General features: G+C 39.2%; 14 protein-coding genes, 1 long non-coding RNA gene, 1 other non-coding gene and 1 pseudogene across 45 annotated transcripts; 7 read left to right on the top strand and 10 right to left on the bottom strand.

Moving 5' to 3' along the window:
• Positions 1-30,351: 30,351 nt before the first annotated feature.
• On the bottom strand, positions 30,352-210,801 carry LOC111185582 (uncharacterized). Of its 3 annotated transcripts, none has more exons than XM_089899072.1 (5): positions 210,422-210,801; positions 151,242-151,281; positions 142,041-142,089; positions 120,687-120,821; positions 30,352-33,045 (listed from the first exon to the last, which is right to left on the bottom strand). In XM_089899072.1, the coding sequence occupies exons 2-5, from the start codon at positions 151,269-151,271 to the stop codon at positions 32,933-32,935; spliced, it is 327 nt and encodes a 108-aa protein (XP_089755198.1). In that variant the 5' UTR covers positions 151,272-151,281; positions 210,422-210,801; the 3' UTR covers positions 30,352-32,932. The 3 variants fall into 3 exon arrangements, 1 of the variants encoding a protein (XP_089755198.1); XR_016388550.1 differs by lacking the exon at positions 151,242-151,281 and adding an exon at positions 189,335-189,469 and having other exon boundaries at positions 30,355-33,045; positions 119,256-120,821; XR_016388549.1 differs by lacking the exon at positions 151,242-151,281 and having other exon boundaries at positions 30,356-33,045; positions 119,256-120,821.
• Positions 116,247-118,008, top strand: RRS1 (regulator of ribosome synthesis 1). The gene has a single exon (XM_022595273.3). It carries the CDS (start codon positions 116,348-116,350, stop codon positions 117,476-117,478), a length of 1,131 nt encoding a protein of 376 aa, XP_022450981.1. The 5' UTR covers positions 116,247-116,347; the 3' UTR covers positions 117,479-118,008.
• ADHFE1 (alcohol dehydrogenase iron containing 1) lies at positions 119,415-153,177 on the top strand. Of its 2 annotated transcripts, XR_002647592.3 has the most exons (15): positions 119,415-119,511; positions 126,151-126,188; positions 127,998-128,044; positions 129,367-129,420; positions 129,808-129,962; positions 130,109-130,305; positions 132,039-132,116; positions 133,697-133,802; positions 137,092-137,244; positions 139,056-139,154; positions 141,765-141,843; positions 142,015-142,111; positions 142,735-142,808; positions 145,087-145,244; positions 152,605-153,177. XR_002647592.3 is itself a non-coding variant. In XM_022595268.3 (14 exons), exons 1-14 carry the CDS (start codon positions 119,456-119,458, stop codon positions 152,686-152,688), a joined length of 1,401 nt encoding a protein of 466 aa, XP_022450976.2. In that variant the 5' UTR covers positions 119,417-119,455; the 3' UTR covers positions 152,689-153,173. The 2 variants fall into 2 exon arrangements, 1 of the variants encoding a protein (XP_022450976.2); XM_022595268.3 differs by lacking the exon at positions 142,735-142,808 and having other exon boundaries at positions 119,417-119,511; positions 152,605-153,173.
• On the top strand, positions 178,613-201,766 carry VXN (vexin). Its single transcript, XM_022595276.3, has 6 exons — positions 178,613-179,180; positions 184,646-184,701; positions 192,946-193,096; positions 196,988-197,049; positions 199,597-199,688; positions 201,583-201,766. The coding sequence occupies exons 1-6, from the start codon at positions 179,114-179,116 to the stop codon at positions 201,764-201,766; spliced, it is 612 nt and encodes a 203-aa protein (XP_022450984.1). The 5' UTR covers positions 178,613-179,113.
• Positions 210,802-254,293: 43,492 nt separating the features above from the next.
• On the bottom strand, positions 254,294-291,322 carry MYBL1 (MYB proto-oncogene like 1). Of its 3 annotated transcripts, XM_089899056.1 has the most exons (17): positions 290,670-291,322; positions 281,885-281,990; positions 281,496-281,567; positions 279,960-280,052; positions 278,349-278,569; positions 276,153-276,324; positions 273,663-273,737; positions 272,950-273,054; positions 269,565-269,795; positions 267,820-268,188; positions 265,487-265,629; positions 264,946-265,060; positions 261,622-261,738; positions 261,430-261,534; positions 260,809-260,988; positions 259,397-259,518; positions 254,294-258,172 (listed from the first exon to the last, which is right to left on the bottom strand). In XM_089899056.1, exons 1-17 carry the CDS (start codon positions 290,687-290,689, stop codon positions 258,112-258,114), a joined length of 2,307 nt encoding a protein of 768 aa, XP_089755182.1. In that variant the 5' UTR covers positions 290,690-291,322; the 3' UTR covers positions 254,294-258,111. The 3 variants fall into 3 exon arrangements, with proteins under 3 accessions (XP_089755182.1, XP_022451091.1, XP_022451093.1); XM_022595383.3 differs by lacking the exon at positions 254,294-258,172 and having other exon boundaries at positions 258,208-259,518; XM_022595385.3 differs by lacking the exons at positions 254,294-258,172; positions 260,809-260,988 and having other exon boundaries at positions 258,208-259,518.
• A 10,967-nt stretch (positions 291,323-302,289) lies between these two features.
• On the bottom strand, positions 302,290-328,762 carry VCPIP1 (valosin containing protein interacting protein 1). Of its 2 annotated transcripts, XM_089899052.1 has the most exons (4): positions 325,779-328,761; positions 315,662-315,748; positions 307,399-307,547; positions 302,290-305,690 (listed from the first exon to the last, which is right to left on the bottom strand). In XM_089899052.1, the coding sequence occupies exons 1-4, from the start codon at positions 328,489-328,491 to the stop codon at positions 305,682-305,684; spliced, it is 2,958 nt and encodes a 985-aa protein (XP_089755178.1). In that variant the 5' UTR covers positions 328,492-328,761; the 3' UTR covers positions 302,290-305,681. The 2 variants fall into 2 exon arrangements, with proteins under 2 accessions (XP_089755178.1, XP_022451000.1); XM_022595292.3 differs by having other exon boundaries at positions 302,290-307,547; positions 325,779-328,762.
• Positions 328,763-368,722: 39,960 nt separating this feature from the next.
• SGK3 (serum/glucocorticoid regulated kinase family member 3) lies at positions 368,723-480,056 on the top strand. Of its 13 annotated transcripts, none has more exons than XM_022595266.3 (18): positions 368,723-368,965; positions 428,402-428,456; positions 429,792-430,008; positions 435,060-435,143; positions 438,327-438,399; positions 443,368-443,443; positions 450,347-450,434; positions 455,446-455,495; positions 457,788-457,845; positions 461,783-461,866; positions 461,976-462,107; positions 465,875-465,987; positions 466,081-466,117; positions 466,822-466,908; positions 468,794-468,889; positions 470,801-470,956; positions 474,371-474,460; positions 478,182-480,056. In XM_022595266.3, exons 3-18 carry the CDS (start codon positions 429,931-429,933, stop codon positions 478,350-478,352), a joined length of 1,473 nt encoding a protein of 490 aa, XP_022450974.1. In that variant the 5' UTR covers positions 368,723-368,965; positions 428,402-428,456; positions 429,792-429,930; the 3' UTR covers positions 478,353-480,056. The 13 variants fall into 13 exon arrangements, with proteins under 13 accessions (XP_022450974.1, XP_089755191.1, XP_089755194.1 ...); XM_089899061.1 differs by lacking the exon at positions 368,723-368,965 and adding an exon at positions 369,035-369,831; XM_022595265.3 differs by lacking the exon at positions 368,723-368,965 and adding an exon at positions 415,444-415,556.
• A 126-nt stretch (positions 480,057-480,182) lies between these two features.
• Positions 480,183-531,763, top strand: MCMDC2 (minichromosome maintenance domain containing 2). Of its 2 annotated transcripts, XM_089899058.1 has the most exons (16): positions 480,183-487,022; positions 488,095-488,245; positions 491,525-491,717; positions 491,803-491,933; positions 492,011-492,070; positions 493,908-494,103; positions 494,708-494,830; positions 494,951-495,055; positions 499,324-499,449; positions 501,422-501,659; positions 508,060-508,265; positions 514,390-514,556; positions 515,071-515,250; positions 518,087-518,229; positions 521,858-521,967; positions 527,700-531,763. In XM_089899058.1, the coding sequence occupies exons 3-16, from the start codon at positions 491,624-491,626 to the stop codon at positions 527,864-527,866; spliced, it is 2,046 nt and encodes a 681-aa protein (XP_089755184.1). In that variant the 5' UTR covers positions 480,183-487,022; positions 488,095-488,245; positions 491,525-491,623; the 3' UTR covers positions 527,867-531,763. The 2 variants fall into 2 exon arrangements, with proteins under 2 accessions (XP_089755184.1, XP_022451069.1); XM_022595361.2 differs by lacking the exons at positions 480,183-487,022; positions 518,087-518,229; positions 527,700-531,763 and having other exon boundaries at positions 487,613-488,245; positions 521,858-521,962.
• On the bottom strand, positions 530,836-533,842 carry LOC111185645 (uncharacterized). 2 transcript variants are annotated; one of them, XR_002647637.3, is made up of 5 exons: positions 533,728-533,842; positions 533,144-533,373; positions 531,500-531,620; positions 531,194-531,262; positions 530,836-531,017 (listed from the first exon to the last, which is right to left on the bottom strand). It is a non-coding gene; the product is annotated as an uncharacterized LOC111185645 (long non-coding RNA). The 2 variants fall into 2 exon arrangements; XR_002647638.2 differs by having other exon boundaries at positions 533,144-533,411; positions 533,728-533,840.
• Positions 531,333-531,415, bottom strand: LOC115803738 (small nucleolar RNA SNORD87). The gene has a single exon (XR_004024515.1). It is a non-coding gene; the product is annotated as a small nucleolar RNA SNORD87 (small nucleolar RNA).
• Positions 533,405-554,346, top strand: LOC149747054 (uncharacterized). The gene is made up of 2 exons (XM_089899070.1): positions 533,405-534,321; positions 545,664-554,346. Exon 1 carries the CDS (start codon positions 533,731-533,733, stop codon positions 534,259-534,261), a length of 531 nt encoding a protein of 176 aa, XP_089755196.1. The 5' UTR covers positions 533,405-533,730; the 3' UTR covers positions 534,262-534,321; positions 545,664-554,346.
• On the bottom strand, positions 548,931-556,733 carry TCF24 (transcription factor 24). The gene is made up of 3 exons (XM_022595264.3): positions 556,337-556,733; positions 555,326-555,738; positions 548,931-549,488 (listed from the first exon to the last, which is right to left on the bottom strand). The coding sequence occupies exons 2-3, from the start codon at positions 555,713-555,715 to the stop codon at positions 549,375-549,377; spliced, it is 504 nt and encodes a 167-aa protein (XP_022450972.1). The 5' UTR covers positions 555,716-555,738; positions 556,337-556,733; the 3' UTR covers positions 548,931-549,374.
• CSPP1 (centrosome and spindle pole associated protein 1) lies at positions 556,726-756,099 on the top strand. Of its 7 annotated transcripts, none has more exons than XM_022595255.3 (30): positions 556,726-557,001; positions 649,030-649,138; positions 650,586-650,685; positions 659,705-659,808; positions 664,865-664,945; positions 666,222-666,302; positions 667,303-667,745; positions 674,060-674,158; positions 675,293-675,363; positions 681,289-681,382; positions 682,418-682,475; positions 684,408-684,616; positions 686,740-686,861; positions 687,220-687,298; positions 702,070-702,199; positions 704,769-704,916; positions 715,897-716,049; positions 719,279-719,391; positions 722,958-723,107; positions 723,470-723,616; positions 726,438-726,542; positions 728,301-728,367; positions 728,955-729,072; positions 733,819-733,958; positions 737,456-737,596; positions 739,712-739,758; positions 742,917-742,980; positions 749,753-749,862; positions 751,669-751,807; positions 753,663-756,099. In XM_022595255.3, the coding sequence occupies exons 2-30, from the start codon at positions 649,040-649,042 to the stop codon at positions 753,872-753,874; spliced, it is 3,624 nt and encodes a 1,207-aa protein (XP_022450963.2). In that variant the 5' UTR covers positions 556,726-557,001; positions 649,030-649,039; the 3' UTR covers positions 753,875-756,099. The 7 variants fall into 7 exon arrangements, with proteins under 7 accessions (XP_022450963.2, XP_089755181.1, XP_089755180.1 ...); XM_089899054.1 differs by lacking the exon at positions 556,726-557,001 and adding an exon at positions 635,391-636,056; XM_022595256.3 differs by lacking the exon at positions 556,726-557,001 and adding an exon at positions 639,491-639,663.
• On the bottom strand, positions 563,940-595,842 carry PPP1R42 (protein phosphatase 1 regulatory subunit 42). The gene is made up of 7 exons (XM_089899071.1): positions 595,524-595,842; positions 593,424-593,590; positions 591,811-592,027; positions 589,697-589,813; positions 573,519-573,636; positions 571,506-571,641; positions 563,940-564,830 (listed from the first exon to the last, which is right to left on the bottom strand). The coding sequence occupies exons 1-7, from the start codon at positions 595,650-595,652 to the stop codon at positions 564,671-564,673; spliced, it is 1,044 nt and encodes a 347-aa protein (XP_089755197.1). The 5' UTR covers positions 595,653-595,842; the 3' UTR covers positions 563,940-564,670.
• Positions 619,963-636,013, bottom strand: COPS5 (COP9 signalosome subunit 5). Of its 2 annotated transcripts, none has more exons than XM_022595262.2 (8): positions 635,758-636,013; positions 633,264-633,498; positions 632,157-632,285; positions 631,424-631,489; positions 630,807-630,892; positions 625,556-625,667; positions 621,882-622,030; positions 619,963-620,202 (listed from the first exon to the last, which is right to left on the bottom strand). In XM_022595262.2, the coding sequence occupies exons 1-8, from the start codon at positions 635,898-635,900 to the stop codon at positions 620,118-620,120; spliced, it is 1,005 nt and encodes a 334-aa protein (XP_022450970.1). In that variant the 5' UTR covers positions 635,901-636,013; the 3' UTR covers positions 619,963-620,117. The 2 variants fall into 2 exon arrangements, with proteins under 2 accessions (XP_022450970.1, XP_022450971.1); XM_022595263.3 differs by having other exon boundaries at positions 635,750-635,852.
• ARFGEF1 (ARF guanine nucleotide exchange factor 1) lies at positions 749,752-894,613 on the bottom strand. Of its 3 annotated transcripts, XM_022595253.3 has the most exons (39): positions 894,401-894,613; positions 841,592-841,622; positions 840,913-841,069; positions 839,766-839,912; positions 838,150-838,329; positions 831,870-832,146; positions 828,838-828,948; positions 816,438-816,613; positions 815,423-815,556; positions 811,970-812,204; positions 808,256-808,355; positions 808,003-808,142; positions 807,785-807,893; positions 806,935-807,136; positions 802,688-802,799; positions 802,138-802,343; positions 801,779-801,863; positions 798,730-798,901; positions 796,624-796,775; positions 792,719-792,847; positions 791,668-791,826; positions 791,268-791,418; positions 784,816-784,906; positions 779,895-779,935; positions 779,630-779,799; positions 779,114-779,265; positions 778,817-778,989; positions 777,680-777,840; positions 776,713-776,843; positions 773,792-773,921; positions 772,121-772,256; positions 771,900-772,038; positions 771,222-771,294; positions 766,935-767,067; positions 762,939-763,078; positions 761,324-761,492; positions 760,150-760,288; positions 758,738-758,855; positions 749,752-757,083 (listed from the first exon to the last, which is right to left on the bottom strand). In XM_022595253.3, the coding sequence occupies exons 1-39, from the start codon at positions 894,522-894,524 to the stop codon at positions 756,919-756,921; spliced, it is 5,550 nt and encodes a 1,849-aa protein (XP_022450961.1). In that variant the 5' UTR covers positions 894,525-894,613; the 3' UTR covers positions 749,752-756,918. The 3 variants fall into 3 exon arrangements, 2 of the variants coding, with proteins under 2 accessions (XP_022450961.1, XP_022450962.1); XM_022595254.3 differs by lacking the exons at positions 749,752-757,083; positions 758,738-758,855; positions 760,150-760,288 and having other exon boundaries at positions 761,379-761,492; positions 762,939-763,025; XR_016388548.1 differs by lacking the exons at positions 749,752-757,083; positions 758,738-758,855; positions 760,150-760,288; positions 761,324-761,492; positions 762,939-763,078 and adding an exon at positions 767,229-769,430 and having other exon boundaries at positions 766,980-767,067.
• Positions 894,614-937,875: 43,262 nt separating this feature from the next.
• Positions 937,876-939,152, bottom strand: LOC111185628 (macrophage immunometabolism regulator-like; annotated as a pseudogene).
• Positions 939,153-1,153,433: the final 214,281 nt, after the last annotated feature.

Here is a 1,153,433-nt window from a genome sequence, read left to right as displayed (position 1 = left end):
AGCCTTTTCCTTTAACCTTCCGATCATCTTCAAACGAGGAATCCAGCTCTGCCCTCTCGCGAGTGGTTGGCTTACAGGGCTTGAGCCGAGTATGATGTAATTTACCTCGTTATGAGATGGGAAGATGAGTGCTTCCTTCCTGAGTGTAGCAGAAGCTATTGGGAGAGAGGCCAGGCCTCAGCTCAGGCGGGAGGAAGTGCGTGTAGTCTTCGGGGGAAGCATATCAAGTGCTACAAGGGTCCTTGAAAAGAAGGTGACAGAAGACCACCAATGGAAAACTGGCCTAAAGCAATCTGGGTCTGAAAGTGAGACTTAAAGGAGAACCAATCTGGGAAAAGGTGAGGTTTGAATGGAGAGAAATCAAATACTGAGCATGACTTCCCAGCAGAGAGTCAAAAAATGTGGCCTTTCCAGCAGGGAAGGTCTTATTAATAATGCTGATAATATAATAAAATGTACAGTTGCGACGTATTTTCCTTCCAAGAGGTCAAAGCATTTTCCCGTATTGTCTCACTTGAACCCTCCACAATCTGATTTGATGGTGACTGTGGCTGGGACTGAGGTGGGGAAACTGAGGCAGGGAGGGGGGTACTAAACAAAATGAAGCCAACAGCATGATCCGTCTGGGGCAAAGGCAGACCCCACGTGAGGGCTCCAGACCTGAAACCCAGGGTTCCTTTTCACTGACATCTCATAATTACAGTGATGAAGTACAGATAAAGCAATAAGATCAGGAAAAAAATGGGCATTCAGATTTGGGAGTTTTTAGGCCCAGACGGGCAAACTAGCTCAGATCTCTAAGATGGGTCCCCAAATGCCACCCCCCAACCTAACACAGGGCAGCCCTCTCCCCTCTGAACTCCCACCACAGCCCTGCCCTGCCTGTTCTTGTGCCCTGATTGTACCAACAAACATCGCACTGTGTCCCTACCTACTCTCCTGTGCTGGGGGCTCCCTTCCCCTCTTTCTCCACCTGTATAACCCCTGAGTCCTTGTATTAGTTTCCTAGTTCCTGTAGTAACAGAATGGAAGTTTACGGTCTCACAGTTGTGGAGCCCGGAAGTCCAAAATCAAGGTGTCTGAAGGGCCATGTTCCCTCTGGAGGTGCTGGGGAGGATCCGCTCCAGGCCTGTCTCTGGGCTTTTGGTAGTTCCTTGGCTTGTGGCAGCATAATTCCAATCTTCTCATGGCATTACCCTGTGTGGGTGTCTGCCTTTGTGTCTAAATCTTCCCCCCACTTTTTTTTTTTTTTTTTTTTTTTGCGGTACACGGGCCTCTCACTGTCGCGGCCTCTCCCGTTGCGGAGCACAGGCTCCGGACGCGCAGGCTCAGCGGCCATGGCTCACGGGCCCAGCCGCTCCGCGGCAATGTGGGATCTTCCCGGACCGGGGCACAAACCTGTGTCCCCTGCATCGGCAGGCGGACTCTCAACCACTGCACCACCAGGGAAGCCCTAAATCTTCCCCTTTTAATAAGGACACTTTTGGGTTAGGCCCACTCCACTCTGATAACCCTCATTTTAAACTTATGTCTGTAAAGACTCTAAATCCAAATAAGCCCACATTCTGAGGTAGTGGAGGTTAAGACTCCCATATATCTTTTGGGGGGGGGGGCGGGACACGATTCATCTCCTTAAAGCCACACATTGATTGTCGCCTCCTGGCTGAGCTGGGCTGGGTGCCCTTCCTCTGTGCTTCTCTGGTGTCCTGCGTGGTGCTCGTCACGCCACATTATCAAGTCCACTCATCTGTGTCCCCCACCTGACCATGACTCTGAGAGGAGGAATCCAGAGTTTCATCTCCATAGCCCCAGAGCCTTCTCAGCCCAGTGCTGGGAACATCGTGGGCATCAGACGTTTGCTGATGAATGAACGCAGATGGTCATGGATTTTGCAAGCTGTGCTGCTGGCCCCGTTACCTGCCTTCACTGCGGGATTGCAAGGGAACACATGGTCAGCAGGCTTGAGTGACCTCTGTCCAGACTCTCGCATCAAGGACAACTAGGTGAGCTGGCAGATTTAGTCCATTTGTCTCACACCAGCCTGGTCCCAACAGCTGGAAACTTCAGCAAAGACAGGGACCCACGGGGTGAAATTTCAGGGCCCCAAACCTTCACCCTGAATGTCATCTTTCAAGCTCTGCGCGTGAATGGTTGCCAAAATGCAGAAGGATTTTTTTCTGGTTGTTTTCCTAACTGGCCTTTCTCTGAGCCCTGTGAACCTCTTCTTCTAGATGAAGATCCTTGAGGTGGAAGAGCAGCAGCAGCCTCACTTCTCTTCCAGTGGGTGGGAAGTCGCAAGGCTGGCGCTGTCACCGCTTCTTCGCGCTCGCGCTTCCTGCGTGTCAAAGGCCACTTGGAGCTGCCCCCCTCCACCCCCCTGTTGCGACTGGAGCAGCCAGGAGCACTGCTTGGTGCCAGGCCCTTTGCTACTGCCTGTAGCCCCTGGCCTTCTCAAACCAAGTTTTAAAATAAAACCACTAACTTCTACCTCAGCAATGGTAATAATGCTGAAGATCCATTAGGAAGTAAGGCCACAACTATCCTTCAGTAACTGGCACACCTGTGTTGACCTTTTCATCCCCAACTTAAAGAACTGTGAAACAGGGCTGTCGTCTCTGTGCAGCTGCTCACCCAAGGGAGCCCAGTCAATGAACGTTGCGGTGGATTCACTCTTTTGTTCCCAGTGTGTTCTGGTGCGTTTTTGGCAGGATAATACCAATTTGCCTTACACACTTCCTTCCAATGTGCTAAGATCCTTCATGATGAAAGCAAAGTACACAATCAGGTTGAGAGGAACAACACAGCACAGGTGGAAAGGTGCCCATTGAGGAAGAATCCCACCACTTCCATTCGGCAGAGATTCTTTAACGTTCTTGAGGGTATGATTTCCCCATCCTTATAGCCTTTGCTTTCTACCACTGGTCATTTTGATAATAATGGCTAGCTTTTTATTATGTATCATTTCATTGATAATAACTGTGATCATTTATTGAGCACCTGCTAAATACCATGAAGCCTTCAGAGTAGTCCTAGCTGGAGCACTTAGGCAAGAAAAAAAGAAAGAAAAGGCATTTACTTAGGAAGAGAACTAAAATTGTCTCTGTTTGAAGATGATATAATTTTATATATAGGAAACACAAAGATTCCACCAAAAATCTCTTAGAACTAATAAGCAAATTCAGTAACACTCCAGGATATAATATTAACACACAAAAATCAGTGGCATGTCTATATATTAACACTGAAATATTTAAAAGAGAAATAAACAATAGCATCAAAAACAACAAAATACGTAGGAATAAATGTAACCTGGAGAATTAGAAATCTGTTCACTGAAAGCTATGACACTGATGAAAGAAACTGAAGAAGACACAAATAAATGGAAAGCTATCCCATGTTAGTGGGTCAGAAGAATATTGTTAAAATGTCTACTACCCAAAGCCATCTAGAGATGCAATGCAATCCCTATGATAATCCCAATGGCATCTTTCACAGAAATAGAAAAAATAATCCTAAAATTCATATGGATACACAAAAGACCCAGAATAGCCAAAGCAATCTTGAGAAAGAATAACAAAGCTGGAGGCATTACACTTCCTGATTTCAAGCTATATTACAAAGCTATAGTAATCAAAACAGTACATGACTGGCATTAAAAACATGTATGTAGACCAATGGAACAGAATTAAGAGCCCAGAAATAAACCCATGCATATACTGTCAACTGATATTTGAAATGGGAACCAAGAATACTCACTGGGGAGAAGACAGTCTTTTCAATGAACAGTGCTGGGAAAACTGGACATTTGCAAAAGAATGAAACTAGACCTCTATCTTACATCACTCACAAAAATTCACTTGAAATGGATTAAAGATTTAAATAAAAGACCTGAAACTATAAAACTCCTAGAAGAAAATACAGGGGAAAAGTTCCTTTACATCGGCAGTGGCAATAATATTTTGGATATGATACCAAAAGCACAAGCAACAAAAGCAAAAATAAACAAGTGGGACTACATGAAACTAAAAAGCTTCTGCACAGCAAAAGAAACAATCAACAAAATGAAGACACAACCTACAGAATGGGAGAAAATATCTGAAAACCATATATGATATAGGAGTTAATATTCAAAATACATAAGGAACTCACACAACCCAATAGCAAAAAAACCCCAAATAATCTGATTAAGAAATGGGCAAAGAACCTGAATAGACATTTTTCCAAAGAAGACATACAAATGGCCAACAGGTACTTGAAAAGATGCTCAACATCACTAATCATCAGGGAAGTAAAAATCAAAACCTCAATGAGATATCAACTCACATGTATTAGAATAGTTTTTAGCAAAAAGACAAGTGATAACAAGTGTTGGTGAGGATGTGGAAGAAAGGGAACCCTTGTGCACTGTTGGTGGGAACATAAATTGGTGCAGCCACTATAGAAAATAATATGGAGGTTCCTCAAAAAATTAAAAACAGAGCCACCATATTACTCAGCAATCCCACTTCTGGGTATATATCCCAAGGAAATAAAATCATTATCTCTAAGGGATATCTGCTCCCCCCTTCCCATGTTCACTACAGCATTATTCAAAATAGCCAAGACATGGAAACAACCTAAGTGTCCACCAACAGATGAATGGATAAAGAAGATATATATATATATATACACATCTACGCACATACACACATACATACACAATGGAATATTATTCAGCCATGAAAAAGAAGGAATTCCTGCCATTTGTGACAAAATGGATGGGATGCCTCCCTTCAATGCCTCCCATTGAAGGCATTATGCTAAATGAAATAAGTCAGACAGAGAAAGACAAATACTGTACAATATCACTTATATGTGGGATCTAAAAAAAAGCCAAACTCATAGAAACAGAGATTAGAATGGGCATTGCCAGGGGCTAGGGTGTGGGGGAATTGAGGAGATGTTGATCCAAGGGTATAAACTTCCAGTTATAAGATGAATAAGCTCTAGGTATCTAATATATAGTATGGTGACTATAGTTAATAACACTATTACATACTTGAAAGTTGCTAAGAGAAGATCTTAAGTGTTCTCACCTCACATAAGCATACTGTAATTATGTGAGGCGATGGATATATTAATCAATCTCATTGCGGTAATCATCAAATAATCACATTGTATATCTTTTTAAAAAATTACTTATTTTTGGCTGCATTGTGTCTTTGTTGAGGCACATGGGCTTTCTCTAGTTGCTGCGAGCAGGGGCTACTGTTCACTGTGGTGTGTGGGCTTCTCATTGCAGTGGCTTCTCTTGTTGTGGAGCACGGGCTCTAGATGCGCAGGCTTCAGTAGGTGTGGTACGCAGCCTCAGTAGTTGCGGCACATGGGCCCTAGAGCTCAGGCTCAGTAGTTGTGGTGCACGGGCTTAGTTGCTCCGCAGCCTGTGGGATCTTCCCAGACAAGGGATCAACCTCATGTCCCCTGCATTGGCAGGCGGATTCTTAACCACTGTGCCACCAGGGAAATCCAGAAATAAAACTTTGACTTGAATGGAACTTAACTTTGTCCTCTTGCACTTCCAGCATAGAGCACATACACTTATGTCATATCTTACTGACATAACTGGAATCTTCCTCAATTGTCTCCCCCGCCCCCTGCTGCCCCTCAGTTGACACAAACGGTGGGACGAGGCAAGAAGGCAACCTGAGTGGAAGCACAGAATGAAGCAGCACCAAAGAGATGAAAATAACCTCCCTGAACCCCAGTAAAGCTCCAGCAGACTAGGTCCCATGGGCATCCTCGTGCAGCCTCACTGTAACAGCTGTGCCTTGGATTCCTGTCCCCACACTTTCTACAGACTGTGCAGAAATGATACAGGTTCCTACACGCCTCACAGGGCAAGTAACTCAGCTTCCGTCAGGCTAACAGAGACAAAAACGAGTCATGGGCTCCTACAGCGGCCATTCACTGTGCCAAGGCCAGAGGCCCTGCTGGACAGGAGTCCAGGGCTTGAGTCACAAGCGTTTGCAGGAACTGAGTAAACAAAGAGAGGAAGCTGAGAAAGGACTTTGGCTGACCCTGGAGACAGGACCAAACACGTGAATTTTCTTCCTTTTAATTCACTTCTAACTCCTCCACATGGATAAAATGAGTATTCTTCTGGGAACGTTTACAAAGGTGGACTTGTGATATTTAACAAGGGGCTTGAGTCGCAAGGGTTTGCAGGAACTGAGTAAAGGAAGAGAGGAAGCTGAGAAAGGACCTTGGATGACCCTGGAGACAGGACCAAACATGTGAATTTTCTTCATTTTAATTCACTTCTAATTGAGTATCTTTAAAATGAGTGTTGTTCTGGGAATATTTACAAAGGTGGACTTGTGATATTTAACTAAAGCATTGTTGACCCTGCAGGAGGAGCTGGAGGTGCTAAGGCAGGAGAAGAGCCTTCATACCCCTCCACTGCTTAAAGCCTTCCAGTAGCTCCCATTCCCTCTGGGAGCAAGTCCAGGCATCTTGGCCAGCACAGCATGGCTCGTGCTCCAGCCCCAGGCCACCTGCACTCCTGTGCTCCTGGCTTCCAGAGATCCTCTTAGACACCCTGCTCTCCTGTCCCCAAAGAAGCTGTGCCCTGTGCCTAGAACAATACCCCGACACCTGCTCATCTTCACATCACTGCTTACTCACCACCTCCTCCTGGAGACGTCTCACCTCCCCAGAGGTGCAGGTCAGTACGTTTCCTAAATTCTCTCCTAATGCCTCTACTCCCCATCAAAGCACTTGTGCCAATGGAAACTGCTCGTTACTCGATGGAAAGCTCCCTGAGGGTAGGGTTCAATGGATCATTACTGTGCATCGAGAGGATGATATCATGTTGAAAACCTGAACTTATAAATGAATGAGTAAATAAATACAGGATATTAAGCTTGATTTATTCCCTCTGCCCCTGGGAGCCCTCTTCCATCTTCTCTAAAAATAGACCCCTCTTGTTGACAAGGTCTGTCCAAGCAGGGAGTGTCAAGCCAAGGACCCAAGGGTTCTTTGAGTTTTGACTGTATCCCATTAAAAATATAATCCATAAACCTCGGCCCAGGCTCCATTCATCAGACACCAAAGGCCACACCTGCCATCATCAATAACAGGGCTGATCTCGCTGTCAGCACCAGGAAATGAGGAGAGTGATGCAGGCCCAGTAACTCAGGGACACCAGCATCTGCACTAGCTCTGATGTTGCCTTTGGAGGACCAAAGAGCGTGTCTAAAGGCAAGGGGGACTCCTTTGCTGCAAGAAGAGAACTGTGCAGCTATGAAGCTTAGCTGCTGGAGGGAAATTAATAAAATGTTCCTTTGTCATTTTAGGTGCAAATTTATTTTTCCTCTGGATCAAAGATATACTGCATTTTCCTTATGAATACAAACATGCTGCCAGTTAGTGCCGACCTGCTCAGGAGAAGGAAAACCAACGTAGATTCCTTTCAGTGCTAGAGCAGGGGTGTAAGGCTGTTTATTACTAAGGGTAACCCACTTAGGCCGAGGATATTCTGGCACTTCTCTGTCTTTGGAGGTGTCTGAAGGAGACTTCAGGGAACAGCAGCAACGTACCGGGGAGACCAACGGCAGCATTTGCCCCCATACAAACTCCAGACAGAAGGACTCACGCTCAACATCCTCCCCAACCCTGAGACCCCTGAAAAGTGCCCTGGGGAAGACACCCTGGAGGCTGTTCACCCAGTTCTCAACAAGCCCCCTTGCCAAGCTAGGCATGCCAGGCGTATCTGTACTCTGTGACCCACCCTCCCAGCTACGGGTGGCCTAAGTTGGGCCAGAGTTGGAACTTTGGAGTCAGGGCTAAAAGTATCCAGTTTCAGTCTGGGCTGGCCCCTGAAACAGAGGAGATATAAAGACCCAGGGGCTTTGAATACAGCCATTTTCTGCCAAAGTGGACCAAGCAGTAGAGAAAGCCAGTGTAGAGAAAAGGAGCAGGAAGCAGCTGCAGAAGAAACAGAGACAAGAGAGGGGCTTCCTGGGTCTCTCACTTAGATCCTCTCTGCTCCCTCCCTCCAACACTCTCCCCTCCAACCCTGGACCCCTGTCCATTGTAAGTGGATGACTGGACAGCCTCAAACCCCACAGAGCTCTGACTTTACCTGACTGACCCTCCTTGACTTGGTTGAAAGCTGGATCAGAAGGGAGCTGATCCCGCCTGGAGGGGTGGGATAGGGAGGGTGGGAGGGAGGGAGGGAGATGCAAGAGGGAAGAGATATGGGAACATATGTATATGTATAACTGATTCACTTTGTTATAAAGCAGAAACTAACACACCACTGTAAAGCAATTATACTCCAATAAAGATGTAAAAAAAAAAAAAAAAAAGAAGGGAGCTGATCTCAGTACAGCATCATGCCTCTCTCCCCAGATCATGATGGCACTGTATGTGCACAACACATATGCACTGAGTAAGCTGATATCACCTTCCGCTAAGGCCTTTCAGAGGAGGTTGCTCATTCACTAGCTTCCCACACACCATGAAGACACATGGGTATTCTTCCTGCTCCCTATTGCTGCTTCTAGACATCACTCCTCCTCCCTTATAAACCCAAAAAGCACAAGTAAAAAACCAACAACTACTCCTCTGTGAGATTTGTGACATCACAGTCATCACCCATTTTCACTCCATTCCTCAAGGCAAGTTCTCCCATCCTAACATGGGCCCTCATCAGCCCACAGTCTGACTCCATCCATCAATAATTTCTCCTCGAGACAGAGGACCTGTATGCAGAATTCTATAAGACACTGATGAAAAAAATCAAAGATGATACAAACAGATGGAGAGATATACCATGTTCTTGGACACGAAGAATCAACATTGTGAAAATGACTATACTACCAAAAGCAATCTACAGGTTCAATGCAATCCCTATCAAACTACCAAGTGCATTTTTCACAGAACTAGAACAAAAAATTTCACAATTTGTATGGAAACACAAAAGACCCTGAATAGCCAAAGCAATCTTGAGAAAGAAAAATGGAGATGGAGGAATCAGGCTCCCTGACTTCAGACTATACTACAAAGCTACAGTAATCAAGACAGTATGCTACTGGCACAAAAACAGAAATATAGATCAATGGAACAGGATAGAAAGCCCAGAGATAACCCCACACACATATGGTCACCTTATCTTTGAAAAAGGAGGCAAGAATATACAGTGGAGAAAAGACAGCCTCTTCAATAAGTGGTGCTGGGAAAACTGGACAGCTACGTGTAAAAGATGAAAATAGAACACTTCCTAACACCATACACAAAAATAAATTCAAAATGGATTAAAGACCTAAATATAAGGCCAGACACTATAAAACTCTTCGAGGAAAACATAGGCAGAACACTCTATGGCATAAATCACAGCAAGATCCTTTTTGACCCACCTCCTAGAGAAATGGAAATAAAAACAAAAATAAACAAATGGGACCTAATGAAACTTAAAAGCTTTTGCACAGCAAAGGAAACTACAAACAAGACAAAAAGACAACCCTCAGAATGGGAGAAAATATTTGCAAATGAAGCAACTGACAAAGGATTAATCTCCATACTATACAAGCAGCTCATGCAGTTCAATACCAAAAATAAACAAACAACCCAATCCAAAAATGGGCAGAAGACTTAAACAGATATTTCTCCAAAGAAGATATACAGATTGCCAACAAACCCATGAAAGAATGCTCAACATCATTAATCATTAGAGAAATGCAAATCAAAACTACAATGAGATATCATCTCACACCAGTCAGAATGGCCATCATCAAAAAACCGAGAAACAATAAATGCTGGAGAGGGTGTGGAGAAAAGGGAACACTCTTGCACTGTTGGTGGGAATGTAAACTGACACAGCCACTATGGAGAACAGTATGGAGGTACCTTAAAAAACTACAAATAGAACTACCATACGACCCAGCAATCCCATTACTGGGCATATACCCTGAGAAAACCATAATTCAGAAAGAGACATGTACCACAATGTTCATTGCAGCTCTATTTACAATAGCCAGGACATGGAAGCAACCTAAGTATCCATCAACAGATGAATGGATAAAGAAGATGTGGCACACATATACAATGGAATATTACTCAGCCATAAAAAGAAACGAAATTGAGTTATTTGTAGCGAGGTTGGTGGACCTAGAGTCTGTCATACAGAGTGAAGTAAGTCAGAAAGAGAAAAACAAATACCGTATGCTAACACATATATATGGAATCTAAAAAAAAAATGATTCTGATGAACCTAAGGGCAGGACAGGAATAAAGACGCAGATGTAGAGAATGGACTTGAGGACATGGGGAGGGGGGAGGGGAAGCTGGGACGAGGTGAGAGAGTGGCATGGACATATACACACTACCAAATGTAAAATAGATAGCTAGTGGGAAGCAGCCGCATAGCACAGGGAGATCAGCTAGGTGCTTTGTGACCACCTAGAGGGGTGGGATAGGGAGGGTGGGAGGGAGACACAAGAGGGAGGGGATATGGGGATATATGTACATGTATAGCCTATTCACTTTGTTATACAGCAGTAACACAACATTGTAAAGCAATTATACTCCAATAAAGATGTAAAAAAACAAAGAAACAAACAAAAAATTTCTCCTCAGGGTTTCACAGAATGCATTTCAGGGTAAATTTGGGAATGGTCTGGTGAGAACTAAAATGTCAGGTCCAGCGTAACTATATGGTTTAGATATGCTAAATAAAGAGGGGAGTTGAGTCAATCCTGGTGCGTTTGGCTCATGTAAGCAGCTAAACTAGAAAAGTCAGCTTGGAGAAAAGGCTCTTCTCCCTTTGACCTGGTAGAGTGCCTCAGCTCCCCACTAAAATTGAACTGAGTGGACCTTACAGCTTTGGGCACTTCTCTAAGATAAGAACTTACTTTGCACCGTGAATAATACCCCAGATTCTTTATATTCCTTCAGCACCAGGACAGAACAGCATCATCCATTTATCCCACTGTACAGAGCCAGGATGGGAAGATACCTCAGGAATGACAGTGGGTGTGTTGCTGGGGATTATCTAGTCTCCTCTTGTAAGGCTCTCAAGACCTCTATATGGTTTAATTATCTGTGAGCAATTAAACCCTTATGGGGAGAAGTACTGCAAAGAAAATTTCAATTATACACACGTGTAGCTGCCTGCACCTCTCTTCAAACCCCTTCTATTTCTTGGTCCCTCTGAGGCACGACAGCTGTGCATGTGGAAAACGATTAGGACTGGAGAGCTTCTTCCCACAGGATCAGAGAGCAGGTGAGTGGTGTGACGCCCCTGCCTGCAGCAGAGGCTGCCAGGGGCAGCCCAGCCTGGCTGGCACGGTGTCATTCCACATCCCTTCCCAGGGCCCTAGCACCATCCCCGAAAAATCAGAGAGTTGAAATGGGTTGGCATTTGAGAATCAGCTACTCTGGTGCCCAACTGCTGCCCACTGCTTCCTGGGTGAGAGGAATCATGCAAATGGCAAGAGAAGACATTTCCTCCTAGGAGGCCTTGACTGGTAATATTATGGTTTACATAGGGCCAAGCAATACTCCCTCACCCTTGACCAAATCCAGATACCTCCAGGGCAGCTCCAGTGACAGGTGTGCACAGGTCTGCAGAGTCACACCCATCGGCACGTTGGGCCCACAGAGCAGTAGCAATGGCTCGTTCTAGGAATCTGTCAGGAGGGCCTGCTGCTGGGTGTTCATCCCAGAGTAGCACACGCCACCACACACACACACACACACACACACACACACACACACACACACACACACACACACACACACACACACACACACACACACACGTGATGTTTCATCAACATTGATGTTTCAATGGTCTTGGGTGTTGCCTAAACTCTCAAGCTCAAAACTTACAAAATCGTAATCAAATGGCAAAATTATCTAAAGCAATCACGTATATCTTACTTTCCATGTCATATATCATATGAATTATGTGGAATTATATAGCTCAAAAGCATGTAATTGGCCCACAAAATCCTTAATGTTCCAACTGTCCATCTTAGGAAATACCAACCAAGATAGAAATAATATGCTGCATGAGACTCCCTTTCCAATTCACATGCTCACCCAGACATTTGACCAAGCACACGAGCGCGTCTAAATCCATCACTGGTGGCCACGCCGCGAGCTGACTTCTCATGAGCCATTACTGGCCAGCCCTCACCAATCTTGTCCTGGACTCTGTGACCCCACTTCCAGGCCACATCTCTGGAGCTTCCACACCCACTGTCCTGCCAGTTGGCCCACTCCACTCCTCCATACGTCTGCTAAGGAGAGGGCCTGGCCCCTTCTCCTGAAAAACACACCCAGTTATCGGCAAGTTACAGCATCCCTGACTCCAACCAAACGACATCACTCAGACCTAAATTGTTTCTAGAAAGCTCGAGGCAAATTTATCAGACAGTTGCCAAAGTCTGTGCTTTACTTAGAAGCAGCAACGCAAGGGCTGATTGAACCATTTCCAGAAAGACGCTCTACTCATTCGTAAACCTGACTGATGGAGGCTCCATTCAAGCAAGGCTGGATGGGGAAAAGGACATGGTTCTCTTCCCAGGAGAAAGGAGAAAGCAACAGGAACAGCAAGACTCCCCTCCTCACACAGGAGAGCGGGGACCAGAGAGGGGCTCACAGTGGGTGTTTGGAAAGTTTAGAGTTCTGTTTTAAAACCCAATGTCTTACTCAAGAGATTTTGATGAGTTATTTTGATATAAACTGATACCTTCCCAGTTTTAGATGAAAATAATCTGCACAGCAATTCATCTTAGCATTGTTTATAACTTTGAAAAACTAGAAGTCTATGTAGGAGACAACACAGTTAAAATAAGATGACTCCACTCAATGGAATATTAGGACATAATTAAACAAGGATTCTGAAGCAATGTTATACTATGGAAAATGCTTAGGATATAATGCTCAGTCAAAAGTCTAAGGGAACAAAGTGTGCATATGTTATGATTTCACATTTTAAAATAACAGTTATACAAAGAAAAAACATAGCCTGGGAGACAGTTCACCAAAATATAAATGGTGAATATGTTTAGGTGGTGGGATTATAGACTTTTTCTTTCTACATACCTATGTTTTCCCAATTTAATGAACATGTACAATTTTTAATGAACCAATTTGATTATAAATACTTATTTGAAAATATAAGTAAACTGTCTCGGACGCCGCACTATAAAATCACAGACATAGGTGATTCTGATAAAAATCAGAAGATGTAGGTAAGAGAATTAATATATGAAACTAACCTGTGCATCTGAAGGAAGATGAGGGGAAACTGAAGCAGGTTAGAAGCTGTTCATCTGATGGAAGATGACAGACAGCTGAAGTGACTGAGAAGCTCCTGGAATCCCTCTGGGAAAAAAATCATGGGACTTATGCTGTGGACATGACCCCACATTTCTCCTTTCTCCCTTCTGCTTTACCACAGGGAAACAAAGGATCAAACGACACTTTTCTTCTGAGAACTAGAAACAGTACGTTGAAAGCCTGCCTTCACCTGGTGCATTTTTAATTTTGACATTTCCTGCTCTGAAACTCCCAGGAACTAGAGCCAGACACCAGGCACCTTATATATCCTGAAAGAACTGCAATTCCAGGAGAGGTTTTTAATCCATGAGAAGATTGTATTCCGGCAGACTATCATCAACTTTGTCTTATTTATTATTGCAAATCCGATGCCTAGCACAGTACTTGGTATTAAAGGGTGTCTCAAAGCGTATTTGTTGAATGAATGCTTTTAAAATATTTTCTTAGAATCAGGGTTAGCCTAAGAAGAAATTGAAGTGAGTTCAAGGTTACTGAAAATTATATTTTATCACATTGTGGTATTTGGCTTTTAATTTGCTATGACTCTATGTTATTTAGACAAATAACTTTACTATTTTAATTAGTTTAAGAATTGGCCAAGAGCTTCCCTGGTGGCGCAGTGGTTGAGAGTCCGCCTGCCGATGCCCCGGTCTGGGAAGATCCCACATACCGCGGAGCGGCTGGGCCCGTGAGCCATGGCCGCTGAGCCTGCGCGTCCGGAGCCTGTGCTCCGCAACAGGAGAGGCCGCGACAGTGAGAGGCCCGCTTACCGCAAAAAAAAAAAAAAAAAAGAATTGGCCAAATTCACATGTGGTGTTACCTTTAACACAGTGCTTCACACACATAAGAGAAAGAAGCTGAAGCCAAACAGCACCGTCCACCTAGTGCAACTTACGTGGATCACAGACAGGCTGCAAAGGAGGAAATGGCCTCTGGAACACCACCCTTGTAAACCCAAATCAGTGGAATGAAGGCACTGGACCCTAACCACTCCCAGGAAGCGTACCTGTAGGTCCGCCACTTGGTACCAGGACTGCAAGGAAAACAGGAGCAGCGCCTTGAAACCTCCCAGCCGACGAGTAGACAATCACGGCGCCCACGAGTCTCCCGTCATGCCTCGCTCTGAGGTCCTTCTGCCAGGCCCCACCTGGAAGCTCAATTCAATCAAAGTTACTTTACAACATCATTGGCTTCCATCGTTAGTTTACAACGTGTCACCGGTTCGTGGGCTATACAGACAGTTCAAAGATTTCAGTGGTTCTCTCCTTTCCTGTCAGCTCGTCAGCTCTCTGCCATCTCCTCAGTGAAGGGCTCTGTAGATTCTTCCGAATGAATATAAAATAATAATAGTTAAAATGCTTTAAATAAGTGAAGTTCTGGCAGGTTTCGAGGGCTCTCCCATTTAGTATCAGACCCTCTAACCGTCAGAGAATCAGAATTGGGAAATAAAACTTAGAAAAACTTTTAAGGAAATAGGATTATTGAGTTTAGCAAAAAGAGCTGTGTAACACTGTCTTTGAAGTGTGGGAATGGCTTTCACACAGTGAAGAGCTACTTTTCATTTCCTCTAACGGAGGAAAAAGAAGAGCCCACTTTTAGGTGAAACTTGAGGTTTCTAACTTAGATATGTTACCTTTGGTTCTCTGATATTCCTTCCCCGGAATATTTTTTTAAAGTAGGGTAGCTTCTCAACTTTCTGAGATGCTTTTTAAACAATTCAACCTGAATGCAGAAAATGGAGCAGGTGGTCTCTCAATCACCCTCCCTCTTCAAGATGTTGGACACTCAAGAGTTTCAGGAGGAAATTGTACCTTGTCATTTGATGGCCAGTTCAATTCTAACAACATTTCTAAAACACCAGACACGTATTTTCATACAGATGATGACCTGATAGCTTTCTCATCCACTTAAACCTACTGGTTGATTTGATCTCCTAGTTACTGGGTACTGTCCACCCTTCCTCCAGCTGTTCTGACCTGTTTCCTCTGACCCTTTCATCCTATCCAAGTCCCTGTGAGCTCACACTGTGTCTTCTGCAATGAAGAGGGTTCTTTTCCCCTTAAGTCATATAGTCCTTTAAAAAAGAAGGATTATTAACCACTATGTTTTGGTCAGATTCCAACATGGGAAATTACATTTTGCCTCCCTACAATTTCCCCTGTCATTTTAATTAGAAGTACTATTTAATATCCCACTCAAAATAAAACCTGTTGCAGAGAGGGCTGCCTCCAAGGGAACTGCCTTTTCTAGCACAGAGGAGATGTTTCAGAGATGTGTGACTAATACTCCTGGGGCAGGAGCTGAGTACATTGGGATCCTTTGGGAGTAGAGGTACCTCCAAAGGATCAAATTGATTTTTATTTTATGCCTGCGGCAGACAATCCCATAAGACAGGTTTTTCCCTCCAGCATTTCACAGTATCTTCTGAGATTCAGAATCAAGGTAAGAGCTGCTTGGTGATCTTGTGTGGATGACGCATTACATGGAGCTGACTATGACATCATGTCATCTTGTTCTCAGTCAGAGCAACCCGATGTGCCCGCCCTGCACACCCCAGCTCTGTGAGTCACTGTGTGATAGATTGTCCAGGAAATGCAAAATGACGCTCTTCTGAAAACTCACCATTGAAAAATTGAGGCTTCCGGCCAGGGAAGGTAGAGAGAAAAAAAGTAAGCTCTCGGGAGGGGCAAGTTCTCATTCCTGTTTTTCTTTTCATTACTGTTCAAGTATAAAATCCTACAAGGGATTGTGGCATTGCTAGTGCTTTTGTCATTGATGTTTTATTGCCTCAAAAATGAAGTTTATTTTCCACCAATTGAAACTTTCTGTTATGAACAGCTATGCCACTCCACATCCTAAGGAGCTTTTATCATCAAAAATGATGGACTGTCTATGTGTGCATTGTGAACGCTGAATACAATTGGCTACATAAGCTCCACTTGTGCCTGAAGAATCCTGTAATACAAAACAATCTTGATACACACAAACTTAGAGCGGATTTGAATAATGATAAAATAAAATATCAAGGATAATCTACTAAAGAAAAAATTAAAATTTAGTCTTATCCAAATACTTCCAATCTGAAGGGGGAAGAAAATCATGTGCTAGACCCCAAACAGTGGGAATTCAACGTTTAAAATTTTTTCTTCTGTTTCTACCTTCCAAATGTCAGTAAACAAAAGAATTACTGAACCAAAGATCCAGTGAACAAAAATTGCAGAGAAAGAGAAACAGCAGAGATTAAGGAAACCAAGATGTTAACAAGGATAGAAGCTCTTTCTGGCAAGGCTGACCTTTCCAACCCAGCACATGGTACTTCTCACTCCTTTAGCTTAAGACATGAGGACAGTCAGACAAATTAGCAAGAGCCCAGACCGCCACGGCTGAAAAGCAGTCAGGCAGCAAGCACATAGTAAATACCTTCCCTTGCCTCCAAACCACTATCCTCCTGCTAGAAATGCACTGTTAATGGGCAGGGCAGCCTCATTTTGGGCTTTGGATGCTATAGGCTTGGTTTTGATCAACATCTGGTTAAATTCCAAGGAAGGTTGCCTCATGAAGGTGACACTGTGGGTTCCATGAGGAAGTCACTCCGTAGGCACTTCAATGGACAAAGAAACCCCTGGAACCACTACTGGATTTGGAGTCTGCCGACCAGGCAAAACCTGAAGGACCCTCTGGACCCAGACACTCTAATACACCACAGAGGAACTGTAGTTCTCTGTGCCACACTCCACTTGTCTAATCACATGGAGCAAGTTCTCTTCACTCGGTGTGAGGCTGAGAACACAGTGGGGTGTCCAGAAATACTTCACGTTACAGGTGCATTCTTGCCCAACAATGCATTCCCTTTGGCTTCACAGCTGGAGCACAGGATGCAGAGGTGAGAAACTGAGAATCAACTTTGGCTTTTTCCCAATATTACTCAGGGAAAGTCATGGGAAACCTCAACAGGAGTCCTAAATGGGTTCAAAGTCAATGTCCTGGAGAAAAACAGTGACAGCTATTTTTTAAAGTTGTCAAAATTTCAAAGTTGTAATGATGTTCATCCAAGAACTTAGAAATAATGGGCAATAGCATGGCTTAAAATCAACGCACAAGAGTAAAAGATACCCAAATGCGTCAGAGACAAGATGGCTCCCAGGCTTGTGGATTTGACCATAGCTTCATTGAAAGTCACTGCTTTTTTTTTTTTTTTTGCGGTACGCGGGCCTCTCACTGTTGTGTGCCGTTGTGGAGCACGGGCTCCGGACGCGCAGGCTCAGCGGCCATGGCTCACGGGCCCAGCCGCTCTGCGGCATGTGGGATCTTCCCGGACCGGGGCACGAACCCGTGTCCCCTGCAGCGGCAGGTGGACTCTCAACCACTGCGCCAGCAGGGAAGCCCAACTGCTATTTTTAAAAAGAACAAGTCAATCAAAAGAAGGATGAGTCAGCTGTGGAAGCTCTTATAGGCACTAGCTATTGATGTTATAAAAACGTAACAATAATTGCATAGACAGAAATGGCCAAACTGTTTTCCAGAGAGGCTGTGCCATTTTACATTCTTATCAGCAATGTATCAGTGATCCAGTTTCTTTGCATCCTCATCAGCATTTGGTATTATCATATGTATTTTTTCAGCCATTCTTAAAGGTGTGTTATATCTCATTCTACTTTTAATTTGCATTTCCCTAATGGGTAATGATGTTGAACATCTTTTCATGTGTTCATTTGCATACGTACATCCTCTTTGGTTTTAAAATGTCTCCTTATGTCTTTTGACTAAATAATTGGATTATTTGTTCTTTTACTGTTGAGTTTTGAGAGTCTTAATATATTCTAGGTACTAGTTCTTTGTCAGATCTGTGCTTTGCAAGTATGTTCTCCTAATCTGTAGCTTTTCTTTTATCCTCTTAACAAGGTCTTCCACAAAGCAAAAGTTTAAAATTTTTATCCAGTCTGATTTATCAAGTTTCCTTTTATGAATTGTGCCTTTGGTGTCCCCCTTAAGAACTCTTTGCCTAGCCCTAGATCCCAAATTGAGTTTTCTCCTATGTTTTTCCTAAGAGGTTTATAATTTTGCATTTTACATTTAAGTCCATGATCAATTTTGAGTTAAATTTTGTATAAGTTATGAGGTTTAGGCAAGATTTATTTTGTTGTTTCTGGATGTCCAATTGCTCCAGGACCATTTTTTATAAAGCCTATCCTTCCTGTATTGAATTGCTTTTGTACTTGGGTCAAAATCAGTTGCAAGTATTTGTATAGGTCTCTTATTGAGTTCTCTATTCTATTCCATTGATCTATGTGTCTAACTCTCCATGAATACCAAACAATCTTGATTACTATTGTTTTATAATTAGTCTTAATACTGGGTAATGATTCCTCCCACTTTATTCCTCTCTTTCAAAATAGTTCCCTTGCCTTTCCATATAAATTTTAGGATAATCGTATCTATATCTATAAAAATTTTACTAGAATTTTAATAGGAATGGCATTAAACATTTCATTCAGAGAGAACTGACATCTTTACTATGCTGAGTCTTCCAAACCATGAACATGATATGTATCTTTATTTAGATCTCTGACTTTTTTATTCAGTATTTTGTAGTCTGTGGAATACAAGTCTTATATATGTTTTGTTAGATTTCTACCTATTTTTTATTTAAGCAATTGTAAATGGTATTGTACTTTTAATTTCAGTGTCCACATGTTCATTACTCATATACAGAAAAATAATTCAATTTTATGCTGGATTCACTTAATTGTTCTAGGAATTGAGATTTGTTCATTTGTTTTGGGGAGGGATTCCTTTTTGTTGATTCCTTGGGATTTTCTACAGAGACAATTATGTCATCTGCATATAAGGACAGATAAATTTCTTCATTTCCAATCTGGATGCCTTTTATTTCCTTTTCTTGCTTTGTTACACTGACTAGAATTTACAAAACTATACTAAATAAGAGTGGTGAGAGCTGACATACTTGCCTTGTTCCCAGCTTTAGGGGGAAAGCGTACAGTCTTTCACCATTAAGTTTGATGTTAGGTTTAGGATTTTTATAGATTCACTTTATCAAGTTGAGGAAATTCCCCACTAGTCCTGTTTTTCTGAGAGGTTTTTTTTTAATCAAAAATGTTAAAATTTTCAAAAAATTTTTGCATCTATTGATATGTGATTGCATCTAAGATCATATGATTTTTCTTCTTTAGCCTGTTAATACGGTGAATTACATTATATGATTTTCAAGTGTTGAACCAGTCTTGCATCCCTGGAGAAAACCCCATTTGGTCGTGGTGTATAATTCTTTTTATAGAATGCCAAATTCTATTTGCCAATATTTTGCAAAAACTTTTGTGTCTATATTCATGTGGCTATTGGTCTATAGTTTTCTTTTTCTTTTTTGTACTGTCTTTATCTGGTTTTTAGTATCAAGAAATACTGGTTTCATAAAATGAATTGGAAATGCTTCCTTTTCTTCTATTTTGAAGAGATTGTGTAGAATCGGCGTTAGTTCTTCTTTAAACATTTGCTAGTATTCTCCAGTGAAAACTTCTGAGCCTGGAGATTTATTTTGGGAGGGTTTAAATTATTTTTATTTTATTACTTATTTATTATTTATTTTAATTTTTTTGGCTATATCGGGTCTTAGTGGCGGCACAAGGGATCTTCACTGAGGCGTGCGGTCTTTTCAAAGAATCAATATTCTTTAATAACCTAAATGGGAAGAATTTGAAAAAGAACAGATACTTGTATATGTATAACTGAATCGCTTTGCTGTACACCTGAAACTAACACAACATTGTAATCGATGATACTCCAATATAAAATAAAAATTTTTAAACATTTAAAAATTTTAGAAAAAACCAACTTTTTGTTCCACTGATTTCCTCTACTTTTGTTTTTAATTTCATTGATCTCTGTTCTCTTATTATTTCCTTCCCTATGCTTGCTTTTCACTTATTTTGCTCTTCTTTTTCTAGATTCTTGAAGTAAGAACTTAGATTACTTTTCCTCTTTTCTAATGAAAGTATTTTAATGCTATAAGTTTTCTTTTCAGTAGTGCTTTAGCTGAGTCCCACACATTTTGATATGCTGTATATTCATTTTCATTCAGTTCAATTTCTTTTTACTTCAATATAATCAAAACCATGGATTACCTAGAAATGTATGTTTAGTTTCCAGGTACATGGAGATTTTGCTGTGATCCTTCTGTTAGTGATTTCTAGATTAATTCCACTGTGGCCAGAAAGTACATACCATACGACTTCTATTCTCTTAAAGTTTTATGGCCCAAGATATGTCCTGTTTTGGTATATGTTCCATGGGCACTTGAAAAGAATATGTACTCTGCTGTGGTTGGGTGAATCTTTCTATAAATGTCAATTAAAGTTTGTTGGCTGATAATGTTGTTGTGTTCTTCTATATCCTTGCTGATTGTTTAGTTGTTCTATCAGTGTTATTAGAGGGGTATGGAAATCTCCAACTATAATGAGGAATTTGTCCATTTCTACTTTCAGTTCTATCAGTTTTTGCTTCACATATTTTGCAGCTCTACTGTTTGATGCATGCACATTTAGGATTACTATCTCTTCTTGGTATACTGACCTTTTGCCATTAAATAATGTCCCTTTCTGACTAATTTTCTTTGCTGTAAAGTTTACTTTATATGATATTAATATAGCCACTTCTGATTTATTTTGATTAATGGTTGCATAATATATCTTTTTCATCTTTTTACTTTCAACCTTTCTACATTGTTATATTTGAAGTGAGTTCCTTATAGATCGCATACAGTTGAGTTGTGTTTTTTAAATAAACTCTGCAGTGACAGTCTTATAGTTGATATATGTAAAACGTTCACATTTAATGCAATTATTCATATGTTGAGAATTGAGCCTGCCATTTTATATTTTGTTTTCTGTTTGTTCTCTCTGTTTTTCATTTGCTTCCTTTTTCCTATCTTCCTACGGGTTATGATAAATCTATGTTATTTTTGAATGTATCTCTTTGTACAGTATTTTTAGTGATTTCTCTGGGTATTGCATTATATATAGATAACTTGTACTTCTACTGACACCATGGGGACCAGGGAGGTGGTCTCACCACCACTGGACAGTGGTGAAAATCTTTACACTCCATGCGGTCTCCTCTGACACCAGTCCAGGTGAGGGTTTTCCTTGTTCCAGTGTAGAGAGGGTAGGCGTCTTTCCTGGTGTTGGTGGAGGTGGGCCTTGGCTCTTCTGTGGTGTCTGGCTGGAGTGGAGCGGTTATTGTCTAAACATTTTCTGTCTTCCTAAGCTGCCCCTTTCCTGGTCCTTTGGCTAGAGAGAGAGCAGGCTTGTGTTGGGGCTCTTTCTGTCTGCACTTGGTGTTTCCAGGTTACAGGTTTATTAAGCTCCAAGTCTGGGATTTATGAGACAAAAAGAAAAGCCAGGAAATTTACCATCATGTTGTTCCTTGTGTCTTGAGGTTCCTAGCTGGTCTTCTTTCTTCTTTTCGTCTTTCAGAATCTTCTTATGTTTGTTTTATATATATTGTCCAGGGTTTGGGGCTGTACTTAGCACATGAAATGTGGAAAAGTACGTCTACTCCATCTTCCCAGAAGTGAAAGTGCTTCTTCCATAGCTATTTAATGAAGAATATTTAAAACAATAGAAAGAAAAAAAACAAACAAACAATAGAAAGACTACCAGCACAGATGTTTTGAGAAGACAAATCGTCAACTAGCCATTATATTGTCAGATAAATATATTTATGATCAGATAAATATATTTATTGTCAGATAAATACATAGTAGTTATCATAAAATTTAAATTGAACCTGTATTTACTCTGATTCCTTTCATCACAAAATTGGGTTTCAATTTAAGGCAAAGAAGAGTTTTTTTGTAATGTGGAATGGTTCCTTTTAATAATTCAAAAGATTTTCAGTTGTAATCTTGATATTATAAATGTTCTTATATGAAAGTGAATTTGTATCAGATTATTAATAAATGCTTGAATTTTGTGGCAGGTTATAGATAAAGCAGTTCTCAGATTAAATTCTGCCAGTAATACAAGCACTTATTGGCAGATAGCACAAAGGCAACCTGTTTTCTTAGCTAGATGAAGTCCCAGGCTCTGTCTTTTTTTTTGGCCAGACCACGGGGCATGCAGGATCTTAGTTCCCTGGGCAGGGATTGAACCTTTGCCCCCTGCAGTGGAACCACAGATTCTTAACCACTGGACTGCCAGTCCCTTTTTTCTTCTTCCTTCTTTTCCCCCCAGGCTCATCTTCTTAAATGCTCTAACCACACCTTGCATTAAAAAAATATTCAAGAAAATCATGAATTCTAGAGGCAAATTCAGTTAACCTCTCAGTCAACCTCAAATGACCAGAATCTTCTAAATTGTGGGAACACAAGAACATATTGTATTCAAGTCTCAGGCACCAACCCCACATGTGAGGGAGGCAGGCTTCCTAGCTTCTTATACCCTTTCATGCAAAATGGGAGAGTTTCTCTAAAATATTTTGATCAATCCATATATATTAAAGACCAATAATTTCAGCAAAAAAATTCTAAAAGCCATTGTACAAAATAGCAAACTATTAATTTCACCAAGGAGAACCCATTAGTAACGTTTAACAAATGTCTAGTCCTATTTTAATCCAAGATAAAGATGGCTGGAAGGGTTGAGGGGCTGTTTGCAAAGTATGTCGTTTGGTTAAATAGCAACAAACTATTCCTAGAAACATGCATGCAGCCTAGGTTAACTGACTGCCCAAATGTGAATGAATTCCAAACAATTCATACACATACACTTACATGTCTATACTGAATTATTTAAAACATAAAGTTGTTGACCACATAATGCACACACCGTTTTAAATAACTTAGCCTCCTATTCTCAACAACCCACTTAGAAGAAACAGCATATTCATATGTCAGTGTAGGATGAGCCCTCCACACCAAAAATTGTGCAGCACATTACTTTTATATTTTTATGCTCTTGTAAAAGCTAAGTAACTATTTATGCCCCATTTCTCATTTTTCCTGAAAACACCCACCAGCATCACGCTGTAGATCACAGAGAATGCCGATTTAATCGCTGAGAAGTCAGGGCAGGAGGAAGGACAGAAGGAAGGCAGAAGTAGTGGACAGAGCATCTTACAGTTTTCCCAGAAGTGAAGCAGCTGGTAACCACCCTGTGTTGCAGAGTCACCTCTTGTAAGCTTCTGAAAGTCATTGCTTTTCTGATGCTCATACTAGGGTGGAGTAAGCACAGCATTCTTTAGAAAAGCTGTTTTCAGACTTTTTAAAAAAACTTCTATTGTAGTAGAACAGAGGGAAGGGTTGATAAAGCTACCGCTATCCAGCCCCCTCCCAGGAGGGTGGTTCTCAAAATGTGGACCCCATCCCAGACTTGCTGAGTCAGAATCTCCAGAATTAATCCAGAATTAATGTCCAGAACCAGCATATTTAACAACCTCCCAGGTAACTTGGGAGATCTCTGCCTTCCTGCCTTGTGGAACACAGTTTGAAAATCACTCACTGCTACAATTAGTTTAATAGTCAACATAACACAGAGAGGAAATTAGATCTCTATGGGCAACACTGTGTGGAAACAGAATGACCAAAAGCTGCAGTCACAGTGAACAATTAAAGGGCAGCCACCACAGGTGGTCCTGGGGTCCAGAGCAGGAGTGTCCCTGCCCAACCGAGACCAAACCCAGGCCAGACTGACCTCTGGTCGCTTTTGCTTTGTTGAGCTATGAGGTGAATAGTCATATAGGAAAAAACAGGGGCTTTTTACTTCCAAATTCCTTTCTTTAAGAAATAAACTTTTTTAAAAATTGTAACTTATTGAAACACTTTAGTTCTTACTGAAACCTCTTACCATGGAAGCGTGACATTTAAAGAGAAATATATTAGTCAAAGAATGTAATTAATAAAAGGCGTTCTTTCTGAAGTTGACACCAGTGATTTCATTGATCAGCACCATAAGCTAACATCAATCACCAAAGGGACATGGGTAGCATTCCAATCAGAGGACAGAAAGGAGGAGTTTGGAGGAAGTGTGTGGTATAAAATCAAATATATGTAGAATAAACTAATACCTATGCTCTCAAAAAACAAAACAAAACAAAATTAGCCCTCATAAGCCAAACCACTGCAAGAAGGCAATATTGTTGTTAAAATTGCTTTTACATGAACCGTTTATGTTTTCAATGTTTTCTGACTTCTTGTATTGCTTTTCCTGTATGTAGGGATTTCACAATTTTGGATATAAAAACAAAGCAATGTTTGACTATACTTTTAACACCCTAAAAAACCCCAGAATGTCCAAGAAAGGAATAAATAGATTTAAAAATATGTATTTCCAAAGAATATATAGTGGCATATGGGAAAGTTCTATATTAATTTAATTTTTTTAAAGAAAAGCAGAGATGAAACTATGTTTCAGTATAATGAGCTTGATCCCAATTTTGTAAACACATGAACATCTGTGTTTATTTGAGATGTATTAAAAAAAAAAACTGGAGTGAAATATACCTAAAATTTTAACAGTTAACTTTACTCTGGGTATTAAGAGTATATTATTTTCTACTTTATACATTTTTGTTTCAAAATTGTCTACAATAAATGTGTATTCATTTTATAATTAATATATTTTTAAGTGACCAAGTTTCCATTCTCTCAAAATAATTCTAGGATCTTTTTCTATTTATTCATGCATGATTCATGTCCCTTTTAGCACTACCACCCCCAACCCATTTGAAAATATCCTTCAAGCACAAAGACATTGACCGCAAACTTCAACAAAGATCACTGAAGCTTTAAAATTCTATTCTAGACATCTCTGGGTGCCATATATTGGCGCATTTATTTCATATATAAACAAGTTATAGGGTAATAAGAAATTTTATTATTTTTATCATATCAGGCAGAACCTGATGTGTCTGCCATTTTGCAATTCACATTCTGTTGTACCAATTTTAGGCTTTATAGAGGATATTTCAAATACTAACAACTGAGACTTCACCTGTTGGAGAGTTATAGCTTGAGGATATAAATCATGCATACATCCTGTTCCTAATTAAGGAGGAAGATTGTCATATGTCATTGGAGACAACATAACAGACAGCTGCTTCTACCACGCCAGCCCTTGCATCTGTCAAAATATTGCTTAGAAATACTTGTGAGGATAAGACAAGGATAAATATACTCATGAGGCTGAGGATAATCACCAAACACACATGTACAAGACAAAAAAATTTGCTACATAAGATCTTTATTCTCAAGTTATTCTAGTAGCATATATAGCAAAGAGAGGGTTTGGGATTCACAAGGGAAAATGGAAAGGGATTCAAGCTCCAGAGTTGTTATATATAGGAGAGAGCTGGGGGCAGTAATCTCACTGATACAGAAGAAAGGTACCTGGTCCTGAAGCTGCAGTCAAACAGTCTTTGGTTCAAGTGCCAATTATCCCACTTATTACCTTTGTGACCACCGATGAATCACACAACTTCTTTGATCTCATTTGCTTCGTTTGTGAAAGGAGAATGAAAATATCAAATGGATAGGATGACTATGAGAATTACATGAAGAAATATATGCAAATTATTTAGGTCATAATACGTCTTTGGGTTCCCCAGTAAATGCCCATTCATTTCTGGTCCATCTCTGTGGAAGAAATAAAAGCATTTGGTTGTTGTCCGGAATGGGGTTCCATTGGCTCAGGTAGGGCAGGGTTGCTCCCAAGGTAGCACAAGGCCCTGACAGCAAAAGAGCAAAAGTCACACCTCAACCCTCTAACACTATGTTTTCCAACTATGGGTCATGATACATTAGTGGGATATATAACAACTTAATGTGTTGTGACTAACATTTTTTAAGTGAAATGGAATGGACCGCATTAGAGCTCCTCAAATGTGGTAAGGGTAAATTTCATGGAACTCTTATTTTGGTTTCATATATGTGTGCATGTTCACGTATACATACTTCATTTTTATGTGAAAGTATTTCTTACTGTGGATCAAGGTCAAAAATTTTTGAAAACTACTTCTTTAGAGAAAGCCGGGTTCCAAAGTCCCAGCTCAAAGGCTCATGCCACACTGATTCAGAGTTTGAAAGAAGCGAGATAGGAACTAATTAGGAAGAGTGTGAGGGCAGGATTGCTGGAACAAGCCTGTAGTATCCACAATTCCTATACTTATCAATGGTTATGTAGTGAGCCAGGCTTAACATGGGCATAGCAGATCCTAGATACTAGACGGATTTGGTTCCCAGGATGCTGGGGGTTAGCAGCTTCCTTCACATTCCCCAGGAAAACCACTGATCCCCTCTACTGGGGCACCTGGGTTTTGTTTACCTCCTGCTCTGTGGTACACCTCACCTAGGACCAGTTTTCTTACTTCCCTCCTTCCACGCACAACTCTTGGGGCTGAGCTCTGTTCTCATCCTTCCCCATGTCACCTCACTCGGTGCTCTGTGGACTCAAGGGCCCCTCGTTACATTCTACGGCCAGTCCCCACACTCTCCCTCCCCCTCACATCCCAGCATCTGGCCCCAAGTGGAACTGATGGCCCACAGCTCAACTCAGAAAATCAGAACAGATGAAACCCTTCTCCAACATGAAGACCTTCAAATATTTGTCACCTCTTTAAATTTGATTAAATTAACTTGTATGTCTTCACCTAATCACCAGAACAGACCAGAGAGATGCAGCATCACCAGGAACCTCTTCCTAGGGCCCTGGTGCCAGAATGTTGCCACCACCAGCAGGCAGGAGTCCTTCTGTTTGTCGTACCTCCCAGCTTATATTTGCCCACAAGGATCTCACGTACCATCATCAGGGGTCTTGCTGAGGTCCCAACAGCCTAGGTGTACCACTGTCCTGTGGGGCATTATCTTGATGCCATTGCAGGCTACCAGAATGCCGAAAATACTACCAGGAGGTCATGGGATGGTTTGTTAAAAATCCATTTGTAACACATAGTGAGAAAGAAGGGAAAAGAGACCAGGATGAGTTAACACACTTAAGATAGGGTGCAGCCAGGGTAGAAGGACCTCACTGCTTGAATCCTGGGTTAGCAGTGTTCATTTGTCTTCTCTCTCTCTCTCTCTCTCTCTCTCTCACACACAAACACACACACACACACACACGCACACGTCTTTCCTACTGATGCCATAGTTACAAAGATCAAAATTGAGATTTGAGCAAGGGGGCCCAAGGATGGAAGTTGCCCTGGGCCCATCACACATTGGCTCCATTGGAGAAACAAAGGGACAAGTACCTCTGGCCACAGCTATAGCTCACCAGTTAGCTGATGACCAGCCCTGGGTTTATGTGTGTTTCTTGGGCAGAGGATACATGGGGCTAGAATGGCTACGTGAATTAGGACCTCATTAATATTATGTGCTCATTTAGTAACCTGAATACTTTATGCCTTTTTTTATATTTAGTATCTCATGTATCCCATATACATTTATATGACTGAATATTTAATACCCAGGACCTCATGAATATCAGATATCTTTTGCCTTCCCATCTATGTTTAACACATATGTCCTACTTACTAACTGCTTGCCTATATCTAACACACCTTAAAATGTTTCACCTATATTTTACAAGTTTCTTCTTCTTCTATAATAGAATTGACTTATTTCAAAAGCAAGCGCACATCGCACCACTTTGCTCTGATTGCCAGTTTTGTAGGCAATTCCTTTAAGGAAAGTTAAATTTCCTTCCATTTAGAAGGAAATTCATTTAAGCCAACCTAATTGACCTATATTGACATGGGGACTCAGCCTGGCCTCCAGAGCAGGCTGGCTGGGTTTAAACCACTACGAGCCACGTGAGTTTAGTCAAGTCACTTCTCTCCCTGTTTTTCAGTTTCCTCAGATGTAAAACAGGGATGATAAAAGTATCTACTGCACACAGCTATTGTGAAGATTAAATGAAACCATCTAAGCAAAGTATTTAGAGCAGTGCCTGGCACATAATAAATGTGATGTAAGTGATACTGTTATAATTTTCCATAGACTCCTCAGGCAGGTGCCTGGGAACATCTCTTTTTCATCTAAGCCATCATCTAGACTGAATGCCATCTCTAGGTCTGGAATCTACTTCCATCCCCTTTGGGAAGGTTAGGATGGTGCTTATCTTATTCCAGATTATGTTGACAAGGCAAAGCAAATGTAAACGTGACATGATCGCAACACAACGAGGTCAGCCCAATGCCTAGAGTACTACAATCTCCAGTTCACTTCCCCAACTGTCTCAAAATCACAATTTCCCACTTTTAACTCACAATTCCTATTCTCTGTAGAACCAATTTCAGCGATTTATCTGGCTACGGTTTTCTCTCTTCTCTGGCCCCGCTCAGTGTAAAGCTCTACATCTGTTAGCTACCCTCTGAACAAATGCAATCTGCCCCTCCGTCCATTCTTCACACTTAGCCAGGAATGCATCATCCTGGTGTCTTAAACCACAGCTCGCACATCCAAATTCCATTTGTCAATACCATCTGCATAGCCAGCCACCTCCCTCCAAGACCTTCCCCTATTGTGCAAAGGCAGAAATGATGAATAATGATCATAGCGACCATTTGCCAAATACCTGCTATGTGCCAGGGAGTGTGTTTAGGGCTTTCCACTGATCTCTAATCCTGGTACCATAGGCACTATTGTTAGCACCCACCGGCTTTCGTGTGAAGTGCCTCACAGAAACCCAGAGACAGGAGAAACCAATACATAATAGATCAGAAATATGCTGTCACCTTAAATAACCAGAAAGTGAAGAATCTTGCATTAATTGATCAAAACCAGATGGAATGTGTCAAATTATCTAAAGAAAGACTGTGTCAAAAAAACTCTAGAAAGAAGTCAGTCATTAGTTGGTGGACCTAAGAATCATTCTCAACTCCTGCTCCCTTATCACTTTCCACTATACAGGATGGAAAAGCCAAATACTTGCCTTCCCAGCCTGCTTTGCAACTGGAGGGGTGGGGTCATATAACACAATTCTGGCCAGTAAGAAATAAGTGGGAGTCTTCTGGGGATGACACAGCAGTTTTTGCTTTCATAATAAAAGGGACAGGTAAGGATGACACCACCCCTGCCTTCACCTCTTACTGCCTTGAATGAGAGATGTAATGCTTGCAGCCGGAAAAGACATGACATTTAGATCCAGACAGATCTGTACTCAAATCTGTTTCCTCACTTACTGGAGGTGTGGCATTGGGTACATTCCTTAACATGCCTCATCTGTAAAATGGGTTTAATAATACCTGTAGATGTTCCAGTGATAAGGGAATGATGCACCACAATGGTCAGATGTTCAGTCCTCAGCTGGTACATATAGTTTCCAAGTGGCAGCTCCGTGGGATTGCCAATTATCATCAGAAGGCACTCTCCACTGTTGCTGCTCTCTGGGTGCTTCATCCTTTGCTGATTCCCTTGGCCCCGTCCATGTCTCTGAAAAAATCCATTCATTAAACTTTCTCCAGGGGCTTCCCTGGTGGCGCAGTGGTTGAGAGTCCGCCTGCCGATGCAGGGAGCGCGGGTTCGTGCCCCGGTCCGGGAAGATCCCACATGCCAGGGAGCGGCTGGGCCCGTGAGCCATGGCCGCTGAGCCTGCGCGTCTGGAGCCTGTGCTCCTCAACGGGAGAGGCCACAGCAGTGAGAGGCCCACGTACCGCAAAAAAAAAACCAAACCAAAACAACAACAACAAAAACTCTCTCCAAGTGACCATTTCAGTGTACCATCTATTTCCTGCTACAGTCCCAACTGACGCAATCACTGATGGAGTATGCTTGTTGTGGAGACTTCACTCCAACAAAGAGGAGCCAGCGCAACCAAGTCTCAGAGGCCCCTTTGATCTAAAGGCCCCCGAGCCAAGCCTTCCTTCCCTTCATGCCTGCTGTTGACTCCTAAGTTACCAAGAAAGGATCCTGGCCCTGGCCTCCCTGCTGGAACATCAGTACCTGCCTCAGGGACACACACACACACACACACACACACACACACACACACACACAGCCATCCCACCCCAACCAAAGAAGAAGAAATAGCATCCAGGCAGGGTCAATAGCTGGATTAAATTTTCAGAGGAATAAAGAAAAATCAGGAAGGACTAAAACACTTTAAACTCCATCTAGTTTCATGCTATATCCCTAAAGCCTACTACAACACAGTGAGTGAGCTCAAGAAATGAATGTGCCTCTTTCCACATCCCCACCCCAGGCCTGGGAGAAGGAAAAGCAGGGGTGACAGGGCAAAGCCTCCCTTATAACTCTGCTGGAGAGAGAAGAAGGCCAGCAATGATTAGGTAATCTCAGTAGTCCGGAACCACTTTCCTGTTACATATCATGCACACACCCTCCACTAATTTTGATCACGTTATCAAAATCTTCAGTTCCCTTGTTTCCATTTGGCATTACGTCTCTTATTTTATCCTGGATTCCTTCAAGGATCCTGACACACTGAGGTGTTGAGAAGCAACTTTCCTCAAGCTTGGTGGCCAACTTCCATTCATCATTCAATATAAACATTAACACAGCAGAGTCCCAGCTCCTGCTGAATCATGGCCTCTGTCTCCACACTTTTGGTAGCCCTGGGCTCCCAAGAGAGCTTTTGCTCCTGGCTCCCCTTGCTAAGTGGCTTGTTGGGCTGCCTGGGCATTCTGGGCTTCTGGGTGTAGGCAGCTCAGCACCACCTACACCATTCTATCCCTACTCCTGTTATCCTGGGACAAGCCTCTGCTGCTGCCAGGACAGCCGCTTGCTATTGCCAGCAATTCATCCGCAATCAGCAGCAGTTAGCAGCAGCCTGAGTTAACACACATTAGAAACCACTCGGCAAACTCAGAAAGAAAACCTCTGAGGATTTTAGAGAACGGCTGACCTCTTCCCATCCTCCAGCTGCAGTGAGAAGCCTTACACCCATCTCTCCAGAACTCTAAAGAGGCTGCCGATGTACACTAGATCTTGTAAACCCAGGAGAGGCTATACCTTCTTTGGGGTCTGCAACATCTCTTTCCAGAGCTCCCACCTTGAAATAGGGTTTGGCTAGATGGCAAGCAACTAGCTTCATGCTGTCCTGTGATGAAGGCTCAGAAGTCATCCACCTTGAGCTCCTTCCATCAGCAAAGTGGCACCAAGGGATGAATCTTAACACCTTCATTATTCCATCTAAGCCACCAGTTGGCGGTGCACACCAGCCAATGCCCAGATGTCAAAGTCTTAAAAGACAAGACACAGCCATCAGTATGGAACTGCTGGTCATCTCTTGGAGAAAACCACTCAGCATTAAACAAACATTTACTGAGCCTCTCCTATGTTCCAGGCACAGTGCAGGCACTGGTATTCAGAGCTGAGGAGTTCACAGCCTGGAAAGATAGAGTGAGATCTAGGTAGATAGTTACCATACAGTGTGATAAACCATGGTAGCAAGAGGCATCGGGTGCTGGGGAAGCCTATAAGAGGACACAAGAAAGCCTTCCTGAGAAGTTGATGCTCGAACAGAGCCTTAAAGAACAAATAGGACTTAGCAGGGCAAAGATGGCAGAGGGCACATCACGCACAGATGCTCTGATCCTGGGGCATTTGGGGAGCTGCACTGGTAGGTCAGGGGACGGGATGGGCACAATGCGGCAAGAGATGAGACTGAAGGAGGAGGGTCAGTGGAGGCAAAACTTAAGAGTTTCTTGATGAATTCCAAGGCTCTTTCAACCACTATCTCTATTTTCTAAAAATAGAGCCATGAAGGAATGGAATTTTAGAAACAGAAGAGAACTTGGACATCCACTAATGTCACCAAGTAAGCTAAGGCCCAGGAAGGTCAAAGTAGGATTGGAGGCAGCACGTGGAGATGATGGGATGCCAGTAGATCACATAAGACTTTACAGTCCACCAAGCTCTTTCCTCATCACATATCAAGAACAGAGGGAAACGCAAACAAGTCAAAAGACCTAATCTATAAGCATGCCTCAACCACTGCCTGGCCTTGGGTCTTCAGTAAATCCTTTTATGGCTCTGGATCTGACTTTCACATCTACAGAAGGAAGAGGCGGGATCACTAGTGCTCTTTCCGGTTCTGACATTCCTTGTTTCTAGAATCTGATACTATAGAGCCTTGACTGTCAAGTTGGAAAAAGGTAGCTTCTCCTATGAAGACCTACAGTTGTAATTTTCTGAAGGTTTTCGGGGTGGCTCTAACTCATATTTCTAATCATAATCCATTTCCCATTTAAATCAACTGGTCATGCTTAATCTAGCATCACCCTTATTGAAACTGTCTGCAATTAAACCTCCAAACGAGGTACCTCTGTAATCTCTAGAAAGCCCTCTGATCCCAAAGAAGTCATTGTCTCACTCCAAACTGACACTCTTTCATGATATGCAACCAAAGGCCCCAAAGGATAGCTTGCTTTCTTTTCTCGTTTAAATTTGGGCACTGAAAATCTACAGGGACATTTCATAATAAAGAAGTGAATGTATCACACCTTCTGCCTTCCTTGTCATTTATTATTACAGACATTTGCAGGACAGCAGGCTCACATTACTTTGGATCCATCCAGGCCTGCTGGTAATTCTCATTATAAGGCGAGGAGCACAGCCCGAGAGGCCCTTCGTTTATCACGAGTGGAACAACGTGGATGTCACCGCAAGGACTGAAGACACAGGAGGGACCGACTCAGCCCAAGCCAAAGGATACCTCAGCAGCAGTGACCATGCTTCATGCAACCAACCTGAGAAACAGAGAAAAGAAAAAACAGAAAATGTGAACTTGCTAACTTTTCAACAGTGGAGTTTTTTGTTTTTTAAATCAGGGTTATGTGCTTCTAGGCACTGTGCTCTAGTGTAGAATCTGAACATGAAAAAACTCAGCCCTGCCCTCAAGGAGCTTACAATCAAACAGGGGAGATGGAAGAGTGAAAATAGAAGTTGCAAGAGATAGGTACCACAAAACCAGAAGTTGAGTTCAGAGAGGAGAGAAATCCCAGCACCCTGGGTGGGCAGTGACACCTGCAACAAACAGGGCAGGGGCAGGACTTAGGCAGGAAGTGGGTGTGCAGCATCCGCTTCCCAGGTCGCAGGGGGCCACCTCCCTCTCACCCTGCACTCTCCTTCACTTAATTATTTCCCTCACAGTTCTCATACCCCCTGAATTTCCTTCCTTCCTTCTTCCCTTCATTCTCTTGTTAACAGTGTGTCTCCCCCACTAGAAGGCAAGCATCACGAGAGCAGGACTTCGCTTTGTTCTCTTCAGCGCCTGGCATGGAACCGGTGCTCAGTCAATGAGTGAAGGCAGGAAGGCAAGGCAGGCAGGCAGGACATGAGGGAAGAAGGGAGGGAGAGAGGGGGACAGGGAGGGCAGATACCATCCACAGAAATGGATTCATGTCCCTACCCATCTCTGCCTTGCATCCTACTGAGATTTTAAAGACTGCTGTGGATTACTTCCACCGAGAGATCTGCCGTGATGCCCTCAGCTCACCTAATTCTTAACCTGGCCCTAAATTCTTTCACAGTCTGGCTTACTCCCCGCCACGCATCCCACAAAACTGCATGATCACTTGCACATGCTGTTCCCTGTGCCAGGAATATCATCCCTTTGTTACACCTTTACGTGCCAGATAAACGCCCGCTCATTCTTCACAAGTAAAGGTGGCAATTTAGTGATATCTAACAAAATGTTAAATACACACCCCTTCTGACCCATCAGTCCACTTTTGTAAATGGACCCTTGGGTTTTCTCACACAGGGCAAATGTCACCTCTTCTGCGAAGTTCCCTCTGGACTCTGAAGCCGGCCCCTGGCTCCCCTGTGACCCAGTAGCACACAGAGCATCCCTTTCATATATCATGTATCCTGCAGTGTATCATTTACAAGTTGTTCTCCTGATACTGAACCTGAGCTCTTCACGAAACTTAACATTCTTGTGAGGAGACAGACAAACATGTAAGTAAGAGAGCAAATAAATGCATAAACACATACTTTCAGATAAGGTCTGAAAATAAACAGGATAATGCAATCTCCAAGCAAGAATGAGAATCTCTCTTTGCTAACTTATTGTGCACTTCCTGTGTGTGTATTATGACTGTCATGTTTTAAAATGTAAATTCTCCTCTAAGGGTCTGTACTGTGTGTGCATTTTGATATTCTACGGGATGTTGCAGGCATCTGGGTCCTGTCTGCCCAAGTGTGCTGTAAGATTGTAACAGCAGAAACCATATCCTGTACATCTTTCGCCTGCCCCATGTCACCTAACACAGCAGGATTTCAGTTACCCCCTAGTTGATTAGTCATAAAAGGAACCTAAAGCACAGGTGCTACTGATGAGTCTGAAGCATCATCTTTGAATTAAATGTTCAAACACATGGAGACGGATGAACCCCAAAATGGAATGTTCACTATCAACCTAACAGAGATCTGTGCCTGGCCCCTGACCAGTTCAGATTAAAAAAAGCAAAAACAAAACAACCCTCTAAGGCTATAGATCAGTATAATTCTAACAGGTAACCTGAATGTATTGTCTTTAAAGTGAATTTGTGACTTATGAGAATCTTTATTTTGAAGGAGTATAGAAACTTATAGGAAGTGACTCATGCACAGCCCCTAATTTCTATACCCTCTATTTTCTGTTTTATAGCAGCCTCATAAGAGAATAATTGCTATCATTAGACGTATGTTTGTAAAAGATAACAATAATGCTTATTCAGAAATTCCTTCAGAATGCCAGGGAATGTTGCAGGAGATTGATATTACTGAATGAGTAAGATTTGGGATATCTTTTGCAGTAACAAATCTAAAATACCTATTTAAGAGAAGAATTACTTTCTCAGTCTTAACCTATAATATTCATACAAAAACATGCAGTAATTGTTCTTTTAATTATTTTCCTGTTTGGCTTTTTCTCTTTTGGTTTTCTAATGGGCAAACAATGTAGTCAGTGAAGAAAAAGGAAATTCTTTTCAGAACAAATAGGAGGGTAAAGAGAGGCTCTATATTGTTTGTACATTTAAGATGGGAACATTTCCTACACGAGGAAGAGAGTAGATGTGAGCTAGTTTTCAATGGAAAAACATCACAGTGACTGAAATGTTTACTTTTTATTGTTGTTATGCACACCAAACTCCACAGGGCTCTTTTGTTGTTTAAAAATGAGGTATCAAAATTGTTACGATGATAATTTTCTCTACATTGAACTATAGATTCAACACAATGACAATTATGATCCCATAAGAATTTTTAGTGAAAATTGACAAGCTTATTCTAAAACATATATGAAAATGCGAAAGACTTAGGAGATCCTAGACCTTCTTGAAGAAAAAGCAGAAGAAGAAGAAGGAGGAAGAATGGGAGGAGAAGGAGGGGGAGGGGGAGGAGGAAGAGAATCACACATGTAGTTAATAAAAGTAAATAGGCAGGGCTTCCCTGGTGGCGCAGTGGTTGAGAGTCCCCCTGCCGATGCAGGGGACACGGGTTCGTGCCCCGGTCCGGGAAGATCCCACATGCCAGGGAGCGGCTGGGCCCGTGAGCCATGGCCGCTGAGCCTGCGCGTCCAGAGCCTGTGCTCCGCAACGGGAAAGGCCGCAGCAATGAGAGGCCCGCGTACCGTAAATAAATAAAAATTTTTTTAATGACTAGGCATTAGGAGTTTGGGATTAATATACACACACTACTGTATAGCTCAGGGAACTATACTCAATATTTTGTAACAACCTCTAAGGGAAAATAATCTGAAAAAGATATCTCTGAATCACTTTGCTGTACACCTGAAACTAACACAACATTGTAAATCAACCATACTTCAATTTAGAAAAAATGAATAGGCAAGTCACAGATTGGGAAAAATCATCACCATATATATTATCATATCACTATATATATATTATTACTACCAGATGGGCAAAAATGTTTAATCTGTTTAAAAAACATTTAAAAATTAATAAATATTTTCAAGAATGTGGCTCATTGGAAACTCTTATACATTGCTAACGGAAGTATAAATTTCCAACGACAATTGATTCTCATCTGTTGCAGTAGTTATATTGAATTAGCAAATATTGAACCATTGCTCCTAGGAAAACTAAAGGGTTAGTTCCCTGCTAGTCTCTAGTCACAATATTTTTGTCAACCAATCAACACATAACCTGGTTTTATTTGTACTTCTATTCAAAGACACCTTATTTAACATATACTGTTGATTCATTAATATTGAACTCATAGCCAACAGTACAAAACTCATACCTAAAGGAAATATCTAACATACATCTCTGTAAGGCACATCCTGCAGACAGTTCCTACTATGTGACTCTGCCCTTTTGGTCATAGCTGATTGGATCATTTGTGGACACCTGACTGAAGCTGGGCCAATCAGAATCTACCCCTCAAGAATTTAAACTGAGAGCCATAGTGCAGAAGCATTGGCAGCTGTAATATTAATGGCCAATTCTCAAGTGAAGGTTGAGCTGTAGAGGTTCCCAGAACTGCCCTGCTTAGCACCCCCTTCCTGAATACTAGTTTTTCAGGTTTTCCTAGAATTCCGTGAGGTTTCTTCTCACGAATCTATGTTCCACAAGTTGTAACTAAGACACAGTCATTTATTCATTCAACAAAATTTTCAAGCATCTACTAGGCACCAGGCACATAGCTGGAAACTTAGAGTGTGGACCCAGATGTCAAAACAACTACACAAATAAGTATATAGTTACTGGCTGTGAAAAGTGCCACAGCAGAAAAGCATGGGTGCTCTTAGGGAATTACTTTTGTCACAAATGAGACAACATATGTAAAGCACTTAGCACAAGGCTTGGCTCCTAATAGGCTCTCGGTGTACTATATTCTTTGGCCAAATTCTCTCTAAATAATTGTCCTGGCACAATGTTTTCCTGGGTGAGACCGGCCCATATCCTGCCAAACCGTTCTAATTGGCTGCTAGTTTACTCCTTGCCTTTACTTTCTGATGCCAACGTATTAGTCCCAAAACACCACTTTGATTATACTGCCTGGTTGTATCCCATGCCAAAGAGTTTGGACTCTTTCCTGTAAGCCAGCTGTGAGGTCTCAGATGGGAGAAATGTAGGTAAGCAGGATTCTTGGTCACCTGTCTCCGTACTCCAAAGGAAAATAAAAATGCTGCTACTACAGAGGGAAAAAAGGAAGGACTGGGTGTCAAGCAGGCCACTGCTGCGCTCGTTATTTCTACTGAGTTAATTAAGTTGTCCAGTTGTCCAAATAAGTTTTGACCAAGAGGGAGGTGAGGAGGGAAGGAGACAGCAGCTCTGAGGTAGGCCCTTCATCCTTCGGCACTGGAGAGAGGGCTTTGATTGCTCAGAACAGACTGCTACGGGGATGGTCAGTTCAATAAAAAACGTTCAGCCACCTGCTCCGCCTTCCGCCCCAGAGCCCCAGTGGATATCTGGGTGCCAGAGACATTCTCTTTGAGGGGTCCCACCAGGTACTACTCTGCCAACTCTTCTCTCCTCCTCCTTCTCTTTCTTTGCTTTATTCTCCCATTCTAAAGCATTTTGTGGCATTTAATATGGCTACACAAGATAACAGTCAAATGTAGGAGGACCTAGCTTGTTTACAATAGGACTTACAGCTTCAGGAAATAGGGTTTATTCCTGGAAAGGATAATTAAGGCATAAGAGCTTTATTTTATGAATCATACCATCCTGTGTGGAAGCAAAGTGTACCTTATGAAAAAATCATTACTGTTCATAAAACCAAATCCAAATCTGCTCCTGAAGGAGTAGTGAGTTTGATGGAACACACTCCTCTCTCCAGGGAGATGCTATGATACCCATTAAATGGCAACTTTGAAATGACCTAAGGCTTAGAAAAATTGCTTATAAACTAGCACTTAAATGTAAACTCCTTGACTGTCAGCTTTTCTTCTCCCCTCAATTCTTAAATATAAGTTAAAAGAGATCCTTAGAGAAAGTTCAGCAGATAGGGCAGAATGAAAGCAACATTTTCTACCTCCATAGTGGCTTCTGTCAACCCAATCACTTCAATAGGAGTTGAGCTCCTCTCACCCCGAGTCCAGGAATTTCTGCTTTCCTCCTTACCACAAAGTGGAATTTTGGCAGGGACAGAGGCCACCTGTCCATGGCATTAGTGGCTTTGGATCCCAGCTACCTGGTCTGCCTCCCTCCCATCACTGACCCTTAAATTCTAGCATCACTTTCTCAGGAGGACAAATGGAAAGGAGCTAATTTAGAGTTTCTCAAAGATGTTTTCTGGGGATGATAGTTTCAAAAGCCATTGTGCAAAAGCTCTGGGGGCCTGAGAGAATAAAGTAGAAGCACTTTAGAAAGGATGAATGCTATTCAGAACAGACTTTAGAATGAACCCATATCTTTAAAACTGACGGCAAGAACCACTCACTTAACAAACACTTACTGAGCCAGGAACTTCACCTGGAGCTAAGTATTCAAAGATTAATATCAGGTAGTATTTGCCCTTACAGAACTCAGAGTCTAATAGAAAGACAGCCACTTTAAATACTTTCAGGAACAATACAAGTTTATGCAATATTGAAAAGTATATTTGCTGTTTTGATGCCCAGCATCCACTCCCCCTTCTGATATCAACACCCAATTTTGCCTCCCCCATTGGATACAATCTGGGTGGAATAACTCAGTCATCGTATTCTGCCCAAGACCCAAACTAAGTCAACTGGACACCAATCACTGAGAATTATATAAAGGTGCTATGGAAATACAGGGAAGGATTCATAACTCTGCCAGGAAAGATCAGGGAGGACCTCTTGAAGTAAGTGATGGCAGGTTTGAGTCATGATAGCCGATTAAGAGTTAGAGGAACAGGGTCAAAAATAAAGACTTTTTAGGAGCATTATACGTAAAAGAAAAGAGACATAGCAAACAAAAAACACACAAAAAAGAACAGCACATTTGGGGACCAGACAGGAGCCAGGTATGACTGGAGTAGAGGTTGAACAGGCATGTAAATTTTATTCCGATAAAAAGTTTGAAAACAATATTGGTGTTCAGGCCTCACCCCACACCTACTGAGTCAGAATCTTTGGGACTGGGACCAGGCATTCGCCTTATATAAAAGTTCCCCAGATAATTCTCATTGTAGTTGGAAAACCAGCACTCCAGGAAATAGAAGGCAAACACCTTACCTGCATAGCAAACCCTTCACGGTCAGGTCCCAGACTTCACTTTCTCTTTATTTTTCCACCTCTTGTCCCTCTGACTTTTTTGTGCCGAAAATACTAAACTTCTTGCAGATCTTCAAACATACCGTGCCTCCTTGACCATTTTACATGGGCTCATCCTTCCAGCAGGGTTACCTTCTTCCTGGCTGGACATCTGAAAAGTTGTCATTCTTCATGGCCCAGCTCGAGGTCTAGCTTCCCCAGAGAGCATCCTCTGACTCCACAGCAGGTAGAGGACTTTCTTGCCCCACATTCCCCAGCATCTTCTCCCTCTGGTCCAGTGGAGTGACCATCTTACTGTTTTACAACAGTTTCCTTTTTTTTTCCTAACATCTTTATTGGAGTATAATTGCTTTCCAATGGTGTGTTAGTTTCCGCTTTATAACAAAATGAATCAGCTATACATGTACATATACCCCCCTATCTCCTCCCTCTTGCATCTCCCTCCCACCCTCGCTATCGCACCCCTCTAGGTGGACACAAAGCACTGAGCTGATCTCCCTGTGCTATGCGGCTGCTTCCCACTAGCTATCTATTTTACATTAGGTAGTATACATAAGTCCATGCCACCCTCTCACTTCGTCCCAGCTTACCCTTCCCCTGCCCCATAACCTCAAGTCCATTCTCTACATGTGCGTCTTTATTCCTGTCCTGCCCCTAGGTTCTTCAGAACCATTTTTTTTTGGTTTTTTTAATATTCCATGTATATGTGATAGCATATGGTATTTGTTTTTCCCACTCTGACTTACTTCACCCTGTATGACACACTCTAGGTCCATCCACCTCACTACAAATAACTCAATTTCGTTTCTTCTTATGGTTAAGTATTATTCCATTGTATATATATGGCACATCTTCCTTATCCATTCATCTGTCAGTGGACACTTAGGTTGCTTCCATGTCCAGGCTATTGTAAATAGAGCTGCAATGAACATTGTGGTACGTGACTCTTTTTGAATTATGGTTTTCTCAGGGTATATGCCCAGTAGTGGGATTGCTAGGTCGTATGGTAGTTCTATTTTTAGTTTTTTAAGGAACCTCCACACTGTTCTCCATAGTGGCTGTATCAATTTACATTGCCACCAACAGTGCAAGAGGGTTCCCTATTATCCACACCCTCTCCAGCATTTATTGTTTCTAGATTTTTTGATGATGGCCATTCTGACAGGTGTGAGGTGATACCTCATTGTAGTTTTGATTTGGATTTCTCTAATGATTACTGACATTGAGCATACTTTCATGAGATTGTTGGCAATCTGTATATCTTCTTTGGAGAAATGTCTATTTAGGTCCTCTGCCCATTTTTGGATTGGGCTGGTTGATTTTTTTTTTTTTTTTTTTCAGTACGCGGGCCTCTCACTGCCGTGGCCTCTCCCATTGCGGAGCAACAGGCTCTGGACACGCAGGCCCAGCTGCTCCGCGGCACGTGGGATCCTCCCGGACCGGGGCACGAACCCGCGTCCCCTGCATCGGCAGGGGGACCCCCCAACCACTGCGCCACCAGGGAAGCCCGGGTTGGTTGATTTTTGATATTGAGCTGCACGAGCTGCCTGCATATTATGGAGATTAATCCTTTGTCAATTGCTTCATTAGCAAATATTTTCTCCCATTCTGAGGGTTGGCTTTTTGTCTTGTTTATGGTTTCCTTTGCTGTGCAAAAGCTTTTCAGTTTCATTAGGTCCCATTTGTTTATTTTTGTTTTTATTTCCATTTCTCTAGGGGTTGGGTCAAAAACGATCTTGCTGTGATTTATGTCAGAGAGTGTTCTGCCTATGTTTTCCTCTAAGAGTTTGATAGTGTCTGGCCTTACATTTATGTCTTTAATCCATTTTAAGTTTATTTTTGTGTATGGTGTTAGGGAGTGTTCTAATTTCACCTTTTACATGTAGCTGTCCAGTTTTCCAAGCACCACTTATTGAAAAGGCTGTCTTTTCTCCATTGTATATTCTTGTCTCCTTTATCAAAGATAAGGTGACCATATGTGTGTGGGGTTATCTCTGGGCTTTCCATCCTGTTCCATTGATCTATATTTCTGTTTTTGTGCCAGTACCATACTGTCTTGATTACTGTAGCTTTGTAGTATAGTCTGAAGTCAGGGAGCCTGATTCCTCCTGCTCCATTTTTCTTTCTCAAGATTGCTTTGGCTATTCTGGGTCTTTTGTGTTTCCATACAAATTAGGAAATTTTTTGTCCTAGTTTTGTGAAAAAATGCCATTGGTAGTTTGATAGGGATTGCATTGAATCTGTAGATTGCTTTGGGTAGTACAGTCATTTTCACAATGTTGATTCTTCCAATTCAAGAACATGGTACATCTCTCCATCTGTTTGTATCATCTTTAATGTCTTTCATCAGTGTCTTACAGTTTTCTGCATACAGGTCTTTTGTCTCCTTAGGTAGGTTTATTCCTAGGTATTTTATTCTTTTTGTTGCAGTGGTAAATGGGAGTGTTTCCTTAATTTCTCTTTCAGATTTTTCATCATTAGTGTATAGGAATGCAAGAGATTTCTGTGCATTAATTTTGTATCCTGCTACTTTACCAGATTCACTGATTAGCTCTAGTAGTTTTCTGGTAGCATCTTTGGGATTCTCTATGTATAGTATCATATCATCTGCAAACAGTGACAGCTTTACTTCTTCTTTTCCAATTTGGATTGCTTTTATTTCTTTTTCTTCTCTGATTGCTGTGGCTAAAACTTCCAAAACTATGTTGGATAATAGTAGTGAGAGTGGGCAACCTTGTCTTGTTCCTGATCTTAGTGGAAATTATTTCAGTTTTTCACCATTGAGAACAGTGTTGGCTGTGGGCCTGTCATATATGACCTTTATTATGTTGAGGTAAGTTCCCTCTATGCCTACTTTCTGGAAAGTTTTTTTATCATAAATGGGTGTTGAATTTTGTCAAAAGCTTTTTATGCATCTATTGAGATGATCATATGGTTTTTATCCTTCAACTTATTAATATGGTCTATCACTTTGATTAATTTGTGTATATTGAAGAATCCTTGCATTCCTGGGAAACCTCACTTGATCATGGTGTATGATCCTTCTAATGTGCTGTTGGATTCTGTTTGCTAGTATTTTGTTGAGGATTTTTGCATCTATGTTCATCAGTGATACTGGTCTGTAGTTTTCTTTTTTTGTAACATCTTTGTCTGATTTTGGTATCAGGTTGATGGTGGCCTTGTAGAATGAGTTTAGGAGTGTTCCTCCCTCTGCTATATTTTGGAAGAGTTGAGAAGGATAGGTGTTAGCTCTTCTCTAAATGTTTGATAGAATTCGCCTGTGAAGCCATCTGGTCCTGGGCTTTTGTTTGTTGGAGGATTTTTAATCACAGTCTCAATTTCAGTGCTTGTGATTCATCTGTTTATATTTTCTCTTTCTTCCTGGTTCAGTTTCGGGGGGGGTGTGCTTTTCTAACAATTTGTCCGTTTCTTCCAGGTTGTCCATTTTATTGCCATATAGTTGCTTGTAGTAATCTCTCATGATCCTTTGTACTTCTGCAGTGTCAGTTGTTACCTCTCCTTTTTCATTTCTAATTCTGTTGATTTGAGTCTTCTCCCTCTTTTTCTTGATGAGTCTGGCTAATGGTTTATCAATTTTGTTTACCTTTTCAAAGAAGCAGCTTTTAGTTTTATTGATCTTAGCTATTGTTTCCTTCATTTCTTTTTCATTTATTTCTGATCGGATCTTTATGATTTCTTTCCTCTGCTCACTTTGGGGGTTTTCTGTTCTTCTTTCTCTAATTGCTTTACGTGTAAGGTTAGGTTGTTTATTTGAGATGTTTCTTGTTTCTTGAGGTAGGATTGTATTGCTATAAACTTCCCTCTTAGAACTGCTTTTGCTACATCCCATAGGTTTTGGGTCATCGTGTTTTCATTGTCATTTGTTTCTAGGTATTTTTTGATTTCCTCTTTGATTTCTTCAGGGATCTCTTGGTTATTAAGTAGTGTATTGTTTAGCCTCCATGTGTTTGTATTTTTTACAGATTTTTTCCTGTAATTGACATCTAGTCTCATAGCGTTGTGGTTGGAAAAGATACCTGATACAATTTCAATTTTCTTAAATTTACCAAGGCTTGATTTGTGACCCAAGATATGATCTATCCTGGAGAATATTCCACGAGCACTTGAGAAGAAAGTGTATTCTGTTGTTTTTGGATGGAATGTCCTATAAATATCAATTAAGTCCATCTTGTTTAATGTATCATTTATAGCTTGTGTTTCCTTATTTATTTTCATTTTGGATGATCTGTCCATTGGTGAAAGTGTGGTGTTAAAGTCCCCTACTGAGTGTGTTACTGTCAATTTCCCCTTTTATGCCTGTTAGCACTTGCCTTATGTGTTGAGGGGCTCCTATGTTGGGTGCATATTTACAATTGTTATAGCTTCTTCTTGGATTGATCCCTTGATCATTATGTAGTGACCTTCTTTGTCTCTTGTAATACTCTTTATTTTAAAGTTTATTTTGTCTGATATGATACTTGCTACTCCAGGTTTCTTCTGATTTGCATTTGCATGGAATATCTTTTTCCATCCCCTCACTTTCAGTCTGTATGTGTCCCTAGGTCTGAAGTGGGTCTCTTGTAGACAGCATATATACAGGTCTTGTTTTTGTATCAATTCAGCCAGTCTATGTATTTTGGTTGGAGCATTTAAACCATTTACATTTAAGGTAATTATCAATATGCATGTTCCTATTACCATTTTCGTAATTGTTTTGGGTTTGTTATTGTAGATCTTTTCCTTCTCTTGTATTTCCTGCCTAGAGACGTTCCTGTAGCATTTCTTGTAAAGTTGGTTTCATGGTGCTGAATTCTCTTAACTTTTGCTTGTCTGTAAAGGCTTTAGTTTCTCTGTCAAATCTGAATGAGATCCTTGCTGGGTAGAGTAATCTTGGTTGTAGGTTTTTCCCTTTCATCACTTTAAATATGTCCTGCCACTCCCTTCTGGCTTGCAGAGTTTCTGCTGAAAGATCAGCTGTTAACCTTATGGGGATTCCCTTGTATGTTATTTGTTGCTTTTCCCTTGCTGCTTTTAATATGTTTTCTTTGTATTTAATTTTTGATAGTTTGATTAATATGTGTCTTGGCATGTTTCTCCTTGGATTTTCCTGTATGGGACTCTCTGTGCTTCCTGGACTTGATTGACTATTTCCTTTCCCATATTAGGGAAGTTTTCAACTATAATCTCTTCAAATATTTTCTAAGTCCCTTTCTTTTTCTCTTCTTCTTCTGGAACCCCTATAATTCGAATGTTGGTGCATGTAATGTTTTCCCAGAAGTCTCTGAGACTGTCCTCAATTCTTTTCATTCTTTTTTCTTTATTCTGCTCTGTGGTAGTTATTTCTACTCTTTTATCTTCCAGGTCACTTATCCATTCTTCTGCCTCAGTTATTCTGCTATTGATTCCTTCTTGAGAATTTTTAATTTCATTTATTGTGTTGTTCATCATTGTTTGTTTGCTCTTTTGTTCTTCTAGGTCCTTGTTAAACGTTTCTTGTATTTTCTCCATTCTGTTTCCAAGATTTTGGATCATCTTTACTATAATTACTCTGAATTCTTTTTCAGGTAGACTGCCTATTTCCTCTTCATTTGTTTGGTCTGGTGGGTTTTTACCTTGCTCCTTCATCTGTTGTGTGTTTCTCTGTCTTCTCATTTTGCTTAACTTACTGTGCTTGGGGTCTCCTTTTCTCAGGCTGCAGGTTCATAGTTCCCATTGTTTTTGGTGTCTGCCCCCACTGGCTAAGGTTGGTTCAGTGGGTTGTGTAGGCTTCCTGGTGGAGGGGACTGGTGCCTGTGTTCTGGTGGATGAGGCTGGATCTTGTCTTTCTGGTGGGCAGAGCTGTGTCCGGTGGTGTGTTTTGGGGTGTCTGTGACCTTATTATGATTTTAGGCAGCCTCTCTGCTAATGGGTTGGGTTGTGTTCCTGTCTTTCTAGTTGTTTGGCATGGGGTGTCCAGCACTGGAAGTTGCTGGTCGTTGAGTGGAGCTGGGTCTTCGCATTGAGACAGAGATCTCTGGGAGAGCTCTCGCCAATTGATATTATGTGGGGCCAGGAGGTCTCTGATGGTCTATTGTTCTGAACTCAGCTCTCCCACCTCAGAGGCTCAGGCCTGACACCCAGCCAAGCACCAAGACCCTGTCAGCCACACGGCTCAGATGGAAAGGGAGAAAAGAAAGAAATAAATAAAATAAAGCAAAATAAAATAAAATAAAATAAAGTTATTAAAGTAAAAAAATTTTTAATATTATTAAAATTAAAAAATACAAAAAGTAATTAAAAAAAAAGAGCAACCAAACCAATAAACAAATGCACCAAATGATAACAAGCGCTAAAAACTAAACTAAGATAAACATATAAATCAGAAACTAGTCAGTCGCATACAGCAAACCCCAAGTCTACAGTTGCTCCCAAAGTCCACCTCCTCAATTTTGAGATGATTTGTTGTCTATTCATGTATTCCACAGATGCAGGCTACATCAAGTTGATTGTGGGGATTTAATCTGCTGCTCCTGAGGCTGCTGGGAGAGATTTCCCTTTATCTTCTTTGTTCACACAGCTCCTGGGGTTCAGCTTTGGATTTGGCCCCGCCTCTGCATGTCAGTTGCCCTCTGGCATCTGTTCTTCTCCCAGACAGGAAGGGGTTAAAGGAGTGGCTGATTAGGGGTCTCTGGCTCACTCAGGCCTGTGGGAGGGAGGGTACAGAATGCGGGGTGAGCCTGCGGTGGCAGAGGCCAGCGTGATGTTGCAACAGCCTGAGGCACGCCGTGTGTTCTCCCAGGGAAGTTGTCCCTGGATCACGGGACCCTGGCAGTGGCGGGCTGCACAGGCTCCTGTGAGGGGAGCTGTGGAGAGTGACCTATGCTTGCACACAGGATTCTTAGTGGCTGCAGAAGCCGCATTAGCGTTTCATACCCGTCTCTGGTGCCCACGCTGATAGCCGCAGCTCGCGCCTGTCTCTGAAGCTCATTTAGGCTCTTGCCTCTCCTCGAGGGTGCCTCTCCTCGCACACCCCAAAACAGTGGTCTCTTGCCTCTTAGGCAGGTCCAGACTTTTTCCCGGATTCCCTCCAGGTTAGCTGTGGCTCACTAGCCCCCTTTAGGCTGTGTTCATGCAGCCAACCCCAGTCCTCTCCCTGGGGTCTGACCTCCAATAACCAAGCCTCAGCTCCCAGCCCCCACCCGCCCCAGTGGGTGAGCAGACAAGCCTCTCGGACTGGTGAGTGCCGGTCGGCACCGATCCTCTGTGCGGGAATCTCTCCGCTTTGCCCTCTGCACCCCTGTTGCTGCGTTCTCCTCTGTGGCTCCGAAGCTTTCCCCGCACCTACCCCACCCCATCCCCCATCTCCACCAGTGAAGGGGCTTCCTAGTGTGTGGAAAGTTTTCCTCCTTCACAGCTCCCTCCCAGAGGTGCAGGTCCCATCCCTATTCTTTTGTCTCTGTTTTTTCTTTTATCTTTTGCCCTACTCAGGTACGTGGGGAGTTTCTTGCCTTTTGGGAAGTCTGAGGTCTTCTGCCAGTGTTCAGTAGGTCTTCTGTAGGAGTTGCTCCACATGTAGATGTATTTTTGATGTGTTTGTGGGGAGGAAGGTGATCTCCACGTCTTTCTCCTCCGCCAACTTGAAGGTCCTCTAGACAATATATTTTAAGAATTCAGCCTGCTCTCATCTCCTCCTTATAGCTGTCATTATCTTTTCTATCCCTGGAGATTTCTTCTTTCCTTCAACAAATATTTATTAAGAACCTACTTTGTCTAGGTGCTGGGATACAGCAGTAAATTTTAAAACAAAAACAAAAAACCCCAATAATCTCTGCCCTCACAAAGTTATATTCAGTGTGAGAGACAGGTAACAGAAAAACAAAACAATAAATAAATATAATTCTAGACAACAAGTGCTATGAAGGAAATAATCAGGGTGTTAGGTTATAGAACTTTTCAATTTAGCAAGCTCAGTAGAACCAGAAAGAAGAATCTATCTGGAGCCCTGCTGACTTTAAGTGGCCAGGAGAAGGGCTTTCCTTCCCTCCCCTGGGGCTGACAACCCTCTCTAAAAGATACCAAACTGTTAGGAAGCAAGGGATTCTGATAGAAGTGCTCAATCCAGGAAGTACTTTTGTACCCAGCAGACCTCTACACAGGCCTAGGGAAACTCCTTCTACTCTCTCAGACAGCACTGGCAGGATTCTGTGACAGCTACAGGCACCAGATAAACCAAGCAGATCAAAATAGTACCACAGGGCTTCCCTGGTGGCGCAGTGGTTGAGAATCTGCCTGCCAATGCAGGGGACACGGGTTTGAGCCCTGGTCCGGGAAGATCCCACATGCTGTGGAGCAACTGGGCCGGTGAGCCACAACTACTGAGCCTGCGCGTCTAGAGCCTATGCTCCACAACAAGAGAGGCTGCGATAGTGAGAGGCCCATGCACCGTGATGAAGAGTGGCCCCAACTTGCCACAACTAGAGAAAGCCCTCGCACAGAAATGAAGACCCAACACAGCCAAAAATAAATATACATAAATAAATTTAAAAAAAATAGTACCACAAAGGCTCTGAAATTAAAATGACATTGAAACCACAGTTTCCAAAGTAGGCCAGGACTTACATACTAAACCTAAACAGGGTGACTGTCTTTTAAAATTAAATATTAAATAAGATCCAGAGTCTTCTGACATTCATGATATTCAGGATACAATGAAAATCACCTATCATATTAAGAAATAAGAAAAACAAAATTTGAATGAGAAAGACAACAGATACCAACACCTAGATGAATGAGATGTTGGAATTATCTGGCAAGGACTTTGAAGCAGCCATCATAAGAATGCTTCAACAAGCAATTAAAAATGCTCTTGAAATAAATAAAAAATATAAAATCTCAGCAAAGAATCTCAGCAAAGAAACAGAAGGTTATAAGAAAGAATCAAATGTCAATTATAGATCTGACAAATACAATAGCCAAAATGAAAAAAACTCACTGGATGGATTCAACAGTAGAGTGGAGATTTCAGGATAGAATCAGTTTGCATAGAATTAACTCAGTATGAACAACAGAGAGAAAATAGGCTGAAAAAAAAATGAAGAGACTCAGGGACTCATGGGGTAGCAACAAAAGATCCAACATTAGTATCACTGGAGTCCTATAAGAGAAGAAATAGAGTGGCTAAAAGAGTATTCCAAGAAATAATGGCTAAAACCTTCCCAAATTTGGTAAAAAGTAAACATAAAAAATAAACCCACAGATACAAGAAACTGAGTGAATTTTAAATAGGCTAAACCAAAGAAACCTATACCAAACACGTCATAATTAAACTTCTGAAAACTGAAAACAAAGAAAAAATCTTGAAAGCAGCCAGAGAGAAATGACATTACCTATAGTATGAACGCAAATTTGAATGATAGCAAATTTCTCAGATTTCTCACCTGAAACTATGGTGGCAAGAAGCAAGTAGAACATTTTTCAAGAGCTGGGGGGGAAAAAACACTGTCAACCATGAAATTATATCTGGCAAAACTACCCTTCAGGAATGAGGGGGAAATAAACACATTCCCAGATGAAAGAAAACTAAAATGATTTGTTGCTGGCAGACCTACCCTTAAAGAACAGCTAAAGAAAATTTTTCAAAAAGAAAGAAAATGGTAAAAAGAAGGAAACTTGTAGCCTCAGGAAGGAAGAACGAACAACAGAAAGAGTAGAAATAATGAGCAAATACAATAGGCCACCCGTCTCCCTGTGAGTTTTCTGAATTATATCTGATGTTTGAAACAAAAATGATAACACTACCTGATACTCAAGACATTGATATTTAAAACTTGAAAAAGGGATCTAAATGAAAGTAAGTTTTTTCCTCACTTCACTCAAAGTAGTAAAATGCTGATACCATTAGACTGTGATAAGTCACATGGGTATACTGAAATACCCATAGCAACTACTGTGAAAATGATATAAAATGATACGCACAAAAACACTATTAGCTGACAAGTTCATCATTTGTACAAATTCACTGAGCCTGGTTCTAAAAAACACAATGTTTTATGTTTAATACTTGACAATTTAAGAAAAATGGGTGTTTGACTCAACCAGAAATTGTTATTATAGCCTATCAACAATATATAAATTACTAGATGGCCTGCTTGATATTTTTCTCCTGAGATGTGTTTAACAGGATTTTCTTTATCTCATACTGAACTTTACGATACTCACTTTCTTGGTAACATAGATTAAATTACCATATATTCAACAGACAAGATAAGATTAGCAGGAAAGTATATTTTTTAAAATCCCCCCAAAAAGGTTGGTCCCTTTATTAGGACAAAATTAACCATTGAGGTTAAAAAAATAAATTTCTAGCTCAGAGAGGGCTACTTTAGAGAGAGAAGTCAGGAAAGGTCTCTCCTTAAAGACAATGCTTGAGAAGATCCTAGGATAATGAATTCCAGGTAGAATGAGTACCTTCCTTACGCAAAGATTCTCAAGCAGAAAAGAGCTTGGGTTTGTTCAAGTATTCTACTAAGTCCAGCTCATTCATGTGTGCACCTTCTCTTATAGTTTTTATTCCCTATAACACATGGGTTGTTTTTTCCATAAAAGTTTTATTAACACTTGTTAGATGGAGAAATAACCAAGCAATAACAAAATCAGCAAAAATGGGGAAGTTACTAAGGTCCCAGTAAAGTCAGAGTAAATGAGGCCTGAAGTTGTCTTGTACCCATCCTCTGCATCTCTTTGCAAGTGACTCCACGGAGGCATCTATCTTTCTACCTTACCCCTACCTAAGACACACACACACACACACACACACACATGCACACGCACACACACACACACACAATTTAATCTTCTGGATCACTTCTCTAGCTTGGTACTTTTAATATGGAAAATGAGTGTCAACTTGTGAACAATTTAAAGTGACCTTAGATTACTGGTTCTCAACCAGGAGCAATTTTGCTCCCCAAGAAACATTTGGCAGTGCCTGGACACATTTACACATTTAGATTATCACGAGTGGTAGTTATGTGCTACTTAAGTGGGTAGAGGTCAGGGATGCTGCCCAATAGCCTACAATGCACAGGACAGCCCCAGATAGAATTATCTGGTCTAAAATGTTACCTGACTTAGATTATAATTTCCATCCCAAGGGAGTTTCAAGACCTCTGTCTCCCAATCCAGTGTCTAATCTGGACTTCTCCTTGAAAAGTTACCTTACTCATTTCCAGAAGATCAAAACACTGTGGGCAGTAATTCCCAAAGGATGTTCCATGTTCCAACAATTATATGACAAATTGTTCTATGGTTAAATAAATTTTATAAATGTTTGGTCATTATAGGTTCCTTTTGTATAGGACTTCTTTGCCCCAGCTAGGTCAATAGCATGGCTAAGGCCACAGGTCAGAATGGAAATGAACACCAAGCATTATAGCAAGAGCTCTTTAATGACTACCAAAAAGGTAGACAAAGAGACTCGAGTCGGGGCTTCCCTGGTGGCACAGTGGTTGAGAGTCCACCTGCCGATGCAGGGGACACAGGTTCGTGCCCCGGTCCGGAAAGATCCCACATGCCGCGGAGCGGCTAGGCCAGTGAGCCATGGCCACTGAGCCTGCGTGTCCAGAGCCTGTGCTCTGCGACGGGAGAGGCCACAACAGTGAGATGCCCGCGTACCACAAAAAAAAAAGAGACTCGAGTCTAGCAATTCTGCTGATGGAGACTAGAACCAAATAGCACTGCTGTTATGCACACCCATTGATTATCTTCACCCAGACACCCAGCTGGGGAAAGCTAGGGAGATACATGTAACACCAGGAACAATAAATATCTAGGTAGGAATTTAGATCCAGTATTAGTTTCCTAGGGTTGTCATAACGAAGTACCACAAATTGGGTAACTTGCACAACAGAAATACATTGTCTCAGAGATCTGGAAGCTAAAAGTTCAAGATCAAGGTTTTTTCAGGGTTGGTTCCTTCCGAGGACTGTGAGGAAGGAGCTGATCCAGGCCTCTCTACCTGACTTATGCACAGTCTCCTTACATGGTATTCCCTCTACATATGTCTATCTCTGTGTCCAAATTTCCCTTTTATAAGGACTTCAGTCATTCTGGATGAGAGCCTACTCTAATAACCTCATTTTAATTTGATTACCTCTATAAAGATCCTATCTCCAAATAAAATCACATTCTGAAGTACTGAGGGTTAGGACTCCAAAACATCTTTTTGGGGGAAACACAATTCAATCCATAACACAAGCTAGTCCAATCTCTTTGTTTGGGCCAATGGTTGTAGTCAAAAGCCAGAGTAGGGAGGAGAACAGAAGAGAAGCCACGTGTTGAATAATCAGGACTAATTATGGACATTTGTGCTTTCCAAGGTAAATAAACTGAGCTATCATAAATGCATCAGCATTTACTTTCAGACTTATTGTGACAAGAGTTTAGGCAAAGGGCAGTTGTTCTTCTCACTGTCAGAAGCAATCCCGAAGTCTGTCAGACACTGGACACAAAGCTCACATCTGCAGAGGGTCCCCCTGTGGTAGCCCCTTCAAACCTATCCTGTCTTCTGCACCTGCTGCCATTTATTCATGTTCAATGGCATTGCAAATTGCAGCAATTACGTGGATGCTGACCCAAAAGTCACCAGTGCTCATGGACCCCTTCCCAGACATTGTCCCCCCCAGAGCACATGCTGCTTTCCGTTAGGAAGTCTGGGTCTCTTGGAAACTAGTCTGTGGCTAGTGTGGACAGCAATAAGTGAACCGCTGAAGCTGGTGTGCTTTGAAGTTTGACTGGGAGCCATAACCCAGGGAGATGTCCTTCCATATCAACTGTCACTGGTAATCACATGGCACCAAATGTCTGCACACTCTCACCCCTCCTCTGTACGTTTTTAATTTTATTTAAAATATCATTTACAGTGTCCTCACTGTGTGGCAAGGTCACAACAACCCTGTGAGGTAGATACAACTTCTATTCCCATTTTCTATAGAGATGGGTAAACCAGAAGGCATTCAACAGTTAAATAACCGGCCCGAGGCACACAGCCAGTGAGTGGAAGAATTCACATTTGAATCAGGCAACCTGGCTCCAGAATCCAGCTTTTAATCACTGGGCTCTGACGTTCTATTGGCTTTGAGGGCCAAGGTGGGAGGTTTCCAAAGTGACATGACAGTATTTGCTTAGACATGATTACTGAGGCAACCTCTGAATGTTCCACTGTAAGTTCTAAATATATAGACACTGCTCAGAGTAACCCCATGAGATAGGTACTATTTCAACTCCCATTTTACGGTCTGGTAAACAGAAAGACACAAGGAGGTTAAACAACTTGCCCAAGGTCACTTAGAATGTATCTCCAAAATAGTGCCAGATGCTGGAGATAGATCCGCGAACGAGGTAACCACGGTTTCTGTCCTAACTGAGCTTGCACCACACACAGAGGCTCAGACAAGTAAATAGGTAATTGGAACACTGTGGTAAGCGCCAAGGTGAAGTTCCACGTGCTATCGGAGCACATGGAAGCAGTATTTAGCCCTCCCTGGTGGTGTTAAAAAGACTTCTTGAGGACTGATACTTTGGCTTAAACCTCACAATTGAGTTAGACAGGCACAGAGGTAGATAAAAGGAGGAAATTGTTTCAAGAGAGGAAACTGTACTTGTAAAATCAGGAAGCAAGACAAAGAGCATGGTTCGTTCTAGGAGACAAAAGAAATGCAGTATGGCTTAGGGTGTAGAATGCAAGCAAAGGGGGTGACAAGAGGTGAAATGGGAAAATAACACTATGCTCGAAGAGCAATGAGGACTGGCTGAGTTTTAGGAGGTAAAGTAGCATGATCAGGTCTACATTTCAGAAAGACAAGGATGGGTTGGTGGGGGGAGACTAGAGGCAGAGTGACACATGTCTCCATCCTGGGAGTCACTGCAATAAGCCCAGCTTAATACTATAGTGGCCAGACCTAAACTTGGTGATTGATTGTCTATGAGGGGTGTGTGGTATAAAGATATATGTTTCGTCTTGCCCCCAGTTCCTGGCACAGAGCTCCTAAAACCCTTGGAATTTCCTGAGTAATAGGATTGTCTTTTGTTATTCATAGGGAGCCCTTTTAGAGCACACCTGACTTATGTGACTTAGAGTCACAGAAAAACCAAGAGATTAGAGGGTTGGAACTTTCAGCCCCACCCACTGACCTCTGGGAAGGGGGAGGGAGTTGCTGGAGATCAAGTTCTATAAAATCTCTCAAACATAATTTGATGAGCTTCTGGGAGAGAAAACATGGAGATGCTGGGAGGGTGGCATAGCCAGAGAGAGCATGGAACCTACATGTTGCCTCCCCCATACCTGCCCATGCATCTCTTCCAGTTGCCTGTTCCTGAGTTGTATCCTTTTATAAATAAACCAATAGATCAAGTAAGCAAATTTTTTTCTCATTTCTGTGAGCCATTCTAGCAAATTATCAGACCTGAAAAGGGGCTCATGGAAGTCCCGATTTACAGGTCAGAAGTACTGTGAGAATCTGGACTTGAGACTGGGGTCTAAAGTGCGGGCAGTCTTGTGGGACTGAGCTCTTACCCTGTGGGATCTGACTCTATCTCCAAATCGCGTCAGAACTGAGTTAAATGTGTGGGACACCCAGTCATTACCCACTGAGAGTTGGAGAATTGCTTGGTAACTGAGAGTTGGAGAATTGCTTGGTATGGGAAAAACCCCACATATCTAGGATCAGAAGTACTGAGAGCAGAGGAGAAAAACAGAGTTTTCCTTCGCAGGGTGAAAGAGAGAGATGTCCAGTGTAACTCCTAAGTCTCTGATTTACACAATTAGATAAGCAGTGTTGCCATTTGCTGGGTGGAGAACACAGAGGAAAAATAAGTTGGAGCACAGCCGTAAAAATGCGTTCCATTTTGGACATTTTGAATGAGTTCCATTTCGAAACCAAATGGTTTCAAAAGCTGTAGGACTTCCAAAAGCAAATGGATAGATGGATCCAAAGCTAGAGAGAAATCTGGACCTGAGACAGAGCTTTCAGAATCATCAGCAAATAGGTGGATACAGAAGCCAAGAGAGTGGGTGCATTGACTCAGGAGAGTGAAAAAAGAGAAGAGGGTCTCATGTGACATCATCATTTAAGGGTCAGCCCAGAAGAGGAGCCTACAGAACAGACTGAGAAGGATCCTTCAGAGAGGTAGGAAGGAGTTCAAGCAAGTGGGTATCATGGAGCCCACAGGAAGCTAAAGGAAGACTTTGCACACAATTTCGCGCTCTAGACAGGTCACTTAGGACAGTGACTGGGGTGTGTCCATCTGATTATGCCATATTAGAAAAGCAAAATGCTTGTTTCTGAAGGTTGTTTAGGAAGACAACAGCGAGCCCTATGAAAAGAGATGAAAAACTAACAAGCAGTCATTTCTTATCCTTTACCATTCTGGGCTTGTCTGGTAATTAGATGGATAAATCACTCATGATCTTTGGGTGTCACCTGCAGCAAAAGGATAGCATCTTCAACTCTGTTTAAGAGGCAGTCACATAATAGTATCTAATGTTGAACTAATTTTCTATCTTTGGGTTCTTTTTCCGTCAGAGATTTCTGAAGAAATCCCATTATAGTCAGAGATGGAGTTGGATAAAATTGTGAAGGAGAGAAAATTTGACTTAACGATCCTTAACTTCTACCCCCTGCCAATGATCTACTGTCCCACATTTTCCCATTCCATCTCCCCAGACACTATGATCCCTCAAGGCAATACTTCCTACAGCTGTGTGGGCCGCAGACATGGTTTAAACTTTTCCCTATATTCTTTCCACTTTCCATCCCCAAATCAGAAACATCTTTCCTACTTCCCTCTTCTTTACAGCCCCGTGGGCATGAGATAAACCACCCAGAGACATTGCAATGTAAGGAAAAAACCTATTGAATGTAGAATCAGAAAACCTGGTCTGGATTCCCAGTTTTACCTCTTATCAGAAACTGTGTGACATTTGGTAAGCCATTTTTCCCATTAATCTCTCTCAGCCTCAGAATTCCTACCTCTCAAAAGTATACAGGTTAGATTTAAACAAATGTATGTAAAAACACTTTTTTAATGTAGTATAGAGTCATACACAGTTTTCCCAACTATATCTTATAGAATTCTTAAAACCACAATTTTTCTGGCATGGAGTGAGATTTCTTTGGTATCTGGTGAAATAATAGACTTTTTTCATGTAAGTTTCTGGGAGACTGTTATTTCTGAAACTCTGTATGAAGGAACAAACACCTCATTTCTGGGTGGGCTGAGTTCTGGTGTGTTTAAGTCAAAGAGGTGTGATGCACCTCAGAGGAGGAATTTCCTGTTACTTCCTGTTATAGCATGTCTGTATAGAAACAGCAAACTCCTAGCATTTTTATGGTGCTTTGTCATTTCTAAAGCATTATTGCACATATGATTTGAAATTACCCCAGGGTAGCCATTCCAAAGTGTGATATCACAACAGATTGAAGGCAGAAGCAGATAGGAAATACTCAACTGTCTTCTATTAAGCCAAACATAAAAGCAATCAGCAAAAATGTAAAACAAGGTAACTTATCACAAATATTTTTTTGATTTGGAAAGTATACTAGGTTTTCATAAAAATGTGTTACTTATATTAAAATGTAATGAGTTTTTAAAAATGAATTAATGCATAATTGTTTTAATTTCTAATATGGAAAATATCAATAGATACAACCCATGTCAACCAAGCTGGGAGACTTAATAATTTTTAAGAGTTTAACAGGGTCCCAAGACAAAAAGAGCTTGAAGATTGTTGCCCTAGTGTGATGCCCAGCAAAATGGAACTTTATTTTTTTTAAAAGAACTGCCATTTGGAAATTGCTAATTGTTGTTTGGTTTCTGATGGTAGCAACATGCAACTGCCTTATTAAAGTCTTCGCTTTTCTCAGACAAGTCACCCAATTGCCCTTGAATCACTCGACAGTCATTGTGCAGGCATCAGGACCCAACTCCCTCACCCCGACCCATACCCCACTGACACAAGCTTAAAGATGGGCCAACAGGGTTGGTGCATTTGCTTAAGAGGCCCAGGGGCTTCTGGTGGGGACCAAGAGGAAGGAACTGAGAACCGCACCTCCTTTTCTGCCTGCTTCAAAGTTACCTTAACTGTCACCTGACCTGTGTTGAGGGGCAGGTAAACTCAACGGTACTCCTCAGGGTCACCCTGAGGTCAGGGGTCAGGCAGTCAAAAGGGATCTCACCAGGCCATGGAGGCAGTTAAGCCCAGAGAAGTGCCTGCTGTTCCAAGAACAGACTGGAAAGCCCATTTCAGTAAAGAAAGTTATCACTGAGAACCTGGGGCTCTCGTGCATGGGGCACCCCCAGGTGAGAGAAGCATTCCCCCTCCCCATCCAGCCCCAAGTCAGTTGCGCCAGAGCAGCAGTGGCAGCGGCAGCGAGCTTTGTATTTATCAATCTTTGTACCACCGCACTTTCTGCAGCACAGCCCTTGAGTGGGCCTAAAGGATGCCCGGGTTGGGGCAGGGCGACAGCAGCGGGTGGAAGCAGCAACAACATCGGGCTGGAACCGTGCTTACAGCCCTGACCACTTTCCTCCCTGAAAGGCAATACTGACCAAGGCTGACCCCCTGGATTAAGTCCCTGGGGCTCATGGACTCATCATAAGAGGGCCCCTTCCCACCCTCACCTCAGATATAGGACATCCTGCTAGAAAGGCAGGTGGCTGCTTGGGAGTAGCTTTTTTTTTTTTTTAAACGTCTTTATTGGAGTATGATTGCTTTACAATGGTGTGTTAATTTCTGCTTTATAACAAAGTGAATCAGCTATACGTATACATACATCCCCATATCTCCTCCCTCTTGCGTCTCCCTCCCACCCTGCTTTTCCCACCCCTCTAGGTGGTCACAAAGCACCGAGCTGATCTCCCTGTGCTATGCGGCTGCTTCCCACTAGCTATCTATTTTACATTTGGTAGTGTATATATGTCCATGCCACTCTCTCACTTTGTCATAGCTTACCCTTCCCCCTCCCCATATCCTCAAGTCTATTCTCTAGTAGGTCTGTGTCTTTATTCCTGTCTTACCCCTAGGTTCTTCATGACTTTTTTTTATTTCTCTTAGATTCCATATATATGTGTTAGCATACGGTATTTGGTTTTCTCTTTCTGACGTACTTCACTCTGTATGACAGACTCTAGGTCCATCCACCTCACTACAAGTAACTCAATTTCGTTTCTTTTTATGGCTGAGTAATATTCCATTGTATATATGTGCCACATCTTCTTTATCCATTCATCTGTTGATGCACACTTAGGTTGCTTCCATGTCCTGGCTATTGTAAATAGAGCTGCAATGAACATATTGGGTGTAGCATTTTGAAAAAACACCATGGGGTGGCATTGTTTGCACTCTAAACTGATGGGGCTAGACACCCAGTTTCAGTTTCATTCCCGTGGCAGGCAGAATAATGTCCTCCCAAAGATGTCCAAAGTCCTAATCCCTGGAACCCATGAATATGGTACCTTACGTGGCAGAGGGGCTTTGCAGATGTCATTAAAGTGAAGAACCTTAAGCTCAGGAAATTCTCCTAGATTGTCCAGGCAGGCCCAGTCTAATCACAAGAATCCTTAAAGCAGAAAACCTTTCCCGTTATGGTCAGAGACAGACTTGACCACAGAAGAAGGTGCAGAGAGAGGCCATCTGAGGAAGGCTCTCCAGGCCCTTGCTGGCTTTGAAGACAGAGAAAGGGGGCCATGGGCCAAGGATGCTGGAAAAGGTAACGAAGCAGACTCCCTCCTAGAGGCTTCAGAACTGAACTCCATTCTACCGACAACTTGATCGTTGTGCAGGGGAGACCCATGCTGGAACTTCTAAGCTCCAGAATTATAAGATAATAAATTTGTGTTGTTTAAGTTCGTGGTAATCTGTCACAGCAGCACTAAAAACCGAATGCCATTACTAATCAGAGCCTTGCTCAGAGGGGATTCGTAAACTCTCTCAAAGACACTAGCTTGAGAATCATGTGTGGAAAGAGCTGGAAGGGCCAGCTGAGCACAGAGTGAATGAACGCCTCTGGAGAAGCTGAAGCGGCGGATCCCAAGTAGCAGAGACATTGCAGGAGACTCGAGGAGTCCTGTGGTAGCCCACCCCCAGGCCCAGGAGCAAGTGACCTTGATGACTACCTGAAGAGCTGGGATTATTGAACTCTGTTGCCGATCACCTCAGGTCTGCATGAATTTTTGAAATTACCTTAGGAACCATCTAGTTCTTGCATCTGCCCAATATATGATTCTCCTCCATCAAATGGCAAAAGTTCTTTCTGTGACATTGTGAGCATTTTGTTTGCAAGTGGGGACCTTGCTACTGGCTTCCCAGAGGGCCAAGGGGAGGCCATTCTCTCATACTTCTGGGCAAGGGCTGTGTCAGAAGAGGTCGAGGTAGTACGGCACCATGGTTAAGAGCACAGGCTCTGGAGTCAGACTCACCACTTACCAGCTGTTTGACCTTTGGCACTTTCTCCGTTAACCTCGCTGTGCCTCAGCTGTAAAGTGGGGAATAATCACAGTATTTCCTCATGGAAGATTTAATGAAATGGGGCATATAAAGTACTTGACACACAATAAGTGTTTTTATTAACATGTAGCCAAGGGTTACATTACTTTATTACAAACGAAACAAATGGTCCTTAAGGAAAGATTCATCCATGTGTTCACGCCTCTCCCATCAGTGCAACTGACAGAAGCAAGTCACAGCTGCCAGCCAAATTAAAGTTGGATCATGTCTGTTCCCAAGAGCAGTAAAATTATTCTAAACAACTCAAATAATAATATTTAACCCTTATTGGGGATTGGCCATGTGCCAGGTACTATTATAAGCCCTCATTTAATCTTTGTTTAATCTCCTATACCATAGTACTATAACTACCCCCATCTTACAGATGAGTAAAGCAAGGAACAGAAAAGTTCAGTAATTTTCCCAAGATCACACAGCTGGGAAACAGTGGAGCCAGACTTGCATCCAGTCTGCTCTGAGGTCCATGCCCTTAATCACTAAAACATAGTCTTTAAATCAAGCCATGATATGAAACATACACCATGAATAAACCCACATCTTAAGTACTGGCCCCCTCACCAAGAAATAGGCAAGTATTGATTGGTCGTTAATGATTTAAAGGAGCTAATCTTCTTAAAGGGTCAAAGGTTTCTTGGTAAGTTTTCAATAGCACAGTGTGGACCAGGCTTAACTGACCTTACTTAAACACTTTGGTTGTGTGCTGTGAGGTGTTTGAAATTTTTCAACAAAACTAATATAGCTTATAATATTACTTGAGGAGGAACATGAGAAGTACTTTCGGATGATTTATTCTGCCTGGCCCTATGCAATCAGGGCATTGTGCAAAGAAAGAAGTGGTTTGGGACACTATGGAAAGGAAATACTAACCCAGGCACAGGCCTAAGATGTGACAGTATCCATTTATCCCTTTGCCCCTCGAGTTTCTCCCTACAGGCATTCTTCTAGCACTTTTCCTTGCTGGATTATTCTGTTTTTCAGTGGCTGCCCAGTGACCCCAACTGAGTTGCTGGTTGATCTCATCTCTAAACCATTACATTCTACTTTGCGCTTTCCCTAGGTAGATCTCAAGAGGCTATTTAAAAACTAATTACTACTCCTCTGAAGGAGGCCCCCTCTGAGACCAGAGAAGAGTCATTCTGGGTGTAAATGAAAGAAAATGTCATGGGAATGGGGAAATTTGAGCCTCCTCTTCCCTGCCTGACGCTGTCCTTGCCATTCCAGTGAACGTTACGTTTGATCCCGCCTGGATCCCCCTTCTTGTCCTTGCGTTTCCTCCTGCCCAGCTGCTTTTAGGGTATTTGGGTTGAGGCTATAAAGTTAAAGTTCTTTATACTTAGTTTTCTTCCTTGCCCCCCACTCCCCATTCCACCATCTCAGCCAAAGCAATTCCCCAAAACAATGTAAAAAGACCTTAATTAAAATGTTCTCACGTGGCTAAACTTGCTGCTAAAGCTCCTACCCCTGGCGCAGCAGCCTATCTGTCTCTTTGGGAAGTTACTGAATTATCTCAAATGATATAAAAATCAGTTTCTAAATCAAAGTCACATTCACTGTCCATTATCACCTCTCCCCTCCCCGGTGCTTCCCCATTTGGTTAGCTTCCATCACAGGCCCTGCGTCGTCGGGATACCATCCCTATCCTCTTGGCTACTATTGAACACTCGCCATTGATTCACTGCTCAGGAAAAGCCATGGTTCTCCGTGGTTGAAAGGAGGCATTTTGAGTCCCTGAGCCCTTGCATCAACTAATTAGCAGCAAAGGATGTGAGCAAGGAGACCCTGTTCATTGGCTCATTAACTCGCATACCCTTGACCTGTGTAGCAGAGGGGAAGCCTTGACCAAACCCTGGGGCTCTAGGAAGGCTTCCCTGTCAGTCAGGAAGGAGCGGGAACAGCGATCACAACGTTACCCGCGATGGCTCAGTGCGCCTGCGCAGAGCCGCTTCGCTTAACGAGGGAGAGGCTCCGAAGCCTCCCACGCCGTAGGAAGGAAGCAGAGCCCTACAGCGCTACATCCCCGCTTCCTTTCTGTCCTTAAAACTCGGTTCAGCGTTTCTTTGTGATGTACATCACTTCTACCAGCTGCGAGGGCAGGAGGAAAAGCAATTAAGGGCATTATTAATCACCAAGTTCCCACTGAGAAGGGTCAAACTGCAGCAGGATTTGACAAAGTGACAATTCTATCACCAGTGGAAGTATAAAAGTAGATAGCTCAACATCTTAGAGCTATATTTGGGCTTATTCTTTCTTGGCCCTAAAAATCCTTATTGAAGGTGAACATCCCAGAGGTGATTAAAAACTTGCCTTCCTTTGAGTTTTGGAACTGTTTGAGTTCTAACAATATTTGAGTTTGGCAAGCTTTGAGTCTGTCCTTCGGGAAGTTGCAGCAAAAATGAATTGGAAAATGTATCTGTGCTTTTACAGAAAAGAAGAGAAAGGGTCTAATTGCCTTTTATTATAATGTCTATACTAGAACTTCTTCTTTACTGAAATCCATGGAAAGTCAGGAAAACATTTTACAGAATTAGCTATGTAAATGCATTAAAAATATCTATTGAAATTCTGTTCATTTTATAGGATTAGCTCTATTCAAAAATTCTGAAGTGGGCAGTGTTTCCTTCGGTGACTACAAACTTTTACCCCAACCAACACTCATGTAGGGGCCCACTGGTTACTGCCCCTGAGTGATCTGACTGCTCTTCATGCTGCACTTTTATCTGTGTGGTTCCTACATATTAATTTACTCAATCAGTCAAGAAATATTACTGAGCATCTATTATGGGTCAGGGATACAGCAGAGAATAAAACAGGCACTCTCCTCCCTTGTGAAGCTTATAATCTAGCAGGGAAGACAAATACTGATTAACCAGAATTATTAAACATAAATTATAGATATCACATTGCAGATCCAAACTAAAACGAAGTCACACAACGTGTGTGTCCCCCACGAAGGGACACAACGGAGAAGGTTAATGCAGGTGCATAAAGGAAACTTAACCTAACCTTACAAGAATTTACAACTCTTCTCAGAAATCAGCAGAGGACATCAGCCAATACCCAAATGCCAATTCTGTTCATGCCATCTCTGGACTTCCTTGTTCCCCTAATTCACGTACCCTTAGCAAATAAGAAAGAAGACCACTAGGCAACCAATCAGTGGAAAAAGGCAAATAACTTCCATATTTATTCACATAAATATCCCTCGGCCTATGAGCAACTAAGACCTCATTGCTCCCACAGTCTTTAGTTTCCTGGCTTGCAGGTCGAAAGCCTTGCAATAAACTCAGCCTTCTGTTTTGTTTCATTCAGTGTGCAGAGTTTAGTTTTATACAAGATCATTTTACCTTTAAATCCATGAGTACGTACATCTAAAAGATAATCTCAGGTTGTCTTACCTATGCTGCTAACTATATTAAGGGAGGAGTTTCTCTTGAGCCCTCAGGGTCTCTGTTGCCTTTAGTTCAAAATAATCCATATGCCAAAGTGACACATCTTGGGAGGCCTGTTCTGTTGGGAGGGTAGACAGCCTCAAGTAGCAGATCGTCTTGAACTTAAAAAAGGCAAGGATCTAAAACCTCAAGGAACTCTAGCCAAGAGAACATCTGTAAGATACACAAAGACTGATTATAAAATGTATTGAAGGGGATCACCCCAAAATATGCCACTTTGGCATAAGGATTATTTTGAGCTGAAGGCAACTGAGAAATAGCAGACACAGGAGGAGCTTTATGCCCTCCTCCATCTGACTAAAAGCAGGACATAAACTTACCTTTCATAAAGGAAATTTCCATTTATAAAGGTACCCCCCTGTCCTCTACCAGGAAGAGAACGCCAAGATGAATCTGCATAAACAACCCTTATCTACTATTAGCTTCCCCCATACATTTCTTAGTGACCTTCCCACAATTTAACTCCTAAAAACTCCCTTTTCCTTTGTCTAATTACTTCTCTGCAGTTTTTATCACCCTTCATTAGAATGATATATAAGTCCCCATGTCTAAACACCTCTTTGGGTTTTTCCATTCTTTTCTGTGAAGCCCCTGTGCACGTAAAAATATTAATATCAATAAAGTTTGTATGCCTTTTCTCCTGTTTATCTGTCTTCTGTCAGTTTAATTCACAGGCCCTCAGTCACTGAACCTAAGAAAGTAGAGGAAAAGTTTCTCCTCCCCTACAGTTTCAATGATGAAATAACTGTCACTAGTCCTCTTTGGCTCTTATGTTCTCTTCAATGTAGATTTTACTTAAGATTTCATAGGAGAAACTTACAAAGGAGGTTACATTATATACCTTATGGGATTCAATGTAAAAATACTCCATTTGATATTTCAGTTCTCCCAAAGTCCCTCTTTAAAGCCAACTATCTCTGAGGCATCTTACTTCCTCTGATCCTAGGGCCTTCCTCCACAACTACAAAAACATTTCAGCAGAACTCCAGCTTCTACCACTGAATCTGCATACCCCAATTCATTTTAGGTTCTGCTGAACAAAGAGTATCCTAGTTCACAGACTCCCCATCCTTGGAAAGTAATTGCTCACCATTTTTACTACTTGCACAAGTCCTTCATGTTAAAATAAGAGAAGCCATCTGGATGCAGCCAAGTTTCTGCTATGTGTGGCTGGTGAGGAGAGGTGAGAAGCAAATGTAGAGATGGGAAGGAGGTCCTTCCCAAAAGATGGGTCCAACAATCTAAATCTTGTACTTATTTCTGAGTTCTCTCAGGATGTTCAGTTTTAAACTTTCCAAAACCCATCTCTTTAGGAAAATTGAGGAAATAAAATACACTATTTCTATGACAATAGAGAAATGCCTAAATCTATATGTTGACTTCACTGAGAATATCTTTCTGTAATGGTCCAAAATCTCATTTTACTAATTGAACAGTAATCTGAATGTATAAAAATGAAAGTAGGGCTTCCCTGGTGGCGCAGTGGTTGAGAGTCCGCCTGCCGATGCAGGGGACACGGGTTCACACCCCGGTCTGGGAAGATCCCACATGCCGCGGAGCGGCTGGGCCCGTGAGCCATGGCCGCTGAGCCTGCGCGTCCGGAGCCTGTGCTCCACAACGGGAGAGGCCACAACACTGAGAGGCCCGTGTATCGCAAAAAAAAAAAAAAAAAAGTTAAAAATGAAAGTAACCTTTTCAAGATGTTGAATTTCCATGGGCTACTGGCTCCCTACCCCAAAATCAACCCTGAAAAAAACGCATAGATTTATAGAAAAGTGACTAGTCTTTTCTTGCATTCTTAGAATATTAACAGAAATTGAATATGTGAGAGGCCACAAAAAGAACAATAAACTTCAAATAATCAGTATCATACAAACTCAGCTCTCTAACCATAGTCCAAAAAAATTTTGATCAATAACAAAAAGATAAACTTTTCAAAACAAATCTCGTATGCTTAGAGACTAAAATATTACTAAATAACTCTTTAGTTAAGACAGAAATAAAGAACTATTTAAAACTGAATGAGAATGAAGACATTGCAAGTCAAAACTTTGTGGAAGGCAGCTAAACCATACTTGAGGAAAATGTATAGCTTTAAATATATTTACCCAGAAACAAATATCATAAATAGATGACTTGGGCTTCCCTGGTGGTGCAGTGGTTGAGAGTCCGCCTGCCGATGCAGGGGACACAGGTTCGTGCCCCGGTCCGGGAAGATCCCACATGCCGCGAAGCGGCTGGGCCCGTGAGCCATGGCCGCTGAGCCTGCGCGTCTGGAGCCTGTGCTCCGCAACGGGAGAGGCCACAACAGTGAGAGGCCCGCGTGCCACACACACACAAAAAAAAGATGACTTAAGGATTCAGCTGAAAATGTTGAGCATTACAGAGCAAAACCAAAGAGACAAGAAGGAAACAAATAAAGATAACAGAAAAAAAGAATCATTTTAGAAAAAAATAGAAGATTAACAAACCAAGAATTACTTTTCCTAAGATTAATAAATAATAAATATAGAGTTTTGGTAACACTGGTCAAAGAGAAAAACAGACAAAATGGAATAAATAAAATACAGAAAAAAAGAAAATACCTAAACATACAACAGGCACATTGACAAAGTTTAAACTGACAGTAAGAATTAAAGAAATTGAATCTAAAAAAATCACAGCCTCGGATGGTTTTACAGGTAAGTTGTTCCAAACTGTCTTATAAAATCTAACTTATACAAGTTGATCCAAAATAGGAAAAGAGTAAAAGATTCCCAGTTCATTTTACACCACTAGTATAATCTTTTACTCAAAACCAGGTAAGAACAATAGAAAAGAGGGAAATTTAAGCCTGTTTCAGTTTTACACATAGTTGCTCATAAACTAAATAAAATATTAAATAATTGAATCCAACAGTGTATTTTTTTCGGTATAAAACTGTATTCTATAAGAATTACAGAAATCCTAGCCTTTATGAGAACATAACTTTTAACAATGAAACTTAAGTTTAGGTTTATAACAGAGAAAAGTCACCTTATCATAGCCATATAAAATGAGCACACAGGATAAGAAAAATACCTTTTTCTTGGTTTAGCCTATAGCTAAACCAAAAAAAGCATATACTTTTTTAAAAAATATATTTAAATATTTATTTATTTATTTTGGCTGCACCAGGTCTTAGTTGCAGTACTCAGGATCTTCGTTGCAGCGTGTTTAGTTGTGGCATATGTACTTCTTAGTTGCAGCATGAGAACTCTTAGTTGTGGCATGCATGTGGGATCTCACTCCTTGACCAGGGCCCCTGCATTGGGAGCATGGAGTCTTACCCACTGTACCACCAGGGAAGTCCCCCAAGTATATACTTAATGGGACAAAAGTACACACATTCCTCTGAAGATAAGGAATAAAAGCAAAGTTCCAATATGATTTTAGAGGTTATGGTTAACTCTAAAATAAAAGAAAAGGAAATAATAGGTATAAGAATAGGATGGGAAGAAATAAAAATATTATTTGCAGATGATAAGATCATCAATCTAGAAAATATAAGTGTATTAACAGACAGTGAGTGTTTGAGAACTAAAAGAATAGAGTAAAATTAACAAACACAAAATCATGAGTAAAAATCAACAGTATTGGGACTTCCCTGGTGGTGCAGTGGTTAAGAATCTGCCTGCCAATGCAGGGAACACGGGTTTGAGCCCTGGTCCAGGAAGATCCCACATGCCACGGAGCAACTAAGCCTGTGTGCCACAACTACTGAGCTTCCGTTCTAGAGCCCACGAGCCACAACTAGTGAGCCCATGCACTGCAACTACTGAGCCTGTGCTCTAGAGCCCACGAGCCACAACTACTGAGCCCACACACCTAGAGCTCTGCTCTGCAACAAGAGAAGCCACCGCAATGAGAAGCCCATGCACCACAACGAAGAGTAGCCCCCGCTCACCGCAACTAGAGAAAGTCCGCATGCAGCAACAAAGACCCAACACAGTCAAAAATAAATTAATTAATTAATTTAAAAAAAATCAACAGTATTTCTCACAACAGCAATAGCCAACTAGAAAAAATAATAAAAAATAAGATACCATTGAGCAGAGCAACAAAACTCTAAAATATCTGGCATTTCATTTAACAAGGATACACAAAAACACTGTGGAGAAACCTTAAAACTCTAATTTGAAAAAATAGAAGATTCACTGTATAAATGTAAAGTCACTTCACTATACTTGAAAATGACAACTTAATATTCTAAAGATATCATTAATAGCCAAGTGAATATACAAATTTAATGCAATCCCAATGAAAATTCCACTTGGATTTTCTTTGAGGAACTTGTTAAACTTATTCCAAGTTTATAAGTATATTTAAAAGTCCAAAATTGCTAAGTCAGCCTAAAATTGGAGGGGTAAATAAGGGAGCTTACCAAATAGTAAGACATACAACAAAGCCACAGTGATAAAAACGTTCTTGTTCTGGTACAAGAAAAACATATAAAATCAAAGGAATGAAATAGGAAACTCAGAGTCAGGAACCTAATATATATTAAAAGTAGTATTACAAATCATCGAGAAATGACGTATTACTTAGTTCCTCATTTAAGAAAATAGAAGACTCCCCTGGCAGCTCAGTGGTTGACAATCCACCTGCCAACGCAGGGGACGACGGTTTGAGCCCTGGTCTAGGAAGATCCCACATGTCACTGAGCAACTAAGCCTGTGTGCCACAACTACTGAGCCTGCATGCCACAACTACTGAAGCCTGTGTGCCTAGAGCCCGTACTCCACAACAAAGAGAAGCCACCGCAATGAGAAGCCCACGCACCGCAACGAAGAGTAACCCCTGCTCACCGCAAGTAGAGAAAGCCCGCGTGCAGCAACAAAGACCCAACACAGCCAAAAATAAATAAATAAATAAATTTATTTATTTTTTAAAAAAAGAAAATAGCTAATCATGTGGAGAAAAATCAAAGTGGATTTCTACCCAATACCCTAATCAAAGATAGACTCCAAATGGATTACAGACCTAAATATGAAAGATAAAATATAAAGTTGATAGAAGGAAACACAAGAAAATATCTTTTTGATCTAACAAAACAAGTGATAGCTTTTATTACCTCAAAATTAACTATCATTTTTTAACAGAGGACAACATGGATAAAGTTGAAAAATTAAAAATAAGATATTTTCAGTTTCTTAAGCTGACAAGTGATTAATATACAAAATATATGATAACTCCCGCAAATCAATAAGATAAAGGCAATCAGCTCAATAGGCAAAATGGGCAGACAATATGAATAAGCAATTTATAAAAGAGAAAACTGAAAAGGCTAACATGCATAGAAGAGATTTCCAACTCACTGGAAATCAGAGAAATGAACAATAAAACAACAATGGATTCTTACGCTACCCTTGTAGATTGGTAACAAGTTGAAAACTGAATAATGAAAAACGTTTATAGGAACATGCACTCCTCATAGGAGTATAGACTACTGCCATTCTAGAGAGCAATCTGTAATTACTTAGTCACATACCTAGAATCTAGAATTCTCAGAGAATAATAAAAATGCTGGGAGAAAACAGTTACTATACATATAATATATAAATATATTTATATTAATAAATATTTTAATATCAATATTAATGTAGAAATATAAATATCCAACAAAGAACTAATATATAAATATATAAAAACTCATAAATTCATAACAAAAGGACAAAAAATTATAAAAAAGCAAAGAATTTAAATGGACACTTCACAAAGAAATATACATAAATGGCCAATAAGCAATGAAAATGTTCTCAATCTCTTTAGTCATTAGGGAAATGCAAATTAAAACTACAATGGGTTACCACTTCATATCTACTAGAATGGCTAAAATTTCAATGACAGGGGAAAATATTGACAGGAACATGAACATTGAAATATCATATATTACTGGTAGAATTATAAAATGAGACAAACACTTTGGAAAGTTATTTGTCAGTTTCTTATAGAGTTAAACATACATCTACCCTATGACTCAGGAATTTCACTCCTAGGTATTCACTCAAAAGAACTGAAACATACATCTACAAAAAGATTAGTACAAGAATGTTTATAGCAATGTTATTCATATTAGGCAATAAACTGGAAATAATACAAATGCTTATCCACAGAAAAGGGGATACTACTCAGAAGATAGAATACTACTTAGCAATATAAAAGAATGAACTATTGAAACTGAGTCCTCCTAAAATCAAGCTCCCCTGTCAAGTTTATGATTAACCTCTCTATCCAAAACTTTATTCCCTTTCTTGTGCTTCCCCTATTCCCCTCAGGATTGAGGAGTATCAAAGAAGAGAGGGGACTGAAATCAAGGGACACTGCAGGACCCTCCAGGGTACAAAAGCCCCTCTGTGTCCCCTGTTTCTTATTTGTAGGAAAAGGCTTTGGTCTCCTAGAGCTTCCCTGAGTTCCAAAGAGCAGACACAAGCAGTTACTAATTAGGGAAGTGAGGGAGTGCAGAAACAAAGGAAAGCCAGTCAAGAAACAATAGTTCAGCAATAAAATAGAGTCCTAGTTCCTCCTCAAGGAATATACATAACAATCTGATGCATATCTTTGAGTTTGATGTAGAAACTAAGACTCCTGCCCAGGTGGACGATGGTGATTACATGCTGACCACAAGCATGCAGACCCCAGATTAGTAAGAACTAGAAGGTTGATGATTAAGATTCCCGAAATATCACCCTGTTACCTCAGCACCAACCAATCAGGAGAAAATTATACACCTTATAGCCCTCACCCCAAATGTTGCCTTTAAAAACCCTTCCCTGAAAACCATCAGGGAGTTTGGGTCTCTTGAGCCCAAGCTGCCCACTCTCCATGCTTGGCACCTGTCAATAAATGCTGTACTTTCCACCACAACCTGGTGTCAGCAGATGGGCTTTGCTGCAAGGCTGGCAAGCAGACCCAGGTTCAGTTCGATAACACAACTGATACACACAGCAAGTAAATGAATCTCAAAAACATGTTGAGCAAAAGAAGCCAGATACTGTGAACTAAGTACTGAATGATTCCACGTATATGATGTTCAAACAAAGGCAAAATAATCAATGGTGATGGAAATCATAACACTGTACATGTAAAACTGTACCCTGTAACTTACAAGGTCCATAATGTAGAAACAAAATGATACACCAGGAACATCAAGCCAGTTTGGCAGAACACCAGGGAAACCGCAGATATGGAAACAACTTGCTGACAGCACCCTGACTAAACATTACACAGGTGCTTTAAGGGACTAGGATGACTCATAGTGAACTTGAGACCTCACAGGCCAAAAATCCACTGTGTGTTGCATACAGAACACACCCCCTCCCCTGAATTTGCACACGTGGCCCATGAAGAGGCATGACGAACAGACATGCCTGCCCTGAGCAGAAGACTCTTAAAACTTACATTGAAACTTACACTGACTTTCCACCAATCATTCCCAAGCCCCCTCTCCATCTTGCTCTCTACTTCCAAGATAAACACCCTACTCAATAGTCAATCAATGAAGGAGACAGATCTGAGCATCGCCTCCTGTCTCCATGCTTGGCCACCCAGGAATAAAGCCTTTTCTCTCTGCAAAAGACTATTGCCTCAGCATTTGGCCTTTCCATTGTGAGGCAGGAAACCAGACCACTTGCTTGGTTACACATGTGGGTTGAGAGTTGACTTGCTGGGTGAATAAAGGAACTTTCTGAGGTGATGAAAGCGTTCTTTATCTTGATTGGGATGGCAATTATACAAGTATGCATTTGTCAAAACTCAGTGAATTGTGCACTTAAGATCTGTACATTTGACTTTTGTCAAAAAAAAAATCACCTAATAAAAAATATTGGGGTGATATCACCAAGAGAAGGAAGAAGAGGTATGGACAAGTAAAAGCTGTGAAAGTTAGCTCTGGGGAAAAAAAATGCAATGGTGAAAAGAATGAAAGTAGACACAAAAATCACAGATCTCACTGATTAAAGCAATGTTCCTTGAGATTAACTGAAATCAAACTCTTCTATCTCATTTGGCTCCAGAAAATATTTTCTGAATCCTATAGGATAAATCTTGACCACAATTAATTTTTTTTTTGAAACAAACAAGTCTTCAGTGATTTTTCTTTTTTTGTGTATGTGACTCAAAATTTTCTTAAATATTCAGAACGAAAAATGAAACTTGAAAATCGCTTTATGTTATTCTGGTTGTTGTTTGTGAAGAATTAACATGATACTTTTAAATAAATTTTGAATTAAAATTCATCCAGCAGCCTTGTTACAACCTCCTACACGTATCCTGATATAGCTGCAACATTGCCTTGGGAAAGCTACAAAGTCTTGTTCGTTTTATTTTATGATCATCCTTCATTCAGGTAATTACAAGAAAAATTCAGCAAGCATGAGGCAAAGTACTATAATAAGGCTGTGAATTTCAGAGTCCCTTTTAAGCTAGCCTGTTGTGTTTTTATTTTGCATTCTGATATTTTGCCTTTTTTTTCTACTCTCTCTTTATTAAATTCTGCATTCACCTTTTAAAAACTCATCACATATATTATATTCAGATTTGCCAATGCAATAAGACAAACAGTGTAAGGCTTTTTATCAAAGTCTCTCCCAACCCTCTCTTCAGTCACTGGTAAATCTAACAAATACTTCAGCTGAAATGGTTCATATTTAGTCTTGGACAAAGGAGTAAAACATTATTTTCCAGCACAAGGAAAACTCCTAACTCATATCTCCTTTAAAAAAGTTTTCTAATTTTACTTGCTAGTATCAAAAAATGAATAGCATAAATTCCCCACATTTTATAAAATTAGTGGCAAGTTTTTAAAATAAAAAATCTCTATAAAGAATGTAACATATCAAAAATCTCAAAGTTGAAGATTCTCTGAATATAACAACAGAAAAGACTTACAGATATAAAGAACAAACTAGTGGTTACCAGTGGGAGAGAGAAGGGGGAGGGGCAAGATAGGGGTAGGGAATTAAGAGATACAAACTACTATGCATAAAATAAATAAGCTAAAAGGAAATATTGTACAGCACAGGGAATATAGCCAATATTTTATAATAACCTTAAATGGAGTATAAACCATAAAAATCTTGAATCACTATGCTATACACTTAGAACTAATAAAATATTGTAAATCAACTATACTTCAAAAAAATTAATTCTTTTTAAAAGTTGAAGATTCTCTTCAAATCACTATTGTGTTGGGTAGAAAAAAAACCATTACTTTCCAGTTTGGGTCAACGGAATATGAGTTGCAGAAGGACAGGGGTGGTATCTTTTCAGTTCAGCATTGGTACTCCTGCCTGACATCATGCCTAGCACATGCCTAGCCTATTAATATGTATTGAATGAACAAAAGGAACAGTTGTTCTCAACCAAACAAGGTATCATGAGATGTTGGAGTGCCATCATGTATTACAAGATATGTTCAAAGCAATTAGTCCTGATAATAAACCTTTCTTCTGATAACCAAATTGTTTTAAAACTTTTTATTCTTGACATACTTTTAGATTTACAGAAGAGTTACAAAGATAGTACAAGGAGTTCCTGCATACCGTCACTCAGTTTCCCCTAATGTTAATATCCTGCATAATCAAGTTACATTTACAAAACTAAGACATTAACATTGGTACAGTTCTATTAACTGAACTGTAGACTTTATTTGGATTTCACTGATTTTTCCATTAATGTTCTTTTGTAGGTTTTTTTTTTTTTTCAGGATCCAATCCAGGATACCATCTTGCCTAACCTTGATTATTTGGGAAAGATAGTATCTTTCAGGTTTCTTCACTGTAACGTTACTATTTTTCCCTTTCCATACCCTATTCCTTAAAAGCAAGCTGCTACAGGGAGATCAGCTCTGTGCTTTGTGACCACCTAGAGGGGTGGGATAGGGAGGGTGAGAGGGAGACACAAGAGGGAGGGGATATGGGAATATATGTATACATATAGCTGATTCATTTTGTTATACAGCAGAAACTAACACAACATTGTAAAGCAATTATACTCCAATAAAAATGTAAAATAAATAAATAAATAAAAATAAAACAATAAAAAAAAAAAGCAAGCTACTAAGTCAAACTCACAATCAAAAGGAGAATTAAGCTCCACCTCCGGACAGAATTTGTGACTATATGTCAAAAACACCACAGTAATTAATACATGTAATTAAATATCTTTGGGGAAATACTTTCAAGCTATGCAAATATCCTGTTTTTCTTTAAAGTTTCACCCACTAGTTTTAGCACTAAGTGCTAAAAGAACACTTTTCTCATATGGTTATATAAATGTTGTAGCCAATTAAAAATTACTCCTATAATGTCACTTTCACTCTAATAGACACTGTTGGTTGCCTGTCCCTTCCTGACTGCTAACAGAACTCTAGCTTCAGAGAAGGTGAACCTCTCTGCCATTTCCCTTGCAACAAATGTTTGGTTTAGAAATTGACCCATGGGGACTTCCCTGGTGGCGCAGTGGTTAAGAATCTGCCTGCCAATGCAGGGAACACGGGTTTGAGCTCTGGTCCGGGAAGATCTCCCATGCCGTGGAGCAACTAAGGCCCGCTCACCACAACTACTGAGTCGGCACTCTAGAGCCCGCGGGCCACAACTACTGAACCCACGTGCCACAACTACTGAAGTCCGTGCACCTAAAGCCTGTGCTCTGCAACAAGAGAAGCCACCGCAATGAGAAGCCCGCGCACCGCAATGAAGAGTAGCCTCTGTTCACCGCAACTAGAGAAAGCTCGCGTGCAGCAACTAAGACCCAACACAGCCAAAAATAAATAAATAAAATAAATAAACCTAAAAAAAAAGAAATTGACCCATGACAGAATTTAGGCCAAGGAGACATGAGAAGAAGTCTTGTCAGGGAGGTTCCAGCAGATTCTTCTTCACTCAAAAAGAGACACAAGAAAGGGATGTCCTGTTTTCTATCCTTTAGGCATAGCTACGTGAAAATATAAAGCTTGGAGCTGCCATAGCCATCTTGTGGCCATGAAAGGATAAACCTGAAGACAAAAGCAAACACACTGAAGACGGTGGAGCGGAAAGATGGAAAGAGCTTGGTCTTGATGTTGTTGACTTGCTGAACTAACCAATTCTGGATTCTCTCTAACTCTGGATTTAGTTTTGTGAAAGAATAAATCCCCCTATTATATGAGTGATGTTGAGTGTTACTTGCAGCTGAAAACGCCCTGATGCACTTCATTTCGAGAGACTTTCTTGAGAAGTGGAGAAAAGGGTAGATTTACAGCTCCCAGTTAGAAATTGTACACAACCCTGGATATGCACATGGGTGTGTGCCCTGCATATAAACTTCAGTGGGGGAGTGTGTCACAACAGAGGAAGAAAAGGGATTGAGAAAAGTGGCTGTGTGAAAACATACCTGGTTACAGTGTTAACTTCTAAGAGTCAGCCTCAGCACTAAAGATAGGTTCAAAATCATTCTAGGAAATTTTAGCAAGTAGAAACTTTTATTATCCGTTGCTCATTCTTTTTGGTTCTCATTCTTTTTTCTTTCAAAATATTCAAAATCCAAAAAACTAGTATATAAGGTTAAAAGTAGAAGTAGAATTATTTTAACAGGAGGTCAGTAATTAAAAACACAAGATGTAATATTGACCATCATTTTCTTACCTATTCATGTATTTAACAACTTTTGTGAATCTGTTATAGCACAGTATAAACTAAGTCCCTCATGTTATCTTAACTCACTGAGTGATCCCATCTACCCCTTGATTAAATAATTATAAGCACTACCTAATTCCTTTTTGAAAGTCAACAATTGCTACTTTCATTTCACTTCGAAAGGACTACTTTTTTTCTTTTTAACATCTTTATTGGAGTATAATTGCTTTACAATGGTGTGTTAGTTTCTGCTTTATAACAAAGTGAATCAGCTATACGTATACATATATCCCCATATCCCCTCCCTCTTGCATCTCCCTCCCACCCTCCTTATCCCACCCCTCTAAGGTGGTCACAAAGCACCAAGCTGATCTCCCTGTGCTATGCAGCTGCTTCCCAGTAGCTATCTATTTTACATTTGTAGTGTATATATGTCTATGCCACTCTTTCACTTCGTCCCAGCTTACCCTTCCCCCTCCCCATGTCCTCAAGTCCATTCTCTACGTGTGCGTCTTTATTCCTGTCCTGCCCCTAGGTTCTTCAGAACTTTTTTTTTAGATTCCATCTATATGTGTTAGCATACAGTATTTGTTTTTCTCTTTCTGACTTACTTCACTCTGTATGACAGTCTCTAGGTCCATCCACCTCACTACAAATAACTCAATTTCGTTTCTTTTTATGGCTGAGTAATATTCCATTGTATGCATGTGTCACATCTTCTTTATCCATTCATCTGTCGATGGACACTAAGTTTGCTTCCATGTCCTGGCTATTGAAACAATAATTTTTAAAATGTATTACATAATGGAAAAAATTTTAGGAAAATTAGAAAATACAAATAACCACTAAGAGACAATAAAACCATCCCTCTTATGCTGTTAATATTTGGGTGTATATCATTCCAGATTTCTATGTGCTTAAATTACTTATGTATATCTAAAAAATTAGAATAAAACAAAATAATTAAAATAATTTTTTAAAATTATTTTATATCTCTTTGTATCAATTATTTCTCAATATCCTCTTTCAAAATTTAGATTATACTGTAAACTTTTTCTAATATATTGTGAATATCTTTCCATGTCAACAAAGATACTGGTACATAATATCTTTTTTTTGAATTTTTGAATTTTATTTATTTTTTTATACAGCAGGTTCTTTTTAGTTATCCATTTTATACATATTAGTGTATATATGTCAGTCCCAATCTCTCAGTTCATCCCACCACCACCACCACCCCCGCCACTTTCCCCCCTTGGTATTCATATGTTTGTTCTGTACATCTGTGTCTCTATTTCTGCCCTGCAAACCGGTTTGGTACATAATATATTTAATGGCCAAACAGAATTCCACTATTTGAACATAATATTTAAACAACCCTTTCTTCCAGGACATTTAGATTGATTTATATTTTTTAATGTTGTGATGAATATTCATGAGTATGTGTGTCCGTATCTTTCTATGTATCACTGATGATATCTAGAGCATATATTCCTACGAGAAAACTGCTAGGTCACTTTAAGCCTTCCAGAAGGGGCATCTCCAACAGCTGCCCATGAAAACTGGCACTTCAGTTTTGAAAGACTGCTGGTTCCTGATTGGCCGTGAGAGGAAGCCATTCTCATCTTCCTTTCCAGTTACTTCCGTGCCCAGCACAATGTTAAGAACATAATTAAGAATTCACTAAATACTTTTTGCATGCAGGAGCTGAATTCATTTAAAAATGGCTACCATTTCCTAACACCCACTGTCTCTTCAAGCCTCTCCCTGTACCTCTTTTCCTCACCCCTCACCCAGGGATGAAGTTAAATTTTTAAAAATCGATGAGCTCAAACACAGAGCTAGAGAGAACATAACTACTGTAAGTGCTTTCTTCACAAAACACTTTAGCTAAAATGACTGACAATCACTCACACATAATCCAATTATCATTTTTTGAGGGCCTACTGTGTGCTGTGCCAGGTACACCATTCATATGATCTTTTATCCTATTCTATGGGGTAGGTGTTTTATTATCCTCAATTTATAGACAGTAGCTAATGATTTTTCAAGGGGACTCACATTTATGGGGTGCTTATCATGTTTGGGGCACTGTTCTATGCATTCCATATCCACTCATTCAACAAAACATGCCTTTAATATGTGCTGTGAGCTAGGCAATAGAGCAGTGAGCAAAACAGACAAAACCTCTGGCTTCACAGAGCTTATATTGGGGAAGGTGAACACTTATGAAGCTAAACAAGGAAACCAAAGTGAGATTGTGAAAGGAAGCTAAATGGAAAAATGGTGATATGAAGTTCTCATTCATCCTTGCAGCAACTATATGCAGTAGAGACTGTTAACTTCTTTTTACAAGTAAAATAATTGGAGAGAGAGGTTAAGTTACTTACCCAAGCTTTATGGAGCTTAAGTAGATGAGCAATGGATGGACCAAGGGGGGCTGTGGAGGGTACACAGCCCCCACCCCAAGCTTTGAAATGAGTAACTTGTGCTTTCTCCGTCTTCGCTACAGAGCCCTGGAAAGCAGCCTCGGAGCCCCAAGGCCTACCAAACTTGCACAACACTACCGTATGGTCACCACAGCCACCGCTCTGTGGAAATTCTGCAGCTGCTGCATAAAGGGCAGAGCTGGTGCGTGATTTACCAATGACAGACAGAGCGAATTAGCGCTCATCCTGAAGACAATTGTGGGAGACAGGCATTATTATCTCAGTAGGGGCACCAAGGCTTTTCAGATGAGCAAAAATGAGAGAAGTTAAGTCTCTTGCCCAGTGTCATACAGGTAACAAAGGCTGAGGCAGGATTCCAACCCACATCACTCCAGTTCCTAAAGCTAAGGGAGACGATGGCCCCAGTGTGGACATGGCTCCGGACTTCGAGATGCCTTCCCAGAGTCACCTCTTCTGAGGGCAGGCACATCAGATGACCTAGAGCACAGCTGTCTGACTCCACCAAGGTCTTTGAGAGAAAGCGATAGGTGTATTGGTGAAAGAAAGTACTTATGAAATCATTTCTGAGGAAAGAAACAGAAAGACCCTTCACAAGAAACCAGCCTCAAAGCAGCAGTGTGAAGAGGTTGGCTGAAGGGAGAGGTGGTCTTGAGTCTTAAGTACTTTTCCACTCCCTGAACAATTTATTGAGCTCCCTACCTCTCCCACCCTTATGATTAATAGAGCTTCAAGAGCTGTTCAGTCTCCAGGCCATTTTGCTTTAGGGAAGCTTTGATTTGAAAAATGAGACAAGTCGTTTCAGAGCTGTCATCAGTAGGAAATTAGAAGATAAAAAGAAATCTATTTAAATGGCTTTTAAATATTCACAGGGAAAGCCGTAGGGTCTCAGCCACACTCCTCTCCTCTGTCCCTCTTGCCCAGACAACCTGTCACATCAGAATAATGAACACAGTCTGTGCCACTGTCAGCAGACGCTGAAGACAGTGCGGCCAGCATGGCCTGAGCACTTGCCCCTCAGGAACTTGGGTCTTTAGGGATGTGCTTCCATAAAGGGTCTTTGACACGGTTTCTCTCAAGCAGGATGCAAGACAAGATGGCTGGAGAGTTACAGGCACAGGAAAATGACAATCTGATTCAAAAGAAGCCTTTAAGATTAGTTCTATACAACTATTTCCCTTTCTTTCAAGCATCCAAGAAGATCAGAACCAAATTTGAGGATCAAGCACAACACTTGAGGCCCCTGCAGTCGACAAATTTGTGGTCTTCTGTTCGTCGGAGAGGCAGGACAGGACAGTGCTTAAGGGTACAAATTCCAGTATCAAACTGGTTTCAAGTACTGGCTCTACGGCTTACTACCTATGTGACTTTGAGTACCATATTTAATCTCTCTGAGCCTCAGTTCCCTATCCCTCAACAGGAAGATGATAATAGCACTTGCCTCAAAGGACTCTTTTAAGGATTAAATGAAATAATGTACACAAATTCCTTTGCATGCAGGAAGAACTCAATAAACATCAGTTGCAATTATTGGGGGAAAAAAAAGCCTTTAAGGCGGTAAAAATTGGTACAATCTCTTTAAATGCAACTTGTCAAATGTATCAAAATTTAAAATGTGGATTCCCTTTGACCTACTGGTGCCACTTCTAGGACACTTATTAGAGCAAGTGTGTAGATACATGGAAGGATGTTTGCGTGCACACTTTGTATTCTGAAAAACAGCAAAGTAAACATGCATCCATGGAGGAATGGTTAAGTGAATTACAATTCATCTATGCAAAGCTATGCATTATTCAGTGAGTAAAAAGGATTAAGATGTTTCAACAAAAAAAAAGGTCCACAAGATATTATTCTGTGCACAGAAGTAGGATGCAAGGCAGTATATTTGGTATGAACTCATTTATATAAAATACACAGGTACATATTTATATTTGCATTTAAAAGACCAGAACGATCCACAGCAAACACTAGCAATCATCAGCTCTAGGGAGCAGGACAGGCTGGGGCTTCGGGGGAGCAGCCTTTCACTCTTTACTGTATGTGGTTCTCTATTAGTTGAGTTTTGACAAGCAAGAGATATTTTATAATTTTTTAAAGATATACATTTTAAAAGACCTCATACTTTTTTGAGCTTAGCCACTCATGGAAAGAGAAAAATTAAGCAAATCAGATACACTAGCAAATGAAGCTTTAAGCATAAAATTATGTGGTTCATTTTAGCCCTTCTAGTTGGATAAAATTCAAGGCAAAAAATAATACAATTATGAAAGTTTTACTTTGGGACACACAGTGCACATTTGATCTCAAACTGTTTAACTGAATATATACTTTGTTTCCATCTTTATCTTTGCAACCTTAGTTTTATTTTCTTTTCTGATCTATGAATTCCCTTACAAACCTGCATACCTGCCTGACAGGTGCTTCCATGTGGATGTTTCAATGTACTTCAAACAAACACGTCTGAAAACAAATCTATCATCATCCCCAAATATCCTATTTTTTCTAAGGATAGCCCCATTCTCCCCACCACCCAGGCTCAAAACTCTAACTCTAGTCGACGAGTCCTCTGTCTTACTCCCTCAGCGGACTGATGGGCAAGTACTTCTTGTTCTTCAACTGCAGTATCTCTGACATCACTTCCTACTTTGCCATTCCCAAGGCTAACCCCTAACTGCAGGCCTCCCACCACAGGGTCACCTTGTGTCTTTATGACAGTACCTGTAATATTGTGTCGATCAACCCACCACGCCCACACCCCAAACACCACCCCTAATAGACCATAAACTTCTCAAAAGAAGGTTCATGTTCTGTTCATCCCAGCACCCAACATCCTGCTTACGGCCCAGTGGGTGCTAGATTAATACTTTTTCGGTGAACAAATAGATGGAAAGAAGTAATTGGTCTTTATTTCTAGCAGGTTCTCCTTTTCCCATCTCCTCATTCCCCAGCCATTTTCTTCAACCGTTCTCCCCAGTTGATACTAGCAGCAGCAGCATCGGTAATTTGCCACTTCTGAGACGAGAGCACAATCCTTTCAAGTTCAGCCATGAATAGGATTTAAAGGGCTTTATTTGATATATTCAGTGGTTTTCAAAGAAAACTTGAAAAATTCAAAGCTACAGAAACCGGAAAACTCCAATTGGCCTTAAACTTCCATTGAGACTCTTACAAAACAGTAGAAATGAGCATTTATGAATCATCAGAGGGTTAAAGACCAAGTTCCTTAATTATCAATCTTTAAATACTATTTTATGATGGGAATGCACATGCATTAGGAACAAATCACGTAATTTAGAAATCGCTTCTAAATAGCTCTCTGACTATGATGTCCAGCTTATTAGGAGTTGTTAATATTCTATTACTCGGAGGTCATTAGCACACTCCGCTAGCAGTGTAGATCATATAATATCAAGTGACAAGGGGAGAACGTGAAGTATCCCAATTAGGATCTCTCTTTAAAAGGTCTGTCGTGACCTTCTCCCCAGAGTGTGAACTATATCTTGCAAAGTCTGAAAATACTACAACTTTTCTCCATTCAGTGGGCTACTGGGTGGGGAGGGGAAGATTGCCTAAAGAGAAAAATAGCTGACATTTCTTATATGCTTTCTACATGCCAGGCACAGTTCTAAACCTTCACAAAGACTTTATGAGGTATAGGTACTGTTATTAGCCCCGTTTACAAATAAAGAGACAGAGTCCCCAGTTGAGGTTAAGTAACATGTCCAAGGTTACATAGCTTCTAAAAGGGAGCCAGGTATGGTAGACACAGAGATGTACTACCCGGACCCGCCTTCAAGGAGGGACTTGTCTCAGCTTCTGGGAGTGCCACCAGCGACAGCCTCAAGTGGTCAGCTACTCAGAGTCCCCCTCAGCTGTGTCCAGAGCACCTCGCCAAGAGCACACCCTCCCCAGGGCAGCCCAAACCCAATGGCTGATCACTGCCAGGGTAGAAAGGTCTGACCGATGGGGCTCTCTGAGGGACAGCTGAAATGGGTCATGCCAGGGCCCCCCATCGAGTGGGCTGGTGCTTTGCTGGACCTGCAGTCAGTTCCACTCCTCCCCCTGCCCACACCGTCCTCCCTCTCCTGTCCACAGGGGTCCGTCCCTCTAACTACCATGCATACCAAACTCTGTCCAAAGACCCCAGCCCAGGACACCAGGGTTGGAGCCAAGTAGCCTGACTCCACAGCCCTCACTCTTAACTCTCCACTGTCTTCTCGGGTAGGATGGCAGACAGAAGAAACCTGCAAATCATTCTATAGCCTCATCTTAGCTATTTATTCCTGCCCCTGCTTATACCAAACATTTCTTAGAACTGTTAAGCATAAGCAATACTATGCCATGCTTTGGCTCAAATTCTAGAAGGAGAAAAAGAAAACTGAGGTCTTGATACCAATATCAGGCCCCCAAATATTGTTTTCTATTCTTTGAATACCCTGAGATATACATACGCATTATGTTTAATTCTATAATCAACTCACCAATCCATAGGCTTTCTCTCCTCCTGCTCATCTTATACTACTCACTGCTTAAACTGTGAACTACATGTAGTCATGCTGACAAATTTTAAGGTTTCCGTTAACTCCAAGTGGCTGATTGCACACTCAGGGTCCTGACTCAAGTAACTTTAAACTTTATATTTTCTGCAGGGAAATGCTAGCACACGAAGGAAAGGACAGTTAATTTCTCTCTCTCTCTCTCACTCTGTCTCTCATTCCTTCCCTCCCTCTCTCCCTCTCTGTTCTCTCTTGCAAGATATCAACGGGCCAACTCAGAAACAAAAGCTAAAAGGACAAGTGCAGACCCAGAGGTTCTCCCAAAAAGTTTTCCCAATATCACAAACTCCTAGGTGGAACACCAACCAAATGCTAATGGGACTGTCAGCTGGGCACTGATTCATGCTTGAGGTGCAGCAAATTCACGAGAGCCTCAGAAAGACTTATCCTTTAATACCAGATTACCTTAAAAGTACCTTCCGACCAGAAGAATCTGTACTTCCAAGTACATGATGCTGTGGTAATTTCAAATGGAATCAAGAAAGAAAAATCACCTGGGTGTATAAATGAATGAATCCAGGTTGAAATAATACACACCTGCACTTGCTATAAACACTTAAATTTTAAAAATAAAACAGAAACTTCCATTTCATATAGCCTTGTTGCTCTTTTCTTCACCAAATGTTAGTGTGTTTTAGTGATAAACGCTTGTAGTACATTACAAAGAAACAAAGAGTTTTCTAAGAAGATACGCATAAATGATAAACAGAAAACCTAGTCTATAAAACTTGAAGTGAAATCCCAGAGTGGCAATTATATAACATCCTCTGAAAATGTGTAACAAGGCTTGACCTTGGCTCCTGCTTGTACTTTTAGATCATAAAAAAAATCACCCAGGAGGGTATGAAATTCAGTGCACAGAACATAGGTGAACACAAAAATGCATGTAGAAAAGAAGCCACCACCAGATCACCTCAAAGCTGTTCCTATAGTTAAATGCTGACTTTCTGACTCACTTGCAAGGAGCAATGGTGTCCCATTGAACAATTTCATCCTTTTAATGTCATCAGGCACTTATATGAAGATGAACGTGCAGGCTTTTAACACACTTCCTTCGTATTGCTAAGAGTACACACCTCCTCTGGAGAATGTTCATTCTCCTCCTTAACAAAGAGCATGATCGTCTCAACCCCTGGCATTTCTTCTTTAATAAACAGGGAACTTGTACATAGGCTGAAAAACGTCATTAGACATACTTCCTTTAGTCATGCAGTAATTTAGTTGCCATGGTAATCTTTGGTAAACTTGAAAAGTACTTTGGAGGGGTCATTCTAATGCTTGTTTTTAAAATTCTAGAACTTTTAAAAGTCATAGAGGTTAAAGAGGCTGAAAATGCTTTTCTCTTCAATGCCTCACCATGAACTCACCGAATTGAGCATAGCTCTTCACAATATGACATCCATTACATCTCTGACAATGCTCACTTCATCATTTCCCACCTCAAGATCATTGTTATAGACTGCCCATATCTTCCCAACTGAGTGAAAGCATTAACCCAGGTCTCTGTGTCAGTGAAGGGAATTAATTCATGAAATAAGCACTTTCCCTAATAGTCCCCAAAGCTCACAATTGAGCACTGTCACTTCGGCCTCCCATCAATAATAGGGTGACAAAGTACACTCCGAAGCAGTTTAACAAAGGAACATCAGATAACTCGGGACTTGAACATATCCAGGTTGCTACCCTAGGAAACACGGTCGGACAGGAGGCTCTGATGATTCACGGCTCTAACCCACTTTGTTCGTCAACCATGTCCAGGCTCAAAAGGCTTCAGGAAACACATCTGAAAGACTTTTTGACTAATAGCCACATTTGACAACTGACCTTTAATCTTTATTTCACATTATCCGTCTATCATTAGCCAAGGATAATACACGACCATTTTTCAAATGTAATTTCATGGACTGAAGATGTTCTAAAGGCTTTTTTTTTTTTTTTTTTTTTTGCGGTACGCGGGCCTCTCACTGTTGTGGCCTCTCCCGCCGCGGAGCACAGGCTCCGGACGCGCAGGCTCAGCGGCCATGGCTCACGGGCCCAGTCGCTCCGCGGCATGTGGGGTCTTCCCGGACCAGGGCGCGAACCTGTGTCCCCTACATCGGCAGGCAGACTCTCAACCACTGCGCCACCAGGGAAGCCCTCTAAAGACTTTTTAACCAAAGAAAGACACTATTATTAGCTTTACCAGACTCTGACTATACTCTGGATTTTTTTGAAAGAACTTAATTAAGTAAAATTAATGGTTTCACTAGAGTTGAATAAGCAGTCACACACTATTTGTTTCCTTCTTTTCTGCAGGGCTCTCTTGGTCACATTACAATAAGATAACACACATGAACTAAAGCGGTCCAGGCTGCATGGTAGAAGGAGCACTGACCTGGAAGACAAGAGTCTGCTTTGACCTTAAGCAAACCATTTAATATCCCTCAGTCTATTGCCTCATCTGTATATACGAGGATTGAACAAAATAGGAGAGCATGTGACTCCAGTCAGTGTAGCTGAAACACAGAGGAAGAAGTAAAACAAGGCAGGATGCGGTTTGGACAGGTAGGCAGGGGCCAGGCCATGTCTTGTAGGTCTCCTCAAATATTCTGATATTTACTTTAAGAGCAGTAGGATAAAATTCACGTATTTAAGCAAGGGGGTAATGTTGTTACCAGCCAGGGTTCTTGGCCTTCCCCAATCCATAGAAATTGACTACAGACCAGACAAGAAATTCAGACAAGGCTTTATTGGGGCCCCTGCTGCAGCAGTGGGGAGTGAGAACAAACAACAGGTTCCCCTGCTTGCTCACTCCCAGAGGTGGGGCAAGCTTGCTCCTTACATGGGGCGAGGGTAAGGGTGTGTCCAGGGCTCAGGCCAGAGGGTGGCTTAGGTGTTTTGACCACCCCTCTGGTGGTGTTGTGTGCAGGGGGCAGGCTCACTACCTGTGCTTTTGCTCCCAACACCCTATTTTTGCTCCAGGCTCTTCAAAAGTGGCAGTTGGGTTTTTTTGGTCTCTTTGTATCTTTTGGGTCCAGAATTTGCCCCAACTGTGCATACACGCAGTTATTTTTAGTCTCATACAGTTTCTTTGTATTTTGTTGCTCTAGGAGAGGTGTGTCCAGGTGCAAGCACTGCAGCACTGTAGCAAAAGGTCCCAGGTCCCAGCAAAGGGTCCCAGGTCCCAACCTGTCTCAGTGTGCTCAGAGATGTATTCTGGAAAGCTCCTTGTGGAGTTTAGATTGGAGATCACAGCAGAGACATGGAAACCAGTCAGTAAACAGCTTTAGCAGCCCAGGTGATAGATGCTAAGTATTTAGACTAGAATGATGGCAATGAAGATGGAAGTAGGGTAATGGATTTAAGAGATACTCAGGAGGTAAAATCAACAGGATTTTGTGGCAGAGGATAGAGAGAAGCACTTGTCAAGAATGGTTCCAAAGTTGACAGCTCATACAACAAGCTAATTGGTGACGCCATGGGCTGGAATAGAAAACACTGGATGAGAACCAGTCTAAGAGAAACTGTTCAATGTTTACAAGTTCAATTTGAACAACTTGAGTTAGAGGTGCTTTGAAATATCCAAATGGGGGTGTCAAGGCAGTAGAGGGGTCTGGAGTTTAGAGAAGGGATTTGAGCTGGAGATATAAATTTGAGAGTCACGGGTGTGAGGCAATTGAAACCATGGTAGGGAGCAAGTATAGAGTTAGGAAAGAAGTCCTAGAGCCAAGATCTCAGAATCTCCAACAATTTAACCTCAGAGTGTGGAAGCAGGAGCTGTGAACGAGACAGGGAAGGGAGAAGCCACATAACTGAGGGGGAAACCAGAATGTACTGTTAGAGAAGCCAAGGAGGAAAGTATTTTCTTGGAGGGAGAGCTCAACATTGAATTTAGTGACTGGAGGTCACTGATGATCTGGTGAAAGTGTGTGAGCTCAGAAGCAAGATTAGAATGAGGGGGTTACGTCTTTAAAACTTTATTTACACGTAACAATTTATCCCAAAAGAATGTTAGATAAAGGGGAGTCACAAAAAGAATACTTCAATGAATCATGTTTAAAAAGAAAAAAAAAAAAGATTGGCTTCTGAGCAGAGTTCTGTTAAAGACCCAGACTGCTCTGTAAATATAGCTACAGTGCAGGTCTGTTCCCTCCCTCCCCAGCACAGTGCCCTTAGGTGGAGAATTTATACTGCATTCGAGTACAGGGCAAGCCTTCATGATTCACAATCCCAACCATCCCCAGAGCCTTATTAGTTCTCAGAGTCTGGTCAAGGAAAACACTAACTACATGACACTGCCTTGCTGCAAGCACTTTGGGCACTTAGTCACCATCACAGACACTTGCAGAGCATATTCTATGTCCAAGGGACCATGCTACATGCTGGAGCACAAAGAAAAAGTCTGCAGGTCAGTTTAAACCTATGGGGGGACTACCCTGGGGGTCCTTCCTACATATGACTGCATGATTCTCCCTCCCAATATGAGCCAAATGGGAAACTATCACGTTTTTCGGAGGCATCGAAGTTTGGTTCAATCAGCTCTCTGAATACGATGAAATGATCCTGGGGACAACACCAACTTCCTCTCCCCAGTCTTCTTCGGCAACTGTGCTCATTCAGTCAATCAGTCGTCAGTCAGTCAGTCATCACTGTCCAGTCATTCAACTACGTACCAGGCTCTGGGACTGGCACTGGGAATTCAGTGGTGAGCAAGATGGGCATGGTCCTTGCCCCTGTGAAACTTACTGGGTAGGGGATGCTTCTGTTAAGGATGTAATGGCCTGCACAAAGCTGAGAGGTCAGTGGCCATGACTGGTGGGGTGGGGCTATCAGCCTTTTACAGATGGATGTGTTTACGATCAGGGTCCATCTGCAGCCATTATGGGATCAGTTTGGGGGAAGAGTGAGAGAGCCTCCCAGAAACCATGGAGTGGCTGGTGGTGGGGAGCGGTTTGGGAAGGCACCTGTAGGTGCCCAATAAACACACTGATAAAGAAAGACCTTACCAGCAGCACTTTATTTATAAAATGATAGATGCTACAATTTGGAAGGGACCTTCAATGTCATGTAACCTCCTACTATTCTCTAACACAGGGTTCTCCTCTACTGCAGAACCTGCATCCAGCCTGTTTTACAAGGCGGCTGATTTCATTGCTGGATGTGGTGGTATGGCATTTAGCCCCTACCTCCACCCCTTTCCTTGGTCCTAGGATGATCTGCTTATGCCCCTGCCCCTGCGGCTGAGGCCACTTCACTACTATCCGTAGTAGATCCAGCCCTGCCCCAATGTTGAACCAATCCTTTTAAATGAAGATATATCCCACCTTCAATGGATTGTTAAAAAGTGCCCAGCACAGTGCTTTATCAAGCTGACTGCTGTCTTACTCCCCGTTCTCCCTGCCTTGGCCCCAGGATCTTCTGGTTATGGGATCTTGGGATGCTTACTGCTACCAGGGGTTCTTCTAGAGACTCAAGACCTATCGCCAAATCCTAGTTCCATAGCTGGGCCTCTGCTTCCTGCTGCAAGAGCCTCTCCCTCCCCCGAAAGCAGGACAATGTTCTGCACACCCATTAGAATGTCCACCTGTTTGGTCCTGGACTCAGGATTTCTGAGCCCCAGTCCCTATTTTGATACTTCCTGGCTATGTGAGCTCAGGCAGGTTGCTTACTGTTTGCAGCCTTGGGGTCCTCCTCTGCAAAAAGCAGGGTAACAACACCTATCTCACGGTGGAATCAAGATGATCAAATGAGGTCACCTACATCAGTCATACTGCAGGCCCTGGACCTTCAAGCCGTTCCACTGAGGATCGTCCCCTTCCTCAAATACATGAAACCATCATATCATCACATCAGGTGATGGCCCCACCTGAAGGTCCTCCTTTGTCCTCAGTACTATGTGGTAACACCCCCTCTGAGATGCTCCCTTTTTCCCATAACGTCACTTTCTCTCACTATCCTCAGTTTTCATCATACTGCTCCCTCCCATCCTCCTCTACAACTTTCCAGTTAATGACACCAGTCTAGACTCTTCTTCTAAGAGAAGGGAGGGTAGGAAAGCGAGAAGAGGCTGGGAGTCCCACGAAAGTTCCCGAAACATGTGTGCGTGGGGAGAGTGGCTGCTGCTTTTGAACAAACCTCATTAGTTTTCCACCTGCCTCCATGCGTGGATCTCTCTATTAACTGTGATTAGGCAAACTTGGTATTTGTTTTAATGAGCATGTCAGGTGTGCTTCGCTGTAACATTATGTATGATTGTGGTATTAAAGTAACAACTTGATGACAAGCATAAGAATACATGGAGCCAGCAAAACACAGGTCTGGCAAACTTCTCTCCTCTGACAGTGGCATAATGTCTGCTGGACAGTAGGAACCTCAATATTCTCTAAAGCAATTTCCGCAATGTGAAGAAAATTCAGATAGTGAGGATCCATACCTAGTCATTATTTCTGCCAAACTTCTTTGGAGGCACAAGAGTGGCCTGGGGCCCCAGCCGGCCAGTTGACTACTCCTCATGAGCTGGTCTTCAGACCACATGTGGACTTTCTGTGGAGCTGTTCGGACTTGGGGGAGGGGCATACTTTTTGGGGGGGGATGCAGAATGCCAGAGTGGTTTTAGAGTCACATCACACCTGAGTTTGAATTCTGATTTCCGTTGCATAATCTTAGAAAACTTACTTTCTCTGTGGATCTTGGTTTTCTTATCTGTAAAGTGGAGATAAAGGATAATGCCTACTTCGTGGGGTGTTGCAGGAATTTAATAATGTTCTAGCTGCCAAGCACGTAGCATAGTACATGGGCCCTCAATAGGCTGTTTATCAGTGGCTAGAACTGCCAAGGCATTAACTTTCTGTTCACTGTCACAGGTGTTGGGGAGAATATTCAACCCTAGATTTGTCCTCCCTTATTTTCCTCCTCCCTCCAGCCTCAGTTCTCCCTATCCTGACTGCCTCTCTCCACCTGTATTGCAAAATGTCAAACTCTCTTCTGAAGGATGCACGTAAGCGACCAAAAGGACGGGAACTGCTGACCTCTGCTCTCTCTGGCTCAGACAGTTGTCTGGCAGGATCAGGAGAGGCGCTCACTGACAAGGAGGTGCTCCCCCTTCAGCGCCTGCTCTTGGTTACATGTGTTGGGTAGGGAGAAAGGGTGACCTGCTGGAGGAAGAGCCCCAGCATTCTCTGGGGTGTGCACAGGGCAGCACCAAGGAAACCAGCACATCACAACTGAGTCAGTTGCCGAGACAACCACTTTGGACAAAAATCCATTTTCATTTCTTCGATTTCACCATATACCCTCTAGTTATTGCTCTGACCCTTCCTTTCACAACACACACTTGTACATATTTCACCCAAATCACATAAAGTTGGTAGTGAAGGACCAAACATCATGGGCCACCACTTGGCCATTTTATCTTCCTTTCCTGACTCTAGAAAAGTGTGCTGTGGGAAATGTACAAATGACGACGGCGACGACGACAACAAAATTGATGGAATAGCTGCATTCTTATGACAAATTATAGTAAGCCAGGAGCCTTCTGAGCATTTCCTGTTGTCACAAAGGCAAAAAACACATTTCATTATCTAGAAAGCCTGAGCATCAACAGGGCAATAACGCTGACCTTTAGGCTTATTCTTTTTCCAACAGTATACAGGTCCTCCTTAACTTGGGGCCAGCACTGTAGCATTCTGTTCTCTTCAAGTTGTTCAATTCACTGTTCTTAAAATGTCAAACTCTCTATATGTACACATACAAAATGGTTTGCCTTGTGGGTTAAGGCCATCTACTCCTTGTGCCATCAGTGAACCAATGATAGTTTCAGGGTGCGATCAGCTAAGGCTGGGTGTGAATATAATCTATGCTCTCCTTGGGTTTCCAATCTATGCTCTTCTTAGGTTTTACTGTAAAATGAATTTACACATTTCAAATATTGGAGGCTTTTTTGAAACTGAAATATCTAAAATTTTTAAAATAGCTTGGCTTTAAGATCCACAAAGAATCCAAAAACGTTTTAATAATTAAAGGCCTCAACCTTCTCCCTCATGAAAAATTTAGCCAGAATTCCTAATGAAATAAAGTGATTTGAACTTTAACTCATATAACATAGGATTAAATGTTTCCAAACCAGTTTTGCTCAAAAAGATCCAAAAGGCCTAAATAATTCATTGACAGTCAAGAATTGGATATCGTTTATAAACCCCAAGACTGGGGTTGAGCTGAATGAGCAGACAAATAATATATAAAGCTAGACACAGCTTGGTGAGGCCTTCCCAAGCGGGCAGCACAATAACACCTCAGCCCTCACAGCAGAAATAGCAATTCATCACCATATGCTACTATCTTTTTTACTTAAGAATAGCATTTAACAAGCTTATTTTAGAATCTGATTCATTTTCATTTTTAGGAAATTTATAGACCTTAAACCTTCTCCATACTGTGTGTGATTACACTTAATTAAGGTTCACATCTTTCGCAGAAAGGTGGAACATCAGTTCTAATTTTATACACTAGCGTGATCTACAGCATAACGCGTGAGACCCAGGTTCTATTTCTGACTTGGTCACTACTTTTCTGGCTTTTCTTAAATGCCTCAGTTTTTCCATCTATAATACATGGGCAGAGTTCATTACAACTTGTCAGAGTTCATGACAACAAATTATGTCATCAGCGTTTATGAAACTATCAAGCCCATACTGTGTGGTAGACACCATCCTATTTGCTAAAAATACAACAATGAACAAGAAAGGCATGTTCCTAACCTCACAGAGCTTACATTTGTTCCAAATATTTTTACTGCCATCCAATCACTGATATGACACTCTCAGGAACCACTAAGGACACACAAAGTCACTAAGACAACCAAGTTAACAAATATTTGTTGACTATAGACAATGTGCAAGGTATTGTTCTAGATGCAATGAGAGAAAAAAAAGTCCCTCACTAGACCTATGCTGCGAGAGGACAGAGGACATGTCATTGCGCTCTGTGCTCTCAAAGTCTAGCAGAGTGCCCGTACTCAGCAGGTGCTCAATATGTAATTGTTGAATGACCAAGTGAGTGAGTTTGTGAGTGAAAAAAGAACCATGAGTCCTGCTCTCAAGAATCTAATGGGGAATTTAAAGCATCTGTGCGTCTATGCATCAACCACAATAAATCACAGTATGTTGTGAAAAGACATGAAGGATACAAAAGAATTAAAAGCATGAACTCAAACAGACAGTTGTACACCAATGTTCAAAGCAGCATTATTCACAATGGCCAAAAGGCAGAAACAACCCAAATGTTCATCAACAGATGAATGGATAAACAAAATGTGGTATATTCATACCATGGAATATTATTCAGCCTTAAAAAGGAAGGAAATTCTGACACATGATGCAACATAGATGAATCTTGAAGACATTATGGTAAGTGAAATAAGCCAGACACAAAAGGGCAAATATTGTATGATTCCACTGACATGAGGTACCCAGAATAGGCAAATTCATAGAGACAGAAAGTAGAGTGATGGTTACCAGGGCCTGGGGAGAGAAGGAATGGAGTTAGTGTTTAATGGGTACACAGTTTCTGTTTGGGATGAAGAGAAAGTTCTGGAAATGGATAGTGCTGATGGCTTTACAACAAAATGTGAATGTACTTAATGCCACTGAGCTATACATTTAAAAATATTTAAAATGGCAAATTTTATGTTATATTTTGCCACAATAAAAAAATAATGATAGTTATAAAAAGACATACAGGAGTTTGGGAGGCAGTGACAACATCTGCCTGGCTTAATCAAGAAGAGGGTTCCTAGACGCAGTATCATTTGAGCTTGCTCTGCCTTTTAATGCCTACAAATCAAAGTTTTCATTGATATGAATAAGAAGCATTTGTTTTCATATGGATCACCAGTTTTTGTTTTTGTTTTTTTTTCTGTTACGTGGGCCTCTCACTGTTGTGGCCTCTCCCGTTGCGGAGCACAGGCTCCGGACGCGCAGGCTCAGCGGCCATGGCTCACGGGCCCAGCCGCTCCGCGGCATGTGGGATCTTCCCGGACGGGGGCACGAACCCGTGTCCCCTGCATCAGCAGGCAGACTCTCAACCACTGTGCCACCAGGGAAGCCCGGATCACCAGATTTTTATGGCTCCTTCTTATACAAGAAACTGGTAAGAGCGGTTGCTCCCAGGGAGAGGCACTCGAAGTCTGGAGGGTAAGGGATTTAATGGCCTGGGGTAGGAAATGACTTACTTTTCACTGTACATTTATTCCTTTTTTATCTTGTACATTTACTCCTTTGTTGTTTAAAATACTAATCTTAAAATAAATTTTAAAACAAATGACTCCTGATCCACTTTACAAAGATTTCCTAAATGTGGCCTGAAAGATACACCAGTTGTCTTAATTTCCTATACTTCTTTTATTCAAAGGACATTAAAATAGTTAATGTTCCATGTCAGAAGCATTAATCAGATAACTACAGAAGCACCTTTTCAATTGGAAACTCTAACCATCTAAAGACGTAAGTTCTGTGATTTTGAAATCTCCCTCCCTGTTAATCACCCCTCAACACACAAACATAAAGAACTAATGATATCAAATTATGGAGACAGTACAGTTTTAAACTACCAACACTTCCTTCCAGGCATGATTAAATCAAGGTCTTGGTCTGGCTCTTTTATGCTCTGTGTTTTAATTTTGGATCCTTTTCTAATAAACTGTAGTTTATCCATTTATTCCTGTGGCATAGATGTTTGTGATGGCAACGCCCAGGTTAAAATACCAGTTTCGTTAGACTCTTTTATAGCTAGCTAGATATGGCTAGGTAACTAAGCTCTAGCCTGTAAGAAGTATTGTGTCATTTTCTAGAAGATTCCTCAGCCAGGAGATGCACGCTTTTGCCCTTCCCTTTGCCTCCTTCCAGGAAGCGATTTTGAGGATAGAAGGCATGTGATCAGGATGGAGACCAGATGCTGGGTCGCTGATGGGATCCTGAAGCTTCCATACAAACCTGGCTCCCTCCTATGGATTTCTTTTATGTGGTGGAATAAACCACTGTGCGGTAAGCCATTGTTATTTGGAGATTCTGTTAGGTGTTGTTTACATAAGCTTTCTGTCCCTTCCTCCCCCCTCGCCCTGCATATTCTTTCTTCTTCAGGCCCACTTTTCTTTTCTGTAATTCCTGTACTTTTGCACACTGATACACTCTATTTTCTGGAAGCTTTAGCTCTCCTGCACATCACACCTTTCGGATCCCCTCTGTCTTTTGCTTAGGGCCGTTACTAGGTGTTCTCCACCACCTCCGACTGCTGTAGCTGCTTTATCAGCCCCATCGTGCTGTCCTCCACACAAAACGCTGCACACTCTACAGTTCTGCTTTTCTGCTCCTGGTCTCCTGAGGAACGTCAGTTCCAAGAAGGCAGAGCTGTCCTATCTATTCGCAGCCATATTCCTAGGACTTAGAACAGTGCCTGGCTTTGAGTAACTATCCATAAATATCCCACTGAGTTCACTAAGCAAATATTTATTGAGTACCTAGTATGTGGCAAGCACCTTTCTAAGCACCTGGGACACCTCAGTGAACAAAACAGATAAAAATCACTTCCCTGGGGCACTTACATTCTAGTGTGGGAGAAAGAAAAGTAAACAACTAACATTCAATCAATCAATCAATCAATATAAAAAATGAAAGCTAATCCAGTATGTTACCAGGGTAGAGGTGCTATGGAAAACCAGAGCAGAGCAAAGAGGGTTGGGGTCTCATGGTGAGAAGATGGGCAGGAGGGAAAGTGGGTCAAAGTTTTAAATAAATAAGCAGGTAAGAGTTGGCCCTCAGAGGAGGCAACATTTGAGCAAAGACGTAAAGGTGGTGAGGAAGAAAGCCGTTCAGGTATGTGGGAGAAGAGCATTGCAGGCAACTAGTACAATGAGGGAACAGCTAGTGCGAAAGCCAGTGGCTTCAAGGAACAGCATGGAGGACGAGCCCAGAAGAGAGTGAGCAGGTGGAGGAGAGGTGTAAGGAAAGGTCAGAGAGATCGCAAACCCTGCAGGTCAAACTCAGTTTTCTGGCTCTTATTCTGAGTGACATGGGGCTCAGGAAAGAAGAAGGACAGGATATGGTTTTCATTTTAGAAGAACACTCTGACTGCTGTGTTGAGAACAGATTATAAGGGAACAAGAATGAAAGCAAGGAGACCAGTAAGGAGATCTGCAGTAATTCAGGGAAGAAATGGTTAAAACCTTGGACCAGGATGTAGCAAGGGGTAGGGAAAATGACCAGATTCCTCATATACTTTGAAGGTGGGGGGCGGGATTTGTGAGCCAATTGGATATGGGATATGGAAAAAAGAAAATGACTTCTTGGATGACTCCAAGTTTTTGGCCTGGGTAACTGGAAGAATGGTGTTGCCATTAGCTGAAATAGGAAAAGCTGTAGGTGAACCAGGCTCAGAGGGAAGATTTTAGTTGCTGTGTGAGGCGGGAGACGTATACTATACATTCAAGTACAGGTGTCCAGCAGGCAGCTGGATATACACACTTGGAGTTCAAAAAAGTTCTGCGTTAGGAAGATAAACTTTGGAGTCATCATAAATATATGAGAAAACGGCTCTGGACAATGATAAAACATGTTTTCTTTTCTTCAAGGTGTTCTAACATTTTGTAGCTGCAGGAATGGCTTCCAAAGAGTGTGAACAAGGCCAGTTATCAGGAAAACAAGTCAAAACCTCTGTAATGCTTTCCATTCCTTCATTTTTAAAGCATCATGTCTCAAAATATGGTCTGCAGATCCCCTGAATCAGAATAAAGCTGACTTTTGTAATTAGCACACTTAGTGATTCACATGCATACTCAAATCTGAAAACCACTCACTCTGTGTGTAACTCTGTGGCATGGAGTGTCATTTGGAAATTTCCGCTTTCGTATGTGGGTTACACATGATGGTCATGGCCTAAGGACAGTCACCAGGAATCCCTGATATCCAATTCATTGTATAATAGCCTGACACATGTTGCATGGGATTTATCAATATTCAATAAAATAAATTTCTGGGCAATATCCTGAATCATTTCCTGCATCATCTCCATAGCAACCTTCATCATCCACCTTTGCCATGTATCTCTCTTGCTATGAGTTATAACAACTTTGGTCCAAATAAGCATGATGCTTCAGGACAGATGCTGCTGTTTCTCAGCCATGCCTGATTCTCTGGTGTCAACATTTAGAATCCTGTATTCCCATCATAGTTTTTCAGTTGTCTGTAATCTCAATTTTTTTCCTTTACTATTTTTCGCTTGCTGTTGAAGTTTAAGAGCATATGCGACTATGCTATAGTCTGATGAACTGGAAAGTCCTTACAAAGTAATTGGTTACTCAGAGAAACAAACACAGCAGACACTTGAAAGGATTAGCCAGGTACCTTTCAGGTTAATGCAAGTTCCAGGAGATTGTGCAAACACACTTAACAGGTTTCTTGATTAATTATTTTAGGCCCAGATTAACCTATAGTAATTAAGTAATATATTAGAAATGTCTGGACCAGGGAAGCCATAAATCCAAAGATGTCTTCAGATAGTTCGTCAGAATGTGTGGCAGCTATGGGCTTCACTCATGTACATTTCCTGCCTGACCCTTTTGGGTATTCGAGTTACCATTCCTACCTAGATCAATTGTTCTTATAGGTTCGAGATCCTGGAGCTACACTTTCAATCTCCTATATCAAAAAAGAAAAAGAAAAAGCTACTTGACTCATTATGCTATGGTGAATCTGGTATTAGAGAATCTTTAGAAAGTACTTAGGTCATTTTTAAATCATAAAACCTAAATTTGTGGTTTCTCTAGGTTTTATTTTCCAAAATTCTATGCATTTCTGACTTCGGTTCTGCTTGACAAAAGGTTTGTTTTAAATTATAGCTGTCACTTTCATTTGTCTCAATTCTAAAATGATATCATATTATATTTTTATAGTTTTTTGGTACAAAACACTATTAAGTTGGATTGACAGGTGCACCTAAATTCACCAACAGTGCACGGAGACTGAGAAACCAGAACAGGAATCAGAGATCATAAGGAACCACAACTACATGCTTATGAGAGAGCCTGAGACTGAGGTCCCTGGCCTATAACATCTCTGAAATGGGCTCAGACCTGACACTTGTAACCCAAAGAGGACAGGACCCAGGAGTGGGAAAGGCAAATGATGCAGAGTCAGAAAGTACCAACTCTGATGACTCACTGGCACTGTCCTAAGCACCCACTCTGGCCTGGACTCTGGTGCTGGTGGGAGGAGAGCACAGGGGAGGCCCCAGTCAAAGACAGTAGTTGGAGGACAGGTTCCCTAGGGAAGTCACTCCTCTTCTCTGAATGTAAACAGGAAGGAGCGGTAGCATCAAATAAGGAAACATTCCCTTTTCCTAATTAAACTCATGAGCTTATGACTCTTGGCAGGCAGCAAGTTTGTAAGTTATATCATTTTTTATTTTCCACTGGTTACTACTAAACCAGTCGACAAGGACTGCATAAACATTAAGCTACCCTTTCAAACTTTTATCCTCCACTTTATTTAGATGGTACTTCATTCAGATCTTGTTTCCTCCTGGGAGGCATTGGATCTTATTCCCAAAATTGTGAGGTAGATGATTTCCATTCTTTTTCTACACATAAGTAGGAAGCAGGTGGTCATGAAAAATATTGGGACCAGTATGGAGTATGATGGGAAGGGAGCAAATACATGTGCCAGGGGTACATTACAATGTCTGGGAAACCCTGCCACACTTTTTATATAACTTCCCATGGTGGCATTTTGTCCTTTCAATTACAGTAACAGTCCCTATAATGCAGGCAACCTGTTGTCTTTTTGTTCTGTTGCATTAGGCAGTCACCAAGTATCTGTTGATTCATAATCGATGCAAACCAGAAAAGGAGAAAAATAAAGTATCCTATCATATGTCCATTTCCAAGCCTGCAAACACACGAGATGATGTCCTGAAGCCTTGGTAGAAGAGCTGCAGTGTGCAGTTGATGTATATGGCTAACCTGGGAGTTGTAAACAGGGAGAAAAATATAATGTAACAAAATGTTCTCAACACTTATTTGCTTAGAAGAAATTATGATTTGCAAGGTATCGATAGTGTCTGCTAAATCGTCTGTATTAAATATGTTGCCAAGGGAGTAAATCCTTTTGTTGCATATTATGTATGAGAAAACAGATTTCAACAAGATGCCAAGAGGAGGGAAAGAAAAGGGAAAGGATATTTGGTAAAACGTCCTTTGTTAAAATGGCAATTGCCGTGCCCCCTTTTTTTATAGCTATTGAAAGATGATGAAGACAACAAAAACTAAGTCCCTAAATATTTCAAACTATATACGCTTATACATAGAATTATACAATATTGCCTCATTTAGCAATTCTTTTTATAACAATTATATAAGATAATTCACAGAATTTCCTCAAAGGGATCTCCAACTGCTCTAGTAAAAACTAAGAAAATAACTGAATTCCTCCACAGGAGCACTTCCAGTAAGTCAATTATGATGAACTAGCTGACTGTGAACTCAAACCTGGCTAACAACATCCTGCGTTTACTGGAAATACAGATGCAATGCTTCAAGCCATGGGGAGCAAGATGGGCGGTTAGACTCTTTCTCTCCAAGAACCCATAAGAAGCAGAAATAAGAGCTGAGACGCAGCAACATCATCACCATTTTTAGACCAGACAAGGATGGATGCAGCTAGAGGCTACTGGCGTTCTTCCCTCTCCAGGCCCTGCCTCCTTGACCTTTCTCCTGGCCCGTGCATGCCTCTCTATTACCTCTGCTCTACCAGCTGCCATCACTCTCCAAAGTCCAGGCTTGCATCATTTCTCCCTTGAACTAAGGCAGTTTCCTACCTATCTGGAATCCTTGTTTCCAGTCCCTTTGCCCTTGACTGCCACTAGACTGAACTTTCCATCAATCTACAGGCTTAAATCACTCCATTCCATCAGCTCCTTAATGCCTGTAGCTCCTGGAGAGCGGGAACACTGTCTCTCACTCATCTATCCCCAGGGCTGGCACGGCTCCTGGCACATAGGAAGTCTTCAGTAAATGTTGGGTGAATACAGAACAAAGTGTGATATGCAAACGCCTCCACAGTCTGGCCCACCTGATCGCCACAGCCTCATTTCCTGCTAGCCCTCCAAATGTCTCAGCAATTCTGAACTGTTCTGTTTTCCCAAACACATCATGCACTTTCACATTTCTGACCTTTGATGAAGCTGCTCTCTATTTAAAATGTTCCTCACCCATTTCTATTTTGTTACCTCCTAATTCATCTGGTGAAGTTCAGACTGAGAGGCACTAAATGAACAAATGAACACACAACTCTTGGAAGAACCTGGCCTCTCCTCCTGTATCTCACTGGCAGGGCTTCCCTGTCAACACTCTTCTCTCCATCTCACTGCTTCCTGTCAAGTGTCATACCCCACCATATCCCCCTAATATTAACTAAAACAAGCTATATGACCCTGAACCAGATTCAGTTTCCTTATTCATTTTAAAAATGCGGTTGGCAGACAGATTCTGGAGTGATGTCAGCCTGGGTATCTGTTTCTAATACTCTGATTCTTATTTCTCCCACTCTCTGCTAGAAGATCTGGAAATGAGAAAGTATATCATGTGTCCAGGAAACAGAAGAGTAATTCAGCACATGAAGCACGTTGTGTGTGCAGGAGCAACAGGAAAGGGGACCAGGAAGGTAGATTTGGGCTGGATTATGAATATGCCCACACGTCATACTTCATTCCATATCATTTAATAAGCAAAATAAACAGCTACTGGAGAAAGAGGTGTGTGGATATGTGTGTGTGTGCGTGGTGCGTGGCCCACTGTTATAGACAGAGGCAATCCCACACCCATCTGAGACATTTCGTTCCCAAGAAAACTGAGCCAAGCAGCCAGTGGAGGATGCATACCTCTGGAATGTTGTTTACAACTCCAGGAGGACTCAGCCACTGCACAGAAAATGGCTTCTCTAGCCAAGCCTGGTACAATGCTAAGATTGCCTGAAGGGGAACCGGAGCTAGAGACCCTGAACCTCCCCAGAATTGAGAATCATGCTGCTCAAAGAGACCCCACATCCTGCTCCATATGGGATCCAACCCCACCAGCTGACATGAGCAGGCAAAGAGTTTACAGACCATATCTGAACAGGTGGCTCCTATTGAGGCAGATTTAATGGGGGAGAAAACCTAAGGAGAACTTTAATTAAAATGTAATGACAGGGCTTCCCTGGTGGCGCAGTGGTTGAGAGTCCCCCTGCCGATACAGGGAACACGGGTTCGTGCCCTGGTCCGGGAAGATCCCACATGCCGCGGAGCGGCTGGGCCCGTGAGCCATGGCCGCTGAGCCTGCGCGTCCGGAGCCTGTGCTCCGCGGCGGGAAAGGCCACAACAGTGAGAGGCCCGCGTACCGCAAAAAAAAAAAAAATGTAATGACAACTCTTGGGTAGATTTATTTAAAGGGAAGAAATATATTTCAGCATAAGTTACTATTTAGTGACTTTTGAAAGAAAAGAATTGTGCTCCAAGAATTCTATGCCTGTCCATAACATCATCCATATGGAAGCTGGAGAGTCTTCTCACTGGTGAGTCCCCTCCCTCTGAGATTTCCCTCACTTTGCCTACACCTGAGTGAGTAACAAACCTGTGAATTACTTGCTATCATGGCTTTGGCGTAGTATGTCTTGACATGAATATCTTTAAAGGAGCGAAGAGTGGGCCCAGCAGTGAACAAACCACAAAAGAGGTCAAAGAAGAGCATTTTCAAACATAAAAGAACTCGGAAGTTATAGGGTGGGCCAAAAAGTTCATTCGGAATGAACTTTTGGTCAACCCAGTATACCACCTACGCACTTTTTCTGAGGAAATTATGATAAAGTATAAGAAACAGTGGTGATCCATAAATCTAGTAAAATATATAGTTATATCAAAATACATGGAAGTATTATGTTTATGTAATACGAAAGGCAGCCCACTTTTCAAGGGCAGGAATGGAAACCAAAGGGGTGAATAATATCTTCAAAGTACTGAGAGTAGGTAACTATCAATCTAGACCTGCATATTCAACTAAACTATCTTTCATTAAGTAGGACATTTTCAGATAAACAAAAACTGTAAGAGTTTGCTATCAGGAAAACTTAATGAACGAATCTTATAAGAATATACTTCAGGAAGACAGAAAATGACCCTAAAAGAATTTTAAGAGACAAGAAGGGAAAATGAACAGAGATATTTGTAAACATCTAAACAAATTGGGAAATTTAAACATATTATCTATAACTAAAATAATGTCTAATTTAGGAGTTTTTAAAAGATACAACCAAAATACTGGCCAAGAATAGTGAATAATTTGATGGAGGATGATCAAAGTTCACAACCTTCTGTTATTTGGCAGGGAGTGTTAAGATACTGATTAACCTTACACTTCATGAAGTTAAATATAAAAGGAAAAAATCCAGATGCAACCTTGAAAAGAAAAAAAATAGTGTCTAACTTCTAAACAATTAGAGAGAAAAAAAAGAATTAAAGAATAAAAACAAACTATTCAGAGAAAAAGAGAGGAAAATAAAAGGACCAGAAAACCCCAAAAACCTGAAGACAGTTAAAACAAACCCAAAAATATTCTAAATTCCATTGAATGTTAATGAATTAAGCATGCCAGTTAAAAGAGACTGTGAGGTGGATTCTTTTAAAGTCCAGCTATAGGGCTTCCCTGGTGGTGCAGTGGTTAAGAATCCGCCTGCCAATGCAGGGGACACGGGTTCAGGCCCTGGTCTGGGAATATCCCAAACGCTGCAGAGCAACTAAGCCCACAAACCACAACTACTGAGCCTGTGAGCCACAACTACCGAAGCCTGTGTGCCTACAGCCCATGCTCCGCAAAAGAAAATCCACTGCAATGAAGAGTAGCCCCTGCTCGCCACTAGTAGAGAAAGCTCGTGCACAGCAACGAAGACCCAACACAGCCAAAAATAAATAAAATAAAATAATTTAATTTTTTTTAAAAAGCTTTAAATAATATTTATTCCAGGAAAATACAGAGAACTGAGTGAAAATCAAAGTACCATAAGTTTTGTGAGAAGTGGTGAAAGTATTACTTGAAGGGAAAGGTACAGCTTTAAATACTTACATATAAAAAACAAAGTCTGAAAATTAGGAACTTAAGTTGAACTACAGAAGCTTTTTTTAAAGAACAACAATATCGGGGCTTCCCTGGTGGCACAGTGGTTGAGAGTCCGCCTACCAATGCAGGGGACACGGGTTCGTGCCCCAGTCCAGGAAGATCCCACATGCCGTGGAGCAGCTAGGCCCGTGAGCCATGGCCGCTGAGCCTGCGCGTCTGGAGCCTGTGCTTCGCAACGGGAGAGGCCACAAGAGTGAGAGGCCTGCGTATTGAAAAAACAAAAAAAGAATAACGATATCTAAGTTGAAGGAAGATGAATAAAAAAGCAGAAATTAATAAGATGGAAAATAAAGATACAATGGAGAGTATCAAGTTAAAAACTAGATCTCTGCAAAAACTAATTAAATAGAAAATCCTCTGGTAAGATTGATCAAGAAAAAAAAGAGAATAGACAAAATATTAGGAGTGAAGTGATAGACATAACGTCAGATAAAGAGGAGAATTTTCTGAGAGACTATTATGAAAATGTTATGCCAATAAATTTGAAAAATTAGAATAGACAAATTTCTAGAAATATGTATCTTACCAAAACTGTTTTGAGAAGTCAAATGACTCCATCTCAAAATGAAATCAGATGATAAAAACCCTGAGGAAAGTAGGCATAGAGGGAACTTTCCTCAACAAAATAAAGGCCATATATGACAAACCCACAGCCAACATCGTCCTCAATGGTGAAAAACCGAAACCATTTCCACAAGGTCAGAAACAAGACAAGGTTGCCCACTCTCACCACTATTATTCAACATAGTTTTGGAAGTTTTAGCCACAGCAATCAGAGAAGAAAAAGAAATAAAAGCAATCCAAATCACAAAAGAAGAAGTAAAGCTGTCACTGTTTGCAGATGCCATGATACTATACATAGAGAATCCTAAAGATGCTACCAGAAAACTACTAGAGCTAATCAATGAATTTGGTAATGTAGCAGGATACAAAATTAATGCACAGAAATCTCTGGCATTCCTATACACTAATGATGAAAAAATCTGAAAGTGAAATTAAGAAAACACTCCCATTTACCATTGAAACAAAAATAATAAAATATCTAGGAATAAACCTACCTAAGGAGACAAAATACCTGTATGCAGAAAATTATAAGACACTGATGAAAGAAATTAAAGGTGATACAAATAGATGGAGAGATATACCATGTTCTTGGATTGGAAGAATCAACATTGTGAAAATGACTCTACTACCCAAAGCAATCTACAGATTCAATGCAATCCCTATCAAACTACCACTGGCATTTTTCACAGAACTAGAACAAAAAATTTCACAATTTGTATGGAAACACAAGAGACCCCAAATAGCCAAAGCAATCTTGAGAACGAAAAATGGAGATGGAGGAATCAGGCTCCCTGACTTCAGACTATACTACAAAGTTACAGTAATCAAGACAGTATGGTACTGGCACAAAAACAGAAATATAGATCAATGGAACAGGACAGAAAGCCCAGAGATAAACCCATGCACATATGGTCACCTTATCTTTGATAAGGGAGGCAAGAATATACAGTGGAGAAAAGACAGCCTCTTCAATAAGTGGTGCTGGGAAAACTGGACAGGTACATGTAAAAGTATGAAATTAGAACACTCCCTAACACCATACACAAAAATAAACTCAAAATGGATTAAAGACCTAAATGTAAGGCCAGACACTATCAAACTCTTAGAGGAAAACATAGGCAGAACACTCTATGACATAAATCACAGCAAGATCCTTTTGACCCACCTCCTAGAGAAATGGAAATAAAAACAAAAATAAACAAATGGGACCTAATAAAACTTAAAAGCTTTTGCATAGCAAAGGAAACCATAAACAAGACCAAAGGACAACCCTCAGAATGGGAGAAAATATTAGCAAATGAAGCAACTGACAAAGGATTAATCTCCAAAATTTATAAGCAGCTCATGCAGCTCAATAACAAAAAACCAAACATCCCAATCCAAAAATGGGCAGAAGACCTAAATAGACATTTCTCCAAAGAAGATATACAGACTGCCAACAAACACATGAAAGAATGCTCAACATCACTAATCATTAGAGAAATGCAAATCAAAACTACAATGAGACATCATCTCACACCGGTCAGAATGGCCATCACCAAAAAATCTACAAATAATAAATGCTGGAGAAGGTGTAGAGAAAAGGGAACCCTCTTGCACTGTTGGTGGGAATGTAAATTGATACAGCCACTATGGAGAACAGTATGGAGGTTCCTTAAAAAACTAAAAATAGAATTACCATAGAACCCAGCAATCCCACTACTGGGCATATACCCTGAGAAAACCATAATTCAAAAAGAGTCATGTACCAAAATGTTCATTGCAGCTCTATTTACAATAGCCAGAACATGGAAGCAACCTAAGTGTCCATCAACAGATGAATGGATAAAGAAGATGTGGCACATATATACAATGGAATACTACTCAGCCATAAAAAGAAACGAAATTGAGTTATTTGTAGTGAGGTGGATGGACCTAGAGTCTGTCATACAGGGTGAAGTAAGTCAGAGTGAGAAAAACAAATACTGTATGCTAACACATATATATGGAATCTAAGGGAAAAAAAACAGGTCATGAAGAACCTAGGGGTAAGACGGGAATAAAGACACAGACCTACTAGAGAATGGACTTGAGGATATGGGGAGGGGGAAGGGTAAGCTATGACAAAGTGAGAGAGTGGCATGGATATATATACACTACCAAATGTAAAACAGATAGCTAGTGGGAAGCAGCCACATAGCACAGGGAGATCAGCTCGGTGCTTTGTGACCACCTAGAGGGGTGGGATAGGGAGGGCAGGAGGGAGGGAGACACAAGAGGGAAGAGATATGGGAACATGTGTATATGTATAACTGATTCACTTTGTTATAAAGCAGAAACTAACACACCATTGTAAAGCAATTATACTCCAATAAAGATGTTAAAAAAAAATGAAATCAGAACTTTAAAATCTCCTCACAAAGAAAATGCTAAACCTCCATGATTTTATACGTGAATTCTACCAAACTTTCAAGTAATCAGGTGTTCCAATCTTATACAAACACTACCAGAGATGAGAAAAAGAGGAGTACTCCCCAACTTAGCCAGTAATGTTACTGTAGCATTGATATCTAAACCAGACAAGGATAGTACAGAGGAAAAGTAACAGGCCCACCTCACCCGTGAACAGAGGCAAAAATGTAAACAAAATGTTAGCAAACCAAATCTAGCAGTACAGAAAAAGATAATATATCGTGATCAAGCAGGTTTATCTCAGAATGTGAAATTTGTGAAATATATAAATATAATTTACCATATTAACATATTAAAAGGGAAAAACCTTTATGATAATTTTAATTGATACAGAAAAGTTTTCATAATATTCAACACTGACTCATTAGAAAAGATATGTGCAAATTAGGAGTTGAGTATAGAGTTAATTACCCTATACAGGGCATCATTCTTATTATAAAACATTATAGAAGGATTCCTCTGAAAACTAAGTTAAGGATATCTACAATTCTCAGGGAAATGCAAATCACAACCACAATGAGATATCACTTCACACCTGTTAGAATATCTATTATCAAAAAGACAAAAAATAACAAGTGTCAGTGAGAACGTGGAGAAAAGGGAACCCTTGTGCACTATTGGTGGGAATGTAAATTGTCACGGCCACTATGGAAGACAGTATGAAGTTTCCTCAAAAAACTAAAAATAGAACTACCGTATGACCCAGCAATTCCACTTCTGGGTATTTATCCAAAGGAAACGAAACCCTAACTTGAAAAGATTATTTGTACCCTCATTCACTGCAGCATTATTTACATTAGCCACGATAAGAAAACAACTTAGTGTCCATCAATGGATAAATGGATTTTTAAAATGTGGTGTATATATATATATATATATATATATGTGTGTGTGTGTGTATATATATATATATATATATATATATATATATATGCACAATGGAATATTATTCAGCCACAAAAAGAATGAAATTTTGCCATATGGAAAAACATGGATGGAGCTTGAGGGCATTGCTAAGTAAAATAAGTCAGACATAGGAAGACAAATACCATATGAGCTCACTTATATGTGGAATCTTAAAAACAAAAAAAATTAACAAAAAACCCCAAAACTCATAGACACAGAGAACAGACTGGTAGCTGCCAGAGGTGAGGAGTGGGGAGGGTGGGTAAAATGGGTGAGGGTGGTCAAAAGTATAAACTTCCAGTTATAAAATAAATAAGTCCAACAGGTGTAATGTACAGCATGGTGACTATAGTTAATACTGTATTGTATATTTGAAAGTTGCTAAGAGGGTATCTTGAAAGTTCTTATCAGAAGGAAAAAAACTGTAACTATGTGTGGTGACAAATGTTAACTAGATTTATTGTGGTGATCATTTCATGATATATACAACTACTGGATCATTATATTATACACCTAAAACTAATACAACATGTTAACTATGTCTCAATTTTTTAAAAAAGGAAAGAAAACTAAATCAAGCTAATCAATCAATACAGGAGCAGAGAAAAATAGGTATAGAAAATACCATGTAAATAGAAAGCATAAAATAAGATAATAAATACAATACAGCAGTACTCACAATATATTAATTAGTCTAAATGTATTGATGAAAAGTCACAGACTGTCAGATTTGATTTAAAAAACAAACCACCAACAAAATCCAGCTATATACTGTTTACAAGAAACATATCTAAGGCAAAAGGACATATGGAGTTTGGAAATAAAAAATGGAAAAAGATAAATCAGACGAATACTAACCAAAAATGGTAACAGAGCTATAGTACTGTAGAAGGCATTATTCAGGATAAAGATGGTCACTATGTTGTGATAAAAGGATAAAAAAAATTGATCAGGAGAATTTAGTAATTCTAAATGTCCATGCCCTTTAATAACATAACATCAAAATACAGAATGGAAATTTGGTAGAATTACACATTGATAAATCTATAATCAAGATAGAAGATTTCAACACACATCTCACTAACTGATAGGTCAATAAGATAGAATATCAGTAAGAACATGGAAGATTTAAAAATATAATTAAGAAATTCTATTTTGGTTATGTCTTCACTGGTCTAAAATCTTCCATGGCTCCGTATTACCTCTGGGATCATATCCAAATTCTTCCTGTAATCAAAACAGTATGGTACTGGCACAAAAACAGACATAAAGATCAATGGAACAGAAGAAAGAGTCCCAAAATAAATCCACACACTTATGGTCAATTAATCTACGACAAAGGAGGCAAGAATATACAATGGAGAAAAGACAGTCTCTTCAATAAGCGGTGCTGGGAAAACTGGACAGTTACATGCAAAAGAATGAAATTAGAACAGTTTCTTACACCATATACAAAATTAAACTCAAAATGGATTAAAGACCTAAATGTAAGACTGGAAACCATGAAACTCACAGAAGAAAACATAGGCAGAACACTCTTTGACATAAATTGTAGCAATATTTTTTTGGATCTGTCTCCTAAAGCAAAGGAAATAAAAGGAAAAATAAACAAATGGGACCTAATTAGACTTAAAAGCTTTTGCACTGCAAAGGAAATCATTGACAAAACAAAAAGACAACCCACTGAATGGGAGAAAATATTTGCTAATGATATGACTGATAAGGGATTAATATCCAAAATATATAAACATGGTAGAAAATATTTGCAAACGAAGCAACTGACAAAGGATTAATCCCCAAACTTTACAAGCAGCTCATGCAGCTCAATATTAAAAAAAACAAACAGTCCAATCCAAAAATGGGCAGAATACCTAAATGGACATTTCTCCAAAGAAGATATACAGATTGCCAACAAACACATGAAAGGATGCTCAACATCACTAATCATTAGAGAAGTGCAAATCAAAACTACAATGAGGTATCACCTCACACCTGTCAGAATGGACATCATCAAAAAATCTACAAATAATAAATGCTGGAGAGGGTGTAGAGAAAAGGGAACTCTTTTGTACTGTTTGTTGCAATGTAAATTGATACAGCCACTATGGAGAACAGTATGGAGGTTCCTTAAAAAACTAAAAATAGAACTACCATACGACCCAGCAATCCCACTATTGGGCATATACCCTGAGAAAACCATAATTCAAAAAGAGTCATGTGCCACAGTGTTCACTGCAGCTCTATTTTCAATAGCCAGGTCACAGAAGCAACCTAAGTGTCCATCGACAGATGAATGGATAAAGAAGATGTGGCACATATATACAATGGAATATTACTCAGCCATAAAAAGAAACGAAATTGACTTATTTGTAGTGAGGTGGATGGACCTAGAGTCTGTCATACAGAGTAAAGTAAGTCAGAAAGAGAAAAACAAATACCGTATGGTAACATATATATATGGAATCTAAAAAAAAAGAAAAAAAAGAAAAAAAAGAAAATGGTTCTGAAGAACCTAGGGGCAGGACAGGAATAAAGACACTGATGTAAAGAATGGACTTGAGGACACGGGGAGGGGGAAGGGTAAGCTGGGACGAAGTGAGAGAGTGGCATGGACATATATACACTACCAAATGTAAAACAGATAGCTAGTGGGAAGCAGCCGCATAGCACAGGGAGATCAGCTCAGTGCTTTGTGACCACCTAGAGGGGTGGGATAGGGAGGGTGGGAGGGAGATGCAAGAGGGAGGAGATATGGGGATATATGTATACGTACAGCTGATTCACTTTGTTATAAATCAGAAACTAACCATTGTAAAGCAATTATACTCCAATAAAGATGTTAAAAATTATATATATATATATATAAACAGCACATACAACTCAACATCAAAGAAAAAAAAACTCAGCCCAATTAAAAAATGGGCAGAAGACCTGAATAGACATTTTTCCAAGGAAGACATACAGATGGCCAACAGGCACATGAAAAGATACTCAACACTGTTAATCACCAAAGAAATGCAAATTAAAACCTCAGTGAGATATCACCTCACACCTGTCAGAATGGCCATCATCAAAAAGACCACAAATAACAATGTTGGAGAGGATGTGGAAAAAAGGGAACTCTTGTGCACTGTTCGTGGGAATGTAAATTGGTGCAGTCACTGTGGAAAACAGTATGGTGGTTTCTCAAAAAAGTAAAATACAACTACCATATGACCCAGCAATTCCACTCCTGATAGTATCTCCAAAAAAATGAAAACACTAATTTGAAAAAATACATGCACCCCAATGTTCAGAGCAGCATTATTTACAATTGTCAAGATATGGAAGCAAGCTAAGTGTCCATCAACAGATGAATGTATAAAGAAGATGTAATACACACACACACACAATGGAATATTACTTAGTCATAAAAAGAATGAAATGTTGCTATCTGCAACAACATGGATAGACTTGGAGGGTATTATGCTTAGTGAAATAAGTCAGACAAAGACAAATAATGTGTGCTATCACTCGCACGTGGAATCTAAAAAATAAAACAAACTAGTGATATAACAAAACGGAAACAGACTCACACACATAGAGAACAAACTAGTGGTTACCAGTAGGGAGAGGGACCAGGGGAGGGACAAGATAGGGGTATGGAATTTAGAGGTGCAAACTATTATGTATAAAATAAATAAGCTACAAGGATATATGGTACAACACAGGGAAGATGGCCAATATTTTAGAATAACCATAACTGGAGTATAACCTTTACAAACTGTGAATCACTGTGCTGTATACTTGTAACTTATATAATATTGTACATTAACTATATCTCAATTTTTAAAAAACTGAAAAAAAATCCAAATTCTTCCTCTTGATCCTAAAAGTGCTCCACATTTGGTACTGCTCTACTTATCTACCCAAGCTTATTAGCTCACTTCTTACCTAGCTTATTTCTTACAACACAAATCATCTATTCTAGACAAGCAAACTGCTAATGGACCAGAGAGAGGAAGCTCTATGGGGTAGTGCTTACGTAGCTGGGCTGGAATTAGACTGCAAAGATGCAGATCCTGGTTCTACCATTTACTAACTGCATGACTTTGGGCAATTTACTTAACCCTTATGATCTTCAGTCTTCTCATCTATAAAATGAGGATACTGGTAATATCTACCTCCTAGGCCCACTGTGAAGATTTATAAAAATAAGCACTGCCTGATACATTGTACTTGCTCCATAAATACTGGCTACATGTCTTTATTCATATCACTACCATCTACTGGAATGACCCTCTTCCTCCTCCCAACTATTCAAATTCTATGCAGGCTCAAAGGTCAAGTTATTCTTCCATAAAATCTCCACCAGTTACTCCCTTCATTATCTCCCTCTTCTACAGTACACTAGTTCTCAACCTTGTAGGGGAGGGGTAGAGAGTCACAGAGGTCTTAGAGAATCTGATGGGGAAAAAAGAAGTTCTTCTTAAGAGTTCTTCACAAACGCGTGTTTGAATAACTTATCTCCCACTCATAGAACTCTAAAACTGAGAAATAATGTTAGCCCATTTTTCAGATGAGATGATGATCCCTTGGGGAATCTGTCCCCAGGTAATCAGGACAGAAATCACCAAGACTCATTCTCAGAATGATAATTACTAAACATGCCAGCAATGTTATTATATTTTATTCTATAGGAATACCTTGTTTTATTGTGTTTTGCTCTATCGTGCTTTGCAGATTCTGTTTTTCACCAATTGAAAGGTTTGCGGCAAACCTGAGTTATCAGATGATGGCTAGCATTTTTTAGCAAGAAAGTGTTTTTAATTAAGGTATGCACACTGTTTTTTTAGACATAATGCTATTGCACATTTAATAGACTAAAGTATTATCTAAACATAACTTTTATATGCATTGGGAAACCAAAAAAATTCATGTGACTTGATTTATTGCAGTATTCACTTTATTGCAGTGGTCTAGAACCAAACCCGCAGTCTCTCCGAGGTATGCCTGTACTTTACCTTCCTTGTACTGAAATTCTCTGACTAGTTTTCTCTGAAGCAACACCAAACTACGAAACACAAAATTGCCCCAATTTTATTATTTGAGGGAGTTAACTTTGAAGCTTTCTTTAAAACTTTTCTGTAATTATAATAAACAAAGAACATCATCAGTTCTAGGTCTCAGGCCAGAAAAGATACAAATAAAGCCAATCCACCATAATCTTTCATTCCCAGACATGACTTTATAAATATAAATATTTTTAAATATAGCTTCTATCGGGGCTTCCCTGGTGGCGCAGTGGTTGAGAGTCTGCCTGACGATGCAGGGGACACGGGTTCGTGCCCTGGTCTGGGAAGATCCCATATGCCGCGGAGCCGCTGGGCCCATGAGCCATGGCCGCTGAGCCTACGCGTCTGGAGCCTGTGCTCTGCAACGGGAGAGGCCACAGCAGTGAGAGGCCCGCGTGCCGCAAAAAAAAAAAAAAAAAAATCTATCTTCTGACCTACAAGAATTTTTCCACAACAACTAACAAATAGTAAAATAATCTATACTCTTTTCATTCTCTACCCTTTCTTCCAATTCTCAAAGAAGTTTAACGGTAAGCAAGAAAAAAAGAAAAAGGAAAAGCATCATGAATAACCTACAAAACACAATAATCAACCTCCACGTTATTAAAAACCGATTAGCACATCTGTAGTCACAGTCTCCTTGTGCACACAGGAAGCTGTTTCACTATGTGGAGTCATACAACCAGCCTAGGAAATGAGATAAATGACTCAGGAAGAGGGGGAGGTCTGTAAATGGATACATCAGTCAAAAGCTTTAATCAAAAACCAGGAGAGAAAGCACTTTACAAGAAAGTAATATTGGAGTATCTGAAGAGCATAACTTTTTTACAAAAGAAAAGGATCATACAGATGAATCGTAAAGGCCACCTAGTCAAAATCCTTCATTTTCCAGATGAAAAAACTGAAGCCTGAGACCTAAACCATGGACTCCTTTGAAATCCACAGGCTTTCCAGAGAAGGGAATCTAGGAACCACCATAAGAAGGCCGCTTCCTCCCCAGCTGAAATTCACACTATCTTGTATAATGAGGCAATTGAAATAAATACTGGAAAATGCCAGGAACATTATTTATACATTCTAAATAATAACTCCTACTTAGGCCTTAGGGGAGAGTACACACACAAGCAACTGGATCTTCTGGATTACCAAATGCCCAGGGAGCTGGCTTAGACTGCAGTGCACTCTTGGGATGCTGACAAGGATGCAGTCACACACCTACTTGCCACTCAGAGATCGTTTCCTTTGCTGTCTTCCTTTGGCAAGTAAAAAGACCTAGAAAAAGAAAAGTGTACGCTACAGAATTTACCATATATAGAGTCATGCTTTTTAGGTTTTCCACCTGTTGTTTTCATTTTTCACAGACATGTTCTAAAAAGTAATGGGTTAATAATGTTTAGAAACAATTTTTGGTTAAGAGGGCCAAGAATTAATGTTTATTTGGCATAGGGGTAACTTCCCTGCACATTCTTTTTTTTAAAATAAATTTATTTATTTATGGCTGTGTCGGGTCTTCACGGCTTTCTCTACTTGCAGAGAGCGGGGGCTACCCTACATTGCGGTGCGCCGGCTTCTCATTGCCGTGGCTTCTCGTGTTACAGAGTATGGGCTCTAGGCATGCGGGCTTCAGTAGCGCACAGGCTCAGTAGTTGTGGTGCACAGCCTTAGCTGCTCTGTGGCATGTAGGATCTTCCCGGACCAGGGCTCGAACCTGTGTCCCCTGCCTTGGCAGGCAGATTCTCAACCACTGAGCCACCAGGAGAGCCCCCTGCTCATTCCTGATATTGCTCATGTGGGAAATTTAGAACATTTTTTTTTTTTTAGAAGAACATTTTGATTGGCAGATCGGTATATGTTCACACATGGTCTATAACTGCGAAGACAAATTGAAAGCCGTGTGGTGATGCAGTTGCTTTCTTTAGGGGAAAGGCATTCAGGACTCGGTTGCCTAATTGGGAGTAAATCTACTTTCAAGTCATTTACAAAAACTGTTCAGATTTTATCGACTTAAGAAAAACACAAAAAAAGATTTCTTACTCATTGCAATTTTACTTTTGTAAGTTAAAACAGAATAGAAAATGATCATTTAATAAATGGATCTAAATTTTTCTGTTATTGGACTCTAAGTACAAATATCCGTAAAATTCTGGACCTTCGGCTTTCCTCTGTATATCACTTTCATTTTTATATTGAACTCTAAATCTAAAGCCAATTTCATTCCCTTGGGATTTGGTGATGAAGTCTCAGGAATGAAAAACATCAGCCAGTGCCGCTTGCTCAACTCACAGGTGATTAAGATTTTGGCAAGGGCTCCCCTGGTGGCACAGTGGTTGAGAGTCTGCCTGCCAATGCAGGGGACACGGGTTCGTGCCCCGGTCTGGGAAGATCTCACACACATGCTGCAGGGCGGAGTGCTCTGCAACTGGAGAGGCCACGGCAGGGAGAGAGGCCCGTGTACCGCAAAAAAAAAAAAAAAGATTTTGGCAAACGCCGTTTTCTGAAGTGCAACCATTGTGTATTTTACAGAGAACAAAACAACTTACGTCAGTTCTAAAATGCTACCATCATTTTTTTTGCCCTCAAATCCAAAGTTCCTTCTAGGCAAATGTACAATGTTCAATCTGCTTCTCCACTAACCGCACAAAACCTTAGCGCTGCATCTTTTTCCTTTTTAAAACGAAATAATAGATTTTGTGTATGGGTTTCTGACTAAAACTGAAGTACATGAATACACAGATTTTTATCTATGATTAAGAAATTTTCAAAATTAAATTTTCACTTCAAGTACTTCCAAGTTAAATTATAAATCAGTTAAAAATGAACCATGTGGAAATAATGTAAGTGTTTTAAGGGTCCTTTTCTATTATTTTATCAAATTACTGGAACATTGGATTTCCTAGACAAAAATACTCAAATTAACTATGTTCACAGCAGGATTAAAGAATGGTCGAATCAACCCTAATGATTTCCTTTACCAAAAAGGGGCAACTGAGAAATGTTTAGAAAGTAAATCTAAGTTAATCAAAAGAATGAAGAAAGAAATTGCTTACAAAAATGTTTAACTGACCAAACTAGTTGTGTTTTGAGGGAACCTGAAAGGTAGTACTTTCACATGTTTAACCATCTTGCCCACGATTGGGGGGAGGGGAATCTCCCTATAGGTTACATTGCTACAAAAACATAATTGTTGCTTTTTCTGTCCTGTCCCTCATTTTTGCCTTTCTTGAGAAAACTTCTTAAGGCTCTAGAAAGTAGCTAAGATGGAAAATCGGAGTGGGTAAGAAATATCTGGAAAAGAAGCATAAGCAGAAGTGTCATCCCACGTGAGTAGTTTGGGGCCAGATCACAAACATCCAAGCCCAAGAACAAGGTAGAGAAGGGAGTTTTTGAGGAGAAGAGTGATTTGGCCAGATCTGTGGAAGATAAATCCTCTAGAACGAAGTAAGGAAACTCTCAGGATGCTCCAGGGATAGGTCCCCAGGTATCAGTCAAGGTCCTGGCAGAAAACAGGTAGCAGTCAGGCTGGGTAATTTAAGATCAACAAAGGCAATACTACAAGGATGTAGACATGGCTTAAGGAAATTCACAAAGGATAGGACTACAATGGCAAAAGCCATAACCACTCCGAGGCCTGCAAGAACCAGGGGAATAATTAGAGTAGCTGGGAGAGGGTGGCTGCATGGAGAAAGCTGCCTGATTGTAGCTATGGCCTTTTAGAGGAACCAGCCAACCCACAGTAATAACCACAGAGGGCTAGGGACAAACATGCCCTCACCTCTCCCTCTTCACATCCTCTGATCTTCTGTCACTGCCTCCTCTGGCTGCATGCAGCTGGAAGCCAGGGGCAGGAGCAGGGTGGAGAGAGTACCAGAAGAAGTAGATAGAAGAGTCCCAGTCTAGGGGTGAGGTCACAGTAGTGGGAATGAGAAAGGAACAATACAGAGACAAATTTAATAGGACTTTTAGACCAACTGAATTTAGAGATGGGAAGAGAAAAGCCAAGGATGACATCATAGGTTCAAGCCTTGCTAGACTAGAATGGATGATTACATCAACTGAGCCTGTTTTTACTAACTGTTGTATTCCCAACGCCCAGCGCAGTGCCTTGGCCATGAAAAACCTTCTATAAACATTTGTTGGAGGGGAGAAAAGGTGGATGGATGATGGAAGAAGCAAATTTTCAGGAAGATGATGTGTTATGTAGTCTTAGACACACTGAGTTTAGAGTATGGTAGAAGAGCCCAGCAGGTGGTTGGAGATTTGAGTCCAGTGCTCTGAAAAGGAAAGGGAGAAAGATGTACCTCTAAGATTCATCTGCACAGAAGTGGCAGCTGACGCAATGAGAGTGGATGAAATGGCATAGAGAGCAGGTATAAAGAGAAAAGAAGTGGGGTCTGATGACCAAACTGGGGATCTATCTGCAATATGGGACAAAGGAAGAAAGACAAAGGGAAAAACCAACAAAAGGAAACGACAATATTTACAACCCTTTGCCGTACTGTTATAGTATATTCACATATATCTGCACATCCCTGGTAAGCTCTCTTTTTTCTTAACACTGCACAATCTTGCCCAACATAAAGATGATACAAATGCAAGCTGGAGACTGCCACATACCTATCTGCCTCAATAAGGTATTTTTTAAAGCCCCCAAATCCCGGTCTTACTAGTTTTGCTCACCTTGAATCTAACAGCCATCATTAATCCCTTTTTAATTTAGAAATGAGGCTTATTCTTTCAAGCAATCATGTACTGAATACCTATTATGTATCCAGCACTATACTCAGCAAAGTGGAAGTAAAAATCAGTCTCTGGTCATCAAGGAAATTAAAATCGACTTGGATTATAAAGAAACACTTGAGCATAAAACAATTAAAGTCCGGTTAAGAGCTGACCTATATGATTCGAACCAAATAGCATTTTATCCAGTGAGAATTCCATTCAACGCCTATCGACATCTGCTCTTTCTTTTCCCTAACTCAGAAGATTGACAAAGGAGCTAAATTCTACACAGCTGTACTTCCTATTTAAGGCCCAACCATGCCATATTGTAAATTTCTCTTAACCTTTCTTTCTACACAGCTGTACTTCCTATTTAAGGCCCAACCATGCCATACTGTAAATTCCTCTTAACCTTTCTTTCTTCCCCACTGTTCCATAAGGTCTCGTTAATCTTTGTATCTAGTGTCTCAAACATAGTAGTCATTCAAATGTTTGTTAAATGAATGAATGAATCAGAAGCTAAGCCAAGCCCAGAACAGCCATATCAGTGTCCTTAACACTCTCCTATGGCAAATCCCAAATGCTTTAAGGGTCAAGGAAGTTACCTAACATGACCTTTGACCTGGCCTTGGCCCCATGGGATGACTGGTATTAAAAACTTGGTGTTGAGCATTAAGACAAAGGCTCAGAAAAACCCCAGCAAATCTTAAAATGCTTTTAGAAAAGAGGAAGAAAGAATATTAGAGCCCAATTCCTGAGGCATAAAATGTGCTCACTAAATGTTTGATGAGTGAATGAACAAAGGAGAGCTGAGGAAAGCCAATGAGCTCAAGAAGAGACCAAACTCAGGGGGGCAGGTGTGATAGGTGGGGCTGTATCTAAAGCCCTCTCTAGCTGACACTCAACTGAATCTATTTCCTAACTAACGGCTATTATGTCCATTTCTATGGATTAATTCTCCAGCTAACCCCTTCTTCACTAATCCCAACTTCCCATTAAAGGAAAACAAATCCTATAAACCACACAATCATCAGTGCCTCCTACACTGGACTGTACATATTCATCACCTCGATATTTTGTTAAAATGAAGGTTTTGACTCATTACATCTGGGGTGAGGCCAGAGATTCTGCATCTCTAACGAGTTCCCAGGTGATGCTACACTGCTGGTCGACAGACCACACTTTTCCAGCATGAAGAGCCTAGAAGACATTGCAGATAATATGTATGTAGTCTTAAAATCACAGTTAAGATAACTCCTGCTCCCACACTTCCTAGTTGTAAAATCTTAGACAAGTCATTTTACTGAGCCTGCCTTTGGAATATGGTGCTTACTAGGTACCAGGAACTAATGCTTCAAATTTATCAACTTATGAATAGGACTTAAGTTAAACAACCTGTCCATTGTGGATACAATAAACCCAGATCTTATTCTAGGAGTTTGATTCAAGAACCTGGTGCTTAATCACTGTATAAGATTGCCTTTTCAGCATAGCTCCCAGAGCCATTATGAAGATTAAATAATAATTGGTACTTAGCTCACATTTACTGAGCACTCATAGGCTCCAGACCTCTGTGTAAGCTCCCTTGGGAGCATATTAACTCATTTATCTTCATGGCAGCCCTAAGAGGCAGGTACTATTAGTATCCTCATCGTACAGGTTTTAAAATAGGCCCAAAGAAGTTAAACAGCTTAAGGTCAAACACTGGTGCAGTCAAGGTCGGAATCCAGGCAGTCTCACGGCAGAGCCCGGCGCTCTTTTGCCACAAGCCAGCAGAGGATGCGGCCCAGGGTTCCGGGGACCAGATATCAGCTCACCCACTCAGGGCGGTCTAACTGCCAGGTCCGCTCACTCCCAAAACAAACCAAGCCCTCGTCTACACGTAGCTTTACGTACATCTGTGGGAAGTGTCTTTCTCGGCCCACAACCCGGACCCCCATGAACAAGTCAGGGCTCTGGAGAAAAATAATTTGTCAGGTCCTAAGAAGAGCTGATTGGCTAAACATCTTGAGAGCTGACTTACACTTAAACTGTAACACAGTTGCTCCGGGACCCCCTTAATCTGCGGCCCCCAAAACATGCACCGCAGGCTGGGCTCCGCGCGCCTACTCCGCCTACATCCGGTCTCGAGCCCAAGGGCCGCCTCTAATCCCATTTGCTCTCCAACACCGCCCTCTGCCGGCCTTCCCTTGGGTCGCCGGCATTGTGAGTCCCTTCCGGGTGTCCCGGAAGCGGAGTTTTCTCTTCCGGGACGAGCGTCTGAGCGACCGCACGTGGTAGTAGCGCCGGGGCTTGAACCTAGCTGGCAGAGAAGTGATTGCAACTGCCTCCCAGAGAGAGGGAGCCGAGCCGGAGCCATGGAGGGTCAGAGCGTGGAGGAGCTGCTGGCAAAAGCGGAGCGGGACGAGGCAGAGAAGCTGCAGCGCATCACGGTGCACAAGGAACTGGAGCTGGAGTTCGACCTGGGTAACCTGCTGGCCTCGGACCGGAACCCTCCGACCGGGCTGCGGCACGCGGGACCCACGCAGGAGGCCGAGCTGCGGGCCCTGGCGCGGGACAACACGCAGCTGCTCATCAACCAGCTGTGGCAGCTGCCCACCGATCGTGTGGAGGAGGCGCTGGTGGCGCGGCTGCCGGAGCCCACCACTCGTCTGCCGCGCGAGAAGCCTGTGCCCCGGCCGCGGCCGCTTACACGCTGGCAGCAGTTTGCGCGCCTCAAGGGCATCCGTCCCAAGAAGAAGACCAATCTGGTGTGGGACGAGGGGAGCGGCCAGTGGCGCCGCCGCTGGGGCTACCAGCGGGCCCGCGACGACACCAAGGAATGGTTGATCGAGGTGCCCGGGAATGCCGACCCCATGGAGGACCAGTTCGCCAAGCGGATTCAGGCTAAGAAGGAACGGGTGGCCAAGAACGAGCTGAACCGGCTGCGTAACCTGGCCCGCGCGCACAAGTTGCGGCTGCCCAGCGCGGCCGGCATGCACCCTACCGGACACCAGAGTAAGGAGGAGCTTGGCCGCGCCGTGCAGGTGGCCAGGGTCTCCACCGCCTCTGTGGGGCGCTTCCAGGAGCGCCTGCCCAAGGAGAAGGCGCCCCGGGGCTCTGGAAAGAAGAGGAAGTTTCAGCCTCTTTTCGGGGACTTTGCAGCCGAGAAAAACAGCCAGTTGGAGATGCTGCGAATAATGAACAGCAAGAAGCCTCAGTTGGACGTTACGAGGGCCACCAATAAGCAGATGAGGGAGGAGGACCAGGAAGAGGCGGCTAAGAGGAGGAAAATGAGTCAGAAGGGCAAGAGAAAGGGGGGCCGACAGGGTCCCGGGGGTAAGAGGAAAGGGGGCCCGCCCAGCCAAGGAGGGAAGAGGAAAGGGGGCCCGCCCAGCCAAGGAGGGAAGAGGAAAGGGGGCTTGGGAGGCAAGATGAATTCCGGGCGGCCTGGCTTGAGTGGCAAGAGAAAAGGAGGGCAACACCAAGGAGGAAAGAGGAGGAAGTAAATTTCACCCTCGGACCTGCTTGTAAACCAAGAACTGTACTTAATGTTAAGTTCTAGGTACAGTAGGGGGATACAGAAGATGGGGCCGCTGCCTGCATCGAGCTTCAGGTTAAAGGGCTAGGCTTGCCCTCCTCTGAAGATGGTTGTAAATGTTTGATTCGACAAATTAATGCATTTCCCACAGCCAAAACTTTTGCTGGAGATTAAAGGATGTATTTAAGGACATACGAATTGGAAAGAATTTGTGGGAACTAGGAGTGAGTTCTGTTTTTAAACAGCCTTTTTTTTTTTCTCTGTCTTTAAACTTTGGATGGGGTGTAAGGGAGAGAGCTGGTCGTATTTCAGAGACTTTTAATAGATTGGTATCTGCATTATTTTGATAACAAGCTTGTGTATTTATCAAAGGAGAGGGACAGAAAGGTTACATTTTCAGAACTGTTGTAAAGGTTATTTAATAAAAGTGTCTTATGTAATGTTGCTTTTAACTTTTTGGCTACTGGTCCAAATCTTAAGTAAAGCTTGTGACCTGGATACCTGGCACAGATTACTTTCATTTACTTTCTAGAAAACATAGCAGCTAAATTACGATTTCAGTGAGACCACTTTTATTAGAAAAGCTCATCCTTCTTTTGGTATCAGATATAATATTGAAAGTGTAGTACAACTGGTGCCTCTTTCAACACTGAAAACATTAATTTGCTGTAAATGATAAATTGGGGCTTCACTAAATAATAGTAATAATCCTCATTAATCCTAATTTTATACTTAAATCTTTATCAACATTTATGTCCCCAGTTTTTTTAAAGCTTCAAGTAGGTCTGTTTGGGGAAGAGAGAAAGAAACTCACAAAGTCCTTACTTGGAACACTATCTTTTGATTCATTTGTCAAATTTACCTGAGCTGGTTTGATTAGGAGGTGAAATGTTTACAGCTATTCTGGGTCTCTTTCCCTAATTGATATCAGTAACTCATCTTCATAAAAATACATATCCTGAAAAGGATTCATAGTACATCTAGAATGGGGGGGTAGTGCTTTTTTGCTGCTGTTATAGGTCTGAGGAGCCACTCTACTCTTGCTTTTTGGTCTGACAATTGATAGGAAATTAAAATTGAGATCGTTTGTCTCTCATTTTTTCACTGTTGTCTCATCTTTGTTACTTTTAGAAATTGCTATGAAAGAAAAGATTAATTCAGATTTCATAATAGGTTACTAAAACACAGATGTTCAGTTGTTACTGTCTTAAAATACTTTGTGATAAAGTTAACTCTGCCATCATTGATCATTGTTTCCACTGGGACCTGGAAACTTGGAGCTGCTAAACCCTGGCCCTCCCTTCCCACATAACCGTGGAAACTTAACTACTGATAAAACCATTTAATGGTATCCTGAACAACTTCATCAAAAGCCAAACCATTCATAGGCCATTTAACACCTTTTAAATTCTTCTCAACTGTCCGGGATTTTTTGTTTTTGTTACTGTTTTGTTTGGGAATTTTTCCGGCTTTTGTTTTGTGACTTGATCTAGCAGTTGGACACAATACTGGCCTTGTAAAAATGAAAAAAAGACCCTCGGGCTTTTTGCAAAGTTCTTGTTTACCGTTAAAACAAATTTAAATGCAGTGTCTTAATTTATTCTGAAAATACTCTGAGAAGCCAAAATAGCAGAGTGGAAAAAGAATGCCCTTGTTTCTCCCTTTCCCCACGTCCCCAACTTGTGACATAGAGCGTTTTATATAGAGACTTAGGAAAATACCCCAAATCCCTACGGAGCAGTTACCTGTGTGGCAATTTCAAAGGTGGATGGTGAGACTTTTCAGCTGGGGCAGTCGTAGTTCCGACTGGTGGGAAAATGGTCCTCTGCCAAGGGCTGTCGCTGGGGCCGGAGACAGCGGCGCGGGTGGGCGGAGGAGAGGCGGCGGCCGGGATTGGCCGGCGGCGGAGGGGGCGGCGCCGCGGAGAGAAGCGCTCTGCACAGCCATGGCCGCTCCTCGCGACAGGGTAGCGCACTTGCTGAGGCAACTGCAACGCGCAGCGTGAGTGCGGGCGGCGCGGGCTGGCGGGCAGGGGATCGGAGGGTGCGGCCGAGCCCACGCAGCCCCCGGGGAGCAACTCGCCCGGGCCGGCACGTTCTTCCTCGTGTCACTTTCGAGAATTAGGGGACCGGGTACCGCAGTGCGCGGCGGCCTGGACGGCGCTGTCTGCCAAGCAGCCAAGCAGCCAAACGGCCAAGCGCGGCGCGATAGGCTGCTTTTCCTCTGCCTGATCTGCGGTTTAGGAAAGTAAGGCCCAGAGAGGAGAGCGCCTGGTCCCAGATCTACGCAGGCAGCGGAGAGCTTGGAACAGTGACCCAGAGAAATGCATGTATCCAATCAACACATATGTATCGGGTGTATGTAATGTGCCCAAAACTATTCTAGGTGCCGGGGATACAAAGATGAAAGACTCTGCAGCAAAGTCTAGCAGGGAATTGCATGAGCGGACAGGAGTGAAACGGGCCTCTGCAGAATGCAGCGGACAGAGGCTGTAGAAGAGAGAGGGATGAGAGAAATCACCAGGAGCTTGACTCCCTGGCATGTACAGGGCAGTCAGGGTATTAAACGTTATGACACGTCTGACTCGCCCTCCAGAAATGCCGGGTACACAGTAGCTGCCTGATAAATATTTGTTGAATGTGCAGGTGCACACGTCCGCCTGGGAACACAGGGGGATAAATGAGCGAACAGGTGGAGATAAATAGGGGGAAAGGAGGGGACTAGAGAGGAATTTCAGGCAAAGGGAAGAGCAACACCAGAGACAAAAGCCGTAGTTCCAGGATATAAAAGTAGCTAAAGACTGGACCTACCATGATAGGAGGACGTGAGGAAAGAAAAAACAGATGGTGAAAGATCATGAATTAGAAAATAGCCAAATTTACTGGGCACTTACCAAGCACAGGGCGCTGTCCTACACACTTTACATGTACTACTACTAATAACTCTAATCCTTACGACAACGCTATGCCAAGCTGTATTATTATCCTTCTATTACAGATAAAGAAATAAAGGCATGGAGAAAAATAATTTGCCCAGTGTCATACACTAAGCAAGTGGCACACCCATAATCTGGACCCAGGTGTTCTGGCTTCACTATCCTTGTTCTCAGTCCTATGCTAAGGAATTTTAATTGTGTCCTGTAGATAATAGAAAGCTGTTGAAGCAATAGTCCTCACCGTGAAACATACTCTTTGAGATGCCCCATGAAAAAAGAATCCCATGGCCAGATAAGTTTGCGAAACTAACCAACTGCTGCATCACCCTATGGAGAGTCAGGATATACGTCAGCACACGAAGGACACTGAGAACTCCTGCAGGGAAGAAAAGAAACAAAGTTTAGCTGTATTTAAACTCTTTGTTCTAAACCTGTGTCATCACAGAACTCTTTATCAAGCAACCCCATTCATATCCCTTGGAACCAGTGTCACGTAGAACGTGTTTTTGGAATAGCTGCACGCAAAGGAGGGTGGCATGATTAGAATTAAGCTGAAGCTTTCTGGCGGCAGTGGAGAGCAAAGACTGGAGGTAATTGTCAGGCTCCAGCTAAAAGGCACCAAGGAGCGGCAATTGGTACAAGAGGGTAGATGTAAGAGATATGGAGATGTAAGAAAAATTGGTTAGAATCAGCAGGATTTTGTGTCTGATTAGTGAGACAGGAGAAGTGGAGGTTTCTGGCTGGGGCATCGGTAAACAGTGGGGCCATTTACCAACGTAGGGACTGTAAACTTTAGGAGCAAGATGATAATCATTTTGAGTTGGACATGCCTCACGTACATCCAGGTGAAGACCCCGAGCAGGTAATTGAATACATAGTTCTGGAGCTCGGGAGCGAGTTGGAAACACACCCATATATAGAGAGCAGTTGACACCATGGATGTAGAAGCAAAGGCCTTGACAAACTGTATTCCTAGAAGAAAAGGGCTGAGGATGAAGTCCTGCGGAGCAGCACTGTGTGGTGCTTTGTTCTTTGCATTTTTTTTTTTTTAATCCCATGTAGAAAGTGAGAGATTGCAGGTAAAAATCTTGGAAAATTGGGAAATGGTATCATTAGGCCCACGTTTTGCCCGGGGAAAGTCTGCCAGAGCTGAGGTGAAGCCGTGCCCACCTGCTTTGGACAGGGCAGCACTCCAGCTTCCTGAGAGACAAGTCCCTCCACCCCAGGGCAGCCCACCACTCAGTCCACACACACAGCAGCTGTGCTGACAGCCAGCTGCTCTGGCCTCATTTCCATTACCTGCTGGCCTCTTTAGGCACTTGGATTTGCACATGCTTTGCACTCTGACTGCTGGAAAAGGAACCAGCATTAAAGGATAGGAGGGGTGACCAAAGAGGTGAGAGGAAGGAAGGGAAGGAGGGAAGGACAGTTTGCAGTGCTCTCATCCCCAGGGTACCGCAGGGAACCAAGCAGCCTAACATCCGTGGGACTTAAGTGTGTGTGTGGTGGTGGTGGGGTGGGGGGGGGCGGTGGGGTCAGGCAGGGCAGATAATAAACAATAAACTAGTAAGTAAAACTTAGAGTATATTTGATGCAGCTAGGTACTAAAGAGAAAGAGAAAGCAAAGGGGGATGGGGTGTTAGAGGAGAGGGTGCAATTTTAAAGACAGAGAAAACCTCGACTACATACAGTTTCCTGTGGCTGCTGTAACCAATTACCATGAACTTAGTGGCTTAAAACAACACACATTTATTATCTTACAGTTCTGAAGTTCAGAAGTCCAAAATCAGTTTTCCTGGGCCCAAATCAAGGTGTCGGCAGGGCCACATTCCCTTCAGAGGCTCTAGGGCAGAGTCCATTATCTTGCTTTTAACAACTTCTAGAGCTGCAGTGCCTGCATTCCTTTGCTGGTGGCCCCTTCCTCCATCTTCACAGCCAGCAACGTAGCATCTCGCTTCAGCGGTCACATTGCCTTCTGTGTCAAATCTCCCTCTGCCTCTTTCTTAGAAGGACACTGTGATTACCTTTAGGGCCTACTCAGATGATCCAGGATAATCTCTCTATCTCAAGATCCTTAACACATCTGCAGAGTCCCTCTTGCCACACAAAGTAATATTGATAGGGTCCAGGGATTAGGACTGGAACAGCTTTTGGGCTCAGCTCAGCACACTCACCGGGGAAGTAACTGTTGCAGAAGGACCAGTGAAAGGGGGGCGCAAACCACGTGGCTCTCTGGGGACGTATCTGGAGGTGGAGCATGCCTGGCATGGTTTCAGAACAAGGTGTCTGGATCAGACTGAGTGAGAAGGAGATGAGGCCAGAGACACGGTGGGCATGTCGGGGTGGCCAAGGATGACCCTAAGGTTTTTGGCCTAAACAACCAAAGTTGAAGTTGTCATTAAGCTGGGATAAGGAAGAGGCTTTGAGGGGAAGACCAGGAGCTGAGTCTTAGGGAAAATGTGAGATGCCTAACAGACATTCAAGTGATGATGTCGAGTAGGAAGTTGATTCTGGAGTTCAGGAGAGAGGTCTAAGCAGAAAGAGTAAAGTGGGAGTCATCAACATAGAAGGTGATCAAGGCCATGGGACCAGGTGACGTCACTCAGGGAGTGAGTGAGTGAGTGTGGAAAGAAAAGAGAAGGATCTACGGGCTGAACGCTGGGACCCTCCAGCATTTAGAGTCACGAGCATGAAAAGAAACTAGGCCAGGAGCAGCCAGTGCAGTAAGAAGAAAACCAGGGAATTGTGTCCTGGAAACCAAGGGAAGAATGTATTTCCAGGGAGGAGGGAGTGAACGGGAGGATGCAAATGACAGGTCTGAACTGAGAACTGAGTGGTGTATTAGCACCAAGGGGAGGGCCTTAGCGACCTGGTAAGTTTGTCAGTGGAGACATGGGGCAAAGGCTCATTGGAAGATGTTCCAGAGAGAATGGGAGAAGAGAAATTGGAGATAGCAGGTGTAGTCGGCTGAAGGGGAGCGGGGGGGGGGGGGGGAACAGTGGGAAAGGGAGGGGGGACAAGAGGAAGTTGTTGGATGATGGTTGATATAATATGCGGAAGTCAACATTTTCCTACTGATGGATCAGATTTGGGGGGAGGGGGATTTTTTTTTTTTTTTTTTTTTTTTTTGGCTGTACGCGGGCCTCTCACTGCTGTGGCCTCTCCCGTTGAGGAGCACAGGCCCCGGACTCGCAGGCTCAGCGGCCATGGCTCATGGGCCCAGCCGCTCCGCGGCATATGGGATCTTCCCGGACCAGGGCACGAACCCGTGTCCCCTGCATCGGCAGGCGGACTCTCAACCACTGCGCCACCAGGGAAGCCCCTGGGGGGAGGGGGATTTTGATGACGCAGGAGAGAAAAGGAAGAACTGTTGGTAGTGATGTTTTGAGTCGTTGAGCAGGGCTGACGTTGAGTGCACAGGGGAGAGGTTGGCCTTTGCTAAGGGCGTGGCCAGTTTATTAATAATACCAGGAGGGAAGCCAGAATAATGGTGCCAGAGCCAGATGGTGGGTAGATAAGAGCCTCGCTCTAACCCTGCGGATTTCAGGGGCCCAAGGATGCGTGGGAAAAAAGGAAATGGAGTCAGTGGATGTAGGCGAGGAGGAGAGAACCAGAGGAGAGCAAGCAAGCCAGAGGGGTTAAGAGGTTGAGAGTTTTAAGCATGAAACTCTTAAATATGATGACAAGGATCAAGTAAGGGGGAAGGCTAGGACATACAGAACAGATGGAGGTCCCAAGAAAGCAAGAGGGGGTGGGATTCAGACCACAACTAAGGAGTAGGAATGATGAATTGAGGTAGCCTGAAAACTTGAAAAATATATAATAAAAAGAGAAGGGGGGATGGGTGCTCTCACAGTCCTTCGTGTTGGATAGCTTCAAGTTTGGATTTTTCCTTCCCTTTGAGTCTCTTTTCTTGTCCTGGAGGGGCGTAAAGCAGGGAAAGACCTCGAAAGTAGTGCCTTGTGAAGGACAACGCCAGGGCCTTACCTAATGCCGGTTTTCCTGCGGGAGCCGGCAAATGGCTCAGACCCGCCGCCGGGATGCTCTTGGGAGACAATTCCACGTGGCGTTCTCAGCCTTGCCCACCAGATGGCAGCCTCGGCTCATGGTGGCGCTCACACCCGCCCACGCCCGTTTTCACTTAATTCAGAGTTTTTGAGATCTTGACCGTCATTGAGTTTAACCCTTTTCCTTCCTTTCCCCTTTCCCCTCTCAGATGTGTTCATTCTAAGTTTGCAAGCGGGGGGCAGGGGTGTGGTATGCACGCACGTACCTACTGGACCCACCGGGACAGGGTCCCCTGGGCAATAGAGAGAAACATAAACCCCTTTGCGAGGCTCAGTCGGATGGAGAACAGCAGGAAGAGAAGCCGGAGAAGAGACCGTCCAAGAAATCGGAGGTGACCTGGACAGGAAGGGATACGGAGGTTATTTAAGGGAGGGAAAGTCTCGAAAGAGGAGGGCGTGGGAAATCCGTAGAGGAGCGGACTGAGAACTGAGCCGGGGTGAGGGATTCGGCGAAAAAGTGACAGATGTGACAGTAGGTGTGACAGTAATTTATGCGGACCCGGAGGGTGGGGCCGGGGAGGGGCCGAGCAGGCGGAGCAGAGAAGGGACGGAGGTGCGAGGTGATGACCAGGGTGGCCTGCAGGCCCACTGAGGGCTTCCGAACGAAACGGCCCAAAGCCTGCTGGAAGAAAGACGAAACACCCTGAAGACAACGGGAAAATAAAACGGAAAGTTCCGGGGGAGAAGCATGGGGGGATGAGGTGCGAGTAGTTAACACTGGGTCAATTTGGCCAAAGCTCCTAACCTAGGAAGAGCTGAGACCCCATCTTTTTGGGGGGGCTTAAACAATAGAAATTTATTTTTCCACAAATCCGGAAGCTAAAAGTCTGAGATCAAGGTGTCAGCGGGGTTGGTTTCTTCTGAGGTCTCTCTACTTGGCTTGTAGACGGCCGTCTTCTCTCTGTGCCTTCACGTGATCTTCCTCTGTGTACGCCTTGCGTTATATGAGATTCCATCTTGCTAGCAGGTTCGCTCTGGAGACTCTCCTTGCTGACTTGATGAAGTAAATGGCCTTACTGGCCCAGGAATTCCAGGTGCCATCTAGGAACTGAGGGCAGTCTCCAGTGGACAGCCAGCAAAAAGCCAAGGCCTCAGTCCTATAGGTCTCCGCGCCGGTTCCTCACGTCCCCCGGAGTAGCCAGAATGGGTTTGCGAGTTGCTGCGTCCACGTAGGTCCTGAGGCGGCAGCGGCCGTAGGGAATCAACCCGATGAAGCCAGGAAGCGGACAGAAGTCTTTTGGGAGAGCGCGCAGCGAGGCCTGGGGTGCCCGGCCGGAGAGGCCCTCGGGCGATGCCGGAGGGAGTCCAGCGCCCGCCCCGGGGCCTCGCCTGGCCTGCCGGTGGGGACGGGGACGGGGCACCCTCCCTTAAACCTTCCTGTAGCCCCAGAGCGCTCATCCCAGCTCCCCGCATTTAACTATAGCTTGAGAAATAAGTGGAAGAACGATCCTACAATGCTGGAAAGACTCCGAGTCACCTTTTTGTCCATGGTGATTTCTGGCTTTTTCTGTCGTGGGGTGTTTGCTGTAGCTACTACTCTGATAGCCTCTTAAGACCAGAATGCAATGTGTGTTACTTTAAGGCTTCTTATATTCTGGTTTTCTGGTTTCACGCTACGTTTTCTTTTCGTTTCCCTAGATGCCAGTGCCCAAGTCATTCTCATACTTACTCCCAAGGTAATAATACATTTTGTGTTTAGCCACAATTTCAGTTTCCACTGTTGGTAATACATTTGGGCAAAGTGTAAAGTAAGAGAATCAAGGCATGTGATAGGAAGATTGGTGAAAATTTTCACTTGAAATTGGTAGTATGAAGTTCTAATTATACTATCTCAGCTGAATGTATGCTACTGATTATGTTTTTGGCTCAAATATATATTTAATGCTATTTACAATGTCTTTCTATTTTAAACAGAATTATTTGCCAAAGCTAAAAGTGGTGACACAAATAGGATTTTAGGGTTGTCTGAGTTCATCAAACAGAATTAATCAAGATGAAATCTCTGAAAGGTTATAATACATCCCCAAAGAAGAGTCTGAAGAACAATGTGGTTCCCAGAAGGAAAAAAATTGCTTGGATCAATTTTTAAAATAACACTCTATTTCTTAATAATTAAAAATGACAAAAGTTTTCAGTTCCTACAAACATCTTCATTCTTACCAACTCCATTGTCCACAGAGCACTGGGCAGCTCATTGTAGCTTCAACGTGTCCTCAGAATGTCACATGAATTATACTGACACAAAAACAGATTTCACCTCTTAGGAGAAAAGGTCAAATCTAAACAGTGGTAAGGGATGGAAGGGAGGGGCCTGCCCACACAGGATCCTAAGCAGAAACTCACAAAGAAGCCTGTTGGGATTAGAACAGATAGAGTAACTGAGGGCTTTTTCCTGCCTAGAGAGTGACTCATCCTTCAGGACCAGCCAAGGGACCTCCCCCCACAAGTCATTAACAGCCATCCACTAAGCAGAAGCATGCCATGCCTTCCAGGCCCTCTTGGACACATGCAGAATTTTGTCTTCAGCTGATTTTCTGCAATTCTTAATTGGTTTCAACAAAGAATCAGTAATTTTCCTATTTGGGGCTATAAAATTAGTAATTTAGAGAAAGATAATCTCAGTGTTTTCTAGGATCCAATTTATGTCTTTTCCTAAATTTTAGTAACAGGAGTAATAGATTATTTCTTTAAAGCCTGTTGAGATCAAAGAAATTTGGATTATGATTAAGGATACCCTTGCCAAAGGTAGATTTTTGTCCCGTTGTGGTCTGTCTTGAAAAAAAAAAAAAAAAAAGGTAGTAAAAATTGTTCTGTAGACTTTTTTCAATCTTATGACTGGTCAAGACTGATAAAAATAAGTAGATGAAAACAAAGATAAAACCCACTAAGTAGAGGCCTCTTATTGTTCCAATATAACAGAAAATCATTTTTGCCATAACTAAACCTGATATTTTGTAAAGAAATATCAGTTTATAAAAATTTTTAAATTTCCCAAAGAAAACTAAATAGTTTACATGTATAAGCTTGAGAAATATAAATATCTCACTGTGATAAGTACCCCCCATAAAGAAAATCTTAATTTAAATAAATTATCACAGTTGCTATAAGAAGTGTAAGCAGGACTCCAATTAATGAATTTACTAATAGCTGTTCCCTAATAATAATTGAACTCTAGAGTCTAGAGGATTTTTTTCTAGTGGATTTTTACACATTATGTTTTCAAAAGTGTATTTTAAATTCAACGGAGAAAAGATTTTAAGTAACTTTATTTTCACACAATCTGCATCAAGCTAGCGTTACATTCTCTTAAAATGCAGGTTTTAATTTTAATCTAATAGGCAACAATGAAACCTGAAAAATGTATTTTAGGTAAGGCTTCAAGGGAAATGTTTATATTCACTGCTGAAAATCCAATTCGCTATCAAATGACAATATTTTTGCTCTGTTTTTGAGGCCTACTCTGATGCTAATTTTTACATTTCTAGCTCCTGGACTTTCACCTTCTGGGAAAACAACAGATTATGCCTTTGAGGTAGATTTAATCATTCTTTCTTTCTTTTATGAATGACTCGAAAGAAATACAATCAGAGTATTTTGCTAGTGCATTATTATCTCATCTGAAGTCTGTTATTAATAGATGTTCCCTAACATTATTTTATCAACACCTATTTAGCAAAGTACTTTGTCAGGATGATGGAATATAAACCTTCTGATAACACAAGTAATGTGTAGAATACTGTTTTCTGTACAGCCATTAAAATAGAGCAAATTCCCAGTTCTACGAACTCTCCAACTTGTATGATAAATCTTTAGTTTTGTAATTATAACAACCCCAAAAGAGGTGCAAGTAATCGGTTGAAGCAAGAATAACGGAACAGTTAATTCCGATGAATTTTTATCATACTGTAAGTACATAATTATTTGTATAAATCCCTGTCTCCTCCTAGTTCAGGGGTCATAAATTAAAATGTGACCAGAGGCCTGACAGTTAGTCATTCCAGGAGCAGGCTGGGGGAGGATGGTGCTGAGTTTGCTGAGAGCACAGGCCCATCTCAAGGGTGCAGCCTGCCCTCAGCCCCCTGTGATTGCAGCCACACTGGAATGCAGCCCGGTGCTGCCCGATTATTCAAGGGAGATAGAAATCCAGATGGTCACATTGCTTTTTATTTTTAATTAGATCATAAGAGTCATTATCGAAACCAAGAAAAAAAAAAGAAGAAATTTAAACATAACATCGATCAAACATCGATCAAACAAAACATGTCTTCAGGCCAAAAGCGACCCATCATGCATTGGTATAAAAGCTCTTCTCTCAAAAAAAAAAAAGCTCTTCTCTCAGCTGTAAACTTTATGAGGCCATGTTTCTCTTGTTCGTAGTTGTGTTACCAGAGCCTAGCACATGCCTGGAATATAGCAGACACTCAGTAGTGTTGGTTGGATGGGAGGATGGATGGATGGATGGATACACGCATGCAAGGGTGGTTGGATAGATGAATGGTTGGAGGAGGGAATGAAGGCACTAAAAATACACAAAGATAACAACATTTACATTGGAAAATAAGAAGATATTTGTTCATTTAAGTGTGGAGGCAAGAAGAGGCAAGCATTTCAAGTTGAGGGAACAATTGAGAGATTATGATATATTTGGGAAAAAATACATAATTCCAGTGTGACTGGAGCCAACGTTTGCTTAAAGAAGTACAATGAGTGTGAGGCCAGATGCGATGACCTAGAATGCCATGCTGGGGAATATATACTTTATTCTCTAGACAATGCGGAACCATTTCAGGGTTTTAGAAGTGAAATGACCAACTTTCTAAACACCCATCACCTAAATCTTTTTTTTATTTTCAGATGGCTGTTTCAAATATTAGATATGGAGCAGGAGTTACAAAGGAAGTGGGCATGGCAAGTATTTAAGATTTCTACAGTCTTCTATAAACGTTACACTGATTTTATTTTATTTTATTTAGGCTTTCTTAAAAACATATTTATTTATTTTTATTTGGTTGTGCCGGGTCTTAGTTACAGCATAGGGGCTCCTTAGTTGTGGCATGCAAACTCTTAGTTGCAGCATGCATGTGGGATCTAGTTCCCTGACCAGGGATCAAACCCAGGCCCCCTGCATTGGGAGTGCGGAGCCTTATCCACTGCACCACCAGGGAAGTCCCTGTATATTTTAAAACAAGTACAAATTGACAGCAGTTGAGTCTTTTGTTTTGGACTCAATGTTAAGTTTGCCAGAAGTATCTAGTGTAATCAAACCTAACTTATACATTATTTTTGTTATTGTAGGACCTACAAAACATGGGTGCTAAAAATGTTTGTTTGATGACAGACAAGAACCTCTCCCAACTCCCTCCTGTACAGACAGTGATGGATTCCTTCGTGAAGAATGGCATAAACTTTAAGGTTTATGATAATGTGAGGGTGGAACCAACCGATAGAAGGTATTCTTTGATTGTCCTTAAATTTACTTTAAGCAGAAGTCAACACATACCAATGTTGATTGAAACTTGCCCCAGGCCTTATTTAATGGCTCGGCAATTTATTTCTGAAAAACCCGACATATGGCCTTTATTTTCCCTTCTCCAAGCTTCATGGAAGCTATTGAATTTGCCAGAAGGGGAGCTTTTGATGCCTACGTGGCCATGGGTGGCGGCTCCACCATAGACACCTGCAAAGCCGCTAATCTGTATGCATCCAGCCCTGACTCTGATTTCCTGGACTACGTCAATGCTCCCATTGGGAAGGGAAAGCCTGTGACTGTGCCTCTTAAGCCTCTGATTGCAGGTAAAGACTGTTTGTCTCTTTTATTTTGCAACTGGCAAAAGGCCTCAGGAAAGACACAAGCCAGTAATTTTGGGGTGTATGTTTTCCAAAGTTTCCTGATTTCTTCATTTCCATATAGTACCTTGTTTGGAGATTGAAACAGAGAGCAATTCATTCATGTTTAAAATTCTGATTTTCATTACTGCACAGACAGAAAAAATTTGGGTCACTAGTAGGAAAGTTTGCAGAGTTAAGCTATGAAGTCACTATGTGGAAGAGAAGGGAAGGTCATCGTCTATAGATTATTAGATCCTCCTGCACGCAGGTTTGACTTCTGAGCCTCTCTCGGTTTTGTCCCACTTTGCCAGCCACTGTGGAGTTTAAGGGGAACGTTCCCTTTTATTTTTCTGATGTTGACTCAACCCTTTCTTCCACCTAATGGCTCCTCAGCTGACCTGGGGCTTTGTCTCTGCCCTGGGACATGTGGCCAGCGTGGCCTCGTCACTCTGGGCGACACCTGCTCTGTGGCTGCCAGGGCACAGACACGCACATCCAAATTAGAATCGCTTGTCTGTTCCGCACAGACCTTGGGACCTTTCTGTCTTGTCTTCCCTCCCATTTTATGGCTGTCAGCATATCACTGTCTAAAGTCTTACATCTAAAATGTACTAGCTGGACAATATCAGGGTTTTTTTTTAAATTTAATTTAATTTATTTATTTTTATACCGCAGGTTCTTATTAGTTATCTATTTTATACATATTAATGTATACATGTCAATCCCAACCTCGCAATTCATCCCACCACACCCACCCCCAGGAAAATATCAGTGTAAAGTCTTGTCCTCTCTCTCCTCCCGCTCTCCTACTCCCACTGTGAACGGGTCCTGTGATGGGGCAGGAGTGAGTTGACAGCGGATGAACTGCTTTGACGTGAATGAGTGATCAGCAGGGGGCAGCATAATTGATGTCTGGCAAATGGAACCCTCTGGTGAAACTGTGTCAGCATCACACAGAGGGGTGATTAGTGAAGTTTAGAAACTTGACGGAACTACAAAACCGCAGAGTCCGGCAAAGGCAGAGTGTTACTGTTCTTGCTGCCAAGAGGGAATAAAGATGTCTTTTAGAGATGGCAAACACGAGTTTTCTTCCCCGAGATGCCCAGAGGCCTGCTTTTGAACTCCCAACTGCAGCTGCTTAAGCTCTGACGCTAGAGGAGCCCGAGGCTCCCAGAACTCCTCCCTGTCAATACAGAAACAGACGTCACACATACACGTTAAACACACATGTGTGTGATACAGACATGAACACCATGCATGCATATTAGGCATACATACATGTTAGTGCCAATACGGACATCAAACATACGTGCGAACACAGATACAGGCATCATGCCTACATATCAAGTGCGCGTACGTGTTAGGCTTACATGCATGTTAATGCAGACACAGACACCATACATGCCAAACATGCATGCGTACTGATGCAGGCACTGCCATCACACACATATGTTAAACACGGATGCTGGCATGTTAATGCCAACACAGGCATCAGACCTGTTACTCACATGTTAATGTAGACACAGTCATACACGTTAAGCATACATGCATGTTAATACAAATACAGACATCAGGTGAGCAAACAAGGGCAGCAAACTTTCTCCTCTAACCTTGCTCCTTATTTCCTAAGACTTAATTATCTCCACTGACCTTTATTTAGATGCTTTATTAAAACTGACATTTTTTTTTTGTTCAAGTCCCAACTACCTCAGGAACTGGGAGCGAAACTACTGGAGTTGCCATTTTTGACTACGAACGCTTGAAAGTAAAAACTGGTAAGAACTTTGCCCATAAAAAAATTTTTAAATTCTCTCTCTTACCTTTCAACTAACTCCACCACCCCCTTTTCTTTAACCCTAATATTTAAAATTCAAGGAGTTACAGAGTTAAGGAAAGGGTATGTACATAGACACATTTTCTTTCTTTTCCCACATACATATAAAAAATATGAAGCAGTCTAATAAACACGTTTTTGAGAATTACCTACAAAAGCTCATTGAAATGCCATGAATCTTAATTGGCCATTTTTCTGCCCAAGTTAGTGACTATAGATCAGTGATAAGTGGTTATTCCCTTTCTTAGACATCTTTTTTACATTCTAACTCAATTTCATTGAGGTGTAATTTTTATATAATAAAATGTATACATTTTAAGAGTCTAGTTTGATGAGTTTTGACAAATATATACCACAAGTACCCACCACCCCAGTCAAGATACAAAACATTCCCACTTCTCCAGAAAGTTCCCTCATGCTCCTTCCCAGTCAATCCCTCCAGCCCCATTCCCAAGTAACCACCATTCTGCTTTCTACCTTCTTTGTCATCTTTATCCTGTCTTCTTCTCTGACTCTCAGCTAATGTGGGGGAAATGTCCCTCTCCTTGAGTCTGGTTCAATATCCTTATTCCAGGCCTTCGTAGTGGAATAGATTGGCATTGAACTGCACATATATGGTAACTTCTCTTTTTAAATTACATTATCCTTTGACATTGTTAAATATAATAATGATAGAAACCAACACTTAAATACTACCTTAAATTTTTTTAAAGACTTCCCCGTCGTATTATCTACTGTGATCCTTACAACAGCTCCGGGAGGGATGGAGGCCCTGCGTTATTAGGGTCTAATCTTACAGAGAACTCAGAAAGGCCCAGACACGTACCAAAGACGTGCAGCAAATCACAGAGCAAGGACCCAAACCAGTGGTTTGCTAGTAAACCAGCTCTCCAGAATTTAATGAGTAAATAAGCCCTGAGAGCTTATTTACTTCCCTGGAGCTGGGAAGACATGGGTATAGTGGCTCGTGTAAACTGCAAGGGGCTTCGGCCACTGAAAAACCTGGTTTCTGACCCCAAATCTCTTCCCGCTAATCCTTTCTGCCTCCCTATATGAGAATGAATCTTATCTCATATTTTAATTTTTTTTAAAGGCTAATGAGATCTGGAGACTTATGGTATATATTTTTTAATTAATTAATTTATTTATTTATATTTGGCTGTGTTGGGTCTTCATTTCTATGCGAGGGCTTTCTCTAGTTGCGACAAGCGGGGGCCACTCTTCATCACGGTGCGCGGGCCTCTCACTATCGCAGCCTCTCTTGTTGCGGAGCACAGGCTCCAGACGCGCAGGCTCAGTAGTTGTGGCTCACGGGCCCAGCTGCTCCGCGGCATGTGGGATCCTCCCAGAGCAGGGCTCGAACCCGTGTCCCCTGCATTAGCAGGCAGATTCTCAACCACTGCGCCACCAGGGAAGCCCTCATATTTTAATTTTTTTAGGATAATTTGTTACCCTAAAGTTATTTAAATTTTAAAAAATTGTGTACGTACCTATAGCCTCTGTTGAAAATCCCTGCCTTAGGTATTGCTTCGCGAGCCATCAAACCTACACTGGGCCTGATCGATCCTCTGCACACCCTGTACATGCCTGAGCGGGTGATCGCCAACAGTGGCTTCGATGTGCTTTGGTAGGTACCCATGCCACCTGCAGGGGCTCTGCCGGTACTCGGTTGACGGACAGTATTTTACTGCTGAAAGCCCTTGTTAAGCACTCACTGATTGTGCGCCACAACAGTGCTGGCTTTGGCTGTCATTATCCCCTTTCCCGAGTGACAAAGCTAAGCTGTAAAGATGAGGCGAGGCCCTAGGTGAGCCACAAACCTGCTGTTTGGGATGGACCGGCCCAGCCACAGCTGCAGCCACGGGGACACAGGGAGGGAAGCAGCGGCAGCTGGCAGGCAGCATCTCAGACCCACAGCACTGCCTCTGCTGCACTAACCAGGGGATGCCAGGGCTGCAGCCTCAGGCACACAGCAGGGGCGGCAGCGCCCACCGCCGGAGCTGGAAGGGCTAGCTGTCGGCACGTCACACGCATCATCACTTCACCACAGCTCTGTGCCACACAGAAAAGAAAACTGGGCTGGAGGTGTTGAGCAGCTTGCCCAGGGTCACACCACGTGCTCCCCGGGCTTCATCTGCCATGTGCTGATGGCTCCCTCATCAGTGTTTCTGCCACAGGCCTCGCTCACGAGCTCTGGGCCCTGCGTTCCAGCGGCATCACGGGGACCCACGGGTACTCCACATTCACCTGGTCCAAAAGACCCTATTCCACCCATTTGCACATGCACATTTCTTCTCATTTTAACATCTCTGAAATCAAGGCATATCTGTATATCTGTGGCATGGCAGTATGGTTTTCTTCCTCAGTGGTACTTTTTTTTTTAATGGTGCATCTTATAAAGCATGGCATCTTGAAGTTGATGAAATCTTACAATTCTCTCAATCCCCCCACCCCTCACAGCTTCCCCTCCTGGGTCCCTGACCTTAGCGAGCAGCAGGACCCAGTATGGACTTCTCCCTCGCCGCGTGCCCACACCGAGCCACAGAGCCCCTCTCTTGTCCAACTCAATCTCTCCCATCTGCTCCCGCCTCAGCTCAGGCCTGCCCCAGCTCTTGCCTGGACAGTATCCAATCTCCTTATCAGTCTCCCTGCTTCCGTCCCACAGTCCTTCTGTCTGTCCTCCATACTGGCCTCAACAAGCTTCCAGAATGCAATATGACCACCGTGCATACACACGGGCATTTATACACACACACACACACACACACACACACACACACACACACCCCTCTACCTTACAAGTCTGTCATTGCCTTTCCACACCTACTGTCTGAAAGCCAAAGTCCCTGGAATGTCCCCAGTGCTGAGCACTTTATCTGCTTGGAGAACTCTTCTTTCACTTTCCACTGGAGCATTCTGTCATTGATGGAGCCTTTGCTGACCCTCCCCTCCCCTCCCCTCTCCTTAAGAACCACTCTGTCCTTTGCCCTTACCCACTGGGGGCCTGTGCATTGCTTCGGAGACACCGCTCTTCACACGCCAGTCTCCCTCACTGCACCGCGGGCTTGGCAAGGACAGGACCATCTCATGCACTTCTCCATCCCTACTCCTTGGCACAGAGACCGTCACATCATTGGTACTCAATTAACAACTGTCGAGTGAAGTTCACACAAGCAGGAGGCAGCAGAGTTAGGATTCACATCTAGGTCTACCCAAGTCCATGGTCTGCTTTTCTTACTGCATTACACTGCCCGCCAAGAGACTGGAGAAAACTGTGTCCAACTCCATCCTGGTCAATGTTGTCAGTACTCTGAAGAGTTGTCCTCTAATAACTTGGAAATAAGATTACGCTCCCTAGCTGTGAACTGCATAATAAACAGACTAAAGCAGTCATGTTTAAATGAATGACTCACAGACCCAAAGGCTTTGCTGTCAGTAAAAGCGGGGAGTGGGCTCAGAAGAAAGGAGAGTGATGGTAGTGGCCCTTCCAAGGACTGACCACGGGAGAGTGCACGTGGCCCGAGGGGTCTGCCCTTGAGGCCCAGCAGCCTGTTCTGAAGATGGACACACCCTTGTATTCAACCTTAGAGGCAGTTCCCCTCGTTAGGGCTCCATGGGCTTTCTGACCATAACTGGGCATCCACAGACTTGCCAATAGGGAGAATGGATACCTAGAAGACTCAGGTGTCTGTCCCCCTCAGCAGTTATATTTCTTGTTATAAATCAATAATCAGACTTCCAGGTTTTACACATAGTTTCTGTGAGCTCAGCTCAGTGAATCTGCCCCTTCAAGACAGATCTGATCTTGCGCCCAGAATCAAGATGCACAGCAGGGCAGAGGTTTAACTCTGCACCTTGGTGGAGTCATCAGCACCCCGTCCACCCCACGTGGACACCTCCTTCTTGCCTTGCCCAGATTTCCTGTTTAGAACCACAAACCCATAGCTTTTGTCCACCAACTAATTCTTTTTGAAGTTCTAATACTTTTTCAAAAGATGTTATCTGCTTCACACATGTAGAAGAAAGTAAATTCTCCGTTCTAAGACTGAAAACTATAACTCATGCACAAAGTAGTTCACGTTATACTGTGTTCCCAACAAATCGTTGATCTAGATGATTGCGTTTATTCTCATCTCCTGCAGTCGATTAGCTAGAATTCATGGCAGGCCAGTAGGTAAAGGAAGCTCTGATGCTTTATTCTTAAAACAGCCAACCCTGAATTTAGAGCATGTAAGAAGAAAGAATTCGATTTTTTGTTCAGGCCAAGAATTAATAATAATGGTGAATGATAAGTTTTACAAAGTGCTGGTACTTTACATATGTGAACTTAATTTTCACAGCAGCACCATGAAGAAAGACATACAATGATTTATCCTCATCTTAGAATCACAGGGAGGATGGTGACTCCCCTCAGGCCCACAGTGGGGAAGTCTGGTGCCAGAATTTACATCAGGGGGGCCGACCCACTGCACTGTACTCTTATAGGAGGCTAGTGTAACTGTGACCCTTCTTGGATGGGTAATATGGTGTTTGATCAATGCAAGGTATAAAATGGTAAATATACTTTAGAAGGAAGTCATTTTTCAGATTCAGTGCTTTTCTTGATGCCTTAAATGTTTAAAAAATTCAACATCATAAAGATATACTGGCACTAGAAAGGAACCATATGTAATCTTATACATACTGGTCAAAACCACTGTAGTGCCGTTAATGTCAACTTCACTGTGTTAATTGCCATAATAAGCAATGACTGTTGTGGACAAGAGGCTGATTAGTGAGATGAGCTGTGATTATCGGCACTACAGAGCATATCCACAGGGGGTGAGTGCCGAGCATTCTGAGACAGTTTGGGATCTGAATGGAGGAAAGGAGGAAAAGGATGCTTTCAACTGTGTGTTTTAAATATTCCTTGTTAGTCACGCCCTGGAGTCCTACACTGCCCTCCCGTACCACATGCGGAGCCCCTGCCCTGCAAATCCCATCACTCGGCCAGCCTACCAGGGCGGCAACCCCATCAGTGACATTTGGGCAGTCCACGCGCTGAGGATCGTTGCTAAGTACCTGAAGAGGTATGTCACCCGGAGGGGACGGAAACAGAACAGAAAAGCCACTTTCCACCTTCCCGTGAAATGTGGCGCACCAGATCCTGAAATGTCCTGAGCAAGCCCGCTCACCAAAAAAATCAGTCACTGTACGTACAGAAGCACCAGAGACCAGCAACCTCTGGAGGGAGCCCCATGAGGACAGATGAAAACTGGATCCTTTGATCTGAAAAGGCAAAGATCATGAGGGGACAGCATAGGAGCCCCTAATTTATGAAGGATGCAGGTAGAAGGTTTATTCATCAAAGCCTCAAAACCAAACCGGGGGGAGGGGAGATGTCCTTTGAGGTCTGGCTACCAAGGGCAGAAATGAGAACCACAGAGGAGACAGATGTTGGCCCTGCCCCATCAGGCCCTGTCCAGAGGCACACAGGGTGGACCCATGAGCAAACGCACATGAACTCAATTTAAGAAATAAATGTGTAGAGATGTCTGTCCTGGGAGATATGAAAGCCTTCCTGAAAAGATTCCTAAAAGGTTTGGAAAGATTTATGCATGAAATAGCCATAATAGACTCTTGAGAGAGAGCACAGATATACTTAGAGATGAAAACTGATCCCTGAGACATTAAGACTTCTGCGAAGTCGAACTCCCCTTTGTATTTATACACAGCGGAGGGCAAGAACGGGCAGGTTAGGACTAGATGTGAGCGTGGTGCCTCCCCCGGCCTGGAGGGGGAGGGGCCTAGGAGAGCGTTTTGCAGTGGAGGTAGGGGAGGGACACGGAACTGTCTCCAGCTCGGAGCCCAGCAGGGAGGATTTGTCTGGGTAGAAGCAGATGCAGATGATGGCCAGCCAGGTGTCTGACGGGGACACAAGGCTTGGCATGGCAGCTGTGGGAGGTGAGGGGGCAAAATGGACAGAAGAGAGGCTGAAGCTCCATCACCTGCTATCTCACCTTGTTATTTGGGAATAAGGAACAAACACTGGGTTTTGGAAAGAGACACAAGTGCCTAACTATTCCAGATGAAAGGAGGAAAAGGGCTGTGGCACTTTTATTTCATAGCAAGAACCCTTAATCCAGGCAGGATCACAAAAAACCACGCGGGAAGGGGTGCCCTTGGCTGTCTTAGGGTTCCTCCCTGGGGCAGGGTTTCCAAGCCCAGGAGCAGGAAGGCTTAGCTGCATCTGAAAGGGGCCTTTGAGAATTTGCTTTTCCAAAGTGGCACTGAGGAGGGATGGAGCAAGTGAAGGCTTGTCCTACAACAACATCCCACGTCCACAGTAATAAGTATGAAAATAACATGTGCGATTTCCACAGATACCAAAAGAGGTCTCCAGTGGGTCCGATTTGGGGCGGTATCACGGAGAGAAAGATGTCTGGGCGGCTCATTTGGCCAGTAAGTAGCCCCAGGCGACAGGGACTCACTTCAGCAAACCAGCCTGGGCCCTGGGCCTTCTGAGTATGTGTTTACTCTGAGTCCACTCACAGCCGCAGTCAAGGTCATTGACAAGTGAAGAAGAAGAATGAGTCTCAGGGCGCTTTTCTTGAGCAGCTTTCATAGTCCAAGGGTCAGTGCTTTCTTCCCCTGGCACTTTTATCCCATGAGCAGCCTGACAGCATATTTATTATGCCTTTGCTCAAACTGTTGATGAGAAAATATGTTTCACTTTGGTTTTCATCTAGAAGACAAGGTGTCATTTGAATAACTTGCCTAATTTTTCTTCCTATCGGGTAGCATTTCTTTTTTTTTCCAGATCTTTCCCTAAGGCGGCTCTTTATTCACTAGGAAATGCCTATGTAGATGTGTTATTGTTAGGTATTGATGTCATCCACAGGGCTGTCAGAAATCCTGACGATCTTGAAGCAAGGTCTAATATGCACTTGGCAAGTGCTTTTGCTGGCATTGGCTTTGGAAATGCTGGTGTTCATCTGTGGTGAGCAAATTTGAGATTTTATTTCTTCACCTAAGCTATTGCCCTTAAATTTTTAAAATGTTTATAATTTAGGACATGTGGTCAGATTTTAAATATGCTATAGAAAGAAGATATTTAACTTTGTGTCCCATAATATTTTCTTAATTCAAATGCAGCTTATCGGGTCATAGATTTTTTTTTCTTTTTGGTAACAGCTTTTTTGAGCTATTAATTATTCACATACTATATAATTCACCCATTTAAAACTTTCAGTGGTTTTTAGTCTATTCACAAAGTTGTGCTACCATTACCACGATAAATTTAGAACACTTTATCACCTTAAAAAGAAATCCTGTACCCCTTAGCTGTCGCCCACCAATCCTCCTATACCCCCAGGTCTTAAACAACTACTAATCTACTTTCTGTCTCTATGGATTTGCAAATTCCAGACATTTCATATAAATGGAATCATATAATATGTGATCTTTTGTGCCTGGCTTCTTTCGCTTAGCATCATGTTTCCGTGGTTCATCCCATGCACATATTAGTACTTCTTTCCTTTTTACTGCCAAGCAATTTTCTATTGCACCGATATACCACATTTTATTTATTCATTCATCACATGAGGGACATTTGTGTTGTGTCCACTTCTTTGGCTACTATGAATATTGCTGCTTGAATAGTCATGTACAAGTCTACCTGGTGGACATATGTTTTTATTTCTCTTGAGTATATACCTAGGAGTGGAATTGCTGGGTCATATGGTAACTCTGTTTAAATTCTGAGGCACCGCCAGGCTGTTTTCCACAGTGGCTGCACCGTTTTCCCTTCCCACCAACAGTGGATGAGGGTTCTGATTTCTCCACATCTTCATCATGTGTCATGGGTTTTTAAAATGTCAGACGCAGGATTTTTTTTCTCCTGATCTCTCTCAAAAAGAAGGGGATTAGAATATTTGTCAATAGCCAGAATTAGTCTTTTGATCAGAACTTTATTGGTATGTTGCCTTAAACTTGAAAACCAGTGAACACAGAGAATTAAGAATTGGCCTTTGCTAGGGGAGCGCAATGAAATGTTCACCCTCAAACTCTGCTGCTGAGAGGAGCATAGACGGGTACCACCTTTCTAAGAAGCAACTGAACAAAACCTGCCCAGAGCTTGGAAAATGTTTATACCCTTTGCCCCACTGATGTTACTTCTAGAAATGTAGCCTAAAGAAATAATCATGATATGGTCAAAGAATATCCTTATAAGGATATTCACCTAAAAGTTATTTATAACTGAAACTTTTAGGAACAACCTAAATTCCCAACAGTTTAGTACTCAAAGAATAAAATATCTATTAAAATAATATTTTAGAAGAATAGAAAATGATATGGGGAAATGTTTATAAAGAATATTAAGTAACAAAAGCAATGTCAAAAACAGTGCACAATACGATCATAAGCGTATGCGTAAGAAGACTAGAAGGAAATATTCTATAATGGCTATCTTGAGAAAATAGGATTATGGATCATTTTTCTTTTTTACAAAGAATATATATAACTGTTAAAATAAAAGAAATCAAACTAAAATATTGGCTATTGTTAGAAAGGTATTTTGAAAGTTACATGAACCCTTTCACATCACGGAAGCATGCTAAGCGATATTTTTCTGAATACTATGAAGCCCAAAAACAGTAAAGCACGTCCCTAAGTATCCAACAACTCAGAGAACCGATAGCTTCTGATCTGCCTCATGAGAGATGACAGGCATGGGGCACCTTTTTTTGGATAATCATACAATTCACCAAAATACTTCATCTGTCTATGAAATGTAAATCTTTTAGCAAATAAAAACAAAGTCATCCAATAACCCACATTAGTAGACTTACAGACCATTTTACTATTGTAAAACATTTCATTTTCAATATATTAACTGTACATATATTAACTTGTCACAACGTGTATCTTCTGGGTCATCTAGTAAATTATCATATTGTCCTATTTGTTCCCTAACAATTCGAGAGGATAAAGAGTTTTCCCATTAAAACCAACCAAAAAGTCCCCACAAATAAAAACGAAAATGCCTTTTCTGGATAGCCTTTCAGGCTGAAACAATCACGTATGATTCAACTCCCATTAGTACGTAGCACTTAAAAGAAGGTATCAATCATTGGCAAGACAGATCACTGGCGGAACAAGCTTGCATGTCTAGTGCAGTACATCTTGGCTCATAAAATTCCCACCGACATCTTCAGTTTGTGAAGGAACACACTGCCAAGGCAGTGCAGAGCCAGATAGAAAATGCATACCCTGAAGACTATTAAAGAAACTTCAAAGTGAATTCTTGATTTCTTCAAGATCATAAGCTTAACCAATGTGCTTGGCCAGCAACTTAAGCATCAATACTTTTTAACGGCATACAATTCTGTGAGCATTTGAATTTTAACATTTCAGAAGTTTTGTGAATGAAAGCACCAAATATCAACTGCATAATAATGTATCCTCATAGCAATCAAAGAAAACAGAATGTCTAACTTTGTGGGTTAACAATATTGTCAAGAGACTGTGAAGGGCTCTCGCATAGAGTATTGTTAACTTGAATTTCTGATATCTGTATGTCAACATATGGACTTTCTTTCTTTTCTAGCCATGGAATGTCTTACCCAATTTCAGGCTTAGTGAAGACATATAAAGCAAAGGATTATAATGTGGATCACCCACTGGTGGTAAAATCATAATCAATTCTTTAATTTCGTCTTAGACTCCTCTCAATTGCCATAAACGTATTTGTCAATTCTTGATTGCTTGGAGTACAAGGTAAAGTAATTTAATATCTAGAATATGCATGTTGAAGACTGGCTTTGCCACGTCGGTCACCATGTTTCCTTTCTCCCCAGCCCCATGGCCTTTCTGTGGTACTCACCTCCCCAGCAGTGTTCACTTTCACGGCACAGATGTCTCCCGAGCACCACCTGGAGATGGCAGAGATATTGGGTATGAACCGTCAGTCATAAATCTGTGACCCACATATGTGGAGCATTTCCTAGGATGCTTCTGAAGATAAACCGTAAAGAATAATACCAAAAAATACTGCTTGGGATAAGTTAATAATAAAATGTCAGTGACCTGCTCAAATTCCTATCTAGCACTAAAATTCTGTAATTTTGTGTTTCTAAGAGTCTATTAGCAATGAAATGGAACAAAGTACTGCTTACATTAAGTTTACAGTAATAATATTTCCACTGTTTTCGTCCCCAAGGAAAGTGAAACTGTTTATATACTATTCATGTTATATATGGTTTTTGTTTTGTTTAATAGGAACTAAAAATGAATCTAAATCAGGAAGTAACAGTAAGTTCCCAGTTATAGAGAACCTAAACAACTAGAAACTTTACAAAAAGTTCCCCAAAGAAGAATTTGTTTGCTTTTTTTTAGGATAAATAATGTCTATAATAATATACCCACAGTGCCTTTTAAATCTTACAAGAAATACAGTTACATTTAGGGCCGCTTTAGTGTTAAGTAAAATATTGGTATTTTTCTAATATAAAAATTCTTTTAAGGAAACTTAAGTATTCAATTAACTTTTAAAACATCTCTTCCCCTACTTGTTTTAGAAAGGGAAAAGCTAAAAAGAAAACTGCATTATGCTCCTCTAGCTCGAGCCGTTGGAGAGAGTAGTTCCAAGAAGGTAGGAATGACACAGATATCCTTCCGACTGTGTTGCTTCACCTCCACCTCCCACTGCTAGGTTTCCCGGCATGTACGGCCAGAAACATGGTGCCTACTTTTCCAAGGATCTTGTACCCCTTTTCCGTTTTGGACTGGGGATATTGTTCAGCTCTATGTTGGGACTCAGACCCTTCGTAAATATGTAAACAGGCAGGAGCCCAAACAGTAGGCTAGATGTATGGTAAACGGGAAAACTTTAGAGAGCCTAAACCTAACATTCCAGGCCACCAAAAAAACCACTGAGAAAGCAAGGCCTCTATTAGACAAAACCCAGGCCAGAGGAACTACCGGTACTTTCCTCCTGCATAGGAATTTTTGGTTAATATTTTTCCATATTTAGCCATTAAATATTTTTGTTTTAATTTTTACTGAAGTATAGTTGATTTACAATGTTGTGTTAGTTTCAGGTGTACAGCAAAGTGAATCAGTTATACATATACATATATCCACTCTTTTTTAGATTCTTTTCTCATTTAGGTCATTACAGAGTATTGAGTAGAGTTCCCTGTGCTATATAGTAGGTCCTTATTAGTTATCCATTTTATATATAGTAGTGTGTATATGTCAGTCCCAATCTCCCAATTTATCCCTCCCCCCACTTCCCACCTGGTAACCATAAGTTTGTTTTCTACATCTGTAACTCCATTTCTGTTTTGTAGCTCATTTGTGCCCTTTTTTTAGATTCCGCATATAAGTGATATCATATGATATTTGTCTTTCTCTATCTGACTTACTTCACTCAGTATGACAATCTCTAGGTCCATCCAAGTTGCTGCAAATGGCATTAAATATTTTGATTCCCTATGTAATCTTAGATTGTCTTAGCTTTATACCAATGTATTCTCTTTCCTACCTTCTCTTTTTTTCTAAAACACTTCATAGGAAAACCTGGAGCTTTGGATGGCAGCAATCCCGGGAACATAAGAACCTCATAAACCCCGTATCATGTGTCACCCTCCACTTAATCCATATTTGAGCTGCCGCTGTGTAATACAGACTGGCCTTGTCGGGCAAGTTTTACCTTCCATCCAGCTGCTCTCCCAACTAGCTCTGTATCTGGTTCTATTTATACCTTTTCCTGGATAACATAAACAGGTCGCTGTCAGAGAACAGAAAGGCTAAAACTGATTTAATAAGATACTTCAGTATGGAGTGAACCATACCTTCTAGTCTCTTTTTGACCTATACAGAGAAAGTGGACTTGGACTACAGCATGAGGCATTTTGGATAATAAATAAATAATGCTACCTTCTGACTGCGGCACGTCCCGGCGATGAATGTGTCCAACCAGAATAGATGGGGCCGTGGGGCGTGGGTGCTAAGGGTTTAGGATTGATTCCCTTCATCTGGGAACTTTCACTGCCACCCTACCTGAGGGCAGAACCCCCTTGCTCTTCCAGATTGACATCTCTATGCTTTTGTGTATTAATTAGTAATTATGTCCAAATTCTGCCCTTACGAATCTCCAACCCCTGGCAACCTTCTTCCTCATTCACCGATATCATTATTATCTACATGTTAAATACTGCTTTCTAAGAGTCTCCTTATTCTTAATTCTGCCTGACAGGTTGTATAATATACATTTAGAGGGACCTGCCCTTTGGCAACAGGGTCCAAAAAAGTTTTCTAGCTAGAGAGAGGAAATATACTCCTTCCCTGGCCACACCTAATCCATTTTTGTCATTTTCCTCCTTTTTGGCAGTTAATGTTGGAGTTTTTTGAACTTCTGTAGATCCTTGTCTCACAAGGTGTTTGCAAAGGGTTTGTCTTCTCCTAAGCTATCGCCTTGAGAAAGGACATTGAATGTGTAGACCTCTAGATGTCAGCAAATTCCAAGCCTTGAAAGTTACATAAGCTGTGTTTTCTCCTACAGATGCTCATTCCTCCTCATCCAAACACCAGCCTTCTTTCTTGGTCTCCTTCCTGTGCCTCTTTTCTGGGCCGTTTCTCTTCTTCCCACCACACAGAGGGCGAGCAGCCCACTGGAAATGTGAGAGCCAAGTTAGCGCCCCCTCCTCCCCGCTCTCCGACTTCTCTATGGAGGCTCTGGGGGCTCCCAGGATGGCCTGTCTTCTGCGGGGCTGACAGCTGAGCCGGCGTCCCGGCTGGGGGCACAGCGGTGCCCTTGTCCTCAGTGTGAGGGGCCGGCAGCAGGTTATGTATTCAGCTACCCTGTGACTGAATCACACCCAGGGCCAGCTTCCTCCCCTCTACAGTCAGTGCTTTGTGTCTTCCAGGAGCCGACACCCGCACTGCCAGGATCCCAGATGCTGGGCCTGTTTTGGCAGACACGCTGCGGAAATTCTTATTCGATCTGGATGTGGATGATGGCCTAGCTGCCATTGGCTACTCCAAGGCCGACATCCCTGCATTAGTGAAAGGAACACTGCCCCAGGTAAGAGACGCAGCCCATCCTCACTGCCTTCTAAGAAGCACCAGGCTCCAGGGGAGACACGGTCCATTTGGGGCATCTTAGGGAAGGAGATGACAACCCAGGTCTCTCCCCACCAGGCAGCAGCTCTCCCCTTCCCCAGGGGGAAGGGGCCAAGGCTCCCTCGCCTTTATATTCTTCCATTAAACTGTGGCTTACGTGAAGCTTTGACGATGTAATGAAAGGATCCTTTATAAAAATTTAAGGCAAAAACAACCAAGTTTATCTTGAGTATAGCAGAATTTCCCTTTTCTCCATTTCTGCTCTTTTAAGAGTCCCCTATAAAACTATGTGAAGCTATTCCAAAAGGGCCACTAATATTATTTTCCATTATAAAGAGTTACAAATTCTACTATTTTGTGAAGAATAGACATGGCTTTTAAATTAAGATGATTACAAAATCACTTTTTAAACATATTTGGGAGATTATATATTTTATACATATACATATGTATACTTATTTGTGTCACTTTGAGTCTTATTTCATTTATTTATATGCTCCTAAAGAATTTAAACTGAAAAAGAAAAGAATTTAAACTGAGCAGCTATTATTTATATGGTAGAATTATAATAGATGTAAAGTTTCCCCTCTCAAGGTTCTCATGAAAAGAGTTTATCCCCCATTGGACCTCTCTTCCATTTAGGATCAGATACCCTTGTGTTATAGCACCAGAGCCTAACAGGCCAAGACGCTGTTTGTTGTAATTCACCATAAAACAGAGAGCTCAGAGCCAAGAGATGACACCATGCTCACCAGGCCCAGAGCGCTCACTAAGTCCTCCTGTCCAAAATGCGAAAGGCAGGCTTCCCTGGTGGCGCAGTGGTTGGGAGTCCGCCTGCCGATGCAGGGGACACGGGTTCGTGCCCTGGTCCGGGAGGATCCCGCATGCCACGTAGCGGCTGGGCCCACGGGCCATGGCCGCTGGGCCTGCGCATCCGGAGCCTGTGCTCCGCAGCGGGAGAAGCCACAACAGTGAGAGGCCTGCGTACCGCAAAAAAAAAAAAAAAAATGCGAAAGGCAAGGGTCACTTAAACACCATGAGGATATTCGGAAAAGACAAAAATTCTAATTTGAAAAGATACGTGCAATGCTCATAGCAGCATTATTCACAATAGCCAAGACATGGAAGCAACCCAAGTGCCCATCAACAGATGACTGGCTTAGGAAGATGTGGCATATATACAATGGAATATTACTCAGCCATAAAAAAGAATGAAATATTGTATTTGCAGCAATGTGGATGGACCTAGAGAATATCATACTAAGTGAAGTAAGACAAAGAAAGACAGATACATGATATCACTTATATGTGGAATCTAGAAAACATTACAAATGAGTCTATATACAAAACAGAAATAGACTCAGACATAGAAAACAAACTTATGGTTACCAAAGGGGAAAGGGAAAGGGGGAGGGATAAATTAGGAGTTTGGGATTAACAGATACTAACTACTCTATATAAAACAGATAAGCAACAGGGATTTACTGTAGAGCACAGGAAACTATATTCAATATCTTGTAATAACCTATAATGGAAAATTATCTGAAAAAAGTACATATATATAACTGAATCACTGCTATACACCTGAAACTAACACAATATTGTAAATCAACTATGCTTTTTAAAAATTTATTTATTTGGCTGCGTTGGGTCTTTGTTGCTGCACGTGGGCTTTCTCGAGTTGCGGCAAGTGGGGGCTACTCTTCATTGCGGTGCGCGGGCTTCTCATTGTGGTGGCCTCTCTTGTTGCAGAACACGGGCTCTAGAGCGCAGGCTCAGTAGTTGTGGTGCATGGGCTCAGCAGTTGTAGGGCACGGGCTTAGTTGCTCCACGGCACGTGGGATCTTCCTGGACCAGGGCTCGAACCCGTGTCCCCTGCACTGGCAGGCAGATTCTTAACCACTACTCCACCAGGGAAGCCCTATACTTCTATTTAAAAAACAACAACAACAAACAAACACTATGAGGATAAGGCAGTTCTCCCCAAAATTAAGGCATCCATGTATCTATCCCTGACGTTGGAACAGAGTTAACAGCTAGAATATCCACTCACACAGCATCCTGCTTACCTCAAGTGGCAGTGCTTTTCCCTCAGCCCACTTCAGTTAAGCAAAGGCCTCAAACTGGCTTCTTCCCTACTTAGCAAGTACTTAGAATGTTGAAAACCTCACCACGCACATAAGATAATATTTGTGTGGATTGGATTCACAGACTTATCTGTCCATAGGAGCAAGGTAAATAATAGCAATGAACAAAGTAATTTAAGGCACTAGGGAATGGTGGGGACTTTGGTGAACTGGAAAGCACATGACCCATCTCATTGGGTGAGCAGCTTTTCAGCTACAATTTATTATCACCGAGCATAAATTCAGTTCCCAGTGTTGGTAGAACTTGGATTTTTAAGAAAAATCAGCAATTGGGATGTTTGTGTTGAATTCCCTGATTTCCCAATGTACAAACAAAACATGGCCCATGGGCCATGAGTTTCCCTGATTTAGGGTCAGGCCCAGTGGGCTCAGTTGCATCCAAAAATATAAATGAATGAGAAAAAGAGGAGTCTCAAAGTATAGCAGAGACACTAGTTCTAACCCACAGTCCTAACCTGTAAGTCGAAGGGACTAAATAAAAACTATGACCATCACAATCGTTTTTTCAAAACCTATTAAAGTTCCATGAAGGTAGGAGCCTGTCTGTTTTGCTCATCTATCTTCTATAGCACCTAACCCGGGCTAATGAACATTTAAAGGAGCACATTCCTGCAACCCTCTCCTCTTAAATCTTCTGTCCTTGTTTTTGAGCAATTTCCTTAGACTTAATAGGACTCAGCCAATAAAAAGGAGCCATGAAAGCCTGTCCAGGAATACCAGAGACCAAGCGGTCACCACGATTTTGATGTAGCCTCTGGCTCTTATAGCATGGTCCCAGCAAGAGTGTCCACTCTTCAGGGGGTCCTCTGAAAAGTTCTGCTTGTTTATCCCAGGAAAATGTTGAGGCAGATGTGTTTATCAACCTCCGAGAATGGTATTCATGAGTTTCAGATAAAACTGGATGATATTCTTGGCCATTTAATTGCTGTGGCAATGCATCTTCCAGCCATCAGCACACACTGGCAGGTGTGGACGGTTTTAATTCTACTGTACCCAGGCTTCCACTTTCAAAAGCTGTTCCAAACAGCAACAGATCCAGACTGACACTTGAGACCATCCTCTAAAATAGCAAGTTAATTAGGTATCATTCTGAATGCCTCAGTGCACATGTCATACTGGGAAATCACAGATAGCAGAACCTTAATTAGACAAAACTAATTTCTTAGTTTCACAAAGGATGCAAGGTAAATTGAATCTTTCTAATACAAGTCATGTCTATAAAGTAGGAAACCAGGATTTCCTCAAGCTATGTTCATAAAGCAGCCCCAAGGTGGATGCTGCCTTTTTTTCCTTTGATCATGTTTTCACGATTAGGAGAAACACAGTTAATTTTAATTCACTGGCACTAGTTCAGTTTTGAATTCAATATGACAGATTTATATGCATATGTGGGGAAGGGGGGAATATTCATAGGACTTTAGAAGGCATATTGGAAATAAGCTTGTCTGTTTTGCAGTTGAACTACTGTTGGGTTTTTGTTTAGTTTTTTTTTAGTGAACATTTTACAGGAATGCTATGGCAACTTCAGAATTTTACACATGCAGCAGACAAATCTTCACTTATTAGTATTACAGGATTTAAGGTAGTGAGAGGGATATACCCTTCCTGCAAAGAACATCACCAGAAAGGATATTTCATGCAGTCAACATCTGATAAAGCTTCTTTTATGTTCAGCAAAGAGGGATCGGTTTTCTCTGGAACAACCAGGCCAGTATTCTTAACCAAACACCACAGCCCATACTGGTGGCAGCAAATAGCAGCCCTGTGTACAGAGGTTTCCAACTGCCATAGCCGGGCTGCTCGGGGAGCAGGCACGAATAAATTAATCTTCCAAGCTGGATTTCTGAAACCTCTGGAAAGAAATTACATTTCCCATCAAAACATTTCATTACTGAGGAGAGCTGTCTACCAAAATGAGCACTTCCACTCCCTGGCAGACAGGCCTGCTAAAATGTTATTTTATGAATGTGCTAAAAGTAGTAGTCTGAATTTATTTCACTGCCCATGTTAATCAGTTGTCCTTCGGTCTTATGTGTCTATAAATAATAGCAGTGCGGAACACATCTGAATCCTGAGAGGTTGGCTTTTATATGGCACAAGTGATACATGCAAGGGTATATCTCAAACTTTACGTCCTTGCCCCTGTTGAACCAATCGTTGGGGGGTTAGAAATGTGAAAGAGAAACTCACCTCAGCTTGGCCTGAGCTGAGAGTCCTGAACTACTTCATGCAAGATGAACAGGGTTGTTTTAAAGGCGCTTGAGCTCATCAAATAAGACGCTCTGCCATTATCAACAGAATAATGTGGCAACTTGGGCCATAGCAAATACCGAACTTCTGTTCTGCACCCTGCCACAAACGTGTGCATAAGTCACCGTGAACAAGTCTCTGCCTTGCTATGGATTTTCAGAATTCTTTAGGGTCTGTGCTGGGATATGAAGCTTTACCTTGGCTTCACCCATCCTCTTCAGCATTGTGCCCCCATCCTTCTCCCATCTGTCCATCCATTCTTTTTTTTTAAATTGTGGTAAAACATACCAGACATAAAATTTACTATTTTAATCATTTTTAAGTGTACAACTCAGTGCCATTAAGTACATTTTACAGGGTTGTGCAACCATAATCACTATTCATTTTCAGAACTTTTAAATCATCCCCAAAAGAAGCCCTGCTCTATTGCTAAATGGTAAACAGCAACTCCCCACTCTCCTCTTCCCCCAGCCTCTGGTAACCTCTGTTCCACTTTCTATCACTGTGACTTTGCCTATTCTAGGTACTTCATGTAAGTGGAATCATACAATATTTGTCCTTTTGTGTCTTCACTTAGCATAATGTCCTAAATGTGTCAGAATTTCATTCCTTATTATGGCTGAATAACATTGCATTGTATGGAAAGGCCACATTTTGTTCATCCATTCATCTGCAGATGGACACTTGGGTTGGTTCCACCCTTTGGCTATTGTGAATAGTGCTGCTGTGAACATCAATGAACAAGTATCTGTTTTAGTCCTTGCTTTCATTTCATTGGGGTGTATACCTAAGGAATAGAATTGTTGGATCACAGGGTAGTTCTGTGTTTAACTTTTTGACAAACTATCAAACTATTCTCCATAGTGGCTGCATCATTTTACATTCCCACCAACAATGCACGAGGGTTCCAATTTCTCCACATCTTCACCAACACTTGTTATTTTCCATTTTGGGGATAGCCATTCTAATAGGTACGAAGTGGTAACTCGTGGTTTTAACTTGCACTTTCCTAAGGACTAATGACATTGAGCATCTTTTCACATGCTTATTAGCTATTTATATATCTTTTTTGAAGAAACATCTATTCACGTCCTTTGCCTATTTTTGAGTTGAGTTGCTTGGGGTTTTTTGTTATTTAGTTGTAGCAATTATATGTATACTTTGGATATTAATCCCTTATCAGATATATGATTTGCAAATATTTTCTCCCATTCTGAGTTGTCTTTTCACTCTCTTAGTAGTGTTCCTTGATGCATAAAAGTTTTAAACTTTGAGGTAGTCCAGTTTATCTATTTTTTCTTTTGTTGCCTGTGTTCTGGTGTCATATCCAAGAAATCATTGCCAAACCCAAAGTCATGAATATGTCCCCATTTTCTTCTAAGAGTTTTAAGGTTTTAGCTCTTACATTTAGGTGTGTTTAAAGTTAATTTTTGTATACATCCTTCCTTCTTTTTATTCTTCCTTTTACCTGACAAATACTTATTGATGTCTTACTATATACCATGAATTGTATGTGATACAGTTTAGAAAATAAAGTCCCTTCCCTCCCTTGTGGCGCTTACCTTCCAGTGAGGAAGACAGACAGTGGTCATCTAATCAAATCTACAAAGAAGACACAAATGAAATCATGCCAGATAATGATTAGCGGTCTGAAGGAAACCTGGGTAATGGGACAGTGATTTCACATGGGACAGTGTGGTGGGAACTCCAGCGAGTGTGGTCAGAGAAGGCCTCTGATTGGAGGTGGAGTCAGCCAGGTGAAGATCTGGGAGAAGCATTCCAAGCAGAGCGGAAAGGCCCTGAGATAGGGTGAAGATTCACATTTTCATGGGACTGAAGGGGGACCAGGGGGTCTAAGTGAGATGAGCGGGTGGGAGAAGAGTTAGAGCGGGGGTTAGAGGACATGGTTTTGTTCTAACTGCAGTGGGACGTCATCAGAGGGTGTTAAGCAAGGGAACGGTGTGATCAAACTTGCAATGCGGAAAAATCACTCTGGCTGCTATGGGGAGAATGATGGGGGAGTCGGAGTCCTATCTCGTATGTGTGAATCTTGAGATGCCAATATCCCCCCTCCCGTCATCTTTATTAATCCAACCAGTAACTACTGAGCACCTGTTTGCCACGTGGGGCGCTGGGCACAGCCCTGCCCCATGGAGCTTCGCTCTCCTACCAAGTGTTGTCCCACACAGGTGCTCATCACAGATAACGGACCCAGAGACCCACAAACATGCAACCAAAACACTGGCACGTTTCTTAATTTCATTTAGGCCTGGAAATTTGGGGATTAAGGAGCCACTGACGGGAGTGTCAATAGCAGTAGGAGGTGCTGGTGTCTTTGCTGACTTGACTCAATAATCGCTGGAGAAAGTAAGGAAATCACTGAATTCATTTGGGAAGGTAGAGCTAAAACCTTAATTTTTTTTTTTAAAAGAGTCACTTGCTGCCCATAGCCTGAAAGTTAATGTCCTAGTGAAGTCCTTTTTAATATACATGAAGTCCAAGTTGCAAAATATACGGTCTTTGAAGCCAAGGATGACCCCGTTCTGTCTTGCCTGGCTGCACACATGCCTGGGACAGTGCCCTCCACACAGGGAGAGCCTGGCAGGGGCACCAGACTGGCGTGGTTTGGTCATTGTAGGAGGTGTTTTCCTGAGGTTGGTTTGGTTCTGTACATTTGAGCAGAAGGCTATTCTCAGGACCTCAGGCAAGAGGAATGGCTTTGAAAACTTCTCAGGAAAGAGGCATCACTTGATAAACTTCTGAGCTGGGAATCAGCTAGTAAGAAGCAAACAAGAAATACGATTTTTAAAGCTATGACTATTGTCAAGTCACTGTTTCTCATGACTGAGTTAATTTACATACCTCGTAGCTTTTACAAGCTGTCTTTGCAAAGCCCTGAGTAATTCTTTCTGTTTACTGTTTCAGGAAAGGGTCACCAAGCTTGCACCACGCCCTCAGTCAGAAGAGGATCTGTCTGCTCTGTTTGAAGCGTCAATGAAACTGTATTAATTTTCATTTTCACTGAAAGAATTACCATTGGCCATCGTAATTCTGAAAACAGAAGTTGATCTAGCAAGAGCTTTGTCTTTTCACCTCCACAGATAACATCCCTGTTACCAGCTTGAATGTGATATAATTTTATCCTGTAGAAGATTCCCTGATGCTCCAAGTCCAGCTACTTCCATAGAACACACTGGACAAATGCCCACCATGCTGGACCCTCAGCCAGACTTTAGAGGTCCATGTTCCTGCCCCAAACCCTGCAGACTACCCCTGCTCCATGTATCAAAAGGGCAAACACTCAGTATCTACCAAAAATATTAATGTGTGTTATCCTATGCCCGGTAATCAATCCCACATCTAGAAATTTATCCTATAAAATACTACCACAAGTGTGTAAAAAAATATGGCAAGGATGTTTCTGGCAGCGCATTTTCTAACAATAAAAAATTTGAAAGAACTTAAGTATTCATTAATATATGGATAAATAAATCATAGTATATTAAATAATGGAATGCTTTTGTGCTACTAATGAGAATAACTCTACTAGAAATACATCCATGATAAACTGCTAAGTGAAAAAGAGTAAGTAGCAGGACAGTTATATATTAATATGGTCTGATTTTTACTTTTTAAATTATATATAAATATATGTCTATATATATATATCTAGAAAGAACGTTACACATCAAACTTAAAAGGGATCACTGAAGAAATGGAATTTGGAGGATAGAGAGTTAAGAGAAAATGTTTATATTTTATACTTTCACTTTTTATTTTACAAACATCTGTATTGTTTGCATTTGTTAAAATAAGCACATATTTTCTAATTCTAAAAGAGGAAGAGAAAAGAAAGAAAAATATCACTTTGCTGTTTTAGGTCAGACTCATTAAACTACTAGTAACTAATATTTAAAAGGTAAAAACAAATCCAAAGGGGTAAGATATTAGAGATGGATCCTCTGGTGGAGCAATTGTTCTTTTGAGAAAAACACAAACAACCTACATGGTAATTCCCTCTTTGGAAAATGGTTCTGGTGCTCAGAATAAATTAATTCAAAAGCAAGCCGTTTTGCGGTTTACAGACTTCAGGACGCAAGTCGAATCCTGGTAGCTGGGTCATCTGCCTCCTGTTATTCCCAGCCTGCTGAAACGTCTAGGGCTTGTTTTTCCTCCCAGTGGTGAGTGCACTGCTTTGGCAGTCTAGATCTCAGTGTACTTGCAGATTTATCCATATTTTAAACTGGATTCAAGTTTTCATCAGAAAGTATATCAAGTAGAGTATATAATTACATATATAATTATATGTAATTACTGGGCATAGGATGTATGCATATATAGTACATAATTACATATTATAGTATATAATTATATAAAGTATATAATTACATCAGGATTTTAAAAAACATGAGAAGGGCATTACTGTGCCATTCAACCTGCCTGGCCCTACTTTATCTCTGTGAACATCTCTGTTTACTTGGGATTTTAAAAATAACATTTAAATATTGTTTACTGGGAGTCTTTCTAATTACACACATAAGATATGTTCAGTACCAAAAACCGGTAGTACAAAGAGACACACAGTAGAAAATATTTGTTCACGTTGCACCATCCAGAAGAGAGCCACTGTTAAAAAGTAACAAAATTTAAAAATATATGTTCTCCCCATAATTTGATACACATATATAGATACATTATAGATAACTATGCGTGTGTGTATATATATATATATATATATATATATATATATATATTTTTTTTTTTTTTTTTTACTTAGGAACAGTATCATTAAGGTATAGTTTTAGTTCCTACAGAGCATTCAAATTCTTCATGCCAAGTGCCCAAAAGGCAAGCACCGGAGAGTCCCGACAGAATTTCATCTCTATCATCAGACTACATCTAGCTAAAGTTCCCTCCAGCTTTTCAGGAGAATCATGGCTTCTGAGAGCAGAAGCTTTGTGAATAGGACAGAGAACACTGAAACTGCCAATCTGAGATCCTTCAGGAAACTTTAGTAAAAGTTGTTGATCAATGTCTCAAAATACATTTGGCGTAGCAAAAATATATATGTGCCCCACCCCCGCAAAGAAAGTCCAGGTAAATTCGAGACCTCTTGTAATATATTTTGCAAGGTGATGTGGCATCGTTAGAACAGCATAAGACTAGGGAGTCCAGGGGTCCAGGGCCCTGGATTCCACTCCAGCCCCTTGGTCTGTCTGAGTCTTACTTTATTCAACCAATTCCTCTCCAAGCCTGAAAATACCATAACTAGATTTTATGTACTACTTTGTCCTTACTGTGAGATTTTGAGTTTGGGAAATTTAATGTAAAATCAATTTAGATATGAAAATGCATTCTTTATCTCTCTGAAATAGTCGATGCCATTTCCACCAGTAACCAGATGTCTCACTGTGACTCACCAGGAGGAGTGTTTGGCATTCATACTGATGATGACTTTGTAAAGGAAGGATTTAAAGGTCAAGCATGAAGAAACAGATTTAGGAAGTCTTCGTGTTTTTTATCCTAATACCCATCATTTTGGCCCTTACAATTTGAGAATATACAAAAGATGTGTTTCTTGACTTTACCAGCTATTAAAAGAGTGTGAGAGATTATGTCCATTTCTGTAGCAAAAATATATAATTGTTTTCTGAGAAAACAAGTACATTTTTCTAAGTCAAATCCTATTTATCTACTGACTTCCTTAAAAGCTCAAACAGTCCTTAGGGGTCACAGCTCCATTTATATGGATTAATGTACTTGCTAAGGAAAGGAAAATTAAAGGAATAGTATTCAAAAGTTTATATAATATTACTTTCATAAAATTATCATATATGGTGGCATTTTCACTTAAAATACATCATCCCTAATTTATTTCTTGATACAAAATTACTAATTTGTTTCAAGCAGGTCATGTTTCTCTGATTTTTGCCAAGTGCCATAACAAATAGCTGGCGTGTTGCACTCCTGTCCCTCCCCTGTGCACAGGGAGGTTGTGCTGGGTTTGGCATTGTTAGTGTAGCTGTGGACACAGCTGTAGGGTATTTTCCAGTGGTCAGTGAGGTAAGTCTGCTCTTGTAAAATAGAGACAAAGTACAGTATCAAAATAGAGAGAGAGCAAAAATTGCTTTTCTGGCCTTTTAACCCTGAGAAAGATTAATGGTTGTTTGCATTAGAAACTACCCTAATCAGGGACTGTTGCCTCCGGGGAGTGGGTATGAGAAAGGGGGCTATTCACCTCCGGGTCAACATTGCACAGGTTGCTGGGTCTCTGATGAGCAGCAACCCCGAGCTGAGACAGCTGCCCGGGCTCTTCCATTAAATGCCTTGTCCTCTGGGAGCTGTTGAGGAGGCCAGGCCACATCCCGCCATCACCATCACAATGGCCTGCGGGAGGCAGTCTCCAGGGACAAGTCACACTTTGAATGCGCAGAAATTGGCTCTTGAAGCCCTAGGTTGAATTACTGGCAGCTGGGGGTGGGAGGGTCTACTTTCTCATGCTATTATGCTTTCCAACCACCCCAACTCTCAGAATAAATGCATACCCTCCACAAATTGCAATAACTGTTTGCAGTTTTGGCCCATGTGAAATCCCTCATGAAATTATGTGCAGGACAGCTAACTTTGTGTGTGTGTGTGTGTGTGTGTGTGTGTGTGTGTGTGAATGTGTGTTTCCCAGCTCCCCACTCTTTTTCTTTTTTGAATTTTATTTTATTTTTTTATACCGCAGGCTCTTATTAGTCATCCATTTTACACACATCAGTGTATACATGTCAATCCCAATCTCCCAGTTCATCCCACCACCACCACCACCCCGGTTTCCCCCTTTGGTGCCCATACATTTGTTCTCTACATCTAGGACAGCTAACTTTAAAGTAACTCCATTTCATTCTTTCTGGCTTTAAAATTGGTTTTTTTATTTGAGTGCTTTTAATTGGTTTTCTAACTTTTAAAATTGGAAACTGATTAAAATAATCATGAGCAAAAAGGAAAAAAAAAAGCTACCCTCATGCCATTACCCAAACACAGCTGTTATCTGCTATATTTCTATCTTTTTCGTTTGGGTGGTGTAATCCCTAGGTCTTCTCCCCTAAGGAATGACATTTTAAGTATTTTCTATGTTGCCACATAATCTTCATAACCATTACTTTAAAAGGCAGACAACAGTTTATTGAATAGGAATTTAATAATTTATTTATTCTTACTATAGGCCACCAAAATTGCTTTCAAATTTTTACTCCTACCAATGCCACAGCAATGAATAAATGAAAAGTTGTATGTGGCTTTTCTCATATTCTAAATTAACTTCTTAGTTAATTAATCCCCGAATGGAATTTTTAAAGTATGGACATTTTTATGGCTCTTGACTCACATTATCAGATTATAAATACCTCACTATTGTTTTATGATGGTATATCTTAACAGTGCACATGAGCAAATTCAAATTCTCAAAATTATGAAACTTACTTTAGTGTTATATTTTTGCATCTTAAGTGAAACTGTAAACCACCAAGTCTACTTTTTTGTGTCACTTATTTTTTTTTCCCCTTCCAAGCCTATGGGCCTGTGTTATTACATTCATGGTCTTCAGTTTTGCTGGCCAAGGAAAAAAAAACCAAGAGAGCAACATATAAATGTCCTTTTCTATAATGGTGTTCTAGAATCGTCTGGGGCTCTGAGTGAAAAGACTGCCACATGGGGAGGGAGGTAAGCAATGCCAAGGAATCACCCACCAATATCCCTTCCAAGGCTCTAAGTTGCTCCTCTAATCAGAAACCTCCCAGACCTGTGCAGGTGTGCACATTGGTCCCACCTTGGCTTTGGCAACATTACTGGGGACCACGGCGAGATTTATCCCAAACAGGGCATAAGAGAAAAGAATGTGTGTAAAGCAACATATACATTACTGAGATGTCAAAATAGTACCAACTAGCTGAGTGGCCACCTGAGTAAGGACAGGCTAATTTTCTTTCATTTTTTTACATCTCGTTTAACCACTGCATACTCAGCACATAACTCAGTACCTTGACGAAGCAAGTTCCCAAAGGAGAACGAAGGGGAACATGGATTTGGGGGAGAGGGGGAGGCAGGGATGGGGTTTGTTTGGGGAGTGGGGGTGAGCTGGGTAATGATTACAAAAACATGACATTTAATTGTATTTTTTAAGCAAACTATTGATAACTTATAAATAAAAATATCAAATCTTATGAAACACAGTGGCCTATTTGCTAGGGCATCTTCCACAGCTGGCAACAATAATAAACTAAGGACAATAAGTTTATTTATTGGATAATTTATTGAGCCCTTAGCCTGTGCCAGACTCTTTGTCAAGGAGTTGCCTACTACGAGAAGCATTGTTATTATCATTTTTGTACAAATGAGGAAATTAAGACTCAGGTTAATAAAAACAAACAGCCTAACTTCACACAGCTGATAAGTGGCAGAGCCAGCTCTCAATCCCAAGGTTCTCCTGACCCTACCTTCCCACCACCAAGTTCACTGCCTGTCGAATGCCTTCTGTTGTCAGAGACTTCCCTGAATCCCATTTACACACTGTAGATGCTTGTGTACAACACAGTACCTTGAACACAGTAGGGATGCCATAAGTATTCGTGGAATAGAGGACTGTACTTCATTAAAAGAGGGAGAAGGAGAAGAGAAAAGGAGATTCTGCGAGCCTTTGACATGTCAGAGGCGAGTCAAGCTGGCCGAGCTGGTGGCCACACAGATGGGTGTTAGAGGTAACAGAGCCGCCCTGGGGTGAAGCCAGCCCTGATCGCCACTGACTGAGTAACTTGGGTGATTCACTCAGATTCTCTGAGCACAGTCTTCACCTTACAGGGTTGTTATGTCTACAGGGAGTCACGTGTGCTAAGTGCCTAGAACAGTGCTCGGCCTACAGTCTTTGCCCAGCACTTGTGAGCTCTCCTCCCTCCCGGAACACTAAGCTGGCATCAGATCTCTACACGACGTCAACTGGACACCAAGGGCTTCCAAACTTCCCCCAGGACAAGAATGACCTGGGATGCTAGTTAAAGACAGAGATCACCAGGCTCTTCCCCCATCCCCCAGAAATTCAGCTCCTGTCAACCCAGGTTGGAACCCATGGATCTATTATTGGTTGGGTAAGTTTCACTTCGGAAAATTAAACTGCACTTGGACCAGTTGGGTAGCCTCTCAGCATAGGTGGTGACAGAAACAGAGCATCAGTCCCAACCTTCAGTGTGCACAGAAACTTCTGGAGGGTTTGTTAAAACATGGGTTGCTGGGCCTGGTCCCCAGAGTTTCTGATTCAATAGGTCTGGCTGGGGAGCAGGAATCTGTATTTTGAACTAGTTCCCAGGTGACGCTGCCACTCTGACACCACACTTTAAGAACCACTGGACCCATGGATTGCAATTTTCTCATGTTTCAAATTCAGGAAATTCCAGCTGGAATTAGTTCTACCCAGCGTGCAGCAGGACCATGGGTCCATGGTGAGGGTCAGGACAGGACCAGGACACGGACCACAGGACATACCTCTCCACCAGACCAGGGCCCCCAGCCCCAGGCGCTGGGCCCCCTCTTCCCCGCCATGACAGCCTTGCCAAGAAGCCGCTGTCTCCCTTGTTTCCACTTTCTTTTCAGGCTGAGGCCTTTCCAGGGTGTGAGGACGTTCTGTTTGTCAAAGCCCAAGCAGAAAGGAAACACTCACGAGTGACTGTAGGGCTTTGGAAGGCCACGGTATTGGCGGCACACGATGGGACTATTAAAAAATACACTATGTACCAGAGCTCTGAGTTTCATTTCAGTATAATTGGTATAAAGAATATAAAACTCCCAACTACGATGTTAACAGACTGGTAAGACCACTACGTCTTATCTCTGTTTAAAAAAGAAAACAAAAACTCTCCTCGTTACACTCCTGTTTAAAAAGTTATTCTGGGAAAAGTTTCCATTTTACCTGGAAAGTGGATATAGAAGGAGTAAATACATATAGAGTTGTGCATGTAATTATTGGTAAAGAATCCTTGGATATGAATTAGAATAAAATGAGCTGTGCTTCAAGGGACCAAGAGAAGGACGGCTACTCACATCCAGTTAGGAAAAGACAACCCAGGTGTCCTGAGCTCACTCAGAGGCACCCCAGGCTTCTCTGCTCTTCCTCCTGACCTCCTTGAACTATCACGTGCCCGCGAGCAAGGGTGTCGGATGCTCTCCCCGGAAACAGGCAAAGGCTGGGAGGGCTGGTTCCCTGTCATGCTACCGAACCACCAAAGTCTATGGATTTAAGAATTTGACTTGAAAGTTGAAATCGAGTACAAAGAAAAGGATATTCCCTAAGTTTGTGGAGGGGCAGAGATGGAACAGCTCTCAAACTTTGCCTGAATGCCCGCTATGCCCCTGCACTGGGATGGGGGCTGCTGCATAAACGAGACCCAGCCTCCCCACTCAAGGGACTGGAACACGGAAAGTTCCGTGGGAGCAGAAATACCATGAGTGGGTGAGCACTCATAGCCTCTACCCATTCTGGCTCCTACAAGGAATTTTGGCTTTGCTAGCTTGGGCCCCCAGCCTTCTCTGGGGGAAACTGGGATACCCAGCATGATGGACTGGATTGTTTTTCCCCCAAATCATGTGCTGAAGCCCCAACCCCCAGTACTTCACATGTGACTGTATTTGGAGACAGGGCCTGTAAAGAGGTGTGTGGTTAAACACAGTCCAAAGGGTGGACCCTAATCCAATCTGACTGGTGTCCTTTTACGAAGAGGAAGTTTGGACACAAAAGAAGCACCAGATATGCACACAGAGGAAGGAACATGTGAGGACACAGCAAGAAGGCACCATCTGCAGGTCAAGGAGAGAGGCCTCAGGAGAAACCAAAGCTGCCAACGCCTTGATCTTGGACTCCCAGCCTCCAGAGCTGCGAGAAAATAAATTCCTGTTGTTTAAACCCTGTGGTGTTTTGTTTGGGTAACCCTAACAACTAGGGTTTGCTAGCAAAAGAGGGGGAGCCTTGAGAATTTTACATCAGAAAGGGCTAAAAGCCACTGGCAGAAAAAAGATACTTGTAAATCAGAAGGCAAGAAGGAAAGGACTAGAGGCCCCAAGTTGTTTAGAGAGAGTCTTGCGGGAGTTTAGGAGAGAGGAAGAGATTAGGGGCAGCTGCAAGCCAGGCATTAGAAGATAAATAGGGAAGAGAGGTTTGGTTTGGTTTTTAAAGGTTGGTTCTGTGTTATGAATAGAACTCCCTTTGGAGCTTCTTAGTAGATGGTGATGATGATACAGATTGTTTTAAAATTTTGCGGTGATGGTTTTGCTAAATTGCAACACCAAACCAAGACCAGGTCCAAGTTAAGGGGTGTTGCGTTATAATTTTAAAACAATGTAGTAAGCATAGTGATTAAAAAAAAAAACCAAGTCAGGGAAAGTTTCATGAAAGAGAGGACTCCTGGGTTGAACTCTGAAGGAAAGCAGAGTTAGATGGGAGATAGGAAGTTGGAAAGATGGTCCAGGTAGAACGAACAGCATAAACTATAGCATGGAGTAAAAACACGGGGTGTGCAAAGAGTGTAACAGTTTGGTATTGCCAGAGTGTCATGTGCAAGTCAAGAGGTGGTAAGTTGAGGCTGGAGAAGTCAACATGGTGCCCAGTGGAACTTGGAACGAATCCAGTAAGGTGCTAAAAAAAAAAAAATCATTAGGGACCAGCTGGAGTGCCAGAGACAGATGTGTGTTGGAGATCAGGCACTCAAGACAAGAAGCTAGATTAAGAAGTGACTGATAATAATTACAGAATAACGAAAAAAGCATGATAAATAAGCTAACATTTCTTTCCTCTTTCTCTAGATCTTCTTTTAAATTTTCATTTTGAAATAATTGTAGATTCACATTCAGTTGAAAGCAATAACACATAGAGATCCCACATACCCTTTACCCAATTTCCCCCAATATAACATCTTGCACAACTGTAGTATAATAGCACAACCAGGAAACTGACGGTGATACAATCCATCCACCTTATTCAGACTTCACCATTTTTACATGCACTCGCTATGAAATGTTATCACATGTGCAGGTTATGTGACCACCACCACAGTCCACATACAGAGCATTTCCATCACAAGGATGCCCTGAGCTACCTTTCAGAGCCATAGCCACTTCCTTCCCTCCCCCATCCCTGACAACTGCTTATTCCCTTTATCTATAATTTTGTATAATTTAAGCTAGGAATCTTTGAGATGGACTATTTTTCCACTCAGCATAATTCTTTGGTGATTCATCCAGGTTGCTGTGTATACCAGTAGCTCCTTCCTTTTTATTACTGAGCAGTATCTCATTGTGTGGATGGGCCACGGTTTGTTTAACCACTCCTGAAGGACATTTTGGTTGATTCCAGTTTTGGGCTATTATGAATCAAGCTGCTCTGAACAGTTGTGTACAGGTTTCTGCATGAACATAAGTCTTCATTTCTCTGGAATAAATGGCCAAGAGTGCCATGTGGTATGACTTGGTTAGTTATGTAAGGAACTGACAAACTGTTTCAGGGGGCTACACCATTTTACATTCCCACCAGAAATGTTTGAGTTTCTCCACATGCTCATCATCATTTGGTGTTACCACTATTTTTTTTTTTTTTTTTTTGCGTTACGCGGGCCTCTCACTGTCGCGGCCTCTCCCGTTGCAGAGCACAGGCTCTGGACGCGCAGGCTCAGCGGCCATGGCTCATGGGCCCAGCCGCTCCGCGGCACGTGGGATCTTCCCAGACCGGGGCACGAACCCGTGTCCCCTGCATTGGCAGGCGGACTCTCAACCACTGCGCCACCAGGGAAGCCCCCACTATTTTTTTATTTTAGCTGTCCTGGTGGGTAGGTAGTGAGCTTTCATTGTGATTTTAATTTCCATTCCTCTAATGGCTAATGATGTAGAACATCTTTTCATGCACTGATTTGCCATCTGTACATCCTCTTTGGTGAAATGTCTGTTCATGTATTTTGCCTGTTTTCTAATTGGATTGTTTACTTTCTTACTATTGAGTTTTGAAAGTTCTTTATATATTCTACATATAAGTCCTTTGTCCGATAGGTGGTTTGCAAATATTTTTTCCCAGTCGATTGCTTGTCTTTTCATCTTCTTACAGGGTCTTTCACAGAGCAAAAGTTTCAATATATTTTCTTTTTTTATTGAAGTATAGTTGATGTACAATATTATATAAGTTATAGGTGTACAATACAGTGATCCAGTTTTTAAAGGTTATACTCCATTTGTAGTTATTACAAAATATTGCAAAAGTCCTTAATTTAATGAGATCCAATTTATCACATTTTCCTTTTATGCATCATGCTTTTTGTGTAAAGTCTAAGAACACTGACTAGCCACAGACCTCTAAGATTTTATCCTAAGTTTTTTCCTAGAAGTTTTAGTTTTACATCTGTCTGTAATCCATTTTGAGTTAATTTTTGTATAAATTATGAAACTTAGGTTGAGGTTCTTTTTTTCCCTATGCCTGTCCACGTGCTCCAGCACCATTTATTGAAAAAGCAATCTCTCCTCCATTGATTTTTTTTACCTTTGTCAAAAATCAGTTGGGCTTATTCATGTGGGTCTACTTTTGGTTTCTCTAACCTGTTCCATTGATCTATCTATCTATCTCTCCATCAATACCACACTGTTTTCATTACTGTAGCTATCTAGTAGGCCTTAACACTGGATAAAATGATTCCTCCTATTTTACCCTTCTTTTTCAAATGTGTTGTAGCTATTCTAGATTCTGCACCTTTCAGTATAAATTTTATAATAAACTTGTCTATGTCAACAAAAATATCTTTCTGAGATTTGATAGGAATTGCATTAAACCTATTGATAATTTGGGGAGAACTGACATCTTTAGTATGTTGAGTTTCCAATCCACAAACACAGTATGTCTCTCCATTTATCTAAATCTTTGAATTCTTTCATGAGCATTTGTAATTTTCAGGACACATATCCTGAACATGTTTTGTCGTATTTATACCTATATACTTCATTTTCTTTGAAGCAACTATAAATGGTATTGTGTTTTTAATTTCCATTTCCACATGTTTATTGGTAGTATGCAGAAATGTGATTGATTTTTGCATACTTACCTTGTATCCTGCAACCTTGCTGAGCTCACTTATTAATTCTATAAGTTTTTTTGTAGATTCCTTGAGATTTTCTATGTACACAATTATGGCATCTGCAAATAGGGACAGTTTTATTTCTTCATTTCCAAATATGTATACCTTTTATTTCATTTTCTTGCCTTATTGCATTGCTAGAACTTCCAGTACTATGTTAAATGGGGGTGGTGAGAGCAGGCATCCTTCCCTTGTGCCTGATCCTAGGGAGAAAGCATTGAGTCTTTCATATTAACTATGATGTTGGCTGTAGAGTTTATGTAGATGCTTTTTATCAAGCTAAAGAATCTGTGTCATCTTTTTAAAATATTATAACATGGTAGCTTTTCTTACTTCCTGGTGTTCATGCTTAGATAATTTATTGGAGTTAGGTTATTTTTGTAATCAAAGGACAAAGTGATCTTCTCCATTTCCATTATAATCCTGTTAACGTACCCATGCAGGTATTACAATTTCCATTTATCACATAAGCTTTTTAAAAATAGAGACTCCAAGAGGTAAATTGATTTGCCCAATTTACACGTAAATTAGTAGAGTCAGACTGGGTCCTAGGGCATTAGTTCAATAACATTCACTGTAAGCCTAATATTGATAATATGGTTGAACTCTTATGTGCCAGGCACTATAAGTGCTTTACATGCATTATGCCATTTAATGCTCAAAACAGCCTGATGAGGCAGATATTACTACCACCCCCATTTTACAGATGATAATACAAAGCCTTAGAGAGGTTGGATAATTGAACAAGCTCACACCACTAGCAAGAAGCAGCAAGTGATTTGGACATAGACACAGATCTTGGTCTTGAAAACCACCCAGTGCCAACTCCTGTGCCAGGTTTTAGGGATACAAAGCTGGATGAGAGACAGTCCCTTGCCTGAAGGAGCTCACAGTTGAGAAGGGGAAACAGATCAGCATATTTGCAGCTTGGCCCCTGAAGAAGCCATAGCCCCAGTTAGTGAGGTATCTTTCCAATGTTAGAGGAGCTCAATAATATTTGTTGAGTGAATGGCCAAGCAGAAGGGAGGAAGGGAGGGAGGGAGGGAGGGAGGGAGGAAGGTATTATTCTGGTTTCTTGGACAGATCTAATGTTGGTCATATTTTATGTAGAAGGTAGTTCTTTCTAGTACTTTATACTTTCTAGAAGTAGAAAGAATTCCTTAAACCTAAATATCTACCTGCCTCTAGCCAGCCTGGTCAGTTTGCATAATTGTGCTGGGTAACAATCACTGAAAACTATCAAATATAAAGAAAGGGACTGAAGCATCATGGAATATCAGAACCAAAAAGTAGCAGGATCTGGTCATCCAGAAAGAAGAGCAAATCCTTAACACACAGCTCTGTGGAATACCCAGGTTAAGCCACAACTGCTGCCCAGGACAGGTTTTACTTTCCAAGTAACTTTGACCTCAGTGTTCCCAAAACTCCACCATCCCACAAGACCACCAACACCAAGCTCACCTCTCCTTCTTCAGAGTCTCATCAGCAGGTAAGGTTTCCTACAGGGCAGAGACTCGAGGAGACACTGTGGAGGATGCTCTCCCCTCCCCACTGTGTCCTTTCTCCCCTCCCATCCCCTAATTATCCCCCTCCTTTTACTCCTCTTCCTGTTTTTCCTCTGTGCTATTCTATGACCACTGGGAATTATTCATTCCCAAAGAGGAAAAAGAGAAACACGAGTTAACACTGATTGAGTGTCGATTCTGTAACAACTTCTAAGCACTTTACTTATTTTAGAGTTTTGACATTTCAACAACCTTATGAGTTATTACATCTTCCTCTTCACCCCAAACGCAGACACAGACACACCTCGTTCAAGCCCACCATCTCTCACCTGGATCACTCTAGTCGCCTTTTTGTTTTTTAATTAATTAGTTAATATATTTATTTTTGGCTGTGTTGGGTCGTCGCTCTGCACACAGGCTTTCTCTAGTTGCGGTGAGCGGGGGCTACTCTTCGTTGCAGTGCGCGGGCTTCTCATTGCGGTAGCTTCTCTTGTTGTGGAGCACGGGATCTAGGCGCGCCAGCTTCAGTGGTTGTGGCACGTGGGCTGCAGCAGTTGTGGCTCACGGGCTCTAGAGCGCAGGCTCAGTATTTGTGGCGCACGGGCTTAGTTGCTCCGTGGCATGTGGGATCTTCCAGGACCAGGGCTCGAACCCATGTCCCCTGCGTTGGCAGGCAGATTCTCAACCACTGCGCCACCTGGGATGCCCTCTAGTCGCCTTTTAATGGTTTCCCAGCCTCCACTTCTTAACCCCCTGAAATCCATTCTCCATCCTGCCCTCAGGATGGTTTTGATAAAACACAGATTGTCTGAAAGCCAATGGCTTTCCCTTAAAGTCTTTCAGTGGCTTCCCGTGGCCTTTACGAGGAGGCACACACCCTGCAGCAGACAGGCAGGACTGTCATGATCTTGCCGCTGCCTCCCCGCCCACGCTCCTGTCTCCCCATGGATCCTTCACTGTGGTCACACCCTTCTCCCTGGGGGAGTCAAAGAACCCTCCTCTGAGGTCTCCTCTGAACTCCCATAACATCCTCTGCACGCCTGTGCTATGCTGTAGACCGTCTTACTCTGTGCGCATTTATTTTCTTGTCCGTCTCCCCCTCTACTCTGGTAACAGAGGATACAATTATGTCTTAATTATCTCTGGAGCCTTTACTGCCTAGCAGAAGAGTGTGCCTGTACCGCAGTCAGTTTCCAGTAAGTATGTGCACAACAGAATGGAAAGGAGAGAACGAAATTCTCATTAGCCAAATTCTCCAACTTGTTTTTTTTACTTTTCCGTTTTTACTTTTTTTTTTATTGGAGCATAACTGCTTTACAAGGTTGTGTTAGTTTCTGCTGTACAATGAAGTGAATCATCTCTATGTATATATATTTCCCCTCCTTCTTGGACCTCCCTCCCACCCACCCCCATCCCACCCATCTAGGTCGTCACAGAGCACCGAGCTGAGCTTCCCGTGCTTTATAGCAGCTTCCCACTAGCTGTCTATTTTACACATGGTCGTGTAGATATGTCAATCCTGATCTCCCTCCAACTTTTCAAGTGAATTAATACAAAGCCTGTGAGCCCCAGATCCTCAGCAATAACCAGTGAGTGCTGGAACTAACATCTTTTGCCCAATATATCCTGATATAAAAAAACCTGACAAAAAGCAAAAAGTGTTCCAGGACCCACTTTTTAAAGTCCTGGTGCATTGAGAATGTTGGGAGGGCAGCTTGCGGGGTCCACAGAACTTAGGAGCCTCCTCTTACAGATCAATGGAGAGAAACCCCCAGCTGAGCCAATAAGGAACAACTTTATAAAGAACAGACAGTTACTTAGCCATACAAAAGAAAATCTTCCTACCGGTAGTAACACCATTAACATCTTAGCAGCTTTTGCATTACGAATCTGACACTGCTTTCTTCTTCAAAGCCCAATCTCAGTGCTTTTGATTTTTTTTAATGAAGTAATAAAGCCATCAACACACAATAAAAGCTATGCAATATTTATAATCAGGTGTCTCTAGAGTATATTTTCTGTTGAAGAAAAGATTGAGTTACTAGGCCTTCCCTTTCAAATCCCTTAAAACCTCAGCTTTAGAATGAGAGACTCAAACTCTTCTCTTGGGTCTTAATTTTTATATGGCTTATTACTAATTTATCCCCTCTAAAACTCTAAATCTCCTCAACATAGCTTCAGCTCCTTCCACGGCTGAACTGGCAGCCGGCTGATCTTTTTATTGGTGGGTAATGGATTTAGTTTGCTGACACGGGAACAATGAGAGGATAAACAATTCCATTTGTGGCCATGAAATTCCCCATCTGTTGAGGGCGTTCAGGCCTGGAGAGGGCTGGGCAGAGCAAGCCGCCACGCCTGATTTTAATGGCATCCGTCACACAGGCTGAACCTGTGGCTTCATAAATCAAGAGCTAACAGCATCTCTGGTTGCTCTTGTCATTAACTCGCCAGCCGTTGAAATACCCAAGAATTTACGGTAACGTTGAGCCTAAAGACCTGATTTGCGATTCTGATCTCACCGAGAGACCAGAGGTAACAAGGGAAGCCAGAAATCATTTTCCTAAGTCAAAGAAAAAGAAAAAGAAAAAACTTTCAGATGCACATTCAAATATTTGTGAATGAAATATATAATACTTGGAATGGGTTTCAAGATACAACCCATTGGTTGGGGGAGTGGGAAGATGTATAGGTGCAAAAAGATTGGCCATGAGCTGATCACTGGTAAAGCTGAGTGATGGGAACCCGGGGGTTCATTATACTATATTCTTTACTTTTATGTTTATTTACAATTATTCATAATATTAAATGTTAAATTATTCAGAAGTTAAAGTTAAAAGAAATACTTGAAGATAACTGGAAAATGGAAGCTTCCATTGTTTAGCATAAGCATGTTTGCCTAATTCTTCTTTTCTTAAAGAGAAAGAAAAGAACTGTGCTCACACAATAGCTGGAGCATTTCACAAGGCAGATCGGCCATGACCACCGAGCAGGAAAGCCACACGCCTCGGAGGGAGAAGATGGCGCAGCACCTGCTGTGGTTTTTAAGGAAGCCACGCCTCCCACAGCCCAAGCGCTAAGGCCGGGAGCCCACGGTGCTTGGGAAGCCTTAGCAGTCCCCCCACCGCTCCCTCTCTCTTTTCATTTTCCTCTGCTGCGAGTTACCTACTGTCACCATCACTTCTGCGTTTGGAGGCCTCTTTCCACGGATGTTCAGTCTTAGGTGCTTTAATTCGGCGGCAATTTTTTGTCAAAGAAATAGAAAAGGCAAGAACAATGGGAAGGGAAACCACCAAAGGAAAGTGATGGCGCCTTGTGCAAAGGACCCATTCAGTTCATTTCTGCTAAGCAAGTCCCTCTTAATGCCACCCCGGGCACACTACCTCAAATTCAGCTGGATTCCCCAGAGGAAGCTCTAGGTGTGTCCCCATTAATCCTGAAATTGTTGGAAGGCCGGAAGGGGAGAAAGAGAAAAATGCACGTACCTATCAGCCTCCCCACCTCTAAATCCTATGCAAATAGAACGTTGCTCTAACTTACTCAAGCAAGATATAATCACTGAATACCTACTCTGTGCCCAGTACTACGCTGGGCACTGGGGTTACCATATTGAACAGGGCACGTGGCCTTCTGGGGGCAGGCAGACCAATTAACAAGCAATCAGTACAGTGCTGCAGTGGAGTTCAGACCCCTGACCTGCCTTGGGAATCTTCCAGTAGAAGTGATGCTGAAACTGAGCATGTCAAGGGCAGAGTCCAAGAGTCAGTAGCGGGATTTGGCTGGTGGAGAACCTCTAGAACCATGGCTACAGAGCCTTTGAAATGTGACTAGTCCAAATTGAAATGTGCTGTAATATAACTAAAATACACAGAGATTTGGAACACTTAGCATTTTAAAAAGTCAATATGATTAGAATATAATATTTTAGATCTATTAGGTAAATAAAATATATTATTAAAGTTAATTTCCCTTATTTCTCTGAACTTTTTAAGTGTGACTACTACAACATTTTTAATTAGATATGTGGCTGCATTTTATTTCTATGGGACGGTGCTGCTGTAGTGGCTCAGCGTGAGCTGGGGAACAGTATGGGTGAGAGGCACCTTGAAGGAACTGAGAAAATGTACAGGCCCCTGGTGTCAGCAGAAAAGGGACAAGAGTCAGTTAACGTCTCCCCTTGAATATCAAACTTCACAGCACCAAAACTTAGCTTTCGATCCACAGCGAATGCTAGAGTCGCCACCCTGATTCTCCAGGACCAAGACACTCCTCTCCCCTTCCGAGGGCTGGTGACTGACAGCTCACAGCTGAGGCTCTCCAGAGCTTGCCCTCCACCGGGGAGGGCTGCCTCACCCGAGATCACACCCCTTCCCAAGGCGGCCTCCATCCAGTGTTAGTCGAGTAGGAGGCCACTTAGGAGGCCTGCCCAACCACCTTGCCCCAGTTCGGATAACTCTGGAGGCTCCTTCATGCGGTTGGCTGAGTCCCTTGTTGGGACCACAAAGCAGCTCAGCAACTCCCTCTGCTCCATCTCACTTCCTTCACTTCCACCCCAGGGGCTGATCCTGCGACCACTGGCCAGCAAACTTCCTGCACACACGTCTCAGCTGAGTCGGCTTCCTGGGAACTTGACCTGCAATGGGACCCCCTCACCCCCCAAATCTCTTCCTCTTTCACTCTTCCCCTGGTGCCATCATTAACTCCTCTCTTTCTCTCATACCCACAGCCTACTGGTCAGAAATCCTACTGGTTTTATCTTAAATTATATCCAGAATTTGACCAGTTCTCACCACCCCTCCCACCGCTGCCCTGGTCCAAGCCCCCATCAACTCTGGCCTCCCCTTCCACCACCGCCCTGGTCCAAGCCCCCATCAACTCTGGCCTCCCCTTCCACCACCACCCTGGTCCAAGCCCCCATCAACTCTCACCGCCCCTTCCACCACTGCCCTGGTCCAAGCCCCCATCACCTCTCACCTGTGGTACTGCAGTGACCTCCCAACTCCTCTCCTGCTCCTGCCCTTGCCACCCTTCAGCACCTCTCAACAGAATGAAGCTCTCAAGTCAGGTTATGGAGCAGCTCTGCTCAAAGCCCACCGGTGACTTCCCATCCCACTCAGAGTAAAGGCTAAATCCTTGCTCCTTGCTATGACCCAGCGTGGCTAGGACAATCTCAGTTTATACCTAATGTCCCAGCAAAATTTTAATAGCAATTGCTTTCACTTTCAAAATTAGCCTAGTTTGGGGCTTCCCTGGTGGCGCAGTGGTTGAGAATCTGCCTGCCGATGCAGGGGACACAGGTTTGTGCCCCGGTCTGGGAAGATCCCACATGCCGCGGAGCGGCTGGGCCTGTGAGCCATGGCCGCTAAGCCTGCGCGTCTGGAGCCTGTGCTCCGCAACGGGAGAGTCCACAACAGTGAGAGGCCCACGTACCACAAAAAAAAAAAAAAAAAAATTTGCCTAGTTTGGATCATCAATTATATGGTACCTACTATAAGGCTCTTCATGAAGGAGCCTCCTGCTACCTCTTGGACCTTATCTCCTACTATCCTCCCCTTGTTCACTCTATTCCAGTGACTCTAGAATATTCTGCAAACAAGCAAACTCCTGCCTCAGAGTATTTGCACTTGCTGTTCCCTTGCCTGAGATGTTCTTCCCCCAGTTACTTGTAGCCTAACTTCCTCACATCCCTCGGGCTTTGCTCAACATCACCTTTCTGATGAGGTCTTCTCTGGCCACCCCATTTAAAATTTTAAATCTCTACCTCAATCCTCCCTATCTTTCTTCCTTACTATATTTTTTTCTCCTTTTTTACCCTATTACTGTTTAATACATTGTACATTTTACTTATTCATCATGGTGTCTTAGTCCATTCAGGTTGCTATATACCACAAACTGGGTAACTTGTAAACAATAGAAATTTATTTCTTACAGTTCTGGAGACTGGGAAGGCCAAGATCAAGGCCCCAGCATAGCCATGTTCTGGTGAAAGCCCTCTTCCTGCTTCATAGCTGGTGCCTTCTTGCTGTGTCCTCGCTGGTGGAAGGGGCTAAGGAGCTCTCTGGAGTCTCTTTTACAAAGGCACTAATCCCACTCATGGGAGCTCCACCCTCATGACCTAAGAACCTCCCAAAGGCCCCACCTCCTCATACCATCATACTGGGTATTAAGATTTCTACATATGCATTTTGGCGAGGCAGAAACATTCAGACTATAGCATCTGATTATCATCTGTCTCCCTCAAGAGGAGATAAGCTCCATGAATTTACACTTAATCATCCCCAGTGCTTGACGCATAGTAATTGTTCAATAAATATCTGTTGAAAAAAATGAATGAATGAAACATGGATGAACTTCAAAAAGAATATACTAAACAAAAGAAGCCAGACACAAAAGGTCATATATTGTATGATTCCGTTTATATGAAAAAACCAGAATAGGTAAATCCGTAGAGACAGAATGCAGATTAGCGGTTGCTAGAGTCTGAGGGAAGGGAGAATGGGGAGTGATGACTTAACGGATACAGGGTTTCCTTTTGTTTTTGCTTTTTTTAAAATTGAGGTAAAATTCACATTACATAAAATTAACCATTTTAAAGTGTACATTCCAGTGGCATTTAGCACATTCACAATGTCGTGCTACCATCACCACTGTCACCACTACCTAGTTGCCAAACAGAGGAAATCAAGCTGCAATAATAGGTCAAGCAAAAGTTCTGTCATTTTCGGGACTTCTCTGGTGGTCCAGTGGTTAAGAATCCGCCTTCCAATGCAGAGGACGCGGGTTCGATCCCTGGTCAAGGAACTAAGATCCCACATGCCACAGGGCAACTAAGCCCGTGTGCTGCAACTACTGAGCCCACGCGTGCCCTGGAGCCTGCGCACCACACCTAGAGAGAACCCTGCACGCCACAATGAAGAGCCCGTGCAAAGCACCGAAAGATCCTGCATGCCGCTGCAAAAGATCCTGCGTGCCGCAACTAAGACCCAACACAGCCAAATAAATAAATATTAAAAAAAAAAAAGTTCTGTCATTTTCAAATGATTTTCTTCCAAATAAATGTGATATGATAGACTCCTCTTCCTTCCTGAACTTTTCCCTGGATAAAACCATTGCAGTGTCTAAAAGCACACGCTTTGGGGCAGTCTGCTTGGCTCTGATCCTGACTCAGCATCTAATAGTTACAAAACCTTACATCAGTGGTTCTCAACCAGGGGCAAATTTGTACCTCAGGTGACACCTGGTTATGTCTGGAGACAAGTTTGGTTACAACTGATGGAATGCTACCAGCAGCTAATCTGTAAAGGCCAGGGAGGCCACTAAACATCCTATAATGTACAGGACAGTCCCCACAACAAAGAATTATCGGGCCCCAGATGTTCAGGACACTGCAGTTGAGAAACTCTGCTTTCAACCAATCTCTGAGCTGTTTTCTCAATCAACTGTTTTTTCAACCAATCTCTGAGCCTCAGTTTTCTCATCTGTAAAATGGGGATATTAGTTCTGGGCCGACTTACAGGGTTGTGAGGATTAAATAAAATAGTGAGCAAAGGTCTCATAGCATAGTGCTTGGCACATAAGTGCTATTTTTAAAATATTATTAGGTCAAGCCTGTATCTGATTATCTCGATTATTGCAGAACCAGGAATTAGGTGAACCTTATTCACCTAATAAGACCAGGTGAAATTTGCCTTCTTCCCCAACTCAAGCCCTAGATGCGAGCTTCTAACATGGAAGCATCACAAGGAGATGGAGCACACCAATAGGCTTGCCTGATTTAGCAAATAAAAATACAGGACACACAGTTAGATCTGGATTTCAGTAATTCAAATAAATTTTTAATTTCAGTAAAAACAAATCAGTTTAAGTATGCCCCATGCAATGTTTGGCACATACTTATACTAGAAAAACTATTTGTTATTTCTCTTAAATTAAAACTTAACAGGGTAACCTGTATTTTATCTGACCACCTACACCCCAAAGCACACGCCCTCTGATACGGAGAGTCTTCTTCACACACAAAGAGCCTCACTTTGCATAAATTAGAGATCGAAACTACCTCTCTCTCTCTCTGAGGAACTGAAAGGAGAATGTGCTATACCTGCTATAATTACAAATGTATCCCCAATTTCACAAAACAAGCCACTGAAGATGAAACACAGAGGTTTCTCAGAGGCCCACAGCCTGGGGCCCCCCAGTCTGCAAAGATTGGTGCTGGGTGCGGTGGTGGGGAGTCAAGGTTTTAGAGCCATGACTGACCCGGGTTAAGGGCTTTCTTCTGTAAAATGGCACTAGGCCCACCTCCCAGGGGTATAGTAGGCCCACCTCCCAAGGGTATAGTAGGCTAACGTGTAAAATGCCTGGTACACAACGGGTGATCAACAGTGATGCCACTTGCATGGTGTCTGGCTCATGATGGGGTGGTAAACATGAAGTGAGTGAATGACTGCTGTATGGGGCCAGCCAGGAGGCCAGAGGCCACCATTCCTGTTGGAGGTCCGCCCCACCTCTGCTCAGCCACTAAATCTGCATCCCTCAAGTGCTTTTAAAGCCACATACTCCTGGGCACCATTCTGGATCTTTGGAATCAGAAAGAATGGGCCTGGGGCCCAGGAATGAGGATGTTTATCAAGCTGCTTAGCAGGTCTGGGTTAAGAACAACCAGGATGAAGAACCATGGATCCAAGTCTTGGAGGAGGGCTCTGACAAGAACCCTCTTCTTTCTTCTGCTCATCAGAGGTTCTTAGACTTCAGCGAGATCAGAAGCCCTGGAAGAGCTTGTAAAACACAGATTGCTGGGCTGTACCCCAGCGTTTCTGATTTAGTAGGCAGGGTGGGCCTGAGAATTTGCGTGTCTAACAAGCGTGATGCTGATGCTGCGGTCTGTGGACAACTTGAGAACTATATCGCTCCATCCAAACCCCAGCTGCATATCATCATCACCAGGGGTATTTATAAGTACCTATGTCTGGGCCCTAGAGAATCATATTTAAGTAGTCTGGTGGGGGACCTGAGCTCCTCAAAATTCTAATGCATCCGGGTCAAGGATATCTGCCCTCCTTAAATGAACTCCATGTGTGAACCCCAAAGTGCACCTTGGAGCCAGCGAGGAGGGCCTCTCAGGAGCTCCTCGAAACTCAGTCTCTTAGGCCTCGCCCCCAGTATGCGGAATCAGAGTCTGCATTTTAACAAGACCCCCTGGCAAACCCATCACAGTAAAGTCTCAGAAGCAGTGCTTAGGCTCCGGCCTAAATGGAATGTCTTCAGAGAGGGCTTCCTCTAGCACCTCCGCCAGGGTAGGTCTCCAGAGCCCTCAGGTTGGAGAGAGAAACACAGAGGTAACACCACTCAGCCTCTCCCGTTAGCCAGCCAAGCAGGTAGCCAAGCATGCAAGAAAGTCTTCCACTAACATTGACTGACTGCTGCTGAGTAAGTGTAGAAGGAAAATTTTAAAACAGAAGTGGGCATCCACACACAAACAGTGTAGAACTCTCCGCAGTGAATTCCCCGAACCTGGGAGAAGAGAACCCCTAGGGCAGGAAAGACTCTGTTAACCTAGGCTTAGCCTGGTCCTGGACAGGGGTGGCGACCAGTACTCAGAGGTGTGGTGTATACTTACTACTGCGCACAGATTATAGAGTTTGTATTCCAACATGAGGGCTCAGCCATCCACCCCTCCATGGATTGTAAAGTACCTGAGCTAGGAGGACCCTAACTGTCAATCGCAATCAATATTCTGGACTCAAATACAAAAACCAAACAGGATCATTCTGGCAAAAAATTAATAATGTCAAATTTCACCAAGGGTGTAGGGAATAAGTCCCTCATATCCTATTGATGAACGTGTCAACTGATGAGAATTTTTGGAAGGCACTTTGAAAAAATCCCTCAAATTTTTAAATATGCATATGCTGTGACCCATACTCCCACAACTAGAAATGTAACCTACAAAAATATTAGAAGAAGACATATATAAAGATACATATATAAGGATGCTCTTTGCAGCACTGTTTCTAATTTTAAAAAATTGAAATAAGCTATGGGTCTATCAAGAAAGGAGTGGATAAATTCTTACAATGCAGTAGTCTCCTGCACATTTAAAGAATGGGAACTATACATGTCCCCACATGAATGAGTGCAGGCATGTACGTGCATATGTGTAGTATAGTTCCATTTCTATTTTTTTTAATTTTATATATATATATATATATATATACACAAGAAAAAAAGTCTGCAAATACACCCACCAATCTGTAAACAATGATTGCTTTTAGGAAGTGAGGCTGGAATGGGGGAAGTGGATTTCACTTTTTCCGTATACCTATCTACAATTTTTGAATTTGTTAAAATAAGCAGGTATTGTTTTTATTATTTAAAATATATTTCCAACAGGTAAAAATGATTTCTTAAGAACTGTTTATCTCTGGATGTGTTTCCTAACATAAACTCATTTAGTTACATATTTGTCTTATTCATTAGACATAGTACAATATATTCTAATTAAGTTTAGGCTTTCTTAGAAAAAACCTAATCCAGCATGGACCCCTTGAGATTAATTCCAGGTAACCCTGACTGGATTCTGGGTGCCCTAGAGGGTTCTTAATTTCAATTTAGTATCAGGTCCTTGAAACTACATTTGTATCTTTTAGCCTCTGCCCTTTAATATTGCCTCTTATTAAGCATGTGTTAACCCAAAGCCAGGATTTCTTTTTAATAAATTGCTGTTAAACCAGGTCACCCCAATTCTGTACTTAATTTTTTTTAATGTAAAGAGAGATGTTTTCATTTAGTTTTGTTAAGTTTCATCTTGTAGTTTTTATTACCTAGAGTCTGTTACATAATTTCTGTCTTCAACATAATTTTGGATCGTACTTTCTATTGTACTAGGTACTCCTCTAAACTTTATATTATCTAAAAATGTAATCACTGTGGAGGTTACAAAACTTATAGACATATCTTTTAGACACGACTCTGTTTAGCTGAAAATGACCAAAACCTACTTAAACTTAAGCACAAAGGAAATCTATCAGATGGAGATGGAGGTATCTTATTGACCACGAGACAGGAAGACCACGGGGCCTGAGAGAGACAAGGCAGAAAATGGGAAACTATCAAGCCAGGGCAGTTCTCCCTCCCTCCCTCCCTCCCCTCTGTCTTTTTCAATCTCTCCACACCCACCCCTCGCTCTCCCAACACTCCCCTCACCCCCACCCCTCCCACTGGCCCTTACCTGAGTGCAAACAGAACCACAGACACACCTGGTGTAGGTCAGGGTGAAAGGATCTGCTCCCCTCCCCCAGCTAAAACTCTTTACCCTGAGTTTGCATCTGGGCCTCGGGCCCCTTCCAGAGCAACAGTTCCATTTCTGTCCACTGGCTTGCCCTTAACTCTGCTCCCACTGGCCTTGAAAGCCACCTCAGATGTTAAAAGTCAGTACCTTCCCTCTGGCCTCAGGCCAAGGCCCAAATATTGTTTCCAGGAAGCAGCAGTTTGGGCTATATGTTCGCTCTGGTTCAATCAAATGTGGCCAAGGGGACAAATTCAGGTGGAACAAACATGGCTCCCCAGAGCCATCCTCTGTGGCTGGGTGCAATTCTCAGAGACACAGGTGTAATGTTGACAACCACCCAATGAGTAAATGCCCCAGATTTGTCTACAGTAGAAATATCAGTGGTCACCAAATCCAAGTCTAAGAGAGTATGGCTCAGGTTCCCCCTGGTTCAAAGTAGGGGGGATGGCTTTGGAGGTAAAGAATGGACTACAATTTAGTGGTTAATTACATTGCCTTTGGAGTCAAGTTACAGTTTAAATTCTAATTCTGCCATGAACTACATATTTTAATCTTGGGCAAATTATTCAATCTCTTTATGCCTCAGTTTCCTCACCTATAAAATGGCAAAAATAGCTAGTCTCGTTGAGTGGTTGTAGACATTAAATGAGATTATATATCAGGCTTCCAGGCTCTTAGCAAGCATTTAATAAATGCCAACTATCATTATTAGTATTACATCACCATCTGGCCGACAGACACATGAAAAGGTGTTCAACATCACTAATTATTAGAGAAATGCAAATCAAAACTACAATGAGGTATCACCTCACATCAGTTACAACAGCCATCATTAAAAATTCTACAAATAGCAAATGCTGGAGAGGGTGTAGAGAAACTCTCTTACATTACTGGTGGGAATATAAATTGGTGCAGCCATATGGAAAACAGTACGGAGGTTCCTCAAAAAACTAAAAATAGAGTTGCCATATGATCCAGCAATTCCACTCCTGGGCATATATCTGGAAAAAACTATAATTCAAAAAGATACATGCACCCCTATGTTCACAGCAGCACTATTCACAATAGCCAAGACATGGAAACAACCTGAATATCCACTGACAGATGAATGGATAAAGATGTGGATGGAATGCAATGGAATACTACTCAGTCATGAAAAAGAATGAAATAATGCAATTTGCAGCAACATGGATGGACGTAGAGATTATCATATAAAGTGAAGTAAGAAAGAGAAAGACAAATACCATATCACTTATACGCGGAATCTAAAATAAGACACAAATGAACTTACCTACAAAACAGAAACAGACCTGCAGACATAGAGAACAGACTTGTGGTTGCCAAGGGGGAGAGAAAGTGGGGATGGAATGGATTGGGAATTTGGGATTAGCAGATGCAAACTATTACATATAGAATGGATAAACAACAAGGTCCTACTGTAAAGCACAGGGAACTATTTTCAATATCCTGTGATAAACCATATGGAAAAGAATATGAAAAAGAACATATATATGTATAAATGAATCACTTTTCTGTACAGCAGAAATTAACACATAGTAAATCAACTATACCTCAATAAAATAAAATTTTTAAAATATTACATCATGATCAACATGAAGAAATAAATCTGTAATGGTGTAATGAAAGGCCATGGGTTTGACATAATACACCTATGCTTCAACCATACCTTATTTTTGTGTATGTATACAGAATATATAGGATAAAATATAGGATATATATAGGACAGTAGGATATTTAGGATAGTATACAATATATTAGGACATTTAGGATAATAAAAATACAATCTCCCTGTAGCTGGGCAGCTCAAGCGTCAGGCACTGCTTGTTACCCCCATTCCTGCAAGCACCTGCAGGCTTTTACAAGGAGATGCTAAACACACAGCTCTCTAGAAATGTCAGCCTTGTCATGTACTGGCATGAGGCGAGAACGCTCTGGAAGAACAGTCCTTTTGTTTAAAATAGAAACTTTCAAGGAAGCCAAATTAACACATGACAGATTACTGAATAGCCAGTTCTGGAGGGAGGGTAAAAAAAAAAAAAAGCCTCTTCATCTCTGAAATGAAAAGGGGAGTTGCTGGTACCAAAATTCACGTTTCCTTTTCGGTAAAATTCTCCAGCCACGCTTGGCGCTACCCGAGTAGGCGATTTCACTTCATCACCACTTCACAAAAGACTTCCAAATTCACTGCGGCAGACACGGCAAAATAAAAATGTTAAATACATCCTGGCCGCGAGGGGACTGAAACCTCCAGGCTCCATCAAAGGTTCGCAATAATAGGATTCATAAAAAAAAAAAAAAAAAGACAGATGGGATTAGAAAATGTTGCAGTGAAGACTCTGGAATGAGATGAGATCACAGCACCAGCCTGTCTTTTGTGGACCGGCACAATGATCCCCGAGCCAGACTGGATTAGGAAACCTCGCGACTAGGGGTTCAGAGAGAGGCCTCCGGTTCCCAGGCACTTTTGGGGAGAGAAGGCTGAAACGATGCATCAGATTTACAGCTGCAGTGATGAAAATATAGAAGTTTTCACCACCGTGATTCCTTCCAAGGGTGAGTAAAATTGCCCTCGACTGTTTCCTTAACGTGGCAGGCTAAGCAGGAGAGCAAAGACAGTCATGTGCTACCTTATTACGGTTTTTACCCCCAGGTTTCTGAGGTCAGATGGTCTCTCTGTTTTGACCGTGTTTGTGGTTGTTTCTGAAAAGGAGGCATATGGATGAACGTCAATCATTGAGAAACAGTCCATCAAAGGGGAAATGAGGGCAGCTAACTACTCCTCGTTTTACTTAATTCGATACTGGCAACCCAGTATGCCAAACGAAAGTGACAGCAAGCCATTGTTTTAGGAAACAGACATGAAAACAAAATTCCCAGGGCAGACAGATTCTTTCCTCTTCTCCAGTGAGCAAGTGGGTTCTGAAATGAGAAGCAGCTGGCTCAAAAGTATGATTTCTAACTGTGCCGAAATGAGGAGGGATCATATTTCTGGCAGTGGCCTAAAGTCCAATGAAGTGGTCCAAGAATGCCCTGACCCAGGCTGGTCTCTGCACAGACCCCAGGGCCATGCTCCCAAACTTAACCTGGCACTGGCACCGCCAAAGAGTGTGACTTTGTAAAAGCCCTGCTGCTCTGAGGTGAATGGTGTCAAGGCCCGGGAAGGGCTCTGTGTCCCTGGATAGTTCCCTTGCCCCCCGCAGAGCTGGGCCCTCTCTCCTGCCGCCCCTGTGCTCTCCCTGCAGCCCCTGTATTGCTGGGAGAGCCTGGGACCCCGGCTTAGCCCCTGGTCTCATTGTCAGACTGAATGAAGAGGGCCGGATGTCTGCTGGTGCTGTGACCCCCTGTTCAAATAACCCCTTTCTTCTTCCCATGTCAGCCATCGACATGGCCACTCCTGGGGGGAAGGGAGAGACTCAGCCTGGCCACAAAAAGAAAGCCAGCAGAACATAAATTAAGCTTTAGACATCTACTGCCAGTCAGAGGGAGAGAAGAAAAAGCTGGGAGTCTGCCCACGTGCTGAAGTTGGGACACCCTCTGGAGACTCGGGAATGTACCTGAAAAGTCAAAGCCGACCCTCTGACCCGACAGTTCCACTCCTGTAAATGCTCTTATACGTGGATGCTTACAGGGCCACTGGGTCTCCAAGGGCAAAACTGAAAACAACTTGAATGTCCTTGAAGAGGGGAAGGGGTAAAATGTGGTGTCATCAGACTCTGGAATACTCCACAGTAGTCAACAGGGAAAAGAACTGGATCTATGTGTGTGGACACAGCTCCCAAGAGCATCATGTTGAGAGAAAAAAAAAGGCTAAAAATTATTAAATTTGTACAGCACTATATATTGTTTATGGATACATATCTAGAGAAAAGCATAAAAAACATAGGCTGGAAAGACACAGATAAAGTTAGTGATGATAGTAGCCCTGGAGAGGGAGGAAAGTAGAATTGGGGAAGAGTAGAAAAGGGACCAAAACTTGTCCTCTCATTTGTTATTTCTCTTGTATGAGAAGAAAACAAATTGAAAGCAAATATGAAAATCTTAAAATGTCTATGTTCTATAATTTTTTACATTTAAAAATATTTAAGGGAGAAAAACATCAAAGCTGAATGGTCCTATTAAATTAAAAAGTTATTATACGATTCAGGAGCAACGTCATACTTCACCTGAAGAAAATCATTCAAAACAGGGCCTTTGCATCCATTTGCTTAGCAGAGTAGTCAAGAGACCCACCACCACTTATACGCTGTGTGATCTTGGACAGGCACTTAACCTCTCTGGGCCTGAGTTTCCACTGTTATAAAAAAGGAAGAACTAGAACTTACCTCCCAAGGTTATTATGGGGGGAAAAATGAGATATAGACAAAATACATAAAGCATCTAGAACAGTACCTGGCATGGTAGTAAGCACCATTAAATATATCACTTACAAAGTGATTTCCAATTTTATTCCATATTTTGAGCAATGAATATGTTTAGTCAAAGATAAATATTCAATCTTATATTTCTTTTCTGCCATTTTTATTCATGGCCACCTCCTGGTATTAAATCAGTCATCAGTATTCATGGACATGTCACTGCTCAGGAAGCTGTTCTCTAGAAAAGGAATATCCGCAGTTTTATCTTAGACTGTAAGTGGAAGAAGTCCGCCTCTTCCTACGCCTTGTTGTGCCTCATCTCGCCTCCTCCAGAGCACCAAGCATAAGGCTCTCAGTGGGCGAAGACGGGGCCAGGCCTTCCTAAGTCACTGCTTATGAGAGAGACTGGTAACTCTTCATTCCATCCCCACGTTCCCTGCCTGCAGAAATATAGGCTGGTTTGATTTTCTCTAACAAGGGTTAGAGTCCTCCCAGGTATGCCCTTTCCCACACGCTCCTGTGCACAAGTTCAGCAACCTAGTGTTTAAGAGCGCAGGCCTTGTTCCACCACCAACTGTGTGACCCTAACCCTCAGTATCTACCTAAGAAATAGAGTCAGTGAAGACACCCGACCCCAAAGAGTTGCTGTGAGGAGTGAATGCGAGAAGGAAATAAGTTGTCACCTAGTAAAGCTCAATGCGAGCCATTATCACATTTACAGTCGTTGTATTATATCCCTGTTTTCCAACATACACACATACATATATAATGGGTTCAACCTAAATCTATGTACTTTTTTTAGCTGAGCCATCTTAAATCTCACAAAAATATGGCAACAGCAAGTGTTATGGTGTTTCTTAAGTATTTTAAGACACAAGACATAGATCAAGTCTGTAACTGAGGACAAGTGTGTATTTTTACTTCCTAGAGAGAAGGAGAGCCCTTTAAGGGAAAGATTTCATAGGCACAATTCACAGTAAATATAAAAGATAAAATCTGTGGTTTTACCAAGAAGTTATACCAGAAGTCATTTCCTGAAGCTCACCAGTGGGTTTAATTCTAGGGTGAACAGCATTCAAAATAATTCTCTTGGGGATAAACAACAATGCGGCAGGGTTGGCAAGGGGAGCCGGGGAACAGCAGGAGGAAATGGAGAAAACTCCAGAAAGAGAACTCCTGACGGAGGCTACAGTCTCTAGAAGTTATCACCTCTTCCTTCCACCTGCCCTCACCTTGCAGAGAAAGAGGAGAATTGTATCAATAATAACTAATTGATAGTTACTAATAACTAATATCAATAACCACTAATTCCTGGGAACTCCCTCTTTGCCAGGCGCCAGGCCAAGGGCTTGATAAAGATTAGACAATTTAATTCTCACCGCAGCCCTCTGAGGTAGGTGCGAGTTTTACCAGAGAGGAAAGTGAAGCTTAGCAAGGATGAGTCATTCGCCCAAGTCACACAACTGGCAAGTGGTCAAGTTGGGATTTACACCCAAGTGAAAGGAGTCTGGAGCCCTGGCTCTTAACCAGCCCTCTGCTCGCCTGGCTTCATGGCAGCAGGCGCTCTGCAGAAAATAACACAGCTCTCACCTGAGCACTAATCTGAGATGTGACAAGAAGTCATTTCCATTCTAGGCAGGGCAGTGGCAGGGTGCGATTTCATTTCCAAGTAAATCACTTTAGCATCAATGTGCAAAAGAGATGTCCGGGTGTCTCCACTTTCAACAAAATGCACACCTTTTTCCCAACCAAGTAACTTTTTTATGGCTAATTGATTCTTCAAGTTTTTTTTATTTTTATTTACTGTGGTAAATAAAATTTACCATTTAACTATTTAAGTGTCCAGTTCTGTGGCATTAAGTACATTCATATGGTTGTGCAACCATCACCACTATCCATTTCCTGAATTTCTTCATCTTCCCAAACTGACACTCCGTACCCATTAAATAACAACTCCCCATTCCCTCCTTCTTCCAGCCCCTGGTAACCTCTGTTCTACTTTGTGTCTCTACGAATTTGACTAGTTGAGGTATCTCATATAAGCAGACTCACACAATATTTGTCCCTTTGTATCGGGCTTATTTCACTTAGCTTAATGTTTTCAAGGTTCATCCATGTCAGAGCATGTTTCAGAATGTCATTCTTTTTTGAGGCTGAATGATATTCCATTGTATGTCTATACCACATTTAGTTTGTCCATTAATTTGTTAATGGATATTTGGGTTGTTTCCACCTTTCAGCTATTATGAATAGTGCTGCTATGAGCTTTGGTGCACTGGACCAAGTAACATCTAAAATTGCAATTGCCCACCTCCTAGAGTAATGGAAACAAAAATAAACAAATGGGACTTAATTAAACTTAAAAGCTTTTGCACAGCAAAGGAAACCATAAACAAGACAAAAAGACAACCCTCAGAATGGGAGAAAATATTTGCAAATGAAACAACAAAGGATTAATCTCCAAAATATGCAAACAGCTCATGGAGCTCAATATCCAAAAAGAAAAACAAACCAGTTAAAAAATGGGCGGAAGACTTAAATAGACATTTCACCAAGGAAGATACACAGATGGCCAAGAGGCACATGAAAAGATGCTCAACATCACTAATTATTAGAGAAATGTAAATCAAAACTACAATGAGGCATCACCTCATGCCAGTCAGAATGGGCATCATCGGAAAATCTACAAACAATAAATGCTGGAGGGGGTGTGGAGAAAAGGGAACCCTCCTGCACTGTTGGTGGCAATGTAAATTGATACAGCCACTATGGAAACCTCCAGTATGGAGGTTCCTTAAAAAACTAAAAATAGAACTACCATATGACCCAGCAATCCCACTACTGGGCATATACCCTGAGAAAACCATAATTCAAAATGAGTCATGTACCACAATGTTCATTGCAGCTCTATTTACAATAGCCAGGACATGGAAGCAACCTAAGTGTCCATCGACAGATGAATGGATAAAGAAGATGTGGCACATATATACAATGGAATATTACTCAGCATAAAAAGAAACGAAATTGAGTTATTTGTAGTGAGGTGGATGGACCTAGAGTCTGTCATACAGAGTGAAGTCAGTCAGAAAGAGAAAAACAAATACCATATGCTAACACATATATATGGAATCTAAAAAAAAAAGGTACTGATGAACCTAGTTGCAGGGCAGGAATAAAGAGGTAGACATAGAAAATGGACTTGAGGACATGGGTGGGAGGGGAAGCTAGGGCGAAGTGAGAGAGTGGCATGGACATATATACACTACCAAATGTAAAATAGATAGGTAGTGGGAAGCAGCCGCATAGCACAGGGAGATCAGCTCAGTGCTTTGCGACCACCTAGGGGGGTGGGATAGGGAGGGTGTGAGGGAGGCTCAAGAGGGAGGGGATATGGGGACCTGCGTATGCATGTGGCTGATTTGCTTTGTTGTGCAACATCAACTAACACAACTAACACAGTATTGTGAAGCAATTATACTCCAATAAAGATCTATTAAAAAATAAAATAAAATAATAAAATTGCAATTGCACCCACCTCTTCTTCCCAACCCCCCTCTCCTGGGCCCTGTCCCACTCCAGGTGCAAACCCTCTCTGTATTGCTACTGTAGCTACATCAGTCTCACAGGTGTTCTCTAAAACCATTCCTTTCTCTCTCTTTGCAGTGCCCAGTCCAGCCAGAAGAAGAGTCAAGAGCTCTCAACATCTCTTAACCAAGAATGTAAGAAAACTTCAGTTTTGATCCCTTTTGTTGACTTTCATTAAAAAAGCAGTGTCTAGCTTCTTCACTCCCCACCTCCCCCCTACATCCACACTCTCCACGGCCTGGAAAAGTTTTCCGTAGCCCATGTTGCTGTTGCATTCTCCATCCTCCACTTAACCAAAACAACTGACAAATGTCAACCAGACAACAAACAGTCCTGAATTGGACCCCCTTCTGTCATTTTCCCCACAGAGAATAATTTTCATTTTATATACACATTTTTTTCCTTAAACAGAATCCACAGTGTAGGTAGAGCATCCCTGACTTGGGTGTTCTATTGTTGGCATTTGCAATGTCCCACTTTTTCACTATTATAAATAGCAGTGCAATGAATTTGTACAAAATACTGTTTCCTGGATTAATCCTATGGCGCATAGGCCTCAAAGTGGAATTAACAAGTAAAAGGATAAGAACAGTTTCATCCATCCATCCATCCATCATTTGCATTCCTACACCTGTGCTAGAGTGGAGAATAGAACTGTGATTTTTTTTTTTTTTTTTTTTTGTGGCACGCGGTCCTCTCACTGTTGTGGCCTCTCCCGTTGTGGAGCACAGGCTCCGGAAGCGCAGGCTCAGCGGCCATGGTTCACGGGCCCAGCCACTCCGCGGCATATGGGACCTTCCCGGACCGGGGCAGAAACCTGTGTCCCCTGCATCGGCAGGCGGACTCTCAACCACTGCGCCACCAGGGAAGCCCAGAACAGTGATCTGTAAAAGATGGCTTCTGCTTCTAGTTTCGTCACATACTACCCGGAATTCTGGACAACTGCTAGGCTTCCAACAATGCTTTTCCATTTCCCTCCAGCCCCACCAGCACTGGCTTTCATTTCTTTGTATTATTTTTTGCTTCTTTAATAAGCACATGCATTACCTTAAAATTAGTTTACATGTCTTTAGAGCCTGTGAATTTCTCATTTTACTTACAGATTTCTTTATACATAAGCTGTCAATACATCTTTGCACTTTAAAAGTTTTATTTTAATTGCTAATTGTTCCCTCCTGGTTATACTGGAGTTTCTATCACAATTGTTTTTGTAGAACACTATTTTGATTTTCTAAGTATCTCAATTTTTAAAATCCTATCCTCCATTTAAAAAAAATTTTTTAAGTGTCCTGGGAATGAGATTGGTTTTAGTCTTTGTTGTTTTATATACATTTATTACTTTTTAAATTCCCAAAACAGGATGGGCCCATTACAAAATTTCAAATACTAAAAAGATGTAAACTATGATATCAGAAAATCCTGAGAAGCTATAGAACATAGTGGTTAGGTATGCAGACTAGAGTCAAACTGCCTGGTTTCTTCCATTTCCCACTTTTAAAACCCAGTTCTATCCATTTCTAGCTATATGACCTTGGGCACGTTGCCTAACCATTCCAGGACTTGACTTGCTTAACATTAAAATGGGGAGAGTGAGGGCTTCCGTGGTGGCGCAGTGGTTGAGAGTCCGCCTGCCGATGCAGGGGACACGGGTTCGTGCCCCGGTCTGGGAAGATCCCACGTGCCGCGGAGCGGCTGGGCCCGTGAGCCATGGCCGCGGAGCCTGTGCGTCCGGAGCCTGTGCTCCCCAACGGGAGAAGCCGCGACAGTGAGAGGCCCAAGTACTGCAAAAAAAAAAAAAAAAAAAAAATGGGGAGAGTGAGAGGGCACATCCCAATACCCACTGGAAGGAGCAAATGATTTAATACATGTCAACTGCTTAGTCCAGAGCCTGATACGTACTGAACGTTCAATAAGCACTGGAGTCTTTTTTAATGAAAATGTCTCATATAACAATGTACAATTATCACGCTTTATTGCTCAATAACATGCTGTTTTGCAATTTGCTTTCTTCACTATATAAATTTTGAGCATCTTTACATGCCAATTAATACATACAGATCTTCCCCATTCTTTTCAGAGGTTGCATAGTACGTCATTGTATGAATGAATGTACTATAATTTTTTACCCAAACCAAATCTGATGTTTTCTAGATTATTTAACCAAATCATCAATAAATGGGGTTTCCCCATTTTCTCCAGTTAAACAATGCCACAAGAAATATTCTTGAACGTATTTTTTATGTTCTTATGCAAATGTTTTTGAGGATAAATTCACAGATATGAAAATGCTGGGTCATCAAATCAACACCTTATACTTAAACGTACACAATGTTATATGTCAATTTTAAAAAAGAAAGAAAATGCTCAAAGGATATGAGCATTGAAAAAATTTTATAGCTATTGCCACATTCTTAGCAACTGTTGTAAACTACCTTTACCAGAACACCTGAGCCAACACTATATGGTATCAAATGTTGTTAATCTTTGACAATCTGATAGGTGAAAACATCTCATTAATTTGCATTTCTTTAGTAATTAATATCATTCTTCATCTTTTCATAGATTTTGATATTTTTCTCCCTATGGGTTAAAAGACATGTCTTTTGCTCATTTTTCTGTCAGTGGTTTATCCTTTTTTAAAAATGACTTTGAGAATATTTATATACTAAGAAAGAAAGGGCTTTTAATGGGTTCTTTGCTGTAGTGCAAGAAATTCTTGTATTTCTCATGATTCCTAAAAACTTCAGCGCACAGTCTAGAAGGAAAATGCTGCTGACTTTCAAGGAGCAGTGGGTGTCACCAAAAATGGGAAGGGGAGGGGTTGTTTGTAGGTAATTTAGAGTTTGAGCACAGACTTGAGTTTGGCATTACAGTTGGTCCCTGACTTATGACAGTCTGACTTTCATGATTTTTGTCTTTACGATGATGCCAAAGCGAAACGCATTCAGAGACCATACTTGGAATTTGGAATTTTGATCTTTCCCCAGGCTAGTGATATGGGGTACAACATACTCTCTTGTAATGCTGGGCAGCACAGCAAGCCACAGCCTCCCACCAGCCACACGATCACGAGGGTAAACAAGGATACACTTAGAACCATCCTGGACCCAGACAAGCGTTCTGTTTCTCCCTTTCAGTACAGTATTCCGTCAATTACATGAGATATTCAACACTTTATTATAAAATAGGCTTTGTGTGAGAAGATTTTGCCCAACCATAGGTTGATGTAAGTGTTCTGAGCACGTTTAAGGTAGGCTCAGCTAAGCTATGACGTTTGGTAGGTTAGCTGTATAAAATGCATTTTCAACTTATGATATTTTAGGGGTATTTATCAGGATGCAACCCCACTGTAAGTCAAGAAAGATCTGTACTCTGGATATGAAGGAGCCACAAGTCATTCATGACTCTGGGAAGATCCTTTGGGAATTAGGAATATTTAGTTTTCAACCAAGTTCTTGCCTTGAATTTCTAACCTTAAACAGTGTTTCTGTCTGAATCACCACTTATACCAATACCTACTGGCTTTATAAGGACAGAACTGTGACTACAAAAGCTTAAAAATGGAAACTAAATCATACTCTCTAGGAGATAAATAAGGTGCTAGGGAAGAAATTTCTCAAGGGATTTAGAACCCAAACAAAGGAGACAACTCTCTATGGTGGAAGTGAAGCCACAGGGGCATGAGCTTCACAAAGCCCCCAAAACATGGGGCACCGCCTCCTGGAGTATCCATTGACTTCAGCCAGGCTCTGCAGAACCAAGCTCCCAGCTTTCCTGGGAATGGCTTATGACTTTCCCTCCCTGAAACATTTTTACTCCAAGGGGAAAAAAAATGAGTCAAGTATATGAATACAAATAAAAATTGCTTTTGATGGAAAAAAAAAGAAAAAACAGAAGGTAGGGGCTTGTCTTCAAATATGCATTCTTCCTCCAGGTAAGACAGCTTAATAACGCTCTGGCCTTTGAGCTCTCCTCTGAATTTCTAATTTCCCCTAACAGCATGACTCATCCTTTGCTCATAAAACTCAGACCCAGCTGCACAGAACATTCAAATTAGAAAAGACAGGAAAGGTCTTAGTCTACCTAAGACGGGGGAACTGAGTCCCAAAGAAGAAAGAACTATCTCTGACCTTTTCTTTTTTAATCCAACTGGCTCTTGGCTCCCCTTTTGAGTTCCCGAGAAAATCGTTCATATTTTGCAGCTGCTCTAATATACCAATATTTAGGACTTTGTCCCGAAATTCTTATTTGTCTCTATTCTCACCCCTTGGGCTACCATACGAATGTGAGGTTCCTTCCTTTACAAGTATCTCTTTCCTCTCCGAATCGTCCTTAGCGCGGCCGTTTCCTCTCTCTCTGGACCCCTCGTAAGTTACATGTTCTTCTTCTACAGCCACCCAGTGTTCCTTCTCTAGATGGTTTCACTAGTCTTTTTCTCCCCATCCCCTCTGATTCTTAAGCGATTTTACTGACGTCCTGATCATCCTGATGCCGCAGACATCGTAAGAGTAGCTTAAAGGAATAAATTTACACCAAAGTGTGGGTTAGTTAGGGCTTCCGGTGCAATGGAGCCATTACCACTGAGATTCACAGCCCCTTCAAAATAAGCAGCAGTGCCATCATCAGGAAAGATGAAGGAATGGGAGTGCAAATGTCACATTCTTCCCAGATTTCAACCTTGTGGAGGAGCGGTGATCTGATTTTTCCATCTGGTGATCTGATTTTTCAAAATGCACTGAGCAATCGATTGCACTTGAAAATTCTTACCTGGATGGCAGCACTTCCATGGGTCTTACAAAGAGCACTTCCTTAGAAGTTATGAAACCATGATCCTTGTTCAGGTTCCACCCCTTACAGCTCTGTGACCTTGAAGACACCCGGCTTCCTCTGGCCTCAGTTTCCCTGTGTGTAAAATTAGGGAGTTGGGCTAGAACTTTACTCTGGATGCCGTCAACCAACATCATGATGATCCTTCATCACCTAGGTCTCACCCGTCTTTCTAACTCCCTACCAGCCCCCTAGGTCTCTGATCTGAACCCAGCAGGGAAGCATCAATTTATCACAGTGAATCTGTTACACAAGTACAGCCCCTACTTTCAGCAGGCAATTCGTTGAACTTGGAAAGGGAAATCCAACATTAAACACGTCTCCTCTTCACCCCTTCCCCATTCCCCAATCTCACCCTTGTACTCAGGGTGCTAAAGAGCCTGTGCTCAGACCAGTTTGTTCTAAGACCAGCTGCAGTATCCAGCCCGGACCGTATCCTACAGACCAGAAAAAATCCAGGCTGACGGGAGGCTTTCAGGAGGCCACAGCCATGCATCCAGCTGTCTGTTCCCTGGCGTGGGCCTGATGCACTGCCCTGAGCCCTCTCAGAGCCTCCGCAATTGTGGGGCATGAGAAGCAAGCACGAGGCCAGCTAAGAAAGGGAAGTCTTCCAAGCTGAGCCCTCTCCTCTGGCATCCTTCAGGGCCGAGAAGATACCCTGCTGAGGCACTGGGCCCTCAGTCAGGACCTGGGAAGTAACCAGCCTCACTCCCACCCCAGGAAACCTACATCCAACAGGGGGCGGAGCAGCTAATGCCTCTCCACTCTCTCCCTCCCCATTCCCTTCTCCCACCCACAATGCAGAGAAGGGCTGGCTGAAGTTTCTTGTTCCTAAGAGGAAATATTTGCTTCCTTTTCAGGGGAGGAAATGCTGGGCCTCCCCATTGGACTCCTCAGGCTTTCACATCCTGCCTTACTTCCTCCTTCTACAAAATGGGTCGGAAAACACACCAGCCCTCACTCATTAGAGGAATGCTGAAAAAATGAAAACAAAATTCGAAATAGCTGTGATGAGAGGTAGACAGCCAAAGGCTTGAATGTCAGTAATGAGGCTCAGGTCTCTCCCGTTGGACCTGGAGGTCCACATTCCAGGGGGAACCCTGAGGCCAAACGGTACACGTGTCCAAAATGCCATTAATCTAGGAAATTCCAGCATTCTGGGCGACACCATGGCAGAGTGCAATGCTAAGAGGAGGGAAGGAAATGGAAAAGCTGAGGCGACTGTCTGTGCAGGGTGGTGAGTCCAGACCACCCACTACTGCACCTTACAGCCCCCAGTGAGCTGGCGTCGGGCAGACGGGTGCTGTCCCCAGCCTGCACTGAAGGCTTGCTGGAAAACCAACAGAAACACCACCTTCTAATCATTTTGCAATTTACAAACATATCAAATCAACACATTGTACTCCTTAAACGTATACAATCATATGTGGAAATTTATATCTCAGTAAAGCTGGAGGAAAAATATTTTTAATTATTGGGGGAAAAATCCCACATGCTGCAGTGCCCAGAAGAGAAAGGGCACTAATCCTAAATGATCCTTAATTATCATCATCTTTCTCCAAAGGCAAAGAATGAATGAGTCTGGGTCCTAAAACGGGCCTGAGAAGAGTTAATTTCCTAATCCAGATAAGACCAAATGTGGGATATATTACTTTTTTAAGCAAAGGACTATTTGTGATAAACTGAAGCAAAGAGTGACAGCTCCCCTTCCTCTGTTGGGGACGGACGTGACCGCTTCCTGATGCTGTAGGTAAACAGGTGGCACAGGGAAAGAGAACCTGCTGTGTTCCTGAAATCTCTGCGAATGACCGGCAGTGACTCTGCCCCAGTACAGCAAGGGTGGTAAAAGGATGACTCCTTTCCACATAGCCTTAGAGTACCAAAACTGGGGTTTAAACTCAGGTTCGCATGACCCCAAATGGAAATTTATCTTCTTCATCACTGACAATCTGATAGGAGAAAAAACAACTTTGTTTTAATTTGCATTTAATTATTGTTGTTCAGCACCTTTCATGTTAACCGGCCATTTGCATGTCAATTGTCAGCTGGTTTTGGCCCCATTTTTCTATTTTTTTTCCTCTTTATTGATTTGTAAGAGTTTTATGTACATAGCGATAATTCCCTATTATATGTAACAAATGTTATATTGAGCCATATTCTATTCTAATGTCTGCTGTTTGTTTGTTTGTTTTTTAACATGCATCTTTGGTCTGTCTGGTATTCATTTTCGTATGAGAAGTGTGGACATGGATCCATTTCCCCCAGTGGCCTGACATTTATTCCAACAATATTTATTAAAGGTCCAATTTTTCTCCACTGAACTGAAATATAACCCTATTATAATACTTAAAAATTCAGTCTTATTTGCTTCAGCTTCCTCCACAATTGTTACATTGGACAATGGGGAATTCATCAAAGGCTCGACTGTAAAGGCTGAAATGGGTCCACCTCACTCACAGATAGACTGAGTGCCAGGATCTGGCACAGAGGTGCCCTCGCAGGATGTCTGTAGAAGGAAGGAACGAGTGAGCAAGAGAATGAGTAAATACAAACCTCAGAGAAGCTGCAGTGTAATGTGGAAGTTCTAACCTGCTTCAAAGGAGTGAAGACATTCAGACTGCGCGACCCCAGTGTCATGGCTATGCATTCAAACATGCACGATATGTGCCCCAAATTGCTAAGATTCCCTTTCTCACCCCCCCATATTAAGATAAAATATGGTACTATTTGCCTCAAATTTGTACATTTAAATTATTTCAATGATCTAAGTATTTTTATTATAATTTTAAAGGCCCATTTCAAGTGGGCCCTGACAAAAGGGGTATTCCTCTTCATGTACTTTCCCAAAACCAGTATTCAGCAGGGGATCATTATTGAAAACACCTTAGCGTGTAGCGCTCCGTTCTGGCTTGCCAGAATTTCCACTTACCGAGCCACAGGTCGTGGAAACTCATCTCTCAGCTCCAGCTGACAGGCACTCTACAAAGTAGAGGAAACGTGAGCGTGCGGGAGCCGTGCCTGCTTTCTCTGGCCAGCAGGTTCTTCCTTTTTACAACCTGGGAATCAGCTGGGCCCCGAGCCCTCTGCCTAGGTCTCCCCTCCGCTGGAGCATCCAGAAAGCTGTCCTCTACGTGAACAAGGGCACCCACTGAGCTGCAAAGACTGTAAGAGCCCGATTTCCAGGGCTTGTCCTCATTTCAAACAGCCTGTTCTATTGTCAAACTATGTCCAGCCCTGGGGCAGTTAACTGGCCCCAGTCTGGGGCCTGAGGGCCCAGGCTTCTGACTCTGTGAAGGGACAGCTGGTGAGGAGCCCCCAGAAACCTCATTTTCCTGCACCATGGTGCCACCGGACATGCTGAAGTTAAACACAACACTTCGCCGTTTCAGTCCAGTCTCCCCAGGTTTCCTCGCTGCTCCCAGCAATGGCTGGAGTCAGGAAGGCTCCGTGTCAGCACGAGGTCCGTCCGCAAAGCTGCAGTCCTGGCCTCGGCTGTGGAGGCTGAGATTCTAGGGGAGGAACAAGCTGACGGTCCTTCCTCCCCCCCGCAGGTGGTGATCGAGTCCGACCTCTACACATCCCGGCCCCTGGAGCTACTGCAGCACCGCAGCGACCACCGCGACGGCGAGGCCCGCAGGTCGAGCTGCTTCCAGAACGCACGGCCGCAGGGCGCCCACCCCGCCAAGACCCCCGCCAGGCCCGGTACGTGCGTCACGGCCCGGGTCCCCGGAACCTCCCTGGGGGGCAGTGGTCCACTTAGAGCAGCTGCCACGGTGTCCGCGAACTGGCTTGTGTGGGCTCTAGCCACGTCGTGATCCTCCCTGGCGTCCTCCATCACGCCCAGTGGGCGGAGCACCTGCACGTGGGGCCGCCGCCTTCCCCAGTGCATGCCGGTCCTGCTCTGAATGCACCTGCTCGGCCCCCCCTCCCCCACTGCAGCACCACAAAACTCCTTCTACCTTAAAACACTCGCTGCTGGGTCTGCATGATGAGCAAAGATGCTCTCATCTACCGCCTAGCTCCACAGGCAGTCCTGCGGGATTCAGGAGGAGGTAAACATCATTAGACGCTGGGGGGAGAGGAAACCAGTGTACACATGACTCATGAAGCGAAGGAAGCTTACGTTATTTTACAGGGTGTGTGTGTGTGCGTGTGTGTGTGTGTGTGTGTGTGATTATACAGGCTCTTCATTAGCTGCCATCTTAAAATCCCACCATTTTAAATTTGAACGCCTTAAACTATTTCAACAATTTATAAAAAGAATTTAGAGACAAATTTGTTTTGAAAGCTGGAAGCATTAGAGTCTTACCTTCCACACTATTTTGAAAAATGGCTCCCACCCCAAGCAGTTAAACAGGAATCTGTGTCTAGCCTGCTGAAGTCTGTGATCGTATTTAGCCTTTAACTCCTGGTTTAGGTTATTTCTGTTATGCCCACAGCCTCAAGTGATTCCTATTTTTAACTCCAGAAATACACAAAAAGTCTAGGACATCCTTTTCAAAGCTGTTGGGTGTCAACAGTTTTGCATGTTAGAAGAACTGAAAGTAGACTCCATTGAGTGTCTCTCTTTATCCATCCATCTCCTCTCTTTCCTCCCTTATAGATGTTAGATTGGATCTCTAAGGTTTCTTTGGTCACTAACACCCTGATCCTGTTTTTAAGATCCTATGTGTAAGAACCCGTAAGTCAAGCTATATTCTCTAGTTAAGGGATTACATATATACATTTTTATGGAGAATGAAAGCCTTAGGGAAACCACAATGTGCCTTGCAAATTGAGAAGGTAATTTTTTTCCCTCTGTCTATATATAAGTGGGTAGGTGGGTGGTGGTTGCCTGTGCGTAGAAAGAAAAAGAATATCTTCTCTACAAAATCACAAAATGAATTTAGAGCCATGTTTCTCAAATTTTAATGTGCAGAAGAATCACCTGGGAATCTCATTTTTATGCAGAGTCTAATTCAGTAGGACCAAGTAGGGCCCCAGATTTTGTTTCTAATAATCTTCCAGATGATGCTGATGATGTTGGTCCAAGGACAACATACTGATTAGCAAGGATTTAGGGAAGATCTAATGGGTGGTTCTCCAGGTGGCATCCCTGGAGCAGCAGAACCACCTGGGAACTTGCTGGAAATGCAAATTTGGGGTCCCACCCAAGACCTATTTAATCAAATTCTGGGGTAGGGCCCAGCAATCTGTTTTAACAAGCCTGCTCCCAGGGTGACTTTCCACCTCCCTGCAGGTGGAGGCCCACTGATCTCTGCAAGCACCCCCTGCCGATCTACAGAAGAGGAAACCGAAACCATGGAAACTGACTTACCCAAAATGCACTGCTCAGCAGCAGCAGAACTGAGATTAAATCTCATGTCTCCCGATTTGCCAGCTAATTGCATCTTTCCCCCAGAAAATAATGTCTTTCCAGCTGTCTGGTTTTAGGGGCTACTTTCCTCCCTAAGTAGCTTGTGGAAGCTTGGACTGAAGGGGAGAACAGCAAGTTAGGAAATGGAGAGACTCTGCCCGACATATGACAGTCAGCTCATGCAGGGAATGTGCTAGTCAGGTTTTTAAAAAAAAAAGATTGAGCTGGGCATCGATTCAGTTCCTTCAGCTCCCACAATCTGACAGATTCCAGAGGGGATGAGAGGGAGGGAGGGTTTCTGAGTCAAAGCCAGACCCACAGGAAAGGCTGGGCACCGGCCTTGGGCACGAGTTTTCCATCCTCCAGTCAGAAGGATATGTGTCTCCAGGGATCTCAAATCTGGAGACGTGTTTCTTTTCTGAGCTAAAGGAGAAGGCTCCTGGGTGCTGTAGCCTTCTCACGTGGGAGAAATATGCTCTGAGGAACCTTGGAAAGAGTGGGGACTCTGAAGTCTTGAGCAGGTGAACCTCAAGGGCCCGGAAAAGGGGACACCCACCTCCTGGGCCGGTGGAATGTCTCCACTAGGATGTCCTTGGGGCATCTCAAAATCAACTTGTTCAAATGGAATTCATCTTCCACCTTCAAACCTCTCTTGCTTTCTCAGCTGATGCCACTATCCATCTTTCCAGCAAGCCGCTGGGATGTTTATCCCAGTACCCCCTTGTCCTCCCCACCCCCGCTCCACGCACTAACCACTGACAGTGTCAGTTCCTCCGTATGTCTCATCTCTCCTTGGTACCAACCTCAGGCTACCGGGTCAGACTCCCTTCATCCCTTGTGTGTAGCCGCCAAGCCTGGTCGTCAGCTACCAGTCCTTCTTGCTCCACAGGCTACCAGAGGGTAGCCTAAAGCAGCACCTGCCTCTGCCATCCCTCTGCTTTAAACACTGTGTCCTCTCCACCCCCAGATGCCCTCCAGACCACGCCCAAAGTTCTCCAGGACCCAGTCCTCTGCTCACCTCTCCAGGGCCACCTCCTGTGACACTCCTATCCCTGCCAATCCATGCACAGAACAGCCCTGAGCTGTGGTGTAATTGTGACCACTCATTTATATTCCGGACCTTCCCCGACACGTTCTCTCTGTGGATTGCCCTCCCTGGGTCTCCCCACCTAGCAAACTCCTCCCAGAATGGGTTAGGGGGTCCCTCGGTCAAGTTTTCCCAGCCTTGCAAGACCACCAAAGAGGTCAGCTTACCATTCCCTAGATCTTCCTCACCCAGCTTCATCGTAACTGCCGTGCATCTCTAAAGCCTCTGTTTCCTCATCTATTATGACGTCTACCTGTGAGGGTTGTGGTGAGGATTAAATGAGACAATGTTTATGAGTCTTACACGCGGCACAGCGACTGACACAGTAAATGCTCAAAAATATAAGCTACTGTCGTCACTTACGCCAGAGCACGGCACACCGTGGTCTGATCTTGGTAGCCTGTAACTTCATTTTATTGGCCTTGAGATGTTTTCCTCGGGGTGGGGGGCTGGTATTTCTCTACGCTGTAGTCTGATAGCATGGGGCTCCTCCAGGAACATCTGCCCCAGGAGGGACTCGACTGAAGGCCAGCCTTCAGTGGAGCCCCACTCCACCCCACCCCTGCCCATCACCAGCTACCTCAGCTCAACATCTGGATTCCCAGCAGCAGGTCGAGCCTCAAATAAAGGCATAGAAAGAAGGTTCTCACATACATCTCATGCCAGTGCCTCAGGACTCTGATAACCTCCAATACTCCCACATTATCAGGCTTACTTCCCACAGCAGGCAGGACTTTGAGCTCATTTTCACAGAGGCGTGTCCAGGAGCAGCAGGTTAAAGGACTGATCCCAGCTATAAAGACTTAACTCCTGATAACATCTTGTGATCTGGTGCTTCAGGAAGAAAGAAGGAGCTAAGGGCACATTCTCTGAGTCCCCTACTGCAGGCAGACCTCGTACTGAACACCTCCACACACGTGATCTTATTAGACCTTAGTTCTAACCTCCCCAAGAGCGCCAGGGGTGCAGGTGACCCACTGGACAGTTGTCCCATTGCCCAACCCTAGTGCGTGATTTTACTGCTCAGTACAAAGGCCGTTAGAATATTCCTGGCTTGTGATTGATTAGCTAAGGGATAATTGATGCAGAACCCGGGGGAGCTGGAACCCAGAGTACCACTGAGTAACGTCCCCTCCGTTCAACTTTGCAGTGGGGACTTCTGAACCCAAATCAGCAAATCTGTGTGGGAATCGAGCATATAGCAAAGCTTTGGTAAGTAAAATCAACCTGGTTAGCTGTATCTGCTGTGCTTTAACCTTCTTGTCCTGTCTGTGCCATGAAGACAAAGTGTCCTTTGTTCCAGGCCTGAGGATTATTAGAAAAGTGTAGCTGAGGGTTCTTTGCTCCTAAAGCCTACCAGCTGGTGGCACACCACTGGCCACCTCTCTCTTTCTTGCCAGAAATTCAGCTCTTAGGTAAACAGAAGGTATTACCTAGCGGACATCTCAAACAGGGGGGAAAGAAGCAGTGTCTGTGGCAGGCCCCTGCCAGGTGGAGGTGTCTGACCAATTCCCAGGGGCAGCTATGGGGGTAAAGAGATGCAAGGGTCTCGAGCACTGTGAAAACACAAAACACCATCACCTCAGAGGGAACTGCTGAGCCACCTCCCACTGGGAGCTCTGGGGCAAGGATTGTCCATCTGGGCTGCCCAAGTTGGACCCAGCTGACCGATCCTTTATATTTTCTTCCCGCTCTTTCATGGCATGCAGGCTGCCCAGGACGGCATGACCTTGGGCGAGGTGGCCCTCCGTAGCCAAGGACACCTGAAGGAGCTGAGGGCCACCTGCTCCCCGCCCTCCCCCAGGGGGAGGACAAGGCGGCTTGTCCTTCCCTGAAGGGGGATCGGGTAGTGCATGTCTGGGTCTAGCTCAGCGTCACCCTGAAAAAATACATCTCCTTCACCATCCTCTGGGCATGAATGTGGGTGTCCCCTGGGTTAGCACAGAAGGGGTGGAGTGGTGGCTGGAGGTGAGGTCAGCTCGGGCATCCTGGGCTCTGCGGGCATCAGCTCTCGAGATTCACGGAACTAGAACAGACTGGAGAGAGTGTCTGAGTCACCCGCTCGTCCTTATGGAACAAACTGGACAGAGACGCGAGCGCTTTGCTCCTGGTCTGGGCAGGAAATCGAAGCCAATTATTTCATTTAGGTCATCCCTGTACTAGGAAAACCACACAAAGGGCAGGGATGGGACAATCAGGGGCCCCCTGTCCCAATCTGGGACCCAGGGGAAACTGAGGATGGCTGGGCCGTTACCACAGAGCGAAGGTGGTCAGGCTGTGACAGCTCGAAATGCTGCCCTCAGCTGAGCCCAAGGCTAAGGGGATAGGGCAGCTCACTGCCTTGGATTACTCGCCCCCAGCCCCTGGGCTGGACTCAGTGTCCTTGGCAGAGAGGAAGCTGCAGCTGGGAGGCCAGAGCGAGGTGGGATGGGACAGGGTGGTGATGGGGAGGTGGTCACAAAGGAGGGGGCGACAGTAGTGCAGAGGACAGAGCGGCAGCATGACTGACCCTTTCCTCTGGGTCTGAGACGGTAGGGCTGGGGTCCTGCAGCTCATTGGAGCCCCCATCCCAGGGCGGAGAGCAATTCAGAGCTCGAACAGCTAAATCTGATTTTGACGCTAACATGCGCTGGGGCAAACAGGATGGTGGACGGCCCAGGAAGAAGCATGTTTCTGGGCTGCTGACACGATGGGGAGGGACAGCTCCCGAGAGGCCACAAGGTGGCACAGTGACTCTCCCCACAGCCTTTGGCCCTTGCGGGAGAGAAGGGGCAGTGACTCCTGGTGTCCTCAACCTGGAATTTCCCAGCAATTTTAGGAATGTGGTGATCTTAAGCCTTCCCTGGGGCGTGGGGTGGAGGTGCAAAGCGGAGATCTGCTGACTGAACAAACTCGGGACCTAGCCCTGCTTGGGCTACCAGTGATTTTTCAATTCGGTACATGTTTCTTGAGCACTCACCACCTCCTTTAAGGAGAGCTGAGGAGGGCCGCCAAAGGGTAAGCCCCAGACCCTGTCGTTCGCATGCCATTCCTGGGGAGACTGCACCGGCATAAGAAACAAGTAGACAACCGTAAAGAGAGAATTGGTGGGATGCCACAACATATCACATTAAGGACTCAGTGCTGTGGGGATGCAGGAGACAGAGAGAAATCAGCTGGGGCACCAGCCTGAGGGGAGGCTTCCTGGAGGAAGTGGTCTTTGAAGGGTAGGCAGAGATGAGGCTTGATCCAGAGAATGAAGGAAAAGCTGGGTGAGTGAATCCAGGAGGGGCCCAGGGTGTGTGGCAGGTCTTGTGGGAAAAAAAGGAGGTCCTGTCCCAAGTGACTGGTCCTGAGGCTGCAGCAGAGAAAAGGGAGAGGGTGACACTGATCTTGCAGAACCTGCAGGATTTGACAACAAAGTGGACACAGACCATAGGGGTGCAAGGGGGACAGAGGCCTTGCCAGATTGAGTTGCTTGCTTTCAAGTTTCTCTAGGTAGGTGGTTCTCAAAGTGGGGGTCCTGGGACTAGAGCACTTGGGAACTTGTTAGAAATGCAGATTCTCGGGCCTACATGAGACCTACTGAATCAGAAGCTGGGGCAGGCCCAGCATTGCGTTAACAAGCCCTCCCGGGGGCACCTGGTGCCCGTGGCGGTATGAGGACCATTGCCCTGGGTTGATGGTAGTTCAGTTTAGCTGATGCCCTTTCCAATGGCTCCAGCCACTGCCGGAGTTGGGGACATGGCGCCATCCTCACACTCCCTTCTCACAACCTAGATGCCTCCGGTGGCCCGGATCTCAGTGAAAGCTCCCGCCGTCCTGGAGGTGGCAGCTCTGGGCTCGGAGAACGGAGCTGTTCTGACCAGAGGGTAAGTGCTGTGCCTCCAGCCTGGCTGCCTCAGGGTTCCCCACCCGCTCCTGTCCTGCTCCTGGGCCAAAGAGTAACAGGTGGCCGGCTGTCAGACCCTCAAGAAGCTAAAACAGAATCCCTGCCAGCTGTAAATTACCTTTTAATGAGGGCACTAATCCCGGGTTTCTGTCGCCACATCAACTTTTCCCCTAGGATTAAGCCGAAGTGTTTTTGATGGTTTTCACTTCATTAACCCCACTCTTTAGATTAGGAGAAGTCTAAAGAGGGAGGGGTTTTGGTTAATTAGACAAATGTAACCACAGGCCATATGCAGAGCCTCCTGAAGGCATGCTGGTGTCAGAAATGCCTCACGAATTAGATTAAGGGCCCCTGCCCAGGTAGAAAGTACACAAAATACAAATGTTTCAAACCAAATTTATAACCAGCACGTTACTATTAACTCTGACCCAGAACCAGCAGCTAGAGTAGCAGGAGTGATAAGCCCCCCAGGAAGGCCCTCACTGCCTTCAACATGGCACAAAGAAGATGGCAATAAGAGTCTTAAACTCAACTCAGCATGTACATTTACGCCCCCATCATCATCTTCCAGACTGGAGAGAGCAGAAAAGTGGCTTTGGGGATGATGCAGGGTGTGGGTTCTTGACTCAGATCTGCCTGCATGCCCAGCACCGCTGCTGACTTGCTATGACTTCAGGCAAGTTGTTCAGACCTCCGTGTCCTCATTTCTTTAAAAACAAAACAAAACCCAAAAAATGGGGATGCTCATAACCTCTTGAGAGATTACTGTGAGAATAGGATGAGATAATGTGAGAAGAGCTTAGCACCAACGGTTGCATCATTTTTCAAGAAGCTTACAGTCTGGGAATCGGAAAGACACGTGCCTGGGAAAGTGATAGATGCTCACATATGAGGGGCCATGCCCTACAATATCAACCCAAGGTATGCACACCTTGAAAGCTGAGGGAGTTAGAGGAGGAACAGACCAGTGTGAAGCCCTTTTAGGTGAAAGAAAGCCATCTAGAATGAATGATAAAAGCCAAGCCACTCAACGTATTGGGACCTAGTTAGAGAAAAGTATCTTTTCGATTGTATTAAGTTTATAGCAGCAAATTGTTGTGAGCAGCAATGGCTGTTGCTGCCTGCTGCAGTAACCAGCAAACGCGAACCGTGTGCCTCAAGAGAGGCGCCCTTTCCATCCGCGCAGCTGCATCGCAAAGGGTTCTTCTAAATGGCCCGTTTCTCTCTAAGCTTAGACGTTCTCATTTCCATTTGTTCCTGGACCCTGGCTATTGAAAAGAAAACGAAGGCCATTCTTTCACTGAAGGAGAGCAAGTGAGGAAAATGAACATTTATTGATGTGGACCATGTGCCAGATGCTTTGTGACCTTATTTTCCTCCTCACAAAAGCCCCCTGAGTTAGATGAAATTATCCCCATTTCGCACATGAGGAAACTGAGGCTGGCTGAGGTCAAATCACTTGCCTGAGGTCACACAGTAAGTGGGGAGCAGGATTCAGCCCCAGGGCTCATGGGCTTTCAATAGCTGACGCTTTGTGACATCTGCTCTTTCCAGCAAGATCCGTTTGTGTAGAGGTGGAGGGATGGCGGGTTGGGGTGAGGAAGGGTAGAGTTTGGAACAAGAGCAGAACTTGGGATCCATGAGCCAGTGTGCTCAGGGCCACCTGCTTCCCTCTCCCCATGCAAGGACCTCCCTGGGGCAGGGGGGTGGGGTGTCATTCCTGCGTGGGCCCCAACAGCGACCCTCCACCGTGGTCACAGGATGTATGAGCAGAGGAGTGAGGGCTCTGGCTCCTCTTATTGAGGGCAGCAATTAAAGAAGGACAGGCTCAGCACAGTGACCGCCCTCCTCACCCACCTGTGCATTTTCTGTAGATCCAGGCACCTCAAGAAGATGACTGAAGAGTATCCTACCCTCCCTCAGGGAGCAGAAGCCTCCCTACCGCTGACAGGAAGTGCTTCCTGCGGCGTCCCCAGCATCCTCCGGAAAATGTGGACCAGGCACAAGAAGAAGTCTGAATACGTGGGAGCTACCAACAGCGCCTTTGAGGCTGACTAAAGGTGACCCTCCCCAGGTGCCCTGCGCTGGCCCGAGTTCACTGCACAAGGGGAGGAAACTTCCAGATGGGAACTGAGCGACACTCACCTCTGCTACTAGCTGGTCCACGCACATCACCCTCCAGTACTAACTAATCGCCCCGGCTCAGGAAACGGGAAAGGAACCTCCCTCGAAGGCAAAAGAAAACTGTTCCTTCTTAGAATCGATAAAGCCATTGGTCTGAAAGTGACTTCGGGAGGTCATCAAGTTTATATCCCTATGTTTAAGCAAAATGGCACCAAAATCAAACTTTCCCAACCCATTTTAAAGACCTCCAAGGAAGCAAGCAGGCAATTCCTCAGTCTTCCTTGTGAGTCGTTCTAATTTCCAGTATAAATGTAAGAATTTGATGTTTCAGGCACTTGTAAGCACAATGGTTCTCACTGTTCCTGCCACCATATTTATTTCATCTTGATGAGGTACGATTTTTAGTGACAAAGCACTATATATATTTACTTAGTAGTTCTAATATTCATTTGAGTGTATCGTCAAGATCAGTTCTGATGACATTTGGCATGATTGCATGAACTCTGTATTCTTTTACATGTGATTTTTCTATAGGAAAACATGATTTAAATTTTTGAATGCTAACATTTTCTGAAGTGACACAGTCTAGTGGAATTAATAATACCTTGCTTGGGTATAATTATTTTAACTTTTGAAAATGCTCTCCCATCCATTACCTCTTACATTCACAAAATTCCTGTTAAAGAAAGCACAATTATTCCCAATCTACAGATGGGGAAGCTAAGGGCCTTAAGAGGTTATGCGACTAGATACCAGGTAGTGGAACTAGATACCAGGTCCTCAGCTTCTGCACCAGACTCCTTGCTTTGCCTACTCTAGTAACTGATTTGAGGATGGTTTTGAGGGGTAGGAATATGTCTCTGGGGGCAACATTTTAAGGAAACCATTTGACAAAGTTAGAACCAGTACATGATATAAATGATGTAAACCATTCATATGGTTTCATAATATATCATATTATGCTTTCCTTCTTTTAATGGAAATGTCACCATCAATTCTATGTCAACATCAGTAGCCTTAAAATGATAACATAATAATGATAGTTACCATTTCTTAAATGCTTACTATGTGCCAGGTGGGTTAGTGAGCACTTTACATACATTATCCCGATCTTTCTGTCAACTCTGAGTTAGGTGGCCTTCCCCATTTAATAGACACGGCTTTAAAGTAGTTAAATGATTAGTCTGAAGGCACCTGACCCATATGGGTGTCAGGCTCCAATGCCTGTGTTATATCTACTCCTTCAAACAAGAATATTCGGAACATAGAGAAGAACCAAGGCTAGTAAATAATTTTCATATCAAATGCTAAGCATAATTGATTGGCACAGGCTGCCCAGAGTGCTGTGTGGAGCTAGGATCTGAGATAAAGGAGTGCAGCGATCAATTGGTAATGCGTGCCTGTGGAGCAGATTAGTGGGATGTGCCTCACATATTTGTCATCTGTGGCCTCAACTCTGCCCCCAGAAGGCTTGTTTTCTAATTCAGAAGCTTAAATTAATCCAACCCACTTAACAAAACCAGTGACTCCATGGTGAATTTTAGTCTAAGACCAGGTTGGAAATTGCCATTTTTTGGTTACAAGGAAGACCTGGGCCACATCACCGGTCTCAGACTCAACTGTTACTCACTTGCTGCTGCTCCGTGACCACATGTTGCTTTTTGATCTCTAAATTACCTGCTTCCACATCTCCAGGTGAAATGTAAGAAGGCATGGGGGATAAGGGGCCTGGGCTTCCGGGCTTTCACCTTGCTGACCTCTGCTCTTCAACCATTGTTTTAGACTCCGAACACCCAGTCCTCCCATCAGAACATGACTTGGAGATTTGGGCATCAAGCGCTCTTTCAATGAAGGTCCCAATGGACTGTGTAATCGTCTTACAGTGTATGGGTGAAGGGGCCCGGAACAAAGGTAGGGAGAAAACAGGTAGTTTACACTGGACCTATCGGAGTAGCCTATGACTATTTATTTTAACTTATTTACTTTATAACTGATGTCCTCTATTTGTATGTGGCAGCTGGAGATCTATGTAGGCTGGAACTTATTTATTTTTAATTTAAAACTTTCATGATGAAGTGTTTGCCTTGTATAGAACATTTTCATTGGCCAGTTCAAATAAAAATAAAGTCTGCTTTGTTTGTGACATTAATAAATCAGCACAAGAGTATGCCTGGGGCTCCTTCATTGAATGAGAGAAGGCTTTCACAAAGGGAAAGAATTATGCATCTGTACCTCATTGCTCCTTTACCTAAATGAAAAGGATTGTGAGAAAGAACCCAGCATGTTCTTTCCATCCTAAGGCAATGTCTGGTTTTGATATTATGGGCCCTGCCCAGCAGTCAGCACCGGAGCCACTTCTGTTGAGGTCTGGCCTGGCCTGACCTGTGCTCTCAGGGTTCACCCTCCTCCCTGGGATGCTGCCCTCAGTCCCCACCACAAACCCCAGGGGGCTCAGTGACCATCCCTCTGTGCCCACCTCACGGTCAGCCTATCTGGAGACTGCCCCCGTGACTCACATCACAGCCACTTGCCAAAGGACGCCAAGGCTGGCTGCAGATGGCTGTCCGGGAATGAAGGAGCCTGGAGTCCTCTTGAGTCAGAGGCAACAGGAATTCCAAGAAATTTAGGGTAATAAAGTCACCTCTGTTAGGACCAAGTCCAGTCACATATTTCAGTTCTTACTGGATGCTCTCTGTGGCAGGCCTCCACCCTGCCCCTAGATCAGGCAGATGGGCAGTGGGTAGGGAGAGCAGCAACAGCCAGAGCCCGATTTGAAAAGGTATCACGTGACACGTTGTCTCTAAGTTGGCAGAGACCTAGGGACATGCAAGGAAAAGCACAGACGAAAAGACAACTCTCCTAAGGATTACAGTTCCATTTAGTTTTCAATCTCTTATAAGAATGTCAGCCTCTGTTGAGAGGTTTGTGGTGAAGGCGTTGCCACGGTGCAGAGGGACAGAGATCTCAGGGGGCTGTCACTTTGGATGTGGGACAAGACTCATACCTATGAATGTCCTTTGTTGGGAGAGGCATGTGCTGCCCAGGGAGTGGAACTGACCTACAGAAAGACCTGATGTGTGACTCCATCATTGACAGGGCAGCTGGGTCTGTGCCCCTTGTTGGGTCTGTGGAGAGACAAGTACGGAGGCTCATACCGCCTAACCCATAGGCCCTCCTTCCACCCCTTGTGTTCCTGGAAACCTCGTAAGTCCCAAGCCCTGGGCTGGCCCCTAGGAACACAGGTCACCATGAGGATAAACTCCCTTCCCCTGGAGCCAAACAGCCAGGGCTTTGCCTGTTGGCCTAAGAGGTGCCTGTGCTTTTCCAGGAAGGACAGGGGGATCTGGACCCAGCCCCCAGTAGGGAGGGCTACCTGGAATTCTGGGCAAGTGCTGACCCACGTTTTGGACTCGATCCGCAGAAGAACAAGTTGAATTTCCTACTCTTTGACCACCTGGGTCCCAGAATTCTTCAGGGAGAAGCCCCACTTAACACCAGCCAGCTTTTGCTCACAGACTCCATGGAGCTCAGGGTTCTGGGGGGAAGAGGAGGTGGCGAGGACATCAGGAGTGCAGCAGCAGCCCCCGATGAACAAGACACAGCTACTTCTAAAATCAAACGCCATAGCCAGTCCTCCAAGGGGTCACATTCTCTGGGCAACCACGTTCAGATACAGGGCAAGAAGCAAAGCAAACAATGGAAATGGTTTCTTTGTTTCACTCAGGACTGGCTCTGGCCGCACTAAAACTGCAGCGTGTTCTGTTTCTCAGTGTCTGCCCACCCCACCCCTACCATCTTCCCAGTCTGCATAAGCATACACATCATCTTTCTGTCCCTGTCCCCCCTTTCCCTCCCCCTGCTCCTTGCCCTCTGGTGGGGCCTGAGCCCTCCCGGTGTCCTCTGTCCACCCAGGGCTCCGACCTCCTTTATCCCATGAAGGGCCTCCCATCTTGGGTACCCCATGCTCTGAACTTCTCCAACTGCCAGAAACACTCACTGGCTATGAAAGCTTGAGAAGCTGTTGAACCTCATGGAGACTCAGTTTCCACAGTAGTTAAAAAGAAAATGTGGTATCTTCCTCCGAATGTCCTGGAAAAAATGCAACGAAATGTGGGCGCGAACATGCAGCCAGTACGCAGCAGTACGGCAGTGCGCGTGGGAAAGTGTGGCCGTGCTCCCACGCTAGCTGGTAAAGGTCAACGCCCAGAGCTCCCTGAAGCATCACCCACCCAGTCCCGGTTACCCAGGCCCTCCCCGGGACCCTTGCAGACCGCCGCCCCCTGGACCAGCTGCTGGGGGTAACGCCCAGCTCTAGGGTGCAGGGGCTCCAGGGCCCACTCAGCGCCAGGGCCAGCGTTGGTTCTCATGGGGCGTTTGCCCAGGCAACACCAGTTGTTAAAAGTCTGTGCTTGCCTCCTGGAGACAATGTGTTTGAATGTGCCTGTCTTGTAAGTTGAGGCATAGACCGCATGATCGTAAGGGGGGCTAAGGTATGGAGGGGGAACCCTTTGAACCCTATCAGTCATTTGTGCCTTAGAGTAGGTGAACGAAGGAAAGGAGAAGAGGGTTTCTTAGGGACCAGGAGGTAAGGTGAAAGGAGGAGGTGAAATGCTGAGGCAGGGAGGGAAGAAAGGGCCTGGAAAGGAGAAGCAAATTCAGGCAACTTTCTCCACTTTGTCTAGAGACCTGTTTCTCACCACCAGTGTTTTAAATTCTTTGGAGTCGAAGTACGATATGCCCGGAAAACACACGTCCTCCAGGAAGAAGAAAGGAAGTGGCCAGCACAGGTGGTACTGCAGGGGCCCACTTGCCAGCCTGTGCACCATGATCACCTAGGGGCTGGGGATGTGCACCAGGCTCATGGCAGGAAGCCTGATTCTAGACCCAGCGACACACTGACTTGCAGTGTGTGTGTGTGTGTGTGTGTGTGTGTTGTGTGCGTCCTGTTGGTCAAGCTGCTTACATTTCTCTGAGCCTCCACTGCCCCTCCTCTGTGACGCATGGATTCAGTTACCTGCCCAGTGGCCCTCACAGACTGATGAAAGCTCGAAGAGAGCCAGTGCATAGAAGGGTATTATGAGTTATGAATTGCTTTCCCAGCATATGGTGTTGTGACAATCCGCTCCATTCAGAAAGAAGCAGAGCTGGGGGCGGGGAGAAGTGACTCAGGAAGCTCGGGACAGGAGTGAGGGCTCAGGAGCCAGTCAGCGGCCCGGAACAGAACCGTTCTCAGAGCCTGGAGCCTGACTCCCGGGCTGGGCCCGTCGGCAGCTGGTGGACTCCAGGCCGGCGGGGGCCCAGGCTACCTGCTGCGCCCACCAACCCACCCTCACCCCCTCCCCAGGCGGCCGCCCACCCGGCCAGGCCAGGACAAGCCAGCGGCCCTCGGCTCCCAGGCAGGAAGTGGAAGCAGCGACCGCTCCTTCGGCTTCGCCGACATTCAAGCGGCCCTCTGGCTCCAGGAGCTGAGCGCTCACTGCCAGATGCCGCCCTGGCCCCTTGCCAACGATCCCCACCAGCAAAACTCCCCCTCAGATGAGACCTACAGCGCACATTGGCTCAGGAGCTCACAGGCCCCGATGAGGCACGCTGGCCCCCGTCCCACCTGCCCCAGCCCTTCTGTTCCAAGGCAGGGAACAGACACCGGTACCCGCAGGACTCAAGACCGAAGAAGTACAAGGGCTCGGGGTCTGGAAGCAAGCTGGCCCGCTTGGGCGTAACTAGGCAGGGATTTGATGTTTCACAAACAAACACGGCTCCAAGGCACTCCTGCCGCTTGCTCAGGCCAAGGAAAGCAAGATAGTTACTCAAGGAACAGTGACCTCATCAGGAAAGTACGCCCCCCCAGTCTCTCACACAAACCCCGTATCCCCAAATAACCCAGGGGACTCAGTTTGTCATGAAAAACCCCAGAGAGGCACTGCCGTGTAGACCAAGCAGGTGGCCACTTTAGAAGCCGGCTAGAAAGCGGGATGGAGACTTTTCCCTGCTGTCTGGAGAAACCATCCTCCCAGGGGAAGGGGTTCCAGCCTCAGGGTCCTGCCCTCTTGCCACACATAAAGAAACCAGAACAAAGCCGAGGCTCTTTGTCATCTGGGCTCCCTAGGACCCTGGCGGGGCTCTGGGTGTCAGCATGCTGCCTTGGCAGCCCCTGCGAGCTGGCGCTCCCGTGAAGCCGCTCAGCCTGGTCCTGTTTCACTTCCCCATCTTCTGCTTTGTTCTTCCTCAGGATGTGGTGAGAGGCGGAGATCGGGGAAGGAAGCAGGAAGTAGGAGAAGGGATGCCTGGCTGTTCTTGCTGTTTACCCCCTGCTCCTTCAGCCAGGGGAGAGCAAGGACGGAAAGCCAAGCCTGGCCTTTGAAACTGGATAAACACACTGCTAGGTGCCTAGAGTTGTGTGCCAGGGGCTACGCAAAGCCACAGGCTAAACCCACACATCTTCCTGGGCCCTCCAGCTGGGGTGCAGTGAACTTCTTTACATTAAGATAAATGCAGCTATATCAACAAGAGCGAACATTACGGGGTGTTTACCATGCTCCAGACACTGTGCTAAGTGCTTGAAGTGCCTTGGCTCACGTAGCCCTCCAAACAACGCTGTGAGGTAGCTCTTTCTTTTACCCACTCCATTCACCCCTACATAGAGAGAGAGGCTTGTCTGAAGTCACAAAGCCATTGGTGACAGGCCTGGAGATCTGACTCTGGAGACCACTGAATGTAGATGTCCGATTTGTGCACTGCCCTCAGGAGCCCTACTAGAGGCAATTACCATTGCTTTCTCCACACAGAGACACTGCCGGCCGGCCCTGACGGGGCACCTACCCGGAGGAGGCAAACTTGACTCAAATATTTCAGTTACGGTTTGAGGCTCTCTTTGGAGGTGTTGTACCAAAACAGCAACAAATTTTACATATAGATAGACAGATGGATAAATAGATGGAGAGAGAGACATCTTCCTCTTTCCTTCCCTTCCTTTTCTTTCTTAACCAACTTAGTCCTAAAGTTGTCTGGCCTGACAAAGCAAGACAGGCATCCATGCAGTGTAAGAGGGCAGAGCCATAGTGACCCAGGAGGGAGGAGGGCTGGATCCTTTTGAGATAAAGGACGCTACTGGAACAATTGGAGAGACTGGAGTGGAGTGTGCCGATAGATGGCAGTCATGTGTCCATGTTAGTTTCCTGATTGGCTGGTTCTGTTGGGGTTATATAGGGGAAGGTCTTTATATGGAGGCTATCATGCCAGCAACTCACTCTTAACATTTTATTACTTTTACCTTTTCATTTACTTTTAAAACAAACCAGCAATGCATGCATATAGTCTCATGCTAAGAAAAACATCAAGCAATACAGAAACTGCAATAAGGAAGAACCTTTGTATTCTATTACAAGTTAATCACTAAAGGGATGTTGCCTATACTCTTAAATTATACATAATGGCCCATCTCTGGGAACCCTGCCTAAACCCCCCAGCTAATAAACATTAAGATAAAATACCTTTGTTTAGCTCACAGGAAATATCCTGACCAGGCCCACCTGTGAAGGACTGCAGGAAGGAAGAAATTAACACACCCCCTCTGGAGGCTGAGCAGAACCAGGAAATGTCTGACTTTACTCCCTCTCTTTTTAGTATACAAGAAGTCTAAATTCCAACTTAGGCAAGATGGTTCTTTGGGACACGAGTCCACCATTTTCTCGGTCTGCTGGCTTTCTGAATAAAGTTTCTAGCTATTCCTTGCCCCAACAACTCGTTTCTCAATTTACTGGCTTCTCGCATGGCAAACAGTACGAGCTTAGACTCAGTAACAAATTTATTCCTTTAAAAATGTAATTCTCCACCCCACCCCTTCAACCTCAGTACATTTTTAAGAAGTCAACACTATTATTGAGGTGGTATTTTCATAGAATACAAGTATATAGGTAAGTGAATAGATCTTCAAAGTTCTCATCACAAGGAAAAAAACTCTATGTGAGATGATGGATGATAACTAAATTTGTGATGATCATTTCACAATATATACATACATCAAATCATTGTGTTGTACAAATTAAACTAATACAATGTTCTATGTCAATTATATCTCAATAAAACTGAGGAAAAATAGAGAGATTGGTTCAAGCTGGCAGAATAGAAGGAGGTGCGCTCACTCACTCTTGCAAGAGCACCGGAATCACAATTAACCACTGAACAATCATCGACAGAAAAACACTGAAACTCACCAAAAAAATACCCCACATCCAAAGACAAAGGAGAGGCTTTAATGAGATGGTATGAAGGGCACAATCACAATAAAATCAAATCCCATAACTGCTGGGTGGGTGATTCACAAACTGGAGAACACTTATACCACAGAAGTCTACCCACTAGAGTGAAGGTTCTGAGCCCCACGTCAGGCTTCCCAACCTGGGGGTCTGGCAACGGGAGGAGGAATTCCTAGAGAATCAGACCTTGAAGGCTAGCGGGATTTGATTGCAGGACTTCTACAGGACTGGGGGAAACAGAGACTCCACATTTGGAGGGCACACACCAAGTAGTATGAGCACCAGAACCCAGGGGAAGAAGCAGTGACCCCATAGGTGACTGAACCAGACCTACCTGCTAGTGTTGGACGGTCTCCTGCAGAGGCACGGGGTGGCTGTGGCTCACCATGGGGACAAGGACACTGACAGCAGAAGTTCTGGGAAGTACTCCTTGAAGTGAGCCCTCCCAGAGTCTTCCATTAGCCCCACCAAAGAGCTGGGAAGGCTGCAGTGCTGGGTCTCCTCAGGCCAAACAACCAACAGGGAGGGAACCCAGCCCCACCCATCAGCAGACAAGTGGATTAAAGTTTTACTGAGCTCTGCCCACCAGAGCAACACCCAGATCTACCACCAGTCCCTCCCACCAGGAAGCTTGCACAAGCCTCTTAGATAGCCTCACCCACCAGAGGGCAGACAGCAGAAACAAGAAGAACTACAATTCAGCAGCCTGTGGAAGGAAAACCACATTCACAGAAAGACAGACAAGATGAAAGGGCCGAGGACTATGTACCAGGTGAAGGAACAAGATAAAGCCCCAGAAAAACAAATAAATGAAGGGGAGATAGGCAACCTACCAGAAGAAGAGTTCAGAATAACGATAGTGAGGATGATCCAAGACCTCAGGAAAAGAATGGAGGCAAATATCGAGAAGATGCAAGAAATGTTTAACAAAGACCTAGAAGAATTAAAGAACAAGCAAACAGAGATGAACAATACAATAACTGAAATGAAAAATACACTAGAAGGAATCAATAGCAGAATAACTGAGGCAGAAGAATGGATAAGCGACCTGGAAGACAGAATGGTGGAATTCACTGCCACAGAACAGAATAAAGAAAAAAGAATGAAAAGAAATGAAGACAGCCTAAGCGACCTCTGGGACAACATTAAATGAAACAACATTTGCATTATAGGGGTCCCACAAGGAGAAAAGAGAGAGAAAGGACCTGAGAAAATATTTGAAGTATTATAGTCAAAAACTTCCCTAACATGGGAAGGGAAATAGCCACCCAAGTCCAGGAAGTACAGAGAGTCCCATGCAGGATAAACCCAAGGAGAAACATGCGGAGACACATAGTAATCAAACTGACAAAAATTAAAGACAAAGAAAGATTATACTGAAAGCAACAAGGGAAAAATGACAAATAACATACAAGGGAACTACCATATGGTTAACAGCTGATTTCTCAGCAGAAACTCTACAAGCCAGAAGGGAGTAGCATGATATACTTAAAGTGATAAAAGGGAAGAACCTACAACCAAGATTACCCTACCCAGCAAGGATCGCATTCAGATTCGACGGAGAAATCAAAAGCTTTACAGACAAGCAAAAGCTAAGAGAATTCAGCACCACCAAACCAGCTCTACAACAAATGCTAAAGGAACTTCTCTAAGTGGGAAACACAAGAGAAGAAAAGGACCTACAAAAACAAACACAAAACAATTAAGAAAATGGTAATAGGAACATACATATCAATAATTACCTTAAATGTGAATGGATTAAATGCTCCAACCAAAAGACACAGGCTTGTTGAATGGGTACAAAAACAAGACCCATATATATGCTGTCTACAAGAGACCCACTTCAGACCTAAGGACACATACAGACTGAAAGTGAGGGGATGGAAAAAGATATTCCATGCAAATGCAAATCAGTAAAAGCTGGAGTAGCAATACTCATATCAGATAAAATAGACTTTAAATAAAGAATGTGACAAGGACAAGGAAGGACAGTACATAATGATCAAGGGATCAATCCAAGAAGAAGATATAACAATTATAAATATATACGCACCCAACATAGGAGCACCTCAATACATAAGGCAACTGCTAACAGCTATAAAAGAGGAAATTGACAGTAACACAATAACAGTGGGGGACTTTAACACCTCAATTACACCACTGGACAGATCATCCAGACAGAAAATTAATAAGGAAACACAAGCTTTAAATGACACAACAAACCAGATACATTTAATTGACATTTATAGGACATTCCAACCAAAAACAGCAGATTACACTTTCTTCTCAAATGCGCATGGAACATTCTGCAGGATAGATCACATCTTGGGTCACAAATCAAGCCTCAGTAAATTTAAGAAAATTGAAATCATATCAAGGATCTTTTCTGACCATAACACTATGAGATTAGAAATCAATTACAGGGAAAAAAACGTAAAAAGCACAAACACATGGAGGTTAAGCAATACGTTACTAAATAACCAAAGATCACTGAAGAACTCAAAGAGGAAATCAAAAAATACCTAGAGACAAATGACAATGAAAACATGACGATCCAAAACCTATGGGATGCAGGAAAAGCAGTTCTAAGAGGGAAGTTTATACCAATACAAGCCTACCTGAAGAAACAAGAAAAATCTCAAATAAACCATCTAACCTTACACCTCAAGGAACTAGAGAAAGAAGAACAAACCAAACCCAAAGTTGGTAGAAGGAAAGAAATCATCAAGATCAGAGCAGAAATAAATAAAATAGAAACAAAGAAAACAATAGCAAAGATCAGTAAAACTAAAAGCTCGTTCTTTGAGAAGATAAACAAAATTGATAAACCTTGAGCCAGATTCATCAAGAAAAAGAGGGAGAGGACTCAAATCAATAAAATTAGAAATGAAAAAGGAGAAATTACAGCGGACATGGCAGAAATACAAAGCATCATAAGAGACTACTACAAGCAACACTATGCCTATAAAATGGACAACCTGGAAGAAATGGACAAATTCTTAGAAAGGTATAACCTTCCAAGACTGAACCAGGAAGAAATAGAAAATATGAACAGACCAATGACAAGTAATGAAATTGAAACTGTGATTAAAAACCTTCCAACAAACAAAAGTCCAGGCTCAGATGGCTTCAGAGGTGAATTCTCTCAAACATTTAGAGAAGAGCTAACATCCATCCTTCTCAAACTCTTCCAAAAAATAGCAGAGGAAGGAACACTCCCAAACCCATTCCATGAGGCCACCATCACCCTGACACCAAAATCAGACACAGATACTACCAAAAAAAGCAAATTACAGGCCAATATCACTGATGAAAATAGATGCAAAAATCCTCAACAAAATACTAGCAAACAGAATCCAACAACACATTAAAAGGATCATACACCATGATAAAGTGCAATTTATCCCAGGGATGCAAGGATTCTTCAATATACACAAATCAATCAATGTGGTACACCATATTACAAATTGAAGAATAAAAACCATATGATCATCTCAATAGATGCAGAAAAAGCTTTTGACAAAATTCAACACGCATTTATGATAAAAATTCTCCAGAAAGTAGGCTTAGAGGGAACCTACCTCAACATAATAAAGGCCATATAGGACAAACCCACAGCAAACATCATTCTCAATGGTGAAAAACTGAAAGCATTTCCTCTAAGATCAGGAACAAGACAAGGATATCCACTCTCACCACTGTTATTCAACATAGTTTTGGAAGTCCTAGCCACACCAATCAGAGAAGAAAAAGAAGTAAAAGGAATACAAATTGGAAAAGAAGAAGTAAAACTGTCACTGTTTGCAGATGACATGATATTATACATAGAGAATCCTAAAGATGCCACCAGAAAACTACTAGAGCTAATCAATGAATTTGGTAAAGTTTCAGGATACAAAATTAATGCACAGAAATCTCTTGCATTCCTATGCACTAATGATGAAAAATCTGAAAGAGAAATTAAGGAAACATTCCCATTTACCACTGCAACAAAAAGAATAAAATACCTAGGAATAAACCTACCTAGGGAGACAAAAGACCTGTATGCAGAAAACTATAAGACACTGATGAAAGAAATTAAAGATGATACCAACAGATGGAGAGATATACCACGTTCTTGGATTAGAAGAATCAATATTGTCAAAATGACTATACTACCCAAAGCAATCTACAGATTCAGTGCAATCCCTATCAAATTACCAATGGCATTTTTTACAGAAGTAGAACAAAATATCTTAAAATTTGTATGGAGACACAAAAGACCCCAAATAGCCAAAGCAATCTTGAGTGAAAAAAACAGAGCTGGAGGAATCAGACTCCCTGACTTCAGACTATACAACAAAGCTACAGTAATCAAGACAATATGGCACTGGCACAAAAACAGAAATATAGATCAATGGAACAAGATAGAAATCCCAGAGATAAACCCACACATCTATGGTCAACTAATCTATGACAAAGGAGACAAGGATATACGATGGAGAAAAGACAGTCTCTTCAATAAGTGGTGCTGGGAAAACTGGACAGCTACATGTAAAAGAATGAAATTAGAACACTCCCTAACACCATACACAAAAATAAACTCAAAATAGATTAGAGACCTAAATGTAAGACCGGACACTATAAAACTCTTAGAGGAAAACATGGGAAGAACACTCTTTGACATAAATCACAGCAAGGTATTTTTTGATCCACCTCCTAGAGTAATGGAAATAAGAACAAAAATAAACAAATGGGACCTAATGAAACTTAAAAGCTTTTGCACAGCAAAGGAAACCATAAACAAGACAAAAAGACAATCCTCAAAATGGGAGAAAATATTTGCAAAAGAATCAATGGACAAAGGATTAATCTCCAAAATATATAAACAGCTCATGCAGCTCAATATTAAAGAAACAAACAACCCAATCCAAAAATGGGCAGAAGATCTAAATAGACATTTCTCCAAAGAAGACATACAGATGGCCAAGAAGCACATGAACAGCTGCTCAACATAACTAATTATTAGAGAAATGCAAATCAAAACTGCAATGAGGTATCACCTCACACCAGTTAGAATGGGCATCCTCAGAAAATCTACAAGCAACAAATGCTGGAGAGGGTGTGGAGAAAAGGGAACCCTCTTGCGCTGTTGGTGGGAATGTAAATTGATACAGCCACTATGGAGAACAGTATGGAGGTTCCGTAAAAAACTAAAAATAGAATTACCAGATGACCCAGCAATCCCACTACTGGGCATATACCCAGAGAAAACTATAATTCAAAAAGACACATGCACCCCAATGTTCACTGCAGCACTATTTACAACAGCCAGGTCATGGAAGCAACCTAAATGCCCATCGACAGACGAATGGATAAAGAAGTTATGGTACATATATACAATGGAATATTACTCAGCCATAAAAAGGAACGAAATTGGGTCATTTCTAGAGATGTGGATGGATCTAGAGACTGGTGTACAGAGTGAAGTAAGTCAGAAAGTGAAAAACAAATGTCGCATATTAAAGCATATGTATGGAACCTAGAAAAATAGTATAGATGAACCAGTCTGCAGGGCAGAAGTTGAGACACAGATGCAGAGAACAAACGTATGCACGCTGAGGGGGGAAAGTGGCAGGGGTTGGCGGTGGGGGTGGGATGAATTGGGTGATTGGGATTGACATGTATTCACTGATGTGTATAAAATGGATGACTAATAAGAACCTGCTGTATAAAAAAATAAAATTAAATTCAAAAAAAGTAGCCAATATCCATGTATATTAAAGCAAAATAGGAAAAAAAATACATATTTACATGGATTATCTGAAATTTAAAAATAAAGTAAAACATTCTTGGTATGTGTTCATGTACTTTAATCCGTTACTTAGTCATATCTATCTAACTGAAATATTTTGAAGAATGTATTTTTTATTGCAGTCTTGAAGATTTTAATTATTTAATGAAGTTGCCTGTAATTTTCTGCAAAGTTGCATTTTACGATTAATAAATTTTAAATTGTTTATATCTTCAATTGATTTCTCTATAGACCACAATATTTTTATTTGGAAAAATACTCTTTCTACAGATGCTAAAGTACTTGGTAAACTGAGAACAAATTCTGCTAAATAGAAGAATTTATTCGTATAAATTCTAATTCACAATTCTAATTATTTTTCTACATTGAAATATGTAAATAATTCAGACCAAATACGTTTATAGGTACTATCTCTTTTCTTAGGTCAAAGTACATTTCTTTTTTTTCTTTTTTTAAACTGAGATATAACTGACATACAACATTATATTAGTTTCAAATGTACAACATAATGATTTGACATATACATATTGTGAAAAGATCACAATAAATCTAAACATTCATCAACACACATAGTTACACATTTTTTTTCTTGTGATGATCTACTTTCAGAAACTTTTAAATATACAGTACAGCATTGTTAACTAAAGTCACCATGCTATACATTATATCCCCATGACTTATTTATTTTATAACTGGAAATTTGCAAGTCTTGACCTCCTTGACCCATTTTGCCCAACCCCGACCCCAAAGTACATTTCTTTTTCTCTTTTTTTTTTTTTTTTTTTATGCGGTACGCGGGCCTCTCACTATTGTGTGCCGTTGCGGAGCACAGGCTCCGGACGCGCAGGCTCAGCGGCCATGGCTCACGGGCCCAGCCGCTCCGCGGCATGTGGGACCTTCCCGGACCGGGACATGAACCCGTGTCCCCTGCATCGGCAGGCAGACTCTCAACCACTGCGCCACCAGGGAAGCCCCCAAAGTACATTGCTTTAACAAATACTGTGTAAGATAAATCTGATCAAATTAAGTTGTATCTATTTATGATTCTTTTTAATATTTTGCCAAATGTAGATGCTGCAAAATTGTAAGCCTTCTAGATATCATTCTATTCCACTTCAGAATCTAAATCTGTACAATTAAAAGTAAGAGTTTTGTCAACAGAGCGCCACAAATCAAGATCTTCCAAAGCACAAGCATGAGTATAGATTTTTAAAATTAAATCTTGTACAACATCTGAGCCCTCAATGTTTAATTGTTCAATTTCTCCTTTGCCTTTTTAGGGATAATTTTCAGTATCTCCCTATTTGCAACTTGGTTTTTGATGGTTTCAGTTTGTTAAAAGCTTCCAACATTAAATTTTTTTGGTCCTTCCTTCATTGACTACTTCGATTAAACATTTAAAATTGATTTTAATCCAAAAGTAATCAGAAGACTTATTTATAAAAAAAAAAAGTTTCTTCTGCTACCAATGAAGCCACATTAATGTCAATTGCTTCTCTTTTTAGTATATATATAAGAAAACTTGGAATTGAAAATGAGTGAAATTAATCTAGAAGAAATGGTATTTGATCTAAATAAAAAGTCACGCTTCACTGAGCAATATGTAAATACATCTTCTGCAGCTGAGCAAAACTTTTAAGTAGATGCTGATGCAGCCTCAACAGATGTGTGTCTTCCGCTTTTTCTGTAGTCAGTGATATCATTATGGTTCCCCCACTGTGGACAATAAATGTCGACAAATGCTTTGTTCATGTTATAGTTTCATTATCGACTATCATTAAGACACAGACATCTAAGCATCTAATTTTTCATTAAGTACGAATTTTTCATGTTTTTAGCTGATTGTTGGCAGAAAGATTTACTGCAAAATAAAGAGGCATTCTTTTTTTTTTTTTTTGTGGTACGCGGGCCTCTCACTGTCGTGGCCTCTCCCGTTGCGGAGCACAGGCTCCGGACACGCAGGCTCAGCGGCCATGGCTCACGGGCCCAGCCACTCCGTGGCATGTGGGATCTTCCCGGACCGGGGCATGAACCCACGTCCCCTGCATCGGCAGGCAGACTCTCAACCACTGCGCTACCAGGGAAGCCAAAGAGGCATTCTAAATGGGCTAGTTTCCCATTGCTGCTATAACAAATTACCACAAACTTAGTGACTTAAAATAATACGAATGTATTGTCTTACAGCTCTGGAGGTCAGAAGTCCAAAATCAGTCTCACTGGGCTAAAGCCAAAATGTCAGTTAAGCTGGTTCCTTCTGGAGGCTCAGAGGGGAGAATCCATTTCCTTGCCTTTTGCAATTTCTTGAGTCCACTTGTATTCCTTAGCTCATGACCCCTTCCTCACATCACTCCAAACTCTTGGTTTGGTGATGACATCTACTACTGACTCTGAGCTCCTGCGTCCCTCATATAAGGACCCTTGAGTACATCAGGCCCACCTAGATCATCCAGAATAATCTCTCCATTTCAAGACCCATAACTGACCTACATTTTCAAATGTAATATATTCACAGGTTCCAGGGATTGGGACACGAACATCTTCAGGGGGAGGAGGACATTATCCAGCCTACCACACTAAACAATATAAACACTAGATGCAGATTTACACAATACGGTAAACGACACAACCAATGTAGCAGCAGCTTTCAGATACTCCCTATAAGCTCTGAGGTAGAACTTCTTAGCCTCTTTCCTGAACATATCTCAAGTCCACCTATATTAGCCTGTATTTTCTCATATTTCACCTTGGCCCCATTGACTGCAGACTGGCACTTTGAGGGTACAGCATCACACAGACCAAAGGATGGGTCACAGCACAACTGGCTGGTTTACCAAGTCAGCAGCGGCAACCAGCACCTGGTCCAGTGGCATCAACTACCAGCACCTGGGAAGAAAGGGCGTTCGTTATCCCCAGCTGCCCCTGTCCAGAGCGCTTCATTTTATCAGCAAACATGCTGCATAATGTCTTTGAAAAGGAGTCAGGCTACATCTGGAAAGCTACAAGAAAAGAGGCCTGATGCTTAGCTGTGTTTCAGACTTAACCATGCATTGAAGGGAGAACTCTGGCTGCTGCACTGTGTCTCACATACGATTGGTCAAGGAGTAAAAGCTACCAAACCCACCCCTGCTTATCTCTGTACTAGTAGAAACAGTACCTCCTTTAAAAAGGAACATCTGGGGACTTCCCTGGTAGCGCAGCGGTTAAGAATCCGCCTGCCAGTGCAGGGGACATAGGTTCGAGCCCTGGTCCAGGAAGATCCCATATGCCGCAGAGCAGCTAAGTCTGTGTGTCACAACTACTGAGCCTGCGCTCTAGAGCCTGCGAGCCACAACTACTGAGCCCGCATACCACAACTACTGAAGCCTGTGCGCCTAGAGCCCATGCTCCGCAACAAGAGAAGCCACCAAATGAGAAGCCCACACACCGCAACGAAGAGTAGCCCCCGCTTGCCGCAACTAGAGAAAGCCCAGACACAGCAGTGAAGACCCAACACAGCCAAAAATAAAGAAATAAATTTATTTAAAAAAAAAAAAGGAACATCTGGGACAAAGGCTAATCCAGACAGGATGCCAGAATAAGAGGCAAAATCAGGGACTGTCTCAAGCAAACCTAGACCTATAGTTTTACTCTTAATAAGTATGATTCCTTTAAATTAGAAAAATTCCTTTCAATTAGGAGAAAACAAAAAAGCCAAGACTTAGCTAAGGAAAGACTAAAAATATAATTGAGCTTAATGTCAACGGAATTTAACCTATATTTAGTTACTCTAAATTATGTAGCACTTTCTTTATAAGCAGCAATTAATAATAGCTTATTTTTTACAAACGAGATACATATTTTACAGGAGATTTCTATTTTAGAGGAAAATGCTAAGAGACTGGATGGTAGAGCGATCCATCTATGGTCTCCTGGTTATTCATGAACCAATCAAACTTAAGCAGAGCAGTACCTACTAGCAACTATCCAAACTGCAATAACTATACCTGGCAATTCAAAATCTAGCAAGTGACGACAAAATCTAGTAACTCCCCTTAGATCAAAACCTACCTTCTAGGGCTTCCCTCGTGGCGCAGTGGTTGAGAGTCCGCCTGCCGTCGCAGGGGACACGGGTTCGTGCCCCGGTCCGGGAAGATCCCACATGCCGCAGAGCGGCTGGGCCCGTGAGCCATGGCCGCTGAGCCTGCTAGTCCGGAGCCTGTGCTCCGCAACAGGAGAGGCCACGACAGTGACAGGCCCGCGTACCGCAAAAAAGAAAAAAAAAAAACACCTACCTTCACTGTGTGTGTTTATATCCCATACTGGCTCCTGCACAGAATCCTCATGATTGCATTCCCTTTCTTCAAATTTGCTTCCCAGGGTTCTGGCCCCAGAGCACTCCCGGGTTTCCTTATCTTGACTTTCTCTTTCCTCACTCCTTGGCTGGTTTCTCTTCCTGCTTCCACACCCTAACTGTAGGTGTCCCCCTAAAACCAAGGTCTCAGTCCTTAGCTCCTCCTCTTCACAAGCACCCTCTTGGAGCTTCACTTACCATCTGTCTCACTGAGTAACATCTCCTCCTTTCTTGATTCTCACACAGACTCCAGGTCCCGCGCTCACGTTTCAGCTCAAGTCTGTCTCCAGACTTCACTATTTCCTTTCTGTGAATTCTAATAGCATTTATAACCCATACCACACAATCTGTATGTACACATGCAAACATATATATGTATGCGTGTATGTATCTCCTATGTTTTTCTCGACACATTTCCTGTGTGTACCTTTGCTCCCTTCCCAACCAGAGAGAAAGGTTTTCAGGCATGAAGGTGAGGTCTTTCATTCATTCATTCAACAAACATTTATTGAGAACCTACTGTGTGCAAATACTTAGATACATAAGTAGATAAATCGAAGATCCCTGGCTTACAGAGCTTATACTTTAGCGGGGTGGGGTGAGGTAAGGGCAAGGAGAGACAAGGAACAATAAGCTAATAAATAAGTAAATTGTGTTTAGTACATTACTGAGTGGCAAGTACTCAACTCACGTGGCTTGTAGCTATCGTATTGGATAGCGCAGGTCTAATGTCTTCACTCCTTGGATGTCATTTAACTTAACCTGGAGAAAAGTCAGAAACAAATCAAGCTGCCGTATTAGCATTCATTTTTCTCAGATGCAAAGCAGCCCCCTGCATCCACGTTTATCCTACCGCAATGCGGGCGGTGGGAGCAGGCTGGGGGTGTTGGTTTGTTTGCTTTTTCTGTTACACAAAAAGCAAACAACAGCACGACCACATTAGCAAATTCAGGTGCACAGTCCCCGGGGCTCACACCCCCCGGGCTCAGAGCCATCAGATGATCCCCTTTCTCAGTTTTAAAAAATGCAACAAAACAAACTGTCTGGCCGACTCTGAAGGCCAATTACGGAGGAGAGGTTCCAAAAACATTTGAGAGATGATGCCACTGGAATGAATGGACTGCTTGCCAAGGTCTTGAAGAGAACAACCCTTAGATTATACAGCTTTCACAGTACTGTCTAATCAGAGACAGGAGCAGGCTGTTCCGATACAGCTTTGGGGGGCAGCGATTTTGCCGGAACTGCCTCAGAACCACCCTGTCAAACACCTCTCTCGGGTATCACCAAACCCCATTTGCACCCCTGACCTTGCTCCATTCCTGCCTCCACCATTTATGGGGGATTTTTGCCTACTCTATTGTTTTCTGTTCTGTGTTAGTCTTATATTTTATTTCCTTTTAATGAAAATTATATATAACATGCAATATTTGTATTTAAAAAGATAGATCATATTTACATGTGCGTGTGCTCGAGGAGAATATCTCTGGAAGGATATTTTTTAAACTGACAAACATCACTGCCTCCGGGGCGGGATGCTGAGGACTGAGGATCAGAAATGGGGACAACTCCCTCCCCACAAACTCTGTATTTTTTTTAAAATAATTTTTATTGGAGCATAGTTGCTTTACAATGTTGTGTTAGTTTCTGCTGTACAGCGAAGTGAATCAGTTATACGTATACATATATCCCCTCTTTTCTAGATTTCCTTCCCATTTAGATCACCACAGAGCATTGAGTAGAGTTCCCTGTGCTATATAGTAGGTTCTCATTAGTCATCTATTTTATACATTATACATTTTTTACCATATGCATCTTTTACTTATTTTCTAAAGCCTTTTTTTTAAATTTATTTTTGAGCAGTTTCAGGTTTACAGAAGAAATGGGCAGGAAGCACAGGATGTACTCCCTCAGCTACCACACCCCATCACTAACATCGTGCACTGGTGTGGGGTTCCCATCTTACAACTGATGAGCCAATACTAATAAGTGATTACGAAAGTCCACAGTGCACATTAGGGTTCCCTTGATGTTGAACATTCTGTGGGTTTTGACAAATGTATATCGCGTGTGTTTGCCCTCATCGTATCACACAGAACAGTTTCACTGCCCTCAACATCCCCTCTGCCCACCCATTCCTCCCTCCTTCCCTCTAAGCCCCAGCAAAGACTGATCATTCTACTGTAGCCATAGTTGTGCGTTTGATTTTTCTTTTGCCGTGTGTATCTTTTACTCATTTTTCAAAAACCACTTTTAAGGCAGCAAAAATATTTTGGAAAAGTCTATTCAAACTGAGTCTCACAGGAGGGTCCCCTCCAAACTGTCATCATAAGGGAATTTAACAATATTGAACAAACCTCTATAAAATGTGTATTGAGAAAATTATTAAAAACAAAAATGAACATTTTCCGGACAGCCTAAGGAAAAAGGACTACATTGTGTGCCAAATAACTTCCTTTCCTTCCATCCCCTCTAGGGTCTAAGGAATAATTAAGTTGACATAATCAAGAAACTTACACAAAGCAGAGGTATTTGCCAATCTATTATTAATCGAAAGTAATAATTATGGATGTTGCAACTCAAAGAGCAAAATTAGAGGACACGAGACAGAGAACTCCCAGATTCTCAGACAAGAAATGACACTCAGGATGACAATGCCCTTCCTGAGGGCACATAACTGCTGTGTCATTACTAGTGATTTTCCAACAGCTACCGCCCACCCTGACGACCTGACACACCCCTGGTGCCCAGCTTAGTCCCATCTTTACATCAGAGGAGCTCCGGAGGATTAGCACGGAGGTGATGTTCTGGGGCTGAATGGGCGGGGATGGGTGAAGCTCTTTGTCTTACTTCATTTGGTAATAAAACTAAAAAATAAGAGATTTTTTAAGGCTTTTTTTTAGGCTTCATTTTTAAGCCTGTATCAAATGTACTTGTATAAAAACAACGGTGTCAAAATGCCATGTGCCCTCCTCGACTTAATGGGATGCTAGTACGCCTCTTGCTCCAAGGACAGGAAGTGGAAGCAGACACAGGTGGAAGGACCGTTCGGCCCCCAAAGTGCACGTCGTAACTTACACAAACCGATTTCCCTGGATTAAATGCGCTCCACCCAAACAGAGTTGATTCATTCATTTTGCATTCCCTGTAGAGACGCTCAGAATTTCTGAATTTTCTAAATCAATGCCAAATAGCAATATCAGAATGAATCTTCTTGCTTGCTTCTAATCACAGGCTGTGATTTAAAACCCCAGTGCTGCAATTCTACCGTCTCCACGGTCTTCCTTCCAAAACACATGTCAGTTCACCACCTTCAGGCTTAAAAGGTTTGTATACAGAAACCAAAAAGGGGTGTGACAAATGCCAAACATGGGTCTGAGGTCTCCTGAAGGAAAAACCGTGACCACAGCAGGGAGACTTATTTCTCCACAGCACCTTTTGTTAGTTTGACTGAGTTAAGAAAAGCAGCTGAGTCATCCTAAACTCTTAATCCTTATAAGAATCACCCGATGAGTTTGTTTCTCACTAAGTTACACCTCCTTTCTTGATACTCACCCAAACTCTAGGACTCCTCAGCTAGAGATCATCCTAGGTTAGGATGGGGCATTAAAGGGGATTCTGACGCTAGTGGTCCAGTTGGCTTTCAATCCTCAGTGAGTGAATGAGTTTCATTCATTTTTATTTTACCTTCACTTCACTGTGGCCCACATTCTTCTGGAGAAGAAACAGAAACCCAAAGGACAGCCTTATTTAAATATTCAGTTATATCATGGATTATTTGCTTGTAATTTATATCCAAACTCTTTCTAGAATTGCTTAAGCACTTCAGTGCCTGAGGAGGATTTTGATGAGAAAGAAGCGTTGGGGAAAACTAGGTGCTGGGACCTCAGGTTCGGCAAATATTTGTGAGCAGCTACTGTAGGCTCAGCACCTGTTTTCACAAATGCGTGCTCGCAGGTAGTCCCCCCAGCAACCTCATTTTCTAAATGAGGAAGTGAAGGCTCAGAGAGGTTCGATCATTTGTCCAAGGTCACACAGATACTGGGTGTGTTTGTGTTGTATCAATCCTAGAACCGTCAATTACCCACAAGTGCAATCTATCTAAAGAAGGAAACATGCAAGCGTGAAATCACCTGTCTTTAAATTAATGGCAAAAGAAAAAAACCTCTTGAAAATATTTTGAAATGATGGCTCCATGAGCATGACCAACAATAACCCCTCTGGAAAGAGGAAATAATCTGGCTACTTGTGGTTCGAAAAATGCTGCCCCACCCTCAAAGTCATACCTACCAAGTCCGCGAGCTCCCTACGTACCGTGCGCTCCTCTTGAGTCATATAAAGGAACCAGGGACAGGAAAGAGGGGGAATTCCATTCGACACTGAGGTCTTGTTTCAGGAATGAGTGACTCAGATGCCTCTGACAGACTTCCTACCCAACCAACAGCCTTATTAAGGAGGCACCGGCTTTCAGCACATACTTTATGGGACTTAGGCTTCCAGAGCCCCAATTTTTAGCATATGGGTCCCACATCTGCAGACAAAATCTTCAGAAAGCTCTGGGGCAAGTGACTTAGCTTCCCTGAACCACAGCATTCCCGTGAACACAGTAAGGTTAATAACACCTACCACGAAGAGAAGTTGTGAAGAAGAAATAAGACAGGAGGTAATGAGGTTGGCACAAAGCAGGTCCTGGATTGATGGGAATTCCTTCTGGACGGCCAGGAGAAAGGAAGAGGGATTATCGTGAATAGCGGTGGTTAAAGTGCTTTCCCATGGACTCCATTTCTTCAACGAGCATGAGTTGGGTGCCCACGGTGGGGCTGGAGACAAAAGGGGAAGGTAGGTGGGCCAGAGTAGGGCTCCATCGATAACGCCATGGGATGAATGAAGAAACAGAGGAGCATCAAAGAGGCAGGGCCCCCGGAAGACTGACTTGTTCTTTCTGGAGTTTCAGGAGGACCCCAGGGGAAGGTGGGATTGGACGATTGGACAGGGCGGGGAAAGGGAGGTTGCCAGGTGGAGAGAAGGCATTTTAGGCAAAGCAAACAGGAAAAGCAAACACACGGAGACTAAGCATGTGCTCAGGGATTGGAAAACAGTCTTTTTGGAGGGAGTGGAGATTATGGTGGCAAAGGCTGAAAGATAAAGCGGAGAAAGGCCACAGGGCGGGCACCTAAGGGCCTAGGAGGCCCTGCTCAGCAGGGGTCTTGACTCTGGTTGGCAGTGGGCAGGCATTTGAAGCCCAGGAAGACAAGGGCTCTGAAGAGATCTCTGTTACAGTAAAGCTCTCACTAGCAGCTCTGCACATGACATGATGAATAGTGCCAAAATGTTGAAAAGTGACCAAAAATAAACAAGGAGGGAGAAATAAGCAGAAAAGGCTAAGAGCCTGGATACTCCATGGGTTCTATAATTAGCATTTGAATAATTACACAGGATTGTAGTGAGAAGTTGCCAGAGGTTCATAACACTAAACCCCAGTGTATGGTGACTGCCATATGTTATGTGGTGTGTCCTTCCTAGTGGCACATTCCAAAGTATAACTGGGAGCCTATGGTATTCAAAAGGGCATATGGTCCAGTCAGTTCAAAATGGTCCCTCTCCCTAAGCAATGAGGTCAGCTCCTGACAGAGGTCAGTTTCCATCAAACACCTTGATTTGTTTTCTTGGACTCAGCTTTCTCTGAGGGGCACAACTGTGCCCTGGAATACAGTTTTATAGTTTTGCTTTGCCCATTCATTCACTCACTTATTCATATAACAAACATTTGTGAAGACTTACTGTGTGCTGCTAGTATGAGGGTTATAAAAGAAAATGTGAAGATAACAGGAAGAGATGGCTTCTACCTTCAAAGCAATTGCTCCTAACGTATACATAGCTATAACATAATGAAGTCTCCTAATGGGCCTTAAGAAGAGTGCCAAAAAATTTACCACAGCCAAGACATTGAAGCAACCTAAATGTCCATTGAGAGAGGAATGGACAAAGAAGATGTGGTATATATATATATACAATGGAATATTACTCAGCCATGAAAAAGAATGAAATAATGCCATTTGCAGCAACATGGATGGACCTAGAGATTATCATACTAAATGAAGTAAATCAGACAGAGAAAGCCAAATATCATATGGTAGCATTTATATGTGGAATCTAAAAAATAATGATACAAAAGAACTTATTTACAAAACAGAAACAGACTCACAGACATCAAAAACAAACTTATGGTTATCAAAGGGAAAACGTGGGAGGGGGAGGGATAAATTAGGAGTTCGGGATTAACAAATACACACTACTATATATAAAATAGGTAATCAACAAGGACCTACTGTATATCACAGGGAACTCTACTCAATCTTCTCTAATAACGTATATGGGAAAAGAATCTGAAAAAGAATGGATATATGTATAACTGAATCACTTTGCTGTACACCTGAAAGTAACACAACATTGTAAGTCAACTATAATATAAAATAAAAATTTAAAAAAAAGGACAGCACCATTATGGGGGCTCAAAGTGAGAAAGGTGATTTGAGAAACTTAGTTACTGCACATAATTTGAAAATCATGTATTTCTCAAGGTGTGGTCCACAGAACCAGAGCACAGGCATCACCTGGGAGCTTGTTAGAAATGTGAAATGATAGACTCTACCCAGACCTACTAAGTCCGATTCTGCATTTTAGTGAGATCCTCCAGAGGTGTGTATGCTCATCCAAGTGTGGAAGGCACTGGCTTAGAACCTCCAAGGTCCTGAAGTTTGTTTTAAATATGATGGTTGTCTTTTTTAAGTAAATGATAAGCAGAAAGTGATCAAAACTAAACTCCTCATATTGTGAGATTAACCTAACCACAACATAATCTTCAAAATTAGTACTTCTTTTCCTTAAGTGCCTCTTGTATTTCCAATTCTTCCTTTATTCAATATGAGAAGGAGGCAGGTGTGTGGGGCTCAAAGAAGAAAAGAGAAGGGGAAAAAAATAGGTCCCCTCTGGGAGGCAGACAGGGCTGGCAAGCTACCAGCAAATTCTGTTCTGGAAAATAAAGCCTCTGTGCTTTGAGGTGGTCTGAGGCCATTTGCTCTTAGATCTTTGTTTCACCTGGCCTGGCAGCTGTCCTGCACTCCTACATCAGCACCAATGCATGGGCTTTTTTGCCACTTTTATTTCATATGTGGATCTAGAAACATTTGTTGAACACCTACTAAGGGCACAGCATGGGCTAAATGCTCTAAGTTCCACATAGGCATAGTCAAAGGTGTGTAGAAATAATTATAAGAATAGATAGAAAGCAAGTTGTACCAAAAGAGAGATACAAACCAAAGGCTATGAATGCTCAGATAAGGGAGGGAAAATTCCTGGCTCAGGAAATCCAGGAAGGCTTCATGAAGGAGGCACCAAAACCAGCTGGGCCTTGAATGATGATGAGGATTTCAAGAGGTAATTCTGGGATTAGAGTTTTTGAGAAAGAGTATCTAGTCCAGAAAAAGTAAGGAGGTGGGAAGATGAAGGATGTCTCTGAGGAGGAGTGTGAGAGAGAAAGATGGAAAGAAGATTTGGGGGTAGTTATAGATGGCCCCAAATGCCCAAATGTGGGCAGCAGGAAGCCACCAAGGATTTTTGAGTAGGGCAATGACATCGCCGTAGCTGTGCTTTGGAGTTATACACCAGGCACTCTTTTCTGGGGAAGGAGGGAGGAAGAATTTGTGAGACTCTCCTATTGCTTCCTAGATTCCCAGTTGAAGACACAGTTATTATCCTCTTCTTTCGTGTCCTTCTATCTCCCCACACCAGTACCACCCTCGCCTTCCTGCCAACCATGTAGTTAACAGATGCTCAGCATCTCAAAGTTAACTGGGGCTGGATGACACTCCAGCCCCAACTGAGGCCTGCCCTGAGGCTTGGGAAGCGGTACCAGCCCTGTGTCCAGCAAGACAGCCATGGAGCACGGGTGTGCTCTGACGGCAAGTATGAAAGCAAGAGATTTATCAAAGTCAAGGGCTGTGATGATTGTCATTGGGCATGTTTATCATCAGAAAGGAGGGCTATCAAATAAGAAGCCCCATTTGACAGTAATCTCGTTTCACCTATACTTGTTTCTGGGTACATGCTGTTCTAAGAAGAAACGTTCAGTCCTTTTTCCCGTGAACCTGGTTCCCCTGAGCCGGCTGTTTCTTCTTTCTCCTAATAGCATCACAAAACTTGGGGACTGGATGGAACTGGCGAGTCCATCTTGCCAATTCCCTTCTTTAATGGGGAGGCTGAATGACTTGTCCAGTTGCAGTTGGCCAAGCCAGAGGAGAGCCTTTTAAAAATATATAAATTATAAAAGCTAGAGGGGGCCCTCCCATCCTCCCACCCTTGGAAGTGAGGGTTTCTCTGTCAACCGTGTCCACAAGGCTGTTTTGTGTCCAGGAAGGGCCAGCTCCAGCCTTACTCTGGGCCGCAGGCCAGTGGGAGGGTCCTCCCACCAGGTGCCAGGGCAGCAGTACCTCTGACAGCAGAAGAAGGCGTCCCACCCGCGGGACCCAGCCTGGACATCCCAACCCCTGGACTGACTCCCATCCAATGTTCTGAGACCCTGCTTTCACTCTGAAAAACAGAAATGTAATGGAATTTTAAACTGTCTAGACGAAAATTTTAAGCTAAGAAAACGGAACTTATTCTGCCTGGCCTAGACCAAAGTACAAAGAGGTTGGTGTGAAATCACTTCCTTGGTGAGAACTAAGTGAGACATCCTTGGTTGCTTCCCAGAGGGGGTGAGAAGTAGTTATTCTCCCTAGGCACTCTTGTGGAGAATCACTGTACATGCGGGGGACAGTCACTCCTGATGAAGTGCTCAGAGAGGGAAAGAAAGACACCTTCTCCAACATGTGGCCACGAGTCTCACTACATCAAAACATTCCCTTGGGCCCTAACCATCTTCTGCTTTGATTTAAACTTATAAAGGAGAAAAGCAATGGCCAGTTAAATAAGGCATGAAATACAGGAAGGTCTTGGCAGATTTTCCTTTTGTCCTGGGCTTTCTCTAATCACCTGTGCTAACACGTAAGGTGCAGGAGCCAAAGCCCCATTTCTGAAACAGCATGGGTCAACCTGAGGGCAGAGCTTTGCTTTGGTCTTGATTTATAGAAACAAGGCAAGACTCACAGCCTCAAAACAACCTCATGTCAGAAAACACTGAAGCCAGAAAAAAAATATAAAACAAAACAAAACAAACAAAAAAAGAAAAAGAGAAGAAAACACTGAGGCCAGAAAGACTGAGTTTCCTAAAGAGTAACATAAAGGCAGATCAGAGCATTCTGTCACCCAACCAGCCAGGCTCATGAGGGAGGATAGGGCCGGACAGTAAGAAAGGTAAGCTGTCCTCAGTGTCCACTGGAGGCTGGTGCCAGAACCCTCCACGAATACCAGAATCAGCGGATGCTCAAGACCCTTATATAAAATGGCATAAATTTACATATATTCTCTACACACATCCTCTTGTATACTTTAAATCATCTCTACATTACTTACAATACCTAATACAATGTAAATGCTATGTAAACAGTTGTAAATACACTGTAAATGCTGTGTAAATACACTGTAAATTCTGTGTAAATAGTTGGAAATACAATGTAAACACCATATGAATAGTTGCTGGAGTAAGGCAAATTCAAGTTTTGCTTTCTGGAACTTTCTGGAATTTTTTTTTCTTAATATTTTCAATCCATAGTTGGTTGAATCTACAGATGCAGAACCTGAAGATACAGAGGGCCAACTGTAGTCTTCCTGATATTTATGTTAGTGTCCAATTTAATATAATGCATTCCATATATATAATTTTAATTTTTCTAGAAGCCATACATAAAAAAGCAAAAATAAACAGAAAATTAATTTTCATATTTTTATTTAGCCCAATGTATCTAAAATATTATCATTTCATCATGTAGTCAACTTAAAAATTATTAGTGAAATCTTTCACATTCTCTTTTGTACTAAGTCTTTGAAATCTGGCATGCATTTTATACTTAGAGCACACACCATATGATCCAGCAATCCCACTCTAGAAAAGATGAAAACTCTAATTCAAAAAGCTACATGTACCCCAATGTTTATAGCAGCACTATTTATAATAGCCAAGACATGGAAGCAACCTAAACGTCCATCAACAGATGAATGAGGAACATGTGGTACATATATACAGTGGAATATTACTCAGTCATTAAAAAGAATGAAATAATGCCATTTGCAGCAACATGGATGCAACTAGAGATTATCATACTACGTGAGATAAATATCATATATCACTTACATGTGGAATCTAAAAAAATGATACAAATGAACTTATTTATGAAAGAGAAATAGACTCACAGACATAGAAAACAAATTTATGGTTACCAAAGGGGAAAAGGGGGGCAGGGATAAATTAGAAGTTTGGGATTAACAGATATAAACTGCTATATATATATAAAATATATAGATATAGATAAAATAGATAAACAACAAGGACTTACTATTAGCACAGGGAACTATATTCAGTATCTTATAATAACCTATAATGGAAAAGAATCTGAAAAAGAATATGTACATATAACAAATACATATAACTGAATAATATAAGAATATATAATATATATAACTGAATCGCTTTGCTGTACACCTGAAACTAACACAACATTGTAAATCAATCAAACCAGCCACATTTCAAGTAATGAACAGACACATGCAGTTAATGGCTATTGTACTGAACCTCTCAGAGTCAGGGAATTAAAAATAAAGGGAAAAAATAATCTAAGGACACCAGTATTCATCTTGCCTGCCTACTGCAGTAGGGGAAGAGGCCATCATAAGTATTGATGGAAATATCACTGCCATCTGCATGGTCTTCAGAGAGCTTGTTCCACCTTCACCCAGACCCTGTGAACTGGGGATTATTCGCTCCTGATTAACAATAAGGAAACAGGGTCAGTAGTCTGAGGGTTGGTCCAAGGTCACACCATGAACAAGTGGATGTGGGATTCAAACCCAGGACTCCTGACTCCTCGAGCTGGCCATACAGTGCTCTGGAAGAGCCTGCTTCCAGGCGACAATTCCTGAAACTCCAAGGGACTCTCGTGGCTTTGTTCTGTCCTGTCCCACACAGAATTCACTCTCTTTTTAGATGACCCATGACACATCACCCCAATGCAGATGGACACCTATGCATATCATCCAGGGTTACTTCTTAGAAATGCAGGGTTAGGTGGGAAGCTGGGATCCAAGCAGGCTCTCCCAGGGCACACGTGTGGGCAGGGGCTTTGGGAGTCCCCTGGTGCACCCTCTCTCTTTGCCCCACCCCCCAGTAGGACCTGCTGGGCCCTCACCTGCTCTGCCTGCCCTCTCTCACACTCACCCCAGGCCTCTCCCATCTCCTCGAGTCCCCGTAGTGCATTTGCGCTGGGAGCACAGCTCTCCGCTTAAGTGCTGGGATGTGCTAACGTGCTAGACTTGGGGACACCACTGCCAGCACAACAGGGGCCTCCGGAGGGAATACCTAGACCTGAAGAGGGCAAGGCAGTGGAGCAGATATTCAGAAGAGAGAGAGGGGTTTTCACACAGCCTCCCTCATGTCTACTGGTCCAGGACAGTGATGCTCTAGAACTCAACGCTCCATTCAGATCTAAACAACAGGGCCTTCACCACTTCATCTAAACGATGCCCAAGCTGCAGTCCTGGATAAGTCACATTTACTATAGTTAGAAAGGGTCACCCCAGATGGTGGAGACCCTGGGGCATATGGCAACAGATAGAGGAAGGCTCTGCTTTCCTCTGCATCTCCCACCACCCTCCCCTCATCTCATCCACACACACACACACACACACACACACACACACACACTCTGCAAATCAACACTTGGTCAAGGAGCTGCCACATCTCCTACCTGCCAGGTCTTGCTCTGCCCATGAACACTAGGTTAAGATGTAAATTGGGGGATTCTCTCTGGGGGTTCCCTCCTCACCACCATCCTTTCTCTCTGCACGTGCAGGCCCCCTGGACCCGGTACAAATCCACCCCTCGTTGACATCCTTTGCATTCTGTCCTCCTAACAAGGGCCAGCCGTGCTCACCGGAGTGCAAACACCGCTCCGTGCTCCGCTCCCTGAAATGCCAGATGGACAGCCCCCCACCCCTCATTTGTGGGTCCACATCTGACAGAGCAAAAGGCTTTTATCTCAGAAGGAAAGAGACCGGTTCTGAGCGGCAACCCCGCCCCCAAGCACACATGGAGTCAAAAAGACATTTGTCCAAAGGGCCTGTCACAGGGAAAACTTTTGTTTTGTTTTAAGCATTTTCTCTTCCCGCCAAAATATCTTGTACCCGATGCAGCAGCAGCAGCAGCAGGTCCGTGGAAAGCCTGCCATCTGACCTGCTCGCACGTCCCTCTTCGCGTCCCATCTGGTGTCTGGCGCACACAAAGGCCCCCGGCCGCCCCGCCCCACCCTTTCTGCAGCCTGGGTGCTTTGGGGCGGCCGCACCCCGCCAGCGGCCACCGGTCGTCCCGTCCCTCAGGCCCTCCCCATGCGAGGGGCTGGTCCCCGCGCGCCCCGCGGCCCGAGGACCGACAGGCGATGTCAGCGGGTGTCCGAGCCCTGGGACCCATCAGGCGCTGGCACGAAGGATTAACACGCGCGCGCCTCTGACTCAGCAGTTCCCAGCTCCCGGGAACGAACGCGGCCTGGACTGCAATTTACGAGGGCGCAAACACTCAGCTGCCACGGAGCCGCTGCACTACCTTTCTGCACAACAGCAAAAATCTGGAAACAACTCTGACAGTTAAGAATGGGTTGGGTTTCATCGATCGTGGAAATAGCGATTACAGATGACGCTGGAGACCTGTGTGTCTGTTGGCATCAAAGGACATGCACAAAAACACTCTTAAATATCAATAGCAAGTTTCAAAGTAATATGTATAATGCGTTGATTCTGTTTTGTTATATAATATATATATATATATATATATATACACACACACACACAAATATATGTATGTATGTAGAAAAAGTATCTATGCCAAGAGGTTAAATGATTATTTCTGGCTATTGAGTTTATGATTGATTTTATCTTCCTATATTTGATCATATTTTCTGATTTTTACACATGTCCTTAATTGTGTAATAAAAAAAGAAATTTAAAAAGTGAATGCTGGAGACAGCTTTCTCATTTACTTACAGATATTATTTAAAGCCATGGACCAGATAAGGGGAAATATAGAAAAGAGAAGGAGGTCCAGGACAGAGGCCTGGGGACTCCAGGGTTTAGAAATTGGACAGAGGAGGAGAAGACAGGAAAGGAATCCAAGAAGGGGCAGCCAGTAAGAAGAGAGAAAAACCAGAAGGTTCCCAGAAGCCAAGAGAAAGAAGTGGCTCAGTCACTATCACTTGTCCCTGAGAGGTCAGAGAATAAGATTAGGACAGCAAAGTGGGCATGGGTTGGCAAGATGGAATTTTATCAGATAAGAGGGAAGGCAAGGAAGTGGAGTTCTGCAGAGAAATGCGATATGTGGAGGGCAGTGTCCACCAAGGGAGGGTTGTTTTCTCAGAGTGGGAAACATTTCAACATTGCTGTAGGATGATGAGAACCGTTAGGTAAAGAGGGAGTCAGTGATCCAGTAGCTAGGGATGCTGGGCAGAGAAGGAGGATTTGCAAGGGCAACCAGCTAGGGCGGGTGAGAGACCAGCGGTCCAGCTCCTGGGACAGCTCACCCTCCACAAGGAGAAAGAAAGCAGAGCTTAGGTGCAGGCAGTTCGGGAGGTGTGGCCGGGGTGAGATGAGGTATTTCTAGGATGTGTGGCAGCTGCCTGAGCTTGGACATCGATGTACATTTTACAAAAGATCAGCTGGTACCGTTGTGTGTTTGCCTCTAGCTGCTCTGCAAAGTGCTTCAGCCCATGACTGGAAGGAGCTTCTCCCACCCCTGCCTAAAGCCTATTCTGATTTAAGACTTAAGGGCTGCACCCTCCAGAAAGGTGAGGGAGGTGCTGTCACTAAGCCTGTTTCTAAAATTAAACTAGGAGGTCCTTTATCTCCTGAATTCTTAGTACAGAACTTAAAAAACAAAATAGTAGGAGCTCAATAAATAGGTGTTGAAGGAAGGAAGGGAGGAAGGGAAGAAAGAGGTGGGGGAGGGAAGGAGGAGGAAGCGTCTGTGTTTTAGAATTGAGGAAATCAAAGCTCAGAAAGGTAAACATAGGTCTTCTGATTCCAAACCCTGCATATAAAATCAACCAAGAGTTGCACAGAAATATGTATTGTATTATCAGACACAGTTAGGGCTGCAGGGACCTTGCATATGATAACTGTCCCCATGCACCACATTTCAAGCTCCACACTGTCCCTGGGTTAGGTGATCAATTATTTGGTCTCCCAGTTATACTATATAGAGCTACTATAGCAAGTCAACAAAGGCCCCCTGAGTCACTGTCCCTTGAAAACACTCCCTCCCATTGGCACCTTGCCAACCGAATGGAGTCATCAGTGGGCACTGAGTTCTGACTGGGGGTGGGTACTTGAGTCAAAGCATTCAGAACCACCTGCAAACTGAAAATTCAACCTTTATCATACTCTCATTTGGTTCAGTATCAGATTCTCCCTTTTAACCATCCCTGCATAGCCCTCAGTATTAAATATGAGTGTGAACTGGGCTACATTATTTTTATTTTATTATTATCATCACTTTTTTTTTTGGCCAAGCCTCGGGGCATGTGGGATCTTAGATCCCCGACCAGGGATGGAAACTGCACCCCCTGCAGTAGAAGCATGGAGTCTTAACCAGTGGACAGCCAGGGAAGTCCTGCTGTATTGTTTTTTCAATGTTTTGCTCCTACTCTCTTATTTTGTTACTGTTTTACTGATTATACATTCCAAACAAAACTAGATGAATTTTTAACACCTTTTTTGAGGTATAATTAATATACCATAAAATTCGCTCACTTTAAGTGTTCAGTTCAACGATTTTTAGTAAATTCACAGAACTGTGTAACCAACACTACAATAATTGGATTAATTTTATTTACACAATGGAAATCATTCACATCTTGAGTTTCCTATTAACATGAATTACTTTATGCACACAACTCCATCCCCAAATATATACTCCATATACCTCTCTCTCTCTCTCCCCTTGAATTCTGCACTAATTTATATCTGTCTCAGGAAATGACTTCATCTCAGTGCTTAATAAATGGGAATTATAAAATAATGATTATATTCTCGAGCATAGTAGTCTGTATTTTTTTCCAGAACACACCCCATCTTATGTTTTCATGCAAAGGGGGGGAAGTATCATAACTGAGAAGACAGCTCTCCCCTTACAATGTAGGAGACAGGCAATGGCTGACAACTGATGATTTAATTACGTGCCTCAGAGAAGTTCTGCCTCCCAGGTCCCTCTCATCCCTCTTCTCAAGCGCTGTACCTCCTCAGCCACCCACTCACCCTTTATGGTTATTAGTAAACATACACACCACCTTGTCACTCAGAGCCATTTTCTCTGCATTATAAGAGAGGATAATGCATGCAGCTGTGGGGAATGCAATGAGCCTTATTTCCCGTGAGCCTCTTTGATATTTGTCACAGTCAACATTCTATATGAGGATTAAGGTTGAAATTTGCCGATTAACTTCTCTTTCATCACAGGACCTAAAAAGACATCATCGTGGCTGCACTGATTTCTACCACCACCATGTTCTTCTACATTAATATTATGAAATCAGCTACTCTGCTGACTGCAGTGTCTGATATCCATGTGCCAAGAAAACTTAACGGCAACAAGGGCTAAATCCTAACCTCTCACCAAGCTTGATGTCCTAGTTCACTGGCCACCAAACACATTCAAGAATATCAGCAATACAAGGAAGGACTTCTCTGGTGGTGCAGTGGTGAAGAATCCGCCTGCCAATGCAGGGGACACAAGTTCAAGCCCTGGTCCAGGAAGATCCCACATGCTGTGGAACAACTAAGCCCGTGTGCCACAACTACTGAGCCTGTGCTCTAGAGCCCGTGAGCCACAACTACTGAGCCCACATGCAACCACTACTGAAGCCCGCGCGCCTAGAGCCCGTGCTCTGCAGCAAGAGAAGCCACCGCAGTGAGAAGCCCGCGCACAGCAACGAAGACCCAAAACAGCCAAAAATAAATGTTAATTAATTTTAAAAAAATACAAGGAATTGCCTAGAAGAGGGTAAAAGTCTTTCTAGAACCCTCCAGCAAAAAGCTATGGAGATGATATTTCTTACCCAAGAGCCCCAGGAGTGGTTCTCAAACTTTCAAATTTCATGGACCTGTAAGATTTCAAAAATATTGAGGATTTGGGGGAGTGACATAGATTTGAAGTCTGGCATATTTTGTCAAATAAAGACATCCTCATTGTTTTAAAAAGAAGGATTACTATTTAAACACCCCCAAAATGAGAAGAACATGTTCTCAGAATAAATGACTGTTTGATAAGTGAATTAAATTTTGTTTTATAAATGAGAATATATATATGTATAAATGAATCACTTTGCTGTAGAGCAGAAATTAACACAACACTGTAAATCAACTGTACTTCAATTTAAAAAATCTTTTTTGTTTTACTTAAAAACTTATGCCCACCCACTTTCATCAAATAAGAGCATATCCTCACCCCAAATAGACCAATATTGTCTTTCATGTAGACAATGGAATCAGAAAAACATTTGTTTCTAATTCTCTACCTAGATCAAAAATTTATAAAAACGATTCCAAACTGAATGCTAGAATTCAGGCAATAAAATATGGTGCTGCAATTCTAGTGAATGCCAGAGATCCTATGTTCTTATCCTATCCATCCCCACCTCCTTAATTTGCATGATGGCCTAGGGAAATAATTCCCTTTGCCACTCTTTCTCCATCAACAAACCTGAGAAAACGTTCATCTTTATCACCACATCGTGAAAAGTTACAGCAAAAGAAACTGATTAAAAGACTCAAAACCACACAAATAAGTTCCCACTAGACCTACAGAGCTCAGCCATTGCAGGAAGTATATTTTATCATCACATCTATCCCCCAGATTCATTTATGACACCCTGGTGACATCATACACTTTCTCCTTTAGAAAGTAAACAGTAAACCAAATATGAAAGTATAAATCACATTTACTCCTTTACATTGGTTACCTGATGTTTATCAACCACCTGCTGGTGCACTGCCCTTCCTGTGTCCTGTGAGGGAACAGACGTGAATTTGATGCTGTCTCTGAGAAGGAAGATGAGCTGTGGACACAGAGCACAGGGCTTCTGAGCCAAAGGGTGGAGGCCCCACTGGGGGCACAAGTTTTACATTATTACGATTATAGTTCTCATATCCAGCTTTTTTTTCACCTGATGTTCTCTTTATACTTTTCTGTGTTTGTATCTACATAGTCTGAAAATAGAACAGGCCTTGGAATCAGAAGACCCAAGTTCAAATGCAGCTCTACCACTTACCACCTACCTGCAAAGGCAGATGTAGGTCTTATGGGGCCCAAGGCTTGGGGGCCACTCTTTAAGAATACAAAACTGAGAGCAGAATTGAATATTTCTTTGGAATGAAAAAGGGAATCACAACACATTTCTCAAGATTTCAGTCTTTTCTTCTGAGATCTCTTTAGACAATTTACCAGAAATGCTAATACAGAAATGCTCTCTGATTACAATCTGTTCCCCCCGCCCCCGTCCCAGCCACCACATCCCACCTCCCCATGTGACTTCCCTGCTCACAGGGACCCATGCAAGTGGGGACCCTGAAGTTTAAGCTTCATTTGCTTTATAGTAAGTCCACCCCCTCTGTGTGATCTTGGGCAGGTCACAGAACTTCTCTGGTCCTCAGTTTGCTCATCTACAAAATGGAGTCATAATAGCTACCTGCGAAGGTTGCTGTGAGGACCAAAGAAAACAATGCAGAAATCAGTGCTGGAACCCGTGGGGACCACACAGTCTGGTTATTATTCCTCTAATGCCAATGACTGGGAGGTGGAGGCTATGTATGGGACACCCTGCACTGTTCCTCATAGAGACCAGTTTCCTTCCAGTTACATAGATTATTGTCATTTTTCAACAATCTATGCCTGCCTTCCTTATGTCACTTTTAATGGATTTTTAGACCAATAGATTTTGTGAGTTTTTATAGAGTCTTCTCTAGCAATTTGCAGTTAAAGGAGGAAGTAGGTAAAGCAACAATTTATCTGGGTCATCCCCTTAATTATTTCTTCTGAAAACAATGCCTGAAAAAAAATCTTTTTCTGGGGGGGCGGGGATGCATTGAAGCAATTAGAAAAATGTTAAAGGACTCAAGAGATTCAACGGCTCTGGCCTGTGAGCAGACGGGCCATTCATAACTTTGTAGTTTCTAATTCAGAGCAGTCTCAGATGAATTTCCTACCCAAGCTGGTCTGCTTATGGAACAAAAGCCTGGAGCTGTGTCTGTTTCACGCCCCATTGGAGGTGCACACTGCCAGGGCTGGCCTCTCTGGTGGCCTATATTCAACAGAGGGACTCGCTGCCCTCAGCAATTTGGCTTTTACAAATCACTGCAGGGAAATCCAGTTTAGACAACACATAAATGCTTTCCTTTATACCACTGGGACTTCGCCACAGTCCTTTTTATCTTATAAGTAACCCACAAAGGTTTCAATGAACTATTTCCTGTTACTGCAGCCTCACCAAGAAAGGCACCCTCTTCTGGGGCAACTTTTCCAAAATGCTAAAATCTGAAGGTGACCTCTGAAAGTTGTCCCTAAGTGATCTCTTCCAGGTTTATACAACATAGAGCCCTCCAACGATCATTTTCATGCGGCTGCATTTTACCTGATATCCTACTGGCTCTGACAAACAGGGATTAATTAGGTACCTGTAAAATAATACACAATCTGGGAATGGTGTTAATACCTCAACAGGCAAGAGATGCCAAGTGTCTCATTTTAAACAATTTACCTCGGTTTTAGTCCTGCCTTTATGGAAAAAAAAAAAAAAAAAGCTTCTGCAATTACAACTACTCCAGCCTCAGCTCAGTTACCTTACCTACATAACAAAGGAGGAAGGAATGGAGCCCAAGGACCACACGGTGGGCAGGAGAGATGAACGGATGAACGTAACAGGGAGGCTGGGCGCCACCTTCCAAGCAGATCAGACTAAGGGACAGGAGGACGGGCCAGATACCACCTCTGTGTGCTGGAGAGAGGAGACAAGAAAACAATTAACTAATTTTAAAGAGTGGGTGGTGAGGCATAACTATCACTTCCCAGGATTTTCCTGAGACTACGGTTTTTGCTTTCATAATTTTAAAAGTATATTTTTTTAATATTTGGAGATAATTGAATACTTATAAGTGAATTTCCTTAAATACTGAAAGTAAATATCTAATAACGATGCCTTCTGTTAGAGAATTGACCTCAAATTTTAAATTAAATTTTCCGAAAGCTTCAACCCAGGTTTCTTCTCCACATCTTGAATTTTGGCTTTCATAGTCTTCAAACGTTAGGCTGACCTGACTTTTCTTTCCGGTTACATCAATGTAACATGATGAATTCCTAATAAGGAGAGTGTATCCAACTTTGTAAAAAAAAAAAAAAAGTTAAGAATGGAATTAAAATACCGTAATAGAAAAAAGAGCATTTAAGATAAAGACCAAACAAATTTTTTAAATTCTTTAAAGATAAAATTCATCTTACAAGGGGCTATCTGGATAGCTTCTTTTCATTGACTACAATTCCTGAGCATTATGTCATTTGTGTTATATTTACTCCATTATTAAAAATTTGCCCATGGACTACATATCTACCACAAATGCAACAATTCACACTGTTAGAGTAGCCTAATATGAGAGGCTGAATAATGACCCCCCAAGATGTCGATGTGCAAATCCCTAGAACCTGTAAACATGTTACCTTACATGGTAAAAAAGGACTTGGCAGGTGTAATTAAGTTAAGGGTCTTGACATGTGGAAGAGTAGCCTAGATTACCCAGGCGGACCCAGTGTAATCACAAAGGAGACAGAGGGAGGTTTGACTAGAAAGAGAAATGTCAGAGGGATGTAGCATGAGGAAGGTTCCACCAACCACTCCTAACTTTGAAGATGGAGGAAGGGGCTAAGTGCCAAGGAACGCAGGCAGCCTCTTGGAGCTAGAAAATGCAAGGAAATAGATTTTCCCCTAGAGCCTCCAGAAGGAATGCAGGCTTTCTGACACCTTGAGTTTAGCCCGTTGAAACTGACTTCAAATTTCTGACTTCCAAACTGTAAGATAATAAATTTGCATTGTTTTAAGCCACTGAATTTGTGGTAATTTGTTACAGCAGCAATTGGAAATTAATACAGCAGAGTATAGTGTATTAATTCCCATTTTACAGAGAGAGACCTAAGATCTTTCTATTTCAAACTTCTATGAGCCAAAATAGTTGAGCACAGTGACTTGAATAAGATGAGTTGATATTGTTACCAAAGCAGGTCCGTTGGCCAACTCACAGCAAGCCAAGTGCTGAGATGCCAAGGTTCACAACCAAGAAAGAATTTACTCACAAGGCAGCCAAGTACAGGGATGGAAGAACAAGTCTCATAATCCACCTCCCTGAAGTCGATGGGTATATGGGATATTTAAGGGATAAGCAGGGAGGTCTTAGGCGTGGAAAAAGGTGACTGGGGGCAGGGGAAAAGGTAAGATAATGTGTTCTGCACAGGCATATCTGGGTTACATGCTTCTCATATTCAAAAATGGAGGCACTTGGGACTTCCCTGGTGATCCAGTGGGTTAGACTCCACACTCCCAATGCAGGGGACCCGGGTTTGATCCCTGGTTGGGGAACTAGATCCCACATGCATGCCGCAACTAAGAGTCTGCATGCCACAACTAAGATTCTGCGTGCCACAACTAAGAGTCTGCATGCCACAAATAAGTCAGCATGCCGCAGTTGAAAGATCCTACATGCCACAACTAAGACTGGTGCAGCCAAAATAAATAAATAAATAAAACTATATAATAAATAGCAATATATAATGTTATAAGCAATGAATATACTGTGTATTAATTGATTGATAAATAAAATTTTTTTTAAAAAATGGAGGCACTTAACATGATCTTAGGGTAGAGTTCTCCAGTCCTCTGATGTCAAAAGACCATCCACTGGACACCTGCACAAGCCCAGTTTTAGGGTCAGTGGTCCCAACCAGCCTTAGCCGGCTGGCACTGGACAAGAGCTCCCTCCAATTTCCTGTAAAACAATGGGGCTATGTGAAGCTGGGAAGGCATGCAATTAAAGAGAGAAAAAAAAGGAAGGAAGGAAGGAAGGAAAGAAGGAAGGAAGGAAAGAAGGAAGGAAGGAAGGAAGAAAACAAAAGCCAGCTTAATCAGCGAAGGCAGTTTAAGAGCAAAAGGGTTTTAACAAGCTGTTTCCCTATCTGTTGCTCTGCAAGGCAATCTCAAGAATTCCTGTTAGCCACCAGCTTCTGTTCACTCTATGGGACCCGGTTGCAATATTCCTTGAGCAGGAATGACAAGATTATGGGCAAGAGCCAGGTGGGTGATAAAAACCAACCAATAAAAGCCAACCAACCTAGAAGTTAAAATTGTCTAAGGAAAATCCGTTAACATAATCCAATGAGACCCTTTACTTATTATTACATTGTTTTTAAAGAAAGAATTCACCCAAAAACTGCTTTTATATGCCTCTCAAGCCATTTCAAGTTTTTAAAAAAAAATACTATTTCAATAAATTCTAGAGTCCTATGGGACTTAATGATAATAGTAAACACAGTATTCTGACAATTACAATAACTGATAAGGCCCCAATAGTATATGTTGAGCTTGATTTTTCTAGATTCAATATAGTTAGAGTAATAGACTGCACATGTTTGGAGAGGAAGTTTCGGCCAGAAGTAGCTAAAGGTGGTAATTGAGAACCAGAGGTCAAAGAGCTTTCCTGAGAGCTGGCATTCCTTCTTCCAACACTCCCCAACTAGGTGCCCTCCTGAAACTTTGAAAGATGCTGAGGTCATGTTCAGGCATGCACCCTACACATCCTGCAGCTGTGGCCTCTGATCTTAGAATGCGGTGTTTCAGTGGATGCAGTAGAAGCCGAGAGAGCCTGCCCTGCTGAGGGGGTGTGCAGACTGGAGGTGTGTTCAACATAGAGCCTGGAGAGCAAACGCCAGCTAATAAATAAGTTTAGCTTCATTCTGTTCATATTCTTATATTTTATCTCTCTCTCTCGGGAGAGATTCTGCTCAAGCATCATTTCCCTGGGGAAACCTTCTCTGCCTGACCACCCATCTAGTTGGCATTGTAGACATGCATAAAACATGGCATTCCTTTCCTTCAGAACGTTCATCATGGTTTGTGGTTATACACTCATTAGGGTCATTGTTTGTTTAGTGTGTCTTTCTCCCCACTAAACACTAAATCAGGTAAGACTGGAACCAGGTCTGATCTGTCCCTACTAGTTTACGGTTATGGTCAACACTTGTTGAGAGAATGAATGAATAAGAACATGGGATGTAATCCTCTAAAGCAGCCCCGCTACTGGCCTGTCAGGGAGAACGGTATACTCTATACAGCTGGAGCTTGAAACTCTCCATTTTTGGATCCTAGAATAACGCTTTCCTTTGCTTCTGAACCAAACTTGGTCTCATTATATTGGTGAGCAAAACATTGGTCAGGAGGACCCTTGTTCGGCCTGACTCCAAAGGGTCAGTAACAATGGCATGAGATTGAAACGAAGACTTCCTTTCTAGAAACCCAGATTTCTCATCCAAACATATGTATAATTCTACTTAGTTTGTAATCATAATTGTTGGTTCCCAAAACGGCCCCTGTACACAGAGGGAAAGGAGAGACTGAAGAAAGAGGCAGACCACCTACCTCAGACTGTTCCAAGTGACCCAGCTTACATAGTGTCAAAGCACTGGGTTGAGGGGGCTGATCTACAGTCATCATCTATCCAGACTGTCGCCTCGCTGGCACGATCTACACGGAATGAAAAATTCCTTAGGGGAGACCCTCAAACGTGGAGATCACCCTCCTCCCCACAAATACATAAGAAATACATCTACTCGTGGAACAACTCCTACAGAACACCTACTGAACGCTGGCAGAAGACCTCAGACTTCCCAAAAGACAAGAAACTCCCCACGTACCTAGGTAGGGCAAGAGAAAAAAGAAAAAACAGAGACAAAGAACAGGTACGGGACCAGCACCAGTGGCAGGGAGCTGTGAAGGAGGAAAGGTTTCCACACAGTAGAAGCCCCTTCCGGGCGGAGACTGCAGGTGGCGGAGTGGGGGAGCTTCGGGGCCGCGGAGGAGAGCACAGCAACAGGGGTGCGGAGGGCAAAGCGGGGAGATTCCCGCACAGAGGATCGGTGCCGACCGGTACTCACCAGCCCGAGAGGCTTGTCTGCTCCCCCGCCGGGGCGGGCGGGGCTGGGAGCTGAGGCTCGGGCTTCGGTCGGAGCGCAGGGAGAGGACTGGGGTTGACAGCGTGAACACAACCTGCAGGGGGTTAGTGCGCCACGGCTGGCCGGGAGGGAGTCCGGGGGAAAGTCTGGACCTGCGAAAGAGGCAAGAGACCTTTTCTTCCCTCTTTGTTTCCTGGTGCGCGAGGAGAGGGGATTAAGAACGCTGCTTAAAGGAGCTCCAGAGACGGGCGCGAGCCGCGGCTATCAGCACAGACCCCAGAGACAGGAATGAGACGCTAAGGCTCCTGCTGCCGCCACCAAGAAGCCTGTGTGCGAGCACAGGTCACTCTCCACACCTCCCCTCCTGGGAGCCTGTGCAGCCCGCCACTGCCAGGGTGCCGTGATCCAGGGACAACTTACCTGGAAGAACGCACGGCACGCCTCAGGCTGGTGCAACGTTACGTCGGCCTCTGCTGCCGCAGGCCCGCCCAGCACTTCGTGCCCCTCCCCCCCCATCGGCCTGAGTGAGCCGCAGCTCCCGAATCAGCTGCTCTTTAACCCCGTCCTGTCTGAGCGGGAACAGACGCCCTCAGGCGACCTACATGCAGAGGCGGGGCCAAATCCAAAGCTGAACGCCTGGGAGCTGTGAGAACAAAGAAGAGAAAGGGAAATCTCTCCCAGCAGCCTCAGGAGCAGTGGATTAAACCTCCACAACCAACTTGATGTACCCTGCATCTGTGGAATACATGAATAGACAACGAATCATCCCAAATTGAGGAGGTGGACTTTGTGAGCAACCGTAGACTTGGGGTTTGCTTTCTGCATCTAATTTGTTTCTAGTTTTATGTTTATCTTAGTTTAGTATTTAGAGTTTATTATCACTGGTACATTTGATAATTGATTTGGTTGCTCTCTTCCTCTCTTTTATATATATAGAGAGATACAGATTTTTTTTTCCTTTTTCTCTTTTTGTGAGTGGGTATGTGTGATTTTGTCTGTATAGCTTTGCTTTTACCATCTGTCCTAGGGTTCTGTCTCTCCTTTTTTTTTTATTACTTAAAAAAATTTTATTCTTAATAATTTTTAATTTTTTTTAAATAACTTTATTTAATTTTCTTTCTTTCTTTTTTTCTCCCTTTTCTTCTGAGTCGTGTGGCTGACAGTGTCTTGGTGCTCCGGCTGGGTGTCAGGCCTGTGCCCCTGAGGTGGGAGAGCTGAGATCAGGACATTGGTCCACCAGAGACTTCCCGGCTCCAAGTAATATCAAATGGCAAAAGCTCTCCCAGAGATCTCCAACTCAACTCTAAGACCCAGCTCCACTCAACAACCAGCAAGCTACAGTGCTGGACACCCCATGCCAAACAACTACCAAGACAGGAACGTAAACCCACCCATTAGCAGAGAGGCTGCCTAAAATCATAATAAGGTCACAGACACCCCAAAACACACCACCAGACAGGGTCCTGCGCACCAGAAAGACAAGATCCAGCCTCATCCACCAGTACACAGGCACCAGCCCCCTCCACCAGGAAGCCTACACAACCCACTGAACCAACCTTAGCCACTGCGGACAGACACCAAAAACAACAGGAACTATGAACCTGCAGCCTTCAAAAAGGAGACCCCAAACAGTAAGTTAAGGAAAATGAGAAGACAGAGAAACACACAGCACATGAAGGAGCAAGGTAAAAACCCACCAGACTAGGGCTTCCCTGGTGGCGCAGTGGTTGAGAGTCTGCCTGCCGATGCACGGGACATGGGTTCGTGCCCCGGTCTGGGAGGATCCCACATGCTGCGGAGCGGCTGGGCCCATGAGCCATGGCCGCTGAGCCTGTGCGTCCGGAGCCTGTGCTCCGCAACGGGAGAGGCCACAACAGTGAGAGGCCCGCGTACCGCAAAAAAAAAAAAAAAAGAAAGAAAAAAAACACCAGACCAAACAAATGAAGAGGAAATAGGCAGTCTACCTGAAAAAGAATTCAGAGTAATGATAATAAAGATGATCCAAAATCTTGGAAATAGAATGGAGAAAATAGAAGAAACGTTTAACAAGCACCTAGAAGAACTAAAGAGCAAACAAGCAATGATGAACAACACAATAAATGAAATTAAAAATTCTCTAGAAGCAATCCACAGCAGAATAACTGAGGCAGAAGAACATATAAGTGGCCTGGAAGATAAAATAGTGAGAATAACTACCACAGAGCAGAATAAAGAAAACAGAATGAAAAGAATTGAGGACAGTCTCAGAGACCTCTGGGACAACATTAAACCCACCAACTTTTGAACTACAGGGGTCCCAGAAGAAGAGAAAAAGAAAGGGACTGAGAAAATATTTGAAGAGATTATAGTTGAAAACTTCCCTAATATGGAAAAGGAAATAGTCAATCAAGTCCAGGAAGCACAGAGAGTCCCATACAGGGTATATCCAAGGAGAAACATGCCAAGGCACATATTATTCAAACTATCAAAAATTAAATACAAAGAAAAAATATTAAAAGCAGCAAGGGAAAAACAACAAATAACATAAAAGGGAATCCCCATAAGGTTAAAGCTGATCTCTCAGCAGAAACTCTGCAAGCCAGAGGGGAGTGGCAGGACATATTTAAAGTGGTGAAGGAGAAAAACCTGCAACCAAGATTACTCTACCCAGCAAGGATCTCTTTCAGATTTGATGGAGAAATTAAAACCTTTACAGGCAAGCAAAAGCTAGAGAATTCAGCACCACAAAACCAGCTTTACAACAAATGCTAAAGGCACTTCTCTAGGCAGGAAGCACAAGAGAAGGAAAAGACCTACAATAACAAACCCAAAACAACTAAGAAAATGGTAATAGGAACATACATATCAATAATTACCTTACAGGTAAAAGGATGAAATGCTCCAACCAAATGACATAGACTGGCTGAATGGATACAAAAACAAGACCCGTACATATGCTGTCTACAAGAGACCCACTTCAGACCTAGGGACACATACAGACTGAAAGTGAGGGGATGGGAAAAGATATTCCATGCAAATGGAAATCAAAAGAACGCTAGAGTAGCAATTCTCATATCAGACAAAACAGATTTTAAAATAAAGACTATTACGAGAGACAAAGAAGGACACTACACAATGATCAAGGGATCAATCCAAGAAGAAGATATAACAATTGTAAATATTTATGCACCCAACATAGGAGCACCACAATACATAAGGCAAATGCTAACAGCCATAAAAGGGGAAATCAACAGTAACACATTCAGAGTAGGGGACTTTAACACCCCACTTTCACCAATGGACAGATCATCCAAAATGAAAATAAATGAGGAAACCCAAGCTTTAAAGGATACATTAATCAAGATGGACTTAATTGATATTTATAGGACATTCCATCCAAAAACAACAGAACACATTTTCTTCTCAAGTGCTCATGGAACATTCTTCAGGATAGATCATATCTTGGGTCACAAATCAAGTCCTGGTAAATTTAAGAAAATTGAAATTGTATCAAGTATCTTTTCCGACCACAATGCTATGAGACTAGATATCAATTACAGGAAAAAATCTGTAAAAAATACAAACAAATGGAGTCTAAACAATGCACTACTTAATTACCAAGAGATGACTGAAGAGATCAAAGAGGAAATCAAACAATACCTAGAAACAAATGACAATGAAAACACGATGACCCAAAACCTATGGGATGCAACAAAAGCAGTTCTAAGAGGCAAGTTTATAGCAATACAATCCTACCTCAAGAAACAAGAAAAATCTCAAATAAACAACCTAACCTTACACCTAAAGCAATTAGAGAAAGAAGAACAAAAAAAAACCAAAGTTAGTAAGTAGAAGGAAAGAAATCATGAAGATCAGACCAGAAATAAATGAAAATGAAATGACAGAAACAATAGCAAAGATCAATAAAACTAAAACCTGGTTCTTTGGGAAGATAAAAAAAATTGATAAACCATTAGCCAGACTCATCAAGAAAAAAAGGAAGAAGACTCAAATCAATAGAATTAGAAATGAAAAAGAGATAACAACTGACACTGCAGAAATACAAAGGATCATGAGAGATTACTACAAGTAACTATATGCCAATGAAATGGACAACCTGGAAGAAATGGAAAAATTCTTAGAAAAGCACAAATTCCTAGAAAAGCACAACCTTCCGAGACTGAACCAGGAAGAAATAGAAAATATAAACAGACCATTCACAAGCACTGAAATTGAGACTGTGATTAAAAATATTCCAGCAGACAAAAGCCCGGGACCAGAAGGCTTCACAGGCAAATTCTATCAAACATTTAGAGAAGAGCTAACACATATCCTTCTCAAACTCTTCCAAAATATAGCAGAGGTAGGAACACTCCCAAACTCATTCTACGAGGCTGCTATCACCCTGATACCAAAACCAGACAAAGATGTCACAAAGAAAGAAAACTACAGGCCAATATCACTGATGAACATAGATGCAAAAATCCTCAACAAAATACTAGCAAATAGAAACCAGCAGCACATTAACAGGATTATACACCATGATCAAGTGGGATTTATCCCAGGAATGCAAGGATTCTTCAATGTACGCAAATCAATCAACGTGATAAACCATATTAACAAACTGAAGGAGGAAAACCATACGATCATCTCAATAGATGCAGAAAAAGCTTTTGACAAAATTCAACACGCATTTATGATAAAAAACCCTCCAGAAAGTAGGCATAGAAGGAACTTACCTCAACATAATAAAGGCCATATGACAAACCCACAGCAAACATCGTTCTCAATGGTGAAAAACTGAAACCAGTTCCTCTAAGGTCAGGAATAAGACAAGGTTGCCCACTCTCACCACTATTATTCAACACAGTTTTGGAAGTTTTAACCACAGCAGTAGGAGAAGAAAAAGAAATAAAAGGAATCAATATCAGAAAAGAAGTAAAGCTGTCACTGTTTGCAGATGACATGATACCATACATAGAGAATCCTAAAGATGCTACCAGAAAACTACTAGAGCTAATCAATGAATTTGGTAAAGTTTCAGGATACAAAATTAATGCACAGAAATCTCTTGCATTCCTATGCACTAATGATGAAAAATCTGAAAGAGAAATTAAGGAAACACTCCCATTTACCACTGCAACAAAAAGAATAAAATGCCTAGGAATAAACCTACCTAAGGAGACAAAAGACCTGTATGCAGGAAACTATAAGACACTGATGAAAGAAATTAAAGATGATACAAACAGATGGAGAGATACACCATGTTCTTGGACTGGAAGAATCAACATTGTGAAAATGACTGTACTACCCATAGCAATCTACAGATTCAAGGCAATCCCTATCAAACTACCAGTGGCATTTTTCACAGAACTAGAACAAAAAATTTCACAATTTGTATGGAAACACAAAAGACCCCGAATAGCCAAAGCAATCTTGAGAAAGAAAAACGGAGCTGGAGGAATCAGGCTCCATGACTTCAGACTATACAACAAAGCTACAGTAATCAAGACAGTATAGTACTGGTACAAAAACAGAAATATAGATCAATGGAACAGGATAGAAAACCCAGAGATAAACCCATGCACATATGGTCACCTTATCTTTGACGAAGGAGACAAGAATATACAATGGAGAAAAGACAGCTTCTTCAATAAGTGGTGCTGGGAAAACTGGACAGCTATGTGTAAAAGAATGAAATTAGAATACTCCCTAACACCATACACAAAAATAAACTCAAAATGGATTAAAGACCTAAATGTAAGGCCAGACACTATAAAACTCTTAGAGGAAAACATAGGCAGAACACTCTATGACATAAATCACAGCAAGATCCTTTGTGACCCACCTCCTAGAGAAATGGAAATAAAAACAAAAATAAATGGGACCTAATGAAACTTAAAAGCTTTTGCACAGCAAAGGAAAACATAAACAAGACGAAAAGACAACCCTCAGAATGGGAGAAAATATTTGCAAATGGAGCAACTGACAAAGGATTAATCTCCAAAATTTACAAGCAGCTCAGGCAGCTCAATATTAAAAAAACAAACAACCCAATCCAAAAATGAGCAGAAGACCTAAATAGACATTTCTCCAAAGAAGATATACAGATTGCCAACACACACATGAAAGGATTCTCAACATCACTAATCATTAGAGAAATGCAAATCAAAACTACAATGAGGTATCACCTCACACCTGTCAGAATGGACATCATCAAAAAATCTACAAACAATAAATGCTGGAGAGGGTGTGGAGAAAAGGGAACTCTCTTGCACTGTTGGTTGGAATGTAAATTGATACAGCCACTATGGAGAACAATATGGAGGTTCCTTAAAAAACTAAAAATAGAACTACCATGCGACCCAGCAATCCCACTACTGGGCATATACCCTGAGAAAACCATAATTCATAAAGAGTCATGTACCACAATGTTCATTGCAGCTCTATTTACAATAGCCAGGACATGGAAGCAACCTAGGTGTCCATCGACAGATGAATGGATAAAGAAGATGTGACACATATATACTATGGAATATTACTCAGCCATAAAAAGAAACGAAATTAAGTTATTTGTAGTGAGGTGGATAGACTAAGAGTTTGTTGTACAGAGTGAAGTAAGTCAGAAAACAAATACTGTATGGTAATACATATATATGGAATCCAAAAAAAAAAAAACCAAAAAAGATTCTGAAGAATCTAGGGGCAGGACAGGCATAAAGACACAGATGTAGAGAATGGACTCGAGGGCATGGAAAGGGGAAGGGTAAGCTGGGACGAAGTGAGAGAGTGGCTTGGACATATATACACTACCAAATGTAAAAGAGATAGCTAGTGGGAAGCAGCCACACTGCACAGGGAGATCAGCTCCGTCCTTTGTGACCACCAGGAGGGGTGGGATAAGGAGCGTGGGAGGGAGACGCAAGAGGGAGGAGATATGGGGATATATGTATATGTATAGCTGATCCACTTTGTTATAAAGCAGAAACTAACACACCATTGTAAAGAAATTATACCCCAATAAAGATGTTAAAAAAAAAAAAGTAAATGAACTAGAAAAAAAAAAAAAAAGAACATGGGTTGAGGATCCAGGCTCCTCTCCTCCTCCCCTAACAAATACTTGGTTAAGTTATAAATGGAGTCAGCGTAGGTGAGTCAAAATAAAACCGGAACACAACATCCTGGAACATTTAGAGAATATATGTTGACGGCCCAGTGGGAGCTGGAACTCTTCAGAGAGCTACAAGTCCGCAAAAGGAGCTAAGGCATACATAAAAAACTACAACAAAAAAACAGAAGTGAAAAAAAAACAAAAAAAAACAAAACAGAAGTGGGCTTCCCTGGTGGCGCAGTGGTTGAGAGTCCGCCTGCCGATTCAGGGGACACGGGTTCGTGTCCCGGTCCGGGAGGATCCCGCGTGCCACGGAGCGGCTGGGCCCGTGAGCCATGCATGGCCGCTGAGCCTGCACGTCCAGAGCCTGTGCTCCGCAACGGGAGAGGCCACAACAATGAGAGGCCCGCATACCACAAAAAAATGCCAGAAGTAATGACAACCAGCAGTGAGGGACAGATAAAGTGCAGTGGGAAGTCAGAAGAGGCAAAGTGAGTTCCAGTGGAGGTTACCCTGCCTAGTCTGTGAATTACCTCTCTTGATAACGTTCCACAGTCCCTTGCCCCTCAGTCTTTTTGTCCCATACATTTGGCAGATGGATACGCTGTCTGCTTCCTCTGCTGCTGCATGTGATCAACGGGCCCCTGTGGTGGGCACCAAGGGCAGAGCAGACACACAGCACTGTGTCTCGGTGCAGGGCCCTGCCTGTGGTTATGCACCCATCCAAGGGGACAAGTGGGGCTGGATGAACACAAAAGCATCATTACGGACCTAGCAGAGGGCCTGAACTCACACCTGCCAACCTGGGACTTCCCTCACGGTCCAGGGGTTAGGACTTGGCGCTTTCACTGCTGGGGCCTGGGTTCGACCCCTGGTTGGGGAACTAAGATCCGACACGCCATGCAACACAGCCAAAACAAAACAACAAAACAACAACAACAACATCAACAAACAAAAAACCACACCTGCCAACCTAAAACAAGTCCTCCATGCTGCTTGGCAGTTCTGCTGTGTTTCCCTGATCAAATCCCTTCTCCATTCTTCTCAAGAATTGTTTCAGAAACCCTTTATTCTCCTCAGATCTCTGACGGTGCCTCTAACACCAACCATTCCTCCTTTTTTTCTCAGCAGAAGACCCTGCCTCTTACTCCACAAAGAAACTGAAGTCAAAGAATTGCCTCTGCTGAACTAAGTGCTCGCCCAAGGCAGGCCCCCGTCCTGGGGAGCCCACTTCCAATGGTAGACCCAGGGCTAGAAACACTTGGGCTCCTCACCTGACTTGGAACAACTTGAGGGGCCATCCGAGCCTCAGAAGTCCCCGTGGAGCTGGCCAAGGTCTTCTCCTCCCTCTGCCCAGTCCTGCTTCCTTCCCTTCCTCAGGCGTTGATTACAAGAGGGCTCCCTAGTTCACTTCTCTCTCGCCTGCTAATCCCCACCAGGGTCTGCTTCCCAGGGCATGCGTGTCCTCCCCGCTCTGTGCCCTCTTCCTCAGGAGCCTTCTCTGCACTGTCCTCCTTCTCCACTCATCTCAACACTTCAGCCCCTCTGGCCTTAAGGATTTTTGCATGTGGAACACTAGCTCCCTCCATGGGACCTTAACCTGCTGATCCCCAATCTTCTTTACCTAACTAGCTCCTGCCTATCCATCTGGCAGATCTCACTTCAAACATAACTTTCTCCTGAGAAAAACGGATCCGTTTCCTTTGTCACAGCCTCTCATAGGATGCATTTCTCTCCTTCCCAGCACTTAGAGTTCTGTCTGTCTCCCCTCCCAGATGGAAGCACGCTCCTGGGCTGCTTGCTTTTGCTATTGCATCCTTTGCGTTTTGCACAGCTCCAGGCGGTGTGCTAAATTCTGGACACATTCCCTTGGAGCTTACAATCCACTGAGAGAGACAGTCAGTCATACGGAGGTTAAAGAATGTAGATGTCCCCGGCCCCTCGGTCAGTAAGGAGAAGAACTGGGATTAAATTAATGAACTCCAAAAGACTTAGGCCGAAAGGAGGGGAAGAGGGAAGGGAGAGTGGGAAGAAGAATTACAATGACTATAACTTCTGAAGTTGTTCTGCTGTGGCCTGAAATAGGCAGTGTTTCTTCTGAATTACAAAACATTGTCTCTGTAAATTCCTAGTGATTTAGAACTGCACTGCCCAGTGCGGTAGCAACTGACCACATGTGGCTATTGAGCCCTTGAAACGTGGCTGGTCTTAGTTGAGATGTGTATAAAATGCACATTGGATTTCAAAGATTTGGCATGGGAAAAAAAAGAATGTAAAATACCTCATTAATAATGTATATTAATCACGTGTTAAAATGATAATATGTTGGATATATTGGGTTAAATAAATTATTGAACTTTTAAAAATGTAGATGCCCTCTTATCTGACATTATTTGCACTCATTGTTAATTGAGCAAAAGTGTTCAATAACCTGGAGAAGGCCTGTTAGCTTACTAACCGTCAATCAGATGAGTAAGTTAAGTGAATGTTGGTTAAGAGGACGTCAATACTAGGTAATTCCCTGGCGGTTCAGTGGTTAGGACTCAGTGCTTTCACTGCTGAGGGCCTGGGTTCAATCCCTGGTTGGGGAGCTACGATCCCACAAGTCTCGCCGCCAGAAAAAAAAAAAAAAAACAGCGAGAGAGAGAGAGAGAGAGAGAGAACATCAACACTAAATAAACAAGGTAATAACACATTGTGCTATAAAGCAATGTAGCTGACAAAGTACAAAGTAACTAGTGGACCACATTAGAGAGATGTATAATTGGAGAATATGGAAATTTCAGTGGGGCAGGAGTGAAAGCTTGAACTTTAAGGTGGCGGCAAGGTTCAGAGATGTAACTGGACTGTTATGGAGGACTCTGACAAAAGTTCATTCGGTGGAGTGTAGGAAGCTCTTACAGGTCAACTTTTGGTATATTTGGTATATACAGCCCAAGGAAATAGTCACTTATTCCATGCAGCACTTTAACATAAATTTACCAGAAGAAATGGGCCCAACATATACTAGAGAATAATGGTGAGACATCCATAACAGTGCTAGCATTGTAGACTCTTACATGTAAGCATATGAACGGAATAGTGCAAGGCATAATTCGTTTGTATTTTCCTCTACTATCCAACCTAGGCTTAATTTTTAAAAACGTGTCATTGAAGTGTAATGTACATAAACACAGAAAAGTGCACATTTAATAGTAAAGCTTGAATTTGTATAAACATAAAACCATCCATAATATCAGCACCCAGGGAATTCCCTGGCAGTCCAGTGGTTAGGACTCTGTACTTTCACTGCCGGGGCCCGGGTTCAACCCCTCATTGGGGAACTAAGGTCCCGCAAGCTGTGTGGTGCGCCCCCCCCAAATCAGCACTCAAAGCAAGAAATAGAGCACTGCAGCACTCCAGACACCCCCCTCAAGGTTCCCTTCAACAATCCTCCCACCCAGGGTACCACTACCTGACTTCTAATAGTATACATTAGTTTTGCCTGTTTTTATACTTTTAGAGAAATAGAATCATATATGTATTCTTTCGTGCCCTATGCTTAATTTTTAAAGAATCAATCCAAATCTCAGATGACTGAATGAATCCAGGCTCAGCATTTTACTGAGTTTGGACAAGCCTCTTAACCTAAGCCTGTTTCCATATCCATAGAAGTGGATTATAAAATGTTTATCTAATAGAGTTGTTGGGAGGATTAAATGAGATCATATATGTGACTGGCACATGGTTGCAGCTGTTACTTGTACTCAAACTTCCAGTCTGTGAACTTCCTGGGAGGTGGAAGACCCTTGGGCACAATTCTCCATAGTGTAAGGGAGGAATCCACACTATCTGGGCGGAACTTGGCTACTTGATCTCACTTTTGGCCAAAGGAGGAGAGATGCCATTTCTGTTACATATTTATGCATCTCTTCTAGAATATCAGCTTCCTCAAGGGAAGCTATCCTGTTTACCACAGCATCCCCGGTACCTAGTGCCAGGTACTGTAAACACACAGTTAAGTATTGGTTGCTAGTTGAACAAATAAATAAGTGCTAACTGTACTGGGGCTTAGGAAATTATGTCAGAAACTGATCCAGTCTTTTGAGCTATGGTTGGCAAAATTACAGTAGTAAAACCAGAGTAAAGTCAATCTCCCTCCTTCTTTCCCTGTGCTGGCAAGAAAAATCCACTCAAATCTAGCACATTCTGTACTTGGAACTTGAATAAGTATACCGGATCTGAGACCTTCAAAAATAAGGGCAGGATAGTACACTGCTTTTAATATGGAGTTTGCTCAAACTCAACAGCTTTTAATGTACTGATGCCAAGATGCTAAAAAGTTTTTGAAAACACTCTCTTCCCAACATGTCAGCCATGAATAATTTTTTTCCTGGTGTACTTTATCTTGGTTTTCCACCAATTTTTAAAAAAATCTTCTTGACATTATCCATTTATTAAGACAAACAAACAAAAACGGCCAGGGAAGGGGAAAGTGTAATGTTCTGATGGAATTGCCCTTGGTTCCTTTTACCCTCCACTACTTAATTAAAAATAACTTTTCACTTCTCACAGAGTCACAGAGTGGGAAGTACCTCTTCAAAACTTCCCATCTGTTTTATATTACAATTAAAAGTCTGATTGGCTGGCAAGCCTACCACTCTATAACTGGATAAATCAGGCAGGAAATCACATGGTTATAAAATGAACTAAAAGATTTTAACAAAATAATAGCTTACTGACTATAAAGCAACACTGGTTTTATGCAGATAACTGAGAGACCAAAGCTATTCACAACTGTTGTGTAAAATAAGTATAGTTAATATTCCCTAAGCATCATGACTCCTTTTATAACATTCTTTCAATTTAACACTTACTGAGATTTTCTAAGCACCACGCTAGACACAGGAGCTGTAAATAGCAATCCCTACTCTTCAAAACATGAAGTCTAGTGGGAAAGTTTTATGGAGGCACCAGGATAATCAGGAAATGATTCACAGACCTGTGCCTTGAAGGCTGAGTAGGATTCTAACAGGTAGGGAGACAAAGAAAAGCAGCCATGAGGAGAGGCATGGAGATAGAAGCATGCACATATATGTTCTGGAAAGATCCAAGTCGCCAGGTCCAGATTAGGAAGTGAAGAAGTCTTATTATTTAGGCAACAGACAATTATGGAAGATCTTTGAATAGGAGAGATGTGATCAAATCTGTGTGTTTTTTATAAGTTTCTTTACACTCACATATAAGCAGTTGTATTTCCTCTCAGCAGTTATATTTCACACTGTAAATTAATAAATTAGCATTCTGGTTTCATGTGTCAGTCTCACACACTTGATATAGGCATTCTAGTGAGAGGTAAACTCATTTTTGGTGCGTTAATCCGTCAGATTTCTAAGGCTAAAAGTAAAATCTAGATGGTGACAAATTCACCGAGGTGATATAATACTGCACAAACCTGACTGGGTGACCAGTTGGCTTTGCCCAGGTGACACCCTGATGTCACAGAACAATTTCTTCATATTTCTGTAGAATGGAGATCAGAGTGATTAGTGCAATCATCTAAATAAAAGATGAAGGAATGGAATTACAGCTGTGCCTTTATGTGGGCTGAGACTTTACAACAGATTTCAATGTGCAGGGTGAGGGAGAAGCACGAGATTTCACAGTGGGTGATCAAAGGGAAAATAACACCACTAAGAGATAGAACAAAGAAGGGGCAGGTCCAAGTTGGGAAAAAGAGAACATACTACATTTAAGGTACCAACAGAAGAGTCATGGAGAGTCATATCTAAAGGCAGTTGAGGGCTTCCCTGGTGGCGCAGTGGTTGAGAGTCCGCCTGCCGATGCAGGGGACACAGGTTCGTGCCCCGGTCCGGGAAGATCCCACATGCCACGGAGCGGCTGGGCCCGTAAGCCATGGCCGTAGAGGCTGCGTGTCCAGAGCCTGTGGTCCGCAACGGGAGAGGCCACAACAGTGAGAGGCCCACGTATCGCACAAAAAAAAAAAAGGCAGTTGAAAATATGGCTCTAAATGAGGCTCAAGTATTTCCATTTCTTGAGTAAAGACGTCAAACTGTGTTAACAGATAAAATCACCTGCAAAGGGAGCTCTAAAGGAGAAAAATGGTCTAAGAACAGAATGTTGGGTTAAGTCCTTAAAGGTTCGATCAATACCATAAAATACAAAACCAAAGTGAAATGAGCAATGCCATGTCAGCTTGTACACAGATGTTTTATTTTGGATGTTAACAGTCAACATTGTATGCAAGATTCTCTTACAATGGAAAGGTTTCCCATACATCAAAAAACTGAATTTAGTCAGGGTAATTGCTGTATTAATGCGAAAACCTTATAACAAAATGTGGTATTATATATGTGTAGTCAGTTTCCATGCAAGTATGGCTGCTACATGTATGTCTGGCATTTTTATAACATACTGAAAGAAATTCAAAGGAACATAACAGTATAAAAGGTGATTTAAGATGCCTGACATGTTTAAGATTAAGAAATCTTCTTGCAAAAAGCAACAAAGCAGTTAACTAGAGGATTCAACCAATACCAACCCAAATATGTACTCTGTCCAAAAAGCCCAAGCTGATTTTCAATATATTACATGTGGGATAATTTAATGCTCAAGAAAAATTATGCTTTAAAAAAATATAGCTCTTCCAAGATATTATACTTTGGTAATTGGAGACTATGTTCATCCAAACCAGCTAAGGGCTACATAAAAAAAAAAGGAACCATTATATGTTATTCAAGATAACTGAAATTGAAATGATCCAGTATGATTTTGCTACAATCACTGGTTTTACAAAGTGAAGTTTCTGTGAGAAGTTCACTAATTAGGAAGCATTCAACATACTTAACAAACATGCTAAGAAGATTCAAATTGGTTCATCTATTTGTATCAACAAGGCATAATCTTAGTACCACACATTTTCTTCACTTCTCACTACATATAATATGCAAAAATGAGCAAGTAGATTTAAATAGCTTAAAACCCTTTTAGGTCTACTGTTCAAAAGCTAGGCATTAAAATAGTATTTCCATTTCTATCAACATAAAAACATCAGAGAATCTTAAGCTGTTTTTGTTTTATGGCATAGCATTTTAATATTTGCAAGAATTTGCCTGGTAATGGTTGATTCCATTAAGTTAACTTGAGAACTTGCCATCATTTGCTTTTTATCTTTTCACACAGTGCAAGTGGTGGTTGCTCTTTCCTTCTCTCATAGCAGCAAGCCGATTCTGCTATCTTCTATAGCAGCATACTTCAGGAGTGGAGAGGGAGAGAGTGTGTCAATTACAAATAATTAAAACTACAGTGTACAATTCTATTTACCTGTCAGTGTTTAAGTTGACAGCACACCATTATATGTCTCAAAAAAAATTACATAAAATCTCTACACAAAAGCAAATAAAGACATTCTTTCAAGAAGAAATAAAATAAGTGCAAACACCTAAAACAGGCAACTGAAGCAACTGTTGTAACCTGTAGAGAAACACAAAACATTTATAAAAGGACATATATTTTTATAAATAAAAGATAATGTTCTCTACTTCTGAAACATTGAGTAAATATAATAAACGTCTAAGTGCAGACTGTTTTTAGGGACCAAGTACCATATTATTTTTTAAACAAAATGCAAAAATTTCAAACACATATACAAATCACCAGATTAAATTATATGACCCCCCCATATAATTTAAAAAGAAAATATTAAATTATTATTTAGTACATTTTTAGAACTACTTTATATAACCAACATGATTTAAAGGACATAGTGCAATATTTAGGTAGATGTGACATACAGTATAGATATTGTATTCTTTGCAGCTATAACTTACTATTGTTTCATACTTAAAACTCAAAACTGTTCTTTACTATGTTAGCTTGTAATAACAGGAAACAACATTGGCTTCTAGACACCCTGTATAGGTATAAATATCTACATTTAAGCTTTAAAAATGAAAATAAATTATAAAAACAGACTTCTTTCCAATTTACAAAGTTTTCCTGCTCCTACATACTGTACAATACATTCAACAAAACTCTCAGCTCTTCTGAGATTTATGAAGAAAATACTGACTCTTTACTAATAAGGAAAAAACCTTTTTGCAATGCCTTTTGTTTTTAGTACTATGCTCAAATAAATACATTTAACACTGTAGCTAATTTTACTGTTTTTTGAAAAATACCAAAAATTAGTAGTGCGACTTTCTTTCTTTTAAATTCCTTTCCACTGTGTTTCTTTGTAAATGGTAGCCTAAGTAAATCAGCAGATAGGCAAAAGTACTTCATAAAACCATGAGTGCTTTCTATACAGAGACTAGTTTCAGAAATCATACATACTCATAAAACCTATCTATAACAAAACCGCAGCATCAGGAGAGTAGCAACATATATCTTCTGAAGAAAATATGTGAGAATTTACTTTTAGAATACCCAGGAATATTCTAATATGATTTCCCCATCCTGTTCTTTAAAAACAATTTTTAAAAATCTTACGTCTTAAAAAATAAACTGTGAAATTGCCTACCCCTTACTTAAGTGCCTAGCTTTCTGCTTGCCCAATATGAAAAAGGATGCAAACCGTTTTAGGGCTGTATTAAAACTTTAAAAACAGTTAATCAACAAAAAAATTTCATTGCAGCCTAATTTGGTATAGAATCTAATAAGGAAGTGGGGCATTTCATCCGTTTTAATAACAATCACAGTATGAGAGCTCTTGAGGTACTGCCTGTAGCTGTATAAGTGCTCAAATATCTTCTTGCTTGTTCCGTCATGATAAGTTGGTCTTCCGTCTTCCCATAAACCACTGTTTCCCATTCACAAGACTAGGAAGGCAATATTAATAGTGATGTGAAAATTACTAAGATAACTATCCATTCTACTTCACAATTAGACTTTTAAAAAATCAATTAATTGATTGGATATTTAATAAGTTATTATTGTAAAAAATGTTTTTGATAACAGTATTGTGATTCTTTTTAAATAATGATGTTTCAAAAATACATACTAAAATATTTATGATCAAGTTTTTAAAGTCAATTTTTTAGCTATCTACAGGACTGTGGAGGCAGTTTAAAATTTCTGTTCCCACAACTGCCGTCAAATCAAATCAGTCTAAACATGGAAAGAAATGTCAGTCTTTACTGCTTCAAAGTTTTGCAAAAGATTTAAAGAGAGAATGCAATGTCAAAAAATGAACCAAGAATGCTTTACGTCTCGCAAATTAGGAAATATATCATAACACAAAGTCATTTTTACGTTTGTTTCATTTGTTTTCTTCCCTTATTATAGAGTGAAGGTTACTACTCTATAGGTATGACCTGCTATGTAATAAAATTTCCTGAAAAGTTCTGTGTTAAACACTGGTAAATGGGGATTCAGAGAATGTGTTACATGGCTCTGTGAAGAGCAGTGGCTCAAGAAAGAGAGGAGGTGGCCACATCTGATTGCCAAAGATGTTTTCAAGGAATGCTTGAATGTCAGGAAGGATAGCTCTGCAGTCACTGCAGTGTAAAGAAGAAAACTTCCTCCTCAATGACCTCTCAAATTCTCTTGGTTGAATTCTTAAGATAACAAAGTAAAAATTTCTCCAGCCTTCATTTGCAGTTACGTAATGGCTGCATAGCATCAGAAAAAAGGATTCTGTTTTACAACTTTGAGCCAGAAAGTTCACTGGAAACCATTATATCGATACCAACAAAATCAAGTTTGAAACTGCTTCCAACCACTTACCCTTTAAAAGTAGCAATTAGGGCTACAATTATTTATTACAGAAGAGGTGCCAGAAGTAGATTTAGATATTTTTAGTTTAAAAATGAAACAGTGCTTAAGAAATCACCAGAAGAGTGATTCCAATTGTCTTTACTATGTTAGCTTGTAATAACAGGAAACAACATTGGCTACCATTCCAATTGTTTAGTTTATATGTGCCCTGATGAGCGAGTCTCTCAAAAACCCAAATCTAGTTTGAGTGACAAAACAATGGTGAATGTCTAGTTACTATTATAGTCAATTTTGAATTTAAAAGAAAAAGTATAATTTCTGATCAGTAGGTCCAAAGTAATAATTGAATGAACAACAACAAAAATCACTGAAAGAAATTTATAAATTCATACCTGAAGATTCTTTTCCAATGTGACAACTTTGGAAGTGTTAGGGTTTGGTTTCTTTTTATTAAGTGTATATGTTTTGTTGGTTGAATTTATATCTTGTTTTTCAGGAGTCAAGTTGCACCTATTGTCATGTATTTCCAATAATGGTATCATTAATAAAGATGTTGTAAATATATTTTCTGACTAAGAGAAAAAAGAAAGAGGAAAATAAAATAACTAATTCAAAAATGGAGACAAATAGAGGGACTACTGAGTAAGTGGTAGTGGAAGCCCTGTTCATTTCCCTCCAAGAAAGCTTCTGGTTCCGATGAAATTTCTAGTAATGCAGTAAAATTAAATATTTAAGAAATGAACCAAAGATACTGAAATTTAAAGCTTTGAGAGCTATCATTTTTTGACATCATACATAAGGGAGCTAACTCCCCTCAAGACCAAACAAATATAAAAAGCAAGGAAGTAAATAAGATATTCTCTACAGTTAATTGTTTCTCTCTGAATTAGGCAGAATACTACTAAAGGAAACCGTCTAAGAAGCTCTAATGAATTAGCCACACAATGAGTAAAACACAAGAACCACTAGGACATAAAGCAACCATCTTAATATAAGAAAAATTCTTTACAAACCTGCATGCCTGAAAGATCTTCAGTTACTAGTTGAGTGGCTGGTTCTTCTTTTTCCCAATTATCTAAGACTAGTGATTTTCTGACCTTCTTTACAGAAGCAGTACACTAGAATGGATAATTTACAACAGGAACATTATGGTCAAGTCACTTAACATGGTAAGACTTTTATTAACAACAATACTAAAAGATCACCTCTTGTTTGCAGCTTTTGTGAGCTGGTTCATCTTCCTCTTTGAGGAATATGTCTGTTCCAGTTTCTTCTTTTAAAACTTCCCGAATATCTTCTTCCAAGAAGGCAAGTGGCTGTGACTAAATTATTTTTAAAAGGGTTTTTAAAAAGCCTTTTATAGCAATTCCTTTTTCTCCCCATATATAGAAACCCATCTTTTATACTTTTTCATTATTGGCATAATTTTCTCCCAGTCCCTATAGATACATACACAGATGAAAAAGATGTGATCACTGCTCTCAAATAGCTATGGCAAAAATAATACTGCACATTGCAAGCACTGAATGAAGTGTGCCACTTTCTTCACGCTAGGGCACTAAACAAAAGTCTTCCTTTTGGGGAACCTATTACAGCTCCTGCTTCAATCAGGATCCTCAAAATTAAACAGAAAAGCGATTATTTCCCCAAGTATTTTTATATAAAAATAGGAAACATAGAACGAATTGGGACTACAGTAGCTCTCCTTCTTCTATTTTTATTGTACTTATTGCATAGTGTCTAATTACTAGTTTACATGTTTCTCTTACTACTAAATATGTGAGCTATTTGAGAGCAGTGATCACATCTTTTTCATCTGTGTATACATCTCTGCACACCCAGCCTTAAGCTTAGAGCTGAGACACAGTGTTCAAGAAGTGTGTGCATGTGTGTCTGTGTGTGTCTATGTGTGTACTGGAGTGTGGGAAGGTAGGATACAAAAAAACCGTGAATATGGGCTGAATGATGAAATAGTCTCAAAAGATTATTTATCTAAAAAAAAAAAAAAAGGCAATCAAAGCACCACTAAACAAAAGAACAAATTGGCAGCATGTAATGACCAGCAGCTTATGTTCCCAGTCAACAAAGTTAGGGAGAGTAGCATTCATATATAAATAAGATTTCACAGCACTTAAAAAACTTTAAAAATGGAAACAGAATTTTTTTAAAGTGCTCTCATCTACAGCCTGAGACATGCAGGAATTATGTCAGTATTTCTGTGTGTTGCTCCAAGAGGTCTTGTTTTAAGGATTACATTTCACAAAGAATATAGATAAGGTGTTCTTAAAAAGAAACCTGGAATCTATTTTTCCCCTGTAAGAATACAAGTGTCCTAAGATGTGGTGCATATGTACAAGGGAATAATACTCAAGCCATAAAAAGGAAGGAAATAATACCATTTGCAGCAACATGGATGGACTTAGAGATTATCATACTAAGTAAAGTAAGTCGACAAAGACAAATACCACATGATATCACTTACATGTGGAATCTACAATAGACACAAATGAACTTATCTATGAATCAGAAGCAGACTCACAGACATAGAAAACAGATTTGTGGTTGCCAAGGGGGAAGAGGGGTGGGGGAGGGAAGGATTAGGAGTTTGGGGCTAGGAGATGCAAACTATCATATATAGAATGGATAAATAACAAGGTCCTAAAGTATAGCATAGGGAACTGTATTCAATATCCTGTGATAAACCATAATGGAAAAAAATATGAAAAAGAAAGTATATATGTGTGTGTGTGTGTGTGTGTGTGTAACTGAATCACTTAGCTGTATAGCAGAAATTAACATAACACTGTAAATCAACTATACTTCAGTTTAAAAATAAAAAAAGAATACAAGTGTCCTAGAAAGCCAACCTCTAAGAAGTGCCTTTGACCCACTGTAAGATACACAAGAAAGCTCAGTGGTTAGCACATAGTAGGTGCTCAGTAAATAACTGGAGGAGGAGGAGCGGAAGGAATGAAAAGTCAGCTCGCTACAAATGAGCCTACAGATACTTTAGAAATTTTAATTACAAAATCAATACTTTCTTTTTATCTTAAATTGCTGATGAAAATGACCTGTTTTGGCAATGGATAAATTCTTCCGAAACATGAACAAACTGACAGGGACTTAGATATCTGAAACCTAATTTCTTATGCACTATTATTAAAATGATAATTTTTACTCAACGTATATGTTGACCAAATGACCCTGAGGCACTGTCAGAATTTTTCAACTGTCTTCAAATTATTGCTTATTTGTCGAATTCCCAATTAGGCTACACACCCTTCTGAAGGCAGGAAGCATACCTGACATGTTTAACATTACATCCCCAAAAGCCTAGCTCAGCGCCTGGCACATATTAGCCACTCAATCAATATTTATCAAATTAATGATAAATTTTTTAAACGAATAACAAAATGCTGAAACAGATTAAATCAATTAGGTAATTCCATACAATGGACTAATACAAAAACATTAAAAATTATGGGATAAATATATACAATTTATTAAATTTTAAAAGGTTACAAAAGAGTACACAGTGTGATCCCACTTTTATTATGTATATATTCATAAAAACTAAAAAGTTTAGAGAACTCTAAAGAGAATATAATTGTTCATAGTAGCATATGGAACTAAGTGACAAAAAGACTTGATCAATCCTACTATGTACCCTCTAAAACAGTATTTCAAAAAAAAGGAAAAGACTAGGAGATTTGAGTGTGAGACACGCTCTTTGGTAGAAAATTGATTAAATCAAGTAAACTAGAATTTATTAATTGATTTACTCAAAATGTGACTAAAAATAGAAGATAACTAAAGTACCCTAGAAGTGACCAATATTTTAAAAATCATATTTTATTTCTAATATACCTAATTTGTCAGATATCTTTATCTGCCTAGAATCAGAGTGCCCAAGGTTCACCTAAGGTACTTCAAAATTATCTGTGTGCTAACACAGGTAACAATTCCCACCTCCGTTCATGTACTACTATTGTTACCACTATTATTAAAATAATAATAGCAGCAACTAAGCACATACTACTTGAAACTTAGTACCAGCCTCTTTATTTCTATTATCTATCTTCACAAATAACCTGCTGGGGTGTTTTATGATATCCACTGAATAGAAGAGGAAACTGAGCCTTAAAGAGGTATCATGATCAATCAGTTTCATAAATATTATTAGGAAAGTACTTATGTATATCAAAATATTAAAATTATTTTATTCTACTGTAGGTAACTGCTACTGAAACTACTAAAAGGTGGGTTTTAGTATTAAGCAATGTTCTACTGAAACTTGACTTGCCTTCTCTAGACGATATAAAGGAAGTCTGAATTCAAAAGAAGCCAAGCAAAGGTTTACTTACAAGGAAAAAGATTAACACAAATTCAAACTTATAAATCGAGGTAACATTTTTTTAATCCAGTTCATTGAACATCTTTTTTAAAATGTTAAAAATCAAGGATAAAAATCAAAATTTGTGTCTTATTAAAATTAGGAAAATTCTTAAAAATAAAAGGAGTATACATACCACAGTTTTAAGAGGTCCATATTTTTTCTCCTGAGCAGCAAGCGCATTCTTAAAAGGAGTGGGAGTTCTTGGTGTGGTACCCAATATAGATCTTCTAATAGTAGGTGTTCTAAACCTATCCAATCATTTAGATATTTTATTACAGTCAAAATTTGATTTCATATGAGTTAAGGAAGGCAAAGCCACAATAAAAGCACACACTAAATTTTCCTGTATATACACATGCTTTATTTAAACATTCCAAGACTTTTAAAGCGTGCCTGCCTAAACTATTCTTATTCCAATCAATCATCTTAAAATAGAAAAAAGACTAATGCAGAAATAAGTACTAAAAATGTTGTTTGCTCAAGATCAAAGTTTTATACTACATTTAGCTGGTTTTCAGTCTCCTAGGGATAAAACATAAGGTTATGATTTTTTTTTAATTCTAAATTCCATATGGACAGGGATGATGATATATGTATAAATGGACAAAAAGCTAATCTGCTCTTGAAATTGTGCTTCCCATTTTCTCTAACATAATTATTTAATATGTACTTACCCTACATTTTCCTTTTGATCTTTGGGGGTTGTTTCCTTATGAAGAGGAGTTGTAATGAGAACTTTCTGCCCACAAATAGGGGTTGATGTGAATGAAGGATTTTCTATATTAATTTGTTCATTTCCAGGACACGTGTTGAAAAACTAAAAAAGGAAGAGAGTTCAAAGACAATTTCTAAAATGTCAAAATCCTACACAAATATCAAACTGATAAGATTTTCAAATTATTTCTCCATTCCTTTTAGGAAAGGATTATCAATAATACATTTACATTCCACTCCATAAAAATTAAGCTCCAAGAGGGCAGGCATTTTTGTTTTGTTCATCACTGCCTCCGCAGAACAGTGTTTAAGATGTAACAGGTATTCAAAAAATAGCCGCTTAACAAATATTCAAAAGTAACAAAACACAATAAAAAAATTTCCAAACAGTGCATCTTATCAAATAGGAATCTATAGAAACCATAAATAGCTGCTGTGTTAAATGTAAGCTTTGTACAACAGTGTAACTGAAAAAAAATGTTTTATGATTTTATTAATAAATGATCTTAAGTGTTCCTTTCTATAAGAATATTTAGAACTCAGAATATAATAACAGTGCTTTGCTAAGAAGAAGTACAGCTGTCTGGCAAATTTGCCTATTTAGAACACAGCTCAGAACCTCTGAGCAGCCAAAATCGGTATCATAGAGCCTGTTTTCCAAATGACACAATTTACTCATTGGATCTTAACTTACCATACAATTGTGAAATACTACTTTATTTCTGTAGCCAACAGAGTAGAAGCAATGGTAAGAAAAAGTGGAAATTGCCAGGGACTTTCCTGGTGGTCCAGTGGTAAAGAATCTGCCTTCCAATGCAGGGGACACGGGTTCGATCCCTGGTCGGGGAACTAGGTTCCCACATGCCGCGGGCACCAAAACTACTGAGCTCATGCGCCTCAACTAGAGAGCCCGCATGCCGCAAACTACAGAGCCCAAGCGCTCTGGAGCCTGCGCATCACAACTAGAGAGAGAAAACCTGCACGCCACAACTAGAGAGAAGCCCGCACGCTGCAAGGAAAGAAGATCCCGCATGTCTCAGTGAAGATCCCGCATGCTACAACTAAGACCTGACGCAGCCAAAAAAAATAATAATAAAAAATAAATTAAGAAAAAAATGGAAATCTCTTTAAGGCTGCTTATAACTGGAATGAATTCTATAATAGCTCTATCACTTCTGATGCCCATAAATCATAGGATAAAATCCAAGTTCTTTGCCATGGGATATACAATCTTTATAATCATGCCTCACCTTCTCAGCCATTTTCCACCTTACAATTTACTGTTCAATGAAAATTGCAGGTACACAAAACTCCAAAAATAGAAAATTGCTAGTCTGCTCAAGCCTGGTTCACCTTCCTCAGGATACTCTGTAACTCTTGGGGTGGGGGGTGGACACACTACCTGCATTGTAGCCTATGTAAATAGCATCCCCTGAAGCAGAGGGGGTGCCATTTTCAGAGAAAACAGTGGCTGTATACTTACTACCAGATCCTCATCTTCCCAGCATCAAAAACGTACCTCCAATAATATCCCAACATCCTCCAAGTTTATTTGGCCATTAAACTTCCTTCTTCTCCTATTGGGCTTTTTAACCTCTGTCAAGACACTTTAAGCAAACACCAGCTTCATCTCTTTCTTAATAACTGACCTTGGACAAATTGCCTAATTTCTGAATTTCATTTACCTACCTCTAAGGTTTTCTTAAAGAGCATTAACTAAGATACTATAAGAAAAATGCTTAGCACACAGCCTGGAACACGGTGTTCATTAAGAAAGATAGTATTATAAAATAAAAGGTACAGTTTGCCTTGACAGAAATATCTGCTCCCCAGGGATATAACTACAGGAGAAAGCTGATAGTTCCTGACATCCCTAAACAACCTACTGACACATGAAATTCTTACAGGGAGCAGTTGTCTATGAATATATACCTAATATCTCTTGAACAGTCAGTCAGGAAACTGGCTCCCAGTCTCAGCTCTGCCATTAGATAACTTTGGGCAAATCATTTTATCTTTCTGGGCCTATTTCCTGATGAGTTCTATAAAGATGTAGAAGTACATATCTAAAACATCCCTTTCCGCTCTAAAAATTGTAAGATAAAATGCAACTACTACACTTTGTGAGATACTTTTCTGATTTACCATAGCTCAGCACTCTCCTGTATACATTTAAATACATTATCCATTTTTATGTGTTATCAAAGCAAGGAACTGTTAGTATGGATGTTAAAGATCTAATTTAATCCAACTCGTCAACATTTGGAAACATAAATAAAAATGACACTACTACCTGTGAAGGAGAAAATGGTAGTGTTTTCACCGGTGTGTGTTTTAGTGCCGTATTACCACCATCATTGAATGAGCCATCACCAGGGTTGCTGCCTGGGGACTGACCCACTCGCATTCTTCTCTTCTTTCTGAGGATGGTTGGTGGAGTGCTAAACTTAGCCACACTTGGGGATGTTAAAGGAACAGCCTCACTGTCTGCACTGTTACAACTGTTTTTTTTCCCTTCAAGTACAAGACTGACGTTAAATTGACATTCCATGGCTCCTTCGTTGTGCTGAATTCGCATTAGTTTAACTGGTGTGGACTTGACAGGAGAAGCAGCAGCATCAGAAAGATCAAAGCTAGTAACATCACTCCATGCTACAGGATCCTGCAATAAATTAAATTCTTAACTAAAGTTATTAATATTATAACCTGGGTAAATCTAGTCTTGAACATAGGATGATGATTTCCAGAGTTAATTAACTACTCATTTTTATCAGTAGAAATAGGCTTTCCTTGGTTCATCTTTTTTTTAAGCAAGCCCATTCGAGAGGAACAGATTATGCTTTTACGACAACTCCAGTTGGAACATTCCAAAGTAATATTTCATCTAATTCTAAGTAGCTGAAGCTTACTGTCAAAGTACTTTAAATGAAAATAACAAATTATTTTAAGTTATTTTTATAAGAGAGTACAGTTCGTCATAAAACTTCACATTCTATTCCACATCAGAAAACTTTACACTATATTCCACATCTACATAATCATTTGGTAATATGTATGGAATATCTTCAAAGTGGTCATACACTGTGATCCAAAAATTCAATTTAACCTAAGGACATAATCATGATTTTGCACAAAGCTTTACGTATGTTCTTTAATTTGTAATACTGAAAAACTGGACACCACATAAATGGTGTAAATAAATAAATAATAGTATGTTGGATAAATAAGTTTTGCTACATTCATATGACAGAATACCATGAAGCCATTAAAACTCAAGTTTAAAAATGAGTTAGGAGGGCTTCCCTGGTGGCGCAGCGGTTGAGAATCTGCCTGCCATTGCAGGGGACACGGGTTCGAGCCCTGGTCTGGGAGGATCCCACATACCGCGGGGCAACTAGGCCTGTGAGCCACAACTATTGAGCCTGCGCGTCTGGAGCTTGTGCTCCGCAACAAAGAGAGGCCACGACAGTGAGAGGCCCGCGCACCGCGATGAAGAGTGGCCCCCACTCGCCACAACTAGAGAAAGCCCTCGCACAGAAGCGAAGACCCAACACAGCCAAAAGTAAATAAATAAAATTTAAAAAAAAAAAAAAAAGAAAGGATGTTTACAAAAAAATGAGTTAAGAAAACAGGGACATGCTCATGATATAATATGGGAAAAAAAATTCACAAACATAATACATTAGTGTATATTTGAGTTTAAAAATGTATACATATATGTGTGTTTTATATGTCTATAACACAGCCTGCAAGGAAATACCTCAAATTATTAACTCTGGGTTTATGGGGGTTTTAATTTTCTTCCTACAGTGTTCTCTACTTTCCAACTATCTCTAATATACAACTTGTATAATAAATACATAAATATATATATATATTTTTTTTTGCCAGAAACCACTGCAAAATATCAGAACAAAATTAAGCATGATAAGGTAATGTGTAACATAAAACTGGTCAGTGTCCATTAAACTGAGTTTCTGAACATGAAACCACATAACTAAAACTGAGCTTTTGATAATCTCACAATTTCAAACTTACAGATTCAATAAGTTCTAGAGTCTCTGCAAATTCTGGGATGGTCTGTAGAGAGGACAGCACAGCGTTTGCCTCCACGGCCAGGAACTTTGTGGGTGAGTTCTGCTGAGCAGACACAGCCTGATTTTCATCCAGACCGTAAAACTCACTAGTGTGCTCCTCGAGGCTTAGAGTATTAGACATGCTATCATCCATGAGGAAACTACCAGACCAGCTAGAAAAGCTTCCAGGTTGCTAAAAGTACAAAAGAAATTTGAACATTATTTGTCATTCCCAATCTAAGCAAAAATTTGGATTTTAACTAAAAATTTTTTCTAGACCAACATACTTCACAACATTTCAGCTAAAAATATAGTAGCAAGTATACCATCTTTCCTCAAAACTGATATAAAAACTTTTTAAATTAAACCTCATCTTGACTATATTTTTTTCTAACTAAATTTTTCTTAAATCTATAAAGTCATGGTGAGATAAAACTAGTAATGTACCATATATACTACAACATAAGGTCCAAACTCCTAGAATCTGTCTTTTCTCTACCTTTCTAACTTCATCTCCCAACTCAAGCCCCCGCTCCCAGGGAATAGTGAATACCCAACTATAGTACAGTACTTGCAATTCCCTGATAAGTTTTGGTCTTTCACCCTGGATAAAGGGAGCAGCCTTTGCACACACTGCTGCTCCCTTCATCTGGAATGCTCAACCTACTGACCAGGGAAAATTCCTATTCCTCATTTAAGATACAGTTCAAATATTGGAAAGTACCCCATCTGATTATACACTTCTACCTGTTTCTGTTTATAATAATGTCCTAGTTCATCTTTTTGCTAATACATAATCACTGCCTGTCTTTCAAGACTGAGCTCAAATAGGATTTCTTCCAGGAACCCTTCTGACTACCTAAATCTCAATCTTCTATGAACTCCCATAAAACTGTGTTACTTATTATATCACACTGGATGCTGTTTCTTATCTGTGTCCCCACTGTCCTTTGAATTCAGGGACTGTGTCATTTTTCTTTATCTCTCTAGAGATGTACACTGGCCAATTTACTTATCTTTTGAGCCTAGTTTCCTAGTGTCTCATAATGAAAAACAAGAAGAGAGACCTTGAAGAGCCATGGTCAAGAAACATTATGTAATTTGAGAACTGTTAACAATAATAGATCCCAAGAGATCTCATTACAAGGAAAAAAACATTTTTTCCCTTTTTCTTTCTTTTTTTGGTACCTATATGAGACAATGGATGTTCACTAAACTTATTGTGGTAATCATTTTACAATATGTAAGTAAAATCATTATGCTGCACACTTTAAACTTATATGGTGCTATATGTTAATTATATTTCAAAAAACTAGGAAAAAAACTGAAAGAAACAGGATGTAAAGTGTATAGCACTGTCCAACAGAATCTGTGAGGTGATGAAAATGTTCTGCACCTGAAACTGCTCAATATGGGCGCCAGCCACACGAGCAACAACAATGTGGCCAGTGCAACTGAGGAGCTGAATTTTTAAATTTCGAATTAAATGTGTCTAACAGTTACCATATTTTAGAGAGCACACTGCTCAGTCCATAGGAAGCACTCCATAAACAGTACCTATGACTATTAAATAAAAAATTACTAGAATATGCTAGATATTCACAATAGCAAAATGTTAAGTTTCGAGTTAAGTAAGGTGAAAAAACAAATTTTCAACATTGTTGCAAAACAGGTTCCACCTGTTTTAAAGATTCCTATAAATAAAAGAAATTAAAGCAATCTTATTTCACTAGCACAGCCACCTTCCGAGTTTACAATCACTTTCTGGAGATAACTTCCAAACATATACATTTCAACTAAGTTTGTGGGCAGGAAAAAGGTTCAAAGAGGGAGGTTTACTAGGCCCACTGGCCCGATTCTGAATCCCTTGCAACCAACCACCTAATTTGCAGGGTTAATATAAGGATCACCAGGAATACATATAACACATCTACAACAGTGGAACGTAATGAATACTCAGTAAAGTGGCAATCATTATCATCACATAATTGTCTAGAATAAATACTTTATATGCATATGGAGTCTATTATACTGGGTAGAGCAATTTCCCTCTAGAACCTCCAATCTCCCTATTCAACCAGATCTTTAATGAGGGTGGATTTTAGACAGAAACTATGAAAAAAATTAATAACTTTCTTTTTTAATGCAAATGGCAATTCTTTTAGCTAATTATATTTTCCTGTTATAGTAAAAATGATAGACTATTATCAAAAAATTTAAAATGTGCTTAAACATGATACCCTACAAATGTGAACTCTGTAACCATGATTATTTATTTGCAGCTTCTTAATAAAACTGAAATTAACTTTAAAATAAGTACACTTCAGGTCTCCCTATTTGCCCACGGTTTTTGCAGTTTCAAAACAAAAATTACTTTTCTCATGGTGTATATCTCATCTACTACAATTAACAAATGTCATTTTTATTAATACTCTCTGAAATGGTATAAAGACATCGCCAGTTGCCTCATAATACTATTTCAAGTCCTCAGGTTATTCTATTTAGTAATTTTGTATTAGTCACTCTAAATATATTGTCCCCTCATTCAGCCCCAAACCAAGAAAAACACTTTCCTAAACGTAAGAAGGCCCAGGGTATTAAACTTTTTAAATTGTCATTTAAATATAAACTTTTTTTTCCTTTTAATCCATCTAGCATAGCCTGTTTAACTTAGCTAGAATCATTACCATTTATCCTGATTTAATACTCCTAGTTGTTCTTATCAACCAAATCTCAGACAATACTTTTCATGCCTGATAACCAAAACCCAACATCCATAGAAAAATTTCTTTAGAGAGCATAAAATCTAAATGTTTCCTTTTCCCATATTTTTAACATTATAACTTTTTCCAATTTACTGAATTTGTGTTCTAAATATAGTAAACAGGAAAACATTTTCAAAGAGAGAATAAAAATAATTCTGAAGCACATAAATCTGTACACATCTATTAAATTCCTTGTTTTTTAAGCTTTTTTTTTCTATTAAGGCCATTATCACATGGAATGTCCAAAGTAAAACCAAAGCCTAATCTGAACCACATGACATTTTCACAGATATACATATTGAAGGTTATACCTTAAGTCTGTTTGATATTTATGACTCAAGAAGCATCTTAATACAGAACACTGTAAAATATGTTCAAAGAGATGCATATCAAAAACAGGCAACTTCAAAGTTGCAAATTAGAAAAACTATTTTTAGTCCATATTAAAATCTGAAGTCACACTGAATATGCTTTTTCCACTTGCTGGCATATGAAAGTCAGTCCTGATTAAAACTATAAGAGCATATAAAGCATATAAAAGATTCTAACAATAAAATCTAAACACTTAAGCTTATTTCTTACTGATGGAACTCGCTTTCTTCTAACTTCATTCTCAGCTGACATAAGAAGCAACTCAAGTTCCTTTATTTTTTTTTCCTTATCAGGGTCTTCATCAACAAAGGGTTGCTAAAATAAGTTAAATAAAAGAAAAAAAACAGGCTACTTACAAAATTGCTTTATTATTATTATTAATGTTCTAATTTTTATTTTCTTCTATGCAACACAAAATCTATTTTCTCTAATAAAGCTTAATACTACTAAATCCCAAATACTCAGTATCACAATCCTTCTGGTATCTAAAGAGGTGCTGGTAAATATTTTCAATTTAACAGAAAGAATGTGGGAAATTTAAATGCATGAAAAACCTTACATTGTATCATCTGTATCAACTGAAAAACTTATGTGTGGAGTCTGTTTTAATTTATTGAATCTTAATATATTCTATCCAATTTAGCAAAAATATGTCCATTCATAATCTGAATGCTCTAAGTTGGAAGAATGAAAGAACCACCTTACTCTTGTTGTGAACTACTTTTCATTTGTACAGTTTATATTTCTCAAACACACAAACTTTCTCCTTTAATGTTATAATACTCAAAGTAAATAGACCAGATAGTACTATTTTTGCCCTAATTTTAAAGATGAGGAAACAGGCACTATTAGATCTGAAAATGTTTGAAAGTGTTTCCTTTGGGTTTGTTTTGGTTTTTTGCTTTTTATAAATAAAAAGTTACCTGAATAAAGGCAGAAGAAGGCTGAACATGTTCTACACAATTGCCTCCAGGTGACACATACTGATAGCCCGGGATCTAAAAAGTAATTAGAACATTAACATCATACATATAATGCTCTGGAAATTTTTAAAAATCTGAGACAAAGCACAAAAACTGAAAATCAACATGAAAAACTCAGTACCTCTGTTAACTTTGAATATTTATACAGATTAATAATTCCTTAATAACTACATCTTTAATCTTAGGACCTACTGATTAAAAGTCATAACTCAGCAAACACCTATTTTCTCCTGAATGAAATATAAGAATTATCTGGGCTAGATTTATCACCCAGTCAGTCTATCTATTATCTACAATATCCACCAAGTATTTTTTTTTTCTTTTTTCTTTTTTTTTTTTTTTTGCGGTATGCGGGCCTCTCACTGTTGTGGCCTCTACCATTGCGGACCACAGGCTCCGGACGCGCAGGCCCAGCGGCCATGGCTCACGGGCCCAGCCGCTCTGCGGCATGTGAGATCTTCCCGGACCGGGGCACGAACCCGCGTCCCCTGCATCGGCAGGCGGACTCTCAACCACTGCGCCACCAGGGAAGCCCCACCAAGTATTTTTTAAAATCTGCTATTAAAGGATTGCTCTGCCTCCTGCAGAAGACAAAGTAATTGTGTTCCTATCCTTCAGAGGAAGGGGCTGGTCCATATGAAGCATTCTCCAAGTTAGAGCCTAAAGCAAGTCTTCAATATTCTTAACTCCTACTTCTACCACCACCCCATGCCAATCTCTGTACAGAAAGATATGAAAACAGAGGCTGCTTCTATTACTTGTCTCAGAAAAACAATCAGAATCACTCATGTACTTTTTAATACTCTGAAAATAGACTAAGGATTATTCTGTTTCTTTTCTAAAGCATCTGTAATAAAATTTCTGAAGTTGCATGCAAACTTAGTGAGCAGTGGTAGGGAGAAATATGAGAAGTGTTTTTTAAAACCTTAAAATCTAATAAATATAAATATGAAATTGTCTATTTTCCATAATGGACTACCTAAATCACTACATAATGCAGAAACATTATATATAACTTCTAACATGGAACTTAATTTTCACAACACTTCATTAGTATCAGTTATTGCTCAGCTTCCAATGAATTAGAAACTTATCTTTCTCAAACTTTTCATTTTAATCTGTGACAGGATTTCAAACCAATCCATTTTCTTCTCTCAAGTCAAAATTAGAATTATCTTTTTAGCAGTTTAAATGAATTGAACTATGAATACACAAACCTGTCAAGAATTATTAAAAGTAAGGTAAATAATTCTTAAAGTACAAGAAATATCCTTACTTTCCAATATATTTTGATTGAGTGTTAAACACTCCATTGGCCCCAAATAAAAAAAATTATCTTCCTATGAGTTAAAAAAATACATTTATATGATAACCTTTCTAAGATAGAAGCAGAATGTTTCAGCTTATGCTGCTGAAATCTAGGACTCTAAAGAAAAATGTAAAGAAACAGACCATAAAAACCTTAAGGTACTGAGTATCAGCAGATAACTGTACTGTCTTTACGTGTTTCCCTATTTGTAAATTAAGATCTCGCTACCTTTTTTAAGTGATTCTTTTGAAATTATGGCTAAAAAAATGTCCACTTAGTGGAATAAAATCAAATGTGTGGCATACTAAGCACAGATTGTTAACAATTAGCCAATTTTTATCTTTTGGTAGATACTTTATCTTGTCACATTTTATGTGACAAGAACCAAGAACTGCTCAACATGAAAAATGGCACGACAGACAAATAGACAGGAAAACGTAAAACAAATCTTATGAAAACTCCTAATTTCTTGCAGGTAGGAAAATGCATTGTAAGGAAAACAGAGCTTGCCCTATGATGAACGTGGGTCATCTCCAATGAACCTGTCTAAACAAAGGCTGAAGTCACTCAGTCAGTTGAGTGATGAGGGAAAAGCAAAGTTGAATGCCATCAAAGAACCAATTATTTACCGCACACTCCAAAATGATGGCTTGAATGATTTTTGACTATCTTCTCCTCTAAACCATTTTATATACACTTACCTCTTAGAGGTAAGCAATACTACAATTACACAAAATTTTTTTAAAAAGTAAACCACAATCACTATTAAAGCACAAATCATCATTAGCTTTGAATCATGAAGATTCAAAGAATGATAGTATTAGGAAATGTACATACTAAGTTTCTTAACTAGATAACGTAAAAATTATATATAAAAGGAAATACTTTAATGAGTTTGTTCTCAAAATATTTATCAATCAAAACAAGTAGAGATAAACTTCCACTAATGGTTTAACAGCTAGTCATGGCCTATTTCTTCAGTTTGGAAATTTAAATGTCTATTCCTCTTAATATATGCTGTTTTTGTCTTATTAAGAAACTAAACACCTTCCCTAAAGAAACTAAAGAAATATAGCAACTAAAGATATTTTTTAAATAATAAAGGTATTAAAAATATGTGCCTGAACAGGTATGTAAAACTGATTCTGGGTTTGCAAATGGTCCATAGTCGCACAAGGTTTGTGAAGTTTAGATGAAGATCGTTCTGATTTTATTCCATCTTGTAAGTAGCCTTCCTGCTCCACTTTTCTTCGCATGGTAGAATTCCAATGATTTTTGATAGAGTTATCAGTCCTAAGAAAGTATATATTTAAAAAGAAAAAGAGGATTCCATAAATGTTAACACTGTATAAAGTATACGAAGTACTTAAAACAAATTTTTACAACTGGTGAAATTAGACACTTTTTTTAATTCAAAAAATAAACTGTATGTCTCTATGTCAGATAAAGCTCTAAACACTGGAGATACAGCAGTGAATAAGATAAAGAAAGTTCCAGCTCTCATGGGGCTTTACATTCTCACTGGAAGCATGGGGGCAGGGAAGGAGGAAAGAAGAGAAAAACAAAAAAATAAATAAGAAGAAAAATAGTGCAATGCAGATCATTTAAAGTAGGATAAGAAAAGTGAGTAACTATAGTACTTTTGATTAGGTGGTCCAGGAAGTCCTGTGAGGTTACAGTGAAGCTAAGATCTGAATGACAAGAATGAACCAGCTATACAAGAACAGAAAAAAAAAAAAGCATTCCAGGCAAAGGGCATAGTGAGGGCAAAAGCCCTAAAGCCAAGATCAAACATGGTCATAAAATGCAAACCACAAAATACAGAATCCCAGTATTTTTTCACTTCTTACAACAAAATACCTACGAAACAAAGAGTTCATTGGCTCCCCTTTTACCTAAGTTCCCCTTGTAAAAATGGAAGTCTTCAACCTACAGCTACTTGTGGTATAAATTTTTAAAAATACATAAACATTTACTGAGAATCTACTTTATGCTAAGCACTAAGCTAGGTTCTATGGACAGTAAAAAGATGTATCAAAGATTGAAAACAACAGAAGTTCCTACACCAGGTTCAGTAACTTGGATAAAAAAACTTAACACTATGCTTCAATTTCCTTATCTATAAAATAAAGACAGCAATGTTTGCTCTGCATATTTCACAAGTATATGAAGATTAATTAAGAACATATAGAATACAACACGCTATCTCCAAGTTTCAGCAGGAGGGTAGGAGCCCAACTTTAGATGACCTGGCTCCAAGTTGTAAAACTACTTTCTAAAAAAGATATGAGAAGTTTGTTTTTCCTTTATATAAAGCCAAGTAACTAACACAGATGGCTACTCCAATTGCTAGGTAAGTGTACGACAGGATGAACTATGTGAAATAAAATGGTGCTGTCAAGTCTTCTGACTTAAGGACTAGTTATTGTTTATCTTGAGAACCTGTATGTAATGGGTGGTATCTGCTAGGCTATGTGGGTGAAAGGTGGGATTTCTCTCCATTTTTTTGCAATCTCTTATCAGATTGCCTATGATGGGCATCACATTCTGATTTAATGTTTATTCAACAGTAAAAGTGTTCTCTTTCTCTAAAAAAAAAAGAAAAAAAGAATATATGTAAAAAGCATTTTATAAACTATTAAGGACTATACAGAGATTACAGCAATAAAAAACAAGTGCGTATCTTCCGAGTGAGGTATGGATTTTCCCAAGATTGTTGGTCTACTGTACTACAGACAGCTAGGAAACATTTGAACCAGTGCCATGTATAGTGTACTTAGCACATCAGTGCCCCTGAAGGAAGTGCTATATTTTAGCCACATGGATATATACACACTACGCATGATCTGAATGATACCATAATTAATTAAGAATTGAATTTTCTCTAATGTACTTCCGTAACAGTTTTTTTCAGCCAGTGTATTTGTTATTCTCTGGTCTTATACACAGAATCCAATACGAAAGAAATCTCTTCAACTCAGATTCCACTCCAACTTAGTTTGTACAAAGAAGGTTGCTTAAATGGCACTGATGTGTAAACACAATTTTGGGAGTGCATTAAACGTTCACATAATCTAAAGGTCCATCATTTTATTGCACAAATTACCGCTATAAAATATTTCATTAAAAAACTAATTATATCCCTTACCACAAAATGTACTGATATTACAAATAACGCAAAGGGTTGCTTGTATTCTGCAGTCTAAATTTTAATTATAAATAAAAGTCATGGGGTACTTATAAATATATTTAATAGTAACATAATAAAGATCAAGTTTAAGTAAAAATGAAAAATGTATATACATTTATATAAGTACCTTCCAGGAAGTAGTTTGGCAATTTCCGCCCAACGATTTCCCAACCGCTTATGTGCTTCATAGATAATCCTGTCCTCCTCTTCTGTCCAGGAAGATTTCTTTACCTCAGGATTCAGATGATTATGCCATCTTTCTCTACACTGCTTGCCTATTCTTCCTTTTAAATGTTTTGCAATTAAAGACCATCTTTTTGGCCCATATTTCTGAACTAATTCAATAACCTAAGAAACAGAAAGCAAAGTTTAAAAAAGCATTACCTTTTTTAAAATAAATAAGTCATGGGGGTAAAATGTAGAGTATAGTGCCTACAGCTAGTAATATTGTATTGCATATTTGAAAGCTGCTGAGAGAGTAGATCTTAAAAGTTCTCATCACAAGAAAAAAAAAATTTTTACTACATATGGGGATAGATATTAACTTGACTTGTGATCATTTTGCAATATATACATTATTTTGTACATCTGAAACTAATACATAATTATATCTCAATTTTAAAAAAGCACTACCTTCACAGAATTTTAAAACATAACTCAAGAATGCCATTTTTAATGCATTAAATCCAAACCACAACTACAACTTAAAAAAAAACAATTTTACTAGTAACTATTCCTTCAGCATTTGCCATCTTTTTTTGCAATCAAAAATTGATTCCAAACTTATCTAAAATACAAGTTGCTAATTAAAGTGACTTGTAAGTTAAATTGTTTCATACATTAATATGAAATAACAGTAAAAACGTTGAGACTTAAGCATTTTCTACTCTTACTTTTTTTTTTTTTTTTAAAGCTTCAGCTGAAAGCCTAATAAATCATTATGGAAGCAGGAAGGATCTACAGTTACTGTCTTTTCATTTCTTCCTTTCTCAAACTGAAAGGATACAAATCATACATTTTAAAACTTATCATTGGCCGTCAAATAAATCAGATCAGTTCTGAACCTAGTGAAGTTTGGGGTTTTTTTGTTTTGTTTTTTGTTGGTTTTTTCTTTACTTTGAGTGGCAGGAAGAATACTCTACTTTCCCAACTACATTAACAACATTTATGCCATAAAGAGCACGAACTAAAGAGCAATTCTCAGTAGAGGACAGCAACTCTCCCATTCTTCTCACACTTTCATAACACAAAGAATTACCTTGAGTTTTGAATCATCCAACTCTTTGGGAACACGATGCTCTGATATCTATCTTATTTGGGGGTTCATTATAGGTCAAGAGGGAAAGTTAAGAATGACTTCCTTACACCTCACATTTTCAGATAAAATAGGAATAAAATTAAATTCTGTTTTTAAAATGCTAACTCAATTTTCACCAAGAAATTATATCCTAAATGTTGCTAACCTAAGCTCTAAAGAAGGTGACTAAGCTGATAGTATTTTTCCTTCTGCAAACCAAACTTCCAGACAGCAAAGGCTATATATATTATATTTGGTTTGACTCAGTTCTGAAAAAACTACATTTCAAGATACTCAAATTTCAATTCTTATGCCAGCAGTAACTCAGGGAACAAATCAAAGTGATTTAAACATGTATTTATGTGACAAAAAACCAATGTATTAGGAAGAAAAAAAGCAAGTCCACCTACACAGTGAAAATAAAGAATATGAACATGTTACCCTCTGATCTTCCTCTTTAGTCCAGGGACCCTTTATCAATTCTGGATTTAAAACTTTCTGCCACCGATGCTGACACTGAAAATCAGAACGATTCTGAAAGAATTCAGATGATTTTGTTATCGAACAATTGTCTTCCAGAAAGCAAGTCAGCCCAAACTTATATCTCACAACCTTAAGAAGAAAGCTTTTCGAGAATAATGCATTCAATAGCATTCTTGAAAAATGTAGTATTTATTTTACATGCCTGTGCCCCAATTCATTTTTAATTAAAGTTGTCAGCATTGCTTAGACTATAAATAAAGACTATATATTTGAAGTTAAATTATGTATCTCTAAACTCTGCCTTATAACAGCAAAAAGCAAAGCTACAACACAGATACTGCCATAAAGAAATGTACTGATGAATAAAAGGGAGTAAACAGACAACTATACAAAGCAGACATACGAACTCAAACAGCATAGCAGTCTGGATTCATATAGTATAGCAGTACATAACTCTAGAAAATTAAAAAATCCTGAAAGGCATTATTAGACCACTCATGGTATTTAAAGGATGTTTATAAATGACAACCTCCAAGTTATCAAGTAAAAACTAAATATACCTAGATAGAAGATGTGCATTACATACCAGTTAAATTATTTAAGTGTTGAAGTTCAAAAGGAAAATGAATTTACCAGGATAAAACCTTATGTAGAAACATCCCAAACTCCAAAAATGATTCATAAGTGTAGCCTTATTTTAGTCAAGTCACAACCTAGTAACTCCTATGTATTACAAGGATAATAATAATAACACTTAACTTTTCATTAGTGATTCAGTTTCCAAAGATATTAGCTCATATACAGGATTACAGATGATTTAGAAGCATATAAATACAAATACTTTATTTACCAATAGCTCTGTCCTGGTGCCTAGTGGACTTATTTTTATTCAAACTGAGCTTCTTCATTTACAGCTTCTGTACATCAATGCTGATCCATTTTAAGGTTATCAATTTTTCAAAATAATTAGGCTGTTCCTGTATAGCCTTGTAGCATTTCTCTGTTCACTTCATTTGCTGTTATACCATTGAAATTAAACTGATAAAGCTAATGTAAATAGCTTTTCTAATTTAGCTTCCATTTACTGAACACATGCTAAATGTCAGGAACTGTGCCAAACATCCTATATGTTACTTCTAATTCTCACAGCAACGTAGCTTTTTCTGGTTTTATTAATTAGCTACCGAAATACTTCAATATATTTAACTTCTCTCAAAATGTTTTAACATTTATCAGCAAATATTTATAAAGCCCTACCCAAACTTCGTATCATTTTTGTTTTAGATTATTAATCTTTTTAGATCCCTGGATAAACTAATTACTAGAAAATCAGACTTTAAAAGCTTCCAACTGTAGGAAGATCAGAACAAAAGAGATGTTTTTAGGAAGGAAATCTAAATCTAAAATAATGTAGACACATTTCTGAAAAATAGCAAATGTAACCCCATGGCCTAAATCATTCATGTCAGCAATAAAGGATAATGTTTCACTTACTTGAAGATGACTAGCAATTAGAGTCCAATCATCAGTTCCATGTTGTTCAACCAACTTCTTTAACTTATCATCCTATTAAAACAGGTATGAAAAATTAGAAAGTTCTCCCTCACCCTATTCCTGAATATAGATACTCTCCAATTCTTCCATGTCATATCTGGTGGCCATTTTTAGAAGGACTGAAGCCATTATAACACAAGTTCTCCCATTTACTAAACTGATTCTGTCAGTCTCAATATCAACCCGCTATTCATGTATGGTTGAAGAAAAATAATGTGCAAGTTAGTTGATGGATAACTCTTCTCATGTTTTGTTTCTAAATATCTTTAATATATATTATTAATCATTAAATACGAGCATGGAATTAGTAAGCCTTATCACATAATTACCTCATCTCTTGTCCATTTTACTCTATTCCAGAGTTTCTTCAACACTTTTTGTTGCGGGACTTCATAATCATGATCAGCATACTGAAGGTCATCATCCTCATCCTCACTGAAAAGAACACAATTGTGAAATCAAGAATTTTACTTAGGGCTTCCCTGGTGACGCAGTGGTTGAGAGTCCACCTGCCCATGCAGGGGGCATGGGTTCGTGCCCCGGTCCGGGAAGATCCCATATGCCGCGGAGCGGCTGGGCCCGTGAGCCATGGCCGCTGAGCCTGCGCGTCCGGAGCCTGTGCTCCGCAACAGGAGAGGCCACAGCAGTGAGAGGCCTGCGTACCGCAAAAGAAAAAAGAATTTTATTTAAAGATGTGAATTCAATCACTGAATCTGAATACACAGTTACAACGAAAAGAAGCCACTCAGACTAGCAGACATATGTCCAGCGAGATTATTCAAAGTATAAAAAAAATTAAGAGTCATACAATGGAGAGGAGCTGTAGTTCTTACTGACAGAGAGGAATGAAGCTAGATATGTCAGCAGAGGCCAAGTGATAACCTTTATGTCATGCTAAGGAGTTTGACCTTTATTCTTTATTTGACCTTTAACCTAAAGAGTTAAAGGAATTTAAGTAAGGGAGTAAAAGACCAGTATCTTGTGTTTCAGCAAAAGTCACTGGCAGGAATGTGGAGAGATGGAGGAAGGAAGACCAGTTGGTAATCTTTCACAATACCCCAAGTAAGAAATTATTAGGGCCTGGCAACGATAATGGTAAAATACAAAACAAAGTCAGTTAAAAGACACAATGGAAGAAATGAGCCATTTACAACACCAACAAAAAAAGTTAAAATATGTAGAAATAATTTGAGTATACAGATCAAGTTATAGTAAACAATGAAACACTATTATGAGACACAGAAGAACAAATGAAAAAACATTCAGAGCACATTCTTGGAAAGGAAAACAATATTATAGATGTCCATTCTCTGTAAATTAATTCATAAATTTAGATTAAATGAATAAAAGTACGAATAGATTTTCAGAGGAACTTAGACAAGCTGATTCTACAGTTCATATGGAAAAATAAACAGGCAGTAATAGCCAAAAAAGTTCTAAAAAAGGAGAGAGAGAATTAGCACTACCCAATATCAGAATATACTGTAGAGAAACAATAAATAAAACAGAATGGTACTGACACATGTGCAGATACTCAAATCAATGGAACAGAATAGAACATTCAGGAAAAACACAAAACCCGTATGGGAATTTGGTAAATTGTAACATATCAATCAGTGGGGTAAAGATGGACTTTTCAATGAAGGGTAAGACACTGGGTAGCTATCTCAAAAAAATAAAGCTAAAGTCTTACTTTAAAATAAAAACTTCAGATGAAGCAAATATTTTACACTTAAAAAAATGAAAACATAATAGTACTATAATAGGGTTGAATTCTATTTTTTACATCCTTGAGTAGAAGAAATCTAAATGTGACAAAAATCAAGAAACCATAAAAGAATAAACCAACTAAGGTCGTGATAGTAGTTACAGAAAGAAGCACATAAAACTGAGATATGAAAAAGGTAGAAACAAAAGGATTTTTCAACTGATGAATCTGAGAGACATGGGAGGAAGATTCAAGGACGACTCCAAAATTTCTGGCTTTGGGAGCATAAATAGAGCTATCCACTGAGATACGGAATAGAAGGAGAAACAGAACTTTGGAAGGTAGAAGGGTATGAGGAGAGTAAGCAATTTGGACTGATTTCAAGGCACTTGAGAAATATACAGGTGGATACTGGATATATCCAGAACAGCACTGTCCGATAGAAATGTAATGCAAGCCACATATGTAATTTCTTAGTGGCCACATTTAAAAAAAATAGAAACAGGTGAAATTAATTTTAATAATAAATAATATTTAACCCAATATATTTTTTAATTGTCAATTCAACATGTAATCAACATAATCACAAAATCTTTTACATTCTTTTCTTCTTACTTAAGTCTTCAAAATCTGGTGTGGCATTGTCCAGGAGGGAAGAGAGTGCCAAAGGCAAAAGAGAAAGAGGAAAAAAAAACAAGAAGATGAAGCTGATAGAAAGAGCCCAGGAGCAACAAAGTGAATTCCTAGCTACAGACAGAGCTAATCCGAAAAATAAAAATTAAATTAAATTTTTAAAAAATTTTAATAAAATAAAATTAGAAGTACATAGCAATTCCGACTAGCCACACATCAAGAGCTCAACAGCCACATGTGACTAGTGGCTCTCCTACTAGGCAGAGCCTATCTAGAAGACAACTGGGCACATGGATCTTCTGCTCAGGTAACAGGTTTAGGGTAGACATACAGTTTTGGCAATCACCAGCACATACAGAACAGTTAAAGCCATGAGAGCACAAAACCCCAGAAAAGAGGGCAGGTCTTTATGATAAACTGAATTAGAGGATTTTGAGTAGTCAATGGACTGAATAAAGTTATGAGCATCTGAAAATAACATGAGCTAATATTTACTTAACGTTTCTAAGTACCAGACATTGTAGAAAATGAAGGCCTAGATTTAATATATACTGTTTACAGATCCTTTGCAGAACTTCTAATTTCCCTTGATTTGTCAATTCCATTAGGACCAAAATTATTCTTATCCGACCAAACAAGACACCAAAATCCCCCACCCACCTACCTATGGCACCTAACTGCTTCTTTAGTTTAATGCACTTCTGTATTCCAATACTTTCTCCCCTAAAGCCAATGTCTATTTTAATAATCTGCCAGTCCTATTTCCATATATGATTGTTTTGTTAAACTGTGCTGAAAATAAAAGCACAGGTTTAATTAAATACCTGTTATTTGCAGCCATCTTCAGCTATCAGAAATATCACTTGATTAGCCACGATTAAACTGTTAAATTGGAGATGGTTCAGGATCCAATGACTTCATAAATTTCTAAGAAGGCTAGTAAACCAGATAAAACACCATACTGAAGCTTGCTGTCCACTGTACGCACTCATGGAACTCACCCATCCTTCTCAATGCTATCACACTTGTCGACCTTCCCAACCAAACTGTAAACTCAGGAGTACAAAGACCATGTCTAATACGTTCACCTCTCTTCATCAAGCACAGTACCTGCCATTCAAACATTTGTAAAATTACTGAATGTTCTTGCTTACTCTTTCACCTCCTCCAAGTATTCTGTATTCCAAAATTACCTCACTCCTTCCCAACCCAATCAAAACTTTTAGGGCTTCCCTGGTGGCGCAGTGGTTGAGAGTCCGCCTGCCGATGCAGGGGACACGGGTTCGTGCCCCGGTCCAGGAAGATCCCACATGCCGCGGAGCGGCTGGGCCCGTGAGCCATGGCCGCTGAGCCTGCGCGTCCGGAGCCTTTGCTCCGCAACGGGAGAGGCCACAACAGTGAGAGGCCCGCGTACCGCAAAAAAAAAAAAGAAAAAAAGAAAAAAAAAAAACTTTTACCTCCCTTAATACAGCTGATCTCAAGTTGACATGAGAAAGAAAACTTTTTTTAACAAATGCAAATACCTCTAAGAGGAGATAAAAAGCATTCCCATTTATTAAAAAGAACTTTCAAAATCCAAATGCACCTCCAAGTGGTAGAATTTTAAGCATAACCTGCTGAAACAAACATAAAAAAAAATTCAGTACAGAAGGGGTTCTTTGGGGTGTCTACTAATATTGCCTAACCTTTCCTAGAACTGTCCCCTGCAACATTATCACTTCCTGTCATCCCAAACAGCCCTCAGTAATGCTTTTTACAGGTTCCCATCTCTTCTTCCCTCCCCTCAGACCCCAACACCTTCCATAACAGCATGTTTGAGGTTGCTTTAAAAATTAGGTTATTTGAAAACAATTTCTAATTTGGGGACTCACCCATATAAATTTTGAGTATTCACAAAAATATTTACATCACATCTAATCTGTACAAAATTCACCTTATCAGTATTCTTATCAAAATATGTTAAGTTAAAGATATGAATCCAAAAATGTTATTTTGGTCAAAAGACTAGTTTCCAAGGAGTAATATTCCTGAAAACGTGTTCATTTTAACTTTAAAAACCTGCCTTATTTTTTAACCACATACTTGATTTGTGAGAAACTTCTATTTCTACAAGAGGTTTCATTCTCTGTCTTGCATCAGTATGGCCATCATGTTCAGGAAGCTGGGTTTTTTGAGTGGTTGAGTGTGAGGGAGGATTAAAGTAGAATTCTTAGAATCCATCTCTCTACCACTGGGACTTCCCTAGAATCTATCTACCTCTTAGTTTTAGCATTAAGTTATTTCTATATTATTTAAGTAATTGTTGAAAGGATGATAAAACTTTCAAGTAAGCGTCACAGCAGAAGATCCTAGAAACTCATCAGTAGCTAAAACATAAAGCTGCCTGAGGGGCTTCCCTGGTGGCACAGTGGTTGAGAGTGAGAATGCCTACAATTTGCGAATAAAAACGGGAAGAGATAAAACCCCACAAATAACTTCACCAATATTCTACTTTCACCATTTAACAATGAAGAAGTCCCATTGCTTAAAAATGGTTAGACACAATCAAAACAAATCATTATTTCATTTTCTTTATTTGTTGTTTTATTTGCTTTATTTTTCTGCTTTCTACTTCATTTTTTAGTATTTCTGTATTGTAGCTATCAATGCTGGTAATATCTAATAGTTAAATAAAATCAACTTCCTACTATCTATCTGTAAATAAACCATTTTTAGCCTAGGGTGACTAATCTAGAAGACAGTAAAAATAGGTGAAATTATTTCTCCAGTCACAAAGCAAAAACCGAAGAGGAATTTGGTCTTTGAATCTCCATTCAGGACTTGGTTTCCAGAATCATTCTGCCAGTTTTATTTTTTAAGTCAAATAAAATATTTATTCTGTAACTGTCTAATGCATAACCTAAGTACCATATTCAAAAACTTTTGTAGATTATGAATGAACAAAGTGATTAGGGTGATTATGAAACTGCAAAATGAAGAGCATATGCACACACACAAAAATACTATGACTCATTAGGCCAGGAAAATGGTTAAGAGTAATTCTACACTGGGGTGTAAGCTAATAGGATGTGATAGTCATAACTTTCCCTGTGAAATAATACACAAACTATTCACACTTGGGAATATTAAAACATTCGAGAGAAGTTCAATTTTAAAGGACATCAATTATTCCACCTAAAAAAGAGTAAAACGTGGTGTGCCAAAGGAAGAATTTGAAATTTTTTTTTATTTATTTTTATTTGAATAGAAACTGATTTGAATTAGAGAAATATCAGTAGTTCTATAAAATTTGCTCCAGTAAAATCACTTCAACTTGATAATATTTTAAATCAAACTGCATCAAGTCTGAATATTTTTATCATAATCAAAAAATACATCTTTATTATACTGTTTTGACAGAATAACTGTGAATTTTTTTTAAGTTCAGTCGAATTCAAGGGATGAAAATTTACCAGTTTGATTTAATAAAGTGAAATCAGGCCACCCAGTGGTTAATACGATGTACTGCATACATGAATATTTTATTCCCAAATCTGCAAACTAGCATCATTATAGTAAGACAAATTCGACTTTATTTGACCATTAATAGCAATAATGAAATAAATACTGAAGGGATTTCTACCTAGCTATCCATAAACAAAAACAATGCGAGAACATTTCTATTTTATTCCATCAGTGTGTGTATATTTTTAAATGAGGAAAGATGATTACAAAAAGAGTTCAAAATAGGAACTATATTAAAGCTAGATGGTACCTTATAGACCACAAAATCCAAACCCCTTATATTAACAGACAAAAAACAGGGCTATAGAGTTTACTTGCTTTCCCCAAACAATATTGCTAATTACAAAGTTGATTTAAAAATCAGTTCTCCTATTTCAGTATTCTTCACCCACAACGCCCATCTCACTAGAAACAACACAATAAAATTGCTTCCTACAACACACATACCACATACCTAAAGAGCTGGCTTTTGTCTTTCCAGTTTAGTATAGTCACCAGTCATCTCAACTGTAAATACCTGAATCTGTTCCTACTTAAACAGGCCTTCTAGCATCTAAATGACACTTTTTAAAGCTTATTTTTAAGAGTAGAACTGGCTTTTAAAACCTAAAATTAATTACTTAATACATAAATATGGTTAAAAATCAAATACATGTTAATAACAGATATACCAATTTTAGTATTGCCTGTAAATTATGTCATTAAAACGCCCAGTGGGATCTAAAAACTATTTAAAGTCACAACACCAAATAAACCTTTTCCTTTATGTAAATCCAGATCAGAGATACTATAGCTATCTTAAAGATCAAAAGAGCTAACATCCTTTAGTTGTTTAAACCTGAGGTAACATTTTTTACTCCTTTTTTTTTTTCAGATCATACAGGAGAGGTTATTACAGGATTTATGCCTGTAGTTTTATGCAAAACTTTTATACAGCGAGTATAGTTTTCAATCAAATACTTAAATGGTTGTATAGTGGAGATTTTAAAGTGACTGAATTATGTCCTTTTTCATTCAACTACAGATTAGGTTCATATTTATTATTAAGATATTTAGTTAAAGGCATGAGACTGGACTTTGCCCAATAGATTATTTATCCTTCAAAACATTTCACATCCTATTATTTTCTAAGATAAATAAGTCATATTTACCTATACAAGAAATATAATTTAGAGCACAAAACACATTCAAGTATGAAGACCCTAAGAAATACACCATTCACAGATGATAATTCCTCATCACATCTTCTACCTGTATACTCCCATAGGGAGTGTAGCTTCACCCCACCACATTTAACTACTCCAGACTTATGACTCTTTCAATCATGCTGTAATACATTTCAATTAATTTATACAGCTGACAGGAATAAAAGTCAACAGTGCAATTAATGTTTAGATCTCAAAGCTCACAGTATTGTCAATAAAACAACTTACACAGGCAAATTAATCATTAAATCACTTCTTTCTTAGCCTATTATTATGAAACATATGCAAATTATGGACAGAAAAACTAACTGGAGAAGGCAGGGTTCTGACATTCAAGCATCCATGTCTAACCATAACTAACTGCTAATGACAGAATTAGCCAAGAAACTGTTTCAAATAAGATTAACATCACTACTGATAAGTAGATAATGCCACACATTGAATATAAACTAACTCCTGTTATTGACTTGACAATATTCACTTGTCACCTTGCTTAATGAAGGTATATTTAAAAATTCAAAAGAAAAGGCCTAAATCAATACCTCAGTAATTATAGTTACAGGAGATTTTAATATCTATCTTTTCTGAAGACTGAGAAGTCAGTCAGGTCCTTGATGTTCTAGAGTAATAATTCTCACCTGGGTGATTCTGGCCCCCAACAGACATTTGGTAATGTCTGGAGACATTTTTGGTCGTCACACCTGGGGGAAGTGGGGTGTTACTGGCATCCACCAGGTAGAGGCCAGGGATGCTGCTAGACATTCTACAAAGCACAGGACAGTACCCCTCCCACCCCGCCTTCCCAATACAAAGAATTATCTGATCCAAAATATCAAGTGCCTAGGTTGAAAAGCCTCTTCTAGAGAAGTGTGTGTGTGTGTGTGTGTGTGTGTGTGTACATTTGTTCCACCTCAAGAGTTTGATCTATTCTGTAGTTGCTACAAAGTAATAATCTAACAAAGACTTAACTACATTCTATGCTGATTTCTGCAAAAGATACCTTACATGCAGCAGATACTTAATAAATGAAGAGCAACAAACACTATGTGTACTTATTGCCAATTTTTAACAGTAATCTGCAGTGAATGAAGCTAGTACTAAATTTCAACTTGGGAAATACACCTCCAGTTGAGACTTTGAGGCTATGGATCTAGATACATAAAGCCATTTGGAAATCCTGTCAAACATCTTTTCACGTTTATTTAATAATACTGACAACTAAAAGGTACTGTAGTTTTTTGTCATCTAAGTAATTCCTACACACAATTTAGGAGTAGCTACTATAATGACATAAATAAAAATGAGAAGCGTAAATTCATCCTAGCAAGTTTTCCAAAAAAACATGCCCTACCTCTTTGCAACACTTAGGCACAGTCAGAGCCCAACAGACACACAAAATATTAAGTGACTCAAACACATTGTTTTATTTTAAGATCAAGCTACTGGTGGTAACAGTGTGGCATCTTCCCAGTAGAAGATATTAAAAATACATACATAAAGCTGAGAACATGGGTATGGTAATTACAGTAAACATCAAAAAAGGTCCTCTCTCCTCAGCTATTCCTCAGAGGACTTCCACACCTTTCAAGGGAGCAAAGACGGCAGAGGGGTCCCCACCCAGGTTTATCACAAAGTTCCTATTTTTAACTGGCCAAGTCATTCTGAGAAAAAGGGGCCCTCTGAACACCATTTTCAGGTCGTCCAGGCAGGACACTTCCCCTTTCATCTGCGGAGCGTATTCCCTGAAAGCGCACAGACTTACCTGTCAACTCCCACCAAGAAGTGGCTGTGAGCGTTTGGGGGTCTGGATGTGCGCTGTGGGGAAAGTCGACTCAAAAGAGCAACCTGGGCATCTGTTAGTCACTTTCTGAGTCTGAAACACACTGGTCCCCAACTCCACACGTCACGGCTGCGCTGAGGCCAGCGGGCCGAAGCGGCTGTGGAGCAGCGGGAAGAAAACCTCTGCCCCGGCTGGGGAGGGCCTGGTGCGGAAGCAGCGGGAAAGGAAAGGGAATCTGAGCCGACACTGTGCCGACGGGCCCGGGCGAAAGGGATGTCACCCACCTGCGCGACCTCTTCGCCATCCTTCAAGTACCGCATAGGCGCGGGCTGGGCGGGGACGCAGTTCAGCCTCCTCCAGCCTCAGGCTAACGCTCCTTCTCCCCGACCCTCCCTCCGCTTCCCTCTCCGAGGTCCCTCTCCGCGGCGACCGAGTGCGGAACGCACGTCCCAGGCAGGGCAGGACAGAAGGACTGAGGCGCGGACCGCGACCCGCCCCTGGTCCGTAGCGCCGCTCCTAGCCCCGGCCCGGCCCGGTCACGGATGCCCCCAACATGTCAGCAGGCGCGCTCCCGCCCTCCGCCGGCCCCTCCCGCCACCTCTCAGCCTCCTCGCCGCTGTCCCAGCGCGGCTCCGCCGCGGGCGCCGACCCCCGCCCTCTCCCCGCAGCGAACAGCCCGGCAGGGATCACAGCCTCCTGCAGGGTTTTGTCCGCACCGCCGAATCTCGCGCCCAGCCTCCCTCAAGAGCCGCCGTTTGAATCTGCGCACGCGGCCCCGAATCTTATTGGCTGTGGCGGCCGCACGCGGGGGGACGAGGGCGGGGCGGGGAGAGCGCGCGCGACTGCGGGCGGGGGCTGGGGAGCTGGAAGTCGGGACTGGAACCCGCGGGAGTCGGGGAAGGAGCTGGGAGCCAGGGGGTGGGGCCGCAGGCCAGGCTCGCGGGTCCAGCAGTGACAGGACCCGGAGCGCGCAGAGCGCCGCACCCGAGGGGGCGGGACGCCGAGGGCAGCGCGGGGCCTGCTGGGAAAGCGAGTTCCAGGCTCGCGGAGAGGCGTGTCCGGAAGCGGCGGCGGGAGCCCAAACTTCCCGGGGTGAGCGGACGGTGTCCCTGAGGGTTGAGCTGTCCCGCCAGGGCATGTCCCCGCAGCCTTCTCTCGGCCTCAGCTCTTCAGTCCTCGGGTGCATCCCTCCTCACTAGTTAGGAGGCTCGGTCTTCGGACTTGAGACAAATCTAACCATAAAATTTGCGCGGCCGTTATTGTTTAAGCAAAACTGCGAGCTATTTTTGCCAAACATTGTAGCTGCTGAACTAGCGAAGACCGTAGCAGGAAACCGAATATCAAGAATGAGCAGGAGTGTGACAGGAGAAAAAGTTTTTAGCTGGACACGTGCTTGGAACTGAAAAGGGAAATAATCCGGGTCGGCGGCTGGTCTCCAAAGTGCTTAATCTCCTCCCCGGCTCTACGGGAAGTAGCTGCTGTGCGCGGTGAAGGAGCCCTGATCCGGGAGAAGAATGCAGGAAGACCGGAGCGGACTGGGAATTTCGCCCAGATAAATGAGTACGGTCGTCAACAGTAGAAGGTGACCTTCCTTCTCAGGAGAGACAGGAGGACGGGGCAACTGCACTGGAGGAGCTTCTGGCAGTTAAAACTACTCTAGAGGTTTCAAGTCTAATAACTACAAACTGCTCAGTTCAAGTAGCGTTAGAATAGATTAACTACAGTAAGGATTAGAAATGGTAAAGGACACAAATTTGCAAGGTAACATGCTCTACTGCATGGAGCACGAAACCACAGGTTAATATTGTAACAAACTTACATTTTGCTATTTTGAAAGTTTACGCATCAATTTTTGCAAATAAGAGATGCAGGTGCAAATGTGAATTAAGAGGAGCTTGCATGCACTACTTTTAAAACTTAAAACACCTGCCTTTTTATAGTTCCTTTTTCTCAAGGTATGGGTTCTGGGAAGGTAAAACAGCTTTTCTTTCAAATCATTCCTTGCTGTGTTGCTAGTTAAGTTAAAAAAAAAAAAACTAATTTAGAAAGTAATGTCGTTTGAAAACAGTGTTTTCTTTACTCTTGGGTCACACATCACTCCGCTTATTTACATCCTAACAGGAAGCAGAGTTTCTACTATATTTTAGGCTGTAGTCTAAAAGGTATACGGAATACGTTTTTAGAGCTTGAAGAGAGTTGTTTTAGATTTTGACAGCAAACTAAGTCCCTCTCATTTTAGAGATAGAGAAAAACATAATTCCTCAGAAAGATAACATCGCAAATTCATTTAAATTAGTTACAAAAAAACACAAAGTGTGGAATTAAAGTGGTTCACAGTCATTTGAATACACATACTCAAATGTATTATAACCTGTGACTTGCGTTTTTTTAATCAAAATATATTTAATAAAGAATTTTAATTCAGAGTATATAAAGAAATCTGAAAACTCAATAATGAGAAAAAAAAAGCAATAAAAAGGGCAAAAGATTAGAGCAGACACTTCACCGAAAAAGATAAGTAGCATGAAAAGATGCTCCACATCATTAATCATTAGAGAAATGCAAAGTAAAACCACAATGAGGTACTACTACACAGCTATTAGAATGGGGGGAGGGGGACTGTAAAAAGTGTTGGCGAAGACGAAGATGCTGAGCAAGTATAACTTTTCATACACTGCCGGTAGGAATGCAGCTGAAACAGCCACTTTAAAAAAGATGTTTACAGTGGCTTTATTTGTAATCACCAGAAGCTGAAAACACAAGGAACTTTGTCATGCATTTACTCCTCAGCCCCCAAGAGTTAGTTTTGAATAGTCTGTTAATGCTTCTCAAGTCTTTCCACAGAGGTATAGGGGGGAAAACCAAGGGGAGACAGGGGTCGGGGGCAAGTGCTGGAAATTTCTTTGAAAACTCATTTTTTATATTTAAAAATGAGTTTTTAAATTATTTATTTTCTTACTCCAAATCTTTAAATAAATCGCCTCATTATTATTAAATAAATGAGCAGAAGGTTCACCATGCTCATCCTTCACATGGCTGCACCAGCCTCTTATCCTCCTGCAAAGGCCAAATACTCCAGAGGTTTGCTAACTTAGTTTGAAAAGCTTATGCTGGTTTAATATAGTACCTAATAGACTATAGTTTTCATAGAGCTGTATCAACCATTCCCATAAGTAGATTTTTGTCTGTTCTATTTATTGTTAGATCCTCAGTCCCTAAAATAGTGACACACCCAGATGCTCAATAAATATAACTGTAGAATGAATGGAAAAATATAAATAAGTGCATTAAGTAAATATTTATGCTTACAGGGATGCAACAAGTACAAATTAAACCAGATTTGAAACACGATTTTATGACTACTAAGGTAGCAAAATTTTTCTAAATCCTGCCAACAAAGTTTGAATAATTCCTTGATGTTAGTATTGAAACTGGTATAATCCTTTTGGAAAGCAATACCAAGCAAAAGCCGTAAATGTGTGCACAGCCTTTGACAAAAATTTAAAATATAATTCAATACAAGCAAAAAAGATGTGCTTGAGTGCTTATAGTAGTGTATTCCATTAGAACCCCAGTTTAGAAGCATTCACATTTTGAGGCTAGTTTAAATGGTTCATCAACAGGAAAAAACAATTATATAGCCAATAAATATAGTGTAATATTAAGACAATGCCATTAAATGGCTGTTACACTACTAGGCCCTTCTAGGTGCTTTGCATGCATTAGTCTTTGGTAATAGCCACAACTACTATAATTGTAACAACCCTATGAGATAGGTACCGTTACTTTCCTCCACTTTATAAATGAGGAAAATTGGGCACAAGGAAGTAGCACAAGTATGGTATGTAAAACTTGTCCCAATATTGATAATGCTAAATAAATATGCCTTGGCAGAATAATGAAACCATATATTATGTATTTGGTACGAAAACCAAAATCAGGTTTAGAATGCTACTTTGAATACATAAATGTATGGTCCAACATCTGTCTCCCCACCACCAATATATTTTGCTAATCTGTACATTTAGGGCGCTATTTTAAATTTGATGGGAATTATAAATAGAAACCGTACTAACATAAGCAGCTATAGAATTCTTAGGTTGGCTTTTAAAGGCAAAAGTAAGGGTGGTTGAACTGCAAGAAAAAAAAATACTGTAAGAGAAAAAAAATGTTTTAAAGTGTCCCAGTTTCAACCCAATATTCCTTGCTCTACCCTTTTCTGGTAGATAGAATAATGGCCCCCCAAATATGTCCACGTCCTAATCCCCAGAACCTGTGAATATATTACCTTAATGGCAAAAGGGACTTTGTAGATGTGATTAAATAAGGATCTTGACAAGGGGAGTTTGGAATATCTAGGTGGACCCGATGTAATCACAAGGGTCCTTAAGAGTGGAAGATGGAAGCAGAAGAGTCTGAGGAGATTGAAGATGCTATGATGTTAGCTTTGAAAATGAAGGAAGGGGTCATGGGCCAAGGAATGCAGGCAGCCTTTAGGAACTAGAAAGTCAAGGAAACCGATTCTCCCCTAGAGCCTCCAGAAAAGAACACAGCCCTGCTGACACCTTGACCTTAGTTCAAGGACATCCCGTTTGCATTTCTGACATCCAGAACCTTAGAATAATAACTTTGTATTTTTAAAAATTGTATTTATTTTTGGCTGCATTGGGTCTTCGTTGCTGCGCGCGGGCTTTCTCTAGTTGCGGCGAGCGGGGGCTACTCGTCCTTGTGGTGCGCGGGCTTCTCATCGCGGTGGCTTCTCTTGTTGCGGAGCACGGGCTCTAGGCGCGCGGGCTTCAGCAGTTACGGTTCGCGGGCTCTAGAGCACAGGCTCAGTAGTTGTGGCGCACGGGCTTAGTTGCTCCACGACGTGGGATCTTCCCGGACCAGGGATCGAACCCGTGTTCCCCACATTGGCACGTGGATTCTTAACCACTGCGCCACCAGGGAAGTCCCCTTTGTGTTGTTTTAAGCCACTAAATTTGTGGTAATTTGTTACAGCAGCAGTAATACAATAATAGGAATAGGAAACTAATATATCTTCTCTGAAATTTTCAACACTTTTGGCCTATCGTAGTAAAAATAGTGCTTTCTCTTCAAAAAAGAAATCTTTCATAGTGTTCAAAATTTAGCCCTTACTTACAGCAAATGAGCCTACTAGCTGAAGGCTTTAAACAAAGGATAGGAACTCCAAGTTAAGGGAGAGGGTACTCAGGGCATTGAAAAAGAGAGAGAATTTACCGGCATATCACAAAATCCTTAAGGCAGAGCTATCACTGATCTGTGGGAAACATGACATCTGCCAAGATATGAATGTGTGTGCTTGTCCTCTTAAATCCTAAATTTTCTACCTCTACTCTCAATTTTATCACCTCCCACTGTATCAGGGACAATAATCTATCTTGGCTTTATTTCAGCCTCCTCTTCTCCTCTGGTCTAGCACATCCAGGCAGTCCCAAAGGGAACAGTGAATTTGGGAAATTTTAGGGGAATTTCTGGTTATTGAAGGTCCTTACTGCCATTTAGAGTGCCAGGCCTAGGAACATAAGACTCTTGCAGTGTCTGAGACTCCTACACAAGGAAGAATTATGTTGAGTTCCATTCAAAGTTCAACCAGACAGTAAGTGAAAAGCCTGGTGATAATTATTTTAGCCTAGAACCAACTCCTTTTTACTTATAAACAGAAGTACACAAGTATTGGGGGATTTTTCACTGTTTTGAAATACACTGAATATTTCCAGAAACACAAGTACTATATAAACCGGGGGAAGATTGTATTTTATTTTATTCAGACTTAAGCAAGAGTTGTTTACCTATTTTAGAAAATCACACCACTGAAGGTATTAAGACACTCAAGATTTTAAGTTGCTAATACAGCCCACTGATATCTGTATTTGTAGCTATTGAGTTCATGGTGAGTCTACGTATGTATCAGTTGGATTAGTTGTGCTTGAGAGGGGTTTTATTATAAATCTCTTCTGTTTCTCATATTATAGGTAGAGCATTAAATTTTTTAAAAAAAAATTATGTTATCTATGTATTTTATTTTAGTAGAGTATAGGGACTAGAATATATTGTTATAAAAAGGGGATATTGGCTCCAGTAAGGTCGAAAATATTGATCTAAATATTATCTAAAATTATCTAAAATCCACCCATCCTTCCCTTAACCCTGTATCTGCAGTATTCTGTTCTTCCCTTTCAGTCAAACTTTTTTTTTTTGGCTCAAACTTCTTAAAAGTTGTCTTGACTTCACTATCCAATTAGTCTTCAGTCCTTTCACAATCTAACCTTTACCACCATCATGCCATTGAAATTGTGGCTATAAAACCAATGGACACTTGAAGAAGGAAATCAATTTTGCCTGAACTTTCTACAGCATTTGACATCATTACTCCCTTTTGTTTGAAACTTCCATCCCTTGTTTTCTGTGACATCACCTCCATGATTTCCATCCCTCAGACTCCTTCACTAGTCTCTGTTCTGCCTGCTCCTTAAAAGTTGGCATTCCCCCAAATTGCATCTTTAGCGCTCTTCTCACTTTACACTTCATCCACTCCTGTGATTTCAGTCATATCCTATGATTCACAGATCTTTACTTCCTATCCCCGCCCCTCTCCTGAACTTCATCTCTCTCCATCTGGAAGCACTAAACACCCAAAATTCAACACGTCCAAAAATGGGATTCACTTCCTACCCACCAATGTGTAATTACCCCTGCATCCAATTCCAATTTAGTAGCACCACCATCTAGCCTCTCACATCACAACCTGAGAGTCTGGATTGACTCTTTTACTCTCCATTATCCTCTCCGCTCCATCCCCACTGCCAGTGGATCAGTTCAAGCTCCCATCTTTCATCTCTTATCTGGTTACAGCAAGTCTTCAATTGATCTCTCGTCCCAATCCAGTATATCCTCCACTTGGCCACCTGTGGGATCTTTTAAAACATAAATCTGTTTAAATTACAATATCTGCCTTGGGAAAGCTCCAACTTCTAGTCGGCGTCTCAGAAAAAAAAAAAGTCCTTCTCATTTTGACATTTGAGATCACCTCAGCTGTTTATTAGCTTAGTCAAACTATACTTTAAAGCAATTATGGCTACAGAACATATTTTGAATATATAAACCTTGATAACATAGAAGTAATAGTATAGCTAATAAAAGGAAGTAGAATGGAAAGATAAGGCACATGATAAAGTATAGAAATGTTAATTTCCTCATTTTATATAATGGAGAGTTAAGAGGTAATGTCTAAAGTTGATGGCTCAATAAACAGAGACTTTATTCAATACATTATATAAAGTTATAAAGAAAACCTAAAAAGAGCAATGGGACTCAGCCTTCATAATGGAGGAATCAAATACTGTCTAAAGTTGATAAATCAAGAGATGAGGGGCTTCCCTAGTGGCTCAGTGGTTAAGAATCCGCCTGCCAATGCAGGGGACACGGGTTCGAGGCCTGGTCCAGAAAGATCCCACATGCGGTGGAGCAACTAATCCCGTGCACCACAACTACTAAGCCTGCGTGCCACAACTACTGAAGCCCGCGTGCCTAGAGCCCATGCTCCGCAACAAGAAAAGCCACCGCAACTGAGAAGCCTGCGCACCGCGACCTGCGATGAAGAGTAGCCCCCGCTCACGGCAACTAGAGAAAGCCCGCGTGCAGCAACGAAGACCCAACGCAGCCAAAAATTTAAAAAATACATTTATTTAAAAGCATTTTTAAAAAAAGAGATGAGACCTGTAAACATCTTACTTAAGTTATAGAGGTAGCCACCAAAAGAGAACTGGTTGATTTAGCAACTGAGATGGGGGAGCTGGGTGTTTTTCTGTAGTTTTTAATTTTTTTTTTTAACCATGTACATGCATTGCCTTGAGAATAACTTTTTAAAAGGAAAACAAGTCCAATTTCAAGGAAAACGTTTACAGATTACTTCTTTTTCAGATTTTGGTTTAAGTTTTCTAATGACTGTACCAAAAATAAATTTAATAACATTGTTAAGTTTACTATACAAAAGAAAAAGCCAAATCACTTGCTATAAGAAAGATAAAATGATAATCTTAACTTGAAAAGCAATATTGTAAGCACAACTTAAGATATACATTGGTTACTAGCCACTTAGAGAGTAATACTGCTTAATGGAAACCAAGAAGGTGACAGATACTGGGACAGGGCCAGAGAAGCTAGAAGAAATGGAACCATCTTTCTATAATCCTGGTAATGTTAAGTCAGAAAAATTGAGGGCCTCCAGCTTCTAATTTGATTCTTGCTTTACTATTTTGTTTACATTTTTGTTATGCATCTAATTTACACCGATCATATTCAGTAGCAGAGACACCTATAAGCTCATGTTTCTGAAGTGGTTTCGTACACTGAATTTAGAATCTCAATCTCTGTTATAATTTGTTTCCCTTTCCTTATCAACCCTATTTGCACAAGCTTTCTCAAACTTTTTCATCCTTATCCATTCAACTGGATGGGGTCTAAAGTATGGCAAACATAAGCATCCAACTTAATTTTGCTTGATGGACTGACTTAAGTAAATAAAACATTTTTGGAAGTGCTGTATCTTGCAATTTGATTTTTTTTTTTTTTTTTTTTTTTAATGGTACGCGGGCCTCTCACTGCTGTGGCCTCTCCCGTTGCGGAGCACAGGTTCCGGATGCACAGGCTCAGCATCCATGGCTCACGGGCCCAGCCGCTCCGCGGCATGTGGGATCTTCCCGGACCAGGGCACGAACCCGTGTACCCTGCATCGGCAGGCGGACTCTCAACCACTGCGCCACCAAGGAAGTCTGCAATTTGATTTTTAAACATCCTATTAATTCTTTAGGTCTCAGCTAACACATCACCTCTTGGGACGCTTTCTCTAACCGCTAGCAGGTCAGGGTAGTTCCTCCTGTAGTGTCATCCCACACCACTCAGTATTCCCCCTAGATTTGCACTTGCTTATTTAAATGTCTCTCTCCTTCACTAAAAATATAAGCATAACAAAGGCAGGTAAGAAATGTCTTTCTCATATATATATATGTATATATATATACATATATGTATATATATGAATCACTGTGCTGTACACCTAACACAACATTGTAAATCAGCTATGCTTCAATTTAAAAAAAAAAGATGTGACCACCAAATTTTACTTCTTTGCTAAATTACGAATGTAGCACTGAGGTTAAGAGCACAGTGTATGGAGTCATAAACATCTAGGTTTAAATCCCAGCTCTGCCATTAACTTCAGGACCTTGGGTAAACTACCTTACCTACCTGAGCCTGTTTCCTGAAAGATGAATAAAATTATGGTACTCAACCACAAAGAGTTGTTTTGAGGATTAAACTAATTGTTTCATGTTGTGTTTTGCCTATTGCCTGGATATATGGAAAGGGTCACTAAATGATAGTTATTATGCTCGTGTTCACTGCTTGTCTCCATTATTGCGATGTAAACTCTAAGAGCCACGTGGAAGTTGTCTCATTTAGAACAGTTTCCCCAGTTCCTAGAACAGAAGCTTGGCATTTGATCAGTGCTTAATAAAAAGTTTTAAATGAATGAAGGATTCAAGTATAATATGTTGGTCCCATAAGCCAAATAAGTATGAGGTATATCTCATACTGCACGTTTCTTTTTTTTTTTTGCTTTTTTAAAAATGTTATCCATTTTATACATATTAGTGTATACATGTCAATCCCAATCTCCCAATTCATCCCACCACCACCACCACCCCACCCCCCGCTTTCCCCCCTGGGTGTCCATACATTTGTTCTCTGCATCTGTGTCTCTATTTCTGCCTTGCAAACCAGCTCATCTGTACCATTTTTCTAGATTCCACATACATGTGTTAATATACAGTATTTGTTTTTCTCTTTCTTACTTCACTCTGCATGAGTCTCTAGGTCCATCCATGTCTCTACAAATGACCCAATTTCGTTCCTTTTTATGGCTGAGTAATATTCCATTGTATATATGTACCACATCTTCTTTATCCATTCATCTGTCAATGGTCACTTAGGTTGCTTCCATGTCCTGGCTATTGTAAATAATGCTGCAATGAACATTGGGGTGCATGTATCTTTTTGAATTATGGTTTTCTTAGGGTATATGCCCAGTAGTGGGATTTCTGGGTCGTATGGTAGTTGTATTTTTAGTTTTTTAAGGAACCTCCATACTGTTCTCCATAGTGGCCGTATCAATTTACATTCCCACCAACATGTACATGTTTCTTTCTATACATATAACTGACAAACAGGAATAATCCCCCCAGATTCTCACACTATCAGTTTTTAGATAAAGAATTATGTGGTATGATAAATGAACCAAAGGCAGGTTTAGTTCCAAAGAAGAAAGAGTACAAATTTGAAGAGCACGTAAGTTTTTCACCTGAGTATACCATATACAGTTTAGAAAATCAATTAAAGACTTACTTCAATTTTTCTATATACATTTTTAATGATTAGAAACAATCAACTATGCAGTCAGAATTGCAGTTACTGTGGTCTGAAAAAGCCAGTCAATAAATATAAAATCCATACTGAACTGTCATAAGTAGGATGTTTGTCTTAGTCACTGAAGTTTTTGAGAGCTCCAAACTATGTAGTATGTGACCAGTGACATGCATGTACAAGACCTCAAGTCCAAGTTTGGGACAAGTGTAGCCAAATCACAAAGCAAAGCTAATTATGTTTAGTTATCTTGGGGCTCATACCAATGTCGTTTTTCCCATCAGCACTATGCCTTCAGCAAGTGAGACCACAATGACGTGGTCAGCAGAACAAAAGGGTAACAACTGTAAAACAAGTTTATAGTAGAAATGGAGGTCTTGAAAGGCTCGTGACTTGCCTTAGGTCACAGAATAAGTTAGTCACAGAGCAGAGACTGTCAGTTCTCCAGATTTTCAATGTTGCATGTGATCATAAATCTCTTGCATAAACACTTGGACACATAACCAATCCGTTTTTAGCTCATTAATTATATACCACAAATAAAGCGAGTTTTAACATAAACTATTTAAATAACGTACGCCCTATGTAAGAGTTGTCCTACTTAAATGGCAACTGAGCTCTACTGAGTTATTTTGATGTATAAATAACAATAGCAAACATTTTAGTGTTTACTATATGTCAGGCACTGTTCTAACCATCTGATATGTGTTAACTGGTTTTATCCTCACAAAAACCCCAGTAGATGTCATTATCATCCTCCCAGAGAAGAAACTGAAGCACAGAGGTCACATAGTAAGCAGCTGCCAGGACTCATCTGTAAGTCTGATATCTGAAGCTATGCTCTGACCACTAACTTAAACAGTCTGCTCTATCAAATTGGACATTAAAACTTAAAAGTTTTAATGTATCAGTTGTGTTGATTACTAAGCTATACAAATGTAATTTAGTGCCATTTTCTATATTTCCCTTCATTTCCTCATTATCTCTAACAGTTTTTTTTAAAAGAATGGAACAAGTTTTCTCTTTGTTAGAACATATATGTTTTAAGTATTCAGTAAGCATCACATGACCCAATTATGTAATATGTCTAAAGAAATGCTGCTTACTCTTTTCTAATTGGGTCCATTTCATTTGCATTGAAATCTGCACTAAGGGGAGAAATCACTGTCCCTATATGATATCCCAGTGAAGGAAGTTTTCAAATAAACTTTATTATACTAAGAATTCCTTTATGAAAATGAACTATATTTTCATGCATTATAATAATTAGGTATAATTCCAGGAAACTATGTATTAACTTACAGTTTTATTACTGATATAAAAGAAAACTTCAAATACTGTACAGTGGAGTGTGCTGTAGAACTCTATATAGATGGAATACACTATTACCAATTATTTATTACTCAAGTGTAATATATACAGCAATCACAAAATCAGAAAATAATGGATAACAGCCAGTGCTTTAGGGATGGTAGAACATCTATACTATTTTATTGAGCAGTTAAAGCACTTGCTATTTAATTTTTTCTAAATATTTACACTATTACACTTATTTTTACATATTCTTAATAACATTTCCCTCTAAAAAGCAGACTCTCCAGCTCTTGGCACTAATTCTTAAAGTCAAATAAACCTGAAAATACTGACAACCTTTTCAGTCCTTTATTGCTCTACCACAGGCATAAAAGCTCAGGAAGGGACTTGTGCATTCTAAAGAAAAGTATGCAATACCTTAAAATTTTTAAATACTAAGTAATTGATACTCACAAGCAGATAACATCAACTAAAGCTTTTTTTTTACTAGTTTTCCTTTTCTTTTACAAGAGAATAATCATCGTATTAATATTATACTAAAAAGCATGTAGACTCCATAATTTAAAAAGTTAAATGTCAGATATACAAGTAATGGCATTTTCTCCAATAATTCACAATTTTTACAATTTCTGCTATTTTGGAGCAAACATTAAAATTCTCACAATTTAAGTATCATTAAATATGAATTGAAACACTTAGCATCTCAAAGAATTATTAAGAATGGCAGAACTTACAATTAACTACAAATCTTACATTGGTGATATAGCCCCTTTTGTTATTTCTTAAGTAAACATTCTACTGTGGTATGTTCTCAAGTGAATAGTTCTGGTTTGAAAAATTATATTAAGAGCCTTGAGGTTATGCAATTTTGTTAAATTACATGATAACCTGGAAATGTAGGATATATCTACCCCAACTTAGAGTATGTATCTCACTACTACTGTTATAAGAGGTAATTTTAAATTCATATTAAGATGAGTGGAGATTAATCTGATTTTGCAAAGGCTTTTATGAAAATCTTAATATGGAAACCTTGTTTTGAGAACCACGAATCTCTCAATATCTACTCTGCAATATTTTATGTCTGGGCCAATTAAAATTCCTGTTTGAAAAATGAAGACCAAATGGTATTGATATTCTGAAATAAACATTTTATAATATTGTCACTATACTGACCAAAGCTTAATTAAAGACAGAAGTTGTAAGTTTATTTCATACTTAAAGCTTGGTTAGTAGTGAGGTCTAAATTTTTTAGAGAAACGTTCACTAGCAGCCAGTTATTAGTAGGTAACTACATAAAATAACACTGTTATAAACTTTGCAGTTAGTAGCTAACATGTGATGTCAGTACAATTCTCAGAAACCTGTCATTAGTATGTGAGTTGCTAGTAAGTGATCTTCCCTGAGGTAAGAGACCATATGCAAAAGTTTGCTAATTTCCAATAAAGTTAGATTCTTAAAAATAATGGCAATAAGGACCTGTGTGGCTGGGAATCATAGACGCATTTCAGTTTGTTATCTTAATTGCAAGCAGTAGGCTTGACTGTAAAAACGAAACTAAAAATCATGAGAAGATATAAAGCAAGTTTCACAGTCAATAGCACTTGCTAAATTTCTCAGGTCTTGAGCTTAACATTTTCCAATAAAATACCTGAAATATAGTGAAAGGAGGGGAAATGGGCCTTAGGCTTGCTCTTTAACTAGTTCCTGAGTAACCATTCCCTTGGAGTTCATTATATTCTTCCTCATAATATTTGACAGTGTCTTGTTTTCTTCAATTTCAACCAGTTTCTCACAACCAGTATTCTAGACACACATCATCTTCAACTCTACCTGGACTTTGGGTCATATAGTCAACCTTGGTATGACTAACTATAAAATGGATTAGTGAAGAAAAAAATTTACAATTATACTTCAATTTTCAGTAAAACACTGCAAATAGAATTTAACTATAGGACTGAATTAGAGTTATGACATTACATGTAGGGCTAAGAAAATATTTCAACTAATTTATGATCCCTAGGTTGGACTCAAAGTTGCGGATGTCCTGGTAGTATTAAAATGGTAGTACTAAAAAAATAATCATTCCTATAATTATGTATTTGATTATGATAACCATATGGAAGGGCAGACGATGACAGTCAAGAACTTAAAGAAATTCTGCTCTAAAACTTTTTTGTGAAGATGATACCTGGCCCACTTCTCAAAAACCATTAATTACTGCAACCAAATTTCAGTTGATCTAAAATAATTTCAAGAAACCTGACCATTCTCAGAATCGAGCCTTTTATTCTTTATCAAGGGAGAACCCAAACTATTATTATAATGTTCACACCTAACCAGCTTCTAAATAGCACTGCTCTGGCAAGAGAAATTAATAGTGTTGTCAAAGATTAGCCTGCCTTCTAATGTTCACAGGTGCGTTCTAGTTTGACTAAATGCAAAAGTATTTAATAGGGAGATAAAATGTGCATCTGATATTTTTACTTTATGCTATGAAATTATATGTCAGTTATTAACTAAACATACTGAGCCACAGGTGAAGAAAATATTTGTTAAAGGGTGATTATATCATTTACCTGGAAGCAATGCATTCGTTTGTTAACCAGTTTTCCTGTATTTAAACTAAAAAAAGTATGTGGTGGTGGAGGGGCGGGAGGGTGTTCAGTGGCTGAAAAAACCCAAAAATAATTATAGTGGTTAGTGATATTTGTAATTTTTAATTTAACACACAGAAGTCACCTGTACTAACCAAATGGGAAATATTACTTGGTAGCTGCAGTTCTTTATGCAAAACTAGTACACAATATAAAAGTTCTAAAATTTCCTTATATTTATAGACATAGAGAGAGGTATCTGAAAGTAAATTTAGAAGAAGAATGGAGACAATATGGTTTTAAAAATGTGATAATGTGATAAAACTAACCCAAATATGTATCTTGCTCAGATATCACCTGCAAAATATCTAGAGTCTCCATTCTTTCCCTATTCAAAATAAAGTAGTTAACTTAATAAGTGGATTCAGTCAGAGATACTTTCACAGAAAGAAACCAAAAACTCCCTTATTTGGAAACACAAGTTAAAGTTCTGTCTATATTCCTTATGAATCAACAGGTTGACATTTTAAAACACCTGATAATATAATTTCTGATGTACATTTTCTTGAAATGCAAACGGTTCTGCATCTGTTAACATGAGCAAACAGAGAGAGCCAGGCTTTAAATGCTCTAGATAAGAGATTGTATTAACATACATTTTGTCTTTCATCCATTCAAATTCAACTTAATTTCAGTGAACAGAGGAAAAAGATGGATTAACGTGTACATTTCAGAATACAGATTTGCAGAATAGGATAAAATAGTGCAATACCAGTCTCAGGATAAACATTCTTTAAGGAGTAAACGTGAAAGCTGCTTCTTGAGGAAACTGGCACTAAAGATTTGATGAATACACTACTTAAGCAAATGCCTGGTTGATCAGGGTATGACGCAGTCAAATTTGCATCCAAATCCAAGTGAAGCCAACAAATGAAGAAAATCTTATGGATTCTAAGAAAAAAGGGAAACATTTTTGGTTCAAAGGGGCTCAAATACATTTAGCATATACAAGCTTAAATACCATTGATCAAAATTGTAGAACAATGTAACTCATTCATAAAGATAAATTCTTATTTATAAATGCTCTGTGAATCTGACAAACTCTGAAAATTAGAGATTAACTACTGCTACCATTATTTTTATTATTTTCTACCACACATTGCAATCAACTTTTCTGCAAGATTAAAGGACAAAAATTTGGTAGTACTTGACCAGGACAGGATTCAAAATAATGGTAACATATTATCAACAACAGAGCACACACTTGGCTGTGTTGGCTCAGACAGCAACATTACTGAATCACATTGACTTTATCATTCTAGAATAGTTATCTTCCCCAACCTTGCTCAAATCAGCAAAATGTTGTATCATTACACTACATTCTCAAGATAGTTTCACCAAGAATATATATCTCTATGAATGTGTTCATGTTCACGAAAGTGTCAGGATCCCAGTGTCTAATATATCCTTTTATGAATTTCAAGATACAATTTACTTCAGGTAACCTTCAAATTTACATAAATCCTTTGACACGCTAATAAATATGTGGAATGGTTACCCTGATGACATCAACATTAGCAAAATCTTATTTCCCCCCAGCCCTAGCCTTTTCAGAAATCAAACATAAGTAGCAAGAGAATTTTCATGTTTTAAACATTAAGACTTTCATGGAATTAAAATTACAGTGAACCACATATATGGAAGAAAGTCATTTCAGCAGATCTAATAACTAATTTATAGGAATTTAGAGCCAGCCTGGGCAGCAGTATATTAAAAGCTATTGCCAATCACACACTTGCTATCATGCACTGAATAACAAGATATAATCTTTGAATTATATACGTACAAGATTTTTAATGACTAATCAAGTTATGTGGCCCAGCCAACAAATATTACATGTTCACAATAAACATTCTGCCTTTATTAGCCTCTAATTAAATCAAGAGTGATCCATTGGCTCAGTTGTGTTTGTCATCTCAGCATCTTGACTATCCATCTCTTCAGGCTCCTCCACGGAATTTCCCTTTTGTGCTTTTGACCTTGTAGCAAATGCTGTTCCCAGTGCCTCTGCCACACAGCCATCAGTTGTTTCCGTGTTCAAATTTTCAGTGCCACCAGTTAGAGAAAAAGATTCAGGTAAGCCAATCTGAAGACTCCCAGACTTCACAGAAGGACTCACAACTTCGACGTTCCTTTGAGGAAGATCAGACGGTGACTGCTCTGTACTTTGATCCCGCAAGTGCTTGTCCATCGACGCCTGAATAGAAGAAACCATTTCCTGCAATTTTTTTCGCTGGGCCTCAACCATATCAGGATCAAGCTGCCTGCTGTCTCTCATTGTAACTACTCCAGGAGCTATTCGAATAAGCTCACTGTTACTAGGAGCAGCTGCGAACACAGAAGGCTCTGTTTTAATGGAACTACTAAAGTGTGTCCCTGTGGTCTGCTTCCTTACAACTGGAGTTTCCCTAGCTCTTGGCTCAAGGTGTGGGGTACTGGATGCAGTTCCTAGAGAATGCCCTTTTCCCTGAAAGGCAGTCACATTATGAAGCTGCTCGGATTTCTTTTTCACTACTCCACCACTACCTAGTTTTAATAACCCATGTGAGGGACTTGACTCCCTACTTCTTGTCGTAGCCTCTGCTCGAACCTGACTTACAGCCTCTTTGACTAAATCTTCAACATCAGGACCGATGGGGAAATGTCCTGCAGCATCCACACACAACTCCAGCCTATCTTCAGAAGCATTATAGACAAAGGTTTTGCCAGGCAGATGTGGAAAAGTGCAATGCTTGCCATCAGCCATACCTGAAGAGAGGAAAAAGAATTTAACATATTAAAATCTTACTTGAAAGGTGTAGTAAAGACAATTATAATTGAAATAGTAAACTTCCAATAATAATTTACAGGTAACAGCTTTCAAAACAAACTTAATTAGCAAATAATTTATTACACTTATTAACAGAATTTAATGCTATTACAAAATAAGAAATACCACCATAAACCTTAATGTAGTTTCCCAGGGGATTTGAAGAATATGTATCATTAACCTATCACAAGGTTAGGAAAGTTAGGCTTGAAACAAACCTTTTGTTAGGCTTGAAACAAACCTGTTTGTTAGGCTTGAAACAAACAGCTTGCATAAGAAAAACACTAGCAATTGTGTTAGTAAAGCATTTGCTTATAGTAAAGCAATAAGAAAATATACTTTCATTTAGTAAAATTCAAATTATAAACTTTAAAAATACCTATAAGGGCAAAGTGTTGTGTACATATGTTGCGCAGTGTGTTGAATTAAAAATCATAAGTGATTCTATTAAATTACAGAATACCAGAATAAAAGTTTTCTCTGTGTATATATATGTATTTTTCACAAATATAAAAAGTATGAACTTTCAAAATAAGATACTCCATATTAAATAGGTGTGGAGGCACATTTAGGAAAGCTAGGATTAAGGAAGGCACTGTGACTTAAGTATAACTGGAAGAACTGACATTTAGTTACAAAAGATTAATAACATTGTATTCAATTCAATTCCTTTGAAACAGTTGTACTTCATGTTACAACTCTTATTCCTCTCTGGCAGATCAGAACCACCAAAACAAGAGTGAGTTATGGATGCTCTTCAAATGGCCCAGTGCGATATACCTTCTCACAGTCAATGCAGCAGTAGAGGGTAAGAATTTTAAAGCAGGCTTCCCTTTATTTTCTAGCTGAAGAGTTTGGTCTCACTACATGGTATTTCAAATTTTTATACTTTTTCCAGCCTGGGCATAAAAAAATTGCATGTGTGTTTTAAGCTATCCAATATCTTTACATTTTAAGTATAGACCCCAAATATACAAAAATAAGGGTTTTCAACTTTTATGAAACCACAGATTTTCTGTGTTTTAAAAAAATGAACTTTTAATAATATATGGGTATGTTTATGGTAAAATATAAAGGCAAAAGCAAACTAGTTTAAAATGAATGAGACTGTTAGTAAGTACTATAGAAATTCAGAAAGGGGAAGGATGAGTGAACTCTGGAATGCTTTGTGGGCACTTAGGTAGTCTCTCTCCAGTTTTGCAGGTTATTAAGAATAGTCCCTTCCTCTCTGAAAAAAGCTACAGTGGTTCTAATGTATCTTACTGTGAATATTCCAAATAATCAGAGAAAAAAACAACTTCAAATGAATAAATACCATATAGTAAGTTCAAATAAACATTCATTTCAGTGATAAATGAAAATCTAATGAGAATTTCCTCTTGGCACATTTTTGGCAGAGAGAACTGACAAAAATAGATGTGCAAAAATTAAAATCAGAGATGTCTAAATAGTACCTTTCAGAGTACAACCCTTAAATCAGTTTACCTTCTACCAACCCCTACCTCAGAGATCTGTAAACCATAGCTCAGGAAACAAAGGTAGCAAAAAAGAGAATTTTGAATGGTAAGGCCAGGGATGCCCCAAGGAAAAGCTTTTAAACAATCATTTCAACAGATAACAACTATTGAGCCTCACTATATGCCAGGAGCTAAAGTAGACCCTGAAGATTCCAAAATAAAATGTAATTGTTAGGAGATGGAGACGAGTGTCAATAGACAATTATAATGCAATCAGGTAAGTATAACAATGAGTATAGTACTTATTTCAACTAATTATTTGAGGATTATATGAGAACACATGCAAAGCACATACCACAGTGCCTAATATACATCATGCAGTCAATAGTTTTAATTTCTATATTAGATCACAAGGGTTTGTAGTCGTTTCCAGGCTGCTACGGTGATGCTTTCCCTTGGCTATCCCTGGAAAGAATCACGGTCCCACACGTTTATCACAGTATTATTTACAATGAAACACTGGAAACAATCTAAGCTTCAACAAGAAGAGAAGGGTTAAGAAAATTACAGTCTATCACCTGACAGAAGTAATATGCAGCTATTAATACTGATATAAATAAGTAACCTATGATGCCTCATTGATACAGTAAAATATGCATAATACAGGAAAATAGCAGGAAACAAATCTAAGTATTGGAATTACAATCATGACCAAAAAATGCACGTATAAGACAAGTATTTAGCAACTATAGGTGATATTCCCCATTTCTATAGTTTCTAGACTTTTTACATTATTAAAAAACTTTAAAATATATGTTGAAAAATCAATACAAATACTGTGTTGTGATTAAACAATCACTTAGGTTTTATATAACTTATATAGTCCTTTGAATTTTAAGAATCAAGGTGTATTAAAATTTCTATATCGTATATCAACAATTCTATTGTACATATACACCAAAAGACATGTATAATAATATTTATAGCTACATTCTTTCTTACATCAAAAAACTGGAAACTACCTAAAGTGCCTCAGAACAATGAATGAATTAATTTAAAAATACCTTTCCAAACATAAAGAATAGGAATATTAAAAGTCTATCTGTTATATTGGGCAATATGTCTGTTCAAATGTAGATATAACCATCCATCTGTTAGGGTGGATTTGAACAAAGTAAGAGAATTATGTTCTTTTCCAATTTTTGGAGGGTATGGGTGTATGTCTGGGGGTGAGGAGGGCTTGTTATGCTTTGATTCTTTGACCACGGGATGATGATAATGATTTGCCACATGAATCTGTCCTAAAAATAGAGGTAACATTTTACCGCAAATATCAGATGAAATTATATTTTGAAAGGTAAAATGATTTTCTGATGGTGACCCATTTCAAATGGCTGTGTTACAGTCAAAAATTTTAAAAATAATTCTGCAAATAACAGCTGGGATTCTAATAATAATAATAATAACAAACATTAGCTAAGTATTTATTAGGTACCAGGCCCTTTGCTAACTGCTTTATGTGCACAATCTCATTTGATCCTAATAATAACCCCGATATTATCATACCCACTTTACAAATAGAGAAACTGAGACTTAGAAGTCACACAGGAAAAAGTAGTAGAACCAAAATTTAGTATCAGATGTTCCTACTCCAGAGCTCTAAACTCCCTCCTAATAAGAATAAATACCACAGGTAACATTTAAAAAATATAACAGCTCTACTGACATATAATTCACACACAACTCACCCATTTTTAAGTGTACAGTTCAATGTTTTTTAGCATATTCAGAGTTGTGTAGCCATCACCACAATCACTTTTAGAACATTTTCCCAGAAAGAAACCCTGAACCCATTAGCAGTCACTCCCATTTCCTCCCCCATCCCATTCCCAGCCCTAGGCAACCACTGATTTACTCTCTCTGTCTCTCTAGGTGTGCCTATTCTGTCATTTATATGACTTTTCATATAAGTAAAATAATACAGTATATGGTCTTTTGTTTCTGGCTTGTTTCATGTAGCATAAGATTTTCAAGGTTCATCAGTGTGGTCTGTATCAGTACTGCATTCCCATTCCTTTCTATTGCCAAGTAATATTTCATTGTATGGATATATCACATCTTACTTATCCAGTGTCTAAGTTGATAGACATTTGCATTGTTTCCAGTTCTGACTACTATGAATAATGCTATTATGAACATCTGTGTACAAGTTTTTTGTGGACACGTTTTCATTTCTCTCGGGTATACACCTAAGAGTGAATTGCTGGGTTATATAGTAGCTCCATCTTAAATCTTCTGAGCAACTGCCAGACTTTCTTCCCAAGCGGCTGCACTATTTTACATTCCCACCAGGATTTCCTTGCCCACCATTCTTAATATCTGCCTTTGTGATTATAGCCTTGCTAGTGAGTATGAAGTACTATCTCACTGTGGTTCTGATTTGCATTTCCCTATGGTTAATGATGTTGAGCATCAGTTCATGTGCTTATTGGCCATTTATACATTTTCTCTGGATCCTTTGCCCATTTTTAACTGGGTTGTTTGTCTTTTTACTGCTGAGCTCTTTATATTCTAGATGCAAATCTATTATCTGATATATAATATGCAAAATTTTCTCATTCTGTGAGTTGTTATTTCACTTTCATGTTGGTGTCCTTGCAGCACAAAAATTTGTTTTTATTTAGCTACATTTTTTTGCTTGTACTTTTGGTGTCATATCTAAAAAGATTTTGCATAATGCAAAGTCAAGAAGTTTTATGCCTATGTTTTCTTCTAAGAGCTTTCTAGTTTTAGCTCTCATACTCCAGTTTTTTTATACATTTTGAGTTAATTTTGTATTTGGTGGGAAGGAGAGGTCAAACTTCATTCTTGTGCATGTGGATATCCAGTTGCCCCAGCCCTGTTCACTGATAAAACTATTCTTTCCCGCATTAAATTGTCTTAGCATCACAGCTAACATTTTAAAAATAATTTCAAACCAAAACCAAAAAACTATTTAGAAAATAATCAAGAGCATCATCCCCACACCACCCACCACAACCCTCCCACACACAAAAACAACTGAGGGGAGTTATTTTCAGTCCTATGAAAGACAGTGCATCCTAATCCCAATTACTGGGAGCCCTATCATCAATCATAATTAAGTAATAACTTTTAAAAAACCACTAACTGGGGCTTCTCTGGTGGCACAGTGGTTGAGAATCCGCCTGCCAATGCAGGGGACACGGGTTCGAGCCCTGGTCCAGGAAGATCCCACATACCGCAGAGCAACTAAGCCCGTGTGCCACAACTACTGAGCCTGTGCCCTAGAGCCTGCGAGCCACAACTACTGAGCCTGCGTGCCACAACTACTGAAGCCTGCGTGCCTAGAGCCCGTGCTCTGCAACGAGAAGCCACCGCAATGAGAAGCCTGTGCACCGCGACAAAGAGTTGCCCCCGTTCGCTGCAACTAGAGAAAGCCCGTGCGCAGCAACAAAGACCCAACACAGCCAAAAATTAATTAATTTATTTAAAAAAAAATTAACTGGTATTGATATATTTCCGAAGGTAGAATGAAGTGAAAGATGGAAAGTTATTTTAAAAAAAAAAAGATGGAAAGTTAAAAAGAAAGGGATGCAGGGCTTCCCTGGTGGCGCAGTGGTTGAGAGTCCACCTGCTGATGCAGGGGACATGGGCTCGTGCCCCGGTTTGGGAAGATCCCACATGCCGCGGAGCGGCTGGGCCCGTGAGCCATGGCTGCTGAGCCTGCGCGTCCGGAGCCTGTGCTCTGTAATGGAAGAGGCCACAACAGTGAGAGGCCCACGTACCGCAAAAAAAAAAAAAAGGGATGCAAAAAAAAAGGCAGGGGGATGCTCAGAGAGAAATTTATAGCTTTAAATGCTTATACTAGAAAACAAAAATTTATAATCTAAGCTTCTACTTAAAGAAACTAGGAAGTGCAAATTAAATCCAAAGGAAGCATAAGGAAGAAAAAGTAAATAGCAGAAGACAAAGAAAATGAAATGAGGAAAACAATGCAGAAAACCTATAAAACCAAAGGTGTTTCTTTGAAAAGATCAATAAAACTGATAAACCATTAGCTGGACTAGTCAGCAAAACAAGAAAGGCACAAATTGCCAATATCAGAAATGACAGAGCTACAGACCTTGAAGACATTAAAAGGACAGTAAGGGAATATTATAAACAACTTTATGCCAATAAAATTGATAACTTAGATGAAATGGACAGATTTCTTGAAAGGCAAAACTAACAAAGCTTATTCAAGAAGAAAGGAATAACCTTAAGAGCAGTCTATTAAAGAAATTAAATTCATAGTTAAAAACCATCCAATAAAGAAAACTCCAAGCACAGATGGCTTCACTGGTGAATTCTACCATTTAAGAAAGAAATAATATCAAAGCTATTACAAAATCTACCAGAAAACAGAAAAGGAGTGAACACTTCTCAACTCAATTTTCTGAAGCCAACATTACCCTGATTAAACATTACCCTGATCAATGGGAGAGGCCACAACAGTGAGAGGCCCACGTACTGCAAAAACAAAACAAAACAAAACAAAAACAAAACAAAAAAAACTAATACTACCAAGTGCTGGAGGAATACAAAATGGTCCAGCCAATCTGGAAATGGTCTGGAAGTTTCTTATAAAGATGAGCATATACTTACCAAATTTCTCAGCAATCCCACTCCTAGGTATTTACCAAAGAAAAGTGAAAACATGCGTCCACACAAAGATGTGTACACAAATGTTTATAGTGGCTTTATTCATAGTAGCCAAAAACTAAAAACAAACTAAATGTCCTTCAATTGGTTATGGAATTTTTAAAATGTGATACATACATACAATGGAATAATACTCAGCAATAAAAAACAAATAAACTACATGCAACCAGACGGATGAATCTCAAAAGCACTAAGCTAAAAACTGAAGTTGACAAAATTTTTCTGTAAAGGGGCAACCTGGTAAATATTTCAGATTTTGCAGACCATACAGTCTCTGTCACAACTATTCAACTCTGCCACTGCACTGCGAAAGCAGCCACAGACAATATGTAAACATGAGTGTGGTTGTGTTCTGATAAAACTTTATATACAACAGGCAGCAGGCCTGGTATGGCTCACGGGTAGGAGTTTGCCAACCCCTGTGCTCAATCAAAGAAGCCGACACAAAAGGTTAAACGATATGGTCCCATTTATACGGTGATATGAAAAAGGAAAACATATAGAGACAGAAATCAAATCAGTAGTTGCCAGAGCCTAGGGGGAGAGGTAAGGGATTAATTAGAAAGGGGCACAAGGTGACTTTTTTGGAATGGTGGAAATATTCTATATCTTGATTGTGGTAGTGGTTACGTGACTGTATATGTTTGTCAAAATTCACATGCCTGTATTCCTAAAAAGGGTGAATTTTACTGTATGCAAATTACGTTTCAATAATCCTATCTTAGGAAGGAAGGGAGGGAGGGAGGGAGGGAGGCAGGGAGGAAGGAAGGAAGCAAGGCAACTGGCTAGCTGGCTATTCTTTGGTCCCCAATTCAATAAATCAAAAGAAAAAACATTTTTTGAGACAATCAAAAATCAAGTAAATTTAAACACTGACTGGATAGTTGGTGATATCTTAAAAATTACTGTTCATATTTTTTAGATGTGATAATGGTATTATGGTTATTTTTTTAAAAAGAAAAAAAAACAGTGCTTACTTTTAGAAATACATACTGAAGTTCTTACAGATGAAATTATGTCTGAGATTTATTTCAAAACAGTCCATTTGAGACGGGGTAGGTAGAAATGTACTGATAATTATTGAACCTGGGTGGTAAGTAAATAGGGGTTCATTACATTATTCTTGCTACTTTTATGTGTTTCAACATTTCTACAATAGCCAAGTTGGGTTTTGTTTTTTTAAGAAGGAAAAAGAAGTGCATGAGAAAGAAAAAAAACAAACAAACATAAAATAGAGATTATGTACTTAATATCTACAGAGGTCAGGTAGGTAAGAAAGTGAGATAAGCCAGAGTGATAAAGTCTGGGGCCAAAAGTACTCACATCAAATTTTTGATAAAACACATGGGGTCCAAACATACATACTGGCAACCTCTCTCTTGAAACTGTGAAGATACAGTTATACACTTGCACATATCTTTATAAACAATGTATACCCAATGTAAAAAGAGGTTAAATGTAAAGTGAGCCGTTTCCTAGAATCCAGAAAATACTGAGGTATATAGTAATCATAGTCAAAACACAACAACAAAAAAACACTGTATTATCTGGTTCTGGGACAGTCACTAGCATTATAAACAAATCAGCCTCTAATTTCACAATTTGTCTTTAGTTGTTAAGGATCATATACATAACTTAAATGAGAAAACAGGAGAAAGAAAGTGATAGGAGATTTTTAGTAATATTATAGCAGAAAACGTAGCTGACCATACCAGGATAATAATCCATTTTAACTAGGCAGACTGATAAAGAAAAATATGTACCTAATATTAACACTGGAAATAGTTTCATAAGAATATTATCTGAACTTTCTTAATCTTAGAATAGCTTGAGTGGAGATATTATCTAAGAATAAAATCAGAAAGCAACTATACCCATGGTTTTCTTCATAATATTGTAGAATACGCCACCCTGCTGGAACATGTGAGGAAGCCCCTTTGCATAAGACCATACATCTTCTCCTGTAAAATAAAGATACAGTATTAGCAACTAACAAGAGAGTTCAACCCAGGCTTGCTTTAATATGGATTAGCCTTGAACAGAGATCGCAAGGCAGATCTCCTAAGTGAGTGATGCAGTCTGGTGTAATACAACATACAGGAAGCGATATGGAATGAGGGAACATGACTAGAAAATGCATGGTCCATCTAAGATGGCAGCCATTGCCAAGTGCTGTCATGGAAGAGTAGAGGCCCAATGTTTCAATATCAAATGGCATCTCAAGAGAAGCCAGAAATCCAGGTTTTTAATGTTTAATTCTCCCCCTTTTTTTTTAATGTCTTCTATTTATTTGTTTATTTATTTTTGGCTGTGCTGGGTCTTCACTGCTGCGCGCAGGCTTTCTCTAGTTGCGGCGAGCAGGGGCTACTCTTCATTGCAGTGCGTGGGCTTCTCATTGCAGTGGCTTCTCTTGTTGCAGAGCACGGGCTCTAGGCACACGGGCTTCAGTAGTTGTGGCACATGGGCTCAGTAGTTGTGGCTCATGGACTCTAAAGCGCAGGCTCAGTAGTTGTGGTGCACGGGCTTAGTTGCTCCGCGGCATGTGGGATCTAACCCGTGTCCCCTGCATTGGCAGGAAGATGCTTAACCACTGCACCACCAGGTAAGTCCCCCCATTTTTAAATGTAGGAACTAATTCAAAAATTTCTTTAGGGGCTTCCATGGTGGCGCAGTGGTTGAGAATCTGCCTGCTAATGCAGGGGACACGGGTTCAAGCCCTGGTCTGGGAGAATCCCACATGCCGTGGAGCAACTGGGCCCGTGAGCCACAACTACTGAGCCTGCACATCTGGAGCCTGTGCTCCGCAACAAGAGAGGCTGCGATAGTGAGAGGCCCGCGCGCTGTCATGAAGAGTGGCTCCCGCTTGCCACAACTAGAGAAAGCCCTCGCACAGAAACAGAGACCCAACACAGCAAAAATAAATTAATTAATTAATAAACTCCTACCCCCAACATCTTTAAAAATAAAAAGTGTCTTTAAAGCTGCATGAGTCAATACTGGGCATATTAAACAAAATACATATGAAGACCCAATCCAGTTCAAAGTAAACTAGTATGCAACTGTGGACTAGAACAACAGAAAAGGTTACAGAAAGATACTATGTTTTTAAAGGAGAATATAAAAAATATATTCTATATTTAGGTTAAAAACAGATGGAAAGGGTTAGGGAGAAAAGTAAATAGGTAGACTGAAGATAAGTAATTAATGTATTTTGTTGTTGCAAAGTTGACTTTTTAAAACAGAAATTTAGGGGGGAAATGACCTATTGATGAGATTTAGAATAAACATTAGAAGCCCACAAAATAGCTATAAGCAACCCACTATTTCACAAAAACGTTGTTTTCAAGAACATCCTTTGACAGTGCCTATTATCAATAAGAAGTTTCAAATAAAAAGTTAAGAATGGGGTCTTCCCTGGTGGCGCAGTGGTTGAGAGTCCGCCTGCCGATGCAGGGGACACGGGTCCGTGCCCCGGTCTGGGAAGATCCCACATGCCGCGGAGCGGCTGAGCCCGTGAGCCATGGCCACTGAGCCTGTGCGTCCGGAGCCTGTGCTCCGCAATGGGAGAGGCCACAACAGTGAGAGGCCCGCGTACCGCAAAAAAAAAAAAAAAAAGACTAAATAAAAGTTAAGAATGATAACCACTGTTCAAGAAGTTAATAAAGAATGGAAGGAACATAAAAGTTACTTTTTGTTTGTGGAATATGGTTATTTTTGTTTCTTTATACTTTCATTATTTTCTAATCTGATAATGTATAGGTACTGCTTTTCTGGTCAGGACTTTTTAAAGTTCATTTTAACAAAGAAAGGTTAATTTTTATCTTTCCTACTAGAGGACTACACTATTGAATCTGAGCTTTGAATGGAGGTTATTGATGAAGTGAATTAATCACTACGTACCTACAATCTCTCAGAGCTCTAACCCCTTCCCACACTGATAAACAGAAATGTGAATCTACATGGCAGTTGGCTGAAGTTGCTCAGTATATCAGTTTAAAGTATATAAATTTAAAAAGCCTTGGCGCTTAACATTTCAGTTAACTAGAACATTTACTTGCACATGAACACTTCATTCACTAATGATACAGTACTACTAGAATTGCCAATATTTAAGGGTGAATACAGAAATTTAATTTAAAATTTTGAATATTAATAAGAACTCCCGCACACAGAACGTTAATAACTTCTGACAGAAGTTCTGACTGCTGAATTTATCATTAAACTTTATTTGGATAAATTACTTCTATTGTGGTAATCTTTCATTTATTTATTATTAATGTTATCTTAAATGTACTTAGTATTTTATAAAACACTCTAGGATATCATTTATCGAATACTCTAGAATATCAAAACATATCAAAAACTTAGATGGTAGCATTTAATTTTTTTGGTCAAAATCTAAACGGGGGCTTCCCTGGTGGCACAGTGGTTGAGAGTCCGCCTGCCGATGCAGGGGACCCGGGTTCGTGCCCCGGTCTGGGAAGATCCCACATGCCGCGTAGTGGCTGGGTCCGTGAGCCATGGCCGCTGAGCCTGTGCGTCCAGAGCCTGTGCTCTGCAATGGGAGAGGCCACAACAGTGAGACGCCCGCGTACCGCCAAAAAAAAAAAAAAAAAAAAAAATCTAAACGGGTGCCAAAATAGTAAACTCCTCAGAACTGAACACCTAAATACTAGTAAGAAAAACGATGTTTCTTAATACTGATACTTTACAAACCCAACTATTCCTTACTTAAGCAGGCAGAACTCTAAAAAGTAATAATTCTATTGAACTGTTTATCAACCTTGTGTTTTCATTATCTACCTAAGAATTATTTTTAGCCATTATCTTCCTAATCTGCCTCAACCATGATATTTGCGTGCTACACATATACTGTTTATCTGTTTACATACTATATGTATATCTGTACTTTTTTCATTAAATAGAGTAAGATTTATTTTACCCTCCCCCAAGAACTAATTTTCACCCCCTTCAGACCTATATGGCCCCAGTGAGCATGGATACTCTATTGCTTTAAGGGAAGGATAGATACCACCTAAATCTCTATTGTCTACCCAGCTCTGATCAGGCACTTCACATAATTTCGTTTTCTCCTCCTAACTGAGCCCAATTTTACAGAAAAAGAAACAAGCTCAGAGAGTTTAAATAGTTCTCGCAAGATCAAATAGCTAGTAAGCGGCAAAGCCTGGATCTGAATCCTGTATATCGTTCCACAGCTTATACCTTTTCCACTGATACTAAACTTCTACTAAAGGTCAAATCATGTTACAACAAATTTGGCAGAACTATCCATACCCTCTTCTTATAGAAATCCATGGCATCAACAACTGGTTCAAAGAAAAACTAGGCAAATTATTTCCTTTGGTATATACACACTTCCACTGAAGTCATGTTTGTTGGAAACAGAACCAAGAAAAGGGATCAGAGATCAGGAAGCAAGGACTGTGACACTGCACAAGTCCCCCATCAGTCACAGATGGCTCTCTGCTACATTTCTCTCCATTCCTTCTACAACTGACCTGGTTCAGGCCCATCTCCTGCCTGAAGCACTGCCACCGCCTCAAAATTGGTTTTCCCTCTAATCTTACTCTCCTCAAATCTCTACTCCATACAGCCTTCAGAGTTAAACCTTTAATGGTTCCACCAAACCATATGGTAAGTCCAAGCTCCTTTCTCACGGCATAAAAGGCAGCCTAGGATTCCTTACCCTTGCTCCTATCTCACAGCTCTCTCATCATATCCTAACTTGATTTCTACAAAGCAACACCACCAAATTGCTCCAGTTCCCCAAACACCAGTAATAGCTATGTATTCTTTAAAACTCAATTTAGGTGTCACTTCCTCTAGGATTCTTCTTCAGTGGTGGTTAGGTAGGTACCCTCCTTAATGCTCCCATGCATATGAACACCACAGCCCTGATCACACTGCAGGTTAACTCAGTTTACTTTTCTGTTTCCCCTTCTAGACCAGAAGCTTTTCAGAGTCAGGAAAAGGTCAGTGGCCTATTTCACTTTCTATTCCCGGGCCTGGCACAATGCTGGAGAGATAGTAGCACTCAGAATTGGTGAAATGAATACTAGCATAAATGAGGTTTTTTCTTTTAATAATGCCTGAGAGATGTCCATGAAAAGCTTAATTGAAGCAGCACAACGACAACTGCTCTTTAATGTTATATGGATAAAATGTTAACTAATGGTACCATCTGTACCTCTTCATGAATCTAATAAAACAAAATCATAGCAAAAACAAAAGTAAAGGCTTTTAGGTACAAACTTGCAGTTATAAAATAAATAAGTGACAGAGATGTAATGTACAACATGGTGACCATACTTAATAATACCATATTTGAAAACTGCTTAAAAAAGGGGGAGGAGGAATAACTCTTCTACCATTTCATTGGAAAACAAATTCTTAGAGAACAGGACTAGTCTGGTAAAGCATCTAACAAATACTATACTAATTCATATTTTTCTGTTAGTCTCCAATTAATTTTGCTTTATAATTCAACTGTTTCTTCATAGTACAACAGTAAAATACTTATATTGAACATACTGTGTATATAAATGTAGAAAAAAGTCTATACCACCACCATAGATAAGCTCTGTTCATACCTCGTCTTCCTTGAATCCTCCTAATAGTCTTCAGTTCTCTCACCTGAACAATAGTTATTATATATGGCAGTGATATTATGGATGTTTTTTCTTTTGGTTATCTAATTTTTTTCCTCTTTAATAAGAGGTAATTTTTTTAAGTATGTTAAAATTAAACATTTTAAAAATATCATTGTTTTTCTAATTTTTACTACTAGTAACAAAATCATGGGTTAAAAGTGAGTTTAAAAGGTCATCGTTCCAATTTTCTAACTTTAGATATTTAAAAAAGCAATTTGAAGTTTCAACAAGTGAGTAAATTTTAAAATCTAACATCTATATGAAATATATTAAAAAAACAAAACAAATAAAAAATATATGAAATATATTATTAAGTTCCCCCCCAAAATACCTAAGTTAATTCTGAACTCAAGTTCCTATTACCATAAAATAAACTGACCAAAATGTAAATTTAAAGTAGGAACATGGGGCTGTTTCTACTAGAAGAATCCTAAAGGTATTCATTAGCTGAGAAAAATTGTTGCCATCTCTCCACCCTTCCTGCAGTTCCTCCCATCTAAAAATGTATCCACCTTATCAATAGTCAAAACCATTTCTAAGGAAGGCATGCTTGTTTCTCTCCTTATACTCAGTCCCTTAAGTGTCTTTTAGTGTCATCATCAGCCATTAAAAGATATATTTATCTCACTCACACACACACACACACACACACACACACACACACACACACAGAGTCTGATTCTCTCTGGGGAGTGCAAATGTTAAAGAGAACTACTATATTCTACTTTATACATACTTGACTTCTTTGAATTTTTAAAAATAATATTATCTTATAATTGAAAAAAATGTGAAGGAAAAAAGGAAATAGAATTGATGTTTAACTTAATCTTCAAAGTATGATATTATAAAATCACCATTTATCAGTTATGTCATAAATGGTGATTTTATAATATCATACTTTGAAGGTACATATTTACCTTAAGATACACCTATATGCATTCTTTTTATTCAACTTTATGACAGCTCCCCCATTAGAAATATGCTGTCTACAAATCAACTGGAAGGGTTACCAGAGTGTATGTTAAGAATAACAGATGCATTAAGTTCTATCTAGATTTGAAACTGTCCTTCACCCAATATTTGAAGAAAAAATTCAAGATGCAATGATATTCAGACCCCAAGTCATCTTAAAAATAAGTGTTTGAATACCACGTGTGATTTTGGAAAAGCCCAAGGCAGTTACAACATCAAGAAGTACTATGAAATTATAAAATATTGTGCAATTTAAAAATGTATACTAAAAACTCATACAGTTCTTTAAGAAAGACAGAAGGTATATAAAAATCACACAAGTTTCTCAACCCCTGAAAGGATGCTAACCTTTGTAAGTAAAGTGGGGTAAATATCTCACAAATAGCCTAATTCCATTACAGCAACTCTGACAAAGTATGTATAAAAACTGACAAACCGTTTTTCACAAATCTGTCTTTATCTCTTAAAAGAGAAAATTAACTAAAAAGTTAGTGGAATACAATATTAATAAAAAAGAAATTAGCCTAGTATTTATGGTGGATGATGTACTACTATCTATCATATCTACCACAAAACAGAATCCACAAAAAACTGGTCTATAAGAAAATTTAATTACATATTTTGCAATGCCAGAGTTAGAGTCACTCACATACTGTATAAATAATGAAGATAACAGTCTGAAAAAACTGTTTAATAATGTCCAAGTGGTCTCGATAAAGCAGATTAAAATCTGTGAAATATTACAGGTAGAACACTGTTATTTCATTTTAAACTACCATTGTTAGATTCAAAGTGACTAGTTCCAAGAACTGAGCAAAAGACTGATGTACTCACTTAGTCTCGTTGATACAAATAATAATAGATATAAATTCTATTTAATAAATATCCTACTTAAAAACAGTAGACAGGCAACACACACGTCCCTGGCTATCAAGAAGTCAGCCTATTTAATGAAGACACACAATCCTATATCTATCTATCTATCTATATATATATATCCCCCATACTTTTGTAGCTTTCATCAACAGATCTCCAGCTTCCTTTTCTCTATGTATAAAAATTATAAATGAAAACTATAAAAGTATGTGATGCCCTCAGTTGAGACCCTGCAGGTAAGTTTATGGAGGGCAAGGACCATGTCTCATTCATCTTTGTACCTACAACACAATCTCTAGCTCACAGCAGATGTTCATTTTGCTGACATAATCTGCATTCATTCATTCAACAAGCATGTACTTGGCACCTAATAAGTGCCAGGGCCTGTACTAGGTGATAAAGTATTTATCGGTGAATAAAACAGGCTACTGTCTCTGCCTCTGTAGAGTTTATAATGGGGGAGGCAAATGAGCAAGTAAACCAACAAACAAGATAATGAAAACTTATAACAGGTGCTAGGAGGGAATTGAACAGGGTGCAGTAATAGAGTGGTTTAGCAAAGGTCTCTCAAACCCTTAGATAAGGTGGTCAGGAGACAACCTCTTTAAGAAAGTGGTATTAAAGCCTTAACCTAAGTGAGAAGGAGGCAGCTATCTGAACAGCAGAAAGCTTGATGAGCTATTTTCTAAACCAACATACCAGCAGCTTAGCTCACATTTGGTAATTCACAAAGTTATTTCTGCACTTTGAAATTTGCAATTTTCTAAATAAACCGTCGTTTTCCATTTTCCAGCCCTCTCCAATCTAAACATCAAGAGTTCCTCAGCACTCTTTACACAGGGTTGTGTGTACTTACTTAGCTAACCCCAAACTGACATTTTTACAAACCTATCACTTTTAATTAAGAACATCTTCCAGGGAATTCCCTGTCAGTTCAGTGGTTAGGACTCTGCACTTCCCCTGCAGGGGGCATGGGTTCAATCTCTGGTTGGGGAACTAGGATCCCACAAGCCAGGGGGCCAAAAAAAAAAAAAAAATATCTTCTACGTAATTCAAATACAGTTATGAGAGAATTAGAGGTAGAAAACTAATGTTTATAGAGGAACTAATACAGGCCAGGCACTGTCTTGGTACTTTAAAGCAGAAAGTCTCTCAAGAACCACCACCATAAAATTAGCAAAACACTCTTTTTATGCTTAAATTCTGTGTCAGAAGTAGAAGTGGGAGACTTAAAGAAATGTGTGGGTTTGTAGGGGCAGCAACATAAATGCTGGAGGTGAAGAGGGAAGAGATCGTAACAAGAAGACGTTATCTTGGTCAACTCATTGCAGTCCACAGTCCAGTATTCAGATATTCAGGTCCAGAAACCTCAATCCAACCTCAAAAAGTGACTAACTGTAAACGAGAATTATATTTTACTAATTTTCATTATGAAACATATTATGCTGGCCAGACTTTTAGACTACTGATCATAATCTCACCCGTGCCAATTTATTAATCTACATGGAGAACACAGCCTTCCAAGTGAATATAATCCTCACCTGCACTCTCACCTGTATTATCAATACTTACATCAGGAAGCTAAATGAGTGATCAGACTAGATGCTTGGTGACTGTGCAATCAGTAAAGGGATTCAGATCTTTGAGCCAGGCCACAGTGAGGACTGATCAAATACTCCTGCCCCTCAATTGAGACTACCTTTCTAGTTACCAGAATTTTCACGAACCCCAGTTGATGTATCTTTTCCCCTTGTATAGCAGTGTATAAACATTGCCAAACTCTGCTTTTCAACTCTTTTTCAGTGTTCAGTGCTGACCATCCATTCCATTTCTGCTGACACAGCCTTTCTTTGGATATGTTAATGTCATCTATTTAATTCAATCAAAAAAAAAAACATTTCAAAGTGCCCACTCCCTGCTGGGCACCATACCAGGTGCTGAACATCCAAGGTTATATATGAGCCACATCCTCAAGAGTTCCTAAAAAAAAGAGACCTCTTTTCCTGTTTTGACCTGGGAGATTGTTGGTTTTCTTAAAAGTGCCTTCAGCACATATCTAAGTTTATCCATTCTGTTATTAATGATGTTATTAAATTTTCAGAGTTCTGGGAGTACTTTGCTGTTGCCCTATGTACCAACTACAAAGGGTATCTTGTGGATAGGAGGCAACTGAAGTACTACTGGGGAGTTAAGCAGCTTGCCTGAAATCACTAAATTAACACGTAGTGGAGCTGGAATTCAAATTCTAGGTCTTTCTCACTCCAAAATTCACAATCTTTTCCTTTATTCCACGCAGTCTCTAAGAAACTAAAAACTCTTAAGAGATAGAAAAAATGCAAAGTGCCTAGCTAGTACATTTCTTGACATAGCGCCCAATTCAATGACTATGTCTGCCAAAATAAAGTCAGCAATATTAAGTTATACATTTGTATAGGGCTTTTAGATGCCCTATTAACTACTAGGCCCCTAAACTTAACAAGCCAGAAATAAATAATCTTCGTTTTGGAAGGTCAAGGACCAATTCACTGATATTTAGTACTCTTAGAAAACACAATCAAAACCCAGATCACTTTTCCAGTTGAAAGCTCTCATCTCAGCAAAAATAAGACCCCTCTAATATGTAATGTATTTCAATTTTACTTCTATTTCAAGCCTTAATAAAGCATATTAACAGTAATTTAAAAACAAAGATTAGTCAATAAAAATAATGTAAAAAGTACACCATTGGATTATTTCCCAAATCAACTAAAGCTTTAAATCATATATTTGATTGATAATCTATTTTCCTTTAATTTGTGTTGAATTATTAAAAAGAAATGCTTCTTAAGCAACCCTGTTAATATCTACCTCGGTTCCTTATGTTTCTCCTCAGTTATAATAGTTCATTACAATTCATGGCAAAGAGTCACCGAGCAAGGAAATTACTTAAACACAAATCCTAATGTACAAATAAGAAAAATGTGATGAACTGGGAAACTGAGAACAGGAAATGGATGAGAGAGACCATTAGGTGGGAGTACAGTGAGCATATAAACCCAGAAACTGCAATTCATCAAACAGGAAGTCCTGAAATCACATGACACGCAGGAAAATGAAATTTAAAAATAAATGAAAAGGGACAAGGTGGGCAGGCTCAATAGAGCCAAGGGGGAAAAAATGAAAAAGCCTTTAAATGGATCCATTACAAGCCTATTTTTAAAAAAACAATTACAAGAATACGTTATATTTAAATAATCTGGTGACAATTAAGGGACTTTCACTTTCTTAGTTACGTTTTCCTAATATTTACTCAATAGAAAATCACACTAACATCTATCCACTAACTGTCAAAAAACTAAAGAAAATAATTTTCTTCTAAAATATATAATCAGATAGTTTTTAGGATGACCATTTTTTTCCATGAAGACATCAGAAAAACTCAGCATATTACATTCACAATTAAGAAATACTGTCTGAGTTAAATTGATCTTACCCATTAACGTTGCTAAAAGACACAAGGAGTACATTTCTTTGTCAGCTTGCTCCTGAAGTTCCTTAGATGACAGTTTACCCGTGACAGCACTCTCTTCTTGTTTCACAGTGTGGGCCGAGTGTGTTGCTGCAGACTGACCCCCTTCGGCTTTACTTTTTAGAATCTCTATTGTAATTCTGTCACCATGTTGTAAAGGAACTGGCTCCTTTTCCATTCCTGCCTGGGGTGGCATTAACTCTTTAGGAGGAAAGCCATATCGAATACACTGTAAATATGGAGGAATGTTGAATTCTCTGGCTATGCTTTCCTGAAGTTCAAAAAACGTTGTTGAAGATTTAAGTGTAACCATGGACTGTCGTCCATCATTAGTTGTTATTCGGATCTTCTTCTCCTTAGAAGTGGTTGGTGAATAGGGAGCCTTGGTAGGGGTGGCAGGTGCAGAGGAAGGACCATCACGAATGGTACTGGGAGAAACAGTCCTGGGCTGCCCCTTTTGTTCTTGTTTTAACTTCTCTGTTTTTCGTTTCTGCATTACAGAAGCCTGTTCCGTAATATTCTGTTGAATAGTTCTTTCAGTCTTACTCATATTTAACTCCTCCTTGTGCAAAGTTTTTGTTTTCTGTCCGGTAAGAATAATTTTAGTTGGGAGCTGGGACTCCGACTCTTGTCCTTGTACGTCTCCAACTCTTTGGGCATGAGCACCATCTATATTTACAGGAGTATAATCATCAGGATTCTTTTTGGCAGTCTGATGCAATATAGTGTGGACAACTTTCTGAACCAGGATTTCACTCCCAAATTCACCTGGAAAGTGCTTGGTAACAAGTTTCATGGCAACATCGTAAACATTACTATTCAAAGATGCATCACTTTCATACTGGAACCAATATACTGTTTCTCTGACCACTCTTCCACCCCATTCCAAAGTAATAGGAAAAGCTTCTGGTAGATTGTCATACTCTTTACCATCCCAAAAATGTTTGAATCCACAACCACATTTGCCACCAGTGGACCTAGCATTAGTTCTGTCCCCATCCAAATACACAATAGACCCATCTCCTCTGACTCTTCGCACAGATGTGCCATGGCACCAATTACAAGCTGTCAGGTTACTCAATCCGTAGTCTGGTACCAGAACATCTTTCACTGAATCATATGAGCAAACCAAATTGTTCAAGGGAAAGCTATAATTTTTGTCAGGCCTCAGCTGTCCATGAGTACTTTTTGCCAGGTTATACAGTTTCCCTCCCGGAGCCAACCACTCTGGAGGAACATGAAGTTCAGAAAGGGCACCACAGAGCAAACATTTGTGAAGGCGATTATCCATTACTGCTTTTTTAGCAGCTGCTGTGACTTCTTCAGGCTGAACTCCTATCACCCCTGTCCTCCTGTAGAAATACTGATGGACATCAGCCACCAAACTAGGATGGATACCATGTATGTCCATAAAGACTTCTTCCATAGCAGCAACAAGCCTAAGTAAGTATTTATCCTGCAAACTTCTGTCTCCTCCAATAACACAACCACCGTCCTCCTCAAGTTTGATGTACTTCTTAATGAGGTCCTGAGGCACACCCCATGCTTTAGGAAGCAAATTCATAGGCAGTTTGGGCAAAGCAGCCCCTTTTATGCCTACCAAGGGGATATAATGGTTTCTACCAGAGCTACTCCAGGCAATACAGATGGGTTTGTTCAAATGACCATCTCTCCCAGTGCACTTCTCTGCAGGGATGAGCCCTGGCAGAAAGGTGGCTGAATAATCACCAGAGCTTCGCATGCCACTGAGTGAATCTAACAGAATAATAGGGCGATGCAGCACATTGGCAAGGCCAAATATGTGGATGTTCCTCAGGCCCAAGGGAACACCCTCAGGTGGTACAAACAGAGGGTCACACTCATTGATAATGTCCTCCCACTCAGCGGCATCAATGAAGTCATGGAACAGGGCTTGATATCGGGCCAGGTGCTGCTGAAAGTGCTGTTTAAGATTCTCTCTCAAGGCATGCCAGAAGAGCTCCCGGCCTACTAGAGCCCGGGACACAGCATGCACCAGGCAGTGTCCATCCCCGTCCACATGCACTGGAATGAGGCATTCCTGACTCTTATTGGCCCGCTTGATGTCCTCAAGCGTGTCATGCAAATACAGGAGGCTTCCGGAGCGGTCCTTGCCATAGCCCACCGTGTTCACATGCTCTGGTTCGATAAGGAAGGCGCGGTCCCCCAGTAAAGCGCAATCGAACAGCTCGCCCTGGTTCATGTCCCGGAGAAGCTTAGCCCGGCCTGTCTGCTTGTCCATTCCGTAGCGAGCTAAGATGGGCGACAGCAACTTGCAGTGGTAGTTGGAAAGGCCCATCACCTTTACCAATTCCGTGTTCTTCTTGGGTGCCCCTGTCACCCCGAGCAGCGCGTTCCGCAGCAGGTTGTGCAGCACTACGTCCGGGTCGGTCACCTCCTCCACCCCCAGCAGCTGTTGCTGCTCGTGCCGCTGTCCGCACTCGGTACACTCGATGCTGACAGAACCGGAGGCCGGGAAGAACAGACGCGCCTGGCACTTCGGATCCGGGCAGCTCCCGGAGAGGATTCTCCGGTCTCTCCGCTTCGAGAGCACTCCCGGAGCAGCCGCCGCCGTCGCCGCCAGGGACGGCGGAGTCTGCGGAGCCTCTGGGGGAGGAGGCGGCGGCGGCAGCGGAGGCGGCGGCGGCGGCTGAGACATAGCTCTCGGCTCCCGAGTCTCGCTCCGCGTCCCAAGCGACCCTCAAAGGCTCATAGCCAGACCCCCGCCGGCCCGACTCGGTCTAGTCCAGGCCCAGGGCGAATCACTTTCCTTTCCCTACCAGCTCCACCTCCTCCTAAGCGAAGGCGGAAGCGCCGGACGTTGTTTCCCTTCTTGCTTCTCCACTACCGTAGCCGTTGCCCCGAACGTAACGGCCACCACCCTAGCCCGCACTCACACTCACTAGCTCTCGCTCTCTCTCCCTCAGACACACAGACATACACGCCCTCACTGAGACTGCGCAGGCGCACCTTTCGCTCTGCCCTCTGGGAATTAGAGTTTTCTAGCCTCTCTCCTGGCCATCAAGTGCCAGGATCCTGGGTCCATAAAGAACTACAAATACCGTGAGGCCAAGAGGTTCGGCGCCTGCGGAGAGGAGGAAGAGGAAGGCACTCGAAATGGGGGCAGAAAGGCGGAGAGTCGCTCACGTTGCCTGCCGGGAGTTGTAGTTTTAAATGTATGTCTTCTGTCGTCTTCCCCACTCTGGGGCCCAAGCAAAATGAGTATGAGAGACCACATTTCCTAGGATGCCCTGCGGTGCGACCAGACTCGCTTCCCCCTTAGGCGGAGGGAAGAATATAGGGAAGCTTGGTTAATATCAGAGTTAAAGGGAATGGTTGTCGGAGGCAGAGGTTCTGAAGTTCACGACTCCTAGAAGGGGAGGGGAATGAAAGGCTCTCAGTGAAGAAGGTACAGTAAATAAATGTCCAGCGACATGGCGGGATGGGAAGTTGAATGAAATGGTCTAATCTAGGCAGGAGGTCATAAGAGAAAAAGGGGGAGAATAGTGAATTGATTCTCAGAGTATTTTTTAAAGTTTTTTCTTTTGTTTTTCTTCTGTCACACTCCTCTCTTCTCATTCCCACCGCTATTACAAGCCGCCGAGGCTCCTGAGCCCCCTTTCTGCCTCTCCTCCCCCCCTACTGGTAGTCATTGAGGCGCCATTTGTTTCCTCGTTCCATGTACGTCTTTGCAGTTTACAGTACAAATAACAATACCTTGGATGTGTACAGAATTTAAATATATATTCAAAGCCTTTTAAGTAGATATAATATTGTTTGATCCTTACAGTCCTACCCTCAGAGAGTAATAACAGCTATCATTTATTGCGTTCTTGATATATGCCTGTCACAGCATTTACATACATGATATCATTTGATCTTCATAATGTAATAATAACCTTGCTAGAAAACACACGTCCAGAAAGGAAATGACTTGCTCAAGTTCACAGGCTTTTGGACCTAGATCGGTACCCATTTTACAGACAGGGACATAGGCAGGAAATGTTAGGGCAGTATTATATAAAATAGTAACTAATTTCTGGTTACTCTTGCTTTATAGTTTACAAAACATGATCACATATATCATCTCATCGTCACAACTGTAATATCTTTACCAGGTATTGTTGGCTCCATTTACAGTTATGGAAACAAACTAGAAGTAATTAAGTTATTTGTCCAAGGTCAAATCACCAGGATCTCTCAGACACAGAGTGCTTTTTTTTTTTTTTTTAAGAATATGCTGGGGGTAGGAGTTTATTAATTAATTTATTTATTTTTGCTGTGTTGGGTCTTCGTTTCTGTGCGAGGGCTTTCTCTAGTTGTGGCGAGCGGGGGCCGCTCTTCATCGCGGTGCGCGGGCCTCTCACTGTCGCGGCCTCTCGTTGTGGAGCACAGGCTCCAGACGCGCAGGCTCAGTAGTTGTGGCTCACGGGCCTAGTTGCTCCGGGGCATGTGGGATCCTCCCAGACGAGGGCTCGAACCCGTGTCCCCTGCATTAGCAGGCAGATTCTCAACCATTGCGCCACCAAGGAAGCCCCGGAGTGCTTTTTATACCACTTCCTATAAGAGAAAAAAGGAGCTGTTAAGCACAGACCTTTTGTTAGGCCTCAGGATCTCCCCGTAGTGAGTCGAGGGGCTGTAAGGATGTTTACCCTTAAGGAGGCCACAGAACTTTATTTTATTTCTTGTGTGCTAGGCAACTGCCTCTTCACGCAAAACACATTCATATGTTAATTGAAAATTAGTATTATTTTAATATTGTACAGTCAGCTCCTTTCACTTATAATTCTGGAAACTCTTGCTTTCTGAAACCTTAGTAAGTGAACTGCCTCAAAATTTCTGAAACATTTGGCACAAAATAGATACATCAGTGCAGTCCATGAGGCCATTCCAGTTTTCTGTAGCTGCCAAGTCTACTGTTTACTTTGTTAAGTTTTTTGAGTAAATAGAATTTGATACTTTGAAATGAATCGTCTGTAGAATAGACATTCCTAAAAGGTATTAGTACCGCCTTTCACCTAATTATTGTCTACAATTTTCTTCTAAAGAAATATGTTTCAAAGAGAAATCCTTTATTTTTTTTAAAGGTTTATTTTTCTTTCCCTGCAAGCACCACACTTGCTATTCACACACCAGTCATCACACGAATAATAAGAACAACAACATTTACATAATGTGAACCAGCAAGTTAAGTTTTTTGGCCGCGCAGTGGGGCATGCGGGATCCTAGTTCCCCGACCGGGGATCAAACCCACACCCTCTGCAGTGGAAGAGTGCAGTCCCAGCCACTGGACCACCACAGAAGTCCTGGGAAATCCTTTAAATGTTAATTATTTTCTTGCCCAATTCTACCTGGCCCGTGCAAAAATAATGTTACCTCTGTACAAGATAGGTAATGTTATTTATCTTGAAGGGAATAATTTTCAATAAAGTTTTTCTTAAAGAATTAATTCATGCAGGAAATTTTATTTATTTCTCTTCTGACAGTAGTTTGGTGGTAAACTACACAAGTGGTCTTGGAACTGATTTTTAATTCTTTATAAGTTGAGAAATTAGATATGCCCTTTAAGTGGAAATTATTTTCTACTGTGACTGAGAATTTACACCTGCAGTGAAATTGTATTTTTCTCATGATGAAAACCTCAGAGCACAGGAAAGATAACAGCAAGTGTGCAGTTCTAACACTGTCATGTACTTTCATGTCAATACCACCAAGCAAAATTTTCCTTATTGATGATACATGCGAACAGTGAAATCGATTTTTAAAATTGCGTCTGAATATTTCATTCTGAATTGTGCCTTCACAGAATAACTACTTCCTACCCTACTGAAGAAATGGGTAGCCTTTCCCTGGCTTCTCAAGCACAATCCATTTGACTGGTCCAGTGTTCCTTTACCCATATGGAACCTAGATTAGTTAGAAACATTCTTCCCAAACTAAATTTGATACCTAAACCCATTTGTTACTATAGTTGTCCTACTTTTAAGGATTATACTTTTGACGGAAAAATATAGAAATACCCTGGTACAAAGCATAGTTAATGGGGGGAGGTAGAGGAGGTAAGTTTTCAAGCAGTTCTGAAAGTAGATCATTTAACCTGAAAGTCATTTATTTAATGAGTCTGTAGATACAAAGTCCAGAAGGTAAGAAAGCTAACATAAATAATATGTTAACCATATTATTATATGTTAAAGTGATATTAACCAGGCCAAATTCAATATGTAAAATTAATTCTTTACAGGCACTTAGGCCTGGGTACCTATAAAGCAAGAAAAAGAAAATTTTATTAGGACAAAATATGACATTCTGTTTCTTATAAAACCATAGGAGTGCAGAAAGCCTGTAACCTGCTTATGTGAGATACACATGCTTCCTTCCTCTTCCCCAAATCCCATGATATTTATTGCCTAATAACCTTTTTTGTGGGATAAATAATAGCTCTTGTTCTTGCCTCACTATTCCAGGTGGGAAGAATGAGCTGGGCACCTAATGTTAGTTCTTCTGATACCTACACAGCATCACTTGTATCTGAATTGTCAAAATTAAGTTAAAACTGAAACCCGTTTTCTTCATAATTTCTAGTATGGCACTTCTGAACATCCTGTATTGCTTTTAACAAACCTGGTAACTGTGAAAAGCAAAAGGCCTCCACTTAACAGAGTAACCATCATCGTTTTTTCTCTTTTATGTTGGAAAAAGAAGGGAAGCATAACTTTGGGGATTGTTAGAAGCAAGCCACTTACTTTCTCATATGAAATGTACATCTCTACTGAGACTTGACTCTGTCACTCCAGATCCCTACCCCAGACAATCACAGGCTTTTGTTGAAGCTTGAGGTGGATGTAAGAGGGACTTAATTACTGAAGTAGGTATTGTAGGAACTTAAAGGGATGCAGAAGGCCATCCCTGTCCCAAAGGAGCCTAGAGTCTAATAGAATAAATAGGCTAAACTAAGTTGTTCATAAGTACAAGTAGAATAAAGCATATAATCAAAACAATACAAGAAACTAAATACCACAAAAGCTATGAAAAATTTATTGAGGACTTATTATATGGCAGGTGTTTTTAAGTATATTATCTTAATCTTTAAAACAATCCTGTGAGATAGGTAGTATTGTCCTTATTACACAGATGAGAAGATTTAACTCTGAGAGATTAACATTATTATCATTATTACCACCCTGCTAGCAAGTAGCAGAGCTGGGCTTCCAATCAAGGTTTTCTTCCATGTTCAGCACTCACTCTTGCCACTACATCATAGCTGCTTAGTGATTTGAGAGAGAATTAGCCAAGAAGTGAGTGTAAATGGTGGCCAGTAGCCAAACTTGGCTTAGGTGTGTTTTTGTTTGGCCAGCAGCAGTTTAACTTTTCAAAAAATTGTGAACATCTTTGGGCAGTGGCCAGCACTTCACTCTTTAAGGTCGTACACCAGGCCCCCTTGAGACAAATTACCTGCCTGGCTCCAGAAGGCATTTGCATTTTCTATTGCCAGGCAGTAATTGAGGATAGGAGCAATAGCTCTCAAAAGGCTCACGAAGAAGGTATGTCCAAGGGTGGAAAGAGGACACTGCGAACAAGAGTTGCAGAGTATTTGAGGAAGAATGATTGGCAGTATTTATCACTATATAAAGGTGAGAGAGGTCAAGTACAGAGCTACAAGTCATGCCTTAGCACAGTAGTTCTCAAACTTTAGTGAGCATCAGAATCGAATATAAAGCTAAAACAGGTTGCTGGGCTCCACTCCAGAATGAGTACATCTGGGGTGGACCTTGAGAACTTGCATTTCTAGCAAGTTGTCTGGTTCTGCTGATGCTACTGGTCCAAAGATCACACTTTGAAAATCACTGCTTACCAGGCTGTAGGGCACTTTTGGGGAAGGGCTTAAAGCCAAGATTTTGTTTCTGTGTTTCTGTTGTTTTAAGTACAAAAAGAATTACTTGACGTAGAATGTCTATAAGTAAAAAAGAAGAAAATTAAAATAAGTCTGTTATCAATTAGAGGTTACAGTTGTTAACATTTTTGATGGACTGTTCAAGTTCTTTTTTCTAAAACAAAAAGCGGGGGGTGTAGTATCCTTTTTTAAGCAACCAAAATTGTATCATCCTCAGCCTCAGCCTTATCATAACAGCTGTTACCACTTACTGAGCATCTACTGTACACCAGGATCCTTACATATATTTACTTAATCCTTACAATATCTTTATGAGCCAGGTACTATTCTTATCATTTTTATTTTACAGATAAGTAAACTGAGGTGCAGAGAAGTTAAGTAACTTACTCAATGTGTCATTGCTAATAAGTGACATAATTAAGATTAAAACCAAGTAGTCTGGCTCCAGAGTACATGTAACTATTATGCTATACTGACTCTTAGGCTATTCTGACCATTATGCTATACTACTATGCATACTGTTTTTAACCTGTATTCTTTTTTTTTTTTTTTTTAATATTTTATTTATTTATTTGGCTGCACCGGGTCTTAGTTGCGACATGTGGGATCTAGTTCCCTGACCAGGAATTGAACTTGGGCCCCCTGCATTGGGGGCGCAGAGTCTTAGCCACTGGACCACAAGGGAAGTCCTTAACCTGTATTCTTTAATCACATCATGAACAATCTTGATAACATTAAATATTCTTGTCCAACATTTAAAATGAAAGCCTACTTTTAAAAAAATATTTCAGGCGTTCAAGAGTGCACAGAAAAATAATATAAAAACCACTACTAGTTTTAACAAATGTTTCTGTTTCAGCGTATTTGCTTTAGAATCCCCCCTTCCAAAACACACAGACACACACACACACACACACACAGATTTAGTAAGACTATGAATTTGAGGTTTAATTTTACTCAAAACAAGATTGTGCCTTATGAGTTATAAAGGCATGTCCTTAATAAAAATAGGACATCCTTGAAACTTAGTAATGGAGAAAGAATTTCTATGCAATGAACAACTCCATAGTTACTGTTGCCACCCTCATACCATTCTCCTTAAACACCCTGGCCCAAGCATGGCTTTATTAATTACTTGGTGATAAAGGTAATAAACACAGATAGTAACATAAAGCTGGGTGTTGTGACGTGTATGGCTTACTCAGTTTTCAGACCGCTTGGCCTACCTCCGTGTGGTGAAGGTCACATTCCGCCAGGGTGACATCTCAGCATTGCTCAATAAAACTGTCTGCAGCGATGGAAAAGTCCCATGCCCGTCCTGTCCAATATGGCAGCCACTAGCCACGTGTGGCTATTAGGGCCTTGAAATATGGCTAGTGCAACTGAGGGACTGAATTGCTCATTTAATTTGATTTAAATTCAATTAAAGTAGCCACATTTGGCTAGTGGCTACCATATCAGGCAGCACAGATCTAGGTCCTTAAAGCCCACATTAAAAATGAGTCCCTAGGGCTTCCCTGGTGGCGTAGTGGTTGAGAGTCCGCCTGCTGATGCAGGGCACACGGGTTCAATCCCCGGTCCAGGAGGATCCCGCATGCCGCGGAGCGGCTGGGCCCGTGAGCCATGGCCGCTGGGCCTGCGCGTCCGGAGCCTGTGCTTCGCAATGGGAGAAGCCACAACAGTGAGAGGCCTGCGTACCACAAAAAAATATAAAAAAAAAAATTAGTCCCCAATTCCAGTGAGTTCCTGGCTCTGGTGAGGATCAGGGGGTGAGCACTGTCTGCAAAAGGGAACAAGGGAACTTTTGAGGCTGATGGAAATATTCTTTATCTTGATTCTGGTGATGGTGACAGGGATATATACATTTGCCAAAACTCATCTGACTGTCCTCTTAAAATGAGCACATTTGTTGTATGTAAATTTATTATACCTCAATAAACTTGATTTTAAAAGGAAAAAAAAAATTTTCAGAGACAGGAATTCCACTTCTTTTCTATCTAAAGCATGCCTTCTGCAATCCATCCCATTTTTTTCCCTAACAACCACCAAAGTCATTACTACAAAATTATAGGACCCCACGTGATCTGGCCCCTGGACCCCGTGTGGTCTGGACCCTGGACCCTGTGTGATCAGGCCCTTGGACCCCATGTCCTCTGGCCCCTGGACCCCGCATGATCTGGCCCCTGGCTGCTTCTCTGACACTATTTCCCTGACTTACGTTTCGGTCACACTAGCCACCTTATTGGTCCTCAGACCCTCCAAGTACATTCCTGTCTCAAGGCTTTTGCACTTGCTCTTCTTCTACTTGGAAAACCTTCCCGGAAAATATTCATTTAGGTATCTGCTCAGATGTCAGCTCCAACAAGATGCCATTCCTGCCAACCTCTCTAAAACAGCACTCCTGTCCTTTTCACTCTCCATTCCCTTATCCTCATCACTTTCTTTACAGCACGAATCACTATCTGAAATTATATAATTACTTGTCTATTGTCCTCCTTCCCCATTAGACTGTAAGGCTGTTCATAAGGGCAGGCAGTTTGTTGATTGTTGGACTCCCTGTGCCAGGCACACAGTAGCCTCAATAAATACTGTTGAATGAATGAATGGCTATCGTCCATGGCAGTTTCTCAGCCTGAGATCCAAGCCTATGTTCATAGAAAATCCACAAATTCTCTACAAGATTAAAAAAAAAATTATCATTCTGATACTAATCTAAAGCAAGGTAATATTATTAATGATTTTCCAAATGAGCACCTTAAAACATAAACATTTTAGTGCTGATTTCACATTGAGTTTAGGATTTTGTTTGGATCAGATGAAAGCCAAAGGACATCATGACACAATGTATGAATAAAGATTTCACTTCACACAGTAGCCTAGACATGCCAAACTCTAAAGAACCAGCACTTTAACTGTCAATGCCACATTCCAGTTAGAAGCGGAAATTGCACAAAACACACATACACATACATACATTCACAACAACTTAGTAGCTGTAAGTGAACTAGTAAAGCCACAGTGAGGAATTGGTTTTTGGTTCCCATCAATAATTAGATTAGATACTATTCAATTCAGATTTCAAATACTCAAAAATAATAACCCCATCTTACAGTGAATAAGCTGCTTTACAGAGTTATCAATTGATCCTCAATTAAAATTGACATTCCAGGATTTTGTAGCACCAGAATTTTTATGAACATATGAGATCTGATTATCTTGAACTAGAAGCAAAAATCTTGGAAGTTATTAATACTTTGTGCAAACAGGTATCATTTGCACTGACATTATTAAACATACAGAGATACATTTAATGTAGATCAGAAGTTGAATCTTAATACTCACAAACCAAACATTTTACAATTTAAATTTACGTTAATTTTAAATGGCTGGACGAAATAACTACTGTCCTTGGAGCAGGAGAATGCTTATCACTGCGGTTATATTAGCAATGCCTTTTCTTTTTCTTTTCCCTCAATTTAGAACCTGAAGGGTAAAAGAAAGTTCAAGAATTTACTAAAAGAAACATTTGTATCTTCATTGCAGTAGCAATTTTGAGCTTTTGTAGAATAGCCTGACCCCTGTCTCTGAACCTTCTAGCTCTATTCCCTCAACACAGTCTCATTCAGTTCCTTCCATGAATATGACACAAAAAGTCAGAGCAAGAAGTACTTGACACATTTTTCATATGTATAGTTTTATAAGATATTTTAATAGGCAAGAGTAGAGCAAAAGTATAAGCCAGCATACTTTTTTAGCCCTGTGAATCATGTATGTAAATTCATAGTATTCCAAGATATAAATACATCGTAATGATGACATACAAGAAATTAAATCCAAGGCAGTCTGCAAGGGGGGGCGTTTTACATCAGTGGGCAGCAGTATACTGAAGAAATAATGTGTGTGTACTAAATTAAAGCATCGGCATTAGATGTCAGCAGATCACAACATAGGAGAGTGATAAATGGACAGTATATCCTTGACAAGGATGCCTCAGCCAGCATTTTTGCATTCGAAGATTAATTTTCATATAGCCTGGCATTTGCTAAGGTGTGCTCCACAAATTCTATGGATATTAATAGGTATCGTTGAGGGAAAGGTTCTACAGTCAAATAAGTTTAGGAAATGTTGAGTAAACTAAGTTTTCTTTCTCTGCCGTAGGACTTCTCAGAGCCTTTCTATCCTGATGACAACGTGACTCTTTCCAGAGAACAGCAGTGACAGCTCTGGAATGTCTAGGGAGAGGAAGGGCTTAGTGACCAGAGTGCTGGCAGCACAAGGTTCTAGGTCACGTTTGTTTTCTTTGCACACTGTTTTATTTATTTATTCTTTTTTTTTTTGGTTTTACTTAGAGTATATATTTTGGGGTTGGTTTGGGCATGCTGATAGAGGTAATGACCTAAGGCACCCCTTGGCCTTACTATTGACAATGTAGCATTTCCACACTTCTTTGGCTACAGAACCATTTTGAATCTGTGTCAGAGGCACACACTTTAGGAAAAACCAACACAGGCAAATAGTGCCCCTCATTTTGATCTACTTTTATGAGTGTGCTTGAAAAACAGTTTATTGTTTGCCCATATTTTCTGGTAGTATATGGAGGTTTTTTCCATTTAATGTTTTAATCCAGCTAATGTGTATTTTTGTATATGATGTGAGGGAGAGATTCAACTTTTTAATTTATCTCTTTATTTTATATTGCAGAATACCAGTTGTCCCCAAACCTTGCATTAAATGTGTTTTTGGTTTTGTTTTCAGGTCCAGAACCCTTCAGATCGACTTACCAATAAGTTCAATATGTAAAACAGTTAAAATTTGGTTCAAATGCGGAAGGATGAGAGTTATTGCAACCTGGCAACACTCCCTACCCCCATTCTCACCCTCCCTACAGGGAAGGCTCCAGGGAGTACTTTGAAAACCGTTGGAAAAATTCTCCTCATAAATGACTTGAAATGCCATGTCTGTAGTATGCTATGTTAAATTTTTTTACCCATTCCAATTATTTTTCTATTTTCCTGCCAATCTCATACTTTAAATTAATTTAGAGGCTAAGAGCTTTGTAATATAACAAAGGAAGAAATTAAAATGTCTAATAAGTAAAATAACAACATGTTATTTTGGGGGGCCTGCATATTAGTGTATTTCTTTAAAATAATGTCTACTATTGGCAAGAGTTGACTAGGTCACCTTCAACATGGAGATTCACTTGGTAAAACTATATATTGATCAATAATTTGATAATGTGTGTCACAAGTTTACAAGGTTGATATTCTTTGATCCATCAAATCACTTATAGGATTTAAGACTAAATAAATAACTGGAACTGTATAGGAAATTTTTCTGTTGTTTCTATTATTGATAATATTGAAAATGATCCAAATGCTTAACAATGTGGGACTGGTTAAATGAATCCTGGCACAGCCATAGGATACTCCTCAGCCATTACTGTGATGTTGTAAAAAGGAAAATATTTTGAGTACTCGTGATGCATCTGGCACTGTACCAAGCACCTTAATTATTACTGTCTTACTTAAGCCTAACAGTATCCGGAGATGATAGGTATCATTATTCCCATTTATAGATGAGAAAACACAGAAGTTCGAACAGCTAGTAAAGTAGTGTTGCTGGAATTCAGTCCATGTCTGCTCGTAACCTCATTCTTTTTTTTTTTTTTTTATAGTGTTTATTTTTACTTGTTGACAGTTTGCTTTATTTATTTATTTATTTATTTGGCTGTGTTGGGTCTTCCTTTCTGTGCAAGGGCTTTCTCTAGTTGTGGCAAGTGGGGGCCACTCTTCATCGCGGTGTGTGGTCCTCTCACTATCGCGGCCTCTCTTGTTGCGGAGCACAGGCTCCAGACGCGCAGGCTCGGTAATTGTGGCTCACGGGCATAGTTGCTCCACGGCATGTGGGATCCTCCCAGACCAGGGCTCGAACCCGTGTCCCCTGCATTGGCAGGCAGATTCTCAACCACTGCGCCACCAGGGAAGCCCTTAACCCTCATTCTTAATCACTGTCCTAATGATAGGGGAAAATATTCACTATTTACTGATAAGTTATTGTTTTAATGCAGTTTAACTGACCTTAAAATAAACAACAAACAAAAAAACTCCCTCCTGTATGCAATCCCTTCTCCCTAACTTTGGAAGTTACTTATCTTTGGTAATTTTTTCCCCCTAAATGAATCTACCTTTATACATGTTCCTTATTGATTTTGGAAGTATTAAATGCCTGCTCTAAGAATTCAAACAATATTGAAGATTATGAAGTAGCTGCTCCTTTAATCATAAATGGTATCTCTGTATATGATTGGATACACTCGTAGCCCTTTTTTTAATGTTTCCTCATTTCTACCTCTTCTTGCTCTAGTGTCAGCTTATATATATCCCCTGGTTGGGGATGAAGACGGACCAGAAAGGCAAACTGAGTGGAGGGATCCACATCGGTCTAAATGGCTAACTTTCAGCACAGCAGGGTCCACTGTGTATGTGGTGTAGCGTGGCGATAGAAGCACTGGCTCTGGAGCCCGACTGGCTAGATTGAGCCCCAGCTTTTGAACTTGGGCAACTTGTTTGACCTCTTAGTGCCTCAGTGTCTTCCTAAAATGAAGGTGGTCATCGTACCTATCGTACCTCATAAGATTGTGGTATGGATTAAATTAGTCAATGCATGTCAAGTACTTAGAACAGTGCCAGGGACATAGTAAGTGCTCAACCATTAGCTATAATTACTGTAAGGATGGTGATGATGATGCAGCATATGTGCAGGGATGGAAGAAAAGAAAAATAATAGAGCTTACTATGTGCCATTATACCTATGTGATCTCCCCATTTGGGCTCTATGAGTTAGATATTTTCTTTTTTTTTTAAATCTTTTTTAAAAAATTTATTAATTAATTTATTTATTTATTTTTGGCTGTGTTGGGTCTTCGTTTCTGTGCGAGGGCTTTCTCTAGTTGTGGCGAGCGGGGGCCACTCTTCATTGTGGTGTGCAGGCCTCTCACTGTCGCGGCCTCTCTTGTTGTGGAGCACAGGCTCCAGATGGGCAGGCTCAGTAGTTGTGGCTCACGGGCCCAGCCGCTCCGCGGCATGTGGGATCCTCCCAGACCAGGGCTTGAACCCGTGTCCCCTGCATTGGCAGGCAGATTCTCAACCACTGCACCACCAGGGAAGCCCAAGTTAGATATTTTCTTATTCCCACTTTATACAGATGAGGAATCTAAAATTCAGGGAGGTTACATATTTCCATATGTAGAATGAATCATTAGAGGGCAAGATAAATACTGAGAGCCAGCTGGCCGGGAGATAGCAGAATGCTGAGTAATGAGATGAGAAACAGTCTTCAGTGGTACCTCCCTTTAGGACCAAGGTGCAGTGTTGTCACTTTCAGGACTGGATGGGGGCCCGATCTGGTATCAGAAAACTGTGTGTTGGAAATCCAACTATTTTTATGCTTCTTGTAGTTTCTGTAAATACTTCTTGTTTTGTTTTCCCTTAATATGTACTAAAATTATTTCCAAATTATCGGTTTATCTCATTTGTACTTTGAGGGAGCAAAAAGGCAAAAGTGATCTTTGCTGGAGCTTTCAGGAAGAACCTTGTCAGTTAGACACCAGGTGTGCTGGGCTTCAAATGCCAAAAGCCCAAGAGGGCAAAGAAACACAGGGAGAAAAAGCCTCTTCCCCAGAGGCTTCTGGAGTATCCTGCTCTAGCCTTGGAAGGTTTTGAACAATGCTCTTTGTCCTAGAGGATACCCCTTTCACTTAGTCATCTATCCAGCATGACTCATCCCCAAGAGAGTTTGAATAAATGAAATCTTACAGTATTTATGTTTTTGTGACTTTTATAAACTTAGTGATGTAGAAAGAGCATGGACTTTGCAGTCGGACAGACCTGAGGTAAACTCCTGGTTTTGTCACTTAGTAGTTGTGCAATTTGGGGCTAGTTAATAACTTCTCTGGGCTTCCGCGTCTATAAAATAGGAATAATGAAATCTACTTCACAGAATTGGTATGAAAATGAAATGAGCCAGCAAAAACGAAAGTGGACCCTGTAACCTCTGGCACACACAGGCACTCGTGCCTTTCCTTCCGCTGTTAGATTGTGGTTTTGGGGGCGAGAATTTGCTAAGTCTTGTATTTATTTTTATACTTTTCTACTATATAAAGTACAGTGCTTTGTTTACAGCAGCATCGTATAAATACCAGCTGAACAACGTTGGCATACATGCACAGAAACTAAGTCATGGGTAGACGGATTTTAGGTGTGTTTTAATGTTTACTAATTTATTTATCCTGTCATAGAGAAAACCCGCCAATTGTAAATAAGTGGGATGCAGAGTCAGGGCCGAAGAGTCAGCTAGATTGTTCCCTGCATGGGGTCACCAGCTCCAGAGGAGAGTGGGGACCAACCTCTGGGCCCCTCTGCTTACAGAGTCCCCGAGAGCACCGTGTTTCATTGGCTCAAAGGCAGCCTTCTGTGGGTGAACGATGGCCTCCTCTCTTCTGACACGAGGGGTTCCTCCTATAAATGATTTGCTGTGCTTGATTTAAATGTTTTCTTTTTATCTTTTAATTATGAACTTATGTAAGGAAGATAATGTGTCACTCATTTACCCATAAACTGAGATTGCCATAATTGCTATAACTTTTTAAAAGTTTGACTTCCTTTCAGACGTTTAGAAAAACTGGAAGAATGTTACAAAGAATTCCCGTACACCCTTCACAGTTTTCCAGGTGTTAATATTGCACCACCTTTGCTTGTCCCCATCTCTCTATATTACATAGGCAGATTTTTTTTTTTTCTGAGCCATTTAAGATAAATTTCCCTCCCTCCCTCTCTTTCCTTCCTTCCCTGCTTTCTCTCAAATAAAATGTGTAGGTAGAGCTAAACTCCCCCTCCTCAGTCATCCCCTCCCTCCCCTCCCTGCCTTCCCTCGCCTTTGTCAGGGAACCTGCTGTCTTACATGTTTTTGTCCTTTTACTGCATAATGATTAGATCTGTAGATACTGACTTTTGGTTATTTGTTGAGACTTGTTTTGTAATCTAGTACTTGATCACTTTTACAAATGTTCCATATAACCTGGGAAAGAATGTATACTCTTTAATTCTTTAAATGAGCCAATAGCTATACACGGACTTACAACAGTGCCTGGCACATCATAAGCAACAGGAAGTGTTCAATTTTAAAAATAATCATATGGTGGTACAGTTATATATACAGTCCACTAGCTCATTTTTTTTTATTATTGAAGTATAGTTGATTTACAACATTATATTAGTTTCAGGTGTATATCATAGTGATTCAGTAGTTTTATAGATTATACTCCATTTAAAGTTATTATAAAATATTGGCTATATTCCCTGTGGTGTACACTATTTCCTTGTAGCTTATTTATACATAGTAGTTTGTACCTCTTAATCCCCTACCCCTATCTTGCCCCTCTAGCTCATATTTTTTAACTGTCTTATTCAAATTATATATGTATGAGCTTTCAATTTTTAGAGAAGTGTGTTAAAATCTCCCTATGAGTATAAAGCTGTGTATCTTTGCATGTATTCTACCAACTTTTGCTCCTTGACATGGAAGTGAGAGATTCTGGTCAGTTATCTGGATCCCATCCCCTGACCCTTCCCATTAGTGAGGGCTGTGCTTCACTGCACAGCAGAGACCTAGGATGGAAGTTAGGGCACTGGCTGAGTGGAAACGGTATCCCAGGGAAATGGAAGTTCATGAATTCAAACACACCTGGAATCACACTGGCATCAACATCTCCCCTGTGTAAGGTATTGCTATGCAGCCTACTCACCACTTGCTATACTCTGATATTTTTCCTCTTAAATTCCCCCTGGTCCCTCAACCCTAATTCCTCTGAAGTTTAAGTTAACCTTTTTTTTAAAAATTATTTTGGCCGTGCCATGTGGCATGTGGGTTCCCCAACCAGGGATCGAACCCATGCCCCTTGCATTGGACACGTGGAGTCTTAACTACCGGACCACCAGGGAAGTCCCTAAGTTAACGTTTTGGATAATATTCACCATATTCCCTTTTTCCAATATTCCAAAACTAAATTTCAAAATTGATAATGATACTTAACAGGACTGGAAGCTTAGTAAAAATGTTTCTTAGCTAATTCAACAAAAGTTGAATGTTGTTGGTTCCACAGTGGTAAACAGGATACACATGGAGAAGAGTGGGAAAAATAGACACAAAACTAATAAACCCTAGTAAATTGTGAAAATTGATAAAAGAGAAAAGAACTGTTTCCATAAGGGAGAAAACAATGGGTGGGGAGGATGTTCCAAGAGGAATGACGAGCTCTGGAATGGTCACAGGCCAGGACAGACCTTAGCCACTGGAGGGCGACAGAAGCCAGCGAAGTGGGAATATAGTGGGCACAGATAAGTGGCCAAGAGGAGACAGGAGAGACCCACAGGGACTGGCTCCTGCGGGCCTGCGTGAGCCTTGAGACAGCTTTGGATTTTACTCCAGGAATTGGAATCCACTGAAGGGTTTCAGCAGAGAGTGAGATGACTGTACTTACGGTTTTAATATAACTCCAGCTAGTAAGTGGAGAACGAGTAGAGAAAGAAGGTCAGACGTGGAAGCAGGGATACCATTCAGGGCAACTTTGGCAAATGAAGATTTTTGTGACCTCAGATTATTTTTCCCTCTTGTCAGAGAGTTTAAAAACCACAATGGCAAATAAAACAGACTTAAAGTAACTTCAGCTGTAAAGAAATGTTTATACAGGGACTTACCTGGTGGTCCAGTGGGTAAGACTGCGCTCCCAATGCAGGGGACCCGGGTTCGATCCTTAGTCGGCAAACTAGATCCCACGTGCATGCCACAACTAAGACTCCACATGCTGCGACTAAACATGCCACAGCGAAGATCCCAAGTGCTGCAACTAAGACCTGGTGCAGCTGAGATAAATAAATTTAAAAAAAATAAAAGAATTGCTTATACAGTTTGTAAATAACCATCTTCACAGGCCTGGAAGGTCTAGATTTATAACCATAACCCCACCCCCAATTTAAAGTGTGGGTATTTTGTAAAAGTTTTCTTTTTTTTTTAAAGAATGTGTGTCTGTGTGTGTATATGTACACATGTGTATATGGCCTTTTATTTCTGAGTTTTTATTTATTTATTTATTTAATTTATTTTTGGCTGTGTTGGGTCTTCGTTGCTGCGCGCGGGCTTTCTCTAATTGCAGCGAGCGGGGGCTACTCTTTGTTGTGGTGCACGGGCTCAGGAGTGCAGCCTCAGTAGTTGTGGCGCACGGGCTTAGCTGCTCCGTGGCATGTGGGATCTTCCTGGACCAGGGCTCGAGCCCATGTCCCCTGCATTGGCAGGTGGATTCTTAACTACTGCACCAGCAGGGAAGTCCTGTAAAAAGTTTTTATTTTGAAAATTTGAAACTTCTGTAAAAAGAGAAGAGTATAATAAATTCCCATTACCTTGGGAATTACTCAGTTACTTGATGAATATTGTTTGCTGACATTTACTTCATCTGTCACTTGTTTTTCTTCCTTTGCTGAAGTATTTAAAAGCAAATACCAAGTATGTAATTTTGTCCCTTCATATATTAAGGCTCCAACTCTAAAATATAAACATTTTCTTACATACCACAAAGCCATATTCACAAAACATAAAAATTTATTGCTAACATCTAATACCAATTCTATAACCAAATTTCTTTAATGTCTCAAAAAATGTCTTTTTATAGTTGGTTTGTTCAAATCAGAATCTAAATAAGATCCATGCCCTCTTAGACCTTTTAAGTCTCTTTTAATACAAGTCAGTGCTTTTTTTTTTTTAATTTATTTTTGGCTGTGTTGGGTCCCCTTTGCTGCGCACGGGCTCCCTCCAGCTGCGGTGAGCGGGAACCACTCCTCGTCGCGGTGCACGGGCCCCTCACTGTCGTGGCCTCTCCCACTGCGGAGCACGGGCTCCAGGTGCGCAGGCCTCAGTAGTTGTGGCACATGGGCTCAGCAGTTGTGGTGCGCGGACTCAGCTGCTCCACAGCATGTGGGATCTTTCCCGGCCAGGGCTCCAACCCCTGTCCTCTGCACTGGCAGGCAGACTCCCAACCACTACGCCACCAGGGAAGCCCTCCTTTTTTCCTTTAAAAAAATTTATGTCATTGACTTGTTGTAGAAACTGGATTAGTTGTCCTGTAAAATGTCTAAATATTTCATAATAAAAACTCTTAAGTTAAAAAAAAAAAGACAAACTGTGGAGTTTGAGCCTTTCAACTTCCAGTAAGTCAGCCCATCTCTCTGGAATGTTCTTTGAAGTGTCTGGCATACAGTCCGGTACAGTGAACCATAAACACACCATGCTTGGCAGGCATACACAGACTGTTAAACATGAGTGAATGTTTTAATTTTATCATTCAGCCTTCTCAGGTTCTTGACCTGTTTACTCGCTGTGATTTGTCTACTGTTCTTAAATAGAATCTGAAAATAGCACCATTTCTGAAGCATTAAAAAAAAAAACAAGATAAAGCTTGTTTGCTAATCTCAGTCTTCTCTATTTCAGAAATTAGAAAATTAAAAATAGTTAAACTGGAGGTAGCTTCGTAAAAGCCAGATTTGGTTCCACTTTAAGGATGCGCAGAAGAAGCAGTGACCAAACAATGCATGTTTTCTTCACCTCAATGTCTGCCTTCACCTTTGATTTCTTTGCTATAATTAGCATCTGTTGCCAGTGAAGCTGAGAACTTATTACCTGCAGTAACCAGAATTAGATCACTGGTTCTTTTGGCTTGGTTGTTTCAACAGATTGTAGTGTATGAATATTATTGCAAATCTAAAAAGATTTTTTAATATCTGTCTCATGCTAATCATTTTGAATCTTTACTAGTTTGAAGATTCAAAGCAAAGGTATAATTCCAAATCAAACATTTGGGTAATTCTGGGTGTATCTTTTGGATCAGGCCCTAAACTAGGAGACATTTGACAGAGATACATATTAGTTATTTTAAGATGAAAGAGAGGGTTGGGAACCAGGGTCCTTAAATCCTCAACCAACCAGCTACTGTGGCTTCAGCTGCCCTCTCTGGATCCCTGTAAGATGTAAGTGTGTAGAAGACCAGGCCAGACAGACACCAGCCATAGGTAAGGGCTGGAGCCTTGACATACTGTCTGGGATGAATTGGGTGGTCAGTGGATGATCTTTCCCGTGGTCCACTGATAATTAGTCACTCTTTTCTTTGTGTTCCTATAGCTCTTTGGATTTATCATATCCTTCCTTGTATTATAGCTATTGTGTACAACTATATACCCTCCACTAAAATGTAACTATCTTAAGAGTAGGGATCATATCTTATTTATCTTCCTAGACTTTCTTAATGTAGTAAGAACTCAATAAATGTTTATTTAATCGAATTGGCACTCGAATGGCCAGAAAATGTTGATGTCTCCTCATCATTCAGTCTTCAATTAGGAAAGATTTGTAGTCATTAAGTAGCAAAAGCAACTTAAACCAAAACAAACTACACTAACAACGAGATTAACACTGGCAGATAATATTCTAGGAGTTATAAAGGACAAGGAGCTGAACCGAGTGTTGGTTCATCCATTCATTTAGCAAACATTTATTGAGACCTTGATGTACGTCACGCGCTATGCTTGATGACCAGGATGGAAAGGTGAAAAGATACTGTCTCTGCACTCAGGGAGTTCACAGTTTCAGTTGTGTCTGATCCTGGAATAATTTTTAATAATAAAAGAATAATAGGATTTATAGGTCACCAGAAAAACAGAAAAAAAAAACTTGACCAGTACTCTTCAAAAGTGTCAATGTCCTGAGAAATTAGGAGAGACTAAGAATCTGTCACATATTGGAAAATAATAAGGAAACATGACAACACAGTGTGGTATAAGAGAATGGATCCTGGAACAGAAAAAGGACATTTTACCAGTGACATATTTTAGAATTGCTGGAGCATAATGATATGTTTTATTATGTTTAAAAAATTCTCCCCAGAGACTTCCCTGGTGGTCCAGTGGATAAGAATCCGACCTTCCACTGCAGAGGGCGCGGGTTCCATCCCTGGTCGGGGAACTAAGATCCTCCGTGCCTCGCAGCTCGCCAAAAAAATTAAAAAATAAATTCTCTCCAGACAGTGCACCCCAATACTGCCTGCCTGCCTTCCTCCTGACCACACCATCCCGTCCCTCCCTGTATACAGGTAGGTTAAGAAGCCGTCTTGCTTGATTTGCATTTCTCTGATGAGTAGTGAAGTTAAACATATGCTTATTTGTTTATTGGCAATTTGTATTTCTCACTGAATTCCCTATTCATATCCTTGGCCTATTTTTCTTTTGGTTATTTTCTTTTTCTTATTGTTTAAAAGAACTCTTTATAGATTATGAATAATAACCCTTTGTTGCCCATTTTGCAAATATTCTCTCTCAGTGTGTCATTCATCTTTTAACTTTATGGTCTTTTTTGCTATATGGAAGTTATGTTGGTGTTTGTGGGAGGGTATAAATGAATTTTTATTTCATTTAAAATTAAAATACTAGAACCTAAGAATACATTTTAAAAACCTATCAAAACTCCAGGTGGAAAATCCACTGTGCTTTTCTGAGAAGGGAGCAATGCCCAGGATCAAAGCAAAGCACAGCAAAAGACTTCTGGGTGCCCTTCTCAGGCTCCCTGTACTTCCCTCCCAGCGCTCTTCTGCCACCCAGTGCTATTGCTCTCCTAGGAATTCCTAGGGGAGAAGGATGTACATAAAGGCAGGACTCTGCAAAAGTGTTTAATCTCTATGTAATTTAATCAGTCCATCATGGCTTCTAGGTTTTGTTTCAGGCCAAGGAATTTCTTTCCTACCCAAAGTTTATAAAGATATTATATATATATATATATATATATATTTACAGTTTTATCGTTTTGTTTTTTACATTTAGATCTTTAAACCATCAGTAATTTATGGATAGCCAGTTATCCTTGTGCTGTTTGTATTGAATAATCCAGTCTTCTCCTACTGACTTGAAATGCCACCTTGAGCATGTATGAAACCCTCTAAGTATAAACCCATTATACTTATTATTTTCTGGACTCGGTTCCACTCCACTGTTCTAGTTATCTTTTCCTGATCAGTACCACACTATCCTATTTACCATGTTTTATAGTTCTTTTCAGTGTCTTGTGGGCCAAGTCTTATTTTGTTACAGTTGTTTTACAAAAATTTCTTGGCTATTTTCAAACATTTACTCTTTTAGATAAGCTAGAGAATCAGCTTTTAAATTTAAAAAATTCCATTGGGAATTTGATAAAAATCATATTTAGTTTACAGATCAATATGGGGAGAATTGGCTTTAAAAAATATTGAGGCTTCTTATTCAGACATGACTCTCCACTTACAGAGATCTTTGTACGTCCTTCAATAAAACATTGTAGTATTTTTAAACTGTTTTGAACATTTCTTGTTAATTTTATTTCTAGGTATTTTGTAGTTGTGGTTATTATGAATGGGATATTTTTTTAAATTTATTTACTTATTTAGTTTTGGCTGCGTTGGGTCTTCATTGCTGCGTGCGGGCTTTCTCTAGTTGCGTTGAGCGGGGGCTGCTCTTTGTTGCGGAGCACGAGCTCTAGGCACGCGGGCTTCAGTAGTTGTGGCTCGCGGGCTCTAGAGCTCAGGCTCAGTAGTTGTGGAGCACGGGCTTAGTTGCTCCGCGACATGTGGGATCTTCCCAGACCAAGGCTCGAACCCATGTCCTCCACATTGGCAGGCGGATTCTTAACCACTGCGCCACCAGGGAAGCCCTGGGATATTTTTCCATTACATTTTCGATCTGGTTCTTGCTGATACACAGTAAAACGATGATTTATATATATTCCTCTTGTATCTAATATCTTTTATTAATATACTTTGTTTATTTAACCTCTCCTTCATTTCTGGGCATTAGGTTGTTCCTAATTTTGATGGTCACAGTTAGCTATAAACATCTTTAATCAGGTAATTTTTCCCTCTAAATTTCTTCCCGCAAATGGAAAAAACAGATTAAAGGGATGTGTGACTTCATAGCTCTTACTGCATAGTGCTCTGAGGAATCTCCTGAAGGGCTCTCCTACCTTTCCAATTCTACCTGTAACAACATCAGCACATCAGTAGCAGTGATGAAGGTAATGGCAACAAGGATGATGAGACTCTTTGTTGAGAGCTGGGTATTTTCCTTTGGGCTTTCTGTGTCATTTCTCATTTAATCCTCACGACAAGTCTATAAGATGCTGTTACTATCAGTCTGTACAGATAAGGAAATAGGGCACAGAGAAGGAGGGTGACATATGTGGGCTCACAGCTGGTAGGAGGCGAAGTCAGGTGTGTTGTGTTCCATGGTCAGTGCCTTCTCCCTGTGTCTTCTCCAATATCCGTTCTTTCCATTTTCATTTACATTTGAAACTTTAAAAGGTATATGAGACCTGAAAGTTGTTTTATTTTGCATTTATTAACTAATAAATAAGCCATTTAATAACATACTTGTTAAACTGCTTTTTCATCTCCTTGACTACTTATCCAACAGATGTTAATTATATATTTGTAACAACTCTCTAAATGTATTGGATAGAAAGTTTTTAAAGATTATATTTTCCCCTGTACCTTTACAAAGGTCCTTGGGTTTTCTTACCCAGTGAGTCTTCCTTTCCTCTATTCTAATTTATGTCTCCTGTAAATACTTCTTATCTGAAAATTCTATTACCAGCATGTAGAATAGTATATTAAGTGTGGTTACATGGGACACATCATCTCATTAATGTACTGAATAGTAGTAGTAGTACTACTAGTAGTAGTAATAGTTAATAATAATAGCAGCTTTCAAATACTGTTTACCAAGTGCTAAGGATGTTATATACACAATCTCAGTTAATCCTCACTATAATGTAATAAGATATTATCCTTTACAGATGAAGAAATAGGCTCAGGTTTATCAACTTGCCCAAGGACATACAGCTAACAAAAGGAAGGCCTGTCATATTTCAAAACCATGTTCTTAATGACTATTGTCTGGCCCTTCATTACATAAAAGTTGACTCTCTCTTTGCCAAAAAAAAAAAAAAGGAAGAAAGAAAAAAGAAAAGCTCTTTATCAAGTCAAGAATAAAAAACCTTCCATACCAATTCCCTTCTCTTAAAAAAATGTTTTTTAGTTATTTAGAATGAATTTTTTAATTGATGTATAATGTTATAATTCATGTATTATAAAATGAGCACCATAATAAGTCTAGTTAACATCAGTCACCACACATAGTTATAAAATGTTCGTGCCAATTTCTTAAAGGCTTTAGATCAAGGAGATTTGAAATAGTATCACATATTCTCCTAGCATTTTCTCAAGAACTTTGCCGTCTCCCTCGCCTGTCCTAGCTTCTCCTGCCTCTTGGGGTCTCTGAGCATTGCCACTCTGGCCTCCAGGGGGCACTATTTCCCCTTTAACATAGTGGCTCAAGCATTTGACTCTCAATTCGATGGAGTAGGGATTAGACCAGGGAAAATATTTAAACAAAAGTTTACAAAGAGCTTCAGAAGAACAAAAGACAAGTGAGTACAGGGAGTAATATACAACTGGATAATTTGGTTCATTGAATGCAGTGCAGGCGTTTCAGTATTTGACACTGTAAAAGGATTCCTCCCTACCTTGCTTCCCACTACATGTACAAACCAGAACCAGTTTTCTCTACCCTGCATCATGTCCTCAAGCAAGCAAAAAATCTCAAAAATAGCTCCAAGGTTGGTAAGGCTAGTTCCAGCTATGGGCTTCCTTCCAAATTCTAGTTTCCAGTCTCGGTATCTGCCTCTTTCCTACATGCCAGACACTAAGCATGCCAGCCCTTTTCAGGGAAGATAGCATTGCTGACCCCTGGGCTGTTGCTTTACCCTGTTGTTGGGAGATGGTTATCTCTCACGCGCCTGCATGTCTTGCTCAGGGTGCCCAGAATGCCAGGTCCTGACTGCTTGTGTTACTTATCTGTTGCTCCATAGCAGATTACTCTAAATCATAGAGGCTTAAGACAACAATCACTTATTTTCTGACAGTTTCTGTGGATGAGGAATCTGGGCACGGCTTAGCTGGGTGCCTCTGGCGCAGGGTTGCAGCCTTGCCTCTGACAAGGCTATAGTCAAGGTGCTGGCCAAGGCTGCAGTCATTTCCAGGCTTGAATGGAGGAGATTCTGCCTCCAAGCTCACTCACCTGGCTGTTGGCCAAAGACATCTTTTCCTTGCCATGCAGTTATCTCTGTAAGGCATCTCACAACATGACAGCTGTCTTCCCACAGAGTGAGTCAGTGAGAGAACATAAGATGGTGCCCAAGACAGAAGCCAGGTTTTTTATAACCTCATCTCAAAAGCAACATCCCATTTCTTGTGCTGTATTCAGTTAGTTAGAAGTGAGTCAGTAAGTCCAGCCCACAATCAGCTGGAGGGAGGGGTGTCACACAAAAGAATGAATATTGGGAGGCAAGTATTGGGAATACTGGGGACCGTTATGGGCTGTCTTGGAGGCTCTCTACCACACCACTGTATGCAAGCCATTTCTTGTGGTTGGGTTTGCAGTGGGCAGTCTTGAGGGATGAAGTAACATCTCCTTCTGGGACAAAGGACAGGCTTAGCTTGCTGCTTGCTAGAAAAGCAGTGGGTTCCCCAAGTTTATTGTTCCCCAGCTGCAACACAAACCCACTGCACATGTGGCATCTCTCTGGGCCCCTCCATGTCACCCGTGTGGAACTTGGAGACAAGGGGAATTGATGCAGACATTCTGATGCTCATTCTTTTTTTGATGTGCTGTGAATAATAAAGTTCTTTTTCTCTCACTCAGCTGTCTCGTGTCTTCTTCCAGCATCTGTGAGACACTGATAAGCTAACTTGTTGGCTTGTAAGGAGGGTAAAATTAAATCACAGACCTGACAGTTTGACTGAACAGGACAACCTCATCAGAACTGTGTACAGAACTGTGAGACCAGCATTCACACAAGAGATCCATGTACATATCCTTCATTTTATTTGACAAATACTTATGTAACCAGGCAGGTATCCTTCTAAGAGTTTGTGAATATAAACTCATTTAAGCCATGAGGTAGGCACTATTAAAAATCCCTGTTTTGGGACTTCCCTGGTGGTGCAGTGGTTGGGAATCTGCCTGCCAATGCAGGGGACATGGGTTCGAGCCCTGGTCCAGGAACAGCCCACATGCCACGGAGCATCTAAGCCTGTGCGCCACAACTACTGGGTCTGCACTCTAGAGCCTGCGAGCCACAACTACTGAGCCCGTGTGCCACAACTGCCGAGGCTCACGTTCCTAGAGCCTGTGCTCCGCAACAAGAGAAACCACCGCAATGAGAAGCCCATGTCCTGCAGCGAAGAGTAGCCCCCGCTTGCCGCCAACTAGGCCCGCATGCAGCAACGAAGACCCAACACGCCAAGAAAATAAATAAAATTTAAACAAAACAGAAAAGGAAAACATTTGAAAAAAAAATCCCTGTTTTATAATGGATAACCAACAAGGACATACTGTATAGCACAGGGAACTCTGCTCAATATTATGTAACAACCTAAATGGGAAAAGAATTTGAAAAAGAATAGATACATGTACATGTATAACTGAAGCACTTTGCTGTACACCTGAAACTAACACAATATTTTTACTCAACTGTACTCCAATATAAAATAAAACGTTTTAAAAAAATAAAAATAAATTAATTAATTAAAATCCCTGTTCTTTAGATGAGGAAGAAGCACAAAGATGTGAATTTACTTGTTCCAAGTCATGCAGCTCATAAGTGTCAGAGCCCCATTATACAAACAGAAACAAACGGACAACCTGGCTATAGCATCCACTGATCCGCTGTGTATGTGAAGTATGCTCAGTGTTAGGAAGGGATGGGGCAGAAAGAAGATGAGGGACATGACAAAATTAAAGAATTCTTCAAAACATATGTCAAAATCATCAGTTTAAGAGTTCTTTATTCCTCACATAACGTTATAGCTTTTGTGGTTTCATTGTGTACTCGAAGGAAAATCTCTACCAGTCAAATTGATAAATGGTGTGATTTGGTGTGCTCTATTTGGCTCGTTAGAATTTGACTTAGAAAATTTGCTCTATATTCAGACTATGAATGTAAAACTGCATTGTCCACACAAAAATCTACACATGAAGTTTATACCAGCTTTATTCATATTTGCCAAAACTTGGAAGCAGCCAAGACATCCTTCAGTAAGTGAATGGATGAACTGGCATATCCAGGCGACGGAAGATTATTCAACACTGAAAAGAAATGAGCAATTAAGCCATGAAAAGTTGGGGGGGTGGGCGGTGTTAAATGCATATTACTAAGTAACAGAAGCCAATCTGAAAATGTTATATACTGTATGATTCCTACTGTATGACAATCTGGAAAAGGCAAAACTATGAAGACAGTGAAAAGATTAGTGGTTGCCAGGGGTGGGGGGAGGGAGGGATGAATAGGCAGAGCACAGAGGATTTTTAGGGCAGTGAAGCTATTCTCTTTGATACTATAATGTTGGATACACATCATTATACATTTGTCCAAATCAGAGCTTTCTAGTTCAAATGTGTATTAGTAAGTTTTAACTGTAGTTTTCTTTTTTTGGTAGTGTACTATTTTGAATACATAAATATTTTCAAAGTCTTATGCCATTTCTTCCTATGCTACAGATAATATGATATGTCAACTTTTTGCACCTACATAAAATGGATTCACATTATTAATTAAGCTGTTTTCTGTTAAAATAATTGATCTAATCTGGCTACTGATTATCACATACAGAAATATGGCAGATAAACATACCTATCAAAGAAGATTCACCCAAAAGTGCTTCTACATTAGAAAAGAGGAAAGGGGAAAACAATAAGTAAGTTAATATGTTTAGAGTTGCTTTAATTATTGGTTAGACGGGTCTCTTTAAGAAGATTTTGTGGAGAAGTTGAGTCATATTCCCACATATTCGGATGTGCCTCAATGCCCTAGAATATGCCTCCCTTGTTCTTGGATTAGGGCACCGTCCTTTCTCAGGACCTCAATCAAAATCTGGTCCAGTCCTTTCCACATCTCTCTTGTAGCTTGACTATGGACCACTCCTGGGTCAGTACTAGTCCCTAGGGTCTAGGCTAGTGGTCTCAAATTGACAACCCCTGAGGCAGATTTGCCTGATATTTGGCTTGCACAGTGTTTTTAAAAAAAACCTGAATTTGTTCCTAGCATTTTTTTTTCTTTTGGCCGCACCGTGCAGCTTGCAGGATCTTACTTCCCCAACTAGGGATTGAACCCAGCCCCCCTGCAGTGGAAGCACAGAGTCCTAACCTCTGGACCACCAGGGAATTCCCTGTTCCTAGTGTTTTGACATTATGCCATTTCAGATGAAAATGTATATTGCTAGCTTTTATTGAAAATTGAATCAACCTGGCAACATTGGGCCTGTGCTGTCACATAGCAGCCATCAGCTGGTAGCAGCCGTCAGCCATTCCCCGTAGAGAGGTCATGCCCCGCTTGCCTCGCACTAAGACTGATTGTCAGTTGCCATTCTGCATCTCACTTTCACCTCCTCTGATATTTAGCACCCATGGTGCCTTCCAGGTGCTGTAGGCGTCTGAGTTTGTAAACTCTTCTACACCTGATCTTTGATGCCTTTCACCCAGCATTATCTGTTGACATTGGAGGTTCTGTGGTGCTCTAGTAAGATCATGGGCTTCGCATGGACTTAGCTCTGCCACTTTCCTACTGGGTGACGCCTTTGAACTTCCATTTCTTTATCTGTGAAATGGTGATGATGGTGTGGTTATGAAGATTAAAGGCAATGTGTACATAATGTGCTACCTGGAGGATAATCTTATGGTATGCTACATCAGACCCTTGCAACTAGTTATATAAAGAAAACAAAAATGAAAACGTTTTTGAGTTAGCATGGTTTCCAAAACTGGGGAAAACAGAGATAATTCCCCATATGCCCACACTTACCTGCATCTTTTGTAGAGCTCCTGATATATCTATCTAATTTGTTTTCTACGTGCTGCTGTAACAAATTACTGCAAACTGAGAGACTTAAAACAACAGAAATGTATTATTTTATAGTTCTGTAGGTTAGGAGTCTGACATGGGTTTAACCGGGCTAAAATCAATGTGTCAGCGGGGCTGCGCTCTTGTTTGGAGGCTCCAGATATGAATCCATTTCCTGGCCTTTACCAGCATCTTCTGGAGGCTACCCACATTCCCTGGCTCTTGGCCCCTTTCTCCACCTTTGAAGCCAGCAGTGTTGCATCTCTCTGACCATTCTTCCACAGTTGCATCTTTCTCTGACTCTCTTCTATTGCCTCCCTCTTCCACTTTTTTTTTTTAGAAATATTGATAGTTTATTTCTTTTTTTTAAAACACCTTTATTGGAGTATAATTGCTTTACAGTGTTGTGTTAGTTTCTGCTGTATAACAAAATGAATCAGCTATATGCATACGTATATTCCCATATCCCCTCCCTCTTGCGTCTCCCTCCCACCCTCCCTATCCCACACTCTAGGTGGTCACAAAGCACCGAGCTGATCTCCCTATGCTATGCAACTACTTCCCATTAGCTATTTTATAGTTGGTAGTGTATATATGTCAATGCTTCTCTCACTTCGTCCCAGCTTGCCCTTCCCCCTCCCCGTGTCCTCAAGTCTATTCTCTACATCTGTGTCTTTATTCCTGTCCTGCCCCTAGGTTCTTCAGACCTTTTTTTTTTTTAGATTCCATATATATGTGTTAGCATACGGTGTTTGTTTTTCTCTTTCTGACTTACTTCACTCTCTATGACAGACTCTAGGTCCATCCACCTCACTAAAAATAACTGAATTTCACTTCTTTTTAAGGCTGAGTAATATTCCATTGTATACATGTGCCACATCTTCTTTATCCATTCATCTGTCGATGGACATTTACGTTGCTTCCATGTCCTGGCTATTGTAAATAGTGCTGCAATGAACATTGTGGTACATGTTTCTTTTTCTTTTTGAATTTTATTTATTTTTTTATACAGCAGGTTCTTATTAGTCATCCATTTTATACATGTTAGTGTATACATGTCAATCCCAATCTCCCGGTTCATCCCACCCCCCCCCCACCCCCCGCCACTTTTCCCCCTCGGTGTCCATACGTTTGTTCTCTACATGTGTGTCTCAATTTCTGCCCTACAGACTGGTTCATCTGTACCATTTTTCTAGGTTCCACATATATGTGTTAATATATGATATTTGTTTTTCTCTTTCTGACTTACTTCACTCTGTATGACAGTCTCTAGATCCAGCCACCTCTCTGCAAATGACCCAATTTCATTCCTTTTTATAGCTGAGTAATAGTCCATTGTATATATGTACCACATCTTTATCCATTCGTCTGTTGATGGGCATTTAGGTTGCTTCCATGTCCTGGCTATTGTAAATAATGCTGCAATGAACATTGGGGTGCATGTGTCTTTTTGAATTATGATTTTCTCAGGGTATATGCCCAGTAGTGGGATGGCTGGGTCATATGTTAGTTCTATTTTTAAGTTTTTAATGAACCTCCATACTGTTCTCCATAGTGGCTGTATCAGTTTACATTCACACCAGCAGTGCAACAGGATTCCCTTTTCTCCACACCCTCTCCAGCATTTATTGTTTGTAGATTGTTTGATGATGGCTATTCTGACCGGTGTGAGGTGATATCTCATTGTACTTTTGATTTGCATTTCTCTAATGATTAGTGATGTTGAGCATCCTTTCATGTGTTTGTTGGCAATCTGTATATCTTCTTTGGAGAAATGTCTATTTAGGTCTTCTGCCCATTTTTGGATTGGGTTGTTTGTTTTTTTGCTATTGAGCTGCATGAGCTGCTTGTATATTTTGGAGATTAATCCATTGTCAGTTGCTTAGTTTGCAAATATTTTCTCTGATTCTAAGGGCTGTCTTTTTGTCTTGTTTATGGTTTCCTTTGCTGTGCAAGAGCTTTTAAATTTTATTAGGTCCCATTTGTTTATTTTTTTTTAATTTCCATTTCTCTAGGATGTGGATCAAAAAAGATCTTTCTGTGATTTATGTCATAGAGTGTTCTGCCTATGTTTTCCTCTAAGAGTTTGATAGTGTCTGGCCTTACATTTGGGTCTTTAATCCATTTTGAGTTTATTTTTGTGTATGGTGTTAAGAAGTGTTCTAATTTCATTCTTTTACTTGTAGCTGTCCAGCTTTCCAAGCACCACTTATTGAAGAAGCTGTCTTATCTCCACAGTATATTCTTGCCTCCTTTATCAAAGATAAGGTGACCACGCACCTATGGTCAACTAATCTATGACAAAGGAGGCAAGGATATACAATGGAGAAAAGACAGTCTCCCTGCACTTATATGCACATTTTTGTCAATAAGTATGTACTACAGTACTACACCATCTGTAGTTGGCTGAATCCATGGATGCAGAACTGTTGATACGAAGGGCTGCCTAAAAGTTAGCCACGTATTTTCAGCTGGGGTTGGGGTAGGGGGTCAGCACCCCTAACCCCCTTGTTTTTCAAGGGTCAACTGTATATATATATAATTTTAAATTTTACCATGTATTGTGTTATTACTGTGTGATTATCTCACTTAATCGTAACAACTTTATGAAGTAGGAACTACTTTTCTGAATGAAAAAAACTGAGGCTAGGGAGTTAGGCGATGTGCTTGGGTCCAGAGCTGGTAAACAGCAGAGTGAGATTCAAACCCAGAACTGTTTTCCTCTAAAGCCATGTCCTTAATCACTACACTGTACTGAAATTTGTTCAAATTGTATTTTTCTTTCTACTTTCTAAGAAAATGTTTATGATATGTTTATGTTTATGATAGTGAAAATTGGGTTTTTCTGTTGGAGGGATAGTCAGTAAATAACAGTTAAAAGTCAAATAAAGATACCGTCTCCTTATTGCCTCTATGTGCTGCTTACCATTTTCTAAATGGAATTTTATATTACCACAGACTTTTGTGTATTTAATACCATGCGTATTTAATACCAAAAATTTTGACTTTTAATACCATGCCCAAAGTTTCTGAACTGTTAATACTGCTTGCTTTTTAAAAAGCCAAACGGGTATAAGTTCCTCCAAAGGCTGTGAGCTTTGGGCTTTGTTTATTTGCAGAGTTTAAAAATAAACAAGACCTCAGGAAATCATGTGATCCAGTTTCTTGCCTTGAATACCTCAAATCACCACATTTTCTTGCTATTTAGGGAAATGTATAGGATTCCATTTTAAGCATATAGGATCATTCTATGATCTAGTTTCCAGAAGTATTTTCCTCTACCTGTTTTTCATATGATTGTTCTCCAATGCAAATAAGTAGCAATTAAAAATAATTTACCCCAATCATGGGTTAAAATTACAAGTAATGAGATGCAATTTGAAAGACGTGGTTGAAATCAAATACCATGCCTGTAAAACTTCCAAACAGATGGTACTAGGTTTGAAGAAACAACACAAGGCAAAAGTGGTAAGGTAATTAAAAATGCAGTATACTGGGGACTTCCCTGGTGGCGCAGTGGTTAAGAGTCCGCCTGCCAATGCAGGGGACACGGGTTCGAGCCCCGGTCCAGGGAGATCCCACATGCTGCGGAGCAACTAAGCCCGTGTGCCACAAGTATTTAGCCTGCACTCTAGAGCCTGCGAACCACAACTACTGAAGCCTGCGCCCAGACGCAGCAATGAAGACCCAATGCAGCCAAAAATAAATAAATAAATTTATATTTAAAAAGTGCAGTATACTGAGGAATACAGTCAATAGTGAAGGCAATCTACGTTGCATAAAGAAAAAATTAAGGTGTTTTTCTCATTTTTCATATGTTATATCAAGGATATAAAATCCCCCTTGAAAGTACAGTTCATCTTTGTACCTTGAAACTTCCCTCTGCACACCCTCTCCAGCATTTATTGTTTGTAGATTTTTTGATGATGGCCGTTCTGACCGGTGTGAGATGATATCTCATTGTAGTTTTGATTTGCATTTCTCTAATGATTAGTGATGTTGAGCATCCTTTCGTGTGTTTGTTGGCAATCTGTGTATCTTCTTTGGAGAAATGTCTATTTAGGTCTTCTGCTCATTTTTGGATTGGGTTGTTTGTTTTTTTGTTATTGAACTGCATGAGCTGCTTGTAAATCTTGGAGATTAATCCTTTGTCAGTTGCTTCATTTGCAAATATTTTCGCCCATTCTGAGGGTTGTCTTTTGGTCTTGTTTATGGTTTCCTTTGCTGTGCAAAAGCTTTGAAGTTTCATTAGGTTCCATTTGTTTATTTTTGTTTTTATTTCCATTTCTCTAGGAGGTGGGTCAGAAAAGATCTTGCTGTGATTTATGTCATAGAGTGTTCTGCCTATGTTTTCCTCTAAGAGTTTGATAGTGTCTGGCCTTACATTTAGGTCTTTAATCCATTTTGAGTTTAGTTTTGTGTATGGTGTTAGGGAGTGTTCTAATTTCATACTTTTACATGTACCTGTCCAGTTTACCCAGCACCACTTATTGAAGAGGCTATCTTTTCTCCACTGTATATTCTTGCCTCCTTTATCAAAGATAAGGTGACCATATGTGCGTGGGTTTATCTCTGGGCTTTCTATCCTGTTCCATTGATCTATATTTCTGTTTTTGTGCCAGTACCATACTGTCTTGATTACTGTAGCCTTGCACTGTTGGTGGGAATGTAAATTGATAGAGCCACTATGGAGAACAGTATGGAGGTTCCTTAAAAAACTAAAAATAGAACTACCATACAACCCAGCAATCCCACTACTGGGCATATACCCTGAGAAAACCATAATTCAAAAAGAGTCATGTACCAAAATATTCATTGCAGCTCTATTTACAATAGCCAGGACATGGAAGCAACCCAAGTGTCCATCATCAGATGAATGGATAAAGAAGATGTGGCACATATATACAATGGAATATTCCTCAGCCATAAAAAGAAACGAAATTGAGTTATTTGTAGTGAGATGGATGGACCTAGAGTCTGTCATACAGAGTGAAGTAAGTGAGAAAGAGAAAAACAAATACCGTATGCTAACACATATATATGGAATCTAAGAAAAAAAAAAAAGGTCATGAAGAACCTAGGGGTAAGATGGGAATAAAGACACAGACCTACTAGAGAATGGACTTGAGGATATGGGGAGGGGGAAGGGTAAGCTGTGACAAAGTGAGAGAGTGGCATGGACATATATACACTACCAAACGTAAAATAGATAGCTAGTGGGAAGCAGCCGCATAGCACAGGGAGATCAGCTCTCGGTACTTTGTGACCACCTAGAGGGGTGGGATAGGGAGGGTGGGAGGGAGGGAGACGCAAGAGGGAAGAGATATGGGAACATATGTATATGTATAACTGATTCACTTTGTTATAAAGCAGAAACTAACACACCATTGTAAAGCAATTATACTGCAATAAAGATGTTAAACAAACAAACAAACAAACAAAACTTCCCTCTGTCTTAACACAGGGCTTTGCAGAGGAAGTGTTTGTTGAATTAGTAATATTTATATTTACATAAGAGTGCCTTAAAAGCACCTTGCAGATATCTAGAAGAGAAAATAAGTCATAAATGGTTTACTTAAACTACATAAAAACTAAGTAGGTGTTCAAATGACAAGTTTCAAATTCAAGTCCCCATCCATGGTGGATCATTACCTATGTAAAGGCCAGGTTTGGAGGTGGGGGAAGGAGTTGAGAAGCAGGTGATAGTGTGGAGTTTAGTCGTGGGAATAGGTCCTTTTATACGTTTCATAAATGATTTAAACTACTGATCTGGGTGGGGATTATATTTTTAATTTCTACCTCCCTGAACCTAGCACAGTACCTGGCACACACTAGGCACTAAACAAATAGTTATTGAATGAAGAAGGAAGAGAACAAAAGGCATTAAATTCTTAGATGACACCAAACAAAGGAGTAGGAATGGCAAAAGGTAATTGACAACTTGCTTTTTGAAAATGCACCCCATCTTTAAGAATGTTTCTGCATGCACACCCCTGTATAAATTATGTAATTGTGACCTATAGCAATAGATTGTACACATAGTACAATATAAACCCCAAATTTAAAAATATGAAATAATCAATATATTTAAATAATTTAATGGTATTTTATTAATAGTATAAGAGCCTTTTGCTTTCACTTGATGTTTTGTTACTTGGTATGTTATTCCTTTTTTAAATTCTTGGCTTAACTCTTCATGATATAGTGATTTGCAGATCTGGTCCTAAGATTAGATTATTCTAATACTACATTTTAATAGCTATCATAACTGGAAAAGATATTTCAACAAGATATTTAGATTTAAATGGAAGAAATGCATTGTTGTTGACTGTATCTATTAAAGTACTCATTTTCATTTTTCGATCTCATCAACCAGTTCTACAAAGGTTTATATTGAAGTTTGACTAGTAAATTTCCATTTTGCTTGCTATCAATCAGCAATTCTTGCAAACTACAGGCATACCTCATTTTATTTTGCTTCACTTTATTGCACTTTGCAGATACGGCACTTTTTACAGCTTGAAGGTTTGTGGCAACCCTGTGTTGAGCCTGTCTATTGGCACCATTTTTCCAATAGCATTTGCTTACTTCGTGGCTCTGTGTCACATTTCGGTAATTCTTGCAATATTTCAAACTTGTTCTTGTTATGGTGATCTGTGATCAGTGATCTTTGATGTTCCTATTGCAAAAAGATTACGGCTCACTGAAAGTTCAGATGATGGCTAGCATTTTTTAGAAATAAAGTCTTTTTAAAATTAAGGTATGTACTTTTTTTAGATATAATGCTATTGCACACTTAATATACTGCAGTAGAGTGTAAACATAACTTTTATATGCACTGGGAAACCAAAAATTTTGTGACTCACTTTATTGCAATGAACCTGCAGTATCTCAGAGGTCTGCCTGTGACTTAAAAGAATTTTATCTTTTCAACAGATGAATTTAAGACCCACTGAAATCCATTATTTGGAAAATATTTAAACAAATAAAAAATTGTTTCCAAAATTTAAGCGTGCATATATTAGTTTTAATAGGACACATGCACTGTTTTTTGCAACAAAATTACATTTTTCCAAATGCTTTTAAGCCCAAGCATCTTGAATACTATGATGGAAGATAAAGAGTTTCCACAATTACTCCCCATCTCAGTACAAAATATTATATAGATTCTATTGAAAGGATTTGTTTTTACAAAATTAATCACATCGATGACTTCCTATACCACACAAAACTGCATCACACTGATGATGGATGAATGAAGGTTTCCCTTCAAGTGGAAGCGCACCCTTCTCAGGATACCTCGCAGAGCATACGAATGACTGACAAAGAACTGTATGAGCATGCCAGTGGCAGTGCATATGTTGAATAATACAGCTTAATTTCTTCCTTTTTAGGTAAAACAAACACAGGCGGTCCGTGACCTACAATGGTTCACCTTACGATTTTTCAACTTCACGATGGTGTGAAAGCAATATGAATTCAGCAGAAACCGAACTCCAGATTTTGACTTTTTATCTTTTCCTGGGCTAGGGATATGCTGCTATGATCCTCTCTCGTGACGCTGGATAGCGGCAGCTCCTGGTCAGCCAGGCAGTCCGGAGGGTAAACAACCCATACGCTTCCAACCATTCTGGACCAAGACAACTATTCCGTTTTTCACTTTTGGTACAGTATTCAATGAATTACATGACATATCCAACACTTTATTATAAAGTAGACTTTGTGTTAGAGGATTTTACCCAACGGTAGGCTAATGTAAGGATTCTGAACAGGTTTAAGCTAGGCTTGGCTAAGCTATGATGTCTCGTAGGTAGGGTGTATTAAATGCATTTTAGAATATTTTCAACTTATCATAGATTTATTGGGGATGTAACCCCATCGTAAGTTGAGGAAGATCTGTTACACACTGGGATATCTTCTTTCTCAACTGTAGTAAATTGTCTTGAGTACTCCTAGGATTGGTACCCTCCACTTTGGGTGTCTTTTGTCTTAACAAATGTGATGAAATTGAAAATCATCCAGGAAAAATAGTTTTGGTAAAACAGGTGCAGAGGAGTTCAATAGGATAATCAAAATAACCTCTTAAATATAATTTGAGAAGTGTAAGTATGCTAAACAAGCATCTAGAGTTCCGATTTTAAAGTCTAATGATGAAATATAATTCTAAATGTAAGAATAATTCTAAGTTGCATTATAGGAGTGTGAACTGAAGAGCTGAGAGAATGCTCTCACTATACTAATCGTTTCAAAGAAGATTCCATGTCTCATAATGGGCATCTCATCTAAAAAAGAATGTGGAGAATTTGGAAAGAAGTTGTACGAGAATTGTAAAACATTAAAAAAAGAGAGAAAGAAAAAGAGGTGTAGAAAAAGTTAAAAGAACTGAAGCTGTTTATTCTAGAAAACCTAGGGAATTTAAGGGTGTTCTGGTGTATGAAGAGTTATAGTCCTTTAAGTTCCATTTAAGCCTTTGACATATCTGGTTGAGCCAGACACAGATACCTTAGGGAACTAGATGAGGAAATAACAGCAATGCATGCATCTCTTTAAGCCAAAGGCTATTAAGACTTTGCCATCTGAGACAGGTTCAATCATTAATTGCACATAATTAACAGTAAATAACTGAGTCACCAAATGAATGGTGTTTAAGAAAGCTATTATTCTATACTGATAATTAACTAAAATAATTATTATCTTCAAAGTCTACCTAGTAGGTTTGAGCTCAAAGGCCTAATATGATTCTCTGAGGGACACAGGAAATGCTGACAGGACTTATGTAAATAAGCTACTGTCAACTAACAACAGACCCAGTTTATGTACATAACAGACTATCCAAACAAGAGACAGAAAAAAACAAAGAGGGAAAATGAGAAAGAAAAAGGGGGCAATTTTTATTTTGTTCTTGATGCTCATAATAACTAGATCAGAAGATAATGAGATTTCCTTAATAGGGAAGGATAATAGTTTTACTTCAGATAATGGAATGTTCTTAGCAAGATTTAAAGCAATTTCTAGCAGCTTTTTAATCAAAAAGCTGATGCTAGCAGTTTAGGCGGTTTGATCTCCTAACACTTCCCCTTGGTTTTTCTCATGAGTCTAGTATACAAAGTAAGAAAGTTCTGTGATCTGAAAAGCCTTATATATATATTTTTTTTATTATTATTATTTTTTTGCCGTACGCGGGCTTCTCACTGTTGTAGCCTCTCCGTTGCGGAGCGCAGGCTCCGCGGCCATGGCTCACGGGCCCAGCGGCTCCGCGGCATGTGGGATCTTCCTGGACCGGGGCACGAACCCGTGTCCCTTGCATCAGCAGGCGGACTCTCAACCACTGCGCCACCAGGGAAGTCCTGAAAAGCCTTATATTTGACCCTAATATAGTCTTGCTTTAAAATAGAGTTTTCTCTTTATTACAAAACACACCTGAACTTTAGGCATTTCAGTTTTGAGTTTGAACAGGGCTAACTTGGCCCAAGAAAGATGTTGAGCTTTGAGCCACTCCCACAGGCAACACACAAAATGAGCATGCTCTGAACCAAGGAAACAGGGTAATTCTGCTTTGTGCTAAGGCAGTATAAACTGGTCTGTTTCAGTTCCCGTGAGGATCCCAGTTATTCTAACTATACTTTGCATTGCCTTATTAAATTGCTTTGCTCAAAAAATTCAATAAATTGGTCATTTAAACTCATATTCTCACCTATTTTTACAGCAGGCTTTTCTTGTTAATTATTTTCTGAGCCAATTCATGGCTAGGACTATGCCTTCAACGACTTTCCCAATAAAAATGGCTTTCTCTTTTCTGAAGTTGTGGTATATTACGGTTGGTATATCAATGGATAAACATAGCTGGAAACTATAGCAACAACTCATGATGTCTGACCCACTTAAGTAGGTGAGTCTGTAGTAGAATGAAAGAAAAGGTGCTATAAAAACTATGCAAATAACATGAATCAAAAACACCTTTCCTGGGCTTCCCTGGTGGCGCAGCGGTTGAGAGTCCGCCTGCCGATGCAAGGGACACAGGTTCGTGCCCCGGTCCGGGAAGATCCCACATGCCGCGGAGCAACTAAGCCCGTGCGCCACAACGATTGAGCTTGCACTCTAGAGCCCACAAGCCACAAATACTGAGCCCGCGTGCTACAACTACCGAAGCCTGCACGCCTAGAGCCCGTGCTCTGCAACAAGAGAAGCCACCGCAATGAGAAGCCCGTTCACCGCAACGAAGAGTAGCCCCCGCTCGCCGCAACTGGAGAAAGCCCGTGTGCAGCAACGAAGACCCAATGCAGCCAAAAATAAATAAATTTTAAAAAAAGATCATAAACCAGAACTCACTTAAAAAAAAAAACACCAACAGGCACTCATCTCATTATAACATATTATTTAAAAAGAAATACTGTATAACCTGGTTAGATAGTTTTTTGTTTTGGGTTTTTTTGTTTTTTGTTTTTATGTTTGGGTCAATAGTTTACAGTATTGACAGTCCAGTTATCTAAACTTCTGAACATAACTATATCTTAGTACTTCTTTTATGATTTTTTCCTGTTACTTTTAGGACTTCTACAAAAATCCCAAAACTCTAAAAACTGATCATTCTTTATAGTAGTGCAAATGAAATACTGGCATTTTTATATCTGTGTTAGAGCTAACAATAACGATGATGACAATAGCAATCAACTGATAATATGTTCCAGTCATTCTACTAGGTTCATTTGATCCTCATAGCAATTTCATGAGATAAGCACTATTACTATCTGTTTTACTGAGGAGAAAAAAACACTGTTATCATCCTTACATTCCTGACAAAACCTTTGCTCGCAGAGGTGAAATAATTTGTCGGAAGTAGAAAGTGGCAGAGCCACAACTTAAATTTGGGTCTGTCCGATTCCAAAGCTTGTGCTCATAATGTCTACATTATAGATATAACAGATGAACACAATATTTGCCCAATCTGCATGAACTGAATCATATTTTTAAAAAAATATTGGAATCCAGAGTCTAACAAAAAACTTTCTCTATTTAAAAAATGTACTTACATGAAACCTTTTATAAAGGCATAAACATCAACTAGATATTGCTGAACATTCAACAAGTTTTACAGTGTAAACTTAAAAGAAATTGGAAACATAAAGGAAAAAGGAGATGTGATCTATATCTATAGGTGAATATGATTGATCAAAATGATCAGCCTTAAAGTGTGTCCTTTAATTTTAAGTGAAAAAACCCTTCAATAGTTTGTGAGTATATTTATGACCTCTAGTGTTCTAAGCAATCAAGCTATTAAATTGCAGCTCTCAGATTATAAAGGCAAAATACCCAACGTTTTATCCGTTGAACGTCACCCGCCAACTTTTCTGTCTTGATGCATTTGTGGGAGTTGGAGTGTGTGTGTGTGTGTCTATGTGTGTGTGTGTGTGTGTGTGTGTGTATTCTACACGGCAGGAGGACAAATTTATCTTGGAAATATAATGGTTCCCAGATGTTTGTTTTTCAAACAAAAGAAAAAAGAAGTTGAAAAGTGGTGATAGCCAGGTATTTGTCTCTGAAGTGAGAATGATATGATTCCACTTGGAGTTCATTGTCACAAAAGTTCCTTTTGTCTGAGAATTTTTTCAGCACTGTGACTATGGCTTTAGTTAAGAGATATCACTGATCACTTATTGATTTTGTTTCAAGAGAGGAACTTCTCTAGCTTCTCTGTGATTTATTGTGTGGATTGCTTTGTATGGATCACGGTAAAAACATATAAAGGACCACTGGCAATGTGTTGATTAGTATCTACTGGATTTTAGAATCCACTGTATTTTATATCCATTTCTGTATGCCACTGAATATCACTGTTTAGAAAGTTTTGTAGGATTATTATGTTTTGAACTATAAAAGTATTTGATTCACAAACCATTTTCTTTAAGAAGGCCATACAATGTTAATTGACATCAGAAATGAATATTCTTACATTTTCTGTGAGACTAAATTTTTGAATATTTTAAATATAAGGAAATGTCCCCTGAATTTAGGGAAGCCACACATAAATCAGTTCTTCTAATTACCTTTATTAGTTCGTTTGTTCATAGATTTGTGGCAAGTTCTCTAGAATCATATGAGCTAAAGTATAGGTCATTGACTCAAAATCTGAAATACGATATGCACGTGGGATTCTTTAAATAGTTGTTCGAGTCTATCTTCAAGCGACATCTGACAAAACCTAACTGGTTGTGGGGCAAAACCAAAAAGCACTCTACTTCAAAATCTTGACCACTTCACTCCACACCCATTTAATCACGCCCACATTCTGTACCTCTCTTCACCCTATTTGGAAAAAAAAGATTCATATGGCTCTAAAATGCAACTCCTATATTTAAATAGCCAGAGTAATAAGAAGTTGTACAGTGTGCCTGGAGATTAATGGAATGCCAATACACACACACACACACACACACAGAGAGAGACACACACACACACAGAGGATCCAAAAAGAGGTGTGGAAAGGAAGTTTCTCTGTATAAAGGATCTGCCAATCTGTGAAAGCGCTCTCCTGTCTTACAAAGGCCAAAACTCTGCTGATGAAAAAGTAGAAAACTGTTCAGAGAATGCTAAATGAAGCATAGTTGTTCCCCTGAATTATCTGGATACTTATTCACCTCTCTGAGTGTCCAGTTTACACCCCATCACATGCCCTCCAGGCCACTCCCGGGCGGCTCTTGTCCCTCCGGGCGCCCGGCGGTCCTGCTCCCTGCGCGCCAGGGTCAAGTTCCCCCGCCGAGCCCGGGCGCTAGGGCCCAGGCCGCTCTTGGACCCCTGGGTACTGGTCACTATAAGCTGAGCAGCGGGAAACAAATGAAGAGTCTGAGCCTCTAGGCGGGATCCCGCGGGGTCCTATGAACTTTGCGCCCAAGGCGAGGGGCCGGACCTCGCGCTGCGCCGGGGCTCTCGCGCGGGTTCTCGGGGAAGCGGGAGGACAGCGGGTCTCCGCGGCGGGGGCACAGCTCAGCCTGCGGCTCCTTCCCGGCGCCAGCCGCCCGGCAACCGGGAGCCGGCGCCTAACCCGGAGCACGGCCGGACGCCCTGCTCTCCCCGGCGGCTCCGCGCACCCTGCGGGAGGAGCCGGCCGCCGTGACGCGTCAGGGAGGAAGCGCCAGCGCCCGGCGGCCCTGCCGGGAAGGAGGAAGCGCGAGTGCGCTCGGCTCTGCGCCCGCCGCGCGGGGAGGCAGCACCACGGAGCCGGGTAGGTGCGGAGCCGCCGGGACCCGAGGCGGGTGGGCGGGCGGGCGGCAGGGTCCGCGCGCTTCCGGGCCGCAGTCGGGCCCCTCGGACAGGTGAGACGCGGCGGGGCGAGGGGAGCCCGGGCCTCGCCTGCTGCCTCTTCCCAGAGCAAACGTGACTTTCCCGGGTCCCCTGGCAGCGCCCTCCCTCAGCCTGGAAACCTCCGAGTTGGTCGGAGGTGAAGAGCCATGCCCCCGGCCCAGTCTTCGGCCCTGAGAGTTTTGTGGTCTTTGTTTCCTCGAGGTGAACTCAGATTCTGCCTTCCTATTCCTAAACGCCCGAGTGGTGTCTTGGGGAGGGGGGCGGGTGTTGTTAACCCGTGAGCGGCTTCGGGGCGTAGAGGAGCCAGGAACCGGAGGGTGGGAGATCCCACCCACGCCACAACCTGAGGTCAGGAGTGGATGCGGGTCATCTGTGAGCAACCGGGATGGAGGAGGCCTCGGGAGCGGAGGGCATGGAAATCATTAACCTGTTGTCAGCGGACCTGGAGTCTGCGACTTCCGTGCGTGGCTGCCCTTTACGTTCCCTGTGATTTGAACCCCTTCTATGCCTTTTAAAGTGCATCTGGCTCTATAGATTCCCACCTTAGCATTGGTATGTGCCATCTAGAAATGCTTTGAGATTTTTAGACTCTGTCCTTTTCAGTGGTGGTTACTTGGAAAGATAGAAAAGAGAATTCATCTCTTGAGACTTAAACTCTTTCATTATTTAATTTTGCAGTGATCTCTGAACCATGATTAGAATTTCAGTTCTGCACAAGACTCTGTAGGGTACACTTGAGGTGCAGCAATAAATACAGAGCACGACAGTTTCCAAAGCTTTATCAAGGTAAAAAAAATAGTAGATCGTTGTGTATTTTGATTCTCTACTTTGTCACTAGGTTAATAATTCACCTGGCCAATCTGGGAAGTGCTTTATTTATTTATCAAACACTTAGATAGCTCTTACATGTGTTAGGCTCTTTCTAAGTGCTTTTTAAATATTAACTCAAAATGTTAAATTATAGCAGTTCTAACAACGAAGGAGGCTATGCATACTTCAGTTCCCTGAATGTCATTGCAAGAGCTAGAAACATTAGAGGAAGTTTCAGGCATATTTTAGGACTGGGTGTGCCTTCTGGCTCTCTGTTTCCAGTCCTGTAAGCAAGCCACCACCCCTCCACTCCCTGGGGGAAGGGAGTCTGGAGCCATGGGAGTGAGACCTCTTCCTTGCAGATCTCTGGCCACATCCCCAGCATCTTCCGTAACATGGCCTTTCTCATCTGCCATAGTGCCCATCCTTAGCTAACTCTGGAGAGACCAGAACTTCCCCCTTTCTTCAAGTGCCACTGCACTGAAGCTAATTTTGTTTCCTTCCCGATATGATTGACAATTTATTTGACTGTAGCTTATATTTTAGGGTCAGACTGAACTTGAAATGTACCATAAAATAGAACATTTTTGTTTGAACACATCAATGTAACAAATAATGCTTTGTAATTTTACTGCCATTTGCTGCAGGTAACACTGAGTTGATGGATCAACCTTCTAGGTAACCATTTTGTGATTTGCAGATATGTAGAGAGCATATTTTCCAGGACTAAGTGTCCTCTTCAAATGAGTGCCTTGGCCTGATGGCCAGATTGAGACCCAAAATGGTGAATAAAACAAACACGGTTCTTGTCATTATGGTGATTATGAATCTAATGTCAAAATCTGCACGTCATACTAGCTTTCTCTCTCTGTTTCATATATTTAAATTTCCAGGGAGGTGATTAAATGACACTCTAAGCCTTATTTAATAAGATTATGAACTGTCTTCTAGAAGCAGGAAGGCTCACTTTCCTCTGATATAATTTATGGCATACAGACATTCATGAATTCAATTCAGCCAAATGACAACTAACACTTTCATGGTTTACAAAGTCCTTCCAGGTATACTTATTTGCTCTTCAGAGGGTCCTTGTGAGGTTGGTAGCCATTTTTTATTCCTGTTTTTACAGATGAGGAAACTGAGGCATAGAAATATTAAAATGCTTTATCCAGGGTGGCACAGCTGGTAAGAGGCAGAGCTTGAATGGAGAGCAGGTGTGTGGACAGTGTCTGGCACATGCCAGCCTGTAATAAACATTTGTGGAATAAATGATTCCCAATGACTTCAGATTTCTTGCTATTTCAAAACATTATGCCTCTCAAACCCTTTAGTTGATTTGTGCCTAAGAGATTGCCAGGCCTAGTCCAATGTTTCTCTGTTATTTCAAGCAGTATCTGCCACAACATATTTTCTACAAAAGGGATGAGATGGAATGCCCTTTGGACTCATTTCTTGGGATTTAGCATCTCTGTTTTGTTTTGTTTTTTTTAATTAATTTATTTGGCTGCGTGGGGTCTTAGTTGCAGTACGCAGTATCTTCCTTGCAGCATGCAGGATCTTCTAGTTGCAGCATGTAGGATCTAGTTCCCTGACCAGGGATTGAACCTGGGCCCCCTGCTTTGGGAGCGTGGAGTCTTAACCGCTGGGCCACAAGGGAAGTCCCTCATCTCTGGTTTTTGAAAAAACAAATAGGTTTGTTATTTTTTTTCCTTTCTCAAGCATCCTACTTTTTTCCTCTGAATTGGAGAGAGCTAAGATTGGACACATAGATTTCGTGTTTGTGTTGACAGCTTTCTTGTCTCTCCCTGCTCATTTAAGGTCATTTTTAAGGACTACAAATCACTGTAGGTTTTCAATGTAAGTGAAATGATTCAGCTACCTAGATTTATGATCAAGTTCACATACAATGACCATAGGTATTGTAATTTGTTTTGAAGTGTCTGACATCACTACTGTGTTTTTTGAAGTATTGCAATTACTTTAATATAAAGGGTCTTTTAAAAAACAACAACAAAAAATCCCTCAACTTTTTATCCTTCAAGTATAACTCTGTATCCTAAAGTATGTTACCTCCAGATGGATAACTTTCAATGAGAGAGGTCAATATGGCCAGTACCTAGTGGGAGGAATTGGGAAGGGCTATCAAGAAAAATGAGAGGTGGAGTGGCCCTTCCCATGAGGGATACTAGATGGTAGAAAACCCTTAATGAAGCCAGACCAAGTCATCTGCCTGTCAGCCTTCTTTTGCGTGGGGGTGGAATAAAATACTTTTGAAACCTTCCTTGTTCAGAAACCACTTTACCTTTTCCAATCCTCAGGGTTGGTTTTTTTTTTCTCTTTTAAAAAAATTCATGTAAATTACTGACTAAACTGCTGATTCATGAAACTCAAATTATGTAACATGTTATTCCTGACAGAAACAGCTCCCACATTATTTTAAGGGACTCAGTGTCTCTGTTTTCCTTTACCTATTGCATTCCTTATAGTGGAATCTTTGTTCTCATTTCACTTTTTTTTTTTTTTTTTTTTTTTTTGCGGTACGGGGGCCTCTCACTGCTGTGGCCTCTCCCGTTGCGGAGCACAGGCTGCAGATGCACAGGCTCAGCGGCCATGGCTCACAGGCCCAGCCGCTCCACGGCATGTGGGATCTTCCCGGACCGGGGCACGAACCCGTGTCCCCTGCATCAGCAGGCAGACTCTCAACCACTGTGCCACCAGGGAAACCCCCTACATCATTGTTTTTGACAGCTGCATAGTATTCCACTTTGTAGTTAATAATTTATCCATTTTGTATTTCTATTATCTATATGTTCTTTTAAAAATATTTAAATCACCAAAGTAATATTTTTAAGAAAAATTCAAAGAAAAAAGAAAATAAGTATCATCAGTAAACCTACCACTCAATAATCACTATTAGCATTTTAGAGTACATCCTTCTAAACTTTCATTTGTGTGTGCATATCCATATTTCCAATGACATTAAAATTTTTCTTTTATGCGGGCTTGCTTTGTTGGTTAGAGAATCATGTTTATTTAGTCAACCAACGTCATAGATTCCAGGCACTTTTGAACCAGTTATTTTACTACATTTCCTGGCCACCTGCCATTCCCCAAACCTGGATAACACTACTGGAAATTTATACTACTGCTCATAAAGAGGATGAGGTAAGGGTGTGTGGATGGACAAATCCATTCAGATCAGCAAAAAGCATATATCCTTTTGATGGAGGTCAGTCAATATTCTAAGTACATCTAAAATACAAGATATTTAAGAAGAGAAATGATAGAATATTCATATATCATAGATTATGATCACTAAAGGAAAAGCAGAAATAATGGACCTGAACGAAGGAAAAAATGTTGAATTCAGTTAAAAATTAGAACAGTTGAACTTCAGATGTTTTGAAATAGTCTCCTAATGACAAGTACATTGTTTGGAGTAATTGGTTTAACAAAGCTCCCTCCAATGGTAGGAATAGGTGACCTTGAAGTTTCTTGTGATCCTCTTATATTATAGGCTATCTCAGAGTTAGTAACACTTGATTTAGTATAATTTCATGCATACAACTCTCTAGTTACTAACCCCACCAGTTTTTCCAGACAGCATCTGTCTGGGCTAATCTCTCCACACCCTTTTTCTTCTCCCATAGCACATGTGCACAGGCTGTCGCCCACACTTTTCTCTTATATCCTTTTGTGGCTTTCCTCCACTTTCTGAGAGCTTAGTCCCCCTTTTAACCTTGTTCTTTTTTCCTCTTCTTCCAGCTTTTGCTTTAAGAAAATTTCTCTCTGTCCTTTCTCCATCGCACTCTCTTTATTTTGGTCTTGAGCAAAAAAGATACTAATCATGGTGATACAGTTAAGAACAAGCCTTTAATAAGGAAAAGGAAAGCTTTTAGTTTGGGAGGAAAGGTAGATATTATAAAGAACTAGTAGTTGAGAATACCCAGTAATTTCTTTCAGAATTTCCACAGAAGTCTCCACCCACCTCCTCGCCTCTACATAAGCTGTTTTTCCTTAAGCATTGGCATGTATGATAAAATTTAAAACCGTTTATATATATATTTTTTGGTTCATGTCACTGCAGTAGCATTGTTTTGTGCTATTTTTTTTCCCCATTGAAGATGTTAGATTGAGTAGAGTGTGCTTTGGTCTTGAAAGCTCACTTCTGGGTAAAATCACTGATTCTTTTAGGAAATACATCTGAAGTTCTAGATCTCTGGTTTAAAAACAATCTCTTTGTTTTTAAGTAAGTTGAAGACTAAGAAGGTTATCTGAGACCAGAGGTTAGCAGTCTTTGAGAAATGGTGTATCAAGGTTCCAAACCCTTTTCTTCCAGACTTTCATCAGCAGAGAAATGTATTGGTGAGAAGCACATGTAGACCAGCCTTCCATCCTTGGGAATTAGAGAAGAAACAATGCTGGCTGCAGGAATATTAAGGTGTCCCTGGGGACTCTCTCAAAACGTGCATGTTGGGGATCAAGCCCAGGTAGCTGACTTCATACCAACTTCAGCTCACCTGTAAAGGTGCTTGGGCCAAACATTATGAGGAGCTCAGTACCAAGGCAATAGCTACTTAGGTTACACTGAGAGTAAAGGCCTATTTTTTCATAAACATGAATGAAAAAGATTTTGAGAAGACATTTTTATTCTGCTTCCAAACAACATGGTGCTAAAATTGATGATGCCTTAAACATGAAAGCACTGTATTATTTGCTTATTTGAACCTGGACCACTGTTAATAAACACTCAGAAGTTAAGATTATACTATAATTTTTAAAAAATGGTTGTTGGTTTTGTAGTTCTAAGTGTACGTAGTTGTGCATAGTTTACATTTTTTTAGCCCATTTTGACATCAGTACCTTTCTTTTTTCTAATTCATCTCCTTTTACCCCCACTCTGTCTTCTCATGAATATTTGGTTTAATTTATTTTTTTGTCTGTAGGAAATGATTTTTTTTATTTAATGGAAGTTAAGATTCTCCAATATTTTAGCAGAGAAGAGTTTTTAAGAGATTTATAAGACTATGCCCCTTTTCCCCCTTGATTTTTGTCTCTGCCATAGATTTCCTTTATTTCAAATTCCTACTAACATTAACATCATTTTTTTAAAAATTTTATTTATTTTTGGCTGCGCTGCTGCATGCAGGCTTTCTCCAGTTGTGGCGAGCAGGGACTACTTTTCATTGTGGTGCACAGGCTTCTCATTGCGGTGGCTTCTCTTGTTGTGGAGCACGGGCTCTAGGCGTGCATGCTTCAGTAGTTGTGGCTTGCGGGCTCTAGAGCGCAGGCTCAGTAGTTGTGGCGCATGGGCTTAGTTGCTCTGTGGAATGTGGGGTCTTCCCGGACCAGGGCTTGAACCTGTGTCCCCTGCGTTGTCAGGCAGATTCTTAACCACTGAGCCACCAGGGAAGTCCCTATTTATTGTCTTTTTGATGATAGCCATTTTAATAGGGGTAAGGTAGTATCTCATTGCGGTTTTGATTTGCATTTCACTGATGATTAGTGATGTTGTGTATCTTTTCATGTGCCTGTTGGCTATGTGTATGTCATCTTTAGAAAAGTGTCTGTTTGGGTCCTCTGCCCATTTTTTTATTTGGGTTGTTTGTTTTTTGATGTTGAGCTGTATGAGTTCTTTGTATATTTTGGATATTAACCCCTTATCAGATATATCGTTTGCAAATATTTCCTCCTATTCAGTAGGCAGCCTTTTCATTTTGTTGATAGTTTCCTGCCCTGTGCAAAAGCTTTTTAGTTTGATGTAGTTCCATTTGTTTATTTTTGCTTCTATTTTAAATAAGGTTTCCTTTATTCATTTTCACACTTTCATTGGAACATTTTAGGATAAAATTTTGCCTTTGAGATGTAGAATGATATATATAAGTTGCTACTTCTGTGTAGAAAAACAAGAAAAAATATATTTTCGCTTTGTCCAAGCATAAATAAGGATACATAAGAGATTAACAGTGTTTCTGTCTATTTTGGGGATTGGGTAATGAGAACTGGGTGGGTGGGGACAGGAGTGGGAAGCAGACTTTTCACTGAGTCTCTTTTATATTTTCTTTGTTTTTTAACCAGGTGAATATATAAACCACTGTAAAAGTAGTTTTAAAAATTGTGGGTTTGGTGATTTTAGAAAATAAAGGTTGGTTACTTTTAGTTTTCAGATAATTCTGCTCTTTTCAGTACAAGCTAAACCAAATAGTTTCGTTCAGCACGGTTTTTGTAGTTTTTGAAGAGCAAAGAGTTCTAATATTTATTTTGTACCTACCATGTTCTGGGTGCTTTAGAGACTTTATTTCATTAAATACTCATAATAACTCCGTGGTGTAGGTGGTAGTTTCATTTTACAGATGAGCAAATTAGGGTTTAGTGAGGCTTTGAAGGTGGCCATGTGTGGCCAACACGGGGCAGAGCTGATCTGATCAGGTCTACCTGGCTTTACCAGGGGGTCCCCTGTGCTTTTGAGAAGTGGGTAAAGGCTGACTCCCCTCAAAGCCCCTCATCAGAAAGAACAGGCAGAAATGATTTACAGGTAACTCTGATTACCATCTGCTGATGAGGCAATGGTTAAATGAGTTTTGAAAACTGGCCTTGCATTTTTACTTTATGGTTCTGAGATGATATTAATGTTTTAATCTAGGAACTGCTGCCAGGCTTCAGGAAGGAAGCTGACTGAAAATGTTTTAAATATCGTATATTTTTTCCCTAACAGAAAAGAGCTTAAAATTCTGAATTTAATTGCTGGATATGTTAAATTTTCTTAACCTATAGAATTTGAATGTCTTATGTTTGATCTGCAGAGCTGTCGAATTCCTACTGTTAGCAACCAGTGCCCAATGAACTCTGCCAACACTGACAAATGCTGTTGTCATAGTCTGAAATCCCTTAATGGTGATAACCAGCCCTATTAATATTAATCCTTGGAAATAGAGCCATCAGCCAGTACAGTCTATCATTTTGCTGATTTACGTTGGGTATTAGCTAACGCAAGTATATTGTGTCTTGGCAGATAGTGGGATGAGCTCTTGTTAACTAAGTAGGAATGAAAGAACATTTTAGGTCTGAATTCCTATGATTCTGTTATGTAATAAAATATATTTATGTTCTGGGCAAAGATTGTGAGAAAGATACGGAGGAAATTCAAATGACAAGAAAAGTTTAAAATGTCACAGGAAGTGAATGGAGAAGACAGAATAAACCCATAGCATACAGTGGAGTCTCTTACACTTAATACAATACATTAAAGAGAAAAGCAGCTTTATTGAGACTTAATTGATATGCCATTAAATTCATCTTTTTAAAGTGCACAAGTCAGTGGTTTAGTCACAGAATTGTGCAGACATCATCACTGTCTAATTCCAGAACGTTTTCATCATCCCCTAAAGAAACCCTGGGCTCATCAGCAGTCACTCATCCCTCATTCCCTGTCCACCTGTTCCCATCTCCCCCCAGCCTGTGGCAATGATGAATCTACTTTCTGTATATATAGATTTGCCTATTCTAGATATTTCATAAAAAGTGGAACCTTATGGGAATTCCCTGGCAGTCCAGTGGTTAAGACTTGGTGCTTTCGCTGTTATGGCCGGAGTTCAGTCCCTGGTCAGGGAACTAAGATCCCTCGAACCGTGACCAAAAAAAAAAAAAAAAAAACAACAACGTGGAATCTTATGATATGTGGTCTTTTGTGACTGGTTTATTTCACTTGGCATAATGTTTTTAAGGTCCATCCACATTGTAGCATGTAGTACTTCATGTCTTTTTATTGCTGAAAATTTTTCCATTTTATCAGTATACCATATTTTGCTTATTCATTCATCTGTTAATGGACAGTTGGGTTGTTGCCACTTTTTGGCAGTTATTAGTAATGCTGCTGTGAATATTCATGTGAAGTTTTTTGTATGGACATCTGCTTTCATTTCTCTTGGGTGTATAGCTAGCAGCAGAATTGCTGGGTCATGTGTAACTCAGTTTAGCTTTTTGAGGAATTGCCAAACTGTTTTCCAGTATCTGCACTATTTTACAAGCCCACCAGTAAGGTAAGAGGGTTCAGATTTCTCCAGATCCTCACCAACACTTACTGTCTGTCTTTTTGGACTTTGGTCATTTTAGTGGGTGTGAAGTGGTATCTCATTGAGGTTTTGATTTTCATTTTCTTAATGACTAATGATATTGAGCATCTTTCATGTGCTTATTGATCATTTGTAACCTTCTTTGGAGAAATGTCTTTTCAGATATTTTTTAATTGGGTTATTTGTCTTTTTTTGCTGAACTGTACGAGTTCTCTACATATTCTGGATGCACATTATATGATTTACAAATATTTCTTCCATTTTGTGGATTTTCTCTTTCACTTTCCTTATGGTTTCCCTTGAAGCACTAAAGTTTTTAATTTTGATGAAGTCCAGTTAATTTATTCTTCTGTCACTTGTGCTTTTGGTGTCATGCCATTAATCTAAGAAATTATTGCCTAACCCAAGGTCACAAAGATTTACTACTGTGTTTTCTTCTAAGAGCCTTATAGTTTTATTTCTTACTTTTAGATCGTTGATCTGTTTTTTTAGGTTTTGTTTTTTGTTTTGTTTTGTTTTTTGTTTTTTTGTGGTCCGCGGGCCTCTCACTGTTGCGGCCTCTCCCGTTGCAGAGCACGGGCTCCGGAGCAGGCTCAGCGGCCATGGCTCACGGGCCCATCCGCTCTGCGGCATGTGGGATCTTCCCGGACTGGGGCACGAACCCGTGTGCCCTGCATCAGCAGGCGGGCTCTCAACCACTGCGCCACCAGGGAAGCCCTATCTTATTTATTTTATACCTAGTAGTTTGTACCTCTTAATTCCTTTCCCCTATCTTTCCCCTCCCCGCCACTTCTCTCCCACTGGTAACCACTAGTTTGTTCTCTGTATCTATGACACTGTTTCTATTTTTTTGTATTCAATCTTTTATTTTATTTTTTAGATTCTGCGTATAAGTGGAAAGCTCTGTCTTAATGCCAGTGCCACACTGCGTTATCTTAGCTTAGTGTGGCTTTGTAGTAAGTTTTGGAACCAGAAAGTGTGAGTCCTCCAACTTGGTTCTCTTTCGAGATTACTCTCTTATTTTGGGTCAAATGCATTTCCATATGAATTTTAGGGTCAGCTTGTCAATTTATGAAAAAATGGCGAGGAATTTTGATAGGGATTGCATTGAGTCTGTAGATCAGTTTGGAGAGTATTGCCATCTTAACAATATTTTAGTCTTCAGATCCATGAACATTGGTTGTTTTTCCATTTATTAAGGCCTTCTATAATTTCTTTTAACAATGTTTTGTAGTTTTCAGTGTACAAGTCTTACACTTCTTTTGTTAAAATTTATTCCTAAGTATCTTATTCTTCTTGATGCTATTGTTAGTGGAATTGTTTTTTTAATTCATTTAATGTTTACTCATACTACTGTATAGAAATACAATTGATTTTTTAATCGAGTATAATTTATATAACATTATATTAGTACAATTTTTGAATATTGATCTTGTATTCTTCGTTCTTGCTGAACTTGTTAGTTTAAATAGTTTTTTGGTGGATTCATCAGGATTTTTTACGCTGTCAACCCTCCATATTTGGGAGTTTCGCATCCCCAGATACAGAGGGTGGACTGTATTCATGTACTATTCCATTTTATATAAGGGGCTTTAGCATCCAATTTCAGTATCTGCAGGGGCTCCTGGAACCAGTCCCTCATGGATACCAAGAGACAGCTGTATCATCATATCATCTGCTCATAGAGATAGTTTTAGTCTTCCTTATCAACCTGAAAGGCTTTTATAATTTTTTTTTTGCCTAGTTGCTCTGGCTAGAACCTTCAGTGTTAAAGGGAAGTGAAGAGAGCTGATATGTTTGTCTTATTTCTGATCTCAGGGGAAGAGCATTCAGTCTTTCACCATTACATGTGATGTTAACTGTGGTTTATTTGTAGATGCCCCTTATTAGTTGGAGGAAATTCTCTTCTGTTTGAAGTTTGTTATGCTTTTATAATTAAAGAGTGTTAGATTTTGTCGAATGCCTTTTCTGCATCTATTGAGATGATTGTGTGTTTTTTGTCCTTTATTCTGTTAATGCAGTGTATTACATTGATTAGTTTTCAGATGATAAACCAACTTTGCATTCCTGGGATAAATCATATTTGGTCATGGTATATAATCCTTTTTATATGTTGCTTGATTTGATTTACTGGTATTTTATTGAGGACTTTTGCAACTATATTGACCTATAACTTTTGTTTTTTGTGATATCTTCATTTGGTTTTGGTAGGATAATACTGGCCTTGTTAGTTCCTTCCTCTTCTTTTTTCTTGCGGGGGGGGGGTAGATTTTGTGAATGATTTATATTAATTCTTCTTCAAATATTTGGTAGAATTCACCAATGAAGCCATTTGGACCTGGGCTTTTCTTTGTGGGACTTTTTTTTTTTTTTCAGATTACTAATTCAGTCTTTACTTGTTATGTATATACTCAGATAGGTTCTATTTCTTCTTCTTTTTTTTTTTTGCAGTACGCGGGCCTCTCACTGCTGCGGCCTCTCCCGCTGCGGAGCACAGGCTCCGAACGCGCAGGCTCAGCGGCCATGGCTCACGGGCCCAGCCGCTCCGCGGCACGTGGGATCCTCCCGGACCGGGGCACGAGCCCGTGTCCCCTGCATCGGCAGGCGGACTCTCAACCACTGCGTCACCAGGGAAGCCCTCTATTTCTTCTTGACTTAGTTTCAGTAGCTTTTTTCTTTCTACAAATTTGTTCATTACATCTGGTTATCTAATTTGTTGGTATACAGTTGTTCATAGTATTCTTTTAAAATTCTTTTTACTTCTGTGAGGTTGGTAGTGTTGTTCCCTCTTTCATTCCTTATTTAGTAATGAGTCTTTTCTCTTTTATTCTCAATCAGTCTAGGTAAAGGTTTACCAATTTTGTTAAATTTTTTCCAAAGAAGCAACTTTTGTTTCCAGTGATATTTCTCTATTGTTTTTCTATTCTCTTTCATTAATTTCGGCTCTAATCATTATGACTTTCTTCCTTCTGCTTGCTTTGGGTTTAGCTCTCTTCTTTTTCTAGTTTCTTAAGGGGGAAGGTTAGGCTGTTATTCTGAATTTTTTTTCCTTTGATATAGGCATTCATGGCTATAAAATTCCCTCCAAACATTATATTAGCTGAATTCTGGAATTTTTGGTATGTTATGTTTTCATTTTTATTCATTTGAAAGTATTTCCTAATTTCTGTTGTGATTTTTTTTTTCTTTGACTCATTGGTTACTTAAGAGTGTGTTAATTTCCACATATTTGTGAATTTACCAAATTTCCTTTTGTTATTGCTCCCTAATTTTTTTAAATTTACGTTTTATTGAAGTATAGTTGAATTACAATTTTGTGTTAATTACTGCTGTACAACAAAGTGACTCAGTTATACATATAAATGCATTCTTTTTCATATTATTTTCCATTATGATTTATCAGGGGATATTGAATATAGTTCCCTGTGCTATACAGTAGGACCTTGTTGTTTATCCATTTTACATATACCAGTTTGCATCTGCTAATCCCAAACTCCCAATCCAACACTCTCCCACCCTCCTCCCCCTTGGCAACCACTAGTCTATTCTCTATGTCCCTGATTCTGTTCCCATTTTATAGGTAGGTTCATTTGTATCATATTTTAGATTCCACATGTAAGTGATATCGTATGGTATTTGCCTTTCTCCTTCTGACTTACTTCACTTAGTATGATAATCTCTGGTTGCATCCATGTTGCTGCAAATGGCATTATTTTGTTCTTTTTTATGGCAGAGTAGTATTCCATTGTGTATACACACCACACCTTCTTTATCCATTCATCTGTCGATGGATGTTTAGGTTGTTTCCATGTCTTGGCTGTTGTGAATAGTGCTGCTATGAACATAGGGTTGCATGTACCTTTTTGAATTAGAGTTTTGTCTGGATATACGCCCAGGAGTGGAATTGCAGGATCATATGGTAATTCTATTTTTAGTTTTCTGAGGAACCTCCATACCGTTTTCCACAGTGGCGGCACCAACTTACATTCCCACAAATAGTGTAGGAGGGTTTCCTTTTCTCCACACCCTCTCCAGCATTTGTTATTTGTAGACTTTTTAATGATCGCCATTCTGACTGGTGTGAGGTGGTACCTCACTGTAGTTTTGATTTGCATCTCTCTAATAATTTATTGCTCTCTAATTTAAATCCGTTGTTTTCTGAGAACATACTTTGTATGATTTCTGTCCTTGTAAATTTAATGAGGCCTTCTCATGGCCTAATATATAGACTATCCTAGAGAATGCTTTATGTGCACTTGAGAAGAATGAGTATTTTGCTTTTGTTGGGAGGAATATTCCAGAGATATCTGTTAGGTCCAGTTGATTTATGGTGTTGTTCACATCTTCTCTTTCCTTATTAATCTTCTTCCTGGTTGTTCCTCTTAATATTTTTAAACATTATTTTACTGTTTCATATTGGTATAAATATGAAAAGTTGCTATAAAGATAAAAGACTCAAATGCAAACTTATAATGTTGTTTTAGTGGGCTATTTAAACAGAATTAAGTTATAAAATTATTTACTTTCAAATTTTAAATTTAAATGTAACTTTAGTTCAGTGCTGTTTTCTCAGGTCCATGATTCTTTTGTCTATATGTGATAGGATTTGCTAGTAAAGTGCTCTGGAATGTTTTTGAAACTGTATTGACACTCATCTCAAATAAATGAACATTCCTGTTTGATCAACTTATTTGTTAGGAATTAAAAGTTTATTTGCTAATGTGTGGTTGAGATGACAGCTCCAAAAAAAGTAACAAATAGTACTACATCTTCATGGTAACCAGAATTAGTAAATGGTTAAATTTTCTTTCTGGTATTTCATGGTAACATTATTTGATCCATACCTCCAAGAATTCTATGAAATACACATTTCAAAATTTGCAATGGGGCTTCCCTGGTGGCGCAGTGGTTGAGAGTCCGCCTGCCGATGCAGGGGACACGTGTTCGTGCCCCGGTCCAGGAAGATCCCACATGCCGTGGAGCGGCTGGGCCCGTGAGCCATGGCTGCTGAGCCTGCACATCCGGAGCCTGTGCTCTGCAACGGGAGAGGCCACAACAGTGAGAGGCCCACGTACCACAAAAAAAAAAAAAAAAAAAAAAAAAATTTGCAATAGTAGAGGGGCCATGTGAAATCCAGTTAGCAGAGGCAATTTAAAATGTATCTACATATCAGGCTTCCCTGGTGGCACAGTGGTTGAGAATCTGCCTGCTAATGCAGGGGACACAGGTTCAAGCCCTGGTCTGGGAGAATCCCACATGCCGCGGAGTAACTAGGCCCGTGAGCCACAACTACTGAGCCTGCCTGCCTGGAGCCTGTGCTCAGCAACAAGAGAGGCCGTGACAGTGAGAGGCCCGCGCACTGCAATGAAGAGTGGCCCCCGCTTGCCACAACTAGAGAAAGCCCTCGCAGAGAAACGAAGACCCAACACAGCAAAAATAAATAAAATAAATTAATAAAATCCTACCCCCAACATCTTCTTTAAAAAGAAAAAAATCTACATATGAATACCAGTAAATTATTTTCCTCAACTAAAAATACTTGGGCATTTTAGCACCATGTGTTTGTAAAGACAATATTTGACTTTGCCTTGTAGCACAAATAGAAATTATTCTGTATTTAAAAAATAAACTATTGTTTTGAAATTATAAAAAAAAACACATTTTAGTGTTGTTTTAAAAAAAAACTGTATTTGTAGTAAGAGTGATCCCTCATTTAATGAATCCTGTCTTCTAACAGTGACCATTTTGGAAGGCCATTTGGCCTAGGTAGATAAAAGGAACGGATCAGAACGTAGAGGAGAAATGCTACATCATTTCTAGATTATGGTGGCAGGGGGTTGCGGGGGACAGCAGATCAGGAGAAAGCATTAATTGGAGAACAAACAACAACTACAGAAGAATCAAAAAGAATGTGATAGTGGAAAAAGTATAGAAGTAGAAGGAGGAGGAGGTAGCTGCAGAAGTCTTTATTGGTCCTTGGCAGAGGGGCTGGTACCCAGAAATGCATTCCTAGGCTTTCTAAATCCTTATTTACCTCTGGGAGGGAAATTCCTGAGAGTGAAGTGTGTTGTTGGAACACAGCCTATTCAGTAGTATAGTCATTGCAGTAATTGAATTACCTCTTGCCATTTAGTTCATGTGGCATATTCTCTTTTGGCAACACTGAATGTCCAAAGGAGTGGATGTGATTCTTTTATCAAGTCTTTTTAAATCTTTTAGCTGACTTAGGGAAGAGATGAGAGATGTGAAAATGCCTGCCATAGTTAAGGGCACAAAGTAGGAACTTGATAAACTTTGGCTGATATTAACTTGTCCATAACATTCTGTAATATTTAGTAGCCTAGACTAGGGAATTTAGAAGGCCTAGGTTATACTGTTAGATCTGCCACTAACTTGTGAAGTGATCCTTAGCAAGTGACTTTATTTTCTTTGACGGTAAATTACCCAAAGTTCTTCTACCTCTAAAATTCTACGGTTCTATTAAATTCATATAGAAAAAACAAGCCTTAAATAAAGATTATTCTTTTAATAGAGGTGGAAGTTTTTGTTTTTGTTCTCAACTTTTACAATTTTAACTAGGGTACACTACATGAATAAGATTCTTTAGAGCATTATCTAAAGCCAACCACTGATTTATTTGAAAACAAAGGGTTTCTTTGCAGTGTCATTTAGCTTGGCATTGCCATGAATCCAATAATTATTCTGCACTAATCAGAGAACAGTAATGCGGTTGTACTTAAATTTAGAGTTCCACACAGCCATTCACAGGGATGAATCGAGGTGAACAAGTACTTCTAACTTAATTTGCAAAAATTCTAAATGTACTGGTGGAATTCACTGCAGGAATCATAGTGAAAAGTAGGTTGGGAGTGTGACTAAGATCATGAGAGGCTGTTGGAGAAACTATTGCTGCTTTTTGTTATACCTGTCTTCTGGGTCTGTGTGATTTTTAATAAAAAAATTAATGATAACGTAGATTTCAGGAGCATTTTTACCATTTTGAAATGTTGACGTATGGTGTCACAGAGAATGAATTGTTGTGGTTGGTCACCTTTTCTTTTTTTTTTTTTTTTGGCTGCGCTGCGTGGCATGTGGGATCTTAGTTCCCCAAACAGGGATTGAACCTGCACCCCCTGCATTGGAAGCGCAAAGTCTGGACCATTGGACCCCCGGGGAAGTCCCACCTTTGCTTTTAAATGAAGCCAATGCCTGGCTTTAATAATGCTGTATGGAATCAAAATCAAATCAAAACTTTGTTTTCCTTTACACTCACTGCATGCAATACTCTGACGTTTCTGTATTCCGGTTCCCAAATGTGTGGTAGTTTTTCCCACACCAGGCAATTCTGAGACACCAGCTGGGTGTCCTACAATTTAACTCAGTGCTGACACTGTCTACTTGGAGATCTCACAGGTTAAGGGCTCAATTCTGAATAACTGCACCCCTACCTTTTAACTGCCAATCGCAAGTCCAGGTTGTTACCTGGGCTTCTCACCAAGGGCTATAAATCGGTTTCGCACGACTTCTTCCTTGGTTTCAATTAATTTGCTAGAGTGGCTCTCAGTACTCAGGAAAACAGCTTACTTACTAGATTACCAGTTTATCATAAAAGGATCTAACTCAGGAACAGCCAGATGGCAGAGATGCTTAGGGGAGGGTATGTGGGAAAGGACAAGGGCACTTCCAGGTGCGCCACTCTCTCCACACCTCCAGGTGCACCAACTTGGAAGCTCTCCCAGCCTGTCCTTCTGGGTTTTTATGGAGGCTTCGTTATGTAGGCATGGTTGATTAACTCATTGGCCATTGATAATTGGTGCAACCTCCAGCCCATCTCCCCTCCCCAGAGGTGGGGGAAACTAAAAGCTCCAACCTTCTAACTAATCAGATTGGTTGCCCTAGCAACCAGTTCCCAGCCTTAAATTACCTAGGGGTTTTCTAAGTCACTATGTTAACATAAAGTTAGGTGTGACTGAAAGAGGCTTATTATATGAATAACAAAAGATACCTATTTCACCTTTATTTCTCTTATCACTTAGGAAATTCTAAGGGTTTTAGTTCTGTGCCAGAAACAGATGGACGAAATATATCAATATCTGTAGCTAATCTTAATATAAATCACAATATAATAGTATACCTTGTTTAAAAATTATTGAAGTTATGAGAACTAAATTTTTTTCTGCCTCTATTAAAAGAATACACTTTAAATATCCATTTGAGGTTTCATGGGAAAACCAGGAGGCAAGTCATCTAAGTGTCCTGTGGGTTTTTCTTTTCTTAAATTTTAAACTCTTACTATTAAAGTTCATTTACCGTAATTCTGTGTACATTGCCTTAAGTTCAGTTTTAAAAGGAGGGAAAAGTGGAAAACAAGTTGCGAAACACTGAGGATGTTGGTAATGAGTCATTATGGTTTATTGTGTAAGTATGTACAAAAATGGGAGGATCTGTCAGGTGTACAGCTCTCCTAAAACGACAGATTCCCCAAATCCTTAATGAAAAGGATGGTGTATATGTTCAATGGAAGTCTCTTCTCATGCACTTTCTAATCATTAAAATATAAAGTTTGGGACACTTGGAAAAGGTTTTGGGTAAGTGATTGTGTCGAAGGCTAGGTATTTGTAGGGTAATTCTGCTCTACCCTGGTCAGCATTTGCTCTTAAGTCTTTCTAGGACCCACCTGATCTAGCCCTATTTTAGTGGATAGTATTGACTTTCAGACTTACTTTTCCTTGTGAAAAAGCAAGGAGCACTTTCTCATTTCATCTGAGGTAGTTAGCTACAGACTTAACATTTTCAGCTTAAAAAGCAATTTTAATGTCTGTCATTAAAGTTTACCACTCAGGTTTCAATTTTTATGTTTCTCTTATAATTAAAGCAGAATGAGTCTTTGGACTGTGGCATTTAATAGAACCTTTAGTCAAGCTTTAGTGTAATCATACGTAAAAATAAAATATTTATTTAAAATATGTATGTTATAAAATGGAATGAATGTCATTGACAAGCATTGTTGTGTATAGAAGTAGCAGGTTGCCTCTGGTGACTCATCTATTTTCAGCTCCTGTGAGAGATTATACTAATTGTGGATAAGAATGGGGGTCTGGATTCACCCAGACCATAGTTCAAATAGGTGTTCATTCGTCACTTATAAATTAGTTTCTTCACCTGTAGAATAGGCATAGTAATAGGACATAACTCATAGGGTTTGAAATAAACAATGCTTGTAAAGCACTTAACACAGTGCTTGTGATATGGTAGGTAACTCAGTAAATGTCTGTAATTGATAACATTCTGAATGGATAAAATTTTATGGCCTTAACTTTCTTTTTTTGTTAATTACTTCAAAGGAAGACCACAGCTTCTCCTTCATTAAGTCCTAAGAAGCTGTGGTCTTCCTTTGGACTCACAAAGTCATTAAGCTCCTCCTAAGGGAGGAGGTCTGGAGAATCTGGAGGAAGGATTCTTTAGAGATGATCTAGGTGATAACCCCATGCCCTCAATGTGTCTCCAGGTGTCTGACTTCAGCCCATTGCCTTCTTTGAGCTACACTCCCTCTCTATGGGTGATTAAAGTTACTCTTCCTGGTTCACATGCCTCTTGTGCTGATGACTCCCAAGTCCATGATTCCTTTCCTGACCTTTATACCTTGCCCTTCAGACTGATATGTCCGTTGCCTACTACTAGATAAGCAGCTTCCCATAGTGCTACCCTGCAGGTAGTTCAAATTCAACATGTGTAAAACAAAATATATCTACTCTCCTCTTGATGCCCTACCCCCACTTTTCACCAATTTCATCTTCCTTTTATCATCCCTGTTCAATTTATGGCATCACCATCCACCCAGAAACTTGAGAGGCATTCTAGACTTTGTCTCCCTTACTGCCTACATCCTGTCATTTACAAAGGCTTCCTAATTTTATCGCCTGGATATTTCTCAAGTCTGTCCCATCTGTTCTAAGTCTGCTATAGCCTGTTGGGGCCCTCATCATCTTCTGCCTTTTTCGGTGGCCCCCTTTTAAGAAATTTTTCTGCCCCCCTCCATTCATTCTCCATATTGCTTTCAAAGTGGCCTAAAGCGAAGATCTGACCATTGTCATTCCTACATATAAATACCTTCTTCATTCCTTGTAGTATCAAGTCAAGGTCTTTGGCATGGCTTGTCAGGCTTACGGTGATCCTCTAACCTCTTCTTATCTACTGGAATTTTCGGACTCATGCTCTCAGTTCCAAAGCTCCAGTAATAGTAATTACTTCCACGCACACTATGCTCATGCACCCGTGTGTCCGTCTGTTGTTCACTAACTTACCTAATTGTCAGTGGTACTGAGCTCAAGAGCCGCCTTCTTTAGGGCATCTTCCTTAACCTTCATTTTCCTCCCTACACTGCCTCCCCAAAATTAAGCACTCACCTCTACCCTGCGCTTCCACTGTAACCTCTGGATGCTTCTATCCTAACACTCTGTTGTCTTGGAAATATCTCCTGCAGCCCACAAGGAAGTCTTGGGTGCTCTGAGACACCCTCAACAGGGCTTCTGCTTATTCCAGAGGTGGGAGTCATAGTTGTCATTAACATTATTTATTGACACAGGAGCACCAACAAAGTAAGAAAAGAGTTAGAAAAATGTGATTTGGTTCTATGAAAATAATAAGTTCAGCCATTTCAGGAAGACTCCCCTTACTACACCAGAATGCTGACATTACTGTGACTTGGCGCTCAATAATTTTTATTTATTTCATTAAATGTCAGGTTAGAGTATATAAAGTTATTTGACTGTAATATAGCACAGCTCTTAAAACATAGCAGAACCTCAAAAAAATCTTTGTTGCATGAATGAATACTAAACTTCATCTGTGCAAACTGAGCCTTTGTAGTTGATTGCTCATGTCAGTCTGGTCATCTCCTCATATCTTTAAAAACAGGCTAAAAACAAAATGGAGGAAAAAAATAACCCTCATTCTATTCCACATACCCGGAGAGACTAATCTTCTTAAAGCCCTTTTCTAATTGCATGCCTACCTTTCTTAACCTACAATAGCTCTTTATTAGCTCAAGTCCAAACTCCTCACCCCATCTTACCTATTCAGCCTAATTTTGGGCAACGCTTCTACAGAATCAGTCCATGCAGTTAGACCAGTTTTCTTCACAGGCAGAGTAGGCAGGAAGTTTTGACTGGTTGTTCTTCCTTGGAGCAGATTTTGACTTTTCAAATCTAGGCTTTGGCATCAGCTTATAGACTTTAAAGTTATATGTTAGTAAACTAAACAAAAACTTTGTATTCACTAAATATTTATTGAATGCTCATTACGGGCCAGGCACTGTACCATTGAATGGGGCTTTGGTGATAATCAAAATCAACATAATCTTTGCCCTCATGGAGATTCTGGTCTAAGATATAGGGTGTAAAGTGCCCCTCTAGGAGCCCACAGCAAGGGCACCTAACCCAGCTGTGGGATCGGGGAGGGCTTCACAGGCTCAGTGACATTCAGCTTGATGGCAGTTGATGGGCTGTGCATTACAGGCTGAAGGAACAGCAGGTGCAGAAGTCTAGTAGGAAGAGAGCCTGGCACGCTCAAGAAAGTGAGAGAACTTTCTTAAGGCTGGAACTCAGGTACAGTACAAGGAGCTATCTGTATTACTGTAGTAGACCGTGAGGGAAAAGAAAGGAGATCTCTTTGTCCTATCAGAGACTTGCTTCTTCTTTGAGGAAAACAAATCAGAATGAGTAGAATAAGTTCCTTTTTGTTTTGCTGACTGCGCCGCTTCTAGTCACATATCATGTTGTTTTTAATTTATGTAATCTTTATGCATGTAAAATTAATGTGGTACTGAGATGGTATAGACATCCCCGCAGTTTGCTAGCACACTCCTCCCCCCACTCTCATCTTCACCTTCCCACCCCGCCACCAGCCTCCCCAGTGCTTGGAGCACTTCCTTGGATCCGCCGCTTGGATCTCCATTGCAATTAGAATCACATGACTCCTTAGCATAGTGTTCAAGCCTTTTGTGATTAGTCTCCAACCTACCTCTCTATCTCTATTTTCTACTTCTCTCCTTCATCCAGACTTAGCCTTTGCTCTGCCATACCTTTAGCACATCCTATGTTTTCCTGATTTTAAGTCTTTATTACCTTCCCTTCACCTGGCATAACCTTCTTCCCTTTCACTGCTCGTCAAACTATGTTGCTTTCTAGAAAGCTCGGTTCACACACTTCTTCTATCAAGTCTCTGGTTTCTTATTATCTTTCTTGCCTCCTGCAGTTCTCTACTCCTTCTAGAGTGTTTCTTTTTTCTTTTTAATAAAACATACCATAGTCTCTTGCAGTGCTTTAAAAATGTGGGTTGCAACCAACTAGAGACTCGTGAAGCCAATTTAGTGGGTTGTGACCATCACTTAAAACCTGGAATAAAATAGACCAGAAGAGAAAATGTCAAAATATGTTGTATATAAGAAGAGGTAATGCTTTTGTTCTGTGGTACTTTTGTTGCAGTAATAGATATATATGAGTGTGCTGGCTCATCATACTAAGAGCTATCTCTTGGTCAAAAAAGTTTGAAAAACACTGGTTCACATCTTATCTATGAATTAACTCTCCAATTAGATTATATATTACTTTAGGACATGGATTTCTCACTCAGGCTCTAAATATTCTCCACCCTCTCCACTTTATATATAGTATCTAGGGTATTTTGTTCATCATAAGTGTTGATTTTCTTTGAACTTTTCTCTAATTCTTCCTAAATCCTAGGAAGCAGCCTTGACATAGAATTTCCCATACAGTTCAGTCTAGCAGATTGGAATCTCCATTTTCCCCTCTGGAAATTTCCTCTAGGAGTCCTCTGTACTCCAGTTCCCATCTGGACTGCTACCACACAGCTGTCATTCTGGGAATTCTCTTCGCCTCTCTTACCTGGGCTGGATCCCTTGCTGCCTCTTTTTTGGTTTATTCTGTTATTTTGGTAGAGCACATAGTCCAGTAGCTTGCTGAAAAGGAGTACATGAAATCTGAAAATGCCTATATTCTCCCTTCACAATTGAGTGATAGTTTGGCGGGCTATAAGAATTTTCTGGTTGAAAATTGTTTTCCCTCAGACTTTTAAAAGCATTGCTCCACTGTCTTCTAGTTTTTACGGTTGGTATTAAGAAGCCATGCCATTCTTACTCCTGAACTTTTGTATGGGAACTTCTTCTTCCTTTCTGGAAGCTCTTAAGATCTTTTGGTACCTTCTGTAATGAAATTGTACAATGATCTGCCTTAGGAGGTACCTCTCTTCAGCCATTGTGCTAGGTACTCAATGTACCTTTTTTTTTTGGCCATGCCCTGTGGCCTGTGGGATCCTAGTTCCCCTACCAGGGATCGACCCTGCACTCCCTGCAATGGAAGCGTAGAGTCTTAACCACTGGACTGCCAGGGAAGTCCCCCCTCAATGTACCTTTTAAATCTGGAATTTGTGTTGTTCATGTCTCAGAAAAAAATTTCTTTGCGAATTTCATTATCACTGTTTTCTCTTTGTAGATCTTTGATTAGTATGATCTTCTGGATTGGTCTCTAAATTTATTACCTGTTTTCCTGTTGTCCGTCTCTTGGTATTTTTGTTTTACTTTCTATAAGAATCCCTCAACTTTCTTCCAACCTTTCCATTGAATTTTTTGTTTTTGCTGTCATTATCACTTTCCAAGAGCTCTTTATTATTCTCTAATTGTGCTTTTTAAGATTATTTTATTTAAAAAAAATCTTTCATATAATATCTTCTGTCTCTATGAAGTGGTTTTTTTTTTTTTTTCGGTAGATGAAAACCTTTTGTCTACTCCTAGCATTCTATTTTCTGTTTTTAATGTAGTCTAGTTATTTATTTTTTTTAATGTTGGTCCTTTATGTTAGAGGTTTCCTTAAGTGCCTGATAATTATTTAAGAGTAGGACACTAAAAGAATATATTAAAAACAGAATAAAAGTTCTGTGTATCTTGGTAGAACTTGTTAAAGGTAGAGACCATCACAGATTTCATCAGCAGCCCCTCTTCTCAGGACCATACAGTTTTCCCACATAAGAAGCCTCTCGTTTCCTGCCTGTTGCCCCAAAGCCTGAGCCTGTTCTCGGGACCTAAAGGTTAGGTCAGCTGGCTCCTACCTAGTGTCCCCTTTCAGGCTCTCAGGTTTCACCTTCTGCCACTGCACCCATTTCCCACTCATCCACAGGCTTTCTGCTTCATGTAGGATGGCGTTTTTGTTGTGTTTTGTGTTTTCCCTGTTTTGAGATGACTTCTGAGAGGAAGAGGTGAAACTTCTGTATGCCAACATTTTAAAACAAGAGTTCTTTCCTGAACTTTTCAGTTTACAAGTTCCTCTGTATACATCATTAAAAATGGAAGGGATATGCTGATGTTTCTCCAACATGGGTATGTTGAGACCTAATTAATCAATGTTAATGCATTTATGAAGATGAAATCTTTGTGTAAGTATTCATTGGCATGCTGTTTTCCACACATTCTTTGACATGTGTGCTGTTTTAGGATAAAGCTAAAAAGCCTCTTATCTTTTAAACTTTTAGCCACTTAGCAATTCAGTTTTTTAAAAATATGTTTGATTTGCTCAGTCTTTATCAAAAATTAATGCAGTGTGTTTTACAGCATAACATGGCAGGTAGAACACAAGCATAAGTGTTGGACTTGAGTGCCAGCACTGCCATTTGCTACGTGAATTTGAACAAATTACTTAATATTTCATTTTCCCCATCTGTAAAATGGAGTTCATAAGGTTTCCTTATAGAGATTCCATGAGTGAATGCATGTGAAGTCCTTAGCACGGGGCTTGCCTCCATCAATGGTAGCTCATTCTGTTGAGGTATGTAAAGCATCTAGCACAGTGCCTTTTCCTCCTACTTGCATCCTACTTACTCAGGATGTTCTGCTGAGTCAAAACTACCAGTTGGAAGTTATATAATACAGCTCCTTTCTTTTACTAATTCTTAGGAGATTTAATTTGGAGATAGTTTTGGTAAATTCCGAAAACCACTGCCACTAAAGTAGTATTTATTTGTGCTCAGAGCTTTCTAAAGAGTTGATCCCGTCTGTGCTGAATTAGCAACCTATAAAAACAATGGTGAACTGGTGGAGGGAACTGTAAATTTTGGGAATAATTTATTTGCCAAGCTACTTAGGCTTTGGGTATTACCAAGGAAAATTTATGAATATGTCAAGCCTTGATAGATTCTTCCTTTTTATTGTTACTGTACTATAAATATGCTGGGCTCATCCTGCCTATGGGGCATGTTTTGTCCAGACTGTTACTGGCATCACCAGAATCACGATCCTCCTGGACCTGACTTAATGCCCACTCACGCTAGGGACCTATAGGATCAGTCCAGCCCTGCCCTGACTTGCATTTTCCTCTAACACCACTGATTTTAAGATCAATAAACTCTCTACTCTGACAAGTAGACAGAGCACGCTCATCAATTTTAATTGTGAAAACTGCCTACATACTATTGTCATCAATTTGTCTGGGTTACTTTTACAAAGATGGTAGACTCATCAATTTGAAACCCATCATGTCAGAGTTGGCCATTAGGGATTTCTGACTTTGCTATTAATTATTTCCAGTGATACTCTCACTAAGTATTCTAGTTGCATAAACGCTCATATGAGAGAATGGTGAAGAAAATATGGAGTAAGGGATGGATCCATTTTGTATTATTCAGAATATTATTTTTTAATATACTTTCTGAAATTAGTTACCTTTGGTTACCATATAACTAAATTGGCAAAATTTGATGTTTCATCTGTTAGAAAAATTATTTTTATTACTGGGCTGTTCCTTGCATTTGGAAGACTTATTCTAAATTTTGAAGGTAAATACTATATAGCTTTATAGATCCATTTTTTATTAAACTAAAAATCTCCATGTATGCTTTTTTTATTTAAAAAAAATAAAAGATTTAATATTCTAGGGATATAGTGGACTTAGATTTGCATTGTTTAAAATATTTTTTGTAAACTGTTCATTCCTTTTTTTAACGTATTTTTAAACACATATAAGAGACAATTCATAGCATATGTACATAGTGTAGAGAATAACAACCAAACAAATACTCATGTATCTATCACCCAGTTTAAGAAACAGAATATTAGCAATACGTTAGATTCCCCATGTGCACTTCCCCAATTCAGTTCACCACCCTCCACCCCACAAGTAACCATGACAAAACTTTGTATTTATTATTCCCTTGACTTATTATAAAACTAGTTTTTGCAACATTTGTATTTTTCCCTAATTGTTGAATTTTTTCATTTTTGAAACTTATACAAATGGAATAATTTCTCCTGATACTTACTTTTAACATAGTAAAGTAACATTGATGACATTCACCCATGTTGATGTATGCAGATGTAGTGCATTAATTTTCACTTCTGTATAATATCTCATTATATGACTGTTCCACAATTTAGTTATCTGTTCTTCTCTTGATGGACTTTTGGGTCATTGCTAGTTTTTTGGCTAGTACAAACACTGACTTCTTATACATGGTCCTTATTGCACATGAACAAAAGTGGAAGTGCAAGGTAAATTGCTTCATCTCTGAATTTCATGAAAAACCCATTTGCTTTTCTTTGAATTTAAGGAGGATTTGAGATTGAGATAATTTATTTCAAATCAGTGGTTTGATAATTTTGCATCAATTTTAGCATTTTTCTAGGAAAATTGTTTGCTTTTGAAATTATTTATAGATAATTGATTTATTCAGAAAGGTCAGGAAGTGAGGCATTCCAGATTATTTAGATATGTTTATACATAGAAATGGAGATATAGATATATAAATATAAGATAAAAATATAGATAGTCAATTTCAGAAGTCAGAGTGTAATATTAATAATAATGGCTAACTTTTATTGAATATGTACAAAACAGGATGACTCTACTGGTGTATGTCAACTGAATAACTGAATATCAGCCACTGCCTGGAAGTAGTTTTTTTTGGGGGGGGGTATGTGTAAATGTCTGAAAATGAAAAGTGAAAAAATTGCCTTCAGACTTCTTTTTTTTGCGGTACGCGGGCATCTCACTGTTGTGGCCTCTCCCAATGCGGAGCACAGGCTCCGGACGCGCAGTCTCAGCGGCCATGTCTCGCGGGCCCAGCCGCTCCGCGGCATGTGGGATCCTCCCAGACCGGGGCACGAACCCGTGTCCCCTGCATCGGCAGGCGGACTCTCAACCACTGCGCCACCAGGGAAGCCCCTGGACTTATTGATTTTGGACAAAAAAAGGAATTTTCTATTCATTCAGCCTGTTTTGAATCCCAATACATATTCTACTGTTTGGAAGTAAGATGGACTATAAGATGCTGAAGTAATTTTTCACTGTGATATTGGAAATTATACAAATTCAAGAAAAGATGAATCAATAATAGCTATCATAATGGTCAACTTTACAATTAGTGTTTATTGCCCGTGCTTTCCTTTGTATACATCTGGGAATGTTTTACAAATGAAATTTTGTGCATTTCTGACGTAATGCCCTCTCTTCTGAAAAGTCCTTGTTTTACAACTGTCTAAAATTCACCTTCTTTTAGGTTTCTTCCCTTCCTCCCTACCTCCCTACTTAAGACATTTATTTTTGCCCTTGCTTGGGCCAGCCACCTGTTTATCTAAGTGCTAGAGATGCAGTAAGAAACAAGATCCAATCTTGCCCTCATAGAAGTAGGCAGAGTTCAGTGGGAGAGAGGAATATGCACATAGGCAATTCGCAGGCATCTTTCTTTGATAAGGGTTGGTTCACATTTAGTCTTAAAAAGGGGTGAGGGAAAGCCTCCACTATTAAGATATTTTAAAAATCTTGTTCTTTGATTAAAAATAAATACTCAATAAATTTAAGTACTTCTTTACTTATTCATTTTTCTAGGTCATTTTTATACTTATATTTTCAGAGCTTAAAAGAAAAAGAAAAATCATTAATTACGAGTTTCCTAAAATACCATCCTGTTTTCTTGTTTGGATTTCATGAAAAAGGAGAACTGCTTTTCTTATTACTTCAAGTAATTTTTTTTTAATTCCATGAGTCATGACTTCTGGAAACTTCTTATTTAGAAAACATTTAACAATCATTGAGCTTTTTTTGTGTGATTATATTTATATAATCATAAGTATGGCATGACATTTAGAACTATGTAAACAACATGTAAGATGGTGCCTTGACTCCACGTATACGCAAACAATAAATGTGGATATTTTATTTTTTACTTTATTATTACTATTTTTTAATAGAAGTATAGTTGATTTACAATGTTGTGTTAGTTTCTTGTGTACAGCAAAGTGATTCAGTTATACATACATATATATTCTTTTTCATTATAATTTATTACAAGATATTGAATAGAGTTCCCTGTTCTATTCAATAGGTCCTTGTTGTTTATTTTATATATAATAGTTTGTATCTGATAATCCCAAACTCCTAATTTATCCCTGCCCCCCTTCCCTTTTGGTAACCATAAGTTAGTTTTCTATATCTGTGAGTCTGTTTCTGTTTCGTAGATAAGTTCATTTGTGTCATATTTTAGATTCCACATATAAGTTATATCATATGGTGTTTGTCTTTCTCTTTCTGATTTACTTCACTTAGTATGATAATCTCTAAGTCCATCCATGTTGCTGCAAGTGGCATTATTTCATTATTTTTTATGGCTGAGTAGTATTCCATTGTAAAGGTGGATATTTTAATACTGGCTTGCTTTCCTATAAGATAAAACAGGTATACCATATGAATAATCTCTGGTTATTAAATCTTATTTATTGAGAGGTCAGTCCATGAGGGACTATAAAGTGTCAGTAGATTTGTCCATGAGGAGACTACTGTGCTATGTATGAAAGCAGTTTGGGGAGGTGGCGGGTGGAAGCTGATGACAATGGGTGGAAGAGTGAACAGTGGAAGAGGAAGAGAAGACAACAAGTGTGGGCTGTGTTAATTCAGTAAAACTTGGTGAGTGTGAAGTAGGGTGACCACCTGGGACTGCAGGGTTTCCTGGGATGCAGGACTTTCAATGTTAAAACCAGGACAGTCCCAGGCAAACAGGAGCAATTGGTTACTCTACATGGCTCAGCTCTGCTAGGTTCTGAGGTTGTAAAAAAATAGACATAGGGGACACTCCCCAGTTTGCAGAAGATGGTCAGAAAGTTGTCACGGAGACGGTGTAATGACTCCAGAGAAGGAGTAGGAGTTAACCCAAGTCCAACTCCCCAGGGGGTGGGGAGGAGAGGGGGGAACATTTTAGGCAGAGAAAGCGTGCAGCATTTGGTTTTTAGAGAAACACAAGTAGCTTTTTCTAGAAAGGTAAGGGGACGCTACTGCAGGGCCTGGGGAAGAAACCCCAGGTGCTCCCACTACAGCGGTTCAGGGAGTAGGGGTGTTGAAAGAGGTAAAGTCTGGTGTTCTCTCTGTTTTCAGTGAGACTGGGACAGTGCTGAGGGAGGGAGAGAAGAAAGAGGGGTGAGAAGGTTGAGGAGAGTGGGAAATCACAGGTTTTTGAGATGGTTGAATGTGGAAAAGCTCTGAGAATTACAAAGCATTAAAGGAAATAGCTAACGTTTACTCAATGCTTCCTTTGTTCCAAGCACTAAGTATCTTACAAACTTATCACAACAGCCACAAGAGATAGGTACTGTTGGGCTTCCCTGGTGGCGTAGTGGTTGAGAGTCCGCCTGCCGATGCAGGGGTACACGAGTTCGTGCCCCGGGCCGGGAAGATCCCACATGCCGCGGAGCAGCTGGGCCCGTGAGCCATGGCTGCTGAGCTTGCGCGTCCGGAGCCTGTGCTCCACAACGGGAGAGGCCACAACAGTGAGAGGCCCGTGTAAAGCAAAAAAAAAAAAAATGAGATAGCTACTGTTATTATCTCCATTTTACAGATGAGGAAACTGAGGCACAAAGAAATTAATACCCGCCCAAGGCTACATAGTTCCTAAGAGGCAGAAGCCAGAATTCTGTAGGTTCTATGGAGCCCTTCATTCTTTACCTATGTACTTAATACATTTCCACATGTGACTTCACGTGACACTCACAACAACCTCTGTGGTGTTATTATCGCCAGGTGAGTCACATGGGTAGTCAAGATACATGGTTAGGCAATGTGTAGGAGAGGACAGCTAAAGACTCTAAATTGCTGAGACTTTTCCGTACCTTACATACTTTCCTGACTTCAAAATAAAATAAAAGGAAAGAATGTGATCCCACCCCTTGTCCATACTCCAGAAGTATTCTAGACATTCATTTGTATTCTGGTTTTCTGAATTCAAATGCATTTTCCCCTGGAAGTCGTAGATATCACTTCTAGATTCCTAACCAAGTTGCAAGACCATTATTCATTGTGGCCCTAGACTTACAACCCCCTGAACTCCTCCAACTCCTTGGAGACCCTGAAGATTTGGAAAGTGGTAGTGACTCCTTAAAGCTTTGTTTGATTAGCGTGAGAGAAAACTTCACAAGCCTGGAGATGGGTCTCCCAGAGCTTCGGTAGAATTGGCTGTTAAAAGCTGGGGTTGACCTTCCCATCAAAAGCAGACAGGGCCCCCAGTAGCATGGGGCAGAGTTGGTTTGTATCTTTGGGATATTCAGCGATCAGGGGTTTTCTGTGTAAATTGTGACAGGTTTTGACTTTAGATAATTTCTGCATTTACAGATGAGGAATGAGAGATAAAGCAAAGTGAAGGAACATTGCATCATATTTTATATTGCTAGTTAATGACTGAGCCAGAGCTAGGGTTAAGTCTGCACCCCCTTACCCTAGCGCTCCAGTGGGATTAAAAGCCAGGGAGACTTTACCACCAAGATTACTGATTTGCTGGTACATTATGGATGGCAGCTGCCTCAGTACTCAGAATACTTCCCAGGCAGCCTTGTAGACCTAGAGCTTTAACTGATGAAATGCTCTATGCTGTGACACACAGCATTCCCTGACTCACTCACTGAGCAACCCTGGGATGTCAGGCACGCACAGCCCCTGCCCCGCAGTGCTTAGAGTTTGGCAGGAGAGACAGTAATAAAACAATTATACTGTGTGTTTAATTACATTTGTGTGATAAATGATATGTAGGATAAGTATTGGATGCTATTTAAGTGTAACAAGGGCCCTAACATAAGTCCAGAGTCAAGGACAGCTTCTCTGAAGAAGTATGATTCAGGCTGATTCCCAAAGGGTGAGTAGGAGTTAGCCAAGTTTTGTGGACTGAAGTGTATCCTGCCCAATTCATATGTTGAAGTCCTAACCCCCAGGACCTCAGAACGTGAGTGTATTTGAAGATAGGCTATTTTTAAAGAGGTAATTTAGGCTAAATGAGATCATTAGGGTGGGCACTAACCCAATATGGCTGGTGTCCTTATAAGAAGAAGAAATTAGGACACAGACACACACACAGCGAGGACTATGTGAAGACACGGGGAGAAGATATCTGCCTACAAGCCATGGAGAGAGGCCTCAGAAGCCACCAACCCTGCAGACACCTTGATCTTGGACTTCTAGCCTCCATAATTGTGAGAAAATAAATCTCTGTTGTTTAAGCCACCCCATCTGTGGTACTTCGTAATGGCAGCCCTAGCTGACTAATACACCAAGCAAAAAGTAGCTGTGTGAGGGTTCAGGTGGAGTGAACGTAGGGAGACTTGGGGAGGACTGCGGTTGGCTGGTTCAGTATTTAAAAGGACTCACTCCATCTACTTGCAGCATAAGGAATAAGGAGACTAGCATGTCACCCACATTTACAAAATCAAACATCTTTTCAAGTCACATATTTCCAAAGGTAAATGAAGAGTTCTTAAACAGTCATGCATCTACTGTTTTAAAATGATAATACTTGGGCTTCGCTGGTGGCGCAGTGGTTAAGAATCCACCTGCCAATGCAGGGGACACGGGTTCGAGCCCTGGTCTGGGAAGATCCCACATGCTGCGGAGCAACTAAGCCTGTGCGCCACAACTACTGAGCCCGCATGCCACAACTACTGAAGCCCAAGTGCCTAGAGCCTGTGCTCTGCAACAAGAGAAGCCACCACAACAAAGAGAAGCCACCGCCACAAAGAGTAGCCCCTGCTCGCTGCAACTAGAGAAAGCCTGTGCACAGCAACGAAGACCCAAAAGTAAAATAAATTAATTTTTAAAAAAAGGTAATACTAATCTGGATATGTAAAATTACATATTTATTGAGGCCCACTCTCCCCTGGCCTTATCATGCATAGACCTGCTTCTAGGTGCATTACATACTGGCGGTGTTCTTTTGACAAAAGAACCTTTCTCAGCCTTCCTCCTGCCGCTGAAAGTCCAATATGTAGTTCAAAATAGCCAAAATCTTACATACATGATACCTCTCTGACTTCTCAGGCCCCTAGTTTGTCCTCTTTTGCTGATTGTATAAACCAGTGGTTTTCACAGGAAGGTCTCAGAACCACTTACACTCTTAAAAATTATTGAGGAGCCCAAGGAGTTAGTATTTATGTGGGTTATCAATATCTACTATGTAAGAAGTTAAAACTGAGAAATTAAAAAACTTTTTTAAAGATAATCCCATTGCATATTAAACACATATTTTTAATGAAAAATAAGTTTTTCCCAAAACTAAAAAAATTAGATTAGCATCATTTTATACATTTCATATCTTTTTGATAGGAGACAGCTGGACCCTTATACCTGCTTCCTCATTCAAACTGTTGCAATATGTTTTGATTGAAGTATGTGTAAAAATCAGGCCTCACAAAAATATGTAGTGAGAAAAAGCAGGGATATTTTAGTAGCCTTTTCAGAAAAATGTGGAGATTCTTCTTTGGTACTATACCAAGAGTTGGCAAGTGGTAGTTTCTTCAAGATTAGCTGTAGCGTGGGCTCTGAATCCATATCAATACACTTGTACTCAGTTACATTAAAATCCAATGGTCATTGTATTCGTTTCCTAGGGCTGCTGTAACAAATTAACACAAACTGGGTGGCTTAAAACAACAGAAATTTAATATCTCACAGTTTGCAGGCTAGAAGTCTGAAATCAAGGTATCAACAGGGCTATTCTCCCTCAAGGACTCTAGAGGACAGTCGTTCCTTACCTCTGGTGTTCATCTGCCTCCGTCTTCACAGGACCTTCTCCTCTGTGTGTCTCAGTGTCTTCTCTTCTGTCTCTTTTAAGGACAGTTGCCATTGGATTTAGGGCTCACGTGGATGATCCAGATGATCTCATCTCGTGATCCTTTTGGGGGCCACCATTCCACCCACTACAGTCCTCTTACATTTTGAATAGATCTTTGATGCATGCATGGTTTTGTAACTTCATGCATTAGTCATTTGGAAAATATGGTTTACTGATTGATTTATGAAGATCTTCCAAATGTTGATACATTTCATTTTAACAGTAGTTTTAAAATCATATTTGTTAGTATCACCAACTGAGTGCATCAAAAAAATCTTTCAGAGAAGAGAAGCAGTCAAGCTCATAGTGGCAGAAACAAATTTTCCAAAACTCTTAAGTTTTACTTGAGAGCTTGAATTTTTATCATTGCCAACAAATACATTGAGTTGTTTTCCTTGATGTGATAGGCTTACTTTGTTCATTTCCAAGAAGATGTCTGCCAAGTACCCAAGTTTGGCAAATATTATCGTTTGTCAGTTGTCCTTTTGAGTAGAAACGGTGTTCTATGTAAAAGCAGCTAGTTCAGCTTTTTGAACTCCAACAATCATGCAGGGACTGGCATTCCCTCCAGACCGTCATTAGACTTTGGTGTACAGCAGAGTGCTTTATGCATACTTCCCATTTTGTCACAGAACTGTACTCAAAGCTTGAGATTTAATAAAATTAATAATTTTTACTGTGCTGTCAAGGACATCCTTAAATGAACTTGGCTTTTTTCTCTTTAAACTGCAAATGAGTGACAGTAGAGAATACAGTGCATGCTAGTACGGCAGTGTGACTGCCTTGATTCATGCAGGGGCATCAGCAGTTCTAGCTGCTATATTGCTTTTGCACCATCAGTGCAAATGTCAACACAGTGAAAAAGGCAAATAACATCTTAGTGTTTTATGAGAATAGCTTGAAAGGATCTTAGCACCTTCCAGGGGTCCCATAGACTATACTTTGAAAACTCCTGGTGTATACCATTCAGTTTAAAACTAAATCATCATGGACTGGTTAAATTTTTAATGTACGCGTATTTCTTTTTTTTTTTTTTTTTTGCCGTACACGGGCCTCTCACTGTTGTGGCCTCTCCCATTGCGGAGCACAGGCTCCGGATGCGCAGGCTCAGCGGCCATGGCTCACGGGCCCAGCCGCACCGCGGCACGTGGGATCTTCCCGGACCAGGGCACGAACCCATGTCCCCTGCATTGGCAGGCGGACTCTCAACCACTGGGCCACCAGGGAAGCCCTGTATGGGTATTTCCTACGTTATTGATAGGACTCTTTCCTTAGACATGAAATATATGCATGTATCTAAAATTTTTTTTAAAATAGTACAGGAAGGCTTATAATGAAAAAGCAAGTCTCTCACCTCACCATTCCTCTGAAGCAAACACTATTTTAAGGAAAAAACCCTTTTTATTATAGGAAAATTCAAACATATACAAAACTAGTCTGAATAGTATAATTAGCTTCCATAAACATGTTGCCCAGTTTCAACTATTATCTGCTTATGACTGAATCTTATTTCAGCTAATCGCTCCCTCGCCATCATATATGTAATTTTGAGGCAAATCTGAGACATCAAGCCATTTCATCCATAAACATTTCAGTGTTATCTCTAAAATATAAACTCTTTAAAAAACATAACACAATAACATCATCATACCTAAAAGAAAAAAATACAATGATTTCTTAATCAGATGTTTAAATTTCCCCAATTGCCTCATAATTTTTTCAGTTTGTTTAGTCCAATCACGATCTAAATAATATGCATACATTAGAATTGGTAGTTGATGTATCGTTTTAAGTCTTTTTTTAAATTAAAAAAATTTTTTATTGGGGTATAGTTGTTTTACAATGTTAAGTCTTTTAATCTATGTTTTTTGCCTTACTTTTTTCTTTCACAATTTGTGTAATGAAGAAACAAGGTCCTTTGTCCTATAGAATTTTCCACTAAATTTTATTGATTGGTTCCCTGAAATATCATTTATCATGTACCTCTGATCCCTGAATTGCCTATACAGTGGAAGTTAGAGCTAATAATTTGTGAGATTTGGGTTCAGAATTTTTGGCAAGAATACTTCATGAATGCTGGTGTGTTTTTCCATCAGGAGGTATAAAATGTCTGGCTGGTTCTTCTTTTATGAGGTGAGCCGCTATTGATGATCATTGCCTCGATGCATTAATTCATTAGGAGTTACAAAATGGTGGTAGTTAAATTCTGTTCTTCTTTATTCATTAGCTGAAATTCTGTAAAGAAAAACTTCCCCTCATCAACTCTTTGGTTAACTTGGGGTACAGTTTATATTGGAAAGGCATGATAAAGGCTTGATTTTTTTACCCTTTATTTACCAGTTTTCAAAAAAAATGATTTATTTCCTTAGCATCACTCAAATGTAATCCATGAGGTTTGTTTTGTATTTTTTAGTATCTCTGTAAACTCCTGGATTTAACATTCAGTGTGTTTCAGTTCATCATAGTCATTATTCTTTTTTAGGCTCTATTTTCCCATCTTTGGTTAACTCTTTGAGTTGGCCTCCGAAGACTTTGATGTGACTCGAGTAATCATTGATATCATACCAGTGATTAAGGAAGTTAAGACATTCCAGGCTCATTTTGTACATTTCCTGCCCCAGCTCCACATCAACCAATTCTACAAGGAGCCCTAATTCATTTTAGCGGGAAGTATTTAGAGACCACTCTCCAGGTGCAGGTGGTGCTCACTTACTGGAATGGTCATTGATTTTAGGCCTTTTCTGTGCCAGAGCTGGGTAATATTGATACATATATATGTATATATTATATTAAAGGTAAAATACAAAATATAATGTTACTTCCAACTGAAATTCAGTACTGTAGGTTTTTTTGGTTTTTTTAAAAAAACCATCTATACCTCTTTTCTCCCACAACAAAATTCTTGGTTCTTAAAGACACGAAGATAATTACTCATTTTATTTATCCCACCAATATGATTACTTGAATAGAGTTTAAAGTTTTTGTTTGTTTGTTTCTTTTATCCTCAGGGTTTTTCCTACTAGAAATGTGCTTGGTTTTGAAGTCACTTGAAGTAATTCCTCTAATCAGCTTAGTTAGGTCTCTCTGGTTAATTTTGAGAAGGAGCCATTTTTAATCTTCTTTGCTTTTACTTGCTATTATATTTTCCTATATCTCTAAATAATGAACGTATACCTTTCTTGATTTTTGTCAACTTTGAACATTATCCTTGAACTACAATTACATATAATACATGAGACTTGAGCTCACTCAGCACGCCCTCCTCCCATCACTGTAGTAAGATCACCGTTTTTAAGTACTCCATTGGTCACTCTATAACTTATATATATATATATATATATATATATATTTTTTTTTTTTTTTTTCGGTACGCGGGCCTCTCACTGTTGTGGCCTCTCCCATTGCGGAACACAGGCTCCGGACGCGCAGGCTCAGCGGCCATGGCTCACGGGGCCCAGCCGCTCTACGGCATGTGGGATCTTCCCGGACCGGGGCACAAACCCGTGTCCCCTGCATCGGCAGGCGGACTCTCAACCACTGCGCCACCAGGGAAGCCCCCTAACTTATATATTTAATAACATTTGTTTCTTGTTCTATCAACAATAGATGGTGGGATTAAAAGATTTTTAAATTTTATACACTTAATGTACTATACATAGGGCCCAGTGGAGAGCAGTGTGCATCTTAGGTAATCAGTACTTACTAAATTAAATTGAATTTTTATTATACTCTTTGCCAAATAAAATGTTAGTCTTCAGTTAATGCAGATATTAGCTAAATCAATAATTAGTAATTTATAAATCATTATATCAGACCAAGGAATTAGAATCAGGAATAGTCGTCTTTCTCTTCTTCCCTTTTTTCCTCATTGTCTGTAAATGACTTGGGATGTTGCATCACCTTTTTAATGTTTCTCTTACTCTATTATTAAAAAATATGTTATTGTGATGTAAATTTGGTATGAATAGAGAAAAATTACAAAGGAAGAGAGCTTGCAAGTGTTTTAATTAGGTAAAAGGTGAACTTACAATAAAATCTTAGAAGGTTGGGCTTCCCTGGTGGTGCAGTGGTTGAGACTCTGCCTGCCAATGCAGGGGACACGGGTTCGAGCCCTGATCTGGGAAGATCCCACATGCCGCGGAGCAGCGGGGCCCATGAGCCACAGTTACTGAGCCTGCGCGTCTGGAGCCTGTGCTCCGCAACGGGAGAGGCCGCGATAATGAGAGGCCCGCGCACCGCGATGAAGAGTGGCCTCCGCTTGCCACAACTAGAGAAAGCCCTCGCACAGAAATGAAGACCCAACACAGCCATAAATAAATTAATTAATTTAAAAAAAATCTTAAAAGGTAAATTCATATGAATGAAGCTGTTAGTGCTGAACTCTGGGATCCATACTGGAAAAAAACAAAAAAACTTTACCTATTTATGACATAGTCTATTGAATCATGAAAATAAGGTGGAAAATAATGTCCCCCCTTAGCGTACAAAGGAATGCATAAAAATGTCCTTGTAATCTCCGTGTCAATTAATGGAATGTGAATTAGGCAGCATTTTAAACGAAATATGGGTAATAAATCGTGGATTAAAAGTTACTGACCATATCATATAAATCATTTCAGACAAATTTAAACCCAAAGGCCTCTTCCAAATTCCAGTGTCAAATAAAATTACTCAGTACCTTATTAATAAGATGATTTTCTGCATACAAGATTAATAGAAAAGACTTTTGAGGCTTGAGAAAAATGATTAAATTGGATGTCAAATTCAAAGATTTTATTTCCTCTCTAAGATGAACAACCTCTAATTGTTGTATATCAAATTTTATTTTCTTTGGTCCACTGCTATATGAGACTTGAATATAATTACATCATAGGTTACCAATTCTCTTTTATAGAGTTAGGTCCGTTCACTATAACATTAATATGTATGTAAACCAACATGCATTTAAGCAAAAAGATATATAAGCACTGTTTTACATAAGAATTATATTGGAATTTGAGATACAGAAATTCACATTTTAAAAATTATATTATCAGAAGACTTTCTTTATGAAATTTTCAGGCTCCTTTATATTTCAGGTCTACAGTCCCATTGTTGTATTTATACTTTCATTGTGTTCCTTTATTATAGTTCATTCATTATTATATCTTTAATTGTGTGTTACATTGTGTCCCTGCTTCAACTTTGTTTCTTAGTCATTATACTTTCAGTATAGTGAAATCAAGTTTATTTCTAAAAGTTATTAGTCATCTCAAAATTTCAAACACAAAGTCTGGGAAAACAGTGAAAGTTTCACATTAACCTGCTCTGTAATATCAGGAAATGTTTTCTTGGGTACTCATTGACCTTTCAAAGACATTTTATTAGGCACAGTAAAACTTATTGTAGAGAGGTGATAGAGCATAGTGGTTAAGAGCATAGATTCTGGAACCAAAGTACCTGGGTTCTAATCCCAAGCCTACCAATTACTAGCTAAGTGACATTTGGACATGTTTTTTGACTTTGTAGTTGTTTCTTCACCTGTAAAATGGGGTGATAATTCTATATAGCTGATAGGCTTATTGTGAGGATCCGTATATATAAAGTGCTTGGAGAGTGTGGCACATATGTGCTATAGAACTGTTAGCTATTATTATTATGACTTGTACTGTTAACATTAGCAATTATTGTCAAGGATACAAGTAATTCTAGTTATATTAGTGTTCAGAAATATTTTTATAACCATTTCATCAGGAAATTGTAATATTACCCCATGCGATTTTCAAAGTGTTTTAGACATTCTAGAGTCAAATATATTCACAGATACAAAATATAAAACATACCTCTAGTCCTATAATGAAAGCCAAGAGGATTCATATGCAGAAATTCATTTTCTATTCATCTTTTTCCTTCAATAACTTTTTAGGTGTCTGCTCTGTGTAAGCGTATCCTAAGGAGCCTGGGAATAAGAGGACGAATCACATATGGATCTTGCTGGCAATTACTGGCTAATAGAGGATATATAGATATAAATAAATACTCTGAGTTAGAAAACAAGAGGTGCAGATAAAATGCTCATAAAAACTTACAGGAAAGAGAGTATCCCCACAAAAAGAATGAGAAAATCTTTTTTTTTTTTTAAAGTATGAGAAAATCTTAAAGGAGCTTATAGTTGAATAATGCCTTGAAAGATCAGTTGGACTTACATATGCAGAGAAATGAAGTCTGTGTTGCATGTAAAGGAAAGGACTCGTTTTGCTTGGAGCACTGGGTACATGAAGGGGAAGTAAGGTCATATGATGGTCAGAATATAGAGGATCTAGGAGGCTAGGCTGATAAGATCTTATTCAGTCATCATTGTTAAGGTGTTTTTTTAAAAATTAAGGTGAAATTCATATAGCATAAAGTTAACCATTTTAAAGTGCACAATTCAGTGATATTTAGTATATTTATTGATAGTGTTGTGCAACCACTACTTCTGTCTAGTTTTAAACATAATTGTCATCCTCAGTCCTTAAAAAACTAAAAATAGAACTACCATATGACCCAGCAATCCCACTCCTGGGCATACACCCAGAGAAAACCATAATTTGAAAAGATACATGCACTCCGATGTTCATTGCAGCACTATTTACAATAGCCAGGACATTGAAGCAAAGTAAATGTCCATCAAGTGAGGAATGGATAAAGAAGATGTGGTACATATATACAATGGAATATTACTCAGCCATAAAAAAGGATGAAAAATGCCATTTGCAGCAACATGGATGGACCTAGAGATTGTCATACTGAGTGAAGTAAGTCAGAGAAAGACAAATATATGATATCACTTATATGTGGAATCTAAAAAGAAGGGTACAAATAAACTTATTTACAAAACAGAAGTAGAGTCACAGATGTAGGAAACAAACTTATGGTTACCAGGGGATAAGGGGAGGGAGGGATAAATTAGGAGATTGGGATTGACATATACACACTACTATATATAAAATAGATAACTAATAAGAACCTGCTGTATAGCACAGGGAACTCTACTCAATACTCTGTAATGGCCCATACGGGAAAAGAATGTTAAAAAAAAAAGTGGATATATTCATATGTGTAACTGATTCACTTTGCTGTACAGCTGAAACTAACACAACCTTGTAAATCAACTATACTCCAATAAAAATTTTTTAAAAAATTATTGTCACCCCCAAATTAAACCCCATATCCATTGAACAGTTATTGCCCATTCTCTCATCCCCTCAGTCCCTAACAACTACCAATCTGCTTTCTGTTTCTTTGAATCTACCTATTCTGAATATTTCATGTAAGTGGATTCATTCAGGATGTAAACTCTCATGTCTAACTTCTTTGACTTAGCCCAGTGTTTTCGAGGTTCATCCACATTGTAGCATGCATCAGCACTTCATTCCTTTTTATGACTGAATAGTATTCCATCGAGTATTTGTATCACAATTTGTCTGTGTTGATGGGCGTTTGGTTGTTTCCATCTTTTGGCTGTTTTGAATAATGCTGCTATTCACATACATATATAAATATTTATTTGGGTACCTGTTTTCAGTTCTTTGGGGTATATATCTAGGTGTGAAATTGCTGGGTCCTATGGTAATTCTTTGTTTAACTTTTTGAACAACTGCCAAATTGTTTTCCACAGCAGCTGCACCATTTTACTTTTCTACCAACAATGTATGAGGGTTCTAATTTCTCCACATCCTCACCAATACTTAGTTTCTACTTGTTTGATTATTGCTATCCTAGTGCGTGTGAAGTGGTATCTCTTTGTGGTTTTGATTTGCATTTCCCTAATGACTAATGATGTTGAACATCTTTTTATGTCCTTTTTGGTCATTTATATATCTTCTTGGGAGAAATGTCTATTCAGGTCCTTTGCCCACTTTTTAATTGTGTTATTTATCTTTTTGTTGTTGAGTTGTACAAGTTCTTTACTCTGGATATTAGACTCTTATCAGATATATGATTTGCAGTTATATGCTCTCACTCTATAGGTTGTCATTTTAATTTCCTAATAATGACCTTTGATTCACAAACATTTTTAATTTTGGTGAAGTCCAGTTTATCTATTTTTTCTTTTATTGCTCCTGCTTTTGGTGTCATATCTAAGAATCCATTGCCAGATCCAAGGTTGTGAAAATTCATCCCTGTGTTTCCAAGAGTTTATAGTTTTAACTCTTTTAGTTCATTGATCCATCTTCAGTTAATTTTTGTATATGTTGTGAAGTAGGAGTCCAGTTTCATTCTTTTGCGTGCGAATACCCAGTTGGCCAAGCACCATTTGAAGAGACTATCCTTTTCCCATTGAGTGATCTTGGCACCCTTTGTTGAAAATTAGTGGGCTATAGATGTATAGGTCTATTTATTAACTCAATTCTATCCCAGTGGTCTATAGATCTATCCTTATGCTAGAACCACACTGTTTTGATTATTATAGCTTTGTGATAAATTTTGAAATCAGGAAGTGTGAGACCTTGTTCTTATTCAATATTGTTTTGGCTATATAGGGCCCTTTGAAAATCTATATGAATTTGAGGATCGGTTTTTCCATTCCTGCAAAACAAGGCTTTTGGAGTTTTGATAGAGATTACATTACAATTATTAAAGATTTTTGAACAGAGAAAATGACATGACTAGAATTCTCCTTAGACAGCATTTTACAACATGAATAGGAAAAGAACAAGAGAGGACACTAGGAGACCATTAGAAAATTAGCACAACAGGATGGCTTGGACCTAAACTGTGGGAGTGAAGAGGGACAAGTGCCAGAGAGATTGTGGAGTCAGACTTGAAACAAATCTCTTCATTCACTTAATGATTTGCACCCCATCATTATATGCTCTAGGCACTAAGGATGCTATAGTGAACAAATGGATATGTTATTTTGCTTTCATAGACCTTGCACTCTAATGGGGCAGGTACAGTGGAACAGTAAACAGTGAAATAAAGAGCAAACTGTGATCAATGCTGTATGAAGAAAATGAACAAGCTACTATGATAGAGATAACAGAGGAAGGCCTTCTTTAGATAGGAGAGGGCTGTCTAAGGGACAGCTGTTTAATTAAGACCTGAATGATAAGGAGTTAGCCTATTCTAGCCTAAGAAAACAAAATTATCGGGAATTCCTTGGCAGTCCGGTGGTTAAGACTCGGTGCTTTCACAGCTGTGGTCCCGGGTTTGATCCCTGGTTGGGGAACTAAGATCCCACAAGCCACATGGTGTGGCCAAAACAAAGAAAAAAAGAAAAAAAAATTATCAAAGGCTCTGAGAACCTAAATGGGAAAGGGAGGGAAGATCTAGGGAGAAGTCCCAGAAGAATCAAGGTTTTGAACTTGTATGACTTGGTAAAAGGAGGTACTATTAATAGAATTAGGTACTAATTAGGAGGTAATATTAATAGAATATGCTTGAAGGGAAAACTATGAATTTATTTATTTTGGCGGGGAGATATTTAGCAGGTAGCTGGAAATTTGGAACTAGAGTTGGGAAAGAGGTCATGCTTCAGGTAAATGTATTGTGGCCAACTGTATGGAGATGAAAATTGAAGACATGAGCTTGGATAAGAAAGGCAGTTACAGTGAAAAGAGCTCAGGAATTAAAGTTGGAGACCTGGATTTAAGTCTTATTTTTGAGTGGTTGTGATACTTCAGGCAATTTCTCTTTCGAAGGTCACAAAGCTCTATTTCACTGTCTATTCTGTTGTAATTATCTATTTGTGTGTTCTAATGATCACATTGTCTTGATTACTATAGCTTTACTATGTCTTTATAATATCAGGCAGTTTAAGTCGTTCGGTGTTGTTCTTTCTAAATATCGTTTTGACTTAGTTTTACACCATTTTGGGTTATGAAAGCTTTCATAGGAAGACTCTACTTTTGGATAGCAGGGGAAACCTGTATTCCCAGTGTTCTTATCACCTGTATTCCCAGTGTTCTTCATTCCTAGTGCACATCTATACTTCCAGAAACCTGGAATCATTTTCCTTCTGTCTGATGGACTTGCTTTAACATTTCTTGTAGTGTGGGTCTGCTGGTTATGAATTCTTTGGCTTTTTTTTTTATATGTCTGAAAAAAATCTTTGTATTTCCTTCAGGTTTGAAAGATGTTTTTGCTAGGTATAGAATTCTAGGCTTACAATTTTTTTGTTCAGTATTTCAAAGATGTTGCTCCACTATCTTTTCCTTGAACTATTCCTTACAAGAAATCTGCTGTCATTTTTGCCTTTGTTCCTCCATACATAGTCTGCCTTTTTTCCTCTGGCTGCTGTTAAGATTTTTGCTTTATCACTGACAAGTTTTTAATTATTTCATTATGAAATGTCTTGGTATAGTTTTCTTCATGTTCCTAATGTTTCGGTTAATTGAGCTTGTCAAATCTGTGGGTTAATAATTTTCGTCAAATTTTGAAAAATACCAGTCATATTTCTTCACACGTCTTTTCTGATCTCCTTCCCCAACCCTCCTTCAGGGACTCTAATTACAATTATATTTGGCTGCTTGAACTTGTCCCATGGCTCATTGATTCTCTTTTCTTTTTTTCTGTATAGTTCATTTTGGAAAGTTTCCGTTGTGTGTCTTCAAGCTCACCAATCCTTTCCTTTTCAATGTCTACTCTTCTGTTAATCCCACCCAATGTATTATTCACCTCAGAGATTGTTTTCATCTGTAGAAGTTGGGTTTAGAAAATTTTTACCTTCCTTGTCTCTACTTAATTTTTTAAGTATATTACCATTGTAATAACTGTTTTAATGTCCTTGTCTGCTAGTTCTAACATCTGTGTCAGTTGTTGGTTAGTTTCAGTGATTGGTTTTTCTCCTCATTATGGGTCATATTTTCCTGCCTCTTGCTGTGCCTTGTAATATTTGATTGAATGGCAGATATTGTGAATTTTATCTTGTTGGGTGCTGAATATTTTTGTATTCCTGTAAAGATGTTTGCATTTTAACTTCAGATGCAGTTAAATTGCTTTAAAATAGTTTGATCCTTTCAGATCTTTTATTTTTTTGGTGGCATCCAAGCAGCATTTAGTCTAGGCCTAACTAACCAGTCTAGGCCTAGGCCTAACCAGTACTAAGGCAAGACCTTTCTGAGTACTCTCCGCATTGAATTGGGAGGTTTTCTAGTCAGCCTGGTGTGAACAGCCACTATTCCTGTCCCTCTGCGAGTGCCCAGTACTGTTCCTTCTCATGCTTTCAATGGTTTGTTCTTTCCTCAGCCTTGGGTAGTTTCCTCACATGCATGCACGATCAACTCTGTTGAATTCTTGAGGAGGAGGACCCTTTGCAGATCTCTGGGATCCTCTGTTGTTATGTCTCCCATACTTTGTCCTGTGAACTCCAACCATCTTGTTCTCCCTGAACTCACAGCTCCGTCTCCTCAGCTCAGGGAATCTGCTGGGCTCTCCTGCGATTCCCCTTTCCTATGTCATGGCCTGTAATGTCTCTGAAGGTAGTAAGCTGGGGTAAACCTTCTTCATTTCCCATCCCTGAGGGATCACTCTCCTTTACTGCATGACATCTAATATCTTAAAAAGTGTTGTTTTATTTATTTTGTCTGGCTCATTTTTGTTGTTGTTGGTTTAGGTGGGAGGGCAAATATGGTTCTTGTTACTCCATCTTGGCTGGATTCAGAAGTTCCCTCAAGGCTCTATTCTTAATAGTCACCTCACACTTTGAGGAGAGGAAAAGTTCCAAGAGTCTTTAACCAAAAGCCTCTGGTATAACCACTCTGTAAAATGAAGTGTGACTATTGTTTAGTCTGCCTATTTAATACTTCTTAAATCTCCAGAATATTAGAAAGGTTTGCTGTGACTAGTGATTTATAGATTGTTTGGGCCAGACCTCAGAGCTCTGGGGCTTCCTTTAAACATGCCAGTGACATTTTCAAAACACAAGGAGCCATTGATAGATTGCAAATCAGTTTTCACTCTTACTTGCTAGTCATTCTGCAAACTTGGTTCTGCTTCTACTTGTGTCATTTCGGCAAGGTTGCAGTTAAGGAAATTTTACTTTCTAAAGAGCTTAATAGTATGTAGGGCCCCCTAACACAGGCAATTTACTGTGAATCGAGGGTTTATTTCTGGAACACTAAAAACCTTTCTAGTCCAACTCCAAGAAGTACTGAGTGATTCTTGTTTATCTTATTCTTGAAAGTTTATTTGGAATTAGAAGGGGAAACTCCAACTATTTTATCTGCATGAAAAAGAAAAGACCAGTATTTTAATTACAGCAAGGGAGAGAGGGGACTTAAGGAAAATGGAAAATAACCATAGTCAGATGAATATATTTTTAAGCACTTACTATGGGTTTATCACCTGTTTGGGCAATGGGGTGACAAAGAATGGGTAGGTTACTTTTTATTTTTATGTACCTCCATGAATCTCAAAGATTTAGTCTTCAAAACAAATCTTATTTAATAACTTATTTTCCTGTTTTTTGAATCAGTCACATATAACTATCCATCAAAGCTTTGGTTCGCTTGAAGTAATTGGTGTTACTTCAGTAAAATTTCAGACAAAAACAGAGAATCTTGCTGTTGTGGGTAACCTGGATAGCCTAATTGCTGATGAACATATAATTTCTTTTAGGGTTTTTGAGATATTGAAAATAGCTTTTTCTTCCTGGATTGGCTGGAACCTGGGCACATCCAGTGAGTAGCTTATGGTTTAGTTTTGAAGATAAATATGATAAATAAGAGAGAAAACAAAACAAGGTAGTTCTTGCTAAGTGCCAAGTGGAGCAGTACAGATTCTAAGCATTATAGCAGTTTTATTGCATAGAGAGGTCCCTGAGCTGAGCTATCATAGTCCCAACAGGTAGCTAGGACTGAGGAGAGGTATTCTGAGTGGAGAAGCAGTGGCTGTTAAGTTTGCAGCGGCAGCGGCAGGATTGTTGGCTCTACATTGTGGATACTGTACAGTGAGGAGACAGTCTGTCAGACAAATGTGTACACAGAGAGTGGTTGGAGATTAGGTAGAAAAAGTAGGTAGGGGTCAGATGCAAGATTCTGAGTTCTTTGAATTTGTACTTTGCACAGAGATGACAGTGAAAATGAGAAGGGTCATTGAAGAGAAATGGTTTTCTTTGGTTTTCTCTCTTTGGAGAAAACCAAAGACCTAGTGACTAAATGTGAGGATTGAGTGGGAAAAAGAGCCTGAAGTTTTGAGCTAGGAGGAGAGTGTTATTATTATTACAAATAGAAAAGTCAGAGAGGAGAGCTTGAATGAAATGATACCAGAGATCCCTGAGGCTTTTTCTAAAAATTCCCGATTTCTCTGTGTGGCTCCCGACTGGACAGCGCTTTCCCTGTGGTCCTCCTCCTTTAATTGTTGAACCTGGCAGGATGACGTGGAGTGAGGAAGGGCATTTAGAGATCATGAGGGCACCTGGCCTAATCTCTTCATTTTACAGATAAGGAAATCGAGGACTTCCTTATTGTGACTTTCCTTCAGGCCACACAGCTAGGCTGGCCTCTTGGCATTATTTTCTGAAATTCTTCTAGCAAAGGTTACTGTGTATCAATCCTGCTTGCTGGCAAAGTGAGTCTTGTGTTTACCCCACCATAATTCAATTAGTTATTGACTTGATTCCTCAAATCGTTTTTCACCTTCCCAAATCAAATAAATTAATAGTTAAGATAATTCCTTTCCAGTAGTCTGATTTTTTTCTCTATCCATACACGCCGTCGCAAACCTTGCAGTCGTACCCTATGGGCATTAATGACAAACTCAGGTCTGCTCTCTTGAAAAGTTGTATGAGGGGAGCTGTTTGAAGGGAGAGGGAATGATTAACGTTTATTTAAGTCTGGAGTGAGGATTCTTACTGGGAGTCCTTTCCACAATTTTTAAAACAAAGAGGCTGTGTGGTGGAGATCAGTAAAGGAATTACTTCCTTTCTTTGCCCCTCTAAACCCCATTCCCTGTGACTTCTCACGCATGGAACCCAGAATCCGTGTGTGACTCCTGCCCTGCCCGAAGACAATGAGATTAGTCAGTGCCCTAAGTGAACGCCGTTATTTTAAGATGTCTCACCCAGTCCTACACCTTAGCTGGAACCCGGGGAGAGTGGCTTCTCTTCCCCTTCCCAAGCCTTTCTTCCTCTTACCCCAACGGCTGTCTCTCTCCTTTTATCCCTTCCCTCTGCTTGCATCCAGCCCTTCCTCCCTCGGGGTCACACACCCGCAGGCCGTTCCCAGGGGCACCCTTGCCTACAGCTCCTCTCGGAAGCACAGACCCCGGAGCGAGCCGGGGGCGGAGCTGAGTGAGCAAAAGCCCTGCCTCCACGCTTTGGGCGGGGCCAACGGCCCAGACGGCGCCGTTGATTGGTGGGGGCGGGCCCTGCCGCAGGGGTCGAGGCCCGGAGGTCTGGCCCGGGCAGCGAGCGCGGCGCGCGCCGCTGGGGGCGGGAGGCGCGGCGTGGAACCCGGTGGAGTGTGGCGCAGCTGTGGCGGCGCTTCCCGCTCGCCACACGCCGGGCGTGGGTCCCCGAAGGTAAATATGGGCAGGGGGTCCTGCGCCGCGTGGGCCAGGTGGAGGCACCCCGCGGGCGCGCGCCTGAGGCAGGTGTGGTTTGGCCGGACGGGCCCCGGTGCCACTTCCGCGCGGAGTAGGAGCGCAGGACGCTGGCTGGCGGCCGCGTGGCGTGAGTACCCCGAGTGAGGGAGACCGGGTCGGGCTCTAGTTTTGCAGCACTTGTTCACCTCATTAGTTCCGGGAAGCACCCCCTCTCCACGCACCACACAAATCTCGAGAGACCTCAGAGACTCTGTATTCTTTAAAATACATTTCTGGTTTGTGGTTCAGGACTGGAGGAGAAACTCGGTAGTGAACTTACGATGCGGCTTTATTTTGACTTCGTGTTATTCAGATTGCAGGAAGAGTGCGACTGGTAATGGGACTGTTATTTAAACAAGGACACCAGGGTTTACACAGGCAGTGGATTGTAGAGATTAAGCGAGCAGGCTTTGAATCTACTTATTAATTGTGAAAACTTGGGCAATTTGCTTAACTTATCTATGACTTTGCTTCTGCATATGAAAGATGAGAATAAGAAGAGATGCAGCCTTATAGGATTTTTATGAGGATTAAATAAGTTACTACTTAGTGTCTGCCTCATAGTCCACAATAACTTTGGCTGTTTTCTTTATTATGCAGTCAGATGGGCATTAATCTTCAAAGCTGCAGAAAGAAAAACCTTCTGCAGAGCTGTTGCTTGGGGATTCCTTTGGAACAGTATTCAAAGACTGAGTCCCACTGGAAAAGGTCTCATTACTCTTCTGTTGTACTAGAGACGTGATCCACCTACCTTGCTCCAAATCAAAGCCACTCTCAAATGATACAGAAACCTCAGTCTTCAAGGTTGTTCTGAAAGAGGCATGAAGAAAGGCAGCACTTTTCCAGTGAGTGTAGCCTCATTTTAAGCACCAAGCTCTGGTGCCTGAAAAGAAGTTCATATCACTTTATACAGAACTTATAAGTTGTACTATTTTGGGTGGGTGCTTATTTGTAATATTATTGCAAAATGAGGTAAACCAGAGTACCCAAATACATAAACTAAATAAACATCATAAGAATCGTAACCTGTCACATGGAAACTCAGAATTGAAAGGAATCTGAAAAATCAGATGGGCTGCCCTTTATAAATAAGGATGAGGCCCAAAAACCCAAAACCAATAAATGACAGGGCTTAGACCAGAATTCAGCTCTGCTGAGCAACAAATTATAAAAGCAAAGGATGATATTACTTCTTGTGTTGATAATAGTACTATTTTTATTTTTGACAGTTTTATGGTGCTGTGAATAATTTTTCTCTCAGCAACATCCTGCTTGGTAGCTTAACTGCATGATTCATAATCATTCTTCAGCACCTTTGATTTAAATCACAAGTCTGAAAGTTGCTACATCAATGATTGCTTTGAGAACAAGAGGATTGTCTTCTTAAGCTTTGTACAAACATGTTCTAACAGTGCTTTGGTTTTGTTGTTTTATGCAGTCCTTTTCTCTCATGTAGGGAATGTGAACAGCCAGTATAAACAAATTGACCTTCTAGGCAGTTTGTTATCATTGTGTTATTAGTGAAGTTTTCTTGATTGGGTAAGATAGGCATGGAATGCTAGCCCAAGGAAATAGGACTGGGTCCCCTCCTGTAAGAGATATGTTGCAGTTGCTGCTAACTTCAAAAGCATCATGGAGTGAAATCATTTGGAGATATTGGTCTGTTAGTTGCTGACTCGTCCTGGCCCCTTGTAGAGGCCACTCCCTCACCTGTAGGTGTTTGTTCAGATGTTACTATCTCAGTCAGACCCTCCTATTTAAAATGCCATACAACCCTACTCTTGCTATAATATATATTTGTCTATTTATCTGTCTATTATCTCTTGTCTGCCACTAGATGGTAAGTTCCACGGGGGCAGGGTGCTTGCCTCTTGTGTTCACTGCTGTACCCTAAGCGCCTGGAAACAATGCCTGGCACCAGAGCGTGTCACATGCAGACATTTCCAACTAGGGCTAGTAAGTACTTAAGCCAATTCACAATTCATTTTGCCCTGCTCCACCCTCTCCCCATTTCTGGTTATTTCTCCTGTTACCCAGGAATAAAACCTTGAGGCAACGTTAAGTCCTCCTTCTACTTGGCACTCCATGTGCAAATAGCTACTGACTTCTCCAGTTTTTTGCAAACCTGCCATTCCAGTAGTTACCAAGTTCCCATTTCTTCAGGCGCTCCTCCATTTCATTTCCTCCTCTACACCTACAGCTCTATCAGCTCCCTTTTCGTTTGCCTTCACATTCTTATCTGCAGAATGAAATCCAGAGTGAGAAATCTGGCATTCAGAGTTCTCTGCAACATGATCTCAAATCCACTTTTACAGTCTCTATCTCCTGTATATAAGAAAAGTGATTTCCAACTTATGCTTGTAAATGTGAAAGTAAAATAAGGCTTTAATGGTAATACCCTGTAAAATCCCAAGGTTGCTTCATGACAGTTTCTCTCTCTCTTTTTATTAATGAGTCCGTCTTTTCCCCCAAGTAGGCAGGAATTCAGACAAATTAGACTAATGACTGTTAACCTGTTTGTACCGAGAACTTATGCTGCTCTTTCTGTTTTTGAGTGTCCAGGCTTCAAAACCTCCCTTACATGTTACCACTACCCCAAATACCTAGATAGGTTCAGTTGGATGTGGTATTGCTTTCCTCTGAATTCTAGTGACTTTTCATGCCTTTTTAAGAATTTATCACACTCTACCTTGAATTGTAATTCTTTGGGCATTTGTCTTTTCTTTTTTGCTACATATAAGCTCCTGGAGGACAGAAAGCATGCACACACAAATTCCAGTTACTTTTTTGAGGAAAAATAAGATATGCACCCACTTATTTGTTTTTTAAATAAAAGTGAACTTAAAGTTCTCCTTAATGGGTCTTTAAGTTATTAAATATTGAGCCTCAACCATCATTTCTACAATATGGACACTTCAGGAAGAAGGCAGGTGAAATTCAGTCCTAAAAAGATTCCAATGAAGTTACTGAGGTCTGGATTTTAGAAGGGAGTAAGTACAGGGAGAGCAACAAACCCAACATCCACGAAGGTGGACAGGCACAAGTTTAAAAAATATACACAGGGCTTCCCTGGTGGCACAGTGGTTAAGAATCCGCCTGCCAATGCAGGGGACACGGGTTCAAGCCCTGGTCCGGGAAGATCCCACATGCCGCAGAGCAACTGAGCCTGTGGGCCACAACTACTGAGCCTGTGCTCTAGAGCCTGAAAACCACAACTGCTGAAGCCCGCGCACCGCAACAAAGAGTAGCGCCAGCTCGCCGCAACTGGAGAAAGCCCGGGCGCAGCAACAAAGACCCAACGCAGCCAAAAAATTAATTAATTAATTAATTTTTAAAAATACATAAACTCACTCAGAAAACCCTTAGGACAAGACAGACTTCATGGAGCCATCTGCAGCTTTGGATTTTCTTGTGAGGAATTATTCCTAAGCTTTATTTTGTTTTTGCATCTCTAGGCACGAATAATACTGTCTCCCTTTGTTTTCTGAGCTGGTAAGACTGAACATTCTCTTCCTTTTTTGATCTGTGGAGAATAGTTTACCTTCTTTCCCTTCATTGTTTAATAAAATGTTCGTATTTCTTTCGTCATTTATTTTCTGGATATATGGAGAAGATATATGCCAGAAGCTTTTAACTCTTCAGAGAAAGGTGATAGATACAAGATGCTTGAATTTGTCTCTTGTTGAAGCTTTCAGTTTTATTAAGTCTTCTATCAGCATTTGGTTTACTATGTTTTGCTTCATTTCATTATAAACATACGCTTGCACATATTCCAGTTGAGTGAATGCTTTTATTTTACTTGTGATTTTTTTCTAATAGATTAAAACTTGTTTCAGGAACTTGTGTAGGCACTTCTGCAATTTAATTCTCTTTTCTTTTCTCTTGCCTCCCAAACCTCAACTGGGGTTTTCCCATTCTAGGGCACCCATTAGCCTAATTTATTTTCTTACAAGTATCATCTAAATTTATTTTGCCATTCCTGGAATGAATCTGCAGTTTCTGTTGACAGGAAAGAGTTGGTAGGGAAAAAATATATGTATATAAATCCTAATTTTTGTGGGTTTTTAAAAATAATTTTTATTGGAGTATAGTTAATGCACAATGTTGTGTTAGTTTCAGGTGTACAGCAAAGTGAATCAGTTATACATATACATATATCCACTCTTATAGATTATTTTCCCATATAGGTCATTACAGAGTAATGAGTAGAGTTCCCTGTAGGTACTTATTAGTTATCTATTTTATATATAGTACTGTGTATATATCAATCTCAGTCTCTCAGTTTATCCCCCCCTCTTTCCCTGCTGGTAGCCATAGGCTTGTTTTCTACATCTGTGACTCTATTTCTGTTTTATATATAAGTTCATTTGTATGATTTTTAGATTCCACATGTAAGCAATGTCATATATTTGTCTGTGTCTGACTTACTTCACTCAGTATAACAATCTGTAGGTCCATCCATGTTGCTACAAATGGCATTATTTCATTCTTTTTTTATGGCTGAGTAATATTCCATTGTATAAATGTACCACATCTTCTTTATCCACTCCTCTCTTGATGGACATTTAGTTTGCTTCCATGTCTTGGCTATTGTAAATAGTGCTGCAGTGAATATTGGGGTGCATGTGTCTTTTCGAATTACGGTTTTCTCCGTATATGTGCCCAGGAGTGGGATTGCTGGATCATATGATAGTTCTGCATTTAGTTTTTTAAGGAACCTCCATACTGTTCTCCATAATGGTTGTACCAATTTACATTCCCACCAACGGTGTAGGAGGGTTCCCTTTTCTCCACACCCTCACCAGCATTTATTGTTTGTAGATTTTTTGATGATGGCCATTCTGACCGGTGTAATGTGATACCTCATTGTAGCTTTGATTTGCATTTCTCTAATAATTAGTGATGTTGAACATCCTTTCATGTGCTTTTTGGCCATTTGTATGTCTTCTTTGGAAAGATGTCTATTTAGATCTTCTGCCCATATTTGATTGGGTTAAATCCTAATTTTTGAAATGTTAAAACTTTAAGGTAAAATTCTGCATATTATCTTTACTGACAACAGCTAACGTAGGTCAGGATTTAAAGCTAACATACTACAGCTTATATTTAAAGTGTATGATTATTTGAACTTGTAATTGGTTGTAAATTTTGTCCTTTGGGAAATTTCTTCTAATGTGCTAACCAGTGAAGTTTTACTGTCAGAAGCAGAATCTTGAAAGCAAATATTTGCTTTGAAGTAAAGTATCCATATCACCCTGTTATACACCTGTGTTTACCCCGAGTTTTCCTGGTTTATAAAACGCCTTAGTTAAGGGTGTTATCAGATAGGATCATTCATGTAAATAATGAAAGTTGGGGCATAGACTAATTACATATCTGTAGTACATGGTAAGCACTGTGTAAGTGTTAAATAAATCAATCTGTATTTTTAGGGAGAATTTTATTAAGATATTTTAGCATATTAGTATGTATAGTAATGAATTGATCTAGTAAAGGGGGAGAAATTGGTGATTCTGGAAAGAGCTTAAGCAAAGGCATGAAATTATCAGATTTACAGTGATTTAAAAAAATCACTCTGTCTGCTGTGGGAAGAATGGATTGGAAGGGGGTTAGAACAGAGCAGAGATCCCAGGTTGGAGGTGCTCCCAAGAGACTCTGTGAGATGTGATGGTGATTGGTTTTTTTGTGGGGTTTCTTTTTAGTTAGGTTTTTGTTTTTTGGATTTTTTGATACCTCCTCAATCTGAATTCTCCCAGCCTCCCCAGTCAGAAGCAGCTTTACCCTAGGCTTCCTGTGGCCTGCAGTATTTTGCCACTGGTGGTTCCATGTGAATCCCCCCTTCACTTTTCTTTTGCCTCGTGTAGTCAACCATCCCCCCATCTCTCTGCCAGTGATCACAGTCCCCCAGGGAGTCATCCTTGGAAGTGTTCTATGTGGTAGTGTGCGTCTCAGTGGGAAAGCTTGGGAAGCTGGAAGTAGGGCAGGCGTTCTGGTGATGGGGAACCCAAGATGGTGGCCTTGGGAGGCCAAGGAGAGTAGAGCAGAGCATTGCTGCTGCAATTACACCCTTGCCCTGTTGTTCTGGAACCAGCAGAGGGGCATGTTAGTTGCGGTAAGTTTCAGGCCTTCCTGTTTCTTCCTGTTTTGATTTTGGTATTGGAGAACAACGTCAGCAGTTACTTCCACCTCCTCACTCAGTGCCTTCCTCAGATGTCTTTAATAAAATGCAGCCAGTTTCAGAAAACCAACAGACTCACATAACTTTTGTCCAGATTCTGGAACAGCCCTATCAAATTGTTGGGTGCAAATTATTCTGTATTGTGCCTACCCATTGGATATTTTGCACAGATTTTATTTCTGATTCTTATATCACTTTTATTTATCGAGAATTAGGATAAATAAAAGATGTCTCAAGTAAGAGATACAATAAACCTACGAAAAACTAGGACTGCTTTGTGATTACAGAATGAGAGAGAAATCAAAGAGGGGGTGGGGTGGGAATTAGAGAAAGGATATAGGAGTAAGGAAGGAAAACAGGAAAAGTTGTAACGGATTCATCATGTGATATGTGTGGGAAGGTTACTATGTATCTTCCATTGGCAGATCCTGTTAGAATTTTCACCTCTTCTGCAATGAACTTAATTTACAGATGTGACAAAGATGTGCTTTGTTTCTCTTGAAACATTTCAGATATATTTGGAACTGGTATTCTGTGAGGGGGAAATAAACAGATACAGATTATATACTGTTACAGTAAACTTTCAATAAAGTAACCAGTTAGCTTGGGGTAAGAGTGTCCTGGGAAGATGCTTTTAATATAGTTTAAAATGAAACCTATCTGCTTGACCTGTACCCTCCTAGGGAATAATTCCTGCCCTCATCCCACCCCCAGTTCTTTTTCTTATTCTCTGGGTCAGTCCCCATCTCCCATTTCTCATACCAGTCCCCATGCCATGCCCATAGCCTGTGCACAGATTTTCTTTTGTCTCTTCCTCGACTGCCTCTGTCGGCTCCCTCCTTTGGATCCTTGTTTCCAAACACACAGCATCCAGTGCTGTCCCCCTGGATGAAGAAAATCTGTAGCTCTTCTAGGCCTGCGCCTTCCTTTTGGAACAGGATTGTTCTTAATTTCCCTTTGTGCTTTGGTATGAATCACTGACCCTTCTCTGCCATATTAGTTGAGTGGATACTGATAATTATAAATGTATCTACCTTGTAATTTGGGTAGGGTCCACTAGTCAGTACCAAACAGTCTTCATGATTGTGAAGGAAATGGAGTTAAGAATGTCTCTGCTTATATTTTAGAGGGAAAAGCCGAAGAATCTTTTGACTTTCTTATGAACATTTTTTTTTTGGCTGTCTGAAACAAAGATGGAGAAGATCCAGGACAATAATTGCATACAATGGACAAGAAGATGGGCATGGTAATGAAGGGGAAAATTCTTTAAAAAAAAAAAAAAAGAAATCCTTAACTAATATCCATCTATTTTAATCAATATTTATCAAAAAAATTTTAATATAACATGAATTTGGACAGTTTTCTATCATGAAATTTCATCTTTTTTTCATATTTCTACTTCTTACAGGCCCCAAATTAAAAATATAAATCTATTAATGCTTTAAAAAATCCTGTGGTAGCATCCCTTTTTGTATTGTCTTTATTTCATAATTTAGCCCTTGATCGTCCTTGTGATGGGACCCCCCCCCCCAGCCTGCTCTGTACTAAGCTGTTGGTGAGATGTTGATGGGTGATGTCTTCAGCAGCACTTCTGACACTCTGTGCTGCACTGACCCCTCCTAGTGGCCGAGTTGAAAGCTGCTTTTCCTATGCGTGTCTCTCTCTATAACCCAGGTGCTAATGGACACTTGGTGTCAGCTCTTGTTTCTCCAGAGGTGATTTAGAAGAAGGGCGTGTGTGCAGCAGTACCATAGGAAATTGAGAGGCAGCATGTTCACACTGGGCTCTTGGGTCAGAGCCGTGTTCACTTCACAGTGCTGCCACCCAAAGCGGTGTGAGGATGTGGAGCTGATAGCCTAGGTTTCTTCATCTGTAAAATGGGAATAATGACACTTCTGTGAGGAGTAAGTGATGTGTTACATGTGAACACACAAAACGGTGCCTGGTGTTAGTACTCAGTAAATGTTAGTTTCTCAGCCTCAGCAGTACTGACGTTCTGAGCCAGGTCATTTTCTGTTGTAGGGATTGTCCTGTGCATTGTAGGATGCTTAGCATGATCCTTGACATGTAGCCACTAGCAGCCGCCCAAGCTGTGACAACCAAAAATGTCTCTGGCCATTGCCAAATGTTCCCCTGTTGAGAACCACTATAAATACAATATTTACTAGCTGTTACATTATCTTTGCCAAGCACTGTCACTGCTAAGATCCAGCTGGCTTCTGAAAGTTCTATCCTCATCTGACCCACTTCTTTTTGTTATGTTGGGCTTGTCTGAGTTATTTCATTAGCTGGATGTTAAGGTTAGCTCTTCCTTTCTGGGTTAGTATCTGAACTACGTCTCCTTAGAGCCATGTGATCTACCCCTAGGCAAGCCAGCTGCTCCTGGGAACCAATGTACAAGATTATCTTGTGACTCTCCAGCAGAGTGAAGGCACATTCTTTTCTGGTTCCTCTTTGAAAAGCCCTGCATACCTATTAACCTGCCCCAAAGTCCCAACTTTTATTCCCACGTGAACACAGCTTTTTGTTCTATTCTTTCTTAGTGTGGGATTCTTACATCAGTCCTCTTCTCATTCTGTTTTATTGGGCTGCCTGGCCACTGGATGATTTTGCAGAATTTTAATTGCTTCAGTTTTACAGAATAAATATACCTTAAATTTACAGCAATAGGGTTGCTTTTTCAAAATTTTACTTAAAAATAACATCTATGAACCTTCTTCATTGCCTTCCAGAGGACTCTTTAGAGCATATATATGTTGGAGAGGCAGTGTGGCATAATGGGTAAAGGTTCTAAAGTCAGACCACTGCTGGTTCAAATCCTGACTCCACTACCTGGGGTGGGTTACTTCATCTTTTTTTTTTTTGCGGTACGCGGGCCTCTCACCGCTGCGGCCTCTCCCGTTGCGGAGCACGGGCTCCGGACGTGCAGGCTCAGCGACCATGGCTCACAGGCCCAGCCGCTCCGCGGCATGTGGGATCTTCCCAGACCGGGTCACGAACCCGTGTCCCCTGCATCGGCAGGCGGACTCTCAACCACTGTGCCACCAGGGAAGCCCTGCTTCATCTTTTTAAGCTTCATTTTCTGGTGGGTTTCCTCTCAGTGGGGCTGTTGTGAGGAGCAATCAGATTGATACAAGTAAATCACAGTCTGGTTTATAATCTTGCTTAGCCACTGAATGTTAAATATTGTTAGGTTGCCAGTTTGATTTAGTTTTAAGGAAAGGAAAATCTTTCTTAAGGAGAGACAATGTGGTACAGCAAACTAATACATATAGATTTTGGAGTTGAACAGATTTGGTTTGAACCCTAGCTCTATCGCCTATTTGCCGAATACTAGCTAGGGCAAGTGATTTAATCTTTCTACGTTTTTCTTCACAGCAATATATTCATTTCCAACCTATGACTTTAGCTCCTTTTTCCAGAGAAAATTGAGGTAAACAAGTGTGATATCTTTCAAACTTCTGCTCCCATACCTGCTTGGCTTTATTTTTAGCAAGACTGAGGATACATGACAGTCTGCATCTGTGTCCCTTTTCTGTGCTCTCAGAGTATACCATGCATACATCTAAAATCATACTTAGCCAACTATTGAAAGTTCTATATTGCTTATCATTCAACCCCATTAGGTAAGTTCCTTGCAAGCAGAATTTTATCTTTGTCTTTCTGTTGCTTAATGCATAGTGAAAGCTTTAATAAGTGTTTGTTGAATGAAGGAATAAAAACAAATTTGAAACAAGTTGTTAATGTACTTGATTCAGTTTATTGACTGCCTGTGCAGTGCTGGGTTTTTTACACTCATCTCGAATCCTTAAAACAACCATATGAAGTGTTGCTAGCTTCACTTCCTAGATTAGGAAACTAAGGCGCAGATAATTTAAACGTGTCCAAGGACCCGAGGTAGAGAACTGTACATTTGTACAATTTGTAGTCATAGGAGGAAGGAGGAAGGATCTCCTGACAGAAGCTTTGGTCTTACAGAGAGGAACGCAGCAAGTGCCAAGCAGCAGCCTGCCCAGGAGGGAGCAGGGTGAGGAATTCTGTTTCCTGATCCTTTTCTTTCCACCCCGTGTCCTGCCAGTGCCTCTCTGGATGAAATCAACCAGCAGCTAGAGGGCAAGGGAGCCTGTGGGGTGCAGGCTTTAGAGGTTGGTGCCCTGGGGTGTGGAGCAGGGTGGAGATGGATCTGAAAAGGAAAATAGAGAATATCCAGCGCAGTCTTCCTCTTTCTGTCCGTTAGCATTCACTCACCCTTTGGGCGTAAAGCTCCCGTTCCTAACTCGGGAAACGCAAGGTCCTCTAGTCACTGCAGCCAGTTCATTCGTGCTCCCCCATGGAGGCACTGCTAGTGTTCTTTGTGTAACGTAACAGAAAAAAACTAAAACAAAGCTGCTGTAGTCTCTGCGTCTGTAGCTAATCTTTTGGCTCAAATTGGTAATCATTCCTTTTTTCTTCTAGTACTTATTTTACATTCCCCTTACCCTCTGCCAGGTCAGTAGCTGCTTACCAGATGTCAGGGGTTATGCTTATTTTCTCCAGCAAAAATATCCCATCTGGAATTGCAGGCGTGATTGGCATCACCATCTGGTTAAATTTGTAGTGATGCATAGTCATGCTCTAAGGTCTTTTGCCTTTGGTCTAGGTAAACAGGCATGCCAAACGGGGATGTAATAGGAACCAACACCCCTGCATCCTTCAAATTTTTGATAGTGGTACTGGTTTGTGAGCTTCTCCAGGGATGGGGTATAGTTATTGGTTTGCTTTCTTTGTAGGGAAACGGGGGAGAGTTCCAAGGGCTTCTTCATGGCCCTGTCTTCCCTAATGGCTTTTATGACAGAACAGGGAATCAATGCAGGGATTTGGCCAGTTACTAAGTATATCTATTTCCACTAAAATTCTAGGACTAGGGAAATAACCACAGGATGGGCCTGTGCTCCCCTTGGACCCACCATGAGATACCAGGGTTGACTTTATCTCTCACCTCCTCTCTGGAGTGAGATGGGTGCTCTGACTGGTGGACCACGTTTTAGGTCTCCTGGGATTAGTGTCAGTTCAGAGCTAGTGTGCGGTAACCCTTGGAAAGACTACGCATTTCTCTTTCCCCAGTGGACAGTCACCCTTGTGAATGGCTGCTGGTACCTCTTAGGTAAGGTCTGGAGAAAGCTTGGTGGGATACATCTGTGGCTGTGTGTAGGGCCACAGCAATCTTACACTCAGTCCTCCTTGGTCTAACATCCTGTGAATGTTAGGCTCCTCTCAGCAGGCTTTGAACTTCTTTCGGGGCTCTTTTGGCACCTAATTCCCATTAGGAGGCCATGAGGGGTTAGTGGGAGTAGGTGGTGAAGAGAAGTGGCATCCCCTTGTGAAACTACTTGAAAGGGTTTTATGGGAGGTGGGTTAGGAGGCTGGGTCTTCTCAGAGGGCTGTAAATTGCTGCTTTCAGCAGACATGTTCAGCTGAATTTGGAGTTCAACATTCTTAGCCTCATTTGTATCTGCCCCAGTGCCTGCATCCATGATTTAGGATCATTTGACTTTGCAGGGTTGCATGTTTAATTGGTTCTGCAGCCCTTATCATCAAACTGTGGCTTGATCCTTAGCCCTGTCAGATTAGCAGCTATTAGAAAAAAAGGACTCCTTTATAACAGCCATAGATTTTCTACTCATCTGTTTGGGAATTCATAACTTTCAATTTGTCGTTTGCTTGGTGCACATTCTCAGAGACCATCAGAAGCAGCCGCAGCCCATGTCACAATCTTTGAAATCAACATTTTCATCATCTTCTTGGACTTACAGCACCTTGCTCACCACCTATACTTCATCCTGGGACAGGGAATTTGAGTGATCTTGGTATCACTATGTGCCAGATTATCAGTTTCCCCTCCCCTCCCTCTATAGGAAGGTTATCAGGATGCATCAAACATGCATCCCATTTTTGAGGGTCTGTTTCCTGCGGTCATTCTTGGTAGCAGTTACTGCATCAGTCGTGACACACTTGAGTAATTGAAGGGACTCGAACAAAGGGACTATTTACTAAGCTGTTGTGGGCAGAGGTGACAGAAGCAGCAGCAGCAGGGCGTGGTGAAGCACCCCTTCTAACAGTGTTTGGAAGCCGTACTACTCCCAGGCCTTTAACTGTAGCTGTGGGAGAGGGGTCACCTGGTGGGGACTGTGGCCTTGGGTGGAGAAACCGCTGCCTGTTAGAAAGGGAGGAGGAGAACTAAATACCTCCTACCCTTCCATCTCCTGCTAGTGCCTCGCATTGGATGAACCCAACCAGAAGCCAGAGGGCAAGGGCAGGAGGCAGGCTGCCTCAGTGTGAGGTCCACAGAGGCCCGCCTTCTGGGCCGTGCGGGGGGGAGAAGCGTGGTGTTGGATCTGGAAGGGCAAATGGGGACCATTTAGCACTCTTGCCAGACTGGTATTTCTGGCCCAGATTTTAGTGTGCGCCTTGAGTGCTGGGCTCTACACTTAACCGCCTGCTGTCCACGTAGGCTGAGATGTCCCTTGGGCACCTTGTGTGGACAACTTATCCTTCCCCCCCAGGTCTTTCTCCCTCGTCTGTTCCTGATGCCACTTAATGTCATATCTTAATGTCCATTCCATAGGGAAGGCCTGAGGCGTGATGTTCTCCTTTAGTTCTGCTCCTCCGGACCACGCACGGTAAGGCACAGTAGGCTTCCAAGCGCGTACGTAAATGTAGTACCAGCAGGCCCTACCACCCCCTGGATCCACATTCTCAAGGGACAGGTGCGGCTAGTGTAGCACCATAACCTTCACCCTCTCATCATGTCTGCTGCAGATGGAGCAGAATGCGCTGGTGTGGGTCCTGGGGCTCCTGGACAGGGCTCACCTGCCTTTGAAGAGCTGTGGTTCCACTTGCTCTGATTGCTTAGCAGAAGAGCACTGTGCCTGGAGGACAAGGCTCTTGTCAAGATGGTGCCCTGGTCTAGTGGAGGGGGCGGGAAGCTGCTCTTGTGGGGTTTTAGGGTACTCTAACTTGTAACAAATGCTGCACCCTAAGCTTAGGAGGGGACCATGTTTTCTAACAACTAATTTAACTGCATATGAATCCTTCCTGACTGCATTTCCAGCAGCAAATCCAACAAAGTAGGCTTTGAATCATCTCAAAGGAACCACCTTTGTAATCAATTAAATTTCATTATACCTGATTATTTGATGTCTGCTGATAGATATTTGAAATCGTTACTTGAATATAATTTATTTGCAAATGTTAGATCAGTCAGAGTGACTTCCTGAAATTAATCACCGAGGGAACCTGGCAGACTAACCCTTTAAAAGGTATTATTTGGTGTCAGTGGAGACTGTGGGCTACTGTGTGTAGCAAAGGTGACATCAGTGTGACATCTTGAGCCCTTTGTCCGTGGGTGGGATGATAATATTAGCATAGTTGTATTTGTTTTGTATGAAGATCTACTGTAATATCTCTGACCAGGGGTCCAGTGCCTAAGAATTATCCATAGTTGTTAAAATGCAGCCTAGCACAGTGGGTAAGAGTCAGGACCCTGGAGCCAGACAGCTTGGCTTCAAATCATTTAACCTGTCTGTGTGACAGTTGCCTCATTTGTAAAATGGGGGGTAAATAATTAGCTTACCATACAGGTTCCTAATCTGAAGCAAACTTCACCTGTTCATCGTGATGCTAGAAGCTTGAAAACCATCCTTTGAAAAACCCTGCTCTTAAATTCATCAAACTAGAGTCCTTTTAGTTGAGAGCCCTTAGTCCATATGAGCCATGGTGTATAAACTCCCAGAGTTTCTTAGTAGAAAAGAAGGTAGATGGGATGTAAATGTTTGATTGTGACTTAGCTATTGACAGGGACATAACAGAAACTGTTTCTCACCTGGGCTGAGACTTATGATCAAAGGTAAATTCCTGGCAGAATAAGCATAAAATGGGTTCTGTGAGCAAGGAATGGCAAATCACGGTATTTTAAAATCATTTTGCTAATTTTTTTTTTTTTTCTGTTGGTTAAGGTTGCATGATGGAATTTGAACATTACCTCAAGAGGTTTTATGTTTTGGATTAGCTAATTGTGTTTGTCCTCTGCTGACTATTTCTTCGGACTCACTTTTTGGTGTCCTTTTGAGGCAGTAAACTCAAAGGGATTATACCATGGACTACAAGGAAAGCTGTCCAAGTGTAAGCATTCCCAGCTCTGATGAACACAGAGAGAAAAAGAAGAGGTTTACTGTAAGTATGTAATGTAAAGCATATGGAACAAAATGGAACGTAGAGAATATTTCCAATTCTGCTGTTCTTCCTTAACCTAGAATGGCCTCCCCAGACTTTGCAGATTTTACTTATCTTTCAAATGATATATCCTCCAGAGTCTTCTCTGTGTACTATAATGGAATACAATTTCCTTTTTTAGTGCAGAGTTTTGTCTGTTTACCTCTCCCTTTGGAGAAACTTGTGAAACTGTCTGATAGACCATCTCACCAGAGAATGTGCATACGCGTGGTTCTGTGACACATCACATCTCAGGGGGTCAATGGACTCCAAAATTCATTGATCCCATGTGAAGAACCACTGTCTTGAAATTTCCACAGTATCTTTCTTAAGACATTTGTCATTTTCTATCTCCATTTAAAAAATATTTTTAAATGAGTATTCTAACTCATTTTTTCACCATAAAGGTAAAGTCCATTTCTAATTTTACTTTTTATCACCATGGTATCTACTGTAGGACTTTATAAAGAATAAGCACAATGAATATTTGGCTGAGTCAGTGTATCAGTGACTGCTATTCGGAGAATAGTCACTTTTCTAATTAGTGTAATGAAACGTATTGTATTTAGTTCCAGTAGTCTTGTTAGTATACACAGAGATCTGCTGTCCTCCTCTCCCTGAAAAAAATGTCATTTATCGTGTCTGTAACTGATCTGGCCTTCCTTGTAAAGCCCCACCCACTGAGCAGTGTGAAGAAATTCATTTAACCCAATTCTGTTCAACAGTTTGAGCTAAAATTTAAGCAGTTCTTTCTTTTTTTTTTTGCGGTACGCGGGCCTCTCACTGTTGTGGCGTCTCCCGTTGCGGAGCACAGGCTCCGGACGTGCAGGCTCAGTGGCCATGCCTCACGGGCCCAGCCGCTCGCGGCACGTGGGATCTTCCCGGACCGGGGCACGAACCTGTGTCCCCTGCATCGGCAGGCGGACTCTCAACCACTGCGCCACCATGGAAGCCCTAAGCAGTTCTTTTAAGTAAAAATGCCCAGCCTATCTTCATTGTGCTCTCTTTCTCTTATTTGAACACACACTCCTTCTCCAACTTGGCATCATGGTTTGTGGCAGGAGAGGTGTCCCCTTTCACAGTGTTTGTTCAGTTGATGACTGACCTCATGGTAGCCTGGTGAAGGCTTGGCATTCTTGTCATTGTCTAGATCTTTGCCATTCCAGGTGTAGAGTGACTGGTCTGGCAGACATCCAGCTGTGGTTGACCTGCCAGTCCTGGGCATTTTGTTGGCATCCACTGCTGGCATCTGCAGTTGATGAACTGATTTGTGATCTGCCCTTTGTTGGCTTGGCAAGGGTCGTGGTGACTGACTGCTGACTCAGCTTCCCCTTGGCGCGTGATGGCTGTAGACCCCACTGAAGCTCTGCGTGCCCTCCACCTTCTCCTGACTCAGGTGGTCTACCCTGGTCTCTGACCAGGGGGTCACCCGGCCCCTGCCAGCTGAGTGCCATGACAAGTGACTTTCAGCTCAGGTCCATGTCACATGGGAGTTGAGGAAAGCTGAGGAGTTAAACTAAACCCTTGGACCACCCCACTCTGCCTTCTTAACTAGGTGGGGTGGGGCCCCCCAATGGTGGTTTTCTCCCAGAGCCTCAGACAAGGAGCTGGAAACAGCCCTTCTGTCTTCTGTTCTCCCTTCCTTAATAAGCATACCTCCACACCTGCAGAGAAGCCCAGAGCAGAGAGATTGCAGTGTGTGTCTGGCCATTTGCCTCTCTGCAGATGTTGCAGCAGTACCTTCAGCGTTTCTTCCGCATTCGTATAAGCCGGTTTTAGAAACATCATATGATGGTAAACAAGAGGTCGGTATACTTAGCATGAGATAGTGGAGTGTGTGAAGTTTTCCTTCCTTCCCTCTCCTTACTTTTACCTTTGGACCATTCTCTCCTTCAAGGGCATAACCTCCTGCCAAGTTTGATGGAAATTCATACATAGCGAATACAGGCGATGGGTTATCTTATCTCAGGTGTCCTTTTGTTTTTCGTGGTAGAGGTATTTCCACGTCTTCTGTGAAAAGGTCGAGGAGGCCTATAGTGTCACTCTTACCAGCTGTCCCCAGAGGTGTCGCCTGAGTTCTCCAAGGCTCTGTCCAGATCCCCTTGTTCACTTCCTTCCTTCAGATGCTCAGATGTTGCCTTGTTGTTAGAGAGGGTTTTTCTGACCACCCTATATAAAACAGCATCTTCACACTCTGTCCTGCTTACCCTGTGTAGTTTTTTAATAGCAGTTATCACCACCTGACATACTTTGGGTTTATTTATGTGTGCTTTCCCTGAATTTGTTCTTTGAAGCAAGAACCTCCCACACTATTGTTTCACCAGTACCTAGAACAGAGATGGAGGTTCAGTAAGTATTTGTTGAATTGAAGTTGAATGAAAAGTAGGATTAAGTTCACATGTTAGTTGCTGATCACTGCAGTACAGTCCCCGGTCCTCAGGAAACTTGGTTCTACTCAACACAGATAGACCCGACCCCACCCAGCACAGACTCTGTCCAGCTTCAGCATGTCTGTGTATTATTGGGGAACAAAAATAGACACTGCGTTAACTATTCAATAATATATATATGTATTTTTTTTTGCGGTACGCGGGCCTCTCACCACTGTGGCCTCTCCTGTTGCGGAGCACAGACTCTGGACACGCAGGCCCAGTGGCCATGGCTCACGGGCCCAGCCGCTCCGCGGCATGAGGGATCCTCCCGGACCGGGGCACGAACCCGTGTCCCCTGCATCGGCAGGCAGACTCTCAACCACTGTACCACCAGGGAAGCCCCTCAATAATATTTTTATACTCTAGTTTTCGCGTGTCTTTTAAACGACTTTACAGAGAAATGCACTGTGTTCTAGGATGTCTTGACTTAAACCAAGTCTAAATTATACTTTCATTTATCCACTCAACAAATTGTCCTTGAGTTTCTTGTCTTATGCCAGGGCTGTTCTAGGCACTGGGAATACAGTGGGTAGCAAGAATGATACAGCCCTTGCTCTCAAAGAACTTACATTCTGGTGAGGCAAGACAGGCAATAAGGAAATATTTTTTTGAAAAACTTAATAAGATTTATTGTACTGTTATTATTGTACTATTTCTGTGAAATTTTGTGCATTTTTGCAAATGAGAGTGTTTTTTAAAATTTGAAGAGGTTTTGTTTTTGCCTGTTGGTATTTTATTAGAACTTACTTAATAAGCCCTTGTTCATAAATCATCCTGCCAATTAATAACTTTACAGGGCTTTATCTTAAGCTCCTGTAAATAGAGTTGCAGCAGAACTGCTTTGGCCTGGAACCTAGGTTTGGGTTCTCATCTTGGCTGTACTTGAGTATCTGTGGGAAGCCAACTTATCCCCCTGGGAAGTCAGCACAAACACTGCTGTTTGTTCAAGAATCTCGTAATCATATAAACCTAAGTATCTGATCCTTTGGTAGCAGGCCTGCTTCCAGGCCTATCTGATCCTGAATGCTGTAGGAGATAAATCTGTAGTCTCCTCCTAAAAACATGGCTCAACTTTTGTCAGCACCCAGACTAGGTTCTTTTTCCTCTACTTCTGCACTCTCTCCCTTGGGAGCAGTGTCATCTTATAAACGATTCTGATATCTTACACCCAGTAGCTTCCTGTAGGACAACTTGATGTCCTCTTAGTTAACACCAGAAAATCCTCTTACCCCTGTAGCTCACGTAGGGTGCCTGGATGCTCTTTTTGTCTCTGCTTAAGTGATTCATCACTTATCCAGGTAACTGATACAATGACTTTGCTTCACTTTCCAGGTGAGACCTGATCCCTTTCTCACAGGGGCATATGGCTTTACGTTCTGGGGCCCCTCGTACTAGGGGCCTGTTAATGTGACCATATCTTCAACAATACTGCAGAATTCCTACATTATAATCATATGCAGTATCAGGGAGATCTTTCTTCACAGTATTATCTAACTATGAACTGGTGAGTGTAGCTTTCCAGTCTTTTGTGGGAAAGGATAGTTTATACATATTTGTATACCCGTCTTCTAAAATAAACCTGGTTTACTCTGTTATCTAACAGACTATGGACAATTGTATTGTAAATATCTCTTTCCCCTAATCTTCACTGTAAAATAGTGAGATTGATAACCCAAGCCATACATCAGTGAACCTTTCCTCATATACCTGGATCCTTGTTATTTTTCTCTTTAGAAATTATAAAAGATCTTTGGGGTTCCAAATTGTTTTCTGTACATTGGTATGTTGAATTATATTCTGAGAGTATCTGTGGGACGAATTATGAGAGTTAATTCTGTATTATAACTGTTGATTTGATACTTGTTCTAGTGCATGGAGGGTTAGAAGATTTAGATTTTAGTCTCACAAGTCTGTGAACTTGGGCAAGTTACTTAACTTTGGGGGGCCATCATTTCCTCATCTGTAATGGGGGTTGTAATGTTTATTCTGCTTATTTCCTCATAGGGTTGTTGACTGTGGTTATGTGAAATTATGTATATATGAAAATATTAAACACAGGTTAAGATGGTAGTAGGAAATCTGAGGATAAATTCTTAGTTTGAAAAATACTGTGTAAAAGATGCCCTGAAAGGAGGAGAACTAATAATTTAGTGTTTACTGTGTTCCAGGCATTCCTTTTGAAAATACTTTATCATTTCGTGGTAGTGGTTACTGCTGGGGAAGAAGAGAGCAGAATGGCATCCGCTGAAACTATAATGTTTTATTTTGGGGGAAGAAAATCTGAAACAAGAATGGCCAAATGTTAGAATTCAGAGTATCTAAATAATGAGTACATGGGTATTCATTGTGTTATTCTCTGAAAACTATGGAAATATTTCATAACATTTTAAAAATAAAACACTTTTCAACAAGATAAAATAAGTGTTTCAGTTGGTATACTTCTGTATCTTGGAGAATCACGTATAAATAGTAATGTCTAATATCAGTTTCATGAGTATGAAAGCAGGTTATTTGCATATGTAAATAGCTAATGTGCTTTTTTTTGTGATCAAATTTTATTGTTATTTTTTATTTCCACAGGTTTATAAAGTTCTGGTTTCAGTGGGCAGGAGTGAGTGGTTTGTCTTCAGAAGATATGCGGAGTTCGATAAGCTTTACAACACTGTAAGTAACAGTCAGTCTACAAGATTTTTATTTAAAACAAAACACCTGAGAAAACTGGAAAATGAGATTTATTTGATAATTAAATAATACTTATATATATCAGATAAGCAGAAAAGGGTAAGGGGTTCTTCAAAACATCCTGACTTTGGAATTCTTACCAAAAAGGGTGGAGAGAGGACTGTTGAGAAGTTTCAGATAAACTATTGAAGATATGAAAACTAAATGTACAGCTTAAAATACATTTCAGTGTCATAGGAGATTAGAAATAAATCCTTTCTACCTACCTTTCTAATAATTGTTAATCATCATGCTCTTTGTGGTTAAATTGCCCAACTATAAGCTTTAGGTCTGAAAGTCTGTCATAAGCCTACCTACCTTCCATGGTTTCATTCTCTGTTAGAAATTAGTCTAAGGTTCCAGAGTTTAAGTAGCTAACACAGCTGAAATGAATATTGACTTTCAAAAGCCTGACAGTTACCTGAGATCATTAGTTATTTAAATAACTAAAACCTGTTTTATATATTCATCGTTCAGATATTATTTTTCATCCAGTGTTTACAGTTACAGTTTCTACCATAGGAAGCTAGAGCACCATGGTCATTTTAACACATCAGGCCAGATCTTACACAGGGACCAGTGTTTGTGGAGAGCATTGCCTTTAAGGTTATGCATACGTAGGAGACCAGAGGACACTGCCTGTGTTGGTCATTAGAGACCCCAGGTTATTGAGACAGCTCTGGGTTCCAAGCTTTGCTTCAGTTAAGAAAAAAAAGCCTCAAATCACAGATTTAAATTTCTTCTGCTCTAACAATAAATAGCAATCTCCTCATGTTGTTATTTTTAAAATGGTAGATTATTAGGCATCCTCCAGAAAAAACTGTTTCATATTTTAAAAGTTAACTTTTTCAGTTTTCTTATCCCTGTCTCTTGATTTTAAAAATAGTGTTAGATGGATATATGTCTATGGGTTATCATTTGTAAAATATATTAAATATGGGGGAAGGTAAGCATATCTCAGTTAAGAGGTAAATTACTTCCTAAATGGGCCAGAATGAATCAAATGTTGTCTAGCTGCACAACTTCCTGTGTTTCCTTAAGTCATGAAAGTTAGGTGTTAATATTTGAGTATCTTTAGTTATAAAGGTAAAGTAGGAAAGTTTATTGGGGGCACTCCTCCCACATGATCACTTTAATTCTCTTTCCATCAAGCAACCCATGTTAAGCTTTTTGCAGAAAATTCTCCCTAATGTTAGTTGAGTCTTTACCATCCATCTCCCTCATTTTTCCTGTATTTCTCTTCCTTTTTTCATCTTTTTCTTATTTTCCCATTTTATGTGTCTTCCTCTCTTTTTATGTAACTCCTTCCAATTCTGCCTTTTGTGGTGAGGAGCTAAGAAAAAAACAGGGGAATGGTATCAGTTGTGTTCTTTGAAACTACAGAAGTGAAGTTAAACCTGGACTGGATTTCTCCAAGTTTGAAAACACAAATTCTTTCCCTATGCTCCTTTTAGAATAAAGAAAAAAGTGAAATTTCCAATCTGTAAAATGTTAACTGTCAGTTTAAATGTGTATTTATGACTGTAGTTTACATTTGGAAGCTTTTTATTAAAAGCTTGTTGAACACATACAGAAGTAGAGAGACTAGTATAAATAGAGAAAATAATGTAATGTGCCATCCATCTCCAGCAATTACCGTACACGGCCATTCTTGTTTCATCTCTATCCCTAGCCAGCCCACTGAATTATGAAGCAAATTTCAGACATCATGTCTTTCCATTTGTAAATATTTCTGTATACATCTTTAAAAAGATAAAGATTGTTTAAAAAATATACATACAATATCATTATCACATCTAAAAATAATTAACAGTAATGCCTTAATGTCAAATACTTAATGTCATATAAACTGGTTGATAAGTCTATGAAGTGTCTTTTGTTTTGTTTTGTTTTGTTTTGTTTTTTTGGTACGCGGGCCTCTCACTGTTGTGGCCTCTCCCGTTGTGGAGCACAGGTTCCGGACGCACAGGCTCAGCGGCCATGGCTCATGGGCCCAGCCGCTCTGCGGCATGTGGGATCTTCCCGGACCGGGGCACGAACCTGTGTCCCCTGCATCGGCAGGCGGACTCTCAACCACTGCGCCACCAGGGAAGCCCTGAAGTGTCTTTTTTTTTTAACATTGTTATAAGTTTATTTTTTTGTTTAACTTTTTAAAAAATATTTTGTTGAAATATAGTTGATTTTATGACCTGTCTTTTAATCACTGTTTTCCCCTCCACCTCTCTTTCCTTTATTATTATTATTTTTTTTACAATTTTTTGTTGAAAGAAACAGGGTCATTTGTCTGCAGATTTTTCATTCTGAATTTTGCTGAGAGCATGCTTACGGTGTAGAGTGATTAATACATTCTCCTATTTGTATTTCCTGTCAGTGGAGGTATATATATAATGTGTGTGTGTTTATGTATACATAGTGTATGTTTGGTTGTTGTTTCTAAAACATCTAAATTCACTAGAGGAATGCAAGGATTGGTAAGACTGTGTATGTGTGGTTTTTTGACATCAAGCTTACAGTAAAAATAAGCATTTACCCATTTTTATGGCTTTACTGCCCAAATTTAATTTCTTCAGGACGAAGTTTTTCTTTCTCTGGGGATAAGCAAATCTGAGAAACAATTATTAATAGGAGGAAGGCTAGAGCAGAGGGTATTGAAAGCAGAATTCATCAGCTTTCTCAGAAAACAATTGTCAGTGTGTTCACTTAGAGAGAACACAAACATCACATCTCCTGAGGTAACAAAACAGTGAGTAACGTGTTCAAAACCTATACTCCAGGTTCTAGTCTAAGCACTTAACATAGATGATTTTCTTTAAGCCTTACAACAAATCACTGAGGTAAGTGCGAAGATTATCCCCATCTTCCAACAAGAGAACTGAAGCTCAGAGATGTTAAGTAACTTATTCCAGGTCACAAAGATACTAAGTGTTTTATTGGGACAAAATGGGATTAGTCAGACTAATGGTGTTTTATTGGTATAATTTAATATTGTACATTTGATCATGATATACTTAAAGGTATGTCTTATGGCGGATTTTTTTGAAAATCAGATTGTATTTTGTTTTGGTACATGTATACCTGGAAGACCTATAAAATTAAGTTCATATAATGTTATGTGTTCAATTCTAGTTAAGGAAACAATTTCCTGCTATGGCCCTGAAGATTCCTGCCAAGAGAATATTTGGTGATAATTTTGATCCAGGTAAGCAATAACTTCATAGACCAGCCATAAGTGATGGTTGAAGTTTGAAAAAGTAGTTAACATATTCATTGCAGTGTATAGTAGTACAACGTTACAAAGCTAATGGATCTCATGCTCTATGAAAATAATGCCTCAGGAAGGTGCTTACTGTGTACCAGCCGTTGTTTTTAAACACTTTATATGTTTTAATTCATTCAGTCCTCACAACAACCCTTTGAGGTGGGTATTATTATCATCACTATTTTATAGGTAAGGAAACTGAGGCACAGGTTGAATGATTTGCCCACGGTCGCATACAGCTAGTAAAAGTCAGATTTGGAAGTTAAATTCAAGCAGTCTGGCTTCAGATAAATCTATTGATTATTAAGGATAATGGGCAGTACTTTTCTAACCATGAAACATTTACTAAATGTGTACTCTGTACACGGCACCCTGCAGGCCTCTGAATGGGATACCAAGAAAATGTCCTATTGTTCACCCTTGGGGAGCCTAATGACACATAGGATCTCAGAAATCTGGAGGCTGTATATATGTCTGAAGCCTCAACTTCAAACTTTTTTTTTTTTACTAGAATCTAGAAGAACTTAACCCAGTACACAAATGGTGACCTATAGAGAGATAGAAGTCTCTATCCACCAGAAATTCTATGCGTAAAGGCATCTGTTTATGCCACAGGTGGATCCTGACATGCTATCGAGTTTCCTCCCTCCCCACCATCTTACCTCCTCAACTAATTTGCTTGTAACCTTGTAACCCATCAGACCTGTGATTCCTTATGTAGGAGCTCTCAAATGGCTTATCTTGCTTCCTCTCTACAACCTAACCTTATACCATTCCTTTTCCTCCCAGATCTTTTCACTATACCTTGTGCAGTTCTGCCCGCGATGAACAAACACCTTTATCCTCTGTCTTCTTATTTCTTTCACGTTCTTGCTGTAATTAAAACTGAGTTTCGGCCCCCCCCCCCAGGGTACTGGAATCCCCTGTAACCCTCTCAGCTGGAGACTCTTTATTCTTTTACACTTTCTGAACCTCAGGATTGGAGAGGCTTCTCGTTTCCCCTGTTCTTTTTCACTTCCCCTATTTTATGTAGACTTTTTTTCTCTTGGGAGAATTTAGCACACTTTATTATTATTGCCAGTTTGTCTTATTGGGCTATAGATTTTATGAAGGTAGATACTGTATCTTTTTTATTTAATTATAGTGCCTAATAAATATTAGATTCTCAATAAATGTTACTTGAATACATGAATCCATTAATAAAGAGACGATTGAGTTGGCACAGCAAAGCCAGTTATACATTCCATGAATTGATTTTATCGGCCAGTGGCTTTTGTATTCTTGTTCTCTTGTTTTGTTTTTAGCTGTAGAACACTTTTTTCCTAGTGAAATCTGATGCAGAAAAATGTAATGTGTAGAACAAATAAAAACGGAGCTGCTTTGTTGGTGTAGCAGTGAAGTATGTCTGTGGAGCATAGGTTGAAAAACATCGTGAGGGCAACATGGGGGCCCTATTAGAGATATTTGAGCAAAGTGGCGACTTGATGTGAAACCAGCAGTGTATAATGTATAGTAGGCACAGCAGAGGGAAGACGAGATGGAGACTGGGAGTCTGGTTAAGGGAATATTCCAGTAGTCCTCAAGTTAGGTGATGAGAGCTGCAACTCAGGTGGAAATGGGGCTAAAAATTGAGCCACGTGTAGGAAATCTTTTAATGAAAAATCTGTAAGAAATCTTGGTGATTGCTTAGGGAAAGGAGACATATAGAGAAGAGAATCAGAGATAACTGAAGTGTCAGGCCTGGGTGAATGAGAGAATTAATTAATTTGAAGTGACAGAAAGACATTTAAGAGGATTCAAACTACATGTTAGTGATTAACATGAGGATTGAACTTGGGTTAGAGTTCTCTGGAGCCCTTAGTTAAACCCTAAAGTCAGAATCATTTTATCCAGGGAAGGAGGCAAAGAGATAAAGACCTGCAGCATTGCTACTTCATGGTTCAAGGCAAAATACCAGACAGTGCCCTGTGGTATTTATGTTTGGTAGATTAATTATTTGATACTAAAAATTGATTTTTATTGAAGAACATTTTGAAATCAATCCTGAGCATGTTGTATATGACTTGGCAACAGTGAAGTAGACTGTATGTTATAGATTTTTGGAAAGCCTTTCATTGGGGAGATCAGATCTAAGTCATACTCAACAAACCAAAGATTGGTAGGATGTTCATTTTATTAGGCTTTGGCTAAACAGACATTCTCATATTTTGCTGGTGGGAATACAAAGTCGTACAAACCTTATGAAGTTTGGTAATATTTAGCAAAACTATATATGCATTTCCGTTTGACCAAGAAATCACATTTCTAGGAATCTGTTCTAAAGATAAACTGCATCGGAAATGATGTATGTATGTACAAGACTGTTTATCGTGATGCTGTTTTTCATAGCAAAAACTGGAAACAACTGAAACATCCTTCCAGTATTAGAATATGATACAGCTGTAAAAAGGAACGAAAAAGCTCATTGTGCATTACTGTGGAGTGATCTCCAGAATACCTGGTTAAGTGGAAAAAACAAGGTGTGGTTGTGGACAGTGTATATTTTTTGTGTAGGAAAGGATGTGAAGATTCAAAAGGAAATAATGGAAGAATAAACCAAAAACTAAAAACTGATGACCTTAAGGAGGGAGAGGCCAACTGGAGACAACAGAGGTGGATGTTAGACCTCCCTGGATGAATCTTGTGCACAGCTTTGCATATTTTAAACAATTTAAAAACAAAAACAAATGCAACAATATTGAAGTCTCTAACAACTGAAAATAAACAAGGAAAAAATATAACTGTATTCTGATTGGTGGTGAAACACATGGAGAATAATTACTTTAAATGACTTTAAAACATGGAAACTCAGCTTTATATTCCTCATGGCAAAAAAAAAAAGTGTACAAAGAAATTTTATCCTGCATTCAATAGTCTCATTGATAATATAGAGTTATTTTGTAATTATGTTAATGTCATGAGAACCAAAATTTTAAGCAGAAGAGGAAAGAGACAAATATAAAATCAAAGATTTTAAGTAAAAATTCCTGTAATTTTAAACTTGGGAATACAGTATGAAATCATGATTTATTTTTCTCTTTCTAAAACAATACATATTTCCCAGTGCTCTCCACTGGAAATGCCTGAAAACAATAACAAATGAGTAGCAGCAAACACCCTTAGCATCCAGGTTGTAATCTCTAAATACCATTTCCCCCTTAAAGGAACCACAGTTCCATGGCAGTTCCAGGTGCTGGGCAAGAAATGTACAAGATGGTCCTAGGATATCTTGGCCTGAAAGCAAAGAAGCTATACAAGAATACTGAGGCTTTATCAAAAGGACACAGGAGCCCAATTGATGGGGCTTTCACTGGCCAAAGATGGGACAGTTAGAGCGTGAAGAAAGAAATTGTCCTTTTAATTTAACCTCGTGTTTGACAGCTACCACATAGAGTTTTTCCATACATCTTTCTGAGTTCTTATGCTGCAGCTTCTAAGTCCATGCGTGTCATTTTCTTTTCTTTTTTTTTCCACTTTATGTTGGTGGTTACCAACCTCTGTAAGATAAGTTTTACATACTTGAGGCAGATTTTAAGGGTTATTTCTGCCTATACTTTTCTAAGTTAAAATTTCGTTTTGAATTTAAGGATCTTTCTGTAGAGTATACACAGAATTAGCTATACTTCTATATTCTAAATAGTTTAATATCAAACCTTTTGCTGATAGGATCTTGGAATCAATATATAAATTACGTTTTTTTGGTAGTTTTAAAAACAAAACAGGATTATCTTTACTACTGAAAAATAAAATTACAAAGTAACAAAACAATTGAGTTAAATAAGGGATGGGGCATATGAAATTTGGAGACTGTGAATGCTAGAATGTGTAATCATTTTGTTCGGTATTTTTTTTATTCATTCACAAACATCAGTTAAGTACATTCCAAGACACTGTGTTAAGGGCTAAAGTTAGAAAAAAATTTTTACAGGCATGATGCTAGCCTTCAATGACTTACATAGAAAATCACTTTTATTTCTCAATTTTAACTTCTGCTATTTGAAGAGAAATCGATTTATACAAAATAAAAACCTATTTTTAGCAACAGAGTTTTGGTAATACTCAACCAGTTAATCACCATTTCCAGTTGCAAGGATTTCAGTATTTCTTGGTTTCGTTTGTTTTTTGTTTTTAAGTTAGCATGATTTTTCAGCCACCAGTGTCATAGTGTTAATTCTTATTCATTACCTGGTAGTACATGAGGAGTTGGACAAAGCAAAGTGTCTCCAACGTTTTGTAGTGAGTGTTTAGAACCTAAAATAGGCATTTTTTTGGAGCATTTTCTTTTGGGGAATATGTTACCTGCTTTATTTTATTTATTTATTTATTTTTAATAAATTTATTTATTTATTTTTGGCTACGTTGGGTCTTCGTTGCTGTGCGCGTAGTTGCGGTGAGCCGGGGCTACTCTTTGTTGTGGTTCACGGGCTTCTCATTGCGGTGGCTTCTCTTGTTGCAGAGCACGGGCTCTGTGTGCACAGGCTTCAGTAGCTGTGGCACACGGGCTCAGTAGTTGTGGCTCGCGGGCTCTAGAGTGCAAGCTCAGTAGTTGTGGCCCACGGGCTTAGTTGCCCCGTGGCATGTGGGATCTTCCCGGACCAGGGCTCGAACCTATGTCCCCTGCATTGGCAGGAGGATTCTTAACCACTGTGCCACCAGGGAAGTCCTACCTGCTTTATTTTAATTTTATAATCATTGTATTTACAGATTTAAGAAATATATATTTGTAAGTATTCCTTATTGTATATGAAGAAACGTGAGTTAAGAAATAACTTCTTAATCAAAATTCACTATCTTGTGCTTGTGTATTCTGGTATAACTGTATTGATGATAATTACAGTCTGATATAAATAGTATTGTCTCTCTTAACAGATTTTATTAAACAGAGAAGAGCGGGACTGAATGAATTCATTCAGAACTTAGTTAGGCATCCAGAACTTTACAACCAGTAAGTAATTTTCATTGTGTTCTAAGGAGGCACTGAAACCCAACCTAAGACTATTGAATAAGCTACTGATCCAGGTTTTATACATTCTGTGGAATATTATTGTGCTGTATATTTTTGTGAAATCTTCTTCAAGAATTTTTCCTCTGGTATTCTTAATCTTCTTTTCTCTCCATCAACTCAAGGCCCTAGTTATTTTCTTTCTTCCTACTGTACTTGTATTTTCTTTTGTAGATTAAACTTGAAAGGAATTTGCACAGTTAAAACATTTTGCTAATTATTTGATGTTATATTTATTCGTGCATTGAGAAAGCATTTCGTATGTACTTCTGTGTGCATTGGGAATAAAAAGAGAAATGAGTGTTATCCTTACCTTCCAGAGGAATAGGCTTCCAGGTACGTGGGAGAAACAGGTGTAGAAACAAGCAATTAAAGCAAAGAAAGTTTTATGAAAAAAGTCTGGAAGACAACAGAGAAAAACGTGGCCAACTCTTCTTGGGGTGGGTGGGTGTCAAGGAAGGCTTCCTGGAACTTAAAGGATGTGCAGTCTTTCAAGAAAAAAGCTAGGGAGAGCATTCTAGGCCAAGGGAGCAGTGCTTGTAACAGAGTCTACAAAGAGCCTGCAATTGTTCAGGATGCTCACGTATTAACATTTCACGATGACTGGAACACAGAGTAAGTTTACAGAAAGGAGATGAAGCTGAAGGAGTTGGCGAGGGCCAGGCACACTTGCTACCACTTCTTGTGCGACCTGGGTCAGCGTTCTCTCATCCCAGACAAGGCCTTCAGGCCTTCTCAGCACAACCTTCCAGGCAGCCACTTAACACGAGGACGCTTTCCCAGCCCTATGTGTGTCTGGTAGGCCAGCAGCTCCTGTGAAGGCAGAAGGGTGGGTCATATCAGAAATACCTAGGAAGGTATAGGTAGATCCATCGTTTGGGATGTATTTTCATTTTGAGCCTGGTAATTGGTTCATTGGTGTTCATTATGTTTATTGTGATTTGTTATGTGCATGTATGTTACTTATATTGTTTAGTATGTATAAAGTATTAACATTCTAAGAAGAATAAAGAGGACCAAGGAGAATATCTTGGGAACGTTTCTGCAGCTCACCTGTCTGGGTAGATGTAAAGGCTGCCTGTGGACATTGATGCAGTCATGACACCTTTTAACAGTCTTTTCAGAATCACAACATTGAAGGACTGTATTTTTAGCAATTGTCCTCAGAACGATTATTACCATTTTATAGTTCTTTATAGTTTATAGAGGGCTTCTATCTTCTGAGCAGGTGCTCTGACCTTTTTTAACTTAATTTAATTTACTAAATTAGTAAAATACTGGAGCTGGACTTCCTGTGACCAAGGTCTTCTGCCCAGTGTTCTGGGTTTCATTTTCCCTGATGCTCACAGATAGGACGAGGGTCACGGGGAGGTCCAGCACCTGCTGTAGCTCTGGGATTAGCCCCCGCAAAGGGGAGCAGCCGACTTGCCACTCAGAGCCCCCAGCAGGTGGTGGAGGAGCACAGAATTGGGCAGGATCCTTGAACTCAGGGTTCTTGTGTCTGGTGTGTTCCTTAGCAGAGAGCCTGGCTCTTTGTATAATTATTTTTTAAACATTATTGTCTTTTCCCTAGGACAAATTCTATGTTATCTTCAGCTTAGATCTACCCTTCTAATGTTTAACTCTTGTTATATGCACTTGAGATTACTTCGAATTGGCATATTACTGGCTGTTTGAAATTCGTACATTGAGAGCTTGAATATGTCTCATTCTTTGACAGAGCCTCACATAGAATAAGTGTGGAATAAATGGCGGTGGTGTTTATTATTTCTCCTGGTATTTTGAACAGTGTTACTCAGAACCTCTGACAGTATATGTTAAATTCTAAGTATTCATTTTGGATCTAGAAGTGTAGTATTATAAAGATGTTATATTTGGTATTGAAATTCAACTAAAACCAATTTGATTATTTTAACATCATACTATAAAATACACAATTTTTAAGTATACTACCCAATAGATTTATGCACCTTGTAACTACCACTATTCTGTTTAAGGTAGAGGACATTTTTCAGCACCCCAAGGTAAATAACCAAGAGGTTTTTTTTTTTTCAACTTAATGTTTAACTGACATTTTCTTTTTAATAAAAAGTGACATTTCACATTTTCTGGATCTCATCTGTTAATGGAACTTTGTTAATTTTCACACTCTTCATTTGAACATCAAACTGTTTATAAAATAGTACAGATTTAAGAGTTAGAGGAGAAGCTAATCAGCAAGTGTATCTTGAACACCATCTATGTGTCTGTTCTTATTATGTGTGGGATATGCGCTTCAAAAATAGCTTTACTTCAATAGAGAGAAGGTTATTTTTAAGATAACGTATTAAAATTGAATTTAAAATCATTTAAAAACTCAAACAAAATATTATTATTTCTCTGACCTTTGGATAGAAAAGGGTTTTCTGAGGATATTGGTAGTGAATGATGTATTACAAAGTAAAATAATGACAAATTTGATTAATAAAAACTTTTGACCTCCAAAAATTACAAGTGAAATTAAAAACAAAAAATATAAAAAGTTTCCCATGATAAAGGACAGTAGATAAATATACTTAATAAAAGAGCTCATGCAGATAATACATACCTAAGGCACCAAAAAAAAGACAAAACACATTAACAGTTTACAAAAGAAGAGATGCAAATGGCTGATTAATTACCAGAGAAGCTGAACATTTCTTTACTATTTAAGAAATGCAGATGAAGCAAAACACCTTATTTTAGCTTCATTGCATTATAACACAGATAGAAAAGAACACAAATCATGATTGTACAGCTTAATGAATTATGAGAAAATGAATACATCTGAGTTATCCCCCCTCTCCACCCCAGGCCAAGGAATAGAACATTGCCAGCACCCCGGCAGCCCCTCACATGTCTCTTCTCAATGTCTGTTCCTTCCCAAAGGTCATTACTCTCCTGATTTTTAGCACCATAGATTAATGTGCCCTGTTTCTGAAATTTATATAAATAGAATCATATATTACATGGTCTATATCTGGCTTGTTTTCAACAATTGAGAGTCACCAGTGTTATTGCATATAGCTATACAGTAGTTTGTTCATTTCCACTGCTGTATAATACCCCATTGCATGAATATACCACAATTCTGCTGATCAGCATTTGAGTTATTTCTGTTTTCTGGCTCTAATGAGTAATGTTGACATTAACATATCTTTTGCTGCACATGTGCAAGCATTTCTGATGTATCTCTGAGTAGAATTTTTGGTTGTAGAATATGTATATGTTTAATCTTAGTGGATAATGCTAAATAGTTTCCCAAAGTGATTGTACCAATTTCCACTTCCACCATCGGTGTACGAGATCACATGGGTCACCTCACCAACACTTAGTATCATTAGCCATTCTGGTGAGTGGGTAGTGGTATCTTATTGTTGCTTTAACTTGCATTTCTCTAATTACTAATATAATTGAGTTCCGTCTCTTTAAAATACTATTTTTCACTTACCAGACTATGAGAGATGTTAATATAAACTAACATTTAATCAAGGCTGGAGAAAGTCTTCAGGATGTTCATGTATTGCTAGGAGAGTAGAAATTGGTACAGCCTCTCTGGAAATTAGCTTAACAAACTACTTAAAGCCTAAAAATGGTTTATAGTTCAGAGCAAATACTTTTCTTTTTAAAAATCTGTAGTGAAAATCATAAATGCAGTTCCAGTATTGTACACAGTGATTGTTACTTGCAGCATTATTTATAGTAGTGAAAGCTGTACAGTCAAAAGTTGGAAGCCATATGTGTATATATATATATTATATATATATGTAAAAAATACATATATATATCCTAAAGTGAAAGAACCACTGAGTAACTTTTAGTGTGTCCTAATACAGCATCATACATCTATCAAAAGTGATTGCTAACAAAGAATTTTTAACCACATGGCAAAGACCTTTTGATGTATTGAATACATTGTATTTTTAGGTGAAAAACAGTAAAATATTTAAAATATAGCATGATCTTAACTGTGCAGAGAAAAAACAAATATAGTAGGGGTGTTAAGAATGAAGATTCCCACCTTTAAATTTTTTTTTTGAAATAAAATGCACATAACATAAAATTCACCATTTTATCTATTTTTGAAGTGTACAATTCAGTGGTTTTTAGTATACTTGCAATGCTGTACAACCACATCACTATCTTATTCTATCACCCAAGTCTAAGTTAATATTAACATCAACCCAAAAAGAAACTATATTTTCTAATTTCCCCTTTCCCCCAACCCTTGGCAACCACTAATCTACTTTCTATTTTTATGGATTTGCCTGCTATGGGGATTTCATACAAATGGAATCATACAGTTTTAAAGCTTCCTTTGTTCATTTAGCATAATGTTTTTGAAGTTCATTCATATTGTAGCATGTATCAGTACTTCATTTGTTTTCATAGTTGGATAATATTCCATTATGTGGATATGCCACATTTTGTTTGTCCATTCATCCACTTTTTGACTATTATAAATAATGCTGCTATGAATGTGTGTGTGTGTGAGCTTTTGTGTGCCCATATGTTTTTATTTCTTTTGGGTATATATTGAAGAGTGGAATTGCTGGGTCATACAGTAACTGTGTATAGCTTTTCAAAGAACCACCTGTTTTCTACACTGGCTGTACCATTTTACATTCCCACAAGCCCCTCCCCTTTTTAAAAACTATTTTTCATCTTCCTGAATTTCTTACAGTGAATGTATATTGTTTGTATTTAATTATTAAGAACAATTTTGGAAATCTTGCCATTTGTGACAATGTGGATGGACATTGACGGCATTGTGCTAAGTGAAATAAGTCAGAGGAAGACAAGTACTGCATGAACTCACTTATATGTGAAATCTTAAACCCAGATTCATAATCATTGATACAAAGAACAGATTGGTGGTTGCCAGAGGTTGGGGGGTAGGCGAAATGGGTGAAGGTGGTCAAAAGGTATAAACTTTCAGTTATAAAATAAGTCATCAGATGTAATGTGCAGCATGGGGACTGTGGTAGCGTATTTGAATGTAGCTAAGAGAGTAGATTAAAAGTTCTCATCACACACAAAAAGTGTGTAACTGTGTGGTGATGGATGTTAACTAGACTTACTATGGTCATCGTTTCGCAATGTATACAAGTATAGAAGCATTAAGTCGTACACCTGGAACTGATATAGTGTTATATGTCAATTATATCTCTTTTTTTTAACCATTTTTTAAAATTGAAGTATAGTTAATTTACAGTGTTGTATTAGTTTCAGGTATACAGCAAAGTGGTTCACTTACACATATATATATTCTTTTTCAGATTCTTTCCCATTATAGGTTATTACAGGATATTGACTATATAGTTCCTTGTGCTATACAGTAGGTCTTGTTGTTTATTTTATATATAGTGGTGTGTATATGTTAATCCCAAACAGTATGGAGGTGTCTTAAAAATAGAGCTACCATATGATCTTGCAGTCCCAATCCTGGGCATATATCTGGAGAAAACTCTAATTCGAAAAGACACATGCACCCCAGTGTTCATAGCGGCACTATTTACAATACCAAGACATGGAAGCAACCTAAATGTCCATGGACAGATGAATGGATAAAGAAGATGTGAAGTATATATAATAGAATATTATTTGTCCATAAAAAAGGATGAAATAATGCCACTTGCAGCAACATGGATGGACCTAGACATTATCATATTAAGTGAAGTAAGTCAGACTGAGAAAGACAAATATCATGATATAATTTATATGTGGAATCTAAAAAAAAATGATACAAATAAAATTATTTGGAAAACAGAAATAGACTCACAGACATAGAAAACAAACTTATGGTTACCAAAGGGGATAGCAGCAGGGCAGGGGGCAGGGGAAGGATAAATTAGGATTTTGGGATTAACACATCTCAACTTGTAAAAAAGAAAAAAAAAGAACAATTTGGGAGGAGGTACCGCAGATACAGAGATTTAGTCATTCCTCAGGATTGTCATTAGTCCATGCAAGGCCCCTCTTTTATTTTAGTCCATCTTTTTCCTCTTCATACCCATTTCTTCATCCCCACTGATGATGCCCACTTCAACATGTTTGTTATATGTCTTTGGTTATCTATTTATCGACTGTTGCTTTGTGTCTGTGAGTGTTTAATATATACACGTAAATGGTGCTGTGCTGTGCTTCCTTGTTTCTGATCGCTGACTGCTGTTCTCTGCAGGCAGTTACCATAGCTTGCTTACTCATTTCCCTAGTGGTAGATGGCTGTTTTGCTTCTGCTCCAGAGCTATAGAGAATATTGCAGTGAGTATCCTAGTTACATGTCTTTCACTGAACCTGTACATAATTTTTTTGTGTGTGTGGTTTATTCTTAGAACTGAAATTTCTGGCCTCAGGGAAAATGCATACTCAGTTTAACCAAATATTGCCAAATTGCTTTTCAGAAAAGTTGCCTCATTTTACGTTCTCACCAGCAATACATGAGGGTGTTCCTTTCCCTGTATCCCTACCAACTTTTGGTATTATGTGTCTTTCTAAATTTTGCTGGCTTGTGGACATAAAGTAATTTCTCATTGTTGTTTTAATTTGTTTTTTTATGATTATTAGTGAAGTTAGGCATCTTCATAAATTTCCCTACCATTTGGGTTTTCTATTCTGTGAACCGACTGTTGATACCTTTGCCCATTTGTTTATTGGATTCCCTGTTTTAAAACTTAATTTGCTTATTCCTTTTATAATAATGATTATTAATGGATTTTGTTTGACTTTCTTACTGTAAATGCTGCTATAGTTACTTTTATTTTCATGTTAAAGGGGAGAAAAGCTGTAGAAATGCAAAGTCATAATAAAGTTAATTTTTGTTTTTAGTCCAGATGTCAGAGCATTCCTTCAAATGGACAGTCCAAAACATCAGTCAGATCCATCTGAAGATGAGGATGAAAGAAGTACTCAGAAGGTAGTAAGAGGAATTGTATTTTTTAACAGAAAAAAATACCATTCCCCAGAGATGAAATTATTGGCAACTTTAGGACCCCATTTACTTAAAACAAAGTAATTTCATCCATTGTAGATTTTCTACTCTGTAGAGTACATAAAAACAAATGTGTATACCTCTTACTTATCACTATTTCTTATAAAATTGATAAAATGAGTACTTTCTGTAATAAAAAGTAATACATGTTAATTAAAGAAAAATTTGAAAATAATTTAGAAGTATTACCCATATTATCAGCAACCAGACCTAGTAATTTTTAACGTTTTAGTGATTTTCTTTCTTATCTTCTCTAATATGTGAAAATTTTTAAAATTACCTAACTTTAATTATACAATATATAAAGTTTTGTGTTCTGCTTTCTTTGCTTTACATCTTACTTTTTGATCATCATATATCTTCATCATGATTATCACCATTGCAACTGTTGTTTTGAATTTTGGCCAGCAGGAAAGGCCTTTTCAACCAGAATATTACATACCTCTTCCTCTGCATTGTCAGGTTTTGAGATGTAGAGCAATCAGTATACATGGGCTGGTTGGTATCAACTAACTTTTATTGCTGTAGTTATATGTACATAATCAATACGTTTTCCGAAAAGAATAAAGAGTAGGATATTCTTATTTTTTTTATTAATTGTGATAAATATCGTAAGCTTGTGCCTTCTTATGAAGATATTTTCAACATTTACTTTAGAAAGTTATGTTAGAAAGGTAAATTACAATAACTTAACTCAGGATTATTATGTAGCAATTAAAAGTATAATTACAAGTATTATATAAATATGATAATACCTTTATAATTTAAAATTGACTAATACTATTGTTAAATATATACATGAAAATCAGATATGTACGTTTTTGTCTTTATAATGTCTTTTAATTTTGTCATGATTCTGTTTTTGTGATTTAAAAGGTAATGTCATGAGTTGAAACACTACTGTCCCACAGCTAAAAATCTTCATTTGAAAAACAGATGCGACTACTGGAAAGTAGTAGTTTTCCTTCTCTGATGCTCTAAGAGGATTCTCAGTTAAGAGAACAGATTTAACTCTTACGTCTGTGACATGGTTGCTCTTAGGACAATAAAAGGATATTTTAATTTTATATCTGTGCAGTCGGTCAAAAGAGAAACCACAAGCTGGGAAAACATGTAACAAAGTATAAGAAGGAATAATGTCTATGTAAAAAAAGCTCATACATATGGATTTTTGAAAAGAATGATATTTAGGACCCTAGTAGATAAAAGGAAAAGGGACATGAAGAAATACTCTTAGTAAACAGATATATGGGAAAATGTTCAACCTTGATGCCAGTAGCAAATGAAAGTTTTAAATGAGAGATTTTTTAATCTGCCAAATTAACAAAAATGTAAAGTAAATAAAATACGCCAGGACTAATAAGGGTAAGGTAAAATGGGCATCCTTGGGCATTACTGGTGTTGAAATTTATGCAACTCTTTTGGAAAGCAATTTGGCAACATGTATCAAGCATGAAAGTAATTCATGTCACTTAGGAGTTGATGCAAATGAAATAACCCTTCACAGAAAAGAACAAAGATGTTCATTTTAGTGTGATTTATAATGAAAAGTTAGAATCAGTTTGAATAGTCATCAGTCAAATAGTGGTTGTCCCTATATATTGTACATTTAAAAAATATTTCTAAAGATGATAATATTTAAAGTTTTGACATACCATTAAATGAAATCAGGGTTTAAAACTTTTTATGCAAACTTACACAGTGTGATCACAGTTTTTCGAAGTTATGCAAAGACTATATGAAAGTACTATAAATATTCGTAAATCGTCTGTTGGTAAGGTTATGGATTTTTAAAAACATCTTAATACTATTCAAAAAATATTTTAAAGAGTAAAATTTATGTAACCGTGATTTTCCATGTTTTGTTTGTTAATCATGTAGAGAGTATGTAGGTTTAGATCATGTAAAGAATGTCTTGCCTTGCTGTAGGAGAATGGTTTTTGAAGAAAGAACCAGACTAAGAGAAATTCCTGGGTTCTGGCTCCTCTTCTCCCACTGTTGACTTTCAATCTAAATTTTGTTTCTCGTTTCATCCATAAAATCTGGAACTTAGACTAGGATCTTTTCCTGTTTTAAAATACTGATTAAAAAAAACCTTTTCAAAAAAAAGAAAGAGCCGTATTTCATCTTACAGTTATAACTATTTTATTATTTTTTAAATTAAAATTTCTAGGAACTGCATCAGTTTTATTTTTATTTATTTTTTCTTCCAGTTTTAATGAGGTATAATTGACATACATCACTGGTATAAGTTTAGGGTGTACAGCATTATGATCTGACTTACATACATCATGCAATAATCACCACAGTAAGTTTAGTGAATATCTATTGATATCATCTCATATAGATACAAAATTAAAGAAATAGAAAAAAATGTTTTTCCTGTGATGAGAACTCTCAGGATTTATTCTCCTAACAACTTTCATATATAACATACACAGTGTAATTATATCTATCATGTAGTACATTACATCTGTAGTACTTACTTTCTTATAACTGGAAGTTTGTACCATTTGACTGCTTTCATCCAGTTCCTTCACTCCCCGCACCCCAGTTGTAACTTTTTTTTTTTTTTGCTGCACACGGGCCTCTCACTGTTGTGGCCTCTCCCGTTGCGGAGCACAGGCTCCGGACGCGCAGGCTCAGCGGCCATGGCTCACGGGCCCAGCCGCTCCGCGGCATGTGGGATCTTCCCGGACCGGGGCACGAACCCGTGTCCCCTGCATCGGCAGGCGGACTCTCAACCACTGAGCCACCAGGGAAGCCCCAGTTGTAACTATTTATTAAGGACTTCTGAGTGGATAATCAAATGAATTTAATAGCTGGAAAATATCTTGGAAGGCATCTGGACCTTCTTATTTGTAGAGAAAAAAACAGAGGCCAAGAGAAGTCAAGAAACTTATTCTCTTGATTAGTGTTCATTCTGTTAAGAAATATACCTCAACTTCAGTTTAGTGATTAGATGTAATCTTTAAAAATAATAGGTAGAGGGGCTTCCCTGGTGGCGCAGGGGTTGAGACTCCGCCTGCCGATGAAGGGGACACGGGTTCATGCCCCGGTCCGGGAAGATCCCACGTGCCGCGGAGCGGCTGGGCCCGTGAGCTATGGCTGCTGAGCCTGCGCGTCCGGAGCCTGTGCTCCGCAACGGGAGAGGCCACAACAGTGAGAGGCCCGCGTACCGCAAAAAAAAAAAAAAAAGATAATAGGTAGAGTAAAAAGTTATCTAATTACATACCTCAGAAATTTTCATTATTATTTCAGAAATGTGCTCCATTACAAAAACTTGCCAAGTAATTAAATCTTATTACATTTTAATGCAATTCAGGGGACAGGTTATCCTTGTTATTGTTTAATCCACACTTATTTACTTCACTTTCTTCATCTTATAGAAAAGTTGATTGAATAGAAAAATGATACAGTTCTCTGTACATTCATTAAAAGAATAAGTGTATTGAAATTACAACTTAGTTTGATTACATTATCAGATTGTATAGAATACTATATTTAAACATAATCATGATATATATAAGTCAAATCATTATGCTATACATCTTAAACTTATACAGTTCTATATGTCAGTTATATAATATCTCAGAAAAACTGGGGAGCAGGGGGAGATTACTTCATGTTAAAACTATGCTACAACAGGACAAATCTCATCTAATGAACCGGAGTGTTTATATATTTTTTTTGTCTTGAGCTAGACGGTTATGGTTCCTTTTATTTCTGTCTTCTGTGGATTAAAATTTTATTAAATGAAGATTTTTCATGTAAAGGTGTCAGTAAGAAATACATTTGATTTGTCACTAAAAAGTTGGTGCCAGTGTTGTTACTTCATACGAAATATACTTTAGATCTTTTGCCCTTTATTTAAAAAAAATAACTTGTATTCTGGAGATTGTCTATAAGTTACAAATGAATTTAAGTGGGAATATATATGACATATGTCTCTAATAAGAAATTGCTTAGGTAAAATTTGTTGATTCTGATGAACTTAAAGAGATGTTTTTAAAAGCTTACTTCATATCTATAGCTTATATGAAGTATAATTATATAGAGCTCTAGTAAAAGTGTACATATTTGAGACATCTCTGATTTAATTCTCTGAATGTATAAAGAATTTCATAGTGAATTTATGTGCAGAAGAATTCACTTACACTTGGGTTTTGTGAGAAGTGCTCACTGTAGAAGGATCACTAGATTAATCTTTTGGGATTTTGAGTTAAATTTCTAGTTGATTATTAGTGAGCTAGAATTTTAATTAGTTAAGTGGCTTTATGGTATACTAGGTGAGTAAAGATTTGCTTCTATGTTAATAACAGGGATTAAATTTACTTTGTTAACTGTTGTAAAGAGAAAAGCCTATCTAAAAATTTGATACTATCACAATGGTGGAATTAGGAAGAAAAGCACTCCTGGTTTTATGTATTTGCTTTAGAAATAAGTTTACTTCCTCTCAAATTAAAACTTTAACCCAGCATTTGCAGTCTTAATCATCATCATACTATCATTTCCTACCTTTAATAATGGCTTATTAAAAATATTTGAAAATTTAAAAACAAAAGCTATTTTTAACCAATTTTTTTAATGTAAAAAATGATTCCTCTTCAATTGTGGTTTCAATGCCCAGCTCTTCCAAAGAGCTTTCCCCAGTTTACTTCATTCATTTGCCAACTTTGACTTTGATTTCTGCCTTACCTTTTTCCTTACAACTGCTCTTGAAATTTATCATTAAAATGATTATGTTTATATTGATTGTGTATCTTTCCAAAAGGCTGTACATTTATTAAGCATTAGGGCTTTAGGTTTCTTTCATATGACAAATATCTGTGGTATGGTTATGTGTATTTTATTTAAAAAATATCCATTAACCGATAACTTAAGACGCTCCAGTAAGAATGTTAAATTCTTTTTTTTTTTTTTCCCATCCCAACAGCTACACTCTACCTCACAGAACATTAACCTGGGACCATCTGGAAATCCTCAGTAGGTTTAATTTGTTTCAAACAATCTCACTGGATTTGAGGAAGATTTTTTGCAAATGTGCAGATGTACATAATTATACCAGTTTAACTGGAAGCCTGTGAAATAGAACTATAGTTACAGTGAATATAATACTGTCGTATGCTTGCCTAATTTACTGCTCTAGCTTCTCCTTGTTTTAGTAGAGCTCCGAGGAGTTTTTAATCCACAGATTGTTGAATTGGGTTCGGCTATTTTGCCACTATTACTTTCCTGGTGTGTGTGTGGGGGGACCATAAGTCCTGGGAGGTACCTGGGAAGTACTCTGGCAAAAGCATCCGTGGAGGCCAAATTGTTATCCTCTTGGTGCTCAGTGTCACAACTCCAACCCTAGTTGTTAGCTTGTTCCAGAGGAGTCTTGATGGAAATTAGCATATGAAAGGCTATTAAATTTTCTTTATCCAGTTTCTCCCATAGTCCCAGATTTACTTGAGCAGAGGGGAAACATTTTGAGGAGTGACAAATGTGGACTTCATCTTAAGTGTCAACTCCAGCAGTTCACTGGAATACAAAGAAGGAGTCCAAGGCTACTTCTTGGCTCAGTTTGAGGAGTACCCTGACAGATGAGTGATAACTGCTGTGGGCTGGAAGAAGAATGTATTGTTGCTATCCTTACTTGTAATTATCCTCACAGGCTTATTGGATTAATTCTGAAGTATTCTATCTTTTATCACAGGACACTGTGCTTCCCCTTACCCTTTTGGTCCACTTAGAGAATGAGTATAGACAGGAGAAATGGTAAAGGAGACTAAGAAAGAATAATTAGTAAGGTAGGAAAACCAGGAATGTGGTGTCACAAAAGCAGGTGAAGAAAGGGAGTAAATAACTCTGTTGATGTTGCTGCTGGGGCAGGTAAGGTGAAGATTGAGAATGGACCCCTGATAGGTCATTGGTGACCTCTGTGAGCAGTTTCAGTGGTGCGGTGGGTAGAAGACTGACCGGAAAGGGTTCAGGAGAGAAATATAGGAGGGGACATAGGAGGTATAGGAAGTATCGACAGTGATTTTAGACAACTTACTTGATGGGTTTGCTGCAAAGGACAGCAAAGAAACGGGATGGTAACTGGAAGAGGAAATTTGGTTTTGAGCATCTTTTCTATCATTATTGCATTGAGCTTGTCAGGCAGCACAAAATGGAAGTTTGCTTTCAATTAGGGTTCATCACCAACAGTTAACAGTGGGGCCTTGAGTATGGCCTCATTTGGCGCGTTTACTGCTTGAGGGATTTGCATGTTTTTTCACTATTACGTTCGTTCAAAAAATTATTTCAGTATTTCAGCATATCATTAAAGAACAAAATAACTAGTCCAAAGAGCAGGTTCTTGAAGAAGAAAAACATCTAAGCTTAGTTAAGTATTTATCTCCCTAATCTTGACCTGTTATTATTTAACCCAGACCTGGTGTTACTCTTATGTTTGAATTGACTGTTTCTTTCAGTAATGAATTGAAGGACGTTTAAAATCTAAATGGAGTCATTTCACTCTCCCTAGTACAACTTAGGAATTCATACCACGTTAAAGAAAACAGCTCTTGTGGCTGCTTAAGTTCATCTTTCTGCAGCCACGTGCTTTTGCCTGTATATAGCCAATGCTGTTTGTACCTGAGGTGCAGATAAATAACCTTCTGCCTTCTGGACTCCTGGCTTTCCTACATTACCATCCACGAGAATAAGTAGAGAGTTCTTTTATCTTTAACATACAAGTGATATGTATGCAAAACACTGTGATGACCTTTTTCTCCATCAGAAAATCTTCTTAGTGATTTTACTAGGTATTCCAGCTAGTAACTTCCTTTTCAGAATAATTAACAGACTACTTAGTCCTTGCAATGTGTCACTAACTTATATAGTTACTCAGTTTCCTCATTAAGAGCATTGGTGAGGTTTATGGTTAATAAAAGTGGTTTGCTACCCTGAGTTCAAAACGATAGAGAAATGATAGATAGATAGATAGATAGAAAGAAAGAAAGATCTTTCTCTCCCAAAGAGACTATTATTGAAGTCCTTCTTAAGCCAAACATAACAAGGCTTAAATAAAATTATAAAATGTCTTATCTAATCAGAAAGTAGATAGTATTACTGTTCATTATTACCTATTTTATATTAAAGATGAGATACTACCGCTGTGAAAGCTGGAGTTATCATGCTGAAGTGTACCCAAGATTTACCTATTAAAGAGTGAGGTGCTAAAAAATGTTGAAAAGTTAACATCTTTCCATTTCTAGGAGGCTAATTCTTGTCATTGTTCATTTATTTCAGTGCTAAACCAACAGACTTTGATTTCTTAAAAGTTATTGGAAAAGGCAGCTTTGGCAAGGTAAGAGTGTTTTTATTTTTTCATTCAGTAAGTAAGTACTTAAGGAATGTATGCTTTATACATGCAAGACCACGGGGCTTGTTGGTATGCAGGCTATGGAATTAAGATGCTTTCTCTGCCTTCAAAGTACTGACAGAATAATTCTGGATACTAAGCATCTACTCAAATTCTAACCCAAAATTTATTTGTTGAATAAGGATTTTGTTGCGCTCCTATGTGGCAAGCACTGTTCTGGGGCCTAGTTAGATAGTACTGAACAAAAATAACATGGTTAATATCTTTGTGATGCTCACAACCTAGTGGGGGAAATAGTCAATTAAAAGTTATGCAGTCAAGTAAATAATTACATGTAGCAATGGAGCTACGAAGGAAATGAAGACTAGAGTCAAGAGACAGAGGAAAATAGTCAGTGAGAGGAAAATCCCTATTTAGGTGAATTGGCCAAGGATGGCTTCTTTGAAGAGGCGCTATTTAAGTTGAGGCCGGAAAGACAACAGTGAGCAGCTGTGTAAATAGCAGTTGGAGAAGGAAAGGGAGGTTTGAGGACGCTGTCTCCCTTCATGCAGTGAATGTCAGATGAAGCACGTAGCTTGACAGTGTGACCGTACCAAGCAAGAAGAATCCCTAAGGGCAGAAGCATCATAGGTGGAGTTGTCAGAATCATCAAATATATTTAAGTTATGTTTTGCATTATACTTCAATCTGTAGTAAAAATAAATATGTACGTGTTTAATTATAGTGTGCTGTATTCATAGCTTTCAGTATATCTAGATGTAGTTTTTTTTTCTGAGTTCCCTAGAGACCAGAAACTGCGACCATAAAATTACACCCATGTGTGTTCATTAATTCAGCAAATGTATATTTGCCACCTGCTACATGCTGGGCATTGTGCTAATAATATAAGCAATAGAAAGTTCGAAATAGATCTTGCTCTCAAAATGCTCACAGTCTGTTGGAATGTTAGAGATAGTCTGTTGTTAAAAACAAAAAGCATTAATCTTTTGGAAACTTCATGTTTAGATCTAGAGTCTACTAGAAATTGCTTCTTGCTTATAATGTGAGGTGTAGGGTCGAGTTCATTTTTTTCCCTATGGAAGTTCAACTGATCCCACGCAGTTTATTGAAAAGGCTGTTCTTTCCCTACTGCTCTGCATGGTAAACTTCATCATATATCCAGTGTCTATATGCGTGGATCTGTTTCTAGATTTTGTTTTATATTTCTGTTTCTAGATTTTATATTTTGTTTCATTAATCTATTTGTGTATCCTTGCATGAGTACCACATTGTCTTGAAAATGTAGCTTGATATCCAACAGAACAAGTCTTCCCCTCCTTGTTCCTCTTCAAGAGACTATTCTTAGCTCTTTGCATATCAATATTAAATTTTAGAGTTAGCATGTCAAGTTCCATAAGATTCTGTTGGATTTTGATTGGGACCGCATTGAATCTTTAGATCAATTTGGGGAGAATTGTCATCTTAACAATATCAAGTCTTCCAGTCTGTGACCATGGCATATCCCTTTGTTAATTTAATTCATCTTTAACTTTTCTCAATAATGTTTTATACTGTTCTGTGTAGAGTTTTGACACATCTTTAATTCGATTTGTTCCTGTGTGTTTCATTTTTTATGCTGTGAAAACTGGTGTTAAATACTGAAGCTGAATATATGCATTACCTGTGACACATTGGTTCTCCTCCAAGCTATGTAGCCACCAGTAATTCAAGCACATACGTGCTAGGAAAGGCGTGTGCCAGAATGTTCGTAAGCATCATTGTTCATAATCTAAATGTCAGTGAGAGAGTGGATAAATTGTGTGTGGTATGTCTGTAGAATGCAGTACTCTGCACAGTGATGAAAATATGAAGACTGTGCCGCCTGCCACACGTGAACGCACATTACATAATTTAGAGTGAAAAAAGTCAAGCAGAGACCACTTTGTCTATGTGATTCTAATGACATAACATTCAAAAACAGGCAAAACCTAACTGTGTTATTGCAAATGGAAATAGTGGTTACCTTTGAGGAAGAACAGGGATGGATAGTTTCTGGAATGGGGCAAATGGGAGGCTTCAGGCTACTGACAGTGTTTGGTTTTGTTTTAACCTGGAAGTGGTTACATAATGTGCCCATTTTGGAATAATTTATCGAGCTGTAATGTTTACGAGTTTTTCTATATACGTGTTATGTTTAATAAAAATTTTAAATCTTGCAAAATGGTTGGAAACCAACAAAGTACAATAAAACAAAGAAAAGCAGAATACAGAAAAGAAGGAAAAGCAAGCAGAACTACAGATTCACAATGTATTTGAAAAATATACGTGATAAAGTAAAATAAATAATGGAAATCTCATATTTATTCTAAGCTTTTCTACAAAGGGTGGTCTTGGTTCCACTTTCCATTTGCCCATCTGTTTCTTAACCACCTATTTTCCACATCTACCAATCTGCTGAAAAAATGTCTACCCTTCAGTGTACCTCCTAATGGCCACATTCTTTGGATTACTTTCTTAGAATATACTTAAAGATGAACCAGTCAAAGTAGAGAAGTGAAGTTCAGGGCGGTGGGGAGCTGCCGAGAAAAGAAAAAGTGTAAGAAGGAAGGAACATTCAACAGAGTCAAATATTGTAAAGAACAAAAGCCTAAGAAATGAGAAAGATGCCAGCAATTGAACTCAGGACATTTTCACCCCGAAGATGTTTTGACTCCTTTTTTATGAATAACAAACATTTTAATTGATAGACTTTATTTTTTAGAACCTTTTTAGATTTACAAAAAAAAAAAAATAGAGTAAAGAGAAAGTTCAGAGAATTTCCAAGCCATCAGTTTGCTCTATTTAGTAACATGTTAGTATGGTACATTTGTTCCAGCCAGTGAGCCAATATTGATCCATTATTATGAACTAAAGCGCATCATTTATGCAGATTTCCTTGGTTTTTACCTAATGTCCTTTTTTTGTCCCATTCAGGACACCACATTACATTTAGTTGTCATGTCTCCTTAGGCTCCTCTTGGCTATGACAATTTCTCAGACTTTGCTTGTTTTTGAGGGCCTTGATGGTTTTGAGAAGCACTGGTTAGGTATATTGTGTATCTCTTTTGGAATTTGCCTGGTGTTTTTCTCATGATTAGACTGTGGTTACAGGTTTTAGTGAGGAAGACCACAGATGTACTCAAAAGTAATGCCCAGCATTGTCACTAGTGGCAGATCATCTCAAAACGTTTTAGAATATATCATCTAATAGTTACACAACTTGTAGGGTGTCTTGAATCCCTTAAAATTTGTTTGTAAACCTTTGAGTATGTCTGCCTTTTTTTCTGGGGCAAGATCCTCTAAGTTTCTTCAAATCCATGAAGTGTCTGCATGCACCCCAGCCCATTATAGAATCTCAGCTATACATGGTGCTTCTTGCTCTGAGTGCTTCTAAATTTGAAACCTGTAAGAGAAACCCAAATGTTAAAACAAAAATACATTTTGATCACCTAGAAACCATTTTCCTCTCCTTTTTTTATGTAGACATGAAATTTATAGCCTCAGTATTTTCTAAAGACACTCTTCAGGACTCAGGGCTAGCATGCATGCGCGTGCACGTGCGCGCGCACACACACACACACACACACACACACACAGTTCTCAAGCAGTATAGATTTTGACACTTAAATTTAGTAAAAACCTCAAACATTAGCACATTAAGTGACAAAGAAATGATGCCTGGCCATTTAAATCATCAACACTTTTTGGTTTTATTAAAATATCTAAGGAAAAGTGGAATTGGAGAAATAAATTCAGTAATTTTCAATTTTCAAAATAAAAACACCACATTATCTAGGTCCTTTGTGGACTTTATTTTTTAAAAATTTAAGTATTGACTTATCGATAAGTGAATTGTTCCTATCAAAACATTGAAATTTCTAATAGTAGGTACAATCTTTAACAGGTTCTTCTTGCAAAACGGAAACTGGATGGAAAATTTTATGCTGTCAAAGTGTTACAGAAAAAGATAGTTCTCAACAGAAAAGAGGTAAAATAAAATAGCTTTGTTTCTTCTAAACCCGTTTTCTCAGTTAACAGAATTGTTTTCTGGTGTCTAATACAAGCTGATTTTTTACCTTTTTTTTTTTTTTTAACAGCAAAAACACATTATGGCTGAACGTAATGTGCTCTTGAAAAATGTGAAACATCCATTTTTGGTTGGATTGCATTATTCTTTCCAAACAATTGAAAAGCTTTATTTTGTTCTGGATTTTATTAATGGAGGGGAGGTGAGTTTTATAATTAGTTTTCTAGTATTGATAATGTTTAGAAAAAAAATAGAGTTCAAGTTTCTCTTATCAGTGTTGGAAGCAAAGCCCAGCATAAACAGCTGTTTGTTGAGTAGCAGCAGTATTTAAAGCACTGGCTAATCAGCACAATGCAGAATGTAGAGAAGTGAGACATAAAGCTCTTTTCCTAAGCAGCTTATGGTGTAGGTGGGAAGGTTCATAAAAGAACCTTGATACGAAGCTACAGACTTCATGGGTAGTTTTGTCACTGAGCTATATAGCAAGAATATATACTGAAACATTAGAATGAAACTTGATTTGTAATTTTTGGTAATTATCGTTTCAATAGTTGCATATAAATATTACTCTAGCCTGTCATTTTCCAAAATGTGCAAACTATTAATCAGATGAGATGATCCTGTAATAAAGGGTTCTGTGGTGAAGCCAGTTTGGAAAATGTTTCCTGTTATATCCCCTTGGTGATTAACAGTGTGCTTCGTGGTAGTTACAATGTTTCAGCATGTTAAAGACTTTGAGAAATTATGCCTGAAAGCCTGGATTTATTTAAAAAAATTTTTTTTACCACACAGTCCCGTTTTTTGTTTGAACCAAATCTATTAACAGTATTCCCCAAAACTCTGGATCAGAGGGATATTGAAATACATTTTGGGAAATGCTGCTAAGATAATAATTCCAGTAGTAGTTAACATGTATTGAGCATCCTTATGTGCCCAGCACTCTGGCTTTTTATACATATTATTTTATCTTCACAACAGTTGTGTTGCATAAGACAAAGAAACTGAGGTACAGAGAAGCTAAGTAACTTGATCAAGCCATGTGGGTTAGTAAGTATGGAGCCAGGAATTGAGCTCAGTCTGATTCCAGGATCGAGGCAGCTGACCACCCCCTGTTCCTCTGCTTCTTAATCCTCGTACTTTTCTAATTTGTTTGATCTCTGACCTGTAAATGTCTCTAAAAATTATTTTAACTGGTAAATGTTATTATATCTTTACAAAAGGATCTTCCATCCCTTAATCCCAGAGCAAAGAGAGAAGAGAAGTGTATTTCAACCTTACTATAGTACACTTATCTGTAGAATAAAGGAACTACACAGAAGACCGATTTCTATTCTGCAAACCTGAAAGATCAGACATACCTAGATCATTTTGGGGATGGTCATAAAAAGAATCATTATTCAACCTCTTACATCTATGGCAAATACGCCTTAAGACTCCTCAGAAGCGGGATTATGAATCCCCCATGCACCCTGATTCAGGAATGTGGATGACCCCACATCGTTCCCACCTTGAAGGTGTGGTTTTATTTGTATGTGGGGAGTGCTAACATATAACAAGAATTTATTGAGGGCCTGGCACTTTGTAATTATTTTACATGTGTTATATCAGTTTATCATCACAACTCTTTGAGATAAACACTCTTATACTCATTTTATAGGTAAGGAAATTAAGGCTCAGAGAGGTTAAGTAACTTTCTCAGTATCACTGTGCTCTAGTACTTGTCAGGCCCCGGATTTAACCTGGACATCCCAACTGCAAAGCCCATTCTTAAGTACCACCTATGTCTTTGAAATGTCGTGCAGAAATCTAACTGCAGGTGGGATACTGGCTGCACGTTTCCTGCTTGTCTGTGGTTTGTTAATGCTGTTTTAGGACTTTGCTTCTGAGCCCTTATTACACAGTGACTACTCCTAAACTGGATGGCAAAGGTGGAAGGAAGTAGGCTTGTCTTCTAAAAGATAGAGTTGACTAAGATAATGGGGGGAAAAAAGCGAATGTTAAGGTGCAGGGGTTGAATGGGGCAACAGGTAGAAGAGGAATAAGGTTGAGAAAGGACAGAGGCAAGAGGAGTGTGATTTCATTATGTGTTTCCTATTATTACTGTTATTTGCCCCCCAATGTTCATATTTGCATTTAACCTTGACATGTGATATTTATTTTTGTATACTACTTCAGATCTGTTTTGGAGTCAGGTAGAGTATAAACAAGTAAGTTTTATGATACTGGGCATGTAAACAAGCCTTTCTAAGTCTCAGCTTCCTCATCAATTCCTACTTCAAAATAGGTGGGTGGATTGAATAATACAAGCATATAGTCTTTAGCATAGTACCTTTGATTTAGTAAGCAGTGGTTGTTAGCTGTTATTAGTGAATGATCAGATTTTCATTTGGGGTAATTTTCATCAGTAGTAGTGTATTAGACAGATGTGATCAGAAGGTCAATAAATAAAGTATTACAGTAGAGTAAGCTGCAGCTAATAAAAGCAGTGGTAATGGTTAAAAGGGGGGGAGTATCCCATAAATAAATAAGAGATAAAAACAGAAGAGTTTATTCATTTTTTGGATATAGGGACTAAGGGTAAAGGAACAGTAGAGGTGAATCCCAGGTCAGCCCCATTTATCTACTCTGTCAGGATCTATTGTAACTGATCTTCACCATCACCTTTCAGAAGAGGCTAAGAAACAATTGGGGACAATCTTTGAAAATCAAACAAGTTAAATGAATTACACACAAAAAGGTTTGAACCCAAGGCTGATCAGCTATCTTTTCAGTTTGAAAATCTATTTCCACTTTACCTTGCTGCCTCCCATGGCTTAGAGGGCTGGGTAGAAAGTGATATCATTAAATGAGACAATACAGCAGTGGCAGTAAGTCTGTAAGAGAAGACCAGGGGCTCTGGGTTAGACAAATTGAATTTGTTGGCTTGTTAAATATTCAAGAAAGAGCAGCAGGCAGCAGATTTTTGCAGTAGAAGCTCCAAGCAGAGGGCTGTCCACACGAGAGACATCAACATAGAGTGGTGGTTAAAATCATTGGAATGGATTAAGTTGCCTGGGAAGGTATCCAGAGAAAGAAGAACAGTGGAGAAACCTAGGACAGACAATTTGTCAATCCCTGCAGCATAAGGGCCCAGAAAGGAGCGGAGATGGAACTGTCCAAGGTAGAAGAAAGCCCCCAACGAGAGATTGTTGTTTTAGAAGCCCAAAGACTTAGAGTAAGGACCTAGAGCAAACTTTGCCTAGGCAGGTAACCTGATGACTAGAGGACAGGTTGTGAGAAATACATTGAAAATTAGGGAGGAAGTGTAAGAAATGAACTGGAGAGTCCAGCTGCCAATGATCTCCAGCCAGTTGCTACCATATTGAATTTAGGCTTAATGGTGCAGAGCTCCCCCCACCCTTTTTTTTTCCCCAGAAGAAACCAAAACTATGAATTTTAACCAAAAAAAAAAAATTTCCCAGTTTTAAAATGTTACCAATTATTTTAGATTTTTCTGAAAACATTCTTTGGTTCAAACAAATTATATCTGTGGGTTAGATTTGATCTTCCAGCCACCAGTTTACGATCTCTAAATAGTGTTTGGTTTTTTCAAATGAAAGAACAGTCAAAAAAGGCCCAATAAGATAATTACATGACAGTATCAGAATCATTGGTCTCCATTAATAATTTTTTCCAGGGAGGTTGCCTGGAGTGGTACGAGGATACTGCCACACTGAGGATTGAGGGGTACATGGGAGATGAGCGAGCAGTAAGCACAGATAGGGAAAGATTTGTGGTTGAAGAGAGCATGATTGCCAGGTGGAGGGGATACATAGGCAAGGGGGAGTCACGGTTCTGTGCTTTGGTGCATTTTTATCTCACGTTCAAAGTAACAAAAATAAACCCTGTTTTTGTATTTTTAGAATATATTTGTTTCACTTTATGGGTGAATGATCTTAATATTCTTTTTTTTTTTTTTCAATTTTACAGCTGTTTTTTCACTTACAAAGAGAACGGTCCTTTCCTGAACACAGAGCTAGGTTTTATGCTGCTGAAATTGCCAGTGCATTGGGTTATTTGCACTCCATCAAAATAGTGTACAGGTAAATTTTAAACATTTCACTTCTAAAATGTCTTTTTATTATTTTATTTCAGTTCATATTCAGGTTTCCTTTTCTTTCCTTTTAATTCGATAGAGACTTGAAACCAGAAAATATTCTTTTGGATTCAGTAGTAAGTATTGTCTTTTAAAAATCTACTAGTGCATGATTTTTTTTTTCAACATCTTTATTGGAGTATAATTGCTCTACAATGGTGCGTTAGCTTCTGCTGTATAACAAAATAAATCAGCTATACATATACACATATCCCCATATCCCCTCCGTCTTGCGTCTCCCTCCCACCCTCCCTATCCCACCCCTCTAGGTGGTCACAAAGCACCAAGCTGATCTCCCTGTGCTGTGCAGCTGCTTCCCACCAGCCATCTATTCTACATTTGGTAGTGTGTATATGTCCATGCCACTCTCTCACTTTGTCCCAGCTTGCCCTTCCCCCTCCCCATGTCCTCAAGTCTGGTGTCTACATCTGCGTCTTTATTCCTGTCCTGCCCCTAGGTTCTTCAGAACCTTTTTATTGGTTTTTTTTTTTTTAGATTCCATATATATGTGTTAGCATATGGTATTTGTTTTTCTCTTTCTGTTTCTCTAAAGTTGGCAGTCTAGTTATCAGTATTATACCAAAGTCAGTTTCCTGATTTTGACACTACTACAGTTATATAAGATGTCAGCATTGGGGGAAGCTGGGGGAAGGGGACGTGGAACTCTGTACTGTTTTTGCAATTTCCTTTTAATCTATGATTATTTCAAAATCCAGTGGTTTTAATAAGTGTCAGTTTATGTCCATGCATTCTTTTATCTTACTGCCCCTGTATTTGTCAGGGACATGTTGTCTTAACAGATTTTGGGCTTTGTAAAGAAGGAATTGCTATTTCTGACACCACAACAACATTTTGTGGGACACCAGAGGTAAGAAATATGTCTCATTCATGTACTCATGTATAAAATGCTAAAATGAATCACAAATTGTATATATAAAATTTGTATATATAAAATTGGAAATCAGAAAAGTAGAGTAAAAATATTTTCAGCTTCCAGCCAGCTGGAAATATCTGATAATCATCCCTTCTGAACATTTAAAGTTTATTGATAGTTGATATTTTTTTAACTGTGATTTTGAGATACCACAGATAACCCAACAAAGATGAATTATGCTTGTTTTTAATGTTAAAAGTTTACCTTAGATTTCTTCAAACATTTGATTACATTTCTAATTCTTAAAACAACAAAAAAGTCATGAATCAGTGATGAAAATGTCCAAAAATTAATTGAGGTAATGTTAGGACAACTCTGTGAATATATTAACAGCCATTGAATTGTATACTTTAAGTGGGTGAATGGCATGGTATGTGAATATTGTAATAAAGCTGTTTTTTAAAAGAAATAAGCTAAAGCAAATATGGCAAAATGTTAACATTGCCTGTATTTGGGTGGCAGCACTATTGGTTTCTGTTATATTTTTATACTTTTTGTATGGTTAAAATATTTTATAATAACAATTGTTTAATGGAAGAAAATAAAGCAGTGGATATGGGGGAAAAAATTACAAATCAGAATTTATTAACCAGAACATCCTATTCTCTAATCATTTTAACTAGCAGAAAATGTATCTTTCTGTTTGAGACAGTAATAATAATCCTTAAAATTTAAGTGAAAGCCTTGTTATTCTAACTTCACACATACATACGTTTAGTTTAAAGTGTTCTAATTTTAAAATATTAATTGTGATCTTAATTGCAATTAATTAAGAGTAATTAAGATTGTGGAGTAATTGCAAATATGTTAAAAATGTGTGATAAAATAGCTCACATCAGATTTCTAATCAAGATGAGAAACTTAAAGTATCTATAAGTACAACTATTTACTTTGAAATGTATTTTTTCTTCCTTTTTCTCGCTAATCTAACCCTAGCTCTTGTATATATTTGTAATAATTCTATTTTGGTTTATGTATGAAGAAACATTTTTCATGGATGTATATTCATTTAATAGTTAACAAAATCTTTAAGTCCTGTAATTTTTAGAAGGGAAATAGAAGTTTTTTTGGTCATCTAAACCTAAATATGATCAGAAATTATTAAACCCTTTTTATATATGTTGCCATTTCTTTGGATCACATAAAAAAGCTTAAGAATGTATTTCCTTGTATATATTTCATGTGGGAAGAGGAAATATGTATTTTGGAATCTAAAATTCAAATTCACCATTTATATGTGTGAAATGATGATGTTTAAATTTTTTACAATTTGAAATGTAAATAGCCATATAATAACTTAAGCAACTTTTCTAAATAACATGTTAAAGAATTGCTATTGTAATTCTTAAATAAGAATGCAATTTATTCTTTTTTCTTTCAATAAAAAGAAAAAAATGAATTGTAATTGCCACACTAAAAATTCTTTCTTCAGGAGAATCAATTATGAATAATGGCCATAAGAATTTCTAAAATTAATTTTGAGAAAGACTCCCCCCGCTCCCCCTCCAAAAAAATACCTACTTTACCTACTTAGTATTACAGTTTGTACATTTGTTGGCCTCTATTTGTTTTAACTACATCATAGTTTCTGGGGAGAAATGCTTGAATATGTGTATTTTGAAAATTACCACAGTTGATTCTGAAGACTAGTGCCACCCAAGAACCCCTGGTATAGAATATACCCAACCCACTGAAAATCTAGATAACATGTTTAATTTAGTGTGATATTACACCTAAAATTTATTAAATTTCTCAATTATTCCTAGATTTTGTCTTCAGCTATTTATTGAGTTGCTCTAATATTTAATCTTTTTTATAGTACCTAGCACCTGAAGTAATCAGAAAACAGCCCTATGACAATACTGTAGATTGGTGGTGCCTTGGTGCTGTTCTGTATGAAATGCTGTATGGATTGGTATGTATTTCTCCTCTGTCATTATGATTCTAGTACGTTAAAAGTGATTTCGGTTTTCTCTTTCTTTCAGTAATCTCGTGGACACTTAGATAACAGTAACAGAACAGTAGTAACCTAGTTAAATGAATCCAAAATCACATTAGTGATATGCACAAAAAAGAAAAACTTTTCATTTTCTTACTAATTTTTTGTGTTTCTCTATCATACTAATCACTACTTCAAATGTTGTCATCCCACTACATTTTTAAGAAATAGACACCAAGTTGTAACATTAAAATTACCCACTTTCATTCAGTTTGCTCCAGTCATTCTGCCTAATTTCAGAAAGATGAAAAGAAAAAGATTTTCTCAGAAGATAATAATACTTTTTGGTTTTGCCTCGTGTTTTGTTTTTATAGGATTTAATAAGTATACTGGTGCTCTGCTTTTTTTTATTACTGGGAACCCTTTATTCCCTTTATCATAAACATCATGTCATAAATATTTCATTGGAAAAAAGTGATGTGTGCTGTGTAATCGGTTTCCCCAGTTTTTATTAATTAAAGACACAGTTAGCCAGAGCTTCTGATTAACGAGTCACATTGTTTTACTACATTGAGGTAACATCATTCCAACCAAAAGCAAGCAATTTTAGGCACTTTAATTAGCTTACATATCCTTGCAGGAATAATGTATGTTTTTCTTTAGGCTTTTTTAAACATTCAGAATAGTTTTTAGGTTCCCTTTGTGGGCCCGTGAGTGACCAGCAGCCTCAGGGTGGTGACCAGGCTCTCATCACCCACACTGCTGCTCCCACTAAGCTAAATCTGCCATCCGCTGAGACTTGAGCTGGTCTTGGCTTTTTTGTTTTGCTCTGTGTGTGTACGTGTGTGTGTGTTTCCCCTGAAAATGGAGGCGATCTCAGTGAAATTCAGTCCCTGAGGTATGTTTTAGAGCATCTTTTGTCTCATGTTGCTAACTTTGAATGATAGATTCCTAATGACAGCCAGTGCTGTCTCTTCTTTGACCTTGACCATGATCTGCTTGTTAAAAGATCTAGTTTTCTGGTTATGCTGGTGACTTAGAAGACCTGATAACCACTTTATACCTTACTTTCTTTAAGTGTTGGGTATTCGTCAGCCTGATATTTCAAAATCCTTTGTATTTCTTTAGAGGACTTTGAAAGTATAAAATATTATCATTGCATATAGAATGTAATTGATTCAAAGGGGAACGTTTGAAACACACACTTCATTAATGAGACTTATATTAACAATTTAAAAATAAAATTAGATGTTAAAAAGTGAAGTTTTTCTTTCCTATACAAAAGAAAAAAACAACAAGCTTGTAACTCCCTTAACTTTAAAAATTATTTTTACTTTAAACTTGTAACTCAAAAATTAACTGGCTAATTCTCATGTTGGAGCTGTACCTCAGGTCTTTAAGCTGTGAGAGTAAAATTTTAATTCTGCAGGACACTGTCACTGCCACAGGTTAGGTCTCCATCTCCACTAGAAATCTTTTTAAATTAGTTTATTCCCAGGTCTCAAGAAGTTATTTGATCTGTGTTGAATCTCTATTTCCACTAATTCTATCATTATGCCTAATGATGAGGTTGGTAGTGGTTTTCTTTAAAGCAGATCCTATTGCAACTTATATACAATTTACACCTCTCTGCAGGAGTTATTGAACAAACTGACCCTAATTCATTTCGTGAACATGTATTAAGCTCTATAGCGCGCTGGGTTTTTAAATCTCTTCACATGGAAAGCCACACTGTAGATTTTCATACACCCAAAGAGGCCTGTGCTTTTCTGTACTTGTGCAGCCAGACTGCTCTTTGTACATCAAGGCCAAATCTAACTATTTTAACCCCATCTGTGCATAATTCAATTAGTACTAACTTTCTCCTCTCCCCCCCCCCACCCCCAGCCTCCTTTTTATTGCCGAGATGTTGCTGAAATGTATGACAATATTCTTCACAAGCCCCTAAGTTTGAGGCCAGGAGTGAGCCTTACAGCCTGGTCAATTCTGGAAGAACTCCTAGAAAAAGACAGGCAAAACCGACTCGGTGCCAAAGAAGACTTCGTATGTACATCTTTCCCAGTATCCTCTTTATTAAGCTTATTTATAATTTGAAGATAAATCCTTATCTTATGTGGTATTTAATGGGATGAATGCAGCTCTTAAAGAATAGCACCATGAAAAAGAAGCATGCTTGTTCCAACAGTTTTCACCAGTGTTTACATAGAGCTGTACAGTGTTTAAAGCTCCTGTACAAGCATTTTTTTCATTTGATCTTCATAACAATTTGATCCTGTCCTTTTCATCCCCCATATCCAGCTTTCATACCCTATTATTTATTAGAATTTCCTACCCCCTTCTAAAAAAAATGCGTGGCATGCATTTTTTGATTGCCTAAACTTTTAGATCATTTTGTTTAACAAGAATGTAAGTGCCTTCTGACTGCATGAGGTAATACCTTTTGCTTGAACTGTCATTAAACCACTTTTTTTCCTGAGAATTTAAATGTGACACCTCCTTGAAATAATTATGGGATCTGCAGGTTTGCTTTTTTTTTTTTTTCCTTCAAATCAGGGTAATCTAATTGCTAGTGCAGTTACCAGTGTTATGTTAATGAATTCATGAACTACTGAGGAACATGAACTTTGAAATTTTAATGAAAATTCATTAAAATTTCTCAGGGATTTTTGGGGGCTCTTTACCAGTCTTGAACTTGAGCCGTGAATAATAAACTCACCTGCTTCTGCTCTTCCCCTCCTGCACTCCCCAGTGCAGCAGGTAGCTCTGTCCAGTTTTCCCTCTAGCTTGGATTCCAGAGTCCATTGTTTCAGGGCAATCTTGCTAATGCTCCATACCTCCTTGTCTCTTGGTCCTTTTGTTGAATTCACTGGCAGAAATTGCAACCCTAGATGAATCCAGCTGTCACCCCGGGCTGCTGAACAGTGCTGATGACCGTTGCACAACTGGGAACATTGGAAGTGCTGTGAAGTCTAGTCATTAGTCTCCTCAGTGCTTCTCCAGTTTATGCTCCTACTCTGTGTATTAACTATTTTAGACCTTCTCTCCAAATTTCCAGATTCCTTTTCTTCTTCACTTTTACCAGATGCTCTTGCCTTCTATTGATATTTTATAGGGAAAATAGAATCAGCAGAGCAGAACTCACTCAGCTTCCTGCTATCAGATTTGCAGACCTACATGCACTGCCCCAGTTGTTTCCTTCTTCCTAGTATAGTGGAAAAGGTCGGTTTCTGCCTTTACTGGATCCTGACCCCTTGCAAGGAACCCTTGTGCATGCTTTTTTCTGCACAGATAACTGCTCTCTTTTGTCCTGGATCCTCCAATACTGTCTCTTTCTCCCTTCATAGCCAAGGGAATAGTTAGAAAGTTTTCGACTTGAAAACCAAGTTGGGGCTTCCCTGGTGACGCAGTGGTTGACAGTCCGCCTGCCGATGCAGGGGACACGGGCCCATGCCCCGATCCGCGAAGATCCCACATGCTGCGGAGCAGCTGGGCCCGTGAGCCATGGCCGCTGAGCCTGTGAGTCCGGAGCCTGTGCTCCGCAACGGGAGAGGCCACAACAGTGAGAGGCCTGCGTACCGCAGGAAAAACAAAAAAAAAGAAAACCAAGTTGAAAGTTTCTATATTCATTCTCCCTTTTCCAATCTCTTCTCATTTCTCAGTCTACCCCACAATAGCTACTAGAATTGTTGAGTACTTCTGTTCCTCAGATTGCATTCTCAGCAGCATTTCAACTTCCAGCCCTCTCCTGGGCTTCTGCAGAAGCACACACTCCTCTCGTGCTTTCCTCTATATTTCTGAGCCCTCCTCCAGAATCTCTTCTGTAAGCTCCTCCTCTTCACCCTGACTTTTAAGTGTTGCAGTTCATTATGGTTGGCCCCAGACCCTTGTTTCTTCTGTTGCTCTCTTCCTGGACAATCTCAGTTGTCCCTGTGGCTTTGGTTGTGTCTTCATCTGACATTTATATCTTCAGTCTAGACCCCTCTCTACTGAGCTCTAACTCAAAGAATACCTGCCTGTTCAACACCACCACATGGTTTCTGGAGAGTTCAGCATGTTCATAATTGAACCCTTGCTGTCTTCCTTCGGTGCTGTTCGGGCCAGAAATCTGAGAGTCATTCCTGACTCTTCTCTCTTCCTTTCTTCCATATTCAACAAACAGCCAGACCGTAGTATATTTGCCTCCTAGATCTTCCCCGTATCCAGACACCTCTCTCTACTCCCACTGCTACCACTCTTTTCCTAGCATTGTCATCTTCTGTGGCCACGATAGTAGCTGTTTTCCTTTTTCTCATCATGACTCCCCAGTCCATTCTCCCATTAGAGTCATCTTAAAAAGCAAACAAACAAAAAAAACCCACATTTGTGACATTCCCCTTCCTAAAACTCCTTGATGGAGTCCCATGACCCTAGAATAAAATCCAAAATTCCTAGCATAGACCCAGTGTGATGAGCCCATTTACCTCTTGAGATCCTCTTTGTGTGACAATCCCAATCCTTTCCTATACCGCAGCCATATGGGGCTCTCATTTTCTTGACCAAACTAAGCTCTTTGCCTCCTCAGGCCCTTTGTATTCTGCTTGGAATGTTCTCCCCTCATTCTTTTTTGTCTGCCTGCTTCTTACTTATCTTCCAGAACTCTGGTCAGATACCACTTTCTCTGAGAAGCCTTTTTAAACCCATCAAACTAGGTTGGATCCTACTTTTTATACACTCTCATGCCTCCTTGTAGGAAGAAAAGCTAGAATCAATACTGTGCCGACTGTTGACAGTAGCAGCCCAGAGTGGAATCATTTTTGGTAGTAGAGCTTGTCACCTTGATTTTACCCCTGCCCCACTGTGTAAAAAACTCTCATTTAACATCTTTACCTCCCCTTTCAGTAATAATAATTCTTTGTACCTATGTAGTGCTTTATTCTTTTCATACGACTTTTATTTCCATATTTTCCAATGATTCTTGAAACAACCTATGAAATATCTAGGGCAGAAATGTTAACCCCACTGTACCTGTGAGGAAATGATGACTGTGAAGAGGATGTAACTTAAATCCGTCATTCTGAATAACTCCCCCATGTCTGCTCTGGGAGTCTTTTCACTACACCATTTGGCCAAATTGAATAAGATAAACATGTACCTAAAAAGAACTTTTTTTTTGCGGTACACGGGCCTCTCACTGTTGTGACCTCTCAGTTGCGGAGCACAGGCTCCGGACGTGCAGGCTAAGCGGCCATGGCTCACGGGCCCAGCCGCTCCACGGCATGTGGGACCTTCCCGGACCAGGACACGAACCTGTGTTCCCTGCATCGGCAGGTGGACTCTCAACCCCTGTGCCACCAGGGAAGCCCCTAAAAAGAACTTCTGAGGGACAAAGTAGAAATGGTTCGGTTTCATAAAATTCTTCAGTGCATACTTAATATATTCTTCAGCATTAGTAAAAACTCTGTTTCTTTACTATTCTAGCTTGAAATTCAGAATCATCCTTTTTTTGAATCACTCAGCTGGACTGATCTTGTACAAAAGAAGATTCCACCACCGTTTAATCCTAATGTGGTATGTTTACATCCAAATCTTTCTTTCTAAAATAGTGAAATATAGAACTGTAGCTCATCGTAATTGTAGCAATAGATCTCAAAATCTAACCTGAATCAAATTGAATCAGTACCTAGTACTTATGAAACATGTCACTCAGGATGTCTAGTACAACTGATAACTTCAAGATGACCCATAAGATTATAGTTACATTAGATTGATCAGAATATCTTCCAGAAAAGTAATTGTGAAGTGCTTCTTAAGAGCATGTGTAAGAAAGCCCAACAGGTTTAAAAAAATGCAAATTAAAGTAACTGTGAGGCATCATTTTCATACCTCTAAACCAACAGACGTTTTAAGTAACACTAACGCACAATTTTTTTCTAGATTGATATAAAAAAGTCAAATAATGTTTGACTTGTTAAATCTGATGGAAACATTTTACTTAAAGGATTAACAATGTTGAAATGTTTGGAAATAAATATATAATGATAGGGAGATTATTAATAAATCATCAGAAGGCCAATAATGATGTTACTAATGATAGCTTCCTATATGTAGGCATATATAATTTTTATGCATTACAACATGTAAATTATGCCTCAAATAAGCTACCAAGTTACTGCTATTACTATTCTTATTATACATGTTTTATAAATGAAGAAATGAAAACTCAGAGATGTCACATAGCTGGTTAAAAGTAGCAGACCTGAGATTCAGATCTGTGTCTGATCCCAAAGTCATTATTGTTTCTATGCTTTCTTACTCTCTATTTCCTTTTCTTGTTAAGTAAATGATAATAATGATAATAAATATAAAATGAGTAGATGCTTGGAAAATCCTTATAATGTTAAATGAAAACATGATAATTAATCATTTTTGTGACATAAGATTACAGCAGTAAAAGTAACAGGTAAGGATGGGAAGAGAATATAAATCAAGACTGATTTGAGATTACACGATCATAGCTGAATTTGTTTTTCTTTTATTTAAAATTTTTTGGTGTTGCTGTGAAGCTTGTGAAACACTTTTTTTTAGAAAATTAGAGCAGGATAAGAAAATCACTTCAGGAAAGTATTATTTAGTGTACTCAGATTTCATTCAAGCTCAGTTTCAGTACATTGCTGATAGCTGGTATTAATTAATAGATGTGATATTGTACACTATAAATGTAACGATATTTGTAGACTGATTTATTTCATGTAGCTCATCCAGAAGTGTCTGTTTCAGAAGTGACTCCATTGGTAATAATTTCTGTCCTCATTTCTAGAATTTGCAGTAGGAACCCAGGACCTTTAAGAATTATTGAATTTTCTCCTTTATATTGAAAGTCTTACTGAGTTTAGTTATCCTCAAATGAACGTGTCATCAGGCTCATTAAAGCATTAGGGACCCCTTCTAAGCAGCACTGAAAATGGAAACAGTGTTGACTTCAGAGGAGTCAGGCACCTCCACGTTTGGATCCCTGCTGGTCTACAACTAATTAAACTTTTTAAAGCAAGACCTGCAACGGAGAAGCTGTAAGAGGAAAAAACTGATAAATTTGACCACATAAAATTTAGAAATGTCTGCATGAAAAAACACTGCAAAGAAGAAACTGGGAGAAATTTCCCTAACACATAAAGCATTCTTATAAGTCATTGAGAAGAAAGACCACGACCAGTAGAAACATGGACAAAAGACACAAAATATTCAATTACAGAAAAATAAATGCAGATGGTTTTTTAAATATATTAAAAGATGTTCTAACTCACCGACATTTAAGGAATGCAAGATAAAACCCTAACGTGTTGCCATTCCTCATGTAACAAACAAAGATCAAAAAATTAGCTCCTATGCTGCCCTCAGTACTTGTATCCTTCTACTTAAGCCTGGCAGCTATCCTACGAAATAGTACCGTTATTTTCCACGTAATACAGATGAGTTAACTTAGGCACAGAAAGGGTTAAATAACTTGCCGGAAGTTTAAAGTTAAAATTGCAGACCTAGAATTCGAGCTCAGGTGCTTTAAGGAGAGAGTCTTCTCTCACTCTTAACGTAAGTTGTACAGTTTTATCCCTCTCAGTACTGGCCAGGAGCCATCAGGGCGTTCACAGAATGTTTATAAAGTCCAGTGAAGGAACATTTTTCATCATTTATTGAGCACCTTCTACGTGTCAAATTTTGGGCATTTTATGTATTAACGCATCCAGCCCTCACAGTAAACTTAACAGGTAGATGGCAGTATTCTTATTTTACAGAAGAGGAAACAAGCTCACAGAGATAGGGTAGTTTATATAAAGAATTACAGCTAACAAATTTCACAGCCAGAATTCAAACCTTAGTCTTGTTCCAGTGCCCTCGCTTCTAAGGTTGTAAATGAGAATTTGATGACTTTTTTTTTTTTTTTGGCTGCGTTGGGTCTTCGTTGCTGTGCACGGGCTTTCTCTAGTTGCAGCGAGCGGGGGCTTATCTTCATTGCATTGCGCGGACTTCTCATTGCAGTGGCTTCTCTTGTTGCAGAGCATGGGCTCTAGGCATGCAGGCTTCAGTAGTTGTGGCACACGGGCTTCAGTAGTTGTGGCACGTGGGCCCTAGAGTGCACAGGTTTCAGTAGTTGTGCCGTTTGGGCTCAGTAGTTGCAGCACATGGGCTCTAGGGTGCTCAGGCTTTCAGTAGTTGTGGCACACGGGCTTAGTTGCTCCGCAGCATGTAGAATCTTCCCAGAGCAGGGATCAAACCTGCGTCCCTTGCATTGGCAGGTGGATTCTTAACCACTGCGCCACCAGGGAAGTCCTGATGACTTTTTTATATATACATGAGTATAATTTCTGGCATTCTTTCTCCTCTGTTGGGGAATTTCTCATATGGAAGAATCTAGCATCCCGAATTTCCCTGGTCTCTGCTCTGCTGTTTGTAGACCACCAGGCTAACTGTGTCCTTGGTTTATATATGTGCTCTGAACCTGTTTACCTCGGTTAGACTTGATGACTTGAACATTTTAAGGATTCCCTTCCTCTTAGAATAGAGATAACCTAGAGCTTCAGAGATGGGCTTTAAGAGTAAATCACCTGAATCTGTATCCCAGTTTTAATCTGTAAATAAATTGGAAGGGGAGAGTCTATTAGCTTGTATCAGATTCGTGAAGGAAGATTGACCGCTACCTTCAAGCCTAAGTAGCCACTATGCTTCATTTCCCAGGTTCCAGTCCCTTTAGGTCTCTAGAGCTAAGGGTGTCACAGCCGAATGCTCAGTGAAATGACCTCTGTAGCACAAGAGTCACCTTTCATAATTTTACTTACTGTCCCTTCATTTCTTCATCAAAAGGCTTCAACCTCCCCAGAATGAGAAACTGGATGGTCAGGCATTTTATGGAAGCAGAGATGCAAAATTTTCTCCTGAAAACCTCCCTGAGCCCCTTTTCTAAATTTAGAGGTGGTGATGGGTAGAGAGAAAGTGGGTCAGTTGCCGGAACCAAGATTCAAATTAACATAGGCGAGGACCCTGTCACGCTAGCCTTCCTCACCCTTATCTTTCCTCCCCCCCCCCACCCAACAACGAGAACCCTAACTGTAAGAAGGACCTGAATAATGAGAGTCAGGAAGGGAAAAGCAGGAAATGTTTCAAAGACATTGATGGAGTAGGAAGACTTGCCAGGAATAAATAGACAAATTCATGAAGGGGCTTTAATGAGGGACTGAAGTAAGGGGAAAAAAGGTAAGGTAAGGTAAGGTGAGTAATAGTATGCTTTTTGACGTTTTAGGCAGGACCAGATGATATCAGGAACTTTGATGCAGCGTTTACAGAAGAAACAGTTCCATATTCCGTGTGTGTGTCTTCTGACTATTCCATAGTGAACGCCAGCGTACTGGAGGCCGACGACGCCTTTGTTGGTTTCTCTTACGCACCTCCTTCAGAAGACTTATTTTTGTGAGCAGTCTGCCATCAAGAACCCATTGAGCAAATATAAGCCTACAGATGACATGGAAACTCCTGTTTGTGTGAATATATTCAAATATGTTTAACTAGTGCCTCATTTTTACATGTAATGTTAAAAACTATGAAAAATGTATTTTCTGCTGTATGCGAGAAAATAGGGCATTTCAGAGAACTAAGTTTTGAATTAAAATTTGTATTCTTGTTTATTAAGCTTATTTTTAAACAGAAATTTTAAAAGCTACTGTTCTTAGCATTAACGTATTTTTAAAGAAAACTTTTTTGCTAATGACTGTTTCTTTTTCCCTCTAGGTTTATGCTAACATCTACCCAAGATAGACTGTTTTTTAACAGTCTGTTTCAGTTCAGTTAACATACATTAATGCCTTCGTAGCTCTCTACTTTGAGTTCTCAGATCACAACTATGCAATTGGTACATGGTTGTTTAAGAAGAAACCATATCTTTCCATAATGAATCACTGTTTGACATTATCATTTCTTGGTAGGATTAAAATATAAAAGCATAGTTAACCCATTGGCTGCTAGCTAACACTTTGAGTAACTGTCCATTCTGCAGATCAAATTAAGAAGTAACAAAAGGAAATCCTATGCTTTTGAAATACCAGTTCAAATTTATGAATTATTTTTCCTCTGGAGGAAAAGTAAAAGTTTAATAGAAATTTAGAAATTTTAAGTATTCCCAAAGCTCTGAAGGGAAATAAAGTACTGCTGGATTTTGTTTTTTAAGGCGGTGCCAAAAGCGAATATCTCTGTGTCATGTATTTATATTACCAATACGTTTTATTTATGTTCTTTTTGGTCTTTTGAATATTTAATATATTGTTAAGTAGGTCGAAATCTTGATATTTGTTTTTGCAAATGGCTATTCAAAACTGTCTTCCTAATTGGTTGATAAGTAAAAAATATTGCACTGTCTAGAGTATTTACCTAATTGGGAACTAAAAAGTAGAATAGCAAATTATGGGTCAGTATAAATGTATACAGTTTTACTACAATGTAACAAAAGTTAAAAATAATTCAGGCAGATGCATAGTCAGTATCTTATGTATCTTAGAAAAAGTACAGGAAGCTGACCTTAAAATCATACTAAAAACCAACTAACTTGTATACTTGTAATTGTAAAAAAGGATATCTACAGAAAAACTAAAACTCATGCTTACCTTGGGATTCTGATTCTTAGTTTAGAGATTTTTCAGGTCTTGTAGGAAACTGTGAAAGAGTTTAGTGACGCAGTTTTGATGCTTCAGGAACAAGCATACTTTCCATGTATTTTCTCTTGAGAAAGAAATTACAAAAACTTTTCACACGAATACCCTTTAGCGTAAAATTGTTCAGCAGAAGGCAGGGAGGCAGAGTGTACTTTTGTTAGATTAGTAATGTTTGCATCCAATACACTGAATCTTCCTTTAGAGGTAAGACTTTAATAGCGACACTGTAAATATTTGGTTTATTTGGCACTACTGTAAGTTCTGCTTTTATACAAAGCTCTTTGCTTATTATAAAACAAAAACTGTAGTTTCTTGTATGATTTTTTTTTACTCAGCTGTTCCTTAATTAAACTGCCAAAAATTAAAGTGCAATATTGTATATTTTTAAGAACAAATTTTAAATAGAATATTGATGTTTCTCAGATCACAGGAAATACAAATCTTATATAGTATAATAAAAACTAGCAAAAAGATTAATGATCATCTAATGCCTGCCATTATTTTATCTTATTTTTTATTTTTAAAAATTTATTTATTTATTATTTTTGGCTGCGTTGGGTCTTTGTTGCTGCGCGCGGGCTTTCTGTAGTTCCAGTGAGTGGAGGCTACTCTTTGTTGTGGTGCACGGGCTTCTCATTGTGGTGGCTTCTCTTGTTGCAGAGCACGGGCTCTAGGCACGCGGGCTTCAGTAGTTGTGGCTCGTGGGCTCTAGAGTGCAGGCTCAGTTGTGGCGCACGGGCTTAGTTGCTCCACAGCATGTGGGATCTTCCCAGACCAGGGCTTGAACCCGTGTCCTCTGCATTGGCAGGCGGATTCTTAACCACTGCACTACCAGGGAAGTCCCCCTGCCATTATTTTAAATTAAAATTGGTGATGCTTACAGTAGTCATTACAAACTAATTATTCGTATATGTAAGGGAGAGAAGTATAAAATTTTAACTAAATATCTGGGTATACATAGAAATTTCTAGATTATCATAGGCCGACATGTTTAATATTCAGGGAACAAAATCTCTTCCAAGTTTCAAGTTTATTTTTTTTCTCAGAGCATGCTAAGTCTTTTAGGAAAAGGTCTGCCCTTTGAATAGTTGAACCATTTCATGGTTATTGCCAAAATAAACTCAAAGATCTAAATGAAGAAGCCCTGACATTCTTCATGTTACACATACCTCTTACTGCCTATGGTACAGTGTAGGGCTTCCCAACCTTGTCATGTCACAGCACACACTGAAAATTACAAAATTTGGCACACCTGGGGAGAGGTGCCAGCTGATGTAGATGCTGGCAGCAGGTGCTCTGCTCAGAAGTTTTTATGCCAAAATAATTTTTCAGTTTATGAGCCAACAAACACTGTTGGGATATAATTTCAGCAATGGCAAATGTTTTAAAAGTGATGTAAATATTTGAAATATTTATTACTATAAAAATTTACCTTTACCAATATCTTTTGGCATACCTGAAACTTTTATAGTGATTATCCATAGGCATAATATTACAGACCTTTACACAGATATTTTATGACTCATTCTTTTGTACATCACATACTGTATGAAAAGTGGGAGTGGTATGTGGGAACATTTTTAGTAGTGCTGGCATGATTTTCAATAAAGTGTGTTAAGATTGATAACTTGTTTCCTCATGTATGTAGTTTGGAAGTTAGCTCTGTTTTTGAAGTGGGATTTTCTGCCACTTGCCTCTAACAGCAGTTTCTACTTTTGTTGGTTTTTACAGATTATTCTATATCCCAAGGAGATGGTTCATTTATATGAAACCCCAGAGTGGACATGGATGAGTTTCAAGTGGCATGAGTACCTTGAAAAGATACACCAAGTTTTGTGTGTAAATAAAATCGACTTGGGGCAGGGAGTGCTGCATAGCTTTGTTTATTAGATGATCAAAAGGATTTACTGCTATAAAAAGACTGGGTTTCTTCTCTGCCACTTTTGTTCCCCTTCACTCACCTAATATTAAGAGGGTTTGCTCTCTAATTTCCCTGAAAGCATTCCAATTGGAGATTTATATCACTTATTTAGCATTTTTGATGCAATTTTAATTTGTAATTCTTTAAACATATTCCTTAAAGGGACCCCCCTACAGAAAAGTATTTCTTATTTCACTATTTCTTTGCATTATGCCCATTTTTACAGAGGTACTTAAGTCAGAAAGAAATATAGCTGTCTCAAAATGGTAACTTTTTGATAATTTACCCAAAATCAAGATAGTAGAGAATAGTTTAAAGCAATATTATACAAAGAAAAAAAGCAAATATAGAAGTATAAGTTCAGAGTGGTATTTATAGCAATGAAGTAGCCAATCAAAGGATCCTACAAATAAGTTATTTTTACATATTGTACTGAAAATGATGGATCACCATATGACTCTTATGGGAATAGTGTAAAACAAAGAATTACATTACTCTACATAACCCTGCTTACTGTAACAACCATGCCCATTTGGTGTTTTTACTAATCTTGTGTTTAAGTGCAGCTGAAGTTTTTGCTGTAAATTCTCTTGCAGGAATATATCTCAGATTCATCCTTTTTTTCTAATAAAATTTCAGTATTTCCACCTTATTAGGGAACAGAGATTTCCACTCAATTTTAGTTAAACTTTGTGGGGAAGTCAACAATGAGTTGTCAATATTCAAATGTTTTTGTTTTATTAGTTAACTCTTGGAATCCAGAAGGCTTATATACAGTAAAACAGACCCACTCAAGGTCAAATTTGATCTCAGTGTGTTGCAGTTTTGGTTCTTTCCAGGTAGTAGTTTATATAGCCTTGCTGTGTTGAATTTTTCTCTTATGCCTCAATGACAGCTTACTTTGTTAATGATTCATTGATGCTGCACACTGACACTTCTGTAATTTATTTCAGTAAGATAGCCCCTAGTGATGTGCTTCAATTAGATATCAGAAGCAAAGCTTTGTGTTTTGTCAAAACTCTTATGACTTTAACACTTGAGTGCTGTGCACTTTGCTGTGTATACAGCAAATTAAACCTCAAAGAAAAATATTGAAAGGGAAAATAAAGTCAGTTACATGTAAGACAAAAATAAAAGTTAAATCATAATCCTGTCATCTTAAGTATTTTAGCCATTGTACCACATGACAGAGAAGAGAATCAGGAATTTGGTCCAAAGGAAAAGTTAAAGTGGGGAAGAGGTAGAAATAGCATAACCCAAGCAATGCAAGTACACAAGAATGCATGACAGGGACTTCTGTTTTCCAGCTTCACATGGAAGGAGCTTTTAAGTTGCCAGGTAAAAAAAGCTGAACAAACATCAACAACCTTTCTTGGATACAGATGACAGTGGACGACACAGGACAGACTGCTGCCCCCAAGACTGGAGAGACCGACGGGCAAATACAGGGATCTGTGGCTTTACTGGAACAGAGGCAGCCACCACAGGAGCCAGTGCAGGGGTAGGAAGACCTGAGCTGTATTGACAAATTGCTGGGGACTAAGTACTTCAGAAGTCCAGGAGAACCTAGTCACAGGGATCCCCACAATTTTATGAGATTTACCTCCTGGGGCTCAACCAACTTCTCACAAATATTAAAGAAAAATTCCTTTGTGCTTCCAGCAGGAGGAGGGAAAATGAACCATTTTCAAATATGCCAGAGCACTGTGTTCTTAACAAGCCCTGCCCTCAGGAGAAGCTAGTTAATCAGAGCCCGACCGGCAGGGTTTTATCAGAGCCTAACTGAGGTGGGGGAAAGGAAATACCCAACTCCAGTTCGTTCTAGCCATCCTAACCCACCTAATACAGGGGTGGGGGGGAGAAGAAGAAAACTGAGAAAGACACTCAGTTTGTGGGACAACTACAAAAGATGTAATATACATGTAATGAGAATACCAGAAGGAGAGAGAGAGAAAAAAGAACAGAAGAAATATTTGAAGTAATAATGACAGAATTTCTCCAGATTTCAGACACCAAACCCCAGATCCAGGAAGCTCAGAGAACACCAAGCAAGATAAATGCAAAGACAACAAAACAAAACTATAGCTAGGCATACATTCTCAAACTACAGAAAATCAAGAGACGAAAAATCCTGGAAGAGGCCAGAGGAAACAAAGATATGAATTACATCTGACTTCTCAGAAACCATGCAAGCAAGAAGAGAGTGGACTGAAATATTTACAGTGTTGAGAGAGAGAGAGAAAAAAACCCCACCAACTTGGTGAAGGTTTCTCAGACCTTCTCAGACTTTCTCAGACAAACAAAAATTGAGGTAATTTGTTGCCAGTAGACCTGCCTTCCAAGAGAGTTTAAAAGAAGTTCTTTAGAGAGAAGGAAAATAATATAATTCAGAAACTCAGATCTACATAAAGAAAGGAAGAAGGAATCCAAGAAGAAATAAGTGAAGGTAATATAAAAACTTATTTTTTCTTATTCTTAATTGATCTAAGAACTGAAATAACAACAATGTATTTGATTATGTATGCTTACATATATATCATATAGATATGCTTGCTTATGCTTTTACGTAAAACAAATGACCATGATACAAGGAGTGAGGAAGAGGAAGTAAGATTACTTTGTTACAAGGTATTCACGCTAAGGTACTTCACTGTGCTGTGAAGCAGTGTCGTTTGAAAGTGGGCCTTGATTAGCTGTAAATGTATATTTACAGTCTAGGACAATCAATTTGAAAAAGGAGAAAAAAAACAACTGACCGCTGAGAAAGGAGAGAAAATGGAATGAATTACAATCACAAAAGGCAGAAAAAGAAGAGGACAAAAATAGGAATGAGTAAAAAGGCAACAAATGGAACACAGTAACAAATATGGTAGATATTAATCCAACCATATTAATAATCACTCTGAACATCAGTGGTCTAAATGCACCAATTAAAAGACAAGATTTTTCAGAGTGGATCAAAAAACAAGCCCCAACGACATGTTGTCTATAAGAAATCCACTTTAAATATAAAGACATACAGATTAAAAGTAAATGGATGGAGAAAATATATAGCATGCTTATATTAATCAAAAGAAAGGAGGAGTAACTATATTGATTTCAGACAGAGTAGACTTCAGTGAAAGGAAGGTTATCAGGAATGAAGAAGGACATTAGGGACTTCCCTGGTGGTCCAGTGGTTAAGACTCTGCACTCCCAATGCAGGAGGCCCAGGTTTGATCCCTGGTCAGGGAACTAGATCCCGCATGCCACAGCAAAGATCCCGCATGCCACTACAAAGATCCCACATGTTGCAACTAAGACCTGGCGCAGATAGATAGATAAAACAAACATAATGATAAAGGAGTCAATTCTCCAAGACATAACTATCTTTAATATGTATGCACCTAACAACAGGGTATATAAAGCTACATGAGGCATGCTTCAACACCCGTCTCTCAGAAATGGACAGATCCAGCAGGCAGAAAATCAGCAAGGACATAGTTGAACTCAACGACACCATCAATCAACTGGATAGAAGTGACTTCTGTAGACTGCTTCATCCAAAAACAGCAGATAACACATTCTTCTCAAGTTCACATGGAACACTCACCAAGATAGATCAAATTCTGGGCCATAAAAAACACAGTTTACCAAATTTAAAAGTGTAGAAATCATATAATGTCTGCTCTAAAACCACAATGGAATTAAACTAGAAATCAATAACAAAAAATAACTGGAAAGTCCCAGTTATATACATGAAGATTAAACAACATACTTTAATACACGGATCAAAGAAGAAATATCAAGAGAAATTTTAAAATGCTTTGAACTAAATGAATGAAAACAAAATATCAAAATTCGTGGATACAAAGAAAGTAGTGCTTAGAGGGAGATTTATAGCATTGAATGCATATATTAGAAAGGAAGAAAGATCTAAAATCAATAAGTTTCTACTTTAGGAAACTAGAAAAAGAAGGGAAGGCAGAGGGAACTCTGTAACTTTTACTCAGTTTTGCTGTGAACCTAAAAACTGCTCTAAAAAAATTAAAAGAAAGCATGAGAGCAGGTCCTGTGTAGCTGCTGAAAAAGAAAAAATGGGAGGGGGGATGAGAATGGAAAGGGAAAGGACTTTGATTTGCATAAAACAGTCCTCTTCCACACCACCACCCCCAAGTTAAAAAATTAAAATGAACCTATCACTTATGAAGTATTCATCTTTATGAATCTGCCTAACAAATGCCCTATATGTGTGTACCTAAAAATAAATGTTGCTTCTTGCATAAGTTACTAGTTTTACACATGGGATATCTACTTTAAAATTTCAACCTATTGGGGGGGCTTCTAATTCTCAACCTGCCACTGTTCAGTGATACTCTGTAATAATAAAATGCTGAGTATTTACAGCAGTGTATCAATAAGTTTTGGTTAATCAGTTAACCATAACAATTCATTTCCATGCCAAAGTAATAATGGAGTTTTAAATCAGCCAAGTCCAGTAGAATCTTCTAATAGGTTTTTATGTTTTTAATAATACTTTAAAATATGTTAGACATAAGAAAAGCACTTAAATTTTTTTTCTGCACTTAAATTTTTAAGTATTCAGTCCACTACTGCACATTGCAAACTCTCTGAAAATGATAGTGATACCTAGAATCAAAATGTCAGTGCTGCTTATTTGACTGGTAGGGGAGAAAAGAGAAGACTCCTCAGGGTTTCCAAGGAGGACTGGAGCGGCTGCTTTCCTTATTAAAAACAAGATTGGCAGGACTTCCCTTGTGGAGCAGTGCGCCTGCCAATGTAGGGGACACGGGTTCCCCTGCAAAACTTTAAACTATATATGAATGCCTTTTTGAACAATTGATTCTACCATAAAACACAAGATCCATCAGCAGACCATAGCCTAGTTCTTCTCATCTAAAATATCAATAGTGTTCATGACCACAGAATTGTAGTACAAGACAGTTTTAACAGCTCTTTGCTGTTGCAGATTGATTTCTAGTTCAGCAAAATATTTTCCTCACCTCGTCACTCATATAGATTATATTCCCCCCAGAGAAACAAATTCTGTGGTGTTTTGTCAACCCTGTTAAATACTGAAAGGGTGGCTTCAATTACTTTTCCATGGCATGTGGTCCAACCTTCCACCTCCTGGTGCCCCACCCCCATGCATAACTGCACCAAGAAATACTAACGGGGGAGGACTCAGCACAAGTTTTGGTTTTTTGCTAACAGCTTTATTGATATTTAATTCACATACGTTAGAATTAACCCATTTGAAGTGTCAAATCCACTGGCTTTTGGTTTCTTCAGAGTTGTGCAACTATCACCACAATCAATTTTGAACGTTTTCATCACCTTGAAAAGAAACTGTGTGTGGGTGGATAAACAAAATGTGGTATATACATAAAATGGAATATTATTCGGCCTTTAAGAGGAAGTACTGACGTGTTATGACATGGATGAACCTTGAAACATTTTGTCAAGTGAAATAAGTCAGTCACAAAGGACAAGTACTATATGATGCCACTTCCATGAGGTACCTCGAGTAGTCAAATTCATAGAGACAGCCATAGCATGCTGGTTGTCAGGGGCAGGTGGGAGAGTGGGGAGCCTGGAAATGGGGAGTTATTGTTTAACGGGGACCAAGTTTCCATTTGGGAAGATGAAAAAGTTCTGGAGGTGGATCGTGGTGAGGTTTCACAATGTGGATGTACTTAACATCGCTGAACTGTACACTTAAAAATGGTTGAAGTGGGGCTTCCCTGGTGGCGCAGTGGTTGGGAGTCCGCCTGCCGATGCGGGGGACGCGGGTTCGTTCCTCGGTCCGGGAGGATCCCGCCTGCGTCGGAGCAGCTGGGCCCGTGGGCCATGGCCGCTGGGCCTACGCGTCCAGAGCCTGTGCTCTGCAACGGGAGGGGCCGCGGCGGTGAGAGGCCCGCGTACCACAAAAAAAAAAAAAAAAGGTTAAAGTGGGAAGTTTTTTTTTTAATTAATTTTTCTTGTATTTATTCATTTTATTTATTTTATTTTTGGCTGCTTTGTGTCTTCATTGCTATGTGCAGGCTTTCTCTAGTTGGGTCGAGCAGGGGCTACTCTTTTTTTTTTTTTTTTTTTTTTTTTGCGGTATGTGGGCCTCTCACTGTTGTGGCCTCTCCCGTTGCGGAGCACAGGCTCCGGACGCACAGGCTCAGCTGCCATGGCTCACGGGCCCAGCCGCTCCGCGGCATGTGGGATCTTCCCGGACCGGGGCACGAGCCCGTGTCCCCTGCATCGGCAGGCGGACTCTCAACCACTGCGCCACTAGGGAAGCCCCCATGGGGGCTACTCTTCGTTGCGGTGCGTGGGCCTCTCATTGCGGTGGCTTCTCTTGTTGCAGAGCACGGGCTCTAGGCACGCAGGCTCAGTAGTTGTGGCTTGCAGGCTCTAGCGAGCGTTCTCAGTAGTTGTGGCGCTCGGGCCTAGCTGCTTCACGGCATGTGGGATCTAACCGGACCAGGGGTCGAACCTGTGTCCCCTGCATTGACAGAAGGATTCTTTTTTTTTTTTTTTTTTTTTTTTGTGGTACTTGGGCCTCTCACTGTTGTGACTTCTTCCGTTGCGGAGCACAGGCTCCGGACGCGCAGGCTCAGCGGCCATGGCTCATGGGCCCAGCCAATCCGTGGCATATGGGATCTTCGCGGACCGCCCTGAATCGGCAGGCGAACTCTCAACCACTGCGCCACCAGGGAAGCCCGACAGGCGGATTCTTAACCTAAAGTGGTAAGTTTTATGTATATTAAAGAAAAAAAATTTTTAATTTTAAAAAGAAAAAAAAAAAACATACCCAATAGCAGTCACTCTCCACCCCTTAAGCCCCAGGCAACCACTAATTTATTTTCTCTCTCTCAGATTTGTCTATTTGAGACATTGCACATAAGCGGAATCATACAATATTTGCCCTTTCCTGTCTAGCTAAATCTTTTGCTTTACATAGTATTTCCAAGGGTCATCCGTGTTGTAGCACATTATTAGGACCTCATTCCTTTTTATGGCAAAATAACATTACGTTGTATGGATATACCACATTTTATTTACCTATTTATCAGTTTCCACTTTTTGGCTATTATAATACTATAAACATCAATACTCTAAAAATTCACATATAAGTACTTGTGTCAACATATGTTCTGTATTCCCTCTCATATTATCTATGTATAATATGTAATATGTGACATGCAATTGTTGGGTCATATAAAGAACTCTGTGGTTCTTTATCAGGGAAAGATTTACAAATTGTCTCCACCGTTTTGCATTCCCACCAGGAGAGTTTTTAGTAAGTTTTTTTTTAAACAAACAGGGACACCCTTGGCCTGCGATAACAACGAAACCGAGGGTCTCTATCTTTCTCTCTATCCTTTGCCCTGCAGGGAGGAAGCACGAGCGACTCTATTAATAAAGAGGGTGGAGGGCATGTCAGGGTAGTTGCCTTGGTGACCGGAAGGGGCGGTCCCGGAAGGCTCCACGCAGCCAACGGCCGGGAGGTGCGCGCATGCGCGCGTGGGCCTGCTGGTTCCCGTGCTCGGGCTCGAGGTGGCGCGCGACGGGCGAAGCTCGGTGGGTGCAAGAGTCGGGGGGCGGGGGGGGGGGTGGTCACACACTGCTGGGCTGGGGTCCGCAGTGCTGGAGGTTGCTTCTGAGGGTGGGACAGGCCCTGGAGCCCAGGGTGTGAGGCCGGATTCGCTTTCCATCCACTTTGGTTGTGAGGTGGTTTCCTGCTGCCGCGGCCCTCAGAGAAGACACGCCCCCGCGTCTGTTTCAACCCCGCGTCTGTTTCAAGGGAACCAACACTTGGGTTCTTTAGGCTGTGGGAAGACCTGTAGAATTTTATCCCGGTTCGCTTATTGGGTGCTTTTCCAAAGGCGTCCATGTCTTTTCCTCCACTTTCCCATACCTTGGAAATGCATCCCTTCCCAGGACGACGCCCGCTTTACCCAGGTGATGCCCAGAGCAGCGTTCTCTCTAGCCTTTTTTAAGTTACTGAACGCCAGGCCCTGGTTTATGTCGCCCCAGTGCTTCTGTCTATCTGGATGTCCCAGGAGCCCGTCAGAGTCAGCATATTTCAAAGGAGCTTTACCTTATTATTTCCCTCGTCTTCTCCTGGCTTCCATATTTCCATTAGAGCGGCATCATCCACCCACCCTCACAGACCAGATACCATGTCCAGGGTGAAATCTTTAAAAAAAAAATGTCCGGAATCCAGCCCCTCCATTCCATTTCACCCCTAATGCCCTAGATTGGGCCATCCATCTCCCAGGACTATTTTCAGTACTTAGAAACTGATTATTGACACTTCTTCCTCTATTCCAACCCACTTTCCGCACTGGCGGCAAGTACTGATTTACAAAATAAAAATCTGACCATATTACTCACCTGTTAAAAACTTTGATGGTTCCCCTTTGTCTGTATAATCATCGTGGACTTCAAAATTTTTCAATCTGGTTGAGCTCCACCCAGCCATTTCCTTTTTAGCAGCCTCCCTTCATTCGGCCCCGGAAACCTTATGTTCTCATGAAGCACAGATGGAACGTTCTGAACACAGCACACACTTTAAGATGGTTGAACTTAGGGCCACAGAGAAATAAACTCCGAAGTTTCTCTCCCCGCTCCCTCCCCCCGTGCGTCCCTCCACCCCTCCCCACCCCCCGCCATATAATAGGGAGAAGGACAGTCTCGATTACTTTTCTTTGGAAAGTGACCTGAACTCCAAGGAGCAGGGGTATGGATTCAACAGTATGGGCCTGAAAATTAGGGGAGGGGGGATTACCTCTCTCCTTGGAAAACTTTCTCTTCCTCTCTTCACCTCTCCTTCAATTAGTGACATCTTACCTATCAAATGTCACCTTTAAAGTAGAATTTATCACTTCATGTCTATGTCCCCACTGTATTAAATCAAAATGTCCTAAAACAATAGAAAATATTATGACCCCTACACGAGGATGACCCCAAATTTTGTGAGCTATTTCGTGTATGTTGTTCCTTCTGTGCTCTCTAGTACATTAATATTTCTTTAATAGCACGTAAGTTGTACAGAATTATAATTTTTTACATATCTATTTTCCCTCACTGTACTCTCTGAACAGTAGGGACTATATTTTACTGATCTTTGTATCCCCAGTGCCTAGGACAGTCTGATACCCAATAAATAGTAAATGCCCAATAAATACTTGATAATGAATACATGTGATAGTCATTATTTCTGACTCCTCTAAATTGGCAGCCATTGAAGGCAGGATTCAATCTTATTCATTTTATCCCTAGACCCTAATACAATGTTTGGCATATATTGTTTCCAAGTGGTGTTTGCTGTCTTTAAATGAATTTTATGTATTCCACTCTCATTACTATGGTTTAGTGTTTTATGTTGGTCACTGATAGAAAATTTAAAGCCAGAAGAGGCCTTATCATCTAATACAACCCCTTAATTTCCTACAGATGAACCAAGAGAGGTTGGGTGATTTACCCATAGCAACTAGCAAATGCTGGATCTAGATCCAGGTTTTCAGACTTCTTAGGCTAGCTATACTTTGTTACTTATATTGAATTTGTGAAACAGCTTTTACCACTTTCATTTTTTTAAACAACGCCTGCAAGGGGGCCTCATTATCCAATATTAGTTTCAACAAGCATTTTTGGTATACCTACTCTGTAAAGAGACATTTGAAGCTCCTGTTCTTAAATTTGAAATCTTATGGAGAGGCTCATAACCTAGTGTTGATAAAAATATCATTTGGCAAGAGAAACCAGTTTTGTTTATCTTTGAGTAGGATTTTTTTTTTTGTGCACCGCACGGCTTACCAGATCTCAGTTCCCGGACCAGGGATTGAACCCAGGCCATGGCAGTGAAAGCCCGGAATCGTAACCACTAGGACACCAGGGAACTCCCAGGAATTTTTTAAGTAGGAAATTTTACCTCATTTTATTTCACCCTCAATTTTTACATTTAATAGTTTAAACAGTTTTATTATAGATCCTTAAATGTCACTTTTATTTTATTTCTAGGTGTTCCTGTCTTTGCTATGAATTTCACTCTCTGTAGTCCTCACCAGCAGCTGTGGTTTAATCATTCAGTAAAAGAGAAGAATCATTAACTAGGAGAAAATGTCAAATCTAAAAATGAAAGAGGCAGCCCTTATCTATCTTGACAGAAGTGGAGGCCTCCAAAAGTTCATAGACAATTGCAAATCCTACAGTGGTATGTTCAGCAAAGTTGACTATTTTAGAAACTTTAAAGTCCTACGTATAACTATCCTCATTTTTATACTTGTGTATTTTTACAGATTCAAAACAAAGTTATGCTGTCTATCGATTCAGTATTTTAGTAAATCCCTCTGATATTATTGAGTTGGATGCTGAACTTGGAAATCATATTTTACACCAGCCTTTAAAAGCTGCTCAAGTTTTTCAATCAGTAAGTTAAAGAAAGAGATAATTTTATGCCACATGGAATTTTTGCTAACTTATTTGGTTTTTTGTTTGAAATCACAGGTCTGTTTTATTGCTGTTAAGACTCTCTCATTAATTGAACAATTACAGACTGAAGCTCAAGTAAGTTTTAGTTAAATTTAACAAAGAAAACTAAGGCACAATACTTTCAAGATACCTTGTAAATAAATATTTTTATATTCATATATATTTTTTGTTTAAACATATTTTCAAAGTTTAATAAATTATCTTACATATGCATCTTTACTTCCTGTTTTATCACTTATAACATTAAACATTTTTATAATAAAACATTTCAAACATACCCCCAAATAAAGAGAATAATACAGTGAACCTCCATATATCTATCACACAGATTTAATCGTTTGCAATATTTTGCCATACTGGCATCATCACTTTTTTTCTGAAATGTTTTAAAGCAAATCTTTAAAATACATTCTGTATTTCACCCCTACATACTTCGGTATGTATCAACCTCTAAAAATTGTGGACATTTTTGTTATATAACCACAATGCCATTATTACCATTTACAAAAAAAAAATAATTCCTTGGTATCATCTAATATCCAGTCCATATTGAAATTTACCCAGTCGGGGTCTCAAGACTGTCTCACAATTGATGTGTTCAAGTCAGGACTAAAACAAGGTACACACATTATAACTGGTTCTTACATCTCCCTAAGTCTCTTTTAATCTAGAGCCATTTCCTCCCCCTCCTTTTTTATGCCATTGAATTTTTGAAGAAACTAGTTAATTGTCCTGTAAAATGTCTCATCTGGACTTGTCTGATTATGTTCTTGTAGTATTTAACTTATGCCCCTAGACACCAAATTTCTGGAAAAAAAGTTGGCTCTAAAGACTTGCTTAGATTCAAATTCATCTCATTTTGATGAGAATATATCATAGCGTCATGTGTTTCATACTGCCCTACATTAGGAGAACTGTCCTATTTGTTATCCCACTTTTAGCAATGCCACAATTGAGCAGTGGGTGCACATGATGTCAGTCTGATTCCTTCAATATACAGTCTCCCATCAACTGTCACCTAATGGTTTTCGCAGCTACTGATAGTCACTGCCTAGATTCCATTATTTCATTAGGAGTTTCAAAATTGTGATTTTCCTAATTTTAGCAAACTTTCTATATTTACTGGCTGAAACTATCCTGTAAGAGAAGTTTTTCCTCTCATCAACTATTTGGTTACCCTGCAATACAATTTGTACAGGAAAAGTAGAAGGAATGTTTGATTCTTTCCATCTATAAATTTTCATAGTGATGAGTTGAAATATAACAGCCTCCAATGATGACCAATATTTTTTGTTTGTTTTTCCTTTTTTAAATTATGAGGAATTACATGAATTTTTAAATATATCTGATAGGTTTCAATGAATCTTTGTCATTCTTTTTGATGCCTATATTATCTAACTTTGGTCATTGGGAGCTCCTTAAAGTTTGTTCTTATGTCCTTTTGACACATTTCATTAGTTTTTAAGCCCCCCTGGTTTCTATCACAAGGAGATGTACAAGGAGGTCCATCTGGTGTATTTTCTGCCCCATGGAATCAGCCATTTCCCCTAAGGAGCTCTGGTTCCTTTTCATGAGAAATTATATTTAGAGATCTGGGCACTAGAAGTGTTTGTTGCTATTGAGTTGTCATTGTTTTATAAATAAGTCTTTTCAGTGAATATAGCGAGAAATGTGTATTTTTAAAGAAAAATGAGTTCATAATGATATTTTCAATTAAAATATAAGATTATAAGGATTTTGCATCTTTAATTTTATATTTAAATCACTTTTCTCTTAATGCTCAAAAGATTGTTTCCTAATACTACTAACAAATTATCTGTTTGATTTAACCTACAAATATACTTACTATATTGTAATGTAAGTCCAATTGGATCTGCAATTTTTATTAATACTATTTTTGTGTTCTTATTAGATTAATATACTGCTGAAGTTAACACATTTACCTCCTCTGCCAAGTTATAGTCTTGACCTTTGTGAGTTTCCGCTTGATTATACATCTCAAAGATTTTATATGATGCAAGGAATTGTGATTGCAATGACAACTGTAACCAAGTATACACAAGGTGCAAGATTTCTTTGTTCAGATGAAGCATGCCCTCTTTCAAAAGGTAAATATTAAAATGTAAAATCAAAGCAATTTATTGTTTAATCTTAAATCATGTTTACAATTAGTTAAAAAACATTCACAGCATAGAAAGAATGGAGTAAAATTAGGTGTCTCCTAATGTTTACAAGTCTGCTTTGCATAATCTTGAAATTCGTTCTTTCTTCCACACCTCTCTCCTATAATTTAACAGATGCTCTTGTGTTGCTGAAGTACTTGTTTGTCTCACACGCTGTTTCATGACTGTTCATGCTGTTCCCTCTCCATGTAATGTCCTCTCTCAACCCTTTGGCTTAACTTCCAGGACATCTTTCCCATTCATCCCCACCTCTTATTGGGTTGGATGCCTCTCCTCTCTTCTCTCTGAACACTTTGTATATGAATACTGCATATTGAAATTATCTGTTTCTTATTGCCACCTATTGAAATTGTGTGCTTAAGTATCCATATCACCAGTGCCTGGCAAGAAATAGCCATGCAATAAATGTTACTGCTATGAACCCACATGCAAAACTGATTTAATTGTATGTTGAATTAGATTCATTTTAAAGGATTGAAAATGGAAAGCTAAATCTGAAGGCAAATTTAGCTTAACTGTTTTCTTTCAGGATTTCAGTATATAAGAGTGCATGTACCGGGTGCTACAGAGTCTGCAACGATAAGAAATGACTTTTTGTGTAATCTATGTTCATCTTCACTTCAAGAAGACAGAAAATTTAGAGTACTTGGTGGTAAAAAATGCATTTACGTTTTACAATTACAATTTTTAAAATAATGTCTGATATTTTAATGTGGAAATTAAATTGAATATATATGCTAATAACTGATTCTTTTTTACTCTTTGCCTTAAGATAAACAGATAGTTGAAATAATTACCACAAAGGCACTTCGTGCTTTTCAAGGATATTCTAACAACCAGCCATTTAGGTTTCAATCTCTCACAGTCTTCCTCAGAGGTAAGTTCTATTTGCACTAAAATATATAAACTGTATAACTGACTTGTTTATGCTTATATATTATAAATGGTACTTCAAAAGCTTGAAAATAATAGGTCTTCTCTTTGAGTATTTTAAAGAGTCATATTTAGCTAATGTAGCAATTATTCATTCAGTCATACAACATTCACTTAAGATATTAGCACCTGCTATGTCTCAAGCACTATGCTAAGTCTCAGGGTCACAATTATTTACAGTAATAATCTCCCATTATTGTATGTGTATGTCTTATATAAATATTGGAGTTATTGTTTTAAACTATAAGCTTCAGGAGGGTAGGGACTTGGGTTTTTTACTGCACATAGTAAAAGCTCAATAAATGTTTGTTAAATAAATGAATGAGCATTGACATATGATTAACTGTTGAGAACTGCATGGGTAAAGACCTGTGAGTAGACAGATTCTGCCATAAAGGAGGAAATCATTATCAGTATCAATCACCCATGGAAGAGTGAGTCATTGTTGAGAAGCCAGAACTGTGAAAATGAGGATGGGGTTCAGTCTCTTTTCTTGGGCTAAAATTGGAAGAATTAAACTTTTCGTAAAGAGAGATATTGAATGTCAACCATGTGTAGGAAACTCAAGGGTTAGAAAGCAGAGACTCAAACAAGAAGTCTTTTCACCATGGCCTGGCAAGGACAAGGCAGGCGTGTAAGCCCAGATGATAATAGGTAATTTTTAATATCAATTACTATGTGCCAGGCACTTTTACATATATTAACTCATTTAGTCACAGCAACTCTTTCAAGTAGGTTCTATTGTTATCTCCATTTTACAATGTAGAAATGGACACACAGAGAAGTTAAGTAACTTTTCCAAGGTTACACAGCTAGTACATAACACAGCCATGATTCAAACTCAGGCATTCTAGCTTCAAAGTCTATGATTTTAACTACTTAATTCTATTATATACAAACCATACATTACAATATAGAAATTTAAGTGACTATCCAACTTATATTTTAGTAGAAAACCCTTTCTTCTAATAAACTCTTAATAGAACCCAAATACATTTTTAAAAGTTAAATTAATAAAAGCAGGCCTTTGGGGGTTTTCAGCAGTTACCCAGACTTCCCAGCCTCCTAGCCTTCCTCTTGACCCTTTCTTGACTTCAGGACACATCCACGATTCCAAGGAACAGTTGAAAAATGATTTGCTTTAATTTTCTCCTTGTAATTCATACTGTATCCTTCATGGGTTTTTTGGGGGGTGGGACAGGGGGAATGTTTGTTTATTTGGTTTGGGGTTTTTATTTTCTCAAATCTTGGGGCTGATTCTTCCCATCTAGTTCTACAGGGTATATCAATATACTCTCTGGCTCTAAAAGAGACAGAGAGACAGAGAGATAGAGAGAGAAACAGAGAGGAGGAAAGAAATGGACATCAGTGTTTGATCACAGAGGGAAGTTAATCCTTGCTCCTCCTTGTAAGCCTTTCTTTCATAGTTTTACAACCATCCAAATTCTAACTGTATAATGGAGGATCAAGATTTTTAGTGTATGTTTTTTAGAATAAATTTTGAACTTGTGCAAAAGCTTTGCTCGGTCTGTAGAGGTGAGAGGAACCTAGTAAATTGTCTTTTGGGTAGACTTTATTTATTTTGATTCAAAAGAGTTTATTTGTATTACAAATGGATACATTTCCATTGACGGTATTTGTTTTTCTTTTTTTTTTAATTAATTTTTGTTGGAGCATAGTTGCTTTACAATGTTGTGTTAGTTTCTACTGCACAGCAAAATGAATCAGCTATACATATACATGTATCCCCTCTTTTTTGGATTTCCTTCCCACTTAGGTCACCACAGTGCATTAAGTAGAGTTCCCTGTGCTGGGTAGACTTTAGACATGGGCAGACCCAGATGGGAATTTCAGTTCTGCTACTTAACTACTTAGCCTGGTGCAAATCACTTAACCTCTCAGTTTCTTCATATATAAAGTGGGGATAACAATATCTGTCTTATAGTTTACAATTAGGTAATGTGTATAAAAGTGACTTGCCTATATTATAGACTGTGAATAATACTTTTTAAAATGATTTTCTTCCCAAATAAAATTATTACTTATAAGGTCATTTTTATTAACATCTCTTGTCATTTAATGGAAAGATGTTTCATTTTAAACACAATGATCTTGTTTTGCCTTTTGACTATTATAGGAGACTATCTAGTTGCTATGTCACATGCTTCTTGAAGTTAATTCATCACCTATAAGTATCAAAATTTATCAGCAACAAAATTTTCTCAATTTATATTATTAATGCCACTCAATATGCATAGTATACTAAACAAAAGTAACTACTTAGCAACTAACTGAACTACTAAATTGTTGCTGGTTTTATTTGTTTTTAATTTTATATTGGAGTATAGTTGATTAACAATGTTGTGATAGTTGCAGGTGTACAGCAAAGTGATTCTGCTATACATACACATGTATCTATTCTTTTTCAAATTCTTTTCCCATTTAGGTTGTTACATAGTATTAAGCAGAGTTCCCTGTGTTATACAGTAGGTCCTTGTTGGTTATCCATTTTAAATACAGCAGTGTGTACATGTCAATCCCACACTCCCTAACTATCCCTTCTCCCCCCACGTCCCCCCTGGTAGCCATAAGTTCATTCTCTAAGTCTGTGAGTCTGTTTCTGTTTTGTAAATAAATTCATTAGTATCATTTCTTTTTAGATTCCACATATAACCAATATCATATGATAGTTCTCTTTCTCTGTCAGACTTACTTCATTCAGTATGACAATCTCCAGGTCCATCCATGTTGCTGCAAATGGCATTATTTCACTCTTTTTAATGGCTGACTAATATTCCATTGTATATATGTACCACATCTTCTTTATCCATTCCTCTGTCGATGGACATTTAGGTTGCTTCCGTGTCTTGGCTATTGTAAACAGTGCTGCAATGAACATTGGAGTGCATGCATCCTTTCGGACCATGTTTCTCTCCAGATATATGCCCAGGAGTGGGATTGCAGGATCATGTGGTAGTCCTATTATTAGTTTTTTAGGGAACCTCCATACTGTTCTCCATAGTGGTTGTATCAATTTACATTCCCACCAGCAGTGTAGGAGGGGTCCCTTCTCTCCACACCCTCTCCAGCATTTGTTGTTTGTGGATTTTTTTGATGATAGGCATTCAGACTGGTGTGAGGTGGTATCTCATTGTAGTTTTGATTTGCATTTCTCTAATAATTAGCAATGTTGAACATCTTTTCATGTGCTTCTTGGCCATCTGTATGTCTTCTTTGAAGAAATGTCTATTTAGGTCTTCTGCACATTTTTTGATTGGGTTGTTTGTTTTGATGATATTAAGCTGCATGAGCTGTTTGTAAATTTTGGAGGCTAATCCCTTGTCAGTCACATCATTTGCAAATATTTTCTCCCATTCTGTGGGTTGTCTTTTCATTTTGTTTATGGTTTCTTTTGCTGTGCAAAAGCTTTTGAGTTTAATTAGGTCCCATTTGTTTATTTTTGTTTTTATTTCCATTACTCTGGGAGATGGATTGAAAAAGATATTGCTGTGATTTATGCCAGAGAGTGTTCTGCCTATGTTCTCCTCTAAGAGTTTTATAGTGTCCAGTCTCACATTTAGGTCTTTAATCTGTTCTGAGTTTATTTTTGTGTATGGTGTTAAAGAATGTTCTAATTTCATTTATGTATATGTAGCTGTCCAGTTTTTCCAGCATCATTTACTGAAGAGACTGTCTTTCCTCCATTGTATAGTCTTATCTCCTTTGTCATAGATTAAGTGACCATAGGTGCATGGGTTTATTTCTGGGCCTTCTATCCTGTTCCATTGATCTATATTTCTATTTTTGTGCCAGTACCATACTGTTTTGATGACTAGAGCTTTGTAGTATAGTCTGAAGTCAGGAAGCCTGATTCCCCCAGCTCTGTTTTTCTTTCTCAAGATTGCTTTGGCTATTTGGGGTCTTCTGTGTCTCCATACAAATTTTAAGATTTTTTGTTCTAGTTCTGTGAAAAATGCCACTGGTAATTTTATAGGGATTGCATGGAATCTGTAGATTGCCTTGGTTAGTATAGTCACTTTGACAGTATTGATATTAATGCCACTCAATATGCATATTATACTAAACAAAAGTAAATACTTAGCAACTAATTGAACTACTGAATTGTTACTGGTTTTAGATCTTTGAACCATATGATCATGTAAAAGTTTCGTTTAGTAAATAGTTATTTTCTTTTGTGTTTAACAATTTTAGATGAATTAGTGAATGAAATGAATATAGGAAATGAGTATAAGATTATTGGAATTCCAACCTGTGTAAAAACATCACAAACTGCTCTCTGTATAGAGGCAAATAGTATCACTTTTTTCAATCCAAAAGGTAAGAAAAATGTTAGTATCATATATTAACAAATATTTAAATTTAAATCCATTTGTTCAGGAAATAAGTATTGGTTGCCTACGTGCTGGACACTCTTCAAAGCACTAGGGATACAGTTGTGATGAGGACAGTCAGGGTTCCTACTCTTAAATCATATGGTAGACAGTCAATAAATGTGTAAACTAATTAATAAGACAATTTTAGATAATAAATGCTCTAAAGGAAATAAAGCAAGATAATGTGAAACCTTGCCCACAGGAAGGACTCCTTTCTTTTGGCTATACCTTATTTAGATTTTTTTTTTTTTTTTTTTTTGGTGGTACGTAGGCCTCTCACTGCTGTGGCCTCTCCCGTTGCGGAGCACAGGCTCCAGACGCGCAGGCTCAGCGGCCATGGCTCACGGGCCCAGCCGCTCCACGGCATGTGGCATCTTCCCGGACCAGGGCACGAACCTGTGTCCCCTGCATCGACAGACGGACTCTCAACCACTGCGCCACCAGGGAAGCCCCTAGATTTTTTTTTTTTTTTAATAATTACCAACAAGAAAAATGTTTTAAGATGCTAAGAGTTAGAGATTAGTTTAAAGGTTTTTCTATCCAACCCTTTGTTTTCTAACTAAGTAACTGTTGTGGTCTGAGAAAAAGAGCCAAATAAAATGGCATCCTTTTCCTCAGCTGAGTTTTGAACCAATCGAGAAATAAGACAAAAGAGAAAGGCAGTTGGTCCCCAAAATATCACCCTTATTACTGATAATATCCTTGCAACCTAATTAAGAATTAAGTAAACAAAAGCGGAGAGCAGACCTGCTCTAAACTTGGCACACAAATATCTAAATATAGGACAGGCTATTTAAATCTTAAATAATGAAGTTAGATTTTTTTTTCTATTCCCTAGATAACCATCTGCAATAACAGAGGCCCAAGTTGAATTTAAATGCAATGGATTCTAGATATCTCTGCTTATTTTGAAGAGAAAGCTTTATTTATTTATTTATTTTTTGGCTGTGATATGTGGTTTGTGGGGATCTTAGTTCCCCGACCAGGGATTGGGCCCATGCCCCCTGCATTGGAAGCACAGAGTCCTAACCACTGGACAGCCAGGGAATTCCTGAGAAAAACTTCTTAAAAGAATAAAAATATTGAAGAAAGAAACTACTAATGAACAATAGGCATTTTAAAGATATTTAAAATATTTTCTGCTGTGAAGTGCTTTAAGATTTACTGATTTGGTGGCAGAACATGATATATATGTAGGTGAAGTGTACTTTCTCCTGCTGAACTCCAGAATTAGGCAGATTTAACCACCCAAATGTGGCAAGAGCTACACTAATGTAGGCCTCCCTTGGTCCATGGGCATCTATGAGTAGAAGAAATCATTGCCCTGTGATGACAGCCTAAGAGGAAGGAGAAAGGGACTGGGTTACATGTGCGCAGCTGTTTCTCCCAAACTGACCAACTGGATTAAAACACTCATCTCTTTCAGGAGTTGGACAGAATAAGGTAGTGGAGAAGGTCTAGAATGTTACAGTATATGTTGAAGTAGTAGAGTATAAATCTCCCCTTTTAACAGCAATAATCAAATATTTCCCATTCTGCTTTTTAGACCTCACTAAAGGTGATAATATTTCAAACATAGATATGTAGAAGCAAACACTGCAGTACAAGAGCCCCATGATCTGGCTTTGCTCACATAGGTCTTAAAAGGAAAAAAATGAGAGATTTGCTTGCAACCCACAGCCAGTCTATGTGGGCACAAAGGTTGACTGCTTCTTCTTACTGCATTCCTTGGGATAGAAATGATAGACCAGAGTGACCTCTGATCATAATTTAATATCATTGTAATAATTTGAATGTGGCATCATTAAAAGAACTGCAATTTGATAATATTTTAGATAAATGGAATTAGATGTCTATAATATCATTTTCTTGTTTTAAAAAACTCTTTTTAACATATATGTAATATTTACTTTCAGTTCCTTCAGGAATTAGCGACAATTTCAGGTGTCTCCTCTCTTTGACTTCCAGCTCGTACTGGAAGTTTACAGCAATACTTGCCAATATCTTTGCATCACAAATTGTTCCTCCTGGGACTTACAATTTGCTCAAGCTCTGTTTGTTGATGAGTCTAGTACAGACAAGTGACCGTAACAAGGAACTGGAAGATTGCCTGGATCTTTTAATTATAACAAGTGATATTCTACTCGTAGACAGGTAAAATATATGACATTATGAATTGGTCACAGATTTGCATACATCTTTTCCATGAGCATTATTACAAGACAAATATTTGGAATTTATCTGAGCAGTATAAATATTTAAATAAACTTTTATCAGTGAAGTTCAAAACTTTTTAAAACATGAATTGAGAAATGGGATATTTGCTTTCAACATTTTGAGAATCTAACCACTCGAAGTTTCAACTTGTTTCCCCACTCAGACCTTTTTAAATAAATGGCTCCTTTGCAGGCTTCCTTGTCCTCCATTCCCTAGATCAGTGTTCTGCTTTTGTACTTTGTTTTCACTTCAAAATAATCTCCCCGCTAGAGCTAACAAGCTGTTTTCTTCTTTTTCTTCAAGATTCCATTCAATAGTATTGATTCACTGTGCCCAAATAAGGCTGTTAAAAGTGCCAAAATTACTGTTTTGGGGGTGTCACTCTAACCTTGGAGTAAGCCTCTACTCAGCATATTGGGGCTCCCCACTAGCAAGTACCCTTTTTAAAAAGTTACTTAAATGTGCAAAAAGCTAGGAATAAGCTTCATATATTAAAATCATGTATGCAAATATAAAGCAAAAACAAATTTATAGAATGAATTTTAAATTAAAAAAAATTCAAATTAGCTCTAACTTAATTGGACAGATGATGTTTTGCTAAAATTAAATCACAATGTAAATATAGTGCTAACTGCTACAGATTGCACCAATTTAATCTTACACTAATGAGCATGAGAATATTTGTTTCCTAACAGCCTCACCAACACTGGGTATTATCAAACTTTAAAATTTTGCCATTTGATGGATGGAAAGTGGTATTTTATTTTAATTTGCATTTTTTTAACTAGAAGTAAGTTTTAGCATCATTTAGAATTTGTTAAACACTTTTTATTATTTTTCTATGAACTCCTTGACCATTGTCCATTTTTTAAATTAAGTTGTTTATTTCTTACTGATTTGTGATACCTCTTGTAAATTAAAGCCTTTGTCTCTTTTTCTGTTTGTCATTAATCTTTTCCTGTGGTATTTGGGGCTGTATGAGAGATTTGGTGTTTTGTTTTGTTTTTTAGGTAAAATTTACATAAATAAAGTGAAGTAATCAGATCTTAGGTATACAATTCGATGAGTCTTGACAGATGACATACACTCCTATAGCCATCACCTCAATAAGATATGGAACATTTCCATTTTCCTTTACCTTGGAAAGGTCCTTCATTCTCTCTTCCAATTAGTTCTATCTCCACGGGTGATTTCTGTCACCATAGGTTAATCTTCCTGTTCTTGAACTTCGTATAACTAGGATCATACAGTGCACACTCTTTTGGGTCTAGCTTCTTTCGCTTAACATGTTTTTTGTTTTTTGTTTTGTGATACGCGGGCCTCTCACTGTTGTGGCCTCTCCCGTTGCGGAGCACAGGCTCCGGACGCGCAGGCTCAGCGGCCATGGCTCACGGGCCCAGCCGCTCCGCGGCATGTGGGATCTTCCCCGACCAGGGCACGAACCGGCGTCCCCTGCATCGGCAGGCGGACTCTCAACCACTGTGCCACCAGGGAAGCCCCGCTTAACATGTTTTTGAGATTGGCCCTGTTGTGTGTATCAGAAGTTCATTGTTTTTATTGATGAGCAGTGTTCCATTATATGAATATACCAGAATTTGTTTATCTTTTCTCCTCGTGATAGACATTTGGGTTTTGCATGTTTTGTTTTGTTTTTTTTCATTATTAAAGCAAAGTCCTAGGACAGGGCATGGCACACAGAAGATGATCAATTGCTATTTGATGAATGAATCAATGAATGGATTTGTGGGGGTTTTTTGGCTGCGTTTTAGGTCTTCATTGCTGCACGTGGGCTCTCTGTAGTTGCAGCGAGCAGGGGCTACTCTTAGTTGCGGTGTGTGGGCTTCTCATTGCAGTGGCCTCTCTTGTTGCAGAGCATGGGCTCTAGTAGTTGTGCCCATGGGCTCAGTAGTTGTGGCTCGCAGGCTCCAGAGTCCAGGCTCAGTAGTTGTGGCGCACGGGCTTAGTTGCTCCAAGGCATGTGGGATCTTCCTGGACCAGGGCTTGAACCCATGTCCCCTGCATTGGCAGGCGAATTCTTAACCACTGCGCCACCAGGGAAGCCCTGGGTTTTGCATGTTTTGACTATATAAGTAAGGCTGCTATAAACATCTCTTGTATAAGTCTTTTTGTAGACTTAGGTTTTTATTATCTTGGGTAAATACCTAGGAGTGGAATCATTGTGTCATAAGGTAGGTTTATATAACTTTATAAGAAGCTGCCAAACAGTTTTTTAAAGTGGTTTTACAATTTTACATTCCTAACAATGAGTTAAGGTTCCAGTTGTTTCTATCCTCACCAACATCCAGTGTGGTCAGTCTTTCTCAATTTAGCCATTCTAGTATATGTGAAATGGTGTCTCACTACAGTTCTAAGTTGCATTTCCTTGATGACTGCTGATTCAAGCTCTTTTTCATGTGCTTATTAGTTACTCATGTGTCTCCTTTTCTGAAGTGTCAGGTCCTTTGTTCACTTTTAAATGGGGCTCTTCCAGATGCACATCCATTGTCACATATGTATCATGAAATTTTTCTCCCAGTCTAAAGCTTGAGTTATTTTCTTAAAGATATCTTTGATGAGCAGTCCTTTTAGTTTAGGTTATTATTTTCTTTTATGTTTAGTGTTTTCTGGGTTCTGTTTAAGAAATCTTTGTCTACCCCAAGGTCATGAAAATATTCTTTTATGTTTTCTTCTAGAAGTATTTGTTTTTACATTGGTCTGTTTTCTATTACAAGTCAATTTTTGTATGTGATACAAGGTAGGAGCCAAGATTAATATTTTTCCTATGCATTTATCTAATTTTTCCATACCATTTGTTTAAAAGACTTTCCTTTCCCCATTGAATTGCTTTGCTACCAATGTTGCAAATTAGTTGAACTGGTTATAAACAGTGGTTATAAACTGGTTATAAACAATTTTAGGTGTAAAATTGAACTGGGTATATATCTATTTAAACGTTCTTTTCTGTCATTTTGACCTTTATGTCTATAATTATGCCTCACATTCTTGATTATTGTAGCTCTATATTAAGTTTTGAATCAGGTAGTGCAACTTTATTCTTCATTTTTAAGATTTGTTTGCACTATTTTAGATCGTTTACATTTTCTTATAAAGTTTAGAATCGCTTCCCTGGTGGCGCAGTGGTTGAGAGTCTGTGTGCCAGTGCAGGGGACACAGGTTCATGCCCCGGTCTGGGAAGATCCCACATGCCACGGAGCGGCTGGACCCATGAGCCATGGCCGCTGAGCCTGCGCGTCCGGAGTCTGTGCTCCGCAACGGGAGAGGCCACAACGCGTACCGTAAAAAAAAAAAAAAAAAAAAGTTTAGAGTCTATATGTTAATACCAGCCTCCATCCCCATCACCCCAAAAGAGCCTTTAAGGATTTTGATGGAACTGCATTTAACTTATAAATCAATTTGGGAAGAATTTACATCTTAACAATGTTGAGTCTTCCAATCTGTGAATATGGTATATATCTCCATTTATTTAAATCTTAATTTCTTTCAGCAGTGTTTTGTAAAGGTCATGCACATAATTTAAGTTGATTTCTAAGTATTTGGTATTTTTGATGCTATGAAAAATGGTAGTGTTTTATTAATTTTATTTTTCAAATATTTGCTGTGAGTATATAGAGATACAATTGATTTTTGTATTTGGATCTTTTACTCTGTGATCTTGTATCAGTAGTTCAAAAAATTCCTCAGCTGATTCCAATGATTAGCCAAGTTTGAGGCCCATTGTTCTATATAACTAGGTTCTCAGCCTGACTGCATGTTAGAATCATCTGGGATAATATTAAAAAAAACTTTACGGGGCTTCCCTGGTGGCGCAGTGGTTAAGAATCCACCTGCCAATGCAGGGGACACGGCTTCGAGCCCTGGCCTGGGAAGATCCCACATGCCACGGAGCAACAAAGCCTGTGCGCCACAACTACTGAGCCTGCGCTCTAGAGCCTGCGAGCCACAACTACTGAGCCCGCGGTTCGCAACAAGAGAAGCCACGACAATGAGAAGCCCACGCACCACAACGAAGCGTGGCCCCCACTCACCGCAACTAGAGAAAGCCCGTGCACAGCAACGAAGACCCAACACAGCCAAAAATAAATAAATTTATTAAAAAAAAAATTATGACTGTGGCTCACCCCTAGAGATTCTAATTTACATCGTTTGGGATGGGGCTTGGCATTAGAATTTTTAAAAAACCCCAGGCAATTTTTTTTTGTTAAAAAGTATAATTGACATGCAATATCATGTTCTTGTACATCATAGTGATTCAATATTTATATACATTTCAAAATGGTCACCACAATAAGTCTAGTTACCATCTGTCACCATACAAAGTTATTACAATATTATTGACCATATTCTCTATGCTGTACCTTACATCCTCGTGACATTTATTTTATAACTAGAAGTTTGTACCTCTTAATCCCTTTTACTTATTTCACTTTCCCAATCCCCCTCCCCTCTGGCAACAACAAGTTTGTTTTCTATATCTATTCTGTCTTGTTTTGTTTGTTCATTTTTTTTTTTTAGATTCCACATATAAGTGAAGTCGTATATAACAATTATCTTTTTCTATCTGACTTACTTTACTTAGCATAATACTCTCTAGGCCCATCCATGTTGTCACAAATGTCAAGATTTCATACTTTTTATTGCTGAATAATATTCCATTATATATATACCACATCTTCTTTATCAATTCATCTATTCATAGACACTTAGCTTGTTTCCATATCTTGGCTATTGTAAATAATGCTGCAATGAACATAGGGGAGCATATATCTTTTCTAATTAGTGTTTTTGTTTTCTTTGGATTAATACCCAGGAGTGGGATTGCTGGATCATATGGTAACTCTATTTTTAGTTTTTGAGGAACCTCTTTACTGTTTTCCACAGTGGCTGCAACAATTTACATTCCCACCAACAGTGTATAAGTAGTCCCTTTTCTCCACATTCTTGCCAACGCTTGGGTTGTTTTTTGTTGTTTTTTTTGTGTTTTTGATAACAGCCATTCTGACAGGTGTGATGTGATATCTCATCATGGTGTTGATTTGCATTCCCCTGATGAGTAGTGATTTGACTGTCTTTTCATGTGCCTGTTGGTTCCCCAGGTAATTTTAATGTGAGCTAGGGTTGAGAACCACTGCTCTATAGGCTTGCAAATTTTCTTTCTAAATCTTACTCACCCATATTGTATATCTTCAAATTAGCATCTAAATTCTTTGGAATGACACATACACTAGACATTTTATAGCATCTACCTATCCACATTTAAGAGATACTGCTTCACCCTCTTTGTACCATGTCTCTACTCATCATAGTAGATTGCACCAGCAAGCTATGATTTCTGTGGCAAGGATTTAAAAGCTAAGCTAAGATAATCATATTCCTTTCTTATAATTTAAATTTGAGAAATGAAGAGGTTGAGGCAATTGGCAAAGAGATTAGAAAGCAAAAGGATGTATCAAGAGTTATCTTGATACATAGGTAACAGGGGTAGTCATGATGAACTACTGGCAAGCCTAAATGCAAAAATTTTGAATAAACGAAAGAAAGCAATTCATAAAAAAAGGAAGTCCCCGTTCAAATGTCATTTCTCTGTAGCTTTCTCTGACTTCCATCCAGGAGGAAATAATGATCTTTTATGGATGTCCTCATGACATTATTTTAGTACTTATCACATCGTGTTTTAGTTTTTTGTTTACATCTCTCTAGGCTGTGAGCTTTCCAAGTTAAGGACCAAATCTCATATATATATATTGTTAATAACCTGAGACAATACATAGCAAAGACAAATTCTTTTTTTTTTAAATTAATTAATTATTTTTTGCTGCATTGGGTCTTCGTTGCTGTGTGTGGGCTTTCTCTAGTTGCAGCAAGCAAGGGCTACTCTTCGTTGCAGTGAGCGAGGGCTACTCTTCATTGCGGTGCATGGGCTTCTCATTGCGGTGGCTTCTCTTGTTGTGGAGCACAGGCTCTAGGCGTGTGGGCTTCAGTAGTTGTGGCATACGGGCTCAGTAGTTGTGGCTCACAGGCTCTAGAGCACAGGATCAGTAGTTGTGGCACACAGGCTTAGTTGCTGCACGGCATGTGGGATCCTCCCGGATCAGGGCTCGAACCCGTGTCCCCTGCATTGGCAGGAGGATTCTTCACCACTGCACCACCAGGGAAGTCCTACATATACATTTTTATCCACAGCACTAGTGCTCAATAGACATTGAATCAAATTAAATCTAATTGTATAGCTATTATACATTATGACTTCTGAAAATCAAATATTAAATAAGTAATATTTGTAATGAATAAGTAATGAATAATTTATTTTTTCCCTTAGGCTTTTGAATTTTAGTATAAACCTTGTGCCCCGTGGTATACGTCATCCAGTCTCTACTGAAATTTTTCCTACTCTATCCAGGAATAAGTATGGAACTGGAGCAGTTAGCATTCAAGGTGGCAGTGCTTTGCTAGCTAAAGGTGGTATCTGCTTTATAGGAGACTTGGCTTCACACAAAAAAGATAAACTTGAACAGCTTCAATCAGGTAAACAGTATTTTTTCAAATTAATTTTCACCTGTTTAACTTATAGTCTTATCAGTGTCAAGGGGTTACTTAACAATTAAGATTGTATTATACACGTTTTAGGAATAGAGAAATTATATTAAATGACATATCTCATTTTACCTTTATAAATAAAAACAGAGGAATTTAATGTGCAAATGCATTGTTTTAGGCTTTGCTCTCAGTTGTGCTAACACATGAGTTTGTATTATGCCAGATTTATTTCCTTTTCTTGTCTTATTGCATTAGCTAGGACTTCCAATATGATGTTGAAAAACAGTGGTGAGAAGGAACATCCTGATCTTGTCTTGCTCCTGATCTTAACAGGAAAGTTTCACGTTTCTCACCATTGAGTATGATGTTAGCTGTAGGTTTTTTGTAGAAGTTCTCTTGCAAGTTGAAGAAATTTCGCTCTATTCTTAATCTACTAAGAGTTTTTTAATAATGCATTGGTGCTGAATTTTATCAAGTGCTTTTTCTACACCTATTGATATGATAATGTGATTTTTCAATCACATATTGAAAAATGTGATATGCCTGTTGATAAATGAATGCCTGTTGATATTATGGATTACATTAATTGATTTTCAAATGTTGAACCAGCTTTGCATACCTAACATAAACCCTACCTGGCTGTGGTGTATAATTCTTTTTATACATTGTTGGAATTGATTTGCTGTTATTTTGTTGAGGATTTTTGCCTGTATATTCACAAGAGATATTGGTCTGTAGTTTTCCTATAATATCTTTTGCCTGGTTTTAGTATTAGGATAATGCTGCTTGGGCTAGATTATAACTAACAAGGATATGGACAGATAAGTATCGGGCCAAGAGAAGTTAGGGCCTTACACTCTTAGCATACCGGCAAGAATGTGCAGCAATACTCAGGGCACATAGCATATTGCCTCTTCCTACAAGAGAATGCAGAAATAGACCCACACTAGTATGCTTACTTGATTTTTTTTAAATTTATGTATTTAATTTATTTATTTTTGGCTGTGTTGGGTCTTTGTTGCTGTGCGTGGGCTTTTTCTTGTAGCGGCGAGCAGGGGCTACTCTTTGTTGCGGTGCGAAGCCTTCTCATTGTCGTGGCTTCTCTCGTTGCGGAGCACAGGTTCTAGGTGTGTGGGCTCAGTAGTTGTGGCTCGTGGGCTCTAGAGCGCAGGCTCAGTTGCGGCGCATGGGCTTAGTTGCTCTGCGGCATGTGGGATCTTCCCGGACCAGGGCTCAAAGCCGTGTCTCCTGCATTGGCAGGCGGATTCTTAACCACTGCGCCACCAGGGAAGCCCTGCTTACTTGATTTTTGACCACAGCATCAAAGCAAGAAAATGGACAAAGGAAAGTTTTTTCAACAAATGATAGTGGAACATCTGGCTATATATATGGAAAAAATTAATATTGGCTCATACCTCACAACTGTATACAATAATTAATTAAAGATGGATCATAAACCTAAATGTAAAAACTAAAATTATATAGCTATTAGAAGAAAACATGGGAAATCTTCATGACCTTAGGGTAGGCAAAGATTTTTTAGACAAAACCCAGAAAGCAATAAACAGAAAATAATTGATGAATTGGACTTCATCAAAACTAAAAAGTTATACACATCAAAAAGGCCATTTAAAAAGTGAATAGGCAAGCAAAGAAAAAGAAAATAATTGCAATACATATATTTGACATAGGACATACACCTAGAACATAGAAACAATTCTAACAAGTCAGTAATTTGAAAAACAAAGAACCAGACAGCCTACAGAATGGGAGAAAATATTTGCAAAGGATGTGACTGACAAGGCTTAATCTCCAAAATATACTACAAACAGCTCATACAACTCAACAACAACAAAAAAAACAGTCCAATCAAAAAATGGGCTGAAGACCTCAATAGACATTTCTCCAAAGAAGACATACAGATGGTCAACAGGCACATGGAAAGATGCTCAACATCACTAATTATTAGAGAAATGCAAATCAAAACTACAATGAGATACCACCTCACACCAGTCAGAGTGGCCATCATTAAAAAGTCTACAAATAACAAATGCTGGAGAGGGTGTGGAAAAAACAGAACCCTTCTACAGAGTTGGTGGGAATGTAAGTTGGTGCAGCCACTATGGAAAACAGTATGGAGGTTCCTCAAAAAACTAAAAATAGAGTTGCCGTATGATCCAGCAATCCCACTCCTGGGCATATATCCAGACAAAATTATAATTCAAAAAGATATTTGCACCCCTATGTTCATAGCAGCACTGTTCACAATAGCCAAGACATGGAAACAGCCTAAATGTCCCTTGACGGATGTATGGATAAAGAAGATGTACTTTGTCAATACTACTCAGCCATAAAAAAGAATGAAATAATGCCATTTGCAGCAACAGGGATGGACCTAGAGATTGTCATACTAAGGGAAGTAAGGCAGACAGAGAAAGACAAATATCATATGATATCACTTATATGTGGAATCTAAAGTATGATACAAACGAACTTACCTACAAAACAGAAACAGACTCATAGACATAGAGATAAACCATAATGGAAAAGAATATAAAAAAGAATGTATATTTATGTATATATTTCTGTACAGCAGAAATTAACACAACATTGTAAGTCAAACATTCTGCAACTTAAAAACACATACACACAAAGGACCCAGCAAAAAAATGGTCTAAAGACTTAGTGACTTCACAAAGGAATGTATACAAAATGACAAATAAGTGCATGAAATAGTGCTTAATATCATTAGTTGGATATTGGGGAAATGAAAAATAAACCACAATGAGATACCACTACTTACACACACTAGCAGGTGCTGCTTCATGGGTGGGGAATAAGTATAGCTCCCCCTAGAAGAGCCTGGCACTTGGTTAAAACTCTACTGTCACCATCTTCAAATTTTAAATGATTTTAGGGCTTCCCTGGTGGCTCAATGGTTAAGAATCCGCCTGCCAATGCAGGGGACACGGGTTCGAGCCCTGGTCCAAGAAGATCCCACATGCCACGTAGCAACTAAGCCCGTGTGTCACAACTACTGAGCCTGCGCTCTAGAGCCCATGAGCCACAACTGCTGAAGCCCGCGCGCCTAGAGCCCGTGCTCCGCAACAAGAGAAGCCACCACAATGAGAAGCCCGTGCACCCCAACGAAGAGTAGCCCCCACTAGCAGCACCTAGAGAAAGCCTGCGCACAGCAATGAAGACCCAACACAGTCGAAAATAAATAAATAAATAAAATTAATTTTTATAAAAAGAAAATTTTAATGATTTTATCTTTGAAGCTGTTTTGTAAGGAAGACAGTGGAGCTTCAACGTGAGCAGAGGGGATACATCCATGCCTGTGTCCACCATGCCTTGCTGCCCTATTTCAAATAGCATTTGCGATCACTATGAGGCTTGTTAACACAATTTGTAATCAGTTTGATTCTTGCTGGACTCTCATGCATTGTGACTACACTGCAATTCAGTGCCCATGTTCCATTTCAAAACATCTTCCGCTGAGTGAGATGGGGAGCTGATAGCCCCAAGGAGGCCAAGCTTTCCATTTGAATCAGACTTGCTTCTGTAATAGGCAGTTGCATTCTAAGAAACACAAATGACCGAGGAACCCCATCATATCCTTTCTTACTTGGCTACTTCCCTGTATTTGCCAACCTCTTACACTGAAAATGATAATATAGGAGGGAAGGGAAAGATAGGGCAACCCGTTGTTCCTTTTCCTTTTAGTCCTTCCTTACTCATCAGTAGAGAGTGCTGGTGAAATGTGTGAATATCAAGAAACAAATTAAAAACAGTTTTGTGCAAAATAAAAATATTTCCCCTGTTCTGATAAGAACAAAAATACATAACTGTGTATTAATACTTCCTACAAAATACTAATGATGCTGCATATGAGTTAAATGCTCAAATATTTGTATTTAAGACTGGAATTGTACAATATAAATGGTAAAATTCATGTCAATAATTTAAAATTTTAGTATTAGACTGACAGCTACTTCTATTACATTTTCTGGTAATAGCTTTATTGAAGTATAATTTGCACACCATAAAATTCACCCACCTAAAATGTACAGTTCAGTGGCTTTTTGAATATTCACAGAGTTGTACAACCATCACCACTATCTGTTATACTTTCAGAACATTTTCATTACCCCAAAGGAAACCCTGTACTCATTAGCAGTCACCCCCCATGCCCCCTCTCCCCAGAGTTCCCGGAAACCTAATCTGCTTTCTGTCTCTATGGATTTGCCTATTCTGGACATTTCATATAAATGGAATCATACAATTTGTGGTCTTTTATTACTGGCTTCTTTCACTTAGCATAATGTTTTTGAGGTTCATCCATGTTGTAGCATGTATCACTTCATTCCTTTTTTAAAAAATATTGATAAAATACACAATGTAAAATTGACCATTTTAACCATTTTCCAATGTACAGTTCAGTGGCATTAAGTACATTCACAATGTTACACAATCATCACCACTATCCATTTCTAGAACTTTTTCATAATCCCCAACAGAAAGTCTGTACTCATTAAACAATAACTCTCTATTCCCCCCTATCTCTAGCCCCTGGAAACCTCTATTTGACTTTCTGTCTCTATGAATTTGCCTCTTCACAGAATCTCATTCCTTTTTATGGCTGAATAATATTCCAATATATATAAGGGATTTTATATATATATATATAATCACTTAAAAATTCATCTGTTAATGGACCCTTGGGTTGTTTCTACCTTTTGGCTATTATAATGCTGCTATGAACATTGGTGTAAAAGTATCTGTTTAAGTGCCTGCTTTCAACTCTTTTGCATATACACCTATAAGTGGAATTGCTGGATCATGTGGTAATTCTATGTTTAACTTTATGAGGATCCATCAAACTGCTTTCCACAGTGGCCACACCATTTTACATTCCCACCAGTAATGCACAAGGGTTCTGATCTCTCCACATCACCCCTATGACATTTTATAAGTGATAAAATATTCTTAAAAGAAAAAGCTTTATATAAAAAAAAGCATTTTCCCCTGCTTTTTGAATAAGAGGCCCATATTTTCATTTTACATTGGACCCTACAAATTATGTGGCTGGCCCTGGCTACTAGAATGACAAAAATTAAAAAGACCGACAACAACGGATGTTACCAAGGATGTAGAGAAGTTGGAGTTCTCATATATTGTTGATGAGAGTATAGAATAGTACAACCATTTTGCAAACTGCTCTGACAGTTTCTATATAGTTAAATATATATTTACCTTATGATCCAAAAGAAAAATAAACATGTATACAAAAAACTCTTATCGTGAACGGAGAGAAGACTAATTTGAGAAATATTTGGGAGATAGCATCCTAGGAATAGAAATGAATCCATAGATTGAATGCTTATAAGGGATAAGGGGAGGATAGAAAGGAGAATGGGATGTTTCCACATTTTTTGTTTGGGTTTTAAGTGGATCAGTGGTGATTCTCCTAATTGTGAGTAATGCACAAGAGCCATTTGAGGAGGAGAAATGATGAATTTGGTTTCTCACATGTTGAATTTGAGATGTATTTTCTCCTAGTCACTCCTACTTAGATGGCCCACTTTCTATTATTTTTTTTGGCACATAAAAGAACATTGTTGGGGACTTCCCTGGCAGTCCAGTAGTTAAGACTCCACGCTCCCAATGCAGGGGGCGTGGGTTCGATCCCTGGGCAGGGAACTAAGGTCCCACATGCCGCATGACACAGCCAAAAACAACAAAACGAAACAAAAAAACCCCCAGAACATTGTTTAATTTCAGCCTCCCTTGTAAGCCTGCACTACCTGCACTATATGACCATTCTCCTTACTCTCTGCCTATTCCTCCCAATTCACGATTCTAGCTACATGCTTTGGACTGATGATACTCATCGTCAGGGGACACATAAACATTCAAATGTTTTTCTTTCCTTCTTCTTTTTTATGGCAGATCCTCTAAGTTAGCCATATCTTGCAAAACAATCAAATTTACTTGTGTTTTTACTATCCAAATTTAGACTGTAAAATTCTGTATAATAATATTTATTAATTTATAGACATATAGACCAAAGTGAACTTAAATAACAAATGGATAATGTCTTTTGACTTAGCTGTGGAAAGTAGAAGCATCACAGTATACATATCAGGAAAGAAGTTTGGGGATGATATGGATCAGCAAATGACTTTTCCAGTTCAGTGCAGTTTTTGGTCTTTTGTTGATATGGATTCATCTTCAAGAAGAAATGTACAGAAAACCAATACTCTAATTGGTCAGATGGTAAAGTATAAGTGTATCTTATTGTTAGAGTGTTGTTCAGGGAATTTAGTCACAGATTTTAATCTTAATGTTTTTATTGTTCTTAATGTTTTATTATTATTTCTGTGCTTAATTTCTATACCTAATTGGGTACTAGAACTAAATAATGACACAGTTGTTTGAAAATTTTCAGTTTTTAGTCATGCAAAGCAGGTGTCTGCTCACTATAAATTATTATTTGAATAGGTAGTGGGAGAGGCTTTAATGAATAATGTGTAAGAAGATACTCAGTAAAAAGCATTTTAGAAAAATTTATTATCACAAAGTTCCCATGCTATTTGGGAATCACTTTAAATAATAATTAATAATAACAAATAATAAAATAATTATTACAATTATAGTTTCATAATTTAATTAATATTATAATAATATAATTATAATAATTTAAATAATAATTCTAAATAATAGTTAATTTGAAGTGTTTATGAAAATGCCAGTGTTTAATATTTGCCTTTTACATTTTTGTTTGATGTAGGATTGCAGTTTGATTCCAGCTAATCTCATAGAGGCATTTGGATTATTGATTAACTGCAATGAGTCATCTCCTTGCCACCCACTTCTTCCTACTGTGCAACATACTTTAAAGAAAGCCATTGATCCTGAAGGGCTGCTTTATGTAGCTTCTAAACAGTTCACAACTGAAGATTTTGAAAAGGTAAAAGTATGTGCTAATGTTTCTCAATGTAAATAAAACTCCCTTTGAACATTTAGTTTTCCTTATTTAGAATTCTTTTATTCTAATTTGCTTCTAGCTTTTAAGCATTTTAAGGACATTGTATAGAAAAAATTTAGGTTTATAATTAAACTAGAAACTGTAAGGACATAGGGACTTCACTGGCCATCCAGTGGGTAAGACTCCATGCTCCCAGTGCAGGGGGCCCGGGTTCGACCCCTGGTCGGGGAATTAGATCCCACATGCATGCTGCAACTAAGACCCAGTGCAACCAAAATAAATAAATAAATAAATATTTTTAAAAAACTATAAGGACATAGATATTAAAACATTGAGTTTATTCTTTGAACCACTGAGCAAATCACCATAGCTTAAAGCATTTCCATGAAAAGATTCAAAATAGAATATTTCTATAAAACATTATGTTGAGAGGCTTTATAAGTATACAGCTTTCTACATTTTACAGACTGTTCAAAGGGAAACTTTATATGAATGCCTGCAGAGTTCTGACTATAGGGGATATCTCTCATGACTCACAAACCCATTTATTTTAATGTCCTGACCTGAAAACACGTGTGGTATGTTCAGAGAACCTGAGAGTAGATGATGCAAATTTAGTAATGCTTCTCATAGCTATTAAAGGTAGTCAGGTATTTACAAGTGAAGCCCTTTTAATATTAACTATTCAGAAATCTGTCCACAGCAGAGTTAAAGTATCTGTGTAGGATAGCTAAAAGGCATGGAATATTGGGAAGTGGGAATCCATGGGTCATTAAATTTTTTGTTCATACCTGCCTTCCTTGTAGCCCAAATTGCATGGATAAAAGGTTGAAAGGTGAGGTGGATTTAAAAATGAAATATAAGCATAATTTATTCACATAAATTAGAACAGAAAAAGAATAATATTTATGATAAGGTCTTTTTGTTTGTTTTAGTATATTAAAAAAAGTAGTCTCTAGGAATTGGGATACTAAATAATATAGACACGCTAATGACCTGGAGAAATTTTTGCCCAGTTTTTCCCTGAAAGATAAACAAAAAAAATCTATGGATTTATTAGTCAGGCATTTACTGAATACTTTATATATTTGAGCCTCCTTCTGTTCTTTTATATTCTCTAAGAAATGTACATTTTTCTTCCTTAAATAGTTTATTATTTAATTGAGATATGAAACAATTAGGGACAACTTAAGTGCTAAGCTGGGTGGTGCTGACTATAAGTATTTCATGAATTCAGAAAGAAAGATATCAAGTAGAATGCAAGAGTTAGGAAGACTTCAGGAGGCGGTGAGATTTTAGTTGGGCCTTAAGAAAAGGTAAGATTTAGATGACAGGAAGGATGGGCATTCAAAAAATAAAAATAGGAGCAAAGACATAAAGTAGAGATGAGTATAAATGGAAAACTGTGAGAAAACCTGCCCGACTGGAGCAAAAATTGTATTATGAAGTCATCAAGGTAGGTAGTTCTTGCAGAAGTTGACAACTGGAGGCTAATGCTAACTCCCAGTGCTGCACTCTCAGTAGCAGGGACAACGGGTCCTTTACTGAAAGGGGATATAGATGGCATATCACTGTGCCCCCATAGCATAAAATCTAGAGAGAGCTACCAATGTTATTAATAGTTTTATTATTATCCAGTTCTGAAGGCCTGCAGGGAATTGTGGAGTATAAGGAGAATAAAGACAGGACATATCCAACCCAGGACATATCCAGATCTTTTTAAAAGGTTATATTTAAAATATAGATATTGGGACTTACCTGGTGGTGCAGTGCTTAAGAATCCGCCTGCCAATGCAGGGGACATGGGTTTGAGCCCTGGTCTGGGGAGATCCCACATGCCACGGAGCAGCTAAGCCCGTGCACCACAACTACCGAGCCTGTGCTCTAGAGCCCATGAGCCACAACTACTGAGCCCGTGTACCACAACTACTGAAGTCCACACGCCTAGAGCCAGTGCTCCGCAACAAGAGAAGCCACCGCAATGAGAAGCCCGCCCACCGCAACGAAGAGTAGCCCCTGCTCGCTGCAACTAGAGAAAGCCCGCGCGCAGCAACGAAGACCCAACGCAGCCAAAACTAAATAAAAATTTATAAAATATAGATATAATAGTTAATAGCAACATTTTATTATGGGTGATTTTTCCTTTTGGTTCTATGACTTGACAAACCAGAAAACAACACAGATGCTGAAAAGTCTGGAAATGATGTCATAGAATAAGGACTTAAGGAACTAGGAATCACTCAGAAAGAAAAAAGCACAAACCTCAGAGAAAACAGTGATAATCATTAAGTTGAAGACTTATTCTCTACCCAAAATCTTACTGAATCTCTAAGACCTACCTTTATAGTAGTTAACACAGTACATTTCTAATGTTTGGTTGTGTTCTTTAAAAGGAAGGGAAGGAAGGAGGGCATGCAGCTCTAGGGCCAATGAGAGATAGTCTGATGGAAGTAAACTGTCAGAGAATTAGGCTATTCAAAGGGAAATGAGATTCTGAGGGAAGCTCTCTCCCACTAAAAGGCTGTAAGTGAGCCTTTGTTCCACTGGAAGCAAAGATCTGATCGTCATTCAAGTACATTGCACAGAATATTTCTGTACTAAAAGGGAGGAAGAGATTATTCTGGGTAAACTGTGATATTCTTTATAAGACTATGATTTAAAGTGCTCATTGACTTTGGGATGGCCCCAGATATTTAATCAATTTTGTTGTAAATAAAACATGCAAACTTAAAAATAAATGACAGTATACTTTGGATTTTTGTAATATAGGTTCTATAATAAAGTTTGAATCTCTTAAATTTTCACACTTTCAATTTAGCTGCTTGCTTTTGCAAAGAATTTGAATGTCGAATTCAGCTTGGAGGCAGAAAGAATGATTCATGGCTATTACCTAGCAAGTCGCAGAATCAGAACAGATTCTATATGTGGATCAAAGCTGTCAGCATCTGCATTAAAATATTTGTAGGTATTCAATTTTAAAACCATTACTGACCTTCAAATGATGTGTTTTATTAACTGTCTCACTTGTTTTTTCTGTTTGTTTGTTTGATTGCTGGTTGGTTGGTTTATAATATATCTTGTTCCAAAAGAATTTAAGGTGACAATAATTCCTTCTGTTGTAGTATTGCATCATTTGAACCTCCAGCAGTTTGTTTTCACTAAATTAATTTTTATTGGATACCCTGTATCAGATATGTCTGAGAAAAATGCACTGAATTCAAATGAAAATGACTGTTTTTTAAAATGGGGCTGTTTACATTCTAGATATTTTGTAGTTGAACCTAGAAAAAAAATTAAGTATATTGTTCCTTGTACTCTTATTATTTTTTAAGTGTTAACATCTGTAACACTTTTTAAAATTTTTAATTTATTTTAATTATTTATTTATTTGGTTGCACCAGGTTTTAGCTGTGGCAGGCGGGCTCCTTAGTTGAAGCTCATGGGCTCCTTAGTTGTGGCATGCATATGGGACCTAGTTCCCTCACCAGGGATCAAACCGGGGTCCCCTGCATAGAGAGCTCGGAGTCTTAACCACTTTGCCACCAGGGAGGTCCCCTGTTCCTTGTACTTTTAAATACTTTAGTACACTCATGTATTATTGTTCCTTGAAAGTTTTTTTTTAAACTAATTTTTATTGTAAAAGTAAAGTACAGACGTACTGAAAGAAAAGTCTAAAATAATGAGTAAAGTGCCCTGCTAACCCTACCTATTACTATTCCACTCCCTAGAGATAATCACTGGCAAGAGTTTTTGTGTATCCTTCCAGATATTATTCATTCAAATACTAGTGTATACAAATATGTAATTTAAATATGTGATGTATATCAAATACATATTTTATTTGACTATGTTATATACTTTAGATGAATATGTTATTTAAATATATAAAAATATTTTTATAATATATAAATCGGTATATACCTATATGGATAGATATTCTCTTTTTGCCCAAATGGAATCATGCAGGTATACATATCATGATGTCATACTATCAGCACATAAAGAATTACCTCATTCTGTTTTAATAGCTGCATTACAGTTTTACTATGTTGTCATATGGCTGTACCATAATTTAAACAGTCCCCTGTTGATAGACCATTACTTTATTTAATATAGATTAACATATAATCTCAACCAAATTATGAAGTAGGACCAGGGGTAAAATAATCCATTAAATAAATAAATATCTTTTTATGACTGCAATACAAAATAAGACAAGTGAAGGACTGATAGGTTATGACAAGTATAGGACTATAAGAGATAAATATGTTCAGTTAATTTCTCCAACTGTATATTTATCTTCATAGAGCTAAAAAATTGCTAAAGATAGGGCAAGGAAGAAATTAATTGTGATGTTTTAAAATGGTAAACAGAATTGTATAATGCTTTCAATTTTCTGAAGTAATATTTCAAATATTCAATACTCAAAGCTTAAAAGGTTTGAAAGTCCTATTTTCTCAATGCTTTTTCTCTGTAGTAAAAAGATATTTTTTACTTAAACTCACATCGCCTCAGTTTACATTTGACTGTACTGATCCAAGAATAAAGCAGAGTTAATTTTGATATGACAACTCTACTTTTTCCTATTTTAGAAATAAACATTAGAGATGCAGATGGGTTTTATGAAATAGCAAAGTAAATGAAGCACTACTCAGAAGAGTCATAAACCTTGACTTTTTCTCCTCCTTCTATAGACAGGTACCTAATAACACCAGCCTTGCTTTTCTAGAGGAGTGGAGCTGAACAGTGCTCTTTTCTTTCCTTGAAAGGCTGTATTCATATTCTGTCCTGGTCAACAATTTTAGAAGAAGCTTGGGTGAGGACATCAGGAACATGATAATCAAATTTGTAAATAAACAACCCTGGAGAGATCTTCACAGGCTCAAATTATGATTTTAGTCTAGCAAGAAGAAAATTAATAGGACAAATGTAATGTCTTTTTTTTTTTTTTTTTTTACTTTTGGCCTTGCTGTGTGTTTGTTGCAGCATGCGGGCTTTTCTAGTTGCAGCTCACAGGCTCTAGAGCATGCGGGCTCAGTAGTTGAGGCATGCAGGCTTAGTTGTGGTATGTGGGACCTTAGTTCCCCGACCAGGAATTGAACCCGGACCCCCTGCATTGGGAGCGTGGAGTCTTAACCACTGGACCACCAGGGAAGTCCCTGTAATGTCTTTAATTAGGTCCCAACCTCCCTGGTATAAGTGTGAATACATTGGAAAGGGGTGATCTGGCTTAATATGAAGAAGATTTGAGATTTCATTATTTTTACATATAATATGAGTAAGCAAGGTAATATGGCTGTAAATAATACTGTGATTTGGGGTTGTAGTAATAGAACATAGTATCAAGAGTGAGAAGATGCTAATTCTGCCCCACCTGTACCCTGCTGATCAAATCACACCTGTAGCACTGTACTGAAAAGGAATATTAACCAAATCTGGTCACAAGGAGAATAGCCAAGATGACAAGGGGCTTGAAAATTACGTCACATGACATATTAAAAGAACTAGGAGGAACTTTCCTGGTGGTCCAGTGGTTATGACTCCGCGCTTCCAAAGCAGGGGGCACGGGTTCCATCCCTGGTTGGGGGAACCAAGATCCCATATGCTGCGTGGTGCAGCCCCCGCACCAAAAAAAAAAAAGAACTAGGAATATTTATTTTGGAGAAAATAAAGCATGGAGCAACTAGAAAAGCTGTCTTTGAATATTTGAAGAGCTGTCACATTTAAGAGATATTAGACTTGTTTTGTAATCCCAGAAGACAAAACAGAGACCAGTTGGTATACATTGCAGTGAAACCAATTTCAGCTTACATTTATATAATCTTTGTGGGTGAGTCCCAAAATTTTCAAATACCTTATTTGAAATCACAATAACCCTATTAATTATTATTATCCCCATTTTATAGCAGAGCTTCAAAAAATCTCAGAAGTTAAATGATTCATACAAACTCACACAGCTAGTAAATTCTAGAGACATAACCCAGGTTTTCTGATTCCCACATCCAGCAATCATTCAAGTACATTAAAGCTAGCTTAAAAATAAAAAATAAAGGAATGGATTGCCTCATGATTCCTAGTGAATCCTAGGTGAAGTTCAAAAGGGACCGAATAATAAGTAGCCTGGGATGTTGTACAGAAAATTCAGTTACATGATGGGATTTGAAATTTGCTCTCTAAAATCTCTTCCAACACTGAAATTTCAAGATTCTATGAGGACTTCAAATGGATTAAGAACTAGGAGAAAACACGAAGGATGTGTCTGTAAGAGATATTTAGTTAGGTTAATTTTTCCAACTGTGTATTTAACTGAACAGAACTTGGGGAGGGTGGGGTGTAGAATAATAAAGAAAAGCCAGGATAGAAACCAATTTTTTGATAATAAGTCAGGATACTTCCTTGTTCTGCAACAGTCTGTTCAACTTGGTAGGAAAAAATGCTTTGAAAAGAAACTAAAATTTTTTTAAAATAAGAATATGCTGATATTTAAGGTGTGGCTTATGCTTACACATATCTTGGTTTGTTCCTGCCAAAATATATATTATCTTTATAATATCAACATATTTTGATTGGCATCAGTTTTCTTTTTTAGAGTTTCCCTATCTGAAGCCCATGCTCGACTGAACCTAAGGAATAAAGTGCTTAAAGAAGATGTACTTATTGCAGCCTTATTATTTGAAACATCTCTAACATTGAAATATGGTAATCTATTAAGTTATTAGTGATCACTACAAATAATTATATTTAAACTTGAATATTCTTAATCTGGTAAATTAAGATGTTACATATATTTTAAACAATATTTTAAAGAATAATAAATTTCTACCACGTAAGTCCTGTTTGAATTTAGTAATTATTTACAGGTAGTATCATTATCTGGTATCAAGTTCCTAATTGTGCATGATTGTTTCTATGCTTGAACTTTTGCATTGCTTAGAGAATTCTGAAAAAAAAGTATGACACATGAAATGATTTAAAATTTATCTTCCTTTTAAAATAGCATGCAACATTTAATTGTCAAGCAATCCCCCAGAATGGAGTTAGACCCATAGCCAAAGAAAATGTGATCATCTTGCATCACCACCTTCTCTCAATTGCTAGTTATAATACTGTGACTATAGCATTTAATTATTTGAAATCAAAGGAGCTTATCATGGTTTTGCTAATAAAAACATAAAGGGGCTCTTAAAGGTAAGAGTAAAGAGAATTATCCTCACAAAGTTCTTTTTGAATTATATGAGACATTAATTTCGATGAGATTTACCATCCTTCAAACCAAACTTTGGTTCTGCTAACCTAAAACAATAAAACAGCCAGTTATTTTATCAGCAAAACAGTTTTATTCAGGAACAGGAAAGAATTGCAATTCAGGACATTGCAACTATGGTAAATCACATGCAAGTCTGGTAAAGCAAAGAAGAAACTCTTCTGTAGAGGAGAAGTGGAGTTGGGAGGGTTGTTATAACAGAAAGTCCATTGGAGGAAACTGGGAGTTCCAAGTATAGTGGCTTTTCATTGGCTGCGTTGTGACAGTCTCTCTTTAGTGGCGCTATTGCCGGGCAAGGAGAAAATCTTTCTTCCTCCTGCTGGTGGTAGTAAAGTAGTGTGCAAAAACCAATAGTTATGCAAAAACCAATAGTTACCTCCTGCTGGAGATGCAGGGTATGTCTCTTCCCGTTGAGATCTGTATTGATGTTGAGAGGTACATGCATGAGAGCTCCCCCTTCTGGCCTCCCGACTCTATTTTAGTGAGATTTTTACTTTATTTCAGTTCCAACCCTGGGAGTGAAAGGATGTATTAACACTGACTTTCCTGTATGTATATGTTTAGTGTTTAAATTTGCTTCAGATTCAATTTATATTGTAATAACTTTTCACAGAGATCCGTTAGAACATTAGAACTTTGTTCTATAATTATCTAAATCAAGAATTCTTAATCTAGGATCCATGGATACTGAGAGAGTCCTAGGGGCTTGTGAATCCCTAAATTATATGTAAATTTGTATATGCATGTGCTTTCTACCTTTTTGCTTAGGGAGAGGAATCATAAGGTTTTTTTATTTAATTTTATTTTTTTATACAGCAGGTTCTTATTAGTTACCCATTCTATACTAGTGTGTACATGTCAATCCCAATCTCCCAGTTCATCCCACCACCACCACCCCTGCCACTTTCCCCCAATCATAAGTTTTTTGAAGTATGTTTTAGAGTTTCATAACCCCCAGAAAAGGTTAATTATCATCCTGAATTAGTTTTACCTACCAAAAGAGAAAATCGCTTGTTCTCAACCAATATTAAATAAGAAGGATATGTATTTTTGTTTTTAACTTGCTTTATCTTTACCTTCTTATTCTATATTTTAAAATATACTTGATAAAATATAGGACATTATTTTACATACCATGAAGAAAAAATGCTGCCAATTTTACTGTGACATGCTATCACCATCAAAATTGTTAAGATACAACTAGATTTCAGTAAGAAGACAAAAATGTGTCTCTTTGAACTTAGAAACTGTGGTATTATAATATTAAGGACTCCTGTGACTGAATATGGCTATTTTCACTTGATAACTATTTTCTTGAAGCATATAAGAAAGCTTTTGTTGAGAGAAATAAAACTATATGAAGTTTTTATTCCTTTAGTTACTTTTTGTTTTCATAATAAGTTGCAGTTAGGTATATTCTTTTTCAAGTCTTAGCAAAACAATGTTAAGAGCTCCTTAAATTTTACTTTAAACATAGCAGGAAAATAATCCCTACTCAGGGACATTTTTCTTGGATGCAAAAACCAATAGTTACATTTATGAACTAGATTTAGGAGTTGGGCAGTGGGGAGAGGGAAGAATTAAGGAAACTCTCAGGTTTCTGCCTTGAGCAACTGAGTGGATCATGGTGCCATTTACCAAGACTAGGAAGAAAGAGAAAAAGGTTTGGGCTGGGGCAGGGATCAAATTATAGATATAAGTTTGAGACATCCTACAGAGATATCAATAGACAGATATAATAATCTGGAGTTTAGAAGAGAGTTCTAACCTAGAAATACAATTTAGGGATCATCAGCACAGAGATGGTACTCAAAGCCATGGAATGATGAAATCACAGAGAGAGAGACTATACGGAGAACCCCAGGACTGCCTTTGAAGAATTCCAATATTTAGAAATGGAGTTGAGGAGGAGGAACTAACAAATGAGACCAAGAAGCAGTTGTATTATAGAAGCCAAGAAAGAGAGTGTTTCAAGAAAGGAGTGTAGTGGTCAACTGTATCATGTGTTGCGAGTTTGAATAAGATTAGATTTGGCCATCTAGAGGTTGTAGGTGGTCGTGATTAGAACTATTTCAATGGAGTGGGGATTCAGGTGGGGTAGGAAGTGAAGATATGGAGACAGCACATATAGACAACTTTGAGAAGTCTGACTATGAAGATGAGGAAAGAAATAGGGTATTAGCTGGAGAAGGATGTGTGTTCCAGGAAAGGATTTTTTTTTTTTTAAGATAGAAGATAATAGCTCATATGATGTGCAGTAGAAAGTAAACTAATGAAACTACAGAAAGAGGGGAAGATCAAAGGTGTAAAGTCCTTAAAAAGGTGAGAGGGGATGGGATCCAGAGCACATATGAAGGTAAAGGCCTCTTATAGAAGAGTCACTTCATTTTATAGGAGGGAAAACAATGGATACAGAATCAGGTAGGTCTGTAGATTTGGTCTTTTACTCTCCACAAGGTCAACAAGGTCATCAGCTAAAAATGAAAGGTTTGAGGAGAAAAGAATGGAATGTAATAGTCATTGCGGGGTGGGGGGCGGGGGGAAAGAAGAGCAAATGTGTTAGAGAAACTCAACAGGGTTGTCAGGCAGTGCAACTGACCATCTCAGGTTTCTGTGATTCATTTAAAGTGAAACCAAGCAATGCCAATTATGTGTTTTTCTGCCTAGCAGCCTGAATGCAGGCACAAGGTAAATGGCTGGGTTCATGCAGAGCTGAGGTTTTGATAGATGAGTGTGGCAGAGTGTTGCGGGGGGGCAAGGGAGTGTGGGGACTGGCAAGGGAGGGACTCAAATTGGCTAAAAGAGGGAAGTGAATTGAAGGAAGCAGATTGGAGGTCTCTGAGATAGAAGACCTGGAAGCATAGGAGGTAGCATAGAGAAGAGGGACATTTGAACTCATGGTTTTGAAGTAAGTTTCTGGAGATATTAGTTTCCTCTGATTCTGGGAATGTGTGGTGGAGGTAGAGGGAAAAGGTCAGGACACTTGGAGATTGGCAGTTAAATGGGTCATTCACATGGAAATCGCTGAATGGCAGGTATTAGGGAACAGAGGAAGATTGTGAGCCAAGTACTGAGAGCTGATTGTTGACTTCACTGTGGAAGGGGTAAGGATGATAAAGCCCAGGTGGCACTGGGCATCAAAGGAAGAAAGATTTTTAACAAGAGGAAAGAATGGTCTGGAAGCCGCAAAGGTGCAGCAATTTAGGCACTGACTCTTTCTTGTGACGCTAAGGTATGTGGGGTGTTTGAGAGCCACAAGGAAAGCAGTGTTCTCAAGGGACAGCAAGGTTTCAGGTAAGGTAAAGCAGTACAGGGAGCAGTCACAGAAGTCTGAGGCTACTTGTGTTTACTAATGACAGACAGCTCTAGGAAGGTAGGCACTGTCTGCTTGGCCAGCAGTTGTACTCCCAGCCAGTTACATTTAGATACTCATTTAGTGAATCAATGAAATAGAATTTAAGAGCTTAACTTCTGCAATATTAGTCAAAGGTTTTGTTTTGTTTTGTTTTTTCAATTGTGGTAAAATATACATAACATAAAATTTACCTTCTTAACCATTTTTAAGTATACAGTTTATTGGTGTAAGGGACATTCATACCAACTCCATAACCTTTTCATTTTCCCAAACTGAAACTCCATACCCATTAAACAATAAATCTCTATTCTCCCCTTCCCCCAGCTCCTGGCAAGCACTATTCTACTTTCTGTCTGTCTGGACTTGACTTCTCTAGGTACCTCATCTAAGTGGAATCATATGTTTGTCCTATTTTGTCTGGCTGATTTCACATAGTATAATGTCCTTAAGGTTCATCCACGTTGTAGCACGCATTAGAATTTCGTTTCTAAGATTGAAGAATATTCCGTTGTCTATATATATATATATACCACATTTTGTTAATCTCTTCACCCATCAATGGACACTTAGGTTGCTTCCGCCTTTGGCTATTGTGAATAATGCTGCTAATGAACATGAGTGTGCAAATATCTCTTTGAGACCTTGCTTTCAATTCTTTTGGGTATATACCAAGAAGTCAAATTGCAGGATCTGTAATTCTGTTTAATTTTCTGATGAACTGCCATACTGTTTTCCTTAGGGGTTGCACCATTTTACATTTCCACTAACAGTGCACAAGGGTTCCAATTTCTCCACATCCTTGCCAAGACTTGTTACTTTCTTCTGTTTTATTTTGGTTTTGATAGTAGCCATTCTTACTGGTGTGAAGTGGTATCTCATTGTGGTTTTCATTTGCATTTTTCTAATGATTACTGATGTTGAATATCTTTTCATGTACTTATTGGCCATTTGTATATCTTCTTTGCTGAAATGTCTATTCAAGTCTTTTGCCCATTTTTTAATCAGGCTGTTTTCTTGTTCAGTTGTAGACCCCCTATCTGATACATGGCTTGCAAATGTTTTCTCCCATTCTGTGAGTTGCCTTTTCACTTTGTTGATTGTAACTTTTGATGCACAAAAGTTTTTAATTTTGATGTGGCCTATTTTATCTATTCTCTTTCATTGCCTATGCTTTTGGTGTTATATCATAGAAAACATTGCCAAATTCAATGTCATAAAGCATTTCCCCAGTGTGTTTTTCTAAGAGTTTTATAGTCTTAGTTCTTACATGTAGGTCTTTGATTCACTGAGCTAATTTTTATGATGTAAGGTAAGGAACCAACTTCATTCTTTTGCACATGGATATCACTTTCACAGCACCATTTGTTGGAAAGACCATCTTTTCCCCATTGAATGGTCTTGACACCCTTGTCAAAAATCATTTAAATATATATGCAAGGTTATTTCTCTTCTATTCCATAGATTTATCTTTTTATTGTTTCTCTACCTTCCAATACCTTCTCTCCTTACTTCTTCCACCTCCTCACATCACTATTCAGCTTCAGAACACTAATGGCTATTTCAATGGATGACAAATTTCTAGTTTCCAAACTTTAAAATTTAAATATCAATGTTTCTTCCATTGGCCCTGGTACCAGTTTGTGCATTTACTGAAACTGTTTCCTGGGTCTCAAAATTTTTTTTTAAATAATAGCTATTGAAATACTCTGTAGATCAGTACTTAATTGTAAAACTTTCACTATTTTGTTGAAAATATGATTTCATATTTAGCATTTTGTTTTTCTCATTTATACTTTTTCCTTCTTCACTTAGGGGCCGCTGTACTTTGTGTTGCTCCAAATGCAGTATTTCCATTTGAACTGTATAATGAAGAATATTTAGAGCAAAGGGATATCTATCTGACTCAGTGCCAACAACAGCTCCAACAGTTTATTGCCACATATGGACCTGGGACAGCTATCTTTGCTAGCGATGAATAGGCAATCTGAGGAAATTTTTCCTTCATTCCTTTTTAAGCAGTGGAAAAAAGTGTGAGTGATTTTGAAGTAATGCTTCAGGTAATCTTGTGTGTAGGGGTACATTAGAATGCCACCTTAAAAAATATAAAATATGATTTCTTCAAATTAATTGCTAATGGAATAAACACTAATACAAATCTCAAAGCCAACAGCAGAAATTTATAATTTAGGATAATCTTATTAAAAAAACTTCTGGTTAGCCCAGTGTACCAGTGGTCCACAGATTAAAATATAAAGAATGTTGCAAACTAAGCAATGGAAAAAAAAAAATAGTAACTTTTGTGTAGTTCCCTCTATTTGTCACAAGATGGCAATAACACTTTAAATATTTATTTACAAAGTAAAACCATTTTTTTCTTCATTTGTGAACCTGAAAAGTTGATGAGTAAATAACAGCATTTATATAACCAGAAGCCTTCAATGTAAGGACTTTTCATGCTAGATACTGACATGTCTATTATGTTGTTTTAGAAGTCCTAATTATGGGATCAGGAAAAGCCCTGGAAATTTTCCATTTTTAAACCAGGTTAAATGAAAAGAAGTAAGTTCCATTGAATCAAGGAGCAGTAATTGGCTCCTTAAACCTAACTAGTTACAAGAAAGGTACCAAAAGCCAAAGAAACCAATTTGCAAACCGTCTTCATTTTTGGAGGGAAGATATCTGCTCTGAAAAGGGAGGAACACCGTGCAAAAATATACTTATCTTGTAAAATCCCCAAATCCTTATTTTTATTTTCCAAAGTTTTAATTAAAAAGACAGTTCTACTCACTAAAAGGAAAATGTCATCACAAAATTGCCACCTTATTAACCAAGACACTGTCATGCATCAATTCTTTAGAAATAGGTACTTCATGGAGTTTAACTGTGAAGGCAGACAGCTCTCTCACTCTCTAGAGGACTTTTTAACAAGTCACTTACTACTTTCTTTCCTTGCAGTTCATTCAACAGTATTTACTGAATATCCACTAGTGCCAGAGACTATACAGTGTTGTTTTCAGAAGGCAAACCTAGTCTAAAAAAAAAATCATATATTACAAATTAAAGACCTTATTTTGTGGCTTCTTATATATTTCAGTTTTTTGTTCTCTATGGGGTGAAGTCAAAACATGTTTTATAAAACTAGGATACATAAAATAGCCCCCCATTTTACACTTAATTGTGCAGTGTTCAGATTCTGTTGATGAAATGACTAGTATCAAACACTGGGGAGGAAAATGGTTTTCAAATGTTAGGCAAACACTGTAAGCACCCAGGAGGCCGCAGTAATGCTGGTGGCATGCATCACCACAGGAACAATTTCGACAAATATCACCCAGGATACTTTGGGAAAGTTGGTATGAGGCATTACCACTTAAAGAGGAACCAGAGCTTCTGCCCAACTGTCAACCTTGATAAATTGTGGACCTTGGTCAGTGAGCAGACAGGGGTAAATGCTGCCAAGAACAAGATTGGAGCTGCTCCTATCATTGATGTGGTGCAATCAGTTACTACAAAGTTCTGGGGAAGGGAAAGCTCCCGAAGCAGCCTGTCATCATGAAGGCCAAATTCTTCAGCAGAAGAGCTAAGATTAAGGGTGTTGGTGGGGCTTGTTTCCTGGTAGCTTGAAGCAACATGGTGGGAGATTCATTATATAAGTGCTTTTCAAAAAAAAATGTTGCCTTTGATGGGAAGTGATATTGCTGTACAATTTATACTGTTTGACTTACCATATTGAAATTATAACCTTGATAAAAGCAAGGAATTTATGTACTGTGGGACTCAACAGGGGAAAAGCAAGATTTAGCTAAATTTAAATCTTCACCTGGGTAGGATTTCAGTTGTTTTTGAATTCTTGTAAATTTGCATGCCCTGGACAGATTGGACTGTCCAGTCATTATTTGCCTTAATCTAGATTATTACTAATACTAGGATTAGGACAAATCCTAATTTGTCCTAAATTAATTCCCAAATCCTTTCTTCTTCACAAATGTAAAAGCAAACAAAGAATAAAATCAAAATTAAAAAATCTGTAGGTCATAGGTGAAACCTTTACTTATAATGGGTAATTTAAGTTGAGAAAATTTCAACTAGTTAACCCTTGAACACAGCTTTGAACTGCATGGGTCCACATAAAGGGTGGATTTTCTTTTTTTCAATACATACATACTACACTATACAATCTGCAGCTGACTGAATCAGAGGATGTGGAACCTTGGATACAGTGGGTGGACTATAAAGCTATACTTGGATTTTTGACTTTAGGGAGTGTTGGCGCCCCTAAGGGTCAAGGGTCAACTATGCTTGTTTTTCAGGAACAACAGCAGGTTCTAAAGGGGAGGCCCTCATAGTTATTTAGTACGCAGTGATTAGCACCTCTCCAGAAACACAGTAAAGCAAGAAAGGGTATGAGAACTGGATGTACAAAAAAGTCTCCCCAGCTGCCCACCACCTGACACTTCAAAGAGAATCACTATCCACAGAGGAGCTAGTTACTGACAAGAATATACTATCCCTAAAGTATGTTAAAAACAAGTCTGACTACTAACTATGAAAATGAAGCTGTTTAGGGGCTTCTCTGGTGGCACAGTGGTTAAGAATCCGCCTGCCAATGCAGGGGACACGGGTTTGAGCCCTGGTCCGGGAAGATCCCACATGCTGCAGAGCAACTAAGCCTGTGCGCCACAACTAAGCCTGTGCTCTAGAGCCCGCGAGCCACAACTACTGAGCCCGCACGCCTAGAGCCTGTGTTCCGCAACGAGAGAAGCCACCACAATGAGAAGGCTGCGCACCGCAACAAAAGTAGCCCCTGCTCGCCGCTACAAGAGAAAGCCCACGCACAGCAAAAAAGACCCAACGCAGCCAAAAATAAATAAATAAATTTGTAAAATAAAATAAACTTATAAAAAAATCTTAAAAAAAAGAGAAAATGAAGCTGTTTAAAGACCTGATCTATTTTAAAGAAAAGAGACTTTATTGCCCAGCAATTAAAATCATTTGAACTTATATTTTTCTACATAATTTATTGTGAGATGATCAATGTTAAATAAAATATTAATTTTTGTCATTTGCTTTAATTCATGTCTTCTTGACCAATTCTTCATTTTCCCTTCCAAAATGTTGTATGCCACACCTCTGGAAAAAAATCAGAAACCAACAGTGAAAATCGATCCATAATCAAAACTCGAAGAAAATCAAAACCTGACACACAAAGGCACCTTTAACAGGAAATGGCCTCAGCCCTTTGGAATTTATCAGGTACTTTCAAATTATCTCTAGATGTGGTTGCTTGATAAATCTTAATTACTTACTTGAGGCAACGAAGAATTTTTAAACACCACTGCTAAGGACTTGAACATTCATCTGCAGGTACTTATATGCTGAAAAGAACATTTCATCCATTTTAATAAAAAACTGCATTATATTTGAGTAATTCACATAATATATATTATTGGCATCTCAGTCTTAAATTATGTCTTCAAAGATACCCTCAGCTGGGTAAACGGCAAAAAGTAAGTCATCATTGTGCCAGTTACTAAACATTTTTGGTACTGTGCTTCAGGAACAATACCACAAACACATAAAAAAGCACACAATTTACATTAAACTTTTGGTACCTTGTTACATGCACAGCTGTCCTCCTGGTGGTTTTTTCACAGCCATCCTCTATGACAAGTTTTTGGAAAGCATTTATCACAACGACCTTCTTTCATCTTCAACTCATAGGCTCTGTTGTACCTAGAAATTAAATATATTTCATCGTGAATTCTCATTTGTATTTGTATCTGTTTGTCTGGCATCTTATATGTAGTACGGTCCAGTAGGATTTTTTTTCCCGTTCTTATAAGGAGCCATTAAAAAAAAAAAAACAAAAAAAAAAACCTTGCAATCTTCCTGACTCCCAATCAAATTTATAATAAAAACTACTAACATTAAGACTATATAGTGGAGTCATTTTCTATCTGTTGTTTAACACACCTCTGAAGGAACAAAAGAATGTGCTTGCTGCTTAATTATACTTTTTTTGGTAGTCAAAGTGATGAGCCCCCAATTTTAAATATCTATAATGACTTGAGGATGTGTTAGTCCTTTTGACCGGTTAGGCCCTAATACTTCCATAAATGATCTTTCCAAGCTGGAAATGGATTCATTAGCATGGGCAAAAATGATGGATATATTTATGATGCTCTTTTACTGTGGCAGTACAGATTTTAAGACATGATGGTCCTAATGAGTACCCAACCATTGCTTTTCTGCCTCAGAGCTTGACAAGAATGAGGTGAGCCAGGTTAAAGGTTAGATATATAAAAACAAGTGTGCAGACCTCTAACTAAGAGCATTATTATGGCATATCTAATATAGTTTCAGAGCAGAGATACATTATGTTGACATCATTACTGGACACAGTCCTGTAGAATTAAGTCCCAAGTTGCCTGAAAGCATATCTATGTACTGCAAAGGGCATGGCCAGGGCCACAGATCATGTCCTACAGAACCCCAGGAGGATAAATCATTGAACTGGACAGCTATTGGAAATGATTTATGAAGACATATCAAATGTTGGGCCTTGCAAGACAATTTATCATTTTCAAGTCTTGAAATGCTGAAATCTCTCACATAATATTAGGAACACATACTATTGGTTATGAATAATTCCAACTTGGAAAACTTCACTTTAATATATGATTCATGGCACTTCTGACAACTATTGATACATGAAAGTCCTATTTGTTTAAGGCCTAAAACAAACAAAGAATGTTTAGGGATATGTATGTATAATAAAACTGCTATCCACCCTACTCCCCTCAAAAAACCGAGTCTGGGCACAAAATCCCAGATGATGGGCACTTCAGGATGGAAGGCATGGGATAGGAAGGAAGGAAGGAAGGAAGGAAGGACTGGGATAGGGAAGCAAACAGATGTTATGGTATTGATAATATCCCAGTTCTTAAATGGATCAGTGGGCTTTTGTATATTTATTATGTTTAAGGACTTACATAATCAAAACTTTAATCAAACATTTATTTTGTAAAATTTAAAAAAATACCAACACTTAGCAATGAAAAAGTAGTATTCAAGCTGCTTAGGCCTCAAAAACGATGACTGTGATACCAAATATAAACTACCAGCCATCACATTTGCCTTGACAGTTAACCGTTGAATTGTTTTACATGAAACAATCTGTATTTCAAATTGGGGGGAGGAAAAAAACAAACAAACGTATGACGATACCAAGTCCCATGGACCAGGTTCATTTATACCTTTGCTTTTGAAGAGGCAAAAGTTCTTCCAGTCTCCCAGCTCTTGACCGGTTTCTTCTGTATTGTATCGGGAAATACACATCTCTGTGACCCGAAGCATCTAAGGGTATAGCCGGCATTTACAGCCTCAGGGCCTCCTATACTGTACGGATTCTTCTCCAACTTCAATGCCACGTCTCCAGAGCATATTCACAAAGGAAGATCCGGGAACAAATGCCGACAATGCTACACTGCGTCGAGAACTCATTGTTAGTAGGTAAACTGTGCTCTGTTAACAAATTTAAAAACCAATCACAAAGTCATGTCAAGGTTGTCTTGAGGCCTAAGATCCCTTCCCCCGCTATAGAACGTTTCCTTAGTAAGGATAAATGAGCGCCCATTTAAGGGACCCTGAAACCATCTAGGCCGCACACAAAGCTTTACTGGGGATACAAAAGGGCTCCGGCCAAGCCACCCGCCGCGCCTTCCAGCCGCCTCAGAACCAAGTGAATCGCAGAAGGCCCTTACTTAGTTTGAGCTGAGAACAGTCTTAATCGGCGCTTACTAAGGAGAAGGGTCAGCTAAGACAGGTAACGGCTACTCACAAAATGCGACTGAGCAGAAGGCGCGGAGGAAAGCTCGAGGCTGCGTCAACTGGGGAGGCGGAGAGGAAGGGGCCTCCTGACATGACCTTGCGGCTGAGGCTGCGCCGACCGCTCCGCTGTGCCCGGCTGTGGACGGAGGGCACGGGGATGGAGGCCTCGGGAGCGGGACCCACAGAGCGGAGAGGCCCGAGGCGGACCCACGCGCTCTGGCTCGGAGCCAGGTTCCAGGCAGGAAAAAAAGACGAGGATCTAACACCGCAGGGACTGGTACTTGTCAGACTGGTACTCCCCCCCACCCCCTCAAAGAGCCCGGCGACAGGCCCGCAGGCGCTGCCGCCCCGCCCGCTAGGCAGACGGTTCCCGAAGCGCCTTCCTTCTCCCGCGGCCCGGCAGAAAAGAAAGCACCGCGGCCGGGAGGGGCGCTCGGCGCTCCGGCTCTGGCCCCGCCCCTTCCGGCTCTGGCCCCGCCCCTGCAGCCGGCGCCCTTCGGCAGCGCCGCAAGTTTACGTGGCCCGCAGAGGAGGCGCTTTGTGAATTTCCATAGAGGCTTTCGGGGCTCCTGAGGACCTCGCTGTGAGCTCTCCCCTTGAGTATGTAAGTGATTAGTCTACCAGTTTGTAATGGATCCAAGCAAGCAGAAAATGCTCTAAAAAGAAAGGGTCTCCCATTCTTAGTTATATTTGCTTGGTCTTCTACTTTCTCGGGTAGTTCAGTACTTTAAAAAGTGGTGGTATTGGACATCCCAATTTAGAGTAAGGGCATCTGGAATCGACCCCTTAACACACACAGAAGAACTAGTTACCAGAAAAAAAAGGAGCTGTTACATTTCCTCTATATTATAACAATAGATATTGTTACTAATTTGATTGATAGTAATAGTAGAGCGTTAACAAAAAGCATTCATAAAGCAGTCACTTGCCTTGTTTTTATGAACATGTTATAATTTGCTGTTGATTTTGTGTTTTATTACGCTTGTTTCTCGCAATCACTGTATCTTGAGTCCTGGCTGCATAGCATTAGGCTTAGTGCTAGAGGAGAGACAGGCTGATGATCTTGTTTCCAGAAAGAATACATATGAAAACATATAATTAAACAGTTGAATCCGTAAAAGACACATCATCCCTCCTGTATAAACTGGAAGTTGTTGACATATTTTAAGTCATTTAAAAATCAAAATGGAGTAACTATGGTTTCAGGCATTCAAAATTGAGCTGGGTGGACAGTGTTGGGTGTGGTTTCAGACATGTTCCTGCATCACTGAGAACTTCAGTTTTCTGCACTGTGTCAAACTCAGGACACCACCAGCTGTTTTCAAAACAGTATGTGCTAGCAGCTGCTAGCTGCAACCTTGTAGTCTCAAAGGTTACCCACTACCTATGGCAGCTATGTAGTCATTTCAACGCCCAAACAATCCATGTTTATAGCAAGCACCCTTACTTCTTGCCAGCTCCAATCCTAATTCTTGACAAACAATTTATGTAATCTTATGGTTTTCTGCCTTTATGAGCTTCCCCCATTTTGTAGTATGGCAGAACACAGTTCAAGTGCTCCCTGGAGCTGTATCTCCTGGGCTGCAGTCCTAACACACCCCAAATAAACACCTCTTTATTTCAACCAGGTCTCTGTTCTTGGAATTCTTGGTTAACAAAATCCAAGAAATTGATACAAAATCCAGGGCAGAATATATTTGCCTCAAAGAAACATGGTGTGAAAATCTAAACCTAGCAAAACAAATTGTGATTATACTCACTTTATCAAAGAATTCATCTTTATGTGATAGGCTGGGACCTGGGACCCTTTAACCCGTGCTTGCACCTGAAAGAAACTATAAGGGACTAAAAATAACTGCATACGTGTGCAGTTGGGGCAATTATGAGTAATAAGATACAAATTGGCCACAAACCAACTGCCACTTCTGAGGTGCTGGGAGCAAAAAGCATGATCCCTGCACAGGGCACCACCAAGGGGGTGGGCAGACCACCTGAGCCATGCCTCCTGACCAACCCACAGACCCGCCCTGGTTGTTATCCCGTTTAAGCTCCCAAGCAGCTCCTCTCTGGGAGCGAACAAGGACACCTGTACTTCTTTCGCTCCCTCATGCTGCAGCACAAGCCCCAATAAAGCCTTGCCTGAAATTGTCATTTGGACCCTTATCAGTATCTATTGATTAAAGAGTCCAAGAGCCCGGGTTGCTAACATTTATATAAAGTTTTTGTTGAATGCTTTACAGGGGCTTAAAATTCTTTGTTTGAAAAAGACCGCCAATATCATTAGCACTGAACTTTCCTCTGAACCCCTTCGTGGGGCTGGAGTGTGACACAGTGTGCAGGGCCTAATTGTGAAGCTTATGATGGGTCATGGTGTAAGTTTTAGCCTTAAAAAATCATTAAAAGCACATGATTAGAGTTTTCATTTTAGAAAAATAATTATGGAAGTTTAGAAAGGAAGAACATATGTGATTAGGTGATCAAGTTGTGAGTGAACCAGACCTCAAAGAAAAGCAGACGGGCCTTACCATCATGCCAGCCAAGCAGGACATGGCCAATGTTTACTTAATACACAAGGGATGGAGTGAAGGTAGGATGTCATATCCAAGAAGACCAAGAATAGGGGGGAAAATTCTTTGTTTGGGGCCCCAAGTGGGCACTGTTTCTTCCGTTAAGTAGTGACTTGGGCCTCAGCCTGCCATCACAGACTCCTGGAAGGACATTACTTCCACTACCTAATTTCAACATGGGCAGCCACCTTCACCAGGCCTTTGCTGGGTGGGCAGGTGTGGCAGCCACTATTACTGATTTGTCAATAATTTCTTGGAAATGACACAAAAGCACAGGCCACAAAAGAAAAACATAAATTGGACTTCACCAAGATTAAAAATTTTTGTGCATCAAAAGACACTATCAAGAGATTGTCAAAGACAATTCACAGAATGGAAAAAAATATTTGCAAAGCATATATCTGATAAGGGATTAATATCCAGAATATATGAAGAACTCCTACAACTCAACAACAACAACAAATTTAACCCAGCTCAAAAATGGACAAAGGACATGAATAGACATTTCTCCAAAGAAGATATACCAATGGCCAATAAGCACATGAAACGGATGCTCCATGTAACTAACCATTAAGAAAATGTAAATCAAAACTAATCTCAAAAAGTGAGATACCACTTCACACCCATTAGGATGACTATTATTTGAAAAACAATAGCAAAATAACAAGTATTAGCAAGGACGTGGAGAAATTGGAACCCATGCACCATTGCTGGTGAGAATGTAAAGTGGTGTAGCCACTGTGGAAAACAGTATGGTGGTTCCTCTAAATGTTAAACATAAAATTACCTTGTGATCCAGCAATTTCACTTCAGGGTATAGACCTAAAAAATAGAAAGCAGAGACTCAAATACTTGTACAACAGTGTTCATAGCAGCGTTATTCACAATTGCCAAAAGGTAGAAACAACCCAAATGCCATCAGTGGATGAATGGATAAACAAAATGTGGTACATACATATAATGGAGTATTATTCAGCCTTAAAAAGGAAGGAAACTCTGATATATGCTATAAGATGGATGAACCTTGAAGACATTATGCTAAGTGAAATAAGCCAGACAAAAAAAGACAAATATTGTATGATTACACATATGAGGTACTTAGAATAGGCAAATTTAAAGAGATTGAAAGTGAAACAGGAGTTACCAGAGGCTGGGGTGAAGAGTGGATGGGAGTTGCTGTTTAATGGGTACAGAATTTCTGTTTGGAATGATGAAAAAGTTCTGGAAATGTATAATGATGATGGTTTGTGACTGAATTGTGAATATACTTAATGCCACTGTATTATACACTTAAAAATTGTTAAAATGATAAATTTATGTTATGTATACTTTACCACAATAAAATTAAATACAAAATATTTTAAAAAGAGATAAAATATCCACACCTGTCACATGGTTTACCACATCTCTTGCTTCCCCTCTATTGTTACACACCAGTCACCTTGGCCTACGCTTAGTTTTTGGAACATGCCGAACAATTTTCACATCTCAAGGCCTTTGCTCCTGCCTAGAATTCTCTTGTCCCAGTTTTTTGAGTGACTAATTATTTTCTTTGATCTCAGCTTCTATGTCAGTTTCTCAGTGAGGCCACACTTGCCCCACCTATCTAAAGTGGGTCTACTATAAAACATCCCCCTTTTTGTTTCCTTCGTAATCTGTAATGATACTCTAAAAAAAAAGATATACTTTTGCTGCCCTCACTGGAATATACATTCTGTGAGAGGAAAGACCTTAATCTGTTTTGCTTACCTTTTTATTCCTAGTACCTAATACTTAATAAATATCCCTTGAATGCAAAAATAAATGAATATGTGCTGATTTGGACATTTTTTCAAGATATATTAAATTTTAAAAGCTAGATGCAGAAGGTATTTAGTAAAATCCCATTTTTGGTTAAATAAAAAGAACATGCATTTATATGACTATACATAAAATATTTTTGAGAGGTAACAGAAGAAACTTCACAGTGCATGCTTCTAGGGAGTGAAACTTGAGGCTTGTGGGGAAAGTGATATTTTAATTTTTTATTGTATACCATTCTCTACTGTTTGGATTTTTACGTGTATGCAATTTTATAATTAAATCAAGTTGAAAAATTATTAAAGTAGTGCATTTTCTTTTCTGACTGCAAAAATATACCATTTCTAAGATTTGCCCCTTCAGCCGTCATTTCCTGATTGGCATCATAACAAGTGTTTGGTATTCTCCAGCAAGGAGCACATCCTTGGGGGTTGCTGGTCTCCAAGTTGCTGAAGTGAGTTAACGCTGCCAGTTGCAAATACACCTAACACCACTTCAAGGGAAAAGTGTCATGGTTTAAATATGATATAGTGGTTTATCAAAAGTAACTTTTTTTTTTTTGGCCACGCCATGCAGCATGCAGGATCTTAGTTCCCTGACCAGGGATTGAACCCGTGGCCCCTGCAGTGGAAGCGCAGAATCTTAACCACTGGACTGCCAGGGAAGTCCCTATCAAAAGTAACTTTTAAAAAAATAGCTATTTTTTGATAGTATAACTTGGATTATCTTAGAAAGTTTACATTTCTTAGATAGACATACGTGTGGATTCAGGGCATATAGGATATTATTTCCTTATAAGCTGTCAGAATCTATAGTCTGCACTTACACATGTAAATCTCATTAGTAAATTAATACATTTGGCCTTCAGTCTTTTTCATATTAGTGAATGACTTGGAGAACCTCCTGGTTCCCCTAGATGTTTGCAGCAAAAAATGAGGTTGGAACTGGAAGGAAGTTGGCTATAATAACCATATGCTTGTGCTTTCCCTTGCTCAATGGTAAGCATGTCAAAATAGAGTTAAGCAAGAGAAATGTAAATGACCTTAGTCATAAATGCATGACTTTCATATATATGATCCTTCTACCTCAGGCAAGATTATTTTTAAACATAATATTGACATTAAGATAATCATAGCATTTATACCTCTCGTCAAGGTTAAAGTTCTAAATCTGTGAAAAATACATTAAGTTGTCAGAATATAGGGCACTGATCTGAATGAAAGTTGATTCTTAAACACTTGAAGTACATGAACTTTACCGAGATAATTTCGGTGAAAATTACCTAAATTACTTATGATTTCTGCCCGGATCTAAAATAATGAGTGGCTTTAATTGTCAATGTGAGACCCTAGGGTTTTCCTTTTCTGTTTAAAAATTTAACTTTTATGTTACAAGTAAGCCTTGCAAACAACTACTTAAATCCTATGACAAATTCTGAATGTAATGGAATGTTATTAAAATTATTCAAGCTGACCAAAGGGACCTGAGGGGAAGTCTGCTAGGGAACTTCAGTGAGTTTTCTTCTTTGATGAAAAGGCACATGTGGGAAGAAACAGCTCTTCTTCCCCTAGATATGATCATCATCGATCAACGGTGAAAGAATTCCTGGCATCGCTGCAGCCCTCTTGTTAAATGAGGGGAGCTTCTGTTGATGGCAAAGTGGGAAGGAAAGGAACCAAGCAACTTAAAGACATCGAATAGTCACCAAGTTAAGCAGCCAGGGAGCCACTCCAGCTTCTTGTTATGTGAAATAATACACTTTTATTACTGTTCAAAAAAAATTATTTAAGAATGATTACATAGAGAGTTGAGAATGTGGAAGTAATTGAAAAATTCAAACTAAGGTTAAAGTATGATGTTATTTTACCTCAGTGATGATCTAATACAAATTATGTCCTGAAATTAACACCCCGTTAAACTTAAATACAGCGTAGATTCTGAATGTTTTTTCTACGATGTCTCCTTGTATTTATGCATGAATTTCTCTATGCCCGGTGGTATTTTGGTAAACAGGATCTCCAGAAAAAAAAACAACAACAAACAAACAAAACCCCAAACCCCCTAAAACAAAACCCTGATTTGTAGCATTTGCAGATATCCACGCTATTAATACATTTTGGCAATTTCAAGCTACTAACAACTGGTTCACAAGATACCTGAATGCTTGAATAATTAACAATTAGCTTTCCCAACACACCGTTGTCCCTAGAAGCTGAATTTCTGGGTTGAAGGATACGTGCATCTTCATACATAATATAGTCAATTGCTTTCCAAGTAGTTGCTCTACTTCCTTGTCAAAACTTGCTCTTTTCAGAATTTAACATTTTTGTCAATATGATAAATATCAAATAGTATTTACTGTTATTTTAATTTGCATTTGCTATAAGGTTGAAAAGATAGCTTTATGAATGTTTTGCTTTTCTCTTAAATTTTTTTTCACGTTTTTAATCATTTGGGTTTTCTCTTCTGTAAATCATAGTCTTCAGAGCTTTGCCCGATTTTTTATTGAAGTATCTGTAATTTAAAAAATTGATTTATGGGATTTCTTTCTATATTCTGGATACTAATCTTTTGTCAATTAACAGTTACATGCATTGCAAATAACTTTTCTCAGTCTTGTTTTATTTTTTAGTTATAGTTATGGTGTTTTATGTTGTTTGGAACTCTGTACTCTTCTCTCTGCTTAGGAATAGCTCCTTGGTACCCAATACCTCTGCATTTCTATGCAAGATTTCTGGCTACCCTTAAATCCAGATCCTTTAATGTACCTTTCAAGGTCCTCCTTGATTTGAAAATTGGGAATAATATAACTTATTCCTAGGATTGTTGTGAGGATTAAATGAGATAATATATGTGAAGTATCCATCTTTCTTCCCCAGGCACTTTCTTTCAAAGCAGCATGTTCTTCTCACCTGGTTTTTCCTATGCCTAGACTGCTCTACTTGTCCCTCTTTGCCTTCTCAGGAAGCCTTCCTTGATTTCTTAAGACTGTGTCAGGTACCCTTATTGCCGTCCCATAGCCATTGCCAGCCTTCTTCCCTGATAATGGAACCCTGATTTTATTTGTGTTGCGTGCCCAGTCCTTGGGCTCAGCCTATTATTTCAATCTGTTTGCCTGCTTCCGCTGCCTCCTGTGGTAGATGCTGAGAACTGGCTCACTCAGTACTTACTCCAGCCTCCTTTTATCTATGTTTCTGTACTTCAGAGGATGAAAATCTAAGTATTATATAGTATTCCAAAACTCTTTTGCAGCTTGGATTATGGATGTGAATTAGGTCCTGCCAATCAAATGCATCTGTGCAAAACCTGAATTCTAACTTGAGTTATGAGAGGAGAAAAGCAGGCTGCAAGGCATCCGTTGTGCTGGCATTTATGCAGCAAAGGCCGCATGTTTCTGGAGTCAGTCACTGCAGGGGCAGCTTCCACTGGGCTGGCAGAGTCCAGGTCACGGCAGAAGATTAACTGCTTTGGCAGCCCAGTTGCGTGGAATGACTTAGGAAATTGTTCCTGTAAATCCAGCCCGAGTTTGTTTCATCCCAATGATTCTGTAAGTCACTAATACCTTATAAGACACCTCTTTCCTTTTAAACTAGCTAGAGCAGATACTGCCACCAAACCCAGACTGATATTCCTTCCTTATAACTGAGGGTGACCTTGTGACCCACTTCTGGCAAAGGAGAAATAAGTAGAAGCCTTGGCCCCTGATATCTTTATGAAGCCATCTTACCAGCCCTGGACTGCCTACTTGTGGATTTTTTTAACATAAGAGAATAAAGTCCTAATTTATTTAAGCCAGTATGGTTCGGTCTTTCTTGTTAGCAGCTGAATGCAATTCCTAACTGATATAGTAAGCAATGAACAATGCCTGCCATAGTATTAAGAAAATATTTGTGGACCAACTGATGATTGATGAACAAAAGCACTGAAGCATGAAATAGCTCTGTGTGTGTGTGTGTGTGTGTGTGTTTACTACAACTTAAAGTATAAAATAGGCAGTGGTGGAGAACAGTGGGCAGTGATATAGGTAGGGGTTTCATAAGGCAAGTTAAGGGTTTAAACCTGCTCTTACATGATGGGGAACCACTGAATGGTTTTGCACAAGTAAATACATTACATCTTCAGGTTTGCATTTTTGATAGGTTACTTGGGTGCAGCCAATACAGAAGGCAGGGAAAACTTCTAAGTTTACAGAGTGTGGGTGAAAGGTGATGAATACCTGCAATAATTATTCTCACAGACTTTTGTGAATGTACGTATATTATTAGTGAAATTCTTCAATGTGGAATTGCTAAGTCAGAACGTGTACACATAAAATATTGAGAGATACTGCAAAATTGTATTTAAAAAGCTTGTATACTCCAACAGTGCTATAATCCTCATTTCCCCACCCTCACCAAAAACGGGTATTTTACCTTTGTGTCATTCTTTTATTTCACATTTCTCCATTTAATATTAAAGGGAAAAAAGGCAGGAGGATAAAAATTACAAAGATTAATTTTCATTAAAAACATACATGCTCAAGCATTATGGTTAAAACAAGTTAGCTCTAGTATGCCAGAAAAATTAGTCATCATCACTTACCCATTTACCCCCCAGTTTTACTGAGATATAATTGGCATATAACACTGTATAAGTTTAAGGGGTACAACATAATGATATGATGTATATCAAGATGATTCCTACAAGTTTAGTTAACATCCATCACCTCACAGAGTTATATATTGTTTCTTGCGATGAGAACTTTTAAGATCTACTCTCTTAGCAACTTTCAAATACACAATACAGTCTTGTTAACTATATTTACCATGCTCTCTATTACATCCCCAGGACTTATTTATAACTGGACAGTTTGTATCATTCTGATAGGTGAAATATGTTATTCCATTGCTTTTTAAATTTATATTTCTTATCATAGGTGAGTTGTTTGTCTTTTCATAAAGATATTAGCTGTTTGATTTCTTTTTATGAACCACTTACTCATATCATTTGTGGAATTTTCTACTGAGTTGCTGGTCTTTTTAAATTCTGAGAGCTGCTTTGATATAAAGGAAATTACTACTGTGACTATCATCTGTTGTGACTTTTTTCTCTAGGTTTTTTTATTGTTTGTTTGTTTTTGTCTTTTCACCTTGTTTACGTTTTTTTCTTTTGTTTTATGAATTTATTTTATTATAGTCAAAATTACCCAGCTTTTCCTTTATGGCTTCTTGTGTTTTTGTGTCACGTTTCACCTTGCCATCTTTAACCTTCTTCTAACATCTACCCAGCCAGAGAAGACAAACCTGTCTTGCTTTGAGCTGCTGACATGTATTTTCTTAGCTATTATTTCACATCAACTTTGTGAGCCTAGGGGAAGAAAGAGATAAGGCAAGGGAAGTTTATTGAGGGCAAACACTAGTGCTTATTACAGTGAGTGATTGGCCTTGGCCTGAAGTCAGGTCTCTTTTCCAAGGCAGTCTCTCCTGTATGTCCCAGAACATCACACTTGTAGCCTGATGGGACACGGGTGGAACAGGCCTCCTCTTTCTGAAAGGAGGATATGGAAATAGCTTCCTGCTTCCTACCTTTCTTCCCTCCCTTGACTCTCCTGTTTCTGCCATTGCACCCCACTTTTTTTCACTTGTTTATTGCCCACATTTCAAGAGGACTCTGGTCTGGGGCTTACAGTCAGCAGGAGGTGCAGATGTGCTACACACAGAATAGAGACAGTCTTGCATGGGCCTTTAAAAATTATATAACTTAATTTTAAAAATTTGACCCACATGATATACCCATCTATGTAAAGTATTAAGATGCCTTATAATAGCACACATTTAAAGTTTTTTAATTGAGTGATTTCAGAACTTATTTGAAAATAAGGTTTAAAATCAGTTCTTATTTAGACCTCACATTGTTTTAAATGGCCCCCAGTTTTCAATGGCCATAAAAACAGAGACAAGTGATTTAAGCCCATCCCCAGACCTCCCCATGGACATAGTTCTTGGTCCTGAGAGGGCAGGAATGCGTGTTTCTTCAGTAACATTCATGTGCACAGGAAATGACTATTGACATAATCTTTAAGCCTAATAGTTAAGATTATTCTTCAGTTTATAATTTAAAAGCTTCTGACAGCTAAATGCTGTGGTATAATTTATAATGAAAGAGTTTGAGTGATTGAGGTATATTTCACTGAGCTGGTTTCTCTTATGAGTTGAAACTAAGACTTGTGTAAACATAGGAAGGGAAGCCTTTCCCAGGTTTATGCAGTTGGGCAAGAATATTTAATGTCCCTCATTCCCAACTGTGCTGCAGTACCATCTGTGCTGTACTCAAAGTTTATAGGAAGCAAATCTATAGGATTTAAGGGGCATTTATTTTTTTCAGTAAAACAGTCATGTATAAGACCACGAGCCACCAGTATGTAACAAAATAAAAGTACATATTAATTTTCTTTGAGATATACAATTTTATACTATTCCCCTAGTGCTCCTTTCAAACATTTGGAATCTATGCTTTTGTATATTTTTGGTTACAATAACAAGAAAAACAAAACTAAAAAATCAAAAGTGTGTACCATGGAGAAAGACAGCAATAGTACACTACTAGTGGTAAGTCATCTGGGAAACTGTAGATATCACATCATGCATCAATGATTTTTTTTAAAAAAAAGAGTTTGTCATCAGATTAAGACAGAATCTGCCAATGCTGGAAGAGTTGAAGTTCATAGGTTTTCAAATAAATTACATGATTGATATAATTTGCAATGAGCTATACAGAGTTGGGAAAGAGCATTTAGATTAAACCCCTCTCTCAAAATAAGGTATCTAATACATGAATTTGGATCAGAAGCAATCTGTTTGACTTATCATTTCTTCTCCCTGCCAGCTAAGAATACAATTTTATATAAAGCCAGGAAGCAATTTGTCTTAAAAGATGCCAAATACAGTTCATGTGTTGATTTCTAAGGGAATTATGTTGGCCATGGTAGAGATGTTTTGTCTGTATTGGATTATTTCCTCAGAATGGCACTATTGACACACCGAGGACTAAAGAAGAAGATTAAATACTGCTGGAAAATATATATAGAATTAACTCTATACCTCTCCCCCTCCCCCGTAAACGAACAAACAAACCAAACCAAAAAAGAGATGTTACTAGAGCTTGCATAATTTCTCTCTGATAATAACTGGTTAGTTGCTTTTTGTGAATATAAAATGAGGTCTTTTGAAAGAAGGATAAATTACTGAATAATTTAGCCTAAAAAGCAATTTCAACTAAAATACTGTGTATTTCAGTGAGGACAATCAGCATTTATTTATTTATTTCGTACAGCTTCTTCTAAGTTTAAACAAAATCTCCATGAATAGATAAGAAAATTACTGTTTAGGATATCTGTAACTCTGCAGATTGAAGTAGTTGGGTCAAAAAACCCTTATCAAAATGTAAAATCAGTATTTTTTTTATCACCAAGTAACATGTGAAACAGATATCCTCACCTTTGCTCTATCCCAAACACCCACCTCCACTGTGGGACTTTTACTTTCCACTTCATTTCTTTTTGTTATTAAGTTGCTTTTTGTTTTTTTTTTTTCTTTTGCAGTACGCGGGCCTCTCACTGCTGTGGCCTCTCCCGTTGCGGAGCACAGGCTCCGGACGCGCAGGCTCAGCGGCCATGGCTCACGGGCCCATCCGCTCCGCGGCATGTGGGATCTTCCCAGACCGGGGCACGAACCCGTGTCCCCTGCATCGGTAGGCGGACCCTCGACCACTGCACCACCAGGGAAGCCCAAGTTTGTTTTTTAAAACAGGTACGTATATACTTTCTTTTTTCCATTTTTATTTATTTATTTATTTCACATCTTTATTGGAGTATAAATGCTTCACAATGTTGTGTTAGTTTCTGTTGTATAACAAAGTGAATCAGCCATATGTACACATATACCCCCATATCCCCACCCTCTTGCGTCTCCCTCCCACCCTCCCTATCCCACCCCTCTAGGTGGTCACAAAGCACCCAGCTGATCTCCCTGTGCTATGCGGCTGCTTCCCACTAGCCATCCATTTTACATTTGGTGGCGTGTACATGTCCATGCCACTCTCTAACTTCATCCCAGCTTCCCCGTCCCCTCCACCCGTGCCCTCAAGTCCAGTCTCTACGTCTGCGTCTCTGTTCCTGCCCTGCCACTAGGTTCATCAGTACTGCTTTTTAAAATCCCATATATATGCATTAGCATACGGTATTTGTTTTTCTCTTTCTGACTTACTTCACTCTGTATGACAGATTCTAGGTCCATCCACCTCACTACAAATGACTCAATTTCATTCCTTTTTATGGCTGAGTAATATTCCATTGTATATATGTGCCACATTTTCTTTATCCATTCAACTGTTGATGGACATTTAGGTCACTTCCATGTCCTGACTATTGTAAATAGTGCTGCAGTGAACATTGTGGTACATGACTCTTTTTGAATTATAGTTTTCTCAGGGTATATGCCCAGTAGTGGGATTGCTGGGTCATATGGTAGTTCTATTTTTGAGTTTTTTAATGTAGCTTTACTGATATATAACTGACATACAATAAACTGCACTACAAGTATTTTTACAACCAGGAAAAGAAACAATATTTTAAAGTCTGTTGGAACTAGTTCTGCTTCTAAAAAGGTATTTCCTTATTCCTCCAAATTATCACTATAGAGGAATTGTAAATGTTTTTTTTTGTGACTATTACTGAGAGAGGTGAATGAACTGACAGAAATTTAAGTGAGAACTTCCCTTGCAGATTATGGGATAATACTGTGATCCAAATATACCTCCCTCCCCGCCCTATTATATATACTTCACTAAGGACAGCATGCTGAAGAAGCTAATACCAAGTAGGTATCTATCTTCTAGAAAGATTTTCAAGTGTACCTTCATTATTTGTTAAATGACCATAGAGACAGATATAAATTTAGCAGACTAAATTACTTTTCAAATTAGTGCTTTATTTTATCTTATCCTTTATCTTGACCACGCACCATTAATCAAAACAGCATGCTCCTTGGAAACTTTGGGTGAAAATATGCAATTTCACCTCAGATTTCCCAACCTACCAAAAGCTGTTAGCATATTTAGCAATTTAATAAAATATTATGAAAACCTATGACAGAAATATAGTTCTTTGGCATTAAAACATTTGTAACTGGACAAGAAGAAATAAAAAGTAATACTGTTTAAGACAATGACTAATGATTTAACAGGAGGATTTAGAAAAGTCTGATAATTCAACAATAGTCATAATTTTTCCCCAGTTAAATGCTTTAACAACTATAACCAAATAGATTATTAGCGATAAAACCATTTTTTTCTGAAATTCTTGCTATCACATTTAGTGTTTACAGTTCCGTTCCAGGTAACTTTAAAGAAGTTCTGATTTCATACCTTAAGATAAAAGATTATTCTTAGCACTTTTTATTCCAATAACTTATGATAGTGAATGGCTGAATCCATCTCATTTTACTTTTTATTCCTTTCAATGGTATATGAGTAGGTAAATATACTCACAAATATTTAAATATACAAACATTTTTGCTACATATTAATATGTAGACAGCTTTCATTGTATGGCTTTTCTTTTAAAGACATGCTTTGGTCACATTACAAGGAGTATATTCACATTAAAATAATAAAAATTACAAACTAACTATAAGACATGAGTCAAAACATGATCATCCTCGAATCAACTGAATGATAGTTTTTGCCTTCAGATAGTCTTTTACTTCATTTCACTGCCAAAAGCTGGAGTTAAACGGAGGAGAAAATGAAATGGTGTTTCAGCTGCTATCTTAATTCAACCAAGTCCATTCATACACATTTCTATTTAATAATCTTGGATGAAACCCAGCAACTTTAAAACTGTGGGTTATCGAGAAATGAATGAACTTTACACCTGGACAGTGGACTAGTAAAGAGTGAGGAGGAAAACAAGAAAGGGAGATAAAAGGGAATCTAAATCAGCAAAGACATGACAAAAGAGACTGATGATTTTTTTTTTCCAGGTGTCTCTGTTGCACCCTGTTGTTCTGAGATTCAGTGTGTTCCCTGACAAATGTCTCCACTTCATAGCTAGGACCCCCAGACTCCTGGCGAAACTGAAAGCACTGGTTCAGTCAGGCAGAACAGCTGCTCCCTGGGCACTTCATGTGCAGGGCAGTGGGAGAGGCCCATAGCAGAGGGCTTTCCTTGTTTGTAGGTCCAAATCAGGGCATCCTGTACCACAGGATGGCCACTCTGTGTCCTCAGACCCCCTCAAGGTGCAGATCAGCGCCAGAACTCCCAAATCAGACAGGATTTCTCCCATTTCATAAGGGCCAAGTAGGTAGACTGTGAACAGCAACTGACATGGGGAGAAGGGACCTGGCCAAAGCTGTGACTGTGAAGGTCACGGGGGTTCGCTGGAGGCCCCTGACAGGCCTGAATGTGCCACTCTCTCTACAGGGCTACAGCTGCACCTGTTTACCTAGTCCGGGACCTGAAAGAGAGTGGGGTGGATATGGAGTGACCAAGGGGGAGGGTGACAAACCCTGCTGCCCAGTGACACCCGTCTGCTGTTCACACAGGGCTGCAGGGTTTCCCAATGCCTTCCACAATTTGGAAACATAGTAAGATATTTAATAATACTCTAGGAAGGTGGCCAAGCCCTGGCCTAGGAAGCAAACCATTTCTAATACTCCAAGTTTTCTAAGAGGGAAAAATAGTTATAGAAGTTGCTGCATTGTCATATTACCTCAACAGTCTTTTCACACATATTCAGCTAAAACTGAATAAATGATCTCAGACCTTCCAAGTGGAACGGCTTCTTAGACCAATATTAAGCACAGACTGGTTTTCACAAAAATGAAATACTGGTGTTTTACAAACCCAGCTTTTATTTTTTTTAAACCAGGAAGATTGTATACATAGATATTAGCTTTTCAGTTTGTAACAGATATACTACAGAAAATGTGTGTATTCTTTGGATACATACACAATTCTTTGCTTTCCTATGTCTCTTTCTTTTTTTCCATTAGTTTCTCCTGCACTATATAGTAGTGACTCTCTCACACTGAATAGATAAGCTGTGTGTTTTACATTATTATTACATTATTTACCAGACTGATTATTTCATTCCACATTTATTTAGATTAGATAAATCTGAACATCCAACTATGGATTCCATGTAAACTTTCAGAAATGATGTTTGTTAGGTCTGATGTAATAAATATAGAATTATTTCATATCATTTAAAAACAACGACATCACTTTCTACCAGCCCCCCTCAGGGGAGAGCCTAAGGCTGTGAGTCTGTTGGAATATTGTCATGATTTATTTTTTCTCCAGAGACAGAATGCTTCAGAAACTGACCAGTAGCACCAATGTACAATCTTGATCGCATGGGCCATTTCTGAAAAAGAATATTTAAACAAGAATCCAAAAGTTAGTATCTGTGACAGATATAGTGTATAATAGTAATATTAAAAATTCCAAGTACCTCAAGGCAAATGCAATATCATGTAGCTAGTAACAATGATAATTATGAAGTCTAAGTGATGACACGAAAAAATGTTAATAATAAAAGTAAATAATGCTAATAATAAAATTATTAGTGCTAATAATAAAAGTAAAAACATACCCAGACTTTGATTATAATTATATGAAATAATACGTGTGCATGTGGACCAGAACTGCAAAAAATCATGGAGAATGAATATATTTAAATGTAGGAAAATATATCTACCCACAATGTTTTAATGTTAAACTAAACCTAAAACAAAATTAAGCCTAAAACAAGATCCCTGGCTTTAAAAATATTTTTAAAAGTTATATGTAGGACTTCCCTGGTGGTGTAGTGGTTAAGAATCCACCTGCCAATGCAGGGGATACAGGTTCATCCCTGGTCCAGGAAGATCCAACATGCCACGGAGCAACTAAGCCCGTGCGCCACAACTACTGAGTCTGCTCTAGAGCCCGCGAGCCACCGCTACTGAGCCCGTGTGCCACAACTACTGAAGCTTGCACGCCTAGAGCCCGTGCTCCGCAACAAGAGAAGCCACCACAATGAGAAGCCCGCGCACTGCAACGAAGAGTAGCCCCCGAGTGCTGCAACTAGAGAAAACCCGCGCGCAGCAACAAAGACCCAACGCAGCCAAAAATAAATAAAATTTTTTAAAAATACTAAAAAAAAAAAAGTTATATGTGTTAAGTATTATGCATCTACATTTGTCAAAGGACTACAATGAAAAGTGACTAATTCGACTATCTAAACATTTTATCTAGCTAAAAGCAATTATCTTGAAGTTGCACATATTAGAATGTTTGGTGTTACATAGCTAGAACATCCAGGTTAAATGACTGCTTGTAGTGGCATCACACAGCTCTAACCTTTCAGTAATCATCACATTTGTATTCTGATTGTGTCTTTTCTAAATTTACCTTTAAAATGGACAGCCTCTCAAACAATACAATTAATTTCCAAACAGGCACGATGATGAAAAAATATACTACATAGGTAGTACTTTTAGGATGGACTTCCTTTTTTTTTAAGAGAGGAGGGTCATATAATTTTAGTTCTAAGGTCCTTGGAATACTAATCAGAGAAATAGTGCTTTTTTTTTTTTTTTTAATACAAAGATAAGTCCTTAGACTAAAGGAGTGCAACTCTTAAAGGTCAGCAGTGGGGTCCCACACTCTCCAGAGAGTAAATGCTGCTGTGAGCAGCAGGCTCTTTTCACCAGCAAACATTCATGGGCAGACTGCTGGTTACACAGCACCATGAAATGTTCTTAAATGCCTCGCAGATGATCCACGGTGCTCAAACAGAGGTACAATTATTAACAATCCAAAGTCCGTAAGAGCTCTGGGTTTTCAACACAAGTTGCATATTAGAATCACATGGGAGCTTTAAAAAATACTGATGGCCAAGTCACACTCCAGGCCACTTAAATCAGAATGGACCTCTTTGGAGAAGTATAAGGTAGAGTCAGTTCTTATCTGGAATAATATAAGCCTTCCTTATACTTCCGAATACAGTTACTGTCACCTAAACTGGGATTCCAGATGTAAAATGTAGCCACAGGAATAATAAGTAGGCATGTGATTTTTATTTCTCCAGATGGGATAAGTGAATTTAAGAGTCCTAAATTCAGATTATTCTGCTGGGAATCTACACTTTAACACAGATTAAATATAACATCTGTGTTATTTGGAATTTAAATGATCCATTCCTATATAATCTTCCTATAAACAAACTTGTATTTTATGTTTGATACAGTAATAAGACTGACACTGTGTTACTTATTTTTGCAAATCCATTTCAGGTTTTGTTTTTTTAAATCATAGATGTGAATTCTTGTACTTTCTGGGTATATCATGTTGATCCTATTCTTGGGATCCCTGCTACCAGTTGGTAACATTAAGTGTTTTAGAAACTAGCCTGGGATTTTTTTTATATGTTTGGATTTGGCATTGTTAGATCAGATTTAAGGCTTGCATTATACTGAAAAATCTAGTGTAATGGTATTATGGATTTAATGTTTGTGTTTCCCCAAATTCATTTGTTGATGCTCTAACGCCCAATGCGATGATATTTGGGGAGGTAATTTCGGTTAGATGAGGTCATGAGGGTGGGTCCCTCATGATAGGGTTAGTGGCCTTTTAAGAAGGGGGAGAGCTCCCCTTCTTTGAGAAAGAGTTAAGTCGGCCAGCTGCAAGACAGGAAGAGAGCTCTCACTAGGAAGTGAATTGGCCAGCACCTTGATTTTGGACTTTCCAGCCTCCAGAACTGTGAGAAAACAAATTTCTGTTGTTTAATCCACCTAGTCTATGGTATTTTGTTATTGCAGCCTGCGCAGACTAATATTCACATGTAGCAAATAGTGTAGCGCATAGGTCATCAATTTCAAGTGCAGAATTTTAGGCATATTATAAACCAGTGCTTTTCAATCTTTTACACTCCTGCCACATTTTCATGAGCATAAAAATCTCATACTCAAACCTCAAATGTAATGTGAGAATTCTACATTTGAAAATGTAGATAATAATTTGAGAATGTGAATTAAACACATCTAAGTATAAATAAAATAAAAATACTGCTGAATGCTCCCTGTTAGTTCTGTTACCTGGGTTCCACTGTACTGAGAATCACTCTAAATCATGCAACCAAGAGTGGAGGCAAGTGAAGGCATCTGTTTTTTACAGCCTTGCTAGTATGTAAGTAATTTATGAAGCAAATCTAAAAATGTATATGTGGATTTTTGCCTGATTTTTCATGGACTTAATAAAACTTCCCTTTTTAATAACTTTGTGTCCCTGGATTTTCAAAACGTTTTCAAATGATTTTATTCAAATGAATTTAATGTAGATACATACATAGTTTTAGGAGTCAGAAATAAAAATATAAATACAATATTGGTTAGGTTGCATGTCAGCCTCATGCCAAAAAAGCCAGGTGACTGATTTACATTTCACTTCTCAATGGTCTGTTTTAGCATTGTGTAGATTAACACAATCCTGACCTCTACTTTACCTAGTAAGTCATACTTAAAATTATGTAGTTTCATTAGCTTAGAACAATCTAGCAAACTCATACAAGTAACCAGAACTGAACCTGAAACTGAAGACTAAAAATATGTTCCTGGTTTTTGGAGTTAAATGACTCCAAAATAACAAAACTTTGTATTTATTTTTTGAAATTATTGTTTATCTGTATTATCAACAATGATTCTCCAGGGGTAATGCAATTAATAAAGCCATCTGTGCTTTTCTTTCAATGTAAGTATCTGAAATATACCCCTGTTCCCTTGGAGAAGCACTGCCCTTTCAGACACTGGTGCTGATCAGAACTGCTCACATCCCACAGGGATAAAAACTGCTGTTTTAGGCTATGCCCTGGGATTCCAGTCTCTTAAACCTTCCAGTTTCATTTGAGGTACTCATAATGTAAATTCCCAACAATGCTAACAGTGCTAAATCCCCAATACTGATAATAAGAACTGATGATTCAAAATTATGGCCTTGAAATACTTGTTAATGGATCTTTGATCAAAGTAAAGACCCCCTTACATTGTAAGGCAGAAAAAGTCATTTTGGAACACTCTTTAACTATGTAAACCAAAAGGTACAAATAATCAGAATATCTTTATTTCTTTGGCATTAGATTAGTCAATGATAGACTTAATTTTTAAGCATTTTGGTAGTCTCTGTAAAATAATGTGTCACAGGCAGTTTCAATTATGTATGTAAAATCTCTTTCCTCTGCACCTCCACTGCATATGGTTATAGCCTCTCTCATGGCACATACTACATTCTCTCTTATAATACTGTTATTTATATTTATGTCTTTGTCTCTATTATATGCTCATTTAGGGCAGGGATCGAGTCTTACCCTTAATTGCATTCACTCTCCTAACAGTGCTTTGCACAAAGCAGGCACTCAGTAAATGATTTTAAAATAGACTAGTCACTTGTTCAACCATCATCAATTTCATTTTTAAGAGGTAATCTTTGGCTTTCTTTCATTATCCCTAGAATTGTATTTTAAAATGAAAATAATTAATTCAGAGGACAAATGAGATTTAATTTTTCTTTAAAGAGTTATATGACTACAAAAACATTTGGTACGGGAGTCAGGGCAAAAAAACTCTTGTTAAGCTTATTGTTACATGAAAATTATGGTTTTAACATTAGTCATTCAAAAGAGCACTGCAAGAAACTAAGGTGAAAAACAACTGGATTTCTCATCTGATTTCTCTCTCCCACAAAGAGGCATTTAACAGATGTCTTTTGTATTAAAGCCTACTTAATGTTAAAATAAACTTCCTTAGAGTATAATGTCAAGTCAAAAGAAATCTAATATTAATGATATATTTGAATAGCAATCTAATGTACCTAATATCAATCTAATATTAACAGATTAGTAGCATCTAATATCAATAGTAATACAAAACCCCTTAATTAATAATGAATAACTTTCCAGCTGAGGTTATACAACACATGAATGGAATGGAATAATCTATCATAATTATGAATAAATGATATTTCAAATTTTTATACTTAATATTTGAATTATTTTGAGTCTATCATCATGTTGATTAAATGTGCAAAGTAAAATTTATTAAACCTTACCACAGAATTTTAAGTTCAGTAAATATTAGAGGATGTACTTTACCCTCAATTTGATAATGATTATTCAATAATTTATTGAACATTGATATACTTAAGGCAAAGTCCTAATTTTGTATGTGTGTGTGTGTGTGTGTGTGAGAGAGAGAGAAAGAGAGAGAGAATGCTTCAGAATGGTGGAATCAAAAATTTGAATATTTAGTTTTAGAAAACATAGGGAAGGTGATCCATTTTGAACAGAAAACCTGATCAATGTAAGATTTGAAAACAATCAAATCTAGGAGAAAAGGATGATGCGAGTCTAAATACTGCAATATAGGTAATGAATCATAATCATATATACCGTATTAAACAAAAACCCTGACCACTCTACCTATATGTAATGAAAAAAATACAAGAGGGAGTCTCTTGGATAATTTTGTACATTATGTAATTTGAATATCTAATCAGAACACAACATATATGCCAACCTATTATGAAAATCACATAAACTCATTATAGTTTTTCTAACATTCTTGGTGGTTGTCTAGTCCATGATCGTTAACCTTCATTAAAACGGACTGAACATTTACTGTGTGGGGACGCAGAATCGTCTCCTTTTGTTTTTACCAGCTTTACAAAAAATTTTCAACATTGGTTTCCTAGGATTAGTTAGGGGCAGATACTTCCGTCACCCCGTTTAATTCCTGAAACTTTTCAAATATTTGATAAACACCACAATGGTAACGATGTAAACTTAAAACCCTCAAAGGTTCATAAATGTAACTCGGACACTAAAAATTATCAGGACGTGCAACCAAGCACCCCACCAGGCACCCGCAAGAAACTTCTCATCTAGGAAAGGAATCCTGTAGGTTGCATCCTATAAGGGGCTTGAGACTCCCCTACGCAAGCCAGCCCGGGTTTAAGCCCTCTACCTGCAAACCGTCAAGGAGCAGCCTTGTGCAGTGGGGACCTCGCTACGGGTGCCTTCGCGGGCCAATGTCGCTCTCCTGATCTGTTCCCCGCCTCACCCTGAAGGAGGGATGAGAGCTGGGAGGTATCTGCCCAGGCGGGGGCAGACCCCGCGGTCAAGGTGCCATGCTTCCGGCCTCGGCTCCGCAGTGCGCCCTGCCTGCCTACCTTGACAGGGTGTAGGTAACCATCCCCGCGCAGGGCGCCCAGTCCGGGATCCGCCGGTGCGTCGGCGTCGTCCTGCAGGCTGCGAGTGAGGTGCGCGATGTAGGTGGTGGCCAGTAGCAGCACGTCCAGCTTGGACAGCTTGGTGTCCGGCGGCACCGACGGCAGCGTGCGCTGCAGCTCCAGGAAGGCGTGCCGCAGAGTCTGCACGCGGCTGCGCTCCCGCGCCGCGTTTGCTGCCGCCGGCCTCCCGCCCCCCGAGCGCGCGCCGCCGCCTGGGCCCGTCTGCCCCGGTCCCGTCCGTCCCTGGCTCGAGTCTCGGGTGGCGGCTACCGGTGGCGCGGGCTCGTTGCTGGCGATCAGGTGGCTGCCTGCGGGGCCGCCGCTGTCCATAGCGGCTTCCGGCGCCGCGCGCCCTGCAAAGGACAGAAGGCGCGGTGAGGCCGGGGCGCCGGTCGAGTTTAACCCGGGGAGGCGCAGCCCTCCCGCTCCCCCTGCGCGCCGTGCCCGGCCGTCCGACATGGCTCCAGGCGATCTCAGAGTTGGGCACCTTTTGACTGGGGCGCTTTTGCCTCCCGGCGTCTGGGGAGAGTGGTGGGGCCCGAGTGTTCCTGGGCTGCTTGGAAGGGTGAGGAGGGGCGCGGTGCCGGCTTTACTTTCCGCCGACAAATTAATCGGAAGGGCTACGCTACCAAGGAAAAAGATTTCGGAAGCACAGCTCCGGTTCGGAACTTGTTAGCGCTTCTGGAACGCTATCCCGCCCGTCCAGCAGTAAAGATGAAGCTGGTCAACTCGTGGAGCGTGGCGGGAAGCCCTGCCAGGGCCAGCCGTGCCCACGCCGGCCGCCCTCGCACCATCAGCTCCCGAGGCCCGGGGACCTGACGGGCGACGGCAGGAGCTCAGTGCAGTTTCTGCCGGAGGAGCGGGGGACCGGTGGCCTCTCACGGGACTAAGGCACCCGCTACCCCTCCAGGCCCGGGAGCAGCGCGGCGGGGGTCGGACCGGGGCCCTCACCTTTCCTGGAGCGGCCGTACGAGGTTCGGCTCCGCTGCGAGAGCTGGCGAGGAGCGTCGAGCTGGGTCTGCGTGGCCAGGACCGCGCCGGTCACTCCATCCTCGTCCAGCCGAAGGCTACGGCCGCTTCCAGCCTGGGCCGGACGCGCCTTTTATGCGGGCTCCTGCGAGGCGAGGCGTGCGTGCTGGCCAAGGTCGGCGTGGGATGACCGCAGAAGGGCCAGCTGACGTCCGCAAGCACCTGAGGTGCCGTGCTGGGGACTCACTCCTCTCCGAGCAGCCCGTCCACCTCGGGAGAGTCATTAATGCAACCGTCCGGCGGGGAGGGGCCGGGCCAGAGGGGGCGGGGCGTCTTCTTGGCCCCGCCCCTCCGCGTCCAGGTTCTCCCCGGGGCGGGACTCCGAGAGCCGCACGTCCAGCGCCCGCGGGGTTGGCGGCCGGCTGGGCCAGAGCCGCGGTCTGGGCTGTAGGACCCCAGCGCGGCCTCGCAAGTTAGCTCGCCTCGCTGCCGCCCTTCCGCCTCGGGCCCAGTCTGAGCTCCGGCACTTCCAGGCCGGCGCCGAGCCGAGGCGGGAACGCGGCCGTTTTGTTGAGCGTGACGTAACTTTCTGTGAGGAACTGTGGAGTGTGCCGCCTCGAGGCGCTCACCTTTCACTCTACCACAAGGTAAATGTCTCCCGCTGCCCTAACTGCTTAAAGCGTAGTCCCTCCACCCTCGGGATTCCGTGACCAGTTTACTGAGCCGCCCAGAGATAAACTGCACTTAGCTCGAGCGCGCCCACTGTCTGTGGTACCTTAGGAAGTTCCCCCAGTCGCGGTCGCTTCTCCCCGAGGTTCCGGCGCCTCACCCGTCCCCCAGGGGCCCCCGCTTTGTTTCGCTATTTGGACGGATTTGGAGTTTTCCTGCGGGGAACTCGCCTGAAGTGTTTAGCCCTCGTGGCCCCCCCGGGGAGCGGGGCCGGCGGCCGTGCGGGGAGGGGCTCTCTCCGGCCTCCTTGAGAAAAGGGGGCGCTGCCCCGCGAGGCCCGTTCCCAGCAGCCCAGGAAGCCTGGGCCCTGGACACCCCCCGACCCTCTGTGGCTTCTGCCCGTTTGGACCCATCGCCTTCAGAGGTGAAGTCTGAGCGGACGCCCCGTATTTCCCAGTGATTAGTCCATCCTTGAAAATAGTGCCTGCGTGGGGAAGAGCAGGACGTTAAAACACCTTCTTTGCGGTCAAGACTGAATATCGAATTTAAAATAGCATTAATGAAACCGTTCTTGTATACCTGACATAATTTCATCCTTTACCATAGATTTTAAAATTGGAGCTACCGACTAGTGCATAGTAATGGTGGCACTTATTGTATTTGAGTGTAGAGTTCCACACACTTTAAGTATACTAGTGAATCAAAAGAATCCTCAGGTTTTCATCTCAATTCCCGTTCAGTAACTGTAGTTCGATTTACACTTTAGAAAGAAGCACACCAAAATACTATTGGTTCAAAAAAGGATTACTTTCTTTTGGTGAATGAGAAAGCACACCTTTATTTCCCCTGTAAATTGTATGTAATGAGGAATAAAGCAGTTGGAAAGCACTGTTTCGGATTCTATAAAGAAGCAAATCAAACAAGAACTCAAAAGGTTCTTCTTATATAATGAGATGCCATAAAACTACAAACCACAAAGGATGATGTTGCCTAGTAATACTATAAAGGTAAAGAGTCACACGTTTCAGATCGCTTAAGGCTGAATTTACTGGTTTTTTACAAACACATTTTTTTTACTTTTGAGTTATGAAGAAGGTGAGGTTCACATACATCATTTTTCGTCAGCAAGCTTTCAGATTCCTTCAAAGAGAGATTCCTGTATTGACAGAGAAAAAACAAAACAAAACAGCGTTTAAATTATTTCAAAAATGAAAGTTATCCACAACAGGTAGCAAACATATATAATCTAGGACACAATAACAATAGTGAAGGCTAATGATTAGTTACTAAACTGTGCATCTTCTCAGGCTTGAAAGGAAGCAGAAACAGATTTTTTTCCCCCTGAGGAAGGGAAGAATGTGGAAAATCTATGAGTTGGGAGCGATGTGGAAATAAGAATACTGGAGGGAAGGTGGGCCGACTAGGGTAGGCAAATTAGGTGATCAGGGCTCCTTATGTTTTGCGCCCTGGCACCTCACACACCTCACCCTAGCCTAGCCTGCTAGAGTCTCCTGCTGCTTTAGGAGGTGGGGTGGAGGTGCAGGCACAGCAGAGGCACTTCACTGCTAACAATGCCTGGCCAGTTGCCTGCTGAGTTGCCCAACAGTCAAGTTCCAAAGAAAGGACTGATGTAACAAGACCAGCCACTGCAGGCCACCCCCCTTGTCCTATCTGCTGCCACTCTAAGCAGCATCTCCGAATCCTCTGATGACTTTAGAGTAGTCCTAATTCCTGCAAGAAACCAGTATTTGCAATTAAATTCAAAATGGAAGATGAAAATCTTCAAATTTTCCACATTACATAAATTAGTAACAGGTACCTTATTTAGCACTTCTTAAGTGCTAAGTGCTTTACAAAAAGCACTTTATTTTCTCATTTTGTCTTTACAAAAACCCTTTGAGGACTTTACATTTACAGTTGAGAAAAATAAAGCTCAGAGGGTTGAAGTAACTTGTCCAAGGTCACATAGATAGTAAGTGGCAGAGACAGGAGTCAAGCCAGGCAGATTGACCCTAACACTTGTGCTTTTTACCATACGATTCTATTTACTATTTGTAGGGTGTTTCATTATTTGCAAAACTTTTTTTTTGTATCTGCTATCTCAATAAAGGGCATACTTTAACTTGACTCCCTATGGACAGTCCAAATACTATTTTTATAGTATGTCTTTCTTTGGAGTTCTTGTCTAATCTGGTTTTAGAGTGCCGTAGATTTTATCTCACTGAGCGTGATGTAGGTCTTAAAATCATACTTATCTTTTTTCTAAATGTGTCAAATAGTTTGGCATCTTATCTTTATATTGTAAAATAATCACACATACCAGTGAAGAAAATATATTGTTTTGTTATATATCTATATCAATGGGTTTTATAGAGTTGGTGCTTTTTTTCACCTGTCAACTACTTCCCTCATTGTTTAATTAAGGTATAATTTACAGACTTAAATTCATTCTTTTGAATGTATAGTTCAGCAGTTTTGAAAAACACTAGCAGTCATGTAACTGCTACCACAATAAAAATATGCAACATTTCATCACCCCCCAAAAATTCCCTTGTGTTGACCCTTTGTAGTCAACCCCAGGTCCTCAGCAACTACCGATATTTTCTCTCTATAGTTTTGCCTTTGCCAGAATGTCATGGAATCATACAGTGTGTAGCCTTTTAAGTCTGTATTCTTTATTTTATTATATTTTATTTTTTTAAACATCTTTATTGGAGTATAATTGCTTTATACTGTTGTGTTAGTTGCTCCTGTATAACAAAGTGAATCAGCTATACGTATACATATATCCCCATATCCTCTCCCTCTGCGTCTCCCTCCCACCCTCCCTATCCCACCCCTCTGGGTGGTCACAAAGCGCCGAGCTGATCTCCCTGAAGTCTGGCTTCTTTTGCTTAGCATAATGCTTTTGAGGTCCATCCATGTTGTGTCATGTATTGCTAGTTCATTCCTTTTTAATACTGAGTAGTAGTATTCCATTGGATGGATGTACCACAGTTTGTTTATCCATTCCCTAATTGAGAGACCTTTGGGTCGTTTCCAATTTTCGGTGATTATGAGTAAGCCACTGAAAACATTAGGGCTCAGATTTTTGTGTGAGTATAGGTTTTCATTCCACCTGGGGAAATACCTAGGAGTGGGACTGCTGAATGTGGTGTGTGTTTAACTTTGTGAGAATATGTCAAACTATTTTCCAAATTGGCTGAAATATTTTTTGCATTCCCACCAGTAGTGTGTGAGAGTTCCAGTTGCTCCATATCCTTGCTAGCATTACTTGATTCTTTTTCTTCTTATTCACTTTAATGGACATTTTTAAAGAAAAAAACTTGATCCAATATTTAAAACATTTTAAAAATCAGATGATTTCACAATCTAGATATCTTGCTTGCTAGCTAGTCTCATTTCTCACCTCCAACATGTCTGCCTGGCTATACTGTTTTGGAGCCGAGTAGCTGCAGGCTGCAGTTGCCTTTAGTTGGACATGTGCTCTCCAGTTTACCTCAGTCACATTCTCACCTGCTTCCCTTACTTTATCTGCCTGTACTTGAGGGTGTTTTTGAGACCCCCTTGCAGTGTAGTTAAGAGCTTGGCTTTTGCAGTCAATGACCTGGATACAAGTCCCAGCTCTGCCTCACGGCAGTCCTGTGACTTTGGGCCCCTCTGACTGGGCTTCTGCAACACTCATTTTCCCCATGTATAAAATGGGGCTGATAGTATTCTTATCTCAAAGGGTCCTACTGTGTTTTATAATTTGTTTGGGTAATGAAGACTAAGCTTTCAAAGTAGACATTTTAAAATGGAAAATAACTAATACAATTTTTATAACTTAGATCTTACATAACTCTTGTTCACAGAGTAAGCCATTGACAGAGTTGAGACTAGAAGTCACAAAAGTGAGCTTACACTGTTCTAAAGAAACACTATGTCGCTCACCACTATTGCTGTTTTTTGAGGGAGGTGGGGGTTGTCCTAATTTCAAAGGGTTCTTTGAGAACTGCAAACCAGAATCTTAATGTTATATCTACGTTACTGATACATAAATTTATTTTGCATATAAAAGTTAATTAGAGGTTAGGTTGAACACAGCAAAACTGAAGACATTTAGAGCTTTGCAGATGAGTTTATATAAGATCATTCCAGAGTTTTCATGACTAAAAGTCTTATCTAAGTTTTAAAAAATTCTTCTTGAAGCACATAGGAGATCTGTTGTTACAACTGTTCAAACATAACCTTAACAGTGGTAAAAACAAATTATTTGTACTGTTTTTAAAGGTCATTTTTTAACTCAAAGAAACCTAATGCTTCCATATTCTAACTAAAGGTAGTAGGTATTTTATAAGTAGTTAAATAACATACAGTGAACATTTCCTATGAATTATGGGTCCCAGGGATTCACATTCCTTAAAGGTATCTGAAGCTAAGGGCATTCTAACCCATATAGAAAGTTATTTTTACATTAAGAAAAGAGATGGATTGACTCTATTGATATCGCTTAGGCTTGAAAGATAGTTAATCAAGTAACAGTTTGCTTTTTTCGTTGTACAGTGCTGTATTCTCAGTGGATCTTATTTACAATATATAACTGCATTTAATGTCTATTTTTAAATTACTAAGGCTCAAGTACCTCCTAGCATGTTTGAAAAGAGAGGAAACATCTGTCAGAAGTATTTACTGTGACAAACATAGAAAGAAGCAATATGTGCACATTTTTTGTTTAATACATATGTTATTTTTAATTGAACAGTGAAGGCATTTGTTCAGAATCAGCCTTTAAATAAAAAATAGTGTTGAACTAATCTTTAATTAAAGTGTACGTTGATAGTATCAAGTTCAGTTTGAGGGTCAAAAGCAACGTCAATGAGTCTGACTTTTTCCTCCCTGTAGGGAAAGCAGGCTTGTGTAAATATACATGAGCACAGACTGCATGCATTTATAAAGGAGGTGGAAAACATTCCCCTGTCATTGGACAGATTTTGCTTCACTGTGTTCCACATAGGATACAGGCACAGCTTTCAGTGTGTAAACCGTAAAGGAGTGTGGGGCACATACTTTTAGCGTTTTGGAAGAAGCCTCTAAGCTCCTTTCCACCTCTGAACAGGCTCCCCACCTCGAATCTTAAATATAGACTGTAGGGGACTCTTCTGCTGATGCCAGCTCATTATCCTCCTTCAAGTAATTAAGGGAAGGAATTGGTTTAATCAACGTTTTTAGAAACTAAAAATCTGTTCTTTACATTTGGGCCGCATATTTTGTTTTTAATACTTTACTAACCTTCTAATTTTATCCTCATTGTCTCTTAGCCTTACACTAAATTAGTAAAATGTTAGCAATAGGCATACCCTAACAATCTATTATCAAGAGCTTAATGAAATTCTGTAATATATTTGGTCACCTTTTATTAAAGAGAGGTAGAACTGATATTCCCATTTAATAAGACTTAGATCATTTGTGATACCAAAACAATATTTTGGCATGTCCTCAATGAAAATGTTACATGAGGAAATAAAAAATATTTAAAAGAAAATGTTTTTGTAATACTTTTTCACATTATAAAACTTAGGAATCAGGATTGAACATAATAAACTTCACTGATAGTGGCAGAAGCAGGGCATTCTTTATATTATTCTCACAGGAACCCCTCTATTCTGCTGGTTTCTTTAGGGTAGCCTATCTTAGCAGTACTTAGCAGTTAAAAATGCATTTAGCTCTGTGTTTAGTGTTCCTAGTTAGGAAAATGAGAATATAGTGATTTGTCAGTGCAGTCCAAGTGACTAGAGTTTTGCTTGGGGCTATAGAATATGTGGTATGTGCCATAGCTCGCAACTGATCTAACAGTGTGTGTGGCAATGTACAGATTTACCAATATTGTTTTCTGAGGCTATGTTCATTTTTATTATTTTCTTTTCCACCTTGATGATATACTAGCAAGACCTTTCAAAATGCTTGGCAAAGAAACAAGACTCAAGAACACTGTTGTGGAATTGACGTGAGTTATGTAAATCTTTAAGAAACTAGGGCTTCCCTGGTGGCGCAGTGGTTGAGAGTCCGCCTGCCGATGCAGGGGACACGGGTTCGTGCCCCGGTCCGGGAAGCTCCCACATGCCGCGGAGTGGCTGGGCCCGTGAGCCATGGCCGCTGAGCCTGCGCGTGCGGAGCCTGGGCTCCGCAACGGGAGAGGCCGCAACAGTGAGAGGCCCGCGTACCGCAAAAAAAAAAACTGTTGGGGTGCTATGAACAAACTGGCTATGGTTTTGATGGCAGTGATAATGGACATAATCAGTAAGGCAAATTCTCAGACAGCCTCTGTTTTTTATGTGTGTGAATGGAGAGGAGGCAAGACCAAAACTAGGACTCCTTATATATCCTATTGCCTCTCCCCAGATAAAGCGTTTTCCAGACTCATAGGACTCCCTCTCCCTTAAGCCTCTCCTGGCAAGCCTAAGCCACTCTTCAGGGAATGGGGGTAGGGTAGTGCAGCACTGTTGCTCATGGGTCTTCTTCAGGAGGGCTCCATTAAGGAATGCTAAATCACCATCCCTTGACTGGACCCTGCAAAGAGGGTCTCGTGACAAACCCACGTGACCTTCATCAGGCAGTTCTGGAAAAAGGAAATCTATTCCAGAGTACATCCACTGGCTCTGATTGCTTTCTCAATGAAATACACTATTGCCCTTTATTATATTGTAGTGACTACTATGGTATGATTGGAAAGATCAATAGAGCAATCATTGTATTGATTATAAATGAAGAAAAGTTGAATGGATAATTTGTAAGATGTATGAGGATCTGGTTTATAACGCCCATAGCATTTATCACAGTATATAGTAGTGGTATCACATTTGACTCCCACACTAACTTGTTGCAAGATCTTTGAGATCAGGACTATCTCATTTGAGTTTTTATTGTATTGAGTATTGTCTGGCATATAGCAGGTGGCTGTTAGTTTTATGAATAAAGGAAGTTATTTTCTGGTATGATTTATCTTTACATCAGAGAAATAACATCTTTTTTAAAGATTAAAAAAAGCAATTTTCTTCTCATTAGGAGACTCAGAGCTGATTCATAATGAGCTAAATTATGTATATACTCAAGGTTTAGAATAGTGATTCTTAAACTATTTTTTGGATCATAAATCTCTTTGAGAATCTAATGAAACTTCTGATGTATCCTTCAGGGACACCAGATTAAGAACCTTTGGTTTGGAGAAGTGGTGAAAGTAGCCTATCTCTGCAGTGCTCTGGCTTCTCCTCCTTTCTGCCACCAGATGCCCTGCTGTAGCCATCTACTCACTAATGGACCACCCATTATCATCTGGGCCTCGGGCTCCTTTGATATGATCCCTGCTCATTCAGACATCTTTACATGCTGCTTCTGGGACTTTACTGAGTCACCTGCCCTACCTCCGTAGGTGTATCTAGTCTGTGACTCCCAGCTCTTCCTGAATCAACCCTTCCACTGCAACTTTATGACTGTTTGGGCCGATGAACAATAAACTCTTTTTTTTTTTTTTGGTGCTTGGTCAAGAAGAATTGAGAACAGAGAACGAGGAGACAGACGGAGGGGCTCTCTTCCTGTGTGCTGTTGACAGTGAGGGTGTCCCATCCTCCCCCCAAAAGATAAATCACACACAAAAATATTTGAAAGAACCTACCCCATGTCTTCAATAATTTTAGGGTTATCTTCTTGGGAGCTTTCTGGAGATGCATTTCCATTTGCAAGGCACCTTTGTGTATCAGAGAAAAAAACTAATTTTGGCTTACCCACCTGTGGGTAATAAACAGGAACTATGTGATGCATTGTTTCAAAGCTACCTGTAACATACAAAGAATTAAAAGCATTCTGCTTTGAAACTAATAACTAAATTGCAAACATGGCATAGAAAAGCATTAGACTATCTAAAATTATGTTTTATGAAATGGAATTAGATGAGGTTATATAGATCCACAGCAAAACCAATAAAAAATTAATATCCAAGATAAAAATATCACAGACTTTCATACATGAGAACCTACACAGCAAAGTTTATGGTCAACTCTCAGAGACAAAATGGGTATACCAACATTAATATAAATATTAACTGCCCTTGCATTTTGCTGTTATGAGTTTATTTTTTCAGTGTGTTTAACCTCTAGGGAGTGGATTAGTCAATTATAGTTTTTGTAATATGTTCATACCTTTATTTCCAAACTTAACATTCCACATCATTTCCCTGTTTAAAGATCCTCCTTCCTTTCCAGCAATGATTTCCTTTCAAGTGGAGACTGCCTTATTTGCCTCTAATTCCCAGGGCCTAGCATAGTCTTGGGCACATCTAAGATGCTCAACAAATGTTTATTAAATGACTAAATGAATATTTCCATCAAAGCACTACAAAAATAAATGCTGAATAAAACAAAACCAGTTCAACCAGAAAAAAAAAATGCTGAAGGGCATTCGGATATTTTGAATTTTGTTAAAGTGTTTGACTTTGCTTCTAATTTTGAGCTATATAGTTGTGTGACTATATTTAAGACAAGATTGTTTTATTGTAACATCCTTGAAGTCTGAGGTAATTTTACCATATAGAGCTCCAAATTTATAGGGCTACCAAAAATATGTAGTCAGGAAATACAAAGATGACTATCTTCCTAAGAATTCCTGTTCACTTATAATGTATTTGGTTGTACAGAGGTATCTTTAAATGGTTCGTCTTAGCTCTTCTAAAGACCTGAAGGTATATTGTAGATTTAAAAATATACACAGTATATCTTCTAGACTTTAAGTCATTCTTTCCATTTCTCCTGAGTGGCAATAACAGACACTTTACATAAAGACTATAGTGTAAGCTATTGGCCACATACCTAAGGACAGAGTTATTGCGTGTTAAATACGTGTATCCAGGGACATCACAGGTTGTAAGCCTGGGAAGCTCAGAACTGTACCATTTGTTTGGATGGGGTTGGCAAATGTGTGTAGGTGGTGAGGAAGAAGGACATCTATAGATGGCCAAGAGAGAATAACTGAGTACTCCTGAGGAAAACTCACATAATTTCTATTACAGCTAGTCAGCTTTCAATTTCAATTTAATTTTAATTTAATTGACCTTACAGTCTATTTTTCAATATAGTAAATCATTTAATCTATTTGAATACTTTTTTTTTTTTTTTTTAGCGGTACGCGGGCCTCTCACTGTTGTGGCCTCTCCCGTTGCGGAGCACAGGCTCCGGACGCGCAGGCTCAGTGGCCATGGCTCACAGGCCTAGCCACTCCGCGGCATGTGGGATCTTCCCAGACCGGGGCACGAACCCGTGTCCCCTGCATCGGCAGGTGGACTCTCAACCACTGCACCACCAGGGAAGCCCCCTATTTGAATACTTTTAAAATTTCAAAGTTCTTTCATAATATAGTCTCATTTTTCTCCCTAGTTCCTTTTTTGTTTATAAAAATTATATGTTTACATATTTACACATTTGCAGATTTTTCTAAATTCCCACCAAACTGAAGTGAATTTCTACGTAGAGCAGACATTATTATCCTTGGGTCCAAGCATGATTCAGCCAGTCATCAGTAGAGTGGTCACTAGAAGCCAAAGCTGTTTGATGAAGTCAGATAACTGATTAATCACTGTGTCCCTGCTATCTTTGTGACCTTAGACAAGTTATTTCATCTTTCTAAAACTCAGCTTTCTCAGCTGCAAAATGGATATAATAATTATCTTTCCCACAAGTTGAAATGATTAAAGCAGTAGTGCGCATAAATATCTGAAATGTTTGGCACAATAAATATTAGCTCTCTTTTCTTCCCTTGCCCCTTCTTCTTGGCTTCCTAGACTGGAGTGCTTTCCATTTTAAATTATTAATGATTATCATGATAGCAACTACAACAAGGTATGAAATGATGCTTCTGTACTATATAACATTCTGTATGGCTTTAAAAAAAATTGTGGTAGAAACACTTAACATGAAATCTACCATGTTTATTTTTTAAGTGTACAATAAATACATTATTGTTGACTCTAGGTGCAACTTTGTACAGCAGACCTCTAGAGTTTATTCATCTTGCTTGACTGAAACTTTATGCCTGTTGATTAGTAACTCCCCATTTCTCCCACCACCCATAGCCCTGGGCAGCCACCATTCCACTCTTTGATTCTATGAATTAGACTATTTTAGATACCTCATATATGTGGAATTATGCAATATTTGTCCTTCTGTGACTGGCTTATTTCATTCAGCATAATGTCCTCAAGTTTCATCCACATTGTTTCATATTACAGAATTTCCCTTTTTTAAGGCTGAATAGTATTCCATTGTTTGTATATACCTTATTTTCTTTATCCACTCATCTGTCAGTGGACATTTAGGTTTCTACATCTTGGCTATTGTGAATAGTACTGCAGTGAACATAGGAGGGTTAACATGTCTTCAAGACCCTGATTTCAGTTCTTTTGGATAAATAGTCAGAAGTGGGATTGCTGGATCATACGGTTATTCTATTTTAAAATATTGAGGCACTGCCATACTGTTTTTCACATTGGTTGCACCATTTTGCATTCCCACCGACAGTGTGCAAGGGTTCCAATTTTTTCCATGTCCTCACCAACATTTTTTTTTTTTTGTCATTTGATAATAGCCATCCTGACAGGTATAAGGAAGTATCTCATTGTGTGTTTTTTTAAAAAATATTTATTTATTTATTTGGCTGTGCTGCGTCTTAGTTGCGGCATGCGGGATCTTTGATCTTCGTTGCGGCGTGCAGGATTTTTAGTTGCGGCATGCAGGATGTTTTTTTTAGTTGCAGCATGTGAACTCTTAGTTGTGGCACGTGGGATCTAGTTCCCTGACCAGGGATTGAACCCAGGCCCCCTGCATTGGGAGTACAGAGTCTTAGCCACTGGACCACCAGGGAAGTCCCATCATTGTGTTTTTGATTTGATTTTCCCTGTTGATTAGTGACATTGAGCTTTTAAAAAATATACCTGTTGGCCATTTGTAGGTCTTCTTTGGAGGTATGTCTATTGGAAATGCTGTTGGGAAAATGGCGCCAATTAACTTGCTTGACAAAGTGTTGCCACAAACCTTCAATTTGTATAAAATGCATTATCTGTGAAGCGCAATAAAGTAAAGCACAATAAAACAAGGTGTGCCTGAAATCACTTTATTTATTTATTGAAATATAGTTGATGTACAATATCTTGCTAGCTTCAGAAGTACCATGTAGTGATTTGACGTTTGTATCATTGTGAAATGATGACCACCATAAGCCTAGTAACCATATGTCCTCGTGCAAAGTTATTATAATATTGTTGACCATATTCTTTGTGTTGTATATTATGTCCCTGTGGCTTATTCATTTTATAACTGGAGGTTTACCTCTTAATCCCCTTCACCTTTTTCACCCCGCTTCCCCGGCAACCACTGCTTCTCTGTTTCTATGAGTCTGTTTTTGTTTTGTTTTCTTTGTTTCGTTTTTTCGATTCCACATATAAGTGAGATCATTCAGTGTTGGTCTTTCTCTTTCTGACTTATTTTACTTAGCATAATACCCTCTATATCCATCCATGTTGTCACAAATGGTAAGATTTTATTTTTAATGGCTGAGTAATATTCCATTGTATATATCACAAATCTTCTTTATCCATTCCTCTATTGAAGGATACTTAGGTTGCTTCCATATCTTGGTTATTGTAAATAATGCTGCAGTGGACATTGGTGTGTGTATATCTTTTTGAATTAATGTTTTTGTTTCCTTTGGGTAGATACCCAGAAGTGAAATTGCTAGATCATATGACAGTTCTATTTTTAATTTTTTGAGGAACTTCTGTACTGTTTACCATGATGGCTGCACCAATTTACAATTGCACCAGCAGTGCACCAGGGTTCCCTTTTCTCCACATCCTTGCCAATGCTTGTTATTTGTTGTCTTTTTGATAATTGCCATTCTGATAGGTGTAAGGTGGTATCTCATTGTGGTTTTGATTTGCATTACCCTGATGACTAGTGATGTTGAGCATCTTTTCATGTGTCTCTTGACCATCTGTATGTCTTCTTTGGAAAAATGTCTATTCAGGTCCTCTGCCCATTTTTTAATTGGGTTATTTGTTTTTCTGATGCTGAGCTATATGAGTTCTTTGTGTATTTTGGATATTAACCCCTTATCAGTCCTATCATTTGCAATTTTCTTCTCCCATTCAGTAGGCTGTCTTTTCACTATGTTGGTAGTCTCCTTCGCTATGCAAAAGATTTTGAGTTTGATGTAATCCCATTTGTTTGTTTTTGCTTTTGCTTCCCTTGCCTGAGGAGACAGATCCAAAAAAATATTGCTAAGACCAGTGTCAAAGAGCTCACTGCCTATGTTTTCTTCTAGGAGTTTTATGGTTTTAGCTCTTACGTTTAAGCCTTTAATCCATTTTGAGTTTATTTTTGTATATGGTGTGAGAAACTGGTCCAGTTTGATTCTTTTGCATGTAGCTGTCTAGTCTTCCTCACACCATTTAATGAAGAGGTTGTCTTTTCCCCATTGCATATTCTTGCCTCCTTTGTTGTAGATTAATTGGCTATATAGGCGTTGGTTTATTTCTGGTCTCTCTATTCTGTTCCATTGATCTGTCTATTTTTGTGCCAGTACCATACTGTTTTGGTTACTGTAGCTTTGTAGTATACAGTAGTATACCCATGAATGACACAGGTTTGAACTCCTCAAGTCCACTTTTATGTGGAGTTTTTTCTATAGTATATACTACAGTATTACACGATCTGAGGTTGGTTGAATCCTTGGATGCGGAATGAAGGATATGGAGGGCTGACTGTAAAGTTACATGCAGATTTTTGACTTTGGGGAGGGTCGGCACTAACCTCCTCACTATTTAAGGGTCAACTGTAGTTTGAAATCAGGGAGTGTGATCCCTTTGGCTTTGTTCTTCTTTCTCAACATTGCTTTGGTGGTACTTTGGCATCTTTGGGGTAATACTGAAAATATGCAAGTCCTTATCCTGAGTCTAGTTTTGCCCTTCACAGCCAGCCAGGTATAAGCAGAGGAGGAGAAATGCCTCCTGTCCATTTTATAGGTTTTAGATCTTGAGAAGTTCATATTGCCAACACAGTATCATCACTTATGTGAATATTGTCAGCTTAAAAAGTCCAATTCTTTGAAATAATGTTAACAGTTCATATTCAGGGGATACAATATGGCAAAATCATCAGAGCTTTCCATCTCTGCTTCTCTTCACCTCAACCTCCTTGTCCTAGAGTGATAGAGCTCCTAGGATATGCTATCTATGCATAAAGCCTCACTACACTGTTTTGGTTTCCGTTTCCCTATTCCCCTGGTCTCACCTCTTTCTGTGTCTCCATCCCCTATTAGCTGTGGAATTAGAAGACCATTAGCGTTCAAACACTGTCACGGAACAGAGCAAGGGCCTCATTTCAGCCTTGTGGACTATAGAATCTGTGAAGAGTCAATTCTAGGATACTCCCCAGTATGCTAAAGATGATTGTTACACATCATACTTAGCTACATTTAGTTTCATTAGTTAGGCAGGGGAGGTTGGTGTGTCCTTGTAACACAACCTTAGACATATTATAATCAAAATATTCAAATGTTGGGGTGTGTACTTAAGAAAGAGGACAGGCCACAGAGTATAGGGAACATATGTGGTTGTGATACATTTTTATTTTTTATCCTGATGAAAAATGTGATTTTTGCACTTTTGCTAAACAAATATACTTGTGAATTGTTTCACAAGTTACATAGCTGATTGTTGTTTCACCATTTACATAACTAGTGTCATGCACTTTTGCCAGATATAAAATTATACACTTTTCCCCACCCTCATGGCTGTCTGTTTATATAGCTGACATAGTTATACTCAATATGAACTAAACATAGCTTTTTTCATATATGGTAACTACCATTTTCATATATAAAAATTATAGGAAAAATTTCCTAGGAATTGTAAACAAGTTAAAAAAAAGCCCATAAAAAATCTAAACAAACCCCCATTATTTTTTTGTTTGTTTATATATTTATATTTTATTTATTGAATCAGTGATAAATAGTAATAGCTACAACTGTGATCTAAAAATCTAACAAACTAGAATTAACGTTGGGTACATTTCACCATATTTGTTCAATTTGCTTTACCTTAAATAGAAATAGTTTATATAAAAATTTATCTACTTTTAAATAAACACACTCTTTTTCTTATTTTTTCAGTGCTAGTTCATAACAACATTGTTTTTAAGACTTTTTGATAATGCAAAGCTTAATTTTAAATTTTGTAACAAGGATTCTAATATTAATGTGAACACAAAATCTTAAAACACACAATTTCAGAATTCAAAAATTACAAATATTCTCCATTCCATTCTATAGTTATGTGCCTTGGAGCACTTATACACACATGCATGTACCCACAAATCCCCCTTATTTCTGGTATTTTTTTTTGTTGAGTAGAATATTCTCTTTGTTAGTAGAAGTGATTAACTAATGAATGATAGTCTACTTACTTCTGTGTGAGTTACTTATATCCTCGTTCTTACTGTTCCTTTTTTTGCTGATTTTCTTGGCATCTTTGGATGCTTTCCAATTCATTAGGAATTGTCTTTCCATATTTTTAATTTCTTTTCCATCAAGGAATTCTAGAGAAAATATATATGTTAAAAATGTAGTATATAAATGCTATAAATGTTATGTATCAATACAGCATGAACATTATAAATACAATATATAAATATTATGTATACACATACAATATATATACCTCTGGTTTAGGACACATGAACAGCTACACGATAGGCTGAAATAAATTTATTTTTAAAATACCTTATTTACACAGCTTCTGTTTTTGTTGAGCTTTTATTTATTTTTAATTATTTTTTCTGATTTCAAAAAGAATATGTGCATATTATAAACAACTGAAACATGATGGAAAAAACATAAAAAGGCTCTGTAATCACTATCCATATCTCTCCTTCCCATCACTAACAAAGGTAATCATAATAAACAATTTGATGTATGGTCACCCTTCTTGGATCATAAAGTATTTTAAAAAACAAAAACGGTCATATTCAACAAAAATTAAATATTATCTATTCATTTAAATAATTCTATGATTATTCATAGGAAAAAGTAAAATATATTTTATGTTAATTTCATTAAGAAGTTTTAATATGTAACATGGTATTTTAAAAATACATACATTAATAATGCTTATTATATCCTAAGATATAGGATATAATAAGAATAATCGCATAGCTGGCCTCTTCGTTCTATGAAGTGAGATTTCAGTTATCTTTACATTTTGTTTTTTTAAAAAGTTTTGAAAATTGAGCATATTAAATAAGTTTGTGTGTTGTAAGATTTGGAAAATTCAAAGAAATGGAGAAAACAAAACATTGCCTGTATTCCACAACCAGAAATAATCACTGACAACCACGGATAACACTTTAGTATATTTCTTAGCATTGTTTTGTTTTCTAGGTGTGTATTGTGTGTATATGTGTGTATTATATAAAAATGGAATTCTCTATTTATACAGTATCACATCTTACTTTTTAATATTGTATTGTGAGCATTTTACCATGTCTTTCTTTAAACACAATTTTTAATGACTGATAGTATTCCAAGTACAAATATACGAGTAATTTACCTTTAAAAATATACATGACTGTTATTCCTGTGTATTCTCTGTTTCCTACTCTTGGCTGGTGGGGTAGAGGGTAGGTAAGGTGTGACTCTCACATACGTGTTTCGAAAAATCGTCTTGGATGTTTCTGATATACCTTCTGTCATCCCCTCTTTCCCCCAAGAGAACCACTGTACTAGCATTATGATTAACCAAGGTTTACTATAGCTATGAGCTTTGAAGTGGTTTTGCCATACGTTAGTTTTTATACTCAAGTACAGCATGTCATAGAAACACTCTCACAAATCTCCTCTGTGAGAGGGCAGTGATTATCTCTCTGATACTGTATAACTTGGTACCTATTGAAGAGCATTGGTCCATTTCCCCTTATATAGTGCGGATTCAGGAATGTTATTATTTGTACGGATCTCATAAAGGGACTCCCCACCTTCTCCCCTTTCAAATGAAAGGAACTCCTGTATGTTCTTAAGGTGCTATTTGGCAAGTGTCAAGCAATGAAAACCTTGATCAATTTTATCTACGGAACCAAGAGTCTCCGGATCTTCAGAGGATTTGTGCCAGTGAAAATTTGGCAAACGGCCAGCAAGTTCTACACATTTATGACTAACCATTTTTGTTGGTAACAGCCACATTTTCTTTTTAAAGAAAGAGTGTCTGATGTCTTAATTATTTCTGAACAGCAGATCTTTTTCATGTTTTAGTTCTCAATTTTAACTTTTGCTTTTATTAAAATATCAAATTTAAAGTTGACCATTTTTGTAGATCCAGATGTCATATTCATATTTCTGAAGGCTTGCTGATAAATTAACTAAAGAGTTAACCAGCTCTCTTTCTCTAAGAAAATCATATTAATATAATATAAACATGTACCCAGTGATTTGGACACCAATATCAGTCTATCTCTGTATTTCGGTTTGAGACAAACAGGATTTCTGTTTAGATCCATTTTCCACAGCTTCATCAACTTGTTCAGTAAACACTCCAAATCCTATCGTTAGAGAAGAAAAAAAGCAAGACACAGGTATTTCATATTATCAATATTTCTTTCATGTCAGTTAAGTGTTTTAAAAGGTAATTACTGTTTTCCATGGAGTTCTAGCTCAGTGCCAGGTACTTAGGTTACAATAAATGTTTCTTTGATAAAATAGTCTATACTAATAATAGAGAGGACTAAAGATGAGGCAAAAAGTAGGGTCCTGAGTTGGGGGCCACAGACCTCTACTGTCACACTCCCTTAAATGGACCCAACCTGCAGCTCAGAAACCACTTTGCCTCTGGCTATCCATGCTACAGAAGATGCCTTGTTCTTAGTGGAGCTTATGGAAGTTTACAGATTAAGGCCATTATGGAGTAGTAAGTAAGCAGTCCATTGACATTAGAAGCAATATTTATTGTTGCTTTTTCTTTTTAAAAATCTGTTAAAAAATATCAAAGGGAAAAATAGGAGGAAAAAAAAAAAAACTTGTGTGCTTATCACCCAAAGATCACTTTTAATATGTTATGTATCCTTCTAGTTTTCTTTTTGAGCATAGGGATTTCCTTTTTAATTGTCATCATACTGTAGGTACAGTTTTGTTTTATGTACATCATAAACATTTGCATGTTTTAATAGCTCATAAGAGAATCAGCTTATTGATAGTTAAAGGAATAATTAAGTTATTCCATGGTTGAAAATCCAAATAAATGTGAGAAAAACAGATTGATCGCCTTTAAGAACCAGCTGTCTCAGTTTGCCCTCTTCACCTCCTCTCTCTCCCTATTTGAATTTTTTTCAATCCAATATCTCTGTCTCCAATGCCTTGTTTTTCTCTCATTCCTTTTCTTGCTTTCTCCCCTTCCTCATTTTTTATGTGTATATTTTACTTTATCTACTATTTTTTTTTAATTAATTAATTAATTTATTTTTGGCTGCGTTGGGTCTTTGTTGGTGTGCGCGGGCTTTCTCTAGTTGCGGCGAGCAGGGGCTGCTCTTCGTTGCGGTGCGCGGGCTTCTCATTGCAGTGGCTTCTCTTATTGCAGAGCACAGGGTCTAGGCATGTGGACTTGTAGTTGTGGCATGTGGGCTCAGTAGTTGTGGCTCGCAGGCTCTAGATCGCAAGCTCAGTAGTTGTGGCACATGGGCTTTGTTGCTCCACGGCATGTGGGATCCTCCTGGACCAGGGCTCGAACCCGTGTCCCCTGCATTGGCAGGCGATTCTTAACCACTGCGCCAGCAGGGAAGTCCCTTAGCTACTATTTAATGGAAGTGAAATATACTTTATACTTTATTTCTTATATCAATATATGCCCCAAACTTAATCTGTAAAGAATTACTCAAAACAAGTAATGGAAAAACTTTTTCTACTCTATAGCCCATGATTGATTTGTAAAAATTCAGTGGCCACAGGCAGAAAAATAAAAAAAGGAAAAGTACCTTCAGTAGGGCAAAAACATTACTTTAAAGCAAATGTTTTGCTAATATTAATAATAAATACTGATAATAACTAATTCTGTGGAGAGCTTTCTGGTTGTCAGAGCACTGCCGTATATGTGATGTTGTACACATCCAGGAGGATTGCATTTCTTTAGAATATGGGTATGAGGATTTCAAAGTTAGTAGAAGTTCCAGAGGATAGCAGCAGACAAACACCTATAATTCTTTTATCTGTTTTCCTCAAGCCAAGACCAAACTTATCATAGGGTATAAGGGAAAATTGGGAAATAAAAGTTATGGATTAATTCATACATATTCTTAATTGCAAAGCTGAAAGTAATTGATAATGCATTGCCTGGTATTTTTATTCCCCATAGCATTTCCTCACCTTCAAAGCTTGATACCATTCAGCTTTGTATATCCATTTAATTTAACTATTTACACCTTCCATCTTATTCTTTGCTTGATCCATGTTTACTGTTGCTTAGATATTTCATTTTTCCACTTTTGGAAATTTTTCTTATGATAAGACTGCATTTACTCTTTAGGTTTTAGAAAAATTTTTTTTCTTACTATGAAGCTTTGACAGCAGTTCCCTTCTATATATTAAAAATCCTTCCCAAACTTTCATATCCAGGAGGTAACAAATATGGAACATCCAGATATGTGCCTGCATCTACATGAAGAAATGCTGTCTTTTGGGGAATAATTAGAAGAACAGCCAGATGTCCAGAACCCACTGCAGAGCACTTTAATCTTGCTGAGACCAATGTCTTCGTATATAAAATGGTGTCTCGAGTTCTGCCTACTTCATTATTCATCAGATATTTGTTGAGTCATGGGCTAAGTTCTGTGCTAGACTCTAATGTATTCAAATAAATAATTTATGTGAAAAATATAAGGACTTGTTTTAAAAATATACAGGCAACCCTAAACTTTCTGACATTGCTTCTTACTATTTGACCTTAGGCAAGTCTGTATCCTCATTTATAAAGTAAGGATAATTAGGATTAGTTGTTGTGGGATATAAAGTGCGTGGAACAAAGCAGGTAAAGAATACATGTGTTAATTCTCTTCCTCTTTGCCTGCTCTGCCATCCCTCAGTTAATTCCCTTTCTCTTAATTTTGTTCAGCAGAGAGCAAAAATTGTTGTGAGGCAAAATAAGCTTCTGATCCACTGACAAGTAATTGACTTCGTAAAAGAAAGCTCTCTTCAGAAGTTGTAACTTCATCCTTCAGTCCTGGGCCCTGGATTATGCCCTCTTCACAGCATTTGTTCCACAGCTTTTGATACAGCCATAATTATTTTATGTGAGAGTTTCACTGTATTTCTCTTGGTTTAAAAAACTCTAAGGATGGAATTGTGCATTGCATCTTTGTACATCGTTGAATATGATGCCCATCATCCAAAAGTTAATAATAGCAGTAAGAGAACTTTAAATTTATATAGATAAAAAGAATCCTGTAGATTTTTGTTAATTGTTCCTCACTTGATAAATTATCCTCAACATACTCCTTCCAGTGTATGTTTATTTAAGACTAAACTAATCCTGTGCTGCAATATGATTACTCTTTGGATACGCTCTGGTTGTTCATTGCCTTCCTGTCTTTAATAAAATGCTTTCACTTTCCTGCCCTTCAATAAGTTACTAAAGGGAGCAGACACTTTTCTGGACAGTCTCTGTATGATAAATGATCATGTCACGCTATCACTTAGAGGAGTGCTGCAAAATACTAAAGAGCCAATTCCATTTCCCATGCAGGATTGGTGCCTCAGCTCCTGTATAGGAGCCTGCTGCACTGGCAGTGCTCTCTCTACAATTAATGATGGCTGCTGATGAACCTGTATTGGACCAGAGTGCTCCAATCTTTATCGGAAACGTCTAGCCCAACTGTCCTAACTAAATCTAAAGACAGCCATTTGTCATCCCCCTGACTGCCTGTCATCATCTGCCTGGGAAAATCTATAATTTTTGGCTTGTTCCTGACTAAACTGTGGAGTGAATAAATTTATCTTTGGGTTACTCTGCTTGTCAGGATCAATATTGAGCAGAGGTTGAATAAATTAGAAACTGGAAAAACATGACAGGCTGTAGTGGTTTGTTCATTTGTGTCTTATAAATCAAATATTTAGTTTATTTAAGAGGCAAGCACGTCAAATTTTTGATTTCCACCATTCATTCTAAGATGCTTTACCTCATGATAAATGGTCATCAGAAAACCAATGAAGTAAATCACTGATATATCTGACTGTGAGATGAACTTTTCAGATCATTTTATTGATTTAGCAAACTTTGCAGAAATAAAAACTATAGGTAAAGATTAAGATTTTTTTCTTTCAAGTTTTTATACATTTTTGCAACCATGATATTTGACCTAATAGTGTCAGCAAGATATATAATGTTGGCCCTAGAAAAGTTCATGGCTCATCAAGCTACTTGTAGAACTCCAAGTTTTATTATAGTTATTAAAGAATTTAATATTTTAATACATTGCTGCATGCTTATTTAAAGGAGTTACAGAAAAAAAAGGAAAGAAATGTTAATCAAAAATAAATATCATTGAAACTAGAGCCGTAGAGTTAAAGAAGGGAGCTTCTAAAGTATGGAGTATTTGACTTACAACCTTTTTTTTTCCTCCTCAGTGATTGGTTTTGCCACCAGTTTTATTGGGGAGAACTGAGTCATCAAGCACAGAGTTTTCTCAGTTATCTGCCTTTGGTCTCACACTTCCCCTTCCATTCTTCTTTCCGATTTTTATTAACAAAGGAAAAGTCCCACCTCTTTTCCCAAATTAATCAGTTCTCTCTATCCCTTCCCCTCTCCACAGGCCTCCTCCTCTAGGGATCATCTTTCTCTTGCATTTCCATTTCCAGTCTATCCCTCACCTCTGGCTTTTATCCTCTTACATACCATCACTACACTTCTTGAGTCCAGACCAGTTCTTCTCAAACTTTTATGTCCTTACAAATCACCTAGAGATCTTGTTTAAATGCAGGCTTTGATTTATTAGGTCTGGGGCAGAAGCTGAGACTCTGCATTTCCGATGCTGATGCTGCTGGTTCTAGGACCACATTTGGAGTTATAAGAGTCTAGGTCACCGTCTCTGCTTCCTCAGTCACTGGGCACTCCTGCAGCCTGGTGCTTTTGGTCAGGCACTGCTAACATTATCATTGAGCTACACATTGACAATTTCTGACTCTTTTTTTTTTTGGCCGCACCGCACTGCATGTGGGATCTTAGTTCCTTGAACAGATATCGACCCAGCACCCCCTGCTTTGGGAGTGTGGAGTTTTAACCACTGGAGCACCAGGGAACTCCCCGGACTTTCTTAGTCTCATTCTTTGGAGCAACTTACCCTATTGACCGCACCCTTTATGACTTTTCTTGCAGGCTCCCTGGATCCTGCATGAATCTTTGACCCACAAATAACAAACCTCTGGCCCTAGAAATCCCCAGTATATAAACAGGCTGCTTCCTAAAAGTTGCTTTTGAGAATGGAGAACACATCTTGTTAAAAAAAAACAGTGCTATGCCTGGTGGACTGTTGCCTGAATCAGCCCATAAAAATATTTAGTCAGGAAAAAGCCCAAAGAATATCTGTGCAGTGATAGTGCAATAAAACCTCCCTGTAATTTACCACCATGTTTCCCCAGCAGTGGAGCATCCTTTGGGGACAGAAGTAGGTGTCCCTGCAGCAGACCATCAGGGATCAGTTCTCTTGCGTCCTTTTCTATAATCTACACTTATTCCTTTCAAACAGTGTTTTTCTTCCATGGACCACAGAAGAATGTAAAGTCATGGTTAGAAAAACTTTTTTCTCCTGTAACCCACCACCTTCTCCATTTATAAGCAGACCCTTTACAGAAAAAGGATGGCCAGATTGATGGAAATAGTAAAACATCTATTACACCAAGGAAGGAAGGGTCATCTGTATGTGAGAGGAAGAACCAGATTTTGTGGGAAGCCACATTGAGCATTTTATCGTACACTGTCTCCTCCCCTATCTAGGCAATCTCATCCATGATGACAGTTTCAGTGGCCACTTAACCAATATGCTGAAGACTCCCACATTCTTCTGTCCACTGAGCTCTGGCGTCATATAACCAATTGTCTTACTGATATTTTCTCTAGAACAGTTCAAAAACACCTCAGATTCTATATGACCAAAACTCATGATCTCTCTCTCCCCTAAACCTGACTCTTGAGTTCCCTATTTTCCGTTGTTCAAGGCAAAGCTATGGAACCATTCTTGACCTCTCCCTCTTCCACACTCCCTATATCCAACTCACCATCAAGTCTTGTCCACTTTACTTCCTAAACAGATTTCCAGTCTGTCAGCTCACTTCATTTTTACCTGTTCAAGTTTCCACCATCTCTCACTTCCTAACCAGCCTGGCCTCTTTCAGTCTATTCTCCACACTGTATCCACACTGATCTTTTTAAAATGCTAATCTATAATTACATCACCCCTGGCTTAAACACCTTCAGTGGCTCCCTACTGTTCTTGGATAAAGACAAAACTCTATCATGGCCTATGCAGCTCATCTGCCCACCAGCCTCTATTTGCGCTATGCTCCATCTTTACTGTCTCTGCTTCTCTTTCCTCATCTTTGTCATACTCTTACCTGCCCCAGGGCCTTTGCACATGTTATTCTCTTTACCTGGTAAGCCCTTCTGTTCTCTCAGAGGTCAGCTCAGCAATACCTTCCTAAGGGAAGCCTTCACTGGGCTCCCTAAGGCAAATCCCCCAGTTACAGGCTTTCAGAGCAACATACTTCTCCTTTGTTGCACTTGCCACGGATGCAATTTTACTTTTATTTTGGGGTAATTACGTGCTTAACGTTTCTCTTCCTTTCAATGCGGAGAGCTCTTTGAGTCCATGGACTGTATCTGGTTTTTGTTGTTGTTGTTGTTGCGGTACGCGGGCCTCTCACTGTTGTGGCCTCTCCCGTTGCGGAGCACAGCCTCCGGACGCGCAGGCTCAGCGGCCATGGCTCATGGGCCCAGCCATCCCGCGGCATGTGGGATCTTCCCGGACCGGTACACGCACCCGTGTCCCCTGCATTGGCAGGTGGACTCTCAACCACTGCGCCACCAGGGAAGCCCTGTATCTGTTTTTTGCTCACTATTGTCTCCCCCATTGTCTAGCAAGTGCTGCCACATGGTAGGTGTTTTGAATGAATGAAGAAGAAGAAATAATGAATGCATGCATGATTGAATGGTTTAGAAGCAGGATAAGAATTTTAAACAAGAAATTATATGGAACTGTTTTGAAAAATTTGCTGATTAGAGGTGCTGCAGACATAGAGAAAGAGAGGAAAGACAGGATTTATCTTCTATTTTTTTCCTCTACTCCTCTGCCATTCTCACCTTCTCCTCCCCCACCCCAAGTCTCTGCCCTGGACTTTGGACTAGGGAATAGGAGAGATGATGGCAGGGTTAGAGGATCTTGGGGGAAGGAGTCCTTGGCAGCTGTGAGTCTGTAGAAGTGAGAGGGAAGGAAATGAAATCCCAAACAGCAGGAAGGACAGAAGCCACTTGGCCCAGCTTCTTCCAGGTCCTTATGCAACCATCCTAAGTGATCATTATTTTTTTCATTTTTTTCTTTTTTCATGTATTTTCTGTAGATGCATATGAGGAACCTACAATGGCCATTTAAAGGCAGCTGGTCTAAGTGCTAAAAACCTTTGGTAATTATAGTGGTTTTGTTAGAATTCTCTAATGACGTCCACTTCTTTTTCCCCATGGCACAAAGCTGTCTGTTGTTGAAGACTCTTAGTTAGGATGGATGTCAGCGACTTTATGTATGGCACATTGAGCTTTCTCTCCCATGGCACAGGGTTTGATGTCAGCAGCTTTTGGGCAACTTCAATCAATGAGTATAAAGAATGGAAAATTTAAATCCAAAAAATGGAGACACTGATCCCAGGAATAAATACAGAGAAATAAGTTAATATTCTGATGCTAACATTCATGTCCTTTGACTAAGCCTTCAGAGGATGATTTAAAATGGACCACAAAAGCACATTTCCGATGACCCCTAGGCAAGTCTATATTCAGGCTTCCAAGAAGCTGTGTCCAGGCATTTTTAATTGCTTGTGTCTTCTTGCTGGAAGTAAAAGAACTTCAGATTTCATCCTCACTCCCTGAATATCTTTTCTCTATGGGAGGGAAAAGCAACTTTTGGCTTATCCCAGCCTCTGGAACTTGCTAAATGGTTTGCATTCCTTCCCCAGATAGTTGAATATTTTAAATTGTTCTTGTATTCATTCATTTTATAAACATGTAGTAGGTGTCTACTATGTGCCAGGCGCTGGGCTGAGCTCTAGGGAATCCTGAAATCAACAAAAATTCCTTGCTCTTAAAGGCTCTCAGTCTAATGGGGGATATGGTGATATACAATAACAATGATATTAACCATTTGTTCCTTACCAGCCATTCACTGTTTTTTAAATTATGTTTTTTTTTTTAATCAAAGCAATACAATCATCACAGTTAAAGAATCAAATAAGACCATAGGGTTTATAACAAAAAGTAAAGAGTACCTTTGGGCTTAAAACAAAACCACATTCAACTTCTTCAGCTGTTTCTTTCTTTCTTTTTTTTTTAAAAAACATACATTTTATTTATTTTTATTTATTTTTGGCTGCATCAGGTCTTAGCAGCAGCAGGCGGGATCTTCCTTGAGGCATGCGGGATCTTTCGTTGCGGCACGTGGGCTTCTCTCTAGTCATGGCGTGCGCTTTTTCTCTTCTCTAGTTGTGGCATGCAGGCTACAGGGCGTGTGGGCTCTGTAGTTGTGGCGTGCGGGTTCCAGAGCCCATGGGCTCTGTGGTTTGCGGCATGCAGGATCGGGTCTCTAGTTAAGGTGCGCGAGCTCAGTAGTTGTGGTGGGCATGCTTAGTTGCCCCATGGAATGTGGGATCTTAGTTCCCCAACCGGGGATCGAACCCACGTTCCCTGCATTGCAAGGCGTATTCTTTACACTGGACCACCAGGGAAGTCCCACTTCAGCTATTTCTATGCACACTTACCTCCACATTGCTAAATAACAACTGCTGTTTATTGATTTTTAAATCTTAGGTATTTACTGAATTCCTACTATGGAAGATGATGATTTAGTTTTCTTAAGTATTACTCCAACCCCTACGACTCTTCCCTTCCTCCATCCTGTCAACAGAGTCATACTTAAATTAATAAGATTAATATCCATTGACCATATTACTAAGAACACTTAAGTATTGTTCAGAGCTAAACCACATAATGCACTATGGTTGTTTCTTATTTTCCCTAGAGTTAAAAATTGGTTGGTTATTTATTTGCTTAGTTTTCTATGTATTTATCACCAATTCAGCCTGAGGCAACCTGGGCTAGTAGATGTTTTCCTAGGACATTCCTTCACTTCAAATTCCCTTCAGGTTCTTTCTGAGAATTTCCTTAACCTTTCTTCTGTTTCCTAGATCCCATGTCTTCCCTTTTCCTATTTTCCTCTCCTGTTGAGGTGGAACACATTTTCCAAGAGCTGCCTAAAAAATGTATGTGGGACATAAATTTTTTGAAACCTTGCGTTTTTAAAATGTTTCATACCTCCATAATTGCTTGAAAAATTGACTGAATATATAATTCTAGATAGAGAATATTTTTAACTCAAAAATTTGAAGACATTATTGTACTATCTTCCAGATTGAAAAGTCTGATGATTCTGATTCCATTTTGATTTCTGATTCTTTGCATTATGATCCTCTTTTCCTCTGTAGAAGCCTTTAGGAACTCTTTACTCCTGGTGTTCTAAAAACTTTTAAGGATAGACCTGGGTGTGAGTCAGTTTTCATCCACTGTGCTGGCATTTGGGAGACTGTTTCAATCTGGAAACTCATGTCCTTTGGTTCTGGAGAATTTTTCTAATATTAAAATTAACTATTGAATTATAATTTACATGTAACAAAATACATTTATTTAAATGACCAAACCATGTACATCCATACAATGACCACCATAATCAAGAAAGAACATTTTCGGGCTTCCCTGGTGGAGCAGTGGTTAAGAATCCACCGGCCAATGCAGGGGACACGGGTTCGAGCCCTGGCCTGGGAAGATCCCACATGCTGCGGAGCAACTAAGCCCTTGCACCACAACTACTGAGCCTGCGCTCTAGAACCCGCGAGCCACAACTACTGAGCCTGCGTGCCTAGAGCCTGTGCTCTGCAACAAGAGAAGCCATGGCAATGAGAAGTCCACGCACTGCAACGAAGAGTAGCCCCCACTTGCCGCAACTAGAGAAAGCCCACGCACAGCAATGAAGACCCAACACAGCCCAAAATAAAAATAAATAACTAAATTAATTAAAAAAAAAAACATTTTCATCATCCCAAAAGATTCACTTATGGCCCTTTCCAGTCAGCCTCTTACCATTCCCATCAGGCAGCCATTGATCTGCTGTTACTATATACATTTGTTTTTACTTTTCAAGAGTTTCATATAAATGGGGTCATACCGCATGTACTCTTTTTTTTGTATGGCTTATTTCACTCAGTATAATCGGATTTTTATCCGTGTTGTTGTGTGCATCAGTAGTTTTTTCTTTTTTATTGCTGAGTGATATCCCATTGTATGGAACACAGTTTGTTTCTCCATTCCCATTTGAGGAAGATTTGGTTGTTTCCAAAATTACAAATAAAGTTACTATAAATATTTGCATACAGGTATTTGTGTGAACATAGGTTTTCATTTCACTTGGGTAAATACCTAAGAATGGGATTGCTGAGTCATATGGTAAGTGCATTTTTAACTCTATAAGAAACTGTTAAACTGTTTCCCAAAAAGGTTGTACCATTTTACATTTTCCTCAGCAATGAATGAGGGTTCCAGTTGCCCCACATCCTCATCCAAAATTGATACTGCCAGTCTCTTTATTTTTAGCCATTCTAGTGGGTCTGTAGTGGTATCACATCTTTGTTTTAATTTGTATTTCCCTGATGAATAATGATACTGAGTATCTTTTTTTTGTTTATTGACCATTAGTATGTGCTCTTTTGTAAGTTTTTGTTGAAATCTTTAGCCCATTTTTAATGTGTTGCTTGTCTTCTTACCATAGAGTTGTAAGAGTTTTTAAAAATATATTTTGGATAAAAATTGTTTGTCAGGTACATGATAGCTAATATTTTCTCTCTGTGGTTCACTGTTTCATTAATAATGTCTTTCAAAAAGCAGGTTTTAAATTTTGATGAAGTCCAGTTTATCAATTTTTTATAGGTCATGTTTTTTGTGTTCTTTTAAATAACTCAAATGTATGTTTTTTTTCTACAGCTTTTATTTTTTAGCAGTTAAATTTGGATATGTTATATTTTGAGTAAGTTCTTGTATATAGTATGAAGGGTGAAGGCTCACTATTTGGATGTCCAGTTGTTCCACCAGCATTTGTTGAAAAGATTATCCTTCCCTCATTGAATTATCTTAGAACCTCTGTAAAAAAAAATCAGTTGAACATAGGTATAGATTTATTTATAAAGTCTTTAATTTGTTTCCTTGATCTCTGTATCCATCCTATGCCAATACCACACTGTCTTGATTATTATAATATTAAAGTCATGAAATCAGGTAGTGTAAGTTCTCCAACATTAATTCTTTTTACCAATATTGTTTTGGTATTTTAGGTCCTTTGCATTATCATGTAAATTTTAGAATCAGCTTGTCAATTAAAAAAAATCTGCTGGGATTTTGACTGGGATTATGTTGAATGTATACATTAATTTGGAAAGAATTAGCACCTTAATAATATAGAGTCTTCCAATCCATGAAAATGTTATTTCTCTTCATTTATTTAGGTCTTCTTTAATTTCTTCCAGTATTTTATAGTTTTTATTCTATAGCTCTTGCATGTATTTTTGTAAATATATTACTGAGTATTTAATCTTTCTTGACATAAATTGTAAATGGTATTTTTAAAAAATATCATTTTCCAGTTGTTCATTGCTAGTATGTGAGAATTGATTTTTTGCATATTGACCTTGTATCCTATGACATTACTAAATTTGTAAGTTCTAATAGCTTTTTGTAGATTTGTGATTTTAAATATATATCCTATCATGTAGTCAGCAGATAAAGATAGTTTTACTTCTTCCATTCCAAACTGAGTGTTGTTTCATTTTCTTGCCTATTGCACTGGCTAAGCCTTCTATAGAGCAGAGTAAACATCCTTGCTTTACTCCCTGTCTTGAGGGGGAAAGAATCCAGTCTTTAATCATCAAGTATGATATTTTTGTTGATTTTTACATGAATGCCAATTATCAGGTTAAGTTCCCTTCTATTTATAATTTGTTGAACTTTTAAAAATGCATTTTGTGCATCTATTGAGATGATCATAGAATATTTCTCCTTTAATTTTTTTGGTACATCACATTGATTTTTTAAAATATTTATTTATTTACTTGGTTGCACCAGGTCTTAGTTGAGGCAGGCGGGCTCCTTAGTTGCAGTATGTGGACTCCTTAGTTATGGCAGGTGGGCTCCCTAGTTGTGGCATGCAAACTGTTAGTTGCGGCATGCATGTGGGATCTAGTTCCCTGACCAGGGATCAAACCCAGGCTCACTGCATTGGGAGCGTGAAGTCTTATCCACTGTGCCACCAGGGGAGTCCCCATCACGTTGATTTTTTGAATGTCAAACCTATCTTTGATTTCTGGGATAAATCTCACTTGGTCATTATGGATAATCTTTTTATATATTGCTGGACTTTTTTTAAAACTTAATTTTTGGCTGCGTTGGGTCTTTGTTGCTGCGCGTGGGCTTTCTCTAGTTGCGGTGAGTGGGGGCTACTCTTCCTTGCGGTGCGCGGGCTTCTCATTGCAGTGACTTCCCATGTTGCAGAGCACGGGCTCCTGGCGCGCGGGCTTCAGTAGTTGTGGCAGGCAGGCTCAGTAGTTGTGGCTCGTGGGCTCAGTGGTTGTGGCTCGTGGGCTCTAGAGCTCAGGCTCAGTAGTTGTGGTGCATGGATTTAGTTGCTCCGCAGCATGTGGGATCTTCCCAGACCAGGGCTCGAACCTGTGTCCCCTGCATTGGCAGCTGGATTCTTCACCACTGCGCCACCAGGGAAGTCCTATATTGCTGGATTTTATTTGATAATATTTTGGTAGGGACTTGTGAATCTATGTTCATGAGGGATATTGCTTTTATTTATTTTATTCATTGTAGTTTTCTTGCAATAGTGTTGGGGATAGGATGATGCTAGCCTGGTAACAGGAGTTGAGAAGTATTCCCTGCTTATCTATTTTTCTGAAGTAGTTTTTGTAATTTTGATATAATTTCCTTTTTAAGTATATGATAGAATACAGCAATGGAGCCATCTGGGCTTGGAGTTTTCTTTGTGGCAATGTTTTTACTTATAAATATGATTTATTTAATAGATTTATTTAATATGATTTATTTAATAGACACAGAGCTGTGATATTTGAACCACAGCCTCTCTGGTTCAACTTCTTAACAAATTAAACGTTTCCCCTCTTTGTTTTTAAGGTGTTTTAGCCTTTTAATTTTCCCTTCTCTTGTCCTTTAGTTTATATACTGAAATTTCAGGTATGGGGAAGTATTTCATGAAAAGCCTGAAATTTCTCAATCCATAACATGGAAAGAAGTTTCTAACAGGTATGTGGGGCTTTGGTTACAAGAAGAAACAATGCAAACACCTGTTAAATACTCTGTTCTGAAATATGCAAAAAACACAGTTGACCAGACCTAATCTCACTATTGCCACATTCAGTGCGTTTCTATTAATCTCTTATCTGCCCTCATGTCAGCCAGTCAACAGCATTCAAGTCAAGTGGCCATTCCCTCTTCCTTAAACCTCCTTTTTCTCTTGTCTTCTCCTACATCATTGACTCCTACTAGTGCCTTCTCATCTAAATGATCTCTAAATATTGGAGTGGCCTCATTTATTCTTTATCTTTGTCTGTCACCCTGTCCCAAGACTCTAAATATCATTTAAATGCTGTTGACTCCCAAACTTTCCAATCTTGCTTTTCCTTTGAACTCCAGATCCCTACTTCACATGTGCATTTCAATATCAAATAGGCTTCTCAATAGAAGGAATTCTTTTATTCCTTCCCTTGTATCCCCCAACTTGTAAAGGCTACCACTGTCTCCTTAGTTCCTCACACAAAAACCTTGATTCTTGTTTTCTTTATTCCTACACATCCTACTAATCAGCAGATTCCATGAGTTCAATCTAAATATGCCTTCAATCCATCCACTCCTTTTCATCTCCAAGCAGCCATCTTCTCTTAATCTTTGCTGTAGTCTCCCAACTGATCTCTTTGCTGTCATTCTTGTAACCCATTCTTCACATAGCTGATAGGGAAATCTTTAAAAAATATAATCTTTCCAGTGACTTTCTGTTGCACTTAGAATATAGTAAACTTCATGACCATGGCCTAAAAGGACCTTTATTCTAAGTGCAGTGACTTTCTGTTGCACTTAGAATATAGTCAACTTCATGACCATGGCCCCTATACCTTCCTTTCTAATCTCACGTTAACTTGGCCTTAGAGAATCATTGTAGGCAAAATAGCTTGGTTTTAATGTCATTCAGAAAAACTTCCTTTGGGAGTATTTATAGGCTAGCATTTTTGTCCTGTTAAACTCTCCTCTTCTATTCAGAGTTTAAAGCATAATAGAATAAGACTTTAAAAGTAATGACAATAACTACATTGAATCTTGGTAATTAAGATAATTAACAACTAACCAGATCTTTCAAGATGTATTCATATATTCAGCACTCATTACTGAACATTTGCCAAGCATTGTGCTTAGAACCTGGCCTTCAGAAACATTTAGGGAAAATACTTATCTTGCAGATTTGGGAGACTGGATTTCTCCATCATTCTCTCCCCAGGAAAGGTGAGCTGCTGTCTTTAGCCACTCTGTTCCCATTTCCCATGGGGTGAATGTTGAACACTGTGCACATCCCAGGTCCTCTCTACTTAATCAAATACCTAAACTCCAGGCTCTGTCACTTTGAATAGGATCATATATATAGTATACAGTATCTTATATAAGACTACCCATCTGTCACAGTATGGATACAAATACTGTGAAATCATAGGAAAATTAAATAATTCTGATGAATACAAAATGCCCAGTGAAAAAGCATAGAAGAGCAGTCTAAAATTTAAAATATTTTGAATGCAGAATTTATCCCGTGAACTTCTTAATTCCTTCATGTTGTAAGTTGAAATGACTAATTGAGTCATGCTTCCTTATTTCTTTTTATTTTAAATATCTACCATGATTGTTTAATGGCATTTTGAATATTTGGGGGAATTCATTTGTAGTAGAATAATATTTCTTTTCATAATTATCTACTGCTTACAGTAGTTATGAGATGAGCCAGGTAATAGTCCTGAATTTGTAAACAAGACCAGGGGTAACTTTTTTAGGGTCAGATGATAGCCGTCTGAAAGTGGTTTTGAAATAAGAGCTCTGTTTATGGGAGAAAGAAGCCTATTCTTCCTTCTATGGTCCTATGTAAAGAAATTATGTCACAGGGCTTCCCTGATGGCGCAGTGGTTAAGAATCTGCCTGCCAATGCAGGGGACACAGGTTCGAGCCCTGGTCCAGGAAGATCCCATGTGCCATGGAGCAGCTAAGCCTGTGCGCTGCAACTACTGAGCCCGCGTGCCACAGTTACTGAAGCCTGTGCACCTAGAGCCCGTGCTCTGCAACAAGAGAAGCCACCACAATGAGAAGACTGCACACCGCAATGAAGAGTAGCCCCCACTCGCTGCAACTAGAGAAGAGCCCATACGCAGCAATGAAGACCCAACACAGCCAATAATAAATAAATAAATAAATTTATTTTTTTTAAAAAAAGAAAGAAATTATATAATAGCCCACCCCATTGCCAAACCAGAAACTATGAGGTTTTGGCAATGGTTCAGCTCACAGATGACTGTTTCCAGGAAGCCTTCCCTAGCCCCAGGCTAAGTTAGTGATACCACAATACTTATGAAAACAGAATCACGTTGTAGTCTTATCACTTGTTGACCATGGTTTTTTTTTAATCTCTGGGACTCTACTCTTTCTTCCTCTGTTCTTTCAATACATGGAGTAGTATAGTGCCTGGCAAATGTGTAGGTGCCCAATACAGGTTTGAATGAATGAGTAATGGAATGAATATGGCATGATATGGCATAACATGACATGAACATAGCTAGTGCAAATTAGAATAAATGAAAGATCCAGGTGTTCCCCAAGGAGGAGCAGCCGGGAGAGAGTTCAAGTCTAGTCACAGTTACTAGAAACTCATTCGCTGGGAGAGCAGAGTTAAGGGGCAAGAAATCTAGTCTCCAGAGGGAAACATTTGATAGAAAAATAATATAGAGTGGAAAAAGTATATACTTCCTTCTCAGAGAAACATTTTTCTGTTGGTGAGGGATGGAGGCATTGGGGTATGGAAGAGAAAACCAGGTAAGACACAGAATTATGCAAATAAATGCATTAAGAAGTAAAGATTCATAAACTGGTTTTAGGACAAATTCAGAGTTGTTTTAAAAGTAATACATTTTATAGTTATTTAGCAAAATAAGTATTTTTCAATCACAATTTCATGTAAATATTAAAGAATTTTTCCTTTACCTTACCTTCACATGCAGAAGTTGGTTGTCAACTGCTATGAGCTGATTAAGATTCTCCAGTATTTCTAAGTCTCTTACATCATCAATATTATTATTGCTGATATTCAATATAGAGAGGGATTTCTGTAAGAAAGGTAACTAAATTAGGGTTAATAAATAGTCTAATTAAATACTATATATAGAAACCAGAAATCCTAATCTGTGAAAAATTAAAAATTTATCAGTTCAGGCTGTTTTGCTCTTTAGGCAAGAAAATAAAAATCCTTGGAGATTTTGTTTTTATGTCATACTTTTTTTCAGATGGAATTTTTAGAGCTATATAGTAATTGTAATGTAACTTACTATTTTTGTCTAAAATTCCTTCGTAAGTCCAATTTTTCTCTTCCAAGATATAAGAGAAATTTATAGAAAGAAGCCAAGAAAGAAGCAAAGAGAGAAAAAAGATATCCCAATAAGCAAATGATAACACAATATAGAAAAAATGCTTATTTCAGTTCAAGCAAATTATCATTTTGTGTTAAATATCACTAAGATTAGGGAGAAATAATTTTTTTTTGTTTGTTTGTTTGGGGTTTTTTTTTTTTGCGGTACGCGGGCCTCTCACTGCTGTGGCCTCTCCCATCGCGGAGCACAGGCTCCGGACGCGCAGGCCCAGCGGCCACGGCTCACGGGCCCAGCCGCTCCGCGGCATGTGGGATCTTCCCAGACCGGGGCACGAACCCGCGTCCCCTGCATCGGCAGGTGGACTCTCAACCACTGTGCCACCAGGGAAGCCCTGTTTGGGGGTTTTTTTGGCCACACTGTGTGGCATGTGGGATCTTAGTTCCCAACCAGGGCTCGAACCTGCGCGCCATGCACTGGAAGCGTGGCGTCTAACCACTGGACTGCCAGGGAAGTCCCTGGGAGAAATAGTTTTTATCTTTATTTTTCTAAATAGGAAACATGACCAAGAATTGAAAGAATATCTGATTTTTATGTCTATCTCTCCATATAGTTTTCTCTTGGTAATCCATATGTTCAGAAACCAGTTAAAATAATAATTATCTAATTAATAAGAAGTTCAACATCAGCCATTAATGAGGACATAAATATACAATAGAGCAATACTAAATCAGAGCCATCTTAATATCTAAGGCCTGGGATTCTCTACCAAGATGGAGACTACCCACCCAGGTGTCCACACATGGCTAACCTTTAGAGAAGATACTTCCTGATACTTTTTAAGACCTGCTGTACAGCTTAAAAAGTATACCTTATATTTAGAATTTCAGAATCTGCTTGAATCTGCAAAAATGAGCAAGCAAAAACGTTTTCGGTCATAATCTATAATAAAACTATCCATCTCCACAGTGGCATGAGTCTGCTTGGTTCAGCTGAGGTTGAGCTGAGACACAGTTGTTTCTATGGGATAGTAGGGAGGGTAGGACAGAAATCAGATCACTCCTTTCTTTTTCAATTTATAGCACTACCCCTCAATTGTTATAAATTTTGTTAAAAAAACCTTCTATTGCCCTCTGTTTTTGGGCCCTCTAAAGTAAAACCAACGAAATCTGTTCCATTTACATCCCTTGCTCCAGAATTGGAAGTAGCATATCCCATCAAATCTCATTTTGAGGATTGGCACCCTCTGGCTCCCTGCTTCTCAACTCATTGTGACACCTCTATGTGATTTGACCTGTTGTCAGGTGACAGCTGGAATCTCTTATCTCTGTTCCCAGTTCTACCTGCTTTGGATGAGGCAGAGCTGTACGTAATGCAACCTACAATCAAATCAGAATCCAGGAAGAAAATGACTTATCATTATAATGATTCTCTAGGTTGTTTAAATTTTCCCAAATAACTGTGCTTTCCTCTTTCCTGAGGCTTTTTTCCTAAAATTTTAAGTTTTGAGTCATCATGATCACACCAAGGTCAAAATAGGAATGAGTTAACATCTGTATTAGAACTTCATACTTTATATAGCCTTTTCGCGTCCTTCTTTTGATCCTTCCAGTTACCCTAGGGGCAGGAATTATTATTCCCATTTTATAGATGCTGAGTCTCTGAGAAATTATTTAGGAAAAATTAGTTTTAGCTCTCAGATTCTCAACTGGCCATATAAACATGCAGAGTATTACAACGTCCAGATATACCTTCCTTTTTTCATTATAAGCATTGATCACTATATTCTTTGTCAGAATACTCAAATTTGGCCTTACTGCCAGAGAATGAAGAGTTCTTGGATCAAACAGGAGCTTTTCTCCAAGGGGAAGCCTCTGACTCTCAACATGAAGCTCTCTTAGTCCTTCTAAGCCTTCTAAGCCTTCTATGACAGCAATGTAGTTGCCTCCCAGATATCTGCAAAATATAAACCATTTTTTAAAATTTATTTTTGTATACAGCAGGTTCTTATTAGTCATCCACTTTATACACCTCAGTGTATTCATGTCAATCCCAATCTCCCAGTTCATCACACCACCACCACCATCCCCCGTAAACCATTTTAAAATAGACATTCTGAGAGCATCATGGTCTAGAAGTGATAAAAACATAATAACAAAATCATGGAGCTATGTGAAAATTATACAGTTGACCATTGAACATTGTTGGGGTGTGTGTGGTTAGGGGCGCTGACCTCCATGCAGTGGAAAATCTGCATAAAACTTATAGTGGGGACTCTATCTCTGGTTACTTTGCATTTGCAGATTCCACCAACTGTGGATCATGGCTCGTGTAGTCCTGTATTATTTACTATTGAAAAAAATCCATGTGTAAGTGGATCTGCACAGTTCAAACCTATGTTGGTCACGGGTCAACTGTACGTGCAGAATGTTCTCTTTATATTGAATCAATGAAAAGTTTATTTATTTGATTCTTACACTTAATTAAGTCTGAGAAATATTTATTTTTTTGAAGTGAGAGAAATAGTCCTGTCTACCAGTGTTCCTGTTGTGTTGAAGTGCGTAGAATCACCTGGGTCATAGGTTTAAAAATGAAGATTTCTGAGCTTAACCTCCAGAGATTCTGATTTGGTTACCTAGGTTGGAACCCAGCAATCTGCATTTTTTAATTGACATATAGTTGATTTACAATAGTTTTAGTTTCAGGTGTACAGCAAAGTGATTCAGTTATATATATTTTTTCAGATTATTTTTCCATTATGGGTTATTATAAGATATTGAATATAATTCCCTGTGTTATACAGTAAAGCCTTGTTGCTGATCTGTTTTGTATAGCAGTCTGAATTTTTAATAAGCATCTCCCACCCCACTTACTTTCCCCATTCTGAGGCCCTTGGCCTGCTTTTTGAGAATCACTGATCGTTCCTCCAATCTGGGGAAATTGGATCCACTGGGCCTCATTGTTTAATTAAAATCAACATAGGCAGTAAATGCCTTTTACAATCAAATCTATATCAACGTTATCAGTTCTATGACCCTGCCTTTTTGAGATGTGTGATTCTAAAAGGCACAGAACTCATTTGGGTTCCGTGGAAACTTTTTTCACCAGTTGAGCCTAAATAAGCAGGTTTCAGGTATGTATCCCTATAAGCCCTTAAGACAACTCACCCTCCTTCAAAAGAAGTTATCAGGGTTAATAAAACACAAATTGTCAAGTATTACATGTATAACAGTCTATTTAGTACTAATAATACTGCAAAAGAATAAAAATGAGGCAGATAAAGGAAATGCATGCATGCAAAAATATTACTGTAATGATGACAATTACATTACTTAGAAATAAAAGCACTTACAGTTTTTCCAGTTTCTTTAATGACCCGAGGTTCTCTATACATGAAATACAATTGTTTTGTAGGTATAAGTGGGTCAGATTTGTGGCATAATTCAGGTTAGTGATTTGACTAATACAGTTATCATACAAATATAAAACGCTAAGATTTTTGCAAAGAGAGAGGTCTTCCTAAAAGAAAAATAAAAACAGGTGATAATTTCTCCTGAAAACTTGTGTTTTTAAGAAAGTTTTTCACTTAATCATTCTACACATTTCGTTAAGGTTAATATAAAAGAATAGAATTCCTCTGTTCTTAGCACAGTCAAAACGAGACTAGAATGATTACAAAATTAGTTCTAGGTTTTAGTATTCTGTAACCTTATCAATAAAATTGTGTTTGTTAGGAAAGGTTTTCTCAGGGCAAGCAGTTTTCCTTGGAAGCAATTAGGCTCCTGTGGAAGTTGAAGTATCTAACAAATAATTGCTTCAACATTATGAATCAGGGCTTAATCTTTCTGTAGGATTGGAAATAAACTGTTGTGGTTTATAATACTGAAAAACCACTGGAAGTCATCTAGATATTCAAGAACAATGGATTAATAGAGAAACTATGATAATGCTATTGAAGGGAATACCTTATAACCATTAATTATCCTTTAATTTCTTTAGTAATATCTTGTAGATCTCATAATAAAATGAAAACAGTATATTCAACATGACCGATTATTGTAAAATTATGTGAATACATGCCTAGAAAAAAGACTGAAAGGACATCACCTAAATGTTAATAGTGGTTTTCTCTGCACGGACGGATTACAAGTCAATTTCTTTCTTTTTATATTTATTTTATATGTATTTATATGTGTTTTTTAAATGAACACCACTTACTTTTGAGGTAAGAAAATAAAGGTATTTTAAAAAGTCTGTCATTTCTTGTGTGGTGGTAGAGTTAGTCTAGAGTAAGTAGGCAAGAGGTAAAGTGAAATTCTGCTCAAAAATATCTCAGCTTTCATTAAGTCAACAAGATTTTTAAAATACAGCCACATCTTAGGAACTGGTTGAATTATTTTAACCAGTTTGCTTTCCTCCTAACAGAGGTCCTCTACATTGAAGGAGCACTGATTGTGAGGAGCCAAAAGTACATTAAATGGAAGCTCTCTGGAGAAAGCTGTCTGTGGTGGTATGATGAGGCAGAGTTCTCTGGGCAATAAAAAGGAAACATGAGGTTTGGGCAGTTAGGGAAAAGGCTCACCTGGAAACTGGAAAGGAATATAGAATGGGAGCTGAAGAAGGTCTCTGCAAAAAAAAAGACCCTGACTGTCTTAATTGACAATTTTGCCTGGAGCTTTTGTGTTTTTTTCATTCATTCATTCGTTCAGTAAATATTTATTAAAGCACTTAATATGAGTCGGGCACTGTACTGGATAGGGGATTTAGAGTGATGTGAAAAAAAAAAGACATGATCCCTGCCCTCATGTAGCTTATGCTTCCAAGAAAATTTTGCTTATCTGTAGTCTTTAGCATTTTATTGTAGACAATGGATACCAATACAAATGGCCTAAAAGGGTTATTGCTGCCTTTAAAATTTCCCAAATTATAGCCAAAAACTAGCTTAGCACAGAGAAAATTAGCTTAGCACAGAGTATATATCCAAGTTAACATAATCTTGTCTGATATAACTGACATGGTATAACCTACATTTATATAACCAGTCAAATTATGTGCAAAAAAGATGTCACTGTTCATGTTTTGAAATATGGTACTTACATATAATTCTTAATATTTTGATATGTTAAAAATTCATATTCCAAGGCTTTGGAATTATCCAAAACTAATTATCTTTGAAATTATTCCAGCATATACTTCTAAATCTAGTTTGCTACACTATAAAGAATTTTAGGGGAACATATGTATTTAACACATATATTTAACAATTACAATGGTGTATTTTATAGAGGCTTAATTTTTAAAGTTTAACATCACAAGCAGGAAACTAAAATAAAAACATAATATAAAGCTGACTAATCAAAATATAGTTAAAAAGAAAGTATGCCCTGATACCAGTTTCTAAACTTTACATTGTTAATTATATAAAAATAGGAAATAATTTCACAGTTCTTACAATTGCATCTATATTTTTGGCTGAAAAATTTATATGAGTTATTTTCTTCAGGTATTGTAAAGTGGTTTCTTCTTTTCGGGGTTTAAGATTGCTCTTTTTGGCAATTAGATCCAAGGTCAGTCGAACCATGATTTCTCTATAAATCAAACTCTTGGCAATAGCTCTCTTCTGGTACCATGTTAAGAAGCAGGTTTAGGTATTTTTTTATGCCCAACTTTCTAAAAATTAAAGAAAAAAAGGAGTATTATGTACATAGCAATTTAGGAAAAAAAAGTTATTATTATTATTTTTTTTTTTTGCGGTACGCGGGCCTCTCACTGTTGTGGCCTCTCCCGTTGCGGAGCACAGCCTCCGGACGCGCAGGCTCAGCGGCCATGGCTCACGGGCCCAGCCGCTCTGTGGCATGTGGGATCTTCCCGGACCGGGGCACGAACCCGTGTCCCCTGCATCGGTAGGCGGACTCCCAACCACTGCGCCACCAGGGAAGTCCTAGGAAAAATTATTTTGACTCATTCTGTAATTTTCTTACATAAAACTGTTTGATAAACTAGTTCATAGACATTTTTAGGGATATTTAGGTTTTTTCTAAGTTTATAGCCTTAATTATTTTCATAAAAATATTTAAAACACCAAAATTGATTAAATCACTATACACATTCACTTTTACTTTTAAATCTTTTCCTCTCCCTAGTGTTGACTTGTTATTGTGGGCATCTCTTAAAGGATTATTTTTCTCTCTTTGAGTTGAAAATGACCTCAGTATCATTTAGTGTTCTCACATGAAGAAACTAAGGCCCAGAGATCTGTCTCAAACCACTCAAGTTAGTGACAGTTGAAAATGAGACCAAGTGATCATATTTATTAGTCTCCCAAGTCAGAACACATGGTATGCAAACCTTGAGCATATTCACAGGACAGTGGTGAAAATACTTAAAAATGGAGCTGGCCTTGACATTTTATGTTACTACAACTGTAATCCAGAAAGAGGCAACATAATGCAGTGTTTCTCAACCCAGACTGCCTGGGTTCAAATTTTGGCTCCACTGCTCACTGGTTAGGCAATCTTGGGCATGTTGCCTCAGGTTCTTATAAAAGTAGGATAATGGTACCTACTTGCAAGGGATATTGTGAGGATTACATGAGATAATCATGTACAGAGTACCTGGTATATAGGTCAATAAACGTTTGCTGTCATTATGCTACAATTGTTTTGTTCACAGATAACTTCATTATTTCACCTGGAATATATTAAGGCTGTTGAATAAGGAAAACATGCTATTAATAAAATATTGCTTTATGTAAGATATCCATATGTGGTCCATAAGTTTGAGATAACCCATTGTTTTCAATCATCCAGAAAGTATAGCTATTTAAGTGATAAATATCCCAGTTTTCCCAATTGTGTTTTATATTCTCTTATTCAATATGTAACCAAAAATACAGTTTAAAATTAAGCATTTTTACTCCAATGTATCTGGAATTTCACCAACCAGACACCTAAATTTGTGTGGTATTCTGGACGTGAAATAAATGCTTAGGAGGAAAAAATGAATTCAGTGAAAGATAAATTTGTGTTCTCACTCATTGGCATATAATTACCCAGGCTATATTATATAAAATACCCACAATAAAGTATTTTAAGATATAGAATGTATCCTTAGGCTCTTCAGAATGCAAGATATAATCTACAGAATAAAATTATGAAATCTTCATAGATTTTTGAAATTTCCATAAATTCATTATTTTTATAATAAAAATTTAAGCTTATTGTTTACAGATGAAATTTCAAACATGACAAAATAATATTCTGAACAAAGTTTCTAGTTAAGTATAAGTAGCTTTTCTTAATCTTACCTTAAAAATATTTCATGATAAAGAATAACACCACACCCATGAATCCATAGGTCAGCTGAAAATATAAAACATTACAAATACATTTGAACCCCTCTGTATCTTTCTCTTGCTCCATTCTCAAATTTAGGGTTTATTCTAAATTTAGACATCCCTATTCATGTCTTTATACTTTTGCTATAGATATGTGTGTACCTAAACAATACATGGTATCGTTTTTTACATTTTTACAGTCATAAATGGTATTATTTTGATTCCAACTTTCTTTTTTAAAAATATTTTGGTTGTGAGAATCATCAGAGTTGATGTGTATTAGCTCTAGGAAATATGCACTGTTGTATAAAATCCTATTGTAAGAAATGTATTTCTTCTGATGATAGATTTTTTTGTGTTTTAATTCTTTGCTTCTGCAGTGTTGCTTTCATGGTTCTTGTATATACAACATCTTTAGCACATGTGCAAGAGCTTCTTTAAGGTTTAAAACTAAGGATGGCTGTTCCTGACATTTTCAGCGTTACTGTATATTGCCAAATTGTTCTCCAAAGAATTTTACCACTGGCAGTTAAGAGAGTTTCTGTTGCTCTACAATGTGGTTTACACCACTGTCAACCTTGATATTTGCAGTTTTTAACTTTCTGCCAATCTGATGGGTGTGATATATCTCATTGTTTTTCTTTTCTTAGAGATTTTTATTTATAAAAATGAAACAAAAATGTATTTGAATTTGCCATTCGATGAGAGTCTTTTCCTGTTATTGACCATGTGGAATTCCTTTTCTGTTAATTGTGGTTTCTTATATTTTGCCTATTTTTCCTTTTGGGTTCTGTTTCTATAAATAATTTTTAGATACGTGTGTATTTCTATCAGATACTAATATTTTATTGATTTTATAGTAGCAAATATCTATTTCCAGGCTGTAGCTTGTCTTTTCTCCTTGATTTTTCAGTTTGTTTTTACTGGCATCTTATAAAAAGTGGAAGCCGTATTTTTTAATATAGTAAAATGTATCAAGAAATTTTTTGCTCATGTTTTAAGCTTTTTGTAGCTTATTAAGTAACTCCTTCCCTATCCTAATTTTAAGAGAAAGACCTATATTTTCTTCTAAATATATTAAAGTTTTGCTTTGCACATTTTGGTCTTAATCTAGAATTGATTAATGTATAAGAAGTGAGATAGAGACTTAATTTTATTTTTTTCTTATGGAGAACCAATTATCCCAGCATATATGCATGGTTCATTTCTCTTCTATTGATTTATGTATCTATCCCCAGGTCAACCCTGTCTAAATTAGTACAGCGTAATAATATCGCTCCACCTTGGTTAGTCTTGGTTCTTAACTCTTTTTTATTTTCCAATTTTTTTATTGTGGTAAAATATAAAATTTACCATCTTAACCATTTTATAAGTGTACAGTTCAGTTTTACTAAGTACATTTATAATATTATACAACCATTGCCACAATCTATCTCCAGTACTCTTTTCACCTTGCAAAACTGAAATTCTATCCCTGTTAAACAATAATTCTCCATTCTCCCTCCTGCCCCCTGGCCCAGGTAACCACCATTCTCTTTTGCCTCTATGATTTTGATGACTCTAAGAACCTCATATAAGTAGAATAATATTTTATTTTTGTGACTAAGTTTATTTCACTTAGCATAATGTGCTCAAGGTTCATCCTTATTGTAGCATAAGTCAGAATTTCCTTCCTTTTTATGATTGAATAATATTCCATTGTATGTATTTACCAGATTTTGCTTACCATTCACCCATCTGTGGACATTTGGGTTGCTTCCATGTTTTAGCTATTGTGAATAATGCTGCTGTGAACATGGTGTACAAATATCTCTTCGAGACTGTGTTTTCAATTCTTTTTGGTATATATACAGAAGCAGAATTGCTGGGTCTTATGGTAATTCTACTTCTAATTTTCTGAGTAACTGCTATATTGTTTTCCACAGTGGCTTTACCATTTTACATTCCAACCAACAGTGCACAAGAGTTCCAATAACTCCACATCCTCGCTAACACTTGTTATTATCTGTATTTTTGATAGTAGCCATCCTAATGGGCATGATGTGGTATCTCATTGTGGTTTTGATATGCATTTCCCTAATGATTAGTGATGTTGAGCATCTTTTCATGTGCTTATTGGCCATTTGTATATCTTCTTTGAAGAAATGTGTATTCAAGTCCTTTGCCCGTTTTTTAATCAGGTTGTTTTCTTGTTAAGTTGTAGACCCCTATCAGGTGTATGATTTGCAAATATTTTCAAGCTCTTTGCCCACTTGAGGTTTAAGAGTTCTCTATATATTCTGGATATCAATCCCTTATCAGATATATGACTTGCAAATATTTTTTCCCATTCTCTGTATTGTCTTTTTATTCTGTTGATAGCACAAATTTTAAAAATTTTCATGAACTATAATTTGCCTATTTTTAATTTTGCTGCCTGTGTCAATGATGTCATTTCTAAGAAATCATTGCCAAATCCAGTACTGTGAAGCTTTTGCTCTGTGTTTTCTTGTAAGAGTTTTACAGTTTTAGGCCTTACATTAGGGTCTTTGATCCATTTTGAGTTAATCTGTGTATATGGTGTTAAATAAGGGTCCAACTTCATTCTTTGCATGTGGATATCCAGCTTTCCCAGCCTCATTTGTTGAAAAGACTGTCCTTTCCCCATTGAATGGTCTTGACATCCATGTCAAAAATCATTTGACTGTATATGTCAGGTTTATTTCTACGCTTTCTGTTTTATTCCACTGGTTTATATCTCTGTCTTTATGCCAGTACCGTGCTGTTTTGATTACTATAGCTTTGTAGTAATCAGGAAGTACAAGTCCTCTAGCTTTGTTCTTCTTTTTCAAAATTGTTTTGGATATTTGGATCTCTTGAGATTCCTTATGAATTTTAGGATACATTTTTCTATTTCTGCAAAAAAACAAACAAAAAAAACCCAAACCCATCATTGGGATTTAGATAAGGCTTGCATTGAATCTGTAGATCACTTTGGGTATTATTGACATCTTAAACAATATTAAGTCTTCCAGTGCCTGAAGAGGGGATATGTTTTCATTTATGTCTTCTTTAAAATTTTTCAACAGTGTTTTGTAGTTTTCAGTGAATAAATCTTTCACCTCTTTGGTTAGTTCCTAGGTGTTTCATTCTTTTTGGTGCTACCGAAAATGGAATTTTTAAAAAATTTCCTTTTCAGGTTGTTCATTGTTTGTGTATAGACACACAACTGATATTTGTTTGTTGACTTTGTATCCTGATACTTTGCTGGATTCACTTATTGGTTCTAACATTTTTGTGTGTGTGTATGTAATCTTTAGAGTTTCTACATATAAGATCATATCATCTGCAAACAGAGATAATTTTACTTCTTTCTTTCCATTTTGGATGCCTTTTATTTCTTTTTCCTGCCAAATATTTCTGGCTAGAACTTCCAGTGTGATGTTGAACAGAAGTGGTGAAAGTGAGCATTCTTGCCTTAGAGGAAATGCTTTCAGTCTTTCACCATTAAGTCTGATGTTCACTTTGGGTTTTTCATATATGGCTTTTATTATGTTGAGGTAGTTTCCTTCTATTACTAGGTAGTTGAGTGTTTTTATTGTGAAAATTCAGCTTGTTGAATTTTGTTAAATGTTTTTTCTGCATTATGTGTTTTTTCCCTTTCATTCTGTTAATGTAGTATGTTATGTTCATCAGTTTTTACATGTTGACCATCCTTGTATTCTAGGAATAAAACTCACTTATTCATGGTGTATAATCTTTTTAATATGCTGCTGAATTTGGTTTGGTAGTGTTCATAAGGGACATTGGTCTATAGTTTTGTTGTAGTCTTTGTCTGGCTTTGGTATCACAGTAATGCTGGCCTCACAGAATGAGTAAGAATGTGTTTGTTTCTCTTCAAAGTTTGGAAAAGTTGGAGAAGGATGGGTGTTTTTCTTAAAATGTTTCATAGAATTCACCAGTGAAGCCATCAGAGCCAAGGCTTTTCTTTGTTGGGAGGTTTTGGATTACTGATTCAATTTCCTTCCTAGTTATAAGTCTATTCAGAGTTTTTATTTCTTTTTTAAAGTAAATTTATTTATTTTTATTTTTGGCTGCGTTGGGTCTTCATTGCTCTGCGTGGGCTTTCTCTAGTTGCAGTGAGCAGGGGCCACTCTTCATTGCGGTGCGCAGGCCTCTCATTGTGGTGGCTTCTCTTGTTGCGGAACACGGACTCCAGGCGCGCAGGCCTCAGCGGTTGTGGCACACGGGCTCTGTAGTCGTGGCTTGCGGGCTCTAGAGCACAGGCTCAGCACACGGGCACACGGGCTTAGCTGCTCCGCGGCATGTGGGATCTTCCAAGACCAGGGCTCGAACCCGTGTCTCCTGCACTGGCAGGCGGACTCCCGACTACTGCTCCACCAGGGAAGCCCCAGATTTTTTATTTCTTCATGATTTAGTGTTGGTAGGTTTTGTGTTTCTAGGAATTTTCCCATTTCATCTAGGTTATCCAATTTCTGGCATACAATTGTTCATAGTACTTGCATAATCCTTTTCATTTCTGTAGAATTGGTAGTAACATCCCTGCTTTCATTTCTCATTTTAGTTATTTGCGTCTTCTTTTTTTCTTAGTCCATCTAGCTAAGACTTTGTCAATTTTGTTGATCTTTTCAAAGAACCAGCTTTTGGTTTCATTGGTTTTCTCTCTATTATATTCTCTATTTCATTTATTTATGCTCTAATCTTTATTATTTTCTTCTTTCTGCTAGCCTTGGCTTAGTTATTTTTCTAGTTCCTTAAGTTGTAAAGTTAGCTTGTTGATTTGAGATCTTTCTTGTTTTTTCTGTCAGCATTTATAGCTATAAATTTCCCTCTTAGAATTGCTTTTCCTGTGTCCCATAAGTTTTGGTATGTTGTGTTGTCATTTTCACTCATCTCTCAGAATTTTCTAATTTCTCTTGTGATTTATTGTTTGATCCATAAATGCGTTGCTTATTGTTAATTTTCCAATTTTCTTTTTGTTACTGATCTTTAACTTTATCCCATTGTGAAATCTATTGAAATTTAATTTGTGGCCTAAGGTATGGTTTATCCTGGAAAATGTCTCATGTGCATTTCAGAAGAATGTGCTTGCTCTTGTTGTTGGGTAGAACGTCCTGTATATATCTGTTAGACCTAGTTTCTTTATTGTGTTGTTTAAGACCTCTATTTCCTTACTTTTGTTTGGTTGTTTTATCCATTATTGAGAGTAGAATATTGAAGTCTACAATTATTACTGTAGAACTGTAATAATTTCTCTCTTCAGTTGTCAGTTTTTGCTTCATATATTGTGTTTTGATGGTTTTTCATTAGGTGCATAAATGTTTATCTCTGTCATCTTGTTACTTATTTTCTATATGTCTTATACTGTTTTTGCTCCTCATTTTCTGTCTTTCTGTCTTATTTTTGTTGAGTTGATTTTTTGCAGTGAAACTAAATTCTTTTCTCATTTCCTTTTGTGTATATTCCATAGCTATTTTCTGTGTGGTTACCATGGGGTTACATTTACATGTGGTTACATTTACCATCCTAAAGTTATATCACTCTAATTTGATTTATGCCAGTTTAACCTAAATAATACATAAAACTTTGTGTCTTTATAGCTCTGTCCCCACCTTTTTGGTTGTTGATCTCACAAAATTACATCTTTATACATTGTGTACCCAAAAATATAAACTAACAATTCTTTTAAATGCATTAGTCACTTAAATTATTTAATAAAATGTGGAGTTACAAACGAAAGTTACAATACTACTAGATTTTAGACTCATTGCTTTTTAAATGTATTAGTCTGTTAAATCATGTAGAAAAACAAAGTGGAATTACTAACCATTTTTACAAAAATACTAGCTTTTGTAGTTCCCCTTGTTTTTACATCTGTTGAGATCTTTATTTCTTCTTGTGGCTTCAAATTACTATCTAGTGTTCTTTCATTTTACCTTGCTGGACTCCCTTGAGCATTATTGCAGGGCAAGTCTAGTGTAATGAACTCTCTCAGCTTTTGTTTCTCTGGCAATGTCTTTATTTTTGCCTCACTTTTGGAGGACAGTTTTGTCGATATTGGATTCTTTGTTGGCAGGTTGTTTTCTTTAGCACTTTGAATATATTGGCTCACTGTCTTCTGACCTGAAAGTTTCTGATGAATAATGTGCTGATAATCTTATTAAGGATTCCTTGTATGTGATGGGTTATTTCTTGCTGCTTTCAAGATTCTTTGTCTTTTGAAAATTTGATTGTAATGTGTCTCAGTGTGGGTCTCTTTGAGTACATTTTACTTGGAGTTCATTGAGCTTCTTGCATGTTTAGAGTTATGTTTTTCATCAAGTTAGGGAAGTTTTCAGCCATTATTTCTTCAAATATTCTCTCCTCTCTCTCCCTCCTCCCCTCCTCCCTCCCTCCTTTCTGGGACTCCCACAGTGCATATGTTGGTCTGCTTGATGCTGTCTCACAGGTTCCTTAGGCTCTGTTCATTTTTCTTCAATACTTTTCAGCTCCAGAATTTCTCTTTAGTATTTATATCTGTTTATTGATATTTCCATTTTGTTCATACATTATTTTCTTGACTTTCTCTACTGCTTTAGATTTTTGAGCATCTTTTAGACAGTTGTTTTAAAGTCTTTGTCTAGTATATCTGCCACCGGGTCTTTTTCAGGGACAATTTCTGATTATGTAGTTTTTTTTTTTTTTAATAAACTTAAAAAAAAGTACTTAGGCTGTGCTGGGTCTTAGTTGTGGCATGCAGGATCTTTGTTGTGGCATGTGGGATCCTTTAGTTGCAACATACGAACGCTTAGTTGCAGCATGCATGTGGGATCTAGTTCCCCCACCAGGTTCTGAACCTGGGCTCCCCACGCTGGGAACATGGAGTCTTACCCACTGGACCACCAGGGAAGTCCCTGATTATGTATTTTTGAATAGACCATACTTTCCCATTTCTTTGTATGCCTTGGTTTTTGTTGTTGTTGTGGAAAACTGGACATTTTAATTTAATAATGTGGTAGCTCTGAAAATCAGATTCTCCTCCTTCCCCAGAATTTGCTGTTTTTGGTTATTGTTTTTTTGTTTTGTTTTTTTTTTAAATTGTTACAGGCTATCTCTGTGCTGGAGATCAGCCTGAGGTATAAACTTAAGGTCTTCTCAGGTCTTTTCGAAGTCTGAACCTTTCTTTTGGCATGTACAGGTCACTTTCTGTTTTTCCCTTTATGTGGAGCTGCTTTTGAATGCCCTAGTGTTTAATGTCTGGTTTCCAAAAGGGGAAAAAGAGAAAAGTAAAGGAAGAGAGGGGAAATAATGGGCAGTAGCCCTTTACATCCTTCTGGAAGTCACTTCAGCCAGAGGGAGTGGGGCTTGCAACAGTGGGGAGAGGTACAACCTCTTTGTCTGCATCTCTGTGATCAGAAGCAGCAATGAATGATTAGCGGGCAGATCCTCAGTATTTGGTGGATAGTGCTTTTTGCCCACTTGGCTCCTGTAAGCTGTGTGCAAGATGCTCCAGAAGTCCCTGCACAGCTTCCTGCCACAAGGTTGGGTGTGGGGGATGGGCAGCTATTGCAGAGGTAAGATCTGAAACTGACCAACATGAACCACAGCTTATGCAGTCTATTGTCTAAGCCTTCCCCTGGAAGTTGTAAGCGTTCAGCAGACTCCAGTATTCTAAAATAGTTAACAGCAGACAGGTTCTGCCAGTGCAGCTGTTGTTTAGGTGGGGAGACAGATGCTCCCTATTCTGGCATATTCCCAGAATCCTCTCCTCCCTGACTCTTTCATATACATTTTAAAATCAACTTGTCATGTTCCATGAAAAATCCTGTCAGAATTTTGTTAGGAATTGCATTGAATTTATAAATAATTTGTGAAGCACTAACATCTCTCTAATACTGAGTTATCATTTCCATCACTATGGTATGTCTCTCCTTTTTTGGAGTGCTTCTTTAATGACTTTCAGTAGTTTTATAATTTTCTCCTAATTAAGGCCATGCATAAGGGTTTTTTTTAGAGTCATTTTTAGGGATCATATATTTTTGTTTATATTGCAAATGTCATTCTTTTAGGAATTACGTTCTCTGTAGCTAATGTGTCGAAATGCAATATTTTAAAACTATCTAAATATTTAAAGTATTTTAAAAATATTTCTTTGGCCCATATTTTAAAATTTTAGATACTTTTCTAGAAATTTCAAATATATTTTTTACATGATAACTGTGGTAAAAATGCACTTCATAAAAAGGTTATACATCCCAGGGTTTCTCCCTTACAGCTGAGGCAGGAGACTGCTGTACAGGTGGCCATGCAAGAGCAAGCCTATACTATGAAGGAAGCAATGCCCTTTGGGAGTAACTTTTACTAATGGGAGACAGGAACCATGAATGATTTATTCTCCCTTCTTTCCCCCATAGACTTTTAAGAGACACAGCCATTTCAAAAGGTCCCTCTGAAAACATGCTGCAGACTTCTGCCTTACACATTCTCTTATATTTGCTCTCCTTCCATCTCTGTCTCATTCCTTTTTTCCCTCTCTCTTCCTTCCCTGAGATTACAGCCTCCCAAAAAGTGTTATCACATGAGTTTTTCCTTCAGGCTCTGTTTTCTAACCTGGGCTAAAACAGAAATTTTGGATCATCTGAATCCTCATGAATGACCATGCTATAAATGGACTTTGTCTCTAGGTTCCAGTGCACAAATTGGTGTTTGTATAGAAGTAAATTTCTCTCAGACAACTAGAAAAGGAAAGAGGCTAATGTAATATATAAATGAAGTAGTTATTAAACCAGGGGAAGGCCAATGGACCTCATCAACAAGCTATAGGCAAACTTTCCAGGGGTTTGAATGTGGAAAGGGAGAATTGAACCCATAACACACAATAATAGAGACTGTTAACTCAAAAGAATGTGCATTATAGCAATCAAATCCACAAGAGAGGATTTGGTTTCATCAAAACACCACCATTCATGTTGTTAATAGAATATTAAACTTTATTGGTACTATAGTTTGTTTCAGAGATATTATAAGCTTCAGGAGTTTAAACTGAAATAATTTTGTCAACACTTGTGAGATGTCCTTGATTTTCTTTTAAAAGTGCTTCATTATTTTCTAAAGTTTGAGAAACTGCTTTTCCATAATTTTTGCCTACTACGTATCTCTGTACTCTCAAGGCTCCATTTGCTAGGATGTCTCTAGCTCTCCAGATCGCTAGTGGGGACAGCTTAGAGCTGCTATACAAGTGCTTTGGAAATCCATTTTAGTAGACCCCTTGGCTTTCATCATTTGGGGCTCCTACTGGCTAGATGCGGGGGACGTTTCCGAATTCAGTTTGTATATTTCCCTTAGGTAGCCCCAAACCCAGTGGCTTACAGATGCTCTAAATCGTCGGCTGTGAGGCTTTCCTCTTTTCAAACCCACAAATCCCGCTTCCTCAGCTTCTTGGCTACCACTCCACCCGTGTCTCCCTCCCCTAGAGCTGTTTCCCAACCTTGCCTGATTCTAGCCCTTTGTTTAAAATACAGACTTTCAGACTTTTTCTGGAAATTCTTGATGTCAGGAGATCTTACTGGCACGTAAGTTTGAGAAACATGGCTGTAGGGTTTCCTCGGTTCCCACACTTCTCCCTTGAGGGCATCTCACCGTTCGCGGGATGAGCCGGGTCAGTAACTCAGGTTTGGTAAATTTCGCGGGTGCCCGGCCTCCTCCGCAGCAGGTGCGGTTGCTGGGCGACCAGACAGAGGCGTCTGGTCGGCGCGGCTCACAGGAAATCTCGCGAGGTCTCCGGAAGCGCTCTCTTCTGGGTCCTAGCCCGGGCCCAGCGCTCTGTGTCTTGGCGGCCGGGGGTTGATGGGAGCCACTAGGCAGGGTACGAGTGGAGGTTGGTTAGTGGGATGAAGCCATAAGGCATCGGTCACATTAGCGTTTCCGTAGACCAACCAGTAGCCAGAACAATTTTTGGCAGCTCACCATTTCCCCCTACTGGATTATCCTTGCCATCAGCTTTGAACGTTTTAGTGCCCAGTTACCACGTTTTCCCAATAATAGGGCAGGAAACGAATTGTCTGAATCAAATTCAGACATACTTCACCTTTCCTCTGATAAAATCCAAACTCCTTAGGGTGGCATTCCAGTCCGGTTATAATGACCAGCCTCACTGCTTGCCTCTTTCCCTCTTCAGTATTTACAATCTGGCACTTGGCCCAGTACTAAAAAAATTTTACCCTCTCTCCTGCTGCTCAGGGTACCAATAGGACACACCTTTCCTCCTTAATATTTGTTTTCCCTTTTAAGATTCAAGGACTCAGCTTGGAATTGGTGCATTTTTTCTGAAGCCTTCCTAGGTACTCAGTCATGTTAAGTGATGGTTTTTTCTGCCCCCCAAACAACTGGGATATGGTAACTTCTTTAGCATAGCACTTAACACACTACTGTGTCTGTTACCCATATCTCCAATAAGACGGTAAATTCTTTGAGGGTAAGGATTATGTCTTTTACCTTGCTATTCCCAGGACCTGGCAAAGTGCTTTGTACATTAGCAGTCACTCCCAAACATTTAGAAAATATATAGTTTACAAATGAAGGAGAACAACAGTAGAACAAGTGGAAAGGCTTGTCATTAGGGGTACGGTAAAGTGAGCAATCTGAATTAAGGGACAGTACAAACAGGAAAAGCGTAATAGCTCTGATCTTTAGGGTGGGGGCACTCTGGAAAATCATTGCTGTTCCTTGAACAAAGAAGTGTCAGAGTAGGAGATTTTTAGAATTACAAAGAGGCTTAGAGCCCACGTGGACAGTCCAATGTGCCATTTTGCAGATAAGGAAATTCTCAGGCCTAGAAAGAGAAAAGACATATGCTGAAGGTGACACCTGAGGTAGCAGAGAGAGAATTTACCCTTGAGCCCCTCATTTCAAGCACAGGTCCCCCTTCCTTATATCTCACTGATTGTTGCAGTAAGAGTAGCCTAGAAAGAGGGACAGGGGCATGGGGACAGATATCCTAACCCCATTCAGGACACTGTTGCTAATGTCTAGTTGTGAAGCAGTGTTGGCCTGTATTAGGGTGAAGGCAAAGAAAATGACAAGGGATGAACAAATTTAGGAGGCATCTTGAAGCATGATTTAATAAAGAGAGATTGGATAGGATAAAGGGAGGGAGAAGTTGAAGATAATTCCTGGGTGTTAAGTAGAATAAAGGAACAATACTGGAGAAATTGGAGAGGGAGGCAAGTAATTTGGGGGGAAGTGAATGAATTTCCATTTACACATGTTAAACTTGAGGTGAGGTAGGTTTAATAGTTTCCAGAATAGAACTAATCATTGAAACCATGGGGTCATAAATGGTGGTGAGGAAGAAAGTGGGGAAAAGAGAAATAGTAAGTTAATAACTATGCCAACTAGTTTGGATGGAAGAGGGAAGCAAAGCTAGTTAAGATATCAGAGAAAGATTTATCAGAGGTGAGATTTGTTCTGAGAAGAACAAATAATAATTCAGTGATTTAGAAACCAGTAAATTAGATTCAGGTACTAGGGAAGGAAAGAATTTAAGAAGAGTACCTAACAGAATAAACAGCTACAGAAGGATATGACAAAGTAAAAGAATGATCAAAACAATATGGTTAAAACACTACAGCACAAATCAGGTGCCCGTCTTATCTATTTTAAAGGTCATTCATTTGGGAACAATAGATCCAGCACTATATGCAGGGCCATCCTATTGCTCTGTGTAGCTCTCATTTAACTTGCTGCTAACATTACTTTACTGGGAACATGTTTAGCAATGCCTCATTGAAAACCAGTTGCTCTGTTAATCTTTGTTTTATAAGAGTTTCATATGTTATTGTAAAGAGGAGTATGATCTCATTTGTGGTAAAATTATATACATATTTAAATGTCTGAAAGGATATATGTCTATGTCTATATATGTATAGGTTTAGATGTAGAGCTGTAGATCTATACCTGTATCTATATCCCAAAATATTTAATAGTGGCGGGATTATGACTGTTTATTTTTCCTTCTTTTTTTTTTTTTTTTTTTTTTTTTTTGCGGTACGCGGGCCACTGTTGTGGCCTCTCCCGTTGCGGAGCACAGGCTCCGGACGCGCAGGCTCAGCGGCCATGGCTCACGGGCCCAGCCGCTCCGCGGCATGTGGGATCTTCCCGGACCAGGGCATGAACCCGTGTCCCCTGCATTGGCAGGCGGACTCTCAACCACTGCGCCACCAGGGAAGCCCTATTTTTCCTTCTTTTTTAGTAATCAGGTTTTTAAGAATGATAACATTGTATTCTGAAAGTTCATTTCGGATTCTGCTGTTTGTAGAATTGAAAGTCTCTTTGTGACAGCTAGTTTTTAAGATACTTTAAAACGGTTGAATCGCTAATTAATTTTTTAATGCAACAAGTTTGAGACAGTATTTTCTCATTAAGATGTGAAATATAATTCCTGTCTAGTGACACATAGTGTTAAACAGTCATCTGTGTATTTTCTAATATGGCAGAAATCTGGCAAACTGCAAGAAACACTTGTCTTCAGTGCCACATCTGTAAGTTCAGCATATAATACTCTAAGATTTACACTTTGACAGATGTTGAGAAATCTGTATTTGTTAAAAAAAAAAAGTGAGGTCTTGAGAATAATTTTAAAAGACACTCTTGGAAGAATATGCTAAAGAGCACATTTTCTGAAGCCTCCAGTAGAGTTTCCAAGTAACTTTAGACAGAAACACATTTTTTATTTAGAATATTGTTCTGTGTATCTTTGTCAATTAGTATGTTTCCTGACCTTCTAGAGTACATACTACACAGAAAACACTTTAATTATTCCTTTCATTGAAAAACCAACAAATTAAAGGGCCCAGATATGTATATCATCACATAACTCCATACAGAAATATGATCATTTATTGGAGTTAGCTCCTCTTTTTATTTTGACCTTGTAGACTGGTAAATATTAGTAAGTACGGTAGGCAGACTTCCAACATGGTGTCAATGATTTCACCTCTTGGGATTCATGCCCTTGTGTGAACCCCTCCCCTTCAGTGTGGAATAGACTTAGCGACTTGTTCTAAGCAATAGAATAAGGCAAAGTTGATGAGATACCATTTCTGCGATTTGATTACAAAAGATTCTGTCTTGCTAGCAAACTCTCTATTGCATTTTTTGGCGTGCACTCTTTGATAGAGCAAGCTGTCACTTAGTAGAGCTCCATGTGGCAAGGAACTGAGGATGGTCTCTAGCCAACAGCTCGTAAGGAACTGAGACTCTCAGTCCAATGAGAAACTAAATGTCAACAACTACTGTTTAAGCTTGGAAGTCAGTCCTTCCCCAGTTGAGCTTTCAGATGAGACCTATTCCACACCTTTATTACAGCCTCATGAGGGACCCTAAAGCAGAGAACTCAAATTCCTGACATATAAAATCTGTGAAATAATAAATGTGTGTTAGTTGAAGCCACTAAGTTTTGGGGTAATTTTTTATGCAATAATAACTAACTAATACAGGGGACAATGGAAAACTTTTTTAAGGAGGGAAATTTTACTTAGAAATTTGGGACATGATTCCCATTTTCATAGGGCCTTCTGAGGGGAAGCTCAGAGGAGAGAAATGAAGGTGATGATAGGAGGTTGTAGCTTAGCTGGAACAAAAGATTTTAAAATAAGTATCCATTTATAGAAGCTCTAAGTTGTAGAGTCTACAAAGGAAGCCTTTTTGTTTAGGAATGAGGCAGTTTCCATCCAAGGCTTGATTACTCTTGATTTCTGTAACCTAGTCATGATCGTTAAATTGAGAGCTTCATGGGTTTTTAATGGCTTGATGTACACAATATGGGCACCAATAATAAATAATTTCTTTAAAACTTAACTTAGTAATTAAATGATTACTTAAACAATTTATGTCATTTATTATATAATGTATTCTATAAATGTAAATGATGATTATATAGGTTTTGTATAAAACAATCCAAGGTATTTCTCATGAGTTCCAGACCTATGCATGCAACCAGCTGCTGGACATTCATTCCACTTGAATATGAATGTCCTAGAGGGAAAAAACCCTGCACCTGTCAAGAACTGAACTCGTTTCTATCCTGCACAAATGTGATCTGCCTCCTCTAGTTCCTGTCTTGCCCACAGTTCCACCCTGCTACTCAGAGTAGAGCCTGAGTACTCTCTCACATACTAGTGCCCCCACGTTGGGTCACATCAAGTCCACTTAATCTCAGAAGTGACTGTCAAATCCAGCAGTTTCTCCATGCTCCCATCAGTACCTAAGAATGGACATGAAAGGACTTGGACAAGTTCTATTAATTTTTTAAAAGTTCTATTTTAGTACACAAAATTTTCTCAAGTTGTATTTTTAAAGTTCTATTAGATGTGACTGTAAATTAAAGGATCTAGGCTGAAAATCAGTTTCATTACCTGAAAGTAACATTTATGTCTAAATATATTTTAGAGTAAAATTGTTTTCTGAAAAGTATTTTTGTAAACATTGCCACAGATATTCTAATTGATTATTCAGGAATGAAGATTCCTGAAAAATCTATTGTCAGTAGAGCCTAACACTTTAGTTTGAGTCTTTGAGGAAGCATTTGCAAGAAAGGGACTTATAATTTTGGAAAAAGTTTAGATTAGGTTTCAGGAACAGATCATTACTTATGTTTTAGGGATTTTAAAAAAAATTGTCTTTCGAAACAAGGGTGGGGAACCTCTGTCTTCTAATAGAGATCCAAGACACTGCTTAAGTTTATCAGGCCAATAATAAGTTCAGCAAAAGTTTAATTAGTTGGTGATGGATTGAAGCTAAGAGTGAAACTCAGCTATGTAATACACTATAGTCTTGTATTTTGCAAAACAATTTGTTAAAATCAGTGAAAACATCTTGTATATTTGTATTTAACTGCTTTATTTTTTTGACTCCTGTCTGTTTTTTGGTTAGCTTGTTTGAAAAGAGTTCCATTCTTTCATGCTTGTTTTTGAAAATGGCTGGTGTTTTTTTTACTACTGTGTATAGCCATTTGCATATTTCTGCGGTTGTGATCCTTGATTGAAAAATTAAAAAAAACTTTTCACTCTTGTTTTAAATCTGTTAAGAAGTTTGTGAAAAGATTTTCATTTTATCATAATCTTATGGTGAAACAAGTCAGCTTCCCATAAAAAGGGATAAACATTTAATTTTGTTATCCTAAAAACACATATTGTTAATGTTTCTTAAAAGCAAATTGAAATGTCCATTGCATTTATTTCTTCATTGAACAGATATTTACCAACTGCCTACCATGTGCCATTGTTCAAGGTGCTGAGGATGCCGAAGGTATTCTGACCAAGTCCCCATCCCTGTGGCACTTACCATCCAGGAAGGGGAGACAGATAGTGAAAAAGTAAACAATTCAATGGTCAAGATGATTTCAGGTTGTGGTGCATTCTGTGAAGGAAATAAATAGGATAAAATGACTGTATAACTGGGGTATAGAAGTAAGGAAGAAGGAGGGAAGGAGAGAGGTGTTTTCTTTACATGAGAGAGACAGGCTAGGCCTCTCTGAAAACAGAATTTGAGCTGAGACTTGAAGAATGAGCAGCTTAAAGAGCCAGGCCTTTGAGAGCCTGTGAGGAAGTGTTCCAGGCCCGGGAAGCAGCCAGTGTGAGGGCTCGGAGCTGGGAAAGAGCTGGATGAGCATAAGGACCCCAGGACACTGTGGCTGGAGCAGTGTGGAGGGGGAGAACAGAATGAGAGGAAAGCAGGAAATAGATCAGCCTTTAGGCCACAGTGATAAATTTGGATTTTGGTTTATAGCAGCATTTAGGTCATAAGGCAGAAGGCAAATTTTTCTTTTGTTAGTGAGAAAAATTATATTACATTTAGAGTTTCAGGGAAAGAACAGTGGCCACTTATTATTATAAGTTGAAATTCAAAGTCTTGGTTGAAATGTAATGTTCTTTTTTTTTTTGCGGTTCGCGGGCCTCTCACTGTTGTGGCCTCTCCCGTTGCGGAGCACAGGCTCCGGACGCGCAGGCTCAGCGGCCATGGCTCATGGGCCTAGCCACTCCACGGCATGTGGGATCTTCCCGGACCGGGACACGAACCCGTGTCCCCTGAATCGGCAGGCGGGCTCTCAACCACTGCGCCACCAGGGAAGCCCTGTTCTTCTTTTTTTTTAATGTAATGTTCTTCTAGTGTGATATTAATGTGATGAATATAGTATCATCAAAGATGTTCTAAGAAATCTGGTAGCAGGAGCCACCAGAAAATATTATATTAGAAAATAAAATTTCTACTTGTGCTCCCAAATCTCAAATTTAATAGAGCTTTTGTTTCAGTTTTGCTCTTTACTGAAATAGGTAAAACACTTTTTAAATTGAGTTACAGTTGATGTACAGTATTATATAAGTTACAGGTATACAATATAACAAATTTTAAAGGTTATATTCCATTTATAGTTATTATAAAATATTAGCTATATTCCCTGTGTTGTATATCATGTAGCTTATTTTATACATAATAGTTTGTACCTCTTAATCCCCTATCCTTCATTACCCCTTCCCCCTTCCCTCTCCCCACTGGTAACCACTAGTTTGTTCTCTATATCTGTGAGTCTGCTTTTTGTTTTATTCGCTAGTCTGTTGTATTTTTTAGATTCCACATACAAGTGATATCACACAGTATTTCTCTATCTGACTTATTTCTCTTAGCATAACACCCTCCAAGTCCATCCATGTTGTTGCAAATGACAAAGTTTCATTGGTTTTAATGGCTGAGTTGTATTCCATTGTGTGTGTATGTATGTATATATTTAAATGTACACAAACACCACACCTTCTTTATCCATTCACCTGTTGATTGATAGATAGGTAACTTCCATATTGTATTGCCAATTACATATTGGCAATTGTAAATAATGCCACTATGAACATTGGGGTGCAATTAGTGTTTTTGTTTTTTTCAGATATGTACACAGGGGTGGAATTGCTGGGTTATATAGTAGTTCTGTTTATTTTTTATTTTTTAAATATTTATTTATTTATTTTTGGCTGCGTTGGGTCTTCGTTGCTGTGCGTGGGCTTTCTCTAGTTGTGGCAAGCGGGGGCTACTCTTCGTTGCAGTGTGTGGGCTTCTCATTGTGGTGGCTTCTTTTGTTGCGGAGCATGGGCTCAGTAGTTGTGGCTCGTTGGCTCTAGCAGGCTCAGTAGTTGTGGCGCACAGGCTTATCTGCTCCACGGCATGTGGGATCTTCCCGGACTAGGGCTCAAACCCGCGTCCCCTGCATTGGCAGGCACATTCTTAACCAGTGTACCACCAGGGAAGCCCTGTTTTTTTTAAAAAAAATACATTTCAGTTATATCTGTTTTAAAAAATATTATTTATTTTCTTTATTTTTTTGGCTGTGTTGGGTCTTAGTTGTGGCACGCAAGATCTTTGTTGAGGCATGTGGGCTCTTTGTTGTGGCATGTGGGTTTTCTCTCTGTAGTTGTGGCGTGAGGGCTCCAGGGCATGTGGGCCCTGTAGTTTGCAGCATGTGGGCTCTCTCGTTGAGGCGTGCAAGCTCAGAAGTTGTGGTGTGCGGGCTTAGTTGCCCCGTGGCATGTGGGATCCTAGTTCCCCGACCAGGGATTGCACCCGTGTCCCCTGTATTGGAAGGCAGACTCTTTACCACTGGACCACTGGGGAAGTCCTGATAGTTCTGTTTTTAGCTTTTTGAGAAATCTCCATACTGTTTTCCACAGTAGGGTAAAGCACTTGTTAATAAACTATTTTTAGATCTTGGGATAACTAGAAGTCCATGGTGTTGATGTCTGCCTAAATAAATTACCATTACAACAGGCCACAGTTCCTTAGTTTTAAGTAATGTAGTGTTTTACCTTGAATATTAAGACCAGTTAGAAAGTTTAAAAATAATCTCCCCTAGAAAGTGGTATTTGTGTATAATTCTCACATCAGTGGCATATCAAGTTAACTTCTCTGAAGGTATAGAACTTTTCAGATGACTGTAATTATTCAACACGGTATGCCCTCATACATAACATCATAAATTAGTTTTTTATTTAGTCTAATTTTTGTTACTTTATTTAAGCCCAGAATCTTAATAGCCTCAATTATATTAGAAACACATGCAAGAAATGATAGAAGGATTACATATGAGTTGAAGTAAAAGATTAAAGCTAAATACATACATGTTTTAAAGGACTTATTTAGTGTTGTCAATCATGCAAAGAGTAAATTGAAGTTTATTCAAATAATAAATCGAGCATGGAGTATAAAGTCGAAAATTCTAGGAACAAAAATGAATCATTTAAATAAAACACTTATTTGCAGATGAGCTTGTAGAAACTAAATTTTCAGGAAGGTAAGTAGTTTGTTATGCTTTGTAATGGTAAGCAAATTCATAGTTATATGATAGATATTTATAACCCTCTATAACCTAACATAAAAGTCACAAAGCTCTGTTCTTGACAATATATTTCTTTATGCATATGCCTCTTAGGTTATGAAAAGTACAACTGTAGTTCATCAAAATGTGCCCCAAGGCACAATACCATTTTACTCAGTCATTAGAAAGTTTAGCATAATTGCCTAGTATAATCCAAAGAAAATAAAGTACTGACATCAGGGACTCTCCAATTTGTTAGGCAATTGTTCCATAATTTTTGGCACCAAGATAATCCACATTTGAAAAAGCAATTAATCATTGGTGTTAGTTATCAAGCTATGATTTTAGCTGTTTCCTCCCAAATTTGACCTGAAATGACAGAGTTCCTTATTTTATTTTTGTAATATTCTGATTTCTGAGATCAAAAGTTTAAATATGCCAGTCTGGTTACAGTTGACCTGAGTTTCGTGTAACTAATTTTCTAAAATAAGTAGATCACAACTTTTTACTTATAAAGATAAATGGTATTTCTTCCAGTAATATTAGGATAAAAGGTTTAGAAATTTTTAGAAACTTACAGACTGATTACCTCAGAACAAATTACTTGAAGTCCTTAAACTAGCACTTGGCCCTAAGAAGGTAAATTTATTTGCTGCTAAAAATATTTGTTGTATTGAAAATTGACCAGAATGAGAGAACACAAAATTAGATTTTTAATTTTCAAATGCAGTGACATAGACACATCAGTTATTAAACAGTGAATGAAATAATTACCTCATCGTAATTTGAACATAATCAACTTTTATTTTATATCATATGGATGAGCAAAACCAGAGCCATCATTCCGTGTAGTATATTTTTATATCTTCAAAAAACAAAAAAACACATTGCTCACCCATGTATGTATCTTTGGAGTTTATAGTTAAAACAATCCAGAAATTTAGAAAGAAACCTTGGAAACTCAACAGTCTGTGTTCAGTTCATTTCAGTCAGCTACATGTGGATACAATGCAGACTTAGCAATATAAAAGAACTCTTCTCTGCATGCATGACTTATGCATCTGTACCTCATCACTCATAGAACAGTTTTTGGAAACTCTGAACCTCTGCAGTATGTAGCATTCCAACTCCCAAACAGTTCCTCTGATTCATTGTAAAGTTACTTATGTTCCTGCTCTTCTGTGTTTATTTTCAAGTGGCTGCACTATAGGGCAGTTTATTATTCTATTATGCAATGCAGTGATTTTTCAAAATCCTGAATACCAGGTAGTCATACTAATTTGTGACAACAATCTTCAGACTTGATCTCTCAAATGGAGCACGTGATGTTTGGTCTCAGAGCCGATTTTCCAAATTCAGAAACAATGGAGCACAAATGGTTTCTCTGCCCCTGTTGGCTCTTTGTTCTTGGCAGTACTACTGATTTCAAAATAACAACTTGTGTGGTGTCTTATTGTTAATCAATAAATAAAATGTGTGAATGACATACTTATATAACTGGACAGTATAACCTAAAAATGATACTAAATGCATAAATTCTCAACAATATATAGAAAAGTTAATGTTGTTGATTTGTTTGGAACTAGGACCCTGAGATATTAAAACAATCTGGAAAAGTTGGAACATCCTTGATTCTGGGATCTCGCTGTACCCTTATCTGGTCCCAATCCCCAACCCATATCCACTGACTTCTCTATCTCTGCTCCAGCCTGTGCTTCTGGCTCCAGTTTTATTACTTGGACATTGGGATTAAGTTTTTGATGATGATTGACATTTCCTGTATATTATCACCATAGAGCTTGAGAAATTATCTCTGAAAAAATTTGAAGCTGAACAAAAACCAGACTTCACTTAGAAAATGGCCTTTTCAGCTCCTGAATAGCTCAAGGCTGTAAGATAACACTTTGCAGGAAAAAGCAATGCCAATTCATGAGTTAGTTTCTGAATGATGGCTGCAAATTGACCCTTGATTTCCTAAAATCTCAGTATTATGAATTAGAGCACTTATATCAAAAGTGATGACAATACATTAAAACTTAAAGATATACTTTAAAAATATTTATAAAGGTTCTTGCTTTTAATAAAGTAACTGCATTTACAATAGAATGCAAATACTCTTTTGTGGGGCTATTTTTGCGTGGGCTGGACTGTTAAGCAGAGGGGACGTTGTTGGTTGCTCTGTAGTATCCATTTAGCCTTAGTGTGTAGTAGTCATGAATTTTGGGTGTTAATGACCCCACTCCCAGCTCCAGGAGTTACCCTTAATTGGTCTAAACCAGTCACTATATATATATAATCCTAGGAATGGGCTCATGACCCAAGTTAGACCAATCAGAGTGAAGTCAGAACCTTACTTTGAAAACCATGAGCAGCTTTTCCCCTGTGACTGGATGGTGTGGTGTACAGCCAATGTGGAGGAATCCAGCTTGAGGTTTAGGTCAACATGTGGAGGGCAGAGCTGTGAGAACCATTACTGGAAGCCTAATCCAACTATGCCTAAGCCAAATAAGTGTTTGGACTCTGAAGTTAGGTGAACCAACAAATTCTCTTTGTTTAAGCAACTGTTTTTGTTTGTTTTTGTCATCACTTGCAACCAAGGCATCATAACCGAAATACTGAGTCCAGTGAAGTTAGGACTGACAAGTTTTCTTTTTCTGGCAATTCCCTGTTGTTAGCATAGGCGTTTTCCATCACACCAAGATATCTTAATTGATTAGATCACCAATGTCAAATTAAATGTGGATAACAGTCAAGTCTTGGAATGAAAACTGCTAGTATGTTTTCATGGTAACTTCAATGACTCACTCTTTCATGTCAAAACTTCAATCCTTCAATCATGTCTGTCAGAGAAACCTCAATGAGCTTGTTATTGTTCCTAATTGAATGGCTTGGTATGAGCTGGTATCACTGAAGGCTGTGGCAGTAAACACAGCTTTTAGCTGCTCACTGGAGGCAGTCATCATTTTTTTTTAAAAGGGCCTAAAAATGGAGGTGAGGTTGAGCCATCTGAAATTGGGATGCCTGCTTTTATTTAAAGGGATATAAAATGAGACCAAAAACGCTACTATATCATCAACTGTCTGAGAAAGTATTTGGATACTAATGTTAACTGGCATCCTCATCTTACCAAAGACCCCTCTTTGCTAAATCTAATCAAAAACTTTTAGACTTTGTTTTCCTTGACCTCTGGGCCACATGTGAAGTCACCACTTGTGGTCTCCTCTTCCTCTGACCATTTTAAATTTGATGTTTGCCATGTCTTGGGCCCTCTTCTCAGTCTTTATTTCCACAAAGCATCTCATCTGATCTCATCCAGCCCTCGACCACAGCTTTCTTAACAGAGTGCTCTTAGAAATATCCGTCTAGTACATTTCTGTTGTTTAAAACTCTTTTAACTCCCTATTGCTGTTAGGATAAAGTCCAAAAGGCCCCTGCAGAATCTATGCTCATCTTAATGAATAAAGTCATCTCTTGTCACTCCCCACGTACTACTCAACACTCTCAGATCTAAATGAATCTCAGTTCTTGAAGGTTCTAAGTTCTTGCTCTCTGCCTCAGGCCTTCCACATATCGCTGTACTCTTTGTTTAGAAAGTAATAGCTTCTCTTACGCTTTTTCTGGCTAGTCCTCCTATCTTTCAAATTTCAGCTTAATGTCAGGTCACTTGCTTCAGGAAGCCTACCTGGGTAACTCCTCTCTGGGGTAAGTGTTCCTCCTGAGAGTTCCCCAGCACACTTTATTTCTCCCTTCACAGCAGTATACTTAGGTTCTTGTTAACTTAGCCACCACTGGAAGTTCTGTGAGGACAGTGGCCAGGTCTGCCTTGTTCAGAATATCTTGAGAGTAAAACCGGGCCTGGTACAGTAAAGGCACTTGGTGAATATTTGAATGACTAGATACCTGTGCTAGGCTCTGTCTCAAATTTAAGTTATTTGATTTTCAGGAAAATAATTTATGGTGTGACAGTGTTTCACAGGAACATAAAAATGTTACATTAAATTGTATTTTTACTAACAGACTATCAAAAGAAGGTTTAGGCAAATTGAAAAGTGGCTCTGATAATATGGCAGTGAAATGCTGCAATCTTTTGACTAATTTATATAGGCAAGACTTTAAAAAACAGAAAGGTTCTAACAATATTTCTTTCTCTCATATTTAAGAACATTAAAGGATACTAGAAAAATAATGTAACCCTCCCACAAAACAATGAAAGAACCATTTTATTTTAAAGAATTTTATTATAGAATGTTAATATTTAGGATACTTCAGAGCACCTTATTCCTCTAATCAGATTTTTGGTAACTGGTTTCAAAGTGTTACTTGAGTATTTTTCTCATACTGGCTTTCAGGCAAAAGTACTACTTAGTGATTTTTTAAGAGATGTTAATTTGATTAAACAGTTTATCCTTAATAACCTGAGACATCAATCCATGGATAGCTTCTATGGTAGTTTTACAGCTGGAAAGAAAAAAACACATCACATAATGTCACAAGAACTGAGAACTATTTCAAACATGCAAATCCCCCCTCCCCCATTTCCATCCTTGCACCCAAATAATGATTTTTGGTCCTATTCATACTCCGCAAAATATACTGTACCAATTTATAGCTTACTCTTTATAGTATACTATAGTGATTTTTAGCCTTCTGCATGTCTTTTGATCATTTCACTACTTACTAACACCTTCCCAAGAGAATGACAATGTAAAATTTGATATAATTCATAACGGTTAATTTTGTTATATGTCAGAAGGTTTGGGAAAAGTTCTGTTTTAGAAGGTTACCGAAGTTATTTATAATTATAGATTGATTCCAATGTTACATTAAAATCTGCTATTCCTTGTTGTTCATTACTTAGAATAATTTTTAAGAATGATTTTAATGAATGTTATGCTTTTTTTCCTGAAATAATCACAAACATCCTTCAAACAATTCAAAGCCAAAGTTAGGTTAGTGGGTGAAGAACTTACATTTTAAAATTGATAAAAAGACAAAAACAAAAAAATACAATAAAAACCCACCAAAATTCAGAAGAGATGCAATTCTTGTAAAGTTATCCCCAGAAGGAAAATTTTCTACTTTCGTACTACTACTTTTCTCCTTCCTACTTTTCTTCTTATATAACTACATTCCCACAGTGAAATTTTTGCTTCATAAGAAATCGAGATGTAAATGCAGATAAAATTAGACACTAAAAAATCAGACACATGTAAAGACAGATGAGCAAAATGACATACTCAGAGCAAGTATCAAAAGTAAGACCTAATGCCAAAGAAAAATGTAATTTTTATCCAGGCTACTACCTCTATACCTTTTAAAAACCCATGGAGAAAAGGGAATGAGATCATTCTAACCCAAGATGGCTTCTACTCCTAATACACTTTGCACCCTCCCTTCTCTCTTTTCTTTCCTATCAACTAGTCCAGTTTTTCTTAAAATGGATACCAAGGTACTGGTTTACATAGATGTCAACATAGTCTTCCTTTCCTCTCTACCCCTAATTATCACATTAAAATTCAAATTTTTGTGAAAGTAAATGTTATTTAGTAGTCTTCCCAATCCTGTATGCATCTGAAGGACCACATAATTATTTCATGAGTTATCAGAGAACACAGCCCAACTTTGTTCCTAACAAATTCTTGTAGTGAAATTTGGGATACTCAATTACTGTATAAAGGATTATTTCAGAAAAATAAGAGAGATACAATCACTTCTCTGATACTTAGGGGTTTAAAACTTTATAAAAATTTGAAATTTGATAAACTTAAATCCTAATTTAATCCTTCAGATGATGATTAGGTTAGAATAGCTGAGGACATCCTTTTGCAAGGTTTTGTTTTTGTTTAAAGATCCAGCAATGGATTGGTTTTCTTTCTTACACTTTCTAGCTGAACCTGGAAAAGGTGACTGCAAGTTTTTCATAACATTACCTAGACCCTTAACAGCCTTTAATGTACCTACTGTCTCCTAAATTTTCAAAGTCAAAACCTGCATTTGAGAACTCTTAAAGGTCCAAATAAGTTAATATTCAGGTACCATTGTAAGTTATAAGTTTAACCGTAAGGAATTTGAATCCTGTTATTTGAAAATCTTGAAAGAAAAAAAGTTAGAGGTAGGAATAGATTTGCTTAACTTACCTGTCTCGTGTAGCTTTGGCAAGTTTGTCTTCTGACTTTCGGTCATGTGTTTCTAGACCCAACATGAAACTCCCTCGTCCCAGCTGGGCTTCTGACTGTTCTAATTTTTCAGACAAATCAAAGACCTGACCGGTGGTATAGTCTGCATTCTGTGGGGAAAATGATATTGTGCCAATATATGATACTAGTCTATCATTAAAAAAGTATGTAAATTTTCTTCCATATAGAACGTTTCATTTACAAATAATTCCACTATGAAATCTAAGTGGATAGTCAGTGAAGGAAGAAGTCAAATTATACTTGCAAAAACTGATTCCAAAGCTCAAGCAGTTCAAGTGTAGAGTTTTTCACCTTTTATAATTTAAAGATTAAATTTGGAATTGTTTTTTGACTGCTTAAATCTAATATTTGTTATTATGAGAGGCTTTGAAGTACACAGATCTGACTCCAGGTTCTGGCCTGCTGCAGATTAGCTGGGGGGCCTTGGGAGAACTCCTTTACTTTTCTGTGCCTTCAAGTCTTCTTGTGAAAATGGGGGAGGAAGGTGATAATTTCTATCTTAAAGCTATGTGAAGTGATGTATATAAAGCTCGTAGGACTGTCAATGACACCTGGTAAAGCCTTAATAATTGTTAGCTAATTTTGTTACTTTTTCATGTTGAACTTCCAGAATTAGTATTTATGACAGTATTTTAAAAATTACATTTGTTTTAGCTTTTCTGATTATAAAATTAATAGTTATACAGAAAATGTGGAAAATGTAGAGCAGTATAAAAAAAAAAAGGAAATACCTACAATCCCTCCACCTAGCTATAGCCATAGTTATATTTTAGAGTATTGCTGTATACTCACAGGGACACCCACATTTAGTAAGCTGAAATATTATATATGCTGTTACTATTTCATACATTTTAAAAACAAAAAAATTAATAATTACATATGTATACTTAACTGTAATATTTTTAAAAAACATTTTACTGGAATATCTTTATTTTATTCTATTTGCTCAGTCTGTAAAATAGTGTATAGGAAATACAGTTCAATCACAAGACATTTAAAAACATTATTTGCTGTCATCATAGTTACTACAAAGAGCCCTTTAAAATGCTACCAGCTTTCCAGTGATTTTACAAACTTATGATATTTTTAAAAAGATGCAATTATATTCTGGATCTAAATGGTTTAGGTCACCAATACATTCTCCCCCACAGATTTGGAGAAAACACTAATATTTGTAGACCATGTCACATTTGGAAGATTTAGCTCAAGCCAATAAATGTAGGATGGCAGAAAGAGTTATACTATTAAAATGAAAAAATAAATCAATTACATTTCAAACACACAGAGAAATAATATAAATCAGAAAATAAATTTTTTCTTGTAGCTTTTAGATTACATGCTTTAGCTGGGGAAAGAGATGAACATATATTTATATATTTTTTCTTAGAATGCTTAGTAATGCAATGTACTAGGTATAAAACTACAAAAAAGGAGGAAATATAATTTAACCTTTTATTGATTATTAATGTCCTCAATATATGCAGTTCTGGAATACAGGGACAGCCACAGGCTGAGTAAACAGGATTGTATGCTTTTTTTTTTTAAAATAAATTTATTTATTTTATTTATTTATTTTTGGCTGCATTGGGTCTTTGTTGCTGCCCACGGGCTTTCTCTAGTTGCAGCGAGTGGGGGCTACTCTTCGTTGCAGTGCATGGGCTTCTCATTGCAGTGGCTTCTGTTGTTGCGGAGCATGGGTTCTAGGTGTGCGGGCTTCAGTAGCTGTGGCATGCAGGCTCAGTAGTTGTGGCGCACGGGCTTAGTTGCTCCGTGGCATGTGGGATCTTCCTGGACCAGGGCTCCAACCCGTGTCCCCTGCATTGGCAGGCGGATTCTTAACCACTGTGCCACCAGGGAAGCCCAGAGCTGTATGCTTTTATACAAAGGTTCAGAAAGCTCCAGTCTTACTGTTTCCTCCCCTTGCCATCATGTGTCACTTCTGGCTGCTATTAGTATACTTGCCTCTAAGGAAACACCACACATGGGGCATTTAGCCATGCCTGGTACATAGGAAGCATTTAATAAACGTTTGCTATTATGATCACTCTCTTTCCTTCTAATTTGCTATTTCTGACCGTTGAGGATAAGAAATAACGGGGTCTTCCCTGGTGGCGCAGTAGTTGAGAGTCCGCCTGCTGATGCAGGGGACACGGGTTCGTGCCCTGGTCCGGGAGGATCCTACATGCCACGGAGCGGCTGGGCCCATAAGCCATGGCCGCTGAGCCTGTGCGTCCAGAGCCTGTGCTCCGCAACGGGAGGCCACAACAGTGAGAGGCCCGCGTACCGCAAAAAAAAAAAAAAAAAAAAAAGAAATAACAGGAAGCTTGTCAGAATTATATTTAAAACCATAGTAAATATGCTCAAGTGAGGTCTTTTCCCATGAATACAATGAATCAAACAAACAATAATTTATTGAGGCTTTACTATATGCCTAGTACTTGGCTAATTACTTTATATATAAAATATTTCATATAATCTCAGTGTACTTAACAATGTGGGTACTATTATCATTAGACTAGAAAAGCTTAGTCACATTACATAATGTTGTGAAGGTCACACACAGCTAGTAAAGTGGCAGAGTTGTTTCTGAACTGAGTTTATTTTATTCCAAATTTTGTGGTTCTAACCACTATGTTATACTGTGCTATATGAAGTAGCTTACTTAAAAAAAAAAAAGTAAAAAAACCAAAACAAAACTGTTCCTTACTAAGCTCTAGATAGAAGTTTGTTAAATAAATATTCTTCTAAATGTTAGATTTTAATGATATATTCACTACTATTTTTTTTTTTTTTTCTGCTTAGCATCTGCTGCTTTAAGGTAGTGATATTCTGATTTCCTTCTGAAGACATTCTTAGTCCACATGCTCCTGAGAGTTTCTTCTACCCCAGCCCAGCAGTAAAGCACTTGCCCTGGCCCATGAACTCATGGTGTTCATGCCCTTCACCCAGAGCAGGTTTAAGGATGGGCATGTGACCTACAAAACTCCAGACACAATGAGGCTTTGCCTGGGAATTTGTGGGGATATGTGTGTATCTTGGTGTTTTCAGTGTGAAACTGAGAGGCTGGGAGAGCTAAGCTAATGCTGCCATCTTGGTTTCACATGAAGTCTGAAACTGAAGCCAACTGACTTGAAATCAAAGCTGAGAGAAGAAGACCAAGACCTCATAATATTGTCTGAATACAAATTTAGGTTGTGCGTGAAGTAAGCCCTACTCCTGCACTTTGCAGTTTACATGATTTTTTTTTTTGTTTAAGCCAGCTTGGTTGGGTCTCCTGTCACTTGTAACCAGAGTCCTACCTGACATACACAACAAAAAACAGTATTTATATTTTTCTCTCTGTAAGGCTGTTCAAGGCAGGGGGAGACCTCACCCTCATCTGGCCACTATGTTTGTATATATAATTAGGCTTAGTCTCAGTGGTACACAACACAAATCTTGGCTTGGCCTAGTATCACAATCCACCTCTGGTCATATAGAATCTGCCCCCAGGCCTAATTAATATATTGGCCAAGTCAGATATAGCCTTTCCATGAAAAAGAGTTTCAGATATTAAACAACTTACGTAGATTGATAAAAAATTCAGACACATTCTTTGCAAGTATAGTACTTACAGTAAGCAAGCTAGAGGAACTCAGCGTATTCACCCAGTATTTATTCCACAAAAGCTCAAGCAATTTGCGATCCAAAGAGGATTTGAAATATGAGACTTCTAAGGCATAATATCTATGAAACAAAAGCACAAATCTAGTGAGTGAAAAAAATTCAACCACATCATATAAAGGTTATGGCCAAATTTAAGTGAATTACATTTCATATCCAAATAGTCATATTTTAATTTTTAGTCTAATAGAATAACAGGTAAACACGGTTTCCTTACTCTTTAGGGGTATGGTTTCAAATCTGATAACTAAATAAACATTGTTGTTATATTTCTCCCCTCTGTAGAGCCCAGAAATTCCCAAGAAATTATCAAGAACTAATCAACACTTCTGAATGACATATGTTTATCCATGTCATTGAGTTCATAAATTCCGGCCAATAGCACACAAACTTAATGAACTACCTCTCTAGGGTCAACTATAACTTTTGTTAGGCTTTTAAAAATATCAAAAATATATAACTGATTCACTTTGCTGTACACCTGAAATTAACACAACATTGTAAATCAACTATACTCCAATAAAAATTAAAAAACAAAAACAAACGAAAAGCTCCTGAAAATGTCATGTGGACTCCCCATTCCTCCCTTTTTAATCCCCTAATAAGGACCTACTGCTTTTTGGAAAAAGCAAACTTTAAGGTAGGTCCTTAAGCCACATAAAAGAATTACTGCTGCTTCCAAAGGTACCTAATTTGTAATCAGGGATAGCAAGGAAAATTTGGTTAAATGTCTGAAATATATATATATATATATATATATATATATATTTTTTTTTTTTTGGCAGTACGCGGGCCTCTCACTGCTGTGGCCTCTCCCGTTGCAGAGCACAGGCTCCGGACACACAGGCTCAGCGGCCATGGCTCACAGGCCCAGCCGCTCCACGGCATGTGGGATCTTCCCGGACCGGGGCACGAACCCGTGTCCCCTGCGTCGGCAGGCGGACTCTCAACCACTGTGCCACCAGGGAAGCCCTGAAACATATATATTTTTTTAAAGTAATAAATATTTAAATATCGCAGGGGCTTCCCTGGTGGCGCAGTGGTTGAGAACCAGCCTGCCGGTGCAGGGGACATGGGTTCGATCCCTGGTCCGGGAAGATCCCACATGCCATGGAGCAACTAAGCCCGTGTGTCACAACTACTGAACCTGTGCTCTAGAGCCCGAGAGCCACAACTACTGAAGCCTGCATGCCTAGAGCCCGTGCTCTGCAACAAGAGAAGCCACTGCAACGAGACGCCCGCGCACCGCAATGAAGAGTAGCCCCCGCTCGCTGCAACTAGAGAAAGCTCGCGCACAACAACAAAGACCCAAGGCAGCCAAAAATAAATAAATAAAATAAATTTATAAAAAATAAATAAATAAAAATAATAAATATCTCATTATGTTCTGTACATCAGTGGATACAAAGAAACACAAGGGACTTGCTTACCTTAAGGAGCTTACCATTTTTATGGGAAATGTGGGGTGAATCCACAAAATGTTAAATATATAATGATATATGTTGAATAACAAGTGGTGCTATGGTGCATATTTAAAATTAATCACCTGCCAATTGAATGTTAGAAATAATGAGTACTCTCAGTATAGACAGAACTGCCTGAGAAGCCCCAGGGAAAAGGCAGAATTTAGAGTAACCCTTACATGAGTCTATAGTGTGGATATGCTGAGAACGAGGAGGTAGTATTAGGCAGAGAGCACTGACTCACAAAAAGGAAAGTCGTGAAGGGAATAATAAGTTAATCAGTTTGCCTGGACAGTTTAGCAGGAGCAGAAGAATTATGTGAAGGGAAACCTAGAAAGCTATGTTGGGGTCTAGCTGGCAGAGGACATTACATAAAAGGCTAAGAAATGATCTTCTAGGTACTTGGGACTCATAGAAGGTGTTTGAGCAGATCAATGATATAGCCAAAGAGGTGGTTTAGAAAGCTGGCTGTGGTAAGATGTGTTAAAGGAGACAAAATGGAGGCAGGGATACCACAAGGGATGCCACAGCAGCGTGGCAGATGTGAGGAGATAAAGGCTCACACTCAGGTTGGTGGTGTAAAAGATAAGCACACATGGATACGACAAAAAAATTCTTGTTCATTCAATTCAGGAGTGAAGAAGTAAAAAAAGTAAGAATTTAAAGATAATTCTAAGTAAAGGCTTGTTCAAGATTAAGATATCCATGCATATGTGTATATGAAAGGGACATAGCTATAGTGAAATGTGGAATAGTGTATTTCTTGAGCACTTATTATGTCCTGGTGCTTTACATACATTCTCATTTAATCTTTCCTACAACCATACAAGGAAGGATTTATTATTCCCATTCTACAGACAAAGAAACAACTCTAGAGAGTAAAGACCTTGTTCAAAGCCACAGAATTAGAAAGTAGCAGCAAAAGGATATGTTAAGTTATGTCTATTATCAAAACCTCACAGTCTTAATTGTTATATCCAGAGTGTAGACATTTAAGACATTGTTTAAGAAGTGAGGCCCTGGGAGTTGAGGGGGTTAGGTATGGGGAGAGAAGGCAGGGGCTCAAGTGGAAAGGTCAGTTTTAGAAAGGAGGGGTTGTACCTCTGATACTTGAGGGAAAAAGACATGAGAGGATGAGCACAGCAACAGATATTTAGATTTATAAAGGATGGAAAATAAGGGAACTCAAACTTGAGGGTCTAGAATAGACTTTCATGTTTTAAAATATATGGACCACCTTAATGTTATTACTGTTTTAATTCCGTAGGTTGATGCAATGAAAATTTTTGGTCTACTATGTAGTGATTAGCTGCAAATCTCAGTAGCAGAGTTGAAAACAAGGAGAATATTCAAAATTATTCGTGGAGCTAAATCCTCATCTTCTGTATGGGAAGTCAATAATAGATACTGCCTAGAACTGAAAATCAAGAAGTAGCACTATCAGCATGCTGTCTGAAGATACGGGGGTAAATACTTAAACAGAATGACTATAATAGTTTAAGTGACTGCCTCTGGGAGATGCAAAAGGGAATGGTACAAGATTGTTTATTTTATAATAAATTTCATAGAACCATTTGACTCTTTAAACTATGTGCCTGTATAACACTGATAACATACAAGCTAATTTAAAAAACACTTTGTGTCTTATTTTTACTAAGCCTCTTCAAAGTTAAATATATTTAGTATCTATATTAGATTCTATGTTTAAAACAAACTTTGGATTATGATCTAGAATTTAATGTAGAAAAGAAAAAAAAAGATCAATATAAACTACAAGTAATAGCTCATAGTCAAATAAGTTAGGAAATGGATATATAATGAGCCTGTACAAAACCCCTGCTCTTTCAACTTGGCACTATATTTCATTAATGATTTGAAATAAAAATAAATTAAGCAACTTATTTGCCCTATGATAAAGTTTACTCTTTATTTAGGAACTGATCCTAAGTAAGAGAGTATCTTTGAATATCCTAGTAATTCCAGGTTCAAAATTCTACGCTCTAGCAGTGCAGGTAGCTAGAATGCAGTAACTCCTCTTTGATAGGCTTATATTTCAGAAAAACAGGAAATGCAGATTTGTTTGGATACAGAAAGCACAGACTCCCGCAGTCTTTTTTTGTTTCAAAAGCTGCTGCTGGTGGTGAAAGAAGTAAAGCAGGTATTAAAGGTATAAGCTTTTGATACCACAACTCAATATAAATGAAAAAAATTGTTAACTCTGAAAATGAAAGTATCACGGCAAAGGTGTTTCCATGCTTAGGAGCAATTCTCTCAAACAGGAATGGTTTAAGTTCTTTTCAGTAGAGCAAATTAAGTGATTTAATTCCAAACCTCTCATTGAAAAATAAAATAGAATCCTTTTTTTCCAGAAGTATGTCAGGGATGACTGAAAACCAGATATATTTAAAAATTAAATTTTAGAAATTCTGTAATTTTCTAAGAATTTCTAAACACAAAAATAAGCAGTAGTAGCACATGGGTAGTTAAGGTATTCCTTGAAGTGGGATGGGAGGTATGGAGAAAGGGACACTAGTAATCATTTAGGCAACATTTTTCCTTTTTTTTTGGGGGGGTGCCCACCCTTCTATGTGCCATGTCCTATTTTAAATGTTAGGATACAGCAGTGAATTGATTCTACTCTCATGAAGTTCACATTCTAATGAGGTCAGTAACAACGAAACAAAAACATATAAGGTGGTGACAAGTGCTAAGAAGAAAAATAAAGCAGGGAAAGGTAACACCGAGTGACAAGAAGGTGCTAATTTAAATAGGGTGATCAATGAACATTCTCTGTTAAGGTGACCCTTAAACAGACACTGGTTGATTGAAATAGTGAGTCACATGGAAATAAGGAAGGATGTTCCAGGCAGAGGGATTAGCAAGTGCAAAGGCCCTGAGGCAGGAGCCTGCCTAGTACATCTGATAAACCATAATGAGGCCACTATGGCTGGAATGGAGAGAGCAAAGGCTCAGTGACAGGAAATGAGCTCAGAGAGATGGTGGGGGCCAGACTACATAGGGTTGTGTGGTCCATGGTAAGCACTATAGATCTTATTCTTAGTGAGACGGGAAGTTATTCTGAGAAGGAGGAACATGGTCTAACTCACATTTTAATAGAATCTGTCTGGCTGACAAAAGACCTTTAAGGGGTGGGGTAAAGGTCAGAAGCAGGAAGACCACCTAGAAGTCTAGTGCTTTGATTTAAGCTCCAGATGGCTGTGGCTTGGATCAAGGTGATAGTAAGAGAGGTGGTAAGATACATTTAGAAGGTGGAGATAACTGTCTTCATTGGTTTAGCAGTTTAAAAAACTGAGATGTGTACAATAATTCACATACCATAAAATTCACTATTTTAAAGGAGTATACAATTAAGTAGTTTTTAGTATGGCTTCTTTAACTTTTGGAGTGAAACTGTTTGGCGAGAATTTTTGCTAAGTGGAAACTGGATACATTGAAGGCTGCAGAAATGCCAGTATCAGGCTGGCCCTGAATACAACTTCTCTCAACTGTTAAATTCATTAACGGGCCAAGTGTCTGGTACATTGATAAAGTGTTTATGTATGTGTGAAAGGTAAATAACATGTTAGATTAAAACAATTATTAATAAAATTTTAAAAGATTATGAAATGCATTTCATCTGAACTTTTTTTCTTATCTATAAAATTAGGGGCTTGGTCTGGATGATCTCTAAGGTTTCTTATGATGATTTTGGCATCAGATACATTTTTAAATTACTTACTGTTTGCAGTGTACACCAAAGTCTTCTATTTTATTAAGTGGGATAGTCTGGTACTCAGAAGGTCCTTCATCAGGAGGCTTGTAGCCCTAAACAAAAATGAAGAAAATAGAAGATTTAAACAAAACAAAACAGAGGAAAAACATATTTTCTATGCAGCTTTCTATTTATAGAAACATTAATTTTGGGGAGCCAGATACTCCCCAAAACATTAAGTATATTGCTTATACCCTCCCTCAACCCCATTTGGTGGCTGAAGGCTGGATTTGGCTTATAGATTCATTTTTCTTGTCCTCAGGTGATACATATTTTTGCTCATATCTATTTCAGATTGCATGGAAGGAAGTAGATGGATTTAACTTGTTTCTCTAGTACCCATCAGAATGCCATGGACATACAAATACTTATTAACAAATGAAGACTGCTTTTGAAATAAAATTAACAATATGCAGCACAAGTGTATTGTCTTTTGCTAAGGGCAATTTGTGGTAGTTGGACTTCTATTTTGTAAATATTGTTAAATTATTTTAGGACAAAATGAGATACCATAACACATCTTTAAAATAAATCACATATTTAAAATTTAAAAAACTATAGGGACTTATAATTTTTAAAATTACCTTTGGGTATGTCCTAAAGGCTCCAAGATTCACTTTCCCTGCAGATATTGTTCTTGTTGGGTCAATCTACAAGAAAGATATATTTAATATCTGCTGATTATAAAATCACTATATACTTCTATTTGTTTAAACATTATAAGCCTAGAAATACCTATGTACATATAACACTATATGCACACACACACATAATTAAAAATAATCATATAATAGGGAAAAAAATAACCAAATTGAAAAACCACGGAAGTTCAACAAAATGGTTAAGTATAGAAATCTCATCGTTAATTTAGAGATTAGATCTAGTTATTATATTATTTAAGAGTATTAATTGAAGATTTGCTCATCTTTTTCAAGTTTTTTTTTCTTTAATAGATGAACAATTTCTACCTTCCTCATAGTAACCTGGATTGCATCTAAAACACTGAGCAGTGCAAGAGCTGCTCTAGCAATTCCTGATTTAATCAATTCAGTCAACATTGACTGAATGCCTACTATGTGCAGGGAACTGAGATATAGATGCTGTGTATACCCATCATCTTACAGAGTGGGGGAAGAGATGCAGAGAGGTTAAGTAACTTGTTCAAAGTTCCAGCTACAAAGAGGTGGAATTCAGATTCAAGCTTAGGCAGACTGACACCAGAGCCTTGCTCTTTACCACACTGTTTTTATTTCTCTGTATACTTGCTTTAGTAAATCTTCATAAAAATTAATTAAAAGTGGTTGTAAAAATACTTACTACCACGGCTACAAATGGTTCCTGGAACTGCTGATTGAGCATCTGAGTACTAACATCAATCCCAGAAAGCCAGCAGCCATAGCCAGGGTGGCTATGATACCAGCCAATTGCATTTTCAAGGCGGCCGACCTAACAAATGAAGAGGGCAAAAGAGCTTGAAGTTCCTGTTTAATCTTAGAGACACCTGTGATTTGTCTGTTTACATAGTCTTACAGTAAAATAATAGTATGCAGAATAGTTAAAGCATATGCTGCTTTTAAATTTAAAAATATATATATTTTAGATAATACATGCCCAAGGCACAAAATTAATAAGATACCCGTACAATAAGGTTATTCAGTCTCCTTACCACCTCCTTCCCCTTAACCAGTTTCTCAGCCCAGATGTTACTACTCTAGGCAGCTGCTTACATACCTGTCTTCTAGAGCTATTCTTTGCATATAGAATATATAGTCTTTGCATTTATGTAGATTAATAAGAACACACACAATGGCATACCACCTGCAGTGTTCTACACTTTACTTTTTCACTCAACAAAACATTCTGGGGTTTGTTTCATATAAATAAATATATAGATAACTAGTTCTTATTTTTTTTAAAGCTGGCTAGCACTTCATTGTATGGATATATCATAGTTTATTTAATCATCTTGATATCCAGGTACATTTAGGTTGTTTCCAAATTTTTGGTTTTAAACACACACACACATAATGAATGTGAGAATTGTAAAAAAATTTTTAAATTGAGATATAATCGACACATATTAGTTCAGATGTACAACATAATGATTCAATATATGTACATACTGTGAAATGATCACCACAATAAGTGTAGTTAGTTAACATCCATCACCACACACAGTTACAAATTTTTTTTTCTTGTGATGAGAATTTTTAAGATCTATTCTCCTGAGTGAAAATTTATTTTAAAAAATCCATGCTAATCTCATATACATTATATATAGTTGAGAATAACTTAAAATATAAACTTTAATGTAGTAACTTAAAATCTAAACTTTAATGTAGAGAGAACAGTTTTAAATTTAGAAACTCAAAAGTAACTGTGAGACTCTTGCAGTTACCAAATTTTAAGGAACAGCATTTTTACCTGTTTGGCATTTTCTATGTATGCGGCCATGTACTCATATGCAGCAGCCTGAGCATTTACTCGGGTTTCAGTGCCCTCTACAGGCAAAGCAAAACTGTCCATAATGATCATGGTTTCACCATCCACCTTTCCCAGCATCAAGCCCATCACTTCCAAGTTGCCTCCTGATCTGGCATGCATCACCATTTTCAGTAGAGCCAATGCTGAGATTTTGCAGTACTTAAAGTAATGGTGACTGCAAAACAAAGGCATGATGTAATTAACTTTCTTATATAAGTACAATTTCAATACAAGTTTTTGCGGAGATTAACAAATAAGTATTGAAGGAATTTATACTGATGGAATGGGGAGAAAGTGTAGAATGTGGGAAAGAAAAAGGAAGTAGAAAAGGACAGAGTTCTGGAAGGGGGATGGAAATGATAAACATGTCATAATGTGGCAAAGTACTTCCTACGGGGGGAAGGGAAAAGTATGAAATAGTTTTTAAATATGCTATTCAAGTAGATAGGAGGAATTACATGACGAGTTCAATAGACTTTTTCTCCATTAACTTTTGGAATCACCAAATCTCGGTTTCTGAATCTGGTTGGATGGCTGTGCTTCATTACTCTTGGGCCTAACCTTCTGGCCTAACACTTAAGAATGTGGGCTCTGACATCCATCTGCCTAGGTTTGCATCCTTGCACTGCCATGTCCTAGCTGTGACCTTGAGACAACCACTTAACATCTGTGCCTGTTTTCATAGAGCTATTGTTAGGAGGAAATGGAGTAAATGAAATAACGTATATAAAGTGCTTATCTTAGTGCCTGACACATACTAAAACTTTTTAAGTGCGGGCTGTTATTAGCATTATTAACCGATCTTTTACAGTACTCTCAAAGAACAGTGTGTTGAAGGTTGTGGCTTCTCTCTGTGGTATTAGCCTCAAAATGCAAAATGTAGCCTTAATATCTTTAATTCTACTATGATGGCTATTTCAGTTTGTCATCTGTGGATGTGACCAAACTACTGTTGAATAAAATTACATTTCAGTCTCACTGATGGAGCTCAAGACAACTAGGATGAATATAACTAGAGATACAATCACACAGTGAGGCAAGCTGATAGTTTCCAAATATTTAACAGGCTATATCAACCTAAGTGCACAGCCTGCTATAGAAATAGCAGACAACCAGGCAAACTAACCAGTCTGTAAAGAGTGGTCAGTGTCTTTGAGAAGCCTTTTTAAGATGTCTGCCCACAGATTTCAATCACAACTGAAAAATATGGAGACCTGGTCTTGGGAGTCAAGATATGAATTAAAATCTTCGCTCCTCTATCTACTGGGGAAAAAAAGACAGACACAGTTATTGTGCTTCTATTACATACATTCTAGACCTTTTTTAATACATGACCTCATCTAATCTTTATGACATAATTAACCAGGTAGGTCTTATTTCTGTTTTACAGATTAAAAAAATGAAGATAAGTAAATTTTGTAGGGTCAATCAACTAATTAGTGACAGTTGTGAGATTTGATCTTAGGTCTGACTGTTGCTCACTTAAGAGTTTGCTGCCTCAGTGTAATCATGAAATAAGTTATTTACTATATTTGCTTGTTTTCATATATGCAAAAAAGGAATAAAAATACAGTACTGGGTTGTCATGAAGATTTAATGACATGGAAATTCATAGCTCAATGCTCAGCCCGTAGTAATTACTCAGTAAACGTTGCTGAATCCGAATACTGACAGTTAAAGTTTGCCTTGTAAAAAACTGAGACAGATGAAATATGTTTTTTTTTGTTGACCACTACTTTCCTGTCTATCCATTAGAGAGACTGTGCTCCTTTTACTCTCTCCCTAACAATATCTGCTCTCAGAAAAGGATAAATGCTGTGGGTAAAGAATCCTCTACCTGTCACCACTCCCAGGGACACAGGAGTTTTGCTAAGGGGCTAAGAATCTTAAGGTCTTTTGATATAATTTCTGGCTTTTGTGAACTGGTGGAGTAACATTTTGGGAGACTGACCAGAGCCTCGTTGTGTTTCTGAAATAATTACCAGCAATCAAAAAACAATTAGAGATCTAAAAGATTATAGGCTAGCTTTTAAAGAGATAAAGAAGATAGCTGCAGTCTCCAGCCTGAGATCGGCGGAAGATCCCAACAAAGTATATATCGACACAGGGTTCAAGGCAGAGTGTGGAGCATACTGTGACAATACGGGTGTTGAGAAGTGAAAGCCCAAATCTCCGCTTGTCGTTTTCCTCTTCCATTCTCTCAAGGCAAACGGGTAAAAGAGACAGAAAGGGGAATCAACGAAGCCCCAGTGGAGGGTCTTAGGCTCTACTTGCGGGGATAAAAAGGTAAAGCAAAATTTCTCAGACGCTTACTCTTTCTCCTCCCTGCACATGAAAAGACAAGCTCTCTATCCCCTCCAACTCCCACTCCCCCTGGGTCTCTTAGACTCCCGCCACCCCTCCCTCCCCTGCGTTTCGCCAGGGACCTCCTCACTCCTTAGTCCAGGGCTTCGCCGCCAGAATTTCTTGCTGCTGTTTCTTGTCGTATTTGTAGATTTCATCGATACTCTGGGCTTCCTGCATGTTGTTGGCTAATTCCCACGTTTTCTGGGCCATACCACTCCCGGAAGCCGCCATCGCCGAGGAATCGGAGAAGCTGTTGCCTCCACAATCTAGACGCAACTTTACCTCGCTGGGTTTCCGGTTGTGGGCTCCGGACCCGCCCCAGCACAGGTGCAAACCCGCACTAGACTCTCGAGGCCGCCATGACACCTAGCACCGGAGGTGAAGTTGGTACGGACCATTCGGGAATGGCGGGGGTCCTTCGAGAACGCGACGGTATAAACAGCAGTTACGCAATAGTAGAGACAGAGGAATCTTTTTATGGCTGAAATGAGAACGCATGATCTTGGAAAATTGTACGTGTGAATTAGGACAAAAACGGTGATTACGCAGGGAATGGTATAGCCTCCCGCACCGGAAGAAGGGCATGTAACGTTATGCCAGAAACTGGAATTCGTTCGGACTGCGCAGGCTCGGCTTCCGCCATGTTAAAAATGGGTGGATCCTTAAGCTGGGACGGGGGAGAGAAGCATTTTTTGTGGGTGTATGTACTTTAAACGAAATAAGTTTGTTGAAAGACTTAGAAAAAATAAAGGATGTCTGTGGAAAAACTGACATGTAAGTGATTCTGAATGCTGGTTTTGAGAGAATAACACGTGAATCACTGCACATGAGTAAAATCCTGAGGGCGCGTGCTGGCCGGGCCTTAGGCTTCTCTAGAGGGGCGTTCTCTGGCGTTCCGAGGGGGCTGTGGAAACTGGTGGATCGCTGCGGTCATGTCGGTTGGCGCTTTTGTAAAAAGTAACATCTATGCGAGCTGTTGGTGTACTGAAAGTGTCCGGTACCCAGTTCTTAAAATAGTTTACAGTTTAATTTTCTGCACTAATCTATAGAACCACCTCTGTCCCCGAGGCCGGATTAGTCTACGGGGACTATTTGTTGTCATCCAAGAGTTAATACAGTGTTTAACCGTTTCATTTATTTGCTGCTTTTTGGTATTCTTCCTCTCTTGCTTTCCCCCACTCCACACTAGATTCCAAGCTCCAAATCACAGGAACCAGGTCTCTTATTCCTTGTTTTATCCGTAACACCTACCACAGATGTTCAGTAATGTTTTGGCTGGGAAAAAAGAGGAAAAAAAGCATCACAGTTCACCTCTCCCGCTTCATCTTTCTTTAGTTACCCTGAAACTTTGCATAAGTGGTCAGCATTGCCTGAAGTGCTCTCCCCTTACTTTTCTGACTGGGAGCTCATATTAATATTTAAAACACAGCTCAGCGATCTCTACCATGCAGTCTTTCTTGACTTCCTTCTCTCTCTAGTAATCTTCCTTCCACGGTGTCTCTAAATGTCTGTAGGTGCTTCTGTAACTGTTACATTGCATTGAAATAATGTATTTGTTTACTTGGAAGTATTTTTTTCACTGTAAGCTTCAGAGTGCAGGGCACTCCGCTCTGAGTTGTATCCTCTACTCCTAGAAAGCTGTGTGACATTTAGTTAAGACAAAAACATTAGAATTATGGAGTCCACACCCCCGCCTGAGGTTTTTGACATTAACGTCCAGTTGAAGATAATTTGTCTTTCAAACCCTCATACAAAGTATTTTTCCTCTCTTCTTACTTTGTCTTCAGCAGTTAGCTAACTTACAAGATCGAGAATGGTTAACAGAGCTTTTCCAACAAAGCAACGTCAGTATGCAGAAAATGCTCCCAGAAATTGATCAGAATAAGGACCTCATGTTGGAGATCTTGGAAGGAAAGGGACTGAGTTTCTTATTCCCACTCCTCAAATTGGAGAAGGAACTGTTAAAGCAAATAAAGTTGGATCCATCCCCTCAAACCATATATAAGTGGATTAAAGACAACATGTCTTCCAAACTTCATGTAGATAAAAGATCTGTGAACATCTTAATGCCTAGCATCTTATATTTCTAGTGAAGTAAACCCACCCAGTGACGAAACAGAGTCTTCCTCTGCTTCTTCCAAAGAACAGAGCAGGAAAAACAAGCCAGTAATGCAGAAATTCCTTCATGATCACGTTGAGCTACAAGTCACTGCCCTCTATGCACTTCAGGTGCACTGCTACAAGAGCAACTTCCCAAAAGGCATGTTACTCTGCGTTTTTTTCACTTCTATGACATGGAAATTATTTAAGAAGATGCTTTCTTGGCTTGGAAAGAAGATATAACCCAAGAGTTTACAGGGAAAGGCAAGGCTTTGTTCCAGGTGAATCAGTAGCTAACCTGGCTAGAAACTGCTGAAGAAGAATCAGAGGAAGAAGCTGACTAAAAGAACCAGCCAAAGCCTTAAGTTGTGCAAAACATACTGTTGCTGTGATGTAACTGCACTTGACCTAACCACTGTGAAAATTCATTCCACTGTAATGTTTTCACAATATTTAAAGCACGTCAGTTAGTATTTCCTTCTGCATAAGGTTTTTTTGTAGCGTAATGTCTTAATCATAGTCTACCATCAAATGTTTTAGGAGTATCTTCAATGTTTAGATAGTATATTAGCAGCATGCAGTAATTACATTGTAATTTCTCAGGCGGAGGCAGTCTATTGCAAGGACCTTCTTTGCTGCCAGTTATCATAGGCTGTTTTAAGTTAGAAAACGGAAGAGCAACATGAATACTGTAGAAATGCACTTTGCTCAGTAATACTTGAGTTGTTGCAATATTTGATTATCCATTTGGTTGTTACAGAAAAATTCTTAACTGTAATTGATAGTTGCTGCCGTAATAGTATATTGCCTGTATTTCTACCTTTAGTGATGGGTTTTATGTGCTAGATTTTAATAACCTTGTGCCTGGGCAAGTGCACAAGTCTTTTTAAAAGAAACATGGTTTACTTGCACAAAACTGATCAGTTTTGAGAGATCGTAAATGCCCTTGAAGTGGTCTTTGTGGTTGTGAAACAGATGGTGGGAATTTGAATTGCTCCCTCTTATTATAGTATTGAAATTAAGTCTACTTAATTTATCAAGTCATGTTCGTGCCCTGATTTTATATACTTGTATCTATCAATAAACATTGTGATACTTGAAAAAAAAAAACCAAACCATTAGAATTATGGAGTCCACACCCCCGCCTGAGGTTTTTGACATTAACTTACATTTGAAGATAATTTGTCTTTCAAACCCTTATACAAAGTAACTTAAGATAAAGGACTCTTAGTCCCACTGTCCTGAGAAGCTAGAGATCTCTTTTCTAGCGGTAGTATATGGCCACTAAATATTGGGTGAACTGAATATGTTGAAATTAGTAGTAAAAGCCTAGGACAAAACGTTGACCCGACTGCTGGGAGAGCAGTGGTGCCCCGGAGAGGTATGCCAACAGTTTTTCTATCACTACCAAACCTACCCTTCCCCCGCCCCCCCCAGCCCCCCGCCCCCCCACCAAGCTCTGACCCAGGCCGGCTGGGGCTTGGAAGGTTTGGAGGGGACAGAATCAATTTAGCCTGGGGACGTGTCCCCCACGGTTTAACAGTCTCCAGGCAGAGCAGGAGAACCAGGTGGCTGAGAACCCAGGCCAGGTGTAGGCGAGCCCTGCGAACTGCCGGGCGTCCTGCGGCCTCCAGGGCGGCAGGGGGCGCCCCCGGCCGCGTGGCCTTGCCCCGCGGCCGTAGTGGGGCGGGGCCGCGCTTGGCCGTTGGCGAAGGGCGGGCGGAGGGCTCGGCCTGAGAGGTGGAGCCCGGGCCAGGCAGCCAGTCGCCCCGTTTCTGCGCTAGGCGACCGCCGCCACTTCTTCGGACCGGGAAGAGCCGCGCTAGAGCGCTGTGCGTCTCCCCCACGCAAGCCCGGGAGCCCGCTTTCCTGAGTTAGAGTCCGTCGGCCGCAGGTGGGGAGCGGGCCTGGTGGGGTGTGGCCGGGGCTGGGTTCTCGGCCCTGGGGCGAGGGCAGGGCTTCGCCGTGGGCGGATGTCTCGCGGCGGCCGGGCTGGCCGAGGTCCCGGGGTAATGGGGTAACGGGGTTGGGGTGGGGGTAGCGGTTCCCCGCCGACTGAGGTCTCGCGGCCGCCGGGCTAGGGGCGGTGCCCGAGTTACGGGGTTGGAGTCTAGCAGCAGCAGGGCCGGGGACCCGGGACTGGGACGAGGCTCTCACTGTGCGTGAGGGTCTCGCTGTTGCAATGCCGGCCCGGGGCGGTGCCTTGGTTGTGCGGTCTGGACTCGGGTCTGGACCCCGGGGCCGCAGCTGCAGTCACCGCCTCGGGTGCTGTTGAGACCCGGTTGCCTGACAACGCGCTGACACTTCCTAAGGAAGCCGCCACCCACAGTGCCCAGAGACCAGTTGTGCCTCGGTTTTCGTGCCTTGCCTCCCCATCAGCCGCCCTCCGCTACTTGGCTAAGCCTCCGAAGCACCTTTCCTTTTACTCGGTGCGGGTTAGTGGTTAACGTTTATTGAGTGCTTGTGCACCCAACGCTGCTTCTCAGTGCTTTGCTTTGCAAGTAAAATTTAATTACCCCAGCCCTGGGGGTCGGTGCTGTTATTAATCCTGTTTCCCTTCGGCTCCTTGAGCTTGAACCTCTTCTTTCTAATTGTCTTGATTTTGGCATTGTTACCTGGGATTGGAATCCCTTTTTTAGTAAATGTTAGCAATGGGACTCATCTTTTGAGAGGGGGTGGCTCTCAAGATTATAGGATTAAGAGGTTTAGCTTGGATTTTTGGGAAGACTAATTTCTTTTTTTTCTTTCTTTCTTTTTTTGTTGGGGGGAGACTAATTTCTAAAGTAAACCACTACCTGGTTTCCAAACACCTCAGGAAATGCTAGAGCCAAATAGTAACAAATATGAGTTTGTAAAAAGCCAATTATCCTCAGAGAGGTTCGACTTTATATGAAAGAATGGCTTTTCATGTTGACAAGCAAAAAGGAATCCCATGGTAACCAATAGGATGCTGCTTTCTTTTCTGCATATTTTTTCTTACTAGGAGTAAACTGACTTTCTGCTGGTTACGTTTATGCTGAATGCTCCCTAGGGATGAAATTTTGGGTCTCCTGCAGTACAGATAACCTACTGGAAGGGAGGTAAATTGATAGGGTAAATTGAAAAGAGGTGCTTTCAGTATAGTGTTTCTCAAATGAAGTTTTTAGACATGTGATTTAACTATTTCAAACTTTGAGAAGATTTCAGATTATCCCTTTAACGTCATTCTCACTTAAGTTCTGATTACTTTCCAGAGTGGGAGATAGAAGTGTTTGAATAAATGTTTTGGCAATTTTGCATAACCAGAAGGTTATCTAATTTATGTTACTGTCCTTAGTCACCATTAATGATGTATTGTTAACAGCTGCTAACAGACTTAGTTGTGCCTTTATATATTTGCGCTTTCTCTGTATCCTAACCCTCAACCTCCTTTCTCCCCCCAGTAACATGGTATTTACTTCTTAGCAACATTTAGAGGGTTTTGTCAAAATTTGGATGTGCCCTTGGAAGTTGCTCATGTGGATGTCATCTGCCAGGAGAAAAAGATTGGGCACCTTTCATTTGGTGGAAAGATCTCCAGATGGTTGGGAAATGAGAAACATAGTTCTGGTTCAGCTCATCCCTCCCTCTCTTTCTTCTAAGGCTTTTTCACAGGCTTCCGCCTGCACCCCACAGCCATATGTAATCACACCCTGCTATTCTGTTCTCCTATGTTAGGGTCTCTTTCCTGACAACCTCTTCTTTTATAGCTTTAAAGATTATTTTAAAAACTGTTAACCCTTTTTTCTCCAACCTGGACTCTACTCTGAATTCCAGACTTATTCAGATTGTTTTCTTGATTCTGCTACTGGGTCCTATATGGGTGGGTATCAGTCCCTAACTCCCAGTCTGGCTAGACTGAGCCACTGTGACAGGGGACATAATCTTGCCCAAATTTGAGGGCAAGGATCATATTTTATACTTTTCATCCCCCTAACATCTTGAACAGTGTCCACCTTTGGGATGGGAGTTATTTTCCATTCCTAATTCTATAGAGGGGTGGAAATTTGCATTTCACTGGAGAGGGCAAAGGATGGGAGCAACATTTCCCCTTCTCTTTGTGATTGGTGAGATTGGGAAAAGGAATTGGGCATACTCAGTTCTTTCTGGATCCTCTCTGTTTATTAGATTGACTCAGACTTTGCAGAATGATTGTGTTCTGGTCTACTTATATTTTCATCTATATAATAAGCACGAAGGGCCTAAGTTTAAGATTTAAAGATGTTGATTTGGATTATGATAAACAAGTATCAATTATTGTCTATTTGAATCCCAATGTATTTTGGAGGCTTTTTAAAAAAAAGTGAGTACTGATGTATACAAAGACTTTAACTGAGTTAACCCAATAAAATGTACTTAGAATATTCCTTTCCCCTAATGAGAATTAATAAAACAGCTATGATTTATTGATTTCTAAGTGTCAAAGGTGCCATACATTTTGTATCATTTTTTCTTCATAGCACCTCTAGAATAGATACTTTCATTTTACAGATGAAGAAACTGAGGGATAGAGAGGTTAAGGAACACATTGAGGTCAATCACGTAGAGTCATGAAATTGGTTTCAAATCCATGTCTTTCAGTTAAACTGATTTTCTGAAAACTATTTATCATCTACATACTATGTACACAGCTACTGGGGGGGAAAGAACCTGGTAATAATATCTTGGAAAAAGTGTGAGTGATGTTATATTGTAGAGTGAAGAATAAAGAATCCCATTTAGGTTTCCTTAAGCTGATCTTTCTTATAACTTAATCTTTAAATTGTAAACATTTTTACTCTATTTTGTACTTAGGTTGTATCCATTAATTCAATTTCTGTGATTCATTAAGTAATTCTTGAATAATTTTGTAGTTGAAATATGTTTTATATAAGTTGTCACATGTGTTTAGGAGTGAGAAGGAGAAAAATGGCCATGACAGCTAGAGGATGGCCTGTACTATCACCAAGGCCTTGATGTTGCTGGGAACTGGCCTGACAATACTGCTTAGGCTTGGTGTTCTTCTGTTGAAGATAAGCAATTGCACAGAAAATCAACATCAGACAGAGTTGCTCTGTGTCCATGATGGAGCAAGAGAAAAACAGTACCACTCCATAGTTATGTCCAAACATAGACGAAACATGATTGTTGTCCCAGCCACAAAATGCCAGACACCTCTCCCAACTGATTATGATTGCTGCTGCTTTACCTAGTTACAGCTTCGCTGTGGGTGAGATTTACCAAGATGTCCAATCAAAGAATTACGCTCACTTCCTGACAGCATTTAATCCTGAGCAGAGCTCTGCTCCCTTAAACCCTCCCCCAAATCACCTAATACAAGCCCCAAACCTGTAAGTCTTTTCTAACACCTTCTTAATAAGATACTCCAGAGTACCCCATGGTGGGCATTGACGTCTCGCAATGCAATGAGTAATAAATCCAACTAGTTTAACTATAGTAGTGTTCCTGGTATTCTTTGTCTGGAGGGCATTGCCAGGAGAAAGGTTATTAGTATCTTTGACTCTTCAACTTAGTATTAGAGATACTATATTCTAATCGAATTAGACAGCAGGGCAAAATTAGAGATAATTAAATATGTACTTATATCTGATAAATTTCATGTTTTAGCTATGGCATGTTTTATGCTCACTACCACTGTTTAAAAATGTGTTTTATTGCTGTGATTACTGTTATGTGAAATCAATTCTAGAATTTATAATTGATGTTAAATTATTATAGTACAGGGAAATTCAAGTATCTATAAATTCGAAGTCTGGTTAAAACTAAGAAGTGAACATGTTAAACTAATAATTGTTAACAGACGTTAGATAGCTCAGAGTGTAAGAGGCCTGTTAAACATTTTTTTTTTAGATTTAATGACATTTCTGTTTAAATTCTTCATGAAATCTTATAGCAAATTATATTATTATATATGTATTATCCCACCATTATCTTTTATTTTTTTCAGACATAAAATATTTAGGGAAATTAGGGGATTTTAAGAAGTGATTTTCTTTAACTTGAAAACTCTGCTGTTGAACTGTTCTGAATTTTTACTAGGAAAAATCTTTTGTGACAAATTGCCCTTTAAAAATGGCTAAAGTATATTAACTTTTCTTGGTTTGTAATATACTTTGCTAAGGCCATATTTTAAAATCATTGTTCTTTTTGGAAGTAAATAATAGAATGAAGTTCACATTATGTACTACTTAACCGATATAAGTTTCAATATATTTCTTTTAGGTAAAACTTGCTTTTCTACATTTTACAAATTATTATTGTCCTCCAAACATTAAATTCAGTGGATGCTTTTTTCTCTAGCTCTTGCATTTGATATTGTTTACTACTTTTTTTCTCGTATCTTTTTCTCGTATCTTTTTTTTTTCCTCTGCAAATTATTTTGACTGGGTTTTGCTTTATATCCTCTTTTAATTATTCCTCCTTTGTACTTTTTTTCCAGCTTCAATTCTTCTGTTTCCCCCTCAAGTTAACATTCCCATCATTTAGTTCTGGGTCATCTTTTTTCACTGTATACCTTCATTTACCACAGCTTCAACTATTATTTTTAAAATTGTTGACTTTTAAATAAACATTTCTAATGTGGTTCTCTTGAATTTGAGTCTTGAATCTGCTGGACATTTCCATTAGCATGTCTGACTAGCTGTAACTTAACACAGCTAAAGCAAACCTTTCCACACCAGCCAGCTTCTTTTGACTTATTTTTGTCCAGGATTCTGTTCACGTTTAGTTTCCAGGACTTAAAACCTGGCTCCTTTCTTGCCACACATTGAATTAGTCAATAAGTTTTATGGGTTTTTGAAAGATGTATTTAAAAAAAAATTAGTTTCAATGAGGAAAGGATAGTCTTTTCAAAAAATGGTGCTGAAATAATTTCCATATGCAAACAAAATTGAACCTTGATGACCTTGCCTTACACCGTTTGCAAAAACTAACTTGAAATGGATCATAGGTATAAGATGTAAGAAATAATGCATGTAAGAGAGAAACTTATAAAAATTCTAAAAGAAAACATAGAAGAAAATATTTGTGATCTCAGGTTAGGCAAAAACTTACATAGGATACAAAAAGCACAAACAATTGATTAAAAATTGATGAAAAATGGATAAATTGGACTTCATAAAATTTAAAAACTTTTGCTCTTAAGAAGACATCACCACACATGTTTATAGCAGCTTTATTTATAGTTGCCAAAATCTGGAAGCAGCCAAGCTAGCCTTCAGTGGGGTAAGGGAATGGATAAATTGTGGTACATCCAGACAGTGGAATACTATTCAGCACTACAAAGAAATGAACTAGCAAGCCATGAAAAGACAATGAGAAACCTTAGTAGTACATGTAAGTGAAATAAGCCAATCTGAATAGGCTATATACTGTATGGTTACAACCATATGACATTCTGGAAAAGGCAAAACTACGGAGACATTAAAAAGGTCAGTGATTGCCAGAGATTAGAGGGGAGGGAGGAGTGAATAGGTGGAACACAGAGTACTTTCAGGGCACTGAAACAACTCTATATGATATAGTAAAGGTGGATACGTAGCATACGTGTGTCCAGACCCATAGAATGTTCAACACCAAGAGTGAACCCTGATTTAAACTGTGGACTTAAGGTGATAATGATGTGACAATGTAGGTTCATCAGTTGTAACATGCGCCATTCTGGTGGAGGATATTGATAATGGGGGAGACTATGCATGAGTCAGGGCAGAGGATATATGGGAAACCTGTACCATATGCTCAGTTTTGATGTGAAGCTAAAACTGCTCTAAAAAATAAAGTATTAAAAAAAGACATTATTAAGAAAATTTTAAAACAAACCACAGACTTGGAGAAAATATTTACAAAACATGTTTGATGAAGGACTTGTATCCAGTGTACGTAAAATTTTTTTTTACATCTCAATAAGAAAACAGTTTTAAAAATGGGCAGAAGATTTGAAGACCTTGTGCCAAGGTCTATAGGTTATATATATGGATATATGAATAACAACATGAAAAGATGCTAAACATCATAGTCATTAGAGAAATGCAAATTAAAACCACAATGAGATACTTCTATATACCCGATAGAATGGCTATAAAAGACTGAATATACCAAGCATTAGTGAGGATATATAGAAATTACAATCCTCATACGCTGCTGGTTGGAATGAGAGGAACAGTTTGGCAGTTTCTCACAGCGTTAAACAGAGTTACAGATAACTCAGCAATTCCATTCCTAGGTATCTATCAAAGAGAATTGAAAACACACAAAAGCCTCTGCACAAATGTTCATAGCAGTATTATTATTTTTAAAATTTTTATTTATTTATTTATTTTTGGCTGCGTTGGGTCTTGGTTGTTGCGCGTGGGCTTTCTCTAGTTTCAGTGAGCGGAGCCTACTCTTTGTTGCCGTGCATGGGCTTCTCATTGCGGTGGCTTCTCTTGTTGTGGAGCACGGGCTTTAGGCGCACAGGCTTCACTAGTTGTGTCATGTGGGCTCAGTAGTTGTGGCTTGCAGGTTCTCGAGTGCAGGCTCAGTAGTTGTGGCGCACAGGCTTAGTTGCTCTGCGGCATGTGGGATCTTCCCACACCAGGGCTCGAACCCGTGTCCCCTGCATTGGCAGGTGGATTCTTAACCACTGCACCACCAGGGAAGCCCCAGTAGCAGCATTATTCTTAAGTAAGCCCCAAAATAGAAGCAACTCAAATGTCTAGCAATGTGTGAATAATAAAATACGATATTTCCATATAATTGAATACTATTTAGCAATAAAAAACAACTACTTACTGATAGATGCAATACAGGGATGAATCTTGGAAACATTACATTAAGTTAAAGAAGCCAACACAAAAGACTACATCTTATATGATCCATTTATATTAAATTTCCAGATTAGGCAAAATTATAGAGACAGAAAACACCTTACAGTGCCTGAGCCAGGGGTGGGAGTGAAGATGGACTACAAAGGGGCATGAGAGAACTTTTTTGGGTGATGGAAGTATGCTTGTGGTAATAATTGTACAACTGTATGAATTTACTAAAACTTATGGAACCTTTCACTAAAATGGGTGAATTTTATGGCATATAAGTTATTCCTCAAACAATCAACAACTTGGGGCTTCCCTGGTGGCGCAGTGGTTGAGAGTCCACCTGCCGATGCAGGGGACACGAGTTCGTGCCCCGGTCTGGGAAGATCCCACATGCCGCGGAGCAGCTGGGCCCGTGAGCCATGGCTGCTGAGCCTGCGCGTCCGGAGCCTGTGCTCTGCAACGGGATAAGCCACAACAGTGAGAGGCCCACGTACCGCAAAAAAAAAAAAAAAAAAAATCAACAACTTACGATTTTAAAAATCCAAGACTTACTGAAAAAAAATAATTCATGAGTTCTTACTAATAATAAGCTGAAAATAAATATGGACAAAGGAAGGGCTCTTTAGAATAGAATGATTAGTGCCAACTTGTAAATATATATGGAGAGAGTGGTGGAATTGGAAAGTCAGCATTTTGCAGGCATCTAGAATCAAAGATTCGATCAATAAAGAATCACCAATTGATGCTAAATCTTGGAAATTTTCATCAGGAGCAGGATATTTGCATGGCTTAAAAATATCTTTATAGACCGCTTATTAGTTACAAGGAAACAGTAATGCAGAAATCAGTCTTGACCACCATGTGATAAAAAATAACATCACTAGTAAAGAGCAGGTGGACATGTGTCTCTAATTGTTGACACCTTTAGGACACATCACCACCTATGTAATATTTCTTCTGATAATGCATAACCTGAATTTACTCGTGAAGAAACATCAGGCAGACTGCAAATAAGGACTATTCTATTAAAAAGAGTGGGTGGTGGGTGGGCGGTATCAAAAAATATTAGTGTCATAAAAGACAAAGTAAGGGTGTAGAAATGTTCCAAATTAAAGAAGGCTAAAGAGACGTAACAATGAAATGCTGTACCCAGCCTAGACTGGATCCTGAACTGGAGAGAGAGAAAAATATGCTATAGAGGACACTATTAGGTCAGGTGACAACACTGGAACATGGACAGTAGATTAAAAAATCAGTGTTACTGAAGTTGACAAATATATTGAGTTTATGTCAGAGAATAATTCTTTTTTTCTTTTGTTTAAATTTTAACTTATTTGTTTTTGGCTGCATTGGGTCTTTGTTGCTGCACGCGGGCTTTCTCTAGTTGCAGCGAGCGGGGGCTACTCTTTGTTGCAGTGTGCAGGCTTCTCGTTGTGGTGGCTTCTCTTGTTGCGGAGCACGGGGCTCTAGGCACACGGGCTTCAGTAGTTGTGGCACGTGGGCTCAGTAGTTGTGGCTCACAGGCTCTAGAGGGCAGGCTCAGTTGTTGTAGTTCACGGGCTTAGTTGCTCCGCAGCATGTGGAATCTTCCCGGACCAGGGCTCGAACCCGTATCCCCTGCATTGGCAGGCGGATCCTTAACCACTGCACCACCAGGGAAGCCCGAGAATAATTCTTTTTTTTTTTTTTTTTTTTGCTGTACGCGGGCCTCTCCTGTTGCGGAGTGCAGGCTCCGGATGCGCAGGCTCAGCGGCATGGCTTACGGGCCCAGCCGCTCCGCGGGATTTGGGATCTTCCCAGACCGGGGCACGAACCGTGTCCCCTGCATTGGCAGGCGGACTCTCAACCACTGTGCCACCAGGGAAGCCCCTGAGAATAATTCTTAATACACACTGAAACGTTTAGGGGTAAAGGACTAGGATATATGTAATTCACCCTCTGAATGACCTTAGAAAAAATTGTGTAAAGAGAACAAACTTGTGTGCACAAAGGTAAAGCAAGTGTTGCAAAATCTTAGCAATAGGGAATGGATAAGGAGTATGCAGGTGTTCTTTATACTATTCATATTGTAACTTTTTTGTAAGTTCAAAATTACCTCCAAATAGTAAAAGAAACTTAAAAAAAAAGTGCTTTGACTTCAGGGATTTTTTTGTGTATATGTGTGGATGGTGGTGATGGTTCATTTTCTTTTTTATTTCTTTTCTGATATTTTAAAGTAGGTTGTAGGTTTTGGGGGGATTTGGGATTGAAAGCAGGTAGGCAAATTTCATTCAAGCTTGTTTGAAGTTCTCAATTTGATAACTGAGATTGAATACTAAATGTAGACTAATACTAAATGTAGACTAAATGTAGACTAAGCCTGCATGTTAATAATTAGCCTAAAGATATTCTGATACAGCTATGTTCACTGAAGGGTTTTAAAAAATTTATTAAAAAAAATTTTTTTTTAGTATCTGCAACATGACTGATAATTTGGATGAATTTATTGAAGAGCGAAAAGCCAAATTGGCCAGAGACAAAGCAGAATTGGAAAGTGATCCACCTTACATGGAAATGAAGGTAATTCAATTTTTTAATGAATCAGTATCTTAAACATTTTTGAAATCTGCAAAAGTACATTTATTAGAATAGTTTTTTTGTGTGTATTTTTCAGAATATACATTTGTTAAAATGTTTCTGAAAGCAGTGTCTGAAAAAGCTTTCCTACGTTTGATAGTTATTGAGACTGTGCTGGGCTCTGAGAATATAGCACTAATCTAGACAGATGTGGCACTTTGTGTCATGGGCTCAGTGTATGTAATAAGGTATAGAGTGTAGATTAATCTGTGCCATATGGTCCATCCTAATTAGAGTAACCGTATATATTGGCTTGCGCAAGACAGTTCTGCTTTGCTTGTTGTCCCAGTGTGTCGTCTGGTTTAAGCATTTGTCCTGGACAAAGTTATCCTGATTGAAATGATAAAAAATATGGACATCCTAGTTATATAGGAATTTTACCCATATAGCTAATATTTATCATGGGCTAACTATGGATGAGGCATAGTCTTTAGAGGTTACATTGATACTTTGCATGAATCTATGAGATAAGTAGTTATTATTGTCATTTTCCAAATGAGTAAACTGAGGCATGGTGACGTTAAGTAATGAGACTTAGGTGACAGAGTTAGTAGAACTAGGCTTTGATCCCTGGCAGCCTGAATCCAGTGCTTGTTCTCTTCACCGTCGCACAAGTTTGCTTTCCTTCCGTAATATCTGCCTTGTACAAGGAGCTGTGCCAAGGACTTCACATGTATTACATCATTTAATCATAAAATCCCAGTGAAGTAGGCTGAATTTTTGTTGTTTTACAGATCCAGTAAGTGAGGCTTAAAAGGGTTAAGTAATTTGTCCAGGTACACACAGTAGTGGATTCAAGATTGGAACCTTTATGTGTCCAGCTCCACTGTTTATGCTCTTGACCACTCTCCAGTACTTAGGACTAACTGACAGTGTACAGCTTTATTATAATTTCTAATATTATAGTAGATAGGTAATAATCTTTAAGTCTTAGGTCAAGTATCACCCTCTCAATCAGGCCTTGCACTCCCTCCCTCATCATTTCTGGGACTCCTCACACTGTTCTGTTTCTTTCTATTGCTCCTCTGTATCACTCGCTACATATAACATAATCTAATTACGTATTATGTTTATTGTTTGTCGCCACAGTAGTTTATAAGCTCTGTGATGGCAGAGATTCTTTTGTATTTTTTTCACTCATATGTTTTTGATGCCCAGGACAGTGCCTGTTTCAGAAACTCAGTGAGTATTTGTTGATAAGTCAGTGAGCTAAATAATAGAACATTGCAATATTAAATACCTTTGGTTAACTCCTCAGACCTTACATTTAAATTTCTTCTGTGGTGTACCATGTAATTTCATCAAGTTGTTTAATAAAAGTACTGAGATTAATTGTAAATTTTGTGGGGTTTTTTCCCCTCTGATTTTGTAAATATTATGTCTCTTTCAGGGAACATCATCAGAGAAGCTTTCTGAAAACAGTAAAATATTAATCTCCATGGCTAAGGAAAACATACCACCAAACAGTCAACAGACCAAGGGTTCCTTAGGTATGTCATTAGGTGTGCTAAACTGATTTTAAGATATTCTTATCCGGCTGTCATGAAAGAGCTTTGTCTTGTCAGAAAAAAAGGTAAATTTGGAATCCTAGTAAATAACACTTTCCTTTCTGGAATCTTACATGTGACAGTATGGTCTACATATGAAATATAATGTATACTGAGAACCTTCTTCCCATTTTAACTGTTATCGTCTTGGTTATGATTTATAGAAATCATAGCAATAAGTATGTATCAAAATTGAAAATTTTGAATGGAACTTGTGTGTGTGTGAGAGAGAAAGTGTATTAATTGTGGAATAAGCGTGGTGGACTTGTTTTTATTTAAAAATCAAAGACATATGCTTAAAGGATACAAAATACTATTGATGACTATATTAGAATTGTAAATAAGTTAATATTTAGCTATATTGAGTCTTTGGTTATGGTTTGGCATGAAAATATTTGGGAAACTTTACCTCATTTTGGCTTGTTGGTGGGTGTACATTTTTTTTTTTAAAGAAAATGTATGAATATTTTAAAAGTGTATCTTGTGAATTACTGATGACGACTGAAACTTTCACATAAAGGAAGTCAAATATGATGAGTTGCATTTGGTTAAAGCATTGTTCTCATGTGGATGATTTTTCATGGCCATGGGTTTACTCCTAAATTGTTAGCTGCTTTGCATTTGTATTCCACTGGGAATACAAGGGGATGTTGGCCAAGAGACTGAGCAGATAGTGGGCTCTCTGTCTCTACTAGAAAAACAGCTCAAAGTGAATGCCATACTTTTAGTATCTCATATATAGATAATGCTTTCCATCCTGAGTCTGTTACAAATTATTGGCCAATATACAGGTTTAGTGTACTTAAGCATTATATTTTGGTTAAGTGCCTTAATCTCTAAGGCACTCAGTTTCTTTATCTGTAACATAAAGAAGTTGGATTATCTTCTAGCCCTAAATTTTTATGGATTGAAAAATTTAATTATTCCAACAGGTAATGTCTTTAAAAGTTTGATAGTACGTTCTCTCAAGCACTAAGGTCAGACAGAATGACTGAAATTCTGGAGTTACAGGTTGCTTTGGACTGCGGCTCTCATGCCTTTGCAACCCAGAACAAGTTATTTAAGCTCTTTGTTTCCTCATCTTAAGAATTGCATCTATCTTAGAAGGTTATTGTGGCAATAATTGAATACATATGAAAAGATGACTGGCACATAATTGGTGGATAATAAATTTTAATTTCCTGACTTCTTTCACATTTTTTTAAACTAGGTTTTTTATTTTTAAGAATTATATTAAAAATTATTCTTTGACTATTACATTCACAAATGATGGAGAGTTGAAAGTCCAACTTACAGTCAGTGACTTCTCCCTCTTCCTTAATTGGTATCCCTTAGGGCTCTGTCCTAGGCCTCCTTTTCATTTCATATACTTCCTGAATGACTCATTCACTCACAGGGCTTTATTTCATCAGTGCGTTCACTATTCCTAAATCTCTATCCCTAGTTCCCATTGCTTTTATGAACTCCAGACCCATATATCTAATATTTTAATATCTGTCCTTGGACGTTGTGAGCTCAGAATCAACATGTGCGAAATGAACTTTACTCCTCTCAAACTTTTACTGAGCTGGCTGCGTGGTCATCCTCGACTCCTCTCTTCCTTTTTGTATCCCATAGCAAATAATTACGTAGTTCAGCTGATTCTAACACCTGAACCTCAAATAAGTTTACTTTTCTCTAATTCCACAGAGGTTATTTTATGTAGGCCTCCACTGTCTTTCACTGACATTTTTTTCTAGTGTTCTTTTTGTTTTACAGTCTAGCCTCCTGTACTAAGTCTTTGCACTGCCTGTTGATGTCCTTCCAAAAACCAAATCTGATCATGTTAGTCCCTGCTTCAGACCCTTCAATGGCTTCTTGTTTCCTGTATGATAATTTTACTCTTTTATTACTTTTACCAGATTATGGTGGCTGTTCCTGCCTTGTGCTCCTGTGACATTGGCTCTCCCCTTGAAGGATAGTTTTGAATTTGTTCAGCTCTCTGTTTTACCACAATGGCACACCAGTTTTCCTGCCATTGTCTATTCATTGCTTAACACAGTGTCTGGCATTTTGGTGCTTAGAGAAGATATTTTGAATGAATGAATGAAGGTCCCGATTGCAAAAATAAACAGTTCTGTTAGGTGTGTAGAATTTAATTTTTATGGACTGCTTCTTTTATTGCCAACTGAAGTAATAATTATTTTTGATGCACATTGAATCTTACTAAAGAATAATATATAATTTGTCTAATTTTGTACCTTATTAGCCTTCAGTTACTGATTTCTTGTGTGAATAATTGTGGCCTTCAGATTAGGCCAAATACTTAATTTTTGACATTAGGAAAAATGTAAAATAATTGGGCAACAGAGAGTTTTCCTTAAGTGGTCTCACCTAGGAATTATAAAACAAGCTGGTCTAAAAAACAAACTGGTCTAAAATTACATATTGAATTAAAGCTCTGTGATACCGTACTTTGAGTAATTAAGCATAGTAGCTATCAGTAATATATAAACTGGCAATGTTTGTTTTAGCCAATGAAGACAGTCTATTAATAGTTCATTGTACAGTTGTCACGTCAGTGGTACAGCTGTCATGTACCACTACATTTTTATGATTTTTTAAATTCATTTCTGTTAGATGATGATATTCATGGATAATGCTTATCCACTGCGGCTCCTTCTTCCAACATTTATATAACACCTCTCATAAAAGGATTTGAGGAGCATTACAATGACTTCTGACACCAACTACCCAGATTTAGACCAGACTTCACAGATTAAGACTTCTACAAGTCTTAATCTACAAGACTTCTCTTACTTCAGATACCAGCTGCAAGTTTGGGGTCCACAGGCCACCCTCACTCCTTATTTATTTATTTAATTGTTTGGCTGAATTAGGTCTTAGTTGCCGCACGCAGGATCTTCCTTGTGGCACATGGGATCTTTTGTGCAGTGTGTGGGCTTCTCTCTAGTTGTGGTGTGCTGGCTTCAGAGTGCGCAGGCTCAGTAGTTGTGGTGTGTGGGCTCTCTAGTTGTGGCGCATGGTCTCTGTAGTTGTGGTGTGTGGGCTCCAGAGCGTGTGAGCTCAGTAGGTTGCAGTGCGCGGGCTTAGTTGCCCTGCAGCCTGTGGGATCTTAGTTCCCCGTCCAGGGATCGAACTCGCGTCCCCTGCATTGGAAGGCAGATTCTTAACCACTGGACCACCAGGGAAGTCCCCATCCTCACTTCTGACCAGCTGTTTCCACCACCTCCTCAAGTTTGATAACTCACTAGAATGACTCTCAGAGCTCAGGAAAGTGCTATACTTATTATTACAGTTTTATTATAGCAAAAGGATACAAATCAGCCAGGCAAAGGGAGAGATACATAGGGCCTGGTCTGGCAGCGTCCAAATATGAAGCTTCTATCAGCCTCAAGGATCTGTCACCCTCCTCGCACATCAGTATGTGACAGTATAGAGTATTGCCAACCACGATGTTCACCTGAGCTTTGGTGTCCAGAATTTTTACTGGAGTTTCATCGTGTAGGCATATGAATGATTGAATCATTGTCCATATGTCTCAGTCTCCAGACCTTCTACTTTCCTGAGGTCAGGCTGATGTCATATGGGTCAGAGGTCCAACCCTCCAATTACATGTTTGATCTTTTTGGTGTGACCAGTCCCCATCTGTGTCATCTCTTTGGCATAAACTATCTAGGGGCTTGTGAGTCACCTTATTAGTATCAACTAAGAGGTATGTTCTGGGAACCTATCATGAGTAACAAAGACACTCTCATCACTCAGAAAGTTCCAGGAATTTAGAAGTTACCTCCCAGAAACCAGAGACAGAGGCTAGCCAGATTCTCTATTATATACAGCATGTACGTGGTTTAGTCCGTATAAGCTGATGAAATGGTGTCCTTGATAAGGAGTTTGTTAGAATAACTGAGATTTAATGAAATTATGAAAGAATCAGCTGAAAATGATCTGTAAAAGCAAATGATATCTTCCATCTCTCTAAATCATTTCTAGGCATAATATTTGTGGTTCTTTTATTTAAAAAATTCTTAGACTTCTCTTACTTAGCTCATTTTCATGTTTAATAACAATTACTGAAGAGAAATGCTTACATTAATCTTTTAAATTTAGTTCAATCATACCTCAGTTAAAGATCATCTCCTAATCCTTTCTCTTCTTTAGAGAAGTTGAACATTTTCCCTTAGACTGGTTGAGCATTATTCCTTTGATTTTGATGTTTTATATCCTGGAAGACATTTTTAATAAATGAAATAATGCAGTTAATACTTCCAACATTTTTTCATACATAAATATATTTTGACCCAACATTCATAGATTTTCTGCAGTGCTTTTGAAATGTAGTTCCTGGCTCAGTGACAAGGATGAGAGCATTGCTATATTTGGGGTTTTTCCCCCTGTATTTTCCATTAAAGAAATAAAGGAAAACATGCACATGGTAAAAAATTACAAAGAACAGAGAAGTATATAGCCTGAGAATTGGTGATCCTCCCAACCTTGTCCTCTAGTCTCTCTTGTTAAGCAGTTTCTTGTGTACATTTTCATGACTATACTGTGCACACATGTATATAGCCCTCTCTTCTTTTTCTGTATATGGTAGCATAGGTCCTGTTGTGCGTTTGAAGATACCACTTTTGTGACGTATAGTATAGGGATGTAACCAAGACCTCTTGAGATTAAAAAGCAACTTAATGCGTCTGTTGAGAGACCTGGAGCAGCTACTGTCTGCTGCTAAGGTTTCCACTACAGGCTGGCTGTTGGCTACTGTCTGGAACTTAGCTTGTAAATCGTTTCCTACACCTATAGAAAGAGTGGCTCATTGTGCCTAAACTGTTTGTACAAACCACATGGTTTATGCAGAATACCTGCTTTCTGTCTGCAGAGTCTGGAATTTTGGTCCGTACTAGGCAGAGGGTGCCTAGGTGACCAGCTCCCATTAAAAACCTTGGGCACTGAGTAATGAGCTTCCCTGGTAAACAACACTTCACATGTGTTGTCACAACTTGTTGCTGCAGGAATTAAGCGTGTCCTGTGTGATTGATTCCACTGGGGAAGAACTCTTGGAAGTTTGCACCTAGTTTCCTCTGGACTTTGCCCCATGTACCTTTTCCCTTTGTTAATTTTGCTCTATAATCTTTCATGGTAATAAGCCATAATTGTGAGTATAATGACTTCTGTGTCCTGTGAGTCCTATCAAATCACCAAGCCTGGGGATGGCTTTGAAGACTACCAACACAATCCTTTTCAGTCTTTTTTTTTTTTTCTGTTCCTTTTTAGCTCCCTCACCTCTAAACTTTGGACTACAGAATCCATCTTTAACGTTTGTATTCCCTAGGTATTTTTTAATCCATCCACCGTTTCTAGGCAATATCTCTCACTCATATCAAAATGCCATTGATCAGCCCTCCAGGCTCCAGAATGCACTAGATTTATTTCAGCTTTCATGCTCTGAAGTCATGTTTTGTAAATCTGCAAGCAAAAAATGACAAATTATCTAAGTAAGAAAAAAGATTTTATTCTTGTTACTAGAAATTATTTGGTATGATTTTTAAAAATTCATTTTAAATACAATTATGCTCATGGAGACTTGGAAAAGAAAGAATTATAAGGAAGGAAAATTACATTGCTGTAATTTTAAAAAAATACCAGAAAATGATTAAAAAAATAGTATCAGAAAAGAAGCAACAGCAGAATTTCCCATTGCAGAGTCACTCTAGAGTTGAGACTAAGCTAAAAAATTACAGTTAATATAAAGATTTTGGAAAATAGACAAAAGGAAATTGTTGTTTTTACTAATTTTTAGTTGTACTTTTAATTGTTATTCCTTGTAGCATATCTAGTCTTAGGTTTCTCTTATTACAAACTAAATCCCAGACATTCTACCTCTTTGCTTCAGTTTGTACAAGTCAAATGGATCCTTTGTAATAATGTCTTTATAGCTGAAGTTTGAGTACAATGTTCTCCTCAAAGTAGCTTTATCTGTTAAGTCACCTGCTTAGGGAAAGGCTTATTATTATTTCCTATATTTTGTCGTTTGATTATTTTTACTTAATACTTTATCATGGTAATATAATAATGAAAAGAAGAAACTGTTTCATGGTAATTTGTAAAGCATTTATTATGAGTGCTATGTTAGAAGGTAAATTAATTTTAAAAAGATTATACACTGTAGTTTTAAATATTTAACCCACAGCCACTATGGAAACCAAATACTTCTAATCACTATAGTTCTGAAACATAATGTTAACTTAGAGTCACTGATGTTGTTCTTGGTGAAGTGGCATCACTTCAAATGACCCTAAGATGACACTAATGCTTTACTTGCTACTAGAACCATGAGAAGAAACTGCTCTGAAAAGGTAAGTCTCACCATACTTCTCAGCTCATTAAGTCAGTTATGATGTCATTGAACAGAATATTTAAATTGTTCCATATAGTTCTTAATTTTATTTCTATGACCTACGTCTAATACCATAAAATATTGGTACCAAATGACAAAAATAAGAATTAAAAAGTTAGTATTTTCTGTTGCCTAAACCTTCAATTAATAAAATTATAAATAATTCTGAAGGCATTATGTATTCTTACTGTGTTTTAAGACAATTATTACAAATACTATTTGAATCAATAGTAAAAAGCAAATACTCATGATAAATAAAATTGAACTTCGTATGAACGATAATTATAGGTGAAAATGAACCAGATTTTTCTTTCTTTTCTTCTGCATAAATCCACCAAGCAGAGCTGAAAATCAGCAGTAAAAGCCACCTTAAATACATGACTTAAAAAGCTGTAAATTACTTGTTCTGCCGAGTAGGAAAGCTGAGCATGTTGCAGGGTGCATCACCCTTGTAGCATTGTTTTCTTTTCCCCTTTGACACAATAGAGCATCCACTGTGATCCTGTATAACGAGAGATGCGTAACTCTGGTTACTAGTTATTACACTTACTTTTTCTATACAATCAGACCACTAGAAGCAGAAATGAAATACTAAGAATAGTGTTCTTTCTCTTTATTCTTCCTCTTACTCACGCATGCATTCATATATTCTTTTACACGTTTATTCAGTGAACATTTTTTGAGTACAAGTTGTGTGCCAGGAATTATAAAATTGAATAAACATGGACCTTGCCTTCATTGATTTTATAGTTTAATTTCATATATGATACTCCATTCTGAATGTGAGAATCAAACCATTTTTCTCTTTAGGCTTGAATTCTGTATCTTTAAAAATAAGGTTTTTAAATTTCCTTTGTGAGGAAAGAATGCCTTTCTAGGATGATTTAAAGTTGCAACCATATGGAATGCTTTAGATTCTTTTGGAAGAGAGTTGGGAGCATGAGTGAGAGGTGTCTCTGAGGAATCCTCTGTTATACCCTCTGTCATCAGGAGTTAAGCAGGCCAAAAGTGTTTATGAAGAGAATTCGGGTGTTTATGGTAGAAAGGGGAATTTAGTATTGTATAAAATAGATATCCATTTATATTTATACTACTTTGGCATTTTTGCCCCTGAAATATTTTAGTGGTATAATAAAGCAGTGATATGACACAGTCATGATAAGTTTCCATCATTTAGCTGCATTGTGAGGAATAAGGCACAAAAAATGGTAATATCCTTATTGGTTTATTACCTACAGTCAGTTGTTTCATCTATATTTCTTGTAGCTGACTCTTTAAGGAAACTTTTTACTTTGTTCAGAAATAATATTTTATACTATAGTATTGCATAGTGGGACTTAAAAAAGCGAGAGGGGCTTCACAAATCGAAATACTCATCTGATATCTGTGCTTCTTGATTTAACATTTTACTATTAAAAATAATTAAAAGTATGTAATTTGATTTTAACAGTTTTATTGAAATATAATTTACATAACATAAACTTTACCCATTTAAATTGTACAATTCAGTTGTTTTCAGTGTATTTACAAGTTGTACAGCCATCACTGTTGTCATCACCCCAAAATATAATTTGATTTTTAAACTCTTGAATACGGAAACCCTACTCAAAATGGAAGTTTTTCTTACAAAACTAAGATTCTTTTACAGAGTTGCTGTTGGGATTATGAAAAAACTCTGGAAATGGTTAATGGTGGTGGTTGCACAACATTTTGAATGTACTTAATGCCAGTGAATTGTATGCTTGAAAATGGTTAAAATGGTAAATCTTATATCATGTACGTTTTATCACAATAAAAGTTAATATCCATTTATATGAAATCAGAATTGGTGGCTTAACTTTAAAAGTTTTTGGAAATTTCAGCCTAAGCCTTGCAAGGCTCTAACAATTTTTTTCAAACATGTTGTATTCAGTACCCTGTGATAAACCATAATGGAAAGGAATATGAAAAAGTATATATATGTATAACCGAATCACTTTGCTGTACAGCAGAAATTAACACAACATTGTAAATCAACTATACTTCAGTAAAATTTTAAAAATTATAACACAGATATCCTTATAAGTTAAAAAATCACATTATTAATTTTCACAGACTGAAAAACAGACATTAGGATTGTAGGTATTTTAAAAGAAATTTCAATAGAATTAAATGAAGAAGTAAAGGTAATTGGCTTTTCTCTAATTTTGTTTGCAAGATGGCAAACAATGCAGAACCATTTATCTAAAGGGGAAGAAGTAAATATAACACACACACACTGTAATAGAAAGATATCTTTTTACAGATATATAAAAGTCTCTGGAAGGAAACACAGACACAGCAATGTTGGTTGTTTTGGGCAGGAGAACTGGGTGGCAGGGGTTCATGGGAAGGAGGGATATTTTCCATTATGTGAATGTATTACCTATTGAAACATTTCAAATGAAAAATTTATTATCCTGATCCAACTCTCAGAATCAACATGACCGTGTTCCTTCCTGCTGTGCTCTGTTACAGGAGATTGTATTAAAATTGAGATTGGGTTGAAAATGAGCTACATTGCTAAAGAAGTTGTTTTCTTTCTAGGAATTGATTATGGATTAAGTTTACCACTTGGGGAAGACTATGAACGGAAGAAACATAAACTGAAAGAAGAATTGCGGCAAGATTACAGACGCTATCTTACTCAGGTAATGAGTTCTACTAACTAGTTTTTTGCTTCAGAATTTACCTCCTAAATTTGTTTTCCTAAGGTTTTAGTCATATGCATTGATTTTTAGGTTTTTAATGGTATCTAGCAATGGGTATTGTAGCAAAAGTTAAGTGATACATATACACATACACATTGATAGAGAAAAAAACGGTGCTGAGAACTGGTGCCATGGAATAACAGACTCTTGACCTTTTAAGTAGGGCAGTGGGTTCCAATTGTAAATGAGATTGTAAATTCTTTTTGTTCATGTTTTGTGTAAAGTTGTCATGGTTTAAAATATCCTGGTTATGATTTCCTACTACTCTCCTCTGCTCAGCCATGTATTAAAATGACGTGGAGTTCTAGTTGCTAATTATTTTCCTATGAGCTAAGCTTATAAAACTTCCTTCAGCATATTTCCTTAACCACAAGTCTTTGCTTTATAGTTTAATCTATTTACTTTATAGTTTAATCCATTTGCTTAGTGGAACTCTTGTTTTAAGTATATTTTGTTAAATTATATAATAGCTAAACTAATGATTTATTGTAAGTTTTTATTTTTAAACATCTTTATTGGAGTATAATTGCTTTACAATGGTGTGTTAGTTTCTGCTGTATAACAAAGTGAATCAGCTGTACATATACATATATCCCCATATATCCTCCCTCTTGTGTCTCCCTCCCACCCTCCCTATTCCACCCCTCTAGGTGGTCACAAAGCACCGAGCTAATCTCTCTGTGCTATGTGGCTGCTTCCCACTAGCTAGCTATTTTACATTTAGTAGTGTGTATATGTCCATGCCACTTATTGTAAGTTTTAAAATGCAATTTACTTACTAGGCTATAAATGTATCTAAACAGTCATGATGTTTCTAGTCATCCCAAGATATTCTTTAGTTTTTTCTACTTTATAATGTTTATTCCAAATGTATAAATGGTCTCTTATTTATTCTGATTTGTACATAGAGAGAAAGGACTTTGAATACATTTTACCAATGGTTTGTTTCCCTTGACTTTAGGGTATTACACAAGCAAAAAGAAAGGTAGGGCTGCCTGCAAAATGCTCTCCTTTAATTGTTTTGTTTTGTTTTAGATCAAGTAGCTTGTAATCATTTGCATTTATGATATTGTTGTACTCAAACTAATAAGAAAAATAGTTTTATTTGTGATTCAGAGACTTTTTTTTTTTTTTTTTGCGGTACGCGGGCCTCTCACAGTTGTGGCCTCTCCCGCTGCGGAGCACAGGCTCCGGACGCGCAGGCTCAGCGGCCATGGCTCACGGGCCCAGCCGCTCCGCAGCATGTGGGATCTTCCCGGACCGGGGCATGAACCCGTGTCCCCTGCATCGGCAGGCGGACTCCCAACCACTGCGCCACCAGGGAAGCCCTGATTCAGAGACTTTTGAATGGCACCATTTTGGTTTCTTGCTTTTAGCAAAATGACACTCTGTACGTTATAAGTTTCCATTAATACAATCAAGTATTCTTTTTGATTCCTGCTTTGCATTTGTTTTTGTTGCTTTTTCATCTTTTAGAAATACTCAGCAGCTATTGTAAGTCCATTTGTTTTCAGCATGCTAGTTTTTGTTCTTCAGAATAATTATAATTGTGCTAATCACATTAAGATTAATAAAATAATGGAATATTCAGGATATTCTAAGATATTTTTGAACTGTGTGCTGTCAGCCTGGATTACTCAATATTTTTGCACCCAAACTTGTGGATTACATTTGTAAATTTATATTGGAAAACAAAGAAAACATTTTATAAAACTGTTTTTAAAATGAATCTTACACATCCATTCATCATACAACCAACACTTTTTAAACACTTATGAAGATAAATCTGGTATGAATCCTGTCTTCAGGGGGCTTACCATCTAGTTGTAGAGATAACATTCATACAATTCAGAAAGTGGTAACTCTTAACAAGACAGATAAAATGATCAGGAAAGGGCTCAAGGTGTTATTTTGTAAGACATTATAGGGTAGGTAGAATTTGGATGTTCTAGAGGGTGAATATTTTAGAGGGTAAGGAGAGGAAGCTTTTCAGATGGAGAGTAGTAGAATGAAGAAGGACTTGGAGGGCAGACTTTAGTTGTGTATGCATGAGAAATATTAGCTTTACCAGCCTGACTGAGTTACAGTAGATGTTTTTTTTTTGAGAGTAGTAAGATATAATGATGTAGGTAGATAGAATAGGATAGATTAGAAGGCAGTAGATTTTTAACTAGATATGTATGATAGTTGTGAACCATTATATCTGCTTGAGCAGCTTGGGAGGAGCTTGATAAATTTGCTTTTGGATAGTTAGTTCTTCATGTTAGACACTGTTATTGTCTTAAATTACTGCTATAGATTTTTAAAAAAATATTTATTTATTTATTTGGCTGAGCTGGGTCTTAGTTGCAGCATGCGGAATCTTCATTGTGGCATGCTAACTCTTAGTTGTGGCATGTGGGATCTAGTTCCCTGACCAGGGATTTGAACCCAGGGCCCCTGCACTGGGAGCGCGGAGTCTTAGCCACTGGACCAGCAGGGAAGTCCCAGATTTTTGACTGATCTCCTTGCACTGATTTTCATTGCATTCTCCATGCTACTTTCCAGAATGATCCTGTTCTTACCGATTTAAATACTTCAGTGTCTCCTCACTGCCTTCAGGATAAAAATCCAAATTCCTTAGCTGTGACACATGAAGTCTTTCATGTTCCAGCCTGCCTCCCTGGCCTTGTGCCTCATTATCCTCTCCCCTTCCCTACTGCTACTTATTGGGTGGAGTTTTCCTCTGATAGCTACTATTTTCACTTGTGGGTTTTACATTACTTTATAGATAAAAGATTTTAAAAAAGAATGGCAGTGGGAGATATAAGAAGAAATTGCCTTTATGAAGCACAAATCTTTAAATTCAAAGGGATGTGAAGGAGTTTTTGGTGTTGGATTGTTAAGAATATGGTTGTGGTAGAGGAACAGTCATTTCTTAATATGACAAAGACAATTTTTGGTTGACATCTGAGAAGGCGGGAGTGGAGAGGAAAGCAAGGTTAAAAGAAAATTCCATAGGACATGGGGAGGTGGCTGCAGTAGCTTCCTTGACCCCTGGAATATGTACCGTTTACAAGTCCTGTTCTTTCTGGATTTCTTGTGGCTTCCAGACTTTTGGTTTGCATGGATATTTAAATTAAAAAATAATCAAATCTTAAAATTTTGCCAAGAAGAGCCACTAAAACAAATAACTACCATCTTCTTTCTAGTTTTTAGAATAAAAGACACTTGACCATCTAACAATACACAAAGAACTCAGGAGAAGTTTTTAAACTGAATCAGTAAATTTATATTTCTAGCCCAGACCTCTCTCCTGAACCTCCAGGTCTTCTAGTTGGTTGCCTATTTGACATTTTCACTTAGAAATCTAGTGGGTATCTTGTGTGGAACATGTCTAAAAGGGAACTGCAAATTTCCAGTTTTCCCACTCCCATTCCCTAGAAGCGTGTAATATCTGTAGCTTATTCTTTTTACTTTTTTATTTTTTGGTCATAGCACTTACCACCTTCTTACATACCATATAATTACTCTTCATTATGTTTATTATTTCTTGTCAATTTCACCTGCTGGAATTTTTTTTTTTTTGGGCACCTGCTGGAATTTAAGCTTCAGGAAGGCCAAGATCTTTTGTTTTGTTCACTGATGAGTCCCAGATGTATTAAACAGTTTAGACATATTAGGCACTCAATATTTACTAAATGAATGAGTGAATGATTAAAATTCAGCTTTTTGAAAAACTCACTGTATTGTCCTTATTGTTAATTTTTTTCATTTTGTTGAAAAGTACAAACATTATCCTGGACCCATGTTGGGAGTGGGGAATTGCCTAATGAAGGAGTAAGGATGCAGTATCTCTGTATTCCCAGGATTGGAACTCTGAATGTGTTTTTTTTGGTACATGTATAACTCTACAAAATGGCTAGGTTTACAGTGTACTTTGGTATATAGGGATCAAACTGACGCAGGGATCTAGTCATGTGTCTTATTGTTTTCTTGACAAATAAGTTTAGAATTTCGTATTACTAACTTTCAAATTAGCTTTTGTAGCACAACTTATTTGTAAATTCAGATTTAACGAAACCTTATTAATCAGTTTTATTAATTACTTTGTTCCTGTAATGTTTTGAATGTAACTCTATTGTAGTACATTATATTGTAGTTATTTGTTTCCATATTTGTTTCTTCAACTGAATTTTAAATCTCTTAAGTATAGGGAACATATATTTATGGTTGTCTCCCTACTACCTATAAAAGTAACTGGAAGGTATTAGATGGTCAATAATTGCTTGTTTTATGAATAAATAAGAGACATGAAATTAGGTTAATAAGTATTGATTGATTTAATCCTCATAACCTAGTGATGTAGGTGCCATTATTCCTGTTCTACAAAGAAACGGAGGCAGAGAAGTTAAGTAACTTATCCAGATTATATGACTACTAAGGAACAGTACCAGAAAGTTGGTGGTTGTGTATATTTTTTACAAATCCCTTGTGTTTGTTTTACAGTGTTCAAAGAGATTTTACATTTCTTTATCCTCCTTGATCCTATACCAGCTTTGGTAAGGCAGAGCAGATACCATTCTCATTTTACAGAAGAAGAAAGTCTGGGTCAGGGAGGTTAAGTGACTTGCTCAGTGTTGCACAACTGAGAAATGCTGGGGCTGGTCCTAGAGCCCAGGTCTTTGGATTCCTAGTCTGATGCTCTGTCGGCCACACTGTGTTACCTAAATGCTTAATGAGTAAGAATGGAGAGGCACATAGAGAAATAATGTTTGTAGTTTATGTCTTCTGGCATTTAAATAGATATCCACTAATATAATTATAGGGAAATTAGAAAATTCTTTTTTTTTTCTAATTACTTCTGGTATAGTCTCTATACATTTGTAGTTTCTATTTTCATCTCCATTTCATTCTGTTGGTCTGTATAATGTAATAATTTAGAATATAGAATGTAAAGACATTTATTTTATAAAGGCAATTAGGTAATATTTTTTTTTGATATGTACATATACAGAAAAATTTTCTATCCACGAGTGAAACAGATCCATCTTCTCTGGGAGTTTCTCTTCCTATTGGTGAGAGGTTATCTGCCAAGGTAGGTGGATAGGAGTAGTAATTGTTGGTAGCAGTTTTATGAGGCATCAAAATCATGAAAGAACATACTCTTGATTTAAATGCAAACAAGATTACATCATATCCCGTACTTGATTTTTTCAAAATGTGTGGAGTCTCCAGGGCTGTTGAAACAAGGTTTTTTGAATGTTATATTTGTAGCCATGTAATATGATATATTTCTTTAATATAATGATTAATTGAATATTCAGAATTCGGTTTTTTTCAGCATTGTTTTCTAAGCTATAAAGTTCATGCTATATGACACAATTATCAGTGAGAGGAGCGGATGAGAGAGTATACTGAGCTTTTATGTAGGTGACATCTGGGGCTATTTGAATGTGTGTTCCCATCACAAATACATGTACATAATCTGAACAGGGCATAGTGATTAAGCACTGTACACCTCTTGTAGAGACTCAAATTCACAAGCTAGATCACAGTCATGACGTAGTATGTAAGATAAATGGACAGTTAAGTTTCAAAAGACAGCCTTGCTCTTTTAATACTTTTTTTTTTAGATTGTTTCAATGATGTTGAAGGTATTAGGGCTTAAGAACATTTACTAATGCAACATGTTTGTATTTCAACAGAACATTTACGTTATAATATTTTACCTTTTTATGTTTAAAATATAACAAGGATCTTTCCTTAAACTTGGGAAAAAAATGGTTAGAAGCAGGTCTTTCAGAAGTGGGGTGGGGGACTGGAGGCAAGAGATGTCCCTGAGAAGGAAAGTAGGACAGTAACCTGGTCAGATCTTGGAAACATGCTAATGATAGACCTCCTGGCAAACGCATTCATATACTTACTAGTGGGAGAGATTTATTTACGAATGCTTTTGGAAGAGTGCACCTGGATTGTCTAGGATTGACGTTGGTAAACAAACCTTGAATTCAGGGACTTACAGGGCATGGCTCCTAGGAAGGTATCATCTAAGCCAAGTAACTACTGGCATATAAAATGGAGGTGTTTCATAATCAAAGCCACTCCCTTAGTATTAGAGACCTCATGTGCTAATCTGGACTTAAGCATGTAGTAAATCTTATTTTAATGTGGCAAGAATGGACGTGGGGAATTGCATTGGTGGTCTCGGACCTCTTCCTGCTTCTCCTGTGCCTTACAGCTACTTCTGTCCTTGAAAATATTAGTAAAGCTTGATTTTGGGTAAGATCTCTGATTTGTATGAGTCTGATTTGACATTAGGTACTTTTTCCTGATGTTGAAGTTAACGTTGCCTTTTGGTTTTCTATTTGAAGGAAAGGTTGAAACTTGAACGCAACAAAGAATACAATCAATTTCTCAGGGATAAGGAAGAATCCACGGAAAAGTTCAGACAGGTAGGAAAGAGTACTGAGGTAGGTTTTGCTTTTAAAGTAAAGCTTTAACACCACAGGTTGAATATTTGTCCTTACTTGAAAATATTTTTATATTATTAGACATTTCACTTAGTTTTCATATAAATATTTAAAAAGTTAAGCCAATTGAACCAAACACAGGACATTTAAATTTTGAATTTTGTAAATGGTTTTATCTCATATTGAAGAACTTACCCCACTTTTTTTTTTTTTTTTTCCTGGTATGTGCGCCTCTCACTGTTGTGGCCTCTCACGTTGCGGAGCACAGGCTCCAGACGCGCAGGCTCAACGGCCATGGCTCACGGGGCTAGCTGCTCCGCGGCATGTGGGATCTTCCCGGACCAGGGCACGAACCCATGTCCCCTGCATCGGCAGGCGGACTCTTAACCACTGTGCCACCAGGGAAGCCCAAACTTACCCTACTTTTTAACTTCATGGAGGAGATTTAATTTTAGAGATTGGTTTTAAGTGACGTTTGTTTATTTTTAAATGATTTTTTTATATTGACAATTTCTAGCAATGTGTGTCTGTGTGTGTGTGTGTGTATATATATATATATATATATATATATATATATTTTTTTTTTTTTTAACCCAAATTTAAGGGTGGTTGATGTTACTAGGGCCAAAAAAATTTACTACAGTCTATATTCTTTGTGTTGAGAAGGAATTTAATGTGAAATATTTTGAAGCAATATTTAACTGCCAAAATATACCTAATATCTCCCTGGCATAGTTTATCCTCTCTTTTTGTAGCCATCTATCCATATTACTGTTACCTATTTGTTTGGTATTTATTAAGTTTTATTAAAGGATAACACTTCCTTGAAGGTTTTTTTCCTAAAGATAAGATGTTTCTTATGGGTGATTAAGCTTTAGAGTTGAGACAGTAAATAGATTAAGATCATTTGAGAGTTTAATTGCCTTTTAAGAAATAGCATCTCTTTAAGATCTTTTTCTTCTTCTTTTTTTTAATTGGCCAGCACAAGAATCAAAGAAGTAAAAAACCTATTAGTCAGGTTAAACCTGATTTATCTTCACAAATGCAGTCATCTTGGGAAAATTCAGAGGGTCCTAGGAAAGATGTCTTAACTCCTTCAGAGGCATACGAAGAGCTTCTAAACCAAAGACGACTAGAAGAGGACAGATACCGAAAACTAGATGATGAAATTGAATTAAGGAATAATAGAAGAGTCGTTAAAAAAACTAATGAAGAAGTGGGCATTTCCAATAAAAAACATCAGAGGTTTGTCAGCAAGACTGACATTCCAGATAGAAGATTTCACAGGTTTAATGAGGATCGTGCTTTTGATAAACAGTATTATAGACCAGGCCAAGATCCTGAAGTAAGTGAAGAAATGGACGAGAGGTTTAGATATGAAAGTGATTTTGATAGAAGACTTTTGAGAGTGTATACAAATGACAGGTATTTACAACTTCATTTTTATCTTCTTTATTTGCTTAATATTATTCTTGTTACTTTTTATCATTATGTTAAGGAGACACAGGTTCATTTGATTTACATGATGCTTCAGTTTTAAGTTACACCATAATTTTATGTGCCACTGTAGGAACAAAGAAAACAACCCAAGATGGGGAGAAAGGGGCCCCATTAAAAAGCTGGGACACTGAAAGGCTACAACCTTTATAAAAACTTAAATGGGAAATAGACTTTCCCACAGAAAAAGACAGAAAAAAAACTTCCACTGTCAACCTTGGCACTGAGTGGAGGGAGTAAAAAGGAACTTCCCTGAGAATTTGAGCTGTAAGCCAGTACTGATTCAGGTTTTCAGTCTGAATTCGTGCTGCCAGTACCGTACAAAACAACGCTGAGGCGAGAATTCAGAGTTATCTCATATCCATAGTGCCCCTAGGTGACTGGCAGGAGAAAAATAACTTCTCCTTGCAATACGTGATTTACAGCCAGGTCCAAGGCTCTCCTGGTTTCAGATGTTAAAATGTGGGGGAAAAAAGACACCTTAAAACCGATGAAATACAGTTTATTCCTTTAATATTTCTATGCTCTAAGTACTTTTATCAACTTTTTTGTTTTTAAGTTACTTATTGAATGTTTATTTTAGTGATATGGCACTAAGTTTTTTTGATCAGATTTTTAGATGCTTTTCAGTTCCTTTGCATGTTGTTTCTATGACACTATTTGTAATTTATTAATTGCTACAATGGGGTCTTATTAAGTCATTTGTCTTAATACTTAAAACTTGCTATATTTTAATCTAACTTTTGATTTGGAGATAAAAAATATGGTAGGATCTGATATTTTCATTGACTAGTTAACCTGTAGGGATTAAATGTAAATGTTGAGCAGTTCACGGGACCTGTTTCATTCATTAGTCCAAATAGATTATTTTTGTAGTATTTTAGAAAATTTTCTGAGGCATAATGCTACATGTTCATTATTCTAATTATTAAATAATCATACAAAGCCTTTGCAGTTCTTTGTCATCTACTCTTTATTCTTTAGTTATTACGTCCTGCTCATCCAATCTTTTTAATATTCACCCTGATTTAGGTAATTTGACTGAAGGATTAGAATTTTGTAATGCCCATTATAGCTTATCTCTGATTTGAATCTAATTGTACTTCAGAAAATGTTCCAAATTCTGTAACGTGTTATATTTGAAAATGTTTGTATCTGGAGGTAGTCAAAGGCTACCTGAACTCCAAGAAGTTTCCGTTAGGGAAATACAGATATTCTTGGACTCTTGGTACTGCCTTATTTGTACATGAGAACTTTTTTTTTCTTATGGTGTCAGTTTACCTTTAGAGTATAATGTAATGCATATCTTTTAAGTTTGGAATTTCAAAAAACTTATGATCGTTGTTGCTTTGTTTTTAATATATTTTAATCTATTATTTTTGTAATTACACCCTGTGATAATTTTATACATGAACTAACAAATCAATTTCAGCCTAATTATTTGAGAACAGTTTTATTTTCTTATGTATCCCATGAACGAAATGAACTGTTTCTATATATAATCTTCCCCAAGTAGTAGTTTAAGAATAGATTAAATATGTAGATGAGTGAGAATAACATTTTAATGTTTTTACAATATTTCTTAAAAATGTAAATCATTATTATACATCTTGTTAATGTGTAAACTCTTACATCTCTAATTGTAAGGTTTTTCACATATGTCTCAGTGGCAGGTGAGGTTAAAATTGGATTTCTATATTTCAGATTTGGAGATTTCTAAAAGAAAAGATTTCACATTGAACATTAATTAGATTTATTTATCAGGCAGAGTGGTTACTAGGAAAAATGACTCTACTTGTTAGTGAAATTTTTGAGACTAAAGAAATGTGTAACTTCATTTGATCTCTTGACTTAACTATTTATTCTTAAAACAGTTGTTTCTTGGTATCCAAGGGGGATCAATTCCAGGATCCCTCATGGATATCAAAATCTTTGGATGCTCAAGTCCCTTATGTAAACTGGTGTAGTGTTTGTGTATCATCTATGCACATCCTCCCTTATGCTTTAAATCATCTCTAGTTTAATTATAATATCTAATATAAATGCTTTATAAATAGTTATAAGTGCTATATATTGATAAGTAGTTACCTGTGTGCGGGAAATTCAAGTTTTGCCTTTTGGAGCTTTCTGGAATTTTTTCCCCCCAAATATTTTCTATCCAAGATTGGTTGACTCCACGGATGCAGAACCTACAGATATGGAGGGCTGACTATATACTGAGAAGTACAAAATTTTTCTTCATTCTTCTAAATTTCCCGTGTTCTCTTTTTTCCTTCTAATAGTCAACATGCGATAAATTCTAGTTTTGATTTTTAGTAATTTTTGATTTTTAGGTTTTTGGTCTCAGTTCTTTTCTAATTACCCTATAAACTTTTCCATATATCATTATGTATTTATTAATGAAATATTTTCCCCACTTTTGGAAGGATAAAGCCCAGGAATGATTTTACTTTCCTAAACTAATCATTAATCACTGGCAAGTGTTTTAAAATAGTTAACAGAATGGTTAGCACTTAGCTCAGCAGTTGCATTCTGTGTGTGTGTGTGTGTGTGTGTGTGCGTGCGCACACGTGCCTGTGTGTATTGTTTGATACATATTTACCAATTTAAGTAAATTTATAATGTTTTAGGAGCTTTCTAAAGTTGAATATAATAGTGTATCTTATAATACTTTGAAATTTATATGCTTTTAAAAGATAGTCATCCTAGTCTTTATTATTTAACTTGAGCTGTAGAAGTTAATATATTACCTTATTATGTTTTACTTTATAACCGATGTTAATGAGTAAAAGAAATTTTTAGCCTTAAAGAATGCTGTTTTTTAAATTTTTTATGTGATTAATGCAGTTAGCACTTCCAGTCTGTTTTACTCTTGATATTTGTTAGTTTGTAATCTTGCTAGTTATGTAACAAAATTCTGAAATTCCACTCCATCTGAAATTAGAATCTGAGATAGAATCTGACTCAATAGACTGAGTGCTCGCTTACTTAGTGTAGGACATTCTAAGAAGTGTGCATGCTTAATATGTAAGGTATAAATGAGGAGAAATAGCTTATTAGAACATGAGTTATTTAACTTGATATTACTTTTTTTCTTGTAGTAGTTACTTTTCATTTATACTTGGAAGGACCATTTTTATATTAATTATTTTCCCCACTTTAAAGATGGGGTCAATATTAGAAAAACACTGTTATTGAATTAAAGTAATATAAAAATTGGGAAAGAACAGAAAACAATGAGAAAAATGGTGACCAACATTTTAAAAAATTAATTAATTTATTTATTTAGGCTGTGTTGGGTCTTCGTTTCTGTGCATGGGCTTTCTCTAGTTGTGGCAAGCGGGGGGCCACTCTTCACCGCGGTGCACGGGCCTCTCACTGTCGTGGCCTCTCTTGTTGTGAAGCACAAGCTCTAGACATGCAGGCTCAGTAGTTGTGGCTCATGGGCCTAGTTGCTCTGCGGCATGTGGGATCCTCCCAGACCAGGGCTCGAACCCGTGTCCCCTGCATTGGCAGGCAGATTCTCAACCACTGCGCCACCAGGGAAGCCCCGTGACGAACATTTAACAGCTCAGTAGTTTTCTTTTAATTTCTATAGTTGAGAGTGCCCCTAATAGCAGAATTCATTCACATTAGAGAAATTTTTACTATGAAACCAGGTGATGTAACCATTATGAATTGGATGATTTCTTTTAAGTAAGGAGGAATTTGATTCTTTCTCCCTGTAAGTTGTGTCAGGACCAACAGATGGTAAATATTTTATTTTTATAATATGTCATTTTTGATAGCATAAACATTGTAAATTTACTTCTGAAGTAGTTATTTTGATTCTGTGGTTTATTAATGAAAAAGATACATTATTATCATTTAGGAGTTGTTCATTCACATTTATATTAGCTGAAAATACCTGTGGTTTTAAACAACTTGCTTTTCTTCTGTAAGAGTAATTTTTTTAAAGATAAACTTGTGTTAATTTAAAAAATTAATTAATTTAAAAATTTTTGGCTGTGTTGGGTCTTCGTTGCTGCACGCGGGCTTTCTCTAGTTGCAGCGAGTGGGGGCTCCTCTTTGTTGCGGTGCGCAGGCTTCTCATTGTGGTGGCTTCCTTTGTTGCAGAGCACGGGCCCTAGGCGCACGGGCTTCAGTAGTTGTGGCGCGTGAGCTCAGTAGTTGTGGCTCGCGGACTCTAGAGCGCAGGCTCAGTAGTTGTGGCGCACGGGCCTAGTTACTCCACTGCATGTGGGATCTTCCTGGACCAGGGCTCGAAGCCGTGTCCCCTGCATTGGCAGGCGGATGCTTAACCACTGCGCCGCCAGGGAAGTCACTCGTGTTGATTTTTAGAGTAAACTTGGCTTCTAGCCTATATCTGGTTTCTTTGGGCATTGAGATTTGAACCTAGTTAACTAGAATTACTGACCCGTTTCTTCAAGGAAGTAGAAAAAGCTTTTTCCGTTTAACATAGCTTTACCTTTTTTTTGTTGGTAGGATGGTGAAACTATTTTACAATTATTTTATTCCCTCAGTCAAATCTGATTTGCTATGTGAAAGGAAATAAATTCTTCCTTTTATGAGGTCTGTCCATTTCTGAAAAAACTTTCCTGGCATGTGCCAAAATTCTGGACTCCCTGAAGGAAAGCAGGTGTTCAGCATAAACTCTATTGCTTGTACCAACAGTTTAGGCACAGTGGGTCACTCTTATCAGTTCTGAGAATGGTGGACTCCTCCCAAAATCTATGTTCTCAGGTGCCAGCTAAGGGCCAGTCTTGCAAACAGGGCTTTCTAAGGGTAAGCAATCTCAGGCATGCTCTGTTTACTCTTTTCTACACATGTGTATTTATATAGATGCAGTATAAATAAATCTGGTTGCCTGGCATTGTTAATTACAAATTTGAATTTAAGTTTATATTTACCTGTTCTTTAAGTGGTAGAAATAAGGAATGATAGATACTAAACTGATGTGTCAGTTTAAAAGAGAGATTTGAGCACTTAGGCTTTAGATATAAAATCAGCTGTGTTTTGATAAATTGAAATCAGTTTGAAATTCTTTTTTGAAAGGGATTGGGGAGGATTCTGTTTTAGATATGGATAAAAAATGGAAGCCAGTCTGTCATGCCACAGGTCATACATTATTAAGGTTACAGTTCTGGGTAGTCTTTTCTCCACAGGTGATATTGACAATATATGATAGAAACAAAGAGGATTTTATATGCTGGCTCTGTGGAGAGTGATAAGTTCCTTTTCTTCTAAAAATTGCTGTTTTTCTTAACGTGATAATTCAATTCACCTAAAATATTGAACAATACTGTAACAACCATATTTCTTACCAGTGGTCCTCATGAGAGACAAAATAGTTTGTTAACTCAAGAGCCATGCAAAGAAATATGACTTATGAAATGCTGATTTTCATGGGTGCTGATAAATGTTGGTGTGAAAAGTCATGTTTGTTTCTCTGGTATGAGAAATTAAATTTTCCATGTTTGCCAAGTGGAAAAAAGATTAATTGAAAAACATTTAAAAGTTATTTTCTGAAAAGCATTCTTAAGAAAATAAAATAAATTCTAATCTTTCTTTTTGTTGTTCATGACCTTGTGAATAAAGTGAACTAACTTTCTACCCATGTTTATAATGTTCTGTATTCACCTATTGCTAATATTTAGTATTTCACGTGATTTACAGTGTTAGCAAATGTTGTGGCTTGCTACATTTGATTTAATTTAATGGTAAGACTGCTGCTGTACTTTTAAGTTAAAAAGGTTTGTATATTCAGTGAAATAATTCCCAGAATCTATGAATTTTGATTAAAAAGTGATCTCATTTTGAAATTTGACTATTATCTTCATGAGGGCTAGGACCATGTCCACATACCCAGTACCTAGATTAGTACTTGGCATGTGGTTGGTGCTCAGTAAATATTCTTTGAATAAGTGAATAATAAAAAAGTTTTATTAGTATTTGCATAGCTTTGATATTAAAAATTTCTAGAAGTTATATTGAAATAGTTTATAATAACCTCCCTTTGATTTAAAGACTATTGAATCTAAACTCTTAGTGTCTCTTATTAACCAGCAGATCATACTTGAGTCAAATGTCAATTGAATTAATTTTAGAATATATTTACAGTAAAACTTCATTGTAACACTTTGTTCCCTTTAATATTTCCAACATCAAATGTAAAGACACCAAAGAGATAAGAAAAGTCCACTGTATGTGGAACAAGCTCTGTAAGCTAATGTGTTTTTAAGGATGTACGGGAACAGACGAGGGAATGTGCCTCCTATGGAGTATGGTGGTGATGTCACAGAACAGTCAAACATACGGATTTCATCTGCTGGAAATCAAAGGTATTGTATGTAATATAAATTCTGCCCTTCAGTCGTTGTACTGTAAAACAGCAACTGCTAAAACTGGCTTGCTGGAAAACTAGAAAGTTATAGTATGTTAACAACCTCTCTTATTAGTGAGAAAGGAATTAGGGAGAAAGGGGGAGGGGAGAATTGTGTTACATGAAACTTTATGGTACTTTACAGCATTCTTTTGAAGAGCAAGTTTTGATTATAAAGTGTGCCAAGGTGTTCTGAGTCCCTATCATTATAAAGTATATATATTTGTTTGAACTAATGAAAGGAGAAATAAGTGTATAATTTAATGGACTAAAAATCAATTTAAAATATCTTGGAGTTATAGAGATGACGTAACTTGAAATAAATTGAAAATGTTCTTATGAGTTTTCTTTTCAAAACTTTGTTTTTGATTTTCAACATATTGAGTAGATAACTTTTATGCTTACTTTGTAAAATTAGTACTCATACATAATTGTGTCACGTTGAAAAAAAGGAAATTATATGCATTTTATATTCATGTTCTCTTTCTGTAGTTTTTATAATTTTGGTGGCTTTATTGTGTTGTACGTAAGGATAAATGGTTCCGAATTTATAGTGCATAATGAAGATAATATTGTCATGTGTCAGGAAAGGTGTCTATTTTCTTTGAAGAAAAGTAACACATAAAAATGCTTGAGATATAGAATTTGCTATTTGAGTCTAATTAATTAAATTTTCTTTGAGAGAGTTGTGTTTTTTTTTTCCTTGTTTCTTTCAAGGAAGGAGTTTTTTAGAGATCTTCTTTTCAAAGTGCGGGTACAGATATCGTCCTTTTTTAGGATTTATTTATGTGTACTTATATTCATTTTCCTTACTTGGGTAACTGTTCTTATGAAAAAGGGTTTTATTGGGAATCTATAGAGTTAGTGAAGCTGGCTGAAGAAAAAGGTCACATATTTATAGAGCCTGAATGCATTGGGTTCCCACTGTATAAAGAGATAAAATGCCATGATTTTACATTAACTTTAAAAACATATAACTATTATAGTATCCATAGTACTTTGAAAGGCCAATAACTCATACCTGCATTTCACTCTAAATTTTTGTTTCCTGAAAATTATTTGGGTTTTAATTCTTTTTGTTTTTTGTTTTTAGCGCTCGAGACAATGAACCATCCAAACCTACTAATCGAGAGATGTGTAGTCCTTTTGCGGGGATGCTCTTTGGTATGTACAAAAACCTCCAGTTGATTAGACTTTTGTGGAGTGTTTTATAAAAGGTCTTCGTGAGAACTCAGTGTTGTAATTAATACCACTCTTACTAATAATAGAAAACATTTCTCTAGTGCTTACTTTGTGATAGGCACTATGCTAAACATTTAGCATATTATATAGCTATTATAATTATTTAGTGTATTATATAGCTCTGTGTATAATTTTAAAGCTAAATAACTTTTATTTAGTGATGAACTTTCTATTGATGATAAATAAATATTAATTTCAGTAAAATCTTTTAGATTCATATTTCACTTTGTCATAGTGTTGGCTATTTTTTTTAAAAAATTAATTAATTAATTTATTTTTGGCTGTGTTGGGTCTACGTTTCTGTGCGAGGGCTTTCTCCAGTTGCGGCGAGCGGGGGCCACTCTTCATCGCGGTGCACGGGCCTCTCACTGTCGCGGCCTCTCCCGTTGGCAGAGCACAGGCTCCAGACACGCAGGCTCAGTAGCTGTGGCCCACGGGCTTAGTTGCTCCATGGCATGTGGGATCTTCCCAGACCAGGGCTCGAACCCATGTCCCCTGCATTGGCAGGCAGACTCCCAACCACTGCGCCACCAGGGAAGCCCTTGGCTATTTCTTATATTCTATTTTATATGTGATAATTTCTTTCTTCATTTTTTTTCTTCTTTAGCTAGCACAAAACTGCCTTACATTTTAGTTCAGTTCCCCTGAACTAAACCTTTTTATCCTTTGATAAACATCCTTTCCCATGTTCTTTCCATGTAGTTTCTGAGAAAGTGTTTTGTTCAAATAATGATTATAATCCAGATTTTCTATTTATTTTGTCAGAAATGAAGGTCATCGCTTAAGATAAGCATGTTGATTTGCTATATTAACTTGTCACATTTAATTTGAGAAAGTGTGAAGAGAGCATACTTCCTGTATGTAACTTTAAGTAGAAAAGTGGTCTCTTCTTTGTGTAAAACTATCAGAAAAAATTGCCCGAAATTTTGTTTCACTGAAGTATATGAAGAAATTAGATAATAGTTTAGATTCATTCAACCTAAAAGCAGTCAGGAATTTAAATTTTGGCTTAGAGATGTATAATTGCATGATATTCTCAGACTTTTGTTTCCTTGAAATGGCTATTATGAGAAAAATGGCATAACACCTAGAGTTTTATTCTAGTGTAATGTCTTTAAGTGAGAATTGACCAATTTAGCCTATCAATAAGTCAGAGTAAGGGCTTGCTTCGTATGATGTATTTTGTTAAACATGGTAAAAATTGGAGAAATAGCTTTCTGTGTTGAGAACCTAGTGACAAATAATTTTATCAATAAATGGATTACCCTGATATTTTAAAGATGAATGGCATGAATTTATCATTATTGCAATCAGGAATTATAGATTAATGTTTGATAATAGAGTCATGTTTGGAATAGACTATTAAACTCTTTTAATTCAGTGATTTATCTCACGGTTGTATCCTTTTCCCCCAGCCTAAATTTGTGTGTCCCCTTAGGGAGCTTACTCTCTCCAGAGGCAGCACATTCCAACTTCACGTGGCTCTGATTGTTGCAGTATTCTCATTTCAATTGAACTGAAATTTGTCTTCCTGTAATTTTGCCCCAAGGACCTTGTTTGGAGCCTTTTTGCTTTATTTAAAGAATTAGGACAGCTGACTGCTGAGAGCAAAAATAATATATTATGGGGTTTCTAACAGAATCATGGGTCATTTAGAAGTATGTTTTAACATTTCCAAATACTTGGGGATTTTCCTGCTTTTTGACATAGACTGCTTGTTTAATTCCCTTATGGTCTGAGAAAATAATTTGTAAATTTCAATTATTTCAAATTTGAATTTTTTAAATGAAACTTTAAAAAGTGACTCAGAATATAGTTTTTCTTGGTGAATGTTTAATGTGTACTTGAAAGAGTGCGCATTGTGTGGTTGTTGAGTGTAGTGGTTTATAAATGTCAGTTAAGCTGATTGGTTGATAGTGATGTTCATGTCTTGTACATATTTAATGACTTTTAACTGTTTTTCTACCAGTTGTTTAGAGAGAAGTGTTAAATTCTCTGACTGTGGGGCCTGGAGAGATTTTCTCAGTGTTCCTGCACCTTCCTCAGTTTTTAGCAAGACCTGCCAGCCCCTGACAGAAGAGGGTGTCTCTCTTGCCACACTTTTCCTTCCTCAGCAGTAGATTGCTGTAGCAAAGCTGGCCCTGTGCATTTGGTTCTCAGAAATGAGTATCAGTGTTCCTGCCCCTCCTCAGAGTGGTAGCCAAACTCTCCTTTATGCCTGTGGAGGATCTATTTTTTTATAAATTTATTTATTTATTTTTTGGCTGTGTTGGGTCTTTGTTGCTTCGCACAGGCTTTCTCTAGTTGCAGTGAGTGGGGGCTACTCTTTGTTGTGGTGTGCTGGTTTCTCATTGCGGTGGCTTCTCTTGTTGCGGAGCATGGGCTCTAGGCACTCAGGCTTCAGTAGTTGTGGCACGTGGGCTTCAGTAGTTGTGGCTCGCGGGCTCTAGAGCGCAGGCTCAGTAGTTGTGGTGCACGGGCTTAGTTGCTCCTCAGCATGTGGGATCTTCCCAGGCCAGGGCTCAAACCCGTGTCCCTTGCTTTGGCAGGCGGATTCTTAACCACTGCACCACCAGGGAAGCCCTGTGGAGGATCTTATATGTGAGAATTTCCTGCTCTTCCCCTAACAGTAGCAGACCTTTGTATGAGTGCAGAATGCTGGGTCCAAGGTTTTCTGCCCTTCAACCAATAGATTACTTTATATGAGAGAAGAGTCTGGAATGTGGGCGTTGTTTTCTGTTGGTTTGTTTGTTTGTTTTGCCTCAGAATGGTGTCTTTTAGGTGTCTTGTGTTGCCCCATCTTCGGTCTCATAAACATCTGGTAGGGGCAGCAAGTGAGTGCAGATTCCCCTTCTGCATTGCTATTCCAATCCACAGAAAGCCTTTAAGAATTCATTAGCGTTTCAGTTATTTTCTTTTTACCTACTTCTAAGGTAGCTGCCTATTTCTCTGTACTCTGGTAAAGGTAAAACCCTTGGGTTGTCCCATCTTTCTGTGGATTGGTTTTTATACCCTTTGGAATTTAGTTTACATGGTTGCTTGTAACCTCAGCTCTCTGATGGGCTTTTTAAAAGTTTTGATTTTGTAGATGATTGAGCTTTTTTCCATTGTGGGGTATGAGCAATGTTCTCTTGCGGCTTTCTAGTTTCTAAGCAGAAGTAGGACTCCCCATTTAGTTCTTTATAATAGTTTCCATTTCCTCCTCATTATATTACTATTTTCATTTAAATATTTGGGCATAGTTAGGATAGCTGTTTTAACATCTTTGTTGTTACGTCATCTCTGTTGTTTATGTGATTTTTCTTTCAATTGATTAACTTTTCTAATCACTGTATTGGGTTTCTATTGCTGCATCACAGATTAGCACAAATTTAGTGACTCAAAACGTCACACATTATCTGAATTTCTGTGGGTCATGAATTTTGTTGGGTCCTTTGCTCAGGATCTCATAAGGCTATAGTCAGGGTGTCAGCCAGGCTGTTTTTCATCTGGAGGCTTATGAGGGAAGAAGCCCCTTCATATTTTTCACTAAATTCATTTCCTTGTGGCTGTATAACTAAGGGCCCTGGTTTCTTACTGGATCTGCTGGAGACTGCCCTCAGTTCCTGGAGGCCATCTGCTGTTTCTTGCCACATGGGCTTCTTCACTAAGGCTGCTTATTCTATCATGCCAGCAAGGAGAATCTCTAAACTCAGTGAGGGCTTTTATCTGATTATATCAGACCCACCCAAGATAATCTCCCTTTCGATTAATTCGAAATTGATTTGGGCCTTAATTACATACCTCTGCAGATTTCTTTCACCTTTGCCATAGTCATTGGCTAGATGCAAGTCATAGGTCCTGCCCACACTCGGGGAAGGTTTATACAGGGAGTCAGCGCTAGAAGGCAGGGAACATAGGATCTGTCTTAGAATTTTGCCTACCACAGTCATGTTTTTCTGTTACTTAAGGACCAGTCTTTCAGAGGCCTTATTTTAAATTTAAACTTAGCTGGGACATCTAGAGTAGCCTTCGCTCTAGGAAGATTGTTCAGCCTTCCTGCTACAGAGTGACCTTTCTCGGGCTCTTCCCTGAATACCCTTAGAGGATCACTGAGAACTCCAGACTAGCTGGCTGGAGCTTAAATTTCTCTCTACTTTGTTTGAGGAGGTCTGAGAATTCAGTTTATGTGTCCTCCGTAATTTTTTGCCCAGCCTAATGGAATTTCACTCTGCATACACAGACTAGTACACAGTAAAGTCTGAAGGAATGCCTTTACAGATTTCTAAAGCCCTTTTTACGCTTCTTTTTGAATCTTTGCCCTAAACTTCTAGTCATTTTAGCTTTCCTGAATTTTGATCTTTTTTTTTTTTTTTATTGCGGTACGCAGGCCTCTCGTTGTGGCCTCTCCCATTGCGGAGCACAGGCTCCGGATGCGCAGGGTCAGCGACCATGCCTCACGGGCCCAGCCGCTCCGCGGCATGTGGGATCTTCCCAGACCGGGGTACGAACCCGTGTCCCCTGCATCAGCAGGCGGACTCTGAACCACTGCGCCACCAGGGAAGCCCCTGAATTTTGATCTTTATCTGCTCAGTTTAACATAGTATCCCAGCTTTGTTTGGATTTTTCCCTCCCTGTATCCATGGAGATTGCATGCAGGCAGAAACGGGTGCCTGAAGGGCTCACCTCATTTATTTAACTTCTCTCAGGTATTACAGTTGTGTGCTACCTGTTGTCCAGTGTCTGAAAAACAGTTATTTCATATATTTTGCCTAATTTTATTATTATTTTTTTAATGGAGGGAGGCTGAGTTTTGTGTTTGTTAACTCCATCATGATCAGAAGCAGAATGGATATATCTACTTTGATTGTAAAACATTATTATTAACCTTAATGTAATTTATGTTACCCTTTGGGAGCTTCACTGTTGCTGACATCTGTCCTTAATGGGCAAATTCAGATGCTGTGTGTCCAACTGATGGTTGGGAGACTAATAATTAAGGTAGTAGAGAAATTTCTGGCTTGGTTGCATTTTTGATATCCCTGTGATTTCTGTAATGTTCCGGATTTTGCATATCTAGATTAAGAGGTTATTTTATGTGATTAACATGCAATAATAATAATTTTTCTGTGGATCTAAGGTGCTTGCATGACTGGATTTTCATGTAAGTGATACCAGAACCAGAGGTTTATATATTTTTTTCTGTAGAATTGAGGTAACTATTGAAGTTTTTTGAGCAATGTGTCATCATGATTAGTGTTGTATTTTAAGATAGTTAGTCTTACATAAGTGTGCTGGTTGTATTGGAGTAGGTGGGGGGGAGGAGTTCCAGAGACTAGTTAAAAGGTTATTGCTGCAATTCAGGTAAAATATAGAGAGTTCCTATCCAAGGCTGATGGCCATGAGAATAGAGAAGAGGGTCCTCACATGAAGTAAATAAGAAAGCATGAGCCATAAAAGTTACAGTGGGGTTTTGAGGCTCAATTATTTGGCCAGTAACAGAAAACAAAGAAGGGCAATTGCTTTTGAGATGTTCATTTTGAACACACTTGTTAAAGTTAAGGGGCTTGTGGGAGGTGTTAGTGGAGATATCCTGATCTTTGGAAAATGGGGATAGGAGTTAGAATATTCTCTTATTTAGAAGTTTGGGAAGGATTAATGTGTCTTGGGTTTGACACATAGTAGTTATTCAAAAATTATGAAACTAGTTGAATAGGTAATGATACATATGATTTACCTTCTATATTTGCTGCATATGTAGTAATTATACTCTTTGATATAATTAAAACTGGAGATTAAAAAATTGACTTTCCAGTTACATGTGTTGCTTAAGAGTTAAGACTGCATTTTTTTCTTACCACTTTCTAGGAGGTGAAGATCGAGAACTTATTCAGAGAAGGAAAGAGAAATATAGACAAGAACTATTGGAACAAATGGCTGAACAACAGAAGAACAAGAGACGGTAATGAAAGGTTTGCATTTTAAAAAGATGTTTTGAATTTAAATGCATTTGTTTAAAATGACATAGTAGTGACTATTACATGGTAAAATAAGGGGATATTTTTCCTAATATGATTCAGTATTTGTAAATCATTCTATTTCAGTCTCCACATTGTAAATCAGCCAGGGTAATAAAACAGATACCATGTGGGTGTTCATTTTCTTTATCATAGGTAACAAAGGAGACTATGTGTTCATCCTATAACAGGCCTTGTACATACTTTCATTAATTTCTTCAATTTTAGGGTAGCATTTAATGCTGTCTACATGCCCACTGTATTATCCCATATATAGTAGCAAATATAAAATAAAAGTATTTTGTCTTTTAACAATGAAATGGTAAGCACACGTATACATGCTGTATAAAAATAATCATAGATCCACAGATATTTATATTGTATACAAGCCTCAGAGTTTGTAATCTTTCATGTAGAAATACCTGTGAAATATTAATTCCAGTTTAAAATTAGGGATAGATATCTTGGTTCTAAGATAATTTGAGACCTGTCATCTTTTAGTTTTGTTTTTTTTTCTCTCTAAGAGGAAGCCAATATCTACTGTCTGATATTAGCCATCTTTAACATCATTTTCTTAAAAACTCTTATTGGAAAGTATTGTATTAATTTTTCATTTTTTTTACCCTCCTTTTTGTGAGCTTAAGATATACATGAACCTTAAAAAAAGTTTTTTATTTGTTTCACTAAGTAAAGATTTTGTTTTACTTCTCTACTTTATTCTGTGTGAATTCCTTAGACTTTGAAGTATCCCAGGCACTGGTTTAGAGATATTTATTCCAGGGCAGTTTACATGTGAATATTAGTTTACTTTGCACCAAATTGGAAAATTTAGTTTTCAGAATTATTTAAGACTTTATTGTCAGTTAAAGGAATTATTTGTTTTTGGAGATGTTATTACATGGACTTTGTGTGTAAGGCTGTTTCAGTAATGATAGTGTTTATTATAACTTTTTAATATATAAAACTTTAATTTTGTTTAGAGAAAAAGATTTGGATCTCAGGGTTGCAGCTTCTGGAGCACAAGACCCTGAGAAATCGGTAAGGGTTCCTGCCGTCTTTTAATGTTTAATCTTTCATTCAAATAAGCCTCAAATGTAGTGGCAGGTGGAGATAGAACATATTGAGGAAAATGTATGAGTAGACCAGTTTGAACAGTAATAAACTAAATTCAGTTCTCATAAAACATTAAGTCCTAACTCTTACTTGTTTACTTCTCTAAGATAATTTTTCCTTTTTCATGTGTGCGTTTTTAAAGTTTCTTGTAAATTATTCCTTTCCACTTTATTTACATGCACTGTTTTAGTTTAATTTACAATGGATGTTAATAATTTTTTTCATTGTATCATGACCATTTTTCTTATATTAGAGGAATTTCCAAAGGAACTGAAATCTTTAATTCTAGGCTCTAAGCATTTTAGTAGTTTTTACTTAATGTAAATCTAGAGGTAATAACCTTATTTTTACTTTAATTCTTCAATTTTCATAATTGGAATGAATTACACATATCATCGCAGTTGAGTAAGGAGAAGGTAATAATTTATTACTCTTCTCAAAGGATACTTTTTTTTTAGCTGGGTGTGTAGAATTTATTTGCTAAGGCAAGTTTTTGTTTCATCTTTAATGATTAAGAAACTTTAATTTCATTAAAAAGTTCATTCTTAAAAAGAATATAGCAATTTAAAATTACTCAGCTGTAGGCAACTTTTGTCTTACTTTTTCTTATGCTAAGTATATATCCTGTGGATTATTCATTTTAAAAAGTTTAATACTGCACCAGCATCACTCCCAGTGTGCTTTTTGACTGCTCATAGAGTAAAACTTTTAGATTAATCTGAGAAATCATTCCTGAGAAATTAAACATGCTGGGGAAAAAAGGATGAATTCCAAAACTGAATATATTTTCCTCTGTCAATAAATACCTTTGAAATAGTTTTGACAATCAGAAATTTCCTTTTCAAATCTTGAACTTTTTAATGTAATATGGTGGCATGTTAAACTTTGCATTTATAGTTACCTTAGTGTTTGATGGACCTTCTTATTTATATTTAAATGAAACAACCTTTGGAGTGTCAAGTTGCTTTATGAGAATAAATAAATAAAAATATTAGATATAATATGTAGACCATTACTTTTGGGTTTACTTTTGATGTACACATCTTAGAAAAGGACACATAAATGATGTTTTGGAGCGAGAGTAAGCAAACTGTAGCCTGTGGCCAAATCCACTTGCTGCCTATTTTTGTAAAGTTTTATTGCAGCACTCCCTCGTTCATTTGCTTACATATTGTTTTGGTCTACTTTAGTAGTTGTGACGAGACCACATGGCCTGCAAAGCCTGATATATTTACTAGCCGGCTCTTTACAGAAAACCTGTGCTCACACTGATCTAGAGAATACTTTGATGTTAGAATACTTTGATGGCAATTGGTAGTGAAGCAGCATAGTCTTGTAGTATAATAGAGTTTTTTTTTGTTTGTTTTGTTTTTGCGGTACGCGGACCTCTCACTGTTGTGACCTCTCCTGTTGCAGAGCACAGGCTCTGGACGCACAGGCTCAGTAGTTGTGGCTCATGGGCCTAGCTGCTCCGCGGCATGTGGGATCTTCCTGGACCGGGGCACGAACCCGTGTCCCCTGCATCGGCAGGTGGAGTCTCAACCACTGTGCCACCAGGGAAGCCCCCAGTATAATAGAGCTTTATATTTAGAATTAATATCTGGCTCTAGTCTTTGCTTGATTATTTATGAATGGTGAGACCTTAGGTGATTTATGTACTTTCATAGCGTCTCAATTACCTCTTTTATAAAATAAGAATTGGATCTTTAAAATCTCTTAGTTATAGCTGTAAAATTCTGTTATTCTATGTATAACTTAAGTGCCTGCTGGCAGTCTGGGATAGAGGGTCTTTGGAGATCCCTTCCACCTGTAAATTTATGATTACATGCAACAAACAGATTTTTTTCTTTATTTTAGCCTGATAGACTAAAGCAGTTTAGTGTGACACCAAGATACTTCGAAGAGACGATACCACCTGAAAGACCCAGAGTAGCTTTCCAGACACCTCTCCCTCCTTTGTCTGCCCCATCTGTCCCACCCATCCCATCAGTTTACTCCATCCCATCTCAAAATGAAGATTTGCACAATGGACTCAGCAGCACCCTTGGTGAAATGGTGCCTCCCAGGTGCTTGTTTAAAATGTTTTGTGTTTGGGAATTAGGTAAGGTATCATTATATTGTATATTCAGAAGGATTTGCTGAAGCAGGTAATGTTATCCTTCAGAGATTTTTGTGCAGTTAAAGGCTTTTGTCAAATAATATCTATTGAAATTTGTTTTCATTGTTGATCTTTTCTCAGTTATTATAAAAACAAGGGAAATCCTTATAACAGTCTTTTGCTGTTTAAAGATGCTTCAGTATTTTTAAAATGCATGACTAAGTATATTTATTATTTTAGTTTTAGGTCGTATTTTGGAATATCTGTTTAACATATAAAACCTAGCCATTTTCAATTTTGTAATTTCCACTTGGCAAACATTGAATATTTTCTTCAGTTAATGTAGAAAAAGTTTCTAATGTGACTGTTTTATATATATTACTTTATTTTAGTTTCTGTTTCCTTCAACTCTTTCTCTGTGATTACTTACAGGCTATGCAACTCAAATACCTGAAATAAAGTGTTGAGATTATAAAAACTGTATTTAGGTATTAGGGTAAAGATTTGACTTCCATAGGTAAAAAGCATTCTGCTATACTGGACTAAACATAAAGAAAATCCTGTTAACATTGGTATTTTCTGGTCTATACTTTCTTCTCTTAGTAGGATTTTCTCTTATTTTTGCGTACTATTAATGTATTAATTGTAGGATTGCATTTAATCAGGTGCTTTTCCTTTTTAACATTATTTTCTGGGCTATACGTTCCTTTAGGACTTGGTATTATCTTTTATTTACTGCTAACGAATTGTAGGACCATGTTTACTGTATTTATCAGGTGTTTTGTTTGTTTCATCTAATGGCTTCCTGACTCAAAGGACTAGGTGGGATTGGAATTACAAAGGATGGTATGATGATTTTAGCATTGATTTAGGGATTAAAATGGTTGGCTTCACTGCCTGGAATTTGGGCAGACCACACTTGTATTGAACTTCAGTTTTCTCATTTGTAAAAGGTAGAATAGTAACAGATATTTATATATGTGTGTATATATATATATATGTTTTTTAATCTACAGTTATAGGGTTGTTGTGAGGATTAAATTTTATATCAATCTCTATAAAAATTTAAGATTTAATGATATTGACGGTTCCCTTTTATAGTAATTTTTCAACTGCTTTGTTTATCTATGGAGTGAGGATAGTAACGTTAGACACGTTGAATGATTAGTAAATATGAAAAATATTCATGACTGAAGAGAACTTTAATGCCTTCTCAGCTCTTCACAATTATTTTGAAGTATACAAGGGAGAACCTAATATATACACTCAAAAGTGAAAACATTTTCTAGGATGCCTCCTTTTTCTTTCTGTTCATCTAAGGGAATTTGCCTTTTACATTTTAACTAATGGAAAATATTGCCTTGGTGGAAATACAGAGATACTTCCTAATCATTAATGAAGTGCTGATGTAGAGGTTTTTAGAAGTTTTAACTTTATGAAATGCTGAAAATGAACTCAGAAGTTTACTGTTGATATTTAAATAGTTCCTTTTTCACATTATAGTTTAATTCCTTTGAAAGAGCAATACATTTTTAGGGTTAAAAAACTACATCTTTCTCCCAGTCAAATGGAACCAATTATAATCTCATTTTGTACCTCTTTGCCTTTTCTTGATGTTGTATCTTTCTTCTCTGTGACTAACTCACTCTAGTAGTGTGGCTGAAGCATTGCCTTTCCTAGAAAGCCTTCCTTATACTTTCCTCCTCTTCCCTATGTGATTTAAATGTTCCTGCTCCATGTTCCTGTAGCATCCTGTGTCTACTTGTATTGTTTCATTTACTGTACTCTGCTGTAATGGCTGTTTATTTTTGTATTATTCCTGAGGGACAGAGACCATGTTTGGCCAATACTGGCAGATAGTGACGAATTAGATGTTAATTGATTGAATAAGTGTTGTACCTTAAATTATGAAATTTTATGTTTTTTGCTTTTTGAGTTACAATTTTTGATAAGAGATTGAAGCAAGATGGTGGCTTTTCCTAAAGCAGCAATTAGATTTTCAGTAAGATTTTTGTAAGAAAATAATATCTTGATTTTTAAAAAATTTGCAGTGGAATATGAGAAGAATTTCCCAATTGTCTTTTGATACAGCATTGCACCTCTGCCTCCACCTCCCCTACTACCACCTTTGGCTACCAACTATCGAACTCCTTACGATGATGCATACTATTTTTATGGGGCCAGGAATACGTTGGATCCTAGTCTTGCTTACTGTAAGTTATCTGTGGGGTAAACATTATTTTCCAGTGGTTCAATCAGGAAAATTGGTTTTTGTGCAAGCAAAAATATATAAATGAGAAAAAGCTCAGCTTTACTTAATTCCAGTATTATATATATATTGATTTAATAAATACTGTATTTTAAAACTCAGTTATAATTCATAGTTATTTCCTTTTTATCTAGATTTAAGAAATATTTTATGTTTTCTGGCCTTATTCTCTGCTAACTCCTAACTCAGAAGGAAATTGGATTTTTTTCCTTAGGAAACATTTTCAGTATGTGACTTTTCCTTTAGAGATAAAGTGTTATTAAGTGGGTACTCTGAAACAAATGTGCTGGTTTTCTTTTAAGATGGTTCAGGAATGATGGGAGTACAGCCTGCAGCTTATGTTACAGCTCCTGTCACCCACCAGCCAGCACAGCCTATTGTGTAAGTAGTTAAAATAATAATTTGTTTCAAGATTAATTTGTCTTCCATAGAACTTGTATTATTCAATGTGTTCTTTTATTCTTCAGAACAGATATCTTATTTTAATTTCCAGTTATTACATAACCAGTATGTTCAAAGTATTGCTTTTAAGTCAGTGTTTCATAGAAAGCACATTTAAAAACTTAAGAATAACCTCACTTCCTTTCATTAGCAAAGTCATGTGTGTATAGTTATAGTTTTACATTTAAGTTCATGATCCATTTTGAATTATCTTTTGTATAAGGTGTTAGATTTTGATTGAAGGTCTTTTTTTTTTCTTCTGCTTTATGAGTGTCCAATGGCTCCCAGCACCATTTGTTGACATGATTATTTTTCCTGGGAATTGCTTTTGCACCTTTGTCAAAAATGGGCATATTCGTGTGGGTCTCTTTTTGGGATTATCTATTCTATTCCATTGTTCTATGTGCCTATCCTTATGTTAGTATCACTTGATAATTGTAGCTCTGTGGAAGTTTGGAAATCGAGAAGTATGAGTTCTTCAAATTTGTTTTTCTTTTCCAAGATTGTTTTGGTTATACTAGGTCCTTTGTATTTCAATGTGAATTTTAGGATCAGCTGCTCAGTTTCTGCCAAAAGGCAGTTGAGATTTTGATGGAGATTATATAGAATCTGTAGATCGGTTTAATATTACCATCTTAATTTTTTTTCAATTTTTTGTAATGGTAACATACACATAACATAAAATTTATCATTTTTAAGCATTTTTAGTGTATAGTTCAGTGATGTTAAGTACATTCATATTGTTGTGTAACCATCACCACCATCAATTTCCAGAACTCTTTTCATCTTGCAAAACTGAAACTCTATACCTATTCACTATTCCCTCTCCCCTATGCCCCTGGCACCCATATTCTACTCTCTGTTTCTATGATTTCGACTACTTTAGGTACCTCATAAAAGTGAAATCATACAATATTTATCTTTTGTGTCTGGCTTTTTAATTTTATTTATTTATTTTTTTTGTGGTACACGGGCCTCTCACTGTTGTGGCCTCTCCCGTTGCGGAGCACAGGCTCTGGACGCGCAGGCTCAGCGGCCATGGCTCACGGGCCTAGCCGCTCCGCGGCATATGGGATCTTCTCGGACTGGGGCACGAACCCGTGTCCCTTGCATCGGCAGGCGGACTCTCAACCACTGCGCCACCAGGGAAGCACTGGCTTTTTTAACTTACCATAATGTTCTTGAGGTTCATCCATGTTGTGACCTAAGTCAAAATTTCCTTCCTTCCTTTTTTTTTTTACCCCCACACAGCTTGCAGGATCTTACTTCCCAGAATTTCTTTTATAAGGCTGAATAATATTTGATTGTATGTATATACCATATTTTGTTTATCCATTCATCCACCAATGAATACTTGGGCTACTTCCACATTTTAGGTATTGTGAATGGGCAACTGTGAATGTGGGTATACAAGTTATCTCTTTGAGACTCTGCTTTCAATTCTTTTAAGTATATACTCAGAAGTGGAATTGCTGGATCATATGGTAATTCTATTTTTAATTTTTTGAAGAACCACTGTACTGTTTTCCACAGCAGGTGTACCATTTTATATTCCCACCAACTGTGCACAAGGGTTCCAGCTTCTCCACATTCTCACCAACACTTATTAGTTTCTGTTTTTTTGCTAGTAGCCATCCTAAGGCGGGTTAGGTGGATCTCATTGTGGTCTTGTTTGCATTTCTCTATGATTACTGATGTTGAGCGTCTTTTCATCTGCTTTTTGGCCATTTGTCTATCTTTGGAGAATGTCTTTTCAAATCCTTCTCTCATTTTTGAATTGGTTATTTTTTTGTTGTTATGTTTTAAGAGTTCTCTGTATACTCTGGATATTAATCCCTTATCAGATATATGATTTGCAAATACTTTCCGCCATTCTGTGTATTATCTTTTTACACCATTGACACTATCTAGCAGTACTATAGATGCACACACATTTTTAATTTTCATGAAGTCCAGTTTGTCTATTTTTTCTTTTGTTGCCTTGCCTGTATTTAGTGTCATATCTAAGAAATCATTGCCAAATAATGTTGTGAAGCTTTTGCCCTGTGTTTTCTTCTAAGAGTTTTATAGTTATGAGGTTTTACATTGAGGATTGTGATTTTGAGTTACCTTTTGTGTACAGTGTTAAATAAGGGTGCAACTTCATCCTTTGCATGTGGATATCATTTTCCCAACACCATTTGTTGAAAAGACTGTTCTTTCCCCATTGTATGGTCTTGGCACCTTTGTCAAAAATCATTTGACTTTATATGTGTGAATTTATTTCTGGGTTTTCTGTTCTGTGCAGTTGGTCTATGTGTCTGTCTATATGCCAGTGCCATGCTGTTTTGATTACTGTAGCTCCATAGTAAGTTTTGAAATCAAGAAGTGGGAGTCCTCTAGCTTGTTCTTTTCAAAATTGTTTTAGCTATTTGAGGTCTCTTGAGATTCCATATAAATTTGGGGAAGGGTTTTTCTATTTCTGCAGAAAAGGTCACTGGGATTTTTTTTTTTTTGCGGTATGCGGGCCTCTCACTGTTGTGGCCTCTCCCACTGTGGAGCACAGGCTCTGGACGCGCAGGCTCAGCAGTCATGGCTCACAGGCCCAGCTGCTCTGGGGCATGTGGGATCCTCCCGGACCGGGGCACGAATCCGCATCCCTTGCATCGGCAGGCGGACTCTCAACCACTGCGCCACCAGGGAAGCCCGGTCACTGGGATTTTAATAGGGCTTGCATTGAATCTCTAGATCACTTTGGGTAGTTTTGACATTTTAACAGTATTAAGTTTTCCAATCCATGAACAGGGGATGTGTTTCCATTTGTTTATGTCTTTAATTTCTTTCAGCAATGTTTTGTGATTTTCACCGTACAAGTCATTCACCACTTTGGTTAAGTTAAATCCTGTGTAGTCTCGGTTTTTTTGATGCTATTGTAAATAGAACTGTTTTTGTAATTTCCTTTTCAGATTGTTTGTTTGTGTATAGACATTCAACTGATTTTTTTGTGTTGACTTTGTGTTCTGGTACTTTGCTGAATTCATTTTACTAACAGTTTTGTGTGTGTGTGTGTAATTGTTAGGGTTTTCTGCATATAATATCATATCATCTGCAAACAGAGATAATTTTACCTCTTCCTTTCCAATTCGGTTGCTTTTTTAAAATATAAATTTATTTATTTATTTTTGACTGTATTGGGTCTTCGTTGCTGCACGCAGGTTTTCTCTAGTTGCGGTGAGGGGGGTCTACTCTTCATTGAGGTGTGCGGGCTTCTCATTGCGGTCACTTCTCTTGTTGTGGAGCACAGGCTCTAGGCACGCGGGCTTCAGTAGTTGTGGCTCTTGGGCTCTAGAGCGCAGCCTTAGTAGTTGTGGTGCACGGGCTTAGCTGCTCCACGGCATGTGGGATCTTCCCGGACCAGGGCTTGAACCAGTGTCCCCTGCATTGGCGGGTGGATTCTTAATCACTGCGCCACTAGGGAAGCCCAATTTGGCTGATTTAAAAATTTTTCTCTTGCCTAATAGTGCCAGTACTATGTTGAATAGAAAGGGTGAAAGCAGGCACCTTTGCCTTGTTCCTGATCTTAGAGGAAAAGCTTTTAGTCTTTCACCATTGAGCCTGATGTTCACTTTGGATTTTTCATATGTGGTATTTATTATGTTGAGGTGGTTCCCTTCTAATTCTAGTTTGTTGAGTGTGTTTATCATGAAAGGTTGTTGTTAAATTCTGTTAAACGCTTTTTCTTTATCAATTGAGATGGTCGTGTTGTTTTTTCTCCCCATCATTCTGTTAATATTGTCTATTATACTGATCAATTTTTATATGTTGAACCATCCTTATATCCCAGGAGTAAATCCCATTTGGCCGTGGTATTTAATCCTTTTAATATGCTGATATATTTGGCTTGCTAGTATTTTGTTGGGGATTTTTACATCTGTGGTCATAAGGGATACTGGTCTATAGTTTTCTTTTCTTGTAATGTTTTTGTCTAGTTTTGAAATCAGGGATATGCTGGCCTCCTAGAATGAGTTAGGATGTGTTTCCTCCTCTTCATGTTTTTGGAAAAATTGGAGAAGGACTAGTGTTTTTCTTTAAATGTTAGGTAGAATTCATCATTGAAGGCATTAGGTCCAGGGCTTTACTCTCTCAGGAGATTTTTGATTAGGGATTCAATCTCCTTATTAGTTATAGGTTTATTCAGATTTTCTATTTCTTTGTGATTTAGTCTTACATCTTAACTATATTAAATCTCCAATCCATGAACATGGATGTCTTAATTTATTTGGGGTTTTTAAATTTCTTTCAACAGTATTTTGTGGTTTTTTAGACTGTTTAACTCTTGTTTAATTTATTCTAAAGTATTTAATACTTTTTGATGGTGTTGTGAATGGTCTTTCCTTAATTTCATTTTTATATTATTCATTGCTAGTTTATAGAAATACAATAGAAATTTGTATATTGATCTTGTATCCTGCAGTTTTGCTGAACTCTTTTAATTATTACTGTTTTTAGTGCATTTTTTTGCATTTTTCTGTATATATGATTTTTTAAAAATAAATTTATTTATTTATTTATTTTTGGCTGTGTTGGGTTTTCATTGCTGCGTGTGGGCTTTCTCTAGTTATGGTGAGCAGGGGCTACTCTTTGTTGCAGTGCATGGCTTTCTCATTGCGGTGGCTTCTCTTCTTGTGGAACACGGGCTCCAGGCTCACAAGCTTCAGTAGTTGTGGGTCGCGGGCTCGAGAGCACAGGCTCAGTAGTTGTGGCACCCAGGCTTAGTTGCTCTGCGGCATGTGGGATCTTCCCAGACCAGGGCTCGAACCTGTGTGCCCTGCACTGGCAGGCGGATTCTTAACCACTGTGCCACCAGGGAAGTTCTCTGTGTATATGATTATGACATCAGTTAATAGAGGTTACTTCTTCCTTTTCAATCTAATGCTTTTTATTTCTTTTTCTTGCTTAATTGCCCTGCCTAGGGCTGCCAGTACGATGTTGAATAGATATTATGAGAGTGGGCATTTTTGTCTTATTCTGTTCTTAGGTGGAAGGCATTCAGTCTTTAACCATTAAGTATGATGTTAGTTGCAGGTTTTTCATAATTGCTTTTATTAGCTTGAGGAAGTTCCTTTGTATTCTTTGTTGATTATTTTTATCAAGAAGGGGTATTTAGCATATTCTTTCAAAATTTTACTAACTTGGAAGTTGAATTTTGCGAAATGCTTTTTCTGCATCTGTTGAGATGATCCTGTGGTTTTTGTTCTTTATTCTGTTAATGTGATGTAGTATATTTATTGGTTTCAGGTATATTAAATCAACCTTGTATTCCTGTGATAAATCTCACATGGTCATGGAGTATAATCCTTTACATATCTTGCTAGATTTTTCAGTTTACTAATTTTTTGTTGAGGATTTTTATCTCTGTATTCATGAGTGTTACTGGTCTTTGGTTTTTGTTTTCTTTTGATGTCTGTTTGATTTTGGTATCAGGATGATACTAGCCTAATAGAATTAGTTGGATGCATTCTTCCATTTTCTATTACTTTGGAGAGTGTGTGAAGGATTGTTGCTAATTCTTCTTTCAGTGTGGTAGAATTCACCAGGAAGCCAGTTGATCCTCATCTTTTCTTTATGGGTAATTTTTTGATTACTAATTTAATCTCTTTCCTTGTTATTGGTTAATTTCATATTTAAAATATTGTTTTTGCATCGGTTCTGGTAGTTTGTGTCTTTCTAGAATTTGCCCATTTCATCAAGATAATCTAATGTGTTGGCATACAGTTCTTCATAGTATTCCCTTACAATCTTTTTCATTTTAATAAAGTCAGTAGTGATGTTTCTTTTATTTTTTTATTTCAGTAATTTTAGTCTTCTTATTTTCATTCTGGCTAAACATTTATCAATCTTGTTGATCTTGTCAAAGGATCAGCTATTGGTTTAGTTGATTTTCTCTGTTGTGCTTCTGGTCTCCATTTATTTCTCCTCTAATCTTTTTTTTTGCGGTACGTGGGCCTCTCACTGTTGTGGCCTCTCCCATTGCGGAGCACAGGCTCCGGACGCGCAGGCTCAGTGGCCATGACTCACGGGCCTAGCTGCTCTGCGGCATGTGGGATCTTCCCGGACTGGGGCACGAACCCGTGTCCCCTGCATTGGCAGGCGGACTCTCAACCACTGTGCCACCAGAGAAGCCCTCTCCTCTAATCTTTTTATTTCCTTCTTTCTGTTTACTTTGGGTTCAGTTTGCTCTTATATTTTCTAGTTTTTGAAGGTGGAAGTTTAGGTTATTTAAATATAGTGTCTTCTTTTTAAATATATACACACTACAACTATAAATTTTCTTTTTATTACTGTTTTAGCTTCAGTCCTTAAATTTTATACATTGTGTTTTCATTTTTATTCATCTCAAAGTATTTTTCAGTTTCTCATTTGATTTGTTCATTGATCCGTTGGTTAGTTTGGGGTATGTTGTTTAATTTCCACACAATTGTGAATTTCCCAAATTTCCTTTTGCTACTCATTTTTAATATAATTCCATTGCGGTTAGAGAACATATTTTGTATTATTTCAATCCTTTTAAATTTATTGAGGCTTATTTCATGACCTAACCTGTGGTCTGTGCTAGAGAATATTTCATATGTGCTTGAGAAGAATGTGTGTTATACTGTTTTGGGGCAGGTAGTTTTATCAATGTGACTTAGATCTAGCTGGTTTATAGTGTTTTTTATTTTCTGTTTCCTTGTTGAGCTTTTGTGCAGTTTTTCTATTATTAGAAGTAGTGTATTGAAGTCTTCAGTTATTATTTTTGATTTATTTGTTTCTGTCTTCAGTTCTGTCTGTTTTTGTTTCCTGTGTTTTGAGTCTGTAGTTATGTACATATATGGTTATAATTGTTATGTCTTACTGATCAGTTGACCCCTTTATTGGTATAAAAGATCCTTTCTTTGTCTCTAGTAACAATTTTTGACTTAAAATATATTTTGTCTGTTAACAGTACTGCTACTCTTGTTCTTTTCAGTTGCTGTTTGCATGATGTATAATTTTCTGTGTTTTAACCTCAGTGTAGTCTTTGAATCTAAAGTGTGTCTCTATGTAGACAGCATACATTTGCGTCCTACCTCCCACCCCTTCAATTCTGCTAGCTTTTGCTTGTATTTACATTTAATGTAATTCCTGTTAAGGTAGGATCTCTGTCAGCCATTTTGCTATATATGTATCTCTTAAAAGTATATTTTATGTCTTTTTTGTTTCTCTGGTTCTCCATTAATTCCTTTTCTTTGATGTTAAATATAGCATTCCATTTTAATTCTCTTGCTTCTTTTAGTGTAATTTTTGTATTATTTTGTTTGTGGTTTCCTTGCAGATTGAAATTAATATTTTAATTTAAAAGAACTGAGTTCAGATTAACACCAATTTAATTTCAGTAGTATACAAAAATTTTTCTTTAATATAATGCCATTCCTTTCCTTTTTTTTTTTTTAAATTGGCTCATTCTACTCCATTCCAAGCCTTATCTTTTTTTTTCACATCTTTATTGGAGTATAATTGCTTTACAATGGTGTGTTAGTTTCTGCTTTATAATGAAGTGAATCAGCTATACATATACATATATCCTCATATCCCCTCTCTCTTGCATCTCCCTCCCACCCTCCCTACCTTTCCTTCTTCTTGATGCCATTGTTGTCAGACAAAGTGTATCTTTATACACTTAAGCTCCTCAACACAATTTTATAACCCTTCCTTCCTTCCTTTATGTAGTTGTCTTTTAAATCAGATAGAGAAGAATACAGTTACAAATAAAAACATATTTGTAATATCTTTTTTAAAAATATATTTTTAAAAATTTATTTATTTATTATTTATTTTTGGCTGCATTGGGTCTTTGTTGCTGTGTGTGGGCTTTCTCTAGTTGCGGCGAGCGAGAGCTAGTCTTCATTGTGGCGCACGAGCGTCTCATTGCAGTGGCTTCTCTTGTTGCGGAACATGGGCTCTAAGCACGCGGGCTTCAGTAGTTGTGGCACATGGGCTCAGTAGTTGTGGCTCGTGGGCTCTAGAGCATGGGCTCAGTAGTTGTGGCACACGGGCTTAGTTGCTCTGTGGCATGTGGGATCTTCCTGGACCAGGGCTCGAACCCATGTCCCCTGCATTGGCAGGCAGATTCTTAACCACTGCACCACCAGGGAAGTCCCATATTTGTATTATCTTTCATCTTTACCTATGTGGTTACTGTTACTGGTGGTCTTTATTTCTTTGTGTTTACTCCAGTTACTGTTGAGTGTTCTTTAGTTCAACCTGAAGTGCTCCATTCAGTATTTCGTATAAGACAGGTCTATTAGTGATGACTTCTCTGATTTTTATTTAATAATGTTCTAATTTCACTTTTATTTTTGAGGCATAGTTTTCCTGGATATAAAATTCTTGGTTGACTTTTTTTTTTTCTATTAGCACTTTGAATATGTCATCTCATTGCCTGCTGGCCTTCATGGTTTCTGATGAGCTGTTAATCTTATTGAAGATCCCTTGTATGTGATGAGTTATTTTCTTGCTGCTTTTGAGATTCTTTCTTTGTCTTTGGGTACGTTGACTATGATGTGTATAGATGTGGATCTCTGAGTCTTTTGCATAATTTCTAAGAAGTACGAGCCCTGGATCACCAGGGAAAAAGGAGAAAAGGAAGCTTGAGAGGAGCCTTCAGTTGTTAGGGAATCATTGCTCCTACTTTACCCAACACTTAGAACCTCTTACCTTTGACACAATTCCCATCCCATGCCTCCATAAACAGGGCAAGGTTTTAGGGATTTTATTAGTCGTATACCATCAATACCATCAATAAAATCTATGACTCAGTGAACAAAAGAGAAAAGTGTGTATAAGTTTACGTATTTTTTCCATTTCTTTTAGTTTTGAATGGTGGTTATCTTTGCTCTTTGTTTTATGTGCTTTCTTTGTGTACTCTTTCAGAAATATATTTCTTGAAATGTGGAAGCAATATCACTCTTTAAGCAAAAATGATTGGAAAATTGATGAGAGACAGAATTATAGGAGGATGATACAAATTTGTTTAACGGAGGAGGGTAAAAAGTACAGAGATTATTAATGAAGCTACCAGTGTCTGAGTAAGAAAAAGGGAAATTCCCAAAGCAGTTGGTAAAATAGAAAGTGAAGATTAGGGACTTTCAATACTTTTCCATGGAAAATGTGACGTTCATATTCAGAAATGACAAAATATACAAGGATATAAACCATAAGTGGGAATGGGCTTGCAAAAAAAGAATGACAGAGACCTCAGATTAGGAATTGTTAGGCAAAATATAAAATGGTCATATTGATCATGTTTATATCAGGGCATAAGAAACTATGAAGAATGACCAACAGATTTGAAATAGAATTAACTAGATATTTTAGTAAAAATTTTAAATAATTGAGAGTAGTAAGTCAATGGATGGGCCTTAATAGCAGATTTGACATACCCAAAATGAGAATTAATAAGTTGGAGCAATGGTTTTCAAATGTGGTTCCCAGAGTAGCAGCATTTTGGTAACATGTTGGAAATGCAAACTCTCAGGCCCCATCCTACCTATGAATCAGAAACTCTATGCTGGGGCCCAACAACTTGTGTTCAATAAGCTTTCCTGGTGATTCTGATGTACACTAAAGTTTGAGAACCTCTGAACTAGTAGATCTGAAGAAATTCAGCCAGAACGGGGAGAAAAAGACATGGAAAATATGAAAAAGGGGGTAAAAATTATGGCACTATAAAGGTTTAAGTGTAACTAATTGGAATTCTAGAAAAAGAGAGAGAATGAGATGGAAGAAGTATTTGAAGAGATGATATCTTAAAATTATCTACAATTGATAAAAGGTCCTAATCTATAGATTCTAGAAGCCTAATACTTCTCAAACAGGAGAAATAAAAGAATTCCATACCAACACAATCATAGTAAAACTTCAGAACATAAATGAAATACAGAGGAACTTAAAATCAGCCAGAAGGAAAAGACATTACTTTCAAATGAACTCTAGGAAGGAATTCAGAAGATAACTATAGATACCGTCAATTTGTTAAGATGATTTTGTACTCAGCAAAGTTATTTTTCATGAATGAGATTGAAATAAAAATATTTTAAGAGAAACAGCTGAATTTGCCACTAGCAGACCCTTAGTAAGTACAATTCTAAATGCAGAAGGAAGGTCACATACGGGAGGTCTGAGTTACATGAAAGAGTAGAAAGAAAAAAATGTGGTAAATATGTAGATGGAATTAAATAAATATTATGTATGGTAAAATTATAATGGGTTTAAAAGTAAGTAAAATTAAGAGTAATTAATAGGAATAGCATGTAATTTGGATGGGGTTAGATGGAGTTAATGTGTTTAAAAATCTTTGTATCATTTGTGAGCATTGTAAAGATTTCGATTAGCTTTAGTCTTTGATAAGTTATGTATGGGTGTTATATTTCTAGGATAACCACTAAAAATATATGGACAAAAGGTGCAACTTACTAATGTGCTAGAGGAAAAAGAAAATCCAAAAGGAGGCAAAAAAAAGAGAGAACAAAAAGAAACATTGAATGGTTTAAGGAGCCTATTTAATCTGATTGTAAGTCCAAATTAAATGGCAAAATTAAATTTGATGTTAGTAAATGGTAAAGTATATAGGTCAGAGAGAAAGTTTGTCATACTAGTTGCAGAAGCAAAATCCAGGTACATGTTACTTATAAGATATACTTGAGCAAGTGGTAGAGAAAAGTTGAAAGTAAAAGGGTACAGATATACTAGGAGACTATGAATTATACTAAAATTTGTTTACCTATAGTAACATTAGATGAAATGGATTTTTCAGTCATAAAGGTTTGTTTGGGACAAAGAGGATCCATTTATAAAGAATAGAGGTTCATTTTAGCAGGATAATATAACAAAAATTTTTATGCACCTGAAAACATCATCTCAAAATTCATAAAGCAAAAATTTAAAGAACTGCAGGTAAAAGTTGACAAATATAGTATCCTAATGTGAGACTTTATTACTTCTTTATATAAGTGTTAGATAAAGCAGAAAATAATAAAGTTAGAGAATAATTTACTTAACATAATTAACAAGCTTATTTTAGTGGAAATGTATAGAAATTCACCTCAAACTTGAGAATATCTATTTTTACTAATCTCACAAGAATATTTATAAAACTTACCACATCCTAGTCCTTAAAGGAAGTCTCAGTAAATTTTGGTAGACTCATATCCTATGGACCATTTAAAGTAGAAATCAATTTTTAAAATAACAAACCCTTGATATATTGGAAATTAGAAAACAGGGAACAAATTAGGAAATATGTAAAAAGGATGAAGATTAAAATATTTATCAGGCATTTAAAAAGTGAGAAAAAGAATAGCAAAGTAAACCCAAAGAAGCAAGGAAAGAAATAATAAAGAAGAGAAATAAATGAAATAGAAATATATAATACTGAGGATCAACAGAATCTAAAGTTCTTTGAAAAGACTATTAAAATAGATAATTCTCTACTGATGTTGGTCAAGGAAAAAAAGAAAAAACCAAAAGTGAAAGGTATAAATAAGAAATATTAGGAATGAAAAAAATTGTCACTTTAGTTGTAGTTAACCTTAAAAAGACAATAAAAATATATTATGAACAAGTTTATGACAGTGAATTTAGAAATTTAAGTGAAGAAAAATTCCTATTAAAATTTAACTTAATAAAACTGATAAGTAATAAAAAACATTGATAATATCAAAACTGTTTTAAAATTTGGGGATCACAAGTTTCAAATCATCCCACAAAATAAACTCTGCATCTAGATGGACTGGTTAATTACACCAGACATTCAAGGAAAAAAATTAATCTTAAACTAATACAGAGTATCAAATTCATACTGCTACTGAGACTATGATACTCTTGATACTCAAACCTGACAAGGCCAATATGAGAATAGGAAGTTATAGGCTAGTTTCACTCACAGGAGAATCCTAAAATTGAATCTCATAATGTAGAAAAGGATATTTCATCCCAAATTGCAATTATTCTGGAAAGTAGAATGAATAAACTTAGTATTTCATATCAACTAAGAGTGTAGGCTCTGCAGGCAGAGTGCCTTGGTTTGAATCCAGGTTTTACTAATCAGCTTAAGGCAAGTTTCTTAAGTTTTATTTCTTGTTTGTTAATTGGGATAATAGTGGTATCAACTCATAGGGTTATTCTGAGGATTGAATGAATTAAAATATGTAAAGCATCTAGAACCATGTCTGATATATACTAAATGCTAATTGGTGTTAGATATTGACATTATGGTAAAATCAATTACTGTAATACATCATATTAAGAGAACAAAGAAAAAAGCTATATGGTTATCTCAATAGATACAGAGAAAGCATTAATAAAATTCAATATGTCAGTATATTAGAGGGAGAGCTGCTTACACTGAGAAAGTATAAACATGAAAAACCTACATCATATATTTTACTTAATGGTGAAATGTTTAAAATACTCTTTGAGATTGATAATAATGACTAGTGTAATTATCATTACTTTTAGGGCTCAATAATTGTATCAAGGTCAAAAATAAGAAAGGAAGGAAGATAGGTACAAGGATTAGAAAAGAAGAGAGAAAACTGATATTATTTGCAAAAGAATGTACAGAGAAAATATAGAATTAATAGGAGTGTTAGCAGAATTGATGAACACAAAATTAGTATATAAAAAGCAGTTGCAGGAAATGGTAATTTCTTAAAATGTTAAATGTCTACTTACCATACAACACTGCAGTTCCACTGCTAGGCATATACTAGAATGTCCTCTAACACCATATACAAAAATAAACTCACAGTAGATTAAAGACCTAAATGTAAGACCAGAAACCATAAAACTCCTCAAAGAAAACATAGAACACTCTTTGACATAAATTGTAGCAACGTTTTTTTGATCCATTTCCTAAAGCAAAGGAAATAAAAGCAAAAAATAAATAAATGGAACTTAATTAAACTTAAAAGCTTTTGCACAGCAAAGTAAACCATCGACAAAAGGAAAAGACAGGCTACTGAATGGGAGAAAATATTTGCAAATGATATGACCGATGAAGAGTTAATATCCAAAATATATAAACAGCTCATACAACTCAACATCCAAAAAACAAACAACCCGATTAAAAAATGGGCAGAAGACCTGAATAGACATTTCTCCAAAGAGGATGTGCACAGGGCCAACAGGCAAATGAAAAGAGGCTTAACATCGCTAAGCATCAGAGAAATGCAAATTAAAGCCACAATGAGATATCACCTCACTCCTGTCAGGATGGTCATCAAAAAGAACACAACTAGCAAATGTTGGTGAGGATGTGGAGAAAAGGGAACCCTGGTACATTGTTGGTAGGAATGTAAATTGGTGCAGCCACTGTGGAAAGCAATATGGAAGTTCTCAAAAAGCTAAAAATAGAACTACTGTATTACTCCCCACTCCTGGGTATACATCTGAGAAAAACAAAAACACTAATTCGAAAAGATACATGCACCCCATTGTTCATAGCAGCATTACTTACAGTTGCCAAGATATGGAAGCAACCTAAATGTCCATCAACAGATGAGTGGATAAAGAAGGTGAGATTTATGTACACAATGGAATACTACTCAGCCGTAAAAAAAAGAACAGAATTCTGCCATTTGCAGCAACATGGATGAACTTGGAGGGCATTATACTAAGTGAAATAAGTCAGAGAAAGACAAATACTGTATGATATCATTTATATGTGGAATCTAAAAAATACAACAAACTAGTGAATATAACAAAAAAGAAGACTCACAGATATAGAGAGCAAACCAGTGGTTACCAATGGGGAGGGACAAACTTTTGGGTGTAAGATAAGCTCAAGGATATATTGTACAACATGGGGAATATAGCCAATATTTTTTAATAACTGTAAATGGAAAGTAACCTTTAAAATTGTATAAAAAATAAAAAATATATTTAAAAAAATCCCCAAAACAATAAAGCACACATTTTATTTTTGCCAGCAAAAAAAAAAAAAAAGGTGATGATGTTGTTTTCGGAGATAGGAGCCTTTTGTAGTCTCTTTTTTATTAATACAGTTTTATTTTTAAAATAATATTTGAGTTTATCTTTTATAATAAAGATATTTAAATATATTGTTTTCTTCAAAGTGGCTATATTCCTGTATTTTAACATGTATTATAAACAAATAGTACTTTATTCCTTGAGGTTTATATTACTGTAATATGTTAAAAATTCTTTTTTGATTCCTTGTAAGTTTTTTAAAATTTTAAATTTATTTGGGATAGTCAGACTCTTTACTGTATTTATATTGTTTTATTCTTGAAATGGCTAGGAAGTTATTTTCAATACTTTATTTTGGAGCAAATTTATTGAGTAAGTCATTAGTTATGATATTACTAGAGGGACTTCCACTGCATTCAGAAAAGTGCGTAAGTAATATGTATATTGCTTGATGAATTATCACAAACTGTTTTTACTTGTATGTGAAAGTTTTACTTGCATGTAACTGCCACCTAGGTCAAGAAATAGATTCAGTAGATTTGAAAGTTCCATTAATTGTGAAAGCAGAGATGGGGTTATTTACTTAAGGATTTCTCTTTGAACTATAGGGAAATTCTTTTCCTATTTTAAATGTACTTAAATGCCATGCTATTTCAAAGGCGTGTTGCATTTTCTTCTTGTTTTGTTATAAATGAATCTGGATTATTGTGTATTTGACGTAGGAGTACGGTTGGACAGAATGAACTGAAAATTACAAGTGATCGAGCAATAAATTCAGGATTGTTTTTTGAAGGTAAACCAAAGCCTTCAAAACAGTCACTTCAGTCTTACCAAGAAGCTTTGCAGCAGCAGGTATTCATTCATTTTTTTATTCATTCGTTTGTTCATTCATCTAATGGTAAACATCTTATGTGTTAGTACAGTGGTCTGTTAAAACTCAGAGTGTGGCAGAGGAGAACAAATTCCATTTATTTATAATTCAGTGTGATAAGGTTTGATGTAGGTAGACTGGAATGCATGGGATAGGGAGAATAATTGCCTGGGCTGTTAGGAGGGCTTCACATGGTTGATGATATTTGAGTTGCATGTTATACAGTGAATAAATGTGAAATTCCTGGTGTATTCAGTGAATGGAATTGATGTAGGAGAAGGGGCTGGAGTGTTAGATTGTGCTGGATTGTGAAGGATGGCTAATAAGGGGTTTTCAGTTTCATCTTGTTATCAGTAGCCAAAGGGAGGACATTTTAAACCAAAGAGTGAAAGAAATAGTTGATATGAGTAGATGTGGCTTTCAGGAAGATACCTGGTTCTGATATGGACGGTTGGGAAAGAGATGTGGCAGAGAAACCTTTTAGTAAACTATTGAGGTAGTCCAGCCAGGAGGTAACAAGGCCCTGAACCAGGTGGGGAAGATGGGAGGGCATCCAAGAGACAATTCTGGGGTTCCATTGATAGGGCTTAGATTTAGGGAGTGAGGAAAGAACAGAGGGCTTGAAGATGATTCTGAGTGTTGTAATCTGAGAGAATAATGAGGCTGTGAACTAATGGTAGGGAAAAAAGAGGTAGAATGCTTAGGGAGGAGGATAATGTTCTGTTGTGGTTTGTAATGTTGGAGAGAGTTTACTTAAGAGTAACTGTATCAGGGACTTCCCTGGTGGCGCAGTGGTTAAGAATCCACCTGCCAATGCTGGGCACACGGGTTTGAGCCCTGGTCCAGGAAGATCCCACATGCCGTGGAGCAACTAAGCCCGTGCATCACAACTACTGAGCTTGCACTCTACAGCCCGCGAGCCACAACTACTGAGCCCGCGTGCCACAACTCATGAAGCCTGTGCACCTAGAGCCCGTGCTCTGCAACAAGAGAAGCCACTGCAATGAGAAGCCTGTGCACCGCAACGAAGAGTAGCACCCGCTCATCGCAACTAGAGAAAGCCCTTGCGCAGTAACAAAGACCCAACGCAGCCAAAAATAAATAAATAATAATAAATTAATAGCTTAAAAAAATAAAAGAGTAACTGTTTTAGATGTATGGGTTTTTTGAGGGGAATACTCATATCTCCTCCAGAGAGGACCCTGGAACTCTAGGTATATATTCACCTGAGGTACTTTTCTACAAAGTTTCACTTGGATTTCTTCTAAAGCTCAGCTTTTTTGTTCAGTTTTTTACGTTGGGCAACCTCCTTGGAAGGTGGATTTTTTTAAATTACAGAATTACCAACATTATTGTTTTGTGTGTTATGATTCTACAGACAAAAGACTGCATTTATCTGTTTTCAAGTGAGCATATTGAAAACGCCACCGACAAAACCAGATTTCCTAACTCTAGAATTTTATTTTATGTATGTGATAACTTCCTTGGCCTTTCTGGAGTAGTTGCTTAAATTTTCCATGCATATGGTTATGATTTTAAAAGTAGCTTTCCAAAATGTAGATCTTTATTCATTGCCTATTTATGCTTTTAGAGACCAACCCTGTGCTTATACTTGATGATGATAAGACTGTATTTGTTTTTATGCTTTCATAAAGTATACTTAAATAGCCCAACACTCTCCAGAGAGCTTTGAACCTTCAACAGCTTTGAATTTGGGGAATGGAGTTTGCCCAGGGTAGAGTAGGTCTGGTGGGGTATAGGAAGTAGTTGGCCCAAATCTCATGAGGTGTGAGGAGTAGTTTGTTGCTGGCCAGATCCCATGAAAGGGTAGATGAAAAAAGGAAGTAGGGAGATTTTGTTGGTCCCCATGAAACTGGTGAGGTTAGGGAGGGGATGAAGCTGGGGGGTGGGAAGATGGAGTTGGTTTAGTCCAAAGTGGCACCAGTGGCTGGAAAGGACTCAAGTGACACGATGTGAGGGAGTAGCAGTTATATATTCCAGCTATCAAAGTGTTGTTAAATTGTTTTTATTTTATTTTTTTATAAATTTATTTTATTTTTGGCTGCATTGGGTCTTTGTTGCTGCATGTGGGCTTTCTCTAGTTGCGGCGAGCGGGGGCTACTCTTCGTTGTGGTGCCCAGGCTTCTCATTGCGGTGGCTTCTCTTGCTGCGGAGCGTGGGCTCTAGGTGCGCGGGCTTCAGTAGTTGTGGCATATGGGCTCAGTAGTTGTGGCTCGTGGGCTCTAGAGCACAGGCTCAGTAGTTGTAGTGCACCGGCTTAGTTGTTCCATGGCATGTGGGATCTTCCTGGACCAGGGCTCGAACCCGTGTGCCCTGCATTGGCAGGCGGATTCTTAACCACCGCGCCATCAGGGAAGCCCCTTAAATTGTTTTTAAATATATTTGTGATGTTAAATTTTATAGTGAAGTATACTGAAAAAAAATCCAGTTTTTTCTCTAATAAGAAAAATAAACTCTGATATTAAAACTAACTTTTTGTATCAGAATACTTGTCAGCACTTATTACGAATGTTTCTTAATGTTGTTAAGATTCGAGAAAGAGAAGAAAGAAGAAAGAAAGAACGAGAAGAAAAAGAAGAATATGAAGCTAAATTAGAAGCTGAAATGAGAAGTTATAACCCCTGGGGGAAAGGTGGAGGTGGTGCTCCTCTGAGAGATGCAAAAGGAAATCTGATAAGTATGTTATTTCCATTGATTTGTTGTTTTTAAGAGAAACTAAGTTTAACTTTTTAAAAGAATGGGGAGTAGAAAAAAGTGGGAATCATAGTCTGTAAGGCAAGGTCTCTTTTTGTACAGCTTAATGCAAAAGAGGTATTTTGATAGTAAGCATAATAACAGGTTAGTTAAAAAGCCTTTTTTCTTCAGATTACTATTCATTTATTTTTATTACAAATTTTTCACCCTCCAATGATGATAACTCAGTTGCAGAGAAAAGTTCATGTTAGTTGGCAAGTTTTTACCCAAACTAGTAGTTAGAATTTTTAAAAGTTTTCTAGTAAAAACAATAAAACCCTTATTGCAATTTGTTTTTAAACTAGTAAGACGTCTTTAAAATAAGTGATCTGGTGTAGTGGGGGGATGTTATATTTAATTCATATATGCCATGTACTTGCACAATGCAGGGACTCCTTTGACAAAGATCTGGCCTCAGAAAGTTTTGGCAGGTTGCAGAATTATATTGATTTATCTTTCAATTATGTACTCTTAAAAATGTTCTATCTAGAAATCACACAACAAGCACTTTGAAAAGACGCTTTATATAACTTGTTATATATATTGGAATGGTCTCTGATTAGCTTTTAGCTTAGAATAAAAGCAGAGAAAGATAATGGGTTTTTTTTAAATTAATTGTAAATGAGAAATGAATAATTAGGAACCCATTAAAATGGTAAAAATGTAAATTTCACATTCTTTGGGTTTATGCTTTGTTGTAGGGATAGCTGAGTGATGCAATCAGAAGATTTTGAGGGGTACTGAGTTATTAGAGTTCTTAAGTATTATGCCTTTGATTCTTTGTTAAAGATGACTTTTTAAAAAAGATATATTTGAGGCCCACTTAAATTAATGAGATAATTCTTTTATTTTCCAAAGGATTTATTCCTTTCCTTTCTTCACCTCATAAATACTTTCCTCACAGTTTTGAAGACTAGAACTCTTACTCTCTCTTTATAGATGAGATGATTTTAGGTGATGCATAGATAAGCCTAGAAGTTAAATGTTTATTTGAATATATATTAGAAAAACACTGGTTTTCCATTAATGGATAGTACTATAACATTTCCTTTGAAAGTAAAGGCATTTAACGAAAAGTGCTCTAATGAAGAACTCCCATTTCTCAGAGGCTTAAGGCTTAAGGCAGTGTAAATTTACTTCTCACTTAAGTCACATTCTGATGCTGTTTGGGTGGTTCTCCTCCAAGAGGTGACTTGGAAATGTGAGCTTCTTCCATTGTGTCATTCCACCATTTTGGAGTCCTTTATTTCTAGCTGCACAGATGTGGTCCAGAGGGTGGGAGAACAAGTTGAGAATTTTGTTGGGGCCTGGCCTGAAAGTGGAGGAATATCACTTTTATCTTTGTTCCATTGTTCAGACCTAGTTATAAGGCTCTAAAGTAACTGCTTGGGAGGCTGGGAAGTTTTGGGTTCTTTATACCCAGGAGGAGGACATGAGATTGATAAGCATCTACCCAGTCTTTGCTATTAAATTTAAATTGTAAATTGATAGAAACATAACAGTTACCACGAAGGAAGTGCTTATTTATGTAACAGAAACTTTGGGAAACACTGGAATAATTTCCTAGAAGTTTCCAGCTTGCTCTAAGATTATATCCAGTTCAGACAATACAATTACAGTGTTTTGTGTATGTTTAATTGGTGGAAGTGAGTAGGATAAGTGTTTGTTATTGAATTATAAAATACTGTTTTAGAATTGCTTGACCTGACAGGAATGGAGCAAACTTTTCTGAGATTTTTACTTTTAGTGGTAATGTTTAGTTTGCTTATTTAATGCTACAGTCATGCCATGAAATAAAAAAGGTGTGCTGTTTTATCAAATGCAGTGGAACTTTTTTTTAAATGGTATTTTCAAAGCAAGTAAACTCATCACTTAAAGAATATCAGTTTGTTTTGTATGTGGCTGTTATATTTTAGAGAGAGAGGGAACATAATTTTTCTATTTAAAATATGTAGTAAAGGGCTTCCCTGGTGGCGCAGTGGTTGAGAGTCTGCCTGCCAACGCAGGGGACACAGGTTCGTACCCCGGTCCAGGAAGATCCCACATGCCGCGGAGCGGCTGGGCCCGTGGGCCATGGCCGCTGAGTCTGCGCGTCCGGAGCCTGTGCTCCGCAGTGGGAGAGGCCACAACAGTGAGAGGCCCGCGTACCGCAAAAAAAAAAAAAAAAAAAAAAAGTAGTAAAGTTCAGTGTTTTGCTTTATTTCATGAGATGGCCAAGGCCATATAACAGGGGTTATGTTGGGTAACTTTAATTCAGCTGCTGGCTTTTCTACTTACTCCTGTTTCATCTTTGATCTTTTATTACAAACAAATTAAAGAAATTGAATGTTCACCATTATCTTTGCTCTCTAAGAAAGATCTCTTTATAAGGTAAACTCGTTATTAATAAAATATCAAAATCTGTTACTCATACAATTTTAACATAGCATCAACCATTTTAGAGTAAATACCTCTCGTTTTGATTACTTGTACTACACTTAAGATCTGTTTCTCAAAATGACAAAACTGTATCAATGGAGAACAAATCACTGGTTACCAAAGATGATAGCTGAGGAGAGGGAGTAACTATGATGGAGTTTTTGGGGGTGATGGAACTCTTCTGTATCCTGATTATGGTGATGTTACTTGACTCTATTGTATATTAAAAATTTAAAGAACCTGTACACCAAGAGAAAAAAAGTAAAAAAAAATTTAAAAATACTTAACCAATTTGAAAGATAGCAGAAATATCTCATAGTTCTAATTGATTAATAGCAAGATTGCTTCACATATATTTGGTTAAATATTTGTATTTCTTTTATGTATTATATTTGCCCCAGTTAGATTTACGTTTGTTTTTATACTGTTTATTGAGACACAATTTGCATACAATAAAATTCGCCTTTTTTTTTTGCGGCACACGGGCCTCTCACTGCTGTGGCCTCTCCGGCCGCGGAGCACAGGCTCCGGACGTGCAGGCCCAGCGGCCATGGCTCACGGGCCCAGCCGCTCCGTGGCACGTGGGATCCTCCCAGACCGGGGCACGAACCCGTGTCCCCTGCATCGGCAGGCGGACTGTCAACCACTGCGCCACCAGGGAAGCCCAAAATTCGCCCTTTTAAAGTGTTTTGTTCATTGAGTTTTGACAACTGATTCTGGTAACCACTGCCATAATCAAGATATTGAACTTATCCAGCCCGATACCCTTGTCAGTCTCTGATCTGCACTCTTTCACAATAGTATTGCCTTTTATGTTTTTTTTTTATGTCTTTGTCATACAAAAACTTAGTATGATGTTTTTGAGATTTATCCATGTTGTTATATATGTCAGTAGTGTATTTCTTTTTATTACTGAATAGTATTCTGTTGTGGGGAAGCACCACAGTTGTTTATCCATTTACCAGTTGATAGACTTTTGGATTCTTTATAGTTTGAGGCTATTATGAATAAAGCTGTTATAAACATTCACTTACAGGTCTTTGTGTGGACATAAGTTTTCAGTTTTTTTGGGTAAATGCCTAGGAATGGAATTGCTGGGACATATAATAAGTGTATGTTTACCTGTGTAAGAAGCTCCCAGACCTCTTCCCAAAGTGGTTGTGCCATTTTGCATTCCCACCAGCAGAGCATGAGATTTCCCGTTGCTGTGAACCCTCATCAGCGCTTGAGATTGTCTTAGAAATTTGTCAGTCTATTAAGTGTGTAGTGACATCTCATTGTAACTTTTTGTTTTGAAATAATTTGACTTATAGAAGAGTTGCAAAGATAGTATAGAGAGTACCTTTTACCTAGGTTCCCTTAATGTTAACACCTTATGTAATCTTGGCACAGTGATCAAAACTGAAAATTAAAATCGTTATGATACTATTAATTAAATGATAGACTTTATTTGGATCTCACCAGTTTTTCCCCTAAATCCTTATTCTGTTCCAGACTGTAGTCCAGGATCCCATGTTGCATTTAGTTGTCATGTGTCTTTAGTCTCCTCCAGTCTGACAGTTCCTCTTTCTGTGTCTTTTTTGTTTATATATATATATAATAGCTTTATTGAGATCTAATTCCCATAACACACAATTTACCCATTTAAAATATACAATTCAGTAGTTTTTAGTATATTCATAGGGTTGTGCTAAAATCACATAGTCAACTTTAAAACAATTTCCCCTTTGAATTGCTTTGGTACTTTTGTTGAAAATCAGTTGACCATAACGTTATTTCTAGACTCTCAGTTATGTCTCATTGATGTAGATGTCTGTCCATATGCCCTGTTACTCTCTTCATTATTGTAGCTATGTAGTAAGCTTTGAAATGGAGAGGTGTGAGTCTTTGAACTTTGTTCTTCTTTTTCAAGATTGTTTTGGCAACTTGACTTCCTTGGCATTTTCATATAAATTTTACTCAGTTTGTCAACCTTAACAAAAGAAAGCAAGCTGGGATTTTTCATTGACTTTGTAAGTCATTTTTGCGCAAGCCAGCATCTTAATTTAACAATATTAGTCTTTTGATCCATAAATGTGGAATATTTATCCACTAATTAGTCTTGGTTAACTTCTCTTAGCAATATTTTGTAGTTCTATTTTGTAAACCTATTTTGTTAATTGTATACTTAAGTATTTAATGTGTTTTAAAAGATACGTTTAAAAATTTCAATATCTATTTGCTCATTGCTAGTTTGTTGAAATATAGTTGATTTTTGTGTATTGTCCTTGCTTAACTCACTCGTTTCAGTAGTTTTTTTTTTTTTTTGGTAGATTCTTCAGGATTTTTTTTTTATGTAGACAGTCATGTTATCTGTAGACAGAGTTTTATTTCTTCCTTTCCAATCTGAATGCCTTTTACTTATTTTACTTGTCTTTTCCCTGGTTAGGAACTCTAGTACAATGTTTAGAAATCATGACACCAAATCGTGAAGTTTGGTGGTTTGAATCATTTGAGGAATTTATCCATTTCTTCTGAGTTTTTGAATTTTTTGGCATAAAGTTCATAATATTTTATTATTATTCTTTTAAGCTCTGTAGGATCTATAGTGATGGCACCTGCTTCTCTTTTATTCCTGATATTTGTAACTTTTATATTCTTTCCTTTTTCTTAACCAGTTTGCCTAGAGATTATCTATTTGATTGATCTTTTCATAGAACCAGCTTTTGTTTTCATTGATTTTTCTCTGTTGTTCTTCTCTTCCTATTTCATTGATTTTTGCTCTTTACTATTTTCTTTCTTTTGTTTGCTTTGTGCTTTTAATTTTCTCTTCTTTTTCTGATTTATTAGTGTGGAAGCTTAGATTATGGTTTGAGACCTTATTTCTTTCCTAATATATGCATTTAAAAATGCTACAAATTTCCCTCTGAGTACTGCTTTAACTGTATATCTCAGATTTGATATGTTATATTTCCATTTTCATTCAATTCAGTTTTCTAATTCTCCTTTTCTTTGACCCATTGATTATTTAGAAGTGAGTTTTAAAAATTTCCAAATATTTGGATTTGCAAATGAAGCAACTGCAAAGGATTAATCTCCAAAATATACAAGCAGCTCATGCAGCTCAATATCTAAAAAACAAACAGCTCAATCCCAAAATGGGCAGAAGACCTAAATAGCCATTTCTCCAAAGAAGATATACAGATTGCCAAAAAACAGATGAAAAGATGCTCAACATCACTAATCATTAGAGAAATGCAAATCAAAACTACAATGAGGTATCACCTCACACTGGTCAGAATGGCCATCATCAAAAAATCTACAAACAATAAATGCTGGAGAGGGTTGGAGAAAAGGGAACCTTCTTGCACTGTTGATGGGAATGTAAATTGATACAGCCACTATGGAGAACAGTATGGAGGTTCCTTAAAAAACTAAAAATAGGGCTTCCCTGGTGGCACAGTGGTTGAGAGTCCGCCTGCCGATTCAGGGGACGTGGGTTCATGCCCTGGTCTGGGAGGATCCCGCATGCCGCGGAGCGGCTGGGCCCGTGAGCCATGGCTCCTGGGCCTGCGCATCTGGAGCCTGTGCTCCGCGGCGGGAGAGGCCACAGTGGTGAGAGGCCCGCGTACCGCAAAAAAAAAAAAGAAACAAAACTAAAAATAGAACTAACATATGGCCCAGAAATCCCACTCCTGGGCATATACCCTGAGAAAACCATAATTCAAAAAGAGTTATGTACCACAATGTTCATTGCAGCACTATTTACAATAGCCAGGACACCGAAGCAACCTAAGTGTCCATCGACAGATGAATGCATAAAGAAGATGTGGCACATATATACAATGGAATATTACTCAGCCATAAAAAGAAACAAAATTGAGTTATTTGTAGTGAGGTGGATGGGCCTAGAGTCTGTCATACAGAGTGAAGTAAGTCAGAAAGAGAAAAACAAATACCATATGCTAACACATATATATGGAATCTAAAAAAACAAAACAAAAAAAACAATGGTTCTGACGAACCTAGGGGCAGGACAGGAATAAAGACCTAGACGTAGAGAGTAGCCAGGAGGACACAGGGAATGGGAAGGGTAAGCTGGGACGATGTGAGAGAGTAACGTTGACATATACACACTACCAAACGTAAAATGGATAGCTGATGCGAAGCAGCTGCATGGCCCGGGGAGATCAGCTTGGTGCTTTGCGACCACCTAGTGGGGTGGGATAAGGAGGGTGGGAGGGAGATGCAAGAGGGAGGGGATATGGGGATATACGTATGCATGTAGCTGATGCACTTTGTTATACAGCAGAAACTAACACAACACTGTAAAGCAACTATACTCCAATAAAGATGTTAAAAAAAAATTCCAAATATTTGGGCATATTTCCAGATGGCTTCCTGTTGTTCACTTCTAGCATATATTCTGTTTTGTTCAGAGAGTATATTTTTTTGTTATTTCAGTGTTTTTAAGTTTATGAGATTTATTTTATGGACTACCAATTTTATATATATATATATATTTTTTTTTTTTTTGGCGATACGTGGGCCTCTCACTGTTGTGGCCTCTCCCATTGCGGAGCACAGGCTCCGGACGTGCAGGCTCAGTGGCCGTGGCTCACAGGCCCAGCCGCTCCGCGGCATGTGGGATCTTCCAAGACTGGGGCATGAACCCGTGTCCCCTGCATCGGCAGGCGGACTCTCAACCACTGCGCCACCAGGGAAGCCCCCACTGCGCCACCAGGGAAGCCCCCATTGTTATTTACCTTATCGACTGTGATCTCTATAAGTAAGTGTATATATTAACCTATAAGGTATATATTAACCTAATTTGGAAATATGTACTGTACTAGTAGTGACAGTATTGGAAATTTTCTTTAGCCCTCTGAATTGATTCATTATAAAAGAGTTTGTGTGTCAGCAGTAGATTGCTGAATAATCCCGGCCTATGGTACTATTGAACATAACTTAGCCATTTTCTTTAAAATGTTTGGTATTTTCCACCAAAGTACAAAGAGTAACTTGTAAAGTTAATTTTAATTTCAAAGTATTTATTTAGGCTTATAAAAAAGCAAAGATTATAAAATAAAATAAGGAATGAAAAGAATTATTATTTATGTATTGTTTACCTGTAGGTATCATATAATTTATCATATAATATCATATAATCATATAATTTATTAGCCCTGGTCTGATAAATTGTTCAGAGAGTAGAATTATTTTCCCACTCATGAATCTGTAACATTTTCTTTCGTTATTCCTTTCTTTGTGGAATTATTCTTGTAATGCTAGCAATATTATATTAAATGATATAATGATATGCATTTGAAATAAATGCCCATTTTCACTGATACCTTTTCAGTTGGCAAATTACACTTTTGACCAAAGTGCTTTTTTAAATTTTCATCTTTTAGCTGACTTCATACCTTTTATTTTACTGCCTCGCAAAAAGATAGACAAGGAGTGACCAATTGATTGACAAATCATCTCTTCTAATAAAAAGCAGTATGGATTTGTTTTGATTGCTGAGTCTGATAGTCTTGTCTTAAATAATAATTATGTACTCTGATGAAATTAATTTTCCTTTTATATAAATACATTGACTATTCTAATAGTTGAGAAAACTAATCACAACAGTAAATTAAAACATGTTATTGATTTTGAAGTTTATTATAGTGTTTACTTGTAGGATATATATCTCTTACTTTATAGTTTGTGTAGGTGAATATCAAAGTGATATTTTATTCCCTGACCTTTCACTAGTTTGGTAACAGAGTGAGCTTAATATATTGCACTCTTGTAATATAAAAAAGAATACTATATATATAATTGTTCATAGTGACTTATTTACATAGGCTGGTTTTATGCTCTTCTAGTGAATTGGATGACAATGAGATATTGATTTCCCATAGGAGTTATTTTGTTTCATTTTTATGACAGTTTTGAGACCACAGCTATTCATTAGTTCATGACCTTAACTTTCCCATCATCTTTCTAGTTTCATTTACCTCCCATATTCAGATAGATCCCAGGATTTGGCTATGATTTCAGGAGTACCCAACTAATTCTTGCCTTACCACTCCTTGGCACTTGAAAGTTTTCTTGGAATCAGCTTTTCTCTGTGTTTTCAGCCAGTCCCTTCTCTCTTGCATTTTCAGTTTTTTTTGTACTAATTCCTTCCCTTCCAGCTCTGAACATACTTTGGTTAACTTATATTCTTAAGCACAAATAAACAAACAAAAACTCTGCTCTTGACCTTGCTGTACTTCCCTTACATAAAACACACTCCAAAAGTAGTCTGTACTTGTTGCTGCCACTTCTTACCATCCTCTTATTGCTTCATATTCTATAAAATGACTTCTAGTTCCTACTACTCTACTGATGCTACATTTTCAAAAATAACTGATGTCCTAATTTCTAATTTAATGGTTTTTACTCAGTGTTCATCCTCTTTGAATTGGGTTGACAATTCTTGCCTTTGAGTCCTGTGCATTCTCTGCAGTGCTATCCTCTCTTCACCTGACATTTATTGTATGTGTATTAGGAACTGGGTTATTCTTCTGGGTCTGTAAACCTGAACTTTGTTCTAGGACTGTCTTCTGACATCATGTGTTCCTCGAGTTAGATATATTCCTTCTATCCATTTTCTCCCACCTATCCAGGTTCTGAGTCCAACCTGTCTTTTCTTTCTTTCTTTTAATCGGTGCATTAGGCAGTTAGTTTAATAATTACTTTATTTATTTTTGGCCACACCGCACGGCATGTGGGATCTTAGTTACCCAGCTAGGGATTGAACCTGTATCTCCTGCAGTGGAAGCACAGAGTCTTAACCACTGGACCATCAGGGAAGTCCCCGACCTGTCTTAAAAGCAGCAGCAAGGATGTGAACTTTCCTGATTCTGAACTCTCTTTCTCTTTGGTAATGTTCATGTGTTATTTGCCATGTTCTATCTGGTATTCAAACTGTGATTCATGTTAAAAATACATCCTTGAACATAACAGGCTTTCTGATAAGCACTTTCTTTTTTTTTTTTTTTTTTTTTGCCGTACGCGGGCCTCTCGCTGCTGTGGCCTCTCCCGTTGCGGAGCACAGGCTCCAGACGCGCAGGCCCAGCGGCCATGGCCCACAGGCCCGGCCACTCCGTGGCATGTGGGATCCTCCTGGACCGGGGCACGAACCCATGTCCCCTGCATCGGCAGGCGGACCCTCAACCACTGCGCCACCAGGGAAGCCCTGATAAGCACTTCTTATATCCAGGTTTATGTTCACGTTCACTGCTGCCATACTATCTCAGTTACTTTTGTGGAGAAAAACTACTTTTTATCTTGTTAAAGCTTTTGTGTTCTATAACCATTCAAGTTTGTTTTTAAGATTGACTGGTTGTTTGATGTAGTCTTATGTGCTCAGATTTTTGCCATGCATATGTGGTATCTATTGCTGTTTTCCTAACATGTAGTATTTTAAAAAAAACATTTTCTTGCAGTTCTTTTTTTTTTGCGGTACGCGGGCCTCTCACTGTTGTGGCCTCTCCCGTTGCGGGGCACAGGCTCCGGACGTGCAGGCTCAGCGGCCATGGCTCACGGGCCCAGCCGCTCCGCGGCATGTGGGATCTTCCTTGACCGGGGCACGAACCCATGTCCCCTGCATCGGCAGGCGGACTCCCAACCACTGCACCACCAGGGAAGCCCATATCTTGCAGTTCTTGAGTCAGTAATTTGTGAGTGTTTTAGCTGGATGGTTCTGTCTCAGGATCTCTCATGAGGTTGCAGTCCAAGATGTCACCTGGGGCTACAGTCGTTTGAAGTCTTGATTGGGACTGGAGAATCTGTTTCCTATATGGCTCCCTCACACAGCTCAGGAGGCCTCAGTTGCTTGCCATGTGGGCTTGTCTTTAGAGCTCCTTAAGTGTCCTTTTGAAATGGTAGGTGGCTTCTTCAGAGTGAGTGAGCCAATAGATCAAGCAAGGTGGAAATATATTGTCTTTCATGAAGTAGCCTCAGAAGTCATATACCATCATTGTGCATGCAGTATCCTTTTCATAAGAAACAGTCCACACTCCAGGGGAGGGGAATTGAGCTCCATCTTTTAAGGGAGGATTGTAAAAAAATTTGTGGATATATTTTAAAACTCCACTCCACATGATATTTTTTCATTAGGAATACTAATGATGTTGGGAAAATTTCACTATGACTTGTTTTGAATTGTAACTATGTTTGTTCTGTATTTAAGATATTCAAAGTTCTGAAGTAACATAGATATGAATATGGTTTTTATGGGTTGTCAAAAATCCATATACTCCTAAGTTCTCTAGTGATTTTGAATTTATTTTGTAAGGTTATTTTCTGAAAAATTTCTTACAAGTTTTGATAATTTTGTTTCTGTTTTCAGGGCACCAAGATACCATTGAATTATTCCAGCTCTGTCCTATTGTTTTTCTCTCCATTCGCCTACTTTAAGAAAATGTATTAAGTATACTAATTATAGAAATGCATTTATTGAAATAAATGGCTTATTTTTCCCTCTCAGCTGATTTGAATAGGATGCACAGACAAAATATAGATGCCTTCCATAACCCAGATGCAAGAACATATGAAGATAAAAGGGCTGTTGTATCTCTAGACCAAAATTTAGCCACTTCAGATGCTGAGAACCTAGAAGATTCCGCAAATAAAAACTCAGGTTTTTAATCACATTCTATTCTTTTGTTTTTTTGGTTTTTTTTACATTTCTAAAGTTGTTCTGTTCTCCAAGAAAGTTCTTATGATTTTGAGAATTTGGTTACTCTGAGTCAGGAAGCATAACACATTATTCATGCTATTTACAATAACTTTTCTACATAGGTACTTTGAAAAAAGTGAATAAAGAAATACATCTTGCTCCTTAATAATATGTATGTATTCTCAGCTTTATTACTTGCTTATGTGTACTTTAGCTGCTGCTAACACTTTTATTTTGCTGATGGGGAGGGTATTTCTTAAAATCAAATAGTCTTTCTACCCATACAGAGTTTGGTAAAGTTTACGGGTTCTTATACCATCAGAATTAGTTTGAATTAGTGAAAACATATCAGATGTTGTATGATAAATTGTACAGTGAAATTCATTTTTTGTTTGTTTTATAATCAGTTGCCCTCCCTTATAAAACCACAATATACAAAGAAATAAATGAAGTAATTAAAAGTTTACTTTGACTTCTGGTCACATGTGCCTTTCATAAGCAAATATCTTTGATTTGTTATTAAACAGGGTCCTTTAATTAAAGATTCTGTAAATTGAAGATTATTCAATATCTTTCTTTATGACTTGCCAGGAAAAGTTGTAATCATCTTTCTTTATCAAGTATATGTGAAAGTATGTTACATATTTAAAATTCAAATGAAGTTTAAAGAATATACCACCTTACACTATATTTTGATGCCTATAAAAGTAACCATTTATTTATGACAAATTCTCTTTTGTATATTCACAGGAATTTTAATTTTAGACTAGAAAAGAACTCTATATTAGGAAGTCTTTCTAAAATGTCCCCGACTAATCATACAGTTTTTTACAAACTTAAAAAATTTTTTAATGCATATTGGCCAAATAGGCAGACTAAATGGTGAGCTCTGATTAGAATTACTAGCCTTGCATCTTTCAAGCCTTTGATAGTAACACTGATCTCTGCAGCCTTTTTGAACACTTCATGAGATGTGTGGTTGGTTGTTTCCATGGACAGCCTGTGTCACTGTTTGATCTCTAATTACAAGAAAATGCTTTCCTACTTTGATCCACAATAGATTTTTACACAGTGGATCTAGTTTTGAGTTTTGGAGTACTAAAATTAGAACTTTTGATTTTGATGAAATTACTAATTTGGCTGTCACTCTGAGTCTGTAATAATTCAGTGTACAATAGCAGCATCAAAACACCTTTCCATTTTATTGAAGAGAATTTTGACCTCTTTCTGATTATCATTATTTTTCTCTTCATTGGCTTCTGCTTCTGGTAGTCTTTATTGAGATCAGTGGTACAGACCCCTTCTCTTCCGTTCTCTTCCACACCCTGTATTGTTTGTAGTTCTCTCTTAGCCTAGAACTTTCTCTGTCATAGTAATAACATTTTAGGCATCTAGCTCTGCTTACAAAGCAAAAGCCCTGGAAAAATCAAAGCTTTCCATGACCCATTCCCAAGAAGGAGCACAAGCTTGATGATTGAATATGCATAGCAGAATTTATTGTCTATTGCCTTTCTGTACACTACCAGGGTTTTGGTGCAGCTGTTGTGGCCAGGATGCTCTAGTTTAAGAAATCATATAAAATCATAAAATGTTAAAATTTCCCTTTTTTGTGAATTGAAATTTCCTAAATTAACTTTCATTCCCTAAGAATTCACCTAAAACAGACTTTCTGAATGCAAAAAACTATTGAGAGTCACCTAATTCGTTGGTATGCCATCATATATGTGTAGGAGTGTATGTGTATACATATGTATGTGTGTGTACACATACACATACATATGTGGCATGTAATATTTTAAAGGCTTTAAGGGAACTTGAATATACCTGAGAGTTGAATATGATAATGTATACTTAAGGTTCATTATCCTCTAATGTTTTGTCTTGATTAGGCCTGTTTCTGAGGCCCTTCTTAATGTTTGTTGTTCTTCTTTTACTTTATGGTTCTTGGATGAAAAACCATGTTGATAAAGTCCATACTAATTTGGCTTAAATTTATTTTTTCGCTTATTATGATGCCTGAATACATTTTCATTTTCTTTGTTTAGAGCATGTGTTTCCCTTTGGTTTTATTTCTATAGTGTTTTTATATTTGAAAGAACTTATCTTGCCTGCCTCTAATAATATTTTTCTCTAATTGCCTCAACGGTTTAGAATTTGAGTGATCATCAAAGTGAAACAAACTACTCAGTTTTGGTTTGCTAATCAGCTTTTCCACCATAACATAAGATTTTAATGTTTAGGTATTGATTTGCCTTTCTGCTGATCTCTTCAAGTAAGCATTAATAAATTTAAACACAAAGGCAAAATAGACCTAAATGACAGCTAAACTGCAACGCAGTTGTCTTGCAAACACTATATGAGTGAGAGAAATAAATGCTTTAGATTGATGGTATAAGGAAACTAAAAAATGATATAAAAAATTATGTGAGGCTTAAACACCAATTTTTTTTTTTCTGCATTCAAAGAGACCCCTGGGGTATAATTATTTTCCAGGTTGCTTTTATGAAATAATTTTTTGCCTTTCCCAGAATGTTTAATACTATTTATAGGTAATATATAGCATATTTTTATTTTTCATGTTAATATCTCATTAATATGATAGAATTTTTAAATAAAAAGTATTGCAGTGATTAAACTAGTCACTTTAATTTGTAAAAAATGTTTTTGGAGCTAACTTTCTAATCTATTCTTTAAACCATGGATGGGAATCCACTTTTGGAATTACTGATTTTTAAAAACAATTTTAGAAAATTTTTGTATGTGTACACATAATACATTTTAGTGTATAATTAAGCAGTGTTCTTAAGAAAAGGATATTTATATTCATAAATAAGAACTTAAACGTACTTTTTTTTTCTGTCTATAAATTTTACTTTAAAGCCTTTGTTGCAGTGAGAGTTGCTTACGTTATTAGCTTTTCTGTTTTCTTGATGTCTTTCAGGTATGTATATGTTATGCTTTTTTAACTGTGTATTAATTTTATTTTAGTTTCACCAGTTTTTTTCTCTCTTTACTTTTTATCTGGTCTTTAGATTCTAATCTCAGCCTTCTTCTGAGTTTAACCTCTGGAGTTCCATATTTAGCACATTTTTTTCAAGATTTGAATTTATTAGCAAAGTCTTTATTCTTTAACGTTTATGTTTTCTAAGCACTGGCTAATGGTATGTTTTTGCAAAATTTCCCTTTCAAGGTCATATGCAAACACAGAGCTCTCCTTTTGCTCGGGGAAATATTTTTGGTGAGCCTCCAACTGAACTTCAGATTAAACAGCAGGAATTATACAAGAATTTTCTTCGTTTTCAGGTGAAATGCTTACTTGATCACAGTTTCAAAGTTTCATAAGAGTTTTTTTTAAAAAATTAATTATTTTTGGCTGTGTTGGGTCTTTGTTGTGGTGCGCGGGCTTCTCATTGCGGTGGCTTGTCTTGTTGCGGAGCACGGGCTCTAGGCGTGCGGGCTTCAGTAGTTGTGGCATGCAGGCTCAGTAATTGTGGCTCGCAGGATCTAGAGCACAGGCTCAGTAGTTGTGGCACAAGGGCTTAGTTGCTCCGTGGCATGTGGAATCTTCCCAGACCAGGGCTTGAACCCTTGTCCCCTGCATTGGCAGGTGGATTCTTAACCACTGTGCCACCAGGGAAGTCCCTATAAGAGTTTTAATAAACTAACCTTGCAAAGATTTAATCCACAAGATAAAGAATAAATTCTAAAATGCCACGCAGTTACTAAAATATCTAATATATATAAGATATAAATTACATTATATTATTTACATTATTATACTATTCTACTTATGTCTGAAAAAGGAATAGGGAGACATGTTAGGTATACCAGTTGACTTAAATTTTATTAAATCATTAAGTGTTAAAGAATGCTGAAATTTCTAAAACTGAAACACTTAAAATGTTCACCTGTTAGGCATAGAATGAATCTTTCTAGATGCTCACATGTGTTAGTAGAAAATAATTAGTTTTTTGTAAATGATTTGATATTCTTGACTCAGTTGTATAGTTTGTAAATAAATAAATATTAAATGTAATCACATTTTGCAATTATTTGCCTCATTTATGTATATAAGCAAATAGGATTTAATAGGATTTAAAGTACTAGAAATTGCCCAAAGGAAGATACTTGAACATCAGGTGTTTATTAAGCAAACATATTTATTGAACTCTCATACTGTGGCCACCCTTGGGATGGAGCCTGAGGTGAGTGAGAGGCCTGCTCATATTTTCTCTCCTTACCTCCCTCCCCTCCATACCCACACTTACATCCCAGTGTCACATTAATCCTGTGGCCAGGTTAATCTTCCTTTGATATGACTTCTCATGTTTTTATTCTTTATTCAAAACCTGGCAGTAGCATTTCTTTTCTACAGAAAATGTCCATATTCTTTATTCTGACACTTCTGGCTCTCCAGTCTAATCCCAACCTCTTAAACAGATTGTTCTTACAGAGATTCTATTCAAACATGCCATCTTTCTGATCCTAATTATTGTGGACTTTTAAGGCAGTGACATAATGGATGTAGTCTTAAGGATAATTGATCAGACATTACTGTTGAGGATGTATTTTTGGAGGATTTAAAAGACTGGAAGCAGGGGTGTTTTACTAGAGTGGTGACGGTGGAAATGGATGGAAAGACCTTTCAAAGGATCGACAGAATGAATAGAGATATTGACTGTAAGAGAGTAGCATCAGAGATCCCAAGGATACTGGCCACTTGAGTCAGATAGCAGCAGATTGAGGGTCACAGAATCACGTTTTGAACTTGAAGGACCCTCTGGTATATTGCCCATAATGATAGCAAGTCAAAATTATGTAGTTCCTATTATACTTACTGAGTGTTAGCATGCTCTAGGGTAGAATTCAGGGAAAAATAAGTCTTGCCACTTTGTAGCCTATTATTATTTATAAGATAGTTTTACATATAGTATCTTATTAAACCTCAGTACTCTCTGAGGAAGTTATTACTCTTTTTATTTTATGACCAACTAAAATACAGGATGAGGCTCACCTTTGGTGGCAGAGCTTGCAAGTTGTGAGGCGGTGCTTGAACCCAAGTCTCCTGACTTTAAGTATCATATCTAGAGGTACTACAGTTATATTTCTAGCTCTAGGAAGTCTTTCCTCTGGGAAAAAACTACTAATAGTGGGGGAAACTTTGGCTGTATACGTTTCAGAATAAGTTCAACCTTCACTTCTCCCACCGTATAAAATGGTGGTTTATGTATTTTTCTTTTAGCAGTCTCTCAAAAATGCCCTTTTTGCCCCCAAACAAAATCTAATCCAGAACTCTATGAAAATGTAAAATAGCTAAATGGTATTTATTTCTAATATAACAATATAGTGTCAGACAAAAAGAATCCCCAAACTTAAGTGTTAACAGAAATGTTATAAAATGTTTAAATCTGTGCACAAAGATGGCAAAGGAAGCCTCAGCTCCATGTCTGCATAAATAAGTTATACCGTTAGTTTAAGTTAGTGCAGCAGAAGTCTTCATGTGGTTAAAATTTGGTAAATAACACATGTGAGTGTTTAGATGTCATTTTAAATTGCAGCTTTAAAAATAATTAACAAGTTTAATAAAATATTTGCAGGACCCTTGAAGCACTTTTGTGTTATATGGTTTGAAAACCACTGACCTGGATGATAGCTTTTCTCTTTCCATTGAACTTCTGTGTGGCATTTTTGTTGGAATGATATTTCTGTGGATTCATTAGGTGTGAGATCCATTTATGATTGTGACCCATTAATGGAGAAGTGACTTTGTCATTGTGATTTTATTTCATGGAGGAGGAAAAAGGGGGAACTGAGTATTAAATGTGAGGTTTTGTTGTATGGATCATAAATGATATTTTCTCTAGGGCTATTGTAATTGAAGAAGTGATTACATACACACCACTTAGTATTAAATATTAGGATTGTACATATTTAATAGTGTTGTGAGAAAGAAATGTTGGAAAAAGCCCTAGCATGTAAAATCATGGCACATATAAGAAGACTACAGTTCTTATAGCTCAAAAGTTTGTCAGCACTAAATATAGCAACCTTGAAGCTAGAGGAAACGCAGACAAGAACTATAAAAATAATACGAATAGTCACAATCAATCCATACTTAAGAGGGATGAAAATCTATTGATATCCTTAAACCAGCATCATGAATACCCAGTACCTGTGCTGTCATTCTTCTCTATCTCATTCATGGAGGATGTAGACTATCTGTTAAGGTCCTCTTCCTTTCAGATCTTAGACTCTGTCTTAGAATATTCCCCCAGAATACTCAGCACTGCAGGCCCCAGGTGGCATTCAAACAAAACTTAGTTATGAATTCTTGTGGCTAAAATCCTCATTTACCTTGCCAGTAGATAGGAAAGGAGAAAAGGCCATTCTAGGGAAGGGATTCCTACTTAATGAGTGATTGCTAAAATATTTCACTGTTGTTTTAGGATACTAATCACACCAAGGAACTTTGAGACGTAATAGTAGCAGTCATTATAGAATAATATAATCATGAATTATTTACTAAGTACTTCTACATAGGAGGAACTTTTATGTTTTTTTACATACATTATTTCATTTCAATTCTTTGAGTACTGCCTTGAGGTATAGACATTAATAACTCTTTTTACCAGATGACAAAACGGAACAAGAAAGTTTCTTAAAGTCACACAGTCTGATGGAGCTGGAATTTTACTCAGAGCTCTTAACATTACATCATGTGGCCTCCCTAATAAAACATAGGAAACTGAAAAATTTAGGAACTTATTTTTACTTACAAAGAGGGCACAAATGTTGATAATAGGGTAAATTAAGTGCTATTCTAACTTTTCAATAGTTTCACAAAGTAATAACTAGGTTTAATTCTTTAGATTGAGGAAAAGAAACAAAGAGAAGAAGCAGAGCGAGAGAGATTGAGAATTGCTGAAGAAAAAGAAGAAAAACGGCTTGCAGAACAGAGAGCACGAATTCAGCAAGAGTATGAAGAGGAACAGGAAAAGAAAAGGGAGAAAGAGGAAGAGGTGCGTTCTTACCTACTGTATTTTTCTACTTAGTCTGAAAGTGAACTCCTTATTTTGACTTGAAAAGATATTTATTACTTACAAAGGAGAACGGATCCATATCCATTTGTTAGATGCTATTTTTATAAAAATGAAAGACTAAATTAAGAGATAAATGATGACTCTTTTTACAGACGAAAAACAGTTTAGGCCGACTAGGATGTTATAATAGATGCCTAATATTTTATTGTTAAGCAGACAGCTTTTTTATTTAAAGAACACTATATCATCTATACCTTCAATTTTATCTCTTTATTTCAAACAAATATGAATGAACTATAGAACGTGTGTATGGAGTGTATATTTTTCTCTTTATTTTAAAGCAAAGGCTGAAAAATGAAGAGCTTATTCGGTTAGCTGAAGAAAGACGAAAAGAAGCAGAAAGAAAGAAGAAAGAAGAAGAAGAAAAACATAACCTACAACTTCAGCACTACTATGAAAGAGAAAATATAATTGGTGAAGAAACAAAGGTAAGTCCCAGACAAAAATGTCTATGGAACCCGTAGTGCAACCCACTTTCACTGTGAGAGTGGTAGAGTAGTTAGCAAAAGGAAGAGAGCAGAGAAGGTGCTTTTGTCTCTCCTTTCGTCATAGTACTTTTTCTGGGGGCAGTGCACTGAACTTCCTGTACTAAACGATGTCACTGTGCTGCGTTGTGTTTTCCCTCCTATGAACAGAATAGGCTTACTTTCTGTCGCCATTCTTAGTCTTGTTCCCATAGTCCGTAGACTAGCACCCGCCACACTGTTCATGACAAGACTGAAGGTGTTTGGAAACTTTTGTAGCAATTTGTCAATGTAATTTTATGTCTGTTGAATCTATAAAATAGCTGGCCTTGAATTGTGTAACATCTTTTAAAAGTTTTTATTTATCTAGTACAGTTGACCTTTGAACAATGCAGGGATTAATCTGTGTGTGTGTAATTTATAGTTGGCTCTCCATACCTGCGGTTCCTACACATCTGCATATTCAACCAGTCACTGACTACAGTACTGTAGTGTTTGATGAAGAAAAATACCCCTGTATAAGTGGACCTGTGCAGTTCAAACCCATGTTGTTCAAGGGTCAACTGTAATTCAGTCTTACTCTATTTTACACATCTGTCCACAATGGATTGGAAATTAAAAAAGAAACTTGTGGCTCACCACAGACTGGTTTGAAGTCCATGTTTCTGAGATGGGGGTTGATGTTCACACTTAGGCACATGAGTCAAAGTTATTAGACAGGAGTTTTCTCTCTAGAAAGCCAGTAGGCCCTTATGAAAATCCAGTTCACATCCTTGCTCATATTTCAAAGCTATATTTAAAATTTTGTTTGTATAGTATCACTAGGGACTTATTAAAAATGTGTCTTCCTGGTCTCATCTATAACGTATCTAATTTACTAAGTGTGATTTAGTAACCCTTAGGGGTTTGGATGTAGTTGGCCTGTGAACCACACCTTAAAAAACCCTATGTCTTGTACGTTTAGCCCAATTTAATTTTTAAAAAGTTGTTTTCAGAAATTTAGATTTATACAGACATGATTTCTTGTAAGTAGAATTGACAAAAAGATTACTTTTAACCAGTGTGCTCCTTGGGTGTATTTATGATGTGATTTGCTACATTGTTCAATGTGTAACCTACTATAGGTAACATGAGCCATTTCTGGTGCAAATACACTCTCTGGATTTCTCACCCCAGGGTTTTATGATGATAGAAATAAGTATTCACAATTTGAATTTGCTGAAATGTTGTTTAAAAGGGAATTTATAGGGGCTTCCCTCCTGGCGCAGTAGTTAAGAATCTGCCTGCCAATGCAGGGGACACGGGTTTAATCCCTGGTGCAGGAAGATACCACATGCCACAGAGCAACTAAGCCCGTGTGCCACAACTACTGAGCCTGTGCTCTAGAGCCTGTGAGCCACAACTACTGAGCCCACGTGCCACAACTACTGAAGCCTGTGCACCTAGAGCCCGTGCTCTGCAGCAAGAGAAGCCAACGCAATGAGAAGGCCGTGCACCGCAACTAAGAGTAGCCCCCGCTCGCAGCAACTAGAGAAGGCACACGCGCAGCAACGAAGACCCAACACAGCCATAACTAAATAAATAAAAAGGGAATTTATGAGTCAGATCTATATTTTTTGTTTTATTTTCAGTGTTGCAGGAACATTAGGCAGTATCCTTCATTTTTAGGATATATATAGTTGCTCATCCTTTTAAAGTATCATTGAAATGTCATATCATACATATTTCTAATTGATAAAGTTTGTTTTTTAGAGCATTGTTGGGTTTATAGCAAAATTGAGCAGAAAGCGGAGAATATTTTATTGTAAAATTGATTGAGAATGAAGGTTGTTAGTTTCTCACAGTTGTGTTTCTGCCACTTTCTTATTATGTCTAAGAAAAAAGCTATTTCTTAGGAATATGTAATTTTATGACTGTCATAGTTTAATTGTGAAGTACCATAAAGTTTTAGACCAACTTTGTTCCATTTAATGCATTCTGCCCTCAATTCTGAAATTATCATTGCTAGCTGTCATTTTTTAATTTACGTAGGCCTGATATATATTTTTGTCTACTCTTAGTTTTTACTTTTGTGTCTGCATTTAAAATTTTTTAGTCTGTATATTTATTTAGTTTGTTAAAATTTGTTTTTTTAACCCTAATCTGAGAGTTATATTATCATAATCAATATATTTGATCATATTAATTGAATTTCTGACTTTTTCGTTTTTGCTTCCTTGACAGTTACGTGTTTGTTTTCGTTGTTTTTTTAAATTATGTGGACTATGCTTTCTTTGCTTCATTCTCTGCAGCCCTTTAGAAGGTTTAACTTGTCTTTATAATTCTGCCTGTGGTCACCTAGAGTTTTTATATTTAAACTTTGTCATATATTTCTAATTTTATCGAAGTCACTAGTGAAAGTAATATTTGATTTTGTACTGTGCAAAATGAACAATTTAACATCCACATTTATAGACATACATTTATACTTTTATCCAGATAATTCTTATTGTATTTTGTTGGGAGTTTTTATGTTTTCAGCATTTTGATTTTAATACGAAGTTGGGAACTATTAGCTTTATTACACTGTAACCTGAAACCCTGTTTTATTTCCTTACGGAGACATAGAAACTCTATCACAATCCGTGATGCTCTTGGTGACAAGGGATCTAGATTTTAGAGATGTGTGTATGTATATATACACACACATACATGTTGGGGTGTGTGTATATATACACACACACAGACATACGTTGGGGTGTGTGTGTGTGTGTATGTATATATATATATTTTTTCTCCCCCTCAGCACTTGAGACAGCCCTCTCCTGTAGTTCCTGCTCTTCAGAACAAGATTGCAAGCAAACTCCAAAGACCTCCTTCAGTTGACAGCATTATAACTTCCTTTGTTCAGGTATATACTCTTTCTTTTGATTTATTCATCTTCGCTAAGTTATTTTGGATTGCGGGTATTGAATGAGATTTTCTTATTCATCTTACTTAGCTAGATTACATTTTTCACATCTGAAATATAGATGATGTTTACATTGATTTGTCTGTTGCTTCAGTTATAAATGATAATACTTGGTGCCCCAAAGTTTAAATTCTTTTGACAGATCATAATTTAGCAAGTGGTACTTGTCCAGGCCCCTCAGGAAGGCCTTTTTTCTGGTAATATGTCTTCTAGCTAGCTGTAGCTATGCTAATAAAGTTCTTTATACTTTAGACTGAGCTACAATCAGAAAAGCGCCAGGAAAATTTTCCAGAAGGGTTGATCCTTGACTTGACTCTTGAGGAATGAGTAGGAATTTGCTATAAAGAGGAGGAGGAAGAGGGACTTGCAGCATATGCAGAATCATGGAGGGCACTGTAAGCCAAGTGGCATGCGTGGAGAATACATGGTTTGTTCTCGCCTGCTGACACCTCACCAAATGGCAGAGGAGGTGAAGGCTAGAATGTATGCAGGGTGTTGTAGGGAGTGCTAAGGGGTTTGACTTTATTCCATAGGCCAGTGGATATTAAACAGGCTTTTTACCAGAATAGACAAACACATTAGAATGTTTTCCTCAAGCCCACCCTCTGAGATTTGATTTGGTAGGTCTGTAGTAATGTATGGGAATTCATGGTAATATTTTAAATAGGAGAATGACATGGCCATGTTTGCCTTGCATAATGTTCTCTCAGGCAGTGGTGGCGTGGAGATATATTATGGAGGCTGGGCAAGACTGTAAACATGGAGAAAAGTTAAGATGCTTTTGCAGAAGTCCAGATGTGACTTTGAGGACCTAAACGAAGGCAGTGACATTAAGAACTAAGAAGGGGTGACAACTTCAAGATATATTTATGAGATACAGATAGCGCTGTTTATTGACTGTGTGTGACGGGTAGGCGTCAGTGACAACTGTCAGGTTTCTGGTGAGGGTTCTATAGAGTAGGCAGCTGAAAATACAGGTTGTGGCAAAGGAAGGTGCTCTGCACTGGATTTATAGTTTTGGAAACTACTAACATTATTGCTTGTCTAATTAGTGTGATTGTCTAGGATGTGTTCAGGGGAAGTAAAGAGGGCTGAGGATGGAACAGTAGGGAATTACTAACATATAAAAAGCAGAGCAAGGAAATTGGGAGAGTGGCAATGATATCAGTTGCTACTGGCCAAGTAAAATAAGGGCTTAAAATGCCCATCAGATGCATCACTGAGGGATCACTTGGTAGGAGACGCAAAGGCTGTGTAGTGAGGAGTGAATGGGAATAAGGAAGCAAACACCGTATGCACTGCACATACTGTTTTTTAAAGAACGGCTGTGAAGGAAGAGAATGGACAATAGATAGCGATGAAGGGTGAGGTAAGTTTTTTAAAAAATGGAGAGATTTTTAAGCACAGGCTGTTAGGAAGGTGGTTGGAGAGAGGAAGAGGGTGGACAAAAAACAGTAATTGATGGAGGAGCTGAGAGTGACTTATCAGATACAGGGTACAGGTGAAGGGATTATCTTTGGATGGGGCAAGGCCTCTCCCATTGCAGTGGGAAGAAAAAATAAATGTAAGTAAGCTTATAGATAGAGTGGTGGGGAGTTTGGTTTCTCTTACGTATAGTTACTTCGAAATAATTCCTCTTTTAAAGCTTCTGAGTAGGGAAGACATACTGAGTGTATCTTTGTTGTGATTGTTAAACAGGAAAGTTCCATGTCCAGGGCACAGTCTCCTCCGGTACCTGCCAGGAAAAATCAGCTTCGTGCAGAAGGTAGAGTTGACTATTAAACCTGTAATCTAGACTATTTCTGTTTTTAACTTTTTGTTTTGAAAAACAGACTCACAAAATATCATGAAACAGTATAGAGAGGCGCTGTGCACCCTCCCCCCAGCTTCCCTCAGTTGTGCAATATCACAACCAGGAAATTGGCATTGGCATACTCCACAGACCTTCATCAGGTTTCACAGTTTTCACATGCACTAATTTACGTGTGTTTGTGTGCGTGTGTAGTTCTATGCATTTTTATCATGTATAAGTTGTGTAGCCACCACACAATCACGATACAGAACTGTCCATCACCACGTAGGAACCCCATTGTGCTGCCCCTTTATAGTTACACTCCCCTGTCCCCCCCGCCAAGAATGTTTCTTCCCATTTGAAATTCCCGTATTATCAGAAATGTGTTTGTGGGTCTTAATGATGTTCATAAATATCTATATATATAAAGCATTAAAAACAACTTTCATAAAAATGTCACTCTGAGCATTTTAGCTTTATGATAAGTCAGGTTATGTTTAATATTTAACCTTTTATTCGTATACATGTCTTATTTTTCACTTATCAATGTGAATTTGCAGAGGAGAAAAAAAATGTAATTATGGAATTATCAGAAATGAGAAAGCAGCTTCGTAGTGAAGAGCGGCGTCTGCAAGGGCGGTTGCTGCATATGGACAGTGAAGATGAAGTTCATATAAGGCAAGTTTAGAATTGCTTTTTTTTTTTTTTTTTTTTGTGGTTAGCGGGCCTCTCACTGTCGTGGCCTCTCCCGCTGCGGAGCACAGGTTCTGGATGCGCAGGGTCAGCGGCCATGGCTCACGGGCCCAGCCGCTCCGCGGCATGTGGGATCTTCCCGGACCGGGGCACGAACCCATTTCCCCTGCATCGGCAGGCGGACTCTCAGCCACTGCGCCATCAGGGAAGCCCTAGAATTGCATTTTTTGTTTGTTCTTATGTTCTTTTCTGTCAGGATAAGGAATCGGAACATATCCAATAATTCTACAGTTTTGGAACAGGATTAATTATCTTTATCATAAAGCCACATCTGTTAGTTTGCATGCTTGAAAAAAGTTTTTAACAGATTATTGGTGAAATTGTAATGACTGAAATAGCCTTTCCCTCCCCCCAAAAGAAATCTAGTTAAATAATTACATTCTAGTGGAGGGACTCAGTATAACTAATTCAAAATAGTGTATGATTTTTTTAGTGTGTTTGCAGTATGTGGTAGGTTTTCTTTCTTTTCTTTTATGGCAGAACGGCTCTTTCTTTAATTAGCTAATGTGCTATTTAATTCATATTCTTCAATTTTATGTAGATAATATTGCCTTCGTAAAACATTTCTTTACAATTGTAAAATCTATTCACTGTGAAAATATGGGGTATTTAATGAATATTGATTTAACCTAATATAAAATATTTAAGCAGAGAATTTTAATTGTCCTTCCATACTGCCAGTAGTATATTTATGGCAATGGTGATGACAGTGGTGGTGTTGACAGGAGGAAGAAAGAAAAAAAAGAAGAAAGGAGTAGCACTTTCTTGAAGGCAAACCAAAAGTGTTATCCCTAACCATGGCATCTTTAATAGGATTAGTGAAAAATCAGTATTGGGAACAGGCCATTCTTCAAGCTCTATCTTTAAGATAGTTTGCCTCACTACAGAGAAATCACTGAGTGAAAGATAATTGACTAAATTGGGACTCATGTACAGAAGGCAGACGGATGCAGAAGTTCCTTTGTAAGCTAATCTAAGTGATAAGGAAGCCCAAGATAGGAAAGAGATGGTTGAAACAAGACTAGAAGAAGACATAGACTAGACAATTATAAAAACAATCTCCTTACTTTCCCTTTCTCAGTCTTCGAAAAAGTCAGGCATAGAAACTTGGTCCTTGAGAGGAAAATGATAATAGGAATGGAAAACTTCAGAGATGGAATAACCATTCCATCAGCAGTGTGTTGTTTTCTGAAATACTTATTTTCCAGCAAAATAACTTAATAGACTACCAAACATTTCTGATCATTTTTGCCAAAAGGACTCATAAATTTTCTAAAGCAATATTCTTCAAACTGCAGTTTGCAGTTTTTTAGTAGGTTGTAAAATCAATGCAGTGGGTAACTACCACATTTTCTTTAAAGAGTGTTTAGCTAAAAAAAATCATATATTTTGGCATAATTTTAGGTTATAGAAAAGTTGCAGACATAGTATAGAGAGTTTCCATACACCCCTCACCTAGTGCTCCCTGTTGTTAACATCTTACATTCCCAGAATATGTTTGTCACAACTAAGAAGCTGACATTGGAACATTACTACAAACTAAATTCCAGACTTTATGGATTTCTCCAGTTTTTCCATCAGTGTCCTTTTTCGGTTCCAGGATTTAGCCAGTACAGGGTACCACACTGCATTTAGTTGTCGCATCTCCTAGTCTCCTCTATTCCGGGACAGTTTTTCAGTCTTTCTTGTTTTTCATGATTGTGACAGTCTAGAGGTGTATTGGCCAACTATTCTATAGAATGTCCCTCAGTCTACATTTGTCTGCTGTTTTCTCATGATGAGGCTGGGGTTAAGGGGTTTTGGAAAGAATAGCACAGGGTAGCCTTCTCATCACATCATATTGGCAGGTATGTGACATCCATATGATAGCGCTGGAATCACTAAGTTTACCACACTGGCAAGAATTGAGAGGTGGTGGGAATAAGCTCCATCTCCTGGAGAGGGGTTATCTACATATATTATTTAGAATTCTTCTGTAAGAAAGATTTGTCCCTTCTCCTCTCTTTATTCAGCCATTTATTTATATCACTGTTGTTTCATGTATATTTATTTTGTACTTTGGGTTATAATGTTATTTATAACATTATAGTATTATGTTATTTATGTTGTTGCTCAAGTTGTTGCAACTTAGGCCACTGGGAGCTCTTTCATGTTGGCTCCTGTATCTCTTTGATATGTCCCATTCTTTTGTTTCTTGAGCACTTTTTTACTTTCTGTTACTGCAAGATGCTCCAGGCTCATCTTGTATATTCCCTGTCCCCTGCCCTGGAATCAGCCATTTCTCCAAGGAGTCCTGGTTCCTCTTGGAGAATGGTATTTAGAAACCAAGCTCTCGGTGGGCAGAGCTAGATAGTATATGTATATATACTAAGTCATAAACATTATCTGTAATTGTTCCTGTGTCTATCAATTTGTGTACACGTTAAATTCATACTGATATTTCTGACTGTAATCCAGGATGTGGTAGGATTTTAATGTAGCATGTTAACCTGCCTAATTATGCTTTGCTTAGATTTTTGTTGGCATTCTCTAGGCATCTTCTGGCTAAGTAAACAAGGTGAGGAAATTTCAAGATACAGACTGGCTAGGTAATGGAATGTTAACCCAAGGTGGTAATTTTCAACAAAGAATTCTTCCATAGTAGGTCAACTACTTCTTAGTAATGGAGAGGTCAGTATAGTTTTTCTGTATTTACTTTCAAGATGTTATAAATGCCTTAACTTTTGCAGCTTTCCATATTCCAGACATGCATATTCCATTAAATCTAATGGATCGTTGACTTTTTATTTTCTTTATTTTCATTCATAAACTGAAGACTGTGCTCTCTTTTGGCAAACCAGTGTAAGAAAGAGAAGCCAGGCAGCTTTTCAGTTTTCTCACTTGCAAATCTTACACAATAATTTCCACCCCATGAGATTCTAGTGAAGAATAAATAAATGTATGTATTTGAAAGCACTTTGTAAATTCTGTGTGCTAACTTAAGTTAGATAATATATGTTAGAATTACCATCATTTAGCAAGAATTGGTTAAATACATTTAACTTCGGGGTAGTGTTCGATATGTATTGTGATCAGAGACATCTCAGTGTTGGCTCTTTATTCCAGTTTTACAAATAGTTTCACAAAAAGAATCTCTTATTCATTAATTAATTCACCATATTATTGAATTCCTAATAGTGCTAGGCACCCCCAGCTCACATGCAAAGAAGAGCTAATAACCTAATTCCTAACTGAACAGCCTACTTAACTATTAGCATTAATGGTATACAGGAGTCCAATTTAATGGCCTCCAAAAGCCTTTTTAGTATTTGTTTTGCATTTTAATGAATCTCTGTTGCAGTTCCTATCCCCCTAGGTGGTTCACTATTAGAGGTCTACGTCAGCCTTGACAAGGTGATTTTGTGGCTTTGGTGAAACCTTCCCCATAAAAGGAAACCCCAGGAGAGCAGGGGGCATTGCCTGTGGGGATCCCAACTCTTCCCATCTAGGTGCTTAGGGAAGATTTAGTGAATAAAGACATGAAGGCAGGAGTCTGGCAAACTTCTAGCTTAGAGCTACATTTAAAAAAATAGATGGGACCCACCTAGGGTTGAGGGAAACAGCAGCAAATACTTTATTTTCAGGGCTGGAGATACCATCCCCCATCCCTGTTTTCTATTATCACTCCCCCAAAGTCCTAGCAGAAAACTCCCTTACTAAGCTACCTGCCTATTTTGCTAACTTCCTAGGTTAACAAAGGAAGAAATATTCTTCCAGAAATAGAGTATTAATTAACTAATTAGGTATATCAAGTTCCCGGAAAGCCCACTGTAAAATTAGTTGGGGGACTGTGGATAATACCTATTATTTTGGGCAGCATATTTATGCTGTATTTCTCTGTATAATTTCTATTTTAGGCTGAGGGGAAGGTAACATTTATTGAGACCTAGTACATGTCAAGTACTATGCAGGGTACTTTACAATATATAATTTCATTTAATCTCATGCTCACAACAAGACTAAAAGGGTAGACATTATCTGCATCTTACAGATGGTGCAGTCAAACTTCTAGTAAGTTGCAAAGCTGGTCTTTGAATCTTGGTTTCTTTGACCAAAGACTAATCTTTCTACTACACGAACATTTTAAGGTAAAGCTAACTCATTCTGTTCTTCCAATAAGATACTTTGCTTCTGAGTATTTTGAAAGATTATAATGACCTTATAAATACCGTTTTTTTTTTTTTTTTTTTAAATTAATTAATTATTTATTTTTGGCTTGTTGGGTCTTCGTTTCTGTGTGAGGGCTTTCTCTTGTGGCAAGCGGGGGCCACTCTTCATCGCGGTGCGCGGGCCTCTCACTGTCGTGGCCTCTCTTGTTGCGGAGCACAAGCTCCAGACGCGCAGGCTCAGTAGTTGTGGCTCATGGGCCTAGTTGCTCCGCGGCATGTGGGATCCTCCCAGACCAGGGCCCGAACCCGTGTTCCCTGCATTGGCAGGCAGATTCTCAACCACTGCACCACCAGGGAAGCCCCCCTGTTTTTTTAATACAAGGAATTGAAATAACAGCTACTAGAATAAATTTTTATAACATATTGTGGTGAAAGATGCCAAATTTCTTGTACAGGGCGTTAAATGTCAACTCAGATTTTTTTCCCAGAAGACACTTTTATCATAATTTGTCATTTTCTACAGGAAAAGAGAAAGGAATCCCATGGATGTATTTGACATGGCCAGACATCGGTTACAGGCTCCAGTCAGAAGACAGTCACCTAAGGGCCTAGACACTACTACTTTTCAGAATATTCATGACTTTAATGAGCTGAAAGATAGAGGTGAGTAGAATGCTGCTATTGTAATGATACAACAAGAGTGTCCTACCCATATTCAAGTATCTTTAAAGACGTTTGTATCCTTTTTCTAAAGTAAAGTTTCATTTATGGTATATATTTTAAGTGATGCTGAATGAAACCTCTGTATACTCTAGTTCTTCAATTTACCAGTCTGGTGGATGGACCTTTAGTTTGGCTATTTTCCTTTGGAGCGCATACAGCTCTTAAAGCCTCAGGAGTGGATTAGATCAGTAAAATAGTGTGAAGAGTGGCACCTGACATTGAGTGGAGGATGGACAGCCAGATGAGCTTAGTAAAGAGGCGGAGAAGGCAGAGTCAGTGACCGGAGGTTAAGCAGGAGAATGTGGTGTCCTGAAAGCTGAGGGAAGAAGAGTGTATTGGGGAGGAGGGACTATGTAGAATGAATATTGGAAGGTGTCAGTTGGATCAGAGGTCATTGGTGACCTCAACTAGATCTTTTTTGGTGGAATTATGGGATCAGAAGCCAGTTAGCTTTGGAAATGAGGACTGAATAAATAGGAAGCAAAGTGTTAGAGGCAATGAGCAGAAGAACCCTTGGAAGAAGCGTGGCTGGGAAGGGGAGGAACACTGGGTCTGGAGCTGGAGGAGCTTGTTAGGAAGCTGATGTGAAAGCTGTTACAGGAGGCAGAGGCTTACAATATAGGGGAGGGAGGGAACGTCGTTGAAGAGAGCAGGGTCCCTGAGTAGAAAGGAGGAAATGCAGGACTTTTGAAGGAAGGGAGTAGAGAAGATTTGATGCAGCCACTTAGGAGGAGGAGAGAAAGCTTATTAGGGAAGTAGGATTGCCAAGGTAACAGAGGCTTGGGAGACTGAGAGGAACCAAAATGTGTGTTACCTGTGATTTTTCTTCAGGTGCACTCACAGAGCGGCTGTTGGGATAGAGGAGGTGAGTTGTTGGATGGTGGTTTTATGACCTATACCACGTGAATCGGAGTTTACACTTTTCTTCTGCTTCTTATTTTTAAAAGTAATATCTATTTTAGAAAGTTTTGAAAACTTAGAAGGATAGAGGGAAAAATCACTTTACTCAAATCACCTAAATATAAACACAGTTAATATTTTGTATATTTACTAGTCTTTCTGAGCTTAATTAAAACAAAAAAAGTAAAATAAAAACTAGATGTAATTGTTATTTAATTTTCTTTTGTTTTTTTCACTTAGATATACATGTGTCATCAATTACATATACCATAGTTATGTTTTTATTCTATCATTTATTGATGACTTACTATATGCCAGGTATTATATTAAGCCAGTAGGTCTCAGGGGCCTTCTTGAGGTCAAAACTATTTTTTTTTTTAACATCTCTACTGGAGTATAATTGCTTTACAAAACTATTTTTATTATAAACTAAGACATTATTTGTCCTTTTCATTTTTATTCTCTCCTGTGTGTACAGGTTTCCCAGAGCATATATGGCACATGATGACTTCATTGCTCTGAAGCTAATAGAATATGTTTTTGTATTAATGTTTTAAAAATTTCTTAGGTTTAATTTCTAATATGATGGGGGGCAGTAAATAAAAGCTCTTTGGGGTCCTTAACTTTTAAGAGGGTAAAGAGGTCTTGAGAACAAAAAGGTTTAAACCGTAAAATTGAGCCATTCATTTCCCTGTTACCACATCTAGTCCTCATTGATCATATGACTTAGTTGTTGATGTCTCTTGTTTTTACAGAGAGGAAAATGAGTCTGGAAGTGGGGAAATCAGGCTCCACTCCAAGTTCATGTGTCCAGAGTCTCTTCTGTTAACCTTGCTCTTAATCATTTTCTAATTCTTAGATATTCAGCATGCTTCTCATTTCCCACTATTGTTACCAAATCAGGTCCGGCTGCTTGTCGCTTAAAAAAATCAGTACTCGCAAAAGTTGGTGGAAAGGAAAGTTGTTTTTAATCAGAATGCTGACAGTCTGGCGAGATGCTGGACTCAGTGTCCCCCAAAAACCATCTCTGAAGATTCTGCTGGGCCATGAAAGTTTTTAAAGGGAAAGAGGGAAGTCATCTCAGTTAATCATTGGGATGGGGGTCAGAGTCATCGCCACCCCCCCCACCCCCCCACTGTGTGCAGGCCTGTTGACTACCCATGATCATTCTTTAGTTGCTATTCACACAGTTTGTGAGATTACTGAAGGGGAAGCTAGGGAAGAGATCTGGTCATTTGTTACTTATTCTTCATTTCTACTTCTTTGATCTACAGAAAGAACCAACACATTAGGCAAGGTATTGTGTGATCAAAAGATTTGAAAGGTGTGCTAGGGCTGGAGATGAGGAGAGCATGGGGGTGCCTGGTTTAAGGTTAGTGATAGACAAAGGGGCCTCCTGCAGAGAGCGCTTTCCTGCCAAAAGCTGCTTACAAATCCCCACTTGGCAGAACATCATTCCGTTTCTGTGGGATCATGCATGAAGGTCTTTGTAACTTCTTCATGCTGACATAGGGTGCTGTATTCTTAGGGTGGAAGTTGTTGGCATGGGTCTGTAGCATCTCTTTGCTGGCAGTTGTAGTTGCCCATTTACATATATGGGCAGAACAAGCGACTGCTCAAGGTGGAGCAGTTTATGTCACGGCTGCAGTCTGATCATCATGCAGTCCGCTTTTTCCTTCTGGTGGCAGGTACAGTATCTGTAAAACAACTCAGCAGTCTGCATCAGACACTGTGTCTGTGACTCTGTTGTCCTGATCCTTAGCCGCTTGAGCCTGCTCCTTTGTGACTCAGGGAGGCCTGGGAGACTTCAGCTTCTCTATAAACAAGAGGCAGGAGACAAAGAGGGGCCTTTGTACTTGGGTTGGGGGCGGGGCATAGGGTTCTGATTAGTTCCACTGTGGATCAAAAGGAATATTGTCCAGACTTTTTAAATGTGTGAACTATATTTTTATTCTCAAGATTTAAAAATTAAGGTTTAACATTTTAATTCTGATCAGTTGATAATTCTTGAACTTGTGGCATAGGTGAATTCTTAGACTGTCATTTCCTGCAGAAATGACATCCCTCCTAAAGCTCCAGGCAGCCTGCATTTATCTTTTCATTTTTTTGACATGATATTTACAAATATTAATTGGCCAATAACATTATGGTTTCATTTTTCCAGTGTATTTTAGGGATCGGCTGTGATTCAGTGTGTGGTGGCTGCCTGAGTTACAGCCATCTGAATAATTGCTTGGATGTACCTGCACATAGTGGCAGGCTCTGGGTGGCATCTTGGGGGAGTGGGAAGGTCAGGATGGAGAATGTGGCAGTCAGCTGCTGCTTGCTCTGGGGGCTCCCTTATAATGGTGATAAGTTTGTGAAAAGGCATTTATTTAAAGAATGTTAATTTTGTGTTCATTAGTTTTATGATGATGTCCTTTGACTTTGCTGATTGATGTCTCGTTATTTATACTGTTCCTATTTATAGTGAAGTTTTATAAAATCTCATTTGGAAACAAGATTTAACTTGGTTATGTAACTTATTTTTGTACCAGATTCAGAAACACGAGTTGATTTGAAATTTATGTACCCGGATCCTCCAAGAGATTATCATACCTTAGAGATTCAGCAGCAAGCCTTGCTAAGAGAGCAGCAGAAGAGACTGAATAGAATAAAAATGCAGGAAGGTGCTGAAGGTAAGAAATAATCATTGCTGTTTCACCGTTTCAATGGGTTGTTGTTTTGTTGGCTTTCTCAGTCTCTGGTATTGATTTCAATCCGAGGCAGGCTCCCTCCACTGGCAGCTCCACACTCACATGCCTCTTTTGGCCTATAGTCCCTGAGAAGAATAAGTCCCAGAGAGGGCTGTGATTGGCTTGACTGGGGTATGTTATTTGTGCACGGGAGGGGTCCAGCCACTCATGATAGCCAGGAGGATTGAGTACCTTGACTAGGCCAGGTGGTATCTGCACCAGGGTAAGGAATGCTGGGCAGACACATCGGTGTCCTATGGGACATTTCTCTACTGTGTGTGTCTGTGAGTTTTGATATAGCATAAAATCTGTAAAGCTTCAGACTGGGCTATGAGTATATTTCTTTGTAATTAGCCAATCAACAGATACTTACTGAGTGCCTACTATGAACCTGGGTAGTGACCTATATCCAGGGTATATGGTGATGAATGAAATATGCCACTGCTCTCAAGGGGCTTATACTCTGTTGGAGAATTTAGATGCTTAAAAAGTGTGAGTGTGATGAATGTTGCAAAGGAGATATCTAGGGTCCCTTGGGAGTGTGTAACTGGGGGTGGGGTGGGCAGGCACCTAGAGGTGGAGTGGAGCTAGTGGCCTCAGAGAACATCAGTGGGCCCTATTGACCGGGGTGTCCTGCATGACCTTCACACATATCTCACCAGCTTTGCCTGCCTTCAGGCCATTGAATGCAGCCATGGAAAATGAGTCATAAAAATGCAGCAGTTAGGTAACAAGAATAGAAGGAGATGGTCCTAGCAGTTATTTTCAGGAAAATTCAAAACCCTACCTTATTAGCAGGCTTGTCTGACCTACAGAATCTGAAGAACCTATTTTTGACTACATGAGAGTATCACAGGAGTAAGTGATGTACCACTTTAGGCCCTGATCACAGGTCAAGGCTTCAGTAAAGACTGACAGGGAAAGTCTTCCCTCCATCTTGCATAGAATTTTTAACAGTGGTCTCACTGATCACCCTCTGACAGCAGAGTAACCCAAAGTCTGTGATAAATAGTAGGCATATCATCAGGAGAGAAGAGAGAAGCAAGTACAGTCTTCAACCTTTACACCCATTTTGGTGGCATTTTTCCTTAGGAGACCCAACTGATGATCTGATCTGGTGTGATCTTGGCAACTTGCTCTGATTAGCCCAAAAGTAGTCCCCATGTGGAAATAGGTCCATTTTGGGACTGAGGGTATCCGTCCCCTAAAGCAACTACCCCACAACTTCTACCAAACACTGTGATGACTTAATTCATAAGAATATGGTTTAACTATAAAACAATCAAAAATGTGGGTATAAAATATTTTAACAAGGAATACAGGCTATCATTGGCAGCCTATTTATTCCCACAGGCAGTAGCTAAAAGGATAAAGTGCACTATTGAGAGGAACACATAGGAACCCTGGTCATATCAGAGGGGCCTTTGGGTTACCTGATCCAAAATCTTTGCCCCGGAACCAGGTGCCTGGAGTAGAATTCAGTTTCCTTCAATTTCACGTGAGGGAGTTGTTTAACTCTTCTCAACAATTTTCTACACAGATTGTAGAAATATGAGGGGAGATGGTTATTTTTCTATAGGCATCAGTTTTGAATTCACAATGATTTTACTTTTTATATTTATTACATGTGAATGGGAGAATTCTATCCAACTAGAATGGATTGGACGCTGGGTTATATTTATTAATAAACAAGTAGTATCTTAAAAAATTCTGAAATGTGATCATTGAAAAGTAATCTCTAGTAAAGAGTTAATTACAAAAGCAATTCTATTTTTTATTTTTTGTGGTACGCGGGCCTCTCACTGTTGTGGCCTCTCCCGTTGCGGAGCACAGGCTGCGGACACACAGGCTCAGCGGCCATGGCTCACGGGCCCAGCCGCTCCGCGGCATGTGGGATCTTCCCGGACCGGGGCACGAACCTGTGTGCCCTGCACAGGCAGGCGGACTCTCAACCACTGCGCCACCAGGGAAGCCCTACAAGAGCTATTCTAAAATTTATTTTTGTTTTTAAAGTATTTTCTAACCTTTTAATTTGTTTTTGCTCTCCATTGGCTACAGCTGACTTGGATGCTGTCCCAAGCACTAAAGTACGAGACCACAGAATGGTAAGAAAAGTTATAATTTTTCAAGCTAGTTTTTGGGTGATAGAAATTTTTAGGAGTATGGTAAGTGAGTATTCCAATTTTGAATTCTTCAGGAATATTGAGTTAAGAAAGAATTTAAAACTTGTCCCATCAGTGTAGTGGGTAGCTAAAGAGATATTAGTGGAATATGTAGAGGAAGCATATTGTAATGAGTAAGAACAAGACTCTAGGGCTAGGCTGTTCAAGTTAGTCTGTTTTTAGCTGTGTGACTTCAGGCAAGGTATTTAATCTTTCTTTGCCTCAGTTTCCTAATCTGTAAAGTGGGATGATAGTGTTTATCTCTGAGGGTGGCTGTAAGATTAAAATCAATTAATATCTGCAGGCACTTAGGGACAGGCCTAGCATGTAGTAATTTCTATATAAATGTTTATTAAGTAAATAAAAAATAGCTCAAAGGCTGTTGTGAGGATTAAATGAGATAATATATTAAAAGCCCTTATAGGGCCTGTCCCATAATGAGTGACGTCAGTTAGCAGCAGTAGTGGAAGTAAGAGTCTATAATACCTGTAGTGGTGAGACCTATCAAGAAGATAAGCAAGGTAAGGGCATAACTCTTATCCTGAGGAAGTGACTATCAAGCAAAGACTGAACAAAAGGAAGGGGATGAGCCAGTTTTCATTCAACAAATATTTGTTAAATACTTACTGTGGACCAGCTAATATTCTAGGTGTTTGTGGGCACAGGAGTGAACAAAAGGAACAAAAATCTTTGTCCTCTGAGGGCTTACTTTCTAGAAAGAAGGAGAGACAATAGACAAATAAAATACTTAGTATGTTGAATCGTGGGGCTCTGGAGAAAATGATAGCTGGGAAGGGGGCACTGGGAGGACTAGAAGGAAGGGTTTACAGTCTGAAGGACAGTGAGCAGGGAAGGCCTCACTGTGAGTGGGTAACATTTGAGAAAGGACGTCAGGGAGGTGTTGTGTGAAATATCGGGGGACACATCTGGAGGAAGAACCTCCCAGGCAGAGGCCCCGGGCAGGAGTGAGCCTCATGTGTACTAGGAGAGCGGGAGTCCTGGGGAGCCTGGACCTCCAGGAGCAGGGGTGGGTGGGAGCAAATGAGGCAGAGAGCGGGTGATGAGCAGCAGAGCCTCAGGGGGCCTTAGGGTGTTGCCTTTTATGCTGTGAATGTGATGAGAGGCTTCCAAAGTTTTGAGCAGAGGAGTGACATGATTGGTTTCATGTTTTAACAACTGACTGCCATTCACTGAGAATAGACTGAGGGGGACAAGAGGCTACTGCTATAATCTAATTAAGAGATAAGGTGCTTTGGCCTGGAGTGGGAGCAGTGGAAGTCATAAGTGGTTGGATTTACTTTGAAAGGAGATAGGGTTTTTGACATATTGGATGTGGGGCATGAGAGGAGTCAAAGGTGGACTTCAAGGTTTTTGGTTGGAGTTGCTATTTACAGAGATGAAGAAGCAGGAAAAACGGGTTTCAGGGTGAGGGAGAAGGTCAGGAACTTAGTTATAGTCATGGTAAGTTTGAGATGCCTGCTAGACAAATAGTTGGAGCTGGTGAGTAGATGGGTAAGAGAGAGAGGAGGAAAGACTGAGGTTGAAAATAAATTTAATCTTCCCCCACACTAATGATACAGGTAGTATTATCCCCATTTTCAGATTATAAAAGTAAGACTCAGCTAGGCTGTTAGTTGCCCAGCGTTACCAGTTGGTAGCTGTTGGTGCTTGGTTTTGAAGTGATAATGGTGATAACAACGTTGCAGTAGCAACATTCTGTACGTGCACGAGGTACCTGACATTTATTTGCCCTGACGTTCACAAGGTATGCTTATCCCCATTTTACATAAGAGGAAACTGCTAGCCATGGCCACACAGCCAGTGAGCAGAAAAGCCCATGTCTGAATGCAGGCTGGACTCCGGAGCCCCTCCCTGTCCCTGTACCACATTGCTTGAGATGTATGGACACCTTTTCTGAATACCCTGTAGGTTTCTTTGTATGTGGCAGCCATATTTCTCAGTGAAAAATACTGAAATATAACTTCTGGGATTTTGATCAAAACCTGGATTAATAACACCATATTTTGCTGAGTAGAAACTGAGCATAAGCCAACAGTTTAACATGGCTGTTACAAAAAAAGCTGAAAAGTTTTGGGTTCACCTTCCTAGGAGCTGGATTATATGGAAAACGCAAGGTGGAACTGGGGAAGAGTGTCAGGGAGAAGATAGGGCTGAGGTGGGCTTTGATCACTCTCTCCTGTGTGTGAAGAACTGTGATGCAGAAGAGAAGCTGGGCAGTGTGTATGCAGTGCTAAGAACAGCTGGTGAATATTAGATGCTATTATTACCATTACTGTCATGCTAGAAAGCAGACGTAGAGTCAGTGGGTGTTAAATGTAAAAGAATTTAGTACATGGAAGAACTCAGTGAAAGAGAAGAACTTTCTGATAACCAATGCTATGTCTCAGTGGAATGCATTTCCTTAGAAATTAATGGACAGCTCTTCACTGGAGTATTCTAGCACATCCTAGAAATCTGGAAGGGAAGTGCAGGGAGGTGGTGTTGGGTGACTTTAGGTTCCTTCCAGTATGTAAGGTGACATTATTGTAAAACTCTGTATGTAAATTTCTTACCTCTAATTTGAGAGCTCATTACAAGCCCAACCCTAGCATTATTTTTTCCCTACTCCTATGTCCCTCACCATCTGTGCTATGCCTTTGTGACAGCTGCTGTCACAGGGGGCTCTCATTATCTGAGGGTATGCCTCTCCCCCATGGGACTGTGGTCCACTCCAGAACAGAAACTCTTACTCATCTTTGTATCTCCAGTTCCTAACACAGAGGAAAACAGTAAGTGCACTAAACAGATTTACTGAGAGAATGAATGAACCTCGACAATGGTTTAAAGACTTTTAAAGTGGGTTCACTGCTTCGTACTCTATTATATTTTTATCAGCAATAATGTAACTCTTAATAAAAGGTCTTTCCTGTATTTTCTGGGCGTTGGAATGTGGTGGAGGAGGGAAGCAGCCAGTTCTACCTCACCCTATCCTCTTTTGCTAATTTTGGGGAGAGTGTGGAGACTTGTGCCTTAGTACAAATTTGCTGTTTTTCCACACAGGACGAATAAAAATAGTCATTAATATATGATGTTTCTTTTAGCCCAGAGATGACACTAATGATTTCTTGAAAAATTCATTACTGGAATCTGATAGTGCTTTTATTGGTGAGTATATTTATTTTACCAACCTATTTCTTTAAATATTAAGCATTATTCATACTTAAGTGTTTTTCTCCATACTTAAAAAATCAGTACTTTACTCTTTGTTGTGCAAGATGGTAAAAAAAAGGAATTTTTTTTTACTAATAATCATCAAATATAACTTAACAAAATTTTCAAAATCAGATACTTAATACAAACACACAAATGAGTACAAGTAAAACTGGGGAAATTTGAATAAGATTGGAGGATTTTATCAGTATCAGTGTCTTGGGTGTGAGGCTGTTGCTCCTGCTGTACAGAATGCTACCGTTGTGGGGAATGAGGCAAACTGTACAAGGGGTCTCCCTTACTGCTTACAAGTGCATGTGAATCCACAGTTATCTTAATAAATATTTTAATTTCAACAAGCCATAAGAACATAACTTAGTCTTGAGAAGATATGTGAAGGTACATGTACTGTAACAGACACTTATAGTTGTGTACTCTGAACATAAGCATTCCTGCTATCCTAGGGCCATCAGGGAAATTCTCCCTTCTACATGTTAGTTTTATTTCATGTCAATTATTTTATATTTTCAAGTGATCAACGTTCCAAACTAGCCTATATTTCTTTCTCAGTTTTTTCTTTTCTAATGAGTTTTTCTTTTGCAAGGAAGTCATAGTGTGGAGAGTGAGTAAAGATAGAGAAATCAGTAGGAAATAGGGATGGGAAGATAGCTCATTAGACATCAGGGAAATGTGACCAGTTCCTGCTAATAATGAAGACAGTCTGGGGCACTCAAGACAGTGGCTCGGAATATTTCATTACATAGACCTTATACTAGACCAAAGATATGCAGTCTGTCTTGATTAATGGTCACCACAAGCATCCCCTAGTCATGACTGTTGCCACTGTTCTGATGAATGTGGGTAAGGCTGGTAGTGTGAATGCTTTCTTTTTTTTTTTGAGAAGTCACAATCTGCCAAATACAATTTGAATAGGCCTACATCTTTTAAAGAAATTGAGAGGTGGGGGAAGTGGAGAAATGTTGGTCAAAGAGTACAAACTTTCATTTATAAGTTGAATATCTGGGGATGTAATGGACAGCATGGCAACTATAGTTAATAATACTGTATTTTATACTTGAAAGTTGTTATGAGAGTAGAACTTTAATGCTCTTACCATAACAACAATAACAACAAAGTGGTAATCATGTGAGGTGAAGGATGTGTAAACTAGCCTTATTGTGGTAAACATTTCACAATCCTCACATTGTGCTCCTTAAACTCACACAGTTTGTCAATTATATCTCAATAAAGCTAGGAAAACCCCCAAATTGACTGTAATAACACTAAAAAAAGAAATTGAATCAGTAATTAATAACCTTCCAAAACAGAAAACACCAGGCCCAGATGGGTTCATGGTGAATTCTACCAAACATTTATTGAAGACTTATACCAATTCTCTACAGCCTCTTCTAGAAGATAGAAATAGATGGAATACTCCTAACTCATTCTCTGTGGCCAGCATTACTCTAATACCCAAACCAGACAAAGACATCATAAGAAAAGAAAACTGTAGATCAGTAGCAAATCGAATCCAACAATGTATAAAGAGAATTATACACCACGACTAAGTAGGATTTATACCAGTTATGCAAAACTGGGTTACATTCAGTATAATTCATTCACATATAATTCATTGCTTTAACAGGCTAAAGAAAAAAATCTTCATTATCATCATTATCAATAGATGCAGAAGGATTAAACAAAATCCAACACCTTATTCATGATAATTGTCAGCAAACTTAGAGGGGGACTTCCTCAACTCCCTAGAGAACATCAACAAAAAACCTACAGCTAGCATTTAGTGATGAGACAGCAACTTTTCTGCTCAGATAAGAAACAAGATGAAGATGTCCCCTCTTACCACTCCTCAACATCATTATGGAAGTCCTAGCTAATTCAGTAAGGCAAGAAAAGGAAAGAAAAGGTACACAGATTGGGAAAGGATAAATAATACTGCCTTTGTGCACAGACTGATTGTAGGAAATATGAAAGAATCAATCCCCCACCACCAGAAACCCCCCCCCAATATCAATAAGCAGTTATCGCAAGCTTGCAGAATACCAGGTTAATACACAAGTCAATCATTTTCCTATATACCAGCAATGAACAAGTAGAATTTGAAATTTAAATGCAATATCATTTACATTAGCACCCCCCCAAAAGAAATATTTAGATGAAAATCTTACAAAACATGTACAAGATCTATATAAGGACAACTACAGAACTCTCATCAAAGAAATAAAATAACTAAATAAATGGGGAAATATTCCATGTTCATGGATTGGGAGACTCAGTATTGTCAAGATGTCAGTTCTTCCCAACTTGATCTATAGATTCAGTGCAATCCCAATAAAAATCCCAGCAAGTTATATTGTGTATATCAACGAACTGATTCTAAAGTTTATATGGAGAGGCAAAATACCCAGAATATCCAACAGAATACTGAAGAAGGAAGAACAGTCAGAGAACTGACTTTCTATAAAGTTACAGTAATCAAGACAGTGTGGTATTGGCAAAAGAACAGACAAATACATCAGTGGAACAGAATAAATACCCTAGAAATAGACCCAAACAAGTATAGTTAAGTTAACTGTTCTTTGACAAAAGAACAAAGGCAGTACAGTAGAGAAAAGATTGGACATCTACATGCAAAAAAGTGAATCTAGACACAGACGTTACACCCTTCAAAAAAATCAACTCAAAATGGACCACAGGGCTTCCCTGGTGGCGCAGTGGTTGGGGGTCCACCTGCTGATGCAGGGGACGCGGGTTCGTGCCCCAGTCCGGGAAGATCCCACATGCTGTGGAGTGGCTGAGCCTGCACGTCAGGAGCCTGTGCTCCACAACAGGAGAGGCCACAATGGTGGGAGGCCCACGTACCACAAAAAAAAAAACAAAAAACAAAAACCAAAATGGACCACAGACCTAAAGGAATCAGGCTCCCTGACTTCAGACTATACTACAAAGCTACAGTAATCAGAACAGTATGGTACTGGCACAAAAACAGAAATATAGATCAATGAAACAGGATGGAAAGCCTAGAGATAAACCCATGCACATATGGTCACCTAATCTATGACAGAGGAGGCAACAACATGTGATAGAGAAAAGACAGTCTCTTCAATAAGTGGTGGTGGGAAAACTGGACAGCTACATGTAGAAGAATGAAATTAGAACACTCCCTAACACCATACACAAAAATAAACTCAAAATGGATTAAGGACCTAAATGTTAAGACTGGACACTGTAAAACTCTTAGTGGACCGCCTGGAGGGGTGGGATAGGGAGGGTGGGAGGGAGGGAGACGCAAGAGGGAAGAGATATGGGAACATATGTATATGTATAACTGATTCACTTTGTTATAAAGCAGAAACTAACACACCATTGTAAAGCAATTATACCCCAATAAAGATGTTAAAATAAATAAAACTCTCAGAGGAAAACATAGGCAGAACACTCTGACATAAATCACAGCAAGATCTTTTTTGATCCACCTCCTAGAGTAATGAAAATAAAAACAAAAATAAACAAATGGGATTGAAACTTAAAAGCCTTTGCACAGCAAAGGAAACCATAAAGAAAACAAAAAGACAACCCACAGAAATGGGAGAAAATATTTGCAAACGAAGCAACCAACAAGGGATTAATCTCCAGAATATACAAACAGCTCATGCAGTTCAGTATCCAAAAAACAACCCAATCAAAAACTGGGTGGAAGATCTAAATAGACATTTCTCCAAAGAAGACATACAGATGGCTAAAAAGCACATGAAAAGATGCTCAACATACTAATGATTAGAGAAATGCAAATCAAAATTACGAGGTATCACCTCACACCAGTCAGAATGGCCGTCATCAAAAAATCTACAATGAATGTTGGAGAGGGTGTGAAGAAAAGGGAACCCTCCTACACTGTTGGTGGGAATGTAAATTGGTATAGCCACTATGGAGAACAGTATGGAGGTTCCTTAAAAAACTACAAATAGAACTACCATATGACCCAGCAATCCCACTACTGGGCACATACCTTGAGAAAACCATAATTCAAAAAGAGTCATGTACCACAATGTTCATTGCAGCTCTATTTACAATAGTCAGGACATGGAAGCAACCTAAATGTCCCTCAGCAGAGGAACGGATGAAGAAGATGTGGTATATATATACAGATACAGTGGAATATCACTCAGCCATAAAAAAGAACAAAATAATGCCATTTGCAGCAACATGGATGGACCTAAAGATCATCATACTGAGTGAAGTCAGACAGAGAAAGATAAATATCATATGATATCGCTTATATGTGGAATCCCAAAAAAAAAAAAAAGGTACAAATGAACTTTTTTACAAACCAGAAGTAGAGTCACAGATGTAGAAAACAAACTTTTACCAGGGGATAAGTGGGGCAGGGGGAGGGATAAATTGGGAGACTGGGATTGACATATACACACTATTATATATAAAATAGATAACTAATAACCCACTGTACAGCACAGGGAACTCTGTAATGACCTATATGGGAAAAGAATCTAAAAAAAAAGTGGATATATGTATATATATAACTGACTCACTTTGCTGTATACCTGCAACTATCACAACATTGTAAATCAACCATACTCCAATAAAGATTAAAAAAAAAAAAAGGACCATAGACCTAAATGTAAAATGCAAAAACTATAAAACTCCTAGAAGATAACATTGGAGAAAACCTAGAAGAACTTGGGCATGGCAATGGCTTTTTAGATTCAATGCCAGAGCACAATCTATGAGAGAAATAATAGATAAACTGGACTTCATTAAAATTAAACTTCAGTGCTCTGCGAATGACAATATCAAGAGAATAAGACAAACCATAGACTGGGAGAAAATATTTGCAGAAGACACATCTGACAAAGGACTCTTATCCAAAGTACACAAAGAACTCTTAAAACTCAACAAGAAAAGAAACAACCCAATTAAAAGATGGGCAAAAGATCCAGACACTTCACCACAGACAGACAGACAGGTGGCAAATAAGCATATGAAAAGGTGCTCCACATCATTTGTCATCAGGGAAATGCAAATCATGTGTCATCAGGGAAATTCAAATTAACACAAGAGATACCACTACATACCTATTAGAATGTCCATGGGACTTCCCTGATGGTCCAGTGGTTAAGAGTCTGCCTTTCAGCACAGGGGACATTGGTTTGATCCCTGGTGGGGGAACTAAGATCCCACATGCCCCAGGGTAACTAAGCCTGTTAGCTCTGGAGCCTGTGCACCACAACTAGAGAGCCCGCACACCACAACTGCTGAGCCTATGTGCCACAATGAACGATCCTGCATGCTGCAGCTAAGACCTGACGCAGCCAAATAAATTTTTTTTTTTTTTTTTTTTGGCGGTACGCAAGCCTCCCACTGTTGTGGCCTCTCCCGTTGCAGAGCACAGGCTCTGGACGCGCAGGCTCAGCAGCCATGGCTCATGGGCCCAGCCGCTCCATGGCATGTGGGATCCTCCCAGACCAGGGCACGAACCCGTGTCCCCTGCATCGGCAGGTGGACTCAACCACTGCGCCACCAGGGAAGCCCTTAAGTTTTAATTTTTTCAAAATAAAGTTGGGGAAAAAATTCTAAATGTTTTAATATATTCAACTCCATGGTCAAATAGGCTGTTGGCCCACTTTGAATGGCTGTGATCCAAAAGAATGACAATTCCAAATGTTGGTGAGGATGTGGGCACACTAGAACCTTCTTACAATGTGAAATGGTTCTACCTCCTCCAAATGCTAAACATAGTTACCATAACACCCAGCAATTTCACTCCTAGGAATATACCCCAAAGGGATGAAAACATGGCCACAAAAAGACATGCACATGAACATTCATAGTAACATTATTAATAATCTCCAACGAAAAACAGTTCAAATGTCCATCAACTGGTGAGTGCATAGGCAAAATGAGATATATCCATATGGAATAGTATTACTCAGCAGTAAAAACAACAACAAAAAACAAACAGAAAAGAACTACAGTTGACCCTTAACAACATGGGTTTAACTACATAGGTCCACTGAATAGAGTTTTTTCAATAAATATAGTACCTGTATTTCCATTTTACAGATCTTTAAACTTAAGTGTGGGGGAAGTCTGTGTTTGATTAGAGATCACAGTATTTGGCATCTTTAGAAGTAGGGTTTGAGTCCTGATTCAGTCCACACTGTTTCAGCTTCCTGCCCTTGGGTGAGTCATTTATCATTTCCTTTGTTTTTGAGGCAGATAGCAGTATGTGGATTTTCAACTGCACAGGGGGTCAGCATCCCTAATCACCATGTTGTTCAAGGGTCAACTGTACTGATACATGGTACAACATAGATGAACCTCAAACACATGCTAAGTGACAGACACAAAATATTACATTGTATAATTCCATTTATATGGAATCTCAGGAATGGTAAATCTCCAGACTGAAGGCAGATCAGTGTTCACATGGGGTTGGCAGGTGGGAGTAGGGAGTGGTTTTGCCAGTGAGCACAGGGGAACTTTTTGAGCTGATAGAAATGTTGTAAAACTTTGTAGTGATTGCGCAATTCTATAAAAATCACTGAACTATGAACATTTATAGTGGGTGAATTTTACTGTATGTTAAATAACATCTTAATAAAGCTATTAAAAGACAGTCTTGGTTTAGCTCTGAATAAAACCATGTGAAATGGTGGATGTTTAAGGCTTCTCCCCGTGTGGCCTCTAGGTGCGTATGGCGAGACATATCCTGCCATCGAGGATGACGCCCTCCCTCTGCCATCACAGCTGCCCTCTGCGAGGGAGCGCAGGAGGAACAAACTGAAAGGACTCGACTTTGTATGTATGATATGTCCTTTTCTTTTTTCAAGTTTAGGAACGAGAGGTCTGGGTTCTGACCCATGCTAAATTGGTGTAGTCCAATGAAGAGAGAACTTGCTCTGGAATAAGGTGGACATTGGTCTGAATCTAGGCTCTACCACCAAATACTGGATGACCGTGAGCAGGTTATTGGACTCAAAAGGTCATCTGAGTTACAGCATATCTGTAACATTCCTTTTATTGCTGAGTAATATTTCATTGTATGGATATTCCACTATTGTGTATCCACTCAACAACTGATGGACATTTGGGTTGTTCACGCTTTTTCTGTTATGAATACTGCTGCTTTTAACATTTGCATACAAATTTTATAATGTTTTCATTTCTTTTGCTTGTGTGTGTGTATACACACACATACCTAAGAGTAGAATTGTTGGGTTACATACTAACTACATTTAACATTTTGAGGAACTGCCAGACTGTTTGTTTTCCAAAGTGGCTGCACCGTTTTACATTCCCACCAACAGTCTATGAAGGTTCCAGTTTCTCTACAGGCTGGCCAACATTTGTTAGCGAGTGTAAAGTGATATTTCATTGTGGGTTTGATTTGTATTTTCTTGATTAATGATGTTGAACATCCTTTCTTGTGCTTCTTAGCCATTTGTCGATCTTCTTTGGAGACAGGTCTATTCAAATCCTTTGCCCATTTTCAAATCAGGTTGTCTTTTTATTGTTGAGTCCTAAGTTCTTTATAGATTCTGGATACAAGTCCTATATTAGATATATGACTTACAGATATTTTCTTGATGGTGTCCATCGAAACACAGAAGCTTCTAATCTTGACAGAGGTACAGCTTATCAAACTTCTTTTTTTGCTTGTGCTTTTGGTGTCGTATCTAAGAAACCATTGCCTAACCCAAGATCATGAAAGTTACTTCTGTGTTTACTTCTAAGAGCTTTATAGTTTTTGCTCTAAAAGTTACATCAGTGAATCCACTTTGAGCTAATTTTTGCAAATGGTGTGAGGTATAGGGGTCCAAATTCATTATTTACATGTGGATATCGTTATTCTGGTACCATTTGTTGAAAAGACTCTTGAATTTTATTGGCTTTTCTGCCCGTAAGTATAAGGGCTTATTTCTGGACTCTTCTGTTCCATTCACCTATGTCTATCCTTATGCCAGTACTACCCTGTCTTGATTTTTTTTTAAATATATTTTATTTTTGGCTGCGTTGGATCTTCGTTGCTGCACATGGGCTTTCTCTAGTTGCAGTGAGCGGGGGCTACTCTTCGTTGCGGTGCACACGCTTCTCTTGTTGCGGAGCATGGGCTCTAGGTGTACAGGCTTCAGCAGCTGTGGCTCACGGGTTCTAGAACGCAGGCTCATTAGTTGTGGTGCATGGGCATAGTTGCTCCGTGGCATGTGGGATCTTCCCGGACCAAGGCTCGAACCCATGTCCCCTGCATTGGCAGGCGGATTCTCAACCACTGCGCCACAAGACGGAAGCCTCCCGTCTTGATTTTATAGCTGGACTGATTCTTAGCCCCTACGTTGCAGTTTTTTTCCTTTTGTGTTTTATAATTCCCCACCTTTATCCAGTCTGGCAGCATTTATATGTTATCACAAATGCTAACCCTTCATCTAAGCCTGCATGGATAAACATCAGGAGTTAGAATATAAATGCTATAGATTTTCACTTGTTTTATTTTGTTCATCACACTATACATTTATCAAGGGCAAGAACATGTTTTGACTCACTGGTTTATTCTGAACATATTTCACATTAATGATTGTTTCTTAAGTTCTCTTTTCTTAATTACAGGATAACGGTCATCCTAACGTACCACCAGATGGTCTCTCTTTAAAATCTGTATCCAGTGTAAATATCGATCAACTTAGAATGAGAAACGAGGAACGAATGCGAAAACTGAATGAACTTCAGAATAAACCTGTTAATACAGGTAAATGGCCAAGTTTAATAGCCAACAGCAGATTCTGTGAGAACTCTTAAACCTGCTTCATGGAAGTTTTCACTAATGGCTGAGGGACAGAGGAAATGAGTTTTGAAAGCCTTTGAGTTGTAGGGCCTAGAACACAGTAGGTATTCAGCAAAACCAGGACGAAGGATTAATTTTGCATCAGATTCTTTCTACCAGAGGGGGTACCCTTTTTTGAGTGGATTCTAAACAGATAAGTTTCTGTGTATTAAACATATCCAGGCTTTGCTTTCAGCAGGGAAAATGTTGATTAGTATTGGCATCTCGCTTCCCTACTGAAGTGAGAGATTATCAGAAGTCAACTTTAAAACCTTGAGTTCTTTGTGTGACACATCTATTATAAATCTGTAGTACTACAAAGAAAACTTTTTACCTTTTTACTTGGCCTTCTGTACATAGATATAAACAGAAAATAGATATTTTTTGCTTTAAGTCAAAGTATAGTCTTCTCATCATGCTGGGCGTTGCCGTCTCTCACTGCTTTGGTGAACAGCAGGTTAAAGCTTATCACTGAGCACAGGCGGGCAGGATGCTTCCTCAGGCAACTAACGAGCTCCTCTGCCAGCCCTAGGCCACTAGGATAATGTGACAATATTATAGTAATAAGCCTTATTAATTAGCGTTAGCAAATAGCAGAGTGGTCTATTTGGACAATTCTCTTTATTGTGTTAAGCTACTTAACAATAATTTTCTAATAGCAATTTTCTTAAGATATTTTTTAGATCCAATCTTTAATATTTGTTAATTTAAAACTATACTCAGTCTCTAGGAGTAAGCTGTTATGCATTCTGATGGTGGTCATTTCATACCAAATACCAGCAAACATGGTAAACTGATAGAGCAGTACTGTTCATATCATATCTGGAAAACTGTGGACAGTGTGAAAGGAATGCCTTCTTTTTGGCTAAAAGGCATTTTAAATCTGTACCAAGAATTACCTATTCCTCAATTTCTTTTAGAACAAAGAAGTTGAATTAATATTTAACAGGGACATATACTTGAGAGAAAACAGACCATTTGAAGACTCTCCTCTTTTTCAGAAGGCTTTCAACTTCTAAACTTTTTTTTTTTTTAACATTGTCCTTTCAAACAGGAGCTTTTTGGTACGATGTGGATTGATTACTCATTACATTGAGTGCATATGTCCCTTTGCTGAGGTAATCTTTCACAGACCAGGAGATGTAATTTTAAAAAGTAAATAAATAAAGAAATTGACACCACAAGACAGGAAGACAGATTTTCCTATTATTATTATCTAATAAGTAAAATACAGATATAGAAGTTGAGTGTAACCAGTTAAAAGAATGCAACTTAAGAGCTATATCTCTTAATGGAGTAAACGCAACTTCTTAGATAAGGTATAAGAATGGACGTAACTTCATCCCCTGTCTAATGCTTTCCTAAAATGACCTTATTTCCTCAAAGCAGTGTTAATATTCAATAGGCTAGGAATATTTCCAAAACCTTGCTAAGTTAAAAACAAAGTTTTGCTTGGCATCCCTCAGGTGACACAGAGTAAGACTGCTGACACTTCTACAGTCAACATTTGGTGCCATCTCCTTTGCTATCCTTGAATCCCTTTGGGTGCTGCTACCAGTACCATGGAGTCACCTTGGTCAGTTGATCGTTTTTTGTTTCTGTTCCTGGGTTTGCTCTCCAACCTCTAAAAGGAGGAGGTCTGAACAAAACAGGACAGTGTTAGAACACAGTACTGTGGAGAAGCGCAGAGCTCTAATGGGTTAGACTACAGGAGACTTCTGTTCACATGACCTGCCTGCCGCCCGTGTTACCTGAGTCATGTCTCTCTTGCCTCCATTAGATGATGAGAGTTCACTGGTTGACCCTGATGACATCATGAAGCACATGGGTGACGACGGATCGAACTCTGTAGCAACTGAGCCCTGGCTCCGCCCGGGCACCTCAGAAACGCTGAAACGATTCATGGCGGAGCAGCTGAGGCAGGAGCAGCAGCAGGTTCCTGTAAAACCAGGTACTTTCACTTGGCAGGGCCTGTCTACTGCACACGGTTAAAATAAATCTGTATTGGACCCAGTAGTGCCTTTTAAGGTGAAAAGAATGTGAAATCTGAACCTAAATGATATGTGCTACTTTTGGCCCATACTTGGCAGTTACTTATGTTCCATCTGTATATAAGGTGTATTTTTTTCCATGATGATATATATGATGTATAGTATGTACATAAATAAAAGGACATGATTATTAAGTTATATAATGTAGAATTGTATAGAATTACTTTTGCACAAATTTTGCCATAAATTAGGGTGGTAATGAGCTCTTGGAATCAACTACCGTATGTGCATTATTTAAAATTCTGCTTGTCAGTAAGATAAGGTGAATAAAACACAAGTGTCTTAACAGTACTGTAAAGCCAGAATACTTTGTCATATGTACATTTGCTATTACCACTATTCAGAATAATTTTTCATTTAGTAAATATACTGGTTATAGCTGTTGCTATGTAATGAGAGAATCAAATGTGCTTATTTCCATGTCATTTATTAACTACTGATTCAGTATAAATGATGGGAGTTGTTAATGATTATATTCCCGTGAGCCATGCACTTAAGTGTCACATCTTTCTGCCTCTATTTTTGTGCCAATGAAGGCATTATGTTTGCTATTTATATGATTTAACTACTTATTGATAAAAATAAATTATTTTTATTACAAATGTCAATTTCTTATTTTAACTGGAATTGAGGTTTCTAGACAAGGTGTTCTAGAAGTTGAAGAGAGGCAGGAACACCCAGGGGTAAAGGATGGGGATTGGAATCCTTGCCGCGCCACTGTGGACCCTTGGGTGAGTTAGTTTTTCTAATCACTCCCTCCCTAAGAGGTGCCTTTAAAAAGGTAAAGACTAATTCAAATTCTTGGAAATAATTCTTAGAGTCCAGCACTGTGACTGACAGCTAAGAACAGCCCCAGGCACTGACTGCACGTTTCCACTGATGTAATTAATGGGACACAAGATCAGATAGGTCTACCACAAGGGTGAAACTTCTGATATTTTGAATTTCAGCTGCATGTAAATTGCATGCTAATGTTTGTAATCGAATCATTTATTTTACTTAAAGATTTTTCTTCTTATATCTTCATCTGAAAGTAATATGAAAGCCTCCATCTCTGCTAGAGAAGAGTCCTGATATGATACCATAAAGTAACAAATCGCCAGGTCATTTGAAACACTTACCGTCAGAGGCCAGAATGTCACGGTGGCTCCTGGCTGCAGCATCCAGCTGGGCTTGAGCAGGGCTGTGTCTTGGGGGTAATAAATGTAGTGCACTTATAAATGCTCTGTTCACAGTGACTACTCATGATCTAAGAGATGCTACAGCAAAGACTGAACACGTCTCCTGTTTTTTAACACAACCATCAAAATAAATAGTCTTGACATGTTCTATTTTCCTTTTCATGCTGTCATACCATCAACTTGGACTCCGAGGACACACGATGGCAGCCCTGCCTGTAAAGTGCTCCAAAGTTAACTTCAACTTTAGCTCCTTCTCTCAGGATTCAAATAGTGCAGCCTTATTCTGGGTTAATAAATACACAAAATATTAAATTATGAATAGCCTATAGTTGAGAAAGCAGGATATGGGGGAAGGCTCTAATGCCAGAAGCTGGAAAGAAACTATCAGAACTAAAGAGCATCATTGAATTTACATGTAGCTGTGAATGAGAATATCCTTTCCCTGGTTGCATGGCTTTTAATTAAAAAAAAAAAAAAAAGTCAATGAAACATGGGGCTGTGGATTACACAGGTTTTGATTGCACTGATGAAATAATCCAAAAACTTTATTGACCTATAACCTGATTAGAATATGCCAGATGAGAATCAATATTGTACAGAAAGTTGTACAGAATTTTTTTACATAGAAAACTTTACATCTGTACCATATACATTTTATCCATCTGAAAAAATTTTCTACATCCACTGTTAATACGGAATGCTTGACAAGCTTGTCGTTTTGTTTAACCATCAGAGCACAATTCACAGTATGAACACATTTCCAGTAAATCTAACTTCCCCAAACCATGCCAGATTTGTTATTTTAATATATTCAACATTAAATTCTGTACATAGAGTAAAATCTAAATCAAGCCCCGCCACCCAAAAGAAAAGAAAAGGAAGTGACAGCAACCGAGAGTCATTTTGCAGTGATTCAAGTTTCGGTTCATGAAGGATTATTCTATTTTAGTGGCTCATCTTTAAAAGCCCGAAGAGAAGTGTATTACAGGTGGTTATGTCAGCAGGGATATTTTCTACTTTCTTTGTTGTTGATCATGACAAGTGTCAGCCACAACAGCTTCTGGGCTTGTTAAACCCTCAAAGTAATCACCCCCTAAAAAGGGCAAAACCAAAATCCCCACAAAATAAAAAAGACAAAAAGCTCAACCCAGATGCTTAGTGCATTTGACAAAATATTACAGGTACTTAGCAAATGAATAAGAAAATAAAGAAAATAAAACAGTGCAGGAAGAACTATATGTTTAAGATTTTTATATTACAGACCTGCATCTCTGTACAATTTTTCACAGAAGGATGATTACCAGTATCTCAGATAGCCTGAGTGTGCAAAAATCTTCAGAATACCATAGTTGCTTAATATCTTTTACCATGAACAATAATTTCTTCTTCTCCCCCCAACCCCCAATTATAAACATTTTATCCTTCAAAATACAGCTCTCCTGAGTTGTACTTCTTGCAGAAGTTCAAATCTTTACATCTAGAGTTCTTTGGGTAAGTTTCACTTCCACACCTGCCAGAAATATGTGGGGCTCTCCCTGCCACCGAGGACAGGGAAGGACACGTGAGCACGTCAGCTGACACTGTGGGAAAAAAAGCTCGTGAACCCAACACGACAAACAATCCATCAGGTTACAAAAAGGGACTGGAGCACTGCAGGTTCGAGCTGAAGTTCTAAGCTTCTTTATCAGTAACCCTTAGATACTGCAATTCAGAGAAACCATTTTTCAGGTAGGAAACCTCAGCTCCGGGGTCCTTTTGAAGAACGGAGGGATGTAAACGCCAACAGAAAAACATTAACTTCCCATCATTGCTTGTTTGTTCCAAGTTCCTGTTCAGGTGGTTGTGATATCTGAAAAACTACTCCAATTCGCAGAAAAAATCTTCTAAGAACAGCACGAAGTTCAGGAATCAAGTCAAATTGCATAATTTCACATAAGAGAGGGTAGTAGAATGATGCGTGAGCTTTAAACTGGGGGGAAACGAATTTCTCTGTTAGTAGTGCTTGCACTGCAAACCACAGAACCTCAAAGTGCCTTGAGAGGCAACCCACTTGGGGGCAGTGCCCTGATGGGTGAAGACCGGAGACGCGTCTGCATAAAGCAGCGATTATTGATCATGCAATTGAAAGAAACTTAATACATACATTATTCACTTGGTTATCTATCCTTATTTTGAAAAACATTTTCCATTACATTTCCTTGACAAACTTACGACAAACGTTTAGTATTTATCATTGTTTTCCCTGGGTAATAAGCAAAAGAAGGAAGCCAAGCAAGAACCACAGCTGAGTTTTTATAAGCTATGGGCTATTGAAACTGCATCTTTTATTTGGTAAATAAAATTTTAATTTTTAGGGAAAATTCTACCTAATACTGCAATACAAAATATGAGGTCTCCAGGCAAAGATTATACCTTCTATATTTATAGTTCAACTGATACACTTTGTATTTTTGCTGTAGTTCTTTAACCTCTGAATACTAGTCGTCTGCCTATTTTCTGTCCTTTTCTGCTCTCTGCACCCCACAAGCTATAAGTAAGCAGTAATGACACACCGTGGTCAGAAAGCAAACTGTGGAATAAGGCAGACGGGTTGGAAGTCCTTCTCGGCCACTTGGCTGTTGGTGCCTTAAGTTATTTCTCCAAGCTTTTCCTGGCCCACGGGTCAGAGGGACACACATGTGGACAGAGCATGCGGCTTGGGACGGCTATCTGTGGGGCACCGAGTAGCATTACATGGCCTCTACGGGGTCCCAAACACCACCATGGCCTGACGTGTCAAAATTCAGGCCACTGGACTACACATTTTTAAAACCTATTCAGGGATCACAGTAACCCATTTCCATTTTAGTGGGCTGAAAGTCGCTACATTTTTTAAAGAGTGAAATGCGTATTTCTGAAAACTAAATATATATATAATATATATATATTATACATATACACACACACACACACACACACACACAGCTATACATTTATATTTCATCTTTATTTCTACTGGCTTAAAAGTCTTAAATGAGTTTATGGCCCATTCACTAGATGCTCTGGGTCGCATGGAACCAATCAAAATGCCAAAGGAACGGCTGAAGCCTGGAGCACAGGCCTGGGGCCCAGACGCAGCCATGGTTGGGGGCGGATGGAGGGAGGGCTGGTCAGCAGTTTTTTTTTGTTTTTTTTGTTTGTTTTTTTTTTCGGTACGCAGGCCTCTCACTCACTGCTGTGGCCTCTCCCGTTGCGGAGCACAGGCTCCGGACGCGCAGGCTCAGCAGCCATGGCTCACGGGCCCAGCCGCTCCACGGCATGTGGGATCTTCCCAGACCGGGGCACGAACCCGTGTCCCCTGCATTGGCAGGCGGACCCTCAACCACTGCACCACCAGGGAAGCCCTGGTCAGCAGTTTTGAAAATGGGGCAGAAGAGACTTCAGGGGGCAGGATGGGAGTTGACCATGTGTGGGAACCCAAGTCGCTTGTCAGGGTATCTTTAGGATCCCTCCCCTACTGAACCCCTACAGAATCACTGACTGGAGAACACGGCAGGGTGAGGAGGGAGCGGGGAGCGCCAGTGAGGTGCGAGCAGCAGGGGCCGCAGCCCGGATGCCAGTGAGACTCGGAGTGCTGTACTTACCCTATTGTCGCTGATCTTCAGGACTTTAGTTAGAAACAAAAGCAGTAAGTTAGTCCAGGCTTCCCGATGACTTTCCGATGTTAGGGTAAGGAAGTAACTCAGGGCTTCGCTGCAGACACTGGAACAGAAAAGGTTCCCTGTCACATGTGCTCACACACCTGCTGGTATGACATTCACAGAGAACAACTGAGACGAGGAGGGCAGTGGCTCTTAGCAACCTGCCAGACGCCTTGTGTTTACATTAACTGGAGTGTCAACATAAACATTTATACGTTTGCCAAATAAAGATATCAGAAGAAGCCACTGCAGCTTACCAGGAAACACAAAGTTTCCAAGTTTCATTGAATGCAAAGCCACCGTGCAGGAGCGCATACAGGCTTGGCATTAGGAGACCTGGGCTGAAACCTGGGGTGACCCTTCCCCTCCTGCATTGTGACCGGGACGCTTCTGGGCCTTAACAGTCTCATCAACAAGATGGGGAAACAGAGCCCAGGTGACCGCTCGGCGTTCTATAATGAATTTAATTGGTCTCTGAGAACATCTATTCCCCCAAGAAGACACAAAAATACAATGTAGGGGCTTCCCTGGTGGCGTAGTGGCTAAGAGTCCGCCTGCCAATGCAGGGGACACGGGTTTGAGCCCTGGTCCGGGAAGATCCCACGTGCCATGGAGCAACTAAGCCCGCGATCCACAACTACTGAGCCTGCACTCTAGAGCCCGTGAGCCACAACTACTGAAGTCCGTGTGTCTAGAGCCCGAGCTCCGCAGCAGAAGCCACCGCAATGAGAAGCCCGCGCGCCGCAACAAAGAGTAGCCCCTGCTCGCCGCAACCAGAGAAAGCCCTCACGCAGCAGCGAAGACCCAACGCAGTCAAAAATAAATAAATAAATAAAAACACAATGTAAACAGCAGTATTCCTTCTGAATGGCATGTTTCATTCTTAGTGTGAATTTAAATTTTAAAGGACAGAATCTTAACATGTCATGAAGTAAAAATGGAGTGCAAACAAAACACCAATAGAAACTCCACACACTTTTTCAAACTAAATGCAGGCAGGAAGGTTTTCACTTTCACAGATGGACTGGTTTGTAAAAATGGAGCTATCTATGGCATGAAAAAAAGCCTAAAAATTAAAGCATCTGAAAATTTTAAGACATAGAACTTGCTCCTTTGTCCTGTAGCAGCAAAAACAGACGTAATTTGCTTGCATCTCACCAACTGTGTGAGAGCACGTTTGTCTGTAAGACTGTGTTTAAGTTCCACAATCTCCTCCTCAGGCCCCAAGCCGGGCAGGGCTGTGGACTCGGTGTTGTGTGTCCATCCCCATCCCCGCCCCACACACACCGCGTGGCCCTTCCTGCTCTGAACCGAGCCGCGTGGGCCAAAGCCAGGAACCCAGCCCCGAGTCTTACTTTAAAAGCCTCTGCTGGACCTCCTCCCAGGCGCTGGCCCGGCTCTCATCCATGTACATCCGGAAGAGAATGCGCAGCCCGCAGGCCAGGCTGCTCGTCTCCTGCTTCAGAAGGTTGGGTTTGGATTTGCCCTTGAAGCCTGCAGAAGGGGGAAGGGCCGTGTTAGCGGGAGGAGACGCATCTCATATGGAGGCAAAACAGCCTGCGTGGAGCCCATGTGCGTCCAGCCGTGGCGCCCAGGTCTCGCGCCCTCCACGGGGACAGGGTCACACGGAGAAGGCGCTGATACCTGTGCGGGGGGTGGGGGAGGTGCCTAGTCGGGTACTTTTGGGTTTAGAACTCCCTCCCCTCAAGCTGGGGACCCGAGATACAGAACAGCTTTGCCTGGGAAGGCACAACTCTTCAAACGAGACACACTTCAGCTCCGGGCACCCTGCGCAGGCTACACCCCGGCAATGGGGAGAATGGGCCAAAGGTGAGCAGCCCGGGGAGGGCCTGGGGAAGTAAGAGCCTGGTGACCTTGGCAGGAACAGTCCCAGCTGAACGGTGGCCACAACTTGGGTTGAATAAAGGGGAAAAGATAAGTATAGACTACTCCTTACAGAAGTGAGGTTGTGAATGGAGGAGAATGAACAAAGCCTGGGTGGGTTTAATGAGCTAGAGAGACACTGGGCATAAAATAAATCACGCAAATGTAAGGCACCCAACACTGTCAGAAGAGTTCGCTGTTTAAGGAAGGGCAGCTTCCTTCTTTTTTCTGCATGTTCTGCAGCCTCTCACTCTCTGGCACCGTTTTGCACCTAATAGGTACCAAGTAACTATTTCTTAAATAAAAAATTAGCTATGTCAGTAAAATTATTATAAAGCTTGTTTTTTACTTAAAATTTCCAACTTGTTCAAAAACAAATCTACCTCCCACTTCAAAGCCCTGCGCTTCCCTTCTGAGGTCTGGCCTCAGGAAAGGGCAGCTTGTAGCATGCAGCCGGTGTCAACAGGAAGGCCCAGACTGGGTAAACAAGACGAAAGTTTGAAAATCAGTGGAGTAACAGTTTGGCTAAACACAGGGGAGACCAATCTACCCAGGCAACTATCTGGCTTTTTATAAACCAGAGAAAGGCCTGTGGTACGGTGGCGCGGTTCACTGGGCAGGCAGGGGACCCCATCCACAGCTTACCCGCCTTCCACAGAGCCGTCCTCTGGTCATTGTTGGAATTAAATGCTTTTGCAAATCTGTGTGACTCCAACAAGCAGTCCAGCAGCTTGAAGAGTTGTTGCGATGTTAGAAAGCGATACATTCCTTGGTCCTGAGTATCAACTCGAACGTCAAAGTCCACGGCGTCTCTCTTCGGGAAACAAACCACCGCAGCACAGGCACCCAGTCACAGAGGTCAGTGAATTTAGAACTCAGGGCTCCCCGAAGACCCGTTTATGAGCAAGCCACAGAACTTAATCTGTGCTGCCTCAACAGGAAGTGCTATTAAATTTCCAGAAGCTTCATCTGTGCATCCTAGTCGCCTCCGATGTCTTCAGCTCCCTCCCCACAGTTCCTGACCCCAGGACTCTGCACCCACCGGACCCGGACCCCGGCCCGCTCCTCGCCCTCCCCACGTCCTCGCTTCTCTTCACCAGTTTGAGGCCAGGGACTGTGAGTATAAATATTCTCGTGCATAAACCCCTCACCTCCTCTTTTTAGTAACTGGCTGGCAAAACCGCCTACTCCGTTGTACCACACAATACGCACGACTGGAGAAGAGCGGGCTTTCCCTTTAGATCCAGGGGCTCCGGGTGCTGCTCTGCAATGCCTCCACGCCCCCCTAGCCCACTCTGCTGCACGCCTCACTCGTGTTTTTCTCTTCTCTCCTCAAGGACCTAAAACTTTCTTCCCAGCCTCACCTGGTAGATGACTTTGCTTCCTATCTCAGTGAGAAAACAGGAGAATCTCCCACAGACTCCAGCCACCAGACAGACCAATCTGCCGAGACTTTCTAACCCACCCACTTTGCGTGCCCTCCTGTTACCATCGCGAACTGTCTGTGCTTCTTATTCCAGGCGCCCCCAGGACTCTGCGCCAGGTGCCCCTCCATTCGCTCTGAAAGATGCTCTAGCAACTGTCCCTCCCTCGTCTGCACTGTCTCTCTCTCTCGCTCCCGGAGGAGAGTTTTCCAGGCTGCCATACTGCCAACCTTAGTGACAAAACAAAGCGAACCCTTCTCTTGAGCCCCTCATCCTCCCCCCGCGATTAGTCCATTTCTCTGTACCCTCTCTTAACAGCAGAACTCCTTGACAGACTTATGGATATCTGCTGTCTGCAATTCCTCTCTTCTCTTGTACCCATTTTAATAATGCTTTTGTATCAACATTACAATTAAACACAACGTCAAGGTCAACCAAAGTCCACCAAATTGCTGGAGCAATTCTCTAGGGCAACTGTCGGGTGGCTTCTCACCTGCTCTACGGAACACCTGACAGGGCTGATCACACCCTTCTTCTCAGAACACCCTCCTCACCTGACTTGCAGGGCAGCACTGTCTCCCGGTCTCCCCCGGCCTCCCTGGCTCTTGTCTTTAGGCAAGAGGACAAGAACCTGCCTCATCACCTGGAGCTCTAAACCACAGAGGCCCCCAGGCTCGGTCCCTGACCCTCCTCCCGGCTCTGTCCACTTTGTCAGTCCCACGGTTTAAAAGGACACCTATGTGGCTGTGATCTCTAGCTTGACCTCTGCTCTGAAGCCCAGACTGTGGCGCTAACTCCCCATTCAACAACAAGCAGTGGCCCTCGCACCCGCTCACCTGCGCTGCGGCTAAGTTTTCCGCGTCCTCCTTCTTACTTGTGGCAGGAAAGAACACGATGCTGTCGATGGTCTGGATGAGTTCCAGCTGCACAACACATTTAATCAACAGGGCGGCAAACAATTTTTGTTCTGGAAATTCTGTGAGGAAACCCACCCCAATGCACATGCAAACAAAAATTATTTTGAATCCTTTATAATTTCTATGACATTACAATGCTAAGGAAACATTAACACGTATGAAGGTAACCTGCACACATCACAATGAAGATAGCCTGCTTCTGCACATAAGCACTACTCAGTAAAAGCTTCATTTAATCGATATTTAGAAAAGCCTTAGAAAATTACCTTTTTAAGTAAACAAAAATATTCAAAATGACTTAGAGCAGTGAATATGTTCAAGAAGTTTCCACTACAAATTTTAAGACTTAGATTATTCCTCAATAAAATGTATCAAATGGATTAAAAGCTACAATTTTAATAGCATTTACTGTAAACCCAAGTTTGACCTTTAACTAGAGGTAATATAAAAACCTCAACCAGAAGAAGACAACGGGAACTAGATCTGTGAGGCAGGAAGCGAGGGGCAGACAAGAATTCTGACCACTGGGACGATACTGTGGGTCAACCAGAGCACATGTTTTCTTTGGATCCAGGTGGGTAGCTGTAGCTAAAATGACCCCATGTTTCCAAAGGGATTCATAAGCACAGAAGTCTATGAAGAGTTCCGCTAAGTGTGTGACCATAAAAGTAAGCACACTGGAAGTAACCGGTGCTCAGGCACTGCGTCCCTGCCTGAACAACTGCGCTCGATGGGCCGTTTCCTTAGGGAGAGACATGATCACGGAAGGGTTTCCACTTCACTGGCCATCGGGTAAGCAAACATAGAAATAAATGCAAGGTTCAGAACGACGACTCAACAGTTGAGGAGCTGCGAGACCAAGCGGCGCTGGCCCAGCCCCAAGGTCGGTTCTCAGGGTGGCTCTTGGGGACCTGCACAGCTGCCCACGGCGAGGGCGCTGCCTGTCCATCGGCCTCAGGGCAGCGGCTCCAGCACTGGACGACTGACTGGACAGTCCTTCAGTTTTTTCCCACTTTTCTATTATTAAAAACTCCCTTTTCTGGCACCAATTTCAAGAAGTTAGTTTTTTTGTTTTGTTTTGTTTCGTTTTGGGCCGTGTGGGATCTTAATTTCCCGACCAGGGACTGAACCCGGGCCACGGCAGTGAAAGCGCCGAGTCCTAACCACTGGACTTCCAGGGAATTCCCCAATTTCTACAAGTTAAATTCAGGTTTTAGGGATTTGGGGGAGACAGCAAAACAACTTGCTTAAATTTATTCTTATTTAGGTCATAACGACTCCTTTCCAGAGAGTTTTCAGAAATGCTGATGTACTGAACATTTAGTTCTTAGTACCAGATCTCAAGTCAAAGAATATAAGAAATCCAAGACACCCCCCAGTCCCGGGGGCAGGGCATCCTGGCAGCGCGCCTGGACTCGCGGGGACGCTCGGGAGGGGCTGGCGCCTAAGGAGACGCCCCTCATCAGCTCCAGTGTCAGCTGGGCGGGCATTCAGGGCTGTCGGCTGGGGAGCTCAGAGCTCTCCATGCCTCCCGGGGTCCTTTCAGAACTTCAGGAGGAACTCGGTCTCATCAGCAACGACCAGCTGCATGTCTGGCGACACAGTACCTATTTGAACAAACTTCGTTCACAAGGGTGGACAGTGCCAAGGGTCATATTAGGCGACCATTTCGCTGGGTCACCAAAGGACGGGGGCAGAGCTGAGCAAGGACGAACAAGGGGGACGGTGGGCACTGGGCGGAGCCCAGCTGGGGCAGCGGTGGTTTCTGCGCATGAAGAAGGAACGAGGCAGCTGCCCCTCGCACAGGGTCACGGTGACACCTCCCCACAGGCACAGCAACCACAATGTCCCCTGAGCGAAGGGAAGGGCTCGTGGGACGCGGTGAACTCTTCCTCAAGGACCTTGAGGGGGTGGCACAAGGAAGGAAATGCGAGCCCTCAGGTCAGAAGGGCAGGGGAGCAGCGCTCTTCACTCCGTTCGAGGGATGTTCCCAGATCAGGCAAGTAAAAACTTGCCGACTATGTCCTTCCCTTAAAAAGCGAAGTATATGTAAGTTCAGTCTTGGGGCTGAGGGAGAGATAAAGCCGTGTCCTCACGGCACCTTCCAGGGCAGACCAAAGCTGTGAGGGACCCTAACAGCTGTGCTCCAGAGCCCAGGAATGAAAAGTGAAAACAGGCCGCTCATCACCACCTATCTCCCTTCTAAGAAGCAAGACACGGTGACTGAAGCTGGAGGCTCCTTTCAAGGAGGACACCAAATCTGTTGTCCCTCAAAAACAAGTGTAAACACCTAGGATTAATAAAAATTCCCTGAAAAAAATTAACTGAAAAGGGATCGATTACCTAAATGTAAGAGCTACAAGTATAAGGCTCTTAGAAGAAAACCCTGGGGAAAATCTCTATGACCTTAGCTTTGGCTATGGATTCCTAACTATGACACCAAAAGCATAAGCAACAACAGATAAACTGAACTTCATCAAAATTTAAACTTTTGTACATCACAGAATTATTATCAATAAGAAGTAAAAAGATGACCTTCAGAATGGGAGAATATAAATATTTGCAAATCATGTATCTGACATGGGTGTAGCATCCAGAGTACGTAAGAAGCGCTTAACAACTAACAACAAAAACACAAACAACCCAATTAAAAATAAGCGAAGGACATGAATAAATATTTCTCTAAAGGAGATATGCAAATGGCCAATAAGCACATGAAAAAATACTCAACATCATTTAATCATTAGGGAAATGCAGAGTAAAACCACAATGAGACAACACTTTATACCCACTAGAATGGCTATTATTAAAAAGAAAAAGAAAACAGAAATGTCTGTGAGGAAACGTCTGTGAGGATGTGGAAAAAATGGAATTGCTGGTAGGAATACAAAATGGTGCAGCCACTGCAGAGCATTTTAGGGGCTCCTCACAGAATTATCTTATGACCCAGCAAGTCCGCTCCCATGCACACACCCAAAAGAATTAAAAACAGGTAATCAAACAACACTTGTACATGGAGATTCACAGTAGCATTATTCGTTATAACTAAAAGGGGCGACAAACCCAAATGTCCACCAGCAGGTAAAAGGATCAACAAAATGTGGTATATCCATACACAGGACAATTAGCTATAAAAAGGAATGAACTACTGATCCATTTTACACTGTGGATGTACCTTGAAAACATTATACTAAATAAAAGCCAGACATAAAAAGTCACACTGTATGATTCCATTTATATGAAATGTGCAGAATGTACAACTCCATAGACACAGAAAGCAGACTGGAGGTTGCTAGGGGCTGGGCAGGAGGAGAAGAGGGGGCAACAGCATAACGGTTATGGGGTTTCTTTTGGGGTGAATGTTTTGGAACCAGATAGAAGTGGTGACTGCACAACATGGGGAATCCACTAAATGCCACCAAACTGTTCACTTTAAAAAAAACGGTTACTTTTGTTATGTGAATTTCTCCTCAATTTAAAAAGCAATTGAAGTTGTCCTGTTTTCCTCTAGAGAGGAGGTCCTCTTTCCTCAGTGAACCAATTTAGTAAAAATCAGAAGGGATTCCCCTTCTTTGTGAAAAGAACTACAGGAGGGGAGGGGAGGGGAGGGGCAGAGGAGACAGAGGCTGGGGGCAGCGGAGTGCTCAGAGGGCTGGCCACTCCCTCTCTCCTCTCAAGACCCACGTGCTTCAAACAAACAGCAGCTGAAAGCACTGCAGAAAAAAACTGGTCTTGTAGGTGTCAGCAGAGTTCCTGACCATCTGCCGGGGGATGTCCAAGTTGGAGCAAACACAGTAAGGAAGTGACCACACAATTACAGTATGTGTTTGTTAATAAAAGTAAAAGCAAAACTTTCATATCTTGCCTACATAAAACAAAATACACAATTTATTTTTATTAAGAGAAATAACTCACTTGCTGTGGGTTTAATTTTGCTGACTTCTTCATTCACAGTAGAGACAGAAGCCGGTGAAGCTTGCTGTCTATTATCTGCAGATCTTGGCTGAATAGAATCATGAATATCTACAGATTTCTGTGATATCGTATCCTAATAAAGTAAAAAAATTCATTTTAAGTACAATGAATAAAGCTTAACGATGAAAATAGCTTCTATTACACTATTTTTTAAAAAATTACGTCATGTCCCTATGAAAATCACATTGTACACACTGCAATTATGGACATACTGGGTAAGTTATTTCATATTACCTGCACATGGATAAGAGCTGATAATCTTTTAGAGAAAAGCTTCCTTTCTGACCCTCACTGAGATCAAGCCTGACACCACCCAACAGCAACGGAGAGAAATGCTAATAAGCTTCACTCTGTGGAAAAACGTGTCAGCAATATCCATGAACTGTCATGAAATCGAAACAGAAACACACATGGTGGGCAGGGGTTTCTGCGAGCTTTGTGTAGGCTGTGCCCAGGAGAGCTTTGTAGGGGTGCATTTAGGGAAGGATGTTGTCACCCAAGAAACCAACAACCAGAAAGGTCAGTGAGAAGATGACCAACTAGGAGAGCAGAGCATGGAGAGAAGCTGAGGTTCAAGTCCAACAGAGCCACTCCAGAACCCGGCTCCAGCTATGCGTCACCTTTGGGAAAGCAATGGATCTTCTGGAGCCGAGGTTTCCTGATCTGAAATCTGAAAATGGAGATGACACTTTCCTTGCAGGTTGTTAAGGGTTTGGCAGTAAATCCTTAACACTTAACAAGCCTTTGACACTAGAGGTGTCAGACGATATATGGTAGCTGACGTTACTACTCTTTTAGCTTTACTTGGTTCCAGCAGGAGACCAGATGCAGAGCCAGGGCAGCTGCAGCTCCCGGATGGAGCCAAGGAAGAGACTGAGCAGCCTCGAGGGGCACCACTGGGCCCACCGCCTCGGCCCAGCAGCAGGCAGAGTCGCCGAGCGCGCCCCCCCGGCACACGCTGTTTTGACGACTTCATGTGCAGCACCAGATCTACCTCCCACCACAAGACTCACTTTAACACGAGGTTAAGTAATTTGCTGAGGCTGCAGAGCTAGTCAGTGCAGAGCCATGATTTGCTCTGGGGTCTGGCATCACAGCCCACCCTGCAAACTACTACACTGTACAGCAGAGGGAGCAAAAACAAAAGCCCACAGAGCAAGCAGGGAGTGTGCCAAACCTAAGAAAAACAAAAATGAGAGCAAGTTCATCCTGGGCTGGAAACAGGATGTCACAAGCGGTGGAGTCTGTGATGAACGAACAACTCCGGCGGATCAGGGTCATGGAGCAATGCGGGCCCGACGTGCCAGATGTCACAGTTCTCAAGACACGTTCAGAGTGGTGCTCTTCTGTGAGACCTAAGTTTTAGCCACTGACAATTAGTTAAGAAATTAAAAAGCTGTGGGGGACAGATCAGGTCAGTGGGCATAGATTTGCTACCTCTGGCTTCCTGGGTTTAAAATTCAATAACATTAGTGGGAGAACAGCAGAAATCTGAATAAAGCCAGATTACAGTATTGTTTCAATAGTAATTCCCTATTTTGTTAACTGCACCGTGACTATATATATTTATTTATTTTATAGAAAACACACTATAAACATTTTAGGGAAAAAAGGGTGTGTTGTTTTCAAATTATTTTCAAAGAATCCAGAAAAATGTATGTAGGGAGGTGGGAGGGTGAGAGAAGAGGAGGGAGGGCGGAAATGAGAAAGCAAACAGTGATAACACTTCGAGAAACCTGCTGTGACGGTCAGTTTCATGCATCAATTTGGCTGGGCTATTCCTTTATTTACCAGTTATTCAATTAAACACTATTTCAAGTGTCTTTGTGAAGGTATTTTGTGGATGTGGTGAAGATTTACAGTTATGATTGTAAGTAAAGGAGATTATCCTCAATAATATGGGTCAAGTCTCATCCCATGAGTTAAAAGGCCTCAAGGGCAAAACTGACATTTCCCTGAAGAAGTTCTGCCTGTGGACTACAGCTGCCCAAGAGTTTCCAGCCTGCCCACCTGCCCTACACATTTCAACCTTGCCAGCCCTCACACCTGCTTAAGCCAATTCCTTGAAATTAAGGGGAAAAAACACATAGGGATACATATACATACATATATTACACACACACACACACACGTATAGATAAATATGGACACACGTAGGTGCAGGTTATCTCCTACTGGCTCCATTTCTCTGGAACTGGAGAACACTGATACAGATTTTGGTACCATGAAGTGGGTGCGGCCATAACAAAGACCTAAAAATGTGGAAATGGCTTTGGAACTGGGTAATGGTAGAGGCTAGAAAAGTTTTGAGGCGTACAATAGAAAAAAACCTAAACTGACCTGAAGAGGCTGTTGGTAGAAATATGGATGTTAAACTCAATTCTGGTGAGGATTCAGAAGGAAGTGAAATGCCTGGTAGAGAAAGCTTCTATCATCCTAAAGAATACACACACACACACACACGGTCATGACTACAACACTGATAGAAATATGAACATTAAAGATGCTTCTGGGGCTTCCCTGGTGGCGCAGTGGTTAAGAATCCACCTGCCAATGCAGGGGACACAGGTTCGAGCCCTGGTCCAGGAAGATCCCACATGCTGCAGAGCAATTAAGCCTGTGAACCACAACTACTAAGCCTGCGCTCTAGAACCCGTGAGCCACAACTACTGAGCCTGCACTCCATAACTACTGAAGCCCACGTGCCTAGAGCCTGTGCTCCGTGACAAGGGATGCCAGTGCAATGTGAAACCCGTGCACCGCAGTGAAGAGTAGCCCCTGCTCACCGCAACTAGAGAGAGCCCACGCACAGCAACTAAGACCCAACGCAGCCAAAATAAATACATAAATAAATAACTTTATTTGAAAAAAAAAAAAAGGTGTTTCTGGTGAGATCTCAGAAGGAAATCAGGAACGTGTTATTGGCTGCTGGAAGGATGGTGATCCTTGTCATAAGTTGCAGAAACCTTGGCTGAATTGTGTTGTACTACTGGGTGGAAAGTGAAACTTGTAAGTGAGGAATGGTTCAGAGGGCAAAGCTGAAGCACCCGAGGGAGAAGCCATGGGCCCGGAGGGCAGGGCAGGGCACCAAGCTACAGAAATTACCCTCAGGCCTTGAAACTTATGAATTTGTCCTCCTGGGTTTTGAACTTGATTAGGAACAGTGACCCTTTTACTCCTTCCAAGCTTCCCTTCTGGAATGAGAATGTTTACCCTATGCTTGCCCACCACTGTATTTTGCAGCAGTCAATCTGTTCTACAGGTTCACAGGTCCACAAATAGAGAGAAATTTTGCTCCAGAATAGACCACATACCTGATTTAGATGACTTAGATGATGAGATTTGGGACTTTTGATAAGATGATATTTACATGACATTTTGGACTTGGTGTTGATGCTACACTAAGTTGAGACTCCGGGGATGTTGGGATGGCATAAATGACTTTGCCCGAAAGACAGACATGAATTTTGGGGCACCAGAGGGTAGATAATGGGTTAAACAGTGGCCCCAAAAAGGTAAGTCCAAGTCCTAACCTTTGGTACTTGTGAAGGCTACATGGAAACAGAGTCTTTAAAGTTAAGGATCTTGAGACGAGATCATTCTGAATTTGGGGAGGACCCTAAATCTAATGACTAGTGTCCTTAAAGGAGAAAGGAGGGAGAGATTTGGCTTTACACAGCTACGTTAAGATGGAGGGATGTGTGTACAAGCCAAGAAGGCCAGGGGCTGTCAGCAGCCACTAGAAGCTAGAGGAAGCAAAGAAGGGTTCTCCCTTAACACCCTGGGAGGGAATGTGGCCCTGCTGATGCCTTGAGTTTGGACCTCTGGCCTCCAGAGCCGTGACAGAATGAATTTCTGTTGTTTTAAGCCACTAAGCTTGTAGTAATTTGTTACGGCAGATCTAGGAAACAAATAAGCTGCGTGAAGGGTCTATCGGAATTCTTTAAACTGCTTTTGTAACTTTTCTCTAAGGTGAAATTATATCAAAGTTGAAAGTTTAAATAAAATAACATCCAATAATATCTTCAGCTTGGTATGTAAATCCTTATGTAAACTGGTACCTGCTTCTTGCGCTCTCAGAATCATTTTACTCTGTCTCAAGACCATCTATATTTTACGACATCTTTTTAAAAGAGCTGGGCTCATATAAAAGAATCTGCCCCATGGTAGAATACTTACCACAAATAGTTAAGTAATTTAATATATGCTTTATTTGTTAAAACTTACCAGCTGTTTTTCACTCACAGGAGACGGAGGTGTGGGAGCAGCTTCTCCAGAAGCAGGACGCCAGGTCAAGAGCCTTTAAAACACCAAAATCACACCAGTCACTGAGAGTGTGCACCACACCGCATCCAACGTGTTTTGAAATGAAACGAGCTGGGAAGCAAGTTCAAGGTGTCCTACAAATGATCCAGGTGCCATCAAGTCATTTAGCAAGACTATGTCTTAATTTCCCAATCAGTAAAAACTCCACTACAATTCAATTCCAAACGTATCCCTTAGAAAAAGATGATAATTAACCGTAAAATACAGTATTTACAATATTGTAATACAAAATACAATAAATTTTCCTTAGATTATTACATTTACAGTAACTAAAACAAATGCTGAGATTTTCTTTTTTTCAATTCAGAGCCTCTGCTTGGTTTAATCTGGATGAATAAAATCTTATTAAATCACTTCATTATGACCCAAATTTTAAATGATCAGACTAAAAGTTTGGGTATATAAAAAATTTAATTCGTGTTATTTGTTATGGTTTTATAGGAGTCTGATTTGCAATAAACACAAATTCAAAGAACACTGAGATATTTTAAAAAGGATTCCTGTTATGAGAAATTACTATCAAACCTTTTATGTCCATCATTCAATATACAAATATAAAGTTGTATAAAATCTTCTTACGCATGTGGAATTGTGGTTTTGAAGATGTCCAGTGTGCAGTTACAAGTTTTATCCCAGATTTCTAGGGTAAATTTTTCACCATTCAGAATAACAACATTCTCTAAGCAGTTCGTACCAGATCGTGCTAACTGCTCATTGTCTAGAAAAGAGAAGAGCAATTCACTTGTGTGCTACCAGGGTCATGTTCAACACGCTGTGTCACTTATCTGGTACAGACCTACCTTGCTGCACACACCAGTAGAGCTGGGCAAAAATGTCATCCAGAAGTACATCACTGAGTACCTCTAAATACTGGGTGAGCACATCGCAGATAGCATAGAGCGCATGGTTACATGTCGTTGTCATCCACTCAGCTTTCTACAGGGGAGACGGTCATTAAATGAAGGTCAGGCCATTCATCAACTACTAGAATTTCAAAGAAATATGTTTGCATATTTAAAACGTAAGCCTGTAGGTTCCTTTCAGAGCACTTAACTCCTTGAATGTGACATTCACCTCAACTTTATATCTGATCTATTTCTCTTCATTATCCCATTACCATCTGCATATAAAATAACTATTTTCTGCACTGTTTTATTAAAAAAACCCGTCACTGCATTGTCTGGCTATTAACGCTATGACTTTTCAAACAATTGACACTAATAACAACAGTTGGTCTTGCTCCAGAATAGGACAGAACGTGGAAGAAAAATAGAGGAAGGCAATGATAAGAATTTATCCAAGTGGGTTAGCATAGGTTTAACATAAAATGGGTGTAAGTAGGGGACTTCCCTGGTGGTGCAGTCGTTAAGAATCCGCCTGCCAATGCAGGGGACACGGGTTCGAGCCCTGGTTCAGGAAGATCCCACATGCTGTGGAGCAAGTAAGCCCGTGAGCCACAACTACTGAGCCCACACATCACAACTACTGGAGCCCACGCGCCTAGAGCTGGTGCTCCACAAGAGAAGCCCGCACACAGCAGCGAGGAGCAGTCCCCACCTGTCATACTTAGAGAAAGCCCGCGCAGCAACAAAGACCCCACACAGCCCCCCAAAAAGGTGGGGGGGAGTGTAAGTAATTTCTTTATTTTTCTCAAATGGACTAATCTGGACTAGTTTTTTTTATTTTTATTTTTATTTTTTGTAGTACGCGGGCCTCTCACCGTTGTGGCCTCTCCCGTTGTGAAGCACAGGCTCCGGACACGCAGGCTCAGTGGCCATGGCTCACGGGCCCAGCCGCTCCGCGGCATGTGGGATCTTCCCGGACCAGGGCACGAACCCGTGTCCCCTGCATCGGCAGGCGGACTCTCAACCACTGCGCCACCAGGGAAGCCCTGGACTAATTTTTATACATGGTTTTGTGCCAGGGCATAGACATACGTCTACTTAGTCCACTTTATAAAATGGGTTAAGAGTCTACCTGTAGATCTAAAATAAAATTTTGTGCAGGTCAGAGAGGCCCCAAATTTGCATTTAATACACTATATGGGACAAAACACGGAGACCTGATGTTCTTTCCCACACTTACTGAAACACATACTGTAACTGGACTGTAGTAAGAGACTTTGAAATAAATAAATAAATAACCACGCGTTCCTTCTCCAATTCAGAGTAAGAAGCCCTACGAATACTAAGGAGGGCTACTGATGTTTTACTTGTGACAACATTAAAATGAGGAAAAGACACTGGAAGTTCAACAGAAACACTGAAAACAAAACCCAGTTCATTAACTCACTTCTATCCCCAAATTGCATTGTTTATAAAGACTTACTACTATATTATAATGCCTTAAAGAAAAAACTTCTAGGATTTTTTTCTGTTCACTGTGCTTAAATCTGAAATACTAAAATGTATTAGGGAAGAAAAGAACCTTCTGACGTCACTGTGTTAAATGAAAACCTCATGTTCTCTCACCTCTGTCTGCTGTTCTGGCAACTTCATGTTGTCGAAGATTCTGAAAACAATTCTAAATAAATCCTGCCACCAGTGTTTTTCATAAGTGTGGCCATAAGTTTTCATTATTTCGAACATTACTGTTAAACCCCTAAAATGATAAAATGTAATTAGGAAAGCTATAATACAAAAAAGCATACCACATTAGTATCCCCCCCCCAAAATAGTTTTTATAGTTAGTGCACAAAGTTACTGAAAGCAAAGTTTAAAACTGGTTTTAAACTAACACGATACTGGGCTTTAAAAAATTTAGGTTGTAAAACAGGTTTCTTTAGGATGCATCATTTAGGAAAAAATTCCAAAGGCCTTGGCCTGAAAATTTTTTCTTCTACTTTTCTTCCATGCCCACCCCATCATTCCAGCATTTAAAAAATGTAAATGGAATTATAGATTGAGAAAGATCATCATTTGGGTGAATATTAATTTTGTGGCACTGTGGCCATGGAACTCAGTCTAAGAACAAATAAAATTAGATTTTGGAAAATCTTTTTCAAAGAGCTACAGGAATTTTTAGTTAACACTCTAATTGTTCATATAATATCCTCAAACTGAAGGATTTATCAAACTAATCCACTAAGACACCAGTGTGGGCAGGGTGTCTGCTTCCTGCTGTATCCCAGGCCAGAGCAGCACCTCTCACACAGGGGCACACAGTTAAGCGTTCCTTGAACAAATAAACTGCTTTAATATCCCATTCTTCTCTTTTGAATAAGTGTTAAAACTAAAACTCAAAAGTGCCTTCTGATTCCTTATTACCTTTCTTGAAATAATGCCTTCATGTAAACATTAAAAAGCTTGATCTTTTCTCCATACATTAATTTCTTCTAGTAAAATATAGGTACCCTTCCACTTAGAAAAGGCTTATATTTCGAAAAGTCTGACAGTAAGCCAGAACAGAATTTCCCTTGAAACACTCCATAAGGACTGGTACGTGGTCTAGTTCATTTGCTGCTATGCTACCCCCCGGGCCTAATACATGCCTGATACATAGTAGGCTCTAAACAAGTACTTGTTCAACAGATGTGTAAAATAACATTATGGTAATTCAGTCCTACGGCAAGTTCACAACAGTTTATTTGATCTGTAAGATACCTAATGTGTAAAATCAGAAGTAAAGGAACTACAGTAAAGGAATTCCTGTGGAAGAAACACACTCTGTCTTCCCCAGGAGAACCGTGTCAGAGTTCCATGTCTCCCCTACAATGGGACAAGGCTCCCTCTTCCTCCCACTCCAAGTAAACTGGATGCTAACCCCCAGGGCTGGGGTGAGTGGATGTGAAAATCCTGTTTCTTCCAGGTCCCCAAAGCAAGCACAGATCTACAGAGGTTTCCAAGGCTTTTTACTATTGAACAAGTTTTGATGAATACTTAAGTTGCTGGTGTAGGGAAAAAGAATGTGTAGGGCTCCAGGTTAATTATTCAACCCTAAATCTACAGAATTTTGAGGGACTCAAATGAGAATGCATTTGAAAGTACTTTGTAATTAGTGTGTTATACAAATCGTAGTGCTGCATTTTTAAATGTAATCTAAATAACTGCCTTTACAAATCCTGGAATGAGGTAAGAAAATCAAAGCCATCACTGAACAAAGTTTACTCATACTTTCCCTCTTTTTTACCAACTAGAACATCCCTTTTCTATTCTCTTTAACAACTAGACCCATCCATAATCTGAACATAGGAAAGGGTGAGAAGCAAGGTAGCGTGGTCCCAGACAAGGACAGGCTGAGAGGCTAAGAAAGCAGGTAGGTCCATGTCAAACAGACTTCTACAAATAAACAAGAGCAGGGAGGGGGGTGCTGAGTTTCCATGACTTGTCAGTTATGACATGTTCGTTGCTCTACTGAAGTGGCTGGACATTTGAAAGCTGTATTTCTAAATAATTTAGAGTTATATCAGTTGGGGGCCATCTTGAATTTTATCAAGTTTCCTAACAGGTCCACTGACGAAAATTCCTCAATGCCTACATGTGAAATATAACATGTGCTTGTGATTACTAAATTCTATAACAAGTTTCCAAGGCGTGAGTCATATTTTGGATTATTTTCTATTTCACAAAATGTGTTGTAACAAATAGCACTATAAAAGTGAAACATTTCTTAGGCTATAAAACAAACTTAACCTTGGCTGGGGACAGGTGTGGTTCTGGCATAAGTGGTGGAAGGAGAGATTCATTCTTTCATTATATTCTATCACTGATTTGTTACAAGTCTATACTACCTTTCTGATGCACTGTTGACAGACATTAGGATACACAAGTTGGTCATTTCAATTTCGCCATCAAAAAATACAGGGTGAGAAAAACAATACTATGGGATTGATATGAACTCTAACAAATTCATAACAACTTCTTATAACTGTAAGAAGTGTGCACTGAGTACCTGTCTGGTTACATTATACCCATAATAGTTTCTTTACAAATGGACTGGATATTCATATAGATCTTTTATTGACAATATACTTTTGAAAGAGTTCAATTCTTTTTGAACAGGCCTATATTATTCAAAACTATGTTACTGGCCAGTCTTCAAAAAGAAACGGTTCTTCACCTAAAATCCACCAAAGACATGCATTTGGAAATTCTTTTATCATTCATCAGAAGATAAATTTTGGTGCTAACTTCAATTTTTGATTGGAAACAAATGTATGAAAAGACAGAATGTGTAAATTAACATAGAACCTAAAACTCAAAGTAGGCCATAATCAAATTTTAAGGAAAAGTAATTTATTTCCATTTTTTATTGTTGCTCTACATAACATTTTAAAATCTGCCTATCGAATAACTACTATATTGGATAAAATTGAACTTGAGTTCACATAAGTTGATTTGATTAAAGTAAGAATAAGCCTCTCAAAATTTCAATTTCAAGTACTGGCTGTTACCTGGTTCTCACATCTAACTTGCATCTGTTGATGACACAGGACAACTCAAAGAGAGCCGGGAACCATCCCCTCACCCAAACTCTGTCTTCAGGTGCCACATTCATGTCGTCACTTGTGTATTCCTTGAAAGCCTTCAAGAAGAAATGCAGGTTTACTAAAGGCAAAACATAATACCTAAGCATACCTAAGCATATTATTTCTCCAAAATTTTTTTTAACACTTTACTAATCAAAAGTGAGCAATCTGATAACTTAAAAGAAGATGGAGATTACAACTGCCTATAGAGCACTGGAGTAGAAACCAGAAGTTGCTTTCAGCTTCAACTCCATCACCAGTTTTCTGCATTATTCAAGTTTCCATTTTTATCATTTAAATGGTTATTACATCATGCAGCCATGGCACCGCACTGGGGAGGTGTGAAGTTCAAATGAGTAGATGTACATAAGAAGAACTAAATGCCCCATAGGTCCCTGTCAGTATGTAGTAAAAATCTATGAAGCATCACTGCTCCTTATGACAGTTACAAAGATAGATTCAGATATGCAAGTCAAAGCTGGCAGCCAGGTTGCCAATTCAACCTTTCACTTCAGTGCTTAAGCCTACACTCATCCATAGTCAACTTCAGTATATTAAGGTAATGGCTAAAAACACAGGCTTGGGTTCAAATCCCAGGTCTCCTTTACTATCCCCCGCATGCAGGGGCACATTTTTAACTTCCTTGTGCCTCAGATTCCTTATCTACATGGGGCTATAACACAACCTATCCCATAAAGCTGTTATGGAATATTAAACAAGTTAATACATGTGAAACACTCAGAAAAATACCTGATATCTTCAACAAATGTAACCATAACTCAGATAATTTTGAAAATTAAATACTTCATATCCCCTCAATTCCCAAATAAACTTAGATCTCTGACTGGAAATAAATGCTCAGTAACATTTTGTTTAATAAATGATGCTATACCTGAGGTCTATCAGACACATATTTTGCACAATGGCGAATAAGTCGAATCGCTTCCATACTTGTGTCTGGGAAAGCTGCATTGCATGCAAATTCAGACAAGCATTTCACTGCATCCTGGAAAGAATCAATGGTTGCTGGAAAGTGTTTTTCAAACACAAGGGCTATACGGGAGAAAAACACATAAATATAATTATCAACTTTCAGCTTTTCTTAATTATACCTCAAATACACCAACCTCTAGATGTAATGGATACTTCTTAAAGATTAAGGGTTTTAATGTCCAATAGACATCGGTTCCAACATCTGTCCTGACCAGTTACTTGACTGCCTTGAGTAGTAGAAACAGGGAAACAGGTCTGTGTTTTGTTTACACGATAAACCCAGCACGTAATAGAGTGACTGGTACACAGTAGATACAAAATCAACGGTTGTTGAGTGAATATTCAAAATTACATTTAATCTCTCTGTATCTGAGTTTCTTAATCTATAAAATGGTGATAATAATCTGCACAGGATAGTGGTAAGCACTAAATAAAATGTAAGTACAGTGCTTAGCACTGCACTTAATTTACTTAATTCAAGCAAGCACTCAATAAATGACAGCTATGACGATGTCATCATTCTTGATGTTGATGATGATGACATCATTATCTTCTAGAGAGGCTTAATTTAGATCCTTAGTATTTTATTCTTCTTTAAAGTCAAAGGAGGCTGTGTAGTGCAGTGGTGAAAAACAAATGCTGTGCTTTAAGACTCTCTGGCTTTGCATCTCAACTCCATCACTCACTAGTTTTGTGCCTTTAGACAAATTACTTAACCTCAGTGGGTCTGAGTTTCCTTATCTATTAAAAAAAAGAGAGAGAGAATAATAAAGATATTGATCTCATACAGTTACTGTGAAGACTGAAGAAAATGCATGCAAAGTGCTTATAGTGCTTGCCATATAGTAAACATTCGATAAATGTTAACTATAATATTACAATAATGACAATACTGTCACTATTTACTCTGCTTCTGTGGGCAAAACTTGGAAAACTTAAAGCCCATGACAAGCCCATAATCTTATACTTGAATTATCTTCTGAACACATTAAAGTTTTGTTTTCTTTAACTTGAACAGAGCTTAGAGAATACTCACTGACAATATGCCCCGTTGTTTGGAATGCAAGTTCAACTATGCTTTCATCTTGATCGGATGCCGCTAGATGAAATACAGAGAAAATGTTCTTCCATCCAGACCGAATGTTAGCAGCTTGAGAATTAACCATCTGTGCTATACACCGTACAACCATATCTCGAATTGTTGGAGACCTAAAATGTTAATACAATCGCTTGGATAAAACTCATCAGGTTTTTTTCCTTTTCTTCTGTTTTTCCCCCTACTGAGGAAAATAAGGTATTTTTCTGATATTAAGCAATTCAACAAATATAATACCTGTTCCGTTTCATTATATGTTCAAAAGGTCTTAAGAAATCCTTTTGGAATCTGAAATTAGCAAGCTCCCCTTTCTCTAAGAACTTCATTGACAATTGCCTCAAGGAGTCTACTGCAAAAATAGCTACATCTTCATTAGGATTACAGCCAACCTGTAATGGCAACAGAAATACAGGGTGCTAATATCAGCAGTGAAACTTGCTAATTCTTTATTTTTTATTTTAGAAAAAATATATAATTAATAGCATAGATAGATAAATTCAAAGATTCTCCATAAAGGCACTAAGTGTGCTAACAATATTTCTCAACAAGAAGAACATATTTTAACTAAATTCTTAAAACCTAGAGCAATTATTTCTAAAAGAAAAAACAGGACTCAAAGGGTTTTCTAAATCTAATTACAAAAATGTAATAAAAAACTGCTTGGAAAGGAAAAAGGTCTCAATTAGATTATGGTAAGGAAATTTTAAACAACAAAAAATTACAAATTAAGCAAATCCATAATTACTCAAATACCTTATTAAAATGATCTCCAATAACTTCCCAAATTCGAGACCACTGCAGTCTTATTCTTCCCATGTTGTAATATGATATTTCTACTATTTTTTGTAGACTAAACATTCTTGGATGTGTAGTGGAAAGTAATTCATCCATAGACACAGCACAGAGCCAACGGACAAAGTCCACTATAATATAAATGGATTAACATTTTTAAAACTTAACTTTGAAGTCTTTTAAGCTAAAAAATCAGTTTTTAAGTGGAGTAAATGTACATACTTACCAATAGCATTTCCATCTAGCCTTGTGGACCCTGTAAATATTCTAAAGAAAAAAATATAATTCAAAAACTTGTAATGTCTCACTTCTGATACATCAATTCAAAAGTAAGTGGCCTGGGGTACGAGCTACTTTTATCTGTTTTAAGGGAACAAAAAATCAGGTAATCAAATGAATATTTTTTTATCATGTATTTTAGTGACAAGTATAGCTTGGATGTCCCTCCCTCCCTCCTTTGTACCGAATGATATATTAGAGCACAAATACATTGTTGTAATTTTATTAGTAAATTTATAAACACTAGGAAAGGTCTCTTATGAGAGTCTTAGAATAAGAAAAATGTTAAGTTGTAAAACTAATAATTGGCATACACAAAACAAGATTTTTCAATTTTCCTGATTACCCACATTAAACATGTTCTTAAAATGAAAACTTCTACTTTATTTTTATAAGCAATGTGTGTTTGATTCAAAAACTCATTTATGTTAAATTACAAATGGTTAATAGAACCTTGCAAATAGTCTCCAACAGTTTAACCAACAAGTGGCTAACCCACTTTTCTTACAGCATTCAAATGGTGAGAGCTAAGCTATGCTGTCCAGCTTTGCCCTGCCTTCTTCACTGAGCTCTTTTACCGTGTTTCAAAGTTTCATAAAAGATTTCAGCATAAACATATTAGTTCTCTTATTTTAAAGTCTGCATTTTTATCCATGTTCCGAGCTTGTAACCAAGGGTTTGATATGACTTCCAGGATGAACTGATATTCTGTAATTTAAAATGTACATCATAGTATTTGCACGATAAAAAGGAAACCTCAAAGGCAGCAGCAGGTCAAATATTAAACTTAGAAATAACAGTCGTCATAGTAACAGTAATAGCTACCAACAATCACAAGGTGGATACTATCCTAATTGCTTTATATATATATCCACTCACATAATAATCACAAACACCATGATTATATATACTATTATATTCCCAATTTTATCAACATAGAAACTGAGGCACAAAGATATTGAATAACTTTCTGAAAGTCACAGGACCAGTGTTAGAGACAAGATTCAAACCAGGACAGGCAGACTCCAGAGTCCACCCTCTCAACCATTTTGCTATACTGCTTCACACTTACCTGAGCAAAACATAATTTAAACATTTAAAATACATTCTAGCTTTTTCCTACTACCACTATCTAAAAATTCTGGGTATATCATGATTTTTCAACCTCAATGTCCTTGAAGGTCTATGCATCCTGGCAATGAGTAACAAAAACAAGATAGGAAAAATGGCTTAAAAACTGACAATGCAATAACTCAGAATCTGATCTCCTGCCAAAGGGGTATCTTGAGATTTCCTATATTGCTCTTATCAGTAGAACAAAACAACAATTCAAAAATCTGACTGAAAACACAATCTGGGAGAAAAAGTAAGAGTAATGGGGCCCCACTGAATCCACTGGTTAAGACTGGATCCAGAAATTCACAATATACAAAGCCTATGAACCTCTCACATGAACAAAAATGAGATTCGCTAGACTGCAATATGAATGTCATTAAGCTGTTTCTCAAACTAGAGGTATTCTCATGGAAGGCAATGGCTATAAAAACCATACCACAAAGAAGGTCAAAACTAAACAGTACAGGGGAAACAACAGGAGAAGGAACAAAAGAAACGAGAAAGCTTTTTTTCTTTTTTTTAACTGAGAAGGAAGCAAATGACAAGGCATATAGGAGTAAAGAACAGAAGCTGAGATGGCGATTATATGCAACTCCAGGGGAAAGCAGCAATGAATCCTCTAAATGTGGTGAGATGGTGAAGAACAAAGGCAACAAGAACAGAGAAGATCGTCAGCAAACAGGTTCTGTCGACTCAGGAGACAGTGGAACGTCGGTGGAGCGCGCATCCTGAGAAAGGGCATTTAAATTCCTACTCACTTTGGTAGCCTCTGAGGGGTTACTCTATTTCTAGTAACGCTCCACTAAAGATAAACCAGATGGTGGAGCACAGCAGTCTGTGGAGGCATTTAAAGTTAAGCCTTAATATACTAAGGCAGGAGAACAGAGCTGTGTTTCACAGAATCATCCATGAAATGGATTCTACATGCCATGTATGAAAAACAGAGAACAGAAGTATGAGAATCTTGTGTGTTACTATCAAAAGACATTCCCTGAAAAGTACGAGTAGGAAAAAAAAATTGATAGATTACTAAATTCATTCATTTTATGATAGCAATGTAACAATGCAAAAAAAAAAAGATAAAACTTGCAGATTCTGGATCAAATAAACTTTTAGCTGTATGCGACATACAGGCAGACTAAATTACTGTGTATTTAATGTTTTCATAGTGAAAATATCAGACGTAACATTTACTGCTTAGACCCAAATGAAAGATGTTTATGAGCAAACACAGTTGGGGAGGAGCTGTCCATATTTTCTGATAGGTGACAGAATATTCCAAAGTGAGGGATGGGTCAGTATAAAGCTAGATCTGGTGTGCTTAAAAAACAATAATAAAAATAAAAACTATGGTACTAAATAACTGTTTTTTAACTTTCAGGGATAAATCATTCCTGGACAAAATCCACCCCTGCAAAGTTTAGTAATACTTATGAAGTATCTGGTTTAACAATGCCTAGCAAATGTTTCCCTAGCAAATCCTAGAGGATCAGGTACCCCAGATTAAAGAGCCCTATAGTCTCCTAAATTCTAACAGTACAGGATTCCAAATACAAAAGTGAAGATAATCAGAAAATTTTACCATTTTAAAGCTTTTGATGGAACCACATATATCTTTCCATTGATAAATATAATTAAGCAAGGAAAACTTACTTTATTTTCCATATTTAGTTCCTATATTTGTCATAACAGATTATCCAGAACAATAGGCCTAAGGACAGTAAAACGACTTTTTTTGCTGGACAAGTACAGAACTTTCCAGGATGATGCCTGACAATATTCTCACCACTGTCTTGAATACCAGGGATATCTCACTGAATTAGCTTATAGACTAGAATCAGAATATTACAAATAAAAATAAACTCAGATACTCAGAAAGGAATTCATAAGAAATTTAACAAGGAAGTGATATGTACCACATAAGAATAAAATAATCTTATAACAAATCAAAGAGGTAACTTTTAATGCGGTTACTATAAAGTAAAATTTAAATATTGAGGCCTTGTATAAAACTGGACATTGAATTTATGTTGTAGAAGTATCTGGTGATGAGTTTGAGACAATGAAGTACTAACAGAATTTGTGCTAAGACTCCTCTGAAACAGCACACATTCTTAAAATGGAGAGGCATATCATTTGTTCAAATGAGTGACATGTCTCCCTGTAACAAACAGTGGACAGCTGGATAAATCAGAATTGGCTTTGGTCATATAAAATATATTATGGAAACAGACTGTTGCCTGAACAGATTCTCATAATGACAGTGAAGATGATTTTCTGGATGGCTAAAAAACCATTTGGAAGACATCTATCCTAGTAGTAGAAGGGCAGATATTATTACACTGCTCTGGAGCTGTACATGCAGGCAGAAAGGCAGAGAGGTTGAACACACTCAGAGATATGCTGCCTGAGTGTATATCTTGGTGCCACTCCTCCAAATTCTCTACTAATGAAAGGGTTAAGGTAATAATCAAGACAAGATTAGCCTGGTTGTGAGAATAAGCAAATTATCTAATTCCCCTCGTCTCAGTTTCCTCATTTGTAAATTGAGGACAATAATACTACTTATCTCAGAGGCTGCTGAAAGGATAAAATGAAGTAACACATGGAAAGCACTTTGTTTTTTTGGTTTGTTTTAAAGTGAAACAGTTATACATACACATATACATATATCCAATTCTTTATTAGATCCCCTTCCCAGAAAGCACCTTGAAGAGTGCCAAGCAGCACATGTTAAGCCTTTGAGTTATATAGTAGGTATAAGATGATACACAATCTGTTTTCAACCTTCACAAGAGAAAGGCAAATTACCTCCTTCCCTTAAAAACAAACAAAAAAAAGGAAAGCAAGTGGACATTGGACATGAAGAATTCTTTTCAAGGAAAAAGTTCCAGGGAGTATTGCCAGGGCCAGTAGCAAATGAACACTCTAGTTCTGTCCATACTTAGAGCAAAAAGTTTTTATCTAAAGCAAAGTAAAATAATGGATCAGCATGAGTCTCTAAGCACCAAAAACAATTATAGTACGTATTGTATTTTTGAAAGTTTCCATCAGAAGTGTTAAAAAAGAATTTAAACATCAGTGCTGTAAAATGTTAAGTTTCAATTATTTGGGCATCCATCTGGAAAAAGCTCATCTTCAAAAAAAAAAAACCATTAGATATTGTTTTACACACTGGGAATTTTTAAAATCTAGAATAAACTAAATATTCTATAGTAAAATAAACCATAGTATAGATTTTCTTTTAGAAAACAAACTAAAAATGAGGAATATCTGGTAATGTATATAATATACAAATTCTGAAATCCTATTCAAAGAAGTTTATAATGAGAATTGCCACCAAACCCCTTCATATCACCCATAATTCAATACTATATCATACACTCAAAAAGACAAATTATACTCTATTTTCAAACAGGGATAATAAGGGGAGTACATTTTCTATAAAGGAAATTTTAAAAAAAGAAAAAAAAGAACCGTGTTTTTTCTCATCAAGGGTACAATTTCCCTAATGCCCACTAATGTCTATCACTTAAATTTTCATACTGTTTATCTCCTTCCTATATTCTATGATTTGAAAGCAAAATTATAGGTACTTCATCATTTAAATCACAGCATATCACAATACAGTCTTATATTACTTAAGAGATGTCCTGACAATAACGTTTCTCTTTTAACTAACGAGCAGATACATCTAAGTGCTACAGAATTAAAAGTGTCCATCTGAGAAGGGAATAAAGCAAGCACCTTACCTATCTACGGCAACGACAACACTCTGAGAACTGGTCTCTCCAATGGATTCCTGAATACTTGCTATCTGCTTCCAGTCCACATTTCCTCCAACTGCCACACAGGAAAGAGAGGCATTTCAGCATGAAAAGCATTCAGTGGAAGAGCACACGTTCAGTTCTAAAACACATTTCTGAAATCAGTTATTTTCCTAATGAAAGAAATCAAGCTTTGGGGAAGCGATTCTTTTGGTATCAGTGACCATTTATCAAGGCCAAAGGTGCTTACTGAGCTATATACTAAGTGGTATACAGACATGGTTAAAGACACAAACTTGTGTTTGCAAAGATCACACAACTTAGGGGCACTGAGAATTTTGATCACAAAATTAATGACATTAGGAATAATTTCCCTCACTGTTTAAGAAACACAGCACTAACCCCAGTTCCAAAGATATCTACTAATGGGGTTCCCTGGTGGCGCAGTGGTTGAGAGTCCGCCTGCTGATGCAGGGGACATGGGTTCGTGCCCCGGTCCAGGAAGATCCCACATGCCGCGTCCGTGAGCCACGGCCGCTGAGCCTGCGCGTCCGGAGCCCGTGCTCCGCAACGGGAGAGGCCACAACAGTGAGAGGCCCACGTACCGCAAAAAAAAAAAAAAAAGATACCTACTAAGGAGGATTACCAATTCCATGTATCGATAATTAGATCTCCCCTGTAATGCACTCTCCAGTCCCATTTACAAATGTTTACTGGAAATTCTACCAGTATGCTGTAATATTCTCTTATTCAAAAGAATCACTCATCTTTTCCCCCAACACTGGTTCCATGTGTTAGGTAGCAAAACAACAGTTTCCCCAGTTTTCAAACTCTTAACCTTACAATCATCTTTGATATCCTTCCCTTCCTCCACTTTCACTAAATCTTTCTTTTGGGCTGTTTGTCATATGATTCATTCATTTTCATTCCTACTCGTTTAGACCATTGTAACTTCAGGCCCAGATGACTATTACTATATATAACAGTTCCCTCACTTCTTTCCCTTTTACTGATTTTCCCGCTCTTCAATCTCTCCTTTCTTCTCCTGGAGATTAATTTTCCTAAGTCATCACCTTCATTTTGCTTACTATTACTTTCAGGACAAAGTATAAACTTTTCAGCCTAGAGCTTAAGGCAGTTCCCTTCAACATTCTTTTTTTTTTTTTTCCCTTCAACATTCTTGCCAATACCTGTCTCTATTCAGGCCATCCCACAACTACCTAAAATTTATCTACCAAGACCCAAATTTGAGTTCTCAATGAAGGATTCCTCTCCACTGTTTCACCTTCCTCTGTAAGTATTTAAGTTTATACTTAAATAAATACTGCTTAAATCAGAATTTCTTCCATTTAGTTTCTTATTTAAATTACTTTAGGTGTGTTATTGTTGCCTTCTCAGCCAGATAAAAAGTTCCAAGATTAGGAACCATTAAGTCCAAAGCAAATGCTCAACAAATAGTTGTTGACTCGATTGACTAGACACTCAATAAATGACTTTTTGAATGCAAACATAATAGACAATGTTATTTAAACTAGCTGAACTCAAATTCTATTCCGGGAACTGAACAAAGTGAAAAGAATGTGATCCCTGTCCTACAGAGCTAACAATTTACCAGGAGAGACAGGCTTACAACCAACTTTAATACAATATAACAATTATTTCATGGCTGAAATGAACTAATTACATATAATACAAGTGTTGTTAAACAGAACTAATTTTGACAGGGGAAGGGAGAATGCGGTGTTAGCTCACGGAAAGGCTTCACATGACAAAATATTAATTCAAGTTAGGCCTAAAAGGATGATCATGTGGGAAAGAAAGGAGAAAAAGCAATTCAGGAAGAAGGAGCAGCATACATAAAGTAATGGAAGTATGCACGTGCAGGTCATGTTCCAACACACTTGGGTGAAGCCATAATGGAGGATGATTCTGGCAGGGGACAATGAAGGAGAGAAAGACAAGCAGTAGGAGATGAAGCTGGAAAAACAGACTAGAAATAGAATGTGAAGAACCTAGACTGTCACGTTTAATGCACTACTTTTGAGAAGAGGGAACCATCAGACCTTTTAGAAGACTGACATGATCCAATCTATTTTCTGAAAAATAATTCTGGTAATATCTGTAGAACACAGTGAAACAGGCAGAGCTATTGGAGCCATGGAGACAAATTAAGAGTCTATTTCTATAACACAAGTGAACAAGGATGAAAGCCTGAAATAAGTGACAGAGAACTGGGGTGGTAGGGAAATAGTGTCAAGCCACCACGCCTGAGGTATGTAGCACATTACAGGAATTTAATGAAGAAAAATCTGTGAGAAAAAATAATGCCAGTCACCACATAACTTTCTTTGTGTGTCAACTGAATGTCCTTCCTATAGAGATTTCTATACCTTTTATATTTAAATATTGATATAATAATTTGTCATCATTAATAATAAACTTACTTAAAGAATATTTAAAATGCCTAACAATCCAAGAACCAATTTCATAAGTATATAAAATCTTTCAGGGCTTCCCTGGTGGTGCAGTGGTTGGGAGTCCGCCTGCCGATGCAGGGGACACGGGTTTGAGCCCTGGTCTGGGGGGGGATCCCACATGCCGCAGAGCGGCTGGGCCCGTGTGCCGCAGCTGCTGAGCCTGCGCTCTGGAGCCTGCGAGCCGCAACTGCTGAGGCCCGTATGCCTGGAGCCTGTGCTCTGCAGCGGGAGAGGCCACTGCAGTGGGAAGCCCACGCACCACAACAAAGAGTAGCCCCCGCTCACCGCAGCTAGGGAGAGCCTGCATGCATCAGCGGGGACCTGACAGCCAGAAATTAAAATAAAATAAAATAAATAAATTTATTTAAAAAAATCTTTCAAACATCTGTATAACAGTATAAGTAATAAGCTAATAATTTCAGTTTTACCAAAGAAATTATTCAAAAGCACAAATATTTAGGCTAACTAAGAACAAAAATGTAGGTGCTGTGATATTCACGTAAGATTTATATGACCAAGCAACTGAATTTTTAAACTTTAATATATACCATAAAAGAACAGTATGCATATAATTCAAACCTAATAATCATATGCTATGTATTCTTTTCTTTCTTTCTTTCTTAAATAAATTTATTTATTTATTTTTGGCTGTGTTTTGTCTTCGCTACTGTGCCCGGGCTTTCTCCAGTTGCGGCGAGCAGGGGCTACTCTTTGTTGCAGTGCGCAGGCTTCTCATTGCAGTGGCTTCTCTTGTTGCGGAGCACGGGCTCTAGGTGCACAGGCTTCAGTAGTTGTGGCACGTGGGCTCAGTAGTTGTGCCTCACGGGCTCCAAGGCTCAGTAGTTGTGGCACACGGGCTTAGATGCTCCACGGCACGTGGGATCTTCTCGGGCCAGGGCTCGAACCTGTGTCCCCTGCACTGGCAGGCAGATTCTTAACCACTGTGCCACCAGGCAAGTCCCATGCTGTGTATTCTTAATAACTAAAAGTTTCATGTTTCCAAAAAGTGAAAGTACACATTTGTATCACAGCAGTAAGAAAAGTCAGATAAACATACACTCAGCCCTATTAACCTGGTTACATGAATATTTGGAGTATGGATGCTGTTAATAAAGGAGGATATTAATTTATTTCTTAAAAAACATATTATATACAGACTAAACCAGCTCAGTCATCTGTACCACAACCTCTTCTAGCTTCAGTTCTGACCACAGCGTCCTGAAGAAAGCATTTGTCTGAGCAGGTGACAGGGCACAGTTGGAAGGGTGGACACCTGCCACACTGGGCGAGTTGGGAACTAACCACTGAGATAAGCTGAAGGGAGGGCTCTGCCCAACAGGGGCCGCGTCAACAGAGTGGCTCCCTCTAGGACACAGATTAAAATCTGAGAGACCTGATCACTTTGCAGTGAGTGGAGAACGCAGCAAGCTGAAAAGAGAAGTGGACGACACAAGAGGAAGCCTATATAAAGCATGAGAGAGGTGGAAGAGTATGGCTGGTCGCTTGAGTGGCTTGGAAGCTTGGAATTTTTATCTCACTTCCAGATTCCAAGTGTATGTTTTACTATAAATTCCCTTTTCCTGAAGGAAGAAGACAGCTCATCTCATCTCCTTGCAACCTAAGTAGCACAGCAGCACAGTGGTCAAATTAATTTTAATTCATTTTCAAGTATACCACTAAGCATTATCAGCAATTATTACTTCTCTTGTTTTACTAACACTGACAGAAGATAAAATATTCCACTGGTAATTATTTTTAGCGTAACCTACTTCTGTTACTTGCCAAAACTGAGCCCTGGCAACCTCAACTATCTTTGGTTGGGCTTTCCTCCACTCCCTAGGACTTACTGGAAAAAAACAAAAGCAGCTTTCAAAAGCTGCTGAATCAATCAATGCACATTCACTTCACTTACCTGTAAATATTTTTCATTTGTATCTCATTCTGCCTGCTGGAACAATTATAGTTCTAATGTCTGAGTCAGACTTCCAGGTTACTTCCAGGTTACATACGTCACCAACCATGCAGGTGCTCAGGCAGTTCTAAATCCTGCAGCTGGCTCACCAAGTTATCGGGTCTATACCTGCACCTCCCAGAATCACAGAATCTAAGATACAAGTGAGGTACAGGCTGCACTGCTGGCTGCCACAGCTGGATTACCACTGGGCACTAACTTTTCCGTCCAACCTGAAGCCACAACATGGTCCTCGTCTTTACTTCCTTCTCTATGGATTGTTTTTCAAGCTTGAAATTCTTCTAAATTTCCTAAGAATTTTTATTGCAAGCAACAACAGAGAAATCACTAAATCATAAAAAGATAGAAATGTCCAGAAATACAATGTTACAATACAAAGCCTCAAAAGGTAAATGGTGGGACCTCCCCAGTGGCGCAGTGGTTAGGAATCCGCCTGCCAATGGAGAAGACACAGGTTCAATCCCTGGTGCGGGAAGATCCCACATGCCCTGCAGCAACTAAGCCTGTGTGCCACAACTACTGAGGCTGTGCTCTAGAGCCCACACGCCACAACTACTGAAGCCTGTGTGCTCTGGGGCCCGCGTACCACAACTACTGAGCCTGCGAGCTGCAATTACTGAAGCCCGTGCACCTAGAGCCCGTGCTCCGCACCAAGAGAAGCCACTGCAATGAGAAGCCCGCACACGGCAACAAAGAGTAGCCTCTGCTCGCCGCAACCAGAGAAAGCCCATGCGCAAATGGTAAATATTCTTAGATCTCAGGTTTATTCCTTCTTGTTCTCTTTAAGTCATGTCTCTAGACTTCTTGGTTGGAAGTGAGGTAGGGAGGATGGATAAAGAATAATCCAGGAACAATTAATATACCAGCCACTGTACTAAGTCCACTTATATATATTTTTATTTAATCCTGACAACTCTGTAAGTAGATATTACCATTAGTTTGCAAAAGAGGAATCTGAAGCTCAGAGAATTAAAGTAACTTGCACACAGTAAAGAAGAAATATGGAAGAATTCAAACCCAGAAGTACAGTATTCAAAGTGAAAGACAGTCTAAACTTGGCTTCTTCCCTGGCGGAACCCTTTCCATTTATGACTAAAAATGTATTGTCTTTGGTTCCTCTGTACCCATTTTTGCTAATACCTTCCTTTTTTTTCTACTGGGTTAAATCTGGAAGGTCCTGGCTAAACTGAGTTCATGGGGAACCATGGGAAAGTTTCCAGACTGGCATAAGAGTTTGGTTATGTCTGCACAGTGCCTTTAAAAAAAATATGAATATGAATGCCTTCTCCAGTTGCCCCAACTATTTATCATCTTAAGCCTTCACTCATAAATGTTATCTGCTTAGTCTTTAAAGCTGGTTAATTTTTTATATATATTTTCAGATTATTTTCCATTACAGGTTATTACAAATATTAAATATAGTTCCTTGCACTATGCAGTAAATCCCTGTTGCTTATCTATTTTATGTACAGTAGTTTGTATCTGTTAATCCCATATTCCTAATTTTTCCCTTCCCTCCTCCCTATTCCCTTTGGTAAATATAAATTTGTTTTCTATGTTTGTGAGTCTGTTTCTGTTTTGCATACAGATTCATTTGTATTATCTTTTAGATTCCACCTGTAAGTGATATCATATAATATTTGTCCTTCTCTGTCTGACTTACTTCACTAAATATAATATTCTCAGTCCATTCATATTGCTGCAAATGGCAATATTTCATTCTTTTTTATGTAAAAGCTGGTAATTTTAAACTGAACCTTTCCCCCACCCCCAACTGTGAGATTATGACTAACGGTCACTTAATATTGGAAACTAGACCAGGCAAAAGAGACTTACAATGTCACCTTGCTTTCCCCTCATAAGGCTAGTCAAAGGGCATTTTATCTTATCCCTCTAATTCTGTTTTATTGCTACAACAAAGTTACTTATATTGAGCAAGTTAAAAATAAATTTTGATACTTCACAAAAGTAATTCAAAAAATTCTCACCTAGCCCGAGACCCACAAATTCATCAGGAGCCTGCTCTTTTGTTCCAGTAAGAGATCCTTCTCTGCCTCGCACTGTTCCAGAAATGTACCGAGGTTTCACTCCAGTTCCTATAAGTTGTGCAAGCTCCAACTGACTGATGCACTTCAGAATCTTAATTACAAAAAGGAAAAAAATTTAAATTCCATGTTACAAATGTTCGCAAAAATATTTAAATGTACTCAATCACGATTTAAACATAGGCTACATTATAAATCATTATAAAAAGCTAAATGTACTTACCCTGAATGTACTAAATTAATTTTCTCCCCAAACACTTAAGCATGTCAGTGATATACTGTTTAGCATGAGCTCATTTTATAAACCAGATTGCAAAGCTGAAAATAAAGGAAGTGCTTATACCTCATGCCATGAATTTCCTAGATAATTTCCATCTGTATGAGCCACTGTGATAAGTGTTTTAATTGTGTCAATGTTCTTCTGTTTCATTTCAGTAATCCCAGAACTCACTGTAAGTAAGGTAAATCTTGCTAGCGCCTGGACATATGCATCTCTTTCCAGCTATGAAAAAGAGAAAAAGCAAACTTACATGGTTGTAAACACAACAGGGTAATCCCTAGTTCCCTACTGACAAACTGTTTACTTGTTTAGTAAGTTTTTAACTAAGTCATGAATTACATATAATACCTCAAACTGTAGTTTTTTTTAATTTTAAGATGAATGAAGCAGAAAAGGATGAATTTCTAAAACTGAAAGGCAATGGAGGTGTCAAATCAAGACAAGATTTTAGTGACAATAATTCATATATATAGTAAAAAAAATTCATTGAGCATTTATGTTTCAAGTGACTGAACTAGCAGAAAGCTGATTTATAAATTTGCTCATTTTTTCCTCTACAGCTAGACTGCTTTTTAAGCTATAACATTCATAATTAAATGTGAAATGGGTTTTTAAAAAGAAAGCAGGCAAGCATTGGCTAAAATTTATTATCAGACAAAGCATATAAATTACTAGAAGGGACTGTCTTCATAAAAATTGTTCTAGATACTTGGGTCTCTTAAAGATAACTTGTTCTTAGGATAGGTAAAGTTATATATATATATATAAAATGTGAAAAACATATGATTCAATAAATAAAAACATGCAACACAGATAAGATATTCAAATTGCAATATAGGAATTCAAACTCTTGGAAACTCTGTACATAGCTAATATTCTACAGAGAAAAAAACTGCAAACCAAAGTTATTATGACGAATTTTAGACACATCAATAAAGAACTACCCTGTTCCGTCACAGCTTCTTGGAAATGTAAACATGAAGACAGTTAAATTCCATTATAAACTTGAAATTCACTTTTAATAATTTCAACACAAGAAATAATTTAAACTGTAGTAATGACAAAAGTAATTTACGTTTTCCAGACTGGCTACAAAGGCAAAATTCTTTGTTACCTGAATGCTGAAAATGCATGCAATTCTGATTGCACATCTTATACCTTCCAGGCAAAGAGAGGCTACTTCAGTATCATCACAGTCTTGTAGACCCACACTGAACGCAGCCAGAAAAGGGGTCCAAGCCAACTAGAAAGATTAAAAATTTGAAATACATCACAAACATCAAGTGATAATTAAACTTTATGATAATACTATATTAACATCTCTCAGATTTCAGGCAATTTGAGGAACTTCTGAAAAAAAAAGCAATGAGTTTCTTGGCACAGTTACTTGGAAAGCTTTCTTAGACAAAGGAGAAACTATATAATGCCGCCTGGGCTTAAATAAGCGGGAGAGCAAAATTATAAATTTGGGAGAGGACACTAGGCATATTTTAAGCACAGCATCTATAAATTATTTACATTAATGAAAAATGGGAATAGTCAATACTCATAAATTATATTAATTCTACCCCTGACTTCAGAACTCCTCTCCCTCTGTAAGCTGTGTCTCTTGCAATATTTCATGGACTAATTTTATTTCCAAGAAAATCCTTTTAACCATTTTCCACTTGTAACAGTTACATTACTCTCTTTTCTTTAAGCCTGCTCTGTGGACATCATTTAGCCTTATTTATTTATTTTATTTTGGTAGTCAAATATTTTACTTTGAAACATGAGTGATATCTTTGGTTCCTAGTTGGACAATATTTTAAAATACAGTTCAATAAAATACATCTTGATTACAGACTATGAAAGCCAACAAACACTAAATTTTAATAGAACTGAATACCTTGTGAAATTGTAATGTAAAATAAACAAAAAAAGAGAGCTACCTCTAACTACTGAAAATCCTCATATCAAATCATATGTGTATATACTGGTGTGTGCATGTGTGTGTATAACTTTGAAATGTCTGATACAAGAGTATTCGCTGCTTTTGATAGGTCAAAATGAAGCAAAACTATATATCCGTATAGCCATACAGATGAAAAATGTTTATACCAGTGTGGTACAGAAACGACAACTGGAATTTTTTAAAGATCTAAAAAAATTTTAGCACTATTAAGAAAAACAGAATCACCCAAAGCTTTGCTTATAACGTCAGAAAGTTTAGAAGTACAAGTGTAATTCCTAAACAGAGGAATATAAGCCACAGTAACTAACTTCCAGTCCTAGCCTTGTTACTTATTTAACCTCTTTTTTTCTGAACCTCATTTCTTCCCCTTTAATACCTGGACTGCCACTATAGAGAGATGCTGTGGGAAGCATAGGAAGTGCAGTACCTTTAAAATACAAAGCACCACACTAAAGTAATAAATTACACATCCTATTATAAGTGAAGGAACAGCACATCTATTTGGAAACCTTTGTAATATTTTATACAAGGAGAAGTATAAGGTTCTTAAGCCTGTGACAAAAGGTTTAACCCCACTGCAAATTAAAGACAATGACTTGTCTTATCAAATTATACCTAAATAACATCCAGAGGACAGTGAAATTGTCCCCTCAAATGTATAAATCTCTATAGAATACAATCTGGCAATATGTAAAAAGGTTCTTAATAAGGTTTTCATCCCTTAATATTATATCACATTCTAGGAATCTCTCATTTATTCCTTTACTCAGCCAATGCTTATTTACTGAGCACTAACTACAAGCCAGGAATTGTGCTAGACATTGGGAAAAGTCAACAGAACAGATGTAGTCCCTTGCCTCATGGAGCTTAAAGTCTAGTAAAGAAATAGACATTCAGTTTTAAAATAAATAAATGTATAAATACATACTGTTATAAATACAATGAAGGAGGAGTATAGCATGTTATGAAAAGGGACCTAATCTAGATTAGAGGGGCCAGGGCAGAACTCTCTGAGAAAGTAACATTTAAAGTAGAAACTACTCAGGCAAAGAAGGAAAAGGCATCCTAGACAAAGGACACAGCTTGTATGAATGCTCTGAAGAGAAAATAATTTAGGACATTCTAGAAATGGAAAGAATACCAGTGTGGCTGCAGCACAGTAAGAGACAAGAACTCTAGCGATGAGGTTGAAGGAAGGTGGAGCTCTAGACCACACATGGTCTACAGACCCTTGGGATGTGCTAGGTTTCATCATAGTTGCAAAGTCAGTGAATGGCTTTAAGGAAGAAGGTGACAGTTCATTTTGTATTTTAAACATTCTGGCCTCTGTAAGTGCGTACGAGAAGCACAAAAGTAGACATAAGGATACTAGTCAGGAGGATGTTACAGCGACAAGAGTGAGAAATGAAAGTAACTGGAGACGGTAATTACAGTAGAAATGGCAGTGAGAGGAAAGGTTCTTAATTCTAGCTTAGAGGATTAGTTTAAATAAAGGATAACTAATCCAGAGAATAGACCATAAAAGCTATTTATGAAGAATTTTTAATGATATGGGGAAATACTTATGTGAGAAACAGCAAGATACAAAATTCTATACATAGTAGGACCACAACTGTTTAAGATAAAAAGTAGTATGTAAACGTATTAACAGAAATTTTTTCTGAGTGGTACAATTATGGCTGGTTCCTTATTCTTTTCGTTTTTCCATCCTCCACCTCCCGTCTACCAAAAACATTTGAAAAGAAAAACAAAATAAAGGTATAAGATTATTCAAAACAAAACAAAGCAAAAATCTGCTTTGTAATTTATTTCATAATAAAGAGAAAGTATATCTTATATTTTGACATCACTTTCTACATTATGCCAAAAGAAAGGCCAGTTATACTCCACTGTTCCTTCTAACGTTATCTCCCTAGCATCCCCGCTCGCGTCCTGTAACTCTCCATCAACTTTTAGAAAGGTCACTATCACACAGACCTTGAAGTAGGGGTAGAACTGTAAAATTTTAGAGCTGAAACCTTGTAGTCATCTTTTACTACCCATACACATATGTAGTTATGAATGAGAACTCGAATTATAATCTTCAACCTCCACAGTCCATCTAACCACACTGTGTCACAAACAGAAATGTACTTAACCCATTTTTCCTTCTCAAACTTGACTGGACTCCCCTCCATTTCCCTACAATCCTTATGATGCACTGCTTACTCCTTCTGGAATTTGAAGAAAGGATAGAAAAAAAGAATAGGAAAATGAAGACTGAATGGGAAATCAAATTTTAAAGAAGCAGTAAGAATCATTCTTACTAGATCTATGAACACAAGAAAGCTCCCTTTTGTTCCTGACTCTACTTTCTGGGCCCCAGGAATACTCAGAACCCTCAGCTTAGTTCCTGGGCCAGAGCACTGAAAGAGAGTAGGAGGCTCAAGATCGCTTTGAGATTTCAGGGAACTCCAAAGCTCTAAATAGAACACAGAGGAAACCAGGCCAAGGCTTAATTCTCCAAAGAGCTTTCTGTTCTTAAGATCACACGCCTATTAATTGCTAATCATGCATACCTTTTCTCATTCTCTTCAAGAAAAATTTTATATTTGCGATCTCCTAAATAATATGGCTTTCACTTCTGGGTGTATACTAATGGGCTATATCACTGTATTTCCTTAACTTAAGAATACGCTGAACAGGACTTCCCTGGTGGCGCAGTGGTTAAGAATCCACCTGCCAATGCAGGGGACACGGGTTTGAGCCCTGATCCGGGAAGATCCCACATGCCACGGAACAACTAAGCCCGTGCGCCACAACTACTGAGCCCGCGTACTGCAACTACTGAAGCCCGTGCGCCTAAAGCCCGTGCTCCGCAACAAGAGAACCCACTGCAATGAGAAGCCTGCACACCACAACGAAGAGTAGCCCCCGCTCGCCGCAACTAGAGAAAGCCTGCGCACAACAATGAGGACCCAATGCAGCCGAAAAATAAAAAAAATAATAATTTAAAAAAAAAGAATATGCTGAACAGCAGTATATATAAATATATACACTGCAAACAAGTTATTAGTAACGCTTACCTTAAACATAGGTCTCACATGCTCCAAATGTGTCGCACTTGTGAAAGGTGCTTGAACATGGCTCACGGCCTCCATGAGTGCTTTAGCTGTCTTGGCCATCTGTTCCATTTCTAAGTTATACAGAAGTCTTCTTTGTTTTTCACTGGCTACATCTGAAACAACAAACACTATTAGTGTTTAAAATGTAAAGCCTTTAAGAATGCTATTTTGATGTTTTAGTATAAAATAATAAGTACTACCAATGAATACTAATTCAAAATAGTCCTAAGAAGCCAGACACAAAAGGTCACATAATGTATGATTCCATTTAGATGAAATATCCAGAGTAGGTAAATCCATAGAAGCAGAAAGCAGACTGGTGACAGCCAGGGGCTGAGGAAAGGTAGGGAACATGGAAAAACTGCTTAACGGATACGTGGTTTTATTTTGGGGTGATGAAATGTTTTGGAACTATACAGAGGTGGCGGTTACACAACACTGTGAATGTACTAAATACCACTAATTGTTCGCTTCAAAATGGTTAATTTTATGTTATATGAATTTCAAAAATGAAAGAAAAAAATATCCTGAACTAGGAGGCAGGGATACATGGAAAATCTATGAAAAGGGAAGAGAGTAGGTACAAATCTGTCACAATGAAAGTACTAGGGAAACAGCCCAAACATGGGCTAGAAGAGAAGAGAGGTTAGTAAAAGGCAATGGTATCCTCACATGACACAGGCTTGAATGATCTCCTGAGCTGACAAGAAAACAGTGGCCCTAACACTTGGGATGATTTCAGAATTTCAGCACACCATCACCTCCTTCCCATACCCCACTGCTCAGTGATTTCCTACCACCATATGGAGAAGAGGCCAGAGAATGAGGGGTATGAAGATGTTACTATACGGGTGTGAGGAAGAAAGTGAAATCAGATAATTGGCATCTACTTAGGTGTGAAAATGAAGTCTTGATCAATATACTTAATTTCTTAAGTAGAAGCAAATAACGCTACCAAGTAAACTGCTGATCGGTGCTGGACTGCAGTAAGAGCCAAGGATGCCGAGTTCAAGACGTGGCTTTGCCACTCTTTGGGTTTTAGGTCTAGAGAATTAGTGAAAGTTTTTACATTGCACTCAGCTCATAGATTCTATGATTCTAAGTTTCCTAACCTCTCTGCACTTGTTCCCTCTTCTATAAAATGAGGGAGAACTTACTAAAATTCCTTAGAATCATTCCCTATATTCCCCAAAAGATAAGACCATTTATACTCCACTATTCCTTCTAACATTATCTCCATAGCCTCCGACTCTCATCTGATAATTCTTCATCAACTTCTAGAAATACACGTATCACACAGGCCTTTTTGATTCTCTCCTGTTGATAGAATTTTGCTACTGCAATTTGTTCTTTTAGATGAAGCTTGAGATTCCACTTCCAAGTGGAAGTTGCTCAGAAAGGCAGGAGTTCTCTTTCCATGTTATATTACTGAGCCACTACCCTCACCTCATTCCTGCAGTCAGACTTTAGCTCTAATTTAATCACCACTATCTACATGCACAGAACGTGGAGAATGGAGCTAGGCCCCCCCGCTGGCTCCTGATGCCGGTCAGATTTGGGAATGCCACAGCGGTATAACTTGTGGTGCATCTGAAGTAGTGAGTTCCAACTCCCACGAGCTCCCCCATGACCTAACCTTCCCCATCTCCTTGAATCACCCCTACTTCCAGCTTCTGTTTATGTGTAATGATAGGTGAACCAACGGAAGAAAGTTGCTTGTAGATGACAAGGAGGCAGTAAGAAAGAATGAGAGCTGAAATCTGACTATTGGGGTTGCCTAACCAATCAATCTCTTTTGATCTCCAAATATGTGCTGATATTAACTGCTAAATGGACAAGTGTGTATTAAATGCACACTAATCCATGCATATTATGTAGCACTTTCCATTTATCACTGGTCAGTGCTATCTTTCTTCAGGATACGGGAAAAAACACAATCAGATCAGCAAACTGTATATTATAATACTTTTCAGTACAATAATACTTGATCTACTCTAAGTAAAACACTTTCAAGAACCCATAGTTTTCCTCCGAAACAATCAGAATTCAGTTGATTTGGACACTTACTTTGTTTACTTGATTTTGTAGGGATTGTTAGTTCTTTTGTTTCTTTCATTGATATCTTTTTTCCAGCTATTTCATTATAGATGGCTGATAGATACTCTTCAGGAAGATCTTTACTGTCATTGATACCTCTATTCATCTTAATGTACTGTTCCTTTGTCATTTTATTTTTAACCTAGAAATGAAAAACCATTATAATTCCTAAAAATTAACAGAAAAATACTCATATAAGAGAATTTATAAATACTTTGAGGGGTAGAAAGTGGAAAATACTCAACAAAGCAGACATTAAAATGAAAAAAGGAAGTCACAGAAAATAAGGACAATGTAGGAAAGACCCATCCTGGCAATATACTAGTTCACCTTGCTCTGAGGAGTGCGTGAGTAATCTGTAATAAGAAAACAGCAAGACTGAACAATGAAATTCTTTGCTTTTGCCCAAGGTTTAAGAGCTCTAGTCAGAGTCCTTTAAAAAAAGGACCATGACAATTATTAGACACTTATGTTATCAAAAGATTCAAATCTTAGTTCAGAAGAACATAAATGTGTTTGCTAATGATTTAAAAACTGATTTTATGTAACAGCGGATGCAAGAATAACAAGAGCTGAAATTTATTTAAAATCAGATAGCAATCTCACTGACTCATCATGGCAACTGAATGTTAGGCGATCTGGGCAAAGTATCCTTGGAACATTTTGCCTTATTTAAGAGTATGCTGAACAGGAACATCCTACCGCATACCCTGATAAGTCTTTGGAGTACAAATCTGTAGTACATAAGATGGTAGCCCTGTCGCCAAACTTGGGAACTAGCACAAAGTGTTTATGCTTTATATCCCTGAAAACCCAGACGGATAAAACCTGTAAGTCATATGATGTCTCTGAAGATACATTTACTTAATTAAATATATTCCTACCACTTTCCATGAAGAATTTAAGGCACCTCTAAAGATAAGTGTCCTGTAAATTTACAAGAAGGTACATAGAATGACAATCAAGTAAGTCATCAGAAGTTTGCAAAACTAACTATAGAGAAACCAGAATGTCCAGGGGATATAACTGGGATACAAACATTTATTTAGTTCTGACTATTCTGCAAACAGATCTTTCCAGTACGTCAGAAAGGGTGAGAGGAGCACTTCTACAAAAAAGTAAAAATATTACCATAAAAGTTTCCAAATGTAATTTATTATTACTCAAGGGAAAAAAGCTCTAACATACTAAAACTTTGAAAACTTATCTTGAGTCATGGCACTTAAAAAACATTAAAAGAAAGCCATTTCACCTGAAGTTCTGATGAATATTAAAAAAGCAATGACCCAGGGATACCAACATAAAAGACCACACAAGTGCTGCCAATAAGAGGCTAAAAGAAGATTAACATCACCGGAAATTTTGAACATGGTATAATGTTTTAGCATTGTGCCAATGAGAGACAAAGACAAGCCCTGGAAGAAAATCTGAAGTAGCAGCAAAGTGTATTTGTGGATCTGGGCTGGGAGGTAGGGGTAGGAGCTCCAAGCACGTCGGAGAGGAGACTACATTAATTGCAGATACACAAAATGAAAATACACTGCTCAAACAGAAGACTTCTGCCACAATGAGATTCTGGAAGTAGTGTAAAACATAATCCTACTTTTCTTCTTCTGCTTTATCTTTTATAGAACATTTTACTCTTGACTTTTACTCTCATGTGCTTAAATTAAGCTGTGCCTAATTAAGTTTTAGTACTTAAATCACTTAAAGCCAATTGTTACTACTGATGAAGATTAATAAACAAAAAAATTAAACATGTTCTAAATGTATTTCAAAAATTAAAAAAAAATTGTCCCACTCTATATATAAATGGTAGTTAACTATAAATATTCTAGGTGAAAAAGGAACATAAATGACTTGTTAAATTAACCTATATTTTAACTCTGAAAACAACAAGGAATGAGGAGAATTAGTTTTAAGGAATTCCTTTAAAGTTACCTGTGTTCTTTGAAAATGACATCATTTGTTATAGTTCATATAGCCCTGCATCATAAATCATATAGGGTCCTAATTACGGGTTCAATTTTCTAACAGTCCACTTAGCTTCACAGGAACTCACAAGCTGCTTAAAACTTTATAATTTTTAAACTCATAAGCTGTTTTAAACCTTATAGTTTTTCCAATACATCTCAGATTAGTAATAAGTATATAGTTTATTTCTCATCATAAGAGTAATACATATCATTAGAAGCCTATCCCTAAGAAGTATTAAGAAATTCTTGCAAATAGGTTTATTTATAAAGATAATTTTCCTCAAGTTTTTGGAAACTATGCATAAAATACCTAAAACTTTAAAAATAATGTTTTTGTTATTGAATATCAGAAATCAAGTGACAGTTCCTTAATATTTAAAGTAAAGGAATTACAATTTACTGAAGCAAATGAAATTTAAACACTTCCTGGATGTCTGGTATTTTAAAATTATGGTTAATTTTTAGGTGTAATGGTACTGTGGTTATGTTTAAATACAGTATTTCTCTTTCAGATATATATACTGAAATAAATACAGATGAAATGATATGATACATGAGATTTGCTCCAAAATGACCTGGGGGAGAAAAGGGATATAAATAGAACAAGACTGGCCATAAGTTGGGAACTGTGGAAGATGGGTGATAAGCACATGAAGGACCCACTATACTAAATCCTCTGTTATTTAAGTTTGAAATGTTAAAACAAACAAACAAAAGATGGTTTATATGATGTTTTTCCATGTTGTAATAAACACAGGCAGAAGAGCTATAAGCACATTCTTAGATTAAAATTTATCTGAAGTTTTATACAGCTGTCAATCATGAGAAAGACAAATACAGATTTTACAGATATCTAAAAGTCTAATTAGAATTACTACCAGAAACTGCATTTGTAAAATGTACACTACACCAAATTAAGTACCCCAATTTGGTGACTGGTTTAACTAAATTAAGATTAAAATTTCAACTATTACTTACTGAATTCAAAACAATTTATTTAATCTGTACTATTTATTGTAAAACTGGCTTGGAAGAAGACATACCTGTGGACTGTGAAGGTCTGTGGTGAGCATGATAATTGAATACGCCAGAACATACGCAGTATCTGCACTAGCAAAGAGGGTTTGCCTGCAAAAATAAATGTTTCGTGTTATAAACTTTTACTGTTTACAGTTAGCATTTAAATAACTCACCTCAAACCCCATGTCACTTTTAGTTTTCTCTTTTAGGATTTATGTTCTATCTCATATTATAATTTTTTATGGAATTGTCTCATCACTTCCAGATCGTGTATAATCTAAGTTTCCTGGGGCAGGGGATTATGAATCACCCGATGCTCCCCAGAAGAGGGTCTTGGACATAGTCAGCAACCAATAAGTACTTGAATCTGAATCCTGCTTACCCTTGGTTGCATTCTAAGTATCTTGCAGCAAACTTTTCCATCAATCGATCAATTTTCTGAGCTTCCCCTGGAAGACGGAATCCTTCCAGAAACATACGAAGGGCTGAAACAAAATCCTTTCCTGAAAAGTCATGTTGGTCCACATATGCATACATGACTTCTTTGTTAAATTTATCATTATCTCCCAGGAATTCACCTACTTGAGTCTAAAGAACAAAAGACAGAAATTGATATCCTAATAGACTTACATTTCCTACACAGCCAATTTTTTAAAAAGGAGAAAAAATCCGTAAGATCCACAGGTTTTAACCACAGGGTTAATTAACTATTTCAAATGTGAAGTTAAAAGTTAAACATACTAAATGTGTTTATTTAAAAAAAAAAAATCAAGATATTCTTTTGAGCATAGAGAATAAAAAAGCAAAATTAAGAACAGCTAACTTATTTTTACATAGGAGGGCATCTTAAAGGGGCAATAATATTATAATATTATTAACTTAAAAAAGAATTTTACAGAAAAAGTTAGAACGAAATAACATGGTGTTCTTACAGAGTCTAATCTTTCCTCCTGATGTAAGAACTGGGCAATATCTTCAGGTGTAGTGCCAAGCATCCCTTGTTCTTGGAGGTACTGTATTCCTCTCTTTGGTTTCTTGGTAAATCTAGATGATGTTAAAGTTAAAAGGAACATTAGAAATAGAAAACCATCTGTATTCCCTGAAAAGATCTAAAACTACAGTGAATTAACTTTGCAGCACTTAGAAAACAGAAGTGTACTTAAAATAATCAATGCATTATTATTGTACAAAATGTACAAAAAATAATATACTATGCAAAGTTTTCTTTGAAAAGGATCTCAAATGGAAGGCAACCTTTATCACTGATATGGATCATTTCACAGAGTATGTGAGATAATGCCATGTAGTAGGTGAACTCTGAGTAAGGATATGGATACTAAATATCTCATCCTTTTAATATATATATTCTCCTTAGTGCTCAAGTAATCCTGGCTCATTCTCCTTATATCCATTGATTATTTCTAAGTTTCCTGCTTTTAAAATACAGAACTTGAATTTTGGTGACTGTTTTAACCACAATCTGATGGCATCATTTCCTTTATAAAAAAAAATATTTATATATCCAGTGTTTTCAAAATAAAGTCCACACTGATTGGACTGACACACAAAACCTTTCTCAATATGGCTCATTTCTTGAACGTATTTACAAAACAGAAACGGACTCACAGACTTGGGGAATGAACTTATGGTTACCCTGGGGCGGGGAAGGGTGGAGGGAAGGGATGGTTAGGGAGTTTGGGATCTACATGTACACACTGCTATATTTAAAAAGGATAACCAACAAGGACCTACTGTATAGCACAGGGAACTCTGTTCAATGTTATGTGGCAGCCTGGATGGGAGGGGAGTCTGGGGGGAATGGATACATGTATATGCATGTCTGAGTCGCTCTGCTGTGCACCTGAAATTATCACAACATTGTTAACTGGCTATATTCCACTATAAAATAAAAAGTTAAAATAAAAAAATATATAGTTCATTTCTCTCTCATTTACTCCCACATATCCCTTTCCCATTCCCTAAACATAAAGGATTTGCAGCATCTATTTCCTCTATGTGCCCTTTGCCTGTTTCACTCACTGGGGAACTCTCCTCCATGCTTGAAGATCCAATTCAAATGTCACCTCTTTCTTTCCAAATCATTTACTTTCTACTTTTATTGTTCCAATAATTAGTTTGGTACCTCATCACCGTCACCTGGGTATTGCAGGAGTTCTTAACTGGTCTCCCTGTCTCTTGTTTTGCTCACATTACAATCCATCCTTCAGGCTGCTGGCAAAGTCATCTTTCCAAAACAGAATCTAATGCTGCTGTTACTCTGCTTAAAATCCTTCAACAGTATGCCAATGCCAAGAACAAGACAAAACCTCCTTTACACAGAGAATGAGGCCCCTGTAATCCGGATCCAACTCGATGCTCTCATCTCACCTCCTACTTCTACCCGTCCACCCCCGCCCCTGCCACGCTGAATAGTAATAGTCCTCAAATGTTCTCCTTTTCCTCTGTGCTGCTGCACATGCCATTCTCTTTGTCTGAAATATCCTTCCCTGCTCTGTCCTCCTAATGATTCCCCTGTCAAGTCCTAATCAAACCGCTGCCACGTACATAAATTAAAGTCAAGCATTTTTCCCTGAGATAAACACAATCTCTGCTCTCTAGAAGCTCTCACTCTAATGGAAGAAAAATTTTAAAATTATAACAGTAAAATTATTTTAAAATTTTTATAAATTAAAAAAATATATAATAGTAAAAATGCAACAAATAATGTATCCACAAAGTGAGAAGACAGCACAGCAGAGGAAATGTCTAATTAACAGAGATGATCATGATCTACTTCCTGGGAAGGTGACTGTGGAACTGAGCTTTTAAGAATGATTACATCTTTTATAAACAGTCAGGAAAAACATCCCAGACAGACAGGAAGAGGTCATACGAATACACGAGGGCATAAAGCAGCATCATATTGTAATAAGTAGTTCTGCATCGTTGGAAAAATGAGGTGAAATAAAGAAGCGGCAGATGATATAGCTTAGAGTCCAGCAGATTTAAATCATGGTGGGTATTATATGCTATTACAAGAAGCCGTGGCTTTATTCTCTAAGAGGAAGAGAGGGGAGAAACAGAAGTAGACTTTCATTCAAGAAAGATTACTCCAGCTAAGTGTAAGAAAAGACTAGAGAATAAATAAGACCAAAGAAAGGCAAGCCAATTAAAAGAGTATACTAGTCAAGGCACCAAATGGTGACTGTTTGACTTGAGTGAACAACTGGGAGACAAAGAGAATAAACTGCAGAGATATTCAGGAAGTAGGATCAGCTGGATTTAGTGACAAATTAGATCTAATGAGGAAATCTAAGGTAATTCCCGGGATTCTGGCTCATAAACTTAGTAGCGTGCTGGGGTTACTAGCCTGAATGAGAAATACAGAAACAACAGGGTTTTCTGTTTGTCTTTTGTTTTGGGTTGTACTGGGGAGTTGATTATGGAGACTGATAAATTTGGTTGTGGACATGCTGAGTGTGAGCAGCTATGCAGTGCCCAGGGGAGATGTCCGACAGGCAATTATGGATGAGTCTGGAGTTCACTGGGGTTTTTATGTTAAAAATAACACTTGGGAACTGTGAGATGTTACCATATAGTAGCTGAAGTCATGAGAAAGAACATGATCGTCTAGAAACTACAAAGAAAAGGGCTGAGGGACAGACCCTGGAGATGTTGAGATGTAAGCCCAGGACGAAGAGCCCATAACAAGACTGAGACGGCATGGTCAGAAGGTAGGGGAGAAGGACAGAATGGTGTCATGAAACGAACAGTCGTGGAAGAGTATCCTGGGAGCACAGCATTCTCATGGAAGTGTGAAGCAGAAAGCAAGCCGCGTGGCACTGGAGAAACTCGAGTGGCACTCCAGAGGAACAGTGGAGGCAGGGGGACGTCTGCTCTGGGGCCCTGGGAGGACTCTCTCTCACTCCTAAGTACTTCGAATTGAGCGGTCCTACCTCGGCAGCACTCTGTACAACACTCCATTATGGACTTCACACAGTACCATTAAAAAATATATTTTGCCCATACTTAGACTGTAATCTTGAATATAAGGACCAGTACCTTCCTGGTTCTTGGCACACAGTCCCAAGTACCAAACAATGTGTTTGCTGAGTGACCAGCAGAATTTCAAAATGAATATCTGTTTGCATGTACGAGATGCTGAGACCCCCAAAACAAGGGCTGTTTCACTCATCAGGTTTCCCCAGCACTTTGCATAATGTCTGGAACAGATGGGACTTTGATAAATACTGACTGAACAGCTAGAATAAATGAAGTATTGATGGCTATTTCCTGAGGCTATTTTTGAGATTTTATAATTTTATGACAGTGAATATGTGTACATTTTATCAACTTTTTTCTTTTACATTATCAGTGAAAAAGGGCACCAACAACCACTGCTTAAGACTCAGGAAGAAATGCTTTACAGCAGAATTAGCAAGTCAAGTAAACATAGAAGAGAATTTTTTTTAACAGTTTAGATTCATGGATCTAGATTCATGGAGAAAGGCCAGCAAGTTCAGTTTTCCTCACAGCATCTCTTTGAAAGAAGAGAGGGGCAGTAAGAGGAAGGAAAGCAGCAGTGTGACTCAGACAGGAGACAGTCCAGGAGCAGGATGACAGCACACAACTTACTAGGAAATGATTTCAGGAGATCAGGGTCTGGTAGAGAACCCGAGTTTGAGAAGGAGGTTATCGCCATATTGACATATAAAAATGCAATCAGTAACGATAAATCAGTAACAAGAGCAGCACATCTGTAACTAAAGTGGAGAGAATATAAACCCTATAAAGGAGCAACACTCACAGGAGAAGTTCCAAACTTTAAATGTGAGTTACCATCTGCTTAGGGAATATAATGCAAGATTTTATAACTGAGCTAAACAAACAGTGCAAAACTGCACAGATGATGTTTGTCAACAACACATAAAATATAGTGCAAAATTAATGTACATTACAAGGGTCTGTTTGGGCCAGACTGCAATGAACAAGGGGAGCTGACTAAGGAGTCACTAGAAGTCTTGGATCCAGGAGAGCTGTACTCCATTTTATTCTCTGAAGGGTGTTAATAAGAAGGGACTAAAAATAATCCAAAAATGTAAAGAAACCCAGGATAAGGGTGGCACAGTACTGGCAGAGGGATATTCAATAACATTTCTCTGTAAAATCGGACACTCACAAATCTATCCCCTGTTCTATTATTTCCTTTTGCTGCTTTAGGACTTCAAATTGCTCTGGATTGTCAGTGCCAGACATCTGTGTGCTGTAGCTGCCTATTCCTGATGATGATGTTGACTCCAGGGAATTTAAACTTCCGTATCTGTTTATTGTCTCAGGGTGTTTTATTTCATTCGTCTCTTGCTCTGAGGGTTTTTCCTGACCTGTAAGTAGAAAAACGGATTCAGTAAATTATTCTGTCAAAGGAAAAAAATTTCTCAAATAAGGCAAGCTAGTTCAATGTTGCTTAGATAGCTATTTAATACAAATAATGTATTAGGTGCCATAACAGATAATATATACTTTGATATTAAAACACACTGCAATTAGTACAGGTACAATCTGCATCACTAGGAGTTCTTTTTGCAAATACAGTGCTGAGTATCCACTGGGTTTCTGCTCTCAGCTCATGTCTCACAAGGAACAGTTTTCCCTCAAAGGACTGAGATAACACCAGGATAGCCTTGCAGCTGTGAGTTTTTCTCTGAGTAAGGGTAAACGCCAAACATAAATGAACAATTCAATCTTCTTAAAACATTTTTGGCTTTTATATGTTTCTTCTATAACTATCCTTTAACAAAGTTGCATAAACATGATTCACTTTAATATGATATTCAAAATACTTTTAGGAACATTTAGAAAGAAAAAAGTTTGAATAACTAAGCTGGGAAATTCTTAATTTTAAGTTCGTTATTTAACTCAGAACGCTTCTTTACCAGCTAAATGAATAAAGATGTCAGGAAACTGGCTTAATGGCTTCTGCAACTATCCTCCAAAGCATCATTTAGAATTCTACTCAAATGTCATCTTACCAAGAGTGGTCTGAGAGTTGGGATTCACGTACTGATCCTTACTCCATTCAACCATACACTTCAAAATTGACACTAAGCATTCTAAACCTTTTTTCCTCAGGCTCAGTTCCTACAAAATAATTCATAAAGAGAATAAAAACAAACAAAAATCTTTTAAGGAAAATACACAGCTCTTCCTTGGCAAAGTTCAAATTTCAAAATGTTTTTAAAGTTCTTACCTGAACATTACTCATACCGAGTTCTTGACTGCCTCGTCCTTGAGCAATTTTTGATAGATCATTTACTAGTCTTTCAAATATGTTTGCTGCATTTAAGTCACAATCATAGTTTACGTAAATATCCACCACACTCTGAGCATCTGTAACAGTACAATATGTTAATTTTAACAAAAGGCATCTAGTATATGAATATATTTGGCCTTTTAAGTATCTCAATAAGAAAGAGATGATAAAGAAGGATAATTTCAAGTACCTGCACAAATCCTTGTCAACGTCTGAATGACCATCCATTTGTGGTCAAATGAGCTGGTAGAAGTCTCCAAAATGTATAGGAAAATTTCTTTAAAGAACACCTGTGATTAGGGAAAAACCTCCATTTAAAATATTGTTTATAATTCATATATGTGATCACTTTTTAAATATCCCAAAGCTGCAGAGCAAAGATCAGGACCCAGCATCCTGGAGTTCCACTCCTTTTGAGTTCCATTTCTGAGACATCAGGACTTAACTTGGGTTGGTCACTTACACTGGCCCTTGCAGTAAAGAGCTGCATTTCATATCACTGTATTTTGTTATCACACAGCCACTACAAAAGAAATCTGCAAAAATTTGGAGTTCTTCTGGGAGATTATTTCTTAAACATATTTACAAAACTAATAAAACTCCTATTTCATTTTTAATCCCCCACAGAACATAAACTATATTCTGCTCATCAGTTATATTTTTCAGGCATTATAGTACTGGGCAAGCCTAAGTGTTCCTAGATTTTAAAGTAACTGACGTTGTCATCTACACAATAGAAAGGATCTAACTCCCATATACTGTTATATTTTAATAATTACTCACACAAGTGGGAATCTCTTTTGTCTGAAAACTACAAACTATTTCTCACTATTCTTTACACCAAATAATGCCAAGCACAAAGGATTTAGTCAACCTTGTTTAAAAAATTTCTATTTAAGAGCTAAGAATTTTCAGATTCATATTTATTTTGGAAAAATGACTACAACTCAAGAGGGGATGAATGAAAAAGAAAACCTAAAACAACATATTAACATTTATGGAACACATGTATTATGAATACAAAAATTCATATTTGTAATTTTAGACTACTAACATCTTATCCCCCCCAAAAGGACAAAATACCCTTGTGATGTGCTTTTCTTTCACAGAATTCAACACATTTCTATTACTCGCCTAATGTCAGCATTTCCTGTAAGACTGTAAGCTCTAAGAGGGTAGAGACAAGGTCCCTCTTACTAAGCATTGTGTCTACACTGCATGGCAAATATAGTAGGCATCCAATACATATTTACGGCCACAATTCTCAAACACTGCACCAAGTCACCCCAGAATGCTGCAGCAAACTCAAGAGGGATGCCATGAGAATTTCTGAGGGAAAATTCAGAGAGAAATACATCTGCTGGATACCTCAAAAAACTTCACAGTTTCAACATCAATTAGATCACACGACATTCCTTTCAATGACATCGTTATTTTTGCAAACCTGGGGTTCAGTGGTTGCTAAGATAAGAAGCAGGTACTGCATGAAAATCAATGAAGGAAATGAGGGTGGTAATGTCCAATTTGATTTCAAAATCTGAGAAGTTTGCAGTGTCCTATAGGCTCATACATTCCAGTAGTCAGTAACTGTTGACTATTTATAAATGAAATAAAAACATTTTTTCTTTCAATTTATGTGTGCTTCACACCCCCCCCACCCACCCCCCGCCCCCCAATGCAGACTCCATTGTTACGAAAAATACTTGTTAAGCTGTTTGGACCTAACTGCTTAATAAATGGAACTGTTAGGTATTTCTTCTGGAGCAAAGTACACCATGAAAAGATTACAAACTCTAATGGTGCCATGGATCAAGAGACTTTGAAGCTCTCTGATTTATGGGATAAATTAAAAAAAAACACAGATTTGGAGAAAGAGGGGGGAAAAAAACCTTTAGCTACTGTCTACAGGTTATCAAACTGCACTAATATGCAAAAGCCTATTCTAGTAATTTACGACACCATGCCTATCAACAGGGGCTCTAAGAAAAACCAAAATTCTAAAGAGTTATAGAGCACCTATCATGTAATACATGTAAAATAACAGTTCTATCATAAGCACTTTGTCTTCACATAATTTCTCTTGAAAAAGTGTGTATACACTGTATTTTCTGAAATAGATATATAAGTTAATACCCAAGGAAAAACTGCGTTATAAAAACTCTAAGATTCATTCTCATAAGATGAATCTTCACATAACAACAATCTCAATTTTGTTTTGCAAATTTAGGTTTTCATATGTTGGGTTACCTCCAAGTGGAACACAGCTCATCTTGCATTTGAATATGTTCAGTACTTTCAAAAGCATATCTATATTTACCTTGTTTTATCCTCATAATCTCCCCATAAGGGACAATGGAGGTTGAAATAAACCTGATCTCTTTAAAAAAAACAGAATATTACTACAACAATTTTAATGAGAATCTACCATCTATGGACAGGAAATTTCTTAGAAGTATTTCCCTTTAAATTCATGCTTACAAAATGTTTGTATATCAAATTTACTTTACAGAAATAGTAATCACAACTTAATGATTTTTATGATATCTGGTTCCATAAGGATTTATACTTCACACAGTCATCTAAATAGTACTTAAAGAAGGAGAGTCTCAGAGAAGTAATTGAATGCACAAAGTCTTCCAAAATTCTCTAATGTCAATTTAAATGTCTCATCATCGAATGAAACACTTCTGGCTTGTTAACAGAAGCAAAAGTTCCACAAGTTTTTATTTTAAAGTCTCTTTTATTTGTAGTTCCTGAAGATAATGAGAAAAAACTATCTAAAAATAGTAACTTCCTAGTTTTGCCTTGCATTATTTTAACACACATATGGCAAACTTCTAAAACTTGACAACATATATGCACCAGAAATTGTTTCCTGTCCAAAAATATGACCCAAATTTTAAAAATTTTCACTTAAAATACCAAGACCTTATTCTGTCTCATTCCCATAATAATGTTCCACATGAATTTTAATAGATGCTGTAGAACCTTTATAATAAAGCATAATATCAAAACTCTGGGAAAATAATGATTTATCCTTCCTATGAGCTAATGAATTCTTAGTCTTGAGTTAGGATTAAATATAAAAATTAAAACGTAACCTGCACATCATATCAAACATAATATAAAGGCAAAAGTTGACTAGCATAAAAGTATTTCTAAAATATACCATGTCCCAACCAAAACAATATTTTAACGAAGGACAAGCTGGAAAAAAAAATCCATTCAATCAGTAAAACAAAGTACTGTTTTTAAATACGGAATTATTTGAAGGTAAAAACAAAAGACCAAGAAACGGTACACTTGCACAATACATGTGCACATGGTTGGGAGATTCCCTAATTTCATTTTGCTAAGGCTCTGGAAATATTTTAGAATGTCGTAACTGTTATTCTAGTTCCAAAGATGTTGAGAGAAAACTTTAGGAATATAATAATAACAGATATATTGGGAAAAAAATATAAAAGTTAAAATTTCAAATGTCCTAAAATATAACTCCTAAAATATAATTCTTCTTGATCACCTCTTTAAAGTACCAAAAACTTAAACGGCTTAAAACCATGCAGACAAAGTATTTATTTAGAGCTTTCTTTTAAGATAACCAAGTTCACTATTACGTATCATATACACAATGGCAAAATTATTGTGAGGACCAAATTAATTCAAGACAATTAAAATCATTCATGGAACTACTTATTATACATTCCTTGAAGGCAGGAGCTTATATCTTAATTTGATTTTGCATTCTTAGTGCTTACCTAGTGCTTAGTAGTACTTTGTAGGCACATGTTACATGATAATACACAAATATTATTTCACATGCTAAAAAACTTTCCAGTGTATTAAAACATGATTTAACATGAAAACAAATGAATAGCCAACAATGCTTAAATGCAGAACATACCTCAATCTGCATCTTCAGATGCGTCTTGAAGTTTGACAACAAAGTAAGAAATATGGAAAGGGAAAGCTCAAAAACCTCTGGAACAGAAGAAACTCCATTTTTTGAGAGTGCAACACACAGATACTGCTTAATAGCATTAATAAACATCTCATTTGTCCTGAAAATAGGTCCTGCATTCTGCAGAATGGATAGAAGTAACTGCAATGAAAGAATCTTGGATCGTAACTCATGAGACCTAAAATATAAAAAAGAAGGCACAGTATATGGACAAGTTTAGCATTATGGTAATAATAGGTTGTTCCAAAGATATTTCCTGTACCACATAATTTCACAAACCTTTACATGGAAAGAAACAGAAAACTCTGCAACATAAATAAGAAGGTACAGTACATAAATAAGCTTGGCCACTAATAATGGGTCGTTCCACTGATGTTCTCCTTCTACCACATAATTTCATGAACTTTTTAAATGGGAAAACAATCACTCACACATATTTAACATCAACCTACTGTTCCTTTGAACAAGAAAAAAAAATTTAAAGATTTATGCCTTGTTCCTTTCTTTCACAAGTATATTTCTCTTTTTAGAAATCAACATGAACTTCTCAGATTAAGGGCCATATTTAGTATAAATAGTTTCCAATGTGCTTTTTTCCTAGTTATGCTACTCAAAAATCCTAAACACTAATAAAAAGCAAATTAAAGCATTGCTTCAAGCTTACTTTTTCTGTAACCATCGAAAACTCTTTTTTTAAAAAATACATACAAAGAGGCTTTTAGAATACTTGTACCTCTTGGTAGCTTACCCATTTATTCTAAGTACATATTTTTATATAATGAAAGCTGAAAAACACATTTAAGCTTAAATTGAAAATGGTATTTCTCTGACCAATATACTGTGCCACATTTCTGATCACTATCTAGAAGTTTAATGATCAGATTTCACAAATACAATTTTTCTCCCATTGAAACAGGTTTTTTAAGCCCAAGAGACCAAGGTGATTGATCCCAGGCAACTTTTCAAATGCAGAACACATTTAAATGCTCTAGCCCTTGGTTCTTTTTTTAATTTATTCCAAATTGTGCTCAGTCACATTTACACCACGTAGTAAACTTAACTGCTCCTGATTTCTACCTTAAAAATTTTATGGTTTTAAGTGTCAAGTGATTCAAGGACCTAAAACTCTAACAAGGAATATTTAATTTTAGGTAAATAGGAATCACAAGAAGTACTGCCATCTTTGAAATAAAACTGGAGCCAATAATACCATTAATACACAGTCATGTTTCCAAGATGCCTATGCCTCTGAATCTAAGAATACGTACATGCAGCAAATGCAGTATTACAAAACAAACAAACAAACAAACCTTAGATAAATCAAGTTAGAAACAGTGGGAATAAGACTTTGAATAATAGCTATAGGAAAATATGGAGTGGGCCAGGTATTCCCCCTTCACGTTGAGGCCTTCCAAGGCTTATCCACTACTGCTACTTCCTTAGTCTACCTCACATTTATCACCCTTTTTGCTCAGTTCCAATAGAAACTAAAACCCGCGGCTTATCATTCACCAACGCATGAGTTTTCTTATGTTTTATCTTTGTATCCACAGCATCCAACAAAATGCCTCATTAGTATGTGCTCAAAATAATTAACGGATTTATTCATGCACTCATCTAAACATTAAGTATTTACTATGAATAGGGCATTAATCAATGAAGAGATGATCAAATGATTGTTTGATAACACAATAAAGTATACTTCTGACAGGCAAAAGAAGCTGGAAATTACAGGTCTGCAGTTTTTTTTGTGGGGTAGTTTCAAATTACGGTTCAAGCTTAAAGAACATTTCCTGGATCATCATCTTAGCAAGGCCACAAAGTATAAAGAGAAGCAAAGACAAAAAGGAAATTGTATAACTACAAAAGATCATTAATTTTGGCAAAAAAATCATTCAAGATAGAAAACCATATATTCTGGAAAAAGAACAGTTTCTAGGGGTGGAAAATTCGATCTCTTTCAGAATTCAATTCCAATATTTAATGACTGGTGGTCGAGAAGGTTTTCTTTATGTTGAAACAAAATTTCCTAATATCTCTGACTTAAGCCCACTACATAGGAGGATAATTTACATTATTCATCACAATAATCTTTTGTAATATTAAAGGTCTGATTTGGGAAAACTAAACATCTGAGGCTTTTAAGGTCACCAACATTTTTAAATCATGGGAAAAATGGCTTTCAGCACTAGCACCAAATTCTAAAGTTATTTTCTCCTTAAAGTAGGTCTTCATCAATCCAGAATGATAGGTCAAAATTGTCACTCCTCTCCCAAAATGAAAATAAGAAACTGAAAAAATTTCAAATATATTCGTATAAAATATATAGGCTATAATCAAGTTTATATTGTAATTCGAACAACCTTAATCCTGTTTCTGTAGCGTTTGTATTTTCAAAATATTTCTGACTCTCAGGGTTTGGGCCTAAAAAGATAAGAGTTTCAGGCTTCTGGGCCTAAAAGATGTTTCTCACTGAATCAGTACAATGTGACAAAACAAAACTGTAGAAAGTATAACAAATGTGGTTTCCCAAAACTTACAAAGTTTTTATTGTAACTGTCTCCAGTCTTCCTTCTCAGTTGACACTTAGAAACTGAAATGCTCTAGGGTTTTAAAAATGAATTTCCCCCTATTTCAATATCCCTTTCTCAAAGTCACTCAGGCCTCTCCAAGCTGACTTTCTCCAGAAAGTTCTCCTAAAACTGACATGCTATATAATACATGATGCTGCAACATCAGAGGAGCAGGGCTCTTTAATAACTCCCAAACTCAACCTCGAGCAGGAAGTACTTGCACTGGAATCATTTACACAGAAAGATATATGACAATTTATGACTTAAAAAATGGCACTTACCTACCGTTTAGACTAATGTAATTGATGGGAAGCAGACGAGTGACTCCTATGTTAAAGTATTTCCTGCTCCCCACGGGAGAAAGTTATCATCTTAGGGCATTTTTTCAGACCTTAATGAATATGTTATTATCTTTCATTATGACTTTTAAGATTTATTTCTCTTAGGTTTTATTACCTTCCAAGTAGTAACTTTCAGAAGCCTAGCATGAGGCTACATGTAAAGGGCTACATTAGTACCAATGTTACTTACAATATTAAAATAATAATTCATTTAATCATTCAATACTTGATGAGCACCTACTATGCACCAGGCACAATTCTATAATGCTGTTGGTGTGCTTCTGGAAGACAGTGTAAGGTATCTACTCTAGCAATTTTGAAACTCATTGTTCTTTAGTACATGTTTTAAAAAGTAAAATAACCCCCCAAAGTATTTTTGAAGGTCCTAAAAGACAAAAACAAAAGAAAACCCAAAGACTATTTTACAGTAAGGCTAAAGATTAAAAAGCTGCATTTGTCAGGCAGAACGGCTGAGGACTTACTTTGGATCTGGCGGTCCATCCGACAGTGGTTTCATTGACAGTTTACACAATGACCTGAATACTAGAAAGGCATCCTTTTGTAAAATGTGGGAAAACTTAGCACCAGGTGAAGGTCCTGAAGAATTTCCAGATTCCTAAACAAGTGAACACACCATGTAAATAAAGGCATCTGCCAGTGCAAATCATTTCAGCCTTCTATATATTTTATTCGATTCAGTTATATGTGGGGTTCTACTGGAAGAAAAACTAGATGAGGAGTTTGCCATATTGTTTTTCTTTATTGTGACATGCCACTCCCATCCCCAACAATAAATACCTTAAAAATTGCATTCTTTTAAAATATGCCACCAAACTCTTAAAATTTACCCATTTATGGCCTAAACTACGCTTTCCACTACCTGTCACTGGGTGTTTTATGTTTTTGTCCTATTTTATTTTTTATCTATTCTGCGCAGATAGACATAAGACAATGGAGACTGTTAAAGCAACATTTAAAAGTTATTAACTGATAAAGGTCAGCAAGGCCAGGAAAACTTACCCCTATGTATGGGGCAATGATTTAGGGTAGGACTCCCTTATCTGAAAAGGAAAAAATACACAAAATACAGGGTAGGAAGGATGAGGAAGACCCTATCACTACCACAGTATGGATTTTATTGTACCCTGAGCAAAGGTAAGACGAAGTTCTCCAGATCTCCAGAAGCTCTTTCTCCTCCTAGTATACTAGAATTATCCTATAAATATGTGATAAGAATGTTCTTTTTAAATGTAATTTCAGTGGGGGAGGAGGAAAGATGTGAACACATATGAGACACGCCTTAGAGTTGGAAATATAGCTATCAATATTTTAAGGGAATAAACTGCTCTGAATTTATATCAATGGGAAAAAAACCCACAACTTTTTATTTCCTCAGACTGAAATCAGCCAGCATTATCAACTGGATATATTCACCACAAGGTGTTGGTAGCAGCCTATCAATCTGTAAGATTAAGAGGATTTTTCCTCTATTTATACCTGAGTATCATTGGAAGAGACAGACAATCTGTCATCAGGTAAGGATGGTGTATATGCAACAGAAATTGGTGTTCCTGGAATTCCATTTGCTTGAATATTTTCACTGTCACTACCATCCTCTATGGTTCCAATGTTGCCATCTGCACTTGCATTTATGGTAGCCCTTTCTCCCATATCTAAAATGGTAAGAAGAAAAAACACGCAAACATATTTAACTTAACTGAAGTGCACTGAAAAAGCATACACTATTTAAAAATGAAACAGTGGCAGAAAAGCAATGTGAAGTAAGATGTATTGGCACCATTTAAAGGTTAGCATACTTACTAGTAAGTATGCATTTGGAATATATCAAAACATGATCCTTAAGTAGCTCTGGCAATGGAACACACTCAGCTGATGAAAGGCTAACAGAATGTGCTGAAACAGAAGCTTACTTTTAGTCTATATTAGCATTTACTAAACTGAGTCCTAATGAATGCTAATGCCTTAAGATATTAAAAGAAATTCTTCAAAAAAATCCCATTTTCAAATAAGTTTGGGAAATGATGGAAAATAGGTATCTTTATCATAGCCTTTAATTTGCTAATACGCACTGAGTTCTCCAAAGGGGATATACAATACACAGTGTTTCCAAAATTTATTTTACCATGAGATCCCAACCCCCTTTTTAGAATACCTACTAATACCTCTAATAACATATATTCTTTGGAACACAACTATGGAAATTAATGGCTGTGAATATTCTTCAGTATGTCACTCTGAGTAATCTTACTTGTGATTAATATACGCAGAAATAAATGACTTCTAGTAGGACAAACATAGACAATGCAAACAATACCAAGTTTCAGAACTACTCTAGGTGTAATGTATGTTACTTTAAAAAAGAAAACTTCATAGCAGCACTATTTACAGTAGCCAACATATGGAAACAATCTAAATGTCAATAGACAGATGAATGGATAAAGAAGATGTGATTGATATACACATATAAAAACACGATGGAATACTACTCAGTCATAACAAAAAATGAAATTTGAAGCAACATGGATGGACCTAGAGATTATCATACTAAATGAAGTCAGAAAGAGAAAGAAAAATGCCACATGATATCACTTGTATGTGGAATCTAAAACATGACACAAATGAACTTATCTACGAAACAGAAACAGACTCACAGACATAGAGAACAAACTATGGTTGTCAAGGAGATGGGGGAATGGGGGAGGAAGGGATTGGGAGTCTGGGATTAGCAGATGCGAACTATTATACATAGAATGGATAAACAACAAGGTCCTACTGTAAAGCACAGGGAACTATATTCAATATCCTGTAATAAACCATAATGGAAAAGAATATGAACTAAAGAAAGAAAAAGGAACACATACATGTCTGTGGCCATAACTCAGTAGCTATCTGGCAGGAAACTGCTCCTCTCATGCTGCCAAGTAAAAGAAAGTACAGGCTAGGGCTTCCCTGGTGGCGCAGTTGTTGAGAGTCTGCCTGCCCATGCAGGGGACGCGGGTTCGTGCCCCGGTCCCGGAGGATCCCACATGCCGCGGAGCGGCTGGGCCCGTGAGCCATGACCGCTGGGCCTGTGCATCCAGAGCCTGTGCTCCGCGACGGGAGAGGCCACAACAGTGAGAGGCCCGCGTACAGCAAAAAAAAAAAAAAAAAAAAAAAGAAATTACAGGCTAGCATGAGGGAAATACAATGTACTAGAAGGAGCACAGATTTTGGAATATGAAAGACCCCTGCTGTTTTAATCATGTCTCTACCACTTAACTGGAGGAGTTATTTCACCTTCTTCATAAGCAACAAAGATAATAATGTCTATAAGGAATCACCAAAACACACACACATGCACAGTACATAAAGAACACAATTGGTTCTCAATAAGGGGTAGTAGCTATTATTAATTTTGCTGATAACTGGTAACATGTGCCCAATTTTCTAACTGATTTGAGAAATGAAAGGAGTGTACCTGGTAATACGCTAATGTCTGACACACTAAATACTATTACAGCTTTCTATATATATGTAAAGAATGCTTATATATATGTAAAGAACTCTCTGGAAGAAGTCACAAAAATTTAATAATGATTATCAGAAACTGATGATTGTTCCCCAAAGCATTTACTCCCAACCTTTTTCTCTGTACTCAATTACATCTCTTTCCACTGCCCCTCCTCCACCTTCCCTTAATAAACAACTTCCGCCTTCTACTTAAGCTACGCAGATAATTTAACATAGGCTTCCTTACTCTTCCTCACCCACTATAAAATTCCTTAACACCAACAATCATCTTTATCTTCCCTCTCATTTCAGGGAAAAAATATTCCTTCACATTTCTAAGATGAATCATTCATTCACCCTCAAATCTACCTCTTCTTGCCTTAGGTAGTGTCCTTCTCCCCTGGATACTTTCTTGAAACATTACATTTTCAATTTGTGCACATGACTGGATCTTCCCCAATACTCAACCAACACACTCACATCTTTTCACTATGAAGACATAACTTTCCTGCAACTCCTACCACACATCAGCTACTGTCCATTTTTCTTTTCTAAATCAAATTTCTAAAGAAATAATTAATATTCATTGATAATACTTTCCTTCTTAGGAAATTTCTGAAACGAATTGAAAACATTCTCTTATTTTATTTTCAGGCTTTGAAGCCAGACATCTTTGGGTTGGAGTCTTTACCACTTCTTACAGGTTAGCTTAATCTCTCAGTGCCTCAATTTCCTCATTTGTAAAAAAGGGAATCATAACAGTACCTAAACATCCCAGAGTTTGGGGAGGATTGAGTAAACACAAGTAAAGCACATAAAATCATTGGGGATACAAAGAAAGTACTTAACAGTTAGATATTATTCTTCTCTATGTTTTTTTCCTCTAATTCTCCCTCTAATTGTCCCCTAAACATAAGTGCAGACTTCTGTTTACAAAGTGGTGAGCTGAGCCCACTAATTTACCTTCTTCTTTCACAAATCCCACTGAAACTACAAGGGAAAAAATATAAACAAGAGAAATAGTCTTCACTAGCACTGGAACACTAAGGAGGATATAATCAATAGACCAAAATCTTGAAGGAATTTCTAAAAATTAAGATAAGTTCATGGGAATTCCCTGGCGGTCCAGTGGTTAGGACTCGGTGCTTTCACTGCCATGGCCTGGGTTCAATCCCTGGCTGGAGAACTAAGATCCCATAAGCCACGCAGCATGAACAACAACAACAAAAGGTTCGGATGGAGGAAGAAGGGAAAAGCCAATAATGTTCAGATGCCTGTGACTGAACACATGCAAAGGACAGAGCTACCTGAGAAGTGGCTGAATTGTACCATGTGGGTTCCAATATACTCCAAAGCCTAGACAGAATGCCAAGGGCTATGGGGTAGGAGGGAAGAGAGCTTGGGAAACCAGGCCAATGTCTACCAACAGAGCTGTCAGCAGCCACGATCATCTAGAATGTATCTGAGCGCAGCCTGTTAATTAAAGTGGAGGATTTGCTTGGTAGGTGTCTTAACCTAAGAAGTAGGGTAGGAGGGGAGAGAGCAGCGTCCCAGCTAAGGGAGAACAGACAGTGCTGCAATAAACACTGAGCAGGCTAGTACAGCAGTGAAATCTCAAGTTCTAGGCTTCCACTCTAACCACCTGTTTCTACTTAACTAATGCTAAATAAAGCCCTAACTGAATGAAGGCAGCCTAAGATTTCCTGGCAAAGGCTGGGAGAATGGGAACAAACCAAGTTTGAAGAACGCTCCCCCCACTCCTGACCCCGAGGCTAGAATATATAAAACGTTGAAACAGCATTTATCCCAAGCTTCACATGGCTTCAGAGTGTGCTTACAACACAGCCCAAGGATCACCAGGATCCCCCTCTGCTCAAGGGAGGCATCTGCTTCTTTTAGTTAAGTTCTCAGCTGGGAAATAAGGTCTGCCTTTGGACGGCAGTCACCTGGCAGACTCTGGAGAGGAAAGCCTCATGAGAAATGGAAAAGCAGTGCACAGAATTACTGAGAAAGCTCTTTATATACTGATCAAATCTGGTCTTTCTATTCTTTAAACAGACAGACATGTAAAGTCTATGCTCAATAGTAAGGACAAAGGTCAGCAATCTGAGCAAATGGTTTCCCGGTGGAACATTTTACAGCTGGAACAATTTTAATTAGTACTCCCAGAGATGTGTGAAAGAATACTGCATCAATAAATAGGCGCAGGGGCTTCCCTGGTGGCGCAGTGGGTGAGAGTCCGCCTGCCGATGCAGGGGACACAGGTTCGTGCCCCGGTCCAGGAGGATCCCACGTGCCGCAGAGCGGCTGGGCCCATGAGCCATGGCCGCTAAGCCTGCGCTCCGCAATGGGAGAGGCCACAACAGTGAGAGGCCCATGTATTGCAAAAAAAAAAAAAAAAAAAAAGGGCAAAGCGCTATGAAAAAAGGGAGCTCAAGAAAAAATAGGGGTTCTTGGAGACAAAAACAAAATTACTGAAAGAAAAAACATACACTGGGAAAAGCAGTAGAATGGACATTAATGAATAAAGTATTGGAAGCCCCTTGTAACATTTTCTCTGAATGCAGAATCATAAGAAAAAATGATGGAAATTAGGAAAGACTGTCAGAGCAATAAAGGATATGATGAAAAATACTCAACAACTGTAGTGTGTGATGTGGAAGGGAAGAATGGTAAGAAAGAAGAGAATTAATAGCTAAAAACATAATAGAAAAATCACTAGAATGATGACAAGTTATGAAAAGAATTCAACAGCTAGTCCTGATTTAAAAAACAAAAGTAAAATCACACCCAGGCACACACACAAAAAGATAAAAAGTAGCTTTTAATAAACTAGAAATACAGAAAACTTACTGAACTTGATAAAGAGTATCCTCCAAAACACAAAAGCAATCATCAAACTTACAGGTGAAATATAGCAATAATGTTAAAAACAAATGAGGATTCTTGCCACCATTAACCCTACTCAACATTTTCTTGAGGTTCAAACTAATGTTATATAACAAAACTGAGAGACCAAAAATGAAGCGTAAATATTATAAAGGAAGAAACAAAGATAAAATATCATTACTCACCTAGAAAACCCAAGATAACCAAATGAAAAACATTTAGAAACAATTACTAAATAAACTTACTTTTTGAACTGAATGAACTGGTTCTAAACTTTGTGTATACATTTAATGAAATGTATAAAAAACTGATGGGGAGGGACTTGCACTATAAAGATCAACATATAAAGTTAAAATATTTTAAACAATTCAACACTGAATAAGAATAAACAGCTCAATGTGACTGTACAGAAAACTCCAACAGAACCATTTTGGATAAAGGTGGGATTTCAAATTAATTAGGAAAGGAAGTATTATTCTAGGTTATAACTAGCTATCTAATCTCATAGCAAACAGAAAAATAAATTTCAGATGAATTAAAAATTTAAATTAAAAAAATGAAAACAAAAGTATTAGAAAAACATGGTAGAATATTTTTATAATCTTAGGGTGGTAAAATCCATTCTAAGCAAGACAAAAACAGAATCACAAAGAAAAAGGCTTTATTTGTTAAATTTTTTAGGTATGGTCAAATATCTGCTGAGACCAGTAACAACAGAAGCAAAGGGAAACAAAACAAAACAAAACAAAACAAAGACTGACTGGGGAAAAAATATTTATAATACAATGAACAAGGGTTAATTTCTTAAGATGAAGAAATCTTGAATTAAGGAACAAAAACCATCAAGAGGGAGGGGATATGGAGATATATGTATACATACAGCTGATTCACTTTGTTGTACAGCAGAAACTAACACAACACTGTAAAGCAATTATACTCCAATAAAGATGAAAAACAAAAAAAGAACAAAAACCGAAAAAACTGAATGGAAAAATGGGCAAAAGATAGGAATAGGCAATTCAGAAAAGTATAAATAGCCCATAGACACTCAGCTGCACCACATGAAATTGCCAGTATTTGACCTACAAAAATAATGACTGCTTCCTATGTTTTTACCATGCAAATAACCAAAGAAACATAAATTAAAACAATAAGATATAGTCCATCTATTAAAGTGATGTTAAACAAAGCACTGTATATAAATTTTAAATGTTCATACATCTTGGTCAAGTATTCCTTACCCTAAAGAAAAGTGCAAAATGATATCTATAATATGAATGCTCCACGAGAGCCATGCAAAGCAAAAACTAGTAAATAACCTAAATGCTAGTATTAATAGGAGATTATTTAAATAAATTATGGACCACCAATATAATTAAGTACAATATGACATGAAAGGAAAACTATAATTTAGTATGTGACAACAGCAGATTATAAAGCAGTAAGTACAGTATGTTCCCATTTATATTCCAATATATGAATACAGACATGCATGAAAAATGTTATTAAAAAAACTTTTTAAAGAGCAAAAAACATATCAATGTCAGAAGACTTGGGCAAATAAGGAACTGAGAGAAAATATTTGTAAAATATATCACAGAATCCTAATATATAAAGGATTCTCTGAAATTATGAGGGAAAAAGGATAAAAACCTGACAGAATGAACAAAAGACATGAATAGATGACTCCCTAAAAAAGATATACAATGGCCCTCAAACACAAGATATTTAATTTCACTCGTGGAGGAATGCAAATTAAAACCAAAGTAAGATACAATTCTCACCTGTCAGGTTGGCAAAAATTCAAAACCTTAAACTCCACTGGGAGCTTGGAGAAAAAGGCACTCTTGTATGTTGCAAGGAAGAGTGCAAAACAATACAACACCTACGAAGAGAAATTCAGCAAAAGCTAACATACCTTCACATTCATTTACCACTTGACCTAGTAATATTACCTCTTTGAATTTGCCCAGAGGATCAATCTCCACAAATATGAATACAGATATACATGGTTATTCACTGCAGCTTTATTTGTAATAGCAAAATACTGGAAACAACCGAAGTTCCTGTCAGGAGGGGACTGGCTGAATAAACATATACCCACATAATAGAGTATTATGCAGACAGCCAAAAGAAAAAAGAATAAGAGAAATCTCTATCAACTGAAATAGAGGGATTTCTAGTATATATTAGGTGAAAAAAGGGGAAGACACAGAAGATATACAGTGTTCTATCAAAAAGAAAGAGAAATAATCATAAGTATTTGCTTACTTCTCTGGGGACACACACACACACACACACACACTATAAACCTGGGGTCCCCAACACTGCCCCCCACAACACCCCAGGCCACACGGCATGAGGTGAGTGGTGGGTGAGCGAGCGAAGCTTCATCTGTATTTACAGCCGCTCCCCATCGCTCACGTTACTGCCTGAGCTCTGCCTCCTGTCAGATCAGCGGCAGCATTAGATTCTCATAGGAGCGCGAACCCTACTATGAACTGCGCATGTGAGGGATCTAGGTTGCAAGCTCCTTATGAGAATCTAATGCCTGACGATCTGACATGGAGCTGAGGCAGTGATGCTAGCACTGGGGAGCGGCTACAAATAGATTATCATTAGCAGAGAGGTTTGACTGCACAGAGACCATAATGAATTAATTGCTTACAAACTCATATCAAAACCTTATCAGTGAGTGGCAAGTGAGAACAAGCTCAGGGCTCCCACTGATTCTGCAATATGGCGAGCTGTATAATGATTTCATTATATATTACAACGTAATAATAATAGAAATAGGACTTCCCTGGTGGTGCAGTGGTTGCGAATCCGCCTGCCAATGCAAGGGACACAGGTTCGAGCCCTGGTCCGGGAAGATCCCACATGCCGTGGAGCAACTAAGCCCATGTACCACAACTACTGAGCCCGTGTGCCACACCTACTGAAGCCTGAGCACCTAGAGCCTGTGCTCTGCAACAAGAGAAGCCACCACAACGAGAAGCCCACGCACCGCAACGAAGAGTAGCCCCACTCGCCTCAACTAGAGAAAGCCCGCGTGCAGCAACGAAGACCCAACGCAGCAATCAATCAATAAAATAATAATAATAATAGAAATAAAGTGAGCAATAAATGTAATGTGCTTGAATCATCCGAAACCATCCCCCTGTCCCGGTCCGTGGAAAAATTGTCTTCTACGAAACCAGTCCCTGGTGCCAAAAAGGTTAGGGACCGCTGTTATAAACTACAAGCTTATGAAAGTCATTACATATAATAAGGCAGGTCAGCAAGGGGAGAAATGGAAGGAAGAGTTCTCTGAGTATTTTATATAATTTTTACTTTGAATCATGTAAATGTTCTTCAATTTAAAAAGTTAAATCAATAAAAATAGTTAATACAAGTAACTTCTGAACACAGTACTCTCTTCATCCTTAGTAAAATATATTCTAAGGACACATATGATTGCAAAGAAGTCTGAACTTTAATTAATCAGCTTGTTCCTGGTAATGGCACACTGTTTCTGCAAATTTAGGTTTTCACTGTGGAAAAAGAAACACAAGAATGAAATGCAGGAAGATGAAGAGAAACCTTGTGGTGCTGGATGTCAATTGGAACTAATAAGATTATCTTGTGATTGTATATCTCCTGTTTCTGTTCACTGGAAAAGACTAAAAGTAATAACACCCCAGTAGCAATGAGCATACCTAGTACCTAGGCCTTGGTCTCTAAATACAATTGCCCAGTAAAAAGAATAAGGACTCCTAAAGAACTTGTTGATTCCAGGGCTGGGACAAGGGAAAGCTGAAGGTGAACCTAGAACATCTTACTGTTCCAGAAAACAAGGAAATGCTCAAAGACAATGCAATCACATCAAAAGGACACAGGGGCTGGCTTGAAGGGATTCCCACTGGCCAGATCAGGAACAAAAAATGACGACAGTAAAGTATTATAACACACTGAATAAAGGGAGGTGCTCTTCTCCATATAAAAATGTTGATTAATATTAGAATTACGAAATCACTATATTGCAATCCATGTAATATCTAAGGATCATCAAGGGATTTTAAAACCAGTAAGTGAATGGATCTTGATATGATCTCAAAGTATCACTCACAGATTACTTATTAATTATAAAGGGGAAAATGTTCCCTTACAATGAAGAGAGCTGGTGGTCATCCTTAACCAGGTGATCAAACATTATCACCAACAGGGGGTAACTTAATTATGCACCAATTTATATGATGTAATAAGAAATACCAACATTACCTATGCAGTATTTTTGCCAAATATGTTTACTCTAAATCAAAATAAGGAAACCATCAGATCAATTCAAACTGTGCAACATTCTACAAGACAACATTATACTCTTAAAAATAAATGTTATGAAAGATGGAAAAAAAGGCAAGAGGACTTGTTCTCAACTAATGAGACCAAAGAGACATAATCAAATGCAGCAAGTGTACCTAGAATGGGTCCTGGACTAAAAAAAGAAAAAAAAGAATATAAGAAACACATTTGGGGACAACTAGGAACACTTTAAAGTGTATTTATATTACATATTCTTAAAAGAGTGTTATTTTTCTTAGGTGTGAAAATGGAATTGTGGTTATGTATGAGAACGCCCTTATTCTTAGAAAATATATGCTGAGTTATTTTAGGGGTAAAGCGTCATGTTGTATATAGCCAACTTTCAAATGGTTCAGCAAAAACAAAACACACACACGGGTCTACTTAAAGACAAGTAAAACAAATGTAGCAAAACTGTTAATAATTGGTGATCTAGAAAAGGACCTACAGTTTTAACTGTACTGTTCCTTGAACTATTCTCTAGGTTTGAAAGTTTTCTAAGTAAAAAGCAGAAAAATGAAAGAACTTTCACTTCACACTCTGTATTCATATGTATTAGAGACTGGCAAAGGACCAGACAGTAGACTTTTTAGGCTTTGCTGGCCATATGATCTTTGTTGCCACTACCCAACTTTACTTTTGTAGTGCAAAGACAGCCACTATAAGCAATACATAAACAAATAAGCACGGCTGTGTTCCGATAAAACTTTATTTACAAAAATAGGTAGTGGGCCAAATTTGGTTCATGGAACATTATTTTCCAACCCCTAATATACATTATAAAATTGTAAGAGAATGTGTGGGTACCTAATACTTTCTTTCTTCCCTTATTATAAGTTTATGGTTTTTTGAAAAATTCATATTCCCCAAGACCATGCTCTCTTCTTTAGCCTCTACACTTTCCCATTTGGTAATCTACTTCAAGTACTAATTTTAACAGAATGACTCCCACCTATAACACCTGCCTTGATTATCTCTTAGGCCGGAGTTCTATATTTCCATTATATATTTCATAAACATTTCCACATGAATGGCACACCTGAAGGTCAAATGCAATGTCAAAATAAAAATCAGTACCTTTTTTCCCACGCCAACGTCTACTCCAATAATTCTACCAATAGTACTACCACCCACTTACCCATTTAGGCTCAAAAACTGGGAGACTGCCTGTGCAGAAAAGAGCTAACATAGCATGCCTGAGACTGCCTATCCTTAGAAAGGCCTGCTTGCAAGGTTGGCTCTTGGCTGGAACCTTGGAATTTACACTTTGGGAGGATTCTCACTCTTCCCAGAAATAATAAAAGTGGCTCACTGTGCCTCAATAGTTTGTACAAATAATGTGGTTTATGCTGGAACACCAGCTTTCCCTCTGGAAATCTGGAATTTTGGTATATGCAGATAGAGAGTGCTTATACGACAGGCTCCCAGAAAAAACTTTGGGCACTCAGTCTCTAAGGAGCTGCCCTGCTAGACAACACTTCACAATTCAATGCTTGAGGAAATTAAGAGTTTCCCATGTAACTTCACTGGGAGAAGAATCCTGGAAGTGTGCACCTGATTTCCTCCAGACTTTGCCCCATACGCCTTTTCCCTTTGATGATTTTGCCTTGTACCTTGACTCACCACATCACAGTGGTGAGTGTAACTATATGATGAGTCCTTCTAGTGAATCATCAAATCTTGAGGTAATCTTTGGGACTTTTGACACAGTTTTTATTCTCTCTTTCACCTAGATTTCAATCAGTTGCAAACTCTTCTTGATTCAACTTCCATTATCTCACTTCTCATTCACTTTTTCCTCTCTATTTCCACTGTTACTGTCCTATTTAGGTTTAGATTACTGCACTGGTCTTTCACTGGACTTCGTATTTCCCCACTTAGCTTCTTAAAACATTATTCTGATTACTTCATTTCTTAGTTCTAAAATCTTCAATGGTAACTTATTCTCTCTTAGAACGAAGTCCAAAATCCGAAAGCTGGAATTTATAACCATCCATTGGTTGACTCCAAACTACTTCTTCAAACTTATTTTCTACCATATGACACCACATACTCTACACTTAAGCTAAAGCACCACCTGCCAATTCCCAAATCATTCTCTCTAGACTTTAGCTAACAGTTTCCCATACATCAAACACCACTCCCTATACCTGCGTGAATATCTATACAGTCTAAGTTCAAGTGTCACCTCCTACATGAAGCCCTCCTGGATAATTTTAGCTAGAAATACCCATTCTGTTTTTTGAATTTTAATAGGATTTTAGCTATTTCTTTCTAATGACACTTATCTTACATTCCTATACTCCAGAACCCCTTGGTCTATTTCAGATAAACGTTTGTGTCTCCTTACAGTGCCATACAATTGTATGTGCTTCCTAAGTATTCGTTGAATGAAAAGATGAATGAAAAATTAAGAATGCAATCAGATGAATACTTGCTTCTAGTGTTGTACTAAAGAAGGAAATATATTCTTAGAAATGACATTATAAATGGAAATTAGGCATGGCTGAAATAGTACTATTCTCATTCAAGAGCCACACTGTACATTTAATCATATTTCTAGAAGTACATGTAGCAAGGTACTATGCTTAGTCCTGTGCAAGATACCATGAATTAAATAAGCTTCAGTGGATTGGTCTCAAATCTAATCCTATCTATAATAATATTGTTCACAAGAAGTGTGAATGAAACTCCTAACAAACTTAAAAAAATTTTTATAATACAATCCATATGATAGGACCTGCCCCTGTATCAGCTATGACTTGGGTCATGATAATAAAGGTGTAAGAAATCACGATTTTTCCAAAGATACAAAATACTAAAAACCAAATCAATTTAAACATTTTCTAGTTTATAAAGTTTAACACATTTAGGAGGATGGAAAATATACCCTTGCCCTTCTCCCAGCAAACATAAAAACAAAAAATGAAATGGTAATCAACCTTTATTTTTAATGGGGTGGGGAACAATGGGTTTTTATAAACAGATTATAACTGAAACTGGAGGAAAAGGAAGTACTCATCTATAATCAAAGAGATTTAAATATTTTTTCTACACACAATTTTTGCCTTTTTTGTTTTGCACATTATAAAATAGTCCCCACAGTCACATGAAATAACGTAAGACAGAATAAACTAATTTCAAGTAAATATGCTACCTCCAACGATGACGTTCACCATTTCTTCTACAATGCTCTGCACAATGTCTCGTGGCTTTTCCTCACAGTCATGGTTTTCTCCATCGTATAATACATCATTTTTAGATAATGCTTTAAAAAAGAAAAATTCAAGAAAACAGTATTTTAGTTTTTTGGAAACTTTTACTAAACATTTATAATGAAAAAAATCTAAGAAATTAAGAATAAAAGAAAAAAAACAGATATATGAAACTAGAAGCAATTACATGTTAAATCTTCAAAACTTTTAACCAAACCATATTTTAAAATGTTTTATCATTAAGTCAATTTCAACAATGATTCGTTTGACAAGCTATTAAATAACTATTCAACTTAAATGAGTTTTCTAGATTATTCCTTTAAGAACCACAACTTTTAAAAGTTCTGAATGAAACATTTCTAACATGTCCCACACTGATCAAATAATATTAAACGTAATTAAAGCTTGTTTTGATTAATTAGGCTCACCAGTAATAACAAGCTCATCATTGTGCTCTAATATAATGAGGTCCTTGAAGAACCAGAGACAGGGCTATCTGAGCTCTTGCTTACTATTTTTTCCCCAACATACTCCACATATCCAATGTAAAACTAAATTTAGTAAGTAAAAAAGAATTCATCTCCCAATTTAACATTAATCAAAAACAGACATAACTACCAATCAGAACTTCTGAACACACAAGAAACTAATAAAACTTGATATTCCCAGTTAGTTTGTCATGACTTTTGCAGATAAACATACGGTTTCCCCGGGATTTTCTGAAATGCTGAAAATATCTCGGGAAGGCTCAGTTGGCACTTTATGATGCTTTGGGATCTGGGTCTCTGTTCTGGGAGCCACTGCCCTACAGCAAATGGCCTCAGACTGCATGTGAGCTTATGGTGCTACTGTCTACACACACCCTGCAACTCACACCACTATGAAGGACCACTACGTAAAAGTCTGACTTCCAGAAGTCTGTCCTCCCTGTTGTTCACTGCTCCTAATCTACTGTTCGCTGCATTCTACAAAATATTGAATGTCACAGGAGAAATTTGATAAATAAGCATGCCAAATCAGTAACTTCATTTTATAAAAAATTCAAATACAACAGCATTTAGATTCTTCTGTGGAGTAAAAACATATAAATGTCTTGACATACAATCTTTCCATCTTTCTTAAATTTTGTATTCCTGCACTCCAGTTGGCTAAAGTTACCAAGAGTCTAAAAATTAACAATTTCAACGTAACTAAGTATATATAGTCACTAAAATGTGCACAAAATGATTAGCAAATCAAGAGTCAATTCTCTTATAAATTATCTGACAGAATTAGAGTAACAGTGAATAATACTTATTACACATGGGAAATGATTATAGAAGTTAACTTTTATGTCCAAAGTCACATAGCCAGTAAGTGAGAGAGATGTGATTCAAAGCAGATAATCTAATTCCAGACCATGCACTCTCACCCAACGGCTCAGAAGCAAAATTTTCATTTATATAAGCTGTCGGGAGAAAAACACCTTTAAAAATCACGACTATCCCACAGGAATTATGTCTTATTTATAGTGCTGTATCCTAAAAGGTACCTACAGTGGTATCTACTACACAGTAGACGCTTCCACCCCTTGGGTCTCGGCCTATGTTGTTTCTTCTGTTAGAAAACTCCCTAAATTTTCTGGCTAGGCAATTCCTCCCTTATCCAAACAAGATTCAGCTAAAGCATCACTTTCTCTACAAAAGTACTTCCTAACTTTCCTCAGCAGAATTATCTTATGCATGCCACTTGCAGGGTATTTATCACATTACACCTCACTTATACATGCCTGACCTTCCAGGCAGACCATGAGTACCCTAAGAGCAATGGCTACATCTTCATCAGCTTTTTTAACGCCAAGTCCTAGCACAGTGCCTGGGACACAGTATGCTAAATCAATATTTGCTGAACGCACGGATGAAGAAATGGAGGAATAAATAAAGTTCCAGCCTTATTATAGATGATTTTTTTTTTCCAGCCTTATTATAGATTAGCTCTTTGAACAGCTCCTTTATAAGCTTACAGTTAAAGTAGGGGAAATTTCAGCAAGGGCAGGCTAGAAAAATGTAAATCATATAGGCAGTATGGATTCATTATTAGCTTGAGTACTAGAAATGCTTGGTTTATCAAAACTGTCCCCTTTAAAGTAAATGCTAAATAAAGTACTCTTAAAAAGAGTAAAAAGGCACCTATTCATGACACTGCTGATGCTCAAACCACTGTTATGTTATGGAAAAGATGTGGTTAAAAAAAAAAATCAAGAGCTGAAAATACACTATAGAAGTCTTTCCTCAAAGTAAAGTAAAAACACAGAATTCAGATGAATTGTAACTAAGCCCTAACCATCCTAGTTCTACAAAACCACACTGGAAAGGCAACAGAATTTCCATCATTTTTTTGACACCAAGCTAAGGAGGAACAAAGGGAAGAAACTCGTTTCCTGACGGTTTTATAGAACAGCTAAAGCTGAGAATAACGTTTGGGGAAAAAATGACTGCACGTGATTATTTTTAGAGAAACACATTTGTAAAATAAATAAATGCAATTTAATTTTTGTAATCTTGTAACCTTTTTCTTATAAATTTACTTAGGAAAAAACACAGTCAGAGAATATCTAAATCTTATCGATTATTACACATCAGGATATAAAAATAAATATTTTTGTATGCCAGGTGGTTATTCAAAAGATGTCTTTTCATATTTAATTTCAGTCCTTTTTTTTGACAACAGTACCTTGTGAACTTATAATGATTTCCTAAAATTTTCAGTCACATTCCAGAAAACTTTACTAAATAAATAGGTCTCCTGTTTGCTATGAACTAATTTTAAGAAAACTTTATCACCTAGGATGGACAAAGTCCACAATTACCACAACGTGCCTGATACCCATTAAGTCATATCACCCTTTCCACGTTTCTTTACCAAAAATGCCCTCCTACATTCTTCCCCCAACACACACCTCCCAGCCCCTGCAACCCCTTCTCAGAAAGATTACTTTCGGCTGCAGCTGCCTGATCAGCTTCAGTCTGTTCATTTTCTGCACTGGAAGTATCAGATCCATTTTCAGGTTCTGTATCATCCTGAAGGCTTTTATCCACATCATGTGAATGGGGATCAAGGTCCCCTTCATGTTCCTGGGATATATGATCAACAGTCTGAGGTGGCAAATATCTAAGCTGAGGTGATTCAGGCTCATGATGGCTTACTGGAGACTGCAACAGATGATGGTGCTGTCGATGCCTTTCTTTTTCCATTTGTTTGGCTTCCTGCAACTGGAAAGAAAGAAAATAATTTCCAATATTAGCAAAATAAGTTGTTTAAAATTTGGAGGGGTAATGTTATACTCAACTATAAATCCTTCATAGGAGCTGCCACCTTGTCTCTAGGCTTAGAAATCGTGGTCCATCAGAAATAAAAAACTAAAACATACTAAAAACAAACAACAGAAAACAGTGGTTACTTCTTAGGGGGGTGGAATTTGGCAAACAAGAACAGAGATGGAAGTCTTTCACTATATCCTCTTGTCATTATTTTTGGTGTTTGAATGATGTAAATGTATTACTGAAACAAAACAAAATTAAAAACAAATTAATTTTTAATAACCTTAGAATGATAATTGGACTGTTGCCAATGTAACAGTAGATTTATCTAAAATCAAATAAAAGCTTCACTAAGGGAGGAAAAAAGTGGACAGGGAAGTAAAATACACACACATTCATTTTTACTTGTATATATAGAAACAAAGTCTAGACATTTACACAAGAAACTAGGAATAATGGTTACCTTTGGGGGTAGAAGTTAGGAAATGACTGAACTGGAAACAAGAGTGGGAGGGAACCTTTCGGTGTGTACCTTTCTGTAGCATGTTCTTATGTCACCTTGCCAAATATCTTTTAATTAAAAAATAATAGTTACACTTAATAAATAAAATTGCAACGAGTACTTAAATGCCTCTGCCCAATCAGTCATCTAATAAGAATGAAAAAACTATAAATGTTCCAGTTTTATTTTAGGAGACCTAAATTACTATGTACGTAATACCACGTGTAAAACTGGCTCACTTACAAGATGCTAAAAACAGTAACAATCAAGGTCACAGGGTTTCATTTTTTGGCACTTTATTGCTTTTAGACACATCTCTTTTAATCCTCATGACCTAATAGGAATCACTCTCACAGAATTAATTTCCACAAAGATAAATATTTTACAGTGTCAAATATGAACATTTCATATTCCTAGTAATATTCTAGGTTATGCGGAAATATCAGAATTAATCATATGAATTTATAAAACAAATTTGAATTAAAAGATTTAAATGCCCAAAAGGTACCAAAAGACTTGTAATCTGTAATGATCTAAGTCCCTTATTTTACAGATAAGGAAACTGATGGGCATGACTAGTTGCACACAGTTGGAGTCAGAAGAAACTTCTCAGACTTCTCAAAGCCTTAGGCCATTCATGAGAAAGTCCATTTCCAAATTAACAGTGAGGAACCTTTGACTTGCAATCTGATCTCGCCCTCAGCCTAACTTCAGCTAATCCGTACCATGGTTTAGTAGGGCAAGCACATGCTTTGGAATTACAGACAAGCATAATGTTGAATTCTAGTTTTTTCTACTTACTCCAGAGTTGTATAAACTCTATAAAGATCCTTGGGAAAAAAGAGGAACTTAACTTTAAACATTTTCTATACACTTTCATACTTTCTAGTAGGGTTTCTCAACATCAGAACTATTGACCTTTGGAACAGATAATCCTTTGTTTTGTTTTGTTTTGTTTTGTGTGTGTGTGTGTGTGTGTGTGTGTGTGTATGTGTGTGTGTATGTGTGCGTGCACCTGCGTGTGTACTGGGGGAGGTGGAGGTTGTCCGGGGTACTGCAGGGAGTTTAGCAACATCCCAATCCCTATCTCTAATGGGTAGAAACCCATTACAGGTTATGACTCACCCCAGTCATGACAATCAAAAGTGTCTCAAATATGGCTTGGGGGGCAAAACCACCTCCAGTTGAAAACCACTGTTACAGAGAAAGAAATTAGCATCTTCTCTTGAAATAATTTTAGAACTGAACACTTTATAGTGAATTTTATTTGGGAAGGAGAGGAAAAGTTATCAGCCGTATATACGAATGAATTAGACTTCTAGCTTAGAATATTTTAGCAAATGTGGAAAATTATTCTGCCTCGCCTTTTTAATTTTCTCTCTTCCCTTTCTGACTTTTCTAATTATCCATAGCACAGAACTAACATGCCTCATGACATGAAACATGTTCACAGCCTTTCTCATAACTCAGTTATACATTTGTTTGTGTGATTATTTAAGATTCACCTTTCCCCTCTATGTCTGTAAGGATTTTGAAAGCAGTGGTGATACAGTGCTGGTATTTTGCCCAGCACTGTACAACTGAGAACTAGAACAGTGCCAAGAACATACAGGGAATGTAGTAAAATTTGCTGAACAAGTCAAACCAATGAAACTTATACTTCTTCTACTAAAAAGTGATAAAATTTCATTCACTTCTTCGAAAGAAGCAGCAAAACTATTATATGTGGTTACAAAATATTAGCAATAATCCAATGTCAATACATAGGAGAGTGACTGAATAGACTATAGTACATGCTCGAGTACTCTGCATCTATAAAGAAGAATGAGGAAGATCTAAGGGCTGATATGGAATGCTTTCCAGGACATACTGCTAAGTGAAAAGAGTATGAAAGAGTATTCAGAGTACGTGTGGTAGCCAGCCTTTTTAAGATGGCCACCAATGATCTCTACCTCTTGATTTTCACTTCTTTGTAGAGTTCCCTCCTACACTGTGCCAGGGATGGTCTGGGTGATCACTTTTTTTTTTTTTTTTAAACATCTTTACTGGAGTATAATTGCTTTACAATGTTGGGTTAGTTTCTGCTGTATAACAAAGTGAGTGAGCTATATGTATACATGTATCCCCATATCCCCTCCCTCTTGAGCCTCCCTCCCACCCTCCCTATCCCACCCCTCTAGGTGGTCACAAAGCACCGAGCTGATCTCCCTGTGCTATGCGGCTGCTTCCCACTAGCTATCTATTTTACATTTGGTAGTGTATATATGTCCACGCCACTCTCACTTCATCCCAGCTTACCCTTCCCCCTCCCCGTGTCCTCAAGTCCATTCTCTACGTGTGCGTCTTTATTCCTGTCCTGCCCCTAGGTTCTTCAGAACTTTTTTTTTTTTTTTAGATTCCATATATATGTGTTAGCATACAGTATTTGTTTTTCTCTTTCTGACTTACTTCACTCTGTATGACAGACTCTAGGTCCACCGACCTCACTACAAATAGCTCAATTTCGTTTCTTTTTATGGCTGAGTAATATTCCATTGTATATATGTGCCACATCTTCTTTATCCATTCGTCTGTCGATGGACACTTAGGTAGCTTCCATGTCCTGGCTATTGTAAATAGTGATGCAATGAAGACTGTGGTACATGACTCTTTGGGTGACCACTTCTGATCATAAGGTAGACAATGTAGCTTCTGCCTTGTTCCTCTCTCTCTCTCTCTCTCTCTCTCTCTCTCTCTCTCTCTCATTCTCTGCCCAATGAAGGCTTTAAATGACTTCAGCCCCAGTTGATACTGTGATCCATGCAGACAACTGCAACTTCATGTGAAATCCAAGCTACAACCACCAGCTAAGCCACTCTTGGATTCTGGACCCTCAGAAACTGTGAGAGATAAGCAGCTAAGCTGTGAGTTTTAAGCAGCTGAAGTTTGGGGTAATTTGTTATGCAGTGACAGATAACTAATATAGAGTATACTACCTTTCATATAAGAAAGGTGATACATGAAACCATACATGTATCTGCTCATTTGTGCTAAAGAAATGTAGAAGGATAAACTGTAAACAATAGAGATTAGCTACATCCAAGGGGTACAAAGAAGGGAAAAGAGGATTGGAGTGATAGGAATGAGGAGTATTTCTGTAGAGCTCTCTCTTTTTTTTTTTTAACATCTTTATTGGAGTATAATCGCTTTACAATGGTGTGTTAGTTTCTGCTTTAGAACAAAGTGAATCAGTTATACATATATATATCTATATATCTATATATATCTATCTATATATATATATATCCCCATATCTCTTCCCTCTCCCTCCCTCCCACCCTCCCAGCTGGACACAAAGCACTGAGCTGATCTCCCTGTGCTATGAGACTGCTTCCCACTAGCTATCTATTTTACATTTGGTAGTGTATATATGTCCATACATACACTACCACTAACTCTTAATTCATAGTAGTGTTTAACAGACTCAAAAAATAAGCAAGCAATTAAACCAGAATGTGAGGAGTACTGAAACAGAAAACAGGCAGTAACAAACGAACTTAACTGCATTATAAAGTAATAAAATTATCCTGCTGAAGAGTATGGAGAAGAAAAGAACTAACCTAAGTAACTCTGGAAAATAGTATTTTGAACGGATACTATAAGGCTAAAGACAAAGAAAAAAGCAAAACCCAATAAATATAAATGCTATAATGTACCTAGTAACTTTGCTTCCCACAGTGTTATAAGTAAGCAATTCTAAAACTACTATATGTGTGTAATAGGCCTGAACAAATAATGTATCATAAAAACTGAAAGCCTTATTTCTCACTGTTTAGAGAAAGTTACAAATAAGTAAAGGGAGAAGGCTGAAATGAACCCTGTGGTATTGGCCTGTATGCATCAGTATGAACACAGCTTTTAAGACATACGGATGGGTAGTCACACATGGGGTGGGGGAGGTGGGTGACTGTACACATATGTATTTCCTAGTTCAGTCTGCTGGGAGGGCCTAGAAGCAGTAACATCTCAGCTGCAGTGAACACACCTGGCACTCAGATCTTGGTATCCAATTACCATTCTCCAACTGAAGGAGCCAGGGCTCCCTGTTTATGTGTCTACTACTCCAGCGGGGAAGCAGAGAAAATTCAAAATGAGCAGGGAACATCTTGAGATTCCAGAAAGTGAAGAGGTACTAAAAAAAGGTTGGGGGCTATTGTCAAAAGGACAGAAGGCCAAAGCTGGAATAACTGGGGCAACAGAATAAATAATGATAGAACTGGATTATAAAACATAGAGTAAAATAAACATCCATTAATACAGATTGATATAAATAAAAAACTGAATAAATAGGAAAGGAGAATAATTCTGGTTAATAAATATAGAAAGAGAGAGAAACAGAAAATCACCACCAGGGAAACACAGCAGTAATAACTGTTGCCAGTCAGATCCACCAATGGATACTCAAATTGGGTGTGGGGGAATATGAGGAAAAAAACAGGATATTTGCATAGTCTGAAAGTATCTCTCCTGAGATATTTATTAAATGTAAAAGAATAACTTTTCAGTGGAGGAACCTGGAAGATACCACCTTAACTAAGTAATCAGGGTTTCTTTACTTAATAGTACTATACCAGTGTTAATTTCTGCTTCTGAACATTGTAACATGGTTATGTAAGATGTTGCATTAGGAAAGCAGAGTAAAGAGGATCTCTCTGTAAATATTTTTGCAACTTTTCTATAAGTATAAAATCAGTTCCAGATAAAAAGTTAGAAGTTGGTTTTTAATTATGAAGACCTAGATAATTTAAAAAAAAATGATTCTCTAACTGCTGGTCTCTTACCCTCCTCCCCAAATATGTTTCATCACTATAGAAATTTATTTTTTAAAGGCTCAATGAATAAATATTATACCAGAATAGATCAAATTAGGTAACTTGGGGCTTCCCTGGTGGCCCAGTGGTTGAGAGTCCGCCTGCCGATGCAGGGGACACGGGCTCGTGCCCCGGTCTGGGAAGATCCCACATGCCGCGTAGCAGCTGGGCCCGTGAGCCATGACCGCTGAGCCTGCGCGTCCGGAGCCTGTGCTCCGCAACGGGAGAGGCCACGACAGTGAGAGGCCCGCGTACGGAAAAAAAAAAAAAAAAAAAATTAGGTAACTTGATATCTACATTATACTCATCTACTAAGCTTGAGAGCAATAAAAATATCAATTCATAAACACTTCGATGAGGATGATGGCAATCGATATCTTTCAAATTCTATTTGTGAACAATTCAAAATGTATTTTATCCAACGTCAAGCAACTCAGTAAGCCTCAAACAAAAACAATACCACAAATCTCCAGTACGTAAAACTGTAAATGAAAGACATTTTCTTCACAGGCACAAAAGATTTCACTATATTTTCATTAAAATCTTTTCTATAGTTGATGCCTGTGGTGTTCTATACAATCTCTCTCATTTTTTAATACTTACTGCTTGGTTTTCCATGCGTGCAAAGATAACATTTAGCATCTGAGTAAGAGTAGCTTTGGCTGTTGTCTGATTGATGAGATTTTTGCTTGCTAGATAGATATTGTAACATGTTCTCACAGCTTGCAGTACAGTTCCTTCGTGAATTTCTATGTGTTGAGATGTTACTGCAGTAAGTAAAGCCTTTAAAAAAAAATAGTTAAAGCGATTTTTTTTGCGTCCAGAGTTTCAGCACAAAAATACATTGGTATTTTTGTATTAGAATTAAAAATTGCAGACACCATTACCACTTTAAGGTAATGTATACAGATTTTCTACCTGCCTTAAATATATCATCAATTGTTAAAATATTTTATGTTTTCCCCATCCTGGTTGTAGTTTCCATATAATCCTTCCAAACCCAAAACGCTAAAAAACCATTCAACTGATTTATTTCAATCCGAGTTTCATTTTAATAATTATTTTGGTCTACTAAACTGCACAGCATTAATACTCTGTCATAGTGTAGCACAGATACGCTTCATATGATATATCTGTTGAACTAGATGTCAACTTGGGGAGGATACATATTGTGCCCTATTCACTTTCAAATTTTTCTGAGATCTAACTTACAGACTGAACTCAATATGCTGTTGTTATTACTGTTGAAGATGCTTACAAATGTTTTAAAATAAAGCATTTAAAATAATCCTAAGGTAAATCCTCCAATAAAGTGAACAGCTATAATTTCTGTGAACTGTCACACATTAGGGTACTCAATTTCTCAAAAGCAAGGACTCGTATCTTCTGTCTTTCTATGTTGCACAGTGCTATGCGGGGTCAGCATTGAGCACACACTAAACAAACCACAACTGACGTGAAACTGCAAACAACAGGCCAAACTGAATAGCTTTATTATAATTATGACATTTTATAACTTATGAAGTAAATGCAGCTATGAGACTGAAAGGCTCAGAAGGGGTGACAGACACACATAAAGGACACTTCATACACGTAAACAATTTCAAAAGTACTAATAGTACAAGAAAATTTTTACTAACAAATAAACATACCACCACTACTATTAGCAGTAACATTAAAAATTCAATATGTATAGTAGACTGAAAATACAAATGAGTCATTTTTTTTTAAAGGAATTTAATGATCCAGGTGTATCACAGCACAAACCCAGGACAGGATTTAGCTGAGCAGGTTCAGCAGATTGACAGGTGCAAGGGAAGCAGGAAAGCTGGTGCTCAAGCAGAAAAGCTGGTGCATGTGGGACTAGACTACAAGTGGTCTGACAGTAGTAAAAGAAACTAGAAGGGTCACAGGACCTTGACATGGGACCCTAAAGCTCAAAAGATAGAACCATGCTAGAAACTGGAAAGCTCTGGAAGACTCTGGGGGCCTAAACTGGGGCCTTCAAAATAAGAGATTTGGTAATGAATCTTCTCGTAGTGAATTCCTGGCATTCAACAATAAAATCCCCTGATATGGAGTCTAAAAAGCACCCAAATGACCTCTATTATAGCTGGAAAGCATATAAAATGACTTTTCCAAATATTTTCAAGGTAAAAGGCTTCTGATTTTAAAAAAAGTCGATTATGAATAACAAGTTCATTTTTATAATTAATTACCTTTATTATTTGTAACTGAACTCCTTCATCTGTTTGAGGACCTTGGAAACAGCCACAAATTGTTTCAATAATTCTATCAATTAATTTTTTGCCTGGTGTTGTACTATCTGGAGCATTGCCAGTCAAGTGCCCATAAGCAATAAGTTTCTGAAACACAGAAAGAAAATAAAGATCCTAATTAAGCTAACAAATATATGTATATATATATATACTAATTAAATATACAAATTATGATATACAATTGAACATATGTTAAACTTTTTACACAAAAATATTAAGGTATAATCAAAGCCAAGGCTATACCAACTTTTCCTAAAGAAAGCTTTATTAGCTATAAACATGTGAAATTATTTACACTTGTAATAATCACAAAAACAGAAAAATAACCATAGCAAAACCATCAGGCAATACTTTGAGAAAGGCAGGCCTTAGAACTTGTCTCTGGTGAGTTCTAACAGCTTACGGCTTTCTATCCAAACATTACTGATACTGCTTTTGTGAAAGCTATCTTAACACGTTCAAATGACCCAAAATCTTTTTCCAAATTAGATCTGTGAATATACAGAAAACCACTTCCAGACACTGGCTGCAATAAATCACAGATTTGTTCATTCATCATTACCATTATAACCCTGGAAGGAAGGCCTTATATATTAATTTTTCAGAGAAAACAAGGTCACAAATCAAATGAACTTATCCTTATGTGTGTGTCTGTGTGTGTAAGTAAAACAGGAAGACAGAAAGGAATTTTTCTGACATAAATGAAGGTCAGAGCTAAAGTTTCACAGTAAATATAAATACTAAACTGTTAATATTAACCTACTGCTTCACACAAAACAGCAAGCATCCAGTAAAATCAGGGCAAATAATGAAGTATGTAAAATCAGCAGCAGGTTACGACACTTCCATTATTGATAACCTTAGTAAAGATTTTGTGTCTCACTAAGCTAACTAATGATTTCTGCTATCCTTAAGCTGGAAACATCTTTTTGCAACTACTGTTTCTCTTGAATATAACCATTTGGTTTCTTACCACAGAAAGAATAATCAAGGCTTTCATGGAAAATGTCTGAATCATCAATTGTGAGTACTACTTAGAAACACATTCAAATTAAACGGTTTTTGGATAGTGCCATTTCATACATACCTGTAAACAGTCTAGAGATGTACTAACTATGCGAGGACACTTGGACTGGCATGCCAATTCAAAGGGCAGGAAGTACTTGTCTGCTTCGATAAAATTTGTCTTTGATTTCACTGGTGGAAGGGTGCTTGATCCAGCTTTTGCTTCTCCATGAGGAGGACTAAATGAAAAAAGAAGAGTCTGATTAAAATATCATATTCATCATATTGATGATACACTCACTTTAATTTCAGTTCTAAAAAGCAAACCAATTTTCATTTTCCCATATTTCATGAGGAAACCAAAGCCCAAAGAAGTTAAGTGATTTGCTATAGGTCATAAGCTAGTGGCCAGAGACATAATTAAATGCAAGAAAAATTTTTTTAATTAATTAATTTAAATAAAGTAATTATTTAGGCTATTAAATTTTTAGTCATTTCTAAATATGAATCAAAGTCTTTAAGCAAAGACTTTAAAAGCATATCTTACGGTATTTCAGAAATACCCTTACTTGCTTATTTATGAGACCTTTTTATAAGTATGCTTACCATTATATTCAATATTTCTCAAAAATCATTTTTTAAAAAATTGATTTTATGAAGACCACATGCAGAAAATCTGCCACACTAAAATACACACGGTTGTATTATTATTTTGGCCAAGACTGACAAGTTTGCAAATTAAGGAAAAAAACCCCACAAACCTCTGCTTTTCAGTTTCCGCTTTTATTTCCTCTGGGGAGGGAAAAAAGAAGCATACGTTAGAAAACTTGACAACGGAAAGATCATCAACTAATTCGATTTGATTACAGGTTTTATAAGTTATTTTATAAATTCTATAAGAAGTTGGGAAGAATGCACTTTCAAAAGAAAATTAGGTACTAGAATTCTGTTGCACCCAAATGTATTAATTTACACAAATAATTCTATAAAACTATATGAAGAATATACATTAACAACCACAAGGATAGGGTAGAATTACAGATGACTAATTCCCAAAGCATTTCCTTTTCTCCAAGTAGCTTTTTGGGGGGTGGGGGGGTCAAGTAACTCCTTACATTAACCAGAAGTACTAGGATTAAGAAAAGAATAATACGTATGCTGTATTCAAGTGACAACATAGAAGGCACATGTTGGGTTAGGAAAAAAACTCAATATACCCCCTTTGGGATTATCTCAAGGAGATTATCAAGCCAGGACTATCATTTCCTGATCATGTATACATGTGTTGATATTTAACCAATTTTTCTACTTAGGACTATACAAGGCGCTGCAAATACACACGCTCAATTTAATAGGAAATTTTCCCTTCTGCTGTTTATATCCATAAGAGATGAGGTAAATTAGATAAATTCTACCTGTAACAGAAGAACCTTAAATTTAATGATAAACTGGTTAATTGATTAAACCTGTTTGAAATTTGTAAGCATTCACATATAACATTAATAATTACTACCACTGCAGCCAACAGTTGCTGGGAACTTACTATGTGCCAAGCACTGTTCCGTTTTACATGTAGTAACATGTTTAAACCTTATAACAACCCTATGAGGTTTGTACTATCATATTTCCATTTTAAAGATTAGGAAATTGAGGCACAGACTTGCTCAAGGGCTGCATGGCTTGGGTGTGTGACTAATCTGGTTTCACTAGGTGTCAAAACTAGGTAATCTTACTGCCAGATCCCGGTTTTTTAAACAACTCTATTACATAGGTGTATCTATGAATATTGAGCAAAATGAGTTAAATTTGGTATTATAAGCAACTTCTAGCCCATAAATTAATAATTATTGAAAGCTATCTTGGGGGTTCCCTAGTGGCGCAGTGGTTAAGAATCTGCCTGCCAAGGCAGGGGACATGGATTCGAGCCCTGGTCCGGGAAGATCCCGCATGCCGCTCGCCCGTGTGCCACAACTACTGAGCCTGCACTCTAGAGCCCGCAAGCCACAGCTACTAAGCCCATGCGCCACAACTACTGAAGCCCATGCTCTTAGAGCCCGTGCTCCGCAACAGGGGAAGCCACCGCAATGAGAAGCCCGCGTACCGCAACAAAGAGTAGGCCCCGCTCGCCGCGACTAGAGGAAGCCCGCACGCAGCAACGAAGACCCAATGCAGTCAAAAATAAATAAAAAAAATAAATTTATTAAAAGAAGAAAAAACTATCTTGTATGAAGCACCTCCCACGTACCAGAAATTATAGTAAGCCCTTTATAAAGTGACCCTGCCAAATTACTCTGTCATTGCGCAATTTATTCATTACCTACTCTGTGCTAAGCACTGATGTTTGGTATTTCAGTCTAGTACTCTGTGGACCAACGCTCCTTCCATTTTACCAGTGGTAGTAGTAGAAGGGAGACAATGTGAAAATGTTATCAGGGGATATTTAAAATACTACTAAATAAAAGTTCACAATGTCTGATATTTAAGATCTGCTTATGGCTACTAAAATTGTACAGTTCACCAAAAAATGTAATAAAAATAATTTAAATCACTTTTAAAAATATAGTACAGATGAGGGGGAAATGATATATTAACTGCCCCAAATCTTCATAAAATTTTTTTAAGTATTTTTTAATTTAAAAACATTATTATTATTATTTAAGAAGCTGAGGTATTGCTAAAAACCAGGTAAGGTAGAAAAAAGATGTGATGTACGAGAAGCAGGGAGATGAGTGACAGTTTTTGCATAAAGTGAATTTCCATTTATACAATAGTTAGTAAACAGAGTATTCTGGTTAAGTAAATAATACATTAGTTAAGAATATCAGAGGTAGTATAACATTTTAAAGAGCACTGTGTTTTGATAACACCTGTCAATAAGATAACCTGTCACTAAATAACCGTGTGACCTTAGGAAACCCTCACTTCACTACTTAGAATATATTGTAAGTACCTTTGCAATCACCTAAGACATGGATCAACAAGTATGTCTCACATGCCAATGCCAGTCCATCACTTCTTTTCATACAGCACATGAGTTTAAGAATAGTTTTTATAGCTGAATATTTGTGATCAATTTGATGATAGGGAACACTAACTCTGAAGCCCAATGAAGAATAATGTTACCCCCCCTAAAAGAATTCTACTCTTCTCATTAGTAGACCAGGGTTACAAAATTTATACTCAATTGCTATTATTTTGAATTTCATTAAGAAAAAATGTGTGTAAATCTGTTTTCTCTTGTTATGTTAAGTGCTACAATATCCTTGACTTTTCCTCTTGGCCCACAAAGCTCTTTACATAAAAAGTCTGCTGACCTTTGCTCTAAAACACTATGGTTCAAAGGATCCTATAGACTCTATTTCATTCTATGATTCCATTATATTTTAAATGTCCACATTTAAATAATCTAATAAAACATACCAAACACAAGCTGAATGTAATTTTTCTCCAGCAATTCATATCATACTATAACATTTATATCTATTTATCTATCTACCTATCTCCTTATTGTAAATTATACAAGGCAATAACTGTTCAAACTAATCTCGTTTTTTTTTACAAAGAAACAAAAAACACTTTAATTCTCAATGTTTCTAATGTTTTAAATTACTTTGCACTAAACATGAGTTTTCCTATTTTTTTTCATTTTCCTATAACATTTTTAACCCAGCCTCAAAGAGTTCTTAATGTTTTGACAAAATCTTTAAAGGTCACAGAACTATGACAATTTTTCCCACTGATTATTAACATAGCTTGCATGTCTTCAGCATGCAGGGTTATATTCATGGTCCTGCAAAATGCTTATATTTTTACAGTCTTCTGAAGACTTGTATTCATCTTAATATACTTCCTTTCAAAGCCATTAAAGGCCACTTAAACTGAAAAAACTGAAAGACATTATCACTAAAAAGATTAAAGAACAAGTGGCAATAGAGGAGCGGTAGAGTAAGTATTTATCAAAATACTGAAAGTAACAATATTACAAACCACGGTATTTTAAAACAAACTGAAAAAAATTTTAAGTGTGTAATACTACTTTACATTTGTGCAGCAATAGAGTTTAAAACACTGTTCTATACATTACCTAATTTTATCCTCAATTCATCACTTTATGGATAAGGAAACCATAGATCAGATTAGTTTAATAATGGCTTCAAAGTCAGCCAGCTGGTAAGTAGTGATCCAGAAACTAGTTTCTCTAGTCTTAAAGTAGTGTATTACACACTACACAGTGTGCTATATTTAAGCAGCCTTTTATTAGCTGATGCAGGTGAACTGAAAAATTCAGGGTAAACATATTGTAGAGCAGTGAGTGGCTCTCAAAGTGTGGCCCCAGGACCAGTGGCATCAGCATCACCAGACACTACACCAAACGTACTGGCTCAGAAACTACGAGTGTAGAGCCCTACAGTCTGCTTTAACAAGGTTTCAAGGCGATTCTAACAGACAAACAAGTTTAAGATCCATTGCTAGAAGGTGGTTAAAAGAAATGAGTGCAAGACAGTTGGGTTTCATCCATTATGTCCACATCCATTTATTGTACTTTTAAGACTTCTTGGACTAGTGTTTGAGCCTATGCTAAAAAGGAATTTCTTTTCAGTTTTCTTAACTTATAATAAATGCCCAGTAACACAGCCTTTGAGGAAACTGCCTCTCTAGTTTAATGAATTAGGGCTTGAAAACAGTTTGCTTCAGGTTGGCCTTCAACAGTAGAATCAAGAAGTACAGCTGACCTTTGAACAAGGTGAGGGTTAAATTATAATCAGCCCTCCATTTCTGCTGTTCCTCTGCATCCATAATTCAACCAACCACAGACTGTGTAGTACTGTAGTACTTACTACTGAAAAACATCCACGTATACGTGGACCCACGCAGTTCAAACCTGCTTTGTTCAAGGGTCAACTGTAAAGTAATTAATTCTCAATTATTAAAGAAAAAACACCCAGAAGAAAAAAAATATTGAAGTATCAAATTAAGAAGTAGCATACTCAAACTAAAAACCACTTGGTGCTTAATTGTGAAATATTTTCCTATTAAAGTCAGAATCATGACAAGGATGACCACAAACAGCAAAAGTTTTGACACTGCTCTGGGAACACTGGACGATACAAACAGACAATATTGGATGTGATACGGAAAGTCATCACTCTTGAGCTGACATAAGATAAAAACCAGACACTGGGTTTGTTTAGTGATACTTAGGTTTTTAAACTATGTAGTCATAACACTTAAAACAAACTTTATTATTGAAATTCTTTCAGGAATTCTTTTCTCTCTAGCCACTAACTCCCCCTATCCCTTCAGAACTATTTTTATGCAATCTTTTTAAAACCTTATAAACACAACCACTGCATTATATATAGAAGGAAAGATTAAAATTGGAGGAAATGGGTCACTGTAAATTAGCATAAAAGTATAGATTTTCAAGTATTTTGAAAGAAACACAAATTTCATTCCTTTCAGGTACATTAAATTACTGAAACCAAGTACATTAAATTACTGGAACAGCTGATAAGGCACAGGACTTAAGGAACAGGAAAGAATGATTTATTTTAAAAAATAACTGATCACATGCAAGTTATGTACATGACTTACTAAGTATATTAAATATTTTCTCTCATAATATTTTTACTATCAACTTGCTTAGCAGCTTTCTTTCCTGCACTGACAGTACAAATATACACTTCAAAATGATATTTATACAGAGTCAACAAATTCTATCATCTCTATACCATGCATGATTGATATTACCTCTCACGACACCTTTGGTCTTACAGCATAGCTTGCAGAGCAACAGCACATACTCAACACAAACTAAACTGGTAATCTAAGGAAACACAAGGTCAAATGAAGAGCTGTTTTTTTTTTTTTGTTAATCAGTTTTTGCTTTTTAATTAATTTATTTTTGGCTGAGTTGGGACTTCGTTGCTGCGCACAGGCTTTATCTAGTTGCGGCGAGTGAGCGCTACTCTTTGTTGCAGCGCACGGGCTTCTCATTGCGGTGGCTTCTCTTAGTGCGGAGCACGGGCTCTAGGCGTGTGGGCTTCAGTAGTTCTGGCGCGCAGGCTTTCAGTAGTTGTGGCTCGTGGGCTCTAGAGCGCTGGCTCAGTAGTTGTGTGGCGCACGGGCTTAGTTGTCCCGCGGCATATGGGATCTTCCCGGACCAGGGCTCGAACCCGTGTCCCCTGCATTGGCAGGCGGATTCTTAACCACTGTACCACCAGGGAAGCCTTCAAATGAACAGTTTTTAATAAATACATTAGAACTTACACATCCAATGTGTTGTCTCCTTCAAAGCTGTAACGGTGGGAGGGTATGCATCAATTACCATAATACTGCCAGTATTCAAAAATATATGTGGAATTCATTGTTTGCAATTCTCTCCTGCCTGCTTCCTTCTTTTAAATGAATAACCTCACAGAAGGAAAAATTTCTAGAAAGGGAATCAGATTCTAGCCACCAATTAACCCCAAGTGGCTTAGAGCCAAGCATGAGTAATGGTATGTGACTACAAAACAGAAGTTCTCAACTTCAGTGCTTCTGTGAACCAATGTCAAATTGTGTGTGAGAGCAGTGTTTTAGAAAAAGTACATAACTCTCATTAGATTCTGAAAGAAGCCTGTAACCCAAACTATAAAGATGATACAGGATCAATTAAAAGTAGTAATTTGGATCAATGATGACTATACGTGAAAGCAATTTTAAACAAAATATTTATAAAACATTGCATAAATGTAAGGGATCACTTTGAAAAATAACATTCCTTTGGATGTATATATTCTGCTAGGTTTACTTTTTCAAAGCCAAACATGTGACTTTAGCATCACATTTCAAACAGTTAAGGATTAAATAAAAATACAGGAGTTAAATACAATGTTACAGTAATCTAAGGAAGAGATAATGGCATGAAGAAAAGCTGTGACAGTAGGGATGAGTAAATGTGAATTCCATGGACATCTTGGGAGGAAAAACAGTGAAACAATCTCATTTATCTAGGAGGAGGAAGAGGAGCGAGGAGAGGAGCCAGGGCTTTGCCTAACCGCATAAGAAACGTACCACTAATTTAGACACAAAACGCAGTTCTTGGTCTTCCCTTGTGGCACAGTGGTTGAGAGTCCGCCTGCTGATGCAGGGGACATGGGTTCGTGCCCCGGTCCAGGAGGATCGCACATGCCGCGGAGCGGCTGGGCCCATGAGCCATGGCCGCTGAGCCTGCGCGTCCAGAGCCTGTGCTCCCCAACGGGAGAGGCCACAACGGTGAGAGGTCCGCGTACCACAAAAAAAAAGAAAAACACAGTTCTCTCACTGTGCAAAAGTAGGGGTGAAGGCACAGGGGTGAAGAAGAGGCAAGTTTTGGTCACGTTTTGTTTTAAGTGATCGGGATGTTCAAGTGGCAGTACTCAGCAGGCACTAAGGCATATAAATGTGAAGATCAGGAGACAGCAGGGCAGACTGTGTTTTCCAAAATGGTCACTACGTTATCTCCCACCCCACATGCCCTTCTGCAAAGTGACCACGCACACCCCTCCAAGAGAAAAAGTCTAATTCCCCTCCTCTTGAATACGGACTGGCCTCAGAGATTCATTCATAACCAATAGAATACAGTGGAAGTGACAGTGAACACCACCAAGATTAGGTCAGAAAAGGCCAAGCAGCCCCTGCCTGATTCTCTTGGAATGCTGGGTCTCCAGACACTCACTCTTTGAACCCAAAGGCCCTGATGTGAGAAGCCCAAGCCACACGGAGGCCATATGTGAGTGGTTCAGTCGACAACACCAGCTGAGCCCAGTTTCAAGTCATCACAGTCCAGGCGCCAGACATGTGAGTGAAGAAGCCCCCAGAGGATTCCAGTTCCCAGCCATTCACATCTGCCCCGCCCCCCGCCCCATCACCCCGGTCATTTTGAGTCCTCCCAGATGAGGCTCTAGGCACTGTGGAGCAGCAACATGCCTCACCTCAATTCCTGACACACAGAGACTCTGTGACATAATAAAATGATCACTGAGTTACACCACTAAGTCTACAAGTGGTTTATCACACAGCAATAGTAACTGGAACAGAAACGGTTAAGGAGGCTTGAGGAGACTGGGGTTTGAAATAACTCCTTGGCAACTGGGAGAGACAGCTAACTGAGGGGCACAAAAAAACTGCCAGGAAAGTTCCAATGTGTTCTCAGCATTTGGATAAGGAATCCAGGTAGTTAACAGGTATGGTGCTTAATAAAATGCAGCCAGGACTTGCCCCCTAAACTAACCCCCTTGTAATATACTTATCAGCCTCCTCAGAATCTGGAGGTCCTCTGTAAAATTAGGTTGCAAAATTATGACTAAATCATATATAAAGAGTTGATGGCTATTGAAATACAAAGTAATTTACAACAAAATACCAGTTTAAGTTTCTTTCTAGCACCCAGAAATCAGTCAAAAATATAACTTTTCCTTATATTACTACTGTCACTGCTCCCCACCTCCCTTCCTATTTAACAGAAGCAAAAAGATGCAATGGGGGGGCTTCCCTGGTGGCAACAGTGGTTGAGAATCCGCCTGCCAATGCAGGGGACACGGGTTCAAGCCCTGGTCTGGGAAGATCCCACATGCCGCAGAGCAACTAAGCCCGTGAGCCACAAGTACTGAAGCCTGCGTGCCTAGAGCCCGTGCTCCGCAACGAGAAGCCACCGCAACGAGAAGCCCGTGCACCGCAGTGCAGAATAGCCCCCGCTCGCCGCAACTAGAGAAAGCCCACGAGCAACAACGAAGACCCAGTGCAGCCAAAAGTAAATAAATTTATATATTAAAACAAAAAGATGCAATGGGAACAAATATTCAGCTGGGATCAACCAGGAGTTGCATACACAGTGAATATTCACTAATATGAATTAGATGTTCACAGGTACTAAAACAATGACTGCAGAACTGATAAAATTATGTTAAGTTCTGATATTCTTAAAAACTTAAACTCTGGAAATGGAAGATGCAATGCACAATAACATGTGCTTTGACCCTAGGGTTAAAGGTTAAATGAATATTTGTATACCTTAAGATTTTTTTTTTTTTTGCGGTATGTGGGCCTCTCACTGTTGTGGCCTCTCCCGTCGCGGAGCACAGGCTCCGGACGCGCAGGCTCAGTGGCCATGGCTCATGGGTCCAGACGCTCTGCGGCATGTGGGATCTTCCCGGATCGGGGCACAAACCCATGTCCTCTGCATCGGCAGACGGACTCTCAACCACTGCGCCACCAGGGAAGCCCTACCATAAGATTTTATCTATTGCCATGATTTACAGTAAAAACTGTCACAGGTATTAATGCAATACTTCGTACTCTTTTACACAGCTTTGAAAGTTTACTAATCAGGTATTTGTAACCATTTTGCCCTGAGCTAAGCTAAATTTTACCTTACAGTATTCTATAAAAGGAAACAAGCACCATAATCCCAACTACAGAAATTTTTCCTCAAGTGAATGCACTTTATATTGATATACACTTTTTAAAAATAATTTATTTATTTATTTTTGGCTGCGTTGGGTCTTCGTTGCTGCACGCGGGCTTTCTCTAGTTGCGGTGAGCGGGGGCTACTCTTCGTTGCAGTGCACGGGCTTCTAACTGCGGTGCCCTCTCTTGTGGAGCATGGGCTCTAGGCACGCGGGCTTCAGTAGTTGTGGCTCACGGGCTCAGTAGTTGTGGCGCACGGGCTTAATTGCTCCGCGGCATGTGGGATCTTCCTGGACCAGGTCTCGAACCCGTGTCCCCTACATTCGCAGGCGGATTCTCAACCTCTGTGCCACCAGGGAAGCCCAATATGTACTTCTAATAGAATCCATTACTTCCAAAATTATTGGCAAAAATAATACTGATTTATTTTTTACTAAACCAACCCCACACACACACACAACCATATATGATGTAAGAAGTTGAGCAGTCCTTTAGATTACCAAATTTCCTAGTGAATTTCAAATAAATGTTTTCTTATCACAGTGAGGACTATACGGGCTTGGCTATTTTCTGAAATATGAAAGGGAGAAGAATAGATTTTCATTCAAAAGCCAATATTCCTGCCCTCCCTGCCAAAAGCCAGCAGACCCCCATCTAATAATATGGCTCTAGAGGATATGTCAAAAAGGAGTGCAAAATTCTGACTGCAAACATTCTATTATATTGTAATTGTCCTCAATGGTTTGAATATTGGTGGAATTTTCAGAATAAAGGTGAAAAGTGACACTTCTACCATAAAACAGCAAAAGCCAACTAAGGGGGAATGACTGGATTCAAATGAAAACTAGACACACGAATTGCAGTTAGCTTACAAACTCAAACTTAGAATTCCAAATTTAACTTAATGCTTAAGAAATGTTTAATTACTTTTAACAGAAAGGCACTGTACAACTTTTAAATTTAGACCTTGATCTCTGGCCAAACATAACGGTTATAGGAGTCCCCCCTTATCCCCGGTTTCACTTTCCGAGGTTTCAGTTACCTGCAGTCAACTGCAGTCTGAAAATATTAAATGGAAAATTCCAGAAATAAACAATCCTAAGTTTTAAATTGCATGACATTCTGAGTAGTGTGATGAAATCTCGTGCTGACCCACGCTATCCTGCTTTGTCCCACCCAGAACATGAATCATTCCTTCAGTGTATGCTGCCCTTAGCCATTTAGCAGAGCCCTCGCGGTTATCAGGATCGACAGTCATAGATGGTACCACAGTGCTCTGTTCAAGTAGCCCTCACTTTAAAAAAGGGCCCCAAAGTGTGAAAGTAGTGATGCTGGCAATTTGGATATGCCAAAAGGAAGCTTTAGCTTCACTTAAAGTGCTTTCTTTAAGTGAAAAGGTATAAGTTCTTGACTTAGTAATGAAAGAAAAAAAAAATCGAGTGCTGAGGTTGCTAAGATCTATGGTAAAAACCAATCTTCCACTCATGTAACTGTGAAGAGAGAAAAAGAAATTTGTGCTAATTTTGCTGTCACACCTCAAACTGCAAAAGTTATGGCCACAGTGTGTTAAGTGCTTAGTTAAGATGGAAAAGGCATTAAATTTGTACAATTAGATATTTTGAGAGAGAGCATATTTACATAACATTACCTTATACTGTTATAATTGTTCTATTTTATTATGTTATTGTTGTTCATAATTTACTGTGCCTAATTTGTAAATTAAATTGTAACATAGGTATGTATGTAGAGGTAAAAACATAGTATATAGAGGGTTCAGTACTATTCACTGCTTCAAGCATCCACTGGGGATCTCAGAACATACCCCCTGCAGATGGTGGGGTACTACTGTAATTTAAGTTCTCTAATGCACTTAAATAATTTTTTCCGTGATAAATAACTTAAAACTAGGAATAAAAAATTCTAATAGACTGAAACTGTTTCTTGAATGTGTGGTACATCAATAATACTCAGATCCGTGAGAAATGTCTTCTAAGATAATGAAAATTGTTGATTAGCTCACCAAAATCACATGAATAGAAAAGAGTCTAATAAACAACAAAAATATCTTGTTCGTGTAGCATTTTACAATTTATAAAGAAGTTTAATATACATATTATTAATTCTTAGAACAGCAGACAGCATTACCAACATGCCCATTTTAGAGATTAAAAAACCTGAAGTGACTTACCCAGGATGACAAGAAGGGTATGGAATGATTTAAGTGTGATTTTGCTAAGAAATAAGCCTAAATCAAATGACTGAATTTCAATGACTTATCAATTAAAAGAATATTAATTTTAGAATGATGTTATCATCATAGTTTTCCAATGTGCCCATAAAAGTTCTAACAAAACAGAAAACCACTGTGCTATTAATGCAGAAAGAGAAAAAATGCTGCTGTTTTGAAAACCAAAACTAGAAATGTACTTTGAATAGTAAATATTTCAAGTCAATAATTTTCTTTCCATTCCAGACTTGCTGTATAAAATATTTAAATAAAATACAAAATAAGTACAAAATAAAAACTTCAACAGAATTCAGATTGTCTGCCTAATGACACCAAATAAACATAGGTAAGCCAAATTTAAAGAAATTTTCACTTTCACTAAGTGAAAATAAGCATTTAGAGAAACCACGAATTATGAAAATCGTCCTTTAATGTAACTTAATATTTGAACAGAAAAGAATGCAGTGGATGCAGAAAATCAACAAAAACAGAGTTACTGTTCTAAGTGTTAACACCCCTACTGGTAAATAAACAGACATTTCATAGATTCTGCTCAATGTAAGAAATGCAGAAGCCACAGCTATGGGATCATGGAAAGAATACTGCACTGTTTAAGTCAGGGCCTTGGGTTCTATTTCACACTTGGCTGCACAAGCGAAATACAGTAGAAAGAAATGGGTTAGAGGCCCCAAAAGACTGACAGTCAAACCCCAGGTCTGCCTCTGTATGACCTTTCTAAACCTCAGTTTACAGATTTTTCAAATAGGCATGATAATATTTAGTTTTCTGTCTCATAAGACTATATTAGGAGAATCTTGGAGGTGTGAAAGTGCTTTGTTTCGGGCTGGGTTTAGTCTTTTTTTTTTGAGAAAAGTTTTACATTCAAAAAAAGTACAAGCAACAGTAGATAAATACCCAGTAAGCAACCACCCAAGCTTATTTTATGAAAGCATTTCATAAATGTATACAAGCATACCTCAGAGATCTTGAGGGTTCAGTTCCAGACCACTGCAATAAAGCGAATATTGCAATAAAGTCACATGAATTTTTCATTTCTCAGTGCATATAAAAGTTTATACTATACCGTAATCTATTAAGCGTTCAATAGCATTACGCCTTAAAAAACAATATTCATACCCTAATTAAAAAAATACTTTGCGAATTCCCTGGTGGTCCAGCGGTTAGGCCTCAGTACTCTCACTGCTGTAGGCTCAGGGTCAATCCCTGGTCGGGGAACTAAGATCCCTCAAGCTGTGCGGCGCGGCAGAAAAACAAAACAAAAAATACTTTATTGCTAAAAACTGCTATCAACCATCCAATCTTCACCTGGCGGAGGGAGTGACCAGGGTGGTGGGTGCTGAAGGGTGGGGCGGCTACAGCAATTTCTGAAAATCAGATGACAATGAAGTTTGCTGCATCGATTGACTGACTCTTCCTTTCAGGAACAATTTCTCAGCAGCATGCAATGCTGTTTGACAGTATTTTACCAACAGCAGAACTTTCCAAATTGGAGTCAATCCTCTCAAACCCTGCTGCTGCTTTATCAACAAAGTTCATGTTATATTCTATTGAATAAATCTTTTGTTGTCATTCCAATAATCTTCACAGCATCTTCACCAGGAGTAGATTATGTCTCAAGAAACTACTTTCCTTGGTCATCCATAAGAAGCAGTTCCTCACCTGTTAAAGCTTTATCATAAGACTGCAACAATTCAGTCACATCTTCAGGCTCCATTTCTAATTTTAGTTCTCTTGCTATTTCCACCACATCTGCAGTTACTTCCTTCCCTGAAGCCTTGTACTCCTTAAAGTCCTCCATGAAGGCTGGAATCAACTTCTTCCAATCTCCTGTTAATGCTGATATTTTGACCTCTTCCCATGAATCACGAATGTTCTTAATGGTATTTAGAATGGTGAATCCTTTCCAGAAGGTTTTCATTTACTCTCCCCAGATTCACAAGAGGAATCACTACTATGACAGGTACAGCCTTACAAATGTTATTTCTTCAGTAATAAGACTTCAAATTCTTGATCCCTGGGCTGGATGATGGATGCTGTATTATTAACAGGCATGAAAACATTAATCTTGTTATATTGAATACATCTCCATCAGAGCTCCTGTGTGACCAGGAATACTGTCAATGAGCAGTAATATTTTGAAAGGAATCTTTTTTCCTAAGCAGTAGGTCTCATCAATGGGTTTAAAATATTCAGTAAACCATGCTGTAAACAGATGTGCTGTCATCCAGGCTTTGTTGTTGCATTTACAGAGCACAGGCAGAGCAGATTTAGCATGATTCTTAAGGGCTGTCGGATTTTCAAAATGGTAAATAAGCACTGGCTTCAACTTAAAGTCACCGGCTGCATAAGCCCCTAACACAAGAGGGTCAGCCTGTCCTTTGAAGCTTTGAAACCAGGCACTGACTTCTCCTCTCCAGCTATGAAAGTCCTAGACGGCATCTTCTTCCAATATAAGGCTGTTTCATCTACATTGAAGAGCTGTTGTTTAGTGTAGCCACCTTCATTAGTCATCTTAGCTAGATCTTCTGGATAACTTGCTGCAGCTTCTACAGCAGCACTTCCTGCTTCACCTTGCACTTTTATGTTATGGAGACGGCTTCTTTTCTTAAACCTCATGAACCAGCCTTTGCTAGATTCAAACTTTTCATCTGCAGCTTCCTCACCTCTCTCAGCCTTCAGAGAATTGAAGAAAGTTACGGCCCTTACTATATATAAAATGAATAACTAATAAGGACCTACTGTATAGCACAGGGAACTCTACGCAGTACTCTGTAATGACCTATATGGGAAAAGAATCTAAAAAAAAGTGGATATTTGTATATGTATAACTGATTCACTTAGCTGTACAGCAGAAACCAACACAACATTGTAAATCAACTCTACTCCAAATAAAAATTTTTTTAAAAAGTTACGGTCTTGCTCTAGATTAGGCTTTGGCTTAAGGGAATGCTGTGGCTGGTTTGATCTTCTATCTGGACCACTAAAACTTTCTCCATCCCAACAAGGCTGTTTCGCTTTCTTATCATTTGTGAATTCACTGGAGTAGCACTTTTAATTTCCTTCAAGGACTTTCCCTTTGCATTTATGATGGAGCTGTTTGGCACAAGAGGCCTAGCTTATGACCTATCTCAGCTTTCAACATGCCTTCCTCACTAAACTTAATCATTTGTAGCTTTTGATTTAAAGTGAGAGACATGCGACTCTTCCTTTCACTTGAACACTTAGAGGCCACTGTAGGGATGTTAACTGGCCTAATTTCAATATTGTTGTGTCGCATGGAATAGGGAGGCCTGAGGAGAGGGGGCAAGACAGGGGGAATGGCCAATGTCAGTGGAGCAGTCAGAACACACACATAAGTTTGCAGTCTTATATGGGCATGATTCGTGGTGCCCCAAAAACAATTACAATAAAAACATCAAAGATCACTGATCACAGATCACCATAAAAAAATATAATAATAAGGAAAAAGTGTGAAATATTGCGAGAATTACCAAAATGTGACAGAGACATGAAGTGAGGAAATGCTGTCGGAAAAATGGCACTGACAGACTTGCTCAAAGCAGGGTTGCCACAAACATTCAATTTGTAGAAAATGCAGTGTCTGCGAAGCACAATAAAGCAAAGAGCAATGAAACGACGTGTGCCTGTATACATTATGTAAGGAAACGGATCCTGTCAGTCTTATGCACCAATGCATTTTTGGTTCTTACCACAAGTTGCACATAATAATAACACCTAATATCTACTGAGCAGTTACCAAGTGCCAGGTTCCACTGCAGGTGCTTTAAAATACCTCATTAGGTCCTCCAGCAATTCTGAGATACATGCTATTATTGCTCTGATTGTATATGGGAGAAAACAGACACAGATATGTAAGTGACACACTCAAGGTCACACACTTAGTGATAGGGCCAACATTATTAAACCTGCATTATCATACTGATAGCAGATACTCAATAAAGAATTGTTGAATGAATAAAAGAATGATCATAAAATTGAGTTAGAGGAAATAAGTTATACATGAAGCAAAAAATTTCAAGACACTTTCAGGCCACTGATATTGTTAGAGGATAGTCTGTAGACCTTAAAAAAATCCTAAAATTCATAAATACATCTATGGCAAATACAGTTGACCCTTGAACAACATGGGGATTAATTCTTATAACTTATAGTCAGCCTTCGGTTCCTCCGCATATCAAAAGCTCAATAGTCCAAACTGCACATTTAAAGTCCACTAGTGCCAAGATCTTTCTACTTTTTAAAATAATTAAGCACTAAGTTTCAAAGAACAAGAGAACAAGAGACCAAGAGAGTAGAAAGTAATAAGTAACAAATAATCAGGAAAGCCCTCAAAAGAAGGTGGTATATTTAAGCTAAACCTTCAGGGGCAAAAAGAACTTAGGGAGGTATGAGGTAGTGAAAAAAAAAAAAAAGTAATGACAAGGAGCAAGAGAAAGAAGAGCTGAATATGCACGGGGTGTTATTCAGTCAGTAAAGATATGAAACCTTCAACAAAGATATATGAATGGCTAATAGGCACATAAAAAGATACTTGACACCATTAGTCAAAGGAAATGCAAATCAAAACCACAATGAGATGCCACTTCACAGTACTAGAGATAAACAATAACAAATGGTGAGGAGAGGGAGAAACGGGGACTCTCATCATTGCTGGAGGAAAATAAAATGCTGCAGCCACTTTGGAAAACAGCTGGTAATTTCCATAAATTTGCCACATAACCGAGCAACTGCACTTTTAGGTACCTATCCAGAAGTGAAAACACACATCCACACAAAGACTGGCATGTGAATGTTGAAAGCAGCATTACTGATAATCACTAAAAGATGGAAACGATCTAAAGGCTCACCAATGGGTGAATGAATAAGCAGAATATCAATTCCATACAACAGAATGCTATTCAGCAATAAAAAGAAACTAAATACTGATACATGGTAGAACATAAATAAAAATCAAAAACCATGCTACGCAAAAAAGTCATACACAAAAGATTGTATACTGTACGATTCAATTTACATGAAATATCACAAAAAGGCAAATCTAGAGACAGAAAGTAGGTAAGTGGTTGCCCGGGGAGGGAATGGGAATTAACTGTTAATGGACATGAGGGATTTTATTAAAGTGATGGAAATGTTCTAAAACTGATTTATGGTGATGGTTGCACAACTCAGTAAATTTACTTAAAAAAAAAAAAGAGTTGTACACCTGAAATGGGTGTGATATGTAAATGTGATATGTAAAATATGCCTCAATAAAGTTATATTAAAACAAAAAAAGACATATACCTGATTGGAATGAAAGATTTGTTAACAGAGTAGAGAACAAATGACATCTTATGTATATTCTGTAACTGAGTAGCTCAGCTAAAGCAGCTTGGCCAAAATGTAGGTGGATGAAAGCACAAGAAAAAAACCAGCTCCCATAACGGCAGAATAGTATTGGGTTGGCCAGCCAAGTTGGAACGAACTTTTTGGCCAGCCCAATATTAAGCATGCTCCAGCCAGTATCTGGAGACAAATTTTTGTTCTCCACAAATTACTCCCCTCAGAAAAAAGAAAGGCATCTTATTCCTGAGTCCTTTTTAAGTCTCCCATTTCAGAGTATTCTTTCATTTTAACAGCTTTTAAAAACGTTTTATTACAGAAGAGTCCAAACACATTCAACAGTAGAGAATAATATGATGAATCCCCATGTCCCATTATCCACCTTCAACAGTTACCAAGTTTCATCTATACCCTCCATGCACCTCATGCTCCCCTCCTCAATGAGCTCAACTAAAGCAAATCCCAGGCATACTATTTAATTTATAAATATTTCAGTATGAAGTTTCCTTTTAAATTTCTTTTAAAACATAATTATAAAAGTAACCATGGGGCTTCCCTGGTGGCACAGTGATTGAGAGTCCGCCTGCCGACGCAGGGAACACGGGTTCGTGCCCTGGTCCGGGAAGATCCCACATGCCGCGGAGCGGCTAGGCCCGTGAACCATGGCCGCTGAGCCTGCGTGTCCGGAGCCTGTGCTCCGCAACGGGAGAGGCCACAACAGTGAGAGGCCCGCGTACCGCAAAAAAAAAAAAAAAAAAAGTAACCATGGTCAGTTTAGAAAATCTGGAAAATACAGAAAAGCATAAAGGAGAAAAAAAACACCAACCATTATCTCACAATATAGATATAAACCCAGTTAACCCTATAATGTAGAATATTTTTAGAGGGAACTTTTTATTAAAGTATCAACATAACATACATGGTGGAAGGTGTACAAGTTGTAAGTATTCAGCTCAACACCTTCCTTCACAAATAGACCATTTTACTTTGAAAAATCAAATGACTTAAACAACTATTTAAATATTATGTACATACTTATGGTTCTGTAAATAAATTTTATAAACATCTCTTTGCCAACCACAATGTAGGGGATAAGATCTTAACATTTACTGACTATATGTACTGTCTCATTTAATTCTATAATAACCCTATGAAGTAGGCATTACAGATGAAGAAAAGAGACCCAAAGATACTTTGTACCTTTGTCTCAGATTTAATAAATAACAGAATCCGGATTAAAATTTTAAAACTGCCCATCAGGGCTTTTTCCACCATACCATGGCGTCTATCTGAACACTATAAAGAAAACAAAAAGAGAATGCTGGTCCTTCTCTCTCATTCTAAGACTACTTGTTCTTTCTGCTTTTTGTACAACACTCATGGCCACCACAGATAATTTAAACAGTAGTAAAATTTTTATAAAAGAGTAGCTTAAGTAAAAGAAGTACAATGTATGTGCATTACTGAAGAAAGCCTTAGGATAGGAAGTCACCAAAGTAAAAAAAAAAAAAAAAAAAGAGAGAGAAGTCTAATAACCAAACAACTCAAATTTATTTAGAATTTTATGTGTTTATTAGCAACTTTTACTATTAAAAGTTTTCTTTATCTTTCTAAAACTAAGACATTAAAAAAGGCAAATATATGGACCCTTACCTTACACCATATACAAATATTAACTCAAAACAGATCAAAGATCCAAATGTAAAAGCTAAAACTTTTAGAAGAAAATATAAAGGAAAAGCTTCATGACACTGGATTTGGCAATGATTCACTGGATATGACACCAAAAGCACAGGAAACAAAACTAAAAATAGACTACATCAAAATTAAAAACTGTGCATCAAATGATGTAATCAACAGAAAAGGCAATTTAAAGAATGGTAGAAAAATATTTGCAAATCATATATCTGATAAACAGTAAATACCGAGAATATATAAAGAACTCCAACAACTCAACAACAACAAAAAAAACCTGGTTTAAAATTGGGCAAAGGACTTGAACAGACAGCTCTCCAAATGAGACAAATGGCTAACCAGAACATGAAAAGATGCTCAACATCACTAATCATCAGGGAAATGCAAATCAAAACCACAATGAGATACCACTTCACAGCCATTAAAATGGCAACTGTCAAAAAAACATAAAGTAGCAAGAGGTAAGGATGTGGAGAAATTAGACCCCTTGTGCAGTGTTTGGGGGAATATAAACTGGTGCAGCTGCTACTGAAAACAGTATGACAATCCCTCAAAATATTTAAAATATAATATGATCTAGTAATTCCACTTCTGGGTATACACCCAAAAGAATTAAAAGCAGGGTGTTAAATATTTGCACACTCAGGTTCACAGCAGCATTATTCACAATGGCCAAAATGTGGAAGTAACCCAAATCTCCATAAACAGATGAATGGATAAACAAAATGTGGTATATACAGTTGACCCTTGAACAATTCAGGAGTTAGGGGCACCAACTCTCTGTGCAGTGGAAAATCCACATATAACTTACAGTTGGCCCTTTTTATATGTAATTCCTCCATATCTGCGATTCCTCCCTATCTGTGGTTCCACATCCGCAGATCCAACCAACTGTGGCTCATGTAGGTCTGCAGTATTTACTGGTGAAAAAAATCCACACATATGTGGACCCTCATAGTTCAAACCCATGTTGTTTAAGGGTCAACTGTACATACAATGGACTATTATTCAGCCTTATAAAGGAAGGAAATTCTGAAATATGCTACAACATGGATTATTAACCTTGAAGACATGATGCTATGTGAAATAAACCAGTCATAAAAAGACAAATACTGTAGGATTCCACTTATATGAAGTACCTGGACTAATCAAATTCATAAAGATAGAAAGTAGAATGAATAGTGGTTGCCTGGGGTTCGGGGTTAGGAGAGAGAGTGGAAAATTGTTCAGTAGTAACAAGCTTTAGTTTTGCAAGATGAAAAAAGTTCTGGAGATGGGCTGCACAATAACGTGAATGTACTTAAGATTATTGAACTGCACAGTTGAAAATGACTAAGATGATGACGGTGAGTTCTCTGGCAGTCCTGTGGTTAGGACTTGGTGCTTTCACTGCTATGGGCCAGGTTCAATCCCTGTCAGGGAACTAAGATCCCACATGCCATGCAGCACAGCCAAAAAAAAACAGGCCAAGATAATAAATTTTATGATACGTGTATTTTACCAGAATTAAAAAAGACACATAGATAATTTTTTTGGCCAAGATGGAATAAGCCCTATTCCTCCCTCCTATAACTAAAAAATCCTAGGGCATGTAATACAACAAACAAAGAAGACTGTGAATGGTAGAAAGAAGGCAAAATGCCTCAGGACCTTGGGACTTGAGGAGCAACACAGTAAATTCCTGGGTTTTCTTTGCGCCTCCTATACATCTGGATGGCATGCTGAAGAAGCCTGCAACCTGTAACTGCCAACAGGCACAGACAAAAAAAAAAAAAAAAACTCAAGAAAAGCCCCCTCTCTCCAGCCAAAGGACAGGGAAAACTTTTTTCCCTACAGAACAGAAAACTTTTTTGATAATATGTGCCCTACTCTAGCCAAAGACTAAAGGAAAAACTGCACTTGCAGTGTCAGTGAGGCTGAGAGGCAAGCGGGCGAGTTGGACTTATGGTCCTACCTGGTGGCAGCAAGGCAGGACAAGTGACCCTGAGCTTTCCCCACTAAGGTGATATCACCGGGGCAGTTAAACTTCCAATCCCACAAGGCAGCGAAGAGGAAGAATGGAGTGATGCACTGTGATGACAGTTTGACAATCCTCTTTCCTAACAGGGATAGTGTCAGAAGGGTCCAGAAAGGGGAAACTGAATTTCAGCTCGAGCCCAGCAGCAACCAGACAGTTTAAGTAGGCCCTTTGCTTTCATCTACACTGGTGTTGCTTGGACCTGTGCACTATACCTAAACAAAGTGACTGCAAAATGAATATTAAATAGGATCCAGAATCTTACAACATAACATTGAAAATATCCAGTATACAACTGAAAATCATCATACCAAGTACCAGGAAAATCTTAAATTAACTTTGATGAGCAAAGAGAACTGACAGGTGCCAACTCCAGGGTGACACAGATATTAGACTTATCTAACAAGGATTTTAAAGCAGCCATCATACTCTACATGGTACTCCTTTAATTCTAGACACACATGAAAAACGTATCAGTACAACCTTTTGAAACTTTTTTTTTTTTTTTTGCGGTACGCCGGCCTCTCACTGTTGTGGCCTCTCCCGCTGCGGAGCACAGGCTCCGGACACGCAGACTCAGCTGCCATGGCTCACGGGCCCAGCGGCTCCGCGGCACGTGGGATCTTCCCGGACCGGGGCACGAACCTGTGTCCCCTGCATCAGCAGGCGGACTCTCAACCACTGCGCCACCAGGGAAGCCCTGAAACTTTTTTGTATAAACATTTATTAAGGAATTAAGAGTAGAATCTCCCAAAAGTAATCACAACAATAAAGAGATGGACACATATAATTTTAAAAACTATTTTGAAATTATCTTTTTATTGTCGATTTCATATTTAACTTCATTATGTTCAGATTACTGGTCTGTATTATCATTTCTCTGAATTGTGTTGCTATTTTCACAGATATCTAGTAAATTTTTATTAATGTTTTACATTTGCTCAGAGATAATGTTCATTCTGTGATTGTTTTTTTGTTTACGTTTCCTCTTATAGACCCGACTCAGTTGAGGTCTTGTTGAAACATTTTAACCTTACCAATATTTATGGGCTTAATATATTATTTCATAATTGATGTGTTCTAAAATCTACTTTTGTGATGGCAAATAAATCGGGCACAGACAATGAGGAAAAAAGGCAGCCATCATTAAAAACAAAAGACTTCATGAGCAATTTTAAACACACTTGAAACAAATGAAAAAAATAAAGTCAAAGAAAAATTGAAGACAAATGGAAATTTTATAACTGAAAAATACAATACATAAAATTTAAAACTCACTGGATGAACTCAATAGCAAAATAAATATGATGGAGGAAAGAAATCAGTGAACTTGAAGACAGAACAATAAAAGTTAACCAATCTGAATAAGAGGTAGTAAGTATACTGAAAAAATAAAAGAGCTTCAGGGACCTGATAACAATAACACAAGATGTATTATTCATATCAGAGTCACAGAAAAAGAGGAGAAAGAGCAGGGGGCTGAAAGAGTATAGATGACCACTGAACAACATGGGCTTGAACTGTATAGGTCCACTTATATGCAGATTCTTTTTCAATAAATACCACAGTACCACACAATCCATGGTTAGTTAAATCCACGAATGGGGAACCGTGGATATGGAGGGCTGACTATAAAGCTATATACACAGTTGACCTCACGCGGGAGTGAGGGGGTTGGTGCCCCTAACCTCCGCATTGTTCAAGGATCAACTGTATATGAAGAAATAAAGGCTGAAATCTCCCCAAATTTGGCAAAATACACAAACCAGATTTAAGAAGCTGAGCGAACCCAAACAAGATAGGAATCCAAAGGAACACATGCGAGAACACATCATAAACTTCAGACAATTAAAGACAAAGTCTTGAAAGCAGGTAGAAAAAAATGACATATTATTTGTAGAAGAACATGATTCAAATGACAGTGGACTTCTCATCAGAAACTAGGGAGGACAACATTTGGAGGCATTGGCACATTTCCAAGAACTGAAAGAAAAGAACTGTCACCCAGGGTTCCATATTCAGTGAAAATATCTAAAAGGATAAAAGGTAAAACCAACACCTTCTCAGAAAAAGGAAAACAAAAGAAATCTGTCACCACTAGATCTACCCTAAAAGTTCTTCAACTGGAAATGATAGAGAAGAAAGTCTGAAACACCAAGAATGAAGAAAAGGTAAAAACATGGAAAATGTAACACCATCCTTTCTCCTCTTGAGTGTTCTAAATTACGTTAGATGTGTGAAGTAAAAATAAAACATTGTCTTATATGGTTCCTAAAGTATGTACAGGAAGTATTTAAGACAATAATACTATAAAGAGTTAAGGTAAAGGGATCTAAATGGAGCTAGCTAAGGTTTCTATAGGTTACTCAAATTAGTAAAATGTTGACATCAGTATACTTTGACAAGTTATGTATGGATAATGTAATACCTAGCACAACCATTAAAAATCAAATACAGAGATACACTCAAAACTCTAAGGGAAAACCAAAATGGAATTCTAAAAAAATGTTCAAGTAACTCACATGAAGGCAGGAAAAGTGACATACAGGGGGAAAAAAGAAAAAGAAGGAATAACAGAACACAAAAGTAAAGGGCAGAATTAAGCTCTAATATAAAAATATTACATTAAATGTAAAAGGCCTAAACATAACAAAGACAATTTGGCAGACTAGATTCAAAAATTATGAACCAACTATAGGCTATCTATATCAAACTAACTTCAACTATAATGATACAAGTAGGTTAGAAGTAAATGAATAGAAAAGGATATACCACATAAACATTAATCAAAAGAAAGCAGAAATGGTCATATCAATATTAGACAAAGTAAAACAAAAATAAATGACCAGGAACAAAGGACATTACATAATGATAAAAGGTTGCACACACGTGTAGGATTGCTATGTAGGATTACATAGCAATCCTATACGTGTGTGCAACGAAGAGCTTCAAAACACATGAAGCAGAAACAGACAAATCCACGATTCTAGTTGAAGACTTCAACACCCCTCTTGAAATTAACAGAACTACTAGACAAAAACTTCAGATATAGAACTAAACAACACCATTAATCAACAGGATCTAAATTTATAGAATGCTCCCCTCAACAAAAGAATACACATTCTTTTTAAATGCCCATGAATATCCACCAAGATAGGCCATAAAATCCTAGGCCATAAAATAAACTTCAAAAAATTTAAAAGAACTGAAATCATACAGAATGTATTCTAGCCACAATGGAATAAAACTAGAAATCAAGGGTGGTAACAGTAAAATTTCCAAACACTTGGAAATTAAGTAATATACTTCTAAACAATCTAGGGCTCAAGAGGAAGTCCAGAATGAAATTTTAAAAATACAGAAACTAAAAAAACAACAAAACTACAACAAAAAAATTTTGTAGGACACAGCTAAAAGGTGCTTCAAAGGGAGATTTATAGCTATAAATGCTTATATTAGAAAAGAAGATCAAGGGGGATTTATTCCTGGGATGCAAGGATAGTTCAACATACACAGATCAATAAGATATAGCACAGTAACAAAATGAAGAATAAAAACCCTATGATTTCAATATATGCAGAAAAAACATTTGACAAAATTCAACATCCTTTCATGATAAAAACTCTCAAAAAATTGGCTATAGAAGGGACGTACGTCAACATAATAAAGACCATGTATTACAAACCCACAACTAACATCATACTCAATGGTGAAAAGCTGAAAGCTTTTCCTCTAAGCTCAAGAACAAGATAAGGATGCCCTTTCTTGCCAACTTCATCCAATATAGTGCTGGAAATCCTAGCCAGAGGTATTAGGCAAGAAAAAGAAATAAAAGGCATCCAAAATAGAAAGGAAGAAATAAAACTGTCTCTATCTGCAGATGACATGCTCTTATACATAGATAATCCCAAAGATTCCACCCAAGAACTGCTAGAACTAATAAAAGAATTCAGTAAAGTTGCAGGATACAAAATCAATATACAGAAATTAGTTGTGTTTCTATACACCAACAATGAACTATCAGAAAGAGAATTTTCTAAGAAATCAACTCCATTTACAATAACATCAAAAAATATAATATTTAGAAATAAATTTAACCAAGGAGGTGAAAGACCCATACACTGAAAACTGTAAGACACTGATGAAAGAAACTGAAGACACAAACCAACAAAGATATTCCATGTTCATGGATCAGAAGAATTAAATACTATTAAACTGTCCACACCAACCAAAGCAATCCACAGAGTCAATGCAATGTCTATCAAAATTCCAATGGCACTTTTCACAGAAATAGAAAAGACAATCCTGAAATTTGTATGGAACCACAGAACACCCCGAATAGCCAAAGCAATCTTGAGAAAGAAGAACAAAGCTGGAATCATCACACTTCCTAATCTCAAACTATATTATAAAGCCATAGTAACCCAAAGCAGTCTGGTACTGGCATAAAAACAGACACACAGATCAAAGAAACAGAATTCAGAGCCCGGAAATAAGCCCACACATAAACCACGGTCAATGAATCTTTTACAAAGGATCCAAGAATATGCAATGGGGAAAGGATAGTCTCTTCAAGAAACTGGTGCTGGGCAAATTAGAGAGCCATATGCAAAAAAATGAAACTGGACCCTTATCTTACACCATACACAAAAATCAACTCAAAATGGATTAAATATGAACACTAAGACATGAAACTGTCAAACTCCTAGAAGAAAACACGGGGATAAGTTTCTCAACATTGGTCTCATCAATGAGTTTTTTGGATTTGACATCAAAACAAAGGCAACAAAAGCAAAAATAAACAAATGGGACTATACCAAATAAGAAGCTTCTGCACAGCAAAGGAAACGGCCAATAAAATGAAAGCAACCTATGGAATGGAGAAAATATTTGCAAATCACTTATCTGACAAGGGTTAATATCCAAAATATACAAGGAACTCATACAACTCAACAGCAAAAAAAAATAATCTGACTAAAAAATGAGCAAAAGAAATGAACAGACATTTTTCCAAAGAACACATACAAATGGCCTACAATTACATGAAAAGGTGCTCAACACCACTAATCATTAGGGAAATGCAAATCGAAATCACAATGAGGTATCACTTCATACCTGTTAGGGTGTCTATTATCAAAAATCCAACTGATAACAAATGCTGGCAAGGATGTGGAGAAAAGGGAACCCTGGCATACTGCAGGTGCGAATGTAAACTGGTACAGCCACTATGGGAAACAGTATGAAGGCTCTTCAAGAAATTAAAAATAGAACTGTCTTATGATCCAGCAATTCCACTTCTGAGTATATATCGAAAGGAAACAAAATCATTATCTCAAAGAGATATCTGTACTCCAAGTTCATATTATTTACAACAGCTAAGATACGGAAACAACTGAAGTGTCCATCAACAGATGAATGGATAAAGAAGACGTGGTATATAAATACAATGGAATACTGTATATATATTCAGCCTTGAGACAACATGGATGAAGCTGGAGAGCACTGTGCTAAGTGAAATAAGCCAGACAGAGAAAGACAAATATTGTGTGGTTTCACTTAAATGTGTAATCTAAAAAAAACTGAACTCACAGAAACAAAGAGTAGAATGGTGGTTGCCAAGGGCTGGGGTTGAGGAAAATAGGGTTGGTATAGAGTATAAACGTTCAGTTATAAGGTAAGTATGAGGATCTAATATACAATGTGGTGATACAGCTGATAACACTGTATTGTACAATTTAAATTTGCTAAGAGAGTAGAACTTAAGCATCCTCACCAATCAATTTCAGCATTTTTTTTAAATAGAGAAAAGCTCTCAAACCTAATCTCCCACCCTAAGAAAGGAGAGGCAGAAGAAACCTAAAGCCAGCAGAAAGAAATAATAAAGATATGAGAAGAAATCAATGAAATTGAAAACAGAAAAATAGAAAAGAATGAATGAAAAAAGCTGGTTCTTTGAAAAAATTTAAAAATTAACAAATCTCCAGCAAGACTGATAAAAAAAGACACAAATTACCAATACCTGAAGTAAAACAGAGTATCACTACAAACACCAGACATTAAAGGGACTAGCACAAACAACTCTATACACATAAATTTGACAACTGAGATGAAATGGACCAATTGCTCAATAAAGTACAAACTACCATAACTGACCCAATATGAAATAATCTGAATAGTTCCACAGCTGTTAAAGACATTGAATTCCTAGTTTAAAAACAACCAAAAATGAAATCTCCAGGAACAGATGGTTTCACTAAAGAATTCTACCGAATGTTTATAGAAAAATTAACACCAATTCTATACAATCTCCTTCAGAAAATGGAAGAGGAGAGAACACTTTTCAACTCATTTTATGAGGTCAGTATTATTGTGATGATAAAATTGGACTATTGTATAATAAAGAATTTCGTTGGTTTTTGTCCCTGGTACTGAAAGGGAGCCTCTAAACCCTTGGAATTTCCCAGTCAAAGGAGTATCTTTTTTATTCATGTTAAGCCTCTAGGGCAGTTTCAGGATAGTGGCTAACCATGCCGGAAAGACCAGCTATGTGGCTTTCAGTTACATGATCTCCGCCTGACCTCCAGAGAAGGGAGAGGGGGACTGCAGATTGGGTTCAATAATGTGGCTAATGGTTCAATCAATCAAGCCTATGTAATGAAACCCCAACAAAACCTCTGGACACCCAAAGCTGGGGTCAGTTTCCCTGGTTGGTGATAACACATTGATGTGGTGGAAGGGTGATGCATCCTGAGGACATGAAAACTGCATTTGGGGCTCTCCCAGACCGTGCCCTAAGGGACTTTCACATGTTCCTGATTTGCATCCTTTATAATAAATCTGTAATCGTAAGCATAGCACTTTTCTGAGTTCTGTGACTTGTTCTAGCAACTTTGAGGGGATAGTGGGAATGTCCAAATTGTAGCCAGTTGGTTAGAAGTACAAGTGGCCTGGAAACTGGGACCTTGGGGCTGGTGTCTGAAGTGAGTTTTGTGGAGGACTGTGCTCCTAACCTGTCAAATCTGACCTGATCCCAGGTAGTCAGAGCCAGAATTACACTGCACAAAGACAGTAGAGAAAAAGAAAATACAGGCCAGTATCACTCATGAGTAAAGATATAAAAATCCTCAACAAAATATTAGCAAATAGAATCTAGCAACCTATAGAAAGAATCATACATCATGGTCAACTGAGATTTATTCCAAAGATCCAAGGCTATTTCAATATTTTAAAAAAATCAACCAATGTAATCTACCATGTAAACAGGCAAAAGAAGAAAAATCACATATCATATCAATTGATACAGAAAAAGCATCTGACAAAATTCAACAACCATTCATGATAAAAAAAAAAAAACTCTTAGCAACCTAGCAATATAAAGAAACTTCCTCAACTTTTAAGAGTAAAAAACCTACAGCTAACCCCAAATTTAATGGCAAAAAAAATGGATGCTTTCCCCCAAGATCTGGAACAAGGCAAGAATGGCTACTGTCACCATTTCTATTCAACTTTGTACTGAACATCCCAGTCAGGTCAATAGGCAAGAAAAAGAAATAAAAGTCATGCAGATTGTAAAGAAAGAGATAAAACTATCCTTATTCATGGGCATTCCCTGGCGGTCCAATGGTTAGGGCTGTGCACTTTCACCACCAAGGGCATGGGTTCAATCCCTGGTTGGGGAACTAAGATCCCGCACGCCTCACAGCGCGGCAAAAACAAAAACAAAAAACCCCACTGTTCTGTCATACAGAGTGAAGTAAGTCAGAAAGAGAAAACCAAATACCGTATATTAACGCATATATGTGGAATCTAGAAAAATGGTACAGATGAACTGGTTTGCAAGGCAGAAATATCCGAGACCAAGATGTAGAGAACAAACGTATGGACACCAAGAGGGGAAAGCAGCGGGGGGGTGGGGGTTGAACTGAGAGACTGGGATTGACATATATACACTAATATGTATAAAATAGATAATAAGAACCTACTGTTTAAAAATAAATAAAATAAAAAACAAAAAAACACTGTTCTTACTCACAAATGACATAATTGTCTAAAAAAACCCCAAGAAATCTGGAAGAAGAAAAACTCTTAGAACTTATAAATGCATTTATTTTGCAAGGTTTCAACACACATAATAAATCAAATTTCTACATACTAGCAACGAACAACTGGAAACCAAAACTTAAAAACAGATACTACTTATAATAGCTCTCCCCAAAATGAAATTCTTAAATATAAACCTAACAAAACAAGTACAGGATGTATACTGAAGTCAAAGAAAAACTAAAGAACTAAAGAATAGGAGAGACATATTCATGGATTGTAGGACTCAAAACACTAAAGATGCAGCCACACAGCACAGGGAGATCAGCTCAGTGCTTTGTGACCACCTAGAGGGGTGGGATAGGGAGGGTGGGAGAGAGACACAAGATGGAAGAGATATGGGAACATATGTATAACTGAGTCACTTTGTTATAAAGCAGAAACTAACACACCATTGTAAAGCAATTATACTCCAATAAAGAAAAAAAACAAAAAAACAGTAAAGATGTCAACTCTCTCCAAACTGATCTACAGATTTAACCCACTGCCAATCATAATCCAGCAGAATTTTCTGTACACAGATAAGGGAATTCTAAAATTTACAAGGAAAAGCAATGTAACTAGAAAAGATAAAATAATTCTGATACAGAAAAAAGTGAGAGGAAACACAGTATCTGATTTTAACACTTTAAAGTTACAATAAAACAATGTGGTATTGAAGAAAGGATAGACACAGAGCCCAATAAACAGAATAGAGTCCAGATAGACCCACAGAAATATAACCAATTGATTTTTGACATAGGTGCAAAGGCAATTCAATGGAGAAAGGAGAATCTTTCCAACAAACGGTGTTGGGACAGACATTCAAAAAAAGTTAACAAATTGGACTTTATCAAGATTAAAAATCTTTTGTTCTGTGAAAGGCACTGTTCAGAAAATGAAAAGGTAAACTACAGAAGATATTTGCAAATCACATATCTGCATCTCTGTGTGTGTATATATATATATTAAGACATACAGTATATTTATTTTAAAACTCTTAAAACTCAACAGTAAGAAAACAACCAAATTAAAAAATGAGCAAAAGACTTAAGGCACTTCACCATAATAAATACACTTTTGTGTATTTATTTGCATGGCAAATAAATACACAAAAAGATGTTCAACATCATTACCCATTAAGGAAATGCAAATGAAAAACACAATGAGAAACCACTGCACACCTATTAAAATAGTTTAAAAACAGTTAAAATAAGGACACCAGCAAGAGTTGGTGAGAATGCAGAACAATCGGAACTCTCAGACACTGGTGGTGGGAACGTAAAATGGTACAGCCACTTTGGAACACTGTCTGAAAGTTTCTTATAAAGTTAAACATATACTTACCAAATGACCCAGCAATCCCATTCCTGGGTATGTACTCTAGAGAAATGAAAACTTATGTTCAAATAAAATCTATACGTGAATGCTTACAGCAGCTCTAGTCATACTGCCAGAAACTGGAAACAACTAAGATGTCCTTCAATCGGTGATGGATAAACAAACTGTAGTACATCCATACAGTGGAATATTATTGAGCAACAAAAAGGAACAGACTGTTAATACATGCAACAATTTGGGTGAATCTCAAAGACGTGCTGAGTGAAAGAAGCCAGTCTCGGGCTTCCCTGGTGGCGCAGTGGTTGAGAGTCTGCCTGCCGATGCAGGAGACACGGGTTCGTGCCCCGGTCTGGGAAGATCCCACATGCCGCGGAGCGGCTGGGCCCGTGAGCCATGGCCGCTGACCCTGCGCATCCGGAGCCTGTGCTCCGCAACGGGAGAGGCCACAACAGTGAGAGGCCCGCGTACCGCAAAAAAAAAAAAAGAAAGAAGCCAGTCTCAAAAGCCTGCATTCAATGTATATGACATTCTCAAAAACACAAAACTATAGTGACAGAAAACACAGCAGTGATTGCCAGGGGTCAGAGATGGAGAGAAAGGTGTAATTATAAAGAGATATCAAGAGAGAAAATTTTGGAGTGCTAGAACTGTTCTGTATCCCCATTATGACAGATTACACAATCTTTACATGTGTTAAAATTCATGGAACCGTACACCGAGAAAGAGAGAGAGAGAGAGAGAGAGAGAGAGAGAGACAGAGAAGGGAGGAAGGGAGGAAGGGAGGAAGGGAGGAAGGGAGGAAGGGAGGAAGGGAGGGAGGGAGGGAGGGAGGGAGGGAGGGAGGGAGGGAGGGAGGGAGGAAGGAAACACAATTTTACTTTATGTTAATGAAAAATATAAAATTAAAAAGTGAAATAAGATGCTCAGGCCCACATCCAGACTTAGCGAATCAGAATCTCCAGTAATGTGATGCAGCTGGTTGCATTTTTAAGATGCTCCACAGGTGATCTTGGTATATAGCCAAAGATGAGAACTGTTACAACTTCCTGAATTTGATTTCTCCATTCTTCTATTTCTTTAGGTCAGGCCCTCATCTCTCATTGGGCCTACTGACTCCTTATCTCCATTCCTGAGCCCTATTAATGCCAGAGCGACCTTTATCAGAATGAAGTTCAAGCTCTTTAGCATGGCACACAAGACTCTCCAAGATTAGGTCCTTGTCTACCACTCTCATCTCTCTGCATGCCCTCCCTTGCATTCCACACTTCAGTAATAAAAGAACACTCTAAATCCCCTGAAGTGATCTGCTATTTCACACCTCAAGGCTTTTGCTCAAAATATATCCTCTGCTGGAATTCTACGCCACCCACCAATTGTCTGGCAGATACCTTTCAAGACTGCTTCTGTCATGTGTTCTATGTCACTCCCAACTAAAAATCTTTCAGCAGTTCTTTGTCCATGTTCACCATCACCTATAATACTGTCCATGCACCTCACCTCCTCCCATTCCTGCCTCACATTTAAGACTCTTAAAATGCCAATCTTCTGGTTAACTGCCTCCCACATTTCATGTTTATTCACTAGTCATGCCTTAGCTAATGATGCTCCTCCCTCCCCAGAATTCTCTTCCCACCCATCTTTTCCTGGCTCATACCCATTCATTCTTCTAGAAAAAACAGTTATCATCTCCAAGAAATCTTCCCCTGCACTCCCAGACTAAGGTAATTACACTTCTCTATTCCACACCTTCCTCTGGTTATCATTACCACAACACTTACCATGTTATTTTAAAATTATTTCGTGTGTCCACCTCCCTCAATTTGCTCCTTAACAGCATAGGCCATCCTCTATTATCTATTTCCCAAGCTTAGCATAAAATCTAGAACAATTAGGTACTCCACAAACAAACGTTTCTTGAAAAAAAGCAATAAATGAGAGTAAACTTACTGGGCAAATTAATATATATCTCCTTTTCTCCAAAAGGACCTAAGCTGTTCACTACATGCTGATAACACCTAAACTTCTATTTACAGCTTAGCTCTAAGCTTTTGTCATAAACAAAAAGCAAAAACAAAGTTATAAACAACTGTCAAGCAAGCATCTTTACTTAGATGCCCCATATGCACCTCAAAATCATTTTAACCTTAACTGAATCCATTTTCTTCCTCAACTCCTCTCAAATGTGCTCATTTTCTTATATTGCCATTTTTGGTGAATGAATCAAACAGACTGAAATAACCCCATTAGAAACCTCAGAATCATCCTAAATGCCTTCCTTTCCCTCATTTCTCACACCTAAACAGTTAGGAGGTCCTGTTGATTTACTGAGATCTAAGCTCTCAGTACTGGGCCTCAAATTTAAGCCCTTGCCTCTTCAAATCCCGGCTATGGCAACAGTCTATTAATATTGATACAATGGTCTCACTGCCTAAAGCTCTGAATCCCAGCAATTTATTTTTCATAATGCCAACAAGGATCTTTCTGAAATACAACATCATCATTTCACTCCTTTGCCTGGCATCCAACTTTCTATAAGAGAAAGTCTTAAATTCCTTAGGACAGCATAAAAGGTCTTCAATAATCTCGCTCCTGCTGTCTTCCCCAGACTTCCCTCTCTCCTCATCCACTCTATCAAACTATAACCTACAGTCAATGAACTTCCTGCAGTTCTCTAAGTGTAGCCATACTACCTCCTACATCTGTACCCAAGCAACTGATTGTACCTATAACGTTCTCTCCTATAGCAGTCATCTGGTGGTTTTCCAAGCCTGAGGTCTAAGGTGATTTCTCTATAAAGCTGTACCTGGATGAATTTCCCCACCCAGCCACCACTCCTGAAAAGAACTGATCAATTCTTTCTTTGGGTTTCTACCAATTTCATATATGTCTACCACAGCACCTATTTATCACTTACAAAATCTATTTATTGCGATCTATTCCCCCAAGAAGACTACAAGCTCCTTGAAGGCAGGCACAATATATGAATAATCTCTAGCATCCACAGTATCTAATACTGTTAATACACACTGAAGGTGTTCAATAAATATTTATTAATGAAAGCTAAAAAGTCTTTATATTGGTTTTTAACCTTGGGGTAAAATCAGTCACAACAAAATTTAATATACAGAACATCAGCCACATAGAGACAAAATGCACTAATTTGCTGTTTTAACAGAAAATAGCTAATTAATGGGCAAATACAGAAAACAAGCTATCATCAAATTATAAAGAGTGCTTTATAATTTATATATAATTTTATATAATTTATAATCTCACCTCACCATTCTGTACCTTTCTATTTATTCTTTCTTATCCACAACCTCATGCCACCCTTAGGTTATGTAAAGGGGATTCTTTCAGGCCTGTCCCAGTCCTGTTTGACTTGTAATGTCCTATGTTCCAAAATTAATCCATTCTCTCCCATTATTCAGTCAAATCTCTCATTCCTTCAGTGTGACAAAACTCAGGTAGATATTGAAGGTAAGAAAGCATTCTCCAGAAATCTAAGGACAGCACCAACGTATGAATAACTAGTATGTTTAATATTCCCAAAGATTATCTGCATTTTAAAAGAAGCAACTATAAATGCAAATAAATATGGAATTGGTATAATGAGAGAAGACTTTTAAGAAAAAATTTCCCAATGGGCAAGGAAGGGAAGGAAAACAGAAGTTCATCTACTCAAGACTAACCAAGCTGTAGTCAAGTAATAATGGAATGGGCAAAAATTCTGGCTTAACAATTGCAGGCAAGCACTTATCAATATGAAGTATGATGATAATAACATTTAGGACTCACAGTATTATTCTGTGACTCACACAAAATACAAAGGAAAATACCTGATAAACGGCAGGTTCTCTGTAACTGAAAAGAACTTGGTATCCAACTCCAAAAAGGGTGCAGACCCAAGAATTTGCAAGACTAAGTCTATGCCAGCTAACACTACTGGACTTTCTAAAGATGGCAAGAAATCCTGTACTCTTGAACCAATTTTTCATACCTTTTCTAAATGTGCTGACAAGGCCACAATGGATACATACATGGAAATGAGATCTTCTGAAACCTATATACTTTCCTTAATTTGAGTTCATTTGAGTTGAAAACCAAGGCTTTCTTTGTGTTTTGGAAGATACAGCAACCAACAAGGTCCTCTCAAAAAGACATTTTAATTAATACTTAGATAGACTACCAGAGGCATAAACTACAAGTATTTCCTAGTCAAAAGTCTAGTTGAGACCAGTTATTCTCTCTCCATCTTGAGAACTCAAAATGAAACAGGACATGACAGTTTACCTGGAAAACAAAACAATGTCTTTCCTGTTATCACAACCTAATGAGTGATGAAGCCCAGAGTACAATCAATTTGTAACTGATAATTAGCTATACTCTAAGCAATACCAAAGACACATTTAAATTGTCCTGTGTTCAGTTAGATGACTTACTGGTAAATAAATGTGACTGTCATTCAGTGATTTATCTTAGATGTCAGGAATCTTCTTTCTTCGTTTTTATTTTCTACTTCGATATGAAGCTCACTATTTATCTTTGTGGGGTATTTTCCCCCCCTCTCTTACTCTACATTTAAATACCTCAGGCGTGGAGAAGAAAATAAACAAATAATATTTTTCCATTACAGAAAAGTTCCTTAGATGCTTCAACGACATACACTTCTAACAACCTTATATTTTACTGTAATTCTACCACAAGACAATGAAATACATCTGTCAAAATTTCCTTGTATTTGCAACACTTTTTCTATGTATACCTGTACATATTTGTTCTAAAAAGAAAAACTATCATATATTTGTTCTAAAAAGATACTATTACATAATCTGCTTTTCTACTCCCTCATCTTCCCATATCAATAAATATATTTCCAGCACATCATTCCTCAGTGTTTAGCAATTATAAAGAGCACAATGACAACAAATAACATACAAGGGAATCCCCATAAGGTTATCAGCTGATATTTCAGCAGAAACTCTGCAGGCCAGAAAGGAGTGGCATGATACATTTAAAGAGATGAAAGGGGAAAACCTACAACCAAGAATACTCTACGCAGCAAGGCTCTCATTCAGAGTCGACTGAGAAATCAAAAGCTTTACAGACAAGTAAAAGCTAAGGGAATTCAGCACCACGAAACCAGCTTTGAAACAAATGCTAAGGGAACTTCTCAGGGTGGAAGGGGGGAGAAGAGGCTACAACTAGAAACAACAAAATCACAAATGGGAAAGCTCACTGGTAAAGGCAAACATACAGTAAAAGTAGAAAATCATCCACACACAAATATGATAGCAAAAACAGCAACTGTGAGCAGAGGAGAGTACAAATGCAGGAAATAAGAACTGCATTTGAAATTAAGAGACCAGAAACTTAGAATAACCTCGTATATATATAGACTGCTACATCACAACCTCATGAGAAATGCAAACCAAAAGACTGCAACAGATACACACACAAAAAAGAAAATGCAACCCAAACACAAACTAAAGATGGTCATCAAACCACTAGAGAAGAGAACAAAAGAGAATGGAAGAAAAAAACCCTACATGTTAACAAACCTAAAACAATTGAGAAAATGGCAACAGGAACATACGTATCGATAATTACCTTAAATGTAAATGGATTAAATGCTCCAACCAAGAGACACAGACTGGCTGAAGGGATACAAAAATTAGACCCATAAATATGCTGTCTACAAAGAGATCCACTTCAGACCTAGGGACACATACAGACTGAAAGTGAAGGGATGGAAAAAGATATTCCACGCAGGGCTTCCCTGGTGGCGCAGTGGTTGAGAGTCCGCCTGCCGTTGCAGAGGACACGGGTTCGTGCCCCGGTCCGCGAAGATCCCACATGCCGCGGAGCGGCTGGGCCCGTGAGCCATGGCCACTGAGCCTGCGTGTCCGGAGTCTGTGCTCTGCAACGGGAGAGGCCACAACGGTGAGAGGCCCGCGTACCACAAAAAAGAAAAAAAAAAAATTCCACGCAAGTGGAAATCAACAGAAAGCTGGAGTAGCATTACTCATATCAGACAAAAGAGACTTTAAAATAGAGACTGTTACAAGAGACAAGGAAGGACATTACATAATGATCAAAGGTTCAATCCAAGAAAAAGACATTAACAATTGTAAATATAATATATGCACCGAACATAAGAGCACCTCTTTATGTAAGGCAAATGCTAACAGCCATAAAAGGGGAAATTGACAGTAACACAATAATAGTGGGGGACTTTAACACCACACTTAAAGCAAGGAACAGATCATCCAGACGGAAAAGCAATACAGAAACACAAACCTTAAATGACACATTAGACCAGATAGACTTAACTGATATTTATAGGACATTCCATCTCAAAGTAGCAGAATACACTTTCTTCTCAAGTGCACATGGAACACTCTCCAGGATAGATCACATCTTGGGTGACAAATGAAGTCTCGGTAAATTTAAGAAAACTGAAATCATATAAAGCATCTTTTCCTACCACAACGCTATGAGATTAGAAATCAATTATAGGGGACTTCCCTGGTGGCGCAGTGGTTAAGAATCTGCCTGCCAGTGCAGGGGACACGTGTTTGATCCCTGGTCTGGAAAGATCCCACATGCCGTGGAGCAACTAAGCCCATGAACCACAACTACTGAAGCCCACGCACCTAGAGCCCATGCTCCGCAATGAGAAGCCACCTCAATGAGATGCCCACACACCGCAACGAAGTGTTAGCCCCTGCTTGCCACAACTAGAGAAAGCCCGCGTGCAGCAACGAAGACCCAAAGCAGCCAAAAAAAAATAAATTTAATAAATAAAATTTAAAAAATAAAAGTTAAAAAAAATCAATTACAGGAAAAAACTGTATAAAAACCACAAACACATGGGGGCCAAACAATATGTTTCTAAACAACCAGTGGATCACTGAAGAAATCAAAAAATACCTAAAGGCGGGCTTCCCTGGTGGCGCAGTGGTTGAGAGTCCGCCTGCCGATGCAGGGGACACGGGTTCGTGCTCCAGTCTGGGAAGATCCCACATGCCTCTCCACAACGGGAGAGGCCACAGCAGTGAGAGGCCCGCGTACCGCAAAAAAAAAAACAAACAAACCTAAAGGCAAATGACAACAAAAACACAACGATCCAAAACCTATGGGATGCAACAAAAGCAGTTCTAAGAGGGAAGTTTCTAGCAATACAATCCTACCTCAAGAAACAAGAAACATCTCAACGAACAACCTAACCTTACACCTAAAGCAGTTAGAGAAAGAAGAACAAAAAAACCCCAAAGTTAGCAGAAGGAAAGAAATCATAAAGATCAGAGTAGAAAGAGATGAATAAAACCACAGCAAAGATCAATGAAACTAAAAGCTGGTTCTTTGAGAAGATAAACAAAATTGAAAAACCTTTAGCCAGACTCATCAAGAAAAAAAGGGAGAGGACTCAAATCAATAAAATTAGAAATGGAAAAGGAGAAGTTACAACGGACACCACATAAATACAAAGGATCATAACAGAGTACTACAAGCAATTAAATGCCAATAAAATGGACAACCTGGAAGAAATGGACAAATTCTTACAAAGGTACAATTTTCCAAGACTGAACCGGGAAGAAATAGAAAATATGAACAGACCAATCACAAGTAATGAAACTGAAACTGATTAAAAATCTTTCAACAAACAGAAGTCCAGGACCAGATGACTTCACAGGTGAATTCTACTAAACATTTAGAGAAGAGTTAACCCCTATCCTTCTGAAACTCTTCCAAAAAACTGCGGAGGAAGGAACTCTCCCAAGCACATTCTACGAGGCCACCATCACCGTGATACCAAAACCAGACAAAGATATCACAAAAAAAGAAAATTACAGGCCAATATCACTGATGAACATAGACACAAAAATCCTCAACAAAATACTAGCAAACAGAATCCAACAACACATCAAAAGGATCACACACCATGATCAAATGGGATTTATCTCAGGGATGCAAGAATTCCTCAATATATGCAAATCAATCAATGTGATACACTACATTAACAAAGGGAAGAATAAAAACCATATGATCATCTCAACAGATGCAGAAAAAGCTTGTGACAAAATTCAACACCCACTTATGATAAAAAAAAAAAAATCTCCAAAAAGGGGGCATAGAGAGAACCTACCTCAACATAATAAAGGCCATGTATGACAAACCCACAGCAAACATCATTCAAAACACTGAAAAACTGAAAGCATTTCCTCTAAGATCAGGAACAGACAAGGATGTCCACTCTAGCCACTTTTATTCAACATAGTTTTGGAAGTCCTAGCCATGGCTATCACAGAAGAAGAAGAAATAAAGGGAATCCAAATTGGAAAAGAAGTAAAACGGTCACTGTTTGCAGATGACATGATACTATACATAGAAAATCCTAAAGATGCTACCAGAAAACTACTAGAGCTCATCAATCAATTTGGTAAAGTTGCAGGATACAAAATTAATACACAGAAATCTCTTGTATTCCTATACACAAACAACGAAAAATCAGAAAGAGAAATTAAGGAAACAATCTCATTTACCATCAAATCAAAAAGAATAAAATACCTAGGAATAAACGTACCTAAGGAGGCAAAAAAGCTGTATGCGAGAAACTATAAGATACTGATTAAAGATATCAAAGATGACACAAACAGATGGAGAGACATACCATCTTCCTGGACTGGAAGAATCAATACTGTGAAAGTAACTACACTACCTAAAGCAATCTACAGATTCAATGCAATCCCTATCAAATTACCAATGGCATTTTTCACAGAATTAGAACAAAAAATTTTACAATTTGTATGGAAACACAAAAGACCCTGAATAGCCAAAGCAATCTTGAGAAAGAAAAACAGAGCTGGAGGAATCAGGCTCCCTGACTTCAGATTATACTACCAAGCTACAGTAATCAAAACAGTATGGTACTGGCACAAAAACAGACACACAGATCAATGGAACAGAATACAGAGTCCAGGAATGAACCCACACACCTATGGTCAATTAATCCATGACAAACAAGGCAAGAATATGTGATGGAGAAAGACAGTCTCTTCAATAAGTGGTGCTGGAAAAACTGGACAGCTACATGTAAAAGAATGAAATTAGAACACTCCCTAACACCACACACAAAAATAAGCTCAAAATGGATTAAAGACCTAAATGTAAAGCTGGATACTATAAAACTCTTTAGAGGAAAACATAGGCAGAACACTCTCTGACATAAATCACAGCAAGATCTTTTTTGATCTACCTCCTAGAGTAATGAAAATTAAAAAAAAAATAAACAAATGGGACCTAATTAAACTTAAAAGCTTTTGCACAGCAAAAGCGACCATAAACAAAATTAAAAGACAACCCACAGAACGGGAGAATATATTTGCAAATGATGTGACCGACAAGGCATTAATCTCCAAAATATGCAAAAAGCTCATGCAGCTCCATATCAAAAAAACAAACAACCCAATCCAAAAATGGGCAGAAGACCAAACAGACATTTCTCCAAAGAAGACATACAGATGGCCAAAAAGCACATGAAAGGATGCTCAGCACCACTAATCTTTAGAGAAATGGGAATCAAAACTACAATGAGGTATCACCTCATACTGGTCAGAACGGCCATCATGAAAAAATCTACAAACAATAAATGCTGGAGAGGGTGTGGAGAAAAGGGAACCCTCTTGCACTGTTGGTGGGAATGTAAATTGATACAGCCATTGTGGAGAACAGTATGGAGGGTCCTTAAAAATCTAAAACTAGAACTACCATACAACCCAGCAATCCCATTACTGGGCATATACCCTGAGAAAACCATAATTCATAAAGAGTCATGTACCACAATGTTCATTACAGCTCTATTTACAATAGCCAGGACACGGAAGCAACCTAAGTGTCCATTGACAGATGAATGGATAAAGAAGATGTGGCACATATATACAATGGAATGTTACTCACCATAAAAAGAAATGAAATTGAGTTATTTGTAGTGAGATGGATGGACCTAGAGTCTGTCATACAGAGTGAAGTAAGTCAGAAAGAGCAAAACAAATACCGTAAGCTAACACATACATATAGAATCTAGAAAAAAAATGGTTCTGATGAACCTAGGGGCAGGACAGCAATAAAGACGCAGACATAGAGAATGGACTTGAGGACGGGGGAGGGGGAAGGGTAAGCTGGGACAAAGTGAGAGAGTGGCATGGACATATACACACTACCAAATGTAGAATGGATGGCTGGTGGGAAGCAGCTGCATAGCACAGGGAGATCAGCTCCGTGCTTTGTGACCACCTAGAGGGGTGGGATAGGGAGGGTGGCAGGGAGACGTAAGAGGGAGGGGATATGGGGATATATGTGTATATATAGATGATTCACTTTGTTATACAGCAGAAACTAACACAACATTGTAAAGCAATTATACTCCAATAAAGATGTAAGAAAAAAAAAAACTACTATGAGGTATCACCTCACACCAGTCAGAATGACCATCATCAAAAATTCTACAAACAATAAATGCTGGAGAGGGTGTGGAGAAAAAGAAACCCTCCTACATAGTTGGTGGGAATGTAAATTTGTACAGCCACTATAGAGAACAGTATGGAGGTCCCTTAAGAAACTAAAAATATAGCTACCATATGATCCAGCAATCCCACTCCTGGGCATATATCTAGAGAAAACCATAATTTGAAAAGATACACGCACCCCAACAATCACTGCAGTACTATTTACAAAAGTCAGGACATGGAAGCAACCTAAATGTCCATCAATGGCTGAACGGATAAAGATGTGGTACATATATGCAATGGAATATCATCCACAAAAAAGAACGAAATGATGCCATTTGCAGCGACATGGATGGACCTAGAGATTGTCATGCTGAGTAATTCAGAGAAAGACAAATATCATATGATATCACTTATATGTGGAATCTAAAAAAATGGTACATATGAACTAATTTACAAAACAGAAATAAGAGTCACAGATGTAAAAAACAAGCTTATGATTACCGGGGGAGGGATAAATTGGGAGATTGGGATTGACATATACACACTACTATATATAAAACAACAAATAAGGACCTACTGTATTAGGACAGGGGACTCTACTCAATACTCTGTAATGACCTATACGGCAAAAGAATTTTTTTTAAAAAAGTGTGATATATGTATACGTATAACTGATTTACTTTGCTGTACAGCAGAAACCAACACAACATTGTACCACACACTATATGCCAATAAAATGGTTTTTTAAAAAAAGCACAATGCTGAATAAATTTGTACCTCTACCTTCACGACATATATCGTTATTTTCTAACAATTTTTTAGAAGTAGAATTTGAGATAAAGGGAATGAGAGAAAGGAGTGGATAGATGAAGGAAACAGGAAGGAGAGGAAAAAAAAAAGAAAGAGAGGGACTTTCCTGGTGGTGCAGTGGTTAAAAATCTGCCTGACAATGCAGGGGACATGGGTTCGATCCCTGGTCCGGGAAGATCTCACATGCTGTGGAGCAACTAATTCCGTGTGCCACAACTACTGAGCCTGTGCTCTAGAGCCTGTGAGCCACAACTACTGAAGCCCGTGTGCCGCAACTACTGAAGCCCACGCGCCTAGAGCCTGTGCTCTGCAACAAAGAGAAGCCACCGCAATGAGAAGCCCGCGCACTGCAACGAAGAGTAGCCCCCGCTCGTCACAACTAACGGAAACCCATGCGCAGCAACGAAGACCCAACACAGCCAAAAATAAAAAATAAATTTATAAAATAGAAAGAAAGGTGGAGTAAGACACAGATTTTATAAAAACAAACATGTAAAACAGTTATGTCTGAGTTTACTAGCTCAGTTGCTGTTCTATGATTTTCAGCAAATTCCTATTACTTCGGTTTACCTAGGTTGAACTTGCAATCTTAACAAACACTTACAATTCCTTCTTTGGAAGCTTATTTTCTCTGCCTAGAAAATCACGGCATTTTTTTAAATCTTTAATTTAAAATAATATTGCTAAACTGAGACCTGTATGAGTCTCTTTACACATTGAGGTTTTTTTTCTTCCTGGAATATAGCAGTTTTCATACACAGGTGTTTTTCAGTGCAGAAGTTTTCTTCAGTATGTCTTTGATTATTGCTTTGTTCACAATTTTTAATTTTCTTGTTTTATGTTTAGGAAAAAGAAGTATCCATGTGGAATAGTTTTGGTTTTTGACCTCCATACCTGCCTCTTTTCTCTCATTCTTTTAGCTTTGCTCTTTCCTCCTGGGTATAGTGACAGACTGTCGTCATTATGATTTTCCACAACATAGTATATTTTCCTCCATTTCTGCAAGTTAGTGGTCATTTGGGAGATCACATCAAGGGTTGTTAACCAGATGTCAGGTTACCCACTGATTATTTTAAAATCATCTCCATTCCTTTAAAATATTTCTTTATGAATCAAGAATGTTTTCATACATCAATGCTGACAAAGATTCTGAGGGTTTGAAAAGGAGAAAGGAAGGGAAATAAGGAGAATTAGGTAGGGTTAGGAAATGAACAAAAAAGGAATGGTTCCCAAAAAAAAGGGAACTGAAATATTCTGATAATTTTTTTAAAGGAAAAATTCAGGATAAAGATGAAAACTTTTTAAAAATGGAAAAACTGAGGAAAAGCAAACATTTCTTGACATTTAATGTCCAAACTCAAAGATTTTCATTTGCTTACCCATCTTCTGGAAAGCCAAATTATTAACAGTGACTATCCTAGACAAGACATTTGGGGACATTAATTTACTGAATCACTAAAATCTTTACATTAAGAAGTTTTAGTCAAGCAAACTAGTGAGAGATAGATATTTTTATTACACAGAATAGCAGTAGGCATGCATAAATAGCAAAATCAAACAAAGCTCCTTGTTTGTTATTAATGAATTATATAACCTTAAGAAATGTCAAAAATAGAAAACTTCAATAAGACCAAATCAGTAGAAACCATATGGGGCAGTATTAAAAAAAAAAAAAAAATCAAGAGATATTCAATTTGACATAAAATCTAAAACTGTTCAGTATCATAAATATAATTTTAATTTAGTAATAAAACAGAAAAAAGTACATTTTTCATTCAAAACAAGAAAAACCAACCAAACAAAAAGAATTATAACGGTTATGATTTGAATGCCCAACTTTTTTATAGGGAACCAGACTGGGGTATATTGATCACCTAATCAAGTGTGCTTTTTGAAATGTAAAAGAAAATTAAAGAACTGAAACAATCTTTGTTTTAACTGTTTCAAAAGGAAAACAACTCAAGAAGATATAACCACATAAAAAAGCTTGATACAGTACAATTTGGCATATTCGTTGACTTTTTAGGGAAGCATATGCTACATATTACTAACAAAAGCACCTTTCCTTCTAATTAGCCATTCAAGTCTTTTCCAATAGCCATAAAAATGGGGGTTGGGTGTGGGAACAGAGAGAATAAAATACTTTCACTTCATATATTCAAACACATGGATTCATCACTGCATTTAGGAAAAAAGTACGTTTTGATAATGCATTGATACGTTTAATTTCTGTCCATGTCTCTTCTGGCAAAATATCTGTAGACACAGTTAGTATTCACTATAAAACTTCTGTTCTCTAATCATTATAAAATACCCATTTCGGAACTGGTATATACTTTAAAAGCTAAAATTATTAACAATTAATTGTTAACTTAATTATTAACTGGTATCAAACATACTAAACCTTATTCCTATTCTTCACTATTACTATAAGATGCATGTGTTCCATTTTCATTTCTAAAGATACAAGTACATTAGAAATTACACATAAGCTTTTGATTATCACTGCATTAAACACATTTTCAATTATCATGTAAGAATTAACTCAACAAAATTGATGAAACAAAACTATCAACTTATTCCCAACTACACCACTTTGTATCTGATATATAAGAATATAAGGTAAGAAATGCCGATTAAGTATTATGTGAATAAGTTGCTAAGAGAATATAAAAGAAAGCATTAGAGAATATAAAAGAAAATCCTAAAATTATTTGGAAAAAGAATCAAGCAACATTACAAAAAAATATGTAACAGGCAATGAGCATTAGTCAATCCTATCTGATACAATGTTAAAGCAATAAACAGAAGGACTGATGAAATAAGATGTGATAAAACGCATTTTTAACTTACTTGCTTTTCAACACCTGACTATCAATTCTGAGAGAAAGTGAACTTATTAAATACATAACGCATTATACCCTAATAAATCTGAAGGAAAAAAAGTATGAAAAAATCAATTAATAAGATTTACAGAAAACAAAAGTATATCTATCGTTAACTATAAAGGGTAGTTTTTATGTATTTGATTCCTACTTTTAGAACAGAAAAGAAAAAAAGTGCAAAGGAACGATGAAAAAGAATGGTTACATTGGATCAAAACCAATAATCTAAAGAGCGTGAATATGCTTATTTTCCTCATACTGTGCTGTACACCTGCACCCAGCACAGGTGTATTTATGGCCATTTTGCCTAAGGAATGAGAACCGTAAATGACCATACTCTAACCCAGTAAGCTCCATCTTAAGGTTTAAATAATTCTGCATACATAACACTCAATGAATTTTGCAGGGATTAATAAAAATCTGTGCAGCAAAATTTAAATGTAAATGCTCCTAAACTCAAAAACATTTAAACAAATGACATCTTATTAAAATGCTAGATAGGAAGGTACATAGATACAACATATAAAAAAATGCATATGACACAATGAGACCACACAACTGAAAATTATGACAATTACACAATAATTACATTTATATACTTATAAAAGAAGCCACTGAGATATATCACCAGTTATTTTTAGGTAAAGTCTTATTTGTAATTTCCCATGACATTTTAATAAGATTTGGTTTTTATTTCAATTCTTAAAATGATTTGAAATGCTATAAATACTAAGATAGAAAGCAAGTGAGAGTATTTTTAAAGGGTTAGGAGTACAAGTACAATAAAAGCTAGCCTATCCAGAATCCTTGGGAGTCACACGACAGTTGAATTTTCCAAATGGCTCAAATAAAAATCTTAGTTTAAAATTTTGTTAAAAATCTTAGAAAGACACAGAAAAATACACATGAATCTGCCTGACTTTTTAGGCAAAACACAGAATAAAATGATCTTTCACATGATGGACTCAAGGATGCCATTATGAGCGCACATAAACACCCTCAAGAGTCACGGAAGTGTACAGAGCAATATTTTCATATATTGCTGTTGGTTGACTATTTCTTTGTCTATTATGTATTTTGCCCTTTGTCTTTCCTTAGCAGTACCTTTCTTTCTATGGACGCCCTCGTTTCCTGTTTTGTAATTTGTTACTTGTAAACAGTTTTGTGATTAAGGGTGCAGTTCAGGACAGCCAAATTAAGCCAAAAGGCATATTCCAACGCTGCGAAACACAGCTCTAAACCTCAGTTTCTTCATTTGCAAAATGCAGAGAATAATAGCACCTAAGCACATTGGGTTGTTTTGTCAACTAATTGAGATATAGCCAATGAAGTATTTAATTGGCAAGGAACTTCGAATACAGTAAACGTTCAATAAATGTTAGTTTTTCCTTTTCCTCCTATTATTGCCTCAGAAATTAAACAGCTCAATTTTTGGAAGAATACATCTGTTCATGTGTATGTGTATAGAATAAAGTCTGGAAAAAATGCTTCAAAAGCTAACAGTGTTTCAATGAAATAACACTTCCTATTAACTACGATGGCTAAAACCAAAAACACAGACAATAACAAATGCTGACCGGCAAGGATGTATGAGAAACCCAAATGGTGCCGCCACTTTGGAAAACAACTTAGTTTCTTAAAAAGTTAAACAAAAAGTTATCATATGACCCAGGAATTCCACTCCTAGGTTTCCATAAGAAATAAAAAATTAGGCCCACATAAAGACTTCCACACAAATATTCATAGCAGCACTGTTCATTCAACCCAAATGCCTATCAACTGTGAATAAGCAAAATATGGCAAATCCACATTATGGAATACTATTCAGCAATAAAAAGAAAGGTAATATTGGTACATGCTACAACATGAATGAACCTCAAAAACATTATGCTGAGTGAAGTCAGACACAATAGACCACACTTGTATGACGTATAGTTATATGAAATGTCCAGAAAAGGCAAATAAAGACACAGAAAGTAGATTAGTAGATGCCTGGAGCTGGGTACGGCAACAGGGGTTAACTGTAAATGGGCACTAGGGCGCTTACTGGGGTGATGGAAATGTTCTAAAACTGGATTATGGTGATGGCTGCACAACTCAGTGAAACTCAGTAAAAATTATCACATTTAAAATGGGCATATTTTATAGACTAAACTATAATTTCAATAAATTTTTTTTACAAAGGTACACTGGTTATCTCCATTGTCATGGGTGATTTTTCTCCCTAGTTTTACTTTTGAAAATGGTCTGAAGAAAAGGATTTGTTTATTTAAAAAAATAAACTGCCAAATTTATTGGACTTATGTGTAATTAAAATTAAACTGAGTAAAGGCACAAGGACTCTCCTCTAAATACATAGTGCTTGGTTTTCATGATACCTACTCTGTTTGCTTATATATTTATTATTTAATTTCTCAGCAAGGTATGCAAAGATGAGGGTTATTAAACAGCTGATTAGTAAATTCTCACTGTATACCTTGTTGGATTCAAGTTGAGAGAGAAAAATGAACTGTCCCACATGGACTTTTCTAAATATAATTCCAGAGGTAATACTATGATATGAAAAACTTTTAAAAATTGTTTTTCACAACCTTGCCTGAATGAGAGGATAACATAGGCTCTTAGACTCATGTTGTATCAAGTCTTAATCTAAGCAAGACAAAAATATCAAAAGTGGAACACAAACCTTTTACATACTTGGGCCCCAGACTCTTTTTTTAAAGAGATTTCTCAAGATTCATGAACACTAAAGCCTCAGAATAACTTCTTTCTACACTTATGAAACAGAGACCAGCCAAAGACAGTATTTGACTGTTTAAAGATGTATAGTTGACACTTGAACAACATGGGTTTGAACTGCAGGGGTCCACTTACATGCGGATTTTCTTTAATAAATGCTACGGTACTACATGATCCAAGACTGGCTGAATCCAAGGATGCAGAACCACTGATGATGGGGGCCGGCTGTAAAGTTAATGCTTGGATTTTCAGCTGCTGAGAGGGTGGGTGCCCCACAACCCCCACTGTTCAAGTATATGATGCTGTGCTCTAACAATGGAAGCTCAGATATATCAAACTGGGTCTGAAAAGTTAAGATGAAGGGAACTGTTACTGGTTTCCTAGGGCTGCTTCAAAAAACTACCACAAACATGGTGGTTTAAAACATTAGAAATTCAGTCTCTCACAGATCTGGAGGCCGGAAGTCTGGATTCAAGGTGTTAGAGCCATACTACCACTGAAGGCTCCAGGGAAGACTCCTTCCTTGCCCTGTCCTAGGTTCTGGTGACACCTGATGTTTCTTGGCTTATGGCAACATAACTCCAGTTTCTGCCTGCCTCCATTTTCACCTGGCTTGCTTTCTTTGTGTGTCTGTGTCCCTTTCTCTACATATAACACACCAGTCACTGGATTTAGGACCTACCCTTAAATCCAAGATGATTTCATCTCAAGATCCTTAATTAATAATATTTGCAAAGATCCTATCCCAGTAACGGACCAGATCAATTGTTTACTGTAATTGAAACTACGTGAAAGGCTCATTCTCAGGAAAAAAACCTCACTGAAAAAAAAAACTGACAACTCAAATTTGAAATTATTTTGTGCCTTCTCAGTAGAATGTGTCCTATCATTTAAATTGTGTCCTTTTCTCTGAAAATATCCTATTACATCAGCAGGAAATTCTATCAGTAAAAATATTCTAAAATACATATAAAGGGTTGAATGAAAATGTTTTACTGTTCTTCCCCAAAGGCTGTTTCTCTCCTGGTGTTCCCCATCATGGTGGATGCCTTCTCCAACAACCCTGTAGCTCTGGCTATGATTGTTGTCATGCAACCAACCAATCAGCAAATCCTGTCGACTCCTTTAAAGTATATTCCAAATGCCACCAATCATCATTCCCTCCACCATCACCAGCAAACTCTAAATCACCAACATCTCTGGCCAAAGTGAGCCTTTTAAAATGTAAATCTGCTTTGTCACCACCCCCTGTAAAACTCTCCAGTGACTTCCAGATGCAATAAAATCCAAAGTTGTCCTCTTCTCCTACCCCCTGCTTGTCACTCTCCCCCAGTCACACAAGCTTCCTTTTCGTCCTGGAAGGTACCAAGCACACACTTGTCCTGCTGTTCCATTTGTTTCATCCAAGTTTTTGAAAGGCTGAATCTCTCTCTTTTGTCACTTCTCTGCTGAAATGTCACATCATGGAAAGGCCTTTCCTGACAATCCTACCTAAAGTTGCACTCCTGGTCATTCTCCCTTTACCCTTCTGAACTATTTCTTCAGATAATAACAATCTGACAGTATATTAGCTTGCTTTTTATTGTCAGCCTCAACAAACTAGAAAATAAGTTCCATGAAAGCATATTTGTCTCACTGTTGCACGCCCAGTGCTGAAAGAGTATCTGGCACATACTAGTTCAACAAGTACCTGAGTGAAGAATATACCTAATTTTGAAAGGCAACAATAATTTGTTCATGTATTTTCCTTTTTCAGATATACCCTCCTCCATTTTGTGAGGGATACTATAACAAATAATCCCCCCAATTACTTCCCATTCACAAAACAATTACCAACATAAGTTTCTCTAAACTTAAACACCATCAGGAGAGACAAGCGGTTGCCTGCCATTAGTCAGGATGGGAAAGCAAGAGCGAGAGAGCAGTGCTCTGAGCTTGATACCACTCTGTCCAACTACACCTCATTTCTGACTTTCTCTTTCCCACACTGTCAACAGGGCTCTTGCTTTCCAAAAACACAATGACTCTTCTCAAGAATGGTTTCATCAGTAGTTAGGGCTATTGTAGCTGCTTTGTCTGTCTTTTCTTTGAACAGTGTCCCAAAGTAAATTCCAAGGAACAATGTTTCCTAGGTGTTAACAGACACTGAAAAGGGTCAAATAAATTTAGGAAAAACTTCGTTAAGCAAAACTGAGCACTTTCTTTTTCACAGAACACTCTTCAGAATCTTAATTATGGTAATGTGTATAAATCTCCACAATGGAAAAGAGTATACCCAAACTTATTTTTTTAACTCAAACCTAACAGAATCTTTCAGTCATTTCATTCATTACACCCTTCTTTCCTAGCTATCTCAAAAATTCCAGCAGCCTGACTTACTGAAAACACCTTTTACTTTAGATATCAAGGAAGGTTTAAAAAGAAACTTGTTAATGGTTTTAAATTATAATTAAAATAATTAATTGTTGGCAGGGCATTATTTGAGAGTCTTTTTTTTTTTCTGGTAAATGGTCAAGAGTGACAAAAATTAGTAATATTACCAGAAGGAGCATAAAACCGGGGTCAAAAAAAGCACTCAAATAATTTCTCCTCCACTCATACAATCTTTTTATAACACCAGTAACCAAAACAAGGGTGAGATTGGAGGAGCAGAAGGAAGCAAGTTCTGTTAAGTTTTTAGCCTAAATATTTTATTTACATTTCTGGAGGAGACTAAGTATAGATAACAGACTTATATAAAAAAAGTAAAACAGTAGAATCACTTTAGAACATGATGAACACAAATTCACACCCTGTCTGATGCAAAAATTACTTCCCTAACAATTCCTCTTTTTCTCAATCATTCTCCCATATCTCTGCAGGGAACCCACCCTTATCTCTGCCTCTACATTGCCTCCCTTGCCTCTAAAACCTTCTTCTGGTCACCCCTTTCACTCCTATTCTCTATCAGTGCCAGTTTCCAACCTGGAACTCATTCATCCTAACATCTGCAGGATATCTTCATATATATCTGATGTTAGAGGCAAAAGTTGAACTAGTCATAGCCCTAACATCAAAGAAACTCTTGAAACTTAAGAGGCCTGATTGGAATATGGCCCAACTGCACCCTCCCCTCCCCGTGAGACAAACAATGCTACCTTCAAGCCCAATCCCTCAACAATCCTAAATTCTTTAAAACTAAAAATAGCTCAGCTGTTGTCTCATCTGCCAGCAGATGGCCAGACTATTTTTAATTCAGGATTCTAGACAGCAGGAATGGATCAAGCTAAGCTAGGGCAGCCCAGAGGCCCTCACTCTGCAGAGTTCAGTGGTTGTTGCTGCAGAGAGCTGTAGTGGGGCAGATACCAAGAGAGGGCAACCTGGAGCTGTTCCTGGGCCTGTGGACTTCACAATGATTGAACAATATAGGTGTGAGGGGTTTTCTTTTCTTTCTTTTTTTTTTTTTTTAAACCATTCTTTACTTCAAATTAAAGGTCTGAAATGTATGATAATTTAACAAAAGTTTTCAATAATCTGCTTTTAATGTTTCATTATTTTTCTTTTTGTGAAAAACAGAGTTCCTTTATGTGGTGCTTTTGAAATTGGGCTTTGTTTTAATAAAGTAAAATCCCCCCTAATCTAGATAAGGTTTCCTAAGAGCTATACTTTAACAAAAAAAATAGTTTTCTTAAGAATATGAGATGAACTGTAATTTCATGAGTATAATTTACAGAAAACTGATTTATAATAGGCCATTTTGTTAAAAGGTAACTGAATTAATTTTGAATACCACTGGTCTGAAATCTACTCACACACCCAGAAAATGATTTTTAAAACACAAAAGGATTAAAAGTCTGGATATAAAAATACTATATATTTTCTTGTTTACCCTCTATCTCCCTTCAGCCACATGGTAGGTGCTCAATAAAAATGTAGGGAGGAGGTGCAGGGAATAAATGCAGACAGGTATATTTAGAAGGGTCATTTACAAAGTGTATTTAGAAGGGTTATAACAACACCCACCTCTCTACCACTTCTAGCCAACTCCTTCCCACTCATAAGCTAGAGAGCAGGGATGACCCAACCAGGCCATTCCAGTTTACTTTCCCATCCAGCTTGACAGCCATATAGATTATCAACAGAACAAAGTGGGCTTGGCCCAGGTCTCAACAGTGAAGAGGAAAAGGGAGGTCTATAATAGTTTCCAGGGATACATTTGGGGATATCATCTACTATAAGACATTATACTTTCTGCAAAGATGAAAAGGGTTATCCCTATGAAATTATGTTTGGGTGATAATGTAGATGTATGACTAGAAGGGAAGAAACAAAGGTCATCAGGGATTAACTACCATGAGATTGCTCAATGAGATTTTGTAGGAGACTAAATGTAACTACGAAATGTGGGGAAAAAGCCCTAAACATCTCAAGTAAAGAAAGTACTCTGGTGCCTAGTCCCTGCCTGGATAGACACATTCCTCATAATAAGCTTCTGCTAACTATATGGAAGGGGCAAAAAAGTAAAGAATGGCAAAATCTAAAACAGACAATCTTGGTACAGTTGGCACACACTACCAAGTAGTCCCTATGTCTAGAAACAGCAAGGATCAAGCTAAGCCCTCTCAAGATGCCAATCAAGAGTGGCAGGAATACTCTCAATGCACAACTTAAGAGAATGGTGTGCTCACATTCATGGCACATTAGAGGGGACGTAACCTTACAATCAAAGTTCAACATCCTAATTTTACAGAGAAGGAAACTAAGGCCCAGGGACTTGACTATACTGCAATGTAACAGAACTGTGATTTAAACCCAGGATCCCAGATTCTCATTCCAGTGATCTCTCCATTTAAATATACTTACATTAGCATTTTGGAGAGGGAAAAAAAATATATATATAGATAGATAGACATAGACACACACACACACACACACACCACACTCCATTTCCTCAGTCTAATACTTATCATTAGTATATTAAAAGTATATTTTAATACAGAAAATCTGGTCTCAAAAACTAAAACTTTTGTTTGAACTCTTAAGTTCTTTAACCAGCAAGTTATTCATAAACCTACACATAACAATTGTTTTAAAAATTCCAACGATCACTCCTTCCCTCATCCTGCCCCAAGTTAATAATTATTCCTTTCAGGACCCAGATATAATTCAATTTTTACTTCTGTACAACATCCTCTCATACACCTGAAACAGTCTTTCACTAGCTTCAAGAATAACAAAAGGTGAACTTGTGATCAATGAAGGGTAAAAAAACTAAACTTAAACTCATTATACATAAAATTCAAAAAAATTTTAATTTCTTCAATAGATCCAAAAAAGAAGGAAAAAACAGTATAACTTATAGCAAGTTATAAAGTCTTCTATTTTAAAAATTAAAAGGCAAAGTTCCTTTAAAGCTGTCTTGACCCTTTACTTTAGCATATATCCAAGTTATTCTGGATTTTCTTCCCCTTCAAGAATGTTTTCCAAAGCCCACTTAACAAGCTTCGTTTTCTCAAGTCAATTTGATGTAATCTATTTCCAGTGCTACAAAATGAAGCGCAAGCATTAGGAATTCATCTTTGTGTTTAACGTCCTGGTCTCTCTTTAAACGATTTCGTCCTTGATGGATGCAACAGATCCATCAGTGGTCCCCCTTTAACAATTCTTCATCTGCCTGTCCTCGCCGTAGGTATTGTCTGGATTTACCCTGCTAGGGGCTTCATGACACTAGATCTCTTTCGTCTGAACTATAAATCACAACTCAAGCTTGAGAGCAGCTGCCACAGGCCAGACATGTGGCTGGTGGGTGTCATTGTCTTCTTCATTCTCCCTGTTTCAAACCCTCCCTTCCTTGTCACTAAAGCCAACGTATCTAAAGGTCCTTTCCTTCCCCGCTTGTATCTCATCACCCCCTCCCCTTAACCTTAGGTCTTGTTCTTCCAGGTCAGCCCAGTCGGATACAACATTACTCGCTGTTTTTCCCGTGGCGGAAGCGGAGAGATGTCAGAACAGGCGGCACCTCCCGCAAACCCCTTCTCAAGACTGTCAACAAGGGAACAACTTCAGCCTTTCTTCCCAAAGTACCACGCCAAACGAAAAGTTATTGAAATTACGATACGGAACCCTTCCCACGCCCAATCTCGACAAATCAGCTCCACCTCAATTTTCCAAGCGAATAAACGACAACTCCTTCTGCTTTATCACAAAGGGTGATATCCTGTCCGCACCGCACGGTCCACCAACAAAATCTTCCCATGTTCTCAAGCCGACCCCCAGCCCTGCCGCGTTCCCTGAGCCCAGCGAACTGCCCTTCCTCCTCCACCCTGCCTCTGCCCCATATCTAGCCGAGTTACTGTCAACTCCAGCCAGGCAGCCCAGAGCTTCGCCAGGGCTTCCCGAGGTCAGCGGCGCCGGCCCAGGGCGAGCGCCCGGCGACCCCCACCCCCCACCCCCGCAGTACCCTCCCCCATCCCTCGGGCCCCCTCCCTGCTCACCTAACGCCACCTCGCACGCTTTGCGCAGCTGGGAGTGATGCGCCTTCTTCACTTCCTTGTCGGCCAAAATCTTCTCCAGGGCCCGGGTCAGAAACATGTTCTTCGTCTTCTTCCCCTCATACATGGACGCAGAGAAGGAGGCGGCGGCTCGTCCGACCCGCGGCTCCCAGCGGCTGGAAGGGGGGGGCGGGGGAAGGAGGAGGAAGAACCGAGAGAAAGGAGAGGGGGTGGAGGTGGGGGAGAGGAGGCGTGGAGGGCAGCCGCTGGATCAGGAAGGAGCGGGCGAGCCGGGCCGGCTCCGGTGCGGGTGAGGGGCGCAGAGGTCTTCGCCGCCCCCCGAGGGGCCGCCCCTGGAGGGCCGCGCCCGTGGGACCTCCGGTTCTCCCGGCCCGGGGGTCGCTTCCCGGCCACCCCCCTCACTCGCCCCTCCGGCCCGGGGACGGAGAGGGAGCCCAGCCCGGTGGCCGTCAGCCCGGGGGCCAAGGGACGAGGCGGCGGCTTAGAGGCCCGGAGAGAGGAGGGCTGCCCTGGCTACTGTGGGGATTAGCACCCGCCGTGGCCGCGGACTGGCCTCCATCACCGCCGACCTGCCCCGGCCGCCATATTGGGAGGAAACGACGCGTCACGCAGCGGCCGAACGGCTGCAGAGGAGGAAGCGGCGGCGGTGGCGGCGGCGGCGGCGTTGGCTGTCCAGAGCTGCCGCGGCGCCGGGAGGCAGGGGGCGGAGGGCGGCGCGGGAGGAGCAGCTCGAGCCGCAGCGCTACGGTGGCCCGGCAGGGCCTCGTCGCCTCCCGCGTTCGCCTGCAGGGCGGCGTGGGGCGTGGCGGGCGTCCTGCGGCGCTGCGCCCGGTTCTTTGGGCTCCTCCGGGTGGCTGCGCTTTGGAGCTTGCCCGGGGCCGCTACTCCCACCGAGTGAACGGGACTCCTGGCTACGGTACAGCAGCTTCTCCGACTTTCTGGAGATCCCGTAGGTGGGTGCGCAGCCCCTTCCGCTCCAGGGGACGCGGAAACACCCGCATGGCCCGCGCTCAGCCGCACTGTTTCCACCTGCTGCGCTCGACTCTAATTACCAGCTGCGCGAAACTGCTCTCCAGGACCGTGACCGTCAACTGCCTCAGGATTCTCACTTGGGAAGAGTAAAACCGATTTGACACGGATTCAGGAATGTTTCACTTTTTCATCTCTGTAGGATACATCGGTAAACTCTAGATTTCAGATCTCTTCTGAATTGATACTAAAGTTAAGGGAACAGATGAATGCTTCTGATTGATGAGGTCCCTTAGAGCTCTGTGTTTCTGTGCCTTTAATACTAAGATTCGGTCCGGGACAAGAAAACCAGTTTCAGAATGGAATAGCTTTAAGTACAGATTACCGCAGACACACATGTGACAGTGTGTCTGCTTTGATACCAAAGAATAATTTAGATTTCTACAGTGTTTCGTTCAGAGCAGAAAATTACAAAGAATACCATTAAAATATATGCATAGAATTTATTTACATGGTGATCTAGCTAGGTTGCACATCTTTACAAGTTCAGAGCTACTGTGTGGCTCTATCAACACTAGATCCCAAATTGTTGGAATATGTCGTTCACTGTTCTGATCCATTCTGTTGCCTTGACTATGGATTTGTCCTAATGCAACCATCTAAACTCAAGAATGGAGAGGCTGTGATTTGGGACAGGCTAAAAACCATGGGAAATAAAAATGGAAACCTTGAAGGTGATCCTGAATTAAAGTGGACTAGTAGATTAATTTTTTAAACTTTCTTATGCTGAGAAGCACATCTATAAATAAATAAACTTTACTCTAAAGACTATTTCTAGATTCCTGAAAGTTAGAGGTTCAGTATACTAGATCCGACATAATGTTGATTTCTGTGTACATTCTCATTGATTATAAAATGAGAACAAGCTCCATTTCTATTTTTGTTTCTTTGTAATGCCAGTTTTTTGCCGGGTACTGTGGAAGGTGCTAGCTGATCACTGAATCTATTTACTCTTCTTCCTCAGTACAGAGATACACTGTGTTCCCTTGTCTCCCTTGCAGTTAAGTGTAGCCATCCAGATTTAGCTCATTAAAGAAAAAAAAAAAAATCTTCCACAAGCTGTCTCCCATACTCTTTCCCTTCTGTGGCCACATGCTGAAGATGGCAGAGCCACAGGTTAGAAGGAGCCTAGGTTCCTGAATTACCACTTGATGGAGAGCCATCCAATATTTGTTTTGGACTTTACATGGGCAAAGTATACTTGAGTTATGTTTAGCAGCTAGCCTTATCCGAAGCAATACACTTGGCATTCATTAACGAGTAATACAGACAGGAATCTCAGCGCTTAAACAGAGTATACTACATAGCACATATCAAAATCTGTAATCATCTTGTCTGCTTACTTGTTTATTGGTTGTCTGTTTCCCTCATAAGAGCAAGGACCTCATCTATCTATTCATTTCTATATGTCTAGCATCTAGTGTAGTCACTGGCATAGAGAAGGCCTTGTTGAATAGAAACCTGGATGAATGAGACACTGGGCTGGCTAAGTTGGGATCACACCCAGCTTAGGTGCTTACAGTATATAGTAGGGGAAAAGATATTAAATAAGTAAGTCACTAGTGAATATATGATTATAAATGTATGATTAAAGTGCTATGAGGAGATTACTTTAGATTTTAGATTCAGAGATGCTTCCCTGAAGAAGTAACATTTTAAACTGAGGCCTGAAAGAAGAATAGAAATTAGCCAAACTAAGTCAGGAAAGAACTTTCCCAGCAGTCTCTTGTGGTAGGGGAGAAGCTTGGCAAGTTTCAGGAAACAGAACAAGGCAGTGTGGCTGAAAGTTATCTAGAGGAAATGGTGCCAGTAAGGATAAAGAGGAAACTAGGAACCAGATCATAGAGAAACCTGTAGGCCATGTTAAGGGTTTGGGATTTCATCCCAGTAGGGACAGAAATCTATTGAAGGGTTAAGTAGGGAGTGAAGTTATCAAATTGTTGATTTAAAAGTAGTCCCTCTGTTGTGTGGAGAATGAGTTGGAAGGGGACAAGATTGGACGTGGGCAGAACAGTGAGATGATTACAACAGAACAGCATGGTTTAAGCTGCGGTCCAGGACCATCATGCAAGGTTTGGGAGACCACGCCCTGCACAAAGTTAGCAAAATGGGGCTGGACTTCAGCTCCAGCATCTGCCCAGGTGAGGGGCTCCTTTTCCTAATTTGCAAAAATGTTAGGTAGACCAGTGGTGTCTGAGTGATGGCAGTGGAGATGGAGCAAAGTAGACAGATTTGAGATGTACTTTGGTGAAAGAATGGATAGGATTTAGTAATGAATTGGAGGGAAGATAAGAAAAAGGAAGAGATCACAGTGAATGCCATGTTCCTGACCAGAGCCCGTGAATGAGTAGAAATGCTGTTTGTGGAGACGGCCTAGATTGGGATAGGAGCGTGTTTGAGGGTGAGCGTACAGCTTTCAGTTCTAAAGGAATCGACTCCTCTGAGATATGACCTGACCCTCTCAAAAGGAATGGCCTCCACCCTTTCTTCCAGAGGACAATCCATCCTCCTCTGCTGAGTCTAGGACTTCACCCAAAAGGTGGTGGGGATTGTGGGGAGGGGGGGCGGCAGGGGGAGAACAGCCTCGGGAGATGGACACCCTCACCCAGCCTGAAACCCAAGATATTAACTCTTACCTGCCTGAAGCAAAAAAAATAGGGTAAGACTGTAAATAAATCTGATGTCCTTGGAAGATAAAGGGAAAGATAATATTTTTTAGTCTTTTATTCACAATTATAGGGGAAGGGATGCCAGGCTCAGGCAATCTTTACGCTAAAATTTCAGTATATTTCCCCATACATATGTTTCCTTTTATTTTTTATTATTGTCATTGCTTGGTGCTTATCCAGTCTTTTTAAATAAAAAATTCAATTTCAGTATTTACTTGCATTTGACTCGTTTTCAAAACATTTAAATTCTACAAATGCCTGTCCTCTAAATTTTAAAATATATTTTTCTTATACATGATTGCTTTGCTGAGTTCATTTTTGCCTCTTCCTGCAATCTCACCTTCCTATCATTAATTACCCCTCATCATTTTCCCTTTCATATATAACTTTGCTGTATATTAGCTGCCTCGACTTTTCTCTTTGGATAATATTCCCACTTTGTTTCCAAATTGTTAAATAATATCAAACAATGAAAGACTTTGACTTGGGTCTTAGGGACTTGGTTGGTGTGCTTTATCATCATCCTTTCAAATACAAGTTCAGTGTAACATGAGAATCAAATAAAATGTGAATAAAATTTTAATTAATGCTGAGTATAGCTGATTGATGTTAAAAGCCAAGATTAGTTAACAACTAAAAATAGCATCACTGTGTATTCAGTTGACTAAAAAAAAACTATGATGCCTCCAGTAGTCTTTTACATGATCTCTAAATTCTATTAGCTTTCAAAACATTCTATAATCAGACCCTTCCCTGACTTTCCAACTTATGTCTCAATGGCAATGGCAATAATTATTAACATTTATATGGAGCTTATTATGAGCCAAGCACAATAACCCAAATGAAGAAGTTTCCATTATTATTCCTGATTTATAGATGAAGAAACTGAGACATGGAGAATCTAGACAACTTGTCCACATCATGCAAATTATACATGATGGAGCCAGGATTCCAATTTGGAAAGTCTGGCTCCAGAGCCCATACTCTAAACAACTAAGCTATACTGCCTCTCTGAACAGTCTTTTCATGTAACTTTCCCTGCCCACTCCCTCCTCCACTGAAATAGAGATGTAGGCACTCAAGTTCCAGCCCATTCCTCCTTCAAATCCACCCCCTTCCTTCCTCTCATCCGCATACCACATGTCCATAAAAACACCAAGATTTTCTGCACCTGTATGCCTTTGTCCATCCTTCAGCAATCCAGAGCTCCCACCACCACCTCTCTTTTGTTTGCTCTCCCCAAAGCCTTCCCAACCTTCAAAGCCTCATTGAAATTCATACCCTTCTAAGTTTTCTCCTTTTATCTCCAACAGCACAAATCCCTCCCTTTCCTAGCCTTTTATAGCTTTGTCTACCTCATACTTCATACCTAATTATATAGCCATGGTAGTGCTTATTCAAACTGCAAGTTTTTGAAGACCAGGGATATAAGAAAAGATAAAGCAGGCGACTTAGTAAAAGATGGGAGACATGGATTTAACACAGAAACGATCAGCTTTGCTGAAACCATGGTAATGACATGACTAAAAGAAAGGCCATCGCCAAAGTAAGTCAAGTCTGTTTTCTTGCTTTTCATTTGAAGAGGCTTGTACAATTTGATATTCCTCGTTTGTCAGTCTGCTTTCATCTTGTTTATTAAGGAAATAATAAAGTGCGTCTTTGAACTCAGAGGCCCTGCTCACTGTTCTGCAGAAAAAGTGTCAAAACACTGAACAGGACAGATAGAGGAAGAGGACGGTAGATTGAAAAATTTGATTTAGAAAGAAAAGATAAGAAGAGCAAGCACACTTTTATTCAGTAAGAGACTATAATGTGGTATTCGATAAAGTGAAGTTTCAAAAAAATTAGAATGTTGTGGTAAAAAAAGATCGCAGATCTAGAGCTTGAAGCTGGAAGTAACAGAATTTTCCATAAGTTTTATTTTATTTATTTAATTTATTTTTTTGGCTGCGCCACTGAGCAGCATGCCGGATCTTAGTTCCCCAATCAGGAATCAAACCCACGCCCCCTGCAGTTGGAGCGCGGAGTCTTAACCACTGGACTGCCAAGGAAGTCCCAGAATTTTCCATAAATTTTAAATCACCAAGTGCTATATATTTACAGAATAATAAAACTGAACGCATAAGCGCTTAAGTTTCCTTAAAACTTTAAAGTTATATAATTCTTTAGAGGGGTGGAAAGTACTTTCAATCCATGGCACTGTTCTTTTCTGTATACATTGTTATAATTTTTCCAGTAAAGTCACACTAATGATAGCAACTACTTACTAGGTGTTTACTTTGTATGAAGCCCTTGACAAGTGTTAACTCACTTAATTCTTACAACTCAGACATTTATATGTTATTATTCTTCTTTTACAAATGAGGAAAAATGGTTAGAGAAGTTAATTGCCCAAGGTTACAGTACCAAATATGTTTATCACTTGCCAAAGTTCGTGCATGCTCTTAGCCATTGTTCTATCCTGTCTTTCTTCTTAGTCACATATTTGTATAATCCATTTGAAAGTGCTTTTTGACCAATGTTGTGCCATAATTATGTTAAGGCCGGACCACATCTTTTCTTTCCTTTGAAACTACTCTCAACAACTGGTACACATTAATTATTATACTAAGTGGGAATTAATTTTCTGGAAGCCATGTTTTTTAAAAATTTTTAAATGGGGATTTTTATTAAAAGCCTGTCTTTTAAAGAAATTGTAGTCTGAAACTTCCTGGAAAAAGAAATCTCTAGGCCCAGATAGTTTTACTAGTAAATCCTATCGAACATTTAAAGAAGAAATAACACCAACACTCTCTCTTTCAAAAAATAGAAGGGGGAACACTTGTCAACTTATTTTATAAGGCCAGCATAACCCTGAAACAAAAACTAGATAAAAATACAAAAATGAGAACTACAGACCAGTGTCCCCTATGAATATAGATGTAAAAATCCTCAACAAAATATTAGCAAGTCAAATTCAGCAATATATAAAAGTACACCACAACCAATAGGAGGGGTTCATCCTGGGAATGCAGACTGGTTCAATATTAGAAAATCAAGCAATGTAATTGACCACACTGACAGACTAACAGATAAAAACTACATGATCTTATCAATTGATGAGGGGAAAGCACTTGGCAGCATTCAACACTTATTCATGATAAAAACTCTTAGCAAACATCCTCAATTCGATTAAGGACATCTTCAAAAAAAAACAACTATAGCCAAAATCATGCTCATTTATGAAAAAAAAATTCAACACTGAAAACCTGAATGCTAAGAGTGGAAACAAGGCAAGGATATACATTTTCACTACTCTTATTCAGTATCATACTGGAGGTCCTAGCCAGTACAATAAAGCAAAAGAAAGAAAAGGCACACAGTTGGAATGGAAGAAACAAATTTTCCTCATTGACGGTCAGCATAATTGTCTATGCAGAAAACGCCAAGGAATCTACCAAAATATATCTAGAACTTATAACTGAGTTTAACAAGGTCAGGATACAAAGTCAGCACATGAAAATCTATTTTATTTTTACGTATTATTCCTGTGCATTTGGAAACCAAAATTTAAAAAAAATTTACAATAGAGCCAAAAAAACGAAAGGCTTAATTATAAATCTAACAAAACATACAAGATCTTATGATGAAAACAAAAAAATGCGGGTGAAAGAACTCAAAGAAGACCTAAATAAATGGAGAGACATAGCATATTCATGGACTGGAAGACATTGTAAAGATGTCAACTAATCCATAGGTTTAGTATAATTCTAATTCTGTAGGTATAGAGGAGCTAATTCTAAGATTTATGTGGAAAGGCAATGTAACTAGAAGAGTCAATTTTTTAAAAGAGTACAATTGGATGAATCACAATACCCAATATTAAATCTCAATATAAAGTTGTGATAGTCAAGACATGTAGAATTGGCTAGGGGCTAGACCTACAGATCACAGAACAGAAAGTCCAGATATAGACTCATAGAAATATAACCAATTGAGTTTTGACTAAGTTTCACAGACAATTCAGTGAAGAAAGGATAGTTTTTTCAAGAAATAGTGTTGAAAAAATTAGACATCCATATGTTAAAAAAAAAAGAGAGCCTCAACCTAAAGGTCATACTTTGTACATAAATGAACTCAAAATAGGACATAGATCTAAATGTAAAATATAAAGCTATAAAACTTTCAGAAATAAACATAGGATAAAAGCTTCATGAGCTAGGGTTAGGCAAAAGTTTCTTAGACATGACACCAAAAGCATGATCCGTACAAGAAAAAACTGATAAATTGGACTTTACAAAATTTAAAACATTTTCTCTGTGAAAGACACTGTTGAGAGCAAAAAGACAAGCTACAAAATGGGAGAAAATGTTTGAAAATCACATATCTGACAAATAACTTGTATTCAGAGTATATATTTTTAAAATTCTCAAAACTTATTAAGGGACTTACCTGGTGGTGCAGTGGTTAAGAATCTGCCTGCCAATGGGGACATGGGTTTGAGCCCTGGTACGGGAGGATCCCACATGCTGCAGAGCAACTAATCCCGTGCGCCACAACTACTGAGCCTGCGCTCTAGAGCCCGCAAGCCACAACTACTGAAGTCCATGCGCCTAGAGCCTGTGCTCTGCTACAAGAGAAGCCACCGCAATGAGAAGCCCACTCGCCGCAACTAGAGAAAGCCTGTGTGCAGCAACGAAGACCCAACGCAGCCAAAAATAAATAAATTAATTTTTAAAAAATCGTATTAAAAAACAAAACCACCCAATTTTAAATGGTTAAAAAACTTGGACATTTCACTAGAGAGGACATACAATGGTAAATAAGCATTAAAAAAAAGATGTTTAATACCATTAACCATTAAAGAAATGCAAATTATAACCACAATGAGATTCCACCACACAGCTATCAGAATGGCTAAAATAAAAAATGTTGACAATGTGAAGTGACGGAGAGCATGCGGAACAATTTGAACCCACATTGCTGTCAGAAATGCAAATATACCCAGCAGCTCCGGGGAAACAGTTTGGCGGTTTCTCATAAAGTTACACACTTACCGTGTGACCCAGCAAGCCTGCTCTATTTACCCTATGGAGACTAAAAGTTAGATCCACAGAAAAACTTATACACATATGTTTATGGAAATTCTATTCATACTCACTGAAAGCTGGAAACAACTCCTATCTCTTTCACTGAGTAAATGAATAAACAGAATATCTATGTAACGGAGTAGTACTCAGCAATACAAAAGAACAAGTTATCGTTATATACAACAACTTGGATGGATCTCAAAGACATTATGCTGAGGGCAAGAAGTCAGTCTCAAAAGCTTTCATACTGTATGATTCATTTTTATGATCTTCTCAAAAAGGCAAAACTGCTGGGATGAAAAATATATGTTTATCAGCTGTGATATGTAGAGGTAGGAGGTGTCTCTAAAGGGATAGCACAAAGGAGGTTTTTTTGTTTGTTTAATTTTGTTTTGGGGGGGGTGGTGCCAGTGCTAGAAACATTCTGTATTCTGATTATGGTAGTGGTTACATGAATCTATACATACATGTGTTCAAATTCATAGAACTGTATGATAATTTAAAAACCCTCTACTTTTAACACCAAATATCAATTCTACCTCTACGAGACTACTAAATCAGAACCCACTGGATATAAGATAGAGAGAGATGACTTATTCTGGAGATTTTTTAGGTAGTTGAAAGAAACATAGGCTTGCTATATAAGCAGTAGGAAAACGTCAGTAGGATTTGGGGGTAGGGTCTAGTTAGTAAAGAGGCTAAGTCATCCAGATAGGCCATGAATGGAATTTTCTGGATAATTACACAGGATCCCACTCACCTGCAAGCAAGAAAGTCTCTTGAAGTGCATAAATAATTCCACTGCAATAAATTATGTTTTTGGAAACTCTCCATGAACACTTACATACTTTATCAAAGCTCATTTCAGTGATTTGCCACTGTTTCAACCTGAAAGAGTTTCTGCAATTTCCTAACACACCATTCATAATCCCAAGGGAATTCCTTACATACTGGAAGATGTCAACATTGTTTTCGTTTCAAAATATCACCACTGATATTTAGAGGTAAGTAAAATCTCTTAATTTTTTGAAATACTTAAGAAAATACTTAAGAAGATACTTAAGAAAAATTTGCATTTATTATAGGAATAATAACAATTTATTCTTTATCTTGTGTATAAATATGTTTCCTCTGTGGCTGGAAAAGAGAATTATAATTTGTTTTCACATACAGTGTTTAGAGTTGTCAGTTCCAATTATATTAACTTAAAGCTACCTTTTGAGACTGGTTAAATAAACTATGGCACATCCATCTAATGGCATACTCCTTAGCCATAATAAAGAATAAGGATGCTTTTAATGTACTGATATGACATTACACCTAGTTATATTAGATGTAAAAAAAGCAAACTTCAGAATAATAGGCATAATATGCTATGATTTGTGCAAAAATGGGGGAAAAGTTTATACACATACATACACACACAAGTGTATTTACTTATAGTATTTGCTTAGACCATTTCTGGAAGAATACAGAAGTGGGGAATTAGGTGTTCAGGAGTGAGAATTGGGGTATATCACTGATGACCACTTTATATCTTTTATATTTTGAACCCTGTAAATGCACTGCTTATTACAAAAATAAATTTAAAAATTTTCCCTTTTCTTTTCAAACAAAGAGTATCTGTGTATTTTATTAAAAAATGCCTAAAAAGAAATAATAATTCAATTTCCTTCTTGGGGCCAAAAATTCCCACTCAATAGAAGAATAAATTTCTCATGGTGATTCCGGCAGTGAAAAGCTGGAATAAGGACCTCGGTTCTTGCCTTCTTTGAAGAAAGAATTCAGCAAAGAGATCAAGATTGTGAAAAAGGTAAAAGTGTTTATTAGAAGCAAAGTCCGTGTAGAAAAAACAAAGTACCTGTAGAAAAAGCAAAGTACACGTGGAAAAAACAAAATACATGTGTGAAAGAGCACACAGGAGAGCTCACAGTGAGTTGCACCCAATAGGAGCAGCTTAGATTGCTTATATGGGGGCAGTTTCCTGGGTTGTCTCTGGCCAATCATCTCCACATTTAGTCCTGGTGTGAGCACGCCATCTCTCAGCCAAGATGGATTCCAGCTGCTGTCTTCTCCCTCCTTTTGTCCTTCCCCTAGACTAAGGGCCTTCTCTGTGCACGTGCTGGGCTGGGAAATCCACAAGAATGCACCCAATCAGGGCCCAATGATCCTGCTGGTATCCCATCTCAAAGCATCATCAGGAGACCAGCTGCAGCTGCTCAGCCTGGGGCCTATCTATTGCCTACCTCAATTGTATACATTTGTCTGATTTTTCTTCACAAAAAGAATATCTAAAGTGTGTAGAATCCTTTGAATTTCTTGCTGTTCAAAATATTGGCTGAGGATGGGAAGCATTGGGAACTGGCTGGAAATGGAGAATCCTCGTGACCTACCCCAGACCAACCAAATCAGAATCAGCACGTTAACAAGACCCTCCCTAGGGGATTTACATGTGCCTTGAAGTGTGAGAAAGTACGGCTCCAACTGGAAGGCTAGAGTTGGAGGAAGACAGTGCCGAGAGTGCTAGAATATTAGGCAAACTGATGGTCTAGCAGGATAGAGAAAGGCCAGCAAGCAGACTTTGTGAAGTTTATTGAAGAACCAGAAGGAATCTTAGGAAGACCCTAGAGCCTAAGGTCCAAAGGGAAATCCCAGCTCCTGGGTGTAAATAAACATATAATGTACTGTCTTTTTCATTTGAATAACCCAAGATTCGAACAAAAGCGTCTTTGAAGGCCCCAAAGACATGCATCCATTAGCTGTTTCAAAAGCCAAACCAAAATCAACTCAAAGTCTTAGTAAGCATCTACCCACCTTCAATCAAGTCTCCCTGCTTCTGGCTTTTCCCCCCATCCCACCACCACTTCCCCAACAGCAGGAATGATTCTTCTGAAATGGGAGTCAAATCACACCACTCCTGTAATCACAACCTTCTATGGTTCCCCATTTTACTCAGAGTAAGGGGCAGAGCCCTAAGGCAGACCTACAAGGCTCTATGCATAATGCCTCTCTCCACCATCACTCAACCACTCTCTCCTTGGCTGGCTCAGCTCCAGCCACCTGGCCTCCTCGCAATTTTCTGAACTTAAGCATGCTCTGCTTCCAGATCTTTGCACTTGTTCCCTCTGCCTAGGATCCTCTTCCTTCAGAGAATCCAAGGCTCACTTCAGGTCTCTGCTCAAGCATTATCTGACCACACTACATGAAATAGCCATTCTCCACTCCTCTGTCCATCTCACTCTGCTTTATTTTCCCCATGGCAGTTACCATTTCTCACACTATTTATTGCTTTGATTTTTGTTTGTTTTGTTTTTTCCCCCTCTAGAATATAAGCTCCTCAAAGGCTGGGACTTTATTTTGACTATTACCATATCTGCAGTGCTTAAAAGAGGGATAGTTGTTGACCAAATGAATCAATGAATGAACAAACAAATGATCCTGTCTTAGCTCAGGCTGGTGTAACAAAATACCATAGACTGGGTGGCTTAAACAACAGAAACCCATTTCTCACAGTTCTGGAAGCTGGAAGTCCAAGGTCAAGGCGCTGGCTGATTCAGTTTCTGGTGAGGACCCTCTTCCTGGCTCACAGCTGGCTGCCTTCTTGCTCTGTCTTTGCATGGCCTTTCCTCAGCGTGCGAGCAGGAAGACCTCTCTCTCTCGCTGCCTCTCTCCCTCTCCCTCCCTTCCCCCCCACCCCTTATAAAGCCACTAACCCTATTGGATTAGGATCCCACCCTAATGACCTCATTCAACCTTAATTACCTCTTAAAGCTATATCTCCAGATAGTCACACTGGAGGTTAGGGCTTCAGCATATGCATTTCAGGAGGACACAACTCAGTCCCCAGCAGATCCCATAATGAATTCCACTCCTACCATCATCAAAGAAATTGTCCCCTTAGGCTGCATTTCCTTTTGAACTCTCATCTCATTCAAGGCTGCACTTGGTATTCATTTAAACATAATTTTCAGAATTCCCTGGTGGTGCAGTGGTTACGAATATGCCTGCCAATGCAAGGGACACGGGTTCAAGCCCTGGTCTGGGAAGATCCCACGTGCACGCTGAGCAACTAAGCCCACGCACCACAACTACTGAGCCTGCACTCTAGAGCCCACGGGCTACAGCTAATGAGCCCGTGTACCACAATTACTGAAGCCCACGCACCTGGAGCTGTTGCTCCACAACAAGAGAAACCACCACAATGAGAAGCCCACTCACCACAACAAAGAGTAGCCCCTGCTCACTGCAACTAGAGAAAGCCCGCCAGCAGCAACGAAGACTCTGTGCAGCCAAAAATAAATAAATAAATAAAATTATTTGTTAACAAAAAAACATGATTTTCCCCGAACAAAAATGCTGCAGCTAGGGGATGTCATTTGGTCTGATTTTCCCAGGGTATGTGTAGGGGTGTCTCTGGACTTGGGAGAGATAGGGCCTTGTGCAAGTTCTCTCACAGTTAACAGTCAGATGTCCCTGAATACATATTTTTAAAAATTGAAAAAAAAATTCAGGGTGTTTGTTGCAGTTACATCTCAGTCTCTTATCTTCCTTGACTTGGAACTTGATGAAATGTTACTTCATAAATAGAAGGTAATTGCAGCTGCTCTGACATGCTATGTGTCCACACCACAGAGAAGCATGGAAATTCTTCCTGTTTGCCAATTGCCTCTGAAGCTGTGTAAAGTATTAGGAACAACTTATAAAAGAAATACATTTAAGCAAACCTTACCTCTCTTCTAGTATTGTAAATCACCTTACTGTACGAATTGCCTTTCAGTCGTGGTCTATAGAATCATCTACGGACAAGTTTAAAAGTTTCAATATACAGATGCCTAGACAGACAAAGAATCTTTCCTTGACCAAGGTCTAGTCAGGCTCCTCTGAGCCCTTTTCTTAACTAGGCCTCAAGCTTGGCTTATAAAAACCGCAGACCCTCAGCATAAGTGATTCACCCTCCCCCACTCCATCCACCCCACACTGTAAGAGAATTGAAGAAACACTAGCATAGTTTCTAACAGCTCAAGGCTGCATCCCCTTAAATTCCTGCTTGAGACAGCTCCGTGCTGCCAGGACAATTTACTTTTCTTCCTACCCAAACTTGGTGATAGGCAGATAGGCCCCCAAACCCCTTCTTAGAGCAGTTACATTAGAAAGCTTGCAATTATAAATCCTTTCTCTGCCCCTTTGAGACATTAATCTCTACCACCCAGAATTGTTTTCTCAAGAATCTCTCTTTGAAATGAAAACTTTTAAGCAGCTACCTTTCACTCTGGCTACCAGTCCCTTTGGGAAAGTAAGGGCCTTATTTTGGTGGGTACAGAGCACTAACTTGCACCACTGCCTCCTGTTTTAAAGCTAGGAGAAGTTTGTTTCTCCTCTGGGTAAGTGCCAATTAACAAACCCAGATGGCTTAGTCACACAGACCCTTAATGCCTCTCAGTGCCTTTCCTTTAGAATACCCCATCTTTAAAAACTCTCTTGCCTTAATTTTGACAAAGTTGCTTTCAGTTCATGCTTGACCCTCTTCCCTGCTGCAATAGCTTTTTTTTTTTTTTTTTTGCAGTACACGGGCCTCTCACTGTTGTGGCCTCTCCCGTTGCGGAGCACAGGCTCCGGACGCGCAGGCTCAGCGGCCATGGCTCACGGGCCCAGCTGCTCCGCAGCACGTGGGATCTTCCCGGACCGGAGCACGAACCCGTGTCCCCTGCATCGGCAGGCGGACTCTCAACCACTGAGCCACCAGGGAAGCCCTGCAATAGCTTTTTCTGAATAAAATCTATCCTTACTGCTTTACCTAGTTTACGAATTTATTAATCTTTGACAAGAGCAACCCCTGAGATTGTTTCTATGCATCTAGGGAGGGGCCTAGGAATCAGGATTTTATAAAACTTCAGGAAGAGTATTCTGATGCAGTCAGGATTGCAAATAACTGCTATAGGACAGCGGCTTTCAAAGTGGGGCCCCTGGACCAACAGCATCATCATCACCTGGGAACTCGTTAGAAAGGCAAATGCTTGGGCCCTGCTCCAAACCTACTGAATCTGAGACTCTGTGGGGTAGGGCCCAGCAACCTGTGTTTTAAGAAGAACTTGTGGTGATTCTGATGGTTTGGGCACTGCTGTAGGGTGTTAAATTTGCTCCATGAAATATAATTAGGACTTGGTTAGTTAACTGTGACCTGGAACCTAGTTGTGTCAATAAATATTGACCTGAAGAATGCATCTGCAAAATTTCCTACTCCTTCTCCCTCCTCTTTTCCATTTTGTTTTCTCTAAAATGAAAGCCAGAAGGATCCTAGTCCACCATTGGACTTGGAAACCATTAATTTTTTTTTTTTTTTTTTTTTTGCGGTACGCGGGCCTCTCACTGTTGTGGCCTCTCCCGTTGTGGAGCACAGGCTCCAGACGCGCAGGCTCAGCGGCCATGGCTCATGGGCCCAGCCGCTCCGTGGCATGTGAGATCTTCCTGGACCGGGGCACGAACCCGTGTCCCCTGCATTGGCAGGCGGGCTCCTAACCACTGCGCCACCAAGGAAGCCCCGGAAACCATTAATTTTTGAAATTGTAACACAATTGCTAAATGACAATGACAAAATTGGCCATTGGAAAGGGTGAGCAGAATCTAGAATTCATAAAATGGATTCTCATCTGCCTCTCCTTAAAAAATTCCTCAATACCCTAAAATGTGCCCTTGGCTAACATTTGTGTAACTGGTTATATGTTTCAGAGAGAAAGAAAAATGGTGGTATTCATATGTGATTGCCTTTCCTTTCTACTTTTACAGCTGAAGATTATGTTTGTTTCCAGAATACTCAGCACCAGGCCTTTGTAAGCCTCTTCCTTCTCACCACCAGAGAGTAGGAGGAATGCTAGGGACGCTGACAATCACGCCTTCCTGGTGGAGAAGAGAAGGTCATTGAGAGAGTGTAGAGAAAAAAATGACTGTTTTTTCCTGCTTTCTGCTCTAGCCAGCAACAGACAGTTATGGCTCTTTTAATTCATTCCTTCATCTCATTTGCAAATGGAAAAACACATTCCATAAAAAAGAAGTCTCTGTTTCTGGAAACACTTGTTTCAGAAAAAAAAAAAAATTCTGGTATGAGGAAGCTTTATTTTGGGGAAATATATTCTCTTTTATTTCTATTTTAAATATTTATGTAGTTTTGCAAAATACATGATATGGTAAAATAAATGAAAAATATTTACTTTTACACAAAGAGAGAAAGAGGATGAGAAATTCTTTTAAAGCATAGAAATATAGAAATTAATCCTTAACTTTGGAAACAAACAGAGTTTGGCAAAAGAGACATCTCTTTGTATTTCTTACACTAGAATTTTTATTTTGTAAACATGTGCTAGTTTCCAGAGTCTCGCCTCACTTAGGGGCAAATGAACAATATAATCTGGGGAGATGCCATTCCTGAAAGGCATCAGTGATTTACTTCCTCTAAGAATTATCAGATCCCCTTGCTCTTCAAATGACTGAAAGTGTTTGTGTCAAATTGACTTCGTTTTCACTTATATCGGTGCTGCTTTCAACTGGCTTTCCAAGTCTTTAATAACTGCATGCAAAGAGTCTCAAATCTGGCTTGACCTACCATTGCTTTTATTTGTCTGAGCATTAGAGGCAACAGGTTAAACCAGTCTCCCAGAATCTGCCGCCCCACACCCCAAACATATTTTATAAGAGAAACGTGAGTTCATCTGGGAGCAGCATGAGTGGTCACTGCTGGGTCTTAGAAGTTAATTATTTCCCTATACTTCCTCCAGCGATATTATACACGACTTCACCTTGAAATCCTAGAGCCGTTTCTACAAGGTTCATTTCTCCACTTCATTAAGCAACAGGTCTTGCTAGCTAAAGGCTTTACAAAAAATAGTAGCAGCAAGAATAATTTTAGTAGCATTTCCTGACTCTGGGGTGTGACACACACTTGAACTTTCCACATTAAGAGGTAGTGGTAGCGCAGAGGGAAAATTCTGACCTTTCTGAAACCTTGTGACTGTCAAAAGTCGTGGGTAGGAGAGAAAACTGGAGAAGAAATCCCCGATCTGTAAATATATAATGTGTTTTATTTGTACACATGTATGGCCAGTGGGGTCAGAAGGGAGGAGGCAAACATGTCGAACAGTAACTAATTGTGAAGCAGGGTAAAATAAATGATAATATAGAGATTTATGCCTAGAGGTAAGGGAGTGAGGAGGCCAGAGAGACCCACTGAAGGGAGATGTTATGCAGCAGCCCCAGCAGTGGACCGATCCCAGTTTCAAATAAACACACTGTCAAATGAGAAGGCAGGACTCAAATGGAACAGATTCAAAACAATATACTGTATGTGAAAGTCCTTGGCACATGGTTCCACTTATTGTTGCAAGAAGCAGTTGGCGTTTGAGTTGAGCAGCTCTGAAGGATAAGATAATTTTAAAATAGGGAGAAGGGTATTCCAGGCTGAGTGAACAGCCTATAGACAGAGAATTGACTGTGTGGGGCTCAGGTGTGAAGTGGGGGGAATGAAGGGCCGGTGGTGTGCTTCCAGCAAACGGTGCCTGGGGAGAGGAAAGAGGACATGGGGAGTTATCTTAAACAAAGCACTGGGAGCTTTGTGTAATGTCCTGTGGAGTTCGGAGGAAATGAAGAAAAAGGTGGTTATTTTACCTCCCCCTTCAGCCATAACATTAGCTTCTCTCTGGTCCCCTTGGTCTGCTCAAAAATTACCAAAGGAAAGTAAGGAAATCGACATGTTCTCTTCCTCTATCCCAAGACCATTGACTCCCATCTCATGCCACGTCTGACATGCCCTCTCCCCCAGCCGTCCTGACTGCCAGAAGCACCACTACAGCCCCCAAGCACAGCAGAGGAAGCTCAGGCATGGGAAATGTGTCAAAAAGTGGCTGCACGCTGTCCTGTGCAGAGAGAATGTTATGCTTTGTCCTTTAAGGAATTCTGTAGAAAAGATGCATGTCAGCTGATAGATCCAGATGGTGCCTGGTACTCAGTAGGTCCTCGATAAATGTCTAGTACATTGAGTTTTATTTGTTTATGAGCTCTTGGTTAAAAAAAAACTCTGCCACTTTTTGTTTTGTGGATCTTCATAAGTCAATCTCCTCAATAAACAACATTAAGAACATTAAGGATGGGGTGTTGTCAGTTTTGAGCCTAAATGCTTCAACCTTTCTGCCACAGCTCTCATTACCATTTTGGTGTTATTTGAGAAAATAATAAACATGATATTTTTCTGATTATAAAGGTAATGCATATTACAGGCATACTTCTGAGATATTGCAGGTTCAGTTCCAAGCCAGCCAATAAATCAAATATCGCAATAAAGTAAGTCACAAATATTTTGGTTTCCCAGTGCATATAAATGTTACGCTTACTGGTCTTTTAATGGCAGCTTGGTATTCCATTTCCTTACTGTCATTTGATGCACCTTTTGCTGAGTTCATAAGGAGGCTATGATATTTATATCATTTGGCATAAATTGTTATGTTTCTCTGAATATTTCATTAGGATAAATTAGTAGAATAAAGTTACTAAGTCCTAGTGTTATAAAAAAAGTTATGTTTACATTAACATTAGGTCAAAGGACATACCTTAATATTAAAATACTTTATTGCTAAAAATTGCAAACCATCATCGGACAACGCAGGGTTGAAATAAACCTTCAATATGTAAAAGACGCCGTATCTGCGAAGCGTAATAAAGTGAAGCACAATACAACGAGGTATGTCTGTATGTAAAATTTGGAAAATATCGAACTCCCTCTCTTTCAAAATCCCCCCCAAAACGGTAACCAGAATCACCCATTGTATTCCTTTCCTATCGCTGTAACAAATTACCACAAATTCTGTGCCTTAAAACACCTTAGTTGTAATCATTAAAGCTACTTGGAATGTAAGTGGATACTGAAGAATCAGGAAAGTTGCCCCTGTCTGTTTTCCTGAATTCCAAGGCCAATGAAAATAGAGTGAATGTATTAGTGTGTGTTGAGTCATGAGTTGACTGAATTTGGCAAGAAAATTTGAAAACTCTCTTTCTGGGAAGAATCAGGGTTGTTCCAATAAAAACAGGAGCCCTTGGCAGCTGTGAAACCCGTATGTGTTCACACTTGTAACACAACCTCGTATTAACCATGCTTCAGCCTACTGAGTTCTGTGAAAACGAAGAGACCCAGTTTATACACATATTCTAATATTTTGTGTCTGACTGGGCAACTATTTTCTTCCTCCTGCAGTGTTCTAAGATTACACAAATGTACAGAAGAGTACTCTTGATATCAGATATTTTTCTCCTGGCAGGTCACTCATGAGTCATCATCAAAGATTTTCATAGGACTGCCCTCACAGACGATTCTCTAGGTAGGGAGTTGAAAGCAGTATAGCAATCATGCTTTGAAGAAATTTCCAAATGGCAAAAATCTGTTTGAGTAATCAAGTAAAATCAAGAAAACGATTTGGAGTTTACTTTGAGTAACTTAATTATAACTCAAAGGATATGCTGTTTATTTATAGAGCACCTTTCCCCAAAAGACGTTCAATCACTAAATTACTATGTTCTCCCTTAGAAGACAGGGAGGAAGAGACATTTTGGTGAGGTTTATCTTATCTGATGATAAGAGAAAAGGGTCTCATTCCGTTTTTTCTTTCCCCATTTTTCTCATCCTTTTAGACCCCAAATTCCAAATTGGTGAAAGGGTGAGCAGTAACCCAGACCAGAGCTGGGGTGACAAGTAAGAGGAATCCCTTGTTGTTTTCATCCAGGGGTCTCCCTGTCTCTTGAGGTCTAGGTAAAACGAAATCAATGCCCCAATTCCAAGGCTTGTGGCTGATTTCCATAAATGCCTAGGCAGTTTACAGTCTCAAAGTCTCAACCAGCTCCAAACTTTTATTTCCTCAGTTTATGGGTTGTCTAGGTGTCTCACATGTTTGGTTCTGTTCAGCAATGCATTGACTCAGATGTCACATTCAGGCTCTTTTCCAGTTTTCACACACACACACACACACACACACACACACACTCCCACAAGTTGATTTGCACGGTAAGTGGACCTTATTGATTTAAGAGAGAGCTGGAAGTAGAGAATTCCAAGGGAATTTTTTTTTTTTTTTCCTGCGGTACGCGGGCCTCTCACTGCTGTGGCTTCTCCCGTTGCGGAGCACTGGCTCCGGACGCGCAGGCTCAGCGGCCATGGCTCACGGGCCCAGCCGCTCCGCGGCATATGGGATCTTCCCGGACCGGGGCACGAACCCGTGTCCCCTGCATCGGCAGGCGGACTCTCAACCACTGCACCACCAAGGAAGCCCTCCAAGGGAATTTTTATTCCCTCTCATTCTCTCTACCTTACCGGGTGCCCCAGTTACACGTCATCATCAGCTGGGCTCCTGCTTCCTCTCTGAGGCAAAACAAATTCCTCTTGCTGCCTCATGCGGAACCGGTGAGACTTTTCTGTGTTGCCTCAGCACCTTCCCACAGGCCTCAGGTGCTCACCTCCTCCAAATGGCTTATCAAGTTGTGTCCCTTCCTAAGATGAATTCTGGTGCCAGCTGTTAAGAAAATAAAAATTTCAACCCTTTATAATTTATTTTTAAACTCCAGTGTTTTCAGTCAAAAGAAAACTAATATTTCTTTCATTCAACAAGTAAAAGAAATCTTTGTGTGCTTATTTTTATTTATTTATTTATTTTTTTGTGTGTGCTTATTTTATGCCAGGCATTATTCCTGGAGCTGGGAGCCCAGCAGGGAATATGACACAGTCTTATTGCAGAGTTTCTGTCTCCTGGAGGAGAAATGTTTTAAACAAATAATGATGTGAATAATTTAGTAGCAACTGTGGAAATTACCACAGAGGGAAATTTCTGAGTATTATCTGGAAGGGCGTGGCCGTGGCAGAAAGGGTTTAGGAGTGAGGGAAAGTTTTCCCGACATGTTTAATCTGCCCATCATTAGAAAAGGCTGGTTTACTCATAGGCCTACGTGCTTTTGTCTGCAATTGTGCCGCCTCTGAGGAGACGACTAAAATCAGAGCGACAACATTTGTTGAGTTTCTGTCATGAATTAACATATAATTAATTCAACAAACACTTATTGAGGGGCTCCTATGTGTCTGATACTCTGCTAAGAGTATATATAACAGCTTATATGTAGCCTAGAGAGGGTGACAGAAAATATTCAGAAAAATAAAGAAGTATGGTAGTGAAATAACTGAAAACAGGTGATGGGTGGGTGGTCAGGAAGGGCCTCACCGGGTGCAGAGGCCTGGTTGGTGAGCAGCTTGCTGAAGAGGGTCTAGTTAAAGGAAAGGTGTGTTCAAAGGCCCTGAGGCAGAAACCACACTGTTGGCTCATCTGACCACAGAGAAATGCATAGGCGAGAGTAAGTAAGTGAGAGGAAAGAGAGGATGTTCTTGGCATGGAGCCAGGGTCCTGTTTAGGTAGGATTTTGTAGGCCATGGGAGGAGTTCGAGTTTTTTCCCCAAGAGAAAAACGAAGGGATCCATAGGGGAGTGACTTATCTGATTTATGTTTTAAAAGATCATTCTGGGTGCAGGATAGAGAATAGAGTGTTTATCACAGTGTTTTATAATAAACAACCTAAACATCTATTAATGCAGACTTGGTTAAATAAATAATGGTATGGCAGTTTCCCAAAAAACTAAAACTGAAAATATCATATGATCCAGCAATTCTACTCCTGGATATATATCCAAAGAAAATGAAAACACTAATCTGAAAAGATACATGGACCCCAACTTTCATAGCAGCATTATTTATAATAGCCAAGATACGGAAACAACCTAAGTGTCCATTTAACAGATGAATGGGTAAAGAGGATGTGATATATATCACATAAATATAACAAAACAGAAACAGACTCACAGATATAGAGGACAAACTAGTGGTTACCGGTGCTTAAGAGAAACTGCCATGTATATAGTAACGATACACAAGCAACAATTACAATTATTACAATTACTATGTAATACTAAAATAAGCAACAAGGATATACTGTACAGCACAGGGAAATATAGCCATTATTTTATAATAACTTTAAATGGAGTAAATCTATAAAAATATTGAATCACTATGTTGTACACCTGAAACTAATATTGTAAATCAACTATATTTCAATTTAAAAAAAAGGAAAAAAATGGTGGCATGTCTATATGTTGACATGGAAAGATGTTCGTTCACCTTGTAGTAATTGGGTAAAAAAATCAACTTACAATATAATGAATCTATTGAGCTTTAATTAGTCTGAAAGGATATAAACAAAAATGTTTATATATTTTGTCTCTGGGTGGTGACAATATACAATTTTTTTCTCCTTTTTTGTTTACCTATATTTTCTAGTTTTTCCATGTGAGTAATAAAAGGGGTATACAGAAATAAGTTCATGAGACGTAAGATTAAGAGGTGGCCTGACAGAGAAAACATTGAAATACAGTAATGTGATATTTTCACTTACCAAGAATTATATTTACAGCTTACTTCAAATCATGAATACCTTGCAGAATATTTCAAATGTTATGTCATAAAATTTATAATGGAAAACTGAAAGTGTGATTACATGAGTTATTATTCCTTAAAATTATAGTTCATAGTATTTATCTTTTCCTGGCAAGTATCATTGACTTTGATCATACATTTCCTCAGGCCCAGGAAGAAATTCTTTCCCACTTGAGTGCTGACTTTTGGGAGTGCTTCTGACTGTGTTGCCTTGCTGCATTTTTTTGAACTGGGATTAGAAAATATTTCTATTTTCCACTTAAAATTCCAAGAAAAATAATTTGAAGAATGGGAAGCTAAAACTCAATGGAATATATCTGAGCTACTGAGGACTTTAATGAGTTGTTCCCATTTTTTTCTGAAAACATTGCATAATTTTAGACTTCCACTTAATTCTTTTCGTTCAAGGTGTTTACCATTGGGTGAAGTTTTAAGTCCCTCATATATTAGCTGTTCAATAACAGTAGCACACCTGACCAAATGCCAATGGGCCAGAATTTATGATTTTCTAATGGTAGCAGTGTGGGTTAAGTTCCCTACAATCTTTGTCTTTCTGATCTCCCTTTGTTAATTTCAGAGGAATCCTTTGAATTTTAAATTTCATGTCAAGTTTTACAACAGTAGATTGCTGCAAATGTCATCAGGTTTTTGACTTGTATGCTTGAGAAAACTGAAGGGTCTTTTTTTTTTTTTCTTGTCCATTACTGTCTTTTTGAAATTATTTTCTGTCACTGTTGTGTAAGATAACTTGGACTTCCTAGGTCCTCGGATGATGCGTGTCCATAATTTTAAATAAACCATGTAGAAGACATATACATTACTAATCTTGCTAAGGGAAAAGTGTGAATAAAAAGCTATTTTTAGGGGCTTCCCTGGTGACGCAGTGGTTGAGAGTCCTCCTGCCAATGCAGCGGACACGGGTTCATGCCCCGGTCCGGGAGGATCCCGCATGCCACGGAGCGGCTGGGCCCGTGAGCCATGGCCGCCAAGTCTGTGCGTCCGGAGCCTGTGCTCCGCAACGGGAGAGGCCACAACAGGGAGAGGCCCGCGTACCGCAAAAAAAAGCTATTTTAAAAAATTTATTGAATTAATTTATTTATCTGCGTTGGGTCTTCGTTGCTGTCCGCGGGTTTTGTCTAGTTGCAGCGAGCGGGAGCTTCTCACTGCGGTGGCTTCTCTTGTTCCTGTTTCTGAGTCACACGATAACCAACCCCATTTCGTTGTAGTCACGCTCTTGTTTTTTTCAATAAGCTGCCCTCTGGTCAGCTCCAGCAGATAGGGTTTCTCCCTTCAGAGGACTTGGGGCTTGTCTGGAGCCAGAGACACTTTGGCCTCTCCTCCTGTTCCTTTGTGATTTGCAGACAGACGGAGAAAGGAGGGATGTTTCTGAGAATTTGCAGACCTTCATCTAAGCTTTCTTTTTTTTTTTTTTTTTTGTCTGTCATTGAACTTGGATGACCTGTAGAATTTCAGAAACAGTTGATGGTGTAAAGGAGCAGGGCTGCCTTAAGTGGACATATTTAGTCCTGGATAAAATAAGTTAAGGATCGACAGTAACATGTAAATGGAGATTTCAGCCATTTCCACTAAACTTTGCTGCATGTGAAAGACAGAAGAAAGAGGATCTGCTACTATTTTGTGTGCAATTAAAACAGGCTAGTCTTCCAGAGAAGTACTTGTTGAAATAGGAAAACTGTGGATAGAGTATAAGCTTCCCGACCTGTTGTTAGATGCTGCACTTCTCACCACGCTGCCACCAGGGATGGGAAAGCTTTTTTTTTTTTTTTTCTGTTTGTGACTTCCAATCCATACAAGACCAGTCAAAGGTAAAGGGCACATCTGAAATAATTTGAAAGTATACTTCAATTTCATGTAATGTCCAGTTAAGAGAAAAGAGGGGGTAGATAAAATAGAAGAAATTGGAAAAGTGCAAGAGAGAAGAAAAGATAAACGAGTGGTAGATAAAGTAGGAAGATGAATTGGGCAGCGGAGCAAGAGGGGAGAGAAACTATAGAAAAAGGAAGAAACGCAGGCTTGAGGATGCTACACTCCTATCACTGCTTTTTAAAGTGCTAAATTACACAGGACCTTCAGGTTTCCTTACACTATTCTGAATGGGATTCCAATAGAAACTTACAGTGGGGGAAATCCATTTCCTGGGAGAGTGTTTGCTAAATTGGATTTTGTAACCCATATTCTTGAGGAGGGTGGGCCCTTGGTTCAAATTTGATGGTTTCCATTTGATGATAATTTTGTAAAATGTTAATGTAAACATATTATGGATCACCAGGATGCCCACTTGATAATAGAATACTGTCTCACAATTTTATGGCAGTGCTTACTTTTATACTTGCTATTGGGTAGGTGTAAAATAGCACTGGGTTACTCTCATTCTCACGGGCTAATGATAAAAGAGTACTGGTTAACTTAATAAATGATGTATTTGTGCCAATTAGAGTCCAAATTAGTCATTTGATGCTTGTAAGAAGAATGATATTTGAATAGAGAAAAGTAATGGGAGAATGGAGTGATCTCTGAAGGAAGACACATTTAGATGGGAGGCGCACAAGGAACCCAAGAGAGCCCACCTTAGACTTGGTACCACCATCTCATTGTGAATGGCAATTTGGTTTCAGCAAAAGGGCATAATCCATGACATTAATGTTGTTAATTTGAGTTTTATTCATTTTTCTAATTTTGTTTAAATTTAATTGGTAAAGTTATTTGTGGATTTAAAATCTATGAAGGTCATAATCATGAGATGTTTAAATAATAATAATAATATTATAAACACAAATTAGGGCAAGTCTATGAGTCTGGAGGATTCTAATATTTAAAAAGGGGTCTGTTCATTACCCAAGTTTGAGAAACACTGCTCTAAACTGAAGTGGAAGATCACTATTACCTCGGGGGCTAAGTAATATCAAATTACGGACCAATACTATTAAACTAGAAAGTCTTGCCAAAACTGAATCATGTTTGACTATTGGCTTTTTTGAATCACTTCATAAGTGTTTTGTATTCATTTACAATTACTATTTTGGGGCAATGGGTCTTAATTTCCTTGCTTTAATTTTTTTCTCCTTCTAGTAGCTCTGAAAACAAATTGTTAGTGATAAAAAGTATTGACCATTTCAAATGTCCATTTATTCTTTCAATAATATTTATCAAATGGAAAGTATTGCCAGGCAAATTAGCTATGTAAATTTATATTATTTATAAATTTATATGTATACAATATAATATTGTATATATTTACATACATATTAAATATATTTACATAATGTTTATATATAAGTATATAAAGTAAATAAAATATATACATATATTTATATATGCAATTTGATTGATCAATAGAGAGATATAGATAGATAAAACATGGTTCTTGGGCTTGAGAAGCTCAAAATTTAGCAGAGGAGATAAATGTGAAAACATATAATTACAAAACAATAGAAATTATTGCTATAATAGATATGTGAACTGGAACAAAGAAAAGAGAGAAACTAGCTTTGCCTGCAGGTGGAAAAGAAGGAATTCACTTGTATTACAACTTATCATTACTCTTACCTGTGTTATAAATTACAATTTTCACATTCCAGAGTAAGAGGAGAATATCTGTGTAGGGGTTTTTTTTCAGCTTTACTGAAGTATTATTGACATATAACTTATGTTAGTTTAAGTTGTACAATGTGATGAGTTGATGCACATATATATTGATATAAATTGTGAAATGATTACCATGATAAGGTTTGTTAACATATTCATCCTGTGTAGAGTTTAAAAAATTTATCTCATTAAACAAATAGGCCTGCAATAGTGTTGAGAATGTGATACAAGAATTTGCTGCACATGACAACAATTGCATAATGTACCCAGAAAATGTTGCAATGGCTCCTATTACATAAACCATAACTTAATTGTATGATGGCAGATGGAAATAGAATACAGTGGATAGTATGATGCACTAGACATAAGCATCACTTCATTCATCCATGCATTTGAAAAACTGTACCTTTTGTGGGCAAGATATTGCAGAGGTGCTAATGAGAAAAAAATTTTTTTTAATTTTTATTTTATATTGGAGCATAGTTGATTAACAATGTTGTATTAGTTTCAGGTGTACAGAAAAGTGATTCAGTTATACATATACATGTATCTATTCTTTTTCAAATTCTTTTCCCATTTAGGTTATTACAGAATATTGAGCAGAGTTCCCTGGGCTGGGCTACACAGTAGGTCTTTGTTGGTTGTCTATTTTAATTATAGCAGTGTGTACATGTCAATCCCAAACTCCCAGTCTATCCCTCCCCCCACCCTTCCCCCCTGGTAACCATAAGTTCATTCTCTAAGTCTGTGTCTGTTTCTGTTTTGTAAATACAGTAAGTCCCCTACATACAAATGAGTTCCATTCAGAGAGCACGTTCATAAGTCATTTGTTCGTAAGTCCAACAAAGTTAGCCTAGGTACCCAACTAACACAATCAGCTATATAGTACTGTACTGTAATAGGTTTATAATACTTTTCACACAAATAATAATAAAAAACAAACACACACACACAAAAACATTTTTAATCTTATAGTACAGTACCTTGAAAGTACAGTAATACAGTGCAACAGCTGGCATACAGGGGCTGGCATGAGTAAACAGGCAAGAAGAATTACTGTACTGACTGGAGGAGGGAGAGGAGGTGGGAGATGGTAGAACTGAAGGATCGTCAGCAAAATAGGAGACGGAGGGCAAGCTGCAATTTCACTCACGCCTGATGTAGATGGCACAGATTCTGGTTGCTTGCTGGGTTCAATTCTATCTACCCTCTTGAAAAAATGATCCAGGGATATCTGGGTAGTAGCTCTTTTTTTTTCTTGTCATAGATGACACAGTAGCTCTTGATTGCATTCTGAACGGCTGCTGTAATCTTCGTGTACTGTTCTATGTTTGGGCCCTGTGCCTCAAAAACTAATGTTGCCTCCTCAAATAAAGAAAATCCCCTTTCCATTTCCTGCATCGTGAATCTCTTTTGTTCTTCAGTTACTTCTTCCCCGTGTCTCTCTTCGTCCTTTCTCTGGGCCTCCAGTTCCATCAGGTCCTCGTTAGTAAACTCCTCATGTTGCACAGCAAGGAGTGCAATGAAGTTGTGCTCTTGCAGATCTAGCTCCAGCGATGTTTCCATCGTTATCACTTGGTGCTTCTTGGCGGTACCAGCTACATCACCGCTGCTTCTACGTTTGCTTCCGGACATCCTGGACTTGAAATAAAGTTACTGTACTCTATACAGTACTGTACAGTGAAGTACACAAAAGCACAACCACTTGTAGAGGATGCATGCACGTGACAATGTATGCCAGACACATGAACTAACTTATGTGATTGGACATGTGAATGCACGTTCGCATCTTTGAAAGTTTGCAACTTGAAGGTATGTATGCAGGGGACTTACTGTAACTTTATTTGTATCATTGAGAAAACAAAAATTAATAAGGCATTTTCCTACTTCAAGGAGATTATAACCTAGTAAGGGAGGTAAAAGATATTCAAATGACTATGATCCAGAGCAGTTTGTGCTAAGTGTTCTAAAGAACAAAGTAACCAAAGTATGATAAAGGTCAGAGAAAATGCTTAGTTTGGATATGAGGGATGGCTTCTTGGGAGAACATGGGTTTGAGTGAGGTCGTATGGGATAGGTATACAGAATTTTGTTGGTGGCTATCATGGAGAGAGGGTGTGTGCCCCAATCATGAGAATCCTTTGAATCACATGAGTACCTTTGTAGAGGTGGGAAAGGAGAAGTTATCTTTCAGGAACAGCAAACACTCTGTCTGGGTCTGAGTATAAAGCACATGTAGCAGAGTTGTGGGAGAAAATTTTCAAAGTTTAATTAGTAGTAGGTAATAGGTGGCCTATAGAATCTCAGGAAAAAAAATTCTACAAACATTTATTGAGGGCTTGTAATATTTCGAGAGTTGGGAATTCAAAGATGAATGAAATAAAGCCAATGCCCTTGGGATCTCACACAACCCTTGATGCCTTGGAGATAGCATAGTGCGCTGATTACAAAATGTGAGGGTACGTGCTGTCACGAAGATACACGCAAAGGATATGGGAACAATCACCTCTCACAGGGAGAGTCAGAGAAAACACCCGAGAGGAGATGCTATTGTAACTGGGTCTTGATGAATGAGTGCAGAAAAAATAAGAACAGAACGTTTCCCTTGCATACAAAGTCCCAGAGACATGCAAAGGCTGGCTTAGTCAAAGAGCAAAGTGTGGTCCAATGTGACTCAAGGGGAAAGTGTTAGGAGCTGAGGCTGGAAAGGAAGGTCGGGGTCAAAGTGAGAAGTGCCTTGTGTGTTGTGGTAAGGAATTTGGACTTAAGTCTCCTTGGCCAATGATTTTAAGTCTTTTGGGTTGGTGGCGTACCTTCAAAAACTAGAATTTGTTTCAGGACAGTGGAAAAGATGAAAGGTCTGGAAACACTAAACAAACCAGCAGCAATTACAGCACAAGCAATCGTATAGTACAATTATGGTCTCGCAGCGTTTATAAAAGCATCCATAGTTACTGCACTATTCACTTGGTTGGTCTTCAGTGCGTTTCTTTGGGAATTGAGCTATTTACTTCCAGACAGTGCATCTTGAATACTTGGTGATGTTGTCACAAGTTCCAGTAAGCGCAAGACACTTCGCTTGGCATAGACTTGATGTTACTCTAAGCCTCTTCCCGCCTAGTCAGGTGGTACTCAATGTAACACCCCACAAGTTGCTCAGATCAGCATTCTGTTTGACGGAAATTGCTGTTAAAAGTTTGAACGCTGGCAAAACCAAATTTCACCTTGTTGGTCAAAAGGTGGCAGGACGTTTGCAAAGCATGCAAGGTATAGGGACAAAGTGCTGTGTCTTACCAGGTAAAAACACTTGCTGCAGGCAATAGAAAGTCTTGAAAGACTTTGAAACAGATGGGTCCTATAACCAAAATGATGATACGGGCAGATTTACCAAACTGCCATGTGCAAAATGCAGGAAGGAGAGGCCAGGAGCTGGGAGACCATTTAAGGCCGGAACTAAGATCAGAACTAGGGTGTCAGTAGAAAGGGAGACTAGGGGCCACTTTATTAAGGAAGTAGGGGGCTTGGCAATTGATTGGTTGGGGAAGGAGTGTCATGAAGAGGAGACAAAGATGATTTGACATTTTATGCCCGGATGAACGGAAGAATATTTGTGCCATCAACATAAATAGGATAATCAGGAAAAACAGCTATTTAGAATTACATGAGAAATGTGGCTCAGGGTAATTGAGTTTTAAATGGTAGTTATAAATTAACCAAGATCAGTTATGCCTTTTAGAATATTCTTATTGTTCTAGTAAATACCCAGGGAAAATATATATTGCTCAATAGAGCAATTCAGCAATTGGCCTTTTACTCTTAGTGTTTCATATATAACTCCCTTTAAATGCAATTTTGATCTTTAAAAGGTGATTTACCTACAATTTTTGTGCAACCCATTAGTATAAAAATGTTCCCAACCATTATAGGCCTTAAGAAGGAGTATTCTGGGAGCTATACCTCCTGGGAAGTGGGAGTGGCTCTAAACCACTTGCCAACCTACGGATTCTAGTAAGACTATTTCTCCCGAGAAACATGTCTGTAAGGTTTCTTCTGTGGCCCCTACCCTTCCACCCTGGGGTAGAGCTTGTGCAGAGACCTGCAGTACAGAACACGGGAAAGTACCAGCCCTAGCAGGCAAACTTTAAGCAGAGTGGTAACTAGGTGACCCTAATTTTTGAGCCCTACTATACTTCTTACTACAAATGAAGAAGTTAAAAACAACTTTCACTTGTTAGTTATTTCCCCAATTTGAAAAGACAGAAGCCAAACCCCCAGAATGCTTTATCTGGGTTATCCCAGAATAACCCAAATCCACAATTTAATGGACCCAAGCACAACCTAGAGTGACTGGGAAAAGAAGACTTTTCTTATGATATGTATGTAAACCAGAGTCAGAAGCTCGAGATTTCCTTTGGGTGCCTGTGATGTCTTTGTCAGTGGTCCTCCTCTCATTCCAGAGGTACACAAGATGTCACAGGGGTTGATTTCATTGGCCTTCATACCACTAGGTCAGTTTGCAGTACAAAACATATCAAAACACACATCCTTGACAGTCTGGAACCATAGCCATATTCCCTGTAAGAGCTGTCAGTGGTACCCTGCAGGATGATAGGAATTTGGAGTGGAGGAGGCTGCCTTGCAGAATAGGAAAGGTGAATGGGGGAGGGGAAGTGTTAAGACTGGTGAGTTTTCTTTCTTTTTCCTGAATTGTTCTTGTTTTCAGCAGCATTTCCCCCCTCTCATCCACTGCTGAATCTAGAGTTCTCTAAATGAACGATCTAGTTATTAAAGGCTAATGGTTTAACACAATTTCATTTTTTTTTCCTCCTGGCCCCTGAGCAACCATGAAGGTGTTGGTACAGTGAGAGTTATAACTGGCACATGAAACTTTACAGTAGAAGGCACCTTGCTGTTCCAGCTTTGTAGTAAAAAGGGCAGGTGGGTGCCATTGACAATGGCCAAAGTAAAGACCTTGCCTTGGTCATTTCTGCATTTCCCACTCCTCTGTGTCAGTTAGAGGCAGCACTGAACTCCTGAATAAAGCTCATGGGGATTATCTACCCTCCTCCCAGAGCCCTGAGATATAGATCAAGCATTCTGGTTTCAGACACAATAAGGGGAGTACAGCACAGGTGACAAAATTATGAAGATACATTATCCTTTTCTCCAAATATTAGGAGACTCATCTCCCCTCTCTATTCATGTTGCTTTGATTAATGGTATTTCCATGGGGCCTGTTTCCCACTTTCAAACGTAGGATAAAATTAAGGAAAGCCGATTAAGATTGAATAAAATGTGCAATGTTCTCTCAAGCCATTCCAAATTTTGGAATGTTTTGGCTAAACATCTTTTTGTTTTTAATCTTTCCACCTAGACCAAGCCCTGGAGCCAGGGTGTGGGGTGAATGGTGCTGCTTGGAGCACAAACATCTATAGCTGTAACCTTGGTGTGACCTCATAGGTCACCATGCCATCAGGGACTGAAGGATGGGATCTGCTTTCTTCGTTTAACAAGGGTCCATTTCCAGCAGGAGCTCAGCCCTGCATATAGCTTATCTCAAAAATAAGATGGGGCTTCCCTGGTGGCACAGTGGTTGAGAGCCTGTCTGCCGATGCAAGGGACACGGGTTCATGCCCTGGTCCGGGAAGATCCCACATGCCGCAGAGCGGCTGGGCCAATGAGCCATGGCCACTGAGCCTGTGCGTCCGGAGCCTGTGCCCCGCAACGGGAGAGGCCACAACAGTGAGAGGCCCGTGTACCGCAAAAAAAAAATTAGAGCCTTTGACTTCAGTTAATTTAAACACAAGTGTTTGACTAGTTTTGAATGGAATAGAATAAGTTATTCCTTCTTTCCCTACCTCTTGGGCAGGAGGAAATGTTTCTTGTGTAGCCCATTAGTGGGGTAACTCTGGCTTCCATCTTGCACACCAACCCATTGCCTTTGGCTAGAGATGTCTATTATTTTATGATATCCTCACTTCTGGGGCTTTCTAACAGCTGCTTCTGTTTGCCACTTTGCGTTTTCTCAGTTTCTCTTCACAATCTCATAATCAAGTAAGAGTCTTATTAATTCATTTATTTTTTTCAGCTTATTAATGTACTGCCATGCCTCCTGGCTGCAAAAATATGAGAGAATCACTGGGAAAAAAATTCAATAATTAATGAGAGTTTTATTCCCCCCAGCTTACAACATTCAGAAAAAATCACTCAAAATCTTACAATGTGGACTCAACCTTTAATTCTTAAAGACAGAAAACATAAACTCTGGACGAGAGAAAGAATGCTTTCAAAATGGATTTTTCTTTTCTTTTTTAAGTCTAGGAATTGTTAACAGGATCACGCTGGCCAAATGTGATTGACATGAGGCAAGACTGAAGGAGCCTAATACTGTCACTCTTCGATTCTCCAAGGACTTCAGAGCACCAGCCATTTCAGGAACACTCACCTTTGACAATGAAAGAACAGTCTCATTTTGTCTGTTCTATTTAAATGGGCCCAGTTTTAGGGGAAAATGAAACAGTTCTCAGAGCACAGACCTTTACTGAACTGGAAATACTTTTATTTATTGGACACATGTTTTATTTGAACATCTCCAATGTGCCATAACCCATGCCCTCATATAATAACATTTTATTTGTGCAAATACTGTGGGAATCACAGACAGAAGAGGCTGAAAACCTTGTCTGGAGAGATGAGAAACTATCAAGGTCTGTGAAGAATATGAGTTTTACCCTACTTGGAAGCTAACAAGCTAGCCTGGTACCATTTCATGGATGCTGGGAGAAGGCATGAGACAGGACAGAGACAAATGACTTTATTAATCATAGCACAGTGACCAGCACTAGAATGATGTTGACACCAGGTTCCTATGCCCCCCAAATCCCATGGGGCACACAGGTGGGCCTAGATGGATGCTTGCACATGCCAAGTATTGTGTTATAGGAGAAGAACACTGAGCTTAAGGAATTTACCATTTTTACAGTGAGCAGCAAGCAAGATGCTACATCAGCCTTCAAGATTGCTCTCTGCAAACACAATGCTGAGAACTGGCCAGGGTAATGAGTAGTCAGGGCTTATGTGTTCTTGGCATCCTTGGCAAGAATGTGCAGGGATGGATGCTCAGGGCCCGAGATGGATTAACTCTTCTGGCAGAAACTTCACTGAGACAATATTTAGGGATGAGGACAAAAAGGACTCATTCCAGTAAGAGGGAACAGTATTTGCAAAGGCCCTGAGGCATGAGAGACAATGAGACGTCTCAGGAACAATGGAGAGTCTTGCTTAACTGGGATGCTGGTGATAAGGCTAAACAAGTAGGCTGGCATCCAATCCTCCAGGGCTTTGCATGCCATTGAGATTATGAAGTGTAGCTCTTCTCTTTTAACCTAACACATTTCAGAGCATTTTAAGCATGGGAATGACATGATTGAACTTTATTATATGTTACCTGGTGAGAATGTGGGGAATAGACTGGAATCAGAGATAAGTTATGTTGGCCTTTTACCAGCTGTCCCTGGACTATTTTATTTCCTTTATGTCCTATAAACCCCCTGCCTTGTTTTTTCCCTTCTATTTTTCTAACCCCTTACCCCACCCTGTGTCCCATTCTCACCTTCAGGAACCTCACACTCTCACCTTCATGCCTGGCAGCCCTCTCCCTTTAACTCACATTGAATATGCTCAGATATTTGCTGATATGTAGTAGGAATATTTCTGTTTAATTTACTGAATTAAACACTATTTTTATACTATTTTTAGACTTGTAAACATGTTATTTGTTGGGAATTCATCCACTGTTTTTTTCATATGTCAATGTTATGTTAAGAAGTTTTACTTGGCATTACATGATTCATAAATCCAAAGCCTAAAAGGTAAATTGCAACATTCAATTTATAAAAATTAAAAAAAACCACACACACAAAAATACTTTCTACTTCAAATTGTATTTAATTATTATTATTTTTCTTTTCTTTCTTTCTTGTCTCTTTTTTTTTTTTTTTTTTGCTGTGCTGTGTGGCCTGTGGGATCTTAGTTCCCCGACCAGGGATAAAACCCAGGCCCTCAGCAGTGAAAGCTTGGAGTCCTAACCACTGGACCGCCAGGGAATTCACAAATTGTATTTAATTATTCTAAAAAGGAATCATACCAAGACAAGAAGAAGTATGATATTTTAGGAGGTTAAAAAATGGATTAAGTATACCAAGATACAAAATGTCTTATTTTATTTGTAAGTGATTTTAAGACCCTTCCAAATTTTGCAGTGTATTCTGGGCAGAAATGATGGTGATGATGATTATTTATTTTTTAAAATTAATTAGTTAATTAATGGCTGCATTGGGTCTTCGTTGCTGCATGCCAGCTTTCTCTAATTGTGAATGCAGGCTTCTCATTGCAATGGCTTCTCTTTGTTGTGGAGCACAGGCTCTGGGAACGCGGGTTTCAGTAGTTGTGTCTCACGGGCTCTAGAGCACAGGTTCAGTAGTTGTGGTGCACGGGCTTAGTTGCTCCACGGCATGTGGGATCTTCCCGGACCAGGGCTCGAACCCGTGTCCCCTGCATTGGCAGGTGGATTCTTAACCACTGCGCCATCAGGGAAGTCCAGATGGTGATTATTTTTTAAGCCCATTCTGGGAAAATGCTCTCAGATAGTCCCTATATTAGTTTCCTGTTACCACTGCCACAAATCGCCACAAATGTAGTGGCTTCAAACAATACACGTTTATACTCTTACAGTTGTGGAGGTCACAAGTCTGCAATCATTTTTACTGGGCTAAAGGCAGGACTGGTTCCTTCTGGAAGCTCTGAGGAAGGATCTGTGTTGTTGCCTTTTTTTCCTCCTAGTGGTGGCTGTACTCCTTGGCTGGTGGCCCCTCTCTCCATCTTCAAAGTATATCACCCTTGAAATGGAGCAAGACCCTATGGTCCTTCCCCCACCATGTCCTCAGCCTGCCTTTTGTCTGTGGAAAAACTTTAGCCAAAGAATAAGTTTAATCAGAGAAGTGAGAAAATGCAGAAACAAAGGAAAGCAATCCAACAAGACTTAATAAGAGTTTAGTCATTAAGCATAGTCAAGGATCTTTAGTTCTTCTTCATGGGCTATAGATAATATTCTGAGCCGTATCCTGTGAGCTGTCTATAGATACTGAAACCTCTACCAGGTGGAAGAAGTTAATTACATGATGACCAGGCTGTAGCCATGACATAGCTGCCACAATTGCGAGAATTAGCCTCAAAGAAATGGAAACAAACTGACCCTGGAACTGAAGAATAACTACTTAAAACAGTCAAGATGATGCTGATCAGACCTCTACATGACTAATTTCAAGATGACTGTCAGAGCTGACCGCGCTGTTCGTACATGCAGCCCCTCCCTCTGCCTATAAAAGCTCTTGCCCATTGGCTATCAGTCGCGGGCACGAGTAGTCGGCCTTTTGGACACACCCCCGTCCCTGGCATCCAAAGTAACGCAGACTTTGCTTTCCACCAACTTGCCTCTTCATTGGCTTTTGAGCGGTGAGAAGCTGGACCCCACTTTGAGTAACACCCTGACCTCTGCTTCTGTTATTACTGCTCTCTCATCTTCCCTTGTGTTTCTTATAAAAACCGTGTGACTATATTGAGCCCACCTGGGTACTTCAGGATAATTTCCCTACTTCAAAATCCTTAACCTACCCACACCTGTACAGTCTCTTTTACCTTAAAATGGAACAGTCTCAGGTTCTGAGGACTAGAATGTAGACATAATTGGTGGGGGGAGGCAGTCATTATCCCACCTACCACAATCCCACTTTCCACTGAAAGCACTGTCCTTGTTTCCTTCCTCAGCTTTACTTGATTTGGGGTTACAGCTGAGATAATGGGGCTCCCTAACTCGCCATCCAAGTATCGATCTATTTTAGAATAAATTTATAAAGATAAGTTCTTGGCGCTGGAAGCTTCTGAGTGAATCGTCCTCCACAGAATGGCTCATCTGTGAATATGGCAGGCAGGTGTGTGAGGTCCATCTCTCACTAAGTGCAGCAAACCCTATCTGTGCCCTGCGTGCAACCTCTCATCCCTCCCAGTTCAGTGCATTCTGCCTCCAGGCCGCAAAGTGCTGGTATTTGCATCTCTGTGCCGGGAGATAGCCCTGATCTCAGAGTCTGTTCTGCCTGGGCTTGTTTGTTTTTGTTTTGTTTTTTGTTTTGTCCGTGAGGGATCTTGGTTCCCCAACAGGGATTGAACCCACGCCCCCTGCAGTGGAAGCGCTGAGTCTTAATTACTGGACCTCCAGGGAGGAGGAGCCTGTACTTGAACAGGCTGGAAATGCTTTGGAAATAAACACTCCATCCCCCAGCAGCTCTAAGGACTGAAGCTAATGGATAAATACCCCAGCTCCTTCATTTGTTTATCAATTTGTTTTATTGAGATATGATTCACATAACATAAAATTCACATTAAAGCATAAAATTCAGTGATTTTTCATATATTCACAGATTTCATCACCACTACCTAATTCCAGAACATTTCTATCCTTTTCCCAAAGAAACCCCAACCTGTTAGCAGTTAATCCCAACCCTCCCCTCCCCCCCTCCCCCGGCAACCACTAATCTACTTTCTGTCTCTTTGAATTGGCCTATTTTGGACATTTCAGACAAATGGAATCATACAGTGATTATGTCACTCGTTTCTGGATGGGTAACTTCAAGGAACATGTCCAGCGCTGGTTCTCAGGTTTCCCCATCAGGATGAAGCTCGTTGCCCACGGTGGTGATGGGTAATTAATTAGCTGCTTTTCCTTTCTGATCTCAGTCCCCTACTTTCCCACCAGTGTTTCCAGGAATCATGTCTCAAAGAAAGGGTTTGCCCTCGAATCCTTGCTTTAGGATCAGCTTCTGGGGGAACCCAAGCCGAACACTAGGTATATCTAGTTAAGTAATCCATTCATCAAATATACACTGAACATTTCCTCTGTGCTTGGCACCATCGCTCAACACTGAGGACACAGCGCAAACCAGCCCCACATCCTCCCTGCTCTAATGGAGGGTGTGTATGGGGGAACAAAGGCATTAAGCAAATTATAAGCGAGATGAGTGTTACAAAGGAGTGGGGGAGGGAAGTCCTTCCTAAGAATGCGATCTGAGGAATGAGCAGGAATCAGCCAGGGAAACCGTGGAGAAATGTTCCAGGCAATGGACACACTCCAAGGTAAGGGAGAGCGTGGTGATTTTGGGGATCGAGAGAAATCCAGACAGCTCTTGCCGAGAGTTGGAGGAGAATAGCAGGGCCAGGTACTTGTATCTCCCTTCAAGGAAGGATTTGGTGTCCAGCTGGGGCTCATGCAGTGGTCAGCAAATTCTACATCTGTCAGCTCCTCAGGTGTGCTTCCTCTCCTGAGCTGATTGGCCCCAGGTCCCACCCTTCCTGGAGCTGCATGCATCCGGTGATGGGAGACAGAAGGATCTAGAGATGGGGCGGGGGCAGGCGGCAGGGCGCAAGGCTTTTTTACCCCAGGGCTCGCAGCCATATTTTCTGGGTCTGCCTCACTGTTCACCTGAATCCTCTAATTCTGCTTCCGCCCCCTTCCTTTCACACGTGTTGATCCTTAATAAGCATCTTGCTCTTCAAACTCTGCCGGAACCAGTTCCAGGAGGACGCAGCCTCCGACAGCAGAGAGACAGGAAAGCCTTGTGTCGTGTGTGATAAAACTGCGAGGCTTCCTCAGACACGGGGTATGTGAGGGTCCTTGGGACCTGATAGGGATGGGCCACACGTCTGGTGAGTAAGAATAACTTCGGCGGCTTCATGGAAGGATCTGCAGGCAAGTTTGCCTTTGGGAGATTCCGTAAGTCTGAGAACAAGTCGGGGGAGTGAGGATTTGTGATGAGCATCAATGTACTGTGGGGGGGGGTTCATGTAAAGTGCATTTTATTCTTTGTATGTATTTTTCTAAATTTGTCTCAAATATAACATTTGTATGTACTGTATAAATTAACTATACCAGTAACAAGTCTGTTTGGATTTATATATATTTTTTGTCCCTGGATCCTCCAGGAATGTGAACAAAAGTGAACATTGTACAAATATGTTTTCCCTAGAGGATAATATTAGATTACATACTGCTGGCATTTAAAATTTTACGTTCTGAGTAGTAGACTTTTAAAATAATAGGTACTACTCCAGTGGGTACTTTGAAAAGCACTAAAATTGTATGTTTAACTTACATTAGCTGGAGCAGGGGTATCTACATTCCTCTGTCCTTAATTTAGGGTGTACCATTATTGTCTACTTTGCCCCCAAAGTACAGATACAGGAGCTCTTTCCCACCAGAAGAGTCCTAGGATGCTACAGAGACTCGTCTTCATTACAGATATCTTGGAGCACACAGGCAGCCACTATAGGACTAGAGGCTTAGTGATAGGCATTGCCGTAAACGCAATGGCGTGGCTGCCTTGCGGAGAGCCCACTGGGGTGCTGGAGGTGTTCTCCATCTGACACAGCTCCTAGGTGTTCTCTTGATGCCCCTCACGGTCCCCTGACCCAAGTGCTTCTTGCACTGGGGATCCATCTCAGGACGCCATCGGGGAACGCTGACCTTTTTCCGTTCCTTCCTCTAGTCATTCCCCTCAGACCAGAAAAACGTCCAGCCCCCTTCCTGCCTCTTGAGGATGGGGGCACGAGGTCCTAACTTTAGAGCTTTACAGGTCATTTCAGAGGCAAGAAAGAAATAAAAATACATTATAAATTCCCTGCCATACAGCCAACTGTTTTGAATACGTGAAAGTGAAAGCAATTCCAATCACATGAAAGTTCTGGAACACACACAACTAATGTATGGTGATAAAAATCAGAAGAGTGGTTTCCTCTGGAGCTGGGGGGTGGGGCTTGAGGATTTTTTCTAGAGTGAAGTAAATGTTCTCTCTCAACGGGGCAGGGGTACATGTTTGTCTAAACGTATTGAACCGTGTATTTAAAATTTACGCATTTCATGTAAATTTAAAAAGAAAACAGGGTAACAGTTGAAAAATGAAAAAAAAGACTATGTAAAACGAATTCAGGAAGGATTTATATTTCAGAGTTGTTTGGTTTTAGTTGTCTGACTTCGATAGGGACAGTTGTAGGCAAGGACCCACCATCAGCCTGCAGCTCTGCTAAGAAATATAAAAACATTTTTATCCACAGTTAATTATTTCTTATTGAAATCCAGAATCTTGCATGAAATGTAAAGCTCTTTGAACAACTACAAAAAATTGTTTTCATAAGTTAAATTAGCTAGGTGAAATTTGGTACACATTTCTTTAGCTTTTGTCTTCAGCTGACACCCAATATCTCTACCTACAAGTATAAATATAGGTGACTCTGTCCTGTTCGACCATGTTAAACATACACCAATCAGTGTGCATGCTCTTGACAGGTGAGGGAAGGTCACTCGGAGAGCAACCAGAACGTGACCCCAGAGTGGTGAGAGGCTGGTAGGGGTGATAATTTCTAAAACTGGATTGGATGACATAGCCTTGTGGAGTATGCCGAATGCTGGCTAGATCAGAATACCCTTGGGTATGGATGCCAGAAAAGCTCAGGACACAGGATGAAAAGTTCAATTTGAATATCAGATAAGCAACAAATAATTTTTTAGTATAAGTATGCATGGAGATACTTCTATATCCCTTGCATAAGTGGGATATATACATGGGACATAACTGCAAGGACATGATTATACTAAAAATTTACTTTTTTATCTGAAATTTAAATTTAACGGGTGTCCTATATTTTTATTTGCTAAATCTGGCAACACTATGCTTGGGGTATGCTGAAAGGGCAGGGGTTTTGGTTTGTTTTTTTGTTCAGTAAAAATCAGGCACAAATAATTTGAGCCTGTGGTTCTCAAACCTTAGCTTGCATCAAAATCACCTGCAGAGCTCGTTAAAACAGGCAATTGAGCCCAAGTTTCTGATTCAGTAGGTCTGGAGTGAGGTTCTGAAAATTTGCATTTTTAACATTCCCAGGCGTTGCTGATTCGGTTGATTCCAGTTATCATTTGAGACTAATGATTGGAGGCAATGCATTACAAATGCATGTACAAGGATTGCTAGAAATGCAGTGTTAATGTATCCCGTCCATTGCCATTCTGCCCAGCACACTAAACTATGCATCATTAATGAGGGACAACAATCAAACATAATGTATTGTCATGTAATATCAATAAACCATTTAATATATATGTTTGCCTCTATTGCCAGGCTTTATGGCTAGTCTACAGGTCAGTTATTTGCCTCTGTAGTGAATGGATTGCCTTTTAATAAGTGTGATATTAAAATTCCATATTAGAATTAGAATAAATTAAAAATTTGAACCCATAAAATAGTAATATCAGAGAACCTTTGTTAAATTATATACCAAATAAATATTTAACAAGGTGAGACACCCAGGAATAATTTATATTTTATTACATGGCACCACAATTTCCATAGCAAATTATATATACACAGCCTTTATACAACCTCAGGAGTTTTGGAGTACCCAGAATGGAATTTCCATACTATGACTATTTCTAGGGACCTGATTTCTTGGAGGAAAATAGTGGGATTTTCTTGTACTTTTCATGGAAATGGAACATATTGAAAATGTTTTAAAGTAAACTTAAAGCTGACATTTTAAATTTCTGCCATCAAGATTACTGGGTTTTGTTTTTTTACTTTTCTGTTTATTGACCTATTAAAATTGATTTGGATTTCCTCTTTTGAGGGAGAGAAATACATAGAGGAAAAAAATGAAAGAAGGGTACTAGCATATTTTGTTAGGTGTCTAAGTCCTTTGGCCACTTTTTTGGAAACTTGATCTACTACAAATACATGTAAAATACAAAGATAAACATAAATATAAAAATATGTATTAGAGATATATACCGAAATATTTATGGGTGAAATACATCTAGGATTTGCTTTAAAATACTGCAACAAGAAAAAAGAGAAGGAAAGATGAAATGTTTGGCAAAATAAAATGGTGATAATTATTGAAACTGGGTGATGGGAGCATGAAGTTTATTATGTTATAGTACCTTTGTGTGTTTAGAAATTTCTGTAAGTTTTTTATTTAATTTTTTTAATTTTTTTTTTTTTTTTTTTTTTTTTGCGGTACGCGGGCCTCTCACTGTTGTGGCCTCTCCCGTTGCGGAGCACAGGCTCCGGACGCGTAGGCTCAGCGGCCATGGCTCACGGGCCCGGCTGCTCCGCGGCATGTGGGATCCTCCCGGACTGGGGCACGAACCCGTGTCCCCTGCATCAGCAGGCGGACTCTCAACCACTGTGCCACCAGGGAAGCCCCCTGTAAGTTTTAAAAAAAGACACCTGAGGACTTACCTTATTTCTCAGCTTTGCCCATTAATTGGACAAGAAACCATACTCAAATCACTTGAATATTCTGTCTCACTTTTAGAAATAATTGTAATGCAATTAATCAGCAAGTAATTATTGAACTAGGCTTCTTGTGTAGGTAGCATTCTGATATTACTATCTAAATTCCCAGAGATATTGCCAAATTACTAGAAAGTATAATGTACTTTATAAAACTAAAACCACTTTTCAAGTATTATCACAAAATTCATTGTTGAGATTCTTTGTAAGTGCATAGATATTTGGTAAATGAAATTTCTGGAGGACTTTTTTTTTTTTCATGTTTAAGAATAGTTGTTATGGTTAGGTAACTGCTGAGATAGCACTTGCTCAGATTCCTATGTGAGAATAGGACAGAAAAAAAATAATGTTAATCATCTTGGTTCCTTTTGTGTTTCTGAGGTACAAGCAAAGCAACCTTTAAGATTTCTTTTTGTGTGTGTGTGTGTTTACATCACCCTTTTATTTCATAGTTAGAAATAATACAGTTCCACAGGGAAAATCGTCAATAAATAATGGTGCTTAATCATTAAATGTAAAAATCCCAGCCTTTTGGCATCTGACAGGATTCTATTTCTTGTCAAACTAATGACTGTATAGATATAGTTAATCTTAGTGATCATTCGTCAATACAATATGTTACAATGGTGCAATTTACTTTAAAATGTACAACAGCTGAAAATTTCCAGCCCACCAAGAAATCTGATCAGCTCAGTAAGATATGGGCCAACTTCCCCAAGGCTCTTTCACATGATTTGCCTCAGCGAAAGTATAATAAACGTTGATTAAGAGTTCCTAGGGTTTTCTAATAGTTATTCTGCTCTAGAATTTGACATTCATTCTTGCCAAAGAAAAGTCACAACTGCACCAGGAATGACCCACTCATTTAATTAAAAGGTGTTCTTATTTTATAAGCAAGATTGCTAAGAAATCTTAGCAACCTTAGAGATTCACAGCCCCCAAAATAAAATTTAAAACAAGGAAGTCTATGCTGGGCTTCCCTGGTGGCACAGTGGTTAAGAACCCCTCTGCCAATGCAGGGGACACGGGTTTGAGCCCTGGTCCGGGAAGATACCACAGGCCGCGGAGCAGCTAAGCCGGTGCACCACAACTGCTGAGCCTGCACTCTAGAGCCCATGAGCCACAAATACTGAGCCAGTGTGCCACAACTACTAAAGCCTGCGTGCCTAGAGCCAGTACTCCGCAACAAGAGAAGCCTGCACACCGCAACGAAGAGGAGCCCTCGCTTGCGGCAACTGGAGAAAGCCCACGCGCAGCAACTAAGACCCAACACAGCCAAAAATAAATAAATTTATAAAAGAAGAAAAGGAGGTCTATGCTGCCAGAAATGCCTATTCAGTAATAAATTGCACCTTCAAGAGTCAAAAAAGGAAAAAAATAGAAACTTTTACAAAAGGTAAATTACATACTTTTTTTTCCCCAAAATATATTCAGGAATAGTTGAGCTGCAATTGTTACTAAAGCCAGGGTATTTTTCCTTTAGCAACAAATTAAACCAGTGCAATTGACATAAATTGTTAAGTAATCCAGGATTAACTCATTAAAACTGTAGAGGCACTTTAGGCTCCTGCACTAATCCTAGAAACTGGAATTTCAGTGAGTGCCCGTGCTGCACAGAAGTAAAACTGAAACGACCCGATGCCATGCTGAATGGTATCACTTCATACTTAGTTTGAGCATTTGAGAGTAGAAATCATGAATTCCTCTATTAGAGTTCCATTCACTTACAGAACATTCAGATGCAAACAGTGTTATGCCTATAATCCACAATTTAAAGAATCCTTTCCATTTTAAAGTTCCAGATGAATTTTAAATTAGAAAATAAGCACTAAGGAAACTTTTTCAACTTATGAAAACTTCATGTTGGAAATTTTCCGGTAAAGTTTCCCCCCACCCGTTGTAAAATAAATATTTTGTATCCCCAATTTAATTTTATGAAGACACATTTTAATAATGCTATAAAGAAATAATTTACAGAGATCAATAACTTTTCATGCAGAAACAAAAAATTCATTGCTCAATAATACTGAGGCAAGTGAAGAAAGATTGTTGTCTTGTCAGTTTGAAATGTTAATTTTTTCAGTGCAAAACCAGTTATAAAATATTTAAACTCAATATTTAAAAATAAAAAGTCGGATTTAGCAATGTTCAAGTTCTAAATTTCATAAATAACTACATATATTTTATAGTAAAATACAGAGATTAAAGAAGTACTTGAGTACTTAAGATATAAATTTCTAATGAATCATACCAAGTCAGAAACAACCAAGCAGATAAGATTCCCAATTTGAGTAGCAGAATTTTAAAGATGATATTACTGTACCAAAGCCTTTTTTTCCTAGCTAAAAAGCTATGCAAACGAATGGTCAACATTCTGTTTTCCTTGCAGTTGCGTGCTCTAGAATGATTTTGCCTCAAGTACCTGTGATTTCATTCCTGTATTCAAAATTTGATCCAATTTTTATGTTCCAGGAACACTTAGTTGATTTAACCATCTATAATGTAAACAGTCCTGTACAGAGTACAGCAGTGGAATTTTCAAGCCAAGCGTAGTCTGACCTAAACTGGTTTACACTCTCTGTAAGTCACTCACGTATTATTCCAAGCAAACACACGGTCCCCTCTGAGGGTTAAGTGTTGAAGCTGGTACTGTAGCGCTTCTTTGTCAGTGGCTCCTTGATGTTCATTTTATCTAGATTGAGATAGTCCAGAGATTTGGAGTGAGCCCTCTTACCTTTAAGAAGACAAAGAGGCAGAGGCCCATGGAGGGCCTTTTTAAGGTTCATAAGGTAAAGATTTAGTGCACTTGTCTCCTGGGCTGGGCATCTGCCTTCGCCTCCTGCCATTGACAGCTGGAATCTCCTACTGCAGGTAGTACCTACTCTGGTTTTATACAAACGAGAGGAATACGCAAGTCCTGCATCCAGCTGTTCCAAGCGCAAGGAAGACTGGCTTCTCCCTTACTCTCTTTACCTCCGGTGCACTTCTGGGCTAACTTCGGGAGTTCCTCACCAGTCGTGAAGTCAGCCAGATAGAGTCCACGTGGAGAATCTGGTAGCCTGACACAGTCCGGCGCATCGGCGAGCACTGAGCGCTGGAACAGTGGGGCTTCTCTGCCTCTGCCTTTCCCAGGAGCTCACCTCAGCCACGGGCAAGGGCAGGATAGTCGGGGACTTCTGGACTCTCCATTAATATCTACTTCTATTTTAGGCACCAGTCTGCATACAGCAGCCTAAATCCCAGAAGATGTCACTGTCCAATTTCTAATGAGTCCCAAGGGAACAGAGGCATAATAATTTTTCTGCTCCAGATACAGTGGCCCACCGCTCTGCTGCCTCCGCCGTGCTTGGGGCCGCAGAGACTGAGACAAGGGCGGGAGAGGCGCAGGGTTGCAGCGCCGAGAGATCTGGGCTGAGGCCACCAGCCGGGTACCCTCTCCCACCTTTAAGATTTCTAAATACCATCTGTATCTACTACACGGTAATATAATGTAATTTAATTCCCCCAAAGGTAGGTAAATATAGAAGGAAAAACTTAGAGGTCAAGAATATGGAAGTTTGTGTGTCTTGCTGTGTATGCACAAGCATAAATGATTTAGAAAATTTGGAATACAATCCAGGCATGGCTGTATGGTGTACTTCCAGACCAGGGGAGAGAGTGTCCTTTTTATTTGCGGACTTGAAACCCTGGCATGGTTCAGGACCAGAAATGGCCCGTGGCCTGAAGGTCTGGGGATGCAGTGTGTGACCACATGCCCTGTCACCAGTGGAGGGGTTTACTGCATATTCATGACCCACGCTGAAAAAGCAGGAATAGTAAAACAACTGCAAACCGGATGAGAGTGTGCTTTGCCCCCAGTGGAGCCGGGTAGACACAGGAAGCATGTGGTAAGTGCAGGCTGTACTTACCCTCCTGTGTTGTTAGAAATTCTTTCCCATGGTTATTAAGCAATTATTCCCTGCCAGAAGGTGCATTCTGTGCAGAGGGTTGAAATCCTTTCATCATGTGTTGTGTTTGAGTTAACCGTTTCCTGTCTGTTATGGACTGAACATTTGTATGTCTCCACTCCCTACAAATTCACGTTGAAGCCCTAACACCCCACTGTGGAGGTATTTGGAGATGGAGCCCCTGAGGAAGCAATTAAGGTTAAATAAGTTCACAAGGGTGTGGCCTTGATCCAGTAGGATTTGTGTCCTTATGAAAAGTGACACCAGAGAGCTTGCTCTCTCTGTCTCTCTCCCCTGCCCCATACCATGCACCAAAGAAAGGCAAGGTAGCTGTTTGCAAGTCAGGAACCTTGATCTTGGACTTCCGGCCTCCAGATCTGTGAGAAGATGAATTTTAAGTTACGCAGTCTGTGGTATTTATTATTATTTTTTTTGGCGGTACGCGGGCCTCTCACTGTTGTGGCCTCTCCCATTGCGGAGCACAGGCTCCGGACGCGCAGGCTTAGTGGCCATGGCTCACGGGCCCAGCTGTTCCGTGGCATGTGGGATCTTCCCAGACTGGGGCACGAACCCGTGTCCCCTGCATCGGCAGGCGGACTGTCAACCACTGCACCACCAGTGAAGCCCCAGTCTATGGTATTTTGTCATGGTAGCTGGAACTAATAACCCTCCAAAAGATAAGAGCACTTTCTTCCAGGACACACCAGAGAGGTCAGTCTTGTTAGGAAAAGGAGTGGAGAGAAATCTAGAGGTTGAGACCTAACTGGAAAGGCAGGCCAGAGATGGGTGCTTCAGCTGGGGACAGTGATGGTGATAGTGGGACTTCCTGAGTAGTGGGAGGCAGCAGAGGGAGCTGGGTATCCAGAGGAGACAGAGAAGTTGCCAAGAAAGAAGGCATTGATGACAACTTTGTACCTTCTTTATGATTTTGCTTGTGAATCGTTTTGTCAGGAGGCACAGAGTAGTTGCTCAATAAACCTTTGGGTTAAACACCAATTCCTTTGAACATGGATTTGCTCTGGCACATTGCTTATTTGTCATATATGCAGAATGGTAAATGTATCCAGTAACTACTTCAGTCTTGTTAGTTTAGGCTTTCAAGAATAAAATCTTTATTACCCCAGGAGTACCAAATAGGGAGAGTTCTTCCCATCAAAGCCTATCTTTAAATAATTTCCTTCTCCTTTTAGATGAGATAGTTACTGGAATATTTTTCTTCTAAGTTGACTTACTTTGTCAACAGTGTGCTATAGAAAAAAAGAATTTCCTTTCGTTAAACAAGGTGTCCAGTATCTTGATTGTGATAAAAGTAGATCACGGTGGAATACTAATGATCATTTACCCATAATCAATGAAGATCTCTGCAAGCTTTGATTAGATTAATATCCACCACCCCTCCCCTCTCCTTCGCCCCTTGGCCTAGTAAAATTTGCCTGCATCTCCTAGCTTATATTCTTACATATTTGTAAAATTTAGAGAATGTTGCTTGGTATGAATGATGTGGGGCTCAGGTCCTTCACAATATACCTGTAATACCGGTCTTGTTATCCCGATCGTACAGGTAAAAATTAAAGGAGGACTCCTCTGGAGTATGACTTAGAGACCCTGGACTGCTAATCAGAATCTTTACTCTCTTCTAAATATAAAGCCAAACATCTTGTCTCATTGGGCCTTCTCTTTACGAGAGCCATTACATTTGGAATTTTGAACACAACTTATTCCACGGTTTACTCATGGCATTTTCATTAATATTTTGGAAACACAGTCTAACTTTGAACTAAAAGCCACTGATCAAAATCTACAGGTAACATTATGTGGCAAATAATGCCTGGGCTAAATATAAAAGCAGAGTAACTTCGGAAAACTGAGCCATTCTTCTCATAGGTAACCCCAAAAAGAGTTTTCACAAAACATTTTGTGTGGCATCAGAAATTGGTGCTGGCTGATTAAACAGGAAAGGAGTTTATTATGTAAATATTTACGGGAGAACCAGCTCGAAGCTAAGAGGCTGGGGATGACGTCCAACTACAGGCTGCAGAACAGGCCTGCAGAGCTTAACCACAGCCTTCACTGCTGTTACCCCTGCCCCTCACTGCTGTTTCTGCAGCATGAGTTTGGCTCCTTTTTTTTTTTTTAATTTATTGAATAATTGACTTACAATGTGTTAATTTCTGCTGTACAGCAGAGTGATTCAGTTATATATACATGTTCTTTTTTAAAATTTTAATTTAATAATCCCACATATTTTCTACCTAAACTTTTAAAAAATAAGTTTATTTATTTATTTATTTTGGTGGCATTGGGTCTTCCTGGCTGTGCGTGCGCCTTCTCTAGTTGCGGCGAGCAGGGGCTACTCTTCATTGCAGTGGCTTCTCTTTGCTGTGGAGCACGGGCTCTAGGTGAGCAGGCTTCAGTAGTTGTGGCACGTGGGCTCAGTAGTTGTGGCTCGTGGGCTCTGGAGAGCAGGCTCAGTAGTTGTGGTGCATGGGCTTAGTGGCTCCGCAGCATGTGGATCTTCCCAGACCGGGGCTCAAACTCATGTCCCCTGCATTGGCAGGCGGATTCTTAACCACTGTGCCACCAGAGAAGTCCCTATATATATATATATATATATATATATATATGCTCTTTTTCATATTCTTTTCCATTATGGTTTATTATAGGATATTGAATATAGTTCCCTGGGCTGTAAGTAGGACCTTGTTGTTTATCCATTGTATATATAATAGTTTGCACCTGCTAAGCCCAAACTCCCAATCCATCCCTCCCCCACCCTCCCTCCCCCATGGCAACCACAAGTCTGTTTTCTATGTCTGTGAGTCTGTTTCTGATTCATAGATAAGTTCATTTGTGTTATATTTTAGATTCCACATATAAGTGATATCATATGGTATTTGTCTTTCTCTGTCTGACTTCATTTGGTATGACAATCTCTAGGTCCATCCATGTTGCTGCAAATGGCATTATCTCATTCTTTTTTATAGCTGAGTAATATTCCATCGCATATATATGTACCACATCTTTATCCATTCCTCTGTCGATGGACACTTAGGTTGTTTCTGTGTCTTGGCTATCGTGAATAGTGCTGCTATGAACATAGGGGTGCGTGTATCTTAGTTTTGTCTGGTTGGCTGCTATTTTTGCCACCATACGGATTCTGTGTGGTGCCTCCTTCCTCAAGTTGCTCACTTCTTCTTTTTATTTAAAAAAAAATTTCCTATATGGATTTTTAAAAAAAAATTGTTATGAACATATGAGATCTACCCTGAACACATTTTTAAGTGTATAATCCAGTATTGTTAACTGTAGCCATGATGTGGTAAACAGATCTCGAGAGCTTATCTTATGTAACTGAATTATTATTAGGGCAGCCCAAGTCACATGCTTGTATTCTGTAAATGATATTGGGCTTATTTCTGGGCTCCATCTTGGGAAGACAGGATTCTTAAGACTTCATATTCCCTGGACATGGCAAGGGCATTCTAAGGTGCTAGCCACACAAAAATTATAATAAACAGCTGGTACGGTTTAATGTTTATAAAACTAGGATCCAAATGGTTCATTCTCAAATAATGTATATTCATATATTCAAATGAATATGGCCCAGTAATTTCAAAATCTTTTTTTTTTTTTTTTTTTTTTTGCGGTATGCGGGCCTCTCACTGTTGTGGCCTCTCCCGTTGCGGAGCGCAGGCTCAGCAGCCATGGCTTACGGGCCTAGCCGCTCCGCGGCATGTGAGACCTTCCCGGACCGGGGCACGAACCCGTGTCCCCTGCATTGGCAGGCGGGCTCCCAACCACTGCACCACCAGGGAAGCCCTCAAAGTCTTTTTGAATACCCCCAAAGCCATATATAATCTTCGTTAATGATTCTTAAAATTCCTTCTTTACTCTTCTATCCATCATCCTACAAAGGGCAGCTGCCCTGTACCTCCTGCCTTCAAAGTCCCTGGGAAAGTCCCCATTTGTCTAAGGAGATTTCTGCTCCGCTTCTGCTTTCCTGTCCTTTCTTCCCAATTCCCCATCGCAAAAGCTTAGGAACACAAGGACAGGTCTACCAAGGAAGAACTCACCCTGGAGGGAGGCAGAGAAATGAGATTAAGACAGGCGAATCTAGAGTTCTCTTTTGCCCTTAAAAGAAGGGGAATGGATCTAGGCATAAGAGAAACACTTTTAGTAGTGATACTTAAAAAATACTTGGAATACTTAATTGGTTAACAAAATACGCAGATTGCTATATGATCTGTGGTTGAAATGTTGACTGTGACTCAAAGTCGCCTATATAAAAGCAGCTTAGCTAAAGATGATAAAAGGAACAGACCCCCAAGCATTTTAAAGGAAAACTAAAGGCTAGTATTCATGAGTCTAAAAAAAATTAATTTGATTTCAAGTTCCCAGTACAGAATTATTTCTTTAATTAACAGTAATTCAGAGTTACTATTATTGTCACAAAAAATTGATTGATTCTTGGACATTCCTGGTTAGCTCAGTGCTACCTCTTTGGGATCCTCATGTATCTCCCATGATAGTTGGTGCCAGGTGCAGTGACACTTACTTCAAATATTCATTCTTTTATGAAATTCTGTTGACCCTGGCACAAAGCCATTAAAGTGTCTATTTATGTCTGCTGCTCTACCAAATGAAAACCTTACACAAGATTTCAGACCAGTATTACTTTAGATAGACAGTTGGATCTGAATACAGCCAGCAACACAATTTCTGCTGAGCAGATATCAGATAGCCTCCCTTACAATATTGAATACATCTTTAAATTACTGAAGAATTCTACCTAGGATAGCAGGGATCTGTACTTCTGCCAGAAGTATAGCTGTAATAGAAATTCAGTAACTGAACGTAACACCAGTCATTTGGTTGTTTCAAATTATTTCCTCCAGAGCATGTACACTGAATTGCTGGCTCATTTTCATGGAGGGGCTGGGTGTTCCTGTTACCTTTTAATTCTTGCCAACTGGAGAAGCATTTACTCTTGGGTCAGTTTAAAACTTAGAACACTGTTTCAGTGTTTTGTGGGAAGCTATCCTCTTAGGTGAACTCATAAATTATAAGGTGAATAGTACTCCAGAGTTTATACGCTATAACATCTTGAGTTATTTGATATGCTCCTCTCCCCAAGCCTGGGCTGTTAGAACAAGCATGGATGCCCAGGGCAGAAACTCCCATAGGGCATCCACTGGGGAAAGAGTCCTAAAAGTCATAACTGCAAAAACATGGTGGGGGGGTTGGTGGCACATTGGAAATGAAGAACTAAGAGTCTGCTTTAGAAGAACTTCAAGTTGCCTTTATTTTCATGTGCATTGTTCAAATGTCTTAGCAGTTCTCATTGCAATTTGTTTTGTGAAATGTATTAGGTATTCAGTGTAGCTGTTTTCAGGTTTATTATGCAGGATTCTGATTCATAAAAATATTCCATTAAATGCAGTCGCTCAAGTAATTACTTTTCTGAATCTACAGCATACTTTAATTAACGTTGCACAGAATTCTGATTTAATCAATTAGATTTGATCTAGTATAACTTAGTTGTAAATACATTTCATGATGCAGCAGCCCTAAATCATTATCGGGAACTAAGGTGATATACAACCCTACCTACAATGAACAAATTTCCCATGTTAAGAAAAGTAAATCATCATTTGAATTATAATTTTAGTATTTAAAAAAGTAAACTATAAATAGTGGATCATTCTATTTCCATTAATAGTCTGTTAAAAACAATCTCATTGGGAGTGTTAGAACTTAAAAAATATGTTTTATTTGCATCTATTCCCTGACAGCCTTGAGAACAAAAGATTAAACTCAAGCAAGATTCACCACTTTTTTTTTTTTTTTTAATTCTTTGGCTGCATCACCCAGTTCCCTTACCAGGGATTGAACCTGGTCCGCAGCAGTGAAAGCCCGGAATCCTAACCACTAGGCCACCAGGGAACTCCCAAGATTCACCACTTTTTGGCTCTGTAAACAGACTCATTAACAACAGTATCTCAGGATATTTATTCACTGTTCTGGGGTGAGTTTTGCCTCCCCCCCAAAAGATATGTTGAAGTTCTAACTCCCCCAGTACTTCGGAATGCAACCTTACTAATGGAACTAGGGTCACTGCAGATAGAACCAGTTGAGGTCATACTGAAGTAGGGTGGGTCCCCAATCCAATATGACTGGTGGCCTTATAAGAAGACCACCATGTGACGACACAGACACATACAGGGAGAAGGCCATGTGAGAGGAAGGCCGAGTTTGAAGTTAAGTAGCTGTAAGCCAAGGAACACTGATGATTTCTGGCAACCAACCAGAAACTGAGAAGAGGCAAGGAAGGATTCTCCTTCAGGTTTCAGAGGGAGCATGGCCCTGCTGGCACCTTGATTTTGGACTGCTCTCCTCTTAGAACTGTGAGACAACAGATTTCTGTCATTTTAAGCCACCCAATTTGTGATGCTCTGTTTCGGCAGAACTTGGAAATGAAAACACTCACTAAAGCCAAGCTGAGAGCTACAACTCAGCATAGCCAGAATTTACAAAATTACTGTTAATAAAAGTGAGGGATGAGGGATGTATCTTGTCAAACTATTTTTAAAAATGCAGGTGCCGTTTTTAGTTTGAAGTTAACTTTTACATTCCTAAGCAAGTATAGACATAAATCTAACACATTTTGTCTCCAGCACCTCCTCATACACAGCACCTAGCAGAGTGCCTTGAACATAAATCACCCAACAGTATGTTTTGTAGCTTAGTTTAAAGAGATTAAGAATGAAAATAGCCTATAAATATTAAAATACCCACTTATAGAACTTGAGCTGTAAAATATAGTGTTACTGAAATGTGAGAATAAGCACTGAAAAGAATTTACATGAGGTTCATCAAGGCAAAATTTCATCTTGAATCTCTGTGGATAATAAAATATATACCCATCTAGTTTGTGGATCATTCAGATTCTATATTTTCTGTTGCCCTTGTTTTCACTTGAAAAATTACCTTTAGCACCTACGCTATGTGAAGGGCAGGGATAAATAATAAAATTTACGTTCTTGATATTAACTTGCTAACAGATCTTATTGTAGAGGGTATAGAATAGGTAGAAATTTAAAATACAATGAAAAATGAATTTTGGGGATTATCTGTAAATTCTTTTTTTCTCTCTGAATATTCAAGAGCTGACTCCTGTTTGATTGCTACAGGAGTGATAATGTTTGGAAAGGCGTCAATAGACAGGAGCAAAGGATGTGGACACAGACAGCTAACAGAGCAGGGGCCACGCAGCACACTCCCAGTCAAGGGAAAAGTTTCCTCAGGGGTCCATGAAGGCCGCCAGATGACTCTAGTTGATTGTGTGCATCTTTGCCAGGTCCTTTGAGAAGCAGCCTCTGGCCCTCCTGGTTGTTTCTGGGCACTTTGGCCTTCGCCTGTTCTGTGGGTAGAAATTAGTAGTATAAAACAACCCCCAAACCCAGATCATTTTTGAGCATTTACTGCCAGATGGGATGAATTGAAGTTTAAATTCCCAGGTGTAGTATCCCTTAGCAGGACTAAGCCTCAAACCTCCATGAGATCCATTCCTGCAAATATATAACTGGGACTACAAGATAAGTTAGATTTGTAAAACACAGACAAAACTAATATTTCCTGGTTGTCTACTATAGGTTCTATGCTATGCATTCCACAGATAATCTTATTTAATCTTTTAAATTTAATTTTGATTTTTTAATTGAAACGATGTACATTTTATAAACATCAAAAAGATTGGGTGGTGAATAGTTGGGAGTTTTTTAAAAGGAATATACTCCATGATATTTTTCATAATTAAAAAACAGTCAAATAATATGACTAGGCTTATATTAAAAGCAGCAGTCCCCTGCTCCATCCTTCCTCACTCCCGGGTCCCTCTCATTAGCCAGTAATTCTTAATCATTAAAATTAGGTCTTCTAGTACTTACTTTCTTATTTTGAAATAACATACAGATGCTGCTTTTTTTTTTTTTGGTTTTAGATGTTTATTGACTTATTATGGCAGATGAGGATATAACTCTACACCCCCCTCCTCTCACATACATTTACTTCTTTCTATCCTTCTCATACGTACATCACAGTTTTTGGTTAAATCAGTATTTAGGGCTGACATTTTAACTATATACATATTATTTATAGGTAAGTCACATAGTAGGCTGTATTTCTTCTCTTGTATAACTCATTGTTTTCACCAGACTTAACAATTGCCTTTTAAAATTTTTATTCTTTTTGGTTTGTTTGGTTTCTATGCTTTTATTACTAACTCATCCTTAAATTTTTGATATAAGTAAATTGCCTTGAGTGTGTTTAAGTGTTCTGTTTCATATTTATTTCGGAGAACTTCATCTAAAGTCTTTAGTTTTCTTCCTCCTATTTCAAGTTAGTTGTTCTCTAAACCTGGCATATGCTGTTAGTGGGACTTTTTCCTTCGCCATTATCTTGAGTTTTTTTTAATGGAGAGGTAAATTATAATTTTATTTATTTTTAAACTGAGGTATCGTTAATTTAGTGTTGTGTTTCAAGCGTACAGCAAAGTGATTTAGTTATATATCTATTCTTTTTCAGATTCTGTATCTTGAGATTTCTTTTCATTCCTTTCTCCTATGTTGAATTTCATGTTTCCTGGGGTTCTACAGCTTTCTCTTAGTTTACACCCTCATTTTGGTAGAGCATATCCTTCAGGAATTTCCAGAGAAAGGTAAATATCTAGGACCTCAGTTTTATGAAAATGTCTATATTCTATCCTAACATTTCATTGATTGTTTTGCTGGGTATTGATTTTTAGGACAGAATTTTTCCTCAAACCTCTAAAGGCATTTCTCCATCAGCTTCAAGCTTCAGTGGTGCTGTTGAGAAGTTTCACGCTACTCTGGTCCTCATTTCCTTGTGATCGTTTCTTTTTCTTTCTGGAAATTTTTAGGCTCATCTCTTTATCCTGGTGTTCATGAAGTGTTTTGGTCAGATAAATCCTCTGAGAGGATTTGCTTCTACGAAATACTTAGAGGGTATAACCAATCTGGGATTAATCAGAATTAAATTCTTGGCTAGAGGTTTATCAGACCATCTAGGTAATCTGAATTTGTGCCACAAGCCTGGATGACGGCTGACTTGTGGTTCCAAATTCTCAGTGGCAATTTCTCCCCTCCCTACTCTTGCCCAAATCTGAAATGGTCAGTTTTCCCTGTGGTCCATTGGAGGTAGTATGGGGGTTTATTTGCAGTTTGCCCTGACACTGAAGGATTAGCACTTTGGAATCCCAGAATTCTGGGAGGAGGAGAACCTGCTGTTAAGACTTCCCACCTTGGACTACATAGTGTTGGGCTTTGTTCCCATGCCTATTCTCCAAAATGCTGTGAAAATCAGTCTGCACTTAGCTGATTTGACAGATGCTCTTGGGATAACAGAGTGTCTCTTACCTTTCTAGGACCCTGCCTTCACTCAGTGCCTGGCCTGGGATTTCCTTACTTTGTTGTCCGATGTTTTAAAGATGACTTTAAAAAGTTATGTTTTGTCCTGAAATTTTAGTTATTTCTAGCAGTCCAGTTACTCATCCTGTCATATTCCTGGAAATGGGAGTCTATATCACCTTTTTAAACCTCAGTTTCTTCATCTGAAAAACGGGGATGATAATAGTATCCACCTCATAGTATTTCAGGAATTGGTGAGATTGTTAATAAGTATAAAGCTCTTAATACTGTGTGGCTCTTCCTCTTTTTTTTCTTTTTAAGTGGCGTTCTCAAAGTATAAATAGAAGTGCTTTTCCATGCTACATTTTTATAGGTGTTTGGTGCACTAATGCCAGGGGATGATGTGAATAATCTGAGGTCTTATTAAGTTGTATATTTATTATATTAAGAAATATAGTTCTTTCCATTCCAAAAATCCTCATTTTACATGGCAACCAAGCGAGTAAACACCATTAGTAGCCTAGATCTTTTTATAAAATTAAAAAATATTTTTATTTTATTTATTTTTGGCTGTGTTGGGTCTTTGTTGCTGCTAGGTGCAGCAGCAGGGGCTACTCTTTGTTGCGGTGCGCGGGCTTCTCATTGCGGTGGCTTCACGGGCTCTAGAGCGCAGGCTCAGTAGTTGTGGCGCACGGGCTCAGTTGCTCTGCGGCATGTAGGATCTTCCCGGACCAGGGCTCGAACCCGTGTCCCCTGCATTGGCAGGCGGATTCTTAACCACTGCACCACCAAGGAAGCCCCAGTAGCCTAGATCTTAATTGAGAACATGAGATTTATTGAAGTGGAATCCTCAATTTGTACATTTCTTGAGGCCAAAGAACTAGGAAAATCTCCCCTCCCTGCTTAATCAAATAAGACTCTAAAGGGGCAGAAAATGGATGCCTTCTCTTACAACAAACTAGGTTATACTCTAATTTTTTTTCCACCATTTTTTTATTGCCACAGAGAGTTGAATTGCATGAGAAGGTCCTTTTAAAGTCCCCAGATAAGTTCCCTCTCAGTAATCGCCCTTCTCTTTAAAAACAATTTGCACCCACTGCCAAGCAGCTCTTGTGCAGAACCAGCTCTCTCTGGAGGTTGACTTGCCTCTTGGGGCATCTCAGGGACACTTCCTTAGTAGGTGCATTGTGATATTCTTCACAGCCAGCATGGTTTCTGTACAGGTGGGTTTGATGAGCATCTCTGGGAGTAAAAAGCCAAAATGCCCAGTGTCACGTAGTTCAAAAGCAAATGTGTAGGGTATTCCATTTTTGTAGGCCCAATCCATTGAGCTACCAGAGCTCACATCTAAAAGTTAAAAAAAAAAAAAAAAAAAAAAAGTCAGCTTCACTAAAGAGTCTGAATAATTTTCAAAATGTATATATAGTACTTGCTTACTAAGCCATACTAAATCCTTCCAATGAAATACCCTTTCAACAAGAGCAGTTTAAGCTGAGTTCCTGAGCATCAAGCTCATGGAACTTACAAATCATACCTGCTATCATCATAAATCATCCCAGCCACCTTCAGTCTGGTTCTTGCCTCTGCCAGTTATGGAAACTTTGTTCTTTGAGGAGCTAGTCTAAGTAGTAATGCTTTTCTAGTATGATGACCTCAGTTTCTTAGCTGCAACTCAAATATCATTTCTCTCCACCTTCACTTTATTCACCAATAAACATAATCACACTGTAGACTTTTTTTCTTCTCACTCAGTTCTTCTCCTTTTCTGAGGTCTAGAATATTGAAATTCTGATCCCAGAAAACCTCTTTTCTTCTTCTCGCCCTATTTTTTCACTCCTGATGAACTTGTTCTTTGCCTTTACTTATTACAGTTTCCAGACTTCCCCTGGGCTTCTTATAATTTCATTGAACTCTCTAGCTGGGCATGGTTAATTACTCCACTGAATTTCTCACCAGACCCTTTGTCTAGTCCTTTTCAGCTTTTGTTTTGCTAATTCTCAATCCCTAGTCCAGTTTCTCTGTCTTCTCCCTCACAAGGTAGGTGGAGAAAGTGTTTGTTGGAAATTCGTGCTAATCTCTGTGGTGCTTCTCCATTACCAGTGGTGCTCTGGGCTCCTTTTTCTAGACCTTCGCTTACGTGAACCTTTCTCATTCTCTTCTGGTCCTGCCCCTCACTTTACCACTGTCTCCAATACTCATCGTGGGTAGTTAGCCCATCACCTCCTCTGCTTACGTCGCAATCCTGACTTTTCTCCTTCTAGCTCAGGAAGAAATGCTGCTCGTCTTTTACACTTGGTGTGGTTTGATCCCATTTTTTTGTTGTCTTCTCTAGGACCCTATTTCCTTAGTAAACCTCTCTGCAACCCCACCTTGCATCTTGCATTTTGGACACCAAAATCTCCAAGCACTGCTTTCCTGTAGCACTTCCTTCTCATGATCCTATTATATACCATCTTCTTTTTCTTCTTCCTTTTGGTTTAGAACTCAACAGAGAACCTATGTATGTTGCTTCTGTATCCTCAACCACTTTCAGTCTGGTTCTTGCCTCTACCAGGCTGTGAAACCTTTGTTCTTGAAGGTCACCAATGACAGCAGGCCTAATCTCCTTTTTTTGTTTTTCTTTCCCCTCAGACCTCATGGTCAGCCTCTCAGCAGCATTTAACTTAGCTGACAATCCATTCTGGTAACTCTTGCCTTCTGGCTCCTATGACCTTACATGCTCCAGCTTTTCAGCACAGAGGAAAGTGCAGGTGCTTTAGGGCTTAGGCTATATCTGATCCCAGCACCTGCCGTGACTCTGTGCCTCAGTCTCCCCTTTGAAAAAGGGATCGTAATACTTACTGCATAGGGTTGTTGCAAAAATTGAATAATGTGCTCAGGATATATTAGATGTTATCGTCGGGCATCTTTTCACCCCAAAGTGCCTAGTATGCAGTTTTTAGCCTAACATGCTTTTAATAATTAATTAATAAATGAATGAATTTTCATAGAAGACTCTTTCTATACTTTTCTCCCTGAAATATATATTATCCAGTCTGACATAACACCATTTTATTATTTAAAAAATTTCCCACTCAAATGATACCACTTTTTAATGCTATTCTTGCCAGTTAGAGAGAGCATTATGTGACGATGGCAATTAAATGACTCTGCTGTTTCCCAGGCCCCCCTTGCTTCAGTTGGAGACAGAAGGTAGGCTGTGGTTTCATTGTCCCTCTGAGTTAGATTCACTGGAACTGCAAATAGTAGTCATAGTAGCCAAAGTCAAAGACAATATTTGCCAACACTTACATCATAGTGATATGACAGCCTCATTTCTATGGTAACAGGTTGTTCTTGGTAAATATAATACTATGACTGTGCCTTGATACCAAGCTGAAAAGGTGAACCGAGAGTAAGATTTTCAAAACTTAATGTTTTCAATATATATTCTGTTGGCATTAACTGGTAATGTGATTTTTTAAAAATACTACGTTTCCCCTTTCAAGGTGGCTCTATTAAAAAACATTTGTAAAAAGGTCAGCATTAGACCAATGATCATGAACTTAAGAAAAAGCCTCTGATAATTAAGACATTACCATTCCTAGGATAAACTTACATGTTAAACAGTGTTAATTAACAAACCAAGCATTTCTGCTGAAGGCTGAAGAAAGTGAGTGGGTAGGAATATAATGGGCAAATTAAATCAAGGAGAAATTTGCTACCTCGCTAAAAAGTATAATCAGACGTCACTGTATGCATATCTGTGTAACGTGTGTATATACCTTCATATGCACGCGTAGAGAGTCACAGAGTACTAACCACCATACGATCACGGCAAGCTCCTGGGACGCCGCTAGACATTCGGAAATACATGATTTCTCACTAGATTTTTCAAGTCATATAGTCAATGAATTTTAGAGTTTGAAAGGCCATGAGAAATGATCTAGTCCAATTCCTCATTTAACAGTTATGGAAACTGAAGCCCAGGACTAATATCTTTGTCAGGATTACATCTAACGAGTGGCAGAATTAAGACTAGAATCGATTTCTCCTGGTTCTTTGTCCAAGTTCTTTCCATATACCTGGTTGCTCTTTATTTCATATGAAATAAGAAATATTTTAATTACCTTTCAAGGGGAAATTCAGTTGAAGGTGTTATGTAAGAAACAGAATTTCATAAGAATGGTAGAAGGAAGGGATAAAAGGGAAGCTCCTTCAAGGGCTCAAACATTACATTATCTTCTCAAGGCCCATTTCTACCTTTGCAGTAGTTCCAACAGCTTAAGGAGCCCGTTTTGGTACTTTGCACTGTCATAAGATCTCAATTCAACCTTGTAGTCTTTACTACATGCTTAGAATATTCTCTGCTTAGGATTTTTTCAATTGGTACAGGGATTTCTGTCAAGCAGGGTAAAACTAATCAGACATAAACTCCCTCCATCTTCCTTGGCTAATTTGGTAGTCAAAATTTTCACTTTAGGGGGGAACACATTTTCTGGTTTTTTCTGAGGGAGGTCATTACACAGGATATTGGTTCAAGAGATTATTCCAACACAGCATCCATAGGAAACTTACACAATGTGCTGGAAGCAGGCCCGTATCGATACTGTATGCCGTACACCGACTGAAGTGCATTCACAGCTTTATAAGCTGCAGATTCCTGTGAGGTTAAATGGAGAAATTTTATCACATATCATTGCATTGAAACCTTTAGAAACACTGACACGTTGTCTGAGCATTATCGGTCATCAATTTGGAGAACACTAGGCACATTGGTGAATAGCTATATTTAATAATAATATTGCTACTCTTTGTCACATGCTGCATTTTGCAATATGTTTTAGAACACATTATTTCCCTTGATTAATTCTCACAATGAGCCAGTGATCAGTAATATTTCCATATACAGATGAGAAAAGGAAGGCCCAGCGAGGTTCAGTGGTCAGGCTGGGGTTACACAGCAAGGAGTGGCTATGTTGGGATAAATACATCTTCTGAGGCTGATTTAGTGTTCTGTTCTCTTCACTTTAGTTCAGAGACACCCATTTCTATAAATTACAAAATGCTTGACAGGGCAGGGCCCAAGTCAGTTTTGCTCATAGCTACAAATATAGTGTTTAGCAACGTGCCTGTATATAACAGACACTTAAGTACTGTTTCTTGCATGAATGTTGAATAAGCATAGATCTGCAACAGTATCAAGTTAATCTCATTGATCTTTAAGTGCATACATCTTTAAGTGGCGGCCCAGTTCAAGGTATTTAAAACCCATTTGGATCAGTTCAGAAATGCTTTAATTCAGTAAGAATGACTCCTCTTGCTCTGTGTGTTTATCCCTTGTGGGAATGGAAACACTTTGAGACTGCTTCGTGACTTCTAAGGTTACACAGGCTTGTGGCAGAGCTCAGCCAGGTGCGGCTAAGATGTAGAAATTCTGAGGTGGAACTTCCTAGCAATGCCAAAAAGCAGGAAAAATAAACACCTTCAAAATACTAAAAGGTGAATATTCTAAGATGAACGAGAATGATACGGACTACCCTTGAAAACATTTTCAAACGGTATAAAAGCGCTAGTTTCAGCAAGGAGTTAGAGAAGTATTGTATGACCAGTGAGAGGAAAAGAAGTGTGTTGAAACCAGTATACAACTGTCCCATTTCCAGGTGCCTGTGAATAATTTAATCCATCAGTTGAAGCACTCCGGGCAACGTGGTACTGTGTGCTGCACCTGGCTTCAGCCTGCCGTCCTCACTCACCTCAGGGAAGCAGGAAGCCACATTTGCAGCAGATGCCACACTGAGTGGCTGTTCAGGAACCAGGCTCCAGAACCTGGCAGACATTAATTAATTGATCTCACTGATGACGACATTCTCCTTGCAGGAGCCGACAAGAAAGGAATGTAAACACCATAATGAGGTATCTTAATGGAGAATGTGCTAAGATTTTTAACATCTTCTCCAATGGCCTCAGTGATATTCCATGGCAAGGGCAGAAATTTCTACATTTAGAAGATTACTGCATTCTGCTGGTGAGGAGACCTTTGTTCCTCATTATTTCAGATGACTAAACCCAAGAAAAATAATCTACCGAGGAAAAAGAAAGATAACCACTCTGCCTATTTTTGCAAAATGTATGCATAGTTTTAGCCTTTTGGGCTCACTGGACTTCTGCCACTGACGTGCAGGTGCACGTTGATAAGAGGTTTAGACATGATCCTTCTTCAAAGAGTAGAAGCTTCATAAAATTTTCTGAGAATATTTTCCAGGATGGCACCTATTTAAAAGAGTTTAAGTGATTCTTCCTTTTGTCCATTCCTTCTTTTTTTCCATTCATCCAGAAGGACCCAGGTCTCCCTTATTGGACCTCAGCTGAGTAAGGAGTATATGTTTTATTTAAATATTTTTATATTTAAAGCAACTTAGTGACCGAAATATCTTAGCAGAAACACAGACTCCTACATATTGATGGAATGTTTTTGAACAAGTTGAACAGAACTTAATGGCTACTGATTAACATTCAGAGACATCTATTATCTGAGAACTGTAATCTTAGTTTTAGCGATTTAGCTTATCTGCAACCCGTTAACAGGATTTCTCAATGGGGTCACCACTGACAGTTTGGACTAAATCATTCTTTGCTGTGGAAGGCTGTCCTGTGCAATGTAGGATGTTTCACAGCATCCTTGGCCTCTACCCACTAGATGCCAATAACATCCCCCACCCCTGTTGTGGCCATCAAAAAATGTCTCCAACACTGTCAGTGTCCCTTGGGAGGGAAATTCATCATTGGTTGTGAACCACTGATCCATTCTTTATACCACATCCTCCAATCCAAGACACAAGGAAAATAACTCCTGATGGGAAGATAAATTCAAAATACGGAGAATATTCTCATGTGGTAGGTTTTGTTTTGTTTTGTTTTGTTTTTTGCGGTATGCGGGCCTCCCACCGCTGTGGCCTCTCCCGTTGTGGAGCACAGGCTCCGGACGCACAGGCTCAGCAGCCATGGCTGACGGGCCCAGCCGCTCAGCGGCATGTGGGATCCTCCCGGACCGGGGCACGAACCCGCGTCCCCTGCATCGGCAGGCGGACTCTCAACCACTGTGCCACCAGGGGAGCCCTCATGTGGTAGTTTTAATATATTACATATTCTATATAATCTGTTGTGAGGATACAAACAGACGCTGTGTCCAATTTAGAAAAGGCTGAACATTTGCGTATAGAAACATTTTGGTACAAGGTGGTTACGTTGCCAGGTCAATAACACCAAGAATGAGAAGCCTATTTGACCCACCGAGGAGCTGAAGAATAGCACCATCAAATATCACTCCCACCTTTACAGTATTTCTCAAGAGAGAGAATTTGCTCAGAATTCTTGCATGAAATGCTAAGAACAAAGTTCCTCTTTTGGACAGAATGCAAGCCTTCCCCCAGGCCACCTTCTGACCTCACGTTCTAAATTCTTCCCAGGTCCTGGCCATGGAGATCAGGAATTCCCGCAGCCCCAAGCAACTGGTGCAGGATTTGGAGTCTGAGGTATAGGGAGAGAGAGGATGCTTCTTTTTTATAAAAGCTTTTAAATTCAAGCCTAAAATACATACAGAAGAGTATACAGATTTTAAGTTTATAGTTCAATGAATGATCACTAGTTGTATGCAGTCATCCAGAACCAGCATCCAGCCAAGGAATAGAAAATCAACAGCAGTCCCAAAGCCCGCCTGTGCGCCGTCCCAGTCACTCCTCCCTCCCTCCCTCTTCCTTGCTTCTAACACTATGTATTAGTTTGGCCTGGTCTTGAACTTTATAGGCCTTCAGATGATGTAGGCTCTGAAGCAGACTCACTTTACTGAGGAATTAGTCCCTATAGTGGATAGCTTGTTGGGTTTCTGAGATGAGGTGAGGAAGGAACTCTGCTCTTTCACTTTCAGGTAATCGCATGCCTGAAAGGCTGTTCATTCTTAGCACTAATTTGTCAGATGCATGCCCAGAGACTTAGTAGCATTAAGCAAATAGCGTTTATAAATTAAAACTTGCTTTTAATTGAGTCAGACCATAATTTACGAACAGTTGTTTACTCAATAAAGTTAATTACAGCCCTGCATATGTGACCGGAGCTGTAATACTAATCACCTCCATCCTGACATTTTCCAAATAACCTGTGATAAGAATGTAAATATGTTTGAAATGATTGCATTGGAGAAGCAGCATGCACAGTGGTTAAAAGCAACAATGCTGGAGCTAGATTTGGGGTGAATCCTGGCTATGACACTTAGTAGCTCTGTGTTCTTAGTATAATGACTTAACATCTTTAAGTTTCAGTTTCCTCATCTGTAAAATGTGGATAATAATTGTTACTGAATAGGTTATGAAAAATAAGTGAGATTATGTATATATGAAATGCTAATTAGAACAAACACAATGTGTTTGCTATTATCATTACCACATAGAACCATCTTAGCATTAGAAAAGGATGAAGCCTGACACACATATCCAGCTTCAAGTACTTACCACACAGCTAAAATTGGGGATTGTTGCATATTTGTAAGAATAGGGATACAGCAACATCTGAGCATATGCGTGAAAAGAGAGGTAAGCCCTTATGTGCTTCTTGTGTTTTCGGAGGAAGTTAGCTACAGCTTTCACTTCCGGCTCAGATTCTGGGAAAGGTCCACAGTATGTATCATCACAAGGGTGCATGGAAGCTCCTTCATCTGCAAATTAGAAAAGAAAATGGGGTGAAGGGGTGGGCAGGCAAGAAGCAAGAAACACAAATTGGCATTGTTAAACTGATTTTTCTTTTATTTCTGTAAACACACGGTATTATTAAGCAGTTCCTCTAACTTCTCATTTAAAGAAATCAATACTGAAAAATCCAAGACAGTTCAGGCCTCCATGCATAATGGGAGGGCAGCCTGAATAGGAACAAGGTGCTGCTTGTTTAAGCCTGCATAAGCCACTCTAAAGGGAGGGCTCTATCAGCTGGAGAACTAATTCTACATGATCCCCCAGAGCAGGAAAGGCCTCCTGTTTATACACTCCATGACACTTGCACTTTCCCACCATAACACTCAACACACGTGTAATTAGTGTCAAAATTTACTCATTTAACATGCAACCAATATTTACACTAATCTGGGTGCCTGGGATACAGTGGAAGACAACATAGGAAGAAATCCTTGCTCTAACAGAGCCTACATTCAATCTGGATTCTTTGTTAGATTCTAATGCTCTGAGAAGTCAGGGGCTGTGTTTTTCCTGCTGGGCACCTGACAACTAGAACAAGTATGGCAAGTGTTCAACAAATATTTGTTGAATAAATGAATGTCAGATCCAAAGAAAAGGCTAGACCTCTGTACAGATGTCTGGTAAGATACAAATACTGATATATCAAGAACAGTGAGGCAAGACTGAAATAATTCCACCGAACATGCCATACCAATTTCTATTATATTTTTAGATCAGCTATATACAAACTGGCTTTGTGAAACCCGAGGCCTCTCCAGTTATCTTAGGGGTCAGTTCAGTTAAGTCCTCAAAACTAAATTTTAATTGTCAAATTAAAAATGTATACAGGTCTATGAAGGGGAGGAAGGAAAATAAGATTCACTATAACAATCACGGTATTAAGTTCCAAGAAATTTTGGAAATAATGACATTTTTCAGTTACTTGCCATTCTGAGTCCTTACGATCTCTCCCATACCCCTGGAACACTGTAACTCTTTCCATAAACAAATGGAAAATGTTTGGTGAGTCTGTGACATAGTCTAATACTTCTGCAAATGAAAAGACAACTAAGATCAGGCTAATTCTTGAGTATGTTAAATCTCATTTATGCCATAGGAGAGTGTAGATGGGGGAACTTGCAGCAATTGTGGTTTTCCTCCTTTGAGTCTAATTCTGGAGATGCCTCAAAAGCAAGTGGGATATGGATAGAACTCAGAACTTAATATAACAACTGTAGCTGATACTCCTGAAGGAATAGGAAAAAGAGACATTTGAGGAACATTGATGTAAAGCACTGGAAAGGAGAGATCACAAATAGAGCAGCTAATTCCAGCGGGAGCAGAAGTAACAGGCCAGAGAAACAAGAACTCACAATAATCCTAATAAATATTCTCAAGGGCATATAGGAGGGCACTGGAAACATTAAACAGGGACAAGAAGTTATAAAAAAGAACCAATGAGATATAATGGAAATAAAAAACTTAATTCACGGGCTGAGTGAATACAGTGGATGAGTGAATTAATGAGAGGGAGCGGGTTTTGAAATGTTTCCAGAAGGCATTAGAAGAGACAAAGAATTGGAAAAAAGAGGAAAAAAAATTAAAGGGTATGAAAAATAGAATAATTGTCAACATCTGATTAATAAGGGTTCTAAAAGAGAAAAAAATTAAATATTTGAAGAACTGCTAACTGAAATTGTGCCACGATTAAAGAAAGATTGAATGGGTACCAACACGAGAGAGAAAAGGGAAAATAGCAACACTTTGACACAGTAAAGTGAAATTTAGGAACGAACCAATTCCAGAGAGAAAGAAGCAGTCCATCTATAAAGGAATGAGAATTAGATTCACATCTGACGTTTTAAATAGCAACACTAGAGTAATATTTCCACAGTATTTTGAAAAAAGGAAATGAGTCTAGACTTTTATACCTAGCTGAACTCTTATTGAAATGTGAGAGTGAAAGATGTCATAGTTATTGTGGCATATTTTCATTGGTTATTTTTTCAATTTTTTTTCACTTAGAGGTTTTAAATTTCACATCATACAAAATGTAAAGGTTTTAAAAGGATTTTATTTTTAATTCTCATAAGTTTTGCCAAATTGTTTACTAAGTTTGTTACTGTTTACACTCCCCCAAGTAATGTAGAAGAGTACCATTTCTCCTCAATACCTACCAACAATACCCTGAAAGTGTATCACCTTTTGACTTTTGCCAGTTTGCTGGCAAAATTTAATTTGCCTTCCTACTGCAAGTATGTTTGAGCATTGATTCGTAGGTTCACTGGATTGGGCTCCTCTCTGAATTGCTTAATCATGTCCTTAGCTCATGTTATTCTCTCTTGGGCTGTTTATCTTTTTTCTTACCCATGTATAAAAGAGCTTTGTATAGATGTTTGTCATCTGCATCGCATTTTATTCTCATATTTATAATTTTTCTATTGAATTGTTTATTATAACTTTTATCATTTTAGACATTTTAAATTTTATGTAATTACTATGTCTTTTTCAATGCCTTTGGGTTTCCTCTCTTGGTGAAGAAAGTTTCCCCTATTCTAAAGGATTATAGGTTATTTATAGGTTTTCTTCTAAGAATGTTATCATTTTATTTTGTTCTTTTTCATCTAAGTCTTTAATCCTTCTGGATTTTTTTTTTGGATTTATTTTTGTACCTATGTAACCTAGTTATACCTTCAGTTTTTCTATAGTGATAGCCAATTCTATCAGCATCATTTATTAAATATTCTATCATTTTCCCACTGAATTGAAACACCACCTTGGTTATATATTAGAGTCAACTGCATTTGTAGATCTATTCCTGGATTCTCTGTTCTGCTGGTCTATTTGTCTATTTCCATACTGTCACCCTATCAATCTATAGGAGCATTAAGGTATGCTCGATATCAGACAAGTTCCCCTTACTAGTATTCTTCTTCCAGTTTTATTGGTTTTTAGGGTCTATTTACTTTTCTGTATAAAGTTTATGATCATTTTATCAATTCCCCAAAACAGAAAGCAAATGAAAAACCCTGTTGAGATTCTAATTGGAATTGCATTAAACTTAATACTGATTTGGGGAGGATATTATTATACTGAGTCACCCAATCCAAGGACATGTTACACCATTCCATTTGCTCAGATGGCGTTTTATGTTCTTCATTAATATTTTATCATTTTTTCTTTAGTATGCTTTCTTTATTGTTGGTATTATTATTTTTTTAAACATCTTTATTGGAGTATAATTGCTTTACAATGGTGTGTTAGTTTCTGCTGTATAACAAAGTGAATCTGCTATAAATATACATATATCCCCATACCTCCTCTCTCTTGCATCTCCCTCACACCCTCCCTATCCCACCCCTCTAGGTGGTCACAAAGCACCGAGCTGATCTCCCTGTGCTATGTGGCTGCTTCCCACTAGCTAGCTATTTTACATTTGGTAGTGTATATATGTCCATGCCACTCTCTCACTTCATCCCAGCTTACCTTTCCCACTCCCCCTGTCCTCAAGTCCATTCTCTACGTCTGCATCTTTATTCCTGTCCTGCCCCTAGGTTCTTCAGAACCTTTTTTTTTCAGATTCCATATATGTGTGTTAACATACAGTATTTGCTTTTCTCTTTCTGAATTACTTCACTCTGTATGACAGATTCTAGGTCCATCCACCTCACTGCAAATAACTCAATTTCATTTCTTTTTATGGTTGAGTAATATTCCACTGTATATATGTGCCACATCTTCTTTATCCATTCATCTATCGATGGACACTTAGGTTGCTTCCGTGTCCTGGCTATTGTAAATAGAGCTGCAATGAACATTGTGGTACATGACTCTTTTTGAATTATGGTTTTCTAAGGGTATATGCCCAGTAGTGGGATTGCTGGGTCATATGGTAGTGCTATTTTTAGTTTTTTAAGGACCCTCCATACTGTTCCCCATAGTGGCTGTATCAATTTACATTCCCACCAACAGTGCAAGAGGGTTCCCTTTTCCACACACCCTCTCCAGCATTTATTGTTCGTAGATTTTTTTCATGATGGCAATTCTGAGCGGTGTGAGGTGATGCCTCATTGTAGTTTTGATTTGCATTTCTCTGATGATTAGTGATGTTGAGCATCCTTTCATGTGTTTGTTGGCAATCTGTATGTCTTCTTTGGAGAAATGTCTGTTTGGTCTTCTGCCCATTTTTAGATTGGGTTGTTTGTTTTTTTGATATTGAGCTGCATGAGCTGCTTGTATATTTTGGAGATTAATCTTTTGTCAGTTGCTTCATTTGCAAATATTTTCTCCCATTCTGAGGGTTGCCTTTTCATCTTGTTTATGCTTTCCTTTGCTGTGAAAAAGCTTTTAAGTTTCACTAGGTCCCATTTGTTTACTTTTGTTTTTATTTCCATTTCTCTAGGAGGTGGGTCAAAAAGGATCTTGCTATGATTTATGTCATAGAGTGTTCAGCCTATGTTTTCCTCTAAGAGTTTTATAGTATCTGGCCTTACATTTAGGTCTTTAATCAATTTTGAGTTTATTTTTGTGTATGGTGTTAGGGAGTGTTCTAATTTCATTCTTTTACATGTAGCTGTCCAGTTTTCCCAGCACCACTTATTGAAGAGGCTGTCTTTTCTCCACTGTATATTCTTGCCTCCTTTATCAAAAATAAGGTGACCACATGTGCGTGGGTTTATCTCTGGGTTTTCTATCCTGTTCCATTGATCTATATTTCTGTTTTTGTGCCAGTACCAAACTGTTTTGATTATAGTAGCTTTGTAGTATAGTCTGAAATCTGGAAGCCTGATTCCTCCAGTTCCATTTTTCTTTCTCAAGATTGCTTTGGCTATTCAGGGTCTTTTGTGTTTTCATATAAATTGTGAAATTTTTTGTTCTAGTTCTGTGAAAGATGCCATTGGTAGTTTGATAGGGATTGCATTGAATCTGTAGATTGCTTTGGGTAGTATAGTCATTTTCACAATGTTGATTCTTCCAATCCAAGAACATGGTATATCTCTCTGTCTGTTTGTATCATCTTTAATTTCTTTCATCAGTGTCTTATAGTTTTCTGCATACAGGTCTTTTGCCTCCTTAGGTAGGTTTATTCCCAGGTATTTTATTCTTTTTGTTGCAGTGGTAAATCGGAGTGTTTCCTTAATTTCTCTTTCAGATTTTTCATCATTAGTGTATAGGAATGCAAGAGATTGCTGTGCACTAATTTTGTATCCTGCTACTTCACCAAATTCATTGAATAACTCTAGTAGTTTTCGGGTAGCTTCTTTAGGATTCTCTATGTATAGTATCATGTCCTCTGCAAACAGTGACAGCTTTACTTCTTCTTTTCTGATTTGTATTTCTTTTTCTTCTCTGATTGCTATGGCTAAAACTTCCAAAACTATGTTGAACAATAGTGATGAGAGTGGACAACCTTGTCTTGTTCCTGATGTTAGTGGAAATGGTTTCAGTTTTTCACCATTGAGAACGATGTTGGCTGTGGGTTTCTCATGTATGGCCTTTATTATGTTGATGTAAGTTTCCTCTATGCCTACTTTCTGGAGGGTTTTTATCATAAATGGGTGTTGAATTTTGCCAAAAGCTTTTTTGGCGTCTTTTGAAATGATCATACGGTTTTTCTCATTCAGTTTGTTAATATGGTTTATCACGTTGATTGATTTGTGTATATTGAGGAATTCTTGCATTCCTGGGATAAACCCACTTGATCATGGTGTATATCCTTTTTTTTTTTTTTTTTTTGTGGTACGTGGGCCTCTCACTCTTGTGGCCTCTTCTGTTGTGGAGCACAGGCTCTGGATGCGCAGGCTCAGTGGCCATGGCTCACGGGCCCAGTCGCTCTGCAGCATGTGGGATCTTCCCAGACCAGGGCATGAACCTGTGTCCCCTGCATCAGCAGGTGGACTCTCAACCACTGTGCCACCAGGGAAGACCTGTATGATCCTTTTAATGTGCTATTGGAGTCTGTTTGCTACTATTTTTTGAGGATTTTTGCATCTATGTTCATCAGTGATATTGGCCTGTAGTTTTCCTTTTTGTGACATCTTTGTTTGGTTTTGGTATCAGGGTGATGGTGGCCTCATAGAATGAATTTGGGAGTGTTCCTCCCTCTGCTATATTTTGGAAGAGTTTGAGAAGGATAGGTGTTAGCTCTTCTCCAAATGTTTCATAGAATTCGCCTGTGTAGCCATCTGGTCCTGGGCTTTTGTTTGTTGGAAGATTTTTAATCACAGTCTCAGTTTCACCGCTTGTGATTGGTCTGTTTATATTTTCTATTTCTTCCTGGTTCGGTCTCAGAAGGTTGTGCTTTTCTAAGAATTTGTCCTTTTCTTCCAGGCTGTCCATTTTATTGGAATATGGTTGCTTGTAGTAATCTCTTATGATCTTTTGTATTTCTACAGGGTCAGTTGTTGCTCCTCCTTTTTCATTTCTAATTCTGTTGACTTGAGTCTTCTCCCTTTTTTTTCTTGATGAGTCTGGCTAATGGTTCATCAATTTTGTTTATCTTCTCAAATAACCAACTTTTAGTTTTATTGAACTTTGCTCTTGTTTCCTTCATTTCTTTTTCATTTATTTCTGATCTGATCTTTATGATTTCTTTCCTTCTGCTAACTTTGGGGGTTTTTTGTTCTTCTTTCTCTAATTGCTTTAGGTGTAAGGTTAGGTTGTTTATTTGAAATGTTTATTGTTTCTTGAGGTAGGATTGTATTGCTATAAACTTCCCTCTTAGAACTGCTTTTGCTGCATCGCATAGGTTTTGGGTGGTCGTGTTTTCATTGTCATTTGTTTCTAGGCATTTTTTGATTTCCTCTTTGATTTTTTCAGTGATCTCTTGGTTATTTAGTAGTGTATTGTTTAGCCTCCATGTGTTTGTATTTTTTACAGATTTTTTTCCTGTAGTTGGTATCTAGTCTGATAGCATTGTGGTCTAAAAAGATACTTGATATGATTTCAATTTTTAAAAATTTACCAAGGCTTGATTTGTGACCCAAGATATGATCTATCCTGGAGAATTTTCCATGAGCACTTGAGAAGAAAGTGTATTCTGTTGTTTTTGGATGGAATGTCCTATAAATATCAACTAAGTGCCTCTTGTTTAATGTATCATTTATAGCTTGTGTTTCCGTATTTATTTTCATTTTGGATGATCTGTCCATTGGTGAAAGTGGGGTGTTAAAGTCCCCTGCTATGATTTTGTTACTGACGATTTCCCCTTTTATGGCTGTTAGCGTTTGCCTTGTGTACTGAGGTGCTCCTATGTTGGGTGCATAAATATTTACAAGTATTATATCTTCATCTTGGATTGATCCCTTGATCATTATGTAGTGTCCTTCTTTGCCTCTTGTAATAGTCTTTATTTTAAAATCTATTTTTTCTGATATGAAAATTGCTATTCCAGCTTCCTTTTGATTTCCATTTGCATGGAATGTCTTTTTCCATCCCCCCACTTTCAGTCTGTATGTGTCCCTAGGTCTGAAGTGGGTCTCTTGTCGGCAGCATGTATACAGGTCTTGTTTTTGTATCCATTCCGCCAGTCTGTGTCTTTTGGTTGGAGCATTTAATCCATTTCCATTTAAGGTAATTATTGATATGTATGTTCCTATTACCATTTTCTTAATTGTTTTGGGTTTGTTATTGTAGGTCTTTTCCTTTTCTTGTTTTTCTTGCCTAGAGAAGTTCCTTTAGCATTTGTTGTAAAGCTGGTTTGGTGGTAGTGAATTCTCTTAGCTTTTGCTGGCCTGTAAAGGTTTTAATTTCTCTGTCGGGTCTGAATGGGATCCTTGCTGGGTAGAGTAATCTTGGTTGTAGGTCCCTTTCATCACTTTAAATATGTCCTGCCAGTCCCTTCTGGCTTGCAGAGTTTCTGCTGAAAGATCAGCTGTTAACCTTATTGGGATTCCCTTGTATGTTATTTGTTGTTTTTCCCTTGCTGCTTTTAAAATGTATTTTTTGTATTTAATTTTGGTAGTTTGATTAGTATCTTCTTGGTGTGTTTCTCCTTGGATTTATCCTGTATGGGACTGTCTGTGCTTCTTGGATATGATTGACTATTTCCTTTCTCATATTAGGGAAGTTTTCAACTATAATCTCCTCAAATATTTTGTCAGTCCCTTTCTTTTTCTCTTCTTTTTCTGGGACCCCTATAATTTGAATGTTGGTGTGTTTAATGTTGTCCCAGAGGTCTCTTAGTCTGTCTTCATTTCTTTTCATTCTTTTGTCTTTATTGTGTTCTGCAGCAGTGAATTCCACCATTCTGTGCTCCAGGTCACTTATCTGTTCTTCTGCCTCAGTTATTCTGCTATTGATTCCTTCTGGAGAATTTTAAATTTCATTTATTGTGTTGTTTATCATTGTTTGTTTGCTCTTTAGTTCTTCTAAGTCCTTGTTAAATGTTTCTTGTATTTTCTCCATTCTATTTCCAAGATTTTTGATCATCTTTACTATCATTACTCTGAATTCTTTTTCATGTAGACTATTTCCTCTTCATTTGTTTGGTCTGATGGGTTTTTACCTTGCTCCTTCATCTGCTATGTGTTTCTCTGTCTTCTCATTTTGCTGAACTTACTGTGTTTGGGGTCTCCTTTTCACAGGCTGCACGTTTGTAGTTCCCATTGTTTTTGGTGTCTCTCCTCAGTAGGTAAGGTTGGTTCAGTGGGTTATGTAGGTTTCCTGGTGGAGGGTACTGGTGCCTGTGTTCTGGTGGATGAGGCTGGATCTTGTCTTTATGGTGGGCAGGACTGCAACTGGTCATGTGTTCTGGGGTATCTGTGACCTTATTATGATTTTAGGCAGCCTCTCTGATGATGGGTGGGGCTGTGTTCCTATCTTGCTAGTTGTTTGGCATAGGGTGTCCAGCACTGTAGCTTGCTGGTCGTTGAGTGGAACTGGGTCTTAGCATTGAGATGGAGGTCTCTGGGAGAGCTTTAGGTGTTTGATATTACATGGAGCTGGGAGGTATCTGGTGGACCAATGTCCTGAGTTCAGCTCTCCCACCTCAGAGGCACAGGAATGACACTGGCCAGAGCACCAAGACCCTGTCAGCCACATGGCTCAGAAGAAAAGGGAGAGAAAAAGAAAGAAAGAAAGAAAAAATAATAATAAAATAAAATAAAGTTATTAAAATAAAAAATTATTAAAAATAAAAAGCAATTATAAAGTAATAAAAAAATGTACAGAGAGAACCCTAGGACAAATGGTAAAAGCAAAGCTATACAGACAAAATCACACAAAGAAGCATACACATACACACTCACAAAAAGAGAAAAAGGAAAAATATATATATATCTTTTGGGAAGTCTGAGGTCTTCTGCCAGCGTTCTGTAGGAGTTGTTCCACGTGTAGATGTATTTCTGATGCATTTGTGGGGAGGAAGGTGATCCATGTCTTACTCTGCCATCTTGAAGATCCCCCCTGTTGTTGCTATTATTATTATGAATTGGTAACTATTTCTTTTTTTAAACAATTTTTATTTAAAAATATTTAAAATTTTTATACAATTTTTAAGGGTTACTTTCCATTTACAGTTATTACTAAATATTGCTCTATTCCCCATGTTGTACAGTACATCCCTGGACCTATCTTACACCCAGTAGTTTGTACCTCCCACTCCCCCACCTCTTTATTGCCCCTCACCCCTTCTCCACTGGTAACCAGTAGTTTTTTCTCTATATCTGTGAGTCTGCTTCTGTTTTGTTACATTCACTAGTTTTCTGTACTTTTTAGATTCTACATATAAGTGATAATCATACAGTGTTTGTACTGCTCTGACTTATTTCACTTATCACAATGCCCTCTGAGTCTGTCCATGTTGCTGAAAATGGCAAAATTTCATTATTTTTATGGCTGCGTAATATTCCGATGTATATTTATACCACATCTTCTTCATCTATTCATCTGCTGATGGACACTTAGGTTGCTCCCATATCTTGGCAGTTGTAAATAATGCTGCTATGAACACTGGGTGCAGGTCTCTTCAAATAAGTGTTTTTGTTTCTTTTTCAGATATATACCCAGGAGTGGAATTTTTGGGTCATATGGTAGTTCTGTTTTTAGTTTTTTGAGAAACCTCCATAGGTTTTCCACAGTGGCTGGAGTTGGTAACTATTTTTCAAATGGTCCTCTCAGGGTGTGATGGTAGAAGTCATTTCATGATACCATGAGAGCTCCTCCTATCCTCCCCCTTCCTGTCTTCCACCTCCAACTCCATCAGATCTAGCTGGGAATTAGTTGCCCAAACTATCTCTTTATAAACTTCATTTTGGAAGCTTATGTGCTGTCAGAATGAAAATGTGACCCATTGAGAAAATTTTATATAAAATATGATATGTATGTTATTTACATATATAAATAGTTTTCTGATAACTTTATTCTTAAAGATAATATCATATTTGGGATAATGAGTGACAGCTTAGTTGACATTTCCTTAGAAAATCAGACCCTCTTCTAACTAACATTCTAAGTTGCTAAAGATAAATTACTTGTTTTGTTCAAATTGTCAAGAAAGAAGGCATATAATCCTTTAGTGTTCTCATTTTCCATTCTTTCTGTAGATTGTAACTATTTCTAAGCTACTCCTGATTTTGTAGAGGCTGGAGACTTACTTGTTTTTCAACTAACAGTGGGTAAGGATTGCTGTCTTTTATCCTTTATGAGGGAAGAAAAACAAAACTTAATGGTTTTCTTTTTCAAGACTGAGTAGCAGGAGGGATAAATATTTGGTACTGAAAACAGAGCCAGTGCTATTGTTCCTTTCTGGAGTGGGGAGCAATTGGGGCTGTAGATGGAGATGCGGGTGGTGAGTTCCTTGTATCCCTGACTACATAGCCACAGTGAGACACTACTCTTGACCTGAGGCACTTACCTTGCCCACATCATCCTCACTAGATCTCTGGGTAGAGCTGAGGTTTTTATAACATCCCTTACTCACATAGGTGGTACAGATCTAATATAGGATGGGAAGAGCAGCAGGGTTTAGAATACAGAATCATTCTACAGATGACTATGTCTGGCTGTAAATCCAGTAGCACTTATGTTGTACTATAGTTATTTATTTATATAGACTCACCCCTCCTTTAGAGGGTGAACTCCTCTAGGACAGAGGTCATGCCTTATTATTCCCAGTACTTAGAAAAATGTACACCCTTGCTATGCTTTAAATGTTGTTGAATGAGTAAGTGGAGCTGACCCTGCTCAGGGGAGATGCTTGCACATTGGACTATTTCATTGAATTTAGGTCTTTGAGTAGACAACTAAACTCCAGTTCATGTCCATGGAAGGCTGAGGACTTACAAGGGCAACAATAACAACAACAGAATATCTTCAAAAAGCCTGTTGGTCCGTGAGAACATTCTATTACCTAAGCATTTCTTGAATAATTTCAAATCTGAAACTCTGAGCTTTCCCTAAGTTATACTTTAATAAATGTTTAACAGTTTCAGAAAGGAAATGGTGTACTTAAAACATTTTTATATACGGTGATGAGCCCCAAATTGTTTATGCACATGAGTACAAATCCTCCCTCGTCCCTAACAAAATACAGAGTGATAGCTTTATAAGTAAGCTTTTAACAAGTCATAGCAGAAAAGGGCCATTAAATTTCCTCTTAGACTGTATGAAAACTGTAACTGTGTGCTGGTGAGGTTTCTTTCAAAGAAGGGAGAGATATTTGCAACTGGAGAGGACTGTTTATAACAGGAAGGTTTTGAGGAACGTGCGGGGAGAGCAGAGGTGTGTGGAGAATGCACGGAGCCAGAAAAGGTGTAGACTGGCCAGCAAAGAAGGAAAAAGTGCCATGGTTTCCGAGGTTTCAGGAGGACCAGGTGTCCGATCTTACCTGTTTTCTCACAGAGCTTGAAATAGTCTCCTCCCTTGGCTTCTGACACACTGACCCCTTATGTTTTAGTTCCAACAACTTTTTTCTTTCCTTATTAGTCCTCTTTATGGGTTTCTCTACCTCTGTCCGTCCCTTAAAAGAAGAAGCACCCAGTTGTTCTGCCCTTAGTCCATTTTCTTCAGTGATCTCTCTCTTCAATGAATATGGCTTCTTCAGCTACTACTTAGGTATTAATACTTTCATTAATTCAGCAAGTATTTACCATGCCTACAAACTGGGATAGGTCAATGAATAAAACAAAGTTTTCTGCCTTATAGAGCTTACATTCTAATGGTGCTGATGGTGTTGGTGGGGAGGTAATAAACAACACAGTGAATAGGTAATTGCTCTGTGCAGTAGAAAAGTGCTGTGGAAAAGAGAAAAAGGCAGAGGATATAGTAAATATCAGGGAGGTGAGTTGCATTTATAGAGATAGTGGTGAGGGTTATTCTCAGAGACTGACTTTTTTTTTTTTTTTTTTTTTTTTGCGGTACGCGGGCCTCTCACTGTTGTGGCCTCTCCCGTTGCGGAGCACAGGCTCTGGACGCGCAGGCCCAGCGGCCATGGCTCACGGGCCCAGCCGCTCCACGGCATGTGGGATCTTCCCGGACCAGGACACGAACCCGTGTCCCCTGCATTGGCAGGCGGACTCTCAACCACTGCGCCACCAGGGAAGCCCCAGAGACTGACTTCTGAGCAGACTTGAAGAACACAGGGAGTCAGCCGAAGCATCTGGGGAAGAGTGTTTTGGGCAGAGGGAGCAGCCAGTGCAGAGGCTGCATGGCTGGCCCTGGGGTGTTCCTGGCCAGTGTGGATGGAACCAAGTGTTGAGGGGGAGGGTAGAAACTGATGAGGTCAGACAGTCAATGGGGGCCCAGATCATGTGAAGTTTTATAGGTTATTTTATGTCCTGTATGGGTGAGTAAAGTGGGGAGCCACTGCAGCATTTGGAGCTGAGGGTTGACATCATCTGACATATTTCAGAGGTTCATTCTTGCTGAGGAGATGGACAGACGGTGTGTTATGGGGGTGATTTGTGTGAGGGTAGAAACCGTGAGACTAGTTATTGGGGTGAGAGATGACAGTAGCTGGGACCAGGGAGGTAGTAATAGAGGTGGTCAGGACGGCTGGAATCTGGAGCTATTCTAAAGGTAAAAACAAAAAGATTTCCTAATGGATTAGAAGAGGTATACGAGAAAGAGAGGAGTTAAAGATGTTCCCGTGGTTTTAGGCCGGGGCAATGGGAAGGTTGGAGCTGCCATCAGCAGAATTGAGAAGTGGCTGTAGGAAGAACAGGTCTGGCAGAGTAAAGATCAGGTGTTCAGTTTTGGATATTTTGAGTTTGAGGTGTCTGTTAGATACACCAGTGGAGATGGCAAGTAGATGTTATATACAGGAGTTTGGAAGAATGTTTTGGGCTAAAAATAGACATTTAGGAGTCAGAAGCGTATGGTAGAGGATGAGCTCTCTTAAGGAATGAATGTAGATAGAGAAGAGAAAAGGTCCAAGACTGACCCCTGGGCATTCCAGTGATCAAAGTTCAGGGGGAAGAAGAGGACCCCACTCCACACCCCTGGAAAAAAAATAGACTGAAAAAAATGACCAAGAAACCAATGAGTTTGGAAGAGAGTTTTCTATTCTGGAGGCCAAGTGAAACTACATGTATTGAAAAATAAATCTTGGGCTTCCCTGGTGGCACAGTGGTTAGGAATCCGCCTGCCAGTGCAGGGGACACGGGTTCCAGCCCTGGTCTGGGAAGATTCCACATGCCGCAGAGCAACTTAGCCAGTGCGCCACAACTACTGAGCCTGCGCTCTAGAGCCCGCAAGCCACAACTACTGAGCCCACGTGCCACAACTACCGAAGACCGTGCACCTAGATAGAGCCTGTGTTCTGCCACAAGAGAAGCCACCGCAGTGAGAAGCCCGGGCACTGCAGTGAAGAGTAGCCTCCACTCGTGCAACTAGAGAGAGCCTGCACGCAGCAACGAAAACCCAACATGGCCAAAAATAAACAAATAGAATAAATAAATTTATATTAAAAAAAAGAGAAAAATCATGATCCACTTTGTCAAAGCAGCTTAGAAATCAAGTAAGGTGAGATCAAGATTTGACCACTGGATTTAGCCATGTGGGATTTGATGCGAGTATAACACTGCCTGTAGTGAGTTTAAGGAGGGGAGGATGAGAACCCTGCAAATAGGAACAAAGACATGGGACAGTAGCTGATGGAAGAAGTAGAGACGAGAAGGAGTTTCTCAGACGAGAGGAATAATGGCATGCTATTATGCTGCTGGGAAAAAGTCCAGCATGCTGGGAAAAACACCACACCCAACCGGCCCAAAAGACAACGGAACAAAAGAGATGGGAAAAGTCCTGGAGCAATATCCCTGAGTAGGCAAGTGGACATCTAGTAAGAGTCAGTGACTTGAATCTCTATCTCTGGCTTTCTGCACATCTCCACCTGCTTGCCTCAGAGGCTCTGGAAGCTCAAGATGTCCTCAGATGAAATCATCTTTCTTTTTCCTACCTACCAAACTGACCTTCTGCTCTGTTTCTTAACCTATGCTTCCCTCATTCATCTAGTGGCCCAAGTCAGAGACTTAGACGGAGTGGTCCTGGAAGTTGTCTTCTCCCTCATCCCTCTATCCAGTTGGAGAGCAAATTCTGTTGATCCTATCTGTTAAACGTCTCTATGCTACTTCCACCAACAAAGTTCAGGCCCTCAGCATCATTCCTCTGCAGTATCAGAATAGTTCGTTGCCCTCAGTCTGGCTTGCCTTGAATTCAGCCTTCTCAACAATGTCATTGTAATCTTCTAGAAACATAAATCCGATCTTCTTGCTCTGTTGCTTAAAATCCTTCAGTGGTTGCCTTCTCGATAAAGTTCTGAAGTCTTTACGACAGCTTAAAGGCCGTAGAAGTAGTGTGATCGAGGTGTTTCAAGATGGCAGTGGCAGGTATTATAGCTCATCTTGTGTGTGTGTTCTTCTGTCTTAAAAAAACAATTTGATTTTTGTCCTGTTGCTGTACAGATAGCACTGTGATTGGTATTTTACCATTGACCAGATATTTTCACATACTTTCTATGGCTCTATAATATTGGGTTGGCCAAAAAGTTCGTTCAGGTTTTTCTGTAACATTGCACAAAAACCCGAACGAACTTTCTGGCCAACACAATAGTTTCAAGGTTGCATAGTTTCTCCCTTCCTCGGAATTCAAAGGGTTATGCTTTCTCCCCCTGACCAGGTGTTTATGGGATAAGGCCCTTCATGATCTGTTTTTGGTTGACCTGCTTGGAATTTTAGCTTCTACCTGTCTGCCTTAAACTTTCTACTTCTACTCCTGCTACACTATTGGCCATTTCCCTGAGGTTCCCTACACCTTTGTCTTTATGACTGCGCATGCAGTTCCCTTTGTCTGAAGCATCTCTTCTTCACAGTCTGATTTTACTTGTCCATCAGTTACCAGTCCTTCTCTGCATCTCCTCCAATGCCCCCAGGCTGGGTTAGGTGCCTGTCTTCTATGTGCCCATAACACACTTTACCTGCATTCGGCATAAAACCTAGTGTCTGTGTTAAAATTGTATGCAAACCCAGTTCCCTACTCATTTAGGCGAAGTGTTATTCCCCTGCATTATCAGAATATTTTGCGGCCTTCAGTCTGGCCTGCCTGACAGTGTTTGACCAATACTGGGTGCATAATAGGCGAAAAAAGCATTTTATTTCATAATTATCATATATGAGCTAAACGTATAATATTAAGAAGGGCCATGCCTCAATTTAATGCTGTTTGCCTGAGAGACACATTAGACACTGGAATATTCTATCTCATTTTATGGCTTATTTTGTGGATTGGCATCCTGCCAAAGTTATTTACCACAGATTACGTATTGATTGAGCAGCAGAATGGGTTCTCACATTGAGAATTCTTTCTCCCACTGTTTCTGATTTTTTGCCTTACTCATCTGCTATTCTAACCCTGTCTTTAAAACATAAAATCAGAATCCTGAATAGCGGGACCTCTAAGATGGAAATAAATTAATTCGGTGGAAAGAAAACCACTAAAACAATCAAATTGTATTTATAGCCTTTTGGGGCACTAGCCAGGCTTTACTAAAATGTGAAGAAACCGCTCACAAATATTGCTGAACAGTAAGTCCCTTGGGGATTTTACATAGCTGTGTTGGATATACAATTTGAAGAGTCCTGTTCATACCTAGCCTCAGTTACACAGATTCTGATCAGAAATATCTGCTGTACTACAGAAGATCAAGATAGCAGAAAGCTAAAGCACCAGGACACAACATTTCAAGGAAACAAGTGAAAAAAACTCCATATCTAGGAAACAATGATAAAACAGACTTCTGGGGGAAAGGAACAAGAATCACCAATGCTATCACTCTAGGTTTTAGGAGCGTGAAAATGTAAAGGTTATTAGTTTCCCCTTAGTTTATGGGAGCCAATACATTGTTTCTGAAGCTAAAAGCAACACTCCCTTTCCCACCTTTACATGCAGAACAACTGTGGAATACATAACAAGATCTCTGCAGTGCAGAGTGGGGAGATTGTAGTCTTGTCAAATAAAACAGCAGACATCTCTGTTCTGAACAGTTTAGCAGTTTAACTTCCGTACCATACATCACCTCTCTTGTTTTTGAGTGTTGAGATGCAAAATTCTACAAGAACCTCATAAATCTAGACAGAAGACGGGACGTGCACACGTGAGGAAATGAGAGGACAAGACAGTGTAGGATACAATACAATTTTAAAGTGTGCAGTGCAGGCTAAATGCATGGGAGCACAAAGGATGGAGAGAGAGCAGGGAAGATCTGGTGAGGCTGTAACGGCAAAGAAACTCGATGGGATTCAAGATGGGTGAAACTTGAAAAAATATAACTTAAAAAAATGAAAGACAAAAAAAAAATTTTGTTGTTTCTATGAGCCTTAGTCCTCCTGGATGGTAAAATGAGGAGGAAGGTAGTCTTTAGAGAAGAAATGGAGACGGATGTGGTACTAGAAGCAGCAATCGACTGAAAATCACAAGGCCAGGCTCAGTGTGAACTGCCCTAATGAGCTCTGTGATGTTCGTGTCACTGCTCTGGCTGCAATGGTCTTCGGTGGATTAGGGACCGAATCAGTGGTTCTCACTTGGTATTGTGACGATGTATTGCTATCAGTCCTGGGGGTTGTCTGACAGTAGCTAGTTTCACATTATAAAATTATTTAATTACAAGAATTGGTTTAGTTATCCTGATAAATAACTCGTAGTTTATTCTAACATACTCTTGTAATGGGGGAGAGAAAAGGTCAATTAGAACGGGTGAGCTTGGGATGAACCAAAAGGAGTGTGTCCCCATCATCAGCTGGGCGTGTGGTAGTGGAAAAAAGTAGGCTGAGAACTGTTGGGTTAGAAAATGATTGCTACAACTCTGCAGCATTGACAGTTTAGGGCTCCAGGCCAGATGAAAAAAAAAAAAACTTCAGTGTAATTATGTACTTACTTTTCCTTAACATCCTTAGATTCTGTTCTAAGGATATGAGGATAAAATTTAGTAATACAAGTTGTTACTTGATTGATTTCTGTTTGTAAGCAAATTGTTTAATTCTCAGAATATACATTTTCTTAGATAAAAACTTCCCTCCTTGCCTAAGGTCCTCCAACTCCCTCCCAAATCTGCTTCTTCTCTTGCATTACAAATCTTCTAAATGTAATCACAAGTATCCTATAAGAGAGAAATTTGATTATAGACAGAAGGCTATGTGACAGAAGTAGAGGGAAGCTGAGTCAGAGAACTTGCTATGCCACTGGCTTTGAAGGTGGAGAAGGAGGTCACAAGGTAAGGAATACAGGCGGCCACTAGAAGCTGGAAAAGACAGTGACATGACTTCTCCCCTAGAGTCTTCTGAGGGAGTGTGGGCTTGCCACAGCTTCAGCTTGGTGAAATCTGGCCTCCAGAACTGTAAGAAAATAAATCTGTGTTGTTTTAGGCCACTAAGTTTGTGGTAATTTGTTAGAGCAGCAACAGGACACTAATACACTCATATAATTATCTTTTATTTATCTCTATACAGCATTTACCACAGTTTAATGTAATTGTATTTTCACTAAACTGTCAATCTTTTTTTATACTCCATTTATATTTATTATAAAATATTGGCTATATTCCCTGTGTTGTACAGTATATCCTTGTAGCTTATTTTATACATAATAGTTTGTACCTCTTAATCGTCTACCCCTATATTTTGCCTCCCCACTTCCCTCTCCCCACAGGCAACCACTTGCTTGTTCTATCTGTGAGTCTTTCTTTTTTATTATATTCACTAGTCTGTTGTATTTTTTTAGATTCCACATATAAGTGATATCACACAGTATTTGTCTTTCTCTGTCTGAGTAATTTCACTTAGCATAATGCCCTCCAAGTCCATACATGTTGTTGCAAATGGCAAAATTTCATTCTTTCTTAAGGCCAAGTAGTATTTCATTGTGTGTGTGTGTGAGTGTGTATACACACACATATATATACACCACACCATGTGTACACACACACACACACCCCACGTATATATACGCCACACCATGTATACACAAACACATATATATACTACATATATATACACCACACCATGTATACACACACACACACATATACCACATATATATACACCATACCATGTATACACACACACATATATACCACATATATATACACCACACCATGTATACACACACACATATATATACCACATATATATACACCACACCATGTATACACACACCCACGACATATATATACACCGCACCATGTATACACACACACAAACATATATATACCACATATATATATACGATACCATGTATATACACAAACACACATACCACCTATGTATACACCACATCATGTATACACAAACACACATACATATATATACCACATATATATACAGAACACCATGTATACACACACACACATATATACCACATATATATACACCACACCATGTATACACACACACACACACTCATATACTGCATATATATACACCACACCATGTATACACACACACACACATACCACATGTATATACACCATACCATGTGTACACACACACACACATATACCACATGTATATATGCCACACCATGTATACACACACACATATGTACCACATATATATATACACCACACCATGTATACACAAACACACACACACACACACACATATATATATATACCACATCTTCTTTATCCATTCATCTCCTGATGGACACTTGGGTTGCCTCCATATCTCAGCAAGTGTAAATAACATTGCTATGAATATTGGGGTGCATGCATCTTTTCAAATTAGTGTTTTTGTTTTTTTCATAAATATACCCAGGAGTGGAATTGCTTGGTTATATTGTAGTTCTATTTTTAGATTTTTGAGAAATCTTCATACTGGTTTCCACAATGGCTGCACTGATTTACATTCCCATCAACAGTGTACAACTGTTCCCTTTTCTCCACATCCTTGCCAACGTTTGTTATTTTGGTTCTTTTTGATGATGGCCATTCTGACAGGTGTGATTTTGCTTTGCATTTGTCTGATGATTAGTGATGCTGAGCATCTTTTCATGTGTCTGTTGGCCATCTGTATATCTTCTTTGGAAAATATCTATTCAGGTCTTCTGCCCATTTTTTTAATCTGTTTTTTTTTTTTTTTTTTTGCGGTATGCGGGCCTCTCACTGTTGTGGCCTCTCCCGTTGCGGAGCACAGGCTCCGGATGCGCAGGCCCAGCGGCCACAGCTCACGGGCCCAGCCGCTCCACGGCATGTGGGACCTTCCTGGACCAGGACACAAACCCATGTCCCCTGCATTGGCAGGCGGACTCTCAACCACTGCGCCACCAGGGAAGCCCGGTTGTTTTGATGTTGAGTTGCATCAGCTGTTTATATATTTTGGATATTAATCCCTTATAAGTCATATCATTTGCAAGTATCTTCTCCCATTCAGTAGGTTGTCTTTTTATTTTATTGATGGTTTCCTTTGCTATGCAAAAGCATTTAAGTTTAATTAGGTCCCATTTGTTTATTTTTGCTTTCATTTCCTTTGCTTTAGGAGACAGATACAAAAAAAAATATTGCTACGATTTACATCAAAGTGTTCTGCCTATGTTTTCCTCTAGGAGTTTTGTAGTTTCTGGTCTTATATTTAGGTCTTTAGTCCATTTTGTATATGTGTTAGAGAATGTTCTAATTTTATCCTTTTACATGTAGCTGTCCAATTTTCTCAACACCACTTATTGAAGAGAGTTTTTTTCATTGTATATTCTTGTCTCCTTTGTCATAGATTAATTGACCATAGGTGTGTAGGTTTACTTCTGGATTCTATTCTGTTCCATTGATCTATGTATCTGTTTTTGTGGCAGTACATATTGTTTTGATTACTGTAGCTTGGTAGTATAGTCTGAAGTCAGGGAGCATGATTCCTCCAGCTCTGTTCTTCTTTTTCAAGATTTAAACCATCAGTCTTCTTGAGGGCAAGAATCATGTGTTTTTCTTGTTTGTATCTCCTATGCCTACCATACTGCCCTTAGAAATATTTCTTAAGTAAATTAATCAGTTTATTAATATGATTCAGACTAGAGGATGCCTCCAGAAAATTTTTCTTCTCTTTTCTCTCTATTGATAATTCTTTGGTTTTGGGGTCAAAGCCCTTTAACTGGATGTATGGGGGAATTATCTTTCTGGCTAAAGATCTGAGTCTTCAACTCCACAGTGTCCCCCTCCCTCCTCCAGTCAGTCACCATGTTTCATCCCTCTACCTTTCCAGTGTCGTCTTTCTTTCCTCTCTGTCTCTATCCTAATTTTGATGTTCCTCATCTCTCACCTGGACAACACCATGGCATCTCAACTGGTCTCCCTGCCACCACACACTTTAATCCATCCTTCTTACTGCTATCAGAGTGCTTTTCTAAAACACAAATAGATCATGTTATTCTGCCCAGCTCCCCCCCACCCCCCCAGCTCTCATTGGCTCCTCATGGGCAACACCACCAGTGCCCACCCCTCAGCATGGTGTCCAAGCCCTGGCTGACTGAACGTTTTTAGACTCATGTTCTCTCCTGCAGACCCCATGAGCAGCCCCAGCCCTAGCTCTCACTCACCAGTTGCTGCTTCCTCATCCCTCCCACACCTCTTTGCCTTTGTTCCTGTCCTTCCTTCAGCTTGGACTGTCCAGCTCCTCTCTTGAAACCTATCAAAGTCCTTCCACACCTGGAAGGCTCAACACAAAAGTCACTTGTCTGCAGCTTTCCCATCTCACGCCAGTCAGAATTTTTCTTCCCTCTCTCCTCTGTGAGGGTGACACTCATTCCTCTATCTTTCAGCTTTCACTCGGCCTCGAATCACAGCTGGTTGTTTACCTGCCAGTCTCCCTCACTGACCACTAGTTCTGAAGAACAAGAACTGGATAGTATTCCTATTTGCCTATCAGCCATAGCAGGGGCTCAATAAATGTTTACTGAGTGAATCAACCTGCTCTACAGGAAGGTCCCTCCTAGTCTATCACATTAAAGTACCATTTGTGTTCTATATTTTAAGGTAATTTTTTATTATAATTTAAGGTTATAATAGAAGGTAAGAGATTGCACAAGAGCCTGAACAACAATGTTGTTTTCTAGCTTTCCGGTGTACCCTTAAAATATGTGCAAATTAAATTATACCTGAGGATAAGAATATACTCGAGAATGAGAATAAACAAAAAGGTAATCAATGGTTTTAAATAATATTACTGCTTTGTCTTTGATTGTTACCCATGGTCCTTTCCAATCTAGGGGTGGTGAATGAGATGAATTAGTGCTATTTTTTTGCTATGGATCGTGCTGGAAGCCCATTCTGGAATCTCTCTCAGAATTACATAGCCTAGAATGGCATGCTGGAACCTCATTTTAAATAGATACCAGTATAAGAAAACAGATACTGTATTCTAATGACATATGTCACGTGAATTAAAATGTCACATTAATTAAAATATTTTTGCTGATGTACACTTTCTATTTCTCTACATAGTAAAACAATACATGTTTGTAAAATGTTTTGAATCAAAGTAAAACTTTTTTTCTCTCAATCTATTTCATAGTCAACACCTCTAGGGTGATATCAAAAGAGATGATAGCAAAGGCCAGAGGGGTAAAGGGTGATGCATTTGGTTTTTGTTAGAGTAGATAATATGTGACTTGTTATTCTCCACCCCGTTTGGTGGCAAGGTGAGTGGAGGCCGTGAGGAGTGGTGGTGGAAGGAGTAAGATATGATTTCTTTATAGGCCCGTGAACCGCTGCCTTTTGGTCCCACTCACCCATGTTTTACTAATAATAACTAGTGAAGCTAAGTAACAAATACTGACATGCAGTGGCTTGAATGGTGGTAGTGCATTTAGAGCTTGATTTTAGTTAAAATTTTATTTTTAGTTTTTTTAGAAAAGAATGTTGACTTATTTGTACTGTTTTTAGTTTTTTTTTGAATGGCCAGTGGATATACATGGTTATGCCCTGTCAAGTGCTCCCTCCTTCATCTGTCTAGCCATTCATTTTCTTTTCCCCAGAAGCAATCACTTTTACTACTTTCTTGTACTGTTCCAGGGTTAGTTTATGCATTTATAAGCAAAAAGTCAGAGTTATCATACCCATTTGTGAAAAAAACCTTTCTTACACAAATAGCAGTATTCTTTATACATATTAATCTAAAACCTTACTCTGTTCAACTGTGTGTGTGCTTGTAAAGTCCTAGAGATTTTTCCATATTAGTCCATAAAATAGCTGTCTAATTCTGATTACTTCTATCTCACTATATAACTGTAGTCTAATTTACTTAACTAGTCCTTTGTTGATGGACATTTGATGCTTCTAATCTCTTATGAGAAAGAGTGCTGCAATGAATATCCTTGTATATATGTTATTTTCCACACGTGAGTATAGCCATAAGATAAATTCCTAAAAGAATTAATTACTCAGTCAAAAGGATGTGAATATATATATATATATACACACACACATACATTTTTTTTTGGTAGACATTGCCAAATACCCTTCCACAGAAGTTGTACCCATTCACATTCTTAACAGGAATGTATAATATTGTCTGTCTTCCTATAGCCTTCAAATTTTATTCTCTTTCTATATCTTTTAACACAGAGAACTGTGATGTATAATAAAATTATAAGAATGGGTCAATGGGTCTAAGTTGGATGGTCAGAAAAGGTGTTTTTAAAATTTTTTTTTAAATATTTGGCTGCATTGGGTCTTCCTTGCTGTGCGTGGGTTTTCTGTAGTTGTGGTGAGTGGGGGCTACTCTTCGTCGTGATGAGCAGGCTTCTCATTGCGGTGGCTTCTCTTGTTGCGGAGCACAGGCTGTAGGCACGTGGGCGCAGTAGTTGTGGCTCACGGGCTCTAGAGTGCAGGCTCTGTAGTTGTGGCTCATGGGCTTAGTTACTCCATGGCATCTGAGATCTTCCTGCACCAGGGATCGAACCTGGGTCCCCTGCATTGGCAGGTGGATTCTTAACCACTGCACCAGCAGGGAAGTCCCAGAAAAGCTGTTTTTATTTAAAGTGTCACTTGAACACAGATAAGTAGAGAAAAATACATTTGAAGAAGAAAACTGGAAACTGTTTCCTTGATCTGAAGAAAAAATTATTCCAAAATAGCGTCCAGAGTACTGACATATAGTAGGTACTCAATAAATTTGTTGAATAACTTCTGTGCTTCTAATGAGTTTTGTTAAGTTCTCAGCGATATAATAGGATGGCCTTATTTAAAGTCTCATAGTGGTGATAAGATCATATATTTAAATGGCACTTATCTCTGTGATTCATTTCAATATATGCATCTTTAAAAAAAAATCATGTCTCTTAATTGGTCATTTGGCTAATCACTTGCAGGTTGTATGGAGAAATAAATACAGAATATACATTATTAAAGGCAAATTTATTCCTTAAAGTGGAATTCTAAAATTTAAATTTAGAAGACACTTAAAAGAAGGAAAAAACAACATTTAGTCCTCTAATCCCAGCATTTTGGTATATTTTCTTCCAGCCTTTTTTTCCCTTGTGTTAGTATGTAAATGTATATATATCATACACACATATCTGTCACATGTACATATATGACATGTGTTTTATAGAATTGTGTTTTATAGAATTGTCATGTTTTATAGAATTGTAATCACAGTGAAAAAATAATTATATAGCCAGAATCAGACTCAATACTATATTATAAGCTTTTTGTTATTTTTATTTTATTAAAAATTAAAAAAAAAATTTTTGGCCATACCGTGCAGCTTGTGGGACCTTTGATCCCCAACCAGGAATCGAACCCACAACCTCGGCAGTGAAAGCACTGAGTCTTAATCACTGGACTGCCGGGGAATTCCCTTCTTGTTATTTTTAAATGAACTTTTTAATCCATTTTTATGGCTTCCTAAAATTTCACCAAATGGGTATATATTAATGTATTTAACCATTGCCCTGTTGTTCAATTTTGGGTTGTTTTCAATCTTTTATTGTTATAAATCACATTGTGGTCAGCAACTTTTTCTGTTTCCTTATAATGTGTTTTCAAAATGGAATCCTGAGACCAAAGGGTATGCACAGGCTTAAGGTTCTGCTTTGACTTACTTCTCTTTTCACTGTTCATGTGTACTGATCTGATCTGTCCCCGAAGCTTCAATTACTCTCGATGTGCTAAGGACCCACAAGCCTATATGTTCAGACTAGACCCTTTTCAATACTCCAAGCCTGTATCCAGCTACCTGCTGTACATCTTTCCCTAGATTTCCACAAGCACTTCAGATCCGTTGCTCCAAACTGGACTCATATTTTCCCCCAAATCCTTACCTCTTAGTAGATGACAAATCTTGGTAGATGACACCTCTACCCACCAGTCAGACACTCCAGCCAGACATGAAATCATCCTAGACTCCTGTCTCACTTCATCGTCTACCTCTCACTGGGGTCCAGTGAATGCTGCTGTTTCCACATTTCTCATATGTGCCTTTCCTCTCCATTCTTGCCACTCCCTCGTGGATGAGCGTCCTGCTATAGTTTACTAACCGGTCCTTTGCCTTACACTCCTGCAAATGACACTCGGAGGTCAGTCATTTTCTTCCCAGCTTTAGAAGCTTGCAGTGATCCTTCCCTTGAAAGGCCCCCAATTATCCAGTGTTGGTCAAACTTTTCCATCAAAATACTCCTGAGAGGCAAAGTCAACATAGACTATAAGTCCATAACGTCTTTGAAGTCTTTATCTTACTTTAAAAATTCATGTGAATTGTCTGGTCTACTTAAGTATGTATTTGTGCTTGTTCTAACATAAAATATGAATTCTCCTTCTGAAATCTTCAAATGAAATTGATATACCCTGAAGGTGTGCTATGGCTTTTTGTGAATTTTTCTGGGACGTGATACCATATACATATAACCTCAGTTCAGTTTGAAAGGCACGGCTTTTAGAATAAAATCCAGAGAGCCCAGCGGAGCACTGTATCTCAGCCTGTCCTTCATGAACTATCTCAGCCATGTCCTTCATGAACTATACGCTGGGACCTCCTCCTGTCTCATCTCTCACCAGTCCTTCCAGCCATCCTGTGTTCGAGCTGCACAGGGCCACCTGCCGTCCTCACAACACCCAGTCTGTTTCATGCTGCATGTTCTCCTCAAGAACATATCTGTTTCCCCTACCGGGAGTGCCCTCATGACTCTCAGTCCTTGCTCTGTTTACCTTCTGCCCCACAGTTCAGTCGACCTGATGGCAACTATAGTTTTAATATACAAATCTGCTATTCTCTCTTCTGTGAAGACTTTTCTGACTTTATCAAGTAGAACTGGTTCCTTCTTCCTTTATAGCCCCACTGTACCATGTCTATACAGATCTTCCCGGACTTCAGTGAGGTTACATCCAGATAAACCCATCATAAGTTGAAAATATCTTTAAGTTGAAAGTGCACTTAATACACTTAAACTACAGGGCATCATGGCTTGCTTAGCTTAGCTTACCTCGAATGTGCTCAGAACATTTACATTAGCCTGCAGTTGGGTAAAATCATCTAACACAAAGCCTATTTGATAATAAGTATTGAAGATCTCACGTAATTTACTGAATACTATACTGAAAGTGAAAAACTGAGTGGTTTTCTGGGTACAGAATGGTTGCAAGTGTATCAGTTGTTGCGTGGCTGACTGGGACTCACTGCTACTGCCCAGCATCACAGGGGAGTATTGTACTGCATATCACTGGCCTGTGAAAAGATCAAAATTCGAAGTACGTCTTCTACTGAATGTGTATCGCTTTTGCACCATCATAAGGTTGAAAAAATTGTAAGTTGAACCATCATAAGTTGGGGACCATCTATATATGTATATATATCTCTCTAAACCATATGTATTTCTATGTAGTATCTATAACATTCTGTTCCTTTTTTTCTTTCCCTTCCTTTCCCTTTCTCATCCTTCTCTTCACCTACTCAATGATTTTTAAACACCATGAGGACAGGGAAACTGTTGAATTTGTCTCTGCTTGCCAAGTGCCTAGCCTAGCGTGACAAATAGAATGCATGTGGTACCTTTTAATTTTTTTGAATGAATGGAGGAATGAAGGGCATTTTTGATGTGCAGTCAAACTGCTTTTTAATGCCCCCAGAGGTACATGCTCTCCCAATTTTACCATTGCTTCCAGATTAGGTTATCACATCAAACATTTTTGGGAATAATTTAATAGATGAACTGTTATCTTGTTTTATTTTAATATTGTTCCTTGATTACTAGGAGGTTGCCCACTTTATCATATTGCTTTATTTTCATGAATTATGACTGTGTTTAAAATTTCAACTTCTAGAGCCTTGGAGTTTTTCTTTACATTTTCCATGGACTCTTAAAATTATTTTTATTATGTAATGTTCGATTCTGAAGTATATATATAAAAATGAGAGTAAAACTTTCTATGCTTTATTTACTGCAAATGTATTTTTTTTCTCATATAGTTGCTTATCTTTACTTTGGTTCCTTTTACAAAACCAACAGATCTTTATATAATAAAGATACATTAACATTTAGAATTCATTGTGGTATATGCCATGGTTGTCTAAAGATGAGAATAATATTCTTAGGTTAGACTTTTTATTATATTTTGAAATCAATGCTCTCAAATGGGAAAGTATAATTTGAATCCAAATATCTGTCCTCAACAATCCATTTAGCACAGAGCCAGAATGATTACCTTAAAAAGTTCATTAGGTCATATCACTTCTCAATTCAAAACTCTCTGCTGATTTCCCATCCCATGCAGAGCAAAACCCGAAGTCCTTCCTAAGGTTCTGGACCTATATCAGCTTCCTTCTGGCTACTTCTCTGACGCCATCTCCTACCCTTCTCTCCTCCCTCCTCCTTCCTCCCTCACTCAGTTCCAGCCAGTGCTCTTCCTTAAACTCACCAAAGATGCTCGCAACTCAAATCCTTTACACTATTGTTCCTTCTGCCTGCTCTTTCCCCAGACCTCCTTCACTCTCAAGTCTCATCTTATCAGATGAGATCGTCTTCCCTATGCCACCTAAAACACTTAACCCGCCCCCACCATGTCACTCTTTATTACTTTCCTGGCATTATATTTTTCTTCATAGCATGTATGACAACTGACTTTGTTTTTGTTTACTGCTGTTTTCCCAGTAACCAGCTCAGAAAATAGTATTTGCATACATTAATGAATGAATTTAGTTACTCATCTGATAACCTCTGAGATGACAACTATATAAAATGTATTTGGTATTTTTTCTTAGGTTGTGAAAAAAAACTTTTTTTCCTACAACTTAAAAATACTACCATCATTAGCATCAGTTATTGCTATGGTTTAAATGTTTGTGTCCCGTGCCCCCACCACCACCACCAAATTCTTATGTTGAAATACTAATGCCCAATGTGATGGTGTTAGGAGGTGGGGCCTTTGGGAGGTAATTAGGTCATGAGGGTGGAGTTCTCATGAATGAGATTAGTGACCTTATCAAAGAGACCCCAGAGAGCTCCCTAGCACCTTCCATCAAGTGAGAACACAGTGAGAAGACATTACCTATGAACCAGGAAGCCCTCACTAAACACTGAATCTGCTGGCACCATGATCCTGCACTTCCCAGCCTTCAGAACTGTGAGAAATAAATGTTTGTTTTTTATAAGCCAGTCAGACTCTTGTACGGTTGACCCTTGAGCAACATACATTTTGAACTGCATGGGTTCACTTATATGTGGATTTTTTTCAATAGTAAATACTACAGCACTACATGATCCCTGGTTGGTTGAGTCCTCTGATGCAGAACCTCTGATTTGGAGGAACCACAGATACAGAGGGCAGACTATATGTCACACTCAGACTTTCAGCTGTGCGGAAGGTCAGCACCCCTAACCCCCATGTTGTTCAAGGGTCAACTGTATTTTGTTATAGCAGCCCGAATAGATGAAGATAGTTATTTTGGGGGGCACCTAATAATTTCTCCTGACCACTAAGGTTCTGAAGTTCACTAGGATTTTGTGTGGCTTGGGGAATGCTGTGGTTTTGTGTGGTTTGTGTAATTTGGGAAATGCTATACTAGAAGACAGTGTGAAGGCAAGGTGATTGCCCGTGTGTCTCATGTCATTATTCAGCACATCACAGCTTTTCAAACAATTATAAAAAGTGGTAGATAAAAAGAATATCACTGTTTTCTTATTTCTGCATGTAAGAATAGCATTCAAAAGAGATTGCTTTAGGAATAGAAAAGTTACTTCAAAAGGAGTTTTGATTAAAAATAAGCATATAGATTGAAAGGAAATGGGAATCTGAAACAAGGAAGACATTTAATGTTGGTGATCTAGAAGGGAGATAGTAATGCAGTAGTGCTTATTTGAAGTTAAAAACAGTAACAGGGACCAAAACATTCAAAGCGATTAGATACGCATGAAATTTATGAAAATAAAAAAATTATATGACTTGTCAAATGCAAATGATACAGCAGGAGGAAAATGATCAGAGAGATGTAGTTTGTTTTTGGTGAACTCAGAAATCAAATAATGCTGAAGAGCAACCAGCATAAGGGAACAAGAATTAGTTGATAAAAGCTTTAGAATCCTTACTCATATGTCCAGCGTAAGAATAGACGTCTCCTACAGATTTAGCAGCATGGGAGGGTTATCTGCTGAAACAGGTACAATAAAATTACTGGACTTAAAAATCATTGCCAAATGAAAATCCAGTAGCTCAGTGTCCCAGGAGCCAAGGGAGTAATTCTGTCATATCCATCATGCCTCGCTTCAAAAATATCATTTTCCTGTATTACTTACTTCAGTGATTTTTGAAGATGAGCTATTTGTAAAAGGTTTTTAAACTTTGTAACATCATTTTCAAAAGCTTCAACAAAGATATTTGTTCATGATGTTGGAATAGATGTTATAAATAAAGATATTGTTATTCACATGCAAATTCTTACATATTTACCCAGAAGAATGATCAGAGAAATAAAACAATATATCGTTTTGTGTATACATACACCCACACAATCAATACCAAACATTATTTAATCTGTGGTTACAAAAAGCTCAGTTTTAAAAGCATTGGGTGTGTTTTGCACAAGAAACATGAACTATAAAACAGGGAGATGAAGTGAGTTTTGCATATAATCAGTATCTGGGTTAGGAAAAATTGGATTTAAAAGTGATTTTACAAAAGATAAAATAAAATAGCTCTTTTTAGTGGGGGATTTGCTTGAAAATATGTGTTTGAATCACGAGAGAAGAAAATGAAAGTTTTTGTATTTTCTTGAAGTCTTAGAGGGATTTGCAGTTTAGCCTTGTGATCTTCTATCCTGGAAAGAATGAAGGTGCTCAATGCATTTGTTTTAATTTAATACTGGGTTTACGTGTAACATGTTAGAATCACCCTTAGCAGAGGTGACGGGGATCTTAAGGGTCTAGTTTGACCATGTAGTTGATGTTTAATTCATCACTCTGAGCCCAAAGTTATCCAACTCTTGTCCGTGAATCTCTGATGATGTAAATTGACTTGCACTCCTGTTGTGAGTTCCATGCCTCTGGAAATTCGATGTGGAACAGGTCTCTCCCTGAGCTTACCTGGAGGCCAGACTCAGCACTTCCTCATAGCCCCAAATAGCAGACCCAATTCCACAAAGCCTTAGTAAGTAAAGTAGCTTGTACCGAATGTGAACAGCGGTGCTGGTTATGGAATACATACTGAAGAGAATTTACATACTTCACAGCAAAAGTTAATTAAAATCCTCACTAGACATCCTGGAATTCCAAATCCCTTTCTAGATATCCTAGCAACATTACCTCTGTTTTCTTTCCCTCTCCTCGCCCCCAGTTCTCTGAAATTCCCTATATCTTTATAGCAATTCAGCCCAGGTTCTTAGCTAGAATAGCTCTCTAAAAACTAAAGCCCTTCAGCTGGAGAACTCTCCTCTCCTCTGGAGGAACTTTCCTTTTTCACTGGAAAGCAGGCCGGTGAACTTCTCTTGTACTTTCACAGGCATTGGCTGGAAACAATCACTAGGTAGTAGTTTCTCTTTTCATCTCAGGTGATCTAGCAAAATATTTGCCCAACCGAAACAGACCCCTCTTATTTTGATAGAGTGAGGGGGTACTGAGAGGAGAAGGGCATATGTGGAGAGGGGCATATGTGATTGGGCTCCCAAAAAATATGGTTTTCTCCATATTACATGTAATTTACAATATTAGGTAATTGAGTGTTCTAAAAAGAGTAGTTGTATTTTAGTAAATGCCTAATTTGGTCCTAAATGGTAATTAAAATTCTTTATAACAGTTTTATTGAGCTATAATTACATCCCATAAAATTCACTCTTTTGAAGTGTACAATTAAGTGAATTTTAGTATATTCACGATCATCACCACTATCTAATTAAAAAACATTTTCATCACTCCCCAGAGAAACCCCCTTACCCATTAGCACTCACTACTCCGTCTCCCTCGCCCTTGGCAACCACTAATCTACTCTGTCTCTATGGATTTGCCTATTCTGGACATTTTATATAAATAGAATCATACAATATTTGTTATTTTGTGACTTACTTCACTTCGCATATTTTCAAGGTTCATCCATGTTGCAGCGTATATCAGTACTTAATTCTTTTTCTGTGACCAAATAATATTCTATTGTATGGATATACCATATTTCATTTATCTGTTCATCAGTTGATAGCCATTTGGGTTTTTTATACTTTTTGGCTATTAGTAATGCTGCTATAAACGTCCATGTACAAGTATTGTATGGGCACATGTTTTCATTTCTTGTGGGTATATGCCTAGGAATAGAATTGCTGGGTCAGGTGGTAACTCTCTGTTTAACTTTTGAGGAACTATTAAACCTTCTTCCGAAGTGGTCACGTCATTTTACATTCCCGCAGCAAGCATGAGTGTTCCAATTTCTCCCACACCCTCACTAACACTTGCTATCGTCTGTCTTTTTGATTATAGCCACTTAGTGGGTGTGAAGTGGTATCTTGATGTGCATTTTCCTGACGGCTAATGATGTTGAGCAACTTTTTATGTGCTTATTCCCATTTGTATATCTTCTTTGGAGAAATGTCTTTTCAAATCATTTGTGCATTTAAAATTGGGTTGCCTTTTTATTGTGGTGTTGTAAGAGTTCTTTTGATATTCTGAGTCCCTTATCAGAATATATGATTTGCAAACATGTTCTCGCATGTGTAGGTTGTCCTAATAGTAATTTACGTTCAGGCAACACTTGAATTATTCACAGGCTGAAGCTTAGTACGAATGTCATCCAAACCCTTTGCTTTTCTCCTTGATTTACTCCAATTTGGAAAAATCTGTGCTCACAGTGCCCTCTAAAAAGAGTGCACAGAGGAAGGAAGAAACAACAATACAGGGTCTAGCAGAGAGTATGTGCTCAATTAACTTTGATAAATGAATGACATTTATCTATTTATTCTTGGTTCCCACCACTACTCTGACTTGTTGAGTCCCACTGCTGGGCTTTCAGAGCACTTATATGTATCTCATGGCCTGAAAGCTCCCAGGGGGAGCGCTGAAGTATTGGAAAAATGTTCCTGTTTCCATGTGTGTGCTCTAAGCTGTCTGCCTACTCCACATTGAATGCACTAAATCTTCACGCTGTCATATGCGAGTCCTCAGACTATTTCATGATTAAAAGCAGTTTCATGATCTCCTCTTTAAGTCTGAGACTCACCAATTTCAGAGAAAGAAACATTTGTTTTTGTCAGTTCAGTGTTGACTCTATAGTGTTTTCAGTGGTCCTGGGCATTTCTATATCAATTATATTATGGATGTTTGTTTGGAGGTTCACTTAGGGATTTCATTTACTTCAATACCCTTGATCTGAGAGTGGTTCCCTCAGTGAGGTTCACTGTCCCCTTAACCCGGCAAATAGCTGTGGGGAGATGGATTTGATGCTGTGAGGGAGGGAGTCACAGCTGCCTGCCTGTCAGGTCAGCTGAATCTATTTAGGAGACCTTGTGGGGAAGGAGATGGGCCTAGCCAGGCAGTCTGCATTCCTACATCATTTACAACGGTCTATCAAGGTCATTTTTGCAACTGACATTTGACAAAAATCCCCTGTTCATCTTGAGTGCTGACTCACAGGAAGAATCAGGATGATTCATAAATGGGGAGAATCAAAGGAATTCCAGTTGGGACCACAGTTTGGAACTAAGAAATCAAAGAAGGTATATGTATGAAGGAAACAGGCTGGGGAAAGGAAGAACAGAGGGAAGCAAGCCACTACTTTGTAACCGTATATAAACAAGAGTCTAGCTTTACACCGGCAGAGCTGGCTGGCCTGCTAGTATGACTCAGCTCAGTTACCATTCCTGGTACTCAGGTGATTGTGGGTATCACACCTGTGACACACTTATGGATGTGGGTACCTGCCAGCTAGTGAAACGGGACACATCGTTATGAGCATGCAAAATGGCCCCATCTCAGAGATGGACAAAAGAGAATTTTTTAAAAGTTAGTGGTATCAGGGAGTTAATTTGAACAAGTTTGCTGTCTCAGTCCAGGCTGAAGAAAAAAATTTCTCAATCTAAACAGCCATCAATAATACCCCTTTATAGTATTTATGCAATGCTTTTCCTTCTCTCATAAGTGCAAACACCTTAAAGCTTACCTCATGGCTCATCATCACAACCCTCTCCTGAAAGAAAGAGGTAGCTTCACAAACAACTGACCTGAGGCTCAGAGGTGAATTGACTGTTCTGGAGGGTGGGGGAGAAGGGTTGGGCCACTGAGATGTAGACCCCTTTTTGGAGCTAGGACTGAATCAGTCATTAAACAGATGGAAAGTCCTTTAATTTCTGTAAGAACCCTATGAGCTGGGTATTATTATTAATTTGGTAGATTGAAGAAAATCTTCCAAATCATTGAGCTAATAATGGTAGAATGAAACCATGTATCTGTCATATTCTAGAACCATATTGTTTCTGCTCTACCATATTCTGATTTACCAATTCTAACTGATTAAAGAGGTTGCCTGGAGGGTTCTGTGCAAGAAGTCTCAGCCACACGCAGTTATTCCACCTGATGCTGGTGGGGATGGGAAGAGTGGCATCGAGTACAGAACCAAAGCCTCATAGAAGGAGGGCTTTTGTCTTGGGCTTCATTTCTAAGAGACTCACAGAAGACTTTCTGTCACACAACGGTTATACTTTGAGGGCGTTAAGGAAGGACACTGAGAAAGGGCAGCTCCTTAGAACTGCACGTGGGTAACACTTCTCCTTTCCCTCCCCGCTGTTGCCAAGTACGATAACTAGCGAAGGAAACCAGAATATGTCACCCCCAAATATGCCTCTTTGACATAAAAATTATTTCGAGCCCAAGGCAATTAAGCAGCAGGAAATGCAGGAAAAGCTCTCTCCACCCTCCCCTTTTCTGCCTAAAGACAGGACATAAATTCTCCTACTGGAGACAGACTCTTAACCCAGAGACAGCACCAGAGGAATCAGCAGACAAACCTTCCTGCATTAGTTACCCCTCATATATTTACCTTCCCACAGTTGGCTGCCTTTGGAAGCCTAAAACTGTATTCCTTTGTACTATCATTTCTCTGCAAGTTTATTGCTCTTTGTTGAAGACACTATATAAGCTGGTGTTCTAAGTTGCCACTTTGAGTTACTTTTCATGAGGTTTCTTCCATGTGACATGTGCAGTGCACATTCATAAACCATTTTTCTCTTGTTAGTCTGTCTTTCTGCTTAAGAGCCCCAGCCGAAAACCCAAGATGGGGAGAGGTATACTACCCATCTTCTATGTAGCTATGGCTAATTTTCTGTTTCTCTCTCTTTTGCTACTACCTGCTTCTTTATTTTGCCACAAGAGTTTCCTTCCTTGAAATGACATCCTCTCCTTACTTAAAAGGTAACTATTATGAAACACGGAATGTAGTGGAAATACATTCGCCATGTGAGTGGTCAATCAGTGTATGATTGGCAGGTTGGTAGGATTTGGCAGCTCTGATCATCTTAGACAGATGAAGGCGGGATCAGTGTTACCCTCAGTGAAAGGATGAATACATTCCACTGGATTTATACCACATACCACAGTTCCTGTTTTAGTTTCTGAATGACAAATATTCCTTAGTTTTCTGCTTTTACATCTGTGTTTAAATTTTCAATTTTCAGGATTGGGTTGACAGATTTAAATCCTTGATTCTTTCATACTTTTATAAAAATGCTTTCATTTTCTTTTGCAAATTATAGCTACAATGTACAACGTAGGAGGTTTTCACATACACAAAGACATCAGTCTTACGTTGGAGTCCCAGTGGGCTCATCATTTTTGAGAGTGAAAGATACGGATACCTTTGGATCTGAATCCCTGTTAATCCCCAACTTACCGCACCATTTCACCCTCCAGTTTCGATTGGCATCCGCTCCACGGCAGCGAAACCTTGAGTTCCTTGACCTTGTTTTTCTCCAAAATCGATCCTAGATGTAATGAAAAAAAAGAGGTGCAGAAAAAACCCTTAAGAGGTTATTCCCATGCGTTTTAGTAGCTCAGTCAGTGAAGGAATCACAGCACGGAGGGGGAGGGAGAGTTCCCTTGGGAATAAAGTCCCGGGAGTGGGAAGAGGACAGGATTAGCATCGGAGACTCAGGTTCATGGTCCAATTTCTGCCACAAACGTTTCTCTTACCTTCTCTTGCCCTTATTTCTTCACAGGCAAAATTGAGTGAGCTGGACTGGACTAGTGATTTTTTTCACAATTTATTTGGAAGGAGAAATCTTTATTTACATGAAATCTTAGACAAAGCCAAACATATAAAGGAAATCAAAAGGTTGCTGCTATGCTGGGGAAGGGAGTGGAAGTCTCCTTTGTAGCTCTGGAAGCACTAGGCTAGCTGCCCACCAAGGTTCTTTCCTGTTTCAGGACTGTTTTCCATGATTTTTTCAGTTGGATAGGCAAAGTGACTTACATTGGTCCAGCTAAAATGGTATCCATCAACGTTAAACACAGGCATGATATAGAAATACAGATGATTCAACATTTTTCTCATGGTTGGGTCACTCCTATATGTTAGAAGAGCCTAAAAGACAAAGGTGACATTTTTCTTACAAACTGATCCCAAATGCAGATTTGGAAAATAAACATGAGAAATCCTTTTTATCCATGGGAAATACCAAATACGTTGGGTTAAAAAGTAACAAGCTAGGGCTTCCCTGGTGGCGCAGTGGTTGAGAGTCCGCCTGCCGATGCAGGGGACACGGGTTCGTGCCCCAGTCCGGGAAGATCCCATATGCCGCGGAGCGGCTGGGCCCGTGAGCCATGGCCGCTGAGCCTGCGCGTCCGGAGCCTGTGCTCCGCAACGGGAGAGGCCACAAGAGTGAGAGGCCCGCGTACCATAAAAAAAAAAAAAAAAAGTAACAAGCTAATATGAACTATACTCTTTGACATCACATGTTCTTTCTTGAGAATTTTGTCTCAGACTACTTACTACTGATAACATTTTAGCAAAGGTGGCAAAACACATTAATTGGGCACAGCCTCTGGTAGTATTTCAGATCTCGCTAAACTTTAGGATGATTAAGAAAGCAACAATTTAGATATGCTTTTGTATAATCGGTCCTTTTTAAGATTCCATTCAATTGTGGACAAAACAATTACCTAAATATTTTGATATCCTTACATGATACATCATAACACAAGCTAGTTATGTCACTTAATTGTTTCTAATTGGTAGCACACTCAAGTCTTGGAACTTACTGCGTGGACACTCTATTCTCTCCTGACTTTCCTATAAAAAGTTTACTGGACAATTATTTATTGTGTCACCTTTATCACGGCTCCTTTGAAATCTCACTCTTGTGATTGGGTCTGACCCCAAGTCTGAAGATTCTGCACTATTTGGCCTCAAAAGAAGAGCATTGAATGTGCTAAGTCGAGTTAAGAATACAAACATTTTGAAATACCATTCCTATGGAATGGACTTTTTAAAAAGTTCTTTTTGATGCATGTTTGTCTATTTGTAAAGGACCTTAGAGAAACACATAGAATATTTGTAACAGTGGCTGCCGTGGGGAGGGGGACTGGTGGACAATATATGGGAAAGAGTATTACCTTTCATTTTATACCCATTTGGATTGTTTGAATTTTAACCATATTAGAACACAATTAAAAGTAAAATAATTCTTAAATTATACATATATCTTGCTTTGGAAAATTCAGTACTTAAAATTTTAATTTTCTTTTACATCCAGTTAAGTAGAATTTCTGAACCCATCATAAGCAGCATTCTGTATTTACACAGTGAGAATTCTGTTCATAGTGAGCAATCCAATAATACAACTTATTATTAGAAACTATCACTATATTAGAAATAGTAATGAAAATATAGAGATATATCCAAGAATATAAGACATGAGTTAAATACAATTTTATTAAATATAATTTAAATACCTATGGTATTAACAAGTTGATAAACATTAATACAATTCTTTTTTTTAACAACTTTATTGATGTATAATTGCTTTACAATGTTGTGTTAGTTTCTGCTTTATAACAAAGTGAATCAGCTATACATATACATATATCCCCATATCTCCTCCCTCTTGCATCTCCCTCCCACCCTCCCTATCCCACCCCTCTAGGTGGTCACAAAGCACCTAGCTGATCTCCCTGTGCTATGCGGCTACTTCCCACCAGCTATCGGTTTTACGTTTGGTAGTGTATATATGTCCATACCACTCTCTCACTTTGTCCCAGCTTACCCTTCCCCTCCAACCCCATGCCCTCAAGTCCATTCTCTAGTAGGTCTGCGTCTTTATTCCCGTCCTGCCCCTAGGTTCTTCATGACCACTTTTTTTTTTAGATTCCATATATATGTGTTAGCATACGGTATTTGTTTTTCTCTTTCTGACTTACTTCACTCAGTACAATTCTCCTTTATTTAAGACTCAATAATTTGTTGGCCAAATAGCTTCAGTAGAACTTTCATACATGCTTGAATTTCTATTAACAGTCCAATGCCTCAAACTAGGGGAAAATTCTGGTATGTGATTGTATATACCCTGGAATTTTGTTTTCCTCTAATAAACAGAGGTCCTCCAAAGCTTGGAGGAAGTCTCCTGGTGGGGATGGCAGAGACAAAGCAGTATGATTAGCTAATAATCCTCCCTTAAAGTTGCGGGGTTGTGGCTTTCCATGCCACTCTAGAGAAGAAGAGATGCAAGGAAAGAGATTGGGACCAACAAGGCAGGAACAAAGGGGAAGGAAAAAGTCATGGTAATTTCTCTCTCTCCTCTCCTAGCATTGGGATCCATGGTCTATTTGTCTCAGTCCTAACGGGGAAGCCTCCCCTTTTCCAAGCACAGAAAGGGTGTTACATGTTAGCACATAAGCGCCAGACTTGCTGGAGACTTGCATGGGGACTTTCTCATCTTATCCTGCCTTCTCTCCCTCCAGTGCAAATGACTGCCATACTTTTGTATTGGAGAGAATATTATGATCTTTCTTTTTAAAAATTACAGTATACTTTAAGCAAATAGGAAAAACACAGAGAAGAATATGTCATCTGTGTGCCCACCAACTACATCTTGCCATATTTATCAAATCTTTTTAAAAGAAAATCAAGACATTATAGATGAAACTAAAGCTCCCTTTTTATCACTCTCAGATCCCATTTTCCTCCCCTCCACCAATCAGTATCCTAAATTTGACATCATTTCCATGCATGATTTTCTTTTTTTCTTCATACATATGGATTCATGAACAATATATAACGTGTATGCTTTGAAATTTCATGCCAGTGAGATCATGATGTGTCACTCTTCAGTTGGCTTTTCGCTCCAATATTATGTTTTTGACACTTATTAATTTGATGATTTATTCATTTTAACTGTTATATGGCATTCCATTATAGGTAAATGCACAGTATATCTCTTATTTTGTTGATGGTCAGTTGGGTTGCTTCTGATATTTCATTGTTACAAGATTGCAGTGAACATTCTTGCACATTTCTCCTAGACATGTGTGACAGTTTCTTTATGATATATATCTAGGAATAATTTGCTGGGTCATGGACTTACATACCTTCCACTTTAATAAATGTTGCCATTTTCTGTCTAAATCAGTAAATACTTTCATTTGCAGTGAATGAGAGTTCCCATTGTTCTACAACTTACTAAGCCTTGGTTTTTTTAAGATTTCAATTTAAAAAAATTAATGGGTATGAAATTATATTTTGTTTTACTTCATATTTCCCTGATTATAATTTATATTGAAAAGCTTTAATATAATGACAGGCCATTGTATAAATTGCTCACTCATATTTTTGCCCATTTTTTTCTATTAAGCTCTCATCCTTATATTCTGAATATTAATCCTTCAGTTATACGCATTATGAACATCTTCCTTCCTTGCAGCGTATTGCTTCCTATTTTCATCATGTCCTTGTCGTACATAAAGATATATGTCTTTAATTTTATCAACATTAAATGTATAAGTTTATTTAAGAACCCATCTCTGCCTTAATATCATAAATCTATTATCTTGTATTTTCTTCAAAAAGCCGTTTTACAGTTTCATTTTAAATGTAGGCCTTAAACCTCCCAGAAATGATGTTTTTTACATGATATTCAGTTGGGATTTTTATTTATTTATTTATTTATTGGCTGCATTGGGTCTTCGTTACTGTATGCGGGCTCTCCCTAGTTGCTGCGAGCGGGGATTACTCTTCGTTGCGGTGCGAGGGCTTCTCATTGCGGTGGCTTCTCTTGTTGCAGAGCACAGGCTCTAGGCGTGCAGGCTTCAGTAGTTGTGGCACACGGGCTTCAGCAGTTGTCGCTCGCGGGCTCTAGAGCACAGGCTCAGTAGTTGTGGCACAAGGGCTTAGTTGCTCCGCGGCATGTGGGATCTTCCCGGATCAGGGCTCGAACCCGTGTCCGCTGCATTGGCAGGCGGATTCATAACCACTGCACCACCAGGGAAGCCCCTCAGTCGGGATTTATTAATTTATTTTTCCATTGTGGAAGCCCAGTTGCACTACTGCACTCATTTGGATGGGTCGTCTTTTCCCCAGTGAGGTAGTATACGACCTCTGTCAAGTATCAAGTTTTCTTTCAAGGGTGGAATTGCTCTAATGCACTTTGGTTTATATCCATTCACCAACACCACACCATGGTTTACATAGAATCTGTTGAGTTTGGCAGGATGTCTCCCCATACTGTCCCACTTCAAAACTTGGCTATTTTTGACTCTTCTCCATTTACATTAATTTTGAAACCGAGGGTTGAGTACATTACAGATGTTCTGTTCTGTATTAGGTTGTTTATTTTTGGTCACTAATGGATATTGAATTTTAGCAAATAATCTTTCTTCATGCATTAACATCATCATATAGTTGTTATGATCAATTTCCATAAGTAATTTTCTATCATTAAATCATCCTTGTATTCCTGGGATAAGCCAATTTGGTTATGATATGTACTCTTATTATGTTGGCTGGATTAAGGTTGCTAATATTTACATCTACATTTTTGAGTGAGATAGGCCTGTAATTTCCTTTCTTATTTTGTCCTTGTCTTGCTTTGGTATCAGGGTTATATTACTCTATTATTATTTGGGGAGTAAACCATCTAGGCCTAGAGCAGAAATGAATTAAATATAAAACAAAGGTATGGTAGGGAAGATGTACCTTTGATTTCTGTTTCATTGCTTTCCGCTCTTTGTTTCTTTCTTTCATTGACTCTTTTTCTAATTTCTTGAGTTGAAAGCTTAGCTTATTCATTTGGACACCTTATTCTTTTCTAATATATTTATTTAAAACTATAAATTCCCCTTCAGTAGTACATTAGCTACATTTTATATGTTTTGACATATAATTTTACTTCCATTCAGTTGTAAATATTGAAAAATTTCTTTGATTTCTTTAAACCATGAGCTCTTCATAAATATTTTTATATTTTAAATTGTGAGTTTTCTTTGAGTCATATTTTTATAAATAGTTTCTAACAACTGCATTACAGCCCCCTTGAACCTTGCTTTACGGCCTAGTATATCGTCAGTTTTTGCAAAGGTTCCAGTTGTGCTTGAGAACAGTATTCATCCTCTAATTATTGGGTGTGGATTCTAGTATGTGTTTATTAGATTAAGCTTATTAATTACACTTATAAAAAAATTTTTTTAAAACAATTAATTAATTTGGCTGTGCCGGCTCTTAGCTGCTGTGTGTGGGATCTTCATTGTGGCATGGAGGGTTTTTTCATTGCGGCATGCGGGCTCTTAGTTGTGGCATGCATGTGGGATCTAGTTCCCTGACCAGGGATCGAACCCGGGCCCCCTGCATTGGGATCATGGAGTCTTAACCACTGGACCACCAGGGAAGTCCTTATCATCTATAGTCTTACTAAAAAATTTTCCTGTCTGCTGTCTTAATCACTGAGCTGTATTTAAAAACTCAATTATTTTAGATTTATCACTTTTTCTTGTACCTGTCAAATGTTTTATATATTTTTAGGACATTAACATGGCTTCATTTTATTTTTAATTTAGTTAATTAATTAATTTTTGGCTGTGTTGGGTCTTTGTTGCAGTGAGCGGGGGCTACTCTTCACTGTGGTGTGCAGGCTTCTTATTGCAGTGGCCTCTCTTGTTGCAGAGCACGGGCTCCAGGCGTGCGGGCTCAGTAGTTGTGGCTCCCGGGCTCTAGAGCACAGGCTCAGTAGTTGTGGCACACGGGCTTAGTTGCTCTGCGGCGTGTGGGATCTTCCTGGACCAGGGCTCGAACCTGTGTCCCCTGTATTGGCAGGTGGATTCTTAACCACTGCGCCACCAGGGAAGTCCTCACATGGCTTCATTTTAAAGTTCTTCATTTTCAAACACTACATTAACTAAGGAAGCTGTCCTCTAGTGTTCTATTCTGGAGTGGATCTAATTTCCAAGACTTGCAGAACATGTTCTTCGTCTGACAAATAAACAGGGTGTCATCATATTGCATATGCTATATTTGTGATTTTTTTAACTCTCTAAGAATCGCAGCTGTTCTCCATCTGGTCAGACAAAATGAGAATGATCACAGTGTGATGACTGTCCAGTGCTGAAGAGGATGATTCAGAGACCTCCTTGCTTCACTGCTTTAAGTAACAGGACATAGATGATTTCTCTTTTATGGTTTAGGTGATGTTTCTAGAAAAAAGATGATCATGTGACCTTCTATTTCCCATTACTCTAACACATGATAACCGTGAAGAACATGGGGGTATGCTTTCCTTCTAATAGGTAGACTCTTTTTAGCAATCAACTCCCACCACCCATACACACGGAAAGGGAGATGCCTACAAATCAGGTTCCATCTGGGCTTTCCAAATTCAATTTCTTGACTACTATTATTGCTTACAAGGAAGATTTAAGTAGTTGTGATCTGAAAGCCAGTCACAAAACAATGCACCACACGCCTCAGTGTGGCAGCCTTTAGGTACTACACGCACCTTCATCAACCTGTTTAAAAATACTTGGCTGAAATGGATTTTGATTTTAAGTTAAAAGATAAAGTTTTGAGTATAATCTGCTGGGAAAATAATATGTTTGGTATTAGGTTATGGAATTTCTGAAGTTGATGAAGAAAGACAAAGCATGAATCTATTTGGTACTTAACCACCTAGCAAGACTACTTTGACTTCCCTATCAATAGATATACATAATATACTAGAATTCACCAAATAAACTTTGGTTAAATTCGAAGAAAATTTTTGCAATTACGAAAGTCTTTGTGTGGTGTGACAAGGTTAGGCCCAAGAGTTTCCCTCCTTTTCATTGTTTTTGGACTTATTTGGTTGGGTGTTGTTTCTTAGAGCCCCATGGCAACCTGGAACGTGGCATGGTTTTTGAAGATCAGTGTTGCTGGCTTTTAAAAAGGTACCTTCTAAATTTTCCGTTATTCTTCTTCTAGAATCACCACAGAAGACCTAAAAATAATAACCACACATTCAGTGAAGTACATACTGGGAGAACTAGTTGTTATAGCTGGGGCCAAAGGAAAGGCACAGTCGCCAGTAAAGCTTGAAGAATGTTCTCACCTAGAGTGGAGTGGAGTAAAATTATTTAGGGTAGAAAAATTTGTAGCACCAAAGTGGGTGCATCTTGACACAAAGGAGGTATTTACAATTCAATACTAGGAGAATTAATTAGAGCAGGAGAGGTTTCCATGGAAATTTTTAAAAAAGGGAACGTAATCTATAAAGATATTTGATGTCACACTGTGAGAAGCTCATTAAATACAATGTGGTAACCAAATAATAGTTTGGAAGCAGCATGAGCAAAAGGCTCTGTGAATGAAGGGTGGAGAACTGGAAAACCAAATGTGAATCTAGTTTTTTTTTTTTTAAGTGGCAAACTACTTTATTTAGTAGTGAACTGTACTTACTTTTAGAATGCAGAACTCAAATGTCATATCCTAAAAAAAGTCCATCCTGAAGCTTTGTCTGGCCTAAACAACTGGGAAAATATGTATTTGTATTAATGAAATAAGTATTAATATAAAGAGAGAATTCAGGAAAAACAGGTCACGAATCTAGTTATTTTTATACTTAGTTAATTTATACTTAGAACCTCCCAGAGGGCAGGTGATGATTGAAAAATATTATCTATTAATCTCTATTTTCTATTAAGAGATATAGATAGGGCTTCCCTGGTGGCACAGTGGTTGAGAGTTCGCCTGCCGATGCAGGGGACATGGGTTCGTGCCCCGGTCTGGGAAGATCCCACCTGCCGCGGAGCGGCTGGGCCCGTGAGACATGGCCGCTGAGCCTGCATGTCCGGAGCCTGTGCTCCGCAACGGGAGAGGCCACAACAGTGAGAGGCCCGCGTACCGCCTAAAAAAAAAAAAAAAAAAAAAAAAAAGAGATATAGATAAATATTTGAAATGTTTTGTGTCACCAAGAAGAATATAACATTAGCTGCATGTCCACGCTACTTCTTTTCTTAAGTAAAACCACTTCATGTTTCTAGAATTTTTATGAGATAACTTTAATAACAATGGTTGGTTGTATTTTCTCAGGACCAGCAGAGTAGAGGCCAGGACCAACTCTGTGGCATTATTAAAATCTACTACGTAAGAATCTTTTACCTACAGAAAGAAAATACAGGCGCCCTCACTCTTCATGGCTCTGATATACACGAATTTCAGTAACCATGGTTTAGTTAAATGATATCAGTCCTCCAAGTACAGCCCAAATTTGGTACTAGTGCTAGGTCTTAACTCTACAAATCACTATGCAAATTACAGCTGTGCATCTAGTTCTGTGACAAATTGTGCCACTTCTTTTGAAGTCTGTAGGTGTGCGATTGGTCACTGTATCTGTGTTACTCAGTTCACAGACACAGCAAAGTGTGTAGCTGTGTTGCTCCCTTGTCTTCTGGTGATAAACCCGTGTGGCATTTTACAAAAATGGATATAGTAAGAGAGAATAGGCCAACAAAGCTTAAAGTGCAGCAATAATGCAGATAACGCAGAGGGGAAATGTGACTCAAACGTAAATGTAGTTATAGAAGAAATAGCTGACGCCAGGGATGTGGACACAGCCATCATTCAACTCTAGCTATGCAGCCAGAGGAACTTAGTGAAGACAAACTTAATGACATAAATGAGGAAAACGGTCGTACTGGAAAGGAGGACGATGTCCCAGAAGAAATGAAGCTGTCAACATTTCACATTAAAGGAACTCTTGCAGGTATCTTTTGACATTGAAAGCACAAAGGAAAAAAATACTGGAAGCTGATCCCAACTATGAAAGGAGTATGACAATTTGCCAAGGCATAAAAAAGATGCCCACTTCATGTTGTGAGTTATATAATGAGAAGGTAGGTAAGCACTACCCAAACTACCCGTGATAAAGCTTGTCACAAAGAAACAAGGCATTTAATTATCAATATTTCTAATGTTTTAAATTATCGTGTAATAAATATTTCACTATATTTTGGTGATTCCCTTACACATTTATAACAGAGTGAGAGAGTTTTTCAGCTTTTGACAAAAATACGTAAAGGTCATGGAACAAACGTAATTTTCCCATTGATTATCAAGATAGATTGTTATGGCTTCAGGTTGCATGGTCACTTCTATTGAGACAGTCCTGCACTTGTGTGCAGGAAAAGTGAAGACTGCCTGTATAAACAGTGCCTGTATAAACAATGCCCAGGACATTCTCAAATATTGAATAGTGGAGTGCAATGGATGCAATGGCTTTCAATTCAATTAAAGTGAACAAACATTAATATAGACCCTGCTATGTATAAGACATTATAAATTGAATAAAAAGGGAGAAAGAGCTCGGTTGGAGGGTGCAGAGGATTAAAGAGAAGATTGGGGAGGGTGAGAAGGATGGGAGAATATAAGGAGTTAAAGGCACTAAAGGGCTGGCAGAAAACAGATCAAAATGTTGCAGTTACTGGGATGGTAGTGAACAAAGTCAGAGAATTAAAAAAAATGCAGATCGTTTTTATATGACGAACTATTTTTTTATTATGCCATTAAGAACAAAGACTTATTTGCTTACTCAGGTGAACTCACTAGATATTTGATCTGGCCTTAATTACCCTCTCAATTATTTATTCCCTGGCTTCTGGCACATTTTATACATACAACTTAAGTTCTCTTCTTTAAAAAGCTTATTTTAGTTTTAGTAATACATTCCTTAACCAAAACTCTGAGTTTCACACCTACATTTGAGGGTTTATATTATGTTTTTACCTTTAATTTTCAGCAAGACATAATGAGACTAAAAAAGGTGATGTAAAAGGAGTGGTTTTGGGGAAGCTCTTGGATTCTGGGAGAAAGAGCCTTCCCATTCTGGAAAGCTTTCCCAGTTGCAGGACGTCTCCCACAATGACTACTCCAAGTCTTCCTTAGAGCTCTGTCCTATACACACAATCCCCCATAGTCCCCAAATATTACTGTTTACTCTGCTCAGAACCATCAGCTGGTTCTGAGAAAATAACTCCCTTTCCTGAAAGTCTCCTCTTCCTGTTTTTGGTTATTTGAACTATCTACATAGTACACCTGAATCACATGCCAGGTTTGGGCACCAGGATTAGCCATACTTAGTGCCGAGTGTAGATGCCTGGGAACATGTAAACGGAGGTGGTTTTCCAGTGTAATCAGGCCGGGCCTGGAAGGGTGAGGTTTCACATCACATAGCAGCAGAGGAATACCATGGTTCACCTGGGAATTAAGGAAGTTTTCCTTTGCTTTTTCTTCTTTCTTTTCTTTCTTTTTTTGTGCTGCTACCTTTCTGTAACAGGACCAAATTAGATCCACGTGCATATTATGCTTCTTCAAAGTCTGGAAGAACTTTCCATTTCAGAGCATTCTTGTCCCAGTTTTCCCATGGATCATCTTCTCACAAACCCTTGCTTTGTCTTTGGTCTGTCACTGAGTTAAATAGAATTCATCCATTGATTTTAAAATACCTGTAGGAATATATGACTCAAGCATAAATGAGTTTGGTTTGAGAATGAAACTATTTAGTTTTGGCTGGGTTAAATTTGTTTAAAACATCATTTTGGGTTCTGTTTAATATAGAAAATATGGAAAATTCAAAAAACCATAGAGAAGAAAAAAAATCACCCATAATTCTTTTAGCATTTAGTATATTTCTCATGTATATGTATCTCAGATATAGATTTTACAACATGGAAATTATAATGTCCATGCTAGGTTTTTTTTTTTCAGGTTGTAATAAATTTAAAAAATTAAAAATATTTTTATTTTTATCTATTAATTTTTATTGGAGTATAGTTTACAATGTTGTGTTTCTGCTGTACAGCAAGGTGAATCAGTTATACATATACATATATCCACTCTTTTTTTAGGTTCTATTCCCATATAGGTCATTAACAGTATTGAGTAGAGGTCCCTGTGCTATACAGTAGGTTCTTATTAGTTATCTATTTTATACATAGTAGTGTATATATGTCAATCCCAATCTCCCAATCCATCCCACCCCTCTGCCCCCTTTGGTATCCATACATTTGTTCTCGACGTCTGTGTGTCTATTCTGCTTTGCAAATAAGTTTATCTATACCATTTTTCTAGATTCCACATATATGCATTAATATACGATATTTGCTTTTCTCTTTTGGACTTACTTCACTCTGTATGACAGTCTCTAGGTCCATCCACATCTCTACAGATGATCCAATTTCGTTCCTTTTTATGGCTGAGTAATAGTTCATTGTATGTATGTACCACATCTTCTTTGTCCATTCCTCTGTTGATAGGTATTTAGGTTGTTTCCATGTCCTGGCTATTGTAAATAGTGCTGCAGTGAATACTTGGGTACATGTATCTTTTTGAATTATGGTTTTTTCCGGGTATACGCCCAGGAGTTGGATTGCTGGATCATATGGTAGTTCTATTTTTAGTTTTTTAAGGAACCTCAATACTGTTCTCCGTAGTAGCTGTACTAATTTACTTTCCCACTAACTATGTAGGAGAGTTCCCTTTCCTCAACACCCTCTCCAGCATTTATTGTTTGTAGATTTTTTGATGATGGCTATTCTGACCGGTGTTAGGTGATACCTCATTGTAGTTTTGACTTGCACTTCTCTGTTAATTAGTGATGTTGAGCATCTTTTCACGTGCTTCTCGGCCATCTGTATGTCTTCTTTGGAGAAATGTCTGTTTAGATCTTCTGCCCATGTTTTGATTGGGTTGTTTGTTTTTTTGACACTGAGCTACATGAGCTGTTTATGTAATTTGGAGATTCAACCCTTGTTGGTCACTTCGTTTGCAAATATTTTCTCCCATTGTGTGGGTTGTCTTTTTTCATTTTGTTTATGCTTTCCTTTGCTGTGTGTCCATGCTGGTTTTTTAAAATTTTTATTTTATTGACGTAGCAGCATGTCACAGGCAGTTTCCCGTATCTTTAAATGCTCCATTAATTTATTTTATAAAGTCAGGGCTATCAATCATTTCTTCTATGCCTTCCTCCTTTCTCTGCTTTTATGCTTGGAAATGTCTTCCTCACTTGGAAATCAAATGAATATTTCCCAGAGTTACTTTCTACATATTCTATGAATAAAGACTCTGGTCAAATTTGTCCCAGCAATGTAGAATTATTTGAGGCAAAAATTAAGTGCTATACATAATTCTGGGCCAGCTAGCACCAGCCATGGCTTGACATACTCAATCCTGGAGACTGACATTTTAAAACTCTCAAAAGTGAACAAAGCCCAAATTACCTCATTCAGTTGGTGATGATTCTGGGAAACAAAGCAAATGCCATTCCATCAGCATTGGCAACAAAGAATTAAGTGGCCTTTCCACAATTAAAAAAATAAAACAATGAAAAATAAAAAGATGTTAAAAATGGGCTGCTGTTGAAAATTGCTTCCTACCCCACTATCAATATGACTCCCCCTGGACTTCCCTGGTGGCGCAGTGGTTAAGAATCCGCCGGTCAATGCAGGGGAAACGGGTTTGAGCCCTGGTCCAGGAAGATCCCACGTGCTGCGGAGCAGTGAAGCCCGCGTGCCACAACTACTGAGCCTGCGCTCTAGAGCCCACGAACCACAACTGCTGAGCCCACGTGCCACAACCTGAAGCCTGCGCACCTAGAGCCCGTGCTCTGCAACAAAGAGAAGCCACCGCAATGCAAAGCCCGTGCACCGCAACGAAGAGTAGACCCCGCTCGCCGCAACTAGAGAAAGTCCGTGCGTGGCAACAAAGACCCAATGCAGCCACAAATTAATTAATTAATTTTTAAAAATTTCAAGCTTATAAGAAAAAAATGACCCCCTGAACTTGTGCCAGAACTGCAGTGGTGAACTGTTGCAATCTTCTACCCCTTTCCTGTCTCTTATCGGATTAAGTAATACAGTCAAGAAAAGTATTTGAAAACAATTCTGTTATGGTTGGCAAAATCACTGGAATTTATTCTTGGATGTCTGTTGCCCAAATTAAGCCTGTGAATCAGGTATTCGGTCATTTGGCTGCTTACTGAGTCTCTTTAACCTCTCATCAGAGAGTATTTGATTCTTTTGGTCCTTGAGAATCAAGGTGCATGAGAGCAGGTTTTTTTTTTTTTTTTATGGCCCTGTGTCTCTCTCTGCAATATCCACAGTGCCTGGCCTGTTGCGTGGTAGACACTTAGTAATTACTTGTTGATTAAATTCATCATTTAACCTGCTTAATGTAGTGGTGTTGGGTTCTTCCCTTCAGACTAGTGATACTGCCAACATTTCAACCGATACTCCCACAACTTCAATGACACCATTGCTCTCTCGGGCATCTTTGACCCATCCTGCACTTTTGTCCCCATATCAAGCCAGTCATCAATTCCTAAAGACTTCCTTTATTGGTGCTGCCTTCTGTGTTTGTGTCTTATCTCCCCAGTCGAATTGTAGTAAATGAATTGAGAAGAGAGTTAATGTCTTGTAATTACAGTACTTGTACCATTACAGAACTTAGCAAGCTGCCTTCACATAAAAAAGTATTGCTCAATAAGCCTTTGGTTGAATGAATGAAGGAAGGAATGATTTTTTTCATTTAAACTATATACACCCTTTCTTTACTTTCCATTCCTACATCTACTCTTCCTGTCCATGTGTAGATTCTTGCCCTAAACGCTTCTAGTTTGTTGCCCTCACTCTGGGATCCTCCTTTCTATCATCCATATATCACTGCCTTTCATTTTTAAACTGACAATGATGCGTGCTTTTCACTACATATCAGTATTTTCTCATTTTTCTTTATTGGACCAAACTGTTGGCTTCCGAGGCTAACTATAATTTTTCAGTCAGTCTCATATTGCGTTAGAATCTACTCACACAGACTACAGCCTTTGATCTCACTAATCTACACCATGTTCTCAATATTAGTGTTTTGTCTTTTTTAGAACACTATTATATCTCCTTGATCAAATTCCCACTCCTCAGTCAAGGCCTAATGAGACTCACTTCCCCACAGATTTTTCCCAAACCTTGTCTTCTTCCAAAGTCTCATGGATTTCTCCGATTCTTGAATTCCTTCAGCTACTATAGTCAGTATAATTTAATCCCCAAAGGTACACTGTTTTATGTTGTTTACTATTGTTTCCTGCACGTAAATATTTCTTCTCAAATAAAATACAGACTCCTTGAGCGCTGGGACCATGACATACTTCTGCTGACCCCCAGAATGCTGAGGGCTGAAAATGTAGTGACCAACAAGAAATTGTTGGACTGATTAATGTAAATACTTTCCAGGGGAACCCTAGGTAACATTAATTTTAAAAAAAATAACAGCTTTATTGGGATATAACTCGCACATTCTATAGTTCATCTTTTTAAAGTGTACCATTCAGTGGCTTTTAGTATATTCACAGAGTTATGCAGCCACGAGGACTATATAAGTTTAGGATATGTTCATCAACCTAGAAAGACATTTCTTATCCTTCAGGTATCAACTCCCTGACCCCTGATTTCCTCCAGCCATAGGCAGCCACTAGTCTACTTTCTGTAAATCAGCCTGTTCTGCACATTGCATGCAAGTGGGACTGTGTAATATATGGTCTTTGGGGACCAGCTTCTTTCAGTTAGCACAGTGCTTTCAAGGTTTATTAACATTGTAGCACGTATCAACACTTTCTTCCTTTTTTAAATTGAGATGTAATTCATTTAAAAGCATACATTTCAGGGCTTCCCTGGTGGCGCAGTGGTTAAGAATCCACCTGCCAATGCAGGGGTCGTTGGTTCGAGCCCTGGTCCGGGAAGATCCCACATGACACAGAGCAACTAAACCCGAGTGCCACAACTACTGAAGCCCATGCGCCTAGAGACTGTGCTCTGCAACAAGAGAAGCCACCGCAATGAGAAGCCTGCGCACTGCAATGAAGAGAAGCCCCTGCTCTCCACAACTAGAGAAAGCCCACGTGCAGCAATAAAGACCCAACGCAACCAAAAATAAATAAATAAAATAGATTTATATTTTTAAAAAAGTATACAGTTCAGTGGTTTAGTATATTCATAATGTTGAGCAGTGGTCATCACTATCTAATTCTAGAACTTTTCCATCACCTCAAAAAGAAACATGGTACCTGTTAGAGCCACTCCCAATTCCCCTCTCCCCTCACCCTCTGGCAACCACTAATCTACCTCCTGTTTCTATAAATTTACCTATTCTGGACATTTCATATAAATGGAAAGATACATTATGTGGTCTTTCGTGTCTGGCATATTTCACTTAATGTGTTTTTCAAGGTTCATCCCTGTTGAAGCTTGTATTGTACCTCATTATGGCTGAATAATATCCCATTGTATGGATATACTGCATTTTGTTTATCCATCAGTTGATGGACATCTGAGTTGCTTCTACTTTTTGGCTATTATGAAAAATGCTGCTATAAACATTCATGTACACATTTCTGTGTGGATATATGTTTTCATCTCTCTTGCTTATATACACAGGAGTGGAATTTTGGGGTTGCATGGGTAACTCTATGTTTAACTTGTTGAGGAACTGCTAATCTGTTTTTAACCCTATTTTTAACTTGGTAGATTCCTTTGCTTTGTAATTTAATTTTTAAGTCCATAACTTTTAAGGTTTGTGAGTGTTCCTTAAGTCTCTATCTGCTCTATTTTCTTTGTTCCCTGCCCTCTGTTTGCCCTCATATTTAAGTCTCTTACTCTTCTGCAAATAATGGCTGTTCACTTTTGCAGAAAGATAACCTCCAAGTTCTGTATATTAACCTGTTTCCTTCTCCTTATTTATCTATTCTAGTTTTCTTTCTTTGATGAATTAATTTAGTGTCTATATCATCCCTCTTGGCCCATGACAAATTTAAGAAAACTTTATTACCAAAAGGTAGTGTTTCTTAAAGCGCCTTTTGGTTTCATGGTGAAGGGGCATCTCCAGTACACGTTTTGATAGTAAGTCTACCAAGTTGTTCCCCCCATGTCCCCCTCCCCCAAACCCCCCAACGTACTATAAATGCAACATTAACGATGGTTTGCCAACTTGCTACAAAGAAGCATTGAACAAGAGAAGGATTCTGCAGTCCAGGCGCACCTCCATTTGTTTCCTTTATTTTGCTTACAAGATAGAAAAATTTGTAAAATGAATACTAGGAAAAAAAAAGAGGTGGCAAGTATTGAAATCAAAAGTGACAGCTCTATATTTTTCAACATAATTAAATGATTTTCAGTTTAAAAGATAGAAGCCCACAATCGGGTTGTGTATTTTGTGTTTTAAAAATGTCTACCAGCCAGTAGTTATATGTTGAGTTAATGAATACAACTATCACATGTTGAGATAATGAATTCATTTGAGCAGTTTTCAAAATAACAAAATAATCAAGTCCATCTCACCAGTCAGTTAAGCCAGGTAGTTTGCTCTGTGTCACTGTTTTCTGAGCTTTGTGTGTCCAAGACACTCATGGACTCATCCTCTAAACTGGAGTGGGGAGCATCCCAGGGCCTGGCATGGGAGAGTCAAGCTGGTTGAAGAAGAGAGGGACATACAGAGCCAGAGCCACAGGCTGATGCTTCTGGTTTCCATGGTGCAGTGAGTGAGTCAGGGTCAGTTGATAAGGATTATACACAGCAGAGAGGAGAGAGCAGGGATGAAATTTCCCTTGATGCTCTAGGCAGAAAATAGCACCTGGTTCAAAGAGAATGAAACCCACGTGTATGGAGACCTGGTTATTCTTCTTACAATACATTTTAAATGTTGAGATAAATGTAGATTTGCGTGTAATTATAAGAATTAATACGGAGAAATCCCTTGTACCTTTGACCCACTTTCCCCCAATGGTAATATTTTACAAAAGTATAGTATAATGTAACGATCAGGGTACTGGAATTGATGCAGTCAAGATACAGAACCTCTCCATTGCTACAAAGACCCCTCATGATGTCCTTTTATAGCCACATCCACATCCCTTAACCCCCAGCAAACCACTAATCTGTTCTCCATTTCTATACAGTTGACCCTTGAACAATGTGCGGGTTGGGTTGCTGACCGTCCCAAAGCGGTTGGAAATCCACGTATAACTTTACAGTTGGCCCTCCGTAGCTACTGTTTCACATCCCGGGATTCAACCAACCAAGGATCATGTAGTACTGTAGTATGTATTTATTGAGAAAAATCTGTGTATAAGTAGACCCCTGCAGTTCAAACCCATGTTGTTTAAGAGTCAACTGTAATTTTATCACCTCAAGGATATTATATAAATGAAATCATACAGTATCTATTTGGGATTGGTTTTTCATTGTATAATTTTCTGGAGATTCATTCACATTGCTGTGTGTTTCCATAGTTCGTTCCTTTTTTTTTTTTTTGCTGAGTAGTTTTCCATGGTATGCACGTACTAGTTTGTTTAACCATTTGCCCATTGAAGGATATCTGGATTGTTTCCAGTTTTTGGTTGTTATAGATAAAGCTGCTATAAACATTTGTGTACAGATTTTTGAGCAAACATAAGTTTTAATTTCTCTGGGATAAATGCTGAGAGTGCCAATTATTGGGTTATATGATAGTGGCATGTCTTCTTTTAAAAGAAACTGTTAATTGTTTTCAGCAGTATCTCCATTGTTTTATATTCCCACCAGCAGTGTGTGAGCAATCCAGTGTTTCCCCAACCTCCCCAGCATTGGCTGGTGAGACAGTCTCTCCCCCTTTCCCCCGTGTGTGTGTGTGTGTGTGTGTGTGTGTGTGTGTGTGCGTGTGTGTGTGTGAGATTTTAGCCATTCTGACAGGTGTCTAGTGATAGCTCATTGTGGTTTGAATTTGAATTGCCCAAATGGCATCTTTTAGTGTGCTTTTTTTTTTGCCCTCTGTATACTCTTTTTGGTGAAATGTCTCTTTATGTCTTTTGCCCATTTTCTAATTGGATTGCTTGCCTTTTTATTGTTAAGTTTTGAGTTTATATATCCAAATATGAATCCTTTCTCAGATATCTGGCAAAGTTTGTAGCCTTTCTCAGATATCTGGCAAAGTTTCTTCTTCTTAACAGGGCCTTTCACACAGCAAAGTTTAAAATTTTTATTTTATTATGTTTGATAATGTCCAATTTATCAACTTTTCCTTTTATGGAGCATGCTTTTTGTGTCAAGTCTAAGGACTTTTTGCCTAGCTTTAGATACTGAAGATTTTTTCCTATTCTAAAAGTTTTATAATTTTACATTTAAGTCCGTGATCCATTTTGAGTTAATTTTTGTATAAGCAATGAGACTTGGGTTGAAATTCATTTATTTGCCTATGGAAGTCCACTTGCTCCAGCACCATTTGTTGAAAAGTATGTCTTTCCTTCATTGAATTGCTTTTGCACCTTTGTCGAAAATCACTTGGGCATATTTGTGTAGGTCTATTTCTGGGTCTTCTGTTCCATTTGTCTCTATCCCTTCACCAGTACCACATACTTTTGATGACCAGTGATATAATACATCTTGAAGTTGGGTAGAATGATTCTTTTACAAAATAGTTTTAGCTCTTCTAATTCCTTTGCCTTTCCATATAAATTTTAGAATAATTTTACCTATATCTACAAAAAGTCTTGCTGGAATTTTTATAGGAATTATGTTAAACATATATCAATTTGGGGAGAATTGACATTTTTCTGTATTGAGTCTTCCAATCCATGAATATGGTATGTCTCTCTGTATATTTAGATTTTGCTTAATTTTTTTTGATCAGTGTTCCGTAGTTTTCAGCATATAAGTCCTATACTTGTTTTGTTAGATTTACTCCTAAGTATTTCATTTTACAAGTAATTATAAATGGTATTATATTTTTAATTTCAGCATCCACATGTTCATTGCTAGTATATAGAAATACAGTTGACTTTTGTATGTTTATTTTCTGTCCTGTAATCTTGCTGAACTCACTTACTAGTTCTATTTCCCTGTAGAGTCCTTGGGCTTTTCTGTGTAGACAATCATATCATTGACAAATAGGGAAATTTTATTTATTCCTTTCTGATCTCTATGCCTTTTATTTCCTCTTCTTCTATGGACTAGAACTTTCAGCACTATGTTAATTAAGAGTGGTGAGAGTGGACATCCTTACCTTGTTTCTGACCTTAGGAGGAAGCATTTCGTCATTTACCATTAGGTGTAATGTTTGCTGTAGGATTTTCATAGATGTTCTTTATAAAATTGAGGAAGTTCCTCTCTATTCCTGTTTTTCTGGGAGTTTTTATCATGAATGTCGAATTTTGTCAAGGTCTTTTTCTGTATCAATTGATAAGATTATGTAGACTTATCTGTTCTTCAGTTTGTTAATATGGTAGATTACATTGGTTGAATTTCAAATATTAAAACGGGCTTGGATCCTTGCAATAAACCCCACTTGGTCATGGTGTAGAATTATTTTTTAGATTACTAAATTCTATTTGCTAATATTCCGTTAAGGATCTCTGAATCTATTTTCTAGTTTTGTTTCCTATTGTTTTTGTCCGATTTTTGTATTAGGGTAATACTAGCTTTATAAATGAATTGAAAATATTCTCTCCTCTTCTAATGTCTGAGATTGTGTAGAATTGGTCTCAATTCTTCTTTAAACATTTGCTAGAATTCTTCAGTAAAACCATCTGGGTCTGGAGATTTCTTTCTTTCCTCTTTTTGAATTTTAAAATTATGAATTCAGTGTCCTTAATGGTAATAGGCATATTCAAATTATTTCATAATGGATGATTTGTAATAGTTTGTGTTTTTCAATTTACTGGTACATTTTGCTTACGCTGTCAAATTTATATGTGTATGGTCATACATAGTATTCTCTTATTGTCCTTTTGATATCTGCAGGGTTTGTAGTGACATCTCTTTCACTCCTAACATTGGTAATTTGTATCTTCTTTTTTCTTTGTCTCTCTTGCTAGAACTTTGTTAATTTCATTGATCTTTTCAAGAAACAGCTCCTTGTTTCACTGACTTTCTCTAATGATTTTCTGTTTTCAATTTCATTGATTTTTGCTCTTATCCATATTACTTCCTTCTGCTTGCTTTGGCTTTATTTTCTCTTCTTTTTCTAGGTTCTTGAGGTGAGAGCTTTGATTATTGTTTTGAGAATTTCCCTCTTTTCTAATGTATGCATTTAGTGCTATAAATTTCCCTCTTAGCATTGTTTTAGCTATGTCCCACAAATTTTGATATGTTGTATTTTCGTTTCCATTCAGTTCAATGTATTTTTAAAATTTCTCTTGAGATTTTATCTTTGACCCATGGATACTTCAGAAGCATCTTAATTTCCAAGTGTTTGGAGGTTTTCCTGTTATCTTTCTGCCATCAATTTCTAGTTTGATTTCATTGTGGTCAGAAAACACAGTCTGTCTGATTTCATTTCCTTTAAATTTGTTGAGGTTTGTATTTTGGTCCATGTTATATCTTGGTATATGTTCCGTAGGCACTTGAAAAGAATGTGTATTCTGCTGTTGTTGGGTTGGGTGATCCATAAATGTGACTTAGATCCTGTTGGTTGGATAGTGTTGTTGAGTTCTTTCATATCCTTGTTGACTTCTTTCTAATGATTCTCTTTGGTTATTTTAAAATACGAACTTACTGATACTACTACCACTACTGAGTTGATTTTATTAACTGTTTATTATATGCCAAGCACTCTGTTAAGTCCTTAACAAGAATTATATAATTTAATCCTTCCAATAAACCAGTGTGTCACATATTATTAATACTGAAGTTCAGAGAGGTTAAATGACTTGCCCACCAAGGTCATACAGCTAGTAAATGGCAGAGCTGGCTTTCCAACCCAGGGCTGTCTGACTACTAAATGTGTGCATGTAACCTCTGTGCAATCTGCTGTTCTATCAGGATTTAGGACTCGATGAGTTTTCTTCCAGTTCACGTTTGAATAAGGATGCAAACATTATAGTGGTGGCTGTGGGGAAAGTCCCACCAAGGTATGGTTGGCAGCCTCCCCAGTGATTCCCACTTCTTGACATTCATGCTCTTGTGTAATACCCTCCCCTTGAATACAGTCTGGACCTAGTGACTCACTTCTAATGGACAGAATATGGCAAAAGTGATGAGGGGGGGATGTCACTTCTGAAATTAGGTTACAAAGAGACTGTGGTTTCCATCTTGGGCCTGTTCACGCTCTCTCCCTCTTATCTGCTCTGATGGCAGCCAGGTGCTGTGTTGTGAGCTGTCCTAAGGCGATGCCCACGTGGCAAGGAACTGATGTCTCTGGCTCACAGCCCTGGGGGACCTGAGGCTGCCAGCAGCCACATGAGTGAGCTCAGAAACAGATCCCCCATACAAGCCTTGAGATGGCCAAAGCTCCAGCTGACACCTTGACTGTGCCTTGTGAGAGACCCTTAGCCAGAGGCACCCAGCTAAGCTGTGCCTAGATTGCTGACCCACAGAAACTATCAAGTAATAGATGTTTGTTGTTTTAAGCTGTTGAATTTGGGGGAAAACACAAAGAAAGAGAGAAAACAAAGGAAAGAAGCCAAAATTTTGGCTTCTGACACCATCCCCTTCTTTGGGGGTTGAAATTCCAGGGAAATCAAGAGATGGTAGAAACCACGGCCAGATTGGAGTAAAACATGTAAGAAAAGGGAACCTGGGTCCTTGTTCACCACGTGTCTTTCTGAGAGGTCTCATGTGCCAATGAGGGGCAAATGCAGAAGGAGACAATCAGCAGTGTGGTGTGTGTCAGCCAAGAGAGGGCTTGACATAGCCTCTTAGGGTCTCCTGGGAGAAAGAGCCTTGAGATTCCCTGGTGCCCCCAGAGGTGCCATGGAAATTAGAGGAGTTGAGAGCCTGGGAGCCTGTCTTGGGATTTCGGTGGTGGAGGGGAGGTGACCTCTGGAAGGGAACTGCCTGGAGCCCCTCTTGGACAAGACACCCCCTGCCATCTGTGGATGGCAGGATTTAACCAGGGACTTAGTGTATAAGATATGATGCTTCAATGCTGGGCAGACTTAAGGTTACTTAAATCTTTGAAGTCCCCATTCCCTCTGGCCCCAACACCGCCATTCTATGGGAACAGGGGCTTCAAGCCAAGATGAAAACGTTTCTCACAAGCCTGTGATGCTATCACCAGTCACTGCTATCATGTGGCAGCCCCATTGCTTCCACAAGGACACTGGGACCAGTGACCCGTAGGCCTCCTTTTTTTCCACTTCTGTTGCTTCCCTGACTCAGATGGGAAATGTTCCTGATTAAATGGAGGGGTAAGTGACAGCCATAAACAGCAAGAGTAAGAGAGGTATGGAAAGGGTAGCAGAGGCCCAGAAATAGACTCATCTGTGTGCTTGAAGTTGGCTTGGTGCAGGAGGGAGGAGAAGCCTTTCCTCACTCATCTTTGGTGAAATGGAGCCTATTCTTTTTTACGTTTTTTTTAATTTTTAAAGAAATTTTTTGGCTGCGTTGGGTCTTCATTGCTGTGTGCGGGCTTTCTCTAGTTGCAGTGAGCGGGGGCTAGTCTTCGTTGTGGTGCATGGGCTTCTCATTGTGGTGGCTTCTCTTGTTGCAGAGCATGGGCTCTAGGCGCACGGGCTTCAGTAGTTGTGGCACGTGGGCTTAGCTGCTCTGTGGCATGTGGGATCTTCCTGAACCAGCACTCGAACCCATGTCCCCTGCCTTGGCAGGTGGATTCTTAACCACTGCGCCACTAGGGAAGCCCCTGGAGCCTAACCTTAATTGATGCTTCTTGCTCTTGCTCCAGAATGAACTACCCTCAACTGATAGTCACCATACATGCCTGTTCCTTTTTCTGTGGTTACACTGTGTCCTCCTCTTCCTTGGAAATTTAGCTTGGGTTCTAGGGCTGCCATGTATGGCTGTACAGATTGTGCACTGCAAAAGTCCAGGTGGTACCATATCCTTAGGAGATGAATTGTAAGTCATCTCCCAGAAATCTTGCCACATCATAACCCCTGGATTCTCACACTCCCATTCATTCACAAATAACTGAAGCACTATTAAGTGCCAAGTGTTCCAGGTACTGGGGATTTGGCAATGAACAAGATAAATAGAGTTTCTGCCTTTGGCATTAGTATAGGAAGAGACAGACAATTACCACATGAACAAATAAAGTAAATTTAGGTGTTATAAAGAAGTTGTACATGTGGGGGTGAGGTAAAATGTTTGGGAGATACATTCTTATGTTCTACAATAATACACTGGACCATAGACTATAAACAATAGATGTTCTATTCTTAACCATTTTGCCCCTTTTCCTTTTGAAACTCAAGACAGCAGACAATATGTTGTATGTATAAAATGGATATTTAATGCAAGGTGGTAGAGTTAACAATTTGTTAGCTTTTGCATTTATCCTACCAGGGTGAAATGGTATTTTAAGAGAATATGAATTGCTCAATGCGCTGAGTGGGAATAGTTTGAAAATTTTATTATTACATTATAAAATTAAGAATACTTTTGTGGGTTTGGCTGTGGTAGAGAGGCAGATTTTACAAATTAATACAGTATTGACTTTTAAAAAACTATATTTATTTATTTTTGGTCGCACTGGGTCTTTGTTGCTGCGCACGGGCTTTCTCTAGTTGCGGTGAGTGGGGGCTACTCTTCGTTGCGGTGCGCGGGCTTCTCATTGCGGTGGCTTCTCTTGTTGTGGAGCACGGGCTCTAGGTGTGCGGACTTCAGTAGTTGTGGCTCACAGGCTCAGTAGTTGTGGTTCTCAGGCTCTGGAGCATAGGCTCAGTAGCTGTGGCGCACGGGCTTAGTTGCTCCGCGGCATGTGGGATCTTCCCAGACCAGGACTTGAACCCGTGTCCCCTGCATTGGCAGGTGGACTCTCAACCACTGTGCCACCAGGGAAGCCCCCCAGTATTGATATTTGTGGGGCATATTTTCTAAGACTAGGAGAGCTTTCAAAATAATAAACCTTACTAGGTCACATAATTTTCCCATAAAACATAGTGAAATATAACTGAAATATTTAAATATCTTTTGTATCCTTAATGGTTTTCTATGAGTAATTTGTAGGGTTTTTTTTCTGGCTAAGAACCTTCCTTCCCTTAGACTTCTTCACTGTTATTACCAGTACTAGTCGTTGACTTTTTTTAGGAGTCTTAAAAAAAAATACTAAGAAGTGGGCTTCCCAGGTGGCACAGTGGTTGAGAGTCCGCCTGCCGATGCAGGGGACACGGGTTCGTGCCCCGGTCCAGGAAGATCCCACATGCCGCGGAGCGGCTGGGCCCGTGAGCCATGGCCGCTGAACCTGCGCGTCCGGAGCCTGTGCTCCGCAACGGGAGAGGCCACAGCAGTGAGAGGCCCGTGTACCGCAAAAAAAACAAAACAAACAAAAAAAAAAACTAAGAAGTAAAGGTTATAAAAAACCATGAAAGTCATTGCATTCTTGACAGTAGAAAAATATCAGAACATATGACAGATGTTCATCCATGAGGTTGGCCCACTCTTGAGATAAGAACCCCCTCAATACACTAGCCTTAGAGGGCTTATGACTTAAATGAAGCCTTCAGAAAATGAGAAATCACCATGAATCATCAACCATTAGAGTCACTGAAAAGTACTGAAACAGAGAATGTTAAATGCACAGATGCTAAAGGTCTTTGGTGTCTAAATCACAGATCCATAGCAGCAGGGCAAAATGCAGTCACTTGCTCATCTCTTTATTGCTGTAGCATACATGAGATCATTTTGACGGAGAAGACAAGAGAATATCACACGAGAAACTGTTCTGGAACACCATAAATTGGATTTGTAGCCTTTTGCTATATATCAGCTACTATGGTTGGTTCCTAATTTGTCATGAATTCATAAATGCTCTGAATCTCAGGTCCTTTCTCTTTAATGAGGGTTGGTAATTCCCACCTCCAAGGGCAGAGCTGAAGATAAACAGAGCCAGGGTTTTGAGAGGCCTTCATAAACATAGAAGAAACCCACAAAATCACGGTGTTATTGTCATTCCATCAGATATCGCTGGCTTCACATTCCCAGTTTTGTTCCTTGAGCAGAATAAAAACACTGGCTAGTGATAATGGATACTCTGTAAAGGGTTTAACTTACTTCTTTTACAAACCACTGACAAAAGGCAGGACCAATCCATTCTCTTGCATGAATACCGCAGTCTATCCAGACAGCTCTTTTGTAAGCTCGTGATCTTCTGCCCAGCTGAAAACAAGAGTATTCACAGTAACCAATGCAGGCTTTTATTTTTGGATTGACTGACCAGCATAATTTAATATGGTTTCAGCATAATACTTCACAAGAGTTGGGTTCATTAAGTAACCCATAAAAAAGACAGATTTCCTATCGATTTCAGAAGTCCAGGCTTGTTTATGCAGAAAGAATAAATTTATTGTCTTAATTACGAATCAAAGAAGTAGAAAATACACAAGGAAAATGCAATTGCTTAAATAGGCTTGCTTCTCCATTTTCATATAATGTGACTTAAGTAAGAAGCTAATTTTTTCCCTCCCTCTCCCTCATCCTTGCCCTGTTTCTCTCCACTGCCCTCCCCATGAAGGGAATCAGACATTCCCAAGCAATATCTATTAAAGAAATAGCTATGCCTTATATGTAGAGAAAGTCAAATTTTATTACAATACAAAAGGGAAATACAAAATGGTTTGTAGAGTCAAGTGACAGACTTTTCTTTATTATCCTATTATATCAATTTCATTTATAACACGGTTTCCAACCCAGTTATCAGTTGATGGCTTTTGACATTATAGGGGATCTAGTTTTCATTCATTCATTAATTCACTCAACTAATGCTCTAGGAAATCCTTTTTAATGTCAGACACAGTGCTTGGCCTTGGAGATTCAGAGATGAGAAGACAAGGAATTTATACGGTAGTAGGGGAGGGCAGACACATGAGCAGTTAATCATTATAATGTGAATATATGTACGTTACTTTGGCAACTCGGGTACTATGTCTCATTTCCCTGTGGATCAAAAGAGGAGCCCTTGAAGAGTTGAGCAAGACTTGAAGCTTGCCCTGCAGACGAGTGGAAGAAGGCATCTCAAGCTTGGAAGAGAATCTGAGCGCACCGTGTTTAGGCAGCTGCTTCTGGGGTATGAGGAAAGAATGGCAGATGAAGCTGGACACAGAGGCAGAAGACACATGAAACTGCTGGATACTAAGTAACAGAGATAAGGCTTCATCCTGTATTCCATGGGAGGTGTGTGTGTGTAGATGGACGAGAGGGTAGAGGATGGGGACTCACAGGGAAGTTCAGTCCTGAGGCTGCTGTGACTGCAATAGTCCAGGGAGAACAGATCCAGAAACAATCTAGGGCAATAGCAGTGAGGACAAGAAAAGAGGTTTTGACAAATCCAAAAGTTAGAAGAAAGAATTGTCAGTTCTTCATGTTAGATTTAAATAAGTGATGAGAATAAAGGAGAGGAATTCAGGATGGTTCATGTTTCCTGACCGGAGCACGGCAGTGCCATCCTGAGTCTCAGGTGCTTTGGTGAGTATCGAGATGACGATGGCAAGGCGGCAATGAGCTATGAATGTCCAGTAAGTACCAGGGAGCAGACTCCACTGAACAGAAAAGTCTGGAATGACTGTTGAAACCATGGGGTGGATGTGCCCATCCAGGCAGGGTGGGGAGGGGGAGAGCACAGCTGAGGAGAGAATCCTGGGGCCACCAGCACGTAAGGAAAGAACAAGCGGAGAGGAGCCATTGGAGGAGACCTGAGAGGATGGTCTGAGATGAGAGGAGAACCAAGTAGGGGTCATTGCAGATGTTTTAGAGGTGTCGTGAGGGCAAAGGCCAGGGAGTCAAGGTCTGAATGGTTGCTGAGGAAGTAGAGACAGTGATGCAGGGAAATCTTTTTAGACCTTTGGCAGAGAAGAGATGGCTCAGTGGCTAAAAGAGAACGCAGGCTCAAGGGCTGGGAATGACGTATACCTTCTTACACATTTCTGTAGTTTTGCACTGGTTCATCGTAAGCAGCACCAACTCACAAATAATGTTGGTCATTATTTTTGAAGTGCGTAAATACTGTTTTAGAAACAGTATTCTTTGGAATGCTCAATGGCAAAAATTAAATATGGCTCAAAAACCTAAGGGAAATTTTTTTTCTTAAATTACCAGATAAGGTTAAATGTGAGACACGATGAAATGCCATTTCGTTTCTTTTCCCCATAAGTCAAAGCTGAAAACGACGAATGTTTAGTAAATATTTAGTTACTAATTTCTTATTTTTACCTTTAAAACAAAAAGAGATCTTCCCTCATATGATTTTCCAATAGAGAACATGTGAATGAGGTCTGAATGAGTTTTATTCAAATGATGCATCCAATTTTGAATCTAAAAGCAAGTAAATAAAAACCACGTCAGACTCTCACAATTATGGAGCTTTTAGTAAACAAAAGAGAACAAAAATACAACAGTGGGTTAGGAACTCAAAGAAGCATATGTGGAGCATAAGATTGAATGAAAAACCAATTTTGTAGTTTTAATTTTCTTCAGGACACTTAAAATTACATTTTATTTTCTGCTTTTATGAATAGTTGCTTTATGTCTTTATATTGTTCCCCTTTTAAAGCATACCTTCTACTACTCTTTGTCATTAACATCTTAATGGCAGAATTTTACAGAAAACTAATCAATGTGTTCTGGGTCCTTTTTGAAAAATCAAAATTTATTTCCATTTGCCCCCAACATTTAGAGGAAAAGAAAGAAAGCAGCTTCAGGAAAACCATCCCAACTATTTGAAAGTGTTTATTAAAGTCCTCTATATTGTAATTTGCCACAGAACAGAAGGTGCTAAGAAAAAGTCATTATCTTTTGCATTTAAGGTTTATTCTACCCAGCCACACATTGGATGGCATACTCTGAATAATTTCCCGAGTAATAGCGATACATTTGCATTGATCCATTCACACACATTTATCTGTCATCGGGGAAAGTTATATTTGAGATGGATAAAGAAGGCACTTAGAAAGATGGGTGACATTTCTGACTTGAAGCCCAACAAAGGAGTAAGGAAATCACAGAAAAGTGTCCCTCTGTTCCATGATATGAAAGAGTCTGTTCTAAAAAAAAAACCCAAAAAACAGATTTTCCTTTCTTTCTATCCCTATTTAATCTAATGAGCAGGATACACAAACACACATACATTTACATATCTATATTAATACATTTTTAAATTTTGACTTATTTTTCTAGTGCACGTTAATAGCAAGTATGTCAAGTTATCTAAATGTCTAATCTAACTTGACATATCTAATATGTCAAGTTATCTGAATCCTTTCCATTGCTGGTAACTTCAAGCTTCTAAAAAGTATGTTTAAAACAGGAAATATGTAGAAATAATTTTGAAAGGAAAGTTATCAAGAGAACCAAAAATTCTCTTAAGAATATAACAGGATCTCATTTGTTCTATGACTGGCATTCCTGTGCTCAATTCAGGGGAAGAATGAAAAAATGTATGTACTCATCCATTTAGTCATTCTGTAAATAGCTATCTATTTGGAAGTCTCTCTTTGCTTGCCACTGCAGATACAGTGGTGAACAAGAAAGCAATGGCTTGTGCCCATGGCCATTTCAGCTTATTAGGAGAGAAAGGCATTAATCAAATAATCATACAATAACATAATTAACTATGATAGGTATCACATCCATGTACTATGGGTGCAGTACTCCGGGGGTTGAGACTAGGGTGTTCTGACCCCATCTGGGATAGCAGAAACAGCTCTCTTCTTGCTTAAACTGAGATTTGAAGAATAACTAGTTGTTGCTCAGATGTACAGTAGTGGCAGTGGGGATGGGTCCTTGTATTTCTCAGATACAGTAAATAACAGCAAGCTAACAGTCCCTGAGGTGCCACAAATGAAGCTTGGTTTTGGGGAGGTCTCAAATTTGCAGAGGGTATGGGGCAAACATCAAAGTTCACTCTACCCCTCAACCAAACCATTGCCCTCAAAGTCTGGCTAGCTCTACCGTCCATGCATTTTTCAATTAGGGTGTTTATAACCATAATTACAGTCAGCCCTCCACATCTGGGGATGCAGAACCATTGGATACCAAGGGCTGACTGTGCTACGTCATTGTACACAAGGGACTTGAGTATCCATGATTTTGGTATCTGTAGGGGGTCCTGGACCCAATGCCCTTCGGATACCGAGGGGCGACTGTATAGCAGCTTTACTGCACTCTCCATTGAACTTCCCCTGTCCATTGTAGGGGTGGGTTGGATAAAGCAGGTGAAATTAAAATTATTTTGCTGCTACTTATACAGTGTAAAAGGCTTAATGGAAGAGAACTGAGGTGCCTGGGCAATGTAAGAGCTGTACGTATTCTTCATATAGCCTCTGCCTCTGTCCTTATGCTTCTCTCCCAATCCTGAGACTTAAATGATAAAGATGCGCTTGTAAAAAAGCAACAAAAGGTCCTTTGATTACATACTTCTTCTAAGGAGTGATAAACTTCATAATTATATCCAGAGACGGATCTTCGACTTCTCTGGCTTGGCAAACTGCTTCCCTTTTCCAGTACTTTCTGAAGATCTTCCATGAGGATCCTGGATTTGAAATGATAGACATGATGAAAATTAAATGGAAATATACAAAAGTCAGTCAATATCAAAAGAAAATCATGCATCTGTGAAAAGGACAGTGAAGGAAAAAAGGACAGTGAAGACTGACACTTCTAAAAACACCAAATGTTGGGAAGATGTTCTTTTTCAGAAAATAAAAACTGTTAAATAAATGATATAATGAATATAAAATAAAAAATTATAGGCAGGTGTTCCCAAGTAATGAGCCTAATAATAACTACCATTGAGCAGCTACAAGAACTGAATGATGGCGTGGGAACACATATTTACTGAGCACCTATCAGGTGGCAGGCACTGTGCTGTGTATTTTACATGAGCTTAGTTAATAACCCTATGAGCTTAGACTTTCTTGTTATCTCTATTTTACAAATGGGGAAACTGAGCCTCAAAAGGGTTAAGAACCTGTCAATATCACTCTTCCAGTGAGCACAGAGCCAGAATTGGAACTTGGAATGTGAACCCAAGTTGCAGGCTTTAGACTCAGGTCCGCTGTGACATTATGAAAAATGAAGCACGACAAGCTCCTCCACTCCTTTGCCACATCCTCCTGTTCGGCTGCTTCTATCTGTTCCCATGGCTTTTGTCACTGAACTTTTGTCATGTTGTCACCCGGCATACTTGACCCAAGACTCAGAAAAGGGAAAGAAAGAAAGAAACTACAATACTCAAGAGGAAATGGAAGAAATATACCTAGAGTCGGAAAAAGCTAATTTCACTGCCTACCAGTATCAATGACACCAAGAGAAGACAAGCTTAGGTAATCAAAGTGAATGCATTTGGAAATTGAAGGCCGAGGCCAGGGTGAGGGATTCGAGTCACTGAAATGTATGGAACCAGCTGGACTGGTGTTATTATTTAATTTTTAATTTATTTTTTATACAGCAGGTTATTAGTCATCAATATTATACACATCAGTGTATACATGTCAATCCCAATTGCCCAATTCAGCACACACACCACCATCCCCACCCCGCCGCAGTTTTCCCCCCTTGGTGTCCATACGTTTGTTCTCTACATCTGTGTCTCAACTTCTGCCCTGCAAACCAGTTCATCTGTACCATTTTTCTAGGTTCCACATACATGAGTTAATATATGATATTTGTTTTTCTCTTTCTGACTTACTTCATTCAGTATGACAGTCTCTAGATCCATCCACGTATCAACAAATGACTCAATTTTGTTCCTTTTTATGGCTGAGTAATATTCCATTGTATATATATGTACCACAACTTCTTTATCCATTCGTCTGTCGATGGGCATTTAGGTTGCTTCCATGACCTGGCTACTGTAAATAGTGCTGCAATGAACATTGGGGTGCATGTGTCTTTTTGAATTATGGTTTTCTCTGGGTATATGCCCAGTAGTGGGATTGCTGGGTCATAGGGTAATTCTACTTTTAGTTTTTTAAGGAACCTCCATACTCTTCTCCATAGTGGCTGTATCAATTTACATTCCCACCAACAGTGCCAAGAGGGTTCCCTTTTCTCCACACCCTCTCCAGCATTCGTTGTTTGTAGATTTTCTGACGATGCCCATTCTAACTGGTGTGAGGTGATACCTCACTGTAGTTTTGATTTGCATTTCTCTAATAATTAGTGATGTTGAGCAGCTTTTCATGTGCCTCTTGGCCATCTGTATGTCTCCTTTGGAGAAATGTCTATTTAGGTCTTTTGCCCATTTTTTGATTGGGTTGTTTCTTTAATATTGAGCTGCGTGAGCTGTTTATATATTTTGGAGATTAATCCTTTGTCCGTTGATTCGTTTGCAAATATTTTCTCCCATTCTGAGGCTTGGCTTTTCATCTTGTTTATGGTTTCCTTTGCTGTGCAAAAGCTTTGAAGTTTCATTAGGTCCCATTTGTTTATTTTTACTCTAGGAAGTGGATCAAAAAAGATCTTGCTGTGATTTATGTCAAAGAGTGTACTTCCTATGTTTTCCTCTAAGAGTTTTATAGTGTCCAGTCTTACATTTAGGTCTCGAATCCATTTTTTTGGCAGTACACGGGCCTCTCACTGTTGTGGCCTCTCCCATTGTGGAGCACAGGCTCCGGACACGCAGGCTTAGTGGCCATGGCTCATGGGCCTAGCTGCTCCACGGCATGTGGGATCTTCCTGGACCGGGGCACAAACCCGTGTCCCCTGCATCGGCAGGTGGACTCTCAACCACTGCGCCACCAGGGAAGCCCTCGAATCCATTTTGAGTTACTTTTGTGTATGGTGTTAGGGAATGTTCTATTTCATTCTTTTACATGAGCTGTCTAGTTTACCCAGCACCACTTATTGAAGAGACTGTCTTTTCTCCATTGTATATCCTTGCCTCCTTTGTCATAGATTAGTTGACCATGGGTGCGTGGGTTTATCTCTGAGCTATCTATCTTGTTCCATTGATCTATATTTCTGTTTTTGTGCCAGTACTATATTGTCTTGATTACTGCAGCTTTGTAGTAGAGTCTGAAGTCAGGGAGTCTGATTCCTCCAGCTCCGTTTTTTTCCCTCAAGACTGCTTTGGCTATTCGGGGTCTTTTGTGTCTCCATACAAATTTTAAGATTTTTTGTTCTAGTTCCATAAAAAATGCCATTGGTAATTTGATAGGGATTGCATTGAATCTGTAGATTCCTTTGGGTAGTATAGTCATTTTCACAATGCTGATTCTTCCAATCCAAGAACATGGTATATCTCTCCATCTGTTGGTATCATCTTTAACTTCTTTCATCAGTGTCTTACAGTTTTCTGCATACAGGTCTTTTGTCTCCCTAGGTAGGTTTATTCCTAGGTATTTTATTCTTTTTGTTGCAGTGGTAAATGGGAGTGTTTCCTTAATTTCTCTTTCAGATTTTTCATCATTAGTGTTTAGGAATGCAAGAGATTTCTGTGCATTAATTTTGTATCCTGCTGCTTTACCAAATTCATTGATTAGCTCTAGTAGTTTTCTGGTAGCATTCTTTAGGATTCTCTATGTATAGTATCATGTCATCTGCAAACAGTGACAGTTTTACTTCTTCTTTTCCAATTTGTATCCCTTTTATTTCTTTTTCTTCTCTGATTGCCGTGGCTAGGACTTCCAAAACTGTGTTGAATAATAGTGGCGAGAGTGGACATCCTTGTCTTTTTCCTGATCTTAGAGGAAATGCTTTCAGTTTTTCACCATTGAGAATGATGTTTGCTGTGGGTTTGTCATATATGGCCTTTATTATGTTGAGGTAGGTTCCCTCTATGCCCACTTTCTGGAGAGTTTTTATCATAAATGGGTGTTGAATTTTGTCAAAAGCTTTTTCTGCATCTATTGAGATGATCATATGGTTTTTATTCTTCAATTTGTTAATATGGTGTATCACACTGATTGATTTGTGTATACTGAATAATCCTTGCATCCCTGGGATAAATCCCACTTGATCATGGTGTATGATCCTTTTAATGTGCTGTTGGATTCTGTTTGCTAGTATTTTGTTGAGGATTTTTGCATCTATGTTCATCAGTGATATTGGCCTGTAGTTTTCTTTTTTTGTGACATCTTTGTCTGGTTTTGGTATCAGGGTGATGGTGGCCTCGTAGAATGAGTTTGGGAGTGTTCCTTCCTCTGCAATTCTTTGGAAGAGTTTGAGAAGGATGGGTGTTAGCTCTTCTCTAAATGCTTGATAGAATTCACCTGTGAAGCCATCTGGTGCTGGACTTTTGTTTGTTGGACGATTTTTAATCACAGTTTCAATTTCATTACTTGTGATTGGTCTGTTCATATTTTCTATTTCTTCCTGGTTCAGTCTTGGAAGGTTATACCTTTTTAAGAATTTGTCCATTTCTTCCAGGTTGTCCATTTTATTGGCATAGAGTTGCTTGTAGTAGTCTCTTAGGATGCTTTGTATTTCTGTGGTGTCTGTTGTAACTTCTCCTTTTTAATTCCTAATTTTATTGATTTATGAGTCCTCTCCCTCTTTTTCTTGATGAGTCTGGTTAATGGTTTATCAATTTTGTTTATCTTTTCAAAGAACCAGCTTTTAGTTTTATTGATCTTTGCTATTGTTTTGTTTCTATTTCATTTATTTCTGCTCTGATCTTGATGAGTTCTTTCCTTCTGCTTACTTTGGGTTTTGTTTGTTCTTCTTTAGTTCCTTTAGGTGTAAGGTTAGATTGTTTATTGGAGATTTTTCTTGTTTCTTGACGTAGGCTTGTATAGCTATAAACTTCCCTCTTAGAACTGCTTTTGCTGCATCCCATAGGTTTTGGATTGTCGTGTTTTCATTGTCATTTGTCTCTAGGTATTTTTTGATTTCTTCAGTGATCTCTTTGTTATTTAGTATCGTATTGTTTAACCTCCATGTGTTTGTGTTTTTTATGTTTTTTTTTCCCTGTAATTCATTTCTAATCTCATAGTGTTGTGGTCAGAAAAGATGCTTGATATGATTTCAGTTTTCTTAAATGTACTGAGGCTTGATTTGTGAGCCAAGATGTGATCTATCCTGGAGAATGTTCCATGCACACTTGAGAAGAAAGTGTAATCTGCTGTTTTTGGATGGAATGTCCTATAAATATCAATTAAATCTATCTGGTCTATTGTGTCATTTAAAGCTTCTGTTTCCTTATTTATTTTCATTTTGGATGATCTGTCCATTGGTGTGAGGTGTTAAAGTCCCCCACTATTATTGTATTACTGTCAATTTCCTCTTTTATAGCTGTCAGCAGTTTCCTTATGTATTGAGGTGCTCCTCTGTTGGGTGTATATATATTTATAATTGTTCTATTTTCTCCTTGAATTGATCCCTTGATCATTATGTAGTGTCCTTCCTTGTCTCTTGTAACATTCTTTATTTTAAAGTCTATTTTATCTGATATGAGTATAGCTACTCCAGCTTTCTTTCTTTCTTTTTTTTTTTTTTTTTTTGCAGTACGCGGGCCTCCCACTGTTGTGGCCTCTCCTGTTGCGGAGCACAGGCTCCAGATGCAGAGGCTCAGTGGCCATGGCTCACGGGCCTAGCCGCTCCATGGTACGTGGGATCTTCCTGGACCGGGGCACAAACCTGCGTCCCCTGCATTGGCAGGCGGACTCTCAACCACTGCATCACCAGGGAAGCCCCTCCAGCTTTCTTTTGATTTCCATTTGCATGGAATATCTTTTCCCATCCCCACACTTTCAGTCTGTATGTGTCCCTAGGTCTGAAGTGGGTCTCTTGTAGACAGCATATATATGGGTATTTTTTTGGTATCCATTCAGCAAGCCTGTGTCTTTTGGTTGGAGCATTTAATCCATTCACGTTTAAGGTAATTATCAATATGTATGTTCCTATGACCATTTTCTTAATTGTTTTGGGTTTGTCTTTTTAGGTCCTTTTCTTCTCTTGTGTTTCCCACTTAGAGAAGTTCCTTTAGCATTTGTTGTAGAGCTGGTTAGGTGGTACTGAATTCTCTTAGCTTTTGCTTGTCTGTAAAGCTTTTGATTTCTCCTTTGAATCTGAATGAGATCCTTGCTGGGTAGAGTAATCTTGGTTGTAGGTTCTTCCCTTTCATCACTTTAAGTATATCATGCCACTCCCTTCTGGCTTGTAGAGTTTCTGCTGAAAAATCAGCTGTTAACCTTATGGGAGTTCCCTTGTATGTTATTTGTCGTTTTTCCCTGGCTGCTTTCAGTAATTTTTCTTTGTCTTTAATTTTTGCCAATTTGATTACTATGTGTCTTGGCATGTTTCTCCTTGGGTTTATCCTGTATGGGAGTCGCTGTGCTTCCTGGACTTGGGTGGCTATTTCCTTTCCTGTGTTAGGGAAGTTTTCGATTATAATCTCTTCAAATATTTTCTCTGGTCCTTTCTCTTTCTCTTCTCCTTCTGGGACCCCTATAATGAGAATGTTGTTGCATTTAAAGTTGTCCCAGAGGTCTCTTAGGCTGTCTTCATTTCTTTTCATTCTTTATTCTCTTCTGCAGCAGTGAATTGCACCATTCTGTCTTCCAGGTCACTTATCCGTTCTTCTGCCTCAGTTATTCTTCTATTGATTCCTTCTAGTGTAGTTTTCATTTCAGTTATTGTATTGTTCATCTCTGTTTGTTTGTTCTTTAATTCTTCTAGGTCTTTGTTAAACATTTCTTACATCTTATTGATCTTTGCCTCCATTGTTTTTCCGAGGTCCTGGATCATCTTCACTATCATTATTGTGAATTTTTTTTCTGGAAGGTTGCCTATCTCCACTTCATTTAGTTGTTTTTCTGGGGTTTTATCTTGTTCCTTCATCTGGTACATAGCCCTCTGCCTTTTCATCTTGTCTATCTTTCTGTGAATGTGGTTTTTGTTCCACAGGCTGCAAGATTGTAGTTTTCTTGCTTCTGCTGTCTGCCTTCTGGTAGATGAGGCTATCTAAGAGGCTTGTGTAAGTTTCCTGATGGGAGGGACTGGTGGACTGGTGTTCTTGATGAGATCCCTGAGCTAGATATAGACTTGTCACCCCGGTACTCACCAGTCTCCTCTAACTAGAGCCATGAAGTAACAAGGTGCTCACTCCTTTACGTAAAGATGTTAAAGAGCCTCTCAGTGATTTTTCCTGGGCCTGGCAGGCAGCTAAAAAACTTTGCTTCCATATTTTATCTTTCCAAAGAACCCGTGGCTTGGTGGTTTCAGTGCCATTAAAAGAACGTGTAATGGCATTTTTAAAAGAGTTTCAAAGTTGACCTATGTAAGTCACTTAGTAAAAAAAATTATCTTGAATTACTTGACTAAATACTTTTTGGTCCTCAAAGGAAGTAAATTTACTTAAGGTCATGCTGGGTGTAGGAAATTCCTTTTGATTTACTCATTTCTTATTTACCGAGGACCCATGGTGGACAAAGCACTTAATCTGGAATTTATCATCAGCTTACTGTTCTTTTTGTTTCAATTTTCAACCTTTAGAACTAGAAACATATTAAAAATCAAGGTAAGGTGTGGTGGCACCACGTTGGTAAGTTCACTTGGTAGCTGCTTGCCATGGCTCAAAATATGAGTGGAATTTAGATTGTCAGTCTGAATACGATCTGTATTAGTTCTTTCTTTCTTCCCCCAAAGAAAGGAGTTACAGATGAAAGTAGGTTTGTATGGATTAAAGAACTTTACAGTATTGCCAGTGTGGGGGTAAAGAACCAAATGAACTTCTTCGTCAATGTCCAATCTTCTTGTGTTGTGAGCGAGCGAATCTGGGGTGGTCAAGAAAAATGCGAGTTTGATTACGGCTCAGTTGGTTGGTTATAAACTGTCAACAAATTCCAGTTACAGTAGGCAATTTCTAGCTGTCTTTTCCTCTCCAGTACCATCTATCCATTTCTCCTGGCTACTTTTCTCTATTTCAAGAAAGTAAGGGGAAAAAAAAGATAGATTTGCCAAAGCCAGCAACCTACAGAAGAATCTCCTTCTGAATTTCCAGTTTAAAAAGATACATGAACACATACAAAAAAGTTTTCAAAATTATAAAAACCTTTATAGCACGTTTACAAAATTGAGCTCTAGTGTATTACTTTTGCACTATTTCCAAAATGGACAGACTTTCTAAATACTGGGTTGGCCAAAAAGTTCATTCGGGTTTTCCTGCAACATCAGGAAAATGTGAACAAACTTTTTGGCCACCCCAGTATAAATAAGCACAGATAACTTGTTTCCCCTCAAGGTAAGACCAATTCCTCATATTCATCACCAGAAAGTTCTGATGCTGATACATCTGCTTGTTTGGCAACTCTTGGTAGAACCATCACTGTACCCCTTAGAAAGCTAATATTTTCTCAGGAGTTTCAGTATGAAAAGCTATGCTCCTTAATTGATTAGATCCTTAAGTCATTTACCAACTGATAATGATAAACATATTACTAATCACATAATGAAATGAACTGTCAAAATAATTCTAATGGATAATTGCTCCTACAAAATATTTACCTTAATGTTTTCTAGTCAAGTTTGCTAGTGTTTTAACCAAAGTAAATGATGAGGTTTTTCAGTTTGAGGTTGTGGAATCACTCTAGTTGGGTATTAGTTTCTTTGATGAATCAACTCTTAAGCTTCTCAGTTTTAAAGCTTCCAAGTGCTCTAAATAGAGCTGGCCTTTGGATCCCCAGTATTTATCCATTCATTTAGGCCAGTGATTCTCAAGATGGCCTGCTTTAAAGTCACCCATGAGCTTTAAAAAATATGCCACACTGAGCCTTACTTAGACGAGAATCTCCTGTGCATAGGTATCGGGCCTTTCTAAAAAGCTCACCAGGTGATTTTAATATATTGTCAGGCTCAAATTTAGGCTAATTAATCTGGCAACTGATGGCTCTCAGTCCTCTTAGGTTCTATACTAGATAAAAGTGGAAGAGAGTATTAGAATACAGCTGGTCCTTGCTTCCTCTCTCCTCTCTTCAGTGTGTCTGCTGGATGTGGTCAACTGCCTCTCAGCATTTATGCCTATACCCTCTTTGGACTTCCTGTGCTGAAAGGGCTGGGAAGCTGAAAAGTACTCTTCCTCGACTCTCTTACACCTGTGGTTCTGGGGACAAATACAAGACAGGAAGTTAAGAACGAGGCAGAGGCCATCTCCTGCTGCTGTTGCTGTGGCGTGTCGAGGTCGCAGAGGTGTGACTGTTTAGAGGCAGTCAGGTGGCTGGGCTCAGAACTCCGGGGTCTAGTCACCAGCTTCCTGGCATGAGAGGCAATTATGGTAACGACAGTGGTGGCAGCAGTAGCACAGCAACAGCTTCCTAACTGCTGGGCTGTCACACCAGGTCTGCCTACCTGGTCCTTGTCAACTGGAAACCAGCAAGTTGACGAAAAGCCCATGAAATGGAGCCTAAGATGGCTTTTTTTTTTTTTTTTCGGGTACGCGGGCCTCTCACTGTTGTGGCCTCTCCTGTTGCGGAGCTCAGGCTCAGCGGCCATGGCTCACGGGCCCAGCTGCTCCGCAGCATGTGGGATCTTCCCGGACCGGAGCGTGAACCTGCGTTCCCTGCATTGGCAGGCGGATTCCGAACCACTGCACCACCAGGGAAGCCCCAAAATGGCTTTTTTGTAGTTTCTTAGTTCCTTATGGCTGATTATTATTTCTACCCCAATTGTATGTACTCCTAAAATAGCGACTCCTAGACCTATTAAGAACTTTCCAAGTGATGTCATCACTTAGTACAAAACCACCTCCCCAAAGCTTCCAGGGAGGAGAAGGGGGGTGGTCAAAATTTTAAAGGTATTTAATTTTCAAAATGTTTGAAATATTTTTATGGCAAAAGGAGTCATGTCATATCGTTAAGGGGGCTGGATCACCTGGGGCCAGACACATGCGGTCACATAAAGATGACTATAACTATACGTTATGTACAGTTGTACAGAGTAAATGATCATCTTTTGAAAATACCCCTGGCTACAATAATGAAAGTCAATTAAAATGATCTCTACCTACCAGCCCCGTGGAACTTAACTGTTCTCTGTTATTATCTTGGGAACAACAAAATGAATAATTCTAAATGAGTGCTCTCCATGAGGAGACAACTGGTTTGAAACACTTGTTTGTTAGACTCTATTCTCTGTGGAATAAAGGGTGATATTTGATTCTGTATCAGTTCCACATGACCTATATTGAATGGCAGGAAATAGACACTTGTTAAAATAACTGGTATATTCTTTTCTTCCAAATAATAATTAATGAAGCATGTGAGTTTTTACTGAGGACCTATAGATGTATAAGCACTTCCCTGAAAGGCATTCAGAGAATCAAAGCATGCTTTCAAAGCTACAGCAATGACTAAAATGTGTTCAGTGTGAACAAGAGTTTTATGCACAGGTTTGACTCTACCCTGTTCTAGAAACACAGATAAAATACCTTTCTGCAAAAAGCCTATAAGTATTTTAATAAGCCTGTAAATACGGCTCTGGCAGGTAGGTATTTGTGTGGACCAGGGAGGGGTGTCACAGCCCCTTTGCACCCCTTGGCCCAGCCTTCCACTGAGACTAGGGCTCTCACCATTGACTCAGAGCCATGAACCCTTCCCAGGCCTCGCCAGACATCATCAGGGATCTTTCTGCCAGTTTTGGCAGTACAACCACTTGCTGAAAAGTTGGAGTAGTTGAGGTTAGTCATTTACAATCATGCCTCTCAGCCCTGAAATCCTAGGGTTCCAAACAAAAGGTAACTCACTCATTCCCTTCTCACTAATTCACTAGCCTGTGTTTCTCCCCCCAAGATCCTACAATGACTCTCCATCTCTTCACCACATCCTTTTGCCTTGTGCCTGTTGGAATCACTCTTTGAGTGTAAATAAAATTCCTACATCCTCCAGTCTCTTCAGAGAACTCTCTCTTCTCATATTCTTGCCCCAGTAGAAACCAGACTTTCTCAAGGACACAGATTCTTCCGTGGCTGTCTCTTCTCCCACTTCTCCGGCCATGGGACCAGAAGGGAGAGAGGTCAGCATCCTCCTGGGGTCCCATTGGTGCTGCCCCATTAATCTTCTAACTTCCAGGAAGAGCTCATCCTCCCTTCAGCATCAGGCCATTCCTGGTTGCTTACCTCCAAGCTGGTATTTCCTGTCCCAGGAGTACATTCTCTCCCTCCACCTCTAATCTAGCCATAAGCCAAGGAGATTCAAGACTGCTGGGATGGTTTGCTGGTGGTTAAGCCCACTCATCCTTTCCTTTTCCTTTCAACATCTTTATTGGAGTATAATTGCTAGCCCACTCATTCTTGACTGCATCAGCCTCAATGACCTCCACCTCAGCCATCTCCTTCATTGCTACACCTATAATCTTGTCACCAGCCATAAATGTTCTTCCCCAGAACTATTAACATCCAATAGCCTACACTTTATCAAAACTTCTTTCCTTCCAGTTTGTTGCCCTCACACCTGTTTTAAATATAAAGATCTTAATACCTTTGATTCTTCCATCTTGTCCCATCATTCTTCCTAGACTCTCCTCCCTTCCTATCCAGACTAGACCCCATGGATGACTACTTGAGCTAGTATCTCACTAGGAACCTCAACTTCCCTCCACCCTGATCTTTTTGTGGTCCTAACCAACAAAACCTCAACTCTGTATCAGTACTGCAATCTCTCTTCTCTGCAACAACCACTGTTATTGGTTCTTACCCCGATTTTTCTCTCGCAACACTCTTTAACCCCTATTTCTTTACTCTGAGTAGATAAATTTTGCTTCTCACTTCACCCAGATAATTTGGCTGTCAGTTATGATCTCTTTAGACTTGTTGACTCTCTTCTCCACAATCTTAACTAGATCCACAGTTACCTCTTTGGTCTTATAGGATAAGCTATCTTTCACTAGTGTTCAAACCCCCTCCCTCACCTGTGCATTCTTTCCTGCATCATCAATGTCTCCTTCCTTGCTGGTCCTTCCCTTCAGCTTACAGGCCAAAATTGCCTCCTTACCCGAACATGCCGAGTCTCAAGCATCCACTGACGTAGCATCTTCCTGTAGTCGCTCCTCACTCTGCCTCTCTCCCTAGTGTAACTTCTAAGAGTAGTAGAACAGTCTGCTCTCCTGTTCCACGTTCTCACCTCCTGTTCACGTTTCTGTCTTCTGCTCCTAACAATCTAATGCTACATTAGAGTTACCAGTGCAATTTCCATCATCAAATCCAAAGGGAACTCATCGATCCTTTTCTGGCAGGATATCACTGCAGCACTTGGTGCCACTGACATCCTTCCTCTCAAAAGGTTTTTGTTTCTTCTTTGACTCCTGCGACTATTTCAAACGTGTTCCATCCTTACTGCTTAACTATTCCTTAGAAAAACAAAAAACAAAACCCTCAACATATCCAAACCCGTCTACTCAGTTACCGCAGACAGAAGACTTGGAGTCATCCTTGATTCCTCCTCTTCCACCTACATCCAAACAAGTGCAGAGTCCAGGTGGTTTTGCTTCTGAAACATCTTTTGGAGTTCTCTCTTGATTCTAGGACTCTGGTCCTGACTCAGGGGCCTCATTCTGTCTCCTCTGGATCACTCCTGTGGCCTCGTGCCGCTCCTTCCACCCACTTACATGTGGTTCCCTTGCTGACACCCTCCAGTTGTGCAGCGTCACCCACAAGATGAGGTCTGAGCTCCTAACTCTGAACAGCAGGCTGCCCACAACCTGGCCTCCCCCCCACTTCTCCAGCGTCTTCTCTTTCTGCTCCCCAACTTATACCAGTTCCTTGCACACATACGATGCTGCTTCTTGCCTTTGCTGGCATTGTACCTCTGCCTTCAAGGTCCTGAGTCTCATCCTTTGTCTAACTGACACAGCTCCTGCAGAGTCTGGCTTTTTTCTGTCCCTGTCTCCCTATCCACCTTGTAGGCATGGATAAGCTACTCTCCTTTCCTCACACAGTAAAATGCTTCCATGTTTACACTGATTACTTACAGGTAATGGTGAAATGACAGGGAAGTGTGGTTGCTTCCCCCTCCCCCGTTTCACTAATAAGAAGCTCATGAAAGGCAAATATAACTGTGTTATATTCATGTTGGTTTCCCCAATGTGAAAAATAGAACCTGAAACAGTTGTTGGCACTTAATGCATAACCTGAATACAGTTATCATTCAGTTCAACTGAGTACAAATGAATTAAGCAAGGAAAAAGCATGCTTACTTGTAGTGGATGTTGGTTTCCTGTAGGAAGGCTAACAGGGCTCGGGAACCATTGTGGGGAATATGGACATCAGTAACTGTTCCCTCTGATACCTGGGAGATACTGCTGGGCTGCCACAGGTCCACCTGTAGTGCAGGAACCAACCTATAATTCATATTCAGTGTAGGTGGGGAAAGATCCATGTCACAATGTCAAACATGTTGTCTTGTTTGCATACAGCAATACCAAACACATTTTAGAATTAGACTCAATGCTTATATCATCAGGGTAAAACTCCTAGTTGATTTTGAACTTAGTGTCCAAATTATATGACAGCTATATAGAACGTGATCGTTTACAATAGTTTAAAGACCAATCCATTAAAGTCACAAGATAAAAATGAGGTAAAAAAGTTTTAAGTATGACTTTGATATTGCTTAAAATTATTTATTTTACAAACATTTGAATACTAGCAAGAAAGAGAAAGGTATAAGTGACCCTTCATCCTACTATACAAGCAAATCGTGGTGGCTTGACAACGTTTGGTAACTTTAAGTGGAGCATTCTCCTGATGCCACCTCCCCCCACGACTTTATACCTGTTCACCAGTTCCTCCTCAGCCTTCACATGTCAGTAGTGACATGCCTTTCTCGGGGGGGACTTGTCAGCTAGGGTAGGGCTCCTTGTCATAGTTCTTAGAGCACCTTGTGCTTCTTTCATCACGTAACTGCCTCTTACCAGAACGTAAGCTCCACGAGGGCAGGGGATTTGTCCACTTGGTTACCACCCCATGCCAATCGCCTGAAACGATGCCTTGTGCATATTAGCAACTCGGTCGTTATTTGCTGCATGAGTGTAGACCCCACAGGGTAACTGACTACACGTTCATCACGTGTTCAGTGTTTTGTAGGAATGCTTACAGCAGGTTCCCAGTGCTTGTCTAGTGTTCCACGCCTGGTAGGAGCTGCACAGGCATTGAAAGAATGACTGAATTCAGTGGGGATGGAGGACAGCCCCATCTTCTGCGCAAGCCAAGAGCTACATGTTCAATACGGCACAGTTTGCCTGTGCAGTCACGCCTACGTCTCCTATTTGGGACTCCCTCTTCCTGCGTTTCTTGTCTTGGTCTGCTGCAGGATCTTGATCTCTGCTAAGACCTTATCTGATAAAGTTTAGTTACTTCATCTTTACTTAGGTGTCAGTGTCCGCATTCTGTCAGGGAACTCCAGAAGACCGAAAATATTTCGGGACTGAAGGAAATACACCCCTGGTGGTATAATTTCATCTGCAACAGGGTAGAGAGGCATTTATTTTGGGGACAATGAATTTACCTGTTTTTCTTTCAAGAAGCTTACTCCTCTGCTAACTTGCAAGGGCAACTCTGACTCAACTAACATGCTAATCCAACAAGTATAGCACAACGGAAGTGTGGGGCTGGGAGGGATGCTGAGAGGTCATTTGATCCATCTGTCGGCCCTTGGGCAAGGATACATCTAGGACTGGACCCAACTGTCCCCATTTGATGCATCTAAACCACATCTTTTATGTTTCCCAAAGAGGAGAGTCGACACTATCCTAATTTAACTCATATCCACATTTAACAAGATTGTCAGACATTTTCTTAATCCTTTACACCGCAGCACACTTTTCATTTTTTCTTGTTCCATTCTTCAGTGAGGAATGGCTGATTTCTTGCCCTTGTGAGATAAAGAACTTTTCTCTACATGTTAGATTTTCTAATCCTTTAATCATCTTTGCCTCTAAACCCATTACAGAGACAGATTTTGATCTTAAGGTGTATCACCTAGTACCTGTGGAGATGAGGAAGCAGTGCTCTATTTAGAGGGTGGAGAGCCACAGGGACCTGAAATATCTGAACAACCACTCTGGTGATGAGTCTGTGAGTGCTGTTTTCTGGGGCATTTGCTAAAATAAGAATCCTCATCCCACAGAAGAGAGTAGCTTCCCCATAGGAAAATTCCATGGAAGAAACAGACCCTATGGCCTGACCTGGAGAAGGCTTCCTAGGAAACGTCATCAGAAAACAGTTGGTCTAAAAGAAACCAACAAAAAAGAATTTGCAAAAATCAGGAACTGTATTTTGTTTTGATATTAGAAAAGTAAATTAAAATGTGTTCTCCAGTAATATTTTAGGGAAGGGGTGCTTGGATAAGTAACATGGATATTTCAGTCTGGGTGGCAGGCGATGCCTGTATCAAGATATAGGGGACAGTAATACGTGAGATTTGTAAAGTACCACACACTTTATAGGTGTTTCTAGACTCAGGTTCATAGAAGTCAAGTCACTTTCCCAAGGATGCACAGCTACCAAACGGTGACACAGGATATGCCTAGCTCCAGTGCCCATAATTGCTGGCTGGGTAAGTGTCTCCAGGATTTCCTGAGACTATCTCAGAATATGAAGCACCTTCCAACTTCCTGACTTAGTGTTTGAGACAGTCTGGTTTGGTGGGTCTCACATCCTGGTCTGTCCTGTTAGGGGCTTTTTGCCCTAAGAATTATATATGCAGGTATTTCAAAGTTCTAATCAGCCCACCATGGGCAGGTTACCATCAATCATTTATGTAGAGCCTGATCCCATCTGGATGGAGTGATTCTGAACTGACCCTGGATTATGATGACAAAGTATCACCGGCCTGGTCAGGATGGCCTAAGGCTGTTTGCCAACCGTCTCAGGTCTTCACTGCAAACAGCCATCTGATCTTCCAAGGAAAGGATGCTCCTCTGCAGAGCCTTGGAAGCTGGTGGTTGTTCCCATGCATTCTTTACCTTATATGACTCTGAGTCACAGCCAGATCTATTCAAGAGATGGAGGCAGTGTATTGTAAAGGTCAACAGCATGGACTTGGGAATCCAACGGCTCTGGGCTGGAATGCTAGCTCTGCAGTATTGACTGCGTGACTTTGAGGTTTTAACATTTCTGAGCCTTAGATTCCTCATCTGTACTGTGAAGATCATTTTAAAACCTACCCACAGGTTTTTTGTTTTTAATATTAACTGGAATATTAGAAGTAAAACACATAGCAGAGAGTCTGGCACACAGTGACAGCTTGAAAGCTATTAACTTTGCTCTTACTGTTATCTGAAAAGCATATGGGTGGCCAACATGGTGGAGTAGGAAGACCTAGAGCTCACCCCCTCCCAAGAGCGCACCATAATTACAACTATTTACTGAGCAGCTACGGATGAGCATGACCTGAAGACTAGCAGAAAGATTTGCCACAACTAAAGGTATAAAGAAGGAACCACAGGGCTTCCCTGCTGGCGCAGTGGTTGAGAGTCCACCTGCCGATGCAGGAGACACGGGTTCGTGCCCCAGTCCGGGAGGATCCCACATGCCGCAGAGTGGCTGGGCCCGTGAGCCATGGCCGCTGAGCCTGCGCCTCCGGAGCCTGTGCTCCGCAACGAGAGAGGCCACAGCAGTGAGAGGCCCGCGTACCGCAAAAAAAAAAAAAAGAAGGAACCACAACAAGACGGTAGGACGGATGGAGATGCAGTAATAGTCAAGACTGCAGCCCTGGGTAGATGGCCCACAACCAGGAGCAAAATCACGATTGCAGGGGTTCTTCCCAAGGAACAAGGGGTCCGAGCCTCACACTGGGCTCCTGCAAAGGAAGATGAGCCCCAGACTGTCTGGCTTTGAAGGCCAGTGTGACTGAGACTCCCCCTGGGGACATAGCTCATGGTACCACAAGGACACGGCTGCTGGCAAACTCCATTTTGGGGTCCTCCCTCTAGCCTATTAGTGCGAGGTGCTAACCTCCCCAGGTTAGCAGCCTGGTGACCCTGCAGCGTGCCCCTGAGGCAGGGGCCTGGTAGCCCTGGTAGCAAAATGCTTTAAAAAAGGAACAATTAGAGAATAAAAAAGAGCAGAAATTTATAATCCAATAGAATAATTAGAAAACAAAGTTGAGAAAATTTCCCAAGATGAAGCACAAAATGGTAAAAAGATGGCAAATAGAGAAAATGTAAGAAAAGAAATTAAATCATAAGTCCAACATCTGATGAATGAGAGTCATAAAGACAGAGTAGAAGGGAGAACATTATCAGATCATTTATACAAGAATTTTTCAGAACTGAAAAACATGAATTTCCTGATTAAAAGGGGTTACTGAAAGCACAATGAATAGACCCACGCCAAATTACGTCATAAAATTTCAGAATACCAGGAATAAAGAAAAGATCTTAAAAGCTTTTAGACAGTTTACACTAACGACCAAGGAGCCACAGTACTTAACATTTCCAGCAATAGAGAGAACTAGAAAACTTCAACCCTCTTCTGCTGCAAGACAACTAGAAAATACTGAATAAAATATAATTAACATTCCTGTAAAAGTAGAGTGGAGCTCCCCCCCCAAACATAAGGGAAATTCCCAGTAGCCTAAAATAAAGAAGAGAACGCCAGTTAGGGCTGTGTGCACATGGGTTATAATGGTAATTCAGGTTCAGAATTGTGGGAATCTGTCACAACCATACAGGGAATAAGGTTGAGATCTGGGGCCCAAAGTTTGGAGCTGGAACTGAGATTCTAGCATAAAACTAGAACTTCAAAGGGCAATAGCCTCAGTGAAAGAGTAGGAATTAAAACAAAACAAAGCAACTACACACCAGTAAGATTTGATAAGGAGGCACTTTGTGTTAATAAATGCAAAACCCCTCCAAAGATGTACCCTCAAGCCAGGCCACGCAGAATTCTTTCATCTGAAACCTTGTTGAAGAAGAGCTCGTGAAAAAAAATTATAAAACACATGAGTGAGGTATCCACTGTAAGTAAAAGCCAATATATTCAACACATGGCAGGATTATTCAACTAAAGAGCTTCATAGTATCTAAAAGAACAGCTAGAGCAATTTCCTGAAAAAGAAAGGAAATGAAGGGCTCTTGGAATTTCTGAAGATGAGATACTTTGATGTGGTTATCACTGCATACAGATGGAATATTTAAGACAATTACGTTATTAACAGGGGAAAGGTAAAGGAGCTTCAAGGGAGGGAAAGTGTCTACAAAAACACAGAAAAAAGCATCAGAAAAAAACAGTTTCAAAAAATAAGAAAATACGTCAGTAAATATAGTTAATTAAAAACGATTACATTCACCAGTTTAAAAGAGCATGAATACTGAATAATAGAAAGTATTCTCCTCAGTACTGGTTACAAGAGACATAAAATAAAAACAACAAAAACAAAAGAATGGAAAAAGATATATACCATACAAATACTAAAGAAAAAAAAGCTGGTAGAACTATATTAATAGCAAAGCATTTAGGGCAAAACCACTTTTGGGGATAATATAGTAATATGTATATCACTATATATAGTGTACAAATATAAAAATCTATCTGTATCTATATACATATGTATGTACATATGCACATCCATCTATACTGATAAAATGCTCAATATACCAGGAAGATATAAATACTACAATCTGAGTGTATCCAATAAAACAGTATCAAAATATATACGGCAAAAATGGACAATATCATCAGGATTTTAAATTATAAATCTTCCATTATATCTCAGTAACCAAAAGATCAGAATTGCTTCCCAAGCACACTTAGAAAGTTTTTGAAAATTAACTCAATACCAGGCTACAAAATAAGTTTTAACAAATGTCAGAGAATTCATGTCAAACAAATGTTCTCTGATTACAATGTAATTAAATTTAGAAATCAATGACAAAATATATCTACATTTAGAAATTAAAAAAACAGACTTTAAATAACTTGTGGGTTAAAGAAGACACTGTAGTAAAATCGGGACCACATCAAAACTAAATAGAACATTCTAAGAGAGAAATTTATGACCTTAAATGATCCTGTTACAGAAGAATAAAGGTGAGAAATTGATGGGTCATATGTCTAAATCAAGAAGTTAGAAAAATAGTAATACACAAAAAATTATAGAATACAGGGTATAATAAAAAGAGGATAAATTGATAAAATGGAAAACAAAAGTAATGGTGAGGATCAAGAAAACCAAAAATTGGTCTTTGAAACATTTAAAATAGAAAAATTATTAAAGAACAAAAGAATAAAGGTTCAAATGACCAATATTAGCAGCCAGAAAGTGATAGCCTGAGGAAAACGATTATAAGCCAATCTTACTTATGAACGTAGGTGCCAACCCTAGAAATGTATGTTAGCAAACTAAATATAGGAAAAAGGTATTAACATTACTGAATGCAATTATTAGCTTAACATTATTAGTGTATTTCATCATATTAATAGTAATGTATTAAAGAAGTCATATGATCATATCAATACACTCAGGAAAAAAAAAGTATCCATAGAAATTAGTACTGAAAAAGTGTACTTCCTTAGGCTATTAAAGAGTATCTACCAAAAATCTTCAGCAAGCATCTGTATACAAGAGTAGTGTTAGAAGCATTCATTTTAAAGTCAGAAACAACAGACTGCCAACAAACACATGAAAGAATGCTCAACATCATTAATCATTAGAGAAATGCAAATCAAAACTACAATGAGATATCATCTCACACCAGTCAGAATGGCCATCACCAAAAAATCTAGAAACAATAAATGCTGGAGAGGGTGTGGAGAAAAGGGAACACTCTTGCACTGTTGGTGGGAATGTAAATTGATACAGCCACTGTGGAGAGCAGTATGGAGGTTCCTTAAAAAACTACAAATAGAACTACCATATGACCCAGCAATCCCCCTACTGGGCATATACCCTGAGAAAACCATAATTCAAAAAGAGTCATGTACCAAAATGTTCATTGCAGCTCTAGTTACAATAGCCCAGAGATGGAAACAACCTAAGTGCCCATCATCGGATGAATGGATAAAGAAGATGTGGCACATATATACAATGGAATATTACTCAGCCATAAAAAGAAATGAAATTAAGCTATTTGTAATGAGGTGGATAGACCTAGAGTCTGTCATACAGAGTGAAGTAAGTCAGAAAGAGAAAGACAAATACTGTATGCTAACACATATATATGGAATTTAAGGGAAAAAAATGTCATGAAGAACCTAGGGGTAAGACAGGAATAAAGACACAGACCTACTAGAGAACGGACTTGAGGATATGGGGAGGGAGAAGGGTGAGCTGTGACAAAGCGAGAGAGAGGCATGGACATATATACACTACCAAACGTAAGGTAGATAGCTAGTGGGAAGCAGCCGCATAGCACAGGGAGATCAGCTCGGTGCTTTGTGATCGCCTGGAGGGGTGGGATAGGGAGGGTGGGAGGGAGGGAGATGCAAGAGGGAAGAGATATGGGAACATACGTATATGTATAACTGATTCACTTTGTTATAAAGCAGAAACCAACACACCATTGTAAAGCAATTATACCGCAATAAAGATGTTAAAAAAAAAGAAGTCAGAAACAAAGTAAATGTATTTTAATGCCAGTTCCACAGATTCTCATACTGAGGGTCACTGACAACAAGAGAATAAAGAAAAAAAAAAAAAGGCTAAAACCTGAAGAAACAAGACTGTCATTATTCCCAAATCACTGTATACAGAGAAGGCAAGCAAGTCAATACAGGTAAACCATGAAAATTCAAAGATCAGCAGCATTCAGAGATATAATATCAAAGTAAATATATACACACACATCAATGTAAATGTGTTTTGCTCAGCCTTGAAATATCTTCACAAAAATAACATTAAGTGAAAAAGCAGGTTATAGATTAGTAGGTATAGGTGATGTCACCAAAATGGTGACATAGGAGACCCCAGCCCCCATCCTCCAACAAAGATCAACAATTAGATATCCACGAATACAAACAGCTCTGGGTGAGATTTGGAGTCTACTTAAGAAGTTTCAGCAACACAGTGGAACAACAACAACAACAAAAAAAACGGAGAATAACTGCACAAGAAGAAAAGAAAGACAGCTTCATTTTGCCTGCATCATCCCATCCCCCAAATCAGCATTGCTCAGTACCAAGAGGGAACATCCCAGTTAGAAAGCATTCCCCTCGGTAGGAAAGGAAGAGCAAGGAAAGCAACCAGCTTCTGCGGTCTTTGGGGCCCTACACGAAGGCCCTGCTTCAGTTTCATCTCACCCAGCCTGGCAAAGCTGAAACGTTTAGCGTGGGCTAGGAGCAAGGAAGAAAAGCAGGGGCTACTGATAGCAGCCATGTAGTGGGAGTAGATCATGGTTCACAGTGACCTCTTTAAAGAGAAACTGAGTAGGAAGTGCCACTGAAGAAGGAACCAACGGCCAACACAGCTGCCACAGACCTCCTGCACATGTCATCAGCTTTTGCCCCGAAGGTATTCATATTTGCTGATGCCAGCTGTCTGAGTTCCCCCTCTCCCTACCCCCAATCCTGGCAGAGCCTGGGAACTGTACCAGCAGCCAGCTCAGGCCTCTGTAGCTGTGCAAGTACAAACATTTGACCTGCTTTGACCCCTGTGGCTGACCCCCACTACTGTGCATGTACTCAGGGCTGCCCCTCCAGCTGGGCACTTGCATGCAACTGAACTGATGCTCATTACCAGGCTCCACTGCAGCGTGCCCACCTTGAGGGAGACTGCAGAGCCAGAGGAGAGCATGCTGACAGCCAGGGCCCCTGCAACTGCCTGGGGGCCCAGGTCAGGCCCTGTTTTCTGTCACTGGCCTGCACCATGATGCTCACGTGTAGTTAGCTTCTCCAGCTGCACACCTGCCTCAGCCTCACTGCCGTGCACACACCCAGGGGGAGATTGTGTAGTGATGGGAGGGCACACCAACAACCAGGGCTCCTGTAGTTTCCAGTAAGCTCATGGTTAACCCTGACCCTTGCTGCCTGTCTTGGCCCCTATTACTACAAGTATATCTGCATCCAGCCCCTGCTACTACACAGGCACCTGCAGTCGGTCCCCACAGCTGAGTGTGTGCATACCACCTGCTCTGGTCACCAATGCTGCTTGCCCTGATCTATAGCCATTGGACCTGGAGGGGCTGCCAAGGACCCCAACAGCCCTTGCAGCTGCCATGAACCCCCCACAAGTGTTTGCAAAGGACCACACAGTTGTTGATGCTTTGGACCTCAGTGGTCTGAGCTGAAGAGCCATCATACACCCCTGGACCTGGGACCACTACACATCCCCACAGTAGCACCCTGTACCATAAGACCCTAGCATCACAGCATGCCCCAGCATGCCCCCACCTGCAGGTGAAAGTCTTCCCTTAGGGAAGTCAGTCCACAAAATCTGGAAGAAGTGACTGCTCCTTCAAATGTGCAGATACTTCTGCAAGGCTACAGGGATCACAAAGAATTAGGGAACCGTGACTCCACCAAAGGAATAGAGTCAACCTCCAGTAACTGGCCCCAAGGAAATGGAGATTCAGGAATTGCCTGACAAAGAATTCAGAACAATTATTCTAAAAATGCTTAGAGAGCTACAAAAGATCACAAACAATTTAACGACATCAGAAAAGAACAATACAAGAACAAAATGAGAAGTTTAGTAAAGGAGAAAACAAAAAAGAACCAAACAAAATTTGGAGCTGAAGAATACAGTGACTGAACTAAAGAACAGAGTTTTAACATTAGATTTGACCAAACTGAAGAGAGAATCAGTGAGCCACAAACAGGTCATCTGAAATTATCCACTTAGACGAGCAAAAAGAAAAAAAAAAAGAAAGCCTACAGGACTTATGGGACACCATAATAAAGAAAGAATGAACACATCACTGGAGTCCCAGAAGGAGATGAGAGAGAAAAAGGGGAAGAAAGCTTACTTAAAGAATAATGGCTGAGAACGTCCCAAACCTATGCAGAAGTTTGGACATCAAAGTTCATGAAGCGAATAGGTCATGCCAAAATTTCAATCCAAGAAGTTCTTCTCCAAAACACATTGTAAGAAAACTAAAATCAAAGACAGAGAGAATTTTGGCAGCAAGAGAGAAAAAATTCTCTCATCAAAGGGAATCCCCATTAGGCTATCAGTGGCAGAGAACTTGCAGATCAGAGGAGAATGGGATGTTATATTCAAAGTGCTGAACGAAAGGAACTGTCAACCAAGAATACTCTACCAGCAAAGTTGTCCTTCAGAAATGAAGGCCAAATAAAGACTTTCCCTAATAAACAAAAGCTGAGGGAATTCATCATCAATAAACTTGCCTTACAAGAAATGCTGAAAGGAGTTCTTCAAGCTGAAATGAAAGGATGATAATTAGAAACATGAACACATACAACAGCAATGGTAAAGGTAAGCTTATAGTCATATTCAGAATGCTCTAATACTGTAATATAGTGGCATGTTAACTACTTAACTCTAGGGTAAAGGTTAAAGGAAAAAAGCGTTAAAAAGGGCTATAGCTACAGTTTGTTAATGGATACAGAATATAAAAAGATGTAAATTGTAACATCAAAAACATAAAAACGGAGTAAAAGGGTAGTTTTTTTATGTTATTGAAGTTGAATTGTTATCAGAGTTAAATAGGCTGTGGTACATATAGTGTCTTATATGAGTCTCACAGTAACCACAAAACAAAAACTACAATACATTCACAAGAGATAAAGAGAAGGAAATAAAAAAATACCAATATGGAAAAATCATCAATTCACATAAGAAGGCACCAAGAGAGAAAGAAAAGAATGAAGGAACCACAAAATAGCCATAAAAATATTTAAGTTGGCATTAGTAAGTCCTTATATTATTAATAATTACTCAAAATGTAAATGTGTTGAATTCTCCAATCAAAAGGCATAAAGTAAGTGAAGGACACAAAACAAGAACCAACTATATTCTGCCTACAAGAGACTCACTTCAGCTTAAGGACACATATAACTCAAAGGGAAGGGATGGAAAAAGATATTCCATGAAAGTTAAAAACAAAGGAGATTCGGGGTACCTATATTTATAATCAGACAAAATAAACTTTAAATTAAAAATGGTAACCAGAGACATCATTATATAATGGTAAGGGGTCAATTCACCAAGAAGTTATAGCATTTATAAATATATATACATATCATCAGATCTAAATATATTAAGCAAATACAAATGAATCTGAATGGAGACTATGTAGTCAACAATACAATAATAGTAAGGGACTTCAATATTCCGCTTTCAATGATGGCTATATCATCCAGACAGAAAATCAACAATAAAACATGGGACTTAAACCATACTTTAGACCAAATGGACCTAACAGACATTTCATTCAACAGCAGCAGAATACACATTCTTCTCCAGTGCACACGGAGCATTCTCCAAGATAGATGATGCCCCAAAACAAGTCCTAGCAAATTTAAGAAGATTGAAATCATACCAAACATCTTGTCTGAACACAATGATATGAAACTAGAAATCAATACCAGGAGGATAACTGGAAAACTCACAAGTGTGGAAGTTAAACAACACAATCCTGAAGAGCCAAAGGGTCAAAGAGGAGATCAAAAGGTATTTTAAAGTATCTTCAAACAAACAAAGATGGAAACACAATATATCAAAACCTATGGGATGCTACAAGCATTTGCAAAATAGAAATTTATATTGATAAATGCCTGCATTAAGAAAAAAGATCTCAAACAACTTTGCAACTCAAGGAACTAGAAAAAGAAGAAAATACTAAGCCCAAAGTAAGCAGAAGAAAGGAAATAATGACCAGAGTGAAAAATAAATGAGAGACCAGAAAAACAATAGCTAAGATTAATGAAACTGAGACGTTTTTTTCTAAAAAAGATAAGTAAAATTTACAAAACTTTAGGTACACTAAGAAAGAAGTCTAAATAGTTTTTTTAGACTAAAGAAAAGACTATTTTACTTACTCATATAAGTAAATTCAGACATGAAAGAGGACATTTTACAACTAATACAACAGATACAAAGGATCATAAGGGACTCCTATGAACAATTATACACCAAAAAATTGGACAACCTATAAGAAACAGATATTTTCCTAGAAACATAAAACCTACCAAGACTGAATCATGAAGAAATAGAAAGTCTGAACAGACCAATAGCTAGCTAGTAAGGAAATTGAATCAGTAATCAAAAACCTCCCAACATAGAAAAACCCAGGATGAGATGGTTTCACCGGTTAATTCTATCAAACATTTAAAGAAGACTTAACACTTACCTTTCTCAAACTCTGAAAAAATTTAAAACACATTTTATGAGGCCAACATTACACTGATACCACAAGAAAAGAAAACTACAGGCCAATATCCCTGATGAATACAGATGTAAAACTTCTCAACAAAATATTAGCAAACTGCACATTAAGAGGATCATACACTATGGTCAAGTGGAATTTAACCCTGGAATTCAAAGATGGCTCAACATATACAAATCAATTAATGAGATACAGCACATTAATAGAGTAAAAAAATTAAAATCAAATGATAATCTCAATAGATGCAGAAAAAGTATTTGACAAAAAACATCCTTTCATGATAAAAATGCTCAACAAATTGGGTATAGAAAGAATGTACCTCAACACAATAAAGGCCATATATGACAAACCCACAGCCAACATCACACTCAACAGCAAAAAGCTGAAAACTTTTCCTCTAAGATCAAAAACAAGACAAATTCTCAGCACTCCTATTCAAAATAGTACAAGCCAGAGCAACCAGTCAATAAAAAGAAATAAAAGGCATTCAAATTGGAAAGGAAGAAGTACAACTGTGTTTGTTTGCAGATGATATACTCTTACATAGAGCAAATCCTAAAGACCCCACCAAAAAAACTGTTAGAAATAATAAATTCAGTAAAGTTGCAGGATAGAAAACAAATATTTAAAAATCAGTTGAATTCTGTACACTAACAATGAACTATAGGAAAGAAAAATTAAGAAAACAATTCCATTTACAGCGTTTCAAATAATAACACTTAGGAATAAATTTAACTAAGGAAGTATAAGATTTGTAGACTGAAAATTGCCAAGTCTCTGAAGAAGGAAATTGAAGATGACACAAACAAATGGAAAAACATCCATTAATATTGTTAAAATGTTCATACCACACAAACCTTCTGTAGATACAATGTAATCCCTATCAAAATTCCAATGGCATTTTTCACAGAAATAGAACAGCCCACCCTAAAATTTGTATGGAACCACGAAACACCCCAAATAGCCAAAGCAATTTTGAGAAAGAAGAACAAAGTTGGAGGCATCACACTTTCTGATTTCAAACTGTATTATAAAGAGATAGTAATAAAACAGTATGAAATTGGCATAAAAACAGACACATAGATTAATGGAACAGAATAGAGAGCCTAGAAATAAATCTGTGCACATATGGTCAATTAATTTACAACAAAGGAGCCAAGAATGTACAATGGGGAAAGATAGTCTCTTCAATAAATGGTGCTGGAAGACTGGACAGCCACATGCAAAAGAATGAAACGACCATTATTTTACAACATACACAAAAATCAACTCAAAATGGATTAAAGGCTTGAAGCCCTGAATGCCCTGTCAGGGAATAGGTACACATTGAAGATCACGTCTCAGGTATAATATTCCCTAACAGTATCAGGTAGCACCAGCCTAAGTCTTTTCTTGCAATGCCGCCTCCTATCCAGTGCCTGTCATAAGGATGTATCAGATTCTAAGTAATACATGCTTTGAAAAATACACTGTTAAACAGCTATTATCTACTATGTCCATTTGCATTATCTGGCAAGCAACCATTATACTACTGCCTTTTCAAACGTTAGAGAGCATTCAACTTATCAGCCTCATGGATATCTTGACAAAATGAAGATTCTTGGGACCTACTACCAGAAATCCTAATTTCAAGGGTCCTGGGTTGGCCCAAGGGAATGTGACTTTTCAACAAGGGCACTAGGCAATTCTGAAGTAATTGTTCTGAGGACCATGCTTTATGAAAGTCCTGTTAGGACTGTTCTTTCAAGTAGGCATTCATGACAACACCAAATTTAACTATAGTTTTGAAGAGTCTGACATTTTCTCTGTTTACTTTGTACATCAAGAAACCCTTAGTAGCACTTAATCAGCTACTCATTTGCGGTGACTCTTGGAGAAAGGTTACGTCTTGCACCAGTTTTAGAGGAAAACTCATTTGTTTGGCTGCAGAAAAGGACTTGCATACAGCTGTTGATGCAGGGATAGGAACCAAGTCCACTCTCAATTTGTCCTGAGTCAAATCTACACGTTATCTGCATTTTCAGAAAATGTTCAAAGGCAGACACAGTCTGTTCTGGTATAATGTGCATTTCCATAATTCAAAGTAGCTTCAACATGACTGGTAACTGTCTTAGTCAGTTTTGGCTGCTATAATAGATTGGGTGCCTTATAAACAACAGGACTTTATTTCTCACAATTCTGGAAGCTGGGAAGTCCAAGATCAAGGTGCCAGCACATTAGGTGTCTGGTGAGAGCCTGCTTCCTGGTTCATAGCCTGTTTTTTTTTTTTTTTTTTTTTTTTTGCGGTACGCATGCCTCTCACTGTTGTGGCCTCTCCCGTTGCGGAGCACAGGCTCCGGACGCGCAGGCTCAGCGGCCGTGGCTCACGGACCGAGCCGCTCCGTGACATGTGGGATCTTCCCGGACCGGGGCACGAACCCGTGTCCGCTGCATCGGCAGGCTGACTCTCAACCGCTGCGCCACCAGGGAAGCCCTCATAGCCTTCTTGCTGTGTTCTCATGTGGTGGAAGGGGCAAGGGAGTGTTCTGGGCAAGTTCACTAATCCCATGCATGAGGGCTTCACCCTCATGACAATCACTTCCTCAAAGCCCTACCTTCTAATACCATCACTTTGGGGATTAGGTTTCAACATATGAATTTTGGGGGCATACAAACATTCAGTCTATAGCAGTAATGCAGGGTAATGTCAAAATAATACTGAATTTGCATTGGTTCCTATATGATTTTCCCAGTGCATTAATGTCTTACGCTGACAAGGAATAGGAGCTGAATGTAAAGTGTACTCGGCCGAGCAACACAGCAAGGCACGGAGGAACTCAGGACAGTTCAAAATCCCGTTCACCCCATATTCTCACACTTGGCTCAGCTTGGCCACTGCTTTGCCTTGAAAGTACCCTTTGTTTGGTTTTCCCTGATCCTTCTGAATATTATCCTTGTCACTATTGAAGCTCAGTGGCCTCAACCCTCCTGTCACCCCTTTCCATCAAGCCACTGTTATTTCCTGCAATAAATACCTATATTTACCATACCTATATAAACTATGTAGTATTTGTTCATTAGGAATTTAACATATCTTTTAAATCATGCTAGTATTTTATCTTATTGTTGTTTTTGTTAGTATTCTGTATATAAAGTTGCATAGGTTTGAATGGTCTGTCACTAATCTAATTTTCTCAAAAGCCCTGTTATTTTTAGTATATAATTTTGTAGAATGCAAGGTTTTATGGAATGCATATATTGCACTATAGCAATAACACCTATATTCTTAAACAAAATAGAAACGATCATCTATCTATGTTCTGTTTGAACTCTTTTATGTCTTGGTCTCCATGAAGAGGACTACTGGAGAATGGGCAGGTTTTGGCTCCGAGTTTGGAATCATTAAGCGCTGCTTTGTTGCACCACATCAAGGGGTTTGGTTTACAAATTGCAACTTGTTACAAGTGGCAGATATACAATTTTTCTTTTAACCCAGCTTCAGAGCCTACGCCTGTCAGATGAAATATGCTGCCCAGTTTTTGTTTGACAAATAGTTAAAGCTCCAAGAATCAAACCTGGAACTCTGTACAAAAACAAGTATGGAAAGAAAGAGGTGGATTTCTTTGGAGGATCTTGAAGCTCTGAGGTACTCAATAAGGGCCTGGGGCTTCTTGTGGCATAATGTATGATAAGAATGACAATTTTTACTCTATTATTTTTTTAAAAACTATCTTCATCATTTTTAAGTGCACACAGTTCTGTAGGGTTAAGTACAATCACACTGGGAAACAGGTCTGTGGAACATCTCTACCCATTAAACAACAACTTTCTTTCCCCCTCTCTCCACTACTGTTTTTTAAAATTCCTGGCCATTTGCCAACTGAGCAGGTGGTTACTGTAAGAATATCTAAAATTGCCTTTAGCCTGCAGAGTCATAAAAAAATTCAGAGAACCAAGGGAATTAACTTTAACCAGGTTTAAGATAAATCCAGGAAAAGAGAGAAATACTTCTAAGAGTAGAAATGTGGTCAGGATGTATCAATTCTTAATTCACAGCAAGGAGCTCTTTGATCAATATTAAGCTGGCCTGAGGACTTTCATGGCAACTCAGGAGCATCCACTGCTTCTTTCTGTCGTGTTTAGCAGTGCCACAGCCCAGAAAACAGAGTATAAATTAGGAGTGGGGTGCCCTGGCAGTGGCTTTCCCGCTAAATGGCCATGAATAAGTCATGAAGTCTAACAGGCACTGCAAAGCTCATGCAAAAGCAGATGTCCCTCATCCTCGAGGAGGTGACTCTTTCTGAATAATCTCAGTGAACAGTCCTTTAGGGGTACTTAGATTACCTTTTTCTTGAGACATCGTGCTGCTTTATGCTTTGCTGAATGTCTAATCCGTATGATTTTATCAAGGCACCAAACCTGTCTAGTGTCATTCGATGTGGATTGCAAATATAATTCACTGCTCTGTCATGTCTGTCTCTGAAATGGAACTTTAAACTGTCTTCCATTAACCCCCAACCTCCCCCGGATCCAAGCAGAGCTTATTGCTACTTCTCCCCTTTACCTATTCTGCTACCTTCCACTTAATAATATAAATGGACCTTTTCATCCTATTTGCACATATTTTAGAACGATTTTTTCTAGCCATCAAAGGGGGTGCTAAATGACTTTAAAGGCTGCTTGATTCGTGTTTTATCAGCAAGATAGACTTTTGCTTATGTACTTAAATCCCATGCTTTTTGGAAAGAACTAGTTATCTAGTGACCATAGAATATAATTTTTAGAATAGTGATATTGTAAAACTATAAAACACTGGGCCATGTCTAAATGATTTTTCTTTCTTTTCAGAAAGCGGTTGATTAGAATTATATATACGTATTTCATAACGATAGAAGCATAATGTAGACAAGCTCTGCATATTGAAAACGGAGCACATTCTTTTCTCCGTGAAACCCACTGCTCCTCTCAGACTTTTCTTTGAGTTGTGAGGTTTATTGTCCACATTATAAGGCACCCAAACCACTCAAACTGTAAATCTAAAAGTCACCTTTAATGCCTCTTCCTGGTCTACCTTCCAATCAGTCCCCCGCTGGACTGTCTTTTTGAAATGGCCCTCAAATTCACTTCCATTGCCTGAACCTGCACCTTCAACATTTCCCTCCTGGTTGATTTCATTATGCTGCTGACTGATGTCCCTGGTCTAGTCTCTCCCTTCATCAATCTGTTTCCTTCTACAGTTACTACAGTTACCTTTGTTAAATGCAGGCACCTACTGAAAGATCTCTAATGTTATCTATGGCACAGAAGATCAAGTCCGAATCCCTTGGCAGTGCATCCCAGGCCCCTGGTAATGCACCTGTTCAGCATCACCTTCCCCCAGTCGCTGACAGACTTGTCACTCTTTGCCTCCATCCCCTGGCATTTAATGTTTCCTTTGCTGGAATGTCCTACTTCCTTCCTCACTATTTCTCTTCTACCCCAAATGTAGCAAGTGTGAGATAGATCCAGGTTTTGTGGGGGACCTGAGGCTTATACAATTTGGGGGTCCGATGTAAGAAAAAGAGTATACAGTTATGCATTCTCATAATTTTGTATAATTAAGAAAACAGAGACAGGGCATTGGAAGGGGCCCAGACAACTGTGGAAGCCTGAAGCTTCAGGTTGGTTAGCTTCCTGCTAAATCTGCCTCTGAGCTATTGCCCAATGACTCTTATTGAACTACTGTTTGTTAAACTTTCTCAGTCTGGCAGAGTGACAAGGATAGTATGTGTTCAATAAAGATTTATTGAATTAAACAATAATATCCTACTCACCCCCAAGGTTGGGTCTCTCTTCCTGAATTTTCCCAGGCAGTTAAATGCTGTTTCTTCCTTTTTCCAGAGTGCTTTGTAGACACATTTAATATGGCACTTTCAACACTACGTAGAAATTGTTTTTGTTTCTTGTGGACCAGGGGTTCTCAAACTTTATTGTTAATCAGAATCACCCTGAAGAACTTGTGAATCTCACTCCCAGAGTTCCTGATTCAGTAGATCTGGGGAGGGGTTGGAGGATTTACATTTTTAACAAGTTCCTGGGTGATGCGGGTGGCCAAGTTCTACAGGAACTACACCCCATTCATTCTAAGCACATTCCTGGCTCACGTTAGGTGCTTAAATATATATTAAACGGAAAAAGATATTATAACATTTTACCTTTCCATACTTTTAACAAGTAAAAAATTGTGGAGTCTTAAATAGTCTTTAAAAATTGAGTTCTCTGTTAGTAATTAATGTAATTAACAATATTTACTGAGTGACCATATATTACTTTGCAAATTGATAATACATGGTTGTTCCACTCTTAGGTTATGTTTTAAAAGGAAGGAAAATAAACAGAATTTTAAAGGTTCAGACTGTTGCTTATTATATATTCTCTACAGTACTCGGGGAAATGTTTAACAACAAAGTTACCAGATCTTTATTCTAGATTAGGGCATATTATTTTTCTTACTACAAAGATAACAACCAAAGAATAAAGAAAGGGAGAATATCTGTGAGATGGTACTTGATTAAAATCATACCCATAATGAGTTTTTAATATTAAAAATGCTCTATATGACAAATAAAAGTATTTAATTCCATGGTATTTAAGATGTAGCCAGTAATACTGAGACTAATATAATTTTGAAAAGGCAAAGGAAAATGACAGAGTGGAGGCAACGTGGAGCATAATGTTAAGAAAATTTTGTGAAAAACAAAAAATTTATTCAACAAGGCTTTAAAAATTTTAGAGCAATAATACTTGTGCCTACAGATAATAATCAGAAACACATTGCTTTATTTATCTAAAAATGCAGATGGTTTTCTGAGGAGCAAAAGGAAGAAAAGAGGAAAGAAGCAAGAGGAAGGAAGAGGAGAGAAAGAAGTGAAAAGAGACTTTGAAAGATTATGAAGCCCAGGCAATCTTACTCATATTTCAGAAAGGAATTACCCAACTTTCTACCAGACTAAATGCTCTTCATTTGCCTGAAGTCTTAAGTTTATTAGAGATTAAGGAGAGGGGCTGCCCAACATTCCCGATGGGGTGTGTGTCCATGTATGGAGCTGCCTGGAGGATGGGCAGTGGGCACTATGGCCCAGTTTGCTGGCTCTCCCTTTTAGAGGGGACTTAGCATTGGCACCAGAATTGGAATTTATAGGTAAGGTTTTGAAAGACCATAGACCCTAATTTACTGTTGGAAACCATAATCTAGAACAAAAGTTTTAAGAAAATATTTTAAAAATTTAATTTCAATTTTAATGGTGTTAGCATGCAACACAGAGTTTGGTCACTTCTCTGTAAAACAGAGAATAACCCATGGAAGATTATTTAGAATTTATGTTGGTTTGGGCAAATAACACCTTATGGGAGCACAGAAATCCATGAAAAAAAAATCAAAGCTTCCCTTCCTTTCTCTGTTCTGGAACAGACTCTGCACACAGACCAGATGTAGACTGGAGTCCAATGACATATTTTTGCTGAGGCGAGACTGATGGTAGTAAATGGTAAAGAATTCCTGTGACATGGTGAATCCAATGGATTCGAGATAAACTCCACAGATTGGATCAAATTAAAATGTCCTTTTCTGAACCATAATTCCTTTATGACAGTCTTAAAATAGAACCAGAGAACTGGCTTATACAATTTTGCATCATGGAAAGGTGGTGACGATGGCCAAAAATAATTAGGAGTAAGTCAGTTTAGATGGAGGGGGGCATGAGGCAGGCATACCTCCCTGGGAACTCTCAGAAACGCTCTGCAGGGAATTATACCTGGGCCTGAGTCATTGTATCTGGATATCAAAGGAAAGGGAACCCTAGAAGAATGGAAAATTCAGGGAGAATCAGGAATGTACAACTTGAAACGGTTTCTCTCCTCTTTTTCATCTGTCACCTTCACAAATTTCCTCCTCCCTCTATTATTATTCTATTAATAAAAGAATATTATTATTCTATTATTCTGGCCTCACCCTGTCCTCCCACACAAGCTCGTGCATTCTATTAATGCCGTTTTACTTCAGCCTTTGGGTTACTTGATGACACAAGGTCATAATGTGTTTTATCTGCCACAATTCGTGCACAGTTATTGGCTGGGGACAGGTAGGTCAGGTCAAGAGAAGTATTTCACAGGTGGTAGAAGGACAGGAAACCAAAAATGCACTTCAGAGGTTCTCAGGGAGACAGTAAACCTTCATCACAGGGTAACTGTAGAATAATGTTTTCTTACTCTGGTAAAAAAACATAACAAAGTATCTACCCTCTTAAGAAACTTACTGTTAGCTGTAAGCATAATATTATACAGTAGATCTCTACAACTTTTCTGCCTGGCATGACTGAAGCTCTGGAGCCATTAAACAGCAAACGACCGCTCCCATTTCCCCTCCCCCCCCCCCACTAGCCTCTGGCAACCACCATGCAACTTTGTTCCTATGAGTTTGACTATTTTAAATACCTCATACATAAGTGGAATCATGCAGTATTTATGCTTCTGTGAGTGGCTTATTTCACTTAGCATGATCTTCTCCAGGTACATCCATGTTGTTCCAAAGGGCAGGATTTCCTTTCATATGGCTGAATAATATTCCATTCTACATATATATCACATTTTCTTTATCCATTTCTCCATCAGTGACCATTTAGGTTGTTTCCACCTCTTGACTATTGTGAATAGTGCTGCAATGAATATGGAAGTGCAAATATCTCTTTCATATCCTGATTTCAATTCTTTCAGATAAATACCCAGAAGTGGGAAGCTGGATCACATGGTAGGTCTATTTTTAGTTTTTGGAGAAACCTCCATACTGTTCTCCATAGTGGCTGCATCAACTTACATTCCCACCCACAGTGCACAAGGGTTCTCTTCTCTCCACACCCTCACCAACACTTGTTCGTTCTTGTCTTTTTGATGAGAGCCATTCTGACAGGTGTGAGGTGGCATCTCATTGTGGTTTGGACTGCACTTGCCTGATGATTAGTGGCGTTGAGCACCTTTTCATACTCCTGCTGGTCATTTGTGTATCTCCTTTGGAGAAATGCCCCTTCAGTTCCTTATTCATTTTTCAATTGAGTTATCTTTATTTCAGTTTTCAATTTTTTGGTTTGTTTTTGCTATCGAGTTGTAGGAGTTCCTTACGTATTTTGAATATTAAGCCTTTATCGGATATATCTGATATTTTGCAGGTATTTTCTCCCATTCTGTAGGTTGCCTTTCGCTGTGTTGTTTCTTTTGCCGTGCAGAAGCTTTTTGGTTTGATATAGTCCCACTTGTCTGCGTAGGATAATTTTTAAAAACTTTTAGTTTTGAAATAATTATAGATTCACAAGAAGTAGCAAATAAATGAACAGGGAGGTCATATGTACCCTTCACCTAGTTTCCCCCAATGGCAGCATCTTGGATTACTATACTACAGTATCACAACCAGGATAATTCATATTTCACCAAGTTTTCAGAGGATCAGTGTGTATCTCTGTGTGTGTCTGTGTATGTAGTTCTATGCAACTTTATCACGTGTGTAGATCTGTGTAAACACGCCCACAATTAGGATGCAGAACTGTTCCATCACCACAGAGCTCTGTCATGCTGTCCCTTTATAGCCACCCCCCACACCCCCCATCCCTAACCCTTGGAAACCACTAACATGTTCTCCACTTCTATAATTCTGTTATTTCAAGAATGTTATGTAAGTGGAACAATACAGTATATAGCCTTATGAGATTTTTTATTTTCACTCAGCATAATTCCCTTAAAATACATCCAGATAGTTACATGTATCAATAGTTAGTTCCTTTTTATTGCTGTGTAGCATTCCATGCTATGGATGTATCAGAATTTGTTTAATCATTCAACTGTTGAAGAACCTTGTTTTTTTCTTTTTCCCCCAACAGTCTCAGGCTATTATGAATACAGCTGCTGTGAACATTGGTGTACAGGCTTTTGTGTAAAGGTATGTTTTCATTTCTCTGGGATAAATGCCTCAGATTGTATCAGCTACTTGCAAAGACCACTTGGCCCTTACCTGAAAATAACCTATATCCCCATATTTGGCATGCAACTTAACATGAAGCGAACTTATCTTTTATTTAAAAAATTGGAGAAGAGTGGGTACATTTAATCTTTTTATGCATAATATAAGGAGTTGCCTTGATGTACCTCTACAGATCACTGGGATTATGTGAACGCCTGTCATGACTGGAGCTGATGAAATGGTCCAGTGAAGAATTTCAGTTGGCATTTCTCGTCATCTGCTATAATAAGCAGATTGTTACTTTAAAAAATCAGACTTTTTTTTCTTTCATTCATCTGTATACTTCATTCACGCCATACAAACACAGTTTAAAAAAATGCCTCTTAGTTTCCTTTCTTCCAAGTCCTTTCCAATTAAACAAATGTGGTTATGCAGTTTATAATGAAATCGTTTCCCCCAGCTATTAAAACAACCAAGCTTACAAGTGGAGAATTAGAGAAGCGAGGCAGCACATGCATATAAGCACGTTGAAATTCACAAAGAGAATAGACGAGATTTGTGGATTTGTCACAATGTTGTGACCGTTGCTTCACTTAGACAAATGTGAATTGCTTATGGAGGCTTTGCCTGTGGCTTAAGGGCCTCAGATGGCTGGGGATAGAAATATAACTGCCCCTTCTCCCTGCCCCCATGACCACGGCTTCTAGCAGAATGTGTTACTCGCTATGTATACACAACATATAATAACTGGGTTAACAGAAAACACAAATTAATGTGAAACATATTAATACTTATGAGTAAATTATAAAAGAATGAATAAAAGGACAACAAAATCTCTCCATTTCTCACTTAATTACGTGGTAGGATAAAGGTAATCAACTTGGTTAAAATTATATATCTACTCCATTTGTAGATATAGATATATATAATATATATTTTGCTTTATATATATTTGGTATATATATATGTGTATGTGTATATATATATACATTTTTTGGCCATGCTGTGCGGCATGTGGGATCTTAGTTCCCCAACCAGGAGCGAACCCACAGCCCCTGCGTTGGAAGCATGGGGTCTTAACCACTGGACTGCCAGGGAAGTCCCGAGTTATATATTTTTATTTGAATGAATAAGCAGCAAAAAAAAAAAAAGAAAATGGTGATATAGATTTTGAGTTAAACTATATCATTTATGAGGATGTAAAATTGTAAAAGGATATTTAATGTCATATGACATCCGTTTATAAAATATGTCTGAATCAGTATCAAAATAAACAACTCTAGGAATATAACTTTTAATAATTCTTCATCAAATCTAACATGCTGTAAATTCAATGTTCCCTTGATTTTACCAAGAGGTATCAGTTGAAGATTTTCAAACCTGGCTGACAGTGACTTAAGCCATTATCAATTGTAAGATGCATCCCAACTGTAGAGATACTAAAATGTGAAAAATATTTTAAATAGGTAAGATATGGTAATATAATAAGTATTTGTTGAGTATTTACTATTTGCCGGGGGCTACAATTGCTGGGCATAGAGAAATGAACAAGATACAGTCCACAGTACTCAATAAGTTTATAGCCTAGTAGGAGAAAAGTAGATAAACAATTTCACAGGTAAAGAGTTAATGATCTTACAAGTTCTTAAGCTAATTTTCTGTTGGTTTGAAACACAAGGAGAAACCTTCTGGTAACATCATTATATAAGGGATATTGATTATAACATAAATAAAAACTACAAGTAGTTTTATGAGTATACAGGCAGTAACCTGTAACAATCCTTTGTTTCTCAGGTATTTGCAATATCAATCCCTCACAGCTTTAAAGTTTGTCTATTTTTGAAACATTAGCATGTAAAAAAACAATCATTTTCCTCTTGCGTCTCAAGATTCAGAAGTGATCCAATATTCAACTCATTCATTTTTTTTTTTATAAATTTATTTATTTTTATTTTTGGCTGTGTTGGGTCTTCATTGCTGCACGCGGGCTTTCTCTAGTTGTGGCGAGTGGGGGCTACTCTTCGTTGTGGTGCACAGGCTTCTCATTGTGGTGGCCTCTCTTGTTGTGGAACACTGGCTGTAGCCGCGTGGGCTTCAGTAGTTGTAGCATACAGGCTCAGTAGTTGTGGCCCACGGGCTCTAGAGCGCAGGCTCAGTATTTGTGGCGCACGGGCTTAGTTGCTCCATGGCATGTGGGATCTTTCTGGATCAGGGCTCGAACCCGTGTCCCCTGCATTGGCAGGCAGATTCTTAACCACTGTGCCACCAGGGAAGCCCCTCAACTCATTCATTCTTCCAATAAATATTTTATCATCTTACAACTGAAGTAAAATGTAGCATTTTAGCCTCAAAGGAGAACTACTAAAAATAAAAAACAAAATAATAACTTGGTCTTAATCCCAAATACAGTGCTTGTGTCCAATTCAGGTTCCTAAAATATTGCTGAGTAAACAATATTGTCATTTATGATGGAAAGAGATAGACAAAGGCAACCTTCAAATCTGAATCCTTGACTTTCTGCAAACTGTGCTAGATTCTTGAAGGATATGTGTGTGGTGTGTACCTATTATTGTGACATACTGTGGTATGATAAAAAATAAATATGTAGTCTTTGTCTGTGTTCCTGGCATAGAACTCCTAAACTTTTGAACTATCCTGTCTTTTGTATGCTGATGTGATGTGATGACCCATGGGGGGCAGCAGTGTTGGTGGTAAATAGATTCAGGATCGGGGCTGGAAGCCAGAAAGACCAACCACATGATTAGAGGTTAGAACTTACAGCCCCGCCCCCTGATCTTTGGGGAGGGGAGAAGAGATTGAGATTGAGGTCAATCACCAGTGGCCAATGACTTAATCAATTACACTTATGTAAAGAAACCTCCATCAAAACCCCTACATGATAGGGTTTGGGAGCTTCCAAGTTGGTGACCACACTGAAGTGCTGGGAGGGCGCCGTGCCAGCCGCGGCCCCTGTACCTTGTCCTATACATTTGGCTGCTCCGGAGTTGCATCCTTTATAATGAACTGGTAATCGTAAGTAAAGTACTTTCCTGAGTTCTGTGAGTCATTCTAGCAAATTGTCAAACCTGAGGAGGGGATCGTGGGAACCCCTGGATTTGTAATTGGCTGGGCAGAAGCATGGGCAGCTGGGGGGCACCCCATTTGCAGCTGACGTCTGAAGTCGGGGCAGCCTTGCAGCACAGAGCCCTTACCCTGCGGGGCCTGTGCTAGCTCTGAGAGTTCATGTCAGAACTGAATTCGATTGTTAGACACCAGGCGATGGTGGGGAACTGCAGAACTGGTGTGGAAAAATGACAGGTATTTGGTGTCAGCAAAACCACACACACATTGTGTTATGTTCACCCATGTTCCTGTTGAATTCAGGCATTTCTGTTAAAATTGCTTTGGCCAAGGAAGTGAGGGGAAGTGGTATGAGTCTCGGCCAGGCAGAGCCTGAAGAGCAGTGTGGGTTTCCCTGTGTTTCCTTATCTGTCATGATGACCAGCAATGTCCTAAACAGAGGCTCCTCCTTCAGCCTGGGTCTCAGAGTGAAGATGATGTACAACAGAGCTGGGGATGGACCACGAATAAGAAATAAAACTTGTTGTTAGGGTTTAGGCATAACCTGTCTCTACAGCATAACCTAGCTTATTGTTAAGGTTCAAGTGATATGGAATAAGGGATTCATTATGCTAACTAGACTTTATGCAGTTGTGGGAAGCGGGGAACGAGCCCATCAATGAGAGGGTGTTGCCTCTGGTCTCCTGGTGCACCTGGAGCCACCGCAGGGCAGCAGGGCTGGGGGAGGGGAGGACAAGGTGGATTCTACATGTGCACCTGCACAGAACTTGAAGACGGTAAAGGAGGGAAGTCAGTGGGACCTGAGAGCTGCGGGTTGGACTGCTGCTCACAGGCGTGGCGAGAGTGAGCTGGGAGGTCAATGAACACATGGACGCGCTGCCGGGACTGGACCCCGACTTGGACCTCAGAGCAGGCTGGCTTCTGCTGTCCCTCTGCTTTGCTTATCTCCTGCAGTTTCTCCCGTCATCAGTCCTAACTCAGAACTGGATGAGAGTTCTGGGAAACAGTCCCAGCTTCGCTAAATTGGCACCCACAAAAGCATCACTGCTATAAAATACTCCAGGAAAAATGCATGTCCTGCTACAAGCTAGAGTCCTTTTCCCAAATCCCTATCTGCACTCAGACTTTGGTGAGCTGAGGGGGACGATTTGTGAACGTCAAGCTCCTTTGCTTCCTTTAGCCTAAAACCTAGACAACAGTGAGGCCAATGGTCTGTGGCTTAGGCTCTTTGTCGTCGAACCATATCTGACCTTGGCCCTTGAGATTAGCACTTGGACCATGGAAGAAGAATGAGGACTTTTCCCGCCAAGGCCACAAGAGGAGGTTTACTAAGCCTCTGCCCTCCACGTCTCCTTACCCTGGTCCTGCCAGACCTTGCAAGGGTGGGGAGAGAGCCGGGATAACTAAGAGGAATTTTTACTCCAAAATCTCATTTATTGTTCTCTACCTGTCCCATGTAAGTTTGAGGACTACATTGTATCTTTGACCCATAACAGGATTCTTTGCTTTTGGAGACAGAGACAAGTGGTCCACCAGAAGTTAGAGTGCTCAGAACAGACTTAATTGTACCGCAGTTATCCGATTGCCAGATTAATGGAGGGTCTCCACCGTTCTCTGGAAAGGAAATTGACTAGTGCCCAAGACTTACTGGACAGTTGAAGTCTGTAGGTTACTCTCTATAGAATACCTGTGCACTGCTTCTTCCCCCTTTTGGATTGCACACTCACCAAGAATTAGTCATATTTATTCTGAACTTTCTTGATGCCTGTTAGACCAATAGGATAGGAGGGGAAGTGATGTGTGCACCTTCCATTTCCCCCCTTAACGATGAAGTTGCTGCTGCCCCCCATGAATCTGTTCCTGCATCAGTTGTTTTTAGCAGCAGCAGTTGGATTCAATCTGCAGTTTATTCTGTCCTATCAGCATCAGCATCATTGTGCAACTTCAGAGAGATCAGCACCATCTGGCCAGCAAACCCGTCCATCCTCAGAGGTTTGATCTCAGCTATGCAGTATGTCTGTCCCAAGCTCCTGAGCTATCAACATCTGCCAAGCGTGCCCTTCCTCAGAGGTCTGCATTCTGGCTCTGAGGGAGCCTGCGTGCAAGTTTGAAGTCTAGTAATCCTTACCTATCCCCTTGTTCATGTGTCCGGCATTAAGCATGAAACAGACACTAAGCCCTCCACGTCTCCTTACCCTGGTCCTGCCAGACCTTGCAAGGGTGGGGAGAGAGCCGGGATAACTAAGAGGAATTTTTACTCCTAAGTCTCATTTATTGTTCTCTACTTGTCCCATGTAAGTTTGAGGACTACATTGTATCCTTTGATCCATAACAGGATTCTTTGCTTTTGGAGACAGGGACAAGTGGTCCACCAGAAGTTAGAGTGCTCAGAACAGACCTAATTTTCAAGAGAAAGTAGAATTCTAATCACAGTGGTTGAGCCATGGGGTAGCCCATTTACAACACTGGTTTTGTATTATGGCTAAGACTGTCCATTCCTGGAAGCAAGAGTCTTTTTCTTTAGATCACATCATACCTCTGCTTAAAAAATCAGTTCTCCACTGTCCTCAGAACAAACCACTAATTTATATCATCTCCTCCAAGGCCTTAAATGACCTTGCCCTGGGCTGTATCTCAGCCCTCATGTCTTACCGCTCTCCCTTCTGTTTACTGCAATCCAGCCACACTGATTTTATTTTATTTTTCCATCAAACAACTAAGCTCAGCTAAGGAAATCTGCCTTTTTGTTTACAATGGTCTTTGCCTGGAATGTTTTCTTTTGAGACCTTTGCATGACAGGTCATAGTCTTATTATTACCTTTTAAAAGAGGCCTTTTCTGAGCTTTCAAAGAATTCCATTCTCTCAACATAATCCTGTTTATTTCTTTCATAGCATTCACCATAATCCTTAACTACCTTGTTTACTTCTTCATTTGCCCATTTTCCTCTCCAAGACTAGAATATAAGCTTAGAAGGGCATCTATTTTGTCTACCTTGTTGATTTAAATAGCTATTGGAGGGACTTCCCTGGTGGTCCAGTGGTAAAGAATCCGCCCTACATGCAGGGGTGGTGGGTTTGATCCCTGGTCAGGGAACTAAGATCCCACATGCCGTGGAGCAACTAAGCCTGAGTGCCGCAACTACTGAGCTTACGCACCTCAACTAGAGAGCCTGTGTGCTGCAAACTACAGAGCCCACGTGCTATGGAACCTGCACGCCACAACTACAGGGCCCAGGCACCCTGGAGCCTGTGCGCCACAACTAGAGAAAGAAAACCCGCTGCCACAATTAGCAAGAAGCCCACACGCCGCAACGAAAGATCCCGTGTGCTGCAACTAAGACCCAACGCAGCCCAAAATAAATAAATATAAAATTTTTTAAAAAGCTATTGGATAAAAAATAAATTTAGCCTTTGGAACTGTCTAAAATATGCAAACTGCTGAGCTTTAGCCTTCAAAGGAACCCGAAACTCAAAGTACCTAAATATACAGTTTTTATTCTTCTAAGTCTACTCAGAATAAGTGGACAACTGTTTTCATAGGTTGGACCATTCATGTGCTACACTAAGTCATCCTGGAAAAAATAATTAGCAGGGAAGGGGTTAAGCATAGTTTTGATGCAAGACCCTGTCAATGCAAAATGCTGTCAGGTTGAGAAGAGCAGTTGCAAACCATTCACCAATGTGCTTGCACCCAGCAAATGCACATCACAAATCTTGCAGGCTTATGGCTGTGCATCACATCCGGTCACACTTCATCATGAGCCTGAAGGTGTCTGTAAACATGTCCTGAACATTGGCTCAAAAGGAAAAAGGTAGGGCTTCCCTGGTGGCGCAGTGGTTGAGAGTCCGCCTGACGATGCAGGAGACACGGGTTCGTGCCCCGGTCCGGGAAGATCCCATCTGCCGCGGAGCGGCTGGGCCCGTGAGCCATGGCCTCTGAGCCTGCGCGTCCGGAGCCTGTGTTCCGCAACGGGAGAGGCCACAACAGTGAGAGGCCCGTGTACCGCAAAAAAAGAAAAAAAAAGGAAAAAGGTATAATCTTGTCACATAAGCAATTATTTAAGGCAAAGTAAAAGAAACAGTGAAATTAATGACATTTCCTTTCACAAAGCCCTGTCAAGTTATACTGGCCCAAGGAGTTTACCAGACTGTCTAAAGTTGACTCACCTTTCTTTTCCAAATGCATCTCAGGCCCACTTGAATCAGATGGTTGATGACGACAGTGTCGTGGCACCAAAATTTGGGGTCTGACGTAATACATCACACTTTTGGAGAACTGTATTTCATTAATAAATCTGTCTTTGCTCCCGTATCTTGGCACACACTTGTAGTATCATAACTATACTATCCGTGATACAACATTTATACATGTGAAGCCTAATAAGATCAATACGAAATTTTGTCTAGATTATTCAAGGAATGATTTCCCAACTGATAGATGATCCAAGTCTTATGCTTCTCCCACTGAAAGTATTTATTACCGCTTCCTGCAAACACACATACACAGGAAACTGGGTGGACGGAGTCCACAAGACCAATCTCATCTGTGAATTCAGACTCAGGACGATGATTCTATCTTGCCCACAACTTCAGCGCTGCTCCACAGCCATGAGGTCCTACGATCACTCCCTTTTGAGGTGGAAGATTTAGATGCATAAGGACACAGTCTTCAGATTTCTGCTCATGTTTGGTCATTATGACTTTACAGGAACAGTAGAACTGACTTTCTCCACTGCCAATATCCCCAGTCTCCTCACATTTTACAAGTGTGGAGATACAGGCAAGCTTCCTTCCTTATTCTACTCTGTTTATCTTTTTAAGGCCTTGACGAACCTTAGTATAAACCTCTTCTAAATCGCAGCTCACAACCATAGACGTCATGCTCTGAGTCATTCAGAGAAGGCAGCAAAATGGGAAACTCGTCTGTAGCCTCATAAACAGAGGATTCGACACTAGGGCTTTCTACTGCTGATGATTTGGACCAAAAAATCCTGTTTCCCAGATGGACTTTTGGCAGGGCTCTGGTTCTAAACCACTGCACAGTGAAATGGAGAGAACACTGTCACTCTAAAAGCAACAATGTTTCTCTAAAAGTGCTTGCTAGACGCCATCATTTAGGATGCTGGTAACCTTAATCCGATTTATAGTCTCCCTCAGCAGGACAATGCTAAGTTCCTCAAACTTGCATTTCCCAGACTTCCTGTCCTTTAATACAGGTATGTGCTAGGAAGAAAGACAAAGGTTTCAAAAGCGAAAGACAGTTAACAGTGTCCTGCAAGGCCTTCGATCTCCCATGAGTTACAGAGTCATGGCCCCTGTGGATAGGGAAAGCCTTCGTACAGAGTGGTAAACTATGTTGTTAAGAGATGGGGGGAAGAGGCTCAAGGGTGAGGGGCCCTAGAATCGCTGCTCATTCGTTCATTCTCTCTCTTTCTCTCTTCTATCAGAAGAGGCTCACGTGGTGGGGGGGGAAGTGATGACTTGAAGGAAGCTGAGGTTTGCCAACTTTTCAAGTATTCCTGACTTTTTAACTTGGGTATTGACGCCCTAAGTGACCGGCTGACACCAGGGCCTCAGGCCAAATGGAAACGGACTGCTGAGGTCACCTCCCATTTTCCTTCTATATCCCCTTTCCCACCAGTTTTGTGAGTCAGTGCCCTTACGTTGCTCAGCCCCATTCCTTATTCCTCATTCACCTAAACACCGCAAACAAAAACATTTCCCGGGCTTCCCTGGTGGCGCAGTGGTTGGGAGTCTGCCTGCCGATGCGGGGGACGCGGGTTCGTGCCCCGGTCTGGGAAGATCGCACATGCCGTGGAGCCGCTGGGCCCGTGAGCCATGGCCGCTGGGCCTGCGCATCTGGAGCCTGTGCTCCGCAACGGGAGAGGCCACGGCAGTGAGAGGCCCATGTACCACAAAAAAAACAAAAAGAAACATTTCCCTACCCATGTTGAAAACAAATAATTACTGTTTAAAGAGTAAATGTAGCTTGGCTCACCAAACCCTGATTATTTGAAACCACATTATAAACATGCAAATGTGGAAGATTCTATATAGTACACCAAATAAACAGACAATTTCTAAATCTCCACATTCAATTCCTATTCTAATTCATCTTATACAGAGCTAGCCCATTAATCACTCTTTAACAACACTTCCAATGTCTCTACCATACCGTCAAATTTATAATTACTACAAATTACCTATAGAGCAAAACTTCCAAATTTTAATCTTGGTAGGTTAAGTCTCTCCATTAATTTAGTGAAAAATACATGCCAAGGACTCCACTAGCCATTGCTGAGGATACAAAATGAGCATAATAAGATTCCTGCTTTCAATGAATTTACAACCTAATTGAGAGAATATATGTACAAAAATAACTACAAGGCAGAGTATATATGTCACAAAGGAGGCATAAATAATAGTGGCAATCATACACTAAGCATTTATTGCATGCCACGTAGTTCACATCTCCTATCACGAATCCTCACAACAACCCTGGAACCTGGACGTTGGTATCTCCATTTACAGACAACAATAGCAACAGCAATTGCCCAATCCCTGCTAGTGCCAGGCGCTCTGTATACACGACCACACTTCAGCCTCACAAGAGCTCTTATTTCATAACTGAGTGTGGGTGATTTGCCTGAGGTCACAGAACTGCTCAGCAGCGGCTGTGGTCTGAGTGTGTGTGTCCCCCTCCCACACACACACGTTGGAATCCTAACGCCCAGTGTGATGGTATTTGCAGATGGTCACAAGGGCACGGTCTTCGGAATGGGATTAGTGACTTTCTAAAGAAGCCCGAGAAAGCTCCCAAGTCCCCTTCCACCATGTGAGGAGACGGTGAGAAGTCTGCAACCTGAAAGAGGGGTTCACCAGAATCCGACCATGCTGGCACCCTGATCTTGGACTTCCGGCCTCTGGAACGGTGAGAAATACATTTCTGTTGTTTACTCGTCACGCAGCCTGTGGTACTTTGCTATAGCAGCCTGAACAGACTAAGACAGTGGCAGAACCAGCTTTCAAACGAGGTCTCTGACTCCAAAGTCTTTCTTCCTTATACTACGCCATGTGCCTTCTTAGGGAAAAAGCTCAGAGAAGGTCAGCAGCTTTGCCAGAGTTCATCAAGCTCTTAAGTGGCAATAAGGACTGAAAGAAATTTATTTTACTGTGAAGTATATGCTTGCTTCCTTTTCCTTTCTCCCCCCTCTTCCCTTCTCTTCCTGAACAGTTCAGTCCTAAAGCCCTGAGATGGGGCAGAGCAGCCCTGCTTGGGGATAGGGGGGTGGACACCCAGAACCTGGGCAGGAGGTCTCTGCAGGAAGGAGGGTGTCTCACTGGAGAGGGGACGTGTGGCGTCAGAGCCTGGGCAGAGTTGTGAGGGTGTCCACATGGAGGGCTTGGCCAGGTGATGTGTGTCGGAGCTCATGCGCTCAGTCTGAGCATCAGAGCTTGCGTAGATTAAGAAGGTTTTCCAGGGGCTTCCCTGGTGGCGCAGTGGTTGAGAGTCCGCCTGCCGATGCAGGGGACACGGGTTCGTGCCCCGGTCCAGGAAGATCCCACATGCCGCGGAGCGGCTGGGCCTGTGAGCCATGGCCGCTGAGCCTGCGCATCCGGAGCCTGTGCTCCGCAACGGGAGAGCCCACAGCAGTGAGAGGCCCGCGTACCACAAAAAAAAAAAAAAAAAAAAAAAAAATCTCCCTCCTCTCCCCTAGTAAGGCCACTGCGTTGCAACTTCTGTTTCCACACTTTCCCTCTAAAACCGCAGTTCTTCATGTTTACCCTGTGTCCTTCAAGGCTGCATTCGGTGCTCATTTTAACTGATTCCCACTGCATTTTCTGAGGCACAATTTGAATGATTTATTCCCTTACCCTCCCAGGACTGAAACAGTCATCCTGGGCTGGAAAGCTCTTCCATATTTTGCGGGCTGGGAGCCCACTGGTAAGCCACCTCTCTGGTTCTCTCAGTACGCGAGAGCATTGTATAATGCTGCTTACTGGCTCAAATTGCTTCTACTGAATGTAAGTTAGGGGTCCTAGGACTTTGCAGAAATTGTTCACAGCTGTCTTCCCAGTACTTAGAATGTTGAAGGAATGACATAACTGCCCCAGAAGAAATGTATGTAAAGAAAACAGAAAGAACCATGCAATTGGTCTGGGCTCTAGGAGTAAAGCTTGCCGAAGTTTACAGTGGTCACACTCAGATGTTTCCCTCTATTCTTTGTCTACTTCTTTCCTAAAACTTTTCTTTTTTTTGGCAGCCTGTGCTTTGATTGGGATACAAGCTGAGCAGGGGCTACTAAAGCTATTTCTGTTCTTCTTTTGGTTTGTTTTAATGTTTTAGAGATATAGGGCTGCATCTAAGGTATTAGTTTATTTAACTCAGGCTTTCTACTTGTGCAAGGATACATCCTTCTACAAAATTGAATTCTAACATGAGTGAGTTCTCAAGGTCACAGGAAGAGCATCATGAAACTGCATCAAATGCACAGAATGTTCTTATAACCATCATGTCAGTAAAATGGTTACACCCTTTAATATCCATTAGAAGCGATATGTGTCTGTTTCCAACTACTATTCCTGCATGAAGTGAATTTTCTAATTTAAAAAGGCTGAATTCAGCTCATTTTATACATTAAGTACGATGTCAATGTATTTTAGTGATTAAAATTGCCAATGTAATTCTGTGGGTTTTTTTCAGATGTAAAATGACCATAAAGTGGCAATATGCCCATCCTAATTAAACAATGATCAGAATAATCACTGAAAACAACAAAGGGTAATGCCACTGTCCTTTAAAGGAATTTTATAAGAATTATTTGACTCACTGTCAAAAAGCATGTACTGAGAAATGAATTGAAAATCACAGTGTGATCTCTAAATCATTTAGGATGTAACATTTGGTCAGATCAGTCACGGTATTTGAATTAAAGCTAGAGACAGAAATCTAAATCAGCACAACCCCAAAACAAATATACTGGATAATGGAGAGCAGGTGGGAGACAATTAGAAAGAAGATCTGGGATCATGCCATGTCTTTTTCTTTTCTTTTTTTCTTTTTTTGGAGGATCTCGTTCTGTTGTCAAGTATGCTGTAAACTACTGCAGAATCCCCCTCAAAACCCAGGTATGGAGACGGTGTGTAAGCACTTCAAAGGGGGAAGACTGGAAGGATAATGGGACACAGAAAAACAAAAATGACGAGGAAGTTTCTGTCAGCAGCATGTGATCAAAACTCCCCACACCAGCCTGGTGCTGTGCTTATTTCTAAGAATGACACTCACTTTGAAGTCTGTCCTTTGAGTCAGACCTCTGTGGGGCCAAGGGCCTCCCTTACCGCTGACATGATAGATCAAAGGGAGCACCCTGCACTACACACGAAGTGTGCGGCTAGCACGACATTCTAGAAACAGAGCAACAGAGCAGCTCACAGACATGGAAGCAAAGTCCTATACAAAACACTGTTGTTTTGCTTTTCAAAGGATGAACTGCCCTGAAAAAGACCTTTAGGACGGCAAATTCAGTGGTGGGTATTTGCCAAATTGCTATTAGTTTTTTCCCAGGGAGAAAAAAATGAACAAATCATTAGAATGCATCCATCAGTTACCTGGGAATCCACTCTGAAAACATGGCTTGATTTGTACAGCAGGCTTGTCTCAGGCACCTGGACTCTCAGGGAGATGAGATCTGTCTCTGATTGCCGTCTCCACTGTGCCAGAGTTTTCAGAGAACACCAGGCCCCTCACTGCCACGCTGGAGAAGGCCTCCTGCAAACACTGGCATAGCAAGAGTCACCATGACAAGTGGACTATTCCTTTGCTGTTGCCAAGATCAAATTAAATTTTCAGAATTTCACTTGTAAATGGTTACTGCTGATTCATGATTTTCATTTCTTTGCCAGACACCCAAATGGCTTTTGAAAAGCCTTCTAGGGCAGAAGTAAATCCTCACGTCTGGATAAATAGCTCAAATCTCACGCGAGATAACAGCCAATCTTCTACTTTTCCCCTGCTTAGACTTTTTCCCTGGTGCCAACTATTGCTTCACTGCTACTACTCTTTAGTTTTCCTGTAGTAGAGGAGCATCTTCCTCCAAAAATAATGCCTTTTGGATGTACCACCATCTGTCCTGACTCATTGCTGCCTCGTGCTGACCTTGTAGTCACTTTCCCTCATGTACTAGGATGGGGCACCTGCTCATGGTGGGCAGTCCGCACCTTACCCGCAGACAACACCCTAGAAGTTATCAACATCCATAACTGACACCTGAGCCTCCACCATCTTGACTCCAATGACCCGAATCTCCACTCCACTTCAGACAGGCGCTTTAAGGACATCTTACGACACCTCCAAAATCTTAACCACAATTGGACCACAAATTCCTAGCCATGCTTTCACCTTCCTGAGTTTGTTTTTTAACATCTTTATTGGAGTATAATTGCTTTACAATGGTGTGTTAGTTTCTGCTGTATAACAAAGTGACACCTTCCTGAGTTTTAATCTCATTTAGATATCTAGTCCCTAGATTCTTCTGCTTTGTCCAGTTTTCCAGTTCCTCTTAGCCTTCACCCTTTCTTTAACAAACTGTACATTGTGGTTGACAGCATTTATAATAACCTCACTATGTAAGAGCCATTGGGCTCCCCTGGTGGCACAGTGGTTAAGAATCCACCTGCCAATGCAGGGGACATGGGTTCGAGCCCTGGTCCGGTAAGATCCCACATGCCACAGAGCAACTAAGCCCATGTGCCACAACTACTGAGTCTGCGCTCTAGAGCCCATGAGCCACAACTACTGAGCCCGCATGCCACACCTACTGAAGCCTGCGCACCTAGAGCCCACGCTCTGCAACAAGAGAAGCCACTGCAGTAAGAAGCCCGTGCACTGCAACGAAGAGTAGCCCCGCTCTCCACAACTAGAGAAAGCCCGCGCAGCAACGAAGACCCAATGCAGCCAAAAATAAATAAATAAATAAATTTATTTTTAAAAAATTCATGCCATTGCATCCTCACGACCAAACCCCAACCCTAGAACGATGCTCCAATTTACCTTCTCCATCCCTACACCCAGAGAGCCAGGGCTGCTGGAGAAATGCAGGGAATGTGTAGACTGGTTCTGCTGCAGGATCTCTAACCTCAGCAGGACACTTAACGTTGCCAGTGGAGTTTCTTTCATATTCATGTACTGGAGAGATCAAATGAGAGGCCCGCATACCGCAACAACAACAAAAAAAATGAGATGCTGGTGAGGATCAAGGTTGTTCTTTACATAAGAATGGCCACTGTTTGGAGCAGAAGCGTGGCCACTCCATAGGCCCCTCAACGACCTATACTACGGCTTAGCAAGAGAAGGTGAGTTAGACCTCCTCACGGGTAATCAAATATAAGAATGGCATCTGAAGAGACCGAAAGAGGAGCAGACATGTAGAGAGTAAGAATCATAAGTAAACTGTTTCCCCTACTCCCCTCTTTCTTCATAAATGTATATTATTTATTATTTAGACAAGAGAGTGGACAAACCAGGGCAACTCTCTGGGAATCATATGGGTGGGCCTGGCCAGGGCAGAGCCAGGTCTTGTGGGACCTGAAGCTATACAATTTTGAGGTATTCTCTTAAAAAATACAAAATCAACAGTCACAAAAGCAATTCAAGTGCATTTAAAAATTGCTGTTATTTTATATTGAGCTAGATCACTGTGCAGTCAAATCACTCTTATGTGCCGACTACTGATGTACTGATGAATACCTATAGTTCTGCCGTGAAACACTGGTTTCTTCAGGCCACTTAACTGAGTCAGTGGTAGTTTTGCAAAGCGTTCTGCCTGGAACTGAGCCTTAATCAGGCCAAGATGTGCTAGGTTCACATCAAGATTTGATATGATACAGGGGGAGGTGTAAGACACGTGACCTCATAGAGATATACTGGCTGCTGGTAGAAGTGCTACAGATTTACGCTCTGAAAACACAAATTCTGAAAACAGAAATCTTACTTCACATGATTTCCATAAAAATATATATAGTGCATTTATAATTGTATGTGCTTTACCGTCAAGCACGTTTCTGACAGCAGCATATGTCTGTCTTGACTAGATGGTGATAAGGAATAAATCTTATGCTTACAATGATACATGTCTGATGACATGAAGACTGTTCCACAGAGCAGATTCTGGCTTCATACACCTCAAACCTCTTGAACACTACTTCCGGTCCTGAGCGCTATAGGATGCGTCTGTATCCCTTTGCTTCCCCTGACACAAAGTCATTGTGTTGGCATAGTGGGTGGAAGAAGACAACTAATAGTAACTGCAGATCAAGTGACTTCAAGTCATATAAATATAATCCCACTTACACCCAACTAAATATATCCCAAATTCTATCTCCCTTCCCATGGATCCCTCAAATACCATGGCCTTTCCAAAGATAAGGGGGTATGAGTGACAGAAGTAAAGTTTAAGTGGAATGAAGCACTGGTCTGAAAAGATTACAGTTAAATATCTTACTTTTCCAATACAGATGAGCACGGAACACATCTGGAACAGGCTGTCCTTCACTGTGGAAAACAGCATGGAGGTGTCTCAAAAAACTAAAAGTAGAACTACCATATGACCCAGAAATTCCACTGCTGGGTATATATCCAAAAAAACCCCAAAAACACTACTTCAAAAATATGCATGCACCCCAATGTTCATAGCAGCAGCATTATTTACAATTGCCAAGATATGGAAGCAACCTAAGTGTCCATTAACAGATAAATGGATAAAGAATATGTGGTGTATATATATATATAAGGGAATACTACCCAGTCATAAAGAAGAATGAAATTTTGCCATTTGCAGCAACATGGATGGACTTGGAGGGCATTATGCTAAGTGAAATAAGTCAGGCAAAGAAAGACAAAAACTGGGCTTCCCTGGTGGCACAGTGGTTGAAAGACTGCCTGCCGATGCAGGGGACATGGGTTCGTGCCCTGGTCCGGGAAGACCCCACATGCTGCGGAGCGGCTGGGCCTGTGAGCCATGGCCCCTGAGGCTGCGCGTCCGGAGCCTGTGCTCCGCAACGGGAGAGACCACAGCAATGAGAGGCCCATGTACCGAAAAAAAAAAGACAAAAACTGTATGATATCATTTATATGTGGAACTAAAAAATATAAGAAACTAGTGAATATAACAAAAAAGATGCAGACTCACAGATACAGAGAAAAGTGAGTGGTTACCAGTTACGGGGGCAATATAGGGGAAGTGGGAGGTACAAACTATTGGGTGTAAGACAGGCTCAAGGACATATTGTACACCACAGGGAATATAGCCAGTATTTTGTAGTAAATGTACATAGAAAGTAACCGTTAAAAATTGTATACAAAACTTAAAAAGTTAAAGAAATAGGCTGTTCTTGTGAGGGTCTTAAAGTTCACACTTTAGTAGCTTTACAATAAATTCATATTTGCATCTGGACTCTCAAGGCTCGACTGGCATATAATCTGGAGGTTCCTAGTAGGGAAGATGGGCCACTCTAATACTAGGACTCATTGGAGAACAAGCATCTTCGTTATCCTCTTTGAAGATGACTTGAATAAGAGGTATTCAAAATCCAAAGAGTAAGGATTCAAGTGTTTTTTGAGTTAAATGAGATACTAAAATTTCTTGAGGGCAATAGGAAAGAGATTAGCTGTAGTCTGCTGCTAACTCTCACAAGAGAGTAACTTAATCGCAGGAGAAACCAATTCTGCTTGAATAACATGCATGAGGAGGACCTGGTGTCAGGCAGAACCACCTGCACGTTTGCAGCCCCAGGGGCTAGATCCCCACCTCAAACCACTGGCCAGTAAGTCACCTCAGGCCACCTGGGATAAGAACTATGTGGTAGCCATGAACTGTCCACGCAGCACATCAACTCACTGGAGATGATAAAGTTGTTCCACTTAGAGCAGGGTTTGGCAAATTTTGTGAAGGATCAAGTAGTAAATGTTTTAGGTTTTGCAGGCCATACGGTCTCTGTTGCAGCTACTCAACTCTGCAATTGTGGAAGCAACGTGCAAGGAAACAGCCAAAACGCCAATGAATGAGCATGGCAGTGTTCCAGCTAAACCTCATGATGGATGCTGAAATCTGAATTGCATATGATTTTCACGTATCACAAAATATTATTTTTGTTTTGATTTTAACTTTTAAAAAATATAAAAACCATTTTTTAGTTTGAAGGCTATACAAAAACAGGTGGCAGGCCAGAATTTGCCCCAGACTATAGTCTACTGATCTCTGTTCTTCAAATATGCTCAGGAAACATTTGGGATTAGGCTGATGGCAGGTTTAGATGGACACTGCTTTTCTGTTCTACATTTCTATGCAGAGGGTATTTCTCAAGTTACAGGGAATACTGTGTCTCAGCTGCTCGGTGGCATCATGCTGAAGATCTAAAACACATTTGTGGGTCTCCTTCCTCAAAGTGTTCAAGAGCAACATTGACGCCTTCCTGACCCACGACTTTTGACTGGCTACTGGTGGTTTGGCTTGGCTATTTGGATCAAGAGCATATCTTGCAGACACATAGTCCCCATGTAGCATCATGGGCACAACCCCAGTTGGTACATCATTGGCAGCCAAGCAGGCGGAGCCTTGATTGTCAACACAGACTGGTCAGCCTTGTGGTCTGTACCTGGTGTCCTCTTCCTGTCATTGTGCTCCTCATGGGTCCCTCTTATTATCATGAATTTTGAAGTCCCAGAGGCTTTTGCGCAGAAAGGATTAGTCTGTTACTTGCATTTTAAGAAACATCAACTTAGTAATGTTACATCATTAAAAATGTCCTTTACTTTAAGTTTAACATAGAAATCTTGTTGTTCCATTTGTAAATCTATACCTAAAATAACAATTTTACCTCCCCTTGTTTTCTTTATTTTTTTTAAAATATTCTGTTTTATTTTTGCTTTATTTTTTTCATTTTAACTGTGTGTCCTGGAGATCACTTCATATCAGTTCAAAGAGTTCTTCCTTATTTATTTATTTTTTTGACCTCAAGGCTTGTGGGATCTTAGTTCCCCCACCAGGGACTGAACCTGCACCCTTGGCAGTGAGAGCACCAAGTCCTAACCACTGGACTGCCAAGGAATTCCTCTTTGTTCTTTCATTAATGTTTAATTAAGGTGCACAGGATAAACATCCTTGAATAGTCTCTAGTTTATCCAATTTGTTTAAACATTTTACATTGCATTTATAAATGTGTTCAATGAATTTTACTTCAAATGGCTGACCAGGCAAGTTTACTACCTAAACAGGTAACTCCTTTATACATACTAAAACAACATACTCTAAACTTATAAAATTGTTTTAAACTTATAAACTTTAATATAAACTATTAAAACTTGTAAATATAGAGACTAGAGTTCTTCCAAGCATTCTGTTATTGTTTATGAATGTAGTTAAACCCTCTTCCAACTTTTAACTTAAAATCACAAGCCTATAATCAATTATACATTTTAACTGCAATCTCCCTAACCCATTAGATTCTCTATCACATCAAATTCTCTTAAATATTACAAGGAAATAAATATCAAACACATACAGACTGTCCCAATGATTATAACACCTACACCTAAACTTAATCCCCAAAGTACAGGTAATATGGGTCAGTTTACCTTCATTAATTCTTAATTTTATGTGACTAGAAAATGTTATCTCATTGTGCTTTTAACGTGCATTTTCTTGACCATTAATAAGGTTATGCTTTCTAAAAAAGAAAATTCTTAATTTTAAAGCAAAAAGATCTTACCTTTTAAGTCAAGGGTTACAAAACTATGTACAGCCCACTGCCACATCTGGCCCACTGCCTGTTTTGGTATGACCCCAAGCTAGGAATGGTTTTTACATAAGTGGAAGAAGAAGTAAAAGAAGACGATTTCACATCCATAAATAAAGTTTTATGGGAACACAGTTGCGCTCATTTGTTTTAAGTATTATCTACGACTGCTTTTGGGTCAGTGTTGAGTGGTTAAGACAAAGACCATATGGCCTAAAATATTTGCTCTCTGGCCCTTTACAGAAAGTATGCTCCTCCCTCCCTCCCCTCCCTGTTTTTTATTTTTAGAAGATGCAAGTCATGCTGTGCTTGAATTTCAGAGACCCAAATAAAGGATCATTGTAGCAGAAACTTTTGCCTGAAGGGTGTTGGGGACTAAGGGCAAAGAGCTTTCTTTCAAAGATTGTTTATCCTCTTTCTTCCTTCATTTACCCAGATAACAACAAACAATAAAGACTGAGGATGGGAGAGCAGGGAACGAAGGGCAGAGACCCCCTCCCCCTCACAGACCCACTCACCTACCCAGCAACAGAGATGCAGGATCCAACTGGAGCCTCCCTGCCCAGTGGTGGGGGCCCTTCTCACAGAGCCCAGGAGGAAGTGCTCTAGAAGCTGTGGAATCCACAGCTTCACTTCTCAGTCCCAGCTCCAAAGCTCACACGTAGGAGATTCTGCTTTCCTGCCTAGCCGCCTGTGGGACCGTTCATCCATCTTCTCTGTATTTTGCTCCTTTTGCCTTGACAAATGGTTTTCATTCAGTATCTCAGCTAAGTCTTTCTCTGGGTAGCATCCCAACCTCCAGTTTATGCTTAACTTATGACTGTCCTGTCATCATATCAAGAAGTCTTAGATGTGATATTTGCATATGTTTTAATATGCCATATAGGTATATATTTGATTCAGACAGTTTATCATTTGGATTGCTAGCCTTTCCTCATAAGCAATATTTCTACAGCATTTCTGGACCAGAATTCAAGTCACAACAAACCACTGTGTCATCTAGACCAGAACGGAAAAGGTTCTGACCCTTCAGTTGCTGTTAATTCTGCCTTGCAGTAACCTCATAAAAAGAATTGTTGAAATGCCTCCAGACTATTATTTAGAGTTCAGTTTGCATTTTCCGGAAAATCTAATGTCTTAAAACTAAAGTAAGGAAAGAAACTTAGAGAAGGAGGAAAACAGTAAGATAGGAAATGGAAATTTGTACAGAGAGGAAAAATAAGCCTGAGGGCTAAAATAAATATAACTCCTAATTACTACACTGAAACCATGGCAGGAATTCTATACCCCCTTCATTGCTTAAACAATACTTTAAAAATAGCTTTATTTAAAAGAGAGAAATGCTCAATGAATGGGCAGCTCAAAATGCCCCCTGAAATAGAAAATTATTCTCAAAGAAAAATCAGGGTAGTTTGCTGAGTCTGAATGTCAAGTGTTTCTCACTTTTTGAGTTTTCACTTTGGTTCAGCCTGAGAGTATGATTTGTTTATCAAGATCATGAGTGACGGAGACCAGAAGCCAAAGTTGGATTAAAGATCGATGTTGGGATGCCATAATTATTGGGACTTGTACAGAGAAGCTTCAGGTACGGTAGCTGGGAATGTGGTAGTTTTATAATGTTTCAAGTATCTTTTTAGCCCATTTCAAAATTTCTGTAAGCCTGTTATTTATTTATTTTGCTTTTTGTAATTTTAATTATTTTTTTTGTAGTGAGAACATTTAAGATCCTGTTAGCAAATTACTGAGATAATTTTGATCAAACCTTTTAAAAAAAATTAAACCAAAAAGTCTATTGTTTTAAAAAGTATCTGATCAAAACTATCTCCACAAGTAGTTCTAGGCAGCACGGCGCCCTCCCTTTAGAAGAACTTTGTGTGAAAGAAATTACAGGCTTGCTAATGAACGATACACCTCATTAGGAGAGAGCTACACAGGCTTCTAGGCTGTGGCATGGAGAAGGGAGTACAGGTGGAAATTTAATACCAAAGCAAGGGCTGTAGTTTATAGAAAATCAGATCTTTCATGGGGGATGGGTGAGAGCTTTTCTAAACCTTTTCTGACCCTCAAACCTACCTTGTGAGATTTTTCAGGAGTTTGAGGGGCCATTTCATCTTTTTTATGCAGTATGTGAAGAGGAGAGGCCGAGACAGTTCTCAGGTTTTCAAAACATTTTTGCTACAAAATAAAACACCGAAAACAAGCGTAGAGCTTCAAGAATTATTACAAAGGGAAAACCCGTGTAACCACACCTAGGCTAAGAAACTAAAACCTTGGACTTCCCTTGTGGCGCAGTGGTTAAGAATCCGCCTGCCAGTGCAGGGGACACGGGTTCGAGCCCTGGTCCGGGAAGATCCCACATGCCGCAGAGCAACTAAGCCCATGCGCCACAACTACTGAGCCTGCGCTCTAGAGCCCGCGAGCCACAACTACTGAGCCCGAGTTCCACAACTACTGAAGCCTGCATGCCTAGAGCCCGTGCTCTGCAACGAGAAGCCACCCAATGAGAAGCCCACGAACCACAACTAGAGAAAGCCCACACGCAGCAACAAAGACCCAAGGCAGCCAAATATAAAAATAATTAAAAAAAAAAAGAAACCTCAGTAGCACCCCACCACCCCTAACAGAGAACATTCCCCTGATTTTTATAGCAGTTACTTTTTTGTTGTTGTTCATGTGTAGTTTTAATCATCTAATTATCTCACCTACTGTATGGTCAGGCCATTCAAGATGGCTGTTCTCTTGCTCTCTGTACATCCCCTGCTCAACCAGCACCTGCTTCACTCACAGGACTATCCAACCCCCTTATTATAGGGCTTAATTAGTAACTGCCTACATGCTTGTCCCCAACCCCGGAGGCTGGCTGCCCTAGTAATTGATGAGCCAACCTGAGGTCAATTCCCCTTATAAATGGTAGTCTCCTTCTTCCCCAAAGATTGCTGTCATGTCCTGCCTGCTGTTCATGGTGGGATGTCGCTCCAAACGACCCTTTGTTTTGGATGTGAAGATCCCCTGGCCAATAAAACGTTGATGTCTCTGTCGCTTACTCTGGGCTTTCTTCCGTCCGGAGGCTGGACAGCTACAAGGCTTGCAGGGTGTGGGGTGCGGCCCCAAACCTATTCTTTGATACCTTTTCTCAAAATTCTTTTCGTTTCTGGGGTTGATTTGTTTGTTCTATTTTTTTCTCTGTTAGTTTGGAAGTTACACCTTCACCGGAAGAACACCCTTCATCACTTCCTTCAGTGAGTGGTGCTGACGAAGTCTCCCAGCTTTGTCTGACATATTCCACCCTCATTCTTGAAACATACTTTTGCTGGGTATACACTTAAAAGTTGGCACCAATAAAGTTAATTCATTTATCAGGACCCAGAAAACTGAGGCCACCCTAGTGGCCTGACTCTCAAATCTAAACCGAAGTCAGCCCGTACTCACAGGAAACACCTATCCAGGAAAGCTGACATAATGCCAAAAATCACAGTCCTCTAACTCAGCTGTAGCTACTTTACCTTACCCTGGAAAATAGGACCCGCTAACCTCATAAAGAAATCCCTGACCTCCTAGTCAATCATGCCCATTTCTGCATTGCCTTTTCTAACACTATAAAATTTGCTTTTATCCAAAATAACTGGGCAGAGCACTCTACTGATTGTGAGGCAATGTACTCCTCCAATCCATGCCTTGTTTTCCCTTGAATAAAAGACATCAAACTTGTTATTAAGTTGTTTTAGTTTTGTCATAGGATAGCATTTATTGTTGTAGTTATTATTTTTCAATTAAAGTTGTCATCCCACTGACTTCCGGCTTCCATTGAGAAATTAGCTACAGGCACACCTTGTTTTATTGAGTTTCAGTGATTGCATTTTTTACAAATTAAAGGTTGTGGTAACTCTGCATTGAGCAAGTCTATCGGTGCCGTTTTCCCCAAAGCATTTGCTCACTTTGTGTCTCTGTGTGACATTTTGATAATTCTTGCAGTATTTCAAACTTTTTCATTATTATTTGTTATGGTGGTCTGTGATCAGTGATCTTTGATGTTACTATTGTAATTGTGGTTTTTGTTGTATTTTAAAAAATTAAGATATGTACTTTTAATTTCCCAATTGGGAGACTGGGGCTGACATATACACACTACTATATATAAAATAGATTACTAACAATAACCTGCTGTATAGCACAGGGAACTCTACTCAATACTCTGTAATGGCCTACATGGGAAAAGAATCTAAAAAAAAAAAAAGAGTGGCTATATGTATAACTGATTCACTTTGCTGTATGCCTGAAACTAACACAACATTGTAAATCAACTATACTCCAATAAAGATTTTTTAAAAAGATACGTAGTTTTAAAAACCAGTCATACTGCACACTTAATAGACTATAGTATAGTGTAAGCATAACTTGTATATGCACTGGGAAACCAAAAAATTAGTGTGATTAGCTTTATTGTGATATTCGTTTTATTGTGGTAGTCTGGAATTGAACCGGCAACATCTCCAAGGCATGCCTATATTAATCTGTTTGCTCCACTGAATGAAAATAGATTACACTCCCCACTCCATTCCTGTTGCCTCCTTCCCGCTTTAAAAGTTTTTTGTCTTTGGTTTTTCCAAATGTTCACTATATTTGGGGTTGAATATATTTTTTTAAACCCTGCTTTGGAATTCTAAGTTGCAGACATGATACCCACTAACCTTGTAATACTTTAGATTGTATTTCCCAAAATCAAGGATATTCTCTTACATAATTATAGTACAATTATAAAAATCAGAGTAAAAGTCTATAAAATAGTATCCTCTAATCAATAGATGTTATTCAGCTTTTGCAAATCATCCCACTAATATTCTTTTTCTGATCCAGGATCCAATCCAGGACCACAGTTTCATTTAGACATCTCTCCTTAGTCTCCTTTAATTTGGAAGAGCTCCTTAGTCTTTCCTTGTCTCATGACCTTGATATTCTTTAATTTTTAAAAAATAATTTTTGTTTCTGAATAAATACATTTTTCTCTAGATGATGAGCTAAGAGAGGTTTCAGGCTACTCTTTATGAGCCCTTTCCTATGTTTAACACATCACATGTATTGATAATCTGTATTACCAATAAAGGAAAAGCAAAAGTAGAAACTATTATCACAATAATTCCTCTTTTAAATGTTATTTTTTAAAGTCTTAGGGCCATTGTAAAATATTGTTTACCATTATTAATATCATACTTGTGTGATTTATGGATCTGATGAAAATCATCTTCAAGAGAACTTTTATCTGAATTAATATTTCTCTGAATTACTATCATTAAAATACTCCATTTTTACCTTGTGTTTTTTGACATATAATTGATTTACAATATTATATTAGTTTCAGGTGATTCAATATTTTCATATATTATACTGCATTGAAAATTATCACAAAATAATGGCTATATTTCCCTGTACTGTAAATATATCCTTGTTGCTTATTTATTTTATACATAGTAGTTTGTACCTCTTTATTCTCTACCCACTATGTTGCCCCTTCCCTTTTCCCTCTCCCCACTGGTAACCACTAGTTTGTTCTCTGTATCTGTGGGTCTACTGCTGTTTTGTTATATACATGCATTTAAAAAAAAATGTTCAGATTCCACATTTAAGTGATACCCATAATACCCTCTAGGTCCATCCACATTGCGGCAAATAACAGAATTTCATTCTTTTTTTTATGGCTGAGTAATATTCCATTGTATGTATATCTATCTATCTATATCTATATATCTATATCTATCTCACATCTTTATCCATTCATCTCTTGATGGACACTTAGGTTGCTTCCATATCTTGGCAATTGTAAATAATGTTGCCATGAATATTGGGGTGCATGTATCTTTTCAAATTAGTGGGTTTTTTTCTTTTCAGATATATACCCAGGAGTGGAATTGCTGGGTCATATGGTAATTTTTTAGTTTTGGGGAAACTTCCATACTGTTTTTTACAGTGGCTGCACCAATTTACATTCCCACCAACAATGCACGAGGGCTCTCTTTTCTCCACATCCTCCCCAACACTTGTTATTTGGATTATTTTTGAGGATAGCCATTGTGACAGGTGTGAGGTGATATCTCATTGTGGTTTTAATTTGCATTTCTCTGATGATCAGAGATGCTGAGCATCTTTTCATGTGCCTGTTGGCCATCTGCACATCTCCTTTGGAAAATGTCTATTCAGGTCTTCTGCCCATTTTTAAATCAGGTTTTTTGGGTTTTTTTGATATTGAGTTGTATGAGCTGTTTATATATGTTAGACGTTAACCCCTTATTGGGGTTGCTATTTCCAAATATATTTGAAAATATATTTTCCCACTCAGTAGATTGTCTTTTTGTTTTGTTGATAGTCTCCTTTTCTGTGCATAAAGGTTTAAGTTTAATTAGGTCCTATTTGTTTATTTTTGCTTTTGTTTCTTTTGCCTTAGGAGGCAGATGCAAAAAAATATTGCTGTGATTTATGTCAAAGAGTGTTCTGCCTATGTTCTATTCTAGGAGTTTTATGGTTTCAGGTCTTACATTTAGGTCTTTAATCCATTTTCAGTTTATTTATTTTATTTGTATATGGTGTGAGGGGATGTTTTAATTTCATTGTTTTACATGAAGCTGTCCAGTTTTCCCAGCACCGGTTATTGAAGAGACTGTATTTTCTCCACTGGATATCCTTGCCTCCTTTGTTTTAGATTAATTGACCATAAGTGCATGGGTTTGTTTCTGGGCTCTCTATTCTGTTACTGTTTTTGTGCCAGTACCATACTGTTTTGATTATGGTAGCTTTGTAGTATAGTCTGAAGTCAGGGGGCATCATATCTCCAGGTTTTTTTTTTTGTCTCAAGATTGCTTTAGTAATTAGGGGTCTTTCATGGTTCCATATAAATTTTAGGATTATTCGAGTTCTGTGAAAAATGTCATGGGTATTTTAATAGGAATTGCATTAAATATGTAGATTACTTTGGGTAGTATGGACATTTTAACAGTATTAATTCTTCCAATTCACGAATATGGGATATCTATTAATTTGTATCATCAATTTCCTTCATCAATGTGTTATAGTTTTCAGAGTACAGGTCTTTCACCTCCTTGGTTAGGCTCATTCCTAGGTATCTTATTCTTTTTGATGTGATTTTAAATGGGACTGTCTTCTTGCTTTCTCTTTCTGATAGTTCACTGTTAGTGTACAGAAAAGCAACAGATTTCTATATATTAATCTTGTATCCTGCAACTTTACTGAATTCATTTATTCTAAAAGTTTTTTGGGGGAGACTTTAGGGTTTTCTCTATATAGTATCATGTTATCTGCAAATACTGTCAGTTTTACTTCTTCTCTTCCAATTTGGGTACACTTTATTTTTCTTCCTTGATTGTTGTGGCTAGAACTTCAAATACTGTGTTGAATGTTAGTGACGGGAGTGGGCATCCTTGTCTTCTTCCTGAATTTAGAGGAAAGGCTTCCAGCTTTTCACTGTTGAGTATGATGTTAGCTGTGAGTTTGTCATATGGCCTTTATTATGTTGAGATATGTTCCCTCTATATCCACTTTGATGAGAGCTTTTATCATGAATGGATGTTGAATTTTGTCAAAAGCTTTTGCATCTATTGAGAGGATCATGTGATTTTTATCCTTTTTGTTAATGTGGTATATCACATTGATTGATTTGCAAATGCTGAACCATCCTTGTGACCCCGGAATAAATCCAAGTTGATCATGGTGTACGATCCTTTTTACATATTGTTGAATTTAATATTTTGTTGAGTATTTTTACACCTGTATTCATCAGAGATATTGGCCTTTAATTTTCTTTTTTTGTAGTGTCTTTGTCTGGTTTTGGTATCAGGGTAATGGTGGCCTCATAGGATGAATTTGGGAGTGTTCCATCCTCTTAATTTTTGGGGAATAGTTTGAGAATGATAGGTGTTAGCTCTTCTTTATATGTTTGGTAGAATTCCCCTAGGAAGCCCCCTGGTCCTGGACTTTTGTTTGCTGGGAGGTTTTTTGTTTTTGTTTAATTACAAATTCAATTTCACTACTAGTGATTGGTCTGTTCAGATTGTCTAGTTCTTCCTGATTCAGTCTTGGAAGGTTGTATGTTTCTAGAAATTTGTCCATTTCTTCTAGGTTGTCCAATTTGTTGGTGTATAACTACTCATAATATTCTTACCTTGTAGTATTTTAATATCAGTGTACTTTATGCTAGCTATTTGGCTTTGACTAAGGATTCATTATATGTAAAAGTATAATTTCTTGTACTACATATACACATATAATTACATATACATATATAATTGTATGTAAGGATACTACAAGTAATTAGTAAGTGCCACAATGGTCAAACAGCCATAGTGAAAAACTAGTAGTGTTTGGCAAAAGATGTCTGCATTACTGCATTAACCATGTTCTATAAATTGGTGCCTTTATGAAGTTTCTCTAAACTTGATGCTTTAACATCTGCCCTGCACGCATATGCTGGGTATACCTTGTTCTTGACAACCTAATAATACACCTGAGTCACCTTGCTTTGGCCTCCTTGGGGGGAGTCCTACCCCTGGGGTTATGCTTTTCAAATACAAACCAACCAATCCACAGTCTACACTCCTAACTACCTCTCTTACTGGACTTTTACACTCTAGATCATTTTACATCTGCTCTAGTTACCCCCGATCTAGGTACCAGACAACCAGGGACAGCCCCTATGCCTCAGAATCTACTGAAATTATTCAAACTAGCCAATCCTAAATCAGTTTACCCTGCCTCACCTGTTCCTGCAGAAACACGAAAAGGTGATTGTCCATGGTCCCTCTCTCTCCCTGGTGACTGACCACTGGTGACTCCTGATGTATCCTTCCTCCGCCCCACATTCACAATGGTGTAATGTGTACTCCCTCTCTTGGGATTTGTAAGTATAATAAGCTGTCTTTTCAATGGTAGTTTTCTGCTAATCTGTGGTCCTCACCATTTCTAAATAATAAAACCTATTAAAACAATTATGAGTCAATGCTGATTTGCTCATAAATTAGACTGTTTTGAAATAGTCAGCTGTTTCTGATTGAAGTGGAGAATGTTTAAATGTTTGTTTACTTAAAGACCTAGTAATAGGTACCATCACCGTGGTGAACAAACTGCAATCCTGTGAACAGCATGATGATGTTTTGGAGGGACTCATAGTTGAGTGATGCTAGACCAGAGGGAAGTGCTTCTGAAAAATCCTGCTGGAGAAATTACAATTTACAATCATATTATTATATAAAATATTATGTCAAGAATAAATTTTATTTTTAATGCTGGCACATTTTTAAATTTTTAATTTAATTTATTTATTTATTTTTGGCTGTGTTGGGTCTTCGTTGCTGCGCGCAGGCTTTCTCTAGTTGCACGCAGGCTTTCTCTAGTTGCGGTGAGCTTTCTCTAGTTGCGTTGAGTGGGGGCTACTCTTCGTTGCGATGCGCGGGCTTCTCATTGCGGCGGCTTCTCTTGTTGCAGAGTACGGGCTCTAGGCGCGTGGGCTTCAGTTGTGGCGTGTGGGCTCAGTAGTTGTGGCTCACAGGCTCTAGAGCGCAGGCTCAGTAGCTGTGGCGCACGGGCTTAGTTGCTCCGTGGCATGTGGGATCTTCCCGGATCAGGGATTGAACCCTTGTGCCCTGCATTAGCAGGTGGATTCCTAACCACTGTGCCACCAGGGAAGTCCCAAGAATAAAATATTTCTTAATCCTAGGTTTAACAGATTGAATTACTTCAGAAAGATGGTAGAAACTGTGTATCCCTTCTTAACCACATTTTGGTAACAGCAGTTACAAACCCTGGCTAACTGAAATGAATTAGTAAGGGCACAAGGCAATATTTCTAAAAACAATTTTCTTAAGGACATCAAAGAATCATATGTCTTAGTAGCCAATCCAAATGGTGTCAAATAGTGTTTGGTATTATAAAAGTTTAAGTGAGAGGCAGTTTTCATGCCATATGAACTTCCAGTAATACCAACTTAGACATGTTTTAATCTTTCCTGTTTTTTTTTTTTTTACATCTTTATTGGAGTATAATTGCTTTACAATGGTGTGTTGGTTTCTGCTTTATAACAAAGTGAATCAGTTATACATATACGTATGTTCCCATATCTCTTCCCTCTTGCGTCTCCCTCCCTCCCACCCTCCCTATCCCACCCCTCCAGGTGGTCACAAAGCACCGAGCTGATCTCCCTGTGCTGTGCGGCTGCCCACTAGCTATCTACCTTACGTTTGGTAGTGTATATATGTCCATGCCTCTCTCTCGCTTTGTCACAGCTTACCCTTCCCCCTCCTCATATCCTCAAGTCCATTCTCTAGTAGGTCTGTGTCTTTATTCCTGTCTTACCCCTAGGTTCTTCATGACATTTTATTTTCTTAAATTCCACATATATGTGTTAGCATACAGTATTTGTCTTTCTCTTTCTGACTTACTTCACTCTGTATGACAGACTCTAGGTCTATCCACCTCATTACAAATAGCTTAATTTCATTTCTTTTTATGGCTGAGTAATATTCCATTGTATATATGTGCCACATCTTCTTTATCCATTCATCCGATGATGGGCACTTAGGTTGTTTCCATCTCTGGGCTATTGTAACTAGAGCCGCAATGAACATTTTGGTACATGACTCTTTTTGAATTATGGTTTTCTCAGGGTATATGCCCAGTAGTGGGATTGCTGGGTCGTATGGTAGTTCTATTTGTAGTTTTTTAAGGGACCTCCATACTGTTCTCCACAGTGGCTGTACCAATTCACATTCCCACCAGCAGTGCAAGAGTGTTCCCTTTTCTCCACACCCTCTCCAGCATTTATTGTTTCCAGATTTTTTGGTGATGGCCATTCTGACCGGTGTGAGATGATATCTCATTGTAGTTTTGATTTGCATTTCTCTAATGATTAATGATGCTGAGTAATATTTCCTGTTTAATATAACCACAAGAAGTTTTCCTCAAAGAGCCTCATTTTGCAAGAACAAAGATTTTCAAGAGAAGGCCATGAATAAATAGTAAACTTTTGTTGATATTACAGTATTAATCAAGTATTTTTATATAACTGAATAAGGTCTAATACTTTAGAACTTTGCCAAACACTACTCTCTATGGAGAGCAGCAAGGCTCTGGGGCGTACCTGTCCATACATGTATATAATAAAATCCTGAGAATTTCCTGTAACTGCTGTAAATGGAGAGAACTATTACAAGATATCTGTGCCATAATTTATAGTTGAGTACGAGTCCTCACTGGGAATATCTGACATCTTGATTATACCTTTGCAAATGCTGTATTCATAATGTGTAGTAGGCTAGCTGTGCTGGCACAGGCAACATACATTTAAGCATCTCTTAAAAACTAATTTCTCACTTGGCAGAACTTCTCTGTAGTTCGCCTTGTAATATCACAAATCCCAACTCACACATATTTTTGAAATGCCTACCCCCACTATGGATATATACTTTAAATACCATAAAGAAAATACTATTTTCTACTTTTTGCTAGATGCATATTTCCACATTTTCCTGAAAGTGACCAAATCACAGTATAAGAGGCTCCAGTATATTGTTCAGACTTACTGATAGGCTGGAAATGTTTTATATCAAGCATTTATTGAAACAACTTGTTAGCTGGCTGAGGTGTAGGAATCTGACACACAGAATTGTTTGGGCAAAGCTATGGTCATGGTGACTGGGGTACGGCCTGTACTTTTAAGCAATTTTATGTCAAGTTCAAATTTAAAAAAATTTCTTTTGAAGCTATGTGCAAGTTATTTTAAATTTGTGGGCCTGTGAAAACATAAGATATCCATTGATGTATCAAGTATCTCCTTTAAGAATTGGGAAACTCATTATTTAATCTATAATGTCTCTTTGAGTAAATAGTTTGATTGTAGACTATGTTGGCATGGATGTAGAGAAATAGAAATTCTTAGACATTTCTGGTGGGAGTATGAATTGATAAAATCCCAGTGGAGAACAACTTGAAAAATATCTATAAATGAAAGTACATATCCTCTTTGACCCAGGAATTCCATTTCTGAGAAGTTATCCTTCTTGTACATATGGGAAATGAATTTCTTATCAGGTTCTTCATTGCAACAATGTTCATAATAGCACAAGATTGGAAGCAGTCTTGACATCATCAGTGGAAGACTGGTTAAAGATGTTTTGGTATGTCCACGCAATGAAAGACTATAGAGCTATAAAAAAGAATAAGGGAGTTTTAAATATTTTGTTATGGAATGATTGCTAAGATATCTTAAGTGAAGAACATGAGTAGGACAGTGTGTATAGTTTTGTTATAATTTATGGAATATCTTTATTCCCTCCCCCCACTACCTCCCTTCCTGGATTTGTGTCAAATGTCTCTGTAAGAAACTGGTAACACTGGTTGCCTTTGTGGGAAGAATTGCATGACAAGAGGAGGGAAGTGGGAGGGGATTTTTTTTACTGTGTATCCTCTAAACATTTTGATTTTTGAACACTATATGTATTATTTTATAGTCAAAAATAAATACATTCAATTTCTAATGAGTCCATTTGAACCCTACATGCATCACGACAAAAAGGAATCACTCTTTAGCAGAATAACTCTCATGTACTGAGACCCAGTACTGAGTGTCTAACACCCTTAAAACAGAAACAAAGCTGCTGCTTCTAAAAACCTTCCCCTCTCCTGCATCTCATCAAGTTCTACATGAAGGCATGAACTATAATACCCCATTGCCAGACCTTAGAGAAACAGAAATAAGAGCAAAATTGGAACATTACTGCTCAACTCAAAGGGAGGTAAGGTAGAATGAGTCAGATCAGCGCCTCAACCGAATGTTAGGAAATTATAGCTCCATTACTGCTTCAGGGGTAACTGTGACTCACGTTCCCTGGCAGAAAATGAGATCAAGCCCATCACACACACCGCTTGTCATTTCTTTACCTGCTTAGGAAGTGTGAGAATTAAATCAACTAACGTTTTATAAAGAGTTTGGAATCCCTTGATAGCAAGGTGTTCTATAAGAATTTTATAATCTTATGAAGTTGATATAAGAATTTTATAAGCTTTCTATATCTTACTTTAAAAAAGCTAATGTTCTCATTACAACAAGAAATGGTGACACAAAACTAATCTTTGGATTTCCATTTTTGTTCCTATTTTTGAGGTTTGATCTGGGTTTTGTCTATTATACCCTCAAACAAAACGCTTTTAGTTCCAAGGATCATTCTGTTTCTATGAAATATCCTTCTATGTCACAAAAGAATTGCATTCTTGAAATGTTTCAATTTAAGTACAGAGGGTCACTTTGAGCGTACAACCACATGCATGTACTCTTTACCTCCCAAGTAGAGATGGGTGCAAGATTTGTCCCAAACTGTTTTACTTTTAGCAATTCTTCTTATAAAATTCTTTGAGAGGAAACATTTAGAAATTTATTTAACTTTTCATTAAATTACAAACATTTATTCTTGAAAGAGTTCGTTCTGTACTTTATCATACTTCTTTCAGGATTATGGTTTTCCAAGAGGAATGAGGTTGTTATTAAAAGGAAGAAAGGCTCTATCAGTTCCAAATGGATACTAGGGACTTCTCTGGTTGCACAGTGGTTAAGAACCCGCCTGCCAATGCAGGGGACATGGGTTCAAGCCCTGGTCCAGGAAGATCCCACATGCCGTGGAGCAACTAAGCCCGTGTGCCACAGCTACCGAGCCTGCGCTCTAGAGCCCATGAGCCACAACTACTGAGCCCATGTGCCACAACTACTGAAGCCCACATGCCTAGAACCTGTGCTCTGCAACAAAACAAGCCACCACAATGAGAAGCCCGCGCACTGCAACTAGAGGAAGCTGGCACGCAGCAAGATCCAATGCAGCCAAAAAAAAAAAACCCAAAAAAAACCCCCCCAAACAACAAAAACAAACAACAAAACGAAACGTGAGAAAGGCCTTCATAAGGCAAAATCAGTGGTTTAAAAAAATAAAATGGATACAATGAAACTGACAGTTGCTAGAGCATGTCCATGAATTTTTTTTAAACAACATTAAAGATAACAATTATCGATTTTTTGAAGAGTATTGGGAACATTCAGATCTGTAGTCAGTATTTACTAAGTTTCTTTTAAGGTAACCTGGAGTTATGGTGGTGAAACCGTTCAGTGAGATAGTCTGCAAATGATTCCCAGGCAAATCAGATTTTTCCTTCCACCTTCTTTTTTCTTTGAGAATAACCAAGGACTTGAATCACTAAACATTACGTTCTCTCTAAAGCCTTCCTGTTAATCCCAGGAATTGAACCTAAATTGAACCTAAATTGAACCTAAATTCTGTAATTGTTTGGTTTTACTTTTCTTTTGCCTTCAAACTGTCTCAGAAGTCTGTCTCTTTCTGTCTCAAAACCATTCTGTCCCCTTCACTCAAGTTAAGCCTATGGGTGATCATCAACATTTTACATCCTTTGTATTAACACCCATACTACACATCTTGTAAAAAGTGTATCCTTTGTATATTAGGCATGAAAGGTAGTATTTCTATGTGGAAGGGGTGTATAAGCAGCAGTTTGGTTGGAAGGGATGAAAGGATGCTGAGAAATGTCAATTGTCAATATCAAAACACTGTCGGGTGGTGATGGAGGTTGGGTAGAGTTAAGGCAAAGAGAGCGACAATCTATTAACCTCAGGTTATCCTTGTCAGATTGGTTTTTCATTTCCCACAACTCATGAGTGAATGAGAACATGTGTCTGAGTGAGAAAACCAGAATGTGAGAACAGACTGTCCAAGAGAATAACAAAGTTCTTCATGGGCTCCAGGAGAACGTATACCTCCAGTCGTGGAAGCTGGCAAAAGCGTCTCATGAGTTAGCATCCGGGACTGGCCCTTTTGACAGGTAAATATGGAAGGGGTGGGTATTCCCAAAGGTGGAGGAATAAAACTCACCCTTACCTCCTTCAAACCTTTGCTCAAATGCCATCTTTTCAATGATGTCTTTCCAACCATTCTATTTAAAATTACACTGTATGCCTTTCAACCTTCTTTCCTGCTTTACTTTCCCTCTACAGCTATGACCATTTGATATTGATATATTTTATTACTTTTTGATCAGGTCTATGATATTTTGGGCCATCTCTCAAAAACTAGATAGACTTTGTAATCACATCCTAAGTTCTTTCCTAAATGTAATTCTCAAATCTGTCTTATTATAATTTTTGGCTTCCTGGTCCTGGGCACTGCCCCCTCCCCCTAACTTAATGGAAGCCACTTTTGAGGGTACTGGAAACAGTAGGCTGGAGTGGAAAGGTAGAAAAGGAACTCACTTAATCTAAGTCACTTTGCAAACCTGAGAAATCTTAATGGACCTTTTATGCAGAAAAACTTTTTCAGTCTTTTTTTCTTCCGATTAGGACCTAGAAGCAGTTTGATTTTCCCTGCCTTTTCATACCCCAATTCCTTTTCATTTCTGCTTGCAAACTGGTCAATTCCTGCCTGAACTCAGCTCCTTCTTGTGATACCTTTCTATAAACAGCGAGAAGAGCCAACACGTGCTAATATTCTGGGTATTTGCAACTACGTTACTTACAGCTACAGGATCATTAAGCACTTTCTTTGCCTTCCAAGTTCAGCTGATAGTTTTACCAAATGTTATCACATAACATTGGTCTTTTTCTTTCCAGAGTGATGTCTACGCTCCTTCTACCTACTGCCCAGCTGCTAAGCTAATGCCATATATATATATATATATATATTTTTTTTTTTTTTTTTTTTTTTGCGGTACGCGGGCCTCTCACTGTTGCGGCGCACAGGCTCCGGACGTGCAGGCTCAGTGGCCATGGCTCACAGGCCTAGCCGCTCCGCGGCATGTGGGATCCTCCCAGACCGGGGCACGAACCCGTGTCCCCTGCATCGGCAGGCGGACTCTCAACCACTGCGCCACCAGGGAAGCCCATGCCATATATTTTTGTTTTTGTTAAGGCAGCACTCGGATGTACCATCTTCAGTATTAGCTGTGATGATGCTGAAGGGCAGAATATGCCACCCCAAAATATGACTGTAGTAGTTCAGGACATGCCACCCCCAAACATGCTGCTTTGGTACATTGATTATTTTAAGCTGTAGGCACTTGAAAAACAGCAAATGCAGGGAGAGGTTTTTCTCTTTACTCTCCTTATCTGCCTAAAACCACATCCTCTAAAAAATACTCCTGTCAATTGACATAACTCCCCTCCCTAGGAGTCTCATCAACCAGGGAAGATTGACTCTTATCACAGGAGAGGAGACTAGAAATTGATACTACAGCCAGCCAAACTTTGTCACAAACTATTATACCTCCCCTCTATCCTTCTAAGGGCCCATTCATCTTTCCTAAAAATCACTTACTCTCCCCTAAGAGGTCTATATCCCCTCTTTTTTCTCTATTAGGATGGTATTTAAGTCTGAACTCTAAGTCACCTTGGGGAGTTACTCAATTTCCCATGGGTATCTCCCAGGTATACATGAAGTATACCTGTTAATAGATTTCTATTTGTTTTTCTTTTGTTACTGCTTTTTATTACAGGGGTCTCAGCTAAGAACACAGAGGGTAGAGGGAAAATTCGTTTTCCTTCCCTATAGTGCTCAAACACAAAAACATGACCCAAATACAAGAGAAGTTTATTCCTTGTTCACATAACAAAAGTGGGTATTTCTTGAGTGCAGGCAGCTTTCCTCTATGTAGTAATTCAGGGATCCAGAAATTTTCCATGTCACAGCTCTTCCATCCTTTTGGGGCCTGTTATTACTGTCATTCAGGCAACAGAAGAAAGGAGGCATGGAGGGAAGGCTTCCTTTCTCTAAACTCTTGGTCCAGAAATGGCCTACATCACTTTTGTGTACATTCCAGTCACCTGGCCACACCTAACTGCAAGGAAGGTTGTAAATACAGTGCCCAGGAAGAATAGAAGACAATTTTGTTGCACAACTAATGGGCCATCATACTAAGTCCCCTCAAGGAACCTGTGAAAGCTCAGAGTCCTTGCATACTGAAGGCACACCAACTTATAGATGCGTAACTCTACACTGCTTGTTCATGATGAACTCACATTTCACTATAGTCTTTGATTTTTCCCTTCTGTGTGACTTACAGTTTAAAATTTTGCAAGCATTACTCTGCATTTGTCCTTAAGATAACTTTAATTTCTGTGTTTCTGAACCTTCTACTACTTAATTAAAGTGATCTGGAATTCTGATTATAACCCTCAAGTAACTGCTTTCTCCTTATCCATAGATGCCATCTTCTGGCTTCCTGGACATTTTCTAGAGACCACGATTCACAGGTCTGATGAAGAAAAAGAATGAACTTTTATGACTCATGTTTCTTACATTCCTTATTGGAGAGTGAATCCACTTATGGCTGCATGGTGTAGATCTTATTTGTATAAGGAGTAAATTTTTCTAGGCAGTATCTTAGGTCCTATGAAAGTCAGCCTTTAGTATATATCATTTATCTTGATGAACTTTGATCAACTGATCTCTTGACCAGTAAGCACTCCGATGCTCCTGCAAGGGATCGGGTGACCCCAAGAGCTTATTATGACAAAATCAAAGCTGTGTTTCCTTTATCGTCTCTAAATTGCTTGGCCCAATATTTTTTTGAAATACAGCTGATAAACAAGAAGCTCTGTGATATGTAGATTTAGATTTGCTAAAATAGAAATACCATAAAATACCATACTCCCAGTCACTATTTTCCCTCTAGTCTCTTAGCTGCTCCTGCATTATTCACACAGAGTAGAAAAATAATTTTTTAATGTTTGATGTCAATTACTTAGATATACTGAAAGAAAATGTGCTGAGATGGTTTGAACACATTATTAACGAAGAAATAAAGAAGCAGGTGTGTTGCTGGAGACGGCAGGAGAGATGGCTGATTGCCCAGGCCCACAGTGCTTCTGGACAACATTGTAAAGGGAGCTAGGTCTGCCCGCGGCAAGCCCCCAGCTCCTTCCATCTGGACTCCCACCTTAGCGCATCCCAGGGTCCTTCCTTACTCTCACCTGGCCACGGAAGACTCTCAGCAAAAGGTTTCATTCAAACCTGATAAAGATTTCAGGTGAAACTTCCCCTTAAATCATGTTCACAAGGAACTCCCTTAAATGAAAAGAAATCTTCTAGGGGATGGAAGTAGAATAGCTCCATTTTTTTCATCTCAAAACTGGGTTAATAATCCCAACCTTTCATTAAATTGCAGAGATCACATGATAAATATTTGATACTCAGCAGTGTGCTGGGCACAAAGTCAAGTGCAGAACAACTGTTAAATCCCTTCTCTCTCCTTTTCTGGTGGGTAGAGGGATTTGACGCCATTCCTTAACAGCTACCCCTTGCCGTGACTGTCACTTTATTTCTCTTCAGATGGTAGGGTGAGTATAAGGGCCTTAATTTATCTTGTTAACTACCCTATCTCTGGCACTAGCAAAGGTGATGTGTTATTAATATACCACCTTTCAACTGCAAATCCACCCTCTTTGTTCTGCTTTGTGATGCTCGAGCTGTACCCTGTAAACATTTCTCCTTTGATAGCTGGTCAGCGTTAGGCTTTGTCAAGAGAGGGCTGTAGAGAGTAAGATACAGCAGAGGAAGGGGCTTCTTCCGGTTCCCACGTGCTTTCTTCCCTCCTATGACGCGGCTTTTTGGTGGCATATGTGAGTCCCAGTTGCACTTACTCTCTGGAAAGTTTTTCTGACACCACAGCAAACAGCTACCTCTAGACTAGCTCTGGCCCGCAGGCACCCTGGTTAATTTCTCCACCACTCAGCAGGCTACTGACTCCAAGGAGACCTGAATCTCAGCCTTGGGATGGGGAGTGGTGGAAAAGGCTCTACCAAGTTCTTAGTCCCTTCCTGTGTATTCTTTCTCATCCCGGGGGTAGTAGCTGCTCTCTGCACTTGTGTTTTCTCTCATATGCCTTTTAGTAGTCAGTCACCATTTCCTAGTTAATACTACTTTATATAAATATTTTCCTGTTCAAATTACTGGTGTGGGGCTTCCCTGGTGGCGCAGTGGTCGGGAGTCCGCCTGCCGATGCAGGGGACACGGGTTCGTGCCCCGGTCCGGGAAGATCCCACATGCCGCGGAGCGGCTGGGCCCGTGAGCCATGGCTGCTGAGCCTGCAGCGTCCGGAGCCTGTGCTCCGCAACGGGAGAGGCCACAGCAGTGAGAGGCCCGCGTACCACAAAAAAATAAATAAATAAAATAAATAAAGAGTATGAGGCTGATTCTTAGCCCATATCACAGACCACTTTCAAAATGTGACTAAAATGTGAGAGAATAGAAAAACACTCATGATCAGATAGCCTCGAAGCAAATGCAATTATCAGGAAAAGATCTAAGAGATGTATTTGTGGGACAGTGGGAATTTTAATCACTCTACAGTTATACAGCTATTAAAACAAAACGGTAGAAAACAGGAAATGTCTTTAATCAAGTCAAGTCTTCGTGGTGGTGGCTAATGAATATGCAAAAGCTGCTCTGAATTTTGTTTTTAGGGCATAGAGAAGGGCCACGTAGGCATCCCTAGTAACTGTTTTTAGGTTATAAGAAAGGAACGGATTTGTCAATCAAGGATGTCAAACGCTTAAAGAGATAGAGACATTTTTGATTTTAGAAAACAACAAATCGATTCCTAAACACCTGAGCTCTGATTTTCAAATTGAAGTATTCCTGGCAATTAGCATTACTGTATTCATTGAGTCAGTCAATGCCCAAAGGCAAAATCCTAAAGTTACTGTGAGGCTCTAGAAGAAAATGGCAGAACTCAGAGATGATTCTCTCAAGAAACTTACATCAAGCTTTTCCAGAAATCGCACTTCCTCCGTCAAACTTCCTTTGTAATTGAAGAGACAGATAATTTCCTATACCTTAAACCTTTGCCTATTCCTTGATACTCCCTTAACCCATCATTCTACAGTAATTCTCATTTCTACCTCTATTTTCATTTTTTGGATCCTGTTTAAAATGTATTCAGACATACATATGTTCTTGATTAGAATCCAAGTTCGAGTGGCTTGTATTTATAATTATAGGCAAGTAGATGAATGAATGAATCACATCTGCTCATTCCTTCAAGGTTTGCTGAGTACCTACTACGGCCAGGCACCAGGGAGAGTCCGACACTGATCCCACTTGAAGAAGAATGGTAAGTAGTCTTTGCCCTTGGAAGGTTCTCAGTCTGCTGAGGGAGACACAGCATGTCAACAAATAGCTGCTGTGTGGAGAAACACATGTTCCAGCTACAGGTTAACCCAAATGTGGGGTAATCAACTCTTCCGAATTTCCCTGCATTACAGATTAGGGAGTGGAGGCACAGAGAAGTTAGATAATTTGCTGACACTCATAGGACACGAAAGAGTCTGGATATGATCCTAGGAAGTATACCTCCAGGGGTTATACTCTCAGTGATCACCATGCTAACTGCTTTTCACATTTGACCTGTCCAAGACTCTCATGGCTAAATATTTAACATATGTGTTTGGATGGTGATAGTCAATCCTTTTAAGTCACTGGTACTTATTTACATGCTGGTGCCCATTTCTCTAAAACAGGTGTAATCCTTCTCACCAAGGACCTCTAAAACAAAGGAAGGCAGGGAAAATCACTCCACATTTATGTAGCTAAAGAAAAAAAAAAAACATGGTAGGAAACAAGAAACTTTTAAAACTCAAGCAAACTCTGTGACTGTGGCTGATGAAGAGGCTGCTCTAAGTCCATGGGTCCAAGAAGTGGCACCAAAGTATAGTCTGTACACTGGATAGGAAACCTCTCAGTCACCAAGAAGCCTCATCCCTGCCCTTGAAAAAGAACTTCATCTATTCCCATATCCTCGATCACATGTTCACGCCCTTTAAAAGTGGAAAGAGTGAGATTCACATATGACAAAGTGAAAATCATGCCCTCCAGTTTTGTTAGTTTTCCAGGTGAAATCACAAGAATAAATAAAAAGGGTGATTTACAAAGAACAGGAAAAGAAGTGAAAGCCGATGGGTGGGTCAGGAAGGAATAATGGTCTTTTCTACGTCTTGTCTGGGCTGTGTTCCTAGGAGTGAGCGCCTGACTGTGCGCTCTTTTAGCTCTTTTAGCACCAGTTGAAGACTCACTCTTTTCTCTCCCATCAATGACTCCCTAGTCACTGTATGAAATTCAGGGATCCACTAAATTGCAGATCTGTAAGAAACTCATTCCACTGGGGATGGGTTGGGGGAGGAAAGATGCTGTAAGTACAAAGTGCCAAGGATGCCAGGATATCCTGTCTGTAGACTTCAGTGAGGGTCAAAGAATTCAAGGACAATCCATGCTTTAGCTGAGTCTTCAAAGGTGAGTGGTGTTTACAAGCAGGGCAAAGAGGAGAAGAGCATTCCAGACAAGAGGAACAGCTGGAGAAAAGGCCCTTCAGAGAGAAACTATAGTCAGGTCAGTACAGCGAGGGTGAAGAACACAGCCAAGGATAGTGATGGATGCTGAGAAATGTCTGAGGGACAGGCAGGGTGTGGTTTTCAAGGGCTCCACGAGTCATGCCAAAGAGTTTGAAGTCTATACCCTTGGCCAGTGGTTGACTCCCCTTTCTACCTATGGATTCACCTAGAGAGCTTTTAAAAAGATAACTAATAATCAAGGCTTACCCAAGCAACTGAGTCAGAATCTCTGGCAGGGGGACCAGATATCAGCTTCCGAGATGATTCAATGTGCAGTCTGGGCTGGAGATACTGCTGTTGACGATGGGTGGGGGGCGGGGATACTTAAAAGGTTTTAGGTAGAGATGTGACGTGGTCAGTTTTTCATTTCAGAAAGATCACCTTGACTACAGTATGGAAAACAGGTAGGAGTCATACGTGAGGTGATGGAAAGGCAGTTTGGGAGATGAGCGTAAATCAGAATAAAGGCAAAATCAGAGTCAGAACTAAGGCAATGGTAGTGAGAATACAGACAAGGTAGGCAGCTGCCATCCTTCACCTCGGATTTATTGACAGACTGGAAAGGATATGTGGGTGGGGTGGGTTATAAAAATGACCACAAATTTTTCTCATGTCTGCATTCACACCTTGCAATCATTTCATCAAGAACTGGAGTCTGTTTTCCCAGTCCTTGAATCTGGGCTGGCCCTCTGACTTCCTTTGTCTGGTGGAATGTGGTAGAAGTATATCTGAGTTTCTTCAATAAGTGCTGCTGGGAAAACTGGACAGCTCCATGTAAAAGAATGAAATTAGGACACTCCCTAACACCACACACAAAAATAAACTCAAAATGGATTAAAGACCTAAATGTAAGGCCGGACACTATCAAACTCTTAGAGGAAAACACAGGAAGAACACTCTATGGCATAAATCACAGCAAGATCCTTTCTGACCCACCTCCTAGAGTAATGGAAATAAAAACAAAGATAAGCAAATGGGACCTAATGAAACTTAAAAACTTTTGCACAGCAAAGGAAACCATAAACAAGATGAGAAGGCAACCCTCAGAATGGGAGAAAATATTTGCAAATGAATCAATGGACAAAGGATTAATCTCCAAAATATACAAACAGCTCATGCAGTTCAACATCAAAAAAACAAACAACCCAATCAAAAAATGGGCGGAAGACCTAAATAGACATTTCTCCCAAGAAGACATACAGATGGCCAAGAGGCACATGAAAAGCTGCTCAACATCACTAATTATTAGAGAAATGCAAATCAAAACTACAATGAGGTATCACCTCACACCAGTTAGAATGGGCATCATCAGAAAATCTACAAACAACAAATGCTGGAGAGGGTGTGGAGAAAAGGGGACCCTCTTGCACTGCTGGTGGGAATGTAAATTGATACGGCCACTATGGAGAACAGTATGGAAGTTCCTTAAAAAACTAAAAACAGAATTACCATATGACCCAGCAATCCCACTACTGGGCATATACTCAGAGAAAACCATAATTCAAAAAGACACATGCACCCCAATGTTCATTGCAGCACTATTTACAATAGCCAGGTCATGGAAGCAACCTAAGTGTCCATCGACAGACAAATGAATAAAGATGTGGTACACATATACAGTGGAATATTAGCCATAAAAAGGAACGAAATTGGGTCATTTGTAGAGATGTGGATGGACCTAGAGACCGTCACACAGAGTGAAATCAGAAAGAGAAAAACAAATATTGTATATTAACACATATTTGTGGAATCTAGAAAAATGTCACAGAAGGACTGGTCTGCAAGGCAGAAATAGAGACACAGACGCAGAGAACAAATGTATGGACACCCAGGGGGGAAAGGGGGGGTGGGATGAAGTGGAAGACTGAGATTAACAAACATACACTAATATGTATAAAATAGGTAACTAACGAGAACCTGCTGTATAGCACAGGGAACTCTATTTCACTTCTCTGTACAGTAGAAACTAACACAACATTGTAAAACAACTATACCCCAATTTAAAAAAATTATATGAAACAAACAAACAAGAAGTATATCTGAGTTTCAAGCTTGGGTTCAAAGAGCTTTGTAAGTTTCCTCTTGGATCCCTGTGACCCCCAGGCTAGCCAGCTAGACCATAAGAGACACATGGTCCAGCTGTCCTGTCATCCCAGCACACAGCCAACCACTAGTCGTGAGAGTGATGGCAGATGCATGAATGAACCCAGTTGAGATCACCTTCTATGGGAGACTGGTTGGACCTGACCTCTCAAACTGCCCAGTTTCATGCACTTTAGGAATAGCAATTACTATCATCCAATAAGAGCAACTATTAGGTTGACCAAAAAGTTCGTCTGGGTTTCTCCGTAACACCTTACGGAGAACGCTGAACGAAATTTTTGGCCAACCCTATACTTTTAAAGTTTAAAAACTCATCTCAAACCAGGTTGTTTAAACATCAAAACTGAGACACCTTACAAACAGAAAGGAAACATGGTCAACTTAAAATACAGTGGACCTAGAGTCTGTCATACAGAGTGAAGTAAGTCAGAAAGAGAAAAACAAATATAGTATATTAACGCATATATGTGGAATCTTAAAAAAGAAAAAAAGGTACTGATGAACCTAGTTACAGGGCAGGAATAAAGAGGCAGACATAGAAAATGGACTTGAGGACTTGGGGTGGGAGGGGGAAGCTGGGGGGAAGAGAGAGTAGCATCGACATATATACACTACCGAATGTAAAATAGATAGCTAGTGGGAAGCAGCCGCATAGCACAGGGAGGTCAGCTCGGTGATTTGCAATGACCTAGAGGGGTGGGATAGGGAGGGTGGGAGGGAGGCTCAAGAGGGAGGGGATATGGGGACATGTGTATGCGTATGGCTGATTCGCTTTGTTGAGCAACAGAAACTAAAACAGTATTGTGAAGCAATTATACTCCAATAAATATCTATTAAAAAAATATGGTGGTATTAGTCCAAGGTCATGTTGTCAACCTATTTGAGTAAATTAAATAAAGGATCTGGGGTAATCATAATAAGAGTACTGTAGGGTTTTTTGGGTTTTTTTTACTTTTGAAAAAGTGTTTCCAGTGTATTCCTGTCTTTCCCACAGATTGTATTGTTTCTCTTAATATGTTTTTTGTTATTGAGTTTACTAATTACCAATAACCACACAGAGGGAGAAAACTGCATACCACGTCTGAAATTTGTATTTCTGAAATTTAATCCATAACTGCATTTGGACATCTGTCTGGATTATAAGGGGCTTTCTTACTTTCAAAAATCATGCCAGAGAAAGCAAAAGTAATGTTGCTTCATTACTTTACAAAGCCTTTAACAAAAAAAATGTAAATGCTCTTTCCTGCCCCAAACATTTTGACAGATCCAAGTTTTGGTCTCTTCTTCACTTTTATCTTTCAATATCATTCATAATGGTTCTGTGTATCATCAGCTAGCTCACTGAGTCACTGGCTGCTTGAGGCCACTTTCTTAGATTTTTATTGCTAAGTTACCACAAATTTAGCAGCTCAGTTCTTACTTTACCATTTCTGTAGGTCAAAAGTGGCTTGATTTTCTGCTTAGGGTGTCACAGGGCCGAAATTAAGGTGTCAGCTTAGGCTTCAGTCTCATCTGTGGCTCAGGATCCTCTTACATTCTCAATGGTTGCTGGTAAAATTTCACTGTAGTTGTAGGACTGAGGTCTCTGTTTTCTTCTAGTCACCTGGGGGCAACTGTCAATAATTAGAGTCCTCCTGCAGTTTCTTGTTACATAGCAGCTCTCAGCTTGGATGGTTGATTTCCTCCAGGCCAGCAGGAGTCCATCTTTCTATTTCTTCTTTTGCAGTCATGTGGGGAAAACACTCTATTTTTAAAGTGCTCACCTGATTAGGTCAGGCCCACCTGGATAATCTCCCTATTTTAAGATCAACTGATTTGGTACCTTACTTACATTTGCAAAATCCTTTTAAAGCAGTACCTAGATTAGCGTTTGATGGAACAGCTGGGAGAAGGTGTGTATATACCAGGGCTAAGAATCTTGAAGGCCATCTTAGAATTCTGCCTTTCACAGCCATGCTTAAGAGATCCTCTAATGGCACAACTGGTTTCTAATGAAACTTGGAACAAATAACTCGCATAGCAAGAATTCTATCGTCCGTCTTCCTTCTCACAAGTTTCCCAGTCCATTCCACCATCCAGTTGGACATTTGAGCTTGTAAGCTCCAAGGGACCACAGGTGTTCTGGAGCTCCTACAGCTCCAGCTGCATGACTTGGGCAGGTACCAAGGAGGATTAGCGATAAGAACATTCAACTATAGCACGATACTGAGGAGAGAGGTCACACCTGGGAAAGGCAGCAGCCAAGTTCACAGCCAAGCAAAGGAGAAAGGATGAAGGCTTCCTCATAAGAAGTGCAGTCTTTTCCCATGGAAATTTATGAGTCTAGATATGTCATTCAAAGATATCAAGAAAACTAATATTTTTGAGGCTATGTTTTAGTTTGAAAAAATGATAAACTTTTGGATACAGGACAGTTTTTTATCCTATGGATCTCTGATGAGAAAACTGGAAACAAACATCATTAATTTTTCTTTCAACAAGGCTGTGTCAATTCTCTTAAGAGAAACTTGGTCTGGATTTTACATAAAGCCATTTCTATCCCTTCAGAGCACAAAGAATCTGTGAAGAAATCTAGGCAGAACATGGTGTTCGGACTTTAATTTTACTCACCTGCAAACTATCCCCTTTCCATCATAACTTTATTTAAATCATGGTTATGTTCTTAATTAACAGTTTAATTGGTTGGTGCTTTCTCAATCCAGTTCTCTGGAGGCATGGTTTTCTGTTTAACTTTGTTTTAATTCTTCAGCAAAACCATAAAATTTAATTAGGAGAGTAACCAGCTTTGTAACAGCAGTTGTCTGTCTAATTAGCTATGCCCTGACCATACTGTCTCAGATTCCATTCAACAATGCACAGACACTTTGCATTTGTTCAGGTTTTAGATAAGGCACTGTGAATTTAGCCTACGCATATATTCCAGTTGCTTTTCACTTTTCCATAAATGCTTGGTTACAGTCAGTGAAATCAGAAAAAGTAACTTAAAGCATTCATATATACTATTAAACCAACAGCCATCAAAGGCCAACATGCAGGAATGCTATCTTACCGTGCATATTCGTTTCTATTGCTGCAGAACAAATGACCACAAACTCAGCTTAAAATAATACCCATTTATCATCTTACAGTTCTGTAGGTCAGAAGTCCAGACACAGCTGGCTGGATTTTTTCTTCAAGATCTCACTGAGCAAAAATCAAGATAAAAGCTGGGCTGGGATTTCATCTGGACCTCAGGGTTGTCTTCCAAGCTCATATGGTTGTGGCAGAATTCAGTTCCTTACGGTTGTAGGACTGACATCTCCATTTCCTTGCTGCCTGTCAGCTGCAGAGGCTCTCACATCCTAGCAGCCACTATCCTTATCACATGGCTCCCATGGGCAGTTCACAACATAGCAGCTTGACTATGTGCCAGGGGGAGCACTTCTCTGAATTCTTCCTCTGCCAACAGCTAGAGAAAACACTCTGCTTTTAAGGGGCTCACCTGATTAGGTTAGGTCCACCCCAGGTAATCTCCCTCCTGCTGCATAATACTTTACATATCAAGAGAATAATTATTCTATCATATTAACAGGCCCCAGCCCACACTCAGAGGAGGGATTATGCAGGGTGTACACCATGGGGCAGAAATGCTGGGGCCACCTTAGAATTCTGTCTACCACACTGTGCTGTAGGGAAAGAAGGCAACTCAAGGCCTCCCAGCAAACCCTCCTCCCTTCCCCTTGGAGGCGGTGTACAGGGTGTGAAAAGGAGCTGTTAACAATGGCCCCAATTCTGGCCCATCAGCTCCACAGGGCATCAGATGACAGACATTCATATTCTTTCTTCTCTGCAGGTTTTTTTCTCTGCCTGGCCAGAACTGCTGCTTTCTGTAGTGCAAGAGGATCACGCGATGAAATCATATGAATTTAAAACGACCTCAAGTTAACATGATGCTTATTGATAGAAATTTAGTTAAGCTCAGTGCCTCAAACTGCAGCCTAATAAAACAATTTCTTTAGTGAAAGAAATGAAATATGCAGAAAAGAGTTATTATAGCAGGCCCGAATCTGCTAGACTTAGAACGGCCTGCCTGCAAGATGGGCATGGGGACTTAGATTGTGGGAGAGTCCCTACCATCCTAACCGAGAAGAGCAATTCACGGTGCCTAAAGTGTTTGTGCAAACAGTATAGCTCGTGCTGAACACCTGCTCTCCTGCAGGAGCCTGGAATTCTGGTGTGTGTGAGGCAAGGGGGCTACGTAATTAGGCTCAATAAAATCCCCAGGCGCTACGTCTATGGTGAGCTTCACATGTGTCATCACAACTTGTTACGGAGGGAATTAAGAACATCCTGTGAGACTCTCCCGGAAGACTATTCTTGGAAACTTGTGCCTGGGTTCTCCTGGACTTCATGCCATGTGCCTTTTCTTTTTGCTCATTTTGCTTTGTATCCTTTTGCATAATAAATCATAGGTCTGATTAGGACTATAGGCTGAGCTGTGAGCCTCCTCCTGCAATCACTGAACCTGGGGGGTGGTCTTGGTGACCCCTGACTCAAGGAATAAAGTAAGAGCATGATAATGATCACATTCTGAGACCAGGCTCCAATGCCCTGCAAACTTGGCCTTAATCCTCTCCATTGTGAAGACGATCAGAGTACAGACTAGAGGCAAGAGGTAGCCTCACCTGGGTTCTAGAGGGTTTGGCACTGCTTAGATGTGTGTTCCAATTCTGCACTGTGACCTGGGGCAAGTTCCTTAGCCTCTGTCTGTCTCTCCCAGTTTCTCTATCTGTAAGATAGCAGTAATGATAGTACCCAATTCATAGGGCTGTTAAAATGAGGCCATTCATAGAAAGCACTTAGCACTCTGACTGGCATGTAGTGACTGCAAGCGGCTGGATGTAATTGTGACGTGGACTCACCAGAACACCGTCAACACTGGAATATCAACTCCCCATCCCCCCTTACTCTGCTCCCCTCTTTCCTCACCAGTCCCTCCCCTCTTCTCTCAGTTATCTTCTAAGCTCCTAAGGAAACAAACTGTTTCCTCCCCTAGATTATTCCCTTTCCTTAAGGACCAAATGGAAACAATAGGCAGAAGCATTTTTAAGTACAAAAAGGGCACAATGTAAATGTGCTGTCATTAGGGTCCACCATCCTGTCTATGCTCAACATCTTTCGGTTCCATCTACAATGACTGATGAGTTTATAAGTTACCCCCACGGTTCTCACTGATGTAATCTTATTGCTTTTTTCTTTCTTTTTTTTTTTTTTTTTTTTTGCGGTACGCGGGCCCCTCACTGTTGCGGCCTCTCCCGTTGCGGAGCACAGGCTCCGGACGTGCAGGCTCAGCGGCCATGGCTCACGGGCCCAGCCGCTCCGCGGCATGTGGGATCTTCCCGGACCGGGGCACGAACCCGTGTCCCCTGCATCGGCAGGCGGACTCTCAACCACTGCGCCACCAGGGAAGCCCAATCTTATTGCTTTTGATAATGGTAAGTGATCACTGCATACAGAACTATGCAATTTCATTTTTATAACTTTGTAAGGCTCACCATGTAAATATATTCACACATTGGGAGAAAAGTCCTTTGACAAATCACGTTTTCCAATATTTGGTTCAGAATATTTGTTCCTTGGAATACTGCACTCTAAGATGTAAAGGGGCTATTGTTTTTTTCCAGTGATATTTCTACAACACAATGGAGCCAGAAACTTCTGCTTGAAATTTGCTTTGTTTTTGTGTAACTTTTGAGTCCCTAGTGGGTTATTCAGAGAGTGTTCAGGTATCGCTGCTGAAAAGGCTATAATGGGGTTGATGATCATATGTGACCAGAGGAAGGTCAATGTCAGTACCCAGAGCAGGGATTCCTTTGAGGGGGAGAGGAGGTTTAGGCAATGCCTGGTGAGCACAGTCTCTCTGCTATTGGATAAAATCACCACAGTTTGGAATAAGCTCCTGCATCCTCACTCTGACCCCTTCTCATGGGACCCCCAAGCTTAAACAGGACACTGCATGTGTAGGGGCTGCCGATGAGGAAGAAGAAAGGAAATCAATAATGGTTCAAAACCTCATTTGCAAATAAATTCAATATCTGAAGGGAAGATGTCAAAGAGAAACATCAAAGCAAAAATAAAAGACCAAAAGTCTGATAATTATAAATATCTCCAGGAGCCACTGATTCTGTCATCCCTCCTCTGTCATGCCCCTAACACCGTCTCCAGGTAGAACTGTATGGCAGTTCTAGGACACTTGCTTGTCTATCCCACACTGAAGGTTAATGAGGCCTCCCTGGCAAGTCTCCTTTGCTGTCCATTAAAATGAAGGTAAACCACCACAAACTTTATGGGATGCTTCTGTTCTTGGTAGGCATGGAAAAGAGCCCATCACAGCACTTCTCATCATACGCTTTTAGCTTTTAGCTGAACTTAACACTCAATTATATTGTAGTAATGGGGAGATGAGAAACCCTCTAACTCTAAAAACCATAGAATTCATCAAAGATTGAATAATCAAAGCCCTTCAACCTTTGCCAACAAAATTCTCTTATCGGACTCACTGAAACATAGCAAAATTAATTAATTTGAATTTCTAGCTTTCTTTTCCTCAACTCAAGTCTGCTTGAAGTTTTAATTAGAAGGAAAGTGTCTAGATGATCAGCAGGGAGATTTCAAGGAGGAGAAGTGAAGCTTTGGAAAATTACAAACTAAATCCATTTGTTAAAAAAAGTTTACTGAGCTCCTAGGATATTCAAGACACTCACTGAGAACAGAGCAATGATCAAAAATAGACAAGCTCTCTCATGAAGCTTACATTCTACTAAGGGAGATGGAAAATAAATGAACTAGTAAATAGATAATTGGTCAGGTATATAATATTTTGAGTAACCTTAACTATCCTTTAAAGGCACTTTCAAGCTATCTCTTATCATTTTCTTCCCTTGACTAATGAAGTCCAATTATTCAACTCTAGTCAGCAAAACCCTGTAAACACATTATGAGCATAATGATAAGTGAGTGGACACTCGCTTACCTTCAGTTGCTGGTATATTTTCTTCAGTGCATATGCTTCCTCTTCTGTATTGGGAATAAGTCTTATCACCTTATCACTATAAGAAAAGGAAAACAATGGTGATATTTACCTTTCAAAAATAAAGATATAACCATCTCTATCTTCTTACCTTTTAAAAAACTGCCTCTGCATTTAAGAAAAACAGCAAAACTTTGGACTGGCCAGCAGGAATTTTACCCTGTCCTTGTTATTCTCTGATTGCATTGGTCTTTTATTCTCTGTCTGAACACTATTCATTTTTTCATCAGCTTTTGAAGATTACAAACTGACACTCAAGCAGAGAAAGGCCAAAAACACAGGAACAGCGGCAACAGGACAAGAATGCTCATGGTGTCTCAAAGCAGATACCAAGAACGAAAACTCCTGATGACAGGGGAAAAAAAACAAACTACTTTTTATTTTTTTCAATTAATTAATTAATTTATTTTTGGCTGTGTTGGGTCTTCATGGCCGCACACGGGCTTTCTCTAGTTGCGGCGAGCAGGGTCTGCTCTTCATGGTGGTGTGCGGGCTTCTCTTGTTGTGAAGCATGGGCTGTAGAAGCATGGGCTTCAGTAGTTGTGGCACGCGGGCTCAGTAGTTGTGGCTCACGGGCTCTAGAGCACAGGCTCAGTAGTTGTGGTGCACGGGCTTAGTTGCTCCACGGCATGTGGGATCTTCCCAGACCAGGGCTCGAACCCGTGTCTCCTGCATTGGCAGGTGGATTCTTAACCACTGTGCCACCACGGAAGCCCCAAAACTACTTTTTAAATTTAGCTTAATGCTGAAAAATAATGTGATTTTTGATGAGAGAACCTGTGAAATCCATACACAGCAGAACATTTCTGGTTTGGATTCTTCCCACGTTGAGGACAGTAAAGATAAGCCCATCTCTATGGGGCATTTTATTTCTCAAGTACAGAGCTTCCCAACTGGTATATGGAGGGCCCCCAATTATTTGTGGGTGTGCCATGAGATGCTGATGGCTGTACAATTTTTTATTTTTTTATTCTTATTTTTTTTAATTTATTTTTTATTGAAGTATAGTTGATTTACAATGTGTTGGTTTCTGGTGTACAGCAAAGTGATTCGTTTATACATATAAATGTGTTCTTTTTCATGTTCTATTATGGTTTATGCAATATTTTTAAAGTGATAAAACTTTAAAATCAATTTTTACAGCCATTAAAATTTTACCACAGTTGAATATTTGAACACTCTGTATAGATTCTGAATTGCCTAAGAAGACTGGAGGCGTCATGCTTTCCATCAGAGAGTTCTCTGTGGTGGTGACTGCTCCCCCAGGTGTGCCAGACAGGCATTATCATTTTCTAATTATGTCATGAGGCTCTGGTGTATAATCACAACTATATATGTATAACTGAAGCACTGTGCTGTACACCTGAAGCTAACACATTGTAAATCACCTATACTTCCATAAAAGAGAAATTCATTTATCATAGTAAAAAAATAATCACAACTGTTCCACGTGCTTTGCATGGAGTATATACTTAATAAATATTTATTAGCAGATTGTATAAAGGAGATCATTGAGAATAATTGGCTTCCAGAGGAAATGTAAGGAAAAACTAAGTGCAAGGGGAACACACATTTGTCATCATCCTCTATGGCATTTTACAATGACTGCAGATAAAGAAGAATGTTATCAATACCACATATAAATATAAAGCACAACAAAACCCCTCTAGCAGTTCAGTCACAACTTCTCTCTCCAGCCTCAAAGTTGTATCAGAATAAGAATAGAATTTGCATGCTTTTCCAATGGTTTTACTACTTAGATGAATAACAGTCTCGAAGGCTAGGTAAGATTAATATGGAGGACTTCAGAGCCCAAGGGAGACTTCCAGATTTGTTGGACAGTCATTCTTTAGGGCTGTGTGTCCATTTCCAATCACTTTAAGCTGTATTCTTTCAAAGGATCCCGTTACACCTTCCTTAGGCCTATGAATTAAAAGACCCCTGGCTTGCTATGATAATTTAGTATGTTTTAGGTACTCCTACTCAATATGGCTTTGTAGCTTTGATTTCCTCAAAAATCACACAAAGCAACCTCTCACTATCCATGTCATAAAGCCCACTTTTCTGGAAAGAATTAAAAAGTCGAAGGAAAGGAAAAAAATCAAGTCACTGTAAAACAACTCCAAAAAATGACCTTCAGAATTTAAATGTAATTACACCTTTTCTCTTTTTCATTTCTGTTTACACATTTCTCTGGCCTTTGTTTTTCCTGGATTCATCATATCCTGGCCTCTCCCACCTGAACCAATATAATTCTTGGCAAAGAGAAACAACTCCTATGGATGGTATGGTTGTTTCTGAGGGATGGATCACTTGACAGCTTGCTGAAAAACACCTCCATCTGGGGCCCTGTCAGCTCCTCAAGAGTGCAAAGAAAGCAATCTGTGGTTGTTTTACAGCCACGGGCAGATTCTTTTTTTTTTTTTTTTAAGATGATAATTCAACCTGGTAATTGGGTCCTCCTCTGTGAGTGTAAGATAAAAGGGGACCACCCCTGGGATTATTTAACCCTGAAAGTGATTGTTCAAACCCAGCTTTGTCATTTTTATCACAAAAAGTTCACTTCATCTCAGCTTGTAGAAATTTTCAGGTGTGACTTGAGAAATGTTACCATTTGGTTACTTATCAAAGAGCAGAGAATAAGGAAAGCTATTTAGGAAAGCCCATGAAATGCCATACTTTTTTGTAAGCCTATAAATTATATTGGTAGACTAGCCAGTAACCAAAACCCAAGAGCTCTTTATTCAGCATGTAAAACCAAATGCCTTCCAAATGCCCCATTTGTTTTACCAAACAGAAAGCTTACTCTCCCTAGATCTGATAGCTAGTCTTTTTCGAAGTGCCGAATAATTCAGGACCACAAACAGGAAGTTTTCAGGTAGTGAAATAGCTACTGGAACTTAGAAAAACTAGCTGTGCACAACTATCATAGAAGGTGAACTGAGGCTTCCTTTATAATTTATCAGTTTTTTCAACCACTACGTGACAACATCATTTTAAGACCCGTTGGTTACCCTTTGGGATTAAGACGAGAGTAAATCAGGTATTTCTGACTCAGCCTATATAAAGTTGTCAGAGAAAGACTGCAGATGTTTTTAAGTACAGTTTAAGGATGTAGTACAGAGGCGGCAGGGTATCCTAGATAACTAATGTCCCAGTAATTATTAATATGTATCCACTCATGATATACTGGTATTTTGTCCCCTTGTCTTACAGGACAAATGATGTTATGTTGCTATCATGCTAGCATCAAGTCTGGTTGAAAATCTGACGACTAAACTTTCTGTACCGTAGCAACCACATTAAAAAAAGTTGATCAATTGAAAAACTATTATTAAATGTCTAATGAGAATGTGTACTCCTAGAGAAGAGAATTCAGCAAGAGAATACCATCTCAAACTTGTTACCATCTGTCTGGGTCTCAGAGTCCTTGTTACAGGAGTGAGGAGTGAACTCCCAGCTGCCTTTTCATTTTATTTTTAAATTTAATTATATATATATTTTTAACTTTTCTAAGTATAATGGACTTATTAGTTTCAGGTGTACAACACAGCGATTCAAAATTTTTATAGATTACACACCAAAGTTCTTATAAAATATTGACTATTTTCCCTGTGCTGTACATTACATCCCTGTGACTTATTTTCTAACTAGCAGTTTGTTCCTCTTAACCCCCTTCACCTATTTCTTCCCTCCCCCTACTTCTCTCCCCTCTGGTAACCACTAGTTTGTTCTCTGAATCTATGAGTCTTTTTCTGTTTTGTTATATATATATTTTTTAGATTCCACATATAAGTGAAAACATACAGTATTTGTCTTCCTCTGACTTAGTCACTAAGCATAACACCTAAGACTGTGTGGTTGGAGTTTGATGCCAGCTGTAGTCATCGCTATGCCTTGACCACACCTACGGAAGAACATCTGTGCTTGGACAACCTGAGAGTCCTCCTCCTCAGCCTCCTTTTGAAAGACATAAATGTGAAGCTCCAGATTTTTCCTCTAGCTCCTGGCATGACCTTTCACAATTCTATTATCAAACTCTACATTTCTTTGTAAGTTACAGAGCTAGTTTATGAATCCATGTTTATAAAAATTAAAATATTACACAGGATGTGAAATAATAAAGTTCCTCTCCCAGGTTTCTCCCAAACCTCCCATCTGCCCCTAGTAGCCATTATTAAGTTTCCTGGGATTCGCGCCAGACTCTTTGCATTTACACATGCACGCGTGTGCGCGCACGCACACACAGTGATTTGTTTTATAACACTATAATACTAACTTGCTTTTATTTTTCACTTAATTCATTTTAAATGCTATTTTTCACTTAATTTGGTTTTAAAATGCTCCTTTTAAATAAACAACTGGATTCCATATGATCATATTTTATTTCAGAGTTTTATACCTATATTCGTAAGGGAGGCTTTTAAAAATCCAACTTTAAAGCATCATGTTCTTTTTGAATCACTTTTGTCTGATTTTGGTATCAACATTATGCTTACTTCATGGGACTAATTAGGGATTTTTTTACCATTGTAATATGCTCTGACAATTTGAATGACACAGAAGTTATGTTTCTGGTTGTTTTGTAGAATATACTCATAAAATCTTTGAAGGTGAGACCTCCTCTTCCTTTTTTTTGTTTTTGTTTTTTTCTGGTGGTTGGGGGTTAGATATCTTTTAAATTCTTTTGTGGATAATGGTGTGTTCGGTTCTCTTCTGGGCTTTTGGTAATTTACATTTCCCAGAAAACCATCCACTTATTTTTATAAAATATATTAAACTATTAAAAAGTCTTACAATTTAAGACATATAACTTTCTTTATCTGTAGCTTTGTCCCCTTTTTATGTCCTAATGGTATTTGTGGGTTTTTAAAAAATTCCTCAATCAGATTTTGCAAAATTTATTTTATTGGTCTTTTAAAGAATCATTTTGTTTTTATTGATCAATTATGTTTATTATATATAAATATATACGTATTTTGATGTATATATAGTTATATATGTTATATATTAACGTATAACATGTATTTTGATGATACATAGTTATGTATAAGCTCATAACTACTACATCTTCTGAATGGAATGAAACTTTTATTCGAACAAAATTTCCTTAGAAAAATCATTCTTTGGCTCATTTAAATAGCCTTTACCTTGAATTCCATTTTCCCTAATATGATTGCCACACATGCTTTCTTTCTGTTTAGCTGGCACAATTTTGCCCATCTCTTTCTTATGCTTTTCCCCCAGATGTGTCTCTTGCAAACGTCATAATGCTAGATTAAATTTTTAAAATCCATAAAGAACTTTGACTTTTAGCTGGAGAATTGTACTTGTTTACATTAATTATCATACCTAACGTGTGGTTTTAATCTTACAATTTTTTGTTTTGTTATAAGTTCTTGTTGCCATTTTCTTCCTTTTCTGCCTTTCTTAGAGTTAACCAATTTTCTTTGCCAATTTTTTCATATCTATTGGTTTGTGAGCTACGCATCTTATTTCTATTTCTTCAGTGTTTTCATAAATTAAAAAAACCTTAACAGAAATAGAGGCACAGATGTAGAGAACAAATGTATGGACACCAAGGGGAGAAAGCAGCAGGGGGGTGGGGGGGGTGGGATGAACTGGGAGATTGGGATTGACATATATACACTAATATGTATAAAATAGATAACTAATAAGAACCTGCTGTATAAAATAAAATAAAATTCAAAAAAACCCCCACCTTAACAAATACCTCTTCTTTCATGTCTAGAATTAATGTCTTAGTACTTTCCTCCCTTGAAAAAGATTTAAAAATATTTTTTGTCCATCCCTCTCTCTCCCACATTTTTCCTCCTCCTTCATTCCATGTTTGTGAAAATCATCTGGCATTGTTGTTGCACGTCTAAGTGTGGATCTCTCCTCAAAACTCATATCTTGAAGTCCTAACCCCCAGTATGTCAGAATGTGAGTGTATTTTGAGATAGGGTCTTTGAAGAGGTAATTAAGTTAAAATGAGGTCATTAGGGTGGGGCCTCATCCAATACAATTGGTGTCCTTTTCAGAGAGGAAATTTGGGCACAGACACTCACAGGGGGAGGAGCATGTAAAGACACAGGAGAAGAAGGCCTCAGAAGAGACCACACGCACAGACCCCCTGATCTCAGACTTCCTGCTCTAGGACTGTGAGGAAATGAGTTGCTGTGGCTGAAGTGACCCAGTCTGTGAACTTTGTCACCAAAGTCCCAGCAGACTAATATTAATACATACTCTGAAGATGGCAGCTTAACCATTATGTCCTCATGGAGCTATTCTTTGATATCCAGAAAATTTCAGTCACCTTGTTCTTTCCTGTATTCTCCCAATACCTTATACATTTCCTATTACACTCACCATAATTATTTAACGTCTACGTCTCTCCACTAAGCTTTAAACTCCATATAAGCAGGAATTCAATACATTGTAATCTATTTGTGGGAATCCTGCGTTGTGTGAGTATCTCTACAGAGTGGTTTGGAGCTGGTCTTGAGGGGTCCAGGGCCAGTTTTTTTGTCTTACTCAAAATTCCTCTATCATGCAGAGGGTGAAGGAGCTCACATCCACGCATGGTAAAGGCCCGGGGTATCTGCTTTTCAGAGGTGCCTCCTATCCCCCACATCCCTAGGAAAGTAAAATCTCCCTCAGTTTCTTCCAGCTGAGTGGGAAGTTTTTCTCCACAGTTCGAGAAAAGTGCTTTGAGAAAAGCAAGCTTTACGCAGACTTGCTTCTAGCTCCCCACTCCTGCCCACCGTGGGCACTGGAACCCCAGCATCAGCTTGAGGGCCCCTTTGCAAAGTCCTGACTCCCAGACCTCAAGGCATCAGCTTTTTCTTTTCACTGTAGCTTCCCCCCTCCCCAAATGTTTGGCACCTGGAAGTTTCCTCTTCTTTCTTCCTCCAAAGCTCAGTTATCCACTAAAACCAATGACAGGGTGGCAGCATCACACACTCTGGAGGCAAGTTGCCAGCACAATCTGCGTGGTCTTAGGCAAGGTTTTTCACCTCTCTGTGCCTCAGTCCCTCTCTCTCCAGATTGGGGAGACTCGTACCTAATTCATGGACTATTAAATGAGTGAGGGTTTAATGAGTATTCAAGTCAAGTGCTTAGAGTAACACCTGACACAGAGTCAGAGATATTATAGATGTTTGATGTTATCATTACATTTTGGCATTTTCAGCATTTCTTCGCTTTATCCAATATTTACACTTTGAGGGTTCCTGATGGCATCCACGCAAATCCTTCATGTTCTCTCCTGTTCTAATCTGTTGAGTGGAAGAATGAATAAGATTCTCAAGAGGAAACTACTTGTAGCAGACCTCCTGAGCAGCCTCAGAATGTGTGACGTGTCTGTAGTCTGTCCTCTGCTTGGTGTCATGTAACTGCTTCCCTTGGGACCACACCTAATTTGAGACCCAACTTAAAGACAGTCCGTGGACAGTAAGGCGGAACGACAAGTAAGTCCTGCCCAGTTGGGTTCACTCTATGGCCGGTGACTGACAGTCGATGCAGTCAGATTCCATCTTGGGGAGTGTGCGCTTGAGACATAAAGAAAAGGACCAGTTAGTCTGCAGGATCTGAAGCAGGGCACCAGATCCAGGGAACAGCCAAGTGGCCACAATGGCAAAGTCTTCAAGCAGGGAGCACAGGCACTTGACACACAGCCCTTTGTGAACGATCGTTTGGCTCCAGGGACATGGGTTGGAAACAGTCCCCCCTTTCCCTTGTGCTTCCTTATGATAAACTTCTATCAACTGATGTGTCTGGAATGTGTCTTTTTTGAACCCAGCAAATGCACCAGTATTAAGAACACATAAACTTCAGATACTTCAGTTTTTCATTCCTGTCTCCAAGTCACTGTCCTGTCTCCAAGTCACTGGATTTATCTTCTCTGAACCAGTTCCTTGTTCATTTAGGGAAGAAAAAGAATAAGGTTGGATTCCAATCAGGGCTCCACCACTTGACCAAATTGTGTAAACATTTAGAGCCAGTGATGCCTAATCCTTAATTGGGGAAACACCAGAATTTTGTTGCATACGGTTTTTGTGAGAATTATTTCATTTGGCCACACTTATTAAGTTTTCATTATGTGCCAGACACGGTGGTGGATGCTAGGGATAGAGCAGTTCCTGCCGTGATGGGCTTACACTCACAGTCTCTGTGAGATACTGTCTGGGAAACGCCTAACTTAACATAGCCTCTCAGTGCATTAGCTACTGTTATTACCTCTACAGGAAAATATTTTTCTCATCCTTTAGAGCTTAACAAGCTGAAAGCAGACGCTTTGCTAAGTGTGTTTCACTGTCAATATCAGAAACAAACCACGATTTAGTTGCGGATCTATTTAACTTTCTTTGGTCGTTGTTGGTGCTTTTATTTCTTGACATTTTCACAGGTATTTGATTCTAATTGTTGATCAGCTTCTTAATTTGGGACTATTTCCTTTCTTCTCAGGCAGCTCTTTGGCATCTCAGAAATGCACCTATTAGGTGATATTTTCTACAACAGCGATTTATATAAAATAAAAAGGGAAAATAATTTCAGAGATAGTCTTGTAGAGATGTCCTCTCTATTGGTACAGGCTACACATGTTCAATTTTTCAATAAAGACACAATTTACCTGGATGTAGAAAAGGATTTCTAAGGTTGCCCTTTACAAGGTACCAGAGTAGATGACTATAGTGGATGCTTTTGACTGCCCCTCTTAAATCCATTTTCCTTTCCTTAAACCCTAACAGGACTGGTTTGCTCAGATACACACCCTAAACCCGTTTCAGGAATGAGTCTTGATCAGCCAGTCAGAGGATGGGTATCCCCTGGACACTCTTGGTAGTCTGGAGATGGACAGGTGCTATAAATGGACCCAATCAGGTTTAAGGGAAGGACTGATATTCCAAGGTTGAGGGAAAAAGAAGATTCACTCTCTTATTGAACATAAGCAATGTGTAACCCTGCTTGGCACTGGCAGCCTGTAATTAAGAAGGGAGTGAACTTTGGGGTGAAGCAGATTCTGTGGACTGTTGGGAGAAGAGACAGAAAGAACCTGGGTCTTCAGTGATCTTGTAGAATCAACCAACCTTCAAGCTTGTCCTATCTCTGGACTTCCTGTTATACAGTGTACAATTTTTCTTTATTGTGTGGGCCAGTTTGAGTCAGTTGTCTCCTACTTGTAACCAAAAGCATGTTGCACAATAACAATAATTTTACTTATTTTGGCTATTTTTAGGAATGAGATAAGGAAAACCAATAGAATAATTAAATTTAGTGTTATTTAATAGTAAGCAAAATCTTCGCAGCTGGGAAAACACATATTGACATTCCTTCTTTCTTTCCTAAATACCATTCTCTAAAACATCCCTTTAATTTTGGTGGCAGCTTAAAAAACCGTGGGTGCTTTCAGAGGAGAAGATTTATGGAACTCAATAGCTAAGAGTCATCTCGTATTTGCAAGAAAAATAGGACGGTTTAAAATATTTGCCGATTTTTCTGAAAACTTGTATCTTGTGGAAGAATAATAGGATATTCACTTATTAAACAAAAAAAATCTCATGCCCAAGCACAAAGAAAATCATTAAGTAATCCCATCTAGAAAAATTACTGTTCGCATGTAGATTCTATATTATAAAGGTCTCAGAGCTGTACTTCCTTTGTTGAAAGATTGTGTTTTGATGTACATGAAAAATTTCATTAAAAAGCAATAAATAAGAGACAACTTGGCAGGGAATACTCTAGAGAGCTAAATGGAGTCTCCCTTCTTTGGTCATGGTTTATAGTTGCAATATAAAATGCTCAGAACATGAAGAAGCTTCCTATGGCAGTTTGCCTAGGACATGAAGCTTTAGACTTCACTCTCGGATTAACATTAAGCAGGAGCAGAAGTGATGACTTTCTTCTTCTTCTTTTTTTTTTTTTTTTGTTGTTGCTACAGTTATTTTAACAGGAGAGAAAAGAAAAATATAGTCTGCAAAAGCCTTACTGTTGTACTTCACTTTGTAACAGAAATTTTCTCAAGAAGTTCAATGCCTACCATGGTGTCTCATCGGTAATGAATGATCAAGAAATATCTGCTGAACTGAAATGAGATTGGCTTTTTGTAAACTGCTATGTTTTAAATTTCTGAAATTGGCTTCCATTGTAAGGCTTGAAAATTTCCTACTCTCTCATTAGCACAGGTCAGAGAGGAAAAAGAAATAAAATGTAACCCTGCCAGTAAGTTAATTTCTTACAGTAAGATATTATCTTCACTATGTCTCAAGGACTTTCTATATATCATTGTCAAATCATTTGACAAGTCCTTCTTGTGATATTTAAGGATAGGACTCAATCTGAGGAAACTGTTACCGCAATGGAGAACAAATCGTTCATTCAACACATATCTGTGTAGCAATTATTCCATGCAAGTCCCTGGTGGGGAAGAAAAAGGAAGTGAGTATAGAGCATATATAATCTAGTATAAAGATGTATAATCTAGATGGGTATATAAGACATAAGTAATGCCTTATATTATTATCGTGATATAAGGTAGCATGTGATCAATATTTTATAAATTACACAGAAAATGAGATCAAGCAGGATGCTGTGGGGCCTTCCCAGGGACAGAACCCCACGTCCTCCACCTCTTGTTTGTAGAAAAACTTTAGTCTCCTAGGCCTTCCCCTAGTTCTGAAGAGCAAATTTAATCAGTGAAGTAAAAAATACAGAAACGAAAGGGAACAGTCAAGCAAGATGAAATAACAGTAGTTTAGCTATAAAACAAAGTCAAGGACATTTAGTTCCTCATCAAGAGCTGTAGATAATATCCTGAGCCATATCGTTGAGTTGTTTTGCTGACACCAAAACCCCTACCAGGTAGAAGAAGTTAACTGCATGCTGGCCACAAGCATGTGGACCCCAGACTGGTTGGAACCAGAAGGTTAATGATGTCGACTCCCGAAATACCACCCCATTACCTCACCACCAACCAATCAGATGAATGTCCATGAGCTGATCAGGCACCCTACAACCCTCACCCCTAATGTTGCCTTGAATGACCCTTCCCTGAAAGCCGGTCAGGGAGTTGTGTTTAGCTGGAACTATCAGAGAAGACGATATGGAAGGACTTGAATACTTGAAATGAAGATTTGTGTCCCAGTTGACTGAGAGTCATTGGTATACAATAGCTTAGTGGTTTTGAAATTTGAGCGTGCATGAGATTCACGTGGGAATCTGCCAGAATAACTTGTTGGGCTAAATATCTTGAAATCTCCTTTCAGTAAAATACTTTAGCAATACTGAAATTTGTATGTGTGTGCAGTGTATCTTTTAATATGCATTGGTAGGCTGGCAATAAAGTAGGGGAAATCCTAACAGGTCGAAAATGCTGAGATAACACTGAAGCAGTGGCCACCCTGATTGAGGACATCTGGGTGATCGCTGATGTCCTAGAATCTGAACAAGGGGAACATTCAAATCAGAGACACCAACAGAAGGTCTTAAAGATAACCACCTCAGTGAAAGGATGGCCAGAAAGAATATGCCTTGTGAAAAGAAAGAGTAGGAATACTTATCTTTCTTGGACTTGGCTCTGGATAGAGGAGAAAAATATAGTCATCACTGAATTTAAAACCACAAGCTATCCAACTAGTAGGGTTAGGAATAAAATTCAAACTGCCTATGTTGTCCAAAATCTCCAAGCCTCATTCTCTCAGCTGCAGAGCCTTGCCTAGTGATGGCTCACAACTGAGTCCATTTAAGGCATTACCTTCAGTTTAGAGGAAGTGCTTCACCCAAGGTTAAGGCTCCTCCTACTTCTCAGGATAAAGGCAAACCTTAGCCCATCCTTTATCTTACTATAGTGCATTGCTCTGAGGATGAAAAATTCTCAGGGGTATCAAATAAATCAACAATTAAACAAGGCACCGTAAGCCCATGGTGGGACTTCATGCCTCTCCCCGTCATATCATATATCATGAGGGTAAGTAGGGTATTAGAAATAGGATGGGAAAGTTTATAGTCAGATACATCACAAAGTAAGGAGAAGGAGTGATGACAATTTACATCTAAAAATCTCGCTTCTTCCATCACCTGTTAACAGCCAAATGCATTGCTCCCGAAGGGGAGTCCCTGAACAGTGAACACTGGTAAAACGTACTGAAGACGAAAGCACGTGTTGCATCCAGGCAACAGATTATGGCCAAGCTTTGTATCTTAGCTACTCATATATCTTAGAATTCAATTTAAGAAGGAAGAGGGTTGTGAGGGGCTGTGTATTAACACAAAAGTATTAATTGAAAGGGGAAGGCAGCCTTTCCTGATAGAAACCAAGTCTGATTTGGCTGATTGGCTTGACAACGAAGTTTTCCTTTGCCAGTTAGAGGATATAGCACATAGTTTCCTAAATGAGCTATATCTGCAGAATCAAGGTTTAGAGAGAATTCTATTTTAAAGCAGGTGATAACACCATTTTGTCAAATATTATTGTGTCGGCATAGATGTAATGAAGTTCACAATTTTCCCAAATCTTTGTGATGATATCACGTTGAACAAAAAAGGGTGAGGGATGCATTATTTTCTGGAATTCTTTTGGGGGGCATGAGTAGAGAAGTGGGGAGCTGACTTTCTTAGCTCTCTGGGCTGATTACGGTTCTGTCTTTAAGATGGTAACCCCTCAAACTGAACACACTTCCCTGGAGGTGTTGTGAAGTTGTCAGGAGAAAATCAGGGAAGGGAGGAAACACATTCTTGTTGCAGGTGAGAGAGGAACTCAGAGTTCTTATTTTAAATATTAATACTTGATGTATCTGATGAAGCAAAATATTTGATCACTGAACAGATACCTATCACTGCCATTTCTCCAGGTGCTGGAGAAACAGTAATGAACAAGGCAGGAAATTTTCCATTATCATCTAGCTTATGTTGCAGTGAGGGAGGCAGATAATGAGTAAATAAATTAACAAACAGCGTTTCAGGTAGTGACAGAGTTATGGATAAAGTAAGAGGTAATTTGATAGCAACTGGGGAGGGGGCGGTGCTATTTCAGATCGGGTGTCAAGGAAGCGTCCTCCGAATCAAGTTTTAAATTAATATCTGGATTAAAATGAGCCAGCAGGGGAGGATTCCATGGAAGAGTGCTAAGAGCCCTGAGTTGAGGCATGCTTGGTCCTCCTTGAGGACAGCAAGTCTGCAGCCGAGAACAAAGGGGTGCGTGGAAGGCGGCCACGTTGCGGGGGGATGACCAGGGAGGATCTCGTGATGGAGCCCTGGACGTGCATACGGAGTTCTGTTTTTATACCCGGTGCAATGGAAGCTCTTAGAGGGTTTTAATCAGGACAATAATATCTGATTTATGTTTTTAAATGCTCACCCTGGCTGCTGTGTGGAGAATGGACTCTGGGGGAAAGGGAAGAGAGAGGGGAGAGCAAGGAGACCAGTAGGATGATTGCTGCAGTATAGGACAGAGGTGGCTTCTCTAATGAAGTCGGAGAAAGAGGCTAGATCCAGGATATACTAGAAGTAGAGTCCACAGAATTCACTGCTGAATTTATACAACCAAAGGAGAGTTAGAGAAGAATCACAGATGACTACCACGTTTGGGCCATTCACTGGGATTGAGAAGACTGAAGGCAGGTTTGGCAGAAAATATCAAGCTCCTATTTCTTTCTGAACATGTTATATTTGTGATCCTATTAGACACGGATACGGTGATGAGGAATCAGTTTGATGATACGAATTTGGGGCTTAGCAGGAAGCTGGGGCCAGAGGCAGAAATTTAGGAGACATTAACATACGGTTAGTATTTAAAACCATGATACTCATTTCTCCTAAGTAGTGCATAAAACGTTTAGAGAATAGTAAAATATCATAAATAGGATTTGGATTTCCCAGAAGTTGTTTGCCAGACTTTCTCTTTTCCTAGTTATTCCTTCATTCTGTTTGTAAAATTAGGATTTGAGTGTTCAGTAGAGGCACCACGAGAGTCGGGGAGAGAACAGCGCTGCTTAGGTCATGAGGCATTCCTCATACGAACAAAGCTGGTCTGGTATCACGGTGTCTCTCTCTACTTAGCTCCAAATTTGAGTCAGGGTCAAATGGAACCTAAATCACATCTAGAACCAAGGGGGCTTGGGTTTCTGTAGCCTCTGTTGGCCAGAAAGACACACGAGCAGGGGTTGGAGTAGATGCTGAGGGAGCCAATCCAGCGTCTGCCCCGCTGGTCAGAAAAATGTGGACACTGGCTTTTAATGAGGCTTTAATTCTACAAGAGACTTGAGGAATTTTTATTGGAAATTCGTCATGCAGAAATATTTTGCCTTCTCATACGTTACAGGGATGAAGCAGTTATAGAAAGCTGTGGAAAATCTCCCTTGGAAGCTATGAGCCAGTTTTCTAAACTAGACTTTTATTTGTTAATCAAAAATAAGAATTGACTGAAATGACTAAGAACAGAAGTGGGGGATATGGTCAGTGAAATGTGGACAACAAACCAGGATCTGTTTACATTCTTGCCAAATGTGTTCCTCAGTTTGGAGATTTGGAGGGTTTTTTTTAAGGAATTTAATTTGGTTTGGGGAGGGGATTTTTTTTTTTATTAAATTAGGAAACATACTCATTGTGGTATGGTCTTTATATCTCTGGAGGTGACTGTGTTTACTGCTTTGTGGATGCACAATTAACACAGAATGCAGAATTGGGAGGGCAAGCTCCCAGGTTCACTGCAGCATTATTCACAATAGCCAAGACATGGAAACAACCCAAGTGTCCATTGATGGATGAATGGATAAAGAAAATGTGGTATGCATATATATGGAATCTAAAATAAAATATGGTCCTGAAGAAGCTAGGGGCAGGACAGGAATAAAGATGCAGACAATGGACTTAAGGACACAGGGAGGGGAAAGGGTAAGCTGGGACAAAGTGAGAGAGTGGCATTGACATATATACACCACCAAATGTAAAATAGCTAGCTGGTGGGAAGCAGCCGCATAGCACAGGGAGATCAGCTTGGTGCTTTGTGACCACCTAGAGGGGTGGGATAAGGAGGGTGGGAGGGAGAAGCAAGAGGGAGGGGATATGGGGATATATGTGTACGTATAGCTGATTCACTTTGTTATACAGCAGAAACGAACACACCATTGTAAAGCAATTATACTCCAATAAAGATGTTAAAGTTTAAAAAAAAAGAAGAAAAGAAAATGTGGTACGAAGATTCAATGGAGTATTACTCAGCCATAAGGAAGAAGGAAATCCTGCCATTTGCCAAAACATGGATGGACCTGGAGAACACCGTGCTAAGTGAAATAAGCCAGGCAGAGAAAGACAAACACTGTATGATCTCACTTGTAAATGGCAACTAAAAAAGCCAAATTCATAGAAATAGCAAATAGAATGGTGGTTGCCAGGGGCTGATGCATGGGGGAAATGGGAGATGTTGGACAAAGGGCGCAAACTTTCAGTTTGAGATGAATGAATTCTGGGGATCTAATGTACAGAATGGTGACTATAGTTAATATTGTATACTTGGAAGTTACTATGAGTAGAGCTTTAATGTCCTCCCCATAACAACAACAACAACATGGTAATTTGAGAGGTAAGGGATGCGTTAAGTAGCTTTATTGTAGTAAATATTTCATAATAATCATATTGTATACCTTAAACTTACACACAATATTATATGTCAGTTATATCTCAATAAAGCTGGAAAAACATCCAAAGTGCAAGCATTGAATTTTTTCATGCAGAGACTAAGGTAGCTGCATAAAACTAATAGCTATACATTCCTATATATTCTCTGCTTAAATTTTTTTTGGGGGTGTTGACAAAGATGTCTAGAACTTATTTAAAATCACATTGGAGCTAACTGAATGCAATGTGAATATGGAATTGTCTGTTTTGTGAAGAATAATTAGGCTTATAATTGCCCAAATTGAATGGTCTGTAGAGTTTTTTTTTAATTTTATTTTTTTATACAGCAGGTTCTTATTAGTTATCTATTTTATACATATTAGTGTATATGTCAATCAAAATCTCCCAATTCATGCCACTGTAGAGAACTTTTTCAATTGTAATGTTTAATGTATTTACTTTCATCCAAACAATAAATTGCAATGATACCCAATGGTTTTTGAGTTCTTATTATCAATTTTTTTCTAAGTGCTTTATGTTTTCTCATTTCATCCTCTTATGATTTTTAGTATTTGCCTAATTTTAAGGTAGTATATTTGATTATCTCTTTTAAGGATTTGAAGAAATGATAAACAAAGGCAATGATTATCTGTATACACAAGAGCATTGAGAGTTAGGGTTGAATTTTGTCAAGGGTTATTCAGTGTCTTAGAAGGATTACTTTGTCAATAGTTTGCCCAAACTTGTTTCTTATGTCTATAAGCAATGTATGACATGAGAACTGTAGAGCTATCATCACCTGTGACTCGTTCTTTTGAATCTGAAAATTTCTAGGAAACAAGAACAACTTTGAAGTAAGCTCAGTCTGACAATGAGCTCCTTGCTTGACATTGGTGGTAGATTCTGTGCAGACTTATGGGAAAGTGGCAGAACTACCAATACAACCAGCCTGTGGAGAAGGGACAGCAGCAGTGGGAGGGAAATGAGGACACTTGTACAGAGCGAGGCAGCCAGGCTTTGTCATTTCCCCCATGGGACCCAAGAGCCTGCAAAGGCTCCCAACACCCTAGATGTGCCTTTCTCCTTTTCCTTCCTTATTTCCACTATTAAATGTTATGTGGTGACTCTATGTATGATGTTGGGTGATTTATGTCTTTGAAGTCCTTTCCTGGAGGAAAGATTGAACTTACAGATCCCCCTTGAACAACCTGGGGGCTAATCCACATATAATTTATAGTCGGCCCTCCAGTATCTGAGGTTCCTCTGGATCCATGATTCAACCAATCAAGGAGCGTGTAGTACCTGCAGTGTTTACTATTGAAAAACATCTATGTATAAGTGGACCGTGGCAGCTCAAACCCACCTTGTTCAAGGGTCAACCAACTGTACTTTTCTTTTTCGGCGGTGGGACTCTCTGGCTCTATAAGTGTAACCAATTCTGGAACACTTCAGTCAGGGGTTAAGAAATATGATTGCATAATTAACACATCAGTTAAGATGCTTTTGGTTCCAAATAACAGAACACCCACCTCAAAATGAACTAAACCATATGGGAAATTATTTGCTTATAAATGAAGAGTCTAGCAATAGGTAGCAGAGTTTGGTCAGGGCTCCAGCTCGATTTCTCTGCAATTTTCTTAACTCTGTGTTCGTCTATTCACTCAAGCCCACTTTCTTTAATGTCACAGAATGGCTGCAGCAGTCCCAGGCCTCACATCCATACACCACACTGTCAAAAAGAATGGGTTATTTTTCTTTTCTAAATATCGAAAGGAAAGAATCCTAAACTCAAAGATTTAGATCAAGTTAAGATGCCAAGCTCACCCTTGAACCAATCGTGGCACCAGAAGAATGCATTCTTCATGTTATCTAGGCTCACTCCTGCAGATGGTGATGGGGAGATTTTGGTGATGGTGCGGGAGGCACCATAAAAATACATGACTGCTTCACAGTGAGGAAACACACAATGTTCGCGTGTATAAACCAAGACACAATCCCACGTGCACTTGCTTTCCAAGCTCTTGCAATTGTCATTCCTAGATTGCACCAAGGATTAGTGGGATGCCTGGGGGAGGGGGCTAATTTGGTAGCTTTTAATGTACATGTACATGAGGGGCAACCTGCAGGGGTGAGAGTGGAGAATAATCTTGCAGGCTCTTATAAGCCAAAGCCTTCCGGAAGAATATTCTGAGAAGGCAGACTTTTGGCATTTAACAGTAGCTCAGGAGTAAGTTTAATGAAGAATAATCATGAGGGGATGTTAATATCAGCGCCCTAAAATTAACCACACAGAAACTGAAGAGCCAAAGAATTGTTGTCAGCTATGTTCAAAGGCAAAAACGAAAATGTATTCCTTTTGTCTCCCCCAAAGGAATTGACATGAAGCTTAAAGGCTGTGTGATTCTATAAAGGCCTTTACACCGCAGTACCACCTTGTTCAGGCTGCATTTTTTAGTGTCTTCTTACTGGGTACTTAACTTTCCCCACTTGGTGGATAAAATCTATACGATGTAGACTTTTTGCTATATTAATGGCCAGATCCTGGAAAGAAACACAGATCGAAAATCTTATGAGATTCTGGAAGTCTGGAATAGTGGGGGATTTCTGGAATGCGAACGGCTTTATTTGCATCGTGCAGCACAGAATATGAAAGAAGGCTAGGGCTCCTGATGACAAACAGCAGAGACCTCAACCCCCATACCGGCTTCCCTCCTGTCCCACACCTCACCCCTCTTCCTTCTATAATGTGATACAGGCTGGAGGAGGATTGAGGGCAGACGATGAAGAGGGTTTTGTACAGGATGGGTGCCAATCTATGCAGTCTCTGTGACGACGTCCTTCTCTGAGGGAAGCTGGAAACAGAGCTCTGTGGGCATCACCATATTATTCTGACACATCTACACTGGCTGCTTCCTTTTCTACATTACCCCAGGCCTAGAGGGCTTGCAGTGATAGGTGGCCAGATCCATCTTTTTGTTTCTGCACTTTAAATTCTAGTCCTGGCTTTCCTGTCACTAACTGTGAAACTCGAGGCAAATGATTTCACCTTTGTGATCTTGGTATAAGACATGGATAACACTGCCCTTCGTTATAGCACTGCTAATAGGATCAAATTAGGTAACATGGACGCATTCTCTGAAAATTATAAAGTAATACAATGGTAGAGAATTATTGTTTAATCTCTCAAACACCAAAATGGTCTGGAGTGTTTCAATCGTGCAGTCTTTCAATGTGCCTGAGGTTTCTTTGTTGTAATGGTAATTCTTATTGCAGTGATACAATTTGATCATTCTAAAAAGCAAAGCACTAAGATGCTTCTACTTTATAAAATTAGATACAGGAAAAAAGGCATATGCAAGTGTTTTGGCTGTTACCATCCAAGTAGAATATCGGTCAAATCTGATAACAGGGATCCGACTCTACCATTAGCACGGTTTCTGCGATTTCACTGGCTCTAATGAGCTGGATAGAGAGAACGCCTACTGAGAAATACATAACAGGAATCAGGAGAAACGGATTTTGATGGGAAGACATGAGGATATATGTCCCTCTTGAGATTAATTCTAAAACCTCATTATGGTTGGCCATGAAAAACATTTCAAGTCCTTACTCTAAACTGCTTAAGCATTTTATTCTGCTGCAATTCTTTTGTGTTGCATTAATCAGGATCCGCAAGGAAAACAAAGTGACCTCTCCAACTCCCGCTTGAGGGCGATCACATAGGCTGGTTCTGATACCCATTCACAAGTTCCTGGAAAAGAAGGGCATGAGCTCAGCTGGAAATGACAGGGGTCCTATGTGACTCTTCAATGGCATCATTAAAAAGCTGTGTTTAATCTCTTCAACCCCTGACTTTAAAATGACTGCCATTGTGTGAGTTGGAAGACACAGCACTGACGAGGGCATGGTGGCAAAGACAGAAGGAAGCACCTGAATTTTTTTTTAAATAAAATGTTTTTTGTACAGAATTTGTCCCTTAGTTCATCCTTAGCTCTGTTTTCCCTGAGGTTATTCCCTGTCCATCTCCCTTCCTGGACATAAAACACTTGGTCTTGGTTATTACCACAGGCATATGGGTTTTGGTGTGTGTTGGGATCCAGCTTCTTTGAGTCTCTGTGGGAACAGAGAAGCATACAAGGCAGGCAGTAGGAGGAATTATTATTACTACTATTTATTTTTGCCTCCTTTGCCTGACTACGCATGGGGTTGGGTGAGAAAAGTCTGCAGGAGAAGGGCTGGTTGGGATGCTCTTTCTTAACCCAGATCAACCAGAGGCAGAGTTGATTTCCACCCCCAGCCCTGACTCCAGAAACCATTTAACTTTCCCATGAAACCTATAACTCTAAATAAACACTGTTGGTTTGAAGTAGTTTCTGTCTGAGACATTTCTATTTCCAGTATCCCATTCTCCTCCCTCCAAATATCCCCACAAATGCCAGGGAACAGGAAACGTGGATCCATATAGCAATTGCTGATTAGCCCCAAATCTAAGTTATTTACAGTTTAATGCTTACGGAGCACATATGACAAAGAATTCAGAGGACTATGTGATCACCATGTGATGCCCAGTTGCAAATGACCTTACACCACTTAAGAGCACTTGAGTTCAGGTCATCAAAATGGGTTTCAATCTTTGGCTCAGCTGCTTCACCTCCCTGATGCCTGGTCATCTATAAAGTGGTGAAACCTCACCTAAGTAACAGAGCCTCGGGAGGGTTGAGTGAGAACAAAAATGAAGGCTCTTTGTAAAAGTCAAATGTCGTGTAAAAATGAGCTTCTGTCTGGGCCTGCAGCCCTTGGGATTTTAAGGATGGGCTTTATGAGTTTGGGAGTGTTCCTTAATGTTCCAGAACAGAGGGCCAGAGACAAATGGACAGGTCCCTGTACCTAGATCTCTGGACCTATGCAAAGTATTTCCAAGCAATTTGGCCTTGAAGACTGAGTTGGGGGAACTGAGGCAATGCAGTGCCATTTCCTTTCTTGTCAACTATTAATATAAAACCAGATAATAAAGAACACTACCCCATCTTCTACACCTACCCCGCATCTCCCCACCTCTTATCACTAGATTTATTTTGCTTAAATATATGGCATCTCCAGATTCAGACCAGGAGGAGCTGGAGTGAGGACTCAAAGGACTGTGAATGCAAATCTGGATGCGGGTAGGAAGATACAAAGAGGGGAAGGGTCTGGGGATACAGAGAAGCCAGAAATGCAGGTCTGTTCTTCCACTTCCCTCCAGAAAGAATAAGTAAATAAAAGAAAAATTTAAAAGATAACTGTGAAAGGTATTTTAATGATGAAACTCTCATTAAAAAAGAATCCTTTGTGCTACTGGTTGTATTGGCATCAACCATTGCAAATCTCTGGAAAATAATTCCATGTTGCTGGAGAATAAATGAAACCAGAGAATTCTTAAATAGGACAAAAAAGTAAAAACACCAACCAACCAACCGAGCTCTTCATAAAATAGCTAGCAATTTAACAAAATCCTTCTGTGCTTTCTCTAAAAGGTAAGAAATCTCAGAAGCACTGGTTTTACAAGTCAACAGCAAAGATAATTGGTTCCACCCCTGTCCTCCCTCCTAAGGGGAGGCTCCATCCACACCCGATGCACTGTGTTCGCTGGTATCCCACAACTAGTCCTGTCCCTGGTTTCTGGTAGGTCTTCAGCAAACATTTGGTGAATCAAAGTTTTTTTAAATCTTGGAGGTTCTAAAGTTTTTATCTTTTGTCTTTAGGTGGAATAAGGGTAAACACTCAGGCTAGCTATAGCTCTTCCATATGCCCTGCCCCCTCTCCCCCCCTCTCTCTTTCCGTCCGCCCTCCTGTCTCTCTGTCCTCTCTCTGGGCAAGCTCTAATGGCTCAGCTGTTTCTGCAGGGGCCTCCAAGGGGTCTTCCTGCCCACGTGCTCTCTCTGCTGCCACCAGTGGGGTTCTGTGATGTAAACCTGCTCATGTACTCATTAAATCAGTATTTACTGAGTTCCTGTGTCATGCTGGCAACTATTCTAGGTTCTGAAGATCCACTTTAACAACTTACCATCACGTGTGGGATTGCACGGTACCAGCCTCCTCTCCTGGCCTCCTTACAAATCTCACCAGCTGGCTTTCCAACCACACCGGAGTCCTCATTTCCTGAGAGCAGTGCTGACTCACCCCTTCTCGTCTTTACTGTTCCCTCTGCAATGAAAACCCTTCCCTCCCTCGTTGATCTGAAGAATTCCTATTCATCCTGTAACACCCACGTAAGGGGCTTTTCTGTAAAGGCTTCTCTGACCTCTTTTTCTATCCAACCCACAGTGAGGTCACCATTGTACCTTGCATACCCTGAGTGCTACAGCACTGCCAGCGTGTACTTGTGTGTTACATTTGTGTACTGCACACATGTAATTACATATACAGCATTGGATTGTAATGCTTTCTTTCCATGGCCGTTTCCTGGCTGCACTGCCAGCTTCCTGAGGTCAGGCATTAGTTCTAGTACATCCTGGCGTGCCAGCACCTAGTGAGGTATGCAATACACATCTGTTAAAAGAAGAGCAGCAGATCAGCTTTCCCTGTGGATCCTCCTATACCTGCCTCTAAATGTTGTTTCTCCAGGCCTCATTCCCTTTTCACTTCAAGACTCTTTCCCTAGGCAGTCTCACCTAATCCCATTACTTTGATGCATCTGTACTCGATAACTCCCCCAAATTTATCTCTACATCAAAACTCTCTTCTGAGTTCCTGCTCACATATCTGACTGTATATCTGACTTATTATCTCTTCCTGGGCATTTCCTAGACACCTCAAACATACTATCCAACAACAAGGTTAATCTTCCCCTCAAATCCACTTCTCCATTTTGTTAAATGGCACTAGAAATCCACTCCCCCCCTCCAAGCCAGGAACCATGATCTTGTCTTTGAAAGTTCCTTCTCCTTCAACTCAACATTCAATCCATTACCAAATCCACTACATTCTACTTCTCATACAGATCTTGATTCTTGCTTGCTTTCTTCACCTCCACTGGCCCTCCCTCCTCGTCTCTCTCATTTGGTTCACTTTTCCAGCCTCCTGACTGCTGTCTCTACCACCAACTTGCTCCCCTTCAATCTGCTCTCCATAAGGCAGGCAACAAATTAAAAAAAAAATGCAATAGCATTTTCTCCCTCCTTGCTTAAAACTCTTCAGTACCTTTCCACTCACAAAGAGATAAAATTCTTCTCGAAATCTTAGCATGACCTGCAAAACCCTATCCCAGCTGGCCTCTACCTTCCTCTCCAGGTATTTCTGGCACTCCTTATACCCTCACTTTTTATGCTTCAGACATACAGGTTTTACTTTTTGCCCTTAACAGGCCAGGATTCCCCTACCAAATGGAAGCAGACACATAGTAGAATTCAAATTCAGATTATACCAGTTATCAGGGGATGCCGAGATTCTCTGGATTAAATTAGGTTCGCCAGTCATCACTCAAACTAAGGATATTGCTAATTAAGATACAAAGCAGTGTGGTATATGTATCACGGAGCACTACCTAAGGTGGGAAAGGAATATGCCAACCTATTTATTTCAGTTAGAATTAGCTGGGCTCATTTAGGGTATAGTTAATCTTGGGAAAAAATGGAAGAGATTAAGTTATAATGGCTGTTCTAAGATAATTCTTTCTCCTCTGATGTACACTAAAAAAATATTATCTCTCTTTTCCCAGTCTTGTTCAGAGAGTCTCCTGGCACCTGGATTATTATTGAAAATGTATTATATATTGGAGAACTTCAAATCTACAGTCAAATAAGCTGCAAACCTGATTACATTTGCAAAACTACCCGGAGGTCCTAACTCTACATTTTAACAAGGTATTCAACCAGCTGAATGCTAGAAGCGAGACTTCACATTACCAAAACTGTCTTATTCATGAATTCCACAAAAACAATTTATTTTCACATTTATCATCATTAATAAATAAATCACATTGTTATCAAGAGGCAAAGCACATTTTATGATATATTGCCTTTCCTTTTCATTGCATTTCTTTTATTACTTAGAGATTTTCCCCAGTGATAAGCCAAGATGATCTTCAAACAATGAATTGGAAAAGATAGGAGCCGTTAAAATATCATTTCCTTCTACTGTGGAAAAGTTTCATTGCTGTAGTCAGTGTTTTAATAATCCAGGTAGAAAGTGGTTACAGAGGCTTGGTAATTTCAAATCTAGTTCAGGGTCAGCAAAAACAAACCCCAAGTGGTCTGATTTTATTATCTGCGGAGAGAGTGTAGCATGATGGGAAGGCTTTGGATGGTGGATTCAGAAAAGCTCAGTTTGAATCACATGGCAGAATAAATGTGGGGAGATGACTTCTCTGAGCCTCGGGTTTCTCTGAAGAATATTGCATCTGCTACTAGGGTGGGAAGGTGTAAATGACCTGAACTGCCGGTGCAGCGCTGGGCACGTAGCAAGGGTTACGAATTGCAGTTTGAGTGACTTGTAATGATGCAAAGCGTCCTTCCACCCTCTCCTCATCCTCCTTATTTGCGAAGGAAAATGCCAGGCTGCCTCTGGAGTTCGTATCATTGTGCAGCTGCAGGTCCTATGGATACCTGATTCCATAAATTTCCCAGAGCATGTGGGTTTTCTGGAAAAGTTGGGTTTATTTTGCTATGGTTCACTCGAGAGTCTAGTGATTTTGGCATTACTACAATTGCCAGTAATCTGGATTAACATCCCCGGTTGTCACCGAATTCTGGAATTACTGTGGACCTATACAGATTCCATTTAAAATTCCATTCTAAAGGGAGAGAGCTTTTTGTGTAGTGATATGATTTCTAACCATTCTAGGGAGCAAACACTAGTTCATTCTTTTTTTTTTTTTTTAATTTATTTATTTTTGGCTGTGTTGGGTCTTCCTTGCTACGCGCGGGCTTTCTCTAGTTGCGGCGAGCGGGGGCTACTCTTCGTTGTGGTGAGCGGGCTTCTCATTGCGGTGGCTTCTCTTGTTGCGGAGCATGGGCTCTAGGCACGTGGGCTTCAGTAGTTGTGACACGTGGGCTCAGTAGCTGTGGCTCATGGGCTCTAGAGCACAGGCTCAGTAGTTGTGGAGCACGGGCTTAACTGCTCCGCGGCATATGGGATCTTCCTGGACCAAGGCTTAAACCCGTGTCCCCTCACTGGCAGGTAGATTCTCAACCACTGCGCCACCAGGGAAGCCCACTAGTTCATTCTTTTATTTAGTAATTTATTCAAGTATTCACTGAGTGTGTACCACATGCCACACACTGTTCTAAGGGGAAACAGCAATGGTCAGAAATACAAAAACCTTGGTCAGGGAGGAAATACACATACTTAATAAGTAAGTAAACCATACAGTCTGTAGATGGTGAGGGTCACTATGGAGATCAGAAGGCGGGGAAGCTTTCTAGGGAGGTGCCAGAGGAGGGTCTTCGTTCGAATTTTAAATACGGTGGTCAAGGAAGGTGTAATTGAGGAGGTGACACTTGAGTGAAGATGTGACAGAGATTAGTGAGAAGGCCACGTGGACTCCTGCAGGAGGAATGTTCCAGGCAAAGGCAAGGCCAAATGCAAAGGCTGAGACATGGAGGGGTGCTTGGTGATTAAGGAATAATGAGGGGCCCAGTGGGACTGGCAGCAGTGAGCAAGGGGAGAACAGAGGGAGGCATCAGAGATGGAGGGCCTTGGGGGACACCGTAAGGACTCCGGCTTCTAATCTGAGGCAGAGGGGAAGTCACCAGAGAGTTTTAAGCAGAGGAATGGTGTGATCTGAGTGGAGTCAAGGAATCTCTTCAAAAGTTATCCTTTTCATGCAGCAGGAATCTGGGGCAAAAGCTACAAGAGTCAATTACATAGCTCAGGGAATATATTCTAAAAATTTCTGAGAAATAGGAACTCTGAAACAGAGTGAGCAGGGGTAGAGAGAATAAACATCAACTCCCCATACCTCCCTCCTTCCCAGCCCCTGGTAGCCACCATTCTACTTTCTGTCGCTGTGAATCTGACTACTCTAGGAATCTCATTTGAGAGGAATCATACAATATCTGTCTTTTTGTGTCTGGCTTATTTTACTCGGCAAGAGGTATTCCAGTTTCATCCGTTTTGTAGCGTGTGTCAGAACTTCATTCCTTTTTCATGGCCGAATAATATTCCTTTGTATGGATACACTTAAGCCCTACTCCTTCGGTACCACATCACCACCTTGGATGTTCCTTTATTGCCTTGGGTCACTACAACTTCCTTGGGCCATGATTTTGGGGAGGGACTTGGAAGAGGCAGGTAGCTGGAGCCCAGGCAGAGGAGTTCCACTCCTCCCTCTGAGAGGAGAAAGGGGTTCAGGATGGCTGGCACTGGGGGCAAGTTTAGAGTTAAAGAGAGTAGCACGTGAGAATGTGATTTCTTGGTGGCTTCTATTTCCTCTTGTAGGATGAGGGGATGAAGTTAATCTACAAAGAATGCATGAGGTGCCCACCAGCCAACAACTTCCTGAGGCAGTCCATCCCAGTTCTTTCTCCATCTCACGTACCAGCACTCATCTTTGGGTTTTGTGGAACAAAGTTATAACTCGTGATATAGTCCTAAAAAATGAGATTGTGGACCACATAGTTATTCTAAGGGAATGAACATTAGTCCTGTACCTAATGATTTATTGCTTATTTGGTCCTTTTGATGAAGTACTTTTGTGTTATTTTAATGTGTCTCAAGGGGACACAATGCTCTGCAGTCAGAACCTTGGAGAGTTATTTGATGTCAGTAACAGAGAGGCACATCTCTCCTCTCCTCCACTTATCCTCAGAAAAAATCAGCTTCTTGACATTCTCAGTTAGAGCCGAGTTACACTGAAGAGAAGAATGATTGGAGAAAAAAGAACGGGTGCAGTTGGAAGGCTCTCCTCTGAGAAGGGGGCTTGTGAGGCTGGTGGCTGCTGGTGGTGACAGAGTCTCCCCCTTAAACTCTCCAGAAGAGGGAGCTGCAGGTCTCTACTACCTGCCCTTCCTATGAAGAGTTCTCTACTCAGAACCTGAAAAATAAAACCCAGTGTATATACTGCACTGCCTCAGAGTAAAAAAGCTCTAAATCTCAAGGCTAATATAAAACAGAGATGAAGTAATCATTGAAAACCAATGAAGATCATCTTTCAGTTACAACATGTAAGTATAGTAGACTTGGCTAAGCCTGGATAATGGAACTCTTTTAGCCTATTATTAGCCAGTTATAAGAGCTATGCAACCAGCCTCTTTGAAGTGCTTGATGTAGCAGGTATAATTTTTTATGAACAACATTGAAAGTCTCCCACATAATGTTTTAGGCTATTAAGCAATGAATCTGTTGACTCACTATCCAGGTAGAAACATAGGTTATGAGATGCAAGTAACGGACACCCTTTTCAAAATAAGGAGGAGGAAAGGGCCTTTATAAGAAGGATGCTAGGTTGTCCTATAGAATTTAAGGAGAGGTTGAACAACCAAGATTTGGAGAGAACAGGAACTAAGGCAATTCTAAAGTTCTCATTCCAAAAGTTCATAGACTATACTTGGGGGTCCTACCATTGATGGGACTCAGTTCCTAAGTTTGCATGTTCTCAGTTCAAGTGGTCAGCAGAAACTAAGACCGTCACACCCTACTCCACATCCCAAGGTGAGAGAAGCTGATTCAATGGTTTTAAGTCAGGTGTCAACCCAGACCTACCCCTAACACTTGGTGGGCCTGAGTCAAGAGTGTAAAGGAGACTCCCATGCCAAACGTGTAAATATTAAAGGTTACAAATCAAGATAATAAGATGACAAAATGTTCTATCCTCTTACCTTGACAGGCATACCTTTCTAACAACCTGGAAATCCAGGTTGAAATTTATAACTCTTAGATTCCATGGGGTACTGTGCCCAGATGTAGGAGCAGAGAGAGAGGTGGCTCCTAGCCTGCCGCCTTCTGCTACTCCTGACTTATGGATACCCCAGTCTGCATATCCAAGCTCCAAATGCAGCCTGCACAAGTAACTGCCCTTCTTACCATTTGGGCCTGGGGCTGGCAAGACTTATGTGGGCCCTAGAGGTAGGATGGAGGCTGTTTGGGCATGGATTCCAGGGCCCTGGATTCCCAAAACAGTCAATGGAAAGGGTGCACTTTGAGAAGGATGGGGGTGCAGTTGGCAGAGGGCCAGAGCATGACACCCAAGGCAGAAGTCCCTCTCACCTAGGTGTTAAGATGTAGTACTAGCTGTAATATCAGGAAATAGTATTACTCTGGTTGTAGTTGGGTAATTATGGCTCATCCTATTACAAGGCTAGTTGAACATGTCAAAGGATAGAAAAGGAACCTTATACTCAAACACCTGGTTTACTGCACCCTAAATCAAAAGAGATCAAAATTACCTAGGTGCTGTCTAGGAAAGAGGAAAACAAAGGAAACGGTCACAGTAACACGATAAATCCTAAGCAACTTATCTTTTTACTTCTGAAGTAAAAACAGCTTATTCTTTCCCCAAAAAGATCAGCAAAGGTTTTACTTTTAAAAGTCATGTAGACCGTCAATGTCAATTTTGTGGCTTTGTTCTACAAGGTTTTTATTTCTTCTCAGGAAAACAAAACAAAGCAAAATACCACAATACCTGAAAACAATACAGGTTCAAAGTGTGCTAAGGTTTTATTCCATTACTTTTCTCTTCTGGGTCCCTTAATAGGCATATCTGTGTGCAACTAAGATCTTCAGGAGCTTACATGACTTATTCTCTACATGCAGTTGTAATTTCCTATTTTCTGACCTCAATTTCCACTGCTGAAATTGAACAGTATGATACCAACAGAATGAAAAAAATGACATAGGGACAGATCTCTCAAGAAACAGGATAAATATCTCCAACTGTAGGGACTGCAAAGATGGAAAATAGTTTGTACAAAACTGTTTTGAAAATATTTTAAAAATTATAAATAAATCTTTTACCATTAACCATATATACCTGTGGTTTCTCATTGTCTAAATAATAGAGTCCAAATTGATTAAAATTTTCATCTTTCTGGTCTTCTTGCTTCTTTATAGCCTCCAATATACACATTTTTCTATGGCTCTGTTTTTATTTTACCATTCTTCTTGTTTGAGAGCTTCCAGTGAGGCCCTATTTGCTACAGCAATGAGTCTTAAGTGTACAGGCAATAAAGTTTGAGTACCAGCTTTAGACTCCAAAAAAAACCCCTGGGTCTGAGTTCCAGTTCTGCCATTGACAAGCTGTGTGATTCTAGACAAATTACTTAACTTTTCTAGTCTCTAGTTTCCTCATCTGTAAAATGGGAATAACAGTGCCTATCTTATTGGGTTATAGTAGATGTTAGATGAATTAATACAGATAAACTCTTAAGGCAGTGCCTGGCAAATATTAAACCTTCCGCAGGTAATTAACAAAACATACGTGTCCTCTTAGGGTTTGTGGTCCTCCCGCATCCCTACAGGCTCATCTCTTGCTGTTCCCAGTCTTATAACTCAGGAGTCCCCAAACTTTTTGGCACCAGAGGCCGGTTTCGTGGAAGACAATTTTTCCACGGATGGGGGTGGGGGATGGTTCAGGCAGTGATGTGAGCCATGGGGAGCGGCAGATGAAGCTCCCCTCACTGGTCCGCCACTCACCTCCTGCCGTGTGACCCGGTTCCTAATGGGCTGCAGTCCGCTACCAGTTTGTGGCCCAGGGATTGGGGACCCCTGTTATAACTTATATTTCAGAACTACTCAAAGTTTCATGACCATGCTATACAGTTCCTTCTGTGTAGGATGGCAGACTCATACTTTCCTTTAAAGAATCAAGCTAGGACATGACCCCTTCAGGAGTTCTCCCTTTGCCCAGACACGGGTAAGAGCTCCCTCAGTGCTAGTTCTATATATACTTCTCTGCTACGCTTTCTCAGTGTAGAGGATGCAAGTCCTTGCTTGGTGAGGAGAGTCACAGAAGCGGGCAGATTTCCAGCAAGTTCTCCGAAATAAGGTTTACCCATTGCCCCGGAAAAACAGGTCGAAGGAGACCTCGGGTATTGGTGAGCAAGGGTAAAGAGTCAGAGGGCCAGGGGGCAGGGCCCTGGTAGTGGCCAGTGAAGCTGGGCAGAGGGAGGCATGGCCTGGGCCCCTGTGGCCTTAGAACCTGGACAGAAAGTCCCCCTTGGATCCTCCTTGTTATGGGGATGGGAAGAAAGAAGATGTGGGGTCAGCGGTCCAATGAGAGGCCGGTCTTGGAGGGATTCTTAAGAAAAGCTTTTGACTCCAGAACCCAGAGCCGCACATGGTGAGGCTGGTGCTGGGGGGCCTCCGTGCTACACTGACCAGGGACACGAGCTGACTGGTGGTATGACCATGACCCAGCCTTGTGACACAGTGGCCCTAGGTGAAGACTGTAGCCCTGCTATCTGGGGCATTGGCAGAAAGGGAAGGGCCAAGTTCAGGTGACATGTTGTGGGATCTATGGCTCGATAAGAGTGGTTGAAACTCTTGATTGTTCTTGAGTCCCCAGAACATTTCACTGGTTGGAGCTTAGGCCCAAGAAATATTAGTTATTGCTACTCCAGAATGGCAGAGTCTGAGGAAGTACCTGCTGTACACAGTATTATAAATTATAGGGTTTATGTGTCTCTATTTCCTCTTCTTTTAGACTGCGGGCTCCTTGAATGTAGACATGTGGTTATTACTGTCACCAATGCTGAGCAGAGTGTGGTCTACAGATGTTCAATTAAACGTTTAACTATCTGGAATCAAAAAACCTATCATCTGGCACCTAAAGAGGTTCTGGCTTCATTTAACTTAATAACAAGGGCTATTCCATAATGACCCAGCTTAGTGGTTATCACCCTTTCACTACTAAAGACCCTACTTATTGCTTATTATTTTCTTCAAGGAAATCATATTTTGCAAAATTTGGTCTACCAGACTGTAATTATTAGCAATCTGTTTCCTGTTTCCATTAGACCTATTTAACTGCCAACCAAATCTTTCTAAGAGCCTCAACTAACCATTTACCATGAGATAATCATGATACATCATGAGCCAGTCAGTTACCACACTTAACAGCCAAAAGAAGAATTTGAAAATTTAGTTTGTATAGTTTTTGACTACGTATCTTGAAACACTGAAACTTGATGGTGGACTCCCATTTCTGCTTTGATTTCAGCTCAGGAGTGAAGGCTTCATGTTCAACCCTGTCACAGGTGGCTTGGGACTGGGTTTTTTATTCTTAGATCTGGAAAGGACCTCAGAACTCCCCTAGTTTAGCCCCTCAGTCCCCAAGTCCTCCTGAAAAACAGGCTAAGCAGGCCAGTGTCCCCAGACTAATTATTATCAGAGCTAGAAGCAGGGCCCAAGTGCACTAAATCCCAGCCTGTGGCAAAGAATCCCACGCCAACGTTACTCAGCCCTCTAATTTCTGCACAAAAAATTACAGAAAAATTTTAAAGCTGTTAAGACTTTGGGTCCATCTTCACACTTCCCCTCATTTTACAGACTTAAAAAGGCAGGCTTGGCGAGGTCAGGTGACTCGTCTGAGGGAGAACCTCAGAATTAGGAGTGAAAGTGGGATCAGATTTCTGATCCTCTGACTCTCCATCCAATTTCTTTTGGTAAATGAATCTGAAATTAGTTTAATCTCAGCCGAAGACAAGATATGTCTTGGCTTTACATGATGGAATCGTGGTCATGACTGCATGCCCTGCCCCCCATGGCTGCCATCATGGGCTGCTCACTCTGAGGAACTGCTCCATGGGTGCTAGGCACTAGGGTACAGCAAGATGAACAAGGGTGGTTCTAGCCTTCCAAGCTGCTGGGAAGACACGAGCTTCCCGAGTAAACATATCCATCCAGTCCTTGCTATGACCAGTCAAAAGGTAGTCGTTTTATAGTATTGACGTGGCGCTCTTCTGCACACGTAAAAAGCTCTGTGATATTTGGGTTCATCTGGCACTGTTATGATCAAAGTCATCCAAAGAGGAGAAGACTTATTACCGAGGACAGTACGTGCATATGCGTTACTAACTAACATCAGTAATCCAGTTAAAAAGGCTTTGCTTAACATGCTTTTCCCCTACAGGGTTTGAATTTATTCATTCCATGGCTGGGAAATTGCTTTTGTTGCAACATATTGGTAAAATATTTTGTCAAAGTAGTTTAAATAGCCCCCAATGAATTAATCTATATTCTCTATTCACAACAATTCATAGAGCTATAAAAAGGTATTTACACCCAATAAAGCCTTCAGCATCACAGTTCATCTGTTGTCCATTAGTTACGCACACAGGCAATTTTAAACTGTTTTGCTAGTGTGAAAGAACTGCTTCAATTAAAATGAGTTAAACAATGTCTCTAACTTATAACAGGGATGACAGTTGACCTTGAACAACAAGGGTTGGAACACAATGGGTCCACTTTATGCAGATTTTTTTCAATAAACATGTACTACTCCATCTGTGGTTGGTTGGTTGAATCCACAAATGTGGAACCAGGAATCCAGAGGGCCAACTGTAAAGTTATATGTAGAATTTCCACTGCAGGGCATTGGCACCCCTCACCCCTGCATTGTTCAGGGATCAACTGTATTTATAAATGCGAAGCCGGTTCTTTCTTCACAGTACGGTAGCTCCTCTCCAGTAGCTTAATATTTCCAAATAATATATCTCAGTAAAAAAGAGCATATCCCACTGAAGATATGCTCTAGTAAGAGAAATGGATACCTGTTGGAAGGTACGGTATTGATTTGTTTCAGAAGTTCATCTGAGATTTAGGATAACAAAATCTCCCAATATTCAGTCATTCAAAAAAAATTTCTAGGGCTTCCCTGGTGGCGCAGTGGTTAAGAATCCGCCTGCCAATGCAGGGGACACGGGTTTGAGCCCTGGTCCGGGAAGATCCCACATGCCGCAGAGCAGCTGGGCCCGCGTGCCGCAGCTGCTGCGCCTGCACTCTAGAGCCTGCAAGCCACAACTGCTGAAGTTCGCACGCCTGGAGCCCATGCTATGCAACAAGAGAAGCCACCACAATGAGAAGCCCGTGTACCGCTGCGAAGAGTAACCCCCGCTTGCTGCAACTAGAGAAAGCCCACACACAGCAACAAAGACCCAACTCAGCCAAAAATAAATAAATAAAGCCAAAAAAAAAAAACAAGGGAAAAATGCTTTACATTCGTACAAGTAAAAAAAAAAAAAAATTCTAAATGCCTACTAGGCACCCAGCAATATACCATGTTTCAGGTAGGCAACAGTGAAGCACATAATTCAGAGAGGAAACTGACATGCAAATTCACAATGACATTGCATTATGTCTGCTACAATGGAGTACCATGGGAGCAAAGGAGAAAAGAGAAGCCAAATCTTCCTGGGAGGAAAGTTTCTTAAAAGAGGGAATGTTTGCGCTAAGGCTAGAACAGTATGTAGCTGCTCCTCTGTAGGTAGCTAAAGGAGGGGGGAGGCTCGAGGTCATGGAGGAAGGATCACTCCAGCATCAGTGAGAGGATGCACTGAAGGCGGATCCTGGAAAACCAGTTTGGTTGTCAATAAGCTTTCTTCTCTTGTTAGATGAAGATCTATTGCCAGAATCATCTAGAAGATCACCTAGGAAAGATGCTCTGAGTTATCATCTGATTTATTCCACTGCTAATTGCAAATTGGCTATGTATACCACCACATTCTTAAATGAGTATATTTATTGCTAGAGGCTTAAAGTAGTCCCCGACCAAGAGGACTGTTCTTTAGTGTGGCAATATCATTTAACTGTACAGAGACAACTGATTTATCGCTTCAGAATTTTCTTCCTATGTGGACAAAAGAGAGTAAGAGGTGAGTTTTTAAAAAATTGTTAGATGGCTAATTTAATCAAGTTATATATGTATATCTATAGATACACACAGTCTTTCCAGAACTCATCCCAGGAATAAGAAATAAGCAAAATCACTTCCAAGCTGCCAAGAGCAATATTACAGAATCTGTGCTGAGGTAACAGAATTCTTCATGAACTGACTTATTTATGTTTAATTTAGAAATAATTCTAATAATTAGTTCAGTAATCTAGCTTCTTAGCTTATAACTTTCTTCCTTCATCCCCCCCTTTTTTCCTCTGCATTTCCTCCTTTCCTTCTCTCCTTCCCTGTTAAGTATCTATCATTTCCTAACACTATGCTAGAATAACAGAAGGGCAGACATTCAAAAGGGACTTAAGCCTTTACCATAGACATTTGGTGCTTCTTGCTTGTATTAGATGAAACTAAGAACAAAAAAGGGTATCAGATACAAAAACCGCTATAAGGACAAAAGATAGCATCTGGGAGCCATATAACATGGAAGCCAAGAGATCTCAGCACTTCAGTGTCTCTAAATAATTGGTGTTGATTATAATCCCTCTTGGTTATAAAAGGTTAAGTATTAGCCTTGTGTCCAGTTAGGGTGTGTTAAGTTGAGAATGATTTCTACTAAGATAGTTAAAATAAAAACATTGATGTTTATGTTGCTCTCAGCTCCTTTGAAACTAGTCCATATAGAATAGCATTCTTTGAGGGGCCTCAGGAATCTCTCCAGTTACCCACCCAAGACTAAATACATACCTTTTAGCAAAGTTAAGCATAATGCTGTTTAAATCAAAAGCTGATTACAGATTAGATCACTGGCAAGCCATTTACTACTGGTCTAGGCAAACCTCACCCTTCCCACGTACAGTGCTTCCTCAGATCTGGGAGTCCGAAAGGGACAGTCAAAGAGAGTAAAAGAAGACACAAGTTTATCACTATTACCAGAGGAAACAATGCAAATTACAGTACCTATTAATAGCTGGGCCATAGTATTATCTTGCCTACTAGCATGATGTATGAGCACATACCTCTCTCTGTGTGTGTGTGTGTGTGTGTGTGTGTGTGTGTGTGTGTGTGTGTGTGTGTGTGTGTGTGTGTGTGTGTGTGTGTGTCTGGTTAAAGGGAAGCAAATCGACACCAAGTATATGTCTTTATCCATTGTTTTCTTCAGGTTACCCGAACTGCTTTGCGGGCTGGAAAGTAATTTAGAGGAGTCCTGAATGGACACAGAAATAAAGGCAGGGGAAGCGGGAGAGGAACCTAGTAGGGGATACTGCAAATAACATACTGAATACCAATTCTAATATATTTATTTAATCTATACCACTGACATGATGCTGAATGTTCTGAGAAGGAAAACTTGTATGTTAATGATTCATCAACTTCTGGTTCAAGATGGTGACGTAGGAGAACCGTGAGCTCACCTTTCCCCATGGACACACCATCTTCAGCTACATATGGAAAATTTTCCTCTGAAAAAACCCCTCAAAACTAGCTGAGCGACTCCCACACATTGAGTGAAAGATAAAACCCACACTGAGGTGAGGAGATGCTGGGACACAATCTTGCAGTAAATAAACTCCATCGCTGGTGTGGCAACCCACAAATGGAAGGGAACTTGCAACCCCAAGCTTCTCTCTGAGAAGTGAAGTGTTTGAATCTTACATTGGATAACCCAGCTTTTAAGACTTGAGAACTGAGCCCCCAAAAGGTGAAGCTTGGAAAGCCAACAGGGCTTGCATCCACAAGAACCACAAGGCTACAGCAAACTGAGAAACAGTTCTTAAAAGGGCTCGTGTGCTCAGATTCACCCACCCCAGGGCCCAGCACAGAGGCAGCCAACAGAAACATGCCCAGATTTTCTGTGAGACAGGCTTATTTGCTTGTCTTAAAGTGTCAGCCTGAGGGGCAGGCATCTAACTTAACACAAATCTAGGGGTCTGTGGAAATCCTCTCCAAATGGAGACCGGCAGGTGCCATCTTTGTGCTCTCCCTCTGCCTCACTCCAGCTCACTGGTTATCTCCCAAAAAGGAGCCTGTACCCCCATCTGGCACCCTGACTTTCGTGGCTGCCACCCAGGGGACAACTGTACATTGCCTGGCTCTGGGACCCAGTGGGGCTTTTGCTCATGTGTCCCACAGGACTGTAACCAACGGAAAAAGAGCTCTTAACTGGCTAACATCCCCAGGGTACAGTGCAGAAACAACAGACTGAGGGGCCCACTCTTTCTGTGAAAGAGGCCTAATAGAATATTTTTATAGCTAAGACCTAAGGGGTAGACCTCTAATTGAACACACATCTAAGGGCTGACTGTTATCCTCCCCAGAGGCCTTTAAGGGTGGACACTATCTTTGCACTCTCCCTTTGTTGCAATCCACAGTGCAAAATCTCCCGAAGGGGAGCTTTTATATGTGTCTGGTGTCCCAGCTTTTATGTGTGATGCCTGGATTTGTGACTCCTGCCCATGGAATTCTCCTTGATCACCTAGATCTAGCGGCCAATGGGGCTTGTGCTTGCGGGTGCCATGGAACTCTAACAAATGGAGAGACAATTTTTGGCCAGCTACCACCCCCAGAGCACAGTGCAGACAGCAGGCTAAACTGCATCCTTAGTCTTTCTGTGAAAGATGCCCATGTGCTCGTCACTGAGCTTTGACCTGAGAGGTAGGCTTCTAGTTTGTCAAGCATCAAGGGGCTACTGAGGTGCTTTCTAGGAATGGCTGGTGGGCACCATCCTTGTGTTCTCCATCTGCTTCACTCCAGGTCATCGGTATCTCCTGGAAAAGATACTGCGTACTTGTGTGCCACCCCAATTTGTGTGCCTGCTGCCCAGAGGACATCTCTAGATCACCTAGTTCTGGTGGCCAGTGAGACTTAAGCTCATAGTCCCACAGGACTGTATATATTTGCATATTTTAAAAGGTGTTGCCTGAGGGTCTGGCTTCCAATTAGCCTGAATCTAGGTACTGACAGAGATCCTCCTCTCTGGGACACTGATAGGTCTTGGAACACCCCCAACTACCGGAAGCCACTAAAAGTAAAGTAGGGTGCTTGGAAAATTAAAAATATATGAGATACAACCAAGAGCTAGGGCAGGGTCGAATGGGAAGTTTCATCTCCTACACGAGACCTCTCCTTCAAGACTAGAAGAGGTGGCTGTTTTCTGTAATGCAGAGAAACCAGAGAGTCGAGAAAAATGAAGAAACAGAAGAATATGTTCCAAGCAAAAGAACAAGACAAAACCTTAGAAAAAGACCTTAATGAAATGAAGTTAAGTGGTTTACCTGATAAAGAGTACAAAATAATGGTCCTAAATATGCTCACTGAGCTTGACAGAAAATGGCTGAACAAAGTGAAAATTTTAACAAAGAGATAGAAAATATAAGAACGTACCAAATAGAAGTCACAGAGCTGAAGAATACTATAACTGAACTGAAAAATACACTAGAGGGGTTCAACAGCAGACCAGATAAAGCAGAAGAAATGATAAGTAAATTTGAAGACAGGGCAGTAGAAATCACCCAATCAGAGCAGCAAAAAGAAAAAAGAACGAAAAAGAGTCAAGATAGCTTCAGGGACTCATGAGACAACATCAAGTGGCCCAATAGTTGCATTATAGAGGTTCTAGAAGGAGAAGAGTGAGAGAAAGGAGAAAACTTATTTGAAGAAATAACGACTGAAAACTATCCTAGCCTGCAGAAGAAAACTGATATGCAGATTTAGTAAGCCAAGAGAGTTTCAGAAAAGATGAGCCCAAAGAGATCCACACCAAGACACAAAATTAAAGTGTCAAAAGTTAAAGACAAGGAGAAAAATCTTAAAAGCAGCAAAAAAAAAAAAAAAACAACCAAAGAACTTGTTAGATACAAAGGAACCCCCATAAGAGTATCAGCAGATATTTTTTTCGGCAGAAACTTTGCAGGCCTGAAGGGTATGGCATGATATATTCAAAGTGCTGAAAGATATAAACTGCCAAACAAGAAAACTCTGTCCAGAAAAGTTGTCATTCAGAATTGAAGGAGAGATAAAGAGTTTTTCAGATAAGCAAAAGGTAAGGGAATTCATCACCACTAGATGTGCCTTACAAGAAATGTTCAAAGGGGACTTATTTGAGCTGAAACAAAAGGGTACTAATTAGTAACAGGATAACATATAAAAGTATAAATCTCACTGGTTAAAGGTAAATATATGGTAAAATTCAAAATAATCTAATGTTGTAACCGTGGTGGGTTAATCACTTGTAAAGCTTGTATGAAGAACTTTAGAATACATTGAAACGTAAGTTGTTATCAACGTAAAATAGACTTGTTATAAACATAAGTTTTATTTTTACGTAAGCCTCATGGTAACTGCAAAGCACAAATCTATAGTAGATACACCAAAGATAAAGGAATCTAAGCATACCACTACAGAAAATGATCAAATCGCATAAAGAAGATGTGGTACATATGTACAATGGAATACTACTCAGCCATAAAAAATAATGAAATAATGCCATTTGCAGCAACATGGATGGACCTAGAGATTATCATACTAAGTAAGAAAAAGATGCATACCATATGATATCACTTATTTGTGTAATCTAAAATATGACATGAACAAACTTATTCACAAAACGGAAACAGACTCACAGATATAGGGAACAGACTTGTGATTGCCAAGGGGGAAGGGGAATGGTGGAGGGATAGAGTGGGAGTTTGGGGTTATCAGATGCAAACTAATATATATAGAATGGATAAACAAGGTCCTACTGTATAGCATAGGGAATTATATTCAATATCCTGTAATAAGCCATAATGGAAAAGAATATTAAAAAGAATGTATATATACATATAACTGAATCACTTTGCTGTATAGCAGAAATTAACCCAGCATTGTAAATCAACTATACTTCAATAAAAAATGTATGGAAATTTAAAAATAAAAATATAATGTAATTAAAAAAAAGAAAATGATCAAATCAGAAAAGAGCAAGAGAAGAAGAAAGGAACAGATAAAGTACAAAGCAGCCAGGAAGCAATGAACAAAATGGCAATAAGTACATAACCTATTAATAATTACTTTAAATGTAAATAGATTAAATTCTCCAATCAAAAGAAATAAAGTGGCTGAATGGGTAAAACAACACCCATCTATATGCTGCTACAAGAGACTTACTTCAGATATAAGGATACACAGACCAAGTGGGGGATAGAAAAGATTCCATGGAAATGGAAACAAAAAGAAACCTGGGATAGCTATACTTACATCAGACAAAACTGTAAAAGAGACATAGAAGGTCATTCCATAATGATAAAGGGGTCACTCTAACATAAGGCCATACCATTTGTAAATATTTATTCACCCAACATAGGGGCACCTAAATACATAAAACAAATATTAAGAGACCTACAGGGAGAAATAGACAGCAATACAATGACAGTAGGGGACTTTAATACCCTACTTTTACCAATGAGTAAATCATCCAGACAGAAAATCAATAAGGAAACGTTGCCCTTAAACAACATACTAGACCAGATCGACTTAAACAGACATGTACAGAAAATTCCATCCAAAAGCAACAGAATACACAGTCTTTTCAAGTGCACATGAAACATTCTCCAGGGCAGATCATATGTTAGGCCACAAAACAAGTCTGAATAAATTTAAGACTGAAATTATATTAAGCATCTTTTCCAACCATAATGGTATGAGACCAAAAATCAATTACAAAAAGAAAATTGGGAAGTTTATAAATATGTGGAGATTAAACAACATGGTATTGAACAACCAATGGCTCAAAGAAAAAATTCAAAATAGGAATCAAAAGTACATTGAGACAAATGAAAATGGAAATACAACACACCAAAACTTATGAGATGCAGCAAACGCAGTTATAAGAGGGACATTCATAGATGTAATGCTTATACCAAGAGACAACAAAAATCTCAACTTAACTTTACAACACAAAGAACTAACAAAAAGAGGAACAAATAAAGCCCAAAGTTAGTAAAGGAAGGAAATAACAAAGATAAGAATGGAAATAAATAAAACAGAGACTAAAAATACAATAAAAAGATCAATGAAATTAAAAGCTGTTTTTCTGAAAAGATAGACAAAACTGAAACACCTTTAGCTAGACTCACCAATAAAAAAGAGAAGACTCAAAGCCAGAAACGAAAGAGGAGACATTACAACTGATTCCACAGAAAAACAAAAGATCCTAAGAGACTACTATGAACAATTAAATGCCAAAAAATTGAACAACCTAGAAGAAGGGGATAAACTCCTAGAAACGTACCACATACTGAGACTGAATCACGAAGAAAAAGAAAATCAGAACAGATTGATTACTAGGAGATTGAATCAGTAATCAAATACTCCCAACAAACAAAAGTCCAGGACCAGATGGCTTCACTGGTGAATTCTATCAAACATTTAAAGAAAAATTGATACCAACTCTTCTAAAACTCTTCCAAAAATAGAAGAGGAGGGAATACTTGCAAACTCATTTCATGAGGCCAGCATAAGTCTGATACCAAAACAAGACAAGGATGCCACAAGAAGAGAAAATTAGAGTACAGGTCTTTCAACCCCTTGATTAAATTTATCCCTATGTATTTTATTCTTTTTGAAGCAATTGTAAATGGGATTGTTTTCTTAACTTCTCTGATAGTTTGTAATATCAGATATCAGCCAATATCCCTGATGAACATGGATGCAAAATTTCTCAACCAAATTATTAGCAAACTAAATTCAAACAATACATTAAAAGAATCATACACCATGAAGTGGGATTTATTCCAAAGATACAAAGATGGTTTAAGATCCACAAATCAATGTGATATACCACATTAATGTGATAATGTGATATCCAAATTATGCTTATTAAAATCAGGATAAAAATTACATGGTCATCTCAATAGATGCAGAAAGAGAATTTGACAAAATTCAACATCCAAACTCAACAGAGTGGGTACAGAGGGAATATACCTCGGCACAATGAAGGCCATATATGACAAGCCCACAGCTAACCTCATACTCAAGGGTAAAAAGCTTTTCCTCTAAGACCAGGAAAATGACTGGGATGCCCACTCTTGCCACTTTGATTCAACACCATATTGGGAGTCCTAGCCAGAGCAATTAGGCAAAACATTTTTTTTAATTAAAAAAAAAAAGAAATCCAAATAGGAAAGGAAACAAAATTGTCACTATTTACAGATGATATTAAAACTGTTGGAATTAATAAAATTCGGTAAAGTTGCAGGATACAAAATCAATATGCCAAAATCTGTTGTGTTTCTATACACTAACAGCGAACTATCAGAAAGAGAAAGTAGGAAAACAACCCCGTTTACAACTGCATCAAAAAGAATAAAATACCTAGGAATAAATTTAATCAAGGGGATGAAAGACCTGTACACTAGAAATTATAAGACACTGATGAAAGAACTTGAAGACACAAATAAATGGAAAGATATTCCATGCTCACTGATTGAAACAATTAATATTAAAATGTCCATGCTACCCAAAGCAATCTACAGATTCAATGCAACCCCTATCAAAATTCCAATGGCATTTTTCACAGAACTACCACATACAATCCAAAAATTTGTGTGAAACCACAAAAGACCCCCACTGGACAAAGCAATCTTCAGAGGGAAGAACAAAGCTGGAGGCATCGTGTCATGCATATATGGTCAATTAATTTACAACGAAGGAGCCAAGAATCTACAACAAGGAAAGGATAATCTCTTCAGTAAATGGTGTTGGGAAAACTAGACAGTCACATGCCGAAGGATGAAACTAGACCACTATCTTACACCGTACACAAAAGCAAACTCAAAATGGATTAAAGACTTGACTGTAAGACGTCAACCATAAAACTCCTAAAAGAAAATATGGGCGATAAGCTCCTTGACATTGGTTTGGTAATGATATTTTTGGATTTGACATCAAAAGCAAAGGCAACAAAAGCAAAAATAAACAAGTGGGACTACATCAAACTAAAAAAATATTTGGCACAGCAAAGGAAACCATTAACAAAATGAAAAGACTACCTACCAAATGAGAGAAAATATTTGCAAATCATATATCTGATAAGAGATTCATATCTAAAATAGATAAAGAATACATGTGACTCAATAGCAGAAAAATGAACAATTCAATTAAAAAGTGAGCAGAGGATCTGAATAGACATTTTTCCAAAGAAGACATACAGTTGGCCAATAGGTGAATGAAATGGTCCTCAGCACCACTAATCATCAGGGAAATGCAAGTCATGACAATGACCTATCACCTCACACCTATTAGTATGTTTATTATCAAAAAGACAAAAATAGCAAGTTTTGGTGAGGATGTAGAGAAAATGGAACTCTTGTATCCTGTTGATGGGAATGTAAATTGGTACTGCTATCAATACCATAGAAAACAGTATGGAGTTTCCTCAAAAATTTAAAAGTAGAACTACCATATGATCCAGCAATTCCACTTCTGAGTATTTATCCAAAGGAAAAGAAAACACTAACTCAACAAAATATAGGCACCCCGATGTTCATTGCAGCATTATTTACAATAGCCAACACGTAGAAGCAACCTAAGTATCCGTCAATGGGTGAATGGATAAAGAAAATATACAAATATACAATAGAATATTATTCAGCCATAAAAAGGAAATCTTGCCATTTGTGACAACATGGATGGACCTTGAGGGCTTTATGCTAAGTGAATTAAGTCAGAAAAGTCAGACCAATAGCATATGTGTGGTCTCACTTATATGTGTAATCTAACCCCCCCTCCAAACAAACAAAATAATAAGCTCATAGATAAAGAGAACAGATTGGTGCTTGCCAGAGGTAGGGGTGAGTAAAATGGGTGAAGGTCATCAAAAGAGACAAAATTCCGATTTTAAAATAAGTCACGATGGTGTAATATACAGCTTGGTGACTACAGTTAATACTGTATTTTATATTTGAAAGTTGCTAAGAGAATAGATCTAACAAGTTCTCATCACAAGAAAAAAATTTATAACTGTGTGGTAATGGATGTTAACTAGACTTATTTGTGATCATTTCACAATAGATACAAATAGCAAATCACTATGTTATACACCTGAAACTAATGTTATACGTCAATTTTCAGTAAAAAAAAAAAAAAAAAAAAGCATCTCCCTTGAACTAAAAAAAATAAAATAATAATTCACCCAAACTGTATATATAAACACAAACTCACTTATGTTTCACCATCTTTGTTCGTTTTGTAATCCAAGAGGATGGCTCAGGGGGTATCTTCAGTTTCATTTTGGAGGGAAACAGTACTTCTCTATCTGTTAATGTAAGTTCTTATTCTGACTACTGATGGCAGTTGCTGTGGAGCCCAGAGCTGTTTTCAAACATGAACTATCATGTGGTCAGCCTTGAAAGCCATCGGCTACATCTTGCTTAGAGCCCACAATGGTGTCCAGCTCATAATAGGTGCTCATTAAATACTGTTTGGAATTAAAACCTGCCTGTGCATCTATCTTTCAGTTGTCTGTAAAGATCCTGGACTCTGGGTCCCCTGACAACCTTTTATCTTCCTTCATTTCCGCCCCTCCCCCACCCCAACACTGCAGCTCACTCAGCAGGAGATGCTCTTCACAAAGGCCCTTCTCAGTGGCATCACATTACTGAACACATCTGTCTAAAGCTAGCAGACACACAATGTTTTGGCTTCTTCACGTCAGCTAGTGTTCCATAGGGTTCATTGGTGATGCTAACAGAAATGATTAAGAATCAGGCTGAGAGGACTGAAGTATAAAAATATATGAAACAAGATAGAATACTACTGCATCCTTACATGTCTTCATTCTGGCCTCATATTTTATGTATATGTGGTACCAGCTTTGCCAGTCAACTAAAGGACATGATGTCCTTGAATTTGAAACCCGTGAGCGTGTAGTCTGCTTCAGAAACAAGAGGCTTTGGAAGAAGATTTTACTTTTCAATTGCTAAGAAAATCATTTGACATCACATCTTCGTGCAGGTTAGAATAGTACCCCTGGTTTTCTTCTGCAGTGAACTTCAAACATTTTTGCTTACTTACACACAAAGGATTTTGAAGAACTATCCCCTCACATCATCTAATATTTTCATCATAAGTTTAAATAGTTACAATGGATATAGTTTCAGTGTATTGTAAATATTGACATTTTAAAAATACATCACATTTTAAAATGTATCTAAAGGAATCCAATTATCACGTAACAATGGGAAATCTTATATTCTTTTCCTCTTTGAACTCATATTTTCATTCTGATTCTAGTACAAAATATTCTTCTGTTACCTGCAAATTTTCTAGATTACCCTTTAATAGTTCCGTGCAACCCAAAGCAGTGCATTTTCTATTTTTTCCCGATCTCACTGAATGGCATTTTAAAAAAATTAATGCATTTAAAAAAAATTAATTAATTAGTTTATTTATTTTTGGCTGTGTTGGGTCTTTGTTGCTGCACACAGGCTTTCTCTAGTTGCGGCGAGCAGGGGCTACTCTTCGTTGTGGTGCACGGGCTTCTCATTGTGGTGGCTTCTCTTGTTGTGGAGCATGGGCTCTAGGCACTTGGGCTTCAGTAGTTGTGGTGCGTGGGCTCAGTAGTTGTGGCGCACGGGCTTAGTTGCTCCGTGGCACGTGGGTTCCTCCGGACCAGGGCTCGAACCTGTGTCCCCTGCATTGGCAGGCGGATTCTTAACCACAGCGCCATCAGGGAAGTCCCAGCATCACTATCTATCCAAGTCCTCACACCAGTAACCTAGAAGTCACCCTTTCTTTTATCTTCCTCACTCATCCTGTCCATTATCAAGTCCTTTTTACCCTACCTCCAGTGTCAAGTCAAATCCATCTGAGTCCCTCCAGCACCCCAGGGGTCTACAAGAATTCCCTAGGGGTGATTCGTCAGCAAGCTGAGCAATTTATATTTCATTTAGAAAGTGTCATAGCAGAAATGCTATTAGCCTAGGTACCAACCAGTCTGAAGTCCTGCTCAGAACACAATCAAAATGCTTTATTCTAAGTCCCATAAAATGTTTTGCTTTTAAAACTGATGAAATGCCAAATCAGAGGCTTCTTTGAACAAATATGCCCTAACTACTTTGTTTGCTTTAAGCTTATAGGATGCTTTTGGCACTGCAAAGGAAGGTATTATTTCACTAAGTTTAAAAAAATAAATCAAGTTTTTATGTAACAAAGTGAGTTTCCAAAGTTGTGGATGACAGCAACTTGGAAGCTATATCAATTCTGCAGTAAGTAACAAGGCAACTAGGTGTGATTTGCAGGTGCAGGTATACTGGGCAGCTAATCAAATAGCCCAAGGAGAAATATAAAATGATGAACTGTGGACAAGGAAAAAGGAGACAGAAACTTCTACTCAATAAAAGAAGCAGGGATATCATGCCAGGTCTAAATTCTTTGGTCCTGTTTTTCTTACATCTATCCCCTTCTCTTACTCTATCTGATAGCATGAAAACCAGATCCTGAAAGGGGCAAAATAAAGGATGTTCAAATTTTCTGAATCTAGGATATAAAACAGTTTAAAGTTTGAATTTGAATGTTCAAGGTTGCATTATTTTTATTTTGTAATCTCTTCCAATGGTTTATTTTTATCCTCAGAAAATAATAGCATTTTAGCACTCACATGGAATGGAATAGACTTAATTCAGCAAAATTCTTTTAACAAAGATGTATTAAATACCTCCCATGCAGCAGGCACTATCTGAGGCACTGAAAACTACTGTCGCCCAGCATCATATCCATAGCAGGAATCTGACCATAGTGACAGTCTTCTGAGTAGGGATAGACACTATATGACTGATGCTCCTTGCAGATTTACTGATCATTGGAAGCAACCAACCAAAGAAGCAACCATAGTGAAACTGGCCCTGGGTATGTTTTCCCATCAGACACATCCTGCCCCATCGCTGGGTTGGTTGCCCTCCTCATTTCTGCTGGGACCTTCCTTCCTCCACAGCAGAGGGGATGGCTGCCTGAAATTCTGGAAGCTATGCCGGTGACCTGCACGTGTTAGAGGTAGTTTTGCCCCTCTTTCTACTCATCCCATTATTTCCCACATTTTATATTCTAGTTACATTCTTCCCATTTAAATCTTACCACGCTGGTACGTTGGTTCTTTCACTCCTCCCCTACTCCATCAGAACAGACTCTAACTGACCCACTACTTTTTTTTTTTTTTTAACATCTTTATTGGAGTATAATTGCTTTACAATGGTGTGTTAGTTTCTGCTTTATAACAAAGTGAATCAGTTATACATATACATATGTTCCCATATCTCTTCCCTCTTGCGTCTCCCTCCCACCCTCCCTATGCCAGCCCTCTAGGTGGTCACAAAGCACCAAGCTGATCTCCCTGTGCTATGTGGCTGCTTCCCACTAGCTATCTATTTTACGTTTGGTAGTGTATATATGGCCATGCCACTCTCTCACTTTGTCACAGCTTACCCTTCCCCCTCCCCATATCCTCAAGTCCATTCTCTAGTAGGTCTGTGTCTTTATTCCCGTTTTACCCCTAGGTTCTTCATGACCTTTTTTTTTTTTTTGATTCCACATACATGCGTTAGCATACAGTATTTGTTTTTCTCTTTCTGACTTACTTCACTCTGTATGACAGACTCTAGGTCCATCCACCTCACTACAAATAACTCAATTTCATTTCTTTTTATGGCTGAGTAATATTCCATAGTATATATGTGCCACATCTTCTTTATCCATTCATCTGTCAGTGGACACTTAGGTTGCTTCCATGTCCTGGCTATTGTAAATAGAGCTGCAATGAACATTTTGGTACATGATCTTTTTGAATTATGGTTTTCTCAGGGTATATGCCCAGTAGTGGGATTGCTGGGTCATATGGTAGTTCTATTTGCAGTTTTTTAAGGAACCTCCATACTGGTCTCCATAGTGGTTGTATCAATTTACATTCCCACCAACAGTGCAGGAAGGTTCCCTTTTCTCCACACCCTCCCCAGCATTTATTGTTTCCAGATTTTTTGCTGATGGCCATTCTGACTGGTGTGAGGTGATACCTCACTGTAGCTTTGATTTGCATTTCTCTAATGATTAATGATGTTGAGCATTCTTTCATGTGTTTGTTGGCAATCTGTTTATCTTCTTTGGAGAAATGTCTGTTTAGGTCTTCTGCCCATTTTTGGATTGGGTTTTTTTTTTTGATGTTGAGCTGCCGGAGCGGCTTGTAAATTTTGGAAATTAATCCTTTGTCAGTTGCTTCACTGGCAAATAGTTTCTCCCATTCTGAGGGTAGTCTTTTCATCTTGTTTATGGTTT

Source organism: Delphinapterus leucas, chromosome 17 (genome assembly GCF_059928025.1).
Source record: "Delphinapterus leucas isolate spDelLeu-1000000601 "Yukka" chromosome 17, BTC_Dleu_Yukka2, whole genome shotgun sequence".
Lineage (NCBI taxonomy): Eukaryota > Metazoa > Chordata > Mammalia > Artiodactyla > Monodontidae > Delphinapterus > Delphinapterus leucas.
The sequence above is the reverse complement of the archived record's forward strand: the minus strand, read 5'-3'. Positions and strand labels throughout refer to the sequence as shown.

What these genes read in the sequence shown, in the direction of transcription:
- RRS1 (XM_022595273.3), top strand. Translation starts at nt 116,348, where the DNA reads ATGGAGGGTCAGAGCGTGGAGGAGCTGCTGGCAAAAGCGGAGCGGGAC.
- ADHFE1 (XM_022595268.3), top strand. Translation starts at nt 119,456, where the DNA reads ATGGCCGCTCCTCGCGACAGGGTAGCGCACTTGCTGAGGCAACTGCAA. An exon ending in GTGGAACCAACCGATAGAAG is followed by an intron (nt 129,963 to 130,108) that starts GTATTCTTTGAT and finishes CCCTTCTCCAAG; the next exon opens with CTTCATGGAAGCTATTGAAT. An exon ending in GTTGCTAAGTACCTGAAGAG is followed by an intron (nt 137,245 to 139,055) that starts GTATGTCACCCG and finishes TGTCATCCACAG; the next exon opens with GGCTGTCAGAAATCCTGACG.
- LOC111185582 (XM_089899072.1), bottom strand. Translation starts at nt 151,271, where the DNA reads ATGACCACTGTCTGTCTTCCTCACTGGAAG. An exon ending in TCTGTCTTCCTCACTGGAAG is followed by an intron (nt 142,090 to 151,241) that starts GTAAGCGCCACA and finishes TGCCATCTCCAG; the next exon opens with GTGGTGCTCGGGAGACATCT. An exon ending in AAGTGAACACTGCTGGGGAG is followed by an intron (nt 120,822 to 142,040) that starts GTGAGTACCACA and finishes TCTTCCCTGCAG; the next exon opens with GAGTTCTCAGTGTCCTTCGT.
- VXN (XM_022595276.3), top strand. Translation starts at nt 179,114, where the DNA reads ATGCATCAGATTTACAGCTGCAGTGATGAAAATATAGAAGTTTTCACC. An exon ending in AACATCTCTTAACCAAGAAT is followed by an intron (nt 184,702 to 192,945) that starts GTAAGAAAACTT and finishes TCCCCCCCGCAG; the next exon opens with GTGGTGATCGAGTCCGACCT. An exon ending in GGAGCTGTTCTGACCAGAGG is followed by an intron (nt 199,689 to 201,582) that starts GTAAGTGCTGTG and finishes CATTTTCTGTAG; the next exon opens with ATCCAGGCACCTCAAGAAGA.
- MYBL1 (XM_089899056.1), bottom strand. Translation starts at nt 290,689, where the DNA reads ATGGCGAAGAGGTCGCGCAG. An exon ending in GCCAAACTACTTCCTGGAAG is followed by an intron (nt 276,325 to 278,348) that starts GTACTTATATAA and finishes ATACTTTCTTAG; the next exon opens with GACTGATAACTCTATCAAAA. An exon ending in GATCAAAAGGAAAATGTAGG is followed by an intron (nt 265,061 to 265,486) that starts GTAAGTACATAT and finishes ATGATTGGATAG; the next exon opens with GTTTAGAACACCTACTATTA.
- VCPIP1 (XM_022595292.3), bottom strand. Translation starts at nt 328,491, where the DNA reads ATGTCTCAGCCGCCGCCGCCGCCTCCGCTGCCGCCGCCGCCTCCTCCC. An exon ending in TCTTTTAGCAACGTTAATGG is followed by an intron (nt 315,749 to 325,778) that starts GTAAGATCAATT and finishes TTTATTTTACAG; the next exon opens with GAGAAGATGTATGGTCTTAT. An exon ending in TATTATGAAGAAAACCATGG is followed by an intron (nt 307,548 to 315,661) that starts GTATAGTTGCTT and finishes TCCTCTCTTCAG; the next exon opens with GTATGGCTGATGGCAAGCAT.
- SGK3 (XM_089899060.1), top strand. Translation starts at nt 415,047, where the DNA reads ATGAGATTAGTCAGTGCCCTAAGTGAACGCCGTTATTTTAAGATGTCT. An exon ending in ATATTCTTTTGGATTCAGTA is followed by an intron (nt 466,118 to 466,821) that starts GTAAGTATTGTC and finishes TGTATTTGTCAG; the next exon opens with GGACATGTTGTCTTAACAGA. An exon ending in CATTTTGTGGGACACCAGAG is followed by an intron (nt 466,909 to 468,793) that starts GTAAGAAATATG and finishes TCTTTTTTATAG; the next exon opens with TACCTAGCACCTGAAGTAAT.
- MCMDC2 (XM_089899058.1), top strand. Translation starts at nt 491,624, where the DNA reads ATGTCAAATCTAAAAATGAAAGAGGCAGCCCTTATCTATCTTGACAGA. An exon ending in AAAATTTAGAGTACTTGGTG is followed by an intron (nt 494,831 to 494,950) that starts GTAAAAAATGCA and finishes CTTTGCCTTAAG; the next exon opens with ATAAACAGATAGTTGAAATA. An exon ending in CAACTGAAGATTTTGAAAAG is followed by an intron (nt 515,251 to 518,086) that starts GTAAAAGTATGT and finishes CTTTCAATTTAG; the next exon opens with CTGCTTGCTTTTGCAAAGAA.
- LOC149747054 (XM_089899070.1), top strand. Translation starts at nt 533,731, where the DNA reads ATGCGACTGAGCAGAAGGCGCGGAGGAAAGCTCGAGGCTGCGTCAACT.
- TCF24 (XM_022595264.3), bottom strand. Translation starts at nt 555,715, where the DNA reads ATGGACAGCGGCGGCCCCGCAGGCAGCCACCTGATCGCCAGCAACGAG. An exon ending in GTTACCTACACCCTGTCAAG is followed by an intron (nt 549,489 to 555,325) that starts GTAGGCAGGCAG and finishes ATTCTTTTTCAG; the next exon opens with AAATGGCCCATGCGATCAAG.
- PPP1R42 (XM_089899071.1), bottom strand. Translation starts at nt 595,652, where the DNA reads ATGGTTCGACTGACCTTGGATCTAATTGCCAAAAAGAGCAATCTTAAA. An exon ending in TTAAAGAAACTGGAAAAACT is followed by an intron (nt 592,028 to 593,423) that starts GTAAGTGCTTTT and finishes TATATTTTGCAG; the next exon opens with ATATCTGGGAGGCAACTACA. An exon ending in AGTAACTCACACAGAAGTAA is followed by an intron (nt 564,831 to 571,505) that starts GTAGACTATCAT and finishes TGTTACAGGTAG; the next exon opens with CTTTGAAACAATGCATCACA.
- COPS5 (XM_022595262.2), bottom strand. Translation starts at nt 635,900, where the DNA reads ATGGCGGCTTCCGGGAGTGGTATGGCCCAGAAAACGTGGGAATTAGCC. An exon ending in ACATAGAAAATGCCAAACAG is followed by an intron (nt 632,286 to 633,263) that starts GTAAAAATGCTG and finishes TTCATTTGTTAG; the next exon opens with GTCGGCCGCCTTGAAAATGC. An exon ending in AACCATTTGTAGCCGTGGTA is followed by an intron (nt 631,490 to 632,156) that starts GTAAGTATTTTT and finishes TCTTTCTTGTAG; the next exon opens with ATTGACCCAACAAGAACAAT.
- CSPP1 (XM_022595255.3), top strand. Translation starts at nt 649,040, where the DNA reads ATGACTGATAATTTGGATGAATTTATTGAAGAGCGAAAAGCCAAATTG. An exon ending in AGAGTGTATACAAATGACAG is followed by an intron (nt 667,746 to 674,059) that starts GTATTTACAACT and finishes TGTGTTTTTAAG; the next exon opens with GATGTACGGGAACAGACGAG. An exon ending in CAACAGAAGAACAAGAGACG is followed by an intron (nt 681,383 to 682,417) that starts GTAATGAAAGGT and finishes AATTTTGTTTAG; the next exon opens with AGAAAAAGATTTGGATCTCA.
- ARFGEF1 (XM_022595253.3), bottom strand. Translation starts at nt 894,524, where the DNA reads ATGTATGAGGGGAAGAAGACGAAGAACATGTTTCTGACCCGGGCCCTG. An exon ending in TTCAGTTACAAATAATAAAG is followed by an intron (nt 838,330 to 839,765) that starts GTAATTAATTAT and finishes TTTTTTTTAAAG; the next exon opens with GCTTTACTTACTGCAGTAAC. An exon ending in AAAACCACAATTCCACATGC is followed by an intron (nt 771,295 to 771,899) that starts GTAAGAAGATTT and finishes GGTGTTTTAAAG; the next exon opens with GCTCTTGACCTGGCGTCCTG.